The sequence below is a fragment of the Ranitomeya variabilis genome, chromosome 2 (genome assembly GCF_051348905.1).
Source record: "Ranitomeya variabilis isolate aRanVar5 chromosome 2, aRanVar5.hap1, whole genome shotgun sequence".
Lineage (NCBI taxonomy): Eukaryota > Metazoa > Chordata > Amphibia > Anura > Dendrobatidae > Ranitomeya > Ranitomeya variabilis.
In genome coordinates this window covers 726,580,278-727,733,710 of record NC_135233.1, presented here as the reverse complement: position 1 = coordinate 727,733,710, position 1,153,433 = coordinate 726,580,278, and the positions used below count along the sequence as shown (strand labels likewise).

The window sequence follows — 1,153,433 nt, the reverse complement described above, 5'->3', positions numbered from 1 at the left end:
CTCCCTGGTGTTGCCCTCAACTAAATAAAGCTGAGCTTCAACCTTCTGCTCCAAATTACCATTTTGAAAAATGCAATAGGCTTTTCCGGCCTACTAAAGGTGTCTGTCTGTGTGCCCCTGCCTGGTGTTGTCCTCAACTAAATAAAGCTGAGCTTCAACCTTCTGCTCCAAATTACCATTTTAAAAAATGCAATAGGCTTTTCCGGCCTACTAAAGGTGTCTGTCTGTGTGCCCCTGCCTGGTGTTGCCCTCAACTAAATAAAGCTGAGCTTCAACCTTCTGCTCCAAATTACCATTTTGAAAAATGCAATAGGCTTTTCCGGCCTACTAAAGGTGTCTGTCTGTGTGCCCCTGCCTGGTGTTGTCCTCAACTAAATAAAGCTGAGCTTCAACCTTCCGGCTCTCATTAAGTGGTTTTAAAAAAAAAAATGGTGGTTAGGGCCTACTAACGGCTTCTGCCCCTCCCTGGTGTTGCCCTCAACTAAATAAAGCTGAGCTTCAACCTTCTGCTCCAAATTACCATTTTAAAAAATGCAATAGGCTTTTCCGGCCTACTAAAGGTGTCTGCCCCTCCCTGGTGTTGTCCTCAACTGAACAAAGCTGAGCTTCCACATTCTGGCTTTCGCCCTATACTATCAGATATTAAACTGCATTTGGCCTACTAGTGTGGTTAGGCCCTTGAAACAGTGTCTGCTGCTCTTGGGTTTGCTACTCCACTGAACAAAGCAATGCCGCCTGTTTAGTCCTGTTACCAATTTTGAACTGCATGTAGCCTACTTTATTCTTTGGCCCTATATCTGTTTCCTCCTCATCCTGCCCATTGCCCAGCCACTGCTAAATGAGTCTGCTGGTACATTGACCTAGACCACTACATTCCCCTTGTACTCTACACAGCCAGAATCTGTCCCTGCTGAAAGTAAGGTTCCCCTTCCCGCATGTTATACCACCTTACACAGGGACAAAGAGGAAGGTGCAGATGAAAGTGCAGGTTCCTTCATCAGGTGACGGGGCATACTCGTTGGCGACGTCACTGGCACAGGGCCCCTCAGAGTACGCAAAAGTGTCGCTGCTGGTGGGAGGCGCCCCTGCCATGCAAACACACCGCCGTACTTTGAGGGGCCCTGTGCCAGTGGCAATGCGAACGAGTGGGCCCCCCCCTGCTTGCTCAGGATCACAGCACTTGCAACTTTTAAATACTTACCTTTCCCTGCAACACCGCCGTGACGTAGTCCGCATTTCCTGGGCCCACGAAAAACTTGAGCCAGCCCTACTCCCCCCACAACTTTCCCCCAATTCCCTATGCCCAACTATTATTATACAGTTAATTAAGATTGGCAAGCTTCAGAAACAAGAATGGATGTTTCTGGCATTAAAATGGGCACTGTAGGTGTTTTCCTGGCCTCCACTCACTGCCGACTATGCTTCCCCATTGACTTGCATTGGGTTTCGTGTTTCGGTCGATCCCCGACTTTTAGCGATAATCGGCCGACTGCACTCGACTCGACTCTGGACAAAATCGGGTTTCCCAAAACCCTACTCGATCTTAAAAAAATGAAAGTCGCTCAACCCTAGCTGCGACGCATAATTATTTTTCCCCCTTTTTTTTCTTTATTAACTTAATGTGTATACATTCCAGCAGCCAATCAGGGTGCAGAAACCATCCACAAGGTCATCTGTGACTGGCTGCCGAAGTCACATGTCCCTGTCCATATAAAAAGCGGACATCTTGTTTTGCTGTTGCAATTTTCTCAGTGTCACAGTGTAGAGAAGGTGCTCCTGCTAGCAGGGCCGGCTCCAGGTTTTTGAGGGCCCTGGGCGAAAGAGTCTCAGTGGGCCCCCCCCCCTTTAACACATACCACAATTCATGATGCCCAGATACAGCAGAGAAATATAGGTATAGTACAATGCCAGATTTCACTTCTTACATGAGTGATAGCTATTGTAAATTCTGCAGTGTATATATACAGGGCAGGAGGAGCGGTACTGTGCAGTGTATATATACAGGAGGAGCGGTACTGTACAGTGTATATATACAGGAGGAGTGGTACTGTGCAGTGTATATATACAGGAGGAGCGGTACTGTACAGTGTATATATACAGGAGGAGTGGTACTGTGCAGTGTATATATACAGGAGGAGCGGTACTGTACAGTGTATATATACAGGAGGAGTGGTACTGTGCAGTGTATATATACAGGAGGAGCGGTACTGTACAGTGTATATATACAGGAGGAGTGGTACTGTGCAGTGTATATATACAGGAGGAGCGGTACTGTGCAGTGTATATATAGAGGGGAGTGGTACTGTGCAGTGTATATATACAGGAGGAGCGGTACTGTGCAGTGTATATATACAGGAGGAGCGGTACTGTGCAGTGTATATATAGAGGGGAGTGGTAATGTGCAGTGTATATATACAGGAGTGGTACTGTGAGGTATATATATACAGGGGAGAGGTACTGTGCAGTGTATATATACAGGGGAGAGGTACTGTGCGGTGTATATATACAGGACAGGAGGAGTGGTACTGTGCAGTGTATATATACAGGAGGAGCGGTACTGTGCAGTGTATATATACAGGAGGAGTGGTACTGTGCAGTGTATATATACAGGACAGGAGGAGTGGTACTGTGCAGTGTATATATACAGGAGGAGCGGTACTGTGCAGTGTATATATACAGGAGGAGGGGTACTGTGCAGTGTATATATACAGGGGAGAGGTACTGTGCAGTGTATATATACAGGAGGAGAGGTACTGTGCAGTGTATATATACAGGGGAGAGGTACTGTGCAGTGTATATATACAGGAGGAGCGGTACTGTGCGGAGTATATATACAGGGGAGAGGTACTGTGCGGTGTATATATACAGGGGGGAGGTACTGTGCAGTGTATATACTTCAACAGCCGCCCAGCCCAGGCCCCCAGCACCTGTCCTGTATATATATTATATACACTGTATCTATACAGGCTGTGCTGGGGGCCTGAGCTGGGCGGCTGCTGTAGTATATATATATATATGTCAGCTGCAGCCGCCCAGCCCATGGCTGCCCCAGATCACCCACACTGTCAGAACATACAGCGATATAGCATTGCATTGCACTCACTCAGGTGCTGGTAGGAACTCCGTCTCCTCCGGAATCTGCCTGACTGTGCCTGATAAGTTCAGCACTGAGAGCAGAGCAGGAGAAGTGCTCTCTCCACCCACAATGTCACGCTGGCTGTGTCCTTAACCCCTACGTGTCTGGCCCTGCACTGACAGTGAGAAGATGCTTGTGCCATCTCAAATTGAAAGGGTAGAAAGGGTTAAAGCGGCCAGATGGATCTATGACTGTGTGAGTGGGCCCCCCTGTCTCGTCAGGGCCCCGGCACTTGCCCGGGTAAGCCGGGTGCTGACGCCGGCCCTGCCTGCTAGTGCTGCTGCTGTAAGTGATCTTGTCAGTTAACTGTGTTGCAATGAGAAATCAGAATGCCACATTTCCTCTAAAAATCATTAGACCTAATGTAGTAGTTCAGCCAGAAGTCCCTATTTGCTAAACCAAATAGTTTGTGATAAAAATATGTTGCAGTGAGTAATCAGAAGGCTACATTTCATCCGAAAAATTGTTAGGCCTATTATAGGAGTGCATTCAAGAGTTCCTATTTGCTATTCCAAATCATTTGTGCTGCAGTGAGGAATTAGAAAGCCAATTTCCACTTAAAAATCATTAGGCCTAATATAGGAGTTCAGTCAGGAGGCCGTATTTGCTAATCCAAATCATTTGGGATAAAACTGTATTGCAGTGAGGAATCAGAAGGCCACATTTGTTAATCAAAATCGTAATGGCTAATACTCTGGCTTAGGCATCTGGCCTCATTTCAAAATTCAAATTGTTTTGGATAATAATCTGGTGCAGGCACCATACCTCTTTCATAATTGAAATATTTTGAGATAATACTCTAGTACAGGCACCAGAAATCATTTCATAATCAAAATTGTTTGGGATAATACCATGGGGCATTAATTACAATTTGCCAAAAGTCAACAAATCCCTAACTAAGGACTGTTAAAATATAACTTTTAATTAACTGTTTTAAAGCACTGACGAAGGACAGTACCCCGAAACACAATGTCTGCAAATTGAGATTTTGGTTTGGCTATTATCCTAAGTCATGTGACAAGGCTCATTAAAGAGTCAACATTGACTTATAGGATTGCTACCTTCCAATAGGAGGCACTAGAGTTCTAGCTCTCTTCCTCTCTGAAGAGACAATTTGCATAATTAGCATATTACCCAGAGGAGCATTGCGGCTTTAAGTCTCCTCATCTCAGCATGCTTAGCATGTTGATCTCTGCAAGGAGAAATGATACATCGTGGATAAAGGAATAAAGTTAAAATTACATAAGACGTTGTATGTAAAGGGATATAGAGGGTATCCTGCTTGCTCTCACTAATCTCAATATTGATATTGTTCGGATATTTGCTGTCCCAATTTTACATTACTGTATTGTCTGTCACTGTTAAAATAAGTATTCATTAGCCTTCTGGCTGAGCACTCCTCCTTTTAGCCACAGGTGGTTTTAATCACAGAAGGTCCACTATCCCTCCACAGAGAGAGAGATTTTTAGTGAAAGAGAGGACTCCCTTTTAGGTTCCCATTCAGATGAAGACTTTATTCTCAGAGAGGAAAGGCATTGCTAGGACCTTGTATACGAGAAATGCCTTAACATGGCTACAAGGTACACATAAATTGGCCAATTTATGCACTAAACTTTCTCAATTTTTCATATTTCTAGTGCAGTAATGCAATTCAGTTTTCATGTTTCATGCTTGCAGGTTTTAGCGCCACAGTGTGCTGCCTTATTTGTTTGACTATTAAAATAAGAGTTAGAATGGTGCTGCCGCTACCTCACTTCCTTATATTCCATCAATACAGATCTGAGTAATTCTTGTTAAAATAACCCTAAAGCCTACCCAACATGTTTCACCATAGATGTGGCGTCATCAGTCAGTGGATTGAGGTTGTATCAGCAAGCACATTGGAGACCGGAGCCTTTTAAAGCTTGGTTCTGATGTCATAAAGTAATAGCCAATCCTTGTTAGCCGATGGGTAAACTTCCTTTGGGGTCATTGCTATGATCAATCCCTGCATTTATTACATGCACCTTGTTCTTTATAGGCCTATTGCAAATTGTACTTACGTGAGCCCTTTCCCTTACTTCCTTCCGGGATATGACACAGTACCTTTATGCACCCTTTTCCAATTTCTTCCCCCATCCAATTGATACAGTTTACCTGAAGTGGGGTCCCGTCTTCTGGGTCCTCATACTGACACGCCCATGCAGGTGCACTGACTGACATCTTTCCTGAGGGAAGACGAGAGCGCGCATTAACGTAACCAATCTGCACATGTCAGAAAGTGTCTCGCCTCTATGCTAATTGAGCCTGGGATATATTGCTACTATACATATCACAATTTGCACTTCGTGTTCATAGAGGAATAAACTTTAAACTTCTAAGTACAATATTCAATACAGCATAGTAGGTATTATTATTAATAATTATTAGGGATGGGCAGCAAATAAAATGCTTGGGTGCTCGTTGCTCAGGTCGAGCAAATTGGAATGCTCGGGTGCTCGACCCGAGCAACGATCCGAATGTAAGTCTATGGGAAATTCAACCATTTTTCCGGTGGCCCCCCTGGCAGTCTGCAGATGGCCTAGAAATTGCAGAAATTAATGGGAACAGTGCTCAAATGACATGAAACAGAATGGGAAAGACCACTGGAAGCATTTCTGACTCCCAGGTCACTGCTGTGAACAATGTTGTCAAAGTCTTACGCCACTTTTACAGACTAACAATAAAATCATACAAAAAACGAAACCAAAATGGATTTTCCTGGGAAATATGTTAAGGAACAGTCCTTTCCAGGGTTATCACTTGTATATAAGGCAAAATGAATAACCAAAAACAAAAATGCTCCTCCACACCTTGAGTTATGTTCAAACATAGCGTTTTGATGCGTTTTTGAACTTTAGCATTGCTTTCAACCAAGACAAATGCATTCACTGGGAAATGTCATTTTAACATTTTACAACCTTATCTGCCCATGTGTTGTGTGACACATCATCAGACTCATCCTGTTTCATTTATGAAGGAGTGACAATGAAAACCATAAAGCCTATTTTTATAGGGCCATCAGGTGGCCTTTACTATTCTTAAAGGGCCATCAGTCGGCCCTCGCTATTCTTAGATTCTTACAGATCCATCAGCCGGCTATGCTTTGTTGCTCACATTATTAAACAGTGGATATCCTATATTGTTTTTGTGTATGCAGTGTGTGTCAGGGCTGCTAAAAATTAGGATGCACCCCAATACCCCTTTGACAAAACGTACAGGAGAGCCTCATGAAAAAAATTCCCATTATTAGGAAGTGGGTCTCCCATAGTGTTTGCCTATGCAGTGAGTGGCAGGGCTGCCCAAAATTGTGATGCACCCCAATACCCCTTTGAAAATACGTACAGGAAGGCCTCCTGGAAACAATGTTCCCATTGTTAGGAAGTGGGTCTCCAAAACTGCTTGCCTTTGAAGTGAATTCAAGAGTTGCCAAAAATTTAGATGCATCCCAATACCCCTTCAAAGAGACGTTCAGGAGGGCCTCCTGAAAACAATCTTCCCATTATTAGGAAGTTGGTCTCCCATACTGCTTGCCTATGGAGTAAATGCAAGGCCTGCAAAAATTTAGACACACCAGTACCCCATTAATGAGACGTACAGAAGGGCCTCATGAAAAAGTGGTCCAATTATTAGGAACTGGGTCTAACATAGTGTTTGCCTATGCAGTGAGTGGCAGGGCTGCCCAAAATTGTGATGCACCCCAATACCCCTTTGAAAATATGTACAGGAAGGCCTCCTGGAAACAATGTTCCCATTGTTAGGAAGTGGGTCTCCAAAACTGCTTGCCTTTGAAGTGAATTCAAGAGTTGCCAAAAATTTAGATGCATCCCAATACCCCTTCAAAGAGACGTTCAGGAGGGCCTCCTGAAAACAATCTTCCCATTCTTAGGAAGTTGGTCTCCCATACTGCTTGCCTATGGAGTAAATGCAAGGCCTGCAAAAATTTAGACACACCAGTAGCCCATTAATGAGACGTACAGAAGGGCCTCATGAAAAAGTGGTCCAATTATTAGGAACTGGGTCTAACATAGTGTTTGCCTATGCAGTGAGTGGCGGGTCTGCCCAAAATTTGGATGCACACCAATAACTCTTTGAAGAGACCTACAGGAAAGCCTCCTGAAAACAATGTTCCGATTATTAAGAAGTGGTTCTCCCATACTGTTTGCCTATGCAGTGAATGCAAGGCCTGTCCAAAATTTGGACACACCATAATACCCCTTTGAAGAGACGTAGAGCAGGGCTCCTGAAAGTAATGTTCCCATTATTAGGAAGTGTCTCTCCCATACTGTTTGCCTATGCAGTGAATACAAGGCCTGTCTTGCAGGCCGAAGGTGTAGATCTAGAAGAGCAGGAGCCCTAGGACAGAGCCTTGGGGAACACTGACAGACAGGGGGCGAGGTGAGGAAGTGGTGGGTGAGAAGGAGACACTGAATGTTTGGTCTGTTAGATTTGACAAGATCCAGGATAGGGCCAAGTCTGTGATGCCAAGAGATGAGAGAATCTGTAGCAAGAGGAAATGGTCGACAGTGTCGAAGGCAGAAGACAGGTCCAGGAGAAGGAGGACAGAGTAGTGTCGCTTGCTTTTGGCGGATAGTTGGTCATTGGTGACTGTCATGATTCCCAATGGCAGGGACATGGGCAAAAACGGGCTAGCTCTAGGAAGATGGTATCTCAGGTAACCGCGATGCTGAACCTAACACGCAAATAAAAGTAGCCAGGGGGTGTGCCTACGTTGTATCCCTAGACACCTCGCGCCAGCCGGAGAGCTAACTACCCCTATAAGAGGAATACACAGACCTGGCTTGCCTCCAGGGAAACCCCAAAAGTTATAGTAGCCCCCCACATGTAATAACGGTTAGGTAAGAGGAAAACACAAACGCAGTATGAATATAGATTCAGCAAAGAGAGGCCCTCTGACTAGATAGATGAAAATACAGAAGAGGACTTCGCGGTTACCTCAAAACCCTAAGCAGCCATCCTGAAACTACCTTAACTCCGTTATCAACTCATGACACCGGAGTAGTAATTTCAGATCACTAGAGCTTCCAGCAGCACGAGAAATATAAATGCATGCTGGACAAAACAAACACAAAAAAGCCAAAGATTTCAACTTAGCTGAATTGCAGACTTGGAGCAGGTAGCAAGCAACAGAGATGCTCTGGTAACATTGATTGCCGGCACTAGAGTGACTGAGAAGCCAGACTAAATAGGAAACTCCCAATTTCCTGATGAAAACAGGTGCACTGGAAACACAAGACCAAAGTCAACCAGTACCACCAGTAGCCACCAGAGGGAGCCAAAAACAGAATTCACAACAGGTGACTTTAGTTAGGTCAGCTTCAGTTGAGTGATGCGGTTGGAAGCCAGACTGTATCCAGTCAAAGAGGGAGCAGGAGAAGAGGTAGGAGGACAGTCCAAGATTGACATGTTGTTTCAGTAGTTTTGAGATGATCATGTGTCCTGTGTTTCTATGAGGTCCAAATCCATGGTGTGTTGGTGCCTGGTAATGCTCATGCTTGCTTCCTTCATCCCCTCCTGCCAACCATGGACAACAGAGAGGGGATCATTATCCTCTTCATTTCCTGACTGTTTCATGCTTATCACCTCTTCCTCCTTGTCCCTGGCTCCTGCGCCTTCACTAACAGTTTGTCTGGTGCCATGAGCCCCCCTCAATTGCTGTAATCCATCCTCACATGGCACCTGCCTGTGCGACGACAGTCCGTAACTTAGAGATATTGTTATCCAATCCACATCCTCCTCTGCTTCCATCTTTTCTTCTGGGATTATCACCACCTCCCGCAGACTATTCAATGTGTGCTCCAGCATGTAGGTGACCTGAATGGTGATGCTGTTGATGGCATCGTCAGCGCTTATTAACAGCCATATCGTAATGGAAATGTGCAGAAAGATGCAGAAATCCCTCATCTGTGCCCACTCCGTAAGCATGATTTCACCACGTTTGTTCTGCATTGGCCAAGGCTATACAAAAAGACATACGGCACCAGGGTTCGTCGCTGCTGCCACAGACACTGCAACATGTGCAGAGTGAAATTCCACCTTGTTGGCACATCGCAAATCAAATGGTTAATCAGTAGACCGAAGAACCTCTGTAGGGATGCAAGTCGATGACCTGCAGGATGCGATTGGTGGAAGTTAGCACAGAGTGACAGTGCTTTCTGCAGTAGCGCATCCAGATGGAGAAATTGCTGTACCACCAGCTTGAGGATGTGGGCTATTCAAGGTACATGTATAAGGTTGCCCCGGCATAGGGCCGCCATCAGGTTTGCACAGCTATCGGCAACAGCCTTCCCTAGCTCCAGGTTTAGTGAAGACAGCCATTGCTTTAACTCAGCCTGGATAGATGTCCACAACTCTTGAGCTGTGTGACTGTGATCTCCAAGGCATATTAATTTAAAAACACTGCCTGACTGCAGTGAGTCTTTGCTGCGCAGTAGGAGGGTGGGGGGCATTCTCTCTGCACAGATAAAACATGTGTCTCATTAAGGGAGAGGTTGAGGGCGCAGGTGAAACCCTAGAGGTTGATGAGCCAGAAGCAGTGGTAGAAGTTTTAAATACATAGGTTTGTACACCAAGCCTTGGGGATTCCAATACTTGAGGAGCAGCCCCTTACCCACTTGCCTCCACAGCCACCAGAGTCACCCAGTGCCTAGTCAGCAAGATGCAACGAACTTTCCTATGTTTGCTTGTGCAGGCATCAGTGGTGAAATTCACACTGGCAGACATAGATTTTTTGAGGGCACGGGTGATGTTATCTGCTATCTGCTGGTGTAGTGCGAGCACAGCTTTCTTAGAGAAGTAGTGTCAACTGGGCAACTGGTACTGGGGGACTGCAATGGCAATCAACTTTCAGAAACCGTCTATTTCCAGCAAGGCAGAAAGGCAGACTTTCTGTGGCCAACAGACTGGAGAGGGTGGAGTTTAAGCTGTTAGCTTTGGCATGTGTATGAGTGAACATTATTTTATGTGACCACAATTGCAGAACCGAGAGCTGGCTGCTATGCTGAGAGAGGATGGATTAGGGTGAACAGGACAAATTGCTGTACTGTGAGTTAGGCGCAGGCCAAGATGTTATGGTGAATAGAGAAAGACATGTTATGCTTGTTTAAACAAAAACAGCAGGCATCTCCACTTTCATAACAGCTGACGGGCTTTCACTCACTCTGACTGTAGGGGGTAAATATGTTGAGGTTCTACAGTCGGAGTCCAGCATGAGAGCACTTTCCAAGGTGACGTAGGAGAAAGAAGCAGCAGATGCAGTTGATGGGACAGCCTGTGACTCTCAGACTAAGGCATTTTTATCGCTCATGTGCCATTTCATGTATGTAGTAGTCAAATTATTGCAAATTTTTGCCTCCATTGAGTTGTTTTTCGCAAATTTGGCACGTAGCGTGAGTGGGTCATCCTTTGTGGAATCTACAACCTTATCATCATCCTCTCTGTTCTTCCACTCTTCGCCCTGAAAGTCACCCTACTTCTCTTCATGCCCTGACAGCACAGTACAATATGTGTGCTCTTCAGGTATCTTAGTCTAATCTGTATTTCCTCCACCTCTGGGGGTTAACATCCAATGACAAGGGTGTGGATATTGCTAGGACCCTACTTCTTCTGGCCCTGAATAAAACAGGAAAACATTTTGGGCAATGATGCTGATGCCTTCCTCCTTTGGATTCTGTGAATCTTTGGAGCAGACCTCTAATGCCCAATATATATCCATGAACAGCTCTTCAAACTGGCCCATCTGTGGTTCCCCACAGTCAATTGAGCAGTTGTAAAGTTGTAACATGGGGAGAAACAAAGGTAATTGGGGAGCCAGCTCTGAGGATTGTACTGTGTGGGATGTTAAGGTGGAGGAAGAGGAGGAGAGGCCAATTGATGCAGCGCTTGCCATCCATTGGAACACAAGTTCTTTCTGACCCTCATCAGCAAGGTGTTCCACTGTGTGGCAGCCAAAGAAAGGGAGTTGAGTAGCCATTTCAGTGACAGATGTCTTCAGTAGTGTTGAGCATTCCGATACCGCAAGTATCGGGTATCGGCCGATACTTGCGGTATCGGAATTCCGATACCGAGATCCGATACTTTTGTGGTATCGGGAATCGGTATCGGAACTATATTAATGTGTAAAATAAAGAATTAAAATAAAAAATATTGATATACTCACCTCTCCGACGCAGCCTGGACCTTACCGCTGTGAACCGGCAGCCTTCTTTGCTTAAAATGAGCGCGTTTAGGGCCTTCCATGACGTCACGGCTTCTGATTGGTCGTGTGCCGCTCATGTGACCGCCACGCGACCAATCACAAGCCGCGACGTCATCACTCAGGTCCTAAATTCCCTTCTAGGAACTTAGGACCTGAGGGATGACATCACGGCTTCTGATTGGTCGCGTGGCGGTCACATGAGCGGCACGCGACCAATCAGAAGCCGTGACGTCATGGAAGGTACTGAAAGCGCTCATTTTAAGCAAAGAAGGCTGCCGGTTCACAGCGGTAAGGTCCAGGCTGCGTCGGAGAGGTGAGTATATCAATATTTTTTATTTTTATTCTTTATTTTACACATTCATATGGATCCCAGGGCCTGAAGGAGAGTTTCCTCTCCTTCAGACCCTGGGAACCATCAGGGATACCTTCCAATACTTGAGTCCCATTGACTTGTATTGGTATCGGGTATCGGTATCGGCGAGATCCGATACTTTGCCGGTATCGGCCGATACTTTCCGATACTGATACTTTCAAGTATCGGACGGTATCGCTCAACACTAGTCTTCAGTTGTCTTTGGATAGGACAAGACAGGGTTTGTTGCATAGAGCTTTCAGTAACATTAACACCTAACCCACGTACACGTTAAACACCAAGCCTATTCCCCCTTCCACCATAACCTTGCATTTTCCCACTCTTGTATGTACCCTTCCCCTCATTTAAACTGCTGTTTCACAACCTTAAGGCAAAACTTGTTAGTCACCTGTCACTAAATGAACAATCAGTATTTTGTTTTCTGAGATACTGTGCATGAACCACAATATTAGCCCTAATGATTTTTATTAGCAAATGGGGCCTCCTGATTCCTGACTGCAACACAGTATTATTCCAAATGATTTTAAGAAGAAAATGTGGACTCTGGCCTGCACAACACTATTAGTCCTAACAATTTTGATTAGCAAATAGGACCTTCTGAGTCCTAACTGCAACACAGTATTAGAACAAACGATTTTGAGAAGGAAATGTGGACTACGACCTGCACAACACTATTAGCCATAACAATTTTGATCAGCAAATGAGGCCTCCTGACTGAACCCCAAAATTATTCCTAACAATTTTGATTAGCAAATGGGGCCTCCTAAGTCATGACTGCAACATAGTATTAGCCCAAAGGATTTTAAGTAGGAAATGTGGACTATGACCTGCACAACATTATAAGTCCTAACGATTTTGATTAGCAGATGAGGCCTCCAGGCTGCACCCCAATATTAGCTATAAAAAATTTTACTAGCAAATTTGGCCTCCTTAGCCATGACTGCAACACAGTATTAGCCCAGCGATTTTGAGGAGCAAATGTGGACTACGGCCTGCACAGCACTATTAACCTTAATAATTTTGATTAGCAAATAGGGCCTTCTGAGTCCTAACTGCAACACATTATTAGCCCAAATGATTTTAAGTAGCAAATGGGGACAACGGCCTGCACATCATTAGCCCTATCAATTTTGATTAGCTGATGGGACCTCCCGGCTGCACTCTAATTTTTGCCCTAAAGATTTTGATTAGCAAATTAGGCCTCCTGAGCCCTGACTACAACACAGTATTAGCCCAGTGAATTTGGGTAGCAAATGTGGACTATGGCTTGCACGACACTATTAGCCCTGACAATTTAGATTAGCAAATGGGTCCTCCTGGCTGAACCTCAATATTATGCCTAAACCATTTTGACTAGCAAATGGGGCCTACTGAGTCCTGATTGCAACACATTATTAGCCCAAATGATTTTGAGTAAGAAATGCGGACTCCGGATTGCACAACACTATTAGCACTAATGATTTTGATAAGCGAATGGTGTTCTCCTGGCTGAACCCCAATATTAGGCATTACAATTTTGATAAGCAAATGGGGCCTCCTGAGTCATGACTGCAACATAATATTAATCCAAACAATTTTGAGTAGGAAAAGCGGAATCCGGCCTGCACAACACCATTACTCTTGACGATTTTGATTAGCGAATGGGGTTCTCGTGGCTGAACCCCAATATTAGGCTTAATGATTTTGAATAGCAAATGGGGCCTCCTGAGTCATGACTGCAACACAGTATTAGCCCAAGTGATTTTGAATAGGAAATGTGGACTCTAGCCTGCACAACATTATTAGCACAAACTAGTTAGATGCTAGAAAGTCGATTTCACACAGGACAGGATCCTATCAAATTAAATGACAAGTTCACTTGCAGCAGCACCAGGAGCAGCCTTTCTGCACTGTTACACTGAGAATATGGAGCCAGCAAAAACAACATGTATGCTTTTTATTTGGAGAGGGGCATCTGACTTCGGCAGCAAATCACAAATGCCCTTGTGTCATGATGTTGTGGATGGTTTCTGTGCCCTGATTGGCTGCCAGAATGTGCATACATTAAGTTATTTTGAAAAGAAATTACACTCCGCCGTTCCTCTTACCTATACATATCCCCTCCCTTAATAAAACACACCCTGCCCACTCATCATACAGAACCACTATCCTAGCAAAAGTCATAACAAAAGCATTAGTGGAAATGTGATCATTTACCGATCTGTGAATGAATTTTGCTGACTTTGAGGACCAATACTCAGGAACACGAAATTCAATATGCTATGTTTGTGCCAAATTTGAGATTGGCGAACGTTTTATGAACAATAACGCTCATCTCTAGTCTATATCTATCTGTGTGACTGATATCTCATGCAAATATTATCTGTGTGAATTTTAACTCTTGATAGCCACCCGGTCCATGTTTTATAGGTTTGTGGATGGTTGCTTTAAAAGTATTTTGCACCTCTACAGCCTCTACTTTTATCACGGTGGTTGCCTCCATCCTGCTAAGGCATTTGAATTGTGATTTGATGCAACTAAGGCTGCTTCTTTGTGTTGTTGTTTGCTACACAGCATTTTGGTTAGGGTTGAGTAACTTGGGTTGAAATTATTGTTGAAAGCTAATTATTGTGCTGTACACTATTTATGTTCACAGAAAAAGTGTCAGACAATGGACAGGATAGTGCAAAAAGAGAAAAACCACAGAAGAAGGAATCCTATCAGTCAATAATAATAGCAGCAAAAATGGATATTAATAATAAAACCTAATTTTTAATATGTTTCATGTAAAAAAGAGATATGCACACTAACCACAGGTGCTTACCAAACAAAAAACAGTACACAATGCATATAAGTGCTCAATAAAACCAGTGCACAATAATAAAAATGAATGGTCTCACATTTGGTTATCGCGGACGAGCCATCCAAAGTCCAAAAGTGAAGCACGAGGGATGGCGTGTTGGGGTGGGTTTGCTTACAGATTATCCTGACATGCCTCATTTTTTACTTGCTCGCCACGTAGAATGATGTCCATGTGTGTGGAATAAAGGACTTTTAATTCCAACGATATACTGTAGGTGAGTGCTGCATTTCTATTCCTATTTTTTGAATATAGAAAATGATTTTTATTCTACCCACCAGCATTCGGTATTCAATCATAGGGGCGGGGGGCGGCACTGGTTCAGTCACTGCTCTGAGTATACAGAGGGGCAGCTGTAATCGCTCCCCCAGCCCTGTCTGATGCTGGCTCAAAATTGCGGCTGTGTTGATGTGTGTTTTCATAGATACATAAACAAGTCTTTTTATGTTGTTTGTTTAGACTGGTGTGAGCTTTAAGTTTTCACCTTCATATTCTCATTTTCTGCAGCAATGTATTACTAATATGGAACATTGTTCCCATATGCATTGGTACGTCAGTTTTAAAACTCATGCATTAACATCAGTACATTCACTTAATGTAAATGTCATTGTGGCTGTGGTTTAGAGTTCATTGCGCAGTGTAAAAGCTGTGAGGTAAACTTATTAATACTTAACTTTGCATAAAAAAATGAAAGACGTTTTAAAGGATGTCTTCTTAAAATGTTAACTCGTTATTTTGATGCACAAATCACATGTTCTAAACTTTGTTCTTTTGAGGTCAATGAGCACTGCTATTTGAAGCAGCCAGTTAAAACAGTCAAACCTAATTAAGTAGATTAAGATGAGCAGTGACATTTTCCTAGTCCCAAATGGCAACAAAATATTATGCATAAGACATTTTTCTAAAAAAAAAAAAAAATCCTGGTAAATAAAACACAAAAGAAATTAGAAGATACATTCTGTATGTATGCTCCAAATCAGTGACATAAAACTAACAACTGCTGAAAGTTGTTTTCTGAAACTACAAAACTTCATGAGTTATTAAGCTCTTGTTGCCTCAGGTCTACGTAGATAAATTACATAAAATAGATAAAAAAGTTCATACAACCAAATAGGTTCTCTGTCTAAATTTATTAATACAAAAGTATAGCTAATATATTAAAAGCTAGAAAAATGTATAGTTTTAACCCAGCTAAATCTTCTCAGGTTTTTGCCTTCAGTTAAGTGGCAATTTCTTTTAACTGAGTAATCTGACAGGTAACATTAGGCTTGCTGTCAAGTAATCAAATTGAAAAGTCTATGGTTTTCAGGCAGAATATACTCAACTACTTGTCTGTTTACCAGGACTCCACTGTTCGTCTCAGTACTAGATTGTCACTATGCTCATAAGCAGCTTGAAAGCAGTAAACTTTATTCCAGAATAAGAAGTACATCATATGATCCAGCATATTCAATGGCAAAGTAAGACAAGACAGGGTTTAAAGTGAATCTATATATCACCAGGTTTGGCCGATACGAGTTACGGCCACTGCCTTTCAGGGCTGATATACATCATTTTATAATGCTGTAGATAAGCCCCCAATTCGACCTGTAAGAGAAGAAAAATAACTTTTATTATACTCACCTGCATGACAGTCTGGTCTGGGGAGAGTCGCCCTTTTTGGTCCAGCACCTCCCATCTTCTCACGATGCCGTCTTCCTTCTTGCTTAATAATCCACACAGGCTCCCTAGAATCACGCTCCTGTGCAGGCGTACTTATCTGCCCTGTTGAGAGCAGAACAAAGTACTGCAGTGCACAGGTGCTGGGAAAGGTCAGAGGTCCAGCGCCTGCACACTGCAGGACTTTGCTCTGCCCTCAATAGGTCAGATAAGTGCGCCTGCGCAAGAGCGCGATGCTGAACAGACTGTGTGGATGATGCAGGGATGCGTCATCCACATAAAGCAAGAAGGAGGATGTGGTCGCCAAAAGATGGGCGGTGCTGGACCAAGAAGTGCAACACTCCTCGGACCAGACCGCCCCGCAGGTGAGTATAATAACAGTTATTAGTCAATTATAGGTCAGGTTGGGGGCTTAAATACTGCATTATAGAATGCTGTATATCAGCCCTGAAAGGTGGTGGCCGTAACTCTTATCGGCCAAACCTGGTGACAGGTTCCCTTTAACATATCTTCATTCAAAATAATGGCGGAGTGATATAATATGAATGGGTGAAAGCATTATTGCAAACCTTAAGTTTTCCCTAGCAACCTGGCAACCCACCCATGTATTCAGGCTGTCCAGCAGCCTTAAATCATGCAGCTGAGGTGAGGAAAACTAAATATCCGAGCACTAATAAATACTTGGAGATCACCCAAGCATGCTCAGGAAAACCCAAGCAACAAGTATACTTACTCATCACAACTCATTACCAATAGAGCAAATGAAGTAGCAACATGATCAAAATGATAAAAAATATGAATAACTTTTATTAAAGAGGTTACAAAAAATATTACAGAAAATTATTTACTGAAAAAGTTTCACAAAAAATGTCACATACAATAAATAACAGTAACAGGGATACATACTCCCTTATAATCATGGACAATCATAACAAAAGACAAAAAATATAAAGATCTATGACCTATATATCCTGATAACGGCATATACTAAAATAGTCATATGTACACCTATGCTGGTCAAAGAAAGATAATAATAACCAATAAATAGCATTAAATACATGTGTTAGGTGTGGAGTTCCCACCATTGCACAGTGGGAATCTCGAACCATCTCTGCTGCAATCTCCCATTCTCTTCCAGCCGCAGTGGAGCTTGCTCAGCAGAGACGTCGGTCTCAGCGTCTAGCTCAAGCTGATACTGTGCAGCTGGTTACTGCTGTCCTTCCAGGCTCAGCCATTGTAACCAGTACTGATCAGCCGCGAGTCCTGCTTTTCTTCTTCTGAGCATGCCCAAGGGATGACCTCTCATGGGAGGTCAGGGGTCACATGCTCAGGTCCTGTAGTTTATACTGGCGCATGGCTCCTATTGGACATCTAGGAAGGTCCTGGAGAGCTTCTGCTATAAAAGGTTCACATGGCCACACGGCCATGCGCCAGTATAAACTTAGTAACGCGTGTGTGTGGATGTATGCCTGTCGATGGATGAAAGCTCCAAATCATTCCCATCCCTAGTGTTGTTGACTGTTCACGAATGGTGGAAGCTACCTAGTGCCTGACAGTGCTATTCCGCACAGCTAGCACGATACAGCGTCTGATAGCAGTGACCGCCAGTCCAACGCCGGGCGCTAATAGAGCACTTTCATGGCCCAAGTCTGGGTGGTTAGTGGCATCCGCCAGAGCGGCACTGCACGCACTCTTGTGCATTACATTATTATTTCTGTTAATCTCTGACACCCCAGTAGTGGTGTCGAGCATAAGAGACCTAGAGGAACTCTTTCCCTGAGTCTTGGGACAGAGTTTTGTGACTCTTTCCTTTTGCTCTTTGTACGGTACCGCGGCCCTGTGAAGCAACAGGGTTCGCTTCCTTCATACCGGGTGAAGCTCACCCATGTGTGTATCCACATTATACCGCCATATAGTCCGTCATTACTCAGCAGCAGGTTCCATCTCTACACTGTGGACCCCGGGCTGAGAACGCACCTTATACCATCCTTCTAATTATTTGGTGCGTTCTGCTAGCCCTAACAACATGTCCATACATATGTGTCTCCAACAGTCCCGCAGTGCATGAAACAAGTCCTCAATATTCATTGCCAAAAATGCTGTGCAAGAGGTATGTAAACAAATGACTAAATATGTTATCATGCTATATATAAAAAATAAATAGATTACCTGCAGCCTTATTTGTACCAGGATGATGTTCCGTGGCTACACCTCGATGCGCATTTCACCGCCTATGCAGTTTTGTCAGGAGGTCATTAATATTCTTAAAGGGCCATTATTATACAGTGGGTCTCCTATACTGTTATTGCCTTTGCAGTGAGTGGCTGGGCTGCAAAAAATTAGGACGCACTCCAATACCTCTTTCACGAGATGTACAAGAGGGCCTCCTGAAAATATGTTCCCATTATAAGAAAGTGGGTCTCCCATAGTGTTTGCCTATGCATTTAATGCAAGGCCTGCACTTCCCCAAAGTTACAGGCACCCCAATAAGTCTTTGAGCCCACATACAGAATGGCCACAGGAAAAGCAAGTTTGCATTATTCATTTGGTACTGCCATACTGATAGCCTATGCATTGCATGCAAGGCCTGCCCTGCACCAAAGTTACATGCACCCCAATTACCCTTAAAACAGGCGTCCTGGATGGCCACATGAAACCAAAGTTCCCATTATTAGGAATTTGGTACTGCCAAACTGTTAGCGTATGCATTGAATGCAAGGCCTGCCGTGGCCCAAAGTAACACGCACCACAATTAGCCTTTGAGCCCACGTACTGGATGGCCATATGAAATCAAAGTTCCCATTTTTTTCATTTGGTACTGCCATACTGACAGCCTATGCGTTGCATGCAAGGCCTGACCTGCACCAAAGTTACATGCACCCCAATAACCCTTGGAACAGACGTCCTGGATGACCACATGAAACCAAAGCTGCCATTATTTTTCATTTGGTGCTGCCATACTGTTTGCCTATGCATTGAATGCAAGGCCTGCCCTGCCCCAAAGTTACATGCACCCCAATTAGCCTTGGAACCCACATACTGGATGGCTACAGAAAAACCAAGTTCACATAATTCATTTGGTACTAGTGATGAGCGAACATGCTCGCCACTACTCTTTACTCGCCTGAGTATCACTATGCTCGGTGTACTCGGCGAGCACAGAGTATTTCTAGGATTATTTGGTGGTAATTGGTGTCTCCACCTAGCATTTTTGGCAGACTTTATAGACCCAATCACGCTGCAGGGATTGACTGCCAGGCCATTTAATGCCGCAGCCATCTTTGTTGTGGTTGTGCAGTGATTGGCTTGGCTGCACAGCATCCCGAGTATAAGAAACCTGGAGCCTCCTTGCTCGCTGCATTCTGCTCTGGATTCAGTGAGATTAGGGAGAGCTGCTGCCGAGATAGGGTCAGAATCGTGGTTTTTATAGTTAGTGTAGGTCTGCAACTCTTAAATCCACAACTCCTGAGAAACCAACAGTCCTTTTTAAGGCTAATTTGTGGGTCCCAATATTGCAGCGCTAGGTAGGCAGGGCACAGCATATCCACATCAGTTCAAGGCCTGCAGGCACTGTATATGCATACATAGCTCCCACTGCATCCCTCCCAAAACTCCATAACTGTCTGCTGCTGCAGCTTCTTTATTATATACCTAGTTGCATTTTTTTCCCATAAATTCACCCCCACAAAAAAAAAAAAAATATACAGTGTGTTCTGTCAGACTGAAGCCTGTTTAAAAATCATAGTTTGTCAGGCATACGAAGCCTAGTTGTGTGAGGGTTTTTTTTTTTGGTGTTTTAAATTCACCAAAATAGGCCTCATATATCTGCATGCTCCAAGTTTTGGCATTTTAGGCCGTTTTGCCACTGTTTTTGCTGTCTGTTACTCTAATTATATACTGCACTATTTGGCATATAAAAAAACAGGCCACATATTTACCAGTGTGGTATTTCCGTGACAGCCCTCATATATCTGCATGCTGCAAGTTTGGTCATTGTAAGCCAGTGTACCACTTTTTTTGCTGTCTGATAATCTTATTATATACAGCACTATTTAGCATAAAAAAATATAAAAAGGCCACATATTTGCCAGTGTGGTATTACCGTGACAGCCCTCATATTTCTGCGTGCTCCAAGTTTGGGCATTGTAGGCTGGAGGACCACTTTTTTTGCTGTCTGTTACTCTAATTATATACAGCACCATTTAGCATAAAAAATATAAAGAGACCACATATTTGCCAGTGTGGTATTAACATGACAGCCCTCATATATCTGCGTGCTCCAAGTTTGGTCATTGAATGCCGGTGTACCACTATATTTGATGTCTGATACTCTAATTATATACAGCACTATTTAGCATAAAAAAATATAAAAAGGCCACATATTTTCCAGTGTGGTATTTCCGTGACAGTCCTCATATATCTGCGTGCTCCAAGTTTGGTCATTGTAGGCCGGTGTACCACGTTTTTTTGCTGTCTGATACTCTAACTATAAACAGCACTATTTAGCATAAAAAATATAAAAAAGCCACATATTTGCCAGTGTGGTATTTCCGTGACAGTCCTCATATTTCTGCGTGCTCCAAGTTTGGGCATTGTAGGCTGGAGGAACACTTTTTTTGCTGTCTGTTACTCTAATTATATTCAGCACCATTTAGCATAAAAAATATAAAGAGACCACATATTTGCCCGTGTGGTATTTCCGTGACAGCCCTCATATATCTGTGTGCTCCAAGTTTGGTCATTGAATGCCGGTGTACCACTATATTTCATGTCTGATACTCTAATAATATACAGCACTATTTAGCATAAAAAATATAAAAAGGCCACATATTTGCCAGTGTGGTATTTCCGTGACAGCCCTCATAAATCTGCGTGCTCCAAGTTTGGGCATTGTAGGCCGGAGGACCACTTTTTTTGCTGTCTGTTACTCTAATTATATAAAGCACTATCTATCATAAAAAAAATATGAAAAGGCCACTTATTTGCCAGTGTAGTATTTCCGGGACAGCCCTCATATATCTGCATGCTCCAAGTTTGGGCATTGTAGGCCGGTGAGCCACTTTTTTTGCTGTCTGTTAATCTACTTATATACAGCACTATTTTGCATAACTGGAAGCAATATTGAAGCCAGAGCAGTGTAAAAAGGTTGTTGGTTGGATAGGGGATAATGCTTCCAGTCACTTAGCCACCTCCACCACCACCATGTCTGTTATGACCCCAATGGCGAGGGTCTCAGAGAAACAAGTAAGTCTGCGACGTACAAAAATCCAGCTCATAGGGCAGTGGTAACTGGGTTGACCATATATCTACTCCTAACGCCAACACTAGCAGTAGCCGGGGAACATGCCTACGTTGGTCGCTAGATGTCTCGCGCCAGCCGGAGGACTAACTACCCCTAGAAGAGGAAAACAAAGACCTCTCTTGCCTCCAGAGAATAGACCCCAAAAGTAGGATAGTAGCCCCCCACAAATAATAACGGTGAGGTAAGAGGAAATGACAAACACAGAGATGAACTAGATTTTAGCAAAGAGAGGCCCACTTTACTAATAGCAGAATGTAGTAAGATAACTTATATGGTCAACAAAAACCCTATCAAAATCCATGCTGGAGATTCAAGAACCCCCGAACCGTCTAACGGCCCGGGGGGAGAACACCAGCCACCCTAGAGCTTCCAGCAAGGTCAGGAAACAGATAATATACAAGCTGGACAAAAATGCAAACAAAAACAAATAGCAAAAAGCAAGAAAGCAGACTTAGCTTAATCAAGCAGGAACCAGGATCAGTAGACAAGAGCACTACAGATTAGCTCTGATATCAACGTTGCCAGGCATTGAACTGAAGGTCCAGGGAGCTTATATAGCAACACCCCTGACCTAACGACCCAGGTGAGCATACAAGGGATGAATGACATACCCAGAGTCAAATCACTAGTAGCCACTAGAGGGAGCCAAAAGGTAAATTCACAACAGTACCCCCCCCTTAGTGAGGGGTCACCGAACCCTCACCAAGACCACCAGGGCGATCAGGATGAGCGGCGTGAAAGGCACGAACTAAATCGGCCGCATGCACATCAGAGGCGACCACCCAGGAATTATCCTCCTGACCATATCCCTTCCACTTGACCAGGTACTGAAGCCTCCGCCTGGAGAGACGAGAATCTAAGATCTTCTCCACCACGTACTCCAACTCGCCCTCAACCAACACCGGAGCAGGAGGCTCAGCAGAAGGAACCACAGGCACAACGTACCGCCGCAACAAGGACCTATGAAATACGTTGTGGATGGCAAACGACACCGGAAGATCCAAGCGAAAGGATACAGGATTAATGATTTCCAATATCTTGTAAGGACCAATGAAGCGAGGCTTAAATTTGGGAGAGGAGACCTTCATAGGAACAAATCGAGAAGACAGCCATACCAAATCCCCAACGCGAAGTCGGGGACCCACACCGCGGCGGCGGTTGGCAAAACGCTGAGCCTTCTCCTGTGACAACTTCAAGTTGTCCACCACATGCCCCCAGATCCGCTGCAACCTATCCACCACGGAATCCACCCCAGGACAGTCAGAAGGCTCCACATGTCCCGAGGAAAAACGAGGATGGAAACCAGAGTTGCAGAAAAATGGCGAAACCAAGGTGGCGGAACTAGCCCGATTATTAAGGGCAAATTCAGCCAACGGCAAGAAGGTCACCCAATCATCCTGATCAGAAGAGACAAAACACCTCAAATAAGCCTCCAGAGTCTGATTAGTTCGCTCCGTTTGTCCGTTAGTCTGGGGATGGAAAGCGGATGAAAACGACAACTCAATGCCCATCCTACCACAAAAGGATCGCCAGAACCTGGAAACAAACTGGGATCCTCTGTCCGACACAATATTCTCAGGAATGCCGTGCAAACGAACCACGTTCTGGAAGAGCACAGGAACCAGATCAGAAGAAGAGGGCAGCTTAGGCAAAGGAACCAAATGGACCATCTTGGAGAAACGATCACATATCACCCAGATGACAGACATGCCCTGAGACACCGGAAGATCAGAAATGAAATCCATAGAGATGTGTGTCCAAGGTCTCTTCAGGACAGGCAAGGGCAAGAGCAACCCGCTGGCACGAGAGCAGCAAGGCTTAGCTCGAGCACAAGTACCACAGGACTGTACAAATGACCGCACATCCCTTGACAAGGAAGGCCACCAAAAGGACCTGGCCACCAGATCTCTGGTGCCAAAAATTCCCGGGTGCCCTGCCAACACCGAGGAATAAACCTCGGAAATGACTCTGCTGGTCCATCTAGCAGGCACAAACAATCTGTCAGGTGGACAAGAGTCAGGCCTACCAGCCTGAAATCTCTGCAACACACGTCGCAGATCTGGAGAAATAGCAGACACGATAACTCCTTCCTTAAGAATACCCACAGGTTCAGCGACTCCAGGAGCATCAGGCACAAAGCTCCTAGACAGAGCATCGGCCTTCACATTCTTAGACCCTGGCAAATACGAGACCACAAAGTCAAAACGGGAGAAAAACAATGACCAGCGGGCCTGTCTAGGATTCAGGCGTTTAGCAGACTCGAGATACATCAGATTTTTGTGATCAGTCAAGACCACCACACGATGCTTAGCACCCTCGAGCCAATGACGCCACTCCTCAAATGCCCACTTCATGGCCAACAACTCCCGATTGCCCACATCATAATTTCGCTCTGCCGGCGAAAACTTCCTAGAGAAAAAGGCACAAGGTCTCATAGTAGAACAACCAGGGCCTCTCTGTGACAAAACGGCCCCTGCCCCAATCTCCGAAGCATCCACCTCAACCTGAAAAGGAAGTGAGATGTCAGGCTGGCACAAAACAGGCGCCGAAGTAAACCGGCATTTTAACTCCTGGAAAGCCTCCACGGCAGCAGGAGCCCAGTTAGCTACATCAGAGCCTTTCTTGGTCATATCCGTCAGCGGTTTAACAACACTAGAGAAATTTGCGATAAAACGACGGTAGAAGTTAGCAAAACCCAAGAACTTCTGAAGACTCTTAACTGACGAGGGTTGAGTCCAATCATGAATAGCTCGGACCTTGACTGGATCCATCTCCACAGCAGAAGGGGAAAAAATGAACCCCAAAAAGGGAACCTTCTGTACACCAAAGAGACACTTTGAGCCTTTTACAAACAAAGAATTTTCACGCAGAATCTCAAAAACCATCCTGACCTGCTCCACATGCGAGTCCCAATCATCAGAAAAAAACAGAATATCATCCAGATAAACAATCAAAAATTTATCCAGATACTTCCGGAAAATATCATGCATGAAGGACTGAAAAACTGAAGGTGCATTAGAGAGACCGAATGGCATCACCAAGTACTCAAAATGACCTTCGGGCGTATTGAATGCGGTTTTCCATTCATCGCCCTGCCTAATGCGCACAAGGTTGTACGCACCACGAAGGTCTATCTTGGTGAACCACTTGGCACCTTTAATCCGGGCAAACAAATCTGACAACAGCGGCAAAGGATACTGAAATTTGACAGTGATCTTATTTAAAAGCCGATAGTCAATACAAGGCCTCAAAGATCCGTCCTTTTTGGCCACAAAAAAGAATCCCGCACCAAGAGGGGAAGAAGAAGGACGGATATGCCCCTTCTCAAGAGACTCCTTGATATATGAACGCATCGCGGTATGTTCAGGCACCGACAGATTAAACAGTCTCCCCTTAGGAAACTTACTGCCAGGAATCAAATCTATTGCACAGTCACATTCCCTATGAGGAGGCAGTGCACTGGACTTAGACTCGCTGAAGACATCCTGATAATCAGACAAATACGCCGGAACTTCCGAAGGCGTAGAAGAAGCAATAGACAAGGGCAGGGAATCTCCATGAATTCCATGGCAGCCCCAACTTGACACTGACATAGCCTTCCAGTCCAAGACTGGATTATGGGTCTGTAACCATGGCAACCCCAAAACAACCAAATCATGCATTTTATGCAGAACAAGAAAATGTATTACCTCCCGATGTTCGGGAGTCATGCACATGGTAATCTGTGTCCAAAACTGCGGTTTATTTTTTGCCAATGGCGTAGAATCAATACCCCTAAGAGGGATAGGATTTTCCAATGGCTCAAGAACAAATCCGCAGCGCTTGGCAAATGACAGATCCATAAGGCTCAGGGCAGCACCCGAGTCCACAAACGCCATGACAGGATACGATGACAGTGAGCAAATCAAAGTTACAGATAGAATAAATTTAGGTTGCAAATTACCAATGGCGACCGGACTAACAACCTTAGTAAGACGTTTAGAGCATGCTGAGATAACATGTGTAGAATCACCATAGTAGTAACACAAGCCATTCTGGCGTCTATGAATTTTCCGCTCATTTCTAGTCAGGATTCTATCACATTGCATTAAATCAGGTGTCTGTTCAGACAACACCATGAGGGAATTAGCGGTTTTGCGCTCCCGCAACCGCCGGTCGATTTGAATAGCCAGGGCCATAGAATCATTCAGACCTGTGGGAATGGGAAAACCCACCATCACATTCTTAATGGCTTCAGAAAGGCCATTTCTAAAATTAGCAGCCAATGCACACTCGTTCCACTGGGTCAGCACGGACCATTTCCGAAATTTTTGGCAATACACTTCAGCCTCGTCCTGGCCCTGAGACATAGCCAGCAAGGCCTTTTCTGCCTGAATCTCAAGATTAGGTTCCTCATAAAGCAAACCGAGCGCCAGAAAAAACGCATCAATGTCAGCCAATGCCGGATCTCCTGGCGCCAGCGAGAAGGCCCAATCCTGAGGGTCGCCCCGTAAAAAAGAAATAACAATTTTTACTTGCTGAGCGGAGTCTCCAGATGAACAGGGTTTCAGGGACAAAAACAATTTACAATTATTCCTGAAATTTCTAAATTTAAATCGGTCTCCGGAAAACGGTTCAGGAATCGGTATCTTAGGTTCTGACATAGGACTTCTGATAACATAATCTTGTATGCCCTGCACACGAGCAGCAAGCTGGTCCACACTTGTAATCAAGGTCTGGACATTCATGTCTGCAGCAAACACAAGCCACTCAGAGGTAAAGGGGAAAAGGAAAAAAAAAATGAGAGAGAGAAAAAAAAACTCAGAACTTTCTTTCTTATAATCCCGCTTCTGCAATGCATTTAACATTTAATACTGGCCTGGCAAACTGTTATGACCCCAATGGCGAGGGTCTCAGAGAAACAAGTAAGTCTGCGACGTACAAAAATCCAGCTCACAGGGCAGTGGTAACTGGGTTGACCATATATCTACTCCTAACGCCAACACTAGCAGTAGCCGGGGAACATGCCTACGTTGGTCGCTAGATGTCTCGCGCCAGCCGGAGGACTAACTACCCCTAGAAGAGGAAAACAAAGACCTCTCTTGCCTCCAGAGAATAGACCCCAAAAGTAGGATAGTAGCCCCCCACAAATAATAACGGTGAGGTAAGAGGAAATGACAAACACAGAGATGAACTAGATTTTAGCAAAGAGAGGCCCACTTTACTAATAGCAGAATGTAGTAAGATAACTTATATGGTCAACAAAAACCCTATCAAAATCCACGCTGGAGATTCAAGAACCCCCGAACTGTCTAACGGCCCGGGGGGAGAACACCAGCCACCCTAGAGCTTCCAGCAAGGTCAGGAAACAGATAATATACAAGCTGGACAAAAATGCAAACAAAAACAAATAGCAAAAAGCAAGAAAGCAGACTTAGCTTAATCAAGCAGGAACCAGGATCAGTAGACAAGAGCACTACAGATTAGCTCTGATATCAACGTTGCCAGGCATTGAACTGAAGGTCCAGGGAGCTTATATAGCAACACCCCTGACCTAACGACCCAGGTGAGCATACAAGGGATGAATGACATACCCAGAGTCAAATCACTAGTAGCCACTAGAGGGAGCCAAAAGGTAAATTCACAACACATGTCTTCCACACGGTCATGTCTGAGTAGCCGTGAGTGTGGACAGGATATTCCTCACCCTGATCCTCCTTCCTCCCACCATGCCGAGTGCCCTGAGACAACTGATCCCACACTTGGACACTCTGAAGAGCTGTTCAGTTTTCCATTTCAAGATTCAAAACTCTTGGCCGGTCAACTTGAAGTGGGGACAGATGAGATCGCATGTAGATATGCCCAAAGCTTTGACCAGCCCACGAAAGCGATGGTGGGAAGATGTCAGAAGAGGTGGATGATGATGAGACACAATTGCCAGAAAGTCAGGAGGAGGAGCAGGGTGCGGATGTGGAAGACGAGTGGTGGATGACTATGTGACTGACCCAACCTGGCAGGAGAACATGCAGAGCAAGGGCAGCAGCACACATGGGAAAGGAGGCATATCACCCCAACAGGCAGGAAGAAGCAGTGTGGTGGCCACAGACAGAAGGCGTGCATCCATTCCTCGTAACACCAACTTGAGGGAAGTTGCCATTCCTTGTCCCAGCACAGCCTTCAGTTGTCTATAACCCAGTCTTTAGAACAGAAGCGGAAATACCCAGCCAGTGCCTCACAGGCCACAGTCCTAAATTCTAATATTTCTCTTCTGCTTGCGCTAGAAATGCAGCCTTTTAGGCTTGTTGAGACGGAAGCTTTCCACATCCTGATGGCAGCAGCCATCCCAAGGTACTCGGTACCCAGGCGCCACTATTTCTCCCGGTGTGCCATACCGGCAATACATCAGCATGTTTCCCACAACATTCACCATGCCCTCAACAACGCTGTTACAGGGAAAGTCCACCTAACCATACACATAGACAAGTGCTTGTAGGCAGGGATGGTACATCTCACTGATGGCACACTGGGTTAACATAGTGGAAGCCGGGACCCAGTCGGACCTTGGGATTGAACACATCCTCCCCACGCCGATGATTGCTGGCCCTACGTCAATCAGGGTTGCTCCCACAGTCTACAGCTCCTGCCCCTCCTGCACCTCCTCCTCCTCTTCATCCTCCATCTCTGAAATCAACACATCAGTCAGAAGCTGGAAGCACTGCAGCACTGCCTCAGCCAAGCGGCAACAGGCTGTGCTGAAGCTAATTTGCATAGGTGACAAACCTCACAATGCAGAAGAGTTGCGTACAGTGCTGAAAGAGTAGTCAGATGTTTGGATGACACTGCTGAAATTTGAAAGTGAGATGTCTCCTACAGTATGGTGTTAGTATCACAAGAAATATTTTTGTCCCTGTGGATGAGGACTCTATAATAGAGTAGATACTGTAAACAATTTGAAATTGAGATGTCCCCTATTGTATGATGCTAGTAACAGAATAATTTTGGAGGCCTGCCGGATGAGGCCTATATAACATGGACTATATTAGGGCTAGTGGAACACACCAAGTGTAGGTAGAAAGCAACAAGGTGCGTTCACAGCCCAGGGTCCACCGTGCAGAGATATCTGCTGCAAAGTACTGGCGGATAAACTCTGAGCTCATACGTGGGTTAAACTTCACCCCGTGTGAACTGAAAGCGATCTCTGTTGCCACACAGTCGCGCTGTACACAAAATCTATAGCCCTAACTAGGGTTGTTCTTGCAAGCAAGCCAATGGCTAATTGCCCCCACTGACGCCAACTGTGTACAGTCCCAGCGCTACAGTCTTACACCACATATATAAAGAGTGGTATAGTATCCACTGGCCTAAACCATACACATTTGATACTAGTGCATGGCCGTGCGGCCATGCGAACGTTTTATAGTTGCAGCTCTTCAGGACCTCCCTGGAGAACCAATAGGAGCTGCTACAGGGCCTGAGCATGTGACCCCTGACCTCCAATGAGAGGTCCTCCCATGGGCATGCTCAGTGTGTGCAAAGCAGGACTTAGTCCCAGAAAAGCCTGCTCGCCACTGACCAGTGCTGGCTACAAAAGAAGAGCCTGGAAAGGCAGCAGTAACCCTTTGCACAGTATCAGGCTGAGCGAGACGCTGGGACCAACGTCTCCACTGAGCAGGCTCCACTGCGGCCGATGTAGAATGGGAGACCGCAGCAATTCGAGATTCCCCCTGCGCAGTGGCGGGAACTCGACACCTAATATTACCCCCCTCCTAGAGCCCCTAGGGCGATGCTGCCGTCAGCTTCCATTCCCAGTGATGCATTGCAAAATTACCTAGATGACTTAGCGGTCTGGCGAGACCGCTAAGTCATGTGGGTCATTTTGCAATGCATCACTGGGAACGAAGGTGGCAGCAGCATCGCGCGCATCGGGACAGCTTCGGTGGACTCCAGAGGGTGAGTATATAACTATTTTTAATTTAAATTTTTTGGGGGTATATGGTGCCCGCACTGCTATATACTACGTGGGCTGTGTTATATACTGTGTGGGCTGTGTTATATACTGCGTGGGCTGTGTTATATACCACATGGCCTGTGTTATATACTATGTGGGCTGTGCTTTATATTACGTGGGCTGTGTTATATACTGCCTGGCTGCTATATACTACGTGGGCAGTATTCTATACTGTGTGGCCTGTGTTATATACCATGTTTCCCCGATAGTAAGACAGCGTCCTACATTCTTTTACCACTCAAAAGTCCCACTATGTCTTACTTTCGGGGGGGTGTCTTACATTGGAAAAAAAACCTGTGTGGTCGCTGGAGAGCTGTCACACAGACAGCTCTCCAGCGACCAACTATGCGAAGTCCCCTGGTAACCAGGGTAAACATCGGGTTACTAAGCGCAGGGCCGCGCTTAGTAACCCGATGTTTACCCTGGTTACCAGTGTAAATGTTAAAAAAAAAAAAGTGAGGTGTCATATCTTGTTTTTTCCAGAGGTGATTTTGGAGTTTTTGGGCTGTCGGGACAGAATACAGTGGCTCTTCCTTTGCCTTTTGGTGTTTTTAATCCTTCAGAAAGATACTGTTGACTTCCATCTCCAAGTTCTAATCATCGCTTCGCCGGAGGGCGCCCCAGTGCAGGCTGCAGTAGGCTGGCTCTGGCGGCGGGTCCATGCGGGGTGGAGTAGATGAAGCTGGCCGCTGCTTGCTGCTCCGGAGCACACAGTCCGTGTGGGGGATGGTGCACCGGGCCGGGGGAGGACAGGACATGCAGGTATCCGCCGCCTCCTGCGCCAACCACAGCGCCGCCCCCGGCCACGAACCCCCCGGAGAAGCTGGAGCATTTGTCGGGGAGCAGCAGCTGGTCATGCCCGAGGTGGCTTCCCTTTCTCATGGTACGGAGCCGCCGCCTTCTCCGCTCTCCTCCTTGTGACCCCAGTAATCCGCACTGCCCGGCCTGCACCCTACAAATAGCCGGGGCTGCAGTTAGAGCAGGTCCCCTCGGTGCTGAGGTGAGCTCGTCGGATGGCTATCGAGCACCGGGGGAGGCGGATTGTATGGCTGTGTGTGCTCGGGCCCCAGCTCCGACCTCCCTGCCACCGCCGCAGCTGAAAAATGGCTCCAGGAAGCTGACAATGAATGAAGGGATGCAGTTTACGTGCGAAGGTCGGAGCTGGGGCCCGAGCACACACAGCCGTACAATCCGCCTCACAAGGAGGAGAGCGGAGAAGGCGGCGGCTCCGTACCATGAGAAAGGGAAGCCACCTCGGGCACGACCAGCTGCTGCTCCCCGACAAATGCTCCAGCTTCTCCGGGGGGTTCGTGGCCGGGGGCAGCGCTGTGGTTGGCACAGGAGGCGGCGGATACCTGCACGTCCTGTCCTCCCCCGGTCCGGTGCACCATCCCCCACATGGACTGTGCGCTCCGGAGCAGCAAGCAGCGGCCAGATTCATCTACTCCACCCCGCATGGACCCGCCGCCAGAGCCGGCCTACTGCAGCCTGCACTGGGGCACCCTCCGGCGAAGCGACGATTAGAACTTGGAGATGGAAGTCAACAGTATCTTTCTGAAGGATTAAAAACACCAAAAGGCAAAGGAAGAGCCACTGTATTCTGTCCCGACAGCCCAAAAACTCCAAAATCACCTCTGGAAAAAAACAAGATATGACACCTCACTTTTTTTTTTTTTTTTTTTTTTTTTTTACATTTACACTGGTAACCAGGGTAAACATCGGGTTACTAAGCGCGGCCCTGCGCTTAGTAACCCGATGTTTACCCTGGTTACTAGTGAAGCCTTCGCTGAATCGTCTGCATCCCGCAGTTAATGCAGCAAAAGGTACCGGTACGGCTGATATTTTTCCAACGTACAGTACTATGTCTTACTTTCGGGGTGCGTCTTACATTAGCTGACCCCGCTAAAACCCCCACTACGTCTTACTATCGGGGGTGTCTTACTATCGGGGAAACACGGTACTACGTGGCCTGTGCTATATACTGTGTTATATACTGCATGGTGGGCTGGGCTATATATAGTACATGGGCTGTGCTATATATTACGTGGGCTGTGTTATATACTATGTGGCTGCTGTATACTACGTGGCTGTGCTATATACTACGTGGCTGTCTGTGTTAAGTGGCCTGTGCTACATACTATGTGGCTGCTATATACTAGATGGATGTGCTATATACTACGTGGCTGTCTATGTTATATACTACATGGCTGTGTTATATACTATGTGGCTGTGCTATATACTACATGGCTGTGCTAAGCGCGACGTATATACATACATACATATTCTAGAATACCCGATGCATTAGAATCGGGCCACCATATAGTACATAAATATACGGTAGCTGTAAACAGTCCCACTTATTATTTTAACCAAAAGTGGATAAGGATATTCAGCAAGATCACGTGCAAGCTCCACAATGATACAATCATAGAGACTGTAATACTGCAAGTTAAATGGACTGGCATAGATAAACAATTTCTTTTGTCTGGAAAAAATCAGTGCATCTGCCCTATGTATTTGCATACAAATAAATATATTGCAGGTGTTTGCAGGAATTGGCTTACCATGCAAACAACTCTGCATGTTGTTAGATAGGTCCTTCTTTCATGGTATAACCCACATAATTCTCATGGGTCACTACACCATTTCTATACTTGGGGGTTGAAATATGACACAGGCAAATCAGAGGAGGTCTCACCACCAGTGTTGGAAGATGTTGTAAATTACATACTCATCTCTCCCACAAGCACATAGTGGCCAGAGCTCCTACCTAATCCCCTTCCTGATATATAGGTTTAAGGGGTCATTACGGCATTCTATGGTATATCATACAAAAAGGAGAGTCCTCACCCAATTCAGAGGAAGATGTTACTGGTTACTATGTTCCCCTTGTTTCAAAGTTCAGCAGTGGAAACTCTCCCCCATTCTCCCTACGCATTTCGTCAATGCTCATCATGAGAGTACATTTACTACATTTAAGTATTTCTGCCTTAGGATAATAGCAACCTGGAGTTCACCATTTGAAAGAGGACCTAGAGTCCTTTAGGTCTTAGGTCAGTGTGATTTTTGGTTGCACTATATTATTCATCTTTTCTATCTTGGCACCTTGCACTTTAGGTTACTTATAATTTTACTATACTATTAAAAGTTATATTTTGTTCCAACACGCTGATCTCAGCAAATCTTTTCCTGCACTTTTTACCAAATGTTACCGATTTTTCCTGATTTTATAAAATTTTGCTTGTGTTTCCTATTACAAACCCAGAATATGCCATATTTATTCCGAATTTATGTTTGGCGATAGTTTTTCGAACAAATTCGCTCATCACTAATTGGTACCCCCCAGAGTTCAAAAATCTCTGGGGTCTCAGCCACCAGTAGTAGTTAAGATCTTGGAGAACACAATCAGGGCTGGTTTCTCCGGTCTCCAATGATGTGATCGTTGTTATTCAGGCAAGCACCTAAAAAAGTGAGATCTGGCATTAAAATCATTTCTCTCTCCTCTGATATGATATAACTTGGCAGAGGAGAGAGAAATGATGTCCTCAAGCCCTCCGTGGTAGCTTGACACCTGTGATGCCATCCCACCGCCATCCTCCTCCTCTTCATGAACCAAAATGGTGGGCGCATGTGCTATGCACTACCTGATGCCTGCTTGCACCCAGCAACAACAAGGTTTTTTCTTATTGGTTGCCGATGTTTGATCACTGCTATAGACCCCATCACTGTGATCAACAGCCCAATAATTAGTAAATGTGGCAGCCCTTGGGTTGTACCTCGCTGTGCACCACCTTGATAATTCAGCTGTGTCATTCCCCTAGTCAAAATATTTTTTTTTATTTTATAATTTTTACTTCTTTCATTATTTGCTATTAGAGTTAGGCTTAGGGTTAGCCTTGTGGTTAAGGATATGGTTAGCCTTAGGGTTAGATTTAGGGTTTGTCTTAAGGTTGGGGTTAGTGTTAGGCTTAGCGTTTTTTCAAAAGTTACAAAAAACATAACGATATGACAACATATTAAATATGACCTAATATTATTAAATTCTGTGCAGTACATGTGGGTTCAAAATGCTCATTGTATCCCAGGATAAAATCCTTGAGGGGTCTAGCTTTAAAATTGGGATTATCTATGGGGGTTTCTGCTGCTTCTGCACCTTAGGGACTCTGTAAATGTGACATGGAGCCAACCAACTCTTTCAGGCAAATTTGATTTGCAAAATTAAAATATTGCTTCTTCCATTCCAAGCCCTGTCATTTGCCAAACAAAACTTCTTGACTACATGTGGGGTACAGCTGCACTCATAAGAAAGTTAGTAACAAACTGTGGGGTCCACTTTTTCGTGTTACCTATTGCAAAAGTGAAAAAAATAGGGCTGAGGACTCACACCATATGCGAGAAAAAAATGTTCCAATTTCAGGACAGAAAAAATGGACAAGTGCTATGCGAGTGTCATGCGAGTTTCATGCGAGCATAATGCGATTTTTAGACGCAACACCCATATGACATCCATATGAAATCCGTGTGCAATGTAATTTTAACATGAGCTTTTACATACAGCAGTTCTCTGTCATTTTCACATCGTTTTAAAACGAACTATTCTTGAAATATTCTGCAAAACACACACAGACACGCATACTGTATATATATATATATATATATATTTATATATATATATATATATACACTCACCGGCCACTTTATTAGGTACACCATGCTAGTAACGGGTTGGACCCCCTTTTGCCTTCAGAACTGCCTCAATTCTTCGTGGCATAGATTCAACAAGGTGCTGGAAGCATTCCTCAGAGATTTTGGTCCATATTGACATGATGGCATCACACAGTTGCCGCAGATTTGTCGGCTGCACATCCCAAAGATGCTCCATACAAGGCAGGATGGATCCATGCTTTCATGTTGTTTACGCCAAATTCTGACCCTACCATCCGAATGTCGCAGCAGAAATCGAGACTCATCAGACCAAGCAACGTTTTTCCAATCTTCTACTGTCCAATTTCGATGAGCTTGTACAAATTGTAGCCTCAGTTTCCTGTTCTTAGCTGAAAGGAGTGGTACCCGGTGTGGTCTTCTGCTGCTGTAGCCCATCTGCCTCAAAGTTCGACGCACTGTGCGTTCAGAGATGCTCTTAGGCCTACCTTGGTTGTAACGGGTGGCGATTTGAGTCACTGTTGCCTTTCTATCAGCTCGAACCAGTCTGCCCATTCTCCTCTGACCTCTGGCATCAACAAGGCATTTCCGCCCACAGAACTGCCGCTCACTGGATTTTTTTTTCTTTTTCGGACCATTCTCAGTAAACCCTAGAGATGGTTGTGCGTGAAAATCCCAGTAGATCAGCAGTTTCTGAAATACTCAGACCAGCCCTTCTGGCACCAACAACCATGCCACGTTCAAAGGCACTCAAATCACCTTTCTTCCCCATACTGATGCTCGGTTTGAACTGCAGGATATTGTCTTGACCATGTCAACATGCCTAAATGCACTGAGTTGCCGCCATGTGATTGGCTGATTAGAAATTAAGTGTTAACAAGAAGTTGGACAGGTGTACCTAATAAAGTGGCCAGTGAGTGTATATTCACTGCTCAAAAAATAAGGGGGACACTAAAATTCCACATCCTAGATTTCACTGAATTAAATATTCCAGTTGTAAATCTTTATTCATTACATAGTGGAATGTGTTGAGAACAATAAAACCTAAAAATGATCAACGTAAATCACAACTAATATCCCACAGAGGTCTGGAGTTGGAATGATGCTCAAAATCAAAGTGGAAAATGAAGTTACAGGCTGATCCAACTTCAGTGGATATGCCTTAAGACAAGGAAATGATGCTCAGTAGTGTGTGTGGCCTCCATATGCCTGTATGACCTCCCTACAATGCCTGGGTATGCTCCTGATGAGGCGGTGGATGGTCTCCTGAGGGATCTCCTTCCAGACCTGGACTAAAGCATCCACCAATTCCTGGACAGTCTGTGGTGCAACGTGACATTGGTGGATGGTGCGAGACATGATGTCCCAGATGTGTTTAATCGGATTCAGGTCTGGGGAATGCTCAGGCTACTCCATAGTTTCAATGCCATCATCTTGCAGAAACTGCTGACACACTCCAGCCCCATGAGGTCTGGCATTATTCTGCATTAGGAGGAACCCAGGGCCAACCGCACCAGCATTTGATCTCACAAGGGGTGAGCCCTCCAAAGAAATGCCACCCCACACCATTATGGACCCACTGTCAAATCGATCATGCAGAAGGATGTTACAGGCAGGAGATCGCTCTCCACAGCATTTCCAGACTCTGTCACATCTGTCACATGTGCTCAGTGTGAACCTGCTTTTATCTGTGAAGAGCACAGGATGCCAGTGGCGAATTTGCCAATCCTGGTGTTCTGTGGCAAATGCCAAGCATCCTGCACGGTGTTGGGCTATGAGCACAACCCCAATATGTGGACGTCGGGCACTCAGACCCTCCTCATGGAGTCGATTTCTAACCGTTTGTGCAGACACATGCACATTTGTGGCCTGCTGTAGGTCATTTTGCAGGGCTCTGGCAGTGCTCCTCCTGTTCCTCCTTGCACAAAGGCTGAGGTTGCGTTCCTGCTGCTGGGTTGTTGCCCTCCTACAGCCCCTCCACATCTCCTGGTGTACTGGCCTGTCTCTTGTTCGTATCTCCAGCCTCTGGACAATACGCTGACAGACATAGAAAACTTTCTTACCCCAAATAAAAGTGACGTGGGGTTCCCCCATATTTCATAACCTGCAAAGTCTATGCAGACAGCTGAGGGCTGATATTAAAAGCATAGGAAGGGGCCATAGATATTGCTCCCCTGGCTAAAAACACCAGCACTCAGCCACTCTGGAAAAGGTACAAATTCCGGCACTTATTTTCGCTCTTCCCACTTGCCTTGTAGCGGTGGCAAGTCGGGTAATAGTTGTGGGGATGAGGTCACCTTTGTATTGAAAGGTGACATCAAGCCCAATTTAGTAATGGAGAGGTGTCAATAAGACACCTATCAATTATTAATCCTATAGTTGGTACATGTTAAATAAAGATACAGCTAGAATAAAGTATTTTAATGAAAAAAAACACAACACAGTTTGACCATTTTATTGTTACTCCTAATCCAATTGATGCCCACGATCTCCTTTAATTAAAGTAAAATAATAAACCAACAATATATCATACCTGTCCGTCGTTTTGTCCCACACCATAATCCATATCTGGGGTATATACAATTTTCAACCAGGATGGTGCCAAGATGCGACCTCCCTGCCTGAAAACTACTGGTGAATGAGGAGATGCTGGGAGCGGAGCTTCAGTGGCAAGCGGTGCCATTGCTGAAGCTGCACTTCCTCACAGCCTGACCTGTGCTGTCATTCTTTCCAGCACTCCCCACATTGCTCCATAAGCCTGAATCCCACACTCAAATACCTGCAACATTAGTGAAATAAAGGATTTTTGAGAAATACTGCAAACTTGGTGAGTGACGAATATTTTTTATCTTTTGTCAAGCATCAAACTGTGTTGTATTTTATTTAAGTAAAATACTTTATTCTGGCTGTGTTTTAATTTAACATGTAACAACTATAGGATTAGTAATGGATAAGGGGCTTATTGACACCTCTCCATTACTAAGCCAGGCTTGATGTCACCTTTTAATACAAAGGTGACATCAATCCCAGAACTATTACCCCACTTGCCATCAGTACAGGGCAAGTGGGAAGAGCGAGGCAAAGTGCCAGAATTTTGGCACCTTACAGATGAGCCTTTTCTGGGGTGGCTGAGTGCTGATATTTTTAGCCAGGGGGGTAATATCCATGACCCCTTCCTAGGCTGTTAAATATCAGCCCGCAGCTGTCTGCATAGCCTTTGCTGGTTGCTAATTATCAGGGAACCCAAATCATTTTTTGGGGGATCTGCCATTTTAATAGCCAGTAAGTGCTAAGTGTACAGCTGTGAGCCAATATTAATAGCCTGGGAAGCTCCATGGTTATTACCCCTTTCCCAGGCTATGAACATCTGCCCCCAGTAGCTGGCTTTCCCTCTGCTGGTTTTGAAAATTGCGCAGGAGCTCACACCATTTTTTCCAATAAATAATCATTTATTAATTAAATACATGTCCAGTAATTTGCACACACTGTAGTAATTGTATTTGTCACTGACATCTATATATCTACCTATCCTATATGTATTTACAGTATGTAATCCATCTCTTCTATCCTGTCGGCTCCTACAGTAATTTTACAGAAGCCGGCAGATGAATTACCAGCTTTTATTCTATCTATCCTTCAGTTCAATATAAATTCATCATTTATATATATATATATATATATATATATATATTATAAATATATATATATGTGTGTGTGTGTGTTACTGACATGTACAGTATATATATATATATATATATATATACACTCACCGGCCACTTTATTAGGTACACCATGCTAGTAACGGGTTGGACCCCTTTTGCCTTCAGAACTGCCTCAATTCTTCGTGGCATAGATTCAACAAGGTGCTGGAAGCATTCCTCAGAGATTTTGGTCCATATTGACATGATGGCATCACACAGTTGCCGCAGATTTGTCGGCTGCACATCCCAAAGATGCTCCATACAAGGCAGGATGGATCCATGCTTTCATGTTGTTTACGCCAAATTCTGACCCTACCATCCGAATGTCGCAGCAGAAATCGAGACTCATCAGACCAAGCAACGTTTTTCCAATCTTCTACTGTCCAATTTCGATGAGCTTGTACAAATTGTAGCCTCAGTTTCCTGTTCTTAGCTGAAAGGAGTGGTACCCGGTGTGGTCTTCTGCTGCTGTAGCCCATCTGCCTCAAAGTTCGACGCACTGTGCGTTCAGAGATGCTCTTAGGCCTACCTTGGTTGTAACGGGTGGCGATTTGAGTCACTGTTGCCTTTCTATCAGCTCGAACCAGTCTGCCCATTCTCCTCTGACCTCTGGCATCAACAAGGCATTTCCGCCCACAGAACTGCCGCTCACTGTATTTTTTTTCTTTTTCGGACCATTCTCTGTAAACCCTAGAGATGGTTGTGCGTGAAAATCCCAGTAGATCAGCAGTTTCTGAAATACTCAGACCAGCCCTTCTGGCACCAACAACCATGCCACGTTCAAAGGCACTCAAATCACCTTTCTTCCCCATACTGATGCTCGGTTTGAACTGCAGGAGATTGTCTTGACCATGTCTACATGCCTAAATGCACTGAGTTGCCGCCATGTGATTGGCTGATTAGAAATTAAGTGTTAACAAGAAGTTGGACAGGTGTACCTAATAAAGTGGCCAGTGAGTGTATATATATATATATATATACACTCACCGGCCACTTTATTAGGTACACCTGTCCAACTTCTTGTTAACACTTAATTTCTAATCAGCCAATCACATGGCGGCAACTCAGTGCATTTAGGCATGTAGACATGGTCAAGACAATCTCCTGCAGTTCAAACCGAGCATCAGTATGGGGAAGAAAGGTGATTTGAGTGCCTTTGAACGTGGCATGGTTGTTGGTGCCAGAAGGGCTGGTCTGAGTATTTCAGAAACTGTTGATCTACTGGGATTTTCACGCACAACCATCTCTAGGGTTTACAGAGAATGGTCCGAAAAAGAAAAAAAATCCAGTGAGCGGCAGTTCTGTGGGCGGAAATGCCTTGTTGATGCCAGAGGTCAGAGGAGAATGGGCAGACTGGTTCGAGCTGATAGAAAGGCAACAGTGACTCAAATCGCCACCCGTTACAACCAAGGTAGGCCTAAGAGCATCTCTGAATGCACAGTGCGTCGAACTTTGAGGCAGATGGGCTACAGCAGCAGAAGACCACACCGGGTACCACTCCTTTCAGCTAAGAACAGGAAACTGAGGCTACAATTTGTACAAGCTCATCGAAATTGGACAGTAGAAGATTGGAAAAACGTTGCTTGGTCTGATGAGTCTCGATTTCTGCTGCGACATTCGGATGGTAGGGTCAGAATTTGGCGTAAACAACATAAAAGCATGGATCCATCCTGCCTTGTATGGAGCATCTTTGGGATGTGCAGCCGACAAATCTGCGGCAACTGTGTGATGCTGTGATAGAAATATATATATCATGTAGATCTCACTTGCATGTATACTCCTCTATAATCAAATATATACTTATATGCTCACAGCTAATATATACATTATAATCAATGGTTTAAAATGGCTGACAAACTGATATAAGCCAGACAGATTGTATGGGGTTTTTCCATCTTAAAAACAGGAACTCGGGTCAGATGTCTGAAATAATGCCTAGAATATAGCTGAATCTTGCTGAAACAGCAGACCAACAGTGTCAGATGACTCAACTCTGTCCTACATACAGAACTCAAGTTTAGTTGCTTAATCAGCTTAATCAGCAGTCATATGAGCATTAATCACAATATTCCATATATGTTTAGATAACCAATGACAGAGGAGCTAGACAATATGGTAATTAACTAACCACCCCTGACAACCCCTAACCACTCCTTTCTATGTGAAAATATAAAACTATGTATGTACAATAAAGTATCAGTATTGATGGAATGTTGTTCTGTCACAGTTGTGTACAGTCCATTCTTGATGAGCGCTCAAAATACTCAGTCTAATTGGGAGCGGCCACAGCACACACAGGGATATATTTATCCAACCCTAATATTTCCATAACAAATGGCGCCCAACGGCTCGGATGAAACGCACGGGATCCTTCTAACCGGAGATACGGAAGTTGTAGCGTGGCCTGGCACAGGGGCAGGAGACTGCGCAGCTCCATAAGTAAGGTAAGAAAATGTTATCATCTTACCTGAAAGTCCCCTGTGCCCAGTCCTTGTCTATGCCTCTTGCCGGTCAGATGTGGTCACAAATTCCCAGGTAGTGTAAAAAATCCGTAGCCACGAATCCACCCTGGGAGGTGTCTGCTGTGTACCGTGTATATGTATTTGTGTAAAATCCGAGAGAAGAAGGAAAAAGTGACTTTTGTTTATGGTGGCTGGGTAACAGACAGCAGGAGTTCAAATCGCTGAGTAAGCTATCACAGATTCCCGTGCAAGAGGAAAGGAACAGGTAGTTCCGGAGCAGGTGGCTCCAGAATCCAGGCTCGGATGGTGATAGATTACAGGGGCTGCCACAGATTCCCGTAGCCGGCGGCCAGTCAGGACGACCGGATCGGAGGGTGGTAGATTCCCGGCATATGCGTGCCAGTGCGATTGACAGTTGTCTGTTCCCAGAACGGCCTGCACGTGTCACAGAATTAAAAAGGGCGTCTCTCGGTTTGTCTATCTGTTTCTGTCTGTCAAGTGTTGCTTCTTTAAGAAGCATGAAATAGTGAAAAGAATGTTTTGGGTTTTTTTTTTCCTTCTCTCATGAACTTCCTCTTTTTTCAGCTGAAGCGGAGATATGCATTGTAAATCAAACTGTCACATCTGTTTTTTTCTGACTGTTTTCGGCTGCAATGCTGGCTATGTGTAGTTTTTTTGTGAAAAAATGAAATTTAAATTGTATCTATCATTTTTGATGTGACGTAAGTGTTTTCAGAAACGTGATTTTAGTGACATTTGATATTATTGCAATGGCATACGTGATATCTAAGAGGAAGTGTGTCTCTGACTGCATTTGAGCGCAGAGATTCTAAAAAAAAAAAAAAAAAAAGAGGAAAGCCGTTTTAATTTTTAATTTTTTTTTTTACTCTCTTAAAGGATCTTTTTCTTTTTGCGGCATTTTAAAGTTTTTTTAATTAAGTTTTCCTCAATCTTTAATCTCTTTACCTTTTTATTTTTTATTTATTTATTTTTGAAAAAAAGTTTTTTTTTCTTTACTCTTGTATCAAAGTTTTGAGTTTTTGGTTGTGAACTAAGTTTTTGACGGTTTTTCTTATCGTTTTGGGTTTTTCTAAGAGTTTTATATACTCATTTTTAGAAGTCTTGTTAGTACTGTTTTCTTTTTTCATTTTTGTGTGTTTTTCATTTTCATTTTTTGCTTTTGCCATGGGGAATAAAGTGGCCGAGCAACAGGAAAGTCTTTTTACTTCCTGATGAGAAAACAGCCCCTAGATAGTGGCAGGACACGAAGGTGTTAAGTATGTGAAGATTTTGGAAGGTATAAAGTACGTGAAATTCATTAGAATGGCAGATTTCAAGCTGCGGAATGGCATAACGTAGAAAGGAAAATAAGGGAAGTTACAGTAGCTGATGTTAGATTGCTGAATACTAATACATGGTATGAAGTGGCAGCAGAGCTTACATCGTTTAGGTGGTACAGAAAGTTATGTGAGCAAACCAGGAAGTGATTTTTGTGGGTATGAGACAGGAGAATCTGCGCAGTCTGCTTTTAGCAGAATCCATGGTATAGGTAGTTATTTTTTTGCACAGTGTGTGGCGCACCCCGTCTCTCCCTACAGGGAGAAGGCATAATTGCTCCTCTCTATTATTCTTGTTGTTCTCATCTATCCTCTTTTTTTTTTCTCTGTCAGTCTTTTCTCTCCGTATTCTCTCTCTCCTTTCCTCTCCTCTTCCTCCACATTTTTTTCTCTTCTCTCTCTTCTCCTCTCTTCACCACTCCTCTCTCTCCACATTCTCTCTCTCTCTCTCTTCCCCTCTCTATCTCTCTCCTCCATACCCTCCATCTTCTCCTCCCTCCTTCTCCACTCCCCCACCACACCTTTCTCCTCTCTCTCTCTCCTCCCTCTTCTCCTCACCCTCTCACTCCCCTCCTTCTCTCTCCTCTCTTCTCCTCCCTCTCTCTCCACATTCTCTCTCCCCTCCTACTATTCCTTTGTCTCACTCCTCAACCCCTCCCTCTTCTTCTTCCTCTTTTTTCCTCCTTGTTGCCGGCTGGGCCAACGCCCAATTCAAACAATATGGTGCTTACAGCACAAGGTTTCCCTCTATGCCTCTGGCACAGTCCAGCCATTGCCAGTTGTGATATCGGGGAAAGAAGGTGAAAGCCCCCCCCTACAGTGGGCAGCCCTAGACACATCAGGTAGCAGACAGCTCAGCCCTGGGTGCAGAGGGGGGAGGAATGATATCAGAACGAGCTCACTGACAGATCCTCCGTTACCTCATTTCACAGTCAACAATATTGTAACCCTTAAGGTTTTACATGAACATTGATATCACTATGTATTGATAATGTACAGCTTCTGCACCGGTCAGAGCTGCCTACATTCACACCAACATGAAACTATAATCCTAATCCATCACAGCTTCAGCAAGGGGGGAGACATCCTCACACAAAAAGGCAACTTCTAAGTCCAATATCAGTCAGTGTACGACCCCAGTACAAGCTATCACAACTATTCCTCTGATGAAGATGAAGAGGGAACATCATACATGCTGTCCAGTACTAGAAAAGAAACCCACAGGCACCAAGAATGCAAGGGCAGATAGAGGCACAACCATTACACTATGTGCACTGCACTTCAAGTCAGGTGACAATCTTCCAGACCCAGGGATGCATCCCATGCCATTTTACCGAAGAATGTAGCAGAACCAGTGAAAATATGCAGCCACCTGGAATGATCTCTGGGCCATGAATGAAAATAGAAGCAGGTGATGCACTCTGGCCAATCATGAAGGAACAATTCAAACTTCCAGCAGAATCAGACGTACATGCTTGGAAGTCAGGGCCACAGCTAATTGAACAACTCAGAGAGTGGGCCAAAGGCAGGCTGGCCGGACAGGCCCTCAGCTTACATGACATGAGCCAAGAAAAGACAGAGTCTGTAAAGAAGTTTCATTGCAGAGTAATGCAAGTATTCCAAGACTTGGGCTTCACCATTCATGACCAGATACACAGGCCTTTGGGCATGGACTGAGACAGCCAATCAGGAAACCACTGATAGTGGCTAGGCCTAGGAACAGGTCAATAGCAGTGGACTGACCCAGAAAAAATGTTTTATGTGCGCCTAGGAGACTGTTTATTGCCGATTGTCACCAAAACTGCCGCCATTATAGCACCACAAAGAGCGCAAAGAAGGAAAAGGGTGCCGTGCTGCTGAGAACACCAGAAGGGGAGCCAGAGGTGAAGACGCTGCAAAGTGCCGACCAACACACCAGAAGAACCGCTGCAGACTCCAGAGAGGAGACACCGACCTCAATAAGGTTAGCAAAGGGGAGAAGCTATGTCAGACCAGGGGTAAGAAGTGACGGCAGATGCAGCCGCAGCCCCTGTAATGCCCCAAGACCTTGGGTTGGATGCAGCCGCCGGTCTCATGGCACCCCCGGGCCTCGCCACGAATGCACCTGCAGGCCCCGTCTTACCACCGCAGCTTCAATCAGCAGGCCGGACCCCGCTGCCGCTACAGTACCCATCATGCTGTTGTCCACAGTAGCCAAAAGGATTGAGTCTCAACCAGGGGTGCAGAAGACAGCCCCTCTCATGGTGACCACTGACCTGGAAGAGCAACCACCCTACAAAGACAGAAGAAGTGTCAAGGGTTACATCTGTGGCAAGATTGGCCATTACCAGAACCAGTGCAAAAGCACCCACGCCCCCGAAGAGACTGGACCCATGCAATCCAAGAGTTGGTCCAGAGAAACAGGTCAAGGAGGAAGTGCAGAAAGCAGTGAAGTACCCCGTCCATAGGACAGAGGCAAGCAAGCCAGGTCCGCAAGACACTACGCTCCTGACATGTAAAACTTCATCTGCAAGACCAGTACCTCAAATTACCTTTAAAGTGGATGGCGTTGTCAGATCCAAAGTGGTGCAGCCAGAAGTTTGATGACACCTGTGGAACTCGCTGATCCCACCTGCCTATCAGAATCCTCTGTGTCTCGCATGGGCATTGGTGGTCAAGTCAGACATTCTCAGCTTACAAAGCCACTGAGCGTGTGCACTCAGCCAGGACACTCTATCCTGTCCCAGTTTGTGGTGTAAAGGACCTGCCACTCAACCTGCTGGGAGCGAACCTACTGCAGAAGATGAAGGCAACCACAGTGTTCCAGGAAGATGGGACAGTGACATTTTCTTCATCCCTGACCCAAGAAGAGTCATGCTGGCGGCCCTACAAGAACAGTAAACAATCAATGAGGCCTACCCAAGGAGGTACTGGATGTAGTACCAGAAAGTCTATGGTCTAAGGGTCCCCAGCACATGAGAAAACCTCAAGTTGCTCCAGTACGGGTGTCACTCAAGCCATGTACCCCGTACCCTCGTAAGGCCCAGGCCAGGCCTAGAGTCAAGCTGCCTCTGACCAACTGAAGGTCTACCTGGAAATAGGAATCATTGTTCCTCGCACATCGCCTTGCAATACCCCGCTTTTCCCCGTCAAGAAAAAGACTGTAAAAGGAGAGCCAGCCAAGTTCAGAATGGTATATGACCTGAGAGCTGTGAATGACGCCACAGTGTTTGAAACTGCATTTATGCCGAATCCGCACACTCTGCTCTCAAATGTGCCTGCCACAGCAAAAGTGTTCACAGTGAACAACCTGGCTAACGTTTTCTCCAGTGTTCCAGTTCATCCGGAAGACCAGTTCCTGTTTGCCTTAATGCACCAGGAGGGACACCACACATGGACAGTGATGCCACAGTGGGCCCAGAACAGCCCTTCACAGTTCACCAAAGCAATGTCCACAGTTCTCACCAACTGAGTCACAGAACAAGCAGAAGTAACCCTGCTACAATACATGGACAATCTACTCCTTTGTGCAGTTGACTTTGACACGTGTAAAGCCCTTTCCTTGTATCTCCTACTCTACCTGGCGGAGCAGCACTGCAAGATCTCAAAGAACAAAGTCCAATGGTGTCAGGAAGCAAGTTACGTTCCAGAGACACTGTATTGCTCACCAGGCGAAACACCTGACAGATGACCGGAAGACCACAGTGGAGAAGATGGTCCCTCCGAGAACTCCAAAGGTGCTACAGGCCTTCCTTGGTCTAGTTTCGTATTGCAGAGCCTGGATCCCTGATGCTTCCGTCCTAATGCAGCCTCTGTGTGAATACGTCAGCGTGACCCCGTTCCTCCAGACAGATGTGGCCTTCAGTTCGTTCAAGAAGTTAAAAGGCTCTGTAGTCTCAGCGCCAGCACTAGGCCTATCTGACAACAAGAAGCCATTCCGTCTCTACTTGATGAGAAAAGAAGGCCTTGCTACTGGAGTCCTGACACAGCTTCAGGGGGGAAAGCAGAGACTTTTGGACTACTTTTCAGCTTGCCTGGATCCAGTTGCAAGGGAAGCCTCTTTCTCCCGCATGAGAGCAGCAGTTGCAGCACACGCCCTCCTGGACAGGACTACTGACATCAGTGGAAAAACCATTGGAAATCCTGGCTCTGCATGACATCTCAGCAATCCTCAACCAAACCCAGCTAAAACATCTCTCCACCGCCAGGCATCTTCGCCTCCAGTGCTCTCTACTCCTGCCCAACAATGTCACCATCTCCAGATGCACAGTCCTCAATCCGCCCACTCTACTCCCACTCCCAAGGGGGGGATACAGATACGGATCCTCAGATAAAAAGTCTGATCAAAATCTGCATGATACCTTCTGCAGGGATCTGAATTTGCTCCGGACGGATGACCATGATTGCTTCAGCATCATGCAACAGGAAACAGCAGGACTACCCAAGGTGGCAGAAGAGCCACTGACCAACCCAGAGTTGATCCTCTATGTGGATGGCTCCAGATTTGCAGATGATGAAGGAAGATTCCACACGGGAGGTGCAGCGACCAGCAATCAAGAGATCCTGTGGTCCAGAAGTCTGCCGCCCAGTCTGTCAGCCCAGGAAGCAGAACTGATAGCGCTGATGAAGGCCTACCAGATAGCAGAAGACAAGACTGAGAAAATGTATACCGATTCAAGGTACTTGCATGGCATAGCACACGACTTCGGACCCATCTGGGCTGCAAGGGACTTCATAACAGCCAGCGGAACAACCGTGAAGCATCAATGGAGCCATTAAGGACCTGCTGAACACACTTCAACTTCCAAAAGTGGTGACAATGCTAAAAGTCAAAGCGCATGGAAAACTGAACACAGTAGGGGCACGAGGCAACAACATGGCGGATATGGCAGCCAAAGAAACAGTCAAGGGAAGACAATATGGACAAGTGGAAGAGGTCGTAGAGCCGGACGGCTACTACAGGACGGCTGAAGACAGGAAACCTGACAAGATGACATCCTGGGATCTGCTCAAAAAAAGCTGCAAGAGCAAGCCCCAAAGGACAAGAAGGAATGCTGGATGCAGAAGTGAGCAACACATGAAAAAGGAAGGGTATACTCAATGGACTACAAACCCTGTTTACCCCGAAGCATGCACCCTATGGTGGTCCAGTAGGCACTTGGGCCCACACACAGATTAAAGACACAGATGAATGATCCGATTGGTGCTTACTGGTTCGCTCCAGAAATCTCCACCCTAACAGCCAAGTTCATAAACAGCTGTCTGACCTGTGGCAAATGCAACCCTGGAAGAATGAAGAAAGTTCCCACACATCGTCTTGCCAGACCACTGTACCCCCTTCCAGAGGATCCAGATAGACCACATCCAGATGCCGCCAAGTGGAGGATTCGAATATGCCCTTGTGGTCGTGGACGTGTTCTCAGGATGGCCAGAAGCTTTCCCAGTGAGGAACCAGTCAGCAAAGACTACTGCAAAGAAGCTACTCTCAGAGATGAGATATGCAGCCATGGGGTCCCAGAAGTGATAGAGAGTGACCAGGGACCTGCATTCACAGCAGACCTCACATGAGAGATCTAGTCAGCAGTAAGGTCAGACTTAGGCCTACACACTCCCAATCACACTACTCAGTGTTAGGCACACTCCCAGAGGCCCAGAAAAGCTGTCATTATATGAAATTTTGTTTGTGTCTAGTCCCAGGTTAGGGGTATCCTTTCCCTCAGCAGCTGATTATGTAATATGATACTTTGTCTGCTTATGTAATTGAAATCACCAAGAAACTTGCTAACATCCATTCTCGAGTTTTTTTCTTCATTGCCAGATCCAGATTCAGTGTCCGGTATGCACTCCTAGAAGCCAGGAGACTGGGTGTTGGTGAAAAAGCTTGTAAGGAGAGCACCACTCGATCCCAGATTTGATGGTCCTGCTCAAGTGCTGCTGATGACACCAAACTCTGTGAAACTGGAGGGAAGACTCGCTTGGATCCACTCATCGCATTGCAAGAAAGCTCCCCTACCAGAAGATGACACCCAAGCCACAATGATGTTGCGGCCTGACCGAAAAAGATGACCTCCCTGATAAAGACTACACATCGCTCACTACACATGCTATTGACTAAGAGACTGATTGCAATGAACCCCCGTTAGGGACAGATCTCCTGACCGCCCATTTGCGAAAAGTCTGTACGGAGTGGGGCACAGGCGTTAGGCTTGTGTCAGTTCGCCGACAGCACAAAAGAGTTGCAGCGCTTTGGGACAGGAGGCTAGGATTAGGGCAAGTGATATCTAAGGGGGGCTTGTGATAGAAATATATATATCATGTAGATCTCACTTGCATGTATACTCCTCTATAATCAAATATATACTTATATGCACACAGCTAATATATTGTTGTGAATTTGCTTTTTGCTCCCTCTAGTGGTTACTAGTTTTTTGACTCTGGTTTTTCTGTCATTCCTTTTATCCGCACCTGGGTCGTTAGTTAGGGGTGTTGCTATATAAGCTCCCTGGACCTTCAGTTCTATGCCTGGCAACGTAGTTATCAGAGCTAGTCTGCTGTGCTCTTGTCTACTGATCCTGGTTCCAGTTATATCAGCTAAGTCTGCCTTTTGCTTTTTGCTATTTGTTTTGGTTTTGTAATTTTGGTCCAGCTTGTTCCAAATCTATATCCTGACCTTTGCTGGAAGCTCTAGGGGGGCTGGTGTTCTCCCCCCGGACCGTTAGACGGTTCGGGGGTTCTTGAATTTCCAGTGTGGATTTTGATAGGGTTTTTGTTGACCATATAAGTTACCTTTCTTTATTCTGCTATCAGTAAGCGGGCCTCTCTGTGCTAAACCTGGTTCATTTCTGTGTTTGTCATTTCCTCTTACCTCACCGTCATTATTTGTGGGGGGCTTCTATCCAGCTTTGGGGTCCCCTTCTCTGGAGGCAAGAAAGGTCTTTGTTTTCCTCTACTAGGGGTAGCTAGATTCTCCGGCTGGCGCGTGTCATCTAGAATCAACGTAGGAATGATCCCCGGCTACTTCTAGTGTTGGCGTTAGGAGTAGATATATGGTCAACCCAGTTACCACTACCCTATGAGCTGGATTTTTGTATTCTGCAGACTTCCACGTTCCTCTGAGACCCTCGCCATTGGGGTCATAACAGTTTGCCAGGCCAATATTAAATGTTTAATGCATTGCAGAAGAGGGATTATAAGAAAGAAGATTCTGAGTTTTTTTTTTTCTTTTTCCCCTTTACCTCAGAGTGGCTATGCTTGCTGCAGACATGAATGTCCAGACCTTGATTACAAGTGTGGACCAGCTGGCTACTCGTGTGCAGGGCATACAAGACTATGTTATCAGAAATCCTAGGTCAGAACCTAAAATACCGATTCCTGAACTGTTTTCCGGAGACAGGTTTAAGTTTAGGAATTTCGTGAATAATTGTAAATTGTTTTTGTCCCTGAGACCCTGTTCATCTGGAGATTCTGCTCAGCAAGTAAAAATTGTTATTTCGTTCTTACGGGGCGACCCTCAGGATTGGGCTTTTTCGCTGGCGCCAGGAGATCCGGCATTGGCTGATCTTGATGCGTTTTTTCTGGCGCTCGGTTTACTTTATGAGGAACCCAATCTTGAGATTCAGGCAGAAAAGGCCTTGCTGGCTATGTCTCAGGGGCAGGACGAGGCTGAAGTGTATTGCCAAAAATTTCGGAAATGGTCCGTGCTGACACATTGGAACGAGTGTGCACTGGCCGCTAATTTTAGAAATGGCCTTTCTGAAGCCATTAAGAATGTTATGGTGGGTTTTCCCATTCCCACAGGTCTGAATGATACTATGGCACTGGCTATTCAAATTGACCGGCGGTTGCGGGAGCGCAAAACCGCAAATTCCCTCATGGTGTTGTCTGAACAGACACCTAATTCGGTGCAATGTGATAGAAAAACCGCAAATTCCCTCATGGTGTTGTCTGAACAGACACCTGATTTAATGCAATGTGATAGAATCCTGACTAGAAATGAGCGGAAAATTCATAGACGCCGGAATGGCTTGTGCTACTACTGTGGTGATTCTACACATGTTATCTCAGCATGCTCTAAACGTATAGCTAAGGTTGTTAGTCCTGTCACCGTTGGTAATTTGCAACCTAAATTTATTCTGTCTGTAACTTTGATTTGCTCACTGTCATCTTATCCTGTCATGGCGTTTGTAGATTCAGGTGCTGCCCTGAGTCTCATGGATCTCTCATTTGCTAAGCGCTGTGGTTTTACTCTTGAACCATTAGAAAATCCTATACCTCTTAGGGGTATTGATGCTACACCATTGGCAGCTAATAAACCGCAGTATTGGACACAGGTTACCATGTGCATGACTCCTGAACACCGCGAGGTGATACGTTTCCTGGTTTTACATAAAATGCATGATTTGGTTGTTTTAGGGCTGCCATGGTTACAGACCCATAATCCAGTCCTGGACTGGAAGGCTATGTCAGTCTCAAGTTGGGGCTGTCGTGGTATTCATGGGGATTCCCTGCCTGTGTCTATTGCTTCTTCTACGCCTTCGGAAGTTCCGGAGTATTTGTCTGATTATCAGGATGTCTTCAGTGAGTCTGAGTCCAGTGCACTGCCTCCTCATAGGGACTGTGACTGTGCTATAGATTTGATCCCAGGCAGTAAATTTCCTAAGGGAAGACTGTTTAATCTGTCGGTACCTGAACATACCGCTATGCGTTCATATATCAAGGAGTCTCTGGAGAAAGGACATATTCGTCCGTCTTCTTCCCCTCTTGGTGCGGGATTCTTTTTTGTGGCAAAAAAGGACGGATCTTTGAGACCTTGTATTGATTATCGGCTTTTAAATAAGATCACTGTCAAATTTCAGTATCCTTTACCGCTGTTGTCTGACTTGTTTGCCCGGATTAAGGGTGCCAAGTGGTTCACCAAGATAGACCTTCGTGGTGCGTACAACCTTGTGCGCATTAAGCAGGGTGATGAATGGAAAACCGCATTCAATACGCCCGAAGGTCATTTTGAGTACTTGGTGATGCCTTTTGGGCTCTCCAATGCGCCTTCAGTTTTTCAGTCCTTTATGCATGACATTTTCCGGAAGTATCTGGATAAATTTTTGATTGTTTATCTGGATGATATTTTGGTTTTTTCTGATAATGGGGATTCGCATGTGGAGCAGGTCAGGTTGGTCTTTAAAATTTTGCGTGAAAATTCTTTGTTTGTCAAGGGCTCAAAGTGTCTCTTTGGTGTACAGAAGGTTCCCTTTTTGGGATTCATTTTTTCCCCTTCTGCTGTGGAGATGGACCCAGTCAAGGTCCGAGCTATTCTTGATTGGACTCAGCCCTCGTCAGTTAAGAGTCTTCAGAAGTTCTTGGGCTTCCCTAACTTCTACCGTCGTTTTATCGCTAACTTTTCTAGCATTGTGAAACCTTTGACGGATATGACCAAGAAGGGCTCCGATGTAGCTAACTGGGCTCCTGCTGCCGTGGAGGCTTTCCAGGAGTTGAAACGCCGGTTTACTTCGGCACCTGTTTTGTGCCAGCCTGACGTCTCACTTCCCTTTCAGGTTGAGGTGGATGCTTCGGAGATTGGGGCAGGGGCCGTTTTGTCACAGAGAGGCCCTGGTTGCTCTGTTATGAAGCCTTGTGCCTTTTTCTCTAGGAAGTTTTCGCCTGCCGAGCGAAATTATGATGTGGGCAATCGGGAGTTGTTGGCCATGAAATGGGCATTTGAGGAGTGGCGTCATTGGCTCGAGGGTGCTAAGCATCGTGTGGTGGTCTTGACTGATCACAAAAATCTGATGTATCTCGAGTCTGCTAAACGCCTTAATCCGAGACAGGCCCGCTGGTCATTGTTTTTCTCCCGCTTTGATTTTGTTGTCTCGTATTTACCAGGTTCAAAGAATGTGAAGGCCGATGCTCTTTCTAGGAGCTTTGTGCCTGATGCTCCTGGAGTCGCTGATCCTGTTGGTATTCTTAAAGATGGAGTTATCTTGTCAGCTATTTCTCCGGATCTGCGACGTGTGTTGCAGAGATTTCAGGCTGATAGGCCTGAGTCTTGTCCACCTGACAGACTGTTTGTCCCGGATAAGTGGACCAGCAGAGTCATTTCCGAGGTTCATTCCTCGGTGTTGGCAGGTCACCAGGGAATTTTTGGCACCAGAGATCTGGTGGCCAGGTCCTTTTGGTTGCCTTCCTTGTCAAGGGATGTGCGGTCATTTGTGCAGTCCTGTGGGACTTGTGCTCGAGCTAAGCCTTGCTGTTCTCGTGCCAGCGGTTTGCTCTTGCCCTTGCCTGTCCCGAAGAGACCTTGGACACATATCTCCATGGATTTCATTTCTGATCTTCCGCTATCTCAGGGCATGTCCGTTATCTGGGTGATATGTGATCGCTTCTCCAAGATGGTCCATTTGGTTCCTTTGCCTAAGCTGCCTTCCTCTTCCGATCTGGTTCCTGTGTTTTTCCAGAACGTGGTTCGTTTGCACGGCATCCCTGAGAATATTGTGTCAGACAGAGGATCCCAGTTCGTTTCCAGGTTCTGGCGATCCTTTTGTAGTAGGATGGGCATTGATTTGTCGTTTTCGTCTGCTTTCCATCCTCAGACTAATGGACAGACGGAGCGAACCAATCAGACTTTGGAGGCTTATTTGAGGTGTTTTGTCTCTGCTGATCAGGACGATTGGGTGACATTCTTGCCGTTGGCTGAGTTTGCCCTTAATAATCGGGCTAGTTCCGCCACCTTGGTTTCGCCTTTTTTCTGCAACTCTGGTTTCCATCCTCGCTTTTCTTCGGGTCATGTGGAGCCTTCTGACTGTCCTGGGGTGGATTCTGTGGTGGATAGGTTGCAGCAGATCTGGAATCATGTGGTGGACAACTTGAAGTTGTCACAGGAGAAGGCTCAGCGCTTTGCCAACCGCCGCCGCGGTGTGGGTCCCCGACTACGCGTTGGGGATTTGGTATGGCTTTCTTCCCGCTTTGTTCCTATGAAGGTCTCCTCTCCCAAATTTAAACCTCGTTTTATTGGGCCTTACAAGATATTGGAAATCCTTAATCCTGTATCTTTTCGTCTGGATCTTCCTGTGTCGTTTGCTATTCACAATGTATTTCATAGGTCCTTGTTGCGGCGGTACATTGTGCCTGTAGTTCCTTCTGCTGAGCCTCCTGCTCCGGTGTTGGTTGAGGGCGAGTTGGAGTACGTGGTGGAGAAGATCTTGGATTCTCACCTCTCCAGGCGGAGGCTTCAGTACCTGGTCAAGTGGAAGGGCTATGGTCAGGAGGATAATTCCTGGGTGGTCGCCTCTGATGTTCATGCGGCCGATTTAGTTCGTGCCTTTCATGCCGCTCATCCTGATCGCCCTGGTGGTCGTGGTGAGGGTTCGGTGACCCCTCACTAAGGGGGGGGTACTGTTGTGAATTTGCTTTTTGCTCCCTCTAGTGGTTACTAGTTTTTTGACTCTGGTTTTTCTGTCATTCCTTTTATCCGCACCTGGGTCGTTAGTTAGGGGTGTTGCTATATAAGCTCCCTGGACCTTCAGTTCTATGCCTGGCAACGTAGTTATCAGAGCTAGTCTGCTGTGCTCTTGTCTACTGATCCTGGTTCCAGTTATATCAGCTAAGTCTGCCTTTTGCTTTTTGCTATTTGTTTTGGTTTTGTAATTTTGGTCCAGCTTGTTCCAAATCTATATCCTGACCTTTGCTGGAAGCTCTAGGGGGGCTGGTGTTCTCCCCCCGGACCGTTAGACGGTTCGGGGGTTCTTGAATTTCCAGTGTGGATTTTGATAGGGTTTTTGTTGACCATATAAGTTACCTTTCTTTATTCTGCTATCAGTAAGCGGGCCTCTCTGTGCTAAACCTGGTTCATTTCTGTGTTTGTCATTTCCTCTTACCTCACCGTCATTATTTGTGGGGGGCTTCTATCCAGCTTTGGGGTCCCCTTCTCTGGAGGCAAGAAAGGTCTTTGTTTTCCTCTACTAGGGGTAGCTAGATTCTCCGGCTGGCGCGTGTCATCTAGAATCAACGTAGGAATGATCCCCGGCTACTTCTAGTGTTGGCGTTAGGAGTAGATATATGGTCAACCCAGTTACCACTACCCTATGAGCTGGATTTTTGTATTCTGCAGACTTCCACGTTCCTCTGAGACCCTCGCCATTGGGGTCATAACATATATACATTATAATCAATGGTTTAAAATGGCTGACAAACTGATATAAGCCAGACAGATTGTATGGGGTTTTTCCATCTTAAAAACAGGAACTCGGGTCAGATGTCTGAAATAATGCCTAGAATATAGCTGAATCTTGCTGAAACAGCAGACCAACAGTGTCAGATGACTCAACTCTGTCCTACATACAGAACTCAAGTTTAGTTGCTTAATCAGCTTAATCAGCAGTCATATGAGCATTAATCACAATATTCCATATATGTTTAGATAACCAATGACAGAGGAGCTAGACAATATGGTAATTAACTAACCACCCCTGACAACCCCTAACCACTCCTTTCTATGTGAAAATATAAAACTATGTATGTACAATAAAGTATCAGTATTGATGGAATGTTGTTCTGTCACAGTTGTGTACAGTCCATTCTTGATGAGCACTCAAAATACTCAGTCTAATTGGGAGCGGCCACAGCACACACAGGGATATATTTATCCAACCCTAATATTTCCATAACAATGCCATCATGTCAATATGGACCAAAATCTCTGAGGAATGCTTCCAGCACCTTGTTGAATCTATGCCACGAAGAATTGAGGCAGTTCTGAAGGCAAAAGGGGGTCCAACCCGTTACTAGCATGGTGTACCTAATAAAGTGGCCGGTGAGTGTATATACAGTATATATGAATTCTATGTGTATATATTTATTCTATCTATTCTATTCTAACATGTCATTGTGATTTTACAGTAGCAGCACATGAATTACCGGCTTTTCAAAGGACACCGGTGCGTAAAAAATGAACAGCACTTGCATGGTGCGAGTAGTGTGCATTTTTGTCTCGCATCCATTGACTTGCATTGGCGAGTCTCATCCAAGATATGCAGCAAATTGCAGCATGCTGCAATTTTTTTCTCAGCTAGATTTCAGCTGAGAAACAAATCGCAGATGAGATGTCACCTATTGAATAAAATTGGTCTGAGTGCAATCCGATTTTTTATCGGATTGCCCTCGTCCATTTTTCTCGCAAATGAGTATGAGCCCTAATGCAACATTCCATAGGTAAAATTTATATTTATTTTTTTTTCATTCCACTTTGCATTAATTCCTGTGTAGCACCTGAAGGATTAAAAAATTTCCTGACAATATTTTTGAAGTATTTGAGGGGTGCGGTCTTTAAAATGTTATCACTTTTGGGGACTTTTCAGTATATAGAAACAGGTTTTTCAAAATAAAATGATGTTTGAAAAATGATCCATATGTAAAATAGACATATGGTAAATGTTATTTATTAATTATTTTGTACAGAATGATTAACTGTTTTAACCCCTTCACCCCAAAGCCTGTTTTCACCTAAGTGACACGGCCAATTTTTACAATTCTGACCACTGTCACTTTATGAGGTCATAACTCTGAAACGCTTCAACGGATCCTGGTGATTCTGAGACTGTTTTCTCGTGACATATTGTACTTTATGATAGTGGTAAAACTTCTTCGATATGACTTGCATTTATTTGTGAAAAAAGCAGAAATTTGTCGAAAATTATGAAAATTTAACAATTTTCAAATTTTTCGTTTTTATGCCCTTAAATTAGAGAGTTATATCACATAATATAGTTAATAAACAACATTTCTCACATGTCTGCTTTACATCAGCACAATTTTGGAAACATAATTTTTTTTTGTTAGGGAGTTATAAGGGTTAAAAGTTGACCAGCGATTTCTCATTTTTGCAACAAAATTTGCAAAACCATTTTTTTTACGGACCACCTCACACTTGCAGTGACTTTGAGGGGTCTATATGACAGAAAATGTCCAAAAGTGACACCATTCTAAAAACTGCACCCCTCAAGGTGCTCTAAACCACATTCAAAAAGTTTATTAACCCTTCAGGTGCTTCACAGGAATTTTTGGAATGTTTAAAAAAAATTGAACATTTAACTTTTTTTTCACAAAATTTTTACTTCAGATCCAATTTGTTTTATTTTACCAAGGGTAACAGGAGAAATTGGACCAAAAAAGTTGTTGTACAATTTGTCCTGAGTACGCCGATACCCCACATGTTGGGGTAAACCATTGATTGGGCACATGGCAGAGCTTGGAAGGGAAGGAGCGCCATTTGACTTTTCAATGCAAAATTGGCTGGAATTGAGATTGGAACCCATGTCTTGTTTGGAGAGCCCCTGACGTGCCTAAACAGTGGAAACCCCCACAAGTGACACCATTTTGGAAAGTAGACCCTCTAAGGAACTAATCTAGATGTGTGGTGAGCACTTTGAACCTCCAAGTGCTTCACAGAAGTTTATAATGTGGAGCCGTAAAAAAAATTAATATTAATTTTCACAAAAAATGATATTTTTGCCCCAAATTTTTTATTTTCCCAAGGGTAGCAGGATAAATTGGACCCCAAAAGTTGTTGTGCAATTTGTCCTGAGTACGCTGATACTTCATATATGGGGATAAACCACTGTTTGGGCGCATGGCAGAGCTCGGAAGGGAAGGAGCGCCATTTGACTTTTCAATGCAAAATTGGCTGGAATTGAGATCGGAACCCATGTCGTGTTTGGAGAGCCCCTGACGTGCCTAAACAGTGGAAACCCCCAGAAGTGACACCATTTTGGAAAGTAGACCCTCTAAGGAACTAATCTAGATGTGTGGTGAGCACTTTGAACCTCCAAGTGCTTCACAGAAGTTTATAATGTAGAGCCGTAAAAAAAAATTAATATTAATTTTCACAAAAAATGATATTTTTGCCCCAAATTTTTTATTTTCCCAAGGGTAGCAGGATAAATTGGACCCCAAAAGTTGTTGTGCAATTTGTCCTGAGTACGCTGATACTTCATATATGGGGATAAACCACTGTTTGGGCGCATGGCAGAGCTCGGAAGGGAAGGAGCGCCATTTGACTTTTCAATGCAAAATTGGCTGGAATTGAGATCGGAACCCATGTCGTGTTTGGAGAGCCCCTGACGTGCCTAAACAGTGGAAACCCCCACAAGTGACACCATTTTGGAAAGAAGACCCCCTAAGGAACTTATTTAGATGTGTGGTGAGCACTTTTAACCCCCAGTTGTTTCACTAAAGTTTAGAATGTAGCGCTGTGAAAATCAAAAAATCATTTTTTCTTTCCACAAAATGATGTTTTAGCCCGCAATTTTTTTTCCCCCAAGGGTAACAGGAGAAATTGGACCACAAAAGTTATTGTCCAATTTGTCCTGAGTACGCTGATACCCCATACATTGGGGGGAACCACTGTTTGGGCGCACGGCAGAGCTCGGAAGGGAAGGAGCGCCGTTTGAAATGCAGACTTAGATGGATTGGTCTGCAGGTGTCATGTTGCATTTGCAGAGCCCCTGATGTACCTAAACAGTAGAAACCCCCCACAAGTGACCCCATATTGGAAACTAGACCCCCCACGGAACTTATCTAGATGTGTTGTGAGAACTTTGAACCAACAAGTGTTTCACTACAGTTTATCACGCAGAGCCGTGAAAATAAAAAATATTTTTTTTTCCACAAAAATTATATTTTAGCCCCCACATTTTTATTTTCCCAAGGGTAACAGGAGAAATTGGACAACAAAAGTTGTTGTGCAATTTGTCCTGAGTACGCTGATACCCCATATATGGGGGGGAACCACTGTTTGGGTGCACGGCAGAGCTCGGAAGGGAAGGAGCGCCGTTTGAAATGCAGACTTAGATGGATTGGTCTGCAGGTGTCATGTTGCATTTGCAGAGCCCCTGATGTACCTAAACAGTAGAAACCCCCCACAAGTGACCCCATATTGGAAACTAGACCCCCCACGGAACTTATCTAGATGTGTTGTGAGAACTTTGAACCAACAAGTGTTTCACTACAGTTTATCACGCAGAGCCATGAAAATAAAAAATATTTTTTTTTCCACGAAAATTATATTTTAGCCCCCACATTTTTATTTTCCCAAGGGTAACAGGAGAAATTGGACAACAAAAGTTGTTGTCCAATTTGTCCTGAGTACGCTGATACTTCATATATGGGGATAAACCACTGTTTGGGCGCACGGCAGAGCTCGTAAGGGAAGGAGCACCGTTTGAAATGCAGACTTAGATGGATTGGTCTGCAGGTGTCATGTTGCATTTGCAGAGCCCCTGATGTACCTAAACAGTAGAAACCCCCCACAAGTGACCCCATATTGGAAACTAGACCCCCCACGGAACTTATCTAGATGTGTTGTGAGAACTTTGAACCCCCAAGTGCTTCACTACAGTTTATAACGCAGAGCCGCGAAAATAAAAAATATATTTTTTTCCACGAAAATTATATTTTAGCCCCCATGTTTTTATTTTCCCAAGGGTAAAGCTGGTTTCACACTTGCGTTTTTTTAAAAAACGCATGTGTGAAAAAACGCATGTAATCGCGGTAAAACGCATGCGTTTTTTTAGACGCATGCGTTTTTATAGAAAAACACAAGAAAACAAGAAAAAAACAAAAAACCCTAACCCTACCCCTAACCCTACCCTACCCCTAACCTGAAATACGTGGCACTGAAATACATGGCACTGAAATACGTTTATATACGTATATACGTATATACGTATATAAGTGCCACGATATTTCAGTGGTCACGTATATAAGTGCCACGTATATAAGTGCCACGTATATAAGTGCCACGTATATAAGTGCCACGTATATAAGTGCCACGTATTTCATGTACATGCCACGATATTTAAGTGCCACGTATATAAGTGCCACATATTTAAGTGCCACGTATTTAAGTGCCATGTATTTAAGTGCCACGTATTTCACGTAAATGCCACGATATTTCAGTGCCACGTATTTCACTGAAATACCGTGGCACTTAAATACGTGGCACTGAAATATCGTGGCACTGAAATATCGTGGCACTGAAATAAGTGGCACTGAAATACGTGGCACTGAAATACGTGGCACTGAAATACGTGGCACTATGACTGTCAGAAAATTCCGTTCATTAAACGGTTAGGGATGAGTTTAGGGGTAGGGTTAGGGTTAGGGTTTGGATCCCTTTATCACCTTGATGGTGGTGGGTGACTTTTCAGTGTGTGTTCTGTTTTCTTTCTATAAAAACGCATGCATTTTTAACGCAAACAAACGCGTTGAGATCGGACGCCATGTCGCGTTTGGAGAGCCCCTGATGTGCCTAAACAGTGAAAACTCCCCAATTCTAACTGAAACCCTAACCCCAACCCTAACCCTAGTCCTAACCCTAGCGCTACTTTCACACTAGCGGTTTTTTGCATATGTCGCAATGCGTCGTTTTGGCGAAAAAACGCATCCTGCAAAGTCATCTGCAGGATGCGTTTTTTCCCCATAGACTAACATTAGCGATGTATTGACACACGTCGCAAGCGTCGTGCGACGGTTGCGTCGTGTTGTGGCGGACCGCCGGCAGCAAAAAACGTTACATGTAACTTTTTTTGTGCTGACGGTCCACCATTTCTGACCGCGCATGCGCGGCTGGAACTCCGCCCCCACCTCCCCGCACCTCATAATGGGGCAGCGGATGCATGGAAAAACAGCATCCGCTGCCCCCGTTGTGCGGCGCTTGCACAGTATGCTTCGGTATGTCGGGCCGACGCAGCGCGACGGCCCCGTACCGACGCTAGTGTGAAAGTAGCCTAACGGGAAAATGGAAATAAATATATTTTTTCAAATTTTATTATTTTTCCTAACTAAGGGGGTGATGAAGGGGGATTTGATTTACTTATATAGCGTTTTTTGGGCGGATTTTTATGGTTGGCAGCCGTCACACACTAAAAGACGCTTTTTATTGCAAACAATAGTTTTTGCATCACCACATTTTGAGAGCTATAATTTTTCCATATTTTGGTCCACAGAGTCATGTGAGATCTTGTTTTTTACGGGACAAGTTGACGTTTTTGCTGGTACCATTTTCGGGTACATGACATTTTTTGATCGCTTTTTATTCCGATTTTTGGGAGGCGGAATGAACAAAAACCAGCAATTCCTGAAATTCTTTTAGGGGGTGCGTTTATACCGTTCCGCGTTTGGTAAAAAGGATAAAGCAGTTTTATTCTTCGGGTCAGTACAATTACAGCGATAACTCATTTATATAATTTTTTTATGTTTTGGCGCTTTTACACAATAAAAACTATTTTATATAAAAAATAATTGTTTTTGCATCGCTTTATTCTGAGAGCTATAACTTTTTTATTTTTCTGCTGATGATGCTGTATGGCGGCTTTTTTTTGCGGGACAAGATGACGTTTTCAGCGGTACCATGGTTATTTATATCCGTCTTTTTGATCGCGTGTTATTCCACTTTTTGTTTGGCGGTATGAGAATAAAGCGTTGTTTTTTGCCTCGTTTTTTTTTTTTTTTTTTACGGTGTTCACTGAAGGGGTTAACTAGTGATATAGTTTTATAGGTGGGGTTGTTACGGACACGGCGATACTAAATATGTGTACTTTTATTGTGTGGTGTTTTTTTTATTTAGATAAAGAAATGTATTTATGGGAATATATTTATTTTTTTTTTCTTTATTTAGGAATTTTTTTTTATTTTTTTTTACACATGTGGAAAAAATTTTTTTTTACTTTTTTACTTTGTCCCAGGAGGGGACATCACAGATCGGTGATCAGACCGTGTGCATAGCACTCGGTCTGATCACCGATGTGACAGGCACGTTCCACAGGCTTGCCGGCGCCTGCTATGAGGATTCTCAGCAGACGCCGGCAAGCAGGGTCATCTTATGACCCGGAAGGAGTCCCGCGGCCATCTTGGATCTTGGGACTCCTTCCAGGTCACCGGAGCAGCGCGATCTCATCGTGCTGCTCCGGTGGGAGAGCGCAGGGAGCCCCCGTCCCTGCGCGATCCCCCTCTATGCCGCTGTCACTATTGACAGCGGCATCAGAGGGGTTAAATGCCCGCGATCGGCGACAGCGCCAATCGTGGGCATTGCTGCGGGGTGTCAGCTGTCATATACAGCTGACACCCGCACCCGATCACCGCGGCGCTCAGCGTGAGACCGCAGTGATCGGGGCGCCGTACTAGTACTGCGGCTGGCACTAATGCAGTGCCGGCAGCGCCGTACCAGTACGGCGCATGGCACGAAGGGGTTAAGGATGTAAAGACTGAAATTTGAAAATTCAGATTTTTTTCAAAATTTTCACAAAAATTGCGATTTTCTTTTTCACAAATAAACACAAATCATATTGAACAAAAGTTTACAACTATCATTAAGTACAATGTGTCATGAAAATAATTCACAGAAATCATTGGGATAAGTGATGAGCGAATATACTCGTTACTCGAGATTTCTAAAGCACGCTCGGGTGTCCTCCGAGTATTTTTTAGTGCTCGGAGATTTAGTTTTTCTTGCCACAGCTGAATGATTTACATCTGTTAGCCAGCATAAGTACATGTGGGGATTCCCTAGCAACCAGGCAACCCCCACATGTACTTATGCTGGCTAACAGATGTAAATCATTCAGCTGTGGCAAGAAAAACTAAATCTCCGAGCACTAAAAAATACTCGGAGGACCCCCGAGCGTGCTCGAGGAATCTCAAGTAACGAGTATATTCGCTCATCACTAATTGGGATGTGTTGAAGCATTCCAGAGTTACTGCCACATAAATTGACACTGATCAGAATTCTAAAATGTGACCTGATCATAAAGGTAAAAATTAGCTTGGTCACTGTTCTATTAAGTCATGCTGCAAAGCTCGATATAAGAGAATATTAACTTATACGGATTTTATTTCTTATATGGGACTCTAAGGAGATAACTCTTTTCCTCTTAAATAAGTCTAATTGCAAGGGTAGACATACAGCCTTTGGAGCCAGATCAGCTGAATTGGGGGAGCCTAGTTGCAATGAAGGTTTCTCAGATGTATTGTGAATATTTCACACCCTTCACTTGTAGATTCTTCTACATCAATTCAGGATATTGGGGAAGTGCCTACTGCATCTAATTGTTCTCAGTAAGTTAATTAATTTTTTCGTAAGTGTTTAATTGATTATATGCTTGTTTTGTAATGTAGTCTGTACCAGTATTCAAACTCACAATCTACAGCTTGGCAATTGTAACGTTTAGGCCATGTTCACACTTTGCGGGTTTTACCGCGGATCCGCATCGTTTCTGCAGCTGCGGGTCCGCAGCAGTTTCCATTGCATTTACATTTACATGCAATCCGCTGTGCACATGCTGTGGGAAAAAACGCACAGAAACGCAGCGGTTTACATTCCGCAGCATGTCACTTCTTTGTGCAGAATCGCTGCGATTCTGCACCCATAGGAATGCATTGATCCGCTAACTTCCCGCATGGGGCTGTGCCCACGATACGGGAAGTAAGCGGATCATGTGCAGATGGTACCCGGGGTGGAGGAGAGGAGACTCTCTTCCAGGCCCTTGGAACCATATTTGTGTAAAAAAAAAGAATTAAAATAAAAAATAATGATATACTCACCTCTCAGCGCTGCACGCGGCCCTCCGGTCTCAGGGTTGCTGTGCGAGCAGGACCTGCGGTGACGTCGCGGTCACATGATCGTGATGTCGTGGTCACATGACCGTGATGTTACAAAGGTCCTTCTCGCACTGCATCTTTGGAACCAGACCGCCGCGTGCAGCGCCAAGGAGATTGGGACGTCAGAGGGTGAGTATAAACCATTTTTTAATTATTTTTAACATTTCTATTGATGCTGCATATTGCTGCATATGCAGCATCAATAGTATAGGAGTAATCCCGCAGCGGAAACCGCAAAACAAACTGCGATAAATCTGCAGGGATAACCGCAGCGGTTTTGCCCTGCAGATTTATCAAATCCGTTGCGGGAGAACCCGCAGAGGACCCGACCTACGTGTGCAAATAGCCTTAGGGCTCATACTCACATGCGAGAAACTCGGATGAGTCTCGCATGTCAATACCCGGCACTGTACCCGGCACTCAGGAGCGGAGCGTGCGGCTGCATGTATTGCTATGTGGCCACACGATCCGATCTGAGTGCCAGGTGCAGTGTTGGGTATTGACGTGCGAGACTTATCGAGTTTCTCGCATGTGAGTATGAGCCCTTACATTCATGTTTGGTAAAATGAATGAGCAAAAAAAATCATTTAGTCATCTGAACAAATTCATCACAAAAATGTAATTGCTAATATGCATGTGTTATGTGAATATGCATATTTTTTATATGTTTGCGTGCATGTTTGTATCTTTCACATGCATGCTTAATGTGAAAATATATGTTTGTGATGTGTTATTATGTGCCCAAATTTTTAATATGCATGTAAATAAGTTAGTGTCTGCATGTGTGGGGCCTAATGGGGAACTTCCTTGTCAGTGTCTGCCACTTGCTGTTTTCATTCTTTTTTTTTCCCTATTCCTGAAAGAAAATGTTATTCCTGCTTGGCATTTCCCTCAGAAAGAAACTCTTCTATAATTAGAGTTTTAATATTCTCACCCAAGAATCTATAGGAACCATGATCATGCATTGCTAGGTACCTAGTAAAGTAATAAAATATCTAAAAACTCATGAGGCCTACTAAGTAGTGATGAGCAAATATACTCGTTGCTTGAGTTTTCCGCGCACGCTCGGGTGTTCTCTTAGTATTTGTTAGTGTTCGGAGATTTTGTTTTCCTTGCCGCAGCTAGATGATTTGCAACTAATAGACAGCTTGATTACATGTGGGGATTCCCTAGCAACCAGGCAACCCCCACATGTACTTAGGCTGGCTAGTAGCTGTAAATCATGCAGCTGAATCAACAAAAACTAAATCTCCGAACACTAACAAATACTCGGAGACCACCCGAGCATGCTCGGTAAAACTTGAGCAACGAGTATACTCGCTCATCACTACTAATAAGCTCTTGGGCGCTAATACTACTAGAAGAGTACATAAAAGTGTCTCAGTATTTATTAATGTATGTAATCTCTATTTTAAACACACAAAAAATAAAAAAACAATGATTTTTCATTCCTTCTCTCCAGCGAACGCTGCTGGGGGGAAGGAATGAATTCCGGCTTCAGCACTACACGCTGGGGGGACAGCGCTTACTATAGCGCTGTCTCCTGCACGGCACACGGACGGCACATGGACAGCATCCATGTGCGGTACGTGTTTTACACGGACCCATTAACTTTAATGGGTCCGTGTGATCCGTGCGCTCCCACGAACACTGACATGTCTCCGTGTTTTTCAAACGGACACACGGTCCGTGAAAACACGCTGACATGTGCAGAGACACATTGATTTTAATGTGTCTACATGAGTCAGTGTCTCCGGTACGTGAGAAAACTGTCACCACACGTACCGGAGTCACTGACGTGTGAAACCGGCCTCAAGATACAGACCAATGGAAGCCAATAAATCAAAGAGATGGTCACCAATTAGGATTCTATCTACAGATCATAAAAACATAGGAATTGATCATTTTCCTGTGGCAGAATATTTTAAAATCTTTCAGTGTATGTTCTTATATTTCTAGGCCACAGGAGGAGGTGTATATTTCATATTGCATAATGAGAAAATATCACACTAAATACCAATTTAAACACCATCTAAATATGGCATTTTCAACTCACTTTACCTACTGTATGTTGGCTATCAGTTCATTCTATCTGATAGAGATTTCTTTGACACTGGAAAGAAAATATATATTTTTTTTCCAGAATGCATTCATCATGTTCATCATAAATATATTTTATAATCCTGATGTGTATGATGGAATTAATAAAGCTTGGGGTTTCTTGGTCCCTTGTTCCATGTACCATTGATCTTCTCTAACAATGTAATCAATAAAAGACATTCACTTTAGGTTCACATCTTTCTGCCAGTGGCAGGAATTTCATAGAGTATTAGTATTTATAGCTGATGTTGTATGTTGAAAAAAAAGTAAAATAGGACACACTCAAAATTTTCATGTATTTTCTTCATCACTTCATTTCCCAAAAAGCCTTCTAAATTATACCCATCCTATAAAAATATTTAACAATGAGCACTAAGCGTACTAATACTATTACTATAACTTCTTGTAATACTGCTTATTTTGCTACTAATAATAATAACAACAAATATTAACTAAATCAACAAAATAATATTAAATTATTTTATATTTAATTACCTGGTACGTCATCATTGAAAACATGCTAATAACATACAGTATATGAAACTTTTTCTTATATACTGCCACATGTAACTGGTCTTTCCCTTCCTCACTCATTTTTCAATATCAATACTAGTTATATTACTTACTATATATTAACCCCTTCACGACATGTGCCGTACAAATACAGCTAAAGTTGGAATCAGATATGTGGTGCAGGCTTACTGGTATGCCCGCTCCATACTTAGCAGGTGATGGCTGTGTGTTATAGCCAGGACCTGCCTCTAACAATTACAGATAGAGCAGAGAGGAGCCCGTGAATGTTAACTTGTTAAATGCCCCTCTCAAACTCTGCCAGCAACATTAAACACTTGTTGGATCATCCAATCCAAGCTCCCATTGGTGCATCCATAACATGGTTGCATGCCAAACAATGGGTTGCTATGACAGAAGGGAGTCTGTTAAAGACCTATATGCTAGTCATTACAGAGCTCCTTTGAACCCTGCCTGTGCCCGGGCTTCAGAGGAGACTAGGCTTTTTACTACATGAAGCAATGCTGTGGCATTGCTGTATATAGCACAAGCGATCAGTCAATCGTAACTTGTCATGTTGGAACACTATCTTGTCCTTTTTTTACCCATAGTACTTGAGTTTACGAAGTAACTCATGTTGTATGATACTCCCATATGCAGTGAGCATGGAAAGTATTCAGACCCCTGTAAATTTTTCACTCTTTGTTTCACTGCAGCCATTTGGTAAATTCAAAAAAGTAAATTTTTCTCTCATTAATGTACACTCTACATGCCATTTTGACTGAAAAAAAACAGAAATGTAGAAATTTTTGCAAATTTATTAAAAAAGAAAAACTGAAATATCACATGGTCATAAGTATTCAGACCCTTTGCTCAGTATTGACTAGAAGCACCCTCAAGTGTGAAAAATGTAAAGGAGTCTGAACACTTTCCGCACCAGCATTGTAGATCAGCATTGAGACCACCATGGATCCTGGTCAAATATCCAATGCATTTGTCTGTGAAACAACCCCATATCATCAGGCTTCTTTCACCGAATTTAACATTTTCCTTCAATTTCTCAATTTGTTAAGCCCATTTTTCTCTTGTTTCTTTCAGACTTATTTGCACCTATCAGTGCCTAGTCTATTGACTTTCATGTCATCGCTCCAAATCAGTAGTTTCAAATCTTTAAATGTCCACTTTTCAGACATGTATGCAAACTCGAACCAACGCTTCTTATGACAATATTGAAGTTGAGGCTTCTGAATCTTCACCCTTCACCTGAGGCCACCATTCCAGACTTGTGTAATGTACATCATGTGGTGCTTGCAAGGATGTATGTGATCTCACTATTAAAAAGCATGCGAACCACCTCCACTGTTTATATCTCCAGAAATGATAGATCTTGGGATGAGCTAAGATGTCCTCCTTTTGGCTTCTGAATGGATCGACAGACTTCATTTAGTATTATTCCAACTGTCAAGGCACTCACATGATGAAATTTGGAAATTTGGCAATTTCCTTGGCCAAGAGACCTCTATCAATGAGCTGGCTGATGCTTTTTCTCTTTTCTTCGGTAATCATCTTCATGGCTGCTCCTCTATTCAAACCAATGACTTTTCACTTGATAATCAACATAATAATAAACCGAGCACTTAGGAAATGTGAGAACAGGTTGTATTTTGTAGAAAATATTTTTTCCACCACCAGGAGCAAAACAGTACCAATGTAGTGACATGATAAGAATCAGCACAACTAATCCTACGCAAAATAGTTGGAAGTCAAATTTATGCATGAGACAGCCATGATGATTGTCTATAAAATGATGGTACTCTTACGATTAGAGATGAGCGAATGTGTTTGGAAAACGATTGCCAAACATAAATTCAGCACTAATATGGTACATTCGGATTTGGGATTGGTAACATGAGCATTTTTCTTAAAATTGGAAAAAGTCGGTAACATTCGATAAAATATATAATTAAAGCCTGTAATTCAAGTGCTGCGTTCAGTGAAATCACAACGTGATGGGCTCTACTCCCGCTTCGCACCCTGCGGCTCTGCTCTGCTCCCGTTCCACACCCTGAAGCTCTTCGCTGCTCCCGTTCTGCACCCTGCGGCTCTGCTCTGCTCCCGATCCACATCTTGCAGCTCTGCTCTGCTCCCATTCTGCACCCTGCGGTACTACTCTGCTCCCATTCTGCACCCTGCAGCGCTGCTCCTGATCCACACCCTGCGGCTCTGCTCTGCACCCTGCGGCTCTGCTCTCATTCTGCACCCTGCAGCTCTGTCTCTCTAGTCTGAACCGGTTCATACCTGTTCCTTGATCCCTCTAGTCTGAACTGGTTCCTTTAACCCACTCCTACCAGCCCATGTTCCTGTCCTTCCTGATGCAGTTCCTGTCCCTCTAGTCTGAACTGGTTCCTAAATGGTCCCATTTCCCACTCATGCCTGCCAGAGTGCCAGCCATGCCCGCCTGACTGCCAGAGTCCCAGCCATGCCCATTTGCCTGCCAGAGTGCAAGCCATGCCCGCTTGCCTGCCAGAGTGCCAGCCATGCCCACCTGCCTGCCAGAGTGCCAACTGTGCCCACCTGCCTGCCAGAGTGCCAGCCGTGTCTGCCTGCCTGCCAGTGCATCATCTCTGCCCACCAGTATTTGCCAGTTTAAACCTCAGCTATCTACTGTACTTGCCTGCACTTGTCATTAGTGTCCTGTCCCCCTGTGGGATCAGCTGCTTCTGCCAGACACTGCCCTGGAGTGGTACCTGGCAGCTACCTGCCGCACAAGCCTGACCTCACCACTAGAGGCTCCAATCAACACCAGGGTAGCTGATTAGTCATGCCCCTCCAGGGTTTGTCTGGTTTGAGGCACAATGGGGCCACTATCCTTGCTGCACCATGCAGTCTGGACACGAGCGTTACACAGTGGCATTTAAAAATCCTGGAGAACAGGAGCAAGTATTAGAAGATTGGAGAAGGGCAAATATTGTCCCCATCTTCAAAAAAGGAAGGAAGATAGAGCCAGGAAATTACATGGAGCCTTACTTCTATACCAGGAAAGGTCTTTGAGCAAATTATTAAACAGCATGTAGGTAAGTATTTGGTTAATAATACAGTAATTAACCAGACCCAGCATGGGATTGTAGCAAACAAGTCATGCCAGACCAATCTAATTTCTTTCTATGATGGAATCACTGACTAGGTGGATCAGGGAAATGTGGCAGATATAATATGTCTAAACTTCAGCAAGGCATTTCATAAATTATCTCAAACTATACTTATTGAAAAAAATGACCAATTATGGGACTGAGAAGGCTACAGTTAGGTGGACTCATAACTAGCTCAGTGATCATACTCAAATATTGGTAATAAATGGTTGCAATGGAATTGGAAGAGTGTTTCAAGTGGAGTACCACAAGGCTCTGTCCTGGCCCCAGTGTTGTTCAACATTTTTAAAAATAATCTAGATAAGGGAACTGAAGGTAAACTAATTAAATCTGCAGACAATGCAAAGCTAGGAGGGATAGCTATTTCTAAAGAAGACAGAGAAAAGGTACCGTCACACTCAGCGACGCTGCAGCGATATAGACAACAAGCAGATCGCTGCAGCGTCGCTGTTTAGGTCGCTGTAGAGATGTCAAACACAGCAGCTCCACAACGATGCAGGAGCGATCCTGTGACGTAGCGGTTACTCACTTATCGTTCTCACAGGTCGTTAGCTCCATGTTTAACATTGCTGACATCGTTGCTTTTGCTGTCAAACACGACGATACACGCCAATCTGACGACCAAATAAAGTTCTGGACTTCTAGCTCCGACCAGTGATATCACAGCAGGATCCAGATCGCTGCTGCGTGTCAAACACAACGAGATCGCTAACCAGGATGCTGCAACGTCACGGATCGTTGTCGTTCTCGTTGTAAAGTTGTTTAGTGTGAAGGTACCTAAAGGATTCAGAAGGAATCAGTTAAGCCTCAAAAATGGGCAGCGACAAATAGAATGGTATTTAACAGGGAGAAATGCAAGAATCTACATTGGGGCAAGACAAGCGAAAATTACATCTACATAATGGGAATAATACAACTAAGCAACAGCATGTGTGAAAAAGATTTGGCTATACTAATAGATGACAGACTGCACAGTAGTCAACAGTGTGATGAAGCAGCAATAAAGGCAAGCACAGTATTAGGATGGTGAGCAGACTGCAAAGTATGTCCTATGAGGAACGATAAAAGGATCTGGGGATGTTTAGCTTGAAAAAAGAAGGCTAAGAGGAGATTTAACCGCTGTCTATAAATATCTGAAGGGATGTGTCAGTGTGGAGGAATCATCCTGAAAGAGAGAAGATTAGGTATTAGAAAAAAACTTTTTGACAGAGGGTTATCAATGAGTGGAACAGGCTGCCATAAGAGTTGGTGAGTTCTCCTTTAGAGGAAGTCTTAAGACAGAGGCTGCATAGACATCTGTCTGAGATAGTTTAGTGAATCCTGCATTGCATTTAGCATGGGTTTGGACATGATGACCCTTGAGGTCCCTTCCAACTCTAACATTCTATGATTCTATGAAAAGTGTGGGGATTCGGGACCTCTGATCAAAATTACTGTTATTGTGAACAGTTAAGCCTGCTGTTTTATGACCTCTGAAATCAAGCCCAAAGGTTAGTTGTGGAGAAGCATCTATAAGCCACACCTATTACTAACCCCATAGTTAGATTGTAAAAAGATACAGCCAGAAAAAAAGTAATTTTATTGAGAGAAAGACACAGACTCCATTATTTGAAATAAAAATAAAAAAGCAATATTACTCACCTTACACCTATTCCATTTATGCCTTTGTCCCCTGTAAAAGACAGAACATAATAAACAACTAATATACTCACCTTTCGCCTAATACATTGAAGTCCTTGTCCCCTGCAAAAAACAAAAATAATAGACAACATTATCCCTCACCTGTCTGAAGTGAAGATTAGCAATTCTGTCCCATGCCATAATCCATCTCTGTGATAACTGTTTTACAATCTGAATGGTGACATGATGCAACCATCCAGGCTGAAAACAACGACACAATGAGGTGCTGCGAGTGAAGCATCAGTGACAAGCGGTGACATAATAGAGGTGACCAACAGTCACTTAAGGTGCATTCCCAGGCTCACTTCACTGTGAACTGAGATGATGAACTGCGGAGACCTGAATGAGATCACCGCGATCACCATGAGAATTTACTCACAGTGCTCGCAGAGGTTTAATTTAGTTCACTGCAGTTCATTGTCCTGCCTCACAATGAAGTGACGGTGGGAACACACCATCAGTGACCAGCGTTTACCTCTACTATGTTACAACTCATCACTTAAGCTGCAGCAGCTGAAGCTGCAGCACCTCATTGTGTCCTGGTTTTCAGCCTGGACGGTCGCATCATGGCACTGCAGCTATAATGTGACCCAGTGGAATGGCTGCGTGAGAAATTTCTCACGCAGCGAGCGATGCATTAAGTGAGGTCACGGGGGTTCATCAGCTTTGAACCCTGGTGAACTTTCTCACAGAGCTCAGTGCTAGACACAGCAGGAGCAATAATGCTCCTGTCACTTTTTGCGACTGTCACAGATCTGTGATCGCATCACTGATGTGACCTCAATCCAAATTTTCTGGATCATAGTGGGACAGTATGTTTTTTATAGGTGACATGGGCTTCAATGGAATAGGTGAGTATAATTGTGAGTATGACTGTGCTTTTTTATTTTTATTTCAAATAAAGGAGTGAGTGTCTTTCTTTCAAATAAAGTATTTTAGTTTGGCTGTCTCATTTTTACCAATCTAACTAAGGGGTTAGTAATCAGGGCACCTTATAGATGCCTCTCCCTTACTAACCTGTGGGTTTGATGTCAGCAGTAATGAAACAGCTGACATCAACCCCACAACCATTACCCACTTGCCACCGCAAGTGAGCAAGAGGGAAAAGCCAGGCAAAGTGCCAGAATTAGCACATCTAATAGATGCGCCTTTTCTGGGGTGGTTGTGGGCTGCTGATTTTAGGCTGGGGGCCAATATCTATGGCCCCTTATTACCCTGAGAATGCCAATAACTGTCTGCTTTAGCTTGGCTGGCTGTCAAAAATGGAGGGAACCCATGCCAAATTATTTATTTAAATAAATTAAAAAAGCATGAGGACCCCTCTATTCTTGATAACCAGCCATGATAAACCTGACAGCTGAGGGTTTTAGCCACAGCTTTCAGTTTTGTATAGGTTTCATGTCTTTTTTCTTAAAGGGCCCCTGTCACCCCCCTCCAGCCGTTATAAACTAAAAGAGCCACCTTGTGCAGCAGTAATGCTGCATTCTAACAAGGTGGCTCTTTTAGTTTTAGGTTCAAGTATACCCCAAATAAAGCGTTTTTATACTTAGCCACAATTCCTGTCTCTAGCCAGGGAGGCAGGTCCTCACTCCCCAGCTTGGCCAGCTCCTCTGCCGTCACTCCAATCTTCCTGCGCTTTCGGCGCCGCCCCCTCAGCGCTGTTATCGTTTCAAAACCGGCGCCTGCGCTGTGTACTGGTGTCCTGCGCAGACGCAGTAAGCTCTGGCCGTCTGATGTCCCAGCCAGGCTTGCACACTGCGCCTGCGCATAATGCATAACACAGTGCTCTTTTCAGCAACAGAAATCATAGGCTGATGGGAGTTCTCTCATCAGCCGATGCGTGTGGCCAGAGGTACACTTTTTAGCACCGGTTAGAGTTGCTGGCTCAAGCTGTCATCTGACATGGTGGGAACTGCAGCTCCATGAGTGGCGGTAATGAACTTACTGCTCATCAGAGATGTTGTTTGCTGCGCTGTCATGCAGATGAGAGCATGGCAAACAACAGATGTTCGGGGCCCCCATTTATCTTAATGGTGTCTGGGTTCGAGTTCGGTACAGTTCTGGTACCCGAAATGAAGTTTTTTACATGTTCAGCGAAATCTGAACATCTACGGGTTCGAACATCTCTATTGGAATGGTGTTCTTTTCCTGAAATTCTGTTCCCTTTTTTCACCTCACATGCAGTATATTTTATCATTGTGGCCAAAGAGTTCTGTTTTAACATCTTCGGTCCACCGGACTAAAATGCATCAGGAATGTATAGAAGTTCTTTTGCATACTTCTGATGCTCAATTTTATAGTGAGGACCAAGGAGAGTTTTTTTCTGATGATGACTCTTCCATGAATCATATTTGTGCAGGTGTCTCTGAAGTAGATCACACATCAGAGGAGATAGAAATAGGGTTCCCCCATCCCCCCATGGCCGCTAGTGTATTCTTCCGGTAAGAAAATGGGGACGCATGAGCAGTGTGCCCGTCGAGATCTGCCAGCCGGCACCCGGCAGCAATGGTAGATTTTTTCCTATTGGTCCATTTTGATCACTATGATAGACCCTATCGCAGCAATCAAAATAAAAAAAATAGTAAATGAACCCCCCCCGTATCACTCCCTTAGATAGGGATAAATAAGGAAATTGAAAATATATATTTATTTCTATTTTTCTATTAGGGTTAGATTTGGGCTAAAGAAAGTTGGGATAAAGTTAAGTTTCAGTCTGGGGCTAAAGAAAGTGAGGCTAAAGTTAGGGCTAGGGTAGGGGCTAAAGTTAGGGTTAGGGTTGGGGCTAGAGTTAGGGTTTGGATTTCATTTATGGCTGGGATTAGGGTAAGGGTTGGAATTAGTGTTAGGGTTGGGATTAGGTTTAGGGTTGGGATTAGGGTTAGGTTTGTGGTAGAGGTTATGGTTAGGGTTGTGTTGGGGTTAGGGATATGTTGGGGTTAGGGTTGTGGTTAGGGTTTGGATTAGGGTTAGCGGTGTGTTGGGGTTAGGGGTGTGGTTAGGGTAATGGTTAGGGTTGAGAATAGGGTTAGGGGTGTGTTGGGTTTAGGGTTTGAGTTAGATTTGGGGGGTTTCCTGTCATGATTCCAATGGCAGGGAATCACCAAAAGGTATAGGACAAGCTCTAGGGTGATGGAACCTGAGCTTACCGCGATCCTGAACTTAACACAAACACTATCAGCAGCCGGGGAACGTTCCTACGGGGACTCTAGACGTCTCGCGCCAGCCGGAGAACTAACTTCCCCTAGAAGATGAATAAGGAGACCTCTCTTGCCTCCTAGAGAAAGACCCCCAAAGGGATAGCAGCCCCCCACATATAATGACGGTGAATTAAGAGGAAGGCACATACGTAGGTATGAAAACAGTTTTAGCAAAATGAGGCCCGCTAAAGCTAGATAGCAGAAGGATACAAAAGAGATCTAGGCGGTCAGCGAAAAACCCTTTCTTCAAAAAACCATCCTGAAATTACTGGGACCCATGTGCCAACTCATGGTACATGGGGAGTAATTTCAGCCCACTAGAGCAACCAGCAGCAAAGATTCACATGTATGCAAGCTGGACTAAAAACATGATAAGGCAGAACACAAAAAACAGGAAAATCAGAACTTAGCTTGTCCAGCAGATTATAGGAGCAGGTAGCAGAGGCAAACAGAGACACTCTGATTACATTGATAGCCGGCAAGGGAATGACAGGAAAGCCAGGTTAAATAGGAAACACCCAGCCTATGATGGACAGGTGGAAACCAGAGACCGCAACCCACCAAAGTCACCCAGTACCACTTGTAACCACCAGAGGGAGCCCAAAAACAGAATCCACAACAGTACCCCCCCTTGAGGAGGGGTCACCGAACCCTCACGAGAACCCCCAGGGCGATCAGGATGAGCTCTATGGAAGGCGCGGACCAAATCAGTCGCATGAACATCAGAGGTGACCACCCAGGAATTATCCTCCTGACCATAACCCTTCCACTTAACCAAATACTGGAGTTTACGTCTGGAAACACGAGAATCCAAGATCTTCTCAACAACATACTCCAATTCTCCCTCCACCAGCACCGGAGCAGGAGGCTCAACCGAAGGAACAACGGGCACCTCATACCTCCGCAATAACGACCGATGGAACACATTATGAATAGCAAACGATGCTGGGAGATCCAAACGAAAAGACACAGGGTTAAGAATCTCCAAGATCTTATAAGGACCGATGAACCGAGGCTTGAACTTAGGAGAAGAGACCTTCATAGGGACAAAACGAGAAGACAACCACACCAAGTCCCCAACACGAAGTCGGGGACCCACGCGGCGACGGCGATTAGCAAACTGCTGAGCCTTCTCCTGAGACAACTTTAAATTGTCCACCACCTGATTCCAAATCTGATGTAGCCTGTCCACCACCACGTCCACTCCAGGACAATCCGAAGGCTCCACCTGACCAGAGGAAAAACGAGGATGAAACCCCGAATTACAAAAGAAAGGAGAAACCAAAGTAGCAGAACTAGCCCGATTATTAAGGGCAAATTTGGCCAGCGGCAAAAAGGCAACCCAGTCATCTTGATCAGCAGAAACAAAACACCTTAAATAAGTTTCCAAGGTCTGATTAGTTCGCTCCGTCTGGCCATTCGTCTGAGGATGGAATGCAGACGAGAAAGACAAATTAATGCCCATCTTAGCACAAAACGTCCGCCAAAATCTAGACACAAACTGGGATCCCCTGTCAGAAATGATATTCTCCGGAATCCCATGCAAACGAACCACGTTCTGAAAAAACAAAGGGACCAACTCAGAGGAGGAAGGCAACTTAGGCAAGGGTACCAAATGAACCATCTTAGAAAAGCGGTCACACACAACCCAGATGACGGACATTTTCTGTGAGACAGGGAGATCTGAAATAAAATCCATGGAAATGTGCGTCCAAGGCCTCTTCGGGATAGGCAAGGATAACAACAACCCACTGGCCCGAGAACAGCAAGGCTTAGCCCGAGCACACACTTCACAAGACTGCACAAAGGTACGCACATCCCTTGACAAGGAAGGCCACCAAAAAGACCTGGCCACCAAGTCTCTAGTACCAAATATTCCAGGATGACCAGCCAATGCAGAAGAATGGACCTCGGAGATGACTCTACTGGTCCAATCATCCGGAACAAACAGTCTTTCTGGTGGACAACGATCAGGTTTATCCGCCTGAAACTCCTGCAATGCACGTCGCAAGTCTGGGGAGACGGCGGACAATATTACCCCATCCCTAAGGATACCAGTAGGCCCAGAATCTCCAGGAGAGTCAGGCACAAAACTCCTGGAAAGAGCATCTGCCTTCACATTCTTTGAACCTGGCAGGTATGAAACCACAAAATTGAAACGAGAAAAAAACAATGACCAACGAGCCTGTCTAGGATTCAGACGCCTGGCAGACTCAAGGTAAATCAGATTTTTGTGATCAGTCAAGACCACCACACGATGTCTAGCACCCTCAAGCCAATGACGCCACTCCTCAAATGCCCACTTCATGGCCAAAAGCTCCCGATTACCCACATCATAATTCCGCTCGGCGGGCGAGAATTTTCTAGAAAAGAACGCACATGGCTTCATCACCGAGCCATCGGAACTTCTCTGAGACAAAACCGCCCCCGCTCCAATCTCGGAAGCATCAACCTCAACCTGAAAAGGAAGTGAAACATCTGGTTGACATAACACAGGAGCAGAAGAAAATCGGCGCTTAAGTTCCTGAAATGCCTCCACAGCCGTAGGAGACCAATTAGCAACATCAGCACCTTTCTTAGTCAAATCAGTCAAAGGTTTAACAACACTGGAAAAATTAGTAATGAAACGACGATAAAAATTAGCAAAACCCAAGAACTTCTGAAGACTCTTAACAGATGTAGGTTGTGTCCAGTCACAGATCGCCTGAACCTTGATGGGATCCATCTCAATAGTAGAAGGAGAAAAAATGTACCCCAAAAAAGAAATCTTCTGGGCTCCGAAGAGACATTTTGAGCCCTTCACAAACAAAGAATTGGCCCGCAGGACTTGAAACACCTTCCTGACCTGTAGAACATGAGACTCCCAGTCATCAGAAAAAACCAAAATATCATCCAAATACACAATCATAAACTTATCCAGATATTCACGGAAAATATTGTGCATAAAGGACTGAAAGACTGAAGGAGCATTAGAATGTCCAAAAGGCATTACCAAATACTCAAAATGGCCCTCAGGCGTATTAAATGCGGTTTTCCACTCATCACCCTGCTTTATCCGCACAAGATTATACGCACCACGAATATCTATCTTAGTAAACCACCTAGCCTCCTTAATGCGAGCAAACAAATCAGTCAATAATGGCAATGGATACTGATATTTGACTGTAATCTTATTCAAAAGGCGATAATCTATACAAGGCCTCAGGGAACCATCTTTTTTAGCCACGAAAAAAAAACCTGCTCCCAGAGGGGACGAAGATGGACGAATATGTCCCTTTTCCAAGGACTCCTTAATATAACTCCGCATAGCAGTATGCTCTGGCACTGACAGATTAAATAAACGACCCTTAGGGAACTTACTGCCAGGAATTAAATCTATAGCACAGTCACAATCCCTATGAGGAGGGAGCAAATTGAGCTTAGGCTCCTCAAAAACATCCCGATAGTCAGACAAAAACGCAGGGACCTCAGAAGGAGTAGATGAAGCGATTGAAATCAGAGGTGCATCATCATGAACCCCCTGACATCCCCAGCTTAACACAGACATTGTTTTCCAATCCAGGACTGGATTATGAGTTTGTAACCATGGCAGACCAAGCACTAGTACATCATGTAAATTATACAGTACAAGGAAGCGAATCACCTCCTGATGAACGGGAGTCATGCGCATGGTCACCTGTGTCCAGTACTGCGGTTTATTCATAGCCAATGGTGTAGAGTCAATTCCCTTCAAAGGAATAGGAACTTCCAGAGGCTCCAGACTAAAACTGCAGCGTTTGGCAAATGACCAATCCATAAGACACAGGGCAGCGCCCGAATCCACATAGGCATCGACGGAAATGGATGACAGTGAACAAATCAGAGTTACAGACAAAAGGAACCTAGACTGCAGAGTACTAATGGCAAAAGATTTATCAACCTTTTTTGTGCGTTTAGAGCATGCTGATATAACATGAGCTGAATCACCACAATAAAAACACAATCCATTTTTCCGCCTATAATTTTGCCGTTCACTTCTGGACTGAATTCTATCACATTGCATAGTCTCAGGTGCCTGTTCAGAAGACACCGCCAACTGGTGCACAGGTTTGCGCTCCCGTAAACGCCGATCAATCTGAATGGCCATAGTCATAGACTCATTCAGACCTGTAGGCGCAGGGAACCCCACCATAATATCCTTAATGGCCTCAGAAAGACCATCTCTGAAGTTTGCAGCCAGGGCGCACTCATTCCACTGAGTAAGCACCGACCATTTCCGAAATTTTTGACAATATACTTCCGCTTCATCATGCCCCTGAGAGAGGGCTAATAAAGCCTTTTCAGCTTGAATCTCCAGGTTAGGTTCCTCATAGAGCAATCCCAGTGCCAGAAAAAACGCATCCACACTGAGCAATGCAGGATCCCCTGGTGCCAATGCAAATGCCCAATTCTGAGGGTCGCCCCGCAGGAAAGATATAACAATCTTGACCTGCTGAGCAGAGTCTCCAGAGGAGCGAGATTTCAAAGAAAGAAACAATTTGCAATTGTTCCTGAAATTCAAGAAGGTAGATCTATCTCCAGAAAAAAACTCTGGAATAGGAATTCTAGGTTCAGATATAGGAGTGTGAACAACAAAATCCTGTATGTTTTGAACCTTAGCAGCAAGATTATTCAGGCTGGAAGCCAAACTCTGAACATCCATGTTAAACAGCTAAGTTCAGAGCCATTCAAGAGTTAAGAGGAGGTAAGAAGCAGCTAGACAGCAATTAAGGGCTAGGCAGCAAAACTCTGAGGAAAGAAAAAAAAAATCCCCCTCAACACTTCTTTTTCTCCTGTATCAGCCCAAACAATTAACACTTTCAGGCTGGCTATACTGTCATGATTCCAATGGCAGGGAATCACCAAAAGGGCAAGCACAAAAATAGGACAAGCTCTAGGGTGATGGAACCTGAGCTGACCGCGATCCTGAACTTAACACAAACACTATCAGCAGCCGGGGAACGTTCCTACGACGGGGACTCTAGACGTCTCGCGCCAGCCGGAGAACTAACTTCCCCTAGAAGATGAATAAGCAGACCTCTCTTGCCTCCTAGAGAAAGACCCCCAAAGGGATAGCAGCCCCCCACATATAATGACGGTGAATTAAGAGGAAGGCACATACATAGGTATGAAAACAGTTTTAGCAAAATGAGGCCCGCTAAAGCTAGATAGCAGAAGGATACAAAAGAGATCTAGGCAGTCAGCGAAAAACCCTTTCTTCAAAAAACCATCCTGAAATTACTGGGACCCATGTGCCAACTCATGGTACATGGGGAGTAATTTCAGCCCACTAGAGCAACCAGCAGCAAAGATTCACATGTATGCAAGCTGGACTAGAAACATGATAAGGCAGAACACAAAAAACAGGAAAATCAGAACTTAGCTTGTCCAGCAGATTATAGGAGCAGGTAGCAGAGGCAAACAGAGACACTCTGATTACATTGATAGCCGGCAAGGGAATGACAGGAAAGCCAGGTTAAATAGGAAACACCCAGCCTATGATGGACAGGTGGAAACCAGAGACCGCAACCCACCAAAGTCACCCAGTACCACTTGTAACCACCAGAGGGAGCCCAAAAACAGAATCCACAACAGTTTCCACTGTTTAGGCACATCAGGGGCTCTACAAACACAACATGGCGTCCAATCTCCATTCTGCGTTGAAAAAGTCAAATGGTGCTCTTTCCCTTCTGAGATCTGCTGTGACCCCAAACAGTGGTTTACCCCACACATATGGGGTATCGACGTACTCAGGACACATTGGACAACAACTTTTGTGACCCATTTTCTCCTGTGACCCTTGTGAAAATCAAAAATTGGGGGCTTAAAATCATTTTTGCGGATTTCTTTTAATTTTCACGGCTCTGTGTTATAAACTTTACTGAAAGAGTTGGGGTTCAAAGTTCTCACAACACATCTAGTTAAGTTCCCTGGGAGGTCTAGTTTCCAAAATGGGGTCACTTGTGGGGGTTATCTACTGTTTAGGCAGATCAGGGGCTCTGTAAACGCAATGTTACACCCGCAGATCATTCCATGAAAGTCTGTAATTCAGAATGTAACTATTTCCCTTCCGAGCCCCGATGTGTTCCCAAACAGTAGTTTACTTCCACACATGGGGTACCAGCGTACTCAGGACAATTTGGCCAAAACTCTTGGGGCCCAATTTCTCCTGTAAACCCTTGTGAGCAATTGGGGGTTCGAAGTACTCACCACACATCTAGTTAAGTTCCTTGGGTGGTCTAATTTCCAAAATGGGGTCACTTGTGGGAGTTTTCACAATTTAGGCACATCAGGGGCTCTCCAAATGCGACATGGCTTCCAATCTAAATTCCAGCCAATTCTACATTGAAAAGGTCAAATGGCGCTCTTTCCCTTCCAAGCTCTACAATGCGCCCAAACAGTGGTTTACCCCCACAGCAAATGTATTGGTCTAATTTCTCCTGTTACCCTTGGGAAAAAAAATTTGGGGTGAAAAATATTTTTTGTGGAAAAAATATGATTTTTTATTTTTACCGCTCTACGTTATAAACTTATGTGAAGTACTTTGGGGTTCAAAGTGCTCACCACACATCTAGATAAGTTCCTTGCGGGGTCTAGCTTCCAAAATCATGTCATTTGTGGGGGTTTCCACTGTTTAGGCACATCAGGGGCTTTACAAACGCGATATGGCTTCCAATCTCAGTTCCAGCCAATTCTGCATTGAAAAAGTCAAACAATGCTTCTTCCTTTCCAAGCTCTGCCATGCGCCCAAACAGTGGTTTACTCCACATATTGGGTATTGCAGCATTCAGGAGAAATTGCCCAACAAATTTTGTGGTTCATTTTCTCTTTTTACCTTTGTGAAAATAAAAAAACTGGTTCTAAAATAAAATGTTTGTGAAAGTTAAATGTTCATTTTTTCCTTCCACATTGCTTCAGTTCCTGGGAAGCATGTAAATGGTTAATTAACTTCTTGAATATGGTTTTGAGCACCTTGAGTGGTGCAGTTTTTAGAATGGTGTCAGTTTTGGGTATTTTCTGTCATGTACAACTCTCAAAGTGACTTCAAATGTGATGCGGTCCCTAAAAAAAATGGTGTTGTAAAAATCAGAAATCACTGGTCAGTAGTGTTGAGCGATACCTTCCGATATTCAGCATTTGGTCAGAGCAGGTATTTAGTGCCGCTGGTGGAATTATAACTGATAAGCACATCCGCCTGTCAACTGAAAATGCTACATGACTGGGAACTTATATGAACTTCCGATTCCGATTTCCGATATCACAAAAATATTGGAACTCGGTATCGGAATTCCGATACAGCGAATATCGGCCGATACCCGATATTTGCAGTATCGGAATGCTCAACATTACTGGTCAGCTTTTATCGCTTATAACTTCCTAAAAAAAAATGTTTCCAAAATTGTGCTGATTTAAAGTAAACATCTGGGAAATGTTATTTATTAAGAATTTTTTGTGACATATCTCTCTGATTTAAGGGCATAAAAATTAAAAGTTTGAAAATTGCAAAGTACTGCAGTGCGCAGGCACCAGAAAAGGTCAGAGAGGCCCAGCACCTGCGCACTGCAGTACTTTGCTCTGCCCTAAACAGGGAATATCAGTACCCCTGTGCAGGAGCACAATGCCTGGGAGCCTGTGAAACAAGCAGAAAGGTGGCATCACAAGAAGATGGGAGGCACCGCTCCCGAACCTGTGACACCCATAGAACCGGACCGCCCTGCAGGTGAGTATAATAAAACTTATTTTTCTTATCTTTCAGGTTAGGTTGGTGGATTATCTACAGCATTATAGAATGCTGCATCTTATATAGGCCAAACCTGGTGACAGGTTCATTTTAAAGAAATAAATAAGTTTTGGAAGCCTTGTAAAAAAAGTTCTGCTTATTTAGCAAAGAAGGGCTATTGAACCCAAACAGGGCTAATTTTTGTGCTTTGCTTTGCTTTGTGTAACAGCCACAGATACTTCCATTTGAACCTTTTTGTAATGAAGAACTGAAATAAGTTAACTTTTTGATGATATCCTCATTTTGCGAGAAGCACCTGTAGTTTTAGGACACATGGTCATTAAAGGGAACCTGTCACCCCCCCCCAGGCGTTTGTAACTAAAAGAGCCATCTTGTGCAGCACTAATGCTGCATTCTCACAAGGTGGCTCTTTTAGTTATTGTTCGTTGCACTGCAGAAATAATCACTTTTGAATTTGGTCCCTCATACCTGTGAAATCGCCAGGGAGGCAGGTCTCCCCCACCCCATCCAGACACAACACAGCTGTCACTCTGCGAGAAGGGCGCCACCTCCTCAGCATTATTCAGTTGTCCAGGCTCATGCGCAGTTTGCGCTGCCCGACAAATGATGTCTTGTTTACTGTGCCTGCGTGAACGCGCGGCCCGAGATCCCACAGAGTGACAGCTGTGTTGTGTCTGGATGGGGTGGGGGAGACCTGCCTCTCTGGCGATTTCACAAATATGAGGGACCAAATTCAAAAGTGATTATTTCTGCAGTGCAATGAACAATAACTAAAAGAGCCACCTTGTCAGAATGCAGCATTAGTGCTGCACAAGATGGCTCTTTTAGTTACAAATGCCTGGGGGGGTGACAGGTTCCCTTTAAGAAGGCTGTATTTATATTAAAGAGCTCAAAACTTGGTAATAAAGCCTTTGCAGACTTCCAAGTATTATACATCTATTTTTCTGGAAATCAGCAACTTTCCATCATTGAGAGTTGAGGTAAATTTATTTAATTTTTTTTTTTTTTTTTTTTGGGGGGGGGAATTCAGCAAATCTGGTGCATTGGAATGGATCACTAGATTAACTGTAATCATAACCTTTCTACTGAGTACCATATATTCTTTTCTATTATACAAACTTGAGCATCTAAATATCACATAAATCATGGTTCTGTCGTCACCAAAGAGTTAGCTATCTTATTCATAACTCAAAATGTAATACAATAAGTGAAACAGTTATATTGCTAATAATCAAGAAAAAAAAATCTAAGACTTTTCAGGTGTATCATGCACCTGAAAGGAATTTCATGTGCATGAGACACTCTGGAGATCTCCTGCACCCTATAAGAACCTAAATAAACATTCATTACTAATAGGAAATAGCAGAACTCAATTATTCAACATCCAATTATGTGTCTAGAAGAGAACAGGGTATAAGGCATTAATTTTATGTATTTCATTCCTATTTCAAGACTGTTATAATGAGAAACTGCACTTGAAGTTTTACTCTAGTGGTGTAGGTGCTGTAGTAATACATTTTCATAGGCCTTTTTGATACCATTCATCTTATTTCTTACCTTGCATTTTAATTTAAAAATAAATTGCCTATTCTGTAGATATCATATACAGTCCTTGAATTACCATTAGTTCTCCATGACTGAGAATGCTGTGTGAGGCCACTGGGACTTGCTCTCCTTGGAGTTGAACTCATGAGGATAGAGTGAAGCCAGCAGCAGTTCTAAAATTATCCAGGTCACAGGAGTGATTAGCCTGTGCAAATAGCAAGTGTGCCATAGGAGTCCTTGAATAGGAAATCAAAGTACTGTGTTACTGAAGTGAAATCTTTAGAATTAAAACATAGAGGATATTCAAAGTGAAATAACAATATTACATTGTGCTGTGCATCTCGTATTATAATGTTCCAGGAGAATATCACTGGGGACCTGTAATAAATCTACGACTACCCCCCAAACAGAAACTTTTCTTCAATATTTAATACTTGATCCATAATTCATTTGATTCTTATTGTCTGCTAATATTAATATGTGAAAGCATGGTGCAGACCCAAGAGCATAGCAAATACTGCAGAGGATTAAAGACTGCAAGGTACTGCATTATGATAAATAGGTGTGTTATAGGAGAACAGGCAAATTAGTTATTATTCTCACGCATTGACTTCCTAAATTACAGAGCCTTAAAAAGAACCAGCAAGTAAAAATGATATAGTACAAACAGCACATGAATTTAAATTACTGAGGTCAATGCTGTTCAATTACTTGTAGGGAATCAAGCCCCACAATTTTCTGATTTATGTGTCTAGGTTGCACATTGCAATTTGTATCCACTTCAGAGAAGTAAGGCCACAATTTTTCCAGTGTTTGCTGCATTATTTTTTCTTACTTATGGTATGCTACTAAAAGATGAAAGGATACTTTGACAGAAATCATTACATTTATTTTCCAGGCAAAGATGATTAAAATATTATACAGACTAGAGAAATGAAGAAACATCATGATTTACTTGTTATTAAAATTCTGCTCTGTTCCTTAACTGTCACATACAGGAGTTTCATTATTTTTAACCCATTATCTACCAATGTCCTTTTTTTGGGACGCCTAATCTTTAGCTTCTAGCAACTAAGGTTTTATATTTGTTATAATCGGGTCCAATTTTTTGTGTTGTGTTTGTAAAATGAATGTTTTCAAAATAGGAAATCATGTCATTGTCTTTTTTAATTGAATATTGGGACGCCCTTTTCTGAAAAATCCGTACTTGTAAAAATTTTAATTTGGTAAGTAATGGGTTAGGTTGAAAATGGAAATAAGTCCATCAAGTTCAACCTATATAACCTAACATTGATCCAGAGGAAGAGAAAGCTATATTAGACAATACTAATTGCCCCATATAAAGGGAAAAATGCCTCCCTGACTGCACATATGGCAATCAGACTAGTCCATTGATCAACGTCCTGTCACAACCCATGGCTTGTAATATTATGTTTTTGAAGTAAGGCAAGAAGAACTACCTTGAATTTTTTTAGTGATTTAACCAGAACAACAAACTTTTCCCTGGATTTTTTCTCATTATTACATATAACCTAATTTATGGACATTTATGGTTTGATTTCTTTACCTGTGTGGTTTGCATGTGTTGTTACAAACATCTGGTGCAAATTTCATGTCAATAGCACCTTTAGAAATATATTTCCTTAGAAAAATGGTGACGTGTTGAAAATGTATTTCACCCGTTGTACAAATATATCATATGTATATTCGTCTGGCACCAAACCTCCTGAAATAATTTATTTTCCTCACTTAGATATATACATAGACAGTGCCTTGAAAAAGTATTACTACCCTGTGAAATTTTCAACATTATTTCACATTACACCCACAAACGTAAATATTTTTTTATTGGATTTTGTGTGATGTATCAAAACCAAGAAGCAAGTATTATTATGAAATGTAAAGGAAATGATACATGATTTTTTTTCTAAAAAGTTTTAAAATATTAATCTGAAAATTCCACTTAGTACTTTGCAGGTACTGTTGCAGTTTTTTGGGTATGTCTCTACCAGCTTTGCACAACTAGAGGCTGAAATTTTTACGTATTATTTTTTGCAAACTATCTTTAGTGAGATTGGAAGAAAAGCATCTTTGAGCAACAATTTTCGAGTCTTGTCACAGATTCTCAATGGGATTTAGGTCTCAACTTTCACATGAATATGCTTTGATCTAAACCATTCCATTGCAGCTCCAGCAGTATATTCAGTGTCTTGTAAGTCTTTTGCAGCCTATAATTGGTTTTATTCAAGGATTATGCTGGACTTAACTCCATGATTCTCCCAATAAACTCTGACCAGCTTCCCTGGACCTGCTGAAGAAGAGAATCCCAACAGCATGATGCTGCCCCCATGTTTGTAGTTGGGAATGGTGCTTTCAGGGTGATGTGCAGAGTTAGTTTTCCACCAGACATAGTGTTTTGCATTTAGTCCCAAAAGTTTTATTTTAGTCTCATCTGACCAGAGCACCTTCTTTCACATGCTAGCTGTTTGCCCTAGCTGGCTTTTTGCAAACTCCAACTGGGCTCATTATAGCTTATTTTCAAAAATGGCTTTCTTCTTTCTACTCTTTCATAAGGGCCAAATGTTAGGAGTATACAAATAATAGCTCTCCTGTGGACAGATTCTACCTCTTGAACTGTGGATATCTGAAGCTCTTCCAGAATGACCATATACATAGTATTTGGCCCCTCCAGCACTTACTAGGCTTTGCAATAGCATCACATCAGTAACTAGACCTTATGTTAGGTACAGATGTGCATTGCACTGCAACGTTTGGTCTTCCTAAAGCCTAGTCAGCCCAGTTGGATAGTAACCTTCTGACTGAATACCATGCCAGAAATATGAAAACCAGGTAGGAAGTGGTGTGCAGTAGTTAAATGCCTGGTGAGTATTATTTTGTATTTTTTTTTTCTATATTTTTTATACTATAGGAAATATTAATACATCAGAGCATAGTAATGCTGCCACAGGTTTACCAGGACAGAGAGAAGCCGGAATCCCGTAGCATTTGATTTTTCCTACTCCTGCACTGGTTAGAAGCACTTCACCTTTGTATTAAATGGTGTAAAATTGTTTTGGCAGTGCAAGGGTTAATCTGCTCAGTTGAGAGCTCCTTGAGAGTTTAGACTCTCAGCTATGCACTGTTAGACACTCCCATCCCCTATATAAACTGGGTCCTGGCTAGCACTCATTGTCAGAAATACCTTTTGCTGCATGGCTGGAGGTTGTTGCTGGTGGTTATTAGAGTAGACGGTTGGTGCATTTATCTGTGACTGTTGCTAGGTTTTAAGTGTGTAAAAATTCTATTTATTCTCCTACTTTGTTTTATCCCCATCCTCCACTCCCTGATGCATCCCTCTATTATTTGTGTGTGTATATTTGAATGTTTGGTATTTTTCATTACCATTGTTCATATTATCTTGTTAGTCTGCTTGTTGTCCCTGAGTGGGGAAAGGGTACAGACTGAGGGCGGATTCAGGAGCAATGCAAGATATGTGACCCTGGCATCTTCACCATGAGAAGCAATCCAAGGAACAGAGCGAGCTAGGGTGCACCTAGTGTTAGGGATAGGGAAGGAGCCCTGTCATGATCTCAATGGCAAGAGAACATAGCATAAGCATATATAGGAACTAGCTCTTGGAAGATGGGAACTGAGCTGACCATGAACTAAACCTAACGCACAACTAGCAGTGGCCGGGTAGCATGCCTACGTTGATTCTAGATGCCCAGCCCAGCTGGAGGACTAAATAAAGCTAGCAGAGGAAAATATTAGTCCTAGCTCACCTCTAGAGAAATACCCCGAAAGGAGACAGAGGCCCCCCACATGTATTGGCGGTGAGTAGAGATGAAATAACAAACGTAGTATGAAAATAGGTTTAGCAAATTTGAGGTCCACTTACTACATAGCAGAAGACAGAAAGGACACTTTCATGGTCAGCTGAAAACCCTATCAAAAACACCATCCAGAAATTACTTTAAAACTCTGGCATTAACTCATAACACCAGAGTGGCAATTCCCGTTCACAAGAGCTTTCCAGACACAGTAACGAAACTACAGCTGTGAACTGGAACAAAATGCAAAAACAAACATGGACAAGAGTCCAACTTATCTAATAGTTGTCTAGGAGCAGGAACAAGCACAGAGAGGCTTCTGATAACATTGTTGACCGGCAAGCAACTAACAGAGCAGCAAGGTTATATAGCGACTCCCACATCTTGATGGGAACAGGTGAACAAAGAAGATGAAGACACCAGTTCAATTCCACCAGTAGCCACCGGGGGAGCCCAGAATCCAAATTCACAACAGTACCCCCCCCTCAAGGAGGGGGCACCGAACCCTCACCAGAACCACCAGGGCGATCAGGATGGGCCCTATGAAAGGCACGAACCAGATCGGAGGCATGAACATCAGATGCATTCACCCAAGAATTATCCTCCTGGCCGTATCCCTTCCACTTGACCAGATACTGGAGTCTCCGTCTGGAAACACGAGAGTCCAAGATTTTCTCCACAACGTACTCCAACTCACCCTCAACCAACACCGGAGCAGGAGGCTCAACGGAAGGCACAACCGGTACCTCATACCTGCGCAATAATGACCGATGAAAAACGTTATGAATAGAAAAGGATGCAGGGAGGTCCAAACGGAAGGAAACAGGGTTAAGAATCTCCAATATCTTATACGGGCCGATAAACCGAGGCTTAAACTTAGGAGAAGAGACCCTCATAGGGACAAAACGAGAAGACAACCACACCAAATCCCCAACAGAAAGCCGAGGACCAACACGACGGTGGCGGTTGGCAAAAAGCTGAGTCTTCTCCTGGGACAACCTCAAATTGTCCACCACCTGCCCCCAGATCTGATGCAATCTCTCCACCACAGCATCCACTCCAGGACAATCCGAAGATTCCACCTGACCAGAGGAAAATCGAGGATGAAACCCCGAATTACAGAAAAACGGGGACACCAAAGTGGCAGAGCTGGCCCGATTATTGAGAGTGAACTCCGCCAATGGCAAAAAAGCAACCCAATCATCCTGGTCAGCAGACACAAAACACCTCAGATATGTCTCCAGGGTCTGATTAATCCGCTCGGTCTGGCCATTCGTCTGAGGATGGAAAGCGGACGAAAAAGATAAATCTATGCCCATCCTAGCACAGAATGCCCGCCAAAATCTAGACACGAATTGGGTCCCTCTGTCAGAAACGATATTCTCAGGAATACCATGCAAACGAACAACATTTTGAAAAAACAGAGGAACCAACTCGGAAGAAGAAGGTAACTTGGGCAGAGGAACCAAATGGACCATCTTAGAAAAACGGTCACACACCACCCAGATGACAGACATCTTCTGAGAAACAGGCAGATCTGAAATAAAATCCATCGAGATGTGCATCCAAGGCCTCTTAGGAATAGGCAAGGGCAACAATAATCCACTAGCCCGAGAACAACAAGGCTTGGCCCGAGCACAAACGTCACAAGACTGCACAAAGCCTCGCACATCTCGTGACAGGGAAGGCCACCAGAAGGACCTTGCCACCAAATCCCTGGTACCAAAAATGCCAGGATGACCTGCCAACGCAGAAGAATGAACCTCAGAGATGACTCTACTGGTCCAATCATCAGGAACAAACAGTTTATCAGGAGGGCAACGATCAGGTCTCTCCGCCTGAAACTCCTGCAAGGCCCGCCGCAGGTCTGGAGAAACGGCTGACAATACCACTCCATCCTTAAGGATACCTGTGGGCTCAGAGTTACCAGGCGAGTCAGGCTCAAAACTCCTAGAAAGGGCATCCGCCTTAACATTCTTAGAACCCGGTAGGTATGACACCACAAAATTAAACCGAGAGAAAAATAATGACCAGCGCGCCTGTCTAGGATTCAGGCGCCTGGCGGTCTCAAGATAAATCAAATTTTTGTGGTCAGTCAATACCACCACCTGATGTCTGGCCCCCTCAAGCCAATGGCGCCACTCCTCAAAAGCCCACTTCATGGCCAAAAGCTCCCGATTCCCAACATCATAATTCCGCTCAGCGGGCGAAAATTTACGGGAAAAGAAGGCACAAGGCCTCATCACGGAGCAGTCAGAACTTTTCTGCGACAACACTGCCCCAGCTCCGATCTCAGAAGCGTCGACCTCAACCTGAAAAGGTAGAGCAACATCAGGCTGACGCAACACAGGGGCAGAGGAAAAACGGCGCTTAAGCTCCCGAAAGGCCTCCACAGCATCAGGGGACCAATCAGCAACATCAGCACCCTTCTTAGTCAAATCGGTCAATGGCTTAGCAATATCCGAAAAACCAGCAATAAATCGACGATAAAAGTTAGCAAAGCCCAAAAATTTCTGAAGACTCTTAAGAGAAGAGGGCTGCGTCCAATCACAAATAGCTTGAACCTTGACAGGATCCATTTCAATGGAAGAGGGGGAAAAAATATATCCCAAAAAGGAAATCCTCTGTACCCCAAAAACACACTTAGAACCCTTCACACACAAAGAATTAGACCGCAAAACCTGAAAAACCCTCCTGACTTGCTGGACATGAGAGTCCCAGTCATCCGAAAAAATCAGAATATCATCCAGATACACAATCATAAATTTATCCAAATAATCGCGAAAAATATCATGCATAAAGGACTGGAAAACTGACGGAGCATTAGAAAGACCAAAAGGCATCACTAAATACTCAAAGTGGCCCTCGGGCGTATTAAATGCGGTTTTCCACTCATCCCCCTGCCTGATTCGCACCAAATTATACGCCCCACGAAGGTCAATCTTAGAGAACCACTTGGCCCCCTTTATGCGAGCAAACAAATCAGTCAGCAACGGCAATGGGTATTGATATTTAACAGTGATTTTATTCAAAAGCCGATAATCAATACATGGTCTCAAAGAGCCGTCTTTTTTTGACACAAAGAAAAAACCGGCTCCTAAGGGAGATGACGATGGACGAATATGTCCCTTTTCCAAGGACTCCTTTATATATTCTCGCATAGCAGCATGTTCAGGCACAGACAGATTAAATAAACGACCCTTTGGGTATTTACTACCCGGGATTAAATCTATGGCACAATCGCACTCTCGGTGCGGAGGTAACGAACCAAGCTTGGATTCTTCAAAGACGTCACGATAGTCAGACAGGAACTCAGGAATTTCAGAGGGAATGGATGATGAAATGGAAACCACAGGTACATCCCCATGAGCCCCCTTACATCCCCAGCTCAACACAGACATAGCTCTCCAGTCGAGGACTGGGTTGTGAGATTGCAGCCAAGGCAATCCTAGCACCAAATCATCATGTAGATTATACAGCACCAGAAAGCGAATAATCTCCTGGTGATCCGGATTAATACGCATAGTTACTTGTGTCCAGTATTGTGGTTTATTATTAGCCAATGGGGTGGAGTCAATCCCCTTCAGAGGAATAGGAGTCTCCAAAGGCTCTAAATCATACCCACAGCGTTTGGCAAAGGACCAATCCATAAGACTCAAAGCGGCGCCAGAGTCGACATAGGCGTCCGTGGTAATAGATGACAAAGAGCAAATCAGGGTCACAGATAGAATAAATTTAGACGGTAAGGTGCAAATGGAAACAGATTTACCAAGCTTTTTAGTGCGCTTAGAGCATGCTGATATAACATGAGTAGAATCACCACAATAGAAACACAACCCATTTTTCCGTCTAAAATTCTGCCGCTCGCTTCGGGACAGAATTCTATCACACTGCATACTCTCTGGCGACTTCTCAGTGGACACCGCCAGATGGTGCACTGGTTTGCGCTCCCACAAACGCCTATCGATCTGAATAGCCATTGTCATGGACTCATTCAGACCCGCAGGCACAGGGAACCCCACCATAACATCCTTAATGGCATCAGAGAGACCCTCTCTGAAAGTCGCCGCCAGGGCGCACTCATTCCACTGAGTAAGCACAGACCATTTACGGAATCTTTGGCAGTAAATTTCCGCTTCATCTTGCCCCTGAGATAGGGACATCAAAGTTTTTTCTGCCTGAAGCTCCAAATGAGGTTCGTCATAAAGCAACCCCAAGGCCAGAAAAAACGCCTCCACATTGAGCAACGCAGGATCCCCTGGTGTCAATGAAAAAGCCCAGTCTTGAGGGTCGCCCCGGAGCAAGGAAATCACAATCCTGACCTGCTGTGCAGGGTCTCCGGCAGAGCGAGATTTCAGAGACAAAAATAATTTGCAATTATTTCGAAAATTCTGAAACCCGGATCTATTCCCCGAGAAAAATTCCGGCAAAGGAATTCTCGGCTCAGATACAGGTGCATGACAAACAAAATCTTGCAAATTTTGTACCTTCGTGGCGAGATTATTCAAACCTGCAGTTACACTCTGAAGATCCATTACAAACAGGTGGACACAGAGCATTCAAGGGTTAAGAGGAGGTAAGAAGCAGCTAGACAGCAATTAAGGGCTAGGCAGCAAAACTCTGAGGGGAAAAAAAAAATTTCCCTTCAACACTTCTTTTTCTCCTGCTTCAGCCCAAACAATTAACACTTTGCGGGCCGGTCAAACTGTCATGATCTCAATGGCAAGAGAACATAGCATAAGCATATATAGGAACTAGCTCTTGGAAGATGGGAACTGAGCTGACCATGAACTAAACCTAACGCACAACTAGCAGTGGCCGGGTAGCATGCCTACGTTGATTCTAGATGCCCAGCCCAGCCGGAGGACTAAATAAAGCTAGCAGAGGAAAATATTAGTCCTAGCTCACCTCTAGAGAAATACCCCGAAAGGAGACAGAGGCCCCCCACATGTATTGGCGGTGAGTAGAGATGAAATAACAAACGTAGTATGAAAATAGGTTTAGCAAATTTGAGGTCCACTTACTACATAGCAGAAGACAGAACGGACACTTTCATGGTCAGCTGAAAACCCTATCAAAAACACCATCCAGAAATTACTTTAAAACTCTGGCATTAACTCATAACACCAGAGTGGCAATTCCCGTTCACAAGAGCTTTCCAGACACAGTAACGAAACTACAGCTGTGAACTGGAACAAAATGCAAAAACAAACATGGACAAGAGTCCAACTTATCTAATAGTTGTCTAGGAGCAGGAACAAGCACAGAGAGGCTTCTGATAACATTGTTGACCGGCAAGCAACTAACAGAGCAGCAAGGTTATATAGCGACTCCCACATCTTGATGGGAACAGGTGAACAAAGAAGATGAAGACACCAGTTCAATTCCACCAGTAGCCACCGGGGGAGCCCAGAATCCAAATTCACAACAGAGCCCCTGGTCCTGGGACACTTTACAACAGAGTCGTGACAAATGTGCTTTCAATTTGCATCAAATAAATTTGATGCAAATCAAATTTCATGGCCATGTCATGTAATTCGAATATATTCAGACTGGAACATTCTGTTTTAAGACTCATGAGACTGTCTAAAGGAAAAACTGTATTCACTGCCAATGGAATGGAGCTTCAGTTTCTGGATACCTTTGTGTATACACAGGATGTACAATTCCAAGCCCATATTTTTATAAAACCTATAGACTGTAATAATCTACTTAATTATATGAGTAACTAACCGAGATCTATGGTAAACTCATTACTTTTGAGTTAATTTTTGAAAATACAGCTGGCCATACACATTAAAATGGCTGTTGTCTGAATAATGCTTTGACCAATCATCCCTGTGGCAGCCATCTCTGCCTACTTTTCCATACACAGGAGCATCTATTCAGCTGAGTGCTCCTTTATTCTTTATGAGAAAGCGGCCCACTACTTATGTTTGAGAGAACAATGAGATTGGTAGTCTGAAATAGGACATGTGCAAGTGAGATCTTCCCTAACCATTAGTTGGCTGGTGCCCTTTTACACAATAGACCATTGGTCAAACCCAATGAATTCAGCGGTTAGGCCAACATTAGTTTAATATGTTTATGAGACTTAAAACGTATTACCTCAGATTGGATGACATTTACATGGAATATTGAGAATGTGTGGAAGTTTCTACAGCACAATTACCCTAAAAGGGTTCTTGGGCACCACAGAATTAGAATTTATGGAATGTCCCAGATAGTGGCTATGAATACATTGTGATAGAGACAGGAATGTAAAAGAATTCCATTTGTCTAAATATTTTCCAAAATAAGTGGACAGGTTGCAAAGATCTTGGAAAATTAATTAATTAATTAACCAGATTTTCTTAACTGTTCCATTATGACATATAAGAGAAACAAAAATTTATGAAACTCAAAAGTTAGATCAGATATTGGTTCAAGGAAATGAAAAGATGCACAAAGGATAATTTCCCATGAATCAACTGCTGTCATTGCAATAGTTTAATTGAGGGCAATACTTTTAGGAACCCTAGAACTTGTAAAATATATTGGATTAAACACAGATTTACTTGTGATGAGGTATGCTTCCAATGTTATCACATGTCCATGTGTCATAGCTTTTGACGGAGAATATACTAAAGAGGTTTTAACACATAGAAGTAAACAAAAAAATACCATACGTATGAAAATGATAGCACTACTGTGCATGAGGCTAAATATTTTATTGATATTGACCATAATATAAGCCAAATGAAATGTCATTACTCAGGTTATAATTAGAGATGAGTAGGGATGGGCGAACCCGAACTGTAAAGTTCGGGACCGTACCGAACAGTCACACGGTCCAGAACACAGGTTTCCATGGGAAACCGTGTTACAATTCGGGTCCAGTTCGGGCTGTAAAAAAAAGTAGAAAATTAATAATAAACATTAGAATTATACTTACCTGTCCAGCGACGCATCTCTCAGCCGCATCTGCTTCCTGGGCCGCTCATTACCTTGCCGGTATTCACTGCACTCGACAGTCTTTGGCTTTTTCCGGCAGCGTTCGTGCGCTGACGTCATCGCACAAACATTGTCGAAAAAAGCCGAAGACTGCTGAATTCAGTGAATACTGCTGGCAGTTAATGAGCGGCCCGGAAGCAAATGCAGCTGGGAGACAACGGGACGGAAGGACGCGTCGCTAGACAGGTAAGTGTTATGGACCTGGTGGTTAGGAGCACCCAGAATGACCTGATGGTTAAAACGGAAAACTTGGGACAAGCTCTGAGGAGGTGGTAACTCTACTGACCGCAATCCTAATCCTATCACACACACTAGAAATAGCCGTGGAGCCTGCCTAACTCTCCCTAGATGCCTCTTCACAGCCTAAGAGCTAACTACCCCTAAAGATAGAAATAGAAGCCTACCTTGCCTCAGAGAAATTCCCCAAAGCAAAGGTAGCCCCCCACAAGTATTGACTGTGAGTTAAGAGGGAAGTGACAAACAAGGAATGAAACAGATTTTAGCAAAGGAGGCCGAATCTTCTCTAGATAGACAGAGGATAGGAAAGGGAACTGTGCGGTCAGTATTAAAAACTACAAAAACCACGCAGAGTGTACAAAAAGACCTCCACACCGACTAACGGTGTGGAGGTGCAACTCTGCACTCCCAGAGCTTCCAGCTAGCAAGGAAATATCATAATAGCAAGCTGGACTAGAAACATAGCAAGTACTGAGAAATATATTCAAAAACCAATGAACAACAAATGAACTAGCAGGGACTTAGCTTCTGCTGGAGTAGACAGGTCATCTGAGAAATCCAAGAGAGATCTGAACCAGTACTGATACATTGACAGCTGGCATGAACTAACGACCTGAGCAGAGTTAAATAGGAAAGCCAGCAGAAGCAATAAGCAAGGGCAGCTGATAAAGCCAAACTCAAAGATCAGCAGTTCCACTCAAAGCCACCAGAGGGTGTCCAAGGACCGAACTCACCAAAGTACCAATCACGACCACAGGAGGGAGCCCGAGAACGGAATTCACAACAGTACCCCCCCTTGAGGAGGGGTCACCGAACCCTCACCAGAGCCCCCAGGCCGATCAGGCCGAGCCAAATGAAAGGCACGAACCAAATCGGCAGCAAGGACATCGGAGGCAACAACCCAGGAATTATCCTCCTGACCATAACCCTTCCATTTAACCAGGTACTGAAGCTTCCGTCTCGAAATACGAGAATCCAAAATCTTCTCCACCACATACTCCAACTCCCTCTCAACCAACACCGGAGCAGGAGGATCAACGGAAGGAACCATAGGCGCCACATATCTCCGCAACAACGACCTATGGAAGACATTATGGATGGCAAAAGAAGCTGGAAGGGCCAAACGAAACGACACAGGATTGATAATTTCAGAAATCTTATAAGGACCAATGAAACGAGGCTTGAACTTAGGAGAAGAAACTCTCATAGGGACATAACGAGAAGACAACCAAACCAAATCCCCAACACGAAGTCGGGGACCAACACAGCGACGGCAGTTAGCAAAACGCTGCGCCTTCTCCTGAGACAACGTCAAATTGTCCACCACGTGAGTCCAAATTTGCTGCAACCTGTCCACCACAGAATCCACACCAGGACAGTCAGAAGGCTCAACCTGCCCTGAAGAAAAACGAGGATGAAAACCAGAATTACAAAAAAAAGGCGAAACCAAAGTGGCCGAACTAGCCCGATTATTAAGGGCGAACTCGGCCAATGGCAAGAATGTCACCCAATCATCCTGATCAGCAGAAACAAAGCATCTCAGATAGGTTTCCAAGGTCTGATTGGTTCGTTCGGTTTCGCCATTTGTCTGAGGATGGAACGCCGAAGAAAAAGACAAATCAATGCCCATCTTAGCACAAAAGGACCGCCAAAACCTAGAAACAAACTGGGAACCTCTGTCAGACACAATGTTCTCCGGAATGCCATGCAAACGAACCACATGCTGAAAAAATAATGGAACCAAATCAGAGGAGGAAGGCAATTTAGGCAAGGGTACCAAATGGACCATCTTAGAAAACCGATCACAAACCACCCAGATGACGGACATCCTTTGAGAGACAGGAAGATCAGAAATAAAATCCATGGAAATATGCATCCAGGGCCTCTTCGGGACAGGCAAAGGCAAAAGCAACACACTGGCACGAGAACAGCAAGGCTTGGCCCCAGCATAAGTCCCACAGGACTGCACAAAAGAACGCACATCCTGTGACAAGGAAGGCCACCAAAAGGACCTAGCAACCAAATCTCTGGTACCAAAAATCCCAGGATGACCAGCCAACACTGAACAATGAACCTCAGAAATAACTTTACTAGTCCATCTATCAGGGACAAACAGTTTGTCCACTGGACAGCGGTCAGGTCAATCAGCCTGAAACTCCTGCAGCACCCGCCGCAAATCAGGGGAGATGACAGGCAGAATCACCCCCTCTTTGAGAATACCAGCCGGCTCAAGGACTCCCGGAGAATCAGGTAAAAAACACCTAGAAAGGGCATCAGCCTTCACATTCTTAGATCCCGGAAGGTATGAGACCACAAAATCGAAATGGGAGAAAAACAGCGACCATTGAGCCTGTCTAGGATTCAACCGCTTGGCAGACTCGAGGTAAGTCAGATTCTTGTTATCAGTCAAGACCACCACGTGATGTTTGGCTCCCTCAAGCCAATGTCGCCACTCCTCGAATGCCCACTTCATAGCCAACAACTCCTGATTGCCGATATCATAATTACGCTCAGCAGGCAAAAACTTTCTAGAAAAGAAAGCATTTCTTCATCAAAGAGCCATCAGAACTTCTCTGAGACAAAACAGCCCCTGCCCCAATCTCAGAAGCATCAACCTCTACCTGAAAAGGGAGCGAAACATCTGGCTTACGCAACACAGGGGCTGAAGTAAAACGATGTTTAAGCTCCTGAAAAGCCTCAATGGCCGCAGGGGACCAATTCACCACATCAGCGCCTTTCTTCGTCAAATCAGTCAAAGGCTTAACCACACTAGAAAAATTAGCGATGAAGCGACGGTAAAAATTAGCAAAGCCCAGAAACTTCTGAAGACTCTTCACAGATGTAGGTTGAGTCCAATCATAAATGGCCTGAACTTTAACAGGGTCCATCTCGATAGTAGAAGGGGAAAAAATGAAGCCCAAAAAGGAAACCTTCTGAACTCCAAAGAGGCATTTAGACCCCTTCACAAACAACGCATTAGCACGAAGGACCTGGAATACCATCCTGACCTGCCTCATATGAGACTCCCAATCATCCGAAAAGACCAAAATATCATCCAAATATACAATCATGAACCTATCCAGATACTTCTGGAAGATGTCGTGCATAAAGGACTGAAACACAGATGGAGCATTAGAAAGCCCGAATGGCATCAAAATGGCCCTCGGGCGTATTAAATGCTGTTTTCCATTCATAGCCCTGTTTAATACGCACAAGATTATACGCCCCTCGAAGGTCAATCTTGGTAAACCAACTAGCCCCCTTAACCCCTTCCCGACATCTGACGGTATAGTACGTCACATGTCGGGACCCCCGCTTTGATGTGCGCTCCGGCGGTGAGCGCACATCAAAGCCGGGACATGTCAGCTGTTTTGAACAGCTGACATGTGCCCGCAATATCAATTTAAACAACACTGCTGAGCAGGCACCATCTACAAATATTTACCATTTAAGGGGATCACCAACTGCATACCAAACAACAATGGAACAAAATAGAGCAAAGTGTATGCATGAGAAATGGGATCACCACAACAGTTTAAAATTTATACAAAAAACATCTTTATTTTAGGAAACAAACACAACAACATAAAAACATTTAAAAACCCCAAAATATGACCTGGGGTAAAGGGTCCATATAGATACCAGATAAATGCTATAATATTGAACACAACATTAAACAGCCTATGCACATTAATGTACAGATAACCAAACCACTATTCCCAGCATATGGGCGTTATATAATGCAGTATGATATTACACATCAAGTTATACACTCTTAAATAGAGGTTAACACTCCATACCATACCCCATGTATGAGGAACTAACAAGGAAAATGGTGAATGGAATACATGTTTGCTGAGACCCACGCGTATCGACGCCTGCGGCGTCTTCCTCAAGGTCAATATCAGGCGTCGATACGCGTGGGTCTCAGCAAACAGAACAGCCTGATTGAAATCCACTAAACCCACCACCCCGGGAACCTTGTACAGCCTGCCTGCTAGGTAGGGTAAGACTTAAGGTACCTTCACACGAAACGACATTATAACGATATCGCTAGCAATCCGTGACGTTGCAGCGTCCTCGCTAGCGATATCGTTTCGTTTGACACGCAGCAGCGATCAGGATCCTGCTGTGATGTCGCTGGTCGCTGAATAAAGTCCAGAACTTTATTTGGTCGTCCGATCGCTGTGTATCGTTGTGTTTGAAAGCAAAAGCAACGATACCAGCGATATTTTACACTGGTAACCAGGGTAAACATCGGGTTACTAAGCGCAGGGCCGCGCTTAGTTACCCGATGTTTACCCTGGTTACTAGCGTAAAATGTAAAAAAAACAAACAGCACATACTCACATTGCGTCCCCTGCAGTCTGCTTCCTCCTCTGACTCAGCGCCGCAAAGTGAAAGTGAAAGCAGCACAGCGGTGACGTCACCGCTCTGCTCTCACTGTACGGCGCTCAGTCAGTCAGGAAGTGGACGCAGGGGGACGTGAATGTAAGTATGTGCTGTTTGTTTTTTTTAGATTTTACGCTGGTAACCAGGGTAAACATCGGGTTACTAAGCGCGGCCCTGCGCTTAGTTACCCGATGTTTACCCTGGTTACCAGGGGACCTCGGCATAGTTGATCGCTGGAGAGCGGTCTGTGTGACAGCTCTCCAGCGACCAAACAGCGACGCTGCAGCGATCGACATCGTTGTCGCTATCGCTGCAGCGTCGCTTCGTGTGAAGGTACCTTTAGGTCAGTGCACAGCAGGGTCTAGGGATCTGCTTGGTGTCTAGTATATTTTGTATTCCATTCACCATTTTCCTTGTTAGTTCCTCATACATGGGGTATGGTATGGAGTGTTAACCTCTATTTAAGAGTGTATAACTTGATGTGTAATATCATACTGCATTATATAACGCCCATATGCTGGGAATAGTGGTTTGGTTATCTGTACATTAATGTGCATAGGCTGTTTAATGTTGTGTTCAATATTATAGCATTTATCTGGTATCTATATGGACCCTTTACCCCAGGTCATATTTTGGGGTTTTTAAATGTTTTTATGTTGTTGTGTTTGTTTCCTAAAATAAAGATGTTTTTTGTATAAATTTTAAACTGTTGTGGTGATCCCATTTCTCATGCATACACTTTGCTCTATTTTGTTCCATGTGCCCGCAATAGGCGCGAGCAGAATCGCGATCTGCGCGCGCCTATTAACTAGTTAAATGCCGCTGTCAAACGCAGACAGCGGCATTTAACTACCGCATCCGGCCGTGCGGCCGGATATGAGCGCATCGCCGACCCCCGTCACATGATCGGGGGTCGGCGATGCTCCTCCATTGTAACCATAGAGGTCCTTGAGACCTCTATGGTTACTGATTGCCGGTGGCTGTGAGCGCCCCCCTGTGGTCGGCGCTCACAGCACACCTGCAAATCTGCTGTGTAGCAGCGATCTTATGATCACTGCTGCATAGCAGAGCCGATCAGGCTGTGCCTGCTTCTAGCCTCCCATGGAGGCTATAGAAGCATGGCAAAAGTTTTAAAAAAAAGTTTTTAAAAATGTGAAAAAAATAAAAAAAAAATAAAAGTTTAAATCACCCCCCTTTCGCCCCAATCAAAATAAATCAATAAAAAAAAAACCCAACCTACACATATTTGGTATCGCCGCGTTCAGAATCGCCCGATCTATCAATAAAAAAAAGCATTAACCTGATCGCTAAATGGCGTAATGAGAAAAAAATTCGAAACACCAGATTTACGTTTTTTTGGTCGCCACGACATTGCATTAAAATGCAATAACGGGCGATCAAAAGAACGTATCTGCACCAAAATGCTATCATTAAAAACGCCAGCTCGGCACGCAAAAAATAAGCCCTCACCTGACCCCAGATCACGAAAAATGGAGACGCTACGAGTATCGGAAAATGGCGCAATTTTGTTTTGTTTTGTTTTTTGCAAAGTTTGGAATTTTTTTTCACCACTTAGGTGAAAAATAACCTAGTCATGTTAGGTGTCTATGAACTCGAAGTGACCTGGAGAATCATAATGGCAGGTCAGTTTTAGCATTTAGTGAACCTAGCAAAATAGGCAAGCAAAAAACAAGTGTGGGATTGCACTTTTTTGCAATTTCACTGCACTTGGAATTTTTTTCCCGTTTTCTAGTACACGACATGCTAAAACCAATTATGTCGTTCAAAAGCACAACTCGTCCCGCAAAAGATAAGCCCTCACATGGCAAAATTGACGGAAAAATAAAAAAGCTATGGCTCTGGGAAGGAGGGGAGCGAAAAACGAAAACGGAAAAACGGAAAAAGCTCCGGGGGTGAAGGGGTTAATCCGAGCAAACAAATCAGACAGCAGCGGCAAAGGGTACTGAAATTTGACCGTGATTTTATTGAGAAGGCGGTAATCTATACAGGGTCTCAGAGAGCCATCCTTCTTGGCCACAAAAAAGAACCCTGCTCCCAACGGTGACGAAGACGGGTGAATATGCCCTTTCTCCAAGGACTCCTTTACATAACTCCGCATAGCGGCATGTTCTGGCACAGATAAATTGAAAAGTCGTCCCTTAGGGAACTTACTACCAGGAATCAAATTAATAGCGCAATCACAGTCCCTATGAGGAGGTAGGGCACTGGACTTGGGCTCACCAAATACATCCTGGTAATCCGACAAAAACTCAGGGACTTCAAAAGGAGTGGAAGAAGAAATTGACATCAAAGGAACATCACTATGTATCCCTTGACAACCCCAACTAGACACAGACATTGATTTCCAATCCAGTACTGGATTATGAACCTGTAACCATGGCAAACCCAACACGACAACATCATGCAAATTATGCAACACCAAAAAACGAATATTTTCCTGATGTGCGGGAGCCATGCACATGGTCAGCTGAGTCCAGTACTGAGGTTTATTCTTGGCCAATGGCGTAGCATCAATCCCCCTTAAGGGAATAGGACTCTGCAAAGGCTCCAAGGAAAAACCACAGCGCCTGGCAAACTCCAAGTCCATCAAGTTCAGGGCAGCGCCCGAATCCACAAATGCCATAGCAGAGTAGGATGACAATGAGCAAATCAGAGTAACAGACAAGAGAAATTTAGGCTGTATAGTACTAACGGTGACAGACCCAACGAACCTCCTAGTGCGCTTAGGACAATCAGAAATAGCATGAGTGGAGTCACCACAGTAAAAACACAGCCCATTCTGACGTCTGTATTCTTGCCATTCAGCTCTGGTCAAAGTCCTATCACATTGCATAGGCTCAGGCCTCTGCTCAGAGGACACCGCCACATGGTGCACAACTTTGCGCTCGCGCAAACGCCGATCAATCTGAATGGCCAAAGACATTGATTCATTCAGACCAGCAGGCGTGGGGAACCCCACCATAACATCTTTAAGGGCTTCAGAAAGACCCTTTCTGAAAATTGCTGCCAGGGCACACTCATTCCATTGTGTAAGCACAGACCACTTTCTAAACTTCTGGCAATATACTTCTGCTTCATCCTGACCCTGACATAGAGCCAGCAAGATCTTTTCTGCTTGATCCACAGAATTTGGTTCGTCATAAAGCAATCCAAGCGCCAGAAAAAATGCATCTACATTAAGCAATGCAGGATTTCCTGGCTCAAGGGAGAATGCCCAGTCCTGCGGGTCGCCACGCAACAAAGAAATAATAATCTTTACTTGCTGAATGAGGTTACCAGAGGAGCGGGGTTTCAGAGCAAGAAACAGTCTGCAATTGTTTTTGAAATTCAGAAATTTAGATCTATCCCCAGAAAACAAATCAGGAATTGGAATTCTAGGCTCTAACATCGGATTCTGAACTACATAATCTTGAATACTTTGTACCCTTGCAGTAAGTTGATCCACACAAGAGGACAAACCTTGAATATCCATATCTACACCTTAGTCCTGAACCACCCAGAGGTTAAGGGGAAAAGAAAGACAAAACAAGCTGCAAAGAAAAAAAAATTTGACTCAGAACTTCTCTTATCCCTCTTTTGAGATGCATTAGCAGTTTGTGGGCCAGCTGTACTGTTATGGACCTGGTGGTTAGGAGCACCCAGAATGACCTGATGGTTAAAACGGAAAACTTGGGACAAGCACTGAGGAGGTGATAACTCTACTGACCGCAATCCTAATCCTATCACACACACTAGAAATAGCCGTGGAGCGTGCCTAACTCTCCCTAGACGCCTCTTCACAGGTATTGACTGTGAGTTAAGAGGGAAGTGACTGTGCATGAGGCTAAATATTTTATTGATATTGACCATAATATAAGCCAAATGAAATGTCATAACTCAGGTTATAATTGATGAGTAGGGATGGGAGAACCCGAACTGTAAAGTTCGGGACCGTACCGAACGGTCACACGGTCCCAAACACAGGTTTCCATGGGAAACCGTGTTACAATTCGGGTCCAGTTCGGGCAGTCAAAAAAAGTAGAAAATTAATAATAAACATTAGAATTATACTTACCTGTCCAGCGACGCATCTCTCAGCCGCATCTGCTTCCTGGGCCGCTCATTACCTTGCCGGTATTCACTGCACTCGACAGTCTTTGGCTTTTTCCGGCAGCGTTCATGCGCTGACGTCATCGCACAAACATTGTCGAAAAAAGCCGAAGACTGCTGAATTCAGTGAATACTGCTGGCAGTTAATGAGCGGCCCGGAAGCAAATGCAGCTGGGAGACAATGGGACGGAAGGGCGCGTCGTTAGACAGGTAAGTGTTATGGACCTGGTGGTTAGGAGCACCCAGAATGACCTGATGGTTAAAACGGAAAACTTGGGACAAGCTCTGAGGAGGTGGTAACTCTACTGACCGCAATCCTAATCCTATCACACACACTAGAAATAGCCGTGGAGCGTGCCTAACTCTCCCTAGACGCCTCTTCACAGGCTAAGAGCTAACTACCCCTAAAGATAGAAGTAGAAGCCTACCTTGCCTCAGATAAATTCCCCAAAGCAAAGGTAGCCCCCCACAAGTATTGACTGTGAGTTAAGAGGGAAGTGACAAACAAGGAATGAAACAGATTTTAGCAAAGGAGGCCGAATCTTCTCTAGATAGACAGAGGATAGGAAAGGGAACTGTGCGGTCAGTATTAAAAACTACAAAAACCACGCAGAGTGTACAAAAAGACCTCCACACCAACTAACGGTGTGGAGGTGCAACTCTGCACTCCCAGAGCTTCCAGCTAGCAAGGAAATATCATAATAGCAAGCTGGACTAGAAACATAGCAAGTACTGAGAAATATATTCAAAAACCAATGAACAACAAATGAACTAGCAGGGACTTAGCTTCTGCTGGAGTAGACAGGTCATCTGAGAAATCCAAGAGAGATCTGAACCAGTACTGAGACATTGACAGCTGGCATGAACTAACGACCTGAGCAGAGATAAATAGGGAAGCCAGCAGAAGCAATAAGCAAGGGCAGCTGAGAAAGCCAACCTCAAAGATCAGCAGTTCCACTCAAAGCCACCAGAGGGTGTCCAAGGACCGAACTCACCAAAGTACCATTCACGACCACAGGAGGGAGCCCGAGAACGGAATTCACAACAGGTAAGTATAATTTTAATGTTTATTATTAATATTCTGCTTTTTTTACAGCCCCCCCCCACCCCATCGCATAAATGTAAAGTCGGAGTTCGGGGAACGGAAGCAAGTTTGTGTCATGTCGAGCCCCGGACTTGAACTTTACAAAAAACTTGGGGCGAACTCCCCAATCCCAAAAATTCGGTGGGTTCGCCCATCACTAGTGATGAGCAAACATGCTCAGAAAACATCTTATCCGAGCACGCTCAGGTGTGTTAGGTGTCGAGTTCCCACCCCTGCACAGGGGGAATCTCGAACCATGTCAGCTGCAGTCTCCCATTCTCCTCCAACCACAGTGGAACCTGTTCAGCGGAGACATTGGTCCCAGCGTCTGGCTCAGCCTGATACTGTGCGAATGGTTACTGCTGCCTTTCCAGGCTCTGCCTTTGTAGCCAGCACTGGTCAGCGGCGAGCAGGCTTTTCTGGGACTAAGTCCTGCTTTTCTCGCACTGAGCATGCCCACGGGAGGACCTCTCATTGGAGGTCGGGGGTCACACACTCAGGCCCTGTAGCAGCTCCCATTGGTCCACCAGGAAGGTCTCGAAAGAGCTGTAACTATAACAGGTTCGCATGGCCGCACGGCCATGCGCTAGTATCAAATGTGTTTGGCTTATGCCAGTGGATACTATACCACTCTATACATACGTGGTGTGAGGCTGTAGCTTTGGGACTGTACACTCAGGCAGGCAGCTAGCGTCAGTGGGGGCAATTAGCCTTGGCTTAGCATCTGGTTCCTTCATGTGTGCGGTTAGCACAGAAGAGTTCCAGAGCAAGCACAACCCTTAGTTAGTGTAATAGTTTTGTGTACAGCGCGACTCTGTGAGTCAACAGAGATCACACTTAACCCACGTGTGAGCTCAGAGGTTATCCGCCATTACATTTCAGCAGATATCTCTGCACGGTGGACCCTGGGCTGTGAATGCACCTTGTAACTTCCTATCTATACTCGGTGCATTCTGCTAGCCCTAACAGTATACTAGAGTCAGGGTCTGGCTAAGTAATGGCGGACGAACAGCGATTGCAGGGGTATATCCAGCAGCTGGAGGACAGGTTGGCGGCTCTCGAGCATGCAACCTCAGCTGTGGATGTTACCGCAATAGCTGTTCAGGCTGCTAGCGTGGCTGCAGCAACTTTAACCACTGCCACCCCTGTTCTGACCTTATCCCACCTCCCGCTGCCAGAGAAATACTCTGGTGATAGGGTTGATGCATCTTTACACTGACCCATTTTGTATGTATTTCTTTTTAATCATGTTTTCCATCTATTTCTCTATTCTTGTGCAATACCGTGTATAAATAGGAAATCTGAATCACGTTATGCGATTCTGAAGACTTACTAGGACTTATCCTAAACAATTAATATTTAAATAAACCTTCACAATGGGAGTTTTTCAACATTGCGTGCTTACTCTTCTTTAAGTCCATATACAGTACAGGATACTGTTCCTATGAATTCCTGTTTTTATGTAAATCAAATATCTAATAGCTAATTGGGTACCGCACTTCATTACACTTTGCATTGTTACATTTTTTAATGGTTTTGTTTGCTGCATACAGAATTATGGATGTCTGCAATGTGAGGATCCTTACTAGGGATTAGCAAACAAGCTCGATGATACTCGGTTATCACTCTAGTATCCCGGTGCTCAGATGTGCTCATTGCTCGGCCAATAATGGGCAGGGCACCATGTAAAACTCAAATCCCCGCCCCACACTTTTGGTGCCTGCTACACAGTCAATAAGCATGTGGGATTACCTGTGCATCAATGTAATGCTTTAGCCATCAGTAATTGGCTGGCTGTGTGACATCATAAGGCGTTATAAAAGAACAGGCACCACCCGGCTCATCACGCTGATGCCATTGCACAGTTCTGTGACACTTTGTATTGAGGGGAGAAAGTGTTTGTCTACACCTGTGTGTGCACAGTATAATGAATTAGAGGCCTTTAACCCCTTCCCAACCTTTGACGCAGCATATGCGTCATGAAAACCAGTGCCAATCCGACCTGTGACGCATCATATGCGTCATGGCCGGATCGTGTCCCTGCAGTCCGGGTGAAAGGGTTAACTCCAATTTCACCTGACATGCAGGGACATGGGGAGTGGTACTACAGCCCAGTGGGGGTGGCTTCACCCCCCCGTGGCTACGATCGCTCTGATTGGCTGTTGAAAGTGAAACAGCCAATCAGAGCAATCTGTAATATTTCACCTATGAAAATTGGTGAAATATTACAATACAGCCATGGCCGATGCTGCAATAGCATCGGCCATGGCTGGAGACCCCGATCTGGCCCCCCACGACTGACGGCGGCGATCTGCAGCTGCCATTAGTGTTCCCTACCCCTCCGTCCTGTCCTAAGTGCCTTCCTCTCCCCTCCGCCCCTCCCCCGTCCTTCCCTCCGCCCCCCCGCTGTCCGATCGCACCCCCCCATACTTACCTAGTCCTGGTGTCCCTCCCGATGTCCTCCATCTTCTCGCATGGGCGCCGCCATCTTGGAAAATGTCGGGCGCATGCGCAGTGCACCCGCCGAATCTGACGGCCGGCAGATTCGTTCCCTGTACATTTTGATCGCTGTGATAAGTTCTATCACAGCAATCAAAATAAAAAAAATAGTAAATAAACCCCCCCTTTATCACCCCCATAGGTAGGGACAATAATAAAGTACAGAAAATATATTTATTTTTGTTTTTCCATTAGGGTTAGGGGTAGGGTTAGGGGTAGGGTTAGGGTTGCACTTAGGGTTAGGGTTGCACTTAGGGTTAGGGTTGCACTTGATAGGGTTGCACTTGATAGGGTTGCACTTAGGGATAGGGTTGCACTTAGGGATAGGGTTGCACTTAGGGTTGCACTTAGGGTTGCACTTAGGGCTAGGGTTGCACTTAGGGCTAGGGTTGCACTTAGGGCTAGGGTTGCACTTGATAGGGTTGCACTTGATAGGGTTGCACTTAGGGATAGTGTTGCACTTAGGGATAGGGTTGCACTTAGGGATAGGGTTGCACCTAGGGATAGGGTTGCACTTAGGGCTAGGGTTGCACTTAGGGCTAGGGTTGCACTTAGAGCTAGGGTTGCACTTAGGGCTAGGGTTAGAATTCGGGCTAGGGTTAGAATTAGGGCTAGGGTTGGAATTAGGGTTAGAATTAGGCTATGTGCACACGGTATGGATTTGGCTGCGGATCCGCAGCGGATTGGTCGCTGCGGATTTGTAGCAGTTTTCCATCACGTTTACAGTACGACGTAAACCTATGGAAAAGCAAATCTGCTGTGCCCATGGTGCGGAAAATACAGCGCGGAAACGTTGCGTTGTATTTTCCGCAGCTTGTCAATTCTTTGTGCGGATTCTGCAGCGTTTTACACCTGCTCCATAATAGGAATACGCAGGTGAAATCCACACAAAAAACACTGGAAATCCGCGGTAAATCCGTAGGTAAAGCGCAGTGCGTTTTACCTGCAGATTTTTCAAAAGCGGTGACAAAAAATCCGCACACAAATCCGCAACGTGGGCACATAGCCTTAGGGTTAGGGTTGGAATTAGAGTTAGGGTTGGAATTAGGGTTAAGACTAGGGTTAGGGGTGTGTTAGGGTTAGGGTTGTGGTTAGGGTTGGGATTAGGGTTAGGGGTGTGTTGGGGTTAGTGTTTGAGTTAGAATTGAGGGGTTTCCACTGTTTAGGCACATCAGGGGGTCTCCAAACGCGACATGGCGCCACCATTGATTCCAGCCAATCTTGCGTTGAAAAAGTCAAATGGTGCTCTCTCCCTTTCGAGCCCGGACGTGTGCCCAAACAGTGGTTTACCCCCACATATGGGGTACCAGCATACTCAGGAGAAACTGGACAACTTTTGGGGTCCAATTTCTCCTGTAACTCTTGGGAAAAATTATTTTTGAGGAAAGAAAAATGATTTTTTATTTTCACGGCTCTGCGATATAAACTTCTGTGAAGCACTTGGGGGATCAAAGTGCTCACCACACATCTAGATAAGTTTCTTTGGGCGTCTAGTTTCCAAAATGGGGTCACTTGTGGGGGGTTTCTACTGTTTAGGCACATCAGGGGCTCTGCAAACGCAACGTGATGCCCGCAGAGCATTCCATCAAAGTCTGCATTTCAAAAAGTCACTACTTCCCTTCCGAACCCCGACGTATGCCCAAACAGTGGTTTACCCCCACATATGGGGTATCAGCGTACTCAGGAGAAACTGGACAACTTTTGGGGTCAAATTTCTCCTGTTACCCTTGGGAAAATTAAAAAATTCTGGGCTAAAAAATTATTTTTGAGGAAAGAAAACGTATTTATTATTTTCAAGGCTCTGCGTTATAAACTTCTGTGAAGCACTTGGGAGTTCAAACTGCTCACCACACATCTAGATAAGTTCCTTTGGGGGTCTAGTTTCCAAAATGGGGTCAATTGTGGGGAGTTTCTACTGTTTAGGCACATCAGGGGCTCTGCAAACACAACGTGATGGGGGAGCTCCAATGTTTAGGCACACGGGGGCTCTCCAAACGCGACATGGTGTCCACTAATGATTGGAGCTAATTTTCAATTCAAAAAGTCAAATGGCGCTCCTTCCCTTCCGAGCCCTGCCGTGTGCCTAAACAGTGGGTTACCCCCACATATGGGGTATCAGCGTACTCAGGACAAACTGGACAACAACTTTTGAGGTCCAGTTTCTCCATTTACCCTTGGGAAAATAACAAAATTGTTGCTAAAAGATCATTTTTGTGACTAAAAAGTTAAATGTTCATTTTTTCCTTCCATGTTGCTTCTGCTGCTGTGACTTCCCCTGATGAAGCTGCATCCTGCAGCGATACACGTGGGGCTTTCCCCACACTACTTGGGTCCTGGTCCTGGGACCATTCTCTTCTGACTGTATGACGGCTGACGCCACACTCTGGACTGCCTGATACGGTGATGTTCCCTCATATTTAGACTTTTGGCTTATTTCTCTGACATTGTCTGCCCTTTTTCCTTCCAATGTGATGGTTTGAGTTGGCGAGTTTATCTTATACTCTCCCTATATCACTTTAACAGGCTCGTCCCTCTGTGATACTGGTAGCGTTGCCTTTTATAGGGACTATTTTTGGTATTTAAACTCCCAAATCCTTTTTTTTTTAGGGGATTTACACTTATCTCCTCTTGCTGTAATTTAGTAGGCTTATTGAGGCCCCCTTGCTAGCATTAGCCTTTTCATTTATATAGGGGCACTCCTGCACTATATGGTACTCTGGGGACGCCCAGAGTTTACCTGCTACCTTGCTCTGTGCACATAAGCCATTGTGCACATAAGTCACCGTTTGTGCATATGTGTTGTGCTATTTATGCTACATCTTTGTATCTTACATTTAAGAAAGTACCAGCAGTGTGTTGGTGTAGGGGACAGGGACCTGGTGAGCTGTGCAGACGGGTGGAACCATTGTTGCCGGGAGTCGGGGTTCCGGGGGACGGATTTGAGGGGTGCATGGGAAGCCAGGCTCATGTGACAGGAGGCAGAGTGACGCAGGGAGAGGAGAGGATAAAAAGCAAAACGCGCGAAAGCAGGGGCAGAGAAGCGCGGGAAATCTCTGAGGAGAGGAAACTGCAGCGCAGTTGCTGTGAGTGTGCAGGCCGCAGTGAGACTTGCAGGAAGCAGGGGGAAAACGTGCAACAGACACTGCGGGCAATTACTGGAGCCCCCAAAAAGAGACGCATTCGTCGTCAGCGACCCCCCAGGCAGAGGGGTAGTGCTGACCAGCTCAGGGACAGTATTACCGCGCTGCCTGAGAACACCTTGCCAGAGAGTGCTACAGACTCGCATGGTTTCGTCTCAGCTGTGACTGATACTGATTATTCTCCTAATCCTCCTCAAAAAGACTCTTCTCTGGACTGGGAGGCTGTTACCTCGGATCAACGTCCGCCTGCAGGAGGGAACGCAGCACCGCAAAAGACATTCTGGACTCGACTCTACGCCTGGGCCCGTCGCCAGAAGACACCTCCTTCCTCCGCCATCAGGACTACGGCGTTGTCGGAGCCTCCCCGTCAGGACTACATCGCTGAACCAGCACTGATAAGTGACCGTTGTTGACTTTATCTTAGTAGGGAGTCACTAGTGAGGCGCTGCCGCGTTCTACGGGTGTAGTTCAGGGCGGCCATATAATAATTGGGATTTACTGCGAAATTGTGTTCTTGTATATAAGTTCCCTGCGTGGAAAACGTTTGTTATCTTTTTGGTTGGAAGTTAAAAAGAAAGTTAAAAACGCTATTTGCTTTCTGGCTCCTATTTGTCCCTGCATCCTTCTTTACCTGCGGTCTCTACATTTGGCGTAGTCGGCAGGATGCAGGATCCAAAGAAGGAGCCAGAAGATACGGAGGATGGGGCTGGGCCTAGAGCTTCTCTCTCATTGGGGGCCATGTTAAACAATTTGCCCAAGTTTAATGGGAGCAACATGTTGTTGTGGAGCTGGACTGAGAGGATGAGGGGGCTGTTGAGAATGCATCCTATGACCCCGGCCCTGGAAGCTGAGGTAGCCATTATGGCATTAGACGGAGAGGCCCGAGATTCAGTGATGTTGAGACCCCCCACAGAGCGGAATACTTTTACCGGGGTGTTACATGTGTTAGAGGGGACGCACGGGGATCCCACCGATGTGGGAGAGCTGCGGGCCCGGTTGTTTGGATGGCGACAAAAAGAGGGCGAGACTGTCACTCAGTACATGAATGCTCTGCAAGAGCTAAACATTGCAATCGTGCGGAAAGATGGTATGGGGATGGGACATGTCGACGTGACCCTGCGCGACCAACTGGTGACGGGACTGCGGGATGAGTTGACCAAACAGGCTCTACGTGAACGAGTGCGGGTCGACCCGCGCCTGACTTTCTCCGACATAGGCAATGAGGCCCGCACCCGGGAGCAAGAGAGGGGGGTGACGGTCCTGACAGGAGAGGCTCGGGTTATCCAGACCGCTGCACCAGGAGGGGGTGAGCTGTCGTGGGTTCAGGAGATGCGGCAGGAGCTCAAACAAATCCGAGACGAACTGGCCGAAGTAAAAAAAAATGCGCGAAGCCCAAGGGAGCTACCCCGGGGGCAAGGGTCTGGGAGTCCAGCTCGTGGCGCTCGTTCAGGATATTATCCGGTCTCCGGTGCTTGCTATGGTTGCGGGGAGGCAGGACATTTCGCACGGGAGTGCCCCCGGAGAGGGAGGGCCTCGTCACGGCGGGCGTTAAACTAGAGGACTCCGAGCTAAGGGGACGACGCTCGGAGTCAGAATCCCCGCGGATGGGTGGTGAAAGTCCCAAAAATTTGGTTGCCAGCTGCCCCCTGGTTTGGGCAGAGTTTGAAGGGCGGGCTGTACGTTGTCTGGTGGACACCGGATCTCAAGTCACGACTATGCCCGAGGCCTATTTTAGAAAACACTTCCCTGTGTCAGTCAGACCCCAATGGGGCCCCGTAATCCGGTTGCAGGCCGCCAATCAGCTGCCCATCCCAGTGGAAGGGGTCACCTGGATGCAAATATCTTTATGTGGGAAAGACCTGGGCCGCCGGGGGGTTGTGTTGACACGGGGGGATCCCAGCCCACAACATATCGTGACTTTGGGGATGAATGTATTGAAGGACTTTGGCAGTTTGCTGTTAGGGGAGACCACACAAGAGACACTCAATCAGTGGGGGACCAGTACACCTCAAGGCTCCGTGTTCAGACAGTTAGTGAGGGAAGTCCGTGTGCAAGAGACCTTTCAGGAGGGAGACATACTAGGGAAAGTAATCACCTCCCCGACAGCAGAAGTGACGTTTCCCCCAGGACAGACTGTTATATCCCTGCCCATCCGAGCTCGCATCCCTCTGGAAGGAGTGCAAGTGCAGGTTGAGCCCACCTTTACGTCCCCTTTGCCCACAGGACTGCTGGTGGCCCGATCTCTGGCTACTGTTAAAAATGGGGCCGTACCAGTGCGATGTGTGAATGTGGACGAACACGATGTCGTGCTACGGGTCCGAAGTGAGATGGCCAAAGTGGTACGACCGTTAGAAGTGATGCCTCCTCCAGATACTTTACAGTTAAAGGTGGATTCCCCTGATCCCTGGATGGTCAGTGTCCGGTCTACACAGGATCCTGAGCTGATAGCGTTACGAAAAGGTCAAACTATTCTGGAACATATGCGAGCAGAATTACCGGGTCTGGATCCATCACAAGTCTCGCGAGTGCAGCGGCTCCTTGGACACTATGCTGAAGTGTTTGCGCAACATGAAGATGATTTTGGCTGTACCACGGCCATCGAACATGGAATTCCGACCGGAGATACAGTGCCCATCAGGGAGCGGTACAGACAGATTCCCCCGCAGATGTACCAGGAAGTAAAGACGTTGTTAGGCCAGATGCTACAAAAGGGAGTGATCCGCGAGAGTCAGAGCCCGTGGGCTGCCCCGATCGTGCTGGTGCGGAAAAAGGACGGCACGCTCCGGTTCTGTGTGGACTATCGTAAGCTAAATGCATGCACCGTCCGAGACTCTTATCCACTTCCCCGTATCGAGGAGTCTCTCTCCGTGCTGGGTCGGGCCAAATATTTTTCCACCTTAGACCTAGCCAGCGGATACTGGCAGGTCCCGATGACAGAAGCAGATCGTCCTAAGACAGCGTTCATCCTTCCCATGGGACTATTTGAGTTCAATCGAATGCCGTTTGGGCTGGCCAACGCTCCAGGCACCTTCCAACGATTAATGGAGCGGTGTCTGGGGGATTTGAACTTCGAGGCCACTCTCATTTATCTGGATGACATCATCATCTACGCCCCAACATTCGAGGAACATCTGTGCCGACTGGAACAGGTACTAGACCGGTTGCTGAAATACGGGCTTAAGGTGAAGCCCCAGAAGTGTCACTTGTTCCGGGAACAGATCGAGTACCTGGGGCATGTGGTGTCCGCCGAAGGAGTCCGGCCATCGCAGGAGAAGATTGCTGCAATCCAGGAGTGGCCCACACCGGAGACCGCTAAAGATGTACGGGCGTTCTTGGGCCTCGCTGGGTACTACCGGCGCTTCGTGAAGAATTTTGCTCGCCGTTCTCACAATCTACAAGTCCTGCTGAAAGGAAGCTCCCCCAAGGAACGGGGAAAGAAGATACAATGGCAGGAGCCACAAGAAGCAGCGTTCCGGGACTTGAAGACAGCTCTCATGGAGCCGCCGGTGTTGGCTTATGCGGACTTTTCGCAACCGTTCATCCTACACACCGACGGCAGCTCTCAGGGATTGGGGGCTGTGTTGTCTCAGGTTCAGGATGGGCGGGAGAGAGTGATCGCCTATGCGAGTCGGTCTCTTCATGACTCTGAGTTGAACCCAGACAATTACAGTTCTTTCAAGGTGGAGCTGCTGGCCGTGGTGTGGGCTATGACGGAGCGGTTCGCTGAGTACCTGGCCGGTTCCGAGGTGCTGATACGCACGGATAACAACCCATTGGCACATCTGGAAAATGCGAAATTGGGTGCCTTAGAACAGCGCTGGGTAGCCCGGATGGCCAAGTACAGATACCGTATCCTTTACAAGCGAGGAGCGGAGAATGTTCATGCTGACGCATTATCTCGTCTGCGGAAAAATCCCCCAAGAACTAACCGAGATGAGGAGCTGGAGGGAGAAGAAATCCCCTACGCCATCGGGGGCGCTGCTCAGACGGCTGTGAGCCGGGAACAGACCGGAAACGGAACGGCTGCAGGACTGTTGGTTCAGAGTCGGGACGAATGGATACGGCTACAACAGGAAGACCAGGAACTAGCTCCATTGCGACAGTGGATAACGAATGGTCTATTGCCCGTGAGAACCCCTGGACAAATTCTCCCGTCAGATCTGAACCTTCTTCTGCGGCAGTGGGAGCGCCTAACTCTTCAGGACGGGCTCTTATGCCACTTAACCATGGCTCTGGCAGATTCTGAGCCGACCTGGCAGATGGTCTTACCAGGGCCTGTGGTGGCCGCAGTTGCTAAAGAAGCTCATGAGTCCGGGGCACACTTCGGAGTGAAGAGGACGTTTAAGTGGCTGCAAACTCGGTTCTATCATCCTCGGCTGCTTGCGGAAGTACAAACTGCCTGTAGACAATGTCGACAATGTGAGCTAACCAAGTCACCGGAGGAAAGGGCGCCTGTGCAGAGCATCACGACGTCTGCCCCTTTTGAAGTATTAATGATAGACTACATTACCATTGGAGCAGCGCATCAAGGCTACGAACACTGCCTCGTTATGGTAGATCATTTTTCAAAATTCGCGGTAGTCATCCCTACCCGTGATCAGACAGCTGAGTCGGCGGCGAGCGCTATCTGTAAGAACTTTATTCAAGTTTACGGCTGTCCGAGGCGAATACATTCGGATCAAGGCGCCTGTTTCTTGGGCAAGGTCATGGAAGAGCTGCATCGCCTCTACGGCATTGATAAGTCACGCACCACACCGTATCATCCCCAGGGAAATGGGGCTTGCGAGCGGTTTAACCGGACTTTGCTTCAAATGCTGCGTGCGCTAGAACAAGATCAGAAGGCCCGCTGGCCGGAGTACGTGTCTGACCTAGTGTGGGTCTACAACAATAGAGTTCATCAAGTCACAGGACGCACCCCGTATGAAGTGGTCTTTGGGCGCCCAGGAAAAGGCATGACAGATCTGGAACTGTCTTCGGAGGAAGAAGGCCCCCGAACAGGGATGGCTTCGTGGGTGCGTGATCATCGGCATCGGCTGCAGACCTTACACCGACTGGTACACACTCGAATTCGGGAAGTGGAGCATCGGAGCACCCCTACAGCAAAACCCCCAGAGTTCCGGCCAGGTGATCGAGTACTCGTTCGAGAGCAAAGACCGCAAAACAAGTTAGACCATCTTTGGGAAAAAACACCCTATCGGGTGCTTCGCCGTATAGACCTGCATGGACCTGTATATGAAGTGCAGTCTGAGGCCCTCGGAAGTACAGGTACTCGCATTCTTCATCGCAACATGCTCCGGTTGTGTCGCTCTGTTGACTCGGACACCCCGGAATCCGCAATCAGGGAAGAGCCACCTACGACTGAGTCCCCCAACAACCATTGGTGGGATGAAGAAGATGATGAAGAAGAAGAACGGCGTCAAAATACTCCCCCTATCTCGACTACTACACTACCCCTGACCAGTCACCCTTCCGCTGACGACATTCCCCCAACACCCCCTACACAAGGACCCGAGCCACGACGTTCTGAACGTTCTACTGCCGGTAGACCCCCAACTCGCTACAGTCCTGACTTACACACTAGACAGACCCAAGTGTGGAACAATCCGTCAGGTGGGCGACCTGTCAGTGCGAAGGCCTCGCCCAGGGACTGGCGAGCATACAGGGTGGGGGAATGTAGGGGACAGGGACCTGGTGAGCTGTGCAGACGGGTGGAACCATTGTTGCCGGGAGTCGGGGTTCCAGGGGACGGATTTGAGGGGTGCATGGGAAGCCAGGCTCATGTGACAGGAGGCAGAGTGACGCAGGGAGAGGAGAGGATAAAAAGCAAAACGCGCGAAAGCAGGGGCAGAGAAGCGCGGGAAATCTCTGAGGAGAGGAAACTGCAGCGCAGTTGCTGTGAGTGTGCAGGCCGCAGTGAGACTTGCAGGAAGCAGGGGGAAAACGTGCAACAGACACTGCGGGCAATTACTGGAGCCCCCAAAAAGAGACGCATTCGTCGTCAGCGACCCCCCAGGCAGAGGGGTAGTGCTGACCAGCTCAGGGACAGTATTACCGCGCTCCCTGAGAACACCTTGCCAGAGAGTGCTACAGACTCGCATGGTTTCGTCTCAGCTGTGACTGATACTGATTATTCTCCTAATCCTCCTCAAAAAGACTCTTCTCTGGACTGGGAGGCTGTTACCTCGGATCAACGTCCGCCTGCAGGAGGGAACGCAGCACCGCAAAAGACATTCTGGACTCGACTCTACGCCTGGGCCCGTCGCCAGAAGACACCTCCTTCCTCCGCCATCAGGACTACGGCGTTGTCGGAGCCTCCCCGTCAGGACTACATCGCTGAACCAGCACTGATAAGTGACTGTTGTTGACTTTATCTTAGTAGGGAGTCACTAGTGAGGCGCTGCCGCGTTCTACGGGTGTAGTTCAGGGCGGCCATATAATAATTGGGATTTACTGCGAAATTGTGTTCTTGTATATAAGTTCCCTGCGTGGAAAACGTTTGTTATCTTTTTGGTTGGAAGTTAAAAAGAAAGTTAAAAACGCTATTTGCTTTCTGGCTCCTATTTGTCCCTGCATCCTTCTTTACCTGCGGTCTCTACATTGGTAGCGTGACTCACCATATATTATTGTATCTTTAGCTGTCTCCATATATTTACTCTGTATAGGACCATTGGTGTGTTGGTTGTATTTTAATATGTTTTTATTGGTGTTTTCTGTCTTCCTCATTAATAAATATTTTTTTGTATTTTTTCAACTTAATTGTATTCTGGGTGTGCGCCCTATATGCATAGTCTCTTTTCTTGTCTGTTTGGTATATGCTGCTGCAATGCATTGAGCTGCACCCTTTATTATACTTACCTTATAGGTCGCAATTGGCTCCTCGCCCATTGGTAGTGCTCCCTAGCTCTCCCTCTTCCTTTGCTTCTGCTGCTGTGAAACACCTGAAGTGTTAATAAACTTCTTGAATGTGGTTTTGAGCACCTTGATGGGTGCAGTTTTTAGAATCGTGTCATTTTGGGGTATTTTCTGCCATATAGAACCCTGAAACTGACTTCAAATGTGAGGTGGTCCCTAAAAAAAATGGTTTTGTAAATTTTGTTGTAAAAATGAGAAATCACTGGTCAAATTTTAACCCTTATAACATCCTAGCAAAAAAAAATTTTGTTTCCAAAATTGTGCTGATGTAAAGTAGACATGTGGGAAATGTTACTTGTTAACTATTTTGTGTCACATAACTCTCTGGTTTAACAGAACAAAAATTCAAAATGTGAAAATTGCGAAATTTCCATTTTTTTTCACAAATAAACGCAGAAATTATCGACCTAAATTTACCACTAGCATGAAGCCCAATATGTCACGAAAAAACAGTCTCAGAATCGCTAGGATCCGTTGAAGTGTTGCTGAGTTATTACCTCATAAAGGGACAGTGGTCAGAATAGCAAAAAATGGCCAGGTCATTAAGGTCAAAATAGGCTGGGTTATGAAGGGGTTAATGTTGATACTGGTACTGAAACTGAGCCATCATAATAATGGCCCTTCTAAGAGCTAATCGTTTGCATATAGCTTAAGGAGGAAGAGAGAGTTGCAGAAGCAGAGAGGCTGACACAATCCAGTCTGTCGACTGGAATTAGGGCTGTGCAGTCCATTGGCAAATTACATTAGTATGGTAGTCCATAATGAGGACTAAGAACACTATATGTGTTCGAAACGCGTTTAGTGATACAATGGCATCTTCCTCTGGCATACACTGGTTCATGTCCAACAACTAAATCTGTCTTTTAATATTATGGAATAAAGTTTTTTTTTATTTTATATCCGGAGCTGGAAACCCTTTTGTCTCTTTGTAGGAGACAAACTGCATAAAGCGGCAGAGTTATTTAAAGGAATAACAGACCAGTCAGATCTGTGTTTTTTGCCTCTGAATCTCCAACCAGGCATTGTTGTGCGTGATAATCTGGTGATGGCTGTGAAACTTAGTAAGCTCACACACATACCATATTTGGCTCATGTGCTCAACTTGGTATTTCAGTGGTTTCTGAAAACATACACAGATTTGCCAGACCTTCTGGTCAGGGTACAACACGTTAGCACCTATTACAGCAAGACGGCTTCAGCTGCTGCTGCTCTGGCAGTGATGCAGCAGCGCATGCAAGTGCTAGCTCACCGACTGTTATGCGACATCACTACGTGCTGCAACTCCACACTGCACATGCTGGCAAGGCTTTGTGTGCAGCAGAGGCCAGTAGTTGTGCACCTGCTCCAACACTCCCATCAGTATTCTGGTCAGCCTTCGCACATAACAACTGAAGAGTTGGCATGGATGTCAGACATTTGTTTGGTTCTCCAAGACTTTGAGGACTCCACAAATATGGTGAGCGGTGATAACGCCGAAGTCAGAGCAACAATCCCACTTTTGTGTCTAACTAAACAGTCACTGCTCACAATTAAACTTGAAGCTTTGCTTTAGGACCAGGTGAGGATGGAGGAAGACATAACACAAAGAGACTCTAGCCAGCACACTTTCATATCATCTGCTCAGCACAGATTGGGTAACAATGAGGAGGTGGACGCTGAGGAGAAGGAAGAAGAGGAACAGTAGCTAGCAGCTAGTGCACCACAAGCTAGTAGCCACACAACCTTTGTCCCTTCTCTCCTACATGGATGGGCTGAAGATGGGAATGAGGAGGAAGAGGGAGGAGGAGATGGAGAGTAATCATCATGGTGTAGAAAGGGAACTGTTGGGTGTATAGAGCTTGGCACATATGGCCAACTTTATGTGACATGCCCACCAGGGCCGTGGGGTACTCGGAACCGGTTGGGACAGTTCTTTGAGGAAGTCATGGGGCCATGACCCAACTCTCTGGCCATGGCTGTGCCGTAAAATGGGGAATATGTTATGGGATTTAACGTGATGCCACATGTGGTGTTCGGCAATGGATGGTCGATGCTGCTAAAGGAGACCACTGGGGCTGATGGTTACACAGCTTGGAAGGTTCTGCTCTCCACAGGAGGAGCATGGCCCCAGGGCTACCGGTCCTGTTTATGTCAGGCTTCGTGTACCTTGTAGTGCAGGATTCACGATGCAAGAGATCACTGGAGGATACAAGGACTATAGTTTTCTTTTCCTTTACTTGATGGTGGATAGTACAGACCGGGGCACTGGTAACAGATCGTGATGGAGAGCCGGGCAGCCTGGAAGCAATTTTGGATACACCTGGCCAGGTAGGTACAGAGCCCTTCCTTCTGTGCTGTCCTCCCTTTTTCCTTGCTGCCTCACCACTCATCCTCCTGCAGCTGTCACTCTCTGTTTGTAAAAACAAACTGTTGCCCACATAGCAGGCAGCTCGAGCCTATATTGTGTCGGCTCCAGGCTCTGGTATGCTACTGTGCCACTGAATATTAGATTGGGCCAGGAGACCTGCAGTCCCCTGCCCTCTGGATTTAGCTGCAGGGACTTCAGTCCCCACGCAACCATGGACTCTGTTATTCAGTTCCTAGCGCTCCACTCCCCAGGTTCTGCTCTACTTCTCTCCTACTAACACCTGTTAAGGGGACCCCTTCTTGCTTCCAGGCATGAGATACACCGTGTGAGGGAGGCAATGCCACTGTGGCAACCGGACTCATGGGGTGCCACATAGGTAGCGCTGCCTTTAAAATGACCCTTGCGTTACATTTATCTTAGTCAAAAAAGAGTACTATTGTTCATCCTGCTAGACCCACTCTACAAGGAGAACTTTGAATCATTTCTTCCTGAGGTGGAAAGGCCTTCTAAAATTGTGCTATATCAGAAGGTCATTGTGGAAAATATGTTGAAAAAATGCCATCAAACAGTGTTAATGGCAGAGGGCAAGCTTCCTGCCCAACCAAGAAGGGGATGCCAGAGAGACACACAGCAGAGGCAGGGGTTCACTGTCAAAGATTAAGGTCAATTTATAAGGGCCTAATGACTGGGTATTTTTGACAATGAGGGAAAGGGTTTTTTATGGATTCAAAGAGTAATCCATACAGTTTAACACAGTTATTACAGCATTTTGGTGGTATGTAAAACTTACAAAAGTTGAAAAACATTTCTGGATTAAATCACTCATCCACAGATTATTATGTACTTTCTGTCACATTTTGGTGGTATATAACAATACAAAAAAACATAAAAAATTTGGTTTGATTACATTTCTTACCCATGCATTATTCTGCAGTCTCAGTTACATTTCTTGGATATATACCATTCCATAAAAGCATTTCAATGTTTTAATGGGTTACAATTCTTACCAATACACTATTCTGTTGTCATAAATAACACTCAAAAATGTGTTAAGAAATGTTGCTTGGTTAAATTTCGCAGTCATATAGTGTTATGTGGCCTGGGGTACATTTCTATGATATATAGCACTTCCAAAAAGTGCTAAAAAGTTAACTGGATTACATTTCTTAGCAAAACACCATTCCGTGATCTGGGGTACATTTGTATGATATATAATAGTCCAAAGGAGGGTAAAAACATTTTGCTGTGTTAAATTTATCACACATACACTTTTCCATCTTCTGGGACACATGTCGTTGTTATATAACCCAGGATATCTCTGTACTTGGCTGCATTCTTGCTTCCTTCAATAACAACCAGTTGTCCTGTCCCTGCAGCTGAAAAACACCCCCATAACATGATGATGCCACCACGTTTCACTGTTGAGATTGTATTGGGCTGGTGATGAGCAGTGCCTGGTTTTCTCCATACATAACCGCTTAGAACTATCACCAAAAAGGTCTATCTTCATCTCATCAGACCAGAGAATCTTATTTTGCATAGCCTGGGAGTCCTTAATGTGTTTTTTAGCAAACTCTATGCGGGGTTTCATATGTCTTGCACTGAGGAAAGGCTTCCATCTGGTCACTCTGCCATAAAGGCCCAACTGGTGGAGGGCTGCAGTGATAGTTGACTTTGTGGAACTTCCTCCAATCTCCCTACTGCATCTCTTGAGCTCAGCCACAGTGATCTTGGGGTTCTTCTTTACCTCTCTCACCATGGCTCTTCTCACACGATTGCTTTGTTTGGCAGGATAGCCAGGTCTAGGAAGATATCTGGTGATCTGGTGGTCCCAAACATCTTCCATTTAAGGATTATGGAGGCCACTGTGCTCTTAGGAACCTTGAGTACTGCAGAAAATCTTTTGTAACCTTGGCCAGATGTGTGTCTTGCCACAATTCTGTCTCTGAGCTCCTTGGCTAATTTCTTTGACCTCATGATTCTCATTTGGTCTGACATGCTCTGTGAGCTTTGAGGTGTTATTTAGACAGTTGTGTGCCTTTCTAAATCAAGTCCTATCAGTTTAGATAAACACAGCTGGACTCCAATGAAGCAGTAGAACCATCTCAAGGAGCATCAAAAGGTAATGGACAGCATGTGACATAAATATGAGTGAGCAAAGGGTCTGAATACTTATGACCATGTGATATTTCAGTTTTTCTTTTTTAATAAATTTGCAAAAAATTCTACATTTCTGCTTTTTTCAGTCAAGATGGGGTGCAGAGTGTACATTAATGAGAAAAAATTGAACTTTTTTGAATTTACCAAATGGCTGCAATGAAACAAAGAGTGAAAAATTTAAAGGGGTCTGAAAACTTTCCGTACCCACTGTGTGTATATATATATATATATATATATATATATATATATATATATATACATACATACATACACATACATACATACACAATGCTCAAAAAATAAAGGGAACACTAAAATCCCACATCCTAGATATCACTGAATGAAATATTCCAGTTGTAAATCTTTATTCATTACATAGTGGAATGTTTTGAGAACAATAGAACCTAAAAATGATCAACATAAATGGCAACTAATATCCCACGGGGTTCTGGAGTTGGAATGATGCTCAAAATCAAAGTGGAAAATTAAGTTACAGGCTGATCCAACTTCAGTGGAAATGCCTCAAGACAAGGAAATGATGCTCAGTAGTGTGTGTGGCCTACATGTCTGTATGATCTCCCTACAACGCCTGGGCATGCTCCTGATGAGGCTGCACATGGTCTCCTGAGGGATCTCCTCCCAGACCTGGACTTAAGCATCCGCCAACTTCTGGACAGTCTGTGGCGCAACGTGACGTTGATGGATGGTGCAAGACATGATGTCCCAGATGTGTTCAATCAGATTCAGGTCTGGGGAATGGGCCGGCCAGTCCATAGCTTCAAAGCCTTCATCTTGTTGACACACACCTGCCACATGAGCTCTGGTATTGTCCTGCATTAGGAGGAACCCAGAACCAACCGAACCAGAACATGGTCTCAAGGGGGTCTGAGGATCTCAACTCGGGAAACCTAATGGCAGTCAGGCTACCCCTGGCGAGCACATGGAGGGCTATGCGGCCCTCCAAAGAAATGCCACCACACACCATTAGTGACCCACTGCCAAATCGGTCATGCTGAACGATGTTGCAGGCAGTAGATCGCTCTCCACTGCGTCTCCAGACTCTGTCACATCTGTCACATGTGCTCAGTGTGAATCTGCTTTCATCTGTGAAGAGCACAGGGCGCTACTGGCGAATTTGCCAATCCTGGTGTTCTGTGGCAAATGCTAAGCATCCTGCATGATGTTGGGCTGTGAGCACAACCTCCATCGGTTTCTAACCATTTTTAGACCAGTGTCTGATTTTTCTTCTTATAGGTATATTCTTGAGTAAAATGTAAATTGTTCTTTTATTCTATAAACTACTGACAACATGTCTCCGAAGTTCCAAGCAATACATTTTTTATTTATTTTCTGAAAATTAGAAAAGGTCAAAATAACAAAAAATGCATTGCTTTAAGACCTCAAATAATGCAAAAAAAGCAAGTTCATAATCATTTAGAAGCATCTTGATTCATACGTCCTTCACAAAGATTAACCTGCCCAATTCCAGCCTTGCTGAAGCATCCCCAGATCATCACGGATCCTCCACCAAATTTTACAGTGTGGCTTGTACGCCTCTCCATGTCTCCGGCTAACCATAAGATGACCGTGTGTTGGGCAAAGCTGAAAATTAGACTAATCAGAGAAGATTACCTTACTCCAGTTCTCTATGGTCCAATCCTTTTGGTCTTTGGCAAACTTCAGCCTGGTTCTCCTTTGATTTTCATTGATGAAAGTCTTTTTTCTAGCTATACATGACTTGAGTTCTGCCTCTAGGAGCCTGTTACGAACTGTTCTTGCCATGTTCTTCCCCCCAGCTGCCATTTGCCATTCCATTTGTAGGTCACTTGATGTCATCCTGTGGTTGCTGAGTGATATTAGAATAAGATGACGGTCATCCCATTCAGTGGAGAGTCATTTTTGCCCTCTGCCAGTCTGTAGTTTTTTGTTGTCCCAAATGTCTGCTGCTTGATCTTGTTGTAATTTACTGCCATTTTGGAAATTTTAAGGATGTAGATGACATGATGGTCATTGTGTCCCTCTGCTAGTAAAATCAGAATTGAGGCCTTCTTTTCCTCACTCAAGACTTTTCTTTTCAGCTCTTTTGGCACTGTTATCAGTTATTTTTTTCATTCCTATTACTTTTGGGATATTACTAGCACTTGTTTTGCCATCCAGCTTGTCCTATTGCAAAGGGATTGTGAACACCGCAGCAGAGTTTTTTATACTTCCCGTTCATTAAATAAGATTTGGTTCAGGTGATCACCTAATCAGAGGTGCATTAAGTAGAATGAGGTGTACTCTGGTTGGAATTCAACTGACACTGGACTAGAATGGCTGACAAACATGTAGAGAAGCTGATTTTTACAAAACTGTGCAGTGGTCTCTTAATTTTTGCCAGAGCTGTATGTACACTCACCGGCCACTTTATTAGGTACACCATGCTAGTAACGGGTTGGACCCCCTTTTGCCTTCAGAACTGCCTCAATTCTTCGTGGCATAGATTCAACAAGGTGCTGGAAGCATTCCTCAGAGATTTTGGTCCATATTGACATGATGGCATCACACAGTTCCTGCAGATTTGTCCGCTGCACATCCCAAAGATGCTCCATACAAGGCAGGATGGATCCATGCTTTCATGTTGTTTACGCCAAATTCTGACCCTACCATCCGAATGTCGCAGCAGAAATTGAGACTCATCAGACCAAGCAACGTTTTTCCAATCTTCTACTGTCCAATTTCGATGAGCTTGTACAAATTGTAGCCTCAGTTCCTGTTCTTAGCTGAAAGGAGTGGTACCCGGTGTGGTCTTCTGCTGCTGTAGCCCATCTGCCTCAAAGTTCGACGCACTGTGCATTCAGAGATGCTCTTAGGCCTACCTTGGTTGTAACGGGTGGCGATTTGAGTCACTGTTGCCTTTCTATCAGCTCGAACCAGTCTGCCCATTCTCCTCTGACCTCTGGCATCAACAAGGCATTTCCGCCCACAGAACTGCCGCTCACTGGATTTTTTTTCTTTTTCGGACCATTCTCTGTAAACCCTAGAGATGGTTGTGCGTGAAAATCCCAGTAGATCAGCAGTTTCTGAAATACTCAGACCAGCCCTTCTGGCACCAACAACCATGCCACGTTCAAAGGCACTCAAATCACCTTTCTTCCCCATACTGATGCTCGGTTTGAACTGCAGGAGATTGTCTTGACCATGTCTACATGCCTAAATGCACTGAGTTGCCGCCATGTGATTGGCTGATTAGAAATTAAGTGTTAACAAGAAGTTGGACAGGTGTACCTAATAAAGTGGCCGGTGAGTGTATATATATATATATATATATATATATATATATATATATATATATATATATGTATATATATATATATATATATATATACATATATACAGTATATACAAGCTGTATCCAACCATGCGTCTCCGTGGCTCAGTCTGGTTAAATGGAAAAAAAAGGAAAACAGAAAAATCATGTTTCTAATATGTTTAATTTTACAATGCTTGTGGTTATACAATATTTATTGTTGATCCGTTGTCTGTGTAGATATAGAGATTGTCTGGTTTGATGACTCTAGAACACGCAATGTATAATTGTCCATGTGAGAAGCAATCCGTGTCTAGATCTCAACTCTAAAGATTGGCCCCGAGCTTTGTTGATGATGATTGCAAACACCAATTGAATTGGGAATTGCAATCTCTTAAATTGAATAAGGATATCTTCAACCTTGAAAGGTCCTATCAAGATTGTTGCTTCTATGACGTTGTTAATTAATTTTTCTACTGCAAGCCATGTGCCGTTGCAAAGCTTTGGCTGGTTGATATTTCACAACATGATAATTGGCATGCCAATTTTCAATTGCAGTTTGTGCGGTGGCATCCCTGGCAGATCAAGTGAATTCAAAAATTCTGTTGGATAATTAACTGCTTCATCTGCTTCCATAACAGTGTTGACAGACTTGTATGTGACTGCCTCGCTTTGAAGGTGAGGCTGAATAATATTGTTAAGTGGTACTTGGCGGCAAGAATAGTTTTTTCACTCAGCCAATCCTGATTCTTGTAATTGGTTTGAATATTGGGAAATACTTTTTCAATCATTTCTTCTTTTGACGCCATTAAATTGCAGAAGTTATGAGGCAATGAAATTCGTCCTGAGGTCAGATAAACTGGCACTTTTACATTCTCATCTTCAGCAATTGGTGTGAGAATATCTCAGATGATCAATAGTTTTGCAGTTGGACACGTATATTTGTTGTTAGTTTTAATGTCTTTACGTGTCGCCACAAGGTATTTGATGCAAGCATTTATTTTGTCCGCTTGTGTCGATCAAGGCATTACCGGCAATGTTTGTCTGAAATCTTCTGCAAGCAATATTAATGCATTCCCAAATGGTCTGATGCTTCCGCACAAATCTTGCAATGAAAGATCAAGAGCCTTGAGCAATTTTTTTGTGTGCCATTGTGCTTTCATCTGAAGCAATAAGTTTGCATTTCTGCAAAGCCGGATGCTTTGGAAATGTTGCATTAGGGAGTTTCAATGAAATGTATGTGCAATGACAATTTCAAAGCGGAATGAGTAGTTCTTCCACTTGGTATCAATGTCGCAGCTATTCCGGACGATGCAAGAGCTACGGCTATGTCATTTTGGGATCGAATTGTTGCCAGAGTCAATCTGACTAGGAACGTTTTACCAGTTCATACTGGTGCATCTAAGAAGAAGATTTCTCTAACTCCATTATTGACATTTTGCATTATTTGATCGTAAATACTTTTTTGCTCAAACGTTAGCTTAGGAATATTTAATTGTACATATGACAAAAGATCACTCGTGTTGTAATTTTGTTCACGACGCAATTGTACATCGAACTAAGCAGCAGGGGATCGATTCGGTGATGGCATTACTAATTGATTGAGAACTTTGTTCGTGATTTCTAATCACAAAACTTCAATCATTATATATGCTTCGTTGTAGATTACTGCTGTGAAATCCATGTTCATATTTGAATTTTCCTTACATAATCGGCAGAAAATATCTTCAGCCATATGCAATTTATATTTCTCCCATAACTCTGTTGGATATGAAGGAGAACAGGTAGTCACTATGACTGCAAACAATTCACGAATTTGATTTGGATGTGAGGTGTTGCACACGTCATTAATGCATACATCCCAGTGTTGGTCATTCTCCAATAAATTCAGAGCTTGACATGCACTGTGGAAAGTGGCATGTGTAACGCCTTATTGACATTGGCATCGGGTATCTCAGTGCATATTACATAGTCAATTTCATTTGAAGTGATTTTGTTATAGAGCCAGATTAGTATATCTGTGTGTGGCAATCCTCTCTTTTGCCATTCCACTGAGTACATCCAGCAGGGCACAGACCCAAACACTTCATGTTTTACCATGAAATCCATCAGCGATATCAGCTTCTGTCTGAAAACACATGCTGTGATGTCATGCCTATCCACTGGCGATTGCCCAGGAAGTAAGAGCTGTTGTATATCGTCCCAAGCTAGATTGCATGTGAATGTAATGAATAGGTCTGGACACCCATAGTGACGAACAAACAAAATTGCTTCTTGAGCGTACTCATAAATATGATGAGGACTGCCTGCATATGAAGAGGGCGCTGTTCAAAAAAGCATGTTTTAACCTGTCACAGGCGTGCCATCTATAACATAGGTATATAAAAGCATGCTCAATCAATGACTATATCACATATAAATACAAAAATCTATTATACAGATGCTTCTCACATAATTAAAACATCAAAAAGTTAATTTATTTCAGTAAAGTAAACTAACTTTTTGATGATATTCTAATTATGTGAGAAGCACCTGTACATATTTTTTGTCTAAAATACAAAGTAACTGTGTCATCTTTAAATTCTGGTCTTTTAGAGATAATTTAATCTTCAACTTGCTTAACTGTTCACAATAACAGTAATTTTGACCAGGAGTGCCCAAACTTTTACTTGCCACTGTACAACATTCTATGCAAAATAAATGCAGCATAGATAAGAGATTAGCATTTTCTGGCTTTTACATATTAATGCATTTTCAAGGTTGAATAAAGTATACGCTGTATTGCTTTCTTGATTTTTTACCATACTTCACATACAATTCCCTAGACATAGCTAGAATGAAGACCATACCATATACCTTGTAAATTGTTCACTTTTTACATTACTTTTTTGTTTTCCCCGGGCTATCAATTGACAGTGAACGAGTACTTTCATTCATATTTCTTTTCTCCAGTTTTGGTCTTTGTGGGAGATGAAAGTCTCCCGGGTCATTGTTATGCTCATCGGTTTCATCAGCAAACCTGAACTGTGAAGCTACCGTTAATGATTTATTTGCAGTTTATGAGCATGAGTGCTGCCATTTTTTAACGTAGGAAACATTATATAGCCAATAAACAGTCTGCTATTCTTGGGATTAATTCCGTGTAATCCAGAGAGGTCACACAAAGGACTTGAGTTGCTTCAAATCAGTATTAAATGGTAAGAAGAAAGTTTTCTTGAAAAAAAAACCCTCACTATATACACAGATATGGCAAATGCTTATGCGCAAAAAATGTTGTGTTTTTTTTTTCACAAAAATGATTCACGGGTTTTCCAGGACTAAGGTATTAATAAGCCATCTTATGGATATGTCATCAGTATCAGAACAGTGGGCTTCTTAGACATAACACCCCAATCACTCAGCTGGTGCCTGATGTAGAAGCCACTGGAAGTTCACAGAATACGGAAACTGAGCACCACAGATCCGAACACTGTGTAGTGACCATTTCTGGTCCTGACGTTTACTTCAATAAGCACCGAGCTACAATACACAAGAAAATTAACCACATAATTTGCTATGCAATTTTTACTGAACGTGACAATACCCCATATGCTGCTGTACACTACTGTTTGATCACACGGCAGGGATTGGATGAGAAGCAGCTCTACTAGGCTTTTAGAATGTAGATTCTGTTTGAACAGATTGTGGATGCAAATAGCTGAGGCCTTGAGGTGACAGCACAGCAGAAAAGCCCACATTAACACTGGAGGCTGAACATGACAATACGCCTACAGCCAACTGGGTCAGTTCTTGCCACTGGTCTAATTTGTTTATCCACAAGTCCATGGCATCTGGGCTCAGGTTTTATTTTTGAGACAGGTCACAATTTATGTACAATTGAACAAGTGCCAGGGCCCTGAGCAGGTGGGGGCCCACTCGCCATCAGGGACACCAGCACGCTATGGGAGCCCGGTGCCAGTGCCTGTGAGTACGCCCCCCACTTGGCCAGGGCTCCAATACTTATCTCTCCCCATTCCTGCAGTGCGCCATCTTTCACGTCTTCTGACTCTGACGTTTCAGGTTAGAGGGCACCGTAATGTCACATTTGTGCGCCCTCTACCTGAAGAGTTAGTGTAGAGAGCCGTAAGACAGCAGTGCTAAAGAGTCAGGAGCAGAGCAGCGGCCAGCGAGGAGCGGTATTTCATATTTTATTTGTTTTAAATGTTTGAAGCATTATATAGGGCCCATTATATGTGGCCCATTATATATTGAGCTACATATGGGGCCAATCATATACTGCAGCATCATATGGGGCCATAATATACTGGAGCATCATATGGGGCCCATCATATACTGGAGCATCAGATGTGGCCCATCATATACTGGAGCATCATATGGGGCCATCATATACTGGAATATCATATGGGGGCCATCACATACTGGAGCATCATATCTGACCATCATATACTGGAGCATCATATGGGGCCCATCATATACTGGATAATCATATGGGGCCCATCATATACTGGAGAATTATATGGGACCCATCATATCCCGGAGCATTATATGGGGCCCAACATATACTGTATGGAGCATTACTGTATATGGGGCTCATTATGTATTGAGTAATATATGGGGTCTATTATTCTGTATGGAGCATTTTATGGTGCCAATTATTCTGTATGGAGCATTATATGTTGCTCATTAATCTGTATGGAGCACGATGTGGTGTCCATTATTCTGTATAAAGCAATATATGGGGCTCATTATTCTGTATGGAGCAATATATGGGGTCCATTATTCTGTATGAAGGAATATATGGGGCTTATTATTCTGCATGGAGCACTATGTGGTGTCAATTATACTGTATGGAGCAACATAAGGGGCTCATTATTCTGCATGGAGAACTATGTGGTGCCAATAATACTGTATGGGGGATTATACTGTCCTGTTTCTGAGCTATAGATGTCACTCCTGTAATGTAAGAAGTGAAATCTTTGGCATTGTACTATGCCTATATTTCTCTACTGTATCTATGCATCATGAATTGTGGTTTTGTTAAAGGGGCCCATTGAGATTCTTTCGAAAACCTAGGGCTGGCCCTGCTTCTGTGTGTGCAAAGCACATCAGACAAGATGATTTTATTACTGGCTAATGCTATTTTCACATTTAGCTTCAATGTGCACTAACCAGTGACAAATTCATCTCATCTGTGACTCTTCACAGAGGTAACAGTAAAACCTCATTCTGAAGTTCATGCATCACAGATGCCTGAATGAGGCTTTACACTGACTGAGCGCATAGCTCAGCCAATCAATGTGCAGAGTACAGCTACAGAGAGTTGACTTGTAAAAAAAATGTAAATGTAAAAAAATAATAATAATAATACATATAATTTAAATCAGACCTGTTAAAAATAAAATAATTAAAAAAATTAGACATGCTTGGTATTGCTGAAAAGATAAAAAGGTTAAAATATAAAATTAATTAATTCATGCAGAAAAAGTCATAAACAGAAGAGGAGGGGGTACAGATTTTATTGTTTATCAGGCAGTACATAAGATTGTGGCTGGTATCGCATCTTAAGGTACCTTCACACGAAACGACGCTGCAGCGATAGCGACAACGATGCCGATCGCTGCAGCATCGCTGTTTGATCGCTGGAGAGCTGTCACACAGACCGCTCTCCAGCGACCAACGATGCCGAGGTCCCCGAGTAACCAGGGTAAACATCGGGTTACTAAGCGCAGGGCCGCGCTTAGTAACCCGATGTTTACCCTGGTTACCAGCGTAAAATGTAAAAAAAACAAACAGCACATACTTACATTCGCGTCCCCCGGCGTCCGCTTCCTGCACTGACTGACTGACTGAGCGCCGGCAGTAGCAGGGCACAGCGGTGACGTCACCGCTGTGCTGTGCTTTCACTTTCACTTTGCGGCGCTCAGTCAGTGTGGGAAGCAGACGGCGGGGGATGCGAATGTAAGTATGTACTGTTTGTTTTTTTTACATTTTACACTGGTAACCAGGGTAAACATCGGGTTACTAAGCGCGGCCCTGCGCTTAGTAACCCGATGTTTACCCTGGTTACCAGTGTAAAATATCGCTGGTATCGTTGCTTTTGCTGTCAAACACAACGATACACGGCGATCGGACGACCAAATAAAGTTCTGAACTTTATTCAGCGACCAGCGACATCACAGCAGGATCCTGATCGCTGCTGCGTGTCAAACTAAACGATATCGCTAGCCAGGACGCTGCAACGTCACGGATCGCTAGCGATATCGTTACAAAGTCGTTTCGTGTGAAGGTACCTTTAGTCCTAGAGCTGCACAAAACGACACTCAGGGGCCTCATACCCTATAGAAGGCTGCTGGCCAAATGATTGTTTGGCCAATTGCTCAGTCAGCAGTTATTTCTTCAAAATAGAGATGAGAAAATGTATTAGCGTGGAATTAAATTTGCCTTTATTTTTACAAAATTTGTATTTTTCAGAAAACAGACAATGTATTTTATATTTTACACTGTGGGAATTCAGCATAATGGCATCCAGCTGTGGCTTCAATTTTGCTAAATCAAAGAGGGCAAGATTAGCAGTTTAAAAAATAATACTCACCGTGCTGCTCACATGTCCCATTCTTATTTCCTCCATCATCATCTTTCAGAGGAGAGTCGGAAGCCTCAATATACATTAGGGTGTAATAGGCTTGTCTGATAGTAATCTACTATGGGTGGGGGCATTAAGAATAGGCCATCAATGTTACAGTTATGGAAAAATGCTCTAATGCTGACAAAAAAGGTGCCTCTCCTCCATGTGATCAGGCCTGAGTTCTAAATGATGATTCGTGATTAAGGGTGCATTTGTAAATTTTGACCATAAAACTGCTGTCACAAAATGTCAGCTCTTGATATTATTCACTGATTTGTATCAAATGGGATAAAAATGGAAGGAATGTACATAACAGGATGAAATAGCATACTGACAGTTTCCATTGCTGTGATAGATTGTGTCTTAATATCCTGCACAGATACATGAATTGAATTGCAATTTAATAAACATTGACTTGAAGTTTGCATATGTATTAGCATTCAATCATTGGTAAACATTTTCTTCTCAGAGCAGAGCTGTGGATTTCATTTAAAGTATCATCGTTTGAGAAACTGCTTTAGTCTAGAACATTATTCTGTGAACAATATAGATGATTATTCTGTAAACTATCCCTTTGACAGCGCAGAATAACTAGACTGCTTTATTTCAGCTTTAAAGACTCACCAGGTGTTAAGCAATAAGGATGTTTTTATAGGTCTTAAAATCACGCAGGCAATCAAACGTAATAATAACTTACAGCAGTGCCAAGTGTTGTAATAACATCAATAAATCAAAAGCTAAGCTGTAGGAAATTATTTACCATGTGTAAAAATAAATAAATAAGTATAAAAACATGTAAAAACATGATAGTGTATGATTGATGTGAGAATGTCTATCTTTCTTCACTGCTCCCATGCTGTGTGCGAAGAGAGGCTGCCTGGTAACATGGTGACGGGAAGAATTCCAAAAAGTTTGATGCACGTTTTCTTTTCACTTTTGATACTTTTGAAAAACCTTTTGGGTTATGTTTAGTTAACAGATGAGATGGTATAATCAAGACCATCTTCTAAACCTCAGGCTCTTCCAGCGCATCTCTCAATCTCCCTGTATCAGAAGCCAATCGACCGTCCAGCATACCTTAAATGGGACAGTTTCCATCCAAAACACATAAAAAACTCTATTGTCTACAGCCAAGCCATCAGATACAATCTTATATGTTCCAACCCCATGGATAGAGGTGAACATCTTGGTCGCCTCAGAAAGGCCTTTTTGAATCAGGGCTACCATCCAAGAACAATTGAAAACCAGATCACAAGAGCCACCAGAATATCAAGGAATCACCTGCTACAAATACAAAGCTAAAGAAGAAAATAACCGGGTACCTCTAGTAGTTACCTACAATCCAAATCTGGAGGTGCTAAGGGGAGTTGCACGTAAATTAGAACCTTTACTACAAAAAGATGCCCGATTACAATCCATTTTTCCAGACCCCCCACTACTGTGTTTTAGGCAGCCCCCAAATCTAAGAAGTATCATTGTCAGAAGCTCGCTGTTCTCTCCAACAGCTGTAGGAACCTTTCCTTGCAACCAGAAGAAATGTAAAACCTGTCCATTTATAATGACCACGGACAAGATAAAGATCCCCAATTCACATCAGGACTACAAGATACCAGGTACTTTCAGCTGCGTCACTTATAATGTGGTGTACCTAATTATATGTACTTAATGTCCAACTGGGGGTCTGTATATTGGGGAGACAGGGCAAAAACTGAGAACAAGGATAAATTCTCACCACCACACAATAAAAGAGAAAAGAATGGATCTACCTGTGGCCAAACATTTCTGTATGTCTGATCATAGCTCCATGGACCTGAAATTACTTGTACTGAAAGGTAATTTCAAATCTCAGAGAGACAGGAGAATCTCGGAGTATAAATTTATGACAACCTTCGACACACTTAGTGCAGGAATGAATGTGTCGCATGGATTTATGTCTTTTTACATCAATTAAGGAATTTGCACTCAGACCTTATGGGGCATCATAACAGTACCAGACACCAATCAGAGGACAACAAAAAATTCACTCCTTATCTAGGAACTTTCCAATATTTATGGACACAACTGTTTATCGCTCTCCCATAATGACAGCTCTGTGCTCTATTGTGCATAAATATGTGATTCTTCAGAATTTCTTTTAGTCTCTGTCTGATGAAGAAGCCTGAGTAGTCTCGAAAGCTTGCAATTTTTACCATCTTTTCAGTTAGCCATTAAAGGTATCAACCACTGAGGACTCTCAATTCTAAATATTTTTTCTCTCAATCATAGACATATACAACAAGACCTTATAGGTTCGCTGCAGGCAATTTAAGAATTAAGTTCTTTAACAAAACTGGTCTCAGAAGAGATTGTACATGCTAAAATAAGTTACTAAAAATGCAGGACTCTAGTCCAGCAACCACATCAGAATTTCATAGCCAAGAGATAAAGATAGAAGCTCTTGCCTGCTGACATCTCTTCTGATTTGTAGGCTTGGAGCTCAGAGCTCAAGTTGTCAATACCAGCAGAACATCTGAGCTATGGCTCTGGCAGCAAATGAAGTTTCCTGTAGTTTTGAAGTCACAACTGCAGCTACTGAACGTGAAGCGGGTAACTACTTGTGATGTTGGTCAAGTGTTGGTCAAGTCAAAGTCTAAAGTCCCTTTAAGCCTCTTTTATTTCACAAACAAGATATCTGTTTGCACATCTATCAAATATTTTGTTAGTTAAGTAATACCAATTGTTACTCACCATTGTTGTACTTTCAATAAAGTTCTTCCGGTACCCCGGAGATTGGTTCACTGACCAACTACTTCCATATATTCAACATGTTAGCATTTTGGGCCCAAAACTGTCTAAAACTTGCCATGACTTTAGGCTTGATATGTGACATCCAATTTCACTTGTAGTACAGAATGTATCAAGCATGAAACCAGTAGTATACCAGTTTCTCCAAAGTTTCCCAGGAGCTGTTTTTCAACACAACATTGCCAGGCCACATGTTGCTGGTGTTTTTCATGGTCTAAATGTTCTGCTATGGCCTGCAAAGTATCTGGACTTGGCTCCCATTGAATTCATCATAGGCATCTTAGGTCGACAATCAGAAAGTGAGCAGACAACGGTAGATCTTAATAATTTGTGTGCTCAGGTACGTTCACTATTGCTGGATTTTCTGCTGATAACCATTAAAAATCTCATTTGTAGCAGTGTAGCAGGTAAAGTTGTATAAGTGCGTGTACTGATGTGCATCACACTTACATTTGACATTAAATAAAATGTGAACTTTAATAAATAAAAGAAACAGTCCTGATGCTAGAACTGACCAAAGAAGGAATAAAGCCAGGGCCACATGACGATGTTGGCCACGGCAGCCATCCTTCAATCAAAGATCACTTTGTGCTGCTGCTATATCGAGACGCTACACAAGTGAGTGTTGATGCACGTTGACACAAACTACCGTGACCATAACCTGCAAGTTACAAAAAGATCAGACTCGGTTGGATGTTTTGGACTTGCCTGTCATTGTCATATTAGTTTAGATGTCACAGTGAGACCCCATTCACTTTAAAATCACAATATAGCAGCGGTAACGAGTGAACTTTGGTTGCACAATGGAAGTTGAGGCCAAAATCACTCTTTAGCCCTTGCTTAAAAGTCAACGATAATGTTCATCCTTTTACTACAAGAAGATGCTGGTTCATAACAGTGTATATCAGCCAACCAGGTACAAAGTGATCAGTATCGAAAGTAAGATCAGGTGAAAGGAAAATAATTTGGATGAAAAAGAATACAATGACATATTTGGAAACTTAGAAGGACAGCAGATATTTTTCAGTAATGAAATCTGAAAAATCTGCTGGAGAGAACAACACATGTTTCGCAACAGAAGGAGGCTTTTTAATTGATTGCCATAATAGGCTGAAATAAAGCCCAAGAGAGACAGTGTATTCCAAGCAAGGCTGGACTCTGCAATGCAGTGTATAAAACCAAGTACTCTAGTTTTGATACTTTACATTAATAAAAAATGAGGAATTTTATGATGCCACTGGGTTTTATAGTGGGCCTTTTATCAGTCCCAGCTGTTCAGAATTCGAGAAGGCGGTGAGCAATGCACGACAAAGCTATTGATTTCCTTTTTCATTCAATTGCAGCACATATGTTTTTTCATTAAACCATTTGCTCTAAAGGATATTAAATCCCACACAGGCAAATAGGCAACAAGCAGAAAGGTTGTTGTTAAGGTTTATGTAGATTCAGCATGCTTATTGAAGCTGAAAATCACAATCACTATTTTTGCTCGGTAAATTACTTTGGACTTTGCAAATATGATTCTTGGACTGGTAAAATCAGTTAATTTAGTTATACATGTGGGACTGATGTTTCAGTTAATTTGTTTTGAAACATTTCATGAACAAGCAATAAAACAAAAAGAAAAGCTTTACATTTATCTATTAATATGTTGTGTCTAATTAGTAACATGGTGAAATTGGACATTCTTTATGTCAAGTTCCTCTTAAGCCGGTTTCATACATCTGTGAAACGTGAGCTTTGTTAGGGCTACAAAAAACATTGGATTTAACGCCTTTCTTCTAACCTGAGCTAAGTGCCTCATAAGCATACATCAGTCTGGTCGGTGAGGACTGGTAATTGCAATCCAAGCATGGTCAGTGTTTTGCAGACCTATGAAACAAAGCTATGTTAACACGTTGCATTTTTACAGCATTTTTCCCTACATTTTTAAGCAAAATAAAAGCTGCTTCTTATAGTACCATCAAAAGCCATGAGATTTCTGAAATCGCAAGCACACGCTTTGGTTTTTTTGCAGCATTTGTCCTGCCAAGAAATGTTTTTGATGCACAAATGTCTACAACAAATACTTAACGTGTGCACAAAACTTTTATTTTACTGTGTGTTAGGTGACAAGAATGATTGCGTAATAAATAAGTGAAAATTAATCTATTCAGCTTACATTGCCTACTAGGCACTATACTGTGTCTCTCTACATCTAAGTTTTTACATTACATGGGAGAACACAAAAGCTTTCCTTCACTAATTCCGTGTGGTATTACAGAAAAAGAGCAAACAACAAGGGTCAGCACACATGTAATATCAGGTCTCGCTCAAATGAGCGTATAACATGGCCAAATGCTCTCGTATGTTTTATCGTGAGCACTCACTCCAATGTTACACTATGGGGCAGTGCCAATCTGTGATTCAGCATGAGAAAACAAATTGCAGCTCACACGCACCCATACAAATCTATGGGTGCATGTGAAACATTGGACTACTCTTGGATGGTATCTGAGTGCAATGCAATTACTGTGAACACATGGAATGTGGAAGATTGAGAAATTACCTTCTCCGTTTTCTCTGAGTGACCCCGGCCTTAAAGTAACAGATAAAAAGTAAGAGTAAAAAAAAAAATACTTGCCATGAAAACACTGTGTGTAGGCACCGTGAAATAAGTATATGCAAAACTACCATTATACATGTGAAAAATGTAGTATACTTAATTACATTTTTTATAATAAAAAAAGTAAAACCATCCCACTGTAGCAGTGGTGGGAGCTGATGGATTGCTCCCTGACACTCAAAAGTTAGATATAGTTAACCTCTATATATGTTATACAGGTATAATACTCCTGGGGCTGCAGTTAGCTTGGACAGGGTTAACCGAAATGGCCAGCCCTGTTAGGGAGGGGAAACTTAGGGTTAGTGACAGAAGCAGGAAGTGACAGTCAGTCAGTGTGAGGGCAGGAGAGAGAAAACTAGCAGACTGCAGTTGGGTGCTAGGGACGACATGAGCCTAATAATCAGAGCAGTGGATTGCGGCAAATATCCTTCCATGTGATTCCATCTAAATGGCCTGGGGCAACCTCAAGATGGATGTTGGGGGCCAGAGGCACACTCAGCTTGTGAAGCTACAGGGAAAGAAGGACTCAGACTACATGGGGTGGAAGGTATTGCAGTCCAGATATGCTGTCAAAGATGAGAAAAGATCCCCAAGGGCTAGGAAAGTCAGAGAGGGGAATATGTCACCTATCCCAAGAACCAGGGCTGAAGTTGTGTCCGATACCTGTGGGAAATATGATAACACGTTGGGCCTTATCCTTTGCCTCTGCTTGTAAATACTGTACAGACTGCCATTCTCAAAGTAAAAGTTTGCTTTTTATGAACCACATGTCTCCTTGATTAATTGCTTCCCTGGTTCCAGAAGAAGGATTCCTGGAGTCAGAAGAGGCTTGCATACTTAGCAGCACACCGGGACTGAGACACTCCTTGACTATAGGATGCCAGAGCGAGGGAGAACCAAAGATTTCCCACAACTACCCCGCTTGGGCATCTTACATTTGGCATAGACAGCAGGATGTGATTAACTCACATAAAGAAAGCAGGGAATATACGGCTTATGGTGCAGATGGATTAGCAACAGAATACATGCAGCCCAAGATGTGGCCCGAAGCATGGATTCCAAGATGGTGACGATGGTGGTAAAGAGAAGAAGAAACACTGCCTATCATGGGGGTGGACAGCACTAAAGAGCACAAAAAGAGGTTCAGCCCCACGAGTGGGCCCAGTAAAGAAAGGCCTGCCAATGGAATCGTTCAAGAAGGCTGTTGCAGATCAGTTGCTGAAAACATCACCCTCAGACAATGCTGGTGGCAGAGGTAGCAGCTGTTTTCAACACCAAGGGATAATGGGAGAAGACACAAACACCAGGTCAACAAAGGTGGTGGGGGGAATGTGCACAAATTGGGCATTTTTCAATAAACCAGCTTAGCAGCAAGGGTTATCTGTGCCTGTAACAATGCCAAGGAGGGAGAAGTTATAGAACAATGGGTCAATCATCACTCGTAGGCGCACACGCCTCTCCACGGAAAATGCAGACAGACTTACTCTGATTAAATTCAACAAGGACTGGATATCTCCACAGATTGCAATCTCTCCAGATGACAGCGAACCAACCTAAATTCACCAAAAATGCTGATTCATGCTACTGCTGTTAACGTTAACCCCTTCCCATAAAAACCTATTTCCTGCCTTTGTCAACCATGACTCAGCCCATAGGGCTAATTTTTAAAAACCCTACGCACATTGTGCAGTGGACAAATCTGGACAGTATTCCTACTCCAGCCTAACTACTATTTGTGATTGGGGGCCCTTGGGATGGTAGGGGCCCATAGAGCTGATTTTTACAAACCCTATGCACATTGTGCAGTGGAAAAACCAGGACAGCATTCCTACTCCAGCCTAACTACTATTTGTGATTGGAGGCCCTTGGTATGGTGGCTTCCTGCGTCAACCATTACTCAGCTCATAGAGCTAATTTTTACAAACCCTATGCACATTTTCCAGTGGACAAACCAGGACAGTATTCATACTAAAGCCTAACTACTATTTATGATTGGAGGCCCTTTGTAGGGTCCAGCTGAAAATTACTTGCATTTCCCATTGACTTGCATTGTTCTCGTTATTCGGAACGAATACAAAGTACTCGTTACGAATATAGTGATTGTGAATATTACAGTACTCGCTCATCACTACCGGTCATGTGCCATGAGCGATAACATTATTGATGTCATCGCTCATGAAACATGACCGTGAATATCTTATGTAGCGTCATTCTGAGAAAGTTGCAGGACAGAATCGCTGGACATCCTGGGATGTCGATAGATTACGTAAGAGCTGCTGGGATTATTTTTTAATAAATGAGTAAGTTGGGGAATGTGTCAGGGAGTCTTTATTCATGTAAAAAAAATTCCTGCATATGTATCTTTTTATTTAACAGAAAAAAGGGGTTTGGTACATTGTTTGCCAGTTTCAAAAAGTATGCTCTCAGTGGAAAAAAAAGATAATCTTGTAGTTATGATACCTTTTAATGGCTAACAAAAATAAAATAAATGATGTTATAAAGCAAGCTTTCGAAACATCTTAGGTCCCTTCCTCAGGCATGGTATAACAAAGTTTCAGAAGAAACAGGAATACATGCATAAAAAAACAAAAAAAAGATGCATGGTACAATAAATGAACATTTAAATAAACAAACTGAGCTCAGAGAATGAATCCTTAAACGGATTAGATTAGCGGTGTGAAAGTTTTATAGTCCCATTATCCAAGTAACATCAGAGGCCTGGTGCCCTCAATGTCTTTGGAGCAGATTGATCAGATTCTGTAGTGAGTCATAAATCCTCCTGACAGTCCTGTGGGGATGGAATCAAAGACACTAATAAGTTTGTATTCCTTAACCCTGCAAAGTTTTTGTGATTTAAAATTGCCTTTTAATATGACAACTTTCATATTGTTTGTGTTGTTTCCTGGACCACAGAAATGTTTGGCCACCAGTAAATGGTTTTTTTTATCTGCAATTGTGTGGCGATGAGACCTCATTCTTGCTCTCAGTTTCTGTCCTGTTTCTCAAACATTGAGGACACCAGTAGGACATATAGTGCAAAGAATTAAGCACACCACATTGGAAGAAGTTTGCTCATCCCTTCTCATAACATATAGGAGGTAGAAATAGCAGTGTCATGTGCATACAATTGTGTGCTGTTTTTAAGAAGAAAATGTGTCAAATAAAGCGACCACTAGCAAAGGATAAAACAAGAAAATTTCTGCAGAAAAGAATTAGCGGATGACCAGGAATCTTCAATAGCTTTTTCCACTGAAAATTACAGCATAGTATTACAATCAGAGGAAAGGATTGCAAGCAACAGTAAACCTGGACAAATATAGAAAAAAAGACATAGGATTTTTTAGAAGATAAAAATCTTGTAGACTCTAAGGAGAAAGAAGCCAGAGAAATATTACATTTAGACATTCTGTACAGCCTTCTGTTTTACAGAGTGAGTATAAAATATTGCCAGAATGGACCCATTAAAAAGTCACACTAGATCCCTGCATTTCGATCAATATTTTTGCTGTACTTATGTCTGTGGTTAGAGTGGGAGACATGGAGCACCCTGATTTATGACCAAGGTCAGGCATGACAATCCAAGTATGGCAGTCCAATTAGAATGGCATCGGATTTGTCAGGTAGGTGTAAAATACCTCTGCACTCCAGAGTAAAACCTTCGCTTCATAAGTAAATTAAATGTAATAAATATCAAGCAACAGTTGGTAAGCAACTCAGCCATCTGTGAAACGGGAATCAATGAACTGAAAAAGCTTTCAAGACATTTCTGAGATAAATGCCATTTTAAAATAAACACTGCCCTGTTTGATTTTTTAAAAAGCCATCCTACAGAGCAGTCTTATACCTCACAATTTGTAGCAGTTGGTTTGCAGAAATAACAGACATTTTCATTGTTTTTAAATGTAAATTTGCTTGATTATTGAAACATTTAGTTGTAAAATGAAAAAGAAATCTGATAAATATTGGGCAAATCTGAAGAACAAATGGCAACAGATGAGTGCTTATTGTATCGTTAAGGGAATCTATGAAGATTATCCACCCTTCTAAACCATTTACTTAGGCATGGAGGTAATAGGAAGCTGAATAAAATGATACCTTGGTATCTGCAATCTGATGTCTTTATCCAGAGAAATCCAAGTTTTTCTAAAGGCCGGACACTGGTCTGCATGAGACTCTGCCCCCAGAGAATATTGTAAATAGTGTGATGTGTGATGGCCGCTCTCTGCTCTCCTGATCTCACTGCAGAGCTGTGTGTGGTTATACCTGACACATCTGCAGGTTCCTCTCAGCTTCCATCTCAGACAGAGTTGCATTATTGTTGTAACACAGCAGAGCTGTGACATCTGAAACTGCTAACGTGTTTGTAATGAGACAAAGGTCAGTCCTATTCTGGTTAGTTGCATGTCTCACCCTGGTAGCCTCCACCTTTCATTTAAAATTAGTTCTGGAGGCAGGTTCTCATTCTCATGCAGATCAGTGTTCGGCCCATAGGCCTGAACAGCTCATTTACATATAGGAGAACCATGGACTTAATAAGACATCGATCTCATCTATCATCTTCTTTTTTTCAATTCCAACCCACTTAATACTGTTTAAAATGTTTATTGTAGTTAGGCATTGATGTTCTTCTCCCATAGGAAGGGATATATGTATATTCATCACCCTTAAAAATAATTGCCAAACAAGCAGCTCAATTTTAGAATTTTACAGTCTCGTAATAGTAGGTGACAGTGCAAAAGTAATTTTACATAAGGATAGGAAAAGGCCTGAATCTGATTGTGGTGTGCTTATGTAGCACTGAAGATTGGACTTCCTCTTCATGTTTGGTCTGTCCGAAGGCAGAGAAAGTGATGACAGGGAACCGGACACCTCATGTCATGCAACCACACGAGAGCCCCAGGACCGCGAATGCCAACATCGCTGGAACAGTGCTGCAAGGGATATAAGAAAAGCCTTTCTTAGTTTGTCAAGGCCAAGCATGGGGAATGAGAAGTGGTTGTCCTAGTAGTGGACAAAGCGTTTAAAAGATAGGGATGTGTTGTACCAGAGTAGTCAGTATGACTTTGAATTGATTGATCTATGATATATTGCAGTAACCATACCTTTATTAGCATCATGTTTTTCATTCGTCACACACTTAAAACAAGATGGTCACTTTTATACCCCTCTGTCCTAATTTTGCTACTAAAGAAAAATCTTCTACAGATAAGCAAAAAGTGAGTGAATGGAGAGAACACAATTCCCCATCAAAGTGAACTCCTGGTTTACTCACGAAAAATATCAGTGTATCAGCAATTGTGAGTAATTAAAACAACTATTAACCCCTTCATGATTTTCCGTTTTTCCGTGTTCATTTTTCGCTCCCCTCCTTCCCAGAGCCATAACTTTTATATTTTTCTATCAATATGGCCACATGAGGGCTTATTTTTTGCAGGATGAGTTGTACTTTTGAACGACACCATTGGTTTTACCATGTCACGTACTAGAAAACGAAAAAAAAATTCCAAGTGCGGTGAAATTGCAAAAAAAGTGCAATCCTACACTTGCTTTTTGCTTGGCTTTTTTGTTAGGTTCACTAAATGCTAAAACTGACCTGACATTATGATTCTTCAGGTCATTACGAGTTCATAGACACCAAACATGTCTAGGTTCTCTTTTATCTAAGTGGTGAAAAAACTATTCCAAACTTTGCTAAAAAAAAAAAATATTGTGCCATTTTCCGATAACCATAGCGTCTCCATTTTTCGTGATCTGGGGTCAGTTGAGGGCTTATTTTTTGTGTTCCAAGCTGATGTTTTTAATGATACCACATTTGTGCAGATACATTCTTTTGATCGCCTGTTATTGCATTTTAATGCAATGTCGCAGCGACCAAAAAAACGTAATTCTGGCGTTCAAATTTTTTTCTCGCTACGCCGTTTAGCAATCAGGTTAATGCTTTTTTTATTGATAGATGGGGCGATTCTGAATTCGGCGGTACCAAATATATGTAGGTTTGATTTTTTTTTATTGTTTTATTTTGGATGGGGCGAAAGGGGGGTGATTTAAACTTTTATATTTTTTTATTTTTTTCACATTTTTTTTTACTTTTTTTAACTTTTGCCATCCTTCAATAGCCTCCATGGGAGGCTAGAAGCTGGCACAACTCGATCGCCTCTGCTACATAGCAGCGGTCATCAGATCGCTGCTATGCAGCAGAAATGCAGGCTTGCTATGAGCGCCGACCACAGGGTGGCGCTCACAGCAAACAGGCATCAGTAACCATAGAGGCCTCAAGGACCTCTATGGCTACAATGCAGAAGCATCGCTGACCCCCGATCATGTGACAGGGGTCGGCAATGCGCGCATTTCCGGCCATGCGGCCGGAAGCGGTAGTTAAATGCCGCTGTCTGCGTTTGACAGCGGCATTTAACTAATTAATAGCGGCGGGTGAATCGCTATTTCACCCGCTGCTATTACGGGCACATGTCAGCTGCTCAAAAGAGCTGACATGTCCTGGCTTTGACGCGGGCTCACCGCCGGAGCCCTGCATCAAAGAGGGGATCTGACCTTGGACGTACTATCCCGTCCGAGCTCAGAAAGGGGTTAAAAACCGTTACATTAAATATTTACAGCCGTAAATTATCACATGCAATAAAATCACCTGTCCATTACAGTCAAACATACAAAAATAATGCAATACCTACAGTGATGGATGCAAGCATGACAGATAATGTCACTAACAATGGTGTATATGTATATCAGATTTACAGTGGCATGTAAAGGTTTGGGCACCTCTGGTCAAAATTACTGTTATTGCGAGCACTTAAGCAATTTAAAGATGAAATGATCTCTAAGAGGCCTAAAGTTAAAAATGACACAATTCCTTTGTATTTTAGATAAAAAAAATATATACTTTCATCTTTTTCATTTTAACATTGCTGGTTCACTTTAATCACCTCTCAGTAGTGCTGAGCATTCCGATACTGCAAATATCGGGTATCGACTGATATTTGCTGTATTGGAATTCCGATACCGAGTTCCGATATTTTTGCGATATCGGAAATCGGAAGTGTGCGGTGCGTATGGTTCCCCGGGTCTGGAGGAGAGGAGACTCTCCTTCAGGCCCTGGGATCCATATTCATGTAAAAAATAAATAATAAAAATAAAAAATATTGATATACTCACCCCTCCGGCGGACCCTGGCTCTTAGCGGTGCCTCCGTTCCTAAGAATGCAGGGAGTGAAGGACCTTCGATGACGTCGCGGCTTGTAATTGGTCGCGTGAACATGAGCGGTCACGCGACCAATAACAAGCCGCGACGTCATCGAAGGTCCTTCACTCTGCATTCTTAGGAACGGAGGCAGACGCTTGGACCGGTGAGAACCGGGGCCGTCGGAGGGGTGAGTATATCAATATTTTTTATTTTTATTCTTTATTTTATACATGAATATGGATCCCAGGGCCTGAAGGAGAGTTTCCTCTCCTTCAGACCCTGGGAACCATTCCGATATTTTGTGTCCCATTGATACGCATTGGTATTGGGTATCGGTATCGGCGATATCCGATATTTTTTGGATATCGGCCGATCCAATTCGATACCGATACCTTTGCATATCGGAAGGTATCGCTCAACACTACCTCTCAGTATTGGATGGCCATCATACTAAGCATAGTAATGATTTTCACTCAGTCAGCCTTGTCCTCTTCCTGTGCCAATTCCATATCTCCCACCTTATCTACCCGATGCTGTTCCTTCTCCTTAGGCCAGAGTCACACACATCGTATAAAAAATTGGTCCGTTTTTCACGGATGAGAATCGCACAAATGGTTCATGACTGTTTCCTCTCATCAAAGTATCCGTGTGACATCAGTGTGACATCCATATGGCATCCGTATGGCATCGCTGGCTTGCAAAATGGACATATAACAGTTTTTAGACCTGAAAGTAATTGAAGTCATTATCAAGAACCCTATTTATTGGCTCTACAACAGGTGGCAGTCTCCAATCTATGCAGTAGATAAAAACAAAGGAGTGCTCACAGTAGTGATGAAATAATAATCATGGCAATAGATGTAAAATCAATTTTTAAATAATGATAACTATTGATACGCCAGACAAGTGTAGACAGGATGAACAGTCAGAAAATTTGTCAGGCAAAGAGCCTCGTTGGGGAGGACGCCATCCAGGAACCAGGGATCTGCAGACACACTGTGAGTGATTATTCAAACTGCTATTTATTTTTTCTCCTACATTTTGAGTATTCACTCCTTTGTACTTTAACACTCACTATATTGTTTTTACCCTGTGCACATTGAATTTATTTGTCATCATTAGTTGTTTTTTTATCCGTTGATTTTTGTACACTTGATTGTTCCACAGAGTACACTTTTATATTGATAGTTGTGTTGTGTTCACCTTTTCTTTAGGGCACAGAGTACAGGGTAACAATCCCCTATACGATTACCTTTTTATGTATTTGTGCCTACACAATTGTAACTGTGATCCCTCCCTAGTCTATATGACTTCACAATTTTGTGCTCTATTTAGCTATATTCTTAGTATACTTCCTCCTGGGTACGCGTCCTTGTTTTTCTATGTATGTTCTTATGCCATTTAAATTAAGGCATTGTGGCCTATAATTCGTATCTTTTTTTAATGCTTTTTACTCAAATTTTACATTAATAGAGATCATGTTATTTTAGACTTATGGTCGGTTTTGTGGTGCTTTGTTTTGGTCTCCAATCTATGTAGTAGAGTCCGTGCTTGTGTTGGGGTATTTCTGCTTTGTGACAAACATGTCAGACAGACTTACTTTTAACACAACAGAGCGGGTGCTTTACAACTGAGTTTTGTCCCAATGTTTTGGGGAGCCATACCCAGTGATTGTGGATAAAAGGAGGAGGAGACAAATGTGTGTCCATCCACTTTTGAGGCAACGGATCACTAAAGGCCATTTCCACCGTCTCTATGCATCTCTGCGTAGCCATCCGGACAAGTTCATCCAATATTGTCGGATGAGCCTTGCAACATCTGACATTTTGTTGGAGATAGTGCGCCCTGGGATCACCTTTAAGGACACCAGGATGCACAAGTGTATTTCTGCAGAGGAGTGGCTTATCCTTACATTACCATATGTATTCATCCTCTATGTTGATTATGTTTAATACAGCCTTGTTTCTTTCATGGCCTTATACCTTATTTTTTTGTTATCCTTATTTTGTACATTGAAAAAAACACATTTGTTCATTCACAATATATGCTTGTATAGCCATGGCATGTAGTTTAATATTTTAAAGGCATAACTTATTAGTTATAGACTATAACTTTTAGCACAGGCTAAACTGGTATTTGGTGGCATGGATTCTATTTTTTTTTCTGATTGTGTTTACTTTTAGCTTCCTTTCCACTGGGCTTCCCTATGCGGCACTGCATTTAGCAATTTTTAATAGGAAAATCAACCATCTCAGGCATTGTCCGGGCTACGTGCTCTGTAATCTGGTCCTGACTACATCAAGTGGTCATGCTTGAGCCCAAAATGGCAGACTGGTTGTGTATAGCCAGTGGATTTCAGGACACCTGCCAGTTTCCACACTGTATTGGAGGAATGGATGGGAAGCACATCCGTGTGCCTAAGCCGCCCAACTCAGGGTCCCAATATTATAATTATAAACAGTATTTTTCTGTAGTGCTGTTGACCCTGGTTCACAATGCCTACAGGCTTATAATTGTAGGTATTGGGGCCTATGGAAGAACTGGAGACTCCAGAGTCTTCAATTCTTCCATTATGGGTTGGCGGCTGCGCAATAATGAGCTGGACCTCCCACCCCCACGTCACCTACCAGGGGCTAATATGGAAGCGGTGCCTTACGTGATGGTTGCAGATGAAGCCTTTCAAATAATGCGCAACCTCATGAGGCAATATCCACGGAGAGGCCTGGAGCCCCAGCGACAAATTTTTAATTTCCGTTTTTCCCATGCCTGACATCTGGTGGAGTGTGCCTTCGGCATTTTCTGTGCCAAACGGCGGGTACTGCAGTCCGCCATTGAACCTAGTGAAGCCAATGTGATTGTGGTGATTAAAGAGTGTGTGGTACTTCACAACTTCACCAGATACCATGACTGTCCATCAAATGCTGGTGATGAAGTTGAGTATGCAAATACTGACTTGTCTACTACATATGTCCTTCATCCAGGTCGTCAGCCCTCTGGACTTAAAGTGCATGATGTGTTAACATTTTTTTTTGTTTCACCAAAGGGATCTACTCCCTGGCAACACAATGCTGTTTCTATGTAGTGTTTTTTGCCTTTGTTATTAATTAAATATAGTAATGTTTGAAGTGTGTGTTTTCTTTGCCTAAACCAATGTGCAGACTAGGTAAACAAGCACATCATGTATGTCGCCCTAACAACACATGACACTCATATTGTTGCAAATGTTTTTACTCATAAAATAATTTTTTTTTAAACAATAAACCATAGGCATTTTAGACCTATTAACCTGGGCCAATAATAAAGTATTAATTGACAACGCAAATATTAAAAACACTAAAATAAAGATCAACCTTACATGACAGCAAAAAACAAAAAACATTACAGGTTCTGGTAGGTTGGAGGTGGTGATTGCGGGAGTCCAGCATGTGATGAACTTGGCCTAGGTGGTTGCCCAACCTGACTGTCAACCTGTGGGATGGAAGATGGGTAGGCAGGATTTTGGACGAAGGCTCGATCCTGTGGCTGAACATAATAGTGGTGTGGAGGGTATAGCTGCATTAACTCCTGGTTAGTGGAGTGACCCATTTGGTCATACCCCCCAGTATGGCCATATCGAGCAGACACATGTTGGGACCAGCCTCCAACAGTGGGTCTGCTCAAGTGGCCATACTGGGCTGGTGCTGTATACTCATACATGGGCCCAAGTTGGGGTTGATGTTGGGTTTGGGCGGCCTGTGGCTGTGGTGCAATACGTGGTGGGGTGGTGCAGTGACTGTTCCTGCCTGTTTTCTGGAATATCTTGCAGTGGAAGAAGGTTGCTTGATGACATTTTCCACCTTTCCAGAAAAAGAAACACAGGAGTAGGGTTGTTTGGGGATGTGGACGCATCGATGACTATTTGTATGGCACCTTTGGTCCACAGCCTCACTGCATGCGAAAGGGGCCACAGGTAGCGTGCCAGACTGCAGAAGTACACTTACTCCCCATCGTCATGGGCAGCCCTGGACAAATAGTCCAACACACCTGTGTCCACTTGCCTCCTGGTGCCTGTGATGGAGGCACCCTTCTGCGCCGCCCATGGTGTGGTCTTGCAGAAGGCTGTGGTGATGTATCCATAGGCAAGGTTGGACTGCTGCTGTGGGCCCCTTCCTCCACCTCTGGATTAGCCTCCTGTGTGGCAGAAGATGCTGCTGTTGGTGGTGAGTGGTTGCTGCCTGTTGGTGGTGAAGATGGGCCAGCCACTTCATCACCTTCACCAACAGGGTCAATGTTGACCTCGGAGTCTGAAGCAGTCTGCCTTTCAGTAAGGTCTGACTCCATTCAGTTGACAAACATAAATTTGAAGTAAAAAAAAGTTAAAATATATGCCCGTTAGAGCAAGTGTAAAAGACCGGTGCCAGAGAATTAAGGCGGTCAAAATAAATATATTTTCTTTTCTTGGGGCTGCATCGCCACTCTGCCCCAAAAGCTGCCATTACTGCCAGTACTGGTCATGGCAACTCCGCCAGTGTCTAGTGACATCAGTCACTGCAAAGAAACACAAGAAATGTATTAACTATCAATCACATTGTGTGGCTTCAAACATGTAAGCTTCAGTGTAATGTGGACTGCTACTTTTAGCATGTGTATAGTCTGAAATATGCCACATATTACTAAACACATCACATATGATGCAGTTATGGTAATTTGTTACCTCATGTTAAAGTTTACATATTTTTTAAAAGGATTGTACTTACTAATTTCAAAATCGGAGAACATTTGGCCACAGATTGCCCTCCATGATGCGTCCTTACGTGCGCAGTCCGCATAAAGTGCATCACGTTGGTCCTAAAGTTCTGGCCTCTCCTGGACCAGAACTATCATCATCTCGACTTTAATGTGTCTTGCCATGCTGCTACACTCCGTGGAGATGTGCTTCCTGCTTTTCTCTTGAGTGTGCCAGGGAAATTTGCATGCCAAAGCTTCCTGATAAGTGATGAGTCAATTTTCTGTCACCTGGAGAAGTCTTCTGTATTCCTCGCAAGCCATATGCATAGTCTGTGTGTAATCCGTTTTTTTCTCGCACCCATAGACTTTAAATGGTGAGTCTTGGTCGAGATACGCTTGGTCGAGATTTCTCTCTCACGTATAATACGGCAGGGAAAAAAACTGATGATGGGAGCTGCCCCTTAGATTAACATTGGTCCGAGCGCTATGCAATTTTTTTCTTGCATAGAACTTGTCCGTATTCCTCTCTAGTGTGACTCCGGCCTTGCTGTTACTGTTGCTTCCCTTTCCCACTATTGTATTATGGTGAGTGTTTTTAGCAGCATAAATATGAGGGGGTGATATTGTTGATTCCACAGTTATCCCTATTGGTTAATTTTGCAGCCTCTTGAAGGAATACAGCAGATGACATGCATTCCTCATCAGCCTCCAGAGGTGGATCTCAATGTAACCCATGCTCCAGTTTGGCTGCTGCATGATATAATTTGTCGTTGCTTTACGCTGATCGTCCAGATATTCCAATATGCCCAGCATCAAATCCCTGTTGATTGAGACATCACAAATCAGTTGGGGCTCATGTAGACAGTCCAGACCATTCTGGTCTTGAAAAGTCAGGTGGAGAAGTTTGTGCATCACCACCTGAGAACAAATTAAATGAAATAACACTTTCATAACCACAGCTGCAACATTCTTCAAGGGGGTAGTTTACTTAAAGAGTAACAGTCAGTTTAAATTGTTTGAATAAACATATAGTACTCGAGAAAATAAGCAACTTTGTAAAATTTCACAGAATCATAGAATGATCTGTAATACCACATTGGATTGAAGATATCAATGTATCATTTTCATAGAATCATGGAATATTAGAGTTGGAAGTTGAGATGAACCTGCACCCTGCCACCCCACCTGATGTCACTTTTACATTGGAGGAATCATTCGGTACGGTCTCCGCACTTGCACCAGCGTGAAGTTTTTCACCACCTAGTGACAGGTAAGGTCAGTGTGGCACAGTTTTACACAGACATCCCCTGTCCACACGGGCAAAGGGAGGCACAGAGAGTGAGAGAAGGTGACTCACACAGCCGCTGACGTTTCACCACACTTGCTCACAACCCTGACAAGCTGAAATGCCCCTCTCACTAGCACAAGTGAAACAGAGCAGTGCCAGCCCAGCAAGACTGCCACCAGTTCATCGTTAGATATAAGCCCTGTCCGTTAACCCATTATCTACCAATTTCCTTTTTTTGGGACACCTAATCTTTAGCTTCTAGCAACTAAGATTTTATAATTTTTATAATTAGGTCCAATTTTTTGTGTTGTGTTTGGAAAATGAATGTTTTCAAAATAGGAAATCATGTCATTGTCATTTTTAAATGAATATTGGGACGCCCTTTTCTGAAAAATCCGTACTTGTAAAAATTTTAATTTGTCAATTATTGGGTTAATGGAATTATATCGGGACAGAAACCAACCATGGTTGCATAGAAAATTAAAACTGAGGACATGAACATGTGGATTCGTGGATCAGGATAAAAGAGCAACCCAAGGTTAAATTATATATTTATTCGCCTCAAGGGCACACTTAGCAATACACTAAATACACAATTGTTATACATTTACAATGGCCAGATATGCAAATACTGTACAGGTGGAAGTACAAAAGTATATGCAGATGATGCAAAAGTCTGTTACTGGTTTGATGTTCGACCGTTGGATGCTGGCAACCTGATGGGAGTTGTGGGGGCCAGCTTTTTCCAGTTTCTTCCAACACGCTGCACAATGTGACCTCTTTTAGCAGAGAACGAAAGCCCATATTGTCACACGTGCCGTCTCTGGGATGGTCCTAGTTTTCCTTCCACCTGCTCTAGCAGCTGAACCTCCAAAGCTTATGATGGATCATAACTTTTCTATGGAATGTCATAGTTCGGCGGTTTTGGCAAAGAGGTCTGGGGGGCAGTGAAAAAGTTCAAATGGATGGGAAAAGTGCTGAATTGAAGGCAAACAGCATGGGGAAGACCCCTAAAGACATCACTGACTCCTAGATTGCTGGTGAGAACAATTTACTCCACTTTAAGTGGTGACAATTAAACATTCCAAATTAACAAAAAATTGCATTTTATAGGAAAAAAAATTAAGAAACATAAAAAGATTTAAAAAAAATATATAATTTCAGTAAACCAAAATAGATCTTTTTTTAAAATAGGAAATTTCAGTGTATTTTATTAAGGAAGCAAGAACTGCCAAATTTAAGGGGCTCAAATACACCTTGTATTAGACTTAAAGGAGGGCCTCATATACATTCTGTTCAAATTGTAATGTATTGGTACTCTTAGACTCATGAAGGCCTTTTGATAGTTATGTAGAATAACCAATATATTGAGAAAAGGAGTATGAATGGATTTATCAACCGAAAAGAACCAAAAAACATACCCCTAAAATTTAACTTTTAATACTAATAGGTAAAAATTAACCTAAGCAAGGGTCAGGAAACAACGGTTAGTCATAACAATATAATCTTAACACTAAAAAGGATAGAGGTAAAAAAGGTGAGGGGTGCTCTTTCCCTTACTCACCCTACCTTACCGCGGAGCTTGGCACACTAAGTTCGACATGGCGCCCTCACTCAACGACGGCTCTCCCTTAAGACACAAAGGGGGACTAACAAAAAACACCATCACCAACACCAGTTTATCTAAAGTGCTAATGTGCTTAAAGTGCTTAATCAATAACACCTGCATAGGTATATTCTTGATGGTTTAATATGCCAATTTATTTCAGGATTCTTAATTGTATAGATCCTGATGCCTTACAACTAATGTGCAGCTGTGAGCAAGAGTATAAGTTCAAAAAAATAATTACTACTTATGCCATATCTTATGGCTATTCATATTTTCTTAGCGCCCACAGCGTGCATACAGACTAAAGGACACAAATATGTTCCAGAGCACTAAAAAATAAATATGTGCCCCTCAAATTTTCACAGAAATACATCTGTGAACACCTTTCTGGACCAAAAAGGGTTAGTCAAGGTTAATGTCTTAAAGAGTTAATTTTCACTCTAACACAACCATAACCCGCTGCCAAAACTTAACGACTGCAATATATCCAAAAAACCAAATAGTACCAGTATGCTCCATAGGTGATATATTCCTTAGTCATATATTACATTTAGAAATAATGAAGGGAAGCAGTGGATCCATAGATTGATCGTGGTCACAGAAAATAATAGTACAAATTGTACTTATCAAATCGATTGCCCATCCCGACGCGTTTCCCCCGGATAATAAGCCAGGGTTCTTCAGGGGACCAAAAAGGGCTTCTCCCGACGGGAGACTGCTACAGTGAGCCTCACTCCGTCCTGTTTAAATAACATTCACTGCCATAATCGGCGTTCCTCCTGGCCGGATGTGACGTATCGCAAGTCCGGTGACGTCACCAGACTTCCGGCGCATGACACGCACGCGCGTCACGGCCACGGGAGGATTCTGAGGGTGGCACTCTGCGGTGACACACACTGTGTTCCAACGTGTGCAATCACAGTAAGTCATAGAGGCAACCCATCTACCTTACAGGATACCAGACAGCGGCACCGTTTTCAGATGTGATGGAACAATAGTGTGTTCCATCATGCGCTCTCACATTGAATGGCAGCCTCATATTGAGACATAAGATGGCACAATAGTTACACATTTTATGGCCTTATTAGTTAGTGCAGGCAAACAATACATAATGCAGGCCATATATGGTATATAAAATTATACATAACAGGAATTGGCGGTGACCTATTGGCAACTCCTCCATATGAGGGTCTCTATTAGATTCACAAAATCATACATTTTCTCTCTTACCACCACTGGATCAGTGGGGTTAGCTCTGAAAGAACCCTATAAATATCGTTCCACTAAATGAGTGGAAATCACACTGTGGTCTTATGGAAGACCTATACATATCACCATTTCTTTGTCACTACACACCTTGAGAACAGAACTCCATATTAAATGAAACTCACAAAGTTGAGCTGCTCATTCAAACTGGAAGGGGACATAGATTCCAGGAGGTAAATCCACCTTGTCTCCCATCGAAGTATTTTTTTGTCCCAGTCACGGAACCTGACAGATTATGGGACAGTCTCTATAACCTGGAGTGAGAACGAGTGAGAACATGTTTTTCAACCATGTGCCGTGCTAACGGGGTCTCACGCTAATGTCTAATATCTCCCACGTGTTCACCTATCCTAATCCTCAGTTGTCTTTTTGTTTTACCTACACAGTTTAACGGACAACTACACGTACAGAGGTAGACCACCCCCATTGTCCTACATCTGGCAAAGTCCTTATTCCTAAAAGTACATCCTCTAGCCACAGTTCGAAACATATTTGATTGATTGATCAATTTACAGGTCTTGCAGCCTCTACACTTAAAAGTGCCCAAATTTCTGCGTTCCAACCATGTACCTTCCACTCTTTGGGGATTTAAGTGACTGTGGACCACATAGTCACGTATAGACTTCCATCTTCTGTATGTCACTGAGGGAAGTCTAGGGATTCAACTGACTAAATCCGGATCCGCTCTCAAGATGCCCCAATATCGTCTCAGGATGCCGGTCACTCTCTGATTTTGGTCATCATAGGTACCGATCAATCTGGTTATGTTATCGTTCTGTTTTTTTGGTCTCATAGTCAATAGTGGGTTCCGATTTGGCCCCCGTGCCATCTCGTATCCAGTGTCAATCACACATTCAGGATACCATCTTTCTCGGAAACGCTGTTTAAGAGAACCTGCTTGATGTTCAAAGTCTGAAAAGGAGGAGCAGTTTCTCCGAAGTCTAACAAACTGCCCCTTTGGTATGCCCCTCTTTAAATTAGTGGGATGATAACTCTCCCATCTAAGGAGACTGTTGGCAGCTGTTTTTTTTCGATAAATCAAACTACTCAGTGTACCCTCACTATTCTTCCAGATAAAAACGTCCAGGAAGGGGATAATATTTCCCCCCCATTTTCCTCCATTTCTCAATATATTGGTTTTTCTCAAAAGTTGTTATGGCCAGTTTTTTGTCTGGACCTGTGAACACAACACAATGTTTGAGTGATGCCCAGGCAGTTTTCTCTGAAACCCGATCGGCTAATCTGAACTCAGATAAACCGACATTGAAATCTATTTTTGCTGATTTATTACTGGCATATAAGAATAACATTAAGTCTTGGTGGGAGGTACAGTCATTAAAAATTATATTAAACAAAATATTGTACCTAGGGACCTCAGGATCCCAATAGTTCCTGCAACAAGATGTCAGACACCGACATTGTTAGCTAAATAGGAAAAGGAATCTATAGCTTCCTCGATACGCTTCATTTTACTTTTACTTTTGGAAGAGGAGAACATCACCTTAGATCATACAACAAAGAGATTACAGGAACTAATAGAGAAAGCTTTAAAGTTTAAATCTGACCCTGATTTCTGTAATAAAGAAGCCACATTGAAAACAACAGTAGAACGCTATCAGAGCTCCTTGAAAGATAGGAAACATAAAAGATTTGTCAGAGATTTGTCTGATTTTAAAGACAAAAGAGCATATTCATTCTTGGGAGATAATACTAACACTGGGGGAGATATCTCTTTATCTGACGTAGATCTATCAGACACGGAATCCAGAAATCGATACCAACAGGATATTGGGAGAGGTCCCACTAAGAGAGGGTCTCAAAAAAGATGGCAAAGAGGTGGCTACAAGGGAAAACTGGGGTCATATCAGCAGTCAACACCCACCGCACAAAATGTATCAAATACCTTGGCACCAGTGCCCTCCTCGTCCTCCTAATCTGCCTCTTTTTTAGAGAACAGAGAAATACTTCCTTACCCATTATGTACATGACTCCCTCAAGGCCAGAAAAGATAAGGACTAAATGTGAGAAAGGAGGGGCAGAACGAATGATTAATCTGTCTTCTCGTGAATTATCCCAACCTGAACTATTAGTATTGAGTCGTGGATTATCATTTGTACCCACTACCAGATTTGACCCGTTCTTATGGGTTAAAGACATTAATTTATTTATGAGGAAATTAAAGTGGTGAAAGTTCTTCATTAATAATGACAAATCCCAATGTCAGTCCCTCGGTATAACAGCTGTCTCATTGGAAGATGTAAGATTGCTGGCTGGACTGGCTGAGGAGGAAAGTCGCGGTATTGGGGAAGGCCCTTTTTCAGACCTGAAATCTAAAAGTAAAAAAATGCCTCCAACTGGAAACTATTATAATATTAACATTTTCCTTGACTTGGTTACTAAAGAAATTAATAAAATAAACCCAAGAAATAGTGAGTTGACATCTAACTTGGAGGACTCAGAAATGGAAACATTATCTTCCCTTGAGAAAGATCTAAATATTATAATCAAGCCTACTGATAAGGGAGGCAATGTGGTTGTCCTTGACAAATCACAGTATTTGGTAATATGTAGGAATATTTTATCTGAATCTACAACCTATGAGTTTCTCAAAAAGGACCCCACGTTGCCCTACTAAACAGAATTGAGAGTAATATTGACAGAAGCATTGGGGAGCAGTCTCATATCTAGGAACGAGTTCGATTTCATGTATCCCAAATTTCCTACACTGGCAACTTTCTATTCCTTACCGAAAGTCTATAACGGGTGTAGCCCACTGAAAGGATGCCCAATTGTGGCTGGTATAGATGCACTCTGCCAAAATTCTAGCGTATATCTTGACCAAATTCTGCACCCATTCGGAAGGAATTCTTTAGATTTACTCACCAAGATCGAGTGGATCCAACTTGATTCAGATACCATCTTGGCATCAATAGGTGTAGAAACCCTCTACAGCAGCATGCCACATGAGAAGGGCATTGAGGCTGTTGAGTATTATCTGAAAGCAAGGGGTAATCACTGTCTTTCACATAACAATTTTTTGACTAAACTGCTTCGATACGTGCTGACTCACAACTTCTTTCTGTTTAACGGTGAGTTCCTCCACTAGCTCAGGGGCACAGAGATGGGGACTCCGTGTGCCCTGACGTATGCTAATTTGCTCCTGTGCTGGTGGGAGGAGATGGTGGTCTTTAGAGACGAGGATGTCACATGGTGCTCCCACATTGTTTTTTGGGGACGATATATTGATGACATCATCGTCCTATGGTCAGGGGATGCCGACACTTTTAGGAGATTTCTGGACCACCTAAATAGTAATAATCTGAATCTTAAGTTTACTGTCATGATCTCTGCAGGCAGAGATCATAGCAAGCCTATAGAGGGACAAGCTCTCGGAAGATGGAACTATACTGACCATGAACTAAGCCTGCCGCGCAACTAGAAATAGCCAGGTAGCATTTCCTATTTATCGCTAGATGCCCAGCTCTGGCCTAAGACCTAAATAGCTAGCAGAGGGAAATATAAGACCTGGCTCACCTCTAGAGAAATATTCCAAAGAAGACAGTAGCCCCCCCACATATAATGACGGTGAGTTCAGATGAAACAACAAACGCAGCAGGAAAATAGTCTTAGCAAATTTGAGGTCCGCTTACTAGATAGCAGAAGACAGATAGTATACTTTCATGGTCAGCAGAAAAACACTAACAAAACACCATCCAGAGATTACCTTAAACTCTGGCATTAACTCATAACGCCAGAGTAGCAATCCCTGATCAACAAGAGCTTTCCAGACACAGTAACAAAACTTCAGCTGTGAACTGGAACAAATAGGCAAAACAAAACATGGACAAAAGTCCAACTTAACTAGTAGTTGTCTAGAAGCAGGAACAAGCACTGAGAGGCATCAGATAACATTGTTGACCGGCAAGAAACCACCAGAGAAATGAGCTTAAATAGCGACACCCACTACTGATGGAATCAGGTGAAACAGGAAAGAGGATGACAAGTCCAATTCCACAAGCGGCCACCGGGGGAGCCCAGAATCCAAATTCACAACAGTACCCCCCCCTCAAGGAGGGGGCACCGAACCCTCACCAGATCCACCAGGGCGACCAGGATGAGCCCTATGGAAGGCACGAACAAGATCAGAAGCATGAACATCAGATGCATTGACCCAAGAATTATCCTCCTGGCCGTAACCCTTCCAGTTGACCAGATATTGGAGTTTCCGTCTGGAAACACGAGAGTCCAAAATTTTCTCCACAACGTACTCCAACTCACCCTCAACCAACACCGGAGCAGGAGGCTCAACTGAAGGTACAACAGGTACCTCATACCTGCGCAATAACGACCGATGAAAAACGTTATGAATGGAAAAGGACGCAGGGAGGTCCAAACGGAAAGAAACAGGATTAAGAATCTCCAATATTCTATAAGGGCCGATGAACCGAGGTTTAAACTTAGGAGAAGAGACCCTCATAGGGACAAAACGAGAAGACAACCACACTAAATCTCCAACACAAAGCCGAGAACCAACACGACGATGACGGTTGGCAAAACGCTGAGTCTTCTCCTGGGACAACTTCAAATTGTCCATAACCTGCCCCCAGATGTGATGCAATCTCTCCACCACCGCATCCACTCCAGGACAATCCGAGGATTCCACCTGACCGGAGGAAAATCGAGGGTGAAACCCCGAATTACAGAAAAACGGGGACACCAAGGTGGAAGAACTGGCCCGATTATTGAGGGCGAACTCTGCCAATGGCAAAAAAGCAACCCAATCATCCTGGTCAGCAGAGACAAAACACCTCAGATATGTCTCAAGGGTCTGATTAGTCCGCTCGGTCTGGCCATTAGTCTGAGGGTGAAAAGCAGATGAAAAAGACAAATCTATGCCCATCCTAGCACAGAATGCCCGCCAAAATCTAGACACAAATTGGGTACCCCTGTCAGAAACAATATTCTCAGGAATACCGTGCAATCGGACAACATTCTGAAAAAACAGAGGAACCAACTCAGAAGAAGAAGGCAACTTGGGCAGAGGAACCAAATGGACCATTTTAGAGAAACGGTCACAGACCACCCAGATGACAGACATCTTCTGGGAAACAGGCAGATCTGAAATAAAATCCATCGAGATGTGTGTCCAAGGCCTCTTAGGAATAGGCAAGGGCAACAGCAGTCCGCTAGCCCGAGAACTACAAGACTTGGCCCGAGCACAAACGTCACATGACTGCACAAAGACTCGCACATCTCGTGACAGAGAAGGCCACCAGAAGGATCTTGCCACCAAATCCCTGGTACCAAAAATTCCGGGATGACCTGCCAATGCAGAAGAATGTACCTCAGAGATGACTCTGCTGGTCCAATCATCCGGAACAAACAGTCTATCAGGCGGACAACGATCCGGTCTATCCGCCTGAAACTCTTGCAAGGACCGCCGCAGATCAGGAGAAACGGCCGACAAAATTACTCCCTCCCTAAGGATACCTGTGGGTTCAGAATTACCAGGAGAGTCCGGGTCAAAACTCCTAGAAAGGGCATCTGCCTTAACATTCTTAGAACCCGGTAGGTATGACACCACAAAATTAAAGCGAGAAAAAAATAAAGACCAGCGCGCCTGTCTAGGATTCAGGCGTCTGGCAGTCTCAAGATAAATCAAATTTTTGTGGTCAGTCAATACCACCACCTGATGCCTAGCCCCCTCGAGCCAATGGCGCCACTCCTCAAACGCCCACTTCATGGCCAAAAGCTCCCGATTCCCAACATCATAATTCCGCTCTGCGGGCGAAAATTTGCGAGAAAAGAAGGCACAAGGCCTAATGACGGAGCAGTCGGAACCTTTCTGCGACAACACTGCCCCAGCTCCGATCTCCGAAGCGTCAACCTCAACCTGAAAAGGCAGATTCACATCAGGCTGACGCAACACAGGGGCAGAGGCAAAACGGCGCTTAAGCTCCTGAAAGGCCTCTACAGCATGAGGGGACCAATTAGCAACATCAGCGCCTTGTCTGGTCAAATCGGTCAGTGGTTTAACGACATCCGAAAAACCAGCAATAAATCGGCGGTAAAAGTTGGCAAAGCCCAAAAATCTCTGAAGACCCTTAAGAGAGGAGGGCTGAGTCCAGTCACAAATAGCTTGCACCTTGACGGGATCCATCTCAATGGAAGAGGGAGAAAAAATATACCCCAAAAAGGAAATTTTCTGGACCCCAAAAACGCACTTAGACCCCTTCACACATAAAGAATTAGACCGCAGAACCTGAAAAACTCTCCTGACCTGCTGGACATGAGAGTCCCAGTCATCAGAAAAAATCAGAATATCATCCAGATATATTATCATAAATTTATCCAGAAAATCGCGGAAAACATCATGCATAAAAGACTGGAAAACTGAAGGGGCATTAGAAAGACCAAAAGGCATGACCAAATACTCAAAGTGGCCCTCGGGCGTATTAAATGCGGTCTTCCACTCATCCCCCTGCCTGATCCGCACCAAATTATACGCCCCACGAAGATCAATTTTAGAGAACCACTTAGCACCCTCTATACGAGCAAACAAATCAGTAAGCAATGGCAATGGGTATTGATACTTAACAGTGATCTTATTCAGAAGCCGATAATCAATACATGGTCTCAAAGAGCCGTCTTTTTTTGAGACAAAGAAAAACCCAGCTCCCAAGGGAGAAGAAGATGGACGAATATGTCCCTTTTCCAAAGACTCCTTTACATATTCCCGCATAGCAGCATGTTCCGGCACAGACAAATTAAACAAACGACCCTTTGGATATTTACAACCCGGTATCAAATCTATGGCACAATCGCACTCACGGTGCGGAGGTAACGACCCAAGCTTGGGTTCGTCAAAGACGTCTTGATAATCAGAGAGGAACTCAGGGACTTCAGAGGGAATGGACGACGAAATAGAAACCAAAGGTACGTCCCCATGAATACCCTTACATCCCCAGCTCAACACAGACATTGCTCTCCAGTCCAAGACTGGGTTGTGAGACTGCAACCATGGCAATCCCAGTACCAAATCGTCATGTAAATTATACAGCACCAGGAAACGAATAATCTCCTGGTGATCCGGATTGATACGCATGGTTACTTGTGTCCAGTATTGTGGTTTATTATTAGCCAATGGGGTGGAGTCAATCCCCTTCAGAGGAATAAGAGTCTCCAAAGGCTCTAAATCAAAACCACAACGATTGGCAAAGGACCAATCCATAAGACTCAGAGCGGCGCCAGAGTCAACATAGGCGTCCGTGGCAATGGATGACAAAGAGCAAATCAGGGTTACAGACAAAATAAACTTAGACTGAATGGTGCCAATGGAAACAGACTTATCAAGCTTCTTTGTACGCCTAGAGCATGCCGATATAACATGAGTAGAATCCCCACAATAGAAACACAATCCATTCTTCCGTCTAAAATTCTGTCGCTCGCTCCTGGACAGAATTCTATCACACTGCATACTTTCTGGCGTCTTTTCCATAGACACCGCCAGATGGTGCACCGGTTTGCGCTCCCGCAGACGCCTATCAATCTGAATAGCCATTGTCATGGACTCATTCAGACCTGCAGGCAAAGGGAACCCCACCATAACATCCTTAACGGCATCAGAGAGACCTTCTCTGAAAGTTGCCGCCAAGGCGCACTCATTCCACTGAGTAAGCACAGACCATTTACGGAATTTTTGGCAGAAAACTTCAGCTTCGTCTTGCCCCTGAGATAGTGCCATCAAAGTTTTTTCTGCCTGAAGTTCCAAATGAGGTTCCTCATAAAGCAAGCCCAAGGCCAGAAAAAACGCATCCACATCGCGTAACGCAGGATCCCCTGCTGGCAATGAGAAGGCCCAATCTTGAGGGTCACCCCTGAGCAAGGAAATCACAATCCTAACCTGCTGAGCAGGGTCTCCAGCTGAACGAGACTTCAGGGACAAATAAAGCTTACAATTATTTCGGAAATTCTGGAAGCTAGCTCTATTCCCTGTGAAGAACTCCGGCAAAGGAATTCTCGGCTCAGATACCGGAGCATGTACCACAAAATCTTGTAAATTTTGTACTTTCGTGATAAGATTATTCAAACCCGCAGTTACACCCTGGAGATCCATTATTGTCAGGTGCACACAGAGCATACAGAGATTAGAAGGAGAGAGAGAAAAAAGACTGCAGCAAGGCAGACTGGAGGAAAAAAAAAAAAAAATTCCAGCAGACTTCTTATAACTCTCCTTTCTCAACCTGGGTCTTTAACACTTTATGGGCCGGTCAAACTGTCATGATCTCTGCAGGCAGAGATCATAGCAAGCCTATAGAGGGACAAGCTCTCGGAAGATGGAACTATACTGACCATGAACTAAGCCTGCCGCGCAACTAGAAATAGCCAGGTAGCATTTCCTATTTATCGCTAGATGCCCAGCTCTGGCCTAAGACCTAAATAGCTAGCAGAGGGAAATATAAGACCTGGCTCACCTCTAGAGAAATATTCCAAAGAAGACAGTAGCCCCCCCACATATAATGACGGTGAGTTCAGATGAAACAACAAACGCAGCAGGAAAATAGTCTTAGCAAATTTGAGGTCCGCTTACTAGATAGCAGAAGACAGATAGTATACTTTCATGGTCAGCAGAAAAACACTAACAAAACACCATCCAGAGATTACCTTAAACTCTGGCATTAACTCATAACGCCAGAGTAGCAATCCCTGATCAACAAGAGCTTTCCAGACACAGTAACAAAACTTCAGCTGTGAACTGGAACAAATAGGCAAAACAAAACATGGACAAAAGTCCAACTTAACTAGTAGTTGTCTAGAAGCAGGAACAAGCACTGAGAGGCATCAGATAACATTGTTGACCGGCAAGAAACCACCAGAGAAATGAGCTTAAATAGCGACACCCACTACTGATGGAATCAGGTGAAACAGGAAAGAGGATGACAAGTCCAATTCCACAAGCGGCCACCGGGGGAGCCCAGAATCCAAATTCACAACAGTTTACCTGTGAAGTGGGGGGAAATAATATCCCCTTCCTGGATGTTTTTATCTGGAAGAATAGTGAAGGTACAGTGAGCAGTTCGATTTATCAAAAGAAAATGGCTACCAACAGTCTCCTTAGATGGAAGAGTTATCATCCCACTAATTTAAAGTCGGCTGTATCCCTAGACTTCCCTCAGTGATATACAGAAGAGGAAAGTCTATACGTGACTATGTGCTCCACAGTCACTTAAATCCCCAAAGAGTGGGAGGTACGTGGTTGGAACTCAGAAATTTGGGCACTTTTAAGTGTAGAGGCTGCAAGACCTGTAAATTGATCAATCAATCAAATATGTTTCGAAGTGTGGCTACAGGACGTACTTTTAGGAATAAGGACTTTGCCAGTTGTAGGACAAAGGGGGCAGTCTACCTCTGTATGTGTAGTTGTCCATTAAACTATGTAGGCAAAAGAAAAAGACAACAGAGGATTAGGATACGTGAACACATGGGAGATATTAGACATAAGCGTGAGACCCCGTTAGCACGGCACATGTGTTAAAAAATCTAAAGCGTGCTCTCACCAACGCCGTAACCGGGAAGGTCCACCTAACAACAGACACATGGACAAGTAATTGTGGACAGGGACGATACATTTCTGTCACGGCACACTGGCTGAACCTGGTGGAGGGTGGGACAAAGTCTCAAACTGGAACATCACTTATCCTACCAACGCCACGTATAGAGGGCCCACCCTCAGTCATGGTTTCCGCCTCATCATATATGTCAAGCCTCCCCTCATCCTCCTTCTCCTCTGTCTCCTCATCCTATGCAGAATTACCCTCCACATCACTCCCAAGTTGCGAACTGTGCAGCAGCGCCTCAGCAAAGTGGCAACACGCTCTGCTGAAGCTAATCTGTTTAGGTTAAACACCACACACTGCAGCAGTGCTGTTGCAAGGAATAAAACAACAGACTGATCAGTGGCTCTCCCCACTGCAACTCGAACCCGGTCTGGTTGTCTGCGGTAATGGGTGTAACCTGGTGGCAGCATTAAAGCACCGGAAGCTGGTACACGTGCCATGCATGGCTCACGTGCTGAACCTAGTGGTTCAGAAATTTATCAAAACATACCCTGACTTGCCGTACCTACTTAAGAAGGTGCGCCTTTTTGTGCCCATTTCCGCCATTTCTTTACCGCTGTTGCTGAACTTGCAGCGCTTTATAAGCAATTTAATTTGCCAAATCACCAACTCATGTGTGACCTACCCTCATTGTGGAACTCAACATATACAGTACAGACCAAAAGTTTGGACACACCTTCTCATTTAAAGATTTTTCTGTATTTTCATGACTATGAAAATTGTACATTCACACTGAAGGCGTCAAAACTATGAATTAACACATGTGGAATTATATACTTAACAAAAAAGTGTTAAACAACTGAAATTATGTGTAATATTCTAGGTTCTTCAAAGTAGCCACCTTTAGCTTTGATGACTGCTTTGCACACTCTTGGCATTCTCTTGATGAGCTTCAAGAGGTAGTCCCCAGGAATGGTCTTCCAACAATCTTGAAGGGGTTCCCAGAGATGCTTAGCACTTATTAGCCCTTTTGCCTTCACTCTGCGGTCCAGCTCACCCCAAACCATCTCGATTGGGTTCAGGTCTGGTGACTGTGGAGGCCAGGTCATCTAGTGTAGCACCCCATCACTCTCCTCCTTGGTCAAATAGCCATTACACAGCCTGGAGGTGTGTTTGGGGTTATTGTCCTGTTGAAAATTAAATGATGGTCCAACTAAACGCAAACCGGATGGAATAGCATGCTGCTGCAAGATTCTGTGGTAGCCATGCTGGTTCAGTATGCCTTCAATTTTGAATAAATCTCCAACATTGTCACCAGCAAAGCACCGCCACACCATCACACCTCCTCCTCCATGCTTCACGGTGGGAACCAAGCATGTAGAGTCTATCCGTTCACCTTTTCTGCGTCGCACAAAGACACGGTAGTTGGAACCAAAGATCTCAAATTTGGACTCATCAGACCAAAGCACAGATTTCCACTGGTCTAATGTCCATTCCTTGTGTTCTTTAGCCCCAACAAATCTCTTCTGCTTGTTGCCTGTCCTTAGCAGTGGTTTTCTAGCAGCTATTTTACCATGAAGGCCTGCTGCACAAAGTCTCCTCTTAACAGTTGTTGTAGAGATGTGTCTGCTGCTAGAACTCTGTCTGGCATTGACCTGGTCTCTAATCTGAGCTGCTGTTAACCTGCGATTTCTGAGGCTGGAGACTCGGATAAACTTATCCTCAGAAGCAGAGGTGACTCTTGGTCTTCCTTTCCTGGGGCGGTCCTCATGTGAACTAGTTTCTTTGTAGTGCTTGATGGTTTTTGCCACTGTACTTGGGGACACTTTCAAAGTTTTCCCAATTTTTCGAACTGACTGACCTTCATTTCTTAAAGTAATGATGGCCACTTGTTTTTCTTTACTTAGCTGCTTTTTTCTTGCCATAATACAAATTCTAACAGTCTATTCAGTAGGACTATCAGCTGTGTATTTACCAGACTTCTGCACAACACAACTGATGGTCACAACCCCATTTATAAGGCAAGAAATCCCACTTATTAAACCTGAGAGGGCACACCTGTGAATTGAAAACCATTCCCGGTGACTACCTCTTGAAGCTCCTCAAGAGAATCCCAAGAGTGTGCAAAGCAGTCATCAAAGCAAAAGTTGGCTACTTTGAAGAACTTACAATATAAGACATAATTTCAGTTGTTTCACACTTTTTTGTTAAGTATATAATTCCACATGTGTTAATTCATAGTTTTGATGCCTTCAGTGTGAATGTACAATTTTCATAGTCTTGAAAATACAGAAAAATCTTTAAATGAGAAGGTGTGTCCAAACTTTTGGTCTGTACTGTATGTTGACAAGGATTAGTGAGCAGCACGGGGCACTTTCTGAATACCAGCTTAAACATGCATGTCAGACTGCAACTCAGCCAAAACACATAACAACTGTTGAGTGGGTGTGGATCGCTGACATTTGTGAGGTGCATGATAACTTTGAGTACTGCACCAACCTCGTGAGTGGTGATCAGGCTATTATCAGCGTTATCATCCTGATGCTATGTACGTTGAAAGAATCGCTGTATAATCTAAACATGGAATCTTTGAGTGCCCATCATCAGGGTATGGAGCAAGATCTCACACTGGGTGATCCTACCCAGCCCAGCCAATATCATGATGAGGCAAGATTGGGTGATGAAGATGAGGAGGGAGAGGACTTATTTTTATGTGGTAGTAAGGGGACCAATGATACTACAGAGGGGACTCCCAAACCCAGCTTCTGGTCTGTCCAGCATGGGTGGGCTGGAGAGGAGGAGGTGGAGGAAAGTCAGTGTGAGGAGAGGATGGATATTGCTCCTCCTTCTGGGGCCACAGAACATTTGCCTCATTGCAGCTTAGCACACATGGCACAGTTCATGTCTAATTGTCTGTCCCAAGACACTCGGGTGATCCACACTCTCAACAGCAAATTACACTGGTTGGCCACCTCTCTTGACCCACGGTACAAGGACAAATTTCCTTTGCTACTGTTGCAGTCACCAAGGGGTTTCACAATTGAATCCATCAAGAGGGCCATTGTCGATCATTTGATGACAATATCAGACTCAGACACTGCTGGTAGCAGAGGTACCAGCTCTTTGCAACAACATTAATTAATGGGGAGAAACATGCCCAGCAGGTCCAAAAGAGGTGGGGGTAAAATGTCCACAAACTGTGCCATCTTCAATAAACCGGCTCATCAGCAAGTGCTAATGCAGCGCCCCAGAGTCCTGGTCGTTGCAGTACTGTGGCTCCGCCACTACGGGGGGCCATGGTGCGTCCGATGGCACTGAAGGAGTTCATCTGATCAGGTATCACAGACACCAATACATTTAACAGCCGGGCCTCCGGGGGGAGCTAAGGGTTCTATTCATTAGGCCACTCCCCACCATAGTGGGTAAACTGGGGGTCAGGCAGGAAGTTAGATCAGAAAGCTGACTGGATTGGACGAAGCAACACTCAGTGGCAGAGGGTGTTGTGGAGGAAGAGACAGTAGGGTCTCTGTCAGGGGTGGGATCCTGACAGAGGCTTGGCATTGGAAAGAACGTAACGGGTCCGCGCCAGCTCCGGGAAGCGGCGGGATTCAAGAAAGGACTAGAAGCGAGATAGATTGTGCTGAGTGAGAAACGAGATCAAGCGATAGGAGAATTCCAGCAGGGGTCGTGCTGTAAGACCGAAGCAACACCCTACTGAGGCACACTACCGGTGGCCGGAACGCCGAGGGAGTATTATAACATTCAGCTTCAAGCAATACTCTAAACAGCGGCAGGACAGTCAGTTTAAGGCGGGCTGTCTAACACATATCACCTATGAAGTCTTGGGAGGCAATTGCGGGAGAGGGGCATCTCTAGGGTCCCGGAAGAACTCCAGGCCTACCCGACAAACGGGTGCCGTTCTAACCGTAACATCAGGGAGGGACGGACGATTAGAAGAACATCATTTAATCGAGTTGTGAGGGAACTTAAGAAACAGACACAACAGTTGTGGGGTACTTTCCGTAAGCACAGCAGGGGAGGACTACAACACATAGCGCTAAGAAGGAAGGCACCGATTTCCACCTGTGAAGTGAACTCTGGAGGTGCCATTGGACCGGCCGGACTTGCGCAGCCTGGTGAGCCGTACTCTGGACTGAGGACTCAGAGATCTCCAGTAAAGAGGTAAAGAGACTGCAACCTGGTGTCCTCGTTATTTACCGCGACCTGCACCCCACAACTGCACCGTTACAACACCACTTATTGCACCGGACGTCCCCCACTGACAGACAGGGCCACGGACCGGGTCTAGCCACCGTGACAACCCCAGAACTGAGACTCAGAGGCCCGGCTCCGGGTACCCCTCGGCCCTGCGGCGGTGTGGGGGCTGTTGTGAATTTGGATTCTGGGCTCCCCCGGTGGCTACTGGTGGAATTGAACTGGTGTCTTCATCTTCTCTGTTCACCTGTTCCCATCAAGATGTGGGAGTCGCTATATAACCTTGCTGCTCTGTTAGTTGCTTGCCGGTCAACAATGTTATCAGAAGCCTCTCTGTGCTTGTTCCTGCTCCTAGACAACTACTAGATAAGTTGGACTCTTGTCCATGTTTGTTTTTGCATTTTTGTTCCAGTTCACAGCTGTAGTTTCGTTACTGTGTCTGGAAAGCTCTTGTGAACAGGAATTGCCACTCTGGTGTTATGAGTTAATGCCAGAGTTTTAAAGTAATTTCTGGATGGTGTTTTGATAGGGTTTTCAGCTGACCATGAAAGTGTCCTTTCTGTCTTCTGCTATGTAGTAAGTGGACCTCAAATTTGCTAAACCTATTTTCATACTACGTTTGTTATTTCGTCTTAACTCACCGCCAATACATGTGGGGGGCCTCTGTCTCCTTTCGGGGTATTTCTCTAGAGGTGAGCTAGGACTAATATTTTCCTCTGCTAGCTTTATTTAGTCCTCCGGCTGGTGCTGGGCATCTAGAATCAACGTAGGCATGCTACCCGGCCACTGCTAGTTGTGCGTTAGGTTTAGTTCATGGTCAGCTTAGTTCCCATCTTCCAAGAGCCAGTTCCTATATATGCTGATGCTATGTTCTCTTGCCATTGAGAACATGACAGTTTGACCGGCCCACTAAAGGGTTAAAATCCTTGGCTGAGAAAGGAGAGAAATAAGTAGTCTGCTGAAATTTTTTTTTTTTTTTTTTCTCTCCTTCTAATCTTTGAATGGCTCTGTGTCCACCTGTTTGTAATGGATCTTCAGAGTGTAACTGCAGGTTTGAATAATCTCGCCACGAAGGTACAAAATTTGCAAGACTTTGTTTGTCATGCACCTGTATGTGAGCCGAGAATTCCTTTGCCGGAATTTTTCTCGGGGAATAGATCTGGGTTTCAGAATTTTCGAAATAATTGCAAATTATTTTTGTCCTTGAAATTTCGCTCTGCCGGAGACCCTGCACAGCAGGTCAGGATTGTGATTTCCTTGCTCCGGGGCGACCCTCAAGACTGGGCTTTTTCATTGACACCAGGGGATCCTGCGTTGCTCAATGTGGATGCGTTTTTTCTGGCCTTGGGGTTGCTTTATGACGAACCTCATTTGGAGCTTCAGGCAGAAAAAACTTTGATGTCCCTATCTCAGGGGCAAGATGAAGCGGAAATTTACTGCCAAAGATTCCGTAAATGGTCTGTGCTTACTCAGTGGAATGAGTGCGCCCTGGCGGCGACTTTCAGAGAGGGTCTCTCTGATGCCATTAAGGATGTTATGGTGGGGTTCCCTGTGCCTGCGGGTCTGAATGAGTCCATGACAATGGCTATTCAGATCGATAGGCGTTTGCGGGAGCGCAAACCAGTGCACCATCTGGCGGTGTCCACTGAGAAGTCGCCAGAGAGTATGCAGTGTGATAGAATTCTGTCCCGAAGCGAGCGGCAGAATTTTAGACGGAAAAATGGGTTGTGTTTCTATTGTGGTGATTCTACTCATGTTATATCAGCATGCTCTAAGCGCACTAAAAAGCTTGATAAATCTGTTTCCATTTGCACCTTACCGTCTAAGTTTATTCTATCTGTGACCCTGATTTGCTCTTTGTCATCTATTACCACGGACGCCTATGTCGACTCTGGCGCCGCTTTGAGTCTTATGGATTGGTCCTTTGCCAAACGCTGTGGGTATGATTTAGAGCCTTTGGAGACTTCTATTCCTCTGAAGGGGATTGACTCCACCCCATTGGCTAATAATAAACCACAATACTGGACACAAGTAACTATGCGTATTAATCCGGATCACCAGGAGAGTATTCGCTTTCTGGTGTTGTATAATCTACATGATGATTTGGTGCTAGGATTGCCTTGGCTACAATCTCACAACCCAGTCCTCGACTGGAGAGCTATGTCTGTGTTGAGCTGGGGATGTAAGGGGGCTCATGGGGATGTACCTGTGGTTTCCATTTCATCATCTATTCCCTCTGAAATTCCTGAGTTCCTGTCTGACTATCGTGACGTCTTTGAAGAATCCAAGCTTGGTTCGTTACCTCCGCACCGAGAGTGCGATTGTGCCATAGATTTAATCCCGGGTAGTAAATACCCAAAGGGTCGTTTATTTAATCTGTCTGTGCCTGAACATGCTGCTATGCGAGAATATATAAAGGAGTCCTTGGAAAAGGGACATATTCGTCCATCGTCATCTCCCTTAGGAGCCGGTTTTTTCTTTGTGTCAAAAAAAGACGGCTCTTTGAGACCATGTATTGATTATCGGCTTTTGAATAAAATCACTGTTAAATATCAATACCCATTGCCGTTGCTGACTGATTTGTTTGCTCGCATAAAGGGGGCCAAGTGGTTCTCTAAGATTGACCTTCGTGGGGCGTATAATTTGGTGCGAATCAGGCAGGGGGATGAGTGGAAAACCGCATTTAATACGCCCGAGGGCCACTTTGAGTATTTAGTGATGCCTTTTGGTCTTTCAAATGCTCCGTCAGTTTTCCAGTCCTTTATGCATGATATTTTTCGCGATTATTTGGATAAATTTATGATTGTGTATCTGGATGATATTCTGATTTTTTCGGATGACTGGGACTCTCATGTCCAGCAAGTCAGGAGGGTTTTTCAGGTTTTGCGGTCTAATTCTTTCTGTGTGAAGGGTTCTAAGTGTGTTTTTGGGGTACAGAGGATTTCCTTTTTGGGATATATTTTTTCCCCCTCTTCCATTGAAATGGATCCTGTCAAGGTTCAAGCTATTTGTGATTGGACGCAGCCCTCTTCTCTTAAGAGTCTTCAGAAATTTTTGGGCTTTGCTAACTTTTATCGTCGATTTATTGCTGGTTTTTCGGATATTGCTAAGCCATTGACCGATTTGACTAAGAAGGGTGCTGATGTTGCTGATTGGTCCCCTGATGCTGTGGAGGCCTTTCGGGAGCTTAAGCGCCGTTTTTCCTCTGCCCCTGTGTTGCGTCAGCCTGATGTTGCTCTACCTTTTCAGGTTGAGGTCGACGCTTCTGAGATCGGAGCTGGGGCAGTGTTGTCGCAGAAAAGTTCTGACTGCTCCGTGATGAGGCCTTGTGCCTTCTTTTCCCGTAAATTTTCGCCCGCTGAGCGGAATTATGATGTTGGGAATCGGGAGCTTTTGGCCATGAAGTGGGCTTTTGAGGAGTGGCGCCATTGGCTTGAGGGGGCCAGACATCAGGTGGTGGTATTGACTGACCACAAAAATTTGATTTATCTTGAGACCGCCAGGCGCCTGAATCCTAGACAGGCGCGCTGGTCATTATTTTTCTCTCGGTTTAATTTTGTGGTGTCATACCTACCGGGTTCTAAGAATGTTAAGGCGGATGCCCTTTCTAGGAGTTTTGAGCCTGACTCGCCTGGTAACTCTGAGCCCACAGGTATCCTTAAGGATGGAGTGGTATTGTCAGCCGTTTCTCCAGACCTGCGGCGGGCCTTGCAGGAGTTTCAGGCGGATAGACCTGATCGTTGCCCACCTGATAAACTGTTTGTTCCTGATGATTGGACCAGTAGAGTCATCTCTGAGGTTCATTCTTCTGCGTTGGCAGGTCATCCTGGCATTTTTGGTACCAGGGATTTGGTGGCAAGGTCCTTCTGGTGGCTTTCCCTGTCACGAGATGTGCGAGGCTTTGTGCAGTCTTGTGACGTTTGTGCTCGGGCCAAGCCTTGTTGTTCTCGGGCTAGTGGATTATTGTTGCCCTTGCCTATTCCTAAGAGGCCTTGGACGCACATCTCGATGGATTTTATTTCAGATCTGCCTGTTTCTCAGAAGATGTCTGTCATCTGGGTGGTGTGTGACCGTTTTTCTAAGATGGTCCATTTGGTTCCTCTGCCCAAGTTGCCTTCTTCTTCCGAGTTGGTTCCTCTGTTTTTTCAAAATGTTGTTCGTTTGCATGGTATTCCTGAGAATATCGTTTCTGACAGAGGGACCCAATTCGTGTCTAGATTTTGGCGGGCATTCTGTGCTAGGATGGGCATAGATTTATCTTTTTCGTCCGCTTTCCATCCTCAGACTAATGGCCAGACCGAGCGGATTAATCAGACCCTGGAGACATATCTGAGGTGTTTTGTGTCTGCTGACCAGGATGATTGGGTTGCTTTTTTGCCATTGGCGGAGTTCGCTCTCAATAATCGGGCCAGCTCTGCCACTTTGGTGTCCCCGTTTTTCTGTAATTCGGGGTTTCATCCTCGATTTTCCTCTGGTCAGGTGGAATCTTCGGATTGTCCTGGAGTGGATGCTGTGGTGGAGAGATTGCATCAGATCTGGGGGCAGGTGGTGGACAATTTGAGGTTGTCCCAGGAGAAGACTCAGCTTTTTGCCAACCGCCACCGTCGTGTTGGTCCTCGGCTTTGTGTTGGGGATTTGGTGTGGTTGTCTTCTCGTTTTGTCCCTATGAGGGTCTCTTCTCCTAAGTTTAAGCCTCGGTTCATCGGCCCGTATAAGATATTGGAGATTCTTAACCCTGTTTCCTTCCGTTTGGACCTCCCTGCATCCTTTTCTATTCATAACGTTTTTCATCGGTCATTATTGCGCAGGTATGAGGTACCGGTTGTGCCTTCCGTTGAGCCTCCTGCTCCGGTGTTGGTTGAGGGTGAGTTGGAGTACGTTGTGGAGAAAATCTTAGACTCTCGTGTTTCCAGACGGAGACTCCAGTATCTGGTCAAGTGGAAGGGATACGGCCAGGAGGATAATTCTTGGGTGAATGCATCTGATGTTCATGCCTCTGATCTGGTTCGTGCCTTTCATAGGGCCCATCCTGATCGCCCTGGTGGTTCTGGTGAGGGTTCGGTGCCCCCTCCTTGAGGGGGGGGTACTGTTGTGAATTTGGATTCTGGGCTCCCCCGGTGGCTACTGGTGGAATTGAACTGGTGTCTTCATCTTCTCTGTTCACCTGTTCCCATCAAGATGTGGGAGTCGCTATATAACCTTGCTGCTCTGTTAGTTGCTTGCCGGTCAACAATGTTATCAGAAGCCTCTCTGTGCTTGTTCCTGCTCCTAGACAACTACTAGATAAGTTGGACTCTTGTCCATGTTTGTTTTTGCATTTTTGTTCCAGTTCACAGCTGTAGTTTCGTTACTGTGTCTGGAAAGCTCTTGTGAACAGGAATTGCCACTCTGGTATTATGAGTTAATGCCAGAGTTTTAAAGTAATTTCTGGATGGTGTTTTGATAGGGTTTTCAGCTGACCATGAAAGTGTCCTTTCTGTCTTCTGCTATGTAGTAAGTGGACCTCAAATTTGCTAAACCTATTTTCATACTACGTTTGTTATTTCGTCTTAACTCACCGCCAATACATGTGGGGGGCCTCTGTCTCCTTTCGGGGTATTTCTCTAGAGGTGAGCTAGGACTAATATTTTCCTCTGCTAGCTTTATTTAGTCCTCCGGCTGGTGCTGGGCATCTAGAATCAACGTAGGCATGCTACCCGGCCACTGCTAGTTGTGCGTTAGGTTTAGTTCATGGTCAGCTTAGTTCCCATCTTCCAAGAGCCAGTTCCTATATATGCTGATGCTATGTTCTCTTGCCATTGAGAACATGACAGGGGGCGCTCCAACTTGGCGTCACGAACAGGATCTACTTAAGCCTGAAGAATCAGGTCATGTGTGCCTTGGAACTGTGATTTACTGTGCTTGGACTGTACTTTATTGCAAAGACTGTGGATTGTCACTTGCCGCCAAAAGTTCGCGCCAAAACCGCCGCCATTACAGCGCTAAGGAGAGCGCAGGAGAAGAAGAAGGGCGTGGAAGTGGGTGTGAACAAGCTGAAGAGCGCGAAAGATAATGGCCGCCCAGTCTAAATATCTCGGCCCCTTGAGGACGTGTCCGTCAGCAGCCGAGATCCGCCTCCTGATCCTCAATGGTGGGCAGAGACACAGAAAACGAAACCGCCCACGAAGGAGAGAGCGGGAAAAGGACCAGGAAGAAGAAGTCAGCGACATGGAGGACGCCATGGCCAGCCGCGCGGAGCCGGAGCGTGGGGTCGGAGCCGAGGACTCCCCCAGCTACCCGGAGAGGCACCACAGCCAGACCTCCACAGTTGACGCTGAACTCCTGCAGACCGGAGTGGACGGGCTGATCCACCAACCCCGGCAGATGCAGCTGAGCACTGAGGCCGGGTGGAAGAAGACCATCATCGGGAGCCTCGCCAGAAGTCTGTCGGCAGCCTCATCTGGTCCGGAGCGAGAAAGAAGTTCCAGCGCTCCGAAGCCAGAAAGCAAGGCCCTGCCGGAAGGCGAGATGCTGCAAGCAGAGATGACAACGTCGCAGCACGAGGCCCTGCAACCAGCGTTCCAGACCCCAGCGGAGGCAGAGCAGACCGGCACCGGAGGAACCGCATCTGAAGCAGGTATGAAGGACGACCCTGCCCTGACGACCGACACCACTCCAGTGACTGCTAGTGCCACAGCTGCTGACTCCGTTCCAGTGACTGATCTTGCAGCAGCCGCTACCTCTGCTGCAGCAAATGCCCATACTCAAGCTGCGCAGACCCCCATCCCTGCGCATGATTTAACCGTACATGAAAGACGGATTAACGGCGTGTGTCCAGCACTGGGTGTAGCCCTGGACCTCACTTTTCCCAGGCCAGGAAGGGTTAAGTGCCAGGTGCAGCCCTGGAAGCCGTCCAACTAAACCTCGGAAACCTGAAACTGTAAATAGTTAACTGTTTATTTCCTTGCTGTTTTGCTGCTAAAACCCGTCCTGGGTTAACTCTTAAAGGGATCCCTTTGTTTACCCGGGATCCCTAGTGCTTTTTATTTTTGCTTTCACTTTCATTTTTGCTTTTTTTTGTTTCGCAAAGTTATAAAAACTGCTGAATCATGAACAGTGCATGATACAAACTTCTTGTATATAGTTTGCACCTTCTTAAAGGCGCTTCCTACTGGTTTTACTTAAAGAAGGACTCTTTGCGAAGATACCGCACTGGAACCTTTGCTGAGTATGGACTGGTAGCTTGCGAAGATGTGCTACCTCACCGAGACTTGGTCCTCTCTTAAAGGGGATGTTCATTTGATGCACGTAAATGGTGATATTGCTTTAAGATCGGTAGCAATAATGTCAATGGAAGAAAACGATGATAATGTTTACCTGAGAAAAGTTATATGTGTTTAACTGGTTAAATGAAAAGAAGATAGTTGATAATGTTGATAAGAAAAGGGGGGGGAGTAGAAGGTAAACCCTGCATTCCCCATCGAAAGTTAGTAATGTGTTACTAAGGACAGAAAGTGAACCTGTAAGGGTTAGTGGGTGAGTCCTTATAGGAGCCAAGTAGAGCCGGCTCAGTGTTCTCGAACTGAAAGAAAAGTTATGTTCTATACTGTGTATAGTAGTTGAAAAGGCAGTAGGCCCTGGCTGAACGGGGCGGTCCTGTAACTGAAAGGAGAGGCAGTAGGTCTGGTGCCGATAGGACAGGCGGTCCTGCAGATTTAAAGAAGGAGAATGAAAAAAGTTGAAGTACCTTATAATGTGACTATAGGAAGGTCTTTAATGGACTAAGAGTGTATATCCTTAAAGGCAAAGTTAAATTATTGTTCAATAATGTTTGCACTTAGTAGAATACCCGGTTGGGTAACAGGAGTTATTTATGGCCTGTAATTTATAATGTTAACCATGTTTGTAACGTTCAAGTGTCCTCACCTCCCATAAAGGGAAGCCTGTTCAAATATGCTTATTGTTATTACACTCAACAAAAATTGTATGTCTTTTTGCTAACTTGTATTGTTGTTTTCTTCCCAGTCCCGGAGTACTGTGTTTAACCAGGGGGGAGTGCAGCGCCCCAGAGTCCTGGTTGTTGCAGTACTGTGGCTCCGCCACTACAGGGGGCCATGGTGCGTCCAATGGCACTGAAGGAGTTCATCTGATCAGGTATCACAGACACCAATACATTTCACAGCCGGGCCTCCGGGGGGAGCTAAGGGTTCTATTCATTAGGCCACTCCCCACCATAGTGGGTAAACTGGGGGTCAGGCAGGAAGTTAGATCAGAAAGCTGACTGGATTGGACGAAGCAACACTCAGTGGCAGAGGGTGTTGTGGAGGAAGAGACAGTAGGGTCTCTGTCAGGGGTGGGATCCTGACAGAGGCTTGGCATTGGAAAGAACGTAACGGGTCCGCGCCAGCTCCGGGAAGCGGCGGGATTCAAGAAAGGACTAGAAGCGAGATAGATTGTGCTGAGTGAGAAACGAGATCAAGCGATAGGAGAATTCCAGCAGGGGTCGTGCTGTAAGACCGAAGCAACACCCTACTGAGGCGCACTACCGGTGGCCGGAACGCCGAGGGAGTATTATAACATTCAGCTTCAAGCAATACTCTAAACAGCGGCAGGACAGTCAGTTTAAGGCGGGCTGTCTAACACATATCACCTATGAAGTCTTGGGAGGCAATTGCGGGAGAGGGGCGTCTCTAGGGTCCTGGAAGAACTCCAGGCCTACCCGACAAACGGGTGCCGTTCTAACCGTAACATCAGGGAGGGACGGACGATTAGAAGAACATCATTTAATCGAGTTGTGAGGGAACTTAAGAAACAGACACAACAGTTGTGGGGTACTTTCCGTAAGCACAGCAGGGGAGGACTACAACACATAGCGCTAAGAAGGAAGGCACCGATTTCCACCTGTGAAGTGAACTCTGGAGGTGCCATTGGACCGGCCGGACTTGCGCAGCCTGGTGAGCCGTACTCTGGACTGAGGACTCAGAGATCTCCAGTAAAGAGGTAAAGAGACTGCAACCTGGTGTCCTCGTTATTTACCGCGACCTGCACCCCACAACTGCACCGTTACAACACCACTTATTGCACCGGACGTCCCCCACTGACAGACAGGGCCACGGACCGGGTCTAGCCACCGTGACAACCCCAGAACTGAGACTCAGAGGCCCGGCTCCGGGTACCCCTCGGCCCTGCGGCGGTGTGGGGGCGCTCCACTAACAATGTCAAGGAGGCAGAAGTTGAACAATATGATCAACAAGTATCTAAGTCACCATACCTGCGTTCTTCATGACACTTCAGTTCCATTTAATTATTGGGTATCCAAGCTGCACACTTGGCCAGACCTCTCCTTATATGCCTTGGAGGTGCTGGCCTGCCCTGCTGCTAGTGTGATATCAGAGCGTGTTTTCAGTGCCGCTGGGGTGATCATCACAGATACACACACACGGCTGACTACAGAGAATGCAGACAGGCTGACTCAACAAGGACTGGATTTCGCCACAGTTTTTAAGCCCTCCAGATGACATCATCTCAACCTAAAGTCACCCAAAACGCTCTTTTATGCTACCGATGATCACGTCCATCCCTTCCCAAACAAACCCCTTTCCTCCTTCTAATTACATGTGCATCCTACTCCTGCTTCTGCCACATGTACCTCATGGTTAACAAGCTAGAAATAATGCTCCATTCATTTATATTTACCATCGGAGGCTATTGTGATGCAACCTACTTCCTGCATCAACCATGGTATCAGGCCCCTTGGGTTAATTTTGGAAACACTATGTCTATGCCTGCACATTGGGCACTGGAACTACCATGCTAGTAGTCTCTTTTCATAATTGTCTGGCTCTTGATGCCTCCTTCCTGCATCGACCATGATACAGCCCCTTGGGCTCATTTTTGGAAACACTATGTCTATGCCTGCACATTGGGCACTGGAACTATTGTGCTTGTAGTCTAGTTTCATAATTGCCTGGCTTTTGAGGCCTCCTTCCTGCGTCAACTATGATACAGTACCTTGGGCTCATTCTTGGAAACATTATGTCTATACCTGCACATTGGGCACTGGATCTACCATGCTAGTAGTCCAGTTTCATAATTGTCTGGCTCTTGAGGCCTCCTTCCTGCGTCAACCATGATACAGCCCATGGGGCTAATTTTTTGAAGACACTATGCCTGCACATTGTGCAGTGGCAGTGGAACAACAAGGACAGTAGTCCAACCTTTAGAATTGTGAACCCCTTGTGATGATGATGGGTGGCTTCATCCTGCCTTAACCAACACTCAGCTTTTTACCGCCTGCTTTTAAACAATCATGAACCCATTTCAGCCTTTTCCTCTGACCCCAGACTGCTTTGTAGGGTCCAGAATAAAATTACTCGCATTTCCCATTCACTTGCATTGGACTCGCTACTCGTTACAAATACCCGAGTTTTAAGACCTACTCATTATAAGTATAGCGTGTCCACATATTTCACTACTCACTCATCCCCAGTTATTATTTTTTTAACCACTTTTATGGACTCCTGTAAATGCTTTGGTGCTGAATCTGCAAGAAGCAAAGTCACAAAAAATTCAGAATAAGGAGAATCCAATTTTTTTTGTAAAATTCAAGTCAAATTCAATTTGCTTCATACAGATTTGCTCATCTCTAAGGACTGCACACAGTTTTCGGTATAGCAAATTATTTTGTTGAAAGAGTTCTTTTGTTGTATGATGAACAACTGTCAAGTGATGACATTGATTAAAAGGGTCTACTGTCTAAATATCTATTCAGGTTACTCAGGATATGTTCCCTACACCATTACCATCTGAGCTATTAATGTCTGACATCATTTTATACCGCTTGTGCCAAATTCTGAACCTCCGTTCTGAATGCTCCAAAATAAATCTAGATTCATATCAACAGACAATGTTTATTTGCTGCTCAATGATTCTTTCCTTGCCATAGTTAGGTTTTTGCCTTTCTGTTTTTTTCTCAATCACACCATTCTTGGAATACTCTTCACATCATTACATGGGAAACATCCAACCAGGTTGACAGTGTTTGAAAAGGTTGCCACTAATATTCTAGCACTGTGATGACCTTTCTCTGATATGAATTTACATGCCTACAGAATCATTGGACATCTCCAATCATGAAATGGCAGATGTCTTTAATAAATTGGTCAGACATATGTATACATTTTTTTTCCTGAAGAGGCAGCAGGGACTTATGCTTGTACTCCTGATTCTTTTGGAACCTATCGACAAAACTAGAAACGATTATCCTGGGAAGCTAGGCAGGAGGTGATATGCTACAAGGCTGTTCTGCTAATGTGTATATAACTACAGATGTATCAGATGCATTTAGTTGTAAATAGATACTCATCAGCTTTAAGATACAGTTTAATAAAATAAAGCAGTGGAAGACATTATGCTGTAATAAAGCTTCCACTAATAGAGTTTTCTCACTGTTGATTAACAAAGGTTTGATGCAGCCAATGATAAAAAGTATAATTAGCTTTTTCTGCAAATTATAGTGAAGGTAATTAATCATACAATGCAATTTTCTGCTGTGTGTGAGAGAATCCTGGGCATTGTAATAAGTGAGCATGATCACATTTTGATAACGTTAAATTAAATTAGAAAGGACATTAACATTAAGATCAGGTTGAGATAACATGGATTTAAACCCTAGTTAACTACATAGGGGAGTACTTTATTACTACAATATTGCTCTAATCGGATATATAACTGCAGCAAACTTTCCGAAATGTTAAATACTTTAAATGACTTAGCCTTACAATGAGCAGAGTTCAGAGTCATCAAGTGGTAGTAGACATCTGAAATGATGTTATAATGTCGCTCACTTAAAACATTGGGCGCCTTTGTTATGGTAAATTATTTAATACTTTTCTTGGGACAAGCAAGACGTAGAGCGCCAGCATTTTTAATTCACAGTGTATTTTATAGCTTACCTTTCACACAATCATTTCATATCAGAGAACTGGTTATAATACAGAGACAAAATGTTGGCAACCGCACATCAAAGTTGAGTAATGAGTTATGTGATCAGTGTGAGACAACAGCCTTAATAATGAATTAGCCTCAATAAAGCTGGCAGACTACAAGATGTTTTAAAAGTCTGAAATAGCAGCCAGTACTTAATGCTTTTAGTGGGATGTCATGGATTCACAGACAAATAAAACTGGATGAGGTAAAGTTAACTGTCAGAAACCTGCCATGCTGTTCTATGATGTGAACACGCTGTTCTATTGCATTATTTTGACCTTAGGGTCAGGACAATCCTAGCTGAATGGCTTTCAGATGCTCTTCGAAAATGGAAAAAAATAATAAAATTCCCAGGAAGTTTAGATATAAATCTACAAAGTTAAACTTGGCTTTTTTTTAACAAACACTTCTCATACCTTCTGAGAAAGTGATGAATGTGCTGCAAATTAGAAATATACTATAATCAATTCACAAAGCATATTACCTTTCATCCCTATTAGGACATTTGTTTACCCAAGTAAATATTAAGTGCCTGCCCACATACAGACATGCACAACCTAGAAGATAATGTACAGTTGTGACCAAAAGTTTTAATTTTGGTTGTCACAAAGTTTGCAGAAGTAATACCTCAGTGGCTTGGTGAAGAAACAAAACATTAAAATTTTAGGTCCATTACAAGGAAAATCAATAGATCTCAACTCAATGAGAACCTGTGGTCAATCCTTAAAAAGTGGTTGGACAAAAAATAAAACATAGAAATTGTGATAATCTACAAGCAGTGATTATACAAAAATGAATTGTCATCAAAAATGGGTTGTCATCAGGCAGGATTTGATCTGACATTCAGCTTGCCAGGGTGAATTTCAGAAGTCTTAAAAGGGTCAACACAAGTGTTGAGCATTCCGATACCGCAAGAATCGGGTATCGGCCGATTGGATATTGGCCCCCCCGGCTACAAATACCAGTCCGCATACCAAGATCCGATACTTTTGTTGTATCGGGAATCGGTATCGGATCCATACTAATGTGTAAAATAAAGAATTAAAATAAAAAATATTGATATACTCACCTCTCCGGAGGCCCCTGGACATCACCGCTGTGAACCGGCAGCCTTCTTTGCTTAAAATGAGCGCGTTTAGGGCCTTCCATGACGTCACGGATTCTGATTGGTCGCGTGCCGCTCATGTGACCGCCATGCGACCAATCAGAAGCCGTGAAGTCATCCCTCAGGTCCTAAATTCCCTTCTAGGAATTTAGGACCTGAGGGATGACGTCACGGCTTCTGATTGGTCGCGTGGCGGTCACATGAGCAGCACGCGACCAATCAGAATCCGTGACGTCATGGAAGGCCCTAAACGCGCTCATTTTAAGCAAAGCAGGCTGCCGCTTAACAGCGGTAAGGGGCAGGGGCCTCCGGACGGGTGAGTATATCAATATTTTTTATTTTAATTCTTTATTTTACACATTAATATGGATCCCAGGGCCTGAAGGAGAGTTTCCTCTCCTCCAGACCCTGGGAACCATCAGGGATACCTTCCAATACTTGAGTCCCATTGACTTGTATTGGTATCGGGTATCGGTATCGGATCAGATCCGATACTTTGCCGGTATCGGCCGATACTTTCCGATACCGATACTTTCAAGTATCGGACGGTATCGCTCAACACTAGTCAACACTGTTAATATTCAGAGCTTGAATAGACTTGATGGATTTGTCTGAATCACATTGAAACAGCCAAATCAAAAAAACCTGCTTCTAAATTTTTGAGGAACAGAGGCAGAAGACTCTAATCTTGTACAGCTCTCTACTTGACTATCTAACTTCATCAAAGGCATGCGCCCTAGCTGCCTCCATCTCCAGCTATTCTTTTCACTTACTTGTAAAACCCCTAAACTTTGCATTTAAAATTTTAAGGATGCTAAATGAAATTGTAATGGACCAGTCTACAATCCCTGTGTGCATTAATGATCCCTGGTGCCTATGAACATACCACTAGCTTACCAGTTGTTTTTTCTTCAAATAAATCAGATCTCTAAAATGTCTGTGTGACAGTAGCAAACAAGTTGTACAAATGTTTTGAAATACAAATTTTCAAAAAATTGCTGCTGTGCGAGACATCTTACCATTTAGCCCCAGACTTATTGCAGCAGAAGAATCAGCTTTTGTTGCTTTGGAAAAACAGATCATAGTGCACATCACATGCGGTTTTTAGTGTAAGAATGAAAGGAGACCACATATGTGACCAAATTATGGTCATCACAAGAGGAGAGGAGACATGAGGAGGTAAGCAAATGACAGCTGTTTCAGGTCACGTTCACAGCCGGAAGAAGTGCATTTAACACAAAATAGCCTTTTATTGGTTATTTTCTCATGTCTTCTCTTGTGATGATGGTAATAAAGTGCTCTATTTTTCACATACCAATGATGAGTGCTGCCTTTATTCATTTCTTCTCATCTTCTTGGGTCCATGTGTCCTGACGGCGAGCTGGTTACCCATAACAATGTTTAGACAAAAGTGTGCTTCCTAATGAATTTGTTAAATAAGTGTGATAGCAGTGCCACCATCTCTGTTGTTTTCTTTATTCACATGTGGCCAAATTGCATCAATGTAGAGATTTAGGGATTCCATTCATTAAAGCTTTGAGAAGTTGTCAAATTTTGGCCCAACTTGAGGCTGAACTATGTCCAACTATGACAAAGTGGATGAAATTGTGGTGGGACAAGGCAACCGCTACTTGTTAAATTATTGACAAGTGACAGCTTTCACTATGACACAAATCTTGTGCACCTCACCAGCAATTTTACTCAGCAGGGGCTGGAGTAAGATTTGTGGTGAGGCGCACAAGTAGGTGCATGCCATTTGTCACATGCTTCTCTTTCAATAAGAGATGTGTACCTCTTAATGAATCAGGAGTCTCAAACTCCTCCTGTCTTGATGAATCCGGTCCTTACAGTACCCTGTATCTAAATGTAATGAGAATGGCAGAGTGGCTTGTTGTTAACCATTCTTGCTTGCAGAATCTAGTACCTGCGCCCTCAGCACCCAACAGTCTTAGGGTAAGTTCACACAGGGCGTTTTTGCTGCTTATTTTTTCTGCAGCAAAACCTGATCTTTTTGGCAGGAAAGAAGCGGCGTCAAAAACGCAGGTTTAGGTGCATTTTTGGTGAGTTTTTTGTTGCGTATTTTGTGTATTTTTTGGTGCGTTTTTTTCTCTTCGACCATGCTAACGTCCTTGGATTTTCAGCAGCAAAAATGCAGCAAATAATGATACCTGCGTTTTTGCTGCGTTTTTTTCAACACCCTTTCAAGTCAATGGGTGAAAAAACGCAGTGGAAAAAATGCTGAAAGAAGTGACGTGCTCTATGTCCAAAAAACGCACCAAAGCACAAAATACTGATCACACAAAAAACCAATGTGTGTGCATGAGATGTCTGAAATCTCATAGGCTTTGCTGGTACTGTAAAAAGCAGCCGAAAATTAGCATTAAAAAAGGCAGCAAAACGCCCTGTGTGTACTTATCCTTAAATCTTGCTTTGCTTTACACTTTTTATGTTATTTAACTAGCTAATATTAAATGTAGATTGCTTACATTGAGGAGACCTGTCAGAATGCAAAATGAGGCCTGTTTTGATTTTGGCTGGGACCTTGTCAAGGGTCATCACATTAATAAATATCATATAAATACATTATATATGTGTACAAATTCCCAAATCATTCTTTCCTATTTCAATTGGCCTTAAACAATTAAACCACAGAATTTCTCGCCTTGTTATTTTTTTTTCCTTTTTACAGCCTTGCTGCAGCATGTTATAATGAAAAGAGATAAATATACACATTTTTAAGGACTCACTGTAATAAATGCAGTTTATTGTGGCATTATTACGAAGATTAATCTATTTTGTATTATGCATTATATATTTTCTTATGCAACAATACTCAACATTCAGTGCAGCAATAGGAGAGAAAATATATTAATGGTTTTGTTTTAATTAGTGTTCTGCTTTGTTTGATGCCTTAATTAAGTTATCGTTAAAAAAAATTAAAGACTTGGTGACTTTAATGGTAAAATCCACTTATTAGAACCCTAAAGCGACTTTTATTTTCTAGAGTGGAGTTTCTTAAAAAATATAAGGAAGACATGGGAAATTTAAATTAAGTCATACATTGTAAGAGTAGTTTTATATAAAGAACAGTACTTATTTCCTAATTTCCAAGATACCTTGCAGTTAACTATCAAATGACCAATTCAAATATTGGATTAGTAGGGATCCCAACAGAGCAATGGCAATAAGAGTACTATGAGTAACAATGGGAGCTTTGCTAATGGCAATCGGGGCTTGGTAGCTTAGTGAGTGACTGTGATGATTATTAGGATCTCAGTGACTGTTCCTGTAGACCTGCGGGTAAGGAAAGGGTGAATCAAACATCCGAAAACCCCGCCCATATGACCCAAAACTGGTCCCGCCAAATTCAGGTGACAGGTTCACTTTAATGACCGGACCAATTTTTACAATTCTAACCACTGTCCCTTTATGAGGTTATAACTCTGGAACGCTTCAACGGATATTAGTGATTCTGACAATGTTTTCTCGAGACATATTGTACTTCATGACAGTGGTAAAATTTCTTCGATATAACTTGTGTTCATTTGTGAAACAAATGGAAATTTGGCCAAAATTTTGAAAATTTTGCAATTTTCCAACTTTGAATTTGTATGCCCTTAAATCACAGAGATATGTCACACAAAATATTTAATAAGTAACATTTCCCACATGTCTACTTTACATCAGCACAATTTAGGAACCAAAATTTTTTTGTTTGTTAGGGAGTTATAAGGGGTAAAAGGTGACCAGAAATTTCTCATTTTTACAACACCATTTTTTTTAGGGACCACATCTCATTTGAAGTCATTTTGAGGGGTCTATATGATAGAAAATACCCAAGTGTGACACCATTCTAAAAACTGCACCCCTCAAAGTATTTAAAACCACATTCAGGAAGTTTATTAACCCTTCAGGTGTTTCACAGGAATTTTTGGAATGTTTAAATAAAAATGAACATTTAACTTTTTTTCACACAAAATGTATTTCAGCTCCAATTTGTTTTATTTTACCAAGGGTAACAGGAGAAAATGGACTCCAAAAGTTGTTGTACAATTTGTCCTGAGTACGCTGATACCCCATATGTGGGGGTAAACCACTGTTTGGGCGCATGGCAGAGCTCAGAAGAAAAGGAGCGCCATTTTGCTTTTCAATGCAAAATTGACTGGAATTGAGATGGGATGCCATGTTGCATTTGGAGAGCCCCTGATGTGCCTAAACATTTAAACCCCCCACAAGTGACACCATTTTGGAAAGTAGACTCGCTAAGGAACTGATCTAGATGTGTGGTGAGCACTTTGACACACCAAGTGCTTCACAGAAGTTTATAATGCAGAGCCGTAAAAATAAAAAATCATATTTTTTCCTTAAAATGATATTTTCACCCCAATTTTTTTATTTTCCCAAGGGTAAGAGAAGAAATTGGACCCCAAAAATTGTTGTGCAATTTGTCCTGAGTACGCTGATACCCCACATGTGGGTGTAAACCACTGTTTGGGCGCACGGCAGAGCTGGGAAGGGAAGGAGCGCCATTTGATTTTTCAATGCAAAATTGACTGGAATTGAGATGGGGTGCCATGTTGCGTTTGGAGAGCCCCTGATGTGCCTAAACATTGAAACCCCAACAAGTGACACCATTTTGGAAAGTAGACCCCTTAAGGAACTTATCTAGATGTGTGGTGAGCACTTTGACCCAACAAGTGCTCCACAGAAGATTATAATGCAGAGCCGTAAAAATAAAAAATCATATTTTTTCACAAAAATGATTTTTTCACCCCCAATTTTTTATTTTCCCAAGGGTAAGAGAAGAAATTAGATGACAAATGTTGTTGTGCAATTTGTCCTGAGTACGATGATACCCCATATGTGGAGTTAAACCACTGTTTGGGCGCATAGCAGAGCTCGGAAGGGAAGGAGTGCCATTTGACTTTTCAATGCAAAATTAACTGGAATTAAGATGGGACGCCATGTTGCGTTTGGAGAGCCCCTGATGTGCCTAAACATTGAAACCCCCCACAAGTGACACCATTTTGGAAAGTAGACCCCTTAAGGAACTTATCTAGATGTGTGGTGAGCACTTTGACCCAACAAGTGCTTCCCAGAAGTTTATAATGCAGAGCCGTAAAAAAAATCATATTTTTTCACAAAAATGTTCTTTTCGCCCCCAATTTTGTATTTTCACAAGGGTAACAGGATAAATTGGACCTCAATGGTTGTTGTCCAATTTGTCCTGAGTACGCTGATACCCCATATGTGGGGGAACCACTGTTTGGGCGCATGGCAGAGCTTGGAAGGGAAGGGGCGCCATTTGGAATGCAGACTTAGATGGATTGGTCTGCAGGCGTCATGTTGCATTTGCAGAGCCCCTGAAGTACCCAAACAGTAGAAACCCCCAACAAGTGACCCCATATGGGAAACTAGACCTCCCACGGAACTTATCTAGATGTGTTGTGAGAACTTTGAACCCCCAAATGTTTCACTACAGTTTATAACGCAGAGCCGTGAAAATAAAAAATCCTTTTTTTCCCACAAAAATGATTTTTAGCCCCCAAAATTTTTATTTTCCCAAGGATAACAAGAGAACTTGGACCCCAAAAGTTGTTGTCCAATTTGTCCTGAGTACGCTGATACCCTGTATGTGGGGGGGAACCACTGTTTGGACGCACGGGAGAGCTCGAAAGGGAAGGAGCACTGTTTTTTCAACGCAGAATTGGCTGGAATTGAGATCGGACACCATGTCGCGTTTGGAGAGCCCGTGATGTGCCTGAACAGTGGAAACTCCCCAATTCTACCTGAAACCCTAATCCAAACACACCCCTAACCCTAATCCAAACGGTAACCCTAACCACACCCCTAACCCAGACACACCCCTAAATCTAATCTCCAACCCTAACCCTAACTTTAGCCCCAACCCTAACCCTAACTTTAGCCCCAACCCTAACCCTAACTTTAGATCCAACCCTAGCCCCAACACTAACCCTAGCCCTAATTCTAACCCTAGCCCTAACCCTAACCATAGCCCTAACCTTACCCTAACCCTAGCCCTAACCTTAGCCCTAACCCTAGCCCTAACCCTAATGAGAAAATGGAAATAAATACTTTTTTAAAATTTATTATTTTTCCCTAACTAAGGGGGTGATGAAGGGGGGTTTGATATAGCATTTTTTATAGCGGATTTTTATGATTGGCAGCTGTCACACACTAAAAGACTCTTTTTACAGCAAAAAAGTTTTTGCGTCTCCACATTTTCAGACCTATAATTTTTCCATATTTTGGTCCACAGAGTCATGTGAGGTCTTGTTTTTTGCGAGACGAGTTGACGTTTTTATTGGTAACATTTTTGGACATGTGACAATTTTTGATCGCATTTTATTCCGATTTTTGTGAGGCAGAATGACCAAAAACCAGCTATTCATGAATTTCTTTTGGGGAAGGCGTTTATACCGTTTCACGTTTGGTAAAATTTATAAAGCAGTTTTATTCTTCGGGTCAGTACGATTACAGCGATATCTCATTTCATATCTTTTTTATGTTTTGGCGCTTTTATACGATAAAAGATATTTTATAGAAAAAATAATTATTTTGGCATCGCTTTATTCTGTGGACTATAACTTTTTTATTTTTTGTCCCGCTCATTTTTTGCGGGAAAAGATGACGTTTTCAGCGGTATCATGGTTATTTATATCTGTCTTTTTGATCGCGTGTTATTCCACTTTTTGTTCGGCTGTATGATAATAAAGCGTTGTTTTTTGCCTCGTTTATTTTTTTTCTTACGGTGTTAACTGAAGGGGTTAACTAATGGGACAGTTTTATAGGTTGAGTCGTTACGGACGTGGCGATACTAAATATGTGTACTTTTATTGCTTTTTTTATTTAGATAAAGAAATGTATTTATGGGAATAATATTTATTTTTTTCCTTACTTAGATTTTTTTTTTTTTTACACATGTGGAATTTTTTTTTTACTTTTTAACTTTGTCCCAGGGGGGACATCACAGATTGCTGATCTGACAGTTTGCACAGCACTTTGTCAGATCAGCAACCTGACCTACAGTGCTGCAGGCTTACCAGCGCCTGCTCTGGACCCGGAAGTAGTCCCTGCAGGATCCGGATGCAGCCCCGCGGCCATTTTGGATCCAGGGCCTGCAGGAATAGGAGGTAAGAGACGCATTGCTCCAAGGGTCTCAGGGAGGCCCGCAGGGAGCCCCCTCCCTGCGCAATGCTTCCCTATACCGCCGGAACACTGCGATCATGTTTGATCGCAGTGTGCCGGGGGTTAATGTGCCGGGGGCGGAACGTGACCGCTCCTGGCACATAGTGCTGGATGTGAGCTGCGATCGTCAGCTGACACCCAGCCGCGATCGGCCGCGCTCCCCCCGTGAGCGCGGCCGATCGCGCTGGACGTACTATCCCGTTGGTGGTCATACGGTTCCACCCCACCTCGACTGGATAGTACGTCCGATGTCAGAAAGGGGATAAACTTGTCACTGTATAAGGGATTTGTGGCAGCCTCTGTTGTAAGGAGACCTGTCCTGCACTCTGTTATGTGTTTACTTTTGTAGGAGTCTGTTATGAGAAAATGGACAATGGTTGGAAATGTTATTGTTCACGCTGAATGTAGCAGACAATTACATAATCAAAATGTTGTTTGCAGACACAAGGCTGGCAATATGCATTTAAATTATATCTCTAGCAATTCTTTCCATTGTATACTTTCTTGCTAGGCAGCAGTAGCAGTAGAGTTCGATCGGAGTGTGTCCAACATACCGTAATTGAATTGCTATATTGGAGGCCTGCAATATATACACACAGGCTCATTCACAGAAACACAGGAATCTTTTGCGAGTTAATATTTAGACCTTTCCATTTCAGCAAATAACAATTTACATGATTTGTTAAGGAAATGGAGTGACCCAGAATCCAGGACTAATGCAAAAAAATAGACAATGTATACAGACGCCCATTGTTCTTACTGACATCCAGTATGAGAAGCCTTCTGATAAACTCAAGGCAAAAATTATGGCTGCTGGCAAATATCTGTAAAACATCATGGTAGCATGATATGGAGAAAAATAGAAGCGTGTGTTCAGTACTGCAATTGGCTACTATATATGTGTGTATATCCCACAAAGTAAATTTGCTCCTGGGATTACATAGAAAAGTAAACTTTATTGAGATACAAGACATATTTAAAAACAAGATCAAAAGGGAGTCATCCAAAGTAATGCATCGACAGAAAAGGGTAAGTATAGAAATAATAAATAACTATAAGTCAGGATTAGTGATGAGCGAATATACTCGTTACTCGAGATTTCGAGGGGGTCCTCCGAGTATTTTTTAGTGCTCGGAGATTTAGTTTTTCAGGGGGTTGCCTGGTTGCTAGGGAATAGCCACATGTACTTATGCTGGCTAACAGATGTAAATCATTCAGCTGCGGCAAGAAAAGCTAAATCTCCGAGCACTAAAATATAGTCGGAGGACCCCCGAGCATGCTCGAGAAATCTCGAGTAACGAGTATATTTGCTCATCACTAGTCAGGATCAATTGTAGATCGATATTAAAAAAAAAGCCAAAGTCATCACTAACATGCACTGATGGTCCAAGAAATGTAAAATCCTGATGGCATTAAATATAAGGCTCCACCCAATGGAAAGAATGCATCGGACATATGTCATAGGCAAAATAATGTCACTGAGCTAGCATTCATAGCATGAGATCAATGGTATGTAAAGATAAAAGCAAATAGGTCCAAGAAGTTAATGTCAAAACATACCTCCTTTTGGTATGATGCCAGACCCTAATGAGGGTTTCAGCACTGTGCCTTAGTGGGCTTGGAGTGACATAGTCAGACGTCTTTCGTATACGCTTGCCTGGCCAATCATGTAAGGCAACACTTACTGAAATAATAAAGCTTGTGAAAAGTGGCGCATGCAGATGATGCTGTTCCTGAAGTGGGTACATCCCACGGCTATGTCATGCAGCACAAAACATCTGGAACAGGTGCTGCTGAACATACAGCCTACCCCCTTTTTATTTAACTTGTTGCCACATTGGCGCACCTTTAAACAAAAAACACTGCGAAAGGCCAGGAGGAGTATAGCAAAATTGGGATAAAATCAGCAGCAGTCATTTAATGTGATGTGGATGATAAATTTATAAATATATATATATATATATATATATATACAACATACATGATAAACTTATATGATAATCACAAACAAAGATTATTTAGTATCATTTATTAAATAGCTTAAGAAAAATAAATTTAAAAAATGTGTAAATCATGAATGATTCATCAATAAAATAAAATAAAAAAATTTATTGCCACAAAAAGAGAATAAATAATAATTTTTAAATAAATAAAAATACAAAATAGAGGGATAAATATATAAATAGATAAACTGCAACATGGTATGTCAATGAGTTCCTGAAAAAAGTGCAGAATTGAATAAATAGCAACAAAATTCTAAGGAATATAGATGAGCAGATTAGACAAGATTCAACTTCGTCTATGTGCGTGGATTTTCCTTGGAATTTCAATTCTCATAAAAGATATTCTGTGCTAATTGAATATCCCATATTATGCTCTGAAGTTGGCCTAGGCCCAAGAGCATGATAAGCATAAGATGTTGGAAAAAAGTATCCTTATAATCACGTCACCACTCACTACTCAAACCCCTCCACTACTCATCATTAGCCGTTTGGTCCTAGACAAATCTTCTTATCGCCACCATATTTTCTTGTGACATCATGATGTGTGTCATGAGCTTGCACACGCATGCACAGAATGCTTCTGGGCCCATCAAAACTAGAAGTCCCAAAAATGTGTGAGTAGGCCACATTATTGTGCCAACCTCAAAAAGGCTGACAATGATAAAAATGAGGTCAAACAGTGCATAAAGTTACTCCATCTGCTTCATTAATATCATTGCCACCTGGCAGATAAGTCTACATCTAATTTTTCAGGTGCTTCAGATGGAAGTCACTGAGCAATAAATGTGTAGGTCATCGTGATGTGAAACCATCCTTATTGATATTTTTATATAAATTGATGTCATGCAGTTTATAATATACTTTCTGTTTTTTTTTTATGGAATACATGTAAAGAGATGGCCACACTGGTGCACAAATTATTAGAAGGCACAGCACTGATCACTGTACTGTAACAAGCTGTGCACATGTGTGTCTATCTTATGACCAAGTCAGGTTTCTATTATTTAAGGTTTTTTTGTTAGAATAACAGCAAATACACATCTCCTGTGAGATCAAAGAATTAGGCAAGTGGAAATCCAACCTGCATTGTTATTCTTCCACCTCGTTAATGCTATACTCCCAAATAATCTTTGACATACCAACAACTAACACATAAAACTTTTTCCCTCATTAATTAACCCAGCGTCATGATTATTCAAGTTCTGATGAGGGTAAGAGAACATGAACTTCTCAGAATAAGAGGATTAGGAAAGATAAAAATTATAAATATTGCAAAGATTTAATCACATAAATTACTTATTTTATTGCAGTAATTCCAAATTAAATTGTGCTACTATATTAATATGATGTCTTGTAATTACAAGGTATGCAATTAAATCTTGGTATGTGATACAATATATCATTGATGGGTACGAGATGTTAAATCACATCTCACAGCTCATTAGTAAAGATTCAATTCATTAAAGCTTGGCTTTTCAGGGCACGGAATTAAATGAAGATAGACCTCTGGGTAAAAGCAAAATAATAGCGGCTTTGTCTGTAACTGAACTATGTTTGTTTTCCAAATGTACTATTTTTTTTCTGCAAGGATTTCTAAAGATCGTATCTATAATTTCCAGAATTTGTTTAATCAGACAATTTCTATCCTTAGGTCTGAGTGATTTTAGATTAGTAGCTAAAATACACTGCTCAAAAAAATAAAGGGAACACTTAAACAACAGAATATAACTCCAAGTAAATCAAACTTCTGTGAAATCAAACTGTGCACTTAGGAAGCAACACTGTTTGACAATCAATTTCACATGCTGTTATGCAAATGGAATCGACAACAGATGGAAATTATTGGCAATTATCAAGACACACTCAATAAAGGAGTTGTTCTGCAGGTGGGGAACACAGACCACATCTCTGTACCAATGCATTCTGGCTGATGTTTTGGACACCTTTGAATGTTGGGTGTGCTTTCACACTTGTGTTGGCATGAGACGGACTCTACAACTAACACAAGTGGCTCAGGGAGTGCAGCTCATCCAGGATGGCACATCAATGCGAGCTGTGGCAAGAAGGTTTGCTGTGTCTGTCTGTGTAGTGTCCAGAGGCTGAAGGCGCTACCAGGAGACAGGCCAGTACACCAGGAGACATGGAGGGGGCCGTAGGAGGGCAACAACTCAGCAGCAGAACCACTACCTCAGCCTTTTTGTAAGGAGGAACAGGAGGAACAGGAGGAGCATGGCCAGAGCCCTGCGAAATAACCTCCAGCAGGCCACAAATGTGCATGTGTCTGCACAAACGGTTAGAGACCGACTTCGTGAGGATGGTCTGAGTGCCCATACGTCCACAGATGGGGGTTGTGCTCACAGCCCAACACCATGCAGGACACTTGGCATTTGCCACAGAACACCAGGATTGGCAAATTCGCCACTGGGGCCCTGTGCATCACAGATGAAAGCAGCTTCACACTGAGCAGATGTGAGAGACGTGACAGAGTCTGGAGATGCCGTGGAGATCGATCTGCTGCCTGCTACATCCTTCAGCATGACCGGTTTGGCAGTGGATCAGTCATGGTGTGGGGTGGCATTTCTTTAGAGGGCCACACAGCTCTCCGTGTTCTCGCCAGAGGTAGCCTGACTGCTATTATGTACCAAGATGAGATCCTCAGACCCCTTGTGAGACCTTACGCTGGTGCAGTTGGCCCTGGGTTCCTCCTAATGCAGGACAATGCCAGACCTCATGTGGCTGGAGTGTGTCAGCAGTTCCTGCAAGATGATGGCATTGAAGCTATGGACTGGCCCGCCCGCTCCTCAGACCTGAATCCGAGTGAACACATCTGGGACATCATGTCTCGCACTATCCACCATCTATGTTGCACCACAGACTGTCCAGGAGTTGGAGGATGCTTTAGTCCAAATCTGGGAGGAGATCCCTCAGAAGACCATCCGCTGCCTCATCAGGAGTATGCTCAGGTGTTGTAGGGAGGTCATACAGGCACGTGGGGGCCACACACACTACTGAGAATCATTTCCTTGTCTTGAGGCATTTCCACTGAAGTTGGATCAGTCTGTAACTTCATTTTCCACTTTGATTTTGAGCATCATTCCAATAAAGATTTACAACTGGAATATTTCATTCAGTGATATCTAGGATGTGGGATTTTAGTGTTCTCTTTATTTTTTTGAGCAGTGTATTATTTTTACGTTGATAGACAAACATGGAAACCTGTCAAATATTTATCTATAATACAGATCAAACTCATTAGTGGCACTATAAATTATGATGGAAGGTGCATGGAAGAAAAGTTGTTTGTATTGTATTCTTAAATGAATTGGAGAGCTAATTAATGCTTTTCTTCATGCTAAAAAAATGCAGAAGGAAAAAATTCTAATGGTCAGTTTTTCACGTAGGAGAAAAGAAAAAATATGTGTGAAACCTACAATGTCTACAATTTGACTGACATAAAACATGATCACACCCAGTTCTATATGAAATAAATCCTATAAACAGGTTGTCCAGGCTTGGACTTAAAGTCTGCATTCAATCTATATGATTGCAGGCTTGTGAATTCTCACAGTACTTGCTTTTAGGATTCTCTAGTGCCGGTGGTCATGTGACTTGTATTTAGCAAGGTCGTGCATGTCTAGTCATTATCTGAAAAATTTATGCACATCACATAGTTGCGGTCACGTGCCAATCTGATCCTGGCACCAACACAGGTGAATCCTGATAGTGTGCACTGTGTGCACTGTGAAGATTCACAAGTCTGCAGTTACATAGAGTGACTGCAGACTTAAGCCTATACCACCCCTTTAAGGTCCACATTTAAATTGTCCACATACATTTTTTTTCCTTTTCATGATTATGTCATGGCTCAGCTTGGAGATTCAATCCGGCAACCTGTTACTTTGTGGTTGGTTATTTTGTATGTTGAGTTTTTGATATTTTTCTTCTTTATCCAAAAGCTGATTCTTCCTATTGTATTTTTTCTCCTTCCTAGTTTGCCCCTTTCCAGATGTTTTTTATTTCTCATTTTGGTTTACCTTATCTCACTCTGGATAGGACTTCATATATTATTCCTTCCCTGAACTTCTTTGCTGGCTATACTTCAAGATGGATTTGTACTAAGGAGTTCCAGCGCTTTAGCAAAGAGATTTGTTCCGCTAGACTTATACTGCTTATGTTCTTGATGTGTGTGTGTCTGTTTGTCTACCTTCCCATCGTCTTTTCTTTTTACCTTTTTAACATTTTTGGGAGGTTGTTCTAGTTTAATTTACTTTTTGGTTCTCCTTACTATTCCCTCTCCCTTCTGTTCTAAACATTCTTTACATTTCTCAACTGGGTCTTCTTGTCCACCTGCACAGTTTCCTCTCCTCTTGTTTGGAGTGTGCTGTGGCCTCTCTCTAGTTTCTCAGGAGCGAAGAGAAACCCCTCGATGGCCTTTTACAAAGTCAGGTCCAAGGTAGTGTTTTTAGTTCAGCCGCTAGTGATTAACTATTCTGTTCAGGGTCCCGTTTGGTGTACTGTAGGTAAGGCTTCTCTCTATAGCAAATCTTCCTTACTCCCTTTACCCATGTGTGAGTGTGGAACATGTATAATACGTTGCATTAGAAGAGTCACTTTTTTATTTTTTTCATCTATGAAGCTGTGTGAGGGCATGTTTTTTGCTAGATGAGACATATTTGTCAGTGGCACCATTTTGTGGTATACACAACGTAATATCTAACTTTTATTAACAAAGAAAAACAATGATATTAATTTTTGACATTTTAAATTTACACTTTTTGTTTTCTGCACAAATACATTGTTAACTTAATTCTGTGGGACAGCACAATTACAGCAACACCATTTTTTTATTTATACCACTCCCTTCTGCTACAGATCCTCTCATCTCTTGGCATCACAGACTTGGCCCTATCCTGGATCTCGTCACATCTGACAGACCGAACATTCAGTGTCTCCCTCCCCACACCACCTCCTCACTTCGCCCCTTATCAGTTGGTGTTCCTCAAGGCTCTGTTCTAGGACCCCTACTCTTCTCCATCTGCACCTTCGGCCTTGGACAGCTCATAGAATCCCACGGTATGCAGTACCGTCTCTATGCCGATGACACACAGATTTACCTATCCGGACCCGACCTCACCTCCTTACTTATCAAAATCCTGCACCATCTGTCTGCTATTCCAGCCTTCATTTCTGCTTGCTTTATAAAACTGAACATGGACAAAACAGAATTCATCATCTTTCCCCCATCTCACTCTACCCCTCCACCAGACCTATCCATCAATGTCAATGGCTGCTCACTTTCCCCAGTCCCACACGCCCGGTGCCTCGGGGTGATCCTCGACTCTGCCCTCTCTTTCAAGCCACATATTCAAGCTCTTGCCTCCTCCTGCCATCTCAAACTCAAAAATATTTCCCGGATCCATGCATTCCTTGACTGCGACACCACAAAAACACTAGTGCATGCCCTTATCATCTCCCGCCTTGACTACTGCAACATCCTACTCTCTAAACTCACCTCTAGCACTCTGGCACCACTCCAATCCATCCAACACTCTGCTGCCTGACTAATCTACCTGTCTCCCCTCTATTCCCCAGCCTCTCTCCTATGCCAAGCCCTTCAATGGCTTCCTATTGCACAGAGACTCCAGTTCAAAACCCTCACAATGACATACAAAGCCATCCACAACCTATATCCTCCATACATCTGTGACATGGTCTCCTGGTACCTACCTACACGCAACCTCCGATCCTCTGAAGACCTCCTTCTCTACTCCCCTCTCATCTCTTCTTCCTACAACCGCATCAAAGACTTCTCCCGTGCTTCCCCCATACTCTGGAACTCTCTATCCCAACACATCAGACTCTCGCCTACCATAGAAACCTTCAAAAAGAACCTGAAGAATCACCTCTTCCGACAAGCCTACAGCCTGCATTGATCCTCAACCTACTAAACCGCCGCACAACCAGCTCTACCCTCTCCTACTGTATCCTCACCCATCCCCTGCAGACTGTGAGCCCTCGCGGGCAGGGTCCTCCCTCCTTATGTACCTGTGTGCCTGTGTTTTGCTCATGTTTAATGTATTTGTCTATATTTGCCCCGTATTCACATGTAAAGCGCCATGGAATAAATGGCACTATAAAAATGTATAATAATAATAATAATATATGTTGTTACTTTTACGCAGTAAAATGTATGTTTGAAAATAAATTTATTTATGATGCCATAATCTGAGAAGCATAAGGTAAAATTTTCCAGTCAACTTAGCCATTCACAGAATGGGATTAATAAAGATGTAGTTTTATAGTATGGATCAATACAATTACAGTAATACCCAATTTATATTTTTATGCTTTACTATTTATGTACAAGAAAATAACTTTTCAAGACTAACGTTTTTTGCATTATATTCTAAAATCTATAACTTTTTTATTTACGGAATATGAGGACTTATTTTTAGTGTAACAATCTGTAAATGTTATTGGATCAATTCTTTCTAACATTTTTTCTTTCAGTTTATTTGAAATAGGATGAACCAAAGATGTAATTCTTGAGATATTTAATAATACAGTGTGCTTTTATTTTACTGGTCGTTACAGACACTGTGATAAGATATATGGTTATTTTTTGAGGTAGTAGTCCTTTTTAGAATAAATGTCTTTTAATTTGGAAAAGTAGGAGTTGTTATTTTATTATTTTTTTTAAACATTTAAAATATTTTTGCAATCCTTTGTTCACATAAACAATACACTATACTACATATCTAAAGGGTGGGCCATGTATTTCGATACACCTAATTAAAATGGGAATGGATGGTGATATCAACTTCCTGTTTGTGGCACATGAGTATATGGGAGAGGGAAATCTTTTCAAGATGGGTGGTGACTATGGCCGCCATTTTAAAGTTGGCCATTTTGGATCCTTCTTTATTTTTTCCAATTGGAATAGACTCATGTGACACATAAAACTTATTGAGAATTTCACAAGAAAACAATGCCGTACTTGGTTTTAACATAACTTTATTCTTATTCTTTTATTCATGAGTTATTTACATGTTTCTCTTTGTTTACAGCCATTGACATGTCACAGAGATTAACACATGAGGAGAGGATAGAAATTGTGTTGATGTCTGGGGAACACAGTAACTGGGTAATTGCAGCAGATTTCAATGCAAGATACCCTACGCAAGAAAACTGTCACCATTCCCGTTTGATTTAGGTGTATCCATATAAATGGCCTGCCCAAAAAAGTTTGCCTCATCACTGAACATAATGTTCTGTGTAAACTGAGGTTCCTGTTTCATTTTTTGTTTTGACTAACGCTCCGATATGGGTCATCCTCGTTCAGATGTTGCAGCAGCTGGATTTTGTAAGGGTGCCATTTGTGAGTAGCTAATATCCACCGAACGGATGTTCGACTGATGCCAGATCGGCTCACTGAATTTTCAGAATGGGCAAAACAAAATTTGTACCCTCAGTTTACACAGAACATTATGTTCAGTGATGAGGCAAACTTTTTTGGGTGGGCCATTTATATGGATACACCTAAATCAAATGGGAAAGGTGACAGTTTTCTTGCGTAGGGTGTTTTGCATTGAAATCTGCTGTAATGTCCCGAGTACTGTGTTTACCAAGACATCAACACAATTTCTATCCACTCCTCCTGTGTTAACCTCTGCGACATGTCAATGGATGTAAACAAAGGGAAACTTGTAAATAACTCATGAAAGAATAAAGTTACATTAAAACCAAGCACAACATTGTTTTTCTTGTGAAATTCTCAGTAAGATTGATGTGTCACATGAACTTCTTCCCATTGGAAAAAATAAAGTTGGATCCACAATTGCCGACTTCGAAATGGTTGCCATGGTCACCACCCATCTTAAAAAGTTTTTCCCCTCCCATGTACTAATGTGCCACAAACTGGAAGTTGATATCACCAACCATTCCCATTTTATTTAGGTGTATCCATATACATGGCCCACCCTGTTGTGTAGAGCATTATCCAGCCTGTAATTGTTATGTTGACAGGCAATCCAGTAGATCAAACCTCTGACACAATTTATTAGGTTATGATCTATGGCAGACCTGGAGGCCTGTGTTAGGCCTCTGGCTGACATAACAACTAATGACTCTATAGTGGTTGTGTTTCTGTGGGCTGATGGTGTGAAGAAGGAGCAATGTCTGCTATCTAATGGGTTCCCTGTGATCATGATCAGAGTTGAAGATACTCTGACTTTTCATGACCTTTTAAAGATGGCATGCTTTTATAACATATAAAAAGGCAACGCTGTGAAGGGAAGTGGTTAAAAATTCTGTAAGTCTTACACTTAGGTTCCAATATAGGCATCAGTCACTTCTTCACATACAGACATCAGATTTCAGACTGATTCATCATGGCTGCACACAAACAGGAATACTGTTCTATACTTTTCTCTGCTACGTTTCTTAGGCCATGTTCACACTTTCAGTATTTGGTCAGTATTTTACATCAGCATTTGTAAGCCAAAACCAGGAGTGAGTGAAAAATACAGAAGTGGTGACGTGTTTCTGTTATACTTTTCCTCTAATTGTTCCACTCCTGATTTTGGCTTACAAATACTGAGGTAAAATACTGACCAAATACTGATGGTGTGAATATGACTTTTTACTGATAAATGCACTGTAGGCAAGAACATCCAGATATAGGCCAAAGGGCACTCTTTTTTCTCCTATTTGGTGATTAAGAGAAAAATATAATAATAATAATAATAATAATTTTATTTATATAGCGCCAACATATTCCGCAGCGCTTTACAACTTATAGAGGGGACTTGTACAGACAATAGACATTACAGCATAACAGAAATCACAGTTCAAAACAGATACCAGGAGGAATGATGGCCCTGCTCGCAAGCTTACAACCTATGAGGAAAAGGGGAGACACGAGAGGTGGATGGTAACAATTGCTTTAGTTATTTGGACCAGCCATAGTGTAAGGCTCGGGTGTTCATGTAAAGCTGCATGAACCAGTTAACAGCCTAAGTATGTAGCAGTACAGACACAGAGGCTATTGACTGCATAGAGTGTATGAGAACATGATGCGAGGAACCTCATTTTTTTTTTTTTTTTTTTTTAGGCCACACAGGGATAGTTAGGTTAATGCATTGAGGCGGTAGGCCAGCCTGAACAATTCATTTTTAGGGCACGCTTAAAACTGTGGGGATTGGGGATTAATCGTATTAACCTAGGTAGTGCATTCCAAAGAATCAGTGCAGCATGTGTAAAGTCTTGGAGACGGGAATGGGAGGTTCTGATTATTGAGGATGCTAACCTGAGGTCATCAGTGGAGCGGAGGGCACGGGTAGGGTGGTAGACTGAGACCAGAGAGGAGATGTAGGGTGGTGCTGAGCCATGGAGTGCTTTGTGGATGAGGGTAGTAGTTTTGTACTGGATTCTGGAGTGGATGGGTAGCCAGTGTAATGACTGGCACAAGGTAGAGGCATCGGTGTAACGGTTGGTGAGGAATATGATCCTGGCAGCAGCATTCAGGACAGATTGGAGCGGGGAGAGTTTGGCAAGAGGGAGGCCGATTAGTAGAGAGTTACAATAGTCCAGACGAGAATGAATAAGTGAGACAGTAAGAGTTTTTGCAGAGTCGAAAGTAAGAAAAGGGCGAATTCTAGAAATATTTTTGAGATGCAGATAAGAAGAGCGAGCCAGTGATCGGATGTGGGGGGTGAACGAAAGCTCGGAATCAAGGATGACCCCAAGGCAGCGGGCATGTTGCTTGGGAGTAATGGTGGAACCGCACACAGAGATGGCAATGTCAGGCAAAGGTAGGTTAGTAGAGGGAGAGAACACGAGGAGTTCAGTTTTTGACAGGTTCAGTTTCAGATAGAGGGAGGACATGATGTTAGAGACAGCGGTAAGACAATCACTGGTGTTTTCTAAGAAGGTCGGAGTGAAAGCAGGAGAAGAGGTGTATAATTGGGTGTCGTCAGCATAGAGATGGTACTGGAAACCAAATCTACTGATTGTTTGTCCAATAGGGGCAGTATACAAAGAGAAGAGGAGGGGGCCTAGGACTGATCCTTGAGGAACCCCAACAGTAAGAGGAAGGTGAGAGAAGGAGGAACCAGCAAAACATACAGTGAAGGATCGGTCAGAGAGATAGGAGGAGAACCAAGAGAGAACAGTGTCCTTGATGCCGATGGAGCGGAGCATAGTGAGGAGGAGCTGATGATCCACAGTGTCGAATGCTGCGGAAAGATCCAAGAGAATTAGCATGGAGAAGTGACCATTAGATTTAGCTGTTAGTACGTCATTAGAGACTTTAGTGAGGGCAGTTTCAGTAGAGTGTAAAGAACGGAAGCCAGATTGAAGAGGGTCGAGAAGAGAGTTATCTGAGAGATAGCGGGTAAGACGGGAGTGGACCAGGCGTTCCAGGAGTTTAGAGATGAAGGGAAGATTAGAGACAGGTCTATAATTAGCGGCACAGTTTTGGTAGAGGGAGGGTTTTTTAAGTAATGGATGTATGATGGCATGCTTAAATGAGGAGGGAAAATACCGGAAGTGAGGGAAAGGTTGAATATTTTTGTTATGTGAGAGGTGACAGCCAGGGAAAGGGACTGGAGGAGATGTGACGGAATGGGGTCACTGGTGCAAGTGGTCGGGCGAGAAGATGCAAGGAGCCTGCTTACTTCTTCTTCTGTAACTGGTTCAAAGTCAGAGAGTGAACTAGATGCAGTGGGGGAGGGAGGACAGTGCCTGGTATGAAGAGATTGAGAGATGATTTCCTGTCGAATGTGGTCAATTTTTTCTTTGAAGTAATTGGCCAGATCGTCAACGCGGAGATCTGTGGTTTGGGCCTGCTCTCTTGGGTTGAGTAGGGACTGGAAATTGTCGAAGAGACGTTTAGGGTTATTGGACATTGAGGTGATGAGGGTGTTGAAATAGGTTTGTTTGGAGAGGTGAAGGGCAGAGTTGTATGTTTTTAGCATGAACTTATAATGGATGAAATCTTCGGGTAGATTAGATTTTCTCCACAGACGTTCGGCGCACCTGGAGCACCGCTGCAGGAAATGTGTTTGCAGCGTGTGCCACGGTTGTCGCCATCTGTGTCGAGTTGCTCTATGTATAGGAGGAGCAACTTCATCCAAGGCACTTTGCAGGGTTTCATTGTAATGCTTCAGAGCAGAATCAGGACATGAGATGGAGGAGATTGGGGCCAATGAGGACTGCAAGTTCTTCATAAGTTTCTGGGTGTTAATGGCCTGTATGTTTCTATAAGTGTGGAAAGTGGGGGTGACCTGAGCAGGATGGCAGTTCTTGATAGAGAATGAAAGAAGGTTGTGGTCAGAGAGCGGGAGAGGGGAGTTTGTGAAATCATCCACTGAGCAAAGCCGGGAGAAGACCAAGTCAAGGGAGTTTCCATCTTCATGCGTTGGAGAGTTAGTATGCTGCGAGAGGCCGAAAGGGGAGGTTAGAGATAAAAGGTGAGAAGCAGATGGGGAGAGGGGAGAAGCAATGGGGATGTTGAAATCACCCATGATAAGGGTGGGAATGTCACAGGAGAGAAAGTGTGGAAGCCAGGTGGCAAAATGATCCAGGAACTGATGAGAGGAGGACGATACACCACCGCCACTCGCATGGAGAAGGGGACATAGAGTCTGACAGCATGGACCTCAAAAGAAGGGAATACAAGTGAGGGTACTTGGGGGATAACTTGGAAGGTACATTTGGGTGAAAGGAGCAAACCAACGCCTCCACCTGCTCTGTTGTCTGATCTTGGGGTATGAGAAAAGTGTAATCCACCATATGAGAGAGCAGCAGCAGCGGTGGTGTCTGACTGCTGGATCCAGGTTTCAGTAAGAGCCAGGAGATTAAGAGAATTAGAAAGGAAGAAGTTATGAATGAAGGAGAGTTTATTACACACAGAGCGAGAATTCCAAAGAGCACAATTGAAAGAGACAGAAGGCATGCATGGAATATTAATAAGGTTAGAGGGGTTTCTGGGTGTAGCAATTGGGAGGTATGACTGGCTATAACATGGGGGGCCGGGGTTTGGAGAGATGTCCCCAGCGACTAGGAGAAGGAGGATAGAAAGAGTGAGCAGATGGTTAAGTGATTTGTGAGAGCGTCTCTTGTGTTGGATGGTGGGACTGAATGGATCTGCGCTGTTAAGCAATGTGAACAGAGCATGAGTGCTATACATAGGAGAGGCAAGGACAGAGGGGCCGATATGGATGGAGTTTAAAGAGTTTATGCAAGGGCGGTGAGTGAATGCAGCAGCCAGGATATAGATTATTCAGATACATATGGTGAGTATTTGTTTTGTTTCAAGTGAATAGGGAATTGTGTTAGATTGTCTTACCTGTCTCCTGCCCTGTCTAACTGCCATTTTATAACTGCCGCATACTTAGAAAAAAAAAATACTTTGAAAAAAACTACACGAATAATAGTGCACGAATGCACCCCTGCATGAATGCATCCCCAAGCTATGTCTACATTTATAAAAGGCTAGCTCTTAGATCTCACTTTTTTTTTTTTTTTTTTTAAAGGGTGTTTCTCCCCCTCTTGTTACCAATCAATCTAACTCAGTTGAGACAGCAGGACACAATAAATGTAGTGATCAGATAAACAAATGTCCAGGTATATATATACAGTATATATATGTGTGTATAATATATATTTTTTAAAACAAGGAACGTAAATAACTACTTGCTAAAAGGTCTTACTTAGATATGAATTTATTTTAAAAGGTAAGACATATGTTTTGATTTTACCTACAGTATATTTAACATCAGAACATAATTTCTTAAAAGCACATCATGCATTTTATCATAAATGAATGTTTCATTTTTTTAGTGCAATACATTTCTATTGTTGACACAATGTTTAGTCAGCAGTATTATTCACTAATCTATCTGGATCATTTAAATTAGATAATGGAGAACATTGATTTGACCTTTCCATAGAATTTCTTCATTCTCTTTAATGGAAATTAGCAGCACAAAATCAAAAAAACTTATGATGATAAAAAGGTTATGAGTGACTAAGATGAGTTACTATTATGCTAGTCTTACTCAAAGGAGGCCAGTTGTGGCTGGTCTTTGGTAGAACTGCTGACCATTAGCACTAGTCTCTGGTCAGCAGTTCAAATCCCACCAAGGACAACATCTGCAAGGAGTCTGTATGTTCTCCCCATGTTTGCGTGGGTTTACTCCGTGTTCTCCGGTTTCCTCCCACATTCTAAAGACATACTGATAGGGAATTTAGATTGTGAGCCCCATCGGGGACAGTGATGATAATGTGCACAAACTGTAAAGCGCTGCGGAATATGTTAGCACTATATAAAAATAAATATTACTATTTATTAGTATTAAATGTGGCAGAAGGTCACAGTATAGGTGTGGTGTATATCCTTGTCAAATTGCAATAGTAAAACACGTGGTTAATGACCATTCGCTGTTTCACTGTACCATCCGTGCGCTGTAGTGGTGAGTCACTTCACTGTTTGCTATAGGAGCTGTGATTACTAGATTTGTTCCCCAATAGATGCTCATTAAAGAATTTAACTACTCATTCCAATTACCAAGCCTCTAAATTGTCATGAATGGCTATTGTGTCTTGCAAGATCAAATGCTGACTCAGTTAAGGAGTGACTTGCTTGAGTAATTTGCTTGACTGCTGCCTTCCTTGGATGTGGTACCTGTTTATCAGGCTGCCTCTCCAGATTCAAACCCCAATTCACCAGTTTGTAATGGAGTCTACTCGTCACTTGGAGTGATGGGAAAAAGGAGTAGCTAGCTGTGCAGACCCAGTAGGTGTAAAGAAAACAGTCTTGCATGGCGAGGGTGAGGTGAATGGATTCCAGATGACACAATGGCACCCCTGCCTCCTCAACCAACATACCCAAGGCAATGCACAGGGTCGCACGGGAGAGGAGTGAGGGTGTGAGGGCCTATGCAGCTCCTATGTCAGGTTTTCTATGCATTCTTTTATTGGTTCATAGGTTTACAGCAATTATTAGCCAGAGGTTCAAAAGAATGTATTGAATTTGACTGATTTAATGACCATTCGCACATTCACTGTATCATTTGTGTGTAGGAGGCCATCGTCGTACACAAGGCCTCATCTTCAAAAATGTTTTAATCTAATCCATTTCACAAACTTTTTAAATTAATCCACAAACTTGTTTTTGGGTGGGATTCTATGCTATTTTAATTCATTTAGCTATTCAAATTTGTTTGCAGGACACTTATTGTTTTCTTACCCCCCCCCCCCCCCCCCATTTTAGTTGCTTTTGCAGATCCCTAGCCTTTACTATGACCATTTTACAGCCAAGTATGGGGTCGAGTTCAGACACCGAATGGAACTTTGAACTCTAGTTCGACCAAACCCAAATCTGAACATCCACGGGTCCGCTCATCTAAATTACTCATTGAAATGTCTACATTTGTTCTATTTCTTTTCAACAGATGTACTTCTCAAAGATTTAACCTTCCTCTAGTGTTAGCTTTCTGTTACTCTTTCTTATGATAACGGGTCGGTTTTGACCCGTGTCTTAACTCACCCCTAGGATACCCTAAAAACAGTTATTTATGATCCAATTTGTTTCTTACCTCTTAGTTACCTTGTTAGGGTTTCTCATCCATGGAAGGATTGATTTTAATATTTTTGTTGTGGCCCCCTGGGCCTTTCATTTGGGAGCATACCCTTCATTTTCAATATAAAAATATTGTCAAATGAACCTCAAGAGAATAATATAAACTTAAAAAAGTTTGTTATATTACCTGACTATTACTGAAGGGTTTTAGAACACATTTCTTAAATGTAAAAAAAATATACATATATATATATATATATTTTTTTTTTTTTATATTATTAACTCTAGAAACATCTATGGTGTTACGGGTCAATTTCGACCCATATCTAACTACTTTATGAAAAAGGCAAAAAACAGATTTTTTTTATAGAACTTTAATACAAATAAAAGATAAAAATTATATTAACATTAATAGTAATAATAATAAAAAGTAGCTTTTCTAGGTCAAACAAACAAACAAACAAACAAACAACAATCAATCAAGCAAATCAAATCAACAGAAATCAAGTACTAGTTTTTAGATGCATTAGTATTTAGATGCATGTGTGGCAAAAAGTGACACTTTTTGTGTGTTCTTTGCAGAGGTATTTTTTGCAGGCGAAGCACGATGTGTTTGTCTTTCTGTCCTTATTGCTAGGGCAGACCTGACACCTCTTTCTTTTGGAAGCAGGTGGTCTCACTGGGGTTGTGGCTGTTGTGGTTGATGTTGAGGCAGGCCTGGTTGAGGAAGATGCTGGTGTTGATGCTCTTTGTGTTGCTGTGGGTGTGGACGAAGCACTTGTTGAGCTCTGGAGTTGTCGGACCAAGGCTGCAGCGGCTGGGTCTCGGGGCACTCGTTCCCTTTGGTCAATGTACGCCTTGACAAGGGATCTTCCTAGTTCCTCAAGAAACATCCTCCGCTTATTTTTTTTCTCCTTGGTGAATGTGGGTCCACAACACAAATGAATTGCATCCTGACACATCAAGGATGTTGTAAAATACAACCATTGGCCATCTCCTAGTCATTCGCTGGCAAGTGTAGGTGGCAGTCAGCTTGTCCAGGTTGTCCACTCCTCCTTTGTTTTTGTTATAGTCCAGGATGATTCTGGGCTTTTTGTCACTTCCTGATGACACAGCTGCTGTTGTGGATTCTGTTTTTGGGCTCCCTCTGGTGGTTACGGCTGGTACTGGGTGACTTTGGTGGGTTGCGGTCTCTGGTTTCCACCTGTCCATCAGAGGCTGGGTGTTTCCTATTTAACCTGGCTTTCCTGTCATTCCCTTGCCGGCTATCAATGTACTCAGATGTGCTTAGTTTGGTTCCTGACTACCTGCTCCCAGATCTCTCAGGATAAGCTAAGTTCTGTTTTTCAGTTGTTTGGTTTTTTGTCCAGCTTGCTAATTATGACTCTATGCTAGCTGGTAGCTCTAGTGGGCTGAGGTTCTCCCCATGTGCCATGAGTTGGCACATGGGTTCTTGTAATCTCAGGATGGTTTTTGATTAGGGTTTTTTGCTGACCGCTCAGACCCCTTTTGTATCATTCTGCTTTCTAGTTATAGCGGGCCTCATTTTGCTAAATCTATTTTCATCTCTATGTGCGTGCCTTCCTCTCATTTCACTGTCAATACATGTGGGGAGCAACTATACCTTTTGGGGTTCATTCCTCTGGAGGCAAGCTAGGTCTTTATTTCCTCTGCAGTGCTAGTTAGCTCTTAGGCTGGCGCGTGGCATCTAGAATCAACGTAGGCACGCTCCCTGGCTATTTCTAGTTGTGTTTGTCAGGAGTAGGGCAGCGGTCAGCCCAGGTTCCATCACCCTAGAGCTCGTCCGTTATTTATGTTACTTTGCTTGTCCAGTGCGATCCCCAGCCATTGGGATCCATGACAGTATAGCCGGCCCACCAAGTGGTAATTGTTTGGGCTGAAGCAGGAGAAAAAGAAGTGTTTAAGGGAAATTTTTTTTTTTTTCCCCAGAGTTTTGCTGCCTAGCCCTTAATTGCTGTCTAGCTGCTTCTTACCTCCTCTTAACCCTTGAATGGCTCTGACCTTAGCTGTTTAACATGGATGTCCAGAGTTTGGCTTCCAGCCTGAGTAATCTTGCTGCAAAAGTTCAAAACATACAGGATTTTGTTGTTCACACTCCCATGTCTGAACCTAGAATTCCTATTCCAGAGTTTTTTTCTGGAGATAGATCTACCTTCCTGAATTTCAGGAACAATTTCAAATTGTTTCTTTCTTTGAAATCTCGCTCCTCTGGAGACCCTGCTCAGCAGGTTAAGATTGTAATATCTTTCCTGCGGGGCGACCCTCAGAATTGGGCATTTGCATTGGCACCAGGGGATCCTGCATTGCTCAGTGTGGATGCGTTTTTTCTGGCACTGGGATTGCTCTATGAGGAACCTAACCTGGAGATTCAGGCTGAAAAGGCTTTATTAGCCCTCTCTCAGGGGCATGATGAAGCGGAAGTATATTGTCAAAAATTTCGGAAATGGTCGGTGCTTACTCAGTGGAATGAGTGCGCCCTGGCTGCAAACTTCAGAGATGGTCTTTCTGAGGCCATTAAGGATATTATGGTGGGGTTCCCTGCGCCTACAGGTCTGAATGAGTCTATGGCTATGGCCATTCAGATTGATCGGCGTTTACGGGAGCGCTAACCTGTGCACCAGTTGGCGGTGTCTTCTGAACAGGCACCTGAGACTATGCAATGTGATAGAATTCAGTCCAGAAGTGAACGGCAAAATTATAGGCGGAAAAATGGATTGTGTTTTTATTGTGGTGATTCAGCTCATGTTATATCAGCATGCTCTAAACGCACAAAAAAGGTTGATAAATCTTTTGCCTTTAGTACTCTGCAGTCTAAGTTCATTTTGTCTGTAACTCTGATTTGTTCACTGTCTTCCATTTCCGTCGATGCCTATGTGGATTCGGGCGCTGCCCTGAGTCTTATGGATTGGTCATTTGCCAAACGCTGCGGTTTTAGTCTGGAGCCTCTGGAAGTTCCTATTCCTTTGAAGGGAATTGACTCTACACCATTGGCTATGAATAAACCGCAGTACTGGACACAAGTGACCATGCGCATGACTCCCGTTCAACAGGAGGTGATTCGCTTCCTTGTACTGTATAATTTACATGATGTACTAGTGCTTGGTCTGCCATGGTTACAAACTCATAATCCTGTCCTGGATTGGAAAACAATGTCTGTGTTAAGCTGTGGATGTCAGGGGGTTCATGATGATGCACCTCTGATTTCAATAGCTTCATCTACTCCTTCTGAGGTCCCTGCATTTTTGTCTGACTATCGGGATGTTTTTGAGGAACCTAAGCTCAATTCGCTCCCTCCTCATAGGGATTGTGACTGTGCTATAGAATTAATTCCTGGCAGTAAGTTCCCTAAGGGTCGTTTATTTAATCTGTCAGTGCCAGAGCATACTGCTATGCGGAATTATATTAAGGAGTCCTTGGAAAAGGGACATATTCGTCCATCTTCGTCCCCTCTGGGAGCAGGTTTTTTTTTCGTGGCAAAAAAAGATGGTTCCCTGAGGCCTTGTATAGATTATCGCCTTCTGAATAAGATTACAGTCAAATATCAGTATCCATTGCCATTATTGACTGATTTGTTTGCTCGCATTAAGGGGGCTAGGTGGTTCACTAAGATAGATCTTCGCGGTGCGTATAATCTTGTGCGGATAAAACAGGGTGATGAGTGGAAAACCGCATTTAATACGCCTGAGGGCCATTTTGAGTATTTGGTAATGCCTTTTGGACTTTCTAATGCTCCTTCAGTCTTTCAGTCCTTTATGCACAATATTTTCCGTGAATATCTGGATAAGTTTATGATTGTGTATTTGGATGATATTTTGGTGTTTTCTGATGACTGGGAGTCTCATGTTCTATAGGTCAGGAAGGTGTTTCAAGTCCTGCGGGCCAATTCTCTGTTTGTGAAGGGCTCAAAATGTCTCTTCGGAGTCCAGAAAATTTCTTTTTTGGGGTACATTTTTTCTCCTTCTACTATTGAGATGGATCCCGTCAAGGTTCAGGCGATTTGTGACTGGACACAACCTACATCTGTTAAGAGTAGTGTTGAGCATTCCGATGCTGCAAGTATCGGGTATCGGCCGATACTTGCTGTATCGGAATTCCGATACCGGGATTCCGATACTCTTGTGGTATCGGGTATCGGGTATCGGAACAACATTAATGTTAAAATGTGTAAAATAGAGAATTAAAATAAAAAATATCGCTATACTCACCTGTCCGACGCAGCCGGGACCTCAGCGCAGGAACCGGCAGCGTTGTTTGTTTAAAATTCCCGCTTTTACATGGTTACGCGAAGTCCCGGCTTGTGATTGGTCAGGGCGGCCATGTTGCCGGGCCGCGGACCAATCACAGCAAGCCGTGACGAAAATACGTCACGGCTTGCTGTGATTGGTCCGCGTCCCGGCAACATGGCCGCCATTAACCAATCACAAGCCGTGACGTCACGGGAGGCTGGAAACGCGCTCATTTTAAAAAGGGCGCGTGTCCAGCCTCCCGTGACGTCACGGCTTGTGATTGGTTGCGTCGCGGTCAACCAATCACAAGCCGGGAGGCTGGACACGCGCCCATTTCAAAATGAGCGCGTCCAGCCTCCCGGCTTGTAATTGGTTGATCGCGGCGCAACCAATCACAAGCCGTGACGTCACGGGAGGCTGGACACGCGCCCATTTCAAAATGAGCGCGTCCAGCCTCCCGGCTTGTGATTGGTTGATCGCGGCGCAACCAATCACAAGCCGTGACGTCACGGGAGGCTGGACACGCGCCCATTTTAAAATGAGCGCGTGTCCAGCCTCCCGTGACGTCCCGGCTTGTGATTGGTCAGGGCGGCCATATTGCCGGGACGCGGACCAATCACAGCAAGCCGTGACGTAATTTCGTCACGGCTTGCTGTGATTGGTCCGCGTCCCGGCAACATGGCCGACCTGACCAATCACAAGCCGGGAATTCACGTAACCAAGTAATAGCGCGATTTTTAAACAAACAACGCTGCCGGTTCCCTCGCTGAAGTCCCGGCTGCGTCGGAGAGGTGAGTATAGCGATATTTTTTATTTTAATTCTTTCTTTTACACATTTATATGGTTCCCAGGGCCTGAAGGAGAGTTTCCTCTCCTTCAGACCCTGGGAACCATCAGGAATACCGTCCGATACTTGAGTCCCATTGACTTGTATTGGTATCGGGTATCGGTATCGGATTGGATCCGATATTTTGCCGGTATCGGCCGATACTTTCCGATACCGATACTTTCAAGTATCGGACGGTATCGCTCAACACTAGTTAAGAGTCTTCAGAAGTTCTTGGGTTTTGCTAATTTTTATCGTCGGTTCATTACTAATTTTTCCAGTGTTGTTAAACCTTTGACTGATTTGACTAAAAAGGGTGCTGATGTTGCTAATTGGTCTCCTACGGCTGTGGAGGCCTTTCAGGAACTTAAGCGCCGGTTTTCTTCTGCTCCTGTGTTATGTCAACCAGATGTTTCACTTCCTTTTCAGGTTGAGGTTGATGCTTCCGAGATTGGAGCGGGGGCGGTTTTGTCACAGAGAAGTTCCAATGGCTCGGTGATGAAGCCATGTGCGTTCTTTTCTAGAAAATTCTCGCCCGCCGAGCGCAATTATGATGTGGGTAATCGGGAGCTTTTGGCCATGAAGTGGGCATTTGAGGAGTGGCGTCATTGGCTTGAGGGTGCTAGACATCGTGTGGTGGTCTTGACTGATCACAAAAATCTGATTTACCTTGAGTCTGCCAGGCGTCTGAATCCTAGACAGGCTCGTTGGTCGTTGTTTTTTTCTCGTTTCAATTTTGTGGTTTCATACCTGCCAGGTTCAAAGAATGTGAAGGCAGATGCTCTTTCCAGGAGTTTTGTGCCTGACTTTCCTGGAGACTCTAGGCCTACTGGTATCCTTAGGGATGGGGTAATATTGTCCGCCGTCTCCCCAGACTTGCGACGTGCATTGCAGGAGTTTCAGGCGGATAAACCTGATCGTTGTCCACCAGAAAGACTGTTTGTTCCGGATGATTGGACCAGTAGAGTCATCTCCGAGGTCCATTCTTCTGTGTTGGCTGGTCATCCTGGAATATTTGGTACTAGAGACTTGGTGGCCAGGTCTTTTTGGTGGCCTTCCTTGTCAAGGGATGTGCGCACCTTTGTGCAGTCTTGTGAAGTGTGTGCTCGGGCTAAGCCTTGCTGTTCTCGGGCCAGTGGGTTGTTGTTATCCTTGCCTATCCCGAAGAGGCCTTGGACGCACATTTCCATGGATTTTATTTCAGATCTCCCTGTCTCACAGAAAATGTCCGTTATCTGGGTTGTGTGTGACTGCTTTTCTAAGATGGTTCATTTGGTACCCTTGCCTAAGTTGACTTCCTCCTCTGAGTTGGTCCCTTTATTTTTTCAGAACGTGGTTCGTTTGCATGGGATTCCGGAGAATATCGTTTCTGACAGGGGATCCCAGTTTGTGTCTAGATTTTGGCGGACGTTTTGTGCTAAGATGGGCATTGATTTGTCTTTCAGGTCTGCATTCCATCCTCAGACGAATGGCCAGATGGAGCGAACTAATCAGACCTTGGAAACTTATTTAAGGTGTTTTGTTTCTGCTGATCAAGATGACTGGGTTGCCTTTTTGCCACTGGCCGAATTTGCCCTTAATAATCGGGCTAGTTCTGCTACTTTGGTCTCTCCTTTCTTTTGTAATTCGGGGTTTCATCCTCGTTTTTCCTCTGGTCAGGTGGAGCCTTCGGATTGTCCTGGAGTGGACGTGGTGGTGGACAGGCTACATCAGATTTGGAATCAGGTGGTGGACAATTTGAAGTTGTCTCAGGAGAAGACTCAGCAGTTTGCTAATCGCCGTCGCCGCGTGGGTCCCCGACTTCTTGTTGGGGACTTGGTGTGGTTGTCTTCTCGTTTTGTCCCTATGAAGGTCTCTTCTCCTAAGTTCAAGCCTCGGTTCATCGGTCCTTATAAGATCTTGGAGATTCTTAACCCTGTGTCTTTTCGTTTGGATCTCCCAGCATCGTTTGCTATTCATAATGTGTTCCATCGGTCGTTATTGCGGAGGTATGAGGTGCCCGTTGTTCCTTCGGTTGAGCCTCCTGCTCCGGTGCTGGTGGAGGGAGAATTGGAGTATGTTGTTGAGAAGATCTTGGATTCTCGTGTTTCCAGACGTAAACTCCAGTATTTGGTTAAGTGGAAGGGTTATGGTCAGGAGGATAATTCCTGGGTGGGCGCCTCTGATGTTCATGCGACTGATTTGGTCCGCGCCTTCCATAGAGCTCATCCTGATCACCCTGGGGGTTCTCGTGAGGGTTCGGTGACCCCTCCTCAAGGGGGGGGTACTTTTGTGGATTCTGTTTTTGGGCTCCCTCTGGTGGTTACGGCTGGTACTGGGTGACTTTGGTGGGTTGCGGTCTCTGGTTTCCACCTGTCCATCAGAGGCAGGGTGTTTCCTATTTAACCTGGCTTTCCTGTCATTCCCTTGCTGGCTATCAATGTACTCAGATGTGCTTAGTTTGGTTCCTGACTACCTGCTCCCAGATCTCTCAGGATAAGCTAAGTTCTGTTTTTCAGTTGTTTGGTTTTTTGTCCAGCTTGCTAATTATGACTCTATGCTAGCTGGTAGCTCTAGTGGGCTGAGGTTCTCCCCATGTGCCATGAGTTGGCACATGGGTTCTTGTAATCTCAGGATGGTTTTTGATTAGGGTTTTTTGCTGACCGCTCAGACCCCTTTTGTATCATTCTTCTTTCTAGTTATAGCGGGCCTCATTTTGCTAAATCTATTTTTATCTCTATGTGCGTGCCTTCCTCTCATTTCACCGTCAATACATGTGGGGGGCAACTATACCTTTTGGGGTTCATTCCTCTGGAGGCAAGCTAGGTCTTTATTTACTCTGCAGTGCTAGTTAGCTCTTAGGCTGGCGCGTGGCATCTAGAATCAACGTAGGCACGCTCCCTGGCTATTTCTAGTTGTGTTTGTCAGGAGTAGGGCAGCGGTCAGCCCAGGTTCCATCACCCTAGAGCTCGTCCGTTATTTATGTTACTTTGCTTGTCCAGTGCGATCCCCAGCCATTGGGATCCATGACAAGCTGCATCTTTGTGAAGTGTGGACATCAGTACCACATTCCGTCGTTTTTTGGGGCAGTATGAAACAGCAGTGGTGTCTGTAAAAACAAACTTTGGGGAAAGTGGAGCCCTGTCCTTCATCTGCAACAATTCAGCGGGCAGCTCAGGTGTGGTTTTTTTCACTGTGCCCACCATGGTGATTTTCTTCCTGAGAAGTTCTTGTCCAAGGTAATAGCTGGTAAAAAAATTGTCACAAGTAATGTTGTGAGCCTGCAGTCCAGTAGTCATATCGAGGACTACACGTTTTCCTTGTTTTTTTTCAGGGATGCCGCTTACAGACTTGCCTGTGTAAATCTGTAGATTCCATGCATAGTTAGTTTTTGTATCACAGGCTGCCCAGATTTTTATGCCATATTTGCCTGGCTTACTTGGCATGTATTGCCGGAAGGGGCATGTTCCGCGGAAAGGGAGAAAACGTTCGTCTACTGTCACATCTGGCCCTGGGTTGAACATCAGTGGAAGGAGCTGCACCCATTTCTCCCAAACATCCCTGATGGGAGCAAGTTTGTCAGATTTTGTTCTGGTGTCTCTGTTGTCAAATCTGAGGACTCTTGATATCATTTGAAACTTTTGAAGTGACATTGTTGCCCGGAAAATATTCCTGCCTGTCGATGCGTCCCAGAGATCAGTGGCCTCATTGCAGGATTTGTACACTCCAGCAAGGAGAAGAACACCAATGTAGGCATCCAGGACATCATCATGAAGGTCATTCCACATGTCGCCGTAGACTTTTTTTTCTTCAAGGTTTGTCATAGCAATAATGACATTTTTTTTATTGACAATGGCATAAACAGATCAAAACATGTCTTGATGTCACTTACTCTTGTCACAGCAAACCTTGTGATCCCAGGGGTCATTTTTATGACATTTGCAGCATCTGCCCTGCCATGTACATCTGGAGGTACTGAGCTCCAACTGATCTTGCCACTTTTGGATTTGAATCTTTCAGCAGGAGCAGCTTCAGCACCAGTGACCTCCTCATCAGACTGATCAGAACTGTCTGTGTTTTCCGGTTGATACTCCACATCATCTTCCTCCTCAGAAACCTGTTCATCTGTATCAGTTTGCTGCTGTGTGTCCTCTGATTCATTATCATCTAAGATATAATCCAGAATTTGGCTTACATCAAATCTTCTCCTCATTGTTGCATGTGTAAACTGGAGATGTATACTCTGCAAAGTACCAACTCTAAGCTGATTTGGCCATACATGCCTGGACATGTCCCTAACTCAAGTTGTTGGAGTTAGAACTGGCTGTGGGCTGTTGGTTTATATTGTGTTTATGAGTTCAGTTTTGGGACTTATTATTGTTTTTTTTACTCTTATATTAGACCTGGGTCGAAATTGACCCCAACAACACAAATGTTATAATTTTAATAAGAGCATTTTACAATTTAGTAAAATAGTTTTATTTTATTGTATTTTGTTTAAAAATAAGTTCCTGTAAAAGTCAAAAAGTCTTGATGCAATAAACAAATGTATGTCGGTCACGACCCTAACACTAGAGGAAACACTATAAGAAATTCCAGGTAGGTGAATATTAAAATATATGGAAGCTATGGATATAAATTTGACCATTAAAGGAGTTATGAAGAAAAATTGTACCCACAATTAGTAAGCTAGACAGGTACAATTAAATGTCTGAATGTTAGAGGATTTCCTTTAAAAAAATATGCAAAACATATGTAGGTACTCAGCAAGCACAACAAAAACACAGATTTAAGATTTGTTTTCTACAAAAGCTATTGCGCTGTCTTGTTTCTGTATTCTAGTGCATTAAATGTGAAAAAAGTGGAAATGTAATTCAAATGCACATAGACAGATGACAACTACACCATATTACTGATCAATCACACTAAGTCTAGCAATGTTGCAGGTGTCCATGATATCTCTCTCCCCCCATCAACTACATTTCTGTATTATTGCCAGGATATTAGTGTAATTTTTTCACTGCTAAAGTTGTTTAACACGTTACTGTCTGATGCATGCATTTAGTGTTTTATTGATTTATTTTCCTATTTCTAATGCTGAACTTTTAGCTCTGCCAAAATCTACTATTTTTCTATTATTGCCCTGAAAACATGCTAGCATGGACAGGCATGGAATTTATATTTTTATTATTATTATTATTATTATTATAATTATAATAAATTATTTTTATGCATTAAAGGAATCCTGTCAGCTGGAATTACTCTTATACGCCAATTTCACCATACTGCATACATTATTTTAAACTTCTTAATTTCCAATTGTTCAGGCAAAGTTGGCTGTACTTTGTAAAAAAATACTCTTTAACCCCTTCATGACTTTGGGATTTTCCGTTTTTCTGTGTTCGTTTTTCGCTCCCCTCCTTCCAAGAGCCATAACTTTTCTATTTTTCTGTAAATATGGCCATGTGAGGGCTTATTTTTTGCAAAACAAGTTGTACTTTTGAACGATGTCATTGGTTTTAGCACATCGTGTACTAGAAAGCGGGAAAAAAATTCCAAATGCGGTGAAATTGCAAAAAAAGTGCAATTCCACACATGTTTTTGTTTGGCTTTTTTGCTAGGTTCACTAAATGCTAAAACTAACCTGCTATTATGATTCTCCAGGTCATTACGAGTTCACATAGACCTAACATATCTACGTTATTTTTTATCTAAGTGGTGAAAAAAAATCCAAATATTGCTTAAAAAAAAAATTGTGCCATTTTCCGATACCTGTAGCATCTCCATTTTTCATGATCTGGGTCAGTTAAGGGCTTAATTTTTGCGTGCCGAGCTGGCATTTTTAGTGATACCATTTTGGTGCAGATACGTTCTTTTGATCGTCCGTTATTGCATTTTAATGCAATGTCACTGCGACCAAAAAAACGTAATTCTGGCGTTTCAATTTTTTTCTCTCTACGCCATTTAGCGATCAGGTTAATCCTTTTTTTATTGATAGATCGGGCTATTCTGAACGCGGCGGTACCAAATATGTGTAGGTTTAATTTTTTTATTGACTTATTTTGAATGGGGCGAAAGGGGGGGTGATTTAAACTTTTGTATTTTTTTATTTTTTTCACATTTTTTTACTTTTTTTTAACTTTTGCCATGCTTCAATAGCCTCCATAGGAGGCTAGAAATTGGCACAACTCGATCGCCTCTGCTACATAGCAGATCGCTGCTATGCAGCAGAAATGCAGGCTTGCTATGGGCGCCGACCACAGGGTAGCGCTCACAGCTAGCCGGGATCAGTAACCATAGAGGTCACAAGGACCTCTATGGTTACTATGCAGAAGCATCACTGACCCCCGATCATGTGACGGGGTCGGCGATGTGTTCATTTCCGGCTGGATGGCCGGAAGCGCCGGTTAAATGCTGCTTTCAGCGTTTGACAGCAACATTTAATTAGTTAATAGTGGCAGGTGAATCGCGATTTCACCTGCAGCTATTGCGGGCACATGTCAGCTGTTCAAAACAGCTGACATGTCCCCGCTTTGATGCAGGCTCATCGCCGGAGCCCTGCATCAAAGCGGGGTATCTGACCTCGGACGTACTATGCCGTCCGAGGTCAGAAAGGGTTTAATATTGAGGTGTCATATATGCTAATGACTTTGACTGGTCTAAAAGCCATGCACTCATTGGTCTATATATTTACTGATTTAACTGAAATAACACCCACAGAGGCATCAGTGATTCCCCTCCAATGCTCTCTATGCCTACTCCCTGTGCTCCAAATACTTCTCACATGTGGTTTTAGCAGGGACATTAATGTTGGCTACAAGCAGTGATCTTTTGTCTTCATGTGTTGGGTGTCGGCATTGTCCCTCTGCACAGGAGGAATCCCAAGCCATATCTTTTCCTGTGGTCTTCCATTCATTCTTGGCCACAGCGGATCCTGCTCAGCAGAGACATCGGTCTTAGCATATTGCTCAGACCCGTGCTGTGCAGTTGATTGTTGCTGCCTCTCCAGGTTCAGCTTTAGCAATTAACAGCAAACAGCAGCGAGCAGTCGTTCCTGAGACTAAGTCCGGGTTTCGCCCTCCTGAGCATGGACATGAGGTAGCAACCTCTCATTGGTGGTCGACGGTCAGCTGCTGAGGTCCTCAAGCGAGCCAGGATTGGTCTGCTAGCAAGGTCCTTGAAGACTGGGATCTATAAAAGGATCTCACAGCCACACGGCCGTGCGCGCTTATAGACCATGAGATGTATTTTGTATGCATGAATGATTGTCTCTGGTGAAAGCTCTTAATATATCCCTTACCCTTTGGTTGGGCATGTTTTCAGGGGAGATTGGAGATAGAGCCAGCACCAAGTAGCGGCGTTGCTTGCACGCCATCGTGCGCACTGTGGGTCCGGTCAGACTCTTACCTCAGCATTCCAGGGGCTGAGCTTTAGGGACCTCACTAGCGCCATTTCTGCTGTGCCCTGTGACACTTAACAGGGAACAGAATTCTATTGCAGTGTTTATGGCTCTGTGGTGCAACAGAGTTCGCTGCTGTTCACACAGGGTGACATTTAACCAGTGTGTCTTTGGTGCTCTACCGCCATCTTGTGTCCACCATTGCCTAGCAGCAGGTTCCATGTCTGCAAGGTGGACCCTGGGTTGCGAACGTACCTTATTATTATTTTTTATTTGGTGAATTCTGCCAACCCTAACAACATGAAAGTATTTGTGGCTTTGCACTCACATGCCAGGTAACTTTGACAGCACTGCCCATCAAGTCTGATAGTTTGCATGGTATATCTGTCCAGTACTAACTTATTAGGGGTAATTTTTACTTTGATAATAAATTACCAATGCTTCCCATTTTTCTCTAGATTTTCAAATTTTCGTGTGTATAAATAGATATTAACAGAAATACAGTGCTCTTCATAAATGAGTACACCCCCTCTGAAAAATAAGATTTTAACCCCTTTCTGACATCCGACATACTATACCGACCATGGATGGGACAGTACGTCATAGCCAATCGGCCACGTACATGGGTGATGCGCCGAGTGCCAAGAGCGGTCACGGACTGCTCAAGAAAACTTTAAACCCCGGAACACTGCGACCAAACATGATTACAGCATTCCTGAACCGGAACAGCGGTTAACAGCACCTCTGCCTTTGGATCGGAGACCCCGTGGCACACCGCGGGGTCTAGATTGCTGCCATGGGGACCCGATGTCCTCATGATGACATCCGGGTCTCCAGAGCTGAGAGACTTCCTATGATGCACAGTGCATGTCAGGAAGTCTCTAAGGTCAGTGCACAGAAGCTGCAGCGCTGACAAATTCTATAGCATGTAGATCTGCATGTAACAGAATCGATCAGCCTGCAGAAAATGAGTATCACATAGCGGGACAAAGTGTAAAAGTTAGAAGGAAATATTTAAAAAATAATAATAATAATAATAAAAAATAATTAAAAAAATCAATATTTATTGCATCAACAAATAAATATTTGAATTAAAAATAAACTAAACAATAGAAGTGAACTTATTTGGTATCGCTGCGTAGGTAACAACTTGACCTATAAAATTGTCCCACTAGTTAACCCCTTTAATGAACACCATTAGAAAAAAAGCCAAAAAAGGATGCTTTATCATCATACCGCTGAACAAAAAGTGGAATAACACGTGATCAAAAAGACGGATATAAATAAACTTGGAACCACTGAAAATGTCATCTTGTCCCACAAACAACAAGCTGCCATATAGCGCCATCACCAGAAAAATAAAAAAGTTATAGCTCTTAGAATAAAGTGATGCAAAAATGATTATTTTATTATATAAAATAGTTTTTATTGTATAAAAGCACCAGAGCATAAAAAAAGATATAAATAAGGTATCGCTGTCGTCATACTGACCCAAATAATAAAACCGCTTTATCAATTTTACCACACCAGAAACGGTGTAAACGCCCCCCCCCCCGAAAATAAATTCATGAATTGCTGGTTTTTGATCATTCTGCCTCCCAAAAATTGGAATAGAAAGCGATCAAAAATGTGCCTGAAAATGGGACCAATAAAAACTTCAACTTGTCCTGCACAAGACAAGACCTCACATGACTCTATGGGCAAAAATATGGAAAAATTATAGCTTTCAAAATGTGGTGATGCAAAAACTATTTTTTGCAATAAAAAGTGTCTTTTAATGTGTGACAGATGCCAAACATAAAAACCCGCTAGGAAAACCCACTATAAATAGTGAATCAAACCCCCTTTTTAACCCCCTTAGTTAGGCAAAAACAATAAAATAAAAAATTTATTTATTTCCATTTTCCCATTAGGGTTAGGGTTGGGGTTAGGGTAAGGGTTGGGGTTAGTGTTGGGGCTGGGATTAGTGTTGGGGCTAAAATTAGAGTTAGGATTGGGGCTAAAGTTAGGGTTGGCACTAAAGTTAGGGTTTGGTTCGGGCTAAAGTTAGTGTTGGGGCTAAAGTTAAGGTTAGGGTCGGTGACAAAGTTAGGGGTAGGGTTAGGGCTAAAGTTAGGGGTAGGTTTGAGGCTAAAGTTAGGATTAGGGTTATGATTGGGATTAGGGTTATGATTGGGATTAGGGTTAGGGTTGGGATTAGGGTTAAGGGTGTGTTTTGGTTAGGTTTGTGGTTAGGGTTATGGTTAGGGTAGGGATTAGGGTTAGGGGTGTGTTGGGGTCAGGGTTGGAGTTAGAATTAGGGATTTCCACTGTTTAGCCATATCAGGGTCTCTCAAAACGTGACATGGCATCTGATCTCAATTCCAGACAATTTTGCATTGAAAAGTCAAACGGCGCTCCTTCCCTTCTGAGCTCTGCCATGTGCCCAAACAGTGGTTTACCCCCACACATGGGGTATCAGCATACTTAGGACAAATTGCACAACAACTTTTGGGGTACAATTTATCCTATTACCCTTGGGAAAATAAAAAATTGGGGGCAAAAATATATGTTTTTGTAAAGAAAATATGATTTTTACTTTTACGGCTCTACATTATAAACTTCTGTGAAGCACTTGGGGGTTCAAAGTGCTCACCACACATCAAGATAAGTTCCTTATGTGTCTACTTTCCAAAATGGTGATACATGTGGATGGTTTCCACTGTTTAGGCACATCAGGGGCTCTACAAACATGACATAACACCTGCAGACCATTCCATCAAAGTCTGCATTCTAAAACGTCACTACTTCCCTTACAAGCCCCGACGTGTGCCCATACAGTAGTTTTCTCCCACATATGGGGTGTCAGCATACTTAGGACAAATTGGACAACAACTTTTGTGGTACAATTTCTCCTGTTACCCTTGTAAAAATAAAAAAAATGGGGACTAAATGCTCCTGTTTATGGAAAAAATATGATTTTTTTATTTTCACGCTTGGGCGCTATAAACTTTGAACCTGGGGGATCAAAGTTCTCACCACACATCTAGATAAGTTCCTTGGGGGTGTAGTTTCCAAAATGGTGTCACTTGTGGGGGGTTTCCACTGTTTAGGCACATCATGGGCTCTCCAAATGAGACATGGCGTCTGATCTCAATTCCAGCCAATTTTGCGTTGAAATAGTCAAACGGCGCTCCTTCCCTTCCGAGCCCTGCCATGCTCCAAAATAGTGGTTTACCCCACATATGGGGTATCAGTGTGCTCAGGACATATTATGCAATAACTTTTGGGGTCCTGTTACCCTTGGAAAAATTAAAATTGGGGGGTGAAAAGATCATTTTTGTGGAAAAAATATTATTTTTTACTTTTACGGCTCCCCCTGGTATTATCCCTAGTGTAATGAAATAACAACACAAGTCTAGTTAAGTCAGTGCCTAGACACATTAGTCATCTAAAGTCCACAAACAATTGAGCATTCAGTGTAAACATGAGTGAGGACGATATTACCATAATAATAAGATCAGCAGAGACCCCCCTGATACATAAACCTTGTGAGGAAGGGAAACTAGTGTCAGGGGTCTCAGGTGATCTTATTGTTATGGTAGTATAACCTTTACTGATATTTACTATACATAAGGAATTATTGCTTGTGGACTGTACATGTCTAAAGTGTCTAGGCACAGAGTTAATTAGACCTTGTATTTTGTCACAGTTTCCTTATTGTGGCCTAGGGATGCTGTGCATAACAGCTCAGCCGCCCTATGGGTTCTGGAGTGTGCTGGACTGTAAGTATAGTGAGTGACAGCCCACTAATCTAATTTGATGCCAGAGCATACTGGGCTGTCAGCACTTTTATTCACAGCCCTGTTGCACAATATTGTCTAGCCTGAGGGTATTTCCCCATGTGCCCCTCATTTTTAGTGATCTGCAGGCTATTTAGCTGACTAGTTATGAGCAGTCCAGTGTCAGCTGTAACTTAGCTTTATTTGGTGTGTGTGCTTAGCATTTTTTGATTCAATATATCAATCATGCATCGGTGGGCATGATTTTGGTAAAATCGTTAATACTGCAGAGCAATGAGTACATGCCTCTTTTGTAGCAGCACAGTATCAAATAGTCATTTTTGACTTAAGTGCAGAAAACTATCTAAAAAATGGGGATGCTAGGAATCAGTTTAAAAATGTTCATTGTGCTATGTAAATGGCTTTTAAGCCTCTATTCTACTGACAGGTTCCCTTTAAATGAAGACATAATATCCAGGATGCACTTTCAACAGTCCTAGATAAATAATGGAAAGGACAAAGATATCCTATCTGGAAAAATAAAAACATTTAAGTACAATATTATGTATCAACAGATACAGTAATTGCATAAGTGTGAATGATGTTTTTAAAAATGAATTACATTGTTGTTTTCTACAGTCGCAGAGAGTAGCTGTATTCTTTTTTCCTCCAATAGAGGACACTGTTTTGCCTACAAAAATGCACATGTCTCTCATATGCATAAGATGGAAAATACATTCTTAACTGAACCTCTGCTCTCAGAACATACAGTGTATCTTTGTTCCGTGACAACAGCTTCAGAAACAGATCCTTTAGATTGTGACCATGCAGAACAACAAATGTCACAAATGACCAGAAGTACTAAATCAAACTCTAAATGTTCTTTCAGCTAAAAATAAGCACACACACACATACAAAATAAAAGAACTATAATCTCACTTTTTCTAAATCAGGAGATCTTGTACCTGTCTGTTACCTAAAATACAGTTTTCTTATTAGAAAATGATTATGCCACCTTTTTCTCCAATGCGTAAACTAAGCTTTGATGGGTCACAAAAGTACAAAATAAATTCAAATAATAACCTTTCTCCCTGTTCCCCTCTTTTCTTTTTTGGCTCTTCACTGACAATCACTGAACTGTGGAATTATGATCTCAGTGTGCAAAAAATGTACTTGAAGAGCTGTAATGAAATTATGCAGATTATGCAGACATGGAAGACACACATAACCTTGGACAACATTACAAAGAACACATAGATTTAATGTAAGATTTTGACTAAATAATAATTTTAACCAATTTATGGCACGCCAGTCTGAGAATAGAAAATAGTTGCAATTATTTACACAAAACGTAATAATAGGTACTTGCCTCTAAATTTGAGATGAGAAAATTGGTTAGAAGAGAATTAAAGGAAAGAGAAGGATAGTGCTTCATGAAGAGATGGGCTTCAGCTGTGGGACAGGGGGGAAGTGTTGAGATGAGGACTTAAGTTCCAGGTTGGACCACAGTAAGGCCAGGGATGTTGTCGATCAAGAATTTTAAAAGGTGTTTAATACAGTACAACAGAAAGGCTGGATTATAAAAGTAGAATTAAGGGATTAGGAAACATCATGTAAATGGGTTGACAACTGGCTTACTGAGAGGAAACACAGGGTAATTGTTCATGAAACACAGTTAACAGCAGGATACTACAATCACAGGTCGATTATGATGAGGGCTATCTGGGCTTCGCCCTCACTATAATATTTTGTGCACCACCATTAGCAAACGTCCCCCAGGCCAGTGTCTTAAGGTACCTTCACACTGAACAACTTAACAACGATATCGCTAGCGATCCGTGATGTTGCAGCGTCCTGGATAGCGATATCATTGTGTTTGACATGCAGTAGAGATCAGGATCCTGCTGTGACATCGTTGTCAGAGCTAGAAGGCCAGCACCTTATTTTGTCACTGGATCTCCCGCAGACATCGCTGAGTCGGCGTGTGTGACGCCGATTCAGCGATGTCTTCACTGGTAACCAGGGTAAACATCGGGTTACTAAGCGCAGAGAGTTATGTGACACAAAATAGTTAATCAATAACATTACCCACATGTCTACTTTACATCAGCACAATTTTGGAAACACATTTTTTTTTTGCTAGGAAGTTTTAAGGGTTAAAATTTGACCAGCGATTTCTCATTTTTACAACAAAATTTACAAAACCATTTTTTTAGGGATCACCTCATATTTGAAGTCAGTTTGAGGGGTCTTTATGGCTGAAAATACCCAAAAGTGACACCATTCTAAAAACTGCACCCCTCAAGGTACTCAAAACCACATTCAAGAAGTTTATTAACCCTTCAGGTGCTTCACAGCAGCAGAAGCAACATGGAAGGAAAAAATGAACATTTAACTTTTTAGTCACAAAAGTGATGTTTTAGCAACAATTTTTTTATTTTCCCAAGGGTAAAAAGAGAAACTGGACCCCAAAAGTTATTGTACAATTTGTCCTGAGTACGCCGATACCTTGTATGTGGGGGGGAACCACTGTCTGGGCGCACGACAGGGCTCTGAAGGGAAGGAGCGCCATTTGACTGTTTCAATGAAAAATTGGCTCCAATCTTTAGCGGACACCATGTCGCATTTGGAGAGCCCCTGTGTGCCTAAACATTGGAGCTTCCCCACAAGTGACCCCATTTTGGAAACTAGACCCCCCAAGGAGCTTATCTAGATGCATAGTGAGCACTTTGAACCCCCAGGTGCTTCACAAATTGATCTGTAAAAATGAAAAAGTACTTATTTTCACAAAAAATTTATTTTAGCCTCAATTTTTTCATTTTCACATGGGCAACAGGATAAAATGGATCCTAAAATGTATTGGACAATTTCTCCTGAGTACACCGATACCTCATATTTGGTCACAAACCACTGTTTGTGCACACGGCAAGGCTCGGAAGGGAAGGAGCGCATTTGACTTTTGAATGAAAAATTAGCTGCAATCGTTAGCGGACACCATGTCGCGTTTAGAGAGCCCCTGTGTGCCTAAACATTGGAGCTCCCCCACATGTGACCCCATTTTCGAAACTAGACCCCCCAAGGAACTTATCTAGATGCACAGTGAACACTTTGAATTCCCAGGTGCTTCACAAATTGATCCGAAAAAAAAAAAAAGTACTTTTTTTTCACAAAAAATTTCATTTAGCCTCAATTTGTTCATTTCCACATGGGCAACAGGATAAAATGGATCCTAAAATTTATTAGGCAATTTCTCCTGAGTACACTGATACCTCACATGTAGGGGTAAACCACTGTTTGGGCACGCGGTAGGGCTCGGAAGGGAAGGAGTGCCATTTGACTTTTTGAATGAAAAATTAGCTCCAATCGTTAGCGGACACCATGTCGCGTTTGGAGAGCCCCTGTGTGCCTAAACATTGGAGCTCCCCCACATGTGACCCCATTTTGGAAACTAGACCTCCCATGGAACTAATCTAGATGTGCAGTGACCACTTTAAACCCCCAGGTGCTTCATAGAAGTTTATAACACTTAGCCGTGAAAATAAAAAATCATTTTTCTTTACTCAAAAATTATTTTTTAGCCTGTAATTTTTTATTTTCACAAGAGTAACAGGAGAAATTGAACCCCAAATGTTGTTGTGCAGTTTGTCCTGAGAATGCTGATGCCCCATATCTGGGGGGGAACCACTTTTTGGGCACACGTCGGGGCTCAGAAGGGAGGTAGTGACTTTTGAAATGCAGACTTTGATGGAATGGACTGCGGGCATCACGTTGCGTTTGCAGAGCCCCTGATGTGCCTAAACAGTAGAAACCCCCCACAAGTGACCACATTTTGGAAACTAGACCTCCCAAGGAACTTATCTAGATATGTGGTGAGCACGTTCAACCCCCAAGTGCTTCACAGAAGTTTACAATGCAGAGCCTTGAAAATAAAAAATCATTTTTCTTTCCTCAAAAATGATGTTTTAGCAAGCAATTATTTATTTTCACAAGGGTAACAAAAGAAATTAGACACCAATAGTTGTTGCCCAGTTTGCTGTGAGTAGGCTGATACCCCATATGTAGGGGTAAACCACTGTTTGGGCGCACGTCAGGGCTTGGAAGGGAAGTAATAACGTTTTGAAATGCAGACTTTGATGGAATGGTCTGCGGGCATCACGTTGCATTTGCAGAGCCCCTGATGTGCCTAAACAGTAGAAACCCCCCACAAGTGACCACATTTTGGAAACTAGACCCCCAAAGGAACTTATCTAGATGTGTGGTGAGCACGTTCAACCCCCAAGTGCTTCACAGAAGTTTACAACGCAGAGCCATGAAAATAAAAAATCATTTTTCTTTTCTCAAAAATTATGTTTTAGCAAGCAATTTTTTTATTTTCACAAGGGTAACAGGAGAAATTGGACCCTAATATTTGTTGCCCAGTTTGTCCTGAGTATGCTGTTACATATGTGGGGGTAAACCACTGTTTGGGTGCACATCGGGGCTTGGAAGAGATGGAGCACCAATTGACTTTTTGAACGCAAGATTGGCTGGAATCAATGGTGGCGCCATGTTGCGTTTGGAGACCCTTGATGTGCCCAAACAGTGGAAGCCCCTCAATTCTAACTTCAACACTAACCCCAACACACCCCTAACCCTAATGCCAACTGTAGCCATAACCCTAATCACAACCCTAACCCCAACACACCCCTAACCCCAACCCTAACCCCAACAAACCCGTAACCCTAATCCCAACCCTAACCCTAATCCTAACCCTAATCCCAACCCTAACCCTAATCCCAACCCTAACCACAACTGTAACCCCAACACACCCCTAACCCTATCCGTAACCCTAACCACAAGCCTAATCTTAACCCTATTTCCAACCCTAGCCATAATTCCAACCCTAACTCTAATTCCAACCCTAACCCTAAGGCTATGTGCCCACGTTGCAGATTCGTGTGAGATTTTTCCGCACGATTTTTGAAAAATCCGCAGGTAAAAGGCACTGTGTTTTACCTGCGGATTTACTGCGGATTTCCAGTGTTTTTTTTTTGTGCGGATTTCACCTGCGGATTCCTATTGAGAAACAGGTGTAAAACACTGGAATCTGCACAAAATTGACATGCTGCGGAAAATACAACGCAGCGTTTCCGCACGGTATTTTCCACACCATGGGCACAGCGGATTTGGTTTTCCATAGGTTTACATGGTACTGTAAACCTGATGGAAAACTGCTACGAATTCGCAGCGGCCAATCCGCTGAGGATCCGCGGCCAATCCGCTGCGGATCTGCGGCAAATCCGCTGCGGATCCGCAGCCAAATCCACACCATGTGCACATGCCCTTACCCTAACCCTAACCCTACCCCTACCCCTAACCCTACCCCTAACCCTAACCCTACCTCTAACCCTAGTTTTAACCCTAGTGAAAAAAGAAAAAAATATATTTTCTTTTTATTATTATTGTCCCTACCTATGGCGGTGATAAAGCGGGGGGCATTTACTATTTTTCTATTTTGATCACTGTGATAGGTTATATCATAGTGATCAAAATATACCTGGAACGAATCTGCCAGCTGGCAGATTCAGCGGGCGCACTGCGCATGCGCCCGCCATTTTGGAAGATGGTGGCGCCCATGGAGAGGACGGACGGACACCGGGAGGCCCGGTAAGTATGAGGGGAGGAGATCTGAGCATGGGGGATGGATCGGAGGATGGGGGGTGGCATCAGAGCACAGGGGAAGCGGGCAGGAGGACGGGGAGCAGACAGGACGACGGAGGGGAGCGGAGCACCGGACGGAGGACCGGGGAGGAGATCTGTGGTGGTGGGGGGGTACATAAGTGTTTCCAGCCATGGCCGATGCTATTGCAGCATCGGCCATGGCTGGATTGTAATATTTCACCAGTTTTTTAGGTGAAATATTACAAATCGCTCTGATTGGCAGTTTCACCTTCAACAGCCAATCAGAGCGATCGTAGCCACGGGGGGCGAAGCCACCCCCCCTGGGCTGAAGTACCACTCCCCCTGTCCCTGCAGATCGGGTGAAATTGGAGTTAAAGCTTTCACCCGATCTGCAGGGACGCGATATTTCCATGACGCCACATAGGCATCACAGGTCGGATTGGCACCAACTTTCATGACGCCTACGTGGCGTCAAAGGTCGGGAAGGGGTTAAAAAAGCAGATTGCTTCAAAGAAGGAGACGATGCTAAACCACAATTTATCATCTTAAAGATAGATAATGATGTCCTGAAATGCACATATTAGGCTAGTTTAGCAAATACAAAAAGGTGAAAAAATATTTATTAACAATTTTGAATAAACTGGGGTTGTAATAAAATAATGGCCTGTTCAAACAAGGTTTTAATAATGTGGATATCCATAAAAAATAAGGATAAGGTGCACTGTGCTACTAATATACTTTCCGTAAGATATCTTTCATAAGAAATGTTGGTCACCTTGGATGTATTTGCAGCAGGGTTCTAGCTATTCACCCATTGAGGATGTCTGGTCAGTTAGTGTAGTTGTAGGTCTACATTAAGGCATTCAACAAGGAGCCATACCATTTCAACTTAGGGTGCCAACCTCCACCATCAGAAATGGAATCGTGAAGGGCAAAACTAGTCCCTATCACTCCTCATTTCTGTTCTTTGTTAAAATCACAGTTTTTCTGTGCAAATGTGTGTACATTTATGTCTTTATATATTGGGGTTTAAACTAACTAAAAAATAGATAGTTTTTAAGGTTTTTTTTTTTCTAGGGTCTACATGTATTAAAGCCCCATAGGTTGATTGCTTTGGTTGTTATTTGAAGGGGCTATGTGGGAGCTCATATTGTATGCAGGGGGAAATGTGGGGGCTCAATCTTTATATAGGGGATGTAGACATACTTCATTCTGCTCAATTTTAAGTAATACAATTAATATAAAAAACATAATTTATATGTTATCTAGTGTTGAGCGATACCTTCCGATATTCGAAAGTATTGGTATCGGATTGGATCGGCCGATACCGGCAAAATATCGGATCTCGCCGATACCCGATACCAATACAAGTCAATGGGACACAAATATCGGAAGGTATCCTGGATGGTTCCCAGGGTCTGAAGGAGAGAAAACTCTCCTTCAGGCCCTGGGATCCATATTCATGTAAAAAATAAAGAATAAAAATAAAAAATATGGATATACTCACCCATCCGGCGGACCCTGGACCTTAGCGATGTAACCGGCAGCCTCCGTTCCTAAGAATGCGGAGTGAAGGACCTTCGATGACTTTGCGGCTTGTGATTGGTTGCATGACCGCTCATGTGACCGCTCACGCAACCAATCACAAGCCGCAACATCATCGCAGGTCCTACACTCACTGCATTCTTAGGAACGGAGGCTGCCGGTTACATCGCTAAGGTCCAGGGTCCGCCGGAGGGGTGAGTATATCCATATTTTTTATTTTTATTCTTTATTTTTTACATGAATATGGATCCCAGGGCCTGAAGGAGAGTCTCCTCTCCTCCAGACCCTGGGAACCATACACTGGGAACTTCCGATTCCGATTTCCGATATCACAAAAATATCGGAACTCGGTATCGGAATTCCGATACAGCAAATATCGGCCGATACCCGATACTTGCGGTATCGGAATGCTTAACACTAATGTTAACCCCTTAAGCCCCGAGGGTGGTTTGCACGTTAATGACCGGGCCAATTTTTACAATTCTGACCACTGTCCCTTTATGAGGTTATAACTCTGGAACGCTTCAACGGATCTTGGTGATTCTGTTTTCGCATGACATATTGTACTTCATGATAGAGGTAAAATTTATTCGATATAACTTGCGTTTATTTGTGAAAGAAATGGAAATTTGGCGAAAATTTTGAAAATTTCGCAATTTTCCAACTTTGAATTTTTATGTCCTTAAATCACAGAGATATGTCATGCAAAATACTTAATAATTAACATTTCTCACATGTCTACTTTACATCAGTACAATTTTGGAACCAAAATTTTTTTTGTTAGGGAGTTATAAGGGTTAAAAGTTGACCAGAAATTTCTCATTTTTAAAACATCATTTTTTTTTTAGGGACCACATCTCATTTGAAGTCATTTTGAGGTGTCTATATGATGATAACCAAGTGTGACACCATTCTAAAAACTGCACCCCTCAAGGTGCTAAAAACCACATTCAAGAAGTTTATTAACCCTTCAGGTGTTTCACAGGAATTTTTGGAATGTTTAAATAAAAATGAACATTTAACTTTTTTTCACACAAAATTTATTTCTGCTCCAATTTGTTTTATTTTACCAAGGTTAACAGGAGAAAATGGACCCCAAACGTTGTTGTACAATTTGTCCTGAGTCCGCTGATACCCCATATGTGGGGGTAAACCACTGTTTGGGCGCATGGCAGAGCTCGGAAGGGAAGGAGCGCCATTTGACTTTTCAATGCAAAATTGACTGGAATTAAGATGGGATGCCATGTTGTGTTTGGAGAGCCCCTGATGTGCCTAAACATTGAAACCCCCCACAAGTGACACCATTTTGGAAAGTAGACCCCTTAAGGAACTTATCTAGATGTGTGGTGAGCACTGTGACCCAACAAGTGCTTCACAGAAGTTTATAATGCAGAGCCGTAACAATAAAAAATCATATTTTTTCACAAAATGATCTTTTCGACCCCAATTTTTTATTTTCCCAAGGGTAAGAGAAGAAATTAGACCACAAATGTTGTTGTGCAATTTGTCCTGAGTACGCTGATACCCCATATGTGGGGGTAAACGACTGTTTGGGCGCATGGCAGAGCTCGGAAGGGAAGGAGCGCCATTTGACTTTTCAATGTAAAATTGACTGGAATTGAGATGGGACACCATGTCGCGTTTCGAGAGCCCCTGCTGTACCTAAACATTAAAACCCCCCACAAATGAAACCATTTTGGAAAGTAGACCCCCTATGGAACTTATCTAGATATGTTTTGAGAGCTTTGAACCCCCAAGTGTTTCATTACAGTTTATAATGCAGAGCCGTGAAAATATAAATTCTTTTTTTCTCACAAAAATGATTTTTTAGCCCCCAGTTTTGTATTTTTACAAGGGTAACAGGATAAATTGGACCCCAATAGTTGTTGTACAATTTGTCCTGAGTACACTAATACCCTCATATGTGGGGGTAAATAACTGTTTGGGCTCATGGCAGAGCTCGGAAGGGAAGAAGCGCCATTTGACTTTTCAATGCAAAATTGACTGGAATTGAGATCGGACACCATGTCGCGTTTGGAGAGCCCCTGATGTACCTAAACATTAAAATCCCCTACAAGTGACACCATTTTGGAAAGTAGACCCTCTACGGAACTTATCTAGATGTGTTTTGAGAGCTTTGAACCCCCAAGTGTTTCACTACAGTTTATAACGCAGAGCCGTGAAAATATAAATTCTTTTTTTTTTTCGCAAAAATGATTTTTAGCCCCCCGTTTTGTATTTTCACAAGGGTAACAGGATAAATTGGACCCCAATATTTGTTGTCCAATTTGTCCTGAGTACACTGATACCCCATATGTGGGGGAAACCACTGTTTGGGCGCATGGCAGAGCTCGGAAGGGAAGGAGCGCCATTTGGAATGCAGACTTAGATGGATTGGTCTGCAGGCATCACGTTGCATTTGCAGAGCCCCTGATGTACCCAAACAGTACAAACCCCCCACAAGTGACCCCATATTGGAAACTAGACCTCCCACGGAACTTATCTAGATGTTTTGTGAGAACTTTGAACCCCCAAGTGTTTCAACTACAGTTTATAACGCAGAGCCGTGAAAATAAAAAATATTTTTTTTCCACAAAAATTATTTATTAGCCCCCTGTTTTTGTATTTTCCCAAGGGTAACAGGAGAAATTGGACCCCAAAAGTTGTTGTCCAATTTGTCCTGAGTATGCTGATACCCCATATGTGGGGGGAATCACTGTTTGGGTGCATGGCAGAGCTCGGAAGGGAAGGAGCGCCATTTGGAATGCAGACTTAGATGGATTGGTCTGCAGGCGTCACGTTGCATTTGTAGAGCCCCTGATGTATCTAGATGTGTTGTGAGAACTTTGAACCCCCAAGTGTTTCACTACAACGCAGAGCCGTGAAAATAAAAAATCCTTTCTTTCCCACAAAAATGATTTTTAGCCCCCCAAATTTTTATTTTCCCAAGGATAACAAGAGAACTTGGACACCAAAAGTTGTTGTGCAATTTGTCCTGAGTACGCTGATACCCCATATGTTGGGGTAAACCCCTGTTTGGGCACACGGGAGAGCTTGGAAGGGAAGGAGCACTGTTTTACTTTTTCAACGCAGAATTGGCTGGAATTGAGATCGGACGCCATGTCGCGTTTGGAGAGCCCCTGTGGTGCCTGAACAGTGGAAAGTCCCCAATTCTACCTGAAACCCTAATCCAAACACACCCCTAACCCTAATCCCAACGGCAACCCTAACCACACCCCTAACCCTGACACACCCCTGACTCTAATCCCAACCCTAATCCCAACCGTAAATGTAATCCAAACCCTAACCCTAACTTTAGCCCCAACCCTAAACCTAACTGAAGCCCCAACCCTAACTTTAGCCCCAACCCTTACTTTAGCTCCAATCCTAAACCCAACCCTAACCCTAGCCCTAACCCTAACCCTAGCCCTAACCCTAACCCTAGCCCTAACCCTAGCCCTAATCCTAATGGGAAAATGGAAATAAATAAATTTTTTTAATTTTATTATTTTTCCCTAACTAAGGGGGTGATGAAGGGAGGTTTGATTTACTTTTATAGCATTTATTATATCGTATTTTTATGATTGGCAGCTGTCACACACTAAAAGACGCTATTTATAGCAAAAAAGTTTTTGCGTCTCCACATTTTGAGACCTATAATTTTTCCATATTTTGGCCTACAGAGTCATTTGAGGTCTTGTTTTTTGCGGGACGAGTTGACATTTTTATTGGTAACATTTTCGGGCACATGACATTTTTTGATCGCTTTTTATTCCAATTTTTGTGAGGCAGAATGACCAAAAACCAGCTATTCATGAATTTCTTTTGGGGGAGGCGTTTATACCGTTCCATGTTTGGTAAAATTAATCAAGCAGTTTTATTCATTGGGTCAGTACGATTACAGCGATATCTCATTTATATCTTTTTTTTACGTTTTGGCGCTTTTATACGATAAAAGCTTTTATAGAAAAAATAATTATTTTGGCATCGCTTTTTTATTTTTTTGCTTATGATGCTGTATGGCAGCTCATTTTTTGCGGGACAAGATGACGTTTTCAGCGGTACCATGGTTATTTATATCTGTCTTTTTGATCGCGTGTTATTCCACTTTTTGTTCAGTGGTATGATAATCAAGCGTTTTTTGGCTCGTTTTTTTTATTACAGTGTTCACTGAAGGGGTTAACTAGTGGGAGTTTTATAGGTTGGGTCGTTACGGACACGGTGATACTAAATATGTGTACTTTTATTGGTTTTTTTTATTTAGATAAAGAAATGTATTTATGGGAATAATATATTTTTTTCTTTATTTAGGAATTTTTTTTTTTTTTTTTTTTTACACATGTGGAATTTTTTTTTTTTACTTCTTTACTTTGTCCCAGGGGGGGGCATCACAGATCGCTGATCTGACAGTTTGCACAGCACTCTATCAGATCAGCGCTGCAGGCTTACCAGCGCCTGCTCTGGACCCGGAAGTAATCCCTGCAGGACCCGGATGCAGCCCCGCGGCCATTTTGGATCCGGGGCCTGCAGGGATAGGAGGTAAGAGATGCTCGGGGCAATGCGATCACATCGCGTTGCTCTGGGGGTCTCAGGGAAGCCTGCAGGGAGCCCCCTCCCTGCACGATGCTTCCCTATACCACCGGAACACTGCGATCATGTTTGATCGCAGTATGCCGGGGGTTAATGTGCCAGGGGTGGTCCGTGACCGCTCCTGGCACATAGTGCCGGATGTCAGCTGCGGTAGTCAGCTGACACCCGGCCGCGATTGGCCACGCTCCCCCCATGAGCGCGGCTGATCGCTATGACGTACTATCCCGTTGGTGGGAATTAAGGCCCACCCCACCTCGACGGGATAGTACGTCATATGAGATTAAGGGGTTAATATTAATATTGGGCAGAATTACTCAGCAAGAGTCACAATCTTCCATGTGGACCCTTGGGAAATTTAATCTCCCAACCCTGCTCTATTTTGTATAGCACTATGTTATGTATAGTACTGTACATAAGAGAATAAATTGCTATGCACACCACTGTCTATTGTATTCCATCTACAGATGTGCAGAAGAGCACCTGTGTGTTACTCACATGGCCTATCAAAGAGGGTCATGCGACACGTCATGTGATATGTTGGGTACCTGGTGTGGCCCCACACCTTTTAAACTGCCCGGGGCCCTGGCTACTCTTAATCCGCCCCTGACCACAATGGTCAATATTGGATTTTGATTGCTTTCTTTAAACAATTACAAATCTCCTTGTTAAGAGCATACAGGGTAAAATTTCAATTTTTGCAATTGAAACTAAGCAAGGTAACCAACTCAGGAGAGGATAATTTAATACTACAGAGGGGTTTATGGAAGGCATAGTCTGAGAAATTGAAGTTTAATGTAGGATGATAGATAGTAAAGAGAGAGAAGGAACAGACAGAAGTGAAGTGTCAGAGAGAGAAGAGAAAGTAAAGGAGTAGAGATGGAGGTTTTCTTTCAGAACTACTGTACTACTGTGAAGAAGTCAGAAAGTTTTGTATTATTTGATTACAAATGCAGCACAAAAAATAGACCATTTCAGTAATCATTTACATTAGCTACAACCCCATCTCCCTATTGATTGAAATTCTGTATCATTGACTACTACTCTTATTGTTTCAAGGTTGTCCAGTTTTTGTACAATTTGCTGAAGAGAGCATTTGTCAATTTTTTTAGGGATTGCCTCTCTGTCTCAATGGCTAAGCTCTAATGTTCTCACACTAGCCATAAAGCAACTGCTGGATTCCACAGCTAGTCTTTTATTCAAAATCTGATAATCCCCTAGATTGGATGCATTAGACTATTTGATGTCATACCTGCAGGGCATTACATGGAAGCCCGATCTCTGGTGCTTTAACAGTTTACAAAATGCATTGCAGAGTGTTCACATTTGCAGGGGCATGCAAATTTCAGGAAATTCAGAATATTCTTAAACTTACACAAGAGCAAGACCGACCACGTGGGAAACATCATGAAGAATCCTTCATGAGGGGATATCACACCAGTCTTACTCCCAGGATCATTGTGTGATGTATAGCAGCTAGACCCCTTTTGACTTTATCCCAAGTACAGTAACAGCTCAGCATTGCATTAATTTGGTCATGGAACCAGTTGAATGATCATTTCTCTGAAGTGTCCCAGGAGCAATTGTCCATCAATTAATGCCAAGTCGTACGTTGGCCATGCTAGTGAAAGCAGCCTGTATAGCCTAAATGCCTAATTTTTCTATCTTGGTCTGCAGTTTTTCCATAATACTATTGGGTATATCTGGGATATCAGGCCACATCTAGAATGCGATGTACATATCTGGGCTCGAGTGTGTATAAAAGACTGAACTGGTTTGGGTACAGAGAAGAGCAACCATGGCTACTAAATGAATGGATGAACAGCAGAAAAAAGACATGTTATCAAGCTTGGGGTTATTTAATTCGGAAAAATACACTCTTATTACAATGTGCAAAATGTACTAATAACTCGTACTGTCAATATTTTTAAGGTCTGCAAAAAACACAAGGGTCATCCTCTCTATCTAGAAGAAAGAAAGCTTCATCATCATCATCACAGTGTCAGGAACACTGCACTGCACTTGCTCACTGAGCCAGTGCGCGTGTCCTGAATAAAACAAACTGTGCCCAAAGATACCTGTGGAGTGGGGCAGCAGCAGTGAAGATGTGTGCTTCAGACAAACAGGACCTGAAGCACTTGACTGCTGGGGGTGTGGCCTAAGCTCCAGAGAGCTAGGAGCTGAAGGAAAACTCCTACAAAGGTAACTACAGGACAAAGTTACCAAGGGATTAGACAGAATGGATAGTCAGAATGTAGCCAAGGGGTCATACACAGAGAGGGCAGGGCAGTGCAGTACAAGAGAAGCAGGCAGAGGGTAGTCAGGACGTAGCCAAGTGGTCATACACAGAGAGGTCAGCGCAGTACAAAAGGGACAGGCAAAACTCGTAACAGGGACACAGCCAAATCAGAACCAGACAGACGTAACGTAGCACAAGCACAAAGCACAACAGGGTCAAACACACTCGGCCAAGGGTCAGAGTATAAGCAACAGGGAATGGCCCCACTATGAGGCTATAAGAAGCCTCCCAGAGTGAGGCCATCCATGTTATCCCTAAAACCACCTAATCCCAGAAACTTAGCAGACCTTGTGTCACGGAGAGACTAGGTGGGCGAGAGCTTATAACCTGGGCCCCTGCAATTTCCCTAAGACTAGGGAAATACTGACTGGCCCTCTACCTGAAGTTTACACTGATGGTGTGCATGTTCAGGCCTCAAACCTCACCCTGCCTCCTGATACAACCCTGAGCTGGAAACCTCCGCCCTCCTCCCAGTGAATGCAATACACCAGTACCCACAGTTAGCACAGACAAGGATAAAGGAAAATATACATCACGCTGCAGTCACTCAGGAATACACTATAAATGTGCAGGGCAAAATAAACACAAATATAGGAAGGAGTAAATAAGAAAAGGGATAATACACCACCAGCAACGATACTCCAACGACCAGCTCTCCACTCCAGACCGAGATAACAAATGCGCAAGACAGAAGTTATAATCGGCGACACCCAATGATCAGGAGAACTATTTAAAGGCAATGGGCATGGCCCAGCCTCCAATCCGAGGATCAGGTAAATTAACCCCGGAACAGCTAGACAAAATCTAGCCGACGCCAATGAGCAAATAGTGGTCAAAAGCGGAACTATCGCTGTCTGTCGGATGACCTGGTCTGAACAGCGTCCGACATGACAGTACCCCGCCTTCTACGAGGGACCCCAGGGCCCTCACGGCTTATAGGACCCGGCTTGTCTGGATGACGACGATGAAAAAACCTGATCAGCCGATCCGCATGAATGTCTGAGGCTGGTTCCCAGGACCTCTCCTCAGGCCCATAACCACACCAGTGTACCGAGTACTGTAAAGTGCGGCGCACTACACGAGAGTCAACCACCTTGGAGACTTCAAATTCCAGGTTACCATCCACCAAGACTGGAGATGGCATAGGCGCCGCGTCCACAGAACCCACCACCCTCTTCAGAAGAGACCTGTGGAACACGTTGTGTATCTTACACACCGTAGGGAGCTCCAGTCGGTACGCTACTGGGTTAATGACGGCGGTGACCCTAAATGGACCAATAAACCGTGGACCCAATTTAAGGGATGGAATTTTGAGTCTTATGTTTTTTGTGGATAACCACAACCAGTCATCCACACTCAGGTCCGGACCTGGCACACGCCTACTGTCAGCCACACATTTGTACCTAGCACCCACACTCAACAGGCACTGTTTAACTCTCCTCCAGACTGACGACAATTGTGCTCCTAAGCGGTCCTCCTCCGGAACGCCGGAAGAACCCCTTTGACTCCAAGTACAAAATTGAGGATGTAGCCCGTAAACACAAAAAAACGGAGACTCCCCAGATGACTCCTGGCGATGATTATTGATGGCAAACTCAGCCACAGGAAGAAAGGTAGACCACTCCTCCTGATTATCAGAGACAAAGCAGCGTAAGTACTGTTCCAAATTTTGGTTCATACGCTCAGTCTGACCATTTGACTGAGGATGAAACGCCGAAGAATGAGACAACTTGATCCCCAGCCGTGAGCAAAATGCTTTCCAAAATTTTGCCACAAACTGAGACCCCCTATCAGACATGATGTCAGATGGAACCCCATGAAGTCTGACCACCTCCTGCACAAATACCTGCGCCAGAGTCTTAGCGTTAGGCAACGAAGGCAAAGACACAAAGTGAGACATTTTTGAGAACCGATCAACAATCACCAAGATGACCATGTTCCCAGCTGATGAGGGCAAATCAGTGATGAAATCCATGGAGATTTCCGTCCATGGCTTACTAGGTACCTCAAGAGGAAGTAGTGTGCCAACAGGACGGGAGCGAGGCGTCTTAGCCCTAGCACACGTGGTACAAGCTGACACGTATGAGACCACGTCCTGTCGGATCTTGGGCCACCAAAACCGACGTGACACCAACTCCAAGGTACCTCTAACCCCAGGGTGGACAGCCAGGACAGCATCATGATGCCCTGCCAAAACCTTTAAGCGGAGATGAAGCGGTACAAAAGATTTGTTGATAGGAAGCTCAGATGGTACCTCCTCCTGAGCCTCGGCAATCTCAGCCTCCACCTCGGTAGTGAGAGCCGAAACCACAACACCCTTTTGGAGGATGGGTACTGGATCCTCCCGAGGTTCTCCCCCCGGAAAACACCTGGACAGAGCATCTGCCTTAGTGTTTTTAGACCCCGGTCTGTAGGTGACAACAAAATTGAACCGCGTGAAAAACAATGCCCAGCGAGCCTGCCTGGGAGACAGACGCTTGGCAGACTCCAAATAAAGCAAATTCTTATGGTCGGTAACAACAGTGACCTGATGAATCGACCCCTCCAAGAAGTGTTGCCATTCCTCAAAGGCCAATTTGATTGCCAACAACTCTCTGTTACCGATATCGTAATTACGTTCGGCGGGCGACAATTTCTTGGATAAATAGGCACACGGATGCAAACCGCTCAAAAATGAGCCTTGTGACAGCACCGCCCCCACACCAACCTCAGATGCATCGACTTCCACCACAAAAGGTTTCGATACGTCTGGCTGCACCAGAATGGGGGCCGAAACAAACCTGTTTTTAAGAGATTTGAATGCGCACACAGCAGCCTCAGGCCAAACGGAGAAATTGGTACCCTTTTTAGTCATGTCAGTTAGCGGTTTAGCAATGGTGGAAAAATCCTTGATAAATTTCCTATAGTAGTTAGAAAACCCAAGGAACCGCTGAAGTGCTTTCAGGTTATCAGGCCGCTCCCAATGCAACACCGCTTGCACCTTAGCGGCGTCCATTTTAAAACCAGAGGCAGACACGATATAGCCCAAGAAAGGCAACTCCTGTACCTAAAACACACATTTCTCCAGTTTTGCATACAGCTTATTCTCTCTGAGAAGCTGTAACACCTGCCTGACATGATCTAAATGAGTGTCACAGTCGCAAGAATATATGAGGATGTCATCAAGGTACACAATAACGAATTTCCCCAAAACATGCGAGAACACATCATTTATGAAATGCTGAAACACTGCAGGTGCGTTTGTCAACCCAAATGGCATCACCAAATTTTCAAAATGACCCTCAGGGGTATTAAAAGCTGTCTTCCACTCATCACCTTGACGGACTCTTATGAGGTTGTACGCCCCCCTGAGGTCAAGCTTGGTAAACCACTTAGCACCTGCCACCTGGTTGAACAAATCCAGTATCAATGGCATAGGGTATGGATCACAAACCGTAATCTGGTTTAACTCCCGGAAATCCAGACACGGCCGTAGTCCACCATCTTTCTTCTTAACGAAGAAGAACCCTGCTGCCACCGGAGAGGATGGAGGCCTGATGTGCCCTTTGCTCACACTTTCAGCAATGTAATCCTTTAGCGCTTGTCTCTCCGGACCGGAGATGTTAAACATCCTTGCTTTGGGCAATTTAGCCCCTGGTTTAAACCTGATAGTACAGTCATAGGGACGATGTGGTGGCAACTCTGAACAACCCTTCTCAGAGAACACATCCACAAAATCCAGAAGTGACTCAGGGACACTTGAAGTCACAGCAGCAACACATGTGGCCAAGCAATTCTCCTGGCAGAAATCACTCCACTGAATTATGTCCTGAGTTTTCCAGTCTATCACCGGGTTGTGTGTAGACAACCATGGAAAACTGTCATGAATCCCCAATGGCTAGGGATAGCACAGGACAAGCAAAGTACAAATAGATAACGGACGAGCTCTAGGGTGATGGAACCTGGGCTGACCGCTGCCCTACGCCTGACAAACGCAACTAGAGATAGCCAGGGAGCGTGCCTACGTTGGTTCTAGACGCCACGCACCAGCCTAAGAGCTAACTAGTACTGCAGAGAAAATAAAGACCTCACTTGCCTCCAGAGGAATGAACCCCAAAAGATATAGTTGCCCCCTCACATGTATTGACGGTGAAATGAGAGGAAGGCACACACATAGAGATGATATATATAGTTTTAGCAAATTGAGGCCCGCTGTAAACTAGAAAGCAGAACGATACAAAAGGGGACTGAGCGGTCAGCAAAAAACCCTAATCAAAAAAACCATCCTGAGATTACAAGAACCCATGTGCCAACTCATGGCACATGGGGAGAACCTCAGTCCACTAGAGCTACCAGCTAGCATAGAGACATAATAAGCAAGCTGGACAAAAAAAACCAAACAACTGAAAATCAGCACTTAGCTTATCCTGAAAGATCTGGGAGCAGGTAGGCAGGAACCAAACAGAGCACATCTGAATACATTGATAGCCGGCAAGGGAATGACAGAAAGGCCAGGTAAAATAGGAAACACCCAGCCTCTGATGGACAGGTGGAAACCAAAGGCCGCAACCCACCAAAGTCACCCAGTACCAGCAGTAACCACCAGAGGGAGCCCACAAACAGAATCCACAACAGTACCCCCCCCTTGAGGAGGGTCACCGAACCCTCACGAGAACCCCCAGGGCGATCAGGGTGAGCTCTATGGAAGGCGCGGACCAAATCAGTCGCATGAACATCGGAGGCGACCACCCAGGAATTATCCTCCTGACCATAACCCTTCCACTTAACCAAATACTGGAGTTTGCGTCTGGAAACACGAGAATCCAAGATCTTCTCAACAACATACTCCAATTCTCCCTCCACCAGCACCGGAGCAGGAGGCTCAACCGAAGGAACAACGGGCACCTCATACCTCCGCAACAATGACCGATGGAACACATTATGAATAGCAAACGATGCTGGGAGATCCAAACGAAAAGATACAGGGTTAAGAATCTCCGAGATCCTATAAGGACCGATGAACCGAGGCTTGAACTTAGGAGAAGAGACCTTCATAGGGACAAAACGAGAAGACAACCACACCAAATCCCCAACAAGAAGTCGGGGACCCACGCAGCGACGGCGATTAGCAAACTGCTGAGTCTTCTCCTGAGATAACTTCAAATTGTCCACCACCTGATTCCAAATCTGATGTAGCCTGTCCACCACCACGTCCACTCCAGGACAATCCGAAGACTCCACCTGACCAGAGGAAAAACGAGGATGAAACCCCGAATTACAAAAAAAAGGAGAGACCAACGTGGCAGAACTAGCCCGATTATTAAGAGCAAATTCGGCCAGTGGCAAAAAAGCAACCCAGTCATCTTGATCAGCAGAAACAAAACACCTCAAATAAGTTTCCAAGGTCTGATTAGTTCGCTCCGTCTGGCCATTCGTCTGAGGATGGAATGCAGACGAGAAAGACAAATCAATGCCCATCTTGGCACAAAACGTCCGCCAAAATCTAGACACAAACTGGGATCCCCTGTCAGAAACGATATTCTCCGGAATCCCATGCAAACGGACCACGTTCTGAAAAAATAAAGGGACCAACTCAGAGGAGGAGGGCAACTTAGGCAAAGGCACCAAATGAACCATCTTAGAAAAGCGGTCACACACAACCCAGATAACGGACATTTTCTGTGAAACCGGAAGATCAGAAATAAAATCCATGGAAATGTGCGTCCAAGGCCTCTTCGGGATGGGCAAGGATAACAACAACCCACTGGCCCGAGAACAGCAAGGCTTAGCTCGAGCACACACTTCACAAGACTGCACAAAGGTACGCACATCCCTAGACAAGGAAGGCCACCAAAAAGACCTGGCCACCAAGTCTCTAGTACCAAATATTCCACGATGACCAGCCAACACAGAAGAATGGACCTCGGAGATGACTCTACTGGTCCAATCATCCGGAACAAACAGTCTTTCTGGTGGACAACGATCCGGTTTATCCACCTGAAACTCCTGCAATGCACGTCGCAAGTCTGGGGATACGGCGGACAATATTACCCCATCCCTAAGGATACCAGTAGGCCCAGAGTCTCCAGGAGAGTAAGGCACAAAACTCATGGAAAGAGCATCTGCCTTCACATTCTTTGAACCTGGCAGGTATGAAACCACGAAATTGAAACGAGAAAAAAACAACGACCAACGAGCCTGTCTAGGATTCAAACGCCTGGCAGACTCAAGGTAAATGAGATTCTTGTGATCAGTCAAGACCACCACACGATGTTTAGCACCTTCAAGCCAATGACGCCACTCCTCAAATGCCCACTTCATGGCCAAAAGCTCCCGATTACCCACATCATAGTTGCGCTCGGCGGGCGAGAATTTTCTAGAGAAGAATGCACATGGCTTCATCACCGAGCCATTAGAACTTCTCTGTGACAAAACCGCCCCCGCTCCAATCTCGGAAGCATCAACCTCAACCTGAAAAGGAAGTGAAACATCTGGTTGACACAACACAGGAGCAGAAGAAAACCGGCGCTTAAGTTCCTGAAAGGCCTCCACGGCCACAGGAGACCAATCAGCAACATCAGCACCCTTTTTAGTCAAATCAGTCAAAGGTTTGACAATACTGGAAAAATTAGCAATGAACCGACGATAAAAATTAGCAAACCCCAAGAACTTCTGAAGGCTCTTAACAGATGTAGGCTGTGTCCAGTCACAAATAGCCTGAACCTTGACGGGATCCATCTCAATAGTAGAAGGAGAAAAAATGTACCCCAAAAAAGAAATCTTCTGGACTCCGAAGAGACACTTTGAGCCCTTCACAAACAGAGAATTGGCCCGCAGAACCTGAAACACCTTCCTGACCTGTAGAACATGAGACTCCCAGTCATCAGAAAACACCAAAATATCATCCAAATACACAATCATAAACTTATCCAGATATTCACGGAAAATATTGTGCATAAAGGACTGAAAGACTGACGGAGCATTGGAGAGTCCAAAAGGCATTACCAAATACTCAAAATGGCCCTCAGGCGTATTAAATGCGGTTTTCCACTCATCACCCTGTTTTATCCGCACCAGATTATACGCACCGCGAAGATCTATCTTAGTGAACCACCTAGCCCCCTTAATGCGAGCAAACAAATCAGTTAATAATGGCAATGGATACTGGTATTTGACTGTAATCTTATTCAGAAGGCGATAATCTATACAAGGCCTCAGGGAACCATCTTTTTTTGCCACGAAAAAGAAACCTGCTCCCAGAGGGGACGAAGATGGACGAATATGTCCCTTTTCCAAGGACTCCTTAATATAATTCCGCATAGCAGTATGCTCTGGCAGTGACAGATTAAATAAACGACCCTTAGGGAACTTACTGCCAGGAATCAATTCTATAGCACAGTCACACTCTCTATGAGGAGGGAGCGAATTGAGCTTAGGCTCCTCAAAAACATCCCTATAGTCAGACAAAAACGCAGGGATCTCAGAAGGAGTAGATGAAGCGATTGAAATCGGAGGTGCATCATGAACCCCCTGACATCCCCAGCTTAACACAGACATTGTTTTCCAGTCCAGGACAGGATTATGAGTTTGTAACCATGGCAGACCAAGCACTAGTACATCATGTAAATTATACAGTACAAGGAAGCGAATCACCTCCTGATGAACGGGAGTCATGCGCATGGTCACTTGTGTCCAATACTGCGGTTTATTCATAGCCAATGGTGTAGAGTCAATTCCCTTCAGAGGAATAGGAACTTCCAGAGGCTCCAGACTAAAACCGCAGCGTTTAGCAAATGACCAATCCATAAGACTCAGGGCAGCGCCCGAATCCACATAGGCATCAACGGAAATGGAAGACAGTGAAAAAATCAGAGTCACAGACAAAATGAACTTAGGCTGCAGAGTACCAATGGCAAAAGATTTATCAACCCTTTTTGTGCGTTTAGAGCATGCTGATATAACATGAGCTGAATCACCACAATAAAAACACAATCCATTTTTCCGCCTATAATTTTGCCGTTCACTTCTGGACTGAATTCTATCACATTGCATAGTCTCAGGTGCCTGTTCAGAAGACACCGCCAACTGGTGCACGGGTTTGCGCTCCCGTAAACGCCGATCAATCTGAATGGCCATAGCCATAGACTCATTCAGACCTGTAGGCGTAGGGAACCCCACCATAATATCCTTAATGGCCTCAGAAAGACCATTTCTGAAGTTTGCAGCCAGGGCGCACTCATTCCACTGAGTAAGCACCGACCATTTCCGAAATTTTTGACAATATATTTCCGCTTCATCATGCCCCTGAGAGAGGGCTAACAAAGCCTTTTCAGCCTGAATCTCTAGGTTAGGTTCCTCATAGAGCAATCCCAATGCCAGAAAAAACGCATCCACACTGAGCAATGCAGGATCCCCTGGTGCCAATGCAAATGCCCAATTCTGAGGGTCGCCCCGCAGGAAAGATATTACAATCTTGACCTGTTGAGCAGGGTCTCCAGAGGAGCGAGATTTTAAAGAAAGAAACAATTTACAATTGTTCCTGAAATTCAGGAAGGTAGATCTATCTCCAGAAAAGAACTCTGGAATAGGAATTCTAGGTTCAGACATGGGAGTGTGAACAACAAAATCCTGTATGTTTTGAACTTTTGCCGCGAGATTACTCAGGCTGGAAGCCAAACTCTGGACATCCATGTTAAACAGCTAAGATCAGAGCCATTCAAGGGTTAAGAGGAAGTAAGAAGCAGCTAGACAGCAATTAAGGGCTAGGCAGCAAAACTCTGAAGGGAAAAAAAAAAAAAAAATTTCCCTTAAACACTTCTTTTTCTCCTGCTTCAGCCCAAACAATTAACACTTTGCGGGCCGGCTATACTGTCATGAATCCCCAATGGCTAGGGATAGCACAGGACAAGCAAAGTACAAATAGATAACGGACGAGCTCTAGGGTGATGGAACCTGGGCTGACCGCTGCCCTACGCCTGACAAACGCAACTAGAGATAGCCAGGGAGCGTGCCTACATTGGTTCTAGACGCCACGCACCAGCCTAAGAGCTAACTAGTACTGCAGAGAAAATAAAGACCTCACTTGCCTCCAGAGGAATGAACCCCAAAAGATATAGTTGCCCCCTCACATGTATTGACGGTGAAATGAGAGGAAGGCACACACATAGAGATGATATATATAGTTTTAGCAAATTGAGGCCCGCTGTAAACTAGAAAGCAGAACGATACAAAAGGGGACTGAGCGGTCAGCAAAAAACCCTAATCAAAAAAACCATCCTGAGATTACAAGAACCCATGTGCCAACTCATGGCACATGGGGAGAACCTCAGTCCACTAGAGCTACCAGCTAGCATAGAGACATAATAAGCAAGCTGGACAAAAAAAACCAAACAACTGAAAATCAGCACTTAGCTTATCCTGAAAGATCTGGGAGCAGGTAGGCAGGAACCAAACAGAGCACATCTGAATACATTGATAGCCGGCAAGGGAATGACAGAAAGGCCAGGTAAAATAGGAAACACCCAGCCTCTGATGGACAGGTGGAAACCAAAGGCCGCAACCCACCAAAGTCACCCAGTACCAGCAGTAACCACCAGAGGGAGCCCACAAACAGAATCCACAACAGAAAACCCAGAACCAATGGTGCCGGAAGACTCTTGAGCACCTTACATGTAACCTGCTCAGAATGAAGAACCCCAATGTGGAGTTTAATCTCAGACACAAACTCAGTAATCTCCCCCTGTGGGAGAGGAGCAGAATTGGTAGCGACCATGCGGATAGAATGAGGCAGTTTTTCGATCCTAAAACCAGCAGTGCGCGCAAACTCCTCATCAATGAGATTTGTGGCAGAACCACTATCCACAAAAACAGTGATTGGCAGCTCTCTGCCAGCAACAACAACCTTGGCAGGGAGCATGCACTGAGATACCATCATGGAGGACATACACAAGCTCAGATTGGAATCCTCCACACCCTCTGAGTTTAGAAGTCTTTCCGCCGTTGCATTTTTCCAGTTTTACCGCAGAAAAAGCAGGCTCCCTGCCTCCCATGTGCAGAAGCCTGATGCTTAACATGTGATACCCCTGCGATTTGCATAGGTTCCTTGGGCTCACCTGCAGCAACCTCAAGTAAACCCAAACCTCCTCCCACAGATGACATCACATGCTCTCCCAGATGCAAACGGCGATCAATACAGACAACAAGACTCATAGCGGAATCTAGTGAAGTAGGAGTCTCGTACATCAGGAGGGCTTTTTTAACCCTGTCAGAAACTCCATGAATAAAATGACTCCGCAGCGGGGAATCATTCCACTGAGTGACGACCACCCAGCGGCGGAATTCAGAACAGTAATCCTCTGCTACTCGCTCCCCCAGGCAAATAGTGCATATCTTAGATTCTGCTAGAGCCATTCTGTCAGGCTCATCGTAGATGTTTCCAAGTGCAGAAAAAAAACTCTCCACAGAGTCAAAAGCAGCAGAATCAGATGGCAAAGAAAACGCCCATGCTTGGGGATCCCAGCTTAATAATGACAACACCAGGCCCACACGCTGAGCCTCATTACCGGAGGAAGTCGGACGCATCCGAAAATATAGTTTGCAAGCCTCACGAAAAGTAACAAATTTACTGCGTTCCCCAGCAAATTTTTCAGGCAACGGATACTTAGGTTCAGCAACTTTATCTGTAACAACGGCTTGCACATTAGATACTGTTATTCCCTGTTGCTGCACTGCCCCCCTCAACTCAGTGACCTGTAGGAACAGCGCCCTCAACTGGCGGTTGATGGAAATCATGGGATCCATGGAAATAATGTTGGCTGATTATAATGTCACGGAGAGACTAGGTGGGCGAGAGCTTATAACCCGGGCCCCTGCAATTTCCCTAAGACTAGGGAAATACTGACTGGCCCTCTGCCTGAAATTTACACTGATGGTGTGCATGTTCAGGCCTCGAACCTCACCCTGCCTCCTGATACAACCCTGAGCTGGAAACCTTCGCCCTCCACCCAGTGAATGCAATACACCAGTACCCACAGTTAGCACAGACAAGGATAAAGGAAAATATACATCACGCTGCAGTCACTCAGGAATACACTATAAATGTGCAGGGCAAAATAAACACAAATATAGGAAGGAGTAAATAAGACAAGGGAAAATACACCACCAGCAACGATACTCCAACGACCAGCTCTCCACTCCAGACCGAGATAACAAATGCGCAAGACAGAAGCTATAATCGGCGACAACCAATGATCAGGAGAACTATTTAAAGGCAATGGGCATGGCCCAGCCTCCAATCTGAGGATCAGGTAAATTAACCCCAGAACAGCTAGACAAAATCTAGCCGACGCCAATGAGCAAATAGTGGTCAAAAGCGGAACTACCGCTGTCTGTCGGATGACCTGGTCTGAACAGCGTCCGACATGACACCTTGACACACAGATGGTGAAGGTTTACTGTTCCAAACTATGGAACTCTGCCAACAACATAATAGCACATTCACTAAACAATATGAAGGACAGTCGTAATGCCATTCTTGAAAATGTAATATTGCAGAATATGGCAGTAGATTCTGTGATAAGCTATTGATTCAAGAAATTAGTCATCATATCATGAGCTAAAAAGGAATGTTTCCCCTAATATGGGGAGATTGATGGGGGATTTGTGGGTTTGGCTTCTTCTTGGTCAACATGTTGAATTTGAGGGAATTGTGTCTTCTTTCAAACTTAAAAAATATCTATGCAACATTTTACTACAATAGCTTACAACAAAAAGGTGGAAAAACATAGACTGCCATTTTAAGAATATAGCTTGTGTACCTAGTATGTAGCTGACTAATTATAAGTACAATTTATTACTTTTTTACAGCTTAATTTACTTATTACAACTTATTACCTTCTATTCCAAAAAGCTGAGACACTGTAAAATGTAAATAAAACAAGAATACAAATTATTTGAAATATTCATATTATATTCACAACAAACATAGAATACATGTCATCTGTTGAAAATTAGATATTTTTCCATTTCATTTGACAAAGTTACTCATTTAGAAATTGATGATAGGAACACCTCTCAAAAAAGTATTAACAGGGTAAACAAAAAGCTGGAAAAGTAAGTAGTACTAATGAAAAACAGCTAAAAGGTCCATTTTTAACTAAGTCACATGACTGATATAAAGAAAGTATGTTAGAGAGGCAGAGTCTCTCAGAAGCAAAGATGGCCAGATGTTCAACAGGATGGCAACGAACAACTCTGTTTAAAACTTGTGGATCAATTTCAGAAAAAAAATGAAAAATCTGGCAAAGAAGACCCAGGATTGTTGTGCAGCTGGGATCTTACATTAGGCATGAATGATAAGCATTCTTCTCCCTAAACTTCAGCTAACAGTCTCTTTACTTCTCAGATTATTAGAGACTGTTGTAGAAAGAAGAGGGGGTGCTACATCATGATAGAAATGGCCCTGTCACAATTTTTTTTGAGATGTCCTCTGCCATTAAATTCCTAAATGAGTTAATTTATTAAATGAAGTGTATAAATGTCAAAATTTGAAGTTCTTATCTGTGTTTCAGGCTTTGTTGTGAGCAGAATATGCCTATAAGAGATTTCCTAATGATTACATTCTTGTTTTCATTACATATTACAAAGCATCCCAACTTTTATTTTAATTATGGTTGTAGTCTGTTTTAATTTTTGTGGATTTAATCATCATGCTCTGGTTGATGGGTAGATCTATTAATGCAGTCTAATATTTTGACAATGTAAACTGTCACTAAAAGGTCAGAAAATGTGCCAATTTTTTTTTATAGTGGATCATTGTGGATTATGAATTTGGTGCTTCCCTTTGCACTTTTGCATAAATTTTCACCATCTATTTATTGACTTTGCCTACTCCAACATTTTTGTTAAATTTGGGTGCACTTAAGGCCATGTCTCTTCCCTACAAACTATGCACACTTGTCGTGTGATGCACAAAACATGTCTGAAACACATCATATATGTTTGAGTCACGTATACTGATATGCAAACATACAGAATTGTGACATATTTAAACATTTTTAAGAAACTCAGGAAAACTTTGAAAACACAACAATAATTAAGGGCATTGCAAAGATTTAGCTATCATTAAATCTACAGTTATTACTTTGGTTTGTCTTTTATTCACTTGAAACAACATATCCACTTTGACATGAAATTCCACCTTTCATCCAACTCACTTTTCAATTGACTACAATCTGATTTTGGACTCTACTATTCTAATGAAGTGATACAACATTGATTGTCACATATTTGATCCTCATCATATCTAGCCAAACATTTAGATTCTTCCGTTCACACACCAGGCCCTCATCTTGACCTCTCACTGCTGTCTTTGTTGGTTGCACCTAAATGTTCTGTTCTAGGATCCATATTTTATTGCACATCTATACCTTTGGCATAGGACAGCTCAAACAATCCCATAGTTTTAACCCCTTCATGACCTTGGGATTTTTCGTTTTTCCGTGTTCGTTTTTCACTCCCCTCCTTCCCAGAGCCATAACTTTTTTATTTTTCCGTCAATTTGGCCATGTGAGGGCTTATTTTTTGCGGGATGAGTTGTACTTTTGAATGACATCATTGGTTTTACCATGTCTTGTACTAGAAAACAGGAAAAAAATTCCAAGTGCGGTGAAATTGCAAAAAATGTGCAATCCCACGCTTGTTTTTTGTTTGGTTTTTTTGCTAAGTTTACTAAATGCTAAAACTGACCTGCCATTATGATTCTCCAGGTCACTACGAGTTCATAAACACCTAACATGACTAGGTTATTTTTTACCTAAGTGGTGAAAAAAATTCCAAACTTTGCTAAAAAAAAAAAAAAAATTGCGCCATTTTCCGATACTCGTAGCGTCTCCATTTTTCATGATCTGGGGTCGGTTGAGGGCTTATTTTTTGCATGCCAAGCTGGCGTTTTTAATGATTCCAAATCAGTGCAGATACGTTCTTTTGATCGCCCGTTATTGCATTTCAATGCAATGTCGCGGCGACCAAAAAAACGTAATTCTGGCATTTTGATTTTTTTCTCGTTACGCCGTTTAGCGATCAGGTTAATGCTTTTTTTGATAGATCAGGCGATTCTGAACGTGGCGATACCAAATATGTGTAGGTTTGATTTTTTTTTATTGATTTATTTTGATTGGGGCGAAAGGGGGGTGATTTAAACTTTTATATTTTTTTTATTTTTTTCACATTTTTTTTTAACTTTTTTTTTTTACTTTTGCCATGCTTCAATAGCCTCCATCGGAGGCTAGAAGCAGGCACAGCACGATCACCTCTGCTACATAGCAGCGATCTGCTGTTCGCTGCTATGCAGCAGAAAATCAGGTGTGCTGTGAGCGCCGACCACAGGGTGGCGCTCACAGCTGCCGGGGATCTGTAACCATAGAGGTCTCAAGGACCTCTATGGTTACAATGGAGAAGCATCGCCGACCTCTGATCATGTGACGGGGGTCAGCGATGCGCTCATTTCCGGCCGCCCAGCCGGATGCGGTAGTTAAATGCCACTGTCTGCGTTTGACAGCGGCATTTAACTAGTTAATAGCGGCGGGTGAATCGCTATTGCGGGCACATGTTAGCTGTTCAAAACAGCTGACATGTCCCGGCTTTGATGCGGGCTCTACTATCCCGTCCGAGGTCAGTAAGGGGTTAAGAACCACTTTTCCACTGACAATCAAATTTTCCTATCTGCTATGCAAAATTTAATATGATATATTCTCTTTTTCAAATATATATATGAATATATATTAGTGATGAGCAAATATACTCGTTGTTAGGGTTGGCGGAACGCACCGAATATATTTATTAGATGGGATTGGTGCGTTTTCAACCTGGGATCCACCGTGCAGGAAAGAACCTGCTGCTAAGTAATTGGCGGCACAATATGGCGGTATGAACCAGCTCAGTTAGCTTCACAGAGCGGCCGAGAAAGCAAAGCTCTGTGCCCTGTTAGACTTTCACAGAGGCACAGGCTAACTACCCAAATGAGAGCAGTCAGTGGTCATGCATGCACACAAAACTCCTCGCCGGAGGTGCCAGCGTTCTAGGGGCTTATTTCAGCTAGGTCCCTGAATACACACAAACACAATCTCCTCGCCGGAGGTGCCAGCATTCTAGGGGCTTATTTCAGCCGGGTCCCTGAACACATACAAACATATGACCACACTGGCGCAAAGCATATAACTAAGGAAGATACTAGCGCATGGCCGTGCGGCCATGCGAGCCTTAAATAGCTGCAGCACGTACAGGACCTTCCTAGAAGGACCAATGAGAGGCTGCTACAGAGCCTGCGCACCTACAGGACCTTCCTAGAAGGGCCAATAGATTTGGCTGCAGTACCTGACCATGTGACCCTTGATCTCCACTGGGAGATCTTACCCTGGGCATGCTCAGTGTGTGCAAAGCAGGACTTAGTCCCAGAAAAGCCTGCTCTCCGCAGATCAGTGCAGGGTACAATAGCAGAGCCTGGAGAGGCAGCAGTAACCCTTTGCACAGTATCAGTCATAGTGAGACGCTGGGACCGACGTCTCCGCTGAGCAGGCTCCACTGTGGCCGATGCAGAATGGGAGACCGCAACAGACACGGATCGAGATTCCCCCTGTGCAGCAGAGGAAACTCGACTCCTAACATTACCCCCCCCTGAGCCTCGCTACGGTCAAAAGCTGCAATGAGCATTGGAGCCCGAATGTGCTCCACAGGCTCCCAGGTTCTATCCTCTGGACCGTGACCCTTCCAGTCCACCAGATAAAATTTCTTGCCACATACCACCTTGCACCCCACAATAGCATTCACCTCAAACTGATCCGTGGATGATCCCGATGTCCTGGCAGATGACTCAGAAAACCGAAATGAACGGACTTTAAGAGGGAAACGTGAAAAGTATTGGTGATACCAAGGCGTGGAGGAATAGCCAAACGGTAGACCACAGGGTTGACCTGTTCCAGAACCTTGAACGGGCCAATGTAGCGAGGTGCAAACTTATTGGACTCAACTTTCAGCCTTATGTTACGGGTGGAGAGCCACACTAAGTCGCCAGGAGCAAAGGTCGGAGCGGGGCGCCGGTGTGTATCAGCCGAAACCCTCATTCTCTCCTTGGAGGCCCAGATGGCATCCTGTGTGCAGTCCCAGATGTCACGTGCCTCCACCGCCCAGTCTGCCACCCTAGAATCGGTGGATGTCACGGGCATGGGCACAGGGACACGCGGATGCTGGCCGTAATTAAGGAGAAAAGGAGTCTGACCAGTGGAATCGGCTACGGCGTTTTTCAAGGCAAATTCCGCCCAAGGTAGCAAAGATGCCCAGTCATCCGGCCTAGCAGAGACAAAATGTCGCAAGTATGTCACCAGAGTCTGGTTGGTTCTCTCTACCAACCCATTCGTCTTGGGATGATATGCAGAGGAGAGATTCAGCTCTATGCTGAGTAAACGGCAGAGCTCTCTCCAAAACCGAGACGCAAACTGGGGACCCTGGTCCCTGACAATTTTATCAGGCATTCCATGTAAGCGGAAAATATGTTTTATGAACAACGCCGCCAAGGCCCGTGCAGAAGGTAACCGTAGAATCGGCACCAAATGCACCATCTTAGAAAAATGATTGGTGACTACCCAGATAACGATGCAGCTACGAGACTTGGGTAAGCCCACCACGAAGTCCATCCCGACCATCTTCCAGGGCCTGTCTGCCACCGGCATGGGGTAAAGTAACCCAGCAGGCCGTTGCCGAGGAGACCGATTCTGGGCGCAGGAGACACACGCCTGAATATAGTCCCCGATGTCACGGGCCATATGCGGCCACCAGTACGTCCTCGCCAAAAGCTCAGATGTCCTTTTGGTCCCAAAATGTCCACCCACTCTCAACGAGTGAGCCCAAGAGAGAACCTCCGGTCATAAATTCGCTGGTACAAAAGTCTTGCCCGGGGGCACGGACTCTAGCGAAACCGGAGCCACAGTTCTCAGGCTCTCAGAAGGGACAATAAGCCGAGGCTCCTCCTCCTCCTCCTCAGATGACACTACGGAGTGGGAGAGAGCATCGGCACGAATGTTCTTCTCCCCGGAGAGAAAATGGAGAGTAAAATGGAACCGGGAGAAGAACAGGGACCATCTAGCCTGGCGAGAATTCAGCCGCTGGGCCATCTGTATATATACCAAGTTCTTGTGGTCAGTGAACACTTGGAAGGGAAAGCGAGCTCCCTCCAAGAGGTGTCTCCACTCTGAAAAACCCATCTTCATGGCTAGCAACTCCCTGTCCCCGATGGAATAATTCCTCTCCGCTGGTGTGAAAGTCTTGGAGAAGAAGAAGCAAGGATGCTTCCGACCTTGAGCATCCTTTTGGAAAAGGACTGCTCCAGCACCAATGGATGAGGCATCCACCTCCATGATAAATGGCTTATCTACATCTGTGCGATGTAGGATGGGAGCGCTAGCGAAGTGTGACTTAATCGAGAGAAAGGCCTTGGAGACCTCGTCTGACCACAACTTGGGATTTGCTCCCTTCTTGGTGAGGGCTACCAAGGGAGCTACCAAAGTTGAGAAGTGTGGAATGAACTGGCGATAGTAGTTAATGAAACCCATAAAGCGCTGCACCGCTTTAAGAGAATGGGGTTCCTGCCAGTCCATCACAGCCTGTAGCTTGGCAGGATCCATAGTCAAACCCTGGGCAGAGATGATATAACCAAGGAAAGGCAAGGACTCCTGCTCAAACACACACTTCTCCAACTTGGCGTAGAGGGAGTTTGCCCGTAAGTGGTTGAAGACTTTGCGAACATCTCTCCGATAAGAGTCAATATCTGGAGAGTAGATGAGAATATCATCCAGATAGACTACAACCGAGGTGGTGAGCATATCCTGGAAAAAGTCGTTCACAAAGTCTTGGAAAATGGCTGGAGCATTACAGAGCCCGAAGGGCATCACCAGGTATTCATAGTGCCCATCCCTGGTGTTAAACGCCGTCTTCCATTCATCCCCCTCACGGATGCGAATCAGGTTATAGGCACCCCGCAGATCTAATTTTGTAAATACCCTTGCTCCCCGTAGCCTATCAAAAAGCTCAGATATCAGGGGTAATGGGTGCTTGTTCTTAACGGTGATGGCGTTAAGACCCCTGTAATCTATGCATGGACGTAAGTCTCAAGGCTTCTTCTGTACGAAGAAGAACCCAGCCCCTCTTGCCTCTTGCCAGATTCTCTTGGATGTATTGAGACATTGCCTCCGTCTCCGGGAGAGATAACGGATAGAATCGACCGCGGGGAGGCTCAGCACCAGGCAAGAGGTCAATAGGACAGTCATAGGGGCGGTGAGGCGGAAGGGTCTCCGCAGCCCTTTTGGAGAACATGTCTGCATAGAGCTAATAGTGCTTGGGGAGAGAAGAAAGATCTGCGGGTACCTGTGTTGTAGCAACCTGAACGCACTCCCTCTGACATCTACCCTCGCAGGATTTACTCCATCCCAAAATTCTCCCTGAGGACCACTCTATATGAGGAGAATGATAGTGTAACCATGGTATCCCCAACAGGACCTCATCAATTCCCTCAGGAATGACTAATAGGGAGATAATCTCCTGATGTGATGGAGACACAGAAAGCGTGATAGGAATGGTTTGGTGGGTAATCTGCGAGGGTAGTGTCGACCCATTTACCACTCAAACGGTTACTGGTTTGGCGAGCATAACCAGGGGTATTGCGTGACGCTGGGCGAAAGCGGATGACATAAAATTACCCTCCGCCCCAGAGTCCACTCATAGCTCTTCCATAAGAGTGGATGGGCCTAAGGTAATTGTCCCCTTGAAGGACAACTTTGAGGCAAATGCCGCCGTGTCTAATGTACCTCCTCCAACTGCCACTAGACGCTGATGTTTCCCCGACCGCTGAGGACACTTGGAGGCAAGATGTCCTGACTGCTGGCAAACATGACAGACCTTATGTGCACGAGTGGACTGGGACTTGGATCCCGCTCGTGTCACCTCTATGGCCTCATGTGACTCGGACGCCTGGACTGGAGATTCCAGAGGTCTCGCGAAGGTGGGAGCCAGCCGAAACCTCTGCCTACACTGGACTCGCTCCAACCTTCGCTCGTGAAAACGAAGGTTTATGCGAGTTGATACAGCTCTGAGCTCCTCCAGTGTGGCAGGAATCTCCCTAGTAGCCAAAACGTCCTTCACATGGTCAGCCAGCCCCCTTCAAAATACGGGAATGAGGGTTTTATCTGGCCATTCCAACTCAGACGCTAATGTCCGGAAGAGAACCGCAAAATGGCTGACCATGGTTGAACCCTGAGTCAAAGCCAGCAGTTGGAGTGCTGTGTCATGGGTGACTTGAGGTCCCACAAAGACCTGTTTCAGTGTCCAGAAACCGAGGAACACTTCGCACCATATGATCGTTGCGCTCCCACAGAGGCGTAGCCCACTCCAACGCCCTGTCCAACAAGAAAGAGATTATGAATCCCACCTTTGCCCGCTCTGTGGGAAAACATACAGCCAGGACCTCGAGGTGTATACCACACTGGCTCACGAAACCCCTACAAGACTTACTGTCCCCAGAGTATCTCTCAGGCAATGGGAGGTGAGATAAGGTTGGAACAGAGGTGGCAGTGCGTAAAGCTGCTGCAGCCACGCTAGCAGCTTGAACAGCTATTGCGGTAACATCCACCGCCGAGGTTGCACGCTCAGCCCTCCAGCAGCTTGATGTACCCCTGCAATCGCTCTTCATCTGCCATTACTTAGCCAGATCCTGGCACTAGTATACTGTTAGGGTTGGCGGAACGCACCGAATATATTTAGTAGATAGGATTGGTGCGTTCGCAACCCGGGATCCACCGTGCAAGAAAAAACCTGCTGCTAAGTAATTGGCGGCACAATATGGCGGTATGAACCAGCTCAGTTAGCTTCACAGAGCGGCCGAGAAAGCAAAGCTCTGTGCCCTGTTAGACTTTCACAGGCAGTCAGTGGTCATGCATGCACACAAAACTCCTCGCCGGAGGTGCCAGCGTTCTAGGGGCTTATTTCAGCCAGGTCCCTGAATACACACAAACACAATCTCCTCGCCGGAGGTGCCAGCATTCTAGGGGCTTATTTCAGCTGGGTCCCTGAACACATACAACTGCGGCCGATGCAGAATTGGAGACCGCAGCAGACATGGATCGAAATTCCCCCTGTGCAGCAGAGGAAACTCGACTCCTAACACTCGTTACTTGAGATTTTCTGAGCACGCTCTGGTGTCTTCCAAGTATTTTTTAGTGCTCGGAAATTTAGCTTTTATTTCCGCAGTTGAATTATTTACATCTGTTAGCCAGCATAAGTACATGTGAGGGTTGGCTGGTTGCTAGGGAATCCCCACATGTACTTATGCTGGCTAACAGATGTAAAAATAGATGCAAAACATTCAGCTGCGGCAATAAAAACTAAATCTCTGAGCACTAAAAAATACTTGGAGGACACCCGAGCGTGCTCGGGAAATCTCGAGTAATGAGTATATTCGCTCATCACTAATATATATATATATATATATATATATATATATATATATATATATATATATATATATATATATTGTCTTCCTTCTCCTTTCACTTTTTAAAATCCTACATTGAAAAAATTAATAAAAAACCTACAAGAAACAAAATGAGCAAAAACCCTGCTGTAACTAAATAAGTAATAAGCAAACGTGCATTCAACTAACAGAGTTCTTAGTAATACTCTTTTTGATCAAAAATAGCATAAAAGCCATCCCACCTTGACAAGGCAACTCTTTTCGGAACGGTCCTACGCTGTCTAATATTAAAAACCTTACCATGTGTCAAAGTTGACCTCAGTGCATTAATAAGGGCAGATAAACGGACCAGGTCCTAATTAGTGAACACCAGTCTTGGGAAGCTTTTAGGTGTAATTTCCAGCTCAGAAAAGGGAGGCCACACCCCAATTTGCACAGAGTGCAAAAATACAATGAAAAAATCCAAAGAGTAAATCCTGCTGTCAGATTCCCTCTAATTGAGACTTAAAACAAATACAGCTCTAGCAAAAATTAAGAGATCACTGCAAAATTTTCAGTCTGTCTGATTTTTTTCTTTATAGATATATTTTTGAATAAAATGTAAATTGCTCTTTTATTCTATAAACTACTGACAACTAGTGATGAACGAATAGCATTGTTGCTTGGGTCTCCCAGACCACGCTCAGGTGATCTCCAAGTATTTGTTAGTGCTCGGAGATTTAGTTTATGTCTCCTTAGCTGCATGATTTACGGCTGCTAGACAGCCTAAATACATGTGGGAATTCCCTACCAAACAGGCATTCCTCACATGTATTTAGCCTGTCTTGCAGCCGTAAATCATGCAGCTGCGGTGAGGAAAACTAAATCTCTGAGCACTAACAAATACTCGGAGACCACCCGAGGGTACTCGGGAAAACCCGGGCAACGAGTATACTCGCTTATCACTACTGACAATATGTCTTCAAATTTCCAATCACTAAATTTTGTATTTATTTTCAGAAAATTAAAAAAGGTCAAAATAACAAAAAAATGCACTGCTTGCAGACCTCAAATAATGCTAAGAAGTTCATAATCATTTAGAAACAACAATACTAATGTTTTAACTCAGGAAGAGTAGGGCAGCATGGTAGCTCAGTGGATTGCACTGCAGCACTGGAGTCCTAGGTTCAAATCCCACCAAGGACAACATCTGCAAGGAGTTTGTATGTTCTCCCCGTGTTTGCATGGGTTTCCTCTGGGTACTCCGGTTTCCTCCCACATTCCAAAGACATACTGATAGGGAATTTAGATTGTGAGCCCCATCGGGGACAGCGATGATAATGTGTGCAAACTGTAAAGCACTGCGGAATATGTAAGCACTATATAAAAATAAAGATTATTATTGTTATAAGAGTTCAGAAATCAATATTTTGTGGAATAACCATGATTTTTAATCACAGCTTTCATGCGTCTTGACATGCTTCACACCAGTCTTTCACTCTGCTTTTGGGTGACCTTTTGCCACTCCTGGAACAAAAATTTAAGCAGTTCTTCTTTGTTTGATGGCTTGTGGCTACCCATCTTCATCTTGATTACATTCCAGAGGTTTTCAATGGGGTTCAGGTCTGGAGATTGGGCTGGCCATGACAGGGATTTGTTGTGGTGTTCCTTCATCCACACATTGATTGACCTAGCTGTGTGGCATGGTGCATTGTCCTGCTGGAAAAAACAGTCCTCAGAGTTGGAGAACATTGCCTGAGCAGAAGGAATCCAACTGTTTTTCCAAGATAACCTTGTATGCGGCCTGATTCATACGTCCTTCCCATAGAATAACCTGCCCTATTCTAGCCTTGCTGAAGCATCCCCAGATCATCACCGATCCTCCGCCAAATTTCACAGTGGGTGCAAGACACTGTGGCTTGTACGCCTCTCCAGCTCTCCGTCTGATCATTAGATGATCAGGTGTTGGGCAAAGTTGGAAATTAAACTCATCAGAGAAGATTACCTTACTCCAGTCCAATTTTCCAATCCTTATGGTCTTTGGCAAATTTCAGCCTGGTTCTCTTTTGCTTCTCATTGATGAAATGCTAATTTCTACCTTTACATGACTTGAGCCCTGCCTCTTGGAGCCTGTTACGAACCGTTCTTGCTGTGCACTTCACCCCGGCTGCCATTTGCCATTCCTTTTGTTGGTCACTTAATGTCATCCTGTGGTTGCTGAGTGACATTCAAATAAGATGATGGTCATCCCAGTGAGTGGAGAGTCATTTTTGCCCTCCACTGATCTGTAGCTTTGTTGTCCCCAATGTCTGGTGCTTGAACTTGTTGTAATGGACTGCTGTCTTAGAAATATTAAGGATGGAGGCAACATGATGCTCATTGTGTCCCTCTGCTAGTAAAGCCAGAATTGAGGCCTTCTTTTCCTCACTCAAGACTTTTCTTTTCAACTCCTTTGGCATAGATAAAAGTTATTTTTTTCATTCCTATTACTTTTGGGATATTGCTAGCATTTGTTTTGCCATCCAGCTTGTCCTATTGCAAGAGGATTGTGAACACCACAGCAGTGTTTTTTATACTTTCCTTCATTAAATAAGATTTGGTTCAGGTGATCACCTAATTAGAAGCACATTAAGTAGAATGAGATGTACTCTGGTTGGAATTCAACTGACACTGGAATGGAATGGCTGTCAGACATGTAGAGAAGCTGATTTGTATAAAACTGTTCAGTGGTCTCTTAATTTTTGCCAGAGCAGTAATAATGTTAAATAATGACATGATTTCCATACTAATAATAGGACCATTGTTTAAATTTTTTACACTGCACAAAGGCTTAGGAATATTCTAACTTCAGGGAGTGCTCTTTGGGGTGCTGTGGAGCATTGCTAACCGAACTGTGAAAAAATTACGCATAGCAGCCCATATGTTTAAGAATACGATACGATATGATACGATACGATACACTTTATTGATCCTGTGGGAAATTATGGTATCATAATGTAATGATGATACCATATTGGTGATTACATAATATATTTCTGCTACTGGGTCTATATATCCAGGCTTCAATTATATGACCAAAATCATAATTTTTTGCTCAAAACATTTTTTTCAAAGTTGCAGAAGTATTTGGTTGTATCTATAATACTATGTAGTACAAAGGTCTTAAAACTGCTAGTTATGTCACAGTGCACCAATTGAACCTTTTGTGTCTAGTACAGGGTGATTCACTCCTCTACTTTACCTAGGAAAATTGCTGCAACTTCTAAAACAGAAGGCCGACAATACAAAAATCTGGACTTTACATACTTTGTTTCATGTGTGCTGCATGCATTTCACTCCTGCCAAATTCCTTCTTCATTTATTAACAATGCACAGATACAGTTTGGAGGAGCGTGTTTTCATTGTAAAAACTTATTGGAAAATGTTGTCCTTAAAAGAGGTGCCAAAGTGAGTTTCTAAAGAAGGGTGGGGGTTGTAATTCACTATCCAAACTGTGTATTGAAGTGTTCTTTGATAACAGAATAATCTCCAAGAGACTATGGTCACCAATATCGCCTGATTTAATAACGCCAGATTTTTTGTCTTTGGGTCAATTTCAAAAGTCGGGTGTACAGTAACAAGCCATGAACATTACAGGAACTTTGAAAGAATATACAGTGAGAAATTCAGGTTATGAAGCCAGAAGTCCGGCGGAATACATTCAACATTGAATTCCACCAGAGTGCTTGAATGCCAACGGAGGGCATTTTCAACACCTGCTTTAAAACATCGGTTTCTCATGATCTAAGGTATTTACAAGTATCAGTACCATAGATCATCTCTTTTAGAAGTAACAGCAATTTTTCAGGGTACTTTAGCAAGTGAATTGCCATGTATAACACCATCATACAATGTAGCAAACTCAGCAGCTGTGTAAGCAGAAGAATAATGCAGTAAAATATGCAGGTAAAGTATTTATAGAATATTTAATAGCCTTCACTTATTGTAATATTTGGCATCAATCAGGGTTTGAAGAGACACATATGGCTGTTCATTTGGTATGTATGGCATGAACATCTGACATCCCTTGAGGGTCTTGTACCATGCAAACATTTCAGTACACAGTTGGTTTCCATGGTTACTTATGTAGATAAGGATATAAAATATTAATAACATATCTTTTAAGTGGTAGCACTTTGAATGTCAATATAGCTTGAATCTATTATTTGAAAGTGATGTCATCCATTGCTATTTCTTTCTTTTGGTAAAGTCTCTTTTCTCAAATGTTTTAAATACTTACATAGAACATATATATTTGTATCATGTCACAATGTTTCAAATATAGAAAATATTAATTACTGTGCTCACTTTAAGAACTCAACAGAAAAGAAGAAACAATTGTATAAATAGACATTTGCCTCACACAAAGGTTTTTTTTTTTTTTAAGCTCACATTGCTTCTGAGGGAAAATACAGTGCTGGGTAAAAGTTCTAGGCAAGTGTGGAAAAACTGCAAAGTAAATGAACAAAAGCGAAATCTAAATCAAATCATTATTTTTGGTGACCACCCTTTCCTTTCAAAACATAAATTCTTCTAGGTACACTTACACACATTTTTTGAAGGAAGAGTAGCAAAAAGACCACTGAATAATAAAATGAATAGAAAACGTATATTAAATAATCAAATACAATCAGGCTAGATGTAACACAAGTAGTGTTGAGCGATACCGTCCGATACTTGAAAGTATCGGTATCGGAAAGTATCGGCCGATACCGGCAAAGTATCGGATCTAATCCGATACCGATACCCGATACCAATACAAGTCAATGGGACACCAAGTATCGGACGGTATCCTGTATGGTTCCCAGGGTCTGAAGGAGAGGAAACTCTCCTTCAGGCCCTGGGATCCATATCAATGTGTAAAAGAAAGAATTAAAATAAAAAATAGGGATATACTCACCCTCCGACGCAGCCTGGACTTTACCGCCGTAACCGGGAGCCGTTGTACCTAAGAATGCGCGCTTGAAGGGCCTTAGATGACGTCACGGCGCTCTGATTGGTCCGTAGCGGTCGCGTGACCGCTACGTGACCAATCACAAAGCAGTGACGTCACCTAAGGTCTTTCAAGCGCTTGAAAGACCTTAGGTGACGTCACTGCTTTGTGATTGGTCGCGTAGCGGTCACGCGACCGCTACGGTCCAATCAGAGCGTCGTGACGTCATCTAAGGCCCTTCAAGCGCGCATTTTTAGGTACAACGGCTGCCGGTTACGGCGGTAAAGTCCAGGCTGCATCGGAGAGGTGAGTATATCCCTATTTTTTATTTTAATTCTTTCTTTTACACATTGATATTAATCCCGATACCGATTCCCGATACCACAAAAGTATCGGATCTCGGTATCGGAATTCCGATACCCGCAAGTATCGGCCGATACCCGATACTTGCGGTATCGGAATGCTCAACACTAAACACAAGTACAAATAAGGGAGAAGGAGGAGACATGAAGGAAGACAAGGGAGTTCTCAGGAACAGGCGGGTCTGCTCTACAGAGGCCCGCTTCGAGAGACAGTCTGCCATGCTTGCTTATGTTTAGAGCCAAGGGTTAAAGAGGTCGTTGCATCAGGGAGGGTTACAGGTGGGCCAAGTCAACAGGAAGAGGCAAATTGCTGGCATAATCCAAAAAGGAGGAAAGGATGGGCAACTTGAATTTGAGCTTTATTTCCACCTCTAACTGCCACTGGGATCAGATCTGTGAGATTTTAAACAGGCATTGGCCGATCCTGCATACAAACACCGTCCTTGCAGCCTATCTACCTTTGGCCTCACACATGACATAGCGGAGAAGCAAAAATTTGAGGGGTCACCTGGTAAGAAGCCACTATGTAGCAAAACAAAAACCACCCTTGATTCAGGTGGCACTAAACATGGCTGCTTCCCTTGTGGTTTATGTGTGACGTGCTCAAACATCCTGAGATGTGGGACCTTCAAATTATCTGATGGGAGAAGAGAATACTTGATTCGTGATTTCATTTCTTGTAATATCACACATGTTATCTACTATGCCACGTGTCCTTGCTCTCTTATTTACATTGGTCTCACATCTAGGGAGTTGAAAACTAGAACTCGCAAGCACGTATGCGATATTTTGGATGCAAGGATGTGTTGGATGTCTCAACACTCAGAACATTACCAAGTCATTTTAGAGCTTACTACGGATCTGATCCCAGTGGTTTGATTGTTAGGGAAATTGATAGGATTCAAGGTGGTATCACGGGTGGCAATCTAAAGCAGACTCTTGCTCAACGTGAATGCAAATGGATTGTTGTCCTTGACACCATGTCTCCAAAGGGATTTAATGAAAAGCTTAGTTTTGTACCCTTCTTGTGACCTGTTCCCCCTGTTAAACACTCAATAGGATGCCTTCCACCAATGTTGTTCCTTAGTTACTCTGATGTATTTTCCCTTTGCTAGGATTCCCTGCTTTTTGATTTTTAACTCATGTATTGTCCTTGTCTTTTTCTTTTACTGTCCTTATGGTTTTTGTTACTTGTTCCTTACCATCATGATCTTTTGTTGGACCCATCCTACTTACCTAGGACATCCTCCTCCCTGGTCGTTATCTTGAGTGAAGATTGTGATATGTCACTATTGGACACATGAATTCTTTTTTGTACATATAGACCTTTTTTGTTTGTATGCTTATTGTATCTTCCTGTGACATGCAACTAGTGTCTGTCCGAAAAGTTTTAATACATATATATCCTTTTATGCTTTGCAGCAATCGTCACACTAACCCTTTGCTTAATAACATATGGTTCCTCTATTTCGAGATTATATCACAATGTGTATTCCATAGTGACATTGGTCCCTTTGCACACACTTTCTGGCTAAAATGGGGGAAAAAATAATAAATTACTGATAGGGGTTTGTTATAAATCTCCAAAAATAATGGAAGCAATGGAGAATATCCTCGTAAAGCAAATAGATGAAGCTGTGACTCAAGGAGAAGTCATTATTATGAGGTACTTCAACTACCCTGAAATAGATTGGGGAACAGAAACCTGCAGTTCCAGCAAAGGTAATCGGTTTTGACAACTATGAGAGACAATTACCTTTCACAACTGGTTCAGGACCCAACAAGAAGGGGGGCACTGCTAGACCTACTATTAACCAACAGGCCAGACCGCATTTCAAATATAAGGGTTGGGGGTCACTTGGGGAATAGTGATCACAAAATAATAAGTTTTCGTGTATCCTTTAATAAGATGTGTAGTAGAGGGGTTAAAAGGACACTAAACTTCAGGAGGGCAAATTTCCAACGGATGAGAGATGATCTTGGTGCAATTAACTGGGACGATATCCTGAGACATAAAAATACACAAAGAAAATGGGAGACGTTTATTAGCATCCTGGATAGGACCTGTGCACAGTATATACCGTATGGGAATAAACATACTAGAAATAGGAGGAAACCAATATGGCTAAATAGAGCTGTAAGGGGCGCAATAAGTGACAAAAAGAAAGCATTTAGAGAATTAAAGGAAGTAGGTAGTGATGACGCATTAAATAAATACAGAAAATTAAATAAATTCTGTAAAAAGCAAATCAAGGCAGCAAAAATTGAGACAGAGAGACTCATTGCCAGAGAGAGTAAAAATAATCCCAAAATATTCTTTAACTACATAAATAGTAAGAAACTAAAAAATGAAAGTGTTGGCCCCCTTAAAAATAGTCTGGGGGAAATGGTGGATGAGGATGAGGATAAAGCCAATATGCTAAATGACTTTTTTTCATCAGTATTTACACAAGAAATCCCATGGCAGACAAGATGATCAGTGATAACTAGTGTTGAGCATTCCGATACCGCAAGTATCGGGTATCGGCCGATACTTGCGGGTATCGGAATTCTGATACCAAGATCCGATACTTTTGTGGTATCGGGTATCGGTATCGAAACAACATTAATGTGTAAAATTAAGAATTAAAATAAAAAATATTGCTATACTCACCTCTCCGACGCAGCCTGGACCTCACCGAGGGAACCGGCAGTGTTCTTTGCTTAAAATGCGCGCTTTTACTTCCTTCCGTAACGTCACGGCTTGTGATTGGTCGCGTGCCGCCCATGTGGCCGCGACGCGACCAATCACAGCAAGCCGTGACGTAATTTTCAGGTCCTCAATGCCTAATTCTAGGCATTCAGGAATTTAAAATTACGTTCCGGCTTGTGATTGGTCGCGTCGCGGTCACATGGGCGACGCGACCAATCACAAGCCGTGACGTCACGGGAGGCAGGAGACGCGCACATTTTTAAAAGTACGTCACGGCTTGTGATTGGTTGCGTGCCGCCCATGTGACCGCGACGCGACCAATCACAGCAAGCCGTGACGTAATTTCAGGTCCTCAATGCAGAAATAGGCATCAGGACCTGAAATTACGTCACGGCTTGCTGTGATTGGTCGCGTCGCGGTCACATGGGCGGCACGCAACCAATCACAAGCCGTGACGTAATTTTAAAAATGCGCGCGTCTCCTGCCTCCCGTGACGTCACGGCTTGTGATTGGTCGCGTCGCCCATGTGACCGCGACGCGACCAATCACAATCCGGAACGTAATTTTAAATTCCTGAATGCCTAGAATTAGGCATTGAGGACCTGAAAATTACGTCACGGCTTGCTGTGATTGGTCGCGTCACGGCCACATGGGCGGCACGCGACCAATCACAAGCCGTGACGTCACGGAAGGAAGGAAAAGCGCGCATTTTAAGCAAAGAACGCTGCCGGTTCCCTCGGTAAGGTCCAGGCTGCGTCGGAGAGGTGAGTATAGCAATATTTTTTATTTTAATTCTTTATTTTACACATTAATATGGTTCCCAGGGCCTGAAGGAGAGTTTCCTCTCCTTCAGACCCTGGGAACCATCAGGGATACCGGCCGATACTTGAGTCCCATTGACTTGTATTGGTATCGGGTATTGGTATCGGATTAGATCCGATACTTTGCCGGTATCGGCCGATACTTTCCGATACCGATACTTTCAAGTATCGGACGGTATCGCTCAACACTAGTGATAACAAAAATTCCCCATTAAGTGTCACCTGCTTAACCCAGCAGGAAATACGGCGGCGTCTAAAAATCACTAAAATTGACAAATCTCCGGGGCCAGATGGGATACACCCCCGAGTGCTGCAGGAATTAAGTACAGTCATTGATAGACCATTATTTTTAATCTTTAAAGAGTCCATAATAACAGGGTCTGTACCACAGGACTGGCGTATAGCAAATGTGGTGCCAATATTCAAAAAGGGGACAAAAACTGAACTCAGAAATTATAGGCCAGTAAGCTTAACCTCTACTGTGGGTAAAATCCTGGAGGGCTTTCTAAGGGATGCTATACTGGAGTATCTGAAGAGGAATAACCTCATGACCCAGTATCAGCACGGGTTTACTAGGGACCGTTCATGTCAGACTAATTTGATCAGCTTCTATGAAGAGGTAAGTTCCGGACTGGACCAAGGGAACCCAGTAGATGTAGTGTATATGGACTTTTCAAAAGCTTTTGATACAGTGCCACACAAAAGGTTGATACATAAAATGAGAATAATGGGGATAGGGGAAAATATGTGTAAGTGGGTTGAGAGCTGGCTCAGGGATAAGAAACAAAGGGTGGTTATTAATGGAGCACACTCGGACTGGGTCACGGTTAGCAGTGGGGTACCACAGGGGTCAGTATTGGGCCCTCTTCTTTTTAACATATTTATTAATTACCTTGTAGGGGGCATTCAGAGTAGAATTTCAATATTTGCAGATGACACTAAACTCTGCAGGGTAATCAATACAGGGGAGAACAATTTTATATTACAGGATGATTTATGTAAACTAGAAGCTTGGGCTGATAAATGGCAAATTAGCTTTAATGGGGATAAATGTAAGGTCATGCACTTGGGTAGAAGTAATAAGATGTATAACTATGTGCTTAATTCTAAAACTCTGGGCAAAACCGTCAATGGAAAAGACCTGGGTGTATGGGTGGATGGCAAACTCATATTCAGTGGCCAGTGTCAGGCAGCTGCTACAAAGGCAAATAAAATAATGGGATGTATTAAAAGAGGCATAGATGCTCATGAGGAGAACATAATTTTACCTCTATACAAGTCACTAGTTCGACCACACTTAGAATACTGTGCACAGTTCTGGTCTCCGGTGTATAAGAAAGACATAGCTGAACTAGAGTGGGTGCAGAGAAGAGCGACCAAGGTTATTAGAGGACTGGGGGGTCTGCAATACCAAGATAGGTTATTACACTTGGGGCTGTTTAGTTTGGAAAAACGAAGACTAAGGGGTGATCTTATTTTAATGTATAAATATATGAGGGGACAGTACAAAGACCTTTCTGATGATCTTTTTAATCATAGACCTGAGACAGGGACAAGGGGGCATCCTCTTCGTCTGGAGGAAAGCAGGTTGAAGCATAATAACAGACGCGGATTCTTTACTGTAAGAGCAGTGAGACTATGGAACTCTCTGCCATATGATGTTGTAATGAGTGATTCATTACTAAAATTTAAGAGGGGACTGGATACCTTTCTGGAAAAGTATAATGTTACAGGGTATATACACTAGATTCCTTGATAGGGCGTTGATCCAGGGAACTAGTCTCACTGCCGTATGTGGAGTCGGGAAGGAATTTTTTTTTCCAATGTGGAGCATACTCTTTGCCACATGTTTTTTTTTTGCCTTCCTTTGGATCAACATGTCAGGGCATGTTAGGTTAGGCTATGGGTTGAACTAGATGGAATTAAAGTCTTCCTTCAACCTTAATAACTATGTAACTAACATGGGTTATGTTTCCATTTCTCTTTTATTCACATTTTCTTTCACTTTCTTCTTTTCTTCCCCTTTATGGATATCATTCCACATATACACCTTCATATGCCTTGTAGCACCTGTTACACTCTTTTGTCCATATTCTTTTTACATTATCTCTATTACCTCTTGCGCTACAACATTGCCTGCTCTGATGTTGGAGCTGTTATATGGAACATGGTATTTTGTTTGGGCCGTGGTATGATGACTATGGTCTTCTGTTCCTTAATAAAATGGTCGCCGATAGTGAGCATGCACACTGTGACTTGCCCAACACTTTGCTTCTTAGCGGCTATCAAACTAATCCAGTGTGCATGGCAAATGACATCACCGGGTGCTACGTCACATGAATGCGCACATTGTGTTGATGGCGGCAGAGGAAGATGTTTTATGTGTTTGGAGTCTGGGGCGCATGCACCGTAATTATCGGCGCCATTTGGTCTCATATATAGCCCTTCAGAGACAAGCACAAAAATAAATAAATAAAAAGCAAGCACACGAAGCATGCCTCAGGGTGGCGGGAAGGCAGTTTGAGGTCTGGCCCTACGATGGGTAAGCAGGTATTTTACCATAGCACTTTTTGGTGGAATATAGGTATACCATATTACCATCTACAGCATCTGCCAGCTACTGTTATTCTTGTGCACTTTTGAGCATCATATTGTGACTATTTATTTCTTCTACTTGCCCAAGTCCTATTTTTGAATTACATTCTCTCCCATGTCTACCGTCAAGTCTCCTCCTTCTCCCTTATTTGTACTTGTATTACATCTAGTCTGATGGTGTTTGATTATTTAATAAAAGTTTTGTATTCAATTTATTATTTGGTTTTCTTTCTGCTGCTCTACTTTTCTCTTGTCTTTGATATATTGTTGGGAGTACTCCACCTTAGCAATTGTATGATCATTACATACTGGGAGAGCTTGACTTTAATATGCTCTGAGCCTTAATACATAAATTATGCTTTTTGATTATTGTTCTTATTTTTTGAAGGAACTTGGCAGAGAGGTTGTTCCAAATATGTTGAAGAACTAACCACAGATCTTCTATAAGGAAATCCCACACTGAGTAGATGATGTTGAGATCAGGGCTCTTTGGGTGCCATATCTTCACTTCCCGAACTCCTTGTTCTTCTTTACGCTGACAAAAAATCTTAATGAAATTGGCTATAATGCTTGGTGTTATTGTCTTTCTGCAGAATAAGTTTGGAGACACTCAGACCCTTCCCTGATGGTATTGCATGATTGAAAAATATCTGTATTTATTAGCAGTAAAAACACCAAAAAATGAAAAATGGTGAGTCCCTTAACACATTGGTTGGTAATGGAAGCTTAGTGTAGCAGATAAAACATCTTGTTTTCCTCCCTTCAATCTGAAGATGTCAAAACAGGGCCATCAACTCAGAACCGGCCGCAGCAAGTAGGACTCAGCTACACTCACTCACATTTCAGTAAAGTCTCTACAGAAGTAGTCTTTATGGAAGAAATGCTGCCAAAAATCATATAGTTAACATGAAAACAAAGCCAAATGACTCATCTATGTACATAACATAGAAACTTGAGTGTAGAAAAATGGCAATAGGTGCTCTGTATTGATGAATAGTGATGGGCGAACCCATGGATGTTCAGATCTGGTGGGCGCAGAGTTCTGATACAGCGAGCCGTGCCATAAGTGAGGTCACAGGGTTTCATCAGCTATGAAATCTGATGAACTTTCCAAGACAGCGCTACACACTGCAGGAGCGTAATGTGTGTCTTCACATTGCACAGGTGAGGGATATGGTTGTTTATTATTTTTCTTCTTTTACAGCAGACGTGGGCATCAATGGATTAGGTATAAAGCTGAGTATTATGGTTTTTTATGATTTATGTCTTTTAGAGGTTACATAGGCTTCAGTGGAGTAGGTGTAAAGGTTAGTATAACTGTTCCAAAATATACAAAGAGATGAAATGGGCGGCACAAGAGGAGTAAAATCTCTTTAGGACTAGGACTCAGGTCAACACCGATTTGCAGCTGTCACGAAATCTCTGGGTATATGGTACTCTGCATTTCTGGCATATAGCTGAAAATTCTTAAAGACAAGAAAAGTATGCGGCACTCACCCTTTTTGCTGTGCATTCGTGATCTTTATTGGTTTAAAACTGTTGCATGTCCAGGTCCTGGACCCCGTCAAAGCGCACACCGCGCGAAACGGCCATCGTCCTCCCTCCACTACCGCACCCTCCTGTAAACCTGATATCCTAACGGATGTATGAACATGCAACAGTTTTAAACCAATAAAGATCATGAATGCACAGCAAAAAGGGTTAGTATAACTGTGCTTTTCTATTTTTATTTCAAATAAAGGAATCTGTGTCATTATTTTCATTAAAGGATTTTATTCTACCTGTGATTTTTTTTTACAATCTAACTATGCGGTTATTAATGGGGGTGTCTTATACAGTAGATGCCTCTCCATTACTAACCTCTGGACTTGATGTCAGCCACCATAAAACAGCTGACATCAAACTTAAAACTATTACCCCACTTGATACTGCACCAAGGCAAATGGGAAGCACCAGGCAAAGCTCCAGAATTGGTGCATCTGGTCTGCTATTTTTAGGCTGGGGTGGCCAATATCCATGGCCCCTTACCAGTCTGAGAATACCAGCCCCCATCTGTCTGTTTTAGCTTGGCTGGTTGTCAAAAATGGGGGATCCTTACATTTTTTATTTAAATAATTAAAAACAAACAGTGTGGGACCCCTCTATTCTTGATAACCAGCCATGATACAGCTGACAGCTGAGGCTTGCAGCAACTGTCAGTTTTGACTGCACTGTTTATCAAAAATAAAAGAGCACCATGTAATTTGTATTTACATTTATTTTTTTACACCATGGAAGTCGGCTGATGAATACTCCCATCAGCGACGCTTGCTCTAGCTATTATCAGGGGATATTCGGGGTGCCAAACCCAAAGAGTAAAACGGACTTCCTAGAAAAGTCCGTGTTCGGGGTCTGTGCACAGACACTAGTTGATTGATATGTACCCTAAACTTTACTGTTCAGGTTCGTCCATGTCTGCTAATGAGTCAAATTTTTAAATATTTGGCTGTAAGTGAATGTATTTTGTTTGCTGGAGGGTTGGAGAATGGTACAAGAATGAATATCTGCAGGCCACAGTGCAGAGCATGGTGGAGGTTTCTTGTAACTTTGAGTCTGTAATTCAGAAAATAGAGTTGGGAATTTAGTCAAGATTAATATTGTCATAAATCCTGAGAGATACAGGCAGATAGTTACTCATCAGTTAATAACATTAGGGAAATTACCTATTGGCTCAAAATTTATTATGTAGCAGGATAACGACTCCAAATTTCACTAAGAAATATCTTCATTGTAAGAAAAGAAAAAAGAGTCCTGGATTTCAATATCTGGCTCCCTCAGAGCTCTGATCTCAACATCATCAAGTCTGTGTGGGATTACATGAAAAGATAGAAGGATTTGCACAAGTCTACATCCACAGAAGATCTATGGTTAGTTCTCCAAGATGTTTTAAGGAGCTGGCAGGCTCCTTAAAATAATTACATGCAAGTCTATCTAGAGGAATTTATACTTTGATGCTATTTTGTAGACAATGGGTGTTGGTTACACCAAATATTGATTTGATTTAGATTGCTAAATATATATAATAGTGGCACTTGTATATGTACTATGAACCAGTTGCAAAATTGGACCAACAACCACAATAGTCAGGGAAAAATTGAAATAAGAAGGATAATTATTTGTTCTATGGTTCAATATGCTGTATTGATGCATCAAGGAGAGGGAGGGGAGGATAGTTTAGCGTCATCAATAATGTCAAAGATGAAGGAAGTTACTAAAACTGACATTATGCATTATATTCTTACCCAGAAAGCATGTCTGGATCTATTAAGAAATGCAAACAATCTACATTAGCTTTAGGGCTTTCATCTACATCAATTTCAGGTTTGCAAGATTGTAAATTGGTAAGGATGCAGTTTCCCGCATTTCTCTAAGTCCTATTCACCTTAGACAAAGTGCTGATATTTGCACAATGAAGGCATGTACAATATTACAATAATTTCTACTAATTGAAAGCAAAGAAACTAAAAGAGTAAAAAAAAAAGAAACAAATTTAAACAAAATGGAAAAGGTTTAAGAGATCATAAGTTTTTAAGCTTTCATGAACTCTAATTCAACAAGCTAACCTTATTTTATATTTTCAATGATTCAAATGTAAAATGTAACCTTTTTTAAAAGAGAGATTCTCTTTCTGTCAAGATGCTACAATAGAAGGACACAAGAGATTTATAGAGTATGATATTTCAGATATCCTAAGTGCACTTTCAAAAATAGAAACAGCCGAAGTGCATCTGTCAATGGGCTAGGAATAAATTAGATGTCTACTTTGTCCAATGCACTGAGATCTGATAAGCGCCTCTTGCCATCAAGGAATACAGTGTAATGAACTTGCTATAAAAGATATCGAGGGGCATATTTAAACTGTGTTCTGCCAAGAGTTACGCTCCAGCAATAGACACTTTCTAGCTTATTCGTTTGAATGTAATGCATCTAGGGAATTTATCCAAGTCAAGCTTCAAAGAATTCTGCTATATATGCCGCATACCTGAATGCACTTTAGTTATGATTGTTTAATAACCTTTGTCAAAAGTTTACATTACTTCCATAGTAAAAGCTTTTCTACCCTCTATAAATATAGCAAGTGCCAAGGTTTTATTGTTGAGGTTAGTCGAATTGGTCAAAGAGCTATATAGATTATTAATCATAAGCATATATATTCATAGTTTTATATTTTGTCAATCTTATATCATGAATTAGATCCGATTTCATGTAAAGTAAGTAACATTAATGATCTATGTACAATGAAAAGTATTAAGGGGTGTGATTTTTTTTTAGGCAATAAATCAGTAAGTCCTTCTGTAGATGTGATTAACCCAGCAAAAATAAGTAAGCATAAGAATCAAAATAATTTGAGGAGGGACAAATTATGGTCAAATTTACTATTGTAGCTTAAAGAGGTTGTCCACTACTCTAAAGTTGATGACTTATCCTTAGCACTGGTCATAAATGTATGATTAATGGAGGTGCTGGCACCCAGCGCCGATCAGCTGTTCTCCGTGTCGGCAGCTCCTGGAAAAGCTCATTCATTACTGCACAACCATCCCCCATTCAAATTAATAGGGAGCAGATGTGTAGTACCTGTCCGAGGCATTATCAGTAGACGGAGCAGCTGCATAACTGAACACTACCTGTTGCCACCGACACTGAGAGCAGATGATCGGTGAGGATGACGCGTATCTCAGGGTAGATCATAAATGTTAGAGTAGTGGACAACCTCTTTAAATCTTCAAAACATTATATCATGTAAGATGTTCCCAGTGTTCAGTGGAATGTACCTACTAAAAGTGATCCAAGGAAGGACAAGCAGTGAATCAGTAACAGATCTAAAGGAACTTTCGTTTGGCAAATTGCTGAGAATATTAATGCAGTTAAAGTTAAGGCTCTTTTCATTAAAAAAATTCACATAAAACTCCCAATGCATGTGTTTAGTAGAAGGTAGTGTTTCCTGCAAGCCAAACTATAGAATAGTCGAACTATTAGATTTAGTGTAGAAGAATGAGATCCAGATGTATAGCACAAAAGTACCAGAAATCATTTGCTTCTATCCAATGAATGGTGTTCCCAGGATAAACATAATAAATGGAAATGAAATGAAAAACACAGAGTGAAAAGATTTAAACGCATCGATGGAATGTTATATGTATACATGCTGCTGCTCTCTTCGTCATTGTCGTGCGTTTAGTTTTTATTGCCGCAGCTGAGTGATTTACATCTGTTAGCCAGCATAAGTACAAGTGGGGGTTGCCTGGTTGCTAGGGAATCCCCACATGTACTTATGCTGGCTAACCAATGTAAATCATTCAGCTGCGGCAATAAAAACTAAATCTCCGAACACTAAAAAATACTCGGAGGACCCCGAGCATGCTCGAGAAATCTTGAATAATGAGTATATTCACTCTTCACTATTAACAACTTTGTGCAGCAGTTTCTAAAAATCTACCCAGATTTTGTTAGAGCTAATTGTCAAGGTAAGCCACATAAGATCCCATTTCCAAAAGTCAGCTGTTAGAAGTCGAGTTCCCGCTGCTGCACAGGAGGCATCTTGAGCCATGTCTGCTGCGGTCTCCCATTCTGCATCAGCCGCAGTGGAGCCTGCTCTGCGGAGACGTCGGTCCCAGCATCTCACTGAATCTGGTACTGTGCAAAGGGATACTGCTGCCTCTCCAGGCTCTGCTATTGTACCCTGCACTGGTCTGCGGCAAGCAGGCTTTTCTGGGACTAAGTCCTGCTTTGCACACACTGAGCATGCCCAGGGTAAGATCTCTCAATGGAGATCAAGGGTCACATGCTCAGGTACTGCAGCAACTTCCATTGGTCCTCCAGGAAGGTCATGTACCTGATCAAGTTCTGTGGCAGTCTTCCATTGGTCCTTCTCGGAAGGTCCCGAAGTTGCTGCAGCTATAAAAGGTTCTCATGACCGCACGGCCATGCGCTAGTATCAAATATATATGAGCTCAGTGCCAGTGTGGTCGTGTGTGTGGTCAGGGACCCGGCTGAAATAAGCCCATAGAATGCTAGCACCTCTGGTGAGTTTTTGTGTATATGTAGTTAGGGACCCGGCTGAAATAAGCCCCTAGAATGCTGACACCTCCGGCGAGGAGTTTCTTATGTGTGAATTCAGGGCTGGCTAATAGCCATTAGAATTCCGGCTGCACCGGAGAGGAGCTGCATGTTTGGTTCAGACTGCATGACCACTGTCGCCTGTACTCAGTAGCTGTGTCTCCTGTGAGCTAAACAGGGCACAGCGTTCTCTTTACCATGGGCTCTGTGAAGTAACAGAGTTCGTTTATTCTAATTTACTTCACCGCCTTGCTTAGCAGCAGGTTCTTTCCCAGGTTGTGAATGCACCTATCTCCCCTAAAAAATATATTTGGTGCGTTCTGCCAATCCTAACGTCAGCTACAGCTGCCGCTGCTCTGGCAGTGCTGCAACAGCATATGCAAGTGCCAGCTCACTGACTGGTGGTTAATGTGACCTTGCATTGGAACTCCATACTGGACATGCTGGCAAAGTTTTGTGCGCAGTTGAGGACAGTTGTTGAATAATTGCTCCAATACCTCCATGGGTATTCGGGTCAGCCTCTTCACATAACAACTGACGAGTTCTTCAAGACTTTGAGGACTCAACAAAGATGGCGAGCAGCAATGATGCCTTAATCACTGTAACAATTCTGCTTCTGTGCCTACTTAAACAGCCGCTACTCACAATTAAAGATGAAGTTTTGCATGCGAACCAGGTGGAGATGGAGGAAGAAATGAGGCAAAGAGATATAGAGAGATACTACCCAGGCCAACCTCATCTCATCTGCTCAGTGCAGATTGGGTAACAATAAGCAGGAGTCTGATGAGAAGGAGGAGGACCAGGAGCTTGTTGCTAGTGCAACAGAGGCTTGTACCCTCACAATCTTCATCCCGTATCTCCTATGTAGATGGGCAGAGGAGGGGATGAGGAGGAAGAGAGGAAGGAGGAGGAGATGGAAAGTCATCATCATGGTGGAGACAGTGAAGTGTTGGCTCCTTTCCCATGGCCATCATATTATATTCATCAGCCAAAAAAGAGTACTGGCTGTTCACCCTGCTAGACCCATGCTACAAGGAGAGCCTTGCATCACTCCTTCCTGAGGCAGAGAGCGTATACTAGAGGCAGGAGGCAAGCTTCCTTGCCCAACCAAGGAGGGGAGGTGAGCAAGACACACACCAGGTACAGCAGAGTCAGGAGCACAATGTAAAATGCCTAGGCCAATTTCATGACACCCTTCCAGTTTCCAGGCCCTGATGACCAAGTATTTTTGACTAGGAGGGAAACATTCTTAAATATGGTCAAGCAATACCTGGCTGACCAAACCAGTGTATTCCCTACTTTAACTGCAACCTTCAACTATTAGGTCTCAATGCTGGACACCTGGCAATAGCTGTCCATCTGTGCCTTGGAAGTGTTGTGTTGCCCTGCTGATAGTGTTTTGTCTGAGTGGGCTTTTAGTACTGCTAGGGGGTCATAACAGACATGCCCTTTCTCCTGTCAGTAGAAAACGTAGACACGTTTAATCTGACAAAAATTGAAAAAAGCCTGGATTAGGCCTGACTTTTCTACACCACCAGATGATAGCATCACATAAAGTGTTTTTTATCTTAATGAGGCCCTCCAGTTGTTGACTTCAAGGGTCTATGGATGACCCTATTTGCAATTTTTTTCTGGCTTCTTACTGTCTGTAGAGCCTTTATGAGTGTAGAAGTACCATAACTACACTTTCTTCACTTTATTTGAATGATGCACAATAGTTGGTGCCTTCAAGTGCTTATGGATGATGGTTTGGTGAGCAGTCACATTAGTGACACGGCCACTCACTATGCAAGTTAGAACACACTAAGCTGATGTGACTACTCACCAAATGATCCGGATCATAGTGAGACATAGACATTAATGGATTATAGGCAGAAAGGTGAGCATAATTTTGCTTTAATTTTTTATTTTTGTGGAATAAATGGGAACAAGAGGGTTTGGGGAGTTATTATTTTAAATTCTTTGTGTGTTTATTTAAATTAAAAGACTTTACTATGTCTGTGTCTTTGTTAAATTTGACTACAGGGTTAGCAATAGGGTTGTCTTATAAATGCCTCCATTACTAACCCCTGGGCTTGATGTCTGTGGCCATAAAACAGCTGACATCAACTTCACAACTATTACCCCACATGCCACCCCACCAGCGCAAGTGTGAAGAGTGGATGCTAAGTGCCAGAACTGGAGCATCTAAAGGATGCATCATTTCAGGGGTGGCTGAGGGCAGATGTTCTTAGTCTGGGAGGAGGCAAATATCCCCCTAATAGTAAATATAGGTGGGATCCCACGTCATTTTGTAGGGTTCTCCCCAATTATTAGTAGTAATGGCTAAGCAAACAGCTGTGAGCTGCTATTAATAGCCCGGGAACCTTTATGGCTATTGGCCCCTTTGCAGAATAATATCAACCCCCAGCTGTCAGCCATCAGCACAAGTACACACGGACATGAACAGCACACGTACACACAGATGGCACATTGACCTGGACCATGGATCTAACCAGTACTGTTTCTTTCAGTACAGGAATCAGCAGTAGAGGAATCAGCAGGATGTGTTAAGGGGGCCTACAGTAGAGTAAAAGTGTGACACTATAGTTTTCAGCAGGGATCTGGGAGTCAGAGATGCATACATGGGTCTTTGCTGTTTTCCTTCCATTCAGCACTTTTTCCATCAATTTCAGCATTTTCATTGCTCCCAGACCTCCTTGTAGGATCTGGCAAAATGTTCGGATTTTCCATTGACCCCCATTATACTTGTTACTCGAAATGAGCATCCGAGCATTAGAAATTGCTTGGTTCAAGTAACGAGCATCTGCGTATTTTAGGGCTTGCTCATTAGTCGAAGATACCCAATACTACATTGCACATATCACATCACATACAATAGCACATTACATACTGTAGTGAAGAACAATCATTCATAGCCTGTACAAAAGCTGAGGCAGAGAATGCAGCATAAAAACTATTTTGGCGTGAATATGATTAGTCACAGTTTCTCACAGATCTTAAATCATAAGGAGAAAAACCCAAACAAACCTGAATATACTGTACAGATAGCGTGTGGGACAAAACCGGAGAGAAGAATGCTTACCATCCCTTTACCCTATAAATGTGGAGACTATATTCAGGCTGTGTTTATGTTAAAAAACTTGAAAAGGGTTAGCTATAGTCCTAGAAGTCAGGATATATGTTTTTGCAGATAATTTATTTGCTTTGAATCAAATTTTTGGCAAAAAAAATTGTAAATCTGGTGATTTCAATTCACAAAAGATTTGATCATCTCTACAAAATATTCAGTGCTATTTATAGTATAGTTCTCAGCGCATAAAAAGTTAATTGTTCATACTGTTACTCTGTTCGCTTCATGAGGACATATCACTTTTTAGTAATTATAAGCAAGTCTTTTTCTATTATGTTTAGATAATATCAGCATGCAGATTTTATGATTTATATTTCACAAATAATCTATTGAGGATTAGTATAACTAAAGATTGAATAACATGGTGAAACATGGAAAATTAAACATATGGTAATGAAAAATCATGTATTAAACATTCCCAAGCCTTCTGTTTATCTGTTTTAAAACTTCAATGATAAAGAACATTCTGAATAACATGAAATAAATGATAGACCGGCACAACGGATGCCGGCTGTGTTTGTGGATTTATTTACTTCAAGCAAACATTTGAAGATGGGCAGATTTGTACAACATGATTTTGTTTTCACAAAAAAAAGGAAATATTCTTGTAATTGTATGAAATCTAGAACATAAAAAAGCTGGCAGTACCTTTGATGGTCTGTTAAGAACTGTAGAGAGGCTTGCTTTTCTGTTCTGTGTTCTTAAATGTTAAAGTATAATAACATCAAGATTAAGAGGTGCATGCTTATCAGTGAATTTTTTACGAAAATGACACTTAGAACTGTCACTAGATTAAATATAACATATTTACATCATTTGATCTAATTCCATTAAATGATTTTAATATTAACCTGTCAAATAGAAATAAAACTGAGTCATTTTTTTCTTACATATAAGCTGCCAGTGAAACCATTTATGAACCCAGAAATGTTTTAAGAAATATTATAATGAAAACAAATACATTACTCTATGTATCTCTTAATATGCCTGTGATCCATTGCATCCAGTGTAAGCAAAGACCATTGCTTTAAACCAGGGGTTGGGAACCTCTTTTCTGCACAGGCCATCTGAGTATTTATACCATCATTCAGGGGCCATGCAACATTATCAACTTGAAATTTATTTTGCTAAATTTGGCCGAACAATCAATTAAATACATAAAAATACACTTACATAAACTATCCCATAGAGTAGGCCATGACTGAACGTACAAAACACCAAAGTAAAGAAATAAACTTTTTTAACATAGATATTGTTATACTTTGATTTTCTGGTGTTTGAATCAAATTTAGCAATTTCATCTTGGACTTCTTTTTTATTGCTTCATTTTGGTGTTTCAAACAATTAATTAACTCCTCCCTTAATGTGATTGCTAGAGAGCTTTCTCCTTGGTGAGACATGTGATGCTAGATGGTAGTGATGATGTTATTACTCGCAACTCCTTTTCCAAGTTTGCATTTATCTGGAGTTAGCTGTTTGTGATGAATTTTGAAAAGAACTTGCAACTAGGGTTGAGCGAAACGGGTCGGCCATTTTCAGAAGTCGCCGACTTTTGGCAAAGTCGGGTTTCATGAAACCCGACCCGACCCCTGTGTGGGGTCGGCCATGAGGTCGGCGATCTTCTGAATCTGGTATCGGAATTCCGATACCGAGTTCCGATATGTTTGCGATATCGGAACTCGGTATCGGAATCCACATTTAAGTGTAAAATAAAGAATTAAAATTAAAAATATTGATATACTCACCTCTCTGACGCAGCCTGGACATCGCCGCTGGTAACCGGCATCTTCCGTTCCTAAGAATGGCGCTTGAAAGACCTTTCGATGACATCACGGCTTGTGATTGGTCGCGGCGGCCCACGTGACCGCTGAGCGACCAATCACAACAAGCCGTGACGTAATTCTCAGGTCCTAAATTCCTCATTCTAGGAATTTAGGCCATGAGAATTACGTCACGGCTTGTGATTGGTCGCTGAGCGGTCACGTGGGCCGCCGCGACCAATCACAAGCCGTGACGTCATCGAAAGGTCCTTCACGTGCTGATTCTTAGGAAGGAAGGCTGCCGGAAAGAAGCAGGGTGCGTCCGAGGGTGAGTATATACCTAATAGGAATATACTCACCCTCGGCTTCTTTCCGGCAGCCTTCCTTCTTAAGAATGAGCGCGTGAAGGACCTTTCGATGATGTCACGGCTTGTGATTGGTCGCGGCGGCCCACGTGACCGCTCAGCGACCAATCACAAGCCGTGACATAATTCTCATGGCCTAAATTCCTAGAATGAGGAATTTAGGACCTGAGAATTACATCACGGCTTGTTGTGATTGGTCGCTGAGCGGTCACGTGGGCCGCCGCGACCAATCACAAGCCGTGATGTCATCGAAAGGTCTTTCAAGCGCCATTCTTAGGAACGGAAGATGCCGGTTACCAGCGGCGATGTCCAGGCTGCGTCGGACAGGTGAGTATATCAATATTTTTTATTTTAATTCTTTATTTTACACTTAAATATGGATCACAGGGCCTGAAGGAGAGTTTCCTCTCCTTCAGACCCTGGGAACCATAGTATCCCATTGCACTGCATTGGGTTTCGCGTTTCGGCCGACCCCGACCCCGACTTTTTTATAGGATCGGCCGATTTCACTCGACCCGACTTTTGAGAAAGTCGGGTTTCGTGAAACCCAACCCGATCCTATAAAAATAAAAGTCGCTCAACCCTACTTGCAACAGTAAATTCTGAACACAGGAGGTGCTGGGGGCATATACATCACAGGAAACACTGATGGCATATATACATCTGTGAACATGGAATAACTTGTCTTTGCTTTGCGGATTATTATTATTTTTTGCTAGTGATGGGTGAACCCAAACAGTAAAGTTCGAGGTCCGTACTGAACACCTACTGAATATTCAGTGATTCCAAACACAGACTTTTGCAGGAAGTCTGTGTACTGCTCAGGTTCGGCATTTGCATGACAGCATGAGAAAAAACAGTGGCTCTGATTGGTGGTAAGATTATTAATGGGGGTCATAGAGGTATGTGAACCAGCAGCTGTGACCAAAGGTAAAAAGTTTACCTCCCATCACAGAGGCATCAGCTAATGTGAGTACCACTCTCATCAGCCTGTACCTGCTGTCGCTGATAACACTGAGAGTAGGCGCCACTGATGTGAGTGTTCATCAGCTGATGCCTGCACTATAAATAAATATTTTAGCTGTCAGCTTTATCATGGGTGGCTATCAAAGAATAGAGGGGTCCCCATGTTGTTTTTTTAATTATTTCAATAAAAATAAAAAAACGGCATGGAGTCCCTCCCTGTTTGACAACCAGCCAAGCTAAAGCAGACAGCTGGGGGCTGGTATTCTCAAGCTAGTATGCCCCGTGGATATTGGACACTCGCAGCCTAAAAATAGCAGCCAACATCCACACCAGAAAAGGTGCATCTATGAGATGCACCAATTCTGGCACTTTGCCCAGCTCTTCTCTCTTGCCGTGGTAAGGTGCAAGTGAGGTAATGATTGTGTGGTTGATGTCACCTTTGCACTGTCTATCCATTACTAACCTCAAAGTCATATTGTAAACAAAATCACCCAGAATAATGTTCTTTATTTGAAATAAAAATCCACACCCTATTGTACATATTCACTTAAAAATAACAGTTATGCTGACGTTACACCCATTCCATTGAAGTCCTCGTCCCCTGTAAAAAAACAGAAAATTATTGAAAAAATAATACTCACCTTTACACCTAATCCACCAATGCCCATATCCCTTATAAAAAAAAGAGAAACAAGAAACAGCCATATCTCTTACCTGTCCAATGTGAATATAATCAATAATGTCCCTAGACAATACAGATGATTTGGAGAGCATTCACATCAGTGATCTCTCTTCCCATCATCTAGCTTACACTGACAGGAGTGTCTAGTGCAGAGCACCAGCGAGTAAGTTTACTCCAGGGAATTTACGTATGACTCCGGTTCATAGCTGAACCTCATGCTGTTCTCCTTGCATTAAGCAATTTTTCCATTTGAACATTTTCACTGTCCCCCAGACCTCCTTGTAAGGTCTGATGGAAAAATGCTCATATTTCCAGTTGACTCCCAATATTCTCATTACTCGAATCAAGCACTCTAGCAATAGAAATTGCTCAGTTCGAGTAACGGGGCATCGGAGCATTTTAGTGCTTGCTCATCTCTAATTATAACAAGCATGCCTAATGTCAAGGTCAAGATTAGTGTTGAGCATTCCGATACCGCAAGTATCGGGTATCGGCCGATACTTGCGGTATCGGAATTCCGATACCGGGATTCCGATACTTGCCGCGTATCGGATACCGGAATCGGAAGTTCCAAGATTCAAAATGCAGAAATTCAGCCAATGAGAATGATTCCAAGTGTGGGCACATCCTGTTTAGCATGGAGGGCATGAAACTACTGGCAAGGCTGTGATTGGCTGCTGAAATGATGTCATGATGCAGTTTAAAAGTTGCTGGCACCATTTTGCGATCACTCTGCTGTGAATTCAGTTAGTGACAGGACGCTGTTTGCTGACTGAGGGACAGTTTAGAGATAGCGATTTGCTTCTTTGTGCTTTCCAAAGGCTAATTTAGCAACCACTGTGTTCACCTACTATTCACCTTGCTTTTGCCTTGTAGCGCTGTTTTCACAGCGATCTGCAAGGTCTGTGTGTGTGTGTGTGTGTGTGTGAGTGCAGCCCACTCTCTAGTCTGAGTGCAGCCACATAGGCCATCCATAGCTGGTTGTATTCAGTTCAGGGAGGGTGGTTCATTGCCTCATACTGTTCTTTTTTTTTTTTTTTTTTTCAAGTAGTGTAGTCTGCTGCTAATTTATTCAAAAAAATCCTATTAGTGTCTTTCCACCCGTCTCCAGCTAATTTGTGGAAAAACACTACATAGGATAACGTAGAGGAGGGTTTTTGGGCCTTGCAGCGCCGTTTACGGCTGTCTGCACGGTCTCCGTGTGACTGCAGCTCGCCCTGTAGTCTGTGAGCAACCGTAGCCTGGTTGTCTCCAGCTCAGGGTTGTTCACTGCGTCATACCGCCAAATCAATTTTCATTTTGTTTTAAGTAGTGCAGGCTGCTGCACATTTTTTCAAAAAATTCCTATTAGTGTCTTTCCACCCGTCTCCAGCTAATTTGTGGAAAAACACTACATAGGATAACGTAGAGGAGGGTTTTTGGGCCTTGCAGCGCCGTTTACGGCTGTCTGCACGGTCTCCGTGTGACTGCAGCTCGCCCTGTAGTCTGTGAGCAGCCGTAGCCTGGTTGTCTCCAGCTCAGGGTTGTTCACTGCGTCATACCGCCAAATCAATTTTCATTTTGTTTTAAGTAGTGCAGGCTGCTGCACATTTTTTCAAAAAATTCCTATTAGTGTCTTTCCACCCGTCTCCAGCTAACTTGTGGAAAAACACTACATAGGATAACGTAGAGGAGGGTTTTTGGGCCTTGCAGCGCCGTTTACGTCTGTCTGCACGGTCTCCGTGTGACTGCAGCTCTATCCGTTGTCAGTTCAGCCCCCAAAAAATAAATAAATAATAAAGTTCACCAAACACACCAGTTACACCACTTTACATTTGTGTAGGCCACATTAGCTCATATTAAAGTCTAGTCCACACTTTAGAAAATTAGTGTTTCTTATACCTGTTAGGAGGAGTTGCTCAGGAATAAGCACACAAAGCCGTTAGTACTTTTCTGCTTATCTTTATCAGTCAACCAAGATGAAGAAGGCAGTGAGTAAGGCACGTGGGCGTGGGCGCGGAGCAGGGAGGGGACGTGGGGATTCTGTGCCTGCTGCGGGCACCGGTGACTCATCAGCACCCACATTCACCAGGCAACAGTCGTTCATGCGCAGCTTTGTGTCAGAGCGCCGTACACCGCTGCTGCGTGAAGAACAAATTGAAGCCGTTGTCGGATGGATGGCAGCTAATGCATCAACTTCAATTAGTGCCACATCCTCTCAGACACAGAGCACTGGAGAGCAGCCATCTGTCTCTTCACCACCTGCCAAATTGCCCAGGCAGACAGAGAGCCCAGGACAGGAGCCGTCTCTACTTCTGTTCTCTGAATCTCTTGGCTTGGAAACAGGGGGCCAGCCAAGCAGCATTGGAGAAATGGAAGAAGAGGCAGGGTGCAGTGATGCCCAACAGCTTTTTCTCTCTTCCTCTGAAGAGGCGGGTGGGCCAGTGGCTCCGGTCACCACATCGCAGGCCGCATCAGCTGATGATGACACTCAGGTGCCACTTACTGGTGCGTGCTCTGCTGCTGAGACTACCCAGGAGGAGCAGTTGGGGGCAGAGGGTAGTGTAGATGATGAGGTCCTTGACCCATCTTGGCGTGAGGGACAGGAAGGTGGTGGGAGCAGCTCTGAGGAAGAGATTCCCCGTACGGCCCAAAGAGGGAGAGGGAGGGGGAAGACTGCGGATCCTGCAGCCTCCGCTTTGGCACCCGTTAGGAGCATGTCTCTTCCAAAAGCCAAAAAGGGCGCTCCCAAGACTTGCAGTGCCTGGTCCTTTTTTGACACAGTTGCAGATGACATTTGCTATGTCAGATGCAAGGTGTGTCATCAAAAAGTCAAAAGAGGGAAAAATGTCAGCAACCTCAATACCTCCAACATGTGGAAACATGTGCGCAACAGGCACCCGGCGGAGTTAGAAAAACACACTGAAGAGCTAGGCCAACCAACAGCGGCAGCTACCACCTCTTCAGCTCGTGTTGCCTCTTCCTCTAGCTCACACGCAGCTGGTTCGGCTTCCTCCCAGGATCGCCGTGGAAGAACTTCTGGCCCTGTTGTCCAGAGACCCGCTGTAATTCCACCCGCAGCACCACTTTCCCAGTCATCCACACACTCCCAGCCCACTCTACAGCCATCGGTAGTACAGGCATGGGAGAAAAGGCGGCCTTTCTCGTCAAACCACCCACGAGCACAGGCTCTGACTGTAGGCATTGCCAAACTTCTTTCACTGGAAATGCTGTCATTCAGGCTGGTGGAGACTGACAGCTTCCGTGACTTGATGTCATTGGCAGTCCCACAGTACAATGTGCCCAGCCGCTTTTACTTCAGCAGGCAAGCCGTCCCTGCCCTGCACAAGCATGTGGAGGGACACATAAAACACGCGCTACTGAACGCCATCAGTAGCAAGGTCCACCTCACCACCGATGCGTGGACCAGTCAACATGGACAGGGGCGATATCTGTCCCTCACTGCCCATTGGGTTAATGTCGTTGAGCCGGGTACAGACCGTGCAAGTGGCGCAGGACGTGTCCTGCCCACTCCAAGGATTGCAGGAATCCATTCTGTACGCATTGACTCCTCCTCTTACACCAGTTCCTCAGAATCATCGCTGCAGGAGCCGTCACAGTCCACCTCCACATGGACCCGTGATGAACGTGTACCTGTTACGACCGACATGAGCACAGCCGTGGCCAAACGTCAAGAGGCCGTGTTGAAATTAATTTTTTTGGGGAATCGTAGCCACACAGCGCAGGAGCTCTGGAATGCCATCAAGCAGGAGAGCGATGTGTGGTTTGTGCCAGCGAATCTCCAGCCAGGCATGGTAGTGTGTGATAATGGCCGAAATCTGGTGGCAGCTCTGGGCCTCGGCAACCTCACTCACATCCCATGTCTGGCACATGTGCTCAATTTGGTCGTGCAGAGCTTTTTGAGGGACTATCCGGATCTTGATGCACTGCTGCACAAGGTCCGCCTAGAGTGTGCTCACTTGCGGCGTTCCAGCACGGCAAAAGCGCGCATTGCGGCTCTGCAGCGTCGACACCGCCTGCCGGAACATCGCATCATATGTGACCTACCTACCAGGTGGAATTCCACGTTACATATGTTGGAGCGGTTGTGTGAGCAGCAGCAAGCTGTAATGGAGTACCAGCTGCTTCAGGCGCAAAGAAGTCGCAGTCAGCGCCGTACAGACTTCACAACCACAGAGTGGGCCACTATGAATGACGTCTGCCAGGTTTTGCGTCCCTTTGATTATTCCACGCGGATGGCGAGTGCAGATGATGCACTAGTCAGCATGACTGTCCCCCTTATCTGCCTGCTTGAAAAATCACTGCAAGCGCTAAGGGATGATGTTGTGGAAGAGGTGGAGGATGAGGATTCACCATTTCCATCATCTTCTGGACAGTCAGCGCCACGTGGTTCCTCACAAACGCGTAGGCAGGGGACAGTTTGGGAGGAGGATGAGGAGGAGTCAATGGAGGAGGAAGACATCCGTCCAGAGGAGGGAGTTACCAAATTGTCCAGTACTCAGTGTGTACAGCGAGGGTGGGGTGATGACGAGCGGGCAGAGACCACGCCTCCAGCAGGGGACAGCGTTTCTTGGGCAGTTGGCAGTCTGCAGCACATGGTGGATTACATGCTGCAGTGCCTGAGAAACGACCGCCGCATCGCCCACATTCTCAACATGTCTGATTATTGGGTGTTCACCCTCCTCGATCCTCGCTAACGGGACAACGTAGAAAGCCTCATCACACCGTTGAACCGGGAGCGAAAAATGCGGGAGTACCAAGACACACTGGTCAATTCCATCATCTTCTCCATTCCAACTGAGAGAAGTGCTGCTGGTGCATTCCAAAGCAGCTCAGTGCGTCCAGGCAGTGGTGGAGGCTCTGCACAAAGAGGGAGCAGAAGCAGTGCCTCTGCCCAAGGCAAGACCAGTATGGCCCAACTGTGGCACAGTTTTCTGTGCCCCCCACAAAAGTCTACACCATCACAGACGGCTCCAGTCAGCAGGAGGCAACGGTTCCGTCAGATGGTGACAGACTACATGTCTTGTCCTCTTGCTGTACTCCCAGACGGCTCTTCCCATTTCAAGTTTTGGGTCTCAAAGCTGGATACATGGCCAGAGCTAAGCCAGTATGCATTGGAGGTGCTGTCTTGCCCTGCGGCCAGTGTATTATCGGAACGTGTCTTTAGTGCTGCAGGTGGTGTACTAACTGACCGTCGCATGCGACTATCCTCCGATAACGTTGACCGGCTTACTTTCCTGAAAATGAACAAGGCCTGGATCTCGCAGGAATTTGCCACTCCTCCTCCTGATTAAATAATTAGGTCACTGTATACGTTATCCAGGTCTCCTGTTGTGTTCATCTTTCTACCACCTGAACTTAAATTCCTGGGCTCCAACACCGCCAGTTGAGGCTCAGAAGTGCCGTCTGCACAGTCAAAACATACGACCCAGTGTTATTGGGTTTCAGTAACGTCAGCTGATCCCCAGCTGTGTAGCCGGCAATGTGTCATGCGACCGCCACGCTGACACAACAACTGAAATGTAAGGGAATCTGTCCCCCCCCAAGGCATTTGTTACTGAAAGAGCCACCTTGTGCAGCAGTAATGCTGCACAAGGAAAAGGTAGCTATTTTGGTTTAGCTCCTTGCACACGCAGAACTTAACACTTATAAAATGTGTCCACTGATACCGTAAAACCGTCCCGGAGGTGGGACTTTCCTTCGTAATATGACGCAGCACAGCCGTCATTCCTACCCCCCCGGCGCTGCGCCCCGGCTCCTCAGCGTTGTTTGATTCCGTCCCGGAGCCTGCGCTGTTATGTTATCCCGTGGCCAGGCACACTTAGCGCTGCCCGTCTTCTGGCATTATTTGGTGTCAGGATGGCTGCGCCTGTGCGGCCGCGCTGGCCGAGAGCCCGCCTCGCAGTGTCTTCTGATTTAATCCCACTGGGGGCCTGGGATCCATGGACATGCGCATTGCATATCTGAACCTCCACCTCTCACTCATCTCCCTATGGCTTCTTCAGACTGTTCGGTGTCAGCTGGTCCCTAATAGCATGCCACAGTCGTGACACCGCACAGTCTTAAGAAGCCGTAGGGAGGGGAGTGAGAGGCGAGGATATGCACTGCGCATGGCCATGGATCCCAGGCCCCCAGTGGGATAAAATCAGAAGACACTGCGAGGCGGGCTCTCGTCCAGCGCGGCCGCACAGGCGCAGCCAGCCTGACACCAAATGATGTCAGAAGATGGGCAGCGCTAAGTGTGCCTGGCCAAGGGATAACTTAACAGCGCAGGCTCCGGGACGGAATCAAACAACGCTGAGGAGCCGGGGCGCGGCGCCGGGGGGGGTAGGAATGACGGCTGTGCTGCGTCATATTACGAAGGAAAGTCCCACCTCCGGGACGGTTTCACGGTTTCAGGGGACACATTTTATAAGGGTTTAGTTCTGTGTTTGCAAGGAGCGTGATGAAAAGAGCCACCTTTTCCTTTTGCATCTTTTGTGCTGCACAAGCTGGCTCTTTCAGCTACAAACGCCTTGGGGGGGTTAAAGGTTCCCTTTCGACTTTCTAAGGCTTCGGCCTACATTGTGTTCCTCTGCTTTTCCACCTGTCCCTGGGCTCCAACACCGCCAGTTGCCGTCCAGAAGTGCTGTCCGCACAGTCCCAACAGTCGCTCCTCTGTTATTGGGGTTCAGTAACGTCAGCTGTTCCCCAGCTGTGTGTGTGGCAATCCCTCCTACCTCCTCCACCTCCCCCTCCTGTCCCTGGGCTCCAACACCGCCAGTTGCCGTCCAGAAGTGCTGTACGCACAGTCAACAGTCCCTCCTCTGTTATTGGGGTTCAGTAACGTCAGCTGTTCCCTTGCTGTGTGTGTGGCAATCCCTCCTACCTCCTCCTCCTCCACCTGTCCCTGGGCTCCAACACCGCCAGTTGCCGTCCAGAAGTGCTGTACGCACAGTCAACAGTCCCTCCTCTGTTATTGGGGTTCAGTAACATCAGCTGTTCCCCTGCTGTGTGTGTGGCAATCCCTCCTACCTCCTCCTACCTCCTCCTCCTCCACCTGTCCCTGGGCTCCAACACCGCCAGTTGCCGTCCAGAAGTGCTGTACGCACAGTCAACAGTCCCTCCTCTGTTATTGGGGTTCAGTAACGTCAGCTGTTCCCCTGCTGTGTGTGTGGCAATCCCTCCTACCTCCTCCTCCTCCACCTGTCCCTGGGCTCCAACACCGCCAGTTGCCGTCCAGAAGTGCTGTACGCACAGTCAACAGTCCCTCCTCTGTTATTGGGGTTCAGTAACGTCAGCTGTTCCCCTGCTGTGTGTGTGGCAATCCCTCCTACCTCCTCCTACCTACTCCTCCTCCTCCACCTGTCCCTGGGCTCCAACACCGCCAGTTGCCGTCCAGAAGTGCTGTACGCACAGTCAACAGTCCCTCCTCTGTTATTGGGGTTCAGTAACGTCAGCTGTTCCCCTGCTGTGTGTGTGGCAATCCCTCCTACCTCCTCCTCCTCCACCTGTCCCTGGGCTCCAACACCGCCAGTTGCCGTCCAGAAGTGCTGTACGCACAGTCAACAGTCCCTCCTCTGTTATTGGGGTTCAGTAACGTCAGCTGTTCCCCAGCTGTGTGTGTGGCAATCCCTCCTACCTCCTCCTACCTCCTCCTCCTCCACCTGTCCCTGGGCTCCAACACCGCCAGTTGCTGTCCAGAAGTGCTGTACGCACAGTCAACAGTCCCTCCTCTGTTATTGGGGTTCAGTAACGTCAGCTGTTCCCCAGCTGTGTGTGTGGCAATCCCTCCTACCTCCTCCTACCTCCTCCTCCTCCACCTGTCCCTGGGCTCCAACACCGCCAGTTGCTGTCCAGAAGTGCTGTACGCACAGTCAACAGTCCCTCCTCTGTTATTGGGGTTCAGTAACGTCAGCTGTTCCCCTGCTGTGTGTGTGGCAATCCCTCCTACCTCCTCCTCCTCCACCTGTCCCTGGGCTCCAACACCACCAGTTGCCGTCCAGAAGTGCTGTACGCACAGTCAACAGTCCCTCCTCTGTTATTGGGGTTCAGTAACGTCAGCTGTTCCCCAGCTGTGTGTGTGGCAATCCCTCCTACCTCCTTCTACCTCCTCCTCCTCCACCTGTCCCTGGGCTCCAACACCGCCAGTTGCTGTCCAGAAGTGCTGTACGCACAGTCAACAGTCCCTCCTCTGTTATTGGGGTTCAGTAACGTCAGCTGTTCCCCAGCTGTGTGTGTGGCAATCCCTCCTACCTCCTCCTACCTCCTCCTCCTCCACCTGTCCCTGGGCTCCAACACCGCCAGTTGCTGTCCAGAAGTGCTGTACGCACAGTCAACAGTCCCTCCTCTGTTATTGGGGTTCAGTAACGTCAGCTGTTCCCCTGCTGTGTGTGTGGCAATCCCTCATACCTCCTCCTCCTCCACCTGTCCCTGGGCTCCAACACCGCCAGTTGCCGTCCAGAAGTGCTGTACGCACAGTCAACAGTCCCTCCTCTGTTATTGGGGTTCAGTAACGTCAGCTGTTCCCCTGCTGTGTGTGTGGCAATCCCTCCTACCTCCTCCTACCTCCTCCTCCTCCACCTGTCCCTGGGCTCCAACACCGCCAGTTGCCGTCCAGAAGTGCTGTCCGCACAGTCCCAACAGTCGCTCCTCTGTTATTGGGGTTCAGTAACGTCAGCTGTTCCCCAGCTGTGTGTGTGGCAATCCCTCCTACCTCCTCCACCTCCCCCTCCTGTCCCTGGGCTCCAACACCGCCAGTTGCCGTCCAGAAGTGCTGTACGCACAGTCAACAGTCCCTCCTCTGTTATTGGGGTTCAGTAACGTCAGCTGTTCCCCAGCTGTGTGTGTGGCAATCCCTCCTACCTCCTCCACCTCCCCCTCCTGTCCCTGGGCTCCAACACCGCCAGTTGCCGTCCAGAAGTGCTGTACGCACAGTCAACAGTCCCTCCTCTGTTATTGGGGTTCAGTAACGTCAGCTGTTCCCCTGCTGTGTGTGTGGCAATCCCTCCTACCTCCTCCTCCTCCACCTGTCCCTGGGCTCCAACACCGCCAGTTGCCGTCCAGAAGTGCTGTACGCACAGTCAACAGTCCCTCCTCTGTTATTGGGGTTCAGTAACGTCAGCTGTTCCCCTGCTGTGTGTGTGGCAATCCCTCCTACCTCCTCCTACCTCCTCCTCCTCCACCTGTCCCTGGGCTCCAACACCGCCAGTTGCCGTCCAGAAGTGCTGTACGCACAGTCAACAGTCCCTCCTCTGTTATTGGGGTTCAGTAACGTCAGCTGTTCCCCTGCTGTGTGTGTGGCAATCCCTCCTACCTCCTCCTCCTCCACCTGTCCCTGGGCTCCAACACCGCCAGTTGCCGTCCAGAAGTGCTGTATGCACAGTCAACAGTCCCTCCTCTGTTATTGGGGTTCAGTAACGTCAGCTGTTCCCCTGCTGTGTGTGTGGCAATCCCTCCTACCTCCTCCTACCTCCTCCTCCTCCACCTGTCCCTGGGCTCCAACACCGCCAGTTGCCGTCCAGAAGTGCTGTACGCACAGTCAACAGTCCCTCCTCTGTTATTGGGGTTCAGTAACGTCAGCTGTTCCCCTGCTGTGTGTGTGGCAATCCCTCCTACCTCCTCCTCCTCCACCTGTCCCTGGGCTCCAACACCGCCAGTTGCCGTCCAGAAGTGCTGTACGCACAGTCAACAGTCCCTCCTCTGTTATTGGGGTTCAGTAACGTCAGCTGTTCCCCAGCTGTGTGTGTGGCAATCCCTCCTACCTCCTCCTACCTCCTCCTCCTCCACCTGTCCCTGGGCTCCAACACCGCCAGTTGCTGTCCAGAAGTGCTGTACGCACAGTCAACAGTCCCTCCTCTGTTATTGGGGTTCAGTAACGTCAGCTGTTCCCCAGCTGTGTGTGTGGCAATCCCTCCTACCTCCTCCTACCTCCTCCTCCTCCACCTGTCCCTGGGCTCCAACACCGCCAGTTGCTGTCCAGAAGTGCTGTACGCACAGTCAACAGTCCCTCCTCTGTTATTGGGGTTCAGTAACGTCAGCTGTTCCCCTGCTGTGTGTGTGGCAATCCCTCATACCTCCTCCTCCTCCACCTGTCCCTGGGCTCCAACACCGCCAGTTGCCGTCCAGAAGTGCTGTACGCACAGTCAACAGTCCCTCCTCTGTTATTGGGGTTCAGTAACGTCAGCTGTTCCCCTGCTGTGTGTGGCAATCCCTCCTACCTCCTCCTACCTCCTCCTCCTCCACCTGTCCCTGGGCTCCAACACCGCCAGTTGCCGTCCAGAAGTGCTGTCCTCACAGTCCCAACAGTCGCTCCTCTGTTATTGGGGTTCAGTAACGTCAGCTGTTCCCCAGCTGTGTGTGTGGCAATCCCTCTTACCTCCTCCACCTCCCCCTCCTGTCCCTGGGCTCCAACACCGCCAGTTGCCATCCAGAAGTGCTGTACGCACAGTCAACAGTCCCTCCTCTGTTATTGGGGTTCAGTAACGTCAGCTGTTCCCCAGCTGTGTGTGTGGCAATCCCTCCTACCTCCTCCACCTCCCCCTCCTGTCCCTGGGCTCCAACACCGCCAGTTGCCATCCAGAAGTGCTGTACGCACAGTCAACAGTCCCTCCTCTGTTATTGGGGTTCAGTAACGTCAGCTGTTCCCCTGCTGTGTGTGTGGGAATCCCTCCTACCTCCTCCTCCTCCACCTGTCCCTGGGCTCCAACACCGCCAGTTGCCGTCCAGAAGTGCTGTACGCACAGTCAACAGTCCCTCCTCTGTTATTGGGGTTCAGTAACGTCAGCTGTTCCCCTGCTGTGTGTGTGGCAATCCCTCCTACCTCCTCCTACCTCCTCCTCCTCCACCTGTCCCTGGGCTCCAACACCGCCAGTTGCCGTCCAGAAGTGCTGTACGCACAGTCAACAGTCCCTCCTCTGTTATTGGGGTTCAGTAACGTCAGCTGTTCCCCTGCTGTGTGTGTGGCAATCCCTCCTACCTCCTCCTCCTCCACCTGTCCCTGGGCTCCAACACCGCCAGTTGCCGTCCAGAAGTGCTGTATGCACAGTCAACAGTCCCTCCTCTGTTATTGGGGTTCAGTAACGTCAGCTGTTCCCCTGCTGTGTGTGTGGCAATCCCTCCTACCTCCTCCTACCTCCTCCTCCTCCACCTGTCCCTGGGCTCCAACACCGCCAGTTGCCGTCCAGAAGTGCTGTACGCACAGTCAACAGTCCCTCCTCTGTTATTGGGGTTCAGTAACGTCAGCTGTTCCCCTGCTGTGTGTGTGGCAATCCCTCCTACCTCCTCCACCTGTCCCTGGGCTCCAACACCGCCAGTTGCCGTCCAGAAGTGCTGTACGCACAGTCAACAGTCCCTCCTCTGTTATTGGGGTTCAGTAACGTCAGCTGTTCCCCTGCTGTGTGTGTGGCAATCCCTCCTACCTCCTCCTACCTCCTCCTCCTCCTCCACCTGTCCCTGGGCTCCAACACCGCCAGTTGCCGTCCAGAAGTGCTGTACGCACAGTCAACAGTCCCTCCTCTGTTATTGGGGTTCAGTAACGTCAGCTGTTCCCCTGCTGTGTGTGTGGCAATCCCTCCTACCTCCTCCTCCTCCACCTGTCCCTGGGCTCCAACACCGCCAGTTGCCGTCCAGAAGTGCTGTACGCACAGTCAACAGTCCCTCCTCTGTTATTGGGGTTCAGTAACGTCAGCTGTTCCCCAGCTGTGTGTGTGGCAATCACTCCTACCTCCTCCTACCTCCTCCTCCTCCACCTGTCCCTGGGCTCCAACACCGCCAGTTGCTGTCCAGAAGTGCTGTACGCACAGTCAACAGTCCCTCCTCTGTTATTGGGGTTCAGTAACGTCAGCTGTTCCCCAGCTGTGTGTGTGGCAATCCCTCCTACCTCCTCCTACCTCCTCCTCCTCCACCTGTCCCTGGGCTCCAACACCGCCAGTTGCTGTCCAGAAGTGCTGTACGCACAGTCAACAGTCCCTCCTCTGTTATTGGGGTTCAGTAACGTCAGCTGTTCCCCTGCTGTGTGTGTGGCAATCCCTCCTACCTCCTCCTCCTCCACCTGTCCCTGGGCTCCAACACCGCCAGTTGCCGTCCAGAAGTGCTGTACGCACAGTCAACAGTCCCTCCTCTGTTATTGGGGTTCAGTAACGTCAGCTGTTCCCCAGCTGTGTGTGTGGCAATCCCTCCTACCTCCTTCTACCTCCTCCTCCTCCACCTGTCCCTGGGCTCCAACACCGCCAGTTGCTGTCCAGAAGTGCTGTACGCACAGTCAACAGTCCCTCCTCTGTTATTGGGGTTCAGTAACGTCAGCTGTTCCCCAGCTGTGTGTGTGGCAATCCCTCCTACCTCCTCCTACCTCCTCCTCCTCCACCTGTCCTGGGCTCCAACACCGCCAGTTGCTGTCCAGAAGTGCTGTACGCACAGTCAACAGTCCCTCCTCTGTTATTGGGGTTCAGTAACGTCAGCTGTTCCCCTGCTGTGTGTGTGGCAATCCCTGATACCTCCTCCTCCTCCACCTGTCCCTGGGCTCCAACACCGCCAGTTGCCGTCCAGAAGTGCTGTACGCACAGTCAACAGTCCCTCCTCTGTTATTGGGGTTCAGTAACGTCAGCTGTTCCCCTGCTGTGTGTGTGGCAATCCCTCCTACCTCCTCCTCCTCCACCTGTCCCTGGGCTCCAACACCGCCAGTTGCCGTCCAGAAGTGCTGTACGCACAGTCAACAGTCCCTCCTCTGTTATTGGGGTTCAGTAACGTCAGCTGTTCCCCAGCTGTGTGTGTGGCAATCACTCCTACCTCCTCCTACCTCCTCCTCCTCCACCTGTCCCTGGGCTCCAACACCGCCAGTTGCTGTCCAGAAGTGCTGTACGCACAGTCAACAGTCCCTCCTCTGTTATTGGGGTTCAGTAACGTCAGCTGTTCCCCAGCTGTGTGTGTGGCAATCCCTCCTACCTCCTCCTACCTCCTCCTCCCCCACCTGTCCCTGGGCTCTAACACCGCCAGTTGCTGTCCAGAAGTGCTGTACGCACAGTCAACAGTCCCTCCTCTGTTATTGGGGTTCAGTAAAGTCAGCTGTTCCCCTGCTGTGTGTGTGGCAATCCCTCCTACCTCCTCCTCCTCCACCTGTCCCTGGGCTCCAACACCGCCAGTTGCCGTCCAGAAGTGCTGTACGCACAGTCAACAGTCCCTCCTCTGTTATTGGGGTTCAGTAACGTCAGCTGTTCCCCAGCTGTGTGTGTGGCAATCCCTCCTACCTCCTTCTACCTCCTCCTCCTCCACCTGTCCCTGGGCTCCAACACCGCCAGTTGCTGTCCAGAAGTGCTGTACGCACAGTCAACAGTCCCTCCTCTGTTATTGGGGTTCAGTAACGTCAGCTGTTCCCCAGCTGTGTGTGTGGCAATCCCTCCTACCTCCTCCTACCTCCTCCTCCTCCACCTGTCCCTGGGCTCCAACACCGCCAGTTGCTGTCCAGAAGTGCTGTACGCACAGTCAACAGTCCCTCCTCTGTTATTGGGGTTCAGTAACGTCAGCTGTTCCCCTGCTGTGTGTGTGGCAATCCCTGATACCTCCTCCTCCTCCACCTGTCCCTGGGCTCCAACACCGCCAGTTGCCGTCCAGAAGTGCTGTACGCACAGTCAACAGTCCCTCCTCTGTTATTGGGGTTCAGTAACGTCAGCTGTTCCCCTGCTGTGTGTGTGGCAATCCCTCCTACCTCCTCCTACCTCCTCCTCCTCCACCTGTCCCTGGGCTCCAACACCGCCAGTTGCCGTCCAGAAGTGCTGTCCGCACAGTCCCAACAGTCGCTCCTCTGTTATTGGGGTTCAGTAACGTCAGCTGTTCCCCAGCTGTGTGTGTGGCAATCCCTCCTACCTCCTCCACCTCCCCCTCCTGTCCCTGGGCTCCAACACCGCCAGTTGCCGTCCAGAAGTGCTGTACGCACAGTCAACAGTCCCTCCTCTGTTATTGGGGTTCAGTAACGTCAGCTGTTCCCCAGCTGTGTGTGTGGCAATCCCTCCTACCTCCTCCACCTCCCCCTCCTGTCCCTGGGCTCCAACACCGCCAGTTGCCATCCAGAAGTGCTGTACGCACAGTCAACAGTCCCTCCTCTGTTATTGGGGTTTAGTAACGTCAGCTGTTCCCCTGCTGTGTGTGTGGCAATCCCTCCTACCTCCTCCTCCTCCTCCACCTGTCCCTGGGCTCCAACACCGCCAGTTGCCGTCCAGAAGTGCTGTACGCACATTCAACAGTCCCTCCTCTGTTATTGGGGTTCAGTAACGTCAGCTGTTCCCCTGCTGTGTGTGTGGCAATCCCTCCTACCTCCTCCTACCTCCTCCTCCTCCACCTGTCCCTGGGCTCCAACACCACCAGTTGCCGTCCAGAAGTGCTGTACGCACAGTCAACAGTCCCTCCTCTGTTATTGGGGTTCAGTAACGTCAGCTGTTCCACTGCTGTGTGTGTGGCAATCCCTCCTACCTCCTCCTCCTCCACCTGTCCCTGGGCTCCAACACCGCCAGTTGCCGTCCAGAAGTGCTGTACGCACAGTCAACAGTCCCTCCTCTGTTATTGGGGTTCAGTAACGTCAGCTGTTCCCCTGCTGTGTGTGTGGCAATCCCTCCTACCTCCTCCTCCTCCACCTGTCCCTGGGCTCCAACACCGCCAGTTGCCATCCAGAAGTGCTGTACGCACAGTCAACAGTCCCTCCTCTGTTATTGGGGTTCAGTAACGTCAGCTGTTCCCCTGCTGTGTGTGTGGCAATCCCTCCTACCTCCTCCTCCTCCACCTGTCCCTGGGCTCCAACACCGCCAGTTGCCGTCCAGAAGTGCTGTACGCACAGTCAACAGTCCCTCCTCTGTTATTGGGGTTCAGTAACGTCAGCTGTTCCCCAGCTGTGTGTGTGGCAATCCCTCCTACCTCCTCCTACCTCCTCCTCCTCCACCTGTCCCTGGGCTCCAACACCGCCAGTTGCTGTCCAGAAGTGCTGTACGCACAGTCAACAGTCCCTCCTCTGTTATTGGGGTTCAGTAACGTCAGCTGTTCCCCAGCTGTGTGTGTGGCAATTCCTCCTACCTCCTCCTACCTCCTCCTCCTCCACCTGTCCCTGGGCTCCAACACCGCCAGTTGCTGTCCAGAAGTGCTGTACGCACAGTCAACAGTCCCTCCTCTGTTATTGGGGTTCAGTAACGTCAGCTGTTCCCCTGCTGTGTGTGTGGCAATCCCTCCTACCTCCTCCTCCTCCACCTGTCCCTGGGCTCCAACACCGCCAGTTGCCGTCCAGAAGTGCTGTAAGCACAGTCAACAGTCCCTCCTCTGTTATTGGGGTTCAGTAACGTCAGCTGTTCCCCAGCTGTGTGTGTGGCAATCCCTCCTACCTCCTTCTACCTCCTCCTCCTCCACCTGTCCCTGGGCTCCAACACCGCCAGTTGCTGTCCAGAAGTGCTGTACGCACAGTCAACAGTCCCTCCTCTGTTATTGGGGTTCAGTAACGTCAGCTGTTCCCCAGCTGTGTGTGTGGCAATCCCTCCTACCTCCTCCTACCTCCTCCTCCTCCACCTGTCCCTGGGCTCCAACACCGCCAGTTGCTGTCCAGAAGTGCTGTACGCACAGTCAACAGTCCCTCCTCTGTTATTGGGGTTCAGTAACGTCAGCTGTTCCCCTGCTGTGTGTGTGGCAATCCCTCATACCTCCTCCTCCTCCACCTGTCCCTGGGCTCCAACACCGCCAGTTGCCGTCCAGAAGTGCTGTACGCACAGTCAACAGTCCCTCCTCTGTTATTGGGGTTCAGTAACGTCAGCTGTTCCCCTGCTGTGTGTGTGGCAATCCCTCCTACCTCCTCCTACCTCCTCCTCCTCCACCTGTCCCTGGGCTCCAACACCGCCAGTTGCCGTCCAGAAGTGCTGTCCGCACAGTCCCAACAGTCGCTCCTCTGTTATTGGGGTTCAGTAACGTCAGCTGTTCCCCAGCTGTGTGTGTGGCAATCCCTCCTACCTCCTCCACCTCCCCCTCCTGTCCCTGGGCTCCAACACCGCCAGTTGCCGTCCAGAAGTGCTGTACGCACAGTCAACAGTCCCTCCTCTGTTATTGGGGTTCAGTAACGTCAGCTGTTCCCCAGCTGTGTGTGTGGCAATCCCTCCTACCTCCTCCACCTCCCCCTCCTGTCCCTGGGCTCCAACACCGCCAGTTGCCGTCCAGAAGTGCTGTACGCACAGTCAACAGTCCCTCCTCTGTTATTGGGGTTCAGTAACGTCAGCTGTTCCCCTGCTGTGTGTGTGGCAATCCCTCCTACCTCCTCCTCCTCCACCTGTCCCTGGGCTCCAACACCGCCAGTTGCCGTCCAGAAGTGCTGTACGCACATTCAACAGTCCCTCCTCTGTTATTGGGGTTCAGTAACGTCAGCTGTTCCCCTGCTGTGTGTGTGGCAATCCCTCCTACCTCCTCCTACCTCCTCCTCCTCCACCTGTCCCTGGGCTCCAACACCGCCAGTTGCCGTCCAGAAGTGCTGTACGCACAGTCAACAGTCCCTCCTCTGTTATTGGGGTTCAGTAACGTCAGCTGTTCCCCTGCTGTGTGTGTGGCAATCCCTCCTACCTCCTCCTCCTCCACCTGTCCCTGGGCTCCAACACCACCAGTTGCCGTCCAGAAGTGCTGTATGCACAGTCAACAGTCCCTCCTCTGTTATTGGGGTTCAGTAACGTCAGCTGTTCCCCTGCTGTGTGTGTGGCAATCCCTCCTACCTCCTCCTACCTACTCCTCCTCCACCTGTCCCTGGGCTCCAACACCGCCAGTTGCCATCCAGAAGTGCTGTACGCACAGTCAACAGTCCCTCCTCTGTTATTGGGGTTCAGTAACATCAGCTGTTCCCCTGCTGTGTGTGTGGCAATCCCTCCTACCTCCTCCTCCTCCACCTGTCCCTGGGCTCCAACACCGCCAGTTGCCGTCCAGAAGTGCTGTACGCACAGTCAATAGTCCCTCCTCTGTTATTGGGGTTCAGTAACGTCAGCTGTTCCCCAGCTGTGTGTGTGGCAATCCCTCCTACCTCCTCCTCCTCCACCTGTCCCTGGGCTCCAACACCGCCAGTTGCTGTCCAGAAGTGCTGTACGCACAGTCAACAGTCCCTCCTCTGTTATTGGGGTTCAGTAACGTCAGCTGTTCCCCAGCTGTGTGTGTGGCAATCCCTCCTACCTCCTCCTACCTCCTCCTCCTCCACCTGTCCCTGGGCTCCAACACCGCCAGTTGCTGTCCAGAAGTGCTGTACGCACAGTCAACAGTCCCTCCTCTGTTATTGGGGTTCAGTAACGTCAGCTGTTCCCCTGCTGTGTGTGTGGCAATCCCTCCTACCTCCTCCTCCTCCACCTGTCCCTGGGCTCCAACACCGCCAGTTGCCGTCCAGAAGTGCTGTACACACAGTCAACAGTCCCTCCTCTGTTATTGGGGTTCAGTAACGTCAGCTGTTCCCCAGCTGTGTGTGTGGCAATCCCTCCTACCTCCTCCTACCTCCTCCTCCTCCACCTGTCCCTGGGCTCCAACACCGCCAGTTGCTGTCCAGAAGTGCTGTACGCACAGTCAACAGTCCCTCCTCTGTTATTGGGGTTCAGTAACGTCAGCTGTTCCCCTGCTGTGTGTGTGGCAATCCCTCATACCTCCTCCTCCTCCACCTGTCCCTGGGCTCCAACACCGCCAGTTGCCGTCCAGAAGTGCTGTACGCACAGTCAACAGTCCCTCCTCTGTTATTGGGGTTCAGTAACGTCAGCTGTTCCCCTGCTGTGTGTGGCAATCCCTCCTACCTCCTCCTCCTCCACCTGTCCCTGGGCTCCAACACCGCCAGTTGCCGTCCAGAAGTGCTGTACGCACAGTCAACAGTCCCTCCTCTGTTATTGGGGTTCAGTAACGTCAGCTGTTCCCCTGCTGTGTGTGTGGCAATCCCTCCTATCTCCTCCTCCTCCACCTGTCCCTGGGCTCCAACACCGCCAGTTGCCGTCCAGAAGTGCTGTACGCACAGTCAACAGTCCCTCCTCTGTTATTGGGGTTCAGTAACGTCAGCTGTTCCCCTGCTGTGTGTGTGGCAATCCCTCCTACCTCCTCCTCCTCCACCTGTCCCTGGGCTCCAACACCGCCAGTTGCCGTCCAGAAGTGCTGTACGCACAGTCAACAGTCCCTCCTCTGTTATTGGGGTTCAGTAACGTCAGCTGTTCCCCTGCTGTGTGTGTGGCAATCCCTCCTACCTCCTCCTCCTCCACCTGTCCCTGGGCTCCAACACCGCCAGTTGCCGTCCAGAAGTGCTGTACGCACAGTCAACAGTCCCTCCTCTGTTATTGGGGTTCAGTAACGTCAGCTGTTCCCCAGCTGTGTGTGTGGCAATCCCTCCTACCTCCTCCTACCTCCTCCTCCTCCACCTGTCCCTGGGCTCCAACACCGCCAGTTGCTGTCCAGAAGTGCTGTACGCACAGTCAACAGTCCCTCCTCTGTTATTGGGGTTCAGTAACGTCAGCTGTTCCCCAGCTGTGTGTGTGGCAATCCCTCCTACCTCCTCCTACCTCCTCCTCCTCCACCTGTCCCTGGGCTCCAACACCGCCAGTTGCTGTCCAGAAGTGCTGTACGCACAGTCAACAGTCCCTCCTCTGTTATTGGGGTTCAGTAACGTCAGCTGTTCCCCTGCTGTGTGTGTGGCAATCCCTCCTACCTCCTCCTCCTCCACCTGTCCCTGGGCTCCAACACCGCCAGTTGCCATCCAGAAGTGCTGTACGCACAGTCAACAGTCCCTCCTCTGTTATTGGGGTTCAGTAACGTCAGCTGTTCCCCAGCTGTGTGTGTGGCAATCCCTCCTACCTCCTTCTACCTCCTCCTCCTCCACCTGTCCCTGGGCTCCAACACCGCCAGTTGCTGTCCAGAAGTGCTGTACGCACAGTCAACAGTCCCTCCTCTGTTATTGGGGTTCAGTAACGTCAGCTGTTCCCCAGCTGTGTGTGTGGCAATCCCTCCTACCTCCTCCACCTGTCCCTGGGCTCCAACACCGCCAGTTGCCGTCCAGAAGTGCTGTACGCACAGTCAACAGTCCCTCCTCTGTTATTGGGGTTCAGTAACGTCAGCTGTTCCCCTGCTGTGTGTGTGGCAATCCCTCCTACCTCCTCCACCTGTCCCTGGGCTCCAACACCGCCAGTTGCCGTCCAGAAGTGCTGTACGCACAGTCAACAGTCCCTCCTCTGTTATTGGGGTTCAGTAACGTCAGCTGTTCCCCTGCTGTGTGTGTGGCAATCCCTCCTACCTCCTCCTACCTCCTCCTCCTCCTCCACCTGTCCCTGGGCTCCAACACCGCCAGTTGCCGTCCAGAAGTGCTGTACGCACAGTCAACAGTCCCTCCTCTGTTATTGGGGTTCAGTAACGTCAGCTGTTCCCCTGCTGTGTGTGTGGCAATCCCTCCTACCTCCTCCTCCTCCACCTGTCCCTGGGCTCCAACACCGCCAGTTGCCGTCCAGAAGTGCTGTACGCACAGTCAACAGTCCCTCCTCTGTTATTGGGGTTCAGTAACGTCAGCTGTTCCCCAGCTGTGTGTGTGGCAATCACTCCTACCTCCTCCTACCTCCTCCTCCTCCACCTGTCCCTGGGCTCCAACACCGCCAGTTGCTGTCCAGAAGTGCTGTACGCACAGTCAACAGTCCCTCCTCTGTTATTGGGGTTCAGTAACGTCAGCTGTTCCCCAGCTGTGTGTGTGGCAATCCCTCCTACCTCCTCCTACCTCCTCCTCCTCCACCTGTCCCTGGGCTCCAACACCGCCAGTTGCTGTCCAGAAGTGCTGTACGCACAGTCAACAGTCCCTCCTCTGTTATTGGGGTTCAGTAACGTCAGCTGTTCCCCTGCTGTGTGTGTGGCAATCCCTCCTACCTCCTCCTCCTCCACCTGTCCCTGGGCTCCAACACCGCCAGTTGCCGTCCAGAAGTGCTGTACGCACAGTCAACAGTCCCTCCTCTGTTATTGGGGTTCAGTAACGTCAGCTGTTCCCCAGCTGTGTGTGTGGCAATCCCTCCTACCTCCTTCTACCTCCTCCTCCTCCACCTGTCCCTGGGCTCCAACACCGCCAGTTGCTGTCCAGAAGTGCTGTACGCACAGTCAACAGTCCCTCCTCTGTTATTGGGGTTCAGTAACGTCAGCTGTTCCCCAGCTGTGTGTGTGGCAATCCCTCCTACCTCCTCCTACCTCCTCCTCCTCCACCTGTCCTGGGCTCCAACACCGCCAGTTGCTGTCCAGAAGTGCTGTACGCACAGTCAACAGTCCCTCCTCTGTTATTGGGGTTCAGTAACGTCAGCTGTTCCCCTGCTGTGTGTGTGGCAATCCCTGATACCTCCTCCTCCTCCACCTGTCCCTGGGCTCCAACACCGCCAGTTGCCGTCCAGAAGTGCTGTACGCACAGTCAACAGTCCCTCCTCTGTTATTGGGGTTCAGTAACGTCAGCTGTTCCCCTGCTGTGTGTGTGGCAATCCCTCCTACCTCCTCCTCCTCCACCTGTCCCTGGGCTCCAACACCGCCAGTTGCCGTCCAGAAGTGCTGTACGCACAGTCAACAGTCCCTCCTCTGTTATTGGGGTTCAGTAACGTCAGCTGTTCCCCAGCTGTGTGTGTGGCAATCACTCCTACCTCCTCCTACCTCCTCCTCCTCCACCTGTCCCTGGGCTCCAACACCGCCAGTTGCTGTCCAGAAGTGCTGTACGCACAGTCAACAGTCCCTCCTCTGTTATTGGGGTTCAGTAACGTCAGCTGTTCCCCAGCTGTGTGTGTGGCAATCCCTCCTACCTCCTCCTACCTCCTCCTCCCCCACCTGTCCCTGGGCTCTAACACCGCCAGTTGCTGTCCAGAAGTGCTGTACGCACAGTCAACAGTCCCTCCTCTGTTATTGGGGTTCAGTAAAGTCAGCTGTTCCCCTGCTGTGTGTGTGGCAATCCCTCCTACCTCCTCCTCCTCCACCTGTCCCTGGGCTCCAACACCGCCAGTTGCCGTCCAGAAGTGCTGTACGCACAGTCAACAGTCCCTCCTCTGTTATTGGGGTTCAGTAACGTCAGCTGTTCCCCAGCTGTGTGTGTGGCAATCCCTCCTACCTCCTTCTACCTCCTCCTCCTCCACCTGTCCCTGGGCTCCAACACCGCCAGTTGCTGTCCAGAAGTGCTGTACGCACAGTCAACAGTCCCTCCTCTGTTATTGGGGTTCAGTAACGTCAGCTGTTCCCCAGCTGTGTGTGTGGCAATCCCTCCTACCTCCTCCTACCTCCTCCTCCTCCACCTGTCCCTGGGCTCCAACACCGCCAGTTGCTGTCCAGAAGTGCTGTACGCACAGTCAACAGTCCCTCCTCTGTTATTGGGGTTCAGTAACGTCAGCTGTTCCCCTGCTGTGTGTGTGGCAATCCCTGATACCTCCTCCTCCTCCACCTGTCCCTGGGCTCCAACACCGCCAGTTGCCGTCCAGAAGTGCTGTACGCACAGTCAACAGTCCCTCCTCTGTTATTGGGGTTCAGTAACGTCAGCTGTTCCCCTGCTGTGTGTGTGGCAATCCCTCCTACCTCCTCCTACCTCCTCCTCCTCCACCTGTCCCTGGGCTCCAACACCGCCAGTTGCCGTCCAGAAGTGCTGTCCGCACAGTCCCAACAGTCGCTCCTCTGTTATTGGGGTTCAGTAACGTCAGCTGTTCCCCAGCTGTGTGTGTGGCAATCCCTCCTACCTCCTCCACCTCCCCCTCCTGTCCCTGGGCTCCAACACCGCCAGTTGCCGTCCAGAAGTGCTGTACGCACAGTCAACAGTCCCTCCTCTGTTATTGGGGTTCAGTAACGTCAGCTGTTCCCCAGCTGTGTGTGTGGCAATCCCTCCTACCTCCTCCACCTCCCCCTCCTGTCCCTGGGCTCCAACACCGCCAGTTGCCATCCAGAAGTGCTGTACGCACAGTCAACAGTCCCTCCTCTGTTATTGGGGTTCAGTAACGTCAGCTGTTCCCCTGCTGTGTGTGTGGCAATCCCTCCTACCTCCTCCTCCTCCTCCACCTGTCCCTGGGCTCCAACACCGCCAGTTGCCGTCCAGAAGTGCTGTACGCACATTCAACAGTCCCTCCTCTGTTATTGGGGTTCAGTAACGTCAGCTGTTCCCCTGCTGTGTGTGTGGCAATCCCTCCTACCTCCTCCTACCTCCTCCTCCTCCACCTGTCCCTGGGCTCCAACACCACCAGTTGCCGTCCAGAAGTGCTGTACGCACAGTCAACAGTCCCTCCTCTGTTATTGGGGTTCAGTAACGTCAGCTGTTCCACTGCTGTGTGTGTGGCAATCCCTCCTACCTCCTCCTCCTCCACCTGTCCCTGGGCTCCAACACCGCCAGTTGCCGTCCAGAAGTGCTGTACGCACAGTCAACAGTCCCTCCTCTGTTATTGGGGTTCAGTAACGTCAGCTGTTCCCCTGCTGTGTGTGTGGCAATCCCTCCTACCTCCTCCTCCTCCACCTGTCCCTGGGCTCCAACACCGCCAGTTGCCATCCAGAAGTGCTGTACGCACAGTCAACAGTCCCTCCTCTGTTATTGGGGTTCAGTAACGTCAGCTGTTCCCCTGCTGTGTGTGTGGCAATCCCTCCTACCTCCTCCTCCTCCACCTGTCCCTGGGCTCCAACACCGCCAGTTGCCGTCCAGAAGTGCTGTACGCACAGTCAACAGTCCCTCCTCTGTTATTGGGGTTCAGTAACGTCAGCTGTTCCCCAGCTGTGTGTGTGGCAATCCCTCCTACCTCCTCCTACCTCCTCCTCCTCCACCTGTCCCTGGGCTCCAACACCGCCAGTTGCTGTCCAGAAGTGCTGTACGCACAGTCAACAGTCCCTCCTCTGTTATTGGGGTTCAGTAACGTCAGCTGTTCCCCAGCTGTGTGTGTGGCAATTCCTCCTACCTCCTCCTACCTCCTCCTCCTCCACCTGTCCCTGGGCTCCAACACCGCCAGTTGCTGTCCAGAAGTGCTGTACGCACAGTCAACAGTCCCTCCTCTGTTATTGGGGTTCAGTAACGTCAGCTGTTCCCCTGCTGTGTGTGTGGCAATCCCTCCTACCTCCTCCTCCTCCACCTGTCCCTGGGCTCCAACACCGCCAGTTGCCGTCCAGAAGTGCTGTAAGCACAGTCAACAGTCCCTCCTCTGTTATTGGGGTTCAGTAACGTCAGCTGTTCCCCAGCTGTGTGTGTGGCAATCCCTCCTACCTCCTTCTACCTCCTCCTCCTCCACCTGTCCCTGGGCTCCAACACCGCCAGTTGCTGTCCAGAAGTGCTGTACGCACAGTCAACAGTCCCTCCTCTGTTATTGGGGTTCAGTAACGTCAGCTGTTCCCCAGCTGTGTGTGTGGCAATCCCTCCTACCTCCTCCTACCTCCTCCTCCTCCACCTGTCCCTGGGCTCCAACACCGCCAGTTGCTGTCCAGAAGTGCTGTACGCACAGTCAACAGTCCCTCCTCTGTTATTGGGGTTCAGTAACGTCAGCTGTTCCCCTGCTGTGTGTGTGGCAATCCCTCATACCTCCTCCTCCTCCACCTGTCCCTGGGCTCCAACACCGCCAGTTGCCGTCCAGAAGTGCTGTACGCACAGTCAACAGTCCCTCCTCTGTTATTGGGGTTCAGTAACGTCAGCTGTTCCCCTGCTGTGTGTGTGGCAATCCCTCCTACCTCCTCCTACCTCCTCCTCCTCCACCTGTCCCTGGGCTCCAACACCGCCAGTTGCCGTCCAGAAGTGCTGTCCGCACAGTCCCAACAGTCGCTCCTCTGTTATTGGGGTTCAGTAACGTCAGCTGTTCCCCAGCTGTGTGTGTGGCAATCCCTCCTACCTCCTCCACCTCCCCCTCCTGTCCCTGGGCTCCAACACCGCCAGTTGCCGTCCAGAAGTGCTGTACGCACAGTCAACAGTCCCTCCTCTGTTATTGGGGTTCAGTAACGTCAGCTGTTCCCCAGCTGTGTGTGTGGCAATCCCTCCTACCTCCTCCACCTCCCCCTCCTGTCCCTGGGCTCCAACACCGCCAGTTGCCGTCCAGAAGTGCTGTACGCACAGTCAACAGTCCCTCCTCTGTTATTGGGGTTCAGTAACGTCAGCTGTTCCCCTGCTGTGTGTGTGGCAATCCCTCCTACCTCCTCCTCCTCCACCTGTCCCTGGGCTCCAACACCGCCAGTTGCCGTCCAGAAGTGCTGTACGCACATTCAACAGTCCCTCCTCTGTTATTGGGGTTCAGTAACGTCAGCTGTTCCCCTGCTGTGTGTGTGGCAATCCCTCCTACCTCCTCCTACCTCCTCCTCCTCCACCTGTCCCTGGGCTCCAACACCGCCAGTTGCCGTCCAGAAGTGCTGTACGCACAGTCAACAGTCCCTCCTCTGTTATTGGGGTTCAGTAACGTCAGCTGTTCCCCTGCTGTGTGTGTGGCAATCCCTCCTACCTCCTCCTCCTCCACCTGTCCCTGGGCTCCAACACCACCAGTTGCCGTCCAGAAGTGCTGTATGCACAGTCAACAGTCCCTCCTCTGTTATTGGGGTTCAGTAACGTCAGCTGTTCCCCTGCTGTGTGTGTGGCAATCCCTCCTACCTCCTCCTACCTACTCCTCCTCCACCTGTCCCTGGGCTCCAACACCGCCAGTTGCCATCCAGAAGTGCTGTACGCACAGTCAACAGTCCCTCCTCTGTTATTGGGGTTCAGTAACATCAGCTGTTCCCCTGCTGTGTGTGTGGCAATCCCTCCTACCTCCTCCTCCTCCACCTGTCCCTGGGCTCCAACACCGCCAGTTGCCGTCCAGAAGTGCTGTACGCACAGTCAATAGTCCCTCCTCTGTTATTGGGGTTCAGTAACGTCAGCTGTTCCCCAGCTGTGTGTGTGGCAATCCCTCCTACCTCCTCCTCCTCCACCTGTCCCTGGGCTCCAACACCGCCAGTTGCTGTCCAGAAGTGCTGTACGCACAGTCAACAGTCCCTCCTCTGTTATTGGGGTTCAGTAACGTCAGCTGTTCCCCAGCTGTGTGTGTGGCAATCCCTCCTACCTCCTCCTACCTCCTCCTCCTCCACCTGTCCCTGGGCTCCAACACCGCCAGTTGCTGTCCAGAAGTGCTGTACGCACAGTCAACAGTCCCTCCTCTGTTATTGGGGTTCAGTAACGTCAGCTGTTCCCCTGCTGTGTGTGTGGCAATCCCTCCTACCTCCTCCTCCTCCACCTGTCCCTGGGCTCCAACACCGCCAGTTGCCGTCCAGAAGTGCTGTACACACAGTCAACAGTCCCTCCTCTGTTATTGGGGTTCAGTAACGTCAGCTGTTCCCCAGCTGTGTGTGTGGCAATCCCTCCTACCTCCTCCTACCTCCTCCTCCTCCACCTGTCCCTGGGCTCCAACACCGCCAGTTGCTGTCCAGAAGTGCTGTACGCACAGTCAACAGTCCCTCCTCTGTTATTGGGGTTCAGTAACGTCAGCTGTTCCCCTGCTGTGTGTGTGGCAATCCCTCATACCTCCTCCTCCTCCACCTGTCCCTGGGCTCCAACACCGCCAGTTGCCGTCCAGAAGTGCTGTACGCACAGTCAACAGTCCCTCCTCTGTTATTGGGGTTCAGTAACGTCAGCTGTTCCCCTGCTGTGTGTGGCAATCCCTCCTACCTCCTCCTCCTCCACCTGTCCCTGGGCTCCAACACCGCCAGTTGCCGTCCAGAAGTGCTGTACGCACAGTCAACAGTCCCTCCTCTGTTATTGGGGTTCAGTAACGTCAGCTGTTCCCCTGCTGTGTGTGTGGCAATCCCTCCTATCTCCTCCTCCTCCACCTGTCCCTGGGCTCCAACACCGCCAGTTGCCGTCCAGAAGTGCTGTACGCACAGTCAACAGTCCCTCCTCTGTTATTGGGGTTCAGTAACGTCAGCTGTTCCCCTGCTGTGTGTGTGGCAATCCCTCCTACCTCCTCCTCCTCCACCTGTCCCTGGGCTCCAACACCGCCAGTTGCCGTCCAGAAGTGCTGTACGCACAGTCAACAGTCCCTCCTCTGTTATTGGGGTTCAGTAACGTCAGCTGTTCCCCTGCTGTGTGTGTGGCAATCCCTCCTACCTCCTCCTCCTCCACCTGTCCCTGGGCTCCAACACCGCCAGTTGCCGTCCAGAAGTGCTGTACGCACAGTCAACAGTCCCTCCTCTGTTATTGGGGTTCAGTAACGTCAGCTGTTCCCCAGCTGTGTGTGTGGCAATCCCTCCTACCTCCTCCTACCTCCTCCTCCTCCACCTGTCCCTGGGCTCCAACACCGCCAGTTGCTGTCCAGAAGTGCTGTACGCACAGTCAACAGTCCCTCCTCTGTTATTGGGGTTCAGTAACGTCAGCTGTTCCCCAGCTGTGTGTGTGGCAATCCCTCCTACCTCCTCCTACCTCCTCCTCCTCCACCTGTCCCTGGGCTCCAACACCGCCAGTTGCTGTCCAGAAGTGCTGTACGCACAGTCAACAGTCCCTCCTCTGTTATTGGGGTTCAGTAACGTCAGCTGTTCCCCTGCTGTGTGTGTGGCAATCCCTCCTACCTCCTCCTCCTCCACCTGTCCCTGGGCTCCAACACCGCCAGTTGCCATCCAGAAGTGCTGTACGCACAGTCAACAGTCCCTCCTCTGTTATTGGGGTTCAGTAACGTCAGCTGTTCCCCAGCTGTGTGTGTGGCAATCCCTCCTACCTCCTTCTACCTCCTCCTCCTCCACCTGTCCCTGGGCTCCAACACCGCCAGTTGCTGTCCAGAAGTGCTGTACGCACAGTCAACAGTCCCTCCTCTGTTATTGGGGTTCAGTAACGTCAGCTGTTCCCCAGCTGTGTGTGTGGCAATCCCTCCTACCTCCTCCTACCTCCTCCTCCTCCACCTGTCCCTGGGCTCCAACACCGCCAGTTGCTGTCCAGAAGTGCTGTACGCACAGTCAACAGTCCCTCCTCTGTTATTGGGGTTCAGTAACGTCAGCTGTTCCCCTGCTGTGTGTGTGGCAATCCCTCATACCTCCTCCTCCTCCACCTGTCCCTGGGCTCCAACACCGCCAGTTGCCGTCCAGAAGTGCTGTACGCACAGTCAACAGTCCCTCCTCTGTTATTGGGGTTCAGTAACGTCAGCTGTTCCCCTGCTGTGTGTGTGGCAATCCCTCCTACCTCCTCCTACCTCCTCCTCCTCCACCTGTCCCTGGGCTCCAACACCGCCAGTTGCCGTCCAGAAGTGCTGTCCGCACAGTCCCAACAGTCCCTCCTCTGTTATTGGGGTTCAGTAACGTCAGCTGTTCCCCAGCTGTGTGTGTGGCAATCCCTCCTACCTCCTCCTACCTCCTCCTCCTCCACCTGTCCCTGGGCTCCAACACCGCCAGTTGCTGTCCAGAAGTGCTGTACGCACAGTCAACAGTCCCTCCTCTGTTATTGGGGTTCAGTAACGTCAGCTGTTCCCCAGCTGTGTGTGTGGCAATCCCTCCTTCCTCCTCCTACCTCCTCCTCCTCCACCTGTCCCTGGGCTCCAACACCGCCAGTTGCTGTCCAGAAGTGCTGTACGCACAGTCAACAGTCCCTCCTCTGTTATTGGGGTTCAGTAACGTCAGCTGTTCCCCTGCTGTGTGTGTGGCAATCCCTCATACCTCCTCCTACCTCCTCCTCCTCCACCTGTCCCTGGGCTCCAACACCGCCAGTTGCTGTCCAGAAGTGCTGTACGCACAGTCAACAGTCCCTCCTCTGTTATTGGGGTTCAGTAACGTCAGCTGTTCCCCTGCTGTGTGTGTGGCAATCCCTCATACCTCCTCCTCCTCCACCTGTCCCTGGGCTCCAACACCGCCAGTTGCCGTCCAGAAGTGCTGTACGCACAGTCAACAGTCCCTCCTCTGTTATTGGGGTTCAGTAACGTCAGCTGTTCCCCTGCTGTGTGTGTGGCAATCCCTCCTACCTCCTCCTACCTCCTCCTCCTCCACCTGTCCCTGGGCTCCAACACCGCCAGTTGCCGTCCAGAAGTGCTGTCCGCACAGTCCCAACAGTCGCTCCTCTGTTATTGGGGTTCAGTAACGTCAGCTATTCCCCAGCTGTGTGTGTGGCAATCCCTCCTACCTCCTCCACCTCCCCCTCCTGTCCCTGGGCTCCAACACCGCCAGTTGCCGTCCAGAAGTGCTGTACGCACAGTCAACAGTCCCTCCTCTGTTATTGGGGTTCAGTAACGTCAGCTGTTCCCCAGCTGTGTGTGTGGCAATCCCTCCTACCTCCTCAACCTCCCCCTCCTGTCCCTGGGCTCCAACACCGCCAGTTGCCGTCCAGAAGTGCTGTACGCACAGTCAACAGTCCCTCCTCTGTTATTGGGGTTCAGTAACGTCAGCTGTTCCCCTGCTGTGTGTGTGGCAATCCCTCATACCTCCTCCTACCTCCTCCTCCTCCACCTGTCCCTGGGCTCCTGTCATGATCTCAATGGCAAGAGAACATAGCATCAGCATATATAGAAACTAGCTCTTGGAAGATGGGAACTGAGCTGACCATGAACTAAACCTACCGCACAACTAGCAGTGGCCGGGTAGCATTCCTACGTTTTATCCCTAGATGCCCAGCGCCAGCCGGAGGACTAAATAATGCTAGCAGAGGGAAAATTAGTCCTAGCTCACCTCTAGAGAAATACCCAGAAAGGAGTCAGAGGCCCCCACATGTATTGGCGGTGAATTAAGATGAAATAACAAACGTAGTATGAAAGTAGGTTTAGCAAATTTGAGGTCCACTTACTAGATAGCAGAAGACAGAAAGGACACTTTCATGGTCAGCTGAAAACCCTATCAAAACACCATCCAGAATTACTTTAAGACTCTGGCATTAACTCATAACACCAGAGTGGCAATTACTGTTCACAAGAGCTTTCCAGACACAGTAACAAAACTACAGCTGTGAACTGGAACAAAAATGCACAAACAAACATGGACAAAAGTCCAACTTATCTAGTAGTTGTCTAGGAGCAGGAACAAGCACAGAGAGGCTTCTGATAACATTGTTGACCGGCAAGCAACTAACAGAGAAGCAAGGTTATATAGCGACTCCCACATCTTGATGGGAACAGGTGAAACAGAGAAGATGAAGACACCAGTTCAATTCCACCAGTAGCCACCGGGGGAGCCCAGAATCCAAATTCACAACAGTACCCCCCCCTCAAGGAGGGGGCACCGAACCCTCACCAGAACCACCAGGGCGATCAGGACGGGCCCTATGAAAGGCACGAACCAGATCAGAGGCATGAACATCAGATGCATTCACCCAAGAATTATCCTCCTGGCCGTATCCCTTCCACTTGACCAGATACTGGAGTCTCCGTCTGGAAACACGGGAGTCTAAGATTTTCTCCACAACGTACTCCAACTCACCCTCAACCAACACCGGAGCAGGAGGCTCAACGGAAGGCACAACCGGTACCTCATACCTGCGCAATAATGACCGATGAAAAACGTTATGAATAGAAAAGGATGCAGGGAGGTCCAAACGGAAGGAAACAGGGTTAAGAATCTCCAATATCTTATACGGGCCGATGAACCGAGGCTTAAACTTAGGAGAAGAGACCCTCATAGGGACAAAACGAGAAGACAACCACACCAAATCCCCAACACAAAGCCGAGGACCAACACGACGGTGGCGGTTGGCAAAAAGCTGAGTCTTCTCCTGGGACAACTTCAAATTGTCCACCACCTGCCCCCAGATCTGATGCAATCTCTCCACCACAGCATCCACTCCAGGACAATCCGAAGATTCCACCTGACCAGAGGAAAATCGAGGATGAAACCCCGAATTACAGAAAAACGGGGACACCAAAGTGGCAGAGCTGGCCCGATTATTGAGAGCGAACTCCGCCAATGGCAAAAAAGCAACCCAATCATCCTGGTCAGCAGACACAAAACACCTCAGATATGTCTCCAGGGTCTGATTAGTCCGTTCGGTCTGGCCATTAGTCTGAGGATGGAAAGCGGACGAAAAAGACAAATCTATGCCCATCCTAGCACAGAATGCCCGCCAAAATCTAGACACAAATTGGGTTCCTCTGTCAGAAACGATATTCTCAGGAATACCATGCAAACGAACAACATTTTGAAAAAACAGAGGAACCAACTCGGAAGAAGAAGGCAACTTGGGCAGGGGAACCAAATGGACCATCTTAGAGAAACGGTCACACACCACCCAGATGACAGACATCTTCTGAGAAACAGGCAGATCTGAAATAAAATCCATCGAGATGTGCGTCCAAGGCCTCTTAGGAATAGGCAAGGGCAACAATAATCCACTAGCCCGAGAACAACAAGGCTTGGCCCGAGCACAAACGTCACAAGACTGCACAAAGCCTCGCACATCTCGTGACAGGGAAGGCCACCAGAAGGACCTTGCCACCAAATCCCTGGTACAAAAAATTCCAGGATGACCTGCCAACGCAGAAGAATGAACCTCAGAGATGACTCTACTGGTCCAATCATCAGGAACAAACAGTTTATCAGGTGGGCAACGATCCGGTCTATCCGCCTGAAACTCCTGCAAGGCCCGCCGCAGGTCTGGAGAAACGGCTGACAATATCACTCCATCCTTAAGGATACCTGTGGGCTCAGAGTTACCAGGCGAGTCAGGTTCAAAACTCCTAGAAAGGGCATCCGCCTTAACATTCTTAGAACCCGGTAGGTATGACACCACAAAATTAAACCGAGAGAAAAATAATGACCAGCGCGCCTGTCTAGGATTCAGGCGCCTGGCGGTCTCAAGATAAATCAAATTTTTGTGGTCAGTCAATACCACCACCTGATGTCTGGCCCCCTCAAGCCAATGGCGCCACTCCTCAAAAGCCCACTTCATGGCCAAAAGCTCCCGATTCCCAACATCATAATTCCGCTCAGCGGGCGAAAATTTACGGGAAAAGAAGGCACAAGGCCTCATCACGGAGCAGTCGGAACTTTTCTGCGACAACACTGCCCCAGCTCCGATCTCAGAAGCGTCGACCTCAACCTGAAAAGGAAGAGCAACATCAGGCTGACGCAACACAGGGGCAGAGGAAAAACGGCGCTTAAGCTCCCGAAAGGCCTCCACAGCATCAGGGGACCAATCAGCAACATCAGCACCCTTCTTAGTCAAATCGGTCAATGGCTTAACAATATCCGAAAAACCAGCAATAAATCGACGATAAAAGTTAGCAAAGCCCAAAAATTTCTGAAGACTCTTAAGAGAAGAGGGCTGCGTCCAATCACAAATAGCTTGAACCTTGACAGGATCCATTTCAATGGAAGAGGGAGAAAAAATATATCCCAAAAAGGAAATCCTCTGTACCCCAAAAACACACTTAGAACCCTTCACACACAAAGAATTAGACCGCAAAACCTGAAAAACCCTCCTGACTTGCTGGACATGAGAGTCCCAGTCATCCGAAAAAATCAGAATATCATCCAGATACACAATCATAAATTTATCCAAATAATCGCGAAAAATATCATGCATAAAGGACTGGAAAACTGACGGAGCATTTGAAAGACCAAAAGGCATCACCAAATACTCAAAGTGGCCCTCGGGCGTATTAAATGCGGTTTTCCACTCATCCCCCTGCCTGATTCGCACCAAATTATACGCCCCACGAAGGTCAATCTTAGAGAACCACTTGGCCCCCTTTATGCGAGCAAACAAATCAGTCAGCAACGGCAATGGGTATTGATATTTAACAGTGATTTTATTCAAAAGTCGATAATCAATACATGGTCTCAAAGAGCCGTCTTTTTTTGACACAAAGAAAAAACCGGCTCCTAAGGGAGATGACGATGGACGAATATGTCCCTTTTCCAAGGACTCCTTTATATATTCTCGCATAGCAGCATGTTCAGGCACAGACAGATTAAATAAACGACCCTTTGGGTATTTACTACCCGGGATTAAATCTATGGCACAATCGCACTCTCGGTGTGGAGGTAACGAACCAAGCTTGGGTTCTTCAAAGACGTCACGATAGTCAGACAGGAACTCAGGAATTTCAGAGGGAATAGATGATGAAATGGAAACCAAAGGTACATCCCCATGAACCCCCTTACATCCCCAGCTCAACACAGACATAGCTCTCCAGTCATGGACTGGGTTGTGAGATTGCAGCCATGGCAATCCTAGCACCAAATCATCATGCAGATTATACAGCACCAGAAAGCGAACAATCTCCTGGTGATCTGGATTAATACGCATAGTTACTTGTGTCCAGTATTGTGGTTTATTATTAGCCAATGGGGTGGAGTCAATCCCCTTCAGAGGAATAGGAGTCTCCAAAGGCTCTAAATCATACCCACAACGTTTGGCAAAGGACCAATCCATAAGACTCAAAGCGGCGCCAGAGTCGACATAGGCGTCCGTGGTAATAGATGACAAAGAGCAAATCAGGGTCACAGATAGAATAAACTTAGACTGTAAAGTGCAAACGGAAACAGATTTATCAAGCTTTTTAGTGCGCTTAGAGCATGCTGATATAACATGAGTAGAATCACCACAATAGAAACACAACCCGTTTTTCCGTCTAAAATTCTGCCGCTCGCTTCTGGACAGAATTCTATCACACTGCATACTCTCTGGCGTCTTCTCAGTGGACACCGCCAGATGGTGCACTGGTTTGCGCTCCCGCAAACGCCTATCGATCTGAATAGCCATTGTCATGGACTCATTCAGACCCGCAGGCACAGGGAACCCCACCATAACATCCTTAATGGCATCAGAGAGACCCTCTCTGAAAGTCGCCGCCAGGGCGCACTCATTCCACTGAGTAAGCACAGACCATTTACGGAATCTTTGGCAGTAAATTTCAGCTTCATCTTGCCCCTGAGAAAGGGACATCAAAGTTTTTTCTGCCTGAAGCTCCAAATGAGGTTCGTCATAAAGCAACCCCAAGGCCAGAAAAAACGCATCCACATTGAGCAACGCAGGATCCCCTGGTGTCAATGAAAAAGCCCAGTCTTGAGGGTCGCCCCGGAGCAAGGAAATCACAATCCTGACCTGCTGTGCAGGGTCTCCGGCAGAGCGAGATTTCAGGGACAAAAATAATTTGCAATTATTTCGAAAATTCTGAAACCCAGATCTATTCCCCGAGAATAATTCCGGCAAAGGAATTCTCGGCTCAGATACGGGTGCATGACAAACAAAATCTTGCAAATGTTGTACCTTCGTGGCGAGATTATTCAAACCTGCAGTTACACTCTGAAGATCCATTACAAACAGGTGGACACAGAGCCATTCAAAGATTAGAAGGAGAGAGAGAGAAAAAAAAAAGGCTGCAGCATAAACAGACTGGCAAGAGGTCCAATTAAGAGCACACTCAAGAGGAAAAAAAAAAAAAAAAAAAAAAAAAAATCTCAGCAGACTTCTTATTTCTCTCCTTTCTCAGCCAAGGATTTTAACCCTTTAGTGGGCCGGTCAAACTGTCATGATCTCAATGGCAAGAGAACATAGCATCAGCATATATAGAAACTAGCTCTTGGAAGATGGGAACTGAGCTGACCATGAACTAAACCTACCGCACAACTAGCAGTGGCCGGGTAGCATTCCTACGTTTTATCCCTAGATGCCCAGCGCCAGCCGGAGGACTAAATAATGCTAGCAGAGGGAAAATTAGTCCTAGCTCACCTCTAGAGAAATACCCAGAAAGGAGTCAGAGGCCCCCACATGTATTGGCGGTGAATTAAGATGAAATAACAAACGTAGTATGAAAGTAGGTTTAGCAAATTTGAGGTCCACTTACTAGATAGCAGAAGACAGAAAGGACACTTTCATGGTCAGCTGAAAACCCTATCAAAACACCATCCAGAATTACTTTAAGACTCTGGCATTAACTCATAACACCAGAGTGGCAATTACTGTTCACAAGAGCTTTCCAGACACAGTAACAAAACTACAGCTGTGAACTGGAACAAAAATGCACAAACAAACATGGACAAAAGTCCAACTTATCTAGTAGTTGTCTAGGAGCAGGAACAAGCACAGAGAGGCTTCTGATAACATTGTTGACCGGCAAGCAACTAACAGAGAAGCAAGGTTATATAGCGACTCCCACATCTTGATGGGAACAGGTGAAACAGAGAAGATGAAGACACCAGTTCAATTCCACCAGTAGCCACCGGGGGAGCCCAGAATCCAAATTCACAACAGGCTCCAACACCGCCAGTTGCTGTCCAGAAGTGCTGTACGCACAGTCAACAGTCCCTCCTCTGTTATTGGGGTTCAGTAACGTCAGCTGTTCCCCTGCTGTGTGTGTGGCAATCCCTCATACCTCCTCCTCCTCCACCTGTCCCTGGGCTCCAACACCGCCAGTTGCCGTCCAGAAGTGCTGTACGCACAGTCAACAGTCCCTCCTCTGTTATTGGGGTTCAGTAACGTCAGCTGTTCCCCTGCTGTGTGTGTGGCAATCCCTCCTACCTCCTCCTACCTCCTCCTCCTCCACCTGTCCCTGGGCTCCAACACCGCCAGTTGCCGTCCAGAAGTGCTGTCCGCACAGTCCCAACAGTCGCTCCTCTGTTATTGGGGTTCAGTAACGTCAGCTGTTCCCCAGCTGTGTGTGTGGCAATCCCTCCTACCTCCTCCACCTCCCCCTCCTGTCCCTGGGCTCCAACACCGCCAGTTGCCGTCCAGAAGTGCTGTACGCACAGTCAACAGTCCCTCCTCTGTTATTGGGGTTCAGTAACGTCAGCTGTTCCCCAGCTGTGTGTGTGGCAATCCCTCCTACCTCCTCCACCTCCCCCTCCTGTCCCTGGGCTCCAACACCGCCAGTTGCCGTCCAGAAGTGCTGTACGCACAGTCAACAGTCCCTCCTCTGTTATTGGGGTTCAGTAACGTCAGCTGTTCCCCTGCTGTGTGTGTGGCAATCCCTCCTACCTCCTCCTCCTCCACCTGTCCCTGGGCTCCAACACCGCCAGTTGCCGTCCAGAAGTGCTGTACGCACATTCAACAGTCCCTCCTCTGTTATTGGGGTTCAGTAACGTCAGCTGTTCCCCTGCTGTGTGTGTGGCAATCCCTCCTACCTCCTCCTACCTCCTCCTCCTCCACCTGTCCCTGGGCTCCAACACCGCCAGTTGCCGTCCAGAAGTGCTGTACGCACAGTCAACAGTCCCTCCTCTGTTATTGGGGTTCAGTAACGTCAGCTGTTCCCCTGCTGTGTGTGTGGCAATCCCTCCTACCTCCTCCTCCTCCACCTGTCCCTGGGCTCCAACACCGCCAGTTGCCGTCCAGAAGTGCTGTATGCACAGTCAACAGTCCCTCCTCTGTTATTGGGGTTCAGTAACGTCAGCTGTTCCCCTGCTGTGTGTGTGGCAATCCCTCCTACCTCCTCCTACCTCCTCCTCCTCCACCTGTCCCTGGGCTCCAACACCGCCAGTTGCCATCCAGAAGTGCTGTACGCACAGTCAACAGTCCCTCCTCTGTTATTGGGGTTCAGTAACATCAGCTGTTCCCCTGCTGTGTGTGTGGCAATCCCTCCTACCTCCTCCTCCTCCACCTGTCCCTGGGCTCCAACACCGCCAGTTGCCGTCCAGAAGTGCTGTACGCACAGTCAACAGTCCCTCCTCTGTTATTGGGGTTCAGTAACGTCAGCTGTTCCCCAGCTGTGTGTGTGGCAATCCCTCCTACCTCCTCCTCCTCCACCTGTCCCTGGGCTCCAACACCGCCAGTTGCTGTCCAGAAGTGCTGTACGCACAGTCAACAGTCCCTCCTCTGTTATTGGGGTTCAGTAACGTCAGCTGTTCCCCAGCTGTGTGTGTGGCAATCCCTCCTACCTCCTCTTACCTCCTCCTCCTCCACCTGTCCCTGGGCTCCAACACCGCCAGTTGCTGTCCAGAAGTGCTGTACGCACAGTCAACAGTCCCTCCTCTGTTATTGGGGTTCAGTAACGTCAGCTGTTCCCCTGCTGTGTGTGTGGCAATCCCTCCTACCTCCTCCTCCTCCACCTGTCCCTGGGCTCCAACACCGCCAGTTGCCGTCCAGAAGTGCTGTACACACAGTCAACAGTCCCTCCTCTGTTATTGGGGTTCAGTAACGTCAGCTGTTCCCCAGCTGTGTGTGTGGCAATCCCTCCTACCTCCTCCTACCTCCTCCTCCTCCACCTGTCCCTGGGCTCCAACACCGCCAGTTGCTGTCCAGAAGTGCTGTACGCACAGTCAACAGTCCCTCCTCTGTTATTGGGGTTCAGTAACGTCAGCTGTTCCCCAGCTGTGTGTGTGGCAATCCCTCCTACCTCCTCCTACCTCCTCCTCCTCCACCTGTCCCTGGGCTCCAACACCGCCAGTTGCTGTCCAGAAGTGCTGTACGCACAGTCAACAGTCCCTCCTCTGTTATTGGGGTTCAGTAACGTCAGCTGTTCCCCTGCTGTGTGTGTGGCAATCCCTCATACCTCCTCCTCCTCCACCTGTCCCTGGGCTCCAACACCGCCAGTTGCCGTCCAGAAGTGCTGTACGCACAGTCAACAGTCCCTCCTCTGTTATTGGGGTTCAGTAACGTCAGCTGTTCCCCTGCTGTGTGTGGCAATCCCTCCTACCTCCTCCTACCTCCTCCTCCTCCACCTGTCCCTGGGCTCCAACACCGCCAGTTGCCGTCCAGAAGTGCTGTACGCACAGTCAACAGTCCCTCCTCTGTTATTGGGGTTCAGTAACGTCAGCTGTTCCCCTGCTGTGTGTGTGGCAATCCCTCCTACCTCCTCCTCCTCCACCTGTCCCTGGGCTCCAACACCGCCAGTTGCCGTCCAGAAGTGCTGTACGCACAGTCAACAGTCCCTCCTCTGTTATTGGGGTTCAGTAACGTCAGCTGTTCCCCTGCTGTGTGTGTGGCAATCCCTCCTACCTCCTCCTCCTCCACCTGTCCCTGGGCTCCAACACCGCCAGTTGCCGTCCAGAAGTGCTGTACGCACAGTCAACAGTCCCTCCTCTGTTATTGGGGTTCAGTAACGTCAGCTGTTCCCCTGCTGTGTGTGTGGCAATCCCTCCTACCTCCTCCTCCTCCACCTGTCCCTGGGCTCCAACACCGCCAGTTGCCGTCCAGAAGTGCTGTACGCACAGTCAACAGTCCCTCCTCTGTTTTTGGGGTTCAGTAACGTCAGCTGTTCCCCAGCTGTGTGTGTGGCAATCCCTCCTACCTCCTCCTACCTCCTCCTCCTCCACCTGTCCCTGGGCTCCAACACCGCCAGTTGCTGTCCAGAAGTGCTGTACGCACAGTCAACAGTCCCTCCTCTGTTATTGGGGTTCAGTAACGTCAGCTGTTCCCCAGCTGTGTGTGTGGCAATCCCTCCTACCTCCTCCTACCTCCTCCTCCTCCACCTGTCCCTGGGCTCCAACACCGCCAGTTGCTGTCCAGAAGTGCTGTACGCACAGTCAACAGTCCCTCCTCTGTTATTGGGGTTCAGTAACGTCAGCTGTTCCCCTGCTGTGTGTGTGGCAATCCCTCCTACCTCCTCCTCCTCCACCTGTCCCTGGGCTCCAACACCGCCAGTTGCCGTCCAGAAGTGCTGTACGCACAGTCAACAGTCCCTCCTCTGTTATTGGGGTTCAGTAACGTCAGCTGTTCCCCAGCTGTGTGTGTGGCAATCCCTCCTACCTCCTTCTACCTCCTCCTCCTCCACCTGTCCCTGGGCTCCAACACCGCCAGTTGCTGTCCAGAAGTGCTGTACGCACAGTCAACAGTCCCTCCTCTGTTATTGGGGTTCAGTAACGTCAGCTGTTCCCGTGTGTGTGGCAATCCCTCCTACCTCCTCCTACCTCCTCCTCCTCCACCTGTCCCTGGGCTCCAACACCGCCAGTTGCTGTCCAGAAGTGCTGTACGCACAGTCAACAGTCCCTCCTCTGTTATTGGGGTTCAGTAACGTCAGCTGTTCCCCTGCTGTGTGTGTGGCAATCCCTCATACCTCCTCCTCCTCCACCTGTCCCTGGGCTCCAACACCGCCAGTTGCCGTCCAGAAGTGCTGTACGCACAGTCAACAGTCCCTCCTCTGTTATTGGGGTTCAGTAACGTCAGCTGTTCCCCTGCTGTGTGTGTGGCAATCCCTCCTACCTCCTCCTACCTCCTCCTCCTCCACCTGTCCCTGGGCTCCAACACCGCCAGTTGCCGTCCAGAAGTGCTGTCCGCACAGTCCCAACAGTCCCTCCTCTGTTATTGGGGTTCAGTAACGTCAGCTGTTCCCCAGCTGTGTGTGTGGCAATCCCTCCTACCTCCTCCTACCTCCTCCTCCTCCACCTGTCCCTGGGCTCCAACACCGCCAGTTGCTGTCCAGAAGTGCTGTACGCACAGTCAACAGTCCCTCCTCTGTTATTGGGGTTCAGTAACGTCAGCTGTTCCCCAGCTGTGTGTGTGGCAATCCCTCCTACCTCCTCCTACCTCCTCCTCCTCCACCTGTCCCTGGGCTCCAACACCGCCAGTTGCTGTCCAGAAGTGCTGTACGCACAGTCAACAGTCCCTCCTCTGTTATTGGGGTTCAGTAATGTCTGCTGTTCCCCTGCTGTGTGTGTGGCAATCCCTCATACCTCCTCCTACCTCCTCCTCCTCCACCTGTCCCTGGGCTCCAACACCGCCAGTTGCTGTCCAGAAGTGCTGTACGCACAGTCAACAGTCCCTCCTCTGTTATTGGGGTTCAGTAACGTCAGCTGTTCCCCTGCTGTGTGTGTGGCAATCCCTCATACCTCCTCCTCCTCCACCTGTCCCTGGGCTCCAACACCGCCAGTTGCCGTCCAGAAGTGCTGTACGCACAGTCAACAGTCCCTCCTCTGTTATTGGGGTTCAGTAACGTCAGCTGTTCCCCTGCTGTGTGTGTGGCAATCCCTCCTACCTCCTCCTACCTCCTCCTCCTCCACCTGTCCCTGGGCTCCAACACCGCCAGTTGCCGTCCAGAAGTGCTGTCCGCACAGTCCCAACAGTCGCTCCTCTGTTATTGGGGTTCAGTAACGTCAGCTGTTCCCCAGCTGTGTGTGTGGCAATCCCTCCTACCTCCTCCACCTCCCCCTCCTGTCCCTGGGCTCCAACACCGCCAGTTGCCGTCCAGAAGTGCTGTACGCACAGTCAACAGTCCCTCCTCTGTTATTGGGGTTCAGTAACGTCAGCTGTTCCCCAGCTGTGTGTGTGGCAATCCCTCCTACCTCCTCCACCTCCCCCTCCTGTCCCTGGGCTCCAACACCGCCAGTTGCCGTCCAGAAGTGCTGTACGCACAATCAACAGTCCCTCCTCTGTTATTGGGGTTCAGTAACGTCAGCTGTTCCCCTGCTGTGTGTGTGGCAATCCCTCATACCTCCTCCTACCTCCTCCTCCTCCACCTGTCCCTGGGCTCCAACACCGCCAGTTGCTGTCCAGAAGTGCTGTACGCACAGTCAACAGTCCCTCCTCTGTTATTGGGGTTCAGTAACGTCAGCTGTTCCCCTGCTGTGTGTGTGGCAATCCCTCATACCTCCTCCTCCTCCACCTGTCCCTGGGCTCCAACACCGCCAGTTGCCGTCCAGAAGTGCTGTACGCACAGTCAACAGTCCCTCCTCTGTTATTGGGGTTCAGTAACGTCAGCTGTTCCCCTGCTGTGTGTGTGGCAATCCCTCCTACCTCCTCCTACCTCCTCCTCCTCCACCTGTCCCTGGGCTCCAACACCGCCAGTTGCCGTCCAGAAGTGCTGTCTGCACAGTCCCAACAGTCGCTCCTCTGTTATTGGGGTTCAGTAACGTCAGCTGTTCCCCAGCTGTGTGTGTGGCAATCCCTCCTACCTCCTCCACCTCCCCCTCCTGTCCCTGGGCTCCAACACCGCCAGTTGCCGTCCAGAAGTGCTGTACGCACAGTCAACAGTCCCTCCTCTGTTATTGGGGTTCAGTAACGTCAGCTGTTCCCCAGCTGTGTGTGTGGCAATCCCTCCTACCTCCTCCACCTCCCCCTCCTGTCCCTGGGCTCCAACACCGCCAGTTGCCGTCCAGAAGTGCTGTACGCACAGTCAACAGTCCCTCCTCTGTTATTGGGGTTCAGTAACGTCAGCTGTTCCCCTGCTGTGTGTGTGGCAATCCCTCCTACCTCCTCCTCCTCCACCTGTCCCTGGGCTCCAACACCGCCAGTTGCCGTCCAGAAGTGCTGTACGCACATTCAACAGTCCCTCCTCTGTTATTGGGGTTCAGTAACGTCAGCTGTTCCCCTGCTGTGTGTGTGGCAATCCCTCCTACCTCCTCCTACCTCCTCCTCCTCCACCTGTCCCTGGGCTCCAACACCGCCAGTTGCCGTCCAGAAGTGCTGTACGCACAGTCAACAGTCCCTCCTCTGTTATTGGGGTTCAGTAACGTCAGCTGTTCCCCTGCTGTGTGTGTGGCAATCCCTCCTACCTCCTCCTCCTCCACCTGTCCCTGGGCTCCAACACCGCCAGTTGCCGTCCAGAAGTGCTGTATGCACAGTCAACAGTCCCTCCTCTGTTATTGGGGTTCAGTAACGTCAGCTGTTCCCCTGCTGTGTGTGTGGCAATCCCTCCTACCTCCTCCTACCTCCTCCTCCTCCACCTGTCCCTGGGCTCCAACACCGCCAGTTGCCGTCCAGAAGTGCTGTACGCACAGTCAACAGTCCCTCCTCTGTTATTGGGGTTCAGTAACATCAGCTGTTCCCCTGCTGTGTGTGTGGCAATCCCTCCTACCTCCTCCTCCTCCACCTGTCCCTGGGCTCCAACACCGCCAGTTGCCGTCCAGAAGTGCTGTACGCACAGTCAACAGTCCCTCCTCTGTTATTGGGGTTCAGTAACGTCAGCTGTTCCCCAGCTGTGTGTGTGGCAATCCCTCCTACCTCCTCCTCCTCCACCTGTCCCTGGGCTCCAACACCGCCAGTTGCTGTCCAGAAGTGCTGCACGCACAGTCAACAGTCCCTCCTCTGTTATTGGGGTTCAGTAACGTCAGCTGTTCCCCAGCTGTGTGTGTGGCAATCCCTCCTACCTCCTCCTACCTCCTCCTCCTCCACCTGTCCCTGGGCTCCAACACCGCCAGTTGCTGTCCAGAAGTGCTGTACGCACAGTCAACAGTCCCTCCTCTGTTATTGGGGTTCAGTAACGTCAGCTGTTCCCCTGCTGTGTGTGTGGCAATCCCTCCTACCTCCTCCTCCTCCACCTGTCCCTGGGCTCCAACACCGCCAGTTGCCGTCCAGAAGTGCTGTACACACAGTCAACAGTCCCTCCTCTGTTATTGGGGTTCAGTAACGTCAGCTGTTCCCCAGCTGTGTGTGTGGCAATCCCTCCTACCTCCTCCTACCTCCTCCTCCTCCACCTGTCCCTGGGCTCCAACACCGCCAGTTGCTGTCCAGAAGTGCTGTACGCACAGTCAACAGTCCCTCCTCTGTTATTGGGGTTCAGTAACGTCAGCTGTTCCCCAGCTGTGTGTGTGGCAATCCCTCCTACCTCCTCCTACCTCCTCCTCCTCCACCTGTCCCTGGGCTCCAACACCGCCAGTTGCTGTCCAGAAGTGCTGTACGCACAGTCAACAGTCCCTCCTCTGTTATTGGGGTTCAGTAACGTCAGCTGTTCCCCTGCTGTGTGTGTGGCAATCCCTCATACCTCCTCCTCCTCCACCTGTCCCTGGGCTCCAACACTGCCAGTTGCCGTCCAGAAGTGCTGTACGCACAGTCAACAGTCCCTCCTCTGTTATTGGGGTTCAGTAACGTCAGCTGTTCCCCTGCTGTGTGTGGCAATCCCTCCTACCTCCTCCTACCTCCTCCTCCTCCACCTGTCCCTGGGCTCCAACACCGCCAGTTGCCGTCCAGAAGTGCTGTACGCACAGTCAACAGTCCCTCCTCTGTTATTGGGGTTCAGTAACGTCAGCTGTTCCCCTGCTGTGTGTGTGGCAATCCCTCCTACCTCCTCCTCCTCCACCTGTCCCTGGGCTCCAACACCGCCAGTTGCCGTCCAGAAGTGCTGTACGCACAGTCAACAGTCCCTCCTCTGTTATTGGGGTTCAGTAACGTCAGCTGTTCCCCTGCTGTGTGTGTGGCAATCCCTCCTACCTCCTCCTCCTCCACCTGTCCCTGGGCTCCAACACCGCCAGTTGCCGTCCAGAAGTGCTGTACGCACAGTCAACAGTCCCTCCTCTGTTATTGGGGTTCAGTAACGTCAGCTGTTCCCCTGCTGTGTGTGTGGCAATCCCTCCTACCTCCTCCTCCTCCACCTGTCCCTGGGCTCCAACACCGCCAGTTGCCGTCCAGAAGTGCTGTACGCACAGTCAACAGTCCCTCCTCTGTTATTGGGGTTCAGTAACGTCAGCTGTTCCCCAGCTGTGTGTGTGGCAATCCCTCCTACCTCCTCCTACCTCCTCCTCCTCCACCTGTCCCTGGGCTCCAACACCGCCAGTTGCTGTCCAGAAGTGCTGTACGCACAGTCAACAGTCCCTCCTCTGTTATTGGGGTTCAGTAACGTCAGCTGTTCCCCAGCTGTGTGTGCGGCAATCCCTCCTACCTCCTCCTACCTCCTCCTCCTCCACCTGTCCCTGGGCTCCAACACCGCCAGTTGCTGTAAAGAAGTGCTGTACGCACAGTCATCAGTCCCTCCTCTGTTATTGGGGTTCAGTAACGTCAGCTGTTCCCCTGCTGTGTGTGTGGCAATCCCTCCTACCTCCTCCTCCTCCACCTGTCCCTGGGCTCCAACACCGCCAGTTGCCGTCCAGAAGTGCTGTACGCACAGTCAACAGTCCCTCCTCTGTTATTGGGGTTCAGTAACGTCAGCTGTTCCCCAGCTGTGTGTGTGGCAATCCCTCCTACCTCCTTCTACCTCCTCCTCCTCCACCTGTCCCTGGGCTCCAACACCGCCTGTTGCTGTCCAGAAGTGCTGTACGCACAGTCAACAGTCCCTCCTCTGTTATTGGGGTTCAGTAACGTCAGCTGTTCCCCAGCTGTGTGTGTGGCAATCCCTCCTACCTCCTCCTACCTCCTCCTCCTCCACCTGTCCCTGGGCTCCAACACCGCCAGTTGCTGTCCAGAAGTGCTGTACGCACAGTCAACAGTCCCTCCTCTGTTATTGGGGTTCAGTAATGTCAGCTGTTCCCCTGCTGTGTGTGTGGCAATCCCTCATACCTCCTCCTCCTCCACCTGTCCCTGGGCTCCAACACCGCCAGTTGCCGTCCAGAAGTGCTGTACGCACAGTCAACAGTCCCTCCTCTGTTATTGGGGTTCAGTAACGTCAGCTGTTCCCCTGCTGTGTGTGTGGCAATCCCTCCTACCTCCTCCTACCTCCTCCTCCTCCACCTGTCCCTGGGCTCCAACACCGCCAGTTGCCGTCCAGAAGTGCTGTCCGCACAGTCCCAACAGTCGCTCCTCTGTTATTGGGGTTCAGTAACGTCAGCTGTTCCCCAGCTGTGTGTGTGGCAATCCCTCCTACCTCCTCCACCTCCCCCTCCTGTCCCTGGGCTCCAACACCGCCAGTTGCCGTCCAGAAGTGCTGTACGCACAGTCAACAGTCCCTCCTCTGTTATTGGGGTTCAGTAACGTCAGCTGTTCCCCAGCTGTGTGTGTGGCAATCCCTCCTACCTCCTCCACCTCCCCCTCCTGTCCCTGGGCTCCAACACCGCCAGTTGCCGTCCAGAAGTGCTGTACGCACAGTCAACAGTCCCTCCTCTGTTATTGGGGTTCAGTAACGTCAGCTGTTCCCCTGCTGTGTGTGTGGCAATCCCTCCTACCTCCTCCTCCTCCACCTGTCCCTGGGCTCCAACACCGCCAGTTGCCGTCCAGAAGTGCTGTACGCACATTCAACAGTCCCTCCTCTGTTATTGGGGTTCAGTAACGTCAGCTGTTCCCCTGCTGTGTGTGTGGCAATCCCTCCTACCTCCTCCTACCTCCTCCTCCTCCACCTGTCCCTGGGCTCCAACACCGCCAGTTGCCGTCCAGAAGTGCTGTACGCACAGTCAACAGTCCCTCCTCTGTTATTGGGGTTCAGTAACGTCAGCTGTTCCCCTGCTGTGTGTGTGGCAATCCCTCCTACCTCCTCCTCCTCCACCTGTCCCTGGGCTCCAACACCGCCAGTTGCCGTCCAGAAGTGCTGTATGCACAGTCAACAGTCCCTCCTCTGTTATTGGGGTTCAGTAACGTCAGCTGTTCCCCTGCTGTGTGTGTGGCAATCCCTCCTACCTCCTCCTACCTCCTCCTCCTCCACCTGTCCCTGGGCTCCAACACCGCCAGTTGCCGTCCAGAAGTGCTGTACGCACAGTCAACAGTCCCTCCTCTGTTATTGGGGTTCAGTAACATCAGCTGTTCCCCTGCTGTGTGTGTGGCAATCCCTCCTACCTCCTCCTCCTCCACCTGTCCCTGGGCTCCAACACCGCCAGTTGCCGTCCAGAAGTGCTGTACGCACAGTCAACAGTCCCTCCTCTGTTATTGGGGTTCAGTAACGTCAGCTGTTCCCCAGCTGTGTGTGTGGCAATCCCTCCTACCTCCTCCTCCTCCACCTGTCCCTGGGCTCCAACACCGCCAGTTGCTGTCCAGAAGTGCTGTACGCACAGTCAACAGTCCCTCCTCTGTTATTGGGGTTCAGTAACGTCAGCTGTTCCCCAGCTGTGTGTGTTGCAATCCCTCCTACCTCCTCCTACCTCCTCCTCCTCCACCTGTCCCTGGGCTCCAACACCGCCAGTTGCTGTCCAGAAGTGCTGTACGCACAGTCAACAGTCCCTCCTCTGTTATTGGGGTTCAGTAACGTCAGCTGTTCCCCTGCTGTGTGTGTGGCAATCCCTCCTACCTCCTCCTCCTCCACCTGTCCCTGGGCTCCAACACCGCCAGTTGCCGTCCAGAAGTGCTGTACACACAGTCAACAGTCCCTCCTCTGTTATTGGGGTTCAGTAACGTCAGCTGTTCCCCAGCTGTGTGTGTGGCAATCCCTCCTACCTCCTCCTACCTCCTCCTCCTCCACCTGTCCCTGGGCTCCAACACCGCCAGTTGCTGTCCAGAAGTGCTGTACGCACAGTCAACAGTCCCTCCTCTGTTATTGGGGTTCAGTAACGTCAGCTGTTCCCCAGCTGTGTGTGTGGCAATCCCTCCTACCTCCTCCTACCTCCTCCTCCTCCACCTGTCCCTGGGCTCCAACACCGCCAGTTGCTGTCCAGAAGTGCTGTACGCACAGTCAACAGTCCCTCCTCTGTTATTGGGGTTCAGTAACGTCAGCTGCTCCCCTGCTGTGTGTGTGGCAATCCCTCATACCTCCTCCTCCTCCACCTGTCCCTGGGCTCCAACACCGCCAGTTGCCGTCCAGAAGTGCTGTACGCACAGTCAACAGTCCCTCCTCTGTTATTGGGGTTCAGTAACGTCAGCTGTTCCCCTGCTGTGTGTGGCAATCCCTCCTACCTCCTCCTACCTCCTCCTCCTCCACCTGTCCCTGGGCTCCAACACCGCCAGTTGCCGTCCAGAAGTGCTGTCCTCACAGTCCCAACAGTCGCTCCTCTGTTATTGGGGTTCAGTAACGTCAGCTGTTCCCCAGCTGTGTGTGTGGCAATCCCTCTTACCTCCTAAACCTCCCCCTCCTGTCCCTGGGCTCCAACACCGCCAGTTGCCGTCCAGAAGTGCTGTACGCACAGTCAACAGTCCCTCCTCTGTTATTGGGGTTCAGTAACGTCAGCTGTTCCCCAGCTGTGTGTGTGGCAATCCCTCCTACCTCCTCCACCTCCCCCTCCTGTCCCTGGGCTCCAACACCGCCAGTTGCCGTCCAGAAGTGCTGTACGCACAGTCAACAGTCCCTCCTCTGTTATTGGGGTTCAGTAACGTCAGCTGTTCCCCTGCTGTGTGTGTGGGAATCCCTCCTACCTCCTCCTCCTCCACCTGTCCCTGGGCTCCAACACCGCCAGTTGCCGTCCAGAAGTGCTGTACGCACAGTCAACAGTCCCTCCTCTGTTATTGGGGTTCAGTAACGTCAGCTGTTCCCCTGCTGTGTGTGTGGCAATCCCTCCTACCTCCTCCTACCTCCTCCTCCTCCACCTGTCCCTGGGCTCCAACACCGCCAGTTGCCGTCCAGAAGTGCTGTACGCACAGTCAACAGTCCCTCCTCTGTTATTGGGGTTCAGTAACGTCAGCTGTTCCCCTGCTGTGTGTGTGGCAATCCCTCCTACCTCCTCCTCCTCCACCTGTCCCTGGGCTCCAACACCGCCAGTTGCCGTCCAGAAGTGCTGTATGCACAGTCAACAGTCCCTCCTCTGTTATTGGGGTTCAGTAACGTCAGCTGTTCCCCTGCTGTGTGTGTGGCAATCCCTCCTACCTCCTCCTACCTCCTCCTCCTCCACCTGTCCCTGGGCTCCAACACCGCCAGTTGCCATCCAGAAGTGCTGTACGCACAGTCAACAGTCCCTCCTCTGTTATTGGGGTTCAGTAACGTCAGCTGTTCCCCTGCTGTGTGTGTGGCAATCCCTCATACCTCCTCCTCCTCCACCTGTCCCTGGGCTCCAACACCGCCAGTTGCCGTCCAGAAGTGCTGTACGCACAGTCAACAGTCCCTCCTCTGTTATTGGGGTTCAGTAACGTCAGCTGTTCCCCTGCTGTGTGTGGCAATCCCTCCTACCTCCTCCTACCTCCTCCTCCTCCACCTGTCCCTGGGCTCCAACACCGCCAGTTGCCGTCCAGAAGTGCTGTCCTCACAGTCCCAACAGTCGCTCCTCTGTTATTGGGGTTCAGTAACGTCAGCTGTTCCCCAGCTGTGTGTGTGGCAATCCCTCTTACCTCCTCCACCTCCCCCTCCTGTCCCTGGGCTCCAACACCGCCAGTTGCCATCCAGAAGTGCTGTACGCACAGTCAACAGTCCCTCCTCTGTTATTGGGGTTCAGTAACGTCAGCTGTTCCCCAGCTGTGTGTGTGGCAATCCCTCCTACCTCCTCCACCTCCCCCTCCTGTCCCTGGGCTCCAACACCGCCAGTTGCCATCCAGAAGTGCTGTACGCACAGTCAACAGTCCCTCCTCTGTTATTGGGGTTCAGTAACGTCAGCTGTTCCCCTGCTGTGTGTGTGGGAATCCCTCCTACCTCCTCCTCCTCCACCTGTCCCTGGGCTCCAACACCGCCAGTTGCCGTCCAGAAGTGCTGTACGCACAGTCAACAGTCCCTCCTCTGTTATTGGGGTTCAGTAACGTCAGCTGTTCCCCTGCTGTGTGTGTGGCAATCCCTCCTACCTCCTCCTACCTCCTCCTCCTCCACCTGTCCCTGGGCTCCAACACCGCCAGTTGCCGTCCAGAAGTGCTGTACGCACAGTCAACAGTCCCTCCTCTGTTATTGGGGTTCAGTAACGTCAGCTGTTCCCCTGCTGTGTGTGTGGCAATCCCTCCTACCTCCTCCTCCTCCACCTGTCCCTGGGCTCCAACACCGCCAGTTGCCGTCCAGAAGTGCTGTATGCACAGTCAACAGTCCCTCCTCTGTTATTGGGGTTCAGTAACGTCAGCTGTTCCCCTGCTGTGTGTGTGGCAATCCCTCCTACCTCCTCCTACCTCCTCCTCCTCCACCTGTCCCTGGGCTCCAACACCGCCAGTTGCCGTCCAGAAGTGCTGTACGCACAGTCAACAGTCCCTCCTCTGTTATTGGGGTTCAGTAACGTCAGCTGTTCCCCTGCTGTGTGTGTGGCAATCCCTCCTACCTCCTCCTCCTCCACCTGTCCCTGGGCTCCAACACCGCCAGTTGCCGTCCAGAAGTGCTGTACGCACAGTCAACAGTCCCTCCTCTGTTATTGGGGTTCAGTAACGTCAGCTGTTCCCCTGCTGTGTGTGTGGCAATCCCTCCTACCTCCTCCTACCTCCTCCTCCTCCTCCACCTGTCCCTGGGCTCCAACACCGCCAGTTGCCGTCCAGAAGTGCTGTACGCACAGTCAACAGTCCCTCCTCTGTTATTGGGGTTCAGTAACGTCAGCTGTTCCCCTGCTGTGTGTGTGGCAATCCCTCCTACCTCCTCCTCCTCCACCTGTCCCTGGGCTCCAACACCGCCAGTTGCCGTCCAGAAGTGCTGTACGCACAGTCAACAGTCCCTCCTCTGTTATTGGGGTTCAGTAACGTCAGCTGTTCCCCAGCTGTGTGTGTGGCAATCACTCCTACCTCCTCCTACCTCCTCCTCCTCCACCTGTCCCTGGGCTCCAACACCGCCAGTTGCTGTCCAGAAGTGCTGTACGCACAGTCAACAGTCCCTCCTCTGTTATTGGGGTTCAGTAACATCAGCTGTTCCCCAGCTGTGTGTGTGGCAACCCCTCCTACCTCCTCCTACCTCCTCCTCCTCCACCTGTCCCTGGGCTCCAACACCGCCAGTTGCTGTCCAGAAGTGCTGTACGCACAGTCAACAGTCCCTCCTCTGTTATTGGGGTTCAGTAACGTCAGCTGTTCCCCTGCTGTGTGTGTGGCAATCCCTCCTACCTCCTCCTCCTCCACCTGTCCCTGGGCTACAACACCGCCAGTTGCCGTCCAGAAGTGCTGTACGCACAGTCAACAGTCCCTCCTCTGTTATTGGGGTTCAGTAACGTCAGCTGTTCCCCAGCTGTGTGTGTGGCAATCCCTCCTACCTCCTTCTACCTCCTCCTCCTCCACCTGTCCCTGGGCTCCAACACCGCCAGTTGCTGTCCAGAAGTGCTGTACGCACAGTCAACAGTCCCTCCTCTGTTATTGGGGTTCAGTAACGTCAGCTGTTCCCCAGCTGTGTGTGTGGCAATCCCTCCTACCTCCTCCTACCTCCTCCTCCTCCACCTGTCCCTGGGCTCCAACACCGCCAGTTGCTGTCCAGAAGTGCTGTACGCACAGTCAACAGTCCCTCCTCTGTTATTGGGGTTCAGTAACGTCAGCTGTTCCCCTGCTGTGTGTGTGGCAATCCCTGATACCTCCTCCTCCTCCACCTGTCCCTGGGCTCCAACACCGCCAGTTGCCGTCCAGAAGTGCTGTACGCACAGTCAACAGTCCCTCCTCTGTTATTGGGGTTCAGTAACGTCAGCTGTTCCCCTGCTGTGTGTGTGGCAATCCCTCCTACCTCCTCCTCCTCCACCTGTCCCTGGGCTCCAACACCGCCAGTTGCCATCCAGAAGTGCTGTACGCACAGTCAACAGTCCCTCCTCTGTTATTGGGGTTCAGTAACGTCAGCTGTTCCCCAGCTGTGTGTGTGGCAATCACTCCTACCTCCTCCTACCTCCTCCTCCTCCACCTGTCCCTGGGCTCCAACACCGCCAGTTGCTGTCCAGAAGTGCTGTACGCACAGTCAACAGTCCCTCCTCTGTTATTGGGGTTCAGTAACGTCAGCTGTTCCCCAGCTGTGTGTGTGGCAATCCCTCCTACCTCCTCCTACCTCCTCCTCCTCCACCTGTCCCTGGGCTCTAACACCGCCAGTTGCTGTCCAGAAGTGCTGTACGCACAGTCAACAGTCCCTCCTCTGTTATTGGGGTTCAGTAACGTCAGCTGTTCCCCTGCTGTGTGTGTGGCAATCCCTCCTACCTCCTCCTCCTCCACCTGTCCCTGGGCTCCAACACCGCCAGTTGCCGTCCAGAAGTGCTGTACGCACAGTCAACAGTCCCTCCTCTGTTATTGGGGTTCAGTAACGTCAGCTGTTCCCCAGCTGTGTGTGTGGCAATCCCTCCTACCTCCTTCTACCTCCTCCTCCTCCACCTGTCCCTGGGCTCCAACACCGCCAGTTGCTGTCCAGAAGTGCTGTACGCACAGTCAACAGTCCCTCCTCTGTTATTGGGGTTCAGTAACGTCAGCTGTTCCCCAGCTGTGTGTGTGGCAATCCCTCCTACCTCCTCCTACCTCCTCCTCCTCCACCTGTCCCTGGGCTCCAACACCGCCAGTTGCTGTCCAGAAGTGCTGTACGCACAGTCAACAGTCCCTCCTCTGTTATTGGGGTTCAGTAACGTCAGCTGTTCCCCTGCTGTGTGTGTGGCAATCCCTGATACCTCCTCCTCCTCCACCTGTCCCTGGGCTCCAACACCGCCAGTTGCCGTCCAGAAGTGCTGTACGCACAGTCAACAGTCCCTCCTCTGTTATTGGGGTTCAGTAACGTCAGCTGTTCCCCTGCTGTGTGTGTGGCAATCCCTCCTACCTCCTCCTACCTCCTCCTCCTCCACCTGTCCCTGGGCTCCAACACCGCCAGTTGCCGTCCAGAAGTGCTGTCCGCACAGTCCCAACAGTCGCTCCTCTGTTATTGGGGTTCAGTAACGTCAGCTGTTCCCCAGCTGTGTGTGTGGCAATCCCTCCTACCTCCTCCACCTCCCCCTCCTGTCCCTGGGCTCCAACACCGCCAGTTGCCGTCCAGAAGTGCTGTACGCACAGTCAACAGTCCCTCCTCTGTTATTGGGGTTCAGTAACGTCAGCTGTTCCCCAGCTGTGTGTGTGGCAATCCCTCCTACCTCCTCCACCTCCCCCTCCTGTCCCTGGGCTCCAACACCGCCAGTTGCCATCCAGAAGTGCTGTACGCACAGTCAACAGTCCCTCCTCTGTTATTGGGGTTCAGTAACGTCAGCTGTTCCCCTGCTGTGTGTGTGGCAATCCCTCCTACCTCCTCCTCCTCCTCCACCTGTCCCTGGGCTCCAACACCGCCAGTTGCCGTCCAGAAGTGCTGTACGCACATTCAACAGTCCCTCCTCTGTTATTGGGGTTCAGTAACGTCAGCTGTTCCCCTGCTGTGTGTGTGGCAATCCCTCCTACCTCCTCCTACCTCCTCCTCCTCCACCTGTCCCTGGGCTCCAACACCACCAGTTGCCGTCCAGAAGTGCTGTACGCACAGTCAACAGTCCCTCCTCTGTTATTGGGGTTCAGTAACGTCAGCTGTTCCCCTGCTGTGTGTGTGGCAATCCCTCCTACCTCCTCCTCCTCCACCTGTCCCTGGGCTCCAACACCGCCAGTTGCCGTCCAGAAGTGCTGTACGCACAGTCAACAGTCCCTCCTCTGTTATTGGGGTTCAGTAACGTCAGCTGTTCCCCTGCTGTGTGTGTGGCAATCCCTCCTACCTCCTCCTCCTCCACCTGTCCCTGGGCTCCAACACCGCCAGTTGCCATCCAGAAGTGCTGTACGCACAGTCAACAGTCCCTCCTCTGTTATTGGGGTTCAGTAACGTCAGCTGTTCCCCTGCTGTGTGTGTGGCAATCCCTCCTACCTCCTCCTCCTCCACCTGTCCCTGGGCTCCAACACCGCCAGTTGCCGTCCAGAAGTGCTGTACGCACAGTCAACAGTCCCTCCTCTGTTATTGGGGTTCAGTAACGTCAGCTGTTCCCCAGCTGTGTGTGTGGCAATCCCTCCTACCTCCTCCTACCTCCTCCTCCTCCACCTGTCCCTGGGCTCCAACACCGCCAGTTGCTGTCCAGAAGTGCTGTACGCACAGTCAACAGTCCCTCCTCTGTTATTGGGGTTCAGTAACGTCAGCTGTTCCCCAGCTGTGTGTGTGGCAATTCCTCCTACCTCCTCCTACCTCCTCCTCCTCCACCTGTCCCTGGGCTCCAACACCGCCAGTTGCTGTCCAGAAGTGCTGTACGCACAGTCAACAGTCCCTCCTCTGTTATTGGGGTTCAGTAACATCAGCTGTTCCCCTGCTGTGTGTGTGGCAATCCCTCCTACCTCCTCCTCCTCCACCTGTCCCTGGGCTCCAACACCGCCAGTTGCCGTCCAGAAGTGCTGTATGCACAGTCAACAGTCCCTCCTCTGTTATTGGGGTTCAGTAACGTCAGCTGTTCCCCAGCTGTGTGTGTGGCAATCCCTCCTACCTCCTTCTACCTCCTCCTCCTCCACCTGTCCCTGGGCTCCAACACCGCCAGTTGCTGTCCAGAAGTGCTGTACGCACAGTCAACAGTCCCTCCTCTGTTATTGGGGTTCAGTAACGTCAGCTGTTCCCCAGCTGTGTGTGTGGCAATCCCTCCTACCTCCTCCTACCTCCTCCTCCTCCACCTGTCCCTGGGCTCCAACACCGCCAGTTGCTGTCCAGAAGTGCTGTACGCACAGTCAACAGTCCCTCCTCTGTTATTGGGGTTCAGTAACGTCAGCTGTTCCCCTGCTGTGTGTGTGGCAATCCCTCATACCTCCTCCTCCTCCACCTGTCCCTGGGCTCCAACACCGCCAGTTGCCGTCCAGAAGTGCTGTACGCACAGTCAACAGTCCCTCTTCTGTTATTGGGGTTCAGTAACGTCAGCTGTTCCCCTGCTGTGTGTGTGGCAATCCCTCCTACCTCCTCCTACCTCCTCCTCCTCCACCTGTCCCTGGGCTCCAACACCGCCAGTTGCCGTCCAGAAGTGCTGTCCGCACAGTCCCAACAGTCGCTCCTCTGTTATTGGGGTTCAGTAACGTCAGCTGTTCCCCAGCTGTGTGTGTGGCAATCCCTCCTACCTCCTCCACCTCCCCCTCCTGTCCCTGGGCTCCAACACCGCCAGTTGCCGTCCAGAAGTGCTGTACGCACAGTCAACAGTCCCTCCTCTGTTATTGGGGTTCAGTAACGTCAGCTGTTCCCCAGCTGTGTGTGTGGCAATCCCTCCTACCTCCTCCACCTCCCCCTCCTGTCCCTGGGCTCCAACACCGCCAGTTGCCGTCCAGAAGTGCTGTACGCACAGTCAACAGTCCCTCCTCTGTTATTGGGGTTCAGTAACGTCAGCTGTTCCCCTGCTGTGTGTGTGGCAATCCCTCCTACCTCCTCCTCCTCCACCTGTCCCTGGGCTCCAACACCGCCAGTTGCCGTCCAGAAGTGCTGTACGCACATTCAACAGTCCCTCCTCTGTTATTGGGGTTCAGTAACGTCAGCTGTTCCCCTGCTGTGTGTGTGGCAATCCCTCCTACCTCCTCCTACCTCCTCCTCCTCCACCTGTCCCTGGGCTCCAACACCGCCAGTTGCCGTCCAGAAGTGCTGTACGCACAGTCAACAGTCCCTCCTCTGTTATTGGGGTTCAGTAACGTCAGCTGTTCCCCTGCTGTGTGTGTGGCAATCCCTCCTACCTCCTCCTCCTCCACCTGTCCCTGGGCTCCAACACCACCAGTTGCCGTCCAGAAGTGCTGTATGCACAGTCAACAGTCCCTCCTCTGTTATTGGGGTTCAGTAACGTCAGCTGTTCCCCTGCTGTGTGTGTGGCAATCCCTCCTACCTCCTCCTACCTCCTCCTCCTCCACCTGTCCCTGGGCTCCAACACCGCCAGTTGCCATCCAGAAGTGCTGTACGCACAGTCAACAGTCCCTCCTCTGTTATTGGGGTTCAGTAACATCAGCTGTTCCCCTGCTGTGTGTGTGGCAATCCCTCCTACCTCCTCCTCCTCCACCTGTCCCTGGGCTCCAACACCGCCAGTTGCCGTCCAGAAGTGCTGTACGCACAGTCAATAGTCCCTCCTCTGTTATTGGGGTTCAGTAACGTCAGCTGTTCCCCAGCTGTGTGTGTGGCAATCCCTCCTACCTCCTCCTCCTCCACCTGTCCCTGGGCTCCAACACCGCCAGTTGCTGTCCAGAAGTGCTGTACGCACAGTCAACAGTCCCTCCTCTGTTATTGGGGTTCTGTAACGTCAGCTGTTCCCCAGCTGTGTGTGTGGCAATCCCTCCTACCTCCTCCTACCTCCTCCTCCTCCACCTGTCCCTGGGCTCCAACACCGCCAGTTGCTGTCCAGAAGTGCTGTACGCACAGTCAACAGTCCCTCCTCTGTTATTGGGGTTCAGTAACGTCAGCTGTTCCCCTGCTGTGTGTGTGGCAATCCCTCCTACCTCCTCCTCCTCCACCTGTCCCTGGGCTCCAACACCGCCAGTTGCCGTCCAGAAGTGCTGTACACACAGTCAACAGTCCCTCCTCTGTTATTGGGGTTCAGTAACGTCAGCTGTTCCCCAGCTGTGTGTGTGGCAATCCCTCCTACCTCCTCCTACCTCCTCCTCCTCCACCTGTCCCTGGGCTCCAACACCGCCAGTTGCTGTCCAGAAGTGCTGTACGCACAGTCAACAGTCCCTCCTCTGTTATTGGGGTTCAGTAACGTCAGCTGTTCCCCTGCTGTGTGTGTGGCAATCCCTCCTACCTCCTCCTCCTCCACCTGTCCCTGGGCTCCAACACCGCCAGTTGCCGTCCAGAAGTGCTGTACGCACAGTCAACAGTCCCTCCTCTGTTATTGGGGTTCAGTAACGTCAGGTGTTCCCCTGCTGTGTGTGGCAATCCCTCCTACCTCCTCCTACCTCCTCCTCCTCCACCTGTCCCTGGGCTCCAACACCGCCAGTTGCCGTCCAGAAGTGCTGTACGCACAGTCAACAGTCCCTCCTCTGTTATTGGGGTTCAGTAACGTCAGCTGTTCCCCTGCTGTGTGTGTGGCAATCCCTCCTATCTCCTCCTCCTCCACCTGTCCCTGGGCTCCAACACCGCCAGTTGCCGTCCAGAAGTGCTGTACGCACAGTCAACAGTCCCTCCTCTGTTATTGGGGTTCAGTAACGTCAGCTGTTCCCCTGCTGTGTGTGTGGCAATCCCTCCTACCTCCTCCTCCTCCACCTGTCCCTGGGCTCCAACACCGCCAGTTGCCGTCCAGAAGTGCTGTACGCACAGTCAACAGTCCCTCCTCTGTTATTGGGGTTCAGTAACGTCAGCTGTTCCCCTGCTGTGTGTGTGGCAATCCCTCCTACCTCCTCCTCCTCCACCTGTCCCTGGGCTCCAACACCGCCAGTTGCCGTCCAGAAGTGCTGTACGCACAGTCAACAGTCCCTCCTCTGTTATTGGGGTTCAGTAACGTCAGCTGTTCCCCAGCTGTGTGTGTGGCAATCCCTCCTACCTCCTCCTACCTCCTCCTCCTCCACCTGTCCCTGGGCTCCAACACCGCCAGTTGCTGTCCAGAAGTGCTGTACGCACAGTCAACAGTCCCTCCTCTGTTATTGGGGTTCAGTAACGTCAGCTGTTCCCCAGCTGTGTGTGTGGCAATCCCTCCTACCTCCTCCTACCTCCTCCTCCTCCACCTGTCCCTGGGCTCCAACACCGCCAGTTGCTGTCCAGAAGTGCTGTACGCACAGTCAACAGTCCCTCCTCTGTTATTGGGGTTCAGTAACGTCAGCTGTTCCCCTGCTGTGTGTGTGGCAATCCCTCCTACCTCCTCCTCCTCCACCTGTCCCTGGGCTCCAACACCGCCAGTTGCCGTCCAGAAGTGCTGTACGCACAGTCAACAGTCCCTCCTCTGTTATTGGGGTTCAGTAACGTCAGCTGTTCCCCAGCTGTGTGTGTGGCAATCCCTCCTACCTCCTTCTACCTCCTCCTCCTCCACCTGTCCCTGGGCTCCAACACCGCCAGTTGCTGTCCAGAAGTGCTGTACGCACAGTCAACAGTCCCTCCTCTGTTATTGGGGTTCAGTAACGTCAGCTGTTCCCCAGCTGTGTGTGTGGCAATCCCTCCTACCTCCTCCTACCTCCTCCTCCTCCACCTGTCCCTGGGCTCCAACACCGCCAGTTGCTGTCCAGAAGTGCTGTACGCACAGTCAACAGTCCCTCCTCTGTTATTGGGGTTCAGTAACGTCAGCTGTTCCCCTGCTGTGTGTGTGGCAATCCCTCATACCTCCTCCTCCTCCACCTGTCCCTGGGCTCCAACACCGCCAGTTGCCGTCCAGAAGTGCTGTACGCACAGTCAACAGTCCCTCCTCTGTTATTGGGGTTCAGTAACGTCAGCTGTTCCCCTGCTGTGTGTGTGGCAATCCCTCCTACCTCCTCCTACCTCCTCCTCCTCCACCTGTCCCTGGGCTCCAACACCGCCAGTTGCCGTCCAGAAGTGCTGTCCACACAGTCCCAACAGTCCCTCCTCTGTTATTGGGGTTCAGTAACGTCAGCTGTTCCCCAGCTGTGTGTGTGGCAATCCCTCCTACCTCCTCCTACCTCCTCCTCCTCCACCTGTCCCTGGGCTCCAACACCGCCAGTTGCTGTCCAGAAGTGCTGTACGCACAGTCAACAGTCCCTCCTCTGTTATTGGGGTTCAGTAACGTCAGCTGTTCCCCAGCTGTGTGTGTGGCAATCCCTCCTTCCTCCTCCTACCTCCTCCTCCTCCACCTGTCCCTGGGCTCCAACACCGCCAGTTGCTGTCCAGAAGTGCTGTACGCACAGTCAACAGTCCCTCCTCTGTTATTGGGGTTCAGTAACGTCAGCTGTTCCCCTGCTGTGTGTGTGGCAATCCCTCATACCTCCTCCTACCTCCTCCTCCTCCACCTGTCCCTGGGCTCCAACACCGCCAGTTGCTGTCCAGAAGTGCTGTACGCACAGTCAACAGTCCCTCCTCTGTTATTGGGGTTCAGTAACGTCAGCTGTTCCCCTGCTGTGTGTGTGGCAATCCCTCATACCTCCTCCTCCTCCACCTGTCCCTGGGCTCCAACACCGCCAGTTGCCGTCCAGAAGTGCTGTACGCACAGTCAACAGTCCCTCCTCTGTTATTGGGGTTCAGTAACGTCAGCTGTTCCCCTGCTGTGTGTGTGGCAATCCCTCCTACCTCCTCCTACCTCCTCCTCCTCCACCTGTCCCTGGGCTCCAACACCGCCAGTTGCCGTCCAGAAGTGCTGTCCGCACAGTCCCAACAGTCGCTCCTCTGTTATTGGGGTTCAGTAACGTCAGCTATTCCCCAGCTGTGTGTGTGGCAATCCCTCCTACCTCCTCCACCTCCCCCTCCTGTCCCTGGGCTCCAACACCGCCAGTTGCCGTCCAGAAGTGCTGTACGCACAGTCAACAGTCCCTCCTCTGTTATTGGGGTTCAGTAACGTCAGCTGTTCCCCAGCTGTGTGTGTGGCAATCCCTCCTACCTCCTCAACCTCCCCCTCCTGTCCCTGGGCTCCAACACCGCCAGTTGCCGTCCAGAAGTGCTGTACGCACAGTCAACAGTCCCTCCTCTGTTATTGGGGTTCAGTAACGTCAGCTGTTCCCCTGCTGTGTGTGTGGCAATCCCTCATACCTCCTCCTACCTCCTCCTCCTCCACCTGTCCCTGGGCTCCTGTCATGATCTCAATGGCAAGAGAACATAGCATCAGCATATATAGAAACTAGCTCTTGGAAGATGGGAACTGAGCTGACCATGAACTAAACCTACCGCACAACTAGCAGTGGCCGGGTAGCATTCCTACGTTTTATCCCTAGATGCCCAGCGCCAGCCGGAGGACTAAATAATGCTAGCAGAGGGAAAATTAGTCCTAGCTCACCTCTAGAGAAATACCCAGAAAGGAGTCAGAGGCCCCCACATGTATTGGCGGTGAATTAAGATGAAATAACAAACGTAGTATGAAAGTAGGTTTAGCAAATTTGAGGTCCACTTACTAGATAGCAGAAGACAGAAAGGACACTTTCATGGTCAGCTGAAAACCCTATCAAAACACCATCCAGAATTACTTTAAGACTCTGGCATTAACTCATAACACCAGAGTGGCAATTACTGTTCACAAGAGCTTTCCAGACACAGTAACAAAACTACAGCTGTGAACTGGAACAAAAATGCACAAACAAACATGGACAAAAGTCCAACTTATCTAGTAGTTGTCTAGGAGCAGGAACAAGCACAGAGAGGCTTCTGATAACATTGTTGACCGGCAAGCAACTAACAGAGAAGCAAGGTTATATAGCGACTCCCACATCTTGATGGGAACAGGTGAAACAGAGAAGATGAAGACACCAGTTCAATTCCACCAGTAGCCACCGGGGGAGCCCAGAATCCAAATTCACAACAGTACCCCCCCCTCAAGGAGGGGGCACCGAACCCTCACCAGAACCACCAGGGCGATCAGGACGGGCCCTATGAAAGGCACGAACCAGATCAGAGGCATGAACATCAGATGCATTCACCCAAGAATTATCCTCCTGGCCGTATCCCTTCCACTTGACCAGATACTGGAGTCTCCGTCTGGAAACACGGGAGTCTAAGATTTTCTCCACAACGTACTCCAACTCACCCTCAACCAACACCGGAGCAGGAGGCTCAACGGAAGGCACAACCGGTACCTCATACCTGCGCAATAATGACCGATGAAAAACGTTATGAATAGAAAAGGATGCAGGGAGGTCCAAACGGAAGGAAACAGGGTTAAGAATCTCCAATATCTTATACGGGCCGATGAACCGAGGCTTAAACTTAGGAGAAGAGACCCTCATAGGGACAAAACGAGAAGACAACCACACCAAATCCCCAACACAAAGCCGAGGACCAACACGACGGTGGCGGTTGGCAAAAAGCTGAGTCTTCTCCTGGGACAACTTCAAATTGTCCACCACCTGCCCCCAGATCTGATGCAATCTCTCCACCACAGCATCCACTCCAGGACAATCCGAAGATTCCACCTGACCAGAGGAAAATCGAGGATGAAACCCCGAATTACAGAAAAACGGGGACACCAAAGTGGCAGAGCTGGCCCGATTATTGAGAGCGAACTCCGCCAATGGCAAAAAAGCAACCCAATCATCCTGGTCAGCAGACACAAAACACCTCAGATATGTCTCCAGGGTCTGATTAGTCAGTTCGGTCTGGCCATTAGTCTGAGGATGGAAAGCGGACGAAAAAGACAAATCTATGCCCATCCTAGCACAGAATGCCCGCCAAAATCTAGACACAAATTGGGTTCCTCTGTCAGAAACGATATTCTCAGGAATACCATGCAAACGAACAACATTTTGAAAAAACAGAGGAACCAACTCGGAAGAAGAAGGCAACTTGGGCAGGGGAACCAAATGGACCATCTTAGAGAAACGGTCACACACCACCCAGATGACAGACATCTTCTGAGAAACAGGCAGATCTGAAATAAAATCCATCGAGATGTGCGTCCAAGGCCTCTTAGGAATAGGCAAGGGCAACAATAATCCACTAGCCCGAGAACAACAAGGCTTGGCCCGAGCACAAACGTCACAAGACTGCACAAAGCCTCGCACATCTCGTGACAGGGAAGGCCACCAGAAGGACCTTGCCACCAAATCCCTGGTACCAAAAATTCCAGGATGACCTGCCAACGCAGAAGAATGAACCTCAGAGATGACTCTACTGGTCCAATCATCAGGAACAAACAGTTTATCAGGTGGGCAACGATCCGGTCTATCCGCCTGAAACTCCTGCAAGGCCCGCCGCAGGTCTGGAGAAACGGCTGACAATATCACTCCATCCTTAAGGATACCTGTGGGCTCAGAGTTACCAGGCGAGTCAGGTTCAAAACTCCTAGAAAGGGCATCCGCCTTAACATTCTTAGAACCCGGTAGGTATGACACCACAAAATTAAACCGAGAGAAAAATAATGACCAGCGCGCCTGTCTAGGATTCAGGCGCCTGGCGGTCTCAAGATAAATCAAATTTTTGTGGTCAGTCAATACCACCACCTGATGTCTGGCCCCCTCAAGCCAATGGCGCCACTCCTCAAAAGCCCACTTCATGGCCAAAAGCTCCCGATTCCCAACATCATAATTCCGCTCAGCGGGCGAAAATTTACGGGAAAAGAAGGCACAAGGCCTCATCACGGAGCAGTCGGAACTTTTCTGCGACAACACTGCCCCAGCTCCGATCTCAGAAGCGTCGACCTCAACCTGAAAAGGAAGAGCAACATCAGGCTGACGCAACACAGGGGCAGAGGAAAAACGGCGCTTAAGCTCCCAAAAGGCCTCCACAGCATCAGGGGACCAATCAGCAACATCAGCACCCTTCTTAGTCAAATCGGTCAATGGCTTAACAATATCCGAAAAACCAGCAATAAATCGACGATAAAAGTTAGCAAAGCCCAAAAATTTCTGAAGACTCTTAAGAGAAGAGGGCTGCGTCCAATCACAAATAGCTTGAACCTTGACAGGATCCATTTCAATGGAAGAGGGAGAAAAAATATATCCCAAAAAGGAAATCCTCTGTACCCCAAAAACACACTTAGAACCCTTCACACACAAAGAATTAGACCGCAAAACCTGAAAAACCCTCCTGACTTGCTGGACATGAGAGTCCCAGTCATCCGAAAAAATCAGAATATCATCCAGATACACAATCATAAATTTATCCAAATAATCGCGAAAAATATCATGCATAAAGGACTGGAAAACTGACGGAGCATTTGAAAGACCAAAAGGCATCACCAAATACTCAAAGTGGCCCTCGGGCGTATTAAATGCGGTTTTCCACTCATCCCCCTGCCTGATTCGCACCAAATTATACGCCCCACGAAGGTCAATCTTAGAGAACCACTTGGCCCCCTTTATGCGAGCAAACAAATCAGTCAGCAACGGCAATGGGTATTGATATTTAACAGTGATTTTATTCAAAAGTCGATAATCAATACATGGTCTCAAAGAGCCGTCTTTTTTTGACACAAAGAAAAAACCGGCTCCTAAGGGAGATGACGATGGACGAATATGTCCCTTTTCCAAGGACTCCTTTATATATTCTCGCATAGCAGCATGTTCAGGCACAGACAGATTAAATAAACGACCCTTTGGGTATTTACTACCCGGGATTAAATCTATGGCACAATCGCACTCTCGGTGCGGAGGTAACGAACCAAGCTTGGGTTCTTCAAAGACGTCACGATAGTCAGACAGGAACTCAGGAATTTCAGAGGGAATAGATGATGAAATGGAAACCAAAGGTACATCCCCATGAACCCCCTTACATCCCCAGCTCAACACAGACATAGCTCTCCAGTCAAGGACTGGGTTGTGAGATTGCAGCCATGGCAATCCTAGCACCAAATCATCATGCAGATTATACAGCACCAGAAAGCGAACAATCTCCTGGTGATCTGGATTAATACGCATAGTTACTTGTGTCCAGTATTGTGGTTTATTATTAGCCAATGGGGTGGAGTCAATCCCCTTCAGAGGAATAGGAGTCTCCAAAGGCTCTAAATCATACCCACAACGTTTGGCAAAGGACCAATCCATAAGACTCAAAGCGGCGCCAGAGTCGACATAGGCGTCCGTGGTAATAGATGACAAAGAGCAAATCAGGGTCACAGATAGAATAAACTTAGACTGTAAAGTGCAAACGGAAACAGATTTATCAAGCTTTTTAGTGCGCTTAGAGCATGCTGATATAACATGAGTAGAATCACCACAATAGAAACACAACCCGTTTTTCCGTCTAAAATTCTGCCGCTCGCTTCTGGACAGAATTCTATCACACTGCATACTCTCTGGCGTCTTCTCAGTGGACACCGCCAGATGGTGCACTGGTTTGCGCTCCCGCAAACGCCTATCGATCTGAATAGCCATTGTCATGGACTCATTCAGACCCGCAGGCACAGGGAACCCCACCATAACATCCTTAATGGCATCAGAGAGACCCTCTCTGAAAGTCGCCGCCAGGGCGCACTCATTCCACTGAGTAAGCACAGACCATTTACGGAATCTTTGGCAGTAAATTTCAGCTTCATCTTGCCCCTGAGAAAGGGACATCAAAGTTTTTTCTGCCTGAAGCTCCAAATGAGGTTCGTCATAAAGCAACCCCAAGGCCAGAAAAAACGCATCCACATTGAGCAACGCAGGATCCCCTGGTGTCAATGAAAAAGCCCAGTCTTGAGGGTCGCCCCGGAGCAAGGAAATCACAATCCTGACCTGCTGTGCAGGGTCTCCGGCAGAGCGAGATTTCAGGGACAAAAATAATTTGCAATTATTTCGAAAATTCTGAAACCCAGATCTATTCCCCGAGAATAATTCCGGCAAAGGAATTCTCGGCTCAGATACGGGTGCATGACAAACAAAATCTTGCAAATGTTGTACCTTCGTGGCGAGATTATTCAAACCTGCAGTTACACTCTGAAGATCCATTACAAACAGGTGGACACAGAGCCATTCAAAGATTAGAAGGAGAGAGAGAGAGAAAAAAAAAGGCTGCAGCATAAACAGACTGGCAAGAGGTCCAATTAAGAGCACACTCAAGAGGAAAAAAAAAAAAAAAAAAAAAAAAAAAATCTCAGCAGACTTCTTATTTCTCTCCTTTCTCAGCCAAGGATTTTAACCCTTTAGTGGGCCGGTCAAACTGTCATGATCTCAATGGCAAGAGAACATAGCATCAGCATATATAGAAACTAGCTCTTGGAAGATGGGAACTGAGCTGACCATGAACTAAACCTACCGCACAACTAGCAGTGGCCGGGTAGCATTCCTACGTTTTATCCCTAGATGCCCAGCGCCAGCCGGAGGACTAAATAATGCTAGCAGAGGGAAAATTAGTCCTAGCTCACCTCTAGAGAAATACCCAGAAAGGAGTCAGAGGCCCCCACATGTATTGGCGGTGAATTAAGATGAAATAACAAACGTAGTATGAAAGTAGGTTTAGCAAATTTGAGGTCCACTTACTAGATAGCAGAAGACAGAAAGGACACTTTCATGGTCAGCTGAAAACCCTATCAAAACACCATCCAGAATTACTTTAAGACTCTGGCATTAACTCATAACACCAGAGTGGCAATTACTGTTCACAAGAGCTTTCCAGACACAGTAACAAAACTACAGCTGTGAACTGGAACAAAAATGCACAAACAAACATGGACAAAAGTCCAACTTATCTAGTAGTTGTCTAGGAGCAGGAACAAGCACAGAGAGGCTTCTGATAACATTGTTGACCGGCAAGCAACTAACAGAGAAGCAAGGTTATATAGCGACTCCCACATCTTGATGGGAACAGGTGAAACAGAGAAGATGAAGACACCAGTTCAATTCCACCAGTAGCCACCGGGGGAGCCCAGAATCCAAATTCACAACAGGCTCCAACACCGCCAGTTGCTGTCCAGAAGTGCTGTACGCACAGTCAACAGTCCCTCCTCTGTTATTGGGGTTCAGTAACGTCAGCTGTTCCCCTGCTGTGTGTGTGGCAATCCCTCATACCTCCTCCTCCTCCACCTGTCCCTGGGCTCCAACACCGCCAGTTGCCGTCCAGAAGTGCTGTACGCACAGTCAACAGTCCCTCCTCTGTTATTGGGGTTCAGTAACGTCAGCTGTTCCCCTGCTGTGTGTGTGGCAATCCCTCCTACCTCCTCCTACCTCCTCCTCCTCCACCTGTCCCTGGGCTCCAACACCGCCAGTTGCCGTCCAGAAGTGCTGTCCGCACAGTCCCAACAGTCGCTCCTCTGTTATTGGGGTTCAGTAACGTCAGCTGTTCCCCAGCTGTGTGTGTGGCAATCCCTCCTACCTCCTCCACCTCCCCCTCCTGTCCCTGGGCTCCAACACCGCCAGTTGCCGTCCAGAAGTGCTGTACGCACAGTCAACAGTCCCTCCTCTGTTATTGGGGTTCAGTAACGTCAGCTGTTCCCCAGCTGTGTGTGTGGCAATCCCTCCTACCTCCTCCACCTCCCCCTCCTGTCCCTGGGCTCCAACACCGCCAGTTGCCGTCCAGAAGTGCTGTACGCACAGTCAACAGTCCCTCCTCTGTTATTGGGGTTCAGTAACGTCAGCTGTTCCCCTGCTGTGTGTGTGGCAATCCCTCCTACCTCCTCCTCCTCCACCTGTCCCTGGGCTCCAACACCGCCAGTTGCCGTCCAGAAGTGCTGTACGCACATTCAACAGTCCCTCCTCTGTTATTGGGGTTCAGTAACGTCAGCTGTTCCCCTGCTGTGTGTGTGGCAATCCCTCCTACCTCCTCCTACCTCCTCCTCCTCCACCTGTCCCTGGGCTCCAACACCGCCAGTTGCCGTCCAGAAGTGCTGTACGCACAGTCAACAGTCCCTCCTCTGTTATTGGGGTTCAGTAACGTCAGCTGTTCCCCTGCTGTGTGTGTGGCAATCCCTCCTACCTCCTCCTCCTCCACCTGTCCCTGGGCTCCAACACCGCCAGTTGCCGTCCAGAAGTGCTGTATGCACAGTCAACAGTCCCTCCTCTGTTATTGGGGTTCAGTAACGTCAGCTGTTCCCCTGCTGTGTGTGTGGCAATCCCTCCTACCTCCTCCTACCTCCTCCTCCTCCACCTGTCCCTGGGCTCCAACACCGCCAGTTGCCATCCAGAAGTGCTGTACGCACAGTCAACAGTCCCTCCTCTGTTATTGGGGTTCAGTAACATCAGCTGTTCCCCTGCTGTGTGTGTGGCAATCCCTCCTACCTCCTCCTCCTCCACCTGTCCCTGGGCTCCAACACCGCCAGTTGCCGTCCAGAAGTGCTGTACGCACAGTCAACAGTCCCTCCTCTGTTATTGGGGTTCAGTAACGTCAGCTGTTCCCCAGCTGTGTGTGTGGCAATCCCTCCTACCTCCTCCTCCTCCACCTGTCCCTGGGCTCCAACACCGCCAGTTGCTGTCCAGAAGTGCTGTACGCACAGTCAACAGTCCCTCCTCTGTTATTGGGGTTCAGTAACGTCAGCTGTTCCCCAGCTGTGTGTGTGGCAATCCCTCCTACCTCCTCCTACCTCCTCCTCCTCCACCTGTCCCTGGGCTCCAACACCGCCAGTTGCTGTCCAGAAGTGCTGTACGCACAGTCAACAGTCCCTCCTCTGTTATTGGGGTTCAGTAACGTCAGCTGTTCCCCTGCTGTGTGTGTGGCAATCCCTCCTACCTCCTCCTCCTCCACCTGTCCCTGGGCTCCAACACCGCCAGTTGCCGTCCAGAAGTGCTGTACACACAGTCAACAGTCCCTCCTCTGTTATTGGGGTTCAGTAACGTCAGCTGTTCCCCAGCTGTGTGTGTGGCAATCCCTCCTACCTCCTCCTACCTCCTCCTCCTCCACCTGTCCCTGGGCTCCAACACCGCCAGTTGCTGTCCAGAAGTGCTGTACGCACAGTCAACAGTCCCTCCTCTGTTATTGGGGTTCAGTAACGTCAGCTGTTCCCCAGCTGTGTGTGTGGCAATCCCTCCTACCTCCTCCTACCTCCTCCTCCTCCACCTGTCCCTGGGCTCCAACACCGCCAGTTGCTGTCCAGAAGTGCTGTACGCACAGTCAACAGTCCCTCCTCTGTTATTGGGGTTCAGTAACGTCAGCTGTTCCCCTGCTGTGTGTGTGGCAATCCCTCATACCTCCTCCTCCTCCACCTGTCCCTGGGCTCCAACACCGCCAGTTGCCGTCCAGAAGTGCTGTACGCACAGTCAACAGTCCCTCCTCTGTTATTGGGGTTCAGTAACGTCAGCTGTTCCCCTGCTGTGTGTGGCAATCCCTCCTACCTCCTCCTACCTCCTCCTCCTCCACCTGTCCCTGGGCTCCAACACCGCCAGTTGCCGTCCAGAAGTGCTGTACGCACAGTCAACAGTCCCTCCTCTGTTATTGGGGTTCAGTAACGTCAGCTGTTCCCCTGCTGTGTGTGTGGCAATCCCTCCTACCTCCTCCTCCTCCACCTGTCCCTGGGCTCCAACACCGCCAGTTGCCGTCCAGAAGTGCTGTACGCACAGTCAACAGTCCCTCCTCTGTTATTGGGGTTCAGTAACGTCAGCTGTTCCCCTGCTGTGTGTGTGGCAATCCCTCCTACCTCCTCCTCCTCCACCTGTCCCTGGGCTCCAACACCGCCAGTTGCCGTCCAGAAGTGCTGTACGCACAGTCAACAGTCCCTCCTCTGTTATTGGGGTTCAGTAACGTCAGCTGTTCCCCTGCTGTGTGTGTGGCAATCCCTCCTACCTCCTCCTCCTCCACCTGTCCCTGGGCTCCAACACCGCCAGTTGCCGTCCAGAAGTGCTGTACGCACAGTCAACAGTCCCTCCTCTGTTTTTGGGGTTCAGTAACGTCAGCTGTTCCCCAGCTGTGTGTGTGGCAATCCCTCCTACCTCCTCCTACCTCCTCCTCCTCCACCTGTCCCTGGGCTCCAACACCGCCAGTTGCTGTCCAGAAGTGCTGTACGCACAGTCAACAGTCCCTCCTCTGTTATTGGGGTTCAGTAACGTCAGCTGTTCCCCAGCTGTGTGTGTGGCAATCCCTCCTACCTCCTCCTACCTCCTCCTCCTCCACCTGTCCCTGGGCTCCAACACCGCCAGTTGCTGTCCAGAAGTGCTGTACGCACAGTCAACAGTCCCTCCTCTGTTATTGGGGTTCAGTAACGTCAGCTGTTCCCCTGCTGTGTGTGTGGCAATCCCTCCTACCTCCTCCTCCTCCACCTGTCCCTGGGCTCCAACACCGCCAGTTGCCGTCCAGAAGTGCTGTACGCACAGTCAACAGTCCCTCCTCTGTTATTGGGGTTCAGTAACGTCAGCTGTTCCCCAGCTGTGTGTGTGGCAATCCCTCCTACCTCCTTCTACCTCCTCCTCCTCCACCTGTCCCTGGGCTCCAACACCGCCAGTTGCTGTCCAGAAGTGCTGTACGCACAGTCAACAGTCCCTCCTCTGTTATTGGGGTTCAGTAACGTCAGCTGTTCCCCAGCTGTGTGTGTGGCAATCCCTCCTACCTCCTCCTACCTCCTCCTCCTCCACCTGTCCCTGGGCTCCAACACCGCCAGTTGCTGTCCAGAAGTGCTGTACGCACAGTCAACAGTCCCTCCTCTGTTATTGGGGTTCAGTAACGTCAGCTGTTCCCCTGCTGTGTGTGTGGCAATCCCTCATACCTCCTCCTCCTCCACCTGTCCCTGGGCTCCAACACCGCCAGTTGCCGTCCAGAAGTGCTGTACGCACAGTCAACAGTTCCTCCTCTGTTATTGGGGTTCAGTAACGTCAGCTGTTCCCCTGCTGTGTGTGTGGCAATCCCTCCTACCTCCTCCTACCTCCTCCTCCTCCACCTGTCCCTGGGCTCCAACACCGCCAGTTGCCGTCCAGAAGTGCTGTCCGCACAGTCCCAACAGTCCCTCCTCTGTTATTGGGGTTCAGTAACGTCAGCTGTTCCCCAGCTGTGTGTGTGGCAATCCCTCCTACCTCCTCCTACCTCCTCCTCCTCCACCTGTCCCTGGGCTCCAACACCGCCAGTTGCTGTCCAGAAGTGCTGTACGCACAGTCAACAGTCCCTCCTCTGTTATTGGGGTTCAGTAACGTCAGCTGTTCCCCAGCTGTGTGTGTGGCAATCCCTCCTACCTCCTCCTACCTCCTCCTCCTCCACCTGTCCCTGGGCTCCAACACCGCCAGTTGCTGTCCAGAAGTGCTGTACGCACAGTCAACAGTCCCTCCTCTGTTATTGGGGTTCAGTAACGTCAGCTGTTCCCCTGCTGTGTGTGTGGCAATCCCTCATACCTCCTCCTACCTCCTCCTCCTCCACCTGTCCCTGGGCTCCAACACCGCCAGTTGCTGTCCAGAAGTGCTGTACGCACAGTCAACAGTCCCTCCTCTGTTATTGGGGTTCAGTAACGTCAGCTGTTCCCCTGCTGTGTGTGTGGCAATCCCTCATACCTCCTCCTCCTCCACCTGTCCCTGGGCTCCAACACCGCCAGTTGCCGTCCAGAAGTGCTGTACGCACAGTCAACAGTCCCTCCTCTGTTATTGGGGTTCAGTAACGTCAGCTGTTCCCCTGCTGTGTGTGTGGCAATCCCTCCTACCTCCTCCTACCTCCTCCTCCTCCACCTGTCCCTGGGCTCCAACACCGCCAGTTGCCGTCCAGAAGTGCTGTCCGCACAGTCCCAACAGTCGCTCCTCTGTTATTGGGGTTCAGTAACGTCAGCTGTTCCCCAGCTGTGTGTGTGGCAATCCCTCCTACCTCCTCCACCTCCCCCTCCTGTCCCTGGGCTCCAACACCGCCAGTTGCCGTCCAGAAGTGCTGTACGCACAGTCAACAGTCCCTCCTCTGTTATTGGGGTTCAGTAACGTCAGCTGTTCCCCAGCTGTGTGTGTGGCAATCCCTCCTACCTCCTCCACCTCCCCCTCCTGTCCCTGGGCTCCAACACCGCCAGTTGCCGTCCAGAAGTGCTGTACGCACAGTCAACAGTCCCTCCTCTGTTATTGGGGTTCAGTAACGTCAGCTGTTCCCCTGCTGTGTGTGTGGCAATCCCTCATACCTCCTCCTACCTCCTCCTCCTCCACCTGTCCCTGGGCTCCAACACCGCCAGTTGCTGTCCAGAAGTGCTGTACGCACAGTCAACAGTCCCTCCTCTGTTATTGGGGTTCAGTAACGTCAGCTGTTCCCCTGCTGTGTGTGTGGCAATCCCTCATACCTCCTCCTCCTCCACCTGTCCCTGGGCTCCAACACCGCCAGTTGCCGTCCAGAAGTGCTGTACGCACAGTCAACAGTCCCTCCTCTGTTATTGGGGTTCAGTAACGTCAGCTGTTCCCCTGCTGTGTGTGTGGCAATCCCTCCTACCTCCTCCTACCTCCTCCTCCTCCACCTGTCCCTGGGCTCCAACACCGCCAGTTGCCGTCCAGAAGTGCTGTCCGCACAGTCCCAACAGTCGCTCCTCTGTTATTGGGGTTCAGTAACGTCAGCTGTTCCCCAGCTGTGTGTGTGGCAATCCCTCCTACCTCCTCCACCTCCCCCTCCTGTCCCTGGGCTCCAACACCGCCAGTTGCCGTCCAGAAGTGCTGTACGCACAGTCAACAGTCCCTCCTCTGTTATTGGGGTTCAGTAACGTCAGCTGTTCCCCAGCTGTGTGTGTGGCAATCCCTCCTACCTCCTCCACCTCCCCCTCCTGTCCCTGGGCTCCAACACCGCCAGTTGCCGTCCAGAAGTGCTGTACGCACAGTCAACAGTCCCTCCTCTGTTATTGGGGTTCAGTAACGTCAGCTGTTCCCCTGCTGTGTGTGTGGCAATCCCTCCTACCTCCTCCTCCTCCACCTGTCCCTGGGCTCCAACACCGCCAGTTGCCGTCCAGAAGTGCTGTACGCACATTCAACAGTCCCTCCTCTGTTATTGGGGTTCAGTAACGTCAGCTGTTCCCCTGCTGTGTGTGTGGCAATCCCTCCTACCTCCTCCTACCTCCTCCTCCTCCACCTGTCCCTGGGCTCCAACACCGCCAGTTGCCGTCCAGAAGTGCTGTACGCACAGTCAACAGTCCCTCCTCTGTTATTGGGGTTCAGTAACGTCAGCTGTTCCCCTGCTGTGTGTGTGGCAATCCCTCCTACCTCCTCCTCCTCCACCTGTCCCTGGGCTCCAACACCGCCAGTTGCCGTCCAGAAGTGCTGTATGCACAGTCAACAGTCCCTCCTCTGTTATTGGGGTTCAGTAACGTCAGCTGTTCCCCTGCTGTGTGTGTGGCAATCCCTCCTACCTCCTCCTACCTCCTCCTCCTCCACCTGTCCCTGGGCTCCAACACCGCCAGTTGCCGTCCAGAAGTGCTGTACGCACAGTCAACAGTCCCTCCTCTGTTATTGGGGTTCAGTAACATCAGCTGTTCCCCTGCTGTGTGTGTGGCAATCCCTCCTACCTCCTCCTCCTCCACCTGTCCCTGGGCTCCAACACCGCCAGTTGCCGTCCAGAAGTGCTGTACGCACAGTCAACAGTCCCTCCTCTGTTATTGGGGTTCAGTAACGTCAGCTGTTCCCCAGCTGTGTGTGTGGCAATCCCTCCTACCTCCTCCTCCTCCACCTGTCCCTGGGCTCCAACACCGCCAGTTGCTGTCCAGAAGTGCTGCACGCACAGTCAACAGTCCCTCCTCTGTTATTGGGGTTCAGTAACGTCAGCTGTTCCCCAGCTGTGTGTGTGGCAATCCCTCCTACCTCCTCCTACCTCCTCCTCCTCCACCTGTCCCTGGGCTCCAACACCGCCAGTTGCTGTCCAGAAGTGCTGTACGCACAGTCAACAGTCCCTCCTCTGTTATTGGGGTTCAGTAACGTCAGCTGTTCCCCTGCTGTGTGTGTGGCAATCCCTCCTACCTCCTCCTCCTCCACCTGTCCCTGGGCTCCAACACCGCCAGTTGCCGTCCAGAAGTGCTGTACACACAGTCAACAGTCCCTCCTCTGTTATTGGGGTTCAGTAACGTCAGCTGTTCCCCAGCTGTGTGTGTGGCAATCCCTCCTACCTCCTCCTACCTCCTCCTCCTCCACCTGTCCCTGGGCTCCAACACCGCCAGTTGCTGTCCAGAAGTGCTGTACGCACAGTCAACAGTCCCTCCTCTGTTATTGGGGTTCAGTAACGTCAGCTGTTCCCCAGCTGTGTGTGGCAATCCCTCCTACCTCCTCCTACCTCCTCCTCCTCCACCTGTCCCTGGGCTCCAACACCGCCAGTTGCTGTCCAGAAGTGCTGTACGCACAGTCAACAGTCCCTCCTCTGTTATTGGGGTTCAGTAACGTCAGCTGTTCCCCTGCTGTGTGTGTGGCAATCCCTCATACCTCCTCCTCCTCCACCTGTCCCTGGGCTCCAACACCGCCAGTTGCCGTCCAGAAGTGCTGTACGCACAGTCAACAGTCCCTCCTCTGTTATTGGAGTTCAGTAACGTCAGCTGTTCCCCTGCTGTGTGTGGCAATCCCTCCTACCTCCTCCTACCTCCTCCTCCTCCACCTGTCCCTGGGCTCCAACACCGCCAGTTGCCGTCCAGAAGTGCTGTACGCACAGTCAACAGTCCCTCCTCTGTTATTGGGGTTCAGTAACGTCAGCTGTTCCCCTGCTGTGTGTGTGGCAATCCCTCCTACCTCCTCCTCCTCCACCTGTCCCTGGGCTCCAACACCGCCAGTTGCCGTCCAGAAGTGCTGTACGCACAGTCAACAGTCCCTCCTCTGTTATTGGGGTTCAGTAACGTCAGCTGTTCCCCTGCTGTGTGTGTGGCAATCCCTCCTACCTCCTCCTCCTCCACCTGTCCCTGGGCTCCAACACCGCCAGTTGCCGTCCAGAAGTGCTGTACGCACAGTCAACAGTCCCTCCTCTGTTATTGGGGTTCAGTAACGTCAGCTGTTCCCCTGCTGTGTGTGTGGCAATCCCTCCTACCTCCTCCTCCTCCACCTGTCCCTGGGCTCCAACACCGCCAGTTGCCGTCCAGAAGTGCTGTACGCACAGTCAACAGTCCCTCCTCTGTTATTGGGGTTCAGTAACGTCAGCTGTTCCCCAGCTGTGTGTGTGGCAATCCCTCCTACCTCCTCCTACCTCCTCCTCCTCCACCTGTCCCTGGGCTCCAACACCGCCAGTTGCTGTCCAGAAGTGCTGTACGCACAGTCAACAGTCCCTCCTCTGTTATTGGGGTTCAGTAACGTCAGCTGTTCCCCAGCTGTGTGTGCGGCAATCCCTCCTACCTCCTCCTACCTCCTCCTCCTCCACCTGTCCCTGGGCTCCAACACCGCCAGTTGCTGTAAAGAAGTGCTGTACGCACAGTCAACAGTCCCTCCTCTGTTATTGGGGTTCAGTAACGTCAGCTGTTCCCCTGCTGTGTGTGTGGCAATCCCTCCTACCTCCTCCTCCTCCACCTGTCCCTGGGCTCCAACACCGCCAGTTGCCGTCCAGAAGTGCTGTACGCACAGTCAACAGTCCCTCCTCTGTTATTGGGGTTCAGTAACGTCAGCTGTTCCCCAGCTGTGTGTGTGGCAATCCCTCCTACCTCCTTCTACCTCCTCCTCCTCCACCTGTCCCTGGGCTCCAACACCGCCAGTTGCTGTCCAGAAGTGCTGTACGCACAGTCAACAGTCCCTCCTCTGTTATTGGGGTTCAGTAACGTCAGCTGTTCCCCAGCTGTGTGTGTGGCAATCCCTCCTACCTCCTCCTACCTCCTCCTCCTCCACCTGTCCCTGGGCTCCAACACCGCCAGTTGCTGTCCAGAAGTGCTGTACGCACAGTCAACAGTCCCTCCTCTGTTATTGGGGTTCAGTAATGTCAGCTGTTCCCCTGCTGTGTGTGTGGCAATCCCTCATACCTCCTCCTCCTCCACCTGTCCCTGGGCTCCAACACCGCCAGTTGCCGTCCAGAAGTGCTGTACGCACAGTCAACAGTCCCTCCTCTGTTATTGGGGTTCAGTAACGTCAGCTGTTCCCCTGCTGTGTGTGTGGCAATCCCTCCTACCTCCTCCTACCTCCTCCTCCTCCACCTGTCCCTGGGCTCCAACACCGCCAGTTGCCGTCCAGAAGTGCTGTCCGCACAGTCCCAACAGTCGCTCCTCTGTTATTGGGGTTCAGTAACGTCAGCTGTTCCCCAGCTGTGTGTGGGCAATCCCTCCTACCTCCTCCACCTCCCCCTCCTGTCCCTGGGCTCCAACACCGCCAGTTGCCGTCCAGAAGTGCTGTACGCACAGTCAACAGTCCCTCCTCTGTTATTGGGGTTCAGTAACGTCAGCTGTTCCCCAGCTGTGTGTGTGGCAATCCCTCCTACCTCCTCCACCTCCCCCTCCTGTCCCTGGGCTCCAACACCGCCAGTTGCCGTCCAGAAGTGCTGTACGCACAGTCAACAGTCCCTCCTCTGTTATTGGGGTTCAGTAACGTCAGCTGTTCCCCTGCTGTGTGTGTGGCAATCCCTCCTACCTCCTCCTCCTCCACCTGTCCCTGGGCTCCAACACCGCCAGTTGCCGTCCAGAAGTGCTGTACGCACATTCAACAGTCCCTCCTCTGTTATTGGGGTTCAGTAACGTCAGCTGTTCCCCTGCTGTGTGTGTGGCAATCCCTCCTACCTCCTCCTACCTCCTCCTCCTCCACCTGTCCCTGGGCTCCAACACCGCCAGTTGCCGTCCAGAAGTGCTGTACGCACAGTCAACAGTCCCTCCTCTGTTATTGGGGTTCAGTAACGTCAGCTGTTCCCCTGCTGTGTGTGTGGCAATCCCTCCTACCTCCTCCTCCTCCACCTGTCCCTGGGCTCCAACACCGCCAGTTGCCGTCCAGAAGTGCTGTATGCACAGTCAACAGTCCCTCCTCTGTTATTGGGGTTCAGTAACGTCAGCTGTTCCCCTGCTGTGTGTGTGGCAATCCCTCCTACCTCCTCCTACCTCCTCCTCCTCCACCTGTCCCTGGGCTCCAACACCGCCAGTTGCCGTCCAGAAGTGCTGTACGCACAGTCAACAGTCCCTCCTCTGTTATTGGGGTTCAGTAACATCAGCTGTTCCCCTGCTGTGTGTGTGGCAATCCCTCCTACCTCCTCCTCCTCCACCTGTCCCTGGGCTCCAACACCGCCAGTTGCCGTCCAGAAGTGCTGTACGCACAGTCAACAGTCCCTCCTCTGTTATTGGGGTTCAGTAACGTCAGCTGTTCCCCAGCTGTGTGTGTGGCAATCCCTCCTACCTCCTCCTCCTCCACCTGTCCCTGGGCTCCAACACCGCCAGTTGCTGTCCAGAAGTGCTGTACGCACAGTCAACAGTCCCTCCTCTGTTATTGGGGTTCAGTAACGTCAGCTGTTCCCCAGCTGTGTGTGTGGCAATCCCTCCTACCTCCTCCTACCTCCTCCTCCTCCACCTGTCCCTGGGCTCCAACACCGCCAGTTGCTGTCCAGAAGTGCTGTACGCACAGTCAACAGTCCCTCCTCTGTTATTGGGGTTCAGTAACGTCAGCTGTTCCCCTGCTGTGTGTGTGGCAATCCCTCCTACCTCCTCCTCCTCCACCTGTCCCTGGGCTCCAACACCGCCAGTTGCCGTCCAGAAGTGCTGTACACACAGTCAACAGTCCCTCCTCTGTTATTGGGGTTCAGTAACGTCAGCTGTTCCCCAGCTGTGTGTGTGGCAATCCCTCCTACCTCCTCCTACCTCCTCCTCCTCCACCTGTCCCTGGGCTCCAACACCGCCAGTTGCTGTCCAGAAGTGCTGTACGCACAGTCAACAGTCCCTCCTCTGTTATTGGGGTTCAGTAACGTCAGCTGTTCCCCAGCTGTGTGTGTGGCAATCCCTCCTACCTCCTCCTACCTCCTCCTCCTCCACCTGTCCCTGGGCTCCAACACCGCCAGTTGCTGTCCAGAAGTGCTGTACGCACAGTCAACAGTCCCTCCTCTGTTATTGGGGTTCAGTAACGTCAGCTGCTCCCCTGCTGTGTGTGTGGCAATCCCTCATACCTCCTCCTCCTCCACCTGTCCCTGGGCTCCAACACCGCCAGTTGCCGTCCAGAAGTGCTGTACGCACAGTCAACAGTCCCTCCTCTGTTATTGGGGTTCAGTAACGTCAGCTGTTCCCCTGCTGTGTGTGGCAATCCCTCCTACCTCCTCCTACCTCCTCCTCCTCCACCTGTCCCTGGGCTCCAACACCGCCAGTTGCCGTCCAGAAGTGCTGTCCTCACAGTCCCAACAGTCGCTCCTCTGTTATTGGGGTTCAGTAACGTCAGCTGTTCCCCAGCTGTGTGTGTGGCAATCCCTCTTACCTCCTAAACCTCCCCCTCCTGTCCCTGGGCTCCAACACCGCCAGTTGCCGTCCAGAAGTGCTGTACGCACAGTCAACAGTCCCTCCTCTGTTATTGGGGTTCAGTAACGTCAGCTGTTCCCCTGCTGTGTGTGTGGGAATCCCTCCTACCTCCTCCTCCTCCACCTGTCCCTGGGCTCCAACACCGCCAGTTGCCGTCCAGAAGTGCTGTACGCACAGTCAACAGTCCCTCCTCTGTTATTGGGGTTCAGTAACGTCAGCTGTTCCCCTGCTGTGTGTGTGGCAATCCCTCCTACCTCCTCCTACCTCCTCCTCCTCCACCTGTCCCTGGGCTCCAACACCGCCAGTTGCCGTCCAGAAGTGCTGTACGCACAGTCAACAGTCCCTCCTCTGTTATTGGGGTTCAGTAACGTCAGCTGTTCCCCTGCTGTGTGTGTGGCAATCCCTCCTACCTCCTCCTCCTCCACCTGTCCCTGGGCTCCAACACCGCCAGTTGCCGTCCAGAAGTGCTGTATGCACAGTCAACAGTCCCTCCTCTGTTATTGGGGTTCAGTAACGTCAGCTGTTCCCCTGCTGTGTGTGTGGCAATCCCTCCTACCTCCTCCTACCTCCTCCTCCTCCACCTGTCCCTGGGCTCCAACACCGCCAGTTGCCATCCAGAAGTGCTGTACGCACAGTCAACAGTCCCTCCTCTGTTATTGGGGTTCAGTAACGTCAGCTGTTCCCCTGCTGTGTGTGTGGCAATCCCTCCTACCTCCTCCTCCTCCACCTGTCCCTGGGCTCCAACACCGCCAGTTGCCGTCCAGAAGTGCTGTACGCACAGTCAACAGTCCCTCCTCTGTTATTGGGGTTTAGTAATGTCAGCTGTTCCCCAGCTGTGTGTGTGGCAATCCCTCCTACCTCCTCCTCCTCCACCTGTCCCTGGGCTCCAACACCGCCAGTTGCTGTCCAGAAGTGCTGTACGCACAGTCAACAGTCCCTCCTCTGTTATTGGGGTTCAGTAACGTCAGCTGTTCCCCAGCTGTGTGTGTGGCAATCCCTCCTACCTCCTCCTACCTCCTCCTCCTCCACCTGTCCCTGGGCTCCAACACCGCCAGTTGCTGTCCAGAAGTGCTGTACGCACAGTCAACAGTCCCTACTCTGTTATTGGGGTTCAGTAACGTCAGCTGTTCCCCTGCTGTGTGTGTGGCAATCCCTCCTACCTCCTCCTCCTCCACCTGTCCCTGGGCTCCAACACCGCCAGTTGCCGTCCAGAAGTGCTGTACACACAGTCAACAGTCCCTCCTCTGTTATTGGGGTTCAGTAACGTCAGCTGTTCCCCAGCTGTGTGTGTGGCAATCCCTCCTACCTCCTCCTACCTCCTCCTCCTCCACCTGTCCCTGGGCTCCAACACCGCCAGTTGCTGTCCAGAAGTGCTGTACGCACAGTCAACAGTCCCTCCTCTGTTATTGGGGTTCAGTAACGTCAGCTGTTCCCCAGCTGTGTGTGTGGCAATCCCTCCTACCTCCTCCTACCTCCTCCTCCTCCACCTGTCCCTGGGCTCCAACACCGCCAGTTTCTGTCCAGAAGTGCTGTACGCACAGTCAACAGTCCCTCCTCTGTTATTGGGGTTCAGTAACGTCAGCTGTTCCCCTGCTGTGTGTGTGGCAATCCCTCATACCTCCTCCTCCTCCACCTGTCCCTGGGCTCCAACACCGCCAGTTGCCGTCCAGAAGTGCTGTACGCACAGTCAACAGTCCCTCCTCTGTTATTGGGGTTCAGTAAAGTCAGCTGTTCCCCTGCTGTGTGTGGCAATCCCTCTTACCTCCTCCACCTCCCCCTCCTGTCCCTGGGCTCCAACACCGCCAGTTGCCGTCCAGAAGTGCTGTACGCACAGTCAACAGTCCCTCCTCTGTTATTGGGGTTCAGTAACGTCAGCTGTTCCCCAGCTGTGTGTGTGGCAATCCCTCCTACCTCCTCCACCTCCCCCTCCTGTCCCTGGGCTCCAACACCGCCAGTTGCCGTCCAGAAGTGCTGTACGCAGAGTCAACAGTCCCTCCTCTGTTATTGGGGTTCAGTAACGTCAGCTGTTCCCCTGCTGTGTGTGTGGCAATCCCTCCTACCTCCTCCTCCTCCACCTGTCCCTGGGCTCCAACACCGCCAGTTGCCGTCCAGAAGTGCTGTACGCACAGTCAACAGTCCCTCTTCTGTTATTGGGGTTCAGTAACGTCAGCTGTTCCCCTGCTGTGTGTGTGGCAATCCCTCCTACCTCCTCCTCCTCCACCTGTCCCTGGGCTCCAACACCGCCAGTTGCCGTCCAGAAGTGCTGTACACACAGTCAACAGTCCCTCCTCTGTTATTGGGGTTCAGTAACGTCAGCTGTTCCCCTGCTGTGTGTGTGGCAATCCCTCCTACCTCCTCCTACCTCCTCCTCCTCCACCTGTCCCTGGCTCCAACACCGCCAGTTGCCGTCCAGAAGTGCTGTACGCACAGTCAACAGTCCCTCCTCTGTTATTGGGGTTCAGTAACGTCAGCTGTTCCCCTGCTGTGTGTGTGGCAATCCCTCCTACCTCCTCCTCCTCCACCTGTCCCTGGGCTCCAACACCGCCAGTTGCCGTCCAGAAGTGCTGTGCGCACAGTCAACAGTCCCTCCTCTGTTATTGGGGTTCAGTAACGTCAGCTGTTCCCCAGCTGTGTGTGTGGCAATCCCTCCTACCTCCTCCTACCTCCTCCTCCTCCACCTGTCCCTGGGCTCCAACACCGCCAGTTGCTGTCCAGAAGTGCTGTACGCACAGTCAACAGTCCCTCCTCTGTTATTGGGGTTCAGTAACGTCAGCTGTTCCCCAGCTGTGTGTGTGGCAATCCCTCCTACCTCCTCCTACCTCCTCCTCCTCCACCTGTCCCTGGGCTCCAACACCGCCAGTTGCTGTCCAGAAGTGCTGTACGCACAGTCAACAGTCCCTCCTCTGTTATTGGGGTTCAGTAACGTCAGCTGTTCCCCTGCTGTGTGTGTGGCAATCCCTCATACCTCCTCCTCCTCCACCTGTCCCTGGGCTCCAACACCGCCAGTTGCCGTCCAGAAGTGCTGTACGCACAGTCAACAGTCCCTCCTCTGTTATTGGGGTTCAGTAACGTCAGCTGTTCCCCTGCTGTGTGTGTGGCAATCCCTCCTACCTCCTCCTACCTCCTCCTCCTCCACCTGTCCCTGGGCTCCAACACCGCCAGTTGCCGTCCAGAAGTGCTGTCCGCACAGAGCCAAACACCTCGCCAATGTGTTAGTGGGGTTCAGCACCGCCAGCTGTTCCCCTGCTGTGCAGCCGGCAACGTGTACTGCGACCGCCACGCAGGCACAACAAGTTAAATTTAAGGGAACCTGTCCCCCCCCCCCCAGGCGTTTGTTACTGAAGGAGCCACCTTGTGCAGCAGTAATGATGCAAAGGGAAAAAGTGCCTCTTTTCGTGGTGCTCCTTGCACATGCTGATCCTAACACTTATGAAAAGTGTCCCCTCCTACCGTGATACCGTCCGGTTGGTGGAACTTTCCTTTGTGATGTGACGCAGCACAGCCATCATTCTTACCCCCTTGGCGCCGTGCGCCGCCTCCTCAGCGTTGTTTGAATCAGTCCCGGAGCCTGCGCTGTTAGGTTAGCCCTTGGCCATGCACACATTTTGCGCTGCCCGTCTTCTGACATCATTTGGTGTCAGGCTGGCTGCGCCTGTGCGGCCGCGCTGGCCGAGAGCCCGCCTCGTACTGTCTTCTGATTTAATCCCACTGGGGGCCAGAGATCCATGGACATGCGCAGTGCATATCTGAACCTCCACCTCTCACTCATCTCCTACGGCTTATTCAAACTGTGCGGTGTCAGCTGGTCCCTAATAGCATGCCACGGCCGTGACACCGCACAGTCAGAAGAAGCCGTAGGGAGATGAGTGAGAGGTGGAGGTTCAGATATGCACTGTGCATGTCCATGGATCTCAGGCCCCCAGTGGGATTAAATCAGAAGACAGTACGAGGCGGGCTCTCGGCCAGCGCGGCCGCACAGGCGCAGCCAGCCTGACACCAAATGATGTCAGAAGACGGGCAGCGCAAAATGTGTGCATGGCCAAGGGCTAACCTAACAGCGCAGGCTCCGGGACTGATTCAAACAATGCTGAGGAGGCGGCGCACGGCGCCAAGGGGGTAAGAATGACGGCTGTGCTGCGTCACATCACAAAGGAAAGTTCCACCTACCGGACGGTATCACGGTAGGAGGGGACACTTTTTATAAGTGTTAGGTTCAGCATGTGCAAGGACCATAATTAAAAGAGCTAAGTTTACCTTTTCCAGCATTAGTGCTGTACACGATGGCTCTTTCAGCTACAAACGCCTGGGGGGGGGTTAAAGTTTCCCTTTCAACTTGCTCCAGTGCAGGCTTCGGCCTACACTCTGCTCCCTCTCCTCCTCCTGCTGACCCTGGGCTCTAACACCGCCAGTTGGGGCCCAGATGTGCTAGCTGCACAAAGCCAAACACCAGCCAATGTGTCAGTGGGGTTCAGCACCGCCAGCTGTTCCCCTGCTGTGCAGCCGGCAACGTGTCCTGCAACAGCCACGCAGGCACAACAGACCCAAAGCTGCCGCCAGTGCAGGCTTCGGCCTACACTCTGCTCCATCTCCTCCTCCTGCTGACCCCGGGCTCTAACACCGCCAGTTGGGGCCCGGTACTGCCAGCTGCACAGAGAAAAACACCAGCCAATGTGTCAGTGGGGTTCAGCACCGCCAGCTTTTCCCCTGCTGTGTAGCCGGCAACGTGTCCTGCGACCGCCACGCAGACACAAGAACTGAAATTGAAGGGAACCTGTCCACCCTCCCCCAGGTGTTTCTATGTTTTACAGCCACCTTGTACAGCAGTAATGCTGCATGTGTGCAAGGTGGCTCAGATACGTATTCTCCTTGCACTCGTGGAACTTAACACGTCTAAAATGTGTCCTCTGTGACCATTAAAACGTCCCGGGGGTGTGATTTTCCTTTGTATTGACACGCAACAAGCTCCTTGGTAACGCTGCCCGTCTTCTGGCATCATTGTTTGGCTGCCTGCGCCTCTGCGGCCGCCCTGACCCACACAACGCCCCTCGGTGTCTTATTTCTTGGGACTGCGAGGGTGTGATTGATGGGCATGAGCAGTGCATCAGTTCGCCTGTCCCTCATCTCCTTCCACCTTCTTCAGACTGTGCGGCTTCATGGCCGTGGCATGCGATAAGGGATCAGCTGACGCCGCACAGTCTGCAGCGGGTGTAAGGACCCGAGTGCAAGAGGCGAACATATGTGCTGCGCCAGGCCATGAATCCCAGCCCCGCAGTGTTTTAACAATGTTAAGACACCGCGGGGCTGGGATTCATGGTCATCTCGAACCGCAGCGGCCGACATTAAATGAGGTCAGAAGATGGGCAGCGCTAACAGCGCTAGGCCAGAGGATAACACGACAGCGCAGACTCCTGTACAGCAAATAACAACGCTCAGGAGGCTGCACCCAGCACCAAGGTGGGATTCTTGACATCTGTGCTGCGTCTCATTACAAAGGGAACTCGCGCCTCCAACACAGTTTGACTGTATAAAGGGCTAAATGTTATACGTGTTTCATTCAGCGTGTGCAAGGAGCAAAATTAAAAGAGCAACCTTTGACTTGTGCAGCACTACTGCTGCATAAGCTGTGGCTCTTCTACTTTGTAACCCCTGAGGGGGGGTTAAAGGTTACCTTTGAAATTGGTTCAAGTAGGCTTCGGCCTACACTCTGCTCCCCCTGCAGAGCCCGGGCTCCAACACCGCCAGTTGGGGCCCGGTACTGCTAGCTGCACAGAGCCAAACACCAGCCAATGTGTCAGTGGGGTTCAGCACCGCCAGCTGTTCCCCTGCTGTGCAGCTGGCAACGTGTCCTGCAACAGCCACGCAGGCACAACAGACCCAAAGCTGCCGCCAGTGCAGGCTTCGGCCTACACTCTGCTCCATCTCCTCCTCCTGCTGACCCCGGGCTCTAACACCGCCAGTTGGGGCCCGGTACTGCTAGCTGCACAGAGAAAAACACCAGCCAATGTGTCAGTGGGGTTCAGCACCGCCAGCTGTTCCCCTGCTGTGCAGCCAGCATCGTGTCCTGCAAAAGCCACGCAGACACAAGAACTGAAATTGAAGGGAACCTGTCCCCCCTCCCCCAGGCGTTTGTACGTTTTTAAGGCCACCTTGTACAGCGGTAATGCTGCATGTGTGCAAGGTGGCTCATAAACGTATTCTCCTCGCACATGTGGAACTGAAAACACGTCTGAAATGTGTCCTCTGTGTGACCATTTAACCGTCCCGGGGGTGTGACTTTCCTTTGTAATGACACGCTGCAACCCCCTTGGTAGCGCTGCCCGTCTTCTGGCATCATTGTTTGGCTGCCTGCGCCTCTGCGGCCGCCCTGACCCACACAACGCCCCTCGGTGTCTTATTTCTTGGGACTGCGAGGGTGTGATTGATGGGCATGAGCAGTGCATCAGTTCGCCTGTCCCTCATCTCCTTCCGCCTTCTTCAGACTGTGCGGCTTCATGGCCGTGGCATGCGATAAGGGATCAGCTGACGCCGCACAGTCTGCAGCGGGTGTAAGGACCCGAGTGCGAGAGGCGAACATATGTGCTGCGCCAGGCCATGAATCCCAGCCCTGCAGTGTTTTAACAATGTTAAGACACCGCGGGGCTGGGATTCATGGTCATCGCGAACCGCAGCGGCCGACATTAAATGAGGTCAGAAGATGGGCAGCGCTAACAGCGCTAGGCCAGGGGATAACACGACAGCGCAGACTCCTGTACAGCAAATAACAACGCTCAGGAGGCTGCACCCAGCACCAAGGTGGGATTCTTGACATCTGTGCTGCGTCTCATTACAAAGGGAACTCGCGCCTCCAACACAGTTTGACTGTATAAAGGGCTAAATGTTATACGTGTTTCATTCAGCGTGTGCAAGGAGCAAAATTAAAAGAGCAACCTTTGACTTGTGCAGCACTACTGCTGCATAAGCTGTGGCTCTTCTACTTTGTAACCCCTGAGGGGGGGTTAAAGGTTACCTTTGAAATTGGTTCAAGTAGGCTTCGGCCTACACTCTGCTCCCCCTGCAGAGCCCGGGCTCCAACACCGCCAGTTGGGGCCCGGTACTGCTAGCTGCACAGAGAAAAACACCAGCCAATGTGTCAGTGGGGTTCAGCACCGCCAGCTGTTCCCCTGCTGTGCAGCCGGCATCGTGTCCTGCAAAAGCCACGCAGACACAAGAACTGAAATTGAAGGGAACCTGTCCCCCCTCCCCCAGGCGTTTGTACGTTTTTAAGGCCACCTTGTACAGCGGTAATGCTGCATGTGTGCAAGGTGGCTCATAAACGTATTCTCCTCGCACATGTGGAACTGAAAACACGTCTGAAATGTGTCCTCTGTGTGACCATTTAACCGTCCCGGGGGTGTGACTTTCCTTTGTAATGACACACTGCAACCCCCTTGGTAGCGCTGCCCGTCTTCTGGCATCATTGTTTGGCTGCCTGCGCCTCTGCGGCCGCCCTGACCCACACAACGCCCCTCGGTGTCTTATTTCTTGGGACTGCGAGGGTGTGATTGATGGACATGAGCAGTGCATCAGTTCGCCTGTCCCTCATCTCCTTCCGCCTTCTTCAGACTGTGCGGCTTCATGGCCGTGGCATGCGATAAGGGATCAGCTGACGCCGCACAGTCTGCAGCGGGTGTAAGGACCCGAGTGCGAGAGGCGAACATATGTGCTGCGCCAGGCCATGAATCCCAGCCCCGCAGTGTTTTAACAATGTTAAGACACCGCGGGGCTGGGATTCATGGTCATCGCGAACCGCAGCGGCCGACATTAAATGAGGTCAGAAGATGGGCAGCGCTAACAGCGCTAGGCCAGGGGATAACACGACAGCGCAGACTCCTGTACAGCAAATAACAACGCTCAGGAGGCTGCACCCAGCACCAAGGTGGGATTCTTGACATCTGTGCTGCGTCTCATTACAAAGGGAACTCGCGCCTCCAACACAGTTTGACTGTATAAAGGGCTAAATGTTATACGTGTTTCATTCAGCGTGTGCAAGGAGCAAAATTAAAAGAGCAACCTTTGACTTGTGCAGCACTACTGCTGCATAAGCTGTGGCTCTTCTACTTTGTAACCCCTGAGGGGGGGTTAAAGGTTACCTTTGAAATTGGTTCAAGTAGGCTTCGGCCTACACTCTGCTCCCCCTGCAGAGCCCGGGCTCCAACACCGCCAGTTGGGGCCCGGTACTGCTAGCTGCACAGAGAAAAACACCAGCCAATGTGTCAGTGGGGTTCAGCACCGCCAGCTGTTCCCCTGCTGTGCAGCCGGCATCGTGTCCTGCAAAAGCCACGCAGACACAAGAACTGAAATTGAAGGGAACCTGTCCCCCCTCCCCCAGGCGTTTGTACGTTTTTAAGGCCACCTTGTACAGCGGTAATGCTGCATGTGTGCAAGGTGGCTCATAAACGTATTCTCCTCGCACATGTGGAACTGAAAACACGTCTGAAATGTGTCCTCTGTGTGACCATTTAACCGTCCCGGGGGTGTGACTTTCCTTTGTAATGACACACTGCAACCCCCTTGGTAGCGCTGCCCGTCTTCTGGCATCATTGTTTGGCTGCCTGCGCCTCTGCGGCCGCCCTGACCCACACAACGCCCCTCGGTGTCTTATTTCTTGGGACTGCGAGGGTGTGATTGATGGACATGAGCAGTGCATCAGTTCGCCTGTCCCTCATCTCCTTCCGCCTTCTTCAGACTGTGCGGCTTCATGGCCGTGGCATGCGATAAGGGATCAGCTGACGCCGCACAGTCTGCAGCGGGTGTAAGGACCCGAGTGCGAGAGGCGAACATATGTGCTGCGCCAGGCCATGAATCCCAGCCCCGCAGTGTTTTAACAATGTTAAGACACCGCGGGGCTGGGATTCATGGTCATCGCGAACCGCAGCGGCCGACATTAAATGAGGTCAGAAGATGGGCAGCGCTAACAGCGCTAGGCCAGGGGATAACACGACAGCGCAGACTCCTGTACAGCAAATAACAACGCTCAGGAGGCTGCACCCAGCACCAAGGTGGGATTCTTGACATCTGTGCTGCGTCTCATTACAAAGGGAACTCGCGCCTCCAACACAGTTTGACTGTATAAAGGGCTAAATGTTATACGTGTTTCATTCAGCGTGTGCAAGGAGCAAAATTAAAAGAGCAACCTTTGACTTGTGCAGCACTACTGCTGCATAAGCTGTGGCTCTTCTACTTTGTAACCCCTGAGGGGGGGTTAAAGGTTACCTTTGAAATTGGTTCAAGTAGGCTTCGGCCTACACTCTGCTCCCCCTGCAGAGCCCGGGCTCCAACACCGCCAGTTGGGGCCCGGTACTGCTAGCTGCACAGAGCCAAACACCAGCCAATGTGTCAGTGGGGTTCAGCACCGCCAGCTGTTCCCCTGCTGTGCAGCCGGCAACGTGTCCTGCAACAGCCACGCAGGCACAACAGACCCAAAGCTGCCGCCAGTGCAGGCTTCGGCCTACACTCTGCTCCATCTCCTCCTCCTGCTGACCCCGGGCTCTAACACCGCCAGTTGGGGCCCGGTACTGCTAGCTGCACAGAGAAAAACACCAGCCAATGTGTCAGTGGGGTTCAGCACCGCCAGCTGTTCCCCTGCTGTGCAGCCGGCATCGTGTCCTGCAAAAGCCACGCAGACACTTGCTCTTGTACCTTCTGCTCCCCATCCTGGTTCCAGTACCGTCAGCTGGTTCCGGGCAGAGCCTTTGGCTTAGGTGCCTCCCTCTGGGTATCCGAGTTCCACCAACGTCAGGTGGTCCTTGGTAGTGCTTTCAGGCACGGGTACCTCCTGCTTAGTAACCGGGTTCCAGTAACGTCAGCTGGTCCTCGGTAGTTCCATTGGCTCTTGGACCTTCGGGTAGCCATCCGAGTTCCAGTTCCATCAGCTGGTTCTCGGCATTTTCTCAGCCTTCTTGTACCTTCTGCTACATTTCCAAGTTCAAGAGACTAAACACGATGACCCGGAAGACCACCCCTAAGATGACGACGACACCAGAGACGACAACCACCGTGATGACGACGACCCTGGAGACGATGACCCCGAAGACCACCCCGATGATGACGACCCCGGAGACGACGACCCTGAAGACCACCCCGATGACGACGACCCCGGAGACGATGACAACCTGGAAGACCGAGAAGCAGAAGAACAAGAGGCTGCAGAACAAAGAGCAGAAGAACATTAAGCATAACACTAAATATCAGAACAAAAAATATTATCTAAATTATAAGCAGAAGAAGACTAAGCAGTGTATGGGGGTGAGTCCGTTCCTCCTCGTGGTGCCCCTGGATAAAGCCTGATGCTGCAGGCCAAACTGAACGCGGACAAATGTAACTCTTTTGTGACAGGCAGAACGGAAGGTGTAATCTTCAAACTTTTATAGATAACAACTACGGGAATGCCTGTCACAAATAAGAATATGATAAAGAAGTAGAATATGATGAAGATAATAGTAAAATAAAAAGAATATGAACAATGTAAGAAAAAAAATAATAGGTAGAAGATGAAGAAGAAGATGAATAAGGTGAAGAAGTTGATGTCAAAGAAGCTGATGATGAGGATAATGAAGAAGAAAGTGTGGGAGAAGTAAAAAAGAAGGTGAAGGGCGTGGAAGTAGTGAAACATCAATATCTGACAAAATAAAAAAAAATTAACATAGTCAAAATCTTTCTACCGCCGAACGTCATAAAAAAAAACAAAAACCTGCTATTCTATTACATTGGGCTAAACCTCTGTGCCTTTAATGTCTCCGCCACGTCCCCCAATACATCCTACATTATTCTTAGTTGTTTTCCTTCATGTAGAATGAACCTACAAGTTTATAAAGGGTTTATTTTAATTCCGATATTTTCGTCCCATTGACTTGCATTGGGATCGGGTATCGGTATCGGATTAGATCCGATATTTTGACGGTATCGGCCGATACTTTCCGATACCGATACTTTCCGATATCGGAAAGTATCGCTCAACACTAGTCAAGATACAAACTTTATTGGTGGTCCACTGAAAATTAAAGTACAAGATAAAGTATAGGTCTTAGGTTTCATTCTGATGCATTCAATCAAAACACTTCACTATGAAAGAAGTTAAGGACAAAACCAAATAGCCATGAAAGTTGAGTTATTTCCCAAACTAAATTTACATTTAAAATAATATTGAAGGAATGGAAAAAGAAAGGATACTGATAAAGTGTTCTGCATTCATTGCTGTAAATGTCACTTAGTTGAGTGAATGCAATCTAAACCATGAGACACTCACTAAATGATTCCTGCTGTGTAGTATGAGCTCATAATGCATTTCTGTTAGATATACTATGCTGGTGAATTTAGTGGGGAGTAGAGAAGATGTGACTTGTGTATAGATAGCTCAATTATCCAAATTGTTTTTTGAAAACTCGATTTTTGGGAATATGTATTAAAACATGCCTGAAATGAATGTAATGTATATATATATATATATATATATATATATATATATATAAATATATATATATATATATATATATACTGTATATATATATAATTTTTGAGCTTAAACTATTAGATATGCACGTATTAACTCAAAGACAGTGATTTGTTTCTTTTCTTTTTCACTAGAAAGTGGTAAAATAAAAATTATTTGACCAGTAGCTTCCTACCTGTAACTGACAACCTGCTGCTCTAAAAGATTTTTAACTTGCAAAAGCTGAAGAGCCAGGTTAGTGACTAATGATTTAGATACATGCATAAGGAGTAGCTAAAAATACACCTTTACAACAAGACGTTTAATTTTATCCTTCTGTAATTACTTTTTATTAGAGATGAGCAAACCTTTCAAGGTTTGGCTTTGTTCGGTGAGCATCCTAATGTTCGCCAAACATGTCCACCGAATGGTTCAACAAAAACACCAGAATCCCATTGAATTCAATGGGAGGCAAAACCAAACGCATAGACAACAACTTCAGGGTCAGCCAAAAAAGCAGCCAAAGAAGCTCAAATTAGGGGCAGACACCAGGAAAACTTGCATCAGTTGACACAAATAGTATAATTACGCCGCATGGATGCATGACACAGGCCTCGGACAGGGCTTGAACCAGCATTTCTGGCTTAAACATTGATCAGTAACAGGTGGATGAGTGACACGTGTAGGCCTGTTGCTCTGAGATCCCTGCCAAATTCAGGCAACACACATGAAGGAGACCCAACTTGGAGACCAAACATTTACAACAATTAGGGGCAGGCACTAAAAAAAGTGGCATCGACTTACCCACAGTAGAAATTTGATAATGGCACAGCAGCAGTCAGCCATGCATGAGATATCAGTGTCTGGGCCAGCATTAAGAGCTTTGAATTTAAGCTTTATTTAAGATGAGGTGCATGAGGGACCAGTGTAAGCCTGCTGTGCTGGGAGACATGCAGGCTCTGACTGGCCCACCGGAGAACTGGAGGATTCTCCGGTGGGCCCAGGCAATGACACCTGCTGGCATACTGGCCAGGAGCTGCCTAGGGCCCCCACTGCTCCAGGGGCCCCTTGCCAGTGGCTATAGGGCCCCTGAGTCAAGGGGGCCCGCCCTGTGCCAGTAGCAGCAGCTGGAGACAGGATCCTGTCCCTGCTGCTAAAGCCAAATGAATTTTCACGCTTCCCCACGCCCCTATGGGCATGGAGAGGTGTGAATACCATTTCTCTTTAATAGCGGGCAGAGTTAGCCGCAGGCTGCAGCTAACACTGCCCACATGTAAAGCCGCACCACACACACACACTCACAAAGTACCGCATACCCACACACACACAGACAGCACCACACACACACATGCAGGCACACAGACTCACAGAGCAGCTCACCTCCCAGCGTCCTGTTTCCTGTCTGAGACAGCCCAGCTGGATGCCGTCATCATCCAGCGTGCTGCTGTCTCAGTCAGAAAGCTTCCAGGAATCCAGCGAGGAAGAGGCTGCAGGGGTGAGCGGCTGCTGCAGGGAGGTGAGCTGTGCTGTGTGCCTGCATGTGTGTGTGTGTATGTGTGTGAGAGAGTGTGTGTGTGTGAGAGTGTGTGTGAGAGTGAGAGTGTGTGTGTGTGATGAGCTGCTGCTGCGGGGAGGTGAGCTGTGCTGCGTGTGTGTGTGTGTGAGAGAGTGTGTGTGTGAGTGAGAGTGTGTGTGTGTGTGTGATGAGCTGCTGCTGCGGGGAGGTGAGCTGTGCTGCGTGCCTGTGTGTGTGTGTGTGAGTGTGTATGTGTGTGAGAGAGTGTGTGTGTGAGAGTGAGTGTGAGAGTGAGTGTGTGTGTGATGAGCTGCTGCTGTGGGGAGGTGAGCTGTGCTGCGCGTGTGTGTGTGAGTGTGAGAGTGTGTGTGAGAGTGTGTGTGAGAGAGGGTGTGAGTGTGAGAGTGTGTGTAAGTGAGAGTGTGTGAGCGTGTGTGATGAGCTGCTGCTGCGGTGAGCTGTGTATGTGTGGTGAAGGACAATGATATTGGTGGGGGGAGACATTGATGGAGGTGATGGGTAATGATGGTGGTGGGGGGAGAGAATGATGGAGGTGATGGGAGGCAATGATGGAAGTGATGGGCAATGATGGTGGGGGAGACAATGATGGAGGTGATAGATAATGATGGCATGGGAGACAATGATGGAGGTGATAGGCAATGATGGTGGGAGGGCAATGATGGAGGTGATGGGCAATGAGGGTGAGGGGAGGCAATGATGGTGGGGGAGGCAATGATGGAGGTGGTAGATAATGATGGCATGGGAGGCAATGATGGAGGTGATAGGCAATGATGGTGGGGAGGCAATGATGGAGGTGATGGGCAATGATGGAAGTGATGGGTAATGGTGGTGGTGGGAGGCAATGATGGAGGTGATGGGCAATGATGGTGGTGGGGAGGCAATGATGGAGGTGATGGGCAATGATGGAGGTGATGGGCAATGATGTTGGTGGGGGGAGGCAATGATGGAGGTGATGGACAATGGTGGTGGTGGGGCAATGATGGAGGTGATGGGCAATGATGGTGGTGGGGGAGGCAATGATGGAGGTGATGGGCAATGATGGTGGTGGGAGGCAATGATGGAGGTGATGATGGAGGTGATGAATTGGACAATAATGGTGGGGGAGGAGGCAATGATGCAGGTGGTGGAATGGGCAGTGATGGAGGTGGTGGGGGAGGAGGCAATGATGGAGGTGGTGATGTGGAAAATGATGGGGTGGAGAGGGGCTGCATTATACTTTATGAGGGGGCTACATTATATTCTGTGGGGGCACTGTATTATTCTCAGGGGACTGCATTATATTATGGGGGGCTACATCATACTATGTGAGGGGGCTACAGTATACTCTATGGGGGGCTGCATTATTTTCTGTGGTGGGGCTGCATTCTCTCAGTTGACTACATTATATTCTGTGGTGGCTGCATTATACTATATGAGGGGGGCTGCATTATACCCTATGAGGGTGCTACATTATATTATATGGTGGGGACTGCGTTATACCTGAGGGGGTTGCATTATATTTTGTGGGGTGCTGCATTATATTCTATGAGAGGGGAATGCATTATATTTTATGAGGGGGCTAAATTATGTTCTGTGAGGGGGCTAAATTATATTCTGTGAAGGGGCTACCCCAACCCTTGCTACATAATTAAGAAGTGAACTACCTTATATTATACCCTGATATTAGCGCGTTTTACCGCACAATTGGTGGTCTTGTATCTATTTCTATGTAGCTACATAGTGAGCCCCAAGAGTGATTTTCTCTGGTGGGCCCAAGGTGCTCCAGTCCGACGCTGGAGACACGATACCTAATGTAACAGCTCAAACTCTTTTATTGCTTAGCCCCACTCATGTGGCACAAATATCAGCTTGGTAGACCCCTAATGTTAGAAAAATTTAAAGATAGTAAAACAGGTAGTTCATTGAAAGTAGGTGCAGGCCTGTTGGTCCGTGAGCCCTACTGCTACAGGCAACACACATGAAGGAGACCCAGCTTGAAGTCTCCACATTTGAAAAAAATTAGGGTCCGACACCATTAAAGTGGCTTCAATTTCCCTAGAGTAAAAATAGTATAATGACACCAGTTATACTACAGGAAACCCACCAGATGGAAACAGAACTTTTGGTCTCCACATTTCAAAAAAATTATTGTCACACATCATTAAAGTGGCATCTATTTCCCAAAGGCAGAAATAGTATAATGGGGCTCAGACACACCTTTCCAATTTCGAGTCTCCATTTCCCAAAATTGTTTGTAACATCAGTAGCGGTAGCAACATCAGGCAGAGGAACCATGACAAAGATGTTACAGAATGCAATAAAGCGAGATCAATGCAGCACACAAAAAATTAAACAATCGCCCTAGTCTACCCAATCTTTGCCTGAGGTGCAACAGTCATTGGAGATCTATGACTTGTTCATCTTGATGAAAGTTAGGTGGCCTACACTTTCAGGGGACAGCTGGATGTGCTTATCTGTCAGGACACAAAGGGGGAGTGCTGGAGGGCACCACTACTAGGGATCACCTACTGCATGCACAAACAATATGAAGGCAAACAAGAAAAGGTAGCATGCAATTATCAGGGATCACCAAAACAATATTAATATCCAAAATAGTTTATTAGGAAGACATCACAACACTGCACTACAAAGTTCAAAAACAATTAAAACTGCATAATGCAGACAAAATTTAGCATAGACCTACAATAAGGTAATGTCCCTGCCAACCCCCAAAAGGCACAGCATTTCCCAAATTTCAACATCAGTGTTACTTACAGGAATATGTGCAACTAGCACCCGTACAAAAATATATTCAGATAACACCAAATAATACTGTAAAAATAAGATAACTATATCTTTGAAGGAGATGCTGCACAAAGATAAGGAACCAGAAAATACATAGCGCTGATGCACCACATGCCAATAGAAATACAGGGGCAGGGATTACCTCCTTTGGGTCAGGGAGAGCTTCTGCCAACAAACAATAAAGGTGTCCCTTAAATACTGGGGTCAGAAGATTTGATACAATCTGAACCTAGGTATGCAGGAAATCCCACAAGGAATGGAGCCTCGGCACAATATGAGATGGAGGAGGAGGAGGCAAGGGCAAAAAAATGCCCAACGCATGACGCCAGAAAAGTCTGGCTATATCAGGGGCAGTAATCACAGTGTGTGAGGGTTTGTCTTAAATACCTGGGTAACCAAGGATGACCATGAATCAGCTGGGCACTTGTGGGCATACAGACTCGCTGGGCGATCTCGTCGGCGGTACTGGAAAAGGAAATGACGGCGAAGTGAATGCTCACATGCGAATGGCAATAAAGAGGCCTGTCAGAGAGGTGTACCAATCTGGCCAAGAAGTGACACCTAATCTCGGAGGTATCTGTCAGGACACCACCAGCAGCACTGAAGACACGTTCTGCGAGAATGCTGGCTGCAAAATCTCCAAGGCATGACATGTGAGCTCAGGCCACTCCTCCATTTTTGATGACCAAAATGTAAAGGGGTCCAAGTTACCCCTGATCGCTTTTACATTGAAATCGAGATAGGCCTGCACCATCTCCTCCAGTCGTTCACAAATTGTCAGATTTATACTCTGTTCTGCTGATGCACGGGCTGGTCTAAAAAGTGTGTGGAACAAATCACAGAAATTGCTTCTGCCACCTTCACTGCTGCTGCTAATGTTCTTGCATTAACAACTCAATGTTCCTGGAATTGGACATCTAGAACTGGGATGAACACTGTGTGCCTCACTGATGTCTTGGGGAAAACCACTTTGAAGATTGTCTGCCAGCTTGTTTCGATACTTCAGCATATGCACATTCCTTTCCAGAGGGGAAGCATCTGTCAAAATTAACTCTTGTGCCATGGATCTAGCAAAGTGCCAACCCAGTAGTCAGAACTAGTTCAAATCCTAACTAACAATACAAGTACCATGTTGCAAATAGTGCAGCAAAAAGAAAAAAGACACTCGTGTGTTGGGCTCTTCCATGAAGTCCAAGTCCATGTTGGGTTGGTGGAGGTGTAAAACATAAGCTGGCTTCCTCTGTATCAACTCTCCAAACACTGACAACAGAGAGGGGATCATTATCCTCTTCATCTCTGAGTCCTGACTGTTGCACGCCCATCATTTCTTCCTCTTTCTTCTTCTCCATTTGTTTCTCATCTCTTGCAACTTCAACAACAGTTTGGTACCATGAGACCTTGTATAACATGATAGCTATAATCCACCCTCCTATTGCACAAGCCTGTGCAATGACAGTAAGGAACTTAGAGATATTGTTATCCTTTCCGCCCACTCCTTTGCTTCCACCTTTTCCTGTGGGACCACTACCTTCTCCTGCAGGCTATTCAAAGTGTGCTCTAGCATGAATTTTAGAATGTTATTATTAAGCATTTTATCAACTGTGAAACTAAAGCAGCCATTTATTACACCACGCGTCTCTGCCCAAAAATCTACGTAGGCCTCCCCACCTGCCAATTCAAAGTACGTGTACGTGAACACGTTAATGGTGTAACTGCTGCACAGAATGAGAATGACTTATCTGCTCTTAAAACTATTCCAAAACATTTTAAACAATTTCATAATTGTGACCCGTCTTGTTTGAGAGTTAGAGGTATTGATAAAATTGCACCATCTATACGGGGGAGGTAATACTAGCTAGAAATTAGCACAAGTGGAAACAAGATGGATATGGATGCTTGACACAATACAACCCAGTGGCCTGAATTAAAACATTAGTTTTATTCCTTTTTTTTGTGATCCCTTTTAGATTCACCTAGTCATCCAGTTACATATTTATATTTATGTAATTTTGATATTTTATTAACCTTTATAACATTATTACATTTTCTATATGAGTTAAATTTTTAATCTGGTTTTAGCGAGCACTTCTCTTCCCCCCTTTTTTTCCACTTATTTAATGTTTGGTCCAGTATGTCATATATCATATCACATTCATATTTATTCTGTACTTACATATCTTATTTTTCTACCTTGTTACTGTACCTGTTTTTTATAAAAAAAAAAAATCTTGGAGTCTTTCCTTGTTGGGCATGCCTTGTCACTTTTCCTGCGGTGGTGGTTCACATTCACTTCCCTTCTCTTTCTCCTTTTTCCCCTTTTTCCTCACTGAGTATCTCATTTCATGTCATTTCTATGCCTTCATCTCTCTTTTTGTCTATATTATGTCCCATATTGTAATACCGGCCGAGCTTTAGCACTGACATAAGGACCTTTTTCCCTTTCTTTGACTTTCATCTTCCAGGACCATTTCATCACATTCTTTTCCTCCACCAATGACAGTGGGCAGGCTGGAGCGCACACTGTCATTGCGTTCAAGGGGTCTCCTCCCACCGGTCTCATGCCCCTCGGTGCCGCATCAGCTGATTGCGGCGTTGGGATCATGTGTGCTGGTGGCGAGAGATTCTATGGCAACCTCCAATGGCTGTGTGCGTCGCTCCACACCCGCTCCCGCTTTCATTGGCTGCTCCTTTCATAAATACCTTCCCTCTTCTGGATGACGTTACCCCCTGACAAAGGCAGATGCAGAAACGCGTGTCGGGGCAGGGTGCCTCCAGGGAGTGTCTTTCATACCAGTAAACAGGTAAACATCATGTAACCATACGTGGGACTCATTAAAAGTCTGCAGCACACAATTTTGTCTACCTCTTTTTGATTATGCAGTGTCTGCCCTGGCCATCTGTATGTCTGCACTAGCACCTTATTTAGGTATCTACCTCTATATGTGAACAAACTTGTAATACTATTATTTTCCTTCCAGCTATGGTATTCATATATGTTGTTGATAATTGTTCTGGCTATATTAATTTTGCCATTGATCTATTATTTTATATAATTCTTATGTGTTACCACTTACCACACAATTTTGTAATTAATTTTGTCGTCCCCTGGTATAGTCCCCTTTCTTTGGTATTTTGTTCCTCACTCTAACCCACGGTATTGCACGTTGTTGTTTGTACAGCAAATCATTGGACACTGTTTCGGTCTTTTTCTGTTTTTTCATGATTGCAATTTCCGAGTTGTCCATCGCATTGTCCATTTAGTATACATATAGTGGAGATGGTAAAAAAACCCTCTTTTTCTGATGTATTTATATGTATACCTTGACTTGAGATTTGTGTCAATGTAGATGACCAGAATAGTGATGATGATGACGGCATCATCAGTGCCAACCAAATTAGTAGCCATTTCAAAACTTCATATGTGCCCACACCTCAAGCGTGATTCGCACCATGTCTGGACTGTGTTGGCCCAATCTATGCAAGAGGACATACTGCACCATGGCTTGTTGTTGCTGTCACAGTCACTGCAACATGTGCAGAGTAGAATTCCACCTTGTCGGCACATCAAATATCAAATGGTTACTTGGTAGGTTGAAATAGCTGGATTTCAATGCAAGTTAATGACTTGCTGGGTGCAAAAAGCGGAAATTAACACACAGTGATAGTGCGTTCTGTAGCAGTGCATAAACGTTGGGATAGTGGTGGAGAAATTTCTGTACCACCAGGTAGAGGATGTGAGCTATGCAATGCACGTGTGTGAGAGTGCTCCAGTGTAGGGCCGCCACCAGGTTCACACCATTATAGCACACAGCCTTAACTGGCTCCAGGTTCAATGGAGACATCCATTGCTCAAACTCAGCATGGATAGCGATCCATAACTCTTGAGCTGATTGACTACGATTTCCAAGGCATATTTATTTAAACACTGCCTTTTTGTGGTGAGCACTGGCTGTGCAGTACGGAGGTGGGGGGATTCTATCTGCACTGTTGGAAAGTGTGTCTCATTAAGGGAACTAGCTGACAATAAACTGCTTATCTAACTATCTGACTACTTGCAACAGTACAACATATAAACAAAAACTATATAGCTCATAGTATGATAAAAATGTTTAATCTTTATTGGTGAAATACAATGAAAAATGGTAACTACAGGAAAAACAGTGAGCAAACTAATTGGAAAAAAGGACAGCAGGGGGAGATGTACAAATGGTTACACAGGATTACACAGCAGGTAGGTATATACAGGTGCTTCTCACAAAATTAGAATATCATTAAAAAGTTAATTTATTTAAGTTCTTCAATATAAAAAGTGAAACTCCTATATTATAAAGAGTCATTACAAACAGAGTGATCTATTACAAGTGTTTACTTCTATTAATGTTGATGATTATGGCTTACAGCCAAAGAAAACCCAGACGTCATTATCACAGTAAGATAGAATAATTAACAAAAAACACACCTACAAAGGCTTCCTTAGCATTTAATAAGGACCCATAGTCTGTTTCAGTAGGCTCCACAATCATGGGGAAAACTGCTGACTTAACAGAATTCCAGAAGGCAGTCATTGACACACTCCACAAGGAGGGTAAGCCACAAAAGTTCATTGCTAAAGAAGTTGTCTGTTCACAGAGTGCTGCATCCAAGCATATTAATGGAAAGTTGAGTTGAAGGAAAAATTGTGGTAGAAATAGGTGCACAAGCAACTGGGATAACGACAGCCTTGAAAGGATTGTTAAGAAAAGACCATTCAAATATTTGGGGGAGATTCACAAGGAGTGGACTGCTGCTGAAGTTATTGCTTCAAGAGCCACAACGCACAGACGTATCCAGGACATGGGCTACAAGTGCTGCATTCCATATGTCAAGCCACTCATGACCAGTAGGCAATGCCAGGAGCATCTTACCTGAGCCAAGGAGGAAATGAACTGGACTGCTGCTCAGTTATCCATTTATCTCATTTGGAAATCAAGGTCCCAGAGTCTGGAGGAAGAGTGGAGAGGCACACAATCCAAGCTGCTTGAGGTCTAGTGTGAAGTCTCCACAATCAGTGTTGGTGTAGGGAGCCATGTCATCTGCTGGTGTGGATCCACTGTGTTTCATCAAGACCAAAGTCAGCACAGCCACCTACCAGGAAATTTTAGAACACTTCATGCTTCCCTCTGACGACAAGAATTTTGGAATTGGAAATTTCTTTATCCAGCAGGACTTGGCATCTCTCCACACTGACAAAAGAACTAATACCTGGTTAAAAAACAACAGTATCACTGTGCTTGATTGGCCAGCAAACTCCCCTGACCTTGACCCCATAGAGAATGTATGGGGTATTGTCAAGAGAAAGATGAGAGACACCAGACCCAACAATGCAGATGAGTTGAAGGTTGCTGTCAAAACAACTTGTGCTTCCATAACACCTCAGCAGTGCAACAGGCTGATCGCCTCCATGCCACGCCGCATTGTTGCAGTAATTGATGCAAAAGAAGCCCCGACTAAGTATTGAGTGCATTTACTGAACATACATTTCTAAACACCAACATTTCAGATTTTAAAATTATTTTTAAAGCTGGTGTTATAAACTATTCTAATTTATTGAGATAATGACTTTCGGGTTTTCATTGTCTGTAAGCCATAATCATCAGCATTAACAGAAATAAACACTAGAAATAGATCACTCTGTTTGTAATGACTGTATATAATATATGAATTTCACATTTTGTATTGAAGAAATAAAATATATATTTTTGATGATATTCTAATTTTGTGAGAAGCACCTTTATATATAGGGTAAACATATCCCTTAAAAAGTCTTATACCTGGTGTGTAAGGGGTCCTACATTATGTGGAAATTGAGGAAGCAATTGCATATAATACAGATGGACAGAAATCACCTTACATTTGCACTTTAGAATCATTAGGCCTAATATTGGGGTTCTGTAATGTCCACAACTTCCAGACACAAGGGCTTCTGTCATTGGCTGGCAAAGTCATAGGTCCTACTACATACAACCCCTGCAAAAATTATATAATCATTGGCCTTGGAGGATGTTCCATCAGTTGTTTAATTTTGTAGAAAAAAACAGATCACATACATAGCACAAAACTAAAGTAATTTGAAATGGAAACTTTCTGGCTTTAAGAAACACTAAAAGAAATCAAGAACAAAAAATGTGGTATTCAGTAATGGTTACTTTTTTTAATCAAGCATAGGGTAAAAATTATGGAGTCACTCAATTATGAGGGAAAAAATTATGGAATCACCCTGTAAATTTTCATTCCAAAACTAACACCTGCATCAAATTAGATCTGATCATTAGTCTGCATCTAAAAAAGGAGTTATCGCACCTTGGAGAGCTGTTGCACCAAGTAGACTGACATGAATCATGGCTCCAACAAGAGAGATGTCAATTTAAACAAAGGAGAGGATTATCAAACTCTTAAAAGAGGGTAAATCATCAGGCAATGTTGCAAAAGATGTTGGTTGTTCACAGTCAGCTGTGTCTAAAATCTGGACCAAATACAAACAACATGGGAAGGTTGTTAAAGGCAAACATACTGGTAGACCAAGGAAGACATCAAAGCATCAAGACCAGAAACTTAAAGCAATATGTCTCCAAAACAGGAAATGCACAACAAAACAAATGAGTAACGAATGGGTGGAAACTTGAGTCAACGTCTGTGACTGAACTGTAAGAAACCGCCTAAAGGAAATGGGATTTACATACAGAAAAGCTAAATGAAAGCCATCATTAACACCTTAACAGAAAAAAAACAAGGTTACAATGGGCTAAGGAAAAGCAATCCTGGACTGTGGATGACTGGATGAAAGTCATATTCAGTGATGAATCGCGAATCTGCATTGGGCAAGGTGATGATGCATGAACCTTTGTTTGGTGCCGTTCCAATGAGATTTATAAAGATGACTGCCTGAAGATAACAGTTTCCACAGTCATTGATGATATGGGACTGCATGTCAGGTAAAGGCACTGGGGAGATGGCTGTCATTACATCTTCAATAAATGCACATGTTTCTGATGCTATTTTGGACACTTTTCTTATCCCATCAATGGAAAGGATGTTTGGGGATAATGAAATCATTTTTCAAGATGATAGTGCATCCTGCCACAGAGCAAAAACAGTGAAAATATGCCTTGAAAAAAGACACATAAGGTCAATGTCATGGCCTGCAAATAGTCCGGATCTCAATCCAATTGAAAATCTTTGTTGGAAGTTGAAGAAAATGATCCATGACAAGGCTCCAACCTGCAAAGCTGATCTGGCAACAGTAATCAGAGAAAGTTGGAGCCAGATTGATGAAGAGTACTGTTTGACACTCATTAAGTCCATGCCTCAGAGACTGCAAGCTGTTTTAAAAGCCAGAGGTGGTACAACAAAATATTAGTGATGTTTTGGAGTGTTTTTTTGTTTGTTTTTCATGATTCCATAATTTTTTCCCTCATAATTAAGTGACTCCATAATTTTTACCCTATGCTTGGTTAAAAAAAGTTAAAAAAAAGTAACCATTACTGACTACCACATTTTTGTTCTGGATTTCTTTTAGTGTTTCTTAAACATGAAAGTTGCCATTTGAAATGACTTTAGTTTTGTGCCATGTCTGTGATATGCTTTTTTCTACAAAATTAAACAACTGAATGAACATTTTCCAAGGCCGGTGATTCCATAATTTTTGCCATGGGTTGTATAAAAAGCCGACATGTTGTTTTGGTGGCACAATTGTGTCAGTGTAACAGTACAGAGGCTGCTCCTGCTGCTACTGCTGCAAGTAAAATACCTATATTAGCCCAGAAAAGTGGTGTAGCACATGGGCAAATACTAACCACTATCAAGCAAGTAAAGGAGAAGCTACATATGGAATCAACAGAACCTAAAAACTAAAACTATATAGCCTATAGTATGATAAAAAGGTTTTAAATCTTTATTGGTGAAATACAATGAAAAATGGTAACTACAGGGAAAATAGTGAGCAGACTAAAATACGTGACAAGAGGCAAGCAGGGGGATATGTACAGATGGTTACACAGGACTACTCAGTAGTTAAGTATATATATATATATATATATATATATATATATATATACTGTGGGTACGGAAAGTATTCATACCCCTTTAAATTTTTCACTGTTTGTTTCATTGCAGCCATTTGGTAAATTCAAAAAAGTTCATTTTTTTTCTCATTAATGTACACTCTGCACCCCATCTTGACTGAAAAAAACAGAAATGTATAAATTTTTGCAAATTTATGAAAAAAGAAAAGTTGAAATATCGCATGGCTGCAATGAAACAAAGAGTGAAAAATTTAAAGGGATCTGAATACTTTCTGTACTCACTGTATATAGGTAAAACATATCCCTTAAAAAGTTTTACTCTTGGTGTGTAAAGAGTCCTACATTAGGTAAAAATTGAGGAAGCGATTACATATAATACAGATGGACAGAAATTGCCTGTGGTCATTTCCTCTTGTTGAACTGGTGCCAGATCCCAATACGTGTTTCGACACAGCCTTCATCATGGGGTGTGGCGTCAAATCAGAAAGAGGCACCTTAAATATAAACCCTGGCCAAAGGGGAATGGCTATGTGTAATGAGGTAGGTGTTTAGGTCAATAACGGCGCATGTGGCTAATCACCGCTGTCCACAGTTATTCCCCCACTGCATCTTCCGATGGGGGCAGACCAAGTGATATTTCAGTTTTTCTTTTTTATTAAATTTGCAAAAATTACTACATTTCTGTTTTATGGTGTCAAGATGAGGTGCAGAGTGTACATTAATGTGAAAAAATGAACTTTTTTGAATTTACCAAATGGCTGCAGTAACACAAAGAGTGAAAAATTAAAGGGGTCTGAATACTTTCCGTACCCACTGTTAATACAGAAAACCTATCCCTTAAAAATTCTTACTCTTGGTGTGTAAAGAGTCCTACATTAGGTAAAAATTGAGGAAGCAATGCCTTTTTCAGGGGGTGTGGCGTCAGATCAGAAGAAGGCACCTTAAATATAAACCCTGGCCAAAGGGGAATGATTATGTGTAATGAGGTAGGTAAATAATGGCACATGTGGCTAATCACCCCTTTCCATAGTCCCTCCCGCACTGTGTCATCCAAGGGGGCAGGCCAAGTGACGCTAGCATGACTGTGATCACGTGACTGATCCCATGATCATGATCCGGTCATGCGACGAGGCCCCCACTCGGATAGAGATACAGTGTTTGACAAGACCTGGACATGAGGATTGCGCATGTGCACAGACCAAATGCGGATGTAGGTCACATGGGCAGTATCCTAGACACGAGCCAGAAAACATTTGGCCAGGGAGAACAGGATAATAAAATGGTGAAGGTGAGAAAATACCAAATCATGTATACATGAGCGGAGCCAATATATTAAAAATAGAAAAAAATTATAAAATATATATATATATATATATATATATATTGTTAAATAGAGTGCATTAATATTTTGCGTAAGTTAAATGCAGATGAATGTCCTGAAACTGAAGCCTATATTATAATAGAAAAATAAAGTGTAAAAGTGAAGTGCATATAAAAAGTGTAAACAATTCTGAACAAACAATTGTAGACTAGTGTTGAGCGATACCGTCCGATACTTGAAAGTATTGGTATCGGAAAGTATCGGCCGATACCGGCAAAGTATCGGATCTAATCCGATACCGATACCCGATACCAATACAAGTCAATGGGACTCAAGTATCGGACGGTATTCCTGATGGTTCCCAGGGTCTGAAGGAGAGGAAACTCTCCTTCAGGCCCTGGGATCCATATTAATGTGTAAAATAAAGAATTAAAATAAAAAATATTGCTATACTCACCTCTCCGACGCAGCCTGGACCTCACCGAGGGAACCGGCAGCATTGTTTGCTTAAAATGTGCGCGTTTCCTGCCTCCCGCGACGTCACGGCTTCTGATTGGTCGCGTGCCGCCCATGTGGCCGCGACGCGACCAATCACAGCAAGCCGTGACGTAATTTTGAGGTCCTGGAAGCTTAATTCTAGGCATTCAGGATTTTAAAATTACGTTCCGGCTTGTGATTGGTCGCGTCGCGGTCACATGGGCGACGCGACCAATCACAAGCCGTGACGTCACGGGAGGCAGGACACGCGCGCATTTTAAAATTACGTCACGGCTTGTGATTGGTTGCGTGCCGCCCATGTGGCCGCGACGCGACCAATCACAGCAAGCCGTGACGTAATTTCAAGTCCTGAATGCAGAAATAGGCATTCAGGACCTGAAATTACGTCACAGCTTGCTGTGATTGGTCGCGTCACGGCCACATGGGCGGCACGCAACCAATCACAAGCCGTGACGTAATTTTAAAATGCGCGCGTGTCCTGCCTCCCGTGACGTCATGGCTTGTGATTGGTCGCGTCGCCCATGTGACCGCGACACGACCAATCACAAGCCGGAACGTAATTTTAAAATCCTGAATGCCTAGAATTAAGCTTCCAGGACCTCAAAATTACGTCACGGCTTGCTGTGATTGGTCGCGTCGCGGCCACATGGGCGGCACGCGACCAATCAGAAGCCGTGACATCGCGGGAGGCAGGAAACGCACGCATTTTAAGCAAACAACGCTGCCGGTTCCCTCGGTGAGGTCCAGGCTGCGTCGGAGAGGTGAGTATAGCAATATTTTTTATTTTAATTCTTTATTTTACACATTAATGTTGTATTTTACACATTAATGTTGTTTCGATACCGATACCCGATACCACAAAAGTATCGGATCTCGGTATCGGAATTCCGATACCCGCAAGTATCGGCCGATACCCGATACTTGCGGTATCGGAATGCTCAACACTATTGTAGACTTATGTATTTTTTTTATTTCTATTAACAATTTCCCTGGTGGTCTGGTTTGATCCAGCCTGGGTAACGTCCTGTCTATCCAAAGAGTGGTAAGGCATAGTGGGAAATATTTCCTCGGTCCAAATGAAGATTTTTGTATATTTTTTCCAAATAGAGTTCAGTATTTACAGAAGAAGTATCAGGAGTAGTGATAAGCGAGTGTACTCGTTGCTCAGGTTTTCCCGAGCACGCTCGGGTGATCTCCGAGTATTTGTTAACCCCTTTCTGCCAGCTGATGGAATAGTACGTCAGCTGGCAGATCCCCTACTTTAAGGTGGGCTCCGGCGGTGAGCCCACCTTAAAGCCGCGACATGTCAGCTGTTTTGTACAGCTGACATGTGCGCGCAATGAGCGCGAGCAGAATCGCGATCCGCCCGCGCCCATTACCTAGTTAAATGCCGCCGTCAAGCGCTGACAGCGGCATTTAACTAGCGCTCCCGGCCGCGGGGCCGGAAGTGCTCGCACCGCTGACCCCCGTCACATGATCGGGGGTCAGCAGTGCATTGCCATAAAAACCAGAGGTCTCCTTGAGACCTCTATGGTTGTTGATGGCCGATTGCTTTGAGCGCCACCCTGTGGTCGGCGTTCAAAATACACCACCATTTCTGCTACATAGAGGTGATCTGTACTTCACCTCTATGTAGCAGAGGCGATCGTGTAGTGCATGCTTCTAGCCTCCTATGGAGGCTATTGAAGCATGCCAAAATTTAAAAAAAGTGTTTAAAAATATAAAAAAAATAAAAAATATATAAAAGTTTAAATCACCCCCCTTTCGCCCCAATCAAAATAAAACAATTAAAAAAAATCAAACCTACACATATTTGGTATCGCCGCGTTCAGAATTGCCAGATCTATCAATAAAAACAAAAGGAAAAAAAAAGCATTAACCTGACCGCTAAATGGCGTAGCGAGAAAAAAAATCAAAACGCCAAAATTACATTTTTTTGGTCGCCGCGACATTGCATTAAAATGCAATAACGGGTGATCAAAAGAACGTATCTACACCAAAATGGTATCATTAAAAACGCCAGCTCGGCACGCAAAAAATAAGCCCTCACCTGATTCCAGATAACGAAAACTGGAGACGCTATGGTTATCAGAAAATCGCGCAATTTTTTATTTTTGCAAATTTTGGAATTTTTTTCCACCACTTAGATAAAAAATAACCTAAACATGTTAGGTGTCTATGAACTCGTAATGACCTGGAGAATCATAATGGCAGGTTAGGTTTAGCATTTGGTGAACCTAGCAAAAAAGCCAAACAAAAAACAAGCGTGAGATTGCACTTTTTTTGCAATTTCATCACACTTGGAATTTTTTTCCCGTTTTCTGTTACACGGCATGGTAAAACCAATGGTATCGTTCAAAAGTACATTTCATCCCGCAAAAAATAAGCCCTGACATGGCCATATTGACGGAAAAATAAAAAAGTTATGGTTCTGGGAAGGAGGGGAGCGAAAAACGAAAACGAAAAAACGGAAAAAGCTCCGGGGGTGAAGGGGTTAAGGTACCGTTACACTAAACGACTTACCAACGATCACGACCAGCGATACGACCTGGCCGTGATCATTGGTAAGTCGTTGTGTGGTCGCTGGGGAGCTGTCACACAGACAGCTCTCTCCAACGACCAACGATCAGGGAAATTACATCGGCATCGTTGAAACTGTCTTCAACTATGCCGAAGTCCCCCTGCAGCACCCGGGTAACCAGGGTAAACACCGGGTTACTAAGCACAGGGCCGCACTTAGTAACCCAATATTTACCCTGGTTACCATTGTAAAAATAAAAAAAAAACAGTACATACTCACATTCTGATGTCTGTCACGTCCCCCGGCGTCCACAGGGTTACGCGCTGCTGCTCAGAGCTTCCTGCACTGACTGTGTCAGTGCCGGCCATAAAGCAGAGCACAGCGGTGACGTCACCGCTGTGCTCTGCTTTACGGCCGGCACTGACACAGTCAGTGCAGGAAGCTCTGAGCAGCAGCGCGTAACCCTGTGGACGCCGGGGGACGTGACAGACATCAGAATGTGAGTATGTACTGTTTTTTTTTTTTACTTTTGCAATGGTAACCAGGGTAAATATCGGGTTACTAAGAGTGGCCCTGCGCTTAGTAACCCGATATTTACCCTGGTTACAAGTGAACACGTCGCTGGATCGGCGTCACACACACCGATCCAGCGATGGACAGCGGGTGATCAGCGACGAAATAAAGTTCTGGACTTCTAGCTCCGACCAGCGATATCACAGTGGGATCCAGATTGCTGCTGCGTGTCAAACACAACGAGATCGCTATCCAGGATGCTGCAACGTCAAGGATCGTCGTCGTTCTCGCTGCAAAGTCGCTTAGTGTGAAGGTACGTTTAGTGTTCGGAGATTAAGTTTTCATCGCCTCAGCTGAATGATTTACAGCTACTACCCAGACTGAGTGCATGTGGGGGTTACCTAGTTGCTAGGGAATCCTCACATGTAATCAAGCTGTCTAGTAGTTGTAAATCATTCAGCTGCGGCAATGAAAACTTAATCTCAGAATACTAACAAATACTCGGAGATTACCCGAGCGTGCTCGGGAAAACCAGAGCAACGAGTACACTCGCTCATCACTAATCGGGAGGAAAGCAGAAAAAGGAAATCCATGCTTTACTGATCTAGCTATGTAATAATAAAATGCAAGTTAGATAAAAAGCAAAAAGAAGCAAAATGAAAGGGCCTAAAATACTAATCTAAAATAAAATAATTGTATTTTATTATTAAAAAAGAGGAATCAGGGGATGAACCCCACTAAAGGAAAGGTGCAAAACTACAGACCTCATTTAAGCCATTTGGGTACACTGAGTTAAGTGTCAAGTTCCATTTACATTCCTTCTGGGAGGCACGTTTGGCTACATTTCCCCATGGAATGCCTGTGAGGATGTGGTCAATGCCTCGGACTTCAAGAAGTGAGGCAATACAACCATGATGACTACGAAAATGTCTGGGTATGGGTTTGTGGGTTTCAAAAATGTCTTCTTTTTTTGCTGACAAAGTGTTTTGAACGTGCTCTCGTAGCCTTACTTTGAATTCACGCATAGTAAAACCTATATAACTTTTTGGCACAGGCAAACGGCATAATAAATAACAGCATGTGTAGAGAAAGTAATGCTGTGTGTAATAGTACATTTTTTAGATCCAGACGATTTAGAGAAGTCAATTGCACATTCAACATAAGGGCACGAGACACAATTGCCACAAAACAGACACACCCCAATTTAGGATGTGGAGTTAAATGGATGAGACATTTTGGAATTGGTTGGTAGTGACTAGAGACCAGCATGTATTTTAAATTTTTCCCTCATCTGGCCGTGATACTGGCATTCTTGAATATCTATTGTTTGACTGTAGGGTCAGATTGTAGAATTGGCCAAAACTTCTCCATAATTTTCCACTTGCTTGATAGTGGTTGGTATTTGCCCATTTGTTACACCACTTTTCTTGGCTAATATAGGTATTTTACTTGCAGCAGTAGCAGCAGGAGCAACCTCTCCACTGTTACACTGATCCAATTGTATTACCATAAGCATGTCTGCTTTTTATATGTAGAGGGACATGTGACTTCAGCAGCCAATGACAGAAGCCCTTGTATCAGGATGTTGTGGACGTTACTGAACCCCAATATTAGGCCTAACTATTCTTAAGTGGAAATGTGGCCTTCTAATTTCTCACTGCAACTCAGTTTTATTACAGACGATTTGGATTAGCAAATGGGGCCTCCTGGCTGAACCCCTATATTAGGCCTAACAATTTTTAAGAGGAAATGGGGCCTCCTGATTTCTCACTACAACACAGTTTTTGTCAAAATGATTTTGATTAGCAAGTTTGGCCTCCTGAGACTGCAACACAGTTTTAGCCCAATCTAGTTAGATGCTAGAAGATCGATTTCACACACAACAGGAGCCTATATGACAACTGGTAACAGCAGCAATAGCAAGCAGGAGAAGGCTCTTGGTGCTGTTGCACTGAGAAAATGGCATCAGCAAAACAACATGTCTGTTTTTTATTTGGAAAGGGACATTGAGAGCCGATGACAGAAGTCCTTGTGTATGGACACTGCGGATGTCTGCCATAATCTCCAAACATTATACATAAAAAAAAAAAAAGTCCACCGCACCTCTGACCTCACCCCACCCCCTCATCAAACACTTTCCCCCCACTCATCAAACAGCACCACTATCCTAGCCAAAGTCCAAACAAAATTAATAGTGGAGACACAATCATTTACTGAACTGTGCCCGAAATTTGTTGACCTTGAAGAAAAATAGTCAGGAATCCGAATGAGCTATGTTCGTGTCAAATTTGAGATTGGCGAATGTTTTCTGAACATGTTTGCTCATCTCTACTGTTTATGTCTTATCTCCTATTAGCTTATGGGTAGCACAATGGCTTAGTTGTGAGCACTGTTTTTTGAAGTATGGGGTTCCCACCAAGGATTTATATGTTCCTCTTGTGTTTGTTTTGGCTTCCTACCAGTTTTCCTGTTTTCTCCTTCACTCAAAAGACATACTTATAAGGAATTATGATTGTGAGCCTCAATGGTGACAGTAACGGTGTTGTAAGTATTCTGCTGTGAAATATTATGGCTCTTTATAAGCATAATACAGGTCTATATCATCATATGTGGACACATTTGTCTCTATGGTACCGGATTACAAACTAACCTCATGTAGACTGATTCTTAAATCGTGCTTTTTTTCCATCTGTTCCCTACTTCATTAACATAGATTAGCCAATAGAGATGGGAGAATGCAAACAGTAAAGATCGGGGTCCATACTGAACACCTACTGTTTGGGCACAAACCCCGAACAAAGACTTCTCCAGGAAGTCCATATTACTGTTCGGGTTTGGCACCCCAAATATTGGGTGATTCCCAAGCTGTCTTATGCATGACAGCATGAGAAACACCGGTGGCTCTGATCAGCGGTAAGATTATTACCGCTCAACGGTCAGTTCCCATGCTGTCAGGTGACATATAAGCCAGCAGCTGGGACCATCAGTTTTATCAAGTGTTGGAGGTGGAGCAGATGCGGGATTCAGCAAACTCAGCAAATTCATGACGAGAGTGGGAATTCCTTACACCACAAATCATGCTCTAGTCCAGTAAAAAATGCCAGATTGGATGAATGGGGGACTATTGATATATGTTTCTTATTCTATGCTTCAGTTTCAGCCTTTCTCCCTTACTTTATCACTCTTCTCTTATATAAAATAGAAATGATGAGAAAAAAGTATGAAACTATCTAAATAAAAAATATCTTTGCTAAATAGAGCAGCCAAACAAAATACAGCTTTAATTTTTTAGGAGCAGAATTTAACCCGTTAACGACCAAGGGTATTTCAGTTTTTTTAATTTTCATTTTTTGCTCCCCTTCTTCTCAGAGCCAAAAGTTTTTAATTTTTCTGTCAATATAGCCATAGGAGGGCTTTTTTTGCGGGACAGGTTGTACTTTTGAAAGACACCATTGGTTCTAACATGTCAATGGAAAACGAGGAAAAATTCCAAGTGTGGTGAAATTGTAAAAAAAGTGTAGTTCCACACTTGTTTTTTTGTTTTTTTCTACCATATTCACTAAATGCTTAGACTGACCAGCCATTATGATTCTCCAGATCAATATGAGTTCACAGACACTAAAAATGTTTAGGTTCTTTTTTATTGAAGTGGTGACAAAAAATTTCAAAGTTTGATAAAGCAAACTGCGCCATTTTCCGATACCCATAGTGTGTCCATTTTTCGTGATCTGGGGTTGAGTGAGGGCTTATTTTTTGGGTGCCATGCTCATGTTTTTATTTATACCATTTTGGTGCAAAAATGATCTTTTGATCACCGGTTATTGCATTTTAATGTAATGTTGTGGTGACCAAAAAACATAGTTTTGGTGTTTGGACTTTTTAGTTGTTACGTCATTTTGTGATCGGGTTAATTATTTTTTTATGTTGATAGATCTGGCGATTCTGAATGCGGCGATACCAAATATGTGTATATTTGATTTGCTTTATTGTTTTATTTTGAATGGGGCAGAAGGGGGGTAATTTTCAACTTTTATATATTTTTTATTTTTTTTAAATCACTTTTTTACTTTTAGTATGCTTCAGTTGTCTGCATGGGAGACTAGAAGCTGCAATACTTTGATCACCTCTTTTTAGCAGAGGTGATGATCAGATCCCCTGTGTGTAACAGAAATGTTCACTTGGTATGACCACCGACTACTGGCCGGCACTCATAGCAATCTGGCTATGACAACCATAGAGGTCTGCTGGAGATTTCTAGTTGTCATGCCAACCCATTAGTGACCTGCGATCGGGGTCACTGATGGTCGGGATAAAGGACGCGCTTCAGGTAAGCGCAAGTTAAATGCAGCTGTCAGAGATTGAGAGTAGTATTTAACTAGTTAACAGCTGCGAGTAGATAACGATTCTACCCGTGGCTGTTGCGGGCACATATCAGCTGTTTAGAGCAGCTGTCTTGTGCCCAGAAAGGTGCGGGCGTCTGGGAGGGGGAGTCTGACATCGGCATGAGATATGAGATCCTTCAGAAATCAGAACCAAGTATATCAAGCTGCTGTGTTAGAGGTATAAGGGTCATGATTTATTCTTTTAGATGATTCCCCAACTATAATAAATACGTATTTTTTTATTACAGTGCAAAGACTAAATTTTTTTTTTTAGAAATAAAAAACATTGGAATATCGAAATAGGTTCTGATGAGAAAATATTGAGTTATTGTCAAAACAGTAACCTTGTTGGCTGACCCTTAAATTCTGTAGATAAAAGTAAGTGAATATAATACAGATAACATTAATTTCATGCTCTGCTGCCTGTCCATCTGCTGTCCTGTAGAGAAACAATATACAAAATGTATTAAAATACTAAGACTTCTATAATTCTGACAGTTTGTTTATTACTACAAATCCTCTTTATATCTAATAACGTATTACATGAAAATATTTTAGAAAGCATTTTGGTGAATTTGTTCATTTTATACAAAACTTGCATGAATGATTTCATGTTATAAAATTGTGATTAACTCTGAGTAATCTTTAAAAAAAATGTTTTGCAACAAAGTAATTTATTTGTTGGTTTACATGTATTTGTATTCTTCATCGTCTACGGATTCATGTATTTATGGAATCGTCGAAATAGTCACTATGATTTCAGAAAGCTTATTTATTTAATATTTTTACCTACTATTAACCACATCATAACCATTTCTTTATTTTTTATTAATAATTAAATAGAACAAATGAAAATAAGCAATTTTGGGATACATTTTATCAAAGAAATCTTGTAAGATCTGTACACAATGATGAAATATTATGGAGAGGAGGAGCTGGAGGCAGACAGACATTCTACTTCAAGCTCTCCTAAAACTTATCCTTAGATAATTGGTATAAAAATATTGCAAAAAAAAAAGTAGTATAAATTTGGCTAAAGTGAACATTCATAAATATATTCCTCTAGATGTAATCTAATTAAGAATTCAAGTGTCTTTGTCAAAGTTGTACTAATGAGTAACTGATAGACAAAATATGCATTCACATTTCTTTCAAGCAGAAATCTTCCAACATTTAATGACTGACAGTCTGCTCTCCTAATCTACAGTACATGTTTCATACTGGTAATATTGGCTTCATGTAAAAATAAGCTCTGGAGGCAGATTTTCTGGGACACTTGTGTCTGGTTCATGGATCTTAAAAGCTCATTTACATAATAAAACATGGATTTCTCTAGAATATAACATCAGATATTAGATATCAAAGTATTTTATTTACCTTTATATGACCTGCATGCCCATATAGACAGCTTAGGAGGGTTGATCTTACTGACAGATTCCCTTTAAATAATAGTTAGCATCAATTGTAATGTAAAAAACTATACAATATTAGTAGCAACAGGTACCATAAATGATTTTGGATTTACTCACTACAGTTTGAAAGCCTTCGTCATCATTCAGTTAAGGAGGCCCTCCTTCATAGAGAGTGGATATGTATTTAGTTATCACTGTGGATGTAATGAGGCAGTGAACAATTAGGCATAGATAAAAAAAAAGAGAAAAAGACCCATGGAATTAAGTGGTTGAAAAAAAATATGATCCTAAACTTTCTTGATGTTGATAGTATCTGTTTTGTAAGACAGTGCCATTTTACATTTGGATTGCTTATTGAACTCACTCAAAGAAGTTGTTGATTGAGATTGGGCATGCTTGCATCTTTTCTTTATCCTTGAATACCTTGACTATTGAATTGACCTAGAGCATACTTTATAGATGATACTTCCTAGATCGTCAGCAGCAAGGTATGCTCTTTGAAAGTTACATCTTATAATGTAAAATGTTCCATGTTTTCTTGCCAGAAAATGTACAATTGTGGCCCAGGATACACAGTATGGCCTAACGCTGTCACTATTTCATATTCACTCTTGATAGAATCCTCGAAAAGCCAGATTCCAGATTACATTACAATATCATTACCATATTCTCAGTCTTCCAATTTAAACTTTTGCCCTCTTATTTCCTTGTCACTATACAGACAATTGCTCCCTCTTAAATACATATTCAATCTGCATTTTGGAGGGTTAAAATAGATTTGACTCATAAGTTTTCTAGTCAACTAGAGACTTTAAGACCACAAACACAGTAGGCTAACATTGACAGAACAATGTCCATAAAAAACAGCTGACATTCTAATGCATATGCGGGCTTCCTGACCCTTCACAACAGACGATGTTGAGGTGAGAAAGATCCATTAACTCCTGGGGAGATAAGCTGGTGCCAGAGGAATATGTCAGTTGCTCCCTTGCAGAGAGCACAGGAGCGCTGTTATGATTCATTTTTGGATTTGTGGCAGCCCTGGCTCTTCTATAATTTAATTGAAGATTTGTCCTTTTGAGCCAGCAAGGCATAATGTAAGTTTCCTTCCTGTTGTTCTTTCTAGGGAGGAGGATACACTGGTGCAGATGCACAAACCCATGCAGGTGGGAGGAGTCTCCTCTCAATCCAGGTTGCCTGCAGTTCACCGTGAGATGGGGGCATGTTTTTTTGTGTGGTGATCATTACATCCATGTCTGCCCAACGAGATCCAAAGTATGTAGTACATCACGGAAGCCACATTCCCCTGTTTGTGTGGAGGGAGATGACAAGGGTGTGTACTTTTCCTTCACCTTTACATCTCAGTTTACCATTAAGGCTGAAGTGGTGGTTGGTGGGGAAACTGAGACCATACTGGTTCTTGTAGATAGTGGGGCTCGAGTCAATTTGGTGAATTCTTGCTTTGTTCTGATCCATGGTCTGATCAGTAGCATGCTGGAGAGACCTATTTCCATTCATGGAATTGACTCTGTTCCTCTCAGCCAGAGGAGTTTGACCCAAGTCGTAGATAACATAAATTTGTCATAGGGACTCTTCATGAAGAGTATTTGTTGAGCTATGTCTTGGAGGGTATTTCAATTTGTCTTAGGCCTCCCCTGGCTGCAGAGACACAATCCGGTCTTTGATTGGCAGTCCCGGGAAGTGATTAGTTTAGGCAAGCCTTGTAAAAACTGTTGACTGGGAGCTACGATCTCTGCCGTCCTTATCAAACCTACCACTTCTTCTCCGGTGGAGGCAACTAAGGTGTTACCAGGAAATGAGGGTAAAATTCAGCCCTCACCACAAAAAAGTCTGAGTTTCGGGATCTTCTCTAGAGGAGGGATCAGGGGAGAGTGGTGGTTTCCTCTGTATATAGCAAGGGTATGAGTTTGGTCAAACAGGGAGATGGATCTGTTGCCTGTTCTTCAAAGAGATCTCCATTTTTGGCAAATGCATGTGTGGAAATAAACATTCAGGTTTGCACTTGTGTGTGAATGAATACGTGTGAGTGTCCACTAAAAACATCAGAATGAAGTACGCATCTGGGACTTGGAGTTCTAGGGTGACTGTGCTGTATCTGGTGCTGGCCATTCTCATCCTAGGGACTTTCCAGCTGGAGTTACCCCCAGTAATGCAGGTACATACTGTAACATATTCCACAGGTCGTGCTCTGGAGATGTGTTGCACCTCTGGAGCCTACGTATTTGCCAACTCCATCGGGCTGCGTTTGCCATAACCTTGAGGATCAGATGAATCCTAGTAGGTTGAGACATCATTTCCGGTGAATTCTGGTGTTGAGGGTCCAGAGGTCCCTCATTGATTGGGGGGTATTGTCACGATTTATTTTTGGATTCGTGGCAGCTCTGGTTCTGCTGTAATTTAAATGTAGCTTTTTCCTTTGGGGCCAGTAAAAGTTAATGTCAGTTTCTATTAAATCAGTTCTTCCCACACTTTGTTGTTAGGTTGACCTCATTGGAGACTCTGAAGACAATCTCAGAAAGTACATTAGCACAGAAATGGCCAGCATTTCCATGGAGTACAGAATCAGTTCTGACTACTTGTTATTTATATTATTGCAAAATCTATAAAGTTCTCATATTAACCTTGAAGTATGGAGTAAATGCAGAAAAACCTAGCTCTATGACCTCCACATAACCTTTATCTTTGGCTGAGACCATCAAATTCCCCTTTCTGCAAACAGGTAACTAAAGTTGGTATCTAATGGATAGCAATCAAAAATTCCATCTTCCTCAGCCTGCAGAAGAATTGGGAAGGTAACAGAATTATAACCTGTATACCTTATAACCTTTATCATCAGAGTGACAAGAACTGACAGGAAGACTACTTTAAACGTCTTTGTCCTCGGTAGTAAGTTATGAATATGAAGGTTTTATGAACAGTATGGACATGACAGATATAAGAGTCATATTTTCAGAGTCGTGATGAAGTGGCAAATGTAATACATTGCCTTGCACTACAGGGTGGTTGAGGCAACACTTCCAAATTAATTTCAGATAGATGACAATATGTATGCCATGTTCCTCTCTATGGATAGGTAAAATCGTGGTAAGAAACACGATAGTAATATCTCCCGCCTGGGACCTCCAAGGGCAAAGATATCATAAAAGTGGTGAATCCATAAATTTATAAAAAAATTAGCTACATTCCATGGCCAGACCAGATATTAGTTACTACAAAGGAGGTATTTAGGCTTTACTAGTTTACCGCCAGTCACAGAGACGTCGGCTGATGTGAGTATTATTCCCATGCCATAATCCATGTCTGTGATAAGTGGTTTACAACCTTGACGGTACCATGATGCGAAGATCCATGCTTAAAACCAAAGCAAAACAGTGTGCTGCGAGCACTGCCTCTGTGACTAGTGATGACGTCATCACTAGTTACCCCTACTTTCCGCTGGCATTTAACAGTGAGCCTGGATGATGAACTGCAGTGACCTTAATGAGAACCCTGAGAATTATTATGGTGCTTGCGAGGATCTCTTTGAGGTCACTGAACTTCATCTTCCCAGTATACAGAGAAGTGAGGAGTTGGAACACAGCCTCAGAGACCTATGTTAACCTCTATGACGTCATTGCTAGACACTAACGCTGCACTCACAACACCTCATTCTCCCGTGTTTTTCAGCCAGGACGATTTCATCCTGGCACCGTCCAGGTTGTAAACCACACATTGCAGATATAGATTATGGTGTGGGACATCTTCACTTCAGACAGGTGAAGGTTATGGCTGTTTATTTTTTTGATTTTTTACAGGGAACATGAACTTCAATGGAATGGGCGTAAAGTGAGGAACATGGCTGATTATTATTTTCTGTTTTACACAGTTGACAAGGGCTTCAATGGAAAGGGTGTAGGGTAAGTATAACTTTGTTTATTATTTTTAAATAAATTTGTAAAAACAGAATGTGCATTTTTATTTCAAATAAAGGGCTTTATTTTTTTGTTTTTTATTTACAATGTTACTATGGGTTTAGTAATGGAGAGGCGTCTTTTAGATTTCTGAAAATAAGGACAATGTTGAACAGAGGCGACACGGGGTTGAAAGTAACTCTGCTGCCACAATATAGTAAATAGATCCCTTGGGGGTTTCATCTGTCTTGTCACAGAGATTTAGATTGAACCTCCAAAGTAAGTACTCAGTGTAGAGTGCCAGATAAATGTGATTCTAAATGTCATTTAAAATGTTCCCAATGAAAGCTTCAACTCAATCCACAAAAAAGCTCCCACTCAGATCAGTTACCTATCAATGGAAATATATATAGGGGTTTCCACTTTCCTGGTAGCACAAAGGCTCTGGAAAACCGCTATGGCTCCCCACCCTTTCCAAAAGATATTCAGCAAATTCTGTGCTCCCATATCCAAATGCCCCCTCCCTTCTGAGCCCCAGTGTGTCTAAATCACAATTAGAGCCCACATGTTTGGCATTTTTGTAGTGATAAAAGCCCGACTAATTTACAGGTGCATGTCTCCAGAAGCATGAGCTGGGCATAATGTATTGATCATTACAACGTACTGGTCACTACAGCATACTAGTCACTTCAAGGTACCGGTCACTACAATGGCAGATTGCAATTTTCACTCAGCAATATCCATTGCTGCTTGTTTCTGGAAAACACCCATGGAGTGAAAAGCATCAATAAACCTGTAGATAAATTGCCAAAGGGGTATATTGGCAAATTGGGGTCACTCAAGAGGGGAATTCTGCTTTTTTTTATCATTTAGGAGTTCTATATATGTAGTCTACACATTTTTCTAGAAAAATCTACGCTCCAGGAGGCAAATAGTGCTCTGCTCCTCCCAAGTCTCGTTGTGTAGCTAAGCAGTACTGTTCAGCCATATATAGGGTATTTTTACATTCAGCAGAAATTGTGGGACAAATATTGGTGCCATTTTTACCCATTTCCCAGTATGAAAATATAAAATCACACAATCATGGTGGTAAAAGTGTTAATTATTTTATCTTCACTGCTCAATGGTATAAAATTCTGTTACTTTCAATAGGATCACTGCACCTCTAGAAAAATTCATTGACAGGTATAGTTTGTAAAATTTGGTCACTTATGGGGGTTCTACTGTTCTGGCTCTTCTGGAGCTCTGCCAATGTGACATGGCATCCTCAAACCAGTGCAGCAAAATCTGCATTGCAGTATGGCGCTCCTTCCCTTCTGAGCTTTGCACTGTAGTAGTTTTTGACCACATATTGCACAACAAATTTTGGGGTCCATATTATCCTGTTACCATTGTGAAAATACAAAATTTGTGGCTAAAAAACATTTTTCTGATAAAAATTGGATTGTTTTTAATTTGTATGGCTTAATATTTTAAACGTCTGTGAAACATCTGGGGTTTCAAGGTGCTCATCAAAAATTTAGATACGTTTTCTGAGGGGTTTACTTTCCAAAATGATATCATTTGTGGGGGATTTCCACTGTTTAGGCACATCAGGGGCTCCCAAATGTGATATGGCGTCAGTTATTTATGCCAGCAAATTTTAGCCCTGTTGTACGCTAAAAAAGTAGTTTTACTGCACATATTTGGTCACATTGTACTAAGAATAAAATGAACAACACATTTCTCCTGTTGCCCTTATGAAAATGCTAAATTTGGAGCTAAAAAACATTTTTGTTGGTAAAATGTGATTTTTTTTTTATTTCACTGCTCAAATTTATAAACTTCTGTTCAAAGTGCTTACCTGAAATCTAGATAAGATTCCTTGGGGGTCTTGTTTCCAAAATAGTGTTACTGGTGGGGAATTTCCACTGTTTAGGGCCATCAGGGGCTCCCCAAACATGACATGGTGTCCTCTAATTAGGCCAACAAATTTTGCATTCAAAAAAGTCAAATGGCGCTCCTTCCCTTCCAAGCTCTGCTGTGTGACAAAACAGTGGTTTTCCTCCATATATGGGGTATTGGCATGCTCAGGAGAAATTTCACATCAAAATACACTGCTCAAAAAAATAAAGAGAACACTGAAATCCCACATCCTAGATATCACTGAATGAAGTATTCCAGTTGTAAATCTTTATTCATTACATAGTGGAATGTGTTGAGAACAATAAAACCTAAAAATTATCAACGTACATCAAAGTTAATATCCCATGGAGGTCTGGATTTGGAATGATGCTCAAAATCAAAGTGGAAAATGAAGTTACAGACTGATCCAACTTCAGTGAAAATGCCTCAAGACAAGGAAATGATGCTCAGTAGTGTGTGTGGCCTCCATGTGCCTGTATGACCTCCCTACAATGCCTGGGCATGCTTCTGATGAGGCAGTGGATGGTCTCCTGAGGAATATTCTCCCAAACCTGGACTAAAGCATCCGCCAACTCCTGGATAGTCTGTGGTGCAACGTGACGTTGGTGGATGGTGCGAGACATGATAACCCAGATGTGTTCAATCGGATTCAGGTCTGGGGAACGGGTGGGCCAGTCCATAGCTTCAATGCCTTCATCTTGCAGGAACTGCTGACACACTCCAGCCACATGAAGTCTGGCATTGTCCTGCATTAAGAGGAACCCAGGGCCAACCGCACCAGCATTTGGTCTCACAAGGGGTCTGAGCATCTCATCTCGGTACCTAATGGCAGTCAGGCTACCTCTGGTGAGCGCATGGAGGGCTGTGCAGCCTCCAAACAAATGCCACCCCACACCATTACTGACCCTCTGCCAAACCGGTGATGTTGCACGCAGCATATCGCTCTCCATGGCATCTCTAGACTCTATCACGTCTGTCACATGTGCTCAGGGTGAACCTGCTTTCATCTGTGAAGAGCACAGGGTGCCAGTGGCAAATTTGCCAATCCTGGTGTTCTGTTGCAAATGCTAATCGTCCTGCACGGTGTTGGGCTGTGAGCACAACCCCCATCTGTGGACATAGGGCACTCAGACCATCTTCATGGAGTCGGTTTCTAACCGTTTGTGCAGACACATGCACATTTGTGGCCTGCTGGACGTCATTTTGCAGGGTTCTGGCAGTGCTTCTCCTGTTCCTCCTTGCACAAAGGCTAGTAGAGGTAGCAGTCCTGCTACTGGGTTGTTGCCCTCCTACGGTCCCCTCCACATCTCCTGGTGTACTGGCCTGTCTCCTGGTAGCGCCTCCAGCCTCTGCACACTACACTGACAGACACAGCTAACCTTCCTGGTGTGAGTGTGAAAGCACAACCAACATTCAAAAGTGACCAAAACATCAGCCAGAATGCATTGGTACTGAGATGTGGCCTGTGGTCCCCACCTGAGGAACCACTCCTTTATTGAGTGTGTCTTGATAATTGCCAATAATTTCCATCTGCTGTCTATTCCATTTGCACAACAGCATGTGAAATTGATTATCAAACTTTGTTGCTTCCTAAGTGGACAGTTTGATTTCACAGAAGCTTGATTTACGTGGAGTTATATTTTGTTGTTTAAGTGTTTCCTTTATTTTTTTATCAGTGTATATATATATATATATATATATATATATATATATATATATATATATATATATATATATATATAGTATATAGTGAAGCAGTGACTGGGTCATATTGAGGGTTGTATGTGTCCCCCAGGATGCGCTCAGAAGCCTTTTAGATCCACTGGAGTGCCTTGTGTTCACTGTATGGTGCCTGTGAGTCACAAGGCAGAATAAAGTAAGCTGGAACCTGGTCAAGCTATTTAACCAAGGAATTGTTCAAGAAAACTGGTTTCGGCTTTTATTTTTTAAACGGACTACAGGAAGGTAGTGGGGCCAGTCCATTTCTTCCAGCTTGGATCTTACAAGTGGCCCATGGCCATAGAGTCTGGCAGAGAGTAAAAAAAACCCTGCTGGAGGGTTTGGGTGTGTCATTTTTGATCTTGGAAGCAGACCATGCAGGAGACTTGTGCAGAACTCTTTCTGTGTTAAGCAACACGGGGCCAAGCAGTGTCTAAAGCCTGACACCCAAGCATACACGGTGGTGTCATTTGTTCACGGCAACTGGTCACAGACTGTCTTCATTTTTTCCCGGCTGCGTACAGGACAGGAGTGGCGAAATGTGCGTTGGAGTGGTGTGTGCGGGGGCTGTGGCACGTCATTCTGGTTGGTACACATGGCTGGTCTTTTTCATTAATCACTTCCTTTTACCCTCACAGTATTTCAGTATATGTGCATCAATGCATTTGTAAATTCCACACCTTAATAGTGTTTACTTTCATTAATTATTTCTTTTGCACTGTGCACTTTTGAAATTTATGGTTATTCATTTGCCATCTCTTATATCTCATATAGAAGCCACTACATCTATTGCATTCATTGACTAAAATCTTTCTTTTTACATCATCATCACATATATATATATATATATATATATATATATATATATATATATATATATATATATATATATATATATATATATATATATATACAGTATATACCTTTTGGGGCATAATGTTACTGGCTGCACAGTAGTATTTTTTCATTCATTTTTCTTTCTTTAAATTTTTGTATTTTGGATTTTATTCACATATTAATCACATTTTCCACATTGGATTTTATTTTGATTATCATTTTAGCACTGATTGCCATTGCACTTTTATTTTATTTATCTCATATATTTTTCGGCACAAATATAATTTTTTGGACAGTACTATATGCCCTTATTTTATTATTTTTAATATTTTTTATTATTTTCATTATTTATTGGTTTTTCATTCACATCTTTTATTCAATTTACACTTTTTCATAATTTTTTCTGATTTTTATATACATATATGCACTTTAAATATTGTATGCAATTAGCAACTAAAATATAAAATATATTATTAATGCACTTTATTGCTACATGAAATATTGGGTTTATTGCCTTGTGTTACATTTATTATTATTATTTATTTATCAGCTATTTATCAGATATTATTATTATTATATTTTTCTATACCAGTCATGTGAAATTGTTTATATTTTATATTTCTATTAATTTCATTATTATTATATCTTTTATTATATTATTAATTATTGTTATCTCATTAATTATTTTGATTCAACACCTCCCCCCTTTTTTTACCAATTAGTCTGACGTGCCCTACCCCCACATACAGATTTTTATTGTATTGATTTTAAATTAATTTGTCATAAAACAATATTTTAAAAGAATTTTCTTGGATTGTGTCATATAGCCTTTTTATGTCAATACAATAAAGTAATATCATTGAATTTATTGATTTATTTGTCATAGATAAGACCCAGAGCCTGAATAAATTCCTCTACTCTCTGAAAGGACTGGGAATCAGACTGGAGAGATGGCTTTCAGGCCACCCTGGAGAAGAGAGATCACGATCCCCACCCTTTGCTTCTCATTACCCAAGTAGTGAGGATGTGTTATGACCTGACCTGAGTTGGAGAGGTGGTATTTGAACCACTAGGGGCAGCACCATCAAATAGCATAGTCAGGAATAACCAGATGTCAGTACACGGAAGCAGCAGTATAGTTGAAGGATTAGCAGGGTTTCTAGTCAGAAATAACCAGAGATCGGTACACGGGAGCAGCAGTATAGCTGAAGGATCAGTAGGTTGCATAGCCAGGAAGAGCCAGAGTTTGGGACAAGGTAGCAGCAGCATAGTCTTGGATGAAGCAACAGGTGAAAAGAGAGCTTGCCTAAAGTCTGGGAGCTCAATAATCTTGCAAGGAAGGAAGTGCAATCCCAGGTTTATATAAGGTGTGCAATCAGGAAATTTACAAGATGGAGCCAAATCAGGAACTTACAAAGTGGAGCCAATCAGGAATTACACAGACACTAGTATCTAGGTTAGCAAAGAACTGTACAGTAAGCTGAAATAAGGGAAGGGCTGCTGCGTGGTGCACCAGAGGTGCTAGGTTTCGAGACTTGACAGGATGTAACCTAGAATAAAGTTTGCAAGCCTCCCTGAATTAACACACTAATCCTGATCTCCCAAGAACCTATCTGGGCTCCACCAGGGAATTCCCAGGGGCTGCAGGCCTTAAGCCTATAGTAAGTGGGTGCTGCAAAGTCACTGAGCACAAGTCTGCACCTCCAGGCAGAGTTGTTGAAGCTGTTCTGCCAGCAGAAACAGGATCCATATTGGATCCAAAAAGGTTGGGGCCAGTGATAATGTCACATAGAGACAAAGGACTGTGGGCAACTATTTGATCCCTAGAACAAGACACCCTGGGCTATCTCTGTCCCACGGATTACCCCAGATGGTGAACACATCGAGGTCTTGTACCATGCTATTCTCCTATCAAACACTTATCTGTTCTCTCTCCACCGAGGGAGGTGTGAGGCCGAAGTGTATTGGAAAACCCTAACCAGACAAACAGGGGTAAACAAACAGGATGAAAAGAAAACTACAATCATACAAATACATTCACAAAATAACAGAGTGGGAAACAGGGGAGAAATTGGAGGCACAAACCAAATGGGAGAGAAAAAATGCAGAAATATCCTGAACAACTGTTCAACTGCCTATTCCAATCACTGAACTTCTCTTTCCACTCCAAACCAGGTATTGGCAAACTGTCACTGACAACTCCGAATATCCAGTCTAGAGCATGTATACCAAAAGTGAGTGGACAATACTGAACAACTGAGACAATTTAGGATGGAGAGCTCCAAGAGATGAACTGAACGAATGAACCCTTGTAATAACAGAGCAAGGAAAACCTGCACCTGCACTGTTTAATAGGATGGTGAAGCAGTTCTAATCAGTGAAGGGGTTCGTTCAGCAAAATGAAAACAAAAATTTCCCTCAAAAATGCAGTTTTAGCCCCAAATTATAATTTGTCCTAATGGTAACAAGAGAAATGGACATAACAATGTGTTGTGGGATTTCTCTTGAGTACACTGATGCCACATCTGTGGTGGAAATTTACTGTTATGACACAAGAAAGGGAAGGAACACCAATTGGATTCTGAAGTCCAGTTTTGACTGGAATAGATTGGAGATGCCATGTCACATTTGAAAAGTCTCTGATATGCTAAAACAGCAGAAACTTCCACAAGTGACCCCATTTTGGAAATATAAGTTGCCTAATAATTGTGCACACAATGTAAAGAGTAATGATATCCTGGGTTCCTAGTGCTCCTCCTATGCTTTACTTGATGTAACTATTGTACTATGTATGAAAATATTCACTACAGTAAAAAGTCAGCAAACACACCAATTTGTCAGAGAATCAAACAATAGTTTTCTCTTCTCCAGTTGCTCTTCTTTGAAGTGCTGTGATTTGTTGTGTTACTTTTATATTTGGTAAGCTAGTAAAATCTTTCTTTTAAAACAAATACATACATATCAGTTTACCTTCATACTGCTTTAAGAACTACGAAAAGGTGGAAATCTTTTTGAATAGTTAATCTCTGAAGATCATGCTTATATAGTAGGCACATTAAAATGCAAATTAAAATTATGAGTATTGAAGAAAATTAAGATATATGTACTATTTGAAAATTTCATCTACAGAATTGTTGTTTCACAATGGCTGTAAAGTCTTGTTTGATATATGTATGCTTCTGTCCGTTGTAAAGCCATCTTGGTTTGATTAATATCACTCTGTTCGGGAGTACCCTCTTAACACCCAGGGATACATATAGTGCAAACCATAAATAAAACTACATCACATTATCATTTTCATTATACTTTTCATAAAATATTGTCTTATTGAAAGGTACCGATATAAGCCAAGATATCATGTATTCCATTAAAGCAGAGATAGCAGGATTATTTACTGCTACTAGGTCATATTATTGCAGATCTCTGAATATATAGAGCTTGAGAGACACCACACTGTGAAGGAAATCATACCTCTCTCTTGTAAGTGGTTGTACAAGTTTAGACTACCTGACTCTCCAGAATTATCAGCTGGAGGCGGAGGGGTTTACAAAAATCTATCATTCTGATTGTGTTATTAAGTGTGTTTACATCTTGAAATGATGTATTCCTTTGAATTGTATTTAGATAGTAGCTGCCAGAATTAAAGCAGCAGAGCAATTGCTGACAAGTTAGTCGTTACAATCCAGGAAACACTATTAAACTTTCTGCATTATTTTAAATGGAATCTGTCAGTAAATTTTTTCTACATTGTCTGAGGGTATAAGCCAAAAAACAGAGAACCAATTTCTGAGAAAATGAAAAATATTCATTTAGATACAAATATTAGTATTAAAAAACACATGTTTCTGGCAAAACAAAAAGAGGCTAAAATTGGAGGGTGAGCCAAAGTGAGAATCCCAAAATAATCAGTAAAGAACTAGGGATGAGCGGACCTGTGGATGTTCAGGTTCGTGATTTTAGGCCAAACTAGAGTAAAAAGTTTGGTTTGGTATATGAACTTGATCTGAACCCAGTGCAAGCAAATGGGGACCAGATCTTTGGTGCTTTAAATTGGTTGTAATAAGCATCGGGGGCTGCTGCAAGCAAGGTAAATGGACGTAAGAGCAGGATAAATGCCATGTAAGCAAATTTTAATAGGTAAATTAATTAAAGTAATATAGAATAAAAAAGATAAAAACAAACAATCTTGAACCAGGAGGCAGAGGTCCAAGTGGAGGAAGAACTGGAGGTAGATGTGGCGGTGTAGGTGGAAGAAGCAAGGGAGAAGTAATCCACCAATTTTTTTTTATTTTTTGTATTTTTTCCGGTGTTTTTTTAATTTTTTTATGGCACTAATTTAAAACAACCTAGAATTAACAAAACGGAAACAAGTAATCTAGAAACAGGAGGCGTAGTCCAAGTGGAGGAAAAAGTGGACACGGAGGTATAGGTGGAAGAAGCAAGGGAAGAGTAACCCAACAATTTTTTTGTATTTTTCGTAAATTTTCTCAGTGTTTATTTATTTAGTAATTTTTTCGTAGAACTGACTTAAAGCAACCTAGATTTAATAAAAATAAAACTAGCACTCTAGAACCAGGAAGTGTAGATCCAAGTGGAGGAAGAGGTGGAAGTTACGGTATAGGTGGAAGAGGCAAGGGAGCAGTAATCGAAATACTGTATTTTATTTTTTGTATTTTTTTGTTTTTTATGAAACTGACTTAAAACAACATTAAATGAATCAAAAATAAACTAACAAGCTACAATCAGGGGTGGAGGTCCAACTAGAAGATAAGATGGAGAAGGTGAACATGGTGTAAGTGGATGAGGCATAGTAGGAGGTAGCCAACACAGTTTTTGGGTTTGGGAGGAGGTACCCAAATGAAGCAAACGGCAAATAGAGTTGAATACTGGCTAGGTGCAGCTGGTATAGTTGTCTAGTCATCGTACAGATCCCTAACTTTACAGTTCTAGTAAGCTCATCTCTATACAGAAAGCAACGCACTGGCTTAAAATTAAAATAAAGTAATATTCACAAGTAATTAGTTAGTACCATATGGTTATCTATAATTACCAAAGACTTCTGTACAGATGGTGTCCATAACAGCAGCTCACACAAGTCACAGATAAGAATAAATATACCGTATATGCTCATGTATAAGCCGATATTTTCAGCACATTTTTTTTGTGCTGAAAATGCCCCCCTCGGCTTATACAGAAGTCATGGTCCCAGAAAGCCGGCGGGAGAGGGGGAGCAGCGGCAGGAGCCGGCGGCTGTGACGTCATACTCATCTTTCTCGTGCGGTCTCACAAGTCCCTGCATCACCATTGTCTGATGCCAGCAGCTCCTCTGCTCAGCTGTCACATGATACCGCTCATTAAGATAATGAATATGTAAGCGTATCCACTCCCATAGGCGGGGAGCGCATATTCATTACCTTAATGAGCAGTACCATGTTACCGCTGAGAAGAGGAGAGGAGAGCTGCCGGCGCCAGACAATGGAGATGCAGGGACTTGCAGGACCGCAGGAGGAGGGTAAGTATGATGGGAAGGATAGGGGAGGACGCAGAGCCATGCATAGAAGGGGAGGACGCTGAGCCATGCATAGAAGGGGAGGACGGGGAGGATGCTGAGCCATGCATAGAAGGGGAGGATGCTGAGCCTTGCATAGAAGGGGGAGGAGAGGACGCCAAGCCATGCATAGAAGGGGAGGAAGCTGAGCCATATATAGAAGGGGGAGGATGGGGAGGAAGCTGAACTATGCATAGGAGGAGAGGACGCTGAGCCATGCATTGAAGGGGGAGGATGGGGAGGACACTAAGCCATACATACAACTTGGAGATCGGGGGAGCCACATATATCAGGACAGGGATGAAGGGACAATGCATACCTGGCTTATACTCGAGTCAATACGCTTACCCAGTTTTCCGTGGCAAAATTAGGTGCCTCGGCTTATACTTGGGTCAGCTTATACTCGAGTATATACGGTACATATTCAGTAACAATGAGGCTCACCCACCCAACAACCCACGCATGCTTCACTGTGGCTTCATCAAGGGTGGTTGATGAGGTAATGAGCAAGATATTTAAAGATAAAACTAACCAATAGAATGAGTAAAAATTCATATCACAGGTGTAACATATAAAAACACTTATACAGACGGGAAACAAAACACATGGGCACCAGCTCATATGCAGTATTCAGGATTGAACTAAATCATTTTGACTGATGTGCTGATTCAATAAATGATGCAGTGATTGTATAGCAGTAAAATATAGGGCAAAGCTCAATCTGAATTGAAAATATTGTGTGTATCGGCATGATGACTTAGATGTCACATGATCAGGCAATGTGACAGGAACAGTCACATGACACAATATGCAGTCAGGGAAATGGTTGGCAGGATCAAACCAAAGTGATAAGGAAAATAGGGTGGGCTGATAAGGTCAGTAATGCAATGGTCAGGTCACATGAACTGGCCAGATTATGTAATAGTCACCTGACTCGGTAGGCAGGTTAGACCTAGTAGACGTATGGTGTAAAAGAGGATGGAAAGATCAGGTCAGTGGCATTGTGGTCACATTACCGGGCCAGATGACGTAATAGTAACTTGACTTGGTATTCAAGTAGATGCCAAGCCCAGAAAGCCATACCTAACAAGAAGAGCCAAAATGGAAAGTTAACAAAGTGCATGTGTGCAAAGGAACCGATGGGAAGAGGCAAGGATTACTGACATCACGGACATAGGACCATGGAAACAGTATAACTAGTATGTATTGATTAAAAGGCATATGTGTATACATGTACATCCTTATGTGTGTATGCATGTGTATGTTTATATAGCTATATATAAGTATTTTTGTTTATTTCACCAGGTCGTACCTACTTTTATTGCTTCACTTCACTTTTTGGTTTTATTGCACAAATTACACATCATATACATTGCATACAAGCTGCTCGTTTTTATTTTTTATTTTTTTTGCTTTATTTTAAGATATACGACATTCAGTAGTTATATTCCTTATTACATGTTTTCTTCATAATGTCTCACTCCAATTCATCAAACATTCATTGCTGTTGTCCTTTGTCTTAGTGTTTTTTCCTTTTTTCATATTTATTTTCACTTATTATCTTTGATGATTAGTAGTACACTCCTTCTTTCTCATTATTGTTTCTAATTTCCATCTCCTGTTTCTCTCCCCCTTTTCTTTTTTCTTTTCATATTATATTTACACTTTCTGATGTGCCCTTCAGTCAATGCATACTGGTCATAATGGTTATGTCATGTATTGACTAGGGAGAAACTAGGAGCACCCTAATTTATCTCTGTCCCCAGTATTACTCCTAAAGGTGCAGATGCCGGGGTCATGTGCCTAGCTATATTCCTACATTAATCATTATATGTTCCCTACCTCACCCAATGAGCTGTGAGACCAACGTGTATAAGATAACACTAGACAAATAAAGGAATAAGGATAAATGAAAAGGAGGAGATAGGATGAACACATAAACAAGCTCCACGCAACAATCTCCTGAACAGCTCTCCAAGCGCCAACTCCAAACATGAACTTTACCTCCAACTCCTAGCCAGGAAGTAAGAACTCTCACTGGCAAATCCCAAGTGCCAGTGGCGGGCATAAGCAGAGAGGAATGGCCAACACTGAACAGCTGAGATAATCCAGGTTGTAGAGCTCCAAGATATCAACTGAACTGATTAACCCTTGCACTGCCAGCAAGGAAAAAGCTTGCTCTGTTTAATAAGATGGTGAAGCAGTTCTAATCAGTGCAGGAGTTCTTGAAACCAGACGTCACAATCTTCTGTCCCCTCTCTGTCATGGTATCCCCATGACAGGTTCCATGGTCCTTCAACCATGATATCAGTAATCCTTCTTGTTTGATATAGGTTTCTGGGCATGGTATTTGCTTGAGTACTGAGTAAGGTTACTATTACGTCATCGGGCCCGGTCATGTGACCATAATATCATTGACATGATCTGTCCATTCTTTTTGCCTACTTGACCAGCCCACTCTCTTTTCCTTCTCACATCGATTTGGTCCTGTCTACCATTCTTCTGACATGGCAGTCACCTTCATATCGTGCCATGTGACTATTCCTGTTGCATAGAATTATCACATGACTACCACATCATCATGCTGACACACACACTACTACAATATCAATTCTAATTGGGCGTTGCCAATTATTTTAGTATCATGTTATCGCCACACATTTATTGAATTCACCAAACAATCAAATTGATTTCCTAAAATCCTTAATACTGCATGTGCACTGGCACACGTGTTTTGTCTCCAGTCTATGTACAGGAAGTGTTTATATATTTTACACCTGTGATATGAATTTGTATGCATTCTGTTGGTTATATATTTTTTTTAAATATCTGGTTCACTCTCTCTCCATTCATCCCTGATGGAGCCACAGTGAAGCGTGCATCGGGCATTTGGTAGGTGAGCCACTTTTCTACTGAAAAGGTATATGTATTCTTAATTCCTGTGACTTTAATTGTGGGCTGACTTTATGGACACCTTTTGTACGGACACTTATTGGTATAATCTATAACCATACATTACTAACTACTTATGAAAATTACATTATATTTTAAATTTAAGCCGGTATGTTGTGTTCTGTACTAATTATTTTGTGATCCCCACTTTAGCTCACCCTTCAATTTTAGCCTTTGTTTGTGTTGCTGGAATCATACATTTTTTAGTACTAATATTTGTATCTAAATACAGTTTTTTCATTTTTTGAGAAATCGGTTCATTTTCATTTTGTCCTGGAAACCTTTTCTGTTGTTTTGGTTTATGCTATTGCATTAGTGCCTCATGGAGACACGATTACCTATTATGTTCCAGGTTAACAATTCTTAGTTTCTCATCTTAGAACAGCATAATTTAGGAAAAGACCCTGGTTCAATCATTGCATAATTTAGTTTACTGGGTGCAGAAGTGTTGATGCAATCAGAGTTTATATTCATAGCGGAGTTCAGAAAGCCTACATTCCCGATTAGCAGTTTTCTTTGTACATAACATATTGACAGCAAGCTGCTAATCAGTGATGGAGGATGAGGATGCACAGGACCAGGATGCACAGGACCAGGATGCACAGGACCAAGATGCACCCTAGCAGTAATCTGGGCAGAGATAATCTTTTGCTGATAAAAACAACAGCCTAATAATTGACACATTGCTGAAGTCAGTGTCTCAGACCCTAACTCATGCTGCCTTCAGATTAAATAGCAAAATCCTGCTGATAGATTCTCTTTAAATATTGGTTAATGAAATAAGGAATGGCTTCATTTAATGAAGTAAACGTTTGAGAACGTTACAAAGAGAGGAATAAGAAAAAGGCTCTAATTACATTTGAATAGCCAAACCTGGCTTTTTGACTTCTGTGTGACTGCACAATATTGCTTCTGTAGCTGGAAATCCTTTGAACACTAACATTTTCCATACTCTTAGGGACAAATATATTGTTTTTATCCCTAAGCTTTGCTGAATTTTTAGTGTTTTGTGCCTTTTTAATAAGTGTCAATCAATTTGCGCCATCTTTAAGTGTATTCTATCTGGGCTCAATTGTTTTTAACTTAGTCACTGTGGGCAGAGTTCAGGGTTTCAAAATAATTTGCCTGATTTATCATTTGTGACTTTTCAAAAAGTCAAAAAAGTAGTTACAGTTGTACTTTAGTTCACCATGGAGTGATTATATGTACACCAGGCATTTTGATGTAAATTTGCAAAACAGGTAACTTTTTCATCTAATAAGTCTCAAAAAAGGTTGTAGACCAAAAAATCACGAACCATTTACAGGTTGTTGAAGAATCTGGCACCAAAAAATGGAAGTGAACACCACAAAACAAAAAAGTGACTTTAATAAAAAAGAAAATTGAAGAATCAGGCATTAGCGCTTCACCAACAGCTTTACAGCATTTTGTAGCTACCACATTTTTTTGTGCGTTTAGTTATTTAATCTTTTCAATACATTGTCTAGTATGTTATATGCTTATGATTATAAACATAGTTCCGCTGCTGTATAGTCAAGTGGTTGAACTAAGAGGCTTAAGCCAACCCCTGAAAACCAACTTCACTGAATTATCCCTTCTGCACCAAACTTTTCACTTTTCAAAATGCAGTAAAGCAGGTAATGTTCTTCAGGCATTCACCAAACCCAATAATGATAATGTAATGTACCACATACTGTGAATTAAAAAATATGTTTGTATATATTTTATTACAATTTTCAACATTGTATGTCTTCATTTGGTATCAAATCGGAATTGATTGGGGTCACAACAGAAGCATAAACAGTGATGGGGAAGCTCTGTTGGATATGGGATAACTTCAAATCATGACAATACCTCTTTAATAGGTAAAACAATTAATACAAAATACGCTGGATTATTCGGTATATAAAAAAAGTTATAAATGTGAACAGCTGGAAAAATCTAAAATATTGTGGTCAGAAGATCTTAATGCACAAATCACAATTTGCAGAATTTTAAAAGTACTCGAATGAGGTGGGTTCAAGGTGACATCCCTTTTACACACAGTAAGTCATATATACTTATTAAATATTATATACAACATTGGCAGCAAGTCTTTTATCTCATCAGCTCTACTAATGTAAATTCTGTTGCCCTTCAGTTCAACCTTCAATCTGTCATCCCCAATTATTCTTTTTTTAAGGGGTTAAACCTTCTAGTGCCCCTTAGAATTAAGCAATTAGGTATCCAATAGGTCTTTATTTAATATGACATTTTGGAATAAATGTGGAAATAAAGAGGAAGAATTTGAAGGTTGTAAGATACAAATCTCAAAGCTGCTTAGGGAGTGACAGAGTTATGGAACAGTGTGTCGTATTGTTACAATAACAACATGAAAATGCTAAGAACGCACAATTTTCTGTATCAAAGTGTGAGAGTCAGCAAATCATTGAGCAATAGACTTAGAATGCATTTACAGCTATGGTTTCTCTGGGTGTTATAGTTGTAATTTAGCACAAAAACATGTTAACTTCAAACAATATTATCTATTTTAAAAAACAATTTATTTAAAGGCAAGTTATCAATTTTGTACATTGTATTCTTATTTCCACTAAGTATGCAAGGTTTTGCAAAGTTATTTCAGTGATCTGTCTGTCTCGAATATTGTAAATTATATTATATAAAAGCTCTCTCAAACATAGTAATGAGTTTATTATAAATAGCAATTTAATATAGAGCGTGCAATATACCATGCAGGGATCCCCAACCTGTGGCTAAGGAGCCACATATAACTTGTGGGCCCATGATGTGTGGCTCATAGCATCTGCCAGCTAGGTGCATCAAGTCTGCCAAACAACTATGAAGAGCATATGTCCAGATAGTGACTTTTATTCAAGGGTTATATCTCCATCCCTGATATCTGGTTGGAACAGCTCAAGTCCAAAAATCTTGGTGCACCTAAATTGGGAACCATGCTCTGACAAGAAATGTGCTGCCACGGATGTAAGCGTCTAGCCCTTATCTTTGTCTTTTTTTCACAGTCGTGATGGTAGATTAATGCTGCTGAATCCTCCTCTTTAGCTCTTGTGTTGTCTGCCCAACATAAATCTTTGGTCAGGGGCAGACCAAGGCATAACTTAGATAACGGGATTTGCAATTGAAATAAGACTTTGTGTCAATCTGAAATGGAAAAGAAGGTAGCACAAAAGTGCTGCTGTTAGACATGTAAGGACAAATATTGCTGCTACCACAAGCAAACGTCCCCAAGAGGTGTATGCCCCTACACAGCCTAGTAGTGGGACGTTTAAAGTGACTATGGCTTAGGTCATCCCTCAAACCTCTAGCCCTCCTTGCTATCAGACTAGGCTGTGTGGGAATATGAGATCTGAGCCTAGACTCACTGAGCAAAATGTTCCAGTGTTTAGAAAGAAGGCCTCGAACTTCTGACCATTGGTTGTTATAAGCAGTTATTATGCCGAGTGGCTTAAGGGAATCCAAAGACAAAGGTTGAAGAAGGCTGTCTCTGTCTGCATCCCTAGCAGTGACAAACACTTGTTAAATTACCTTTTTCAGGTATCCCTTATTTGTGAAATGGAGGGTAAGGTCCTTAGCCTGTTCCAGGAACTCCTCTTGTGTGCTGCAATTCCTTTTTAGGTGGTAGAATTGTCCCTTGGGGATACCATTCTTAAGATGTCGTGGGTGAAAACTCGAAAAGTGCAACAGACTGTTTGTGGCAGTAGGCTTATGAAAAAGGGTGGTGGAGATCTGTGAACCATCAAAGAGAAGCTTGAGATCAAGAAATTTCACCATTGTTCTTTAATACTGCGATGTAAGGCAGGGGTTTGCATTCAGTGTCTCAATAAAGATCTGACATTCTTCTAAAGTGCCTGTCCAGAAAAACAAGATATCATCAATATATCTATACCATCTAGAGACATAGATGGAAATTGTTCAAGACAGTGCACCCTATTGATCTCCCACCACCCAAAAAATACATTTACATACGAGGGCGCACACCATGCGCCCATCGCTGTGCCAGTAACTTGTCTGTAGTAGGCCCGATCGAATACAAAATAACTTTTATCCAATACGAAGTGCAGAAGGTCAAGAAGGAAGGAGTCATGTTTCCTATCTCCCAAAGATTGTTGATCCAAGAAAAATGAGATGGCTTGGATCCCCAGGTCATGTTGGATACTCGTATAAAGGGACTCCACGTCAAGGGTGACCAACAGAGTATTGGCTGGAAGAACAAGATCCTGTAATTGTTGAATGAGAAAGGTGGAGTCTCTCACATACGACCTAAGGGAAAAAAACAAAGGTTGGAGAAAGAAATCTAAATAAACACAGGGGCATTCCAACAAGCCCCCAACCTCCGACACAATAGGTCTCCCTGAGGGATCTTGAAGGGATTTGGTGACCTTGGGCAGCATAAAAAAAGTTGGAGTCCTAGGATGGTGAATCGTCATGAAATCTTTTTCACTTTTACTAGTAATGCTGCTGGTCCATGCCGAGGATAATAACCTATCAAGTCTGGCCTTGAAAGCCTGTGTAGGGTCTGAGGGGAGAACCTGATAACAGTTACAGTTGGTCAGCTGGCGCTTAGCTTCCTTTAAGTACAATTCCACTGGCCAGATAACTACGCTCCCCTTTGTCTGCCTCCCGGACTACAACGTCCCTATTAGAATCCAGACCCCTTATGGCCGACTGCTCCATCCTGCTTAGATTTCTATACCCACTAGAATTCAACTTCAGAGCCCATATGTCACCACAGACAGAGAACAGTGACAGACATGGTGTGGCTTGAGATGGCAACTTACCAGTAAATTTCCTCCTTGTATAATCTTCATCATTTTCCTCCAATAGGACTGAGTCTGAGCAGTGATTAGTGATAACGGCACGTGCGCGATGTTTCCCTGTTTGTGGTATCATAGCAACCCTGTGTGGGCAATATGGCCTGGCCAATAGACTTCTGGTGTGAAGGTCAGCTGCGCACGTGTGGTGAGTGAGTTTGACAGACACCACTCTGCATATCGCAGCTACATGCAATGTGGACTTCTCTATTGTGGCATGTGTGACGTTTCTCAGGTAATTAGCACAGCTGCATTTTTCTTGTAGTCTGATTACTTTTGTACATAAGGGTCTTTGAGCACAGGCATAAAACTACCCCTGACAAAATGTCGGCGTCATGACATGTTCATGATATTTTTCTATGGACACTATATAGGTATACATCCTTCATGGGCATCCCCTTCACCACCTCTTTGACTTAACCACCCATGAGTATTTATGTTCATCATATTTTTTTCTCCCCTTACTTTTCCTATATAGTGCCTCTGACTTTGGGGCCTCCCAGAACTCCATTCTGGGGCTGGTATCTTTCAGCTATATACAGTTTTTTTATTGAAGAAAGGTGGTCAAGGACATTGAGAGTCAAGAGTTAGGTGTCTAGTATGCATATGTGCTTTCATTTTGTGAGGGATTTTGCCATACACCTGTGATGGTATGCTGTTTATACCTTTATATCTTAGCCAGCACACATTGGTTGTCTGTTGGTAGGTTTAAAGCTTTATCATGACCTTGTGCTACATTTTGTCATGTCAAATGTGTGACTGTTTTAATGCTTTTATTGTTGTTCATGTGTTCTTTTGTACCCAACAAAATTTGCATATCATGTTCTTGTCTCATGTTGATCCCCTCTTTATGGCCTACTTCTTTCTCTTTAATTAATGGGTCTTTGTGTTATATAGGCCGAGGTTGGTTCCCATAAAATATTTTCCTATGGTTCCCCCTCAATATTTGCATTTCAAAAAAATATTGGCAGACACTATCAAAGTGGCATCAATTTCACCACAGGAGAAATAGTAAAATATGACCCGACAAGTCTTCCACTACACTCAAACCAGCAGATGGACACCATGAAAGGAGTGTTCACATTTAAATAAATGAGGGACTTACACTACCAAAGTGGCATCAATTTAACCTCAGTAGATATAGTTTAATAGGGACAGAAAGTTCTTCCACTACAGTGGGTACAGAAAGCAGACCCCTTTAAATGTTTCACTCTTTGTTTCATTGCAGCCATTTTGTTAATTTACATAAGTTAATTTTTCTCATTAATATACACTTTGCACCCCAGCTTGACTGAAAAGAAAACAAAAATGTAGTAATGTTTGCAAATTTATCAAAAAGAATAACTGAAATATCACATGGTCATAAGTATTCAGACCCTTTGCTCAGTATTGAGTAGAAGCACCCTTTTGAGCTTGTACAGCCATGAATTTTTGGGGGAATCATGCAATTGTCTGAGGTCCAGAGCACTGTCGAAGAGGTTTTCATCCAGAATATCTCTTTACTTGGCCGCATTCATGTTTCATTCAATGACAACCAGTCGTCCATTCCCTGCAGCTGAAAAACTCCCCAATAGCAAGATGCTGCAACCACCATGTTTCACTGCTGGGATTGTATTGGGCAGGTGATGAGTAGTGCCTGGTTTTCTCCACACATACTGCTTAGAATTGTCACCAAAAAGGTCTATTTTCATCTTATCAGACCAGAGAATCTTATTTCTCATAGTCTGGGGTCCTTCGTGTGTTTTTTTGACAAACTCTATGCGGGCTTTCATATGTCTTGCACTGAGGATAGGCTACCATTGGGCCACTCTGCCATAAAGGCATGACTGATGGAGGGCTGCAGTGATAGTTGACTTTGTGGAACATTCTCCCATCTCCCTACTGCATCTCTGGAGCTCAGACACAGTGATCTTGGGGTTCTTCTTTACCTTTCTCACCAAGGCTCTTCTCCCACAATTGCTCAATTTGGCTGGAGGGCCAGGTCTAGGAAGACTTCTGGTGGTCCCAAACTTCTTCCATTTAAGGATTATGTAGGCCACTGTGCTCTTAGGAACCTTGAGAACTGCAGATATTCTGTTGTAACCTAGGCCAGATCTGTGCCTTGTCACAATCCTGTCTCTGAGCTCCTTGGCCAGTTCCCTTTGACTTCATGATTCTCATTTGGTCTGACATGCACTGTGAGCTGTGAAGTCTTATATAGACAGGTGTGTTCCTTTTCAAACCAAGTCCTATCAGTTTATTTAAACACAGCTGGACTACAATGGAGTAGAACCATCTCAAGGAAGATCACAAGGAAATGGACAGCATGTGACTTAAATATGTGGGTCTGAATACTTATGACCATCTGATATTTCAGTTTTTCTTTTTTGCAAAATTTTCAAAAATTTCTAGATGTCTGGTTTTTTTTCAGTCAAGATGGGGTGCAGAGTGTACACTAATGTGAAAAAATGAACTTTTTTGAATTTACCAAATGGCTGCAATTTAAAGGGGTATCAATTCTTTCTGTACCCACTGCTTATCCAATCCAGCAGATGGAAATCCAAGCAGGAGTGTTCACATTTTAAAAAATGAGGGCGTGACACCACTGAAGTGAAATAACGGTCACGAGAATAGAAATAGTATAATTGAGACCGACACATCTTCCACTACTGCTAAAACAGCAGATGTAGACAAACCATGTGTGTTCACTTTTAAACAAATTTGTGCTAACAGCAGCAGTAGCAGCAGCAGTCACAGAAGTCACACTAAACATATCACAGAGTGCAGTTACGTGACATTAATGCATGACACTAAAAAATGCAATATCACCTAGTCTGTAAAGTCTGCGATTGGGGTGCAAAAGTCTTTGGAGATCCATGACTTGTTCATCTTACTGAAAGTTAGGCAGTCTACACCTTCAAGGGACAGCCAGATGCAGTTATCCATAAGGACACAACCAGCAGTGCTGAAGACACGTTCTGAGAAAATGCTGGCTGCCAGACATGATAAAACCTCCAAGGCATGTGAGGCGAGCTCAGGTCACTCCTCCATTTTGGAAGACGAAAATGTGAAAGGGTCCAAACCCTCCCTGATGGTATTGATATTTAGTTCTAGATACTCCTGCACCATCCTCTCTATTCGTTCATCATGTGTAAGACTTGGACTCTGTTGTGCTGGTGCACTAGCTGGTCTAAAAAAGTGTCAAAGGACTTACAGAAATTGCTTCTTCCACTTCCAGCACTGCTGCTGCTAATGTTTTGGCATTGACAAATTGACAGGCTGGAGGTTGGAATTCTACAGCTGCGATGCGAACTGTGTGCTTCATTGCTGTCTTGGGGAAAAGCTCTCTTAAGGTTGTATAAAAGCGTGATTCGATACTCCAGCATTCACGGGTGCCTTTCTAGGGCGGGAATCATCTTGCAAAATTTGGCTCTATAATGTGGATGTAATAAAGTGGCAACCCAGTATTCAGCATTATTCCTAATCATAACTATACGGTGATCATGTTGCAGATAGTGCAGCAAGAAGGCACTTATATGTCTGGCTCTACTATGAGGTCTGAGCACATGCTGTGTTGGTAGCTGAGTAACAATGAGGCTCGTTTCCTCTGTCCCTTCCCGCCAACCACGAATAACAGAGGTTGAGGATTATCCTCTTCTTCATCCTACAGTTGCTCACCCATCACCTCCTACACTTGTTCCACGGATCTTGCACCTTCAACAACTGTCTGTTATCATCAGCCCCCCTCAATCGCAGTAACCCACTCTGCCTTGGCATCCTCCTGTGTGCCAACAGCCTTGAGCTTAGAGACAATGTTATCCCTTCCACAGCCTCCTCTGCTTCCTCCTCTTCTTCTGGGACCACCATCTCCTCCAGCAGGTTATTCAAAGTCTACTCCAGCAAATTGATAACCGGAATAGTGAGGCTGATGGAGGAGTCATCAGGGCTAACATCTTAGTAGACATTTCAAAACTGTGCAGAAGGGTTCAGAGCTCTTTAATCTGTGCCCATTCTGTAAACATGATATGCACCACATCTGTATTGCATTGTCCCAGGCTTTACTGCTGGTTTGTGAATGAGGTGCAGGCAGAGATGTTATGGTGGATTGAGAAAGATGTGTTGTGCTACGTGGCACAAAATCAGCAATCATGTTTACTTGCATAACAGCTGACAGGCTCTCACTCACCCTGACTGTAGGGTTTAACAATTGTAATTTCTGCAGCTGCAGACCTGTGTGAGAAGACTTGGCATGGTGATGGAGGAGGAAGAAGCAGCACATGGGGTTGATAGGACAGCCGGTAGTTGGCGAAGCCTGCTAGTCTGCATTTTAGCACAGTTAGATTCCAACACAAAGGCGTGTTGATCACGCATGTGCCAGTTCCTAGTTGTCAAACCATTGCAATTTTTGCTTATACTGAGATTTTTTTTGCAAATTTGACAGATAACAAGTGTTGGGTCATTCTTTGTGGTCTCAAAGAAGGCCCAGGCTAGGCAACCATTGCCACCCCTGTGAACTGCAGAATTGTGACCAATGCAGGCCACAGCCAGGGTTGGGGCTGAGAATGGAGTGCTTGTCGCTGTTGCATCACTTCGTGTCTGTGTGGGAAGCCACAATGTAACCTCCCCATATTTCTTCTTTACTGAGCTACTCAGCTATGTACCTCTGGGTTCACTCCAAGTAGGATCTACAACCTCTTCATCATCCTCTCTGATGTCACATTCCTCATCCTGGGAGTCATCCTCCTCCTCTTCCTGAACTGACACCACAGTAGTCATCGTGCACCTCTGGTATCGGAGTCTCATCAGGATCATCTCCACCCTTGGTAGCTCGGAGTTTACTTGGACCCTAAGGCTACTTTCACACTAGTCCGTCAGTATGGGCCATCGCAAACCGTCGGCCCGACGTACCGACAGACAATGTGCTAAATGTAGCTCAACGTGGGCAGCGGATGCAGTTTTACAACGCATTCGCTGCCCATTGTGAGTTTCGGGGAGCAAGGGGCGGAGTTTTTTTGTGCCGACGGTCTGCCAAAACATGACGCATCCGTCGCACGACGGATGCGACATGTGGCCATACGTCACAATGCGTCACTAATGTAAGTCTATGGGGAAAAAACGCATCCTGCAGACAACTTTGCAGGATGCGTTTTTTCTCCTAAACGACACATTGCGACGTAGACAAAACTACACTAGTGTGAAAGTAGCCTTATTCGTCTGGCCTCGGATCCAACATGAAAGCATTTTGGGCATCAGTGCAGAAGCTTTCCTCCTCTCTATTCTTTGATTCTTCGGAGCAGACCTCTGATTCCCATGGAATAGAGTATGTAAACAGTTCTGCAGAATGGCACATTTGTGGTTTCCCAAGTCAGTTAGCCGTTTGAAAAATATTTGACATGGGGGAAACTAGGGTGATTGGGGTGCCACCTTTGAGGATTGTAATGTGTATGATGTTAAGGTGGAGGAAGTGGAGGAGAAGCCACTTGATGCAACGATTGCCATCCACTGTAGCACATGCTCTTTCTGAGCCTACAAGGCATAATGCTTTGAGGCTGACAAAGAAGGGAAGTTGAACAGCCCATCCAGTAACAGATGTTGTCAGTGGTCTTTGACTCGGGCGAGAGTGTGTTTGTCCACATGAGCATTCATTAACACCTAACCCACGTACACGTCGAACACCAAGACTATTCCCTCTTCGACCTCGTTTTTTTCCCTACTCATGTGGTAAGTAGCCTTTCCCTCTTGTAAGCTGCTGTTTGACAAACTTAGGCCCACAGCTGTCAGTCACCTGTCACCAAATGAACAATCACAATTTATTTTCTCTTATAGTGTACCTGAACAACACTGTCATACCTATCGATTTTTAAATGGAAATCTGAACTGATTTGCCACTGAAACACAGTTTTATCACAAACTATTTGGATTAGCGATTCTGGAGTCTCCCCTCCTGAGATTGCGCCACAGTTTTTGCACAATCTACTTCGATGCTAGAAAATTAAATTCACACAGGACAGGATCTTGTTTAACTGACAAGTTCACTTTCAATAGCAGCACTAATGCAGGAGCAACCTTCTACACTCTGACACTGAGACTATAGCACCACCAAAACAGATTTTCACTTTTTATATTGCCAGGAACATGTGACTTTGGCAGCCAATCACAGTAGACCTTGTGTCATGACATTGTGGATGGTTTCTGCACCCTGATTGGCTGCCAAAACCAACACACAAAGTTAAGGGATAAAATAGAGTGTGCTACTCCTCTAACCCCTTCACATGCACTTTTAACCACTCCAGACTCCCTCCCCTCAAACATCTCTCCCTGTCCCCCTCCACTCATTATAAAGCATCACTATCTTAGCCAAAGTATTAACAAAAGCATTAGTGGAAATGCGATGATTTCCTGAACTGTAACTGGAATTTGTAGACTTTGAGTAAAAATGCTCGTGAATGCACCAAATGTGCTATGGTTGTGCAGAGTTTGAAATTGGCAAACTGTTTCCAAACAAGTTTTCTCATCTTTGGGGTGTTGTTTCCAAAATGGGGTCACTGCAAAAGGGACATGGCGTCTGCTGTCTCTTCCAGCCAATTTTGATGTCATGTCGGACACTGTTCATTCTAGGGCGTTCGACAGACAGCGGTAATTCCGTTTTTGTCCACTATGCACTCAGTGGCGTCGGCTAGATTTTCTCTAGCTGGTCCGGGGTTAGTTTAGCTGGTGCTCGGATTGGAAGCTGGGCTAAGCACACTGCCTTTAAATAGTTCTTCTGAACATTGGGCGTCGCCAATTATAGCTTCTGTCTAGTGCTTGGTTATCTCGGTCTGGAGTGGTGAGCTAGGAGTTGGAGTATCGTATCTGGTGGTGTATTTCCCTTTGTCTTATTTACTCCTTCCTATATTTGTATTTGTTTTGCCCTGGGCATTTATTGTGTATTCCTGAGTGACTGCGGCTTGGTTCATATTTTCAGTTATCCTTGTCTGTGCTAACTGTGGGTATTGGTGTATTATCTCTTCACTGGGTGGTGGGTGGTTGGTTTCAGCCTAGGGTTGAAACAGGAGATAGGGTGAGGGTGGAGGCCTAGACATGCACACCATCAGTGTAAATTCTAGGTTGAGGGTCAGTCAGGATTTCCCTAGTCTTGAAATTGCAGGGGCCCAGGTTATTAGCTCTTGCCCACCTAGGCTTCCCGTGACATTATAATCGGCCTTGAAAAAAAAAAAAAAGGGGGGTTCTCTTTTTTTTTCTTTTGTCATGGATCCCATGACTTCCATAACCCGCCAGTTGAGGGCGCTGTTCCTACAGGTCACTGAGTTGAGGGGGGCAGTGCAGCAACAGGGACTTGCAGTATCTAATGTGCAAGCTGGAGCAACAGGTAGGGTTGCTGAGCCTAAGTTTCCTTTGCCTGAAAAGTTTGCTGGGGAGCGCAGTAAATATGTTTCTTTTCGTGAAGCTTGCAAACTATATTTCCGTATGCGCCCGATCTTCTCGGGTAATGAGGCTCAGCATGTGGGCCTGGTGTTGTCATTATTAAACGAGGATCCCAAAGCATGGGCGTTTTCTTTGCCATCTGATTCTGCTGTATTTGACTCTGTGGAGAGTTTTTTTTTCCTCTCTTGGAAACATTTACGATGAACCTGACAGAATGGCTCTAGCAGAATCTAAGATAAGCACTATTCGCCAGGGGGAGCGAGTTGCAGAGGATTATTGTTCTGAATTTCGCCGCTGGGTGGTCGATACACAGTGGAATGATACAGCGCTGCGGAGTCAGTTTATTCATGGGGTTTCTGGAAGGGTTAAAAAAGCCCTTCTGATGTACGAGACTCCTGCTTCTCTTGATTCCGCTATGAGTCTGGTTGTCCGCATTGATTGCCGTTTGCGTCAGGGGGAGCATGAGACGCCGCCTATGGGAGAGGGTTTAGGTTCACGTGAGGTTGCTGCAGGAGAGCCCACGGAGCCTATGCAAATCGCAGGGGTGTCACATATTAAGCGTCGAGCCCCTGTGCTCAGGAAGCAGGGAGCCTGTTTTTACTGCGGTAAGACTGGTCATTTTGTTAACATTTGTCCTCTGCTTTCTAAGAAAAAACGCAAGGGTGGAAAACTTCTAAGCTCAGAGGGTGTGGAGGAGGCCAATCTGAGCTTATGTATAACCTCCATGGTGGTTTCTCAATGCATGCTCCCTGCTAAGGTCATTATCGCTGGCAGTGAGCTGCCATTTACTGTTTTTGTGGATAGTGGTTCTGCCACAAATCTCATTGATGAGGAGTTTGCGCGCACTTCTGGTTTTAAGATCGAAAAACTGCCTCATCCTATCCGTGTGGTCACCATCAATGCTGCTCCTCTCTCACAGGGGGAGATTACTGAGTTTGTGGCTGAGGTGAAACTCCACATTGGGGTTCTACATTTCGAGCAGGTTACATGTATGGTACTCAAGAATCTTCCTGCACAGGTGGTTTTGGGTTTTCCATGGTTGTCTATGCACAACCCGGTTATTGACTGGAAAACTCAGGACATAATTCAGTGGAGCGAGTTCTGCCAGGAGAATTGCCTGGCCACATGTGTGTCTGCTGTGACTTCAAGCGTTCCGGAGTCACTTCTGGATTTTATGGATGTGTTCTCTGAGAAGGGTTGTTCAGAGTTGCCACCACATCGCCCCTATGACTGTACTATCAGGTTTAAACCAGGGGCCAAGTTGCCTAAAGCAAGGATGTTTAACATCTCCGGTCCAGAGAGACAAGCGTTAAAGGATTACATTGCTGAAAGTTTGAGCAAAGGGCACATCAGGCCTTCATCCTCGCCTGTGGCAGCAGGGCTCTTCTTCGTGAAGAAGAAAGATGGCAGACTACGCCCGTGTCTGGATTTCAGGGAGTTGAACCAGATTATGGTTCATGATCCATACCCTATGCCATTGATACCAGATTTGTTCAATCATTTGGCAGGTGCTAAATGGTTTACCAAGCTTGACCTCAGGGGGGCGTACAACCTCATGAGTCCGTCAAGGTGATGAGTGGAAGACGGCTTTTAATACCCCTGAGGGTCATTTTGAAAATTTGGTGATGCCATTTGGGTTGACTAACGCACCTGCAGTGTTCCAACATTTCATTAATGATGTGTTCTCGCATGTTTTGGGGAAATTCGTTATCGTGTACCTAGATGACATTCTCATATATTCTTGCGACCGTGATACTCATTTAGATCATGTCAGGCAGGTGTTACAGCTTCTCAAAAAGAGTAAGCTGTATGCAAAACTTGAGAAATGTGTATTTTCTGTTCAAGAGTTGCCTTTCTTGGGTTATATTGTGTCTGCTTCTGGTTTTAAAATGAACGCCGCTAAGGTGCAAGCGGTGTTGCATTGGGAACGTCCTGATAACCTGAAAGCTCTTCAGCGGTTCCTTGGGTTTTCTAACTACTATAGGAAGTTTATCAAAGATTTTTCCATCATTGCAAAACCGCTAACTGACATGACTAAAAAAGGTACCAATTTCTCCGTTTGGCCTGAGGCTGCTGTGGGCGCATTTGAATTTCTTAAGAACAGTTTTGTTTCAGCCCCCATTCTTGGCAGCCAGATGTATCAAAACCTTTTGTTGTGGAAGTCGATGCGTCTGAGGTTGGTGTGGGGGCGGTACTATCACAAGGCTCATCTTTGAGTGACTTGCGTCCATGCGCCTATTTTTCCAAGAAGCTGTCGCCCGCCGAACATAACTATGATATCGGCAACAGGGAGTTGTTGGCAATCAAGTTGGCCTTTGAGGAATGGCGACACTTCTTGGAGGGGTTGGTTCATCAGGTTACTGTTATTACCGACCATAAGAATTTGCTTTATTTGGAGTCTGCCAAGCGTCTGTCTCCCAGGCAGGCTCGCTGGGCCTTGTTTTTCATGTGGTTCAACTTTGTTGTCACTTACAGACCGGGGTCTAAAAACACTAAGGCGGATGCTCTGTCCAGGTATTTTCCGGGGGGAGAACCTCGGGAGGATCCAGTACCCATCCTCCAAAAGGGTGTTGTGGTTTTGGCTCTCACTACCGAGGTTGAGGCTGAGATTGCCGAGGCTCAGGAGGAAGTACCATCTGAGCTTCCCATCAACAAGTCTTTTGTACCGCTTCATCTCCGCTTAAAGGTTTTGGCGGAGCATCATGATGCTGTCCTGGCTGGTCACCCAGGGGTTAGAGGTACCTTGGAGTTGGTGTCACATCGGTTTTGGTGGCCCAAGATCTGACAGGACGTGGTCTCATACGAGTCAGCTTGCACCCCGTGCGCTAGGGCTAAGATGCCCCGCTCCAGTCCTGTTGGCGCACTACTTCCTCTTGAGGTACCTAGTAAGCCATGGACGGAAATCTCCATGGATTTCATCACTGATTTGCCCTCCTCAGCTGGGAACACGGTCATTTTGGTGATTGTTGATCGGTTTTCAAAAATGTCTCACTTTGTGTCTTTGCCTTCGTTGCCTAACGCTAAGACTGGCTCAGGTATTTGTGCAGGAGGTGGTCAGACTTCATGGGGTTCCGTCTGACACCGTCTCTGATAGAGGTACTCAGTTTGTGGCAAAATTTTGGAAAGCATTTCGCTCACGGCTGGGGATCAAGTTGTCTCATTCTTCGGCGTTTCATCCTCAGTCAAATGGTCAGACCGAGCATATGAACCAAAATTTGGAACAGTACTTACGCTGCTTTGTCTCTGATAACTAGGAGGAGTGGTCGACGTTCCTTCCTTTGGCTGAGTTTGCCATCAATAATCACCGCCAGGAGTCATCTGGGGAGTCTCCGTTTTTTTGTGTTTACGGGCTACATCCTCAATTTTGTACTTTGAGTCAGAGGGGCTCTTCCGGCGTTCTGGAGGAAGACCAGTTAGGAGCACAATTGTCATCAGTCTGGAGGAGAGTTAAACAGCGCCTGTTGAGTGTGGGTGCTAGGTAAAAACGTGTGGCTGACAGTAGGCGTGTGCCAGGTCCGGACCTAAGTGTGGATGACTGGGTGTGGTTATCCACAAAAAACATAAGACTCAAGATACCATCCCTTAAATTGAGTCCAAGGTTTATTGGTCCATTTAGGGTCACCGCCATCATTAACCCTGTAGTGTACCGATTGGAGCTTCCTACGGTGTATAAGATACACAACGTGTTCCACAGATCATTGTTAAAAAAGGCGGTGGGTCTTGTGGACACGACACCAATGCCTTCTCCAGTCTTGGTGGATGGTAATTTGGTATTTGAAGTCTCCAAGGTGGTTGACTCTCGTGTAGTGCATCGCACTTTACAGTACTTGGTACACTGGCGTGGTTATGGGCCTGAGGAGAGGTCCTGGGCACCAGCCTCGGACGTTCATGCGGATCGGCTGGTCAGTATGTTTCACCGCCGCCATCCAGACAAGCCAGGTCCTATAAGTCGTGAGGGCCCTGGGGTCCCTCGTAGAATGCGGGGCAAAGTCATGTCGGATGCTGTTCATTCTAGGGCGTTCGACAGACAGCGGTAATTCCGTTTTTGTCCACTATGCAGTCAGTGGCATCGGCTAGATTTTCTCTAGCTGGTCCGGGGTTAATTTAGCTGGTGCTCGGATTGGAAGCTGGGCCAAGGCTTTAAATAGTTCTTCTGAACATTGGGCGTCGCCGATTATACAGTGGGGCAAAAAAGTATTTAGTCAGTCAGCAATAGTGCAAGTTCCACCACTTAAAAAGATGAGAGGCATCTGTAATTTACATCATAGGTAGACCTCAACTATGGGAGACAAACTGAGAAAAAAAAATCCAGAAAATCACATTGTCTGTTTTTTTATCATTTTATTTGCATATTATGGTGGAAAATAAGTATTTGGTCAGAAACAAAATTTCATCTCAATACTTTGTAATATATCCTTTGTTGGCAATGACAGAGGTCAAACGTTTTCTGTAAGTCTTCACAAGGTTGCCACACACTGTTGTTGGTATGTTGGCCCATTCCTCCATGCAGATCTCCTCTAGAGCAGTGATGTTTTTGGCTTTTCGCTTGGCAACATGGACTTTCAACTCCCTCCAAAGGTTTTCTATAGGGTTGAGATCTGGAAACTGGCTAGGCCACTCCAGGACCTTGAAATGCTTCTTACGAAGCCACTCCTTCGTTGCCCTGGCGGTGTGCTTTGGATCATTGTCATGTTGAAAGACCCAGCCACGTTTCATCTTCAATGCCCTTGCTGATGGAAGGAGGTTTGCACTCAAAATCTCACGATACATGGTCCCATTCATTCTTTCATGTACCTGGATCAGTCATCCTGGCCCCTTTGCAGAGAAACAGCCCCAAAGCATGATGTTTCCACCACCATGCTTTACAGTAGGTATGGTGTTTGATGGATGCAACTCAGTATTCTTTTTCCTCCAAACACGACAAGTTGTGTTTCTACCAAACAGTTCCAGTTTGGTTTCATCAGACCATAGGACATTCTCCTAAAACTCCTCTGGATCATCCAAATGCTCTCTAGCAAACTTCAGACGGGCCCGGACATGTACTGGCTTAAGCAGTGGGACACGTCTGGCACTGCAGGATCTGAGTCCATGGTGGCATAGTGTGTTACTTATGGTAGGCCTTGTTACATTGGTCCCAGCTCTCTGCAGTTCATTCACTAGGTCCCCCCGCGTGGTTCCGGGATTTTTGCTCACCGTTCTTGTGATCATTCTGACCCCACGGGGTGGGATTTTGCGTGGAGCCCCAGATCGAGGGAGATTATCAGTGGTCTTGAATGTCTTCCATTTTCTAATTATTGCTCCCACTGTTGATTTCTTCACTCCAAGCTGGTTGGCTATTGCAGATTCAGTCTTCCCAGCCTGGTGCAGGGCTACAATTTTGTTTCTGGTGTCCTTTGACAGCTCTTTGGTCTTCACCATAGTGGAGTTTGGAGTCAGACTGTTTGAGGGTGTGCACAGGTGTCTTTTTTTACTGATAACAAGTTTAAACAGGTGCCATTACTAAAGGTAATGAGTGGAGGAAAGAGGAGACTCTTAAAGAAGAAGTTACAGGTCTGTGAGAGCCAGAAATCTTGATTGTTTGTTTCTGACCAAATACTTATTTTCCACCATAATATGCAAATAAAATGATAAAAAAATAGACAATGTGATTTTCTGGATTTTTTTTTCTCAGTTTGTCTCCCATAGTTGAGTTCTACCTATGATGTAAATTACAGACGCCTCTCATCTTTTTAAGTGGTGGAACTTGCACTATTGCTGACTGACTAAATACTTTTTTGCCCCACTGTAGCTTCTGTCTAGTGCTTGGTTATCTCGGTCTGGAGTGGTGAGCTAGGAGTTGGAGTATCGTATGTGGTGGTGTATTTCCCTTTGTCTTATTTACTCCTTCCTATATTTGTATTTGTTTTGCCCTGTGCACTTATTGTGTATTCCAGAGTGACTGCGGCTTGGTTCATATTTTCAGTTATCCTTGTCTGTGCTAACTGTGGGTATTGGTGTATTATCTCTTCACTGGGTGGTGGGTGGTTGGTTTCAGCATTGGGTTGAAACAGGAGATAGGGTGAGGGTGGAGGCCTAGACATGCACACCATCAGTGTAAATTCTAGGTTGAGGGTCAGTCAGGATTTCCCTAGTCTTAGGGAAATTGCAGGGGCCCGGGTTATTAGCTCTTGCCCACCTAGGCTTCCCGTGACATTTGAGTTCCAAAAGTAAAATGGTGCTCTCTTTTGATCTCTGCAGTGTGCCCAAATAGAAATATAATACCATATATGGGGTATGGCTGTACTCAGGAGAAGTTAGACAGCAAATTATACGGCCATTTTCTTCTGTTACACTTCTGAGAATGCAAAATTTGGGGCTATGTCAATATTTTTGTGAGAAAAGGTAAAATTTGCATTTTTTTCTTTCAAATTGTTTTAATTCCTGTCATTCACTTGAAGAGTTTAAACAATTCTTGAATTTTTTTGAGCACTTTGAGGGGTGCAGTTTTAAAAATGTCACTTTGGGGTATTTTCTGTCAAACAGGTTCCTCAAATGCACTTCAAATGTTATGTGGTTCCTGAAAAAAAAATTGTTTTGTAAATTTTGTTGGAAAAATAAGAAATTGCTGATACATTTTTTACCCATTCAACTTCATAACAGAAAAAATATGTATAAAAAATTATGCTGATGTCAAGTACACATTTGACAAATTTTATTTATTAACTTTTGTGTGACAAAGTCGGTTTTCAACTTAATGACCAGTCCAAATTTTACAATTCTGACAAATTGAATGCTTCAATGGATTGTGGCAATTCTGGCAATGCTTTCTTGTGACATATTGTACTTTATAATAGTGTTAACATTTCCTCAATATGACATGTGTTTGCTTGTGAAAAAAATTGAAATTTGGCAAAAATGTTAAACATTTTCAAACTTTAAATTTTTATGCCCTTAAATCAGAGAGTCATATCATACAAAATAGTTGATAAATAACACTTCCGATACATCTACTTTACATCAGCATAATTTTGGAAACATTATTTTTTTGTTAGGAAGTTATAAGGGTTAAAAGTTGACCAGCGATTTTTCATTTCATTTTTACAACAAAATTTGCAAAACCATTATTTTGGGACCACCTCAAACTTGAATTGACTTGGAGGGGCCTATATGACAGAAAATACCCCAAAATGACAACATTCTAAAAACTGCACCCCTCAAGGTACTAAAAACTACACTCAAGAAGTTTATTAACCCTCCAGGTGCTTCATAGGATTTTTTGAAATGTGGAAGGAAAAAAATAAACATTTACTTTTCTTTCACAAAAATGTTCCTTTATACCAATTTTTTTTTACTTTTGCAAAGGTAGAAAGAGAAAATGGGTGATAAATTTTGTTGTGCAATTTCTCCTGATTATGCTGATACTGCATATGTGGGGAAAATCTACTGCTTGTGCACACAGCAGGGCTCGGGAGGGAATGAGCTCCATTTGTCTTTTTGTATGTAAAATATGCTGGAATAAATAGAGGTTACCATTTCGTGTTAGGAGAGCCCCTGATGTGCCTAAATAGTGGAATCCCCCCACAAGTTACACCATTTTGGAAACTAGACCCCTTTTGGAACTTATCTACACTGCTCAAAAAAAATAAAGGGAAAACTAAATTCCCACATTCTAGAAATCAGTGAATGAAATGTTGCAGTTGTAAATCTTTGTTCATTACATAGTGGAATGTGTTGAGAACAATAAAACCTAAAAATTATCAATTTAAATCACAACTAATATCTCAATGCCAATCGTCCTGCATGGTCTTGGGCTGTGAGCACAACACCCATCTGTGGACGTCGGGCACTCAGACCATCCTCATGGAGTTGGTTCCTAACCATTTGTGCAACTACATGCACATTTGTGGCCAGCTGGAGGACATTTTGCAGGGCTCTGGCAGTGCTTGCTCCTCCTGTTCCTCCTTGCACAAAGGCTGAGGTAGCGGTCCTGCTGCTGGGTTGTTGACCTCCTACAGCCCCCTCCACATTTCCTGGTGTACTGGCCTGTCTCCTGGTAGTGCCTCTAGCCTCTGGACACTACGCTGACAGACACAGCAAGCCTTCTTCCCACAGCTCACATTGATGTGCCATCCTGGATGAGCTGCACTACCTGAGCCACTTATGTGGTTTGTAGAGTGCATCTCATGCTATCACGAGAGTGAAAGCACAACCAAAAGTGACCAAAACATCAGCCAGAAAGCATTGGTACTGAGATGTGGTCTGTGGTCCCCACCTGCAGAACCACTCCTTTATTGAGTGTGTCTTGATAATTGCCAATAATTTCCAACTGTTGTCTATTCCATTTGCACAACAGCATGTGAAATTGATTGTAAAACAGTGTTGCTTCCTAAGAGGACAGTTTGATTTCACAGAAGTTTGATTTACTTGGAGTTATATTCTGTTGTTTAAGTGTTCCCTTTATTTTTTTGAGCAGTGTAGATGTGTATTGAACACCTTGAACCCACAGGTGCTTCATAGAAGTTTATAGTGTAGAGCTGTGGAAATTTAACAATCACAATTTTCCCAAATAAATCTTTTTTTAGCTACATATTTTGCATTTTCATAAGGGTAATAGGCGAAATTGCTATATAAAATTTGTTGTGCAATTTCTCCTGAGTAAGCCGATACCCCAACTGTGGGGGAAATCTACTGTTTGGGTGCACGGTAGGGCTTGGAAGGGAATGAGTGCCATTTGACTTTTTAAATGCAAAATTTGATGGAATAATTAGCAGATGCCATGTCGCGTTTGAAGAGCCCCTGATGTGCCTAATCAGTGGAAACCCCCCACAAGTGGCACTATTTTTGAAACTAGATCCCTTTGGGACCTTATCTAGATGTCTATTGAGCACTTGAACCCCTAGGTGATTCACAGAAGTTTATAACGTTAAGCCGCGAAAATAAAAAAAAACACATTTTTCCCACAGAAATCTTTTTTAGCTACAAATTCTCAAATTCTGTATGTACATTCCAAAAAGAGAAAATGGACCCCAAAGTTTGTTGTGCAATTTCTCCTGAGTTCACCGATATCCCATATGTGGTTGAAAACTACTTTTAAGGCACAGTGCAAAACTCAGAAGGGAAGCGCCATATTACAATTCAGATGTACCCCCCATAAGGGACCCCATTTTGAGAATTATAACCCTTTGAGAATTTATCTACAGATGTAGTGACAATATTAACTCCATGGATGTTTTCCAGAAACAGGGAGCAGTAAATGTTGCTGAGTTAAAATTGCAAACTGCCATTGTAGTTACCAGTATGCTGTAGTACCCAGTACATTATGCCCAGCTCATTCTTCTGGAGACGCGCACCTGTAAATTAAGTGGGCTCTCATCACTACAGAAATGGCAAACGTGTCAGGGCTAAATGTGGTTTAGGCACACTGGGGCTCAGAAAGGAGGGGGGCATTTGGATTTGGGAGCACAGAATTTGCTGATTTTCTTTTAATGAGTGAGGAGTAATTTCGCTTTTCCAGAGCCTTTGTGCTGCCAGTAACATGGAAGCCCCCTATATTTCCATTAACAGATGACAGATCTGAGTGGGAACTTGTTTTTTTGTGGATTGAGAGGAAGATTTTATTGGGAACATTTAACATAACGTTTGGATCACAGTTATCCGGCGATCCATGCTGACCACTTTGTGGTTTCCATCTAAATCTCTGAGTGACGTGATTCAGATGAAACCCCGATGAATCCGTTCACTATAGTGATGCAGCAGAGTTATTCTGGACTCCATCTGGCCTCTGTTCCGCAGTTTCCTTTTTATCCAGAAATGCACAAAATTGTGGCAGTCAGTACTTTTATGCAATCCTTAAAAGATGTACACCGCCTGATCACAGGTTCTATGGCGCCCATAGTGCCTCCATCTGCCTCATTATAGGGAAACTTCCACCACAGGTTCTGTGTGAATCACATATTTCAGAGATTTACACAGAAACCCCTGAAAATCCTGCTCGGCGCAGGATAAATGTGCGCCAAGCCTTACTGCAATCTTTGAGAGGTAGATTGAAAAAATCAACAGTATGTGAAGAATTAGTTTTATTTATTTACTATGCCGTTCCTCGTGCAGTATATGTGATAAGGGGATGTTATTCTTCTGGTCAGTGTGATTACATCGATACCAGATTTATAATGGATTTTTACTTTGTATTTGGCTGCTGTCACATACTAAAAGATGCTTTTTATTGTGAAAATAAGTTTTTGCGTCGCCATATTCTGAGACCTATCATTTTTTCATATTTCGGCTGACAGAGTCGTGTGAGGGCTTGTGTTTTGCGGGACGAGCTGACGTTTTTTATTGGTACCATTTTCGGGCACATGACATTTTTTGATCGCTTTCTATTCTGATTTTTGGGAGACAGAATGGAATTGAAATTCAGGAATTGCTTCCTTTTTATACCATTCCACATCTGGTAAAATTAATAAGGCAGCTTTATTCTTCGGGTCAGTACGATTACAGCGATACACCTCAATTTTATAATTTTTTATGTTTTGGCGCTTTTACATGATAAAACTATAAAAAATATAATTACTTTTGCATCGCTTTATTCTGATAGCTATAACTTTTATTTTTCTGTTGATAAAACTGTATGGTGGTTTGTTTTTTGCAGGTCCAGATGACGTTTTCAGCAGTATCATTTTTATTTACATCCCTCTTTTTGATCACGTTTTGTTGCACTTTTTGTTCAGTGGTATAATGATAAAGCATTGCTTTTGCCTCTTTTTTTACAGTGTTCACTCTAGGGGTTAACTAGTGGGAAATCTTTATAGAGCGGGTCGTTAAGGATGCGGTGATACCAAATATGTGTACTTCTATTTTTTTTAATTTACATAAATAAATGTGTTAAATGTTTTATGTATTTTATTTTTTTTCTTTTATTTGGGGATTATTATTTTTTTTATATTTTTACACATATTTTTTTTTACTTTATTACTTTGTCTCAGTGTTGGACATTAGTATATTACAGCAAAGCGCTGATCTGACACTTTGCACAGCAGAGTGTCAGGTCAGGATCTGACTGGCAGAGATGGAGGCATGCCGGAGTCTTCGCTCAGTAGGCACTCGCAAGCCACGTTCCCTCCATCACCTGGACGGACCAAGCTGCCATCTTGGTGCTGGGGGATCTCCATGGAAACCATCAGAACAATGCAATCTCTAGTGTTGGTCTGAGGGAAGCGTGAAGAGAGCCCCCTTCCCTGCGCGATGCTTCTCTATGCGACTGTCACTACTGACAGCAGCATTAGAGGGGGTAAATGCCCGCGATCGGTGCTAGCACCGATCATGGGTGTTGCTGCAGGTGTCAGCTGACACCCACGCGCTATCACTGCGACACTCAGCATGAGGCCGTGGTGATCGAAGCGCTGTACTAGTACTGCTCTGGGCACAAATGCACCTCCCGCAGAGCAGTGCTAGTACGGCACATGTCATGAAGGGGTTAAGGGCATACAAATTAAAATTGCAAAAACGTTGCTAAAATTTCAATAATTTCACCAAACGCATAAAACATTGACCTCATGTAACCACTAACATTAAGTACAATGTATTAAAGGGAACCTGTCACCCCCCCCCCCAGTCGTTTCAAACTAAAAGAGCCACATTGTGCAGCAGTAATGCTGCATTCTGACAAGGTGGCTCTTTTAGTTGTGGGTGCTGTAACTTGAGAAATAATCAGTTTTATAATTAGTCTGAAATACCTGCTCCTCAGTCAAGTGGGCCGGCGTTTCCCCCCTGCTTCAGACAGCACACAGGTTCGAGGGTGAATGGGTTATATGTAGGGTTGAGCGAAACGGATCGAACATTTTCAAAAGTCGCTAACTTTTGGCAAAGTCGGGTTTTTTGAAACCCGACCTGATCCCAGCGTGGGATCGGCCACACGGTCGCGCCAAAGTCGCGTTTCGTATGACGCTTTCAGTGCCTTTTCTCAGTCAATGAAGGAGGACGCAGAGTGTGGGCAGCGTGATGACATAGCTCTCGGTCCCCACCATCTTAGAGAAAGGCATGGCAGTGATTGGCTTGCTCTCTGTGGCATCACAGGGGCTATAAAGGGGCGTGCACGCCGACCGCCATCTTACTGCTGCCAAGCTGAGCATAGGGAGAGGTTGCTGCCGCTTCGTTAGAAGCAGGGATAGCGTTAGGCAGGGTACATTGACCCCCAAACCGCTTGTGCTGTAGCGATTTCCACTGTCCAACACCACCTTTTCTTTGCAGGGACAGTGGAGGCTAGATTTCTCCTCATCAGCTCTGTAGCTTATTGGGCTGCCCTAGAAGGCTCCCTGATAGCTGCATTGCTGTTTGTACGCTGCAGTGCAAACCAACTGCTTTTTTAAAAGCACAAATCCTGTTGCTCCTTCCTTTCTGCAAAGCTATCTTGTTTGTCCACACTTTTTGTGTGCAGCAGTCCTTTTTATTGCTGCCTGCCATACTTTTCAGAGATTATTGTAGGGAGATAGTAATTGTAGTACAGTCCCCTTTTTTATATATATATCTTCCAGCAACTTTCTGCCCCTGAAACTGTGTAGTGTAAAACAGTGGGCCTGTATTTTTCTGCACTGTCCCACACCTGAAAAGGGAGATTAATATTGCCAATCAGTGCAAGTGCATCTGTGCCAGTCGTGTCTGTGGTATCTCTGTCAGTCATTTTGTGCCACAGAATCTATACTGTGATATAGTGGGCCTGAGTTAATGACTAGTCTCCCATATAAAAAAAAATAAAAATAAAGGGAGAATAATATTGCCAAATCTGTGGATCTGTGCCAGTCATGTCTGTGGTATCTCTTCCAGTCATATTGTGCCACAGAAACTATACAGTCATACATTTGGCCTGATTTATTCACTGTTTTCCCATATAAAAAAAATTAAAATAAAGGGAGAATAATATTGCCAAATCTGTGCATATGTGCCAGTCGTGTCTGTGGTTTCTATGTCAGTCATTTTGTGCCACAGAAACTATACTGTGATATAGTGGGCCTGATTTAATGACTAGGCTCCCATATAAAAAAAAATAAAAATAAAGGGAGAATAATATTGCCAAATCTGTGCATCTGTGCCAGTCGTGTCTGTGGTATCTCTGTCAGTCATTTTTTGCCACAGAAACTATACTGTCATATATTGGGCCTGATTTATTCACTAGTTTCCCATATAAAGAAAATAAAAGTAAAGGGAGAATAATATTGCCAAATCTGTGCATCTGTGCCAGTCGTGTCTGTGGTTTCTCTGTCAGTCATTTTGTGCCACTGAAACTATATTGTCATACAGTGGGCCTGATTTATTCAGCACTCACCCACACATAAAAAGGGAGATTTATATTCACAACAAGTTAACATACACCTTCTACCTTGTTTTTCAGTACCATATAATGGTTGTTAGTTTGGTTACATTTTCCCAAGAATGAGGAAGGCTGGTGGAAGAGGTCGTGGCCTTGGGCGGTCATTGCCATCTGGTAATGCTGATGGTGGTGGTGGTGGTGCTGGTGGAGCATCGGGTGGGAGAGGGAAAATCAAAATAGCACCTAAGTCTCAAGTTGTTGAGCCAGCGTCATCGTCGAGCTACACAAGACCTCGAACGCTACCTTTTCTGGGAGTAGGAAAACCGCTGTTAAAGCCGGAGCAGCAGGAAAAAGTTTTGGCTTTCCTTGCTGACTCTGCCTCTAGCTCTTTCGCCTCCTCTTCGGATACTTCAAAATTGATAAGTTGCCAGTCGTCGGTGGATGCTCCCGGTCAGGAACAAGTTGATTCCTTGTGTCCTTCCCCCAAAACAACAGAGAACGATGCGTCAGGCGTCACAACAGTTTACTCCATGGAGCTCTTTACACATACCGTGCCTGGGTTAGAAAGGGAAATAGTTAACAGCCCACTAGGAGATGATTCGGACGTGGAGTGCACTGATGCACAGCCACAGCTAGATTGTCATGCTGTTCCATCGACTCACATAACTACATTGCCCTCGCAGTGTACTGAGCCCGAAACTGACCCTGATGACACGATGATGCCCATTCCCGAACGTTATAGCACCTTACAAGGTGACACAGAGATAGCTGAACATGAGATTGAAGAGGTGGTAGATGACCCAGTTGTTGACCCAGATTGGCAGCCATTGGGGGAAGTGGGTGCCGCTGGCAGTAGCTCAGAAGCAGAGGAGGAGGATCGGCAGCAGCCATCTACATCACATTTGCATTCATCTGGCAGGCCCGTCTCTGCCCAAAAAGTTTGGCAAAACCAAAACCCTTTTTCGGACAGCATGACCATCCGGTTAAAGTAGCACAGTGTGCAATGCCTGAAAAGGTATTCAATAGTAGGAAGAGTGCAGTCTGGCAATTTTTTAACCAAGATCCGAATGATCAGTGCAAAGTGATCTGTAAGAAATGCTCAAGGACATTTAGTAGAGGTCAGAATGTCAAAAGTTTAAATACAACTTGCATGCGTCGACATTTAACCACCATGCACTTGCAAGCCTGGACTAGCTACCAAACGTCCCGTAACGTTGTTGCACCCGCTCACAATGAAGCTAGTCAGCAACGCTACATTCCTTCCCTCACTGTAAGCCCACCGATTAGAACAACAACAGCAGCAAATGTGGAGGTGTCGTCGCTAGGGCAAAGAAGTCAGGGAATCACAAGTTTATTGGTAGGATACACAGCATGTAGGCCTACATCGAGAATACCATCACCAACCCTCTCTCAATCCACCATGTCCACCACCAACACCACCGCAAGTCCCACCATATGCACCTCGCCAGTCCAGCTCACCCTCCAAGAGACTCTCATTAGGAAAAGAAAGTACTCACCCTCTCATCCGAGTACACAGGGTTTGAACGCCCACATTGCTAGACTTATATCGTTAGAGGTGATGGCCTACCACTTGGTTGAAAGCGAAGCTTTCAAAGCCTTGATGGCCTATGCAGTACCACGCTATGAGCTACCCAGTCGACACTTCTTTTCGAGAAAAGCCATCCCAGCCCTCCACCAGCATGTCAAAGACCGCATTCTCCATGCACTGAGGGAATCAGTCAGTAGGAAGGTGCACCTCACAACTGATGCATGGACCAGTAGGCATGGCCAGGGACGTTACGTGTCCATCACGGCACACTGGGTTAATGAGGTGGATGCAGGGTCCACAGGGGACAGCCACAGTGGGACAGTTCTGCCTAGCCCACGGTCTAGGAAACAGTTGGCTGTAGGCGTCCGCCACCCCTCCTCCTCCTCCTCCTCTTACAGCCAAAGCGAAAGCTCATCCACAGAGCGCAGTCGCACGACCACTCCATCCGCAGCTGTCAGTGTTGCACATGAGGTGTTCCATTATGGAACAGCTAGTGGTAAGCATCAGCAGGCTGTGTTGGAAATGAAGTGTTTCCGTGACAACAGACACACCGCGGAAGTTCTAGCCGAGTTCTTGCAGCAAGAAACTCAGTCATGGCTGGGCAGTGTACATCTTGAGGCAGGCAAGGTAGTCAGTGATAACGGGAGGAATTTCATGGCTGCCATAGCCCTTTCAGAACTGAAACACATACCTTGCCTGGCTCACACCTTGAACCTGCTGGTGCAGTGCTTCCTCAAAAGTTATCCGGGGTTACCAGCCCTGCTCCTCAAGGTGGGACGACTTTGCTCTCACATCCACCGTTCGACCGTACATTCCAGCCGTATGCAGAACCATCAGCGAGCGTTGAATCTTCCCCAGCACCACCTAATAATCGACGTTGCAACAAGGTGGAACTCTACACTGCACATGCTTCAGAGGCTGTGCGAACAGAGGTGTGCTGTCATGTATTTGTGGGAGGATACACATACACGGGCAGGCAGTTGGATGGCAGACATGGAGTTTTCTGCTGTGCAGTGGTCGAAGCTCCAAGACCTCTGTAAAGTCCTTCAGTGTTTTGAGGAATGCACACGGCTGGTCAGTGCGGATGACGCCATCATAAGCATGAGCATTCCACTAATGCGTCTGCTGATGCAAAGTTTGATGCACATTAAGGAGCAGGCGTCTGCAGCCGAGGAGGAGGGAAGCCTTGATGACAGTCAGCCATTGTCTGCTCAGGGAAGTCTCGGGGATGAGGTTGCGGACGAAGAGGAGGAGGAGGAAGATGGGGATGATTATTTATGGGAGGAGGAAGCATCTCAGGGGGGAATAGAAAGTGTTGGTGGTGCAAGATCAGGTACAGGTTTTTTGCGGGAGACAAGTGATGTGGATTTGCCAGAAAGTGCTCCTCAACCCAGCACAAGCATAGATTTGACACATGGAACATTGGCCCACATGGCTGATTATGCATTGCGTATCCTAAAAAAGGACCCCAGCATTATCAAAATGATGACGGCTGACGATTACTGGTTGGCCTGCCTCCTGGATCCACACTATAAAGGGAAATTGCAAAATATCATGCCACATGAGAACCTTGAGCAAATATTGGCTACCAAGCAAGCAACTCTTGTAGACCATTTGGTTCAGGCATTCCCAGCACACAGCGGCGGTGATGGTTCTCACACGAGCTGCAGGGGGCAACATGCAAGAGGTGTTAGAGGGGCACAAATCAGAAGTGGCGTTGGACAGAGGGGTTTTATGACCAGGTTGTGGAGTGCTTTCGCTATGACCGCAGACACGACAGGTACTGCAGCATCGATTCAAAGTGACAGGAGACAACATTTGTCCAGTATGGTTACTAACTATTTTTCCTCCCTTATCGATGTTCTCCCTCACACGTCATTCCCCTTTGATTACTGGGCATCAAAAATAGACACCTGGCCTGAATTGGCAGAATATGCATTACAAGAGCTCGCTTGCCCAGTTGCTAGTGTGCAATCAGAAAGAGTATTCAGTACTGCTGGTTCAATACTGACCGTAAAAAGAACTCGTCTGGCTACCCAAAATGTTGATGGTCTAACCTTCATTAAAATGAACCAATCATGGTTTTCTAATAATTTTGCTCCACCTTTTCCTGCTGACACCTAGCTTTCCTGAAAAAAGGTCTTGCTTTTGGAATCGTCTTACTGACTGCTGTATGTCCACCATAGGCCTTTTTTACACCTCCCTAAATGGGCTGACTCCCCCCACAGGGCCGTGGTCACCACTTGGCCCAAGCACCCGTGCGAGTGCCGTTTGGTTGAACAGGTGGGTGTGCCCACTTTTGGGCGACGGGACTGGCACAGGGTCCCTCATAGTACAATGAAGTGTCTCTGGCGGTGGTGGTGCACACCCAAAGTCAGACACACCGTCATAACATGAGGGGCCTTGGGCCAGTACCGACGCCCAATGCCTAACTATTATTATAAAGTTATATAAGATTGACAAGCTTCAGAATGGATGTTTTTACCATTACAATGGGCACTGTAGGTGTTTTCCTGGCCTCCACTCACTGCCGACTATGCTTCCCCATTGACTTGCATTGGGTTTCGTGTTTTGGTTTATCCCCGACTTTTGGCGATAATCGGACGATTACACTCGACTCGACTTTTGACAAAGTCGGGTTTCGCGAAACCCGACTCGATCCTAAAAAAGTGAAAGTCGCTCAACTCTAGTTATATGTATTACAATCTTCAAATATATTTTTCAAATACATGTAACTAGTTCTTGAATATGACATTATAATGGTGTAAGGAAAATAATCTTAACGTTAAACAAATGATTTAGGCTGTTAGTTCTGATTGGTGTAGGATAGATCCCAAGAAATACTGTACTATTTTCAGATGTGCTTCTATGATATTTGACAATATTTTTTTTTAAATTGACACCTCTGTGCCTTTTGCTTTGCTGTAAATGCAGATATACTTGTATAATCATGACATTTAAAACAAGTTTTCATGACTATAACTGTAAAATCATTTGTTCTGGTCTACTGTATCCTCACCCATCCCTTGTAGATTGTGAGCCTTCGTGGGCAGGGTCCTCTCTCCTACTGTACCAGTTGCGACTTGTATTGTTCAAGATTATTGTACCTGTTTTTATTATGTATACCCCTCCTCACATGTAAAGCGCCATTGAATAAATGGCGCTATAATAATAATATTATGGAGGGGTTTACAGCTAAATAGACAGGAGTGCATAGCTCTTTCCTGAGCATACACACAGCTAGGAGTATGGATTCATTAGAAAGCACCCCTGTGGGGGAGGGTAAGCAATTTATGCAGGCCTCAGGACTAGGCACCCCACCAATCTGCTTGTAATTACAAGAGCAATGAAATGTATAACAACATTAGAGAGTCTTAATTACACTTTAACATGTGTTCACCTTGGAATGGATGTTTCAGCTGCTGTGCACTCCAGTCATGCACCTCAAGCAAGATAAAGCAACACTCTGTATATGCTAAGATATAGATATACAATGAAAATATAAAGATTAAAATGCATTATTGCTATATGGAGCATACCAATAAATTGAAGTCACATAGTGCATAAATTGTCAAATTAATGTGAGCCCAACAGCCACACAAGGCAAGTATTTCTCTGGTAAGACCTTAGACCTAATATTTATCAAAATGCCTTTGATGGGCTTATAGTCTATGCAGTGGGTACGGAAAGTATTCATACACATTTACATTTTTCACTCTGCTTCATTGCAGTCATTTGGTAAATTCAGAAAAGTTCATCTTTTTTTCTCATTAATGTACACTCTGCACCCCATCTTGACTGAAGAAAACCCAGAAATGCTGAAATTTTTGCAAACATAAAAAAACCTGAAATATCACATGGTCATAAGTAATCTTCAGACACTTTGCTCAGTATTGAGCAGAACCAACCTTTGAGTTAGTACAGCCTGGATTTGGGGATCCTCTGCCATTCCTCCTTGCAGATCCTATCCAGTTCCGTCAGGTTGGATGGTGAGCATTAATGGATAGCCATTTTCAGGTCTCTCCAGAGATTCTCAATTGGGTTTAGGTCAGGGCTCTGGCTGGGCCAGTCAAGAACGGTCACAGAGTTGTTCTGAAGCCACTCCTTTGTTATTTTAGCTGTGTGCTTAGGGTCATTGTCTTGTTGGAAGTTGAACCTTCAGTCAAGTCTGAGGTCCAGAGCACTCTGGAAGAGGTTTTCATCCAGGATCTCTCTGTACTTGGCTGCATTCATGTTTTCTTCAATGACAACCAATCATCCTGTCCCTGCAGCTGAAAAACATCCCCATAGCATATTGCTGCCACCACCATGTTTCACTGATAGGATTGTATTGGGCAGGTAATGAGCAGTGCCTGATTTTCTCCACATATACCACTTAGAATTATCAGCAAAAATGTCTATCTTCGTCTCATCAGACCAGAGAATCTTATTTCACATAGTCTGGGATTACTTCATATGTTTTTTTAGCAACTCTATTCAGGCTTTCATAGGTCTTGCACTAAGGAAAGGCTTCTGTCGGGCCACTCTGCCATAAAGGCCCGACTTATGGGTGATAGTTGACTTTGTGGAACTTTTTCCCGTCTCCCTACTGCATCTCTGGAGCTCAACCACAGTAATCTTGGGGTTCTTCTTTACCTTGCTCACCAAGGCTCTTCTCCCACGATAGCTCATTTTGACCAGACAGCCAGGTCTAGGAAGACTTCTGGTGGTCCCAAACTTCTTCCATTTAAGGATTATGGAGGTCACTGTGCTCTTCGGAACCTTGAGTACTGCAGAAATTATTTTGTAACCTTGGCCAGATCTGTGCCTTGCCACAGTTTTGTCTCTGAGCTCCTTGGCCAGTTCCTTTGACCTCTTGATTCTCATTTGGTCTGACATGCACTGTGAGCTATGAGGTCTTTTATAGACAGGTGTGTGCCTTTCCAAATCAAGTCCTATCAGTTTAACTAAACACAGCTGGACTCCAGTGAAGGAGTAGAACCATCTCAAGGAGGATCACAAGGAAATGGACAGCATGTTACTTAAATATGACTTTCTGAGCAAAGGGTCTGAATACTTTTGACCACGTAATAATTCTGTTTTTCTTTTTTAATTCATAAGTTTAAAAAAAATCTACATTTCTGTCTTTTTCAGTCAAGATGGGGTGCAGAGTTTACATTAATGAGAAAAAAATGAACTTTTTTGAATTTTATTTACCAAATGGCTGCAATGAAACAAAGAGTGAAAAATTTAAAGGGGTCTGAATACTTCTATAAAGAGCAGGTAGCATGCAGCACTAATTAGAATCAACATTAAGGTTCCTTTAGGCTTTTTTTTTTTTTGCTTTATGCTTAAAATAAGGACAGCTTTTACCAGTAATTTTCATCATACTTTCTTCAGATTGTCATCAGAGTGTCATCAGAGTTTGGTCAAAGTTTCAGCACTTTCACTGATGAGAAAAAAATTAGAAAGAAGAAGGTGGAGAAACTATCAGTAAGTGAAAAATGGACAGTTAACGGATTACATCTGAGTGCTGTCCAATTTGTTCTCTGACCTGCCGACTTTCATTGCTGAATTTATTCCTACACTTGGATCAATATTGGACAGGTCTCCATGATTTTACATAAACAAATCAGTTTATCCTAAATGACTGATATGTGAACTGCCCCATAGACTATACCAGGTATGCATGGTATGTGTGAAAAATACAGATAGCACTGTATGTGAAAAACTGACATGTGAATATGCCCTTAGGCTGATGGAAGAAATGCTCAGCTAAATATAGAGGCCATCTCCTCCGATAGTAAATTTCATATTTTCAATGTTTGCATATATCTTAGCATATACAAAATGTTGCTGTATTCTACTGTTTGTATATAATGAAGTCATTGCTTTATTCTATTGTGAGGTGTCAGTCAGTTTTTGTCTTATTGAGACATTTCTGTCACATTTTCCACTTTTTTTCTGATGAATTTGCCAGCTGACCCATGCTCCTCCCAACTAAGTTCAACTCACTTTGTAATAAATTGTCAGAGTTGTTCGAGAATCAAGCAAAATCAAGACCAACGTGAACAGATTTCTGCAATTTGGATTCATTGCTTAATTTGCATACAAATTTTGCACAAAATGTTAATACAGTTTTTCATAACTCTGTAGATATGAGATGATCAGTCATCCTTTGGATGCTTTTTGAGAAAAACAGAAATGCTACAAAGTCCTTCTAAGCATGGCTTTACACTAATATTGCATACACTGGTTAATTGAAACCATTTTTGCTTAAGCAAAAAGATATTTAAAAAAATTATTAAATGAACAACTTTTAAATTGCAAAACTTTACAAATATTTATTGAATGCTCATACTATTATTCTATTTACTAAAAGCCAACTATTTGGTACATATAGAAATATTACATAAGAGTTTTTTATTTTTTTCTTTAAGTATTAAAATATAATAACAAGTGTGCAGTTATTTTTCAATTCTATAAGTGACTTATACAGGACTGTATATAAAAAGTGACAAATAACACATGAACCAACAGATAACACAACACGGTACAATATTAATAGTGATTGTCATATTATATCAGTATGTGTGATTACTGCCTGTTTTTTATTTGACGATATATACAACTATTTATTTTTGAAACAGAATATTGACCCAATAACCAAAAGGTGTAACCATACACATGCAAAATACATAAAAAAATACAATACAAAATACAAGACCACAAAATGCTAAATAACATATAAACGGAAATGACCTAACAAATTATTAAAAAAGCCACAAAAATAAATTTTGCTTTGAAACAGTATTACTCCTATAATAGTTATTTTATATATTTGTTGACTTTGAAAATAATGTTGTCTACACAGCTTTTCTTTATTAGAGATTTAGAAAGTACAGTAGTATAGTCTATTCACTGCTTGAGATCAAGTATAAGTGAATTACCAATATGGAATATCTTGATTTTAAACAACTACCACTTTCCCATCAAGGCAAGTTTCATATTTTATGAAGAAAAAAATGTTTCTACATTTATCTTTGTTGTGAAATAAAAATGAAAACAATATTACACGTGTTAAATTGTAACATTCTGTATTTGCAATTAGGTTTTTTCCTCTTATTTAAATCAATGAAGAAAAAAAAACATCATAGTTAACACAAACTATTGCATGCTGAAGTTTTCAATAAACCACAGAATGCCCTGAAATCTTAATATTCACTATAGAGGTGTTTGATTGGAAATTCCTAAATTCCCTTTCAATCACAAGTGAAATCTGTCTGTCTCAAGAATAGGGACAACTATGCCAGAGAATCAGTATGGGTAAACCCTGACCAATTTCCTTTCAATGTAACATAGCAATTTAGGTCAATAAAGCTATAGTCTACAATACATCATCCTTTATAGTTGCAGTAATTAATGCATGTTGTCTTCCTTGAATCTCAAGAAGCTTCTAGCTATTATGGAGGGCAATTGTATATTGTGATTTCAGTTTCAAAAGCAATTTCACAAAAAAAGTTCCAGCAATCTTTACTATAAGATGCATATTTAGAGAGAATCTGTCAGTAGGATCAACCCTCCTAAACTGTCTATATGAACATGAAGATCACATGATGCAGAATACAATGGTACCTTGATATCTGCTATCTACTGTCTTATTCCAGAGAAATCAATAATTTTGCCTATATGTAAATGAATTGTTAGGATCTATGGGCAGGACTCTGATCTGCGGGAGAATCTGCTTCCAGAGATTATTATAAATGAAAGGTGCAGTTACCAGTGATGTGTTATGGTCGCTCTCTGCTCTCCTGATCTCACTGCAGAGCTGTGTGTGATTATAACCAACACATCTTCAGATGTCCTCTCAGTGCTCAGTACTGTTGCATTATAGCAGAGCTGTGAGAGCTGCAGCTGCTAATGTGTTTATTATAAGACAAAGTTCAGTTCTACTGTACTGTCATAGTTAAATGTCTCACACTGGTAAAGCCCCATTCATGTAAAATAAGATCTGAAGACACAAAGTTGTCACTCAAAATCAATGTCCAATCCATATCCTGGAACATCTCTTTTACATATAAGAAAAATATGGATTTCTCTGGAATAAGACATTGGATTGCAGATGTGAAGGTGTCATTATTTCCAGCTTCCTATTACCTAAATGCTCATATAGACGGCTTAGGCTACGTTCACATTTGCGTTGTGCGCCGCAGTGTCGGCGCCGCAACGCACAACGCAAACAAAAACGCAGCAAAATGCATGCACAACGCTGCGTTTTGCGCCGCATGCGTCCTTTCTATCATTGATTTTGGACGCAGCAAAAATGCAACTTGCTGCGTCCTCTGCGCCCGGACGCAGGCGCCGCAGGGACGCATGCTGCGCAAAATGCAAGTGCGACGCATGTCCATGCGCCCCCATGTTAAATATAGGGGCGCATGACGCATGCGGCGACGCTGCGGCGCCCGACGCTGCGGCGCCGACCGCAAATGTGAACGTAGCCTTAGGAAGCTTGATCCTACTGAAAGATTTTCTTTAAGGTTATGTATTTGAAACAAAAACGGAGGTGCCTAAGAAGGTGATGAGCAGAAGGTTTCTCCCAACACATCTGAGGATGGAGGTACTGAAGCATTTTCTTTATGTTGGTATATTTTCCAATGAGGAAGATGAACATCTTCTATGCCACCATCCTTTGGGTAGTTATATTCTTTTGCAGATGTACCTTTTCCTGAACCGAGTATTGCATTTTTTATTGGTGATAAACTTGTCTGGAATATTTCCAAGTTCATTAGACCTACAAATAAGAATTTTTAAATATGTAAATACAATGATAATTAATATAAAAATGCCGGCAAGCAAAAAATACAGTAAAAGTATAATTTATAGCATTAAAAACAGTGCTTTAATTTAACAGAAGTGGACTGAAAAAACAATTCTCCATCTTCTCCATTATGTCAGTCCGTGAAAATTGGACAGTACTTAGGTGTCATTCAAGTCAACCCAATGATTTCCATGGACCCAAAGATTTGTATTACTGATTTTGATCAGGCACTCGGATCAAAATTGGACACATCAATAATTTTGTTATGGCTCGGGAAAAAAATTGGACAGGTGAAAAGCCCCATAGAAGAACATGGATATGAGTACTATGCATGAAAACCATGGAATGCACTTGCACAATATAATTGGTCATGTGCATGGGCTCTTATGCAGAGAAAAACTATAAACAGGACCATGCTGATGAAAAAGTTTTTTATTGTTTCTACGAAAAACTCATTTTCCTTCAATACATACAAATAAGTGTTGAATAAAAAAATAAATATGGTATATGTAACCTGGTTGAGATGTTGATGCAGAAGTGGTGGAATCTGAACAGTTTTTATCACTGCTGGTATCCATTATTGATGGTGCTAAAATAATAATGCAAAAACATTGTTTTGTAAAATTAAATCATCTAGAGAATGGTTTACGTCAAAAAACAACATTTTTTTAACAAAATTCTATTGCTGCTTTAAAACACATGGTTTAAATGTTATGACCACGTGTGCAACTATTCATCTAAAATAGACAAAGCAATTTTTGTAAATAGCGATCATTAGCATGTTTTGACAGATGGACGAAAAAAATATACAATAAAAATGAGTGCTTTCTAAATTAAGACTACTTTTAAAATGTCCTTTATTTTAGATGTGTTGCAGCAATAAAAAAAAAGGATATAGCAACAATGACCTAGGACTAGCGATGAACAGACAAGACTAGAGATGAGCAGATATGGCCAACTTCAAATTTGACAAATTGTGCAGATTTTACTGGGAAATTCAATTTGTAGCCAAGGTAATATCTGTAAAATGAATAATCCTTATTATGTTCCTTATTATGAATATACCTTAATGTTGAACCATAGAGGATTAGGCAAACAGTTACAGGCACTGTATACCTCCTTAGCGTGGCCAAAAGTTTCAGTGCACCTTCCCACCTACTTATTTACCCTTTATCTCCACACCCTCTCTGTTTTGATTGAAAGCTCTGGCTATATACAGCCAGAGAAGGGTTCACATATATGGAAATCAAGTAAGTGGAAAGGTCACTTAAATGTATGTCCACGCCAATTGTGTCCTGAGCACAGACACTTGATTTGAGAAGTCATTGTGTGCTGAAAGAATCCCTTTAAATAGAATGATAATACTCAACTCCTCAGTTACTTGTCCCTCTGTTCATGCAGCTTGCCGTCTGTTACACATAGTCTTTTCACTTTCCATTCCTTCATTGCGCACATTTTCTTTAGCATTTTTCATGTCAGCCACTGGCTTCTGAGTTCACTATGCTTTGAACATTACTGCAAAGACACGTTGGTCCTTTACTTGGCTGAGTTATATTATATCATCATAAGATAACTATGATTGGTGTGTTGTGCTGTCAATCCAAGGCGTTCTGATCCCAGAAGTCAGGGGCTGGCATGTAGAAGGCCAAAGACAATGTGTACAATGGGGAAGTATGAAAAAAGAGGAACTATGGACCTGACAGGGGGCTGCAGGTACAGTGTGATAAGTTAGGTGAGCATACTCATTTTTATTTAAATTATGGTAATTGTTTTCTGGCCCTCTATGATTCATCAAAATATAGGCAGCAGCAGGCTGCCATTTTGACAAATTCACATAAAGCGAATGGCAAAAAATTTCTGGATAATACAGATTTTTGTATAATTTGAAGAGGATTCAACTCCACTTACATATCAGTTCACTCTACTCTAAATGAGAGCTTTAATTTGTGGATGCTAAGTAATTTTTATCAGACTTACAAATATGGCTAAAGGTAAGGTCATTAACGGTTTTTACATTGTAGCTGGTCAACTGCAAAGTGGACAAGAACTGAGGCAGCAAGGTACTGAAGGGGTTTTCAAATTGCAGATTAAACATTTTTTGTATTTTGAGTTCACTAAATCAATGCAGCTTTAACATTCTTGAGAATCTGCATGTTTGTGAATTGTCATGGGATAATGCAGCAAATGGACATCCTTCTTTTTTATGTACCATCTTCATTCTGGGCGACGACCCTCTATAGATCAGGTTTCCCGATCACTAGGTTCAACATAGTCATGTGGATTGGGCCCTTGAGAAGTGGATGAAAATCTGGATCGAAGATTGAGGGAAGAAGACAGTAGAGCCATTTGGAAAACAGAGATAAATACATACGTTGATGACCGAGGAGAGTGTAAGATTCTGTTTGTAACTTTTCCAAGACAATTCAATTTGAATTCAGTTTATTTGATAAAAAACAGATTCGACCTGAATTGAAAGAAATTTTAAAGAGATTTGCTCAACTCTACAATGTAGGCATTTTGAGAAACCCAGCAGCACCTGCCACTGATTCAAGTCTACAAGGTGAAGGCCACATCTGGCCTTACGTTTGGATACTCATTTGGAATTAAGAGTGAACCTGTTAATAAACAATAAAACCATAAAACTGTATGGTTTAAATATATGTTAAGTAAATCTACCCCTGAGTTTTCAATGGTGACCAGGTAGGCATGGAATCTTCTTTATTAGGTAAGATCACAAACACAACATGTTTCAAAGCTGATAGGCCTCTTTATCAAGTGATATAGATATGTACACATTGTGCATCCTACTCAAGTTGGGTACTCATGTTTCATTTGTATTTAAGCTTGAGTAGCATGCTCTATGTGAACATAATTCTAGATCTCACTCATTTTTTCTTGCAAGCAGGCCCTCTTCTACTATGAGGTGAGATGAGAGGTGGAATGAAGTGGTTCTCTGAGCCAGCTGATACACTAACAGCCAACTCAGAGAATAGGTCCAATAGCTTGGTCCTGCTGTCTGAATTCAATTGTATTTGTGCCCTACTGATGAAAAAACAATTGAAAACATGAGCAGTTCTGGCATGGCAGAGGAGGAACGCTCATTGATACCCCATCTCGATGTGCCAATATGCAGCAACGTGATAAGGACATCATCTCATCATACTCTTGACATTACAGTTGACTGGAACAGAGATGATTAAAATGGCAATATGATAAACACATCATAGGAGTATTAGACAGAAGACTTAGACATGAAAGGGTAGAGGAGGATGGTGTCAGTGTGAATAGTGTAGGAGGGGAAAGGATGGTGTCAGAGTGAATAGTGTAGGAGGGGAAAAAATCTGAGCGAGCTGCATAGGAGGACAATATGGGCATTTTGTGGGTACAGTGATAGGAAAGAACCCCAGCATGTGAGGTATATGGAGAGGGGTAGCCTGGAAGGATTGCAAAAATGGAGGCAGTGCAGAGATGATTACAGGTTAAGGGTGAACCGAAAAATGTGACAGCATGTAGGTGTTGAAGCCATAGTTCAAAGGTGGGCAGTGTGGCCACACAGCTCACTGATTGCAATTGACTGCACATCTGCTGCATATGCACAAGAGATCACCGTGCATATTGTGATCCAATGCAAGAAACTTTGATGTGCTTGTACACAACCATCCCTGGGCTCATCAGAGCCAAAAGACCAGTCCTGGTTTGAGAAGTTCCATGGATTCAGTGATAATAAGATGCCATGAGGACCCAACAGATAATAGTGAGGAATGGGGATATGAGCGGTGAGGTGACTATAATTTTTCTTTTTAATTGGTATACAATTAATGTGCATTGCCACATTGACAGACACCAGAATACAGCGATGAATAATTTCTCTACGAATTGAATTTCCCAGGAAAACCAGTTCTAACATACAAATTCAAATTTTGTCTGGTCCACTCATGTCTAGTCATCACACCTACAAATATGAAGAAAGACGACTTGTCATGAAAATGTCTTAGTAACATTTTTAAAATTTGTCGTGTACAGGTCACAGAGACATATTTTTATAAAATTCAAAGCAAAACCTCCTTCCTTGTTTCTTCACTAAAAAAACCTACACATATACTATTTAACTCTTTTATTGAATCTATACTGATGCCCTTGATTTAAGATGTTTTAGAAGTAGGTCAGACTTTGATTAATGACTAAGCCAGCAAGGTCATTGCAAGTATTACAGGCAGCACATCACTCTCAGCACATTATACAAGACATGGTTGGTAAATGGAAAAAGTTTAGTTGTAGAACTTTTAAGTTAAGTTATCATTCTACATAGCAGAGAATCGAGTCATATAATATTAAAAAGTGTTCAAAGGACAATGTGACAGTAATAATTTTAATAAATTAGCAAAAATGACTACATGTCTGTTTTTTTCAGTCAAAATGGTGTGCAGAGTGTACATTAATGAGAAAAAAATGAACTTTTTTTAAGCATACCTGTATGCTGGTATGCTTCCTCTATCTGGGCACCTCATATCACTGGCATAGCCAGGTCTTTATCAGGCCTCCTGATGAACCGTATGGATGGGGAAATGCGTCGAGGCAATGGTTTCCATATGGGATAAGTATCCGTCTTTCTTTGTTGTTTAACCATTTCATTTGACTGTGTACCTATTTTGTGATCATCAAATTCACTGGGCTACACCTATTAATATTGGACCTTGCATTCATTTAGTTATCATAGCTGTAGCAATGAAAGGTTGAAATTTCTGTTGTTCCATAGGGGCAATACATCTGTGGTTACTTGGATAGAGGGTTGTACTAAACGTTAATATGATCCCTAAGCATACCTTAAGGTTTTAATTATACCTCAAGGTATTTATACCCTAAGATCCTATTTTTGTTGATCATTTACAAAAAATTGTTATTTATCTTATTTTACTATATATTTCATCTCTTTTAAACCTACATGTTTTCCCACCTGCACTAGCGACAGGGCCTATTTGTTATGACCCCAATGGCGAGGGTCTCAGAGATATCAGCCAGTCTGCGAAGTACAAAAATCCAGCTCATAGGGCAGTGGTAACTGGGTTGACCATATATCTACTCCTAACGCCAACACTAGAAGTAGCCGGGGAACATGCCTACGTTGGTCGCTAGATGTCTCGCGCCAGCCGGAGAGCTAACTACCCCTAGAAGAGGAAAACAAAGACCTCTCTTGCCTCCAGAGAAAGGACCCCAAAAGTAGGATACAAGCCCCCCACAAATAATAATGGTGAGGTAAGAGGAAAATGACAAACACAGAGATGAACTAGGTTTAGCAAAGAGAGGCCCACTTACTAATAGCAGAATGTAGTAAGATAACTTATATGGTCAACAAAAACCCTATCAAAAATCCACACTGGAGATTCAAGAACCCCCGAACCGTCTAACGGCCCGGGGGGAGAACACCAGCCACCCTAGAGCTTCCAGCAAGGTCAGGATACAGATTATATACAAGCTGGACAAAAATGCAAACAAAAACAAATAGCAAAAAGCAAGAAAACAGACTTAGCTTAAACAAGCAGGAACCAGGATCAGTGGACAAGAGCACTACAGATTAGCTCTGATATCAACGTTGCCAGGCATTGAACTGAAGGTCCAGGGAGCTTATATAGCAACACCCCTGACCTAACGACCCAGGTGAGCATACAAGGGATGAATGACATACCCAGAGTCAAATCACTAGTAGCCACTAGAGGGAGCCAAAAGGTAAATTCACAACAGTACCCCCCCCTTAGTGAGGGGTCACCGAACCCTCACCAAGACCACCAGGGCGATCAGGATGAGCGGCGTGAAAGGCCCGAACTAAATCGGCCGCATGCACATCAGAGGCGACCACCCAGGAATTATCCTCCTGACCATAGCCCTTCCACTTGACCAGGTACTGAAGCCTCCGTCTGGAGAGACGAGAATCTAAGATCTTCTCCACCACGTACTCCAACTCGCCCTCAACCAACACCGGAGCAGGAGGCTCAGCAGAAGGAACCACAGGCACAACGTACCGCCGCAACAAGGACCTATGAAATACGTTGTGAATGGCAAACGACACCGGAAGATCCAGGCGAAAGGATACAGGATTAAGGATCTCCAATATCTTGTAAGGACCAATGAATCAAGGCTTAAATTTGGGAGAGGAGACCTTCATAGGAACAAATCGAGAAGACAGCCACACCAAATCCCCAACACGAAGTCGGGGACCCACACCGCGGCGGCGGTTGGCAAAACGCTGAGCCTTCTCCTGTGACAACTTCAAGTTGTCCACCACATGATTCCAGATCCGCTTCAACCTATCCACCACAGAATCCACTCTAGGACAGTCAGAAGGCTCCACATGTCCCGAGGAAAAACGAGGATGGAAACCGGAGTTGCAGAAAAATGGCGAAACCAAGGTGGCAGAACTAGCCCGATTATTAAGGGCAAATTCAGCCAACGGCAAGAAGGTCACCCAATCATCCTGATCAGAAGAGACAAAACACCTCAAATACGCCTCCAGAGTCTGATTAGTTCGTTCCGTTTGTCCGTTAGTCTGTGGATGAAAAGCGGACAAAAACGACAATTCAATGCCCATCCTACCACAAAAGGATCGCCAGAACCTGGAAACAAACTGGGATCCTCTGTCCGACACAATATTCTCAGGAATGCCGTGCAAACGAACCACGTTCTGGAAGAACACAGGAACTAGATCAGAAGAGGAAGGCAGCTTAGGCAAAGGAACCAGATGGACCATCTTGGAGAAACGATCACATATCACCCAGATGACAGACATGCCCTGAGACACCGGAAGATCCGAAATGAAATCCATAGAGATGTGTGTCCAAGGTCTCTTCGGGACAGGCAAGGGCAAGAGCAACCCGCTGGCACGTGAACAGTAAGGCTTAGCTCGAGCACAAGTCCCACAGGACTGCACAAATGACCGCACATCCCTTGACAAGGAAGGCCACCAAAAGGACCTGGCCACCAGATCTCTGGTGCCAAAAATTCCCGGGTGCCCTGCCAACACTGAGGAATGAACCTCGGAAATGACTCTGTTGGTCCATTTAGCAGGCACAAACAATCTGTCAGGTGGACAAGAGTCAGGCCTACCAGCCTGAAATCTCTGCAACACACGTCGCAGATCTGGAGAAATAGCTGACAAGATAACTCCTTCCTTAAGAATACCCACAGGTTCAGCGACTCCAGGAGCATCAGGCACAAAGCTCCTAGACAGAGCATCGGCCTTCACATTCTTAGAACCTGGTAAATACGAGACCACAAAGTCAAAACGGGAGAAAAACAATGACAAGCGGGCCTGTCTAGGATTCAGGCGTTTAGCAGACTCGAGATACATCAGATTTTTGTGATCAGTCAAGACCACCACACGATGCTTAGCACCCTCGAGCCAATGACGCCACTCCTCAAATGCCCACTTCATGGCCAACAACTCCCGATTTCCCACATCATAATTTCGCTCTGCCGGCGAAAGCTTCCTAGAGAAAAAGGCACAAGGTCTCATAGTAGAGCAACCAGGGCCTCTCTGCGACAAAACGGCCCCTGCCCCAATCTCCGAAGCATCCACCTCAACCTGAAAGGGAAGTGAGATGTCAGGCTGGCACAAAACAGGCGCCGAAGTAAACCGGCGTTTCAACTCCTGGAAAGCCTCCACGGCAGCAGGAGCCCAGTTAGCCACATCAGAGCCTTTCTTGGTCATATCCGTCAACGGTTTAACAACGCTAGAAAAATTAGCGATAAAACGACGGTAGAAGTTAGCAAAACCCAAGAACTTCTGAAGACTCTTAACTGACGAGGGCTGAGTCCAATCATGAATAGCTCGGACCTTGACTGGGTCCATCTCCACAGCAGAAGGGGAAAAAATGAACCCTAAAAAGGGAACCTTCTGTACACCAAAGAGACACTTTGAGCCCTTAACAAACAAAGAATTTTCACGCAAAATCTTGAAAACCATCCTGACCTGCTCCACATGCGAGTCCCAATCATCAGAAAAAAACTGAATATCATCCAGATAAACGATCAAAAATCTATCCAGATACTTCCGGAAGATGTCATGCATAAAGGACTGAAAAACTGAAGGTGCATTAGAGAGCCCAAATGGCATCACCAAGTACTCAAAATGACCTTCGGGCGTATTGAATGCGGTTTTCCATTCATCTCCTTGCTTAATGCGCACAAGGTTGTACGCACCACGAAGGTCTATCTTGGTGAACCACTTGGCACCTTTAATCCGGGCAAACAAATCTGACAACAGCGGCAAAGGATACTGAAATTTGACAGTGATCTTATTTAAAAGCCGATAGTCAATACAAGGCCTCAAAGATCCGTCCTTTTTGGCCACAAAAAAGAATCCCGCACCAAGAGGGGAAGAAGGACGGATATGCCCCTTCTCAAGAGACTCCTTGATATATGAACGCATCGCGATATGTTCAGGTACCGACAGATTAAACAGTCTCCCCTTAGGAAACTTACTGCCAGGAATCAAATCTATTGCACAGTCACATTCCCTATGAGGAGGCAGTGCACTGGACTTAGACTCACTGAAGACATCCTGATAATCAGACAAATACGCCGGAACTTCCGAAGGCGTAGAAGAAGCAATAGACAAGGGCAGGGAATCTCCATGAATTCCATGGCAGCCCCAACTTGACACTGACATAGCCTTCCAGTCCAAGACTGGATTATGGGTCTGTAACCATGGCAAACCCAAAACAACCAAATCATGCATTTTATGCAGAACAAGAAAACGTATTACCTCCCGATGTTCGGGAGTCATGCACATGGTAACCTGTGTCCAAAACTGCGGTTTATTTTTTGCCAATGGCGTAGAATCAATACCCCTAAGAGGGATAGGATTTTCCAATGGCTCCAGAACAAACCCGCAGCGCTTGGCAAATGACAGATCCATAAGACTCAGGGCAGCACCTGAGTCTACAAACGCCATGACAGGATACGATGACAGTGAGCAAATCAAAGTTACAGATAGAATAAATTTAGGTTGCAAATTACCAATGGCGACAGGACTAACAACCTTAGAAAGACGTTTAGAGCATGCTGAGATAACATGTGTAGAATCACCACAATAGTAACACAAGCCATTCTGGCGTCTATGAATTTTCCGCTCATTTCTAGTCAGGATTCTATCACATTGCATTAAATCAGGCGTTTGTTCAGACAACACCATGAGGGAATTTGCGGTTTTGCGCTCCCGCAACCGCCGGTCAATTTGAATTGCCAGGGCCATGGAATCATTCAGACCTGTGGGAATGGGAAAACCCACCATCACATTCTTAATGGCTTCAGAAAGGCCATTTCTAAAATTTGCAGCCAATGCACACTCGTTCCACTGGGTCAGCACGGACCATTTCCGAAATTTTTGGCAATACACTTCAGCCTCGTCCTGGCCCTGAGACATAGCCAGCAAGGCTTTTTCTGCCTGAATCTCAAGATTGGGTTCCTCATAAAGCAAACCGAGCGCCAGAAAAAACGCATCAATATCAGCCAATGCCGGATCTCCTGGCGCCAGCGAGAAAGCCCAATCCTGAGGGTCGCTCCGTAAAAAAGAAATAACAATTTTCACTTGCTGAGTGGAGTCTCCAGAGGAACAGGGTCTCAGGGACAAAAACAATTTACAATTATTCCTGAAATTTCTAAACTTAAATCGGTCTCCGGAAAACAGTTCAGGAATCGGTATCTTAGGTTCTGACATAGGATTTCTGGTAACATAATCTTGTATGCCCTGCACACGAGCAGCAAGCTGGTCCACACTTGTAATCAAGGTCTGGACATTCATGTCTGCAGCAATCACAAGCCACTCAGAGGTAAAGGGGAAAAGAAAAAAAAATGAGAGAGAGAGAAAAAAAAAAAAAAAAAAAACCCTCAGAACTTTCTTTCTTATAATCCCACTTCTGCAATGCATTTAACATTTAATACTGGCCTGGCAAACTGTTATGACCCCAATGGCGAGGGTCTCAGAGATATCAGCCAGTCTGCGAAGTACAAAAATCCAGCTCATAGGGCAGTGGTAACTGGGTTGACCATATATCTACTCCTAACGCCAACACTAGAAGTAGCCGGGGAACATGCCTACGTTGGTCGCTAGATGTCTCGCGCCAGCCGGAGAGCTAACTACCCCTAGAAGAGGAAAACAAAGACCTCTCTTGCCTCCAGAGAAAGGACCCCAAAAGTAGGATACAAGCCCCCCACAAATAATAACGGTGAGGTAAGAGGAAAATGACAAACACAGAGATGAACTAGGTTTAGCAAAGAGAGGCCCACTTACTAATAGCAGAATGTAGTAAGATAACTTATATGGTCAACAAAAACCCTATCAAAAATCCACACTGGAGATTCAAGAACCCCCGAACCGTCTAACGGCCCGGGGGGAGAACACCAGCCACCCTAGAGCTTCCAGCAAGGTCAGGATACAGATTATATACAAGCTGGACAAAAATGCAAACAAAAACAAATAGCAAAAAGCAAGAAAACAGACTTAGCTTAAACAAGCAGGAACCAGGATCAGTGGACAAGAGCACTACAGATTAGCTCTGATATCAACGTTGCCAGGCATTGAACTGAAGGTCCAGGGAGCTTATATAGCAACACCCCTGACCTAACGACCCAGGTGAGCATACAAGGGATGAATGACATACCCAGAGTCAAATCACTAGTAGCCACTAGAGGGAGCCAAAAGGTAAATTCACAACACTATTAGGGATAGATTGGGATAGCCGTCGCGGAGTGGGGGCACCAAAAAAAGTCTCTTTTAGGGTGCCAACCCCCACAGCTAGGTAGGGTCCATATAGGGATGAATTGGGGCTCTTAAGTATTTTTTTAAGTATTAGTCTATGAATCCATTGTGTTCTTTTGAACACGGCTTTTGTTTACACACTGGGTGGTGATTTTTTAATATATTATTAATAAATGTATTGCATTTTAAAGGAAATATATGTTATGCATTACAATTTATTAAGAAAGAAAGATCTCAGATAAGAATTTTGGATCTAAAATGATTAATAAATGAACATATCTAATATTCCTTAGACGGATTATCGTGTGGGACAGAATATTGGAAAGGTGAGGGATATTGTTATTTGGTATTATTGTTTTATTACAGAAGACGAGGTATTCAATGGGATGGGCATTAGGCGAGTATAACTGTGTTTGTTATTTTTAAATAAAAAAGCAAAAGTGCTTTTTGTTTTAATTTCAAATAAAATACTTTATTCTGGTTGTATGTTAATTTACAATACAACTATAGGATTAGTGATGGATAGTTGTCTTATAGACATCTTTACATCAATAAGCTGTGACATCATTGACATTCTTTGTAGGTGGCAGTATGTCAAATACTTCTTTTCCCCCTGCATGTTCCATTGCTCGTCTCAATCACAGCGGGATGATGCAGCCTCTAATAGCAACGCCATTAGCTAGATTCAGCATTCTGCTCCGCAAACCTCCTTCTCCGCAATAATGTTTAATATTATGCAGAGCAAAATTTGCCATCAACGACACCTGTTTCCATTTTGTCCCCTAAGCCTTGACACCCTGGAGACTAAGGAACATACATCACCAGAAAAACTTTTTCCAGTTAATAATGGAACACATGAGCAGTCAGTCTTTGTTCTCAGAAGACATGGTGCCAGAGGAGATGTACATCATGATTCTAACATTGATCTGTATTGCAGGATCTGCGAGCCAACATGGTAGAGACACACTGTTATTATGGCTAGTAGGGTTGAGCGAAACGGGTCGATCATTTTCAAAAGTCGCCGACTTTTGGCTAAGTCGGCGTCTCATGAAACCCGATCCGACCCCTGTGCTTGTCGGCCATGCGGTACGCGACTTTCGCGCCAAAGTCGCGTTTCAATGACGCGAAAAGCGCCATTTCTCAGCCAATGAAGGTGAACGCAGAGTGTGGGCAGCGTGATGACATAGATCCTGGTCCCCACCATCTTAGAGAAGGGCATTGCAGTGATTGGCTTGCTGTCTGCGGCGTCACAGGGGCTATAAAGGGGCGTTCCCGCCGACCGCCATCTTACTGCTGCTGATCTGAGCTTAGGGAGAGGTTGCTGCCGCTTCGTCAGAAGCAGGGAGAGCGTTAGGCAGGGTCCACTAACCACCAAACCGCTTGTGCTGCAGCGATTTCCACTGTCCAACACCACCTTCGGTGTGCAGGGACTGTGGAAGCTATTTTTTTTTTTTTTCCCCTCAGCGCTGTAGCTCATTGGGCTGCCCTAGAAGGCTCCGTGATAGCTGTATTGCTGTGTGTACGCCACTGTGGAAACCAACTGCTTTTTTCAAAGCACATATCCTCTTGTTCCTTCCTTTCTGCACAGCTATCTTTTTTGTTTGTCCACACTTTTTATTTAATTTGTGCATCAGTCCACTCCTATTGCTGCCTGCCATACCTGGCTTAGATTACTGCAGGGAGATAGTAATTGTAGGACAGTCCCTGTTTTTTTTTTGTTTTTTTTGTGGGAGATTAAGATAGGCATTTCTGCTACAGTGCCATCCCTGTGTGTGCCATCTCTCACTGAGTGGGCCATAGAAAGCCTATTTATTTTTTCCGTGATTTGTGTTCTAAATTCTACCTCAACACAAAAACACTACATCAATCAGTGGGAGAAAAATATTGGCCTCAGTCAGGGCTTGTGTGCCACTGCTGTGTGTGCTATCTCTCATTCAGTGGGCTATAGAAAGCCTATTTATTTATTTATTTTTTTTAATATTATTTGGTTTCTAAAGTCTCCCTGAAAAAAAAAAAATACCTAAAAAAACAGTGGGAGAGTAATATTGCCCTTTCAGCTTGTGTGCCAGTCTTGACTCCTGGGTGTGCCACCTCTCTCTAATTGTGGGCCATAGAAAGCCTATTTATTTTTTCCGTGATTTGTGTTCTAAATTCTACCTCAACACAAAAACAATACATCAATCAGTGGGAGAAAAATATTGGCCTCAGTCAGGGCTTGTGTGCCACTGCTGTGTGTGCTATCTCTCATTCAGTGGGCTATAGAAAGCCTATTTATTTATTTTTTTTTTTTAATATTATTTGGTTTCTAAAGTCTCCCTGAAAAAAAAAAAAAAAACCTAAAAAAACAGTGGGAGAGTAATATTGCCCTTTCAGCTTGTGTGCCAGTCTTGACTCCTGGGTGTGCCACCTCTCTCTAATTGTGGGCCATAGAAAGCCTATTTGTTTTTTCCGTGATTTGTGTTCTAAATTCTACCTCAACACAAAAACACTACATCAATCAGTGGGAGAAAAATATTGGCCTCAGTCAGGGCTTGTGTGCCACTGCTGTGTGTGCTATCTCTCATTCAGTGGGCTATAGAAAGCCTATTTATTTTTATTTTTTTTTAAATATTATTTGGTTTCTAAAGTCTCCCTGAAAAAAAAAAAAATACCTAAAAAAACAGTGGGAGAGTAATATTGCCCTTTCAGCTTGTGTGCCAGTCTTGACTCCTGGGTGTGCCACCTCTCTCTAATTGTGGGCCATAGAAAGCCTATTTATTTTTTCCGTGATTTGTGTTCTAAATTCTACCTCAACACAAAAACACTACATCAATCAGTGGGAGAAAAATATTGGCCTCAGTCAGGGCTTGTGTGCCACTGCTGTGTGTGCTATCTCTCATTCAGTGGGCTATAGAAAGCCTATTTATTTTTATTTTTTTTTTAATATTATTTGGTTTCTAAAGTCTCCCTGAAAAAAAAAAAAATACCTAAAAAAACAGTGGGAGAGTAATATTGCCCTTTCAGCTTGTGTGCCAGTCTTGACTCCTGGGTGTGCCACCTCTCTCTCTCATTCAGTGGGCCATAGAAAGGTTATTTTTTTTTTTGGTTTTTTTAATATTATTTGGTTTCTAAAGTCTCCCTGAAAAAAAAAAAAAACATAAAAAAACAGTGGGAGAGTAATATTGCCCTTTCAGCTTGTGTGCCAGTCTTGACTCCTGGGTGTGCCACCTCTCTCTCTCATTCAGTGGGCCATAGAAAGGCTATTTTTTTTTGGGGTTTTTTTAATATTATTTGGTTTCTAAAGTCTCCCTGAAAAAAAAAAAAAACATAAAAAAACAGTGGGAGAGTAATATTGCCCTTTCAGCTTGTGTGCCAGTCTTGACTCCTGGGTGTGCCACCTCTCTCCCTCTCATTCAGTGGGCCATAGAAAGCCTATTTATTTTTTTTTTAAATATTATTGGGTTTCTAAAGTCTCCCTTAAAAAAAAAAAAATACATAAAAAAACAGTGGGAGAGTAATACTGCCCTTTCAGCTTGTGTGCCAGTCTTGACTCCTGGGTGTGCCACCTCTCTCTCTCATTCAGTGGGCCATAGAAAGGCTATTTTTTTTTTGTTTTTTTTAATATTATTTGGTTTCTAAAGTCTCCCTGAAAAAAAAAAAAAAACATAAAAAAACAGTGGGAGAGTAATATTGCCCTTTCAGCTTGTGTGCCAGTCTTGACTCCTGGGTGTGCCACCTCTCTCTCATTCAGTGGGCCATAAAAAAGCATTTTTTTTTTTTTCCTTGATTTGTGTTCTAAAATCTACCTCAACACAAAAACACTACATCAATCAGTGGGAGAAAAATATTGGCCTCAGTCAGGGCTTGTGTGCCACTGCTGTGTGTGCTATCTCTCATTCAGTGGGCTATAGAAAGACTATTTATTTATTTATTTATTTTCTTATTATTTGGTTTCTAAAGTCTCCCTGAAAAAAAAAAAACATAAAAAAACAGTGGGAGAGTAATATTGCCCTTTCAGCTTGTGTGCCAGTCTTGACTCCTGGGTGTGCCACCTCTCTCCCTCTCATTCAGTGGGCCATAGAAAGCCTATTTATTTATTTTTTTTAAATATTATTGGGTTTCTAAAGTCTCCCTTAAAAAACAAAAAATACATAAAAAAACAGTGGGAGAGTAATATTGCCCTTTCAGCTTGTGTGCCAGTCTTGACTCCTGGGTGTGCCACCTCTCTCTCTCATTCAGTGGGCCATAGAAAGGCTATTTTTTTTTTTTGGTTTTTTTAATATTATTTGGTTTCTAAAGTCTCCCTGAAAAAAAAAAAAAAAACATAAAAAAACAGTGGGAGAGTAATATTGCCCTTTCAGCTTGTGTGCCAGTCTTGACTCCTGGGTGTGCCACCTCTCTCCCTCTCATTCAGTGGGCCATAGAAAGCCTATTTATTTTTTTTTTAAATATTATTGGGTTTCTAAAGTCTCCCTTAAAAAAAAAAAAAACATAAAAAAACAGTGGGAGAGTAATATTGCCCTTTCAGCTTGTGTGCCAGTCTTGACTCCTGGGTGTGCCACCTCTCTCCCTCTCATTCAGTGGGCCATAGAAAGCCTATTTATTTTTTTTTTTAAATATTATTGGGTTTCTAAAGTCTCCCTTAAAAAAAAAAAAAATACATAAAAAAACAGTGGGAGAGTAATATTGCCCTTTCAGCTTGTGTGCCAGTCTTGACTCCTGGGTGTGCCACTTCTCTCTCATTCAGTGGGCCATAGAAAGCATTTTTTTTTTCCTTGATTTGTGTTCTAAAATCTACCTCAACACAAAAACACTACATCAATCAGTGGGAGAAAAATATTGGCCTCAGTCAGGGCTTGTGTGCCACTGCTGTGTGTGCTATCTCTCATTCAGTGGGCTATAGAAAGACTATTTATTTATTTATTTATTTTCTTATTATTTGGTTTCTAAAGTCTCCCTGAAAAAAAAAATACCTAAAAAAAACAGTGGGAGAGTAATATTGCCCTTTCAGCTTGTGTGCCAGTCTTGACTCCTGGGTGTGCCACCTCTCTCTCTCATTCAGTGGGCCATAGAAAGGCTATTTTTTTTTTTTGGTTTTTTTAATATTATTTGGTTTCTAAAGTCTCCCTGAAAAAAAAAAAAAACATAAAAAAACAGTGGGAGAGTAATATTGCCCTTTCAGCTTGTGTGCCAGTCTTGACTCCTGGGTGTGCCACCTCTCTCCCTCTCATTCAGTGGGCCATAGAAAGCCTATTTATTTTTTTTTTTTAAATATTATTGGGTTTCTAAAGTCTCCCTTAAAAAAAAAAAAAACATAAAAAAACAGTGGGAGAGTAATATTGCCCTTTCAGCTTGTGTGCCAGTCTTGACTCCTGGGTGTGCCACCTCTCTCCCTCTCATTCAGTGGGCCATAGAAAGCCTATTTATTTATTTTTTAAAATATTATTGGGTTTCTAAAGTCTCCCTTAAAAAACAAAAAATACATAAAAAAACAGTGGGAGAGTAATATTGCCCTTTCAGCTTGTGTGCCAGTCTTGACTCCTGGGTGTGCCACCTCTCTCTCATTCAGTGGGCCATAGAAAGCATTTTTTTTTTTCCTTGATTTGTGTTCTAAAATCTACCTCAACACAAAAACACTACATCAATCAGTGGGAGAAAAATATTGGCCTCAGTCAGGGCTTGTGTGCCACTGCTGTGTGTGCTATCTCTCATTCAGTGGGCTATAGAAAGCCTATTTATTTATTTATTTTTTTTCTTATTATTTGGTTTCTAAAGTCTCCCTGAAAAAAAAAAAAAAAACCATAAAAAAACCGTGGGAGAGTAATATTGCCCTTTCAGCTTGTGTGCCAGTCTTGACTCCTGGGTGTGCCACCTCTCTCTCTCATTCAGTGGGCCATAGAAAGGCTATTTTTTTTTTTTGGTTTTTTTAATATTATTTGGTTTCTAAAGTCTCCCTGAAATAAAAAAAAAACTTAAAAAAACAGTGGGAGAGTAATATTGCCCTTTCAGCTTGTGCGCCAGTCTTGACTCCTGGGTGTGCCACCTCTCTCTAATTGTGGGCCATAGAAAGCCTTTTTTTTTTTTTAATATTATTTGGTTTCTAAAGTCTCCCTGAGAAAAAAAAAAAAATAAATTAGGTGGGAGATTAATATTGACATTAGTGCTTGAGTGACAGTCCTGCGTGTGTGTCATCTCTGTGATTTTGTGCCACAGAAAACAGAGTGTGTACCATTGTGCCTGATTTTCCTTGTGGTCTCACCAACCTGTTAAGGGATATTGAAATCATACTGAAGTTATAGCTCACCGTGTAAGTTGTTTGACAGCAACAAATAAAGTTACTTTGGTTAAGATTTTAAAACAATGAGGAAGTCTGGTGCAAGAGGTCGTCGTGGGCGTTCATTGTCAGCTGGTAATGATGGTAGTGGTAGTGGAGCATCAGGTGGTCGTGGGGATAAAAATATTCCACCTAAGTCTGGAGCTGTGGAGCCAGTTTCGTCGTCAGGCTACACAAGGCCTCGAACGCTCTCTTTTCTGGGAGTAGGAAAACCGCTTTTAAAGGCGGAGCAGCAACAGCAAGTTTTGGCTTACATTGCAGACTCAGCCTCTAGCTCTTTTGCCTCCTCTTCCGAAACTGGTAAATGTAAAAGCAGCGCGTCGCTTGTGGATGTTCACGGTCAGGGACAAGTCGCTTCCTTGTCCTCCTCAGCAAAAACTACAACAAGAGAGAAGGATGCAGCAGGCGACACAACAGGTTACTCCATGGAGCTCTTTACACATACCGTCCCTGGCTTACAAAGTGAAACACTTAACAGGCCATGCCCATTACAAGTATATTCTGACATGGAGTGCACTGATGCACAGCCACAGCCAGAGTACTATGCTGCTCCTTTGACTCAGACCACCACATTGCCCTCTCAGGGTACAGATCCACAATCAGACCCTGATGAGACTATGTTGCCCCGCCACGAACGCTATACCACCGACCGACACAGTGACACAGACGAAGTTGCACACGAGCTCGAAGAGGAGGTAATAGATGACCCAGTTATTGACCCCGATTGGCAGCCATTGGGGGAACAGGGTGCAGGCGGCAGTAGTTCAGAAGCGGAGGTGGAGGAGGGGCCGCAGCAGGCATCAACATCGCAACAGGTTCCATCTGCCGGGCCCGTATCTGGCCCAAAACGCGTGTCAAAGCCAAAACCTGTTGGAGGACAGCGTGGCCATCCGGTTAAAGCTCAGTCTGCAATCCCTGAAAAGGGATCCGAGTCTAGGAAGAGTGCAGTCTGGCATTTTTTTAAACAACATCCAACTGATCAGCGCAAAGTCATCTGTCAAAAATGTTCAACTAGCTTAAGCAGAGGTCAGAATCTGAAAAGTCTAAATACTAGTTGCATGCATAGACACTTAACCACCATGCATTTGCAAGCCTGGACTAACTACCAAACATCCCTTAAGGTTGTAGCACCCTCGGCCAATGAAGCTAGTCAGCAACGCAACATCCCTTCCGTCACTGTAAGGCCACCATTTTCCGCACCACCGGCAGTATCTGTGCAGGTTTCTTTGCCAGCCAAAAGCAGTCAGGGTCAGGGAACCACCAGTTTTGTAGGAGGAAATATTGCATCTAGGGCACCGGCGGAAACAATACCGTCTCCAACCGTCTCTCAGTCTGCCATGTACACCGGCACACCCGAAAGTTCCACGATCTCCAGCTCTCCAGTCCAGCTCACCCTACATGAGACTCTGGTTAGAAAAAGGAAGTACTTATCCTCGCATCCGTGTACACAGGGTTTTAACGCCCACATAGCTAGACTAATCTCGTTAGAGATGATGCCCTACCGGTTAGTTGAAAGCGAAGCTTTCAAAGCCCTGATGGAGTACGCTGAACCACGATACGAGCTACCCAGTCGACACTTTTTTTCCAGAAAAGCCATCCCAGCCCTGCACCAGCATGTTAAACAGCGCATCGTCCATGCACTCAGGCAATCTGTGAGTACAAAGGTGCACCTGACTACAGATGCATGGACCAGTAGGCATGGCCAGGGACGTTATGTGTCCATCACGGCACACTGGGTGAATGTGGTGGATGCAGGGTCCACAGGCGACATCAATTTAGGGACAGTTGTGCCTAGCCCACGGTCTAGGAAACAGTTGGCTGTAGGCGTTCGCACCCCCTCCTCCTCCTCCTCCTCGTCCTCCTGCAGAAGCTACAGCTCTTCCACAGAACGCAGTCTGCCAACCACTCCATCGGCAGATGACACTGTTGCACACCAGTTGTCCCATAATGGGCCAGCTACTGCCAAGCGTCAGCAGGCTGTATTGGCTATGAAGTGTTTGGGCGACAACAGACACACCGCGGAAGTTCTGTCCGAGTTCTTGCAACAAGAAACGCAGTCGTGGCTGGGCACAGTAGATCTTGAGGCAGGCAAGGTAGTGAGTGATAACGGAAGGAATTTCATGGCTGCCATCTCCCTTTCCCAACTGAAACACATTCCTTGCCTGGCTCACACCTTAAACCTGGTGGTGCAGTGCTTATTGAAAACTTATCCTGGGTTCTCCGACCTGCTCCTCAAAGTGCGTGCACTTTGCTCACATATCCGACGTTCGCCTGTACACGCCAGCCGTATGCAGACCTATCAGTGGTCTTTGAACCTTCCCCAGCATCGCCTAATCATAGACGTTGCAACAAGGTGGAACTCAACACTGCACATGCTTCAGAGACTGTGCGAACAGAGGCGTGCTGTTATTTATTTGTGGGAGGATACACGGGCAGGCAGTAGGATGGCAGACATGGAGTTGTCAGGTGTGCAGTGGTCTAAGATACAAGACATGTGTCAAGTCCTTCAGTGTTTTGAGGAATGCACACGGCTGGTTAGTGCAGACAACGCCGTAATAAGCATGAGCATCCCCCTAATGCGTCTGCTGATGCAAAGTTTGACGCACATAAAGGAGCAGGCGTCTGCACCAGAGGAAGAGGAAAGCCTTGATGACAGTCAGCCATTGTCTGGTCAGGGCAGTGTACAGGACAAGGTAGCGGGCGAAGAGGAGGTGGAGGACGAGGAGGATGATGGGGATGAGTATATTTTTAATGCCGAACCTTTCCCGGGGGCACAGGAAATTGGTTGCGTGTCACGGCCGGGTTCTGGTTTTTTGAGGGACACAAGTGACGTAGATTTGCCTGCAACTGCCCCTCAACCAATCACAACCGGAGATTTGACAACTGGAACTTTGGCCCACATGGCGGATTATGCCTTACGTATCCTAAAAAGGGACACACGCATTACGAAAATGATGAACGATGACGATTACTGGTTGGCCTGCCTCCTTGATCCACGCTATAAAGGCAAATTGCAAAATATTATGCCACATGAGAACTTGGAACTAATATTAGCAACCAAACAATCAACTCTTGTTGACCGTTTGCTTCAGGCATTCCCAGCACACAGCGCACGTGATCGTTCTCACACGAGCTCCAGGGGGCAGCAGACTAGGAGTGTTAGGGGTGCACACATCAGAAGTGGCGTTGGACAGAGGGGTTTTCTGACCAGGTTGTGGAGTGATTTTGCTATGACCGCAGACAGGACAGGTACTGCTGCATCAATTGAAAGTGACAGGAGACAACATTTGTCCAGTATGGTTACTAACTATTTTTCATCCCTTATCGATGTTCTCCCTCAACCGTCATTCCCATTTGATTACTGGGCCTCCAAATTAGACACCTGGCCAGAATTGGCAGAATATGCATTGCAGGAGCTTGCTTGCCCGGCAGCAAGTGTCCTATCAGAAAGAGTATTCAGTGCTGCAGGTTCAATATTAACCGAAAAAAGGACTCGTCTGGCTACCCAAAATGTTGACGATCTAACATTCATTAAAATGAACCACAACTGGATTTCGAAATCTTTTGCCCCACCTTGCCCGGCCGACACCTAGCTTTCCTATGAAAAGCTCTTGCCTGTGAATTACTTTTCTAATGTCTAATTTGCTGCAGCTGATTGTACAGCATACGACATGTTTACACCTCCCTAAATGGCAAAACTCCCCACACGGGGCCGTGGTATCGCGACTTGGCGCAAGCACCCGTGAGACTGCTGTTTGTCTGAAGAGGTGGGTGTGCTCGCTTTTGGTTGACGGCATTGCTACTGGGTCCCTCATAGTACAATGTAGTGTCTCTGGCGGTGGTGGTGCGCACCCAACGTCAGACACACCGTTGTAACATGAGGGGCCCTGGGGCGGTCCCGCCGGCCTCAAGAGAGTTCCCCCCTACCCCAGCTCAAAATGTGCTCTACCACGTGCAAAATTATGTCGCACAGCTCCACCAATCTTTAGTCTATTCGCTGACATCATTCAATGTCTGGCACTGACAATACAAATTTGTAGACATCTATGATGCAACTTAAAGTAGTCTGTGTCTGTGTCCTATATTGGCACCATTAAATAGTTACTGCCAAATTACTATGTCAGAAACTCAGCAGATGAGCCCACCCCTGTACCTAAGTATGCCACCTTTTTTTTTGTTTTGGTTGTTTTGCGAGACATTAATATCTATTTATATTTTGGGAGTACTGGGACAGACACTCCTTGCACTACTCCTCCACTCACCACCAAGCTGCCCGTGTATCCATGTAACCGCTGTAAAACTGCCATGAGCCTATTGTTTGTTATTTTAGGCCTTTGAAGCCTGTCTGCGGTCCCTCCTTCCACTAGTCCTCCACTGACCAGACCACTGCTGCCCGTGTACCCCTGGAACCAATTATAAAGTGCCTACAGCCAGCCCATTTTTTTATGTTAGGCCTTTGAAGCCTGTCTGCGGTCCCTCCTTCCACTAGTCCTCCACTGACCAGACCACTGCTGCCCGTGTACCCCTGGAACCAATTATAAAGTGCCTACAGCCAGCCCATTTTTTTATGTTAGGCCTTTGAAGCCTGTCTGCGGTCCCTCCTTCCACTAGTCCTCCACTGGCCAGACCACTGCTGCCCGTGTACCCCTGGAACCAATTATAAAGTGCCTACAGCCAGCCCATTTTTTTATGTTAGGCCTTTGAAGCCTGTCTGCGGTCCCTCCTTCCACTAGTCCTCCACTGGCCAGACCACTGCTGCCCGTGTACCCCTGGAAACAATTATAAAGTGCCTACAGCCAGCCCATTTTTTTATGTTAGGCCTTTGAAGCCTGTCTGCGGTCCCTCCTTCCACTAGTCCTCCACTGACCAGACCACTGCTGCCCGTGTACCCCTGGAACCAATTATAAAGTGCCTACAGCCAGCCCATTTTTTTATGTTAGGCCTTTGAAGCCTGTCTGCGGTCCCTCCTTCCACTAGTCCTCCACTGGCCAGACCACTGCTGCCCGTGTACCCCTGGAACCAATTATAAAGTGCCTACAGCCAGCCCATTTTTTTATGTTAGGCCTTTGAAGCCTGTCTGCGGTCCCTCCTTCCACTAGTCCTCCACTGGCCAGACCACTGCTGCCCGTGTACCCCTGGAACCAATTATAAAGTGCCTACAGCCAGCCCATTTTTTTATGTTAGGCCTTTGAAGCCTGTCTGCGGTCCCTCCTTCCACTAGTCCTCCACTGGCCAGACCACTGCTGCCCGTGTACCCCTGGAACCAATTATAAAGTGCCTACAGCCAGCCCATTTTTTTATGTTAGGCCTTTGAAGCCTGTCTGCGGTCCCTCCTTCCACTAGTCCTCCACTGACCAGACCACTGCTGCCCGTGTACCCCTGGAACCAATTATAAAGTGCCTACAGCCAGCCCATTTTTTTATGTTAGGCCTTTGAAGCCTGTCTGCGGTCCCTCCTTCCACTAGTCCTCCACTGACCAGACCACTGCTGCCCGTGTACCCCTGGAACCAATTATAAAGTGCCTACAGCCAGCCCATTTTTTTATGTTAGGCCTTTGAAGCCTGTCTGCGGTCCCTCCTTCCACTAGTCCTCCACTGGCCAGACCACTGCTGCCCGTGTACCCCTGGAACCAATTATAAAGTGCCTACAGCCAGCCCATTTTTTTATGTTAAGCCTTTGAAGCCTGTCTGCGGTCCCTCCTTCCACTAGTCCTCCACTGGCCAGACCACTGCTGCCCGTGTACCCCTGGAACCAATTATAAAGTGCCTACAGCCAGCCCATTTTCTTATGTTAGGCCTTTGAAGCCTGTCTGCGGTCCCTACTTTAAATACTCCTCCACTCACCACCAAGCTGCCTGCCCGTGTATCCATGTAACCGCTGTAAAACTGCCATGAGCCTATTGTTTGTTATGTTAGGCCTTTGATAGCCTGTCTGCGGTCCCTACTTTAAATACTCCTCCACTCACCACCAAGCTGCCTGCCCGTCTATCCATGTAACCGCTGTAAAACTGCCATGAGCCTATTGTTTGTTATGTTAGGCCTTTGATAGCCTGTCTGCGGTCCTTACTTTAATTACTCCTCCACTCACCACCTAGCTGCCTGTGTATCCATGTAACCGATGTAAAACTGCCATGACTGCCTACTGTTTGTTATTTTAGGCCTTTGATAGCCTGTCTGCGGCCCCTACTTGCAATACTCCTCCACTGACCACAATGCTGCCTGGAGTGCCTGCCTGTGTATCCATGTAACCGATGTAAAACTGCCATGACTGCCTACTGTTTGTTATTTTAGGCCTTTGATAGCCTGTCTGCGGCCCCTACTTGCAATACTCCTCCACTGACCACAATGCTGCCTGGAGTGCCTGCCTGTGTATCCATGTAACCGATGTAAAACTGCCATGACTGCCTACTGTTTGTTATTTTAGGCCTTTGATAGCCTGTCTGCGGCCCCTACTTGCAATACTCCTCCACTGACCACAATGCTGCCTGGAGTGCCTGCCTGTGTATCCATGTAACCGATGTAAAACTGCCATGAGTGCCTACTGTTTGGTATTTTAGGCCTTTGATAGCCTGTCTGCAGCCCCTACTTGCAATACTCCTCCACTGACCACACCAATGCTGCCCGTGTACCCCTGGAACCTATTTAAAAGTTCATAGAGCCTAGTTATATATTTTATTTACTATTAATAAGGCCATGATGGACTACGCTGTACCACGCTACAAGCTAACCAGTCGACACTTCTTTTGCGAGAAAAGCCATCCCAACCCTCCACCAGCATGTAGAAGACCGCATTGTCCATGCACTCTGGCAATCTGTGAGTACAAAGGTGCACCTGACAACAGACGCATGGACCTGTAGGCATGGCCACGGAAGATTACGTGTCCATTACGGCGCAATGGGTTAATGTGGTGGATGCATGGTCCACAGGGGACAGCCTACTAAGTCTGTCTGCAGTCCCTAATTCAAATTGTCCTCCACTGTCTAAATTGGAGCTTCCACCTTCTGGCTTTCGGCCTATAGTATCAGAAATTAAACTGCATTTGGCCTTCAACTTTGGTTAGGGCCTACTAACGGCTTCTGCCCCTCCCTGGTGTTGCCCTCAACTAAATAAAGCTGAGCTTCAACCTTCTGCTCCAAATTACCATTTTAAAAAATGCAATAGGCTTTTCCGGCCTACTAAAGGTGTCTGTCTGTGTGCCCCTGCCTGGTGTTGTCCTCAACTAAATAAAGCTGAGCTTCAACCTTCTGCTCTAAATTACCATTTTAAAAAATGCAATAGGCTTTTCCGGCCTACTAAAGGTGTCTGTCTGTGTGCCCCTGCCTGGTGTTGCCCTCAACTAAATAAAGCTGAGCTTCAACCTTCTGCTCCAAATTACCATTTTAAAAAATGCAATAGGCTTTTCCGGCCTACTAAAGGTGTCTGTCTGTGTGCCCCTGCCTGGTGTTGCCCTCAACTAAATAAAGCTGAGCTTCAACCTTCTGCTCCAAATTACCATTTTAAAAAATGCAATAGGCTTTTCCGGCCTACTAAAGGTGTCTGTCTGTGTGCCCCTGCCTGGTGTTGTCCTCAACTAAATAAAGCTGAGCTTCAACCTTCTGCTCCAAATTACCATTTTAAAAAATGCAATAGGCTTTTCCGGCCTACTAAAGGTGTCTGTCTGTGTGCCCCTGCCTGGTGTTGCCCTCAACTAAATAAAGCTGAGCTTCAACCTTCTGCTCCAAATTACCATTTTAAAAAATGCAATAGGCTTTTCCGGCCTACTAAAGGTGTCTGTCTGTGTGCCCCTGCCTGGTGTTGTCCTCAACTAAATAAAGCTGAGCTTCAACCTTCCGGCTCTCATTAAGTGGTTTTAAAAAAAAAAAATGGTGGTTAGGGCCTACTAACGGCTTCTGCCCCTCCCTGGTGTTGCCCTCAACTAAATAAAGCTGAGCTTCAACCTTCTGCTCCAAATTACCATTTTAAAAAATGCAATAGGCTTTTCCGGCCTACTAAAGGTGTCTGTCTGTGTGCCCCTGCCTGGTGTTGCCCTCAACTAAATAAAGCTGAGCTTCAACCTTCTGCTCCAAATTACCATTTTAAAAAATGCAATAGGCTTTTCCGGCCTACTAAAGGTGTCTGTCTGTGTGCCCCTGCCTGGTGTTGTCCTCAACTAAATAAAGCTGAGCTTCAACCTTCCGGCTCTCATTAAGTGGTTTTTAAAAAAAAAAATGGTGGTTAGGGCCTACTAACGGCTTCTGCCCCTCCCTGGTGTTGCCCTCAACTAAATAAAGCTGAGCTTCAACCTTCTGCTCCAAATTACCATTTTAAAAAATGCAATAGGCTTTTCCGGCCTACTAAAGGTGTCTGTCTGTGTGCCCCTGCCTGGTGTTGCCCTCAACTAAATAAAGCTGAGCTTCAACCTTCTGCTCCAAATTACCATTTTAAAAAATGCAATAGGCTTTTCCGGCCTACTAAAGGTGTCTGTCTGTGTGCCCCTGCCTGGTGTTTTCCTCAACTAAATAAAGCTGAGCTTCAACCTTCTGCTCCAAATTACCATTTTAAAAAATGCAATAGGCTTTTCCGGCCTACTAAAGGTGTCTGTCTGTGTGCCCCTGCCTGGTGTTGCCCTCAACTAAATAAAGCTGAGCTTCAACCTTCTGCTCCAAATTACCATTTTAAAAAATGCAATAGGCTTTTCCGGCCTACTAAAGGTGTCTGTCTGTGTGCCCCTGCCTGGTGTTGTCCTCAACTAAATAAAGCTGAGCTTCAACCTTCCGGCTCTCATTAAGTGGTTTTAAAAAAAAAAAAATGGTGGTTAGGGCCTACTAACTGCTTCTGCCCCTCCCTGGTGTTGCCCTCAACTAAATAAAGCTGAGCTTCAACCTTCTGCTCCAAATTACCATTTTAAAAAATGCAATAGGCTTTTCCGGCCTACTAAAGGTGTCTGTCTGTGTGCCCCTGCCTGGTGTTGCCCTCAACTAAATAAAGCTGAGCTTCAACCTTCTGCTCCAAATTACCATTTTAAAAAATGCAATAGGCTTTTCCGGCCTACTAAAGGTGTCTGTCTGTGTGCCCCTGCCTGGTGTTGTCCTCAACTAAATAAAGCTGAGCTTCAACCTTCTGCTCCAAATTACCATTTTAAAAAATGCAATAGGCTTTTCCGGCCTACTAAAGGTGTCTGTCTGTGTGCCCCTGCCTGGTGTTGCCCTCAACTAAATAAAGCTGAGCTTCAACCTTCTGCTCCAAATTACCATTTTAAAAAATGCAATAGGCTTTTCCGGCCTACTAAAGGTGTCTGTCTGTGTGCCCCTGCCTGGTGTTGTCCTCAACTAAATAAAGCTGAGCTTCAACCTTCCGGCTCTCATTAAGTGGTTTTTAAAAAAAAAAATGGTGGTTAGGGCCTACTAACGGCTTCTGCCCCTCCCTGGTGTTGCCCTCAACTAAATAAAGCTGAGCTTCAACCTTCTGCTCCAAATTACCATTTTAAAAAATGCAATAGGCTTTTCCGGCCTACTAAAGGTGTCTGTCTGTGTGCCCCTGCCTGGTGTTGTCCTCAACTAAATAAAGCTGAGCTTCAACCTTCTGCTCCAAATTACCATTTTAAAAAATGCAATAGGCTTTTCCGGCCTACTAAAGGTGTCTGTCTGTGTGCCCCTGCCTGGTGTTGTCCTCAACTAAATAAAGCTGAGCTTCAACCTTCTGCTCCAAATTACCATTTTAAAAAATGCAATAGGCTTTTCCGGCCTACTAAAGGTGTCTGTCTGTGTGCCCCTGCCTGGTGTTGCCCTCAACTAAATAAAGCTGAGCTTCAACCTTCTGCTCCAAATTACCATTTTAAAAAATGCAATAGGCTTTTCCGGCCTACTAAAGGTGTCTGTCTGTGTGCCCCTGCCTGGTGTTGTCCTCAACTAAATAAAGCTGAGCTTCAACCTTCTGCTCCAAATTACCATTTTAAAAAATGCAATAGGCTTTTCCGGCCTACTAAAGGTGTCTGTCTGTGTGCCCCTGCCTGGTGTTGCCCTCAACTAAATAAAGCTGAGCTTCAACCTTCTGCTCCAAATTACCATTTTAAAAAATGCAATAGGCTTTTCCGGCCTACTAAAGGTGTCTGTCTGTGTGCCCCTGCCTGGTGTTGTCCTCAACTAAATAAAGCTGAGCTTCAACCTTCTGCTCCAAATTACCATTTTAAAAAATGCAATAGGCTTTTCCGGCCTACTAAAGGTGTCTGTCTGTGTGCCCCTGCCTGGTGTTGTCCTCAACTAAATAAAGCTGAGCTTCAACCTTCTGCTCCAAATTACCATTTTAAAAAATGCAATAGGCTTTTCCGGCCTACTAAAGGTGTCTGTCTGTGTGCCCCTGCCTGGTGTTGTCCTCAACTAAATAAAGCTGAGCTTCAACCTTCTGCTCCAAATTACCATTTTAAAAAATGCAATAGGCTTTTCCGGCCTACTAAAGGTGTCTGCCCCTCCCTGGTGTTGTCCTCAACTGAACAAAGCTGAGCTTCCACATTCTGGCTTTCGCCCTATACTATCAGATATTAAACTGCATTTGGCCTACTAGTGTGGTTAGGCCCTTGAAACAGTGTCTGCTGCTCTTGGGTTTGCTACTCCACTGAACAAAGCAATGCCGCCTGTTTAGTCCTGTTACCAATTTTGAACTGCATTTAGCCTACTTTATTCTTTGGCCCTATATCTGTTTCCTCCTCATCCTGCCCATTGCCCAGCCACTGCTAAATGAGTCTGCTGGTACATTGACCTAGACCACTACATTCCCCTTGTACTCTACACAGCCAGAATCTGACCCTGCTGAAAGTAAGGTTCCCCTTCCCGCATGTTATACCACCTTACACAGGGACAAAGAGGAAGGTGCAGATGAAAGTGCAGGTTCCTTCATCAGGTGGGGGGGCATACTCGTTGGCGACGTCACTGGCACAGGGCCCCGCAGAGTACGCAAAAGTGTCGCTGCTGGTGGGAGGCGCCCCCGCCATGCAAACACACCGCCGTACTTTGAGGGGCCCTGTGCCAGTGCCAATGCGAACGAGTGGGCCCCCCCCTGCTTGCTCAGGATCACAGCACTTGCAACGTTTAAATACTTACCTTTCCCTGCAACACCGCCGTGACGTAGTCCGCATTTCCTGGGCCCACGAAAAACTTGAGCCAGCCCTACTCCCCCCACAACTTTCCCCCAATTCCCTATGCCCAACTATTATTATACAGTGAATTAAGATTGGCAAGCTTCAGAAACAAGAATGGATGTTTTTGGCATTAAAATGGGCACTGTAGGTGTTTTCCTGGCCTCCACTCACTGCCGACTATGCTTCCCCATTGACTTGCATTGGGTTTCGTGTTTCGGTCGATCCCCGACTTTTAGCGATAATCGGCCGACTGCACTCGACTCGACTCTGGACAAAATCGGGTTTCCCAAAACCCTACTCGATCTTAAAAAAATGAAAGTCGCTCAACCCTAATGGCTAGTTGTCAAGAATACAGAGGTCACCACACTGTTTTTTAAAATTATTTAAGTAATTGACAACCAGCCGTACTAAAGGAGACAGCTGAGGGATGGTATTCTCAAGTGGGTAAAGGACCATAGATATTGGCCCCCGCCTTAAAATAACACCCCACAGCTGCCCCAGAAAAGGTGCATGTATTTGATGAGCAATTCTAATGCCTTGCTTGGCTCTTCCACTTGCCCTGGCAAGTGGGGTTAATGTCAACTTTTTGAAATTTTGACATTTTTCTATTGCTTAACCCTTTAAAGGAGTTGTCCTATGCTAAGCAAAATGTTTGGCCCAGTAAAATAATAAAGCCTATACATGTTTGATTTGTCCGAAAGGAGGGAACAGTGACGCCAGTGCTGACGTCATGTGTGTCAACACCACAACGGCCCTGGCACAGAAGGTGAGTATAGGCTTTATTATTTTATTGGGGCTAAGTGAAGGGTATGAGAAGAAATTGACAAGCAGAAGACAACTTCTTTAAGGACTGAGCCACTTTGTACATAAATGACCGAGCAGGTAATAACTCTGCAACACAAACATATCCCAGTGATTCTGAGATATGGGCTTGCTAAATATATATCTCTGGCAGGTTTTTTTATGCGAAAAAATTGAATATAATGTGATCCATAGAGTTTTACATGCTTTGTGGTACATTTTGTTAAATAACACTAACTAACAAAAACTATTTTTTCCAGATTAAATTACTCACCCATAGAGTATTCCATGCTCTGAAGTACATTTCTGTAGCACGAAACACTCCAAAAAAAACATTTTGGATTCCAAACATTGAAAAATTTGTCTGTATTCAATGACTCATCCATATACTATTACATGGTCTGCGGAACATTTTGGTTTTATATAACAGTTCAGAAAGGCATTGAAATATTTTCTGTATTAACTTACTCATCATATTTAAAACGAAGAAAAACGCATTAAGAAAATATATCTTGATTCAATTACTTATTCACGGAGTATTACTTGCTTTCTGTTACAATTCAGTGGTGTATAACCACCCAAAAAAGCACTAAGAAATAGTCAATATTCAATAACTCATCCATAAAGTATTACGTCCACTGAGATAATTTTCTGTGGCATATAACCCCCCAGAAAAGTGTTCAAAATATTATGCATTGGGTTGCCAATGTTAATGGATAGGTAGGAAGAGGGCATGGAATGTCAATGAAAGTTAGCCACCTCCCTCCCTATGCCCTAATTTAATTATTATTTTTTACTGAACCATTATTGATTCTATTTACATATGGTATATAACTTTCCAAAAAACACTACATAATTAATTATAGCGGTGTATACCTCCATAATTTATTATATAGTGTTTTTTGGAAAGTTTTTAAGATATAATTAAAAGTTATATTTTAGGAATCTTGTCCTTCAATTTTTGATGTACTATGCCTTCAGAACATGAAGCCAGACAGGAATCAGAGCAAGCTTGAAATTGTTATTCTGATGAGCGGAGTTTCCATAACATATACAGTGCCTTGCGAAAGTATTCAGCCCCCTGGAACTTTTCAACCTTTTCCCACATATCATGCTTCAAACATAAAGATGCAAAATGTATGGTGAAGAATCAACAACAAGTGGAACACAATTGTGAAGTTGAACGTAAATTATTGCTTGTTTTAAGTTTTTGTGGAAATTCAAAAACTGAAAAGTGGGGCGTGCAATATTATTTTTTTTATAGCGCCATTTATTCCATGGTGCTTTACATGTGAAAAGGGGGCAAGTATAGACAAGTACAATAAACATGAGAAAAACAAGGCACTAACAGGTACAGATGGAGAGGGGACCCTGGCCATGAGGGCTCACAGTCTACAGGGGATGGGTGAGGATACACTAGGAGAGGGTAGAGCTGCTCATGTGGCAGTTCACAAGGTTGAGGATCACTGCAGGCGGTAGGCTTGTCGGAAGAAGTGAGTCTTCAGGTTCTTTTTGAAGGTTTCCATGGTAGGCAATAGTCTGATGTGTTGTGGTAGAGAGTTCCTGAGCATGGGGGAAGCACGGGAGATGTCTTGGATGCGGTTGTGGGAAGAAGAGATAAGAGGGGAATAGAGAAGGAGAATTTGTGAGGATCGAAGGTTGAATGTAGGTAAGTATCGGGAAACCATGTCACAGATGTATGGAGGAATCAGGGTGTGGATGGCTTTGTATGTCATAGTATGAGTTTTGAACTGGAGTCTCTGGATGATAGGAAGCCAGTGAAAGGCTTGACATATGGGAGAGGCTGGGGAGTAGTGGGGAGACAGGTAGATTAGTCAGGCAACAGAGTGTAGGATGGATAGGAGTGGTGCCAGAGTGCTAGAGGAGAGGCCAGAGAGTAGGAGGTTGCAGTAGTCAAGGCGGGAGATGATAAGGGCATGCACTAGTGTTTTTGTGGTTTCATGGTCAAGGAATGCGCGGATACGGGAAATATTTTTGAGTTTCAGACGGCAGGAGTAGGCAATGGCTTGGATATGTGGCTTGAAAGAGATTGCAGAGTTGAGGATCACCCCGAGGCACCAGGCGTGTGGGACTGGGGAAAGTGAGCAGCCATTGACATTGATGGATAGGTCAGGTGGAGGGGTAGAGTGAGATGGGGAAAGATGATGAATTTTGTTTTGTCCATCTTCATTTTTAGATTGCAAGCCACTGTCACCTGATATAACTTTTAAAAATAGCATGTAAGGTTATACATAGTGTTGAGCGATACCTTCCGATATCCAGAAGTATCGGTATCAGATTGGATTGGCCGATATCCAAAAAATATCAGATATCGCCGATACCGATACCCGATACCAATGCAAATCAATGGGACACAATTATAGGAATGTAAGTAAGCCCTTTCTGTGCTTCTACATCCTGTTCCGGAGGGGGGAAGAGTGTGGGCAGTGCGTGGGCGACACTGTGCATGTCTGTGTGTGGGGGTCTGTGCGGGCCTCCCGGGGCTCTGTACGTGCCTCTTAGGGCTCTGTTCGGGCCTCCTGGGGCTCTGTATGGGCTGCCGATGATCTGAGCAGGCCTCTGGGTCTCTGTATGTGCTGCTGGTGGTCTGTTCGGGCCTCCCGTGGCTCTGTATGGGCTGCCGGTGGTCTGTGCGGGCCTCCCGGGGCTCTGTATGGGCTGCTGGGGCTCTGTGCGGTGTGCAGGTATCATCCAATGGGACTACAAGTCCCATCGGACGATGCCTGCTGCAGTGACAGTGATTGACACATTAGCCAATGATTGGACAGTAGTAGTCCCATCATCCGGCTAATGTGTTGAATGTAAAAAAAAATACTACATGCATGCTACATACATACTACATATATACATACATACATGCTACATACATGCTATATACATGCTACATACATGCTACATACATACATGCTACATACATACTACATACTACATACATCCAACATACATACATACTACATACATGCTACATACTACATACATACCACATACATACTACATACATACATACAGTGGGGCAAAAAAGTATTTAGTCAGTCAGCAATAGTGCAAGTTCCACCACTTAAAAAGATGAGAGGCGTATGTAATTTACATCATAGGTAGACCTCAACTATGGGAGACAAACTGAGACAAAAAAATCCAGAAAATCACATTGTCTGTTTTTTTATCATTTTATTTGCATATTATGGTGGAAAATAAGTATTTGGGCAGAAACAAAATTTCATCTCAATACTTTGTAATAAATCCTTTGTTGGCAATGACAGAGGTCAAACGTTTTCTGAAAGTCTTCACAAGGTTGCCACACACTGTTGTTGGTATGTTGGCCCATTCCTCCATGCAGATCTCCTCTAGAGCAGTGATGTTTTTGGCTTTTCGCTTGGCAACACGGACTTTCAACTCCCTCCAAAGGTTTTCTATAGGGTTGAGATCTGGAGACTGGCTAGGCCACTCCAGGACCTTGAAATGCTTCTTACGAAGCCACTCCTTCGTTGCCCTGGCGGTGTGCTTTGGATCATTGTCATGTTGAAAGACCCAGCCACGTTTCATCTTCAATGCCCTTGCTGATGGAAGGAGGTTTGCACTCAAAATCTCACGATACATGGCTCCATTCATTCTTTCATGTACCCGGATCAGTCATCCTGGCCCCTTTGCAGAGAAACAGCCCCAAAGCATGATGTTTCCACCACCATGCTTTACAGTAGGTATGGTGTTTGATGGATGCAACTCAGTATTCTTTTTCCTCCAAACACGACAAGTTGTGTTTCTACCAAACAGTTCCAGTTTGGTTTCATCAGACCATAGGACATTCTCCCAAAACTCCTCTGGATCATCCAAATGCTCTCTAGCAAACTTCAGACGGGCCCGGACATGTACTGGCTTAAGCAGTGGGACACGTCTGGCACTGCAAGATCTGAGTCCATGGTGGCGTAGTGTGTTACTTATGGTAGGCCTTGTTACATTGGTCCCAGCTCTCTGCAGTTCATTCACTAGGTCCCCCGCGTGGTTCTGGGATTTTTGCTCACCGTTCTTGTGATCATTCTGACCCCACGGGGTGGGATTTTGCGTGGAGCCCAAGATCGAGGGAGATTATCAGTGGTCTTGAATGTCTTCCATTTTCTAATTATTGCTCCCACTGTTGATTTCTTCACTCCAAGCTGGTTGGCTATTGCAGATTCAGTCTTCCCAGCCTGGTGCAGGGCTACAATTTTGTTTCTGGTGTCCTTTGACAGCTCTTTGGTCTTCACCATAGTTGAGTTTGGAGTCAGACTGTTTGAGGGTGTGCACAGGTGTCTTTTTATACTGATAACAAGTTTAAACAGGTGCCATTACTACAGGTAATGAGTGGAGGAAAGAGGAAACTCTTAAAGAAGAAGTTACAGGTCTGTGAGAGCCAGAAATCTTGATTGTTTGTTTCTGACCAAATACTTATTTTCCACCATAATATGCAAATAAAATGATAAAAGAACAGACAATATGATATTCTGGATTTTTTTTCTCAGTTTGTCTCCCATAGTTGAGGTCTACCTATGATGTAAATTGCAGACGCCTCTCATCTTTTTAAGTGGTGGAACTTGCACTATTGCTGACTGACTAAATACTTTTTTGCCCCACTGTACATGCTACATACATGCTACATACATGCTACATACATGCTATATACATACTACATGCTACATACATGCTATATACATACTACATAAATACAACATACATGCTACATGCATACTACATGCTACATACATGCTAAATACATACTACATACATACTACATGCTACATACATGCTACATACATGCATACTACATACATACCACATGCTACATACATGCTACATACATACTACATACATACAATACATTCATACATTACATACAATACATATATACAGACATACAGTACATATAACAGAGTACATACTCACCATTACTTGTCACTTTGTTCTCCAAAGCCAGTGTCATCTGTAAAAAAGATTAAAATAACAAACAACCAATATACTCCCTGTCCGCAGAAATCCACGAGTGTCCCATGACGATCTCCCGTGGAGAACGAAAGCATCAGCTGATGCGACCACTCACCAGGGGCTCCAGGAACACAATGATGGGAGGAAGGTATCCTTCCGCACTGTATTCCTCCGCCGCTGAAAAAAAATAGTCCCTAGTCTCACTTTATGCCATTGCTGTGTGAGAAATTTTCCCACGCAGCAATTGCCATAAAGTAAGACTTTGAACTCAAGTAACCTCTCAGTAATGCACTGCAGGAGCCATTGTCTCCTGTCAGTGTGTCACTGAAGGTCCTATAGAGCAGTGACATCAGGTGAGGGGAGATCATCGTGGGACACTCATTATTAATTGGACTATGGCAGACAGGTAGTATACGGTTTATTATTTTATGTTTTTTGTAGGCGCTGAAGTATGGTAAGTATGGTGAAATGAAGAATATTAAAATACTTTTTTCCTAATGTGTGTGTGTGTTTTATTAACCCTTTACTAGTTTTGGATTAATGATGGATAGGCATCTTATTGACGCCTTTCTGTTATTAACCCGGCTTAATGTCACCTTACAATAGCAAGGTGACATTAACCCCTTATTACTCCATATCCCACCGCTACATGGGAGTGGGAAGAGAGGGGCTAAGTGCCGGAATTGGTGCACTTTACAGGTGTGCCATTTCTGGGGTGGCTGCGGACTGGTATTTGTAGCCGGTGGGGCAATATCCGTGGCCCCTCTCTAGGCTATGAATATCAGCCTGCAGCTGTCTTCATAGCCTTTCTGGCTATAAAATATAGGGGGACCCCAGATCATTATTTGGAGGGGTCCCCCTATTTTAATAGCCAGTAAAGGCTACACAGACAGCTGCGGGCTGATATTCATAGCAGGCTACAAATATTGGCCCCCGGCCGTCGGGTTTCCCCCTCTGGCGCAGAAAATTGTGCAGGAGCCCATGCCATTTTTTTCCTTTTTTTTTTAATTCAATGCTCATTTCACCCTTGTGTCGGTACGGGTCCGTCGCTCTGCATCGGGCCGACATACCGACGCATGTTGTGAAATGTGTGCACGACGTGGGCAGCGGATGCAGTGGAGGAGGGGGCGGAGTTTCGGCAGCACATGCGTGGTAGAAAATGGCGGACACGACGGACAAAAAAAGTTCACTTGAAAGTTTTTTCATGCCGACGGTCCGACAAAACACGACGGATCCGTTGCACGACAGACTCGACGTGTGGCCATCTGTCACGATCCGTCGCAAATTCAAGTCTATGGGTAAAAAAAGCATCCTGCGAGCACATTTGCAGGATCCATTTTGTTCTGCCAGATCCTTTTTTATTCCGCCGGATCCGTTTTTTTCGTCCGGATCCGTTTTTTTCATCCCGATCTGTTTTTTCTCATAGAGTTGTATTAGCGCCGGATTGCACCTGATGGCCACACGTTTCATCCTTTTTTTGCTGGATCCGTCAAAAAAGCTGTTTCCGACGGACGGAAAACGCATACAGAGGAACATTTTTTCTGTCCCGCGAAAACACGCACAGCGACGGATCCGGCAAAAAACGTATGAAACTGATGTGAAATTATGAATCCGGCCTCCGAATCCGTTTTTCATGCATGTTTCCATTCAAATCATGCACATTTTCCATTTATTTATTTATTTTCCAAAAACCGCATCAAAACCTAGATCAAAAACTGCATCAAAACTGCACCAAAAACTGCATCAAAAACCGCATCAAAAACCGCACCAAAAACCTGCATAAAAAATCACCAAAAACTGCATCAAAAACTGCATCAAAACTGCACCAAAAACCAGCACCAAAAACAGCAACAAAATCTGCATTAAAATTTTCACCAAAAACTGCATCAAAAACCGCACCAAAAACCTGCACCAAAAGCTGCATCAAAACATGCATCAAAAACTGGTGCGGTTTTGATGCTGTTTTTGATGCAGTTTTTGGTGCTTTTTTTTATGCAGTTTTTGGTGCGGTTTTTTATGTGGTTTTTGATGCAGTTTTTGGTGCAGGTTTTGATGCGGTTTTTGGAAATAAATAAATAAATAAACGGAAAATGTGCATGATTTGAATGGAAACATGCCTGAAAAAACGGATTCGGAGGCTGGATTCATCATGTCACATCTCAGTTTCATACGTTTTTTGCCGGATCCGTCGCTGTGCGTTTTTTCGCCGGATAGAAAAAATGTTCCTCTGTATGTGTTTTCGGTCCGGCGGAAACAGCTTTTTTGACGGATCCAGCAAAAAACGGATGAAACGTGTGGCCATCAGGCACAATCCGGCGCTAATACAACTCTGAGAAAAAACGGATCCGGCGGAAAAAAATGGATCCGGCGGAATAAAAAACGGATCCGGCGGAAAAAAATGGATCCTGCAAATGTGCTCGCAGGATGCGTTTTTTACCCATAGACTTGTATTTGCATTGGATCCATCGTGTTTTGTCGGACCGTCAGCACGAAAAACCATTCAAGTGAACACTTTTTGTCCTTCACATGCGCCATTTTCTACAGCGCATGCGCTGCCGAAACTCCGCGCCCTCCTCCCCGGACTTCAGAATGGGCAGCGGATGGGTTGATACACTGCATCCGCTGCACACGTAGTGCACAAATTTCACAACGTGCGTCGGTACGTTGGCCCAACGCATAGCAACGGACCCGTACTGACACAAGGGTGAAAGAGGCCTTACTGAGCATTTAATTTAAAAAAACGGCGTGGGCTCCTGCGCAATTTTCTGCGCCAGAGGGGGAAAGCCAACGGCCGGGGTCCAATATTTTTAGCCTGCTATGAATATCAGCCGGCAGCTGTCTGCGTAGCCTTTACTGGCTATTAAAATTGGGGGACCCCCCAAAAAAATGATGTGGGGTCCCCCTATATTTTATAGCCAGAAAGGCTATGCAGACAGCTGCCGGCTGATATTCATAGCCTAGAGAGGGGCCATGGATATTTCCCCCCTGGCTACAAATACCAGTCCACAGCTACCCCAGAAATGGTGCATCTGTAAGATGTGCCAATTCCGGCACTTAGCCCCTCTCTTCCCACTCCCATGTAGTGGTGGGATATGGGGTAATAAGGGGTTAATGTCATCTTGCTATTGTAAGGTGACATTAAGCTGGGTTAATAACGGAGAGGCGTCAATAAGACGCCTATCCGTTATTAATCCAATACTAGAAAAGGGTTAATAAAACACACACACACATTAGGAAAAAAGTATTTTTAAATTCTTAATTTCACCATACTTACCATACTTCAGTGCCTGCAAAAAAACGTAAAATAATGAACCATATACTACCTGTCCGCCATAGTCCAATTAACAACGAGTGTCCCACTATGATCTCCCCTATAGAACAGTGACATCGGGTGATGTCACTGCTCTATAGGACCCTCAGTGATACACTGACAGGAGACAATGGCTCCTGCAGTGCATCACTGAGAGGTTACTTGAGTTCAAAATCTTACTTTATGGCAATTGCTGCGTGGGAAAATTTCTCACACAGCAATGGCATAAAGTGAGACTAGGGACTATTTTTTTTACAGCGGCGGAGGAATACAATGCGGAAGGATACCTCCCTCACTTCATTGTGTTCCTGGAGCCCCTACAGAGCGGTCGCATCAGCTGATGCTGCCTTTCTCCACGGGAGATCGTTGTGGGACACTCGTGGATTTCTGCGGACAGGGAGTATATTGGTTGTTTGTTATTGTAATCTTTTTTACAGATGACACTGGCTTCGGGGAACAAAATGACAATTAATGGTGAGTATGAAATCTATCTTTAATGTACTGTATGTCTATATGTCTGTATTGTATGTAATGTATGAATGTATTGTATGTAGTATGTATGTAGTATGTAGTATGTATGTATGTAGTATGTATGTAGTTTGTAGTATGTATGTAATGTATGTAGTATGTATGTAGTATGTAGCATGTATGTAGCATGTATGTAGCATGTATGTAGTATGTATGTAGTATGTAGCATGTATGTAGCATGTATGCAGTATGTAGCATGTATGTAGCATGTATGTAGCATGTATGTAGCATGTATGTAGTATGTTGTATCATGTAGTATATATGTAGCTTGTATGTAGTAGGTATGTAGCATGTGTGTAGTATGTATGTAGGATGTATGTATTATGCATGTAGTATGTATGCAGTATGTAGTATGTATGTAGCATATATGTAGCATGTATGTAGCATGTATGTAGCATGTATGTAGTATTTTTTTTACATTCAACACATTAGCTGGATGATGGGACTACTACTGTCCCATCATTGGCTAATGTGTCAATCACTGTCATTGTAGCAGGCTTAGCCCAATGGGACTTGTAGTCCCATAGGATGATGCCTGCACAGACACAAAGACCCCCGGCAGTCCGCACAGACCCCCGGCAGGCTGCACAGACCCCCCAGGCAAGCCGCACAGACCCCCGAGAGGCCACACAGACCACCCACGGTCCCGCACAGAGACACGCAGTCTCCGCCCACGCACGGCCCACACTCAATTATACTGCATTATTGCACTGTGGGAACTTCCGATTCTGGTATCCGATATCGCAAAAATATCGGAACTTGGTATTGGAATTCCGATACAGCGAATATCGGCCGATACCCGATATTTGCAGTATCGGAATGCTCAAAACTAGTTATACATAATTTTTTTTCCATCTTAGAGGTCTTTATATCAATATACATCATTAATACAGCTATAAATGTTTTAGATAGACAAATTCCATAGACAAAGCTTGAAACTGGACACCAAATACAAACTTACACTAAGTACATGTAAGCAGACAGGTTTTGGCAGTATGGTGGTAGACATGACTGTTAGACAGGACGGCTGGCATGGCTGATAGGCAGGCAGGCATAGTCGAGAAGCAGACAGGCACCATTGATAGAACGCCAGGACAAGATCCTATTTTACCTGCGGACATCAAACTCTTGCCTAGACTGTTGTGAACTCTATTTTTGGGCTCCCTCTAGTGGTCACAAGCGGTACTGTGTAGTGTTGTCTTTCTGCAGGTTGGCTTCATCACCTGGTTCGTTATCCTTGGTTGGTTTCCTATTTAGCTCACCTGGATACTCAGTTCCTTGCCTGCTATCAATGTATTCAGTGCTCTTCAGATTCCTGGTGACTACCTTGCTCCCAGTCTCTCCAAGACAAGCTAAGTTTTTGTTTGTTCAGTTTCTGATTATCAGCGTTCATCATGTTTTTTGTCCAGCTTGTTAAAATGTGATTTCTTACTTGCTGGTTGCTCTAGGGGACTGAGTTTCTCCCCTCACACCGTTAGTTGGTGTGGGGGTTCTTGAAATCTCAGTGTGGATATTTTGTAAGGGTTTTTTACTGACCGCATAGAACCCTTTTCTATTTTCTGCTATCTAGAATTAGTGGGCCTCTTTTGCTGAATCTGCTTTCACCCCTGTGTATGTGCCTTCCTCTTACCTCACCGTTATTATCTGTTAGGGGCTTCTATATCTTTTGGGGATTATTTATCTGGAGGCAAGAGAGGTCTTTCTTTCTCTCTAGGGGTAGTTAGTTCCTCAGGCTGGCTCGAGACGTCTAGGATTTTAGACACGTTCACCGGCTGCCTCTAGTGTGGTTGGATAGGTTCAGTTTTGCGGTCAGTCCAGTTTTCCACCTCCCTAGAGCTTGTCCTATGTTTAGTCACCTTGCTGGAGTAATTTGTGATCCTCAACCACTAAGGATCATAACACTAGACATGCTGACAACTCCGGCTGCATCTGCGTCTACCCAAGCTACAGCAATGTTGTATGTGCCTCTACAGTCTGCCAGCTATGCACCTGGCTTTGGACCCTGTCTGCGTGCTCCTCCATGCTATGGTGAGGACCCTGCTCTATGTTGGGGGTTCATTAATCAGTGCACACTATGCTTTGAACTCTTGGCTCATCAATTAGTCTCAGTTAGGGCCAAGGTGGCCTTCATTGAGTCCCATTGAAGGATCATTGTATCCCAACCCTGTATTTGCTGCCTAAAGTACACAAGCATCTTCATACACCACCAGGTAGGCCTATCATCTCTGGGGTGGGTGGGCTTACGGAAAGCATTGGGAAGTATGTTGATTCATTCCTCAAACCCCTGGTGGAGACTATACCTTCATTTTTGAAGGATACGTCTGATTTTCTTAAAAAAATCGACTCTGTCCATGTGGACGAGGACATGTTACTGGTCACATGTGACGAAGAGTCGCTTTATACTAACATTCGCCACCAGGATGGTTTGAGTGCTGTCTCGCACTTCCTCTCCATGACCAGTCTCTCCTCCAGTGACACAGGTTTTTTGTTAATTCTGTTGAAATTTTTGCTCACGCACAATTTTTTTCTTTTTAACGGATCCTTCTACCTACAGCTCCAGGGAACAGCGATGGGCGCGGCTTGTGCGCCTTCGTACGCAAATCTGTTCCTGGGGCTGTGGGAGAGGGATCTATTCTCGTCGGATCAGGTGTCATCAATGGAGCGGGTCGTATTCTGGGCCCGCTACATTGATGACGTATTTTTGATCTGGCGAGGTACATCTTTTGAGTTACAGAATTTTATACGGGATTTAAACAAGAATACTTTGAATATACATCTTACGTATAAATGTAATTTTTCTTGTATTGATTTTTTAGATGTCCTGGTGGAGAGGGGTGAGGATGGTTTACTTTTGACCAGTGTTTTCCGTAAAGAGACGGCTGTTAATGCCGTCTTACATGCTTCATCGTCTCACCCACCCCATGTGATTGATGCGGTCCCTACGGGCCAGTTCCTCCGACTCAAAAGAATATGCGCTACCAATGAGATGTTTGAAACCCAGGCTGTAGATCTGAAGAATCGCTTTATGGACCGTGGCTACAGCAGAAGGAGTATTAAGAAGGCCTACAATAGGGCGAAACATTCAAATCGTCACCATCTCCTCTATTCATCGAAGCAAATCAAGCATACGAATCAGGTCAGACTCATAACACAGTATCACTCCAGGTGGAGGGAAATGTCTGATATTCTGGCCAAACATTGGCCGATTTTGCTTATGGATCCTGTACTGAAGCAGTACTTGCCTCCCTACTCTTCGGTTACAGCACGTAGATCCAGGAATCTAGGTGACCACTTGGTCAGGAGCTACCTTCCTCCGGTGCCCCCTCCCCCATTGTTTCCAAGTGCAATCAATACTAATCGTCCCCAGTGGGGCTGTAGACCTTGTGGAAAATGTATTGCATGCCCGAACATTGAGTCTGCCACCCATTTTCTCTCCTCTGACGGTCGTGAGTTTGTGATCACTCATACCATCAATTGTCTAACAACTATGGTGGTATATCATGGGACTTGCCCTTGTGGCAAGATATATATTGGACTCACGACACGTACTCTTAAGGTTAGAACACGTGAACGTGTTTGTGATATTTTGGCAGCCTCTAAAGAAGAGAATGTGGACTGCTTAAAAACCATTCCCAGGCATTTTAAGCTTTACCACTCATGTGATCCTTCTGGTTTTAAGATTAAGGGCATTGATCATCTGATTGTTAACTTACGTGGCGGTAATTTGAGTCGCCATTTGGCACAGAAGGAATCACGGTGGATATGGAAGCTTAAGACGCTGCATCCCCATGGCCTTAATGAAACTTTGAGTTTCGCCCCTTCTTTGTGATCATCCCTGGTACACTTTTTAATTGGCATTGTTTTTATTATTTTTTCGCTTTTTTGTTCTTTTCCTTTGTGTTACTTAGTTTTTAACTTTTTCCATTCTCTTTTAGGTTAGGCCTGTTATGGCCTTTTTAACTTATTTGTACAAAGGAATATACCTATTTGGAATAGGAATGGGAACGCATTTTTTTGGTTCGGATCAATGCAGGACTTCTTCTTCTCATCAGCACCTTTTCACATTGCATATTTTAACATTGTCATACATAATATAAATTTTATATATTCTGTTTATATTCAGAATTTTTCTTTTTTTTTTTTAATGCTGTTTGTTACTGTACTTTTTAGTGCTATTGTATATAATTGTTTCAATTACTGCATTTTGCACTTTGCACAAATATTGCACTTTATTGTGTACACCTATATACATTAAAAAATTGTTTTGAGCTGCATGTGTTTTGCAGCTCACTTATTGTATAACATAAGTTCTATGGTACAATGTTGCACTTTTATGCGTATATTTTTGTCTGTGTTTTCCTTTCCATTTGTTTTATATGCACGTATGCACTTTATTCTATTATGTGTTTTTGGTTCTACATATCACCTTGCTTCGTATTGTATTTAGTTTTGTTCTGCACTGAATGCTCATTCCATTATGCGGCCACTCACCAGATCCGGTGCGCATGCGCGCCGGTACTCTGTTGCTGGGCGACTCCGACGGCGTCTCTTCAGCTTGGTGCTGGGTCGCGCCATCTTGGCCGCTCACGTGCTTCCATGTGGGCGGGTCTTGCTGGTGCTCCCCTCACCTCGCCTGACGCCCTCGGCGCCGCTCTTACAACGATCCGTCTGCGCATGCGCCGGTACACGGCGCTGGTTTTTACTCCTAATTGGCCTCCCATTCTTATAAAAAGCGTACCTTCCCATGATGCCATACCCCCGGAAGAAGGCACAGCGCCGAAACGCGCGTTGGGGTGGGTGGCATCGTGGCCCTGCAGGTAATCTATTGCTACTTTTTGTTTACTCTTTGTAGGCGCATCATTTGTTCTGATATACTGGCCTGGTACCAGCGTATGTGACACACGGTGTATTGACCTATAGATTTACTGCCTGGTCCTTTGTGGCTTTTGATTTCAGTTACCTTCTGATTACTAGCGCTTATTAACTCATTGGTACTCATTTTGCCTGCTAGCGTCCACCCTGCCACCAGTTTGTGGTGTGTTCCCTGTCATTCGTTATTGTGTTTTTATGCTTTTTCTGTTACCCTTTTAATCAATAAAGATCTTTCATGATTACTTCGGTTCTTATGGTGCTTTTCTGTTTCTCCTTGGTTTTCCTCCTATGCTGACAACTCCGGCTGCATCTGCGTCCACCCAAGCTACAGCAATGTTGTATGTGCCTCTACAGTCTGCCAGCTATGCACCTGGCTTTGGACCCTGTCTGCGTGCTCCTCCATGCTATGGTGAGGACCCTGCTCTATGTTGGGGGTTCATTAATCAGTGCACACTATGCTTTGAACTCTTGGCTCATCAATTAGTCTCAGTTAGGGCCAAGGTGGCCTTCATTAAGTCCCATTTTACTTGCAAAGCTTTGGCGTGGCTTAACCCTTTATGGTAAAGACGGGATCCTCTAGTGTTTAACATTCAGTCGTTTCTAGAGGCCTTATGTAATGTCTCTGATGAACTCAGCCAAGCGTCCTCAGCAGCATCGTCTCTCCTCTGTATGTGCCAGAGAAACCTTACAGTGGGCGAGTATGCTGTACGTTTCTGCACCCTGTTGTTTTAACTCTGGAATTATGAGGCCATGGTAGCCACCTTCTGGGAAGGCCTGTCTGGAAAAATCAAGGTTGAGAAAGCCTGTAATGATATACGCACTTAATTGGCTGACTTGGTATCTATAGCAACATGGATAGGCATCAGGATTCAGGAGCGCTCCAAGAAGGTGAATAGCGAAAGAAGACCTGTACACCTGGTTCCTACCTTTCAAACACCGGTCATGCAGCAAACCACAGCTCCAGCATCCTGTCCTAAGTCCATGCAGATAGACCAGGTGAAGATGACCAAGCATTGTCAGGAAGTCTGCCGGTACAAGGTAAGGTGCTTCGATTGTGGCAGTACTGAGCATGTAATCTGCTCCTGCAGCATCTCTTTTGTCAAGTCAGCCTACCTCGACACTTGTTCCGATGGTAATCTCATTCAGCAGGCCATAGTGGAACGATATCAGATTCCAATCCAACATGTCCCCCATCTGTTGGTGGTTTCTTCTGTTGATGGTAAACCCCTTTCTGAAACCATCCTTTTCATGACCGAGCCAGTAGAACTCCAAGTAAGAATGCTACACTCCGAGAAGGTTAATCTCTATGTGCTGTCAGGCCAGTCTCACCCTCTGCTTCTTGGTTTGAAATAGCTGCCAAAATATGAACCAATCTTGGATTGTAGAAGTAATCCCCTGGTGTCATGAGTGCCATGAGAGAGGTTTCGTTCACATTTGTCTTGCTCGATGTCCGGCTTCTCCATCTTATTTACCAGGCTTTCCTGTTGCATACAGGACATATGCCGATATATTTGATAAAAAGGAGACAAACTCTACTACCTCAAAGCCCTTCTGCCCGGCACTTCCTTTACAGGATGCTGAATTCATCCCTTGTCAAAGGCTTAGACCCATGCCATCAGAGTATACTGTATTTAAGAGAATCTTGCCAGTGAATTTATCTTGAAGTCTTCCTAACTGGCTGGAGCAGGTTAATTTTTCATGAAGAAAAAGGATGGTTCTCTGTGACCCTGTATCTTCTACAGGGATCTTAACCAAGTTACTATTAAGAATAAATACCCTCTGGCCACATCTCATAGTTGTTTGATCGACTCAAAGGTTCCAGAGTCTTCACGAAGCTCGACCTTCATGGGGCACACAACCTGATCAAAATATATCAAGGAGATGAATGGAGGACAACATTCAACACCTCATGGCCATTATGAGTATCGAGTAATGCCCTTTGGACTCTGTAATGCCCTTGTCATCTTTCAAGAACTGGTGAATAATATCTTCCGGGACCTTCTGTACACGTGTGTGGTGGTATACCTAGATGACATTTTGATGTTCTCTCCTGATCTGTCTTCACAGTATAGAAATGTTTGCCAGGTCCTGAAGAGATTAAGAAATAACCATCTGTATGCCAAAAAAGAAAAATGCATCTTCGAGCAAACCTCTCTTCCATTTCTTGGGAACATCATCTCCGAGACCAGCTTGAAAATAGATCCAGAGAAGGTATCCACCATCTTAAAGTGCCCCATTCCAGATGGTCTGAAAGCCATCTAGCGGCTTGTCTGTTTTGCAAACTATTATCGAATAGTTTAATCATCATCTCTCCTCTTGGACAGCTCCTATTTCTGCCATGACCCTCAAGGGGGCCAATCTTAAGATATGGACTCCAGAGGCAAAGAACACCTTTATGTATTTATAACAGGCCTTCTCCTCAGCTCCTTTGCTGCATTGACCGGACAATAACAAGCAGCTCTTTCTGGAAGTGGATGCGTCTTCTTCAGAGACCAGAGTCGTTCTTACTCAGAAGTCTTCTTCTGGTTGTATGGTGACCTGCAGCTTCTTTACCAAGATCTACTCTGCTGCAGAATGCAATTACCCTATAGGCGATCGAGAACGGTTAGCAATTAAACTGGCTCTTGAGGAGTGGCGCTTCTTGCTAGAAGGAGCTATGCATCCTATGGTTATATACATGGACAACAGGAATCTAGCATATCTGCAATCTGCACAGTGACGTAACCCAAGACAGGCCAAGTGGTTTCTATTTTTCACCCGCTTCAACTTCACACTCCATTTTTGATTGTCAGATAAGAAAGTTTAAGCGGATGCTCTCCCTAAATCCTTCCAATCTTCCAACCATGAGAAGCCCCAACACATCATTGAGCACTCCAAAATTGTTATGATCACTCCATTGGATTTGTGTCGTCTCCCCTCCAGAAAGTCTTACATTGCTAAGCCTGATAGTAAGCAGATCCTTCTCTGGGGTCACTCATCTAAGTTGGCAAGCCATGCCAGACAGAAGAAGACGGCTCTCCTCATCTCCCGATAATATTGGTGGCCACTCCTGTGCTAGAATGTTGTGGATTTCATCCCTTCCTATCCTTCTTGTGCCCAGAACAAAATTCTGAAACAGCTTCTGACCGGTCCCTTACTTCCTTTTGCCCATACCATCTGCTCCCTTACAGCATATTGCAAAGGATTTCATCACTGACCTTCCAGTATCGGCCGAGTGTATCGTCATCTAGGTGGTTTTGGATCACTTCTCCAAGAAGGCTCACTTCACTCCACTAACCTCCCTTCTGTCTTCTCCAGTGCTTGCAGGGAAGCTTATTCTACATATTTTCCACCTCCATGGTCTACCTCTCCAAATTGTCTCAGATAGAGGCATCCAGTTTACTTCTCACTTCAGGAGAGCTACCTGCAGACTACTGAATGTCACTTTGAATGTTTTATAAGCCTACCATCCCTCAGTACAATGGCCAGTTAGAGAAGGTCAATCAGATCCTGAATAACTATCTCCAGCACTTCAGCAATGCCCGCCACATTGACTGGGCCAAACTCGTTCCTTGCGCCAAATTCTCATACAAAAGCCATGTGAGCAAATATTTTGCCATTCTCCATTCTCTGAGTTCTGCGGTCAATATCCCAATATTCTGTTTCCTGTTTCTACCACATCTGATATTACTGCTGCTGTTTTTCTAAAATCTGGGAGGAAACCAAGTCCATCTCATTGAAGTCTTTTGAATGGATGAAAAGACACACAGACAAAAGACGTCTGAATCGACCTTTGTTTCGTCCTAGGGACAAGGTCTGGATGTCATCCAAGTATGTCTGTCTTAAGGTACCCTAGTATAAACTGAGTCCTTTCTTCATTGATCCCTTCAAGGTTTTAAGACAGATTAATCGGGTTGCTTACAAGCTCAAACTCCCAGCCTCTTTATGGATCCCTAATTCATTTCATGTGTTCCTCCTCAAGCCTGTTATTCTCAGGCTTTTTTTCAAAGATCCTGGTACTACTCCTGCTCCAGTCAGCACTGAAGCCATTTTTGAGGAAGAGAACATTCTGACCACCAAAAGGGTAAGAGGAAAAATCTTTTTTCTTGTAGATTGGAAGGAATTGGTCCTTAGGAGAGGTCCTGGGAGCCCAGGGAGAACATATACAGTACAGACCAAAAGTTTGGACACACCTTCTCATTTAAAGATTTTTCTGTATTTTCATGACTATGAAAATTGTACATTCACACTGAAGGCATCAAAACTATGAATTAACACATGTGGAATTATATACTTAACAAAAAAGTGTGAAACAACTGAAAATATGTCTTATATTCTAGGTTCTTCAAAGTAGCCACCTTTTGTTTGATGACTGCTTTGCACACTCTTGGCATTCTCTTGATGAGCTTCAAGAAGTAGTCACCGGGAATGGTCTTCCGACAATCTTGAAGGAATTCCCAGAGATGCTTAGCACTTGTTGGCCCTTTTGCCTGCACTCTGCGGTCCAGCTCACCCCAAACCATCTCGATTGGGTTCAAGTCTGGTGACTAGGAAGGCCAGGTCATCTGGTGTAGAACAGCATCACTCTCCTTCTTGGTCAAATAGCCCTTACACAGTCTGGAGGTGTGCTTGGGGTCATTGTCCTGTTGAAAAATAAATGATGGTCCAACTAAACGCAAACCGGATGGAATAGCATGCCGCTGCAATATGCTGTGGTAGCCATGCTGGTTCAGTATGCCTTCAATTTTGAATAAATCCCCAATAGTGTCAACAGCAAAGTACCCCCACACAATCACACCTCCTCCTCCATGCTTCACGGTGGGAACCAGGCATGTAGAGTCCATCCGTTCACCTTTTCTGCGTCGCACAAAAACAAGGTGGTTGGAACCAAAGATCTCAAATTTGGACTCATCAGACCAAAGCACAGATTTCCACTGGTCTAATGTCCATTCCTTGTGTTCTTTAGCCCAAACAAGTCTCTTCTGCTTGTTGCCTGTCGTTAGCAGTGGTTTCCTAGCAGCTATTTTATCATGAAGGCCTGCTGCACAAAGTCTCCTCTTAACAGTTGTTGTAGAGATGTGTCTGCTGGTAGATCTCTGTGTAGCATTGATCTGGTCTCTAATCTGAGCTGCTGTTAACCTGTGATTTCTGAGGCTGGTGACTCGGATAAACTTATCCTCAGAAGCAGAGGTCACTCTTCGTCTTCCTTTCCTGGGTCGGTCCTCACGTGAGCCAGTTTCTTTGTAGCGCTTGATGGTTTTTGCCACTGCACTTGCGGACACTTTCAAAGTTTGCCCAATTTTTTCAGACTGACTGACATTCATTTGTTAAAGTAATGATGGCCACTCATTTTTCTTTACTTAGCAGCTTTTTTCTTGCCGTAATACAAATTCTAAGTCTATTCAGTAGGACTATCAGCTGTGTATCCAACAGACATCTGCACAACACAACTGATGGTCCCAACCCCATTTATAAGGCAAGAAATCACACTTATTAAGCCTGACAGGGCACACCTGTGAATTGAAAACCATTCCCAGTGATTACCTCTTGAAGCTCATCAAGAGAATGCCAAGAGTGTGCAAAGACGTCATCAAAGTAAAAGGTGGCTACTTTGAAGAACCTAGAATATAAGACATAATTTCAGTTGTTTCACACTTTTTTGAGTATATAATTCCACATGTGTTACTTCATAGTTTTGATGCCTTCAGTGTGACTGTACAATTTTCTTAGTCATGAAAATAGAGAAAAATCTTTAAATGAGAAGATGTGTCCAAACTTTTGGTCTGTACTGTATGTCCCTTTTTTTCCTGGAGAGATTTCTTGCAGGCTTGAAAAAGAGGGGACATAAAGGGGGTGTACTGTAGTGTCAGCATCCCTGCATGCTGCCCTTCTCCCCTGGCAGGAACACTGACTCATTCACTACTGTGACCCAGCACTCCCTTCCTCCTTCTCCTACTGATGCTGCCTGGGTTCTTTTCACGGCTCCCAAATCCCTGGGCATCATGCTCAGGGTGCTCACAAGCAGTCCTGACCTTTTAAAGAGACAGCGTGCCATCCTAATGTCACGGTATTGTCAGCCACCGTGCACTCAAGGTTGGACTTAGTAAGTCAGCTAGTCACACCCCTCCAGGCTCTCCTCTGATTATGGTACAGTGGTTTGGCCACCCAGTCAGTTACATAACTATTGCAAAATTGTTTGATTTTAATATTGTATCCTCAACAGGGTTGTGCAAAGCATCAATTATCTGTAAAATCTTGCTGTTTAAACAGGGGCAAGAACCATCTTTTTTGTAAAAAACAAAACAAAACATCAATTTATACATTTAGGGGCAGGTTGGAGCCTCAGAAATTAATTGATTTCCTAATGTTTATTTTTTATACAGAAACCTTGGGGCTTCCCAAAATATAATTCCATATCTGGCATCTTTTAGCAATAGTTTCAAATATCTACTATATAATTGTCTAAGGGTCACTTCCGTCTTTCTGTCTGTCCTTCTGTCTGTCTGTCACGGATATTCATTGGTCGCGGCCTCTGTCTCTCATGAAATCCAAGTCACTGATTGGTCTCGCCAGCTGCCTGTCATGGCTGCTGCGACCAATCTGCGAGGGCCACAGTCTGATTAGTCCCTCCCTACTTCCCTGCAGTCAGTACCCGGCGCCCGCTCTTTCCTCCCCGCAGTCAGTGCCCACTCCATACTCCCCTCCAGTCACCGCTCACACAGGGTTAATGCCAGCAGTAACGGACCGCACTATGCCGTGGGTAACTCACTCCGTTATTGCCGCTATTAACCCTGTGTGACCAAGTTTTTACTATTGATGCTGCCTATGCAGCATCAAAAGTAAACAGATCTAATGTTAAAAATAATAAAAAATCATTATATACTCACCTTCCGCCGCCTTTCCTGCTCCTCGCGACACCTCGGTGACCGCTCCATGCAAGCGGCAGGTTCCAATGCCAAGGATGGTATGCGAGAAGGATCTGCCATGACGTCACGGTCATGTGACCGTGGCATCATCACAGGTCCTGCGCTCATACCAACCCTGGGACCTGAAACCGCCACGTGCACCGCACACAGGGCCAGGACTTCAACGGCACTTTGGAAGGTGAGTTTATGTTTATTTTTCATTTTAAGTCTGTATACTACGTGGCTCTGTGCTGTATACTCCGTCGCTGTGCAATATACTACGTGGCTGGGCAATGTAATACGTGACTGGGCAATATACTATGTGGCTGGGCAATATACTACGTGACTGGGCAATATACTACGTGACTGGGCAATATACTATGTGGCTGGGCAATATACTACGTGGCTGGGCAATATACTACGTGGCTGGGCAATATACTACGTCGCTGGTCAATATACTACGTGACTGGGCAATATACTATGTGGCTGGGCAATATACTACGTGGCTGGGCAATATACTATGTGGCTGAGCAATATACTACGTGGACATGCATATTCTAGAATACCCGATGCGTTAGAATTGGGCCACCATCTAGTTTCTAAATAATTGCCTTAATTATTACAGTTTGTTGATCAAATGAACATCTGTGATTATGTTGTTTTTCCTATGTGTCAATTTTGTCCCATCTTATCTCCCTTCTTTTTTTTTAATTCTCTTTTGTATCTGTAAACAAATGTTTCTACCATTTTCTCTTTTTGTACATCATACCCTTTGTCATCACTTCATAATCTTTTTACTCTAATTGACGTTTGGATATACCCTTAAAAACTCATGGGGCATGGAAATTATCTTGTCTTTACAAGTTATTATGATCTATAGGTTTTGAATATAATCCTATTTTATAGTTTTTTAATATATCCTTTTTATTTCACACATCAATGAAATGAACGCAGTGTGCTTTTCTCTTCACTGCGAACTGCAGCAAGCAACCACAGTCAATCAGGTAACAAATTTACATGAGTCTTCAGTTACTACCCATAAAGTAAAAATATCATCCACATATCCGAGTTACAATTTGACCTGAGTGGGCCATAAAATTGTTTTTCATAATTAGAAACAAAAATAGCACCTATACTTGGAGCTTCAGGGGACCCCAATAGTGATTTATAGCAGATAAACATTTTCTTACTAAAATGTAAAATCTCAATCTTAAAACACTAAGTCTTAAATCAAACCTGCAGCTTTAGTGCATTTTTGTATTTTAACATTTCTTGGATTTTTTATGCAATAAGAGAAATTGGTATTCTGCATCCTGTTTTAAACTTTGGAATGTTTCTGTCTAAAAAGAAATATATTTGAACTCAAGCACTTTAAACTTTTCATCTGACGACTGCATATCTTGAGGATCATGATTCTTTTTTGGACTTTCTAGGACATGTCACTCTGTATATTTGACTGTTTATGATCAATCTGTGTAGTGGCATTTGCAGGACTTAAATCGCATATGTAGGAAATCCTGAAACACATTGTGACTACTAGTCCTTATTCATATGTTATATACACTATGTTCCAAATTATTATGCAAATTACATTTTTATCAGATTTTCCTAAATGGTCGGTGCAAATGACAGTCTGTCTAATAAAAGTCATCACCCGTTAGATTATACATCGAATTTTATTGAAGAAACCTCCCAATGATAACAGTATAATCTCCAAAATTAATAAAAACTCAAAATGTACTGTTCCAAATTATTATGCACAGTAGAATTTCTAAACATTTGATATGTTTTAAAGAACTGAAAATGCTCATTTGTGGAATTTGCAGCATTAGGAGGTCACATTTACTGAACAAAAAAGCTATTTAACGCCAAAATGTCCCAACAGGCCAAGTTACATGTTAACATAGGACCCTTCTTTGATGTCACCTTCACAATTCTTGCATCCATTGAATTTGTGAGTTTTTGGAGAGTTTCTGCTTGTATTTATTTGCATGAAGTTGGAATAGCCGCGCAGAGCTGCTGTTTGGATGTGAACTGCTTCCCACCCTCATAGATCTTTTGCTTGATGATCCTCTAAAGGTTCTCTATAGGGTTGAGGTCAGGGGAAGATGGTGGCCACACCATGAGTTTATCTCCTTTTATACCCATAGCAGCCAATGACTCAGAGGTATTCTTGCAGCATGAGATGGGGCATTATCAGCATGAAGATGATTTTGCTCCTGAAGGCACGTTTCTGCTTTTTAGACCACAGAAGAAAGTTGTCAGTCAGAAACTCTATATACTTTGCAGAGGTCATTTTCACACCTTCAGGAACCTTAAAGGGCCTTACCAGCTGTTTCCCATGATTCTGGCCCAAAACATGACTCCTCCACCTCCTCGCTGACATTGCAGCCTTGTTGGGACATGGTGGCCATCCACCAACCATCCACTACTCCATCCATCTGGACCATCCAGGGTTGCTCAACACTTATCAGTAAACAAGACTGTTTGGAAATTAGTCTTTATGTATGTATGGGCCCAATACAACTATTTCTGCTTGTGAACACTGTGTAAGGATGGCCGAATAGTAGGTTTATGCACCACAGCAAGCCTTTGAAGGAGCCTACACCTTGAGGTTCGAGGGACTCCAGAGGCACCAGCAGCTTCAAATATATATTTTTTTCTGCTTTGTAATGGCTTTTTAGCAGCTGCTCTCTTAATCCGATGAACTTGCCTGGCAGAAATCTTCCTCATTATGCCTTTATCAGCACAAACACATTTGTGCTCAGATACAGCCACAAATCTTTTAACAGTACAATGATCACGCTTATGTTTTTGGAAAATTTCTAATGTTTTCATCCCTTCACCAAGGCATTGCACTATTTGATGCTTTTCAGCAGCAGAGAGATCCTTTTTCTTTCCTATGTTACTTGAAAACTGTGACCTGCTTAATAATGTGGAACATCATTTTTAAGTAGTTTTCCTTTAATTAGAATCACCTGGAAAACCAATTATCACATGTGTTTAAGATTGATTTCAGTGATCCATTGAGCCCTGAGACACAATACCATCCACGAGTTTATTTGAAAAACAAAACAATTAAATCTTTATGACACTTAAATCCAATTTGCATAATAATTTGGAACACAGTGTATATAAATGGTTCTAATATGCCAGCTTCCATATGTGCCAGCTCATTAACCCCTTTACCCCCAATGGTGGTTTGCACGTTAATGACCAGGCCAATTTTTACAATTCTGACCACTGTCCCTTTATGAGGTTATAACTCTGGAACGCTTCAACGAATCCTGGTGATTCTGACATTGTTTTCTCGTGACATTTTGTCCTTCATGACAGTGGTAAAATTTCTTTGATATTACCTGCGTTTATTTGTGAAAAAAAGGGAAATTTGACGAAAATTTCGCAATTTTCCAACTTTTAATTTTTATCCCCTTAAATCACAGAGATATGTCACGCAAAATACTTAATAAGTAACATTTCCCACATGTCAACTTTACATCAGCACAATTTTGGAACCAAAATTTTTTTTTGTTAGGGAGTTATAAGGGTTAAAAGTTGACCAGAAATTTCTGTGACACCATTCTAAAAACTGCACCCCTCAAGGTGCTCAAAACCACATTCAAGAAGTTTATTAACCCATCAGGTGTTTCACAGGAATTTTTGAAATGTTTAAATAAAAATGAACATTTAACTTTTTTTCACACAAAATTTATTTCAGCTCCAATTTGTTATATTTTGCCAAGGGTAAGAGGAGAAAATGGACCCCAAAAGTTGTTTTACAATTTGTTGTGAGTACGCAGATACCCCATATGTGGGGGTAAACCACTGTTTGGGCGCATAGCAGAGCTCGGAAGGGAAGGAGAGCCATTTTACTTTTCAATGCAAAATTGACTGGAATTAAGATGGGATGCCATGTTGCGTTTGGAGAGCCCCCGATGTGCCTAAACATTGAAACCCCCCACAAGTGACAACATTTTGGAAAGTAGACCCCTTAAGGAACTTATCTAGATGTGTGGTGAGCACTTTCACCCAACAAGTGCTTCACAGAAGTTTATAATGCAGAGCCGTAAAAATAAAAAAATCATATTTTTTCACAAAAATGATCTTTTCGCCCCCAATTTTTTATTTTCCCAAGGCTAAGAGAAGAAATTGGATCCCAAAAGTTGTTGTACAATTTGTTCTGAGTACGCCCATATGGGAAACTGTTTGGGCACATGGCAGAGGTCGGAAGGGAAGGAGCGCCGTTTGACTTTTCAATGCAAAATTGACTGGAATAGAGATGGGAGACCATGTCGCGTTTGGAGAGCCCCTGATGTGCCTAAATATTAAAACCCCCAACAAGTGACACCAATTTGGAAAGTAGACCCCCTAAGGAACTTATCTAGATGTGTTTTGAGAGCTTTGAGCCCCCAAGTGTTTCACTACAGTTTATAACGCAGAGCCGTGAAAATAAAAAATCTTTTTTTTCCCACAAAAATGATATTTAGCCCCCCAAATTTTTATTTTCCCAAGGATAACAAGAGAACTTGAACCCCAAAACTTGTTGTCTAATTTGTCCTGAGTACGCTGATACCCCATATGTTGGGGTAAACCCCTGTTTGGGCGCACGGGAGAGCTTGGAAGGGAAGGAGCACTGTTTTACAATTTCCATGCAGAATTGGCTGGAATTGAGATCGGATGCCATGTGGCGTTTGGAGAGCCCCTGATGTGCCTGAACAGTGGAAACTCCCCAATTCTACCTGAAACCCTAATCAAAACACACCCCTAACCCTAATCCCAACAGTAACCCTAACCACACCCCTAACCCTAACACACCCCTAACTCTAATCCCAACCCTAATCCCAACCGTAAATGTAATCCAAACCCTAACCCTAACTTTAGCCCCAACCCTAACTTTAGCCCCAACCCTAACCCTACCTTTAGCCCCAACCCTAACTTTAGCTCCAACCCCTAGCCCCAACCCTAACTCTAGCCCTAACCCTAACCCTAACCCTAGCCCTAACCATAATGGGAAAATGGAAATAAATACATTTTTTAAATTTCATTATTTTTCCCTAACTAAGGGGGTGATGAAGGGGGGGTTTGATTCACTTTTTTATAGCGGATTTTTATGATTGGCAGCTGTCACACACTAAAATACTTTTTTTTATAGCAAAAAAGTTTTTGCGTCTCCACATTTTGAGACCTATAATTTTTCCATATTTTGGTCCACAGAGTCATGTGAGGTCTTGTTTCTTGCGGGACGAGTTGATGTTTTTATTGGTAACATTTTCGGACATGTGACAGTTTTTGAGCACTTTTTATTCCGATTTTGGTGAGGCAGAATGACCAAAAACCAGCTATTCATGAATTTCTTTTGGGGAAGGCGTTTATACCATTCCACGTTTGGTAAAATTGATACAGCAGTTTTATTCTTCAGGTCAGTACGATTACAGCGATTTCTCATTTATATCTTTTTTATGTTTTGGCGCTTTTATACGATAAGAGCTATTTTATAGAAAAAATAATTATTTTGGCATCGCTTTATTCTGAGGACTATAACTGTTTTATTTTTTTGCTTATGATGCTGTATCGTGGCTCATTTTTTGCGGGACAAGATTTTGTTTTCATCGGTACCATGGTTATTTATATCCGTCTTTTTGATCGCGTGTTATTCCACTTTTTGTTCGGTGGTATGATAATAAAGCGTTGTTTTTTGCCTCGGGTTTTTTTTTCTCTTACGGTGTTCACTGAAGGGGTTCACTAATGGGACAGTTTTATAGGTTGGGTCGTTACGGATGCGGCGATACTAAATATGTGTACTTTAATTGTTTTTTTTTAAATTTAGATAAAAAAATGTGTTTTTGGGAATATTTTTTTTTTCCTTATTTAGGAATTTTTTTTTATTTTTATTTTTAACTTTTTTACTTTGTCCCAGCGGGGGACAACACAGATCGCTGATCTGACAGTTTGCACAGCACTCTGTGAGATCAGCGATCTGACTTACAGCGCTGCAGGCCTACAGCACCTGCTCTGGACCCGGAAGCATTCCTTGCAGGACCCGGATGCAGCCCCACGGCCATTTTGGATCCGGGGCCTGCAGGGATAGGAGGTAAGAGACGCTCGGAGCAATGCGATCACATGGCGTTGCTCCGAGGGTCTCAGGGAAGTACGCAGGGAGCCCTCTCCCTGCGCGATGCATCCCTATACCGCCGGAAGACTGTGATCATGTTTGATCGCAGTGTGCCGGGGGTTAATGTGCCGGGGGCAGTCCGTGACCGCTCCTGGCACATAGTGCCGGATGTCAGCTGCGATAGTCTGGATGTACTATCCTGTCGGTGGTCATACAGGCCCACCCCACCTCGACGGGATAGTACATCCGATGTCAGAAAGGGGTTAACAGCTCCTTACAGCTGTGGTCAGACAACCCAGTAATACTATGAGGATTTGCCCTGTAAATTTTATTTGGTGCAGTTTGCTTAAGGTATCAGTCTGGCTCCTGTGTCTGAGTAGGATAGAGAACCATGAAAATTGGTTCAAGTTTCAGTATAACTTAGTTAAATTTATTCTCTATGTGCTCTAGTCAATCACTTTTGTAATTAATGTTTCATGTCTAAGTAAAAGTATTATTTATTTATATTGCACAATTGATTCCATTTTGCTCTACATGACAAGGGTTTACATACAAAATACAGATATAAACTTACAGTAAACAAACTAGCAATGACAAACTGGTACAGAGGGAAGAGGATCCTGCCCTTGCGGGCTTACATTCTATATCATGTCATCCATACTGTAGTGCAGCCGTTTTTGGCCCTATACAGCTAGACATATCTTTGCTTGCTCCACTACACACACACATCTCCAAAGATTTCCATATGTGTTGCAAAGCTGTATTGCGCTGCTGTTGCGTGTACGTTTTTTAGTATGCTCAAATTATTTCCTGTATTCAATTTTCATGCATCTTGCAAAATGACAGACAGCCAGTTGTCATTTTGTTTGGATGCTTTTGAAGGAAGGAGTTAAATATAACAATAGATTATGCTCAATTATCTTAGTCAAGTCCCTCACATGTCTTGTCTCCGCCGCTCTCTGTCAAACCACACCTTGCCTTCACTTCCTTTAACCCCTTAATCCCGTATGACGTACTATCCCGTCAAGGTGACCTGGGACTTAATTCCCGGTGACGGGATAGTACGTCATACGCGATCGGCCGCGCTCACGGGGGGAGCGCGGCCGATCGCGGCCGGGTGTCGGCTGCATATCGCAGCTGACATCCGGCACTATGTGCCAGGAGCGGTCACGGACCGCCCCCGGCACATTAACCCCCGGCACACCGCGATCAAACATGATCGCGGTGTACCGGCGGTACAGGGAAGCATTGCACAGGGAGGGGGCTCCCTGCGGGCTTCCCTGAGACGATCGGTACAAGGTGATGTACTCACCTCGTACCGAACGTCTTCTCCCTGCAGGCCCCGGATCCAAAATGGCCGAGGGGCTGTATCCGGGTCCTGCAGGGAGCACTTCCGGGTCGGAGCAGGCTGCAGATGAAAGCTGCAGCCTGCTCCGATGAAAGTATGATCGCAGATCTGATAGAGTGCTGTGCACACTATCAGATCTGCGATCTGTGATGTCCCCCCCTGGGACAAAGTAAAAAAGTAAAAAAAAAAATTTCCACATGTGTAAAAAAAAAAAAAAAAAATTCCTAAATAAATAATAATAAAAAAAAAAATATTATTCCCATAAATACATTTCTTTATCTAAAAAAAACAAACAAAAACAATAAAAGTACACATATTTAGTATCGCCGCGTCCGTAACGACCCAACCTATAAAACTGGCCCACTAGTTAACCCCTTCAGTAAACACCGTAAGAGAAAAAAAAAAAAAAACGAGGCAAAAAACAACGCTTCATTACCATACCGCCGGACAAAAAGTGGAATAACACGCGATCAAAAAGACGGATATAAATAACCATGTTACCGCTGAAAACGTCATTTTGTCCCGCAAAAAACGAGCTGCCATACAGCATCATCAGCAAAAAAATAAAAAAGTTATAGTCCTCAGAATAAAGCGATGCCAAAATAATTATTTTTTCTATAAAATAGTTTTTATCGTATAAAAGCGTCAAAACATAAAAAAATGATGTAAATGAGATATCGCTGTAATCGTACTGACCCGACGAATAAAACTGCTTTATCAATTTTACCAAGCGCAGAACGGTATAAACGCCTCCCCCAAAAGAAATTCATGAATAGCTGGTTTTTAGTTATTCTGCCTCACAAAAATCGGAATAAAAAGTGATAAAAAATGGTCACGTGTCCGAAAATGTTACCAATAAAAACGTCAACTCGTCCCGCAAAAAACAAGACCTCACATGACTCTGTGGACCAAAATGTGGAAAAATTATAGGTCTCAAAATGTGGAGACGCAAAAACTTTTTTGCTATAAAAAGCGTCTTTTAGTCTGGTTTCACACTTGCGTTTTTATCTGCATGCGTTTTTTAAAAAAACCGCATGTGTGAAAAAATGCATGTAAACGCGGTAAAACGCATGCGTTTTTATAGAAAAACACAAGAAAACAAGAAAAAAACAAAAAACCCTAACCCTACCCCTAACCCTACCCCAACCTGAAATACGTGGCACTGAAATACGTGGCACTGAAATATCGTGGCACTGAAATATCGTGGCACTGAAGTATTTACGTGCCACGTATTTTTCAGTGCCTGAAATACGTGGCACTGAAATACGTGGCACTGAAATATCGTGGCACTGAAATACGTGGCTCTTAAATACGTGGCTCTTAAATACGTGGCTCTTAAATACGTGGCACTTATATACGTGGCACTTATATACGTGGCACTTATATACGTGGCACTTATATACGTGGCACTTATATACGTGGCACTTATATACGTGGCACTTATGACTGTCAGAAAATGTTCAGTAAACGGTTAGGGGTGAGGTTAGGGGTAGGGTTTCAGGTAGAATTGGGGAGTTTCCACTGTTCAGGCACATCAGGGGCTCTCCAAACGCGACATGGCGTCCAATCTCAATTCCAGCCAATTCTGCGTTGAAAAAGTAAAACAGTGCTCCTTCCCTTCCGAGCTCTCCCGTGCGTCCAAAAAGGGGTTTACCCCAACATATGGGGTATCAGCGTACTAGGGACAAATTGAACAACAACTTCTGGGGTCCAAGTTCTCTTGTTATCCTTGGGAAAATAAAAATTTGGGGGGCTAAAAATCATTTTTGTGGGAAAAAAAATATGTTTTATTTTCACGGCTCTGCGTTGTAAACTGTAGTGAAACACTTGGGGGTTCAAAGTTCTCACAACACATCTAGATAAGTTCCTTGGGAGGTCTAGTTTCCAATATGGGGTCACTTGTGGGGGGTTTGTACTATTTGGGTACATCAGGGGCTCTGCAAATGCAACGTGACGCCTGCAGACCAATCCATTTAAGTCTGCATTCCAAATGGCGCTCCTTCCCTTCCGAGCTCTGTCATGCGCCCAAACAGTGGTTCCCCCCCACATAGGGGGTATCAGCGTACTCAGGACAAATTGGACAACAACTTTTAGGGTCCAATTTATCCTGATACCCTTGTGAAAATACAAAACTGGGGGCTAAAAAATCATTTTTGTGAAAAAGAAAAATAATTTTTATTTTCACGGCTCTGCGTTATAAACTGTAGTGAAACACTTGGGGGTTCAAAGTTCTCACAACACATCTAGATAAGTTCCTTGGGGGGTCTAGTTTCCAATATGGGGTCACTTGTGGGGGGTTTGTACTGTTTGGGTACATCAGGGGCTCTGCAAATGCAACGTGACGCCTGCAGACCAATCCATTTAAGTCTGCATTCCAAATGGCGCTCCTTCCCTTCCGAGCTCTGTCATGCGCCCAAACAGTAGTCCCTCCCCACAAATGGGGTATCAGCGTACTCCAGACAAATTGGACAACAACTTTTGGGGTCCAATTTATCCTGATACCCTTGTGAAAATACAAAACTGGGGGCTAAAAAAATCATTTTTGTGAAAAAAAAAAATAATTTTTATTTTCACGGCTCTGCGTTATAAACTGTAGTGAAACACTTGGGGGTTCAAAGCTCTCAAAACACATCTAGATAAGTTCCTTAGGGGGTCTACTTTCCAAAATGGTGTCACTTGTGGGGTTTTTTAATGTTTAGGCACATCAGGGGCTCTCCAAATGCAACATGGCATCCCATCTTAATTCCAGTCAATTTTGCATTGAAAAGTCAAATAGCGCTCCTTCCCTTCCGAGCTCTGCTATGCACCCAAACAGTGGTTTACCCCCACATATGGGGTATCGTCGTACTCAGGACAAATTGCACAACAACTTTTGTGGTCTAATTTCTTCTCTTACCCTTGGGGAAATAAAAAAATGGGGGTGAAAAGATCATTTTTGTGAAAAAATATGATTTTTTATTTTTACGGCTCTGCATTATAAACTTCTGTGAAGCACTTGTTGGGTCAAAGTGCTCAACACACATCTAGATAAGTTCCTTAAGGGGTCTACTTTCCAAAATGGTGTCACTCGTGGGAAGTTTCAATGTTTAGGCACATTAGGGGCTCTCCAAACGCAACATGGCGTCCCATCTCAATTCCAGTCAATTTTGCATTGAAAAGTCAAATGGCGCTCCTTCCCTTCTGAGCTCTGCCCTGCGCCCAAACAATGGTTTACACCCACATATGGGGTATCAGTGTACTCAGGACAAATTGCACAACAATTTTTGGGGTCCAATTTCTTCTCTTACCCTTGGGAAAATAAAAAATTGGGGGTGAAAAGATCATTTTTGTGAAAAAATATGATTTTTTATTTTTACGGCTCTGCATTATAAACTTCTGTGAAGCACTTGTTGGGTCAAAGTGCTCAACACACATCTAGATAAGTTCCTTAAGGGGTCTACTTTCCAAAATGGTGTCACTCGTGGGGGGTTTCAATGTTTAGGCACATTAGGGGCTCTCCAAACGCAACATGGCGTCCCATCTCAATTCCAGTCAATTTTGCATTGAAAAGTCAAATGGCGCTCCTTCCCTTCTGAGCTCTGCCCTGCGCCCAAACAATGGTTTACACCCACATATGGGGTATCAGTGTACTCAGGACAAACTGCACAACAATTTTTGGGGTCCAATTTCTTCTCTTACCATTGGGAAAATAAAAAATTGGGGGTGAAAAGATCATTTTTGTGAAAAAATATGATTTTTTATTTTTACGGCTCTGCATTATAAACTTCTGTAAAGCACTTGTTGGGTCAAAGTGCTCACCACACATCTAGATAAGTTCCTTAGGGGGTCTACTTTCCAAAATGGTGTCACTTGTTAGGGGTTTCAATGTTTAGGCACATCAAGGGCTCTCTAAATGCAACATGGCGTCCCATCTCAATTCCAGTCAATTTTGCATTGAAAAGTCAAATGGCGCTCCTTCCCTTCCGAGCTCTGCCCTGCGCCCAAACAATGGTTTACACCCACATATGGGGTATCAGCGTACTCAGGACAAATTGCACAACAATTTTTGGGGTCCAATTTCTTCTCTCACCCTTGGGAAAATAAAAAATTGGGGGTGAAAAGATAATTTTTGTGAAAAAATATGATTTTTTTATTTTTACGGCTCTGCATTATAAACTTCTGTAAAGCACTTGTTGGGTCAAAGTGCTCACCACACATCTAGATAAGTTCCTTAGGGGGTCTACTTTCCAAAATGGTGTCACTTGTTAGGGGTTTCAATGTTTAGGCACATCAGGGGCTCTCCAAATGCAACATGGCGTCCCATCTCAATTCCAGTCAATTTTGCATTGAAAAGTCAAATGGCGCTCCTTTGCTTCCAAGCTCTGCCATGCGCCCAAACTGTGGTTTACCCCCACATATGGGGTATCAGCGTACTCAGGACAAATTGTACAACAACTTTTGGGGTCTATTTTCTCCTGTTACCCTTGGTAAAATAAAACAAATTGGAGCTGAAATAAATTTTGTGTGAAAAAAAGTTAAATGTTCATTTTTATTTAAACATTCCAAAAATTCCTGTGAAACACCTGAAGGGTTAATAAACTTCTTGAAATTGGTTTTGAGTACCTTGAGGGGTGCAGTTTTTAGAATGGTGTCACACTTGGGTATTTTCTATCATATAGACCCGTCAAAATGACTTCAAATGAGATGTGGTCCCTAAACAAAAATGGTGTTGTAAAAATGAGAAATTGCTGGTCAACTTTTAACCCTTATAACTCCGTCACAAAAAAAAAATTTGGTTCCAAAATTGTGCTGATGTAAAGTAGACATGTGGGAAATGTTACTTATTAAGTATTTTGTGTGACATATGTCTGTGATTTAAGGGCATAAAAATTCAAAGTTGGAAAATTGCGAAATTTTCAAAATTTTCGCCAAATATTCGTTTTTTTCACAAATAAACGCAAGTTATATCGAAGAAATTTTACCACTAACATGAAGTACAATATGTCACAAGAAAACAATGTCAGAATCGCCAAGATCCGTTGAAGCGTTCCAGAGTTATAGCCTCATAAAGGGACAGTGGTCAGAATTGTAAAAATTGGCCCGGTCATTAACGTGCAAACCACCCTCGGGGCTTAAGGGGTTAAAGGGGTTGTAATCTACTTGGAAAACCTGTTCTGGCTCTAGACAGCTAAAATAAAAAAGCCTATACTCACCTCCTATGCCGGCACCATTTCAGCAGTGTCGGCACTCGCGATCCTGGGTCTCTCGTGCGGTCTAACACATTCAATCAGTGCTGGTATCACTGTCTCCATCTTCAGACAAGTAGAACATGAAGAGGAAGTTTGAGCTGCAACTGCTCTCTGACTTCCTCATCATGTTCAATTTGACAGGAGGTGGAGACCGTGATGCCATCGCTGACTAGGCCCTGGGATCATGAGTCCCAAAAACAGCATAGGAGCCCTGAGGAGAGCAAGTGCCAACTCCACGGGAATGGCACCAGTACCGATGGCAAGTATAGACTTTTTTTTATTTTATTGGGGCCATTCGTGGGGTTGTCGTAGTAGTGGACATTTTCTTTAACATCAATGTAATGCATAGAGCCCCACATGACAGGACTAGTCAGTGCTGGAAGATCAGAAGACCAAATTACTGGATGGGACCAGATAGGACAGATAAGTATAATCTCTTATTTTTAACCTCTTATTCTCTTCCATTTACTGTGCTTTAGGGGTTTTAAAGACTTCATAGCACAAGAACGGCAATCTTGGCACACTTTGTAGAGATCAATTTGTATTCTGACCAAAATCGAATCTTCTGGACGATTCTAGGAAGTCTGCCCAAAACTAATGTCAGAAGATTCTTTAATCTCTATCTACAAGCATTTTAGAAATATCATTTGATTTAAAAGATTCAAAAACTAATTTGCCAAAAACAAAGCATTATTTAGACAGGCAAACAAGATAATACATAACTTGCTAACTTATTTATTAATAGTTGTATTTCAATTTGATTTAACGTGTCAAATTTTGTTATCTAAAGAACAGCAATCCAAAGACCTAAAAAACCAAACATATGGCTTGTACTGTACAAGCGAATACAAGTACAAGCCATCTAAAACAAAAAAGTGCTGCATTATTTACATCTGCTCACATAAACAAGAACGTAGTTATCTGCTGTGCATCCTATGCACTATTTTGACTATAGCTGTCAAAGTAATTTTATAGTGATATATTTTACAAGTCTCAAAAGAAATCTTTATTAGCCTTTGGATAATAGATCTGCAATTTTAAATTAGACAAAAGTAAAGCTGCATCATAAAAACTGATAAGATTTAAGGAAGTCCAAAACCATTAATGCAAAATGCAATATTATCTCTTTAAAGGGCGACTTTAAGCCTTATGGTGTAGATTTACTGAAATTATTACATTTTTTAAAACTTAGTTTAGAAAAATTTTCTTTTTTTCTAACACAACATACTAAAAATGTTAATTTTAATAGTCATTTTTGTAAGTTTTATATTTTTTTTAACAATGATCTTCTGTTTCAACTAACCATTAGCTAACTCCTTACTGACATCTGAAATACTTGTACGACATAAGTTGGTAGCAGGTGCAGCAAGCTCACTTGGTGAGCCCAAACCTTACTAGGCAGATAATGGCTGTGGCACATACCCAAGACCTGCTGATATTAGAGTTGAGCAAATTTGCTTTGGTCCCTGCTTATTCAGCAAGCTACAGAATTTACTGAATAAGCTGCAGAGGGAACCCGGCTTCCTGGATCACTCCAACTGATCAGCTGCATGTGTCGCGGCTGTGTGACAGTCAAGACACATGCATGGAGAGCCCAACAAACAGTTAAAAGAAAAGATGGGTACAAACAACATTAGTGGGGAAAAAGCAATGTCATGGTGGAAGGTGGAATAGGCTTGGTGTTCAATTTGTATGTAGGTTAAGTGTGAATGTTAACGAACGCTCAACTGAACAAACATCATCTCATACTATCCAAAGACCATTGACAACATCTATTACTGGACGGTTGCACAGCAGTACACCTTGTGGATGAGTGTCAGAAAGAGCATGTGCTTGAGTGGCTGGCAAGCGCTGCATTAAGTGGCCTCTTCTCCTCTTCCTCCACCGTAACATCACACAGAGTACAATCCTCAGAGGTAGCACCCCAATCACACTCATTTCCCCCACATCACAAATTTCTAAAAGCCCAACTGATTGTGGGAGCCACTGATGTGCCATTCTGGAGAGCTGTTCACACCTTTTACTCCATGGGCATCAGAGGTCTGCTCCAAAGATTCACAGAATCCAGATGAGGAAAGCAATTGCACTGATGCCCAAAATGTTTTCATGTTGGATCCAAGGCCGGACAAAGTAGGGTCCAAGAAGAATCCAGGGCCTCATCACCAGATGTTAACCCCCTGGAGGCAAAATGATGATGAGAGTCAGAAACCTGATGCACACTGTACTGTAGTTTCAGGGCAGGAAGAGGAGAATTTTGACTCATCAACATCATTTTCCTTCTGACTATAGCACCCCTCCGGTCATCGAATTGCATAACTACAAAGGTCTTCTAGCCTACCAGTTAACCATTTGATTTGCAATGTTCCGACACCATTGAATTCCACTCTGCACATGTTCCAGCGACTGTGACAGGAGCAACTAGCCCTTGTGCGATATGTCCGTTTGCATAGCCTGGGCAAAAGCAGTACGGATGTGGTGCATATCATGCTTGCAGAGTGGGCATGTATCATCACTGATCTTCCACCAAATTTCACAGTGGATGCAAGACACTGTGGCTTGTATGCCTCTCCAGGTCTCAGTCTAACCATTAGGCGACCAGGTGTTGATCTAGGGATGCTTCAGCAAGACTGGAATTGGGCTGATCAATCTTTACAAAGGACACATGAATTAAGCCGCATACAAGGTTATCCTGGAAAATCAGTTGATTCCTTCTGCTGAGGCAATGTTATCCAACTCTGAGGACTGTTTTTTTTCCAGCAGGACAATGCACCATGCCACACAGCTAGGCCAATCAAGGTGTGAATGAAGGACCACCACATCAAATTCCTGTCATGGCCAACCCAATCTCCAGACCTGAAACCCATTGAAAACCTCTGGAATGTAATCAAGAGGAAGATGGATAGCCACAAGCCATCAAACAAAGAAGAACTGCCTAAAATTATTGTACCTATTGTACCAGGAATGGCATAAGGTCACCCAAAAGCAGTGTGAAAGACAGGTGGAAAGCATGCCAAGACGCAAGAAAGCTGTGATTAAAAATTTTAGTTATTCCACAAAATATTGATTTCTGAACTCTTCCTGAGTTAAAACATTAGCATTGTTGTTTCTAAATGATTATGAACTTGTTTTTGTTTTTTGTTTTTTGCATTATTTGAGGTCTGCAAGCAATGCATTTTTTTGTTATTTTGACCATTTCTCACGTTCAGAAAATAAATACAAAATGTATTGTTTGGAACTTCAGAGACATGTATATATACAGTGCCTACAAGTAGTATTCAACCCCCTGCAGATTTAGCAGGTTTACACATTTGGAATTAACTTGGCATTGTGACATTTGGACTGTAGATCAGCCTGGAAGTGTGAAATGCACTGCAGCAAAAAAGAATGTTATTTCTTTGTTTATTTTTTTTTTAAATTGTGAAAAGTCTTTTCAGAGGGTCATTTATTATTCAACCCCTCAACCCACCAGAATTCTGTTTGGTTCCACTAAAGTATTAAGAAGTAGTTCAGGCACAAAGAACAATGAGCTTCACATGTTTGGATTAATTATCTCTTTTTACAGCCTTTTCTGACTATTTAAGACCCTCCCCAAACTTGTGAACAGCACTCAAACATGGTCAACATGGGAAAGACAAAGGAGCATTCCAAGGCCATCAGAGACAAGATCGTGGAGGGTCACAAGGCTGGCAAGGGGTACAAAACCCTTTCTAAGGAGTTGGGCCTACCTGTCTCCACTGTTGGGAGCATCATCCGGAAGTGGAAGGCTTATGGAACTACTGTTAGCCTTCCACGGCCTGGACAGCCTTTGAAAGTTTCCTCCCGTGCCGAGGCCAGGCTTGTCCGAAGAGTCAAGGCTAACCCAAGGAAAACAAGGAAGGAGCTCCAGGAAGATCTCATGGCAGTGGGGACATTGGTTTCAGTCAATACCATAAGTAACGTACTCCACCGCAATGGTCTCCGTTCCAGACGAGCCCATAAGGTACCTTTACTTTCAAAGCGTCATGTCAAGGCTCGTCTACAGTTTGCTCATGATCACTTGGAGGACTCTGAGACTGACTGGTTCAAGGTTCTCTGGTCTGATGAGACCAAGATCGAGATCTTTGGTGCCAACCACACACGTGACGTTTGGAGACTGGATGGCACTGCATACGACCCCAAGAATACCATCCCTACAGTCAAGCATGGTGGTGGCAGCATCATGCTGTGGGGCTGTTTCTCAGCCAAGGGGCCTGGCCATCTGGTCCGCATCCATGGGAAGATGGATAGCACGGGCTACCTGGAGATTTTGGCCAAGAACCTCCGCTCCTCCATCAAGGATCTTAAGATGGGTCGTCATTTCATCTTCCAACAAGACAACGACCCAAAGCACACAGCCAAGAAAACCAAGGCCTGGTTCAAGAGGCAAAAAATCAAGGTGTTGCAGTGGCCTAGTCAGTCTCCTGACCTTAACCCAATTGAAAACTTGTGGAAGGAGCTCAAGATTAAAGTCCACATGAGACACCCAAAGTACCTAGATAACTTGGAGAAGATCTGCATGGAGGAGTGGGCCAAGATAACTCCAGAGACCTGTGCCAGCCTGATCAGGTCTTAGAAAAGACGATTATTAGCTGTAATTGCAAACAAAGGTTATTCCACAAAATATTAAACCTAGGGGTTGAATAATAATTGACCCACACTTTTATGTTTAAAATTTATAAAAACGTAACTGAGCAACAAAACTTTTTGGTTTGTAAGATTTATGCATCTGTTAATAAATCCTGCTCTTGTTTGAAGTTTGAAGGCTCTAACTTATTTGCTTCTTATTAAACCTGCTAAATCTGCAGGGGGTTGAATACTACTTGTAGGCACTGTATATATGTATACCAAGCGAAAAAAGGAAGGCAGCACTCCGATTCTTGGAAAAGTGAAAAAGCTGTGAAGTTTATTTCAGACCCACATCTCTATACGACGTTTCGACTCACACTGAGCCTTTCTCACTTGAGAAAGGCTCAGTGTGAGCCGAAACGTCGTATAGAGATGTGGGTCTGAAATAAACTTCACAGATTTTTCACTTTTCCAAGAATTGGAGTGCTGCCTTCCTTTTTTCGCTTGGTATGGTATTTGGGTGGATGAGTGGACCGTCCTGCCCAGGAGGCTTGGCACCCATTGGTGAGCTTGTGCTGTTTTCATTTTTTTTATAACTATATATATATATATATATATATATATATATAAATATATATATATATACCAAATAGAAAAAAGAAGGCAAGCACTCCAAATCCTTTTCAAGGTGAAAAAAGTGTGTAGTTTATTCAACCCACATCTCTGTGCGACATTTCGGCTCCTCTGAGCCTTTCTCAAGCAGTGGGTGTTGCTAACAATTGTGCTTTTATAGGTATAATCTACAATCATTTGCATATTATAATAGCCATTGATACATACATAATTTATCATATCATATATATAACAACATTCTAAGTGCAATCCATATACATTAAAGTGCAATGTGCTATAGTGACAATAAGATCCTAAATCCTCACAGTTATTCCTTTTGTTTATAATGTGCTCTCATAATTCATATCTTAATAAGCATGTGTCACGTGTTATTTATATTTATATCAACTTATATCCCTCATCATGCCGTATCCAGGTCAAGCCACATGGAGGACGCTGCATCTGCCATTATCGGCGTTCTATCATGCCTACTGCGCATGTCCTAGAATCGTTCCGCCCTATCATACACTGTCAGCCAATCAAACTACAAGTGCGGCTCACTTCTCTTTGCGCTTGCGCACTATTGTTGTGTCGGTGTCTCAGCGCCATCTTGGATGTGGCTAAATGCCTTATTGTGCGCCCAGCTTATATATACACCTATACAACTTCTTTGTATGGCGGTAAGCATACGGTGTAATAATGTAAACAGTCCGCTATGCTTTTCAATGTATTCCTCAGTTGTAGATACTTATTGGCTTAGTAACTTTAATTTTACACTCTGACTCAACGGACGGCACCTTCTTCAGGCTGTCTCCATTAGTCAATGCACCTCCAAATTGATGTGTAGCCTTTCCAGACCACAACATCACTATCGGATGATACATATAAGTGAATATGTCTATTGCCGAGAATCTACATATTAATAGAACAAACTTCCATATACAGTTACTTTTATTTTATTGAGAAGTAAATCAATATTATTGGCCGACAGTTATGATATATTATACAATATATAAAAAATTAGGAAAATTTTTTGAAAAAAATGAATAAAAAAATAATAAAAAACAAAGAAAAATAATTTTTTTAGATGCATTCCATCCTCCATGCGGTCATTCCATGTGCCGGCATGCTGAAGGTTACATGTGAGTTGCTAGTCGTGAAGAAGTCACTAAAATAATTCAAAGATAAAATATAATTAAAATTGGAGCACTGTGCAGACATCATTTATGCACCGTGCCTCAAATTTTTTTATCCAGGAGTCCATATACATCTAATTCACAGGTATATCCTTACGGGGCTATTACATATCAGTATAAAAAAGATCTCAAATTTAGGGTAATAGATATGATCCCCATACAAAGAAGAGGAGGGGATAGAGTATGCCTCCTGAAAAGACAAGAACTTAGATGGATTATGAACTTAATACTTTGAAACCGAAAGGACTCAATGTGGAATTTAAAATTTATACTGATATGTAATAGCCCCGTAAGGATATACCTGTGAATTAGATGTATATGGACTCCTGGATAAAAAATTTTGAGGCACGGTGCATAAATGATGTCTGCACAGTGCTCCAATTTTAATTATATTTTATCTTTGAATTATTTTAGTGACTTCTTCACGACTAGCAACTCACATGTAACCTTCAGCATGCCGGCGCATGGAATGACCGCATGGAGGATGGAATGCATCTAAAAAAAATATATTTCTTTGTTTTTTATTATTTTTTTATTCATTTTTTTCAAAAAAATTTCCTAATTTTTTATATATTGTATAATATATAATAACTGTCGGCCAATAATAATGATTTGCTTCTCAATAAAATAAAAGTAACTGTATATGGAAGTTTGTTCTATTAATATGTAGATTCTTGGCAATAGACATATTCACCTATATGTATCATCCGATAGTGATGTTGTGGTCTGGAAAGGCTACACATCAATTTGGAGGTGCATTGACTAATGGAGACAGCCTGAAGAAGGTGCCGTCCGTTGAGTCAGAGTGTAAAATTAAAGTTACTAAGCCAATAAGTATCTACAACTGAGGAATACATTGAAAAGCATAGCGGACTGTTTACATTATTACACCGTATGCTTACCGCCATACAAAGAAGTTGTATAGGTGTATATATAAGCTGGGCGCACAATAAGGCATTTAGCCACATCCAAGATGGCGCTAAGACACCGACACAATAGTGCGCAAGCGCAAAGAGAAGTAAGCCGCACTTGTAGTTTGATTGGCTGACAGTGTATGATAGGGCGGAACGATTCTAGGACATGCGCAGTAGGCATGATAGAATGCCGATAATGGCAGATGCAGCGTCCTCCATGTGGCTTGACCTGGATATGGCATGGTGAGGGATATAAGTTGATATAAATATAAATAACACGTGACACATGCTTATTAAGATATGAATTATGAGAGCACATTATAAACAAAAGGAATAACTGTGAGGATTTAGGATCTTATTGTCACTATAGCACATTGCACTTTAATGTATATGGATTGCACTTAGAATTTTGTTATATATATGATATGATAAATTATGTATGTATCAATGGCTATTATAATATGCAAATGATTGTAGATTATACCTATAAAAGCACAATTGTTAGCAACACCCACTGCTTGAGAAAGGCTCAGTGGAGCCGAAACGTCGCACAGAGATGTGGGTTGAATAAACTACACACTTTTTTCACCTTGAAAAGGATTTGGAGTGCTGCCTTCTTTTTTCTATTTGGTATACATGTTGGGTAGATGAGTGGACCATTCTATCCAGGAGGCCAGGCACCCACCGGTAAGCATTGTGCTGTTCCATTTTCTCTCTCTCTCTCTCTCTCTCTCTCTCTCTCTCTCTATATATATATATATATATATATATATATATATACAGACCAAAGTTTGGTGGACACACCTTCTCATTTAAAGATTTTTCTATATTTTCATGACTAAGAAAATTGTACAGTCACACTGAAGGCATCAAAACTATGAAGTAACACATGTGGAATTATATACTTAACAAAAAAAGTATGAAACAACTGAAATTATGTCTTATATTCTAGGTTCTTCAAAGTAGCCACCTTTTGCTTTGATGACTGCTTTGCGCACTCTTGGCATTCTCTTGATGAGCTTCAAGAGGTAGTCACCGGGAATAGTTTTCACTTCACAGGTGTGCCCTGTCAGGTTTAATAAGTGGGATTTCTTGCCTTATAAATGGGGCTGGGACCATCAGTTGTGTTGTGCAGAAGTCTGGTGGATACACAGCTGATAGTCCTACTGAATAGACTGTTAGAATTTGTATTATGGCAAGAAAAAAGCTGCTAAGTAAAGAAAAACGAGTGGCCATCATTAGGTTAAGAAATGAAGGTGTCAGTCTGAAAAATTGTGAAAACTTTGAAAGTGTCCCCAAGTGCAGTGGCAAAAACAATCAAGTGCTTCAAAGAAACTGGCTCACATGAGGACCGCCCCAGGAAAGGAAGACCTAGAGTCACCTCTTCTTCTGAGGATAAGTTTATCTGAGTCACCAGCCTCAGAAATCGCAGGTTTACAGCAGCTCAGATTAGAGACCAGGTAAATGCCACACAGAGTTCTAGCAGCAGACACATCTCTACAACAACTGTTAAGAGGAGACTTTGTGCAGCAAGCGTTCATGGTAAAATAGCTGCTAGCAAACCACTGCTAAGGACAGGCAACAAGCAGAAGAGACTTGTTTGGGCTAAAGAATACAAGGAATGGACATTAGACCAGTGGAAATCTGTGCTTTGGTCTGATGAGTCCAAATTTGAGATCTTTGGTTCCAACCACCGTGTCTTTATGCGACACAGAAAAGGTAAAAGGATGGACTCTACATGCCTGGTTCCCTCCGTGAAGCACGGAGGAGGTGTGATTGTGTGGGGGTGCTTTGCTGAAGATACTGTTGGGGATTTATTAAAAATTGAAGGCATACTGAACCAGCATGGCTACCACAACATCTTGCAGCGGCATGCTATTCCATCCAGTTTGTGTTTAGTTGGACCATCAATTATTTTTCAACAGGACAATGACCCCCAAACACACCTCCAGGCTGTGTAAGGGCTATTTGACCAAGAAGGAGAGTGATGGGGTGCTACACCAGATGACCTGGCCTCAACAGTCACCAGACCTGAAGCCCATCGAGATGGTTTGGGGTGAGCTGGACCACAGAGTGAAGGCAAAAGGGCTAACAAGTGCTAAGCATCTCTGGGAGATCCTTCAAGATTGTTGGAAGACCATTCCTGGTGACTACCTCTTAAGCTCATCAAGAGATTGCCAAGAGTGTGCAAAGCAGTCATCAAAGCAAAAGGTGGCTACTTTGAAGAATCTAGAATATAAGACATAATTTCAGTTGTTTCACACTTTTTTGTAAAGTATATAATTCCACATTATTTACATAGTTATATACATAATTCCACATTATTCATAGTTTTGATGCCTTCAGTGTGAATGTACAATTTTCATAGTCATGAAAATACAGACACATCTTTAAATGAGGTGTGTCCAAACTTTTGGTCTGGGTGTATATATATATATATATATATATATATATATATATATATATATATATATATATATATATATATATATATATATATATATATATACAGTGTGTGTATGTATACAGTACAGACCAAAAGTTTGTACACACTTTCTCATTTAAAGATTTTTCTGTATTTTCATGACTATGAAAATTGTACATTCACACTGAAGGCATCAAAATAATGATTAACACATGTGGAATTATATACTTAACAAAAAAGTGTGAAGGTTCTTCATTCAAAGTAGCCACCTTTTGCTTTGATGATTGCTTTGCACACTCTTGGCATTCTCTTGATGAACTTCAAGAGGTAGTCACCAGGAATGGTCTTCCAACAATCTTGAAGGAGTTCCCAGAGATGCTTAGCACTTGTTGGCCCTTTTGCCTTCACTCTGCGGTCCAGCTCAACCCAAACCATTTCGATTGGGTTCAGGTCTGGTGACTGTGGAGGCCAGGTCATCTGGCATAGCACCCCATCACTCTCCTTCTTGGTCAAATAGCCCACATACAGCCTGGAGGTGTGTATGGGGTTATTGTCCTTTTGAAAAATTTCTTAAAGTAATGATGGACACTCGTTTTTCTTTACTTAGCTGCTTTTTTCTTGCCATAATACAAATTCTAACAGTCTATTCAGTAGGTCTATGAGCTGTGTATCCACCAGACTTCTGCTCAACATAACTGATTGTCCCAACCCCATTTATAAGGCAAGAAATCCCACTTATTAAGCCTGACAGGGCACACCTGTGAATTGAAAACCATTCCCAGTGACTACCTCTTGAAGCTCATCAAGAGAATGCCAAGAGTGTGCAAAGAAGTCATCAAAGCAAAAGGTGGCTACTTTGAAGAACCTAGAATATAAGACATAATTTCAGTCGTTTCACACTTTTTTGTTAAGTATAAAATTCCATGTGTGTTAATTCATAATTTTGATGCCTTCAGTGTGAATGTACAATTAGTCATGAAAATACAGAAAAATCTTTAAATGAGCAGGTGTCCAAACTTTTGGTCTGTACTGTATATACATGCTTGATAACTGAGTAGTCCTACGGATCCAGAGCATCATTTTGCCATGTCAGTTTTACCGTATAGCCAACATGGTAAAGAAACCCAATAAATAATTATGGAATTGCACTTTTAATGAGCTTGGAATTTTTTCCAGTGCATCTCTTGAAAAAATGAATGGTGTCTTTCAAAAGTATAATTCATCCCATAAAAAAAAGCCCTCATATCACTATGTAAGTGGAAAAATAAAAATTGTATGGCTCTTTGAAGAAGGGGGAGTGAACCAAAATGAAAAAAAAAATATTCCTAACTTCATAAATTTGTAAATGTATTGCTTTTGTTTTTGGATTACAGAGTTATTTTGAGTCTTTCAGCAACTCTTAATGCAACTCTTACTGCACCACTCCAGCAACTTTTTTTTTTATTGCATCACTAAAGTGGTGCTAAAACCCCTTTAACCCTGAGGGTGGTTTGCACGTTATTGACTGGGCCAATTTTAACAAATCTGACCACTGCCCCTTTATGAGGTAATAACTCTGGAACGCATCAATGGATCTTGGCGATTCTGAAATTGATTTTTTTGTGACATTGTACTTCATTAGTGGTAAAATTAATTCGATATAACTTGCGTTTGTGTAAAAAACAGACATTTGGCGAAAAGTAGAAAAATTTTGCAATTTTCAAACTTTGAATTTTTATGCTCTTAAAACAGAGAAATACAGTTATATGAAAAAGTTTGGGCACCCCTATTAATCTTAAGCTTTGCACATTTTCTGTTAGTACAATAAACCTCATTTCAAGGCAGAAACATTACTGTGTCCAACAGTTATTAGATATATGAAACTGAAATAGCTGTTGCAAAAAAAACAACAATTTTTATAAAACATAAAGATTAAGATTAATAGGGGTGCCCAAACTTTTTCATATAACTGTATGTTGCACAAAATAGTTAATAAATAACATTTCCCACATGTCTACTTTACATCAGCACAATTTTGGAAGCAAAATGTTTTTGTTAGGAAGTTATAAGGGTTAAAAGTTTACCAGCGATTTCTCATTTTTAAAACATTTACAAAACCATTTTTTTAGGGACCACCTCACATTTGAAGTCACTTTGAGGGGTCTATATGGCAAAAAATACCCAAAAGTGACACCAAGCTAAAAACTGCACCACACAAGCTGATCAAAACCACATTCAAGTATTAACATTTCTGGTGTTTCACAGGAGGAGAAGCAGCATGGAAGGAAAAAATGAACATTTAACTTTTAAGTCACAAAAATGATATTTTACTAACAGTTTTTTTAATTTTCCCAAGGGTAAAATGAGAAATATAATACATAAAGTTGTTGTGTAATTTGTACTGAGTACACTGATACCCCATATGTGTGGGGGAACCACTATTTGGGTGCCCGGCAGGGCACAAGTGACCCTATTTTGGAAACTAGACCCCTTAAGGAACTTATCTAGATGTGTGGTGAGCACTTTGAACTGCCAAGTGTTTCACTAAAGTTTATAACGCCCGGGCGTGAAAATAAAAAACATATTTTTTCCACAAACATGATCGTTTAGTCCCAAATTTTTATTTTCCCAAGGGTAACAGGAGAAATTGGACCCCAGAAGTTGTCCAATTTGTCCTGAGTATGCTGATGTCCCACATGTGTGGGGGAACCACTATTTGGGCGCACGGCAGGGCTCAGAAGGGAACGAGTGCTGTTTGACTTTTTCAAATTAAAATTGGCTGGAATTGAGATTGGATGCCATGTCACGTTTGGAGAGCCCTTGATGTGTCTAAACAGTGGAAACCCCCCACAGGTGACCCCATTTTGGAAACTAGACCCCTAAGGAACTTATCTAGATATGTGGTGAGCACTAATTTTTTCCACAAACATGATCGTTTAGTCTCCAATTTTTTCCCAAGGGTAACAGGAGAAATTGCACCCCAAAAGCTGTTGTCCAATTTGCCCTGAGTACGCCAATACCCCATTTGTGGGGGGAACCACTGTTTGGTTGCACGGTAATGCTCGGTTGGGAGGGAGCGTCGTTTGACTTTTTCAAACTAAAATTGGCTGGAATTGAGATTGGACGCTATGTCTCATTTGGAGAGCTCCTGATGTGCCTAAACAGTGGAAACCCACAAAAGTGACCCTATTTTGGAAACTATACCCCCTAAAGAACTTATCTAGATGTGTGGTGAGCACTTTGATCAGCCAAGTGTTTCACTAAAGTTTATAACGCCCGGGCATGAAAATAAAAAAACATTTTTTCCACAAACATGATCGCTTAGTCCCAAATTTTTATTTTCCCAAGGGTAACAGGAGAAATTGGACCCCAGAAGTTGTAAAATTTGTCCTGAGTATGCTGATGCCTCATATGTGGGGGGGAACCACTGTTTGAGCACGTGGCAGGGCTCAAAAGGGAACGAGCGCTGTTTGACTTTTTCAAACTAAAATTGGCAGGAATTGAGAACAGATGCAATGTCACATTTGGAGAGCCCCTGATGTACCTGAACAGTGGAAACCCCCCACAAGTGAAACCATTTTGGAAACTAGACACCCTAAGGAACTTATCTAGATATGTGGTGAGAACTTTGAATCCCCAAGTGTTTGACTAAAGTTTATAATGCCGGGGTGTGAAAAAATATTTTTTGCCACAAAAATGATCTTTTAGTCCACAATTTTTTATTTCTCAAGGGTAACAGGAGAAATTGGACCCCAGAAGTTGTTGTCCAATTTGTCATGAGTACGATGGTACCCCATATAGGAGAGACATCTACTGTTTGGGCACAGGTCATGGCTCAGGATGCAGACTTTGATGGAATGATCTGCGGGCATCATGTTCCATTTGCAGAGTCCCTGATGTGCCTAAACAGTAGAAACCACCCCACAAGTGACATCATTTTGGAAACTAGACCCCCAAGGAACTTATCTAGATGTGCACCCTTTTTGAAACTACTGTTTCCTGTAAATCTAAGTAGCTTAGTAGTGCATGGAGGTGTGGTACAATTTGAAGCAATTTTTCATACAAAGGCCAGGTTTTTCAGGGCTGGTGATGCATTAATAAATGGTGTCCTTGTGTATTCCTCTTTTGTAATACAATCAGCTATCTTTTATGCACCTTACCTTTTTTTCCAGTTTGCTGGACCTTCCCCGGGAAATGCTGACCTGGTACGATACAAGCACATTCAGTTCCGGAAATATTGGGGCCCGTTCCTTCCTGAGTACGATATATTAGGGCCTTAACCACTACATCTTGGAACTGAAGGTACAACGTTTCGGTGTGGCGTGCACATCGTGACAGAAGGAAAGCATTGAGTATTGCCATTTGTACGATGTGCACATCCAGCTTTTTGTACCACACCCTAGCCTTTCTCAAAGAACTGTATGGTTGGAGGAGTTGATCGGACAGACCAACGATCCCCATGTTTTTATTGTACCCCAGTACACAGTCCGGTTTTCTGATCTGTGTTGAGGTATCTCGTACAGTGCGCTGCCATCACCGTGTATGTTGGTAGTGAGAAGAACATCCCTCTTGTCCTTGTACTTGACCACCATCAGGTGGTCACTACATTGGACTCTGCCATCACCCCTTTTGAGCATCTGCCCAAGTAGCATTTTCTGGAGGCCTCTCTGATTTTTGCAGACAGTACACATTTTGTTAACCTCATGGTGGGCAAAACTTATCAATTTTTGGCAAACACCCCGGTTCATCATAATCTAACTGGTCTCCTGTAGACGCAGTTGAAATGGTGCAGTTTTGGGGGCCTGGTTCTTCACATGGGGATCATGAAGAAGCCAGAACTTCGGCAATATTGGAGTGTTGATCTTTTATGCAACACTAGTGTTCCGAGGGTCATGGTCCGGACGTGTTTTGAGGCCATCCACAAATTCCTGCATTATACCGATAATGCATAGTGTCCCCATGAGATGACCCCAACTTTGACCGTCTGTTCAAAGCTTGGCCGGTCATCAACCACTTCAACAAAAAGTTTGCTGAAGTGTACGTGCCCTAAAGGGACATTAGCATGGATGAATCCTTAGTTCATTTTAAGGGAAGGCTCAGATTCCGTCAGCAGCTGCCCAGCACGAGGGCCAGGTATGGAATCAAACTCTATAAGCTGTGTGAGAGTACCCCAGGGTACCCCCACAAATTTAGACTATGCGAAGGAAAGGACACCAGGATTGAACCCCCTGAATGTCATCCTGTCCTGGGAGTGAGTGGGAAAATTGTGTGGGATTTGGTGCACCCACTGCTGGAAAAACATTATTACCTCTACACTGATATCTTTTATTCCAGCATCCCACTCTTCAAATCCCTCTCTGCACGAGGTACAGCAGCCTGCAGTCACTTTTCAATACAAGTCTATGAGAGCCTCCTTCTGACTCTCAAGGACTTGTACGGAGAGCTTTTGATATAGTTTGTGACTTCTGGACAGTCAGAAAATACTGTCACAAGACGGTGCCACGGGACAGGACCTGCGTCGAAAAAACAGTGAAGATGCCGGATGGTGAGTATATGAATGTTGGAAGAGGGCTTACATTTAAAGTGCCACTCCAGCACTGGAAAAAAAACACTGGAGTAGTGCTTTCAGTTAAAATAGCCTTTTACCCCTTAACGACTGTCGATACGCCTTTTAACGGCAGCAGTTAAGGGTACTTAACCCACAGCGCCATTAATTAATGGCGCTGTGGAAAAAGTGAATAGCACCCCCCAGAGTCGAATTTTCTCTGGGGTCTCGGTTACCGGGGGACCCAAGAGAACATGATTCAGGGTTTTTTACCAACCGCCAGGTAGCGATTGCCGGTAATTAACTGTTTACCGGCGGTCGCAAAAAAACCAACGCAATTTCCCATTTAATTTCTCTGTCCTCCGATGTGATTGCACATCAGAGGACAGAGAAATGGGATCCCCAATCGCCCCCTGATACTCACCTGTCTCCCCCCGATGCTCCTCGTGGCTCCCAATGGGCACCGCCATCTTGTTCCGGCCAAAAAAATAGCCAGCCGGCACCCGGGAGATTTTTGGGGTCTCGGCTGCCAGGGGTAGCCGAGACCCCAAAGAACATGATCGGGGTCGGTTTTACCTGACCCTTTATTGCGATCGCTGGTAATTAACTGTTTACCGGCGACCGCAAAAAAAAAGCGATGTGTAATTCTCTGTCCTCTGATGTGATTGCACATCAGAGGACAGAGAAATAGGGGGATTCAGGGACCCTGTTATACTTACCAGTGTCCCTGGGTCCTCCTGTGTCCCCGCCTGGCCACCGGTTTCTTCCTCCGGTTAATAAATGGCGGGCGCATGCGCAGTGCGCCCACCATGACCTGCAGCTAGAGGAGTTGGGGCTAAATTTAGGGTTAGGGTTTGGGTTAGGGTTGGGGCTAAATTTAGGGTCAGGGTTGGGGCTAAAGTTAGGGTTGGGGCTCAATTTAGGGTTAGTGTTGGGGCTAAATTTAGGGTTAGGGTTAGGGATGGGGCTAAATTTAGGGTTAGGGTTGGGGCTAAATTTAGGTTTAGGGTTGGGGCTAAATTTAGGGTTAGGGTTGGGGCTAAAGTTAGGGTTAGGGTTGGGGCTAAAGTTAGGGTTAGGGTTGGGGCTAAAGTTAGGGCTAGGGTTGGGGCTAAAGTTAGGGCTAGGGTTGGGGCTAAAGTTAGGACTAGGTTTGCGGCTAAAGTTAGGGTGAGAGTTGGGATTAGGGTTAGGTTTGGGATTAGGGTTAAGGTTAGGGTTGGGATTAGGGTTAGGCGTGTATTGGGATTAGGGTTAGGTTTGAGGTTAGGGTTGAGATTAGGATTGGGGTGTGTTGGATTTAGGGTTCTGATTAGGGTTATGGTTGTTTTGGGGTTAGGGTTGTGATTATCCTTAGGGTTGTGATTAGGATTATGCATCAGGTTGGGATTAGGGTTAGGGGTGTGTTGGGGATAGGGTTGGAGTTAGAATTGGGTTTCCACTGTTTAGGTACATCAGGGGGTCTCTAAACGCCACAGCCAATTTTGCACTAAAAAAGTCAAATGGTGCTCCCTCCCTTCTGAGCTCTGCCGAGCACCCAAACAGTGGTTTACCCCCACATATGGGGCATAAGCGTACTCGGGATAAATTGGACAACAACTTTTGGCATCCAATTTCTCCTTTTACCCTTCTGAAAATAAAAACTTGGGGGCTAAAAAATCTTTTTTGTGGAAAAAAAATATTTTTTATTTTCATGACTATGCATAATAAACTTCTGTGAGGATCTTGGGCATTCAAAGTTCTCACCACACATCTAGATAAGTTCATTGGGGGTCTAGTTTCCAAAATGGGGTCTCTTGTGGGGGGTTTCTACTGTTTAGGTACATCGGGGGCTCTGCAAACGCAATATAATGCCCGCAGACCATTCTATCAAAGTCTGCATTCCAAAACAGCGCTCCTTCCCTTCCGACCTCTGCCATGAGCCCAAACAGTGGTTTACCCCACATTTTGGGTATCAGCCTACTCAGCATAAATTGCACAATAAATTTTGGGGTCCAATTTCTCCTGTTACCCTTGTGAAAGTAAAAATTTGGGGGTGAAAAAAATCATTTTTGTGGAAAAAATATGATTTTTTTTAATTTTCATGGCTCTACATTATAAACTTCTGTGAAGCAGTTGGGGGTTCATAGTGCTCACCACACATCTAGATAAGCTCTTTGGGGGGTCTAGTTTCCAAAATGGGGTCACTTGTGGGGGGTTTCTACTTTTTAAGTACATCGGGAGCTCTGCAAATGCAACATGATGCCCGCAGACCATCCCATCAAAGTCTGCATTCCAAGCGGCGCTCCTTCCCTTCCGAGCCCTGATGGGTGCCCAAACAGTGCCCCCCCACATATTGGGTATCAGCATACTCAGGACAAACTGGTCAACAGATTTTGGGGTCTAATGTCTCCTGTTACCCTTGAGAAAATAAAAAATTGCAGGCTAAAAAATCATTTGTGAGGAAAAAAAAGGATTTTTTATTTTCACGGCTCTACGTTATAAATTTCGGTGAAGCACCTGGGGGTTTAAAGTGCTCACCACACATCTAGTTAAGTTCCTTAAGGGGTCTAGTTTCCAAAATGGTGTCACTTGTGGGGGGTTTCCACTGTTTGGGCACATCAGGGGCTTTCCAATCGCGACATGGCATCAGATCTCAATTCTAGCCAATTCTACATTGAAAAAGTAAAACGGCACTCCTTCTCTTCCAAGCTCTGCAGTGCGCCCAAACAGTGGTTTACCCTCACATATAGGGTATGGACGTACTCAGGAGAAATTGCAAAACAACTTTTGCGGTCTAATTTCTCCTGTTACCCTTGTGAAAATAAAAATTTGGGGGAAGAAAATCATTTTTGTGTAAGCAAATGCGATTTTTTATTTTCACGGCTCTACGTTATAAACTTCTGGGAAGCACCTGGGGGTTTAAAGTGCTCACTACACATCTAGTTAAGTTCCTTAAGGGGTCTAGTTTCCAAAATTGTGTCACTTGTGGAGCTTTTCCACTGTTTAGGCACATCAGGGGCTCTCTAAACGTGACATTGCATCCGATCTCAATTCCAGCCAATTCTGCATTGAAAAAGTCAAATGGCACTCCTTCTCTTCCAAGCTCTGCCGTGCGCCCAAACAGTGGTTTACCCCCACATATGGGCTATCCGCGTACTCAGGAGAAATTGCACAACAAAATTTATGGTTAAATTTCTGTTTTTACACTTGTGAAAATAAAAAAAATGTTTCTGAATTACAATGTTTGCAAAAAAAGTTAAATGTTCATTTTTCCTTCCACATTGTTTCAGTTCCTGTGAAGCACGTAAGGGGTTAATAAACTTCTTGAATGTGGTTTTGAGCACCTTGAGGGGTGCAGTTTTTGGAATGGTTTCACACTTGGTTATTTTCTATCATATAGACCCCTCAAAATGACTTCAAATGTGATGTGGTCCCTAAAAAAAAAGGGTGTTGTAAAAATGAGAAATTGCTGGTCAAATTTTAACCCTTATAACTCCCTAAAAAAAAAAAAATTGTTTACAAAATTGTGCTGATGTAAAGTAGACATGAGGGAAATGTTATTTATTAACTAATTTTTGTTACATATCTCTCTGATTTAAGGGCATAAAAATACAAAGTTTGAAAATTGCAAAATTTTAAAAATTTTCGCCATATTTCCATTTTTTTCATAAATAATTGCAAGTAATATCCAAGAACTGTTACCACTAACATGAAGTACAATATGTCACGAAAAAACAGTCTCAAAATCAGCAGGATCTGTTAAAGCGTTCCAGAGTTATAACCTCATAAATTGACAGTGGTCAGAATTGTAAAAATTGACTCGGTCATTAAGTACCAAATTGGCTCTGTCACTAAGGGGTTAAATTGGAATCTGTCACTTGATTTTTGCCACTGTCCTCCTTCAATCCTCAGGATTATTCAAATAAGCAAACTGCCATAAATGCTTAAATTATTTATTTTAAGCCAATGATGCATAAGAAGGGAGGGATATATCCATGCTGGTGTGGAGGGTTCATAGAAACCAAATTATTGGTAAAACTAATTCTTATTCACCTATTCTTTTAGTGGTTGTGCTGGCTGCAAGAAAGGATACATGATTTATTCCTTCCCAATTGTACAAAGAGCCAAATGGCATCTTCAGTAGTGGAGGAAAGATTAGATAATATTGGAATGTGTTCTTTACAGTTAAAGTAACACGTTGGCTCAGTGGCTAGCATTGTAGCTCTGCAGTGCTCGGTTCCTGGGTTCAAATACCAACAAGAACAACATATCCAAGGTTTTTTTGTGTTTCTCTACGTGGGTTTCCTCCTGATACCCTGGTTTCCTCTCACACTCCAAAGACTTACTGATTTGGAACTTAGATTGTGAGCTCCAATGGGCACTGAGATGATGATGTCTGTAAAGTGTTGCTGAAAATAATGGAGCTATAAGAGCAAAGCATAATGATTAGTGTTGAGCATTCCGATACCGCAAGTATCGGGTATCGGCCGATACTTGCTGTATCGGAATTCCGATACCGAGATCCGATACTTTTGTGGTATCGGGAATCGGAATCGGAAGTTCCCAGTGTATGGTTCCCAGGGTCTGAAGGAGAGGAAACTCTCCTTCAGGCCCTGGGATCCATATCCATGTAAAAAATAAAGAATTAAAATAAAAAATAGGGATATACTCACCCTTTGACGCGCCCTGGTAGTAACCGGCAGCCTGCTTTGCTTAAAATGAGCGAATTTAGGACCTGAGAATGACGTCACGGCTTGTGATTGGTCGCCTGGCGGTCACATGAGCGGCACGCGACCAATCAGAAGCCGTGACGTCATGGAAGGCCCTAAACGCGCTCATTTTAAGCAAAGAAGGCTGCCGGTTAACAGCGGTGAGGTGCAGGGGCCTCCGGAGAGGTGAGTATATCAATATTTTTTATTTTAAGTTTCCTCTCCTTCAGACCCTGGGAACCATCAGGATACCTTCCGATACTTGGTGTCCCATTGACTTGTATTGGTATCGGGTATCGGCGATATCCGATACTTTTCGGGTATCGGCCGATACTATCCGATATCGATACTTTCAAGTATCGGACGGTATCGCTCAACACTAATAATGATAGAAACTACAAATTTCCCAACCAATGGGTTGTATTGACAGAAACCTTTGACAGTATTCCAAAAAGGTTAGATTCTTATCTAATGATAAAGGACATTGTGGCTTTTAAATATTTTGGCATTGAATGGTATAGAAAATTGATCTAAACAAAGTTGAAGTTGATGAACCTGTACCTTTCTTCAACCCAAGCAGCACTGTTACTCTTTACATTTATGGTATATTACACTATATACTGTACTTTGGTATGTCCTAACAATAGACAAATAGCAAAGACAGTCCAGTACTCAACTTCTGGGACCTCAAGATGACTTGCATATGGACTGGCTTACCCCAAATGGATCCAAAGGCTCTGTTATGGGAAAGGGTATATATTTTTTCTTAATACCCAATTTCACTTATTGCTACATTTTAATCTATTCTTGGCTTTTGGTAGCTGATTTTTATTCGTACAGGATATATAACCACCCCCCACCCCCTTATGTCCCTACATCTATCTATACCTCAATGGATTTTTATTGTGGTGTGCAAGTTTTTTTGTATTATTCTTTATTTTTTTTATAGAAAAATAAATGCAAACATTTCAGAAAAGTAATCCAATTTTCCTTCCACCTAAATGTACCTCCTACTTAAAATAAATGCTCAAAATGAAAAAAGGCAGTCAAACATACAGTATGTGTGTCTTCCATGCCAAGTAACATAGACTGTCATGAATTGGATGTCATTTGGCTGAAGTGATAAGCTTTGGTCATAATCGGTTGCATTCATTCCTTCCTGGAATCATTATCTAAGGCATCCTTTAACTGAAATATATACTTAGGAATGATGTAGTGTGCACTTCAATAATTAGAAACAAAATACATAATATGGATAATTCATTTACGTTGTTGATTTTCTGTCTTTTTGCCACAAATTGTTTAGGGAAAAATGGGTTTGTAACTGTATACTTTTGCTTTTCCATTACTTGAAGATAATTAACTGTAACACTTCCCTGAAGCCATTGTGAAGGGTCACATTTATGAAAACATTTACCAAATAAATCACAGCAGTTTTTCAAAATCACATTCCCGTAATGGCCACTTTACTCTAACAAATGTGTCATGATTTTCTGGCATACAAGTAATATAGGTTCTTCTGTAACCTAAAAGTTAAGCTTTCCTAAGATTACATTGTTCTCCTGTTCTGAAATGGAAGTTTATGATGAGGATATAACCAGACCAGTTCACCAATTGAAAAATTGCTTTCCTGTGTGTGGCATTTTACAATTTGAGAAGACTGATTGACAGATATGGTCCCACATTCCATCTGTAGCCATTTTGAGAACAGGACTATTATGCAGATTGTGAGGAAGGCTGTATAATTCAGTGAAGGAAATAATTATTTGATCCCTTGCTGATTTTGTAAGTTTTCCCACTGACAAAGGCATGAAGAGGTTATAATTTTAAGGCTGGGTTAATTTTAAAATTGAGAGATAGAAAGCGCCTACACAATAGTATCTATCGGCATCATTTTGAGGAAGATTTTTTTCATCAAGAAATTTATGTTGCTAAATAAAATGAAAATATGGATATTATACAGGGGGGAAAACATATTTAGCCAGCCATCAATTGTGCAAGTTCTCTCACTTTAAAAGATTAGAGAGGCCTGTAATTGACATCATAGGTAGACCACAACTATGAGAGTCAAAATTAGAAAACAAATCAAGAAAATCACCTTGTCTGATTTGGCAAGATTTATTTTTCAAATTATGGTGGAAAATAAGTATTTGGTCATTAACAAAAGTTCATCTCAATATTTTGTTATATATCCTTTGTTGGCAATGACAGATGTCAAATGTTTTCTGTAAGTCTTCACAAAGTTGACACACACTGTTGGTGATATGTTAGCCCATTGCTCCATGAGGATCTCCTTTAGAGCAGTGATGATTTGGGCCTGTTGCAGGGCAACATGGACTTTCAACTCCCTCCAAAAGTTTTCTATGGGGTTGAGATCTGGAGACTGGTTAGGCCACTCCAGGACCTTCATATGCTTCTTAAGAAGCCACTCCTTCATTGCCCTGGCAGTGTGCTTGGGATCATTATCTTGCTGAAAGAACCATCCACGTTTCATCTTCAATGCCCTTGCTGATGGAAGGAGGCTTGCACTCAAAATCTCACAATATATTGCCCTTTTTATTCTTTCAGGTACACGAATCAGTCATCCTGGTCCCTTTGCAGAGAAACAGCCCCAAAGCATGATGTTGCCACCCCCATGCTTCACAGTAGGTATGGTGTTCTTTGGATGCAACTCAGCATTCTGTCTCCTCCAAACATGACAAGTTTTGTTTCTACCAATCAGTTCTACTCTGGTTTCATCAGACCATATGCCATTCTCCCAATACTCTTTTGGATAATCCAAATGCTCTCTAGAAAACTTGAGATGTGCCCAGACTAGAACTGGCTTAAGCAGGGGGACACATCTGGCACCGCAGGATCTGAGTCCCAGGTGGCATATGGTGTTACACTGATGGTAGCCTTTGTTACGGTGGTCTCTGCGATATGCAGGTCATTCCCCCCGTGTGGTTCTGGGATTTATGCTCACTGTTCTTGTGATTATTTTGATCCCAGGGGGTGAGATCTTGCGTGGGGCCCAAGATTGAGGGAGATTTTCAGTGGTCTTGTATGTCTTTCATTTTCTTATTATTGCTCCCACAGTTGATTTCATCACACCAAGCTGCTTGCCTATTGCAGATTCAGTCTTCCAAGCCTGGTGCAGGGCTACAATTTTGTTTCTGGTGTCCTTCGACAGCTCTTTGGTCTTCACCATAGTGGAGTTTGGAGTATGACTGTTTTTCGGGTTGTGGACAGGTGTCTTTTATATTGATAACAGGTTCAAACAGGTGCTATTACTGCAGGTAATGAGTGGAGGACAGAGGAGTCTCATAAAGAAGAAGTTACAGGTCAGTGAGAGCCAGAAATATTGCATGTTTTTAGGTGACCAAATACTTACTTTCCACCATAATTTACTAAATAAATCTTGCTAAATTAGACAAGGTGGTTTTCTGGATTTGTTTTCTCATTTTGACTCTCATAGTTGTGGTCTACCTATGATGTCAATTACAGGCCTCTCTCACCTTTTTAAGTGAGAGAACTGAGAGAACATACCATGAGAAATAGCATTCTCATTGTATGTTCATCCACCCAGCTCTCCTGCTGTCTGCCTATGAAGTGCACATAGTACATCACCCAGCTTTGCACACAGACTTCCCTCTGCTCCTAGCATTCTCATGGTATGCATTTCAGCTCACCCCAGCTTACCCTGTGTTATTTATGATCTTGTTTACTCAGGCTTGATTGTATGCATCTGGTCGACCCTTAATTCTCTGACCAAGATGAGCAGAGACCACTCCTCTCTGCTTCACACCTGAACGCACTTATTTGTACATATATTGCGTAGCTTAAGTCTGCATGACTTTAGTCTGCAGTGTGATTTCTGGAAGTGTGTTCTAAAAGTGTGAAGATAACAGTAGAATTAAAACCTGAATTGAACCTGAAGGGAACTGAAGGTAACTGGCCAGTCACTGTAAACAATGTTTCTGTTTATTTTCACTCTCACCCTATAATCCTTCACTTTATGCTACCTCCCCTAATCCCTACACCAAGCAAGGAACTGTTTATCTCTGCTTCAATTCTCCCCATCCATCTCACCTCTTCCTCAGAACTGTTCCTTAACATACAATCCTCTCTCTCCAAACACAGACAGCCCCCTCATGCCCTCTCCTGCTCCCACCTGCTAACACTTTCTCTGCTCCTTCTCACTGCTGGTGATATCTCTCCAAATCCTGGTCCTCCTCACCACATTCCCACAGTCATTTCTACCTCCCATCCATGCTCTGTTATGATAGGGCTAGCGGAACGCACCTAATGAAAGTATTTATTTTATTAGGATAGATGCATTCGCAGCCCGGGGTCCACCGTGCAGGAGAACCTGCTGCTAGCAAATAGCAGTGTTAGCTAACTGTTACTTCACAGAGCAGCCATGAACACAAAGCGCTGTGCCCTGTTAGACTCCACAGAGGCACAGGCTAACTGTCTAACCAAGAGCAGTCAGTGGTCTTGCACGCACACGAAACTCCTCGCCGGAGGTGCCAGCATTCTACGGGCTTATTTCGGCCAGGTCCCTGAACACACAAGCATACGAACTCCTCGCCGGAGGGGCCAGCATTCTAGGGGCTTATTTCAGCCGGGTCCCTGAACACACTCATACAAGACCACACTGGCGCAAAGTACATAAATGAAAGCAATACTAGCGCATGGCCGTGCGGCCATGCGAGCCTTATATAGCTGCAGCAAGTAAAAGACCTTCCTAGAAGGACCAATGAAAGGCTGCCATACCTGAGCATGTGACCCTAAATCTCCACTGAGAGATCTTGCCCTGGGCATGCTCAGTGTGTGCCAAGCAGGACTTAGTCCTAGCACCTACAGGACCTTCCTGAAAGGACCAATGGACTTAGCTGCAGTATCAGACCATGTGACCCTCGATCTCCACTGAGAAATATTACTCAGGGCATGCTCAGAACGAGAAGAGCAAGACTTAGTCCCAGAAGCATCTGCTCGCCACTGCCCAGCAGTGACTTCAATGGCAGAAGCAGGAAAAGCAGCAGTAACTCTTTGTACAGAGTGGGACCGAGCAAGATGCTGGGACCGACGTCTCCGCTGAGCAGGCTCCACTGCGGCAGGAGAAGAATGGGAGACCGCAGCGGAGATGGCCCGAGATTCCCCCTGTGCAGAGGCGGGAACTTGACCCCTAACATGGCCCCCCCTCCTTGGGCCTTGCCACGCTCGAAGGCAGCAATGAGCTGTGGAGCCCGAATGTGCTCAACAGATTCTCAGGACCATAACCCTTCCAATCCACCAAATAAATTTTTTTGCCACGTACCACCTTGCACCCCAAAATAGCGTTCACCTCGTAATCGTCCGTAGACAAACCCGATGTCCCAGCAGATGACTCGGAAAACCGGGACATGTATACGGGTTTCAAGAGGGACACATGAAAGGTGTCGGTGATACCCAGGCATGGCGGAAGGGCCAAACGATAGACCACAGGATTAACCTGTTCGAGGTCCTTGAAAGGACCCAAGCAGCGAGGTGCAAACTTAGCGGACTCCACTCGCAGCCTGATGTTACGGGCGGAGAGCCACACTAAGTCGCCAGGAGCAAAGGTCGGAGCGGGGCGCCGATGAGCATCGGCGGAGGACCTCATTCTCTCCTTGGAGGTCTGAATGGCATCCTGAGTGCGGTCCCAAAAATCCCATACCTCCACAGCCCAGTCTGCCACCCTGGAGTCGGCAGAAGACACGGGCATAGGCACAGGTACCCGCGGATGCTGACCATAGTTGAGGAGGAATGGGGTTTGTCCAGTGGAGTCGGCAACCGCATTGTTCAGCGCAAACTCTGCCCATGGTAACAAGGATGCCCAGTCATCCAGTCTGCCTGAAACAAAATGTCGCAGATATGTGACCAAGGTCTGATTGGCCCTCTCTACCAATCCATTCATCTCGGGATGATATGCGGAGGAGAGATTTAACTCAATGCTGAGAAGACGACAAAGCTCTCTCCAGAACAGAGACGCAAACTGGGGACCCCGGTCACTGACAATCTTGTCTGGCATACCGTGTAGGCGAAAGATGTGCTTTATGAACAACGCTGCCAAGGCCCGTGCCGAAGGTAACCGCGGAAGCAGCACCAAATGCACCATTTTGGAGAAGTGATCGGTGATAACCCAAATGATGGTACAGCCCCGAGACTTGGGCAAACCCACCACAAAGTACATCCCGACCATCTCCCAGGGCCTGTCTGCCACTGGTAATGGATAGAGTAACCCAGCTGGCTGTTGTCGAGGAGACTTTTTTTTGGCGAAGGAGACACACGCCAGAATATAATCCTTAAAGGGAACCTGTCACCCCATTTTTTCCGTATGATATAAAAATACTGTTAAATAGGGCCTGAGCTGTGCATTGCAATAGTGTATTTTGTGGACCCCGATTCCCCACCTATGCTGCCGAAATACGTTACCAAAGTAGTCGTTTTCGCCTGTCAATCAGGCTGGTCTGGTCAAAAGGGCGTGGTGTCTTCCCCCAGATCTTGGGTAGTTTTCCGTTGGTGGCGTAGTGGTGTGCGCATGCCCAAGGTCCCGAATCCACTGCACAGGGGAGTGAAAAGATCGCGATGTGCGGTATTTCACTGGTGATCGTTGGGCGCGGCCATCTTCCTTTGGCCGCGCATGCGCAGAAGCGGCGCTCTGCTGGCCGCGGCTTCAGGAAAATGGCCGCGGGATGCCGTGCGTGCGCAGATGGAGATCGCGGCGGCCATTTTCCTGAAGCAAAGTTCGCATCTCGACTTCAGGAAAATGGCCACCGCGATCTCCATCTGCGCACGCGCGGCATCCCGCGGCCATTTTCCTGAAGCCGCGGCCAGCAGAGCGCCGCTTCTGCGCACGCGCGGCCAAAGGAAGATGGCTGCGCCCACCGATCACCAATGAAATACCGCACATCGCGATCTTTTCACTCCCCTGTGCAGTGGATTCGGGACCTTGGGCATGCGCACACCACTACACCACCAACGGAAAACTACGCAAGATCTGGGGGAAGACACCACGCCCTTTTGACCAGACCAGCCTGATTGACAGGTGAAAACGACTACTTTGGTAACCTATTTTGGCAGCATAGGTGGGGAATCGGGGTCCACAAAATACACTATTGCAATGCACAGCTCAGGCCCTATTTAACAGTATTTTTATCTCATACGGAAAAACCGGGGTGACAGGTTCCCTTTAACATCACGGACCATATGTGGCCACCAATACGTCCTCGCCAACAGCTCAGATGTCCTTTTTGTCCCAAAATGACAACCCACCCTGGACGAATGAGCCCACGAGAGAACCTCCGGTCGCAAATTGGGTGGTACAAAAGTCTTGCCCGGAGGCACAGACTCTAGTGAAACCGGGGCTATGGTTCTCAGGCTCTCAGTGGGGACAATAAGCCGAGGCTCCTCTTCTTCCTCCACTGATGGCACCACGGAGAGAGAGAGAGCATCGGCATGAATGTTCTCCCCAGAAAGAAAATGGAGGGTGAAATGGAACCGGGAGAAGAACAAGGACCATCTAGACTGGCGAGAATTTAACCGCTGGGCTGTCTGTAGGTACACCAGATTTTTATGGTCTGTGAAGACTTGGAAAGGAAAATGAGCTCCCTCCAAGAGATGTCTCCACTCCGAGAAGGCCAATTTCATGGCCAGCAACTCCCTGTCCCCGATGGAATAATTCCTATCTGCTGGTGAAAAGGTCTTTGAAAAGAAGAAGCAAGGATGCTTCCGACCTTGAGCATCCTTTTGGAAGATGACTGCTCCTGCACCAACAGATGAGGCATCCACCTCCATGATAAAGGGTTTGTCTACATTGGGGCGGTGAAGGATGGGAGCGCTAGCGAAATGTGACTTTATGGAATTAAAGACCTTGGAGACCTCCACAGACCACAATTTGGGATTTGCTCCCTTCTTGGTAAGGGCAACCAAGGGAGCTACCAATGTTGAGAAGAGTGGAATGAATTGTCAATAGTAGTTAATGAACCCCATAAAGTGCTGCACCTCTTTAAGAGAATGGGGTTCCTGCCAGTCTATCACAGCCTGTAGCTTGGCAGGATCCATAGCCAAACCCTGGGCAGAGATGATATAACCAAGAAATGGCAAGGACTCCTGCTCAAATACACACTTCTCCAACTTGGCGTAGAGGGAGTTTGCCCGTAAGAGGTCGAAGACTTTGCGAACATCTCTCCGATGGGAGTCGATATCTGGAGAGTAGATGAGAATATCATCCAGATAGACTACGACCGAGGTGGTGAGCATATCCCAGAAGATGTCATTCACAAAGTCTTGGAAAACGGCTCGGGCATTTCAGAGCCCGAAGGGCATCACCAGATACTCATAGTGCCCATCTCTGGTGTTAAAAGCCGTCTTCCATTCATCCCCCTCACGGATGTGAATCAGATTGTAAGCACCCCGCAGATCTAATTTTGTAAATACCCTTGCCCCCCGTAGCCTATCAAAAAGCTCAGATATGAGGGGTAATGGGTATTTGTTCTTAACGGTGATGGCGTTAAGACTAGTGTTGAGCGATACTGTCCGATACTTGAAAGTATCGGTATCGGATAGTATCGGCCGATACCCGAAAAGTATCGGATATCGCCGATACCGATACCCGATACCAATACAAGTCAATGGGACACCAAGTATCGGAAGGTATCCTGTATGGTTCCCAGGGTCTGAAGGAGAGGAAACTCTCCTTCAGGCCCTGGGATCCATATTATTGTGTAAAATAAAGAATAAAAATAAAAAATATTGATATACTCACCTCTCCGACGCAGCCTGGACCTTACCGATGTAACCGGCAGCTTCCGTTCCTAAGAATGAGCGCTTGAAAGACCTTAGATGACGTCGCGGCTTGTGATTGGTCGCATGGCGGTCACGTGACCGCTCACGCGACCAATCACAAGCCGCGACGTCATCTAAGGTCTTTCAAGCGCTCATTCTTAGGAACGGAAGCTGCCGGTTACATCTGTAAGGTCCAGGCTGCGTCGGAGAGGTGAGTATATCAATATTTTTTATTTTTATTCTTTATTTTACACATTAATATCGATCCCGATACGGATTCCCGATATCACAAAAGTATCGAATCTCGGTATCGGAATTCCGATACCACAAATATCGGCCGATACCCGATACTTGCGGTATCGGAATGCTCAACACTAGTTAAGACCCCTGTAGTCAATACATGGACGCAGTTCCCCATTCTTCTTCTGAACAAAGAAGAACCCAGCCCCAGCAGGCGACACTGACTTCCTGATGAACCCTCTTGCCAGATTTTCTTGGATGTACTGAGACATAGCCTCCGTCTCCGGGAGAGATAACGGATAAACTCGACCCCGGGGAGGCTCAGCACCAGGCAAGAGGTCAATAGGACAGTCATAGGGGCGGTGAGGCGGAAGGGTCTCTGCCGCCTTTTTGGAGAATACGTCCGCATGAGACCAGTATTGCTTGGGGAGAGAGGATAGATCTGCGGGTACCTCAGTAGTAGCAACCTGAACGCACTCCCTTTGACACCTACCCTCACAAGACTCACCCCATCCCAAAATTCTGCCAGAAGACCACTCGATATGTGGAGAGTGGTACCATAACCAAGGTATCCCCAACAGGACCTCATCAATACCCTCAGGTATGACGAGCAGAGATATTGTCTCCTGATGGGATGGCGACATGGACAGTGTAAAAGGAATTGTCTGGTGAGTTATCTGTGAAGGTAGTGTCGACCCATTCACCACTCGTACCGTAACTGATTGCGCTAGCATAACCAGGGGCATTGCGTGACGTTGGGCAAAGGCGGAAGACATGAAATTGCCCTCTGCCCCAGAATCCACGCAGAGCTCTTCTGAGAGGGAAGATGAGCCAATGTTAATTGTCCCCTTAAAGGACAATTTTGAGGCAAACATTGCCGTATCTATTGTACCTCCCCTGACTACCACTAGAGGCTGACGTCTCCTCGACCGCTGAGAACATCTGGTGGCAAGATGTCCAGACTGCTGGCAAACATGATGAACCTTGGATGCCCAAGCGGTCCGGGACTTTGAATCCGCTCGTGACACCTCCCTGGCCTCATGTGACTCAGGAACCAGGACCGGAGATTCCAGAGTTCTGGCGAAGGTGGGAGCCAGCCGAAACCTCTGCCTACACTGGGCTCGCTCAAACCTCCGCTCGGTAAAACGGAGGTCAATGCGGGTAGACACAGTTATTAACTCCTCCAGTGTGGCTGGAATCTCCCTAGTGGCCAGAGCGTCCTAAATGTGATCAGCCAGCCCCCTCCAAAATATGGGGATAAGGGCTTTATCCGACCACTCCAGCTCTGAAGCTAAAGTTCGGAAATGGATGGCGAATTGGCTGACCAAGGACTCACCCTGAGTTAATGCCAGCAGTTGGAGTGCCGTATCATGGGTGACTTGAGGTCCTAGGAAGACCTGATTCAGAGTGCTCAGAAACAACGGAGCACTCTGCACCACATGATCGCCACTCTCCCACAGCGGCGTAGCCAATTCCAACGCCCTGTCCGACAAGAGGGACACAATAAATCCCACCTTAGCCTGCTCTGTGGGAAAACGTGCAACCAGAAGCTCAAGGTGAATAGAGCACTGACTCACGAATCCCCTACAAGATCTGCTTTCTCCAGAAAATTTTTCTGGGAGCGGGAGGCGCGAAAATGTCGGAACAGGGGTGGCAGTGGACAAAGTTGCTGCAGCCACGCTAGCAGCCTGTACAGCAACTGCGGAAATATCCACAGCTGAAGTTGAGCTCTCGAGAGCCGCCAACCTACCCTCCAGCTGCTGGATATACCACAAAGATTGCTGTATGTCCGCCATTTACTAGCCAGACCTAGCGCTAGTATTATGCTATGATAGGGCTAGCGGAACGCACCTAATGAAAGTATTTATTTTATTAGGATAGATGCGTTCGCAGCCCGGGGTCCATCGTGCAGGAGAACCTGCTGCTAGCAAATAGCGGAACTAATGGCAGTGTTAGCTAACTCTGTTACTTCACAGAGCAGCCGTGAACACAAAGCGCTGTGCCCTGTTAGACTCCACAGAGGCACAGGCTAACTGTCTAACCAAGAGCAGTCAGTGGTCTTGCACGCACACGAAACTCCTCGCCGGAGGTGCCAGCATTCTACGGGCTTATTTCGGCCAGGTCCCTGAACACACAAGCATACGAACTCCTCGCCGGAGGTGCCAGCATTCTAGGGGCTTATTTCAGCTGGGTCCCTGAACACACTCATACAAGACCACACTGGCGCAAAGAACATAAATGAAAGCAATACTAGCACATGGCCATGCGGCCATGCGAACCTTATATAGCTGCAGCAAGTAAAAGACCTTCCTAGAAGGACCAATGAGAGGCTGCCATACTTGAGCATGTGACCCTAAATCTCCACTGAGAGATCTTGCCCTGGGCATGCTCAGTGTGTGCCAAGCAGGACTTAGTCTTAGCACCTACAGGATCTTCCTGAAAGGACCAATCGACTTAGCTGCAGTATCAGACCATGTGACCCTCGATCTCCACTGAGAGATCTTACTCAGGGCATGCTCAGAACGAGAAGAGCAAGACTTAGTCCCAGAAGCATCTGCTCGCCACTGCCCAGCAGTGACTTCAATGGCAGAAGCAGGAAAAGCAGCAGTAACTCTTTGTACAGAGTGGGACTGAGCAAGACGCTGGGACCGATGTCTCCGCTGAGCAGGCTCCACTGTGGCAGGAGAAGAATGGGAGACCGCAGCGGAGATGGCCCGAGATTCCCCCTGTGCAGAGGCGGGAACTTGACCCCTAACACGCTCTATCACAAATTTCTGTAACCTCTCTAACCTTATACCCATTCGCCCAGCCCCCACTTCCCCAGTCCCACCAACAGGAGCTCTGCAGAACGCTCGCTCTGTCTGCAACAAGCTTTCCTACATCCATGATCTCTTTGTTACTACCAAACTTTCATTCCTCGCCATCACCGAAAACTGGCTCACCCCTTCCGACACAGCCTCCCCTGCTGCACTCTCTTACGGTGGCCTCCACCTTTCTCACACCCCCCGCTGCAGCAGCAAACATGGCAGAGGAGTTGGTTTTCTCCTGTCAGATAACTGCTCCTTCACCCCAATCCCACTTCCACCCTCTGTTACCCTCCCTTCCTTTGAGATGCACTCTGTGCGCATCTACTCCCCCCTCCAACCTCCAACTGGCTGTAATTTACTGCCCCCCAGGGCCAGCCACCACCTTCTTTGACCACTTCACCACCTGGCTACTTCATTTCCTTTCCGCGGACATCCCCACTATCATCATGGGTGACTTCAACATCCCCATTGACACTTCCCTCTCAGCTGCCACTAAATTTCTATCTCTCACTTCCTCCTTCGGCCTCACTCAATGGTCTTCTGCAGCCACTCACAAAGATGGTCACACAGTGGACCTCATCTTCACCCACCTCTGTTCCCTATCTAACCTCTCTAACTCACCTCTTCCGCTCTCTGACCACAACCTTCTCACATTCTCTTCCCTCTCCACTCCATGTCTACAATCCCCACCCCACACACTTTCACACCCTCGCAGAAATCTTAAACATCTTGACCTACATTCATTCTCTGAATCCTTCCTCCCTCTCACAGACATAAGTTCTTTACACAATGCTGCCGCTCTATATAACACCACAATAGCTGTAGCTCTGGAATCTGCTTCCTCACTTACACATACTAAAGCTCGCAAAATCAACAGACAGCCCTGGCCCACCAGCCTGACCAAAGAACTGAGGCGAGCCTCCAGGGCTGCGGAGCGCAGATGGAAAAGATCCCACTCCAACGAGCACTTCATGGCATTCAAACAGTCCCTCACTACTTTCAAGACCACACTCACCACAGCTAAACAAACCTACTTCTCATCTCTCATATCCTCCCTGTCTCACAACCCTAAACAGTTATTCAACACTTTCAATTCTCTCCTCCGTCCCCCAGCACCTCCTCCCTCCCCACTTATCTCAGCTGAAGACTTTGCCTCATTTTTCAAGCAGAAGATTGATAACATCAGAGACAGTTTTGGCCAACAACCCCCAGAGCCCTTCCTCCCGATTTCCCAGCCCTCCAAATCCAAAACCATCTTCTCCACCATTACAGAAGATCAACTCTCCACTCTACTCTCACGATCGCATCTCGCCACCTGTGCACTTGACCCGCTCCCATCCCACTTCATCCCAAACCTCACCAAATTCTTCATCCCAACCCTAACCCATCTCTTCAAACTATCACTAACAACTGGTGTTTTCCCCTCAAGCTTTAAACATGCCTCAATCACACCTATCCTCAAAAAGCCTTCTCTTGACCCATCCTCTGTATCTAGCTATCGCCCTATATCACTTCTCCCTTATGCCTCCAAACTACTGGAACAACATGTCTACCTTGAACTGTCCTCCCATCTCTCTTCTTGCTCCCTCTTTGACCGCTTACAATCTGGCTTCCGGTCACACCATTCCACTGAAACTGCCCTAACTAAGGTCACCAATGACCTCTTAACCGCCAAGAGCAAGCGACACTACTCTGTCCTCCTCCTCCTCGACCTGTCGGCTGCCTTTGACACAGTGGACCATTCCTTATTATTACAGACCCTCTCATCCCTTGGCATCACAGACTTGGCCCTATCCTGGATCTCATCATACCTAACAGACCGGACATTCAGCGTCTCCCACTCACACCCCACCTCCTCACCTCGCCCCCTATCTGTCGGAGTCCCACAAGGTTCAGTCCTTGGGCCCCTGCTCTTCTCCATTTACACCTTTGGCCTGGGACAGCTCATAGAATCTCATGGCTTCCAGTATCACCTGTATGCTGATGACACACAGATCTACATCTCTGGACCAGATATCACCTCCCTGCTAACCAGAATCCCTCAATGTCTGTCCACTATTTCATCCTTCTTCTCCGCTAGATTTCTGAAACTGAACATGGACAAAACAGAATTCATCATCTTTCCCCCATCTCACACGACCCTCCAATGAACCTATCCATTACAGTGCATGGCTGCCCACTCTCCCCAGTCCCACAAGCTCGCTGCCTTGGGGTAATCCTTGATGCTGATCTCTCCTTCAAACCACATATCCAAGCCCTTTCCACTTCCTGCCAACTTCAACTCAAAAATATTTCACGAATCCGCACATTCCTCAACCAAGAATCTGCAAAAACCCTAGTCCATGCCCTCATCATCTCTCGCCTTGACTACTGCAACCTCCTGCTCTGTGGCCTCCCCTCTAACACTCTCACACAACTCCAATCTATTCTAAACTCTGCTGCCCAACTAATCCACCTGTCCCCCCGCTATTCCCCGGCCTCTCCCCTCTGTCAATCCCTTTACTGGCTCCCCATTGCCCAGAGACTCCACTACAAAACCCTAACCATGACATACAAAGCCATCCACAACCTGTCTCCTCCATACATCTGTGACCTCGTCTCCCAGTACTTACCTACATGCAACCTCCGATCCTCACAAGATCTCCTTCTCTACTCCCCTCTTATCTCCTCTTCCCACAATCGTATACAAGATTTCTCTCGCGTATCACCCCTACTCTGGAACCCTCTACCACAACACATCAGACTCTCGCCTACCATCGAAACCTTCAAAAAGAGCCTGAAGACCCACCTCTTCCGACAAGCCTACAACCTGCAGTAACCACAGATCAACCAAACTGCTGCATGACCAGCTCTATCCTCACCTACTGTATTCTCACCCATCCCTAGTAGATTGTGAGCCTTCGCGGGCAGGGTCCTCTCTCCTCCTGTACCAGTTATGACTTGTATTGTCTAAGAATATTGTACTTGTTTTTATTATGCATACCCCTCCTCACATGTAAAGCGCCATGGAAAATGGCGCTATAACAATAAATAATAATAATAATAATAATAATAATAATAATAATAATAATTTGCACAATTGGTGACTGACCAAAAACTTTTTTCCTCACTGTAGATCCGATCATGCTGCAGCGCCGCCGCCGATGCCTGCATGATGAATGTAATTTTTTTTCTCCAGACAATAAGATATACAGTATGTAAAATAAGGGGCATGTCACTGAGGGATCAGTGATCTATTATAAGCCATACCTGTGAAAATGTAAGCAGAGCACCACATAAAAAAGTGGGGGGCCCTGACTCACCCCGGAGCACGTGAATCTCATTAACTGAAAACTGAAAATAAAGATTAAACAACCCCAAGATGGATTTCATCAACCAAGGTATCATTTTAGTCAGTATAACAGTGCCAACCTGACACTGTCTGTAGGTTACAATACTCAGCACAATGCTGCTGACAGGTTCTCTTTAAATGTGGCCAAGGGTTCAGTTGTAGTGCACTTTTCATTATCTTGATGGGCATTCGCTGTGATTTAATGCCACTGCTCATTTTGGCGTCTATTGACCATAGCAATACCTCATCTATGCACCATAATCCTCCTTACCAACTCTCTTTATCATCACTTTCATCTTCTAACTATAGACACTGATCCATTTTGGATTGGTTGTCCTGAATAATAAATATTTAGACATACAAATCCATTTTATTGTCCACAATAATAATTCAAATAAATTTACCAACTTGTTAGCTGTTTTATATTTTTATATCCAACATGTCTTCATTTTAGGGACAGTAACAGTAGCTCATTGGCACGTTTATAGACACTATTTAACTGACCCTTGTTAATTTGGGTGCCATCATTATTCAATGAGCTCAGTGATTGGGTGTAGCAATGTTGAGTAAACCGGAGTTCATATTTTTTCCAGATAACAGTCTTTGGGTTGAAATTTTTGGAAAGTAGAAAAGCATTTTTTTTAAGTGTTTTACAGGGTAGGAGACTTGTTCAGCAAGCACTGTAGCATGCCAAATCTTAAAAGTGTATAATAATGTACACACAAGCAGGATTCAACACTGCTTGCAGAATGGTCATCTTATAACTGTTGGAATACAATTTGTACCCCTTACGATGACAATCTAACTAGCCTTTGTCCTGACTCTCTCAATATTCAGCAAAAACCCACACCCCCTGCTTCCTTGAGACAAGCTAGTTGGTACATGACAGTGAATATACTAATTGCATATGAGGAGCTGTAAGGAGATGAACCAGCTGCCGCGCTCTCCCTGAATACATCAGTGCTATTGTGGAATAGAATGTGAGTAATGTTTTGTGTGTTGTTCCCGATATGTTTTCTTGTTATAACAATTGTAAATCCCCTGTGGACTGCAGTAATAACTAATGGTCATAAAATGTCACTTTCTAGAATGCAGGTGAATTTTGCCTAGTAACACAACATGCATAGAGTTAATTGAGGGTTAACAGCCAGCCCAGTTTGAGAAGGGGAACTGAGTGTTAGTGGCAAGACCTGGAAGTGACAGGCCAATCAGCATGTGGACAGCAATGAGTGAAGTTGTAGGCCTTCCATGTGATTCCATCTAAATGGCCTGGGGCAACCTCGAGATGGATGTCAGGGATCTGGGGCACACTCAGCTTGTGAAGCTACAGGGAAAGATGGACCTAAACTACATATGGTGGATGGTATTGCAATCCGGATATACTGCTAGAGGTGAATAAGACTCCCTAGGACTAGGAAAGCCAGTGAGAGGGACATGCCACCTATACCAAGAGCAAGAGCTGAAGTTGTGTCTGGTACCTGTGGGAAAGATGACAACCCATTGGGCCTTATTCTCTATATCTGCCTGTAAATGCTGTACATACCGCTATTCACCAAGTAAACGTTTGGTTGTTTTTAGGAACCTCGTGACTCCTGGATTAATTGCTGCCCTGGTTCCAGAAGAGGAATGCATGGATTGAGTGGAAGAAAAGGCATGCAGCCCCAAAGTAAGTGCGATGCCCCTAACACATAGCAGCACATCATGACTGGGACATGAGATGTTTGTAGGATGCCAAAGCGAGTGAGAACAGAAGCTTGACCATGACTACCTCACTTGGGCATCTTACAATATAACAACCATTTGAACAAACAAGCAGAGCCAAATCCTGGCAGTTGGTATATTACACAATGTTCAGGTTTGGCATGGTACAGTGATTACTAAAAATTTTCACTGGCTGGGAATCACCTTTTACATCCTGACATATACTGTATGCTAAACAGAAGCTGCAAATTTCAGAGGATTTTAAAAGATTTCTTTTTGCTTATTCCATAGGCTTGCAAACATGTAAAATTACAAACTCAGCTGGATTCACCCTCTACAGGTTCATTACAGCTGCTCCATTGCTGCTCCAGTGTTTATTGACATACTGCAGTGGTGAAGTCATGACTACAGCTCACGAGTGCTGCACCCATCTGCAGGCTTAGCAGCATTAATGAAGAGAATATTGAATGGCTGCAGCGGTCATGTAAGCAGTCAATGTGATATTACTGTAGCTTGCCTGCAAAAAAATGAAGCAGTAGTAGAGAGGCAGCAGTGGATCTATGTAGAGAGGACTACAGATGAAAAAAAATGGGAAGCGATTTTGAAGGGGCAGTAGATGCAGACAAAACTTTTGATTCTCTAAAATATGTATGCGGCCCCAGAGTCCTGGTCATTGCAGTAATGTCGCTCTGCCACTAAGGGGAGTGATGTTACATCTGATTGCACTAAAGGAGTTCACCTGACCAGGTATCACAGTCACACATTACACTTCACACTCCGGCCACCAGGGGGAGCAAAAGGTTCTATGTATTAGGCCACTCCTCACACTCTGGTAAAACTGGGGGTTGGATAGGAAGTTAGAGAGAAGCTGACAGGGTTTTGCCCAGGTAACATCTAGTGAGAGGAGAGCGTTACTTGGGAAGATTCAGGGTGGTCCCTGTCAGGGGTGGGATCCTGACAGTGGCCTAGCAAAAGGACAGATCGTTACGGAGCCGTGCCTGCACCTCATTGCGGCGGCATCTTAAGAAAGGACACGAAACGAGGTATATTGTGGAAAAGTGAGAAATTAGATCACAGCACAAAGGCGAAAGAACCAGAAGGAGTCATGCCCCGAGATCGGCAACAACCTTCTGAGGTGCGTAGCCGGCGGCCGGAACGCCGAGGAAGTAATAGACTCTACGCTTACTTTGAACTACGGCAGGGCAGTTAACTTTAGGTTGGCTGTCTCACCTTTTACACCTAATAAAGACAAGAGGCAATTGTGGGAGAGAGGCGTCTCTAGGGTCCCTATAAAATAACTCCAGGCCTACCCCATCATACGGGTGCGTCCTATCCATATCATCTGGGGGACGGAGAGAAAGAACAGAAACATACACGACAGTTGTGAGGACTATCCCATGGTGCTCAGCAGGGAAGTACTACAACACCCAGGCACTAGTAGGAAGGCTACTGATTTCCATCTGCAAAGGGAACTCTGGATGTGCCTTCAGACCGGCCGGTCTCAGCCAGCCCTGTTAGCAGTGCTCTGGATTGCGGATGCCGAAGCCTTCAGTAAAGAGGTAAAGAGACTGCAACCCTGTGTCCTCATCATTTACTGCAACCTACACCACCACCTACACCCTTTTATTGGGCGCCCCTTAGCAGGGCCATGGACCGGGTGGGGCCACCGTGACATCCCCAGAACCGAGTGACCCGGTACCGGGTACCCGGCTGCCCTGCGTCTGGGGGCCGCTCCATTTACATAAACACATTCACTAACAGACATCAAATATCACACCAATACAGATGCACACAAACTGATATAAACACATACCAATATACAAACACACACACACTAACAGCAATATAAAAACACACACACTGATACCCTGATATGTACACACACATACACAAATTTACATACACAGACAGGTACAGGTACCTCAACATTGACATTGCAACACCAAGAGGGAAAAGTAGTGGAATTCTGAAAATTGTAGGATCGATGGACATGTAATGATATGTAAATGGTGAAAAAATGGAAACCAAATTTTAAAAACATCTCGATTTATTCAGTAACTAATAGGAGCACAACCTACAGAAATTAGCGCAGTTACATGCCTCAATGAGGTTAACATGACTTTTGGATATGGGACGAATACCACTCCATCTTCAAACCACCAGAACTACAGTAAACCTAGGCACTAGAATAAATACACAAAACACATTATTTTGGTTGTGAAAATGCCCACAGCTTTTATTTATATCACAGGATTAAATAATCACAGTAGGAGTCAGGTGGAATGCTAGTACATTGGGATTCACAAGTACTGTGATACTCCCAGCTGTCTTACATACAGCACCAGGATAGACAACCATAAAGGGGCAGCACACACTGGCTTGCCATCAGGGCTGGTTTTAGGCAAAGTGGGGCCCTAGGCAAAGTTTAAAATGGGGCCCCAAATGCTAACATATTGCACATCACACAAAAGCATTTCGGTTGTATTTACATGCGCTGATCTCAGGCCGCTAAATGAGTTTGATCGACAATACTGAAGTTGTTCAACGCTTGTTTCCCGGCCTCTTTCCACCAGCTGAGGAATAATGATGGGACAGAACGATCACTAAGGGTACTGTCACACAGTGCAATTTTGATCGATACGACGGTGCGATTCGTGACGTTCTAGCGATATCGTTATGATATCGCAGTGTCTGACACGCAGCAGCAATCAGGGACCCTGCTGAGAATCGTACGTCGTAGCAGATCGTTTGAAACTTTCTTTCGTCGCTGGATCTCCCGCTGTCATCGCTGGATCGTTGTGTGTGACAGCGATCCAGCGATGCGTTCGCTGGTAACCAGGGTAAACATCGGGTTACTAAGCGCAGGGCCGCGCTTAGTAACCCGATGTTTACCGTGGTTACCAGCGTAAAAGTTAAAAAAAACAAACCATACATACTCACCATCTGATGTCTGTCAGGTCCCTTGCAGTCTGCTTCCCGCTCTGACTGTGAGCGCCGGCCGGAAAGTGAGAGCAAATCACAGCGGTGACGTCACCGCTGCGCTCTGCTCTCACTGTACGGCTGCACTCAGTCAGAGCGGGAAGCAGACTGCAAGGGACCTGACAGACATCAGATGGTGAGTATGTACGTTTTTTTTTTTTTTACTTTTACGCTGGTAACCACGGTAAACATCGGGTTACTAAGCGCGGCCCTGCGCTTAGTAACCCGATGTTTACCCTGGTTACCAGCGAACCTCGGCATCACTCCAGCGCCGTGATTGCAAAGTGTGACCGCAGTCTACGACGCTGGAGCGATACTCATACGACGCTGCGATGTCACGGATCGTGCCGTCGTAGCGACGAAAATTGCACGGTGTGACAGTACCCTAATAGATCACTAACAGATCACCATACAGTATCATGTTATCAGCAGCACATCTGCAGTTTACACAGGCGATGTGCTGCTGAGAACAATGATTTCTGTTTCGGCATAAACAATCCAATCACTCGATGAATATGCAGCATTTTGCTAGTTTAGTAAAATACACCCCATAGTCCTCCATATATTATAATGTTCACCACAGTCCTCAATATAGTGTAATACACTCCCTATAGTCCTCCATATATTAAAATACACTGCTTAGTCCTCCATATAACATAATACACTCCTCATAGTGCTCCATATAGTACAATGCACCGCCATAGTCCTCCATGTAGTACAATTCATTTCCCATAGTATAATGCACCCCATAGTTCTTCATATAGTATAACGTATTCCCCATAGTCCTCAAAACAGTATAATGCAGCCCACATATAGTATAATGCAGCCACCACCCCACAGAGTATAATGCAGCCATCCCAGAGTATAATGCAGCCACCCCAGAGTATAATGCAGCCAACCCAGAGTATAATGCAGCCACCCCATAGAATATAATGCAGCCCCCCTCATAGTTTAATGCAGCACCCTCAGAGTATAATACAATCACCCCTCAAAGAATATAAATATAATACAGCCCCCCATAGAATATAATGTAGCTCCAAATAGAATATAATGCAGCCCACCTCCCCTCAGAATATAATGCAGCCCCATCAAAGAGTATGATGCAATCATCCCTCAAATAATCTAATACAGACCCCCATAGAATATAATACAGCCCACCTCCCCATAATATACACTCACCGGCCACTTTATTAGGTACACCATGCTAGTAACGGGTTGGACCCCCTTTTGCCTTCAGAACTGCCTCAATTCTTCGTGGCATAGATTCAACAAGGTGCTGGAAGCATTCCTCAGAGATTTTGGTCCATATTGACATGATGGCATCACACAGTTGCCGCAGATTTGTCGGCTGCACATCCCAAAGATGCTCCATACAAGGCAGGATGGATCCATGCTTTCATGTTGTTTACGCCAAATTCTGACCCTACCATCCGAATGTCGCAGCAGAAATCGAGACTCATCAGACCAAGCAACGTTTTTCCAATCTTCTACTGTCCAATTTCGATGAGCTTGTACAAATTGTAGCCTCAGTTTCCTGTTCTTAGCTGAAAGGAGTGGTACCCGGTGTGGTCTTCTGCTGCTGTAGCCCATCTGCCTCAAAGTTCGACGCACTGTGCGTTCAGAGATGCTCTTAGGCCTACCTTGGTTGTAACGGGTGGCGATTTGAGTCACTGTTGCCTTTCTATCAGCTCGAACCAGTCTGCCCATTCTCCTCTAACCTCTGGCATCAACAAGGCATTTCCGCCCACAGAACTGCCGCTCACTGGATTTTTTTTCTTTTTCGGACCATTCTCTGTAAACCCTAGAGATGGTTGTGCGTGAAAATCCCAGTAGATCAGCAGTTTCTGAAATACTCAGACCAGCCCTTCTGGCACCAACAACCATGCCACGTTCAAAGGCACTCAAATCACCTTTCTTCCCCATACTGATGCTCGGTTTGAACTGCAGGAGATTGTCTTGACCATGTCTACATGCCTAAATGCACTGAGTTGCCGCCATGTGATTGGCTGATTAGAAATTAAGTGTTAACAAGAAGTTGGACAGGTGTACCTAATAAAGTGGCCGGTGAGTGTATAATGTAGCCCCCATAGAATAGAATGCAGCCCCCAATAGTATATAACACAGCCTCCTCCATAGAATATAATATACCCCCATAGTATATAACACAGCCTCCCCCATAGAATATAATACACCTCCACAATAGTATATAACACAGCCACATAGTATATAACACGGCCTCCCCCATAGAATATAATATACCCCCATAGTATATAGCAAAACCCGCATAGTATATAGCACAACCCGCATAGTATATAGCAAAGCCCGCATAGTATATAGCAAAACCCGCATAGTATATAGCAAAGCCCGCATAGTATATAGCACAACCCGCATAGTATAGAGCACAACCCACATAGTATATAGCACAACCAGCATAGCATATAGTACAACCCGGATAGTAGTATACAGCACAGCCCGCATCTCTCCTCCCCCCCGAGAATGGCCTCACAGTCCAGTAAAACAAAAACCCACACTCCTCACCTCTCCTTGTGCCCGCGTTGCTCCCTGCGCCTGTCTCAGCAGCTGCCGCTGCACTGCCTGGAACACAGTGAGCATGCGCACACCTGCAGTGTCAGAGGTAGAGCAGGGAATGATGGGAGAGGGAGCATCAGCGGACGCTCTCTCCTCCATCATTGCATTCAACTGTACCGGCGTCATAGACGCCGGTATAGTTGAATGCGGCAGCGAAACGCTGGTGGGGGGTGAGTCAGTGCGCAGAGGCCCACTACTGGCACCGGCCCTTATGGCATTTGCCAGAACTGCCCAATGACCAGCCCTGGTTGGTTACAAGAGACCCTCAGGGGTTTTCTTCTCTGAGGATGCTCTATACTTTACAAGGCAGTGGCTTAGAAGACGCCCGGACATCTTTTTGAGCATTTTATTCTTCAAAAACCATTAGGCTGGGTTCACATTGCGTTCCTGGCGTCCGTTAGATGGACTACGTTACACCACAGCTTAACGCGGTGTAACGTAGTCCGTTAACGCCGCCATTGAATGCAATGTCGGACGCATCGCTAGTGCACGCCCACAATGGGCGTGCGCTAGGGATGTGCTGTCATTGGGTGACGGACCCTGAGACGAGGGCTGCAGCGTTTCCGGGTCCATCACTGCTAGCGCAGTTAGAGGTAGCAGATGCTCTATCTGCGCTAGCGTGATGTAACGTCGGCACTTGCGTTAACAGCAGCCCGTTAGCGTATGTGCTGAACGGGCTGCTGCTAACGCAATGTGAACCTGCCCTTAGCAGTTTCTTTACTGCTGAAAAATACCAAGTGCAAAAGACACACAAAATGCTAAAGAAACAAAAAAATGAGGTGGTGTGTGACTGGTGTGGTAGTGCAGTTGAAAAAAACTCACCAGTAAGCAGCGAAGTCTCCATATGGGAACACTTCTCCTGGGTGACAGCACAGCTCCTGTACTGTGTCCTGACAGGGGCTGCTGTGCAACGTCAGGACGTCAGTGGTCAGGTGTCACATAGGAAGGTCCTGCCGCTGAAGGTCTTGCCCAGGACACAGTATAAATTATAACCCTGAAGCCTGCTGCAGAGTGAGGATGGACGGCCATAGCAGAAGAACAGGAGAACATGCAGAGCGCAGGTCAGGTCAGTATAACACGCCTGACTGCTTCTGCCTCAGGGATTGCAGCCGAAATTACAACAGATAACACAAGGCAGTGCAGTGCCGTCAGGAAACGCTCGCATTGCAGAACAGATAAGACAGATGATGCACTTATGTCTGCCTCTTCTGCAAAGCGAAGCACTGCCTTGTGCTATTTTAATTTTAAGCAAGCTCCATTGTGGAACCAGCAGGGGGCCCTTGGAGGAGCGGGGGCCCAAGGCAGCTGCCTGGTCTGCCTGTGCTTAACGCTGGCATGGCTTGCCATTCAAGCAGAGCCAGTAAACTTTCAGGGCACTCACTCCTGCGCGTAACTACTGTGCCCGCCCCTGATTGACATTACCAATACAACATCTTTGAGGCTGGCCACCAAAGTCGAGCCTGTTCACCACCATGAGGTTTTACATCCTCTATTAGTTAAAGTGAATCCACCTTAACTTGTCTGCAACTTTCATCTGACTCCTAAACCGCAAAGCCGTGATGGGTTATAAATTCCAAGTCTCAATTGATACTTTTTTTTTCTTTTTTAAATAAGTAACTCTTGTAAATTTAAAAACTAGAAGTCACTGCAAAAGAATTAAGGGGACTAAACTTGGCAAACCTTCGACTCACAGAGTGTCATCCTACAGTACTCAGGAGAGGAAAAAACCCCTGTGGAGGAAACCTCTAGGGAACCGTGGCTGAAGGATTGCCCTTCCCTTGGTCTTAGAAGGTTAATGCAAATGATAACTCTTTATAGCCAATATAAAATTTAACCTGTTACAAGATATACAATGGCAAATTCAAACATACAATAAAGCATTCATCATTATACAAGTAATAATTGAAATGTTTTAGGACAGATATTATAAACAGGGTGGGAGGGTGGGTAATATTTCCTCCAGTTCATCCGGTGAGAGAAAGAGGAAGAGAGCCAGAGTTACCTCCCCTATATAAGCCCCACTCTCCTCACAGTAACGCAACAGGCATAAACATACTAAGCTCCTTCCTCTTAAAGCAACATCACTCTTATTTAAAATCTACACCCCTATGCAAACAAAGCTGCAGGAGTTAAAGGTCCACCCCTCTTCCCAAAGTCATGTCCTCCTCAACCTAGTGCTCCGGTGGTTTCTAAACTTGTGTGAGAAATGTTCTGCAACGCTGAATGTACTTGGGTACAAAAATCTTCAAGATCTACTGCTAGCATCTCCATTTCCAAATTCTGATGAATGAAGTCCCAGATGTGCTTGATGGAAGACAAGTTTACAGATGCTGCAGGCCATGGTAGCATGTTTAGTACAGTAGTATTGCTATTTTTCCAAAGTCTCCCAGGTGCCTGTTTTTAAACACTACAATACAAGGCTGTATATAGCTCTTACCACTGTGAGCAGCCTGTATGGTGTAAACATGCTACCATGGACTGAACTTCTCTGAACTTGTCTCCCATCAAGCACATCTGGGACATGATTGATCAATCCAGCAGTGGATATTGATGATTTGCATGCCAAACTGCTTTCAGCATGGCAGAACACTTCTCAGCCAGCTATCATAACTTCATTGATAGCATATCTAGGTATGCGTGTATATGTATTTCTGCATATGGTGCTAATACACAATAGTGAATAAATAGAGAGATTTTGAAAATGTGGTTTCCAATATTTCATCATTTGCAATCATTAACATGTCTATTAACCCCATTCATGACCCAGCCTATTTTGACCTTAATGACCTGGCAGTTTTTTGCAATTCTGACCAGTGTCCCTTTATGAGGTAATAACTCAGGAATGCTACAACGGATCCTAGCGGTTTTGAGACAGTTTTTTCGTGACATATTGGGCTTCATGTTAGTGGTAAATATAGGTCGATCATTTTTGCGTTTGTGAAAAAAATGGAAATTTGGTGAAAATTTTGAAAATTTCGCAATTTTCAAATTTTGAATTTTTATTCTGTTAAACGAGAGAGTTATGTGACACAAAACAGTTAATAAATAACATTACCCACATTTCTACTTTACATCAGCACAATTTTGGAAACAAAATTTTTTTTGCTAGGAAGTTATAAGGGTTAAAATTTGACCAGCGATTTCTAATTTTTACAACAAAATTTACAAAACCATTTTTTTTAGGGACCAACTCACATTTGAAGTCAGTTTGAGGGGTCTATATGGCTGAAAATACCCAAAAGTGACACCATTCTAAAAACTGCACCCCTCAAGGTACTCAAAACCACATTCAAGAAGTTTATTAACCCTTCAGGTGCTTCACAGCAGCAGAAGCAACATGGAAGGAAAAAATGAACATTTAACTTTTTAGTTACAAAAATGATCTTTTAGCAACAATTTTTTTATTTTCCCAAGGGTAAAAAGAGAAACTGGACCCCAAAAGTTATTGTACAATTTGTCCTGAGTATGCCGATACCTCATATGTGGGGGGAACCACTGTTTGGGCACACGACAGGGCTCGGAAGGGAAAGAGCGCCATTTGACTTTTTCAATGAAAAATTGGCTCCAATCTTTAGCGGACACCATGTCGCGTTTGGAAAGCTCCTGTGTGCCTAAATATTAAAGCTCCCCCACAAGTCACCCCATTTTGGAAACTAGACCCCCCAAGGAACTTATCTAGATGCATAGTGAGCACTTTGAACCCCCAAGTGCTTCACAAATTGATCCGAAAAAATGAAAAAGTACTTTTTTTTCACAAAAAAATTATTTTAGCCTCAATTTGTTCATTTCCACATGGGCAACAGGATGAAATGGATCCTAAAATGTGTTGTGCAATTTCTCCTGAGTACACCGATACCTCATATGTGGTTACAAACCACTGTTTGGGCACACGGCAGGGCTCTGAAGGGAAGGAGCTCCATTTGACTTTTGAATGAAAAATTAGCTCCAATCGTTAGCGGACACCATGTCGCGTTTGGAAAGCCCCTGTGTGCCTAAACATTGGAGCTCCTCCACAAGTGACCCCATTTTGGAAACTAGTCCCCCCAAGGAACTCATCTAGAGGCATAGTGAGCACTTTGAACCCCCAAGTGCTTCACAAATTGATCCGTAAAAATGAAAAAGTACTTTTTTTCACAAAAAATTTGTCTTAGCCTCAATTTGTTCATTTCCACATGGGCAGCAGGATAAAATGGATCCTAAAGTTTATTGGGCAATTTCTCCTGAGTACACTAATACCTCACATGTGGGGGTAAACCACTGTTTGGGCACACGGCAGGGCTCTGAAGGGAAGGAGCGCCATTTGACTTTTTGAATGAACAATTAGCTCCAATCGTTAGTGGACACCATGTCGCGTTTGGAAAGCCCCTGTGTGTCTAAACATTGGAGCTCCCCCACATGTGACCCCATTTTGGAAACTAGACCTCCCATGGAACTAATCTAGATGTGCTGTGACCACTTTAAACCCCCAAGTGCTTCACATAAGTTTATAACGCAGAGCCGTGAAAATAAAAAACCTTTTTTCTTTCCTCAAAAATTATTTTTTAGTCCGCAATTTTTTATTTTCACAAGAGTAACAGGAGAAATTGGACCCCAAAAGTTGTTGTCCAGTTTGTCCTGAGTACGATGATACCCTATATGTGGGGGGGGGCACTGTTTTGGCACACGTCAGGGCTCGGAAGGGAAGTAGTGACGTTTTGGAATGCAGACTTTGATGGAATGGTCTGCAGGCATCATGTTACGTTTGCAGAGCCCCTGATGTGCCTAAACAGTAGAGACCCCCCACACGTGACCCCATTTTGGAAAGTAGACCCCCAAGGAACTTATCTAGATATGTGGTGAGCACTTTGAACCCCCAAGTGCTTCACAGAAGTTTACAATGCAGAGCCGTGAAAATAAAAAATCATTTTTCTTTCCTCAAAAATGATATTTAGCAAGCAATTTTTTATTTTCACAAGGGTAACAGGAGAAATTGGACCCCAGTAATTGTTGCCCAGTTTGTCCCGAGTATGCTGGTACCCCATATGTGGGGGTAAACCACTGTTTGGGCGCACGTCGGGGCTCGGAAGCGAGGGAGCACCATCTGACTTTTTGAACGCAAGATTGGCTGGAATCAATGGTGGCGCCATGTTGCGTTTGGAGACCCCTGATGTGCCTAAACAGTGGAAACCCCTCAATTCTAACTCCAACACTAACCCAACACACCCCTAACCCTAATCCCAACTCTAGCCATAACCCTAACCCCAACACACCCCTAACCACGACCCTAACCCCAACACACCCCTAACCCTAATCCCAACCCTAATCCTAACCCTAATCCCAACCCTAACCACAACCCTAACCCCAACACACCCATAACCCTAACCACAAGCCTAATCTTAACCCTATTTCCAACCCTAGCCCTAATTCCAACCCTAACTCTAATTTCAACCCTAACCCTAAGGCTATGTGCCCACGTTGCGGATTCGTGTGAGATTTTTCCGCACCATTTTTGAAAAATCCGCAGGTAAAAGGCAATGCGTTTTACCTATGGATTTACTGCGGGTTTCCAGTGTTTTTTGTGCAGATTTCACCTGAGGATTCCTATTGAGGAACAGGTGTAAAACGCTGCGTAATCCGCACAAAGAATTGACATGCTGCGGAAAATACAACGCAGCGTTCCCGCGCTGTATTTTCCGCACCATGGGCACAGCGGATTTGGTTTTCCATAGGTTTACATGGAACTGTAAACCTGATGGAACACTGCTATGAATCCGCAGCGGCCAATCCACTGCGGATACGCAGCCAAATCCGCACCGTGTGCACATAGCCTAATTCTAAGGCTATGTGCACACGCTGCGGAAAACGCTGCGGATCTGCAGTGTTTCCGCAGCTGCGGGTGCGCAGCAGTTTCCCATAAGTTTATAGTTCAATGTAAACCTATGGGAAACAAAAAACGCTGTGCCCATGGTGCGGAAAATACAGCGCGGGAACGCAGCGGTTTATATTCTGCAGCATGTCACTTCTTTCTGCGGATTCCGCATCGGTTTTACACCTGCTCCAATAGAAAACCGCAGTTGTAAAACCGCAGTGAAATCTGCAGAAAAACCACGGTGAATCCGCGCTAAATCCGCACCGGTTTTGCACTGTGGATTTATCAGATCCGCTGCGGAAAAATCCGCAGAGGACCAGAATACGTGTGCACATACCCTAACCCTAACTCTAGTTCTAACCCTAACCCTAGTTCTAACCCTAACCCAAGTTCTAAACCTAACCCTAACCCTAGTTCTAACCCTAAACCTAACCCTAAACCTAACCCTAGTTCTAACTTTAGTGGGGGAAAAAATAATAAAAAAAAATTTTCTTTATTTTATTGTTGTCCCTACCTATGGGGGTGATAAAGGGGGGGTTAATTTACAATTTTTTTTAATTTTGATCACTGTGATAGGTTTTATCACAGTGATCAAAATGTACATTGAACGAATCTGCCGGCCGGCCGATTCAGCGGGTGCACTGCGCATGCGCCCTCCATTTTGGAAGATGGCGGCGCCCAGGGAGAAGACGGATGGACACCGGGAGTCTCGATAAGTATGAGGGGGGAAGATCGGAGCACGGGGGGATCGGAGCACGGGGGGTGGATCGCAGCACGGGGGGAGCGGACAGGAGGATGGGCGAGCGGACAGGAGGACGGAGGGGAGCGGACCACTGAACGGAGGACTGGGGAGTAGATCGGGGGTGGTGGGGGGACAGACCAGTATTTCCAGCCATGGCCGATGATATTGCAGCATCGGCCATGGCTGGATTGTAATATTTCACCATTTTCATAGGTGAAATATTACAAATTGCTCTGATTGGCTGTTGCACTTTCAACAGCCAATCAGAGCGATCGTAGCCACGGGGGGGTGAAGCCATCCCCCTGGGCTAAAGTACCAAACCCCCTGTCCCTGCAGATAGGGTGAAATTGGAGTTAACCCTTTCACCCGATCTGAAGGGACGTGATCATTCTGTGACACAGCATATGGTTCACAGGTCGGATTGGCACCGACTTTCATGACGCATACGCTGTGTCACAGGTCGGGAAGGGGTTAATCCTGATATTTTCATGACTCCAATATTCTTTGCAGCACTGAAACATGCAAACATGAAACACGAAAATTGAACTGCATTACTGCACAAGAAATATGAAAAATGTGAGCGTTTAGCGCATAAAAATGGCCAATTTTATGTGTACCTGGTAACCACTTTATGGCATCTCTCTTATACCAGGTCCTACACTTTCCTTTCCTCGCTGAGAATAAATGTCTCCATGTGAATGGGTACCTGTGAAAACCTCTTTTTAGACTTTCACAGGTACCCATTCACATGGAGACGTTTATTCTCAGCGAGGAAAGGAAAGTGTAGGACCTGGTATAAGAGAGATGCCATAAAGTGGCTACCAGGTACACATAAAATTGGCCATTTTTAAGCGCTAAACACTCTCATTTTTTATATTTCTAGTGCAGTAATGCAGTTCAATTTTCGTGTTTCATGTTTGCATGTTTCAGCGCTGCAGTGTGCTGCCTTATTTGCTTGACTATATAAGAGTTGGTGACTCTAGGTTCAGCAGCTGTTCACACTTAGTCTATGTTTGCACGTGATGGTCAGATTTTTCAAATCCAATATTCTTTGGTCTTGGCATTTCAATTTCAATGTTCAGGATTGTGTGTATATACTGCAGTCTGTATGTGTACTATATATCCATCGTATGGTTTCAACTCTTTGGTATCTGCTTGGATATACACATGCACAGGGCTTTTATATCAAAACAGAATAACATTTGTTGCCCATAAAACTCCACAGTTGCAAAGAGGAAAACAGCTTTATTCAGTACAAATGCATAGCAATTAGTAATGAGCGAAAATACTTGTTACTCGAGATTTCTCGAACATGCTCAGGGGTCCTCCGAGTATTTTTTAGTGCTTGGAGATTTAGTTTTTCTTGCCGCAGCTGAATGATTTACATCTGTTAGCCAGCAAAAGTACATGTGGGGGTTGCCTGTTTGCTAGCCACTGTTTCAAGGGCAGAGGACAGTCCAGGAGGAAGAGGACAGAGTAGTGTCGCTTGGCTTTGGCGGTTAGTAGGTCATTGGTGACTTTAGTTAGCGCAGTTTCAGTGGAGTGAGGTGGCCGGAAGCCAGATTATAAGTGATCAAAGAGGGAGCGGGAAGATAGGTGAGAGGACAGTTCAAGATCGATGTAATGCTCCAGTAATTTTGAGGCATAGGGGAGAAATGATATGGGACGATAGCTTGATAAAGAGGATGAGTCAAGAGAGGGCTTTTTGAAGATGGGTGTGATTGAGGCATTTTTGCAGCATGAGGGGAAAACATCAGTTGTTAGCAATAGGTTGAAGAGATTGGTTAGGGTTGGGATGAAGACTGTGGTGAGGTTTGATATGAAGTGGGATGGAATCGGGTCGAGTACACAGGTAGTGAGATGTGATCTTGAGAGTAGAGTGAAGAGTTGACCTTCTGTAAAGGTGGAGAAGTTGGATTTGGAGGTGGAGGGCTGAGCAGTTAGGAAGAGAGGTTGTGGGGGTTGTAGGCCAAAGCTTTCTCTGATGTTATCAATCTTCTGCTTGAAGAATGAGGCAAAGTCTTCAGCTGAGATGAGTGGAGACGGAGAAGGTGCTGGGGACAAAGAAGAGAATTGAAAGTGTTGAATAGCTGTTTAGGGTAGTGAGACAGGGAGGATATGAGAGATGAGAAGTAAGTTTGTTTTGCTGCAGTGTGTTTGGCCTTGAAAGTAGTGAGAGACTGTTTGAATGCAATGAAGTGCTCGTTGGAGTGGGATTTTTTCCATCTCCCGTAAGCAACTCTGGAAGCCCGTATTAGTTCTTTGGTCATGCTGGTGTGCCAGGGCTCTCTGTTGATTTTGCAAGCTTTGGTATGTGTGAGAGGGGCAATTGATTCTAGAGCTGCAGCTATTGTGGTGTTATATAAAAGCAGCAGCAGTGTCTGCATTGTGTAAGGAACTTATGTCTGTAAGAGGGAGGAGGGATTCAGAAAGTGAGTGTAAATCAAGGTGTTTAAGATTTCTGCAAGGGTGTGCAAGTTTGTGGAGTGAGGATTGTGGACCTGGAGAGGAGAGGGAAGAAAATGTAAGTAGGCTGGGGTCAGAAACAGGGAGAGGCGAGTTAGAGAGGTTGGATAAAGAACAGAGGTGGGTGAAGTTGAGGTCCAGTGTGTGGCCATCTTTGTGAGTGGCTGCAGAAGTCTATCGAGTGAGGCCAAAGGAGGAAGTGAGAGATAAAAGTTTAGTGACAAGTGAGATGGACATGTCAATGGGGATGTTGAAGTCACCCATCATGATAGTGGGGATGTCAGCGGAGGGGAAATGAAGTAGCCAGGTGGTGAAGTGGTCTAAGAAGTTGGTGGCTGGCCATGGGGGGCAGTAAATGACTGCCAGTTGGAGGTTGGAGGGGGAGTAGATGCACACAAAGTGCACCTCAAAGGAAGGGAGGGTATCAGATGGTTACAGTGGGATGTGGGTTGAGGAGAAGTTATCTGACAGGAGAAAACCAACTCCTCCACCATGCTTGTTGCTGTGGGAACTTTGTGGGAAAAGTGGAATCCACCATATGAAAGTGCAGCTGGAGAGACTGTGTCAGGGATGGTGAGCCAGGTTTCAGAGATAGCTAGGAAGGAAAGTTTGTTAGTAATGAAGAGATCATGGGTGTAGGAAAGTTTGTTGCAGACAGAGGAAGCGTTCCACAGAGCTCCTGTTAGTGAGACTGGGGAAGCAAGGGCTGGGCGGATGAGCATAAGGTTATAAGGCTAGAGAGGCTATGGAAGTTTCTGATAGAGCGTGGATGGGAGGTAGAAATGACTGTGGAACTGTGGTGAGGAGGACCAGAATTTGGAGAGATCACTGGCAGTCAGGAGGAGCAGAGAGAGTGTTAGCAGGTGGGAGCAGGAGAGGGCATTAGAGGGCTGTCTGTGTTTGGAGACAGAGGATTGTATTTTGAGGAACAGATCTAAGGAGAAGCTGAGATGGATGGGGAGGATGGAGGGACAGATAACCTGTTCATTTCTAGGTGTAGGGATTAGGGGGGATAGCAGAAAGTGAAGGATTATAGGGATGAGAGTGAAAACAAAAACTTTGTTTACAGTGACTAGCCAGTTACCTTCATTTCCATTCTAGTACAATTCTGGATTAATTAGTATCTCACACTTGTATGATGCACTTATGTGATACACGCTGCAGAATGACATCTTGTGTGTCCGTTATTGGATGTTATGGGGTTAATAGGCCTGGAAATCTCAGGCTGGATTATGGGAACGACATTACCCACCCAGACTTTGTTAGTTACTCCAAAAACCCGTATCCAAAATCCAGTCAAATTAAAACTACCGAGGCCAACCACATCGGTGACACAGATCTGTCAACTAACACAATAACTGATGTATATATAAACACACACACTGACCTGACCTACTATAGGATGAAGCAGCTATTTGAGTTTGCAAATTCCTCTTCAGTCATCACATCCAGCAGAAGCCGTGGAAAGATCAGGAACAGGGAGAGGAAGGATTTACAGAAGTCAGATAGAAGAGGGAGATCACATACACAGCATTGCATACAACTTCATATTTCATAGACTGCAGTGCTGTGGCTCCTTCCCCTCGATCTCGGTTTTGCAAACACTAGAAGTTCCTTGCTCTGTGGCACTACCACAGATGTTTATTGCTGCAGCCACTGTTTACAAATAAACATCATGTGAATAAAAACAGCTGATTGCTGATGATCTGTGGCCTGCTTCCTTTCCTCTAGTTATGTCAATGGACAGATTTTATTTGATAAAATGCAGTCAAAAATCTTGTATGTCACATGAAGAATTTGGTTATGTCCTTTCACTCTGCATCATTTCTGGAGATAATTTTCATAATATCTGGTAAATGCACACACTATGGAACTGCGGTCGATTTTCAATACAGATCTACATAAAAAAAAATTGCAACATATTACAGAACTAGCCATGCGGAAACAATTCTCATCCACATCCTGTAGAATTTTTGACAGAAATTGACCTACAAGTTTAAATTTGCAGTATGTCAATCCCTGTTTATTTTCACTACAGATTCCCCTTCTTTGAATGATATACATACTAAATTTGCTGCTTGGGTGACAGAAAATAAAACTGTTCATTTTGTACAATGATCCAGTGATTAAAAAAAAGAAAAGTAGTACATAAAGCTAGAAGAGCCAGTCATCAAGTTATACAGCAAAACTCTAAGACAAATGACTACTGTATTATATTCAAACAAATCTAAATTGAAGTTTCTGGCTGGTCTGGCATGAAATACTGAGACATTTATGCAGTTCATCAGAGAACTAACATATTGAAAGATTTTTGATGTATAAGTTTGTGTTAGATATTCCTTTCTCTTTTCAGTTCTGCAAGAAGCGACCTTATTGACAAGTAGATCTCAAAGCTGTGCAGTACATATTATTACTGACATTAGCCAACTGGAAGACAAAAGCAAGTCTTTAAACATTAATAAGGCTTGTAAAAGTCTAGTCACGATCACTCATGACTGAGCAGAAGATCTAGGAATGGATCTTTTCAGCAGAGATGAAACTATGCAAACATTGGGAAAAAAAAACAAAACAAGAAAAAAAAACACAGCACTTCCTTGTGTACTAATTTTAGAACTCAATCTTGATGTGCACAACAAAAATCACTCAACTTTTGGTGCTGTGCTACGGGCACATCATGCACTAGCATCAAAGCAAAAGAAATTCACTGCATATACTGCAGCATAATCAAGGGTTTTTGATAATGCACAAGATAGATGAAGAACAATCTCATCCAAGGGACCAAAAGGACCACAATAGCATTGTGAAACTTATCATGGAAGTGTGGTGAGAACACACCAATCTACACAAATGATAAAACAACCACTTGCAGCCTAACTAGTAGTATTAATGAAATAATATTTTATTCTGAGCTCATAGTCTGAGCAAAGCGTTTCAACATTGAACACAAGTCATCATCAGGCAGTACTAAAAAAACAAATATACAACATAATCTAACCTACTACATTCTTTGGGAAAAGTGTAACACAGAGGGAAAAAAATATTTAATATCGTAAACACCATAAATAAGAATTAAAAAAAAGGAAAAATATAATGTGATGCTTAGTGGATAGCACTGCAGCCTTGCAGCGCTGGAGTCCTGGGTTCAAGCCCCACCTTGGACAACATCTGCAAGGAGTTTGTATGTTCTCTCCATGTTTGCGTGGGTTTCCTCCGGGTTCTCCGGTTTCCTCCCACATTCCAAAGACATACTGATAGGGAATTTAGATTGTGAGCCCCAACGGGGACAGCGACGATAATGTGTGCAAACTGTAAAGCGCTGCGGAATATGTTAGCACTATATAAAAATAAAGATTATTATTATTATAGTCACTTCTCATGCAAGCCATGAAGTGAAGAAGTCAAGGAGATGCCAGGAGGGTATGTCAAAGACAAAGGGATGATGCAAACGGATAGTCAAAGGCAAAGTCTGGGGTCAGGAAAGCAAGGTCAGAGTGCGCCAAGGCAAAAGGGGTAATACAAATGAAAAAAGTTAAATGTTAATTTTTTCCTTCCACATTCCATTAACTTCTGTGCAGTACCAGTTTTAATACATTTTTTATGTGATTTTTAACACCTTGAGGGGTGCAGTTTTAGAATGGTGTCACTTTTGGATATTTTCTGTCGTACAGGACCCTCAAAGTAAATTCAAATGTTAATGCACTTAGCCTAACTCTTCCCACTTGCTGTGGTGTCGTGGCATGTAAGGTAATCATTGTAAGGTTGATGTCAGATCTGTATTGGCAGCGGACACTTAGTTCAGGGATTAGTAATAGAGAGGTGTCTAGAAGACACCCCATTAATAACCTCGTAGTTAGATTGTAAAATAAAAAAAACAGCCAGAAAGTTCTCAAGCAGTAAGCGGCACCATAAGTGAGATCACTGGAGCTAATCAGCTTTGAATTCTGGTGAACTCTCTCACAGCAGGTCAGCACTACACAGTGCAGGAGTGATTAAGCTCCTCTGTCAGTGTGAGCTGGCTGGTGGAGAGAGCTGTCATTAATTTCACTGCTCTCTCAAAAAAATTTGTTTTTTGTTTAAATAATTTAAAAAACATCATGAGATCCGTCTAATCTTGATTGACCAGCCATGATAAAGCTGACAGCTGAGGGTTGCAGCAAGCAGCTGTCAGTTTTGCCTGCGCTTTTTTTTTTTTTTTTTTTATCAAAAATAGAATAGATCCCCACGTCATTTAAAAAAAAAATTTTTTGCTTAACACACTGACGCCAGCTGATTAATATTGCCATCAGTGGTGCATGCTCTAGCTGTTATCAGCGACAGCATGTGTAGACTGATGAGAGAAGTAATCTCTCATTAGACAATCATAAATAAAGAAAAAAGATGAACCGCACAGCCTCGTCACCTGGAGCTGACCACAGTCTGTGAGTGGTGTGAGAGGAGAGCCTGACATCCAGGTGGGGGTGCTCGCATAGAAAACAGAAATACAACAAGTGAAAAAATAGAAAAAATGCGGCAGCACTCACCAACCTCAGTGTGGTCTAAGTCCTTTATTAAGACATGTAAAACATCACCATTTTCTTCACGGCACGAGGTAGTGTGAAAAGGGAGGAGGTGAGCAGGGATCGACGATGGCCGTTTCGCGCCAACAGCAGCGCTTCTGCGGGTCTCAACCTCACACTGAGGTTGGTGAGTGCTGCCACATTTTTTCTATTTTTTCACTTGTCTCATTAGTCAATGCCTGTGTCTGGAAATAACCGTTTTACCGCTGGTCACAGCTGCTGGCACACACTGTTGTTTGACAGCATTGGAACCGCAGCTCTGTGACTGGCAATGATCTTACCGCTGATCAGAGCAGCAGATGCTTCTGGTGCTGTCATACAGATGACAGCATCAGAAACACCTGATGTTCTGGGTGCCAGTGCTCAGAGTCCATGTATGAAGACTAACTGTTTGGCACGGACCACGAACTTTACTCTTCGGGTTCACCCATTTCTACGTGTTACATAGTTACATGTCGCATAGGTTGAAAAAAAATGACCTAGGTCCATTAAATTTAACCTTTCACCATCAATTTTACATTTTGTCACTAATTTAACTATAAATCACAATGTTTTGTGTATCGAGGAAATAATCCTTGTAAAAACAAAAAACTGTGGGCTAAAATAACATTTTGTTGAAAAAAATGTGATTTTTTTTCTTTCACAACTCTACGTTATAAACTTCTGTAAAACACCTGGGGGTTCAAGTTGCTCACCACACATATAAGTACATTCCTTGATGGGTCTGTTTCCCAAAAAGGGATCACTTGTGGGAGGTTTCCACTGTTTAGGCTCGGTAGGGTCACATCAGTAAATTTTTTTATGGAAAAAAAATTGAAAAGTTCATTTTTTCATTCCACATTATATTAATTCCTGTTAAACATCTGAAGAATTAATAAACTTTTTGAATGTGGTTTTGAAGACTTTGCAGTTTTCAGAATGGTGTCACTTTTGGGCATTTTCTGTTGTACAGGCTCACCAAAATCACTTCAGATGTGATATGGTCCTGAAAAAAAATGGTTTTGTAAATTGTGTTGGAAAAATGAGAAATTGCTGATCAAATTTTAACTCTTCCATCATCCTAATAAAAAAAAAATATTTTAAAGAAATGATGCAGATGTAAAGTAGACATGTGGTAAATAATATTTATCAATTTGTGTGATATATTTCTCTGCTTTAAGGGCATACAAATTTAAAGTTTGAATTTTGCAACATTTTCTCCAAATTTCCGATATTTTCAGAAATAAATGCAAGTCATATCAAACAAATTTTACCATTATCATGAAGTACAATATGTCACAAAAAAACAATCTCAGTGGGATCCGTTGACATGTTCCAGAGTTATTACCTCAAAGTGATAGTGACACTGGTCAGAATTGTAAAATTTGGATTGGTCATAAATGTGAAAAGAGGCTTGGGTGTTAAAGGGGTTAAATATCTGTTATTCAGGTTGATAAAGCTAAAATTTGAATAAATATGATAGGACTTCAGATTTGTTTTATGTGTTTTCCTCAAAATTGCTTACAGCTTTTAACAGAGCATAAGCGTATTAGATTTCGACAGGATAATGCAGTGTGCGATGTACCACAATGCATTAAATATCACATTCAATATCCAAAAGAAATTTGCAATATGGACAATGGAAGCTGCAGGAAGAGAAACGTCTTTGATGTTAATCATTATAATTAAAGTCCATATGATATTGATAACTACATTTAATTTAATGGAAACCATTGCTGGCAATAAAGCCGTGTGTGTTTTGATGTTAATCTTTGTCTTCCAAAGGGGAAAAAACAAACAGATTGAAAATAAACAGATTAAAGTATAGATTATATTGTGCAGGCATCTGCAATTTCCATTCATGTGCTTTGTTAATGACTGTATTAAAGCCTGTATTCATCAACAGGTGCCAAGAAACAAAGCAGAAGCGGAAAAATAAAATTCAAACATGATAAAATAATAAAAAATGATATATCATAAAAAAGCAATCATTTCTTTCACAGAGTCCCAGCTGGAAGTAAGCAACCGTTTTATAAGCTTTCTATATAGAAAAGAAATTCTCATTTAAATCACAATACATAATATAATGTTGGATTTTTTTTAACCCATCTGTTCCAAATTAGGTTTGTATTTAGCAGTGGCTAATGAGCAACATTTATCTGAGACCACAGACGTTGTTTAGACATTAATTTTAATGCAACTTGTATCTCTTACAATTGGGTTGCTCCTCATGGGCAATTCTGACCTGTAAAAGACACTAGCCTTTTTTTTTTTTTTTTTGAGTCGCTATTTCACTTTTTTTGAAAACTGGTATTTAACAGTTGTTACTGAAACTATTGCAACTACAGATTGAAAGAAAGCCTAAAATTTGCACCACTATTTATTCTGTCTGTAAACAACATTACACAGGTCAACAAAAAAAAAAAAATTTTCTGGTGTCCAAAATATTTTAATGAATTTGGGGTATTTTTGGGGTGCTGATTCTGAATATGCTATCAGTTTTGCCAGATTGGCTCAAGTTTTTGACATTTTTGGTATCTTATTTATAGCACTTGTTGGTAAATGCGACGCATCATCTCATTAATTTCTTTGGATTAGTACTTGAACTGAGCAGTTCTCAATATAGTTTTGTGTTAATTAGTGTTCTAAAAGTTTGTTCATAGCTTGATTTTTGCACTAACTTTATGTTGTTGTCTGTTTTCCAGTGAAAAGCATGAACTCATCAAGAAGAAGTTGTCTTAATGATCCAGACTCATTCTGTTACATTTGTGGTGAATACACACTGCCAAAACATAGAAGAAACATAACAGACTTCGTAAAAAAAAGTGTATTTTGCCTATTTTGGGGTTATGCTTGGGGACCAAGACAAGTTTTGGGCACCACACATAGTGTACAAAGCATGTATCGAATTATTACGAAAATGGAGCAAAGGACAAAGAAAAAGCTTCAAATTTGGTGTTCCAATGGTGTGGAGAGAGCCAAAAAATCATCATGATGACTGTTATTTCTGTGCAGTGCAAGTGCAAGGATTCAATAAGCATAAGAAACGAAAATGGGAGTAACATGGAATCTGCAAGAAGGCCTGTCCCTCATTGTGAAGATGTGCCTGTACCTGTGTTTACCATAAATAACAGTCATCATGATGATTTTTTGGCTCTCTCCACACCATTGGAACACCAAATTTGAAGCTTTTTCTTTGTCCTTTGCTCCATTTTCGTAATAATTCGATACATGCTTTGCACACTATGTGTGGTGCCCAAAACTTGTCTTGGTCCCCAAGCATAACCCCAAAATAGGCAAAATACACTTTTTTTTACGAAGTCTGTTATGTTTCTTCTATGTTTTGGCAGTGTGTATTCACCACAAATGTAACAGAATGAGTCTGGATCGTTAAGACAACTTCTTCTTGATGAGTTCATGCTTTTCACTGGAAAACAGACAAGAACAAAGTTAGTGCAAAAATCAAGCTATGAACAAACTTTTAGAACACTAATTAACACAAAACTATATTGAGAACTGCTCAGTTCAAGTACTAATCCAAAGAAATTAATGAGATGATGCGTCGCATTTACCAACAAGTGCTATAAATAAGATACCAAAAATCTCAAAAACTTGAGCCAATCTGGCAAAACTGATGACATATTCAGAATCAGCACCCCAAAAATACCCTAAATTCGATGAAATATCTTTGGCACCAAAAATGCTGTTGACCAGTGTTATCATTTGGTTTAAAAAAATATTTTATGTTGATAAAAAAGGAAATACCTATTAAAATAAAAGCAAACATACTGTGTCTTTGACTACACATATAGAGGAAATGTTAATGAATTGCAATTGTTCAGTAAAAAAGGGTTTTTTTTGCAAACTTTTCTTCTACATAAGAAAAAAATATGAATCTTATGGTTACATACATTAGTGACTTAGCTAAAAAAAAGTACCCATTACAGAAACGGAGAAGCTCTCCCTAATATATGTCATCACTTTATAATATCTGAAGCATGAACAGGCCGGTAGCTACTTGATCCTTAAATTAAAGCACTGTGACAATTTTACAGGTTTTGACAGTTAAGACAAAGTCATTCAAATCAATGAGCTTGTGCTGTAATTATAGAAGAAACGAAATAAATACATGCATAATAGGATGAATTATGATACTATGTCAGAGGGAATAAAAAAAGGGTAAACCTAACACTGACTAGTAGCATTAGATACATCAGTAATGTAACTTGAAGTGGTCTCCTTAATCCTGATCCTGCTTTACCATGGCAGTAAAGCAGCCATGGTATTTAGCAGAAAAGAAGCTACTACTATGACTGGATGCCTTTTATCCAAATTTAAAGAATTCTGGTCTGCTTCAGATATCATCCAACAATTAATCTATTAGTAACACATTTTGGAGTCAGACACTTTTTTCACTTAAAGTGCGTTCTTAGAAATGCAACATTTATATATATATATATATATATATATATATATATATATATATATTAAGAAGTTTTCATCCCAAATTAAAATCAATTTACCTAATTTTGACATGTCCGTGTGTCTGTGCACAATGAGTCATCCACAGCTCAACCATGTGTCTGTGTGCAATGAGTCATCCACAGCTGAACAGTAACTTAAAGTGGTTTTCCACTACTTTTAATTATCCCCCCAATGTATCCCCCCCGGGGCCCCTGATGAATTGTGTAAATACCTTCCGTTGCCATTTTTGCCTGTGAGCGGCGCTATGCTGGCGGCTGAGTCCGAGTCACGTGACCCCCAGGCTGCAGCCACCGCTAATTTCCGCCGACGTCACGTCAATTTCCAGAGTCTGGAAATTGACGTGACGTCATGAGCAGGCGTGACCCCAGGCTCCACAGACAGCAGTCACTCATCAAGAGTGACTGGCCTGTGGGCGGCGCTGGGGCTTGCAGGGCTATGCTGGGGCAGGTGGGGCTAGGTAGTAGGCAGGGATGTGAATGTTGTGTTCTGGGATGGGCAGGCATGGGGGGAGTCTGCGGGATATGCCGTGGTGCCGGCATGTGCCTGTGCCGTGGTGCCGGTATGTGCTGGCACCGGCATGTGCCGGTGCCTGCGCCGTGCTGCTGGTATGTGCTGGCGCTGGGATGTGCCAGTGCCTGCGCCGTGATGTGCCGTGGTGCCGGTATGTGCTGGCTCCGGGATGTGCCGGTGCCTGTGCCATGATGTGTCGGCACCGGGATGTGCCGTGGGGCTTCGCCGGGCTGTGCGGTGGGTCCACTGGCCGTGCTGGGGTCTGCGGCGGGCGGGTGTCATTGCTGTATGTCTCTGTGTGCAGGCTTCATCCGATGGGACTACAAGTCCCATCGGGCTCTGCCTGCTACAGTGACAGTGAATGACACATTAGCCAATGATGGGACAGTAGTAGTCCCATAATCCGGCTAATGTGTTGAATGTAAAAAAAAACAAACACATACACATATACAGTACATACATACAACACACACCATGTGACATGTAACATCATGCGACAACATACAACATGCAATGACATGCGACATGTAATGAAGTAAAGTTGCCGGCGCACTACTATGTATAAAAATTCATGCGATCAAAGGGGGTGCACAGAAGTGGCTAAAAATAGTAACCATGAAAAAGAGAAAAGAAGCCACTACATAATATGCACACCACCAGTAAGATATGAAAAAAGGAACAAACTTTATTGGTGACAAGTGCTAAAAACAATTAAAACCAATGCAGAAGACACTCCCCCATTTAGCCCGTTCATTATACAATATACATATATAACAAGAGTACTCCACATGGCACAATCACGTACTGCTGGGTAAAATATAGAACACACACCCTATAATAAGGATACAGGTCTACTAAGTGCATTCAAACCCTGCAGTCAATAGGGCAAATCAAAAGTCCCCTAGAGATATAATGAGCTGCTTGTATGAGGATAATACCCCACGCACAAGATTGCACAAGCCCCAAAGTACAGTGGAATATAGCTGCAATAAGGAAACACATAAGCAAAGGGGTCCCATGACCGTGGAAACCCCCAGAAGGACCACAGTGCGAAAGGTAGCACACCAAGACCTATGAGCGGTCACGTGAGCGGTCGCGTGACCGCGACGTCATCGAAGGTCCTTCACTCACAGCATTCTTAGGAACGAAGGCAGACGCTTGCACCGGTGAGAGCCAGGGTCCGTCGGAGGGGTGAGTATATCCATATTTTTTTATTTTTATTCTTTATTTTTTACATGAATATGGATCCCAGAGCCTGAAGGAGAGTCTCCTCTCCTCCAGACCCTGGGAACCATACACACCGCACACGCCTGGGAACTTATAGGAACTTCCGATTCCGATTTCTGATATCACAAAAATATCGGAACTCGGTATCGGAATTCCGATACAGCGAATATCGGCCGATACCCGATATTTGCAGTATCGGAATGCTCAACACTAGTAATGACCATCAAAAAATCTCAGGGACAGTCCTTGGATATTGTAGGAATTTATTTGCCTCTCCCAGCATTTGCACATGGGCAGTTATATGTGGCTTTGTCCAGGGGAAGGAAAAGCCAACAAATAAGTGTCAAAATATTTGAGACACAGAAGCAAGGTAAATTTATAACTAACTTTATATATACACCTACAAGAAAAAGGCACCACACAATGCTAATATTGGAAACAAATTTTATTTAGATAATTAGAAGACTAAAAAATAGTCATAAAAAAGGCCCATAATAGGCAACAGGTAAAATACACTTGATACAGGAAAAAAAGGGGGGGACGCTGTATCAAGTGTATTTTACCTGTTGCCTATTATGGGCCTTTTTTATGACTATTTTTTAGTCTTCTAATTATCTAAATAAAATTTGTTTCCAATATTAGCATTGTGTGGTGCCTTTTTCTTGTAGGTGTATATTTCATGTATGGTGAACCACTACTGGGTATATTATTGGTGTTATAACTAACTTTGACAAATGTTTTTCTGTCAACTGTGTGTACAAAGAAGTATTTTATTTAGCTTTTTAACAATTGTAAAAGCCAAATAATTTTGTACACAAAAGCACGACTAACTCCTAGCCGCGGTCTACGGACCAAACATTGGGCATGGGCAAGGCCTTGGGGGCACATCCCAAGTGCGCTCAACCATGTGAAATAGCTTACGCTCAGGAACATTGAGGAATAGCGCTATCGGATAGCTCTACCCATTCATTTCCTTTAGGAATAGGGCTATGGAATTGCTCTACCTGTTCACTTTCTTCATGGATAGCGCTATAATATAGCTCTACCTGAACAGTACTAACTACAGAGCTTTTTCATACACAAGGTAGGAGTGGCAGGAGACGTACACCAGGTATTTATGTTTGCTCTTAGTATGCACATACGCCAGTCTGCTGCGTGGTTACACCCCATTGCGTGGTTGTAATCACAGCGTGCGCCCAAAGGGCGCGCAATCACTCGTAATATGTTAAAATTTAAAAGGAACAGGATTGTGCTGAGTAGCCTACAGACACTGTCAGGTTGGCGCCATTATACTCATTAAATTGATACCTTAAAATACTACTGCACAGGCGATAGCGGAGCCATCTTGGAGGAGGCAATATTTTTTTCTTTAGCTAGATAGCGCCAAAAACGCCTGCGCAGTAGCAGCTATCGGATCGCTGATAGCTGCTACTGCTGTTGTGAAATTGGATTTTGGGCTCCCCCGGTGGCTACTGGTGGAATTGAACTGGTGTGCATCATCCTCTCTGTTCACCTGTTTCCATCAGGATGTGGGAGTCGCTATTTAGCCTTGCTCCTCTGTCACTTCCATGCCGGTCAACATTGTAATCAGAAGCCTTTCTGTGCATGTTCCTGCTGCTAGACAACTCCCAGCTAAGTTGGACTTTAGTCCTTGTTTGTTTTTGCATTTTGTTCCAGTTCACAGCTGTAGTTTCGTTTCTGTGTCTGGAAAGCTCTTGTGATCTGAAATTGCCACTCTGATGTTATGAGTTAATACTAGAGTCTTAAAGTAATTTCAGGATGGGGTTTTGATAGGGTTTTCAGCTGACCATGAAAGTGCCCTTTCTGTCTTCCTGCTATCTAGTAAGCGGACCTCAATTTTGCTAAACCTATTTTCATACTACGTTTGTCATTTCATCTAAAATCACCGCCAATATTTGTGGGGGCCTCTGTCTGCCTTTCGGGGAAATTTCTCTAGAGGTGAGCCAGGATTAGTTAGTCCTCCGGCCGGCGCTGGGCGTCTAGGGATAAAACGCAGGCTACGCTACCCGGCTACTGTTAGTTGTGCGGCAGGTTTAGTTCATGGTCAGTTTAGTTTCCATCCTTCCAAGAGCTAGTTCTTATGTTTGCTGGGCTATGTTCTCTTGCCATTGAGAACCATAACAGTTTGACCGGCCTCAAAGGGTTAAATTAATTGACAGAGAAAGGAGAGAAAAGAGAAGTCTGCTGAAGATTTTTTTTTTTTTTTTTGTTTCCTTCAGTTCTGAGTGTGCTTGTAATTGAATCTCTTGCAAGTCTGCCTATATTGCAGCCTTTCTCTCTCTCTCTCCTTCTAATCCTGGAATGGCTCTGTGTTCACCTGTTTAAAATGGATATTCAGAGTTTAGCTGCAGGTTTGAATAATCTCACCACGAAAGTTCAAAATTTACAAGATTTTGTGGTTCATGTTCCTATATCTGAATCTAGAATTCTGTCCAGAAGTGAACGGCAGAATTTTAGACGAAAAAATGGGTTGTGCTTCTATTGCGGTGATTCAACTCATGTTATATCAGCATGCTCTAAGCGTACTAAGAAGCTTGATAAGTCTGTTTCAATTGGCACTTTACAGTCTAAGTTTATTCTATCTGTGACCCTGATTTGTTCTTTATCATCTATTACCGCGGATGCCTATGTCGACTCTGGCGCCGCTCTGAGTCTTATGGATTGGTCCTTTGCCAAACGCTGTGGGTATGATTTGGAGCCTCTTGAAACTCCTATACCCCTGAAGGGGATTGACTCCACCCCATTGGCTAGCAATAAACCACAATACTGGACACAAGTAACTATGCGGATTAATCCGGATCACCAGGAGATTATTCGCTTTCTTGTGCTGTATAACCTACATGATGTGTTGGTGCTTGGATTGCCATGGCTGCAATCTCATAACCCAGTCCTTGACTGGAAAGCTATGTCTGTGTTAAGCTGGGGATGTAAGGGGACGCATGGGGACGTACCTGTGGTTTCCATTTCATCATCTATTCCCTCTGAGATTCCTGAATTCTTGACTGAATATCGTGACGTTTTTGAAGAACCCAAGCTTGGTTCATTACCTCCGCACCGGGAGTGTGATTGTGCCATAGATTTGATTCCGGGTAGTAAATACCCAAAGGGTCGTTTATTTAATCTGTCTGTGCCTGAACATGCTGCTATGCGAGAATATATAAAGGAGTCCTTGGAAAAGGGACATATTCGTCCTTCGTCATCTCCCTTAGGAGCCGGTTTTTTCTTTGTGGCTAAGAAAGATGGCTCTTTGAGGCCGTGCATTGATTATCGGCTTTTGAATAAAATCACGGTTAAATATCAATATCCGTTGCCACTGCTGACTGATTTGTTTGCTCGCATAAAGGGGGCCAAGTGGTTCTCTAAGATAGATCTCCGTGGGGCGTATAATTTGGTGCGAATTAAGCAGGGGGATGAGTGGAAAACCGCATTTAATACGCCCGAGGGCCACTTTGAGTATTTGGTGATGCCTTTTGGTCTTTCAAATGCCCCTTCAGTCTTTCAGTCCTTTATGCATGACATTTTCCGTGATTATTTGGATAAATTTATGATTGTGTATCTGGATGATATTTTGATTTTTTCGGATGACTGGGACTCTCATGTCCAACAGGTCAGGAGGGTTTTTCAGGTTTTGCGGTCTAATTCCTTGTGTGTGAAGGGTTCTAAGTGCGTTTTTGGGGTTCAAAAGATTTCCTTTTTGGGATATATTTTTTCCCCCTCTTCCATCGAGATGGATCCTGTCAAGGTTCAGGCTATTTGTGATTGGACGCAACCCTCTTCTCTTAAGAGTCTTCAGAAATTTTTGGGCTTTGCTAACTTTTATCGTCGATTTATTGCTGGTTTTTCTGATGTTGTTAAACCATTGACTGATTTAACTAAGAAGGGTGCTGATGTTGCTGATTGGTCCCCTGCTGCTGTGGAGGCCTTTCGGGAGCTTAAGCGCCGCTTTTCTTCCGCCCCTGTGTTGCGTCAGCCTGATGTTGCTCTTCCTTTTCAGGTTGAGGTCGACGCTTCTGAAATCGGAGCTGGGGCGGTTTTGTCGCAGAGAAGTTCCGATTGCTCCGTGATGAGACCTTGTGCTTTTTTCTCGCGTAAATTTTCGCCCGCCGAGCGGAATTATGATGTGGGGAATCGGGAGCTTTTGGCCATGAAGTGGGCTTTTGAGGAGTGGCGTCATTGGCTTGAGGGGGCTAGACATCAGGTGGTGGTATTGACTGACCACAAAAATCTAATTTATCTTGAGTCCGCCAGACGCCTGAATCCTAGACAGGCGCGCTGGTCGTTGTTTTTCTCTCGGTTTAATTTTGTGGTGTCCTACCTGCCGGGTTCTAAGAATGTTAAGGCGGATGCCCTTTCTAGGAGTTTTGAGCCTGACTCCCCTGGTAATTCTGAACCTACAGGTATCCTTAAGGATGGAGTGATATTGTCTGCCGTTTCTCCAGACCTGCGGCGGGCCTTGCAGGAGTTTCAGGCGGATAGACCTGATCGTTGCCCACCTGGTAGACTGTTTGTTCCTGATGATTGGACCAGTAAAGTCATTTCTGAGGTTCATTCTTCTGCGTTGGCAGGTCATCCTGGAATCTTCGGTACCAGGGATTTGGTGGCAAGGTCCTTCTGGTGGCCTTCCCTGTCTCGAGATGTGCGAGGCTTCGTGCAGTCTTGTGACGTTTGTGCTCGGGCCAAGCCTTGTTGTTCTCGGGCTAGTGGATTGTTGTTGCCCTTGCCTATCCCGAAGAGGCCCTGGACGCACATCTCGATGGATTTATTTCGGATCTTCCTGTTTCTCAGAAGATGTCTGTCATCTGGGTGGTGTGTGATCGTTTCTCTAAGATGGTCCATTTGGTTCCCCTGCCTAAGTTGCCTTCTTCTTCCGAGTTGGTTCCTCTGTTTTTTCAAAATGTGGTCCGTTTGCATGGTATTCCGGAGAATATCGTTTCTGACAGAGGTACCCAATTCGTGTCTAGATTTTGGCGAGCATTCTGTGCTAGGATGGGCATAGATTTGTCTTTCTCGTCTGCTTTCCATCCTCAGACTAATGGCCAGACCGAGCGGACGAATCAGACCTTGGAGACATATTTGAGGTGTTTTGTGTCTGCAGATCAGGATGATTGGGTTGCTTTTTTGCCTTTAGCGGAGTTTGCCCTCAATAATCGGGCCAGCTCTGCCACCTTGGTGTCTCCCTTTTTCTGTAATTCGGGGTTTCATCCTCGATTTTCTTCTGGTCATGTGGAATCTTCGGATTGTCCTGGAGTGGATGCTGTGGTGGAGAGGTTGCATCAGATTTGGGGGCAGGTAGTGGACAATTTGAAGTTGTCCCAGGAGAAGACTCAGCTTTTTGCCAACCGCCGGCGTCGGGTTGGTCCTCGGCTTTGTGTTGGGGACTTGGTGTGGTTGTCTTCTCGTTTTGTCCCTATGAGGGTTTCTTCTCCCAAGTTTAAGCCTCGGTTCATCGGCCCATACAAGATATTGGAGATTCTTAACCCTGTGTCCTTCCGTTTGGACCTCCCTGCATCTTTTTCTATTCATAATGTTTTTCATCGGTCATTATTGCGCAGGTATGAGGTACCGGTTGTGCCTTCCGTTGAGCCTCCTGCTCCGGTGTTGGTTGAGGGCGAGTTGGAGTACGTTGTGGAAAAAATCTTGGACTCCCGTGTTTCCAGACGGAAACTCCAGTATCTGGTCAAATGGAAGGGATACGGTCAGGAGGATAATTCTTGGGTGACTGCCTCTGATGTTCATGCCTCCGATTTGGTCCGTGCCTTTCAAAGGGCTCATCCTGATCGCCCTGGTGGTTCTGGTGAGGGTTCGGTGCCCCCTCCTTGAGGGGGGGTACTGTTGTGAAATTGGATTTTGGGCTCCCCCGGTGGCTACTGGTGGAATTGAACTGGTGTGCATCATCCTCTCTGTTCACCTGTTTCCATCAGGATGTGGGAGTCGCTATTTAGCCTTGCTCCTCTGTCACTTCCATGCCGGTCAACATTGTAATCAGAAGCCTTTCTGTGCATGTTCCTGCTGCTAGACAACTCCCAGCTAAGTTGGACTTTAGTCCTTGTTTGTTTTTGCATTTTGTTCCAGTTCACAGCTGTAGTTTCGTTTCTGTGTCTGGAAAGCTCTTGTGATCTGAAATTGCCACTCTGATGTTATGAGTTAATACTAGAGTCTTAAAGTAATTTCAGGATGGGGTTTTGATAGGGTTTTCAGCTGACCATGAAAGTGCCCTTTCTGTCTTCCTGCTATCTAGTAAGCGGACCTCAATTTTGCTAAACCTATTTTCATACTACGTTTGTCATTTCATCTAAAATCACTGCCAATATTTGTGGGGGCCTCTGTCTGCCTTTCGGGGAAATTTCTCTAGAGGTGAGCCAGGACTATATTTTCCTCTGCCAGGATTAGTTAGTCCTCCGGCCGGCGCTGGGCGTCTAGGGATAAAACGCAGGCTACGCTACCCGGCTACTGTTAGTTGTGCGGCAGGTTTAGTTCATGGTCAGTTTAGTTTCCATCCTTCCAAGAGCTAGTTCTTATGTTTGCTGGGCTATGTTCTCTTGCCATTGAGAACCATAACATACTGCGCATGCACAACCAGCGTCTTTTTCAATCTGATTTTTTTTTTTTAGAAATTTATGGATACCATCAAAGAAAAGAATAGAATACACATTATAGATGTGATCATGGTGCAGCTCAGGTGCTGCCGTCTGCCTGCATAAGGGGATTTTTTTTCAATATACAGTATAGGTGTGTTAGGGCTAGCGGAACGCACCAAATGGATATAGAGACTTTATTATCATATATGCGTTCGCAGCCCGGGGTCCACCATGCAGGAGAACCTGCTGCTAGCAAATGGCGGAACTAAATGGTGGTATGAGCTACCTCTGTTACTTCACAGAGTAGCCGTGAACTCAAAGCACTGCGCCCTGTTAAACTTCACAGTGGCACAGGCTAACTACCCAAACGAGAGCAGTCAGTGGTCATGCATGCACACAAAACTCCCCGCCGGACGTGCCAGCATGCTAGGGCCTTATTTCAGCCAGGTCCCTGAACACTCAAACACACAAACTCCTCACCGGAGGTGCCAGCATTCTAGGGGCTTATTTCAGCCGGGTCCCTAACACAATCATACGTGACCACACTGGCGCAAAGTACAACATAGAACAATACTAGTGCATGGCCGTGCGGCCATGTGAGCCTTAAATAGTTGCAGCACGTACAGGACCTTCCTAGAAGGACCAATGAGAGGCTGCCACAGAGTGTGAGCACCTACAGGACCTTCCTGAAGGACCAATGGCCTTAGCTGCAGTGTCTGATCATGTGACCCTCGATCTCCACTGAGAGATCTTACTCTGGGCATGCTCAGAACGAGAAAAGCAGGACCCAGAAGCGTCTGCTCGCCGCTGCCCAGCACTGACTTCAATGGCAGAAGCAGGAAAAGCAGCAGTAACTCTCTGTACAGAGTCAGACTGAGCGAGACGCTGGGACCAACGTCTCTGCTGAGCAGGCTCCACTGCGGCAGGAGAAGAATGGGAGACTGCAGCAGAGATGGCCCGAGATTCCCCCTGTGCAGAGGCGGGAGCTCGACCCCTAACAAGGTGCTTCTCGCAAAATTAGAATATCATCAGATAGTTAATTTATTTCAGTTCTTCAATACAAAACGTGAAACTCATTATATAGAGTCACTACAAACAGAGTGATCTATTTCAAGTTTTTATTTCTGCTAGTGTTGATTACCTATGGCTTACAGCCAAATGAAAACCCAAAAGTCATTATCTCAGTATATTAGAATTCTTTATAACACCAGCTTGAAAAATTATATTAAAATCCAAAATGTTGGCCTACTGAAACGTATGTTCAATAACTGCACTCAATATGTGGTCCTATCAGAGACATATGTGTTCACCTTTAACTGGTCAACAGAATTTATACCTGTCCAGGAGGTACATTTTCCTGAAAACCTAAATCCAATTTACAAGCAAACAATTTATTACAAACTGTTTATTCAACATTCACTGAATAAACAGGTTAATTTTAGGTTCTCTAACCTTTAAGCACTTAAGTATTTTATGGGTGTTGGTGATGGCTTGGTGAGGGATTTCCTTCAGGGTCAGATAGGTTTAGTCGACATTGAGTGGGGTTGCCAATTAGTCTCACCATAGAATGCAAACTTGCGCTGCCAGGTAGGGAAACATTTTTTAGACTTTGAGTTTTTTAGAGGAATATAATAAAAAGTTATCTTTTAGGTCTGGTTTATTTTGGTTTTCATGTTCATATCAGACCTGCTATATTCTGTTTTGGTTTTTATACCCTATCCCATGCATTAATGCTGCTCATTTCTAGTATTTATACTCTGGGTCAGTTGGGTGGTTAGAGAATTGTGATGCGGGGGCATTTGGGGTGCCACCTCTGAGGACTGTGCAGTGTGTGATGTTAAAGAAGAGGAAGAGGAGGAGAGGCCACATGATGCCATCCACTGGAGCACATACTCATTCTGGCTCTCATCTACAATGTATACCGCTGTGTGGCTGCCAAAGAAAGGGAGTCGAGTAGCCTGTCCAGTAATAGAAGTGGTCAGTAACATTACCACCTACCCCACGTTTACTTCGAACACCAAGCCTAGTCCCCTTTCCAACATGACCTCGCTTTTTCCCACATTAATGCTAGATGTACCCTTCCCCTCATTTAACCAGCTGTTTCACAACCCTAGTCCCTCATATGTCAGTCAAATGTTAGTAAATTAATAGTTTGTATTTATTTTCTGAGATAATGTGGCTGGACCACAGAATTAGCACAAAAGATTTAGATGCTGAAATGTGGACTGATGTCTGGACCACACTATTAGCACAAAAGAATTAGATGCTGAAATGTGGACTGATGTCTGGACCACACCATTACCACAAACTATTCAGACTCTGAAATGTATACTTCCTGGCTGGACCACAAAATTTGCAAAAAGGATATAGATCCTGAAATGTGGCCTGGTGTCTGGACCACACTGTGAGCAGAAAGGATTAAGATTTTGAAATTTGACCTGGTGTATGGCCCACACTAGGGTTGAGCGACCTTTACTTTTATAGGATCGGGTCGGGTTTCACGAAACCCGACTTTTTCAAAAGTCGGGTCGAGTGAAATCGGCCGATCCTATAAAAAAGTCGGGGTCGGGGTCGGCCGAAACTCGAAACCCAATGCAGTGCATTGGGTTTCCAATGGTTCCCAGGGTCTGAAGGAGCAGAAACTCTCCTTCAGGCCCTGGGATCCATATTTAAGTGTAAAATAAAGAATTAAAATAAAAAATATCGCTATACTTACGCTCTGATGGGCCCTGGTACTAACCGGGAACCTTCCTTCCTTAGAATCAGCCTTCCAGGACCCTGCGGTGACGTCATGGTGACGTCGCGGCTTGTGATTGGTCGCGCGGCCGCCCATGTGACCGCTCGCGCGACCAATCACAAGCCGCGACGTCACCGTGACGTCACCGAAGGTCCTGGAAGGGCTGATTCTTAGGAAGGAAGGCTGCCGGAAAGAAGCAGGGCGTGTCCGAGGGTGAGTATATAACTAATAGGAATATACTCACCCTCGGCTTCGTTCCGGCAGCCTTCCTTCCTAAGAATCAGCCCTTCCAGGACCTACGGTGACGTCACGGTGACGTCGCGGCTTGTGATTGGTCGCGCGAGCGGTCACATGGGCGGCCGCGCGACCAATCACAAGCCGCGACGTCACCGTGATGTCACCGCAGGGTCCTGGAAGGCTGATTCTAAGGAAGGAAGGTTCCCGGTTAGTACCAGGGCCCGTCAGAGGGTAAGTATAGCGATATTTATTTTAATTCTTTATTTTACACTTAAATCTGAATTCCGATACCAATTCCCGATATCTTAAACATATCGGGAATCGGTATCGGAATTCCGATTCCAGATTCAGAAGATCGCCGACTTCATGGCCGACCCCACACAGGGGTCGGGTCGGGCTTCATGAAACCAGACTTTGCCAAAAGTCGGCGACTTCTGAAAATTGCCGACCCGTTTCGCTCAACCCTAGCCCACACTATTAGTACAAGTGATTTAGATACTGGAAGGTCTGTTTCACACAGAATCCTATTTAGCTGAACCAGAAAATAAACTGCCTAGTTGCAGCAGCAGGAGCAGTCTCTCTGCACTGTTACACTGACAAAATAGCACAAAAACAACATGTCCAGTTTTTATATGGAGAGGGACATGTGACTTCGGCAGCCAATAACAAGCTGTCTGGACTCGAAACCTATCAACTCTTGTGCACCAGGTGGCAGCTCTTCCCTTGGAGATATTTAGGTCACTGGACAGTTCCATGCTAACCCAGATACTTTTAGCTGTATAGTTTCTGATCATCTCTACAATGATTGAACACCCTATTTAAACCTGACATAGCACTCCCTTCCTTGCAAGGTTATTGAGCTACCAGCCTCTAGTCAAGCTTCCTTTCTCCTGCTCCTTCATTCTAAGATTACATTCCTGCTCATGTATACCGACTCCTTGGCAACCCTGACTATGCTACCTGCCAGTGCTGCCCCAAGTGGTTGCAATACCACTACTCCAGCACAGGTCAGTCCATAGCACATGCCCTTATGTTTGGAGATTGTTGATGGTTTCTGTGCCCTGATTGGGTACCAGGAACCAGGTAGGCGCCTTTTATGTTCCTTGTGCAAACAATGAGTTGAGTATTTGGAAGCAATATGTGGGTCACCATTACATGTGCTAATAATCATTAGTGGATACATCATTCTACTTTTTAAGATGCATACAATTCCTGCCCCACTCCTTACTACCTTTTTTCAATCTACGTGAAGGATATATGGTGTCATAATTAGTGTTGAGCATTCCGATGCTGCAAGTATCGGGTATCGGCCGATACTTGCTGTATCGGAATTCCGATACCGGGATTCCGATACTCTTGTGGTATCGGGTATCGGGTATCGCAACAACATTAATGTTAAAATGTGTAAAAGAGAGAATTAAAATAAAAAATATCGCTATACTCACCTGTCCGACGCAGCCGGGACTTCAGCGAGGGAACCGGGAGCGTTGTTTGTTTAAAATTCGCGCTATTACTTGGTTACGTGAATTCCCGGCTTGTGATTGGTCAGGTCAGCCACGTTGCCGGGACGCGGACCAATCACAGCAAGCCGTGACGAAATTACGTCACGGCTTGCTGTGATTGGTCCGCGTCCCGGCAATATGGCCGCCCTGACCAATCACAAGCCGTGACGTCACGGGAGGCTGGACACGCGCCCATTTTAAAATGAGCGCGTCCAGCCTCCCGGCTTGTGATTGGTTGACCGCGGCGCAACCAATCACAAGCCGTGACGTCACGGGAGGCTGGACACGCGCCCATTTTAAAATGAGCGCGTGTCCAGCCTCCCGTGACGTCACGGCTTGTGATTGGTCAGGGCGGCCATATTGCCGGGACGCGGACCAATCACAGCAAGCCGTGACGTAATTTCGTCACGGCTTGCTGTGATTGGTCCGCGTCCCGGCAACATGGCCGACCTGACCAATCACAAGCCGGGAATTCATGTAACCAAGTAATAGCGCGAATTTTAAACAAACAACGCTGCCGGTTCCCTCGCTGAAGTCCCGGCTGCGTCGGACAGGTGAGTATAGCGATATTTTTTATTTTAATTCTTTCTTTTACACATTTATATGGTTCCCAGGGCCTGAAGGAGAGTTTCCTCTCCTTCAGACCCTGGGAACCATCAGGAATACCGTCCGATACATGAGTCCCATTGACTTGTATTGGTATCGGGTATCGGTATCGGATTGGATCCGATACTTTGCCGGTATCGGCCGATACTTTCCGATACCGATACTTTCAAGTATCGGACGGTATCACTCAACACTAGTCATAATATACATTCTAGTTTAAATTACTAACCATGTCGTGTGCCATATCAAATTTCTGTGGTTGCCTACCCTTGTCATTCACCAATAGTTATCATTTATACTGTCTTACTATGTTACTAATTTGTAAAAATAAAATTTGTACCCTTTAAATTGTGTGACGAGGGAGACTCCATTTTTTATTTATTAATTCAGGCCCAATATATCCATAGATCTCTTTCTGCTCCCGAACTGTGCCCCCACCGATGGGATAAGTACACAAATTCCCAGAAAACGAACATGCCACATGGCCAGAGAATTAGAGGCCATGTGTTAATTAAGATGAGGAGGAACAGAGCCAGGACCCCCTGCTGTCTTTTGTGCAAGGTGGCCAACATCACTCAGCTATTAATGGAAGGTGTAGACAGTTGGGCACCGACATCTAGAGATGAATTACGAGAGTACTTTGCATCTCAGGGTTAAGTCCAATATACCACCAGAATCCTGGAAGCCTTCCGCATACACATCTGGGTCTCATCGTTCTCTAGCTGTTCCAGATACCGAGCTATCAAGGCTGTCCAGAACCACTTAGCCAACCCAGGTTTGGACTCTCCATATCGGTACAGCCCTAGTGAACCTGTTGAGACATCAGTTGTCCCATTTGGACCTCGCACTAGGAAGTTATGACCCATCCTAGATATTGGGTACTATTTAAGCAAGAAGGTCAAGGGAGGAGATTTCAGTCCAACCCAGAGGGATGGTAGCAAATATAGGAGGGGGCACACTAAGGGTTAAAAGCTAGCTACACACCTTTAACCAGTGTCATTTTTCTGCCATGGAAGCCACGTCACGTCATGCGTGGAGACGGACCAGAAACTAAGCAAGTACCTATGGATTCAAGTGCTTCCCTGGACCCACATGTTATATGGAACAGTAACATTACACATACAGCCAACTGCAATCCTATACATGTACCATATATTTATCTCTACTTCTGGCTGTAATATCTGTATATTACTCTGTATATATTTGCATTATATATTGCGCCTTTCGGCAATTAAAATATCAATTAATTTTGGGATGCTTTTTTACCTCAAATCCCAAATTCCCATGTCCGAGATTCCGGCTAGGTACTTATATGCTACCTGTGGTTGGTTTCTGACCCAATGTAAGCTTTGTGGTATAGCGACCCCTGTGGCAGATAGGGGGCGCTGTGTGTGCTCCTTGAGATATGCATTGAGGCATGTATATGGTGTGCAAGGACCTGTGGTGATATCACGCTCACCTGACTAGCCATGTGACAGGTACCTGGGTGTGGTTACACCTATGTAAAGGAGGTGTGTGGAGCACATGGTGGAATGTGAGTGTTAGTGGGTAAGTGTCCGTCAGGGTGGACACACTTCCGTGTGTCCTGGCAGGACACTGCAAAGTGGCCTGTGTGCTGGATGGTCCCAGGTGGTAACAGACGTCCTGGAAGCACACAGTGACCATTCCAGGCTGGAGAGCCTGCAAGCTGGACATAGCACGGACGGTTGGTGTTGGAGGCTCCGGCGAGTGGAGTCGTCCTGGAAGCACCTGGAGACCGTAGACCTGGGACGTCTGTGTTGAGGACCTGGGACTGACCTGAAGTCAGTGTTCGTGAGAAACGTCTGATGGATACCTCTGTGGAGAAGTGGGATCCGGGAAACCTGTGCGGCACCAACAGTTAATGGGAAGGAACCGTGTGACACTGACCGGGGTCAGAGTGAGAAACGTTGTGTATGGGCACCTCGGAGGCCAAGGGGTGTCCAGGAACCCGTAAAGGTTGCCAACGGGTAACGGTCTGAAAACCGTGTATAACCGTGTATAATGCTGACTGGGGTCAGAGCCGAACTGTGGTAAAGATGAATATATGCAGACTGTGTTCAAACTGTTACCAAGTTCCTGTGGATGTGGTTTACATTATGTGAAATAAACCGAAAAGACTGTTTTTGATAGAAAACTGTGCCCGAGTGCTTTGATTCTGCTGCCAAGCCAGTGTTCCCCAAGACACGTAGTAGGCGCTATGCTACAGCTTGTTAACATACCAGGTTTATATCTAATGAGGAACTGGTGGCAGCATACCACTCTGGTGTTATTTGGGGATCCTGGCTGTGATGGACTGGAGGTGTATATATATATATATATATATATATATATATATATTTTTTTTTTTTTTTTTCTGGCTTGAGATTGAAGATATATATACCGCCCTCACAGCAGAGTGCCTCAATAACCAGTACATAACAGGGCAGCCACTGCGGTGACAAAATGTCCTAGGTGCAGTTCCCTGACTTACCTGAGGCTATGGGGGTGCCATAGAGCTGTGACTGTTTAAGTTCCCTCACAGATAAGTGATGGTGGGGTGATATATATATTTTTGTCTTTTTGCTTGTAGCAATATTATGGGATATCATACTCCAGAATTTTTGTAGGATCTCCTTTTGCCCCTCCTTTACTTTTCTCACTGTGTCCCCATTCAGGGTCACTGTGCACATATGTATATCTGGGATGTCGATTTTTGTAAATATTTAAAGCCAGAACAGCAGAAGATGGATTATTGATTGAAGAAAATGCAAAGCTCTGTGTACCGTCCCACAAAAAGTAATTCCAAGAGTAGTGTAAAGTGCAGCCCCATAAGGGAACTTTCAATTTCAAAATATGCTCAGAGTTGAACATGAAAAAAGTTATACTGCAATAAATATTCTATAGCCATCAGAAAAAACACTTTTGAGTTCACTTTAGCACATACAGTAGTTAATTAGACAGTATTGTAGGGCTTCTAGACAATATTGTAGGGCTATCATTGCTTTATCATGTGAAATAATTGAAAATAATTTGATTACTAGTGTTGAATGAGCACTAAAATGCTCGGGTACTAGTTACCCGAGTTGAGAAAATTTTATCTAGTATAATGTAAGTCAATGGGGAATTCGAGCATTTTTCCAGTGCCCCCCTCTCCCCCAAAGGTCTGGAAGGGGTCTGAACAATTGCTGAAATCAATGGAAACAGCACTAAAATGGCACAGCTTTCCCCTGGAAGCATCTCTGAATTATGGGTCACTATTGGGAACAATGTGGTCAGATTGTCAGTATTACAACACTTTTACGAAATGATAATGAAACATATAAAACCGAAGATAAAATGGATTTTACTGGAAAAGTGTTAAGAAAGAATTTTTCTAGGATAATGACTTGTATAAAATGCAAACTACAGTGCTATGCAAATTAATTGGGACAAAGCAAAAAAATAAAATGTTATAATGCACTGTTACATACTAATTCTGAAAATTACCTTTTACCACTGGCTAGTTGACCAATATTTATTTATTATATATTAAAACTGGTTTGAATCACTGACTGGTAACCATCTTACGATTTTACTTAAAAATGCTTTGTCCCAATTAATTTGCACAGCACTGTAAATAAGAAAAGAAATGCTCCTCCACACCTTTGGCTTTGGTCCCACACAGTGCTTTGGCACGTTTGCATTGGTTTCAAAGGTGAAAAAAAGATTCACCAGGAAATTTAATTTTAATATTTTATATGGTCATACGTGTGTGACATGATCAGACACATCCTGTTTAATTTGTGAGTAATTTTTTCAGGGCTATCAAACGTCCCTTAATATTAGAGGGTCACCAGTTGGCCCTCACTATTCATCGAGGGCCATCAAGCAGCCCACACTAAGCATATTCTTCTTGTAGCATGGGTCTAGAATGGTGACCAACCAGTAATTAGTGTTGGCTAAAATGTGTAAAACTCAAGGGCCATGGGAAATGCAGAACGTAAACTCAGCCATGTGTTCCAGACAGCCAACAGCCATGACTTCCCTTTTTCCACCAAGAAGTCGACTGTCTATGTTGTCCTCCTCATCCTCCCTCTCCTCCTCATCCTCAGGCCATCCATGCTGAACAGACAAGATGAAGGTGTTGCGGGTAGTACCATCTTTAGCACAGGAAATCAGCTCCTATTCTTCCTCCTCCTTATTATCACCCCCATCTGGCCAGACTAAATAGCCCAGTCAGAATTGGTAATAAGTGGAAGCACCTGATGACTGCTGAAATCCAAAGGAGCAGCAGTACCACTTAAAAACACCGGAGGGAGACCAAGAGCAGAACTCATAACATTACCCCACCTTGAGGAGGGGTCACCGAACCCTCACCAGAGCCCCCAGGCCGATCAGGACGAGCCAAATGAAAAGCACGAACCAAATCAGCCGCATGAACATCGGAGGCAACAACCCAAGAATTATCCTCCTGGCCATAACCCTTCCACTTGACAAGATACTGAAGCCTCCGCCTCGAAAAACGAGAATCCAAAATTTTCTCAACCACATACTCCAACTCCCCATCAACCAACACCGGGGCAGGAGGATCAACAGAGGGAACAACGGGCACCACATATCTCCGCAATAAAGATCTATGGAAAACATTATGGATGGCAAAAGAGGCCGGAAGGGCCAAACGAAAAGACACAGGATTGATAATCTCAGAAATCTTATAAGGACCAATAAACCGAGGCTTGAACTTAGGGGAAGAAACCTTCATAGGAACATGACGGGAAGACAACCAGACCAAATCCCCAACCCGAAGCCGGGGACCAACACACCGACGACGGTTAGCAAAACGTTGAGCCTTCTCCTGAGACAACGTCAAATTGTCAACCACATGAGTCCAAATCTGCTGCAACCTGTCCACCACAGAATCCACACCAGGACAATCAGAAGGCTCACCCTGCCCTGAAGAAAAACGAGGATGGAAACCAAAATTACAAAAGAAAGGCGAAACCAAAGTAGCCGAACTAGCCCGATTATTAAGGGCAAACTCGGCCAATGGCAAGAAAGCCACCCAATCATCCTGATCAGCAGACACAAAGCATCTCAAATAAGTTTCCAAAGTCTGATTAGTTCGCTCGGTTTGGCCATTTGTCTGAGGATGAAATGCGGAAGAAAAAGACAAATCAATGCCCATCCTAGCACAAAAGGACCGCCAAAACCTAGAAACAAACTGGGAACCTCTGTCAGACACAATATTCTCAGGAATGCCATGTAAACTGACCACATGCTGAAAAAACAACGGGGCCAAATCAGAAGAGGAAGGCAACTTAGGCAAGGGTACCAAATGAACCATCCTAGAAAACAGATCACAAACCACCCAGATAACAGACATCTTCTGGGAAACAGGGAGATCTGAAATAAAATCCATAGAAATATGCGTCCAAGGCCTCTCAGGGACCGGCAAAGGCAAAAGCAAGCCACTAGTGCGGGAACAGCAGGGCTTGGCCCGCGCACAAGTCCCACAGGACTGCACAAAAGAACGCACATCCCGTGACAAAGAAGGCCACCAAAAGGACCTACCAACCAAATCTCTGGTACCAAAAATCTCAGGATGACCAGCCAACACAGAACAATGAAACTCAGAAATCACCTTACTAGTCCATCTATCAGGAACAAACAGTTTCCCCGCTGGACAGCGATCAGGTTTATCAGCCTGAAATTCCTGAAGCACCCATCGTAAATCAGGGGAAATGGCAGAAAGAATCACCCCTTCCTTGAGAATACCAACCGGCTCAAGGAGTCCAGGAGAATCAGGCAAAAAGCTCCTAGAGATGGCATCAGCCTTAACATTCTTAGAACCCGGAAGATACGAGACCACAAAATCAAAACGGGAGAAAAACAAGGACCATCGAGCCTGTCTAGGATTCAACCGCTTGGCAGACTCGAGGTAAATCAGATTCTTATGATCGGTCAAGACCACAACACGATGCTTGGCCCCCTCAAGCCAATGTCACCACTCTTCAAATGCCCACTTCATAGCCAACAACTCCCGATTGCATCATAATTGCGTTCCGCAGGCGAAAACTTTCGGGAAAAGAAGGCACACGGTTTCATCAAGGAACCATCAGAATTCCTCTGAGACAAAACGGCCCCTGCTCCAATCTCAGAAGCGTCAACCTCCACCTGAAAAGGAAGAGAAACATCCGGCTGACGCAACACAGGGGCAGAAGTAAATCGGCGTTTAAGCTCCTGAAAGGCAGAAACAGCCGCAGAGGACCAATTTGTAACATCAGCGCCTTTCTTCGTCAAATCGGTCAGGGGTTAAACCACACTGGAGAAGTTGGCAATGAAACGTCAATAAAAATTAGCAAAGCCCAAAAATTTCTGAAGGCTCTTCAGAGATGTGGGCTGAACCCAATCATGAATGGCCTGAACCTTAACCGGATCCATTTCAATAGACGAAGGAGAACAAATGAAACCCCAAAAAGAAACCTTCTGAACTCCAAAGAGGCACAGACCCCTTCACAAATAAAGCATTATCACGAAGGATCTGAAATACCATTCTGACCTGTTTCACATGAGACTCCCAATCATCGGAAAAAATCAAAATATCATCCAAATATACAATCATGAATTTATCATGATAATTCCGAAATATATCTTGCATGAAGGACTGAAACACAGATGGAGCATTAGAAAGCCCGAAACGCATCACAAGGTATTCAAAATGGCCTTTGGGCATATTAAACGCAGTTTTCCATTCGTCACCCTGTTTAATACGAACAAGATTATACGCCCCTCGAAGGTCAATCTTAGTAAACCAACTAGCCCCCTTAATCCTAGCAAACAAATCAGAAAGCAAAGGCAAAGGGTATTGAAATTTGACCATGATCTTATTCATGAGGCGATAATCAATACAGGGTCTCAAGGAGCCATCCTTCTTGGCAACAAAAAAGAATCCCGCTCCCAATGGTGACGAAGATGGCTGAATATGCCCTTTCTCCAAAGACTCCTTAACATAACTCCGCATGGCGGTATGTTCTGGCACAGACAAGTTGAAAAGTCAGCCCTTAGGGAACTTACATCCTGGAATCAAGTCAACAGCACAATCACAGTCCCTATGCGGAGGAAGGGAACTGGACTTGGGCTCATCAAACACATCCTGGAAATCCGACAAAAACTCAGGAATTTCAGAAGAGGGGGAAGAGGAAATTGACATCAAAGGAACGTCATTATGAACCCCCTGACAACCTCAACTAGTCACATAGATTTCCAATCCAGCACCGGATTAAGTACCTGTAACCATGGAAAACCCAGTACAATAACATCATGCAAATTATGCAACACCAGAAAACGACAATCTTCCTGATGTGCTGGCGCCATGCACATGGTTAGCTGTGTCCAAAACTGAGGTTTATTTTTAGCCAAAGGTGTAGCATCAATACCCCTCAAAGGAATAGGGGTCTGCAAAGGCTGCAAGGGGAAACCACAACGCTTGGCGAATTCTAAGTCCATCAAGTTCAAAGCGGCGCCTGAATCCACAAACGCCATGACAGAAAATGACGACAATGAGCAGATCAAGGTCACAGATAAGAGAAATTTGGGCTGTACAGTACTGATGGTAACAGACCTAGCGACTCTCTTAGTACGCTTAGGACAGTCAGAAATTACATGAGCAGAATCGCCGCAGTAAAAACACAACCCATTCTGACATCTGAATCCTTGCTGTTCAGCTCTAGTCAAAATCCTATCACACTGCATTGGCTCAGGACTCTGCTCAGAGGATAATGCCATCGTGTGCACATCTCTGCGCTCGCACAAGCGCCGATCAATTTGAATGGCCAGAGACATAGAATCATTCAGACCAGCAGGCTTGGGGAACTCCACCATAACGTCCTTAACAGATTCAGAAAGACCCTTTCTGAAAATTGCCGCTAAAGCATCCTCATTCCATTTAGTGAGCACAGACCATTTTCTAAATTTCTGGCAGTATGATTCTGCCGCTTCCTTGCCCTGACACAGGGTCAACAAGGTTTTTTCTGCATGATCCACTGAATTAGGTTCATCATACAATAACCCTAGCGCCTGAATAAATGTGTCTACATTAAGCAAGGCCGGATTCCCTGATTCAAGGGAAAATGCCCAGTCCTGAGGGTCACCACGCAGCAGAGAAATGACAATTTTAACTTGCTGAATGGGATCACCAGAGGAACGGGGTTTCAGAGCAAAAAACAGTTTGCAGTTATTTTTAAAGCTCAAAAACATGGACCTGTCCCCAAAAAACAAATCCGGAGTTGGAATTTTAGGCTCTAGAACCGGAGTCTGGACAACATAATCAAAAATACCCTGTACTCTTGCAGCAAGTTGATCCACACGCGAAGCCAAAGCCTGAACATCCATGTCAGCATTAAACTCCTGAACCACCCAGAGATTAAGAGGGAAGAGAAGACAAAGTATACTGCAGAAAAAAAATGGTTCAGCACTTTTCTTCCCTTCTTTGCATTTAACTCATTCTTGGCCAGTTGTACTGTTATGATCTGGTGGCTTAGGAGCAGCATCAGACGTGCTCTGGAGGAGGTGGTACCTGTACTGACCGCAGACCCTGAACTTAACACCGCAACTAGCAGTAGCCGTGGGATGTACCTACCAGTCCTAGACACCTCAACACAGCTGGAGAACTAATTACCCCTATAGATAGAAACGGGAAACTATCTTGCCTCAGAGAAAATCCACAAAGGATAGACAGCCCCCCACATATATTGACTGTGAGAGAAGAGGGAAAAAACATACGCAGACTGAAAACAGAATTTAGCAAAGGAGGCCAATCTAGCTAAATAGACAGAATAGGACAGAGTACTATGCGGTCAGTATTAAAAAACACTAGAAAAATCCACCACAGATAATAGAAAAATCTCCACACCTAACTAAAGGCATGGAGGGAAAATCTGCTTCTCCAGAGCTTCCAGCTTGACTGAATAAATCCACACTGACAAAGCTGGACAAGAAAAACATAGAAGTGCACTGAACAATAAAGTCCACAGTATGTGGACTGCAAAAACCAAGCCAGGACTTATCTTTGATGATTTGAACTGATAAGCAGGAGAATCCAGGAAGAGATGTGAATCCACCCAGGAACAATGAACAACTGGCACTAACCAAAGGATCTGGCCAGACTAAATAGCCCAGTCAGAATTGGTAATAAGTGGAAGCACCTGATGACTGCTGAAGTCCAAAGGAGCAGCAGTACCACTTAAAACCACCGGAGGGAGCCCAAGAGCAGAACTCATAACATTACCACTTATAACCACCGGAGGGAGCCCAAGAGCAGAATTCACAACAGTCACCTTTCCAGGTTGGGTCAGTGACTTCATTGTCCACCACCTCATCTTCCACTTTTGCACCCTGGGACTCCTTATGACTTGCTGACATAACATCACTTGCTGGCACTTGTGTCTCATCATCATCCACCTCTTGCAACAGTAGTTGCATCTTCCCACCGTTGCCTTCTTGTGAGCTTGGCTGTTTAAATATTTTAGCATCGCTACATGTGATCTCCTCATGTCCCATTTGAAATGGGAAAGGTGGGAGGCCATAATCTATAAATGCAAATATGAACAGCTCTTCAGAATGTTCAAGTGTTGGATCGCTAGTCTCTGGGCACTCAGAATGGTTGGAGGAAGGAGTATTAGGGTGAGGATTATGTGGTTTAGAAGCACGGGTACTGAGACTGGACCATGTGGAAGACAGGGTGGTGCTGGCAAAATGACTGGAAACCTCTACTATCCATCCAACAACCATTTTAACAGTCGTCTGGCTTCAAGAGTGGTGTTCCGCTCCCACCTACAAAGTGGGATAGGATGCTAGGTCAACATGATCTGTATGTTTGTTGTGCTCCAGCGGCAGGCACAGTTCAACCTTGCCTACGGCCTCAGCGCTCACCATCAGCAGCAAGTCCACTTTACTGATCGTTACTATGCCCGACGCTCATTTCAAATTACATATAATATACCCCTGTTGAGAAAACTTTGCAGTATTACTATCACAGGAAAATTTGCCCATCTACAATGGACTTCTTACACTGGAATATCAATATAGAGATGCTATTTCTACCCAACCAAATGTGTTTTTTTTTTTGTTTTGATACACAACTGGGGAAGTATAAGTGCCGTATAATATTTGCTGAAAAAAATTGGCAGGAATACTAGAACACACAAATTTGCCCACCTCACATGGATTTGTTACACTGGAGTATCAATATAGCGATGCTATAGTCTGGCTGTATGCTTTAGATGCACAAATGGCACACTATAAATGTTGTATAATATTTCACTGCTGAAAAAACTTTGCAGTATTACTATAGCTGCACAATTTACACACCACATTGACCGGAGATGGACTGGTTACACTGAAGGAGAAATATACCGATGTTATTGAGATCCAGCTAAGTCTGGCAGTATGCTTTTGACGCACAACAGCCACAGTATAAATGGTGTATAATATTTCACTGCTCACAACAATTTGTAGGATTAAGAACAAAAATAATATTAGCTCTGAAAGTTGCAGCAGAAAGGAAGTACAATTAGCCCTATTCGGTCCTTCAGCACAACTCTCCCTAAGTGCTGCTGACAGCTGTATTAATATTGATTATAATTAGCCCTAAGAAGGGCTGTTGCTCTAGTTGAAAAAAAATATGAATGTGATTGAGTCCCTGCCTAACCACATCTACAATTATGTCCCTCCTTCAGAAGCACCTCTCATCTGCTCATCTATTCATGGTGGTGCATCTTCTGTTTAGGGTAAAACAGGGTCATTGAGAGCAAGCCGACATCAAGCAGGGGCCCCATATTGTTCTTTATGGTGCCAACCTCTGAGGCAAGGTAGGGATACTATCAGGCCAAAATTAGGGTCAGAATCCCTATTGCCCATATTTGTGATCTACCCTGCTTGACAAACGAGACACCCCTTTTGTCTGCTTTTGCCCATGATGTTCAATATTTATCTGACAAAATGTTTGCGAACTAATTCTATTTGAGAAATTGATGAGAGGATTGACATTTTCAGTATATAGTGTTTTTGACAGTATTATTTTCTTTTATGTATTGTCATAGTTTTTAAGGTTATATTTTGGATTAGTTTCTCGTCATGTATACCTGTTTGTTGTTATTTATTCATGGTGGAGCTACGTTTTGGAGGGTCAAATAGGGTCACTGAGATTGACATGACATTGATCGGGGGTGCCATATCATTCCTTAGGGTGCCAACCATTAGGGTATCCTTAGGGTAACCACTAGGCCGAAATTAGGGCTAATATCGCTATTGCTAATTTCTGTCACCTACCCCTGCTTGACATTAGGCTCCCCCTTTTAATATTGTTCTATTAAAGTTGATGTTTATAGTAAGTGGGGTTTTTTTAGTGTTCTTAAAAAATATTAAAACCAAAATTTATTTTTATATTATATTACAGGGTGCTTATTAGACAGTATACTCTTACTATTTTCACATCTGCATCATGGTTTTTCATTTAGAACCATAACACTGTCTAATGACTACAATTCATAGCTTCAACTCCATTGACTTACCATAAGGTCTGTCCAATTTGCCATCAAAATCAAGAACATTATTGCAGGTTAAAGTATCTTTGTCATCAAAACTGCTGTATCTAGTAATGGATGCATTAAAACCTCAAAGAATAGTGTAAGATTAGCCTAAAACGTCCCTTGTATTAAGATTTATGAAGCACACTCAGAAGGTGTTTACATGCTCTTCAGTAACACACCCACACACCATGAAAGTTGGCTCTCATTCAAGGTTAGCAGACGCAGACATGCAAATCAGCCAATTATATATTCAGAACCATTGGTGTATGGCAAAACAATTTCATAATACGAATAAGGTTTATTATAAAATGTATAATGTTACATTATAGTGTAATTTTTTTTGCAGAAAAAAAAATAAAATCTTATACTGTTGTCTCACAAAGTTGGTTTAGTAGAGAGGTATAGCATACAATATTTTGCCATTTATTTGGACAATTTACTGAAAATTGATGTAGCAAAACTACTTTAAGCTTCACTTTCATACCTTGGATACGCCAGACTTGATATGAGCTGTAATCCGCAGGCAGCTTCTTGTCAACTATTACATTCCTTGGACTGAAACCATTTATATCTGAAATTTGTGCATTACTACTGATATTTCCGGAGACAATGATAAAAATATAGAGTTATACTTAAAAAAACACAACTATAAAAACACCACAGTTCTGTCTAAAAGACTGTTTATCAGTAGGGAAAATGGTTCAGTTTTAAAGGAGAGTTATACTATATGTTCAAAGAAAAGAATAAAACTATCAAGAAATAATATGATGTGTTCTTGTGTTTCTTATGCTTTATGTTACTTTGATAACAATAAAAAGGAAACAAAATTCTACTTCTTTTTTGCTGTCTATGTTATCATTTTAAAGAAGCATTCCAATCAAAGTTTTTATCCTCTTAATATTTTGCAATCATATTATACAGGACTGTGTACTTACAATTGCTCATTTTGCCTTTTTACTCAGCTAGTTGTTCTTTTACATTGGGTCTATGACATCACATGATTAAAACAAAAGACCATCTGAATCCTTCTAAGCTCTATATAGAAGCAGGAAGTCTATTTTCCTACTTCATGAATCACTGCAAAAGTCCCTGGCAATGGGGAGGAGGGAGCAGCTGGGTCAGGAGTTGAAGAGGGAAATAATTTATGCAGGGAAAAGAGACTTCCTGTTGCTGCATAGAGCAAAGAAAAGAAAGAATTTCCTGAGTAGAAAGGCAAAATGAGCAATTGTAAGTACACTGTGCTATATAAAATGATGATGGCAATATATTAAGAGGATACAACTTTGGTGGGAGTGCTGGTTTAACCCCTTCATGACCCAGCCTATTCTTACCTTAATGACCTGGCCGTTTTTTGCAATTCTGACCAGTGTCCCTTTATGAGGTACTAACTCAGGAACGCTTCAACGGATCCCAGCGGTTCTGAGATTTTTTTTGTGACATATTGGGCTACATGTAAGTGGTAAACTTAGGTCGATAATATTTGCGTTTATTTGTGAAAAAAATGGAAATTTGTCAAAAATGTTGAAAATTTTGCAATTTTTAAATTTTGAATTTTTATTCTGATAAACGAGAGTTATGTGACACAAAATAGTTAATAAATAACATTTCCCACATGTCTACTTTACATCAGCACAATTTTGGAAACAATTTTTTTTTTTTGCTAGGAAGTTATAAGGGTTAAAATTTGACCAGTGATTTCTCATTTTTACAACGAAATTTACAAAACCATTTTTTTAGGGACCACCTCACATTTGAACTCAATTTGAGGGGTCTATATGGCTGAAAATACCCAAAAGTGACACCATTCTAAAAACTACACCCCTCAAGGTACTCAAAACCACATTCAAGAAGTTTATTAACCCTTCAGGTGCTTCACAGCAGCAGAAGCAACATGGAAGGAAAAAATGAACATTTAACTTTTTAGTCACAAAGATGATTTTTAGCAACAATTTTTTTATTTTTCCAAAGGTAAAAAGAGAAACTGGACCCCAAAAGTTATTATACAATTTGTCCTGAGTATGCCGATACCCCATATGTGGGGGGAACCACTGTTTGGGTGCACAACAGGACTCGGAAGGGAAGGAGCGCCATTTGACTTTTTCAATGAAAAATTGGTTCCAATCTTTAGCGGACACCATGTCGCGTTTGGAAAGCCCCTGTGTGCCTAAACATTGGAGCTCCCCCACAAGAGACCCCATTTTGGAAACAAGACCCCCCAAGGAACTTAACTAGATGCATAGTGAGCACTTTGAACCCCCAGGTGCTTCACAAATTGATCCGTAAAAATGAAAAAGTACTTTTTTTCCACAAAAAAAATATTTTAGCTTCAATTTTTTCATTTTCACATAGGCAGCAGGATAAAATGGATCCTAAAATGTGTTGGGCAATTTCTCCTGAGTACACCAATACCTCATATGTGGTCACAAACCACTGTTTGTGCACACGAGAAGGCTCGGAAGCGAAGGAGCGCCATTTGACTTTTGAATGAAAAATTAGCTCCAATCGTTAGCGGACACCATGTCGCGTTTGGAGAGCCCCTGTGTGCCTAAACATTGGAGCTCCCCCACAAGTGACCACATTTTGGAAACAAGACCACCCAAGGAACTTATCTAGATGCATAGTGAGCACTTTGAACCCTTTGAAAAATGAAACAGTACTTTTTTTTTCACAAAAAAATTATTTTAGCCTCAATTTGTTCATTTCCACATGGGCAACAGGATAAAGTGGATCCTAAAATTTATTGGGCAATTTCTCCTGAGTACACTGATACCTCACATGTGGAGGTAAACCACTGTTTGGGCACACGGCAGGGCTTGGAAGGGAAGGAGTGCCATTTGACTTTTTGAATGAAAAATTAGCTCCAATCATTAGCAGACACCATGTTGCGTTTGGAGAGCCCCTGTGTGCCTAAACATTGGAGCTCCCCCACATGTGACCCCATTTTGGAAACTAGACCTCCCATGGAACTAATCTAGATGTGCGGTGACCACTTTAAACTCCCAAATGCTTCACAGAAGTTTATAACACAGAGCCATGAAAATAAAAAAATCATTTTTCTTTTCTCAAAAATTATTTTTTAGCCCGCAATTTTTTATTTTCACAAGAGTAACAGGAGAAATTGGACCCAAAAAGTTGTTTTACATTTTGTCCTGAGTATGCTGATACTCCATATGTGGGGGGAACCACTGTTTGGGCACAAGTTGGGGCTCGGAAGGGAAGTAGTAACGTTTTGGAATGCAGACTTTGATGGAATGGTCTGCGGGCATCACGTTGCGTTTGCGGAGCCCCTGATGTGCCTAAACAGTAGAAACCCCCATAAGTGACCCCATTTTGGAAACTAGACCCCCCAAGGAACTTATCTAGATATGTGGTGAGCACTTTGAACCCCCAAGTGCATCACAGAAGTTTACAACGCAGAGCCGTGAAAATAAAAAAATCATTTTTCTTTCCTCAAAAAAGATGTTTTAGCAAGCAATTTTTTATTTTCACAAGGGTAACAGGAGAAATTGGACCCCAATGTTGCCCAGTTTTTCCTGAGTACGCTGATACCCCATATATGGGGGGAACCACTGTTTGGGCACACGTCAGGGCTCGGAAGGGAAGTAGTAACATTTTGAAATGCAGACTTTGATGGAATGGTCTGCGGGTGTCACATTGCGTTTGCGGAGCCCCTGATGTGCCTAAACGGTAGAATCCCCCCATAAGTGACCCCATTTTGGAAACTAGACCCCCCAAGGAACTTATCTAGATATGTGGTGAGAACTTTGAACCCCCAAGTGCTTCACAGAAGTTTACAATGCAGAGCCGTGAAAATAAAAAATCATTTTTCCTTCCTCCAAAATGATATTTTAGCAAGCAATTTTTGATTTTCACAAGGGTAACAGGAGAAACTGGACCTCAATATTTGTTGCCCAGTTTGTCCTGAGTACACTGATACCCCATATGTGGGGGGACCCACTGTTTGGGCACACGTCAGGGCTCGGAAGGGAGGGAGCACCATTTGACTTTTTGAACGCAAGATTGGCTAAAATCAATGGTGGCGCCATGTTGCGTTTGGAGACCCCTGATGTGCCTAAACAGTGGAAACCCCTCAATTCTAACCCCAACACACCCCTAACCCTAATCCCAACTCCAGCCATAACCCTAATCACAATCCTAACCCCAAGACACCCCTAACCACAACACTAACCCCAACACACCCCTAACCCTAATCCCAACCCTATTCCTAATCCGAACCCTAATCCCAACCCTAACCACGAGCCTAATCTTAACCCTATTTCCAACCCTAACTAATTCCAACCCTAACCACCCTAAGGCTATGTGCCCACGTTGCGGATTCATTTGAGATTTTTCCGAACCATTTTTGAAAAATCGCAGGTAAAAGGCACTGCATTTTACCTGCGGGTTTACTGCGGATTTCCAGTGTTTTTTTGTGCGGATTTCACCTGCAGATTCTTATTTTGGAACAGGTGTAAAACGCTGCAGAATCCGCACAAAGAATTGACATGCTGTGGAAAATACAACGCAGCGTTTCGGCGCGGTATTTTCCGCACCATGGGCACAGCGGATTTGGTTTTCCATAGTTTACATGGTACTGTAAACCTGATGGAACACTGCTACGAATCCGCAGCGGCCAATCCGCTGCGAATTCGCAGACAAATCCACACCGTGTGCACATAGCCTAATTCTAACCCTAGCTCTAACCCTAACCCTAGCCCTAACCCTAACCCTAGTTCTAACCCTAACCCTAGTGGAAAAATAAAAGAAAATATATTTTCTTTATTTTATTATTGTCCCTACCTATGGGGGTGATAAAAAAAAAAGTAAATGAACCCCCCCTATATCACTGTGATAGGTTTTATCACAGTGATCAAAATGTACCTGGAACAAATCTGCCGGCCGGCAGACTCGGCGGGCGCACTGCGCATGCGCCCGCCATTTTGGAAGATGGCGGCACCCATGGAGAAGACAGACGGACACCGGGAGGCTCGGTAAGCATGAGGGGGGAGATCGGAGCATGGGGGGGATCAGAGCAGCTGGGGTGGGATCGGAGCACGGGGGGAGCGGACAGGAGGATGGGGGAGCAGACAGGACGACGGAGGGGAGCAGAGCACCGGACGGAGGACTGGGGAGGAGATCGGTGGTGGTGGGGGGGCAGATCAGAGTTTCCAGCCATGGCCGATGATATTGCAGCATCGGCAATGGCTGGATTGTAATATTTCACCAGTTTTCATAGGTGAAATATTACAAATCGCTCTGATTGGCTGTTTCACTTTCAACAGCCAATCAGAGCGATCGTAGCCACGAGGGGGTGAAGCCCCCCCTGGGCTGAAGTACCACTCCCCTTGTCCCTGCAGATCAGGTGAAATTGGAGTTAACCCTTTCACCCGATCTGCAGGGACGCGATCATTCCATGACGCCACATAGGTGTCACAGGTCGGATTGGCACCGACTTTCATGATGCCTGCGTGGCGTCACAGGTCAGGAAGGGGTTGGACTAAAGGCCCCGTCTCACATAGCGATTTACCAACGATCACGACCAGCGATATGACCTGGCCGTGATCGTTGGTAAGTCGTTGTGTGGTCGCTGGGGAGCTGTCAGACAGCTCTCTCCAGCGACCAACGATCAGGGGAACGACTTCGGCATCGTTGAAACTGTCAGGGCCGCGCTTAGTAACCCGATGTTTACCCTGGTTACCAAAAAAACAAACAGTACATACTCACCATCTGATGTCCGTCAGGTCCCTTGCCGTCTGCTTTCTGCTCTGAGTGCCGCCGTACAGTGAGAGCAGAGCGCAGCGGTGACGTCACTGCTGTGCTGTGCTCTCACTGTACGGTGGCAGTCAGTCAGAGCAGGAAGCAGACGGCAAAGGACCTGACGGACATCAGATGGTGAGTATGTACTGTTTGTTTTTTTTTACATTTACGCTGGTAACCAGGGTAAACATCGGGTTACTAAGCGCGGCCCTGCGCTTAGTAACCCGATGTTTACCCTGGTTACCAGTGAAGACATCGCTGGATCGGTGTCACACACACCGATTCAGCGATGTCAGCGGGACCTCAACGACCAAAAAAAGGTCCAGGCCATTCCGACACGACCAGCTTGGCTGGTATTTGTATATAGCACAAATAAGGTTATATTGTTGAGTCCTTGGTGGGATACTGCCGTATTAGGGGCTATTGTACCATTATGTGTGTTTTTAAATGCTTTTAATTGTGTTTGTCACTTCTATGTATTATTGAATAAAAGCTGTGTTCATACTTATGCCTCATCTTATTTGTGGTGATCCCCATCTATAGGACCTAGTCTGTTTTTTTCTTGAGCATATTCATCATTGTGCAGGTCCTGGTGGTATCCCACCAACCGTGGTGCCCCCATATAACTAATTTATATCCTGTTTTGTACATGTAGTGTCTTTTTTTACCACATTTTCTGGGTGTTGGCACACGGTTGTCCTACATCTATATTTATATGATAATTTAGTGTATTGCTCATCGTGTTACTATGGATTTGGCAGCAAGAGAGGCTGCATGGAGCAATCAGGCCAGTGGTATTTTTAATGAGGATTTTTCTGGTGACTCGTCCAGCAGGGTGGATAATGATGATTTTCACCTTGTGACTAAGGAACTTACCAATTTGCACAAGGCACTTACTAAAGCTTGGTGGAATGTCAAAACTTTGGAAGAATACAAAAAGGCGGGACTGGTTCCCAGGGGCCTCAGGGTGCAGATTTTTCCTGCATGGGAAGTGGATGGTGCTTTTCAAAACACCTGGGAGGCTGGACTGTTGAAATGCTCCTTTATTGTAATTGACATGCTGTTGTAGCACGATCAGGCTGTGTTAAGGACGTTAAGAGACAAAATTAGAGCATGTGAGGATAAGCTAGTCAAATTTGACAAAATAACTCAGGTAGAACCTTTTCAGGCTCAACTGAAAAACACAATAGATATTTTTGAAAAAGAGGTCATAACTAAGAAGAAACAGAAATATAGGAGGGATCAGCTAGATTTCAAAAATGGTCGAGCCTACAGGTGGGTACACAGAGGGAATAAAAGGCCTGGTGCACCACCATCACGCCTGATGTACCATCGAGTGATGATTTTTTATCCTCGGAACCGAGCGACATCGAAGGCGCCACAGGAGGGGCCGCAGGAGGAGGCATGGCCCAAAGGAAATATACAAGAAACTACAAGGCATGGCCGCCCAGGAGCCAACGGGAGACACGCCAGAACAAGAAACGCCAATATTAGATATGGAAGCACGGTGTCCACCAGCTGCTGGTAAGTTACAAATTATCAATTTGTCTAAATACACCTTATCAGAGGCTGAGGTCTCGGTGCTGGAAAAGGGTCTGTCATTTTGCCCGACTAGTGGCTTGGACAAATTTACTTTTATTAAAGACGTTTATCTTTTTTGCAGACAGCTTACTTTTAAGGTTCTTTTTCATCGTTCTTCGGATATGGATGACCTCTCCACTTGCGACAGACAAATATTGCGAGATTTATTGGATCTATTGAACGAGGGTGATGAAGGCCCTTCAAGACGTAAGTTTACTGGCCGGTTACCATCCCAAGCCACCCCCTCGTTCACACTATGTCCAGCAGTACAGTGTTTCTTTGACGCTGTGTATAGGGAGGTTTCCCAATTGAAATTGGACCCTATTAGAGGTAGAAATATCAGCAGAGATGAACAGTCTATTATAACGAGACTGGGATCCAACAGGGACTTTGTCATTCGGGAGGCGGACAAGGGGGGTAACCTGGTCATTTGGCCAGTTGACCTCTATATCCAGGAGGCTATGCGCCAACTTTCTAACACAGATTGTTACCAGACTCTCCCCTCTGATCCTACAGGTGTGTTTCAGGCTAAACTAAATCGGCTGTTGGACAATGCATTCAGGCACAATATCATTAACAAGCAGGAGAAAGAATTTCTTACAAATCAACATCCTAGGACTCCGACTTTTTACATGCTCCCTAAAGTCCACAAGTCGCTGGAGGCTCCACCAGGTAGGCCCATAGTGTCGGGGATAGGGGGACTACATGAGCGACCCTGTATCTACATTGAATTTTTCCTCCAGCCCCTTGTTCTCAACCCGCAGTCCTATGTTAGAGACTCAACATCTCTCATCTCATTATTGCAGGATTTGGAGGTGCCCACTAACACGTGGCTTGTTACTCTTGATGTAGAGTCTCTTTACACGTGTATAAGCCATGATTTGGGGACACAAGCTGTATCATATTTCTTGGATTTGAATCCATCAGGAGACAGGGGACACGATTCATTTCTATTGGACCTTCTGTTCTTTGTGTTGGATAGAAATTTCTTTATCTTCGACCGTGTTTTGTACAGGCAAGTGAGGGGTACTGCCATGGGGGCACGGTGTGCCCCTGCTTATGCCAACCTCTTTTTGGGGTGGTGGGAGGTCACCAGGGTGTACTGTCTGGAGGGATATGCCAAACATGTTATCAAGTGGCTACGTTATATTGATGATATTCTATTCCTCTGGACAGGCACCCTGGAAGAGTGTCAGGACTTTGTCAGAATATTGAATGACAACCCTTGGAATATTCGACTGACATCTCAATACTCACAAGTGGACATCAAATTCCTGGACCTCAAACTGAGTGTGATGGAGACGAGAATCATGACCACTTTATATCGGAAGCCAACAGCTACTAATAGCCTTCTTCATTTCACCAGTTTCCATCCCCAGCATTTGAAGAGAGGAATCCCCAAAGGACAGTTCTACAGAGTGAAGAGGAACTGTAGCCGATTAGGCGACTTTGAGGCACACTCCCGAGAACTTACAACACGGTTCCGTGAACGTGGGTACCCAAATAAGGTAATCTCACAGGCCTTTGTTGCGGCAAAAAATAGTGACAGGGCGGGCCTTTTACAACCCCGTGCCAAGACTTTTGGAAAACCCCTGGGGGTAGTTACGGCCTACAATAATCAGTGGAAAGATGTAAGGAACATCCTTTCTAAATATTGGGGCATTTTACGTAGCGAGTCTAGACTGCATCCCCATATTGCTACCCAGCCTAGTCTAATAGCCAGGAGGGCAAGAAATCTGAGGGACTGCCTGAGTCACAGCCACTTCCAGCGGCCAACTAAGAAATTAAACAGGGGGGCCAGACCCATGGGGACATTCCCTTGTGGGAATTGCAATGTATGCCCTTACATGGTTGGTAATGAGTCAATCATTTTACCCTCTTTGCCTTCACAGATCACCACATAGGCCTATTTCAACTGTAAATCCTGTAACCTGGTGTATGCCTTGATATGTCCTTGTCGCAAGGTGTATGTTGGTCAGACCACACAAGAACTGAGGAAACGTATCCAGCAGCATTTTTCAAACATCCGCACTGCGAAAGCAGAGAAGGCTAAAGGAAAGACCCTTACATCGGTGGCCACACACTATTTGGCCGAACACAATTCCCAGTTGGTGGACACCAGGATACTTGGATTGGAGGGTGTTCAAACGAACATTAGAGGGGGCAATGTCACCCTTGAACTTCTGAGGTGTGAATCAAAATGGATTTTTCAACTTAACTGTCAAACCCCTTTGGGTTTAAATGAGGATCTCTTATTTACCGGGTTTTACAAACAGATTTAAATTCTGCCTCGCCTGTCGTTTTCTTATTATTGTTGGCCTCCCCTGGGTAATGCAAATGTGACATATGTGCTGTGCATGTGGACGGCTGTTCACTTGTACTGTAACAATTATGGTGCCAGTTGCTGTTTGTTGACCGTTTCTGGGCAACTTTATTGTGACATATTCTTTATGCATGTGGACGGTTTTTCACTTGTACTGTATAAAGTATAAAAATATGGTGCCAATTACATCTCTTTATGGTAAGTAGGCCTTCTGAGGTATTCCTTGTGAGTGGCCTGCTTCTACACTACATCATACTGTCATGTGATGGTTTACATCCGGCTGTAGGTAGCTTTGTTTCCTTATTTACTGTCTGATGCACTCTAGATGGGTTCTGTGTATTTTTCGCCTTGGTGTATTTGGCAGGCCTGACATGCTTGCTCCCTTAGGGATTAATTACAATAAATATGTTTTGGCAGCTTTTGCTGGGCCCTGGTACATTCGTTGTCAAGTACGGGGATCGTTTACCCCGTCCTTTATGTCCTCTGCTGAATTTGACCATCTGCACCACCCAGTGTTGTGTCGCTCATGCCTGCATTACTACAGCCTTGGCTACTTTTTGCAATCTATACCGAGGGCTAAATGCGCCGGTTACCATGTACACATAGGTATATTTGATTGTTGAAATGGGGTTTTATATGAGACTTCCGGCCCCATTAGGCCATATCTCTTTGGCAGGTTATCAGATAGGTGCATTTTAGCCAACGTAGGTACTGGTTATAGGGAAGAGATGAAAGCACACCAACAGAAACAACATGGATCCTACACACTCCGTGCGTAGTTGTGAAAAGATGTATATTTTTACCCATGTATGTAAGAGGACAATACTGTATACTCCAAATATTCATTGATCAAAAAGGAGAGAAAAGGAGTTCTATACGAATTTAATTTATAAAATCAAAATTTATTGTAGAAATATAAAATCTAGTATTTAATACAAAAATACACATGAAAAACGAAAGGAGACCCTAGTACAAAGAACATCCTCATCACAGGCACATAAATGTATAGCACACCATGGTGAAAAATAAATAAATATACCTATCTAACACATGGTAATGTGATACAATACTGGTTCCTATATGGACAAGTGTCCACCATAAAGATCCAAGTGAAAGAACCAAGTACTATATATCAGGTGTAAAATTTCTTACCCATGGTGAAGTAGCAAATGCCTGGGACTTTGGAGACCCCCTAACGCGCGTTTCGTGTTGCTTTCTCAAAGAGGGAATAACCTAAATGCCCAAAAATCGGTGTTTATATAGTAGCGCCCATAGACCGGCGTCCCTTAAGTGCGCAGGCGCACCCATACCAGCTGAAAGTATTTTCCCAGTCCCCAGCGTTCACCGGGAGCGCACGTCAAGGGGAAATCCCCTGCTGACGTCACGGACATGCGCTCTCGGAAATAAGAAGCCGAAGACAAGGGAACTTCCTGCCTGGCATGGAGCGCATGCGCAGGTGAGCGATCTGGCGTACAGGGAAGAGTATACAATCTACGGCAGACCAGGGTGAGATCCGCACATCTAACACCGCATAAAGGCGGCCCACCGGTAAATCTAAGTACAATTTGAGGAAAAAAAGAGAGAAGAGAGATTGAAAAAACCAAATTGATACCGCATCAATACATGTGGGATAAAATATGTGCAGTGCTGATATATGATAATAAATATAATATATATATATATAATATAAATGTGCAAACGTAATAAAAATATATAATAACAAAATAATAAAAGTGAGATCCGCACATCTAGCGCCACATAGAGGCGGCCCACCAATAAATCCAAATACAATTTAAGGAAAAAAAGAAAAAAGGAAATCCAAAAAAATCAAATTAATACCGTGTAAATACATATGAGATAAAATATGTGTAGTACTAATATATGATAATAAATATAGTGTGAGTGTACACACATAATAAATTAAATATACAATATTATAATATCAAAAAAATCCAAAAAATACAAACAAATACACAAAATACATATATATGGTTCATCAAAAAAATGAACCCTCAATGAAGTGTTCAACAAACAATTCTTCTAGTGATGATTTGTCATCAAGTATTGATGATGACACGGTTCAATGATCCTTTCTGATCCTTCTCCCAATTCCTCGTAGATTGTTGACAGAGTAACCATAAAAGACCAAATTTAAAGGGCAATTTAAATCTAGGGATGTGAAAGGTAAAAAATATAAGTAACACAGAAAAAACACATAAATAAAATGTAAAAACAGAATAATTATAATATTCAGCACCTAGAGGATAATGCAAAGGGAAACAAGCCTCCTAAAGGAAAGGGACAAAGCTGATTGTTTCATTTAGTCCTACTGGCGACATAGAGTCTAGGGTCACTATCCATTTACATTCGACCTGCGCGAGCAGACGTTTAATGTTCCCCCCTCTATTGCCGCCATGAACCAAATCGATCCCAATGACCCGTAGGCCCGTGGGATCACACCCATGAAACTTGTGAAAATGTTTAGGGATAGTTTTTAGGGCACTCACATCCTCAGCCTTTCGTGCACCAATGATGTCCCTTACGTGCTCCCTCACACGTACACGAAGCTGACGTGACGTGAGCCCCACATATATTTTGGAACAAGGACATGTGGCCAGATATATGACGAAAGTACTGTTACAGCGTATATGATGTCGAATCTGGAATCTCCTCCTCCCACACGACGACGTAAAATGAGTGCCCCTGATAAGATTCTTTTCCTTGCAGGCCAAGCAATCGCCGCAAATATAACAGCCCCATGTTGGACCTCTATTAGTTGGATTAAGAGGATTAGTTATTTTTGCCACATAATGGCTCTTAACCAACAAATCTTTAATGCTTTTACCTCGTTTGGCTGTAAAACTTGGTCTTTGGGGGATATTGGTTGCCAAGATAGAATCAGTGAGAAGGACAGGCCAATGTTTGTTAATTATCTCCTGCATACGTTTCCAATAGCAATTATGCGTGGAGACAAACCTAACATTGGTCTCTGATGTACTCCTCTTCTCTTTTTTATACAATAATTGATGTCTCTCTGTTTTCTTGGCTCTAATGTACCCTTGTTTTATGCAGCGATTGCTATAGCCGCGGGCTTTGAATCTACCTTTAAGATCTTCAGATTGGGCCTCAAATTTTTGTTCCGTGGAGCAGATCCGCCTCATCCTGAGGAACTGACCAACTGGGATGGCTTTGATGGTATGTGTGGTATGGGATGAGGACGCATGGAGCAGGGAGTTGACTGAAGTGGTTTTCCTGAAAACATCCGTATGTAGCGTCCCCATCCCATCCACCTCAAGACAAATATCTAGAAAATCAATTCTTTGTTTGTGTGCCCTGTATGTCAACCTGATGTTATGAGGGTTGCAATTAAGTTGACCCATAAAATCCATCAAACACTTTTTTGTTGATAATACCCTCATTAATTCTACGGAGCGCACTGGATGAGGGTATTATCAACAAAAAAGTGTTTGATGGATTGGTGGTAGAATTTCCAAAAACACCTACCCTGTACTTGTTACCTAAAGTACATAAGGATATGACAAATCCTCCAGGACGTCCCATAGTCTCTGGGATTGGTGGCTTATGTGACCCCATTTGTAGATACATCGATTTTTATTTAAAATCTATGGTGGAGACATTGCCTTCATACGTTCGGGATACCACAGATATGTTGACTAAGATAGAGGGGATGGTTTTGGAACCGGACATGTGGCTTGTAACAGCAGATGTCGAGTCATTATATACCTGTATCTCACACGACGACGGAATGGAGGCGGTCCGCTTCTTCCTGGAGAATAGCAACTGGGATGGCCGGATTTGTGACCTTGTTGTGACCCTGCTGAGGTTTGCTTTGACTCATAATGTCTTTCTTTTTAAGGATAGGCATTACCTTCAAAAACGCGGAACTGCCATGGGGGCGGCTTGTGCCCCAGCCTATGCCAACCTGTTTCTCGGTCTATGGGAGAGATCCATATTCCATCAGGATGGGGTCTCTTCTGTGGACCGGGTGCAGTGTTGGCATAGATATATTGATGATATCTTTTTTATATGGCAGGGCAGCGAAAGTGGTATAAAGGAATTTATGGGTCAACTTAATTGCAACCCTCATAACATCAGGTTGACATACAGGGCACACAAACAAAGAATTGATTTTCTAGATATTTGTCTTGAGGTGGATGGGATGGGGACGCTACATACGGATGTTTTCAGGAAAACCACTTCAGTCAACTCCCTGCTCCATGCGTCCTCATCCCATACCACACATACCATCAAAGCCATCCCAGTTGGTCAGTTCCTCAGGATGAGGCGGATCTGCTCCACGGAACAAAAATTTGAGGCCCAATCTGAAGATCTTAAAGGTAGATTCAAAGCCCGCGGCTATAGCAATCGCTGCATAAAACAAGGGTACATTAGAGCCAAGAAAACAGAGAGACATCAATTATTGTATAAAAAAGAGAAGAGGAGTACATCAGAGACCAATGTTAGGTTTGTCTCCACGCATAATTGCTATTGGAAACGTATGCAGGAGATAATTAACAAACATTGGCCTGTCCTTCTCACTGATTCTATCTTGGCAACCAATATCCCCCAAAGACCAAGTTTTACAGCCAAACGAGGTAAAAGCATTAAAGATTTGTTGGTTAAGAGCCATTATGTGGCAAATATAACTAATCCTCTTAATCCAACTAATAGAGGTCCAACATGGGGCTGTTATATTTGCGGCGATTGCTTGGCCTGCAAGGAAAAGAATCTTATCAGGGGCACTCATTTTACGTCGTCGTGTGGGAGGAGGAGATTCCAGATTCGACATCATATACGCTGTAACAGTACTTTCGTCATATATCTGGCCACATGTCCTTGTTCCAAAATATATGTGGGGCTCACGTCACGTCAGCTTCGTGTACGTGTGAGGGAGCACGTAAGGGACATCATTGGTGCACGAAAGGCTGAGGATGTGAGTGCCCTAAAAACTATCCCTAAACATTTTCACAAGTTTCATGGGTGTGATCCCACGGGCCTACGGGTCATTGGGATCGATTTGGTTCATGGCGGCAATAGAGGGGGGAACATTAAACGTCTGCTCGCGCAGGTCGAATGTAAATGGATAGTGACCCTAGACTCTATGTCGCCAGTAGGACTAAATGAAACAATCAGCTTTGTCCCTTTCCTTTAGGAGGCTTGTTTCCCTTTGCATTATCCTCTAGGTGCTGAATATTATAATTATTCTGTTTTTACATTTTATTTATGTGTTTTTTCTGTGTTACTTATATTTTTTACCTTTCACATCCCTAGATTTAAATTGCCCTTTAAATTTGGTCTTTTATGGTTACTCTGTCAACAATCTACGAGGAATTGGGAGAAGGATCAGAAAGGATCATTGAACCGTGTCATCATCAATACTTGATGACAAATCATCACTAGAAGAATTGTTTGTTGAACACTTCATTGAGGGTTCATTTTTTTGATGAACCATATATATGTATTTTGTGTATTTGTTTGTATTTTTTGGATTTTTTTGATATTATAATATTGTATATTTAATTTATTATGTGTGTACACTCACACTATATTTATTATCATATATTAGTACTACACATATTTTATCTCATATGTATTTACACGGTATTAATTTGATTTTTTTGGATTTCCTTTTTTCTTTTTTTCCTTAAATTGTATTTGGATTTATTGGTGGGCCGCCTCTATGTGGCGCTAGATGTGCGGATCTCACTTTTATTATTTTGTTATTATATATTTTTATTACGTTTGCACATTTATATTATATATATATATATTATATTTATTATCATATATCAGCACTGCACATATTTTATCCCACATGTATTGATGCGGTATCAATTTGGTTTTTTCAATCTCTCTTCTCTCTTTTTTTCCTCAAATTGTACTTAGATTTACCGGTGGGCCGCCTTTATGCGGTGTTAGATGTGCGGATCTCACCCTGGTCTGCCGTAGATTGTATACTCTTCCCTGTACGCCAGATCGCTCACCTGCGCATGCGCTCCATGCCAGGCAGGAAGTTCCCTTGTCTTCGGCTTCTTATTTCCGAGAGCGCATGTCCGTGACGTCAGCAGGGGATTTCCCCTTGACGTGCGCTCCCGGTGAACGCTGGGGACTGGGAAAATACTTTCAGCTGGTATGGGTGCGCCTGCGCACTTAAGGGACGCCGGTCTATGGGCGCTACTATATAAACACCGATTTTTGGGCATTTAGGTTATTCCCTCTTTGAGAAAGCAACGCGAAACGCGCGTTAGGGGGTCTCCAAAGTCCCAGGCATTTGCTACTTCACCATGGGTAAGAAATTTTACACCTGATATATAGTACTTGGTTCTTTCACTTGGATCTTTATGGTGGACACTTGTCCATATAGGAACCAGTATTGTATCACATTACCATGTGTTAGATAGGTATATTTATTTATTTTTCACCATGGTGTGCTATACATTTATGTGCCTGTGATGAGGATGTTCTTTGTACTAGGGTCTCCTTTCGTTTTTCATGTGTATTTTTGTATTAAATACTAGATTTTATATTTCTACAATAAATTATAGGGAAGAGAGTATTATGATACATTAGGTTGGCATATTATGGCCTTTAGGTATACGGCTCTCTAACTAGGTCTAAATGAGGGGCAGGGGTGGTGCTTTTCAGGGGCCTGCAAATTGGTGCGATCGCCGCTCCCCACATATATATACACTTTGCGTCTATTTTTTATGCGTTATGTGTTTACAATATTTTCTTTGGTTCAGTAAGATTGCACTCTTGCTCCATTTGTGGTGCAACTCTGAGTAACCAATAGGGCTTGTTTATCACCATTTGTGGCTGGGGTTGTTGCAGGCATCAGTGGGTTGGTGCTACTGCTTCTTAATTATATACCCTGCGTCCTGCTCCTGTATTCTCGTCGACCCCTTGTAGTGCATTAATGATATACCGTATCGGCATTATCATACCGATCGGGCACAGATATTCATTTTATGTACAGCGCATCCATGACGTGTGCCTGCATATTTGCAGTGCACCGTTTACTTTGTTTATCATTACATTGTGGGTGCGCTTCAGCAAGCATCCACTTGATGGCATTTCAGTTGCTTTGGCAACTGTTTGTGGAGCCTTCATCACGGTTCTGTGCGGGAGCATGCGCAGTGCGACCTGCACGTAGCGTCTGAGTTTTTTTTTATAAAAAGCACACTAGCGGCGATTCAGCTATAAGTGCATGTTGGGTGTGCTGTTATCTAACTGTTTCTTGTAGTAGATCAATGCGGGCTAAGCAGAGAATCCATATCACTGGAAGTGCTTTACAGGAAGTGCTTTGGTCTCCTTGGTAACCCTGCTGACACACCCACGCCTGTCTGACGCTGGAGCAGATAGTGTGGGTGGCACTTGGATAGAGCACTATGTGGCTTTGAATACTTCGTGCGGCCGGAAGCAGCAACACAGCTGATGGTGGTAACGTAATTTATCTACTTGTATATAAGTGGTACACACGCTGGTTTGAGATTACCCCTGATGAAGCCGCCCTGTGTGGTGGCGACACGCGTTGGGTCTCCTTGTAACCCACATCAGGACTCACATTGGAGGCTGAACTGGTTCAGGCATTACATGCCTCTAGGTAGTATACCTCTGATTGCCTCTGCTTCACATGTTGCCTTCATGGTTTTTATAGCCCATATTAGGACTCTCATTGGGGGGTGTACAGGTTAGGCAATACATGCCTTCAGGTAGTTCTTATTGTGACCGCCTCTGTTCCACCACTCTCCTGGTCATTTTTTTTTTTTTTTTTTGTGGGCTTCATATCTGTGACCGCTTTGCTTGTCCATGGTTCCTGCTACCGTGTATATCATCCTTTTATGTGCTCACTTGCTCTGTATCATTAGGCAGAGTAGTGTAGTGTGGTCCCTTCATTTGGACCTAGGGGGCAGGGAAATACACGCTGGGGTCATTCCCACAGTTATTACATTGTTACATAATTATTTTTCATGTTTTCATCTGTTACTAATTATTTTGTATTATTGATATTTGCCCAGGGGAGTGCCTTGTATTAGGGTTCAGTTACATTTCAGCAGGGCCTGTTTGGCTGGTATTTGTATATAGCACAAATAAGGTTATATTGTTGAGTCCTTGGTGGGTTACTGCCGTATTAGGGGCTATTGTACCATTATGTGTGTTTTTAAATGCTTTTAATTGTGTTTGTCACTTCTATGTGTTATTGAATAAAAGCTGTGTTCGTATTTATGCCTCATCTTATTTGTGGTGATCCCCATGTATAGGACCTAGTCTGTTTTTTTCTTGGACACGACCAGCGATCTCGCAGCAGGGGCCTGGTCGCTGGTACGTGTCACACATAGCGAGATCGCTACTGAGGTCGCTGTTGCGTCACAAAACTTGTGACTCAGCAGCGATCTCGCTAGCAATCTCGCTATGTGAGACAGGGCCTTAAAACTATTCTCATAAGATTTTCTATGCACATGGATTATAAATTAGGAACCCATTGTTTGCTATTCTCTGTTTGTAATGTAAATAACCTTTGTGTAACTTCAAATTTATAGGGAGACAAACAATGGCAAAATCTATAAGAAATAGGAGGCTCCACTGAGCGATACTGCAGACTCTGTTGCAGCGCATGACATCTTTTTTCATTTTTTCATTTAAGGGTTATTGCTAAATTATAACGTTATTGCCTCTATATAGTCCATCTTAAGTTAGTGCAACCCCAAATGGTATTGCCAGCATGGCATCAGCTAGCTTCTGATCTGATAGTTGTGTGATCAGATCCCATTATATTATTAATAAATCATAGATAGTAATTCAGGATTAAAAGGAAGTAGGATTAGGCAAATTAAATTGAATGGAATTGAATTTTACTTGAATTTAGCAAACACCTGTGTTCTCCAGAGTGAAGATTTTTAAATCTGCTCAATGTGAATTTAGCAAGATGGTGGCTGGCTGACATTCAATTTGCTAAACTATAGTGGACTGTCAAAAGTAAAAAAAAAATAATTAAAGAATAAATGAAAAAAATAATTCTTCTCTGGTCATCTCCCAGCCACCCCTGTAACACAGATTACCTCGTAGCCTCTTTTTCCTGCCACCTCGCACTGAAATCTGGGGCCTCTCAACAGGCCTGCAACATTTCAGTGCATTCACATGGTAAAGATGTCTTATGATGAGCATTCTAGGCTGAGACTTTCACCTGTGTGCTGTAAGAGTATATGTAAGAGTCATGTCGGTCTGGTAGTCGGGGGCAGGTATATCTCGCCCAGATACTTGTCCTATGTGAATTAGGCCGCTCAGTATTTTCAGGATACTCAGGGGTTAATAAGTGCAGGAATAAAGGCTGACCAGCTGGAGGTGTCAGGTGTCAGCCTGGGGCACACAGAATGCCTGTCTGTGTGAGGCAAACGTGAGTGAGAGCTGTGCTCGTGACCTGTATAATGTTAGCTGGGTGGGAGAAGCCCCCCAGTTGTTAGATAGGAACGTATTTGTATAGTTAGCGCCGGACAGGCAAGGATTTATTTTTATGTTTTGTTTTCTGTATTTGCTTTCACTTTAATAAACCTGACCTGAGGTCAGTCTACTTGGAAACCTGCTGTCGCCTCAGAGTTTAATGCACAAACCACGTGACCTTTGACCCCAGCAAAGGCGATCCCGGAGTGTTTTGTTACAGTGCATATAGGATCCTTGGCGTAGTCATGACCGGAAGTCCCATCATTGTGTGAAGAGTAGCGATAAGCAAGTGTACTCGTTGCTCGGGTTTTTCCGAGCATGCTCGGGTGACCTCCGAGTATTTGTTAGTGTTCGGAGATTTCGTTTTTATTGCGGCAGCTGAATGATTTACAGGTATTTGCAAGGCTGAGTACATGTGGGGGTTGCCTGGTTGCTAGGGAATCTCCACACTTAATCAAGCTGGCTAATATCTGTAAATCATTCTGCTGAGGCGATGAAAACAATCTCCGAGCAGTCATAAATACTCGGAGACCACACAAGCAATGAGTACACTTGCTCATCACTAGTGAAGAGGCCTGGGTTTTCTGCCCATGGCAACTTACACAAATCTGGTTCCCATGTCCTGTCCATCAAAGATAATAGTCTTCATCATCATTAGTGTTGAGCGATACCGTCCGATACTTGAAAGTATCGGTATCGGAAAGTATCGGCCGATACCGGCAAAGTATCGGATCTAATCCGATACAGATACCCAATACCCATACAAGTCAATGGGACACCAAGTATCGGACGGTATCCTGTACGATTCCCAGGGCCTGAAGGAGAGGAAACTCTCCTTCAGGCCCTGGGATCCATATCAATGTGTAAAAGAAAGAATTAAAATAAAAAATAGGGATATACTCACCCTCCGACGCAGCCTGGACTTTACCGCCGTAACCGGGAGCCGTTGTACCTAAGAATGCGTGCTTGAAGGGCCTTAGATGAGGTCACTGCGCTCTGATTGGTCCGTAGCGGTCGCGTGACCGCTACGCGACCAATCACAAAGCAGTGACGTCACCTAAGGTCTTTCAAGCGCTTGAAATACCTTAGGTGACGTCACGGCTTTGTGATTGGTCGCGTAGCGGTCACGCGACCGCAATGCGACCAATCAGAAGCTGCGGACGTCTTCTAAGGTATTTTAAGCACTTGAAAGACCTTAGGTGACGTCACTGCTTTGTGATTGGTCGTGTAGCGGTCACGCGACCGCTACGGACCAATCAGAGCGCAGTGACCTCATCTAAGGCCCTTCAAGCGCGCATTCTTAGGTACAACGGCTCCCAGTTACGGCGGCAAAGTCCAGGCTGCGTCGGAGAGGTGAGTTTATCCCTATTTTTTATTTTAATTCTTTATTTTACACATTGATATTAATCCCGATACCGATTCCCGATATCACAAAAGTATCGGATCTCGGTATCGGAATTCCGATACCCGCAAGTATCGGCCGATACCCGATACTTGCGGTATCGGAATGCTCAACACTAATCATCATCATTCCTTACTTGGCAGACTATTGCCCGAGTGTGGGTAATTATCCTCAGTTTCTTATCTCTGCCAGATTTCCTAGATTTGCCCTTACTCACAGTACTACTACCATCTCAGCTGCCACAGCTATTGCCTGACAGAGCCATGAACCCAGAATAAGTGCTTTAAACATATCCTAAATCTCCGCTGCCCTCATATCATTCAAGTTAAAATTTTCAAATTGTGCCTGTTATTCTTATAAATCCTTTCTTCTCTGGATTGTCATAGCTTCAGCAAAAAAGAGAGGTGTCATTGATCAAATTGAATGTCCGCAATTGATTAACTGTTATGGCACTAGCAAAGGACTGTGCAGAACATCAACTTAAGGCCGTGTTCTCACTTTCACTATTTGCTCAGTATTTTAACTCAAAATTAGTAAGCCAAAACTAGAAGTGGGTGATAAATACCGAAGTGGTGAGGTGTTTCTATTATACTTTTCCTATGATTGCTCTACTCCTGATTTTGTCTTACAAATACTGAGGTAACATACTGACCAAATACTGAATGTGTAAGTGAGGCATTAAATAAAGAATGTCTGTCAGCTATCATCCTTCTGTGACTTGAGATCAATGATTTGTCATTTGTTTAATAATGCCCTCTACTTTCCCCCCAACTAATACATTATAAGAAATGTTGGAAGAAAAGGATATGAGTTTGGCACTACTACTGTCTGAAAGACTTGTGCCTTCGGTGGTGCTACTGTTGCTTAGAAGCTACTGCATTCTTACTGACAAAGCATGTTTTTTTGCATTAAAATGACTATGTCCGTTGATATTACTAACTTTTGTTTTACCATACACTTTTTCAACCCCAATTATTCCCACTTTCCAAAAAGGGACTGAAAAAGAAATGGTAAATACTGGTGTTTATCACAAAGTTAGAATATCATCAAAAAGTTAATTTCAGTTTTTCAATACAAAAAAGTTAAACTTATATTGCAAAGATTCATAACAAGCAGAGTGATCTATTTCAAGTGTTTATTTCTTATAAAGTTGATGATTATGGCTTACAGCCAATGAAAACCCAAAAGTCATTATCTCAGTAAATTAGAATAATTAACAAAAAACACTTGCAAAGGCTTTCTAAGCATTTTAAAAGGTCATTTAATCTGTTTCAGTAGGCTGCACAATCATGGGGAAGACTGCTGACTTGACAGATGTCCATAGTCCATAAGGCAGTCATTGACATACTGAACAAGGAGGGTAAGCCACAAAAGGTCATTGCTAAAGAAGCTGGCTGTTCACAGAGTATTGCATCCAAGCATATTAATGGAAAGCTGAGTGGAAGGAAAAAGTGTGGTAGAAAAAGGTGCACAAGCAACCGGGATAACTGCAGCCTTGAAAAGATTGTTAAGAAAAGGCAATTCAAAAATTTGGGGTAGATTCACAAGGAGCGGACTACTACTGGAGTCATTGCTTCAAGAGCCCTCACACACAGACATATCCAGGACATGGACTACAAGTGTTGCATTATTTGTGTCAAGCCACTCATGACCAATAGACAACGCCAGAAGTGCCTTAACTGGGCCAAGGAGAAAAAAAAACTGGACTGTTGCTTAATGGTCCAAGGAGTTGTTTTCAGATGAAAGTAAAGTTTGCATTTCTGCATGGTCTATTGTGAAGCTTCCACAATTAGTGATGGTTTTGGGGAGCCATGTCATCTGCTGGTGTAGGTCCACTGTGTTTTATCAAGACCAAAGTTATTGTAGCCGTCTACCAGGAAATTTTAGAGCACAAGGTTTTTGGAGATGGAAACTTAATTTTCCAGCAGGACTTGGCACCTGTCCACACTGCCAAAAATATCAATACCTGGTTTACAAACAACAATATCACTGTGCATGATTAGCCAACACACTCATGTGACCTTAATCCCATAGAGAATCTATGGGGAATTGTCAAAAGGAAGATGAGACACCAGATGCAACAATGCAGATGAGCTGAAGGCTGTTATCAAAGCAACCTGGGCTTCCATAACAACTCAGCAGCGCCACGCTGATTGGCTTCAAGCCATGCAATGCTGATGCAGAAACTGATGCAAAAGGAGCCCCGACGAAGTATTGAGTGCATTACCTGAACATACATTTCAGTAGGGCAACATTTCGGATTTTAAAATCATTTTTCAAGCTGGTATTCCAATTTACTGAGATAATGACTTTTTCATTTTCATTGGCTGTAAAGCATAATCAGTAACAGAAATAAACACTTGAAATAGATCACTTTGTTTGTAATGACTCTATATAATATGAGTTTCACTTTATGTATTGAAGAACTGAAATAAATGAACATTTTGATGATATTCTAATTTTGTGAGAAGCACCTGTACATGTCCAAAAAAATAGGATTTGGTAAATATCATCGTATTTGTGTCATGCCAAATTTAAAATTAGACTACTAAAACAGTTATGTAAAACAAAGAGAAAGACAGCCATATATAATTATCTGGATTAAAAAAAAAATAAAACATTGTAATTTTTTTTAATACAATTACTTTCATCTTTCCAAAAAGGACTGAACAAAAAAGTTTAAAGCTCATTACTGCAGCTTATGGTGTGCATACTATCTTTGACCTTCGCCGAGTTAATTTTTTTACTTTAAGAAATATTGGGTTAGTTTGCTGTTTGCTTTTAAATAAAGAATGAATAAAAAAGTGGAATTGAAATGCAGCAGCTGCAAGCTATATTAGATCAAGGTAATCAATCACCAGCAATGCTGCTGCCTGCTTTCCTCTATAAATTGAATCTCTCTGTATTACTCGTAGATTATTACAGTGATTTTCTTCTGAAGTAGTTGTACAACATACACTCTCTTTAGTATTTGTCAAATGTCTAGGTCTACCGCTAAGCTGTGAAATCCTTTCACTATTCAGATTCACACATAAGTGACAGCTGCATTACCTGCTTAAGCTTTTATACAGGCAAAGAAAGTCCCTTCTGATAGCTGCAATGTATTATGGTAAAGCTTGTCCTAGGTCTTGTAAGCTTTCTTTGTCTGATGCACTCTTCTGCACTCTATAAATTGATGGCAGGGATTTTTGGTAGTTCAAGCAAAGCAAAATTGTTTCATTATGCCGGGTCCAGCAAATTTTCAAAAATTCAAGACAAATTTGAAGCACATCTTATGGGTTTGCTAATATCTAACAGATACTCATACTTTTGATACTAGAGCAGAATTTTACAGCAGGTAGCCTATAAAATTCTGCCGAAGTATTGAACGTATGATTATTTGTTAGATATTACAGAGGGAAAAAATTATTTAGTCAGCCACCAATTGTGTAAGTTCTCCCACTTAAAAAGATGAGAGACGCCTGTAATTGAGATCATAGGTAGACCACAACTATGAGAGTCAAAATGAGAAAATAAATCCAGAAAATCACCTTCTCTGATATGACAAGATTTATTTTGCAAATTATGGTGGAAAATAAGTATTTGGTCAGTAACAAAAGTTCATCTGAATATTTTGTTATATATCCTTTGTTGGCAATAACAGAGGTCAAACGTTTTCTGTAAGTCTTCACAAGGTTGGCACACACTGTTGTTGGGATGTTCAGTGCTGCCAAAAGGAGACTCCACCCAGGCTCCACCCCTCAGACTGTCCACAGCCCCACCACTCTCTCTTGGAAAAACTCTACTTCTCACCAATCACACATTAAGGCCGGGGTTACACTTGCGAGTTCAATGCGGGAAACTCGCGCGAATGTCTTGCATCAAGTCCTGGCACTGCCGCCAGCACTCGGGACCAGAGCATGCAGCTGCATAGAAATACATGCAGCCGCAAACACGGTCCACAGTGCCGGCGGCAATGTTGGGGACTTGATAAGAGTTTCTCACATTCAATTCGCAAGTGTGACCCCAGCCTAACAGTTCCCATCACCAGATCACACACATATAGCCAGCAGCTTTTGTTTTGGCCAAAAGATTTTTTAAGCCTCCACTACGACAAGGTAGACTCTTTTGGCCCAGCTCTATTCTACTCTAATTTATTAATCATTTGTTATAATATCCAATACAATTTTGGTATATTTTAATTTATTTTTCAATTTTTAAAATTACCAATAATATCACATACAAGGGACAAATACAACTGCATCATGACCAGTCGCCATATTACCACCACATAGTGACCTATAATACCACATACAAGGAACAAATACCGCCACACCATGTCCAGACCACATATTACCACCACAGTGACCAAATAATATCACATACAAGGAACAAATACCACCTCACCATGTCCAGACCATCTGTCCCATGACCCTGCCCCATCGTATCCATCCTGTCCCATGATTCTTTACCATCTGTCTCCATCCTGCCTCATGATCCTGTTCCATGTGTCTCCATCCATCTGTGTCCATTCTTTCCCCCGTGTCTCCACTCTTGCCCCTGTGTCACCATTCTTGCCCCATGTGTCCATTCATTCCCCCTGTCTCCATTCTTGCCCGTGTCTCCATTCTTGCCCCTGTGTCTCCATTCTTGGCCCTGTGTCTCCATTCTTTCCCCCTGTCTCCATCCTGCCCCTTGATCCTGCCCCATCTGTCTCCATTCTTGCCCCATGTGTCTCCATTCTTGCCCAGTGTCTCCATTCTTGCCCCTGTATCTCCATTCTTGCCCCGTGTTTCCATTCTTGCCCAGTCTCCATCCTGCCCCTTGATCCTGCCCCATCTGTCTCCATTCTTGCCCCATGTGTCTACATTCTTGCCCCGTGTCTCCATTCGTGTCCCTGTGTCTCCACTCTTTCCCCATCTCCATTCTTGCCTGTGTCTCCATGCTTGCCCCCTGTGTCTCCATTCTTTCCCCTGTGTCCATTCTTGCCCCCTGTCTCCATTCTTGCCCCTATGTCTCCATTTTTGGCCCTGTGTCTCCATTCTTGCCCCCTGTGTCTCCATTCTTGCCTGTGTCTCCATTCTTGCCCCCTGGGTCTCCATTCTTGTCCCCTGTGTCTCCATTCTTGTCCCCTGTGTCTCCATTCTTGGCCAGTGTCTCTATTCTTGCCCTGTCTCCATTCTCCCCCCTGTGTCTCCATTCTTCCTGTGTCTCCCATCCTGCCACCCCGAAATGCTTTCAATAGAAATTTAAAAAAACCCTTTCTCCTTTCCTTGCTGTGCTCCTGCGGCAAAGTTCCGTCCTCACAGTTCAAGCTCACACTCAATGGCGAATGACAATGACGTCATACGCCGGCGACATGCGCACTGATGTCAGCTGCCAGCGTGCGATTGGCTGATAGCTTTTAACTATTGCCGTGCGGGCCCGGTGCCCGCACATCTATAGAGTTTAACTGAACCTGCGTCTCGGATGCAGGTTCAGTTACTGCATGCGCCGATCCCACACAGTCAGTCAGCAGCCCGGTCAAAAGATGCACACGTAACTGGGGATTTCTGGGATATAGGGTCCTTTTAGATCATGAATGAACAACTCCTTTTGAGAAAGCATGCAGTAGTGCAGCAAAATGCGCATCAGGGTTGTACAATTTCAATTCAGTGGACTCCAGTACTGGGTAAGGGGATTCGGATTTACCATCTCTGTGCTTGTCTTTTATGCAATTAGGCACAATTTGGCATTATTCATATAGGAACCCTGATGAAATGGTTCAAGTTTAAAAATTCACTTCAGCCTTGTCATTGATAGTAGCCACAATAGGCCATAATTATTGGTATTTTGTTATATTACAGGTGACATGGTTTCATGGTTTGCATCTGTATGATTAAGGGTCATTCCTCTTTTGCATATTATTCACACATGATCTTTATGATTGATATGGTACTGGATACCATGTGATGTTGTCCTTATTTTGCATCCTGCATGTATGTGGTTTTTTTAGCCCATTTTTCTAGCGTTTAATAAAGTTTGTACATTCACTTTTAAACACTTCTTTTGTCCTCCTTTTGAAACATGTACTGGCTTAAGCGGGGGGGGGGGCATGTCTGGCACTGCAGGATCCGAGTCCGTGGCGGTGTAGTATGTTACTGTGGGTAGAATTTGTTACAGTGGTCTCAGCTCTTTGCAGGTCATTCACTAGGCCCCCTCGTGTGGTTCTGGGATTTTTGCTCACCGTAGTTGTGGCCATTTTTGACCCCTCAGGGTGAGACCTTGCATGGAGCTCCAGATCGAGGGAGATTATCAGTGGTAATGTATGTCTTCCATTTTCTTATTATTGCTCCCACAGTGGATTTCATCACACCAAGCTGTTTGCCTATTGCAGATTCAATCTTTGCAGCCAGGTGCAGGGCAGCAATTTTGCTTCTGTTGTTCTTTGACAGCTCTTTGGTCTTCACCATTATGGAGTTTGGAGTATAACTGTTTGAAGATGTGGACAGGTGTGTTTTATACTGAGGAGCCTCTTAAAGGGAATCTGTCACCCAAATTCCCCTATAAGCTAAAGCCTCCGGCGTCTGTGGCTTATCTACAGCATTCTGTAATGCTGTAGATAAGCCCCTATGTAACCTGAAAAAGAAGAAAAACAAGTTAGATTATATTCACCCAGGGACGGTCCCGATGCGGTCCGGTCCGATGGGCATTGCGGTCAGGGTCCAGTGCCTCCCATCTTCATACGATGATGTCCTCTTTGCTTCCTGCCGTGGCTCCTGCGCAGGCGTACTTTATCTGCCCTGTTGAGGGCAGAGCAAAATACTGCAGTGTGCAGATGCTGGGAAAGGTCAGAGAGGCCTGGCACCTGCGCACTCCAGTACTTTGCTATGCCTTCAACAGGGCCGACAAAGTATGCCTGCGCAGGAGCCCAGCAGCTTCTGTTCCCAGAGATGCATTGCGAAATTACCCAGATGACTTAGCGGTCTCGCGAGACAAACATCAAAATCCACAATAGACTACCTCAAAACAAGAAAGCTGAAGGGTTTACAATGGCCCTCACAGTCCCCTGATCTAAACATCATTGAAAATCTGTGGATAGATCTCAAAAGAGCAGAGTATGCAACTCTACCCAGGAATCTCACAGAACTGGAAGCATTTTGTAAAGAAGAATGGATAAAAATCCAGCAAACAAGAATTGAAAGACTCTTGCCTGGCTACAAATAGCATTTACAAACAGTGTTACTTTCAAAAAGGGGTTATATACAGGGTGCCCAAATTTTTGCACTGGCCTATTTTCCTTTTTTGGAATTTTTATAGTGTAAAATGACGGCAATATATATTGCCTAAAATACAAAGAAAATGTGTCATCTTTAACTTTAAGCCATTTAGAGATCATTTTATCTTCAACTTTCTTAACTGTTCACAGTAACAGTAATTTTGACAAGGGGTCCACAAACTTTTGCATGCCACTGTATACAAGTATACAGAATATAATAAGAATATAATAACATAACTATCCATATGATATGCAGGTAGTTATTTGTAACAAGTAACATTTCGTACAATGACTAAGAACGTCTACTGGGAGAAAAAGTTAAATTCTAAAACCAGCAGTGTGAGATTCCATAGCAAATTTCATGTACAGATATAGCACTTCTGAACTTTAAGTTTCCATAGCTTTGCTCTCTGCATGATCTACAGATAATTTGTGAAGTGGAGCAGAAAATATATGGCTTTGCAATATTTTAGTAATTTCATGCTGCTAACTTCACAAATGGATGTTGCACGTACTGATTAGATTAAAGGCTATATGCAAATGAAGGCTAGGAGTGGGGCTTTTATGTTATGTACATTGTAAAGTTAGCTTGCTACTTTGTCGGATTTGTTGCAGTTATTGGATAGGAGTGCAGGCCTCAATATGAAACCAAATTTTTTTTTCTATAAATTTACCGCAGATTTTTATAGTAGATCAACTATCAGCTATATTGTTAATGCACAAATTACTGGTGCAACTTTAACACCAATAATTTGAAGTGTTTGGTTATGGTTTTATTATTTTTGTATGATTTTTTCTCTGAAAGCCTGTGCTCAGCAATTCATTGTGTGGAGTTCTGAATTTTGATTGAGCCATTGCAATACCTTAATTCTTTTCTTTTTAGTCATACTGATGTAGATTTGCTAGGGTGCTTAGGATCAATATTTGCTTTGGTTACCCAGTTTCAATCAAGATTTAGCATTTGGATTGATAGTGTCTTATTTGACTGTTGAATATATTGGATGAGTCAATATTTACAAGATGCCCAGATCCTGTGGCTGCAAAATTATCATACCTCTACCACAATACTTAACAACTGATATAAGATGTTTCGACACCATGGATGTGCAGGACGTAATGGCTAAATATCTCAACTTTGGTCTCTTCTGTAAAAAGAACGCTGCACCAGGTGTCTTGTGCTTTGTTTACATGCAGTTTTGCAAACTGTGCTATGATCTTTTTTTTAATTTTTTTTTAAGAAGATGATTTCTCCTAGTAACCCTTTTAATTATAATATTATGAATTTGAAAATTTACTGTGCTAACTGAAGCCTTTAAAGTCTTGAGGGTTTTTTGCAATTTTTCCGATAATTGCATGGTCTGACCATGGAGTGAATTTGCTGGGATGTTCACTCCTGGGAAGATTGTGAACTGTCTTGATTAGATTCCCACTTGTGACTAATCTTTGTCACTGTAGAATGAAGGACCCCAAATTGTTTGTCAGTGGCCTTTTAACATTTGCTAAATTGAAGGACAGCAACTTTTTCATCCCTAGGATTCTTGCTGATGTTTTTTCTCCTTGGCATTGCATTAATGTACCTGCTTCAGACCAGAAAACTACTAACAACTTTTTTTTTTTTTTTAGAGGTGGCCATTAGCGAAGAGTGAGCACACTCGGATAGTGCATTATCTGAGCATGCTCGATTGCCAATTGAGTATCTTCGGAGTGCTCTAATACCATTTTCGAGTTGCCGTGGCTGCAGGTCTTGTGGCTGTTAGGCAATTCCTGCATGTGTTTCAACTGTCAAAAAAGACACGCAGCCACTGTGACTTGAAAATAGTATTAAAACAAGCCGAAGATACTCAATTAGTGTTGTGAATTCTGTTTGTGGGCTCCCCCGGTGGTGTTTTATGGTAGTGCCACTTATTTGCCTTCTTCTATCCTTGATCACCTGTTGACACCCATTAGGGGAGTTTCCTATTTAAGGCTGCTTGGCTGCTGGTCTGATGCCGGCCAACAATGTATCAGTAGCATTCTGTTGCATTCTCCTGCCTCAAGATCCTGTTCAGCTAAGTTGAATTTTGTTTCTAGTTTATGCTATTTTTGTCCAGCTATTTGCAATGTGACTCTCTGTAGCTGGAAGCTCTCGTGGACTGGAATTGCCACTCCAGTGGCATGAGTTGTCACTGGAGTTTTAAAGTAATTTCAGGATGGTGTTTTTGAGTAGTGTTTTGAAGTTGACCGTGAAGTGACTCTTTCCTGTACTTCTGCTATCTAGTAAGCGGACCTCACTGTGCTAAATCTGCTGTTCATCCTACGTATGTCTTTTCCTCTTGACTCACCGTCAATATCTGTGGGGGGCTGCTATCTCCTTTTGGGGTTCATCTCTGGAGGTAAGGCAGGCCTGTATATTCCTCTGATAGGGGTAGTTAGATCTCCGGCTGGCGCGTGGTGTCTAGGGCATCGTAGGAAACACTCCCCGGCTACTTCCAGTGTCGTGTCAGGTTCAGGTCACGGTCACTTTAGTTCCCATCACCCGAGAGCTAGTCCGTTGTTATTTTGATTTCCCTGCCATTGGGAAAATCATAACAGTTTGGCCGGCCCACATGTGTTAAAACTATGCACTAAAGCAGGAAAGGATATGAAAAGGGTTTTTTTCCTTCTGTGTTTGGAAAGTGCACCTTAGTGCTTATTTGTACTCCTTGCTTAAACTGCAGTCTTCAGCCTTTTTTTTTTTTTTCCTCTCCTCTTAATCTCTGAATGGCTTTGGTTACACCTGTTTGAATCATGGATCCACAGAGTTTGGTTGCATGTCTGAATAACCTGGCTACAAAGGTCCAGAACTTACAAGATTTTGTTATACGTGCTCCAACGTCTAAACTTAAGATCCCTATGCCTGAATTTTTTACCGGAGACAGATCCCGTTTTTTGAATTTCAGAGAGAATTGTAAATTGTTTTTGTCTCTGAAATCTCACTCTGCTGGTGATCCTGCGCAACAGGTTAAAATTGTTATTTCTCTATTGCGGGGTGACCCACAAAGTTGGGCATTTGCATTGTCGCCAGGGGATCCTGCGTTATTAAATGTAGATGCGTTTTTTCTGGCTTTGGGGTTGCTTTATGAAGAACCTAATTTAGAGATTTTGGCTGAGAAAGCCTTGATAGCTCTTTCCCAAGGGCAAGATGAAGCTGAGATATACTGCCAAAAATTTCGTAAATGGTCGGTGCTTACTAAATGGAATGAGTGCGCTCTAGCAGCTAATTTCAGAGAAGGTCTCTCTGATGCCGTGAAGGATGTCATGGTGGGGTTCCCTGTGCCTACAGGTCTGAATGATGCCATGAAATTGGCTATCCAGATTGATCGGCGTTTACGGGAGCGCAAATCTGTGCACCATATGGCGGTATCTTCTGAGCAAAAATCTGTGCACCATATGGCAGTATCTTTTGAGCAAAAACCTGTGCACCATATGGCGGTATCTTCTGAGCAAAAACCTGTGCATCATTTGGCGGTGACCTCTGAAAAGGCACCAGAGCATATGCAATGCGATAGTGTATTGTCTAGAGGCGAACGACAGAATTACAGGCGCAAAAATGGGTTGTGCTCCTATTGTGGAGATCCAGCTCATGTTATATCAGCATGCTCTAAACGCATAAAGAAGGTTGATAAAAAGGTTGATAAATCTTTTTCTATGGGTACCTTGCAGTCTAAATTTCTTTTGTCCGTGACATTGATTTGTACTTTATCATCTGTTACTGTGGATGCTTATGTGGATTCTGGCGCCGCTCTGAGTCTCATGGATTGGTCCTTTGCCAAGCGTTGTGGGTTTGATTTAGAGCCTCTGGAGGTTTCTATTCCCTTAAAGGGTATTGATTCTACACCTTTGGCTAGCAATAAACCACAATATTGGACACAAGTGACTATGCATCTTTCCCCAGACCATCAGGAGATTATTCGTTTCCTTGTGTTATATAATCTACATGACGTATTAGTACTTGGATTACCATGGTTACAAATTCATAATCCAGTCTTGGACTGGAGATCAATGTCTGTGCTGAGCTGGGGATGTCAGGGGATTCATGGGGATGCACCTTTGGTTCCCATTTCTTCATCTACTCCCTCTGAGATCCCAGCATTTCTGTCAGATTTTTATGATGTCTTTCAGGAGCCTAAAACTGATTCTCTCCCCCCTCACAGAGAGTGTGACTGCGCTATTGAGTTGATTCCCGGTAGTAAATTTCCTAAGGGTCCTTCTGGTGGCCTTCCTTGTCTCGAGATGTACGTATTTTTGTGCAGTCTTGTGATGTTTGTGCTCGGGCTAAGCCCTGCTGTTCCCGGGCCAGCGGGTTGTTGTTGCCCTTGCCTATTCCTAAGAGGCCTTGGACGCACATCTCTATGGACTTTATTTCTGACCTTCCTGTTTCTCGTAGGATGTCCGTCATCTGGGTGGTGTGTGACCGTTTTTCCAAGATGGTTCACTTGGTACCTTTGCCCAAATTGCCCTCCTCCTCTGAGCTGGTCCCTCTATTTTTTCAGAATGTTGTGCGTTTGCATGGTATTCCTGAGAATATAGTGTCTGACAGGGGTACTCAGTTTGTGTCTAGATTTTGGCGGGCGTTCTGTGCCAGGATGGGCATCGACTTGTCTTTTTCGTCTGCATTCCATCCTCAGACTAATGGCCAGACTGAGCGTACTAATCAGACCTTGGAGACTTACTTGAGGTGTTTTGTGTCCGCTGATCAGGACGATTGGCTTGATTTTTTGCCATTGGCAGAGTTTGCCCTTAACAATCGGGCCAGTTCTGCCACTTTGGTTTCTCCATTTTTTTGTAATTCAGGGTTTCACCCTCGCTTTTCGTCCGGTCAATTGGAGTCTTCGGATTGTCCTGGAGTAGATGCTGTGGTTGATAGAATGCATCAGATTTGGGGACAGGTTGTGGACAATCTGAAGTTGTCCCAGGAGAAGACTCAACAGTTCACTAATCGTCATCGGCGTGTCGGTCCTCGTCTTTGTGTTGGGGACCTGGTTTGGTTGTCTTCTCGATTTGTTCCTATGAAGGTCTCGTCTCCTAAGTTTAAGCCTCGGTTTATCGGCCCTTATAGGATTCTGGAGGTTCTCAATCCTGTGTCCTTTCGTTTGGACCTCCCAGCATCTTTTACTATTCATAATGTTTTTCATCGGTCATTGTTGCGGAGGTATGAGGTGCCGGTTGTTCCGTCTGCTGATCCTCCTGCTCCTGTGCTGGTTGAGGGTGAGTTGGAGTATGTGGTGGAAAAGATCTTGGACTCCCGTGTTTCCAGACGGAAACTTCAGTATCTGGTTAAGTGGAAAGGCTATGGTCAGGAGGATAATTCTTGGGTGACAGCATCTGATGTTCATGCTCCTGATTTGGTTCGTGCATTTCATAGTGCTCATCCAGATCACCCTGGTGGTTCTGGTGAGGGTTCGGTGCCCCCTCCTTAAGGGGGGGTACTGTTGTGAATTCTGTTTGTGGGCTCCCCCGGTGGTGTTTTATGGTAGTGCCACTTATTTGCCTTCTTCTATCCTTGATCACCTGTTGACACCCATTAGGGGAGTTTCCTATTTAAGGCTGCTTGGCTGCTGGTCTGATGCCGGCCAACAATGTATCAGTAGCATTCTGTTGCATTCTCCTGCCTCAAGATCCTGTTCAGCTAAGTTGAATTTTGTTTCTAGTTTATGCTATTTTTGTCCAGCTATTTGCAATGTGACTCTCTGTAGCTGGAAGCTCTCGTGGACTGGAATTGCCACTCCAGTGGCATGAGTTGTCACTGGAGTTTTAAAGTAATTTCAGGATGGTGTTTTTGAGTAGTGTTTTGAAGTTGACCGTGAAGTGACTCTTTCCTGTACTTCTGCTATCTAGTAAGCGGACCTCACTGTGCTAAATCTGCTGTTCATCCTACGTATGTCTTTTCCTCTTGACTCACCGTCAATATCTGTGGGGGGCTGCTATCTCCTTTTGGGGTTCATCTCTGGAGGTAAGGCAGGCCTGTATATTCCTCTGATAGGGGTAGTTAGATCTCCGGCTGGCGCGTGGTGTCTAGGGCATCGTAGGAAACACTCCCCGGCTACTTCCAGTGTCGTGTCAGGTTCAGGTCACGGTCACTTTAGTTCCCATCACCCGAGAGCTAGTCCGTTGTTATTTTGATTTCCCTGCCATTGGGAAAATCATAACAATTAGCCCTTGAGCATGCTTGGATAACTCCTTATCTGAGAATGCTTGCTCATCACTAGTAGCCATACTTGCTCATGAATTAATTGCGGGCATTTAATTACAAGTACTTGGCTGTAAACCTTCTCGGTTCTTTGGAAGCAATAAGAGTGTTTATTTTTTCATACTTCTTATGCATTTTGGCCAAGTTTTTGTACAATAAATAGTGACTTGAAGTAATTTGTTAAGTTGTATTTCTAAATTTTAAGATCTTTTAAAGACCCAATTCGTTAATTAAGTAATGATAAGCAAAACTCTAGTATTCAAATAAGGTGTACGTTGTTTTTTTTCATGACTGAAGATTGCATTTTCAATATTCCAAACCTTTTTACTACAGGACGAGAAACTATGTTTGCCATTACTTAACTTTGCATTGACATCTGTAAGTTTTTAATTCCAATATATAAAGGACTCAAGAAAAAGCAGTGTCTCATAAGTAGACATTATGACAAATAAGCAATAATAGGATCAGCAAATGTTTGAGTTTTCAGTTGGCAAACTGTCACCTTTCACTAAATGCAAAGAATGCCAAAGTTAATAATCAGTTTATGCAAACTAAAGGTTCCTTCACACTCAGCATCTTTACAACGAGAACGACAACGATCCGTGACGTTTCAGCGTCCTGGTTACCGATCTCATAGTGTTTGACACACAGCAGCGATCTGGATCCCGCTGTGATATCGCTGGTCAGAGCTAGAAGCTCAGAACTTTATTTGGTCGTCAGATTGGCATGTATCGTCGTGTTTGACAGCAAAAGCAACGATGTCAGCAATGTTTTACATGGAGCTAACGACCTGTGAGAACGATAAATGAGTCACCGTTACGTCACTGGATCGCTCCTGCATCGTTCTGGAGCTGCTGTGTTTGACATCTCTACAGCGACCTAAACAGCGACGCTGCAGCGATCGGCTCGTTGTCTATATCTCTGCAGCGTCGCCGAGTGTGACGGTACCTTTAGAGTCTTAGTATGTGAAAATTAGAGCATTTGATATAATAAAAAATGCAAAAAGAGCCTAAATCCTTGAAGATAAAAATAACTATTGTATATTGGGTAAATATCCCCATCTAAGCATGCACGCATATACTGTATGCCGAACACGAAGAAGTAAGCAGGAATAAGGCAGCAAAACTAGACCTAGGGAAAGCTATGTTTGCACTACACAAATTATGCTCATTCTTTGTTATGGTTCTCAATGGCAAGAGAACATAGCCCAGCAAACATAAGTCCTAGCTCTTGGAAGGATGGAAACTAAACTGACCATGAACTAAACCTGCCGCACAACTAACAGTAGCCGGGTAGCGTTGCCTACGTTTTTTATCCCTAGACGCCCAGCGCCGGCCGGAGGACTAACTAATCCTGGCAGAGGAAAATATAGTCCTGGCTCACCTCTAGAGAAGTTTCCCCGATAGGCAGACAGAGGCCCCCACATATATTGGCGGTGATTTTAGATGAAATGACAAACGTAGTATGAAAATAGGTTTAGCAAAATTGAGGTCCGCTTACTAGATAGCAGGAAGACAGAAAGGGCACTTTCATGGTCAGCTGAAAACCCTATCAAAATACCATCCTGAAATTACTTTAAGACTCTAGTATTAACTCATAACATCAGAGTGGCAATTTCAGATCACAAGAGCTTTCCAGACACAGAAACGAAACTACAGCAGTGAACTGGAACAAAATTCAAAAACAAACGAGGACAAAAGTCCAACTTAGCTGGGAGTTGTCTAGCAGCAGGAACATGCACAGAAAGGATTCTGATTACAATGTTGACCGGCATGGAAGTGACAGAGGAGCAAGGTTAAATAGCGACTCCCACATCCTGATGGAAACAGGTGAACAGAGGGGATGATGCACACCAGTTCAATTCCACCAGTGGCCACCGGGGGAGCCCAAAATCCAATTTCACAACACTCTTATTCCAATCCCAAGCGAAATATTGTAACTTTTAGTATAAAGACTTGTCATGTTTCTGCACACTCTGACTGGTGGAAAGTATGAATGAAAACTTTGATAAATTATCTCCTTAACATTATTCTCCAAAACATTGTAGGAATAAAGCAAGAGTGTACCCATATAATAGAAAAAGAATTATACAGGTCGGGCAGTATGCTGGTGAAGTTTGAAATCTCCCAAAAAGGAGAGTAAAATAAATTCCATTACATTTACATTATCACTCCATTGAGATACTCCTAATTTGTTACACATTACAGAAAGTTCTTGGCAGTATTCTTCTGGGAAATAAATTTAGTAGGAACAGATCTACCTTGAAGAATAGGCCCTGGTCTCGAAGATTAGACTTTTAGATTTTGCTTCAAATCATGAATAATGATGGAAGAAAATCAGGCAAGGAATTGCTTATAGAAAATGAAGGAAGAGGCAACAAGAGCAAAATAAATAAAAGTAATTATCTGGGTGAGGAAATTTCAAATAAATCTTCTCAATGGTAAATTGTAAATGGGATAATTGTCCATGCTTTCATACAAATTTAAACAACTAAAATAATGGAAATGGATTGTCAGAAAACTTTCCTCTAAAAATTAAGATCATGTGTTTCATTAAAGAAGAAAAGCTTTTAATTCATGTCTCCCATACATTTCCTTTAACTAGAGGGATTATTTGATCTACCATTTCATTTAACTCTTGGCTAATTGCAGCATTGAAAATTTGTAAAATAAAACATGCATACTACAAGTATAAACTCAAAATACAGTTAATGTGTCAAGAAAGCAAGAAATATACATCTATAACAAAAGAGCTGGCTAATCCTACAAAATAATAGATCCCTAGGATAAAAGCCAGTACTTTTAGCCATTTATTACCAGACACGTTTGTCATGATACTTCTGGGCATTAACTTTTCAAAAAGAATTGTAGTCAGCCAACTCCAACATCATTAAGGGCAAAATAATTTGAAAAATCCAAAATCCAAACTGTCCAATAAATCTTATATTTATTAAAACTTGGACACCGGTGGTTTTTTTTTTTTAAATCTCCTTATAAAATAGTAAAAAGAAAAAAAACAACACACTCACTTCACCTCCTGCCCATTACACCAATATTGGCACTGTGTCACTGAGATGGTGCCAATCAGGATGTGACCGTGTTATTTGCGGCACTGCAGCATTTAGGACAAGGTTGTCAAATTTCTGGGCAGCTCCTTTAGGGATACTTTTACATTTAAATACTAACTATGCTCACATCTATGTGGGCTCAAGCCTTGAACTCATCAACTCAGGATATTTAGCTTTCTTCAAAATTGGAATATTTGGTTCATTTAATTATACTGTAATCATTATTGAAATTATATGGTAAATAAACGCTAAAAGAATGTTTGAGAAAATATTACACCCCTGCCAAGATTCAGCTGTTTTGATCGGTAAGGCTACTTTCACACTTCCGTCTTCTGGGCTCCATCGCAATCCGTCGTTATGGGCAAAAAACAAATCCTGCAAATGTGCTTGCAGGATGCGTTTTTTGCCCATACACTTGTATTAGCGACAGATCACGACGGATGGGCACACGTCGCATCCGTCGTGCGACGGACCCGTCATGTTTTGGCAGATGCGACGTGCAAAAAAAACGTTCAATATAACGTTTTTTTTGTGCAACATGTCCACCATTTCCAACCGCGCATGCGCGGACGGAACTCCGTTCCCTCCTCCCCGCTCATCACAATGGGCAGCGGATGCATTGTAAAACTGCATCCGCTGCCCACGTTGTGCTAAATTTAGCACAATGTCCATCGGTACGTCGGACCGACGGAAGTGTGAAAGTAGCCAACAGTCCTGGTTCTAAGACCCAATGTTATCACTCAAATAAAGGTCCATAAGCACAAAGTTTGTTCTCAGACTTTAGCAGAATTTTACATGTACGTTTAGATTTGTGACGAGCTTGTCTGTTCACTCATCTCTTTGATCTTAAGATTAGGGCTTATGTAATCAGTAGGTGAAGAATGGGGTGGGGTCGAAGGGCATGGTTGCAACTGATGAAGACTATTCACTGGTAACAGTAATAGCAATAGCATATAAAAAGATTATTCCTATGCTTGTAAGTTTTTATTTTTTTCAGCTGTCTTAATGTTCGTTGCTTATAGGCTAACAGCTATGGTCCCAGAAATAATGACAAATCATTGCAATGACACCCTGAATTGTAAAATTTTGGAGAATATGTTGGCATGACAAAAAAATATTATTAGCATTAGCCAATGTGGTCACAAAGATTAGTAGGAAAACTACTTAGCATCCATGCTAAAAAAAAATTTTTATTATTATTTTGATACTTTTCAAAAATAAACAACAGCTAATTTGTAATTATATTTTTCAACATATCTACGTAAATTATGAAGTACACATGATACTCAATATGTAAAAATTCTCCTTTTTGCATGCTTTATGTAGAAAAGAACATTTCAATAACTGATTCTTTCTTCTGAAGAACTAAAATCCTTCTGAAAACTAAAAAGGTAAAGCAGTCAAACTAAAGTATCTCATTGTATCAGCACTCAACAAAGGATCTGATAGCAATGGACACACACTAATAATTGTACATATTAATTTGTCAAACTTCTAGAACAGAAAAGCCTTAATATATGTCATGAATGTCCCTGCTGTGACTTCCTGTTTCTACAAGTTCACTCAGATCTGTCAGAAAATCCAGAGTATAAACTCAATGGTTCCTTCTCGGAAATAATTTAGCATTTAAAAAAAAAATCTTTAAATGACAAACAGATACAGTACAATAGTCACAAAAAGTCTTTGAAGAAATCCAGGTGCAAAAAACACAATCTGTTTAAATGTGCAGCATTCATTGTCTCTAAACTATTCTATGCTTCTGAGGAAATGGCATTGTCATTGTTGCTTTCCAGAACATTCAATGTAATCAACTTTACACAGAAGTTGCATCAAAAATCTCATTTAGAAACCTATGCAGTGGAGCGGATAATTGAAAACATAAGATTTATTCTATGCCAACACTGAGCAAAAAAAGAAAAAAATAATAATACTCTCCAAAACAAATTCAAGTCCCTAAAATAAGAAGTTTTCATTTAATGCCACAACACTAAAGTATTTATTTGTTAAATGGCATAATAATTAGGGTGCACCAGCTGTGCCGCGCTTATGTTACAGTTGGCATCGGAAAAACAAATGCATAGTTTTGTAAACATTTCGACAATATGAACACATGGATAAAGATTGCACATTCTTGTAGCAGTAGAATTTTTATTCTAGCTGCTCATTTTATATTATTTCATGGAAGACAAAAATTACATTGCATGAAGACAATAAAAAGCACTTTCACAATTACCCAAAATGTAACCCGAAAAGCTGCAAAATATTTTGATTTGCCCATCAGAACCACTTTTAGACTTTTTTTTTTCATAGGAAAGTCTGATTATATGCATAGAGATTAGCAAACATATTCGAGTGGAATTTAATTCCACTCAAATATTACAAAAATCAGCAAATACAGATTTTTTTGTAATTAGCCCCCACAAGGATTCAGCAAGGTGGCAGCAGATGGACAGTAAAGAGTCATCAAAAAGTAAAAAAATACTTATATTCACCATACTGATCATTTGTATAGCTCCTTTGCTCCTCACCATCACTCATCCAGTCTTTGGCAACTTCTTTTCATGGTCACCAACCATGCAATGGGACTTCCGGCTCTGATGAGTCCTGGAACATTTCTGCACAGAACTTCCCTGGTCCATTTCAGAGCTGGAAGTCTTGGCCCATCGTGATAAGTTAAGATCGATGAGGACTGGTTGGGTAATGGTGAATAGTGGAGAAGTCAGAGAGATAAGTGGTAGGACTTTTTTTCCATCTTATATTTATTATGCTGTGGGATCTCCAGAGACCCCCAAAGCATAACAAGGGACATTCAGTTCCTAAAGGAAAAACTTCTCTGCAAATCAGATTTCATGGGAAAATCAATGCGAACAGTGAAATTTAAATTGTTTTTGATACTCTCATCTCTATTGAGGGCAAAAATGTAGTGTAGTAATAAAGAACTCTTAGCAGTTGACTGGCGCCATGTTACTTAGTTGCTAAACTGTTAAAAAAGAAAACTTAAAGAGAACCAGTCAGGTTGGATAACACCAATAACTTAGAAACAAAGGATTATTACACAGGATAAAATAATTAAGAAAGTGTCCAGTCACCTTACTGAAAGCAGTTCATGGGAGAAAATTAATTTTATTTTTCCAAGGAATCACTGGCTTTTGGTCATAAAGACATGCCGATAGAGCTAAAGTGACAACTTACAGCAATGAGAGCTGCGGCTGTAAGCATAACACCCTCCACTTCAACTGACTGCAGCCGTCAGCTGTTAGCATTAGTGTTGAGGTACGCTTATGGCCTCTGCTCACTATGTAATTATTGGTGACTGTTGTAGGTAGGCCTGTATGAATGGAAGCTCGTGACACTATTACACTTCAGATTGATCCTATATATGCATGTAAATAGAGCAATGAATAAAGGGAAACACCCGCGCTTGTTCAGACTCAAAGAATAATACTAAAAGCAGCAAAGTGACAAAAAACACCCCTTGTGGTGCAGAGAGGTAAATAACCAAATAATATAATATGCATGACACTGCACTAAATGGAAATATACAACATTTGACTCATGCAAAAAATGATGAATCTGTTATTTGAGTGAAGACACCAAGGTCACAAACAAAGGAGTGTCAAAATATTATAACAAGTGAAAACCATGAATAACACAGATGTTGGTTGACATGCGGTGTATCTGCAACAGCGGTGTCAATTTGAATACAAGCATTGAATAAACAAAAAGCCCAACATAGGCTATGATAGAAAATAGAAAAGGACAATGAACCAAACTGGTTGTAAATAATAAATTTCATTTCACCGCATCACAGCCCTGGGGAGAGTGAGTGCCGACACCTCTGGAATGGTGCAGGCATGGGAGGCTTGTAGAGGTTTATTTATTTTAACAGGCATGAACATTTAGTTTAAGAAGGGGTTGTCCTAGTAGTTGAAAACCACTTTAAATTGTAAAAGCACTCCATTTACGGGGCTCATGTTTATACAGAAAAAAGAGTGCCTGTGCCAAACAATGAGGGAAACTGGAACAAATCCATTAAAATAATAGAAACAATATATCTATAGTTATTAAATCCACCAATCTAAGATCTGCCACTGCAACGGCATGTGTGCTATCAATATAAAATTCCCAGTTCTGCAGACAGTTCAATTGACTAAGCATCTATTCATAAGCTATGCCATCACCCTCCGGTGAAAAAATGGAGATAGGAGTACATATGATACCTCAGTGTTGCTGCTGCATACAAAGAAGTGCTCTGGGACTCAAGCCCAATGGGCCTAAGAGGCTTGAGTACACACTGCTTTGCTTTGGCAGTTCCGGGAGTGAAGCAGAGTCTGAAGCAGAACAGTTTTCAGCCAATGATGACTCCTCTTACTCCACAGGATCCCACAGTCCAATGGTAGCAGATTCAGTTGTCACTGCTGAATTGTAAGAGGCAGGACCAAGTTCTGCAGTCCCCCCTTCCATTGTGGAAGCCCAACAATTCCTCTTCCCCTCAAATTCCCCCCTTTTTTAGAAACACTTGGAATAAAATGATATGTCAACAATTTTACCCCCTTTGACTTTTTCCAAATTTTTGTTACCCAAGAAGTCCTACAATTAATTGCCCATCAAACCAATTAATATGCCCAACAATATATTTCTCAAAAACCCACATTATTTCATTTGCATTCATAGATCCCCATAAATGTCCCTGAAATAAAAATATATTTGCGCCTTGCCCTGAAAATGGGTTTAGCTAAAAAAAAATTCACTCTCCATTCCTACTGGGCAAGATTATCTGTCCACAGTACCTGTCACAATATGTAACGACCCCAACATGGAGTCAGTCAGTGGATGGCCCGGCAAACACACAAGAAGATGGAAAAGGGGAGAGGATGGCCCTACCCATAGGGAAATGAGGGATTGACACCCCCTGAGCTTAAACCTGACCCTATTCCTGCATTCCCATAATGCCCCAAGTGGGTCCTTCCCTCCACTGCGGTCAGGAACCTCGTCCCTCGGTGTCACCTCACACTGCCCTGGCTAGCGCACTGGCCGGCAAGGGCACTAGTCTCACCACTGCAGATGGTACAAACACAGGGGACAGTGACAAACATGAGAGGGACAAGGAATAAACACAACACTTAACTTAATAGCCTGCTCTGCTGTAAAGCACAGCACAGCAGTAGTAAGGCACCCAGACCATAAACTACACGAAACTAACTGATTCACCACTGCAGCCAGAGAGCGCATTACTCCAGGCTTGGTCAACATAGATTGCTGTATCACCGACAGTCAGCTGATCCATCTGGTGACTATTTAAAGGATGATGGGAGTGGTCAACACTCACATCAGCTGAGCGATCAACTCGGCAATTGAAGTACACTGGCAGAAAGGGAAACTGACATTAGCCCCTCATGGCCTGAAAGTAAAAAAGCTACATTTAAATCATAGTGGAACCAGAGCTGCCACACATCCTAAAATGGATCGTGATAGTACCCTCCTTTTAATGAATGGCTTTGGGACCCTCAACAACGCACCTCACCGGAAAAGACGTAGGGTGAGGATGCCTCGATCCACTAGAGTTTACCTCTGCAGTCACCTGATCATCAAGTTTACAGCAAACACAGCCCAATGGCGATGGCAATAACATAGGCACTGGAGGCACAAAAAATCTCCAAAGCACTGAAATGTGGAATACGTTGTGAATGTGCATTACTGGGGTAACTCCAGCTAGAAAGTCCCAGGGCTGCGAATGGCCGACACCCGATATGGCACGATCACCCTAGAACTCCAGGTCCCAGTTAAGTACTTCCACCTGATGTTTTTGGTGGACACCCACACATATTCACACACAGGTCCGGACCTGACTGTTTATTTTTACCCATGCATTTTCCATGGTGAACTCTTTGAGGAACTGACAGCAGAGGTGCCCCCTGTGTCACCAAACTCATTCCCTTGCTACATACAGAGGGAACCACCATCCTCCCCTGATCATGCCTCCTGAGAGGACCCTGAGACTCAGGGTTTGCTTGTGGCGAGGGTTGAGTCTTGCCCCTACTCCCTGGCAGCACCTCAGCTCCCCCTTCAGAGAAGAAGGGGTAGGTTGGAGAAAGAGCAGAGATGGTAGCTCCCAGGCAGCAGTCCTTATATGACTGGTTCCAACTGACTCCTTCCCTGGATCACCAATTTATGACCGGGTTGTGTTTCTTCAACCAATGAAGGCCTAAGACGATGGAAGTTGGCATAGCCTCCAAGACATAGCACAACAGAGACTCCTCTTGAAGAGTCCTTATTAGCTGGTTAATATTATCTACAACTTCTGCACTCCCCCCTCACCTATAGCCATCATCAGTACTACTCTGAACCCTTCTCCCTCACCTATAGCCATCATCACTACTACTTTGCACCCTCCTCCCTCACCTATAGTCATCAGCACTAATACTCTATATCCTCCTCCCTCACTTATAGTCATCAGCAGCCAGAGAGCACCTTACTCCAGGCTTTGTCAACATAGATAGAGCTATCACCGACAGTCAGATGATGCAACAGGTGACTATTTAAAGGATGGTGAGAGTGGTCACCACCTACATCAGTTGACTGAGCAACTCTGCAATGGCAGTACACTGCCAGCAGGGAAAACTTACATTAACCCCTCATGGCCTGAAAGGAAGAAAAGCTACATTTAAATCATAGTGAAACCAGAGTTGCCATGCATCCAAAAATGGATCTTGACAGTACCCCTATATTTGCTGCTATCATGACCCAAGCCAGTTAAGCCATAATGATATTTCTTTATTTTAATGACAATTCCCAAGCCTCCCCAAGAAATGACTAACTACGATCTCCTTGACAAATTGAGATGCCTACTTTCCCTCCTACAAGATTAATTTTTAAATTCATATACCCCAGAGCAAAATACTGCAGATGAATCCTTCAGCAGTTTCAAGTGCCATCTGTCATTTCACCAATTTATCCCTTTTAAGTAAGCCAAATATGATGTAAAATAATTCAAAATATGCGAGAGCACAACAGGGTACACGTGCACCTTTCTAATTTTCAAAAGTAGGGACCACCAAATTAACCCACCAATCTGCCTCCAAGAAATTGGTTTCTGAGGTAAAATTGTCTGGGAACTAACGATGCCATTTCTTTACCAAGGGTAATACATGTACACCAACATTTACTACAAAAACAGGTGCAATAAAATTTGAGGTCTGTTCCTAAGAACGTACAAAAAAGATTCATGCAAATGACCGTGAAAGAAGTGCAAATTATAATTTTTCAAGCTTGTGTTGGATCAACTGCATGAAAAATAGTGGCATCAAACTACTTACTCACTAGATAAATACATTAGACAGAACAATTTACAAAAAATACATTTTCAGGGGGATTCTGATGTTCTTGAACCACATCTGAAAATATGACAATATACTGTATTGCAAAACAGTACCAAATTTGTGTTCCAAAATTCAAATGGCTTCTTTTCCAAGCCCTGCCATTTGTCCAAGCAGAACTTGTTGGCAACATGTAGGGTATCACCGCGCTCAAAAGAAAGTGGGTAACAAACTACGTGGTCCACTTTTTGGTGTTACCTCTTGCAAAAGTGAGAAATTATGGGTTTATCCAAGATTTACGTTAAAAAAAAGACGTTCTTCAATATGATGATCCAATGTTATCAAATTCTCTGTAGTGTATGTTGGTTCAAAATGCTCACTATATCCCATGGATAAAATCCTTGAGGTGTGTCATTTCCAAAATGAGGTCACTTATGGGGAGTTTCTGCTGTTTAGGAAATTTAGGGGCCTTGCTTATGCAACATTGTGCTCGCCATTTCTTTTAGCCAAATTTGTGTTCCAAAATTCAAATATTTCTCATTCTGTTCTGAGCACCGGCCTTTTGTCCAAACAGAACTTTTTGACTACACGTTGGGTAACAGAGTGCTCGTAAGAAAGTCAGAAAAACTGCTTGGTCCACTTTTTCGTGTAACCTCTTGAAAACGTGAAAAATTGAGTTAAAGCAAAATTTTAAAGGTAGAATTTCAATTTATTTGTTTTTCATTCAACTGTGCATTAATGCCTGAAGGGTTAAAACATTTCTCAACAAGAGTTTTGAAGTATTGGAGTGGTTCCTTCTTTGAAATGTTATCATTTTTGGGAAGTTTCCAATATATAGGCCCCACAAAGTCCATTTAAATCTGAATAGGTCCCTAAAGAAATACATTTTGTAAATTTGTTGAAAAAAAATGAGAAATTATCACTAAACTTTTATCCCATCTAACATCTGAACAAAAAGAAAAAAAAATATGCTTTAAAAATAATGTAAAGTAGACATATGGGAAATGTAATTTAACTGTTTTGTGTGGTATAACTGTTTTAAAGGCATAAAAATGTAAAGTTTGAAAAATTGTGAAATTTGCAAATTGTCACATTTTTAATATTTTCATAATTATACAAAAATGATATCGAACAAATTTTACAACTAACAGGAACAACAATGTGTCATGAAAAAAAAATCTCAGAATCACAGGGAAACATTGAAATGTTCCAAAGTTATTACCACAGAAAGTGATACTGACCAGATTTCTAAAATGTGGCCTGATCACGAAGGTCAACATTGGTTCCATCTCTAAGAGTCTAAAGACTCTTTCTTTTAGTAATCATTTAAAAAAAACACACTTGTTCAGTCTTGAATCTTGTTCTGTTTTTCTAATTGCCCTGTCACGAGTGTAAATATTTAACATGCTGAGGCATTTCTAGTTTGAGCTGCATCTTTGTTTTTTTATTTATTTCTGGGAGCATTGGAAAGTCTCACTTTGTGATGAATTTGCTGGGACACACATTGCTATGAAGATTGACAAGTGTCTTGAATGTTTTCCACTTGTGCATAATCTTTCCCATGGAAGATGATGGATTCCAAATTATTAAGATATGGCCTTGTATTTGAACTGTATTTATTAAATTTTAAATTTTTGAAATGAAGGTAAAGGGAAGGTCGAAGGGAAATAGGTTAAAGGGAAAAAGGAGAAAGACAAAGAAGATACAAAACTAGGCAAGAAAAGGAAAAAGGGAGGAAAAAGACAGTAAAAAAGAACAAACCCTATAAAGATAGGGAAAAGAAAGAAAACATACTAGTAACAGTTATAATACTAAGTTATATGTTGCATAAAATAACAGTTTCTGAGAAAAGGTCAGTAAAACACAACAATCATATAAACAATAGTACAAGACAAGCATGTGCATAGCAAGAAATATCAGTAGTAAATGTAGCTTAGGCTACGTTCACATTTGCGTTGTGCGCCGCAGCGTCGGCGCCGCAGCGCACAACGCAAATAAAAACGCAGCAAAACGCATGCACAACGCTGCGCTTTGCGCCGCATGCGTCCTTTTTTAAATTGATTTTGGACGCAGCAAAAATGCAACTTGCTGCGTCCTCTGCGCCCGGACGCGGGCGCCGCAGCGACGCATGCGGCGCAAAACGCAAGTGCGACGCATGTCCATGCGCCCCCATGTTAAATATAGGGGCGCATGACGCATGCGGCGCCGCTGCGGCGCCCGCCGCTAATGTGAACGTAGCCTTAATCAAATATTACTAACCGTACACAGAGTGGAAGAAAAAGAATATAATTATTGCTTAAAATGTATGAGCACTTGTTGAGACTGGGAGTACACTTGAGTATCCCTAATACTTGGTGGGAGAAGTTCACTTCAAATGTAGCTATAGCAAGTGGAATTGGCTTTATCCAGTCTCTTGGTCACTCAAGCTGGTTTTAATTGCAGCGATATAAAAATTAGGGGCAACAAAGAAGCCAAGCGGAGGCAGACATGTGGGAGACAAGCCATGTAGAAGCATGGAGGTAGTGATTCCCATTTGTCGTAAAATAAATCAATGCCCTAATCTGGAGACAAAATGATGAAAGATTTCGATGCGTATGTAACTTGTAGGGAGGATGTTTGAGTCCAGTGATAATGAATTCTAGCTCATTGAACTTTGCATTCAATATGACAAACGATCTTGTTTGCATAGTGGATTTTGAGAGATCTTTAAACAAAGTTAAGTTATTGTACGGAGACAGTAGCTGTTTGGAGTCTCTTATTAAGGTACCTTCACACTAAGCAACTTTGCAGCGAGAACGACGACGATCCGTGACGTTGCAGCGTCCTGGATAGCAATCTCGTTGTGTTTGACATGCAGCAGCGATCTGGATCCCGCTGTGATATCGTTGGTTGGAGCTAGAAGTCCAGAACTTTATTTTGTCACTGATCACCCACTGTCATCGCTGGATCGGTGTGTCTGACACCGATCCAGCAATTTGTTCACTTGTAACCAGGGTAAACATTGGGTTACTAAGCGCAGGGCCGCGCTTAGTAACCCAATATTTACCCTGGTTACCATTGTAAAAGTAAAAAAAAAAAAAAGCACTACATACTCACCTTGTGATGTCTGTCACGTCACCCGCCGGCGGCTAACCTGCACTGAATGTGTCAGTGCCGGCTGGCCGTAAAGCAGAGCACAGCGGTGACGTCACCACTATGCTCTGCTTTACGGCCGGCCGGCGCTGACACATTCAGTGCAGGGAAGCCGCCAGCGGGGGACGTGACAGACATCACAAGGGGAGTATGTAGTGTTTTTTTTTAACTTTTACAATGGTAACCAGGGTAAATATCGGGTTACTAAGCGCGGCCCTGCGCTTAGTAACCCGATGTTTACCCTGGTTACCCGGGTGATGCAGGGGGACTTCGGCATCGTTGAAGACAGTTTCAATGATGCCGAAGTCGTTCCCCTGATCGTTGGTCGCTGGAGTGAGCTGTCTGTGTAACAGCTCCCCAGCGACCACACATAGACTTACCAATGATCGCATCGCTGGTCGTGATCATTGGTAAGTCGTTTAGTGTAACGGTACCTTAAGTGCAAGTAGATTGTTTCTGATCCACTCAGATTAGAAAAACACCATGGCATCTCTTGCTATATGATTAGAAAGGAAACTCGGTCTAGGAATTCTATAGATGTTAGCAATTTAATTTTCTTCTTTTACTGTTGGTAGTAATCGTGAGACAATTTTTGAGACATGTTTTTAATTGAAATGGTTTTACTGATTCTGGGATACCTCTTATTTTAAATTTTTTTCTTCGCTTGATATCCTCAAAGTTTGTCAAGCAGCTTTTAAAAGACAAAATATCCTTGTGTAGTTTCAAAGACTCTTCAAAGGCTGCTTGAATATGGAGAGCATTGGATGTTGAAAATTTGTTTTGGTCTTGAATAACTTCTGTTACTTTTGGTGAGTTCGACGTTGAAACTGGGATGTTGTAAGCATTTGTGTCAGTACCTTTGCAAAAAATGGTAATTGTTTCTTTCATAATTTCTTTTACATAATTATCTGAAGCTTTATTCTTGTTTATTGGAGAGTGTTCAGACGATATTGCATTAGCCTCTGTATGTTCTCCTCTCTCTCGGTCCCATACGTTGTCTTGAAGAATGTCGAAAATTGTTAAAAAAAATGTAACAGATACTTTTTATAAAATCTTCCAAGGGTGAATCATTAGAGGCCACTATATTGTCAACCAAACAAATACAATCTTGGTTTATTATGCTACAGATAAAGTTGCACTCAATAAGGTCTTCTGAATTCTCCATGTCAGAACTATGTGTTGATGAAATCTCAGAATAATCCAATACTTCTGAACCTTCCGGATTTGAAGCAAAATATGAAATTACGCTGTGGTTTTCATCACATGGCAGTTTGTCCCTTGTATGATAGCCAATGTATCTGGAGTTGTCATCCCATGTCGAGTCCATTGAGCATGAATAGTCAGAGGTGTTATTTCCTTCACAAAAGGAGGAGTCATTTGTCTTAATGGAGATTTTTGAGCTTCCCTTATCAGTCACAGTCTCCTTAACATATGGTATAAGTGTATCAAATCATGAAAATTTGAAGATGCTGTAGCAAAGGCATTAGAGATCCTTTGTTCTATTATGTCTATTACTCTATTGGTGAACTATGTGTCATCTTGGAATAAAAAGGAAAAAAGGAGGTGTCTCCAAAAGTGGTTCCTGTAGATTTAGTTTCTAGATTAAAAGGCTTAGAGATGACACATTTCTCTTTTACAAAACAATCCGAGCATGACAGGTCAGGTGAATTATCTAAGTGACTTGTGCATGGTCCCTTCTTGCAGTAAGGACCCTGGACTGTGGTCTCCTTAATTCCTAGTGTACTATTTAATGATTTAGGGGTGGTACAAGCCTTTGATAACGTTTGGTTATGTGAGCCACTGTGTTCCATTGTCAATGGTCTGGGGAATGGGGGGAGGTATAACTGACAGGCAGTGATACCGATGACCCCAAGTATGAAGGTCCTCCTGGTGGTGCATGCGCCGTTCATACTTGGTGTCATCGGTATAGTCACCAAATTAAAATTTTCCATATATAAACCCACCAATCTTGCATAGAGAACAATCCCTGATGAAGGAACTTGCTTCCGAAATGCACGTCTTGGTGCACATGATCAAGACTTAGTGGCTCTTAAAGGTATATCCCCTTATTTTTACCTTATGGCATTTTCAAGCACAATGCACCTTGCACTATTAATATGCATTTAAGGCACTTTGTTTACTCTGGCACATGTGCACTTTAGCCTTTATTTGTCATTGTGGCCTTATAATTGGCTCTGATATTGATTATTTTTATATTTTACTTGCTTATCATTGTTCCTGGTCTGAGAGGGGGGAGTGTTGTGAAATTGGATTCTGGGCTCCCCCGGTGGCCACTTGTGGAATTGAACTTGTGTGCATCATCCCCTCTGTTCACCTGCTTCTATCAGGATGTGGGAGTCGCTATATAACCTTGCTCCTCTGTCAGTTTCTTGCCGGTCAACAATGTAATCAGAAGCCTTCTGTGCTTGTTCCTGCTACTAGACAACTCCCAGCTAAGTTGGACTTTTGTCCTTGTGTGTTTTTGCATTTTGTTCCTGTTCACAGCTGCTGTTTCGTTAATGTGTCTGGAAAGCTCTTGTGATCGGAAATTGCCACTCTGGTGTTATGAGTTAATGCTAGAGTCTTAAAGGAATTTCTGGATGGTGTTTTGATAGGGTTTTCTGCTGACCATGAAAGTGTCCTTTCTGTCTTCCTGCTATCTAGAAAGCGGACCTCGATTTTGCTAAACCTATTTTCATACTACGTTTGTCATTTCATCTAAAATCACCGCCAATATATGTGGGGGCCTCTGTCTGCCTTTTGGGAAAATTTCTCTAGAGGTGAGCCAGGACTGTCTTTTCCTCTGCTAGGATTAGGTAGTTCTCCGGCTGGCGCTGGGCATCTAGGGTTAAAAAACGTAGGCATGCTACCCGGCCACTTCTAGTTGTGCGGCAGGTTTAGTTCATGGTCAGTATAGTTTCCATCTTCTAAGAGCTAGTTCTCATATATGCTGGGCTATGTTCTCTCGCCATTGAGAATCATGACAGTTTGACCGGCCCAAAAAAGGGTTAAATTACTGGCTGAGAAAGGAGAGAAAAAAGAAGTCTGCTACAATTTTTTTTTTTTTTTTCCCTCTAGTTCTGAGTGTGCTCTTAATTGAATCACTTGCTAGTCTGCCTATACTGCAGCCTTCCTCTCTTTCTCTCCTTCTAATCCTTGAATGGCTCTGTGTTCACCTGTTTCAAATGGATCTTCAGAGTGTAGCTACAGGTTTGAATAATCTCGCCACAAAGGTACAAAATTTGCAAGATTTTGTTGTTCATGCACCTATGTCTGAGCCTAGAATTCCTTTGCCTGAATTCTTCTCGGGGAATAGATCTCACTTTCAAAATTTTAAAAATAATTGCAAATTGTTTTTGTCCCTGAAGTCTCGCTCTGCCGGAGACCCTGCACAGCAGGTCAGGATTGTAATTTCCTTGCTCCGGGGCGACCCTCAAGACTGGGCTTTTGCATTGGCACCAGGGGATCCTGCGTTGCTCAATGTGGATGCGTTTTTTCTGGCCTTGGGGTTGCTTTATGAGGAACCTCATTTAGAGCTTCAGGCGGAAAAGGCCTTGATGTCCTTGTCTCAGGGGCAAGATGAAGCTGAAATATACTGCCAAAAATTCCGCAAATGGTCTGTGCTTACTCAGTGGAATGAGTGCGCCCTGGCGGCGATTTTCAGAGAAGGTCTCTCTGATGCCATTAAGGATGTTATGGTGGGGTTCCCTGTGCCTGCGAGTCTGAATGAGTCCATGACGATGGCTATTCAGATCGATAGGCGTCTGCGGGAGCGCAAACCTGTGCACCATTTGGCGGTGTCTACTGAGAAAACGCCAGAAAATATGCAATGTGATAGAATTCTGTCCAGAAGCGAGCGGCAGAATTTTAGACGAAAAAATGGGTTGTGCTTCTATTGTGGTGATTCAACTCATGTTATATCAGCATGCTTTAAGCGTACTAAGAAGCCTGACAAGTCTGTTTCAATTAGCACTTTACAGTCTAAGTTTATTCTATCTGTGACCCTGATTTGTTCTTTGTCATCTATTACCGCGGACGCCTATGTCGACTCTGGCGCTGCTTTGAGTCTTATGGATTGGTCCTTTGCCAAACGCTGTGGGTATGATTTGGAGCCACTGGAGGCTCCGATACCTCTGAAAGGGATTGACTCCACCCCATTGGCTAGTAATAAACCACAATACTGGACACAAGTGACTATGCATGTTAATCCGGATCACCAGGAGGTTATTCGCTTTCTGGTGCTGTATAATCTACATGATGTTTTGGTGCTGGGATTGCCATGGCTGCAATCTCATAACCCAGTCCTCGACTGGAGAGCTATGTCTGTGTTAAGCTGGGGATGTAAAGGAACTCATGGGGACGTACCTTTGGTTTCCATTTCATCATCTATTCCCTCTGAGATTCCTGAATTCTTGTCTGACTTTCGTGACGTTTTTGAAGAACCCAAGGTTGGTTCATTACCTCCGCACCGGGAGTGCGATTGTGCCATAGACTTGATTCCGGGTAGTAAATACCCTAAGGGTCGTTTATTTAATCTGTCTGTGCCTGAACACGCTGCTATGCGAGAATATATAAAGGAGTCCTTGGAAAAGGGACATATTCGTCCTTCATCATCTCCCTTAGGAGCCGGTTTTTTCTTTGTGTCTAAGAAAGACGGCTCTTTGAGGCCGTGTATTGATTATCGACTTTTGAATAAAATCACGGTTAAATATCAATATCCGTTACCACTGCTTACTGATTTGTTTGCTCGTATAAAGGGGGCCAAGTGGTTCTCTAAGATTGATCTCCGTGGGGCGTATAATTTGGTGCGAATCAAGCAGGGGGATGAGTGGAAAACCGCATTTAATACGCCCGAGGGCCATTTTGAGTATTTGGTGATGCCTTTTGGTCTTTCAAATGCCCCTTCAGTCTTCCAGTCCTTTATGCATGACATTTTCCGCGATTATTTGGATAAATTTATGATTGTGTATCTGGATGATATTCTGATTTTTTCGGATGACTGGGACTCTCATGTCCAGCAGGTCAGGAGGGTTTTTCAGGTTTTGCGGTCTAATTCCTTGTGTGTGAAGGGTTCTAAGTGTGTTTTTGGGGTTCAAAAGATTTCTTTCTTGGGATACATTTTTTCCCCCTCTTCCATCGAGATGGATCCTGTCAAGGTTCAGGCAATTGGTGATTGGACGCAACCCTCTTCTCTTAAGAGTCTTCAGAAATTTTGGGGCTTTGCTAACTTTTATCGTCGATTTATTGCTGGTTTTTCTGATGTTGTAAAACCATTGACTGATTTGACTAAGAAGGGTGCTGATGTTGCTGATTGGTCCCCTGATGCTGTGGAGGCCTTTCGGGAGCTCAAGCGCCGCTTTTCTTCCGCCCCAGTGTTGCGTCAGCCTGATGTTGCTCTTCCTTTTCAGGTTGAGGTCGACGCTTCTGAAATCGGAGCTGGGGCGGTGTTGTCGCAGAGAAGTTCCGACTGCTCCGTGATGAGACCTTGTGCTTTTTTTTCCCGTAAATTTTCGCCCGCCGAGCGGAATTATGATATTGGGAATCGGGAGCTTTTGGCCATGAAGTGGGCTTTTGAGGAGTGGCGTCACTGGCTTGAGGGGGCCAGACATCAGGTGGTGGTATTGACTGACCACAAAAATTTAATTTACCTTGAGTCTGCCAGGCGCCTGAATCCTAGACAGGCGCGCTGGTCGTTGTTTTTCTCTCGGTTTAATTTTGTGGTGTCGTACCTACCGGGTTCTAAGAATGTTAAGGCGGATGCCCTTTCTAGGAGTTTTGAGCCTGACTCCCCTGGTAATTCTGAGCCCACAGGTATCCTTAAAGATGGAGTGATATTGTCTGCCGTTTCTCCAGACCTGCGGCGGGCCTTGCAGGAGTTTCAGGCGGATAGACCTGATCGTTGCCCACCTGGTAGACTGTTTGTTCCTGATGATTGGACCAGTAGAGTCATCTCTGAGGTTCATTCTTCTGCGTTGGCAGGGCATCCTGGAATCTTTGGTACCAGGGATTTGGTGGCAAGGTCCTTCTGGTGGCCTTCCCTGTCACGAGATGTGCGAGGCTTTGTGCAGTCTTGTGACGTTTGTGCTCGGGCCAAGCCTTGTTGTTCTCGGGCTAGTGGATTGTTGTTGCCCTTGCCTATCCCGAAGAGGCCTTGGACGCACATCTCGATGGATTTTATTTCGGATCTGCCTGTTTCTCAGAAGATGTCTGTCATCTGGGTGGTGTGTGACCGTTTCTCTAAGATGGTCCATCTGGTTCCCTTGCCTAAGTTGCCTTCTTCTTCCGAGTTGGTTCCTCTGTTTTTTCAAAATGTTGTTCGTTTGCATGGTATTCCTGAGAATATCGTTTCTGACAGAGGGACCCAATTCGTGTCTAGATTTTGGCGGGCATTCTGTGCTAGGATGGGCATAGATTTGTCTTTTTCGTCTGCTTTCCATCCTCAGACTAATGGCCAGACCGAGCGGACTAATCAGACCTTGGAGACATATTTGAGGTGTTTTGTGTCTGCGGATCAGGATGATTGGGTTGCTTTTTTGCCTTTGGCGGAGTTCGCCCTCAATAATCGGGCCAGCTCTGCCACCTTGGTGTCCCCGTTTTTCTGTAATTTGGGGTTTCATCCTCGATTTTCCTCCGGTCAAGTGGAATCTTCGGATTGTCCTGGAGTGGATGCTGTGGTGGAGAGGTTGCATCAGATTTGGGGGCAGGTGGTGGACAATTTGAAGTTGTCCCAGGAGAAGACTCAGCTTTTTGCCAACCGCCGTCGTCGTGTTGGTCCTCGGCTTTGTGTTGGGGACTTGGTGTGGTTGTCTTCTCGTTTTGTCCCTATGAGGGTTTCTTCTCCTAAGTTTAAGCCTCGGTTCATCGGCCCGTACAAGATATTGGAGATTCTTAACCCTGTGTCCTTCCGTTTGGACCTCCCTGCATCCTTTTCGATTCATAATGTTTTTCATCGGTCATTGTTGCGCAGGTATGAGGTACCGGTTGTGCCTTCCGTTGAGCCTCCTGCTCCGGTGTTGGTTGAGGGTGAGTTGGAGTACGTTGTGGAAAAGATCTTAGACTCTCGTGTTTCCAGACGGAGACTCCAGTATCTGGTCAAATGGAAGGGATACGGTCAGGAGGATAATTCTTGGGTCACTGCCTCTGATGTTCATGCCTCCGATCTTGTCCGTGCCTTTCATAGGGCTCATCCTGATCGCCCTGGTGGTTCTGGTGAGGGTTCGGTGCCCCCTCCTTGAGGGGGGGTACTGTTGTGAAATTGGATTCTGGGCTCCCCCGGTGGCCACTTGTGGAATTGAACTTGTGTGCATCATCCCCTCTGTTCACCTGCTTCTATCAGGATGTGGGAGTCGCTATATAACCTTGCTCCTCTGTCAGTTTCTTGCCGGTCAACAATGTAATCAGAAGCCTTCTGTGCTTGTTCCTGCTACTAGACAACTCCCAGCTAAGTTGGACTTTTGTCCTTGTGTGTTTTTGCATTTTGTTCCTGTTCACAGCTGCTGTTTCGTTACTGTGTCTGGAAAGCTCTTGTGATCGGAAATTGCCACTCTGGTGTTATGAGTTAATGCTAGAGTCTTAAAGGAATTTCTGGATGGTGTTTTGATAGGGTTTTCTGCTGACCATGAAAGTGTCCTTTCTGTCTTCCTGCTATCTAGAAAGCGGACCTCGATTTTGCTAAACCTATTTTCATACTACGATTGTCATTTCATCTAAAATCACCGCCAATATATGTGGGGGCCTCTGTCTGCCTTTTGGGAAAATTTCTCTAGAGGTGAGCCAGGACTGTCTTTTCCTCTGCTAGGATTAGGTAGTTCTCCGGCTGGCGCTGGGCATCTAGGGTTAAAAAACGTAGGCATGCTACCCGGCCACTTCTAGTTGTGCGGCAGGTTTAGTTCATGGTCAGTATAGTTTCCATCTTCTAAGAGCTAGTTCTCATATATGCTGGGCTATGTTCTCTCGCCATTGAGAATCATGACAGGGGAGGAGGTAAACTCTTGCTGTGACAGGTCCGGGGCTATGTCTGAGGGACTCCTGCATAGCCCAATCTTGTAGCCGGGACCCTGGACTAGGTTTCTGTCAACTTTTGTACAAATCTCTGGGGATCTAGGGGTGGCACAAGTCTTTAGAAAGGGGGAAACTGTGCACTGCGGCGCTCCTGCGGCTGCGACTTACTCCCTGCCTCTTTTTGTGTCCCGGCCGCTGTGTCCTTGCCTTTTCTTCTCTCCCCATCAGCTAATGAGGAGGGAGTATTAACAATAAGGGTCTCCATTCCCTGCTCCGGGTGCACTGACAAAGCTCCATAAGGCTCCCCAGGCACCAGGACAGGATTATGCTGCAGCGGTGACTCATTCCTTGTCACCGCCGCATTATGCTGATGTCCGTCATTTTCTTCAGCACCCGGAGAGGAGGCACTGCTCTTATTAAGAATCCTCGCTCCCGGTGGGTTCCCCTTTCAGCCTCCCGATTGTTGAGATAGGAGCGAACACCTCTGCAGAGGTGACACGCTGCACTTTCTTGGCATCTTCTCTTTTCTGTGCCTGGCAAAGGGGCATATTAAATCCTTGCTCCTGGGTCCCGCTGGTGTGGGGAAACCCCAGAGGGTTCCCCTGTCAGCTGATTAGCGGCGCTTCTCCACTCAGGTTTCTGTGGCTGCGATGTGCTCACCTGCACTCCAGCTGATATCTCAGCTGCATTCACACAGCGTTTCCCCCCGTTCTCCATCGACTGATGTGGAGATTGCAGTGACCTTGCCATTTCTTCTACCTGGTGTCAGACATACCGGCGAGGCCCCAGAAAGCCTCACTACCACAGGAATAGATAGGGAATTCATTTTGGGGTCCGATGTATTTATATGCTTATACGGCTTATAAGAATGAAAGCCAGGTCTCTGAGTATTTGTCTTTTCAACTCCAGGTGATATTGGAGCCTCCATTGCCATTTCCATTAGAATCTGCACATTTCTCCCACCATGCTGATGACATTCCAGCAGCATACAAAGGAGATGAGTCACCGGCTCTAACCCCCTCATTTCTCTGTCCATTTAAAGTCTTTTTCTTCAATAAATCCGCTTGTTTCTTGTTAAATATCATTATTGGCATGGTCCAGAAGTTATTCCAATGCTTTATATATAAAAAAGCCACTTTTTTTGCATGCTAAAGTTGCTTTTATAGGGGAATTACAGGAGCTCTGTAAGGACACGTCTGCTCCTGTCCCCTGCAAACCACATTCCCCTAGATAAGGCTTTGCAAACCCCTCCCAAATTTTCAGGCAACTACAATTACTGCTGTAATGTCAATGGTGATGGCTTTCTTCCTTGTCATTGTGTTAACACACACATGAATGTTCCAGACCACTGGGAAAACTTCTGCTTTCATGAAACGGTTACACTTGTTGATTAATAATTAATAGTGATTAGTGAACATGCTCAGATAACTTTTTTCCCTGAGAATGGTCGGGTGTTATCCAAGTATCCTGAGCATGATCAGATAATATGTTGAGTCCCCGCAACTGCCTGATTCGCAGCTGTTAGTCAGACACAACTGTAACACCTGTTTGTTTGTACCTTGTTTCCCCAGGGGTTACTCTGCATGTCTGTGCTCTTACCCTTTGCTCCTTTCCCTTGAACCAGCTGGGATACTGTTGACTGTTACCTGTATGGATTCTGCTCAGTTCCCTGCTCTGCTGCGTAGCCACCCATGTGTTATAGAGTTGTTGCTCCACTTTACGACCATCCGCATGTGTGGTCCCTAGCTGCTGCAGTGGAAGCTATCCACGGGTTGTGAGGTCCTCTGCAGCTGGTGCATGACTTTCCATGTGTCCAGGCTTGCAGCCACTGCCAGGTGCCTTAGGCCTCAGTTCCTGTGCTGGCTATGCTGTACTGGTTTCGGTCTGTGCTTAGGGTGCGCGCGGCCACACCTTGCCTGCTTTTATTAGGGGTGGTGTAGGTGCTTGAATTGCTTTCCCCAGCCTATTGCTGTGGGTTAGCACCTATTTAAAGTTCCTTTTCCATGTTGGGCATTGCCAGAGTTTCTCATTAGGTTGCAGAACCTAGCCATGTGTGTTTTGTCAAGCATGTTGCTCCTGGTCTGCCTTGTCTTCAGCTCCTGTTCTGCCTGCTACCAATTCTGGGATAGCTGATGTCTTTGTCCCTGGACCTCTCCTGTCTATGTGTTGGTACCAAAGTCCTTCCCCTTGAATGGGAATTCCTGCTGTGTGATGTTCCTGTAGTCCTTTTGTGTCTTGAACCATGTACCCAGTGACTGTGTGTTTCTTGCAACCTGTGTCTTGAAAATAAACCTATGTTTGTCTTTTGAAAATGGAATCTGGTGTTCCTGCTGAGCTTCTACTACATTGTGCTCAGCCTACTATGCGGTTCTAGCTCTGTCCAGCTCTGGTCCGATTCTGGGGTGCTTGCACCATTCCACTTGAGTTCCTTTCTAGGTCTTGTCCATTCTCCGGAGTCTGACGACCACTGCCTGGTGCCTGACTACCTCTGTCTGGTGCATGACTACCTCTGTCTGGTGCCTGGAGCCTGACAACCACTGCCTGGTGCCTGGAGCCTGATGACCACTGCCTGGTGTCCGATGACTGCTGCTTGGTGCCTGGAGCCTGACTACCTCTGCCTGGAGTCTGATAACCGCTGCCTGGAAGTCTGGAGTCTGACAACCTCTGCCTTGTGCCTGGAGCCTGATGACCATTGTCTGGTGCCTGTAGTCTTCCCTGATGTTCTGTCGGTGTCACTGATGTCCTGCCATTCTCTGCCTGGAGCTGTTTCTGTTGTCCAGAGTCCAGATGTCTTGTCTTCATCCTAGATGTCCAGCCTGTGTCTAGATATCCAGTTCGTGGTCCTGGTGGTCCATCCTGAGTTTCTGAGTTGGTTTCACTTTTGTTCCTGTACGAACTCCTCCTCCGTGTTCCTAGGGAGTTTCCAGCCTTATTTCCTGGTGACAGCTCTGCCTGTGTGTCCTGGATCTTACCTGCTGATGTCCTGAGTTGTTATACCGATGTTCCTGGACCAGTGCTGTCCATGTCCGGGCTGTTCCCTGGGGTCCATCCTGTGATGACTTCTGTCTGAGGTCAGTGTCTGATGTTCTCCTGCTGTGCCTGTGTTGTGCCTGAGAGAGAGGTTCTCCTGATATGCCCATGCAAGATGACCACTAGACTGCATCAACCCATGAAGACCTCTTGCCATTGTCTGACGTCTGCTGTCCTGAGATGTTCACCCTTGCTTGATGTGCGGTATCCGAAGCCTGGCATTGTAATGTCTTGTTTCTGGAAGTAGCTTTGTTTAGTAAACTTTATGTTTCTTCATATCTGAAGTTGTGCGGTGTCATCTAGTCCTGCATGTTACCATCTTGTCCACCTGAGCAGCTGCCACAGACCCCGGTCGCTGTCCTTCCCTAGTCTGGGTAGCCCTGGGTACCCCCCTGTGGTCCAGTGGGTCCACATTCTATTACCACCTGGGATGCACATCCCATGTCTTCATGGCCTGATGACATGTGAGCGTAAGCTAAGTAAGCTAAACTGTGCCCATCGTGACAGCAAACCCATTCAAGGATTGCCTGTTTGTTAGAGACTCAAAAGGGGGTTCAAACATATTATTCAAGCATGACCAAAATATCACCAGGCAGCAGTCGTCAGACTCCAGGAACAGGTATTCAAGCTCCAGGTATCAAGCAGTGGTCGTCATTACTCCAGGCACCATGTTCAGATAACACATTATCCAAGTACATTCACTGGTCACTAATAATTAATCAAGCAAATTTGATTAGCACCACCTTGATGCTACTTCCCTTTCTGTTTCCTATAAAAGCAGTAAGGACGTATTTAATTTTCAGACTGCCTTTGCATTTTGGTCTTTTTTAAAAAAAATGACATGCTAAAATTTATCATGTGTTCTTGTATGTCTGAGGTAGTTGTACCCAATTTTAAGACATTCTAAATATCTAATGTTTTATTTGTGTCCTGATATGCCAAACTACAGAATTGAAAAAAATGTTTACCTTGTCTTTTTTCCATTATTCTATATACAACTGCTCACAGGTTTCCATTGAAGGCATTATCTTACACCATCAAGAGCTGCTCACTTTCGTATTAGAAGTGAATGCTGTCTTTGACATCACAACTCCACACATCTGCTGATATGTGTGCATGAGAATTTGGACATAATAACATCATTGTCACTACTTACTTGCAATTCAAAAGTCAGCTCTGAAAGTGCATGATCAGCAAGTCTCCTCGTCAGTGCAGTGCTGACAGCTTCTATGGCATACAGAGGCTGCTTCATCTGCATGGCATAGAAGCGATCAGCATTCATACGCAGGTCATTGTATACCAATTCATTCCCGTAGACAGTAATGCGTTTTGTTGATGCAATCATCTGCAATAGCCTGCATGCGCACGATTGCACAATATTTGACGCCTGAAAAAATGCAACATTTTGCATTCGCCAGAAGCCGCCATACACCGCGAAACGACACATGAGTACGCATCCACATGCGAACACATGCAAAAGCATGTCCCTGTGTACACCATGTTAAAGATATAAAAACATTACACATGCGGATCGTACGCTGCGCACACGGATGCACATGTAAACCCGGCCTCAAGCAGCTAATGGGGGATATTTTTACTATGACCCTCCATTTTTAAAAAAACTTTACGGTGGATTAGGTTAAATATTGGAATGATGAAGTTGTTAATGCAGTATTCTAAATAATTAATCTGTCAAAACACAAATGAACCTCAATGTTTGAAATATTATTATTATTATTATTTATTATAGCGCCATTTATTCCATGGCGCTTTACATGTGAGGAGGGGTATACATAATAAAAACAAATACAATAATCTTAAACAATACAAGTCACGACTGGTACAGGAGGAGAGAGGACCCTGCCCGCGAGGGCTCACAATCTACAAGGGATAGGTGAGGATACAATAGGTAAGGGTAGAGCTGGTCATGCAGCAGTTTGGTCGATCTGTGGTTACTGCAGGTTGTAGGCTTGTCGGAAGAGTTGGGTCTTTAGGTTCTTTTTGAAGGTTTCGATGGTAGGTGAGAGTCTGATATGTTGTGATAGATAGTTCCAGGGTAGAGGTAATGCACGAGACAAATCTTGTAAGAATTGTGTGAAGAGGGGAGTAGAGAAGGAGATCTTGTGAGGATCAGAGGTTGCATGCAGGTAAGAACCGGGAGACGAGGTCACAGATGTATGGAGGAGACAGGTTGTGGATGGCTTTGTATGTCATGGTTAGGGTTTTGTACTGGAGTCTCTGTTCGAGGGGAAGTCACAGAGCAGGAGGTTGCAGTAGTCAAGGCGGGAGATGATCAGGGCATGGACTAAGGCTTTTGCAGATTCTTGGTTTAGGAATGTACAGATCCGTGAAATATTTTTGAGTTGAAGGAGGCAGGAAGTGGAAAGGGCTTGGATATGTGGTTTGAAGGAGAGATCAGTGTCAAGGAATACATCTCTGTTAAATTAATATTTTTATTTTTGAATTCATATACAATTATCACAGATAGGGCAGATGCAAATGACAATTTTTCTCTCCATTTGAGAAAAAGCCATCGAATTCTGCTAATCACTCTAGTCAGAGTTTGATCATAGTGGGATCTGATTTTCTTAGCGGAGGAGAAAAAATAAATGTTTTCCACCTTCTCCAATATGTTAGTCTGCTAAAATCAAACGGCATTTGATGTCATCTGAATGCAGTCCGATTTTTTTCAGGGACCCATAGATAAGCACGTGGTCAAAATTGTTCGTACCCCTCGTTTAATGACAGAAAAACCCACAATGGTCACAGAAATAACTTGAAGCTGACAAAAGTAATAATAAATTAAAAATCTATGAAAATGAACAAATGAAAGTCAGACATTGCTTTTCAACCATGCTTCCACAGAATTTTAAAAAAATAACACTCATGATATAGGACTGAACAGAAATGATGGTACCCCTGAATATAATGGGACAAAATATATATGTTAAATCACGGTGTGTCCACTAATTAGCATCACAGGTGTCTACAATCTTGGAATCAGTGAGTGGGCCTGTATAAAGGGCTAAAGATACTCACTGTGCTGTTTGGTGACATGGTGTGTACCACACTCAACATGGATCACAGGAAACAAAGGAAAGAGTTGTCTCAGGAGTCAGGAGATTAGAAAGAAATTTAAAGACAAACATGTTTAAGGCAAAAGTTATAAGACCATTTCCAAGCAGCTTGATGTTCCTGTGACTACAATTACATATATTATTCAGAAATTTAAGATCCATGGGACTGTAGCTAACTTCCCTGGACGTGGCCGCAGGAGGAAAATTGATGACAAATCAAAGAGATGGATAATAGAAATGGTAACAAAAGAGCCAAGAAAAACTTCTAAACAGATTAAAGGTGAACTTCAAGCTCAAGGAACATCAGTGTCAGATCGCACCATCCATCTTTGTATGAGCCAAAGTGGACTTCATGTGAGACAACCAAGGAGGACATCATAGTTGAAAAAAAAACATAAAAAAGCCAGACTGGAATTTTCCAAACTTCATGTTGACAAGCCACAAAGCTTTTGGGAGAATGTACTAAGGACAGATGAGACCAAAATGAAACTTTTTGGCAAGGCACATCTGCTCTATGTTCACAGATGGAAAGATGAAGCATATCAAGAAAAGAACACTGTCCCTACTGTGAAACATGGAGGAGGCTCTGTTATGTTCTGGGGCTGCTTTACTGTATCTGGCACAGAGAGTCTAGAATCTATGCAGGGTACAATGAAATCTCAAGACAATCGAGGGATTCTAGAAAGAAATGTGCTGTCCAGTGTCAGAAAGCTTGGTCTCAGTCGCAGGTCATGGGTCTTGCAACATGATAATAACCCAAAACACAAAGCAAAAAACACCCAAGATTGACTAAGAGGAAAACATTGGACTATTATTTAGTGGCCTTCTATGAACCCTGACCTAAATCCTATTGAGCATCTTTGGAAAGAGCTGAAACATGCTGTCTAGAAAAAGAAACCTTCAAACACAAGACAACTGGAGCAGTTTGCTCTTGAGGAGTGATATATATGAAATACCCGTCGAGAGGTGCAGAAGTCTCATTGATAGTTACAAGAATTGTTTGTTTGCAGTGATTGCCTCAAAAGGTTGGGCAACACAATATTTAGTTAAGGGTACAATCATTTCTGTCCAGGCCTACTTCACGAGTTTTATTTTTTTTTTAATTCTGTGGAAGCATGGTTGAAAAGCAATGTCTGACTTTCAATTGTTCATTTTCATAGATTTTTAATTTACGACTACTCTTGTCAAGTTCAAGTTATTTCTGTGACCATTGTGGGTTTTTCGGTCATTAAACGAGGGGTACCAACAATTTTGATTACGTGTGTTTGTATGGGAAAATGCCATTCTCTTAGTTCTCAGAGATAAATCGTGCATGCCGAGATTTTTTTTTATCATCAAACTGAGGAAAATGGGACATATGCACAGTTCCACAGAATATGAGTGTAAATGCTTTCCATCTAAAACACGTATAGCACTCTTCTGATTTAAACAGTCTTGTTCATGAGCCCAATTAGATGGTCACATTTCAAAATTATTGTGAAAAACAGAATTTTAAACTTACTTATTTCTAGGTCAAGAATTAATTCCAAATCTTTAAGAATTTGTGTGACGCTTAACTGAAAACAGAGAATCAGCATGATTAATGTTATTTATAAATACTATTCAATTTGCACAATGACTCAATGACTAATTATTTCTAACCTGTTCCTCTGAACCTTCAGGAGATGCACATTCTTCTTTAATCGAAAAGTTCTTCTCATCTTTAGAACATCTGTTTAAAATAAAAACATATGGTGGAACTGTACATTACCTGTTACTTATAAACAACCCAGAACACATTATATACATTGCTTTACAGAAAATATTCCTATACGTTACTGCTTCTAATGTTGCAATGTCAAACATTTTTCTGATAAACATGCTTATAAGAAAATGAAGCACTCTCTGAGACTGTGATCATTAAGCTCATGGATACATGTACTCTTGACGAAGAATTAATTTGTATTGGGGAGAAAAGAGATAGTGTTCAAATGTGTAATGCTGGTGGGTGTGGACCAATGTGCCATGAGCTGGGCTTAGCCTGGAGGGGTGTGACTAAGCAACTACCTTGTTTTTGCTAGAGCCTCTGGTGGTGAGGATAGGCTTTGCTGCAGGTTGTTGCCAGGTACCACTCCATGGCAGTCCTCAGGATCGCAGCAGCTGACACGAGAATCATAGGTATGGGTACGTGATACAGGAGGGCAAATACAAGGTGTGGTTAGGCAGTCTGAGGTCAGGGCAGTTAGCACAGGGTCAGTAAGCATAGCTAAGGTCAGAAAATGAGAGGTCAGACAGGACGGGAGAACTAGTCCATTTGGGAATGGGTAGCAGAAGACAAATACAAACTTAAATGTGGACTAACAGTTTAGGAACCAACCTTTGGTTGGAGAGTGGAAGGTGGAGATGCCTAATAAATGTTCTGCTCACATGGCTAAATTCCTGCAGAAACCAGTAACACCCTCACAAGATAAATAAGCGGAACTACCTGACACGGGAAGAAATTGCACAGCGAGTTAAAGGCAGCTAGTGAGGCATCCATCATGACTAAATGAACTAGGGTTTAGCCAACAACTATTGTGTGTATGTGTGTGTGTCTGTGTATACACACGATAAAGTGAGTGTTTTTGAAGGGACTAGATAAAAATATAGTGAACTTCCATAAGGCAATAGTCAAAATTAATATAAAAGAAAAAGGGGTTTCTTACTCCGAATTTAGAAAAGTAAATTGGAGATTTAAAGAAATTAATATTTGTGCAGGCCTAAAGAGATTTTCATCATCAGCATGTGTAAATTAGGCTTAAATTGTTCTCCTGTTTAAAGAAAAAAGTTAAATTCCACTTGCGCTTCAGATCAGAACAAAAAAAGGTTCACATTCATGTTTCTATTTGCCACACAGATGGATTAAACAATACAGTAATAGTATTCTAGTCTAAAAATATATCCAGCATGCTACTGAAGAGGTAAATAAAATTACACTAAAACATTTAAAATGGATATTTACAATAGAGTATATAAATGTAACTTTTAAAAGTACTCAGTGTACATACTGTCTAATAAAAAGCTGTAATGCATAGGCATTCATAAAAGCAGGTTGCATAAAAAGTATTTCCAAGACTGCTTTTAATTAGAGCAAAACATATCTGAATTTCCACTCTTTCCCAGTTCATTTGAGCTATAGGCAAAAAGAAAGGAGTTCTTTAACATAGGGTCCCAGCTAAAGAGTGGTCATCTTGTCATTGGCTGGTGGGCTCACATGCTCAAATGTGTAAGAAGAACTATTTTAATATGTCTAACAATAGTGGAGCATAATATTATATATACAGTATATATATACAGCGGGTATGGAAAGTATTCAGATCCCTTTAACTTTTTCACTCTTTCATTGCAGCCATTTGGTAAATTCAAAAAAGTTCATTTTTTTTCTCATAAATGTACAATCTGCACCCCATCTTAACTAAATAAAAAAAAAAGCAGAAATGTAGTAAATTTAGCAAATGTATTAAAATAGAAAAACTGAAATATCACATGGTCATAAGTATTCAGACCCTTTTCTCAGTATTGAGTAGAAGCACATGTAGAGCTAATACAGACATGAGTCTTATTGAGAATGATGCAACAAGTTGTTCACACCTGGATTTGGGGATGCCATTCTTCCTTGCAGATCCTCTCCATTTCCATCAGGTTGGAAGGTGAACACTGGTGGACAGCCATTTTCAGGTCTCTCCAGAGATGCTCAATTGGGTATAGGTCAGGGCTCTGGCTGGGCCATTCAAGAATGGTCACAGAGTTGTTCTGAAGCCACTCCTTTGTTATTTTAGCTGTGTGCTTAGGGTCATTGTCTTGTTGGAAGGTAAACCTTTGTTAAGGGGAGAATGTATGGCATATGAAGATATACTTGAATCAAACTTATATGGACGCTTTGCTAAACATTAGATTCATGTCACTTTAAGGTTTTCTAATTCACTGTTATAAGACTAAATTCTGTTTGTTACTCTGTACCAGGATGTACCAAGATCCGTGTAAATCCCCTAGTCTTATCGAGAGTAAATGTACCTCCACCTAGGTGAATTGATCCCCAATAAACCAAAGATAAGTAGAATGCGTGCATAGACAGATGTCAGCTTGACCCAAGACAGCCATTAGGGCGATAACGGTACAGAATTAGTCTTAAAGCAATAGTCATTAGAATAATGATATTATAGTAATAAAGATAATAACATAGAACATGTAAGCTCAAAAGAGTTTTGTGATAATTGACAAGTTGGAAAAACCCATGATGTAATGTGCTGAGACCGCCCGATTTCTCTTATAAAAAGAGCGGTCCACGAAATAAAGATCAGGAAATCTTTTGAGACAATTGCTTGCATTTGTGTCCTGATTCCTCCGGCCGTAACATCTCACATTCAATTTGGCAGCAGACAATTAAGACGGGTCGCACCCTAGTGTGACAGAATTAACAGTTGGCGTCCGCAACGTGGGGCTAGGACGAAAAGTTCGAACCTGACCAGCCGCAAGGAGGACCTCCTATCTTGGACTGGACCACTCGAGGGTGGAGAAGTGCACCTCCTACTAGGTAAGAAAATCATTCATCTTACCTATAACCCTCCAGTGTTTCCGTGCTGAGATAAAGGTCAGTCGGCTGTCAGACTCGGACATAGTGACCGTTCTGACAAGTCCTAGCACCAAAAACCCACCCTGGTCACGATTTCCTTAATTGTCTGCCTTATCTGTTTTTGCTTTTGCCTCTCTGCTTTGCTGTTTTGGTTGTTTGCATTTTGTTTGCATATGTAGTGCTACCTCAGCCAGCCTGAAAAAGATAGGGAGAAGTACTGAGCAATTTCACTGTCACTCTGGTTCCGGTCCTGCTCTCAGGCTTGACCGATGGTCGCAGAAGTCTGAACTGTGTCTCTCCCAGTGGACCAGTGAAGTGGGAGTAACGGCTTGATTACTCTGAGTGATTTTACAACCTCTAAGTGGTTGGTGACTTCTTGCGGATGCCCACCGGAGATCACCTGGCTATGGTGATGATGTTTTGGCTGCAGCGTAAGTTCATAGGTTTTATTCTATAAGGGTGGAAGGGTAATTACAATTACCGTATTGATGTGACTGAGTGATTGCTCTCTCCCTGTCTACCTAAAGTGTGTTTTGCCCAGGTACAGACTTTTTATCTCTACAGATCAGGCTGGCATATAGATTGGTAGATTGTGAAGTGTTTTGTTGTCAGGGATTCACAGTATCTGACATCAGTGCCAGTTTAAGCTGTCTTTTGTCTGTTTGTATAGTGTATGGTTTGCCGGCAGGAGGCGTACTAGCATATGGTTAAAGTTTTGAATTCATTCTGTATATATATATATATATGTTGTGAGATTAGAGAATTAGTTAACCGGTTTTGTTTTGCATACTTTAGAATTGTAAAGTTAGGTGTTACAATGTGTTCATGTAGGAAGAGAATTCCTTAAATGGTAATTGCTTTCACTTGTACAGATATCTCTGGTAGTGTGAGATCCGAAGTCCATTGTTACTCTTTAGTTAATGTTTGACTAACGTCACCGCATTTTTTCTGTGAAATAGTGTAAAGTGAAAGTGTTGTGGAAGCAGATATTCTAGCAGTTTATCTGGTGTTTTTAGACTACGCAGGTTCTGGGTATACAAGAATTGTTAAATACCCTGGTGGTAATTGTTAGCTAACTTCCTATATCACTGTGTTCAAAATACTAGACATCACAATATCACTAAAGACCCCTTTCCTTTGACATAAGGAGTACATACAGCTTTCACAGTCGCATATATCCAACTGTTCAAAACCTCGTGGGAACTTGTCTCAAGAGATAGACACACATGTCCCTCAGACGCACTCAGAATTCAGATGATAGAATGGGTGGGAGTAGTCAGTCAACACACATAAGACAGATACGACCCATAGGGGAGCAGGGAAAGGAAACGCATGTTAAGAAGAACCCTCCGACCCCAAAGGGGGGAGGATTAGATAAGAAGGTATGGAAGAACGTGTTAATGAGTAGAGAGCAGGGTCTTAGGCTTAGGTATTATGAAATCCTACAGAGCCCTGAAGAATGTTATAAGATGGTAAAGGAAGTTAGAAGACAGGTATGGAGAGAGGAATATGACAAGGATACTGAATTTTATGCCAAACAGGTGCCTACGGAAAATGTGTCAGTTACAACATCTGCATTACAGTCATTGATACCGCCCATATACATTCCCGACGACTGGACATGTACCATCTGTCAGACACAGAATGCAGAATACCGTGAGACTTGTTCTGACTGTCAGATGACCAACCCAAATAGCCCTACTTTCTATCCAACTATATATGTAGACGGAATACCTTATGCTACATCCTGTCCAGCATCCACTATAGCTCCATTAATTAATGCAGTCTATAAAAAGAATAATGAAGGAGAAGATGAAAATGACATGGAGATACATAGTCAAGCAGAAGAGGGAAGACAGGAATCAACAGCTCAGACTGATAATCCACCAATATATGGTGGGAGTACATCATCATCTTCTAAACCTCAAAGCTTACACTCTCGCACACAGCCTACTCCACACAAGGACCCCTGGAAATACCAGGAGACAGACACCCTAGTGAGCAGCTTGCCAGACCCAGTGCAACATCCCATGCCATTTTATAAAAGGATGCGTCAAATACAGAAGGCACACTCTGCCTCATGGGCAGATTTAGAAAGGCTCACACAAATTACAGCAGGATATTCCCTTTGGCCAAGGATGCGACTAGCCCTTGAGCCTGACAACTTCCATGTAGAATGGCTTGAGTCACGTGTATCCGGAGAATATTTCCTCCGTAAGCTTTACGTCTGGGCTAAGAACCGCCTGCCAACCCAGACCCCCATTCTCCAGGATGTCATGCAGGGGAAAGGAGAACCTGTGGATAGTTTCTTCCATCGATGTAATCAAAAGTTTCAGAATCTCAGATTTGAAATGCAAGTTAGTCAATTAGAAGACACTTTGACACCCACCACTCCCGAGCTCCAGACCCTAATAGGGTATTGGCATACTGATTCTGCAACCCATGAAAGTACGTATACTCTTACAGTCCACAAAAATACCCGAGAGAAGCAACACCTCTCACCCATATAGAGGTTGAGGGTATACCCTCCAATTTCCAGGTGAGGACCTGAAGCAGCTAGAAGCGTAATCAGGAACATTGACTTACCCGACCCAGACTTTCTCACGGATGAAGTAGTGCCTTTTGAAGGGGTGAATGGTAACACACGGTACACTCCAAGGATCCGACCCCTACACAAAGGCCTACAACCTGCAGAGTATGCTGTCTCAATTAGTTGTCTCACACACCTACCCTGTCAGTTGTACTAGGATCAGATCTACTACCAAAATTCCAAGCCAGCATTCTGTTTCATAAGGACGGAACTGTCACTTTCACAGGAGCAGTCTGCAGAAGTGTACGGTCTCTTTTCTCTACAGGACACACCTGTAGATCATGTGGACTTTGAACTGATGGCATTGATCCCAGACTCACTGCGGGCACGAGGCCCAGAAGAAATTGGCAGGCTCAAAGTCCAGTCTATGAAGATGGAACTGGAGTCAGGAGCCCTGCTGCCATAGAAACTGCAGCCGTCACCGGAAAGATGACACATCCCACTGCCACTCTTCAGACAGGAAAACAGGAAAGCAGCATACCTCTGACAGCCAAGCCACAGGTACTACTATTAAACCAGTGGCCCGGGGAGTCCAAACCTTCATGAGAGCCAGTCACAAGTTGAAGATCCTGGCCCAAAGCCCTATTCTGCTGTCCTATGTCTGCAATGCCCTATTCTGCTCCCGGACAACGTCACCATCTCCAGATGTGCTGTCCATAACCTAGCTACTCTCCTACATCTGCCAAGGGGGGAGAGGGTGAAGATCACATCTCTTACACATCAGTGGAAGAGGTAGTCGACTCTGAAATGGCTCATTGCGATTGTCTCACTGTCATGAGACAAGAAAACCTCTGGAAGATCCTGACCTGATGCTCTTTGTGGTTTGACCAAGGTATGCAGACCCAGAAGGCCTTTCGCACACTGGTATAGCAGTAGCTACAGAAGATACCTGCTGCCAGCAAAACCGCTGCCTCCACCCAAAAGGCAGGACTGCGGGCCTTGACAGAAGCATGCAAGAGGTCCACTCAACCCAAAGCTATGACCAATCTGGAGGGAAAGAGACTTCATCATGGCTAAAGGAATGCCGGTCAGACGACCCCTCAAAGCCATACAAGAGTTAATGGAGTCCTTGTTGATGCCAGGAAGAGTTGCGGTGGTAAAAGGTGAAGACACACACACACACTGGAGACACCTCAAGGGAAGCAGTGGGCAGCAGACTAACTGAAGCAACAGCAAAAGAAGCAGCAATGATACTATTTGACACAGAAACATCTCATCTGTACGCTAATATGGATCCAGAAACAGAAGGACTAACCCTGGAAAAAGATGTCCCAACATTCCAGAAGCAAGCATCCAAAGAAGAGAAGAAAAAAAGGAACCAAGATGGAGCCACACCGAAGAAAAACACGCCTATGGATGAACAAGGGAAATTGAAGGCCTTGAACAAAAGACCCTACATACTTAATGCTAGACAGGAAACAGTGGAGCTATAGCATAAGGAGTTTTAGTTTTTCCCTTGGGTCTCACATACGCATGTACACACACACACACGCTAGCAGGTCCTACAAACTCAGCACTATAGGATCCTACTAATATTCCCAGTTTAGGGTTATACCTTTTCTAACTACAGCTGTCTATATGCAGACTAAGTTTATTGTTAAATAAGGCATGTGACTAAATTTGTTCTCAAGTTCCATCCATCCCAGATCCTGAGGACCTAGAAGGTGCCCACCAGATCCTGGCCGATGACTGATTCCTCATCACCAAGAGGTTCAACAGACGTACCCTCAAACCTAGAGATGACAGCCCATTCCAAGTCCTGCCTACTACCACAGCAGTCCATGGGTCCACGCCTCCCACTGCAAGGAGATGCCAGATCCAGAGTCCAGTGGCGGCTGCCACTCTTCATCCATCTGACACTTATCCTTTACCTAGTCCAAGGGGTAGCCAGTCACCAAGGGGTAGTCACTCATGAAGAGGGTATAGTGACATTTTGGTATAATATCTCCACCCCAAGAGTTGGGCTTAAACCTATCATTCCCATAAGTAAGAACATACAGTGGATAAACTACCTATACTATAACCAACAACGGTTTATAGAATACCCTGGTGATGCCATAAAGGCACTTATTGACCCATTAAGTTTTCAATAACTATTCTATCTGTTTTAACTGTATTAGCCTTAATTCTTTACCAGCATAACTACATGCCTTAAGAAAATGATGATGAGGACCATGGAAACCAAAGTGATGATGACCATACATGCTGATTTCAAAGATCCCCTAGATGAAAGATGCTACTGTGAAACCATGAGAGGAATGTCATATCCACATCCCCAGGAATATGTCTGCCTGAAGCACACCGATGAGGGAAAGACCAGGATCTGACTTCCTCCTGTGCAAAGTCCGTTAGGAGGGGGTCCATCTACAAGAGATGGGTCGTCTCGTCTATACGGTGAAGGTTAGTTAGTTAGGGTCCAGCATTTTGAGTCAGGTAGGCCAGGAGGACAGATCGATAGGCTCGACGAGATCAGAGTTTGATTTTGCATATCTCCAAAGGGGGGACTGTTAAGGGGAGAATGTATGGCATATGAAGATATACTTGAATCAAACTTATATGGACGCTTTGCTAAACATTAGATTCATGTCACTTTAAGGTTTTCTAATTCACTGTTATAAGACTAAATTCTGTTTGTTACTCTGTACCAGGATGTACCAAGATCCGTGTAAATCCCCTAGTCTTATCGAGAGTAAATGTACCTCCACCTAGGTGATTTGATCCCCAATAAACCAAAGATAAGTAGAATGCGTGCATAGACAGATGTCAGCTTGACCCAAGACAGCCATTAGGGCGATAACGGTACAGAATTAGTCTTAAAGCAATAGTCATTAGAATAATGATATTATAGTAATAAAGATAATAACATAGAACATGTAAGATCAAAAGAGTTTTGTGATAATTGACAAGTTGGAAAAACCCATGATGTAATGTGCTGAGACCGCCCGATTTCTCTTATAAAAAGAGCGGTCCACGAAATAAAGATCAGGAAATCTTTTGAGACAATTGCTTGCATTTGTGTCCTGATTCCTCCGGCCGTAACATCTCACATTCAATTTGGCAGCAGACAATTAAGACGGGTCGCACCCTAGTGTGACAGAATTAACACCTTCAGCCAAGTCTGAGGTCCAGAGCACTCTGGAAGAGGTTTTCATCCAGGATATCTCAGTAGTTGGCGACATTCAGGTTTCCTTCAATGACAACCAGTCATTCTGTCCCTGCAGCTGAAAAACACCCCCATAGCATGATGCTACCACCACCCTGTTTCACTGTTGGGATTGTATTGGACAGGTGATGAGCAGTGCCTGGTTTTCTCCACAATACCGCTTAGAATTATCACCAAAAAGGTCTATGTTTATCTCATCAGATCAGAGAATCTAATTTCTCATAGTATGGAAGTCCTTTGTATGTTTTTTAGCAAACTCGATGCAGGCTTTCAAATGTCTTGCACAGGAGAGGCTTCAGTTTGGCCACTCTGCCATAAAGGCTCGACTGGTGGAGGGACGCAGTGGTAGTTGACTTTGTGGAACTATCTCCCATCTCCCTACTGCATCTCTGGAGATCAGCCACAAGGCTTTTCTCCCACGATTATTCAGTTTGGTTGGACGGCCAGGTCTAGGAAGACTTCTGGTGGTCTCAAATTTTTTCCATTTAAGGATTATGGAGGCCAGTGTGCTCTTAGGAAGCTTGAGTACTGCAGAAATTCTTTTGTAACCTTGGCCAGATCTGTGCCTTGACACAATTCTGTCTCTGATCTTCTTAGCCAGTTCCTTTGATGTCATGCTTCTCATTTGGTCTGACATGCACTGTGAGCTATGAGTTATTATATAGACAGGTGTGTGTTTTTCCAAATCACGTCCTATCAGTTTAGTTAAACACAGCTGGACTCCAATGAAGAAGTAGAACCATCTCAAGGAGGATCACAAGGAAATGAACAGCATGCAACTTAAATATGAGTGTCTGAGCAAAGGGTCTGAATACTTATGACCATGTGATATTTCAGTCTTTCTTTATTACTAAATTTGCAATTCTACATTTCTGCTTTTTTTCAGTCAAGATGGTGCCGAGTGTACATTAATGTGAAAAATATGAACTTTTTTGAATTTACCAAATGGCTGTAATGAAACAAAGAGTGAAAAATGTAAAGGGGTATGGATATATATATCTTCATATATGTGTATGAATATATATATATATATATATATATATATATATATATATATATATATATATATATATATATATATATATATATATATATATATATATATATATATATATATATATTATATTCATACACATCCAAAAATTAAAAAAGCAACAGCACACATGACAAATGCAATGTGGGTGTAAAAAGAACACAACAATTGGCACAATAACTACTTGTTATACCTTGCACATTTGGTACCTTTATATTTATTTGTGTATTTCATATCTGCTTGAAATTTGATTTCACAATAAAACTTTCTTAATAATACTTTTAATTGTGAAATTTAGGAAGAGTATGATGTAAGGAGCTTGTAGTAGAGTGCTTTGCCCAAATGTAGTATAACTACAATGTTCCAGACATGTCTCTAATGCTAAGTTGTAGACAGGGAGCTAGCCAGCAGGAGATTTGCTGCTAGATGCAAAGAAACCACTTATTCCCTGTATGTTTTTGTTACTCGTGTTCATAAGCTGTTAAGGCTACGTTCACATTTGCGTTGTGCGCCGCAGCGTCGGCGACGCAACGCACAACGCAGGAACAACGCATGCACAACGCTGCGTTTTGCGACGCATGTGTCCTTTTTTGGCTTGATTTTGGACGTACCAAAAATACAACTTGCTGCGTCCTCTGCGCCATGACGCGTGCGCCGCAGTGACGCATGCGTCGCAAAACACAAGTGCAACGCATGTCCATGCACCCCCATGTTAAATATGGGGCGCATGACGCATGCGGCGACACTGCGGCGCCCGACGCTGCGGCGCAGAACGCTAATGTGAACGTAGACTTAGAGAGCAGTGGATTAATTTGCTGTTAATTGACTGAGTAAACCTTCCTGAAATTTGCTGCACCAGGCAAAAATCAAGCAATTTGTGATTCACTTCATGAGAAATGCAAAAGAAAAGAAATGCATTGCCCCAGTTCACACACTGATGAAGACACTAGCAGCCAGAGAGAGGGCTCATGATGTTAGGTGTAGTCCCACAGTCTATTGTAGCCATCATATAACATGGTCTAGCTAAGCCAATCAAGGGGAACTACCATAGGAACTAACTATTAGGCCACATTCACACATTAGCAGTATTTGGTCAGTATTTTACCTCAGTATCTGTAAGCCAAAACCAGGAGAGGAACAATCAGAGAAAAAGTAGAATAGAAAAACGTCATCACTTCTGTATTTATCACCCACTCCTGGTTTTGGATAACAAACACTGAGGTAAAATACTGACCAAATACTGAATGTGTGACTGTGGCGCTGCAGAAACACCTCACCACTTCTGCCTTTCTCACCCACTCCTGGTTTTAGCTTAAGATATTGAGGTAACATACTGACCAAATACTGAACGTGTGCACGTGGCCTTACAAGGATTATAAAAGTTTAGGACTTGGAAAGATGTGCTGTTTTAAAGGGAAATGGTGGCACACCAAATATTAATTTGATTTAGATTTCTCTTTTGTTTATTCACTTTGCATTGTTTTTGTAGATAAAATTAAACTATTAATTTAACATTTCTATTTCTGAAAGCATTCATATTTTGTAGAATTTTTTCACAACAGCTTAAAAGCTTTGCCCATTACTACAATACGTGAAATATTTTTATAGTATATTTTTGTAATATATGTTATTACACACATACATACATGCTGGATATATCCTATATATTCTGCAATGTGCATTAAAAATGATTTTGCTTTTTTTTCTGTAAAATCAGCTGAACTCTATTTATATACCAAAAATAAAAACATACCATATTCAATTTATGAAAAATCCAATAACTTGTTTATAAAGCTGTAGCATAAATATTGTTGGTGAATAAACAGCTCAGAAAATAATTGATGAAGCTTGCAATTGTTAGGATGGTGGTATGCAATTCAAAGCTAATTCCTGGGTCTAAACTGAAAAAAAAAATCTATTTTTCTTCACTGCAATTGATTTTAATTATTACTTTGCACTAGATCATATCGGCAGGAGGGTCAGAGATTACAATAAAATCAACCAACAGCCTGGAATCTAATGAGGCACAGCTGCAGGATAAGAAAAGTATCTATAATTAAGTTTTATTCATTTTGCTTTAAAAAGTAGCAAGAACATTAGCTGAAAAGATTATTCTTTTGAAAATCGAATGATCTAGTAAAACTTCAGTCAAAAGCAAGACTAAGAAAAAGCGCTAGCAGGTGGTATGAAAAAATGACATAGAAGATCTAATATTTTAAAAAACAACCATTTAATGGATGATATGAGAAGTTAATATGCTTACACATATCTCAAGTATCTAGCTTGCTTTGTATACAGAAGGTTATTTATTACCCAAAGGTTTAGCAGCAATGTATTGTCAGAAAATGATCTATTTTTATATCAGATTTTTTAGAAAATAGTTAAAAAATAATAAAGTCAGTTTTTTTATACCACAATCTGAAATTAAACATATAAAATTTGAAATATTATAATTTTCACGTTGGCCGCTTGAGCTATTTTATGCTCATTTCCTGTCCTTTCAGAAAGAGTTTTCACCAGGCTCATTATAACAGGCAGGATTACATTGACAGGTAACCCCTATAGACAGCTAATAACACAAGGCCCACACAATAGGCTATTTCCAAGCTCCCCCTACCTTCACAATGACCTTTACACACTCTCATTAGTCTTAATACAGAAGATGGGTCGGAGGTCATCTATTGCTAATGTTCTTGTGGATTTATTGAAACAGCAAACAACTATTAGTCTAAAATAGCCACAGTGGCCAGTTTATAATATAGAAAAAAAACTTTGCTGATAATACATTCTCCATAAGAAATAGGACCTAGGTTGTGATAAAATGGTAGAACTACATTGAAAATATCATAAATATATACAACATTTATAAAACACTCATTGCCTGACCTCTTTGTATTGTATATACAACTAATACAGTTGAAAATTAAACAGTAAAAGTCAAATATTTGGACACACCTGTTCATACAATGGTTATTTTGGTTCTCATTGGAATGCGTACCTTGTAGATTCAGAGCAAAATCATAGAGGAACACATATAAGAATCAGAAGGAAAGAAACACATGAAACAAACCAGAATGTATTTTAAACATTAGATTCCTCAAAGTACCCCTCTTTTACTCTGATAACAGTTTTACACCTCCTTGGCAATTCTTTCAAGCAAATTAATCAGGTAGCCACCTGAAATGGTTTCCAGTGAACAGGTAAGCTTCATCGAGAGTTCTTTTGTGGAATCACCAGCCTTCAAATTGTGTTGTAACCAGCCGATGTGTTTTGCAGAGGCAGTGCTGGTACACAATTCTATACAGTCCTGAGCCCCACTCCACAAGTGTTGGAACAACAAGCAACAATATAGTAAGGACCACTCAACTGAGCAAAGAAAAATTACTGTGCGTCAGTATTTTAAGATATAATGGCGAAGCAATTCGGAAAATTGCTAGAACCTAAAAAGATATCTTCAAGTGCAGTCATGAAAACTTTCAACCGCTATGATGAAATCAGCATTCATGAGGAGTGCCCCACAAATTGAAGACCAAGAATTATCTCTGCTGCAGAGCATAAAAACATCAGTTACTAACTTTAGAAAATGCAAATTGGTCTCACTTCAGATAACAGCCCTCATAAAAGATTCAAAGACATCAAGTAGCAGACACATCTCAACATCAACTGTTAAGGGAAAAGTGCAAGAAGAAGGTCTTTACGGTCCAGTTGCTAAAAAAAACAATATTTAGAACCACAAGTAAGGACAGGTTTGTTGGGGACCAGAAGCACAAATAGGGACATTAGATTGGTGGAAATCTGTACTATGATCACATGAATCAAAGATTAAGATTTTTGATAGTGTAGCATGAGGTCAGATGGTAGCCATGTGTGAGGTACTCATGCCTCTACACTCCAGCAAGCTACATGAAAATGGGGGTCGTGGCTGGGTGTATGGACTTGAGCTGTGATGGTGATACACCTTCACAGACGGCGTGATGCCTTTGTATTCAGCCTGCCAGGACCATATGTTACAGAGTTCAGTTAGGGAGAAAACATTTTAGAAATAAACATAATTTTAACTTTAGAATAATTTATGAGGAACTATGTACAGCAGATAGTAGCCATTCATCTTCATGGACATTTTTGTTTTGACATGGATTATCACACCGTTTCCCTCTTCACCAATAATGGCACTACAGTGCAGCAGGTCAGAGTCCTATACTTTGACCCACGGTTCCACGTATGGCTTTCTGCTTTAATGATGTCTCTGGACTGCCTTGAAGAGACATTTCCTTTTTGTCTCGTTTGTCCTTCCTTCCCTGTCTGTTACCGACTGACAGACAACTCCATACCATCCCACTAGGCTTTCTGCCTTAGGCCAAAAAACTTGTTTCTTTTCTCTCTTTTGCTGCAGACAGACTAAAGATACTACTCACTTCTTGTTGTTTCTTCTCTCGTATGAGCTTGCTACCTGTCTTGGTCATCTCCCTCTTTCCACAAAAGGACCTACTGCATGTGATTCTGCTACTAAAGCAGGCTTGTCCATATCTGACATTCTGACAGGAAACTCTCCACTGTCTTCCCACTTAGCCTGTCCCACTATGGGCAAGTCCCAACTATTAACTCTGTCTCTCTCTGTTAGCTACATAAGCACTTTACCTCAACCCAACTGAGATGGCTTGACATAAGTTGGATTGCAAAGTGAAGGCAAAGAACTAAAAAGTGCCAAGGACCTTTGGATACTCCTTAACCCCTTTCTGCCATCAGATGGAATAATACGTTCAATGGCAGTACCCATGCTTTAATGTGGGCTCTGGGGGTGAGCCTGCATCAAAGTCGGGACATATCAGCTGTTTTAAACAGCTGACATGTGTCCGCAATAGGCGCGGGTAGAATCGCGATCCACCCACGCCTTTTAACTAGTTAAATACTGCTGTCAAACTCTGACAGAGGCATTTAACTAGTGTTTCCGGCCATCCGACTGGAAATGCGTGCACAGGTGTCCCCGTCACATGATCAGGGGTCATCGGTGCATCGGCATGACAACCAGAGGTCTCCTGTGGTCGGCGATCATAGCAAGGCTGTAATTCTGCTAATAGAGGTGATCTGAGCATCGCCTCTATGTAGCAGAGCCGATCAAGTTGTGAAAGTTTCTAGCCTCCCATAGAGGCTATTGAAGCATCCCAGAAGTAAAAAAAAGTTTTTAAATATATGAAAAAATAAAAAAATATATAAAAATTCAAATCACCCCCATTTTGACCATTCAAAATAAAACAAAAAAATCAAACCTACACATATTTGGTATCACCGCATTCAGAATCGCCGATCTAGCAATAAAAAAAGGATTAACCTGATCGCTAAATGGCGTAGCGATAAAAAAAGTAAAATGCCAGAATTGCGTTTCTTTTGTCTCCGCGACATTGCATTAAAAATATATAATAATGGGCGATCAAAAGAATATATCTGCACCAAGATGATATCATTAAAAACGTCAGCTCAGAAAGCAAAAAATAAGCCCTCACCCGACCCCAGATCACGAAAAATGGAGACGCTATGGGTATTGGAATATTGCGCAATTTTTTATTTTTTTTTAGTAAAGTTTGGAATTTTTTTTCACCACTTACATAAAAAAGAACCTAGACATGTTTGGCGGCTATGAACTTGAAATGACCTGGAGAATCACAATGGCAGGTCAGTTTTAGCATTTAGTGAATCTAGCAAAAAAAAGCCAAACAAAAAACAAGTGTGGTATTGCACTTTTTTTGCAATTTCACCGCACTTGGAATTTTTTTCTTGTTTTCTAGTACACGCAATGTAAAACCAATGGTGTCGTTCAAAAGTACAATTTGCCCCGCAAAAAATAAGCCCTCACATGGCTATATTGAAGGAAAGGTAAAGAAGTTATGGCTCTGGGAAGGAGGGGTGTGAAAAACGAAAACACAAAACCAAAAAAGCTCTGGGGTTAAAGGGTTAAAGACTGTTGCAAAGTCATTCCAACAATCTTTAAGCATTTCCCAGAGGTCCTCAGCACTCGCTTATTGCTTTCACTTCAACCTGCATGCCAACTTATCTCTAACCATCTGATGAAGTTGCTTGTGAGAATTCTAAAGACTTGTAAATAGTGTTGAGCATTCCGATACCGCAAGTATCGGGTATCGGCCGATATTTGCTGTATCGGAATTCCGATACCGAGTTCCGATATTTTTGTGATATCGGAAATCGGAATCGGAAGTTCCCAGTGTATGGTTCCCAGGGTCTGGAGGAGAGGAGACTCTCCTTCAGGCCCTGGGATCCATATTCATGTAAAAAATAAAGAATAAAAATAAAAAATATGGATATACTCACCCCTCCGGCGGACCCTGGACCTTAGCGATGTAACCGGCAGCCTCCATTCCTAAGAATGCAGTGAGTGTAGGACCTGTGATGACGTCGTGGCTTGTGGTTGGTCGCGTGAGCGGTCACATGAGCGGTCACGCGACCAATCACAAGCCGCGACGTCATCGAAGGTCCTTCACTCTGCATTCTTAGGAACGGAGGCAGACGCTTGGACCGGTGAGAGCCAGGGGCCTTCCGAGGGGTGAGTATATCAATATTTTTTATTTTTATTCTTTATTTTATACATGAATATGGATCCCAGGGCCTGAAGGAGAGTTTCCTCTCCTTTAGACCCTAGGAACCATTCCGATATTTTGTGTCCCATTGATATGCATTGGTATCGGGTATCGGCGATATCCAATATTTTTTGGGTATCGGCCGATCCAATCCGATACCGATACCTTTGCATATCGGAAGGTATCGCTCAACACTACTTGTAAAGCGTTCATGAAAGGTGGGAATTTTGAGAACTCTAAGGTTTAACACACTCTGGTTTGTTTCACAAGTGTTTCTTTTCTTCTAATTTAAGAATATGAATTCTTTTGTGGTTTTGCTCCTCTTAATGTTCACATTCTAATAAGAACAAGGACAACCATTGCTTAAACAGTGTTCACATTTCTGACTATCATTGTATGTTCTTTAATTTCAACCAAGATTGGCTGAAAGGAATGATGAAAGGTAAATTTTAAAACTTAAATTTTTCCTATATGGTGTTAAAAAGTCTTTGGGATACTATTAAACTATTCAAAGATACTAGTACGGAAAGGGAGACAAAGCAATTTTTAAGAATTTCTTTGCCTAAAATTATTCTAAGGCCGGAGTCACATAAAATATATGAAAAATCGCTCCAAGTCTCCATGCCGAGAGTGGCAGGAATGTAATGTGAGTGTCATGTGAGTACAATCTGATTTTTCACACCTAGCATCCGATCTACATCCGAATGCAGTGCAATTGCTATCCGATTGCAATGCAATTTTGACCTGAGCCTTTTCATACAGCAATTCTCTGTCATTTACACATCGTTTTCAAAGGAAATATTTGTCAAAACATACACACACACACACACACATACATACATACATACAAACATACATGCATGCATACATACGTAGACAGGGTGGGTCACGTATATGAAAACACCTAAATAAAATGGGAATGGTTGGTGATATCAACTTCCTGTTTGTGGCACATTAGTGTATGCGAGAAAGAAAACTTTTCAAGATGGGTGGTGACCATGGTAGCCATTTTGAAGTTGGCCATTTTGGATCCAACTTTATTTTTTCCGATGGGAAGAGGGTCTTGTGACACATCAAACTTATTGAGAATTTTAGAAGAAAAACAATAGTGTGCTTGGTTTTAGCATAACTTTATTATTTCATGAGTTATAAGTGATCATAAACTTATAAATAACTCAAAAAATAAGGTTACCTTAAAACCAAGCACACCATTGTTTTTCTTGTGAAATTCTCAATACGTTTGATGCGTCACATGACCCTCATCCCATTGGAAATATAAAGTTAAATCAAAAGTGGCTGACTTCAAAATGGCCGCCATGGTCACCATCCAGCTTGATAAGTTTTCCCCTTCCGAAATTCCAATGTGCCACAAACAGGGGGTTGATATCACCACCGTTCCTATTTCATTTAGGTCTATCAATATAAATGGCTCACCCTGTATTATATATATATATATATATATATATATATATATATATATATATATATATATATATATATATATATATATATATATATATATATATATATATATATATATATATATATATGTATATATATACACTCACCGGCCACTTTATTAGGTACACCATGCTAGTAACGGGTTGGACCCCCTTTTGCCTTCAGAACTGCCTCAATTCTTCGTGGCATAGATTCAACAAGGTGCTGGAAGCATTCCTCAGAGATTTTGGTCCATATTGACATGATGGCATCACACAGTTGCCGCAGATTTGTCGGCTGCACATCCCAAAGATGCTCCATACAAGGCAGGATGGATCCATGCTTTCATGTTGTTTACGCCAAATTCTGACCCTACCATCCGAATGTCGCAGCAGAAATCGAGACTCATCAGACCAAGCAACGTTTTTCCAATCTTCTACTGTCCAATTTCGATGAGCTTGTACAAATTGTAGCCTCAGTTTCCTGTTCTTAGCTGAAAGGAGTGGTACCCGGTGTGGTCTTCTGCTGCTGTAGCCCATCTGCCTCAAAGTTTGACGCACTGTGCGTTCAGAGATGCTCTTAGGCCTACCTTGGTTGTAACGGGTGGCGATTTGAGTCACTGTTGCCTTTCTATCAGCTCGAACCAGTCTGCCCATTCTCCTCTGACCTCTGGCATCAACAAGGCATTTCCGCCCACAGAACTGCCGCTCACTGGATTTTTTTTCTTTTTCGGACCATTCTCTGTAAACCCTAGAGATGGTTGTGCGTGAAAATCCCAGTAGATCAGCAGTTTCTGAAATACTCAGACCAGCCCTTCTGGCACCAACAACCATGCCACGTTCAAAGGCACTCAAATCACCTTTCTTCCCCATACTGATGCTCGGTTTGAACTGCAGGAGATTGTCTTGACCATGTCTACATGCCTAAATGCACTGAGTTGCCGCCATGTGATTGGCTGATTAGAAATTAAGTGTTAACAAGAAGTTGGACAGGTGTACCTAATAAAGTGGCCGGTGAGTGTATATATATATATATATATATATATATATATATATATATATATATATACACACACACACACACACACACACGCAGTACAGCCCAAAAGCTTGGACACACCCTCTCATTGAAAGATTTTTCTATATTTTCATGACTATGAAAATTGTACATTCACACTGAAGGCATCAAAACTATGAATTAACACATTGACACATGTGGAATTATATAATTAACAAAAAAGTGTGAAACAACTGAAAGTAAGTCTTATATTCTAGGCTCTTCAAAGTAGCCACCTTTTGCTTTGATGACTGCTTTGCACACTCTTGGCATTCTCTTGATGAGCTTCAAGACATATTCACTGGGAATGGTCTTCCAACAATCTTGAAGGAGTTCCCAGAGATGCTTAGCACTTGTTGGCCCTTTTGCCTTCACTCTGCGGTCCAGCTCACCCCAAACCATCTCAATTGGGTTTAGGTCTGGTGACTGTGGGCCCAGGTCATCTGGTGTAGCACCCCATCACTCTCCTTCTTGGTCAAATAGCCCTTAAACAGCCTGGAGGTATGTTTGGGGTCATTGTCCTATTGAAAAAGAAATGATGGCCCAACTAAATGCAAACCAGATGGAATAGCATGCCACTGCAAGATGCTGTGGTAGCCATGCTGGTTCAGTATGCCTTCAATTTTGAATAAATTCCCAACAGTGTCACCAGCAAAGCACCCCCACACTATCACACCTCCTCCTCCATGCTTCACGGAGGGAACTAGGCATGTAGAGTCCATCCTTTCACCTTTTCTGCGTCGCACAGACATAGTGGTTGTAACCAAAGATCTCAAATTTGGACTCATCAGGCCAAAGCACTGATTTCCACTGATCTAATGTCCATTCCTTGTGTTCTTTAGCCCAAACAAGTCTTTTTTGCTTGTTGCCTGTCCTTAGCAGTGGTTTCCCAGCAGCCATTCTACCATGAAGGCCTGCTGCACAAATTCTCCTCCCTTGTTGTAGAGATGTGTCAGCTGCAAGAACTCTGTGTTGCATTGACCTGGTCTCTAATCTGAGCTGCTGTTAACCTGTGATTTCTGAGGCAGGTGACTCGGATAACCTTATCCTCAGAAGCAGAGGTGACTCTTGGTCTTCCTTTCCTGGGGCGGTCCTCATGTGAGCCAGTTTCTTTGTAGCGCTTGATGGTTTTTGCAACTGCACTTGGGGACACTTTCAAAGTTTTCCCAATTTTTCGGACTGACTGACTGACCTAAATTTCTTAAAGTAATGATGGCCACTTGATTTTCTTTACTTAGAATTTGTATTATGGCAAGAAAAAAGCAGCTAACAGTCTATTCAGTACGACTATCAGCTGTGTATCCACCAGACTTCTGCACAACACAACTTATGGTCCCAACCCCATTTATAAGGCAAGAAATCCCACTTATTAAACCTGACAGGGCACACCTGTGAAGTGAAAACCATTCCCGGTGACTACCTCTTGAACTTCATCAAGAGAATGCCAAGAATGTGCGAAGCAGTCATCAAAAAGGTGGCTACTTTGAAGAACCTAGAATGTAAGACATAACAAAAAAGTGTGAAACAACTGAAATTAAGTATATAATTCCACATGTGTTAATTCACAGTTTTGATGCCTTCAGTGTGAATGTACAATTTTTACAGTCAGGAAAATACAGAAAAATCTTTAAATGAGAAAATGTGTCCAAACTTTGGGTTTCTACTGTATATATATATATAGATATATATATATATATATATATATATATATATATATATATATATATATATATATATATATATATATATATACACACACACACACACACATACACACACATATACATACACACACCCTGCTCAAAAAAATAAAGGGAACAGTAAAATTCCACGTCCTAGATATCACTTAATGAAATATTCCAGTTGTAAATCTGTATTCATTACATAGTGGAATGTGTTGAGAACAATAAAACCTAAAAATTATCAATTTAAATAACAACTAATATCCCGTGGAGGTCTGGAGTTGGAATGATGCTCAAAATTAAAGTGGAAAGTACAGTTACAGGCTGATCCAACTTCAGTGGAAATGCCTCAAGACAAGTGTTGTGAATTAGACTTTTTTGGCTCCCTCTTGTAGTCACTAGTGATATGACTCTGGGATTGTCTTTCCTCAGTTTGGCACCCACCTGGGTCGTTAGTCCAGGGGTGTTGCTATATAAACTTCCTGGATCCTCAGTCCAGTGCCTGGCATCGTTGTAATCAGATCCTTTCTGTTTGCTCCTGTCTGCTGGTCCTGGTTATTGCAAAATTAAGCTAAGTCCTGCTTCCTTGTTTTTTGGTTATCTGTATTGCTCTTATTTTCTGTCCAGCTTGTACTAAATGTGATTCCTGATTTTGCTGGAAGCTCTAGGGGGCTGGTATTCTCCCCCCGGGCCGTTAGACGGTTCGGGGGTTCTTGAATATCCAGCGTGGAAATTTTGATAGGGTTTTTGCTGACCGTATAAGTCATCTTACTATATTCTGCTATTAGTCAGTGGGCCGCTCTTTGCTAAATATCTAGTTCATTCTTACGTTTGTCTTTTCTCCTTACCTCACCGTTATTATTTGTGGGGGGGCTTGTATCCAACTTTTGGGGTCTTTTCTCTGGAGGCAAGAAAGGTCTATCTTTTCCCTTCTAGGGTTAGTTAGTTCTCCGGCTGGCGCGAGACGTCTAGAACCAACGTAGGCACGTTCCCCGGCTGCTGCTATTTGTGGTGCTAGGATTAGATATACGGTTAGCCCAGTTACCACTGCCCTATGAGTTGGTTTTTTATGTTTGCAGACTTGGTATGTACTTTTGAGACCCTCTGCCATTGGGGTCATAACAGACAAGGAAATGATGCTCAGTAGTGTGTGTGGCCTCCATGTGCCTGTATGACCTCCCTACAATGCCTGGGCATGCTCCTGATGAGGCGGCAGATCGTTTCCTGAGGGATCTCCTCACAGACCTGGACTAAAGCATTCGCCAACTCCTGGACAGTCTGTGGTGCAATGTGACATTGGTGGATGGTGCGATACATTATGTCCCAGATGTGTTCAATTGGATTCAGGTCTGGGGAACGGGCGGGCCAGTCCATAGCTTCAATGCCTTTATCTTGCAGGAACTACTGACACACTCCAGCTACAGGGCCAACCGCACCAACATATGGTCTCACAAGGGGTCTGATTATCTCATCTCGGTACCTAATTGCTGTCAGGCTACCTCTGGCGAGCACATGGAGGGTTGTGCGGCCCTCCAAAGAAATGCCAACTGTGGACATCGGGCACTCAGACCATCCTCATGGAGTCAATTTCTAACCATTTGTGCAGACAGATGAACATTCGTGGCCTGCTAGAGGTCATTTTGCAGGGCTCTGCTGGGTTGTTGCCCTCCTATGGCCCCCTCCACCTCTCCTGGTGTACTGGCCTGTCTCCTGGTAGCACCTCCAGCCTCTGGACACTACGCTGACAGACACAGCAAACCTTCTTGCCACAGCTCACATTGATGTGCCATCCGTCTCATGCTACCACGAGTGTGAAAGCACAACCAACAATCAAAAGTGACTAAAACATCAGCCAGAAAGCATTGGTACTGAGAACCACTCCTTCATGGTGTCTTGATAATTGCCAATAATTTCCATCTGTTGTCTATTCTATTTGCACAACAGCATGTGAAATTGTGAAATTGATTGTCAAACAGTGTTGCATCTTAAGTGGACAGTTTGATTTCACAGAAGTTTGCTCTATTTTTTTGAGCAATATATATATATATATATATATATATATATATATATATATATATATATATATATATATATATATATATATATATATACAGTGGGGCAAAAAAGTATTTAGTCAGTCAGCAATAGTGCAAGTTCCACCACTTAAAAAGATGAGAGGCGTCTGTAATTTACATCATAGGTAGACCTCAACTATGGGAGACAAACTGAGAAACAAAAATCCAGAAAATCACATTGTCTGTTTTTTTATCATTTTATTTGCATATTATGGTGGAAAATAAGTATTTGGTCAGAAACAAACAATCAAGATTTCTGGCTCTCACAGACCTGTAACTTCTTCTTTAAGAGTCTCCTCTTTCCTCCACTCATTACCTGTAGTAATGGCACCTGTTTAAACTTGTTATCAGTATAAAAAGACACCTGTGCACACCCTCAAACAGTCTGACTCCAAACTCCACTATGGTGAAGACCAAAGAGCTGTCAAAGGACACCAGAAACAAAATTGTAGCCCTGCACCAGGCTGGGAAGACTGAATCTGCAATAGCCAACCAGCTTGGAGTGAAGAAATCAATAGTGGGAGCAATAATTAGAAAATGGAAGACATTCAAGGCCACTGATAATCTCCCTCGATCTGGGGCTCCACGCAAAATCCCACCCCGTGGGGTCAGAATGATCACAAGAACGGTGAGCAAAAATCCCAGAACCACGCGGGGGGACCTAGTGAATGAACTGCAGAGAGCTGGGACCAATGTAACAAGGCCTACCATAAGTAACACACTACGCCACCATGGACTCAGATCCTGCAGTGCCAGACGTGTCCCACTGCTTAAGCCAGTACATGTCCGGGCCCGTCTGAAGTTTGCTAGAGAGCATTTGGATGATCCAGAGGAGTTTTGGGAGAATGTCCTATGGTCTGATGAAACCAAACTGGAACTGTTTGGTAGAAACACAACTTGTCGTGTTTGGAGGAAAAAGAATACTGAGTTGCATCCATCAAACACCATACCTACTGTAAAGCATGGTGGTGGAAACATCATGCTTTGGGGCTGTTTCTCTGCAAAGGGGCCAGGACGACTGATCCGGGTACATGAAAGAATGAATGGGGCCATGTATCGTGAGATTTTGAGTGCAAACCTCCTTCCATCAGCAAGGGCATTGAAGATGAAACGTGGCTGGGTCTTTCAACATGACAATGATCCAAAGCACACCGCCAGGGCAACGAAGGAGTGGCTTCGTAAGAAGCATTTCAAGGTCCTGGAGTGGCCTAGCCAGTCTCCAGATCTCAACCCTATAGAAAACCTTTGGAGGGAGTTGAAAGTCCGTGTTGCCAAGCGAAAAGCCAAAAACATCACTGCTCTAGAGGAGATCTGCATGGAGGAATGGGCCAACATACCAACAACAGTGTGTGGCAACCTTGTGAAGACTTCCAGAAAACGTTTGACCTCTGTCATTGCCAACAAAGGATGTATTACAAAGTATTGAGATGAAATTTTGTTTCTGACCAAATACTTATTTTCCACCATAATATGCAAATAAAATAATAAAAAAAACAGACAATGTTATTTTCTGGATTTTTGTTTCTCAGTTTGTCTCCCATAGTTGAGGTCTACCTATGATGTAAATTACAGACGCCTCTCATCTTTTTAAGTGGTGGAACTTGCACTATTGCTGACAGACTAAATACTTTTTTGCCCCACTGTATATATATATATATATATATATATATATATATATATATATATATATATATATATATATATAATGAATACACACAACGTTGTTTCATCAATTGTGGCACTAATTCTTCAATCATACCTGGCTCATAAATATTCATTTGGCATTGTCTATACTTCTCTTTGTCTGTGTGTTCTTCTTTTGTGTGGCTCTTATAGCTTGTTTGGTATTTTTACATCATTTTAATCATATTTCAATAAATTTATGATATTTTAACATTTTGCTATATCGTCTTTTCTACTCTTTATTTAAGTAGTAGTGTGTATTCATCATTGCATTTGACTTTGTTTGCAAAAAAATTTTTTCAAGACTATGTTGAATAAATTATATATATATATATATATATATATATATATATATATATATATATATATATATATATATATATATATATATATATATATATATATATATACAGCTCTGGCAAAAATTAAGTGACCACTGCAAAATGTTCAGTTTGCCTGATTTTTCTATCTATAGGTATATTCTTGAGTAACATGTAAATTGTTAATTTATTCCATAAACTTCTGACATGTTTCCGAATTACCAAGCAATACATTTTAGATTTTTTTTTCTGAAAAGGAGAAATGGTCTTAAATAAAAAAAAAAAAAAAAAATAGTGCTTTCAGAACTCAAATAATGCAAAGAAAACAAACTCATAATAATTTAGAAACAACAATACTAATGTTTTAACTCAGAGAGTTTGAGTTCAGAAATCATTAATTGGTGGAATAACCATGATTTTTAAACACAGCTTTCCACCACTCTTTCCCACTGCTTCTAGCACAAAAAATTTAAGCAGTTCTTTGTTTGATGGCTTGTGACTATCCATCATCCACTTGATTACATTCCAGAGATTTTCAATGGGGTTCAGGTCTGGAGATTGAGCTGCCCATGTCAGGGTTTTGATGTGGTGGTCTCTTAATTTTTACCAGAGCTGTACACATTATCTGTCTGTCTGTCTATCTATCTATCTATCTGGGTTCATCATATCCCGAGTAGTGATGAGCGAATATACTCGGTACTCAAGATTTCCTGACCTCCGAGTATTTTTTAGTGCTCGGAAATTTAGTTTTCATTGTGGCAGCTGAATGAATACATCTGTTAGCCAGCATAAGTACATGTGGGGGTTGCCTGGTTGCTAGGGAATCCCCATATGTAATCAAGCAGGCTAGTAGCTGTAAATCATTCAGCTGCGGCGAAGAATACTAAATCTCCGAGCGCTAAAAAATATTCGGGGAACACCTGAGCGTGCTCGGGAAATCTCGAGTAACGAGTATATTCGCTCATCACTAATCCCGAGAGCTATAACCATTTCAATTTTTGTTTCCACAGCTCTGACAGGACATGTTTTAGCATATCAAGCACTGAATGTTTTGAATGCAGCAATATAAAGACATTAGTTTTATAGGGATTTGTTGCTTTCCTTATTTTTTATTTACAAATAAGGCACTTTTCATTGGAAAAACTGGGATTTTTCAGTTTTTCTTTTACATTTTAAAAATGCTTTATATTTTTTTTTAGAATAACGCTTTGTAAAGCTGTTGTATTTCATCCCTGTACAACAAATCTATGCCTCTTAAGACATGAAAGCACTGTTGCTGGCTTTAAAAGTCTCTAAACAACATGGCATCCTTTTCTGTAGTCTGTCTATGATCCACAGGTACACTCAGAGCCTTCTCTGCAAGTCACTCTTCTAGGAACACATGGTGATCTCTGGATATTTGTGCCCTAGTTTGTTCTCTTGCCAGTATTGGCTATATTTTTATGAAACAAGCTCATATTCCATCAGAATTCTATTGTTGTGAGGAAAGATTCCACTTGAGTGGAGTATCTGTGGTATCAGGCATAGTACACTATGGGTATAAACCACATACACATCAAATGAATAATACACCATAAACTATAATCATGTCGGTAATGCTTGTTGTCCTCGAGAATTATGCCACATCATCAAGTGTGTTACTACAAATCAGTGTTTTTCCTTTATTTAATGATTTTTTTACACAATATGGAAGACACAGAGAGAGAGAGAAAGACAGAGAGACACACACAAAAACAGAAAGACACCAAGAGACAAAAACACACATTCAGAGAGAAAGACTCTCTGCAAGAGAGGCAAGACAGAAAGAGAGATAGATGCGGCACAAAGAGAGCCATCAAGTGTGTTATTACAAATCCGTGTTTTTTCTTTAATTAATGATGGTCTTACACAATATGGAAGACACAAAGAGAGAGAAAGACACAGAGAGAAACACACAAAGACAGAAAGACACCGAGACACGCACACACAGACTCACAGAGAAAGGCACAGAGAGAGATGCGGACACAGAGAGATTGAGCCGCAGACACAGAGAGAGACTCAGATACAGAGAGAAACGCAGACACAGAGAGAGAGATGCAGACAGAGAGAGACAAACACAAAGAGAGATGCAGACACAGAGAGAGAGAAGCAGACACAGAGTGAGCTGCGGACACAGAAAGAGTGAGACTCAGGGCTCATTTCCACTGGCGAGGAAAATGGACGAGTGCAATCCGATAAAAAATCGGATTGCACTCGGACCAATGTTATTCAATAGTTGTCTTTTCATTTGCGATTTTTTTCTCGGCCGAAATCGGACTGAGAAAAAAATCGCAGCATGCTGCGATTTGCTGCGAGTCTCGGACGAGACTCGCCAATGCAAGTCAATGGGTGCGAGAAAAAAATCGCACAGCACTCGCACCATGCGAGTTCTGTCCGATTTTTACGCACCGGTGTCCTTTGAAAAGCCGGCAATTCAGCGCGGTGTACAGTAAAATCACACTGACAGGTTAGAATAGAGTAGATATATGCACATAGAATAGGTATATACACATATATATATGTCAGTGAGATACCTATATATGTATATTTATATTTAATGCAGCGCTAGATAGCATAAAAGCCGCTAATTCAATTGCCGGCTTTTGCTCTCTCCTTCACAAACCCGACATGATATGAGACATGGTTTACATACAGTAAACCATCTCATATCCCCTTTTTTTTGCATATTCCACACTACTAATGTTAGTAGTGTGTATGTGCAAAATTTGGCCGCTGTAGCTGCTCAAATAAAGGGTTAAATGGCGGAAAAAATTGGCGTGGGCTCCCGTGCAATTTTCTCCGCCAGAGCAGTAAAGCCAGTGACTGACGGCAGACATTAATAGCCAGGAGAGGGTCCATGGTTATTGGCCCCCCTGTGGCTAAATGCGACTGAATGTAAGTATAGATCACTCTGCTTTCCTTTCAGCACCCGGGGATTACAGGCACGAGCGAGTGGTTTAGCGCAGCTCATGCCTGTAATATTAGTTAACCCCTTCAGATGGATTACCTCGTGGGACGTGATAGGACATCAGAGGGTACGCATATTGTGTGTTTATTATTTTGCCAAGCGAGGGTGTTCCTGATGGATTGAGAGAGCAATAAAATACTAAAACAACCTGTTTGTTTCTTTCATTAAAATACTTTTAAATCATGTGTGTGTGTGTTTTTTAACCCTTTCAGACAATTGGATTAATAATGGATAGGTGTCATAATTGACGCCTCTCCATTATTAATCTGGCTTAATGTCACCTTACAATAGCAAGGTGACATTAACCCTTCATTACCCCATATCCCACCGCTACACGGGAGTGGGAAGAGAGTGGCCAAGTGCCAGAATAGGCGCATCTTCCAGATGTGCCTTTTCTGGGGTGGCTGGGGGCAGATGTTTTTAGCCACGGGGGGCCAATAACCATGGACCCTCTCCTGGCTATTAATATCTGCCGTCAGTCACTGGCTTTACCACTCTGGCGGATAAAATTGCGCGGGAGCCCACGCCAATTTTTTCCGCCATTTAACCCTTTATTTGAGCAGCTACAGCGGCCAAATTTTGCACATACACACTACTAACATTAGTAGTGTGGAATATGCAAAAAAAAAAGGGGATATGAGATGGTTTACTGTATGTAAACCATGTCTCATATCATGTCGGGTTTGTGAAGGAGAGAGCAAAAGCCGGCAATTGAATTAGCGGCTTTTATGCTATCTAGCGCTGCATTAAATATAAATATACATATATAGGTGTCTCACTGACATATATATATATATATGTATATATACCTATTCTATGTGCATATATCTACTCTATTCTAACCTGTCAGTGTGATTTTACTGTACACGGCGCTGAATTGCCGGCTTTTCAAAGGACACTGGTGCGTAAAAATCGGACAGCAATACGGATGTCATACTGATGTCATACGGATGATGCGATTAAAAATTGCATTGCACTCGCATTGCACTCGCATGACACTCGCATGACAATCGCATACGTTACATCCATTTTTTCAGTCCAGATTATGGACCGATTTGTCTCTCGCCAGTGGAAATGAGCCCTCACACAAAGACGCGGACGCAGAGAAACGCGGGCACAGAGAGAGTGAGCCATGGACACTGGGAAAGTGAGACACAGACATACTGTAGAGAAAGATGCAGACACAGAGAGAGATGCAGACACAGAGAGAGACACAGAGAGAGACACCGACACAAAAGAGAGATGCAGACACAGAGAGAGAGAAGCAGACACAGAGAGTGAGCTGCGGACATAGAAAGAGTGAGACTTACACAAAGACGCTGACGCAGAGAGATGCGGGCACAGAGAGAGTGAGACACAGACAAAGACGCAGCCACAGAGAGAGATGCAGATACAGAGAGAGACATGGACACAGACATTGACACAAAGACGCAGAGAGAGAGAGACTGGGACACAGACACAGACGCAGAGAGAGACACGGACACAGAGGGAGAAGCGGACAAAGACGCATACACAGAGAGAGACGCAGATACAGAGAGAGAGATGCAGACACAGAGAGAGACGCAGACACAGAGAGAGTAAAACATTGACACAGAAAGAGATGCGGATGCAGAGCGAGACACAGAGAGAGAGACGGACAGAGAGAGATGAGGCACAGAGAGAGGCGGACACAGAGAGACATGGACACAGAGAGAGACAAGGAAACAGATAGAGACAAAGTGTGTTATTAGAAATCAGTGTTTTTCTTTATTTAATGATCTTACACAACATGTGAGACATACACACACAGAGACAGAGAAAGACACAGAGAGAGAGAGGCAAAGACACACAGGCACAGAATGAGAGGGCGAAATAGAGAGAGACACACAGGTTCTAAAGGCTAAAATTGGCTGCGCTGTTGAAGTTGAACTATACTGAGCAAAAATGCTATTTATCTACAAATTCAGGGTTAATCTGCAGGTAAACAGCATTAAAATGCTGCCTGCCCACTTTACTGAAAGTACAGCATCCGGGAAAATATGACCTTCTATTCTTCCAGGAGCAGCTCTCTTTCTTTATCTGGCACTTTAAGATCAAACTCTGCAGTATGATCTGTCAATCCAAGCGCTAGGGAGCGGTGACTAATGGATCCATGCACCCTCCTATGACCGAAAGAGAGCTGCTTCGAGTCCATAAATCGATTTTCTCCTGATAACTGCACTCAGTGCAGGAGGCAGAATTTTAACTCCATTTACCTGCAGATTAACCATATAACTTGTATCTGCAGGTAAATAGCATTAAAGGTTGGTAACTATGTTGATGGTTTTTGTAGAGTGCCCTGTATACCATCTGTTGCTAGTTCTCAGAGGATGTGAATACAAGCAATCAGGCAGCGAAGGTGAAGCAACCAGCAGATAAAGCCTTTATTTGGTTGGTAGTAGCAGTTATTTAGGAGGGTGAAGGCTAATGAATCTTTGGGCTTTACTGTAGAATCCCCTCACTGAAAACAACTGCTTAGATGAAATAAAGTTTAATTAAAGCAAGCTACTAGTGAGATGTATATACATGCTAATAACAGGCTTAGCACTCGGAGATTGCCTAGACAGGATACAACTGTATCCTATTGTGTGCAAGAGAAGGAATATATTGGTTTGCTGCCTCTGAGTGTAAACAAACCAGCTTTTTATTTATTGCTAGAAGGTTAAAATCATGAAAATTGTGACAAATTTAAAACAAATCAGTTAGAAATTTGCATAACATTTAAAGTATTGAAAGTCCTCAGCAATAGAAAAGAAAATTCCCTTACATTGGATTTCACATTATTCCTATGCTCATGTAATTTTAATATCCCAATTTTATCCCCTTGGTTTATCAGACCGTTTTGGCCTTTATGTCAAACCATTTATTTTACATTCCAGGAACTGAAACCCCCTTCACCCCCGGAGCTTTTTCCGTTTTTCCGTTTTCGTTTTTCGCTCCCCTCCTTCCCAGAGCCATAACTTTTTTATTTTTCCGTCAATATGGCCATGTGAGGGCTTATTTTTTGCGGGACGAGTTGTACTTTTCAACGACATCATTGGTTTTAGCATGTCGTGTACTAGAAAACGGGAAAAAAATTCCAAGTGCAGTGAAATTGCAAAAAAAGTGCAATCGCACACTTGTTTTTTGCTTGCCTATTTTGCTAGGTTCACTAAATGCTAAAACTGACCTGCCATTATGATTCTCCAGGTCAGTACGAGTTCATAGACACCTAACATGACTAGGTTATTTTTCACCTAAGTGGTGAAAAAAAATTCCAAACTTTGCAAAAAACAAAACAAAACAAAATTGCGCCATTTTCCGATACTCGTAGCGTCTCCATTTTTCGTGATCTGGGGTCAGGTGAGGGCTTATTTTTTGCATGCCGAGCTGGCGTTTTTAATGATAGCATTTTGGTGCAGACACGTTCTTTTGATCGCCCGTTATTGCATTTTAATGCAATGCCGTGGCGACCAAAAAAACGTAATTCTGGCGTTCCGATTTTTTTTCTCGTTACGCCGTTTTGCGATCAGGTTAATGCTTTTTTTTTATTGATAGATCGGGCGATTCTGAACGCGGCGATACCAAATATGTGTAGGTTGGGCGCTTTTTTTATTGATTTATTTTGATTGGGGCGAAAGGGGGGTGATTTAAACTTTTATGTTTTTTTTTTTTTTTTCACATTTTTAAAAACTTTTTTTTTTTACTTTTGCCATGCTTCAATAGCCTCCATGGGAGGCTAGAAGCAGGCACAGCCCGATCGGCTCTGCTATGCAGCACCGATCATAAGATCGCTGCTACACAGCAGAATTGCAGGTGTGCTGTGAGCGCCGACCACAGGGGGGCGCTCACAGCCACCGGCAATCAGTAACCATAGAGGTCTCAAGGACCTCTATGGTTACTGTCCTGATGCATCGCCGACCCCCGATCATGTGACGGGGGTCGGCGATGCGCTCATATCCGGCCGCACGGCCGGATGCGGTAGTTAAATGCCGCTGTCTGTGTTTGACAGCGGCATTTAACTAGTTAATAGCGGCGGGTGATCGCGATTTCACCCGCCGCTATTGCGCGCACATGTCAGCTGTAAGAAACAGCTGACATGTCGCGACTTTGATGTGCGCTCACCGCCGGAGCGCACATCAAAGCGGGGGTCCCGACATGTGACGTACTATACCGTCACATGTCGGGAAGGGGTTAAAGCTTGTATATTTTTGGGGTGCAGGAGGATGGTGGAAAGGAGTGGATTAGTGTTGGGTGGCAGAGACATCATTTTTAGGGACCTATAACTTAAACTTACCCGTATATAAAATAATACTAGCAAAACAACAATTCTGCCACAATTTTTTTTGCCTTTCCAAGTACTATACTGTTTATCATGTTACATAAATAAATTGGTAATTTACTCTGTGGGTCAGTATGATTATAGCAATATAAGGTTTATTATTTCTCAAAGTTTGAATTTAGAAGAGCTGCATGAGGGCTGCTTGTTTGCAGGATAAGCTGTGGCTTTCATTAGTATCATTTTGTGACACATGTGACTGTTTGATAACTTTTTATTAACTCCTTCATGACCTTGAATAAACTTTTTTAAATATAGCCACACGTGGACATGTTTTCTGTGGGACAAGTTGTACTTTTAAATAACACCATTTATTTTACCATCTAATGTACTGGAAAATGGGAAAAAATTGGTGGGATGAAATTGCAAAAAAAAGTGCAATTCGACAAATGATTTTTTTTTCTATTTACCGTGTTCGTTACATTCTAAAACTGACCTGCCTATATGGCTCCCCAGGTCAATACGAGTATGGAGATACCAAGCATGTATAAATTATTTTTCAAGTGCTGGAAAAAAAATTTGTAAAAAAAAAAAAAGTGCCTATATCAACATTTTCCGATACCCGTATCGCCTACATTTTTGGAATCTGAAGCCGAGTGAGGGCTTATTTTTCTACGCCCTGATGTGATCTTTTTATTGATACCATTTTGGGATAGATACAATAAGATTTTTTGCAGAGGCCCAAAAACAATTATGGATCAATGATTTTTTTCTTGTTACTTTGTTTACTAATCGGATTAATTTACTTTATATTTTAAGATATTAGACATTTCTAAATGCAGCAATACCAAACATTTGTATTTTTTATTTGTTTTATTGCTTTTATTTTCAATGGCACAAAAGGGGGTGATTTGAACTTGTGTTTTTTTTATTGTTTTAAAAGATTTTTTGTTTAACCTTTTACTGATTTCAGCAGAGACATAAGAGACTTGAAAGTTTCACCATCTGATCACCTGTGCTACACATAGCAATTCATCAGCATTGAAGAACTGAAATTAATTAACTTTTTGATGATATTCTAATTTAGTGAGAAGCACTTGTAGTGACAGTTATTTCTAAGTGGTCATAACCATGAATACCTAAGCTACTGTAATGCACTAATTGACGATATTTGCTATTATTTTTATACCTACTACTTATTGGTATAGGATCTTAGAGATGTAAAAAACCCTTCAACTTTTTGGCAGACATACAGTAGGTATGCATTTGTTGCCGTAAGGGAACCATGATCCCTGAAAGAAAACTCCCCTGATAAATCTAATTAAAGGAAAAAATGCGGCAGAAGATACTTTGTGGTTTCATATATTACAATAGAATTGGAAAATAAATGTTGTAAACATGCACATGGAGACTGTTCAGCGGACTACACTATAACCCATTAACGACCGCCGATACGCCTTTTAACGGCGGCAGTTAAGGGTATTTAATCCTCAGCGCCGCTTTTTAACTGCACTGAAAAGTAAGGTTATCGCGCACATCCAGTGTCAGAAATTCTCTGGAGTCTCAGCTATCGGGGGTAGCTGAGACCACAGAGAGCATGATTTGGATTGGTTTTTAACCCCTTCATGACCCAGCCTATTTTGACCTTAATAACCTGGCCGTTTTTTGCAATTCTGACCAGTGTCCCTTTATGAGGTAATAACTCAGGAATGCTTCAACGGATCCTAGCGATTCTGAGACTGTTTTTTCATGACATATTGGGCTTCATGTTAGTGGTAAATTTAGGTTGATAATTTCTGCATTTATTTGTGAAAAAAATGGAAATTTGGTGAAAATTTTGTAAATTTTGCAATTTTCACATTTTGCATTTTTATTCTGTTAAATCAGAGAGTTATGTGACACAAAATAGATAATAAATAACATTTCCCACATGTCTACTTTTTTACATCAGCACAATTTTGGAAACAAAATTTTTTTTTGCTAGGAAGTTATAAGGGTTAAAATTTGACCAGTGATTTCTCATTTTTACAACAAAATTTACAAAACCATTTTTTGGGGGGACCACCTCACATTTGAAGTCAGTTTGAGGGTTCTATATGGCTGAAAATACCCCAAAGTGACACCATTCTAAAAACTGCACCCCTCAAGGTGCTCAAAACCACATTCAAGAAGTTTATTAACCCTTCAGGTGTTTCACAGCAGCAGAAGCAACATGGAAGGAAAAAATGAACATATAACTTTTTAGTCACAAAAATTATCTTTTAGCAACATTTTTTTTTTATTTACCAAGGGTAAAAGGAGAAACTGGACCATGAACATTGTTGTGCAATTTGTCTTGAGTACGCTGATACCTAACATGTTGGGGTAAACCACTGTTTGGGCGTACGGCAGGGCTCAGAAGGGAAGGAGCGCCATTTGACTTTTTGAATGAAAAATTGGCTCCAATCTTTAGCGGACACCATGTCGCGTTTGGAGAGCCCGTGTGCCTAAACATTGGAGCTCCCCCACAAGTGACCCCATTTTGGAAACTAGACCCCCCAAGGCACTTATCTAGAAGCATAGTGAGCACTTTAGCCCCCAGGTGCTTCACAAATTGATCCGTAAAAATGAAAAAGTACTTTTTTTCACAAAAAAATTATTTTAGCCTTAATTTTTTCATTTTCACATGGGCAACTGGATAAAATGGATCCTAAAATTTGTTGCGCAATATCTCCTGAGTACACCGATACCTCACATGTGGGGGTAAACCACTGTTTGGGCACATGGTAAGGCTCAGAACGGAAGGAGCGCCATTTGACTTTTTGAATGAAAAATTATCTCCATCGTTAGCGGACACCATGTCGCGTTTGGAAAGCCCCTGTGTGCCTAAACATTGGAGCTCCCCCACAAGTGACCCAATTTTGGAAACTAGACCCCCCAAGGAACTTATCTAGATGCATAGTGAGCACTTTAAACTCCCAGGTGCTTCACAGAAGTTTATAATGCAAAGGCGTGAAAATAAAAAATAATTTTTCTTTCCTCAAAAATGATTTTTAGCCCAGAATTTTTTAATTTCCCAAGGGTAGCAGGAGAAATTGGACCCCAAGAGTTCTTGTCCAGTTTCTCCTGAGTACGCTGAAACCCCATTTGTGGGGGTAAACCACTGTTTGGGCACACGTCGGGGTTCGAAAGGGAAGTAGTGACGTTTTGAAATGCAGACTTTGATGGAATGCTCTGCGGGCGTCCCATTGCATTTGCAGAGCCCCTGATGTGCCTAAACAGTAGAAACTCCCCACAAGTGACCCCATTTTGGAAACTAGACCGCCAAGGGAACTTATCTAGATGTGTGGTGAACACTTTGAACCCCCAAGTGCTTCACAGAAGTTTATAACGCAGAGCCGTTAAAATAATAAATGTGTTTTCTTTCCTCAAAAATATTTTTTTAGCTCAGAATTTTTTTAATTTTCTTAAGGGTAACAGGAGAAATTTGACCACAAGAGTTGTTGTCCAGTTTCTCCTGAGTACGCAGATACCCCATATGCGGGGGTAAACCACTGTTTGGGCACCTGCCGGGGCTCGGAAGGGAAGTAGTGATGTTTTGGAATGCAGACTTTGATGGAATGGTCTGCGGGCATCATGTTACGTTTGCAGAGCCCCTGATTTGCCTAAACAGTAGAAATCCCCCACAAGTGACACCATTTTGGAAACTAGACCCCCCAAGGAACTTATCTAGATATGTGGTGAGCACTTTGAACCCCCAAGTGCTTCACAGAAGTTTACATCGCAGAGCCATGAAAATAAAAAAATCATTTTTCTTTCCTCAAAAATTATGTTTAAGCAAGCAATTTTTTATTTTCACAAGGGTAACAGGAGAAATTGGACCTCAATATTTGTTGCCCAGTTTGTCCTGAGTACACTGATACCTCATATGTGGGGGTAAACCACTGTTTGGGCATAAGTCGGGGCTCGCAAAGGAAGTAGTGATGTTTTGAAATGCAGACTTTGATGGAGTGGTCTGCGGGCATCACATTCCATTTGCAGAGCCCCTGATGTGCCTAAACAGTAGAAACCACCCACAAGTGACCCCATTTTGGAAATTAGACCCCCCAAGGAACTTATCTAGATGTGTAGTGAGCACTTAGCAAATAGATCAATGGCTGCACTCAAAATTTACTGTGCTAAGACAAGGAAATGTGCAATATATGAAATGTGAATAGCATAATGGCTAGGGAAATTTATGAAAAAACATGAGATTCTTAGCACAATATTTGGCCAAAAGTTGTGAGCCCATCCACCAAACGTCAAGGTAATCTCAGATCGGATGGGTACCTGAGCTGACTGCCTAGTGTGAACACTTACCTATGGCTAAGAATCTCATGTGTTTTTTCATAAATTTCCCTAGCCATTATGCTATTCACATTTCATGTATTGCACATTTCCTTGTCTTAGCACAATAAATTTTGAGTGCAGCCATTGATCTATTTGCTATATGACTTTTTTTTGGTTATGCACCAGTTCAGATTATATTGTTGTTCAGTCAGTTTTCTTATATTTAGTATATACTATTTTTCTGGCTTGAACGCCTCGCCCTTCACCATGCTGTGATTTTAATTACATCCATACACAGTTGGTTCTGAGCTTCCTATATAAGCAGGCTTTACCATGTTATTAGCCATAGGTAAGTGTTCACACTAGGCAGTCAGCTCAGGTACCCATCCGATCTGAGATTACATTGACGTTTGGTGGATGGGCTCACAACGTTTGGCCAAATATTGTGCTAAGAATCTCATGTGTTTTTTCATAAATTTCCCTAGCCATTATGCTATTCACATTTCATATATTGCACATTTCCTTGTCTTAGCACAGTAAATTTTGAGTGAAGCCATTGATCTATTTGCTATATGACTTTTTTTGTTATGCACCAGTTCAGATTATATTGTTGTTCAGTCAGTTTTCTTATATTTAGTGAGCACTTAGAACCCCCTGTTAAGGCTAGTGGAATGCACCGAGTAAATATAAATGTTTTATTGAAACAGATGCGTTCGCAGCCCGGGGTCCACCGTGCAGGAGAACCTGCTGCTAGGAAACGGCGGCACTATATGGCGGTATGAACCAGCTCTGTTAGCTTCACAGAGCAGCCGAGAAAGCAAAGCTCTGTGCCCTGTTAACTTTCACAGAGGCACAGGCTAACTACCCAAATTAGAGCAGTCAGTGGTCATGCATGCATACAAAACTCCTCGCCAGAGGTGCTAGCATTCTAGGAGCTTATTTCAGCCGGGTCCCTGAATACATTCAAACACAATCACCTCGCTGGAGGTGTCAGCATTCTAGGGGCTTATTTCAGCTGGGTCCCTGAACACATACAACCACATGACCACACTGGCGCAAAGCACATAACTTGAAAAGACACTAGCACATGGCCGTGCGGCCATGCAAGCCTTAAATAGTTGCAGCACATACAGGACCTTCCTAGAAGGACCAATGAGAGGCTGCTACAGATCCTGCACACCTACAGGACCTTCCTAGAAGGACCAATAGAATTGACAGCAGTATCTGAACATGTGACCCTGGATCTCCACTGAGAGATCTTACTCTGGGCATGCTCAGAACGAGGAAAGCAGGACTTAGTCCCAGCAGCGTCTGCTCGCCACTGCCCAACACTGGCCTCAATGGCAGAAGCAGGAAAGGCAGCAGCAACTCTTTGCACAGAGTCAGCATGAGCGAGACGCTGGGACCGATGTCTCCGCTGAGCAGGCTCCACTGCGGCAGGAAAAGAATGGGAGACCGCAGCGGAGATGGCCCAAGATTCCCCCTGTGCAGAGGCGGGAACTCGACCCCTAACATTACCTCCCCTCCCAGTGCCCCCACCTCCTTGGACCTCGCTATGCTCGAATGCAGCAATGAGCTGCGGAGCCCGAATGTGCTCAGCTGGCTCCCAGGACCTGTTCTCAGGACCATAACCCTTCCAGTCCACCAAATAAAAATGTTGCCACGTACCACCTTGTACCCCAAAATAGCATTCACCTCGTAATAGTCCGTAGACGAACCCAGTGTCCCGGCAGATGACTCGGAAAACTGGGACATGTAATACGGGTTTCAAGAGGGACACATGAAAGGTGTCGGTGATACCCAGGCGTGGCAGAAGGGCTAAACGATAGACCACAGGGTTAACCTGCTCGAGGACCTTGAAAGGACCCAAGTAGCAAGGTGCAAACTTAGTGGACTCAACTCGCAGCCTGATGTTACGGGCGGAGAGCCACACCAAGTCGCCAGGAGCAAAGGTCGGAGCGGGACGCCGATGTGCATCGCCGGAGGACCTCATTCTCTCCTTGGAAGCCCGAATGGCATCCTGAGTGCGGTCCCAAATATCCCGTGCCTCCACAAACCAGTCTGCCACCCAGGAGTCGGCAGAAGACACAGACATAGGCACAGGTACCCGCGGATGCTGACCATAATTCAGGAGGAATGGGGTTTGTCCAGTGGAGTCGGCTACGGCATTGTTCAGTGCAAACTCTGCCCACGATAGCAAGGACGCCCAGTCATCCTCCCTGACTGAGACAAATATGTGACCAAGGTCTGGTTGGCTCTCTCTACCAACCCATTCATCTCGGTATGATATGCGGAGGAGAGATTTAACTCAAAGCTGAGAAGACAACAAAGCTCCCTCTAGAACCGAGACGCAAACTGGGGACCCCGATCACTGACAATTTTGTCCGGCATACCGTGTAGGCGGAAGACGTGTTTTATGAACAATGCTGCCAAGGCCCGTGCAGAAGGTAACCGTGGTAGTGGCACCAAATGCACCATTTTCGAGAAATGATCAGTGATGACCCAAATGATGGTACAGCCGCGAGACTTGGGCAAACCCACTACAAAGTCCATCCCGACCATCTCCCAAGGCCTGTCTGCCACTGGCAAGGGATAGAGTAACCCAGCTGGCCATTGTCGAGGTGACTTATTTTTGGCGCAGGAGACACATGCCTGAATATAATCTCTGACATCTCGAACCATATGTGGCCACCAGTACATCCTCACCAGCAGTTCAAATGTCCTCTTTGTCCCAAAGTGTCCACCCACCTTGTACGTATGAGCCCAAGAGAGAACCTCCAGTCGCAAATTAATGGGCACAAAAGTCTTGCCCGGAGGCACAGACTCTAGCGAAACCGGAGCTACGGTTCTCAGGCTCTCCAGAGGGACAATAAGCCGAGGCTCTCCTTCCTCCTCCTCAGATGACACAACAGAGCGAGAGAGGGCATCAGCACAAATGTTCTTCTCCCCAGCAAGATAATGGAGGGTAAAGTGGTACCGGGAGAAGAACAAGGACCATCTGGCCTGGCGAGAATTTAGCCGCTGGGCTGTTTGTAAATATAACAAGTTTTTGTGGTCCGTGAAGACTTGAAAGGGAAAACGAGCCCCCTCCAAGAGATGTCTCCACTCAGAGAAAGCCAACTTCCTCGCTAGCAACTCCCTGTCCCCGATGGAATAATTCCTCTCCGCAGGTGTGAAGGTCTTGGAAAAGAAGAAGCATGGATGCTTCCGACCTTAAGCATCCTTTTGAAAGAGGACTGCTCCTGCACCAACAGAAGAGGCATCCACCTCCATTATGAACGGCTTATCAACATCGGGATGATGTAGGATGGGAGCGCAAGCAAAATGAGACTTAATAGCAGAAAAGGCCCTGGAGACCTCTTCAGACAACAATTTGGGATTTGCTCCCTTCTTGGTGAGGGCTACCAAGGGAGCTACCGAAGTTGAGAAGTGGGGAATGAACTGGCGATAGTAATTTATGATCCCCATAAAGCGCTGCACCGCTTTAAGAGAATGGGGTTCTTGCCAGTCCATCACAGCCTGTAGTTTGGCAGGATCCATAGCCAATCCCTGGGCTGAGATGATATAGCCCAGGAAAGGTAAAGACTCCTGCTCAAACATACACTTCTCCAACTTTGCATAAAGAGAATTTGCCCGTAAGAGGTCGAAGACTCTGCCAACATCTCTCCGGTGGGAGTCAATATCTGGAGAGTAGATGAGAATATCATCCAGATAGACTACGACCAAGGTGGAGAGCATATCCCGGAAGATGTCATTGACAAAGTCTTGGAAGACGGCTGGGGCATTACAGAGCCCGAAGGGCATCACCAGATACTCATCGTGCCCATCTCTGGTGTTAAACGCCGTCTTCCATTCATCCCCCTCACGGATATGAATCAGGTTATAAGCACCCTGCAGATATAATTTGGTAAATACCCTTGCTCCCCGAAGCCTATCAAAAAGCTCAGAAATCAGGGGCAGCGGGTACTTATTTTTAATGGTGATGGCAGTAAGACCCCTGTAATCTATGCAAGGACGTAACTCTCCATTCTTCTTCTGCATGAAGAAGAACCCCGCCCCTGCTGGTGACACTGACTTCCTAATGAACCCTCTTGCCAAATTCTCCTGGATGTATTGGGACATAGCCTCCGTCTCCGGGAGAGAGAGGGGATAGACACGTCCCCGAGGAGTTTCTGCTCCAGGCAAGAGATCTATAGGGCAGTCATAGGGACGGTGAGGCAGAAGGGTCTCCGCAGCCTTCTTGGAGAAGACGTCAGCATAGGACCAATAGCATTTGGGAAGAGAAGAGAGATCTGCGGGTATCTCAGTGGTGGAAACCTGAACGCATGCTTTCACACATCTGCCCTTACAAGCATCACTCCAACCCAATATCCTCCCAGAGGTCCACTCAATATGTGGGGAGTGGAAACGGAGCCAGGGTATCCCCAACAGAATCTCATCCATTCCCTCAGGAAGGACAATAAGGGAAATAATCTCCTGGTGGGATGGGGACATGGCTAAGGTGAAAGGGACAGTCTGATGTGTGATCTGTAATGGAAGTGTTGACCCATTCACCACTCTAACAGTTACTGGTTTGGGTAGCATTACCAGAGGTATTGTGTGGCGCAAAGCAAAAGCAGAGGACATGAAATTCCCCTCTGCTCCTGAATCCACACAAAGCTCAACTGTATGAGTGGTTGAGCCCAAGAGGATTGTCCCTTTAAAGGACAACTTGGAGGAAAATGCCGCTGAGTCTAGTGAACCCCCTCCTATGGTCACTAGACGCGATTGTTTCCCTGACCGCCGTGGACATTGATTTGCATAATGTCCCAGTTGTTGGCAATTCTTACACACCATGGGTATTCGAGCGGACTGAGAACTAGGTCCCGCTCGAGAAACCTCTATGGCCTCATTGGAGTCGGATGCCTGAACAGGAGACTCTAGAGGTTTGGCAAAGGTGGGAGCCAGCCAAAACCTCTGCCTACACTGGGTCCGCTCCAACCTCCGCTCGTTAAAACGGAGATTGATGCGGGTAGAAATGGAAATGAGCTCCTCCAGTGTGGCAGGAATCTCCCTGGTGGCTACGGTGTCCTTTACATGATCTGCCAGTCCTTTCCAGAACACCGGAATAAGAACTTTATCTGGCCATTCTAGCTCAGAGGCAAGAGTCCGGTATTGGATGGCAAACTGGCTGACCATGGATGAACCCTGAGTAATTGCCAACAATTGGAACGCGGTATCGTGGGTAACACGTGGCCCCAAAAAGACCTGCCTCAGAGCATCCAAGAAGAGAGGGGCACTCTATACCACATGATCATCACGCTCCCAAAGCGGCATTGCCCACTCCAACGCCCTGCCCAACAAAAGAGAAATAATGAATGCCACTTTCGCCCGTTCCGTAGGAAAACGTGTAGCCAGGAGCTCGAGGTGTATAGAGCACTGGCTCACGAATCCCCGACACAGTTTACCATCACCAGCAAACTTGTCTAGAAGCGGGAGATGGGGTTTAGTTGGAGCAGGGGTGGCAGCGGACAGACTGGCTGCAGCTACACTTGCAGCCTGAACAGCGACAGCGGTGACGTCCACAGCTGAGGTTGTACGCTCTAGAGCCACCAACCTACCCTCCAGCTGCTGGATGTACCGCTGTAGACACTGATCATCCACCATTTTCTAGCCAGACCCTGGCGCTAGTGTACTGTTAGGGCTAGCGAAACGCACCGAGTAAAAACAAATGTTTTATTGAAACCGATGCATTCGCAGCCCGGGGTCCACCGTGCAGGAGAACCTGCTGCTAGGAAACGGCGGCACTATATGGCGGTATGAACCAGCTCTGTTATCTTCACAGAGCAGCCGAGAAAGCAAAGCTCTGTGCCCTGTTAGACTTCACAGAGGCACAGGCTAACTACCCAAATTAGAGCAGTCAGTGGTCATGCATGCATACAAAACTCCTCGCCGGAGGTGCCAGCATTTTAGGGGCTTATTTCAGCCGGGTCCCTGAATACATTCAAACACAATCTCCTCGCCGGAGGTGCCAGCATTCTAGGGGCTTATTTCAGCCGGGTCCCTGAACACATACAACCACATGACCACACTGGCGCAAAGCACATAACTTGAAAAGACACTAGCGCATGGCCGTGCGGCCATGCAAGCCTTAAATAGTTGCAGCACATACAGGACCTTCCTAGAAGGACCAATGAGAGGCTGCTACAGATCCTGCACACCTACAGGACCTTCCTAGAAGGACCAATAGAATTGACAGCAGTATCTGAACATGTGACCCTCGATCTCCACTGAGAGATCTTACTCTGGGCATGCTCAGAACAAGGAAAGCAGGACTTAGTCCCAGCAGCATCTGCTCACCGCTGCCCAACACTGGCCTCAATGGCAGAAGCAGGAAAGGCAGCAGCAACTCTTTGCACAGAGTCAGCATGAGGGAGACCCTGGGACCGATGTCTCCGCTGAGCAGGCTCCACTGCGGCAGGAGAAGAATGGGAGACCGCAGCGGAGATGGCCCGAGATTCCCCCTGTGCAGAGGCAGGAATTCGACCCCTAACACCCCCAAGTGCTTCAAAGAAGTTTACAACGCAGAGCCGTGAAAATAAAAAATAATTTTTCATTCCTCAAAAATTATGTTTTAGCAAGCAATGTTTTATTTTCGCAAGAGTAACAGGAGAAATTGGACCCCAATAGTTGTTGTCCAGTTTGTCCTGAGTACGCTGGTACCCCATATGTGGGGGTAAACCACTGTTTGGGCACACGTCGGGGCTCGGAAGGGAAGCAGTGATGTTTTGAAATGCAGATTTTGACGGTATGGTCTGCGGGTGTCACGTTGCATTTGCAGAGCCCCTGATGTGCCTAAAGAGTAGAAACCCCAAACAAGTGACCCCATTTTGGAAACTAGATCCCCCCATGTAACTTATCTAGATGTGTGGTGAGCACTTTGAACTCCCAAGTGCTTCACAGAAGTTTTGTTCCTCTAAAATTATGTTTTAGCAAGCAATTTTTTATTTTCGCAAGGGTAACAGGAGAAATTGGACCTCAATAATTGTTGCCCAGTTTGTCCTGAGTATGCTGGTACCCCATATGTGGGGGTAAACCACTGTTTGGGTGCACGGCGGGGCTCGGAAGGGAGCACCACTTGACTTTTTGAACGCAAGATTGGCTGGAATCAATGGTGGCGCCATGTTGCGTTTGGAGACCCCTGATGTGCCTAAACAGTGGGAACCCCTCAATTCTAACTCCAACACTAACCCCAACACACCCCAAACCCTAATCCCAACTCTATATATAACCCTAACCCCAACACACCCCTAACCACAACCCTAACCCAACACACCCCTAACCCTAATCCCAACCCTAACCCTAATCCCAACCCTAACCACAACCCTAACCCCAACACACCCCTAACCCTAACCCTAACCACAAGCCTAATCTTAACCCTATTTCCAACCCTAGCCCTAATTCCAACCCTAACCGTAAGGCTATGTGCCCACATTGCGGATTTTTGAAAAATCCGCAGGTTAAAGGCACTGCATTTTACCTGCGCATTTACCCCTGATTTCCAGTGTTTTTTGTGCAGTTTTCACCTGCGGATTCCTATTGAGGAGGAGGTGTAAAACGGAATCCGCACAAAGAATTGACATGCTGCGGAAAATACAACACAGTGTTTCCGCGTAGTATTTTCCGCACCATGGGCACAGCGGATTTGGTTTTCAGTAGGTTTACACGGTACTGTAAACCTGATGGAAAACTGCTACGAATCCACAGCGGCCAATCCGCTGCGGATCCACAGCCAAATCCGCACCATGTGTGCACATAGTCTAATCTAACCCTAACTCTAGTTCTAACCCTAATTCTAACCCCAATCCTAACCCTAACCCTAATCCTAACCCTAGCCCTAACCCTAACCCTAGTGGGGGAAGAAAAAAAAAACATATTTTTTCTTTATTTTTATTATTGTCCCTACCTATGGGGGTGATAAAGGGGGGGTTCATTTACTATTTTTTTTATTTTGATCACTGCCAGCCAGCAGATTCGGCGGGCGCACTGCGCATGCGCCCACCATTTTGGAAGATGGCGGCACCCATGAAGAAGACGGACAGACACTGCGAGGCTCGGTAAGTATGAGGGGGGGAGATCGGAGCACGAGGGGGATCGGAGCAAGGGGGGTGGATCGAAGCACGGGGGAGCAGACAGGAGGACGGGGGAGCGGACAGGAGGATGGAGGGGAGTGGACCACAGTACGGGGCAGAAAGGAGGACTGGGGAGGCGATCGGTGGCGGTGGGGGGGCAGATTAGGTTTTCCAGCCATGGCCGATGCTATTGCAGCATCGGCCATGGATGGATTGTAATATTTCACCATTTTCATAGGTGAAATATTACAAATCGCTCTGATTGGCTGTTTCACTTTCAACAGCCAATCAGAGCGATCGTAGCCACGGGGGGGTGAAGCCACCCCCCTGGGCTGAAGTACCACTCCCCCTGTCCTGTTATGATCCTAGTGGCTGAGGATCACAAAACGGACTAGCTAAGTTTATGAACATAGACACGAGCTCTAGGGAGGTGGTAACTGAACTGACCGCAAACCTGATCCTAACCAACACACTAAAGGTAGCTGGTGAACGTGCCTAAAATCCTGGACGTCTCGACGCAGCCTGAGAAACTATCTACTCCTGGAGGGAAAGTAAGACCTCACTTGCCTCAAGAGAAATCACCCCAAAGATATAGGAAGCCCCCAACAAATAATAACGGTGAGGTAAGGGGAAAACACAAACGTAGAAATTAAAACAGATTCAGCAAATGAGGCCCGCTAATACTAGAAAGCAGAAGACAGATAGGGAACTGTGCGGTCAGTAAAAAACCCTATGCAAAATATCCACGCTGAGAATACAAGAACCCCCACACCAACTAACGGTGTGAGGGGAGAAACTCAGCCCCCTAGAGCTACCAGCAAGCAACGAAATCACATATTAGCAAGCTGGGCAAGAAAACAAAAATAAACCAAGAAACATATGACCACTGATGGTCAAAAAATGAATTAAGCAAAACTTAGCTTCTCTTGAAGAGACTGATAACGAAGGACTGCAGGAGAACTCCAAAATAGCACTGAAGACATTGCCAGCAGGCAACAACAGAGTCCAGGTGAACTAAATAGGAAACCAGCTAAGAGATAACGAGACAGCTGATCCTGCCTCAGACCTGCAGAATGACACAAAGAACCACCAGAGGGAGCCCAAAGACAGCACTACACAGTACCAGTTGTGACCACAAGAGGGAGCCCAAAAACAGAGTTCACAACACTGTCCCTGCAGATCGGGTGAAATTGGAGTTAACCCTATCACGCGATCTGCAGGGACCCGATCATTCCATGACGCCACATAGGCATCACAGGTAGGATTGGCACCGACTTTCATGACGCCTATGTGGCGTCAAAGGTCGGGAAGGGGTTAACAACCCCAGTGTTGCGATCACCTAATGGCAACCGCAAAAAGTCAGATTTTCCATTTAATTTCTCTCTCCTCTGATATGATCTAACACATCAGAGAAGAGAGAAATGGGGTCCCCCAAGCCCCCCAATACCTCCCATGTCCCTGGACCCTCCTGCATCTCCCGATCCTGTCCCCCAGCTTCTTCCAGGAAGAAAATGTTGGGCTCATGCACAATGGCCGGCACCCAGCAATAATAGGAAATATTTTCTATTGGCTCATTTTGATTACTGTGGAAGGGTTTATCACACTGATCAAAATAACAAATAGTAAATCAAACCCCCCTTTATCACCCCCTTAATTATATAAAAATGACAAAATAAAAAAATTGTAGTTATTTCCATTTTTCCATTAGAGTTAGGGTTGGGCTAGGACTAGGGTTAGGGTTATGGTTGGGGCTAGTGTTAGGGTTTTGGGCTAGAGCTAGGTTAGGGTTGGGCTAGATATAGGTTTGGGCTAAGGTTAGGGTTAGGGTTGGGGTTAGGGTTACAGTTTTGGTTATGGTTGGGATTACTGTTAGGCATGGGATTAGGGTTAGATTTGTGGTTAGGGTTATGGCTGTGGTTGGGATTAGGGTTAGGAGTGTGTTGGGGTTAGGGTTGGAGTTAGAATTGGGGGGATTCTACTGTTTAGGCACATTAGTGGGCCTCCAAATGTGACATGGTGCCCACCATTGATTCCATCCAATTTTGTGTTCAAAAAGTCAAAATAGTGCTCCCTGCCTCCTGAGCACTGCCATGTGCCCAAATATTGTCTTTCCCCCAAATATAGGGTATCAACATGCTCAGGAGAAATTGCACTACAAAGTTTGTGGTTCATTTTCTCCTGATACCCTTGTGAAAATAAAAAAATGTGGTTCCAAAGTAATCTTCTGTGAAAAAATAAAATGTTCATTGTTTCCTTCCACATTGCTTTAGCGCTCGTGAAGCACCTGAAGGGTTAAAAAACTTCTTGAATGTTGTTTTGTGCACCTTGATGGGTGCAGTTTGTATAATGGTGTTACTTTTGGGTATTTTCTGTTATATTGATCCGCCAAACTCACTTCAAATGTGAGTTGGTACTTATAAAAACGTTTTTTTAAATTTTGTTGGAAAAATGAGAAATTGCTTGTTAACTTTTAACCCTTATAACGTCCTAACAAAAAAAAAATTCCAAAATTGTGCTGATGTAAAGTTGACATGTGGGAAATGTTATTTACTAACTATTTTGTGTGACACCACTCTCTGATATAAGGGTCCAATAATTAAAAGTTTGAAAATTGCAAAATTGGCACAATTTTTGTAAAAATTCAATTTTTTCATAGATAAACGCAAGTTATATTGAAATATTTTTACCACTAACTTGAAGTACAATATGTCACGAAAAAACAACCTTAGAGAATCAGTGGGGATATGTTGAAGCGTTCCAAAGTGATAACTTCATAAAGTGACAGTGGTCAGAATGGTAAAAATTGCTTGGTCTAAGTACCAAACTGGTTCTGTCACTAAGGTGTTAAGGAATGGGAGAGATCTTTCCTATTTATGTACGTTATTTGCATGCGTAGATTACTGATTTTGGTAGAGGGCTGTGACAGATTCATTTTTCCACTTAAGACCCATCATTGATCAGTTTATAGATGAACTTACAAAGGGCAAGTTACTGTAAGGTACCTTCACACTGGTCGATTCTGCTACGATTACGACGAATTTGCGTCATATTCGACATCGCAGTACGAGCTCGTAGCCAGCGGTCACACTCTACGATGTTAACGCTTTTTCTGACGTAGTTGCGATGTGAACGTCACGCGTCGCAATCGTACGCTACCCTTCACACCGCCATAGTCCTACGACTCCGAGCGTGACGTATTACCAGCATGGGCGTGCTAAAACGTCACGCCCAATCAGGAGACAGGTATGCGGAAGCCCAACCCACGTAGTCGCATTACGAGCTCGTATGACCGCCGTCACATACTACGATTTCGACCGCCACAGCGGGACATTTACGACGAAAGAAAGTTCTGCTCTTTCTTTCACATCGTACGATGCTGGGCTGCGTCGCAAATCGTAACGCCATGTCACACTTTGCAACCTCGGAACGAGGACGGATAAACGTCACAAATCGAACGCTCGTTCAGACTTTGATTGCACAGTGTGAAGGGGCCCTTAGTTTGCCCCTAGTACATGCGATTGGTAATCTGATACCCTATATCAACTGGGTGCTCAGCCTTGTTTTTGATGTTGTTTTGTCTTTATATGTTATTCCTTTTAAATATGTTACCTGGCTGTGTACAGCATAACAGAAAATTCATACTGCATGGCACAAATTGTGTGTCAGTGTCATCCATCAAACGTATCGGTGTGCCCGATTGCGGGAAATCCATGAAAATATTACCCTATATATTACGCTATATATTAAACTATATTGCGTTGTTCTGGGATGGAGATAAGAAAAGCTTGAAGCTTAGTAACAGAGCATAATAACTTACTGTTTTTCTATATCACCAGTGCTTTTGGAGTCAGCAAACATTTTCAGAAATTTGAGGCTCTTGATTTTTGTTAAACAAGACGTCCTTGACTGGACAAATCCTAGATACAAATGAAAGTTAATTTGTTAAGTTGTACACATTATTCTTTTTTGGCAGTTGTCTAATGCAATACACTTACAATTGAGAAAAAGTGATTTGAAGTTCAACACCTAAAATGAATTACACTATGTAAATAATAAAGTGGTCTGACCTAATAGGCAAGCACAACTGTAATAATGAAAGCTTGTTTACGTAGGTAATCCATTAGGAAGATAAAGTATGCATGTCTTTCAGAAAATGGTATGCTCTTGTTTCTGCTTTAGCAGAAGAACTGCTAAGAAGCAGCTGACCTTTGCACAAAGTGGAAGTTAGATGCATTTTACATTGCACTTGTGAGATGTATGTATGGCATATTCATTCCAACTCTCACATCTTGTTACATTTAGACGTCATGGCGCTTTTCATTCTTGATTCTATCTTACAGGCTTTGAAGTAATTAAATGTGATAATTAAATTTACTAAAGGTGAAGACACAACAGCGGCTATTAACATCATAACATGCTGACTTTCTGTATATGATTTCCTTTCCAGAATATGATTGTATTTCTAATTTCTCTGCAGTCTTCTATTTTTTGACAATATAAAACTTTGTCATGTCGGTTATTCATTAACCCCTTTGTGACGAAGCCCTCTTCTGTTTCTCGCTCCCCTTCTTCCCAGAGCCATAACTTTTTTATTTTTCCATCAATATGGCCATGTTAGGGCACGTTTTTTTGTGGGACAAGTTATACTTTTGAACAACATCAATGATTTTACCATATTATGTACTCAAAAAACGGGGAAAAAAAAATCCAAGTGCGGTGAAATTGCAAAATAAAAGTGCAAAAAAAATGTTTTTTTTACCATGTACACTAAATGCTAAAACTGACCTGCCATTATGATTTTCCAGGTCATTACGAGTTCATAGACACCAAACATATCTAGGGTTTTTTTTATTTAAGTAGTGAAAGTTTGTTAAAAAAAAAATTGCCCCATTTTCCGATACCCATAGCGTCTCCATTTTTTGAGATCTCAGGTTGAGTGAGGGCATATTTTTTGTGCGCCAAGCTGACATTTTTAATTACACCATGGTTGTGTAGAAATGATCTTTTGATCGCCCATTATTGCATTTTAATGCAATGTTGTGGAGACTAAAACAGTGTAATTCTAGTTTTTTGAATTTTTTCTCACTACGCTGTTTAGAGATCAGGTTAATTCTTTTGATTTTTTATTGATAGATCAGGTGATTCTGAATGCGGCAATACCAAATATGTGTATGTTTGATTTTTGTTTTATTTTGAATGGGGCAAAAGGGGGGGGGGTGATTGGAACTTTTATATATTTTATGCTTTTAAAACTTTTTTTACGTTTGGCATGCTTCAATTGTCTCCATGAGAGACTAGAAGCTGTCATAACTCGATTGGCTCTGATACATACAGGCGATGATCAAATCACTTGTATGTAGCAGATTACCTCACTTGCTATGAGCGCCAACCACCAGCGGAATTTAATGGGTTAATAGCCACGGGAGGATCACAATTCCACCTGCAGCTGTTCTGGGCACATGTCAGCTGTTCAAAACAGCTGACATGTGCTGGGAAAGATATGGGCTTAGCGCCGTAGCCCACATCAAAGGGGGAGACATGACATTTGCTGCACTAGTACGGTGCATATCGTGAAAGGGTGAATTAAAGATTATTGATTTGTTGTATTGAACTATATTAGTTAGTATTCTGAAGGAGTTATCTGTAGCGTTGATAATAATCCGTAGGGGGTAAAGTTTGAATCAAATTTAATGGAATCCTTGGTTTCATGCTAATTCTAACAATCTGCGATAAGTTTTGCTGTTCAAAATTTAAAAATATTAATTCCCAGAACAATTTCACACATGCTGCACATTGGATGCGTGGGTGAATGACGTCTGGCATGGCAGCACTGGCTTCCCCATGATGCCCTACAGAAAACGCATCACATGATGTAGAACAGCCAACAATGGGGGCTATCAGAAGCAGTGTAAAACATAGTGACCGGGAAAGGAACACCATTTTAAGCCTTTAATATGTAGGGATAGGAGAACTCAAAACGCATAGGCTAAGTTCACATTTGCGTATACTGTATGTGCGCAGAGTATCATCTGTCTGGAAACGCATGCCAACACATGTTTATGCAGTGTTTTTTATCCGCATCAGCTTACTCATGACGGCAAAAAGCCCCTGCGTGTGCATGCGCTTGTATGCGTTTTTTGCCTGCATTTGTGTTGTTTATGTGCATGGGTTCGATATTTCCAGGAGGGCATGTCTCAATGGGCGAGTCTCAAAACAGTTCCTGGACATGCGCAGTCTGAAATACGCAAGTGCATCAAACGCATGCATACGTATGTCCTTGCATACGCATGTGTTCCTATAGACAGTAAGGGTACCGTCACACAGTACCATTTACATCGCTACGACGGCACGATTCGTGACGTCGTAGCATCGTATGATTATCGCTCCAGCGTCGTAGAATGCGGTCACACGTTGCAATCACGGCGCTGGAGCGATGCCGAAGTCCCCGGGTAACCAGGGTAAACATCGGGTTACTAAGCGCAGGGCCGCGCTTAGTAACCCGATGTTTACCGTGGTTACCAGCGTAAACGTAAAAAAACCAAACAGTACATACTCACATTCCGGTGTCTGTCCTCCGGCGTCTCAGCTTCTCTGCACTGTGTAAGCACAGCGGCCGGAAAGCAGAGCGGTGACGTCAGACGTCACCGCTGTGCTCGCTTTCTGGCTGGCCGGTGCTCACAGTGCAGAGAAGCTGAGACGCCGGAGGACAGACACCGGAATGTGAGTATGTACTGTTTGGTTTTTTTACGTTTACGCTGGTAACCATGGTAAACATCGGGTTACTAAGCGCGGCCCTGTGCTTAGTTACCCGATGTTTACCCTGGTTACAAGCGAACACATCGCTGGATCGCTGTCACACACAACGATCCAGCGATGTCAGCGGGTGATCAAGCGACGAAAGAAAGTTCCATACGATCAGCTATGACGTACGATTCTCAGCAGGGTCCCTGATCGCTGCTGCGTGTCAGACACTGCGATATCGTATGCATATCGCTAGAACGTCACGAATCGTACCGTCGTAGCGATCAAAATGGCACTGTGTGACGGTACCCTAATGCATTTTTAAGCACTAATTTGCATGTGCATGCCTGTGCATATTTCACACCTCCAAAAGTGCAACATATTGGTGCACTGCACCTAGCCACACACCGCGAAACAACGTATGCATACGCAAAAGCATGCGAACGCACGTGTTTGCATGTCCATGCGTACACCATGTTAAATATATGTACCATGACGCATGCGGATCAAATGCTGCGCACAAAGATGTAAATGTGAAACCTACCATAGGAAATGGAAAGATAAAGGACTAATGTGATATTAGTGTAATTCTTTAGTGCTTAAATTCCATACTGAAAAGGAAAATGATGGTTGCAGTCTATGAGGAGAAATCCAAGATTCAGGTGATACACAGTGAACTAATGTAACAGTCTCTTCATCAGCACTCAGTGTGTGAATGTAAACTAATCCCTTAACAACCAGGGTTATGTTAGTTTTTTTATTTCCTTTTTTTGCTCCCCTTCATCCCAGAGCCATAACTTTTTTTATTTTTCAGTCAAAATGGCGATATGAGGGCTTATTTTTTGCAAGAAAAGTTGTACATTTGAACGGCACCATTGGTTTTCATATATAATGTACTGCAAAACAAGATAAAAATTCCAAATGTGGTGAAATTGCCAAAAAAATGAAATTCCACAGTTGTTTTTTGCCATGTTCAATAAATGCTGAAACTGATCGGCCATTAGGATTCTCCTGGTCATTACAAGTTAACAGGCACCACACATGTCTAGTTTCTTTTTATTTAGGTGGTGAAAAAATCCCAAATTTGTAAAACAAAACAAAAAAAAGGTGCCTTTTTCCGAGACCTGTAGCCTCTCCATTTTTTGCGATATTGGGCTGGGTGAGGGCTTATTTTTTGCGCCCTGATCTGATGTTTTTATTGATACTATTTTGGTGTAGATAAGACCTTTTGATAGCCTGATAATGCATTTTACTGAAATGTAGTGGCGACCATTATAGAGTAATTCTGGCATTTAGAATTTCTTTCTCTTTACACGGTTTAGCAATCAGGTTATTTTTTATATATATTGATAGATTGGGTGATTCTGAACACGATTATACCAAATATGGGTATTTTTTAAATTATTTATTGTTTTATTTTGAATGGGGCGAAAGGGGGATGATTTGAATGAATGATTTTTTAAAAATATTTTTACAAATATATATTTTTTTACTTTTTGCATGCCTCAAAAGTCTCCATTGGAGACTAGAAGCTGCAATACTTTGATCGCCTCGGTTAAATACAGGCAATGATCAGATCGCCTGTGTGTAGCAGACCTATGGTTATCATGCCGACCCATCGGTGACGCGAAATCACGCCCATGGGCGTGGAATGCAGTGCATTTTCATTTCTCTTTAGCAGCGGGCACAGGAGTTAGCTGGAGCCTCTGTGACCTGCTACCGTTCCCCCACCTGCCCACCACAGACAGAGCCAATACATTCCGACTATAAGACGCACCCCCTATTTTCCTCCACATTTTGGGAGGAAAAAAGTGCATCTTATAGTCCGAAAAATATGGTACCTTTTTTAGGGAGGGGGTGGTGGGGGAAATTGTATATATTTTGATCCATCAAGTATTACATGCTTTGTGTTACGTTTTTGTGTTATTCAACACTAAAAGAAATTGTTAAAACATTTTCCTTGGTTAAATTTCTCACCCATGCACAATTCTGTGTTCCAGGGTAAAAAAAAAATAGCAATCCAAAAAAGTATTTAAAGATTTTGCACATTTGTTACATTTGTTACCCATACAGTATTCCGTGGTCTGGGGTACATTTTGGTGATACAAAACACGCTAAAAAAGTGTTGCTTAGTTTCTAACCCATATAGTAGTAAGTGTTTTGACATACATTTCTGTGGCATAAATCAATACAAAAAAGTGTCAAACATTTTTCTGGATTGAATTGGATTGTCATCCATACACTTTTGAGTTCTTTTACATTAAGGTGGTATTAAACTGTCAAAAACTGCTTTGACTGCTGCAGCAACCAATTTTTTCTTTTATTAAAAATAAACTTGGTTTCAAGAGACCTAGCAATTACAAAATGTGCAAATTGTGTGGCAAGAGACAGGGAAGTTGAAGTGCTGATGATGGTGCACGCGGATGCAGATAATGTTGGGCAGATGCTACTATGCCTGTTGCTGAAGGACAAGCAACACACTCATCCATGACAGAGAGGTTCCTGTTACACCAGCCTGAATTGGCACCCTTCAGGAGCACAAAGTCCCTGGCAAAGCAGAAAGCCAGTGGTGGACAACAGTGTGCTCTGAAGTAAAGACGTTAAGACAATCCTTTTAAAGAGAATCTGTCACCTCGTTTTGCGGCTATAAGATTCTATGATGCTGCAGATAAGCCCCCGGATCCAACCTGAAAGAGAAGAATAACAAGTTTTATTATACTCACTCGGGGCAATCCGGTCCAACGGGTGTCGCAGGTTAGGTCTGGAACCACTCATCTTCATGTGATGTCGTCCTGCTTACTTTATGTCACGCTCCTGCGCAGGCAGGCATACTGATCTGCTCTGTTGAGGGCAGAGCAAAGTACTGCAGTGCGCAGAGAGATCAGAGAGGCCCAGCGCCTGCACACTGCAGGAATTTGCTCTGCCCTCAACAGGGCAGATCAGTACGCCTGCGCAGGAGCGCAACACGAAGCACGCAGGATGACGACATCGCATGAAAATGGGAGGCGCCGGACACGGACCTGTGACACCCATCGGACCGGACTGCCCCCGGGTAAGTATAATAAAACTTGTTTTTCTTCTCTTTCAGGTCAGATCCAGGGGCTTATCTGCAGCCTTATAGAATGCTGTACATAAGACCTGAAAGGCAGTGGCCGCATCTTATAGCGGCAAAACGAGGTGACAGGTTCCCTTTAACACTTTGAGCCTACTCTTTGTTGCAGTTTATGGCAAAATATCACAACATGATTGTTGTGGTAACGGGGAAAAAAACTATTTAGAAATCCTGCTGTACAGTATTTAATTCTATAGAGTAAAAAAAATAAACAAATCATAAGCCAATTAATATCAGAAAGAAAGGGAGCACAATGGAATTCTAAATCACTTTTCTCCTGCCTGATGTCTGCCATGCGATGCACACTGCACCATCACTATCAGCGATGTCCCATCCCCCACTATTGAAGACCGGTCTGACACCAAATTGGAAACATACAGTGCCTTGCAAAAGTATTCGGCCCCCTGGAACTTTTCAACCTTTTACCACATATCATGCTTCAAACAAAGATACCAAATGTAAATTTTTGGTGAAGAATCAACAACAAGTGGAATACAATTGTGAAGATGAACGAAATTTATTGGTTATTGTAAATTTTTGTGGAAATTCAGAAGCTGAAAAGTGGGGCGTGCAATATTATTCGGCCCCTTTAGTAGTGTTGAGCAATACCTTCCGATATGCAAAGGTATCGGTATCGGATTGGATCGGCCGATATCCAAAAAATATCGGATATCGCCGATACCGATACCGATACCTGATACCAATGCATATCAATGGGACACAAAATATCAGAATGGTTCCCAGGGTCTGAAGGAGAGGAAACTCTCCTTCAGGCCTTGGGATCCATATTCATGTATAAAATAAAGAATAAAAATAAAAAATATTGATATACTCACCCCTCTGACGGCCCCGGCTCTCACAGGTCCAAGCGTCTGCCTCCGTTCCTAAGAATGCAGTGTGAAGGACCTTCGATGACGTCGCGGCTTGTGATTGGTCGCGTGACCGCTCATGTGACCGCTCACGCGACCAATCACAAGCCGCGACGTCATCGAAGGTCCTTCACTCCCTGCATTCTTAGGAAAGGAGGCACCGCTAAGGTCCAGGGTCCGCCGGGGGGGTGAGTATATCAATATTTTTTATTTTTATTATTTATTTTTTACATGAATATGGATCCCAGGGCCTGAAGGAGAGTCTCCTCTCCTCCAGATCCTGTGAACCATACGCACCGCACACTTCCGATTCCGATTTCCGATATCGCAAAAATATCGGAACTCGGTATCGGAATTCCGATACAGCAAATATCGGCCGATACCCGATATTTGCAGTATCGGAATGCTCAACATTACCCTTTAGCTTAAAATGTTGTTGCACTGCCTTTTGCTGTGATTACAGCTGCAAGTTGCTTGAGGTATGACTATCAGTTTTGTACATCGAGAGACTGAAATTCTTGCCCATTCTTCCTTGGCAAACAGCTCGAGAACAGTGAGGTTTGATGGAGATCATTTGTGAACAGCAGTTTTCAGCTCCTTCCACAGATTCTCGATTGGATTAAGGTCTGGACTGTGACTTGGCCATTCTAACACCTGGATACGTTTATTTGTGAACCATTCCATTGTAGATTTTGCTTTAGGTTTGGGATCATTGTCTTGTTGGAAGACAAATCTCCGTCCCAGTCTCAGGTCTTTTGCAGACTCCAACTGGTTTTCATCTAGAATTTTCTTGTATTTGGCTCCATCCAACTTCCCATTCATTTTAACCATCTTCCCTGTCCCTGCTGAAGAAAAGCAGGCCCAAACCATGATGCTGCCACCACCATGTTTGATAGTGGGGATGGTGTGTTCAGGGTGATGATCTGTGTTGCCTTTACACCAAGCATATCATTTGGCATGGTTGACAAAAAGTTTGTTTAGTTTCATCTGACCAGAGCACCTTCTTCCACATGTTTGGTGTGTCTCTCAGGTGTCGTGTTGCAAACTTTAAACAGCAGTTTTTATGGATAGCTTTGAGAAATGGCTTTCTTCTTGCCACTCTTCCATGAAGGCCAGATTTGTGCAGTGTACGACTGATTGTTGTCCTATGGACAAACTGTCCCACCTCAGCTGTAGATCTCTGCAGTTCATCCAGAGTGATCATAGGCCTCTTGGCTGCATCTCTGATCAGTCTTCTCCTTGTTTGAGATGAAAGTTTATAGGGATGGCCAGGTCTTGGTAGATTTACAGTGGATGATACTCCTTTAATTTCAATGTGATCGCTTGCACAGTGCTCCTTGGGATGTTTGAAAGTTTTGGAAATCATTTTGTATCTAAATCTGGCTTTAAACTTCTCCACAACAGTATCACAGACCTGCCTGTTGTGTTCCTTGGTCTTTATGATGCTCTATGTGCTTCAAACAGAACCCTGAGACTATCACAGAGCAGGTGCATTTATACGGAGACTTGATTACACACAGGTGGATTATATTTATCATCATTAGGCATTTAAGGACAACATTGGATCATTCAGAGATCCACAATGAACTTCTGGAGTGAGCTTGCTGCACTGAAAGTAAAGGGGCTGAATAATATTGCACGCCCCACTTTTCAGTTTTTGAATCTTCACAAAAATTTTAAATAACCAATACATTTCGTTCAATGTCACAATTGTGTTCCAGTTGTTGATTCTTCACCAAAAATTTACATTTGGTACCTTTATGTTTGAAGCATGATATGTGGGAAAAGGTTGAAAAATTCCTGGGGGCCAAATACTTTCGCAAGGCACTGTACATGTTCCAAATGTTTATGCAGATGACATTTTTCTTGGATTTTCCTAAATGGTCTGTACAAATGACAGTCAGTCTAATAAAAGTCACAACCCATTAGAGTTTACATTGAATATTATTGAAGAAACCTCCCAATGATAACAAGTATAATCTCCAAAATGAATAAAAACTCAAAATGCACTGTTCCAAATTATTCGGCACAATTGAATTTCCAAACATTTGATATGTTCTAAAGGACTGAAAATGCTCATTTGTGGAATTTGCAGCATTAGGAGGTCACATTCACTGAACAAAAAATGCTATTTAACTCCAAAACATCCTAACAGGCCATGTTACATGTTAACATAGGAACCCTTCTTTGATATCACCTTCACAATTCTTGCATCCATTGAACTTGTGAGTTTTTGGAGAGTTTCTGCTTGTATTTCTTTGCATGAATTCAGAATAGCCTCTCAGAGCTGCTGTTCTCATGTGAACTGCCTCCCATCCTCATAGATCTTTTGCTTGATGATACTCCAAAGGTTCTCTATAGGGTTGAGGTCAGGGGAAGATGGTGGCCACACCATGAGTTTATCTCCTTTTATGCCCATAGCAGCCAATGACTGAGAGGTATTATTTGCAGCATGAGATGGTGCATTGTCAGCATGAAGAGGATTTTGCTCCTGAAGGCACATTTCTGCTTTTTATACCACGGAACAAAGTTGTCAGTCAGAAACTCTATATACTTTGCAGAGTTTATTTTCACACCTTCAGGAATCTTAAAGGGCCCTACCAGCTGATTCCCCATGATTCCGGCCCAAAACATGACTCTTCCACCACCTTGCTGATGTTGCAGCCTTGTTGGGACATGGTGGCCATCCACCAACCATTCACTACTCCATCAATCTGGACCATCCAGGGTTTCTCAACACTCATCAGTAAACAAGACTGTTTGAAAATAGTCTTCATGTATGTCTGGGCCCACGGCAACTATTTCTGCTTGTAAACACTGTTTAGGGGTGGCCGAATAGTAGGTTTACACACCACAGCAAGCCTTTGAAGGATCCTACACCTTGAGGTTCAAGGGACTCCAGAGGCACTAGCAGCTTCAAATAACTGTTTGCTGCTTTGTAATGATATTTTGACAGCTGCTCTCTTAATCCAATGAATTTGTCTGGCAGAAACCTTCCTCATTATGCCTTTATCTGCATGAACTCTGTCTGTGCTCAGTTTTAGTCACAAATCTCTTCACAGTATGATGATCACTCTTACGTTTTCGTGAAATATCTAATGCTTTCATACCTTGTCCAAGGCACTGTACTATTTAATGCTTTTCAGCAGCAGAGAGATCCTTTTTATTTCCCATATTGCTTGAAACCTGTGGCCTGCTTAACAATGTGGAACATCATTTTTAAGGAGTTCTTCTTTAATTAGAATCACCTGGAAAACTAATTATCACATGTGTTTAAGATTGATTTCAGTGATCCATTGCGTCCTGAGACACAATACCATCCACAAGTTTATTTGAAAAACAAAACAATTAAATCTTTATGACACTTAAATCCAATTTGCATAATAATTTGGAACACAGTGTATATTCACATTTAATATGGGTTGGGAGGGATTGGGGGCAGACTTTAATAAAAAATCTTATGGTAAATAAACTGTTGTTTTTTTGTTGTTGTTTTTTTAAGAAACAGACTTTCTTTTGGAAAAAGTTCAAAATTATATTGGATGAATTCTGGTATAAACTTTGTTGTTCTCTTTATATCCAGACAAGCCTTTCATACCAAGCGCAATCACAGCAGTTGTAAGAACACTTTCAATGTGTTGTAGCTGGTAGGAATAAAGTCACATTGTGAGTTTTTAATTGATGGTGCAGAGCATGCTTATTTTGTATTTTATACAGAACAAATAATTTCTATATTGAATTTCTATATTTGATGAATTGTAGAGGCAACAACTTTAGTCTCTTTGATGCAATGAAAGCTCACATCCTAATCTCAACATCTTCTCGTGTGTGACAGATGACAGATAAATACTTCTTTCTACTTTGTGTAAAGATAATGCCCATTAAAAAGGGAAATTCAATCAGATTTTTTTCAAAACAAATTCTCTGTTTTAAAGGAAGGTGCCTCACCGACAATCATAATGCAGTGGGAAAGAAGCCATCAATTTGTGGAAGTCTACCTTGCTAGTTATTAAAAATCCTTCAATATACCGTATATAATTGTGTATAAGCTGAGTTTTCCAGCACATTGTTTTGTGCTGAAAATGCCCCCCTCGGCTTATACATGAGTCATTGTCCCAGAAGATAGCGGGGGAGTGGGAGCAGTGGGTCACAGGAGGAAGGAGCCTGTGCCCGCTGCTAAAGAGAAATGAATATTTACTGCACTGGCAATTAATATTCATTTCTCTTCTCGCGCACAGTTACAGCTGCAGCCATCAGCTTCCAGCAGCTGCCGGGCTATCAAGGGTGCCTGCTCATACAAGTAATGAATATTCACCTCTCCATTTCCATAGGCCTGGAGATAGGAGAATATGCATTACCTTAACCCCTTCATGACCGTGGGATTTTCCGTTTTTCCGTATTCGTTTTTCACTCCCCTTTTTCCCAGAGCCATAACTTTTTTATTTTTCCGTAAATTTGGCCATGTGAGGGCTTATTTTTTGCGGGACGAGTTGTACTTTTGAACGACATCATTGGTTTTACCATGTTGTGTACTAGAAAATGGGAAAAAAATTCCAAGTGCGGTGAAATTGCAAAAGAAGTGCAATCCCACACTTGTTTTTTGCGTGGCTTTTTTGCTAGGTTCACTAACTGCTAAAACTGACCTGCAATTATGATTCTCCAGGTCATTACGAGTTCATAGACACCTAACATGACTAGGTTATTTTTTACCTAAGTGGTGAAAAAAAATTCCAAACTTTGCTAAAAAAAAAAAAAAAAAAAATTGCGCCATTTTCCAATACTCGTAGCGTCTCCATTTTTCATGATCTGGGGTCGACTGAGGGCTTATTTTTTGCATGCTGAGCTGGCGTTTTTAATGATACCATTTTGGTGCAGATACGTTCTTTTGATCGCCCGTTATTGCATTTTAATGCAATGTCACGGTGACCAAAAAAACGTAATTCTGGCATTTCGGATTTTTTTCTAATTACGCCGTTTAGCGATCAGGTTAATGCTTTTTTTTAATTGATAGATCGGGCGATTCTGAACGCGGCGATACCAAATATGTGTAGGTTTGATTTTTTTTTATTGATTTATTTTGATTGGGGCGAAAGGGGGGTGATTTAAACTTTAATTTTTTTATTTTTTTTCACATTTTTTTTTACTTTTTTTTAACTTTTGCCATGCTTCAATAGGGTCCATGGGAGGCTAGAAGCAGGCACAACTCGATCGCCTCTGCTACATAACAGCGATCATCAGATCGCTGCTATGCAGCAGAAAATCAGGTGTGCTGTGAGCGCCGACCACAGGGTGGCGCTCACAGCTACCGGCGATCAGTAACCATAGAGGTCTCAAGGACCTCTATGGTTACAATACTGAAGCATCGCCGACCCCCGATCATGTGATGGGGGTCGGTGATGACGTCATTTCCGGCCGCCCGGCCGGATGCGGTAGTTAAATGCCGCTGTCTGCGTTTGACAGCGGCATTTAACTAGTTAATAGCGGCGGGTGAATCGCGATTTCACCCGCCGCTATTGCGGGCACATGTCAGCTGTTCAAAACAGCTGACATGTCCCGGCTTTGATGCGGGCTCACCGCGGAGCCCTGCATCAAAGCAGGGGACCTGACGTCGGACGTACTATTTCGTCCGACGTCAGGAAGGGGTTAATGATCGTTGGCACATGATCGCTCAGCCGCAGGAGCTGCTGACACCAGAAAAAGATGCTGTGAGGACTCTCAGGGAAGGTAAGCAGGATTTTTTGTAATACTTTTCTCATAGGGGCCACACATCCAAGGATAGGGGTGAGGAACCATTCATAGATGGATAGAGATGAGGAACCACACATACAAGGATAGGGATAAGGAGCCACACATGCAAGGGTAGGGATGGGGATAAGGAGCCACACATGCAAGGGTAGGGATAAGGAACCACACATGCAAATATAGGGATAAAGAGCCATGCAAACAAGGATGGGAATAAGGAGCCATGCAGACAAGGATGGGAATATGGAGCCACGCAGACAAGGATGAGAATAAGGAGCCATGCAGACAAGGATGGGAATATGGAGCCATGCAGACAAGGATGAGACTAAGGAGCCATGCAGACAAAGATGGGAATATGGAGCCATGCAGACAAGGATGGGAATAAGTAGCCATGCAGACAAGGATGGGAATAAGGAGCCATGCAGACAAGGATGGGAATATGGAGCCATGCAGACAAGGAAGGGAATAAGTAGCCATGCAGACAAGGATGGGAATAAGTAGCCATGCAGACAAGGATGGGAATAAGGAGCCATGCAGACAAGGATGGGAATAAGGAACCATGCAGACAAGGATGGAAATAAGGAATTAAGCATACAAGGATGGGGATAAGGAACCATGCCTACCAGGATGGGGATGAGGGGCAATGCATACCAGGCTTATTCTTAAGTCAATAAGTTTTCCCAGTTTTTTGTGGCAAAATTAGGGGCCTCAGCTTATACTCAGGTTGGGTTGTCATAGACGTGGTTTGTGGACCCCCTGTGCCACGGACCGTGGAGAGCCTGGAGGGGCATGACTAAGCTCACATCTGACTCTTCACTAGAACCTCTGATGATGAGGTTAGACTTGGCTCCTGGTGAACGCCAGGTGCCACTCCAGGACAGACCAACGGACGCGCATTAGAGTGCAGCAGGCAGGGTCTGTATTACAGTGCAGCAGGCAGGGTCTGTACTGTATTAGAGTGCAGCAGGCAGGGTCTGCAGTTGAGTGCAGCAGGGACTGGTATGCAACCTTACACATCTTAAACTGTGAAACAGGGAGGTTTGCTCAGGCACCTCCCCAGTGGGGAGGAAGCAATATATACATAATGTCCCACAGCCATTGGCTGGGGAGGAAATAGCAAGTGCATGTGCTAGCCCTTTAAGAGGGCAAGAGAACATGCGTATGCCATACGAACATGGCTAGAGGACCGGCTGGAAGCATGCAGAGCATGGTTAAGGGAAGAACTGTCTGCAGCATGGGTGAGTGAAGCGACACGCCGAAAACCCGGCCGGTCAGAGAATGGATCCAGTTTGGTGCCATCAGCTTACACACGAGTATAAATGGTATATATTTTCCAAATGGTTTAAGAAAATTACTGTTCAGATATGGTAAAACTTTTAAATAAGGAATACATCAAATAAGGAATCTAATATTTACAATTAGGTACGTCATATGCCGACTCCCTGATTTTGCATACCGAGCCCTCATCTTTCCTGGCAGATGATAGCTGATTTAATCCTTCAGTGGCTAATAAGCTGTTAAATGCAACTGTCAATCTCTGATAGTGGCATCTAATATGCAATGGCAGGGGTCTCGTCATTCCATGCATGCATCAGTGTGACCATGACATGATTGTGGGGCACCTATGGCTTGCTATGACAGTCGAGGGTCTGCTAAAGACCCCCATGCTCGTCATTACGACACTTCTGTGAAAACCAGTGTTTAACTGGTGTTCACAGGAGATAGTAATTTTCACTATACATAGCAGTGCTGATGCACTGCTGTATATAGCACAAGCAATCGGACGACCGCAACTTGAATTCAGTAATACATGAAAAAGAAATGTTTTATAAAAATGCAAAAAAACTCAAGTTCAAATCACTGAACCAAGGATAACAGTACCCGAACTTGAACACAGACCCCATCAAAATGAAAGGGGGGACCAAACATCCGGCGATTCCCATGCTGTCATGTGTGTGACAGGAAGAGAAACACCGTCTCTGATTGGCATTATCCTTACACGTTATTGCCGGTCATAGAGCTGCGGTTCCCTCTCTGTCACACAGATGGCAGCGTGTGAGCAAACAGCTGTCACTGGCAATAAAAATGATCCCACTTGTCAGTCATCACGTGATGCGTACTACTCTCATCAGTGTACACTCGGAATCAGTGATAGCGAGTTGGCGACGCTGATTAAAGTGATTACCAGCCGGCACCTGTTCATAGTAAAAAGGATGTCAATGAGATAATTAGTGCAATACATGGGTATTTTACTGTACATTTATTTAGCTAATAAATAAAAGGAAAAAATTACTTGGGATCCCCTCTATTCTTGATAACCAGCGCAGGTAAAGCTGACAGTTGTGGGTTTTAAAAAATTATTATTATTTTTTTTTTTTAACTAATTCTGGCACTTAGCCTTGGCTCTTCCCACTTTCCCTGATGTGCTGCCAAGTTGAGAACTGGTTTTGGGTTTGAGATCAGCCATTTTATACCCACTGACATTAAGCCGAAGTGTTAGTAATGGAAATTAATTGAATAATATGCTCCCCGACAAATCCCTCTTTTTGCCAATTATTGACATAAAAAAAAAAATCAAAGTACTCTTCACCTGTAAACAGATAATTAGTGATAGACTCACCAGTGGATGTTTGGGTCCAGTGGGTTCTACTGAACATCCAAAAATTGTTTCAGGTACCAGAACCCAAGCCCATTCAGATGAGGCATTTACATCCATTGTTTGGCACGCTGTCAGCATTACAAACACTGTCTCCGATTGACGGTAAGATCATAGAAATCAGCGTTAGCTGATGAGAGTACTACTCTCATCAGCCTATACCTGCTGTCGCTAATAACAGCGAATGCAGGTGCCACTGATGGGTGTTTTGATCAACTGGTGACTATGCTCTATAAACAAATAAATGTAAAAATAAAACGACGTGGGGTTTCTTCTACTTTTGATTACCAGTGTAGGCAAAACTGACAGCTGCAGCTGCAACCCTCAGCTATCAGCGGTATCATGGCTGGTTACCAAGAATATAAGGGTTCTATGCTGACTTTTTTAAATTAATTTTAAAAAATGGCGTGAGATCCCCCCCATATTTGACAATTAGCCAAGTTAAATCAAACAGCTTGGGGTTGGTATTCTCAGACTGGAAGGGGCAATGAATATCCCCCCCTCACCTAAAAATAGCAGCCTGCAGCCACCCCAGAAAAGGTGTATCTATTAGAAGGGCAAATACTGATGCTTAACTCAGCTCTTCACACTTGCCCTGGTGTGCTGGCAAATGGTTAATAGTTTCTAGATCCAGATGCTAAATTTGGACGGCTGAGAATGTCTCTAATTCCTTAGGCTAGGTTCACATTGCGTTAATGTGTGCACGCTAATGGACAGCGTTGCACGGCGAAAATGTCGCAATTAATGCCGTGCAATGGGTCCATTAGCGCACCCATTGACAGCAATGTGAAGTTTCCCTGTAGCGCATCGCTAGCGCGTGCCCTTTTCGGCTCACGCTAGCGATGTGCCGTTCTTCTGTGGCGCACCTCGGACGCTGCTTGCAGTGCCCGCGGCGTGCCTGAGGCCCGTTCCCCGCTCTCGCAGATCAGGGATCTGCGAGAGCGGGGACGTTAACGCAACCCCTAACGCGGCCCCTAAATAAACGTTGCGTTAGCGCAATCCGCTAGCGCTAGCGCTAAACGGATTGCCCTAACGCAATGTGAACCTAGCCTTAGCATTGTCCTCAATCTGGTTCACTGCAGAAAGTGCACAGTGGTCACCTGAGGACCATGGTCATCAGACTTCACCTTACACCCTTGCAAGTCAGCCAAGCAGTCTGAGCCCTACATCATGCAGCAGTCTCTTCTGCTTTTTGATGATTCCACTGGCTCTGGTTCTGTGGCCCATCCACATGTCCCTGCATCAGAGCTGGAAAAGACTGAGTGAACTGTGCCAAAGCGCATGTTATGTTAGAGGATAAGTATATGGACGGCTAGTGCACATTAGGATCATCGCAGCACATGTCAGATAATGACAAAATTAATTTGCCAACTGCATCATCCTTCTTCCAAGTAGCAGACAAGGAAGACAAAGTTTAGTAGTCAATGGAAAATGATTTTGGGGAAGATGATCTATGGGAAGATGAGGCTCTAGACCCCACATTGAGGGAAGGCCATCCTATTGATGTGAGCAGTTCATAGGTAAATGAGGTGGCTTTGCTGCCCCAGTATAGCAAAAAAAAGTGCACTGTACAAAGGCACAGCTGGTGGCCCCCTAGCCAACAGGTCAGCTGCTACTGTCAAAATGTTACTCAAGTCAGCGCACCAAGAAAAGCTCCAAAGAGCTCCCTGGCATGGCATTTCTTCAGGGAACGTGATGACGACAAGAGACAGTAGGTTTGCACATTTTGCCATCAGACCCTGAAGCAAGGCATACATTTTCTGAACCTGAGCACCTCGTGCATACAAGCAGTCAAAATACAAAGCACAAGGTGCAGTAGAGTACACACAATAAAAAGCATGATAGATTTGATCCTTTTCCTGCTCCCTCTCCTGCTGCAGTCTCTGCCTATTCTTTCTGCTCATGATCAACAGGGCCACCTGCCTCTCTGGAAAGAGAGGATGTGACAGCACCACCACCATAAGTGCCACAAAGCATCTCCACACCATCCCAAGGAAGTGTTCAGCTTTTCATCTCCCAAACTATAGAGAGAAAGTAGAGATATGAGCCATGGTCCTGAATGACAGCATTTACAAATTACTGGCCTTTTTAATGCTCCCATTCTGGCTGGTGGAGACTGACAACTTTAAAAACTGATGGTGGTGGCTGTCCTGGTTTATATTGTTCCCAGCCACCATTAATTTTCTAGCTGGACCATCCCTGCCCTGCACACACACACATACACACACCAAATCATGTGTGTACTGCACATGACAATCAGTGGAAAGGTCCACATAACCATGATACATGGACCAGTAAGTAAATCAAAGCAAATATAGTGGTGAATTGCACAAAAGAAGTAAGCGCTATAGCTCATTTACTACTATCCCCAAGGATTGTTGGACGTTTACCTTTCCAGGATGCCTCCTCCTCCGCTTCCTCCACCACCTTTACATCTGGTCTCAGTTAGACCTGCACTGCTAACTTCAGTGCAGTCAGAGGAAAGTGACAGCAGGTTGTTTTTAAACTCCTCTGTATAGGGTAAAAATCCCCAATGTGCTGGAACTGTGTACTGGGATCAAACAGCAGATAGATGAGTGGTTGTGCCAATAAACCTCAAGCCCGGCCTGGTGGTCTGAGGTAACGGGCAACATCTCTTAGCAGGTTTGGGCCTAGCCAACTTGACGTACATCCCTTGCCTGGTGCATGTGTTGAACTTGGTTGTGCAAAGCTTCCTGAAAAACTACCCACACATCAGAGCTGCTGCTGAACATATGGGCAGTTTGTGCTCACTTTCTATATTCTCACCCTGCAGATGACTGTCTGCGCTGTAGAATCACTTCTGCCATCCTGCCCACCACCTCATAAGTGATGTTCTAACAATGAGAAACTCTGCCTTCCATATGCTGGAGAGACTGTGCTGCAGTAGGCAATAGTGAAGATTCAGCAGTAGCATGCACCATTGAGTCGCTCTGCAGAACAACATCACTTCACCATTAAAGAGTGGGCTCTATTCATGATGTGTGTGCCATATCGTGCTGAAAATTCCACCAACATGACCAGTGCTGATGACGCCATTATCAGGGTTACTATACCAACAATATGCCTTCTGAAGATAACTATTCAGGCGATGATGGACGAGGTGGCGGCACAGGAGAAATTCGGAGCTGGAGGAACAGTGCCAATTTGCATAGTTATCAGGCCTGTTGTGCACATGTAGCTCGGAGGGTGGTTTACTGTTCCAACAGCAACCAGGTACCCAACTGTACAGGGAGAATTTGGGATAATGATGAGGAGGATGATGAACAACCATGTTAACAGCATAATGGCACTCCAATCTGCTCAGAGGCATCATTGGAACATGGCTGGGGGAGATACAGCTGAACCAGATGATACACATCCCATCGAGAACAGCTTGTCTTTGCCTCTAAGCAGCCTGTAACGCATGAGCCAGTGCATGGTGCTTTGCCTTCTTAATGACCAATGAATTGCTGTAATATTATGAGGGTTGATTACTAGGTGTTCATCTTGCTGGATCCCCGCTGCAAGGCCACGTGCCATCAGTACTTCCATCACCGGTGCATGATCGCAAAATGTGCAACTACAAAAACATGCTGTTAGAAAAACTACTGTTGGTTTTCCCACCTGACAGTGGGGCCTCAGTGGAAGAAATAGGCAGAGCCCAAGGAGGAAGTTGCCAACGGAGCTGGGGCATCGACAGCCTTTCGCAAAGCATAGTGAGCATATGTGAAATGTGGTAAAACTTTCACAACGCCACAACTTCCAGCAACACCATCTGATATAGTACGTATTAGCAGGAGGCTGCTTTACAACAACATGGCGGAAGGGCACATATCCACACAATTGTGCTCAAAATTTTACATACTCTGGCAGAATGTTTGCTTTCTTGGCATTTTTTCAGAGAATATGAATGATAACACCAAAATGTTTTCTAAACTCATGGATAGTGGTTAGGTGAAGCCATTTATTGTCAAACAACTGTGTTATCTCTTTCTAAATCATAATTACAACCCAAAACATCCAAATGACCCTGATCAAAAGTTCACATACCCAGGTGATTTTGGTCTGATAACAATCACAGAAGTTGACACAAATGTGTTTGAATGGCTACTAAATGTAACATCCTCACATGTGACCTGTTTGCTTGTAATCAGTGTGTGGGCATAAAAGCTGAGTGAGTTTCTGTGATCTACACAGACTTTTGCATCTTTCATCCAGTCACTGATGTTTCTGGATTGTGAGTCAAGGTGAAACCAAAAGAATTGTCAAGGTATCTATGGGAAAAGGTAGCTGAACTGTATAAAACAGGAAAGGGATACAATAAGATATCCAAGGAATTGATGTTGCCAGTCAGCAGCATTCAAACTGTGATTAACAAATGAAAAATCAGGGGCTCTGAAAAAACAAAACCACAGTCAGGTAGACCAACACAAACTTTGTCCACAGTTGCCAGGAATGGCACCAAACAAAAGTTCCAGCATCATCACTTTGTCCAATGCAGATTCGCGATTCATCACTGAAAATGACTTTCATCCAGTCATCCACAGTCCACGATTGCTTTTCCTTAGCCCATTGTAACCTTGTTTTTTCTGTTTAGGTGTTAATGATGGCTTTCATTTAGCTTTTCTGTAGGTAAATCCCATTTCCTTTAGGCGCTTTCTTACAGTTCGGTCACAGATGTTGACTCCAGTTTCCACCCATTTGTTCCTCATTTGTTTTGCTGTGCATTTCCTGTTTTGGAGACATATTGCTTTAAGTTTCTGGTCTTGATGCTTTGATGTCTTCCTTGGTCTACCAGTATGTTTTCCTTTAACAACCTTCCCATGTTGTTTGTATTTGATCCAGATTTTAGACACAGCTGACTGTGAAAAACCAACATTTTTGCAACATTGCGTGATGATCTACCCGATTTTAAGATTTTGCTTATCCTCTCCTTTATTTCAATTGACATCTCTCGTATTGGAGCCATGATTCATCTCAGCCCACTTGCAACAGCTCTCCAAGGTGTGATCACTCCTTTTTAGATGCAGATTAACGAGCAGATCTAATTTGATGCAGGTGTTCATTTTGGGAATAAAAATTTACAGAGTGATTCCATAATTTTTTCCCTCATAATTGAGTGACCCCATAATTTTTCCCCTATGCTTGGTTAAAAAAGTAACCATTATTAACTACCACATTTTTTGTTCTTGATTTCTTTTAGTGTTTCTTAAAGCCAGAAAGTTGCCATTTGAAATGACTTTAGTTTTGTACCATGTCTGTCATCTGCTTTTTTTCTACAAAATTAAACAACTGAATGAACATCCTCCAAGGTCAGTGATTACATAATTTTTGCCAGGGGTTGTATAATGGTGGGAACCTGGTGGTGGCCCTATGCCAGGGCAACTTCACACACGCCTTGCATGGCTCACATTCTTAATCGGCTGGTGCAACAATTTCCCAGCCACTATCATGGCCTAGATGCAGTGCTTCAGAAAGCACAGCAGGTGTGTGATTACTTCCGCCTTTCGCACCCGTGGGTCATTGACTTGCATTGCTACAGAGATCACAGTGGATTTCCACTCTGCACATGTTGCAATGACTGTGGCAGCAACTATGAGCCCTGGTGCAGTATGTCATTTTGCTTAGCCTGGACCAACCTAGTATGTACATGGTGCAAATCACACTTGCGGAGTGGACACAGATGAAGTACCTCTGCATACTTTTGCACAGTTTTGAATTGGCTACTTAAATGGTTAGCTCTCATGATGTCATCATCAGCATCACTATTCCGGTCATCTACATGCTGGTGCACACTGAATAGTCTGAGTGAGGGGGTGGTGGTCTTAAAGAAAGAGGAGGAAGCAGAGGAGGATGCGGAAGGGATAACAATATCTCTAAATCTCAGACTATTGTCTCACAGGTGGGTTCCATGGGAGGGTGGATCTCCGCGATCGACGGAGGCTCATTGTACCAGACAAACTGTTAGTGAAGGTGCGGGAGCTGAAGAACAAATGGAGAATGAGCATGAAGAGGTTATGGGTGTGCAGCAGTCAGGAGATGAATAGGATAATAATCTCCTCTCTCTTGTCTGTGGTTGGAGGTAGAGGATGGAGAAAGCGACCTTGAGAGTTACCCTGCCACCAACACACCATGGATTTGGATTTCATGGAAGCATATGAGTGCCTTCTTGCTACACTATCAGCAACATGAGGCCCAATATTGTTAGGATTAGAAATAGTGCTGATTACTGGGTTGCCATTCCGTTCTTTTGACAGTACAAGAGTAAATTTTGCCAGATGCTTTCCTCCCTAGCAAGGGATGCTGGAATACCGAAACACGCTTGTAGACAATCTTAAGAGTGTTTTTCCCCAAGACCGCAGTGATGCACACAGTGTGCATCGCAGTTATGGAGTTCCAACACAGGAAACCATCAATTCATCAACGCAAAAACATTAGCATCAGTAGCATTGTAAGTGACAGAAGCAATTTCTGTGAGTCATTTCACACATTTTTTTAAACAAGCCCATGCACCACCAGAACAGAGTAAAAGTCTGACACATGTTGAACGTCTGGAGAGGATGGTGCAGGAGTATCTCAAGCTCAAATATCGATGACATTAGCAGGGGTTTGGACCCTTTTGCATCTAGGTTTTCAAAAACTGAAGAGAGGCCAGTGCACACCTGTCACACCTTGGAGGCTTTGTTGTCATGCCCACCAGCCAGCATTCTCTAAGAATGTGTCTGCAGTGCTGCTGGTGGTGTCTTGATTGATAAGCGCATTTGACTGTCCCCTGAAAGGGTACACTGTCTAACTTACATCAAGGTGAACAAGTCATGAATCTCAAATGACATCGCGTTATTGCAGTCTGTGACATCTTTATCGTGGCTTCTGTTGCTGTTGTTGCTAATGCTGCTGATGTTACTAACAAGTGCCTTGGTGGCGCAACAATCAGAAGTTGTGTCCACTACTGCTACTTTTTCAATTTGTCTTTTTTTCTATTAAAAAAGCACCAAATATTCTTCCTATGCCTCCTCCCGAGTCATGGCAATCTAAATTTTTGGTAAATGGAGACGCTCATTCAAGTCTTGTTGTTGTATGTTGGTTTAACACTAGTGTTGAGCATTCCGATACTGCAAATATCGGGTATCGGCCGATATTTGCTGTATCGGAATTCCGATATCGAGTTCCGATATTTTTGCGATATCGCAAATCGGAATCGGAAGTGTGCGGTGCGTATGGTTCCCAGGGTCTGGAGGAGAGGAGACTCTCCTTCAGGCCCTGGGATCCATATTCATGTAAAAAATAAATAATACAAAAAAAAAATATTGATATACTCACCCCTCCGGCGGCCCCTGCTCTTAGCGGTACCTCCGTTCCTAAGAATGCAGGGAGTGAAGGACCTTCGATGATGTTGCGGCTTGTGAATGGTCGCGTGATCGGTCACATGAGTGGTCACGCGACCAATCACAAGCCGCAACGTCATCGAAGGTCTTTAACTCTGCATTCTTAGAAACGGAGGCACCGCTAAGAGCAGGGGCCGCCGGAGGGGTGAGTATATCAATATTTTTTATTTTTATTATATATTTTATACATGAATATGGATCCCAGGGCCTGAAGGAGAGATTCCTCTCCTTCAGACCCTGGGAACCATTCCGATATTTTGTGTCCCATTGATATGCATTGGTATTGGTTATCGGTATCGGCGATATCCAATATTTCTTGGATATCGGCCGATCCAATCCGATACCGATACCTTTGCATATCGGAAGGTATTGCTCAACACTATTTAACACTGGAAATTCCCACAGCAATTAAAAAAATTAGAGGCGCAACTCAATAAGCAATAGTTATACACAACTAATAGCAGCTAATTAAAGCAAAGAGGAAAAGGAGTATTTTATACCAAAATGTGATTTTTATTAACATGAAATACAAAAAAATTAATAAAAAGCAGAATGATACTGCCGAAGCAGGACAATATGGCAATTAGAAAAATATATAAATCACCACCAGCAAAAAATATAATTCTAATATTAGGAACCACCTTTGCATGTGAAAAAAGCTGAATACCATGAATAAGTTCCATTAATAAAGTGTATTTAGTTATTCAACAATTTGCTAAGGCCAGTGCTGCATAATAATATTAAGGCAAAAGACATGATAACTGCACATAAGTATAGATCACTGAATTTGTGCACTAAGGTAAAGTGCTGAATAGTGCAGAAAAAGGTGCAAAGACAGCATTATTAATGTACTAAAGTGCAAAAGTAGGTATTAAATGAAAACTTACTGGCATAATGTGCTTAATAGGATCCCAGCCTGCGGCCCCTATGCTTGTTTCGTTTGTTTCTTCATCAGGAAAACGTGGACTAGAATACCTTCACCAAAAAAGATATTATGAGAATATGTAAAAGACAAAAAACCTTTATTATTGCACATCAAAAATTACAGAAATAGTTCACCATGAGGTCAAACCAATGACAGTAGGGTTGAGCGACCTTTACATTTATAGGATCGGGTCGGGTTTCACGAAACGCGACTTTTTCAAAAGTCGGGTCGAGTGAAATCGGCCGATCCTATAAAAAAGTCGGGGTCGGCCGAAACTCGAAACCCAATGCAGTGCATTGGGTTTCCAATGGTTCCCAGGGTCTGAAGGAGCGGAAACTCTCCTTCAGGCCCTGGGATCCATATTTAAGTGTAAAATAAAGAATTAAAATAAAAAATATCGCCATACTTACGCTCTGATGCGCCCTGGTACTAAGCGGGAACCTTCCTTCCTTAGAATCAGCCTTCCAGGACCTTGCGGTGACGTCACGGTGACGTCGCGGCTTGTGATTGGTCGCGCGGCTGCCCATGTGACCGCTCGCGCGACCAATCACAAGCCACGACGTCACCGTGACGTCACCGAAGGTCCTGGAAGGGCTGATTCTTAGGAAGGAAGGCTGCCGGAAAGAAGCCGAGGGTGAGTATATTCCTATTAGGTATATACTCACCCTTGGACGCGCCCTGCTTCTTTCCGGCAGCCTTCCTTCCTAAGAATCAGCCCTTCCAGGACCTTCGGTGACGTCACGGTGACGTCGCGGCTTGTGATTGGTCGCGCGAGCGGTCACATGGGCGGCCGCGCGACCAATCACAAGCCGCGACGTCACCGCAAGGTCCTGGAAGGCTGATTCTAAGGAAGGAAGGTTCCCGCTTAGTACCAGGGCGCATCAGAGGGTAAGTATAGCGATATTTTTTATTTTAATTCTTTATTTTACACTTAAATCTGAATTCCGATGCCAATTCCCGATATCTTAAACATATCGGGAATCGGTATCGGAATTCCGATTCCAGATTCAGAAGATCGCCGACTTCATGGCCGACCCCACACAGGGGTCGGGTTTCATGAAACCCGACTTTGCCAAAAGTCGGCGACTTCTGAAAATTGCCGACCCATTTCGCTCAACCCTAAATGACAGTACAAGCAAAATAGAGCGAGATGATCCTCACACGTAGGGAGAAATCAATTGCTATGCCCAGATAAAAATCCAAAACTAATATAAGAGATATCTGATATAGATAAGGCAAAATTGTGCAAGGAGTATAGATAGAATACCAATAAATGCACAATGTATTAACATATTACCACCATACAAAAAGTTAGAGGTTTTATATATAGCTATATACATTGTCCTCCATAATTCAAGAAAATCAAACGGATAAGTGCATAAGAGGTATGTTTAAAGTGACAATAAAGTAAAGGTGTAAAAGTAATTCATACAAAAAAATGAACACAAATCTTTTGGCATAAGAGTCTGTGTATAATTATACACAAAAACCAAAGTAGGTTAGAATGGTAATGAAAAAGAGCAAGAATGAAGAGAAGTAAAGGAGATTACTTTAACCATACAAAGATTACTCCCACAAAAAACACAGGATTATACTGTGGAGGTGCACGTAAGGCAGCCACACAGGTGTAAAGAGCACTGCTTACCCATGTTGAATCAGGGGATAAATCATCCCCTCATAAAAGCAGCAGGCAAAAAGGGCTGGTGATCTTCCGCTCTTCAACGTGGGTACGCAATGCTCTTTACATCTGTGTGGCTGCCTTACATGCGCTTCCACAGTATAATCTTGCATTTTTGTGGGAGTAATTATTGCATGGTTAGGCTTATTTCCCTTACCGCTTTTCAATCTTGTTCTTTTGCATTGCCATTCTGACCCACTTTGGTTACTTGGAGACTTACGCCCCTTATGTGAGGAAGCCAGTTTGGCGAAACGGCGCTGTCGGGGTCGCTGTGGGACACTCTCTGCTGCAAGTTTACACTTATGTAAGTAACATTATTTGGGACTTTTTTGGAGGCACTGTCCAGTTTTTTATTAGCACCATGCACTTTCTTTCCTGCTTTATTTAGGTATGGGAATTTCGATAGGCTTATATAGCCATGGAGTATGTAGGAGATTTTTTCATTTCCACATTAGTCCTTGTACATTTTCCCACCCCTTGTTCTTTATTTACTTGGTATAAGTGCAGTTTTAGTGCTTATTGATACAGTTAGCCTTATAGTCATAGCTTACTGGCACATTCCTTGCACAGAGACATTGTCCCCAGCTTCTTTTTTATTGAGAGGTTTTCTTGTTGTATTTATTATTTTAATTGTGGTCAATAAATATTATATTTTAATTAATGCTTAAAACCTCGTTTTTCTTCATTTATTTTAATGAGGAAGTTGGTTTGACACCACTTTGGTTACTGTATATAATTAAGGTCTAAGGGGTAAGGTTTCTCCTTGTGGAGAGTGACATACCAGCTCTGGCTTGTCAAAGTAAGGAGGCTTATTCGCCGTGCAATGCTCCTCTGGGAAATTTAATTTGCAAATTGCCTCTTCAGAGAAAAAGAGGACTTAACTCTATAGCGCCACCTGTTGGAAGTAGTGATCCTACAAGTCACAATCAACCCTATAACGAGGCTTGCAATATGAATTAGGATAAAAGCCAAATCTGATACTGATTTGGCTCTTACTCTGTCATATTGCACAACTCATTAAAGGGTTGATTGTGAGTTGTAGGATCACTACATCCAACAGGTGGCGCTATAGAGTTCAAGTCCTCTTTTTCTCTGAAGAGGCAATTTGCATAAGTATATAATTACACACATACTCATACCACAACTTTTGTACTCATCATTTTTGTATACTATACTTTTAGACCTGTACTTTGACACTTTATGCATACCTCTAATGCACTTGCCACTTTGATTTTCAGAAATCATGAAGCACAACATATACAGTTGTATGCCAAAACGCTAACTTTCTATATGGTTGTAATATCTTATTACATTTTGTATTTATTGATATTCTATCTATACTCCTGACATAATTTTGCCAATCTATATTGGATATATCTTACATTGATTTTGTATTTTTATCTGGGCATAACAATTGATTTCTCCCTACATATGTGTGGGGATCATCCAGCTTTATATTTCACTGTATTGTTATTGGTTTGACCTTATGTTGTACTATTTCTGTAATTTTTTACGTGCAATAATAAAAGTAATTTTTGTCTTTTACATATTCTCATATCATCTTTTTGGTGAGGGTAGTCTACTACATATTTTCTCATCTGTCAAATTAATCTGTATTGGAGTACATCACAATCATTATTACTATGATACTTTGGGTTGGGAACATAACCTTCTGATATAGTATTCCCCCACAAGTTGCAATACATTTGTGCTCTTTCTTGTTTCGGTCAGTCAGACAAATAGATCTTTGTAGTGTCAACAAAAAATCAGGAAACCGTAGATTTTTGGTATAACTGCCATATTTTCCTATATAATATGAATTAAGTCTGAGAATATACCAGATTTAGCTTCCTGATGGAGAACACTCTGAAGAAGATCTGTGGCATTGGGGTATTCTAAAAAGCGCTTTGCTTTTAGGGCTTCAAACCATTCACCAGTTTGAAGTTTCATTGATTTGTTATCTAGAGTCTTCCTCCTGAGTTTCCTACAAAACAGAAATACAAATTTGGAATGCATGTTAAGTTTTCGTGTCGTGAAAGAAAAAAAAAAGTTTCTACCACATTTGCCTGAAGCATTCCTGCAGTATTGTCCAACAATGTACCACTATATTCTACATGACTAAATAGAATGTGGAATGTGGACATTTTAGCTTCATTCTGAAGGCACAAAGGAACAAATTCTATTCTTTTACGTGTACCTTTTCTCAAAGTTTCCATTTATGTAACTTTAGAGTCCTAAAAGTACTTCCCCTTCACACTGATGAAATCTAGTGATGAGCGAATATACTCGTTACTCAAGATTTCTCGAGCACGCTCAGGGGTCCTCCGAGTATTTTTTAGTGCTCGGAGATTTAGTTTTTCTAGCCGCAGCTAAATGATTTACATCTGTTAGCCAGCATAAGTACATGTGGGGGTTACCTGGTTGTTTGGGAATCCCCACATGTACATAGCCTGGCTAATAGCTGTAAATCATTCAGCTGCAGCAAGAAAAACTAAATCTCCAAGCACTAAAAAATACTCGGAGGACCCCCAAGCATGCTCGAGAAATCTCGAGTAACAAGTGTATTCGCACATCACTAATGAAATCTTAACACTCCCTCAGCATTTTCTCAAACAGCATCATCAATAAGTCACCTGGAATGGTTTTAATGAACAGTTATGCCTTGTCATGAGTTCATTTGTGGACTCACCTTAGATAAAAAGTTTTTTCAATCATGAAAAGTGTGTTTTAAAGGCAATGTTGGTAACACAATGCTTAGCTGTATTCAAAAGCTGTTCTATGCCAAAATAAGAAAAGAGCCACTCAACTAAAACTGTATCATTACTTTACAACATTAAGGTCAGTCTGGAAAATGTCTAGGTACCTTTAAGGTAGCCCCAATTTCAGTCATAAAAACAAGTCATGATAATTAAATTCCCTCATGTGGAGCACCCCAGAAAAGGAAGACCAAGAATTTTCTCCAATTTAGTGGATAATTTTATAAGAGTTACCAAAACTCAAAAAAATGCAAACTGACTGCACATAACAGCCCTCATGAGTCATTCACACATCAATTAGCTGACATATCTCAAATCTCAAAATCAACTATCCAAACAGCCTGCGAGAGTTGACCTTCATGATCGAAATGCTGGAAAAAAGCCAGCATTGAGGAGTACAAACAAGCAGAATTATTTGGGTAAAGCAGCAAAATGACTGGACATCAAGTTAGTGGAAAATTGAACTTGATCTGATGAATCCAAAAATAAGATTTTTGGTGCCAACCGCCATATCATTGTAAGACACAGAAAAGCTTCTACATTTGTCTTATCCACTGAGAAGCAAGAGGTGTGATGGTGTGGGGGTGCAATACTGATGACACTGTAAGCATATTATTCCAAATTCAAGGCACAATTTAACAGCATGGCGAACACAGCATTCTGCAACATACCCTCCCATTTAATTTACACAGTTTGAGACCATAGCAAGGGCTATGTGAACAAGGAGAAGAAGAATAGAGTGCTGTGTCAGATGATATGACCTCCATAATCACCTGACAACAACCCATTTAAGATGGTTGGGGAATAGGGATGAATTGGACAGCTGAGTTAAGTCAAGCAGCCAACAAGTGTGCAGTACCCTCTAGGAACACTTTAATGACTGTTGGAAAGCCATTTCAGGTGATTTCCTGATTAAGCTGTTTGAGAAGGTGTCAAGGGTGTGTAAAGCTATCAAAGTTGTTTGAGGAATCTAATGTTTAACACATATTCTGGTTTGTCCCAAATTTGTTTATTTATCTTTTGTTTCCATGTGCGTTCCTTTGTAGATCAAGACTGTAGGCAGCAAATACACAATGTGTACATTTATCTGACATGAAATCAGAATAAACTTTTCCCATTTTAGGTAAATTAGGCTTGCCATGATTATTAACCACTTCGTCCCGAAGCCTGTTTTCACCTTCCTGAACAGGCCAATGTTTACAATTCTGACCACTGTCATTTCATGAAGTCATAACTCTTGAACACTTCAATGGATCCTATTGATTCCGAGAATGTTTTCTCGTGACATATTGTACTTCATGATAGTGGTAAAATTTATTTTACATGAGTTGCATTTATTTGTGAGAAAAAAAAACAAATTTGTTGAAAATTTTGCAGTTTTCAAACGTTTAATTTTTATGCCCTTAAATAAGAGTCATATCACACAAAATAGTTAATAAATAACATTTCCCACATGACTACTTTACATCAGCACAATTTTTGAAGCATAATTTTTTTGTTAGGACGTTATAAGTGTTAAAAGTTGACCAGCGATTTCAAATTTTTAGAGCAAAATTTTCAAAACCATTTCTTTTAGGGACCACCTCACATTTGAAGTGACTTTGAGGGGCAAATATGGCAGAACATACCTAAAATGATACCATTCTAAAAAATGCACCACTGAAGGTACTCAAAATCACATTATTATTATTATTATTATTATTATTATTATTATTTTATATAGCACCATTCATTCCTTCATTAGAAGGGGTTACATCAAAATACAAACATCACTTACAGTGAACAAAACTAACAATTACAGACTGATACTGAGGGAAGAGGACCCTGCCCTTGCGGGCTTACATTCCACAGGATTATGGGGAAGGAGACAGTAGGTCGGGGGGTTGCAGTAGCTCTGATGGTGTTGAGGTGGCCGTGTGGTCATTACAGGTTGTAAGCTTTTTTGAAGAGATGGGATTTCAGGTTTCTTTTGAAGGATCCAAATGTGGTGGATAACCGGACATGTTGGGGCACATAATTCCAGATGATGGGGATTCGGGAGAAGTCTTGGAGGCGATTAGGTGAGGAGTAGTGATGAGCGAGTATACTCGTTGCTCGAGATTTCCCGAGCATGCTCGGGGGGTCTCCGAGTATTTGTAAGTGCTCGGAGATCTAGTTTTTGTTGACACAGCTGCATGATTTACAGCTGCTAGCCAGCATAAGTACATGTGGGGATTGCCTGGGAGTATAGCGAGGATAGTGAATAATTAGTCGGGCAGCAAAGTTAAAGATTGACTGGAGGGGTGTAAGAGTATTAGAAGGTAGGCCACAGAGGAGGATATTGCAGTAGTCGAGGCGGGAGATGATTAGGGCATGCAGAAGCATTTTTGTGGAGTGAGGGCTAAGGAAAAGACAGATTCTGGAAATATTTTTGAGGTGGAGGTGACAGGAGGTGGCAAGAGCTTGGATGTGCAGTTCAAAGAACAGGGCACAGTCAAGGGTTACTCTGAGGCAGTGGATTACCTGGACAGGGGAAAGGGTGAATTAATTTCTTGTGATAGATAAATCAGTTAGGGAAGGTGTGCGAGTTGGAGGAAAGATAATTAGTAGTGATGAGCGAGTGTACTCGTTGCTTGTGTTTTCCCAAGTGCACTCGAGTGGTCCCTGAGTATTTGTTAGTTTTCAGAGATTTAGTTTTAGTCACTGCAGCTGCATGATTTGTGACTGTTAGACAGCTTAATTACATGTGGAAATTCCCTAGCAACCAGGCAACCCCCACATGTACTCAGGCTGGCTTACAGCTGTAAATTACTCAGCTACATCAACAAAAACTAAATCTCCAAACAGTAACAAATACTCGGAGATCACCCGAGCGTGCTTGGGAAAACCCGAGCAACGAGTATACTCGCTCATCACTAATAATTGGTTCAGATTTGTCCACATTGAGTTTGAGGAAGTGAGAGGAGAAGAAGGAGGGTATGGCTGATAGACACTCTGGGATTCTGGTGAGCAGATAAGTGACATCTGGACCAGAGAGGTAGATCTGAGTGTCATCAGCATATAGATGGTAGTGGAAACCATAGGACTTTATGAGTTGTCCCACACAAAGGGTATAGATTAAGAAGAGAAGGGGTCCTGGGAGAGAGCCTTGAGGTACACCAACAGAGATGGGGCGAGATGAAGAGGTAGTATGGGAGTAGGAAATGCTAAATGTGCGGTTGGTACAGTATGAGGAGATCCAGGATAGGGCAAAGTCTATGACACCAAAGGAAGAGAGGATCTGTAGTAGGAGGCAGTGGTCACCTGTGTCGAAGGCAGATGACAGGTCTAGAAGGAGGAATATAGAGAACTGTCTGTTAGCTTTGGCTGTAAGCAAGTCATTCATAAGTTTGGTCAGGGCAGTTTCAGTGGAATGCTGGGGTATGGAAGCCAGATTGCAGGTTGTATTTCCTAAAAAAAAAAATTTAAGCACCCAAATTTTGCATTTTTACAAGGGTAACTGGAGAAAATGGATGGATCCCAAAATTTGTTGTGCAATTTCTCCTGAGTTTACCGATGGCCCATATGTCATCAAAAACTACTTTTGAGGCACAGTGCAAAGCTCAGGGAAGAAACACCACATTACAGTGCAGATTTTGCTGCACTTGTTTGAGGGTGCCATGTTTCATTGGCAGAGTTCCTGAGATACATAAAAAGGAAAAAGTTTTCTTCAGCTCCTTGATTAGCTCTCAATGAACTTGAGGAGAAGCACATCTCTGCCTGACATTGGAGTAACCACTTGTGAAGAAAAGGAAATTCAGCTTCATCCAATAAAGTCAAAGAAAAACTGTGTGCTCCATATAAAAAAAAAATGCTGCTAGGACATATTGGACTAGTTCAAGGAAGGGTGGTGGTAACTAGTAACTAGCGCGCTCTGGTGGTCTCCGAGTATTTCTAACTGCTCGGAGATTTAGTTTTTGTTGACGCAGCTCCATGATTTATGGCTACTAGCCAGCATGAGTTCATGTGGGGGTTGCCTGGTTGCTATGGAATTCCCACATGTATTCAAGCTGCCTAGCAGCCATAAATCATTCAGTTGATGGGACGAAAACTAAATCTCCGAGCACTCACAAATATTGGGAGACCACCCGGGCAATGAGTATACTCGCTCATCACTAGTGGTAACTACTTTATGCTCAGTTTAAGACCACACACTGTGTTCAAAACGCGTTCAGTAGATACCACTAGGGTTGAGCGAAACGGGTCGGCCATTTTCAGAAGTCGCCGACTTTTGGCAAAGTCGGGTTTCATGAAACCCGACCCGACCCCTGTGTGGGGTCGGCCATGAGGTCGGCGATCTTCTGAATCTGGTATCGGAATTCCGATACCGAGTTCCAATATGTTTGCGATATCCGGAATCGGTATCGGAATCCATATTTAAGTGTTAAATAAATAATCAAAATAAAAAATATTGATATACTTACCCTCGGACGCGCCCTGGTACTAACCGGCAGGCTTCCTTCCTAAGAATGAGCGCGTGAATGACCTGCAGTGACGTCGCGGCTTGTGATTGGTCGCGAGCGTTCACATAGACAAGCCGCGACGTCATCTAAGGTCCTTCACGCGCTCATTCTTAGGAAGGAAGGCTGCCGGAAAGAAGCAGGGCGCGTCCGAGGGTGAGTATATACCTAATAGGATATATACTATTACCCTGACGAAGGTAAAGTGTCCGAAACGCGCGTTGGGGTGCGCCAACACAGGACTCGGCCAGTGTATAGGTAATATATTGAATATCCATTGATAGTCTCCTCCGTTCCCTGCACATGTGTGTGACCTAGTATTGAGTTGGTTGAGCTGAGGGCTGTGGCACATTGCACTTTGTTTATACTGTCCTTTGGCACTATATATAAATTTTTGTACACCTGGCACTATTGCACTTTTAGCAAAAAAATATTTTCTGTGCAATTCCAGCACACTGCACGGTGTTATTTTTCTGTATGATACGTATATATTTATAGCACTTTTTTGCACTTTATCAATTAATTCATTTTGTTCACAAAGGTTCTGTATCTGAATAGTGAGGATAAGGGACTACATATAATATATATAATTTTATACATTGGCCGGCATATTTTATGCAATTATTTTTTGTCCTGTGTTTGGTTTTAATATGATGTAGTTTTTAATGATGTTTTTTATCTTGTTATATGTCGCTACTCATATGTATGTTGAATGAATTATATATTCCAAATAAAGCTCTATATACTCTGAAAAGTTCTTTGTCTTGATACTCTCTGGTAAATCCATAGAAGGGTGTTTGGGTCTTTTCTTCCACTAGGTGGTGGTGGTCACCAATCTACACAGTGTGCCAAGAATTTGCCATCCCTATATTGGGAGTATATATATGTGGGGTATATTCTCTGTATTTGTGGTACTGCTGTGTTTTAATCTTAAGTGCTAGAAAAGCAGAATCTCCCCTCAAATGACCCCATTTGGAAATTATAACCCTTTGGGAATTTATATACAGATGTAGTGATGATTTTGACTCCATGGGCATTTTCCAGAAACAGTGGATGTTGCTGAGTAAAAATTGCAAAGTGCTGTTGTAGTGACCAGTGCATTTTACCAAGCCTGTGCTTCTGGAGGCATGCATGTGTAAATTAAACGGGCTCTTATCACTACAGAAATGCCAACATGTGGGTGCTAAATGTGGTTTAGGCACACTGGGGTTCAGAAGGGAGGAGGCATTTGGATTTGGAAGCGGAGAATTTGCTGAATTACTTTTGTGGGCCGAGGAGCCATTTTGCTTTTCCAGAGCCTTTGTGCTACCAGTAACATGGAAGCCCCTATATTTGCATTAACAGATGACAAACCTGAGTGAAGGCATGTTTTTAGTGGATTAAATTGAAGCTTTTATTGGGAAAACTTTACATAACGTTTGGAATTGCATTTTTCCGGTGCTCTATGCTGAAAACTTACATCGAGATTTCCGTCTAAATCTCTGAGTGACGTGATTCAGATGAAACCCCCGAGGGATACATTCACTGTAGTGAGGCAGCAGAGTTACTCTGGACTCTGTATGGCCTCTGTTCAGCAGTGTCCTTTTCAGAATTGCACTAAACTGTGGCAGATGGCACTTTTATGCAATCCTAAAAAGACAGACACCGCTGGATCACAGGTCCTATAGTATCTACAGTGCCTCCATCTGCCTCATTAAAGGGAATCTTCCATCGGAGGTTATGTCTGAATCACATATTTCAGAGATTTACATGGAGTAAGCGCAGAGCGCAAGAGCACAAGATAAAGATAAATGTGCCCCAAGCCTTACTGTGATCTTTGAGAGGCAGAATGAAAAAATCAACAGCATGTGAAGAATTGGTTTTATTTATTTTTTACGCCGTTCCTTATGCGGTATAAGTGATTTGGCAACTTTATTCTTCGGGTCGGTGCGATTAAGCAATACCAGATTTATTTTGAGTTTTTATGTTTGGCTGCTGTCACACACTAAAATACACTGTTTATTGTGAAAACTAGTTTTTGCATCACTGTATTTTGAGAGCTATAATTTTTCCATATTTTGCTCGACCGTCATATTATAGCTTGTTTTTTGTGGGACGACCTGAAGTTTTTATTGGTACCATTTTCGTGCACATGACATTTTTTGATCACCTTCTATTCCAATTGTTGGGAGACAGAATAAACAAAAACCAGCAATTCAGGAATCTCTTTTTGGGGACCTTTTTTATACCGTTCTGCCTGTGGTAAATCTGGTAAAGCAACTTTTATTCTTCGGGTCAGTACGATTACAGCGATACCCAATTTAATTTTTTTTGTGTGTTTCGGCGCTCTTACACAATAAAAAATATTTTATAGAAAGAAATAATTAGAGAGAGCTATAACTTTTTTTCTTCTGATGAAGCTGTATGACAGCTTGTTTTTTTGTGGGACAAGATGACGTTTTCAGCAGTACCATTTTAATTTACATTCGTCTTTTTATCAGTGATTTATTGCACTTTTTGATTGGCAGTATGTTGATAAAGCATTGTTTTTTGCCTAGTTTTTTTATGGTGTTCACTGATAGCATTAACTAGTGGGACAGTTTTATAGAGTGGGTCGTTACGGATGCGTCAATAATAAATATGTGTACTTTTATGGTTTATTTTTTATTTATATAAAAAATGCATTTATTGAAAAAAAAAAAAATTCTTCAATATTTCAAGATTTTTTAAAATATTTTTACACTTTCTAATATGTATATATTTTTATTTTCTTATATTATCCCAGGATGGGACTTTACTGCATATCAACAGATCGCTGATCTGATGTTCTGCAATGTATCTGCACTGCAGAACATCGGAGGAGCGACTGGCAGGCAGGGAAGGAGGGGTCTCAGGTCCAACTCTCTGCAGGCACTGCAAAGCCACCTTCCCTGAAGGACCCCGTGGCCATCTTGTGGCCATGGGTCTCCATAGAGACCATCAGGACGCGCTGTCCTGATGGAAGCACGCAGTGAGCCCCCTCCCTGAGTGATCATCCTCTATGTCGCTGTCACTATTGACAGTGGCATCAGAGGGGTTAACACCTAGATTGGTGCTATAAATCAATCGTGGGCATTGCTTCGGGGTGTCAACTCTCACACAATGCTGACACCTGCAGACGATCGCCGCTGCGCTCAGTAAGAGGCCGCGCAATCTGTTCACAGTACCTGTACTGTGGTTGGTGGGAACGCAGCTCTTGCAGATCAGTACATGTACGGTGCATGTTGGGAATGGGTTAATATATGCCAATTGCCAGAATAATTAGAGATAGAGTTTTAAGGCTTTTTTATCACTTACTGAAAAGTCAAAAGTTGACATACATTTCATTAGTTTTTGACACCATTGCCCTTAAACTTGGGTCAAAGATTTGAGATATCCTTCCACAAGCCTCTCACAATAGTTGGTTGGAATTTGGGCAAATTCCTCATTACAAATCTAGTGTAACTGATCCAGGTTTGTAGGTTGCCTTGCTTGCACCTGCCTTTTCAGATTTGCCCATACATTTTCAATTGGATTGAGATTAAGGCTTTTTGATGGCTACTCCAAAACATTGACTTTGTTATCCTTAAGGCACTTACCATTACCATTTTGGCAGTAAGCTTTGTGTCATTGTTTATTTGGAAGACCCATTTCCTCCCAAGCTTTAACTTCCTGGCTGATGTCTTAAGATGTTGCTTGATTGTTGCCACATAATCTTCTTTTCTCATGATGACATCTATTTTGTGAAGTGCGCCAGTCCCTTCTGCAGCAAAACAACCCAACAACGTGATGCTGCCGCCCCCTGTTTCACAGTTGTGATGGTGTTTTTCCAAGTTTCTCCTTTTTCCCTCCAAATTTAATGATGTTCATTGTGCCCAACAAGTTCAATTTTAGTTTCATCAGACCACAGAACATGTCTCAAAAAATTAAGGATTTTCTTTCCTGTGTTCATTTGCAAACATTAATCTGACTTTTTCTATGTTTCTTTTGGAGTAATGGCTTCCTGGCAGAGAGGCCTTTCAGACCATACTGATACAGTACTTGTTTCACTGTGGGTATTGACACAATCTTACCAGCTTCAGAAGGTCTTTTGATTTTGTCCTTGGGTTGATTTATACATGTCAGACCAAAGCACGTTCATCTCTAGGACACAGAACCTGTCTCCTTCCTGAGCGGTATGAAGGCTGGATATTCCAATCTTTTTTGTACTGGCATATCATTTTTTGTACAGATGAAAGAGGCACCTTAAGGTATTTTGAAATTGTACCCAAACATGAGCCAGACTTGTGCAAGTCAACAATTCTCTTCCTGATATCTTGGCTGATTTCTTTAGACTTTTCCATGATGCTACACAAAGAAGCAGTGTCTTTCAGATGTGCATTAAAAAACATCCAAAGGTGTATCTCTAACTCAGATGATACAAAAAACCTATCATAAGCTTCCAAACACATGACATCATCATATGGGCAGTCCAGAATTGTTTAAAGGCATAGTAATCTTAGTGTATGTAAACTTTTGTCTTTGCAGTAAGTAATAAAAATTCCTTAAAACATTCTCTCTCTCATTATTCTGGCTTTCGGCAAATATTAATAATTATGGTAATCCTAATTGACATAAAATTGCAAAGGTTTATGCAGATTTAATGTCGGATATTGAAAAAAATATGCATATGTATCTTTTTATATAATGTATGTAAACGTCTGGTTTCAACTGTATGTATGTATAGTCACTGGTGAAATGTTGGAGGAGAGATATCTTTCACTACATCTAATGGCGTCTGTGATATAAAATTCTGAGTTTTTTCCTCCAGCAAATGTAAGGCTTAAAATAAGTTGCGTAATGGGCTGGTTTTTATGTGGACAACCAAAGAGTGGGTGGGAAGTTGTCCACCTTATCTCCACCTGCAGAGCCGGCAAATATAAATAGCTGAACTTCGGGGGCAGTCTGGGTGGTTGAATGCCTGGAGAGGAAGACTAAAGTAAAGTGTTTGTGCACATGGTGCCTGTTAAAGAACATTGATAACCCAGAGTGGGCTGACCCCCACTACTTCAAGGACTGCATGTAGTGCTACAGTTTAATTTTGTTTTGCTCAGAGGCCCATGTTTATTTTGTGCTTAACACTTGGTTTATGCTGTATCCAATAAACAAAGTGCATCCATAAAGACTCTGTGTTCCCGTGACTACCTCCGTCTGCAGCTAAGAGGGCTGATCTACCAATATATATACAACCCCTGACAAAAATTATGGAATCACCGGCCTTGGTGGATGTTCATTCAGTTGTTTAATTTTGTAGAAAAAAAGCAGATCACAGACATGGCACAAAACTAAAGTAATTTCAAATGACAACTTTCTGGCTTTAAGAAGCACTAAAATAAATCAAGAACAAAAAATGTGGTAGACAGTAATGGTTACTTTTTTTTAACCAAGCATAGGGAAAAAATTATGGAATCATGAAAAACAAGAAAACAAAAAAAAACACTCTAAAACTTCACTAGTATTTTGTTGCACCACCTCTGGCTTTTATAACAGCTTGCAGTCTCTGAGGCATGGACTTAATGAGTGCCAAACAGTTCTCTTCATCAATCTGGCTCCAACTTTCTCTGATTGCTGTTGCCAGATCAGCATTGCAGGTTTGAGCCTTGTCATGGACCATTTTCATCAACTTCCACCAAAGATTTTCAATTGGTTGACAAGCAGCATCACAAAGTCTTCCACACAGTCCAGTCTCAGTAGCCAAGAGTCTGGGCCTCTGAATTCTCAACCTGGTGCTCCTTCCTCCCACCATCTAGAGCCCCAGGAGACATATGACCTAATCGCTGGCCACTCTAAAGAACTTTTACGGTCCCTTGCAATTTGTCTGGCCTCCCAATGTGCACCATTAAAGAAGGTCAGGAGGAAGTGTAGTGCAGTGATGCCCAAACATTTGAGCACCCACGGCACCCACCCATAAATGACCGGAGTACTGATGGTGATGATGGCGTCATCAGGGCTAAACATCTTTGTAGCCATTTCAAAACTGTGCAGAAGGGTGCAGAGGTCCTTAATTTGTGCTCACTCTGTAAACATGATATGCACCACCTCCATATTGCATTGGCCCAGGCTTTACGACATGACATACTGCATCAGGGCTTATTGCTGCAGCCACAGTCACTGCAACATGCGCAGATTGGAATTCCACCATGTCGGCACATCGCATATCAACCTGTTAACTGGCATGGACAAACCCCTCTGTTTCAATGCAAATCAATGAGCAGAGGGGTGCGAAGGCGGAAATGAGCACACAGCTTACGTGCTTTCTGGAGTAGGTCACCCAGGCCCAAATAGTTGCTGAGAAAACACTGTACCAACAGGTTGAGGACGAGAGCCATGCAAGGCACGTGTGTGATATTGCCTCGTTATAGGGCCACCACCAGATTTGCACCTTTATCAGACACGGCCTTCTCTGGATGCAGGTTCAGTGGAGACAGCCTTTGATTAAATTCAGCCTGGAGAGCTGTTCACAAATCTTCAGCTGTTGACTACGATCATCAAGGCTTATCAATTTTAAGACTGCCTAATTGCGGTGAGCCCTGGCTGCGCAGTATGGAGTTTGTGAGGGTTCGCTGTGCACTGCTGGAACACATGTCTTGTGAAGGCAGAGGTTGAGGGTGCAGATGGAGGCCCTAGAGGAGATAGAGGAGGCAGCAGCAGTGGAGGAAGTGTTAAATGTAGAGGTTTGGCCTGCAAGAATTGGGAATTCCAAGACTTGTGGAGCAGCGCTCGTCCCCACAGCCACCTGTCACCCATTGCCCAGTCAGCGAGATGTAAAGCCCTTGACCATGTTTACTCGTCCAGGTGCCTGTGGTGAAATGCATCCTGACAGACAGAGATTTTGTCAAGGAACGAGTTATGTTGTCTACTTCATACTGGTGTATTGCAGGCCATTTTTCTTAGAAAAGCTATGGCGACTGGGTAATTAGTACTGGGAGACTGCGATGGCCATCTGCTTTCAGAAACTGTCAGTATCCACCAGGCGGAAAGGCAGCAATTCCGTGGCCAACAAATTGGAGATGGAGGAGTTCAACCTCTTAGCTTTGTCATGCATAGGAGGAAACAATCTTTTCTGTGACCATAACTGTGAAACCATGGGCTGGCTGCAGTGCTGTGAGAGGGCCGAGTACGGTGAACTAGACAAACTGCTGGACCGTGAGAGAGGTGCAAGCAGAGATGTTACTGTGGATTGTGATACTTGTGGAGTGATCGGTCTTTGAGATTGGTCAAAAACAGCAGGCATGTCTGCTTCCATTACAGCTGAAGGTGGCCTCTCAGTCAGCATGACTCAACCAGGTAAAGAACCCGAGTTTCTGCAGTCAAAGACCTGCATCTCAATAGTTGTCACAGTAACAGAGGAGGAGGAGGAGGAGGAGGAGGAGGAGGAAGAAGCAGCAGATGCGATTGATGATGATGGTTTATGTCCGCTGGTCCACATTTTTGCACTGTAAGATTCCCACACTAAAGCATGTTGGTTGCACATGTGAAGGTTCATACATGTAGTAGTCAAATTATTGCACTTTTTACCTCAACTTTTTTTTTTTTTTTTTGCAAAGTTGGCAGATAGCATGAGTTAGCCCATCCTTTGCAGTGTCAAAAAAGTCCCAGGCTAGGCAACCTTTGCCACCCCTGTGAGCAAACCTGTGGACAATGCTGGTCAGATGCACAGTTGTGGCTGAGGATGCATCGCTTGTCGTGGCTGCATCACTAAGTGTCTACGATGGATGGCGCAATGTAACCTCCTCGTCTTCCTTCTCAGATGACCTACTCAACTGTGTACCTCAGTGTTCACACCCAATGCGATCTAAAACCTCATCATCATCCTCTGTGTTATCACATTCCTGGCCATTGGAGTAACTCTCCTCCTCTTCTTGCCCTGACAGCACAGTACAGTCTGCATGATCCTCAGATATCAGTCTCTTCAGACTCACCCATCTGTGGCTCTGCACAGTCGAACGTTTGGACTGTAAAGCACTGCGGAATATGTTAGCACTATATAAAAATAAAGATTATTATAAAAAATAAAGATTATCTTATTTGGTACGCAGGGGGAAGCAAGGGGAATTTGGGTGCCACATCTGTGGACTGTACTGGGTGTGATGTTGAGGTGGAGTTAGTGGAGATGAGGCCACTTGTAGCTGCACTTGCCATCCACTCAAGTACATGCTCATTCTGGGCATCATTGACAAGGTATACCGCTGTGTGCCTGTCAAAGAAAGGTAGTGATATATAGCCTGTCCAGTAACATAAGTTGTCAGTTGTCTTTTCATTGGACATGACGTTGCTTCACTAGTGCTTTTACAAACATTACCACCTACCCCACGTATACCTTGAACACCAAGCCTAATTCCTCTTCCACCACAGACTCGCTTTTTCCAGTCATGTTGCTTAGATAGTGTGGTAGGAGCACAGTATTAAATACCAAAAATTAGATTTTAAATCCTGCACCACCTCTGCAAACAGCTGAATTTCAGAGACAGTAATTTCAAAGTTGAAACATGGCGTGCTCGTATTAGTCACAGACATTTGATTTTTTTTAAACCAAGGATCAGGTCTCTGTAACACACTAGATGCTACCTATTTTTCAAGTCAGCTCCCTTACTGTTTGAAGTTAATAACAGAAGAATTTGTTTGTGGCCTCTGGACCAGGCCTACACAGCTTAATTTCAACCCAAACTAATGACAAAGTGTGATACAGCAGATTGTCTAACTTTTTCAACTGAAAAATTATAATTTTTTAAAATGTGCTTTAAGTCTGCAGACATGTTAATACAGTGGGGGAAAAACGTATTATTCAACCACCAATTGTGCAAGTTCTCCCACTTAAAAAGATGAGAGAGGCCTGTAATTGGTATCATAGGTAGACCACAACTATTAGAGTCAAAATGAGAAAACAAATCCAGATAATCACTTTGTCTGATATGGCAAGATTTATTTTGCAAATTATGGTAGAAAATAAATATTTGGTCATTAACAAAAGTTAATTTCAATATTTTGTTATATATCCTTTGTTGGCAATAACAGGTCAAACATTTCTGTAAGTCTTCACAAGGTTGGCACATACTGTTGGTGGTATCTTGGCCCATTCCTCCATGCCGATCTATCTACTCAAGAGCAGTGATGTTTTGGACCTGTCGCTGGGCAACATGGACTTTCAACTCTCTCCAAATTTTTTCCATGGGGTTGAGATCTTGAGACTGGCTAGGCCACTCCAAGACCTTCATATACTTCTTACAAAGCCACTCTTTTGTTGCTCTGGTGGTGTGCTTGTGATCATTATCATGCTGAAAGACCCATCCACGTATCATTTTCAATGCCATTGCTGATGGAAGGATGTTTGCACTTCTTTGCAGAGAAACAGCCCCAAAGCATGATGTTGCCACCCCCATGCTTCACAGTAGGTATAGTGTTCTTTGGATGCAACTCAACATTCTGTCTCCTCCAAACTCAACGGGTTTTGTTTCTACCAAACACTTCTACTTTGGCTTCATCAGACCATACGGCATTCTCCCAATACTCTTCTGGATAATCCAAATGCTCTCCAGCAAACTTCAGACGGGCCCTGAAATGTACTAGCTCAAGCTGTGGACACATCTGGCACTGCAGGATCTGAGTCCCTGGTGGAGTAGTGTGTTACTGATGGTAGCCTTTGTTACAGTGGTCCCAGCTCTATGCAGGCCATTCACTAGGTCCCCCGTGTGGTTCTAGGATTTTTACTCACCATTCTTGTGATCATTTTGACCCAACGGGGTGAGCCCTAGATTGAGGGAAATTATCAGCGGTCTTGTAGGTCTTCCATTTTCTTATTATTGCTCCAACAGTTTATTTCATCACACCAAGCTGCTTGCCTATTGCAGATTCTGTCTTCCCCGCCTGGTGCAGGACTACAATTTTGTTTCTAATGTCCTTCGTCAGCTCTTTGGTCTTCACCTGTCATGAATCCCCAATGGCTAGGGATAGCACAGGACAAGCAAAGTATAACAAATATCGGACGAGCTCTAGGGTGATGGAACCTGGGCTGACCGCTGCCCTACGCCTGACAAACGCAACTAGAGATAGCCAGGGAGCGTGCCTACGTTGGTTCTAGACGCCACGCACCAGCCTAAGAGCTAACTAGTACTGCAGAGAAAACAAAGACCTCACTTGCCTCCAGAGGAATTAACCCCAAAAGGTATAGTTGCCCCCCACATGTATTGAAATGAGAGGAAGGCACACACATAGAGATGATGTATATAGCTTTATCAAATAGAGGCCTGCTGAAAACTAGAAAGCAGAATGATACAAAAGGGGACTGAGCGGTCAGCAAAAAACCCTAATCAAAAAAACCATCCTGAGATTACAAGAACCTCAGTCCACTAGAGCAACCAGCTAGCATAGAGACATTCTAGGCAAGCTGGACCAAAAACCAAACAACTGAAAATCAGCACTTAGCTTATCCTGAAAGATCTGGGAGCAGGTAGGCAGGAACCAAACAGAGCACATCTGAACACATTGATAGCCGGCAAGGGAAATGACAGAAAGGCCAGGTAAAATAGGAAACACCCAGCCTCTGATGGACAGGTGGAAACCAAAGGCCGCAACCCACCAAAGTCACCCAGTACCAGCAGTAACCACCAGAGGGAGCCCACAAACAGAATCCACAACAGTACCCCCCCCTTGAGGAGGGGTCACCGAACCCTCACGAGAACCCCCAGGGCGATCAGGGTGAGCTCTATGGAAGGCGCGGACCAAATCAGTCGCATGAACATCGGAGGCGACCACCCAGGAATTATCCTCCTGACCATAACCCTTCCACTTAACCAAATACTGGAGTTTGCGTCTGGAAACACGAGAATCCAAGATCTTTTCAACAACATACTCCAATTCTCCCTCCACCAGCACCGGAGCAGGAGGCTCGACCGAAGGAACAACGGGCACCTCATACCTCCGCAACAACGACCGATGGAACACATTATGAATAGCAAACGATGCCGGGAGATCCAAACGAAAAGATACAGGGTTAAGAATCTCCGAGATCCTATAAGGACCGATGAACCGAGGCTTGAACTTAGGAGAAGAGACCTTCATAGGGACAAAACGAGAAGACAACCACACCAAGTCCCCAACAAGAAGTCGGGGACCCACGCGGCGACGGCGATTAGCAAACTGCTGAGTCTTCTCCTGAGATAACTTCAAATTGTCCACCACCTGATTCCAAATCTGATGTAGCCTGTCCACCACCACGTCCACTCCAGGACAATCCGAAGATTCCCCCTGACCAGAGGAAAAACGAGGATGAAACCCCGAATTACAAAAAAAAGGAGAGACCAACGTGGCAGAACTAGCCCGATTATTAAGAGCAAATTCGGCTAGTGGCAAAAAAGCAACCCAGTCGTCCTGATCAGCAGAAACAAAACACCTCAAATAAGTTTCCAAGGTCTGATTAGTTCGCTCCGTCTGGCCATTCGTCTGAGGATGGAATGCAGACGAGAAAGACAAATCAATGCCCATCTTGGCACAAAACGTCCGCCAAAATCTAGACACAAACTGGGATCCCCTGTCAGAAACGATATTCTCCGGAATCCCATGCAAACGAACCACGTTCTGAAAAAACAAAGGAACCAACTCCGAGGAGGAGGGCAACTTAGGCAAGGGCACCAAATGAACCATCTTAGAAAAGTGGTCACACACAACCCAGATAACGGACATTTTCTGTGAAACCGGGAGATCAGAAATAAAATCCATGGAAATGTGCGTCCAAGGCCTCTTCGGGATGGGCAATGATAACAACAACCCACTAGCCCGTGAACAGCAAGGCTTAGCTCGAGCACACACTTCACAAGACTGCACAAAGGTACGCACATCCCTAGACAAGGAAGGCCACCAAAAAGACCTGGCCACCAAGTCTCTTGTACCAAATATTCCAGGATGACCAGCCAACACAGAAGAATGGACCTCGGAGATGACTCTACTGGTCCAATCATCCGGAACAAACAGTCTTTCTGGTGGACATCGATCCGGTTTATCCACCTGAAACTCCTGCAATGCGCGTCGCAAGTCTGGGGATACGGCGGACAATATTACCCCATCCCTAAGGATACCAGCAGGCCCAGTGTCTCCAGGAGAGTCAGGCACAAAACTCCTGGAAAGAGCATCTGCCTTCACATTCTTTGAACCTGGCAGGTATGAAACCACAAAATTGAAACGAGAAAAAAATAACGACCAACGAGCCTGTCTAGGATTCAAACGCCTGGCAGACTCAAGGTAAATGAGATTCTTGTGATCAGTCAAGACCACCACGCGATGTTTAGCACCCTCAAGCCAATGACGCCACTCCTCAAATGCCCACTTCATGGCCAAAAGCTCCCGATTACCCACATCATAATTGCGCTCGGCGGGCGAGAATTTTCTAGAGAAGAAAGCACATGGCTTCATCACCGAGCCATTAGAACTTCTCTGTGACAAAACCGCCCCCGCTCCAATCTCGGAAGCATCAACCTCCACCTGAAAAGGAAGTGAAACATCTGGTTGACACAACACAGGAGCAGAAGAAAACCGGCGCTTAAGTTCCCGAAAGGCCTCCACGGCCGCAGGAGACCAATCAGCAACATCAGCACCCTTTTTAGTCAAATCAGTCAAAGGTTTAACAATACTGGAAAAATTAGCAATGAACCGACGATAAAAATTAGCAAACCCCAAGAACTTCTTAAGGCTCTTAACAGATGTAGGTTGTGTCCAGTCACAAATAGCCTGAACCTTAACGGGATCCATCTCAATAGTAGAAGGAGAAAAAATGTACCCCAAAAAAGAAATCTTCTGGACTCCGAAGAGACACTTTGAGCCCTTCACAAACAGAGAATTGGCCCGCAAAACCTGAAACACCTTCCTGACCTGTAGAACATGAGACTCCCAGTCATCAGAAAACACCAAAATATCATCCAAATACACAATCATAAACTTATCCAGATATTCACGGAAATATTGTGCATAAAGGACTGAAAGACTGACGGAGAATTGGAGAGTCCAAAAGGCATTACCAAATACTCAAAATGGCCCTCAGGCGTATTAAATGAGGTTTTCCACTCATCACCCTGTTTTATCCGCACCAGATTATACGCACCACGAAGATCTATTTTAGTGAACCACCTAGCCCCCTTAATGCGAGCAAACAAATCAGTAAATAATGGCAATGGATACTGGTATTTGACTGTAATCTTATTCAGAAGGCGATAATCTATACAAGGCCTCAGGGAACCATCTTTTTTTGCCACGAAAAAAAAAACCTGCTCCCAGAGGGGACGAAGATGGACGAATATGTCCCTTTTCCAAGGACTCCTTAATATAATTCCGCATAGCAGTATGCTCTGGCAGTGACAGATTAAATAAACGACCCTTAGGGAACTTACTGCCAGGAATCAATTCTATTGCACAGTCACACTCTCTATGAGGAGGGAGCGAATTGAGCTTAGGCTCCTCAAAAACATCCCTATAATCCGACAAAAACGCAGGGATCTCCGAAGGAGTAGATGAAGCGATAGAAATCGGAGGTGCATCATCATGAACCCCCTGACATCCCCAGCTTAGCACAGACATTGTTTTCCAGTCCAGGACAGGATTATGAGTTTGTAACCATGGCAGACCAAGCACTAGTACATCATGTAAATTATACAGTACAAGGAAGCGAATCACCTCCTGATGAACGGGAGTCATGCGCATGGTCACTTGTGTCCAATACTGCGGCTTATTCATAGCCAATGGTGTAGAATCAATTCCCTTCAGAGGAATAGGAACTTCCAGAGGCTCTAGACTAAAACCGCAGCGTTTAGCAAATGACCAATCCATAAGACTCAGGGCAGCGCCTGAATCCACATAGGCATCGACGGAAATGGAAGACAGTGAAAAAAATCAGAGTCACAGACAAAATGAACTTAGACTGCAGAGTATCAATGGCAAAAGATTTATCAACCCTTTTTGTGCGTTTAGAGCATGCTGATATAACATGAGCTGAATCACCACAATAAAAACACAAACCATTTTTCCGCCTATAATTTTGCCGTTCACTTCTGGACTGAATTCTATCACATTGCATAGTCTCAGGTGCCTGTTCAGAAGACACCGCCAACTGGTGCACGGGTTTGCGCTCCCGTAAACGCCGATCAATCTGAATGGCCATAGCCATAGACTCATTCAGACCTGTAGGCGCAGGGAACCCCACCATAATATCCTTAATGGCCTCAGAAAGACCATTTCTGAAATTTGCAGCCAGGGCGCACTCATTCCACTGAGTAAGCACCGACCATTTCCGAAATTTCTGACAATATATTTCCGCTTCATCATGCCCCTGACAGAGGGCTAATAAAGCCTTTTCAGCCTGAATCTCTAGGTTAGGTTCCTCATAGAGCAATCCCAATGCCAGAAAAAACGCATCCACACTGAGCAATGCAGGATCCCCTGGTGCCAATGCAAATGCCCAATTCTGAGGGTCGCCCCGTAGGAACGATATAACAATCTTGACCTGTTGAGCAGGGTCTCCAGAGGAGCGAGTTTTCAAAGAGAGAAACAATTTACAATTGTTCCTGAAATTCAGGAAGGTAGATCTATCTCCAGAAAAAAACTCTGGAATAGGAATTCTAGGTTCAGACATGGGAGTGTGAACAACGAAATCCTGTATGTTTTGAACCTTTGCCGCGAGATTACTCAGGCTGGAAGCCAAACTCTGGACATCCATGATAAACAGCTAAGATCAGAGCCATTCAAGGGTTAAGAGGAGGTAAGAAGCAGCTAGACAGCAATTAAGGGCTAGGCAGCAAAACTCTGAAGGAAAAAAAAAAAAATTTTCCCTTGAACACTTCTTTTTCTCCTGCTTCAGCCCAAACAATTAACACTTTGTGGGCCAGCTATACTGTCATGAATCCCCAATGGCTAGGGATAGCACAGGACAAGCAAAGTATAACAAATATCGGACGAGCTCTAGGGTGATGGAACCTGGGCTGACCGCTGCCCTACGCCTGACAAACGCAACTAGAGATAGCCAGGGAGCGTGCCTACGTTGGTTCTAGACGCCACGCACCAGCCTAAGAGCTAACTAGTACTGCAGAGAAAACAAAGACCTCACTTGCCTCCAGAGGAATTAACCCCAAAAGGTATAGTTGCCCCCCACATGTATTGACGGTGAAATGAGAGGAAGGCACACACATAGAGATGATGTATATAGCTTTAGCAAATAGAGGCCCGCTGAAAACTAGAAAGCAGAATGATACAAAAGGGGACTGAGCGGTCAGCAAAAAACCCTAATCAAAAAAACCATCCTGAGATTACAAGAACCCATGTGCCAACTCATGGCACATGGGGAGAACCTCAGTCCACTAGAGCAACCAGCTAGCATAGAGACATTCTAAGCAAGCTGGACCAAAAACCAAACAACTGAAAATCAGCACTTAGCTTATCCTGAAAGATCTGGGAGCAGGTAGGCAGGAACCAAACTGAACACATTGATAGCCGGCAAGGGAAATGACAGAAAGGCCAGGTAAAATAGGAAACACCCAGCCTCTGATGGACAGGTGGAAACCAAAGGCCGCAACCCACCAAAGTCACCCAGTACCAGCAGTAACCACCAGAGGGAGCCCACAAACAGAATCCACAACATTCACCATAGTGGAGTTTGGAGTGTGACTGTTTGAGGTTGTGGACAGGTGTCTTTTATACTGATAAGTTCAAACAGGTGCCATTACTACAGGTAATGAGTGGAGGACAAAGTAGTCTCTCAAATAAGAAGTTACAGGTCTGTGAGAGCAAGAAATCTTGCATGCTTTTAGGTGACCAAATACTTACTGTATTTTCCACCATATTTTGCAAAATAAATCTTGCCAACTCAGACAAGGTAATTTTCCGGATTTGTTTTCATATTTTGACTCTCATAGTTGTGGTCTACCTATGATGTAAATTATAGGCCTCTCTCATCTTTTTAAGTGGGAGAACTTGCACAATTTGTGGTTGACTTAAAAGTTTTTTTCCCCACTGTGTCATCGCCACAAAATGACTATTTGGAATACAGGCTGTTTCACATTTAGCAACAGAAAAAAATATAACTTTTTTATGTGCCTTAGGTCTGCAGACAGTTAATTCACCACAGCACTAAATTATAAGGTGGGATACAGCAGGCTGTTTAATATTTTTCACTAGCTACATGTGAATTAGAATGCTATACTTGTGCATCGATCACAATAGAAACAGTGTACAACACGTGCCCTGCTGGGTTTAGCTGTTTGTGCAACTCAGTATAGCCAAAAAAGAAAAAAAAAGTGCTGGAAGGTAAATTTAACAGCCACACTGGATAATAGCTACCTACAGTATCTGACTGATATACAACCACCTATCTAACTTGCTAATTTGTGGGATACAGCAAGATTTTTCACATTTACCTACTGAAATAATATCATTTGAAATGCTATACTCGTGCATGCAGCACTATAGAAGCAGTGCACACCACACTTGTGGGACATGTGCCCTGCCGGCTTTGTCTGAGAACCTCAGTAATGCCACAAGAAAAAAAATTCCAGAAGGTAAATTTAACAACCACACTGGACATTATCTAGCTACACTACAATATCGGACATACAACCGCCTAACTAAATAGCTGAAATCTTTCTAGTAACAGCGCCAGCATCAGGAGCAGCCTCTCTATGCTGTTATAGTGTCAAAATGGCGCTAAAACAACATGTCCGCTATTTATAAGGAGAGGGACATGTGAGTTCAGCAGCCAATGACACAAGCCGTGGTGTCAGGACATTGTCGGCGTTTCCTGCTCCCTGATTGGCTAGCCGCAATTTGCATGCAAAGTTAGGGAAAAAAATGCTGTGCTATAACCCCTTTCTGCCAGCTGATGGAATAGTACGTCAGCTGACAGTATCCCCGCTTTGAGGTGGGCTCCGGTGGTTAAATGCCGCTGTCAAACTGACAGCGGCATTTAACAAAAGCTGGTGGCCGCAAGGCTGGAAGTACGATCTCCGCTGACCCCGTCATGTGATCGGGGGTCACTGGTGCATCGCCATCACAACCAGAGGTTTCCTGAAGACTTCTATGGTTGTTGATGACGGATTGCTCTGAGCACCACCATGTGGTCGGCGCTGTAATTCAGCTTCATAGATGTGATCTGTGCATCACCTCTATGTAGCACAGGCGATTGAGTAGTAGATGCTTCTAGCCTCCCATAGAGGCTCCCAATCAAATTAAAACAATAAAATAAAAAAATCAAACATACACATATTTGGTATTGCTGCATTTAGAATCACACAAACTATCAATACAAAAATGGATTAACCTGATCGCTAAACGGCATAGCAAGAAAAAAAAATCAAAGCTCCAAAATTATGTTTTTTTGATCACCATGACATTGCATTAAAATGCAATAACGGGTAACCAAATGATTGTATCTGCACAAAAGTGGTATAATTAAAAACTTCAGCTCAGCACGCAAAAAATAGGCCCTCACTCAACCCCAGATCATGAAAAATGGAGACTCTACCAGTATCGGAATGTTGCGCTTTTTTTTTTTTTTTTAGCAAATTTTGGAATTTGTTTATCACTTAGATAAAAGAGAACCCAGACATGTTTGGTGTCTATGAACTCGTAATGACCTTGGGAATCATAATGGCAGGTCAGTTCTAGCATTTAGTGAACCTAGCAAAAAAACTAACAAAAAACACTTTTTTTTTTTTTATTTCATCGCACTTGGAATTTCTTTCCCGTTTTCTGTTAAGCGACATGGTAAAACCAATTGTACTGTTCAAAAGTTCAACTCGTCCCGCCAAACATACACCCTCACATGGTCATATTGATGGAAAAATAAAAAAGTTATGGCTCTGGAAAGAAGGAACGAAAAACGAAAACAAAAAAATGAAAAAAGCTCCAGGGGTTAAGTGGTAAAAGAACGCCGTGCCTCTGAGCTCATTGAACCCCCTCTGGGATTCTTCCCATGCAAGAAATGCAAGGCCTGTAGAAATCATATTCAAAGTACCTCTTTTGTTAACCACGATGGTTCAAGGACATACTTTATACGTGAACACCTTACCTGTTGTTCTAAGGGTGTGATGTATCATGCGCAATGCCCCTGTAAAAAGATATATATTGGGCTCACCACACGTGAGCTCAAGATACGAACCAGGGAGCATATCCTTGACATCGAGAAAGCAGCTAATGTTGAAGATATCCATCAGCTTAAAACTTTACCCAAGCATTTTAGGCTGTTTCATGGTTCCAACCCGACTGGCCTGAAAATACAAGCTATTAACCAGGTTATCCTCAATGATAGAGGTGGGAATTTGGGCAAAATCTTGGCACGTAAAGAGAGTAGGTGGATATACCAGCTTGGGACTCTTGCCCCTCAAGAGCTTAATGAGACAATGGGGTTCAGTTCATTTTTATGAACATAAAAATGTTTCAGTTCTCTCGTGACATTGAGATTTGCTTTTGGCCTAGTAGTTGTCTATTCTTCCGCTCATTGGTTTATTCTGTTTGGTTATTTATGTACAGTATTGCTTTATGCCTCCCTTATTGTCCCATTATTAATAATATACAGTATAGCCCCTTACTTACCTTTATTTTTATTTGTTCACCATTTACAGACTGTAGTTGGGGTCTGTAACCTTAAGGGGGAGGGGAGGGGGGAGGTTCTTTTTTGGTCGTCATATACATCCGGTTTTTGGGTCTTCAATCCTGTGTAGTTTTTAGTGTGTTTGTTTTCTAATTGTTCTATTCTGATTGTAGGTTGCTCTTTATATTTGGAACTCATTTTATTCTACAGCTTGGCACTTGGATGGCAGTTAGTGACTATGGACTCATGAAACCGTGTTGAGTACCTTCAATCAAAATCTGCTCATTATCATCTATGCATATGTGTTTATTCTTATTTAATATAGGTTTCCATTATGGAATATACTGGTCGTGGGGTAGTATGGGTCTATGATGCATTACCTGTTATCCAGTTTCAAACTGCATTCATATTTATAATTGTATAAAGATATTTTTTGCTCATGTATATGGCAGCACAACACTTATTTCATATAATATAGTACAGTCTTTTGTTGCTAGATTTGTGTCTTTAGTATATAGCGCAATTGCTATTTCTAGTATGAATGTCATAGAGATTTTGGATACATATTAGACACCATCATTAGTAAATTTTCTGATAGTTAAGTATCTTGGCACTAAGGTTATTTATTTATTTTTTACATATGCGCTTTACTTCTCCATATAGTTGGTTATCACCACACTTTCCATTAGCGGTGTTCCATTCCTGCAGGGACATTTGTCCTCAGACTGCGGGTTTGGATGAGTACGCATACCTTAGGTTTGACAGTTGTAGGCTTTTATTTTATAGTACAATCATTATTCACCTGAGTATATATGTAATAAGAGATCTCCGGTGATATACCAACCGCCATTATTATTTATGTTTCCGATAGATAGAATAAGCATTGTTTTTCTTTTCATATATGTTTCATTGTTTTATATAGTTAGTCCTGATCACGCCTCCTACTAGCTGCGCTCCACTCCTGCAGCGACATCTATTTTGATAGGCTGCGGGCTTGGATTAGTGCACATGCCCTGGGTTCGGCCGCACGGAGGCTTCCAGCCCCGCCCATTGGGTGACGTGAGCGTTCCATGCTTGCGTGCCAGGGGCGGGAGCTTGGAAGCTACTCGGTTTGCACGAGCGGCCGTTAACCAGCACATGCGCCATACAATATCCGGGACGCGGCTGTGGACTTTAGCTGTTTATGGGATTTATGTTGATTGGTTGCCATATATAATGAGCGTTTTATCGCATACAACACACTTGCCCCCATAAGGAAGAAGCCTGAATTGCGAAACGGCGCTGTCGGGGTTGCAGCACAGACACACAGCACCTCTCATCACTTCTATGTAAGTTAACCCTAAATTCTTGATAGTGTTAATAGTGGACATAGTCTTTCATCCAGCCCTCACACATTCAGAGACATGGTATGACACCTACAGGATGCTAGATGTATATAGGGATTTCATATTGTGGCCCATAGGTTACATTATAGCCATAGGCTTTTAGCACGTTTGCACTTTATGTATATCCATTTTACAACATTGATATTTTTTCATTATAGTACCTTTTTTAGCTATACCTGGTTTAGGTGCATACGGCTGAATAATCATAGCAACACATGTTTTTCAAGTTTATGATCATTATAGAGTAAGCCTTCCCACAGGTTAATTTTTCAGTGTGGTCTGGTGTACTTTGGACTATTGTACTAGACTTTTTTATCATGCCCTTGTGGTGACGGGATTGAATTACTCAGTGTGTAACATATATTTGCTGGTTTTTCCACATATGCCATGTGAGATGTATACTGTGTTGGCTCTGTGTTTGCTTGTTTTTATTGAGTTGTTCCCTATTTGTCTATTTTTCATGGTGTTTTATTGTCATGTTGTATCTAATAAAGTTTTTTCAATTTTAACTCTAGAGTGTATACCTTTATTTCCCCATGCATACAAGGGAAATTTTGTTTCATAATGTCTTATTAAGGTATCTAATATATTTAGGATCTATGTTATTCATCTGCACAAAAGTGGTATAATTAAAAACTTCAGCTCAGCACGCAAAAAATAGGCCCTCACTCAACCCTAGATCATGAAAAATGGAGACTCTACCAGTATCGGAATGTTGCGCTTTTTTTTTTTTTTTTTAACAAATTTTGGAATTTGTTTATCACTTAGATAAAAGAGAACCCAGACATGTTTGGTGTCTATGAACTCGTAATGACCTTGGGAATCATAATGGCAGGTCAGTTTTAGCATTTAGTGAACCTAGCAAAAAAACAAACAAAAAGAAAAAACACTTTTTTTTCAATTTCATCGCACTTGGAATTTTTTTCCCGTTTTCTGTTAAGCGACGTGGTAAAACCAATTGTACTGTTCAAAAGTTCAACTCGTCCCGCCAAATATACACCCTCACATGGTCATATTGATGGAAAAATAAAAAAGTTATGGCTCTGGAAAGAAGGGGAACGAAAAACGAAAACAAAAAAAATGAAAAAAGCTCCAGGGGTTAAGTGGTTAAAGAACGCCGTGCCTCTGAGCTCATTGAACCCCCTCCCCTCATCAAATACATGCCAAATGCTCTTGATACACCACCATTGTCATTGCTAAAGTGCTGAAAATATTTTTGTGGCAACGCAAATACTTTTCCCCACTTTTACCAACTGTTACTAATTATTACCGATTGTTTCCGATCACGAATCCAAATGTGCCATATTCGTGCCAAATTTATGTTTGGCTATCATTTTCCGATCAAATTCGCTCATCTCTAGTCACTAAACAGCAGGTCATCCTGTCCCTCATGGTCTTGGAGTATGCAGGTTGAGAGGCCACTATCAAGAAATGTTGTTGTAAAGAGCTCCTCCGAGTGTCCGAATTGCTGGGTCTCTTGAAACAAAGTTTATTTTTAATGAAAGAAAAAAAAATGCCACTGTAATGTAACAGAATGAAAAAGTATATGGATGACAATCAAATTCAATCCAGAAAAAAATGTCAAAAGGTTTTCTGTAGTGTTATATGCCGCATAAATGTACCACAAAGCACATAATATTGTGTGGCTGCGAAATGTAAGCCTGCAATTTATTTTTTTCGGTTTGTTTTATAGATCACAGAAATATATTGCATGTAATAGTGAATGGATGAAAAATGTAACATTGCAGAAATTTTAAAAGCTTTATTAGAGTGTTGTATAAATAGAACATTTACTCCAAAACACAGAATCGTGTATGGGTAAGAAATTTAACGTTAAACATTTTTAAATATTTATTTTTTTGAGGGTTATAGAACACAAAAAAGTAACACAAAGCACGTAGTACTCGATGTATCAGAATATATTCAATTTTTCCACCCCCCCACCAAAAAAATGCATCTATATATTTGGCAATGGACTGCACAGCCCCAATTCCTGTCTACTGATTTCATTTGTCCACTCTCCCTGCGACTCTTTCCTTCCCTAGACTAAATGCAGAATTAATTTGATACAAACAGCAAAGCAAAGGATTAGCCCTTAGAATGGATGTTAAAATGATGGTTCAGCTTTAGCCCCAGTATCAGCACTACAGGCCCCTGATTTGCTATACTGTGAACACAACAGCCTAGACAAGCACTCTTTCCCTCCAAAACTGCTGATATGACACGGCCAGAAAATCACAGTAATGCCACAACCAAGATGAGTACGGCATTAAAGTGATGTGCAGGCAATCCCAGCATGCTTATTTGCTGTGTAACAGGCACCAATCATGAGGCATAGGGATTCAAATTTTACATAGAACACTGCCCAATACTCACCGAGTAATGAGTACATCTGAGAATGGAGATACTTGAGTGATAACCGAGTATCATAGAGCATGTTCGCTCATCACTAGCAAAGATGAGTAAAATCTTTTAAAATTTGAATTTGCCTAATTTTCCCTAAAAACTAATTTTGCTGCAATTATATATGCATGAATTTTGTATGATAATTTCTTTAAGAGCTAATGCTATGCAAGAGAGATGATCTCTCTGACTGTTAGAGCTTACAATTTATTGCAGTGAGATGACTCCATTGACCATCAGAGAAATCAAGGAAATTTGCAAAAGACTTCACATGGTTCCCACATTTATAACTCCCTACCTTGACCATGACCAGAGCTTTTGGGTGCTGAATCCCTCAGCACATGCAGCATCACCTGCTCCAGAGCAAATGTCAGAAGTAACAAAACTTTCACTGAAGGATCAGTTAGCCTCACAAAGCTTCTGCTGTGCATAACCAAAGCCAACACTTCCCCCCTCTGATATAAACCCCAAGGCACCTCTATATGGTCTCTAGGTACTGTTCCCAAAGAATCACCATCTTTATAGTCATTTCTGACTAAGCTGACTTCTGCCACTGTATGGAAAATGGAATGAGATCCTTGCCCTGCTGCCTGATTTACATTTCAAGATTTGCCATATCTATAGCACAACTACAGCTACAATTACCCCCTACCACCATGACTAGCAACAGCACAGACTGGTGTTAGAACTGATGCTCTTCCTGGGAAACTGGGTGACTGCAAGTTTTTTATTTTTTTGAGAAGTGAATATCAATGTTCAATTTGTGTGAAATCACAAATTTCTAGAAATTTGATTCAAACTCAATCCTCTGTGAATCGATCGGCTCCTCTCTACCCATTGCTGTATAGTGTTAATTTATTCCAAAAAGTTGTACAGAGATCATTGCCAGTTATATCAGGTCCTTTCATTAATAGGTCTTATGATCCACTTTCTCCATTTTAGACATTACAATCACACACTCAAGTAAATTTTTTAGGAAAGTGGTTGACCTCTATATCTTTGTAGTGTGAGGAAGAGGAGCCCCATGCAGACTTGAAAGCAGGGGTGAACCTAGCCTCTCTGCTGCCTGAGGCTAACTTCAAAACAGAGCTCCCTCCCAAACAAGTATGTCAGCGCCATCACACACACATACAAGAACCACACAGAAGAATCCAGAAAAAGGATCATTAATGGCAATGGCAGGCCTGGCACAAACATACAGATACACAGTGTTGGCTGGCAGAGCTGTGGTCCTGTAGGCAGACACAGTCCTGCATCCTTAGAGCACAGGAGGCAGCACTGATTGCCAACCTATTATCTCTGGCACACACCTACAAAACTCTGGGCAGCTCCAATGTGGCCGCTGCCTGGCACTGACCAGTCAGACATGTCCACCATGCATCGTCCACACACCACATGCAACAACCTGCAGTCTGAGCATCAACAAAACACCACTGCACTAACCTGTTAAAATAGTGAGTTTTCCTCAACAGACCACGCCTCCTTCTCCCAAAATGCTTAGCCAATCACAAGCGCTGCACACAGGGCTGTCCGGAGCCAATAGCAGGGGCCTTCCAATGGGGTTTACCAAGGGATGTGGGAGTGGGAAGAGGGACGAGCTCCACCGGCCAACTGGCACTCGGGAGGAACACGGCTGGAATGACTGTATGTACCGAGGGGCAGCAATGGACCTGGTGTGTAAGTTATAGGCAATCAGTCCTGCAGGAGAGGCGTATGTGAAAGGGACAATAAATCCTGCACCATGGGCTTACATAGAAATCAAGGGGCCCCATAGCAAAAAATCTAATTGGGCCCCCCTAAAAAAAAAGTAATATTTGGCTGGGTCACATAATATCTAACGTCTTTGCTGCCATTACAAAGTAATTTTCCTCCTATTGAAGCCCCTAGATTCCTCTTTCATTCTTTCATTGCCCCCATAAAGTGTGATGCCAACAAAAGCAGACCCTATATACAATACATCACAGCACCACATATACATCACCGCCATATAGAGCACCCCCATAAACAGCACAGAACCCCCCATATACAGTCCCCTCATATACAGCACAGCATCCCCATATACAGCACAGCACCCCCATATACAGCACACCTCCCCCTTATACAGTACAGCACCGCCATATACAGCACATAAGCCCTATATACAGAACATAACCCATATATATATATGCACAGTGCCACTCATATACAGCACAGAACCCCCATATACAACACAGCACACCTATATACAATACAGCACCCCCCATATACAGCACAGCACCCTAAAATGCAGCACAGCACCCATATATAACATGCAGCACAGCACCCATATATAAATACAGCACAACACCCCCATATACAGCACCCCAATATACAGCACAACACCCCCATATACAGCACAGCACTCACATTTACAGCACCCCCATATACAGCACAGCACTCCATATACAGCACAGCACCCCCCATATACAGCACCGCTATATACAATACAGCACAAGACACCCATATACAGCATAGGACCCCTCATTTACATCACATGACCCCTCATATACAGCACAGGACCCCCATATACAGCACAGCACCCCTCAAATACAGCAAAGCACCCCCCACTGTCTTCACGGACTTTACTGCCACCTGAAGCAAAGTGCTCAACTGGCCTAATTATAGATGCACCTCTGATAGTTGGTGGGAATCAAATCCAGGATGGAACAGTATTTTATGTATAGAGAAAGAAGAAGAATTTATGCTCAATGTCACTTGTATTATGTTCCCCACTGCATATATAATAATGTGCTGGGTTTTTTTTTTCAAATTTTATAGATAAAATAAAATTAAGGCTTGCAAGTTGTTTACAAAACTGCTATGTTCTGAAGCCAAACAGAAACCAGAAAACATTTGCATTAGCCTGTGGCCTTTGATAAATTAGTTATGGCCTGTGCTGGCTTAGTTAACCATATAATGTTATATGATGTATAATAAATCATTTTGTGAATTCATGCATACAGCCTTAAAGTAATACTTGCTGTACTCATTTTCTTCTCCATAATGAGATTTTGTTTAATAACTTTTGGAAAGGAAAAATAAGGTTAGTGCTAGGTTTACTTATACCTGAGATGTTTACTAAAGAAATATAATCAGTTTCTGACATTTCAAAAATAATTTTACACATTTTATTTATTCTTTTTAAGTTTTGATATTAAAATATGCTAGGGTTCATAACTTTTATTTCTAATTTTGTATACATTCTTCCAGGTTTGTTACTTGAATATGCATTTTAAAATGTTATATTTCTGAAGAATGTGATTGGACAGATGGAACCAAAAGAAAAAAAATATTTGAATAGAAACTGCATTTGTTTTGATACATAATGAGGTGATCACATGGATTGCTCTACCTAGGAAGCAATTTTGGCCTAAAGGCATACATAGATTTTTCTCAGCCGGGAATGCCCCACAAGAATGTATTTGGTATGTCTGCATGTAGATGTCAAATAAGTTTTCTTTTTACTAAATGTAATGCTGAAAAAGTTTTGATTAAACTTTAGGAAACCTTAAAAACAATTGAGATATATATGGCTCATTTTTTTCTGAGATAAACTTTTTTTTGACAACATTTTAGGAATTTAATGTTTTGAATGGTTTAATTTTGTACATATATTTTTGGAGTAATTTTAGTCGGAATTTTGGCATATTTAGAATTGTAAATTTGATGCATCATCTTAAAATAAACAGCATTACCATATTGTGGCAAATAGACAGAGGGACATTGAGTATAGAGGTTCATTGTTCATTTATTTAAATAACATTTTTCATAATGTTTAATGGTTTGTTATGGTGCAGTTTGAATCTCTGAAGATGTCCACAATCAGGTAATAAGTGATTGACCAGTTTCTAACTGCTCCTACTGACTGTTAAATTTAAGGGTTTTATCTCATAAATTTGTTTTATTTTACTTACATCTCCCTTTTTTTGGAGGGGTCATTTGGGTGTAAGCATAAATATTTCTAATTGGCATATGGTAACTCTCTTTAATATAAAGATCCTAAAGATTCCTGCAAAGCATTTCATTTGATTAGTATTTTTACACATTGAAAAAGTAAAGATGCTGAGTTAGCAAATAAATCAAGCTTGGGGCAGCACCTGATATAGCAAAAAAATACTTTTTTTCCCCATGTTTGATAAGTTTATCATGCTGTCATGTGGAGCTAGAAGACCACAGTTGTCATGGTTCTCAATGGCAAGAGAACGTAGTAAAGCATACAAAAGGACTAGCTCTTGGAAGATGGGAACTCGAGCTGACCGTGAGCTAAACCTACTGCACAACTAACAGTGGCCGGGTAGCGTGCCTACGTTTTATCCCTAGACGCCCAGCGCCAGCCGGAGAACTGACTGACCCTAGCAGAGGAAAATACAGACCTGGCTTACCTCTAGAGAAATTTTCCCCAAAAGGCAGACAGTAGCCCCCACATATATTGGCGGTGATTTTAGAGGAAATTGACATACGAAGTATGAAGATAGGTTTAGCAAATTGAGGTCCGCTTACTAGATAGTAGGAAGACAGAAAAGGGAACTTCACGGTCAGCTGAAAACCCTTTCAAAATACCATCCTGAAATTACTTTAAGACTCTAATATCAACTCATGACACCAGAGTGGCAATTTCAGCTCAAAAGAGCTTCCAGCCTCATAAATATTCAATCACAGAGAACTGGAACAAAAATGCAAAACAAACTTAGGACTACAAGTCCAACTTAGCTGATCGTAGTCTAGGAGCAGGAACATGCAACAGAAAGGCTTCTGATAACATTGTTGGCCGGCATAGAAATGACTGAGGAGCAAGGCTAAATAGACAACTCCCACATCCTGATGGAAACAGGTGAACAGAGGAGATGAAGCACACAAGTGCAGTACCACCAGAAACCACCGGGGGAGCCCAGAAACCAAATTCACAACAGTACCCCCCCCTCAAGGAGGGGGCACCGAACCCTCACCAGAACCACCAGGGCGATCAGGATGAGCCCTATGAAAGGCACGGACCAAATCGGAGGCATGAACATCAGAGGCTGTCACCCAAGAGTTATCCTCCTGACCGTAGCCCTTCCACTTGACCAGATACTGAAGTCTCCGTCTGGAAACACGGGAGTCCAAGATCTTCTCGACAACATACTCCAACTCACCCTCAACCAACACCGGAGCAGGAGGCTCAACGGAAGGCACAACCGGTACCTCATACCTGCGCAACAATGACCGATGGAAGACATTATGAATAGAAAAAGATGCAGGGAGGTCCAAACGAAAGGACACAGGGTTAAGAATCTCCAATATCTTGTACGGGCCGATGAACCGAGGACTAAACTTAGGAGAAGAAACCTTCATAGGGACAAAACGAGAAGATAACCACACCAAGTCCCCAACACAAAGACGAGGACCAACACGACGACGGCGGTTGGCAAAATGCTGAGTCTTCTCCTGGGACAACTTCAAATTGTCCACCACATGCCCCCAAATCTGATGCAACCTCTCCACCACAGCATCCACTCCAGGACAATCCGAAGACTCCACCTGACCGGAAGAGAAACGAGGATGAAACCCCGAATTACATAAGAAAGGAGAAACCAAGGTGGCAGAACTAGCCCGATTATTGAGGGCAAACTCCGCCAAGGGCAAAAAGGCAACCCAATCATCCTGATCCGCAGACACAAAACACCTCAAATAAGTCTCCAAGGTCTGATTAGTTCGCTCGGTCTGGCCATTAGTCTGAGGGTGGAAAGCAGACGAAAAAGACAAATCAATGCCCATCCTAGCACAGAACGCTCGCCAAAATCTAGACACGAATTGGGTTCCCCTGTCAGAAACGATATTCTCCGGAATACCATGCAAGCGCACCACATTTTGAAAAAACAGAGGAACCAGCTCGGATGAGGAAGGCAATTTAGGCAAGGGAACCAAATGGACCATCTTAGAGAAATGGTCACACACCACCCAGATGACAGACATCTTCTGAGAAACAGGGAGATCAGAAATAAAATCCATGGAGATGTGAGTCCAGGGCCTCTTCGGAATAGGCAAGGATAACAACAATCCACTAGCCCGAGAACAACAAGGCTTGGCCCGAGCACAAACATCACAAGACTGCACAAAACCTCGCACATCTCGCGACAGGGAAGGCCACCAGAAGGACCTAGCCACCAAATCCCTGGTACCAAAGATTCCAGGATGACCTGCTAACGCAGAAGAATGGACCTCCGAGATGACTCTACTGGTCCAATCATCAGGAACAAACAATCTACCAGGCGGGCAACGATCAGGTCTATCCGCCTGAAAGTCCTGCAAGACCCGTCGCAAGTCTGGGGAAACAGCAGATAATATCACTCCATCCTTAAGGATACCTGTAGGTTCAGAATTACCAGGGGAATCAGGCTCAAAACTCCTAGAAAGGGCATCCGCCTTCACATTTTTAGAACCCGGTAGGTAAGAAACCACAAAATTAAACCGAGAGAAAAATAACGACCAGCGCGCCTGTCTAGGATTCAGGCACCTGGCAGACTCAAGATAAATCAAATTCTTGTGGTCGGTCAATACCACCACCTGATGTCTAGCCCCCTCAAGCCAATGACGCCACTCCTCAAAAGCCCACTTCATAGCCAAGAGCTCCCGATTACCAATATCATAATTTCGCTCAGCGGGCGAAAACTTACGAGAAAAGAACGCACAAGGTCTCATCACGGAGCAGTCGGAACTTTTCTGCGACAAAACCGCCCCAGCTCCGATTTCTGAAGCGTCGACCTCAACCTGAAAAGGAAGAGTAACATCAGGCTGACGCAATACAGGGGCGGAAGAAAAGCGGCGCTTAAGCTCCCGAAAGGCCTCCACAGCAGCAGGGGACCACTCAGCAACATCAGCACCCTTCTTAGTCAAATCAGTAAACGGTTTAGCGACATCAGAAAAACCAGTTATAAATCGACGATAAAAATTAGCAAAGCCCAAAAACTTCTGAAGGCTCTTAAGAGAAGAGGGTTGCGTCCAATCACAAATAGCCTGAACCTTGACAGGGTCCATCTCAATGGAAGAGGGGGAAAAAATGTACCCTAAAAACAAAATCTTTTGAACCCCAAAAACGCACTTAGAACCCTTTACACACAAGGAATTAGAGCGCAAAACCTGAAAAACCCTCCTGACCTGTTGGACATGAGAGTCCCAGTCATCCGAAAAAATCAAAATATCATCCAGATACACAATCAAAAATTTATCCAAATATTCACGGAAAATGTCATGCATAAAGGACTGAAAGACTGAAGGGGCATTTGAAAGACCAAAAGGCATTACTAAATACTCAAAATGGCCCTCAGGCGTATTAAATGCGGTTTTCCACTCATCCCCCTGCTTAATTTGCACTAAATTATACGCCCCACGAAGATCAATCTTAGAGAACCACTTGGCCCCCTTTATTTGAGCAAACAAATCAGTAAGCAGTGGCAAAGGATACTGATATTTAACCGTGATTTTATTCAAAAGCCGATAATCAATACACGGCCTCAAAGAGCCATCTTTTTTAGATACAAAGAAAAAACCGGCTCCTAAGGGAGATGACGAAGGACGAATATGTCCCTTTTCCAAGGACTCCTTAATATATTCCCGCATAGCAGCATGTTCAGGCACAGATAGATTAAATAAACGACCCTTTGGAAACTTACTGCCTGGAATCAGATCTATAGTACAATCGCACTCTCTGTGCGGAGGTAGTGAACCAATTTTAGGCTCCTCAAAAACGTCACGATAATCAGATAAAAATTCCGGAATCTCAGAGGGAATAGATGACGAAATGGAAACCAAAGGTACGTCCCCATGAGTCCCCTGACATCCCCAGCTTAACACAGACATTGCTTTCCAGTCGAGGACTGGGTTATGAGATTGCAGCCATCGCAATCCAAGCACCAACACATCATGTAGATTATACAACACAAGGAAGTGAATAATCTCCTGGTGATCCGGATTAATACGCATAGTTACTTGTGTCCAGTATTGTGGTTTATTACTAGCCAATGGCGTGGAGTCAATACCCTTCAGAGGTATAGGAACTTCCAGAGGCTCTAAATCAAACCCACAGCGTTTGGCAAAGGACCAATCCATAAGACTCAAAGCGGCGCCAGAGTCGACATAGGCGTCCGCGGTAATAGACGATAAAGAGCAAATCAGGGTCACAGATAGAATAAACTTAGACTGTAAAGTGCCAATTGAAACAGACTTATCAACCTTCTTAGTACGTTTAGAGCATGCTGATATAACATGAGTTGAATCACCACAATAGAAGCATAACCCATTTTTTCGCCTAAAATTCTGTCGTTCGCTTCTGGACAGAATTCTATCACATTGCATAATCTCTGGCGCCTTCTCAGTAGACACCGCCAAATGGTGCACAGGTTTGCGCTCCCGCAAACGCCGATCAACCTGAATAGCCATTGTCATGGACTCATTCAGACCTGTAGGCACAGGGAACCCCACCATAACATCCTTAATGGCATCAGAGAGACCCTCTCTGAAATTCGCCGCCAGGGCGCACTCATTCCATTGAGTAAGCACAGACCACTTACGAAATTTTTGGCAGTATATTTCAGCCTCATCTTGCCCTTGAGACAGGGCCATTAAGGCTTTTTCAGCCTGAATCTCTAAATGAGGTTCCTCATAAAGCAACCCCAAAGCCAGGAAAAACGCATCCACATTGAGCAACGCAGGATCCCCTGGTGCCAAAGCAAATGCCCAATCCTGAGGGTCGCCCCGGAGCAAGGAAATTACAATCCTGACCTGCTGTGCAGGATCTCCAGCGGAGCGAGATCTCAGAGACAAAAATAATTTGCAATTATGTTTGAAATTCTGGAAGCGAGATCTATCCCCGGAGAAAAATTCCGGTAAAGGAATTCTAGGTTCAGATATAGGAGCATGAATAACAAAATCCTGTAAACTTTGAACCTTCACAGCGAGATTATCCAAACCTGTAGCTAAACCCTGAGGATCCATATTAATCAGGTGAAATCAGAACCATTCAAGGATTAGAAGGAGAGAGAGACGAAGGCTGCAGTAAGCAGAGATGCTAGTGAATCAACTAATGAGCAAACTCAGGAAAAAAAAAAAAAAAAATTCTCTGCAGACTTCTTTTCTCTCCTTTCTTCTGCCAATTATTTTAACCCTTGGCCGGCCAAACTGTCATGGTTCTCAATGGCAAGAGAACGTAGTAAAGCATACAAAAGGACTAGCTCTAGGAAGATGGGAACTCGAGCTGACCGTGAGCTAAACCTACCGCACAACTAACAGTGGCCGGGTAGTGTGCCTACGTTTTATCCCTAGACGCCCAGCGCCAGCCGGAGAACTGACTGACCCTAGCAAAGGAAAATACAGACCTGGCTTACCTCTAGAGAAATTTTCCCCAAAAGGCAGACAGTAGCCCCCACATATATTGGCGGTGATTTTAGAGGAAATTGACATACGAAGTATAAAGATAGGTTTAGCAAATTGAGGTCCGCTTACTAGATAGTAGGAAGACAGAAAAGGGAACTTCACGGTCAGCTGAAAACCCTTTCAAAATACCATCCTGAAATTACTTTAAGACTCTAATATCAACTCATGACACCAGAGTGGCAATTTCAGCTCAAAAGAGCTTCCAGCCTCATAAATATTCAATCACAGAGAACTGGAACAAAAATGCAAAACAAACTTAGGACTACAAGTCCAACTTAGCTGATCGTAGTCTAGGAGCAGGAACATGCAACAGAAAGGCTTCTGGTAACATTGTTGGCCGGCATAGAAATGACTGAGGAGCAAGGCTAAATAGAAAACTCCCACATGCTGATGGAAACAGGTGAACAGAGGAGATGAAGCACACAAGTGCAGTACCACCAGAAACCACCGGGGGAGCCCAGAAACCAAATTCACAACACACAGTGTCTGATTGCTCCTACTCCTGCGCTGAGAAGAAGCACTTCTTCATTTTAAATATTTATTTCTTCTGGCAGAACAGGGGTTAATCGGCCATGTTGGGAATTCCTATGTTCACAACGGAGATTGGTTAGACACTCCCTTTGCCTTACAACCTGGGCTCTGTTACAAATCATTGTCGGAGAAAACATTTGCTGCATGGCTAATGGTGGGAGAGGAGTACATATGAGAAGGAGAGATGGATGATTTATCTGTGCCTCTGGTCACCCGACAGCTTTGTTGTGATATATGCTCACCTGTATATTGCCATCAAATTCCTCAGAACGTTTTAGTCATTGCCATCAATGGCCATACCCATTGGGGCTCACAATCTAAACTCCCAATCAGTGTATCTTTGCAGTGTGGGAAGAAACTGGAGAACCCAGAGGAAACCCACTCAAACACAGAGAGAACATAAAAAAAAACTCCTTGGAGATGTTGTCCTTGGTGGGATTTGAACTCAGTGCTCCAAAGCAACAGTGCAAACCACTGATAAATGAGTCCCCTATAGCTTTTGCATAACATTAGAAAGTATTGAATAATCTTTTACTGTATCTGTGTGACATTTTCAAGTTTCTTTCTTGCCTAAAGAGACATTAATATGTCTCACATGTTCAAAGGTATTGTAGAATGCATTATTCAATTCAAATTGCAGATATTTATCACCGTGATAAATCAAAAGTTCACCAATCATAGCGGCTTTACCATCATGACCGCTGATGAAAAATATATATACCGTACATACTTGTGTATTAGCCTACCTGAGTATAAGCTGAGGCACCCAATTTTGCCACAAAAAACTGGGAAAACGTATTGACTAGTATAAGCTGGGTATGCATTGTCCCCTCATTTCCATCCTTGTATGCATTGCTCTTCATTCCCTTCCTTGTATGCATGGCTCCTCATTCCCTTCCTTGTATGCATGGCTCCTCATTCCCTTCCTTGTATGCATGGCTCCTCATTCCCTTCCTTGTATGCCTGGCTCTTTACTTTATTCCTTGTATGCATGGCTCCTTATTCCCTTCCTTGTATGCATGGCTCCTTATTCCCTTCCTTGTATGCATAGCTCCTTATTCCCTTCCTTGTATGCATGGCTCCTTATTCCCTTCCTTGTATGCATGGCTCCTTATCCCTATCCTAGCATGCGTGGCCCCCATGAGAAAAGCATTAAAAACCACCCTGCTTACCTTCTCTACTACCCTTGCAGCATTTTGTTCCGGTGCCATCAGCTTCTGCAGCGGAGGGATCATGTGTCCCCGCTCATTAAGGTAATGAATATTCACCTCTCTCCACACCTATGGAAGTGTAGAGAGGATAATATTCATTACCATAATGAGCAGGCACCCGTGATAGTCCAGCAACTGCTGGAAGCCGCCGGCTCCTGCCTCCCGTGACCTGCTGCTCCACCTCTCTCCCTTCCCCACTGTGTTTTGGGATAATGACTCATGCTTAAGCCGAGGGGGCATTTTCAGCAAAAAAATGCAGAAAAACTTGGCTTATTCACGAAAATATATATATATATATATATATATATATATATATATATATATATATATATATATATATATATATATATATATATATATATATATTTTCTTTAACTAAAATGCTAGAGATTTTACAGGATTGGACAAAATTTGGTCATGGGAAGCTAATGCATTTACAATAACATAAAAAGAATTTATTACCTATTTTAGAACCTTTTACTCCAGCACCCACTCTCCTTTGCTTACAGAAGGTCTTTATTTACTGAGCTGCCGTAACCGCTACAGCCTGTCTGTAGTGTTCTCTTGCTATCTACATCTCTTATGATACTGCTGGCTGCATGTGTTGTAGATGAGATGTTGCAGCTACAGCCCTGTGAACAAAGACTGGCAATTGGCAGAAGAGAAGCGCCAATCAAGTGGCAGTAGCATGTAAGGGTAAGTAATGCTCATTTTGCTATTTTCAGGTTTTAGATGCTTGTGAGCCAATAAACCTACTCGGCCTACATTTTATTGTAGAATTAATTGAGATTAGACTGGTAGAAGAAAAAATGAAGGTCAAGGGTGCGTGTTTTATATTGAACCCTGGAATACATTTTGGAAGGAGAAGAATGTGGTCTTGGAAGGAAAAAGATGTTAATGTAGCTTAGCTTTCACAGCTGGATGAAGGACAGTTTCCAATGTGAACGCAATTTGGCTGATCATTAAGTTTGACAATGACTAATGAATACTGTGTGCCATAGTGACCACCTGCACAGTGCAAATTCTTGATAAACACAATGAAATATGCTTCAGGAAGAAGAATGGAAATGTACCAAATAACTATAGGTATGGAATGTAAAGTGTAGACAAAATTATACCAAAAATCTACAAATATCACTTAGAAACAATTACACAGTAAAGTGCATTTTGAATAAATTTAACCATATTAACTAACTCGCTCATGTACATATGATTGTGTAATACAGTTAAATACACAATTTTCTTAAAAATGTGAAAACGCATTTGTTTATCCAATTTTGAAATTTCCTACATGTTAGATCGACCCCTTACAAAAAGCTGATCAGAAACTGTCACACACTAATTAGTCAGCTGGAAAATGGAACCATAAATATTAAGACCTTTTCTTTAAGACTGGCTTTTCACATGGCAGTCTTAAAGGGAATATGTCAGCAGCTTATTTTGCATTGTTTCAAAGTTTTGTATGCCAACTTTGCATAAAACACTTTGATTGCATAAAACACTTTGATGGCATAAAACATTGATGAATCTGGACCCAATTATTCTGTTGCGCCACCAAAAGGTATTTTAAGTATTTCACAGTGACTTTAAAAAAGGTTTACAAGCTGTTTTGTTAGAACAAGCTTGCCCACTGTTATCTTGTTCTACGATCTGCCATGTACGATTATACGTAAAGGTTGTAGAAGCAAAATGATTCAACATTTATGATATAAACATAATACATGAAAGTATTTTCAGTAAAAATCTTTTTTTTCCAATTTAAAAACTGTGCCTTCAAAAGTAAAAACATAATTTTAACTCCTTGAATGTCAAGGTCCCTCTTACTATTAGTCAGAGCAATTGTCAAGTCAACAACTACTGCATCAGCAAAATATTGTTTTTACTCTTTCTTCCCCCTTTATCATTATCTTGCCCTAGCCCCCAGCCCAGAAAATAAAACAAATTTAAAGGCATGTTGGAAAGTTGTGGAAAGAAAAAAAGAAAAAATGTATCCTAGTAGAGGTTTAAACTGCATTCACACATTGCTACAATATGTTCTATTTTACTGCAATTGATATAGAACTGTAACATTATTGCTGTGACTGAAAACTTTGGCCAACAACACATTGTTGCAATGGTTGTGGTTGAAAAAATATACAATGCATGCCACAAAATGTGAATACAACCTTCTTAATGTTGCATAGTTTGATTTAAAGGGGTGAAAACTGTATCAATTAATAGCCTATTTTTTTTTTTTTTACCTAGAATGCACCTGTGTTTTCTTCAATTTGGTTATTGGAAATGATGATAAAGACAAATTAATGATGTACCATTTTTATTGTAAGGCATAATTGAGTGTTCTTTACTAATTTAGTAATTAGTTGTAAATTAAGAGAACAAGACAAGTACTCAAACTATTAATATGTCTGCAAATGCACATTCATTTTTTTTTTGTAAAGGTTAAGAGGAACTGATAATTGAAATTTATTGCAAAATAGATCTGGTGCATACCTGATGCGAAAGGAAGCAGAGGGGCCACATTTATTTTGATGGGATATGTCTGGGTTCCATCCTGTCTTTTTTTCTATTTTGAAAGTTAAGTTCAACATGCACAACTATTTATTTCTTTTTGTTCTAAAAGTTGAAACAAAACGAAACATGGATGGATTCAATATTAATCAAGAGTGCATTTCTCTTTCTTCTTGCATTAGTAATACTACTAGAGATGAACAAATTGGATCTACTGCAGATTGAATTCTTAAAATTTTTAGGTCCAGCGAACCCGAGGAATTTTTGAGATTCACATGAATAAAATAATTATACAAAATGCCTTTATATAACCCAAATGACTGGAAATATAATTTTTATTGACAAAATTATTCATATTTTTTAAAGTGTTAATTATTGGAGGTGGATGAATTGACCTGTTAACTGGATAATGTATTCCCTGTTCAGTGAAACTTTTGCACATCAGACAGCTGATGTCTTTTGTGATCGAGCACACAATGATGGCAATATAGTGAATACTAACTCAAACTTTGGAAAATTTGTCCAAAACACTAAAATAATCTTCCAGAATTTGCAACATGATAACAGAATGAACATACCCAGTAATTCATTGCCAAATAACTTGCAGTTCTCCATAGAAGAACTCTCCAGATCCATCAAAGCAGACAAAATCGGTGTCCTATAAACGGCTAATATCCCTAGTCTCTAATAATCCATGTAGTAGTACCGGGACCTGGTAGTAACAGGACATTCCAGCTCTTCCAAGACCAAACAACCAATTCCAAACTTGTGTCTTTACAACTCCCTCTTTAGATCAGCTCCTGGGTGTGTTTATGTGTGCACAACCCACCCCACTAAAAACATCAGGTACATTTGCTTTAAAGTGTGCAAGACAGTCAATGAATTTCTTTCTCTGCACAGTGTGTAGTGTTGTGTCTTAGGAAAACATCAGCAGAAAGGAAAAATGGCATATGTTCTCCCCAACCAACAGATACAGAATAGGAAATGCCAATCAGGGGACTAATTGATTAATGGTACATGAAGTTACAACTACTCTTCACTATCTGCACAACTCTCAACTCTCCCCTGCTTGTGCTGGCACTACAGCTATAAAAAATAACCAAGGTAGCAGCACCAATTACATAAGTAGCATTTTCACAATTGGTGGAGAAAGTGGGCAGTGTTCCCAGGGAACACATGGTGCGGCTACAGAGGTGCTGCATGTCCTAGGTGAAGTCAGCCATAAGCCAGCACATAAAGTCAGACAGAATGGAGAACCTACTGAAACACCTGGTGCAAGCCCAACAGCTAGAACAGCAGTAGACAAATTGCATATGCAACATATTCAGTAAAAGCAGCAGCACCACCAACAGCAGCAGTTAGATCAACTCGCAGAGGTGGTTTGTGGCATGGAGGCAGCTTCGATTCCAAGGTCGACTAGTGACTTCTCTATCCTGAAGGCGGTAAGAGGAGCACTGCAGAAAATGACTGAGACTGACGACATAGAGCCTTTGTTAGGGCTGGCGGAACGCACCGAGTAAATCTAGAGATGTTATTTGGTGCGTTCGCAGCCCGGGGTCCACCGTGCAGGAAAAGAACCTGCTGCTGGCAAACAGTGGCACTATATGGCAGTAGAAGCGACCTTTGTTGCTTCACAGAGTCGCTATAAAGAAAGGACTGTGTCCTGTTAAACTCCACAGGAATACACAGTAGCTGCTGAGCAGATAGCAGCTTGTGGTCACGCAGTCAAGGAGGCACACATACAATCTCCTCACCGGAGGAGCCGGTATTCTAGGTGGCTTATTTCAGCCGGGGCCCTGAATCCACACAAGCGTGACCATAACATGCATTGATACTAGCCGTGCGGCCATGCAAACCTTATATAGCTGCAGCAAGTACAATACCTTCCCAGAAGGACCAATGAGAGACTGCCACAGAGCCTGAGCACCTTCAGGACCTTTCTGGAGAACCAGTCAGCTTTGCTGCAATATCCAAGCATGTGACCCTCGATCTCCAATGAGAGATCTTACCCTGGGCATGCTCAGAAGGAGAAAAGCAGGACTTAGTCCCAAAAGCATCTGCTCGCCGCTGCCCAGCACTGGCTTCAATGGCAGAAGCTGGAAAAGCAGCAGTAACCCTTTGCACAGAGTCAGACTGAGCAAGACGCTGGGACCAACGTCTCCGCTGAGCAGGCTCCACTGCGGCAGGAGAAGAATGGGAGACAGCAGCGGAGATGGCCCGAGATTCCCCCCCTGTGCAGAGGCGGAAACTCGACCCCTAACAGCCTTTTTTGACCATTTTTGAAAGGGTCAAAGAGAGGGAGAAACTTCCACCAGAGCAATGGGCAGAAGTATTGGTGCCATGCTTATAGGGGGAGCCCCAGAAGGCCTACTATGACTTAGCCTTAAAGGGAACCTGTCACCCTGTTTTTTCCATATGAGATAAAAATACTGTTAAATAGGGCCTGAGCTGTGCATTACAATAGTGTATTTTGTGGACCCCAATTCCCCACCTATGCTGCCGAAATACGTTACCAAAGTAGCCGTTTTCGCCTGTCAATCAGGCTGGTCTGGTCAGATGGGCGTGGTGTCTTCCCCCAGATCTTGCTTAGTTTTCCGTTGGTGGCATAGTGGTGTGCGCATACCCAAGTCCAGAATCCACTGCACAGGGGAGGGAAAAGAGCGCTATCTGCGCTATTCCCCTGGTGATCGGTGGGGGCGGCCATCTTCCTGTGGCCGCGAGTGCGCAGATCGAGCGCTCTGCTGCCCGGGGCTTCAGGAAAATGGCCGCAGGATGCCGCGCGTGCGCAGATGGAGATAGCGGCGGCCATTTTCCTGAAGCAGAGTTCACCAGGGGAATAGCGTAGATCGCGCTCTTTTCCCTCCCCTGTGCAGTGGATTCTGGACTTGGGCATGCGCACACCACTACGCCACCAACGGAAAACTAAGCAAGATCTGGGGGAAGACACCACGCCCATCTGACCAGACCAGACCAGCCTGATTGACAGGCGAAAACGGCTACTTTGGTAACATATTTCGGCAGCATAGATGGGGAATCGGGGTCCACAAAATACACTATTGTAATGCACAGCTCAGGCCCTATTTAACAGTATTTTTATCTCATACGGAAAAAACGGGGTGACAGGTTCCCTTTAAAAGAAACAAAGGAGTATGTAAAACTAAAATCTGAAATTTTGGCACTTTTTGGGGGTGACGGACTCATGGCGCTGCGGGTTCACCGCTGGACATATCACCATGACAAAACCCGGAGTTCCGATAACCTGGTCAGACTGATCGAAAGGTATAAGGTAGTGTTTCTCCACTCCAGTCCTCAAGACCCCACAACAGGTCATGTTTTTAGGATTGCTTTAGTATTGCATAGGCGATGGAATTAATGCTTGAGCAGGTGATCAAATTATCACCTGTGCAATACTGAGGAAATCCTGAAAGCATGACTTGTGGGGTCTTGAGGACTGGAGTTGAGAAACACTGGTATAAGGGGTTAAGAGTTCCTTTGGGGAGGTGGCCCAATTAATATTGAGGGTCGAAACAGGTAGCAAAGGCCCAAAAAGGCTGTGGGGCGCTCAAGGTGGAAACAAGTGGGGAGGCAATGCTGAAGGTTCCAGGTAAGATATGCTGGAAATGTCATGGCCCTGGCCATATAGCTGCCCGTTGTCCCCTGTCCTCTGAGTAGATGGACTGTAGCCTGGGATGTCACTGTTAATACTATGCATATCCAGCCTGCAGTGTGAGTCGTCCACCCATCAAGGGGTTACCAGTCTCTACTGTAAAGGTGAATAGTTGGCAAGTGACTGGATTGCTAGACTCAGGAGTTTGTTGACCCTCGTGATGGCCACACTTCCTCTCCAGCTGATCCATGGGAAGAACGTTGGTGTCCGTTGAATTCATGAGGTTGCTAAATACTATCCAGTGGCCAAAATGGAAATTGAGATGGCCCACGGTACTCAGTCCCACGAGGTCTGCATGGCTCAGGACCTATTGCACCCCATTATTGTAGGCCAGGATTTTTCTTTGTTTTGGGACCAGTGGAGGAAGGGAACAGGGCTCAGTTGTTTGGATAAGAGACAGGTCAGCCCTAAAGGAGTGTTACCACACCCAGAGCCTGATGAGTTTCTGTTTCCTTGTGGGAGATGAGGAGGTAGTGTCCCTGAGACTGACGTACTGAGTTAAGGATCACCTGCAAAGATTTTGGGTCCATCCAACATAGGAATCCAACTCTAATGGAGGCATCCAATAATGTAATTGTCATAAATGGTATAGCGAAGGAGCTTGGAGCTGACAACAGGTTTTTCTACTTTATGTTGAGTGGCAGCTTATTGTACCAGGTTACGAAAGTGAGGAAGGAGATAGTGTAACGGTTATTTGTACCAGGACCCTATAGAAGGAGGGTGTTGGACATGACCCATTCACATGTCTTGGGTGGACATCTGCGGGTAGAAAAAACTTAAGATCAGGTCATGCAGAGGTTCTATTCGCCTGGATGTCATCAGAAAATCTTGAATTATTGCAGTTCTTATCCCCCTGCCAGCTAACTGCCAACACCTTTCACTTTTGAAGCCCCCTCTCACCATTATCCATCACAGAAGTGCCATTTCAGAGAATTGCCATGGACTTGGTTGGTCCCCTGGCTGAATCTGTTCATAGTCATCAATATATATTGGTTATCTTTGATTATGCTTCGTGGTACCCTGAAGGGGTTCTCCTAAGAAACTACTTTGTGAAAAGTATAGCCTGCACGCTAATCCACATATTTTCCTGCACAGGGTTACCAACTGCAATTCTAACTGACCAAGGAACACCATTTATGAGTAAGGTAATGAAGGAACTGTGTAAGGCCCTGCAAATTCCACAACCAAAGATGTCAATGTACCATCCCCAGACAGACTGCATTGTAGAAATATTCAATTAAAAATGTGAAGAGTATGTTTAGGAAGGTCATAAAAAAGGGATGGGTGAGACTGAGACTGTCTTCTGTTTTCTATCTGGGAGGTTCCACAGGCCTCTACTGGGTTCTCTCTGTGATATATGGTGAGCTGAATTGTGTTAGCAACTGCTTCTCCAATTATTTTTTTTTACTGGGCAACAGCTCTACACACAGAACAATTTCATCGCAACGAAAATACAACGTGGGTTATGGTGGGCTTTATCACGTTTTAACAACAGAAAGATTTTTTTTTTAATCTGCATGAGCTATTCAGACAGTTGAATTTCAACGCCATTAAATAACAACGTGAGATATGGCAAGATGAAGCACGGTAGCAACTGCCCAAAAATTATTTTTTCCTGGTCAACCACTCAAATCCCAAAACCATGTCACCACACCACTAAATAACGAAGTTACATATGCCTTCTTGTTTTACATTTAGCAACTGAAAAAATAAGATTTAGAAAGGTCTACTCATGCATGGAGCACAATAGAAGCAGTACACAACACACGTCTATGAAATGTGCCCTGCTGTCTTTGTCTGTGGAAAACAGTAATGGCACAAAAAAAATCTGCTGGAAGGTCGATTTCAAAGCCACACAGGAGACTAGCTATCTAAACAATCTGACTTAAGGTACCTTCACACTAAACAACTTTCCAACTAGAACGACAACGATCCGTGACGTTGCGTCCTGGATAGCGATCTCGTTGTGTTTGACACACAGCAGCGATCTGGATCCCGCTGTTATATCACTGGTCGGAGCTAGAAGTCTGGAACTTTATTTGGTCGCTAGATCGGTGTGTATCGTAATGTTTGACAGCAAAAGCAACGATGTCAGCAATGTTTTTACATGGAGCGTGAACGATAAGTGAGTCGCTGTTACGTCACTGGATCGCTCCTGCATCGTTCTGGAGCTGCTGTGTTTGACGTCTCTACAGCGACCTAACAGCGACGCTCCAGCGATCTACTTTTAGGTCGGATCGTTGTCTATATCGCTGGAGCGTCGCTTAGTGTAATGGTACCTTTAGATTAAAGCTAGTTAGCTAGGCAGTTGTTGCTATTAGCAAACAGTCCCAGCATCAGGAGCAGCCTCTCTGAACTGTTACATTGTCAGAATTGCATTAAAATGAGATGTCTGCTTTTTATATGGTGAGGGACATGTGATTTCAGCAGCCAATGACACAAGCCATTGTGTTAGGACTTGGTGGTTATCTTCCAGGGATGAGGATCTGGATTCAGCTCGGACCATACTTCGTCCTGCCCCGGATTCAGCATGAAAAAATTTGGAGCTTTAGTGAAGATGCTTTCTGTGATTCATCAGACCTCTGATGCCCATAGAATAGAATATGTGAACAGCTCTACAGAATGGCCCATCTGTGGCTCCCCAGAGTCAGTTGGGCGCTTGGAAATTTTTGGCGCAGGGGGAAACAAGGGTGATTGGGGTGCCATCATTGAGGATTGAACTGTGTGTGATATTAAGGTGTAGGAAGAGGGGGAGAGGACACGTGATGCAGTGCTTGCCATCCACTGTAGCACATGTTCCTTCTGAGGCATACTGCTGTGCGGCTGACAAAGAAAGGGAGTCAAGTAGGCAGGCCAATAACACATTTTGTCAGGGGTCTTTGGATAGGGTGAAACTGTTTGTTCAGTTGAGTTTTAAGTAACATGAACACCTAACCCCACACTCACGTCAAACACCAAGCCTATTCTCCCTCTCGCCATGACCTCGCTTTTTCCCACTCATATTGTAAATAGCCTTCCCATCTTGTACCCTGCTGTTTCACAACTTTAGACCCACAGCTGTCATTCACCTGTCACAAAATGAACAATCACTATTCATATGGTTAGTGTGCCTGAACAACAGTGTTATAACTAACACTTTTTAAGTGGAGATCTGGCATTCTGATTTGCCACTGAGACATCATTTTATCACAAACTATTTGGATTAGCTAATTGGGTCTCCTGGCTGCATCCCAATATTAGGCCTAGCTATTTTTCAGTGGAGATCATCCTTTCCGTTTTGTTTCTGAAACACTGTTTTATCACAAATGATTTGGAGTAGCAAAAGGGGCCTCCGGAGACTGCAAAAACTGGGTAGCAATCTAGTTGGATGTTGGAAGATCAGTTTCCCACAGGACAGGATCCTATCTAACTGACAAGTTTACTTGCAGCACTCTCAGGAGTGGCTTCTCTGCACTGTGACACTGAGCAAATGGTGCCAGTAAAACAAGATGTCCACTTTTTATATTGCAAAGGACATGTGACTTTGGTAGCCAATCACATGAGACCATGTGTCATGATGTTGTGGATGGTTTCTGCACCCTGATTTGCTGCTGGAATCAACACACAAAGTTAAGGGAAAAAAAAGGGTGCGCTGCTCCTCTAACCTCTTCACACCCCCTCCCCTCATCAAACTTGTCACTCTGCACCCCCCCGCTCCTCATACTGCACCACTATCCTAGCCAAAGTAATAACAAAAGCATTAAAATGCGATGATTTACCAAACTGTGACCAACTTTTACCCACTGTAATTAAACATGCTCATGAAAGTGAACACAAATCCGAATGTGTTACGTTCTTGCTGAAATTTGAGATTGGCAAATGTTTTCCGAACAAGTTCACTCATCGCTACTCCCTAATTCTTCTCCAAACTTCAGCTACTGGATCTCAAAGCTTGACACCTGGAATGATCTGTCCCTCTATGCCTTAGAGGTGGTGAGCTACCCTGCCACTAGCATCTTGTATGAGCGAATTTTTAATGCCATGGGGGATGACAGCAGCATATAAAGTGCTTTTAATGTTCAATATTTGAAAGATATGTTAAATGTCAAGATCCAGGCCGGGTTTTGGTTTCGTCTTTGCTTTCCCGGTCTGATCATGTCAGGGGTTAACTTTCCCTGCCTTGTTCCCTTGTCTGGTCTGATATATCTTGGTGCTGCTGCCTGTGTGCAGTGCCAGTCATATTGCTTGCTTTCCGCATGCTAGCTTGCTCTGGTGAGTTCCTGATCTGTCCTGCTGCGATTTCCTGACCAGACTCGTGTCTGTTGACCTTCCTCCTACCATCTCCTGCCCCTTTTCCATTGTGTGTTTGGATTCTTTGGTATTGACTTTAGCTTGGCTCTGACCTGACTCCATCTCTCCCTTCTAATGTTTCTGTTTCTGACCGGCACAGATCTTTTGCTTTTGTCTGACTCTGCTTTCTGGTTTTCCCTTGATACTGTGTTATCTCCTGGTATTGAATCGGCTCTCTGACTACCCTGCAGCCAACTAGTGGTAGCTTCGGGGTATTACTGTGGATCTGCTTCATAGCAGGATATTCAGCTCCCTCTCCACTCTGTTGCCATCTAGTGGAGTCTGTGTTACTCTGCATTAACCCTCAGTACTGCAGCGTGACATTAAAGATTTAATCACTGCACTCCTGGTTGGTCCTTAAGTAGGGTCCAAAACTAGCTAAATATATGAAAAACTTGGCCCTCAAGTTGAATATATTTCTTGATTTTAATTGCAGTCCATATAACAAGTCCAAAAAAGAGGTGTTAGGGTTTGGCGGAATGCACCAAATATATATTTATAGAATAATAGGTTCGTTTGCAACCCGGGGTCCACCGTGCAGGAGTAAAACCCGCTGCTAGTAACTGACGGTGCTATATGGCGGTATAAGTGAAATCTGTTACTTCACAGAGTCACTTAAGACAAGAGAACGCTGTGCCCTGTTAACCTCACAGAGGAACACAGCTACCAAATAGAGTGAACAGTGGTCATGCAGTCAGAATAGCACACACAAAACTCCTCCCCGGAGGTGCCGGTATTTTAGGGGCTTATTTCAGTCAGGCCCTGAATCCACTCACATGTATGACCACACTGGCGCTGAACACATTACTTAGTTGATACTAGCACATGGCCGTGCGGCCATGCAAACCTTTTATAGCTGCAGCAACTTCAGGAACTTCCTAGAGGACCAAAGGGAGCTGCTGTAGTACCTGAACATGTGACCCCCGACCTCCAATGAGAGATCTTACCCTGGGCATGCTCAGAAGAGGAAAAGCAGGACTTAGTCCCAGAGATGTCTGCTCGCTGCTGACCAGTACTGGCTACAATGGCTACAATGGCTGAGCCTGGAAAGGCAGCAGTAACCATCCGCACCGTATCAGACTAAGCCAGACGCTGGGACCGACTTCTCCACTGAGCAGGCTCCACTGTGGCTGGAGAAGAATGAGAGACCACAGCAGAGATGGCTCGAGATTCCCCCTGTGCAGAGGCGGGAACTCGACCCATAACATTACCCCCCTCATAGGGACCCCCTCCTTGGACCTCGCTACACTCGAAGGCCGCAATGAGCTGCAGAGCTCAAATGTGCTCAGCAGGTTCCCAAGACCTGTCATCTGGGCCATAACCCTTCCAGTCCACCCAAAAAAATTTCTTGCCACGTACCACCTTGCACCCCAAAATAGCGTTCACCTCGTAATCGTCCGTAGACGAACCGGTTATGGATCCTGGTGGCAAGGATCACAAAACTGACCTGATAGGTAAACGGAATATAGGACAAGCTCTGGGGATGTAGGAACTATACTGACCACAACACTGATCCTATCCAAACACACTAAAGGCAGCCGTGGAGCGTTACCTAAAATCCTAGACGCCTCTTCACCGCCTGAGAAACTAGCTACCCCTAGAGAGAAAGCAAGCCTCACTTGCCTCAGAGAAATATCCCCAAAGATTAGACAGCCCCCCACAAATAATAACGGTGAATTAAGGGGAAAGCACAAACATAGAAATGAAAACAGGTTTTAGCAAAATGAGGCCCGCTAATACTAAATAGTCAGAAGATAGCAAGGGATCTGTGCGGTCAGTAAAAAACACTATCAAAAACTATCCACGCAGAGAATACAAGAACCCCCACACCGACTCACGATGTGAGGGGCGCACTCCGCACCCCAGAGCTACCAGCAAGCGAGAAAATCACATATAAGCAAGCTGGACTGAACTCATCAGATAGTGAGAAACATTTTCAATGAAATAATGAGCAAATGAACTAGCAAGACTTAGCTTCTCAAGGGGAAGACAGGTCACAAGTGAAGTCCAGGAGAGATCAGAACCAGTACTGAATACAACGACAGCAGGCAACCAGTAAAGGTCCAGGTGAATTAAATAGGAACCAGAATAGCAGGAAACGAGACAGCTGAGCCACCTACAGACCAGCCGTAACGCTAAAGGCCACAAGAGGGAGCCCAAGAACAGAACTCACACAGTACCACTCTTGACCACATGAGGGAGCCTGAGAACGGAATTCACAACAGTACCCCCCCCTTGAGGAGGGGTCACCGAACCCTCACCAGAGCCCCCAGGCCGATCAGGATGAGCCAAATGAAAGGCACGAACCAAATCAGCCGCATGGACATCAGAGGAGACAACCCAGGAATTATCCTCCTGAACATAGCCCTTCCATTTGACTAAGTACTGAAGCTTCCGTCTTGAAACACGAGAATCCAAGATCTTCTCCACCACATACTCCAATTCTCCCTCGACCAAGACCGGAGCAGGAGGATCAACAGAAGGAACCACTGGCACCACATACCTCCGCAACAAAGACCTATGGAACACATTATGAATGGCAAACGATGCTGGGAGGTCCAAACAAAATGACACAGGGTTGAGGATTTCGAGAATCTTATAAGGGCCGATGAACCGAGGCTTGAACTTAGGAGAGGAAACATTCATAGGAACATAACGAGAAGACAACCATACCAAATCCCCCACACGAAGTCGGGGACCCACACAGTGACGGCGGTTGGCAAAGCGCTGAGCCTTCTCCTGTGACAGCGTCAAATTGTCCACCACGTGGTCCCAAATCCGCTGCAACCTATCCACCACAGAATCCACCCCAGGACAGTCAGAAGGCTCAACCTGACCTGAGGAAAAACGAGGATGAAAACCAGAATTGCAAAAAAAAGGCGAAACCAAAGTAGCAGAACTAGCCCGATTATTGAGGGCGAACTCAGCCAAAGGCAAAAAAGTCACCCAATCATCCTGATCAGCAGAAACAAAACATCTCAGATAAGTTTCCAAGGTCTGATTAGTTCGTTCGGTTTGGCCATTCGTCTGAGGATGAAGGCTGACGAAAAAGATAATTCAATGCCCATCTTAGCACAAAAGGACCGCCAAAATCTGGACACAAACTGGGATCCTCTGTCAGACACAATGTTCTCCGTAATACCATGCAAACGAACCACATTCTGAAAAAACAGTGGAACCAAATCGGAGGAGGAAGGCAGCTTAGGCAAGGGCACCAAATGGACCATTTTAGAAAAACGATCACAAACTACCCAGATGACAGACATTCTCTGAGAGACTGGAAGATCCAAAATAAAATCCATGGAAATATGCGTCCAGGGCCTCTTCGGGACAGGCAAGGGCAAAAGCAATCCACTGGCATGAGAACAGCAAGGCTTGGCCCGAGCACAAATCCCACAGGACTGCACAAAGGAACGCACATCCCGCGACAAAGAAGGCCACCAAAAGGACCTAGCCACCAAATCCCTGGTGCCAAAAATCCCAGGATGACCCGCCAACACTGAAGAATGAACCTCGTAAACGACTCTACTGGTCCATCTATCCGGGACAAACAGTCTCTCCGGTGGACAACGGTCAGGTCTATTGGCCTGAAATTCCTGAAGCACCCGTCGCAAATCAGGGGAGATGGCAGACAAAATCACCCCCTCTCTGAGGATACCAGCCGGTTCCGAAACTCCCGGAGAGGCAGGCACAAAACTCCTAGAAAGGGCATCAGCCTTCACGTTCTTCGAACCCGGAAGGTACGAAACCACGAAATCGAAACGGGAGAAAAACAGCGACCAAGGAGCCTGTCTAGGATTTAGCTGCGTGGCAGACTCGAGATAAGTCAAATTCTTGTGATCCGTCAAGACCACCACACGATGTTTGGCTCCCTCAAGCCAATGTCGCCACTCCTCAAATGCCCACTTCATTGCCAACAACTCCCGATTACCAACATCATAATTCCGCTCGGCAGGCGAAAACTTTCTTGAAAAGAAAGCACATGATCTCATCACAGAGCCATCAGAGCTTCTCTGCGACAAGACAGCCCCTGCTCCAATCTCAGAAGCATCAACCTCGACCTGGAAGGGAAGAGAGACATCCGGCTGACGCAAAACAGGAGCCGAAGAAAACCGACGTTTCAGCTCCTGAAAGGCCTCCACGGCCGCAGGAGACCAATTCGTCACATCAGAACCCTTCTTGGTCAAATCCGTCAAAGGCTTAACCACACTGGAAAAACTAGTGATGAAGCGACGGTAAAAATTAGCAAAACCCAAGAACTTCTGAAGACTCTTCACCGATGTAGGTTGAGTCCAGTCATGAATAACCTGGACCTTGACTGGATCCATCTCAATAGTAGAAGGAGAAAAAATAAAGCCCAAAAAGGAAACCTTCTGGACTCCAAAGAGACATTTAGAGCCCTTCACAAACAAGGCATTGGCTCGCAGGACCTGAAATACCATCCTGACCTGCTTCACATGAGATTCCCAGTCATCAGAAAAGACCAAAATATCATCCAGGTACACAATCATAAATCTATCCAGATACTCTCGGAAGATGTCGTGCATGAAGGACTGGAACACAGAAGGGGCATTAGAAAGCCCAAAAGGCATCACCAAGTACTCAAAATGGCCTTCGGGCGTATTAAATGCTGTTTTCCATTCATCGCCCTGCTTAATACGCACAAGATTATACGCTCCACGAAGATCTATCTTGGTGAACCAACTGGACCCCTTAATCCGAGCAAACAGATCAGACAATAGAGGCAAAGGGTACTGAAATTTGACCGTGATGTTATTTAGAAGGCGATAATCTATACAGGGTCTCAGAGAACCATCCTTCTTGGCCACAAAAAATAACCCCGCACCCAAAGGGGACGAGGATGGGCCAATATGCCCCTTCTCCAAAGACTCCTTTATATAACTCCGCATAGCGGCATGTTCTGGTACAGATACATTAAAAAGTCGTCCCTTAGGGAACTTACTACCAGGAATCAGATTTATAGCGCAATCACAATCCCTATGAGGAGGTAGGGCACTGGATTTACGCTCATCAAATACATCCTGGTAGTCCGACAAAAATTCAGGGACTTCAGAAGGAGTAGAAGAAGCAATTGACACCAAAGGAGCATCGCCATGAATTCCCTGGCAACCCCAACTTGACACAGACATTGCTTTCCAATCCAGGACTGGATTATGAGCCTGCAGCCATGGCAGACCCAACACGACAACGTCATGCAAATTATGCAACACAAGAAAGCGAATCACCTCCTGATGTGCAGGAGTCATGCACATGGTCACTTGAGTCCAGTACTGAGGTTTATTCTTGGCCAATGGAGTAGCATCAATTCCCTTTAGTGGGATAGGGAATTGTAAAGGCTCCAAGATAAAACCACAGCGCCTGGCAAACGACAAATCCATCAAATTCAGGGCAGCACCTGAATCCACAAAAGCCATAACTGAGTAGGATGACAGAGAGCAAATCAAAGTAACAGACAAAATGAATTTAGGCTGTACAGTACCAATGGTGACAGACTTAGCGAAGTTTTTTGTGCGCTTAGAGCATGCTGAAATAACATGAGCAGAATCACCACAGTAAAAGCACAACCCATTGTCTGTGATTTTGCCGTTCAATTCTGGTCAGAATCCTGTCACATTGCATAGACTCAGGCTTCTGTTCAGAAAATACCGCCAGATGGTGCACAGGTTTGTGCTCCCGTAAATGCCGATCAACCTGAGTGGCCAAAGACATTGACTCATTCAGACCCGCAGGCGTGGGGAACCCCACCATAACATCCTTAAGGGCTTCAGAAAGACCCTTTCTGAAAATTGCTGCCATGGCACACTCATTCCACTGAGTGAGCACAGACCACTTTCTAAACTTCTGACAATAAACCTCCTGACCCTGAGAAAGTCAGCAAAACCTTTTCTGCTTGGTCTACCAGATTTGGTTCCTCATAGAGCAATCCGAGCGCCAGAAAAAACGCATCCACATTTAGCAATGCAGGATCTCCTCGCGCCAGAGAGAAAGCCCAATCTTGAGGGTCACCACGTAACAAAGAAATAATAATTTTAACTTGCTGAACAGGGACACCAGAGGAACGAGGTCTCAGAGAAAGAAATAACTTACAATTATTCTTAAAGTTCAAAAACCTAGATCGATCTCCAGAGAATAACTCACGAATTGGTATTTTAGGCTCGGACATAGGACTGTGAACTACATAGTCCTGAATGCTTTGTACCCTTGCAGAGGGATGATCCACACTAGAGGACAGACTCTGAATGTCCATATCTGCAGCTGAATTCTGAACCACCCAGAGATTAAGGGGAGGAGAGAAGCAAAACACACTGCAGATAAAAAAAAATGAACTCAGAATTTCTCTTATCCCTCTTCTGCGATGCATTAACACTTTATGGCCTGCTGTACTGTTATGGATCCTGGTGGCAAGGATCACAAAACTGACCTGATAGGTAAACGGAATATAGGACAAGCTCCGGGGATGTGGGAACTATACTGACCGCAACACTGATCCTATCCAAACACACTAAAGGCAGCCGTGGAGCGTTACCTAAAATCCTAGACGCCTCTTCACAGCCTGAGAAACTAGCTACCCCTAGAGAGAAAGCAAGCCTCACTTGCCTCAGAGAAATATCCCCAAAGTTTAGACAGCCCCCCACAAATAATAACGGTGAATTAAGGGGAAAGCACAAACATAGAAATGAAAACAGGTTTTAGCAAAATGAGGCCCGCTAATACTAAATAGTCAGAAGATAGCAAGGGATCTGTGCGGTCAGTAAAAAACACTATCAAAAACTATCCACGCAGAGAATACAAGAACCCCCACACCGACTCACGATGTGAGGGGCGCACTCCGCACCCCAGAGCTACCAGCAAGCGAGAAAATCACATATAAGCAAGCTGGACTGAACTCATCAGATAGTGAGAAACATTTTCAATGAAATAATGAGCAAATGAACTAGCAAGACTTAGCTTCTCAAGGGGAAGACAGGTCACAAGTGAAGTCCAGGAGAGATCAGAACCAGTACTGAATACAACGACAGCAGGCAACCAGTAAAGGTCTAGGTGAATTAAATAGGAACCAGAATAGCAGGAAACGAGACAGCTGAGCCACCTACAGACCAGCCGTAACGCTAAAGGCCACAAGAGGGAGCCCAAGAACAGAACTCACACAGTACCACTCTTGACCACATGAGGGAGCCTGAGAACGGAATTCACAACACGAACCCAATGTCCAGGCAGATTACTGGGAAAACCAAAACATGTATACCGGCTTCAAGAGGGACACATGAAAGGTGTCGGTGATATCTAGGCATGGAGGAAGGGCCAGACGGTAGACCACAGGGTTAACCTGTTCAAGGACCTTGAAGAGCTCCAAGTAGCGAGGTGCAAACTTAGTGGACTCAACAAGCAGCCTGATGTTACTGGCAGAAAGCCACACTAAGTCGCCAGGAGCAGGGTGCCAATCGGAGCAGGGCGCCGATGAGCATCAGCAGAGGATCTTATTCTCTCCTTGGAGGCCCAAATGGCATCCTGAGGGCAGTCCCAAATGTCCCGTGCCTCCACAGCCCAGTCAGCCACCCTGGAGTCGGTGGAAGACATGGGCATGGGCAAAGGGACACGCGGATGCTGGCCGAAATTAAGGAGGAATGGAGTCTGACTGGTGGAGTCGGCTACAGCGTTGTTAAGTGCAAACTCTGCCCACAGTAGCAAGAATGCCCAGTCATCCTGTCTGGCAGAAACAAAATGACAGATATGTGACCAGAGTCTGGTTGGCCCTCTTTACCAACCCATTCGTCTCGGGATGATATGCCGAGGAGAGATTCAACTCACTGACAATTTTGTCCGGCATACCATGTAGGCAAAAGATATGTTTGATAAACAACGCTGCCAGTGCCCGTGCAGAAGGTAGCCGTGGAAGAGGCACCAAGTGCACCATTTTGGAAAAATGGTCGTTGATCACCCAAATAATGGTGCAGCTGCAAGACTTGGGTAAACCCAACACAAAATCCATCCCGACCATCTTCCCAGGGCCTGTCCGCCACCGGCAGGGGGTAAAGCAACCCAGCTGGCCATTGACGAGGAGACTTGTTCTTGGCACTGCAAACACACGCCAGAACATAGTCTGCAATGTCATGGCCATATGCGGCCACCAGTATGTCCTCGCCAGTAGCTCAGATGTCCTCTTGGACCAAAAATGTCCACCCACCCTGGACGAGTGAGCCCAAGAGAGAACCTCCAGAAGCTGACTGGATAGTACAAAAGTCTTGCCTAGAGGCACAGACTTGCGAAACCAGGGCCACAGTTCTCAGACCCTCAGTAGGGACAATAAGCCGAGGCTCCTCTTCCTCCTCCTCAGATGATACAACAGAGTGAGAGAGAGCGTCGGCACAAATGTTCTTCTCCCCGGAAAGGAAATGGAGGGTGAAATGGGACTTAATAGAAGTGAAGGCCTTGGAGACCTTCTCAGACCACAATTTGGGATTTGCTCCCTTCTTGGTGAAGGCTACCAAGGGAGCTACCAAAGTTGAGAAATGAGTAATGAACTGGAGATAATAGTTAATGAACCCCAAAAAGCGCTGCACCGCTTTAAGAGAATGGTGTTCTTGCCAGTCCATCAGAGCCTGTAGTTTGGCACGATCCATAGCCAATCATTGGGCGGAGATGATATAGCCCAGGAAAGGTAAGGACTCCTGCTCAAAACACATTTCTCCAACTTGGCGTAAAGGGAATTAGCTCGTAAGAGGTTGAAGACTTTGCAAACATCTCTCCGGTGGGAGTCAATATCTGGAGAGTAGATGAGTATATCATCCAGATAGACTATGACCGAGGTGGAAAGCATATCCCGGAAGATATCATTTACAAAGTCTTAGAAAATGGCTGGGGCATTACAGAGCCCAAAGGGCATCACTAGATATTCATAGTGCCCATCCCTGGTGTTAAAAGCAGTCTTCCATTCGTTCCCCTCACGGATGCAAATCAGGTTGCAAGCACCCCACAGATCTAGTTTAGTAAATACCCTTGCTCGCCGAAGCCTATCAAAGAACTCAGATACCAGGAGCAGGGGATATTTATTCTTAACGGTGATGGCGTTAAGACCCCTGTAGTCTATACATGGATGTAGTTCCCTGTTCTTCTTCTGCATGGAGAAGAACCCAGCCCCTGCAGGTGACACTGACTTCCTAATGAATCCCCTTGCCAAATTTTCCTGGAAGTACTGTGACATTGCCTCCATCTCCAGGAGAGATAACAGATAGACTCAACCCCGGGGAGGCTCAGCACCAGGCAAGAGGTCTATAGGACAGTCATAGGGGCGGTGAGGCGGAAGGGTCTCCGCAGCCCTTTTGGAGAACACGTCAGCATAGGGCCAATGTTGCTAGGGGAGAGAGGATAGATCTGTGGGTACCTCGGTAGTAGAACCTGAACGCATTCCCTCTGACATCTGCCCCCACAAGATTCACCCCATCCCAAAATTCTGCCTGTAGACCACTCGATATGAGGAGAGTGGTAACGTAGCCAAGGTATCCCTAACAGGAAATCATCAATTCCCTCAGGAATGATGAGCAGAGATATAATCTCCTGATGAGATGGTGACATGGACAAAGTGAAAGGGATGGTCTAGTGTGTTATCTGAGAGGGCAGTGTCGACCCATTCACCACTTGTACGGTAACTGGTTGAGCAAGCATTACCAGGGGAATTGTGTGACGTTGGGCGAAGGCAGAAGACATAAAATTGCCCTCCGCCCCAGAATCCACGCAGAGCTCTACTGAGTGGGAGAATGAGCCTATAGTAATTGTCTCCTTAAAGGACAATTTGGAGACAAACGTCGCCGTGTCTAGTGTTCCTCCACCTACGACCACTAGACGCTGACGTTTCCTCGACTGCTGGGGACATCTGGTGGCAAGATGTCCTGACTGCTGGCAAATATGACAGACTGTGAGGGCACGAGCGGTCTGGGACTTAGATCCCGCTTGTGACACTTCCATGGCCTCACGTGACTCAGGGACCAGGACCGGAGATTCCAAAGGTTTGGCGAAGGTGGGAGCCAGAAGAAAACTCTGCCTACACTGGGCTCGTTCTAAACTCCGCTCGTGAAAATGGAGGTCAATACGAGTGGACACAATTATTAACTCCTCCAGTGTGGCAGGAATCTCCCTAGTGGCCAGAGCGTCCTTCACGTGGTCAGCCAGCTTCCTCCAAAATATAGGGATAAGGGCTTTATCCGACCACTCCAGCTCAGATGCTAGGGTACGGAAGTGGATGGCAAAATGGCTGACCAAGAACGAGCCCTGAGTCAATGCCAACAGTTGGAGCGCCGTATCATGGGTGACTCGAGGTCCTAAAAAGACCTGTTTCAGAGTGCTCAGGAACAACGGAGCACTCTGCATCACATGATCGCCACGCTCCCACAGCGGTGAAGCCCACTCCAACGCCCTGTCCGACAGGAGAGACACTATAAATATCACCTTTGCCCGCTCTGTGGGGAAACATGCGGCTAGAAGCTCGAGATGTATAGAACACTGGCTCGCGAAATCTCTACAAGATTTACTATCTCCAGAAAATTTATCTGGCAGCGGGAGCCGAGAAAGAGTCGGAACAGGGGTGACAGTGGACAAGGTTGCTGCAGCCACGCTAGCAGCCTGAATATCAACTGAGGTAACATCCACTGCTGAGGTTGAGCACTCGAGAGCCACCAACCTACCTTCCAGCTGCTGGATGCACCGAAAAAATTGCTGTTTATCCACCATTTACTAGCAAGACATGGCGCTAATATTATGTTAGGATTTGGCGAAACGTACCAAATATATATTTATATAATAATATGTGCGTTCGCAACCCGGGGTCCACTGTGCAGGAGTAAAACCCTCTGCTAGTAACTGACGGTGCTATATGGCGGTATAAGTTAACTCTTAATTCACAGAGTCACTTAAGATAAGAGAACGCTGTGCCCTGTTAACCTCACAGAGGAACACAGCTACCAAATAGAGTGAACAGTGGTCACGCAGTCAGAATAGCACAGGCAAAACTCCTCCCCAGAGGTGCTGGTATTCTAGGGGCTTATTTCAGCCGGGCTCTGAATCCACTCACACATGACCAAACTGGCACTGAACACATTACTTAGTTGATACTAGCGCATGGCTGTGCAGCCAAGCAAACCTTTTATAGCTGCAGCAATTTTAGGACCTTCCTAGAGGACCAATGGGAGCTCCTGTAGTACCTGAGAATGTGACCCCCGACCTCCAACGAGAGATCTTACCCTGGGCATGCTCAGAAGAGGAAAAGCAGGACTTAGTCCCAGAGACGCCTGCTCGCCGCTGACTAGAGTTGAGCGACTTTTACATTTTTCAGATCGATTCGGGTATAATGAGTGGCATACACAGTTAGTAGGCCCAAATAATAAAGTAGGCTAAATGCAGTTCAAATGTGGTAAGAGGACTAAACAGGCGGCATTGCTTTGATCAGTGGAGGAAAACTGTAATGAGTGGCAAACACAGTTAGTAGGCACAAATAATATAGTGGGCTAAATGTCTGCCAAAAAATTGTTCATAAGTAAACAGGTGGCATAGCTAGGTACAAGGGTGGGATCCTCTGCTGAGTAGCAGACAGTGGTAGTAGGCGCAACGTATTAACTGGTCTAAATGGAGGCCAGGGTCCCTGTATATTTTACCTATCATCTATCATTTCAACAAATTTGTATTGGCAGTGCCATTGAAGGATTTAACAGCACAGACTACACAGTGGTGGAGCAGGGAGAGGTAAGTATTGCAAGTGGTAGATCACTGTTCACGCTGGGGGGAACACTCTCTCGTGAGCGGCGGTACTGGCACAGGGCCCCTCATATTACTACGGTGTGTCTGACATTGGTTGTGCACCACCACCATCAGAGACACTTCATTGTACTATGAGGAACCCTGTGCCAGTGCCGTCGCCCAAGAGTGGGCCCACCCACCTGTCCAGGCAAACGGCACTCGTACGGGTGCTTGCGCCAGGTGGTGACCACGGCCCTGTGGGGGAGTCAGCCCATTTAGGGAGGTATAAAAATGGCCTATGTTGGACATTCAGCAGCTGCAAATGGAGGAATTGGAGAAGTCAGTAAGAGGAGGCCAAAAGCAAGACATTTTTCAGGCAAGCTACGTGTCAGCAGGGGAAAGTGGAGCAAAATAATTTGAAATCCACGACTGGTTCATTATAATGAAGGTTAGATCATCAACATTTTGGTAGCCAGACATGTCCTTTTTTCTGTCAGTATTGAACCAGCAGCACTGAAGACTCTTTCTGATAGCACACTAGCAGCAGGGCAAGCGAGCTCCTGTAATGCATATTTTGCCAATTCAGGCCAGGTATCTATTTTAGATGCCCAGTAATCAAAGGGGAATGACCTGTGAGGGAGAACATCGATAAGGGAGGAAAAGTAGTTCGTAACCATACTGGACAAATGCTGTCTCCTGTCACTTTGAATTGATGCAGCAGTACCTGTCGTGTTAGCGGTCATTGCGAAATCACTCCACAACCTGGTCATAAAACCCCTCTGTCAAACGCCACTTCGGATTTGTGCACCTCTAACACCTCTGCCATGTTGCCCCCTACGGCTCGTGTGAGAAACATCACCGCCGCTGTGTGTTGGGAATGCCTGAACCAAACGGTCTACAAGAGTTGTTTGTTTGTTATCCAACATTTGCTCAAGGTTCTCATGTGGCATGATATTTTGCAATTTCCCTTTATAGCGTGGATCCAGGAGACAGGCCAACCAGTAATCATCATCGGTCATCATATTGATAATGCGGGGGTCCCTTTTTAGGATACGCAAGGCATACTCAGCCATGTAAGCCAATGTTCAAGGTGTCAATTCACTGCTTGTGCTGGGTTGAGGAGCACTTTCTTGCAAATCAACATCACCTGTGTCCCACAAAAACCGTGCACCTGACCTTGCAACGCCACCAGTTTCTATTGCCCCCTGAGAAGCATCCTCCTCCCATAAATATTCATCCCCATCATCCTCCTCCTCCTCCTCTTTGTCTGCCACCTTGTCCAGGAGAGTTCCCTGAGCAGACAATGGCTGACTGTCATCAAGGCTTCCCTCCTCCTCGGCTGCAGACGCTTGATCCTTAATGTGCGTCAAACTTTGCATCGGCAGACGCATTAGTGGGACGCTCATGCTTATGATGGCGTCGTCTGCATTTACCAGCCATGTGCATTCCTCAAAACACTGAAGGACTTGACACAGGTCTTGTAGCTTCGACCACTGCACACCAGACAACTCCATGTCTGCCATCCAAGTGCCTGCCCGTGTATGTGCATCCTCCTACAAATTAATTACATCACGCCTCTGTTTGCACAGCCTCTGAACCATGTGCAGTGTGGAGTTCCACCTTGTTGCAACGTCAATTATTAAGCGGTGCTGGGGAAGATTCAGCGATCGCTGATGTTTCAGCATACGGCAGGAGTGTTCGGGCGACCGGCGGATGTGCGAGCAAAGTCTTCGCACCTTCAGGAGCAGGGTTGGTAACTATGGATAATTTTTGAGGAAGCATTGCACCACCAGGTTCAAGGTGTGAGCCAGGCAAGGTATGTGTTTCAGTTCTGAAAGGGCTATGGCAGCCATAAAATTCCTTCCGTTATCACTGACTACATTGCCTGCCCTCAAGATGTAAACTGCCCAGCCATGACTGAGTTTGTTGCTGCAAGAACTCAGCCAGTACTTCCGCGGTGTGTCTGTTGTCGCCCAAACACTTCATTTGTAACACAGCCTGCTGACGCTTACCACTAGCTGTTCGATAATGGGACACCTCGTGTGCAACACTGGCAGCTGCGGATGGAGTGGTCGTGCGACTGCACTCTGTAGATGAGCGTTCACTTCTGGAGGAGGAGGAAGGGTGGTGAACGCCTACAGCCAACTGTTTCCTAGACCGTGGGCTAGACAGTACTGTCCCACTATGGCTGTCCCCTGTGGACCCTGCATCCACCACATTAGCCCAGTGTGCCGTGATGGACACGTAATGTCCCTGGCCATGCCTACTGGTCCATGCATCTGTTGTGAGGTGCACCTTTCCACTGACCGATTGCCTCAGTGCATGGACAATGCGGTCTTTGACATGCTGGTGGAGGGCTGGGATGGCTTTTCTCGCAAAGAAGTGCTGACTGGGTAGGTCAAAGCGTGGAACTGCGTAGGCCATCAGGTCTTTGAAAGCTTCACTTTCAACCAACCGGTAGGGCATCATCTCTAACGAGATTAGTCTAGCAATGTGGGCGTTCAAATCCTGTGTATGCGGATGAGAGGATGAGTACTTTCTTTTCCTAACGAGAGTCTCTTGTAGGGTGAGCTGGACTGGAGAGCTGCATATGGTGGAACTAGCGGTGGTGGTGGTGGCCATGGCGGATTGAGAGAGGGTTGGTGATGGTATTCTTGATGTTGGCCTACATACAGTGTTTCCTACCAAAAACCTTGTGATTTCCTGACTGCTTTGGCCTTGCGACGATACCTCCACATTTGCTGCAGGTGGTGTCCTAACCGGTGGGCTTACAGTGAGGGAAGCAATGTAGCGTTGCTGACTACCTTCATTCTGAGCAGGTGCACCAACGGTATGGGACGTTTGGTAGTTAGTCCAGGCTTGTAAGTGCATGCTGGTTAAATGTCTACGCATGCACGTTGTATTTAAATTTTGAAGATTCTTCCCTCTGCTAAAGGTCTTTGAGCATTTCTTACAGATAACTTTGCACTGATCATACGGATCTTGGTTAAAAAATTGCCACACTACACTCTCCCTACTATGGTATACCTTATCAAGCATTGCACGCTGTGCTACTTTCACCGGATGGTCACGCTGTCCTTAAACTTTTAGCCTGATACGAGCCTGCCAGATGACAGCTGTTGTGATGTAGATGGCTGCTGCGGATCATCCTCCTCCGCTTCTGAGCTACTGGCAGCGGCACCCTCTTCCCCCAATGGCTGCCAATCTGGGTCAACAACTGGGTCATCTATCAGCTCCTCTTCAATGTCATGTGCACCTTCCTCTGTGTCACCGTGTAAGGTGCTATAGCGTTCGGGACGGGGCACCATAGTCTCATCAAGGTCAGATTCTGGCTCAGTACACTGCGAGGGCAATGTAGTGATCTGATTCAATTAAACAGCATAATAATCTAGCTGTGGCTGTGCATCAGTGTACTCCTTGTCCGATTCATCTTGTAATGGGCAGTTAACAATTTCCCTTTCTAACCCAGGCACGGTATGTGTAAAGAGCTCCATGGAGTAACCTGTAGTGTTGCCTGACGCATCCTTCACTTCTGGTATGGGTGAAGGACACAAGGAAACGTCTTGTTCCTGACCGGGAGCATCCACTGACGACTCACTGCTTTTATATTTGGAACTTTCTGAAGAGGAGGCGAAAGAGCTAGAGGCTGAGTCAGCAAGGAAAGACAAAACTTTTTCCTGCTGCTCCTGCTTTAAAAGCTGTTTTCCTACTCCCAGATAAGGGAGCCTTCGATGCCTTGTGTAGCCAGACGATGAAGCTGGCTCAACACCTCCAGCCTTAGGTGCTATTGTGCTTTTGCCACTACCACCTGATGCACCACCACCACCATCAGTACCAGCTGGCAACCACCGCCCATGGGCTCTTCCACCAGACTTCCTCACTTTTTGGAAAATCTAACCAAACTAACAACCATTATATGGTACTGTAAAATAAGGTAGGTGGTGTATATAAACTTGTTGAGAATTTAAATCTCCCTTATTTTTGGGAGACTGAATCAAAACTCAGGCCCTGTGCATAAAACAAAACAATGTAAGTGGCAGAAAGTGGCTGGCTGATATACGACAAACTAACAGGACTGAGTTATATCCACTTTGTGAGAATTTGAATCTCACTTTTTTGGGGGAAGACTGAACCAAAACTCAGGCCCAGTGTATATAACAATGCAATCTAAGTGGCAGAAAGTGGCTGGCTGACATACGACAAACTAACAGGACTTTAGTATTTCCACTTTGTGAGAATTTGAATCTCCCTTTTTTTTGGAGACTGAACCAAAACTCAGGCCCAGTGTGTAAAACAACACAATGTAAGTGGCAGAAAGTGGCTGGAAGATATATGAAAAAATACAAGGACTGTAATACAATTTCAATCTCCCTGCAATGATCTCAGGACAAGTATGGCAGCAATAAAAAGGACTGCTGCACACAAAAGTGCACTGTGGACAAATAAACAAGATAACTGTGCAGAAAGGAGCAACAGGATTTTTGCTTTAAAAAAAGCAGTTGGTTTCCACAGCAGCGTGCAAACAGCATTGCAGCTATCAGGGAGCCTTATAAAGGCAGCCTAATAAGCTACAGAGCTGATGCACAGAAATATAGCCTCCACTTTCCCTGCAAAAAAAAGGTGGTGTTGGACAGTGGAAATTGCTACAGCACAAGCAGTTTGGGGGTTAATCTTCCCTCCCTAACTATATCCCTTCTTCTGATGAAGCTGCAGCAATCTCTTCCTATGCTAAGATCGGCAAAAGTAAGATGGCGGTCGGCGTGCACGCCCCTTTATAGCCCCTGTGACGCCGCAGAAAGCAAGCCAATCACTGTCATGCCCTTCTCTAAGATGATTGCCGACCTCATGGCCGATCCCACACTAGGATCGGGTCGGGTTTCATGAAACCCGACTTTGCCGAAAGTCGGCGATTTTTGAATTTGTCCGATCCATTTCGGTCAACCCTACCGCTGACCAGTACTGGCTACAATGGCTGAGCATGGAAAGGCAGCAGTAACCATCCGCACCATATCAGGCTGAGCCAGACGCTGGGACCGACGCTGAGCAGGCTCCACTGTGGCTGGAGAAGAATAGGAGACCGCAGTGGAGATTCCCCCTGTGGAGAGGCGGGAACTCGACCCCTAACAAGAGGTTTCAAATTGTAACGAATTTCCTCGGTGTACAGACTGCACAAGAAGAGAAAGTAAAAAAGTAAAGGACACAGTGTCCAGTTAAGTAAGTGTTCCAGATTGTTTTGGAGAAAAGCCCACATAAATACAGTGCTGAATATGGCATAAAATCGCTTGTTCCTGTGTACTGTCCTTTTTTTCTTCTCTGTTTGTGCAGCCAGTATACTAAGGAAGGTCGTTTGACACCAAGATGTATTTTTTTGTACTTTTTATATGGACAGCAAATAAATCAACAAATATATTAATTTTGAGTGCCATGTTTTTTCAATATTTGAAAGAAGCCCACCATTTGTTGCCTTCTAGAGTCTAAAGATTATCCTACTTTTAATTTTCTCCAGCCTTTATGAGTGTAGAAGTAACACAACTGCACTTTCATAATTTTTTTTTATGAGGCACTACATTATGCACCTTCAAGGGTGTATGAATGACCTTGCTTATAAATTTTGTCAGGATATCCACTTAGTACATAGCCTTTATGAGTCTAGGAGTACCTCTACATTACAATTTTAACAGAATGTGTATGAGGCCCTCCTTTATGTTTAGTACAAAGTGTATCTAAGTCCCTAATTTTGGCACTTCTTGCTTCCTTCATAAATTACACTGAAATTTCCATTTTTTTTATATAAAGAACAATTTTGGTTTAGTTAAATTATATTTTTTTTAAATCCCTTTTTTAATTTTGCCTAATATACAGGTCATTATACTGAAAAAAGTCGAACATTTTTTTCCTGTAAACTACAATTTCTTGTCCATTTTTAATCTTTTACTTCAAAAGGAGTGAAAATAAAAAAAAGTGTGACATCGTTGTTCTCAGCAGCAATTTGGGAGTCAGAGATGATTCCATGGGCCTTCCCTATGCGGTTTTCTTTCCACTTAGCACTTTTTCCATCCATTTATACATTTTCACTGATCTTCTTGTAGGGTCTGAGGGAAAAATGATCGGATTTCCCATTGACTCCCATTATACTGTCATCATTATTTGAAACAAGCATCAGAGCATTAGGAATTTCTTGGTTTGAGTAAAAAGCAGCTGAGCATTTTAGTTCTCACTCACCTGTACTTTCCCATCTTCATTTAGAAAAGAAAAAAGCTCATAAAACTCAAGTACATAAAAAATGTTCACCACCCAGGGTGAAAGAAAACACAACTTCTATTTGTACTGCCTGTGTAAAGACCCTGGATAGGCAGACTTTTGCATCCAAAAAGGGATCACTTTGACCATTTCTACAATTCAAGTAGCTATTGCACGGTGTTGTTAAATTTCCTGTTATTTACCAGCAATAAATTGTTTTCAGCTAGCCAGACAGATTTAGGTTACGTTGACATTAATAAGGCTGTGTTTGCATTCAATGCATCTGATTCTTTTCATCTGAATCATACTGTAACAAGGTGGCATTCGGTGGTAGTCATGGCGAGTCCACTAAGGCACAGTTAGTGAGCACACCAGGCCCCTTCCACATAGAAAGACAGATAAAGTCCTGGTCATGCAGCACATTCAGTTATCTCTATCACAGGATCACAGGTCCTTCCTCCTGATTGGAGGCCATCCTTACAGCCACCGCATATGGCCCTCGGGGACCTTGCTCCTTGATAAAAATGACACGGTCCCATAACTGAAGGGGAACTTTGAAAGCAATGGACCCGGCACTGACATAGACTGACTCCAGTGCTGGTTTCCAGGATAAAGCCATAATCCCTTTTGGAGTCAAAGTGCTGAGTCATGCCTCTGGTAATCCTTCCAGCCATAGCTCCCCCACCGGGGTGCTGCAATTCTTTCAACATGCGGTGCTCTCACCACTTCTTTTCATCAATCACTCCCCAGATCCACCAGGCCTCCTCAGGAGAAGGCACCCTGGATTCTGCCAGACAGGGCAGCAAGAGTCAGTGACAATAGCGGGGCCGAAGGGGGTGAGGGGATAGGAGCCAGTGCAGCTGTCTGATCGGACATGAGTTCCCTACTCACTGCTGCTGTGCCTGAGCGGCTGTGTGAGCTGGTGATCACAGACACGACGATTCCCCTCAGGGCAGCCTCCAGGATCTTCCGGGCTGTTTTCAGTTTTGGTTTGGACTCTGCCAATCCAGTGAACTCCTCATCCTCCACAGCCCACTTTTCCCGGCCATTTGAAAGGGTGCCTTCTTCCGTCCAGACTTCCAATCACAGGCCCGTCTCTTAGATCGCTATCAGTCCTGGCACCGGATGCCACCACAAAACGACATACTCTGCCTCTGTATGCTGTCTGGCAATGGCGTATCTGCTCTCATCACGCTGTCTTACTCTCCTGGGCTCCATCAATTCATGGGTGGAGTCACTTCCTGCTGCTCCACCCGTTTATTCTGATCAGGCTGGAAGGGCAGCAGCTTCTTCGCCCGCACCCATTTATGGCAGGCATTTTTCACAGGGGGATGCAGCCTTCTCCATTTTGGTACCAGTTTCTCTTTAGGATGCCCATGAAGGGCGGCGCCGTCCCCAATATTCGTGACACTGGCCACCATCTTATTGGCAGCATTCGGCACCATCTTTAAGTCACCAACAGCTGCCATCTTTAACTCTTTTGAGGATGTCATCTTCAAAATTTCCTTCATTGTCTGCACACACGGTTTTGGTATCCTGCTCACTACACCAAAAGTAACAAGATGGCACAGGGTGGTAGTCATGGGTGAGTCCACTAAGGCACAGTCAGTGAGCACCATGGCCCCCTTGCACATAGAAAGACAGATAAAGTCCCGGTCCTGCAGCACATTTAGTTACCTCTATCACAGGATTGTTCTCCACACTGGAAACACATCCTCAGATACACCACAGGTCACGATTCTGTCCAACATTAAAAACTTTAATGAGCATGAGGTAGCATGAGGAAAATAAAGCAATGCTTCCTGCGCTATTCCTACATCTTCAATGGGATATTCAGCATCAATGGCTCCCATATGGGTTTGGAAGCCACAAAAGTCTTTCTGAGGATGGTCACCCAACACTAGGACCCATACACACTGCCCAGCAGTCCTTGGCAACTAGTGTTTCCCTGGACCATGGTATCCCCCTGCTCCTGACATTGAAGTGCATCCTGCCTCGGGCAAGCCTGCCCGGGCTCTGATGCAAGAACAGGAAATCCTTCTCCTGTAAACCTGTGGGACTGTCCACCTTCTTAACCCCTTCTGTTCCTAAACTAATTATGTGCAAAATGCAGTCACATAACATATACAGCATAACAGTGTAAAACATAAGGGAACCATTGAGGTACTGCAGGGGCCCAGTGTGAAAGAGAGGAGGCAGTTGAGGGTCACCGCCATCTCCTTACACCCCTCCCTCCTGAAACATGGGCATCCCCAACCATAAGGGCTCCTGTAAACATAAATCAGTTAATTTAACACATGCAGTCTTTAGCCGATGCCACTAATAGGTCAAACATGACTTCGGCTCAGCTGAGGTAAAACCTTGGAAACAAGGATTTCCAGTTCCTCAAAGTAGGTCCCACTGACCCTGGTCCACATAAGGTACCATTAAGTGCTGACCCGGCTCGCTCCTCGTGCACAGCTTCTCCCCCTCCCTCCTTTTGCTATATTATGGGCCCATTAACACTTTGGTGTGCTGCTTTTAATGGGGTAATAGTTCAAGGTTAAAAATAGGTAGAGTTCACGGTTAAAATAGTTCAGTCCTTATAGCAGCTACACGCACAGTTCATAGCAACTAACCCTTGTAGGGTTCCAGCCCCATAATCCAGCAGGGATGTGCGACGAATTACACATTAATACACAGCATAACAGTGTAAAATATAAGGGAACCGTTGAGGTACCGCAGGGGTCAAGTGTGAAGGAGAGAGGAGGCAGTTGAGGGTCCCCACCATCTCTTTACAATACTGCCAAACTGCATTCAAATAATTGCATCAAGATTTTGGAGAAAATATACTTTAAAGATCTGGCAGGTGACCATTGCCAGAAACCAAAGTAATATCCCTATCTTTCCAACTAAAACTTCTGAATACTATTGCAGGTGATTGATAGGTCTATTCCTTGTGCGCAGAAAGGGGAGACCCGTCAGTGGCCTATAGCAGAAGTGGGAGAGTTAGCCTGGGACAGAGCTATACTAGTCTCATCTGAAGTGATAGTCCCCGGATGGAGAATTTCAGAGAATGTTATATCTGGCTGCAAACATTTAACCAGGCTTTGATCTTACGCTGCTTGTGGTTTGAGCAGCATGACTCGGCTGATAGGTTTCATTTTAAAGGGACCTTCACACTACTCGACTTTGCAACGATAACGATAGCGATCCGTGATGTTGCAGCGTCCTGGATAGCGATATCGTTGTGTTTGACACGCAGCAGCGATCTGGATCCTGCTGTGATATCGTTGGTCGTTGCTGAAAGTTCAGAACTTTATTTGGTCGTCAGATCGGCGTGTATTGTCGTGTTTGACACCAAAAGCAACGATGCCAGCGATGTTTTACAATGTAACCAAGGTAAATATCGGGTTACTAAGCGCAGGGCCGCACTTAGTAACCCGATATTTACCCTGGTTACCATTGTAAAAGTAAAAAAAACAAACAGTACATACTCACCTTCTGCTGTCTGTCACACGTTCCCCGCCGTCCGCTTCCCGCACTGACTGAGTGCCGGCCGTAAAGTAAAAGCAGAGCACAGCGGTGACGTCACTGCTGTGCTGTGCCTTACGGCCGGCACTCACAGTCAGTGCAGGAAGCAGATGCCGGGGGACGTTACGGACACCGGAATGTAAGTATGTACTGTTTGGTTTTTTTTACATTTACACTGGTAACCAGCAGCGATCGGCATCGTTGTCGATATCGCTGCAGCGTCGCCTAGTGTGAAGGTACCTTAACATCTCAGAAGGGATTCATTGAAATCTTAGGAGACCTCTCAGTTTTAAATACTTTTTTAGGGCAGTTAGAGGCGTTGTAATAAAACTATTCACAGCAAATTTTCTTTGCCACAAATCAAGTTTTGGGAAAGATGGTGAAGCCACAGCTAATTCGAATTTCGAAAGATTTGTTCATCGATAATTTTCATATATAACTGCATTACAATATGATCTTTATTTTGTGTGAGTAATTCTAATGTGATTTACAGTTTAAACTACAGTATAAATGTAATGCATGGTGATTTTTCTATTTTAATTTAAGAATTGGCTTCTATATAAATTTTTATTTTTGCAGTAAGTTTGTTTTCTAAAAAAGTGCAGTGTGAAGATAACCAAAGCATGTAGACCATCCATTCCCCAAGGGGTTATTAGATTACAATTGCCTATTCTGCATGTAATGGACCATAGAGTGAATCGTCTGAGGAACTATTTACATTGCATAGTAAAAGCCAAGTATGTGTGCTACGCTTGCGGGCATAAAACATTTTGTATACTGATTTAATTGAAAAATTTTAATACAATGTCCTTTATCCTCCAACAAAGGACACTACTTTAGGAAGTGAAAATAATCCTGTACCATTCATCAGACATCTAAACTTTGCAGCACATGTAGGCTCAAATATCTAGAACATTGAATAGAATTTATTTCATGTGTATTTTATGATGTTATAAAAGTGTTTCAATATTTTCACTCCATATACATAAATATAGTTTAATTATTAACAGGTTACAAATAATACCAAAATGTTTCTGATCTTACCAGTGCAATAAAGAAAGTAGGTAGGTAGTTTGGAGTGCAGTTTAGATTTTTCTTTCAGCAGGCTATTGAAGGCTGTCTCAGAGTATGATATTACTATTAAAAATCATCCAAGTAGCGTACTATTTTGTACGAGAATCAAATGTGCATGACACTGAATTAACAGCTTCACCAACTTTGATGAAAGTTTACGTCATGATCAAGAAAGAGTTTATCAGCTATGACAAACTTGCATCATGGCGATCATGTGATCACAGGAGCTGTGCCAGCACGATCGCAGCTAGGAGAGGCCATTTAACCCCCTAAAAGCTGTGATCAATAGCGATCTCAGCATTTAGGAGGCTGGGAAAAGGAAGGAGCTCCCAAGTTCATGATGATGACCTGCAGTTCTGCCAGCTATGGTGGTTTGTTTAGATCATGCCAGCAGCAGGTATAATGCATTATAATGCTGGGTGTATTTCAATGCATTATATCAGCTATATGAGAAATGAAAGGTAAAATCCCATAGAGAAACTAAGTAAAAAAAAGTTGAAAAAAGGTTAACAGTACAGTTGAGCGTACTCAAACAGTAAAACACCTACTGATCGAGCACGGACTCCAAACACAGACTTCACCAGGAAGTTTGTGCTACTGTTCAGGTTATCCTTTACAAGCAAGCAGGATATCCTTTACACCGTTCCATGAACTTTGCCAACAGTGACCCAATGAGGGTCAAAATGTTATTGTTCTTGTCACCTCACCATTTTCTCTATCCCTGCACCAATTCCTTATTCATGAAGAGTGTCAAGAGTGTGCAGTTATAGAGTAATGTTCAATTATGTGAATTGCCATCCCACTTTACCAACACCTCGGATCTCAGCAAGAGTGCTTGCCACACTACCCATCTAACTGTTCAGGTTAGGCAGCCCAACCACCAGGTGTTTCTCATGCTGTTATGTGCATGTCAGCCCTAAGAGATGTGCCTTTTCTGGGCGGCTGTGGGCTGCTATTTTTAGGCTGAAGTGGGCAATGTCCATGGCCCCATACCAGCCTGAGAATACTGAGCAGGACCCCACACCTTTTTTTTTTAAATTATTTAAATAATTTGCAAAAAAAAAAATATATAGGGGCCCCTCTAATCTTGATAACCAGCCTTGCTAAAGCTGAGGGTTGTAGCACCCAGCTGTCAGTTTTGCCTGGCTGGTTATAAAAAATACAGGGGGATCCACTCTACCAGTTAATTAATACTCTTATCAGCCGCGCCTTTTCTTGCTGTTTTTAGTGGCAACTGGCATAGGCTGATGGTAGTAGTCTCAAAATCCGACAACAGTGACAGGAAGCATCTGCTTACTCACACTCACGTTATTTGACGGTGTGGGAACTGTGGCTGTCAGACTGGCGTTAATGATTTTACTGCCAATCAGAGACAGTGTTTGCTGCACTGTCATGTGCATGCAAAAAGCCACCTGGGAGACACACCAAACATGTGGAAGAAGGTGCTCTGGTCAGATGAAACCAAAATTGAACGCCAAACGATATGTTTAGCGTAAAGGCAACACAGCTCATCACTCCGAACACATCATCCCCACTGTCAAACATGGTGGTGGCAGCATTATGATTTGGGCCTGCTTTTCTTCAGCAGGGACAGGGAAGATGGTTAAAATTGATTGGAAGGTGGATAGAGCCAAATACAGCACTATTCTTGAAGAAAACCTGTTCGTGTGCAAGAGACCTGAGACTGGGACGGAGATTTGTCTTCCAACAAGACAATGATCCCAAACATAAAGCAAAATCTTTATTGGAATGGTTCACAAATAAATGTACCCAGGTGTTAGAATGGCCAGGTCAAAGTCCAGAGCTCAATCCAATCGAGAATCTGTGGAAAGAGCTGAAAAGTGCTGTTCACAAGCGATCTCCATCAAACCTCATTGAGCTCGAGCTGTTTGCCAAGGAAGAATGGGCAAGAATTTCAGTCTTTCGATGTAAAAAACTGATAGAGAGATATAACCCCAAGTGACTTGCAGCAAAAGGTGGTGCAACAATGTATTAAGTTAAGGGGGCCGAAAAATATCACACGCCCCACTTTTCAGTTTTTGAATTTCCACAAAAATATAAAATAACCAATAAATTTCATTCAACTTTACAATTGTGTTCCACTTGTTGATTCTTCACCAAAAATGTACGTTTGGTATCTTCATATTTGAAGCATGATATGTGGGAAAAGGTTGAAAAGTTCCAAGGGAGCCGAATACTTTTGCAAGGCACTGTACCTTTTTTTTGCTGTTTGTTACCCTAGCTCAAAAAACAATTTTGGGGTCAATAATTAAAATATATAGGCCATGTATTGAACAGTCTTGTATCGCTGTCAGATGGCTGAGCTATTTGTGGCCTACAAATTGCGGCAATTCAGGCCGACATTCCACTGTCTTTACTGTGAACTTATTTCTAGACACTATATTTGTGGGCTAAATAAAAACACTTGCCACATATTTAGCACTGTGTTATCTGGTTACAAATACTGTAAAAATGTAGTCAACATGACAAATGTCATGTTGACTACAGTCCACAGATGTTATGTAGATCCCTAATCTCACCTCTACTTTACCAGCATGATGAATTTATAGAAAAAGCATGTGGTATTGATGGAGCTGTTGTTTTCTTTCAAAAGAAACAAAATAAGATCAATGAAGTAGTTTACCACACTCGCAATAAAGAAATAAAGATATCAATTACTTTCACATTTCAGTTAACACACACTTCACCTACTTGCTTTTACTTTTACAACATTATATTCTGAAGCCTTGAAGAAGATAAATATATTGTGAAACAAATAGGTATAAATGATTTACACCCAAATGATGATACAGAAGTCAAAACATACACAACCTGTGGGGAAACAATCTACCACCGAAAATTTGAAATATGAGCCTAGTGTCATCTTGTGGATTGATATGAGCCAAAAAGTCCTTCAAAGTGAAATTGTTCTGGGTGTAATGTACAATTTGCTCTTGAAAAATTAGAACATGCCTTCTATGATGCTTGCATTAAACTGGTTTGCCAGATATATACGGAATCGGTATGACCGGGCTGCAGGTACCTGTGCTGCGCCGGGTCCGGAAATGTCAAGGCTGCGTCCCATGTTTCCCAGGGGAGGGAATAGGGGAACGGACAGACCCAATTACCCAGGAAGAAGGAGAGTGTTTAGACAGGGAATCTGGCTGGAAGCTGATTGAAAGCAGGAGTGAGTTCCCAGCTGTAAGCGTGTGAGCAGCAAGGGGGGCAATGCACTACGCACCCGAAGTGCCGGCACTGCGACGAACTGCAGCAGACAGATCCAGTGACCTAGAGACAGGGGGTCCAGCTTAAGAGAAAGCGGATATGACAGCAGAGATTTTTGGTGTGGACAAGCAGCGCATAGGAGGCTGAGCAGTGTTCTCCATCCGTTGAGCAATGGTGTCGCAAAGAACTGTTACCATTGGTTCCTGCCTAATAAAAGCGGTACTGCCAGAAAGCGAGGTGCCATGTGCTCAATGACCGTGAATACAGCGCATGTGGGCAATAGAGAGAGCCAGTTCATGCCACGTGTTCAGCTTTGCAAACCAATAATAATAATAATTATAAGGCACAGAGGAATGAAAGAGGACATTGGTACGGTCAGCAAGGTACTCCCTCAGCTTCTTCCAAACTTTGCACTCCTTGTGAGAATCCCCGTGCCTCAGGGCCAGGGCAATGGGAGGGTCTGAGAAAACACTCAGAACTTTTCCAGTGTTCCACTGCCTCTGCTGGTTTGGCGTTTTGTCTATCTCACCTGTACTCCTTACTTTGCCAACGACCTGTCTGTGATCTCTGCTGCCAGGCTTTTCAGATGTGAATTTTTTTGTTAATTCAGCAAGAAGTGCCCTCTGGTCCTACAACATTTTAGTACACATGTCTGCCTCTGGAATAAGAGATCTAAAGTTCTCCTTGTAGCGTGGGTCTAGAAGTGTCACCAATCAGTATTGCTTGTCACCCAAAATTTGGAGAACACATGGGTGACGGGAAAGGCAGCGCAACATAAACTCATTTATGCATGCAAGACTGGTAACAGTCAATACTTCCGTGTCCTTACTATGAGGATGAGTGACCATGCTCTCCTCCTCCTCCTTGTTCTCAGGCCTCCACAACTTTTGACTTGCCTCAGAACTATCATTGTAAATACAGTACAACAAAACACAGCACTCTTACAAGAATGAGATATTGGTGCTCAAGTAGGGTATCCAGCCCGTCATATATTAGTAGAAAAACTTGGCACTCAAAAGATTCTGGCATCCAGAAATAGGTTGAACATTTTTGGTCCCTGAATGGACTGTCATCAGAACTATAATATGTCCAGAAGATGGCGATCATACATAATATGAACCAGAAAAAAAGAAAACAATGATATTAGGTTCTGCAAAGCTAAAATATAGACACAGTTTCTAGAGAAACATCATAAACGAGTCAAAATTCAATACAGTACAGTAGAGTTCAATACTGTATTGAATATTGACTCGTTTATGATGTTTCCCTAGAAAATGTGTTTATATTTTATGATCATTCACCATCTTCTGGACAAAATATAGCTCTGATGAAGGTCTATTCAGGGACCGAAAATGTTCAACCTGTTTTCTGAATGCCAATAAAAGATCACTTTTTTTTCTGCATAATCTTTTGAGTGCCAAGTTTTTCTACTATCATTATAAATACATCATCATTGTAAAAAAAAACAAAAAAACAGGGGTGTAATCTCCCCCACCTTATTGTAGATTGTAAGCTGTCACGAGCAGGGTCTTATAATTTTGGTTAAATTATTGTGTTATTGTTAGCAAACAACAAACAAATATGTTGACACTATATAAATAAATACATACAAATATTAATATTAGAACACAGAGAAGCAGGATGGAGATGTTAACTATGGCGTCATTGCCACTCACCATCTTGCTGGATTCCTCAAAGTTTTGTAGGATGGTTTATATGTCTGACATCAATTTCCACTACGGAGATCTTATGCGTGAAGTCAGAACTGAATACCTACTGCCTTGTTGATGATGGTAGTCACCAACTTCTCTCTTCTTCTCACAAATCCTGTCAAACATCTGCAGTGTAGAGTTCCAACGCGTGGGGACATCCTAGTAGACTTTCTAAAATGGGTACGCAGGACATCATACTTTCTGTAGCAGAACCGGGAGCTCCATGTTTCTTTTCTTAAAGCGTTGAACTAAGAGCTTAAGCACATGGGCCAGGAATGGCTCATGTGTGAGCCTGCCTTGCCTCAGAGCAGCCATCAGGTTCAGGCCATTGTCACACACGACCATGCCTGGCTGTAGATACACCGGTGTCAGCCACGGATCTGACTGCTCTTCAGAGCTGTCCAAAAGTCTTCAGCAGTGTGCGTTTTGTCACCTAAGCAAATTAGCTTCAGCACAGCCTGTTACCACTTGGATGAGGCAGTGCTTCCAGCTTGTGACTGATGTGCTACTTTCGGAGATGAAGGCTGAAAAGGAGGAGGTGCAGGAGCTGTAAACTGTGTGTGAAACCCAGAATGATGTAGGGCCCACAATACTTGGGGTTGGGAGCATGTGCACAAGCTCAAGGTTGGACTGGGTCCCGGCTTCCACTATGTTAACCCAGTGTGCCGTAAGAGAGAAGTAATGTCCCTGCCTACAAGCACTTACCACATGTCTGTGGTTAGGTGGACTTTACCAGTAAAAGCATTTTTGAGGGCACCTGTAATGTTGTGGGATATGTGCCTGTGTAATGCCAGGACGGCACACCTGGACAAATAGTCCCGCATGTTTGGGGCCTCGGGATGATCCTCTACTCTGCCCTCACTTTCAAGCTACATGTCCAAGCAATTGCCTCCTCCTGCCCACTACAACTCTAAAACATTTCCCGGATCCATACATTACAAGAATGTTGTGAAATTGGATTCTGGGCTCCCCCGGTGGCCACTTGTGGAATTTAACTTGTGTGCATCATCCCCTCTGTTCACCTGCTCCTATCGGGATGTGGGAGTCGCTATATAACCTTGCTCCTCTGTCAGTTTCATGCCGGTCAACAATGTAATCAGTAGCCTTTCTGTGCATGTTCCTGCTACTAGACAACTCCCAGCTAAGTTGGACTTTTGTCCTTGTGTGTTTTTGCATTTTGTTCCTGTTCACAGCTGCTGTTTCGTTACTGTGTCTGGAAAGCTCTTGTGAGCGGAAATTGCCACTCTGGTGTTATGAATTAATGCTAGAGTCTTAAAGTAATTTCTGGATGGTGTTTTGATAGGGTTTTCTGCTGACCATGAAAGTGCCCTTTCTGTCTTCATGCTATCTAGTAAGCGGACCTCGATTTTGCTAAACCTATTTTCATACTACGTTTGTCATTTCATCTAAAATCACCGCCAATATATGTGGGGGCCTCTGTCTGCCTTTTGGGAAAATTTCTCTAGAGGTGAGCCAGGACTGTCTTTTCCTCTGCTAGGATTAGGTAGTTCTCCGGCTGGCGCTGGGCATCTAGGGATAAAAAAACGTAGGCATGCTACCCGGCCACTTCTAGTTGTGCGGCAGGTTTAGTTCATGGTCAGTATAGTTTCCATCTTCCAAGAGCTAGTTCTCATATATGCTGGGCTATGTTCTCTCGCCATTGAGAATCATGACAGTTTGACCGGCCCAAAAAAGGGTTAAATTACTGGCTGAGAAAGGAGAGAAAAAAGAAGTCTGCTACAATTTTTTTTTTTTTTTTTCCCTCTAGTTCTGAGTGTGCTCTTAATTGAATCACTTGCTAGTCTGCCTATACTGCAGCCTTCCTCTCTTCCTCTCCTTCTAATCCTTGAATGGCTCTGTGTTCACCTGTTTCAAATGGATCTTCAGAGTGTAGCTACAGGTTTGAATAATCTCGCCACAAAGGTACAAAATTTGCAAGATTTTGTTGTTCATGCACCTATGTCTGAGCCTAGAATTCCTTTGCCTGAATTCTTCTCGGGGAATAGATCTCACTTTCAAAATTTTAAAAATAATTGCAAATTGTTTTTGTCCCTGAAGTCTCGCTCTGCCGGAGACCCTGCACAGCAGGTCAGGATTGTAATTTCCTTGCTCCGGGGCGACCCTCAAGACTGGGCTTTTGCATTGGCACTAGGGGATCCTGCGTGCTCAATGTGGATGCGTTTTTTCTGGCCTTGGGGTTGCTTTATGAGGAACCTCATTTAGAGCTTCAGGCGGAAAAGGCCTTGATGTCCTTGTCTCAGGGGCAAGATGAAGCTGAAATATACTGCCAAAAATTCCGCAAATGGTCTGTGCTTACTCAGTGGAATGAGTGCGCCCTGGCGGCGATTTTCAGAGAAGGTCTCTCTGATGCCATTAAGGATGTTATGGTGGGTTTCCCTGTGCCTGCGAGTCTGAATGAGTCCATGACGATGGCTATTCAGATCGATAGGCGTCTGCGGGAGCGCAAACCTGTGCACCATTTGGCGGTGTCTACTGAGAAAACGCCAGAAAATATGCAATGTGATAGAATTCTGTCCAGAAGCGAGCGGCAGAATTTTAGACGAAAAAATGAGTTGTGCTTCTATTGTGGTGATTCAACTCATGTTATATCAGCATGCTTTAAGCGTACTAAGAAGCCTGACAAGTCTGTTTCAATTAGCACTTTACAGTCTAAGTTTATTCTATCTGTGACCCTGATTTGTTCTTTGTCATCTATTACCGCGGACGCCTATGTCGACTCTGGCGCTGCTTTGAGTCTTATGGATTGGTCCTTTGCCAAACGCTGTGGGTATGATTTGGAGCCATTGGAGGCTCCGATACCTCTGAAAGGGATTGACTCCACCCCATTGGCTAGTAATAAACCACAATACTGGACACAAGTGACTATGCGTGTTAATCCGGATCACCAGGAGGTTATTCGCTTTCTGGTGCTGTATAATCTACATGATGTTTTGGTGCTGGGATTGCCATGGCTGCAATCTCATAACCCAGTCCTCGACTGGAGAGCTATGTCTGTGTTAAGCTGGGGATGTAAAGGAACTCATGGGGACGTACCTTTGGTTTCCATTTCATCATCTATTCCCTCTGAGATTCCTGAATTCTTGTCTGACTTTCGTGACGTTTTTGAAGAACCCAAGGTTGGTTCACTACCTCCGCACCGGGAGTGCGATTGTGCCATAGACTTGATTCCGGGTAGTAAATACCCTAAGGGTTGTTTATTTAATCTGTCTGTGCCTGAACACGCTGCTATGCGAGAATATATAAAGGAGTCCTTGGAAAAGGGACATATTCGTCCTTCGTCATCTCCCTTAGGAGCCGGTTTTTTCTTTGTGTCTAAGAAAGACGGCTCTTTGAGGCCGTGTATTGATTATCGACTTTTGAATAAAATCACGGTTAAATATCAATATCCGTTACCACTGCTTACTGATTTGTTTGCTCGTATAAAGGGGGCCAAGTGGTTCTCTAAGATTGATCTCCGTGGGGCGTATAATTTGGTGCGAATCAAGCAGGGGGATGAGTGGAAAACCGCATTTAATATGCCCGAGGGCCATTTTGAGTATTTGGTGATGCCTTTTGGTCTTTCAAATGCCCCTTCAGTCTTCCAGTCCTTTATGCATGACATTTTCCGCGATTATTTGGATAAATTTATGATTGTGTATCTGGATGATATTCTGATTTTTTCGGATGACTGAGACTCTCATGTCCAGCAGGTCAGGAGGGTTTTTCAGGTTTTGCGGTCTAATTCCTTGTGTGTGAAGGGTTCTAAGTGTGTTTTTGGGGTTCAGAAGATTTCCTTCTTGGGATACATTTTTTCCCCCTCTTCCATCGAGATGGATCCTGTCAAGGTTCAGGCTATTGGTGATTGGACGCAACCCTCTTCTCTTAAGAGTCTTCAGAAATTTTTGGGCTTTGCTAACTTTTATCGTCGATTTATTGCTGGTTTTTCTGATGTTGTAAAACCATTGACTGATTTGACTAAGAAGGGTGCTGATGTTGCTGATTGGTCCCCTGATGCTGTGGAGGCCTTTCGGGAGCTCAAGCGCCGCTTTTCTTCCGCCCCAGTGTTGCGTCAGCCTGATGTTGCTCTTCCTTTTCAGGTTGAGGTCGACGCTTCTGAAATCGGAGCTGGGGCGGTGTTGTCGCAGAGAAGTTCCGACTGCTCCGTGATGAGACCTTGTGCTTTTTTTTCCCGTAAATTTTCGCCCGCCGAGCGGAATTATGATATTGGGAATCGGGAGCTTTTGGCCATGAAGTGGGCTTTTGAGGAGTGGCGTCACTGGCTTGAGGGGGCCAGACATCAGGTGGTGGTATTGACTGACCACAAAAATTTAATTTACCTTGAGTCTGCCAGGCGCCTGAATCCTAGACAGGCGCGCTGGTCGTTGTTTTTCTCTCGGTTTAATTTTGTGGTGTCTTACCTACCGGGTTCTAAGAATGTTAAGGCGGATGCCCTTTCTAGGAGTTTTGAGCCTGACTCCCCTGGTAATTCTGAGCCCACAGGTATCCTTAAAGATGGAGTGATATTGTCTGCCGTTTCTCCAGACCTGCGGCGGGCCTTGCAGGAGTTTCAGGCGGATAGACCTGATCGTTGCCCACCTGGTAGACTGTTTGTTCCTGATGATTGGACCAGTAGAGTCATCTCTGAGGTTCATTCTTCTGCGTTGGCAGGTCATAATGGAATCTTTGGTACCAGGGATTTGGTGGCAAGGTCCTTCTGGTGGCCTTCCCTGTCACGAGATGTGCGAGGCTTTGTGCAGTCTTGTGACGTTTGTGCTCGGGCCAAGCCTTGTTGTTCTCGGGCTAGTGGATTGTTGTTACCCTTGCCTATCCCGAAGAGGCCTTGGACGCACATCTCGATGGATTTTATTTCGGATCTGCCTGTTTCTCAGAAGATGTCTGTCATCTGGGTGGTGTGTGACCGTTTCTCTAAGATGGTCCATCTGGTTCCCTTGCCTAAGTTGCCTTCTTCTTCCGAGTTGGTTCCTCTGTTTTTTCAAAATGTTGTTCGTTTGCATGGTATTCCGGAGAATATCGTTTCTGACAGAGGGACCCAATTCGTGTCTAGATTTTGGCGGGCATTCTGTGCTAGGATGGGCATAGATTTGTCTTTTTCGTCTGCTTTCCATCCTCAGACTAATGGCCAGACCGAGCGGACTAATCAGACCTTGGAGACATATTTGAGGTGTTTTGTGTCTGCGGATCAGGATGATTGGGTTGCTTTTTTGCCTTTGGCGGAGTTCGCCCTCAATAATCGGGCCAGCTCTGCCACCTTGGTGTCCCCGTTTTTCTGTAATTCGGGGTTTCATCCTCGATTTTCCTCCGGTCAAGTGGAATCTTCGGATTGTCCTGGAGTGGATGCTGTGGTGGAGAGGTTGCATCAGATTTGGGGGCAGGTGGTGGACAATTTGAAGTTGTCCCAGGAGAAGACTCAGCTTTTTGCCAACCGCCGTCGTCGTGTTGGTCCTCGGCTTTGTGTTGGGGACTTGGTGTGGTTGTCTTCTCGTTTTGTCCCTATGAGGGTTTCTTCTCCTAAGTTTAAGCCTCGGTTCATCGGCCCGTACAAGATATTGGAGATTCTTAACCCTGTGTCCTTCTGTTTGGACCTCCCTGCATCCTTTTCGATTCATAATGTTTTTCATCGGTCATTGTTGCGCAGGTATGAGGTACCAGCTGTGCCTTCCGTTGAGCCTCCTGCTCCGGTGTTGGTTGAGGGTGAGTTGGAGTACGTTGTGGAAAAGATCTTGGACTCTCGTGTTTCCAGACGGAAACTCCAGTATCTGGTCAAATGGAAGGGATACGGTCAGGAGGATAATTCTTGGGTCACTGCCTCTGATGTTCATGCCTCCGATCTTGTCCGTGCCTTTCATAGGGCTCATCCTGATCGCCCTGGTGGTTCTGGTGAGGGTTCGGTGCCCCCTCCTTGAGGGGGGGGTACTGTTGTGAAATTGGATTCTGGGCTCCCCCGGTGGCCACTTGTGGAATTTAACTTGTGTGCATCATCCCCTCTGTTCACCTGCTCCTATCGGGATGTGGGAGTCGCTATATAACCTTGCTCCTCTGTCAGTTTCATGCCGGTCAACAATGTAATCAGTAGCCTTTCTGTGCATGTTCCTGCTACTAGACAACTCCCAGCTAAGTTGGACTTTTGTCCTTGTGTGTTTTTGCATTTTGTTCCTGTTCACAGCTGCTGTTTCGTTACTGTGTCTGGAAAGCTCTTGTGAGCGGAAATTGCCACTCTGGTGTTATGAGTTAATGCTAGAGTCTTAAAGTAATTTCTGGATGGTGTTTTGATAGGGTTTTCTGCTGACCATGAAAGTGCCCTTTCTGTCTTCATGCTATCTAGTAAGCGGACCTCGATTTTGCTAAACCTATTTTCATACTACGTTTGTCATTTCATCTAAAATCACCGCCAATATATGTGGGGGCCTCTGTCTGCCTTTTGGGAAAATTTCTCTAGAGGTGAGCCAGGACTGTCTTTTCCTCTGCTAGGATTAGGTAGTTCTCCGGCTGGCGCTGGGCATCTAGGGATAAAAAAACGTAGGCATGCTACCCGGCCACTTCTAGTTGTGCGGCAGGTTTAGTTCATGGTCAGTATAGTTTCCATCTTCCAAGAGCTAGTTCTCATATATGCTGGGCTATGTTCTCTCGCCACTGAGAATCATGACACAAGAAACTGCAAAAACGTTTGTGCACACCTTCATCTTCTCCCGCCTCGACTATTGCAACCTCCTGCTTTACAGCCTCCCCTCTAGCACTCTTTCACCACTCTAATCTATACTAAACTCTGCTGCCCGAGTAATTCAACTGTCCTTCCATTATTCCCCAGCCTCTCTTCTCTGCCAGGCCCTTCACTGCCTTCCTATTGCCCAGAAGCTACAGTTCAAAAGCCTAACTATGACATACAAAGCCTTCTACAACCTGTCTCCTCCATAAATCTGTGACATGGTCTTCCAATGTCCGACTGGGTCATGGCTTCCTCTGCTAACCAAGTGTGCCGTCATCGATATGTACCGTCCCTGCCCAAAAGCACTTCCCACATGTCCATGGTTAGGTGCAGTTTCCAGTAACAGCATTGTGGAGGGCCCGGGTACTGTTTTGAGACATGTGCTAGTGTAATGAGAGGACGGCAAACCGGAAGAAATAGTGGCAGATGTGGACCGAGTACCTTGTGACGATCACTGCCTTTAGGTTGTGGAAATCCTCCGTCTCCCATGAGCCTAAAATGCAACATTTCAAGTGCAAGCAGACGAGAAATGTGTGAATTTAGTACTCTGGCCTGTGTGGCATTGGCTGCATATTTCTGCTTGCGTTCCAAGGACTGGGGTATGGACAACTGAACGCTGAGCTGGGTCAAGGACGTGGACGTGCTTCTTGATGGTGCTAGTTGAGTTTGTGTGCAACTACAGATGCACGACAGGAGGCATTTTTGTATGCACCATGGACAGAGGGTTGGCTTGCACGCACAACAGCGGAAGAAGCAGTGGTATCACCCGCAGATACTGTTGATGGAACCTGTTTTTCAGCCAACAAACTCGGGTGCTTTCCGGCAATGTGCCTGATCATGCTGGTGGTGGTTAGGCTGGTAGTTTTGCTACTCCTGCTGATGCAGACATCACCGGTGGTGCAAATGGCCTTTTTGAAGTTATCGGCAGAGTCAACAAGACTGTTACAGGGACATTCAGTCTCTTCACCTCCTCACATCGACCCTTGTCTTTCAGTGTTCTCCAATTCTAAGTTCTAGGACCCCCTACTCTTCTCCATCTACACCTTCAGACTGGAACAGTTCATGTAATGGCACAGTTTGCAATATCATCAGTATGCCGATAACACAAAGATCTACCTATCCATACCTGACATCACCTCCTTACTGATGCAAATCACACAAATTTTCTGCAATTTCATCATCATTTTCTGCTTGTCTTCAAAAAAGTGGACATGTACAAAATGAAATACATCATCTTTCAACCATCTCACGCTGAGTAGACATTAGAGCTGTGTATGCATCATTCAGTATCACTTTAGCAAGAGGGAAAGTTTGCCCAAGAAAAAATTATTTTTCAGACATTCACGGCCTTTTTTGGCACATTGTTTGCAGCTGTGATCTTCATTTTCTTGGTGGGAATGTGGTAAAGTTCAAAATCGTCATCAATACCATCATCATCCATATCTTGTAAAGAGGAAATCTGGTGTTTCCAAGGGTCGTGGTTATCTACGTTTAGTGGCGTTCCTTTAACAGTGTTTGTTACACTAGAACAATTAATTTTTGACTGACAATTGGATATTGGTAATATGTATGGGTGAAGATGAAGAAGCTTGGGCCACAGTTGTGTTTATAGTTAATGATGGTAGACTCCTCTTTAAACTTAGCTTTTCACAAGCATCCATCAGTTTGTTTGGTTTTCCTCCAACACTGATCTGCTTTCTGTAATTCAGCATCTCATGAACATGTTGCACTTTGCCCTTTAGACAGACGCGTGCGTCTTTTGCACCATATTTTTGATGGGCATTTTTTAGGCCGAGTCTCACATTTGCATCGCATCTGTTACACCGATCTTCTGACGGGCATGAAACACATTCTGGTAATTGGTGGTGGGTTAATGACTAATCATTGTAGCCTGTATCCTGGATCGCATACCTCCCATAGCCACCGCTGTTATTAATCATGTACGTTAACATTCCTGTCATCACCATGGCCCTTTTCCTGATCACTTCATCAAACGATTGGTCCACCATATTTTTAATAAAAACCTGCACCTTCACAGCAGCAACTGATTAGGAAACACTTTCCAGTTTTGCAAGATGTTTATGATGACCGTAAACAATTTTTTAAAAAAAAAAATTACCCTCCATGGGGAAAGGTTTGTCAGCCCATGCACTTCGTGTATGGGCATTCCAAGTTTACGAGACTCGCTCCTTTAAATTGGGCCTAGTTTATAATGAGGCCATCCTCAACATCTCATCATTCTCCACCACTAGATCACCAGAGTTTACGTGTTCCTTTCTGCTACAACCAGTCAATTTTTGGGAAAGGGTGTGTATGATGCCCATAAAATATTTTTTTAAAATATGCCCCCCATGGGGAAATGTTTGTCAGCATATGCACTTAGTGCATGGGCATTACGAGTCTAGGAGACCCGCTCCTTTGTAATGGGAAATTTGTTTTTATGAGGCCCTCCTCCGTGATTCTTCCAAGGGGGGATTGTGTTGCGTGCATATTTGAGTAAAGGTGGCCCTTGCATTTAATGCATAAGGAAACTGTATTTCAGGACCAACTGAAGAATGTGAAGTGGGTTTTTCTGTGGCTATCCAGTACCTGGGTTCAAAGTCTTATTGGGGTGCATAGATCTCTGCAGTTCATCCAGAGTGATCATGGGCCTCTTGGCTGCATCTCTGATCAGTCAAAATCAAAGATTTGGAGACCACAGATAGACCAGATGTGTGACTGAGATAACAGACTGTTTCAATATGTGGCCAGCATTTTTAAACATTTTTAAAACCAAATTACTGTGGGTATCAGACTAAAAACTGCAATGTATGGCAAATAAGCCAAGATTTGAAGACCACAGATAGACCAGATGTGTGACTGCCTGAGATAACAGACTGTTTAAAAATTTGGCCTGTATTATCAACAATTTTGAAAACAAAAAATTCTGTATACAGCAAGGGTAGCAGACCAAAAAATGCAACGTATGCCTGCAAAGGAAGGATTTGGACACCATAGATACACCGTGCGTATGATGGAAATACCAGTGATCAAAATGTGGCCTTAATTTTTTTTTGACCACCAAAATTATGTCAGTAAGTAGGCTATGACAATCAAATAAAACATTTGGAGTACTGAAATTTTCAGATATTTAGCGCAATGATATGCGATGCGTGTGGCATACAACTCACAGTGATAAATATAAGAACTGTAGCTAAATATTTTGGGGCCAGCTACAGATTTTTGGGGCAGCAAAATGGTGTTCAAAAATGTTGTAAGACACTACAAAATATTTAACAATTTATTTTTTTTCAACAAAAAAGGACAGATTTTTGGGTGCACTCACATCTGATGCCTGGGTCAAATTTTTTTTTTTTCAAAAATTAGATTTGCACGCTCTTGCATTGCAATGACCTGGCTGTAGTCTGCAGCGTGACCAAGCAAATTTTTGTAGAAAAAAAGGGGCTATGGATTGCTTTATAATAAAATGAGCAGGTATTAGCTGAAAAAAAAATTGCCATGGATAACTGCAACTAGGTATATATATAAAATACCCAGTAGCAGACAGTAATGAAGCCTTTTGATGTATGCAGGGAGATCTATAGACTTACATACAGTGCCTGCAAGCATTGCAGTGATGTGGATATGTGCACATAGACTCCCATGCCTAACTAGCACAGTTAAAACTAGGCCCAATGTTAAGGAGCCGGTCTCTTAGACTTATAATGCCCATACACGAAGGGCATGGGCCTACAAACATTTCCCCATGGGGGTACATTTTTTAACCCCTTCACCCCCAAGGGTGGTTTGCACGTTAATGACCGGGCCAATTTTTACAATTCTGACCACTGTCCCTTTATGAGGCTATAACTCTGGAACGCTTTGACGGATCTTGGCGATTCTGACATTGTATTCTCGTGACATATTGTACTTCATGTTAAAGGTAAAATTTATTCGATATAACTTGCGTTTATTTGTGAAAAAAATGGAAATTTGGCGAAAATTTTGAAAATTTTGCAATTTTCCAACTTTGAATTTTTGTGCCCTTAAATCACAGACATATGTCACGCAAAATACTTAATAAGTAACATTTCCCACATGTCTACTTTACATCAGTACAATTTTGGAACCAAAATTTTTTTTGGTGACGGAGTTATAAGGGTTAAAAGTTGACCAGCAATTTCTCATTTTTACAACACCATTTTTTTTTAGGGACCACATCTCATTTGAAGTCATTTTGAGGGGTCTATATGAAGAAAATACTCAAGTGTGACACCATTCTAAAAACTGCACCCCTCAAGGTGCTCAAAACCACATTCAAGAAGTTTATTAACCCTTCAGGTGTTTCACAGGAATTTTTGGAATGTTTAAATAAAAATGAACATTTAACTTTTTTTCACACAAAATTTATTTCAGCTCCAATTTGTTTTATTTTACCAAGGGTAACAGGAGAAAATGGACCCCCAAAGTTGTTGTACAATTTGTCCTGAGTACGATGATACCCCATATGTGGGTGTAAACCATTGTTTAGGCGCATGGCAGAGCTTGGAAGGGAAGGAGCGCCATTTGACTTTTCAATGCAAAATTGACTGGAATTGAGATGGGACGCCATGTTGCGTTTGGAGAGCCCCTGATGTGCCTAAACATTGAAACTCCCTACAAGTGACACCATTTTGGAAAGTAGACCCCCTAAGGAACTTATCTAGATGTGTGGTGAGCACTTTGACCCACCAAGTGCTTCACATAAGTTTATAATGCAGAGCTGTAAAAATAAAAAATCATATTTTTTCACAAAAATGATCTTTTCACCCCCAATTTTTTATTTTCCCAAGGGTAAGAGAAGAAATTGGACCCCAAAAAATGTTGTGCAATTTGTCCTGAGTACGCTGATACCCCATATGTGGGTGTAAACCATTGTTTGGGCGCATGGCAGAGCTTGGAAGGGAAGGATCGCCATTTGACTTTTCAATGCAAAATTGACTGGAATTGAGATGGGACGCCATGTTGCGTTTGGAGAGCCCCTGATGTGCCTAAACATTGAAACTCCCTACAAGTGACACCATTTTGGAAAGTAGACCCCCTAAGGAACTTATCTAGATGTGTTTTGAGAGCTTTGAACCCCCAAGTGTTTCACTACAGATTATAACGCAGAGCCGTGAAAATAATTTTTTTTTTTTCTCAAAAATGATTTTTAGCCCCCAGCTTTGTATTTTTACAAGGGTAACAGAATAAATTGGACCCCAAAATTTGTTTTCCAATTTGTCCTGAGTACGCTGATACCCCATATGTGGGGGGGAACCACTGTTTGGGCGCATGACAGAGCTCGGAAGGGAAGGAGCGCCATTTGGAATGCAGACTTAAATGGATTGGTCAGCAGCCGTCACGTTGCATTTGCAGAGCCCCTGATGTACCCAAACAGTACAAACCCCCCACAAGTGACCCCATATTGGAAACTAGACCTCCCAAGGAACTTATCTAGATGTGTTGTGAGAACTTTGAACCCCCAAGTGTTTCACTACAGTTTATAATGCAGAGCCGTGAAAATAAAACATCTTTTTTTTCCCACAAAAATGATTTTTAGCCCCCCAAATTTTTATTTTCCTAAGGATAACAAGAGAACTTGGACCCCAGAAATTTGTCCCGAGTACGCTGATAACACATATGTTGGGGTAAACCCCTTTTTGGGCGCACAGGAGAGCTCGGAAGGGAAGGAGCACTGTTTTACTTTTTCAACGCAGAATTGGCTGGAATTGAGATTGGACGCCATGTCGCGCTTGGAGAGCCCCTGATGTGCCTGGACAGTGGAAACCCCCCAATTCTACCTGAAACCCTAACCCAAACACACCCCTAACCCTAATCCCAACGGTAACCCTAACCACACCCCTAGCCCTGACACACCCATAATTCTAATCCCAACCCTAATCCAAACGTAAATGTAATCCAAACCCTAACCCTAACTTTAGCCCCAACCCTAAGTTTAGCCCCAACCCTAACTTTACCTCCAACCCTAGCCCTAACCCTAACCCTACCCCTAACCCTAAACGTGACTGAAATACGTGGCACTGAAATACGTGGCACTGAAATACGTGGCACTGAAATACGTGGCACTGAAATACGTGATACGTGGCACTTAAATACGTGGCACTGAAATACGTGGCACTGAAATACGTGGCACTGAAATACGTGGCACTGAAATACGTGGCACTGAAATACGTGGCACTGAAATATGTGATACGTGGCACTGAAATACGTGGCACTGAAATACGTGGCACTGAAATACGTAGCACTGAAATACGTGGCACTGAAATATGTGATACGTGGCACTTAAATACGTGGCACTGAAACACGTGGCACTGAAATACGTGATACATGGCACTGAAATACGTGGCACTGAAATACGTGGCACTGAAATACGTGCAACTGAAATACGTGGTACTAAAATATGTGGCACTGAAATACGTGATACGTGGCACTGAAATACGTGGCACTGAAACACGTGGCACTGAAATACGTGATACGTGGCACTGAAATACATGGCACTGAAATACGTGGCACTGAAATACGTGGCACTGAAATACGTGGCACTGAAATACGTGGCACTATGACTGTCAGAAAATGTTCATTAAACGGTTAGGGGTGAGGTTAGGGGTAGAGTTAGGGTTAGGGTTTGGATCCCTTTATCACCTTGATGGTGGTGGGTGGCTTTTCAGTGTGTTTTCTGTTTTTTTTCGATAAAAATGCATGCGTTTTTAACGCAAACAAACGCATGTGCTTAAAAACGCAAGAAAATACTGCAGGTTGTATTTCTGAAAATGAACGCATGCAGAAAAAAACCGCATGCGTTTGAAAACGCGACCAAACGCGTACAAAAAAAACGCATGCGTTTTCAATGTTAAATATAGGGAAAAAACGCATGCTTTTTTTGTGCAAAAAACGCTGCAGACAAAAACGGAAGTGTGAAACCAGCGACGCTTTTTATAGCAAAAAAGTTTTTGCGTCTCCACATTTTGAGACCTATAATTTTTCCACATTTTGCTCCACAGAGTCATGTGAGGTCTTGTTTTTTGCGGGACGAGTTGACGTTTTTATTGGTAACATTTTCGGACACGTGACCATTTTTGATTGCTTTTTATTCCGATTTTTGTGAGTCAGAATGACCAAAAACCTGCTATTCATGAATTTCTTTTGGGAGAGGCATTTATACCGTTCCGGGTTTGGTAAAATTGATAAAGCAGTTTTATTCGTCGGGTCAGTGTGATTACAGCGATATCTCATTTATATCATTTTTTTATGTTTTGGCGCTTTTATACGATAAAAACTATTTTATAGAAAAAATAATTATTTTGGTATCGCTTTATTCTCAGGACTATAACTTTTTTATTTTTTTGCTGATGATGCTGTATGGTGGCTTGTTTTTTGCGGGACAAGATGACGTTTTCAGCAGTACCATGGATATTTATATCAGTCTTTTTGATCGCGTGTTATTCCACTTTTTGTTCGGCGGTATGGTAATAAAGCGTTGTTTTTTGCCTCGTTTTTTTTTTTTTTTTTTCTTACGGTGTTTACTGAAGGGGTTAACTAGTGTGGCAGTTTTATAGGTTGGGTCGTTACGGACGTGGCGATACTAAATGTGTACTTTTATTGTTTTTTTTTTTAATTTAGATAAAGAAATGTATTTATGGGAATAATATATTTTTTTTTTTTCATTATTTTGGAATATTTTTTTTAATTTTTTTTTACACATTTGGAAATTTTTTTTTAACTTTTTTACTTTGCCCCAGGGGGGGACAATACAGATCGGTGATCTGCCAGTTTGCATAGCACTCTGACAGATCACCGATCTGCGAGAAGTGCAGGCTGCTTCACAGTGCCTGCTCTGAGCAGGCGTCTGTGAAGCCACCTCCCTCCCTGCAGGACCCGGATCCGCGGCCATCTTGGATCCGGGTCTGGAGCAGGCAGGGAGGGAGGTAAGACCCTCGCAGCAACGCGATCACATCGCGTTGCTGCGGGGGGCTCAGGGAAGCCCGCTGGGAGCCCCCTCCCTGCGCGATGCTTCCCTGCACCGCCGGCACATCGCGATCATGTTTGATCGCGGTGTGCCGGGGGTTAATGTGCCGGGAGCGGTCCGTGACCGCTCCTGGCACATAGTGCCGGATGTCAGCTGCGATATGCAGCCGACACCCGGCCGCTATCGGCCGCGCTCCCCCCGTGAGCGCGGCCGATCGGCTATGACGTACTATCCCGTCGGCGGTCATACGGGCCCACCCCACCTCGACGGGATAGTACGTCGGATGTCAGGAAGGGGTTAAAACTATTTTATGGGCATCATAGACACCCTCACCAAAAATTGGACTTCCTGTAGCAGCACAGCACCCATTAACCCTGGTGATCTAGTGGTGGAGAAAGAGGAGACATGATGATAATTCATACTTATATCTAACAAATAAAGGATGTGAATCCACCAATGAAAGATAATTACAAAAGGGAGGGGTGAACACAGGTTTATAGATATGAAGCCAGAATGTGTCCAACGAGATATGTTGGTCCTTAGCAACAGCTCAGAGACAGGGATATAAATATAAAAATATAATAAAATAGCATTTCAACATTTTTATATTGGAGAGGTATACAGAATACTAGGTCATAAGTGGATGGTCCAGAGATAGGAAAAATGGTAAATATGATAAATGGGAAGAATATACGTACATTTCATTTTGATGACATTTCCCCCTGGGGGAGTAACATTTGTTTTGGTTTCAAATTAGTAACGTGCATCACAAAAACACCCTTGCACAAAAATTGAGTGACTTCACGGGTTACATTCACCCTGGTGTTCTAGTGGTTGTGGATGATGAGGATGAGGATAAGGAGGAGGATAACACCAAACAGACCAAATCAGGAAGTGTATACCCACAAAACACACATTCAACAAAAAGACAATGTATTTAAGGTTATATTTTGCAGTTTTCATTCCGTGGTGTACAGAAGTCTTGCCCATTCCAGCCACTGTTCATTTTTATAAGAGTCAGCCTGTCAGCATTTTCAGTTGAGAGGCAGATTCGCTTATCTGTTACAATTCCACCAGCGGCACTAAAAGCCCGCTCTGACAGAACACTAGCAGCAGGGCTGGCCAAGACCTCCAAGGCATAGAGAGCCAGTTCATGCCACGTGTCTTGGACACCCAATGATTAATAGGCACAGAGGAATCACGGAGGATGTTTGTACGATCTGCAAGGTACTCCCTCAGCATCTTCCCAAACATTGCACTTCTTGTGACAGCACCCCTTGCCTCTGTGCCACCAAGATGGGATGGTCTGAGAAAACTGTCCAAAGAACTTTGCCATTGTTCCCCTGCCTGAGCTGGATTGTAATTATGTCTCTCCCACTTAGACACCTTGGTTGAACAACAAACTCTGACATATGCTGCCAGCGTTCTCACACGGGAATTTTCTAAGTAATTCTGCTCCAAGGGCCCTATGGTACTGCAAGATTTTAGTACACCTGTCTGCCTCTGGCAGAAGAGACTGAAAGTTCTCCTTGTAACACGGGTCTAGAAGTGTTACCAACCAGTAATGAGTAGTGTTGAGCATTCCGATACCGCAAGTATCGGGTATCGGCCGATACTTGCGGTATCGGAAATCCGATACCGAGATCCGATACTTTTGTGGTATCGGGAATCGGAATCGGAAGTTCCCAGTGTATGGTTCCCAGGGTCTGAAGGAGAGGAAACTCTCCTTCAGGCCCTGGGATCCATATCCATGTAAAAAATAAAGAATTAAAACAAAAAATAGGGATATACTCACCCTCTGACGCGCCCTGGTAGTAACCGGCAGCCTGCTTTGCTTAAAATGAGCGCGTTCAGCACCTTCCATGACGTCACGGCTTCTGATTGGTCGCGTGCCGCTCATGTGACCACCACGAGACCAATCACAAGCCGCGACGTCATTCTCAGGCCCTAAACTCCTCATTCTAGGAATTTAGGACCGGAGAATGACGTCGCGGCTTGTGATTGGTCGCGTGGTGGTCACATGAGCGGCACGCGACCAATCAGAAGCCGTGACGTCATGGAAGGTGCTTGAACGCGCTAATTTTAAGCAAAGCAGGCTGCCGGTTAACAGCGGTAAGGTGCAGGGGCCTCCGGACGGGTGAGTATATCAATATTTTTTAATTTTAATTCTTTATTTTACACATTAATATGGATCCCAGGGCCTGAAGGAGAGTCTCCTCTCCTTCAGACCCTGGGAACCATCAGGATACCTTCCGATACTTGGTGTCCCATTGACTTGTATTGGTATCGGGTATCGGTATCGGCGATATCCGATACTTTTCGGGTATCGGCCGATACTATCCGATACTTTCAAGTATCGGACAGTATCGCTCAACACTAGTAATGAGTGCCACCAAAAATTTTAATAGTGTGAGGGTCACGGGAAATGCAGCACAACAAAGCCAGCCAGGCGTGCCAGATTGCTAACAGGCAAGACTTCCGTGTCCTCACCAACAGGACGACTGACCATGCTATCCTCCTCATCCTCCCTGTCCTCAGGCCATCCCCGCTGACAGGGCCGGCGTCAGCACCCGGCGCACCCGGGCAAATGCCGGGGCCCTGGCGAGACTGGGGGGCCCATAACGGTAAGACACTTATTATGCCAGCATTGCCGACACTGATGCGAAGTGCATCATGCGCTCCTGGGGGGCCCCCGAAGCCAGACTACATCATTCCCGAGTCCAGCCCTCCCTGTGTTAGTGTGCTGTGTGTGATTGCAGCCAGGACTCGGAGGTGGAGCTGGAGCGGATATATGATTCCCGGCAGCAGGAGGCGGGACTCACTGACTGGGACTCACTGCAGCAGGAATACTCACCAATCACCGTCTATGGGGATAGAAGCATCACTTCCGGGCCGGCGGTCGTCACTTCCGGGTGAGAGTGAGGAGCTCGTCACTAAGAAGAGCAGCGCTGCCGCTGACACACAGATCACGTCGCGACATGGTCCGGGACCCGGTTCCACTGTCGAGTTCCAGCGCAGCGAGCAGCAGAAGACGAGCAGCATTCGTCAGTGCATGTGCGCAGATCCTGTGTCCACAATGGTCGGGGGCGACGGCGTGGTGGTGGGTGAGCTGGGCTGCCTCTGCTATATACTATGTGGGCTGCCTGTGCTATATACTATGTGGGCTGCCTGTGCTATATACTATGTGGGCTGCCTGTGCTATAAACTACGTGGGCTGCCTGTGCTATATACTACGTGGGCTGCCTGTGCTATATACTACGTGGGCTGCCTGTGCTATATACTACGTGGGCTGCCTGTGCTATATACTACGTGGGCTGCCTGTGCTATATACTATGTGGGCTGCCTGTGCTATATGCTACGTGGGCTGTGTTACATGCTACGTGGGCTGTGCTACATGCTACGTGGGCTGTGCTATATACTATGTGGCCAGTACTATATGATACGTGGGCTGTGTTATGTGCTATGTGGGCTGTGGTATATTTCTCTGCTGTATCTGAGCATCATGAAGCATGGTATGTGTTTAAGAGGGGGGCCCACTGAGACTCTTTTGCCCGGGGCCCTCAAAAACCTGGAGCCGGCCCTGCCCGCTGAACAGACAGTATGACATCTGTGCTTGTAGTATCATCTATAGCGCATGAAAGTAGCTCCTGTTCTTCCTCCTCCTCTTCCTCATTGTCTACCAATCCATGTTGGGACGACATGAGGCTGGGCTGAGTGTAATCCCCCTGTACGGTTCCTTGCTCCATGTCCTCGTGATCTGCCTGCAATGCATCCTCTTTAATTGTCAGCAGAGAGGTTTTCAGATTGCTAATTTTGGTGTCAATGCTGCTCACTATCTTGGTGAAGTCCTCAAAGTTTTGGAGGATGGTACACGTGTCTAACATCCATGTCCATTAGAAAAAATATCCGGCACTCAAATATAGATGCAAATGGAATTTATTTTAATGCAATCCCAGATTTTATGTAACGTTTCGGTCCGTAACTTGGACCTTCTTCAGACTGGAATTGAAAAAGTAAACAAACAATAAGAAACAATATATATATATATATATATATATATATATATATATATATATATATATATATATATATATATATACGCCTCATGCAGATACAACATCATAACAAGTATTAAATTCAAAACATGACGCTGAGAGAGGCTAGCAACATATAATCAGAATCAACGGTCATTTACAGATATCTGTCTGTGGAGATCACTTCACTGTGGAAATACATGTCATTAATCAAATCCATAGCGTAGAAATAAATTAACATGAAGTTGAATGTAAATATAAATATAAATGGGAAACAAATGCAACATTACAGGCAATTGTCAACCTGACACAAAGTAACGGAAATCCTGAGCAACAAAACATATAAAGAAAATTATATACTAGAAATATGGGGGCAAAACAACCAGCTGTACTGTCCTATTATGTACATTTGTTTATAACTGAAAATGTTTTGGCTCAAGGTTCCGTACGAAAGGAAAAGGTATAATAATATAGGAAAAAATCTTTTATATTTGAGCAAAATAGCTATACTGCATATGATGTGTAGTCACAGACATATGGATAACATGTCATATACAGACAAAGATAAATAAGAAAAGTCTCAATGCAGCGAGGCCAAAGTCACTATAGAAAAAAGAGTCCACATGGATGAATGTATAGGGGTATATATAAAAAAATAATAAAAATAAAAAATAAAAGTAAAAAAATTGAAGGAAAAATAAAAATAAAATAGATGGAACAAAAGTTTGATAACCAAAGGGCAATGTCCAATGAAAAACTCATCCTCTCACCAGGACGTCACTTCTTATGCGCCACAGTCTATGTCACTCCGTTCAGTGACATGCGCACTTACCAATACAGGACGCCGCATTGCGCCACGTCACTTCCGCTTCCGGTTGCGCGCTTCTTTCAGTTTTCACGGACACTTGATCATTAAGACACTGCTTTTAAGGCCGCCACAACTCCCGTACCATTGGCGCCTTCTCTACACAGGAGCACATCCTTTTTCCACGCGCTGCCTTTCCAGGACTCTGAGTAACCACAGCAATCCGGTAATCTCACTTTAACCTAATGTTCTTTACCTACTATTTATTATTTCTGCCTCATCTAGATACACTGGCACAGCTAGTTTTTCATTAGACATTGCCCTTTGGTTATCAAACTTTTGTTCCATCTATTTTATTTTTATTTTTCCTTCAATTTTTTTACTTTTATTTTTTATTTTTATTATTTTTTTATATATACCCCTATACATTCATCCATGTGGACTCTTTTTTCTATAGTGACTTTGGCCTCGCTGCATTGAGACTTTTCTTATTTATCTTTGTCTGTATATGACATGTTATCCATATGTCTGTGACTACACATCATATGCAGTATAGCTATTTTGCTCAAATATAAAAGATTTTTTCCTATATTATTATACCTTTTCCTTTCGTACGGAACCTTGAGCCAAAACATTTTCAGTTATAAACAAATGTACATAATAGGACAGTACAGCTGGTTGTTTTGCCCCCATATTTCTAGTATATAATTTTCTTTATATGTTTTGTTGCTCAGGATTTCCGTTACTTTGTGTCAGGTTGACAATTGCCTGTAATGTTGCATTTGTTTCCCATTTATATTTATATTTACATTCAACTTCATGTTAATTTATTTCTACGCTATGGATTTGATTAATGACATGTATTTCCACAGTGAAGTGATCTCCACAGACAGATATCTGTAAATGACCGTTGATTCTGATTATATGTTGCTAGCCTCTCTCAGCGTCATGTTTTGAATTTAATACTTGTTATGATGTTGTATCTGCATGAGGCGTATATATATATATATATATATATATATATATATATATATATATATATATATATATATATATTGTTTCTTATTGTTTGTTTACTTTTTCAATTCCAGTCTGAAGAAGGTCCAAGTTACGGACCGAAACGTTACATAAAATCTGGGATTGCATTAAAATAAATTCCATTTGCATCTATATTTGAGTGCCGGATATTTTTTCTAATTTATGTAAGGGAGTGGTACCCCTTTCCGTGCACCCATCTTCATTGCAGAGTGACGTGTATTACCTTTTTCATATAACATCCATGTCCATTCCTGAGGTCTTATGTGTGGAGACTGAACTGCATATCAACAGCTTTTTTGATGCTGGTAGTCAACAAATGTCCTCTTCTGCTCACAAATCCTTTTAAACATATGCAGTGTAGAGTTCCAAAGCGTGGGGACATCACACAGTCGATCATCACACAGTCGATGAGCTGGAAGCTCGGCAAGGACGGCTGAAGCTGTAGCTGACTTTCTAAAATGGGCAGATAAATGGCATATTTTCATTAGCAGATCCGGCGGCTCCGGGTAGCTTTTGAGAAAACGTTGAACCATAAGGTTACGCACATGTGAGCTCACCTTGCCTCAGAACCGCCACCAGATTCCAGCCATTGTCACACACAACCATGCCTGGCTGTAGATTCTACGGTGTCATCGAAATATCTTACTGCTCTTTCAGCGCTGTCCACAACTTTTCAGCATTGTGTGGTTTGTCACCTAAGCAGATTAGCTTCAGCACAGCCTTTTGCCGATTGGCTGAGGCAGTGCTGCAGTGCTTCCAGCTTCTGACTGATGTGTTCATTTCAGAGATGGAGGCTGAAGAGGAGGAGGAGGTGCAGGAGCTATAGACTGTGGGGCAACCCTGATTAAGGTCCCGCAATCCTCAGCGTGGGGAGGGGTTAAAGTGGAGTAAAAGTGTGACACTATTGTTCTCAGCAGCAATCTCAAAGTCAGAGATGTTTCCAGGGGTCTTCCTCATGCTTTTCACCTTCTACTCTGCACTTTTCCCATCCATTTCAACATTTTCACTATCCTTTAGACCTCTTTGCTGGAAAAAGCTTGGATTTCCCATTGACTCCCTTTATACTTGTTTCTCGAAAGGAGCATTTGAGTATTAGGAATTGGTCGGTTCAAGCAAAAAACACCCGAACATTTTATTTCTTGGTCATCACTAATCTCTACTAATAGGAAATAAAAAAAATACACTTTCTGGCCCTTTAGGGCTATATGACAGATATATCCATCATAAGCACAGGTCGCTTAGTGATCCATGATCTGCCAGGCTTATGAGAATTGCTAAAACTGGCTTTCTTGCTGATCAATTATGCTTATAACCCCACATACTGCTGTTAAGAGTGACAATGGCACATGAGGAGCTACACAGAGGGAAAGCGATTCTTATGTCGATTGAATGGAACCCACATAGTGCGATTACAAGTACCAATGGGATGATATGACACCCAGGGTTCTAACAATGGCCTATGTGTCAAGCCACTCATGACCAATAGACAATGCCAGATGTGTCTTATTTGGGCCAAGGAGAAAACAACTGGAGTGTTGCTCAGTGGACCAGTGTGTTTTCAGATGAAAGTACATTTTGCATTTCAGTTCGAAATCAAGGCCCCAGAGTCTGGAGGAAGAACGGAGAGGCACACAATCCAAGGTGCTTGAGGTCTAGTGTGAAGTTTCCACAATCAGTGTTGGTTTGGTGAGCCATGTTATCTGCTGGTGTAGGTCCACTGTGTTTCATCAAGACCAATGTCAGCGTAGCCATCTACCAAAAAGTTTTAGAGCATTTCATGCTTCTCTCTGCCAACAAGCTTTTTGGAGATGGAAATTTCATTCTCCAGCAGGACTTCTTGGCCCCTGTTCACACTGCCAAAAGTACCAATATCTGGTTTAAAAACACAACAATATCACTGTGCATGATTGGCCAACAGACTCATCTGACCTTAATCTCATAGAGAATCTATGGGGTATTGTCAAGAGGAAGATGCGAGACACCAGACCCAACAATCCAGACGAGCTGAAGGCTGCCATCAAAGAAACCTGGTCTTCTATAACACCTCAGCAGTGCCACAGTCTGACTGCCTCCATGCCACGTTGCATTGATGCTGTAATTGATGCCAAAGGAGCCCTGATTAAGTATTGAGTGCATTTGTTGAAAATACATTTCAGTAGACCAACATTTTGAATTTTAAAATCATTTTTAAAGCTGGTGTTATAAAGTATTCTAATTAAATGGGATAATGACTTCTGGGTTTTCATTGACTGTAAGCCATAATCATCAACGTTAACAGAAATAAACACTTGAAATAGATCACTCTCTCTGTTTGTAAAGACTATGTAATATATGAGTTTCACTTTTTGTATTGAAGAACTGAAATAAACTACATGTTGATGACATTCTAATTTTATGAGAAGCACCTGGAAATGAACATTGTCCCAAAAATCAGAAAAAAAAAACAAAGTAAGAAGACTCTTGTGAAATCTCAGTTTCCCCCTTCAAAAAAATTTTAATCTGGGAAAAAAATAAATGCTGCTACAAAGTAGGACATTTGGCATTGTCTCGTCTGCAAGGACATGTGTTAAATCCTTAAAGACCGCTGATATGCATTAAAACGTCTCTTCCTACTAGTGATTGACATCCTGCGGTGTTGACCCTTGCTGGTTTTCAATCGGATCTGGGTTGATTACCGCTTAAACACAGCTGTCACAATGTATTTAATTGGTTGCAAGGGGGATAAAAGAACTCCCTTTGTAATCATTGTGCCCACGCAATGAAAATCGCAGATGCTGATGGTTAACATGGTACCCTGAGGACATGTGATGACACGAGTCATCTGTTACTGGAACTATAGGGTTTTCCCATGTTACTGGTAGAACAAAGATTCTGGAAAAGCGACATGGCTCCCGCCCCCTCAAATAAAATCTAGTGAATTCTGACCTCCCAAATCAAAATGCCCCACCCCTTCTGAGTCCCACTGTGTCTACAACGTAGTAAGTGATCTCATTGGCATTATTATATTGGGGAAAGCACAATTAATTTACAGGGTGCATATTGCCTGAAACACAAGCTAGGCACAGTGAATAGGGGCACAATGTATTGGCACTAAACTGGCATATTTGGAATTTTCCAGAAAAAAAGCCTGGCATGGATGGTACAAAATAGTCACTGCAGCCATAGGTGAATAAATTGAGAGGTGCAATTTCTACAATGGGGTCACTTTGCAGGTTTTCCTGCTGTTCTGGCACTTTAGGGACTCCAAAATGTCAGCTGCAAACTCTTCTTGCAAATTTTGAGTTCTAAACGCCAAACAGTGCTCTTTCCTTTCCAGCCCTGACATGTGGCTTAGGCTACTTTCACACTAGCGTTAACTGCAATACGTCGCAAATGCGTCGTTTTGCCGAAAATACGCATCCAGCAAAAGTTCTTGCTGGATACGTTTTTTCGTCATAGACTAACATTAGCGACGCATTAGCAACGCATTTGCGACGCATTGCCAAACGTCGCGTCCGTTTTGCGACGCTTGGGCGTGTGTTAGCGGACCGTCGAGAGAAAAAAACCTTACATGTAACGTTTTTTGCTCCCGACGGTCCGCTTTTTCCGACCGCGCATGCGCGGCCGGAACTCCGCCCCCACCTCCCCGCACTTCCCCGCACCTCACAATGGGGCAGCGGATGCGTTGGAAAAATACATCCGCTGCCCCCGTTGTGCGGCGGAGACCACGCTAGCGTCGGGAACGTCGGCCCGACGCACAGCGACGCTAGTGTGAAAGTAGCCTTAACCATAATTTCTGGCAATTTATGGTGCATCACTATGTTTTGGAGAAATTGTGCAATAAACTATGGGGTCCAGGTTCATTTGCTAACCCTTGTGAACATGACAAATTTGCAACAAATACAAAAAATACATTTTTACCAATAAAATGTCATATTTCCACATCTCAATGTTATGAATTACTGTGAGGTACATATGGGTTCAAAATATACTCACTACACTCCTAGATGATTTCCTTAGACATGGGAGTTTGCGATTTTGGCACCTCAGGTGCTCGGCTAATGGAGCCCATCAGAGGCGTAGCTAGGGTTTCAACTTAGGGGGGGCGAAACATCTGAGTGGGCCCCTAACCAGCTAACCCTGATTACAGCTATGGTTGCGCACTCTAATAGTGAATATAGGGGAACCTCAGAATATGACCCTACTGTTATTGAAAATAAATCTATATACAAAAACGAACATTGACTTTACCGCCATATTGTGACCATATGCAACTTTGATGGTCACAATACTCTGAGTGTCCCTATAACAATAATGCTTAATTGCCCACTTAACATTTAATAATGTCCTCTAAGTTCCCCCATGTACTGCTCCATTATACACAGTATGGTGAGCTTAAAGCTTCCCTATACACAGTCTAAGGCCCCCACAGCTCCCATATACACAGTATGATGATTCTATAACTCCCCTTTACACAGTATGATGTTCCCACTGCTCCCCTATAGATAGTATGAGCCCAATGCTCCCCTATACACAGTATAATGCTGACAGAACTCCACTATAGAAAGAATAATGCCCCCCAGAGCTCCCCTATATACAGTGTAATGGGCCAACAGCTCCCATATGCACAATATGCCTTCACAGTTCCCTATACACAGTATGATGGGCCTGCAGCTCCCATCAAACAGTATGATGTCCCTCACAGTTCCCCTGTACACAGTATGTTGGGCCCACAGCTTCATTATACACAGTATGATGGGCCTGCCAGCTCCCGTCAAACAGTATGATGTCCCTCACAGTTCCCCTGTACACAGTATTATGGGCCCACAGCTTCCTTATACACAGTATGATGGGCCCACAGCTCCTTTATACACAGTATGATGGGCCCACAGCTCCCTTATACACAGTATGATAGGCCCTCAGCTCCCATATACACAGTATGATGTGTGCACAGCTTCCTTATACACAGTATGATGGACTCACAGCTCCGTTATACACAGTATGATGGGCCCGCAGCTCCCTTAACACAGTGTGATGGGCCCACAGCTCCCTTATACACAGTATGATGGGCCCGCAGATCCCTTATACACTGTCTGATGGGCCTGCAGCTCCCGCACAAACAGTATGATGGACTCACCGCTTCCTTATACATAGTATGATTGGCCCGCAGCTCTCGTATACACAGTATGATAGGCCCACAGCTCCTTTATACACAGTATGATGGGCCCACAGCTCCTTTATACACAGTATGATGGGCCCACAGCTCCTTTATACACAGTATGGTGGGCCCACAGCTCCTTTATACACAGTATGATGGGCCCGCAGCTCCCTTATACACAGTATGATGGGCCCGCAGCTCCCTTATACACAGTATGATGGGCCCGGAGCTCCCATATACACAGTATGATGTGTGCACAGCTTCCTTATACACAGTATGATGGACTCACAGCTCCCTTATACACAGTATGTTGGGCCCGCAGCTCCCTTATACACTGTCTGATGGGCCTGCAGCTCCCGCACAAACAGTATGATGGACTCACAGCTTCCTTATACACAGTATGATGGACTCACAGCTTCCTTATGCATAGTATGATGGCCCGCAGCTCCCATATACACAGTATGATGGGCCTGCAGCTCACTTATACACAGTATGATGGGCCCGCAGCACCCTTATACACAGTATGATGGGCCCGAAGCACCCTTATACACAGTATGATGGGCCCGCAGCTCCCTTATACACAGTATGATGGACCCGTAGCTCCCGTATACACAGTATGATGGACTCACAGCTCCCTGTCATGATTTGGATACCCTGGTCATTTACTCATCCTCTGGCATATTCACTATTTTGGGGCACTGCTGCAGTGCCGCTGCTCAAACTTGTGAGTGCAGCTTCTGACAGTCCAGAAGTTAGAAGCTATGTCACAAGCGCTCAATGTACCATTATAATAGATGAATGTGGATAAAATCCGTGCTATTGCAACAAATGATGGATCCAGATATAGTTATAAGATGTTCGGGTGGTTTATTCAACGCGTTTCGAAGCTCATGGCTTCTTCTTCAGGAAGTTTCCACAGAAAGATCTTCTTTCTGTGGAAACTTCCTGAAGAAGCCATGAGCTTCGAAACACGTTGAATAAACCACCCGAACATCTTATAACTATATCTGGATCCATCATTTGTTGCAGCAGCATGGATTTTATCCACATTCATCTATTATAACGGTTCTGAGAGGTCGCAATGCCGACCTGTGGATCTGCAGCAGCTGACAAGTACACGCTTTTACTTTGTACCACCAGGTGAGCAGTTCTCTCTTAATTGATTGGAAACAATCCTGGGGATAAGACCCTATTTGCGCTTTTTTGTCTCCTACCTTTCGATACAAGCGCTCAATGTAAGACTATGAGGCTATGTGCACTTGTTGCGGATTCGTGTGCGGATTTACCGCGGATTTCCTGTGTTTTTTGTGCAGATTTCACCTGCATTTTACCACCTGCAGAATCCTATACAGGAGCAGGTGTAAAACGTTGCGGAATCCGCAAAAAGAATTGACATGCTGCGGAAAATACAACGCAACGTTTCCGCGTGGTACTTTCCGCACCATGGGCACTGCGGATTTGGTTTTCCATAGGTTTACATGGCACTGTAAACCAGATGGAAAACTGCTGCGAATCCGCAGCGGCCAATCTGCAACGTGTGCACACAGCCTGAGAGTGAGAAAGAGGCCAGAACGAGGCTCCCACAGACTCACACTGATTAGTGACCTCTGCGCTGCTCCATGAAACACTGGAGCCTCGAACAGGCCACAAACTGCAGGAGACGGAGCCGAGCGGAGACAAAAACAGATGAAAACGCCAGAAGGTGAGTATCAGACAGGAGGCAGCGGACATGGATTTTCAGCACCGCCCCAGCAGTGAAATAAAAAATAATGCTGGAGTGGTGCTGTAAATGTGGTGCAGCTCTTGATTACTGTATGAGGGCTCCTTATACTAATACTCATAAAAGACCCAGGTGGTATGTATCAAAAGCCCCCTAACCCCCATCTCCAGCCTCCCCAGACAGCAAATATTACATGATGGAGTACATATAATATCAAAACAAAACATTATAATATTCAGCCCCCAGTGACCTGTCCCCCCTCCCCCACTTCAGCCCCAATACCCCATCATCTCACATCCACCCCCTCAGTGCCCTGTCCCACCTCACCCACCTTCTGCCCTCACAACCCCCAAATGGTCTTACATTCACCCCCCAGTACCCTGTGCCCCCTCACTCACTTTCAGCCCCCACAATACCCCAACGGTCTCACAGTGACATACCTGAATTTAATAAACCTAATAAGTTCCATCCCCACTTACTGATAAAGTTTGCACTGCAGGCAGGACCAGGAAGTGTAAGTGAAATGCAAGGTGTGGGCACTAGGACCCAGCGTGCCTGAGCCAATCCCAGCGTGCACAGAGTGAAGAAAAACTGCAGCCAGGGAAAAGCTTCATCATCAGGTCAGAGGGGCGAAACCATTCACTGCAGGGGGGAGACTCTGCAGCCGGCCACTGTGCTAGCATCGTGCAGAGTCTCCGTCAGACGGGAGCAGACATTATACTGCTCTGCTCCTATGCGGTGCTCTGCCTCCTCACAGAAGTGGCCCTGGCTTCCAGTGGGCCCCTTCATGTGACAGGGCACGGGCCAATGGCCCCCTCTGCCCCCCCCCCCCCCGTAGCTACGCTACTGGAGCCCATAATCTATTCAAACAAAATCTGCGTTCTAAAAGCCAAATAGCACTTCTTCCCATCCGATCCCTGCCTTGTGCTCAAACAGTAGTGTACAACCACATATGGGGAGGAATTGCTACAGTGTTTTAGTGGAAAGAATAAAATGCTTTGTTCTCATATCTAAATGTTATTAAAATTTGGTTAATCATCTGTAAGTTAGAAATGCTCAGTACACCCCTAAATGAATTCAATGAGGGGTCTAGTTTCCAAAATTGGTTCACGTATGTGGGGATTCTGCAGTTTTTTTGCATGTTCGGAGCTCTGTGGCTTTTAACCACATATGGGGTTATCATCCCATTTGTGAGAAATTGAGTAACAAATTGCATGGCCATTTTTTCCTATTCTCTATTGTGAAAATTATAAATAAGGGACTAAACCTACATTTTCGTGAAAAAAAATGCAAATTTTCAATATGACAACCTAATGTTATCAAATCCTGTGTAGTACCTGTAGGTGCAAAATGCTCACTATAAGGCCGGCCTCACACTAGCGAGTTTTACGGATGTATGAGCGCATAAACTACGTCTGTAAAATTCGCATTACACACGGCCCAATGAATCTCTATGGCCCAGCTCATATCTGCCGTATATTACGCATCCGTAATATACGGTCTTGTACGGCCATAGAAAATCGCAGCATGCTGCGTTTGTCACCGTATTGCGCAAAAAAATCACCAATGAAAGTCTATGGGGGCGAGAAAAATACAGATTCCACATGGACCAGCAGTGTGACTTGCGAGAAATATGCAGCGGTGTTAGTGAAAAGCCGGTAATTCAATTGCCGGCTTTTCATTTCTCCTTCCCAAACCCGACAGGATGTGAGACATGGTTTACATACAGTAAACCATCTCATATCCCCTTTTTTTTGCATATTCCACACTACTAATGTTAGTAGTGTGTATGTGCAAAATTTGGGTGCTGTAGCTGCTAAAATAAAGGGTTAAATGGCAGAAAAAATTGGTGTGGGCTCCCGCGCAATTTTCTCCGCCAGAGTGGTAAAGCCAGTGACTGAGGGCAGATATTAATAGCCAGGAGAGGGTCCATGGTTATTGCCCCCCCGGCTACAAACATCTGCCCACAGCCACCCCAGAAAAGGCACATCTGGAAGATGTGCCTATTCTGGCAATTGGCCACTCTCTTCTCACTCCCGTGTAGCAGTGGGATATGGGGTAATGAAGGGTTAATGTCACCTTGCTATTGTAAGGTGACATTAAGCCAGATTAATAATGGAGAGGCGTCAATTATGACACCTATCCATTATTAATCCAATTGTATGAAAGGGTTAAAAAAACACACACACATTATTAAAAAGTATTTTAATGAAATAAACACACAGGTTGTTTTAATATTTTATTGCTCTCTCAATCCACCTGAAGACCCTCGCTCTGCAAAATAAAAAACCATGACATGGGAATGTGGAAAACCACATGAAAAACGACCAAACTGGGTGCTAATACAACCACATCTTTATTAATAATCAACATAGACAAGTTTTTTTTTTTTTTTTTTTTTTTTTAAAACCTACTTAGGCTCAAGACAGAAGACAGAACAAGGTGCAGTAATGGTGGCAATAAACCCATCAAGTAGCCACCATGCCTAGAAGACGTGCGGACCAGTAACCTAAGGCTACCTTCTCCAAATATACATCAAACCTGTAACATATATGTCATTACCCCATGGTCCTCTAAGACCGTACAACTCGCCCTGTAAATGCCCGGAGAACCAGGACTAATCGACGCAATTGCGGCCGGGAGTTTTACCTGTAGACGGGGGGGATGTTGAGAAGGAAGCCCGGACCGGTCCCGCACGAGCACCCGACGCGCGTTTCGGAGCGGAAGCTCCTTCGTCAGGGGGCTCGTGCGGGACCGGGCTTCCGCTCCGAAACGCGTGTCGGGTGCTCGTGCGGGACCGGTCCGGGCTTCCTTCTCAACATCCCCCCGTCTACAGGTAAAACTCCCGGCCGCAATTGTGGCGATTAGTCCTGGTTCTCCGGGCATTTACAGGGCGAGTTGTACGGTCTTAGAGGACCATGGGGTAATGACATATATGTTACAGGTTTGATGTATATTTGGAGAAGGTAGCCTTAGGTTACTGGTCCGCACGTCTTCTAGGCATGGTGGCTACTTGATGGGTTTATTGCCACCATTACTGCACCTTGTTCTGTCTTCTGTCTTGAGCCTAAGTAGGTTTTTTTTAAAAAAAAACTTGTCTATGTTGATTATTAATAAAGATGTGGTTGTATTAGCACCCAGTTTGGTCATTTTTCATGTGGTTTTCCACATTCCCATGTCATGCTATGTTATACGGCTGGGTTTATATGCATCCAGTATAGGGCAATGGTAATGTTTATGGAGATTTGATAATGTTGCCATTTAATACCTTTATTTCTCTAAAATAATAAACCAACAATATATATACCTTCAGATGATCTGTCATGTCCCACGAAGTAAATCCATCTGAAGGGGTTAAATCATTTTACAGCGAGGAGCTGTGCTAAAGCCCTCGCTCGTGCCTGCAAACCCTGGGTGCTGAAAGGAAAGCAGGATGATCTGTACTTACCTTGAGTTGCGGTGATGCACCCTCTGCTGGATGTCCTCATGAACTGGAGCCTTGGAAAAGTTCCCACGCTCGAGTTCATACTTTGTTACTTTCATTAGCAGATCCGGCGGCTCCGGGTAGCTTTTGAGAAAACGTTGAACCATAAGGTTACGCACATGTGAGCTCACCTTGCCTCAGAGCCGCCACCAGATTCCAGCCATTGAAACAACAGGAGTTGAGCGGGCACCATCCAACAACAATACTAAAAGGGGATCACCTGATGCCTGCATGTATAACCAAACACTTTACAAGAAGAAAAGACTGCATCATAGAAATGGGATCACCACAAATAAGGTTTCACAAAAATATCACAAATTTTATTTAGACCACACCACACAAACAACTGTATTAAAAACAATTAAAAACTCCCACACACAATGGGAGATAAGGGTCCATACAATACAAAGTGTAATACTATGAAAACATTGGAGAGTCAAATAAAACTAATAATGCCGGCTTATATAGACAAATAGTGGGCAAAGAGGTAATATATATATTGCAAAAACCCTATGTGCATGCTGTGTCACCTATCAGTATTGGACTAACCTCCTAACCCGTTGTTCAGGTAAATAAGACACAAAATTACCCATGCAGGCTTGTGCGGGTTTGCAAGCTGACCAAGACCGCCCAGACTCCCATACCAAAATCCCCTTTACCACAAAAGAGGCAGATAGCCGGATGGATAAATACCAGGACTCTAACAATGATTGACCCACGCGTATCGACGCTAGATGCGTCTTCCTCAAGGTCCACAGTCATCTGGTGGCATGGACCAACTTCAAATAGTGTTCACAATAATTGGCAATACATACCAGGTGGGCAGCCTGAAAACGGCCAGGGCTCATAGACAGTTCGTAGTGACGAGCACAACAGCAGAGATGCGCAGGCACCAAGTTCCCCAAACATGATGAACTGCGCAGGCGTCAGCCTGCGAGTAAAGTTGCCAAGGCAACACCCATACACAGAGAAATCACACAACTAGTTGTGGTGATGGCGTAAATACGAGTTACATGCGCAGGCGCCAGGCTCACCCAGGACTTATTTGTGCAAGCGCCATCCTGCAATAATGGTTGCCGGGGCAACCCGTGTAAAAACAGTGTCCATTGCGGTGATAAGAGATCATAATGTGCGGGTGCCCTACTCCAGAGGGAGCAGGCAAGGAAATCTACACCCGCAGGTCTGATAGACATAGTGCTTCACATATATGGGAGAAATCCCAGGACCGGTCCATGGGAGTAATCGATATAATGCACAGACATCAAATTCCCCAATTCCCAGGCTGCGCAAGCGTCAGCCCGTAGCCGCAAGGGCCATGCCAGCCACATAGTTGAGAAAGGTAGAGGACAGTACTCATAAGCGGCAAATTCCAGGATGGAAAATCCAGTATGACGCGATGAAAGACCATATGGAACTAGTAGCTAATAAATAATGATGCATGCAACAGAGCTTGTATAGACATAAAAGAAGTTAATTCAATCGCATAAGTCTCAGGAAGGGAGGGGAGCACATATACTATATATAGTTGAGGGTGATATCCCTAAACCATAAATCCTTGACCTAAGTACCTTAGCTACCATAATATCACCTAGCCCAAGTGATTTTAGGCGCCAAGCCTGCGCAAGTGGCTATTCAATATGGCCACAATTACAACACGTATGCATCTAATCAGCCCCCATACAGTAATAGCGGAAAACCAAAACAGAAACTAAAAAAGGATAAATATATAAACAAGAGTCCCCAAAGGAAAAACTAAAACAAAAAATGAGCTAGGTGGACTGTGAAAAGCTAATAATACTAAGGAAATAACATATGAGAAGAAACATCGGCTCCCCACCACCCACCAAACGGAACAATCCCTGCAAACCCAGAGGCAAGAAATATGGCTGCCAAAAGTTTTAACATGGGGCAAACCAAAGGCCCTGTACACAGATTCTGGGTAATCCAACACCGCAAAGATTATAAATAGCGGGAGGCACAGCATGCACAGAAGGAGAGAAAACAAGTCAATAAACAAACAAATATTCTATTGTTAAATGCCGATATCTGTGCCCAAATCAGTTTCTTGCTTTCAAATCCGAAATAGGTTTGCATCCCGGGTTACGTCCATATGAAGATGTATCGGATATCTTGGTCCACTCTTGTTTACGAAAACCCTGGAAGAGGGTTTGATGCCCATCCATGGTCCCGAGTGGTCCCGACAGGAAACTAATAAAAGGATAAAAAAGTAAACAAAAAAAAAAAAGAGGACAAGAAATGCGGAGAAAAAGGGGGGGGAGGGAAATAAAGAAAATAAAACCAAACCCCCCCTCCCTGTCATGATGTTCCAGGTTAAAGTCTCTTATAGAAGCCTGTATACAAGAGCTCCTCATTTAGGCCATAAGGTGACAGGCTATTTAATTTATATATCCATCGAGATTCTCTCCTCAGGAGTTTGTCCGTAATTCTCCCTCCCCTAATACTTAGGGAAATTTTCTCCAACCCCATGACCCTGAGAGTTCTAGGGGTACCATTATGTTGGTCCAAGAAATGGGCCGCCACTGAGGTGATTTGCTTACCCTTGTTCCTGTCTGTCCTGGCCATGCAGATGTTCGACACGTGCTGCTGAATCCTCCGGCGCAGCTCCTGAGTGGTTTGTCCAACATACACTTTATCACATCAACAGATCAGGGCATAGATTAAGTTACGGGTACGGCAATTGAAGAACGTTTTAGGAGACACCTGTAAGGGTAAAGATGGTAATAAGATACTCGTGTCCGCAATCATGAATGTACATACGGAACATCCCCCGCATGGGTACGATCCAAAAGTTGGATGGCTCACCCGTATCTTATCCGTCGGGCATCTGAAGTGACTGTTTGATAGACAATCCTTGAGGTTTCTCGCCCTCCTGGCCACAATCCTAGGTTTATCAGGAATGATCAGTTTAAGCCTACTGTCACTCAATAAGATCCCCCAGTTGTCCTCCATAACTCTACGTACATCCCCCCATTGGTTGTTGAATTGAGTGATCAAACTGGAGGTATATACATTGTTTCTCACCCGTGGTTTCAGGGCATCCTCTCTTGGCTTCTGTCGGGAATGCTCAAAGGCACCGGTGATAATCCTCCTCGGGTATCCACGTTCCCGGAGCCGGTCTGTCAACAGTCTGGACTCCACTTGAAAGTCCGACAGCCGGCTACAGTTTCTTCTTAAACGCAGAAACTGACCCTTCGGTATGCTATTACGTAGATGACGTGGGTGGAAGCTGGAGTAGTGTAGTAAGTTATTTGTGGCCGTGCTTTTGCAGAAGAGGGTCGTATAAATGCGATTTTCCTGGATCATAATCCTCAAATCAAGGAAGTCAACAGTGCTGGTGGAGAAATGAGAGGTAAGCCGAATATTCACACAATTGCTGTTAAGCTCTCCCACAAAGTTCTCTAGGTCCACAACGGAGCCTGTCCATAGGACAACAATGTCGTCGATAAAACGGTACCACTTCAATACATTGTTATGGAAAAGTGGGCTGTTCTTAACCTGAGTCTCCTCCCACCATCCCATGAACAGGTTCGCGTATGGGGGCGCACACCTGGCCCCCATCGCGGTACCTGACACTTGTTTATAGTACACTCTATCGAAGACAAAATAATTCCTTTCCAAAATCATCCTCAATAGGTCTAAAATGAAGGAATCATGCCCCCTATTCCCTGTAGAATATTTATCCAAGAAGAAAGACACAGCCATAATACCTAGATCATGGTTGATGTTCATGTAGAGTGCTTCTACGTCAAAAGTTGCTAGAATAGTATTGTCCGGTACTTCCAAAGTGTCCAGTTGCTGCATTAAAAATGAGGAATCTCGGATGTAGGACTCCAGGCTGAGAATGATGGGCTGTAGGAAGAAGTCCAAATAAATGCACGCTTTTTCAAAAAGTCCCCCAATCCCCGAGACAATAGGTCTGCCTGGGGGATTGGACAGTGACTTATGCACTTTCGGGAGCATATAGAACGTCGGAATGACTGGGAATTTGACTGTTAGATAATCCAGTTCATTTTTATCAATGATCCCCCGAGTATGAGCATTCAAGAGTAGTCTATCCAAGCCGGACTTAAATACAGGCATGGGATCAGAGGGTAAGGCAACATAGTGCTGTGCATTACCCAACTGCCGCTTTGCTTCCAAACAATACATGTCTTTCGGCCACAGCACTATGTTGCCCCCCTTGTCCGCCTCCTTGATTTCAAACAGAACATTAGATTTTAAATTACCAAGGGCTTGTCTCTCCTCTCTTGATAAATTATTCTGGCGATGTTTATGGACTCTCAAATCACGAATATCCCTACTAGTTTTCTCGAAAAAGATTTGAATGGCCGGGAAGAGTGAAAAGGAGGGTGTGGCCTGTGATGGTAGGTGGCCACTAAATTTCCTCCTACCCTGATAGCTCTCATTCTCATCTAATAACTCAGTGAAGTCACGGAGAGCTTATCTATCAAGGTCGCTCAACCCGTCCATTACAGAGGGATGTTGGTATAGCAGTTTAAAGGTCAATTGCCTGCAGAACAAATACAGATCTTTAGTAAGTTCAAATTTATCTAAGGTACTCATTGGGGAGAAAGACAAACCCTTGGCCAGCATGGATCTCTCCGTATTCGATAGAATGTGGGAGGACAAGTTGATAATGTTCAACTCACCGGGCTCTTTCTCCAGTCGACCGGAGCGGGCTGTATCAAGATCTATCTCCTGCGGTTGTAGAGGCGGGTCACCCTCCTGAAGCTCGGTGACCATTCCTTGTATCGCCCGTTCCTTTTCCTTGTTGTTCTAGCATTTTCTTCTTCCCAGTCGGTGCCGCTTTCGCGGTCGCTGGTATCCGAGGATAAAAAATCACTCGAAGCAGTATCCACGTTCCCTGTGCTATTAGCCACCAAAGTCTGTTGTCTCTTAAAGGTCCTCCTCCTATTACCCTGATGTGTCCATCTAAACGCTCTCCCCTCCGCATAGTCCAACTTGTCCCACGTTTACCTTTTATGATATCTTTTTCAAAGCATCATACTGGATTTTCCATCCTGGAATTCGCCTCTTATGAGTACTGTCCTCTACCTTTCTCAACTACGTGGCTGGCATGGCCCTTGCAGCTACGGGCTGACGCTTGCGCAGCCTGGGAATTGGGGAATTTGATGTCTGTGCATTATATCGATTACTCCCATGGACCGGTCCTGGGATTTCTCCCACATATGTGAAGCACTATGTCTATCAGACCTGCGGGTGTAGATTTCCTTGCCTGCTCCCTCTGGAGTAGGGCACCCGCGCATTATGATCTCTTATCACCGCAATGGACACTGTTTTTACACGGGTTGCCCCGGCAACCATTATTGCAGGATGGCGCTTGCGCAAATAAGTCCTGGGTGAGCCTGGCGCCTGCGCATGTAACTCGTATTTACGCCATCACCACAACTAGTTGTGTGATTTCTCTGTGTATGGGTGTTGCCTTGGCAACTTTACTCGCAGGCTGATGCCTGCGCAGTTCATCATGTTTGGGGAACTTGGCGCCTGCGCATCTCTGCTGTTGTGCTCGTCACTATGAACTGTCTATGAGCCCTGGCCATTTTCAGGCTGCTCACCTGGTATGTATTGCCAATTATTGTGAACACTATTTAAAGTTGGTCCATGCCACCAGATGACTGTGGACCTTGAGAAAGACGCCTCTAGCATCGATACGCGTGGGTCAATCATTGTTAGAGTCCTGGTATTTATCCATCCGGCTATCTGCCTCTTTTGTGGTAAAGGGGATTTTGGTATGGGAGTCTGGGCGGTCTTGGTCAGCTTGCAAACCCGCACAAGCCTGCATGGGTAATTTTGTGTCTTATTTACCTGAACAACGGGTTAGGAGGTTAGTCCAATACTGATAGGTGACACAGCATGCACATAGGGTTTTTGCAATATATATATATTACCTCTTTGCCCACTATTTGTCTATATAAGCCGGCATTATTAGTGTTATTTGACTCTCCAATGTTTTCATAGTATTACACTTTGTATTGTATGGACCCTTATCTCCCATTGTGTGTGGGAGTTTTTAATTGTTTTTAATACAGTTGTTTGTGTGGTGTGGTCTAAATAAAATTTGTGATATTTTTGTGAAACCTTATTTGTGGTGATCCCATTTCTATGATGCAGTCTTTTCTTCTTGTAAAGTGTCAGATTCCAGCCATTGTCACACACAACCATGCCTGGCTGTAGATTCTACAGTGTCATCGAAATATCTGACTGCTCTTTCAGAGCTGTCCACAACTTTTCAGCATCGTGTGGTTTGTCACCTAAGCAGATTAGCCTCAGCACAGCCTTTTGCCGCTTGGCTGAGGCAGTGCTGCAGTGCTTCCAGCTTCTGACTGATGTGTTCATTTCAGAGATGGAGGCTGAAGAGGAGGAGGAGGTGCAGGAGCTATAGACTGTGGGGCAACCCTGATTAAGATCCCGCAATCGTCAGCGTGGGGAGGGGTTAAAGTGGAGTAAAAGTGTGACACTATTGTTCTCAGCAGCAATCTCAAAGTCAGAGATGTTTCCAGGGGTCTTCCTCATGCTTTTCTCCTTCTACTCTGCACTTTTCCCATCCATTTCAACATTTTCACTATCCTTTAGACCTCTTTGCTGGAAAAAGCTTGGATTTCCCATTGACTCCCTTTATACTTGTTTCTCGAAAGGAGCATTTGAGTATTAGGAATTGATCGGTTCAAGCAAAAAACACCCGAACATTTTATTTCTTGGTCATCACTAATCTCTACTAATAGGAAATAAAAAAATTACACTTTCTGGCCCTTTAGGGCTATATGACAGATATATCCATCATAAGCACAGGTCGCTTAAAGATCCATGATCTGCCAGGCTTATGAGAATTGCTAAAACTGGCTTTCTTGCTGATCAATTATGCTTATAACCCCACATACTGCTGTTAAGAGTGACAATGGCACATCAGGAGCTACACAGAGGGAAAGCGATTCTTATGTCTATTGAATGGAACCCACATAGTGCGATTACAAGTACCAATGGGATGATATGACACCCAGGGTTCTAACAATGGCCTATGTGTCAAGCTACTCATGACCAATAGACAATGCCAGATGTGTCTTATTTGGGCCAAGGAGAAAACAACTGGACTGTTGCTCAGTGGACCAGTGCGTTTTCAGATGAAAGTACATTTTGCATTTCAGTTCGAAATCAAGGCCCCAGAGTCTGGAGGAAGAACGGAAAGGCACACAATCCAAGGTGCTTGAGGTCTAGTGTGAAGTTTCCACAATCAGTGTTGGTTTGGTGAGCCATGTCATCTGCTGGTGTAGGTCCACTGTGTTTCATCAAGACCAATGTCAGCGTAGCCATCTGCCAGAAAGTTTTAGAGCATTTCATGCTTCTCTCTGCCAACAAGCTTTTTGGAGATGGAAATTTCACAATGTCACAATACTCTGAGTGTCCCTACAACAATAATGCTTAATTGCCCACTTAACATTTAATAATGTCCTCTAAGTTCCCCCATGTACTGCTCCATTATACACAGTATGGTGAGCTTAAAGCTTCCCTATACACAGTCTAAGGCCCCCACAGCTCCCATATACACAGTATGATGATTCTATAACTCCCCTTTACACAGTATGATGTTCCCACTGCTCCCCTATAGATAGTATGAGCCCAATGCTCCCCTATACACAGTATAATGCTGACAGAACTCCACTATAGAAAGAATAATGCCCCCCAGAGCTCCCCTATATACAGTGTAATGGGCCAACAGCTCCCATATGCACAATATGCCTTCACAGTTCCCTATACACAGTATGATGGGCCTGCAGCTCCCGTCAAACAGTATGATGTCCCTCACAGTTCCCATGTACACAGTATGTTGGGCCCACAGCTTCATTATACACAGTATGATGGGCCTGCCAGCTCCCGTCAAACAGTATGATGTCCCTCACAGTTCCCCTGTACACAGTATGATGGGCCCACAGCTCCTTTATACACAGTATGATGGGCCCACAGCTCCTTTATACACAGTATGATGGGCCCACAGCTCCCTTATACACAGTATGATGTGTGCACAGCTTCCTTATACACAGTATGATGGACTCACAGCTCCGTTATACACAGTATGATGGGCCCGCAGCTCCCTTATACACAGTATGATGGGCCCGCAGATCCCTTATACACTGTCTGATGGGCCTGCAGCTCCCGCACAAACAGTATGATGGACTCACAGCTTCCTTATACACAGTATGATGGGCCCGCAGCTCCTTTATACACAGTATGATGGGCCCACAGCTCCCTTATACACAGTATGATGGGCCCGCAGCTCCCTTATACACAGTATGATGGGCCCGCAGCTCCCATATACACAGTATGATGTGTGCACAGCTTCCTTATACACAGTATGATGGACTCACAGCTCCCTTATACACAGTATGATGGGCCCGCAGCTCCCGCACAAACAGTATGATGGACTCACAGCTTCCTTATACACAGTATGATGGACTCACAGCTTCCTTATGCATAGTATGATTGGCCCGCAGCTCCCATATACACAGTATGATGGGCCTGCAGCTCCCTTATACATAGTATGATTGGCCTGCAGCTCACTTATACACAGTATGATGGACCCGCAGCTCCCGTATACACAGTATGATGGACTCACAGCTCCCTGTCATGATGTGGATACCCTGGTCATTTACTCATCCTCTGGCGTATTCACTATTTTGTGGCACTGCTGCAGTGCCGCTGCTCAAACTTTTGAGTGCAGCTTCTGACAGTCCAGAAGTTAGAAGCTATGTCACAAGCGCTCAATGTACCGTTATAATAGAGGAATGTGGATAAAATCCGTGCTATTGCAACAAATGATGGATCCAGATATAGTTATAAGATGTTCGGGTGGTTTATTCAATGCGTTTTGAAGCTCATGGCTTCTTCTTCAGGAAGTTTCCACAGAAAGATCTTCTTTCTGTGGAAACTTCCTGAAGAAGCCATGAGCTTCGAAACACGTTGAACAAACCACCCGAACATCTTATAACTATATCTGGATCCATCATTTGTTGCAGCAGCATGGATTTTATCCACATTCATCTATTATAACGGTTCTGAGAGGTCGCAACGCCGACCTGTGGATCTGCAGCAGCTGACAAGTACACGCTTTTACTTTGTACCACCAGGTGAGCAGTTCTCTCTTAATTGATTGGAAAGAATCCTGGGGATAAGACCCTATTTGCGCTTTTTTGTCTCCTACCTTTCGATACAAGCGCTCAATGTAAGACTATGAGGCTATGTGCACTTGTTGCGGATTCGTGTGCGGATTTACCGCGGATTTCCTGTGTTTTTTGTGCAGATTTCACCTGCATTTTACCACCTGCAGAATCCTATACAGGAGCAGGTGTAAAACGTTGCGGAATCCGCAAAAAGAATTGACATGCTGCGGAAAATACAACGCAACGTTTCCGCGTGGTACTTTCCGCACCATGGGCACTGCGGATTTGGTTTTCCATAGGTTTACATGGCACTGTAAACCAGATGGAAAACTGCTGCGAATCCGCAGCGGCCAATCTGCAACGTGTGCACACAGCCTGAGAGTGAGAAAGAGGCCAGAACGAGGCTCCCACAGACTCACACTGATTAGTGACCTCTGCGCTGCTCCATGAAACACTGGAGCCTCGAACAGGCCACAAACTGCAGGAGACGGAGCCGAGCGGAGACAAAAACAGATGAAAACGCCAGAAGGTGAGTATCAGACAGGAGGCAGCGGACATGGATTTTCAGCACCGCCCCAGCAGTGAAATAAAAAATAATGCTGGAGTGGTGCTGTAAATGTGGTGCAGCTCTTGATTACTGTATGAGGGCTCCTTATACTAATACTCATAAAAGACCCAGGTGGTATGTATCAAAAGCCCCCTAACCCCCATCTCCAGCCTCCCCAGACAGCAAATATTACATGATGGAGTACATATAATATCAAAACAAAACATTATAATATTCAGCCCCCAGTGACCTGTCCCCCCTCCCCCACTTCAGCCCCAATACCCCATCATCTCACATCCACCCCCTCAGTGCCCTGTCCCACCTCACCCACCTTCTGCCCTCACAACCCCCAAATGGTCTTACATTCACCCCCCAGTACCCTGTGCCCCCTCACTCAATTTCAGCCCCCACAATACCCCAACGGTCTCACAGTGACATACCTGAATTTAATAAACCTAATAAGTTCCATCCCCACTTACTGATAAAGTTTGCACTGCAGGCAGGACCAGGAAGTGTAAGTGAAATGCAAGGTGGGCACTAGGACCCAGCGTGCCTGAGCCAATCCCAGCGTGCACAGAGTGAAGAAAAACTGCAGCCAGGGAAAAGCTTCATCATCAGGTCAGAGGGCAGCACCATTTACTGCAGGGGGGAGACTGCAGCCGGCCACTGTGCTAGCATCGTGCAGAGTCTCCATCAGACGGGAGCAGACATTATACTGCTCTGCTCCTATGCGGTGCTCTGCCTCCTCACAGAAGTGGCCCTGGCTTCCAGTGGGCCCCTTCATGTGACAGGGCCCGGGGCAATGGCCCCCTCTGCCCCCCCCCCCCCCGTAGCTACGCTACTGGAGCCCATAATCTATTCAAACAAAATCTGCGTTCTAAAAGCCAAATAGCACTTCTTCCCATCCGATCCCTGCCTTGTGCTCAAACAGTAGTGTACAACCACATATGGGGAGGAATTGCTACAGTGTTTTAGTGGAAAGAATAAAATGCTTTGTTCTCATATCTAAATGTTATTAAAATTTGGTTAATCATCTGTAAGTTAGAAATGCTCAGTACACCCCTAAATGAATTCAATGAGGGGTCTAGTTTCCAAAATTTGTTCACATATGTGGGGATTCTGCAGTTTTTTTGCATGTTCGGAGCTCTGTGGCTTTTAACCACATATGGGGTTATCATCCCATTTGTGAGAAATTGAGTAACAAGTTGCATGGCCATTTTTTCCTATTCTCTATTGTGAAAATTATAAATAAGGGACTAAACCTACATTTTCGTGAAAAAAATGCAAATTTTCAATATGACAACCTAATGTTATCAAATCCTGTGTAGTACCTGTAGGTGCAAAATGCTCACTATAAGGCCGGCCTCACACTAGCGAGTTTTACGGACGTATGAGCGCATAAACTAAGTCCGTAAAATTCGCATTACATACGGCCCAATGAATCTCTATGGCCCAGCTCATATCTGCCGTATATTACGCATCCGTAATATACGGTTTTGTACGGCCGTAGAAAATTGCAGCATGCTGCGTTTGTCACCGTATTGCGCAAAAAAAATCACCAATGAAAGTCTATGGGGGCGAGAAAAATACAGATTCCACATGGACCAGCAGTGTGACTTGTGAGAAATACGCAGCGGTGTTATAGAGAAAATCCGGTAATTCAATTGCCGGCTTTTCATTTCTCCTTCCCAAACCCGACAGGATGTAAGACATGGTTTACATACAGTAAACCATCTCATATCCCCTTTTTTTGCATATTCCACACTACTAATGTTAGTAGTGTGTATGTGCAAAATTTGGGTGCTGTAGTTGCTAAAATAAAGGGTTAAATGGCGGAAGAAATTGGCGTGGGCTCCCGCGCAATTTTCTCCGCCAGAGTGGTAAAACCAGTGACTGAGGGCAGATATTAATAGCCAGGAGAGGGTCCATGGTTATTGCACCCCTCGGCTACAAACATCTTCCCCCAGCCACCCCAGAAAAGGCACATCTGGAAGATGCGCCTATTCTGGCACTTGGCCACTCTCTTCCCACTCCCGTGTAGCAGTGGGATATGGGGTAATGAAGGGTTAATGTCACCTTGCTATTGTAAGGTGACGTTAAGCCAGATTAATAATGGAGAGGCGTCAATTATGACACCTATCCATTATTAATCCAATTGTATGAAAGGTTTAAAAAAAAACACACACATTATTAAAAAGTATTTTAATGAAAAACACACAGGTTGTTTTAGTATTTTATTGCTCTCTCAATCCACCTGAAGACCCTCGCTCTGCAAAATAATAAACCAACAATATACATACCTTCAGATGATGTCATGTCCCACGAAGTAAATCCATCTGAAGGGGTTAAATCATTTTACAGCGAGGAGCTGTGCTAAAGCACTCGCTCGTGCCTGCAAACCCCGGGTGCTGAAAGGAAAGCAGGATGATCTGTACTTACCTTGAGTTGCGGTGATGCGCCCTCTGCTGGATGTCCTCAAGAACTGGAGCCTTGGAAAAGTTCCCACGCTCGAGTTCATATGAGGACATCCAGCAGAGGGCGCATCACCGCAACTCAAGGTAAGTACAGATCATCCTGCTTTCCTTTCAGCACCCGGGGTTTACAGGCACGAGCAAGTGCTTTAGCACAGCTCCTGGCTGTAAAATGATTTAACCCCTTCAGATGGATTTACTTCGTGGGACGTGACAGATCATCTGAAGGTATGTATATTGTTGGTTTATTATTTTGCAGAGCGAGGGTCTTCAGGTGGATTGAGAGAGCAATAAAATACTAAAACAACCTGTGTGTTTATTTCATTAAAATACTTTTTAATAATGTGTGTGTGTTTTTTTAACCCTTTCATACAATTGGATTAATAATGGATAGGTGTCATAATTGACGCCTCTCCATTATTAATCTGGCTTAATGTCACCTTACAATAGCAAGGTGACATTAACCCTTCATTACCCCATATCCCACCGCTACACAGGAGTGGGAAGAGAGTGGCCAAGTGCCAGAATAGGCACATCTTCCAGATGTGCCTTTCCTGGAGTGGCTGGGGCAGATGTTTGTAGCCAGGGGGGCCCAATAACCATGGACCCTCTCTAGGCTATTAATATCTGCCCTCAGTCACTGGCTTTACCACTCTGGTGGAGAAAATTGCGCGGGAGCCCATGCCAATTTTTTCTGCCATTTAACCCTTTATTTTAGCAGCTACAGCGCCCAAATTTTGCACATACACACTACTAACATTAGTAGTGTGGAATATGCAAAAAAAAAGGGGATATGAGATGGTTTACTGTATGTAAACCATGTCTCATATCCTGTCAGGTTTGGGAAGCAGAAATGAAAAGCCGGCAATTGAATTACCGGCTTTTCACATATATCGCGCTGAATTAAATATAAATACAGAATATATATATATATATATTTGCCTCAATGACATATATATACATATATATACACACATATATACACATATATATATATATATATATATATATATATATATATATATATATATATATATATACACACACACACACACACACACACACACACATACACACTGTATATATGTTTTAACGAACATTTGAGCACATAAATCCATTAGATGTCGGTTTTGCAAGCCTGCGAGAAAATATCGCAGTACGGATGCCATGCGGATTACATACAGAGGATGCCATGCGCAAAATACGCTGACACACCCTGCCTACGGATGACATACAGATCACTATTTTGGGGACTTTTCTGCGTATTATGGCCGTAAAAAAACGGACCGTATTTACATACGCTGAGTGTGAGGCCGGCCTAACCCTGGATAAAATCCTCGAGGGGTGTAGTTTACAAAATGGGGTCATTTGTGGGGGTGTTCCCTTGTTGAGGCACAACAGGGGCTCTGCAAATGCTACATGCTCCACTGTCGATTCCATCTATTTGTTGTCAAAAAGTCAGATGGTGCTCCTATTTTGAGCCCTGCTGCACCCCCAAACAGTAGTTTTCCCGCACATATGTATCATCTGTGTACTCAAGAGAAATCGCACAAGAAATTTTTTGGTTCATTTGCTCCTGTTACCCTTGCGAAAATAACAAATTTGGGGCTAAAGTAACATTTTTGTGAAACAAAAGTAAAAATGTTCACTTTTCCCTTCCACATTGTTTTTGTTCTTGAAGTACTCAAAGTGTTAATAAACTTCTTGAATGTGGTTTTGTGGATCTTGAGGGGTACAGTTTTTAGAATGGTGTCACTTTGTCATTTAGACCCCCCCGAAGCCACTTCAAATGTGATGTGGTCCCGAAAAAATTGGTTTTATAAAGTTTTCTTGGAAAAATGAGATAATTGCTGATCAACTTTTTTTTTCAGTCTGTAAGCTAACATAGTAATGACAGAAAAACGACTGGCACATCCAAACTAGTGTGAATAGGTGCATACCAGGAGCAGCTACCTCCATACATAATATACAAAAAAGGTTGCACTCTATCGTGTCGTTTTTCGGTCATGTCTTAAAATGAAGTTCATTGCTTAAAATCACTGATGTAAGAAGAACATAGTGTCAAGATGTTACACACTGTAAAATACAATCTTCATTATAAAGTGTCACATATGTTTCTCTGCACATGTAACCTAGATGAGTAATAGACAAATTAATCACTTTACCAGTTTCATATTCACCCTTCACACTTACTACAAAATTAAGTTTAATTAGTCTGTGTTAATAGTTCAACGCAGTCAAACTGTGAAACAAAGGTTCTGAATATCAAATATATTTTACTGTAGAGAAAATGGCACACATCTGATTAACTGTTAAAATAAAAAAAAATGGCTATAGATATGCATCCATAATACAATGCAATGTTTGGGTAAATGGCTTCTAGGGTTAATTTACACAATGCAGATTTTGAAGAAGAAAAATTCTGCAACTGATCCTTGCATCTGAAACCACTCAATTCAGATGAATGGAACAGATTTTCAAATTTCCATATTAAAATTTGCAGATTGGAAATTCACAATTTGGTTGTGCTATTTTACACGTAGATTTTTTATGTTAAACTTTCTAGCTACAACAATCCACGCAAAAACTTTTAAAAAATATTAAAGTGTAAACATTGTGGACTTTGGAACATTACATAAAATGTTATATTGTTTCCCATTTTATTAAATAAAGCAAAAGTTTAAAAAAAAAATACAAAATTGGTTTGCCATAATTATACTGACCTGGGGAACCATATTGGCAGGTGATTTTTATAGCAAATAAAATACCATAAAAATACTCCCAAAATTAATTGCCGAAATGCATATTTTTTGCAATATTTATTCGCAATTGAATTTCCTTCCCCATCTTCCAGTACTGTGAATAGTAAAATGAATGGTGCAGTTCAAAATTACAACTTGTTTTTTTACAATCTGGTACATAACAGAATCATAGTACTAGGCCTCATTCAAACTTCTGATTTTTATGTTCATGTTCCGTCTGTTTTTTTCATGTCATTTCATTCCTGTTTTTTGCTAGAGCGCGTACCTATCATATTGTCTATTGGGCTATTCACATGTCAATATTTTCACAAATAAAAAATAAAATAATCACTGCGACATGTCCTATGTTGATGCAACTATAGGATCAAATCACCCGTGCAAGTCTAGGGGCCATGAAAAATCATGGACAAGAAAACATTACAAGAGATAGGGAAACCCTTGCATGTTCTCAATTATAATTAGGGATGATCGAATAGTGAAATATATTCAGATTCAGGAAAATTGGCACAAATAATTTCTAATACCTGTGTATTCGAACCGAATATCGAATTCAGTGCAAGTCAATGGGAAAGCCGAATACTGAACAGGTCTGGGGGTATGGGAAAAAAAGCTGAAGTGGATGGGAAAGAGCTAAAACTAAATAGGAACAGTATGGAGAAGATGCTTGTATGCCTTTCGAACTCACATATGGTATCTGGGAATAATATCAGACTATTGTGATGGTTTTACGGATTTTTAAAAAGACCTACCAAACCAAAACAAAAATCTAAAAGGGAAAAAGGCTTATAAACATTACAGTATTTCCTTCATAATTACATGTATATAATGCAAAATAAAAATGAACAAATTTTATATTTTACTTTAATATTTGTGAGGGCTCTCATTCCTACATTTGGGAGGACCATCCCTCATGTTAAATAGTTAGCAAAACAGTGGAATACATATTTCCCATCCCTTTACAATGCCATTTCAAACATGCCCATTTGAATTTTGGGTATTGTCCGCCACCACCACCATGTCCACCGCCATGTTATTATGCGGTCCTCACTTTTAATTTTCAGAGGGCCACCAGATGCTGTGAAACCTGCGTTTTGTAAAGTGCACAGTTTATTTTTGCCGTTGGATCTAAATGGAACCACTCACAAAGAGTAACAAAAGGGCTGACAGTACTCACTTCTCTGGGGCGCCCGTTCCACGTCCAGGGAACCTTCCTGGATATTCCAAGACCATCCAATACAAAAATGAACAGCGCTATGACAGTGGTTCCATTTAGCATCCAATACAAAAATGAACAGCGCTCCACCCAGGTGTAGAAATCTTCAAGCAACGCTTTATTAAGCCATAGTGTAAACAGCAACGTTTCGACCAAAAGCTTGATAAAGACCAGCTTTTGGTCGAAACGTCGCTGTTTACACTATGGCTTAATAAAGCGTTGCTTGAAGATTTCTACACCTGGGTGGAGCGCTGTTCATTTTTGTATTTGATGCTAAATGGAACCACTGTCAAAGTGGGTGAAACCGCTGTAAGGTTAACATAATACAGGAGTTGGGTGAGCTGTATGATCAATTTCATTAAGTTAGATTCTACCAGACACTAAAAGCATTAGAATTAAATCTGGAATACAGTGTATGCAAGCAAGGGCCTGCATTGTGGTCAGTCTGCCTGGCCTGAAACCCATGTCAGGAACAGGTACAAGCCTCATTTTCCTTGGAAGCAGCCTCCTCAAGGGAAAGAGACAGGGGTGCCATTAACCAATCTGCACAAGCCTACGTACTTCTTCTGGAAACTACAAAACCAGGCAAAATGCTTCTTTTACATGGTTTTGAGCAACAATGGAGTAATTACAGGATATGTCCCAGAGAGTGTCGAGGTATGTGGAGTGTATTAAGGTACCTTCACATTAAGCGACGCTGCAGCGATAGCGACAACGATGCCGATCGCTGAAGCGTCGCTGTTTGGTCGCTGGAGAGCTGTCACACAGACCGCTCTCCAGCGACCAACGATGCCGAGGTCCCCGGGTAACCAGGGTAAACATCGGGTTACTAAGCGCAGGGCCGCGCTTAGTAACCCGATGTTTACCCTGGTTACCAGAGTAAAATGTAAAAAAAACAAACAGTACATACTTACATTCACGTCCCCCGGCGTCCACTTCCTGCACTGACTGAGCGCCGGCCCTAATAGGAGAGCGGTGACGTCACCGCTGTGCTGTGCTTTCACTTTCACTTTACGGCGCTCAGTCAGTGTGGGAAGCGGACGCCGGGGGACGCGAAGGTGAGTATGTAGTTTGGTTTTTTTACATTTTACACTGGTAACCAGGGTAAACATCGGGTTACTAAGCGCGGCCCTGCTCTTAGTAACCCGATGTTTACCCTGGTTACCAGTGTAAAACATCGCTGGTATCGTTGCTTTTGGTGTCAAACACGACGATACACGCCGGTCTGACAACCAAATAAAGTTCTGAACTTTGTTCAACGACCAGCGATATCACAGCAGGATCCTGATCGCTGCTGCGTGTCAAACACAACGATATCGCTATCCAGGACGCTGCAACGTCACGGATCGCTAGCGATATCGTTTAGTGTGAAGGTACCTTTACTCAGGTGACAGGCGGTGCTCAGGTAAAGGTCTTAGCATGGTAATGACCAATGTTCCAATATGTGTAAGGCTGCGGCCTGAATTGGCCTGTGGAGCATATTAACTCAGTCTCTTAGACATGCTTAAAATATACAGAAACTGGCCAATACCCCACCACCATTTTTTTGTAAGGAACCAAATTTAGAAAATGTAAGGGAAGCAACAGTTTAACAAAGCCAAAAGTGTCATTTAGGGGCCTGGAAAAGTCAGCAATGGTCTTTGTCCAATGTAAATTTCTACTGAATATGTATGCCCTATCTAACAATTTGTGAATGGATATTTATGCTTGAAAAGAGACAACTGAAAGCTATGCTGAGACAACAAACTGGACATGGTTGCTGACTGTTGTGTCTGTGCAACTGCAGGTTGTGGACAGGAGGCCTCAGTGCCTCATTCCTGGACAGCAGAGTGGAAATGACGCAACACAGTTGAGGGGCCAGTGGTTTCACCAGACACATTTTGTACCCAGGTGTTTCGCCCACCTCCTGGGCAAGATGTGGCGCATGCTAACAGAGGTATTATGTTGAATATGTAGGTAGGATTTTCAAACTAGCAGCTTGTATATAGAGCATGCTTCATTACTAGTGATGAGCGAATATACTCGTTACTTGAGATTTCCCGAGCACGCTCGGGTGACCTCCGAGTATTTTTTAGTGCTCGGAGATTTAGTTTTCCTCACCTCAGCTAAATGATTTACATCTCTTAGCCAGCTTGGTTACATGTGGGGATTCCTTAGCAACCAAGCAACCCCCACATGTACTTATGCTGGCTAACAGATGTAAATCATTCAGCTGCGGCGATGAAAACTAAATCTCCGAGCATTTAAAAATACTCTAACACCCGAGCATGCTCGGGAAATCTCGAGTAACGAGTATATTCACTCATGACCATTCATTACTCACATTATTCTGTGTAAGGCTGAAACTTGAAGAATTGTGTGGAGCATATTGATGCATTTATGTTCAAAAAAGTTCACAAAAAACAACATCAGGCTGCCATATACAAGCTTAAAGAGAACTCAAGAAAGGCAACAATACAAAAAGTATAATAAGCGAATATATAGAGACTGAGAGTACAAGTTTCACCATTGCACAAAGTACAAAGCTTTCCAAAGATAACTCAAGGTGTCAGTATCATACATGGTGAAAGACTCCATGATGGGGACTTCACAATACACTTAGCAGTTACTATAAGAGGTAGGGAGTACAAGTTTCACCATTGCACAATGTACAAAACAATACCCACATTGGGTGTACATGTGGGTGAACCAGGGGTGCCATCAGGGCATTACTGCCCTGACTGGCATATGGGCCCGATGAATAGAGGCACATGTTCAGCTAAACTCTATTGCTCTGTGGGCCCGTATGGCAATAGTTAAAAGCTGCCAGCCAATCAATGGCACGGTTGGGCAGGAACAGAAACACAGGGGGCAGGACCGGAAACACGGGGGGCAGGACCGGAAACAAAGGGGGCAGGACTGGAAACAAAGGGGGCAGGACTGGAAACACGGGGGGCAGGAATGGAAACACGGGGGGCAGGAATGGAAACACGGGGGGCAGGAATGGAAACACGGGGGGCAGGAATGGAAACACGGGGGGGCAGGAATGGAAACACGGGGGGCAGGAATGGAAACACGGGGGGCAGGATGGAGGCACAGGGGGCAGGATGGAGGCACAGGGGGCAGGATGGAGGCACAGGGGTCAGGATGGAGGCACGGGGGGCAGGATGGAGGCAAGGGGGGCAGGATGGAGGCACGGGGGCAGGATGGAGGCACGGGGGAAGGATGGAGGCACGGGGGCAGGATGGAGGCACGGGGGCAGGATGGAGGCACAAGGGGCAGGAATATGGGACAGGATGGAGAAACATGGTGCTGGATCATGGGGCACAATGGAGACATGGGGCAGGATGGACACACATGGTACTGAATCATGGGGCAGGGTGGATATGATGGAGACAGATGCGGCAGGATCATGGGGCAGATGGGGCAGGATGGGACATCACATGAGGGCAGAATGGATACTCATGAAGGCAGGATGGGAGAACATATGGCTGCAACCAGGAATAAGACACATGGGGCCAGGATGGGGGATATTATTATCATAGGGGCTAATTAAGGGATATTATTACTGTAATGATGTATTTATTTTAATTTTTGAGGATACTCGTTTCAATGGGGGGCGGTCCTGTTATTGTGCAGAGTGACACTGTCGTGTTTTTTTCTTCATCTAATGTAGTGTATTAGTTGGGGAAAAAAATTTAAGTAATGTGTTTCGCAAGCGGTGCTCTATCTAACTGTTATTTTCTGCAGAGACGAGCCCTGGCTGGAAGAAGTGATGGCGGTCTGTGATGGATGAAGATGAAAAGTGAAGATAAAGGACTTCACCTTGAGACGTAACGGGTGAGTCAGTGTGTTACCTGTACACTGAAACTATACACTGTATACTATATACAGAGGTCCTGTGTAGAATGTCACCAGTGATCACTATATTACCTTCACCCTGACACTATATACAGAGCTCCTGTGTATAATGTCATTGATCAATGTATAACCTGTACACTGATACTGTATACAGAGCTCCTGTGTATAATGTCACCGGTAATCACTATTACCTATACCAGGACACTGCATACTAAGTACAGATCATAGATTGTAAGCCCGAAAGGGCAGGGTCCTCTTCCCTCTGTACCAGTCTGTCATTGTTAGTTTTGTTTACTGTAAGTGATATTTGTATTTTGATGTAACCCCTTCTCATGTACAGCACCATGGAATTAATGGTGCTATATAAATAAATAATAAATAATAATAATCTCCTGTGTATAATGGCACTTATGGTGATATTAGTATCGTGTTTGTTTATTAATGATCAGTATTGAAGTATTCAGTCACTATGTGGTGGTAATATTTTGTCCGGTCATGGCGTGGCAGTATTTGTTCCTTGTATGTGATATTATTTGTTCACTGTGTGTGGTAATATGTGGTCTGGTCATGGTGTGGTGGTATTTGTCACTTGTATGTGCTATTATTTGGTCATTGAGTAACCTGTACACTGATCCTGTGTATAATGTCACTGGTAATCACTATTACCTATACCAGGACACTGCATACTAAGTACAGATCTCCTGTGTATAATGGCAATTATGGTGATATTAGTATTGTGTTTTTTTATTAATGATCAGTATTGAAGTATTCAGTCACTATGTGGTGGTAATATGTTGTCCGGTCATGGTGTGGCAGTATTTGTTCCTTGAATGTGATATTATTTGGTCACTGTGTGTGGTAATATGTAGTCTGGTCATGTTGTGGTGGTCTTTGCTCCTTGAATGTGGTATTATCCTTTCACTGTGGTGGTAATATGGAATCTGGTCATGTTGCGATGGTATTTGTCCCTTGTATGTGATATTATTGGTAATTTTAATAAATTGAAAAATACGTAAAATATACCTAAATTGTATTGCATATTTTAACAAATGTTTAATAGGTTAAAGTAGAGTAGGGCACAGCCAAAAGAGTCTACCTTGTTGTGGTGCGGCTTAAACAATCTTTTGGCCAAAACAAAAGCTGCCACAGCTATACCTGTGATCTGGTGATGGGAACTGTTACTGTGTGATTGGTGAGGATGTGGTGCAGATGAGGAGTTTTTCTATGAGTGGGCGGTGGGACTGTGGAAGGTTCCTGGGGTGGAGGCGGGGCTGGGGTGGAGCCTGGGTGGAGTCTCAAGGGGGCCCTGAAAATGTTGCCAGTATGGGGCCCTGAAATTCCTAGTGGCAGCCCTGGGATGAACACTAAGTACTTGATGCAGGAGGAGGAGATGATTTCCTGAATAAAATGGTTTTGGATGGTAAGAGATGGATGCTGATAACTTCCAAAAAGAAAAAAAAAACATTTGGCCTGCATTTACATAATGTTGCTGTAGGGATTACAAAGTCAGAGGAAATCCAGAACTTGTTCAATTTTAGAAGAGTTAGCCTGTCTGCTCTTTCCATTGATAGCCATGTGTGCCTATCTGTTATGATTGCACGTGCTGAAGATAAAAACCTGCACAGACAACACACTCGCGGCAGGGCATGGCAGCACCTCCAAGGCATACAAGGAGAGGTCGGGCCAAGTGTGCAGCTTGGACAACCAATAGTTAAAGGGCACTGAAAAATCAGGAAGGATGCTGGTATGGTCACTTAAGTAGACCTTCATCATCTTGGTCAACTTCTCTTTCCTTGTCATTGTTAAACCCACAGCTAGCCCTTGCTGATGGTTTGGTCTCATGAAAATGGCAGAATTGGTGGACATTCCCCCCCGCAAGTTGCACTTGGTGTTTGTGGCCCTCCTCTGTAATCCTTGTGGGTGTAAAGAGCCAGGAACCTCTGCTACCAGTATTGTCTGAGGGTAATATTTTGAGCAAGTCTTGAACTATGGCCCTCTGGCATGCATGCACTGAAAATGGTCCTCTTCTTTTGACATTGAAGAAGCAAATTTCTCCTTGTACTGTGGGTCAAGAAAGGTGCACAGCCAGTATTTCATGGTAGACAAAATGTTTTTCATTCAAGGGTCTTGGGAAAGCCATCTTAAAATGAACCCTGCCATATATGGCAGACTACATTGAGTCAAACATTCAGTATCCTCACCAAGACACTAGCCATCCTCTCCTCAAGTTGCATAGCCTTCTCCTCCTCCTCCTCCTCTACAGGCCATTAATGCTGGACAGGCATGAAGATGGGATTGGGAGTTCCCTCTGTAGTGCAGAACAAAAAACCCTGTTCCTCCTCATCACCCAAATTGGCCTAAGAACACTGTGGGAGGCTTGGCTGTGTGGTATCAGCCACTGTACAATCTTGCACAATAGCCACCTGCTCAGCATTCAAAGCTTCCTCTTTCTGATTATTCAGCAAACATTTTAATAGACAGAGCAGTGGTATAGTTATGCGGAAAATAGCATCATCAGTGCTCATCATCTTGGTGCAGTACTCAAAGTTTTGAAAAACCTCACATAGGTCAGCGATCCACACCCACTTGGCAGTTTTTATGTGTGGGGACTGAGTGTTATTCTGACGAACATTGAGAAGCTGTAATTCAGACACTGCCCTTTGCTGCTCACTAAACCTTGCCAACATATGGAAGGTCGATTTCCAGCATGTGGGCAGGTCAAAAATCAGTCGGTGATGAGGCAAAATAAAGCACTGCTGCACCAAAGTTAGACCAGCAAAAGCCTGAGATGACTTTCGGAAAAGTGCACAGACACAGCATACCTTGGCAAATAGGTCAGGCAAGTCAGCGTATGTTTCTAAAACCACTGTACAACCACGATCAGCACGTGGGCCATGTATGTAACGTGTACTAGCTTGCCGAGCTTTAAAGCCACCACCAAGTTACACCTATCATCGCACACAACCAGACCGGGTTGGAGGTTCAGCAGGGAGAGCCACTGAACCATCTGTTCTTTTATCCCTTTCAACAGCTCTGATGCGTTGTGATATTTATCACCTAAACAGATGAGCTTCAGCAGAGCATTCTGCCACTTCACCAAGGCGATGCTGTGAATTTTCCAGCTGGGGAGTGAAGGGGAGACTATTTTTGAGGAGGAGGACAAGGAGAGACAGGAAGTGGAATATGAGGAGACAAACCCTGATGGAAGATGTGCCCGCTCTTCTTGGTGTGGGTAAGATGTGTAATATCCAAGCCTCTGACTCTCTCCCAGACTCCACCAGGTTAACCCAGTGTGCCGTCAGGGAAATGTGTTGTCCCTGCCAACAAGAACTTGTCCACGTGTCTGTAGTTAGGTGGATCTTCCCTGTGACTGCGTTGGACAGAGCACAGCTGATATTGTGATACACATGCTTATGTAATGTGGGATGGAACACCGAAAAAAATAGTGTCAGCTGGGTATTGAGTACCGTGGGGCTGCCAACACCAAGAGGTCACGGAAAAACTCAGTTCCCACAAGTCGAAATGGCATCATTTCCAGGGCTAGCAATCTGGCAATATGAGTGTTAAGCATTTGAGCCTGTGGGTGGGTGGCTGGATATTACTGATTTCTGACAACTGAATGCTGCGCTGGGACAACAAACTGGACATGGTTGCTTGCTTTTGTGTGTGTGCAGCTGCTGGTTTTGGGCAGGAGGCATCAGTGTCTTCTTCATGGTTAGCAGATTGTGAAGGCCGTTACACAGGGGATGGGGCAGTGGTTTCACACTCAGAAACAGATTTATTACCCAGGCGTTCACCCACCTACTGGGGTGCTTGGATGTCATGTGCTTTTGCATGCTGGTGGTGCTCAGGTTGGCAGTGCTCTTGCCTCTTCTTAGCTTGATTTGGCAGATGCTGCAAATTACAGTTGTTTTATCTGAAGGACTTTCAGAAAAAAATCTGCCATACAGGGTAACAACGCCCACTTGGCCTGTTATCTAGCCGAATTAGAGGGATTCTGTGGAACAGTTGACAGAGTTCTATATCTGGGCAGACCACTGCCTCTTCTTGCTATGGATCCATCTCTCTCTGCACTGCTGTGCTCACTAAGCGTGCCATCATGCCAGGTTGGATCAGTGGCCTCATCATCAACAATGTCGTTATCCAATTCCTCAATCTGATTCTCCTTCTAAACTGCGATTTGAGGCTGACCTGATGGCAACTGTGCCTCATGATAATCCTCAACCTATTCAGACATCAATCGACGTTCCTCAACGTTCCTTTCTCCTGGCCTTAAGTGCTCAAATGTTTGGGCATCACTGCACTCCACCCTCCTCATGACCCTCTTTAATGGTGCATGTTGAGAGGCCTGACAAATTACAATGCAACGTAATCAGTTCCTCAGAGTGGCCAGCGTTGGGGTCATATGTCTCCTGTGACTCTTGATGGTGGGAGGATGAAGGACCATGTTGACGATTCAGATGCCCGGCCTCTTGGCTACAGAGACTGGACCGTGTAAAAGACTTTGTGGTTCTGCCTGTCAACACACTGGAGCCTTTGTCTGGGTTCACTAGTGGTATAGCGCGCTGACCAAATTTTGACAGGAACCTAGAACGAGATACAGTCACCTTCAGTTCTGTCACACGGCCTTGGCAGGCACCACCACATCCACATCACCCTTTCTCATTTTGAATGTGTTATGCTTTTGAAACCAAAAAATACTGGCTTTATTTTTCACAAGTACCCTTACATAAGGTGTTATGTACAAATTCACCGTATCTAGCAATGTATGGCTATTTTTTTGGGAGATCGCCTTGGAAATGCAATGCAAATGCGAAGTTATGAAGATTGTTGCCCCTACTAAATTGTTACGTACGATTATCTCTACCCAGTTTGTGCCAGTCGCACAACTGCTAGAAAATTATTATAGTTTTTCAATCACCTTGCTGACACTCCAAATGGGGAGTAATGAAGATTATTGCCCATGCTAAATGGACGATTGACTCTACCCAGATTGCACCAGTCGCACAACTGACAAATATTAGGTATTTTAAGTGGAAAATAGCAGAGAACTACAGTATGTACTTCCAATGATGAGAACACCCAGGTACCTGCCTGCCTCTTTCCTATTAAATATCTCCATACTCCATACTAAATCCCCAACTAGCAAACAAGAAACAAGTAATCTTTACAGTCTTCAGCTCTTAAAATAACTTTTTGGAATAGGTAATGCTCACTATAACTTTTAGTCACTGTCCCTATGCTCACACTATGCTCTCACTACGCTGTTCAGGCTGCAATGTGTGCATGGTGGCACCTGCAGCCTTTAAATAGCTCCTATGATGCTGGAAGGCAAGCCAATTACAGTAAAGCTACACCAAAGACGGCGCCGGCATTACTGATTGGCATGCCAGCCCAGCATGTTGATTGGCTGCAAATAAGGTGCCAAACATGCTTGGCAGGTCACTCAAGTATACTGAGGCGAATGCCTAATTAGTCGCCGAGTAACTAATAACCAAGTACCGTAGTATTCGTGGAAATAACGAATAGTGCCAAATGTATTTGCTCATTACTAATTTTAACATACTGAAGTTAAAAAACTTGAAAATGGATGAAAAATGCATCCAAAGCAATTATGAAAATTTGATTTGGTGTTAGATTTTATTTGTAATAAGTAGAGTTGAGCGACTTACTTTTTTCGGATCGAGTCGGGTTTCGCGAAAGTCGGGTCGGGTGAAATTGGCTGATTATTGCGCAAAGTCCGGGGCCAACTGAAACACGAAACCCAATGCAAGTCAATGGGAAATCAAAGTCGGCAGTGAGTGGAGGACAGGAAAACACCTACAGTGCCCATTTTAATGCCAAAAACATCAATTATTATTACTTAAGCTTGTCAATCTTAATTTACTTTATAATAATAATTAGGCATTGAAAACTAGGGGTCATTTGGCTAAAGTTGTGGGGGGGTAGGGCTGGCTCAAGATTTTCGTGGGCCCAGGAAATGCAGAATACGTCACGGCGGAGGAGCAGGGAGAGGTAAGCATTTCAAATTTGCAAGTGCTGTGATCCTGAGCAAGCAGGGAGGGCCCACACATTGGCACTGGCACAGGGCCCCTCATAGTACGGCGGTGTGCTTGACGGTGGGTGGCGCCTCCCACCGGCAGAGACACTTTTGCGTACTATGAGGGGCCCTGTGCCAGTGATGTCGCCAATGAGTATGTCCCCCTCCTGATGAAGGAACCTGCACTTTCATCTGCACCTTCCTCTTTTTCCCTCTTTGTAAGGTGGTATAGTATGCGGGAAGGGGAACCCGACTTTCAGCAGGGTCAGATTCTGGCCGTGTAGAGTGCAAGGGGAATGTAGTGGTCTGGGTCAATGTACCAGCAGACTCATCTAGCAGTGGCTGGGCAATGGGCAGGATGAGGAGGAAACACAGATATAGGCGCAAATAATAAAGAGGGCTAAATGCAGTTCAAATGTGGTAACAGGACTAACCAGGCGGCATTGCTTTGTTCTGCAGAGGACAATTGTATTGAGTGGCAGACACAGTTAGTAGGCCCACATAATAAAGTAGGCTAAATGCAGTTCAAAATTGGTAACAGGACTAAACATGCGGCATTGCTTTGTTCAGTGGAGGACAAGTGTAAGGAGAGGCAGACACAGTTAGTAGAACCAAATAATAAAGTGGGCTAAATGTCTGCCAAAAAATTGTTCATAAATAAACAGGTGGCATAGCTAGGAACAGGGATGGGCTCCTCTGCTGAGTAGCAGACAGTGGTAGTAGGCGCAAAGTATTAACTGGTCTAAATGGAGGGCAGGGCCCCTGAATATTTTAACTATCATCTATCATTTCAACAAATTTGTATTGGCAGTGCCATTGAAGGATTTAACAGTACAGACTACACAGTGGTGGAGCAGGGAGAGGTAAGTATTGCAAGTGGTAGAGCACTGTTCGAGCTGGGGGGGAACACGCTCTCGTGGGCAGCAGTACTGGTACAGGGCCCCTCTTATTACGATGGTGTGTCTGACGTTGGTTGTGCACCACCACAGTCAGAGACACTTCATTGTACTATGAGGGACCCTGTGCCAGTGCCGTCGCCCAAGAGTGGGCACAGCCACCTGTCCAGGCAAACGGCACTCGCACGGGTGCTTGCGCCAGGTGGTGACCATGGCCCTGTGAGGGGAATCAGCCCATTTAGGGAAGTATAAAAATGGCCTATGGTGGACATTCAGAAGCTGCAAATGGAGGAATTGAAGCAGTCAGTAAGAGGAGGCCAAAAGCAAGACATTTTTCAGGCAAGCTACGTGTCAGCAGGGGAAGGTGGAGCAAAATAATTTGAAATCCATGATTGGTTCATTTTAATGAAGGTTAGATCATCAACATTTCGGGTAGCCAGACATGTCCTTTTTTCCATCAGTATTGAACCAGCAGCACTGAAGACTCTTTCTGATAGCACACTAGCAGCAGGGCAAGCGAACTCCTGTAATGCATATTCTGCCAATTCAGGCCAGATGTCTATTTTAGATGCCCAGTAATCAAAGGGGAATGACCTGTGAGGGAGAACATCGATAAGGGGGGAAAAGTAGTTCAGAACCATACTGGACAAATGCTGTCTCCTGTCACTTTGAATCGATGCAGCAGTACCTGTCATGTCAGCGGTCATTGCGAAATCGCTCCACAACCTGGTCATAAAACCCCTCTGTCCAACGCCACTTCGGATTTGTGCACCTCTAACACCTCTGCCATGTTGCCCCCTACGGCTCGTGTGAGAACCATCACCGCCGCTGTCTGCTGAGAATGCCTGAACCAAACGGTCTACAAGAGTTGCTTGTTTGGTAGCCAATATTTGCTCAAGGTTCTCATGTGGCATGATATTTTGTAATTTTCCTTTATATCGTGGATCCAGGAGGCAGGCCATCCAGTAATCGTCATAGATCATCATTTTGCGGTGGTCCCTTTTTAGGATACACAAGGCATACTCAGCCATGTGGGCCAATGTTCCAGGTGTCAATTCACTGCTTGTGCTGGGTTGAGGAGCACTTTCTTGCAAATCAACATCACCTGTGTCACGCAAAAACCCTGTACCTGACCTTGGAATGCCACCAGTTTCTATTGCCCCCTGAGAAGCATCCTCCTCCCATAAATATTCATCCCCATCATCATCCTCTTCGTCTGCCACCTCGTCCAGGAGAGTTCCCTGAGCAGACAATGGCTGACTGTCATCAAGGCTTCCCTCCTCCTCGGCTGCAGACGCTGCTCCTTAATGTGAGTCAAACTTTGCATCAGCAGACGCATTAGTGGGACGCTCATGCTTATGATGGCGTCATCTGCACTTACCAACCGTGTGCATTCCTCAAAACACTGAAGGACTTGACAGAGGTCTTGTAGCTTCGACCACTGCACACCAGACAACTCCATGTCTGCCATCCAAGTGCCTGCCCCTGTATGTGTATCCTCCTACAAATTAATTACAGCACGCCTCTGTTCGCACAGCCTCTGAACCATGTGCAGTGTGGAGTTCCACCTTGTTGCAATGTCGATTATTAGGCGGTGCTGGGGAAGATTCAGCGATCGCTGATGGTTCAGCATACGGCTGGAGTGTATGGGCGACTGGCGGATGTGCGAGCAAAGTCTTCGCACCTTCAGGAGCAGGGCTGGTAACTGTGGATATTTTTTGAGGAAGCACTGCACCACCAGGTTCAAGGTGTGAGCAAGGCAAGGTATGTGTTTCAGATCTGAAAGGGCTATGGCAGCCATAAAATTCCTTCCGTTATCACTGACTACCTTGCCTGCCTCAAGATGTATACTGCCCAGCCATGACTGCATTTGTTGCTGCAAGTACTCGGCCAGTACTTCCACGGTGTGTCTGTTGTCACTCAAACACTTCATTTGTAACACAGCCTGCTGACGCTTACCACTAGCTGTTTGATAATGGGAAACCTCGTGTGCAACACTGGCAGCTGCGGAAGGAGGGGTCGTGCGACTGCGCTCTGTGGACGAGCTTTCGCTTCTGGAGGAGGAGGAGGGGGGGTGGCGAACGCCTACAGCCAACTGTTTTCTAGACCGTGGGTTAGGCAGAACTGTCCCACTATGGCTGTCCCCTGTGGACCCCGCATCCACCACATTAACTCAGTGCGCCGTGATGGACACGTAACATCCCTGGCCATGCCTACTGGTACATGCATCTGTTGTGAGGTGCACCTTTCCACTGACTGATTGCCTGAGTGCATGGACAATGCGGTCTTTGACATCCTGGTGGAGGGCTGGGATGGCTTTTCTCGCAAAGAAGTGCTGACTGGGTAGGTCATAGCGTGGTACTGTGTAGGCTATCAGGTCTTTGAAATCTTCGCTTTCAACCAACCGGTAGGGCATCATCTCTAACGAGATTAGTCTAGCAATATGGGCGTTCAAACCCTGTGTACGCGAATGAGAGGATGAGTACTTTCTTTTCCTAATGAGAGTCTCTTGTAGGGTGAGCTGAACTGGAGAGCTGCATATGATGGAACTAGCGGTGGGGGTGGTGGACATGGCGGATTGAGAGAGGGTTGGTGATGATATTCTTGATGTTGGCCTACATACAGTGTTTCCTACCAAGAACCTTGTGATTCCCTTACTGCTTTGGCCTTGCGACGATACCTCCACATTTGCTGCTGGTGGTGTCCTAATCGGTGGGCTCACAGTGAGGGAAGCAATGTAGCATTGTTGACTACCTTCATTCTGAGCAGGTGCACCAACGGTACGGGACGTTTGGTAGTTAGTCCAGGCTTGCAAGTGCATGCTGGTTAAATGTCTAAGCATGCACGTTGTATTTAAATTTTGAAGATTCTTCCCTCCGCTAAAGGTCTTTGAGCATTTCTTACAGATAACTTTGCACTGATCATACGGATCTTGTTTAAAAAATTGCCACACTGCATTCTTCCTACTACCGAATACCTTTTCAGGCATTGCACGCTGTGCTACTTTCACCGGATGGCCACGCTGTCCTAAAACTGTTTTTGTTTTTGACAAACGTTTTTGGCCTGATACGGGCCTGCCAGATGACAGCTGTTGCGATGTAGATGGCTGCTGCGGATCATCCTCCTCTGCTTCTGAGCTACTGGCAGCAGCACCCTCTTCCCCCAATGGCTGCCAATCCTGGTCAACAACCGGGTCATCTATCACCTCCTCTTCAATGTCATGTGCACCTTCCTCTGTGTCACCGTGCAAGGTGCTATAGCGTTCGGGATGGGGCACCATAGTCTCATCAGGGTCAGATTCTGGATCAGTACACTGCGAGGGCAATGTAGTGATCTGAGTCAATGGAACAGCATAATAATCTAGCTGTGGCTGTGCATCAGTGCACTCCTTGTCCGATTCATCTTGTAATGGGCAGTTACCAATTTCCCTTTCCAACTCAGGCACGGTATGTGTAAAGAGCTCCATCGAGTAACCTGTAGTGTCGCCTGACGCATCCTTCACTTTTGGTTTGGGTGAAGGACACAAGGAAAAGTCTTGTTCCTGACCGGGAGCATCCACTGACGACTCGCTGCTTTTATATTTTGAACTTTCTGAAGAGGAGGCGAAGGAGATAGGGGCTGAGTCAGCAAGGAAAGCCAAATCTTTTTCCTGCTGCTCCAGCTTTAACCCCTTCATGACCCAGCCTATTTTGACCTTATTGACCTGGCCGTTTTTTGCAATTCTGACCAGTGTCCCTTTATGAGGTAATAACTCAGGAACCCTTTGAGAGATCCTAGCGGTTCTGAGACTGTTTTTTCGTGACATATTGGGCTTCACGATAGTGGTAAATTTAGGTCGATAATTTTTGCTTTTATTTGTGAAAAAAAAATGGAAATTTGGCAAAAAAATGTAAAATTTCGCAATTTTCAAATTTAGAATTTTTATTTTGTTAAACGAGAGAGTTATGTGACACAAAATAGTTAATAAATAACATTACCCACATGTCTACTTTACATTAGCCCAATTTTTTTGCTAGGAAGTAATAAGGGTTAAAATTTGACCAGCGATATCTCATTTTTACAATGAAATTTACAAAACCATTTTTTTTAGGGACCACCTCACATTTGAACTCAGTTTGAGGGGTCTATATGGCTGAAAATACCCAAAAGTGACACCATTCTAAAAACTGCACCCCTCAAAGTGCTTAAAACCACATTCAAGAAGTTTATTAACCCTTCAGGTGCCTCACAGCAGCAGAAGCATCATGGAAGGAAAAAATGAACATTTAACTTTTTAATCACAAAAATGACCTTTAGCAACAATGTTTTTTTTTCCCAATAGTAAAAAGAGAAACTGGACCCCATAAGTTATTGTACAATTTGTCCTGAGTACACCAATACCCCATATGTGGGGGGAACCACTGTTTGGGCGCACGACAGGGCTCGGAAGGGAAGGAGCGCCATTTGACTTTTTCAATGAAAAATTGGCTCCATTCTTTAGCGGACACCGTGTCACGTTTGGAGAGCCTCTGTGTGCCTAAACATTGGAGCAACCCAAAAAGTTACCCCATTTTGGAAACCAGACCCCCCAAGGAACTTATCTAGATGCATAGTGAGCACTTTGAACCTCCAGGTGCTTCACAAATTGATCCGTAAAAATGAAAAAGTCCTTTTTTTTTCGCAAAAAATTTCTTTTACCCTCAATTTGTTCATTTTCACATGGGCAAAAAGATAAAATGGATCCTAAAATTTATTGGGCAATTTCTCCTGAGTACACTGATACCTCAAACGTGGGGGTAAACCACTGTTGGGCACACGGCAGGGCTCGAAAGGGAAGGAGCGCCATTTGACTTTTTGAATGAAAAATTAGCTCTAATCGTTAGCGGATGCTATGTCGCGTTTGGAGCGCCCCTGTGTGCCTAAACATTGGAGCCCCCCACATGTGACCCAATTTTGTAAACTTGACCTCCCGTGGAACAAGTGCTTCACAGAAGTTTACAACGCAGAGCCGTGAAAATAAAAAAAGTATTTTTCTTTCCTCAAAAATGATTTTTTAGCAAGCAATTTTTTATTTTTGCAAGGGTAACAGGAGAAATTGGACCCCAATAATTGTTGCCCAGTTTGTCCCGAGTATGCTGGTACCCCATATGTGGGGGTAAACCACTGTTTGGGCGCACGTCGGGGCTCGGAAGGGAGGGGGCACCATTTCACTTGTTGAACGCAAGATTGGCTGGAATCAATGGTGGCGCCATGTTGCGTTTGCAGACCCCTGATGTGCCTAAACAGTGGAAACCCCTCAATTCTAACTCCAACACTAACCCAAACACACCCCTAACCCTAATCCCAACCCTAACCACAACCCTAACCCCAACACATCCCTAACCGCAACCCTAACCCCAACACACCCCAAACCCTAATCCCAACCCTAACCACAACCCTAACCCCAACACACCCCTAACCACAACCCTAACCCCAACACACCCCTAACCATAATCCTAACGACAAGCCTAGTCTTAACCCTATTTCCAACCCTAGCCCCAAATCCAGCCCTAACTCTAATTCCATCCCTAACCCTAAGGCTATGTGCCCACGTTGCGGATTCATGTGAGATTTTTCCACAGCATTTTTGAAAAATCCGCAGGTAAAAGGCACTGCGTTTTACCTGCGGATTTCCAGTGTTTTTTGTGCGGGTTTCACCTGCGGATTCCTATTGAGGAACAGGTGTTAAATGCTGCGGAATCCGCACAAAGAATTGACATGCTGCGGAAAATACAATGCAGCGTTTCCGCGCAGTATTTTCCGCACCATGGGCACAGCGAATTTGGTTTTCCATAGGTTTACATGGTACTGTAAACCTGATGGAAAACTGCTATGAATCCGCAGCGGCCAACCCGCTGCGGATCCACAGCCAAATCCGCACCGTGTACACATAGCCTTATTCTAAGGGTATGTGCACATGCTGCGGAAAATGCTGCGGATCCGCAGCGTTTCCGCAGCTGCGGGTCCACAGCAGTTTCCCATGAGTTTACAATTCAATGTAAACCTATGGGAAGCAAAAAACGCTGTGCACATGCTGCAGAAAAAACTGCGCGGAAACAGCGGTTTACATTCCACAGCATGTCACTTCTTTCTGCGGATTCCGCAGCGGTTTTACAGCTGCTCCTATAGGAAACCACAGTTGTAAAACCGTAGTGAAATCTGCAGAAAAACCACGGTAAATCCACAGCGGTTTTGCACTGCGGATTTATCAAATCCGCTGCGGAAAAATCTGCAGAGGACCAGAATACGTGTGCACATAGCCTTACCCTAGCCCTAACCCTAGCCCTAGCCCTAACCCTAGCCCTAGCCCTAACCCTAACCTTAGTTCTAACCATAACCCTAGTGGAAAAATAAAAGTAAATATATTTTCTTCATTTTATTATTGTTCCTACCTATGGGGGTGATAAAGAGGGGGTTAATTTACTATTTTTTTTTATTTTGATCACTGTGGTATGTTTTATCATAGTGATCAAAATGTACCTGGAACGAATCTGCTGGCAGGCAGATTTGGCGGGCGCACTGCGCATGCTCCCGCCATTTTGGAAGATGGCGGCGCCCATGGAACAGACGGACAGACACCGGGAGGATAGGTAAGTATGAGGGGGGGATCAGAGCACGGGGGGGGTGATCAAAGCATGGGGGGGTGGGATCAGAGCACAGGGGTAGCGGATAGGAGGACGGAGGGGTGCTGAGCACAGAACGGAGGACTGGGGAGGAGATCGGTGGCGGTCTGGGGGCAGATTAGGTTTTCCAGCCATGGCCAATGATATTGCAACATTGGCCATGGCTGGATTGTAATATTTCACCAGTTTTCATAGGTGAAATATTACAAATTGCTCTGATTGGCTGTTGAAAGTGCAACAGCCAAACAGAGCAATCGTAGCCATGTGGGGGCAAAGCCACCCCCCTGGGCTAAATTACCACTCCCCCTGTCCCTGCAGATCAGGTGAAATTGGAGTTAACCCTTTCACCCGATCTGCAGGGACACGATCCCTCCATGACGCCACATAGGCATCACAGGTCGGATTGGCACCGACTTTCATGACGTGGCGTCACTGGTCGGGAAGGGGTTAAAAGCTGTTTTCCTACTCCCAGATAAGGGAGCCTTCGAGGCCTTATGTAGCCAGACGATGATGCTGGCTCAACACCTCCAGCCTTAGGTGCTATTGTGCTTTTGCCACTACCACCAGATGCACCACCACCACCATCAGTACCAGCTGGCAACCTACGCCCACGGGCTCTTCCTCCAGACTTCCTCATTTTTTTGGAAAATCTAACCAAAATAACAACAGTTATATGGTACTGTAAAACAAGGTAGAAGGTGTATATAAACTTGATGAGAAGTTAAATCTCCCTTTTTTTTTGGAGACTGAACCAAAACTCAGGCCCAGTGTATAAAACAACGCAATGTAAGTGGCAGCAAGTGGCTGACTGACATACGACAAACTAACAGGATTGAAATATATCCACTTTGTGAGAATTTGAATCTCCCTTTTTTTGGGGGAGACTGAACCAAAACTCAGGCCCAGTGTATAAAACACAATGTAAGTGGCAGCAAGTGGCTGGAAGATATATGAAAAAATACAAGGACTGTAGTATGATCTCAGGACAAGTATGGCAGCAATAAAAAGGACTGCTGCACACAAAAGTGTGCACAAATAAACAAAATAACTGTGCAGAAAGGAGCAACAGGATTTTTGCTTTTAAAAAAGCAGTTGGTTTGCACAGCAGCGTGCAAACAGCAATGCAGCTATCAGGGAGCCTTATAAGGCAGCCTAGTAAGCTACAGAGCTGATGCACAAAAATATAGCCTCCACTGTCCCTGCAAAACAAAGGTGGTGTTGGACAGTGGAAATCGCTACAGCACAAGCAGTTTGGGGGTTAATCTTCCCTCCCTAACTATATCCCTTCTTCTGATGAAGCTGCAGCAATCTCTCCCTATGCTACGATCGGCAGGAGTAAAATGGCGGTCGGCGTGCACGCCCCTTTATAGCCCCTGTGACGCCGCAGAAAGCAAGCCAATCACTGTCATGCCCTTCTCTAAGATGGTGGAGACCGAGACCTATGTCATCACGCTGCCCACACTCTGCGTCCTCCTTCATTGGCTGAAAAATGGAGCTGAAAGCGTCAAACGTGTTTTTGGCGCGCTGATCGCCGACCGCATGGCCTATCCCACACTAGGATCGGGTCGGGTTTCATGAAATCCGACTTCGCCGAAAGTCGGCAATTTTTGAATTTGTCCTATCTGTTTCGCTCAACCCTACTAATAAGGCTCAATTTAGACAGCTTTTTTCTCTAAATAATTAAATATTAAAACAAATAATGTAGTTCAACAGTTTCATTAACCAACATCTTCAGAATATATTTTAAGAACATTTATTCACATTAAAACATATAATTGTTTCAATTCCAAAAGAGTCCCATGCACAATTTCAGATAGTCACGACAATCAAATTTAAAATAATGTATTAAAGCAGCAGAATCTTCCGGATCATGTTTTGTATAATATATTGGCATATACACTCACTGGCCACTTTATTAGGTACACCTGTCCAACTTCTTGTTAACACTTAATTTCTAATCAGCCAATCACATGGCGGCAACTCAGTGCATTTAGGCATGTAGACATGGTCAAGACAATCTCCTGCAGTTCAAACCGAGCATCAGTATGGGGAAGAAAGGTGATTTGAGTGCCTTTGAACGTGGCATGGTTGTTGGTGCCAGAAGGGCTGGTCTGGGTATTTCAGAAACTGCTGATCTACTGGGATTTTCACGCACAACCATCTTTAGGGTTTACAGAGAATGGTCCAAAAAAGAAAAAAAATCCAGTGAGCGGCAGTTCTGTGGGCGGAAATGCCTTGTTGATGCCAGAGGTCAGAGGAGAATGGGCAGACTGGTTCGAGCTGATAGAAAGGCAACAGTGACTCAAATCGCCACCCGTTACAACCAAGGTAGGCCTAAGAGCATCTCTGAACGCACAGTGCGTCGAACTTTGAGGCAGATGGGCTACAGCAGCAGAAGACCACACCGGGTACCACTCCTTTCAGCTAAGAACAGGAAACTGAGGCTACAATTTGTACAAGCTCATCGAAATTGGACAGTAGAAGATTGGAAAAACGTTGCTTGGTCTGATGAGTCTCGATTTCTGCTGCGACATTCGGATGGTAGGGTCAGAATTTGGCGTAAACAACATGAAAGCATGGATCCATCCTGCCTTGTATGGAGCATCTTTGGGATGTGCAGCCGACAAATCTGCGGCAACTGTGTGATGCCATCATGTCAATATGGACCAAAATCTCTGAGGAATGCTTCCAGCACCTTGTTGAATCTATGCCACGAAGAATTGAGGCAGTTCTGAAGGCAAAAGGGGGTCCAACCCGTTACTAGCATGGTGTACCTAATAAAGTGGCCGGTGAGTGTATGTTTTATAGTCCTACTTCATGCATGACCGCAGCTCATTTAACATCGCTGTATAGCTAAAGCACAATAGTAGTTTAGGGATATTTATTATTCCGTTTAAGTCATGTCCTCTCACTCAGTTTTACAATGCCTTGATGAATTAACCCATTGTCCATCTGACAAGCAATATGTTGCTTCATTGGCAGCCCCTTGCACGATCTAGTGCATTGGAAATATAGTAGTAGAAAAGACAGATTATTCAAAGTTTCAGAGAAAATAAATTAGCCAGAATTACACAGAAATGCTTAAATTGCTAAAATAAATTGCATATCAGCATGCCTAGAATAGTGCAATTGTCATCAGACAACTGAGAGTAGATAGGCCTGTGTTTAGGGATGAGCAGACACATTGAATTTTCGGTTTATCCGAACTTTCGTTCAAAAGTTTGTTTCGGGTACCAGAACTTGCCCCGGACCTGTACCCAGGGGCTGAAAAAGGAAACAAAATGAGAGAGAGCGGGACAATTGCCCTGCAAACGAATGTGAGTAGTGAAATGACTTAAAATAACACAATAACAGAATAAAAAAGACAAAAAATAATAATCTAGAATCAGAAGGCAGAGGTTCAAGTGTAGGAGGAGGAAGCAAATACGGTTTGTGTTTTTTTTTGTTTTAGCTTTGATTTTCAGATTTTTTATTTGGCAAGGCCCTTAATTTAAATGAATGTCAAATAGAGTATAGCAATGGCTGGGTGCTGATATAGTTGTCTAATCAGCCGAAAAGGTATGGAAAAGTCCTGTGGGATCCATGACCTGGTTCATTTTAATGAATGTTAACTTTCCCATGTTGGCTGTGGACAGCGGATGCGCCTGGCTACAATTGCACCCCCTGCAGTGCAAAACAAATGTTCCGACCATACACTTGCTGCAGGGCAGGCCAGCAACTCCAAGGCATAAAGTTCAAGCTCAGGCCATGTGTCCAATTTGGTGACCCAGACGTTAAATGGGGCACACCCATCAGTTATGTAGAGAGGTGTGGACACGTACTCTTTGACCATGTTGTTGTAATGCTGCCTCCTGAAAATATGGACTGTATTTGGTGGTGGTGCTGGATGTCATGGCGTGTTGAGGAGATTTTTCCACATTTTGACCATGCTAACTATGCCTTCTGAGTTGATGGAGGTGCCCCAGCTGCATTGGTGACTTCATCCTCCTCCTCTTTATTCTTCCACTGCACTCCCTCTGTCAGATGGGAACGCCGTCAGTAGTGCCTCTATCAGCGTGTGCTTGTGTTCATGCATTTTGCGTTCCCTCTTTAGTGATGGGAGTAATAATGGTACGCTTTCTTTGTAAAAGGGATCCAGCAGGGTGGTCACTCAGTAATCAGCAGAGGTAATAATCCAGGCAACTAGGAAGTCATTGTACAGGCACAGCAACAAGTTTTGGATCATGTTTGCGAGGATGCCCAGAGGCAATGACAAATGGTCCTTGGTGGACGGTGTATGGTCTGGGTCCTCTGCATAGCTCCTGCCCTGCTCCAGTAATGCTATGCTGTGATAAATGTTTCTTATCCTCAACATCATCCTCCAAAACGGTCCCCTGGCTGGATAGTTGTGTACCTGACTGATGTTGGTACAATAGTCCACTCTCCAAGCCATTTGTTGGGCAAAGGGCCTTGATAATGTTGTGAATAGTCCCTGTTCCTCCTGCCCCTCTTCTTCCTGTGCCACCACCTCATCCATCATTACATGAAGTGTTTTTTTTCCAGCAAACATAGAAGTGGTATAGTTATGCTCATGATGGTGTAATCAGCTATGGCAATGTTGGTGGAGAATTTGAAGCAGTGCACACTACACACACGTCGTACATGGAAGCCCCATCATTGGTGGTGAAGTGGTGTTGCTCCACAGAGCAACTCAGCCATGTGTGCTGCAGCTACAGATCCACTATTGCCTGTTGCTGCTTGCACAGTCTCTCCAGCATATGGAAGGTGGAGTTCCACCCGTGGGTTTGTCGCATATGAGGCGGTGAGTGGAAAAGCAGAAGTGATGCTGCAGTGCAGACAAGCAAGCAGCAGGTTTAGAATGACCAAAGTGTGCACACTCTGCACACACTTTCAGCTGCAGCACTGACATATGAGGGTAATTTTAAAGGAAGGTTTTAACCAAATTTACCACTTGCGCCAGGGAAAGAATGTGTATCAAACTGGCTAGGCCCACAGTTGCTATGAGATTTTGCTATAGTTATCGCACACCACTAAGCTGAGCTTGAGGTTCACTGGCACCAACCACTCATCTGCCTGCTTTTCGATCCCTGTCCTTATCTCTTGTGTGGTGTGGGATTTGTCCCCCAAACAGAGAAGTTTCAGAATAGCCTGTTGTCGTTTCCACCTGACTCTGCTGAAGTTAGTGGTGCAGGTCTTACTGTGACCAAGTAAGGAGGCGGTGTAGGAAGAGGGGAGGAGGAGAAGGCAACATGAACAAAGAAAGTACAGCAGTCCTCAGTGGTGGTAGGACATGCGCTAGAATGCTTTACACCTCTGTCCCAGCCGTCACTACACTTATTCAGTGGGCAGTCTCGGATATGCAACTTCCCTGACCAGGCTTACTTATCCATGTATCAGTGGTTATGTGGACTTTGCCACTGGTGGAGTTTTGCAGTGCACACCTGAGTTGGTCCGCAATATTTGTACAGGGCAGGGATGTCCTGCCTGGAAAAGTAGTGGTGGCTGGGAACAATGCACTGAGCGACAGTCACAGCCATCAGTTTTTAAAACACTCAATCTCCACCAGCTGGAATGGCAGAATTTCAAAGGCGAGGAATTTGAAAATGCTGTCATTCAGGACCATGGCTCGTGTGTGGATAAGGGGGCATTTCCTTGTTCTCCCAAGTGTTCGGTGCACAGAGAGCTGAACACTTCCATTGGATGGTGTGGAGATGCTCAGTGACACTGCTGGTGGTGGTGATGGTCATTCTCTGTGGGGAAACAGGTGGCCCTGTTGATCATGAGCAAGAGGCCCAGATGCAGCAGATGATGGAGCAGGGAGAGGCTCAGATCTGTCATGCTTTTTAGTGGTGTGTACTCCACTGCACCTTGTGCTTGGAATTTAGATGCATCATCATGCAGGTGGTGCTCAGGTTCTTAAGATGTATGCCTCTTGAAGCTCATAAAGAGAATGCCAAGAGTGTGCAAAGCAATCATTAAAGCAAAAGGTGGCTACTTTGAAGAACCTAGAATATAAGACATAATTTCAGTTGTTCCACACTTTTTTGTTAAGTATATAATTCCACATGTGTTAATTCATAGTTTTGATGCCTTCAGTCTGAATGTACGATTTTCATAGTCATGAAAATACAGAAAAAACTTTAAATGAGAAGGTGTGTCCAAATTTTTGGTCTGATATATAGATATATGACAGAGAAACCCACAATGGTCCCAGAAATAACTTGAATCTGACAAGGTAATAATAAATAAAAGATCTGTGAGAATGAACAAATGAAAATCTGACATTGCTTTTCAGCCATGTTTCCACAGAATTTAAGAAAAATAAAACTCATGAAATAGGCCTGAACAGAAATGATGGTACCTGTGAAAATAATGTGACAAAAGGGACATGTTAAATCAAGGAGTGTCGACAAACCAGCATAACAGGTGTCTACAATCTTGGAATCAGGGAGTGGGCCTGTATATAGGGCTACAGATACTCACTGTGCTGTTTGGTGACATGGTGTGTATCACACTCAACATGGACCAAAGGAAGAGAAGAAAAAAGTTGTCTCAGGAGATTAGAAAGAAAATTATAGACAAACATGTTAACAGATAAAAAAAAGTTATAAGACCCATCTCCTGTGACTATAGTTGCACATATTATTCAGAAATTTAAGATCCATGGGACTGTAGCCAAATCCCTGGATGTGGCCACAGGAGGAAATTTTATGACAAATCAAAGAGACGAATAATACAAATGGCAACACAAGAGCCCAGAAAAACCTCTAAAAAGATTAAAGGTGAACTTCAAGATCAAGGAGCATCAGTGTCAGATCACACCATCCGTCATTGTATGAGCCAAAGTGGACTTCATGGGAAATGACCAAGGAGGACACCATTGTTGAAAAAAAATCATTAAAAAGCCAGACTGGAATTTGCCAAACTACAACCCCTGGCAAAAATAATGTAATCACCAGCCTTGGAGGATGTTCATTCAGTTGTTTAATTTTGTAGAAAAAAAGCAGATCACAGACATGGCACATAGCTAAAGTATTTTCAAATGGCAACTTTCTGGCTTTAAGAAACAGCAAAAAGCTGTTCACAGATCACAAAATAGCTTATACTTGAATATGTGGCAAAAAGACATTTTTTGACAATGCAGTAAGTATATTCCAAACATGTTAAATTATCTTGATTACCATACCCCATAGAATGTTAGAAATTGCATTAGTTAAAAAAAATGTTAAAAACATCAAGGTTAGGTCCATTTAGTATAACCAGTGAAAAACATTGAAAAGCACCATGATGCACCGTGTGAAATTTTTTTAAAATTTTGGAAATTGTTTATATTCTATGCCTTGTCTGCTGATGGCTTATTTGTCCTTTGTAAATGTTATACCCTCTTTTAAAAACCTCAGTAAGCAATACACAGCCCTAATCATATACAAATGGTAGATATCAAGGTAAAACAATCTCCAGTTTCTATGCTCAAACAGATGCGGCCACATGTATACATTCCATCACAATGCAAATTTTGCAAGTCAGCTTTTGCCTCAATTTTACAACTCTGTTGCTCTAAATCCTAGCAGTCATCCTTTGCTTTGGAAATATGGTTACAGTGCCCACACATTCTTCTAGTAATGAGTACAACTTTATTGTGTGGGGTATATATTTTATAAAATATGTTGCACGATCAAGTAGAGGGAGTGTGCCAAGAAGCAAGAATATGTTACTTCGTCTGATTGCATGGTAAAAGGATAATTCTGGCATTGTCACTTGCCAGGATGCCCAGTTGTAGTGGACTGAGACTCATGTATGACATTTGATAAAACCTATTATTGGCGGGAAAAGAGATCCATTAAAGATGATGCCGAGAAAGAGCTTAAGGATCACTTGGTTTGGTGGAATCACCAGTAATAATGAGCTTGCATTCAGTCGTGCATCACCTGCCGTTCAAAACCTCTAGACAATGGTGCTTAACACGTTGAGTTTGAGAGCATGTAGCTCTTCCAAAAAAGCGAGTACAAGCCAGATGATTCAGCATCAATTGTGATGAATGAACATGTGGGAGTTCAGTTTCTATAGAGCTGACTAAGGGTATATTGCTTGCATACACAAAAAGATGACTGACAATACAACAAAAGAAGAGGAGGAAGAGAAGAATCTGCAGTACATGAGGATGATGGTAATTACGATGCCAACAACCAGGTGCTATTTGTGGATTCAGCCTAGCTACCAGAAAGACTCATGAGGCGAAGAGCAATAGCTTTATCCTTGCCCATCTCGTAGATCACTGTTTTACCCAGGTGAGCATGTGATACAGTTTCATGTGCTGACGAAGAGAGATAGCTCCTAGTCGGTGTGCTACAATATCTAAGACTTATTTTCCAACAGAATTTTCAGGCAGCAGAGTAGTCAAAACATGGGCTGATGATAGAATCAAGAAAGAAACAAAAACCATTTAGGGTACCGTCACACCGTGCAATTTTCGTCGCTACGACGGCACGATCCGGGACGTCGCAGCGTCGTATGAGTATCGCTCCAGCGTCGTAGACTGCGGTCACACTTTGCAATCACGGCGCTGGAGCGATGCCGAGGTTCGCTGGTAACCAGGGTAAACATCGGGTTACTAAGCGCAGGGCCGCGCTTAGTAACCCGATGTTTACCGTGGTTACCAGCGTAAAAGTAAAAAAAAATAAAACGTACATACTCACCATCTGATGTCCGTCAGGTCCCTTGCAGTCTGCTTCCCGCTCTGACTGAGTGCAGCCGTACAGTGAGAGCAGAGCGCAGCGGTGACGTCACCGCTGTGATCTGCTCTCACTTTCCGGCCGGCGCTCACAGTCAGAGCGGGAAGCAGACTGCAAGGGACCTGACGGACATCAGATGGTGAGTATGTACGGTTTTTTTTTTTTTTACTTTTACGCTGGTAACCACGGTAAACATCGGGTTACTAAGCACGGCCCTGCGCTTAGTAACCCGATGTTTACCCTGGTTACCAGCGAACGCATCGCTGGATCGCTGTCACACACAACGATCCAGCGATGACAGCGGGAGATCCAGCGACGAAAGAAAGTTTCAAACGATCTGCTACGACGTACGATTCTCAGCAGGGTCCCTGATCGCTGCTGCGTGTCAGACACTGCGATATCGTAACGATATCGCTAGAACGTCACGAATCGTACCGTCGTAGCGATCGTAATTGCACTGTGTGACAGTACCCTTAGGAGTGGCAGATAAACAGGAGCTAAGCAGAGTAAGATCAAAGATTGGGGTTAATCAATTAGATTACCAAATTTAGGAATTCACTTCTGTGCCCTCTAGCAAACACCACTCTGAAACTGACTCTGACCCTGACACATCCAACCCTCTGCTTCAGGCCAGGAAGGAAATGGACTGCCCCACTACCATCCTGTAGTCCGTTTCAAAAATAAAAGCCCAGCAGGTTTCCTTAAATCTGCCCTGGACACATAGCATGCCGAAGACTAATACGCACTTTTATTTTGCATTGCAATCACAGCTATGACTGTGACTGTGTCATGATCGTGGTTTGTGGAACCACTGTGCCACGAACTGTGGAGAGCCTAGAGGGGCATGACTAAGCGATCACCTGACTATTCACTAGAGGCTCTAATGGTGAGACTTGGCTCCCGATGAATGTCAGGTGCCACTCCAGGGCAGAACAACGGTCGTGCAGCAGCTGGACCTGAAGGACAGACTGGATGGAGCAGCAGGCAGAGCTTGTATCAGAGCGCAGCTGACCAAGTTCAGTTCAGAGTGCAGCAGGCAGGATTTGCTTCAGAGTGCAGCAGGCAGGATTTGTACTTAGTATAAAGCAGGCAGGACTTGCACTGGTATGCGACCTTACACAACATAGACTGAAACAGGAAAATAAGTCAGGCACCTCCCCCATGGGGAGGAGGCAATATATTCATAGACTTTCATAGCCATTGGCTGGGGAGAAAATAGCAAGTGCACTTGCTGGCTCTAAGAGGGTGGGAGTGCACATGTGCGAGACTTAAGGACATGGCTAGAGGAATAGCTGGAAGCATGCTGAGCATTGGGAAGTAAAGAACTGTCTGCAGCATGGGTGAGGGAAGAGACACGCCACCGACCCTACCTGTCAAAGCTGAGACTCGGCGTGGTGCTAACAGACCAATGCACTCCCATGGCCTCAATACACCTCTGTGTACATCCTGGGGGGGAACATATAGTGACCCTCACATGTGACACCAGTCACTGCCATACAAAGGGTAATTGTGACTTGTGATTGGTACAATTACCGTCATGATGGCTGAAGCCAGCAGAGCCAGTGGTACCTCTGTTGCTTCAAGCGACTGCTGCATTTTTATCCATGCCACATTTTCTTTCCACCATTTGAACTTCCACATCCATTGCCAGTACCACTTTCTTGTTTACCATATTCTTTGGACATGAGAATAACATTTATATATACCCAAAATGTTGAAAAATATGGAATCACTCAGAAACACTAGGTAGTGTACAAGTGACAGATGAAAAGGCCAATGCAACAATAGCACAACCATAATATCTATATTGTTTCTACCTGTCTCCAATTTGCAAACTTAAACTTGTATGCCAAGACAGACGAATCTCATAACATTTTCATTTTTCAGTCTATTGACCTGTGTGATGCTTATGTTTTGTGAGTTGAGAAGACTTTTTCACTGATATTATTTTGAGGGGAAAAGAGGTACAATGCGATTTAAAAAAAAAAAAAAATCACTGTATTTGTTAGTCTACTTGGAGCTCTTTAATCTGTGAATTCTGATCACTTGTGCTATTTTTAGCACTACCACAGAGAAAATCATGGCCTCCTTTGATTCCCAGTCACAGGTTGATTTTCAAGTGAGCTCCGTAATGACATACCCCTGACAGTCATAGCAACCCATTGGTAATCCATGATCACGTCATGGGTGCACAGATAGGTTCAATGAACGACGCACCCCCTGCTGGCATGTTAATGTCACTGTCAGAATATAACAGCAGCATTTGACAGGTTACCAATTAAAGGGAACCTGTCACCCCCAAAATCAAAGATGAGCTAAGCTCACCAGCATCAGGGGCTTATCTACAGCATTCTGTAGATAAGCCCCCAATGTATCCTGAAAGATGAGAAAAAGAGGTTAGATTATACTCACCTGGGAGGGCAGTCCAGTGGGCGTCGCTGTCCGGTCCGGGATCTCCTATCTTCATAGGATGACGTTCTCTTCTTGTCTTCACGCTGCGGCTCTGGCGCAGGAATACTTTGCTGCCCTGTTGAGGGCAGAGCAAAGTACTGCAGTGCACAGGTGCCGCGCCTCTCTGAGCCTTCCCGGTGCCTGCGCACTGCAGTACTTTGCTCTGCCCTCAACAGAGCAGACAAAGTACACCTGCACGGGAGCTGCAGCGTGAATACAAGAAGAGGACGTCATCATAAGAAGATGGGAGGCCCCGGACTCCGGTAGGTAGGGCACTGCGCGGGAGCCGCAGCGTGAATACAAGAAGAGGACATCATCATAAGAAGATGGGAGGCCCCGGACTGGACCGCGACACCCATCGGACCGTAACACACTGGGACCACCCCTGGGTGAGTATAATCTAACCTCTTTTTCTCATCTTTCAGGATACATCAGGGGCTTATCTACAGCATTTTTTAACGCTGTAGATAAGCCCATGATGCCGATGGGCTTAGCTTAACTTTGATTTTGGAGGTGACAGGCTCCCTTTAAGGGTCCTGCATTGTGCTACCTGCAATTGATAGTGGCAATTCTTAGCTGTAACACAGCCATGACATGCTATGTATGAGCCAACTCCACACAGCCACTCCAGAACGTTACTTTTTTGCGGGTTGTGTGAGGGGGAGGAGGCAAGATAAAATGCACTGGGGAAAAGAAAAATTATATAGAATAATATATATATATATATATATATATATATATATATATATATATATATATATATATATATATATATATATATATATATATATATATATATATACACATACATACACATACACACACTCACTGGCCACTTTATTAGGTACACCTGTCCAACTTCTTGTTAACACTTAATTTCTAATCAGCCAATCACATGGCGGCAACTCAGTGCATTTAGGCATGTAGACATGGTCAAGACAATCTCCTGCAGTTCAAACCGAGCATCAGTATGGGGAAGAAAGGTGATTTGAGTGCCTTTGAATGTGGCATGGTTGTTGGTGCCAGAAGGGCTGGTCTGAGTATTTCTGAAACTGCTGATCTACTGGGATTTTCACGCACAACCATCTCTAGGGTTTACAGAGAATGGTCCGAAAAAGAAAAAAAATCCAGTGAGCGGCAGTTCTGTGGGCGGAAATGCCTTGTTGATGCCAGAGGTCAGAGGAGAATGGGCAGACTGGTTCGAGCTGATAGAAAGGCAACAGTGACTCAAATCGCCACCCGTTACAACCAAGGTAGGCCTAAGAGCATCTCTGAACGCACAGTGCGTCGAACTGAGGCAGATGGGCTACAGCAGCAGAAGACCACACCGGGTACCACTCCTTTCAGCTAAGAACAGGAAACTGAGGCTACAATTTGCACAAGCTCATCGAAATTGGACAGTAGAAGATTGGAAAAACGTTGCTTGGTCTGATGAGTCTCGATTTCTGCTGCGACATTCGGATGGTAGGGTCAGAATTTGGCGTAAACAACATGAAATCTTTGGGATGTGGTGGAACGGGAGATTCGCATCAGGGATGTGCAGCCGACATATCTGCGGCAACTGTGTGATGCCATCATGTCAATATGGACCAAAATCTCTGAGGAATGCTTCCAGCACCTTGTTGAATCTATGCCACGAAGAATTGAGGCAGTTCTGAAGGCAAAAGGGGTCCAACCCGTTACTAGCATGGTGTACCTAATAAAGTGGCCAGTGAGTGTGTGTATATATATATATATATATATATATATATATATATATATATATATATATATATATATATACTAGACTGTGGCCCGATTCTAATGCATCGGGTATTCTAGAATATGCATGTCCCCGTAGTATATGGACAATGATGATTCCAGAATTCACGGCAGACTGTGCCCGTCGCTGATTGGTCGAGGCAACCTTTATGACATCATCGTCGCCATGGCAACCATTATGACATCTACGTCGATACTGTGCCCGTCGCTGATTGGTCGAGGCGAATTCACGGCAGACTGTGCCCGTCACTGATTGGTCGAGGCAACCTTTATGACATCATCGTCGCCATGCTGTGCCCGTCTCTGATTGGTCGAGGCCTGGCGGCCTCGACCAATCAGAGACGCGGGATTTCCAGGACAGAAAGACAGACAGACAGACAGACAGACGGAAAAACCCTTAGACAATTATATATATAGATATATACACACACACACACACACACACACACTAGTGATGAGCGAACGTGCTCGCCATTACTCGTTACTCGCCCGAGTATCACTATGCAAGGTGTACTCGGCGAGCACCATGTATTTTCGGGATTATAACTGGTGTCTCCACCCAGCATTCTTGGCGGACTTTAGAGACCCAATAACGGTGCAGGGATTGTCTGACAGGCCATAAAACTCTGCAGCCATCTTTGTTGTGGCCGTGCGTTGATTGGTTTGGCTGTACAGCATCATCCTGAGTATAAAAGACCTGGCGCCGCCCTGCTCACCGCATTTTGTTCCGGATTCAGCGAGAGTAGGGGAGCTGGTGCCGAGATAGGGTCAGAATCATGGTTTTTAGAGTTAGTGTAGGTCTGCAACTCTTACATCCACAACTCCTCAGAAACCAAAAGTCCTTTTTAGGGCTAATTCCTGGGTCCCGATATTGAAGAGCTAGGTAGGTAGGTCACAGCATATCCACATAAGTGCAAGGCCTGCAGGCACTGTATGTGCGTCCATTGCTCCCACTGCATCCCTCCCAAAGCTCCATAACTATCTGCTGTTGCTTCTTTACTATATTCCTAGTTGCATTTTTTTTTTTTTTTAAATTCACCAAAAAAAACCCCCACAAAACTATACAGTCTGTTCTGTCAGACTGAGGCCTGTTGAAAAATCATAGTTTGTCAGGCATACGTAACATAGTTAGTATAATCAGAATACCAGACAACCACATTGTAACTATACCATGCGTGAGATTACGCAAAACAAAACCTCCAAAAGAGAGGGAAAATATTACCCCACTCCATATATAAAACATAGACAAATTGGAGAATAGTTGAGTATTCAGGGTTAAAAACAGGGTACTTTATTATAAACAAATCATGTGACATAAATAGAATACAAAAAGTAAAATGGAAAAGGATGATGTGCAAGATCACCAGCACCCTCTACCCCCCAGTAGTATACATAATATCTAAAATGTATAAGGGCATGCTCTAAATAGTGTGTATACTTATCACGACCAAGTGGTTCATAACTACAAAGGCATATCAAGAGCAGCGCTTACCAGTATAAAATCAGTGGGGGAGGTGGCGCCAAATTGGATCCAAGAGTGCCCCAACGCACGTTTCGCCTGTTGGTATCTAGCTTTATCAAGGGGATAACTCTTTAGCCCAGCAATGACCTTTATATCCCATTGGTGGTCTTTACAAAGCCGGTCACATGTTGTGATCCGGCGAATCACTCCAGCATATGTGGCGCGTGCGCATTGCGGGCCGCAGGTCCTGCACCGGCCGCTGGCGTCAAGCGGTCCACGCATGCGCGGGAGTGTGAATTCACAGCGCACACACAGAGAGCCATGGAGATGCCGTGGCAGGAGGAGGTCCTGCCGCAACAACAGTGTGCACGCGCACAGCTGAACAAGCCCAACCCACACATATCCCTGCACGACTCAGCCCCACATCCACATGCGTCACAGTGAAACGTAAGTATTTTATCAGTCCCAAATTATCCTTGGTCCATACAAAATCTTCATGAAAGGGAATACTCATACTGATGGCGCAAGCATCTTGGATGTTGAAGAGTTGCCAATATATTGGGCTCAAAATGGGGAAGACTTAAAATATAGCTGGAGACACATAGAAATGCATATGGGATATTCCGATCCCTGCACAAATTCCTAAAAAGTGAAAAAAGTAAAAAAAAAAGAAATAAAAAGATTAAAATTAACATTAAGATCCAATGTCCATGATCAGGGGGGTGCACAATGATGGTAGAAAAAGAGGGACGATTTTATGAACCCCAGAAAAAGGTCTATGGATCATAGAAATGACGAGAAGCTTAATGCCTCATTAAGCCCATTTGGTACCATGGTGTGGAGGCGCACTATCCAGTTTGCCTCTCGATGGGCCAAAAGTTTCTTATAATTTCCACCTCTCACCCCCAGATGTATACTCTCGATCCCTCTGACCCGAAGAGACCCCGCATCACAATTGTGAAAAGTCCTGAAATGACGCGGGATTGTCTTCAGCTCCAAGGGATCGACCACCGCCCCAGCTGCACGAATGTCCCGAACGTGTTCACGCACCCCCACTCTGAGCTCTCTAGAAGTGAGGCCAATATAGATCCGAGGACAAGCACAGGTGGCATAGTAGATAACATTACTTGTGCCACATGTAATGTGCTGTCTGATTTTAAATTGTTTGAGGCCATCTGATGTTTCAAAAGTAGAGGTACGTTGGACATTCGCGCAAGCTAGGCAGTGGCCACACTGAAAACACCCCAGGAAAGGCCCCCGAGTGCCAAAAACGTTTTTAATGGTTGGAACATAATAACTTCTGACCAGGAGATTACCTATTTTAGGTGCTCTCCTGGCGGTCATAGCAGGAAAATCTCCCAAACTGTTCCCCAGGGCGGGCTCTGTCTTCAAAATAGACCAGTGCTTGTTCAGGATGCCCCTGATATTTTGCCATTCATGATTATACGTGCCAATAAATCTAATGGTGTCATCATTGACTCTTGCCTTGTGTTTCTTCGTTGTATATAGCAGGTCACAGTTTTTCTAGCCCTATCAAAACCACGCTTAATACTCCTGCGGCTATAGCCACGTGCTAGAAAGCAAGACTGCAAATCAGCAGCTTGGGTGTAGAATTTTTGGTCGGATGAGCAGATCCGTCTCACCCTCAGGAACTGTCCGACCGGGACAGCTCTGATAGTGGTGGGATTATGTGCCGAATCCACACAAACCAAGGCATTAACAGAAGTTGGTTTTCGAAAAACATCAGTCTGGGTACATCTGGTCACGTCAATCTCCAGAGTGACGTCTAAAAAGTCAACCCTAGTGGGATGGTATTGATAGGTCAACTTAATGTTAAATGGATTCGTGTTTAATTTGAGCATAAAATTCTCGAGCTGCCGCAATGTCCCCCCCACATGAAAAAAATTTCATCTATATAACGAAACCAGCACAGCACATAGTCGGTGGCCTCCGCGCCCCCGTCGCCAAAAAGGAATCTCTCCCAAAAACCTAGGAAGAGATTAGCGTACGAGGGCGCACAGGCTGCATCCATGGCCGTGCCGCGCTTCTGTAAATAAAAAACATCCTTAAAAACAAAAAAAATTATGGGTGAGGACAAAACGCAGGAGCTCGAGAATTAAATCACATACAGAGCTGTCCAGGTCGGAGGTCCCCAGGAAGAAACGGACCGCATCCAGACCATGATCGATACACGTATATAGGATTTGAATGTCAGCGGTGACCAACAGTACCTGTTGATCCACAGAGACGCCATCGACCCTAGTAAGGATGTCCATCGTGTCACGTACATAAGATGGTAGATTTTTCACCAAAGGTTTTAGGAAATAATCTATAAACTTGCATATAGGGTCGGACAAACCTTCAATGCCGGACACTATCGGACGCCCAGGGGGGTCGACGGCGTCTTTGTGGATTTTTGGCAAGAGATAAAAAGTTGGAGTCTTGGGGGACCTGACGGTCAACCCCTCCAACATCCTTCCTCATGGGCCCTTATGAGAATCTGTTGTAACTGAGATGAGGAGGCGGCAACTGGTTCTCCCAAGAACATCCAACTGGGCATCCGAAAAAACATGCAATGACAGATTATGTACCTGTAGCCCACCCTGGGGTCCAGATGTCGACCTCCCTCCTTGGGGGCCTTTTTGTTTGGCAGCTTGTCGGGTAACTACCCTCCTGGTAGTCTCACCAGAGGCTTGCGGATGGGTGGTACGTTTCTCATGCGCTGTATAAGACTTTCTTGAGGTGGATCTTGACCAGGAATGCGAAAAAGGGGGGCCGGATCTATCATTCGGTCCCCGCCATCTATAAACATTACCAGTCAGTCTGTCATTCGTATCCCTTTTAAAGGGACTCTCACTTGAATTTGGAGGGAACAATTTTCAGCCATAGGGGAGGGGTTTTCGGGTGTTTGATTCACCCTTTCCTTACCCACTGGCTGCATGCTGGCTGCAATATTGGATTGAAGTTCATTCTCTGTCCTCCGTAGTACATGCCTGCACAAGGCAATCTTGCCTTATGCAGGCGTGTACTATGGAGGACAGAGAATGAACTTCACTCCAATATTGCAGCCAGCATGCAGCCAGTGGGTAAGGAAAGGGTGAATCAAACACCCAAAAACCCCGCCCCTATGGCTGAAAATTGTTCCCTCCAAATTCAGGTGACAGAGTCCCTTTAAACTTTTTGGCTTTAATAGCCTGTATTTCGTTTACCCATTTCTGCAATTCTGCATCTATGTCATCATTAAATTGTTTGAGGGCATCTATGGTCATATCCCTCTTGAGGGTAAGTTGTAGCGTTTCCATTTCAGTTTCTATATCATTAAAATTCTTAGAGTCAATTTCTTTCAATAGTTCCATATGGCCCTTAGAGCAGGTGTTTGAGCATTCCTCCCATCTAGTTTTAATCTCCTCATCCATAATTGGGAATGACGGAAACACCTGAACTCTAAGGCCATGAGGGAACAATCCCTCTTCCAAATATTTTTCCAAAAAGGCCTTGTTCCACCATACTCTCGTCCTTTTACGCAAAAGTTCCTTAAACCGAGCCATAGTTTCCTGAAGGTCATTATTCGCCCCATTGGCACCCCCATTACCATCATCCTTAAATGTTTGATCAATTTGAGCACGCCAATTAGAGCATGCCCTTATACATTTTAGATATTATGTATACTACTGCGGGGTAGAGGGTGCTGGTGATCTTGCACATAATAATAATCTATTTTTATATAGCGCTAACATATTCCGCAGCACTTTACAGTTTGCACACATTATCATCGCTGTCCCCGTTGGGGCTCACAATCTAAATTTCCTATCAGTATGTCTTTGGAATGTGGGAGGAAACCGGAGAACCTGGAGGAAACCCACTCAAACACGGAGAGAACATACAAACTCTTTGCAGATGTTGTCCTTGGTGGGATTTGAACCCATTACCCCAGCACTGCAAGGCTGCTGTGCTAACCACTGCGCCACCGTGCTGCACATCATCCTTTTCCATTTTACTTTTTGCATTATATTTATGTCACTTGATTTGTTAATAATAAAGTACCCTGTTTTTAACCCTGAATACTCAACTTTTCTCCAATTTGTATACGTAGCATAGTTGTGCGTGTTAGCCTTGTTCCACTTTTTTTTGTGTGTGTTTTAAATTCACCAAAAAAGGCCTCATATCTGCGTGCTCCAACTTTGGGCATTGTAGGCCGGTCAACCACTTTTTTTGCTGTCTGATACGCTAAATCTATACAAACAAAAAACAGGCCACATTTTTGCCAGTGTGGTATTTCCCTGAAAGCCCTCATATATCTGCGTGCTCCAAGCTTGGTCATTGTAGGCCAGTGGACCACTTTTATTGCTGTGTGTTACCCTACTTATATACAGCACTATTTTACATAAATTCACTTCACAAAAAAGTCCCACAAAATTGAATACAGTCTGTTATATCAGGCTGAAGCCTGCCTGGTGTTTGGGTTTGAAAAATCGTAGATTTGCAGGCATACTGATCAGATATTATTTCGCTACTAATAAATATATTTGTGTTGAGCATTTGAAATAGTGCAGTAGTCCATTTAAAATGGGAAAGGCAAGGGGCAAGGGATGGGGAAGTGGACATGATGATGATGGTGCATGCAGAGGACAAGGCTGAGGCCAAGGTGAAAGTGGGTAACAACAAAGACACACATCTTCTCGTTCGACCTTCCTGTCCCAGTTTCTAGGTGACCGAAGCACACCACTATTGAAGCCAGAGCAGTGTGAAATGGTTGTTGGTTGGATAGTTGATAATGCTTCCAGTCACTTAGCCACCACGTCTTCCACACTGTCAAGTCTGAGTAGCCGTGACTGTGGCCCGGATATTCCTCACCCTGATCTTCCTTCCTCCCACCATGCCAAGTACCCTGAGACAAATGATCCCACACTTGGACACACTGTTCAGTTTTCCATTTCAAGATTCAGAACTCTCGGCCGGTCAACTTGAAGTGGGGACAGATGAGATCACATGTAGAGAATCCCAAAGCTTTGGCCAGCCCCAGTCACACGAAGGCTATGATGGGAAAGTGTCAGAAGAGGTGGACGATGATGAGAGACAATTGCCAGAAAGTCAGGAGGAGGAGCAGGGTGCAGATGCGGAAAACGAGGTGGTGAATGACTATGACTGACCCAACCTGGCTGGAGGACATTTTCAAAGCAAGGGCAGCAGCACACATGGGGAAGGAGGCATATCACCCCAACAGGCAGGAAGAAGCAGTGTGGTGGCCACAGACAGAAGGCATGCATCCGTTCCCCGTAACACCAACATGAGGGAAGTTGCCATTCCAACTGTTAGATCTTCCCGAGTCTGGTTATTTTTTAAAGACTCTGCCCATAACCTCAAACAGGCCATTTGCAGCACCTGCCATGCACGCGTCAGCAGGGGTAGCAAAACAAACAGCCTGACCACCATCAGCATGATCAGGCACATGGCAGCAAAGCACCTGCCTTTGTGGGCTGAACCCCAGGCTCCAGGACCACTGCCTGCAGGTCAAACCACTGCTTCTTGTACTGTTTTGTGTAGAAGACAATCCCCAGTACACCGTGCATGTGAAGATGCCTCTAGCCCTGCACCTGTTGTGGCCTGCAATCAAGCAGCACCATCATCAAGCCCTTCCACGTTCTTGTCCCAGCACAGCCTTCAGTTGTCTATAACCCAGTCTTTGGAACGCAAGCAGAAATACCCAGCCAACGCCCCACAGGCCACAGTCCTAAATTCTAATATTTCTCATCTGCTTTAGCTAGAAATGCTGCCTTTTAGGCTCATTGAGATGTAAGCTATCTGCAACCTGATGGCGGCGGTCGTGCCAAGGTACTCGGTCCCCAAGTCGCCACTTTTTCTCCCAATGTGCTGCACCGGCATTAAACCAGCATATGTCCCACAACATTACCCGTGCCCTCAACAATGCTGTTACAGGGAAAGTCCACCTAACCACGGACACATGGACAAGTGCTTGTGGGAAGGGACGGTACATCTCACTGAGGGCACACTGGGTTAACATAGTGGAAGCCAGGATCCAGTCGTACCTTGGGATGGAACATGACCTCCCCACGCCGAGGATTGCTGCCCCCACAGTCTACAGCTCCTGCACCACCTCCTCATCCTCCATCTCTGAAATCAACACATCAGTCAATAGCTGGAAGCACTGCAGCACTGCCTCAGCCAAGCGGCAACAGGCTGTGCTGAAGCTAGTCTTCATAGGCGTCAAACCGCCCAATGCAAAGAGTTGTGGACAACCCTGAAAGAGCAGTCAGATGTTTGGATTACACCACTGAACCTACAGCCAGGCATGGTTGTGTGTGACAATGGCCATAACCTGGTGGCAGCTCTGAGGCAAGGTGAGCTCACAAACGTACCTTGCTTGGCCAATGTGCTTAACCTTGTAGTTCAATGTTTTCTGAAAAGCTACCCAGAGCTGCCAGATCTGCTAGTGAAAGTACTCCATTTTAGAAAGTTAGCTACAGCTTCATCCACCCTTGCTGTGCTTCAGCAGCGTTTGCAGCTTCCAGCTCACTGACTGGTGTGTGATGTCACCACGTGCTGCATATGTTGGAAAGGATTTGCGAGCAGATGAGGGCAGTTATTAACTACAAACATCAACAAGGCTGTCTATATTCAGTTCAGACTCCACACATCAGACCACAGGAGTGGATATGGATGTCAGATATATATACCATCCTCCAAAACTTTGAGGACTGCACCAAGATGGTGAGCGGTGATGATGCCATAATTAGAGTCACCATCCTGCTTCTCAGCATTCTGAAAACCTCTCTACTCACAATTAAAGAGGATGCATTGCAGGCAGAGTACAAGGACATGGAGCAAGGAACAATACAGGGGGATTACACTCAGCCCAGCTTCATGTCTTCTCAACGTGGATTGGTAGTCAATGAGGAGGAGGAGGAAGAACAGGAGCTACTTTCATGCGCTATAGACGGTACTACAAGCACAGCTGTCATACCGTATGTACAGTGTAGATGGCCTGAGGACAGGGAGGAGGAGGATGAGGAGGAAGAGGACATCATGGTCAGCCATCCTGTTGATGAGGGCACAAAAGTATTGCCTGTTAGCAGTCTGGCACGCATGGCTGATATTTTATGTTGCGCTGCATTTCACGTGACCCTCGCATTATAAACATTTTTGGTGACACTCATTACTGATTGGTGACACTTCTAAACCCACGCTACAAGGAGAACTTTCAATGTCTTCTGCCAGAGGCAGAGAGGTGTACTAAAATGTTGCAGTACCAGAGGGCCCTTGTAGCGGAATTACTTAGAAAATTCCCATGTGAGAACGCTGGCAGCAGACGTCAGAGTTTGTTGTTCAACCGAAGAGTCCAAGTGAGAAATACAAAAGTGCAATCCAGCTCAGGCAGTGGAAGAGTGGCAAAGTTCTGAGACAGTTTTCTCAGACCCTCCCATCGTGACGGCACAGAAGCAAGGGGTGCTGTCACAAGAAGTGCAATGTTTAGGAAGATGGTGAGGGAGTACCTTGCAGATCGTACAAACATCCTCCAGGATTCCTCTGTGCCATTTAATTATTGGGTATCCAAGCTGGACACGTGGCATGAACTGGCTCTCTACGCCTTGGAGAACCTTGCGTGCCCTGCTGCTAGCGGTCTGTCAGAGTGGGTTTTTAGTGCCGCTGGTGGAATTTTAACAGATAAGCGCATCCGCCTGTCAATTGAAAATGCTGACAGGCTGACTCTTATAAAAATGAGCAACTGGATTGGGAAAGACTTCTGTACACCACCAAGTGAAAACAGAGAAACATAACCTCAAATACATTCACTGTTTTGGGGATGTGTATTCACAAGCACCTCCTCACAACCACATCCTCATCCTCATCATCCTCCTTATCCTCATCCTCATCATCCAGAACCACTAGATGACCAGGGTGAATGTGCTTTGTACTGTTATAGACAGGTAAATATTGGGCAAGGGGACTGTGATTTTATTTAGTAAAAAAGGACCCCACATTGGGGAATTGTTTGGCCGCTCATGCCCTCCATTACAATTCTCAGAAACCCACACCTCTACATTGAGCCTACTTCTTAACTCTGTCTCCTGCTATGTCTCTTCCTTATCTCTGACAACATGGCCTGGGTGAACGGTTATGTACTTTTATAGCCACAGAATTTTGAGCAAGGGGGGCTGTGATGGCAATAGTATATTTTTTAAAAAGGTACCCCCCATTGGTTAATCCACTTCCATGTTGGCAAGGACTTCATAACATTTGTATACCTTAAAGAGCTCACTTGAAAAGTTCCTTTTTGTGTAGCCTGGATGCTCACATTGGACACAATACACTTAATAAATTTGATACAGCAATACTGTTAGTTTGGCTCAGTAGTTCATTACAAATATTTATTTGTCCACTATATTAGTTTCTCTCATGGAGAGCCATGACTTTGGCTGCCTCAAATGTATAAATGGTGAATATGCAAATGGCAATTTGGAATCCAGATTACAATACTGAATACCAAATTCATTCAGACAATCACATAGCTACATTTCTTGTAAAACAGTTCTAAGCCTCTATATGTTTGCTGTTTGTCATTGTAAAACATTAAGGTTTACTGAAACTCTGCCTGTGGTGGTTTGATCTAAATCCTTATGGCTTTTATTTTCTAGGGGTTTATGGCCCCTCGTCTGATAATTCCATGATATCTCAGTTTCATACAACCTTGAAAGCAGGCCATTTGAAGGGCTGGTTGAAGCTAGAGTTACTACATAGTGGACATCACTATATAAGACCAGAGAAACATGACTAAGGCAGATGCCAAAACTGGGGTACCTGTACATGTACAGTGTGCGGATACCTGCATAATTGGGGATGCCCATGCAGTGTAGGTAATCTCCCAGGGGTTCTCTGCCTTGGTGTTGCTTCTCTGATATTCCAGACGGATGATGTTTAAAAGCCTCTTGGTGATGATCTAAGTATACTGTATGTAGTTAATCTTTATATATATGTAATCACTATATATATTTAACCCTTATATGTACTTATTAACCTTTGTATGTTAACAGATACAAAAGTGTACGCACTCACACTATTCAATCATACTATTCCTTGAATTTTGTAGTTTGCAATAACATTGCTTTGTATGGCAAGTATTAGCCTTATTTAAAGCCGTATCTGAACCTTAGTGTTAACAACATGGCAAATAAAATTGCCAAATTCTCCTGTAAATAATTCTGCAATGAGGGAACCATCACACCAATAAAAAAATACAAGTGGATTTTCATGGGCCCATCCAGTATGTGGTTCCAAGGCGTAATGGGGTACATCTGACTATGTAGCAGGGCTGGCCTTGCTGCCAATGTGTAAAACAAAGAAGTACGGGAGTACAAAATGAATATTGTGAAGTGGATTTTCATGGGCCCATCCAGTATTTCGGTTCCAAGGAGTAATGGGGTGCATATGACTGACTATGCAGCAGGGCTGGTATTCCTGCCAATGTGCAAAACAAAGGAGTATGGGCATCCAAAATGCTTATTGTGAAGTGGATTTGCATGGGCCCATCTAGTATGTGGGTTCAAAAACTTATTGGTGTGCATATGAATTGGTAGCAGGGCAGGCCTTGCATTCAATGCAACATTTTTTCAAGAGGCCCTCCTGGACATCTTATGAAAGAAGTATTGTGATGAGTCATAATTCTTGGCAGCCCATCCACTCGCAGCATAGGCTACAACAGTTTAGGAGACCCACTGTTTAATAATGGCTCTTTAAGAAGATTAATGCCGCCTGATGCACGAGTAAAAATAGGCTCTGTAATTTTAGAGTCCCTCCTTCATAAATGAAACAAGATGGGTCTGTTTATGTGTTACAACCCACATGGCTAGCTAGGGGTGTTAAATGTTACAATGACATTTCCCAGTGAATGCATTTGTAGTGGTTGAAAGCAATGTTAAAGTTGAAAAACGCTTCAAAAATGTTGCATCTGAACTAAGCCTAAGTGGGGGAGGAAATGTTCGGTCTGGGGTTAATTATTTGGCCTTACAGGCAAGTCATTAACCTGCAAAGGATGTACATTGACATATATCCCTGCAAAATCCATTTTGGTTTTGTTTTAGTGTGTTTTTTGTGGCACCGGGAAAAATGGCATGAATCTCGGAAAAAAATGTTTAAAGCTGAGAACTAGGAGTCAAGAATGCTTCCAGGGGCAATCCCCATGATGTTCCTGTGTCATTTGAGCAGAGTTTCCATGATTTTCAGACATTTTTATAGTCTTTAAAAGGACCCCCAGGGGGATCAAGGTAAAAATACTAGGGTCTCCCATAGACTTACTTTGGGCTCATTCTTCTGTCCTAGTACTCGAGTATTCCAATCTGCTCGACCTGAGCAGCGAGCACACAAGCAATTTAGTGGTCGCTCATCACTACTTCTCTGTTCTCCCACTCCTCACCCTGAGAGTCACCCTTCCCCTCTTCCTGCCTTGACAGCACAGTACAGTCTGCGGGCGCCTCAAGTATCTGAGTCTCGTTACAAATGGATCACCTTCTCCCAACAAGGTTAACGTCTGTTGACAAGGGTTTTAATTATGCTTGTACCCATCTTCGTTCGGCCATGGATCAAAGTGAGAAAAAAATTTGGCCATCAGTGCAGATAATTTCCTCCTCTTGACTTTGTGAATCTATAGAGAACACTTCCTATGCCCATGACATACAATGTGTACAATACAAAGAGATCTGCAGACTCAGCCATTTGTGGTTCCCAACAGTCAGTTGGGCGATTGGAGAGTTGTGATGTTGGGGAAAAAAGGGTAATTGGGGTGCCACAACAGAGGACTGTACTGTGTGTTATGTTAAGGTGGATGAAGAGAAGCAGAGGCCACTTGATGCAGTGCTTGCCCTCTACTGGAGCACATGTTCTTTCTGGCCCTCATCTACAAAGTGTACTGCTGCACGGCTGTCAAAAGAAAGGGAGTATAGTTGTCCATCCAGTAATAGAAGTTATAAAAATGCTGTGCAATTGCTCACTGCAACAAAACAAACAGACTTCTCATCCCTCATATCATACCTGTCTCACAACCCTAAACAGCTATTCAGCACTTTCAATTCTTTCCTGGTTCCACCAGTTTCCCCTCCCTCTCCTCTCATCTCAGCTGAAGACTTTGCTTCACCACCTGTGAACTTGACACAAAAATATACCACCTCATTCCAAACTTTACCACAGTCTTTATCACAAGCCTAACTCACCTCTTCAACCGGTCACTAACAATTGGTGCCTTCCCTCCTGATTGAAACATACCTCGATCACACCCATCCTCAAAAATGCCACCCTTGACCCATCCTGTGTCTAGCTATCACCCTATTTCATTTCTCTCCAATGGCTCCAAACTACTCGAACAACACATCCATTTTGAACTGTCCTCCCACCTCCCCTCTCGCTCCTCCATTCCACTGAAACTGTCCTGATTAATGTCACCAACGACCTACTAACCAAATGAAAGTGAGGCGAGTTTGTCCTCCTCTTTCTACTGGACCTGTCATGTGCCTTTGACAATGTGGACCATTCCCTTGTGCTACAGTCTTTCTTATCTATTGACATTACAGACTTGCCCCTTTGTTGGATTTCCTCATACCTAACAGATATTACATTCAGTGTCTCCCACTCACACATCACCTCCTCATCTCGCCCCCTATGTGAGAGCATCCACCAAGTTTCAGTTGTAGGACTGGGCACTGTGCTTACAGGGTGTGCGAGCGTTCCCTCCCTCTTAAAGAGACATTCCACATCAACCTAAGGTGTTCCCAGCCTATAGCTGGGCAACACCTATTTATAGCTTCTTTTCCAATATCGAGGTGCCTGAGCTACATTGTTAGTTAGTTTGGCTTGCATGCTTGCTAGTTGTCAGGTTTCCTAGGTCTGCCCATCTGCTTGTCTACCCTGTACCCGTCTGCTCTTACCCATCTGTGCCCATTTGCTCATACCTGTCTGCACTCTTCTGTCCATCAGCTGGACCAGATTGCTCCTGCCAGTTCCCATCTGTTTATCATCCGGTTAAGCCCATACCTGCCAGTGCTTTTCTGTTCCTTAGCTGGTCCCATTTGCACCCGTGGTTCTAGAGTCCCTACAATGCCTGCCTGCATTCTTCCTCCCTCCTTCAGGCCATGGAAGCTTACCAGCTGTAGGGGGGGGGGGGTCAGCTGCCACCTTCTTTTGGTCAGCCATAGAGTAGCACCTGATGCCACCTCTGTCCCTCGTTGGGTCACAGTTTTCACCTGCTGCCACTTGTCTGAGTTTGGATTTAGTACCACCCACTTATGCCCCTTCGGGCTTTCAGCAGGATACGGTCTGGCACAACACATAACAGACATGGTGCAATTGACAGTTGCGTAGTGGACACAGATGAAGGATCTCCTCACCCTTCTGCATGTTTTCAAAATGGCTACTAAAGATGGTTAGCAGGGATGTTGGCAGGGATGTTGCAGTCATCAGCCTCACTATTACTGTCATTTACATGCTGGAGCACACTTTAAACAGTCCGGATGAGGAGGTGGTATTGGTTCAGGGGAACAGGAGGAAGCAGAAGAAGATGCCTTTAGCGTTAACAATATCTATAAGTTCAGGTCTGCATCTCACAGGCAGTTGCCATGGGAGGAACAAATGGAGGAGGACCATAAAAAAAGGAGGAGAAGAAAGAGGCGATGGACGCACAACAATTTCAGCAACACTAAAAGAATTGTTTAAAGTTTAGATGAGGACCGAAAGACAAAGATGATGTGCTCCAAATGTTAAAATTAGTTCTCAAAAATATATTTTATATTATTTAAAAACAAAACACAGCAAACAAATGCTAATTTACGCCTTACCAAACAAATTTGTCAAACCCAAATAAATGGCGCGTAAAAACCAATGGACTAACCTAGGTGACCCTAATACACTCTACTTCTCCCTTTCCTTGCTGCGGAGGTTGGCACCATAACTAGTTTGCAAAGTGGCACCCCCATTCACCATCGGCTTACCCTAGATATTCTCTAGAAGACCCTGGAGGCTCCAAAAATCAAAGAGGGTAAAAAGCACCACCGATATCACTAATCCCTTAAAGGATTAAATCACCCCCAAAGTAACAGTGCTTGATGGAACCGGGGTGTTGGGAGAAAGATTGGGAAGGGTAAGGGTATGGAGTATTAATGCAATGAAACCAAAGAAGGGTGCCACTAGGTGGGGTTACCCATACAATTTTAACCAAATGCTAATTTAGATCTGTTGGAGCTTGCATCCTCAATATCATTTATGTACCAGAATGAATACATTCTAGACAATTAACCAACAGATATGCAGAAACAAGCAGTCCCTACCTTGCCGGGGAGTTTGGAACCCTAATCTTGTACGCAAAATGGCACCCCCGCACAATGACAGCTTACCCTCACTTCCCCTCAATACTCTCCCTTCAAATTCTCTATCAAGGAAAGATATATGTGGAGATAGTAGGAGGGGCAAGAAAAAGAGGGTTAAGAGCGTGTATATTTTAGAACAATTAAACAATATAACATATCTCACACCCCAATATTGAGTATGGAGCATCTGATGTCATGGCCATAACCTTCTAAAAAGAGCCATGCAAGAACTACAGATCCTTTCTTAAGAATTGTATAATTGGGTAAACCATAATTACTTTTAATTTTTGACACTTATGACAATCATGTGCCAGGCCTAATTTCGTATGTATGGACTAGCCAAGGTAATTAAACTATGCCCCAAGTTTATCAATGACAGAATGTTCACAATGATTAGCATAGATAAAAGCAAACCTCCATCAAATGATTTACTGCCAAAATTCAAACTTTTGATTACAATAGTGTCACGATTCACGCCGTGACTGTCAAGATCCCTTAGCCGCGGCCAGCAGTTTGTCACAAAATCCCCAGGGATTCCTGACCACTGCCACCAATATGTCACGGATTGGGGTGACTTTAGACCAACAGACGGCTATCACATGTGCAGGGGGCTTATCTTAGTTATCCCCTCCACTGCTACAATGTGATAAAAAAACACACACAAGGCTATTGACCTCTTAGTTTACAGCAGGGGCTTATTTTAGGTATCCCACTGCTCTTCCATATACAGTACCATGAACTGCAGGGATTTGTGTATATCCCGCTTACAGTTCCACTTAAACCTTGCAGCTCTCTGGCGCACCCCTTACTGTCAGGTCAGATTAGGTACTGCACCTAGGATAATTAGTCGCCAGAAAGGCTGCCTGTTATGTACGGGCTATTGGGCACACTGCAGCGACGCGATCACTACTCCCACTCAGGCAGGAACAATAATTATTAATGCCGCAGTCGCTACAACATCACCCATAAGTCTGCACACTATCGCTGCCACCAGCTTCGATTAAACGGGTCCGAAGCTAACCCAAAACAGTAGCGTAAATTCCCTTCAGAAGACTTAGGGTACGTTTTTAGAGCATGGAGAAAGAACTGGCATGAAATAATATACCCCACAAAATGTAGGCAGTGCTTTATCAAAATATTTTACAAAGATGTTACAAATGATACAATTGCAAATATGTACAAGGTAATTATAAAAAAAACAGGGAACAACATGAGAAATAACACTTACAGTTGTTCAAAGCATTGCAGGCAACAGGCTAGGGTAACTTTCCATCTATCCCAGTGCATCAGGGCGTGCACTCTGGGCTCTTCAGGTAAACTCAAATCTCCCTCTCTTGGATGCCGGCCAGCACTTAAAACCTACAGCCTGTGACCTCACAGAAAGGGCTGGCTTTTCCAAACCCTCCTACTCTTCGGTTTCACTAACTGGGCATTAAATATATCTGATGCCCGTAACTTCGCTACAGAACATGTCATAATCATACCATACCCAGCATTCATCTCGTATTATCGCTGGCATTCTAGTGAGATCAAATATGTCCTATTTGGGATGTATATTTACAGAGAAATCCCTACTTCTTCACCTGATGGAGTTAAAAGCTCATGTTTAGAGTGATGGGTAGCTCCTTCGATGGAGATTACAAATATATGTTTTCGTGGTCTTAACTTAAACGATTTGCCTAATATCTTCCAAAAACAGAACAAAAGACTTTCAAGATTCTAGAAGTTTCTAATCCAGTTAAAGCTGGGCACTTTCCACTACAGGAAATGCCGGTTGTAAATACCTTGGTGCGAGGGATGAGGGCTTGTGAGCTTAAAGTCAGGTATTTGCAGCCACAAGCTGCCGCAGAATCACTCCAAGAAGGGGGGCTTAGCCCACAGCAGGCTAGCAAGAGAACTAAACTTATATGATATTTCATACCATATCTGACAAATAGACAAAAATATTGTAAACCTAAAACAAAAAGTCTTGCAGCCAAGATATACAATTTTGATAATGTCCTTTGAATATTTCTCCTATAAGGGGATTCTCCAAGATTAAACATTTATTGCACTATGCCCAAAATTTAAACCATTAAATAAATTAAAAAAAAGCTTATCTGGGATCCAAAAATAGAAAAAGCCTTGACACATTTCCCTTCCATACTAGTTCATCAGTGTTACACCTACAACTAGGCTGTCACTGTTGCTGACGCCATTTATCCACTGACAATGAATACTCCATTTGCCTCCTGATGAACTCGTATCACAGAACAGAAATGCGTCAAGGCTCTATTTATTTTTGGATAATGTTAGTAACCAAAGACATTATTTGGGGTGTGTAGATGACACCTGCTTAAAATAGACTAGATGCTCAAAAAAATTTTCAAAATCAGTTCTTCCCTACTGTGTATATATATACAAAAAAATGTTTTTAGTGTGGATGAGGCTTGTATAAGCTAGAAGATAGGCGCAAAACAATTTCAAACCCTGATCTCGGCTGCTGTATCATGTTTGTTAAAAAAAAAAAAAATGTTTCATGTGGAACAGCTCTGCACCCAGAACAATTTCAATGCCACTAAATGTCAAGGTGGGATATAGCAGGCTGTATGATGTTGTGCAACGTAATTTTTTTTTTAATGTGCATGAGCTATGCACACTGGAATTTCACCGCCGCTATATATATATACATACACATACACACACACACACACACACACACACACACACACACACACACACGTATACATATATACACACATATACATACACACACACATACATACATACACACTGTATATAATGTATATATCAAATCCAGCTTATATTTAAAATGGATGCTTTTCTGAATATTAGAATCATGTAGCTTTAATGTGCTCTGATTCTTTCTTGTGACAAAGTTCATAATTGTCACCAGGTTACAAATTGACTATGGGATGGATGTATAACCCACCCAGCTTATATTGCCCCTCTCATAAACCAAATATCGATATTATACGTGCGGACAGATGTCAGCTTGACCTAGCAATAACCATTAGAGTAATAATCCTATAGTAATATAGATAATGACATGCAACATGTGTAATCACCAATAACTGCAAACAATTTGCAATAATTATTAGCTAAAAGGAAATGAGGCAATGTATGTGGAAAGCACCAACTTTCTCTACTTTCTACATTTTGAGCAATAAAATCAGAATTAATTTGGGACACAACTTTCTCTTGTCCTGTGATTTCTCTAGCCGTAAACCTCTCATATATATTTGGCAGCAGACAATTAAGAGGAGGACACACGCATCTTGTGTACCCTAACAGTAGCAATTGCCCCCCTAATTTTTTTATTTTCATGCACATCAGCTTAATTCACAGAACAATGTCACCACACCACTAAATGAAAAGGTGGGATATGGCATGCTGTTTGTAGTTGTGTCAGAACATTGTGGATGTTTCCTGCGACCGGATAAAGGTAGGAAAAAAAAAAGATATTGTTTACAATCATGCCACTCCTCTGGGCTCTGTAAACCCCCTATCCTCATCAAACACGTCCCCCACACTCATCATACAACACCATTGTTGTAGCCAAAGTGATGAAAATGCTTGTGCGGCAAAGCAAACATTTTCCTGCACTTTTTACCAAATTTTTCTAAGCACAAATCTGAAAGTGCCATATTTGTTTTCGAAACAAATTTGCTCATCACTACAACAAGGTTTGCGATGTTTCCCAGTACAATTTCAAGAGAATGAAGTAGATATCAGGACACGGGTTATTACATTAGGAGAGCAAGAGCTAAAGTAGAAATCTACATTGTTGTTGCCTTTCCATTACATTTGTCATCATACTGCATGGACTGGCCCATCACCTTTCTTGACCTGATCATCTGTCTCTGCCCTTAGAGTGGTGGTCACACTTGGTTATGGATAATGAATCAAGGACATTTGATTAGCTAACCGATACTCATCCTTTTGATTCCTAAGGAAGCAGAAAAAGTATGCTTAAATTTTTTCACCGTCACTTAATGACAACTTGTCATTTGTTGTTTTTACATTAAGTTTATTTTTTGTAATTTTAAGATCGTGATGAAGACCATATTTTTTTGTTATATTCGAATATATAATACTGCAATGTTTGAAGCGTGTGGAATATATAATACTGCAATGTTTGAAGCGTGTGTACATATTTGTCATGATATATATATATATATATATATATATATATATATATATAATCTATATATATTCTATATACACACACACACACACATCATATATATATTACAAGTTATATCTTTATAAAACACTTGAAAAAAAATGTAATCTCATAGGAGGTAAACCTTTATAATATCAAAAAATATGTAAAAGCAGAAAATCTGAAAATTTCAACAAGATGCGTGTTTCAAAATACTATTTTTCTAGATGGAACATGTTTTGAACATTACATTAAAATGTCATTAGAAACACATAAAAAGAGCACTTCTAATAGGAAGACTGGAGTATACTTCAAATACAAACAGGAGGAAGTAAAATCTCAATTAAGAAGAATTAAGAAGAAAAGAGCATGGAAAATAAAAGCAAACAGAGTGTGCCATATCCCTTCTGAATTTGTCATTAGAGCATGCAACTTTCTCAGGTTTAGTAAGGCTAATGGTAACATTAATATGAAGAATTATATCATGCTAATCCCACAAGCAATTTATATCTAGTCAGCTCGAGAGCAGTTATATGTGGAAAATTAGCTCTCTTGCATTAGAAATAGAATAGAGATGATGAGGAAACACATTTTGTTCCATCTTGATATTCCACTTGACAATACTCTAGTGCAACAAGAGAATTAAATGGTCTTGAGAAATTAGCCCAAACATTGCGTAATTTCACTTGGTGACCTTGTGTCTGCTTAGTGTGCTGACAAGAACATAAATGATAAATTATGGAATGAATCTGCTTAGATGTCTTTTCCTGCAACGGATTTTTCACTTTGCACATTTAACAATGTAACAAAATGGCAGAAAACATCCTTTTCTTTAGGCTACATTCCCACGATGAGCTTTTGATGTTGCGGAATTTCTGCACCTATTATTTAAATTAGGTTATTTGCGTTTTTCCACTGCTTTTTAGCGTTCATTTAGTTTTTTTTTTAATATGATTTTTTATTGTGTCTTTGATGCTGCATTATTTTGTCTCCAGTTGGTGTGTCATGCTTTAAATAAAGCTGCTGTCACTCCGCTGCAATGCAGGTAATTTCAAGCTCCATTAGGTGGCAATAGAGTGAAGAGAGGACTGGACACAGCAGGACCAGACCAGCAGCGCAGCAGCGAGGCCACCGCCAGGTGGCAGCAAAATAGTCAAAACAAGCCGGGTCGATATAAGACTGTAGCACAGTACAAAAGGAATAAGCAAACAGAGACAATAGCAAGCCTAATGGGTCAGTACCAGTCAGGAGTTGATATGCTAAAGACAAGAGACAAAACAACAGGTCACGGTCCAAGCCAAGTCAAAACCAGTGAGTCAATACATGAAAGGGGAACACAGAGTCGGAAAGGGAAGAGGGGTTAAACAGACACAGGTTCAGTAAGCAAGCAGCAGGACAAATCAGGGCAAACTGAGTCAGCTACAAATGATTAAGGCAGAAACTATAACTGACAGTCTGCAGGACACAGCAGAAATAAATAGCAAACCTGAGACCAGACTGAGGCAGCTGTTTTTTTTTTATGTAGGTTTTCATTACAATTTTGAATGCTGATGCACTTCTATCTAAGACTCCAGACAGAAAACTCTCACACATAACTTTATTATGGTTCTACAAAGCCCCAGTTGTTCATATATCCACATTTTTTTTCAAGCCGAGTGTCCACAAAAATCACAAATCAAAGTTTCGCATTCAAATCACAGCTATGAAAAAAATTAGATAGTATTCAGATGCCATCCATTTTTTATTCTTTACTGAAGAGGCGTATTAGAAAATCCAATGCTACATTGATGATAAAATGAACACAGACCAAAATGGAGTTTGAACTGAGGTGGGGGAATCCTTTTGGTGATCTAGAAGTGATGGGCCATAGGTATCTGTGTGTTACATTTTGCATAGACAGATCACACCTAGAAAATATAGCAGTTTGCGCTATATTAAGAAAAAAAAAGAGAAAATCAATGTGTTTCCTTTACTAATGATGTCACTGGTTACGTAGTGGATTTACATGAAGTGTATACATATACTGTATGTGGGAGGCAAATCACATACATAACTGATATCTACAACTTTATAGTCACTGTATGGGAGTGAAATTGGTGTTAGTGATCATTAACATAAACCACTGTACTATGTGATCATATATCCACCACTATATGAGATGTTAATACATGGTCATAGGGTGGTGGTACTACCGTATTTATTCTTTGTACGTGGTATAATTGGAAACATTGCTCAAGATATATTGGGTTTTGTTCAATATCAAAATGGTGGTTACATGTAAGCACTATGTGATCATGGTGTGGTGGCATTTACCATTTGTATTATGGGTTTTATTTAATAACAGAACAATGAGAATTTGCTATTGGCTAACTATATAGAAGTTCATGTTAGAAAATGGTCATCTTGCATGCTTTTAACCGAGATACAGCTCTAGCAAAAATTAAGAGACCACTGCAAAATGTTCAGTTTCTCTGATTTTTCTCTTTATAGGTATACTTTTGAGTAAAATATAAATTATTCTTTTATTCTATAAATTTCTAACAATGTCTCCGAATTTTCAAGCAATACATTTAATTTTTTTCTAAAAAGGAGAAATGGTCAAAATAAAAAAAACAAAAACAAAAAAATAAAACAGTGCTTTCAGACCTCAAATAATGCAAAGAATACAAGTTAATAATCATTTACAAACAACAATACTAATGTTTTAACTCAGGAAGAGTTCAGAAATCAATATTTTGTGGAATAACCATGATTTTTAACCACAGCTTTCATGCGTCTTGGCATGCTTTCCACCAGCCTTTCACACTGATTCTAGCACAAAAATTTAAGCAGTTCTTCTTTGTTTGATGGCCTGTGACTATCCATCATCCTCTTCATTACATTCCAGAGGTTTTCAATGGGGTTGAGGTCTGGAGATTGGGCTGCACATGACAGGGTATTGATGCGGTGGTCTCTTAATTTTTGTCAGAGGTGTAGTTGTATAGAGAATTATTTCTATTGTTTTCTTGTTTACAAGGGGAGGACATAGATTCTTGCATTGCCACTATGGACCATGCATCTGAGCAACATACTTGTGTGCGGGTCCAAATTTTTGCACTCAGGTTAAAAAGACTCTAGTTCTAATACTAGGTCCCAAGTAAGGTACAAGGGAAATATAAAGCTATAGTACAGTGGTTCTCATGCACATAGCTTATAGTCTTGGTGGGCGCCTCCTGCTAGATTATACTTCAATTTGTGCTCCCAGGTACAGTGGGTATATAATGATGTGTACAATTTCTATTTACATGTTGCCCTATTCACATGGGGCATATACTGCTAGTTACTATGAATATGGCAATATGTCCTCCCAGGCACAGGATACTGGATGTATATACTGTGGACTCGGAAGTACAGGGTGGACCGTTTATATGGATACACCTAAATAAAATTGGAATGGTTGGCAATATCAACTTCCTATTTGTGGCACATAAGTATATGAGAGGGGGAAAACTTGTCAAGATGGGTGGTGACCATTTTGAAGTCGGCCATTTTGGATCCAACTTTATTTTTTTCAATGGAAAGAGGGTCATGTAACATCAAACTTAACCCCTTAACGACCGCCGATATGCCTTTTAACGGCGGCCGCTAAGGGTACTTAAACCACAGCGCCGTTAATTAACGGCGCTGTGGAAAAAGTGAATAGCGCCCCCCAGAGTCGTATTTTCTCTGGGGTCTCGGTTGCCGAGGGTAGCCGAGACCCCAGAGAACATGATTCGGGGTTTTTTTACCGACCCCCGAGTTGCGATCGCCGGTAATTAACCGTTTACCGGTGGTCGCAACAAAAAAAAAAAAAACGCGATGTGCCGTTTAATTTCTGATCGCACATCGGAGGACAGAGAAATAGGGTCCCCGATGGCCCCCAATAGCCCCCCGATACTTACCTACCTCCCCCGGTGCTCCTCGTGGGTCCCCATGGGCGCCGCCATCTTTTTTCCGGGAAAAAATGGCGGGCGCACTTGCAGTGCGCCCGCCGCCCGGCACCCGGATGTTCTTTGGGGTCTCGGCTGCCGGGGGTAGCCGAGACCCCAAAGAACATGATCGGGGTCGGTTTGCACCAACCCCTGTTTTGCGATCGCCGGAAATTAACAGGTTACCGGCGACCGCAAAAAAAAAAAAAAAAAAAGCGATCTGTATTTCTCTGTCCTCTGATGTGATCACACATCAGAGGACAGAGAAATAGGGGGATTCGGGGACCCTAACATACTCACCCGGTGTCCCTGGGTCCTCTTCTGTCTTCTCCTGCCAGCCGGCTTTTTCCTTATGGCGGGCGCATGCGCAGTGCTTGCAGGATGCGTTTTTTCTCCATTGGCTTGCATTAGCGACGCATTGCGACGGATTGCCACGTCGCATCCATCGTGCGACGGATGCGTCGCGCTTTGGCGGACCGTCGGCACAAAAAAAGCTACATGTAACTTTTTTGTGCGACGTGTCCGCCATTTCCGACCGCGCATGCGCGGCCGGAACTCCGCCCCCGCCTCCCCTCACAATGGGGCAGCAGATGCGTTGAAAAAACAGCATCCGCTGCACCCGTTGTGTGGCACTTACAACGCTAGCGTCGGTACGTCGGCCCGGCACACTGCGATGGGCCGAGTACGACGCTAGTGTGAAAGTAGCCTTAGGCTTCTATCACACTTGCGTCGGTACGGGGCGGTCGCAATGCGTCGGCCCGACGTACCGACGCACGTTGTGAAAATTGTGCACAACGTGGGCAGCGGATGCAGTTTTTCAACGCATCCGCTGCCCAGTCTATGTCCTGGGGAGGAGGGGGCAGAGTTACGGCCACGCATGCGCGGAAATGGCGGACGCGACGTACAAAAAAAAGGTTACATTGAACTTTTTTTGTGACGACGGGGCTAAAGTTATGGTTAGGGTTGGGGCTAAAGTTAGGGTTAGGGTTGGGGCTAAAGTTAGGATTAGGGTTGGGGCTAAAGTTAGGGTTAGAGTTGGGATTAGGGTTTGGATTAGGGTTGGGATTAGGGTTACGTTTGGGATTAGGGTTAGGGGTGTGTTGGATTTAGGGTTTTGATTAGGGTTATGGTTAGGGTTGAGATTAGGGCTGTTTTGGGGTTAGGGTTGTGATTATCGTTAGGGTTGTGATTAGGATTATGGATCGGGTTAAGATTAGGGTTAGGGGTGTGTTGGAGTTAGGGTTGGAGTTATAATTTGGGGGTTTCCACTGTTTAGGTACATCAGGGGGGTCTCCAAACACAACAGCCAATTTTGCGCTAAAAAAGTCAAATGGTGCTCCCTCCCTTCTGAGCTCTGCCGTGCGCCCAAACAGTGGTTTACCCCCACATATGGGGCATCAGCGTACTCGGGATAAATTGGACAACAACTTTTGGGGTCCAATTTCTCCTGTTACCCTTGTGAAAATAAAAACTTGGGGGCTAAAAAAATCTTTTGTGGGAAAAAAAAAATATTTTTTATTTTCACTACTCTGCATTATAAACTTCTGTGAAGCACTTGAGCATTCAAAGTTCTCACCACATATCTAGATAAGTTCCTTAGGGGGTCTAGTTTCCAAAATGTGGTCACTTGTGGGGGGTTTCTACTGTTTAGGTACATCAGGGGCTCTGCAAACGCAACATAACACCCACAGACAATTCTATCAAAGTCTGAACTCCAAAATGGCGCTCCTCTTCCGAGCTCTGCCGTGCGCCCAAACAGTGGTTTACCCCCACATAGTGGGTACCAGCATACTCAGGACAAATTGGACAACAACGTTTGGGGTCCAATTTCTCCTGTTACCCTTGTGAAAATAAAAACTTGGGGGCTAAAAATCTTTTTTGTGGGAAAAAAAAATATTTTTTAATTTTCACTACTATGCATTATAAACTTCTGTGAAGCACTTGGGCATTCAAAGTTCTCACCACATATCTAGATAAGTTCCTTGGGGGGTCTATTTTCCAAAATGGGGTCACTTGTTGGGAGTTTCTACTGTTTAGGTACATTAGGGGTCTGCAAACGCAACATAACGCCCGCAGACAATTCTATCAAAGTCTGCATTCCAAAATGGCGCTCCTTCCCTTCCGAGCTCTGCCATGCGCCCAAGCAGTGGTTTACCCCCACATATGGGGTACCAGCATACTCAGGACAAATTGGACAACAACTTTTGAGGTCCAATTTCTCTTGTTACCCTTGTGAAAATAAAAACTTGGGGGCTAAAATATCTTTATTGTTAAAAAAAAAAAATATTTTTTATTTTCACGACTCTGCATTATAAACTTCTGTGATGCACTTGGGCATTCAAAGTTCTCACTACACATCTAGATAAGTTCCATGGGGGGTCTAGTTTCCAAAGTTGGGTCACTTTTGGGGGGTTTCTACTGTTTAGGCACATCAGGGGCTCTCCAAACGCGACATGGCGTCCGATCTCAATTCCAGTCAATTTTGCATTGAAAAGTCAAATGGCGCTCCTTTGCTTCCGAGCTCAGCCATGCACCCAAACACTGGTTTACCCCCACATACGGGGTGTCGGCGTACTCAAGACAAATTGTACAACAACTTCTGGTGTCCATTTTCTCCTGTTACCCTTGGTAAAATAAAAATTTGGAGGCAAAAAGATCATTTTTGTAGAAAAAATGCGATTTTTTTATTTTCACGGCTCTACGTTATAAACTTCTGTGAAGCACCTGGGGGTTTAAAGTGCTCACCACACATCTAGATAAGTTCCTTAAGGGGTCTAGTTTCCAAAATGGTGTCATTTGTGGGGGGTCTCCACTGTTTAGGCACATCAGCGGCTCTCCAAACGTGACATGGCGTCCGATCTCAATTCCAGCCAATTCTACATTGAAAAAGTAAAACGACACTCCTTCTCTTCCAAGCTCTGCGGTGCACCCAAACAGTGGTTTACCCCCACATATGGGGTATTGACGTACTCAGGAGAAATTGCACAACAACTTTTGTGGTCTAATTTCTCCTGTTACCCTTGTGAAAATAAGAATTTGTGGGCGAAAACATCATTTTTGTGAAAACAAATGCAATTTTTTATTTTCACGGCTCTACGTTATAAACTTCTGTGAAGCACTTGGGGGTTCAAAGTGCTCACCACACATCTAGATAAGTTCCTTAAGGGGTCTAGTTTCCAAAATGGTATCACTTGTGGGGGGTTTCCACTGTTTAGGCACATTAGGGGCTCCCGAAACGCAACATGGCGTCTGATCTCAATTCCAGCCAATTCTGCATTGAAACAGTCAAACGGTGCTCCTTCACTTCCAAGCTCTGCGGTGCGCCCAAACAGTGGTTTACCCTCCACATATGGGGTATCGGCGTACTCAGGAAAAATTGCACAACAAAATTTGTGGTTAAATTTCTGTTTTTACACTTGTGAAAATTAAAAACAATGGTTCTGAAGTAAAATGTTTGCAAAAAAAAGTTAAATGTTCATTTTTTTCTTCCACATTGTTTCAGTTCCTGTGAAGTACGTAAAGGGTTAATAAACTTCTTGAATGTGGTTTTGAGCAGCTTGAGGGGTGCAGTTTTTAGAATGGTGTCACACTTGGTTATTTTCTATCATATAGACCCCTCAAAATGACTTCAAATGAGATGTGGTCCCTAAAAAAAAATGGTGTTGTAAAAATGAGAAATTGCTGGTCAACTTTTAACCCTTATAACTCCCTAACAAAAAAAAAATTGTTTCCAAAATTGTGCTAATGTAAAGTAGACATGTGGGAAATGTTATTTATTAACTATTTTTTTGTGACATATCTCTCTGATTTAAGGGCATAAAAATACAAAGTTTGAAAATTGCAAAATTTTAAAAATTTTCGCCATATTTCCATTTTTTTCATAAATAATCGCAAGTAATATCGAAGAAATGTTACCACTAACTTGAAGTACAATATGTCACGAAAAAACAATCTCAGAATCAGTGGGATCCGATAAAGCGTTCCAGAGTTATAACCTCTTAAAGTGACACTGGTCAGAATTGTAAAAATTGGCTCGGTCATTAAGTACCAAATTGGCTCTGTCACTAAGGGGTTAAGGAGAATTCCACAAGGAAAACAATGGTGTGCTTGATTTTAACATAACTTTATTCTTTCATGAGTTATGAAGTTTATGACCACTTATAAAATGTGTTCAAAGAGCTGCCCATAATGTTGGATTGTCAATGCAACCCTCTTCTCCCACTCTTGACACACTGATGGCAACACGCAGAAGAAATGCTAGCACAGGCTTCCAGTATCCATTGTTTCAGATGCTGCACATCTCGTATCTTCACAGTATTGACAATTGCCTTCAGATGACCCCAAAGATAAAAGTCTAAGGGGGTCCGATCGGGAAACCTTGATGGCCATTCAACTGGCCCATGACAACAAATCCACTTTCCAGTAAACTATTTATGTAGGAATGCTCGAATCTGACACCCAAGATGGTGCACCACCACTTTTAGGCCGGAGTCACACACAGCGAGATACAGCCTAGTCTCGCAGGTTAAAACCAAGCTCTGGCACCGGCAATCCAGAGAGGAGCGTGCAGCCACATAGCTATACATGGAGCCGCACGCTCCGCTCTGGAGTGCCGGTGCCAGAGCTTGGTTTTAACATGCGAGACTCGGCTGTATTTCGCTGTAGTGTGACTCCAGCCTTACAGTGATAAAAAGTTCAAACTGGTGCCTTTACTACATGTATTGAGTGGAGGATAGAGGAGCCTCTTAAAGAAGAAAACAGGTCTGTGAGAGACAGAAATCTTGCATGGATTTTAGATGACCAAATTCTTATTTTCCACCATAATTTGCAAAATATCTTGCCAACTCAGACAAGGTGATTTTCTGGATTTGTTTTCTCATTTTGACTCTCATAGTTGTGGACTACCTATGATGTCAATTGCAGGCCTCTCTCATCTTTTAAAGTGGGAGAACTTGCACAATTTGTGGCTGACTAAATACTTTTTTCCCCACTGTAAATTCGGCACAAATTTGGCACATTCGAATTCATGATTGAAAACAAGAGCAAAATTTTACAAAATCAGTAACATTTGGTAATAAGTACGGGAAAATATTTGCGCTGCCACAAAGGTATTTTCAGCACTTTTTCAACGTGTTTTATCATGAATGTTTTTGCATGTATTATGAGGGGATGGGGTTTGATGATGGGGCGGAGTTTGCAGAGCTTAGAGGCGCGACATTCTTGTAAACTTTTTTTTTCTTAACTTTATGTGTGCATATTGTGGCTAGCCAATAAGGGAGCAGGAAACATCCACAATATCCTGACACCACAGCATGTGTCATTGGCTGCTGAAATCACATATCCCTTTCCATATAAAGAGCGGCCATCTTGTCTTAGCGCCATTTTGACACTAACAGCACAGAGAGGCTGCTCCTAATGCTGGCACTGTTAGCAGTAAGATTTTAGCTAGTTAGCTATAGAAATTGCCTTTTCAGAGAAAAAGAGGACTTAAACTCAATAGCACCACCTGTTGGAAGTAGCCATCCTACAAGTCACAATCAACCATTAAACGAGTCATGCAATATGACATAAGATAAAAGCCAAATCAGCATCTCAATTTGCAGACACGGTGATTTTGGGCTGTTGACCCTCGTCAGTGCGAAGCATGAGAACTAAATTTTGCTAGGTGAGAGGCTCTAGACTGGGGTCTAAGAGGTAAGGTTTCTCCTTGTGGAGAGTGACATACCAGCTTTGGCTTGTCAAGGAAAGGAGGCTTATTCGCCGTGCAATGCTCCTCTGGGAAATTTAATATGCAAATTGCCTCTTCATAGAAAAAGAGAACTTGAACTCTATAGCGCCACCTGTTGGAAGTAGCGATCCTGTAAGTCACAATCAACCTAGTTAGCTAGGCAGTTGTACTAACTAATATCCAGTGGGGCTGTTAAATTTCCCTTCTAGCATTTTTTGGAGCCGTTACTGAGGTTCACAGACAAAGCCAGTAGGGCACATGTCCTACAAGTGTGTTGTACACTGCTTCTATTGTGCTCTATGCACAAGTATAGCATTCTAATTAACATTTTTTCACTAGCTAAATGTGAAACAGCCTGCTGTATCCCACCTTGTAATTTTGTGCTGTAGTGATATGAATCTGTCTGCAGACCTAACGAACATTAAAAAAATAACTTTTCAGTGGCAAAAAGTTAGACAGCGCGCCGTATCACACTTTGTCATTTTGGTGGGTTGAAATTAAGCTGTCTGCAGATCTCGCATACATAGCCAAAAAAAAAATCCTGTTGGAAAACGTCATACTTGACTTTAACCCCTTTACCCCCAAGGGTGTTTTGCATGTTAATTACTAGGCCAATTTTTATAATTCTGACCACTATCATTTATGAAGTAATATCTCTGGAAAGCTTCCATGGATCCCGGTGATTCTGATACTATTTTATCATGACATGTTGTGCTTCATGATGGTGGTAAAATTTCTTTGTTATGACTTGCGTTTACTTGTGAAAAAAAATGGACATTTGGCGAAAATGTTTAAAATTTCGCAACTTTTCAACTTTGAATTTTCATGCCCTTAACCCCTTCCCGACCTTTGACGCATACGCTGCGTCATGAAAGTCTGTGCCTTCCCGACCTATGACGCAGCGTATGCGTCATGGAATGATCGCGTCCCTGCAGATCGGGTGAAGGGGTTAACTCCGATTTTACCCGATCTGCAGAGACAGGGGGAGTGGTGCTTCAGCCCAGGGGGGGTGGCTTCACCCCCCCGTGGCTACGATCGCTCTGATTGGCTGTTGAAAGTGAAACTGCCAATCAGAGCGATTTGTAATATTTCACCTAAAAAACTGGTGAAATATTACAATCCAGCCATGGCCGATGCTGCAATATCATCGGCCATGGCTGGAAATACTTAAGTGGACCCCCCCCACCCCACCGATCGCCCCCCCAGTCCTCCGTTAGTCCTCCGGTCCCCTCCGTCCGCCTGCCGGCTCCCCCGTCCTCCTGTCCGCTCCCTCCTTGTGTGAATAAAGCCCCCCTGTGGTCCGATCACCCCCCCTGTGCTCCGACACCCCCCCCCACCACCCCTTCATACTTACCGATCCTCCCGGTGTCCGGCCGTCTCCTCGCTGGGCGCCGCCATCTTGGAAAATGGCCGGCGCATGCTCAGTGCGCCCGCCGAATCTGCCAGTCGGCAGATTCCTTACAGGTACATTTTGATCGCTGTGGTAGGTTCTATCACAGCGATCAAAATAAAAAAAATAATAAATAACCCCCCCCCCTTTATCACCCCCATAGGGACAATAATAAAATAAATAATTTTTTTTTTTTCTTTTTCCACTAGGGTTAGGGTTAGAACTAGGGTTAGAACTAGGGGTAGGGTTAGGGGTAGGGTTAGGGTTACGGGTAGGGTTAGGGGTAGGGTTATGGCATGTGCACACAGAGCGGATCGGCCGCGGATCCGCAGCGGATCCGCAGCGGATACGCAGCGGATCGGCCGCGGATACGCAGCGGATCGGCCGCGGATCCGCAGCGGATCGGCAGCGGATACGCAGCGGATCGGCAGCGGATACGCAGCGGATACGCAGCGGATCGGCAGCAGATCCGCAGCGGATCGGCAGCGGATACGCAGCGGATCGGCCGCGGATACGCAGCGGATCGGCCGCAGATCCGCAGCGGATCGGCAGCGGATACGCAGCGGATCGGCCGCGGATCGGCAGCGGATCGGCCGTGGATCGGCAGCGGATCCGCAGCGGATCGGCAGCGGATACGCAGCGGATCGGCCGTGGATCGGCAGCGGATCGGCAGCGGATCCGCAGCGGATCCGCAGCGGATACGCAGCGGATCGGCCGCGGATACGCAGCGGATACGCAGCGGATACGCAGCGGATTGGCCGCGGATTCGCAGCGGATTGGCCGTGGATCCGCAGCGGATTGGCCGCTGCGAATTCGAAGCAGTTTTCCATCAGGTTTACAGTACCATGTACACCTAAGGAAAACCAAATCCGCTGTGCCCATGGTGCGGAAAATTCCATGCAGAAACGCTGCGTTGTATTTTCCGCAGCATGTCAATTCTTTGTGCGGATTCCGCAGCGTTTTACACCTGTTCCTCAATAGGAATCCGCAGGTGAAATCAGCACAAAAAAACACTGGAAATCCGCTGTAAATCCGTAGGTAAAACGCAGTGCCTTTTACCTGCGGATTTTTCAAAAATGGTGCGGAAAAATCTCACACGAATCCGCAAAGTGGGCACATAGCCTTAGGGTTAGGGTTGGAATTAGAGTTAGGGTACCGTCTCACAGTGGCACTTTGGTCGCTACGACGGTACGATCCATGACGTTGTGTCTGACACGCAGCAGCGATCAGGGACCCTGCTGAGAATCGTACGTCGTAGCAGATCGTTTGGAACTTTCTTTCGTCGCTGGATCTCCCGCTGTCATCGCTGGATCGGTGTGTGTGACAGCGATCCAGCGATGTTTACCCTGGTTACAAGTGAACGCATCGGGTTACTAAGCGCAGGGCCGCGCTTAGTAACCTGATGTTTACCGTGGTTACCAGCGTAAAAGTAAAAAAAAAAAAAAAAAAAACGTACATACTCACATTTCGGTGTCCTTCAGGTCCCTTGCCGTCTGCTTCCCGCTCTGACTGTCTGCCGGCCGGAAAGTGAGAGCACAGCACAGCAGTGACGTCACCGCTGCGCTCTGCTCTCACTGTATGGCGGCACTCAGTCAGAGCGGGAAGCAGACGGCAAGGGACCTGAAGGACACCGAAATGTGAGTATGTACGTTTTTTTTTTTTTACTTTTACGCTGGTAACCACGGTAAACATCGGGTTACTAAGCGCGGCCCTGTGCTTAGTAACCCGATGTTTACCCTGGTTACCTGGGACCTTGGCATCGTTGGTCGCTGGAGAGCGGTCTGTGTGACAGCTCCCCAGCGACCACACAATGACTTTCCAACGATCACGGCCAGGTCGTATCGCTGGTCGTGATCTTTGGTAAATCGTTATGTGAGACGGTACCCTTAGGGTTGGAATTAGGGCTAGGGTTGGAAATAGGGTTAAGATTAGGCTTGTGGTTAGGGTTAAGGATAGGGTTAGGGTTGTGTTGGGGTTACAGTTGTGGGTAGGGTTGGGATTAGGGTTAGGATTAGGGTTGGATTTAGGGTTACGGGTGTGTTGGGGTTAGGGTTGTGGTTAGGGGTGTGTTGGGGTTAGGGTTGTGATTATGGTTATGGCTACAGTTGGGATTAGGGTTAGGGGTGTGTTGGGGTTAGTGTTGAAGTTAGAATTGAGGGGTTTCCACTGTTTAGGCACATCAGGGGTCTCCAAATGCAACATGGCGCCACCATTGATTCCAGCCAATCTTGCGTTCAAAAAGTCAAATGGTGCGCCCTCCCTTCCAAGCCCCGACGTGCACCCAAACAGTGGTTTACCCCCACATATGGGATACCAGCGTACTCAGGACAAACTGGGCAACAACTATTGGGGTCCAATTTCTCCTGTTACCCTTGCAAAAAAAAAAAATTACTTGCTAAAACATAATTTTGAGGAAAGAACAATTATTTTTTATTTTCACGGCTCTACGTTATAAACTTATGTGAAACACTTGGGGGTTGAAAGTGCTCACCACACATCTAGATAAGATCCTTTTGGGGTCTAGTTTCCAAAATGGGGTCACTTGTGGGGGGGTTTCTACTGTTTAGGCACATCAGGGGCTCTGCAAATGCAACGTGACGCCCGCAGACCATTCCATCAAAGTCTGCATTTCAAATGTCACTACTTCCCTTCCGATCCCTGACGTGCGCCCAAACAGTGGTTTACCCCCACATATGAGGTATCAGCGTACTCACAACAAACTGAGCAACAAATATTGGGGTCCAATTTCTCCTGTTACCCTTGTGAAAATAAACAATTTCTTGCTAAAACATCTTTTTTGAGGAAAGAAAAATTATTTTTTATTTTCACGGCTCTGCGTTGTAAACTTCTGTGAAGCACTTGGGGGTTGAACGTGCTCACCACACATCTAGATAAGTTCCTTGGGGGGTCTAGTTTCCAAAATGGGGTCACTTGTGGGGGGTTTCTACTGTTTAGGCACATCAGGGGCTCTGCAAACGTAACATGATTCCCGCAGACCATTCCATCAAAGTCTGCATTCCAAATCGTCACTACTTCCATTCCGAGCCCCGCCATGTGCCCAAACAGTGGTTTACCCCCACATATGGGGTATCAGCGTACTCAGGAGAAACTGGACAACAACTTTTGGGATCAAATTTTTCCTGTTACCCTTGAAAAAATTAAAAAATTCTGGGCTAAAAAAATATTTTTGAGGAAAGAAAACACATTTTTTATTTTCACGGCTCTGCGTTATAAACTTCTGTGAAGCACTTGAGGGATCAAAGTGCTCACCACACATCTAGATTAGTTCCCTTGTGGGTCTAGTTTCCAAAGTGGGGTCAATTGTGGGGAGTTCCTACTGTTTAGGCACATCAGGGGCTCTGCAAATGCAACGTGACGCCCGCAGAGCATTCCATTAAAGTCTGCATTTCAAAACGTCACTACTTCCCTTCCGCTCCCCGACGTGTGCCAAAACAGTGGTTTACCCCCACATATGGGGTATCAGCGTACTCAGGAGAAACTGCACAACAACTTTTGGGGTCCAATTTCTCCTGTTACCCTTGGGAAAATAAAAAATTGTGGGTTAAAAAATCATTTTTGAGGAAAGAAAAATAATTTTTTATTTTCATGGCTCTGCGTTATAAACTTCTGTGAAGCACTTGAGGGATCAAAGTGCTCACCACACATCTAGATTAGTTCCTTGGGAGGTCTAGTTTCCAATATGGGGCCACTTGTGCGGGAGCTCCAATGTTTAGGCACACAGGGGCTCTCCAAACGCGACATGGTGTCCGCTAATGATTGAAGCTAATTTTCCATTCAAAAAGCCAAATGGCGTGCCTTCCCTTCCGAGCCCTGCCGTGCGCCCAAACAGTGGTTTACCCCCACATATGGGGTATCATCGTAGTCAGGACAAACTGGACAACAACATTTGGGGTCCAATTTCTCCTATTATCCTTGGGAAAATAAAAAACTCCGGGCTAAAAATCATTTTTGAGGAAAGAAAAATATTTTTTTATTTTCATGGCTCTGCGTTATAAACTTCTGTGAAGCACCTGGGGGTTTTAAGTGCTCACTATACATCTAGATTAGTTCCTTGGGGGGTCTAGTTTCCAAAATGGGGTCACTTGTAGGGGAGCTCCAATGTTTAGGCACACAGGGGCTCTCCAAACGCAACATGGTGTCCACTAACGATTGGAGCTAATTTTCCATTGAAAAAGTCAAATGGCGCGCCTTCCCTTCCAAGCCTTGCCGTGCACCCAAACAGTGGTTTACCCCCACATATGAGGTATCGGCGTACTCAGGAGAAATTGCCCAACAAATTTTAGGATCCATTTTATCCTGTTGCCCATGTGAAAATGAAAAAAATGAGGCTAAAAAAAATTTTGTGTGAAAAAAAAGTACTTTTTCATTTTTACGGATCAATTTGTGAAGCACCTGAGGGTTTAAAGTGCTCACTATGCATCTAGATAAGTTCCTTGGGGGGTCTAGTTTCCAAAATGGGGTCACTTGTGGGGGAGCTCCAATGTTTAGGCACACAGGGGCTCTCCAAACCTGACATGGTGTCCGCTAACGATGGAGATAATTTTTCATTCAAAAAGTCAAATGGCGCTCCTTCCCTTCCGAGCCTTACCATGTGCCCAAACAGTAGTTTACCCCCACATATGAGGTATTGGCGTACTCAGGAGAAATTGCCCAACAAATTTTAGGATCCATTTTATTCTGTTTCCCATGTGAAAATGAAAAAATTGAGGCTAAAAGAAAATTTGTGTGAAAAAAAAAGTACTTTTTCATATTTACGGATTAATTTTTGAAGCACCTGGGGGTTTAAAGTGCTCACTATGCTTCTAGATACGTTCCTTGGGGGGTCTAGTTTCCAAAATGGGGTCACTTGTGGGGGAGCTCCAATGTTTAGGCACACGGGGGCTCTCCAAACGCGACATGGTGTCCGCTAAAGATTGGAGCCAATTTTTAATTCAAAAAGTCAAATGGCGCTCCTTCCCTTCCGAGCCCTGCCGTGCGCCCAAACAGTGGTTTACCCCCACATATGAGGCATCAGCGTACTCAGGACAAATTGGACAACAACATCCGTGGTCCAGTTTCTCCTTTTACCCTTGGGAAAATAAAAAAATTGTTGCGAAAAGATCATTTTTGTGACTAAAAAGTTAAATGTTAATTTTTCCCCTATTTGTTGCTTCTGCTGCTCTGAAACACCTGAAGGGTTAATAAACTTCTTGAATGTGGTTTTGAGCACCTTGAGGGGTGCAGTTTTTAGAATGGTGTCACTTTTGGGTATTTTCAGCCATATAGACCCCTCAAACTGACTTCAAATGTGAGGTGGTCCCTAAAAAAAATGGTTTTGTAAATTTTGTTGTAAAAATGAGAAATCACTGGTCAAATTTTAACCCTTATAACTTCCTAGCAAAAAAAAAATTTGTTTCCAAAATTGTGCTGATGTAAAGTAGACATGTGGGAAATGTTATTTATTAACTATTTTGTGTCACATAACTCTCTGGTTTAACAGAATAAAAATTCAAAATGTGAAAATTGCAAAATTTTCAAAATTTTCACCAAATTTCCGTTTTTTTCACAAATAAACTCAGAAATTATCGACCTAAATTTACGACTATCATGAAGCCCAATATGTCACGAAAAAACAATCTCAGAACCGCAAGGATCCGTTGAAGCGTTCCTGAGTTATTACCTCATAAAGGGACACTGGTCAGAATTGCAAAAAATGGCAAGGTCATTAAGGCCAAAATAGGCTGGGTCATGAAGGGGTTAAATCACAGAGATGTGTCACACAAAATACTTAAATAACATTTCCCACATGTTTACTTTACATCAGCACAATTTTGGAACCAATTTTTTTTTTATTAGGCAGTTATAAGGGTTAAAAGTTCACCAAGCAATTTCTGATGTTTACAACACCATTTTTTTTTATTTGCTGTTTTTAGGGACCACATTACATTTGAAGTAACTTTGAGGGGTCCATGTGATGGAAGATACCCAAAAATGACACCATTCTAATAACTGCACCCCTCAAGGTGCTCAAAACCACATTCAAACAGTTTATTAACCCTTCAGGTGCTTCACAGGAATTTTTGGAATGTTTTTTAAAAAATGAACATTTAACTTTTTTTCACAAAAAAGTTTCACTTCAGATCCAATTTTTTCATTTCACAAAGGATAACAGGAGAAATTGGACCCCCAAAGTTGTGTGATTTGTCCCGAGTACGCTAATACCCCACATGTGGGGGTAAACCATTGTTTTGGTACACGGCAGAGCGCGGAAGAGCTCCATTTGACTTTTTCAATGCAAAATTGGCTGGAATTAAGATTGGACGCCATGACATATTTGGGAAGCCCCTGATATGCCTTAACAGTGGAAACCCCCCAAAAGTAACCTCATTTTGAAAACTAGACCCCCCAAGGAACGTATCTAGATGTGTGGTGAGAACTTTGAACCCCCAAATGTTTCATCAAAATTTATAACGCCTGGGCTTGAAAATAAAATAATCATATATTTTACACAAGCATGATATTTTAGTCAGCAATTTTTTTTCCCAAGGGTAAAAGGAGAAATTGTACCCCAAAAGTTGTTGCCCAATTTATCCTGAGTACGCTGACACCCCATATGTGGGAGAAAACTACAGTATGCCCACATGTTGGGGCTTGGAAGGGAAGTAGTGACAGATGTCCAGTCGCGTTTGCAGAGCCCCTGATGTGCCTAAACAGGGAAAACCCCCAACAAGTGACCCCATTTTGGAAACTAGACCCCCTAAGGAACTTATCTAGATGTGTGGTGAGCACTTTGAACTCCCAAGTGCTTCACAGAAGTTTATAACAGAGCTGTAAAAATGAAAAAATCATATTTTTTCCTCAAACATGATCTTTTAGTCCCCAAGTTTCCCAATGGTAGCAGAAGAAATAGGACCCCAAGAGATATTGAGCAATTTGTCCTGAGTACGCTGATTAGAATAATAACTAGATGGTAGCCCGATTCTAACGCATCGGGTATTCTAGAATATGTATGTAGTTTATTTATGAAGATTTTAGAATACATTGAATACACAGGATTCGGCCAGACTGCTCCTGTCGCTGATTGTTCGCGGCCGGCCATGTAGTATATAACAGCCCACGTAGTAAATAGCACAGCCACGTAGTAAATAGCACAGCCCACGGAGTATGTAGCACAGCCCACGGAGTATGTAGCACAGCCCACGGAGTATGTAGCACAGCCCACTGAGTATGTAGCACAGCCCAAGGAGTATATAACACGGCCCACAGAGTATAAAGCTCAGCCACGTAGTACATTGCACAGCCCACGTAGTACATTGCACAGCCCACGTAGTATATTGCACAGCCCACGTAGTATATTGCACAGCCCTTGCAGTATAAAGCAATGTGGGCATCATATCCCTGTTAAAAAAAAAAAATAATTAAAATAAAAAATAGTTATACACTCACCTTCCATTGGCCCCGGATCCAGGTGAAGCGGTTAACGGTGCTACTCGCATACTCCGGTCCCAAGAGTGCATTGCGGTCTCGCAAGAGGATGACATAGCGGTCTCGCAAGACCGCTACATCATCATCATCATCTCGCAAGACAGCAATGCATGGAGTGGTCACCGGAGCGTCGCGAGGAAGGCCGGTTCTGGATCCGAGGGGCCGACGGACGGTGAGTATATAACGATTTTTTATTTATTTTTATTTTTTTTAACATTAGATCTTTTAACTATTGATGCTGCATAGGCAGCATCAATAGTAAAAAGTTGGTCACACAGGGTTAATAGCAGCGGTAACGGAGTGCGTTACCCATGGCATAACGTGGTCCGTTACCGCTGCCATTAACCCTGTGTGAGCGCTGACTGGAAGGGATTATGGAGCGGGCACTGACTGCGGGGAGGAAGGAGTGGCCATTTGCAGCCAGACTGTGCCCGTCGCTGATTGGTTGTGGCTAGAGTTGAGTGACTTTTACTTTTTTAGGATCGAGTCGGGTTTCGCAAAACCTGACTTTCTCAAAAGTCGGGTAGGGTGAAATCGGACGATTATTGCGAAAACGTGGGGGCCGACCGAAACACGAAACCCAATGAAAGTCAATGGGGAAGCAAAGTCGGCAGTGAGTGGAGGAGAGGAAAACACCTACAGTGCCCATTTTAATGCCAAAACATCAATTCTTATTACTGAAGCTTGTCAATCTTAATTTCCTTTATAATAGTTAGGCATTGAAAACTGGGTGTCATTTGGCTAAAGTTGTGGGGGGTAGGGCTGGCTCAAAAATTGTGTGGGCCCAGGAAACGCGGAATACGTCACGGCGGTGGAGCAGGGAGAGGTAAGTATTTCAACTTTGCAAGTGCTGTGATCCTGAGCAAGCAGAGGGGCCCACTAGTTGGCACTGGCACAGGGCCCCTCATATTACGGCGGTGTGTTTGACAGCGGGCTGTGCCTCCCACTGCCAGAGACACTTTTGCGTACTATGACGGGCCCTGTGCCAGTGCCAACGAGTATGCCCCCCACCTGATGAAGGAACCTGCACTTTCATCTGCACCTTCCTCTTTGTCCACGTGTAAGGTGGTATAGTATGCGGCAAGGGGAACCTGGACTTTTAGCAGGGTCAAATTCTGGCTGTGTAGAGTGCAAGGGGAATGTAGTGGTCTGGGTCAATGTACCAGCAGACTCATCTATCAGTGGCTGGGCAATGGGCAGGATGAGGAGGAAACAGATATAGGCCCCAAAAAGTAAGTAGGCTAAATGCAGTTCAAAATTGTTAACAGGAGTATACAGGCGGCATAGCTTTGTTCAATGGAGGACAACTGTAATGAGTGGCGCAGACACAGTTTGTAGGCCCACATTTAGAAAAGTAGGCTACAAGCAGTTCAAAAATGGTAACAGGAGTAAACAGGCGGCAAAGCTTTGTTCAGTGGAGGACAGCTGTATTGAGTGGCGCAGACAGACTTAGTAGGCCTAAAATAAAAAAGTAGGCTAAATGCAGTTCAAAATTGGTAACAAGAGTAAACTGGCGGCATTGCTTTGTTCAGTGTCAGAAAATTGTAATGAGTAGCAGACTAAGTTAGTAGGCCCAAATAATAAAGTGGGCTAAATGTCTGCCAAAAAATTGTTCATGAGTAAAATGGTGGCATAGCTAGGTACAGGGATGGGCTCCTCTGCTGAGTAGCAGACAGTGGTAGTAGGCGCAAAGTATTAACTGATCTAAATGGAAGCCAGGGCCCCTGTAAATTTTAACTATCTATCATTTCAACAATGTTGTATTGGCAGTGCCATTGAAGGATTTAACAGCACAGACTACACAGTGGTGGAGCAGGGAGAGGTAAGTATTGCAAGTGGTAGAGCACTGTTCGATCTGGGGGGGGAAACACTCTCATGGGCGGTGGTACTGGCACAGGGCCCCTCATATTTCGTTGGTGTGTCTGACGTTAGTTGTGCACCACCACTGTCAGAGACACTTCTTTGTACTATGAGGGACCCTGTGCCAGTGCCGTCGCCAAAGAGTGGGCACACCCACCTGTCCAGGCAAACGGCACTCGCACGGGTGCTTGCGCCAAGTGGTGACCACAGCCCTGTGGGGGGGGGGGAGTCAGCCCATTTAGGGAGGTATAAAAATGGCCTATGGTGGACATTCAGCAGCTGCAAATGAAGGAATTGGAGCAGTCAGTAAGAGGAGGCCAAAAGCAAGACATTTTTCAGGCAAGCTACGTGTCAGCAGGGGAAGGTGGGGCAAAATAATTTGAAATTCATGATTGGCTCATTTTAATGAAGGTTAGATCATCAACATTTTGGGTAGCCAGACATGTCCTTTTTTCGGTCAGTATTGAACCAGCAGCACTGAAGACTCATTCTGATAGCACACTAGCAGCAGGACAAGCGAGCTCCTGTAATGCATATTCTGCCAATTCAGGCCAGGTGTCTATTTCAGATGCCCAGTAATTAAAGGGGAATGACCTGTGAGGGAGAACATCGATAAGGGAAAATAGTTAGTAACCATACTGGACAAATGTTGTCTCCTGTCGCTTTGAATCAATGCAGCAGTACCTATCGTGTCTGCGGTCATTGTGAAATCACTCCACAACCTGTTCATAAAACCCCTCTGTCCAACGCCACTTCTGATTTGTGCACCTCTAACACTTCTGCCATGTTGCCCCCTACAGGTCGTGTGAGAACTGTCACCGCCGCTGTGTGCTGGGAATGCCTGAACCAAACGGTCTACAAGAGTTGCTTGTTTGGTAGCCAATATTTGCTCAAGGTTCTCATGTGGCATGATATTTTGTAATTTTCCTTTATATTGTGGATCCAGGAGGCAGGCCAACCAGTAATCATCATCGGTCATCATTTTGATAATGCGGGGGTCCCTTTTTAGGATACGCAAGGCATACTCAGCCATGTGGGCCAATGTTCCAGGTGTCAATTCACTGCTTGTGCTGGGTTGAGGAGCACTGTCTTGCAAATCAACATCACTTGTCTCCTGCAAAAACCCTGTACCTGACCTTGCAATGCCACCAGTTTCTATTGCCCCTTGAGAAGCATTCTCCTCCCATAAATATTCATCTCCATCATCATCATCATCCTCCTCCTCTTCATCCACCACCTCATCCAGGAGAGTTCCCTGAGCAGACAATGGCTGACTGTCATCAAGGCTTCCCTCCTCCTCGGCTGCAGACGTCTGCTCCTTAATGTGCGTCAAACTTTGCATCAGCAGACGCATTAGTGGGATGCTCATGCTTATGATGGCGTTGTCTGCAATTACCAGCCGTGTGCATTCCTCAAAACACTGAAGGACTTGACAGAGGTCTTGTAGCTTTGACCACTGCACACCTGACAACTCCATGTCTGCCATCCAACTGCCTACCCGTGTATGTGTATCCTCCCACAAATACATTACAGCATGCCTCTGTTCGCACAGCCTCTGAAGCATGTGCAGTGTGGATTTCCACCTTGTTGCAATGTCGATTATTAGGCAGTGCTGGGGAAGCTTCAGCGATTGCTGATGGTTCAGCATATGGCTGGAGTGTACGGGTGACCGGCCGATGTGCGAGCAAAGTCTTCACACCTACAGGAGCAGGGCTGGTAACTCTGGATAATTTTTGAGGAAGCACTGCACCACCAGGTTCAAGGTGTGAGCCAGGCAAGTTATGTGTTTCAGTTCTGAAAGGGCTATGGCAGCCATAAAATTCCTTCCGTTATCACTGACTACCTTGCCTGCCTCAAGATGTACACTGCCCAGCCATGAATGAGTTTCTTGCTGCAAGTACTCGGCCAGAACTTCTGTGGTGTGTCTGTTGTCACCCAAATACTTCATTTCCAACCCAGCCTGCTGACGCTTACCACTAGCTGTTCGATAATGGGACACCTCGTGTGCAACACTGGCAGCTGCAGATGGAGTGGTCATGCGACTGCGCTCTGTGGACGAGCTTTCGGAGCAGGAGGAGGGGCGAATGCCTACAGCCAACTGTTTCCTAGACCGTGGGCTAGGCAGAACTGTCCCACTAAGGCTGTCCCCTGTGGACCCTGCATCCACCACATTAACCCAGTGTGCCGTGATGGACATGTAATGTCCCTGGCCATGCCTACTGGCCCATGCATCTGTTGTGAGGTGCACCTTTCTACTGACTGATTGCCTCAGTGCATGGATAATGCGGTCTTTGACATGCTGGTGGAGGGCTGGGATGGCTTTGCTCGCAAAGAAGTGCAGACTGGGTAGGTCACAGCGTGGTACTGCATAGGCCATCAGGGCTTTGAAAGCTTTGCTTTCAACCAACCGGTAGGGCATAATCTCTAATGAGATTAGTCTAGCTAAGTGGGCATTCAGGCATTTCACACTGTGCTACTTTCACCAGATGGCCACGCTGTCCTAAAACTGTTTTTTTGGTTGACAAATGTTTTTGGCCTGAGACGGGCCTGCCAGATGAAAGCTGTTGTGATGTTGATGGCTGCTGCGGATCATCCTCCTCCGCTTCTGAGCTACTGTCAGCGGCACCCTCTTCCCCCAATAGCTGCCATTCTGGGTCAACAACTGGGTCATCTATCACCTCCTCTTCAATGTCATGTGCACCTTTCTCTGTGTCACTGTGTAAGGTGCTATAGCGTTCGGGACGGGGCACCATAGTCTCATCAGGGTCAGTTTCTGGCTCAGTACACTGTGAGGGCAATGTAGTGATCTGAGTGAATGGAACAGCATAATAATCTAGCGGTGGCTATGCATCAGTGCACTCCATGTCTGATTCATCTTGTAATGGGCAGTTAACAATTTCCCTTTCTAACCCAGGAATGGTATGTGTAAAGAGCTCCATGGAGTAACCTGTAGTGTCACCTGACGCATCCTTCACTTTTGGTTTTGGGTGAAGGACCCAAGGAAGCGACTTGTTCCTGACCGGGAGCATCCACTGACGACTCGCTTCTTTTATATTTGGAACTTTCTGAAGAGGAGGCGAAAGAGCTAGAGGCTGAGTCAGCAAGGAAAGCCAAAACTTTTTCCTGCTGCTCCAGCTTTAAAAGCGGTTTTCCTACTCCGAGATAAGGGAGCCTTCGAGGCCTTGTGTAGCCAGACGATGATGCTGTCTGAATAACTTGAGCCTTAGGTGCTATTTTGCTTTTCCCACTACTAAAAGATGCTCCACCACCACCACCATCATCATTACCAGCTGGCAATGACCGCCCACGGCCTCTTCAACCAGACTTCCTCATTTTTGGGAAAATGTAACCAAAATAACAACCGTTATATGGTACTGTAAAACAAGGTAGAAGGTGTATCTAAACTTGTTGAGAATTTAAATCTCCCTTTTTTTTTTTTGGGGGGGGGGGGGGGGGGAAGACTGCACCATAACTCAGGCCCAGTGTATTACACTACAGGCCCAGTGTATTACACTACACAATGTAAGTGGCAGAACGTGGCTGGCAGATATACGACAAACAGAACTGACGTAGATCCACTTAGTGGCAATTTAAATATCCCTTTTTTTTTTTGGGGGGGGGGGGGGGGGAGACTGCAGCAAAACTCAGGCCCTGTGTATTACACTACACAATGTAAGTGGCAGAACGTGGCTGGAAGATATATGAAAAAATGCAAGGACTGTACTACAATTTCAAATCTCCCTACAATGATCTCAGGACAAGTATGGCAGCCAGCAATAAAAAGGACTGCTGCACACAAAAGTGTGGACAAATAAACAAGATAACTGCAGAAAGCAGCAACAGGATTTTTGCTTTTAAAAAAGCACTTGGTTTGCACAGCAGCGTACAAACAGCAATGCAGCTCTCAGGGAGCCTTATAAGGCAGCCTAATAAGCTACAGAGCTGATGCACAAAAATCTAGCCTCCACTGTCCCTGCAAAGAAAAGGCGGTGTTGGACAGTGGAAATCGCTACAGCACAAGCGGTTTGGGGGTTAATCTTCCCTCCTTAACTATATCCCTGCTTCTGACAAAGCTGCAGCAATCTCTCCCTATGCTGAGATCTGCAGAAGTAAGATGGCGTACGGCGTCCACACCCCTTTATAGCCCCTGTGAAAAATGGTAGTCTGTGCTAGAAACCGATAGCACCGGACACATAGCAGCCACCTCCCGATGGAGGGGCGCCTCTTTTGAATAGCATATCCCACAATTCTGTAGTTCCCCTGATGAGTCTCACTTACGTGAGAGGAAACGCGTAGGGTAGTTTAATTCCTTGTGGTGGGTACAAATATTTAGTCTGACTTGGGTACTGCCCTTGTCAGGGCAGGAGCAACACAGGGGCACGACTGGGGTAGTATAGTCAACTCTTTCTTCCCCCTCCCCCTTAAAGCATCAAATGGCTCCTGTCAAAACGTCTAATTGGTGAGACAAAACCATTTTTTAACTGAGCACTGGTATGCACTGTTTGCACTTTATCACGTTGTTTTTGTGTGTCCATAATATGTTTTTATAATAACAGTATTAAAAGTTATGTTTTATCTTCTCTAAGGATTCTCTTTGCTATTTATATACTGTATGTAATGTATAAATGTATTGTATGTATGTATGTATGTATGTATGTATGTATGTATGTATGTATTATGCACAGTACAGACCAAAAGTTTGGACACATCTCATTTAAAGATTTTTCTGTATTTTCATGACTATGAAAATTGTAAATTCACACTGAAGGCATCAAAACTATGAATTAACACATGTGAAATTATATACTTAACAACAAAGTGTGAAACAACTGAAAATATGTCTTATATTCTAGGTTCTTCAAAGTAGCCACCTTTTGCTTTGATGACTGCTTTGCAAACTCTTGGCCTTCTCTTGATGAGCTGAATTATTAGTATATATACTATTATATACTATAATAGTATTATAGTAATTTTCACAATTACAAAGATGAAATGCCCACTATAATGAGGCAGATGGAAACATTTCATACACCGTTTGGCATCTGTTCCAAAGATATCCATTGTTTTAGGTGTACACATATCTGGTTACCCATACTTGTGCTCTAAAAAGACATCTAAAATGATGGGACACAGACCAGTCTCACACGTCCAGATAATTCCGGTACCGGAGTTATCCATGTCTGTGTGCTCATGTGGCATATCAGTGTGGCACAAGTGCGGCAGCCGTGTGCCACCCATGTGCCTCCTGAGGACCACACAAACCGTGCAAGAGAAACAGCGCTACAGTAAGCACTGTCCCCAGTGTGTGGTGCTGAAGGCGGCATTCATATCTTTGCCCCTGCAGGAGAGAAGAGATGAAAAAACAGTAATTAGACTTACTGGTAATTGTATTTCCAGGAATCCATCCTGACAGCACACTGGAGGACGTCCTTCTTATCCATGATGGGACAGGAAACACGAGAGGTTAAAAGGACCCTCCCCCTACCACCCTTCAGTGTTTTTCCAAAGTAACATCTGGATGGATGCAAAAAAACAAGTTTTATTCCAAGAAAATAATCAATCATACAAATGTTACATCACATAAGTATAAAGATCAAACAATAGGGAGGGAACTAACAGTGCTGTCAGGATGGATTCCTGGAAATACAATTACCAGTAAGTCTAATTACTGTTTTCCAGGTCACCACCTGACAGCACACTGGAGAAATACCAAAGGAGAATGGTATTTAGGGTGGGACCACTGCTTGAAGTACCTTTCTACCAAAGGCCAACTGAGGCGAAACTACATCTAACTTATAGTGTTTAGAAAAGGTACTAAGATTAGACCATGATGCAGCTCTACAGATCTGGTCTGCCGTAGCCCCCCCTTTCTCCGCCCATGATGCGGCCATGGCCCTAGATGAGTGGGCTTTAAGATTAACTGGGGAATTCAGACCTTTAGCTTTGTAGGCTAAATTAATTGTAGATTTTATCCACCGTGCGATAGTCGCTTTAGACGCTTTTTTCCCCTTATTTGGACCCCTGAACTGAACGAACAAGTTATTGTCCCGTCTCCAGGGTCTAGATAAATCAAGGTACCTGAGTACTGACTCTCTTACATCAAGGTTATGGTAAAATCTTTCTTTTTGGTTTTTAGGGAATTGGCAAAATGACGGTAAAACAATCTCCTGATTCATATTAGTATCTGAGACGACCTTAGGGAGAAAGGCCGGATCAAGCCTTAGTACTATTTTATCCTCAAAGATCTGTAAATACGGGTTCTGTACCGAAAGAGCCTGTAGTTCCCCCAATCTTTTTGCCGATGTGATCGCAACTAAAAACGCGGTTTTAAGAGAGAGTTTGTTAATATCTATGTCTCCAGATATATCCCAGGACTGATCGCACAGAAAATTCAGGACCAGATTAAGATCCCACGGCGGGACTGATTTTCTAATTAATGGCCTTAGCCTCTGGACTGCTCTAGAGAATCGATTAATCCAGGGGTGGGTAGATAGAGAAAAATAAAAAAAATACACTCAGGGCCGCTATCTGGACTCTTAATGTACTTGGTCTAAGACCTTTTTGAAATCCTGACTGCAAGAAGTCGAGAATTTTTGGGATATCTGGATGGTCAGTATCAACTGTCATCTCCCCACAGAATCCACAAAATAGTTTCCATATTTTTGTGTAGATAGCAGATGTCACCGGCTTTCTGCTGGCTTGAAGGGTAGAAATGACGTCATCTGAAAGACCTTTTGCCCTCAAGACCTTCCGTTCAGGATCCAGGCTGCCAACTGAAGTGCTCCTGGGTTCTGGTGTAGAACTGGACCCTGTAGAAGAAGATCCTCTCTTTCTGGTAACAGGAGGGGTTCTTCCACTGATAATTTTTTTAACAATGGAAACCAACTTCGTTTCGGCCAGTGAGGAGCTATGAGAATGACTTTGGCCCCGTCCTCGCAGATTTTCCTGAGTGTTATTGGAATCATTGCCAGAGGCGGAAACGCATACAGAAGACCGTTGTTCCAGGGTTGTGACAGGGCATCGATCGCAGCTGGGCTTTCCCAGGGGTTTAGGGAGTAATAGGTTTTGACCTTTGCGTTTTGCTTTGTAGCAAATAGATCCACAGTCGGTTTCCCCCAACGATGACAAAGACCCCTGAATACTTCGCTGTTCAGTTCCCACTCTGTAGGAGATACACTTTTCCTGCTCAGGAAATCCGCCAACTGGTTCTTGGATCCCTCCAGATGTACAGCTGAGATTGACAGTACCGACTTCTCTGCCCACTTGAAGATCTGTTCCGCCAGATCTTGTAATGCCAAATGTCTTGGGCCCCCCTGATGTCGAAGGAAGGCTACAGTCGTCGTATTGTCCGAAAAGACTTTTACATGCTTGTTCTTCAGCAAATGTTGTGCCGCCGTTAAGACCTTCCAAACCGCATGCAACTCTCTGTGGTTTGATGACTTCTTGCTGTCCTTTCTTTCCCAACGACCTTGGAAATATCTTCCTAGGACATGACCTCCCCAACCTTGCTGACTTGCGTCTGTCGTGACTGACACACTCGGGGTTTGAAGCCATGGTACCCCCAGCCGGAGATTTTTGGAGAGAGTCCACCACACCAGAGATCTCTTGATCTGAAATGAAAGATTCAGTCTTTGATTTAGAGAGTTCTGTCTTCTGTTCCAGCTCTTCAGAACTCCCTGCTGAAGCTACCGGGAATGAAACTGGCTCCATCTCACGCAAGGGATGCAGGCCGTCATTAACCCCAGTATTATCATCCCGTCTCTGATCGTATTTAGGCCTCGGAGAAGTGATGGACCTTTTTTACTATACCCTTTAGCCTGTCTTCCGGAAGGTAGGACATTCTTGTTTCTGAATCGAGCATGACTCCTAGGAATTTTATTCTGGATTTCGGTATTAGATCTGATTTCTTCCAATTTATAATCCATCCGAGACTCTCTAGTGTGGAAATGAGGGATTGACAGTTGATCCTGAGCTGGTCTACTGACTCTGCCGCTACTAAAAAGTCGTCTAAATAAGGGATTACCATCAAATCCTGATTTCTCAGATATGCGACCACCTCTACCATAAGTTTTGTAAAAACCCTGGGAGCCGACGCCAGGCCGAAGGGGAGACAGCGAAATTGAAAGTGGTAGATCTTCCCTTCCATGTTTACCGCGAACCGCAGGAACTTTTCGTGGTTTAAGTAAATGGGAACATGGTAATATGCACTCTTTAGATCTAGAGTGCACATCACCATACCCTTTCCCAACAGAGGAATGGTAGATCGAATTGACTCCATTTTGAATGTTTTGTATACCACCCAATTGTTTAGGTGCTTCAGATTTATTATTGTTCTCGATTCTCCCGACGGTTTTGTTATCGAGAAGAGATTCGAGTAATGACCTCTGTACTCTTCTTGAGAGGGGACCGGAACAATTGCCACCATTTTTAGGAGGTCCTGTATATCCGACCACATGGGGGATGAAGATTTTAGATGTGAGCTGGACACCAGAAACCTTTTGGGGCGGAAGGGAGGTAAATTCGATCTTGTATCCCTGGGACACCACTTGTAACACCCAAGGACTTGTTGTTATTTCCCTCCAACCTTCTAGGAATCCGGCTAGACGACCCTCTACTCTGATGGCGTCATTTTCTATGGTAGCTAGACCTCGGACCTGAGTAACTCGAGTCTTTGGTTTTGGGTCTACTATCCCCCCCTTTCTGGTAGCTCCATCTACCTTTTTTCCCCTTTACCCCTGTAATCTGGTTTTTGATTATAGCGGGGTCTCCGAAAGGGCTGGAATTTTTTAGGCTTTTCTTCTGGTAACCCCATTTTTACATCTGAGGCCTTCTCTAAGATATCGTCGAGGACCGGTCCGAAGACCCTGCCCCCAGAAAAGGGTATGGAACACAATTTATTTTTGGAGTGCATATCACTCGCCAGCTTTTGAGCCAGATAGCTCTTCGGGCTGCATTAGATAGAGATTGACCTCTAGCCGCAAACCTAACAGTCTCTGCGGATGCGTCTGCCAAAAAGGTGGTCGCCAATTTTAACAGAGGCAGGGATTTCAGGATAGTATCCCTAGGAGTTTTGGCTATTAATTGATTCTGAAGATCATTTAGCCACAGGTCCATGGAGCGAGCCACTGATGTCGCTGCAATATTTGCTCCAATAACTGCCGAAGAACTCTCTCAGGCCCTTTTTAAAAGGCCATCTGCTTTCCTATCCATGGGCTCTTTCAGATTGGAAGAGTCCTCAAAAGGGATTGAGGTTCTTCTGAATACTTTAGCCAATGGAATGTCTATTTTAGGAATATCGACCCATTCTTTAACTTCATCCGGGTCAAACGGCAAGCGGAGTCGGAAATCTTTAGGGATAGTCAGTCTCTTCTCCGCCTCCTCCCATTCATCCAGAATCATGGATCTGATATGGGAATTTACCGGAAACACTTTCGCAGTCTGTGAGCGCAAGCCACCAAACATTTCATCCTGAACCGAACAAGATGGTTGTGGTTCCTCAATTTGCATAGTATGCCGAACAGCCTCCAACAGTTCTCCTGTGTCCGCCGCAGAGAATTAGTATCTTCTCCCTTTCTCCGGAGGGTCTCTGCTCTCCTCTTCCTCCTCTATATCGGACACAGAAGATGACGGGTCTCCTGAAGAGTAATCGACCCTCTGCCTTTAACGGTTTTTCAGGTAATGAGGCAGCCTATAGGAAATAACAAACTCTAGGATAATGCCCCATTTTTTTTTTTTTTTTTTGAAAGATATCCATAATACAGGGCCCCTGCTCTACTTACTAGCGCTGTGGACTCCTGCCCCTCTGCTCTAGCTGCGTCCTCCATGATGCACTGGAGATCTCTTACTGCCCCCGCACATACCTTTATATTTCTGTTCCTCTGTTCATCTGTACAGCGCTCCCGCGCTCACTACCGCTTGCAGAGACCCCGCCCGCCCCCCTCCGTGGCCGGAAAGAGAGGATGGTGCAGCGAGGATTTCCTTCCCCATGCCAGCCGCATGGAGATGCCGACATCAGCAGAGGCCGCCGCTGGGATCGCATGCACCAGGGGGCGCGTCGGAAGGATCGAGAGCCCCCGGCAGGGGGAAGCAATTCTCATACCAGGAGCAACGCTACACTGGTAGGCAGAGGGACCCTCGGTCGGGTGTCGGCCAGCGGGTGCCTCATGGAGGGAAGGGTGAGGCAAAGCCCCCCCGATCCACATCCCCCCGCACAGAACGGTAGCTTCCTCTTGTCCGTTCCTATCCATAATGGGACAGGAAAAACACTGAAGGGTGGTAGGGGGAGGGTCCTTTTAACCTCTCGTGTTTCCTGTCCCATCATGGATAAGAAGGACGTCCTCCAGTGTGCTGTCAGGTGGTGACCTGGAAATCATTTTTTTTTTGTTAAAAATAAAGTTTGGGGTCACCTCTCGACTCCCACCCCCGTGCGCCCGCCCGCTTGCAGAGAAATACTCACCCAGCTCCCGCAATGTCTCCTCTCAGCGCCGGCAGCCTGTCCTGTGTGAGCGGTCACATGGGACCGCTCATTACAGTGATTAATATGCGGCTCCACCCCTATGGGAGGTGGCCGGTGGGCGTTGACCCCAAACTTTATTTTTAACAAAAAAAAAAGATTTTTCATCTCTTCTCTCCTGTAGGGGAGAAGAGATGCATGCCACCTTCAGCACCACACGCTGGGGACAGTGCTTAACTGTAGCGCTGTTTCTCCTGCGGTGGTACGTGCACACGGAGGAGAGTGCACACTGTTATCCGTGTGCGGGACGCTTTGCGGACCATGCTGCCGGAGAAAAGCAGACATATCTCCATGTTTTGCACACGGACACACGGTCCGTGAAAGCACGCAGGCATGTGCATAGACCCATTCATTTGAATGGGTCTACATGTGTCAGTGTCTCCGGTGCGTGAGAAAACCGTCACTACACGTACCAGAGCCACTGACATGTGAAACCGGCCTAAAGTGACTCCATCTGTCTCATAAGGCCGGCGTCACACTCAGCGTATGAAAATATGGTCCGTATTTTACGGCCATAATACGCAGAAATGTTCCAAAAATAGTGATCCGTATGTCATCCGTAGGCAGGGTGTGTCAGCGAATTTTGTGCATGGCATCCTCCGTATGTAATCCGTATGGCATCCGTACTGCGATATTTTCTCGCAGGCTTGCAAAACCGACATCTAATGGATTTATGCGCTCAAATGTGTTCGTTATATGTGTATATATGTTTTAAAATATATATATATATATATATCATATGAACGCGAGCATCGGAAATTTTCCCAGGCTCCAGTTCATGAGGACATCCAGCAGAGGGCGCATCACCGCAACTCAAGGTAACTACGGGTCACCCTGCTTTCCATTCATTCCCCGGGGTTTTTACAGGCACGAGCACTGCTTTAGCAGAGCTCTCCTGGCTGTAAAATGATTTAACCCCTTCAGATGGATTTACTTCGTGGGACTTGACCTGAGCGACGGAAGGTATGAGATATTGTTGTTTTTTTATTTTTCCTTTGTTACAGAATGAGTGTCTTCAGGTGGATTACCAGTGTAATAAAATATTGCAACAACCTGTGTCTTTGTTTCATTAAAATACTTTTAAATAATGTGTGTGTGTTTTATTAACCATTTCGTACTATTGGATTAATAATGGATTGGTGTCATAATTGACTCCTCTCCATTATTAATCAAGCTTAATGTCACCTTACAATAGCAAGGTGGCATTAACCCTTCATTACCCCATATCCCACCGCTACACGGGAGTGGGAAGAGAGTGGCCAAGTGCCAGAATAGGCGCATCTTCCAGATGTGCCTTTTCTGGGGTGGCTGGGGCAGATGTTTGTAGCCAGGGGGGGCCAATAACCATGGACCCTCTCTAGGCTATTAATATCTGCCCTCAGTCACTGGCTTTACCACTCTGGCGGAGAAAATTGCGCGGGAGCCCACGCCAATTTGTTCCGCCATTTAACCCTTTATTTTACAAGCTACAGTGCCCAAATTTTGCACATACACACTACTAACATTAGTAGTGTGGAATATGCAAAAAAATAAGGGATATGAGATGGTTTACTGTATGTAAACCGTGTCTCATATCCTGTCGGGTTTGGGAAGGAGAAATGAAAAGCCGGCAATTGAATTACCGGCTTTTCTCTAACACCGCTGCGTATTTCTCACAAGTCACACGCATGGCCCATGTGTAATCCATATTTTCGTAATCTCGCCCCATAGACTTTCATTGGCAATTTTTTTGCGCAATACGGTGACAAACGCAGCATGCTGCGATTTTCTACGGCCGTAAAAGACCGTATATTACGGATGCGTAATATACGGCAGAGAGGAGCTGGGCCATAGAGATTCATTGGGCCGTGTGCAATGCGTATTTTACGGACGTAGTTTATGCGCTCATACGTCCGTAAAACTCGCTAGTGTGACGCCGGCCTAAGTGAGTGGTTCCACCCGGGGTTTTGTCTGAATTGCAGTTTTAGGGAATTTACACACAAACCCTGATGTAAGCGCTCAGCGGAAAGCACTGGATAAATGTGAGCCGAGCCCTATTCCAATTTTTGGGAGGTCTTATTTTTATTTTTGGGGGGTTTGCTGTGCGGTGTAAGTGATAAGGCGGATTTATTCTTCGGGTTGCTAGGATTACAGAGATACCAGAGATATAGATATATATTTTAGATCTTGCTAATGGAGCGCCCCCACACCGCCGCAGGGCCGAGGGGTACCCGGAGCCGGGCCTCTGGGTCTCTGCTCTGAGGTTGTCACGGTGGCTAGACCCGGTCCGTGGCCCTGTCTGTCAGTGGGGGACGTCCAGTGCAATAAGTGGTGTTGTAACGGTGCAGTTGTGGGGTGCAGGTCGCGGTAAATAACGAGGACACCAGGTTGCAGTCTCTTTACCTCTTTACTGGAGATCTCTGAGTCCTCAGTCCAGAATACGGTTCACCAGGCTGCGCAAGTCCGGCCGGTCCAATGGCACCTCCAGAGTTCACTTCACAGGTGGAAATCGGTGCCTTCCTTCTTAGCGCTATGTGTTGTAGTCCTTCCCTGCTGTGCTTACGGAAAGTACCCCACAACCGTTGTGTCAGTTTCTTAAGTTCCCTCACAACTCGATTAAATGATGTTCTTCTAATCTTCCGTCCCTTCCTGATGTTACAGTTAGAACGGCACCCGTTTGTCGGATAGGCCTGGAGTTCTTCCGGGACCCTAGAGACGCCCCTCTCCCGCAATTGCCTCCCAAGACTTCATAGGTGATATGTGTTAGACAGCCCGCCTTAAACTGACTGTCCTGCCGCTGTTTAGAGTATTGCTTGAAGCTGAATGTTATAATACTCCCTCGGCGTTCCGGCCACCGGTAGTGCGCCTCAGTAGGGTGTTGCTCCGGTCTTACAGCACAACCCCTACTGGAATTCTCCTATTGCTTGATCTCGTTTCTCACTCAGCACAATCTATCTCGCTTCTAGTCCTTTCTTGGGTCCCGCCGCTTCCCGGAGCTGGCGCGGACCCGTTACGTTCTTTCAAATGCCAAGCCTCTGTCAGGATCCCACCCCTGACAGAGACCCTACTGTCTCTTTCTCCACAACACCCTCTGCCACTAGGTGTTGCTTCGTCCAATCCAGTCAGCTTTCTGATCTAACTTCCTGCCTGACCTCCAGTTTACCCACTATGGTAGGGAGTGGCCTAATGAATAGAACCCTTAGCTCCCCCCGGAGGCCCGGCTGTGAAATGTATTGGTGTCTGTGATACCTGATCAGTTGAACTCCTTCAGTGCCATCGGACGCACCATGGCTCCCCATAGTGGCGGAGCCACAGTACTGCAACGACCAGGACTCTGGGGCGCTGCACTAATATCATACAGTAAAAATGCTTGTTTCTAATAAAAACTAGTTTTGTCACCATATTCTGAGAGATGTAACTTTTTTATTTTGTGGGTGAACAAAGAGCATGAGGGCTTAGTTTTTGTGGGATGAGTTGCAATTTTTTTTGGTACCATTTTGGGGTACATAATATTTTTTTTTTTAATCACTTTTCATTCAGATTTTTCAGACACAGAATTAACAAAACCCAGCAATTCAGTTACTGATTTTATTTTATTTGTGCCGTTCACTGTGCAGTAAAGGTGAGAGGACCGACTTGTACGTCGGTTCGGTACGATTACACATTATTTTTCTTTTGATATTTTGCACACTAAAAACAATATCTTAGCAAACCAAATTTTTTTTGCATCATCATATTCTAAGAACTGTAATTTTTTTTTTAGTTTTTTGCCGAAAGAGCCATATAAGTTTTTTGACGGTTTCATTTATACCATTTTATTTTACATATGACATTTTGATCACTTTATTCACTTTTTTTTTTTGAGTGACTATGATAAAGAGACATTTTTGCGCTTTTTATTTATTTATTACAGCATTCACCAAATGGAATAAATAGCGTGCCAGTTTTCTAGAGTTGGTTGGTTGTTCTGGATGTGTTACAATTATGAGTACTTTTAGTTTATTTTATCACAAGCGCTGTGTTTTGATTGGCAAAACAGATTTTCAGAATGTGTGTGCACTTTTTTGCATGTTTTATTTATTAATTTTTTTTAACTGGGAGACATGTATAATTTTCATTTTGATCACTGGTCTCATACACTGCTGTACTCATATACAGCAGTGCTTGAGAGCAGTCAGTGTCTCACTGACTGTGCATGCAAGAGCCAGCTTATTGCTGGATCTCACAGGCCATCGCACTCTGGGGTCATCACCTCAGGACCCCCTTGTTACAACTTAAATACCTATGTAATTGACAGAGGTATTTTGAGGGGTTAATCAGCCCCGATCGGTGGCAAAACCATCATGAGCCGATACCACAGGGAGTTGCATACAGCTGACACCTGTGGGAATCGCTGCCACTCAGTGATGCTATTCTTAGGCTACTTTCACACTAGCGTCATGCACTGCACGTCACTATGCGACGTTGCGGCGCACCGACACTAGCTGTGAATGCGCCGCACAACAGGGGCAGTTTTCCAACGCATCCGCTGCCCCAGTGTGAGGTGCGGGGAGGCAGGGGCGGAGTTCCGGCCGCGCATGGGCGGTCGGAAATGCTGCAGATGACGCAACAAAAAACGTTACAAGCAACGTTTTTTGGTGGTGACGGTCCGACGCAACACGACGCAACCATCGCACGACGATTGCAACGTGTGGCACTGCGTCGCTAATAAAAGTCTATGGAGAAAAAAACGCATCCTGCAAGCACTTTTGCAGGATGCGTTTTTTCTGCAAAACGACGCATAGCGACGTGCAGTGCACGACGCTAGTGTGAAAGTAGCCTAAGGCTACTTTCACACTAGCGTTAACTGCAATACGTCGCAAATGCGTCGTTTTGCCGAAACTACGCATCCAGCAAAAGTTCTTGCTGGATACGTTTTTTCGTCATAGACTAACATTAGCGACGCATTTGCGACGCATTGCCAAACGGTGCGTCCGTTTTGCGACGCTTTGGCGTGTGGTAGCGGACCGTCGGGAGAAAAAAACGTTACATGTAATGTTTTTTGCTCCCGGCGGTCCGCTTTTTCTGACCGCGCATGCGCGGCCGGAACTCCGCCCCCACCTCCCCGCACCTCACAATGGGGCAGCGGATGCGTGGGAAAAAATGCATCCACTGCCCCCGTTGTGCGGCGGAGACCACGCTAGCGTCGGGAACGTCGGCCCGACGCACAGCGACGGGTTGTTCCCGACGCTAGTGTGAAAGTAGCCTTAGTCGGCACTGAAGGATAAGTACCCTTAAGGACGACCATTTAAAAGTTGTACTGGTGGTCATTAAGAGAATAAAACAAGCTAAGGCTCTAAGACAATATTCCCACGATGAGTATTTGGATGTTGCAGATTTTCTGCACCCATTTCGTAAACTAGGTCACTTGAGCTTTTATATTGCCTTTTTTTTTTTTTTTTTTTTTACATTCCATATTTCATCTCTTGATCGCAGGTCATGTTTTAAATAAAACTGCTTTGTTTTTATTATTTCCTGGTGTTTGGTTTTGACAAAACTTTATTGATACAGTCATGCGTGGATTACACCAGTTTATGATACATTTGTCATGGAAATGCCTGTGCTTTTTTATTTTCCACAACAATTGTAAGTCTATCAAAAAATCTGCCCATAAACTCAGCATACCCATAACAGAAATCAATATTTTGCAGTTTCAAAACATGCACTATAGTTCAGTTGAGGCTGGAAATAAGAAACCACAATGGGCAGGAGAGTTCTATAAAACCCATCCATTTTGCTGGAACTGTAAGATGCCTTCTTTTTTTGACGCAGCAAAAACTCATCTTGGGCACACAGACTAACAGAGCATTTCGTGTACAAAATCAATTACAGATGGCTGAAATAGTAAGGTCATTTTCCCACGTAAATGCCTTGTCTTCTTAGCCACCCCTTAAAATACTGTGCTGTATTTAACCATCCATGCAAAGTGGATGTGACTTCCTGAAAACTCGTGCCCATTGTGCTTCTTAGGACAGTATTAAACTGTGCATTTTTTTTCTCTAAGCTTTCATATGACATCTGTATAAGAGAAAAACTATGTATTCTCAACTCAGCATAAAGAAAAAAGCAGCAAAGAAAATGTAATATGCAAAGAATCTTAAGTTTGCATATGTTAGTGTAGACATCGGTGAACAATATGCAGATTAAAAGCCGCACAAAAAGTACATGGAACATGGTCTAAGGGCTCATGCAACTGCAAACACACCAGAGTTACCACCATCTATGCCGCCCTGCCATGTGCACAAGGCCTAAGTAACGTTCATGATGACGGTCTCATAAATAATTGATATTTCTTTAAATATATAATGCATATACCTTATTCTCTGCGCCTCACGCTTCTTCAGTTTAGCATCTCTTTTTAATACCTCTTGAATGATTGCCTGCTCTTTGCTTGTCAGAAAACTCAAATCCATCAACTTGACAATATCCATGACCTACAAGTGACAGTCTTCACAATCCTGCAAAGCTTTGAGGTAATCAAATACATTTCACAATCCACCTGTCTGAATGAATGCAGCTGACATTTATGGTTGCTTCCATTCTGGTTTTAGAACAACCTTTTTTTTCTTATGGCTTCTTCTGGACAGTTGTACAATGAATAAGGTGATATAATGCTTTGTGCTTGTATGATAAAATGCCTTAATTCTCCATCAAATCTATGAAGCTGGATTTGTAGGAAATATGCTACTTTAGTGGTTGCAAAGCAATTATCTGACAATCGGACAGCTGGACCGGTCTTTTACTATGCAGGTCTCCATGTGAGGCAACTTTGAATAAAGCCTAGCAGAATATATTAAGCTTGGGCTGCCTTTTATGAAATGTAGATTTCAGCTGGATTATTAAAATGCAGAGTACATGTACATGTTCCCATATAGTGTAAATGCTGAGCTTTTTCTGCTCTTTTTTTAGTGTGGAAAATCCAACTGTTCAAGAAAAGCAAATGTGATTTCATTAAAACATATGGCCACTGTGCATTTTAAAAAGAAGCTCCAAATATGTGTGTGCTTTTTTTTTTTGAGGAGAGTGGTGGGGGACGAGCGAGCCATATAGACTTCTATGGGAGCATTAATAATAATATATGTAAAGTTGCAATTGCACTTTTTAGTTTGAAATCGCAGCATTTCTGCAATAACAATCACATTAAAAAACTGTGCCAAATCCACACCAAAAATGCAGAAAAAAACACAATAAAGATAGCAGATTGCTATTGCATATTTTAGTGTAAATACCTGCAGGAAAAAAATGCAGAAATTCCATATTTGGGAACATGTGAGTTTTTGATGAGCTTTTGACACATAGCTGAGCATAAAATGCAGTGCTCAGTGTCTTACAATTATAGAAATCTCATGCCCACTGTTCTTTTCATTTTATGCTGAACTCTGGTGGGTATTTGACATTTTCAACCTGCCAATTTCTCAGGCAAGTATGCTTAGTTTTATGTGTAGATTTTTCCTATAGACTTGCATTACATACAGAAAATCTGCAGGTAAAAAATTGAATACAAATGCACATAAACCAAACACCAGGAAGTATCCTAAACGAAGCAGCCTTGTTTTCAACATAATACACCAAAAAGAGACAAAGAAACTTAGTGTCTAGTGATGGGTGAGCATTAAAATGCTCGGGTGCTCGTTGCTCAAGTCGAGCAAATTGGAAAGTCTATGGGAAACTCGAGCATTTTTCCGGTGCCCCCACCCTGTCGGTCTTTAGAGGGACTAGAAATTGTGGAAATCGATGGGAACAGTGCTTAAATGACATGGAACAGCATGGGGAAGACCCCTGGAAGCATTTCTGACTTCTAGGTCACTGCGGTGAACAATGTTGTCAGAGTCTTACGCCACTTTTACGAACACAATAAAACATACAAAAACAAAACCAAAATGGATTTTCCTGGGAAATATGTTAAGAAACATAATTTTCCACGGTAATTACTTGTATATAAGGCAAAATAAATAACCAAAAATGCTCATTCACACCTTGGGCTATGTTCACATGTAGCGTGTTTGATGCGTTTTTGAACATTTGCATTGCTTTCAACCAAGACAAATACATTCACTGGGAAATGTCATTTTAACATTTTACAACCTTATCTAGCCATGTGGTGTGTGACACATCATCAGACTCATCCTGTTTCATTTATGAAGGAGGGACTCTGAAAGTCACAAAGCCTATTTTTATAGGGCCATCAGGTGGCCTTTAATAATCTTAGAGATCCATCAGCCAGCTATGCTTTGTTGTTCCCATTATTAAACAGTGGGTCTCCTATACTGTTAATGAGTATGCTGTGAGTGGCAGGGTGCCAAAAATTTGGACGCACTCCAATACCCCTTTGATGAGACATACAGGACGGCCTCCTGAAAAAAATGTTCGCATTATTAGGATGTGAGCCTCCCATACTGTTTTCCTATGCAGTGAATGCAAGAGCTGCCAAAAATTTAGAAGCACCACAATACCCCTTTGAAGAGACATACAGGAGGACCTACTGAAAACAATGTTCCCAATATTAGGAAGTGGGTTTCCCATACTGTTTTCGTATGCAGTGAATGCAAGGCCTGCCCAAAATTTAAACACACCCCAATACCCCTTGGAAGAGATATGGAAGAGGGCCTCATAAAACAATTTTCCCATTATTAAGAAGGTCTACCATACTGTTTGCCTATGCAGTGAATGCAACGGCTGCCAAAATTTTGGATGCACACCAATACCCCTTGGAAGAGATGTGGAGGAGGGTTTCATAAAAAATTGTTCACATTAGAAAGGAACGGGTCTCCTATACTTGTAATGATCACCCTTTAAAAAATTATGTGAGTGTGCATCATGGACCACAGTCACCCTGGTGATATGGTGTTGGAGGATGAGGATGAGGAGGACAAATGCAAATAGTCAACATCAGGAAGCATATACCCATGTGTGGGTGTGAAGATGTGCATGGGAATAGACCTCCCAAAAAAATATACTGGTTTTGAGTTTATGTTATGCTGCTATCATTTGGTGGTGTTGATATCTCTGGCCCAATCCAGCCCTTGTTCATTTTTAAAACAGTCAGCCTTGCCTGAACAGAATTTTCAGTTGACAGGCATATGTGCTTATCAGTTATAATTCCACCAGCGGCATTAAAAACCCACTCTGACAAAACGCTAGGGGCAGGGCAGGCCAGGACCTCAAATGCATAGAGAGCCAGTTCATGCTATGTGTCCAGCTTGAATACCCAATAATTATAAGGCACAGAGGAATCATGGAGGACGCTGGTACGGTCAGCAAGGCACTCTGTCAGCATCTTCCCAAACTTTGCACTCCTTATGAGAGTACCCCGCACCTCAGAGCCTGAACAATGGGAGGGTCTGAGAAAACTGTTCCAGAACTTTGACAGTGTTCTCCTGCCTCTGATGGATTGGAGTTGTCTCTCTCTCGACTGTACTCCTTGATTGTCCAACAAACTGTGATCTCTGCTGTTTTCAGTTGGGAATTTTTTTAATATTTCCACATCAGGGGCCCTCTGGTACTGCCCCATTTTAGTAGACCTGTCTGCCTCAAGAATAAAAGATAGAAAGTTTTCCTTGTAGCATGGGTCTGGAAGTGTCACCAACCAGTAATGCGTGCCAGACAGCTAACAGGCCAGACTTGTGTGTCCTCATCAAGAGGACGACTGACCATGTTCTCATCCTCCTCTTCCTCCTTTTCCTCAGGCCATCCTCGCTGAACAGACGGTATGACAGTTGTGCAGGTAGTACCGTCTATAGCGAATGAAACTAGCTCCTGTTCTTCCTCCTCCTTCTCTTTCTCCTTGTCACCCAATCAACATTGGGATATGAGGCTGGGCTGTGTATAATCACCCTGTATGCTTCCTTGCTCTTTCTCATCGTGCTATGCCTGCAATGCCTCCTCTTTGATTGTGAGCAGAGAGCTTTTCAGAACACAGACGTGGGATGGTGAAACTAATTATGGCGTCATCACCGCTCACCATCTTGGTGGAGTCCTCAAAGTTTTTGAGGATGGTACATATGTCTGACATCCATGTCCACTCACTCCTGATGTCTATGTGTGGAGTCTGAACTGAATACTGATGGCCTTGTTGATGCTGGTAGCCAACAACTGCCCTCTTCTGCTCAAAAATACTTTCCATCATCTGCAGTGTAAAATTCCAATGCGTTGTGACATCACACACCAGTCGGTTAGCCGGGAGCTGCAAATGCTGATGAAGCATGACAAGGGAGGCGGAAGCTGTAGCTGACTTTCTAAAATGGGTATACAGGCGGCGTACTTTGGCAAGCAGATCCGGCAGCTCCGGGTAGGTTTTGATAAACCGCTGAACCACATGATCAAGCACATGGGCCATGCATGATACATGTGTGAGCTCGCCTCACCTCAGAGCTGCTATCAGGTCCCAGCCATTGTCACACACAACCATGCCTGGCTGTAGGTTCAGTGGTATCAGCCACAGATCTGCCTGCTCTTCCAGAGCTGTCCACAACTCTTCAGCATTGTGCGGTTTCTCACCTAAGCATATTAGCTTCAGCACAGGGTGGTGTCGCTTGACTGAGGCAGTGCTGCAGTGCTTCCAGTTTGTGACTGATGTGGCCATTTCAGAGATAGAGGCTGAAGAGGAGGAGGAGGAGGATGTGCAGGAGCTGTAGACTGTGGGGGCATCCCTGAATGACTAGGGTCCACAATCCTCGGCGTCGAGAGGACATGTTCCATCCCAAGGTCTGACTGAGTCCTGGTTTCCACTATGTTAACACAGTGTGTCGCCAGCGAGATGTCCAATCTCTGCCCACAAGCACTTGTCCACATGTCCGTGGTTATATGGACTTTCCCAGTAACCGCATTGAGGGCACGGCTAATGTTGTGGGACACGTGCTTGTGTAATGCGGGGACGGCACACCAGGAGAAATAGTGGCGGCTGAGGACCGAGTCAAATCAGGTTGTGGAAAACTTCCCTCTCCATTAGCCTAAAGGCAAAATTTTGAGCGCAAGCAGTCACAAAATGTGTGAATTTAGTACTGTGGCCTGTGGGACATTGGTTGCGCATTTGCTCTTGCATTCAAAGACTGGAGTATGGACAACTGAACGTTGTGCTGGGACAAGGACCTGGACGTATTAGCTGATGGTGCAAGTATAGTAGACTGTGTGCAATGTCAATTGCAGGACAGGAGGCATCTTCGCATGCACCATGGACAGGGAATTGGCTTGCATGCACAACATCGCAAGAAGCAGTGGTGTCACCCATATATACTGTTCCTGGTCCCTGGGTTTCAGCCCACAAAATCGGGTGCTTTGCTGCCATGTGCCTGATCATGCTGGTGCTGATCAAGCTGTTAGTTTTGCTACCCCTGCTGATGCTGGTCTGGCAGGTGGTGCAAATGACCTGTTTGGGGTTATTGGCAGAATCTTTAAAAAACAACCAGACTCAGGAAGACCTAACAGTTGGACTGGCAACTTCTGTCATGTTGGTGTTACGAGAAACAGTTGCCCGCCTTCTGTCTGCGGCCACCACACTGTTTCTTCCTGCCTGTTGGGGCACTATGCCTCCCTCCCCCTGTGTGCTGCTGTCCTCGCTCTGCATGTCCTCCTGCCAGCTTGGGTCAGTTACAATATCATTAACCACCTCATCTTCCACTTCTGCACCCTGGTCATTCTCCTGACGTTTTGGCAATTGTGTCTCATCATCGTCCACCTCTTGTGAAACTTTCCCACCGTCGCCTTCGTGTGACCGTCGCTGCTCAAATATTTGTGCATCGCTACATGCAATCTCCTCTTGCCCCACTTCAAGTTGACCTGACGAGAGGCCCGAATGTAAAAGTGAACAGCTCTTCGGCGTGTACAAGTGTGGATTCAGTTTTCTCCAGGCACTCGGCATGGTGGGAGGAAGGAGAATTAGGGTGGGGAATATGCAGTCCAGACTCACGGCTACTGAGATTTAACCATGTGGAAGACAGGGTGGTAGTGATGGTGGCAAAGTGACTGGAAGCATTATCAGCTATCCAATCAACAACCTTTTGACACTTCTCTGGTTCAATAGTAAAGTGCTGCTGCAGTCCCCTAGTAATTGGGACAGGAAGGTCAGGTGAGAAGATGTGGGTTTTTGTTGTAGCACAATTTCAGCTTGCCAAGGCCTCAAACTCAGCCTCGGCCTCTGTATTCACTATAATCCTCACATCCACTTCCCCGTACCTTGCCACATGCCTTGTCCATTTTAAATGGAGAACAATATTTTACACGTTCACTACAAATGGCTGAATTTGGTGCGAACTTATATGTGATCCGTGTGACTGAAAACGACAGTTTAAATTATCTGGCCTGTAGGTAACTATTTTTTTCAGGAAACTGGTGTCAATAACTTGGGTAAGACACTGCAAAAAAAATTAATTATAGGCCTGAAATGGTACAATTTTGAGTGTACTGATATGTGATCCATGTGACGGACAAACCCCAGTTTAAAATAGCTGGAATTTTAGGTCTGTAATATGGAAAGGATCTGGCTGTATTCTGCAGTGCCAACAAGCAAACTGAGCAGAAAAATGATGTTCACTGGATTGCTTTTAAAGCAAATAATCAGGATTAAGATCACAAAAAAATAACCCCCTGATACCTGGGAGCTATGTCTAGAAATATATGTAATAGGCAGCAGCAGCAGGCAGAACTGGAATGAACCCTCTTGCTATATGCACTGAAGTCTGCCACATATACTGCCTGCCTGCCTAGCACTGATATCTCTGTAGGTTTTAGTCCACAGAAGGACTGATAGTTGAGATGGATATGTGTATTATACACTGCTCAAAAAAATAAAGGGAACACTAAAATACCACATCCTAGATATCACTGAATGAAATATTCCAGTTGTAAATCTTCATTCATTATGTAGCGCCCCCACCGCCGCAGGGCCGAGGGGTACCCGGTACCGGGCCTCTGAGTCTCTGCTCTGGGGTTGTCACGGTGGCTAGGCCCGGTCCGTGACCCTGCTGGTGGGGAGGCGACGTACAGTGAATGATAGGTGAGGACGGTGGTGGTGGTGGTGATGGTGCGGTGCAGTAAATAACGAGGACACCAGGTTGCAGTCTCTTTACCACTTTACTGAAGATCTCTGGGTCCTCAGTCCGGATTCTGGATAACCAGGCTGCGCAAGTCCGGCTGGTCCAATGGCACCTCCAGAGTTCTCTTTGCAGGTGGAAATCTGTGCCTTCCCGCTAGCGCTATGTGTTGTGGTCCTTCCCTGCTGTGCTTACGGAAAGTCCCCACAACTGTTGTGTCTGTTTCTTATGTTCCCTCACAACTCGTTCGGATGATGTTCTTCTCCTCCGTCCCTCCCGGTGTTATGGTTGGGACGGCACCCGTATGACGAGTAGGCTCGGAGCTCTTCCGGGACCCTAGAGTCGCCCCTCTCCTAGTGTGCCCCCCATGTCTTCATAGGTGATGTATGCGAGACAGCCCACCTGAGACTGACTGTCCTGCCGTTGGTTTGAAGTATTGCTTGGAGCTAGATATATAAATACTTCCTCGGCGTTCCGGCCGCCGGTTGTGCGCCTCAGTAGGATGTTGCCTCGGTCTTACAGCACGACTCCTACTGGTATTTCTCCTCTTGCTTTGATCTCGTTTCTCACTCAGCACAATCTATCTCGCTTCCAATCCTTCCTTGGGCACCGCCGCTATACTGAGCAGGCACGGTCCTGTTACGTTCTCTCCAATTGCCAGGCCTCTGTCAGGATCCCACCCCTGACAGGGACCCTACCGAATCTTCCCCCACAACACCCTCTGCCACAAGGTGTTGCCTGGTTCCAACCCAGTCAGCTTTCTCATCTAACTTCCTGCCTGACCCCCAGTTTTACCAGTATGTGAGGAGTGGCCTAATGAATAGAACCCTTAGCTCCCCCTGGAGGCCCAGCTGTGAAATGTATTGGTGTCTGTGATACCTGGTCAGATGAACTCCTTCAGTGCCATCAGACGTACCATAGCTCCCCTTAGCGGCGGAGCCACAGTACTGCAACGACCAGGACTCTGGGGCGCTGCAATTACATAGAGGAATGTGTGGAGAACAATAAAACATTAACATGATCGACATAAATCACAGCTAATATCCCATGGATTTGGAATGATACTCAAAATCAAAGTGGAAAATCAAATTACAGGCTGATCCAACTTCAGTGGAAGTGCCTTAAAACAAGGAAATGATATTCAGTTGTGTGTGTTGCCTCCATGTGCCTGTATGAACTCCCTACAATGTCTGGGCATGCTCCTGATGAGGCGGCGGATGGTCTCATGAGGGATCTCCTCCAAGACCTGGACTGAATCATCTGCCAACTCCTGGACAGTCTGTGGTGCAATGTGACGTTGGTGGATGGTGCAAGACATGATGTCCCAGATGTGTTCAATCGGATTCAGGTCTGGGGAATGGGTGGGCAAGTCTATAGCTTCAATGCCTTCATCTTGCAGGAACTACGGACACACTCCAGCCACATGAGGTCTGGCTTTGTCCTGCATTAGGAGGAACTCAGGGCCAACCGCACCAGCATATGGTCTCAGAAGGGGTCTGAGGATCACATTTCGGTACCTAATAGCAGTCAGGCTAACTCTGGCGAGCACATGGAGGGCTATGCGGCCCTCCAAAGAAATGCCACCCCACACCATTACTGACCGACTGGCAAACCGGTCATGCTGAAGGATGTTGCAGGCAGCAGATCGCTCTCCATGGCATCTCCAGACTCTGTCACGTCTGTCACATGTTCTCAGTGTGAACCTGCTTTCATCTGTGAAGAGCACAGGACACCAGTGGCGAATTTGCCACAATCCTGGAGTTCTGTGGCAAATGCCAAGCGTCCTACACGGTGTTGGGTTGTGAGCACAACCCCCATCTGTGGAAGTCAGGCAGTCAGACCATCCTCATGGAGTTGATTTCTAACAATTTGTGCAGACACATGCACATTTGTGGCCTGCTGGAGGTCATTTTGCAGGGCTCTGGCAGTGCTCCATCTGTTCCTCCTTGCACAAAGGCTGAGGTAGGAGTCTTGCTGCTGGGTTGTTGCCCTCCTATGGCCCCCTCCACATCTCCTGGTGTACTGGCCTGTCTCCTGTTAGCGCCTCCAGCCTCAGGACACTACGCTGACAGACACAGTAAACCTTCTTGCCACAGCTCACATTGATGTGTCATCCTGGTTGAGCTGCACTACCTGAGCCACTTGTGTGGGTTGTAGAGTCCGTCTCATGCTACCACGAGTGTGAAAGCACAACTAACATTCAAAAGTGACCAAAACATCAGCCAGAAAGCATTGGTACTGAGATGTGGTCTGTGCTCCCCACCTGCAGAACCACTCCTTTATTGAGTGTGTCTTGAAAATTGCCAATAATTTCCATTTGTTGTCTATTCCATTTACACAACAGCATGTGAAATTGATTGTCAAACAGTGTTGCTTCTTAAGTGCACAGTTTGATTTCACAGAAGTTTGATTTACTTGGAGTTATATTCAGTTGTTTAAGTGTTCCCTTTATTTTTTTGAGCAGTGTATATGGTATACCCACACTAAGTACGAAGCAAATAATTCTCTCCCTAGCTCAGCAGCAACTCTCCCTACACTGCCTGAGTCCAGAGCTGAATGTGATGAGCATGGCGGAGTTAAGTCTGATATAGGCCTGATGACGCTGTGCGGCTAGCCAATTACTGTAATGCCACAGCCAGCATGGCTGCGGCAAAACAGTCATCAAAGCAAAAGGTAGCTACTTGAAGAACCTAGAATATAAGACATAATTTCAGTTATTTCACACTTTTTTGTTAAGTATATAATTCCACATGTGTTAATTCATAGTTTTGATGCCTTCAGTGTGAATGTACAATTTTCATAGTCATGAAAATACAGAAAGAAGGTGTGTCCAAACTTTTGATCTGTACTGTAGATGTCAGTGACACACACACACACACACACACACACACACACACACACACACACACACACACACACACATATATATATATATATACAGTATATATCTATGTATTCAATGTGTATATCTATTCTATCTATTGTATTCTAACCTGTCACTCTGATTTTACTGAACGCGGCTCATGAATTGTCTGCTTTTATTCTATCTATTACCGAATGTTACCGACTTTTTCCGATTTTAAAAAAAATGCTTGTGTTATTGATCACGAATCCGATTACACTATATTCTTGCCAAATTTATGTTTGGCAATCGTTTTCTGATCATATTTGCTCAACTCTAATCATATTGACCCCAAATGCCTCATAGAATTTTATACCACTGTGCGGTTAAGAAAGAATAAATCACATTTTTACCTCTAAAATGTTATTTTAGCACCAAGTTTTTGATTTTCCTAAGGGCTAATAGGATTTTTTTTTACAACAAACTGAGATCCATGTTTTCCTGAGTACACCACTACCCTTCATGTACTCGAGAAATATTTTTCATGCACAGTGCAAAGCTGAGAAGCCAAGGAGCACCATATTTTACTGTTATGGTTTGTAAATGACATGACACACTGGGATAGCCCCTGAGCTGCCAGAACAGCAGAACCCCCCATAACTGACCCCACTTTACAAACTACACCTCTCAATCAATTCATCTAGGGGTGCAGTGATCACATTGACACCACAGGTGTGTCACAGAATTTTATACCATTGTCCGGTGAAAAAAAATAACTACATTTTTACCAACAAAATTTTGCTTTAGCCCCAGATTTTACATTTTCACACAAAAAGTGGGTAAAAATTTCACCAAAATGGATCCCATAATTTCTACTGAATGTGGTAATACCCCATATGTGACTGTACAGTACTCTTTAGCCATACGGAGAGACTTGGGAGGAACGGGGCTCTATTTGCCTCTTGGAGTAAAGATTTTCCTATAACAGTTTGCATACTCCATAACAGAGCCCCTAATTGCTAGAAGAGCAGAATCCTCCCTCAAGTAATCCCCTTTGTAAATTATACCCCTTAGGGAATTTATCTACAGATGTAGGGACGACTGACTCTATGGGTATCTTCCAGAAACAGTTGAAGCTTTTATTAGGAACATTTTACATAATGTTTGGTATCACATTACACTACACTGACCACTTACTTTGGGGTTTCCATCTAAATATCTGAGTGACGTGATTCAGCTGATACCTTCGAGAGATCCATTCCCTATAATGAGGCAGCAGAGTTTCTCCGGACTCTGTGCGGCCTCTGTTCAGCGATGTCATTTTCAGAAGTGCACAAAACTGTGGCCGACGGCACTTTTATGCAATCCTAAAAAGACAGATACCGACTGATCACAGGTCAGACAACGTCCACAGTGCCTCCATCTGCCTCATTATAGGAAATCTTCCGTCAGAGATTCCTACTCAATCATGTATTTCAAAGGTTTACATGGAAACCCTGGTGCAAGTGCTCAATGCAGAGTGCAGGATAAATGCGTGCCTAGCCTTTCTGCGATCTTTGGGAGGCAAAATGAAAAACTCAACAGCAGGTGAAAAATTGGTTTTATTTATTTTTTACGCCATTCCTCATGTGACATAGGTGATTAGGTGACTTTATTCTTTGGGTCGGTGCGATTACAGCGATACCAGATTTATATCGGGCTTTTATGTTTGGCAGCTGTCATGCACTAAAAGATGCTTTTTATTGTAAAAAAGTAGTTTTGCATCTACATATTTTGAGAGCTATAATTTTTCCATATTTTAGCCCTCTGAGTCCTGTAAGGGTTTGTTTTTTTGCGGGACAAGTTGTTGTTTTTATTGGTACCATTTTCAGGCACATTAATTTTTTTATCGCTTTCTATTCCGAATTTTGGGAGAAGAATGAACAAAAAACAGCTATTCAGTTGTTTTTTGTGGGGGCTGTTTATGCTGTTCCATGTGTGGTAAAATTGATAAGGCAGGTTTATTCTTTGGGTCAGTATGATTACAGTGATACCTCATTTATAACATTTTTTAGGCGCTTTTACGCAATAAAAACTATTTTATAGAAAAAATGATTCTTTTTGCATCGCTTCATTCGGATAGCTATAACTTTTTTATTTATTCACTGATGGAGCTGTATGGTGACTTGTTTTTTTGCGGGAAAAGATGTAATTTTCAGTGGTACCATGTTTGTTTACATTTGTCTTTTTGTTGTGTTTTATTCCACTTTTGCTCAGTGGTATGATGATAAAGCATTGTTTTTTTGCCTTTTTTTCCTTTTTTTATGGTATGCACTAAAGAGTTTAACTAGTGAGACAGCGGCAATACCAAATATGTGTACTTTAATTATTTTATTATTATTTTATTATTGTTATTTTTAGCATTTTATTATTTTTTATTTTTACAATTATTTAAAACATTTTTTACTTTTTTTCAACTTTTTTACTTTGCCCCACTTTGGGACTATCATTTTTTTCCGACTGATCACTTTTTCAGCACGAGGATGAAGCAGCATCTCCATGCTGCATAAACTGTCAGCTCTGTACTGACAGAGAAAGTTGATGACCATGCACGTTTCCTAGTTCTGGTGACCCGGATGTCATCATGACGACAGTGGGTCACAATGGCAACGTTCGGGACCCTGTGTCACGCCAAAGGCAAAGGGGCTGTCAGCTCTCTGCTGGCTCCTTGAATGCTTCGATCGCATTCGATCACAGCATTTAGAGAGTTAAAGTGTCGGAAGCGGTGTGTGACTGCTCCTTCCACTTAGTGCCTGGTGTCAGTTATCAGAATCAGCTAACACCCGGCACGATGACGTAATAATCCATCCCTGGTCAGATAGGCCCAGGGCTCTGGGACATATTATTACTTACTATGTCAGAAAGGGGTTAAATATAAAGTAAATCAAGCAAAGGAGACCAAATAATATAGATTTACAGTTGACAATCCTGAGCACAAAATGTTCTACCATTCAGACAGCAGTAACAGCACACAAACAGCTCATGTTTGAAAAATGTGGATTCTATTAATTGTGCAATCATTTTTGCTTATAAGATATTGTTACCTGGTCAACTTTACATTTCCACTATCTACATGAAAAAAGTGTAAAAAGGTGCACGAGCATGAGCTAACATGAGAAAAGTAAAAACGTAAGTCCCTAACAACAGCAATGACAGCAGCAATGCAAGTTATGGGACACATGCAGGCATGTTCACGACTAGGCATGATAGGTCATCTTAAAGGGAATCTGTCACCCCCAAAATGGAAGGTGAGCTAAGCTCACCAGCATCAGGGGCTTATCAACAGCATTCTGTAATGCTGTAGATAAGCCCCCAATGTGTTGTGGATTCTGTTTTTGGGCTCCCTCTGGTGGTTACAACTGGTACTGGGTGACTTTGGTGGGTGGCGGTCTCTGGTTTCCACCTGTCCATCAGAGGCTGGGTGTTTCCTATTTAACCTGGCTTTCCTGTCATTCCCTTGCCGGCTATCAATGTATCAGTGTGTCTCTGTTACCTGCTCTTAAAGCCTTCAAGACAAGCTAAGTTCTGATTTCCCTGTTTCATGTATGCTTTCATGTTTTTAGTCCAGCTTGCAGATATGTAATTCTCTGCTACTGGTTGCTCTGGTGGGCTGAAATTACCACTCATGTACCATGAGTTGGCACATGAGTTCAAGTAATTTCAGGATGGTATTTTGAAGGGTTTTTAAGCTGACCGCGCAGTGCACCTTTTGTATCCTCTGCTATCTAGCTTAAAGCGGGCCTCATTTTGCTGAATCTATTTTCATAACTACGTTTGTGCCTTCCTCTCATTTCACCCTCATTATATGTGGGGGGCTGCTATTTCTATGGGAATATTTCTCTGGAGGCAAGATAGGTCTGTGATTCTTCTGATAGGGGAAGCTAGATCTCCGGCTGGCGCGAGGCGTCTAGAGTCCCCCCAGGAACGCTCCCCGGCTACTGTTAGTTGAGTGTTGAGGTTCAGGATCGCGGTCAGCTCAGGTTCCATCACCCTAGAGCTCGTCCTGTTTTTGCCCATGTTATTTGTTAAATTCCCTGCCATTGGGAACATGACAGTATAGCCGGCCCACAGAGTGTTAATTGTTTGGGCTGAAGCAGGAGGAAAAGAAGTGTTGAAGGGTAATTTTTTTTTTTTTTCCCCTCAGAGTTTTGCTGCCTAGCCCTTAATTGCTGTCTAGCTGCTTCTTACCTCCTCTTAACCCTTGAATGGCTCTGACCTTAGCTGTTTAACATGGATGTCCAGAGTTTGGCTTCCAGCCTGAATAATCTTGCTGCAAAAGTTCAAAACATACAGGATTTTGTTGTTCACACTCCTATGTCTGAACCTAGAATTCCTATTCCAGAGTTTTTTTCTGGAGATAGATCTACCTTCCTGAATTTCAGGAACAATTGTAAATTGTTTCTTTCTTTTAAATCTCGCTCCTCTGGAGACCCTGCTCAGCAGGTCAAGATTGTAATATCTTTCCTGCGGGGCGACCCTCAGAATTGGGCATTTGCATTGGCACCAGGGGATCCTGCATTGCTCAGTGTGGATGCGTTTTTTCTGGCACTGGGATTGCTCTATGAGGAACCTAATCTGGAGATTCAGGCTGAAAAGGCTTTACTAGCCCTCTCTCAGGGGCAAGATGAAGCGGAAGTATATTGTCAAAAATTTCGGAAATGGTCGGTGCTTACTCAGTGGAATGAGTGCGCCCTGGCTGCAAACTTCAGAGATGGTCTTTCTGAGGCCATTAAGGATATTATGGTGGGGTTCCCTGCGCCTACAGGTCTGAATGAGTCTATGGCTATGGCCATTCAGATTGATCGGCGTTTACGGGAGCGCAAACCTGTGCACCAGTTGGCGGTGTCTTCTGAACGGGCACCTGAGACTATGCAATGTGATAGAATTCAGTCCAGAAGTGAACGGCAAAATTATAGGCGGAAAAATGGATTGTGTTTTTATTGTGGTGATTCAGCTCATGTTATATCAGCATGCTCTAAACGCACAAAAAAGGTTGATAAATCTTTTGCCATTAGTACTCTGCAGTCTAAGTTCATTTTGTCTGTAACTCTGATTTGTTCACTGTCATCCATTTCCATCGATGCCTATGTGGATTCGGGCGCTGCCCTGAGTCTTATGGATTGGTCATTTGCCAAACGCTGCGGTTTTAGTCTGGAGCCTCTGGAAGTTACTATTCCTTTGAAGGGAATTGACTCTACACCATTGGCTATGAATAAACCGCAGTACTGGACACAAGTGACCATGCGCATGACTCCCGTTCATCAGGAGGTGATTCGCTTCCTTGTACTGTATAATTTACATGATGTACTAGTGCTTGGTCTGCCATGGTTACAAACTCATAATCCAGTCCTGGATTGGAAAACAATGTCTGTGTTAAGCTGGGGATGTCAGGGGGTTCATGATGATGCACCTCTGATTTCAATCGCTTCATCTACTCCTTCTGAGGTCCCTGCGTTTTTGTCTGACTATCGGGATGTTTTTGAGGAGCCTAAGCTCAATTCGCTCCCTCCTCATAGGGATTGTGACTGTGCTATAGAATTAATTCCTGGCAGTAAGTTCCCTAAGGGTCGTTTATTTAATCTGTCAGTGCCAGAGCATACTGCTATGCGGAATTATATTAAGGAGTCCTTGGAAAAGGGACATATTCGTCCATCTTCGTCCCCTCTGGGAGCAGGTTTTTTTTTTCGTGGCTAAAAAAGATGGTTCCCTGAGGCCTTGTATAGATTATTGCCTTCTGAATAAGATTACAGTCAAATATCAGTATCCATTGCCATTATTGACTGATTTGTTTGCTCGCATTAAGGGGGCTAGGTGGTTCACTAAGATAGATCTTCGCTGTGCGTATAATCTTGTGCGGATAAAGCAGGGTGATGAGTGGAAAACCGCATTTAATACGCCTGAGGGCCATTTTGAGTATTTGGTAATGCCTTTTGGACTTTCTAATGCTCCTTCAGTCTTTCAGTCCTTTATGCACAATATTTTCCGTGAATATCTGGATAAGTTTATGATTGTGTATTTGGATGATATTTTGGTGTTTTCTGATGACTGGGAGTCTCATGTTCTACAGGTCAGGAAGGTGTTTCAAGTCCTGCGGGCCAATTCTCTGTTTGTGAAGGGCTCAAAATGTCTCTTCGGAGTCCAGAAGATTTCTTTTTTGGGGTACATTTTTTCTCCTTCTACTATTGAGATGGATCCCGTCAAGGTTCAGGCGATTTGTGACTGGACACAACCTACATCTGTTAAGAGTCTTCAGAAGTTCTTGGGTTTTGCTAATTTTTATCGTCGGTTCATTACTAATTTTTCCAGTGTTGTTAAACCTTTGACTGATTTGACTAAAAAGGGTGCTGATGTTGCTAATTGGTCTCCTACGGCTGTGGAGGCCTTTCTGGAACTTAAGCGCCGGTTTTCTTCTGCTCCTGTGTTATGTCAACCAGATGTTTCACTTCCCTTTCAGGTTGAGGTTGATGCTTCCGAGATTGGAGCGGGGGCGGTTTTGTCACAGAGAAGTTCCGATGGCTCGGTGATGAAGCCATGTGCGTTCTTTTCTAGAAAATTCTCGCCCGCCGAGCGCAATTATGATGTGGGTAATCGGGAGCTTTTGGCCATGAAGTGGGCATTTGAGGAGTGGCGTCATTGGCTTGAGGGTGCTAGACATCGTGTGGTGGTCTTGACTGTCCACAAAAATCTGATTTACCTTGAGTCTGCCAGGCGTCTGAATCCTAGACAGGCTCGTTGGTCGTTATTCTTTTCTCGTTTCAATTTTGTGGTTTCATACCTGCCAGGTTCAAAGAATTTGAAGGCGGATGCTCTTTCCAGGAGTTTTGTGCCTGACTCTCCTGGAGACTCTGGGCCTACTGGTATCCTTAGGGATGGGGTAATATTGTCCGCCGTCTCCCCAGACTTGCGACGTGCATTGCAGGACTTTCAGGCGGATAAACCTGATCGTTGTCCACCAGAAAGACTGTTTGTTCCCGATGATTGGACCAGTAGAGTCATCTCCGAGGTCCATTCTTCTGTGTTGGCTGGTCATCCTGGAATATTTGGTACTAGAGATTTGGTGGCCAGGTCTTTTTGGTGGCCTTCCTTGTCAAGGGATGTGCGCACCTTTGTGCAGTCTTGTGAAGTGTGTGCTCGGGCTAAGCCTTGCTGTTCTCGGGCCAGTGGGTTGTTGTTACCCTTGCCTATCCCGAAGAGGCCTTGGACGCACATTTCCATGGATTTTATTTCAGATCTCCCTGTCTCACAGAAAATGTCCGTTATCTGGGTTGTGTGTGACCGCTTTTCTAAGATGGTTCATTTGGTACCCTTGCCTAAGTTGCCTTCCTCCTCTGAGTTGGTTCCTTTGTTTTTTCAGAACGTGGTTCGTTTGCATGGGATTCCGGAGAATATCGTTTCTGACAGGGGATCCCAGTTTGTGTCTAGATTTTGGCGGACGTTTTGTGCTAAGATGGGCATTAATTTGTCTTTCTCGTCTGCATTCCATCCTCAGACGAATGGCCAGACGGAGCGAACTAATCAGACCTTGGAAACTTATTTAAGGTGTTTTGTTTCTGCTGATCAAGATGACTGGGTTGCCTTTTTGCCACTGGCCGAATTTGCCCTTAATAATCGGGCTAGTTCTGCTACTTTGGTTTCTCCTTTCTTTTGTAATTCGGGGTTTCATCCTCGTTTTTCCTCTGGTCAGGTGGAGCCTTCAGATTGTCCTGGAGTGGACGTGGTGGTGGACAGGCTACATCAGATTTGGAATCAGGTGGTGGACAATTTGAAGTTGTCTCAGGAGAAGGCTCAGCAGTTTGCTAATCGCCGTCGCCGCGTGGGTCCCCGACTTCGTGTTGGGGACTTGGTGTGGTTGTCTTCTCGTTTTGTCCCTATGAAGGTCTCTTCTCCTAAGTTCAAGCCTCGGTTCATCGGTCCTTATAAGATCTTGGAGATTCTTAACCCTGTATCTTTTCGTTTGGATCTCCCAGCATCGTTTGCTATTCATAATGTGTTCCATCGGTCGTTATTGCGGAGGTATGAGGTGCCCGTTGTTCCTTCGGTTGAGCCTCCTGCTCCGGTGCTGGTGGAGGGAGAATTGGAGTATGTTGTTGAGAAGATCTTGGATTCTCGTGTTTCCAGATGTAAACTCCAGTATTTGGTTAAGTGGAAGGGTTATGGTCAGGAGGATAATTCCTGGGTGGTCGCCTCTGATGTTCATGCGACTGATTTGGTCTGCGCCTTCCATAGAGCTCATCCTGATCGCCCTGGGGGTTCTCGTGAGGGTTCGGTGACCCCTCCTCAAGGGGGGGTACTGTTGTGGATTCTGTTTTTGGGCTCCCTCTGGTGGTTACAACTGGTACTGGGTGACTTTGGTGGGTGGCGGTCTCTGGTTTCCACCTGTCCATCAGAGGCTGGGTGTTTCCTATTTAACCTGGCTTTCCTGTCATTCCCTTGCCGGCTATCAATGTATCAGTGTGTCTCTGTTACCTGCTCCTAAAGCCTTCAAGACAAGCTAAGTTCTGATTTCCCTGTTTCATGTTTGCTTTCATGTTTTTAGTCCAGCTTGCAGATATGTAATTCTCTGCTACTGGTTGCTCTGGTGGGCTGAAATTACCACTCATGTACCATGAGTTGGCACATGAGTTCAAGTAATTTCAGGATGGTATTTTGAAGGGTTTTTAAGCTGACCGCGCAGTGCACCTTTTGTATCCTCTGCTATCTAGCTTAAAGCGGGCCTCATTTTGCTGAATCTATTTTCATAACTACGTTTGTGCCTTCCTCTCATTTCACCGTCATTATATGTGGGGGGCTGCTATTTCTGTGGGAATATTTCTCTGGAGGCAAGATAGGTCTGTGATTCTTCTGATAGGGGAAGCTAGATCTCCGGCTGGCGCGAGGCGTCTAGAGTCCCCCCAGGAACGCTCCCCGGCTACTGTTAGTTGAGTGTTGAGGTTCAGGATCGCGGTCAGCTCAGGTTCCATCACCCTAGAGCTCGTCCTGTTTTTGCCCATGTTATTTGTTAAATTCCCTGCCATTGGGAACATGACACTGATGTATCCTAAAAGATGAGAAAAAGAGGTTAGATTATACTCACCTGGGCGGGCGGTCCGATCCATTGGGCGTTGTGGTCCAGTCCAGGGCCTCCCATCTTCCTACAATGACATCCTCTTCTTGTCTTCATGCTGCGGCTCCGGCGCAGGCGTACATTGTCCCTGTTGAGGGAAGTACTGCAGTGCACAGGCACTGGGAAAGGTCAGAGAAGCTTGGTGCCTGCACACTGCAGTGCTTTGCTCTGTCCTCAACAAGGCAAAGTATGCCTGCACCGGTGCCGCAGTGTGAAGACAAGAAGAGGACGTCATCTGATGAAGATAGGAGGCGCCAAACCGTACCATGACACCAATCGAACCGGACCGGGACCGCCCCTGGGTGAGTATAAGCTAACCTCTTTTTCTCATCTTTTAGGATACATTGGGGGCTTATCTACAGCATTAAAGAATGGGCTTATCTACAGCATTAAAGACCCTGATGCTGGTGGGCTTAGCTCACCTTCCATTTTGGGGGTGACAGGTTCCCTTTAACAACAAGCAACATTGTCCTGCTTCCACTGAAGCAGAATAGCAGAACTGCTTGTGCGCAGGTACATTGGCCTTTTTGTAATGAGAGTTGGGACAACAGTCACATACCACATTGCTTAAGAATGTATTCATTTTATCACGTCTCAAATAAAGATCTCCAACAAAATAATAATATTAGGCCAATATCATATGCACAAACATTAAAGACAATAAAATGTATTAAATTAAATGTCAAAAAGTGTGCAGAGAACAAGGAAGCAGACTTATTTAGCAATTTTGAACAAAAAACTCTAGTCATGCAGTCTAGTCAGCAGAAGATGCTCCTTGGGTGAATTACATATCTCTGCATGTTTGTATTTCGAAAGGTGAGTCCAAGTTGTAGCTCCTCCAACAGATGGTCAAATGTTGTAATACTCATGCGGCCGTAGGCAGAAAACATTTCTGGATGGCGCCGTAGCATCCCTTACAGCCTCTTGAAATTACCTTTAATGCTCTATTGTCTGAGTAGTGGATGTACCTAAAGTTGGCGCCTCCTCATACGATCTCTGCTCACTGGGTAACGCTCACCAAACCGTCATCCTCACTTGTAAAGCGCCATGGAATAAATGGCGCTATAACAATAAATAATAATAATAATAATAATAATAACCAGTGAAACAAGACGCACTCAATCTGGTTGGACACAAAAGGATAATATTGTAGGTAATATCCCAAAAATATTAGTGGTCTGTTCCTAATGTGGTAACTCATGGAATGGTTTTTTTAGGGTTGGAATCAAACAGACCCTTAATTTCATAGTGAATTTGAAAATGCATGGGCAAAATCTCATTGCATATGGATGGCATACGAATAGCATATGAGAAAAAAAAATCAGACTTGGATTGCATTTGCATTGCACACAGAATACCATACGAAATTCACTAGGACAAGTCTCAGCGATTAAAATCAGATTGATTTTTTTATACGCTTGTGTGACTCCAACCTTAAAGTTGCTCTCTAACCAAATTAGTGGTGCACTTCAAATTTTGCACTTAGCTTTGATCCTTATATAATTTCAAAATAAAGAAAGGACCATGTGTAATTCTCTAACTATAAACTCTTGTATGATTACAAATTCCATGAATTCTTAACAGTAAAATTCAAAGTTGAACCAGTACAAATTCCACAAAAGAGCTTTATATGCTCAAAACAAATTGCAGAAGGATATCCGTTTAGTACTAGTGCAGAACTAAATTGATTGCAAAAAAACACAAGCCTGAATCTTGCCTTGGTTGTGGTTTGTCATGTTTTACATTAAATAAGATACCTCAGGGAAAATATATAAATTACATTGTCAGGAAAGAGAAAAATCAGACCTGAACTTCAGTAATAAACAATCACAATTCTCAACTTCCAATGCCAAACTAGATGCAGCAGAAAAATAATGAAAATTATTTCTGAAATAGAATTTGTAATTAAGATTGTAATGGCTCCTATGTGTCTTCACATACATACTATATGTATATATATATATATATATATATATATATATATATATATATATATACGTATATATATATATATATATATATATATATATATATATATACAGTATATATATATATATATATATATATATATATATATATAAATATTGTGACTTGGAAAAATCACAAATTATAATATCAGTATCATATTTGATATGATCTTGGACAATGTTTATATGTTAGCCATGCACTGTAATGCCGCAGCCATCTTTGTTGTGGTATTACAATGCTTGGCTGGCTTCACAGCGTCATCAGGTCTATAAAATACTTGACGCCGCCCTGCTCGCCACATTCTGCTCCGAACTTAGTGAGTGTAGGGAGAGCTGCTGCTGAGATAGGGTCAGAATCGTCCTTTTAATAGTTAGTGTAGGTCTGCAACTGTTCAGTCCACACCTCCTGAGAAACCAACAGTCCTTTTTAGGGGTAATTCGGGGTGTCCTGAGATTGCAGCGCTAGGCAGGCAGGGGAGTCTATGTGCACATATCCACATCAGTGCAAGGCCTGCAGCCACTGTATGTGAGTACATAGATCTCACTGTATATCTACAAAAGCTCTATGACTGTCTGCTGCTGCTTATTTTCTATATACCTAGCTGCAGTTATCCATGGTAATTGTTTTTTTTTCTGCTTATACCTGCTCTTTTTATTCTAAAGGAATCCATAGACCCCTTTTTTCTACATCTATTTGCTTGGTCATGCTGCTGACTACAGCCAGGTCATTGTAATAGAAGAGCGTGCAAATCTTAGAATTTTTTTTTTGTTCCAGAAATCTGTCCTTATATTTTTTGGTGCTATCTAATATGTTGTAGTGTCTTACAACATTTTGGGATACCACTTTGCTGCCCCAAAAATCTGTACCTGGCCCAAAAATATTTAGCTACAGTTTTTAGATTTATCACTGTGAGTTATATGCCACACGCATTGCATATCATTGCCCAAAATGTATTTAAATTTTTGTACTCCTTTTTTTTTTTTGGTGTCAAGCAAACTTGTTGACACAATTTTGGTGTGCGCAAAAAAAATCAAAGCCACATTTTCATCAGACTGTTATCTCTGGCCGACGTCTGTTGTATCAGTTGTGTCAAAATCCGTGCTTTGCAGGCATACTTTGCATTGTTCTGTCTGCTAACCTTGGTCTACTCAGTACTTATTGTTTTCAAAAATTAAAAAAAACATGCCTGGCGTATCTGTGGTGTCAAAATCTTGTTTTTGCAAGTATACGTTGCATTGTTCTGTCTGCTAGCCTTGGTCTACTCAGTATTTATTGTTTTAAAAAAAACTTAAATATCATTTATACAGTCTGTTATCTCCATCAGACGCCTGGTGTATCTGTGGTGTCAAAATTATTGCTTTGCAGTCATACATTGCATTTTTGGTTCTGCTAACCTTGATGTATATAGAATTTTTGGTTTTCAAAAATTTTACAAAATAGGGGCCACATATTGAAAGTCTCTTATCTCAGTCAGACATCTGGTGTATCTGTGGTCTGCAAAATATGCGTTCTGTTATCTCAGGCTGAGGACGGTAGTATCTGTGGTGGAAAAATCTTTTATTGGCAGGCATACGTTGCATACCTCTGTCTGCTAGACTTGTTCTACTCATTTTTTTTTCAAAAACTACCAACAAACAAAAAAAAATTATACAGTCTGTTATATCAGGCTGAGGCCTGGTGTATCCGTGGTGGAAAATATTTTATTAGCAGGCATTAGTTGCATAGCTCTGTCTGCTAGCCTTGTTCTACTCATTTTTTTTTCAAAAATTACCAACAAACATAAAAAAATTTATACAGTCTGTTATGTCAGGCTGAGGCCTGGTGTATCTGTGGTGGAAAAATCTTTTATTGTCAGGCATACGTTGTATAGTTTTGTCTGCTAGCCTTGTTCTACTCATTTTTCATTGTTTTCAAAAAATCACCAAAAACATAAGAAAAATACTGTCTGTTATCTAAGGCTGAAGCCTGGAGTATCTGTGGTTGAAAAATATTTTATTGGCAGGCATCCATTGCATACTTCTGTCTGCTAGCCTTGTTCTATTCATTTGTTATCTTTTTCAAAAATTACCAACAAACATAAAAAAATAATACAGTCTGTTATGTCAGTCTGAGGCCTGGTGTATCTGTGGTGGAAAAATCTTTTATTGGCAGGCATACGTTGCATAGTTCTGTCTGCTAGCCTTGTTCTACTCATTTCTTTGTTAGTTTTTTCATAAATTACCAACAAACATAAAAAAAATAATACAGTCTGTTATCTGAGGCTGAGACTTGGTGTATCTGTGGTGGAAAAATCTTCGCTTAGCAGTCACTGACCACATATAATTAATAAATCAATTTGTATTGAGTGTTGTGGTCTGGTGATTAAGGAGCGACATGCGACTAGCTCTGAGCAGGTGGTAACTATACCGACCGCAGTTCCTGATCTTAACACAGACACTAGCAGTAGCCTTGGGATGTTCCTGTCACTCCCTGGACACCTCGTCACAGCCGGAGATCTAGCTACCCCTAAAGGTAGAAGCAGGAAAGCTATTTTGCCTCACAGAAAATCCCCAAAGGATAGGACAGCCCCCCACAAATAATGACTGTGAGAGGAGAAGGAAATGACATACATAGTATGAAACAAGATTTAGCAAAGGAGGCCACACTAACTAGAAAGAATTAGTACAGGACAGAACACTGTGCGGTCAGTAATAAAAACTAGAAAAAGTCCACCGCAGAGAAATGCAAAAATCTCCACACCTGACTAAAGGTGTGGAGGGCAAACTCTGCTGCCCAGAGCTTCCAGCTTAGCTGACTAGATACATACTGATAAGCTGGACAAATGAGCAAAACATAGAAAGTGCTAAACAACAAAGTCCACAACAAGTGAACTGCAAAAAAACAAGCAAGGACTTAGCTTTGCTGAAATGGTCAGAGTGACAGGGAAATCCTCAGAGAGCCATGACTCCAAGCTCAACAATTGACAACTGACATTGAATTAGGGAAAAGGCCAGACTAATATAGCAGAGCCAGAAAGACGATCAGTGAAAACAGCTGCTGATGCTAAATCCAAGAAGCAGCCATACCACTCAAAACCACAGGAGGGAGCCCAAGAGCAGAACTCACAAAAATGCTACTTATAACCACCGGAGGGAGCCCAAGAGCGGAATTCACAACAATTGAGGTTTTCACATATTTCAGTAGTCCATTTAAAATGGGCAAGGCAAGGGAAGAGGAAGTGGATGTGATGCTGATGGTGCATGCAGAGGACGAGACAGTGTCCAAGCTGAAAGCGGTCCACAGCAAAGACTCACATCTTCGTGCTCGACCTTCCTGTCCCAGTTTCTAGGGGACCACAGCACACCACGATTGCAGCCAGAGCAGTGTGAAATAGTTGTTGGTTTGAGAGCTAATAATGCTTCCAGTCACTTAGACACCACCACCACCATGTCTTCCACACGGTCAAGTCTGAGTAGCCATGACTGTGGACCGGATATTACTCACCCTGATCCTCCTTACTCCCACCATGCTGAGTGCCCTGAGACAACCGATCCCACACTTGGACACTCCGAGGAGCTGTTCAGTTTTCTCTTTAAAGATTCTGGACTCTCGGCTAGTCAACTTGAAGTGGGGCAGATGAGATCGCATGTAGCGATGCACAAACATTTGAATGGCAATGGTCACACGAAGGCAATGGTGGGAAAGTGTCACAAGATGTGTACAATAATGAGACACAATTGCCAGAAAGTCAGGAGGAGGAAAAGGGTGCAGATGTGGAAGACGAGGTGGTGGATGACATAGTGACTGACCCAACCTGGCAGGAGGACATGCAGAGCGTGGACTGCAGCACACATGGGGAAGGAGGCATATGACCTCAACAGGCAGGAAGAAGCAGCGTGGGGGCCACAGACAGAAGGCGTGCATTCATTCCCCATAACACCAACATGATGGAAGTTGCCATTCCATCTGTTATATTTTCCTGAGTCTGGTTATTTTTTAAAGACTCTGCCCATAACCCCAAACAGGCCATTTGCAGCACTTGCCATGCCCGCATTAACTGGTGTAGAAAAACTACCAGCCTGACCACCACCAGCATGATTAGGCACATGGCAGCAAAGCACCTGACTTTGTGGGCCGAACCCCAGGCTCCAGGCTACTTCCACTGTTATGCGTAGAAGCCAATCCCCAGCTCACCATGCCTGTGAAGATGCCTCGGGCCCTGCACCTGCTGTTGCCCACAGTCAACCAGCACCATCATCAAACCCGTCCACATCCTTGCCCAGCCCAGTCTTCAGTTGTCTATACCACAGACATTGGAACACAAGCGGAAATACCCAACCAATGCCCCACAGTCCTCAGTACTTAATTCGAACATTTCTCATCTGCTTGTGCTCTAAATGTTGCCTTTTAGGCTCATTGAGATGGAGGCTTTCTGCAACCTGATGGCGGTGGCTGTCCCAAGGTACTCGGTCCCCAGTCACCACTATTTCTCCCGGTGTGCCATACCGGCATTACACCAGCATGTGTCCAACAACATTACCCATGCCCTCAACAATGCTGTTACTGGGAAAGTCCACCGTCCGCACAAAATAGCAAAAATATAAAATAGGGGGTCGACCAAAGCTTTATAAAGACAAAGTGCAACCAAAAGAGGAGAAAAGCATCAAGCTATATAATAGGGACCACCGCTAATTATAATGCAAAATTTTTATTTGTCAGCAAAAAACATAACATCACAAAATTAAAATCACTTAAAACCTCAATACAAGTATAATATGGGTTCCACAACAGGAGTCACCCCCCCTGGACATGATTGATGGAGAAAAGATGCACATATAATATAATATGAACACTATACAGGGTAAATAGTGGTAAACTGTGACTAATACACTAATATGTCTGTCCCATACAGCAAAAAATCCTATAATAGTACACGACATGGCACAGCTCGCTGCATAATGACCAGAGATGAATGTATGTAGATATTTACCCAAACAATAAAGGCAAGTTGGACAGTACGAACACTGTAGGATGGAAGTAGAGGATATACACAATAGGATTCAGCCAGCACTACAGTCTACATAAGAATAAGAAAATGCACCAATGTCAAATATATAAGACTGATCACAGTTAGACTAAGTGCTGACGCATCCTATGTTAAACAACCTAAATGCAAAAAATAAAGGCTGGTGCATGAGGAAAAGAGCTGACCAAACCTGTGCAAAATATGGTGGGCTAAAATAAAGCCAACACCGCTAATAATGAAAAAATAGCCTGCTGTGAGAACATGACCATTACCACCATAGTGTCACAATGGCCCAGAGGTCCAGGGGGCTGAGAGCCCAATGCGTGTCGCCACCTAGCGTGGCTTCGTCAGGAGCAGATACCAGTGACGGCGGCTGACTACTATATATACAAAATTAAATATGTACCTTATTATAGAAACCCCCAGCAGCTGGAAGAAGAGACGGCGTGGAGATCGGGCATCTTTTCTCAGCGTCCCGGAAACGGAAATGACGACGCTGAAGATGCTAAGCTGTAGCGAGAGTGCCAATATGGCCGCTAATAACGCCACTGCGCAGGTGCCAAGAGTTCCAATAAGTATACAGAGCAGTTTTGCCTGGGAGTACCAACATGGCCGAAGTCGCGAATACTGCGCATGCGCGAAAACCCCATACAAGCACCAAATACGTAGCTAAATCCTATGACGTGTTGGAGGCCGGACATGCCAGCGCATTAATTAGACAGCGCCTGGCATACACAAATACGACGCAAACATCTTATATACATACTCCTAAGTATACCAAGAAAAACGCGCAAGGCTGTTAGTGAAATGACTGCGCATACGTAATGTCCACATAGTAGTGGATGCTTGGACGGCGAACTCTAACCTGTTCCTGCCATATGTACATAAATGAGGTTGCGCCTAAACAGTAAGCAAAGGGCACAACATCAAAGTGAGCTAAAGGCATGGGCCAGTATCTAATATTTGTGCAAAAAGGGGTACCGACACAATAAAAAATATGTGATAATTTTCGCTTAATTGCCAGTATGAATCGGCGCAGAGAGAAATATATTGCCCACATGAACGACTAACTGTATTTACGTACTGTACACATAATAATGGACGCCTAAACAGCGTTCTCTATGCTGTTCCTGCACATATATACACAAAAAGTTGCGCTTAAGCAATAAGCAAAAGGGCACAATGATATGGGCACATCAGAGCAAGCTCAGAGCATATGCCAGTGTCCAATACTTGTGACAGAAAAAAGTCCAGACACAGTAGGATAGGTAGAGAAGAATGATACGTAATGTATTTCCACTCACTTGGCAGTATAAATCGGCGCAAAGCAAGATATGCTACCCACATAGAAAGCCGAGTAAACTGTATTTATAGTTTAATCTTAAGGACTGAACCAATATACAGAAAGTTGAGATAGAAATGTGACCATGGCTACAAAAAGGTGCCCATGGTGTAAATCAACTCAACCAAAAAAATATGATTAGAAGGAAATTATACTTAAATGCCGGGAAGCAATACCTGGAGGTATCCATAACAACAGGATTCTCTTACAAAGAACGATTGGGGCAGTTTGAGAGCCAACTCAAAGGTCTATGGACCAAACTGCACTTCAGGTTGAATAGGGCACACTGCAAGTATCTCAAAATGAAATGATATTGTTAAATGCATGCGAGCTGTTGCCAATGTTTTTTCTATATATCCAGACACAGGAAACTGGTCAGGAATCCTGGCATATATAGAAACAGCTGAAAATACTAACAATATCTATAAATATAAATATCTCACCGATCCTGTGGTAAGGGCTTGTCTTTATTGAAACATACGGTAAAACATCTTCACGGCACAGGGGAGTAAAACGAAGGATGAGTGGAGCAGGAAAGGACGACGGCCGTTTCATGCTACAACCAGCGCTTCTACGGGTCCATGTTGAGGGGAAATGACGCCCGGAGAGATAAGTGAATGGCCACCGCCCCCTCCTGTGCCAAGTCCAATCAACACAAGAAAGTGACAGGTGCAGATTAAAATACAATTAAAAACAACAAAGTGAAAAAAAGTTTATACACATCTCTATCTATAGCAAAGAAGTCACAAAAAGGACAAAGGGCAATAATCTTATACGCCAATAAAACAGCTATAAGTACAAAAACATCTCATTACTTGTTATTCTTTCTTATTTTATCATGTTGGTTATTTTAACCCTCTATCTATCAAATAGACAGGTATGTCTGAAATCAATACAGTCCGAATATATGGATGAAGTGGGAGGGTGTAACAGACTCAATCCTCTATTTAAACAAAAAAACAAAAAAACAATTGCAGAGGCTATTGCCGCAATGATCATAAAAAGACAGACATATCAATTCTATCATTCAAACCTGCTGGCCCTGTTGCTCGTGTTCTCATAATCCATCTGGCCTCTCGTTGCAAAAGTAATTTATGTAAATTGGTGAATCCGCTGCGGATTCGCATTAAAATCCGCAATGTGTGCACATAGCCTTACAAGGCAACATGATCAAGGAACTTTTAATGCACTAGCCGCAAAAAAAAAATCCTTGCTGAAATACCTTATGCAATAAATGTATCACGTGCAGTGTATATATATATATATATATATATATATCTAATATATAAAGCTGAATGTGTGTGTGTGTGTATGTATGTATGTATGTATGTATGTCCGGGATTGGCATCTGAACCGTAGCAGCTACAGCCACAAAATTTTGCACAGTCACACGTCTGGACCCCGAGAGCGTCATAGGCTATGTTGTGAGGTGAAATTTTAACCCCGCGCTTTCCAATTCACCAAACAATTTTGCCCCTATCTACATAATGGGGAAAAAGTGAAAGGAAAAGTGTTGGAGGCGTCGCAGCTACAGGCACAAAATTTTGCACAGTCACACGTCTGGACCCTGAGAGCGTCAAAGCTATATTGTGAGGTGAAATTTTAACCCCGCGCTTTCCAATTCACCAAACAATTTTGCCCCTATCTACATAATGGGGAAAAAATGAAAGGAAAAGTGTTGGAGGCAAATTAACAGCTGCCAGATGTGAACAAGGGGGACTTAAAGAATGACAGCGATGGCACCAAAGAGTATATACTGTACAGTTGCTAAGGTGGGGCCCCAACATGGGATAATCACACCACCACGGGGATATGAACACACACACAAAATGCGCCACACACTACCACGTGCTCGAACACATATACCACCCTCAGTGCACATTTCACCACACATACACCAACCTCGCCACATAAAAGTAGAAACACAAAAGTCGCCGCTCAAAACTCGCCACGCGCAAAACTCTCCACATGCAAAACTCGCCACACGTGCAAAACTCGCCACACGCAAAACTTGCACACGCAGAAAAATTGCCACACGCAGAAAAATTGCCACATGCACAAAAGTTGCAACACATGCAAAAGTTGCCTCACACAAAACTTGCACATACTCAAAAGGCACCACACATAAAACTCGCCACGCGCAAAACTCGCCATGCGCAAAACTTGCTGCACACAACTTGCTACACTAACCTGTCACATGCAACTCGACACACAAAAAGTTGCTACACGCATGTCGCCACACAAAACTCATCTCACAAAAGTCCCTACATGCATGTCGCCACACGCAACTCAACACACACAACTTGACACACGAAACTCGCCCTAAAACACACACAAGTCTGGTATCCTTCAAAAATAAAAATCTGATTAATAAGCAGACAAACTACAAGAGCAACAAATGTACCATATAGGAATCCGGCAGCTGTCAGTCACATGACCAGTCTATTATGTGTATGTGTGAGCTAATATATACTGCCAGGGGGTGGGCTTACTGTTGGCTGGGGATTTATCAGGCTGCCATTTTAGCTTACAAATACTGAGGTAAAAATACTGACCAAATAACGTGTGAACGAGGGCTAATACAGGAGGAGATGACATACAGCTATATACTATATACAGGAGATGACACATAGGTATATACTATTTACAGGGGAGATGACACACAGGTATATACTATATACAGGAGGAGATGACACACAGATATATACTATATACAGGAGAGATGACACACAGGTATATACTATATAGAGGAGGAGATGACATACAGGTACATACTACATACAGGAGGAGATGACATACAGGTATATACTATATACAGGAGGAGATGACACACAGGTATATACTATATACAGGAGCAGATTACCTACAGGTATATAGTATATACAGGAGGAGATGACACAGGTATATGCTATGTATAGGAGGAGATGACATACAGGTATATACTATATACAGGAGATGACACACAGATATATACTATATATAGGTGAGATGACACACAGGTATATACTATATACAGGAGATTACATACAGGTATATCTAATATATAAAGCTGAATGTGTGTATGTATGTATGTGTGTATGTCCGGGATTGGCATCTGTACCGTCGCAGCTACAGCCACAAAATTTTGCACAGTCACACGTCTGGACCCCGAGAGCGTCATAGGCTATGTTGTGAGGTGAAATTTTAACCCCGCGCGTTCCAATTCACCAAACAATTTTGCTCCTATCTACATAATGGGGAAAAAGTGAAGGGAAAAGTGTTGGAGGAAAATTGACAGCTGCCAGATGTGAACAATGAGGACTTAAAGAATGAGAGCGATGGCGACAAAGAGTATATACCGTACAGTTGCTAAGGTGGGGCCCCGACATGGGATACTCACCACACACGGGGATATGAACACAAACACAAAATGCGCCACACACTACCACGTGCTTGAACACATATACCACCCTCAGCACACATTTCACCACACACACACACCAACCTCGCCACATAAAAGTCGAAACACAAAAGTCACCACTCAAAACTCGCTACATGCAAAACTCGCCATATGCAAAACTAGGCTCACGCAAAACTCGCCACACGTGCAAAACTCACCTCATGGAAAACTCACCTCATGCAAAACTTGCACACACAGAAAAATTGCCACATGTACAAAAGTTGCACCACATGCAAAAGTTGCCTCACACAAAACTTGCACATACTCAAAATGCACCACACATAAAACTCGCCACGCGCAAAACTCGCCATGCACAAATCTTGCTGCACACAACTTGCTACACTAACCTGTCACATGCAACTCAACACACAAAATGTTGCTACACGCATGTCGCCACACAAAACTCATCTCACAAAAGTCGCTACATGCATGTCGCCACACGCAACTCAACACACACAACTTGACACATAAAACTCGCCCTAAAACACACACAAGTCTGGTATTGTCCTTCAAAAATAAAAATCTGATTAATAAGCAAACTACAAGAGCAACAAATGTACCATATAGGAAATACGGCAGCTGTCAGTCACATGACCTGTCTATTATGTGTATGTGTGAGCTAATATATACTGCCAGGGGGGAGGGCTTCCTGTTGGCTGGGGATTTATCAGGCTGCCAATAGCAACCAATCACAGCTCAGCTTCTATTTTGCTACAGTTAATTAACCTGAGCTCTGATTGGTTAATATAGGCAACAAAGACATTCTCAGTATAACAAAGCTAATATATGTTGTGAAATGCTTCTATTTGCTTAGTTTTTGCCTTTTAATAATTACATTTCTATCTATTTGTTTTGTGGTTTTTGTGTGCAGAATAAATTTTTGTTAACACATTCTATTTTGCTAACAGCAGTCATTAACCCGGGCGAAGCCGGGTAGTACAGCTAGTATATATATATATATGTATTATTGAAACATACAAAGTTGACATTATGCTTTTTCAATATTGTTAAATTACACAAATGTAACATGACATCCATATAATACTGCTCTTCAAAACACAGTTTAGCAATTATTCACGACATTCTCAAAAAGCTTCATGATTGCATACTCGACGTGGCTTGCAAAAGGTTATAACATCTCATTTACTATGCTGTTCCGGCGGCTTTTTAAAGAGGATTGTTTCCACACAGAAAAAAAGAAGAGGAATAAAAACAAAAACAAACAAAAAAAAACACATTTCTGTCTCATATGAAGCCATGGTAAGTTAGTTACAATGTACAGCAAGCTAGCAAACAGCTGAACCTACAGCCAGGTATGGTCGTGTGTGACAATGGCCGGAACCTGGTGGCGGCTCTGAGGCAAGGTGAACTCACACACATACCTTGCCTGGCCCATGGGCTTAACCTCGTGGTTCAATGTTTTCTGAAAAGCTACCCAGAGCTGCCGGATCTGCTAGTGAAAGTACAAAGTCTGTCTGCCCATTTTAGAAAGTCAGCTGCAGCTTCAGCCGCCCTTGTCGTGCTTCAACAGCATTTGCAGCTTCCCGCTCATTGACTGGTGTGTGATGTCCCCACGCATTGGAACTCTACACTGCATATGTTGGAAAGGATATGACTACCAGCATCAACATTGCCATCGATATTCTGTTCAGACTCCGCACATAAGACCTCAGGAGTGGACATGGATGTCAGACATATGTACCATACTCCAGTACTTTGAGGACTGCACCAAGATGATGAGCAGCGATGACGCCATCATTAGCATCACCATCCTGCTTCTCAGCATTCTGAAAACCTCTGTGCTCACAATTAAAGAGGATGCATTGCAGGCAGAGCAAGAGGACATGCAGCAAGGAACCATACTGGGTGATTAAATTCAGCCCACTCTCATGTTGTCCCAAGGTGGATTGGTAGACAATGAGGAGGAGGAGGAGGAAGAACAGGAGCTACTTTCATGCACTATAGACGGTACTACAAGCACAGCCTTCATACCATCTGTTCAGCAGGGATGGCCTGAGGACAGGGAGGAGGAGGATGAGGAGGAGGACAGCATGGTTAGTTGTCCTGTTGGTGAGGACACTGAAGTCTTGCCTGTTAGCAGCCTGGCACGCATGGCTGACTTTATGTTGCGCTGCATTTCCCGTGACCCTCGCATTATTAAAATTTTTGATGACACTCATTACTGGTTGGTGACTCTTCTGGTGATGCTACAAGGAGAACTTTCTATGTCTTCTTCCAGAGGCAGACAGGTGTACAAAAATGTTGCTGTACCAAAAGGCCCTTCTAGCAGAATTACTTAAAAAATTCCCATGTGAGAACGCTGGCAGCAGACGTCAGAGTTTGCTGTACAACCAAGGAGTCCAAGCGAGAGAGACAGAAGTACAATCAAGCTCAGGCAGAGGAACAATGGCAAAGTTCTGGGACAGTTTTCTCAGACCCTCCCATCATACCGGCACAGAGGCAAGGGGTGCTGGCACATGAAGTGGAATGTTTGGGAAGATGCTCAGGGAGTACCTTGCAGATCGTACAAACATCCTCCTTGGTTCCTGTGTGCCTTTTAATTATTGGGTATCCAAGCTGGACACGTGGCATGAACTGGCTCTCTACCGCTTAGAGGTCTGTTGTGAACTCTGTGTTCAGGCTCCCTCTTGTGATCACTGGTGGTATGGTGTGACTTTTGCTTTGGGCTCCCCCTGGTGGCTTTGTCTGTTATCCTGCTGGTCTCTGGCTATCAGCTGGTTCGTTATCCTCTGGGAGGTTCCTATATAGCTCTGTTTTACTTCCACTTGTTGCCGGCTGTCGATGTAATCAGTGCTTCTCAGATTCCTTCTGACTACCTTGCTCCCAGTCCATCCAGCTCAAGCTAAGTTTTGTTTGCTCTTTTTTTGATCAGCAGTGTTTTTCATGTTTTCTGTTCCAGCTTGCTAAAATGTAATTCCCTCGCTTGCTGGTTGCTCTAGTGGGCTGAGTTTCTCCCCACACACCGTTAGTTGGTGTGTGGGTTCTTGAAATCTCAGGATGGATATTTTGTAAGGGTTTTTTATTGATCGCATAGACCCCTGCTCTATTTTCTGCTTTCTAGTTCTAGTGGGCCTCTTTTGCTGAATCTGATTTCATCCCTATGTATGTGCCTTCTTCTTACTTCACCGTTAATATTTGTTGGGGGCTTCTATATCTTTGGGGATTATTTCTCTGGAGGCAAGCGAGGTCTTTCTTTCTCTTTAGGGGTAGCTAGTTCCTCAGGCTGGCTCGAGACGTCTAGGAATTTTTTAGGCACGTTCACCGGCTACCTCTAGTTGTTTTGGGTAGGTTCAGATTTGCGATCAGTCCAGTTACCATCTCCCTAGAGCTCGTCCTTAGTTTACTCACTTGCTGGTCTATTTGTGATCCTCAGCCATTAAGGATCATAACAGAGGTCCTTGCCTGCCCTGCTGGTAGCATTCTGTCAGAGCGGCTCTTTAGTGCCGCTGATGGAATTATAACAGATAAGTGCATCCACCTGTCAACTGACAGTGCTGACAGGCTGACTCTTATGAAAATGAACAAGCGCTGGATTGGGCAAGATTTCTGAACACCACCGAATGAAAACAGCGAAACATAACCTCAAATACATTGTCTTTTTTGTGGACGTATCTTGTCATGCACCTCTTCCCAACCAAAATGGGTATCCTGATTTGGTCTTTTTGGTGTTATCCTCCTCCTTATCCTCATCTTCATCATCCTCAACCAGTACAACACCAGGGTGAATGTATTCCATGATGCAAAAGTCACTCAATTTTTGTGCAAGGGTGTTTTTATGATGCCCGTTACTAATTAGAAATCTAAACAAATGTTAGTCCCCCAGGGGGAACTGTCATCAAAATGAGATGTATGCATATTCTTCCCATTTTTTTCTTATATTTTCCAGTTTTACTATCTCTGGACTATCCTCTTATGACCTAGTTTATACCTCTACAATAGAAAAATATTGAAATACTGTTATATTAATTTTTTATTTATATCCCTGTCTCTGATCTGTTTCAAGGGACAAACATAACTCGTTGGACACATTCTGGCTTCATACCTATGAACCTGTGTTCGCCCCTCCCTTTTATTATTTACTTTCAAAGGTCAATTCACATCCTTTATTTGTTTGTTTGATTTCAGTATGATTTATCTTTATGTCTCCTCTTTCTCCACCACTAGATCACCAGGGTTTTACGTGTTCTGTGCTGCTACAGGCATTCCAATTTTTGTCAAGGGTGTCCATGATGCCAATAGTATAATTTTTAAAATATTTACCCCCCCATGGGGAAATGTATGTCAGCCCATGCACTGCATGTATGGGCACTACAATCTAGGAGACACACGCCTTTACATTTGGCCTAGTTTGTAATGGGGCTTTCATCAATGTCTTCTCACTTTCTGCCACTAGATCACCATGGTTAACTTGTTCTGTGCTGCTACAGGCAGACCAATTTTTGGCAAGGGTGTCTATGATGCCCATAGTATATTTTTAAAAATATTTACCCCCATGGGGAAATGTTTGTCAGCCCATGCACTGCGTGTATGTTCATTACAAGTCCAGGAGACACAATCCTTTACTTTGGGCCTAGTTTGTAATGAGGTGTTCATTAATGTCTCCTCATTCTTTGCCACTAGATCACCATGGTTAACTTGTTCTGTGCTGCTACAGGCAGACCAATTTTTGGCAAGGGTGTCTATGATGCCCATAGTATATTTTTTAAAATATTTACCCCCATGGGGAAATATTTTTCAGCCCATGCACTGCGTGTATGGGTATTACAAGTCTAGGAGACGCAATCCTTTACATTGGGCCTAGTTTGTAATGAGGCCTTCATCAATGTCTCCTTATTCTCTGCCACTAGATCACCATGGTTAACGTGTTCTGTGCTGCTACAAGGCAGACCAATTTTTGGCAAGGGTGTCTATGATGCCCATAGTATATTTTTAAAAATATTTACCCCCCATGGGTGTATGGGCATTACAAGTCTAGGAGACACACTCCCTTACATTGGGCATAGTTTGTAATGGTGCTACTTTGGCAGGGAAGTCTATGTACACATATCCTCATCACTGTATGGATTACAGGCACTGTATGTGAGTCTATAGATCTCTCTGCGTACATCAAAAGGCTCCATTACTGTCTGCTGCTGCGTGTTAAATGTATACCTAGCTGCAGTTATCCGTGGCAATTTTTTTTTTTTTAGGTTATACCTGCTCATTTTATCATAAAGCACTCCATAGCCCCCTTTGTCATTGCAATATAAGAGCATGAAAATATAATTTTTTAACAATTTATTTTTGGACCCAGGCATCAGATGTGAGTGCGCCAAAATATCAGTTTTATTTTGTTGGTACTATCTAATATTTTGTAGTGTCTTACAACATTTTTGGACAACATTTTGCTGCCCCAAAAATCTGTAGCTGGCCCAAAAAATATTTAGCTACAGTTGTTATATTTATCACTGTGAGTTGTACACCACACGCATTGCATATCATTGCGCTAAATATATTACAATTGTTGTACTCCAATTTTTTTTTTGTGTGTCATAGCCAACATTTTGACACAATTTTGGAGTGCCAAAAAAAAATCAATGCCACATTTTGATCAGTCTGTTATCTCTGGCTGATGCCTTTTGTATCAGTTGTCATGTCAAATTGGTCACTAGACCCCACTGGGTCTTGTCACAGTGTCATGTTAACTTCAGTCCACAGATGTTATGTAGATCCCTAATCTCACCTCTACTTTACCAGCATGATGAATTTATATAAAAAGCACGTGGTATTGATGGAGCTGTTGTTCTTTCAAAAGAAACAAAATAAGATCAATGAGGTGGTTTTTTGCACACGCAATGGAAAAATAGTAAAGTACAATAAATAGACAAAAGTGAAGTGGCACAACTCAGCTTCGGAGTTTCTTTGTAGGTTACATACCCATAGACGTTTACAAACAGTGGTGCTAGCGTAGAAAAACAGTGGCAAGTCCTGAGTACAAAATAAGAAAAAACGCTGCACTCACTGTTAGTCGGTAGTCTTCTTTATTGCGACATACAATTATGCATCTTCACGGCACGGGGGAGTGTGAATAGAAAAGGACGTGTGAGGCGGGACCTCCTCACACGTCCTTTTCTATTCACACTCCCCCGTGCCGTGAAGATGCATAATTGTATGTCGCAATAAAGAAGACTACCGACTAACAGTGAGTGCAGCGGAAAAATAGTAAAGATGACAATTACTTTCACATTTCAGTTAATACACACTTCACCTACTTGCTTTCACTTTTACAACATTATATTCCGAAGCCTTGAAGAATATGAATATATTGTGAAGCAAATATGTATCAATAATTTACACCCAAATAATGTTACAGAAGTCAGAACATACACACAACCTATCTGTGGGGAAACAATCTACCACCGAAATTTTGATGCATGAGCCTAGTGTCATCTTGTGAATTGATATGAGCCACAAAGTCCTTCAAAGTGAAACTGTTCAGGGTATAATGTACAATTTGCTCTAGAAAATTAGAACATGCCTTGTATGATGCTTGCATCAAACAACTGATTGGTCAGATATATACGGATTCGGGATGACTGGGAAGCGGGGACCTGTGCTGCGTCGCATCCAGAAATGTCAAGGCTGCATCCCCAGTGTCCCGTGGGAAGGAATAGGGGAACGGACAGACCCCATTACCCAGGAAGAGGGAACGTGTTTAGACAGAGATCCTGGCAGGAAGCTGAGTGAAAAAAATGAAAGCAGAGTTGAGTCCCCAGCTGTCGGCATGTGAGCAGCAAGGGAGCAGTGCACTAAGCACCAAAAGTACAGCACTGCGACGAACTGCAGCAGACAGACCTGGTGACCTAGAGGCAGGGGGGCCAGCTTAAGAGAAATCGGGTGCGACAGCAGAGATTTTTGGCGTGGGCAAGCAGTGCATAGGAGGCTGAGCAGTGTGCTCTGTCCGTTGAGCATTGGCATCGCAAAGGACTGTTCCCGTTGGCTCCCACCAGTAAAAGCAGTACTGCCAGAGAGCGAGGCGCCGTGTGCTCCATGACCGTGAGTCCAGCGCACATGCACAGTACAGAGAGCCAGTTCATGCCACGTGTTCACCTTTGCAAACCAATAATTATAAGCCACAGAGGAATGACAGAAGACATTGGTACGGTCAGCAAGGTACTCCCTCAGCATCTACCAAACTTTGCATTCCTTGTGAGAGTCCCCCACACCTCAGGGCAAGGGCGATGGGAAGGTCTGAGAAAACTCTCTCAGATCTTTGCCAGTGTTCCACTGCCTCTGCTGGATTGGAGTTGTGTCTATCTCACCTGTACTCCTTGCTTTGCCAATGAACTGTGTCTGTGACCTCTGCTGCCAGGGTTTTCAGATGTGATTTTTTTTTTCCTAATTCTGCAAGAAGGACCCTCTGGTCCTCCAACATTTTAGTACACCTGTCTGCCTCTGGAATAAGAGACCGAAAAATCACCTTGGAGCATGGGTCTAGAAGAGTCACCAATCAGTATTGCCTGTCACACAAAATTTTGAGAACACAAGGGTGACGGGAAAGGAAGTATAACATAAACTCATTCATGCGTGCAAGACTGGTAACAGTCCATACTTCCGTGAACTTACTAAGAGGACAAGTGACCATGCTCTCTTCCTCCTCCTTGTCCTCAGGCCTCCACAATTTTCGACTTACCTCAGAACTATAAATACATCATTGTAAATACACCCCTGTAGTTTTTATCTCCCCCATCTCATTGTGGATTGTATGTTGTCACGAGCAGAATCTTTTTTTTTGTTTCATTATTGTTATCATTGTTACTTACTGTAGATTGTAAGCTGTCACGAGCAGGGTCTTTTTATTTTGGTTTAATTATTTTATTATTGTTAGCATTGTTACTTCGGACTGTTGAGCTTGAAACTGTTAAAATGTTAATATGTTGGAGCTATATAATTAAATATAAATATTATTGTTAGAACACAGGGAAGCAGGATGGAGATGTTAATTATGGCGTCATTGCCGCTCAACATCTTGCTGGATTCCTCAAGGTTTTGGAGGATGTTACATATGTCTGATATCCATGTCCACTACAGAGATCTTATGTGTGAAGTCAGAACTGAATACTGACAGCCTTATTGATGATTGAAATCACCAACTGCTCTCTTCTGCTCACAAATCCTTTCCAACATCTGCAGTCTAGGGTTCCAGTGCATGGGGACATCACACACCAGTTGGTGAGCCAGAAGCTGCAACCACTGATGATGCACGGCAAGGGCGGATAAAGCTCTAGCTGACTTTCTAAAATGGTTACGCATCGTACTTTCCATAGCAGATCCAGAAGCTCCGTGTCACTTTTCATAAAGCGTTGAACAATGAGGTTAAATACATGGGCCAGGAAGGGCATGTGTGTAAGCCCGCCTTGCATCAGAGCAGCCACTAGCTTTGGGCCATTGTCACACACGACCATGCCTGGCTGTAGGTTCACCGTTGTCAGCCACAAATCTGACTGCTCTTCAGAGCTGTCCACAAATCTTCAGCATTGTGCATTTTGTCACCTAAGCAAATTAGCTTCAGCACAGCCTGTTGCAGCTTGGATGGGGCAGTGCTGCAGTGCCTCCAGCTTGTGACTGATGTGCTACTTTCGGAGATGGAGGCTGAAGAGGAGGAGGTGCAGGAGCTGTAGACTGTGTGGGAAACCCAGATTGATGTAGTGCCCACAATACTCGGGGTTGGGAGGACATGCACAATCCCAAGGTCGGACTGGGTCCTGTCTTCCACTATGTTAACCCAATGTGCCATTAGTGAGATGTAATGTCCCAGCTCAGAAGCACTTACCATATTTCTGTGTTTAGGTGGACTTTACCAGTAAAAACATTTTTGAGAGCACGTGTAATGCTGTGGGATATGTGCCTGTGTAATGCCAGGACAGCGCACCGGGACAAATAGCCTACCATATTCTGGGCCTCGAGATGATCCTCGACTCTGCCCTTTCTTTCAAGCTACATATCAAAGCCCTTGCCTCCTCCAGCCCACTACAACTCTAAAACATTTCCTGAATAGTGTTGAGCGATACCTTCCGATATGCAAAGGTATCGGTATCGGATTGGATCGGTCGATACCCAAAAAGTATCGGACATCGCCGATACCGATACCCGATACCAATGCATATCAATGGGACACAAAATATCGGAATGGTTCCCAGGGTCTGAAGGAGAGGAAACTCTCCTTCAGGCCCTGGGATCCATATTCATGTATAAAATAAAGAATAAAAATAAAAAATATTGATATACTCACCCCTCGGACGGCCCCTGGCTCTCACCGGTCCAAGCGTCTGCCTCCGTTCCTAAGAATGCTGAGTAAAGGACCTTCGATGACGTCGCGGCTTGTGATTGGTCGCGTGACCGTTCATGTGACCGCTCACGCGACCAATCACAAGCCGCAACATCATCGCAGGTCCTAAACTCACTGCATTCTTGGGAACGGAGGCTGCCGGTTACACCGCTAAGGTCCAGGCTCCGCCAGAGGGGTGAGTATATCCATATTTTTTTTTTTTTATTCTTTATTTTTTACATGAATATGGATCCCAGGGCCTGAAGGAGAGTCTCCTCTCCTCCAGACCCTGGGAACCATACATTGGGAACTTCCGATTCCGATTTCCGATATCACAAAAATATCGGAACTCGGTATCGGAATTCCGAAACCGCAAATATCGGCCGATACCCGATACTTGCAGTATCGGAATGCTCAACACTATTCCTGAATCCATGCATTCCAAGAAACTGCAAAAACGTTTGGGCAAACCCTCATCATCTCCCACCTCGACTATTGCAACCTCCTGATCTGTGGCCTTCCTTCTATTACTCTTGCACTACTCCAATATATACAAAACTCTGCTGCCCGAGTAATCCAACTGTCCCTCCATTATTCCCCAGCCTCTCCTCTCTGGCAGGCCCTTCACAGCCTTCCTATTGCCCAGAGGCTACAGCTCAAAAGCCTAACTATGACATACAAAGCCTTCTGCAACGTCTTCCCTCTATACATCTGTGACATGGTCTCCCAATGTCCGACTGGGTCATGGCTTTCTGTGCGCTAACCCAGTGTGCCATCAGCGAGATGTACCATCCCTGCCCACAAGCACTTTTCCACATGTCCGTGGTTAAGTGCAGTTTCCCAGTAACAGTATTGTGGAGGACCTGGGTACTGTTGTGGGACTCTTGCTAGTGTAATGCGGGGACGGCACAGCGGGAGAAATAGTGGTGGCTGGGGACCGAGTACCTCGTGATGGTCATCACCATCAGCTTTCGTCTCCCACAAGCCTAAAATGCAACATTTCAAGCACAAGCAGACGAGACATTTGTGAATATAGTAATGTGGCCTGTGTGGTGTTGGCTGCGTATTTCTGCTTGCATTTCAAGGACTGAGTTATGGACAACTTAACACTGCACTGGGACAAGAATGCGGACGTCCTTCTTTATGGTGCTAGTTGAATTTGCGTGCAACTAGAGATGCAGGGCAGGAGGCATCTTTGCATGCACCATGGACAGAGGATTGGCTTGAACGCACAGCAGTGGAAGAAGCAGTGGTATCCTGCTGATGTGGACATGGCCGGTGGTGCAAATTGCCTTTTTGGGGTTGTCAGCAGAGTCTTTAAAAAACAACAAGACTGGCGTGAAACTCTGACAACTTTGCTTACAGCTGTGACCTAGGAGTCAGAAATGCTTCCAGGGGCGATCCCCATGATGTTCCCGTGTCATTTCTGCAGTGTTTCCATCATTTTCAGACATTTTTAGACCTTAAAAGGACCCCCGGGAGGGATCGAGGTGAAAATACACAGGTTTCTGATAGACTTACATTGGGCTCGTTGCTCGGGTCGAGTACCCGAGTATTCCAATTTGCTCGACCCAAGCTACAAGCACTCGAGCATTTTTGTGCTTGCCCATCACTAGTAAATAGCCTTTAAATCAGGACTGGCAGGCTTACTGGAAGAGCAGCTGCAAGTCATCAGGATGGTACAGCAAGCTGTACAGTCATTGTTCAGTATACAGTATACAGTAAATGTACTGCAATAGCTCCACAGCACAATGATTGACAATCTGCACAGTTAACTCATGTCACAGAGCAGGCAGTCAATCAATCTGCAGAGGAGTGATTACAGTTCTTCAGGTTGATGTGAAGAATGCAATAAAAATGTGCCAAGAAAGAATGACCTTGGTGATCAGGAAATAGGGTCATGATTCCCGATTGATGCATAGGAAATGAAGGACAGCCCACTTGTTACAATCCTATGAAAGTGCTACTGTGGTAAAACTTGCAAAAAAGTTGTTGCAGTTTATGACGCAGTTTACTCTGTAACCTCTGGGTGGCTGCAGATTAGTCAGAATGCCTATGCTAAACCAAGCATATAATGGTCAAAAGAACATCAAAACCAAATCATGAAACAATTGTAGAAAGTAATTGGCTCTGAAGAATCAGGTTTACTTTTACATTGTTTGGAAAACAAGATGCATGTGTGTTAAGGTACTGTCACACTTAGCGACGCTGCAGCGATATAGACAACGAGCCGATCGCTGCAGCGTCGCTGTTTAGGTCGCTGTAGAGACGTCAATCACAGCAGCTCCAGAACGATGCAGGAGCGATCCGGTGACGTAACGGTGACTCACTTATCATTCTGAGAGGTCATTAGCTCCATGTAAAACATCGCTGGCATCGTTGCTTTTGCTGTCAAACACGACGATACACGCCGACCTGACGACCAAATAAAGTTCTGGACTTCTAGCTCCGACCAGCGATATCACAGCGGGATCCAGATCGCTGCTGCGTGTCAATCACAACGAGATCGCTAACCAGGACGCTGCAACGTCACGGATCGTTGTCGTTCTCGTTGTAAAGTTGCTCAGTGTGAAAGTACCTTTACTGTCCTGGGGAAAATATAACATCAGGTTGCACTATGAAAAGAAGACAAACAAGAAGTGTTGGGTATTGTTGCTTTTGTAAGGCAAGTTCTCAAAATACACTGAACAGTTTTAGCTATCTACATACAGCAATTGAAGGCTGTGGTCAAAGTCTGTGTCACAAATGTAGTCAAATTTAACAAAAAAATAATCACTGCAGTCAGCACTATTCTTCTATTCAAAAACAATGAAACATTGTCTGAATCAGACTCTATTAGATGTCACTGTGCCCTGTAGGGAGCTGACGATAATTCAGCTCCCTATAAGCCGTATTATGACTAGAGATGAGCAAACATTTAAAGGTTTGGTTCAGTTTAGATTCGCTGAATGGATCAAAGTTCGCTGAATAGTTCACAGAGCGGTTTGTCGAAAGTCTCCAAACCCCATTAGATTCAATGAGATGAAAAACCAAACGCATACACCTAAAGGAGTGACAAAAATCTTCCCAAACAGCTAAAATTAGGGGCAAATACCATGAAAAGTGGCATCAATTGACCCACATTAGAAATTTGCAAATGGCAAAGCAACAGTTAGTAATGGGCCATGCATGAGATATCATGGTCTGGCCCAGCATTTGCAGCTTGAAATTGAAGTTTCAATGAGGACCTGGTGATCAAGGGAGCTGTGAAAGCCTTTTTAACTGAGAGACCTGATATCTAATGCAACACCTCAATTTGTTTTTTTTTTTTATTCCAGCCACACTCAGATGGCACGAACATCAGTTTCATAAAGTAATATTGGTAGAAAAATGTAAGGAAAGTAACACATATAGCAGACTGAAAGTGAGTGCAGGCAGCCTACTAGAACGAGACCTAACTTGGAGTCTCCACATTTCAAAAAAGTATTTGTCACAAACCACTATAATTGCATCAATTTCCAAAGAGTAGAAACAGTATAATAGGCCTTTGACACACCATCTACTGCAGGCAACCCAACAGATGGAGACTCAACTTTGAGTCTCTACATTTAAAAAATAATTGTCATTCACCACTAAAGTGCCATCAAATTACACAGTATAGAAACAGTATAAAAGGCATCTGACAAATCTTCTACTACAGGCAACCCACCAGATGGAGACCCAACTTTGTGTCTCCACATTTCAGAAAATAATTGTCACACTGCACTAAAGTGGCATCAATTTCCACAGAGTACAAACAGTGGAATAGGCCTCTGACACACCTTCTACTACAGACATGCCACCAGATGGAGGCCCAAGTTTGAGTCTCCATGTTTATAAAAAATGTTTTAACATCAGCCACAGTAGCAACAGCAGGCACAGAAGACACCACAAAGATAGCAAAGACTGCAATAACGTGAGATCAATACATGACACTAAAATGACACCATCACCTAGTCTGCTCAATCTGTGAATGGGGTGCCAAAGTCATTGGAGATCCATGACTTGTTCATTTTCATGAAAGTTAGGTGGTCTACGTGTTTATGGGATAGCCGGATGCACTTATCCATCAGGACACCACCAGCAGCACTGAAAACATGTTCTGAGAGGATGCCCTTCTACCGAGCATGACAAATCCTCCAAGGTGTAACAGGTGAGCTCAGGCCACTGTTCTATTTTTGAAGAATACAATGCAAAAGAGTCCAAACCCCTCCTGATGGCATTGATATTGAGCTCCAGATACTCCTGCACCATCCTCTCCAGTCGTTCTCCTGTTCTGCTGGTACGCGGGCTGGTCTAAAAAATGTGTTAAACAACTCACAGAATTTGCTTATGTTACTTACACTGCTGCTGCTAATGTTTTTGCGATGAGACCTTGATGTTCCTAGGGTTGGACGTCTACATCTGGGATGCACATTGTGTGCCTCTCTGCTCTCTTGGGGAAAACCACTTTTAACCCCTTTCCGACATTGGGTGTAATAATATGTCAATGTCAGACACCCTCCCTTTGATGTTGGCTTCGGCAGTGAGCCAACATCTTTTTCAGCATGTCAGCTGTTTTGAACAGCTGAGATGTGCCGCTAACAGCCATGGAAGGAATCGTGATCCTCCCTTCGGCTGTTAACTTGTTAAATGCCACTGTCAAACTCTGACAGTGGCATTTAACACATGCTTCCAGGAAGCATGCCAAAAATCCGCCCATCAGTGTCCCCGTCATGTGATCGCGGGTCACTGATGGGTTGGTATGACAACCAGGGGTCCTGCAGACCTCTATGGTTGTCACTGCCGGTGGTCGGCACTCCTAGCAAGTGAATAATTCTGCTACATACAAGCGATCTGATCATTGCCTGTATGAAGCACAGCAGATCAAGTTATGGCAACTTCTAGTCTCCCATGGAGACTATTGAAGCATGCCAAAAGTAATAAAAAATTAAAAAAATATATAAAAGTTCAAATCACCCCCTTTTGCACCATTCAAACTAAAACAATAAAATAAAAAACTCAAAACATATGCATACTTAGCATTGTCGTGTTCAGAATCGCCCGGTCTATCAATAAAAAGAAGAATTAACCTGATCGCTAATTGGCGTAGTGAGAAAAAAAGTCAAAACACCAGAATTACGTTTTTTGGTTGCCACGACATTATAATAAAATGCAACGGGCTATCAAAAGATTGTATCTGCACCAAAATGGTATCATTAAAAATTTCAGCTTGGCACTCAAAAAATAAGCCCTCACCCAACTTCAGATCACAAAAAATGGAGACGCTATGGATTTTGGAAAATAACGCAATTTTTTTCAAAACAAAGTTTGGAATTTTTTTCACTACTTACAGTACAGACCAAAAGTTTGGACACACCTTCTCATTTAAAGATTGTTCTGTATTTTCATGACTATGAAAATTGTAAATTCACACTGAAGGCATCAAAACTATGAATTAACACATGTGGAATTATAAACTTAACAAAAAAGTGTGAAACAACTGAAAATATGTCTTATATTCTAGGTTCTTCAAACTAGCCACCTTTTGCTTTGATGACTGCTTTGCACAGTCTTGGCTTCTCTTGATGAGCTTCAAGAGGTAGTCACCGGAAATGGTCTTCCAACAATCTTGAAGGAGTTCCCAGAGATGAATATCACTTGTTGGCCCTTTTGCCTTTACTCTGCAGTCCAGCTCACCCCAAACCATCTCGATTGGGTTCTGGTCTGGTGACTGTGGAGGCCAGGTCATCTGGCGTAGCACCCCATCACTCTCCTTCTTGGTCAAATAGCCCTCACAGAGCCTGGAGGTGTGTTTGGGGAGTCATTGTCCTGTTGAAAAATAAATAATGGTCCAACTATTCTCAAACTGGATGGAATAGCATGCCGCTGCAAGATGCTGTGGTAGCCATGCTGGTTCAGTATGCCTTGAATTTTGAATAAATCCCCAACAGTGTCACCTGCAAAGCACCCCCACACCATCACACCTCCTCCTCCATGCTTCATGGCGTCGCACAAAGACACGGTGGTTCGAACCAAAGATCTCACATTTGGACTCATCAGACCAAAACACAGATTTTCACTGATCTAATTTCCATTCCTTGTGTTCTTTAGCCCAAACAAGTCTCTTCTGCTTGTTGACTGTCCTTAGCAGTGGTTTTGTAGCAGTTATTTTTACCATGAAGGCCTGCTGCACAAAGTTTCCTCTTAACAGTTGTTGTAGAGATTTGTCTGCTGCTAGAACTCTGTGTGGCATTGACCTGGTCTCTAATCTGAGCTGCTGTTAACCTGCGATTTCTGAGGCTGGTGACTCGGACAAACTTATCCTCAGAAGCAGAGTTGACTATTGGTCTTCCTTTCCTGGGGCGGTCCTCATGTGAGCCAGTTTCTTTGTAGCGCTTGATGGTTTTTGCAACTGCACTTGGGGACACTTTCAAAGTTTTCCCAATGTTTCAGACTGACTGACCTTCATTTCTCAAAGAAATGATGGCCACTCATCACTTTTCTTTACTGAGCTGCTTTTTTCTTGCCATAATACAAATTCTAACAGTCTATTCAGCAGGACTATCAGCTGTGTATCCACCAGACTTCTGCACAACACAACTGATGGTCCGAACCCCATTTATAAGGCAAGAAATCCCACTTATTAAACCTGACAGGGCACACCTGTGAAGTGAAAACCATTCCCGGTGACTACCTCTTGAAGCTGATCAAGAGATGCCAAGAGACTGCAAAGCAGTCATCAAAGCAAAAGGTGGCTAATTTGAAGAACCTAGAATATAAGACATATTTTCAGTTGTTTCACACTTTTTTGTTAAGTATATAATTCCACATGTGTTAATTCACAGTTTTGATGTGTTCAGTGTGAATTTACAATTTTCACATGAAAATACAGAAAAAACTTTAAATGAGAAGGTGTGTCCAAACTTTTGGTCTTTACTGTAGATAAGAAAAATCTATACATGTTTGGTGTCTATGGACTCATAATGACCTGGAGAATCATTATTGGAGGTCAGTTTTATCATTTAGTGAACATAGTTAAAAATCTAAACAAAAAACAACTGTGGGATTGCACTTTTTTGAAATTTCACCCCAATTGGAATTTTGTTCCTGTTTTCTAGTACACGATATGTTGAAATCAATGGTGTACTTCAAAAATACAACTCCTCCCACAAAAAACAAGCCTTCACATGGCCATAAAATAAAAAGTTATGTCTCTGGGAAGAAAGGGAGTAAAAAATGAAAACGCAAAAATGAAAAAAAAATCCTTCGGGCATGAAGGGGCTACAGAACCCTAAGAATACAGGCATCGTGTAGCAAATGCAGCAAGAAGGCGCTCATGTGTTGGCTTCCATTAGGTCCAAGTCCATGCTGTGTTAGTGGCTGGGAAACACTGATGCTTGTTTTCTCCGTTCCCTCCCCCTAACCACAAACAACAGAGTGCGGATCATTATCCTCTTCATCTTCTGACTGTTGTGCGTCCATCACCTCGTCATCCTCACTAACAATTTGTCTTGTACAGTGAGCCGCCTTTATAGCTGTAAGCCACCCTCCCATGTCACCCACCTGTGCAACGACAGTCTGGAAATTAGAGATTGTAGTATCCCTTCCACATCTTCTGCTGCCAACTCTTCCTCTAGGACCATCACCTCCTCACGCAGACTATTCAAAGTGAGCTTCAGCATGTTTGTAGATTGTGAGCCCTCGCGGGCAGGGTCCTCTCTCCTCCTGTTCCAGTTGTGACTTGTATTGTTCAAGATTATTGTACTTGTTTTTATTATGTATACCCCTCCTCACATGTAAAGCGCCATGGAATAAATGGCGCTATAATAATAAATAATAATAATAATAATAATAATAAATGACCGGAATAGTGATGCTGATGGTGGCACCATCAGTGCTAACCATTTTAGTAGCCATTTTAAAACTATGTAGAAGGATGCAGAGGTCCTTCACTTGTGCCCACTCCGCAAGCGTAATTTGCAGCATGTCCGGAATCTGCTGGCCCCGGCTATGCAAAAAGGACATACTTTACAAGGGCACTTTGCTGATGCCACAGCAGCTGCAACATATGAAGAGCGGACTTCCACCATGTAGGAACATCACTAATCAAACAATTAACCGGTAGGCTGAAAGACATCTGTAGCGATGCAAGTCGATGACCTGCGTGGTGCGACTGTCAGAAGTGAGCACACAGAGAATGTGCTTTCTGCAGCAGCACATCCAGGCCAGGATAGTGGCAGAGAAATTGCTGTACCATCAGCCTGAGGACGTGAGCCATGCAAGGCACATGTGTGAGGTTTCTACAGCGTAGCCTTCCTCTCTTGGACCATGCTTTTTCACAACCTTAGGCCCACAGCTGTCAGTCACCTGTCATTAAATGAACAATCACTATTTATTTTCTTAGATAATGTGCCTGAACAACTCTGTTATGCGTAAAGATTTTTCAGTGGAAATCTGGCCTTCTAATTTGCCACTGAAACACAGTTTTATCACAAATGATTTGGAGTAGCTAATTAGGCCTCGTGGCTGTACCACTATTTAAGGCCTAACAATTTTTAAGTGGAAATCTGGCCTTCTAATTTGCCGCTGAAACACAGTTTTAGCACTATCTGTTTGGAGTAGCTAATTGGACCTCCAGGCTGCAACCCACTATTAGTCCTAACGATTTTTAAGTGGATGTCTGGCCTTCTGATTTGCAGCTGAAATACAGTTTTAGCACAAACAATTTGGAGTAGTTAATTAGGCCTTGTGGCTGTACCACTATTTAAGGCCTAATGATTTTAAGTGGAAATCCTCATGGCTACACCACTATTTAAGGCCTTCTGATTTGCCACTGAAACACAATTTTAGCACAAACTATTTGGAGTAGATAATTGGCCCTCCAGGCTGCAACCTAATATTAGTTCTTATGATTTTTAAGTGGAAATCTGGCTTTCTGTTTTGCCACTAAAACACAATTTTAGCACAAACTATTTGGAGTGGCTAATTTGCCCTCCAGGCTGCAACTCAATACTAGTCCTAATAATTTTTAAGTGGAAATATGGCCTTCTGTTTTGCCACTGAAACACAATTTTATCTCAAACAATTTGGAGTAGGTAATTGGGTCTCATGGCTGCACCACTATATTATGCCTAACGATTTTAAGTGGAAATCTGGCCTTTTGATTTGCCACTGAAACACAGTTTTAGAACAAACTGTTTGGAGTAGCTAGTTGGCCCTCCATGCTGCCACCCACTATTAGTTCTAACATTTTTAAGTGGAAATCTGGCCTTCTGTTTTGCCACTGAAACACAGTTTTATCACAAACAATTTGGAGTAGCAAATGGGGCTTCCAGAGACTGTCACACAGTTTATGCCCAATCTACTTCGATGCTGGAAGATCGATTTCACACAGTACAGGATCCTATCTATTTCAATGAAAAGTTCACTTTCAGCACCAGCACTAACACAGGAGTGACCTCTCTGCACTATGACACTGAACAAATGATGCCAGCAAAACAAGGACAACATTGGATCATTCAAAGATCCACAATGAACTTCTGGAGTGAGTTTGCTGCACTGAAAGTAATGGGGCCGAATAATATTTTCACTTTTCAGTTTTTGATTTTCCACAAAAATGTAAAATAACCAATACATTTCGTTCAATTGCACAATTGTGTTCCACTTGTTGTTGATTCTTCACCAAAATTTACGTTTGGTATCTTTATGTTTGAAGCATGATATGTGGGAAAAGGTTGAAAAGTTCCTGGGAGCCGAATACTTTCGCAAGGCACAGTATATGGCCAGGGACATGTGACTTCAGCAGCCAATCACAGAGGACCTTGTGTCATGATGTTGTGGATGCTTTCTGCACCCTGATTGCTTGCCAGTTTCAACTCACAGTTAAGTGGAAAAAAGGGTGCACCGCTGCTCTAACCTTTCCACATGCTCCTCATGCTAATAAGTTTTCATGTGTCCTTTAATAAGATGTGTAGTAGAGGGGTTACAAGAACACTAAACTTCAGGATGGCAAATATGTAATGGTTGAGAGATGATCTTAGTGCAATAAACTGAGACGATATCCTGTGGCATAAAAGTACAGAAAGAAAATGGGAGTTTATTAGCATTCTGAATAGGACCTATGCACAATATATACCTCATGGGAATAAACATACTAGAAATTAGAGGAAACCACTATGGCTAAATAGAGATGTAAAGGGTGCAATGAGTGACAAAAAGAAAGCATTTAGAGAATTAAAGCAAGTGCAGAAAATTAAATAAATTCTGTAAAAAGCAAATCAAGTCAGCAAAGATTGAGACAGAGAGACTCATTACATAGTTACAAAGTTACATAGTTATTAAGGTTGAAGGAAGACTTTAAGTCCATCTAGTTCAACCCATAGCCTAACCTAACATGCCCTAACATGTTGATCCAGAGGAAGGCAAAAAATAACCATGTGGCAAAGAGTAGGCTACACATTGAGGAAAAAATTCCTTCCCGACACCACATACGGCAAACAGTCTAATTCCCTGGATCAACCCCCTATCAAGGAATCTAGTGTATATTCCCTGTAACATTATACTTTTCCAGAAAGGTATCCAGTCCCCTCTTAATAGAGGAATAGAGGAAAATATGTGTAAGTGGGTTAAGAGCTGGCTCAGGGATAGGAAACAAAGGGTGGTTATTAATGGCACACACTCGGACTGGGTCACGGTTAGCAGCGGGGTACCACAGGAGTCAGCATTAGGCCCCAGTATTATACTCCTTGCTCAGGTTTTCCCGAGCACGCTCGGGTGGTCTCCGAGTATTTGTTAGTGCTCGGAGATTTAGTTTTCGTTGCCGCAGCTGCATGATTTACGGCTGCTAGACAGGCTGAATACATGTGAGGAATGCTTGGTTGTTCGGGAATTCCCACATGTGATCAGGCTGTCCAACAGCCATAAATCATACAGCTGAGGCCAAGAAAACTAAATCTCCAAGCACTAACAAATACTCAGAGATCACCCGAGCGTACTTGGGTAAACCCAAGCAACGAGTATACTCGCTCATCACTAGTAAGAAGCCAAATGAAATGGAAAAAGTATAAAAAAAAATAAAGTAGATAAATAAATTTAATATATATATATATACATATATATATATATATATATATTTCTTAATTCGGCTGCACTCACTTTAATTGAACAAAGAAAAGAAGTAATCCACTAATAAAACAAGCTATAGGTTAATAGACAAGTGCAGAAAATCATAAAAAATAATTTCTTCAATCGTGTCACATCCAGGTTGTATAAAGATTATACAGTCATATGAAAAAGTTTGGGCACCCCTATTAATCTTAAGCTTAATGTTTTATAAAAATTGTTTTTTTTCCAACAGCTATTTCAGTTTCATATATCTAATAACTGTTGGACACAGTAATGTTTCTGCCTTGAAATGAGGTTTATTGTACTAACAGAAAATGTGCAATCTGCATTCAAACAAAATTTGACAGGTGCATAAGTATGGGCACCCTTATCATTTTCTTGTTTTAAATACTCTTACCTACTTTTTATTGACTTACTAAAGCACTTTTTTTGGTTTTGTAACCTCATTGAGCTTTGAACTTCATAGCTAGGTGTATGCAATCATGAGAAAAGCTACTTAAAGTGGCCACTTGCAAGTTGTTCTCCTGTTTGAATCTCCTCCGAAGAGTGGCATCATGGGCTCCTCAAAACAACTGTCAAATGATCTGAAAACAAAGATTATTCAACATAGTTGTTCAGGGGAAGGATACAAAAAGCTGTCTCAGAGATTTAACCTGTCAATTTCCACTGTGAGGAACATAGTAAGGAAATGGAAGAACACAGGTACAGTTCTTGTTAAGGCCAGAAATGGCAGGCCAAGAAAAACATCAGAAAGGCAGAGAAGAAGAATGGTGAGATCAGTCAAGGACAATCCTCAGACGACCTCCAGAGAGCTGCAGCATCAGCTTGCTGCAGATGGTGTCACTGTGCATCGGTCAACTATACAACGCACTTTGCACAAGGATAAGCTGTATGGGAGAGTGATGCGAAAGAAGCCGTTTCTGCAAGCATGCCACAAACAGAGTCGGCTGAGGTATGCAAAAGCACGTTTGGAGAAGCCAATTTCTTTTTGGAAGAAGGTCCTGTGGACTGATGAAACCAAGATTGAGTTGTTTGGTCATACAAAAAGGCGTTATGCATGGCGGCAAAAAAACACAGTGCGTTGTATAGTTGACCGATGCACAGTGACACCATCTGCAGCAAGTTGATGCTGCAGCTCTCTGGAGATGGTCTGAGGATTGTCCTTGACTGATCTCACCATTCTTCTTCTCTGCCTTTCTGATGTTTTTCTTGGCCTGCCACTTCTGGCCTTAACAAGAACTGTACCTGTGTTCTTCCATTTCCTTACTATGTTCCTCACAGTGGAAATTGACAGGTTAAATCTCTGAGACAGCTTTTTGTATCCTTCCCCTGAACAACTATGTTGAATAATCTTTGTTTTCAGATCATTTGACAGTTGTTTTGAGGAGCCCATGATGCCACTCTTCAGAGGAGATTCAAACAGGAGAACAACTTGCAAGTGGCCACTTTAAGTAGCTTTTCTCATGATTGCATACACCTAGCTATGAAGTTCAAAACTCAATGAGGTTACAAAAGCAAAAAAAGTGCTTTAGTAAGTCAGTAAAAAGTAGGTAAGAGTATTTAAAACAAGAAAATGATAAGGGTGCCCATACTTATGCACCTGTCAAATTTTGTTTGAATGCAGATTGCACATTTTCTGTTAGTACAATAAACCTCATTTCAAGGCAGAAACATTACTGTGTCCAACAGTTATTAGATATATGAAACTGAAATAGCTGTTGCAAAATAAACCACTTTTATAAAACATTAAGCTTAAGATTAATAGGGGTGCCCAAACTTTTTCATATGACTGTAGAATGTGTCATACTAGAAATGTGTATAAGATTAAAAAGACAAACCAAATGTGACAGAATGAATTAATTAAAGTGTTTAAAGTGAACAAAAAAATCTTTGTATCTGAAAAAAGTGATTGTAAATGAGTATGTGTAAATTAGAAGATAAAATAAAATATCAGTAAATGTGAAAAAGTGATTATAAATGAAGTGCATGCAGATTAAGAGACAAAATGATGAATGAGTGGAATGCGTGAGAAGTGACTATATGACTAAGCAGAATGTGTTAGTGATACTGTCTAGTCTAGCAGGGTGAGCAACCATTTCTCTTCTTTGTCTAAGATGAATATATTATGAGGGTCACAGAAAAGGCAGCTGTACATAAAGTCAGCCATATGTGAAAAAGCCCTACAGCTAACATTTACCTGTCTCCACCATGATGACTACTTTCCATCTATCTCCTCATTCCCCTCCATAGCTATTCCATGTAGGCGAGGTGGGACTAGCTCTGTTGCCCTAGTTACCCAATCCGTCCTGAGCAGAAGAGATGAGGCTGAGCTGGGTATTATCTTCCTGTCTCATGTCTTCCTCCATCTCCACCTGATCCACATGCAAAGCTTCATGTTTAATTGTCAGGAGTGAAGGTTTAATTAGGCACAGAAGCAGGATTGCTGCAATGATTATGGCATAATTGCTGCTCAAAATATTTGTGGAGTCTTTAAAGTCTTGAACAGCTACACAAATCAGAATAGCGATGGGCCAGAATACTGATGGGCATGTTGCAGCTGGTATTCAACAACTGTCCTCTGCTGCATACATAGCCTTTCCAGCATGTGCAGTGTGGAGTCCCAACGTGTGGTATCATTGCACACCAGTTGGTGAGCTGGCACTTGCATGTGCTGCTGACAGAGCGGCGGCAGATGTAGCTTACTTATGGAAATGGGTGTTGACGTGGTGTACCTTGACCAAGAGTTCAAGAATACCTGGGTAGGTTTTCAGAAACTGCTGAACTACTGAGTTGAGCACATGGCAAGGCATTGGAACATGGTTGAGATTGGCAAGCCTCACAGCTGCCACCATGTTATGCCCATCATGACACATGACCATGCTTGGTTGTAGGTTTAGCGGTAAGAGCCACAGATGGGTCTGGTCTGTTATTTGTTTCAATAACTTTATGATGGTGAGATGCTTGTTTCCAAGACAATTTAGCTTTAGCAGGGCCTGTTACCGTGAGAGTGAACTGAGTGGAAGACTGGGTGATGCTAGTGTAAGGAGGAGAAACTAACCAGGTTTGCCTCATCCATAAGGGGTCCGGAACCATCGAGTCTGTCACCAAGGATACAAGGGGGAGAGCTTGGGGTGTCAGAGTGTTCCCTGTACTCGAGAGAAGGGGGCATGGCTAAGCAAACAGTTAATGCGCATGCAGAAATTCAAATAGTTCAGGTGGAAATGGCATGTGCGGGAGTCCTATCAAAAAAGATCATCTGTGAGGCGACAGGGTGGTGCTGACTGGAGCTGGGGACGAGAGGACGCGCTGACAGGAGCTGACAGATGAGGTCCTACTGACACACCGGAGATTTACGAGACTGCTGACGCGGCCGACGGCGTTAACAAATCCCTCCAGGCTGGCAGCACTGACCGTGAGAGGCAAGGTTTGTGTATGGGATACAGGCGCTGAACAGTACAGTGCAGCGGGAAGAGCTGGCAATTATAAACAGTGTCGGGACAGTGTCATAGGCCCTGCTAGTGTAACTGGAGCATATCCGTGACAGGAGAAGTGCTAAGTGCATAGTTTACATTTTTCCTTTTTAGTATATTCTGTCTTAGGAAATTACTTCATACCCTTGTTTATATATCTCTCCCTGCGAGGAGTTACTGGTTGTTAAATAAATCCCCTCGTCGACCCTTGATCTGCCTTTTGTCTGTACTGCATCCCGTAACCTGCTTATACTAGCAAATATGCTGGAAGCATTATCTGCTATCCAACCGACCACCTGTTCTTGCTGGTGTGGCTTCAGAAGTGGTGTCCCATGCCTCCCTGCAATATGGGACAAGAAGCTGTGTTGTGGATGGGCGTGTTTCTTGTGGTCCAGCAACAAGAGCAGTCTCATCTGCCCCATGTTCTCATTGTCTGTTTGTTCCATCATCAGCACTTCTACTTCCCCATCTCTTACTGCACACCTTACATATTTTGTAATTGCTACTTCTCCGGAAACCAAGTTTTCTTGATTAATTGAAACAAATTTTTTTAATAAAAAAAATGTAGTTGCCTGTAACACTTGGCCATTGGCTGGGAGACACTTTAGGACGGCGACCACTGTCTCTTTAAGAGATGGCTCTTTTATTTTTTTTTGCCTAAAATACAGAGGAAAAGTGTCATCTTTGACTTTAGGCCTTTTACAGATCATTTATTCTTCAATAATTCTTCATTTATTCTTGCTTAACTGTTCACAATAACAGTAATTTTCATCAGGGTTGCCCAAACTTTTACTTACCAGTTGCCACTGTATGTTGTTAAGCTTAAACTTTGATAGATCACTGCTCTTTAAATAAAATAAGTTGCCTAGTCACAACTGATTTTTCATCCCATTATTTGAAAACACCTCACTCTAATTTCACTGTCAAATTGTCTGCTAATTCTAATTGTCTGCTAATCCTAGGTTCAAATTCTTTTACCACTCACTTACATGTGATATCGCATCACCCTATAATTAAAAAAATAACAAGATGTTACATGCTTGACTCATATACAGTTATATGAAAAAGTTTGGGCACCCCTATTAATCTTAAGCTTAATGTTTTATAAAAATTGTTTTTTTTGCAACAGCTATTTCAGTTTCATATATCTAATAACTGTTGGACACAGTAATGTTTCTGCCTTGAAATGAGGTTTATTGTACTAACAGAAAATGTGCAATCTGCATTCAAACAATAGGGGTGCCCAAACTTTTTTATATAACTGTATCTACTGTTAGGACGTATGTGAAAATCTGATATAGTTTTGGGAAAATTTATACAGTAGCTTTGAATTAACATTATACATGCCTTTGACAAAATTAGAATTTGTGTGTAATGAAGACATAGAATTTTAAAAAGTGTGGTTACAGTATTTCTTTAACCCCTTTCTGACATTAGACGTACTATCCCGTCGAGGTGGTCTTGGCCCCTATGACCACCGACGGGATAGAACGTCATGACCTATCAGCCACGCTCATGATCGCAGCATTCTGGCTGCATAAAGAAGCATCCCGCAGGGAGGGGGGTCCCTGCGTGCTTCTCTGAGACTAGAGTTGAGCGACTTTCATTTTTTTAAGATCGAGTCGGGTTTTGTGAAACCCGATTTTGTCCAGAGTCGAGTCGAGTGCAGTCGGCCGATTATCGCTAAAAGTCGGGGATCGACCGAAACACGAAACCCAATGCAAGTCAATGGGGAAGCATAGTCGGCAGTGAGTGGAGGCCAGGAAAACACCTACAGTGCCCATTTTAATGCCAAAAACATCCATTCTTGTTTCTGAAGCTTGTCAATCTTAATTAACTTTATAATAATAGTTGGGCATAGGGAATTGGGGGTCATTTGGCAAAAGTTGTGGGGGGAGTAGGGCCGGCTCAAGTTTTTCGTGGGCCCAGGAAATGCGGACTACATCACGGCGGTGTTGCAGGGAAAGGTAAGTATTTCAACGTTGCAAGTGCTGTGATCCTGAGCAAGCAGGGGGGGCCCACTCGTTCGCATTGGCACTGGCACAGGGCCCCTCAAAGTACAGCGATGTGTGTTTGCATGGCGGGGGCGCCTCCCACCAGCAGCGACACTTTTGCGTACTCTGAGGGGCCCTGTGCCAGTGACGTCGCCAACGAGTATGCCCCCCCACCTGATGAAGGAACCTGCACTTTCATCTGCACCTTCCTCTCTGTCCCTGTGTAAGGTGGTATAACATGCGGGAAGGGGAACCTTACTTTCAGCAGGGTCAGATTCTGGCTGTGTAGAGTATAAGGGGAATGTAGTGGTCTAGGTCAATGTACCAGCAGACTCATCTAGCAGTGGCTGGGCAATGGGCAGGATGAGGAGGAAACAGATATAGGGCCAAAGAATAAAGTAGGCTAAATGCAGTTCAAAATTGGTAACAGGACTAAACAGGCGGCATTGCTTTGTTCAGTGGAGTAGCAAACCCAAAAGCAGCAGACACTGTTTCAAGGGCATAACCACACTAGTAGGCCAAATGCAGTTTAATATCTGATAGTATAGGGCGAAAGCCAGAATGTGGAAGCTCAGCTTTGTTCAGTTGAGGACAACACCAGGCAGGGGCAGACAGACACCTTTAGTAGGCCGGAACAGCCAATTGCATTTTTAAAAATGGTAATTTGGAACTGAAGGTTGAAGCTCAGCTTTATTCAGTTGAGGACAACACCAGGCAGGGGCAGACAGACACCTTTAGTAGGCCGGAACAGCCAATTGCATTTTTAAAAATGGTAATTTGGAACTGAAGGTTGAAGCTCAGCTTTATTCAGTTGAGGACAACACCAGGCAGGGGCAGACAGACACCTTTAGTAGGCCGGAACAGCCAATTGCATTTTTAAAAATGGTAATTTGGAACAGAAGGTAGAAGCTCAGCTTTATTCAGTTGAGGACAACACCAGGCAGGGGCAGACAGACACCTTTAGTAGGCCGGAACAGCCAATGGCATTTTTAGAAATGGTAATTTGGAACAGAAGGTAGAAGCTCAGCTTTATTCAGTTGAGGACAACACCAGGCAGGGGCAGACATTCACCTTTAGTAGGCCGGAACAGCCAATGGCATTTTTAGAAATGGTAATTTGGAACAGAAGGTAGAAGCTCAGCTTTATTCAGTTGAGGACAACACCAGGCAGGGGCAGACATTCACCTTTAGTAGGCCGGAACAGCCAATGGCATTTTTAGAAATGGTAATTTGGAACAGAAGGTAGAAGCTCAGCTTTATTCAGTTGAGGACAACACCAGGCAGGGGCAGACATTCACCTTTAGTAGGCCGGAACAGCCAATTGCATTTTTAAAAATGGTAATTTGGAACAGAAGGTAGAAGCTCAGCTTTATTCAGTTGAGGACAACACCAGGCAGGGGCAGACATTCACCTTTAGTAGGCCGGAACAGCCAATTGCATTTTTAAAAATGGTAATTTGGAACAGAAGGTAGAAGCTCAGCTTTATTCAGTTGAGGACAACACCAGGCAGGGGCAGACAGACACCTTTAGTAGGCCGGAACAGCCAATTTTTTAAAAAAACAGCAGTTAGTAAGAGGCAGAAGGTAGAAGCTCAGCTTTATTCAGTTGAGGACAACACCAGGCAGGGGCAGACAGACACCTTTAGTAGGCCGGAACAGCCAATTGCATTTTTAAAAATGGTAATTTGGAACAGAAGGTAGAAGCTCAGCTTTATTCAGTTGAGGACAACACCAGGCAGGGGCAGACATTCACCTTTAGTAGGCCGGAACAGCCAATTGCATTTTTAAAAATGGTAATTTGGAACAGAAGGTAGAAGCTCAGCTTTATTCAGTTGAGGACAACACCAGGCAGGGGCAGACATTCACCTTTAGTAGGCCGGAACAGCCAATTGCATTTTTAAAAATGGTAATTTGGAACAGAAGGTAGAAGCTCAGCTTTATTCAGTTGAGGACAACACCAGGCAGGGGCAGACATTCACCTTTAGTAGGCCGGAACAGCCAATTGCATTTTTAAAAATGGTAATTTGGAACAGAAGGTAGAAGCTCAGCTTTATTCAGTTGAGGACAACACCAGGCAGGGGCAGACATTCACCTTTAGTAGGCCGGAACAGCCAATTGCATTTTTAAAAATGGTAATTTGGAACAGAAGGTTGAAGCTCAGCTTTATTCAGTTGAGGACAACACCAGGCAGGGGCAGACAGACACCTTTAGTAGGCCGGAACAGCCAATTGCATTTTTAAAAATGGTAATTTGGAACAGAAGGTAGAAGCTCAGCTTTATTCAGTTGAGGACAACACCAGGCAGGGGCAGACAGACACCTTTAGTAGGCCGGAACAGCCAATGGCATTTTTAGAAATGGTAATTTGGAACAGAAGGTAGAAGCTCAGCTTTATTCAGTTGAAGACAACACCAGGCAGGGGCAGACATTCACCTTTAGTAGGCCGGAACAGCCAATTGCATTTTTAAAAATGGTAATTTGGAACAGAAGGTAGAAGCTCAGCTTTATTCAGTTGAGGACAACACCAGGCAGGGGCAGACATTCACCTTTAGTAGGCCGGAACAGCCAATTGCATTTTTAAAAATGGTAATTTGGAACAGAAGGTTGAAGCTCAGCTTTATTCAGTTGAGGACAACACCAGGCAGGGGCAGACAGACACCTTTAGTAGGCCGGAACAGCCAATTGCATTTTTAAAAATGGTAATTTGGAACTGAAGGTTGAAGCTCAGCTGTATTCAGTTGAGGACAACACCAGGCAGGGGCAGACAGACACCTTTAGTAGGCCGGAACAGCCAATTTTTTAAAAAAACAGCAGTTAGTAAGAGGCAGAAGGTAGAAGCTCAGCTTTATTCAGTTGAGGACAACACCAGGCAGGGGCAGACAGACACCTTTAGTAGGCCGGAACAGCCAATTGCATTTTTAAAAATGGTAATTTGGAACAGAAGGTTGAAGCTCAGCTTTATTCAGTTGAGGACAACACCAGGCAGGGGCAGACAGACACCTTTAGTAGGCCGGAACAGCCAATTGCATTTTTAAAAATGGTAATTTGGAACTGAAGGTTGAAGCTCAGCTTTATTCAGTTGAGGACAACACCAGGCAGGGGCAGACAGACACCTTTAGTAGGCCGGAACAGCCAATGGCATTTTTAGAAATGGTAATTTGGAACAGAAGGTAGAAGCTCAGCTTTATTCAGTTGAGGACAACATCAGGCAGGGGCAGACATTCACCTTTAGTAGGCCGGAACAGCCAATGGCATTTTTAAAAATGGTAATTTGGAACTGAAGGTTGAAGCTCAGCTTTATTCAGTTGAGGACAACACCAGGCAGGGGCAGACAGACACCTTTAGTAGGCCGGAACAGCCAATGGCATTTTTAGAAATGGTAATTTGGAACAGAAGGTAGAAGCTCAGCTTTATTCAGTTGAGGACAACACCAGGCAGGGGCAGACATTCACCTTTAGTAGGCCGGAACAGCCAATGGCATTTTTAAAAATGGTAATTTGGAACAGAAGGTAGAAGCTCAGCTTTATTCAGTTGAGGACAACACCAGGCAGGGGCAGACATTCACCTTTAGTAGGCCGGAACAGCCAATTGCATTTTTAAAAATGGTAATTTGGAACAGAAGGTAGAAGCTCAGCTTTATTCAGTTGAGGACAACACCAGGCAGGGGCAGACATTCACCTTTAGTAGGCCGGAACAGCCAATTGCATTTTTAAAAATGGTAATTTGGAACAGAAGGTTGAAGCTCAGCTTTATTCAGTTGAGGACAACACCAGGCAGGGGCAGACAGACACCTTTAGTAGGCCGGAACAGCCAATTGCATTTTTAAAAAAGGTAATTTGGAACAGAAGGTAGAAGCTCAGCTTTATTCAGTTGAGGACAACACCAGGCAGGGGCAGACAGACACCTTTAGTAGGCCGGAACAGCCAATTTTTTTAAAAAACAGCAGTTAGTAAGAGGCAGAAGGTAGAAGCTCAGCTTTATTCAGTTGAGGACAACACCAGGCAGGGGCAGACATTCACCTTTAGTAGGCCGGAACAGCCAATTGCATTTTTAAAAATGGTAATTTGGAACAGAAGGTTGAAGCTCAGCTTTATTCAGTTGAGGACAACACCAGGCAGGGGCAGACAGACACCTTTAGTAGGCCGGAACAGCCAATTGCATTTTTAAAAATGGTAATTTGGAACAGAAGGTAGAAGCTCAGCTTTATTCAGTTGAGGACAACACCAGGCAGGGGCAGACATTCACCTTTAGTAGGCCGGAACAGCCAATGGCATTTTTAGAAATGGTAATTTGGAACAGAAGGTAGAAGCTCAGCTTTATTCAGTTGAGGACAACACCAGGCAGGGGCAGACATTCACCTTTAGTAGGCCGGAACAGCCAATTGCATTTTTAAAAATGGTAATTTGGAACAGAAGGTAGAAGCTCAGCTTTATTCAGTTGAGGACAACACCAGGCAGGGGCAGACATTCACCTTTAGTAGGCCGGAACAGCCAATTGCATTTTTAAAAATGGTAATTTGGAACAGAAGGTTGAAGCTCAGCTTTATTCAGTTGAGGACAACACCAGGCAGGGGCAGACAGACACCTTTAGTAGGCCGGAACAGCCAATTGCATTTTTAAAAATGGTAATTTGGAACAGAAGGTAGAAGCTCAGCTTTATTCAGTTGAGGACAACACCAGGCAGGGGCAAACAGACACCTTTAGTAGGCCGGAACAGCCAATTGCATTTTTAAAAATGGTAATTTGGAACTGAAGGTTGAAGCTCAGCTTTATTCAGTTGAGGACAACACCAGGCAGGGGCAGACAGACACCTTTAGTAGGCCGGAACAGCCAATTGCATTTTTAAAAATGGTAATTTGGAACTGAAGGTTGAAGCTCAGCTTTATTCAGTTGAGGACAACACCAGGCAGGGGCAGACAGACACCTTTAGTAGGCCGGAACAGCCAATTGCATTTTTAAAAATGGTAATTTGGAACTGAAGGTTGAAGCTCAGCTTTATTCAGTTGAGGACAACACCAGGCAGGGGCAGACAGACACCTTTAGTAGGCCGGAACAGCCAATGGCATTTTTAGAAATGGTAATTTGGAACAGAAGGTAGAAGCTCAGCTTTATTCAGTTGAGGACAACACCAGGCAGGGGCAGACATTCACCTTTAGTAGGCCGGAACAGCCAATGGCATTTTTAAAAATGGTAATTTGGAACTGAAGGTTGAAGCTCAGCTTTATTCAGTTGAGGACAACACCAGGCAGGGGCAGACAGACACCTTTAGTAGGCCGGAACAGCCAATGGCATTTTTAGAAATGGTAATTTGGAACAGAAGGTAGAAGCTCAGCTTTATTCAGTTGAGGACAACACCAGGCAGGGGCAGACATTCACCTTTAGTAGGCCGGAACAGCCAATGGCATTTTTAAAAATGGTAATTTGGAACAGAAGGTAGAAGCTCAGCTTTATTCAGTTGAGGACAACACCAGGCAGGGGCAGACAGACACCTTTAGTAGGCCGGAACAGCCAATTTTATAAAAAAAAAAGCAGTTAATAAGAGGCAGAAGGTAGAAGCTCAGCTTTATTCAGTTGCAGCTTCTTGGCAATAATATAAAGAAGACGCGACAGGACAACACTCGGTGGATGCCATATCTGTGTTTTCAATGGAAAAAAACTTTTCAGTTAACTACTTGCAGGAGAAAGTTTTTGTAGCTGGTGGACAATTTTTTTTAAAAAAAGCAGTTAATAAGAGGCAGAAGGTAGAAGCTCAGCTTTATTCAGTTGCAGCTTCTTGGCAATAATATAAAGAAGACGCGACAGGACAACACTCGGTGGATGCCATATCTGTGTTTTCAATGGAAAAAACCTTTCAGTTAACTACTTGCAGGAGAAAGTTTTTGTAGCTGGTGGACAATTTTTTTTAAAAAAAGCAGTTAATAAGAGGCAGAAGGTAGAAGCTCAGCTTTATTCAGTTGCAGCTTCTTGGCAATAATATAAAGAAGACGCGACAGGACAACACTCGGTGGATGCCATATCTGTGTTTTCAATGGAAAAAAACCTTTCAGTTAACTACTTGCAGGAGAAAGTTTTTGTAGCTGGTGGCCAATTTTTGTACTGTACCAGTTTTTTGTTGTATGTGTTTTTGTTTTTAATGTTAAAATGTCTGCATTTGATATCTCTCCAGTATTTTCTTTTTTATAAGCAAAATACTGCAGTTTTACATCGGTTACATGGATACACAGGCAGCTTGGTGGTGAGTGGAGGAGTATTTAAAGTAGGGACCGCAGACAGGCTATCAAAGGCCTAAAATAACAAACAATAGGCTCATGGCAGCTTTACAGCGGTTACATGGATACACAGGCAGCTTGGTGGTGAGTGGAGGAGTATTTAAAGTAGGGACCGCAGACAGGCTATCAAAGGCCTAAAATAACAAACAATAGGCTCATGGCAGCTTTACAGCGGTTACATGGATACACAGGCAGCTTGGTGGTGAGTGGAGGAGTATTTAAAGTAGGGACCGCAGACAGGCTATCAAAGGCCTAAAATAACAAACAATAGGCTCATGGCAGCTTTACAGCGGTTACATGGATACACAGGCAGCTTGGTGGTGAGTGGAGGAGTATTTAAAGTAGGGACCGCAGACAGGCTATCAAAGGCCTAAAATAACAAACAATAGGCTTATGGCAGTTTTACAGCGGTTACATGGATACACGGGCAGGCAGCTTGGTGGTGAGTGGAGGAGTATTTAAAGTAGGGACCGCAGACAGGCTATCAAAGGCCTAAAATAACAAACAATAGGCTTATGGCAGTTTTACAGCGGTTACATGGATACACGGGCAGGCAGCTTGGTGGTCAGTGGAGGAGTATTTAAAGTAGGGACCGCAGACAGGCTATCAAAGGCCTAAAATAACAAACAATAGGCTCATGGCAGCTTTACAGCGGTTACATGGATACACAGGCAGCTTGGTGGTGAGTGGAGGAGTATTTAAAGTAGGGACCGCAGACAGGCTATCAAAGGCCTAAAATAACAAACAATAGGCTCATGGCAGCTTTACAGCGGTTACATGGATACACAGGCAGCTTGGTGGTGAGTGGAGGAGTATTTAAAGTAGGGACCGCAGACAGGCTATCAAAGGCCTAAAATAACAAACAATAGGCTCATGGCAGCTTTACAGCGGTTACATGGATACACGGGCAGGCAGCTTGGTGGTCAGTGGAGGAGTATTTAAAGTAGGGACCGCAGACAGGCTATCAAAGGCCTAAAATAACAAACAATAGGCTCATGGCAGCTTTACAGCGGTTACATGGATACACAGGCAGCTTGGTGGTGAGTGGAGGAGTATTTAAAGTAGGGACCGCAGACAGGCTATCAAAGGCCTAAAATAACAAACAATAGGCTTATGGCAGTTTTACAGCGGTTACATGGATACACGGGCAGGCAGCTTGGTGGTCAGTGGAGGAGTATTTAAAGTAGGGACCGCAGACAGGCTATCAAAGGCCTAAAATAACAAACAATAGGCTCATGGCAGCTTTACAGCGGTTACATGGATACACAGGCAGCTTGGTGGTGAGTGGAGGAGTATTTAAAGTAGGGACCGCAGACAGGCTATCAAAGGCCTAAAATAACAAACAATAGGCTCATGGCAGCTTTACAGCGGTTACATGGATACACAGGCAGCTTGGTGGTGAGTGGAGGAGTATTTAAAGTAGGGACCGCAGACAGGCTATCAAAGGCCTAAAATAACAAACAATAGGCTCATGGCAGCTTTACAGCGGTTACATGGATACACGGGCAGGCAGCTTGGTGGTCAGTGGAGGAGTATTTAAAGTAGGGACCGCAGACAGGCTATCAAAGGCCTAAAATAACAAACAATAGGCTTATGGCAGTTTTACAGCGGTTACATGGATACACGGGCAGGCAGCTTGGTGGTCAGTGGAGGAGTATTTAAAGTAGGGACCGCAGACAGGCTATCAAAGGCCTAAAATAACAAACAATAGGCTCATGGCAGCTTTACAGCGGTTACATGGATACACAGGCAGCTTGGTGGTGAGTGGAGGAGTATTTAAAGTAGGGACCGCAGACAGGCTATCAAAGGCCTAAAATAACAAACAATAGGCTTATGGCAGTTTTACAGCGGTTACATGGATACACGGGCAGGCAGCTTGGTGGTCAGTGGAGGAGTATTTAAAGTAGGGACCGCAGACAGGCTATCAAAGGCCTAAAATAACAAACAATAGGCTTATGGCAGTTTTACAGCGGTTACATGGATACACGGGCAGGCAGCTTGGTGGTCAGTGGAGGAGTATTTAAAGTAGGGACCGCAGACAGGCTATCAAAGGCCTAAAATAACAAACAATAGGCTCATGGCAGCTTTACAGCGGTTACATGGATACACAGGCAGCTTGGTGGTGAGTGGAGGAGTAGTGCAAGGAGTGTCTGTCCCAGTACTCCCAAAATATAAATAGATGTTAATGTCTCGCAAAACAACCAAAACAAAAAAAAAGGTGGCATACTTAGGTACAGGGGTGGGCTCATCTACTGAGTTTCTGACATAGTAATTTGGCAGTAACTATTTAATGGTGCCAATATAGGACACAGACACAGACTACTTTAAGTTGCATCATAGATGTCTACAAATTTGTATTGTCAGTGCCAGACATTGAATGATGTCAGCGAATAGACTAAAGATTGGTGGAGCTGTGCGACATAATTTTGCACGTGGTAGAGCACATTTTGAGCTGGGGTAGGGGGGAACTCTCTTGAGGACGGCAGGACCGCCCTAGGGCCCCTCATGTTACAACGGTGTGTCTGACGTTGGGTGCGCACCACCACCGCCAGAGACACTACATTGTACTATGAGGGACCCAGTAGCAATGCCGTCAACCAAAAGCGAGCACACCCACCTCTTCAGACAAACAGCAGTCTCACGGGTGCTTGCGTCAAGTCGCGATACCATGGCCCCGTGTGGGGAGTTTTGCCATTTAGGGAGGTGTAAACATGTCGTATGCTGTACAATCAGCTGCAGCAAATTAGACATTAGAAAAGTAATTCACAGGCAAGAGCTTTTCATAGGAAAGCTAGGTGTCGGCCGGGCAAGGTGGGGCAAAAGATTTCGAAATCCAGTTGTGGTTCATTTTAATGAATGTTAGATCGTCAACATTTTGGGTAGCCAGACGAGTCCTTTTTTCGGTTAATATTGAACCTGCAGCACTGAATACTCTTTCTGATAGGACACTTGCTGCCGGGCAAGCAAGCTCCTGCAATGCATATTCTGCCAATTCTGGCCAGGTGTCTAATTTGGAGGCCCAGTAATCAAATGGGAATGACGGTTGAGGGAGAACATCGATAAGGGATGAAAAATAGTTAGTAACCATACTGGACAAATGTTGTCTCCTGTCACTTTCAATTGATGCAGCAGTACCTGTCCTGTCTGCGGTCATAGCAAAATCACTCCACAACCTGGTCAGAAAACCCCTCTGTCCAACGCCACTTCTGATGTGTGCACCCCTAACACTCCTAGTCTGCTGCCCCCTGGAGCTCGTGTGAGAACGATCACGTGCGCTGTGTGCTGGGAATGCCTGAAGCAAACGGTCAACAAGAGTTGATTGTTTGGTTGCTAATATTAGTTCCAAGTTCTCATGTGGCATAATATTTTGCAATTTGCCTTTATAGCGTGGATCAAGGAGGCAGGCCAACCAGTAATCGTCATCGTTCATCATTTTCGTAATGCGTGTGTCCCTTTTTAGGATACGTAAGGCATAATCCGCCATGTGGGCCAAAGTTCCAGTTGTCAAATCTCCGGTTGTGATTGGTTGAGGGGCAGTTGCAGGCAAATCTACGTCACTTGTGTCCCTCAAAAAACCAGAACCCGGCCGTGACACGCAACCAATTTCCTGTGCCCCCGGGAAAGGTTCGGCATTAAAAATATACTCATCCCCATCATCCTCCTCATCCTCCACCTCCTCTTCGCCCGCTACCTCGTCCTGTACACTGCCCTGACCAGACAATGGCTGACTGTCATCAAGGCTTTCCTCTTCCTCTGGTGCAGACGCCTGCTCCTTTATGTGCGTCAAACTTTGCATCAGCAGACGCATTAGGGGGATGCTCATGCTTATTACGGCGTTGTCTGCACTAACCAGCCGTGTGCATTCCTCAAAACACTGAAGGACTTGACACATGTCTTGTATCTTAGACCACTGCACACCTGACAACTCCATGTCTGCCATCCTACTGCCTGCCCGTGTATCCTCCCACAAATAAATAACAGCACGCCTCTGTTCGCACAGTCTCTGAAGCATGTGCAGTGTTGAGTTCCACCTTGTTGCAACGTCTATGATTAGGCGATGCTGGGGAAGGTTCAAAGACCGCTGATAGGTCTGCATACGGCTGGCGTGTACAGGCGAACGTCGGATATGTGAGCAAAGTGCACGCACTTTGAGGAGCAGGTCGGAGAACCCAGGATAAGTTTTCAATAAGCACTGCACCACCAGGTTTAAGGTGTGAGCCAGGCAAGGAATGTGTTTCAGTTGGGAAAGGGAGATGGCAGCCATGAAATTCCTTCCGTTATCACTCACTACCTTGCCTGCCTCAAGATCTACTGTGCCCAGCCACGACTGCGTTTCTTGTTGCAAGAACTCGGATAGAACTTCCGCGGTGTGTCTGTTGTCGCCCAAACACTTCATAGCCAATACAGCCTGCTGATGCTTGGCAGTAGCTGGCCCATAATGGGACAACTGGTGTGCAACAGTGTCATCTGCCGATGGAGTGGTTGGCAGACTGCGTTCTGTGGAAGAGCTGTAGCTTCTGCAGGAGGACGAGGAGGAGGAGGAGGAGGGGGTGCGAACGCCTACAGCCAACTGTTTCCTAGACCTTGGGCTAGGCACAACTGTCCCTAAATTGATGTCGCCTGTGGACCCTGCGTCCACCACATTCACCCAGTGTGCCGTGATGGACACATAACGTCCCTGGCCATGCCTACTGGTCCATGCATCTGTAGTCAGGTGCACCTTTGTACTCACAGATTGCCTGAGTGCATGGACGATGCGCTGTTTAACATGCTGGTGCAGGGCTGGGATGGCTTTTCTGGAAAAAAAGTGTCGACTGGGTAGCTCGTATCGTGGTTCAGCGTACTCCATCAGGGCTTTGAAAGCTTTGCTTTCAACTAACCGGTAGGGCATCATCTCTAACGAGATTAGTCTAGCTATGTGGGCGTTAAAACCCTGTGTACGCGGATGCGAGGATAAGTACTTCCTTTTTCTAACCAGAGTCTCATGTAGGGTGAGCTGGACTGGAGAGCTGGAGATCGTGGAACTTTCGGGTGTGCCGGTGTACATGGCAGACTGAGAGACGGTTGGAGACGGTATTGTTTCCGCCGGTGCCCTAGATGCAATATTTCCTCCTACAAAACTGGTGGTTCCCTGACCCTGACTGCTTTTGGCTGGCAAAGAAACCTGCACAGATACTGCCGGTGGTGCGGAAAATGGTGGCCTTACAGTGACGGAAGGGATGTTGCGTTGCTGACTAGCTTCATTGGCCGAGGGTGCTACAACCTTAAGGGACGTTTGGTAGTTAGTCCAGGCTTGAAAATGCATGGTGGTTAAGTGTCTATGCATGCAACTAGTATTGAGACTTTTCAGATTCTGACCTCTGCTTAAGCTAGTTGAACATTTTTGACAGATGACTTTGCGCTGATCAGTTGGATGTTGTTTAAAAAAATGCCAGACTGCACTCTTCCTAGACTCGGATCCCTTTTCAGGGATTGCAGACTGAGCTTTAACCGGATGGCCACGCTGTCCTCCAACAGGTTTTGGCTTTGACACGCGTTTTGGGCCAGATACGGGCCCGGCAGATGGAACCTGTTGCGATGTTGATGCCTGCTGCGGCCCCTCCTCCACCTCCGCTTCTGAACTACTGCCGCCTGCACCCTGTTCCCCCAATGGCTGCCAATCGGGGTCAATAACTGGGTCATCTATTACCTCCTCTTCGAGCTCGTGTGCAACTTCGTCTGTGTCACTGTGTCGGTCGGTGGTATAGCGTTCGTGGCGGGGCAACATAGTCTCATCAGGGTCTGATTGTGGATCTGTACCCTGAGAGGGCAATGTGGTGGTCTGAGTCAAAGGAGCAGCATAGTACTCTGGCTGTGGCTGTGCATCAGTGCACTCCATGTCAGAATATACTTGTAATGGGCATGGCCTGTTAAATGTTTCACTTTCTAAGCCAGGGACGGTATGTGTAAAGAGCTCCATGGAGTGACCCGTTGTGTCGCCTGCTGCATCCTTCTCTCTTGTTGTAGTTTTTGCTGAGGAGGACAAGGAAGCGACTTGTCCCTGACCGTGAACATCCACAAGCGACGCGCTGCTTTTACATTTACCAGTTTCGGAAGAGGAGGCAAAAGAGCTAGAGGCTGAGTCTGCAATGTAAGCCAAAACTTGCTGTTGCTGCTCCGCCTTTAAAAGCGGTTTTCCTACTCCCAGAAAAGAGAGCGTTCGAGGCCTTGTGTAGCCTGACGACGAAACTGGCTCCACAGCTCCAGACTTAGGTGGAATATTTTTATCCCCACGACCACCTGATGCTCCACTACCACTACCATCATTACCAGCTGACAATGAACGCCCACGACGACCTCTTGCACCAGACTTCCTCATTGTTTTAAAATCTTAACCAAAGTAACTTTATTTGTTGCTGTCAAACAACTTACACGGTGAGCTATAACTTCAGTATGATTTCAATATCCCTTAACAGGTTGGTGAGACCACAAGGAAAATCAGGCACAATGTTACACACTCTGTTTTCTGTGGCACAAAATCACAGAGATGACACACACGCAGGACTGTCACTCAAGCACTAATGTCAATATTAATCTCCCACCTAATTTATTTTTTTTTTTTTCAGGGAGACTTTAGAAACCAAATAATATTAAAAAAACCAAAAAAATAAATAGCCTTTCTATGGCCCACTGAATGAGAGAGAGAGGTGGCACACCCAGGAGTCAAGACTGGCACACAAGCTGAAAGGGCAATATTACTCTCCCACTGTTTTTTTAAGTTTTTTTTTTTTTATTTTCAGGGAGACTTTAGAAACCAAATAATATTAAAAAAAACCAAAAAAATAAATAGGCTTTCTATGGCCCACTGAATGAGAGAGAGGTGGCACACCCAGGAGTCAAGACTGGCACACAAGCTGAAAGGGCAATATTACTCTCCCACTGTTTTTTTTTTTTTTTTTTTTTCAGGGAGACTTTAGAAACCAAATAATAAGAAAAAAAATAAATAAATAAATAGGCTTTCTATAGCCCACTGAATGAGAGATAGCACACACAGCAGTGGCACACAAGCCCTGACTGAGGCCAATATTTTTCTACCACTGATTGATGTAGTGTTTTTGTGTTGAGGTAGATTTTAGAACACAAATCAAGGAAAAAAAAAATGCTTTCTATGGCCCACTGAATGAGAGAGGTGGCACACCCAGGAGTCAAGACTGGCACACAAGCTGAAAGGGCAATATTACTCTCCCACTGTTTTTTTATGTATTTTTTGTTTTTTAAGGGAGACTTTAGAAACCCAATAATATTTAAAAAAATAAATAAATAGGCTTTCTATGGCCCACTGAATGAGAGAGGTGGCACACCCAGGAGTCAAGACTGGCACACAAGCTGAAAGGGCAATATTACTCTCCCACTGTTTTTTTAAGTTTTTTTTTTTTTATTTTCAGGGAGACTTTAGAAACCAAATAATATTAAAAAAACCAAAAAAATAAATAGGCTTTCTATGGCCCACTGAATGAGAGAGAGGTGGCACACCCAGGAGTCAAGACTGGCACACAAGCTGAAAGGGCAATATTACTCTCCCACTGTTTTTTTTTTTTTTTTTTTTTCAGGGAGACTTTAGAAACCAAATAATAAGAAAAAAAAAAAAATAAATAAATAGGCTTTCTATAGCCCACTGAATGAGAGATAGCACACACAGCAGTGGCACACAAGCCCTGACTGAGGCCAATATTTTTCTCCCACTGATTGATGTAGTGTTTTTGTGTTGAGGTAGATTTTAGAACACAAAACAAGGAAAAAAAAAAAATGCTTTCTATGGCCCACTGAATGAGAGAGGTGGCACACCCAGGAGTCAAGACTGGCACACAAGCTGAAAGGGCAATATTACTCTCCCACTGTTTTTTTATGTATTTTTTGTTTTTTAAGGGAGACTTTAGAAACCCAATAATATTTAAAAAAATAAATAAATAGGCTTTCTATGGCCCACTGAATGAGAGAGGTGGCACACCCAGGAGTCAAGACTGGCACACAAGCTGAAAGGGCAATATTACTCTCCCACTGTTTTTTTATGTTTTTTTTTTTCAGGGAGACTTTAGAAACCAAATAATATTAAAAAAACCAAAAAAATAAATAGGCTTTCTATGGCCCACTGAATGAGAGAGAGGTGGCACACCCAGGAGTCAAGACTGGCACACAAGCTGAAAGGGCAATATTACTCTCCCACTGTTTTTTTTTTTTTTTTTTTTTTCAGGGAGACTTTAGAAACCAAATAATAAGAAAAAAAATAAATAAATAAATAGGCTTTCTATAGCCCACTGAATGAGAGATAGCACACAAAGCAGTGGCACACAAGCCCTGACTGAGGCCAATATTTTTCTCCCACTGATTGATGTAGTGTTTTTGTGTTGAGGTAGATTTTAGAACACAAATCAAGGAAAAAAAAAATGCTTTCTATGGCCCACTGAATGAGAGAGGTGGCACACCCAGGAGTCAAGACTGGCACACAAGCTGAAAGGGCAATATTACTCTCCCACTGTTTTTTTATGTATTTTTTGTTTTTTAAGGGAGACTTTAGAAACCCAATAATATTTAAAAAAAAATAAATAGGCTTTCTATGGCCCACTGAATGAGAGAGGTGGCACACCCAGGAGTCAAGACTGGCACACAAGCTGAAAGGGCAATATTACTCTCCCACTGTTTTTTTATGTTTTTTTTTTTTTCAGGGAGACTTTAGAAACCAAATAATATTAAAAAAACCAAAAAAATAAATAGGCTTTCTATGGCCCACTGAATGAGAGAGAGGTGGCACACCCAGGAGTCAAGACTGGCACACAAGCTGAAAGGGCAATATTACTCTCCCACTGTTTTTTTATTTTTTATTTTTTCAGGGAGACTTTAGAAACCAAATAATAAGAAAAAAAAAAAATAAATAAATAGGCTTTCTATAGCCCACTGAATGAGAGATAGCACACACAGCAGTGGCACACAAGCCCTGACTGAGGCCAATATTTTTCTACCACTGATTGATGTAGTGTTTTTGTGTTGAGGTAGATTTTAGAACACAAATCAAGGAAAAAAAAAATGCTTTCTATGGCCCACTGAATGAGAGAGGTGGCACACCCAGGAGTCAAGACTGGCACACAAGCTGAAAGGGCAATATTACTCTCCCACTGTTTTTTTATGTATTTTTTGTTTTTTAAGGGAGACTTTAGAAACCCAATAATATTTAAAAAAAATAAATAAATAGGCTTTCTATGGCCCACTGAATGAGAGAGGTGGCACACCCAGGAGTCAAGACTGGCACACAAGCTGAAAGGGCAATATTACTCTCCCACTGTTTTTTTAAGTTTTTTTTTTTTTATTTTCAGGGAGACTTTAGAAACCAAATAATATTAAAAAAAACCAAAAAAATAAATAGGCTTTCTATGGCCCACTGAATGAGAGAGAGGTGGCACACCCAGGAGTCAAGACTGGCACACAAGCTGAAAGGGCAATATTACTCTCCCACTGTTTTTTTTTTTTTTTTTTTTTTCAGGGAGACTTTAGAAACCAAATAATAAGAAAAAAAATAAATAAATAGGCTTTCTATAGCCCACTGAATGAGAGATAGCACACAGCAGTGGCACACAAGCCCTGACTGAGGCCAATATTTTTCTACCACTGATTGATGTAGTGTTTTTGTGTTGAGGTAGAATTTAGAACACAAATCACGGAAAAAATAAATAGGCTTTCTATGGCCCACTCAGTGAGAGATGGCACACACAGGGATGGCACTGTAGCAGAAATGCCAATCTTAATCTCCCACAAAAAAAAAAAAAAAACAGGGACTGTCCTACAATTACTATCTCCCTGCAGTAATCTAAGCCAGGTATGGCAGGCAGCAATAGGAGTGGACTGATGCACAAATTAAATAAAAAGTGTGGACAAACAAAAAAGATAGCTGTGCAGAAAGGAACAAGAGGATATGTGCTTTGAAAAAAGCAGTTGGTTTCCACAGTGGCGTACACACAGCAATACAGCTATCACGGAGCCTTCTAGGGCAGCCCAATGAGCTACAGCGCTGAGGAAAAAAAAATAAAAAATAGCTTCCACTGTTCCTGCACACCGAAGGTGGTGTTGGACAGTGGAAATCGCTACAGCACAAGCGGTTTGGTGGTTAGTGGACCCTGCCTAACGCTCTCCCTGCTTCTGACGAAGCGGCAGCAACCTCTCCCTAAGCTCAGATCAGCAGCAGTAAGATGGCGGTCGGCGGGAACGCCCCTTTATAGCCCCTGTGACGCCGCAGACAGCAAGCCAATCACTGCAATGCCCTTCTCTAAGATGGTGGGGACCAGGATCTATGTCATCACGCTGCCCACACTCTGCGTTCACCTTCATTGGCTGAGAAATGGCGCTTTTCGCGTCATTGAAACGCGACTTTGGCGCGAAAGTCGCGTACCGCATGGCCGACAAGCACAGGGGTCGGATCGGGTTTCATGAGACGCCGACTTAGCCAAAAGTCGGCGACTTTTGAAAATGATCGACCCGTTTCGCTCAACCCTATCTGAGACCCTCGGAACAACGCGATGTGATTGCGTTATTCCGAGGGTCTCCTCCATCCTCCTCCCTGCAGACCCCTGGATCCAAGATGGCCACGAGGGTCATTCCAGGTCCTGCAGGGAGGTGGCTTGCAAGCGCCTGCTGAGAGCAGGCGCTGGCAAGCCTCCTGCACTTCCTGTCAGATCGCTGATCTGACACAATGCATTGCAAAGTGTCAGATCAGCGATCTGACACTATACAGTGATGTCCCACCCTGGGACAAAGTAAAAAGTAAAAAAAAAATGAACATGTTTAAAAAAAAAATTCCTAAATAAAGAAAAAAAAATATTGTTCCATTAAATCCATTTCTTCATGTATATATTTATATAAAAAAACAATAAAAGTACGCATATTTAGTATCGCCGCATCCGTAGTCCGTAATGACCCGACCTATAAAACTGTCCCACTAGTTAAACCCTTCAGGGAACACTGAAAAAAAAAAAAAACGAGGCAAAAAACAAGTCTTTATCATCATACTGCCGAACAAAAAGTGGAATAACGTGATCGAAAAGACGGATATAAACAATCATGGTACTGCTAAAAACGTCATCTTGTCCCACAAAAAATGAGCTGCCATACAGCGTCATCAACAAAAAAAATAAAAAGTTATAGCCCTCAGATTAAAGCGATGTAAAAATAATTATTTTTTCTATAAAATAGTTTTTATTGTATAAAAGCAACAAAACATAAAAAAATATATAAATGAGATATTGTTGTAATCAATTTTACCAAAGGCGGAATGGTATAAACGCCCCCCCCCCCAAGAAATTCATGAATTGCTGGTATTTGTTCATTCTGCCTGACAAAAATCGGAATAAAAAGTGACCAAAAAATGTCATGTGCCCGAAAATGGTACTAATTAAAGCGTCAGCTCGTCCCGCAAAAAACAAGACCTCAGATGACTCTGTGGGCCAAAATATGGAAAAATTATAGCTCTCAAAATGTGGTGATGCAAAAAATATTTTTTGTTATAGAAAGCGTCTTTTAGTGTGTGACAGCAGCCAAACATAAAAACTTGCTATAAAAGCCTGCTATAAATAATAAATAAAAACCCCTTTTATCACCGCCTTAGTTAGGGAAAAATAAAAAAAAAATGTATTTATTTCCATTTTTCCATTAGGGTTAGGGCTGGGGCTAAAGTTAGGGTTATGGTTGGGGCTAAAGTTAGGGTTAGTGTTATGGCTAAAGTTAGCGTTGGGGCTAAAGTTAGTGTTGGGGCTAAAGTTAGTGTTAGGGCTAAAGTTAGGGTTAGGGTTAAAGTTAAGGTTTGGGCTAAAGTTAGGGTTGGGGCTTAAGTTTGGGTTAGGGTTTGAATTACATTTACAGTTGGGTTAGGGGTGTGTCAGGGTTAGGGGTGTGGTTAGGGTTATGGTTAGGGTTGGGATTAGGGTTAAGGGAGTGTTGGGGTTAGGGGTGGGTGGGATTAGGGTTAGGGGTGTGTTCGAGTTAGGGTTGTGGTTAGGGTTGGGATTAGGGTTAGGGATGTGTTGGAGTTAGGGGTGTGTTGGTGTTAGGGTTGGAGTTAGAATTGGGGGTTTCCACTGTTTAGGCACATCAGGGGCTCTGCAAACGCAACATGATGTCCAATCTCAATTCCATCCAATTCTGTGTTGAAAAAGTAAAACAGTGCTCCTTCCCTTCCGAGCTCCGCTGTGCGCCCAAACAGTGGTTTATCCCCACATATGGGGTGTCAGCGTACTCAGGACAAATTGGACAACAACTTTTCCTGTCCAATTTCTCCTGTTACCCTTGGGTAAATAAAAATTTGAGGGCTAAAAAATAATTTTTGTGGGAAAAAAATATTTTTTATTTTCACGGCTCTGCATTATAAACTTTAGTGAAACACTTGGGGGTTCAAAGTTCTCACAACTCATCTAGATAAGTTCATTGGGGGTCTAGTTTCCAATATGGGGTCACTTGTTGAGGGTTTCTACTGTTTAGGCACATCAGGGGCTCTGCAAACTCAATGTGACGCCCGCAGACCATTCCATCAAAGTCTGCATTCCAAAACGCCACTTCTTCTCTTCCGAGCTCTGCCATGCACCCAAACAGTAGTTTTCTCCCACATATGAGGTATCAGCATACTCATGGCAAATTACACAACAACGATCGGGGTCCAAATTCTCCAGATACCCTTGGGAAAATACAAAATTGAGGGCTAAAATATCATTTTTGTGGAAAACAAAATCATTTTTTAATTTTCACAGCTCTACAATATAAAGTTTAGTGAAACAATTGGGGGTTCAAAATGCACACCGCACATCTAGATAAGTTCCGTATGTGGTCTACTTTCCAAAATGGTGTCATGTTTGGGGGTTTCCACTGGTTAGGCACATCAGGGGCTCTCCAAACGAGACATGGCGTCCTATCTCAATTCCAGACAATTTTGCATTGAAAAGTCAAATGGTTCTCCTTCCCTTCTGAGCTCTGCCATGCGCCCAAACAGTGGTTTACCCCCACATATGGGGTAACAGCGTACTCAGGACAAATTGTACAACAACTTTTGGGTCCAATTTCTCTTGTTACCCTTGGTAAAATAAAACAAATTGGATCTGAAGTAATTTTTTTGTGAAAAGAGTTAAATGTTCATTTCTTTTTAAACATTCCAAAAATTCCTGTGAAGCACCTGAAGGTTTAATAAACTTTTTAAATGTGGTTTTGAGCACCTTGAGGGGTGCAGTTTTTAGAATGGTGTCACTTTTTGCTACATTCTATCATATAGACCCCTCAAAGTGACTTCAAATGTTATGTGGTCCCTAAAAAAAAATGGTGTTGTAAAAATGAGAAATCGCTGGTCAACTTTTAACCCTTATAACTCTCTAACAAAAAAAATGTTGGTTCCAAAATTGTGATGATGTAAAGTAGACATGTGGGAAATGTTACTTATTTAGTATAGTATTTTGTGTAACATATCTCTGTGATTTAAGGGCATGGAAATTCAAAGTTGGAAAATTACAACATTTTCAAAATTTTCACCAAATTTCCGCTTTTTTCACAAATAAACACAAGTAAATATCAAATAAATTTTACCACTATCATGAAGTACAAAATGTCACGAGAAAACAGTGTCAGAATCATCGGGATCCATTGAAGCGTTCCAGAGTTATAACCTCAAAATGGACAGTGGTCAGAATTGTAAAAATTGGCCCAGTCATTAACGTGCAAACCACCCTTGGGGGTTAATTGATGTTCTGTGAATAGGCCTATGTTGATTTCGCAATTTGAAGTCAGGGTGTAACTGGAGAGGACCTTAGTATAGCTATTAGCTCTTAAATGAAAACCTCAGGTGTATAATAGTGCTGAGTGCAGTAGACTGTATGGAGACACACCATTTACCACATTGTCAAGTACTAATAGTAATAGTACTGTGTGCTGCAGGTTACATAAAGCAACTCCATGTACTACCTCCCTGTTTAAAATCGATTAACAATTAGTTAATGAAGGTACTACATAAATGGAAAAATCAGATATTTCCACCTTTCAACTAAGCATAAACTGTACTATACAGATCAATTCTATTCATATTTGTCTAAATCAAAATGAGCTTAAACCATAATGCTAACATAGGATCATCAACCTTCTCTATGCTTTTAATTACTCATTAAATATAAAGCAGTTTAGTAGTTATCCAGCAGAGTCTGAAATTACATCCATTCATTGTTATTGATATACTCTGACCATAGTTTAGATAAAAGAACTTTTAAGAGAGGACAGCATAATACATTATTGGACAAGTTCACATATAATTGTCATCATCATGAGGGAGCTAACTATGCAACAATTATGTATCTATTATTTTTGAAATATTATTATTCTGAACATGTTTAATATAAAAATGTGTTGAACAAAGAACCTTGAAATTCGGTAAAGCATTATGCAATTTAGAAGTGATTTTGTATCACTTTTAAATAGCCATTATAGACTAACAATTGCAAAACGAAGGACAAAAGATGCAGAAAAAAAAGTGAACCTTATTAAATTTAATAGTATAGGATTAATAGGATAACAGTAGGATAGTAGGATTAATAGTGAGCGGCATGATAGGACATTCAGCATCACAAGGTAAGAATGAACGATTATATATATGATTCAGATTGTAAATACTTATAAATACTTAAATACTTATAAATGGTCTGCTATAAAGTAGGGTACTTCTAATATCGAGACATATCCAAAAACAATAGAAGCAGAGCAATATGAAATCATAATAATGATAATCTTTATTAAATATATCAAAAGCAACAAAATTACAGTAAATTTATGGGAGTGTGGAACAAAAAAAATCCACTTACCCAGAGGTCAACTCAATAATGAAAAATGGAGATATACAACTCCAGAATATAAGTATAGAGGGATTACAACTAGCATCAAATTGCTACACGTAATAATATAGAGGGTGTAACCTAAAAAAAACTCAAAATCAGACATGAAGTCAATGTCACTGTATAATAAACAATACCTATATAGTAAGTTAAGGTGCCAAGATCTAAGACGTTGTAAAAGGAAAATTAGATACCAGGGGACGGGGAAGAAGCATCTTCATCCCAGGAAGAAGCTAACATAAAACGAGAAGAGGGGTCTTGTACTTCAGCCCCCCCAGGCTATCCTTTATCTTTTCAAATTTGTCTTATGATTCAGATTGTGCATCATACACTGAAGCATAATACATATACATTTTTGCAAAGATAAATCAAGTTGTAGGAGTCAAAGAAGTCTGTAGCCACAGGAAAATCAGTATTACAACTGTAAAAATGGGTCAGTAGACAGATGCGATGCAAAGCTAGTGTATGACAATCAACAGAATACATATCATAAGTGTTTGGGAAAGATTTGGTTAGAATATTCTAGTTATGAGAAGTAATTTAGGCAAACATTAGAGGAAACAGTTAACAATCAACTTAGGCCCATCGCCAAAAACCTAATTGTGGTCCAACACAGAAGAAAAAAATTTGCCCATAACATGTACTGTAAGTAATGCTAAGTATCACACCAGGTGCATATCCATGCTGATGATTCTCTCTTTGGGGTGATAACAGACCAAACGTGACATGATTAAAACGTCCTTAAAATTTGTCATCATGACAACAGGGATCGCCTTCTACTTCCTCCATAGCCAATCAATAGCAAGCTCCTTAACTGTATGCAACTAAGGGCACTGTGTATAGGTGCGGGAACCTGCTGTTGATTTTCTAGCTACATATTACCTATCTTCTACATCTGCAACCTTTTTATGCTACCATTTCTGACCTGGCCTGATCGATAATACCCTCATCTTCATTTGCTGCTGGCAATTACTTTGCCTTCATAGGCTGAAATGTCAGCTATGTATACAGTGTCAATAGTTTTATTAGGGTCTTAAGACTGATAAGTAGACAATCTTAGAATCCATTCACGAATCTATCTCAAAGACAAATAACACTGTACTACATTATTAAAAATGAAATTATTGCAATGTAGAAAAGGCAAACTTTACATTGTTACTACACAAAATTCCACAAATGACAGTTATCCTATGAAGTTTTAGAAATAGGTGGCTTTATTATCCATATATAGTACAAGTTGTTTTAACCCCAGATAAACTTTTTTCCTTACTACCTAGCAGAAGAGTGTGACTTGCTACAAATGTGCTGATGGGGGCAGATTAATTTCCCAACTAGTATAAAAACAATCAAAAGAAAAATCATAATAATAAAAGAAAGTTAATGTGCAACTAAAGGTCATAAATCATGAGTGGAAAAATAAACCAATAAAATATATTAGATTATGTGTATGAAATATCCTTTGACCCTGACATTTTCATTATAAAAAAAGATAACTGAATCTACTTAGCACAAATAACACAGTACTGGGATATGATGGAGCAGAATAGTCTAATTTTGCAGATTATTATTAAGCTTTGCTTGTATAGCGCCATGTCATTATGGAGCAATTGACAGATATTATCAACGAGACCACAATTAGCGCTCACAATTTAAATTCCCTATCAGTATGTCTTTCGAATGTGGGAGAAAACCAGAGTACCTGGACGAAACCCACGCAAACACAGGGAGAAGATACAAAATTATTGCAGATGTTGTCCTTGGAAGTGAGAGGGATGGTGGTTAGGTTCAGCACTGCCACAGGTAATGAGGTGATATACCACTGGGGTAATTGTAGTAAAAACTTTATTTGTTGCTACGCGTTTCAGAGCTGGTCTAGCTTCTTCATCAGGCAGGTATACATGCACAATGAATACCCATGATTTTATACACGCCTAAAAAACATTCTCAATTTAATTCAGCTTATGATTGGTTGGCAAATTAGCTGCCATCTGTGCTGTGCTCCAACTTAGTAGTGGCAGAAAACAGGAAAAAGCACACACACAAATTTAAAAACATACACTAAAATCAATCTTTGTCAAGGTGCTCAAAAGCTTACTGGGATGTTTTTGAATTTTTTTTCTCGTAGTTGTGTTGGTTGTTTTAGTTTCATTTTATTTGTATTGATTTACAATGTAAATGTTATGCTTAAAGGGAACCTGTCACCCCCTAGGGCATTTTTAAGTAAAAGAGACACCTTCAGTAGCACTAAGGCTGCATTCTATGAAGGTGGCTCTTATGTTTAGTATCCCTAGGAATGCTAAAATAATCACTTTTATAAATTTCACGCCATACCTGTATTGAGTGCCGGAGGTACAGTGGGGCAAAAAAGTATTTAGTCAGTCAGCAATAGTGCAAGTTCCACCACTTAAAAAGATGAGAGGCGTCTGTAATTTACATCATAGGTAGACCTCAACTATGGGAGACAAACTGAGAAAAAAAAATCCAGAAAATCACATTGTCTGTTTTTTTATCATTTTATTTGCATTTTATGGTGGAAAATAAGTATTTGGTCAGAAACAAACAATCAAGATTTCTGGCTCTCACAGACCTGTAACTTCTTCTTTAAGAGTCTCCTCTTTCCTCCACTCATTACCTGTAGTAATGGCACCTGTTTAAACTTGTTATCAGTATAAAAAGACACCTGTGCACAGCCTCAAACAGTCTGACTCCAAACTCCACTATGGTAAAGACCAAAGAGCTGTCAAAGGACACCAGAAACAAAATTGTAGCCCTGCACCAGGCTGGGAAGACTGAATCTGCAATAGCCAACCAGCTTGGAGTGAAGAAATCAACAGTGGGAGCAATAATTAGAAAATGGAAGACATACAAGACCACTGATAATCTCCCTCGATCTGGGGCTCCATGCAAAATCCCACCCCGTGGGGTCAGAATGATCACAAGAACGGTGAGCAAAAATCCCAGAACCACGCGGGGGGACCTAGTGAATGAACTGCAGAGAGCTGGGACCAATGTAACAAGGCCTACCATAAGTAACACACTACGCCATCATGGACTCAGATCCTGCAGTGCCAGACGTGTCCCACTGCTTAAGCCAGTACATGTCCGGGCCCGTCTGAAGTTTGCTAGAGAGCATTTGGATGATCAAGAGGAGTTTTGGGAGAATGTCCTATGGTCTGATGAAACCAAACTGGAACTGTTTGGTAGAAACACAACTTGTCGTGTTTGGAGGAAAAAGAATACTGAGTTGCATCCATCAAACACCATACCTACTGTAAAGCATGGTGGTGGAAACATCATGCTTTGGGGCTGTTTCTCTGCAAAGGGGCCAGGACGACTGATCCGGGTACATGAAAGAATGAATGGGGCCATGTATCGTGAGATTTTGAGTGCAAACCTCCTTCCATCAGCAAGGGCATTGAAGATGAAACGTGGCTGGGTCTTTCAACATGACAATGATCCAAAGCACACCGCCAGGGCAACGAAGGAGTGGCTTCGTAAGAAGCATTTCAAGGTCCTGGAGTAGCCTAGCCAGTCTCCAGATCTCAACCCTATAGAAAACCTTTGGAGGGAGTTGAAAGTCCGTGTTGCCAAGCGAAAAGCCAAAAAGATTACTGCTCTAGAGGAGATCTGCATGGAGGAATGGGCCAAAATACCAACAACAGTGTGTGGCAACCTTGTGAAGACTTACAGAAAACGTTTGACCTCTGTCATTGCCAACAAAGGATAGATTACAAAGTATTGAGATGAACTTTTGTTTCTGACCAAATACTTATTTTCCACCATAAAATGCAAATAAAATGATAAAAAAACAGACAATGTGATTTTCTGGATTTTTTTTTCTCAGTTTGTCTCCCATAGTTGAGGTCTACCTATGATGTAAATTACAGACGCCTCTCATCTTTTTAAGTGGTGGAACTTGCGCTATTGCTGACTGACTAAATACTTTTTTGCCCCACTGTATGTCTCCCCTGGTGTCAAGGCGCCTGTTCACATTGCCACAAGTACCAATACCTGGTTTAAAAATAATAGTATCACTGTGCTTGATTGGCTAGCAAAGTCGCCTGACCTTAACTTAGAGAATGCTTGCGGTATTGTAGAGAGGAAGACACCAGACCCAACAATGCAGACAAGCTGAAGGTTGCTATCAAAGCGACCTGGGCTTCCATAACACCTCAGCAGTTCCACAAGCTGATGCCAAAGGAGCCCCTGACTAAGTATTGAGTGCATTTGCTGAATATACATTTCAGTAGGCTAACATTTCAATTATAAAATCATTTTTTCAAGCTGGTGTTATAAAGTATTCTAATTTACTGAGATAATAACCTTCGAGTTTTCATTGGCTGTAAGCCAAAATCATCAACTTTAACAGAAACAAACAGTTGAAATGGATCACTCTGTTTGTAATGACTATATAATATATGACTGTCACTTTTTGTATTGAATAACTGAAATAAATTAACTTGTTGATGATATTCTAATTTTGTGAGATGCACCTGTATCTCCCTGTCTCAACATGCAAACCTTCATGTTTAGTTGTTAGCACCGACTGTTTAAGTAGGCACAGAAGCAGGATCGTTGCGCTGATGATAGCATCTTTTGTGGAGTTCTCAAAGTCTTGAAGAACTGCACAAATTCCAAAAATCCATGCCCTCTCTTCATCTGTTATGTGTGGAGTCTGATCAGAATACTGATGGGCGTGTTGGAGCTGGTATTGCACAACTGGCCTCTGCTGCTCACAATCCTTGCCAGCATGTCACATCGCACACCAGTCAGTGAGCTGGCACTTGCATGCGCTGCTGCAGCACTACCAGAGTGGTGATAGCTATAGCTGACTTGCATAAATGGGCAATGACACAATTTACCTTAACCAGAATCTCTGGTAAATCTGGGTATGTTTTCAGAATCCGCTGAACTACCAAGTTGAGCCCATGTGCCAAGCAAGGTACATGTATGAGCTTGCCAAGCTTCACAGCCACCAACAGGTTACAAGCATTATCACACACGACAATACCTGGCTGTAGGTTCAGTGGCAAGAGCCACAGATCTACCTGGCCTGTTATTGTTTTAATTAACTCTGCTGTTGTGAAGTTTCCTAGACAAATTAGCTTCAGCAAAGCCTGCACCGCTTTGCTGAGGTAGTGCTGCAGAGCTTCCAGCTTCCTGCTGATGTGGATGACATGTAGTGCAGAGCTTCCTGAATGTTGTGCACTAAGATAGAACATTCAAGATGGAGGATGAGGAGGAGAAGGTGCAGAAACTGATGTAGGAGATGGAGAAACCGTGATAGAAGTTGCATCAGCAATCCTCAGCATCAGTAGCACATGTGCCGTGCCAGGGAAACACTCAGCCCCAGCCTCCACAATGTTCACTCAGTGTGCCGTCAGGGAAATGTAGGCTCCCTGGCTATAAGTGCATGTTCATGTCTCAGTCGTTAAGTGTAAATTCACAGTAAATGCATTGGAAAATGAACGGGTGATGTTCCTGGACACAAGGCTGGCATGCCATACCAGGAGAAATAGTGGCAGCTAGGGACCGAGTAATGATTGTCAAAATTTGTACAAATGAAGCACAACAATTGTTTGTTTTTTCAATCCAATGAAATTTCACACAAGCGAAGTACTACAGTACGTATATTCGTATATACGTTCGTATATATGACAATTGTCAATTTTTGAGCAACCAAATTTGAACACTTGTAGCAGGCCATTGTTTGTTTATATTTCAAACCAACAAAATTTCCCACAAAGCAGATTCTACAGAATATATCACAATAGACAATTTTTTGAACTGTACCAGGCCAAGCGGTTTTAAAAAATTTTAACCCACTGTAATTTTATGCAAAGCACGTTAAACTGTGAGGATGACTAATTGAATCCATGAAAAAGTTAACCTTTTTTTCTTTTAAGTTTTAGATAGCACTGTAATATAACAATAACTGCGTTAAACTGTATGGATGACAAATTGAATCCAGGAAAATTTTTTGAACGTAAATATTTTGAAAGTGTAGTTGATGTACTACTTATAAATGCTTTGCAGAAAATGGATGCCCAGGATAAAATTATAATGAGGGTAATACAGTAATTCTCTTCGGGGGACCAATTCTTCTATTCCTTTCATGGGAGTCTGGTGGGACTGCCCCCATCTGCTTCCTTGAGCACGATTCCAAGGTGCCTGGGCTGTAAGTGACCAGGCTTCCTGAAGTGCCAGAGACACTGACATGTAGAAATCGGAGACAGCCTTTTGTGTCACCTGCACCATCACCTGCTCCTACATAGGAGGTGGGGAACCCCAAGGACAGTACGATCTCTCGGGGGTGGTGGCCCCATCTCGAGCACCCACCCCATGCCAGCGATGTTGATCTACAATTTTATGGAACGTAACCCTGGTTCCAGCTTTCAGCTCTTGCAGAATTCAAGGCAAGTCATCTCTACTGCCTCCTGCTTGAACGAGATGTGATGATGTATCCCAAACTATTCTATGGATCCCTATCTCTGCTGTCAGCCATACATAATGACCTCCCCCAGGGGTACCAACTATCGGTATCTTGCAGCTAGCAGGCCCTACACGCCCTTGTCCTGTCTCACTTCCTTCTCTATTCCCACCATTCTAGGACCCACAGTCTACTCATGCAGCTGAGACAACGAAATCTAAATCTCCCAGCACTTACAAATACTCCGAGATCACCCGCGCATGCTTGGGGAAACCCGAGCAATGAGTACACTCGCTCATCACTACTCATTAGTTGCTGGATCCTGACTCTGATGTCCACAGTCCGCAAGAACCCCAGCGGTAATAGCTACGGCCTTGGTGGTTCTAGGAAAGCGGCCAGTTCTGGATCACAGGCCACTGCCACCTCCCTTGTCACGCCAGCTCGGTCTAGCTCCAATAATTCTCTGTTTACTCCCTTAGGAGTCTCACGGGATTATGCAAGCTATGGCGCCTTGTCAAACCCACTAAGTACGTTGCACTGTATGGATTAATAATTCAATACACCTCGGAGCATGCAATAGTCTATGGATGAGTAATTGAATGCAGTAAACTTTTTGAACTTTTTTGTAGTATTATATTCCACTGAAATGTACCAGAAAGCACATATACACACGTGGTCAAAATTGTTGGTACCCCTTGTTTAATGACAGAAAAACCCACAATGGTCACATAAATACCTTGAATCTGACAAAAGTAATAATAAATAAAAGATCTAAGAAAATTAACATATTAAAGTCAGACATTGCTTTTCAACCTTGATTCCCCAGAAATGGACAGAAATGATAGTACCCCTGAAAATAATGTGACAAAAGGGACATGTTAAATCATGGTGTGTCCACTAACTAGCATCACAGGTATCTACAATCTTGGAATCAGTCAGTGGGCCTGTATATAGGGCTACAGATATTGACTGTGCTATTTGGTGACATGGTGTGTATCACACTCAACATGGACCAGAGGAAGCAAAATAAAGAGTTGTCTAAGAAGATTAAAAAGAAAATTATAAACAAACATGTTAAAGGTAAAAGCTATAAGACCATCTTCAAGCAGCTTGATGTTCCTGTAAAGTTGCACATATTATTCAGAAATTTAAGATCCATGGGACTTTAGCTAACCTCCCTGGATGTGGCCTTAGGAGGAAAATTGATGACAAATCAAAGAGACGGATAATATGAATAACAAAAGAGCCCAGAAAAACTTCTAAACAGATTAAAGGTGAACTTCAAGCTCAAGAAACATCAGTGTCAGATCGCACCATCCATCGCTGTATGAGCCAAAGTGGACTTCATGGGAGACGACCAAGGAGGACACCATTGTTGACAAAAATCATAAAAAACCCAGAATGGATTTGCCAAACTACATGTTGACATGTTGACAAGCCACAAAGCTTCTGGGAGAATGCCCTATGGACAGATGAAACAAAAATAGAACTTTTTGGCAAGGCACATCAGCTCTATGTTGTCATGTCGGACACTGTTCAGACCAGGTCGTTCGACAGACAGCGGTAATTCCGCTTTTGACCACTATGCGCTCATTGGCATCGGCTAGATTTCATCTAGCTAGTCCAGGGTTAATTTACCTGGTACTCTGATTGGTAGCTAGGCCATGCCCACTGCCTTTAAATAGTTCTCCTGAACATTGGGCGTCGCCGATTATAGCTTCTGTCTTGTGCATTGTTATCTCGGTCTGGAGTGGTGAACTAGTAGTTGGAGTATCGTTGCTGGTGGTGTATTTCCCTTTGTCTTATTTACTCCTTCCTATTTTTGTATTTATTTTGCCCTGTGCACTTATTGTGTATTCCTGAGTGACTGCGGCGTGGTGTATATTTTCCGTTATCCTTGTCTGTGCTAAATGTGGGTATTGGTGTATAATCGTTTCACTGGGAGGTGGGCAGTGGTCTCAGCCTAGGGTTGAGTCCAGGAGACAGGGTGAGGTTCAAGGCCTAGACATGAACTCCATCAGTGTAAACTCTAGATAGAGGGTCCGTCAGGATTTCCCTAGACTGAGGGAAATTGCAGGGGCCCGGGTTATTAGCTCTTGCCCACCTAGTCTTCCCGTGACATTATAATCGGCCTTTAAAACAAAACAAAAAAACAAAAAAAAAGGGGTTCCCTTTTTTTTGTTTTGTCATGGATCCCATGACTTCCATAACCCGCCAGTTGGAGGCGCTGTCCCTACAGGTCACTGAGTTGAGGGGGGCAGTGCAGCAACAAGGACTAGCAGTATCTAATGTGCAAGCTGGAGCGACAGGTAGAGTTGCTGAGCCTAAGTTTCCTTTGCCTGAAAAATTTGCTGGGGAACGCAGTAAATTTGTTTCTTTTCATGAAGCTTGCAAACTGTATTTCCGTATGCGCCCGATCTCCTCGGGTAATGAGGCTCAGCGTGTGGGCCTGGTGTTGTCATTGTTAAGCGGGGATCCCCAAGCATGAGCGTTTTCTTTGTCATCTGATTCAGCTGCATTTGACTCTGTGGAGATTTTTTTTTTCCTGTCTTGGAAATATCTATGATGAGCCTGACAGAATGGCTCTAGCTGAATCTAAGATACGCACTATCCGCCAGGGGGAGCGAGTTGCAGAGGATTACTTTTCTGAATTTCATTGCTGGGCGATCAATACACAGTGGAATGATTCAGCGCTGCGGAGTCAGTTTATTCATGGGGTTTCTGGAAGGGTTAAAAAAGCCCTTCTGATGTACGAGACTCCTACTTCTCTAGACTCCACTATAAGTCTGGTTGTCCGCATTGATCGCCGTTTGCGTCAGGGGAAGCATGATACATCGCCTATGGGAGAGGGTTTAGGTTCACGTGAGGTTGCTGCAGGTGAGCCCACGGAGCCTATGCAAATCGCAGGGGTGTCACATGTGAAGCATCGAGCCCCTGAGCTCAGGAAGCAGGGAGCCTGTTTTTACTGCGGTAAAACTGGTCATTTTATTAACATCTGTCCTCTGCTGTCTAAGAAAAACGCAACGGCGGAAAACTTCTAAGCTCAGAGGGTGTGAAGGAGACCAATCTGAGCTTATGTATATCCTCCATGGTGGTTTCTCAATGCATGCTCCCTGCTAAGGTTATTATCGCTGGCAGTGAGCTGCCAATTACTGTTTTTGTGGATAGTGGTTCAGCCACAAATCTCATTGATGAGGAGTTTGCGCGCACAGCAGGTTTTAGGATTGAAAAACTGCCTCATCCTATCCGCGTGGTCACCATCAATGCTACTCCTCTCTCACAGGGGGAGATTACTGAATTTGTTGCTGAGGTGAAACTCCACATTGGGGTTTTACATTCCGAGAAGGTTGCATGCAAGGTGCTCAGGAATCTTCCTGCTCAGGTGGTTTTGGGTTTCCATGGTTGTCTATGCACAACCCGGTAATTGACTGGAAAACTCAGGACATAATTCAGTGGAGCGAATTCTGCCAGGACAATTGCCTGGCCACATGTGTGTCTGCTGTGACTTCAAGCGTTCCGGAGTCACTTCTGGATTTTGTGGATGTGTTCTCTGAGAAGGGTTGTTCAGAGTTGCCGCCACATCGTCCCTATGACTGTACTATCAGGTTTAAACCAGGGGCCAAATTGCCTAAAGCAAGGATGTTTAACATCTCCGGTCCGGAGAGACAAGCGTTAAAGGACTACATAGCTGAAAGTTTGAGCAAAGGGCACATCAGGCTTGCATCCTTGCCTGTGGCAGCAGGGTTCTTCTTCGTGAAGAAGAAAGATGGTGGATTATGCCCGTGTTTGGATTTCAGGGAGTTGAAACAGATTACGGTTCATGATCCATACCCTATGGCACTGATACCAGATTTGTTCAACCAGGTGGCAGGTGCTAAGTGGTTTACCAAGCTTGACCTCAGGGGGGCGTACAACCTCATAAGAGTCCATCAAGGTGATGAGTGGAAGACGGCTTTAAATACCCCTGAGGGTCATTTTGAAAATTTGGTGATGCCATTTGGGTTGAGTAACGCACCTGCAGTGTTCCAACATTTCATTAATAATGTGTTCTCGCATGTTTTGGGGAAATTCGTTATCGTGTACCTCGATGACATTCTCATATATTCTTGCGACCGTGATACTCATTTAGGTCATGTCAGGCAGGTGTTACAGCTTCTCAGAGAGAATAAGCTGTATGCTAAACTTGAGAAATGTGTGTTTTCTGTTCAAGAGTTGCCTTTCTTGGGTTATATTGTGTCTGCTTCTGCTTTTAAAATGGACGCCGCTAAGGTGCAAGCGGTGCTGCATTGGGAACGGCCTGATAACCTGAAAGCACTTCAGCGGTTCCTTGGGTTTTCTAACTACTATAGGAAATTTATCAAGGATTTTTCCATCATTGCTAAACCGCTAACTGACATGACTAAAAAGGATAAACATTTATCCATTTGGCCTGAGGCTGCTGTGCGCGCATTTGAATTTCTTAAGAACAGTTTTGTTTCAGCCCCCATTCTTGTGCAGCCAGATGTATCAAGACCTTTTGTTGTAGAAGTCGATGCGTCTGAGGTTGGTGTGGGGGCGGTACTATCACTAGGCTCATCTTTGAGTAATTTGCATCCATGCACCTATTTTTCCAAGAAAGTGTCGCCCGCCGAACGTAACTACGATATTGGCAACAGGGAGTTGTTGGCAATCAAGTTGGCCTTTGAGGAATGGCGACACTTCTTGGAGGGGTCGGTTCATCAGGTTACTGTTATTATCGATCATAAGAATCTGCTGTATTTGGAGTCAGCCAAGCGTCTGTCTCCCAGGCAGGCTCGCTGGGCATTGTTTTTCACGCGTTTCAACTTTGTTGCCACTTACAGACCAGGGTCTAAAAACACTAAGGCGGATGCTCTGTCCAGGTGTTTTCCAGGGGGAGAACCTCGGGAGGATCCTGTACCCATCCTCCAAAAGGGTGTTGTGGTTTCGGCTCTCACTACCGAGATTGAGGCTGGGATTGCCGAGGCTCAGGAGGAGGTACCATCTGAGCTTCCCATCAACAAATCTTTTGTACCGCTTCATCTCCGCTTAAAGGTTTTGGCGGAGCATCATGATGCTGTCCTGGCTGGCCACCCAGGGGTTAGAGGTACCTTGGAGTTGGTGTCACGTCGGTTTTGGTGGCCCAAGCTCCAACAGGACGTGGTCTCGTATGTGTCAGCTTGTACCACGTGCGCTTGGGCCAAGATGCCCCGCTCCCGTCCTTTTGGCACACTACTTCCTCTTGAGGTACCTAGTAAGCCATGGACGGAAATCTCCATGGATTTTATCACTCACTTGCCCTCCTCAGCTGGGAACACGGTCATCTTGGTGATTGTTGATCGGTTTTCAAAAATGTCGCATTTTGTGTCTGTCTTCATTGCCTAACGCTAAGACTCTGGCTCAGGTATTTGTGCAGGAGGTGGTCAGACATCATGGGGTTCCGTCTGACATCATGTCTGATAGGGGTAATCAGTTTGTTGTAATATTTTCGAAAGCATTTTGCTCACGGCTGGGGATCAAGTTGTCTCATTCTTCGGCGTTTCATCCTCAGTCAAATGGTCAGACTGAGCGTATGAACCTAAATTTGTAACAGTACTTACGCTGCTTTGTCTCTGATAACCAGGAGGAGTGGTCTACGTTCCTTCCTTTGGCTGAATTTGCTATCAATAATCACCGTCAGGAGTCATCTGGGGAGTCTCCGTTTTTTTGTGTTTACAGGCTACATCCTCAATTTTGTACTTTAAGTCAGAGGGGCTCTTCTGGCGTTCCGGAGGAAGATCAGTTAGGAGCACAATTGTCATCAGTCTGGAGGAGAGTTAAACAGCGCCTGTTGAGTGTGGGTGCTAGGTACAAACGTGTACACGCAATGTAGTTTACGCACTGATCTGTGGTTGTGACAAAATTTATGTCGAACAGACGACACAAGAGATACGACGGAGAACACAACAACATCTGTCAAATATAGCAATGGCTAGATCAGATAGATCCAAAGGTAAGGTGATCTCGTCAGTGGCTCTGCACTTTTGGAGGTCCACGCAGGTGTAGCAGATTCCCTCAAAGTTATGGGTTTGGAGGGGGTAAATTCAAATATAAGAGGGGGTGATGTAACGGAGGAGCTTCTACGTCGGGAGGCTAGATGGATTTACGAACTGGGTAATCTAGCACCGGACGGCCTGAATGAAGAGTTGCTTTATTCAGGCTTCTATAAAAAGAAGTAATCTAACAACTCCTCCTCCTGGTTTGCACACATTTGTGTACATTCAATTGTACGTACACACGGGGGTCCCAAAATATATGTATATGCATGTGTACCTACATCAAGGTTCTGCATGTCTTTATGCACTTTTTCTTTCCTTTTTCCTTTTCAGTAGATATTAAAGAAACCATGAACAACAATAAAGAAGATACAACTTTTGGGTCCAGTCTTCAAAAACAATGATGTCTAAGGATATTTGTCCAGATTAGGCTCATGGACTATAATATGTCAATATATTAATTATATTTGAGGTATGCATATGCCAATTGAGGCCAGTTATTGACAAATGGGCCTGGAATGAGGCATTAGGAGTAAACCCTTGGGGGATATGTAGAGCTATCCTTGCTCTGGTCTATATGGCCTCCCAAAAAGACACACGAGGTATGGGCACAGAATCCCATTGAGTACAGTTCAAATAAGAGTATATATAAAAAATGCTGTTCACAAAAAAACAATGTATGGCAGATTGATATATAACTGGTATTGCATTGGCATTGTATAATGAAAGTTACGGGACACAATTTTCTCATAATACATGATGAATGAAATGTACATGGAGTACGGGATCTAGGATGTATAGCATCAATTGGGACATGCCTCTGTAGGAGTTACCTTATTTGAATATTCTCAAACTAGCGGGGGTTATAAGGAGACAAAGTTGTATGTAATATATCTACTCTTTTGCCTATACCGAATACACTAGCGTCTTGCGGCATGATATACAATGCGCAGACGCAAACCATAGCATGTGAAGGGTTCAGGCACAGAGCACCTGACGCGCAAGCGCATATCAAGTGGGGGATTCCTCCCTAAACGCGCAGGCGCATATGATACTAAGCAGAGGATCATGCAAAAAAACACACGCGCAGGCGCTCTGTATGTCATGACCTTGCTATCACAACTTCCGGGTCAACGGCCACACACGCTGGCGTTACAGCTGCAATCTGCTTCCCGCAGCTGCTTTAATGGTAAAGTAATTTAGATACTATAAAAAGAATGTATTTCTGCACATTGGATATACTCACCTTGAGAAAGACACCTGGTGTGTCGGAACGCGTGGGTCTCCATACTCCACACTGCATTCTATCCTGGCTGCACCGCTGCACATGGGACGAGGGGGCGACCTTAGTGGACTGGACAGGGCTAAGTATATAGCACGTGTCTCTTTTCCTCTTTCCACCAGGCAAACTATACTCTGGCACAGATAAGAGGGAGACACAGGGCACCTATATAATATGAGCATGTTTGTAGATGCTATTTAAAGTGACCTGGTATTTAATCTCCAGTATGTACTTCCATCTTCCGGACCAACAGTACCTAGAGTAGGAGCCCTATATATATTTACTGCTTTTTATTATGTATTGGTGTGAACCATAATAGGGCGTACTGTGAATATTGGTCATAGGATCGCCACCTGAAGGGTCCATATATTAGAACCTACATATTATCTATGTGATTCATGCAGCAATGTTGTGATACAATTTATCTCTGGTGCACTATATGTTTATAAGCCAGGTATTTCATATGTACAGCTATATATCTTCAAAAAATATTGTACCATGATAGATTGGAGTGGACATGCACTCCACCAAGTGGACTGTATATTTTATGTTTTTAAAATTGTGTGTAATATTCTTGTGTGGAAATAAACTTTTGTACATTTTTTTACCTATATATTTGTGGTGTTTCTACTTTATTTGCATGTACCTTTCTCTCTAAAATTTCTTATATACGTCCTACATGCTTGGTAGTGAACCCATGCTATCTATTGGATATTATTCTATGGTGTCCACTTAAAAAGGTTTTTCTTAATATTTTCGAAAGCATTTTGCTCACGGCTGGGGATCAAGTTGTCTCATCCTTCGGCGTTTCATCCTCAGTCAAATGGTCAGACTGAGCGTATGAACCTAAATTTGTAACAGTACTTACGCTGCTTTGTCTCTGATAACCAGGAGGAGTGGTCTACGTTCCTTCCTTTGGCTGAATTTGCTATCAATAATCACCGTCAGGAGTCATCTGGGGAGTCTCCGTTTTTTTGTGTTTACAGGCTACATCCTCAATTTTGTACTTTAAGTTAGAGGGGCTCTTCCGGCGTTCCGGAGGAAGATCAGTTAGGAGCACAATTGTCATCAGTCTGGAGGAGAGTTAAACAGCGCCTGTTGAGTGTGGGTGCTAGGTACAAACGTGTGGCTGACAGTAGGCATGTGCCAGGTCCGTACCTGAGTGTGGATGACTAGGTGTGGTTATCTACAAAAAACATAAGACTCAAAATACCATCCCTTAAATTGGGCCCACAGTTTATTGGTCCATTTAGGGTCGCCGCTGTCACTAACCCTGTAGCGTACCGATTGTAGCTTCCTACGGTGTATAAGATACACAATGTTTTCCACAGATCGTTGCTAAAAAAGATGGTGGGTCTTGTGGACGCGACACCCATGCCTTCTCCAGTCTTGGTGGATGGTAATTTGGAATTCAAAGTCTCCAAGGTGGTTGACTCTCGTGTAGTGCGCCGCACTTTACAGTACTTGGTACACTGGCGTGGTTATGGGCCTGAGGAAAGGTCCTGGGTACCAGCCTCGGATGTTCATGCGGACCGGCTGGTCAGGTTGTTTCACTGCCGGCATCCGGACAAGCCGGGTACTATAAGCCGTGAGGGCCCTGGGGTCCCTCGTAGAAGGCGGGGTACTGTCATGTCAGACACTGTTCAGACCAGGTCGTTCGACAGACAGCGGTAATTCCACTTTTGACCACTATGCGCTCATTGGCGTCGGCTAGATTTCATCTAGCTGGTCCGAGGTTAATTTACCTGGTGCTCTGATTGGTAGCTAGGCCATGCCCACTGCCTTTAAATAGTTCTCCTGAACATTGGGCGTCGCCGATTATAGCTTCTGTCTTCTGCATTGTTATCTCGGCCTGGAGTGGTGAGCTAGCAGTTGGAGTATCGTTGCTGGTGGTGTATTTCCCTTTGTCTTATTTACTCCTTCCTATATTTGTATTTATTTTGCCCTGTGCACTTATTGTGTATTCCTGAGTGACTGTGGCATGGTGTATATTTTCCGTTATCTTTGTCTGTGCTAACTGTGGGTATTGGTGTATAATCGTTTCACTGGGTGGTGGGCGGTGGTCTCAGCCTAGGGTTGAGTCCAGGAGACAGGGTGAGGTTCGAGGCCTAGACATGCACACCATCAGTGTAAACTCTAGGTAGAGGGTCAGTCAGGATTTCCCTAGTCTGAGGGAAATTGCAGGGGCCCGGGTTATTAGCTCTTGCCCACCTAGTCTTCCCGTGACATATGTCAACAGACAGAAAAATGAAGCATATCAAGAAAAGAAAACTGTCCCTACTGTGAAACATGGAGGAGGCTCTGTTATGTTCTGGGGCTGCTTTGCTGCATCTGGCACAGGGTGTTTAGAATCTGTGCAGGGTACAATGAAATCTCAGGGCTATCAGGGGATTCAGGAGATTCTAGAGAGAAATGTATTGCCCAGTGTAAGAAAGCTTGGTCTCAGTCGCAGGTCATGGGTCTTGCAACAGGATAATGACCCAAAACACACAGCTAAAAACACCCAAGAAAGGCTAAGAGGGAAACAATAGATTGTTCTGAAGTGGCCATCTATGAGCCATAACCTAAATCCTATTGATCATCTTTGGAAAGAGCTGAAACATGCCATCTGGAAAAGGCAACCTTCAAACACGAGACAACTGCAGCAGTTTGCTCTTGAGTAGAGTTGAGCGACTTTTACTTTTTTTGGATCGAGTCGGGTTTCGCGAAACCCGACTTTGTGAAAAGTCGGGTCGGGTGAAATCAGCCGATTATTGCGAAAAGTCGGGGGCCGACTGAAACACGAAACCCAATGCAAGTCAATGGGGAATCAAAGTCGACATTGAGTGGAGGACAGGAAAACACCTACAGTGCCCATTTTAATGCCAAAAACTTCAATTCTTATTACTTAAGCTTGTTGTCAATCTTAATTTTCTTTATAATAATAGTTAGGCATTGAAAACTGGGGGTCATTTGGCTAAAGTTGTGGGGGGGTAGGGCTGGCTTAAGATTATCGTGGGCCCAGGAAATGCGAAATACACCACGGCGGTGGAGCAGGGAGAGGTAAGTATTTCAACTTTGCAAGAGCTGTGATCCTGAGCAAGCAGGGGGGGCCCACTCGTTGGCACTGGCACAGGTTCCCTCATAGTACGGCGGTGTGTTTGAGGGCGGGTGGCGCCTCCCACTAGCAGACACTTTTGCGTACTATGAGGGGCCTGTGCCAGTGATGTCGCCAATGAGTATGCCCCCCACCTGATGAAGGAACCTGCACTTTCATCTGCACCTTCCTCTTTATCCCCGTGTAAGGTGGTATAGTATGTGGGAAGGGGAACCTGGCTTTCAGCAGGGTCAGATTCTGGCTGTGTAGAGTGCAAGGGGAATGTAGTGGTCTGGGTCAATGTACCAGCAGACTCATCTAGCAGTGGCTGGGCAATGGGCAGGATGAGGAGGAAATACAGATATAGGCCCAAATAATAAAGTAGGCTAAATACAATTCAAATGTGGTAACAGGACTAAACAGGCGGCATTGCTTTGTTCAGTGGAGGAAAACTGTAATGAGTGGCAGACACAGTTAGTAGGCCCAAACAATAAAGTAGGCTAAATGCAGTTCAAATGTGGTAACAGGACTAAACAGGCGGCATTGCTTTGTTCAGTGGAGGAAAACTGTAATGAGTGGCAGACACAGTTAGTAGGCCCAAATAATAAAGTAGGCTAAATGCAGTTCAAAAGTGGTAACAGGACTAAACAGGCAGCATTGCTTTGTTCAGTGGAGGAAAACTGTAATGAGTGGCAGACACAGTTAGTAGGCCCAAATATTAAAGTTGGCTAAATGCAGTTCAAATGTGGTAACAGGACTAAATAGGCGGCATTGCTTCGTTCAGTGGAGGAAAACTGTAATGAGTGGCAGACACAGTTAGTAGGCCCAAACAATAAAGTAGGCTAAATGCAGTTCAAATGTGGTAACAGGACTAAACAGGCGGCATTGCTTTGTTCAGTGGAGGAAAACTGTAATGAGTGGCAGACACAGTTAGTAGGCCCAAATAATAAAGTAGGCTAAATGCAGTTCAAAAGTGGTAACAGGACTAAACAGGCAGCATTGCTTTGTTCAGTGGAGGAAAACTGTAATGAGTGGCAGACACAGTTAGTAGGCCCAAATATTAAAGTTGGCTAAATGCAGTTCAAATGTGGTAACAGGACTAAATAGGCGGCATTGCTTTGTTCAGTGGAGGAAAACTGTAATGAGTGGCAGACACAGTTAGTAGGCCCAAATAATAAAGTAGGCTAAATGCAGTTCAAATGTGGTAACAGGACTAAACAGGTGGCATTGCTCTGTTCAGTATCGGAAAATTGTAATGAGTAGCAGACTAAGTTAGTAGCCCCAAATAATAAACTGGGCTAAATGTCTGCCAAAAAATAGTTAATAAATAAACAGGTGGCATAGCTAGGTACAGGGGTGGGCTCCTCTGCTGAGTAGCAGACAGTGGTAGTAGGCACAAAGTATTAACTGGTCAAAATGGAGGCCAGGGCCCTGTATATTTTAACTATCATCTATCATTTCAACAAATTTGTATTGGCAGTGCCACTGAAGGTTTTAACAGCACAGACTACACAGTGGTGGAGCAGGGAGAGGTAAGTATTGCAAGTGGTAGAGCACTGTTCGAGCTGGGGGAACACTCTCTCGTGGGCGGATGTACTGGCACAGGGCCCCTCATATTACGATGGTGTGTCTGACATTGGTTGTGCACCACCACCGTCAGAGACACTTCATTGTACTACGAGGGACCCTGTGCCAGTGCTGTCGCCCAAGAATGGGCCCATCCACCTGTCCAGGCAAACGGCACTCGCACGGGTGCTTGCACCAGGTGGTGACCACGGCCCTGTGGGGGGAGTCAGCCCATTTAGGGAGGTATAAAAATGGCCTATGGTGGACATTCAGCAGCTGCAAATGGAGGAATTGGAGAAGTCAGTAAGAGGAGGCTAAAAGCTAGACATTTTTCAGGCAAGCTACGTGTCAGCAGGGGAAGGTGGGGCAAAATAATTTGAAATCTGGCTCAACACCTCCTGCCTTAGGTGCTATTGTGCTTTTGCCACTACCACCAGATGCACCACCACCACCACCATCAGTACCAGCTGGCAACCACTGCCCATGGGCTCTTCCACCAGACTTCCTCATTTTTTGGAAAATCTAACCAAAATAACAACCGTTATATGGTACTGTAAAACAAGGTAGAAGGTGTATATAAACTTGCTGAGAATTTAAATCTCCCTTTTTTTGGGAGACTGAACCAAAACTCAGACCCTGTGCATAAAACAACACAATGTAAGTGGCAGAAGATGGCTGGCTGATATACAACAAACTAACAGGACTGAAGTATATGCCCTTTGTGAGAATTTGAATCTCACTTTTTTGGGGGGAGACTGAACCAAAACTCAGGCCCAGTGTATATAACAACGCTATCTAAGTGGCAGAAAGTGGCTGGCTGGCTGACACACGACAAACTAACAGAACTGAAGTATATCCCCTTTGTGAGAATTTGAATCTCACTTTTTTTTTGGAGACTGAACCAAAACTCAGGCCCAGTGTATAAAACAACACAATGTAAGTGGCAGAAAGTGGCTGGAAGATATATGAAAAAAATACAAGGACTGTAGTACAATTTCAATCTCCCTACAATGATCTCAGGACAAGTATGGCAGCAATAGAAAGGAATGCTGCACACAAAAGTGTGGACAAATAAACAAGATAACTGTGCAGAAAGATGCAACAGGATTTTTGCTTTTAAAAAAGCAGTTGGTTTGCACAGCAGCGTGCAAACAGCAATGCAGCTATCATTATAAGGCAGCCTAATAAGCTACAGAGCTGATGCACAAAAATATAGCCTCCACTGTCCCTGCAAAAAAAGGTGGTGTTGGACAGTGGAAATTGCTACAGCACAAGCAGTTTGGGGGTTAATCTTCCCTCCCTAACTATATCTCTTCTTCTGATGAAGCTGCAGCAACCTCTCCCTATGCTAAGATCGGCAGAAGTAAGATGGCGGTCGGCGTGCACGCCCCTTTATAGCCCCTGTGACGCCATAGAAAGCACGCCAATCACTGTCATGCCCTTCTCTAAGATGGTGGGGACCGAGACCTATGTTATCACGCTGCCCACACTCTGCATCCTCCTTCATTGGCTGAAAAATGGCGCTGAAAGCATCATATGAAACGCGACTTTTGCTAGCAGATCGGCGACCTTATGGCCGATCCCACACTAGGATCAGGTCAGGTTTCATGAAACCCGACTTTGCCGAAAGTTGGCAAAGTCATTTTTGAATTTGACCGATCCGTTTTGCTCAAACCTACTCTTGAGGAGTGGGCCAAAATACCTGTCGAGAGGTGCAGAAATCTCATTGACAGTTACAAGTATTGTTTGATTGCCTTGATTGCCTCAAAAGGTTGTGCAGCAAAATAATAAGTTATCATTTCTGTCCAGGCCTATTTCATGAGTTTTATATTTTTAAATTTAGCAGAAGCATGGTTGAAATGCAATATCTGATTTTAATTTGTACATTTTCTCAGATCTTTTATTTATTGTTATTACTTTTGTTAGATTCAAGTTATTTCTGTGAACATTATGGGTTTTTCTGTCATTAAATGAGAGGTACCAATAATTTTGATCACGTGTGTATATGTCTATAAAGGTAACACTTTTTTAACATGACCAAATTACTGTTATTTTTAGTACTTTATTGGTGGTTTGTCACTACTACTGTACATCATTTGGTTCTTTTCTTGTTCATTACTCAAAAATGTTGTAACTTAGTGACTAGAACCTTTGGTGAAGAGGATGGGCTTGGCCGCAGAAAGCCACCAAGTACCACTCAAGGGCAGTCCTCAGATTTTCAGCAGCTGACCGGAGGGTCAAATACGCAGGTATAAGAGACAGGTGGATTAGGCGAAGAAGTGGTCAGACAATGTGAGGTCAGGGTGGGCAGCACAGGTTCAATGCACAAGTTCAATATACGTAGCTTAGGTCAGGAGCAGAGAATGAAAAGAAAACAAGTAGACTAGCAGTGTCGGAAAACAGGAGACAAAGCAAGAAAGCACCTTACAGTAAACTAGATAGGAATTGAACTAAAGCATTATATCAAGAGAGGCATGATGGTAGGAGCCTCCTAATAAGCCTCCTATTGCTTGGGGATAGGACAGAGAAGCTAACCACTGCAGGCCACACCTGGGTTATGTTCCTACAGAAACTGTCCACACCTCACTATATCCAGGTGGTCATTTACCAGTAGTAGAAAGATGCAGAAGTGTTGGAAATTCTGCAAGAGGCAGCTCAGAGAGACAGCAGTGAGTATCACCTGTGCGAGTCACAAGTGTGACACATGGGATAATGGGCCAGGACAAAGATGAGTATTACAGGATAGAGGCCAGGACATAGGACCTAATTTCAGGATAAAGGACATTGTGACAGGAATATAGCAAGGAAGGGGGAAATGATTATAGGTTTGGGGATAATATTACAGGATGGGGACAATTTTATGAGATGGAGACAAGGACAGGACATTACTACAGGATAATAGGGCCATGATAGGGGACAGCATTACTTGGGCTTATTGGGGGACAATAAAAACAAAAAAACAAAGACAGAATCATAATGAGTAGATACCCTGCAGTAAATAAATAAATAGCATAGTGCATGAAAATAAAACACGATATTTAGTTAACATGCTTTTTGAATGGTCACACTGAAATTTGACCAGAGAACAGTGAATATTTATTCTCTTTAATAATGTGCACACATCCAAGGATGTGGGGAGCAGTAAATATTAATTATCTTTATTAGTGGTCACTAGTGTTGAGCGATACCGTCCGATACTTGAAAGTATCGGTATCGGAAAGTATCGGCCGATACCGGCAAAGTATCGGATCCAATCCGATACCGATACCCGATACCAATACAAGTCAATGGGACTCAGGTATCGGACGGTATTCCTGATGGTTCCCAGGGTCTGAAGGAGAGGAAACTCTCCTTCAGGCCCTGGGAACCATATTAATGTGTAAAAGAAAGAATTAAAATAAAAAATATTGCTATACTCACCTGTCCGACGCAGCCGGGACCTCAGCGAGGGAACCGGCAGAGTTGTTTGTTTAAAATTCGCGCTTTTACTTGGTTACGTGAGGTCCCGGCTTGTGATTGGTCAGGGCGGCCATGTTGCCGGGACGCGGACCAATCACAGCAAGCCGTGACGAAATTACGTCACGGCTTGCTGTGATTGGTCCGCGTCCCGGCAACATGGCTGCCATTAACCAATCACAAGCCGTGACGTCACGGGAGGCTGGACATGCGCGTATTTTGAAAAGCGCGCGTGTCCAGCCTCCAGTGACGTCCCGGCTTATGATTGGTCACGGCGCCATGTTGCCGGGACGCGGACCAATCACAGCAAGCCGTGACGAAATTACGTCACGGCTTGCTGTGATTGGTCCGCGTCCCGGCAACATGGCCGCCATTAACCAATCACAAGCCGTGACGTCACGGGAGGCTGGACACGCGCGCTTTTCAAAATACGCGCATGTCCAGCCTCCCGTGACGTCCCGGCTTGTGATTGGTTAATGGCGGCCATGTTGCCGGGACGTCACTGGAGGCTGGACACGCGCGCTTTTCAAAATACGCGCATGTCCAGCCTCCCGTGACGTCCCGGCTTGTGATTGGTTAATGGCGGCCATGTTGCCGGGACGTCACTGGAGGCTGGACACGCGCGCTTTTCAAAATACGCGCATGTCCAGCCTCCCGTGACGTCCCGGCTTGTGATTGGTTAATGGCGGCCATGTTGCCGGGACGTCACTGGAGGCTGGACACGCGCGCTTTTCAAAATACGCGCATGTCCAGCCTCCCGTGACGTCCCGGCTTGTGATTGGTTAATGGCGGCCATGTTGCCGGGACGTCACTGGAGGCTGGACACGCGCGCTTTTCAAAATACGCGCATGTCCAGCCTCCCGTGACGTCCCGGCTTGTGATTGGTTAATGGCGGCCATGTTGCCGGGACGCGGACCAATCACAGCAAGCCGTGACGTAATTTCGTCACGGCTTGCTGTGATTGGTCCGCGTCCCGGCAACATGGCCGCCCTGACCAATCACAAGCCGGGACTTCACGTAACCAAGTAAAAGCGCGAAATTTAAACAAACAACGCTGCCGGTTCCCTCGCTGAGGTCCCGGCTGCGTCGGACAGGTGAGTATAGCGATATTTTTTATTTTAATTCTCTTTTTTACACATTATTACATTAATGTTGTTGCGATACCCGATACCCGATACCACAAAAGTATCGGATCTCGGTATCGGAAATTCCGATACAGCAAGTATCGGCCGATACCCGATACTTGCAGTATCGGAATGCTCAACACTAGTGGTCACACATGATCGCTAACAGAGTGTCCGCTATTAAAATGAATGAATATTCACTGCTCCTCACTCCCAAAATCCCTGGTATGGGGAGCAGTGAATATTCCAGAAGCTGACCTTGGTAAGTGAGGGTGCATGGCAGTGATGTCATGTGCTGCTTTCACGCTGAAATCAGCTGCTGGCATCAGCATAGGATGCAGCACTGCAAGGGAGAGGAAGAAAGGTTAGTAGAATCGTTTATTTTTTTATGTGTGCACCATGATGGGGGGCCATGTATACCAGGAAGGGAATGAGGGGGCCATGTATACCAGAATGAGGAAGAGGGGACCATGCATACCAGGATGAGGATGGGGGGCCATGTATACCAGGATGGTAATGGGGGGACATGTATACCAGGATGGAGATGAAGGGGTCATGTAAATCAGGATGAGGATAGTGGCCATGTGTACCAGGATGAGGATGGTGGCCATGTATACCAGGATGGAGATGAGGGACCATGTATACCAGTATGGGGAGTGTGGCCATATAAACAAGGATGGCGCCATGGATACCAGGATAGGGGATGGTGGCCATGTATACCAGGATGGGGATGGGGGCTATGCATACCAGGATGGGGATGGGGGCCATGTATACCAGGATGGGGATGGTGGCCATGTATACCAGGATGGAGATGAGGGACCATGTATACCAGTATGGGGAGTGCGGCCATATAAACAAGGATGGCGCCATGGATACCAGGATAGGGGATGGTGGCCATGTATAACAGGATGGGGATGGGGGCTATGCATACCAGGATGGGGATGGGGGCCATGTATACCAGGATGGGGATGGTGGCCATGTATACCAGGATGGGGATGGGGCCATGTATACCAGAATGGAGCTAGTGACCATATATACGAGGATGGCAATGGGGCCATGGATACAAGGATGGGGGATTGTGGCCATTTATACCATGATGGGGATGGGGGCCATGTATTCCAGGATTGAATTGAATGATTGAATTGAATTGAAAGATTGAATGGAGGCCATAGACACCAGGATGGGGATGGGGGCCATATAAACCTGGGTGGGGACATATATACCAGGATAAGGGGATAAGGACATATATACATATACCACATATACCACAATGGGGGATATTAGTACTGAAATGGGGAACACTACATCTATAACATTATCAGCAGCAGATCCCACCCCACCTTCATAACAGTGCATCATGACCACATTTTTTTATTCATTTTTATTTTGCTCCTTTAAAACCTAGGTGTGTCTTATGGTTCAGTGCATCTTATAATCTGAAAAATATGATACTTAAATACATTTTAAGGATGATTGCTTTCCTATTTTAATTAAGATATTTTCTTTGCCAAAAGAAGAGAAAAAAGCACAAAAGATAAGATTTAGTAAGAAAGGTAAACTAACAGGTCCCCCTCTGACACTGCATGATTGAGCAGTTGGATATAACAAGTAATATGGAAGTCACAGAGCAACAATATTCTAAAATTGCAATGCAAAGTTTAAATTTTGTCTATGCTTGCAATGGGGATACTATGGTTTTATTGTTGAAATTACAAAAAGTTATAATTGAATATTTGTTTTTCTTTAATAATTTGTTTTCTTAGTCAGAGTTGGAAACTATTGATGTTTAGTTTTTTCCACTAATTCTACTTACAGAAAAATATCATAATTTTCTGGCAGTAGTTTAACATTATTTGTCAAACACTGCATGTGTTAAACTGCCAGAATTAATAATAGAGTAGATGAAGTTTTATTACTCCTGTATCAGTACATTTTTTGTTTTGTGATTTGTGAGCAAAATACATGCTGTTTTACTAATCTAATATCTAAACAAACAAAGAACACCTCCTAATTGCTCATATGTGATTGCTATGCACTGAGCATCACAGTGCAGACGTTATCCTTCATGCCACAGAGGTAGGAAAGTGATTTGCTCCACATTTACAATCTGCCATTGCTCAAATGTTGAGCCATAAGCAATTCATCAAAAATGCATAATGCAAAGCAGTTTTGGCATTTCCCAGTTCATCAGCATGCACAGTGTGCAATGATTTCTCATTGTAAATACAGAATAAAACTGGGTTGCACCCTATCATATTTCAAGTGGTATAGCTATCTTGAGATGCTGCTTTCTTACAGTTTTATTTCTTGCCAGAACCTTATGAATCAGATATTTCTGTTCATTGCACTGCATGATGGCTTAAAGAAGATACAGTATATCTTTAGTTTTTTACTTTAATACATACTATGTAGGGCTGGTTTCACATATACAGGTTGTATCATACTCAGTTTTCTAAGCCTGATTTAACTCATATGCAAATTGTCTCCAGAAAGGATGAAGACTTAAGGCCCCGTCACACATAGCGATTTACCAACGATCACGACCAGCGATACGACCTGGCCGTGATCGTTGGTAAGTCACTGTGTGGTCGCTGGGGAGCTGTCACACAGACAGCTCTCTCCAGCGACCAACGATCAGGGGAACGACTTCGGCATCGTTGAAACTGTCTTCAACGATGCCGAAGTCCCCCTGCAGCACCCGGGTAACCAGGGTAAACATCGGGTTACTAAGTGCAGGGCCGCGCTTAGTAACCCGATGTTTACCCTGGTTACCAAAAAAAACAAACACTACATACTCACCATCTGATGTCCGTCAGGTCCCTTGCCGTCTGCTTCCTGCTCTGACTGAGCCGCCGTACAGCGAGAGCAGAGCGCAGCGGTGACGTCACTGCTGCGCTGTGCTCTCACTGTACGGCCGGATCTCAGTCAGAGCAGGAAGCGGACGGCAAGGGACCTGACGGACATCAGATGGTGAGTATGTAGTGTTTGTTTTTTTTGGTAACCAGGGTAAACATCGGGTTACTAAGCACGGCCCTGCGCTTAGTAACCCGATGTTTACCCTGGTTACCAGTGAAGACATCGCTGAATCGGTGTGTGTGACGGGATGCATAGCGGTCGCGTGACTGCTACGCAACCAATCACAAAGCCGTGACGTCATCTAAGGTCTTTCAAGCGCTTGAAATACCTTAGATGAAGACCGCAGCTTCTGATTGGTCGCGTAGCGGTCGCGTGACCGCTACGCGTCCAATCACAAGCCGTGATGTCATCTAAGGTATTTCAAGCGCTTGAAAGACCTTAGATGACATCACGGCTTTGTGATTGGTCGCGTAGCGGTCACGCGACCGCTACGCGACCAATCAGAAGCCGCGGACATCATCTAAGGTCCTTTCAAGCGCGCATTCTTAGGAACAACGGCTCCTGGTTACGGCGTTAAAGTCCAGGGGCCGCCGGAGAGGTGAGTATATCCCTATTTTTTTAATTTTAATTCTTTATTTTACACATTGATATCAATCCCGATACCGATTCCCGATACCACAAAAGTATCGGAACTCGGTATCGGAATTCCGATACCGCAAGTATCGGCCGATACCCGATACTTGCGGTATCGGAATGCTCAACACTACTCCTAATTAATGATTCCTTCAATAGACAGGGAATATATGTCCACTATTGTTTCACTATTGAGGAATTACTTCACCCATGCCTATCATTTTTGTTGTGGCAGCCCCATCAACAGCGGCCAACTACAGGATCCAGCAGTCTCCTGGGCTAATTAAAAAGGGGAGGAATGTGAAGACAAATCATTTGTTCTTGATTAGGTTAGACATGTCTTTTTTCCGTGGGTCAAGAGACAAGCCATTGTTCATATGAGCATAAACGTTGACTCTTGAATTGATGTGTTTGTCTGCTTTGGGTCAAGAGACATCAGTTTTTGACCAAATGAGCCTAAACGTTGACTCTTGAAATGATTGTTGTGTTGCCATCCTTGCAGGACAGGGACATTGATATTTGCTAATATGTTGATTACCCATTGTACCAGTCCATGCAGTTTGTTGACCTGCAAACATTGAAGGATAAACTATGTAAATTGATTGTACATTCGAACAATGAGAGATGACCTCATCCCACCTTCCCCCTGACCTGTGGATGATGGCCTGAAGGGAAGTTGTGAACTAGTTGGGATCACAGTTAGGGATGAGTAAGTATATTCGTTAGGATTCGGTAGTCGGCGAGTAATGCAGTGCTCCTTGTGCTCGAATCCTAGCTAGTATTTTACTACTCGCCTCGCAATATTCCTATCTCCCGCCCAGCATTAGCGAATCAGAGTAATGCGCAGCCTTCTTGGTTGTGGACAGCATTTCATTTCACAATATGGTGAAATCAAAGGTGAAGTTCAAAAGTACAACTCACCCCACAAAAAAAAGCTCTTACACGGCCATATTGACAGAAAAATAAAAAAGTTATGGCTTTGTGAAGACATAGAGCAAAAGACGGAAATGCAAAAATGGAAAATCCCATTGTCCTCAAGAGGTTAAGACTACTTGCATTGTTCTGACCATGGCTTTAATGTTCAAATTCATGCATCCAATCTGGTTTCTATGCAAGAGCCCTTGATTAGAGACTACTCAAGCTGTCCATGGAGAAAAGTATAAACATCTTGGTAAGGAATAACAGGGAACACCACAAAGTCACTTAAATTCCATACTGCAGTTTCGTCCCTGATAGTCTTATCATAGAATAGATGGTCAATTTGATATAAGTGTATTACATATTTTGTAAAACACTGCCACACTTGGCAATGCAATCTGTTAAGTATTCAAGCTATCTATTTTTTCCAACCTGTTTGAAGTACCCTTCTGCCCCTAGCTCACTAATCCCACAGAATTAAAAATATATCCCAGTGCACAGAATTTTTTTAGGAAGCTCTTGAGATTTTTTAAAGCAGCTTGACAGGTTCTAAAATTGTATCTGCAATTACAATACAGTATATTAAAGTAAAATTGAATCAAGTTTTTGCCAAATTAAGTTTGTTCACTTAACTTTCATATCAATTATTTTTATTTCCTGACTTTTATTGCACATTAATTGTTTTTGGATAAATAAAAACAGTGCACCACAAAAATATCAAATGCTAACACAATATCTCAATAAATATCTGTTCCAATACATCATTGTGACACATATAAAATTGTGAGGGCTCTTACTTAACAAACCTAAAATGTATTTCTACCTTCTTCTGTGTATTACCCTGTAAACACTTCCAAGTGAAGTCACTTGATTAATTGGAAATGTAATAATGCATTGCCCTTTAAAAATGACAGATAAACCTGATAGTGCATAATGATAAGGCTGAGGTAAATAACAGAATCTTTTTTAAAAGTTCAAAATAGAACTTATGATAATATAAGTTATATTGGAAGTCGAAGAAATGAGTACAGTTTTATTAAGTGCAGCTCCATTCAAATTACTGTATATGTGTACTCATAAAGAAGATGATCAAAATCAGATAAAATGCTATCCACAACAAAGCACATTGTCTTTTTTTCCTGCTCACTCATGCCTTTTAGGGTTTTGTTGGTCATTCTGACATTTTTGCTGACATGATTTGCGTAATAGGCAACCCTTTTTCTGACTTTGAAAATTGATTTTTATTTTTTATGGATATATCATGATTCTCCTGTTAACAGGGTCTTATTTGTTACTATTTTTCTGAAAAATATTGAGAATAGAACCTTGTTTGTTACTATTTTCTGAAAAATATTGAGCTTTTACTTGGATAAAAGGGATAATAACTAGTGATGAGCGAGTATATTTGGTACTCGAGATTTCCCGAGCATGCTCGGGTGTCCTCCGTGTATTTGTAAGTACTGGGAGATTTAGTTTTCTGCGCCGCTCCTGAATGATTTACATCTGTTAGCCAGCTTGATTACATGTGGGGATTCCCTAGTAACCAGGCAACCCCCACATGTACGTATGCTGGCTAACAGATGTAAATCATTCAGCTGCGGTGCAGAAAACTAAATCTCTGAGTATTTACAAATACTCAGAGGACACCCGAGCGTGCTCGGGAAATCTGGGGTACCAAGTAGAAAATAAGGAAGATACAATTCCAATGTGCAATAAAGCTCTGCCAGCAATATTAGCAGGACCAAAAGGAAGAAGCCAAACATGTGGTCAGGGAACAAGTAGGATGAGTTATATAAAGATAAAATACCTTTATTGGGACAAGAAATTGGTAAGTGATATCACCATAACAAAAGGGTGCCCGCACAATTAATAAAAAGATAACATGATTAAACACAGTGTCAGGACTCTGAACATTCTTTACCTTTTGTGCATTACTGCCCTTTTCCAACATGGCGTCTTTTGTGTGGTGATCCTGCTACTCTGCTCTGAGTTCCTGCTGCATACACAAGTCTCCAGTAATCCTCCTTCATCTTCTGCTTGTGTTTACTTATCTGCATTTGCTGGACATGTAAGCTGCTGCTTCTGCTGCAATAACCTGAGACTATTAACCAGGCCTTCCTGGTTAAGCTAAGATATGATTTGAACTGCCTTGTAAGCATATCTATCTGTGTCTGGACTAAGACAAGGATTTATTCGTGTCAAGTTTCCTCAAGAATAACTGTGCTTCATAGACTTTCTGCTTGATTGCTTGTTTCTCTGAAGTTTCCTATAGACTGCTAAGCTGCGTTTATTATTTGCACCAAGTGTTGTGGACTTGAGTTTCTCTCTGCACCTGATTGAATCACCGTGTGACAATATAGACTTTACCACTTATAAAACTGTGTCCTGTAGTTGTCTTGTTCCACGCAAAGAGTCTCCTGAGTTGTCCCCTATAATTATTACAGGATAATCTAGCCTAAAAAACAAAAAAGGAGACTGCTGGCACAATGACTGCAGAAAGCAGATTAGAGCAGGTGTTTTCCATAATTAGATCACTGCAGAAAGATGTGGAAGGTCTGCAAAAGAAGTTTGGAAGCTTTGAACTCAATCAACAGGTGTTTGGACAAACTTTGCAGGACTTGAGCAACCGCATGGCAGCCCAGGAAAGCAAACTTGCTGGCATAGAGTCACAGTATGGACGGACTTTTCAGTACATAAGCACGCAAATAGCTGCACAAGTGACTTCACCCTCTGGGCAACCGCCACCAGCTAGCCCACCTAAGTTGCCCCCATTCAGATTTAATGGTGATCTCGACAAATTTCGTGGCTTTGTGAATCAATGTACGCTATATTTTGATGTGGATGCTGACCGTTTTCTTACTGATAGATCCAAAGTATTCTGTGTAATAATGCTACTGACCTCACGAGCGCTCGCCTGGGCGAATCCGATGATTGAGTCTCGTGACCCACAGTTAAATGACTTGGATGATTTCTTGGCTGCTATGGCATTAATGTTTGATGACCCTAATCGCTGTGCAACCGCTGAATCTGCTTTGTTGTCTTTACGACAGGCTAAACGTTCTGTCATTGATTATGCCACTGAATTCAGGAGATTGGCAGTAGATACCAATTGGAACAGTTATGCACAATTGCCTTTTTTTTAAAAGGGGTCTGTCTACCATTGTAAAAGATGAACTAGCCCGCTCTGAGTCACCACAAGAGCTAGAGACATTTATACATCATTGTGTGCACATAGACATTCGCCTTACTGAGCGTAGGCAGGAGAAATTTGCTGCATATAACTGTGTTTCTAACTTTTCCCTTCCTTCCAAAGAGCCTGCCGGTAAAACCTCTCGGGAGGTGGAGAAGGTGCAAATGCAAATTGATTCCGTTCAGAGGGGTGAGATCAATGAGCGCTGGGAGCATCGCCTTCATGAAAGTCTATGTTTCTACTGCGGCCAGTCTGACCACTTCTTGATCAATTGTCCTAAGTGTCCTAGACGGCCTAACAAGGTGCTAGCAGCAATAGGGGAGTATGTGTCATGTCGGACGCTGTTCAGACCAGGTCATTCGACAGACAGCTGTAATTCCGCTTTTGACCACTATTTGCTCATTGGTGTTGGCTAGGTTTTGTCCAGCTGTTCCAGGGTTAATTTACTTGATCCTCGGATTGGAAGCTGGGCCATGCCCATGGCCTTTAAATAGTTCTCCGGATCATTGGGCGTCGCCGATTATAGCTTCTGTCTTGCGTTGTTATCTCGGTCTGGAGAGGAGAGCTGGTTGTTGGAGAATCGTTGCTGGTGGTGTATTTTCCTTTGTCTTATTTACTCCTTCCTATATTTGTGTTTATTTTGCCCTGCACATTTATAGTGTATTCCTGAGTGACTGCGGCGTGGTGTATATTTTCCTTTATCCTTGTCTGTGCTAACTGTGGGTATTGGTGTATTACATTCACTGGGTAGAGGGCGGAGGTTTTCAGCTTGGGGTTGTTACAGGAGGCAGGGTGAGGTTCGAGGCCTTGACATGCACACCATCAGTGTAAACTTCAGGTAGAGGGTCAGTCAGCATTTCCCTAGTCTGAGGGAAATTGCAGGGGCCCGGGTTATTAGCTCTCACCCACCTAGTCTCCCCATGACATTATAATCGGCCCAACAAAAAAAAAAAAAAGGGGTTTCTTTTTTTTTTGTGTTTTGTCATGGATCCCATGACTTCCATAACCCGCCAGTTGGAGGCGCTGTCCCTACCGGTCACGGAGTTGAGGGGGGCAGTACAGCAACAGGGACTAGCAGTATCTAATGTGCAACCTAGAGCGACAGAAAGAGTTGCTGAGCCTAAATTTCCTTTGTGTAAGAAAATGTAAGACTATTCTTACTGAGTGTGTTGGGGGACACTCGCTTAGCCGCGACATTCAGCACACGGGCACGGGTTTTTAAAACAAAACAGTCCATACGGTTTACTATAGTGTCATAAACCGGGTTATGCACAGTTCCTTATGTACATCTCATGAAACACAACAGGCACCAACTGGTGATATTAACTTGCAGCTTTAAACACTTTATTTACGGCTTTGACTCATGGACACTGAACATGCTGGATCTCTCACTCCGTTCAGTTGCCGTGGGTTACCACACAGTTCCTGTTACAAGCACCAACAGCTTATGGAGGTACCTTATAGGAGCTCCTGCTCCATCTGCTGACTCCGTGTCAGTCCTCTGGGAAAGCTGCCTCACGGGGATCACCAACTTGCCTGGCCGGCACACATTAGTCAGTCCAGACCCTCCGGAGGACTGTAGCTTCCCCAAGTTCCACTGTGCGCTGCTCAGGGATCTGGTCCTCCTCCCGGGACCTCCCACGCCAGCATGTGCTTTCCAGGAAGCCTCCTCCCAGGCTTCCAACACAGGAGTATACACAGCCCACACACAGGCCCTCAGGAAAACCATGTGACCCACACCCTGGCCACACTATGTACCCGTAACCACACCCACAGTAATGGATCACATGGGCTGGCCACGCGATCCTGACATCACTGCAGGTCGATTCTCACGGCCTCAATACGACTCCGTGCACATACCGGGGAGACCATGCAGCGCCCCCTACCTGTTACAGGGGTCACTACATCACATTTGCCTGAAAAATTTGCTGGGGAACGCAGTAAATTTGTTTCTTTTCGTGAAGCTTGCAAACTATATTTCCGTATGCGCCCGATCTCCTCGGGTAATGAGGCTCAGCGTGTGGGCCTGGTGTTGTCATTGTTAAGCGGGGATCCCCAAGCATGGGCGTTTTCTTTGCCATCTGATTCTGCTGCATTTGACTCTGTGGAGAGTTTTTTTTCTTCTCTTGGGAAAATCTATGATGAACCTGACAGAATGGCTCTGGGAGAATCTAAGATACGCTCCATTCGCCAAGGGGAGCGAGTAGCAGAGGATTACTGTTCTGAATTCCACCGCTGGGCGATCGATACCCAATGGAATGATCCAGCATTGCGGAGTCAGTTTATTCATGGGGTTTCTGGAAGGGTTAAAAAAGCCCTTCTGATGTACGAGACTCCTGCTTCTCTAGATTCCGCTATGAGTCTGGTTGTCCGCATTGATCGCCGTCTGCGTCAGGGGGAGCATGAGACACCGCCTGTGGGTGAAGGTTTAGGTTCACGTGAGGTTGCTGCAGGTGAGCCCACGGAGCCTATGCAAATCGCAGGGGTGTCACATGTAAAGCGTCGAGCCCCAGAGATCAGGAAGCAGGGAGCCTGTTTTTACTGTGGTAAAATTGGTCATTTTATTAACATCTGTCCTCTACTGTTATGATCTGGTGACGTTGGAGCCGCATGAAACTTTCTCTGGAGTCGGTGGAACCTGTACTGACCGCAAATCCTGAACTAACACCGCAACTAGAAGTAGCCATGGGGTGTGCCTAACAAAACCCTAGACACCTCGACACAGCCGGAGGACTAAATACCCCTATAGATGGAAATAGGAATGCTACCTTGCCTCAGAGCAGACCCCCAAAGGATAGGCAGCCCCCCACGAATAATGACTGTGGGTAGGAGAAGAATAGACACATGCAGGTAGAAAACAGGATTTAGCAAAAGAGGCCACTCTAGCTAAATAGGAAAGGATAGGACAGATTACTAGGCGGTCAGTATTAAAACCCTTCCAAAAATATCCACAGCAGATAATACAAAAAGTTCCACAATCTAACTAAAGACATGGAATGTATATCTGCCACTCCAGAGAATCCAACAAGACTGAGAAAATACTGACACAATCTAAGCTGGACAAGAAAACACAAAGAATAGCACTGAATTGTGAAGCACACAACATGTGTGCCACAGGAAAAAAAACCAGACACTTATCTTTGCTGATTTGGCAGAAAGGCAGGAGGAACGAGGCAGAGGTCCTACACCTCCCAACAACAATTGACAACTGGCAAGGACTAATGAATCCTGCACGCCTAAATACCTCAGTCAGAACTGCAATCAGCAGATACACCTGACCAGGACTGCAACTCAGGGGCAACTGCATTACCACCTACATCCACCAGAGGGAGCCCAAAAGCAGAATTCACAACAGTACCCCCCCTTGAGGAGGGGTCACCGAACCCTCACCAGAGCCCCCAGGCCGATCAGGACGAGCCAGATGAAAAGCATGAACCAAATCAGCAGCATGGACATCAGAAGCAAAAACCCAAGAATTATCCTCCTGGCCATAACCCTTCCATTTGACAAGGTACTGAAGCCTCCGCCTCGAAAAACGAGAATCCAAAATCTTCTCAACCACATACTCCAACTCCCCATCAACCAAAACAGGGGCCGGAGGATCAACAGAGGGAACAACGGGCACCACATATTTCCGCAATAAAGATCTATGGAATACATTATGGATAGCAAAAGAGGCCAGAAGCGCCAATCGAAAAGACACCGGATTAATAATCTCAGAAATCCTATAAGGACCAATAAACCGAGGCTTAAACTTAGGGGAAGAGACCTTCATAGGAACATGACGGGAAGACAACCAAACCAAATCCCCAACCCGAAGCCGGGAACCAACACACCGACGACGGTTAGCAAAACGCTGAGCCTCTTCCTGAGACAACACCAAATTGTCCACCACATGAGGCCAAATCTGCTGCAACCTGTCAACCACAGAATCCACATCAGGACAATCAGAAGGTTCAACCTGCCCCGAAGAAAAACGAGGATGAAAACCAAAATTACAAAAGAAGGGCGAAACCAAGGTAGCCGAACTAGCCCGATTATTAAGGGCAAACTCGGCCAATGGCAAAAAGGCCACCCAATCATCCTGATCGGCAGACACAAAGCATCTCAAATAAGTCTCCAAAGTCTGATTAGTTCACTCGGTCTAGCCATTTGTCTGAGGATGAAATGCAGAAGAAAAAGACAAATCAATGCCCAGCCTAGCACAAAAGGCCCGCCAAAACCTAGAAACAAACTGGGAACCTCTGTCGGACACAATATTCTCCGGAATACCATGCAAACGAACCACATGCTGAAAAAACAATGGAACCAACTCTGAAGAGGAAGGCAATTTAGGCAACTCCTAGAAAGGGCATCAGCCTTAATATTCTTAGAACCCGGAAGGTACGAAACCACGAAATCAAAACGGGAAAAAAACAAGGACCATCGAGCCTGTCTAGGACTCAGCCGTTTGGCAGACTCGAGGTAAATCAAATTCTTATGATCGGTCATGACCACAATACGGTGCTTAGCTCCCTCAAGCCAATGTCGCCACTCCTCAAATGCCCACTTCATAGCCAACAACTCCCGATTGCCGACATCATAATTGCATTCAGCAGGCGAAAACTTGCGGGAGAAGAAGGCACACGGTTTCATCAAAGAACCAACAGAATCCCTCTGAGACAAAATGGCCCCTGCCCCAATCTCAGAAGCATCAATCTCAACCTGAAACGCAAGAGAAACATCTGGTTGGCGCAACACCGGAGCAGAAGTAAATCGGCGCTTAAGATCCTGAAAGGCAGAGACAGCCGCAGAGGACCAATTCGCCACATCAGCGCCTTTTTTCGTCAAATCAGTCAAGGGTTTAACCACGCTGGAGAAGTTAGCAATGAAACGGCGATAAAAATTTGCAAAACCCAAAAATTTCTGAAGGCTCTTCATGGATGTGGGTTGAATCCAATCATGAATGGCCTGAACCTTAACCGGATCCATCTCCATAGATGAGGGAGAAAAAATAAAGCCCAAAAAAGAAACCTTCTGCACCCCAAAGAGACACTTAGACCCCTTCACAAACAAAGCATTGTCACGAAGGATCTGAAATACCATCCTGACCTGTTCCACATGAGACTTCCAATCATCGGAAAAAATCAAAATATCGTCCAAATATACAATCAAGAATTTATCAATATAAGTCCGGAAGATATCATGCATGAAGGATTGAAAAACAGATGGAGCGTTAGTGAGCCCGAATGGCATCACAAGGTATTCAAAATGGCCTTCGGGTGTATTAAACGCAGTTTTCCATTCATCACCCTGTTTAATACGAACAAGATTATATGCCCCCCGAAGGTCAATCTTCGTAAACCAACTAGCCCCCTTAATCCTAGCAAACAAATCGGAAAGCAAAGGCAAAGGGTATTGAAACTTGACCGTGATCTTATTCAAGAGGCGATAATCAATACAAGGTCTCAAGGAGCCATCCTTCTTAGCAACAAAAAAAAACCTGCTGCCAACGGTGAAGAAGATGGCCGAATATGCCCTTTCTCCAAAGACTCCTTAACATAACTCCGCATGGTGGTATGTTCAGGCACAGACAGGTTGAAAAGTCGGCCCTTAGGAAACTTACTGCCTGGAATCAAGTCAATCGCACAATCAAAGTCCCTGTGCGGTGGAAGGGAACTGGACTTGGGCTCATCGAATACATCCTGAAAATCAGACAAAAACTCTGGAATTTCAGAAGAGGAAGAAGAGGAGATTGACATCAAAGGAACATCATTATGAACCCAATGACAACCCCAACAAGTCACAGTCATAGATTTCCAATCCAACACAGGATTATGTACCTGCAACCACGGGAAACCCAGCACGATAACATCATGCAAATTATGCAACACCAGAAATCGACAATCTTCCTGATGGGCTGGCGCCATGTGCATGGTCACCTGTGTCCAAAACTGGGGCTTATTTTTAGCCAAAGGTGTAGCATCAATCCCCCTTAAAGGAATAGGGTTCTGCAAAGGCTGCAAGGGAACACCACAATGCCTGGCAAACTCAAAATCCATTAAGTTCAAGGCGGCGCCTGAATCCACAAACGCCATGACAGAAAATGATGACAATGAGCAGATCAAGGACACCGATAACAGAAATTTAGGTTGTACAGTACTAATAGTAAATGAACTAGAGATCCTTTTTGTCCGCTTAGGGCAGACTGAAATGACATGAGAAGCGTTGCCACAATGACTTTGCTCTAAGGACGATGCCACAGCGTGCACAGTTTGACGCTCCCACAAGCGCCGATCAATCTGAATGGCCAGAGACTCAGACCGGAAGGCGTTGGAAACCCCACCATAACATCTTTAACGGATTCAGAAAGACCCTTTCTGAAAATTGCCTCCAAAGCATCATCATTCCATTTAGTCAACACAGACCATTTTCTAAATTTCTGCCAAAACAATTCTGCCGCCTCTTGACCCTGAGACAGGGCCAACAAGGTTTTCTCCGCTTGATCCACAGAATTCGGTTCATCATATAATAATCCTAAAGCCTGAAAAAAGGAATCTACATTAAGCAAGGCCGGATTCCCAGATTCCAGGGAAAATGCCCAATCCTGTGGATCGCCACGCAGCAGGGAGATGACAATTTTAACCTGCTGAATGGAATCACTGGAGGATCGCGGTCTCAGAGCAAAAAACAGTTTACAATTGTTTTTAAAACCCAAAAATTTGGACCTATCACCAAAAAACAAATCAGGAGTAGGAATCTTCGGCTCTAAAGCAGGAGTCTGAACAATATAATCAGAAATACCCTGTACCCTAGCAGCAAGCTGGTCTACACAAGAAGCTAATTCCTGAACATCCATGCTGGCACAAGACTCCTCAGCCACCCATAAATAAAGAGGGAAAAAAAGACAAAACAGACTGCAGAAAAAAAGATGCATTTAACTCATTATGGGCCAGTTGTACTGTTATGATCTGGTGACCTTGGAGCCGCATGAAACTTTCTCTGGAGTCGGTGGAACCTGTACTGACCGCAAATCCTGAACTAACACCGCAACTAGAAGTAGCCGTGGGGTGTGCCTAACAAAACCCTAGACACCTCGACACAGCCGGAGGACTAAATACCCCTATAGATGGAAATAGGAATGCTACCTTGCCTCAGAGCAGACCCCCAAAGGATAGGCAGCCCCCCACGAATAATGACTGTGAGTAGGAGAAGAATAGACACACGCAGGTAGAAAACAGGATTTAGCAAAAGAGGCCACTCTAGCTAAATAGGAAAGGATAGGACAAATTACTAGGCGGTCAGTATTAAAACCCTTCCAAAAATATCCACAGCAGATAATACAAAAAGTTCCACAATCTAACTAAAGACATGGAATGTATATCTGCCACTCCAGAGAATCCAACAAGACTGATAAAATACTGACACAATCTAAGCTGGACAAGAAAACACAAAGAATAGCACTGAATTGTGAAGCACACAACATGTGTGCCACAGGAAAAAAAAAACAGACACTTATCTTTGCTGATTTGGCAGAAAGGCAGGAGGAACCAGGCAGAGGTCCTACACCTCCCAACAACAATTGACAACTGGCAAGGACTATTGAATCCTGCACGCCTAAATACCCCAGTCAGAACAGCAATCAGCAGATACACCTGACCAGGACTGCAACTCAGGTGCAACTGCATTACCACCTACAACCACCGGAGGGAGCCCAAAAGCAGAATTCACAACACTCTGCTGTCTAAGAAAAACGCAACGGCTGAAAACTTCTAAGCTCAGATGGTGTGGAGGAGACCAATCTCAGCTTATGTATATCCTCCATGGTGGTTTCTCAATGCATGCTCCCTGCTAAGGTTTTTATCACTGGCAGTGAGCTGCCAATTACTGTTTTTGTGGATAGTGGTTCAGCCACAAATCTCATTGATGAGGAGTTTGCCCGCACAGCAGGTTTTAGGATTGAAAAACTGTCTCATCCTATCCGTGTGGTCACCATCAATGCTGCTCCTCTCTCTCAGGGGGAGATTACTGAATTTGTGGCTGAGGTGAAACTCCACATTGGGGTTCTACATTCCGAGCGGGTTACATGTAAGGTGCTCAGGAATCTTCCTGCTCAGGTGGTTTTGGGTTTTCCTTGGTTGTCCATGCACAACCCGGTAATTGACTGGAAAACTCAGGACATAATTCAGTGGAGCGAGTTCTGCCAGGAGAATTGCCTGGCTACATGTGTGGCTGCTGTGACTTCAAGCATTCCGGAGTCACTTCTGCATTTTGTGGATGTGTTCTCTGAAAAGGGTTGCTCAGAGTTGCCGCCACATCGTCCCTATGACTGTTCTATCAGGTTTAAACCAGGGGCCAAGTTGCCTAAAGCAAGGATGTTTAACATCTCCGGTCCGGAGAGACAAGCGTTAAAAGATTACATTGCTGAAAGCTTGAGCAAAGGGCACATCAGGCTGTCATCCTCGCTGGTGGCAGCAGGGTTCTTCTTCGTGAATTATTTGCGGATTATGCCCGTGTTTGGATTTCAGGGATCCATACCCGATGCCACTGATACCAGATTTGTTCAACCAGGTGGCGGGTGCTAAGTGGTTTACCAAGCTTGACCTCAGGGGGGCGTACAACCTCATAAGAGTCCGTCAAGGTGATGAGTGGAAGATGGCTTTTAATACCCCTGAGGGTCATTTTGAAAATTTGGTGATGCCTTTTGGGTTGACTAACGCACCTGCAGTGTTCCAACATTTCATCAATGATGTGTTCTCGCATGTTTTGGGGAAATTTGTTATCGTGTACCTAGATGACATCCTCATTAGTGTTGAGCGATACCTTCCGATATCGGAAAGTATCGGTATCGGAAAGTATCGGCCGATACCGTCAAAATATCGGATCCAATCCGATACCGATACCCGATCCCAATGCAAGTCAATGGGACGAAAATATCGGAATTAAAATAAACCCTTTATAAACTTGTAGGTTCATTCAACATGAAGGAAAACAACTAAGAATAATGTAGGATGTATTGGGGGACGTGGCGGAGATATTAAAGGCACAGAGGTTTAGCCCAATGTAATAGAATAGCAGGATTTTTATTTTTTTTTTATGACGTTCGGCGTTAGAAAGAATTTGACTATGTTATTTTTTTTTTTTTTTATGTCAGATATTGATGTTTCACTACTTCCACGCCCTTCACCTTCTTTTTTACTTCTCCCACGCTTTCTTCTTCATTATCCTCATCATCAGCTTCTTTGACATCAACTTCTTCACCTTATTCATCTTCTTCTTCATCTTCTACCTATTATTTTTTGGGTTACATTGTTCATATTCTTTTTATTTTACTATTATCTTCATCATATTCTACTTCTTCATCATATTCTTATTTGTGACAGGCATTCCCGTAGTTGTTATCTATAAAAGTTTGAAGATTACACCTTCCGTTCTGCCTGTCACAAAACAGTTACATTTGTCCGCGTTCAGTTTGGCCTGCAGCATCAGGCTTTATCCAGGGGCACCACGAGGAGGAACGGACTCACCCCCATACACTGCTTAGTCTTCTTCTGCTTATAATTTAGATAATATTTTTTGCTCTGATATTTTGTGTTATGCTTAATGTTCTTCTGCTATTTGTTCTGCAGCCTCTTGTTCTTCTGCTTCTCGGTCTTCCAGGTCGTCGTCGTCTCCAGGGTCGTCGTCTCCGGGGTCGTCGTCTCTGGGGTCGTCGTCATCGGGGTGGTCTTCAGGGTCGTCGTCTCCGGGGTCGTCGTCATCGGGGTGGTCTTCAGGGTCATCGTCTCCAGGGTCGTCGTCATCACGGTGGTTGTCGTCTCTGTTGTCGTTGTCATCTTAGGGGTGGTCTTCCGGGTCATCGTGTTTAGTCTCTTGAACTTGGAAATATAGCAGAAGGTACAAGAAGGCTGAGAAAATGCCGAGAACCAGCTGATGGAACTGGAACTCGGATGGCTACCCGAAGGTCCAAGAGCCAATGGAACTACCGAGGACCAGCTGACGTTACTGGAACCCGGTTACTAAGCAGGAGGTACCCGTGCCTGAAAGCACTACCAAGGACCACCTGACGTTGGTGGAACTCGGATACCCAGAGGGAGGCACCTAAGCCAAAGGCTCTGCCCGGAACCAGCTGACGGTACTGGAACCAGGATGGGGAGCAGAAGGTACAAGAGCAAAAGACACTGCCGAGAACCAGCTGACGGTGCTGGAACCCGGATGGGTAGCCGAAGGTCCAAGAGCCAATGGAACTACCGAGGACCAGCTGACGTTACTGGAACCCGGTTACTAAGCAGGAGGTACCCGTGCCTGAAAGCACTACCAAGGACCACCTGACGTTGGTGGAACTCGGATACCCAGAGGGAGGCACCTAAGCCAAAGGCTCTGCCCGGAACCAACTGACGGTACTGGAACCAGGATGGGGAGCAGAAGGTACAAGAGCAAGTGTCTGCGTGGCTTTTGCAGGACACGATGCCGGCTGCACAGCAGGGGAACAGCTGGCGGTGCTGAACCCCACTGACACATTGGCTGGTGTTTTTCTCTGTGCAGCTAGCAGTACCGGGCCCCAACTGGCGGTGTTAGAGCCCGGGGTCAGCAGGAGGAGGAGATGGAGCAGAGTGTAGGCCGAAGCCTGCACTGGCGGCAGCTTTTGGGTCTGTTGTGCCTGCGTGGCAGTTGCAGGACACGTTGCCGGCTGCACAGCAGGGGAACAGCTGGCGGTGCTGAACCCCACTGACACATTGGCGAGGTGTTTTTCTCTGTGCAGCTAGCAGTACCGGGCCCCAACTGGCGGTGTTGGAGCCCGGGCTCTGCAGGGGGAGCAGAGTGTAGGCCGAAGCCTAATTGAACCAATTTCAAAGGTAACCTTTAACCCCCCCTCAGGGGTTACAAAGTAGAAGAGCCACAGCTTATGCAGCAGTAGTGCTGCACAAGTCAAAGGTTGCTCTTTTAATTTCGCTCCTTGCACACGCTGAATGAAACACGTCTAACATTTAGCCCTTTATACAGTCAAACTGTGTTGGAGGCGCGAGTTCCCTTTGTAATGAGACGCAGCACAGATGTCAAGAATCCCACCTTGGTGCTGGGTGCAGCCTCCTGAGCGTTGTTATTTGCTGTACAGGAGTCTGCGCTGTCGTGTTGTCCCCTGGCCTAGCGCTGTTAGCGCTGCCCATCTTCTGACATCATTTAATGTCGGCCGGTGCGGTTCGCGATGACCATGAATCCCAGCCCCGCAGTGTCTTAACATTGTTAAAACACTGCGGGGCTGGGATTCAGGGCCTGGCGCAGCACATATGTTCGCCTCTCACACTCGGGTCCTTACACCCGCTTCATGCTTAAGTATACCGTGTGCACTACCGAGTATGGTGCACGGGTAGGTTCCCAGACCGTGATCAATTAGTAATACAAAACCCGGCACTCAACTTATTGGTGTGAAGAAACAATAGGTTTATTATGTCCCAAATCCAACATAAACGTTTCGGTCTCACAATGGGACCTTCATCAGTAACTGAAACAAGTGTATATACACAATCAAAAATTCGGGAAAATGCAAAACATATAAATAACAACAAAATAACCAAAGTATATACAGCATATGCAATGCATATGATTATGGCAATTCATGATAATAGGTGAGGTCTATTAGTGTGGAGGAGTAACCTATATCATGGCACAGTGGTAGTACAGTGATGGAGAGATACATACCGTAATTTGGGATGTTGTAAAGAGAAGGTGACTATATGACCTGTCTGGGAATAGATATAGACCGGGGTGAACAGATATAACAGGGGGTGTCCCATGAATGAATAAGAAGATGTTATAGTACCTACCAGTACATTAGGAAATTATGATATGGAGTCCCCAATGCAGGGAGAGAGGTTTTGGCCTAGAAAAAAAGGGGGGAGAAGCCTATAATATTGGCCCTGGGAATGGTATACAGATCGGGGAGAGAACAAGTGGTTTGAAAGTGGTTTAGTAGTTGTTTAAAAGTAATTACCCGTATAACGGCCCTTGTCACGGCGTCCACCGCTGTATAGGTGTGTGGAGGAGGGCCTGGAGGCTGAATTTATACCAGACGCACTGAGGGAGGCGTGAGGGGTGTCAGCGCTATGCCGCTGTGTGAGCGGGCACGGATGGGCGGAAGTGACGCGCCGGAAGTAGCTGGTCACATGGTTGGTGGCCTGAAATCGCCATCTTGGAGGTGGAAATGTAGTCCTGAATACCGAACTGCGCATGTCAGGGAGCGCAAGTACTAGGGCGATCTAAAGGTACTGAAGGTGCATGATAATGAGCGGAGATGACGCACCTGAAGTGGTGGGTCACATGGGTGGTGACCTGAGATCACCATATTGGAGGTGGAGGATTAGTGTTACTGCGTATGTAGAGGGGCACACATATGTGAGCAGCCTGATGTACCACAAACGCTTGGTGGTTGTCTTAGTTCTAATGTGCAATAGTAAATAGTCAGCATCGCTATAGTGTACCTGCCTATGGTCATGTGGACGGTCGTAGTATATATACATGGAAAATCCTATGAGATATGAGGGATGATATGTATTCTGACCAGAGGAGGACATCTAAAGGGGGAAAAAAAGATAGTAATAGCCCCATGTGAAATGATAGGATGCACTGTAATCAAGGAAACCCCAGACAGGTCAGTGACAACTGATATAACTGGTGTAAGTAGTTTTATTATAAGTTAGGTATAACAGATGATACTTTGAGGAAATATATCAGAATAAAGTGGATGTGATAGGGAGACAGAGGGACGTGACGTTCCTGAGTTAGGTGATGATAAGTAGGTGGAACTGTGCCCGTGATCCAAAGTGATGGCAAATTCAATAGAGACGACTCTAGAAGGACAAAAGAGAGCGAATTAATAACAATGTATATTACATCACGGTATTACTTATACAAATGCCATAAGCTCGTAGTCGCGGTTCAGGCCTCTGGGAGAAAGGGTTTCCAGAGTATGTATCCAGAAAGCCTCTTTCTTTTTGAGTAGAGTGATTCTGTCTCCTCCTCGTCTAGGAGGTGGTACATGATCTATCACTTGGTACTTTAATTGTGAGACAGTATGTCCCTGTGTGTGGAAATGATAAGGGATAGGAAGGAGTAGGTTGCTGCAACGGATAGTGCTCTTATGCTTCGAGATCCTATCCCTCACTGATTGTGTTGTTTCCCCAATATAGAGTAGTCCGCACGGGCATTTGATGAGATATATGACATAAGAGGACTCACAAGTGAAAAAGTTCCTAATATGAAACGTTTTACCAGACCTGGGATGTTGAAAAGTGTTCCCCTTTTGAATGTTGTTGCATTGTGCACAATGCAGGCACGGATAAGTGCCGGTTTTGGGTCGTGAGAGGAAGGTCTGTCTATGTGGGTGCTTAGATCCAATATCCGTTCTGACTAGACTGTCTCTTAGGTTTGGGGGTCTCCTAAAGCATGGTAAGAAAGGCTCTCTGAATTCTGGTATCTCAGGGTGGGCTGTAGACAGAAGATGCCAGTGCCTTCTAATGGTTTTATGGAGAATAAATGAGAAGGGGTGATAAGAGTGAACAAAGGGGATACGTTTCTCTGAGGTCCTCCTAGTTGCTCGGGGAGGGGGGTCCCTAGATTCTGTCAAGAGGGTAGGGGGGTAACCCCTCTTCTGAAATTTCTTAGTCATGTCTTGTAAGCGTGCCTCACAAAGTGTGGCATCCGGAACTATACGTTTGACTCTTTGGTATTGTGACAGGGGAATGGAACGTTTGGTGGAAGGTGGGTGAAAACTTTGATAATGTAACAGGCTATTCCGATCAGTTGGCTTTGTATAAAGATCGGTAGTTAGTAAGCCTGTTGGGTCCTTCAGTACCATAGTGTCCAAAAAGTTAATGGCGTTCTGATCATGGCTGATGGTGAATTTAATGCCTGGCCAGGCATCGTTGAGGAACAGAAAGAATTCCTGCAAGGACTCCAATGTGCCCCCCCATATGCAAAAAATATCATCTATATACCGTTTCCATAGTGTAATATTGTTGATGAATAGAGGATGCTTATAGATGATGGATGTCTCAAAAAGTGCCATATATGTATTAGCGTAGGGGGGCGCTACATTGGAGCCCATTGCTGTGCCCCGTGTCTGTAAGTAAAAGGAATCCTGAAAAAGAAAATAGTTATTGTACAGTACCGTAGACAGTAGGTCAATGCAGAGATTGATTTGTTCGATATCAAGGCCCGCAGCAGTAAGAGACTGGTGTACTGCATTAATCCCATTCAGATGTGGGATAGACGTATATAGGTCCTTGCAGGAATTCTTTCTGTTCCTCAACGATGCCTGGCCAGGCATTAAATTCACCATCAGCCATGATCAGAACGCCATTAACTTTTTGGACACTATGGTACTGAAGGACCCAACAGGCTTACTAACTACCGATCTTTATACAAAGCCAACTGATCGGAATAGCCTGTTACATTATCAAAGTTTTCACCCACCTTCCACCAAACGTTCCATTCCCCTGTCACAATACCAAAGAGTCAAACGTATAGTTCCGGATGCCACACTTTGTGAGGCACGCTTACAAGACATGACTAAGAAATTTCAGAAGAGGGGTTACCCCCCTACCCTCTTGACAGAATCTAGGGACCCCCCTCCCCGAGCAACTAGGAGGACCTCAGAGAAACGTATCCCCTTTGTTCACTCTTATCACCCCTTCTCATTTATTCTCCATAAAACCATTAGAAGGCACTGGCATCTTCTGTCTACAGCCCACCCTGAGATACCAGAATTCAGAGAGCCTTTCTTACCATGCTTTAGGAGACCCCCAAACCTAAGAGACAGTCTAGTCAGAGCGGATATTGGATCTAAGCACCCACATAGACAGACCTTCCTCTCACGACCCAAAACCGGCACTTATCCGTGCCTGCATTGTGCACAATGCAACAACATTCAAAAGGGGAACACTTTTCAACATCCCAGGTCTGGTAAAACGTTTCATATTAGGAACTTTTTCACTTGTGAGTCCTCTTATGTCATATATCTCATCAAATGCCCGTGCGGACTACTCTATATTGGGGAAACAACACAATCAGTGAGGGATAGGATCTCGAAGCATAAGAGCACTATCCGTTGCAGCAACCTACTCCTTCCTATCCCTTATCATTTCCACACACAGGGACATACTGTCTCACAATTAAAGTACCAAGTGATAGATCATGTACCACCTCCTAGACGAGGAGGAGACAGAATCACTCTACTCAAAAAGAAAGAGGCTTTCTGGATACATACTCTGGAAACCCTTTCTCCCAGAGGCCTGAACCGCGACTACGAGCTTATGGCATTTGTATAAGTAATACCGTGATGTAATATACATTGTTATTAATTCGCTCTCTTTTGTCCTTCTAGAGTCGTCTCTATTGAATTTGCCATCACTTTGGATCACGGGCACAGTTCCACCTACTTATCATCACCTAACTCAGGAACGTCACGTCCCTCTGTCTCCCTATCACATCCACTTTATTCTGATATATTTCCTCAAAGTATCATCTGTTATACCTAACTTATAATAAAACTACTTACACCAGTTATATCAGTTGTCACTGACCTGTCTGGGGTTTCCTTGATTACAGTGCATCCTATCATTTCACATGGGGCTATTACTATCTCTTACAGACACGGGGCACAGCAATGGGCTCCAATGTAGCGCCCCCCTACGCTAATACATATATGGCACTTTTTGAGACATCCATCATCTATAAGCATCCTCTATTCATCAACAATATTACACTATGGAAACGGTATATAGATGATATTTTTTGCATATGGGGGGGCACATTGGAGTCCTTGCAGGAATTCTTTCTGTTCCTCAACGATGCCTGGCCAGGCATTAAATTCACCATCAGCCATGATCAGAACGCCATTAACTTTTTGGACACTATGGTACTGAAGGACCCAACAGGCTTACTAACTACCGATCTTTATACAAAGCCAACTGATCGGAATAGCCTGTTACATTATCAAAGTTTTCACCCACCTTCCACCAAACGTTCCATTCCCCTGTCACAATACCAAAGAGTCAAACGTATAGTTCCGGATGCCACACTTTGTGAGGCACGCTTACAAGACATGACTAAGAAATTTCAGAAGAGGGGTTACCCCCCTACCCTCTTGACAGAATCTAGGGACCCCCCTCCCCGAGCAACTAGGAGGACCTCAGAGAAACGTATCCCCTTTGTTCACTCTTATCACCCCTTCTCATTTATTCTCCATAAAACCATTAGAAGGCACTGGCATCTTCTGTCTACAGCCCACCCTGAGATACCAGAATTCAGAGAGCCTTTCTTACCATGCTTTAGGAGACCCCCAAACCTAAGAGACAGTCTAGTCAGAGCGGATATTGGATCTAAGCACCCACATAGACAGACCTTCCTCTCACGACCCAAAACCGGCACTTATCCGTGCCTGCATTGTGCACAATGCAACAACATTCAAAAGGGGAACACTTTTCAACATCCCAGGTCTGGTAAAACGTTTCATATTAGGAACTTTTTCACTTGTGAGTCCTCTTATGTCATATATCTCATCAAATGCCCGTGCGGACTACTCTATATTGGGGAAACAACACAATCAGTGAGGGATAGGATCTCGAAGCATAAGAGCACTATCCGTTGCAGCAACCTACTCCTTCCTATCCCTTATCATTTCCACACACAGGGACATACTGTCTCACAATTAAAGTACCAAGTGATAGATCATGTACCACCTCCTAGACGAGGAGGAGACAGAATCACTCTACTCAAAAAGAAAGAGGCTTACTGGATACATACTCTGGAAACCCTTTCTCCCAGAGGCCTGAACCGCGACTACGAGCTTATGGCATTTGTATAAGTAATACCGTGATGTAATATACATTGTTATTAATTCGCTCTCTTTTGTCCTTCTAGAGTCGTCTCTATTGAATTTGCCATCACTTTGGATCACGGGCACAGTTCCACCTACTTATCATCACCTAACTCAGGAACGTCACGTCCCTCTGTCTCCCTATCACATCCACTTTATTCTGATATATTTCCTCAAAGTATCATCTGTTATACCTAACTTATAATAAAACTACTTACACCAGTTATATCAGTTGTCACTGACCTGTCTGGGGTTTCCTTGATTACAGTGCATCCTATCATTTCACATGGGGCTATTACTATCTTTTTTTCCCCCTTTAGATGTCCTCCTCTGGTCAGAATACATATCATCCCTCATATCTCATAGGATTTTCCATGTATATATACTACGACCGTCCACATGACCATAGGCAGGTACACTATAGCGATGCTGACTATTTACTATTGCACATTAGAACTAAGACAACCACCAAGCGTTTGTGGTACATCAGGCTGCTCACATATGTGTGCCCCTCTACATACGCAGTAACACTAATCCTCCACCTCCAATATGGTGATCTCAGGTCACCACCCATGTGACCCACCACTTCAGGTGCGTCATCTCCGCTCATTATCATGCACCTTCAGTACCTTTAGATCGCCCTAGTACTTGCGCTCCCTGACATGCGCAGTTCGGTATTCAGGACTACATTTCCACCTCCAAGATGGCGATTTCAGGCCACCAACCATGTGACCAGCTACTTCCGGCGCGTCACTTCCGCCCATCCGTGCCCGCTCACACAGCGGCATAGCGCTGACACCCCTCACGCCTCCCTCAGTGCGTCTGGTATAAATTCAGCCTCCAGGCCCTCCTCCACACACCTATACAGCGGTGGACGCCGTGACAAGGGCCGTTATACGGGTAATTACTTTTAAACAACTACTAAACCACTTTCAAACCACTTGTTCTCTCCCCGATCTGTATACCATTCCCAGGGCCAATATTATAGGCTTCTCCCCCCTTTTTTTCTAGGCCAAAACCTCTCTCCCTGCATTGGGGACTCCATATCATAATTTCCTAATGTACTGGTAGGTACTATAACATCTTCTTATTCATTCATGGGACACCCCCTGTTATATCTGTTCACCCCGGTCTATATCTATTCCCAGACAGGTCATATAGTCACCTTCTCTTTACAACATCCCAAATTACGGTATGTATCTCTCCATCACTGTACTACCACTGTGCCATGATATAGGTTACTCCTCCACACTAATAGACCTCACCTATTATCATGAATTGCCATAATCATATGCATTGCATATGCTGTATATACTTTGGTTATTTTGTTGTTATTTATATGTTTTGCATTTTCCCGAATTTTTGATTGTGTATATACACTTGTTTCAGTTACTGATGAAGGTCCCATTGTGAGACCGAAACGTTTATGTTGGATTTGGGACATAATAAACCTATTGTTTCTTCACACCAATAAGTTGAGTGCCGGGTTTTGTATTACTAATTGATCACGGTCTGGGAACCTACCCGTGCACCATACTCGGTAGTGCACACGGTATACTTAAGCATACTGTCTCCCCTTACGTGTGGCACACCTTTATGGCTATGACCTCCAACACTTTCTCATACAATAATGAGGAGAGTTCTTCTATTCTGGCACAGTCCACTTTTTCCAGTGACTTTCTGAAAATCCCCCCACGTGAGACACGGGGACGTGACCTCGAGAGAGCACTTAGACATCAGGTCAACACAGAATTGCACTGCGCTACCCTGTCCGAATATCTCCGCGTTAAAAGGATCCCTAGAGGACTTCGGGTCCCTTTACGTCCCACTTTGTTTAGTGACTGCTCTGATTACTGTTTAAAGTTTGAACAGATACTTAATAAGTGTTCGTTTGATTTGATTACACTCACCCTAGAACATCTCCACAAAGCCATCGAAAAAAACGCGGCGAACATCAGAAACATCGAAACTCAACTAACTGCCACTGGTACCGCAGAGGAACTGAACACCCTAAGGACCCAGATCCAGGAACGCGTGGACCTGCATAAAAGAGATACGGAAAATCGGAAACGCAGCAAATTCTCCCGAGACACCATCGACTACGAGACAAACCAAGTATATAGATGGCACGACAATTCGACATACGGACGACAATCCTCGCGCAACCAGAGATCCACTACAGACTATTCCACCTCTGGTTCGGACCAAGAGAGGAATCCCCTCCCTTCTACTTCAATGCCTTTTTTAGGACAGCGAAGACGTTTTCCAAAAAGAAAACAAGACGGAGCTCCTCCAAGGCGGGACATTCCAGACCAGATGCGGATCACGAGATCCAAGGTACTGAATCATTAGTAGTTAACATTTCTTCCAGATCATTGGGAATTTCAGAACTTGGGGTATTACAAAAAGGTTTATCATTTTGTCCGTCATCCCAATGTAAAACCTTTGATTTAGAAATGGATCTGCAACGGTTTTTTCGTTCATTAAGGCTCAAAACTTACTTTGCCTCCTCCCCAATCCCCCCCGCACTCCCCTGTGATAATCCCATGTCGATAAAGACATTGGGCCTCCGCGAGAAAAGTACCTTTCGCCCACCCGAGGGCTCTCACGCGGTAGAGGCCTTCATTGGCTTCGTTCAGGATTCGTTCCACACTATCCGAGATGACATTGAGAAAGGTAGACTACACTATCCTTCCAATCTCTCAGCGGCAGAACATCAGGCACTTGTGACATTGCAGAAGGATCCTAACCTTGTAATTAAGCCGGCAGACAAGGGGGGTGCTTTAGTCGTAATGGACAAAGCCCATTACATTGCGGAGATCCACCGCCAGTTGAATAATACCTCCATCTATGATCCACTTCCAAGGGACCCCTCTATAGAAATCAGGAACAAAATTGAAAAAATCATTACCAAATACTCTAATTTGGGCATTCTAGATTCCAAAACAAGTGATTTTCTAAGAAAGAAGAACCCCATAACACCGGTATTTTACACCTTACCGAAAATCCACAAGGATCTAACCAATCCTCCGGGTAGGCCAATAGTAGCGTCTACTGACTCCGTTCTCTCACCACTATCACGGTACCTTGAGAAAATACTGACACCAATCACTCAAAAATCAGCCTCTTTCATTTTAGATACGGGGGACTTTCTGAATTGCATTAGGGACTTACACAGGGTACCTTCCAACACTATACTGGTCACCCTAGATGTTAAAGACCTATATACGTCTATCCCACATCTGAATGGGATTAATGCAGTACACCAGTCTCTTACTGCTGCGGGCCTTGATACCGAACAAATCAATCTCTGCATTGACCTACTGTCTACGGTACTGTACAATAACTATTTTCTTTTTCAGGATTCCTTTTACTTACAGACACGGGGCACAGCAATGGGCTCCAATGTAGCGCCCCCCTACGCTAATACATATATGGCACTTTTTGAGACATCCATCATCTATAAGCATCCTCTATTCATCAACAATATTACACTATGGAAACGGTATATAGATGATATTTTTTGCATATGGGGGGGCACATTGGAGTCCTTGCAGGAATTCTTTCTGTTCCTCAACGATGCCTGGCCAGGCATTAAATTCACCATCAGCCATGATCAGAACGCCATTAACTTTTTGGACACTATGGTACTGAAGGACCCAACAGGCTTACTAACTACCGATCTTTATACAAAGCCAACTGATCGGAATAGCCTGTTACATTATCAAAGTTTTCACCCACCTTCCACCAAACGTTCCATTCCCCTGTCACAATACCAAAGAGTCAAACGTATAGTTCCGGATGCCACACTTTGTGAGGCACGCTTACAAGACATGACTAAGAAATTTCAGAAGAGGGGTTACCCCCCTACCCTCTTGACAGAATCTAGGGACCCCCCTCCCCGAGCAACTAGGAGGACCTCAGAGAAACGTATCCCCTTTGTTCACTCTTATCACCCCTTCTCATTTATTCTCCATAAAACCATTAGAAGGCACTGGCATCTTCTGTCTACAGCCCACCCTGAGATACCAGAATTCAGAGAGCCTTTCTTACCATGCTTTAGGAGACCCCCAAACCTAAGAGACAGTCTAGTCAGAGCGGATATTGGATCTAAGCACCCACATAGACAGACCTTCCTCTCACGACCCAAAACCGGCACTTATCCGTGCCTGCATTGTGCACAATGCAACAACATTCAAAAGGGGAACACTTTTCAACATCCCAGGTCTGGTAAAACGTTTCATATTAGGAACTTTTTCACTTGTGAGTCCTCTTATGTCATATATCTCATCAAATGCCCGTGCGGACTACTCTATATTGGGGAAACAACACAATCAGTGAGGGATAGGATCTCGAAGCATAAGAGCACTATCCGTTGCAGCAACCTACTCCTTCCTATCCCTTATCATTTCCACACACAGGGACATACTGTCTCACAATTAAAGTACCAAGTGATAGATCATGTACCACCTCCTAGACGAGGAGGAGACAGAATCACTCTACTCAAAAAGAAAGAGGCTTTCTGGATACATACTCTGGAAACCCTTTCTCCCAGAGGCCTGAACCGCGACTACGAGCTTATGGCATTTGTATAAGTAATACCGTGATGTAATATACATTGTTATTAATTCGCTCTCTTTTGTCCTTCTAGAGTCGTCTCTATTGAATTTGCCATCACTTTGGATCACGGGCACAGTTCCACCTACTTATCATCACCTAACTCAGGAACGTCACGTCCCTCTGTCTCCCTATCACATCCACTTTATTCTGATATATTTCCTCAAAGTATCATCTGTTATACCTAACTTATAATAAAACTACTTACACCAGTTATATCAGTTGTCACTGACCTGTCTGGGGTTTCCTTGATTACAGTGCATCCTATCATTTCACATGGGGCTATTACTATCTTTTTTTCCCCCTTTAGATGTCCTCCTCTGGTCAGAATACATATCATCCCTCATATCTCATAGGATTTTCCATGTATATATACTACGACCGTCCACATGACCATAGGCAGGTACACTATAGCGATGCTGACTATTTACTATTGCACATTAGAACTAAGACAACCACCAAGCGTTTGTGGTACATCAGGCTGCTCACATATGTGTGCCCCTCTACATACGCAGTAACACTAATCCTCCACCTCCAATATGGTGATCTCAGGTCACCACCCATGTGACCCACCACTTCAGGTGCGTCATCTCCGCTCATTATCATGCACCTTCAGTACCTTTAGATCGCCCTAGTACTTGCGCTCCCTGACATGCGCAGTTCGGTATTCAGGACTACATTTCCACCTCCAAGATGGCGATTTCAGGCCACCAACCATGTGACCAGCTACTTCCGGCGCGTCACTTCCGCCCATCCGTGCCCGCTCACACAGCGGCATAGCGCTGACACCCCTCACGCCTCCCTCAGTGCGTCTGGTATAAATTCAGCCTCCAGGCCCTCCTCCACACACCTATACAGCGGTGGACGCCGTGACAAGGGCCGTTATACGGGTAATTACTTTTAAACAACTACTAAACCACTTTCAAACCACTTGTTCTCTCCCCGATCTGTATACCATTCCCAGGGCCAATATTATAGGCTTCTCCCCCCTTTTTTTCTAGGCCAAAACCTCTCTCCCTGCATTGGGGACTCCATATCATAATTTCCTAATGTACTGGTAGGTACTATAACATCTTCTTATTCATTCATGGGACACCCCCTGTTATATCTGTTCACCCCGGTCTATATCTATTCCCAGACAGGTCATATAGTCACCTTCTCTTTACAACATCCCAAATTACGGTATGTATCTCTCCATCACTGTACTACCACTGTGCCATGATATAGGTTACTCCTCCACACTAATAGACCTCACCTATTATCATGAATTGCCATAATCATATGCATTGCATATGCTGTATATACTTTGGTTATTTTGTTGTTATTTATATGTTTTGCATTTTCCCGAATTTTTGATTGTGTATATACACTTGTTTCAGTTACTGATGAAGGTCCCATTGTGAGACCGAAACGTTTATGTTGGATTTGGGACATAATAAACCTATTGTTTCTTACACCCGCTTCAGACTGTGCGGCGTCATCTGATCCCTTATCGCATGCCACGGCCATGAAGCCGCACAGTCCGAAGAAGGCGGAAGGAGAGGAGGGACAGGCGAACTGATGCACTGATCATGCCCATCAATCACACCCTCGCAGTCCCAATAAATAAGACACCGAGGGGCGTTGTGTGGGTCAGGGCGGCCGCAGAGGCGCAGCCAGCCAAACAATGATGCCAGAAGACGGGCAGCGCTACCAAGGGGGTTGCAGCGTGTCATTACAAAGGAAAGTCACACCACCGGGACGGTTAAATGGTCACACAGAGGACACATTTCAGACGTGTTTTCAGTTCCACATGTGCGAGGAGAATACGTTTATGAGCCACCTTGCACACATGCAGCATTACCGCTGTACAAGGTGGCTGGATAACATAAAAACGCCTGGGGGAGGGGGGACAGGTTCCCTTCAATTTCAGTTCTGGTGTCTGCGTGGCTTTTGCAGGACACGATGCCGGCTGCACAGCAGGGGAACAGCTGGCGGTGCTGAACCCCACTGACACATTGGCGAGGTGTTTTTCTCTGTGCAGCTAGCAGTACCGGGCCCCAACTGGCGGTGTTAGAGCCCGGGGTCAGCAGGAGGAGGAGATGGAGCAGAGTGTAGGCCGAAGCCTGCACTGGCGGCAGCTTTTGGGTCTGTTGTGCCTGCGTGGCAGTTGCAGGACACGTTGCCGGCTGCACAGCAGGGGAACAGCTGGCGGTGCTGAACCCCACTGACACATTGGCGAGGTGTTTTTCTCTGTGCAGCTAGCAGTACCGGGCCCCAACTGGCGGTGTTAGAGCCCGGGGTCAGCAGGAGGAGGAGATGGAGCAGAGTGTAGGCGGAAGCCTGCACTGGCGGCAGCTTTTGGGTCTGTTGTGCCTGCGTGGCAGTTGCAGGACACGTTGCCGGCTGCACAGCAGGGGAACAGCTGGCGGTGCTGAACCCCACTGACACATTGGCGAGGTGTTTTTCTCTGTGCAGCTAGCAGTACCGGGCCCCAACTGGCGGTGCTGGAGCCCAGGGTCAGCAGGAGGAGCAGGGGGAGCGGAGTGTAGGCCGAAGCCTGCACTGGAGCAAGTTGAAAGGAAACCTTTAACCCCCCCCCCCAGGCGTTTGTAGCTGGAAGAGCCATCGTGTACAGCACTAATGCTGGAAAAGGTCAACTTAGCTCTTTTAATTATGGTCCTTGCAGATGCTGAACCTAACACTTATGAAATGTGTCCCCTCACAGCGTTCAACCGTCCGGTAGGTGGAACTTTCCTTTGTCATGTGACGCAGCACAGCTGTCATTTTTACCCCCTTGGCGCCGTGCGCCACCTCCTCAGCGTTGTTTGAATCTGTCCCGGAGCCTGCGCTGTTAGGTTACCCCTTGGCCATGCACACATTTTGCGCTGCCCGTCTTCTGACATCATTTGCTGTCAGGCTGACTGCGCCTGTGCGGGTGCGCTGTCCGAGATTCAGCCTCGCGGTGTCGTCTAATGTAATCCCACCGCGGGCCTGGGATCCGTGTCCATGCGCAGTGCATATCCTCGCCTCTCACTCCCCTCCCTACGGCTTCTTAAGACTGTGCGGTGTCACGGCCGTGGCATGCTATTAGGGATCAGCTGACACCGAACAGTCTTTAGAAGCCGTAGGGAGGGGAGTGAGAGGCGAGGATATGCAGTGCGCATGGCCACGGATCCCAGGCCCGCGGTGGGATTACATTAGACGACACCGCGAGGCTGAATCTCGGACAGCGCACCAGCACAGGCGCAGCCAGCCTGACAGCAAATGATGTCAGAAGACGGGCAGCGCAAAATGTGTGCATGGCCAAGGGGTAACCTAACAGCGCAGGCTCCGGGACAGATTCAAACAACGCTGAGGAGGTGCCGCACGGCGCCAAGGGGGTAAAAATGACGGCTGTGCTGCGTCACATGACAAAGGAAAGTTCCACCTACCGGACGGTTGAACGCTGTGAGGATACACATTTCATAAGTGTTAGGTTCAGCATCTGCAAGGAGCACCACGAAAAGAGGCACTTTTTCCCTTTGCATCATTATTACTGCTGCACAAGGTGGCTCCTTCAGTAACAAACGCCTGGGGGGGGGGGCAGGTTCCCTTAAATTTAACTTGTTGTGCCTGCGTGGCGGTCGCAGTACACGTTGCCGTATACACAGCAGGGGAACAGCTGGCGGTGCTGAACCCCACTAACACATTGGCGAGGTGTTTGGCTCTGTGCGTACAGCACTTCTGGACGGCAACTGGCGGTGTTGGAGCCCAGGGACAGGTGGAGGAGGAGGAGGTTGGAGGAGGTAGGAGGGATTGCCACACACACAGCAGGGGAACAGCTGACGTTACTGAACCCCAATAACAGAGGAGGGACTGTTGACTGTGCGTACAGCACTTCTGGACGGCAACTGGCGGTGTTGGAGCCCAGGGACAGGTGGAGGAGGTTGGAGGAGGTAGGAGGGATTGCCACACACACAGCAGGGGAACAGCTGACGTTACTGAACCCCAATAACAGAGGAGGGACTGTTGATTGTGCGTACAGCACTTCTGGACGGCAACTGGCGGTGTTGGAGCCCAGGGACAGGTGGAGGAGGTTGAAGGAGGTAGGAGGGATTGCCACACACACAGCAGGGGAACAGCTGACGTTACTGAACCCCAATAACAGAGGAGCGACTGTTGACTGTGCGTACAGCACTTCTGGACGGCAACTGGCGGTGTTGGAGCCCAGGGACAGGTGGAGGAGGTTGGAGGAGGTAGAAGGGATTGCCACACACACAGCAGGGGAACAGCTGACATTACTGAACCCCAATAACAGAGGAGCGACTGTTGACTGTGCGTACAGCACTTCTGGACGGCAACTGGCGGTGTTGGAGCCCAGGGACAGGTGGAGGAGGAGGAGGTTGGAGTAGGTAGGAGGGATTGCCACACACACAGCAGGGGAACAGCTGACGTTACTGAACCCCAATAACAGAGGAGGGACTGTTGACTGTGCGTACAGCACTTCTGGACGGCAACTGGCGGTGTTGGAGCCCAGGGACAGGTGGAGGAGGAGGAGGTTGGAGGAGGTAGGAGGGATTGCCACACACACAGCAGGGAAACAGCTGACGTTACTGAACCCCAATAACAGAGGAGCAACTGTTGACTGTGCGTACAGCACTTCTGGACGGCAACTGGCGGTGTTGGAGCCCAGGGACAGGTGGAGGAGGAGGAGGTTGGAGGAGGTAGGAGGGATTGCCACACACACAGCAGGGGAACAGCTGACGTTACTGAACCCCAATAACAGAGGAGCGACTGTTGACTGTGCGTACAGCACTTCTGGACGGCAACTGGCGGTGTTGGAGCCCAGGGACAGGTGGAGGAGGAGGAGGTTGGAGGAGGTAGGAGGGATTGCCACACACACAGCAGGGGAACAGCTGACGTTACTGAACCCCAATAACAGAGGAGGGACTGTTGACTGTGCGTACAGCTTTTCTGGATGGCAACTGGCGGTGTTGGAGCCCAGGGACAGGTGGAGGAGGTTGGAGGAGGTAGGAGGGATTGCCACACACACAGCAGGGGAACAGCTGACGTTACTGAACCCCAATAACAGAGGAGGGACTGTTGACTGTGCGTACAGCACTTCTGGACGGCAATTGGCGGTGTTGGAGCCCAGGGACAGGTGGAGGAGGTTGGAGGAGGTAGGAGGGATTGCCACACACACAGCAGGGGAACAGCTGACGTTACTGAACCCCAATAACAGAGGAGCGACTGTTGACTGTGCGTACAGCACTTCTGGATGGCAACTGGCGGTGTTGGAGCCCAGGGACAGGTGGAGGAGGTTGGAGGAGGTAGAAGGGATTGCCACACACACAGCAGGGGAACAGCTGACGTTACTGAACCCCAATAACAGAGGAGCGACTGTTGACTGTGCGTACAGCACTTCTGGACGGCAACTGGCGGTGTTGGAGCCCAGGGACAGGTGGAGGAGGAGGAGGTTGGAGGAGGTAGGAGGGATTGCCACACACACAGCAGGGGAACAGCTGACGTTACTGAACCCCAATAACAGAGGAGGGACTGTTGACTGTGCGTACAGCACTTCTGGACGGCAACTGGCGGTGTTGGAGCCCAGGGACAGGTGGAGGAGGAGGAGGTTGGAGGAGGTAGGAGGGATTGCCACACACACAGCAGGGAAACAGCTGACGTTACTGAACCCCAATAACAGAGGAGCGACTGTTGACTGTGCGTACAGCACTTCTGGACGGCAACTGGCGGTGTTGGAGCCCAGGGACAGGTGGAGGAGGAGGAGGTTGGAGGAGGTAGGAGGGATTGCCACACACACAGCAGGGGAACAGCTGACGTTACTGAACCCCAATAACAGAGGAGCGACTGTTGACTGTGCGTACAGCACTTCTGGACGGCAACTGGCGGTGTTGGAGCCCAGGGACAGGTGGAGGAGGAGGAGGTTGGAAGAGGTAGGAGGGATTGCCACACACACAGCAGGGGAACAGCTGACGTTACTGAACCCCAGTAACAGAGGAGGGACTGTTGACTGTGCGTACAGCACTTCTGGACGGCAACTGGCGGTGTTGGAGCCCAGGGACAGGTGGAGGAGGTTGGAGGAGGTGGGAGGGATTGCCACACACACAGCAGGGGAACAGCTGATGTTACTGAACCCCAATAACAGAGGAGGGACTGTTGACTGTGCGTACAGCACTTCTGGACGGCAACTGGCTGTGTTGGAGCCCAGGGACAGGTGGAGGAGGTTGGAGGAGGTAGGAGGGATTGCCACACACACAGCAGGGGAACAGCTGACGTTACTGAACCCCAATAACAGAGGAGCGACTGTTGACTGTGCGTACAGCACTTCTGGACGGCAACTGGCGGTGTTGGAGCCCAGGGACAGGTGGAGGAGGAGGAGGTTGGAGGAGGTAGGAGGGATTGCCACACACACAGCAGGGGAACAGCTGACGTTACTGAACCCCAATAACAGAGGAGGGACTGTTGACTGTGCGTACAGCACTTCTGGACGGCAACTGGTGGTGTTGGAGCCCAGGGACAGGTGGAGGAGGTTGGAGGAGGTAGGAGGGATTGCCACACACACAGCAGGGGAACAGCTGACGTTACTGAACCCCAATAACAGAGGAGGGACTGTTGACTGTGTGTACAGCACTTCTGGACGGCAACTGGCGGTGTTGGAGCCCAGGGACAGGTGGAGGAGGTTGGAGGAGGTAGGAGGGATTGCCACACACACAGCAGGGGAACAGCTGACGTTACTGAACCCCAATAACAGAGGAGCGACTGTTGACTGTGCGTACAGCACTTCTGGACGGCAACTGGCGGTGTTGGAGCCCAGGGACAGGTGGAGGAGGTTGGAGGAGGTAGGAGGGATTGCCACACACACAGCAGGGGAACAGCTGACGTTACTGAACCCCAATAACAGAGGAGCGACTGTTGACTGTGCGTACAGCACTTCTGGATGGCAACTGGCGGTGTTGGAGCCCAGGGACAGGTGGAGGAGGAGGAGGTTGGAGGAGGTAGGAGGGATTGCCACACACACAGCAGGGGAACAGCTGACGTTACTGAACCCCAATACCAGAGGAGGGACTGTTGACTGTGCGTACAGCACTTCTGGACGGCAACTGGCGGTGTTGGAGCCCAGGGACAGGTGGAGGAGGTTGGAGGAGGTAGGAGGGATTGCCACACACACAGCAGGGGAACAGCTGACGTTACTGAACCCCAATAACAGAGGAGGGACTGTTGACTGTGCGTACAGCACTTCTGGACGGCAACTGGCGGTGTTGGAGCCCAGGGACAGGTGGAGGAGGAGGAGGTTGGAGGAGGTAGGAGGGATTGCCACACACACAGCAGGGGAACAGCTGACGTTACTGAACCCCAATAACAGAGGAGCGACTGTTGACTGTGCGTACAGCACTTCTGGACGGCAACTGGCGGTGTTGGAGCCCAGGGGCAGGTGGAAAAGCAGAGGAACACAATGTAGGCCGAAGCCTGAGAAAGTCGAAAGGGAACCTTTAACCCCCCCCCAAGGCGTTTGTAGCTGAAAGAGCCAGCTTGTGCAGCACAAAAGATGCAAAAGGAAAAGGTGGCTCTTTTCATCATGCTCCTTGCAAACACAGAACTAAACACTTATAAAATGTGTCCCCTGAAGCCGTGAAACTGTCCCGGAGGTGGGACTTTCCTTCGTAATATGACGCAGCACAGCCGTCATTCCTACCCCCCCGCCGCCGTGCCCCGGCTCCTCAGCGTTGTTTGATTCCGTCCCGGAGCCTGCACTGTTATGTTATCCCGTGGACAGGCACACTTAGCGCTGCCCGTCTTCTGACATCATTTGGTGTCAGGCTGGCTGCGCCTGTGCGGCCGCGCTGGCCGAGAGCCCGCCTCGCAGTGTCTTCTGATTTAATCCCACTGGGGGCCTGGGATCCATGGACATGCGCAGTGCATATCTGAACCTCTCACTCCCCTCCCTATGGCTTCTTAAGACTGTGCGGTGTCACGGCCGTGGCATGCTATTAGGGACCAGCTGACACCGAACAGTCTGAAGAAGCCATAGGGAGATGAGTGAGAGGTGGAGGTTCAGATATGCACTTCGCATGTCCATGGATCCCAGGCCCCCAGTGGGATTAAATCAGAAGACACTGTGAGGCGGGCTCTCGGCCAGCGCGGCCGCACAGGCGCAGCCAGCCTGACACCAAATGATGCCAGAAGACGGGCAGCGCTAAGTGTGCCTGGCCACGGGATAACATAACAGCGCAGGCTCCGGGACGGAATCAAACAACGCTGATGAGCCGGGGCGCGGCGCCGGGGGGGTAGGAATGACGGCTGTGCTGCGTCATATTACGAAGGAAAGTCCCACCTCCGGGACGGTTTTACGGTATCAGTGGACACATTTTATAAGTGTTAAGTTTTGCGTGTGCAAGGAGCAAAACCAAAATAGCTACGTTTTTCCTTGTGCAGCATTACTGCTGTACAAGGTGGCTCTTTCAGTAACAAACGCCTTGGGGGGGGGGAACAGATTCCCTTACATTTCAGTTGTTGTGTCAGCGTGGCGGTCGCATGACACATTGCCGGCTACACAGCTGGGGATCAGCTGACGTTACTGAAACCCAATAACACTGGGTCGTATGTTTTGACTGTGCAGACGGCACTTCTGAGCCTCAACTGGCGGTGTTGGAGCCCAGGAATTTAAGTTCAGGTGGTAGAAAGATGAACACAACAGGAGACCTGGATAACGTATACAGTGACCTAATTAGTTAATCAGGAGGAGGAGTGGCAAATTCATGCGAGATCCAGGCCTTGTTCATTTTCAGGAAAGTAAGCCGGTCAACATTATCGGAGGATAGTCGCATGCGACGGTCAGTTAGTACACCACCTGCAGCACTAAAGACACGTTCCGATAATACACTGGCCGCAGGGCAAGACAGCACCTCCAATGCATACTGGCTTAGCTCTGGCCATGTATCCAGCTTTGAGACCCAAAACTTGAAAGGGGAAGAGCCGTCTGGGAGTACAGCAAGAGGGCAAGACATGTAGTCTGTCACCATCTGACGGAACCGTTGCCTCCTGCTGACTGGAGCCGTCTGTGATGGTGTAGACTTTTGTGGCGGGCACAGAAAACTGTGCCACAGTTCGGCCATACTGATCTTGCCTTGGGCAGAGGCACTGCTTCTGCTCCCTCTTTGTGCAGAGCCTCCACCACTGCCTGGACGCACTGAGCTGCTTTGGAATGCACTAGCAGCACTTCTCTCAGTTGGAATGGAGAAGATGATGGAATTGACCAGTGTGTCTTGGTACTCCCGCATTTTTCGCTCCCGGTTCAACGGTGTGATGAGGCTTTCTACGTTGTCCCGGTAGCGAGGATCGAGGAGGGTGAACACCCAATAATCAGACATGTTGAGAATGTGGGCGATGCGGCGGTCGTTTCTCAGGCACTGCAGCATGTAATCCACCATGTGCTGCAGACTGCCAACTGCCCAAGAAACGCTGTCCCCTGCTGGAGGCGTGATCTCTGCCCGCTCGTCATCACCCCACCCTCGCTGTACACACTGAGTACTGGACAATTGTGTAACTCCCTCCTCTGGATGGATGTCTTCCTCCTCCATTGACTCCTCTTCATCCTCCTCACAAACTGTCCCCTGCCTACGCGTTTGTGAGGAACCACGTGGCGCTGACTGTCCAGAAGATGATGGAAATGGTGAATCCTCATCCTCCACCTCTTCCACAACATCATCCCTTAGCGCTTGCAGTGATTTTTCAAGCAGGCAGATAAGGGGGACAGTCATGCTGACTAGTGCATCATCTGCACTCGCCATTCGCGTGGAATAATCAAAGGGACGCAAAACCTGGCAGACGTCATTCATAGTGGCCCACTCTGTGGTTGTGAAGTCTGTACGGCGCTGACTGCGACTTTTTTGTGCCTGAAGCAGCTGGTACTCCATTACAGCTTGCTGCTGCTCACACAACCGCTCCAACATATGTAACGTGGAATTCCACCTGGTAGGTAGGTCACATATGATGCGATGTTCCGGCAGGCGGTGTCGGCGCTGCAGAGCCGCAATGCGCGCTTTTGCCGTGCTGGAACGCCGCAAGTGAGCACACTCTAGGCGGACCTTGTGCAGCAGTGCATCAAGATCCGGATAGTCCCTCAAAAAGCTCTGCACGACCAAATTGAGCACATGTGCCAGACATGGGATGTGAGTGAGGTTGCCGAGGCCCAGAGCTGCCACCAGATTTCGGCCATTATCACACACTACCATGCCTGGCTGGAGATTCGCTGGCACAAACCACACATCGCTCTCCTGCTTGATGGCATTCCAGAGCTCCTGCGCTGTGTGGCTACGATTCCCCAAAAAAATTAATTTCAAGACGGCCTGTTGACGTTTGGCCACGGCTGTGCTCATGTCGGTCGTAACAGGTACACGTTCATCACGGGTCCATGTGGAGGTGGACTGTGACGGCTCCTGCAGCGATGATTCTGAGGAACTGGTGTAAGAGGAGGAGTCAATGCGTACAGAATGGATTCCTGCAATCCTTGGAGTGGGCAGGACACGTCCTGCGCCACTCGCACGGTCTGTACCTGGCTTAACAACATTAACCCAATGGGCAGTGAGGGAAAGGTATCGCCCCTGTCCATGTTGACTGGTCCACGCATCGGTGGTGAGGTGGACCTTGCTACTGACGGCGTTCAGTAGCGCGTGTTTTATGTGTCCCTCCACATGCTTGTGCAGGGCAGGGACGGCTTGCCTGCTGAAGTAAAAGCGGCTGGGCACATTGTACTGTGGGACTGCCAATGACATCAAGTCACGGAAGCTGTCAGTCTCCACCAGCCTGAATGACAGCATTTCCAGTGACAGAAGTTTGGCAATGCCTGCAGTCAGAGCCTGTGCTCGTGGGTGGTTTGACGAGAAAGGCCGCCTTTTCTCCCATGCCTGTACTACCGATGGCTGTAGACTGGGCTGGGAGTGTGTGGATGACTGGGAAAGTGGCGCTGCGGGTGGAATTACAGCGGGTCTCTGGACAACAGGGCCAGAGGTTCTTCCACGGCGATCCTGGGAGGAAGCCGAACCAGCTGCGTGTGAGCTAGAGGAAGAGGCAACACGAGCTGAAGAGGTGGTAGCTGCCGCTGTTGGTTGGCCTACCTCTTCAGTGTGTTTTTCTAACTCCGCCGGGTGCCTGTTGCGCACATGTTTCCACATGTTGGAGGTATTGAGGTTGCTGACATTTCGACCTCTTTTGACTTTTTGATGACACATGTTGCATCTGACATAGCAAATGTCATCTGCAACTGTGTCAAAAAAGGACCAGGCACTGCAAGTCTTGGGAGCGCCCTTTTTGGCTTTTGGAAGAGACATGCTCCTAACGGGTGCCAAAGCGGAGGCTGCAGGATCCGCAGTCTTCCCCCTCCCTCTCCCTCTTTGGGCCGTACGGGGAATCTCTTCCTCAGAGCTGCTCCCACCACCTTCCTGTCCCTCACGCCAAGATGGGTCGAGGACCTCATCATCTACACTATCCTCTGCCCCCAACTGCTCCTCCTGGGTAGTCTCAGCAGCAGAGCACGCACCAATAAGTGGCACCTGAGTGTCATCATCAGCTGATGCGGCCTGCGATGTGGTGACCGGAGCCACTGGCCCACCCGCCTCTTCAGAGGAAGACAGAAAAAGCTGTTGGGCATCACTGCACCCTGCCTCTTCTTCCATTTCTCCAATGCTGCTTGGCTGGCCCCCTGTTTCCAAGCCAAGAGATTCAGAGAACAGAAGTAGAGACGGCTCCTGTCCTGGGCTCTCTGTCTGCCTGGGCAATTTGGCAGGTGGTGAAGAGACAGATGGCTGCTCTCCAGTGCTCTGTGTCTGAGAGGATGTGGCACTAATGGAAGTTGATGCATTAGCTGCCATCCATCCGACAACAGCTTCAATTTGTTCTTCACGCAGCAGCGGTGTACGGCGCTCTGACACAAAGGTACGCATGAATGACTGTTGCCTGGTGAAAGTGGGTGCTGATGAGTCACCGGTGCCCGCAGCAGGCACAGAATCCCCACGTCCCCTCCCTGCTCCGCGACGGCTCCCACGCCCACGTGCCTTACTCACTGCCTTCTTCATCTTGGTTGACTGATAAAGATAAGCAGAAAAGTACTAACGGATTTGTGTGCTTATTCCTGAGCAACTCCTCCTAACAGGTATAAGAAACACTAATTTTCTAAAGTGTGGACTAGACTTTAATATGAGCTAATGTGGCCTACACAAATGTAAAGTGGTGTAACTGGTGTGTTTGGTGAACTTTATTATTTATTTATTTTTTGGCGGATGAACTGACAACAGATAGAGCTGCAGTCACACGGAGACCGTGCAGACAGACGTAAACGGCGCTACAAGGCCCAAAAACCCTCCTCTACGTTATCCTATGTAGTGTTTTTCCACAAATTAGCTGGAGACGGGTGGAAAGACACTAATAGGATTTTTTTGAATAAATTAGCAGCAGACTACACTACTTGAAAAAAAATGAAAATTGATTTGGCGGTATGACGCAGTGAACAACCCTGAGCTGGAGACAACCAGGCTACGGCTGCTCACAGACTACAGGGCGAGCTGCAGTCACACGGAGACCGTGCAGACAGCCGTAAACGGCGCTGCAAGGCCAAAAAACCCTCCTCTACGTTATCCTATGTAGTGTTTTTCCACAAATTAGCTGGAGACGGGTGGAAAGACACTAATAGGAATTTTTTGAAAAAATGTGCAGCAGCCTGCACTACTTAAAACAAAATGAAAATTGATTTGGCGGTATGACGCAGTGAACAACCCTGAGCTGGAGACAACCAGGCTATAGCTGCTCACAGACTACAGGGCGAGCTGCAGTCACACGGAGACCGTGCAGACAGCCGTAAACGGCGCTGCAAGGCCCAAAAACCCTCCTCTACTTTATCCTATGTAGTGTTTTTTCACAAATTAGCTGGAGACGGGTGGAAAGACACTAATAGGATTTTTTTGAATAAATTAGCAGCAGACTACACTACTTGGAAAAAAAAAAAAAAAAAAAAAAAAGAACAGTATGAGGCAATGAACCACCCTCCCTGAACTGAATACAACCAGCTATGGATGGCCTATGTGGCTGCACTCAGACTAGAGAGTGGGCTGCACTCACACACACACACACACAGACCTTGCAGATCGCTGTGAAAACAGCGCTACAAGGCAAAAGCAAGGTGAATAGTAGGTGAACACAGCGGTTGCTAAATTAGCCTTTGGAAAGCACAAAGAAGCAAATCGCTATCTCTAAACTTTCCCTCAGTCAGCAAACAGCGTCCTGTCACTAACTGAATTCACAGCAGAGTGATCGCAAAATGGCGCCAGCGACTTTTAAACTGCATCATGACATCATTTCAGCAGCCAATCACAGCCTTGCCAGTACTTTCATGCCCTCCATGCTAAACAGGATGTGCCCACACTTGGAATCATTCTCATTGGCTGAATTTCTGAATTTTGAATCTTGGAACTTCCGATTCCGGTATCCGATACGCGGCAAGTATCGGAATCCCGGTATCGGAATTCCGATACCGCAAGTATCGGCCGATACCCGATACTTGCGGTATCGGAATGCTCAACACTAATCCTCATATATTCTTGTGACCGTGATGCTCATTTAGATCATGTCAGGCAGGTGTTATAGCTTCTCAGAGAGAATAAGCTGTATGCTAAACTTGAGAAATGTGTATTTTCTGTTCAAGAGTTGCCTCTCTTGGGTTATATTGTGTCTGCTTCTGGTTTTAAAATGGACGCCGCTAAGGTGCAAGCGGTGCTGCATTGGGAACGTCCTGATAACCTGAAAGCACTTCAGCGGTTCCTTGGGTTTTCTAACTGCTATAGGAAATTTATCAAGGATTTTTCCATCATTGCTAAACCACTAACTGACATGACTAAAAAGGGTACCAATTTCTCCATTTGGCCTGAGGCTGCTGTGCGCGCATTTGAATTTCTTAAGAACAGTTTTGTTTCAGCCCCCATTCTTGTGCAGCCAGACGTATCAAAACCCTTTGTTGTGGAAGTCAATGCATCTGAGGTTGGTGTGGGGGTGGTACTATCTCAAGGCTCATCTTTGAGTGATTTGCGTCCATGCACCTATTTCTCCAAGAAACTGTCGTCCGCCGAACGTAACTACGATATCGGCAACAGGGAGTTGTTGGCAATCAAATTGGCCTTTGAGGAATGGCGACACTTATTGAAGGGGTCGGTACAACAGGTTACTGTTATTACCGATCATAAGAATCTGCTGTATTTGGAGTCAGCCAAGCGTCTGTCCCCCAGGCAGGCTCGCTGGGCATTGTTTTTCACACGGTTCAATTTTGTTGTCACTTACAGACCGGGGTCTAAAAACACTAAGGCGGATGTTCTGTCCAGGTGTTTTCCAGGGGGTGAACCTCGGGAGGATCCAGTACCCATCCTCCAAAAGGGTGTTGTGGTTTCGGCTCTCACTACCGAGGTTGAGGCTGAGATTGCCAAGGCTCAGGAGGAGGTACCATCTGAGCTTCCCATCAACAAATCTATTGTACCGCTTCATCTCCGCCTTAAGGTTTTGGCGGAGCATCATGATGCTGTCCTGGCTGGCCACCCAGGGGTTAGAGGTACCTTGGAGTTGGTGTCACGTCGGTTTTGGTGGCCCAAGATCCAACAGGATGTGGTCTCATACGTGTCAGCTTGTACCACGTGCGCTAGGGCTAAGACGCCCCGCTCCCGTCCTGTTGGCACACTACTTCCTCTTGAAGTACCTAGTAAGCCATGGACGGAAATCTCCATGGATGTCATCACTGATTTGCCCTCATCAGCTGGGAACACGGTCATCTTGGTGATTGTTGATCGGTTTTCAAAAATGTCGCACTTTGTGCCTTTGCCTTCGTTGCCTAACGCTAAGACTCTGGCTCAGGTTTTTGTGCAGGAGGTGGTCAGACTTCATGGGGTTCTGTTTGACATCGTGTCTGATAGGGGGCCTCAGTTTGTGGCAAAATTTTGGAGAGCATTTTGCTCACGGCTGGGGATCAAGTTGTCTCATTCTTCGGCGTTCCATCCTCAGTCAAATGGTCAGACTGAGCGTAAGAACCAAAATTTGGAACAGTACTTAAGCTGCTTTGTCTCTGATAACCAGGAGGAGTGGTCTACCTTTCTTCCTTTGGCTGAGCTTGCCATCAATAATCACCGCCAGGAGTCGTCTGGGGAGTCTCCGTTTTTTTGTGTTTATGGGCTACATCCTCAATCTTGTACCTTGAGTCAGAGGGGCTCTTCCGGCGTTCCGGAGGAGGCTCAGTTAGGAGCACAATTATCATCAGTCTGGAGGAGAGTTAAACAGCGCCTGTTGAGTGTGGGTGCTAGGTACAAACGTGTGATGACAGTAGGCGTGTGCCAGGTCCAGACCTGAGTGTGGATGACTGGGTGTGGTTATCCACAAAAAACGTAAGACTCAAAATACCATCCCTTAAATTGGGTCCATGGTTTATTGGTCCATTTAGGGTCACCGCCGTCATTAACCCAGTAGCGTACCGATTTGAGCTCGCTACAGTGTATAAGATACACAACGTGTTCCACAGGTCTCTTCTAAAGAAGGTGGTGGGTTCTGTGGACGCGGCGCCTATGCCACCTCCAGTCTTGGTGGATGGTAATTTGGAGTTTGAAGTCTCCAAGGTGGTTGACTCTTGTGTAGTGCATCGTACTTTACAGTACTTGGTGCACTGGCGTGGTTATGGGCCTGAGGAGAGGTCCTGGGTACCAGCCTCGGATATTCATGCGGATCGGCTGGTCAGGTTTTTTCATCGTCGCCATCCAGACAAGCCGGGTCCTATAAGCCGTGAGGGCCCTGGGGTCCCTCGTAGAAGGCGGGGTACTGTCATGTCGGACGCTGTTCAGACCAGGTCTTTCGACAGACAGCTGTAATTCCGCTTTTGACCACTATTTGCTCATTGGCGTCGGCTAGGTTTTGTCCAGCTGTTCCAGGGTTAATTTACCTGATCATCGGATTGGAAGCTGGGCCATGCCCTGGCCTTTAAATAGTTCTCCGGATCATTGGGCGTCGCCGATTATAGCTTCTGTCTTGCGTTGTTATCTCGGTCTGGAGAGGAGAGCTGGTTGTTGGAGAATCATTGCTGGTGGTGTATTTTCCTTTGTCTTATTTACTCCTTCCTATATTTGTGTTTATTTTGCCCTGCACATTTATAGTGTATTCCTGAGTGACTGCGGCGTGGTGTATATTTTCCTTTACCCTTGTGTGTGCTAACTGTGGGTATAGGTGTTTTACATTCACTGGGTGGAGGTCAGAGGTTTTCAGCTTAGGGTTGTTACAGGAGGCAGGGTGAGGTTCGAGGCCTGGACATGCACACCATCAGTGTAAACTTCAGGTAGAGGGTCAGTCAGCATTTCCTTTGTCTGAGGGAAATTGCAGGGGCCCGGGTTATTAGCTCTCACCCACCTAGTCTCCCCGTGACAGTATGACAACTGTGATGATGAATCTGACATCACTGAATGTAGCCTACCTTTAAACGCAGTATTCCATTCACTTTATATGACTTCACCCCCCAAGGAGCTGAAGGAAAAGAACTCTCACTGTTCTCTCCCTATTAAGATCCTGTGTTCAGGACAGTGGATTTCCAGTTCAGCTATGATTGACTCTGGTACAGGTGGCAATTTCATGGATATCACATTTGCCAAGGAACATGGTATTAAAATTCAGCAAAGAGCATCTCAAATTACCTTGGAAACAGTGGATGGGTCACCTTTAATCTCTGGGCCTGTGGATCAGGAGACCGTACCCCTTGAAATTTTGTTGGAGCCTAATCATCAGGAGCAACTTTCTTTCTTGCTAATTTCTTCTCCTCATTTTCCTGTGATTTTAGGCATTCCTTGGTTGTGTTCTCAAAACCCTATTATCAACTGGGAGACCAAGGAGATTATCTTCCCAACAAGGAGCAACTCAGCGTTAACAGAAGCTGTCCCTGAGTCCACGGCTACGGAACCACATGTACAGGTATTTTCTTTACCTCCAGCTTATAAAGAGTTCTCTGACATCTGTGACAAGAAGAATACAGATCAGCTTCCTCCACACAGGCATTATGACTGTCCCATTGAGCTGCTGCCCGGGGCAGCCATTCCTTTTGGTAACGTATACCCTTTGGTGGCACCTGAGCTTCAAGCCTTAAAAGAGTATATTGATGAAAATTTGGCCAAAGGCTTCATACGTCCTTCTTCCTCACCAGCAGGGGCACCTATCTTTTTTGTAAAGAAGAAGGACGGGACCCTGAGACCCTGTGTTGACTATCGAGAACTCAATAAGGTAACTGTACGAAACCGTTACCCTTTGCCTTTGATTCCCGAATTACTGGAAAGAGTCTGCCATGCTAAGGTGTTCTCTAAACTGGATCTTCGTGGGGCTTATAATTTGGTGCCTATTAGTCCAGGGGATGAGTGGAAGACAGCATTCAGATGCCAGTATGGACATTTTTAATCTCTTGTGATGCCCTTCGGGCTTTGTAACACCCCTGCAACATTTCAACACCTTGCTAATGACATTTTCAGAGATTTGTTGGACCAGTTTGTAGTGATCTATTTGGACGATATACTAATCTTTTCTGACTCTCTACAGGAACATGAAGAACATGTCAAAACTGTTTTAAGACGTCTGAAAGAGAACCATCTGTATATTAAGCCGGAGAAATGCAAGTTCCATCATTCTGAAATACAGTTTTTAGGGTATATCAACTCTCCCCAGGGGCTGAACATGGAATCTGTTAAGATTCAGGCTATCCTTGACTGACCGGTACCCAAGAACGTTAAGGAGGTCCAACGTTTTATTGGTTTTGCAAATTTCTACAGATGCTTCATTCGTAATTTTTCTGATATTGTCCGTCCCATTACTTCCTTGACAAAGAAGGAAAAAACCTTTAAGTGGTCATCACAGGCTCAAGAAGCTTTTGATCGGCTGAAGATCTGTTTCACATCAGCACCGCTGTTGATACACCCAGATTTTCAAAGAATGGAGGCATCATCTGCAAGGAGCTGCACAACAGATCATAGTGCTAACTGACCATCGCAATCTAGAGTTCCTTAGATCCGCTAGATGTCTTTCTCCTCGTCAGGCTCATTGGAACTTATTTCTAAATCAATTTAACTTTGTTATCTCGTACCGTCCAGGTTCTCGTAATGGGAAGGCTGATGCTTTAACCCGAATCCATGCTGCGGATTCCGTACCTGGAGCCCCGTCCAAGACCGTTCTATCTGATGCGAATTTCATCGGAGTTATCCACATTCAGGACTTGTGGAAGGAGTGCAGGGAGGCTTATGAAGGTGATGTATTTCTGGCCAACCCACCTGTGGATATTAATCTTGTCTTTAATGGTGGCATGTGGTTCAGAGATCAATGTATCTACGTTCCGGAGGTCGTCCATCTGCAGATCCTCAAGTTGGTACATGACTTCAAGTTGGCTGGTCACAGGGGGGTACAGAAGACACAAGAGTTCCTGAGCCGATTCTTCTGGTGGCCAACTTGCCTGAAGGATACCAAGGAATATGTTCTCTCTTGCGAGGTATGTGCCCGTTACAAGACTCCTCATGTGGCACCTACAGGTCTTCTACAACCATTACCTGTTCCGTCCCGCCCTTGGGGGTCTATATCAATGGACTTTATTGTGGAGCTGCCTACATCGGGGGGCATGAATACAATCATGGTGGTAGTTGATCGCCTGACTAAAGCTGCTCATTTCGTTTCGTGCACCGGCCTCCCCTCAGCTAAAGAAACTGTGAACTTGGTTATACAGAATGTCTTTCGGTTGCATGGGGTGCCGGATAAGATCATCTCTGACCGTGGAGTACAGTTCACTTCAAGATTCTGGAAGGGGTTTTTCTCTGCACTCAATATTAATGTCTGTCTCTCTTCTGCTTACCATCCCCAGACAAATGGTCAGACTGAGCGTACCAACCAGACGCTGGAACAATATCTAAGATGCTATGTCAGCCATCTCCAGGATGATTGGTTGGAGTTGTTGCCGTTAGCCGAATTTTCATATAATAATTCTCAGAGCACCTCCACTAAATTTACACCTTTCTTTGCCAATCTGGGTTATCATCTGTGTATTTTACCTAGGTCTCCAATTAATTCTCCGGTTCCAGCAGTGGAGGAAAGGCTGACTGCGATGAGACAAAATCTGGAGGTTCTCAAGGAATCCCTGACCACAGCTCAAGAACGTTATAAGAGATCGGCTGATAGATTCCGTAAACCTGCACCCATGTTCAAGGTAGGAGATTCCGTGTGGTTAGCAACTAAGAATCTGAAGTTAAACATTCCTTCACAAAAACTTGGACAGAAATTCATTGGCCCTTTCAAGATCAACGGTATTGTGAGCTCTGTGGCCTGCCGGCTGAAACTACCTAGGACAATAAAGGTACACCCAGTTTTTCATGTATCTTTACTAAAGCCTGTATCTCCTAATACCTTCCAGGGACGTGTTGTGCCACCTCCGCAGCCTGTGGTGATTGATGGGCAAGAACAATTTGTGGTGGAGGAAATTATTGATTCCAGGATTCGCAGGAATCGGCTCCAATATCTGATAAGATGGCAGGGACATCCCCCTGAGGAAGACTCTTGGGAACCTGTGGAAAACATCAATGCCCAACAGAAGTTCTCTCGTTTTCATCAGAGATTCCCTGAGAAACCAGGTCCAGGATCATACTGAGGCCGCTTCTAAGGAGGGAGTAATGTCAGGACTCTGAACATTTTTTACCTTTTGTGCATTACTGCCCTTTTCCAACATGGTGTCTTTGGTCTCATGTGTACTTGCCTTCCTGCTATAAAACTCCACCCCAGCCTTCAGTCTGTGCTAGATTACTCTGCCTTGCATCCAGCTCCTGACCTCTGATTACTCCCTAGCTATACACCTGCTCCTGTGAACCTGTGTGGTGATCCTGCTACTCTGCTCTGAGTTCCTGCTGCATACACAAGTCTCCAGTAATCCTCCTTCATCTTCTGCTTGTGTTTACTTATCTGCATTTGCTGGACATGTAAGCTGCTGCTTCTGCTGCAATATCCTGAGACTATTAACCAGGCCTCCCTGATCGAGCTAAGATATGATTTGAACTGCCTTGTAAGCATATCTATCTGTGTCTGGACTAAGACAAGGATTTATTCGTGTCAAGTTTCCTCAAGAATAACTGTGCTTCATAGACTTTAAGCTTGATTGCTTGTTTCTCTGAAGTTTCCTATAGACTGCTAAGCTGCGTTTATTATTTGCACCAAGTGTTGTGGATTTGAGTTTCTCTCTGCACCTGTTTGAATCACAGTGTGACAATATAGATTTTACCACTTATAAAACTGTGTCCTGTAGTTGTCTTGTTTCACGCAAAGAGTCTCCTAAGTTATCCCCTATAATTATTACACACAGTCAAATTTGTAAGAGTAAAAACCAAAGAACACCAGGTAAGGTATATACCATATATCGTATAGACTCGGGTATAAGCCGACTCAAGTATAAGCTGAGGCACCTAATTGTGCCACAGAAAACAGGGTAAGATTATTGACTCAAGTATAAGCCGGTTATGCAATGTCCCTCAATCCCGGTCCTGCTATGCATGGTTCACCCCGTCCTGTCCTGGTATGTGGCTCCCCCATCCTGTCCTGGTATGTGTGGCTCCCCCTGTTGTATGTATGGCTCCCCCAATCCCGCATGGCTCGGTCCTACTCACCCTCCTTGCGCCATGGCTGCATCTCCGTCCCTGCATCTCTGTTGTCCCAGTGCCAGCAGCTCTCCAGTGCTGAGCGGTCATGTTGTACCTCTCATTAAGGCAATGAATATGCATGCATCTCCACTCCCATAGGCATGGAGCGCATATTCATTACCTTAATGAGCGGTGCCACTTGACCGCTCAGCTCAGGAGAGCTGCTGGCGCCGAGACAACAGAGATGCAGGAACAAAGATGCAGAGATGGCTTGAGGATTGTGAGTATGATGTCTTCTGAAAGCCGCCAGCTCATGCCACTGCTTTGCCGTTCCCCCTCCCAAACCGGCTTTCTGGACAATGACTCATGTATAAGTCAAGGGAGGAGTTTTCAGCACAAAAAAATGTGATGAAAATCTTGGCTTATACACGAGTATATACAGTACATATATGGATTAAAATAGATCAAGCAGAGCAGGTAAATGTGTTTGCCTGATTATATTATGCCATTATACATATGCCACTTGATAACAAAAACTATATTATGGTAGCCAGATAAAAATATTTGATATAATATAAAGCCAAGGGGCCAAGGAATACCACCCAGGAACAGCAAGGGTAAGTATTAGCCTCAAATGGGTAATTAATTATGTGTTCCTGAAGGGAGGTGTCTGGGCACAGGACCTAGAAACTGTGAGAAGGTACTAGGTACAGAGGAGATGGGTAACAGCAAGATTATGGGAGAGGTATACGAGGAGAATGAGATTACTTGGTGGGTGGTAGGTAGATGCTGGTGTGGCATACTCCCCAACACAGGTTTTGGACCTTCGTCCTCCCACTTTACCCCTTTATTTATGATGAGACCTCTTGATATATGACTCTGGACTTCTTGACTACCCATCCTCATGGACTGACACTTTTTTTCTACCAGTATAGATCCTATTCGCTCACTGTGTATTCAGTTAACAAGTCTGACCCAAACGTTTCATGATCCTGCCAAGGAGTAGCAGAAAAAAGAAATTTCTCAGTCCCTGCTGCAGGGTCAGTTTTCTAGCTTGATGAGTGCTTCCCAGAGCCCCCCGGTGTCGGCAGTAGCTTTAACAGTGGTATCTACTGATATGGAATTTGTTTCCCCTGAACCAGTAATGGCCCTTCCTGATGAATTATATGAGTAGAAAAACAATTTATGATGTTCAGGGAGAGGTGTAGGCTAATGAATCTTAGTTTAAGGGAATAATCATGTCTTTACAGCAAGGGAGTCCTCAGACTTTTGCCTTTTCTTTCCCACAAGTTTCAGAATGGTCATTTTTTTACATTTTAGGTTTATGCTATGAAGAACGTTACAGAATCCAGACTATGGAGGAAAATATCATGAACCTGACAAAGGGGGACTGCACCATTGAGAACTATAATACCGAGGACAGGACAAAGGTCTGCTGAAGTTTTGTGAAAAAATGCAGCTCTCTGGTGTCATTTTCTCCGAGGCCTTTTGAGTACACTTAAGGCCACTCTGGCTCTGCATACATCACCCTATTCCTTGGTTGAGGCCATGACTCAGGCCATTCAGTTGGATGGCACGATTTGGGAGAGGTGTGATGAGTGACAGGGGGTTTTGCTCATTCCTCCTAATCTGTCCACTTGCCTGAGGTAGAACCAATGGAAGTTGGAGCCGCCAGCTCTCAGACCTTTGAGAGAAGACATCGCCATGATTTCAGACTATGGCTCCACTGAGGGAATTTTCTCAAGAACTGCTTATTACACTCTCAAGCAAGCAAGCTGTCAAGAAACACCTACTGTAAGTCTGTGTGATTCTTGAGAAGGTCACCATATCTTCCAGGTACTGTTTTACTCTGCATATAAGATTTTGAACATGGAACTGCCAGTCATTATCAGCAATAGCTTTCTTTAATTGTGGGTCTGCAGCCTACTTCGTAGATTCAAGATTGGTTCTCAGATTATGACTAGGGACAGTTAAGATGGAAGGACCCATTCAAATTGTTGCCAATGATAGGAAACCATTACTCCATAAGCTTGTCCAAGTGGTAACAGTGGAATTCACATTGAAGGTGGGAACACTTCACTCTGAGTCCATCTTCTGCTATGTTTTGAACAATTTACCTGCAGGCTTCGTATTGGGGTTTCTATAGGGGCATATTCACAATCCTGTTATTGACTAGTGTTGGAAGGATATTGTTAAGTGTAGTCCCAATTGTCATAATAGATGTCTTAGTTCTGTACAAATTTTCTCCGCTAATCTGGAGGGTCTACCTGGTTACTGGAAATACTTCGAAGGTGAGTTCTCGGAACAAGAAGCGCATATGTTACCTTTCAATCATCCTTATGACTGTGCTGTTAATCTTATTCCTAATGTCAAATTACTAGTGATGAGTGACATGAGTAATATGCTCAGTACTGCTGTTTATTTGGTTGAGAATTAAGGTACCTCAGATACCCGCTACTAGTATGATTATCCAGGTACTCGTCCGCAATGCTTGATTCCGCGCCCAGCACTTTTAAAAGCGGTTTTTCAGTCAATAAGCATACGTAGACTGTTGTGAGCTCTGTTTTTGGGCTCCCTCTAGTGGTCACAAGCGGTACTGTGTAGTGTTGTCCTTCTGCAGGTTGGCAGCATCAGCTGGTTTGTTATCCTTGGTTGGTTTCTTATTTAGCTCACCTGGATACTCAGTTCCTTGCCTGCTCTCAATGTATTCAGTGCTCTTCAGATTCCTTGTGACTACCTTGCTCCCAGTCTCTCCAAGACAAGCTTAGTTTTTTTTTGATCATTTTTTGATTATCAGCATTTATTATGTTTTTAGTCCAGCTCGCTAAAATGTGATTTCCTCGCTTGCTGGTTGCTCTAGGGGACTGAGTTTCTCCAATCACACCGTTAGTTGGTGCGGGGGTTCTTGAAATCTCAGTGTGGATATTTTGTAAGGGTTTTTTACTGACCGCACCGACCCTTTTACTATTTTCTGCTATTTAGTATTAGTGGGCCTCATTTGCTAAATCTGTTTTCACCCCTGTGTATGTGCCTTCCTCTTACCTCACTGTTATTATATGTTGGGGGCTTCTATATCTTTGGGAATTATTTCTCTGGAGGCAAGAGAGGTCTTTCTTTCTCTCTAGGGGTAGTTAGTTCCTCAGGCTGGCTCGAGACGTCTAGGATTTTTAGACATGTTCACCGGCTACTTCTAGTGTGTTTGGATAGGTTCAGATTTGCGGTCAGTCCAGTTTGCCACCTCCCTAGAGCTTGTCCTATGTATGTTACTTAGCTGGAGTAATTTGTGATCCTCAACCACTAAGGATCATAACAGTAGAGCAGGCCTCAAAAGTGTTTAATGCATCGCAGAAGTGGGATAAAAGAAAGACCTCTCTTGCCTCCAGAGAAATAATTCCCAAAGATATAGAAGCCCCCAACATATAATAACGGTGAGGTAAGAGGAAGGCACATACACAGGGGTGAAAACAGATTTAGCAAATGAGGCCCACTAATACTAGATAGCAGAAAATAGTAAAGGGGTCAGTGCGGTCAGTAAAAAACCCTTACAAAATATCCACACTGAGATTTCAAGAACCCCCGCACAAACTAACGGTGTGGGGGGAGAAACTCAGTCCCCTAGAGCAACCAGCAAGCGAGGAAATCACATTTTAGCGAGCTGGACTAAAAACATAATAAATGCTGATAATCAAAAAATGATCAAACAAAAACTTAGCTTGTCTTGGAGAGACTGGGAGCAAGGTAGTCACAAGGAATCTGAAGAGCACTGAATACATTGAGAGCAGGCAAGGAACTGAGTATCCAGGTGAGCTAAATAAGAAACCAACCAAGGATAACAAACCAGCTGATGCTGCCAACCTGCAGAAAGACAACACTACACAGTACCGCTTGTGACCACTAGAGGGAGCCCAAAAACAGAGCTCACAACAGTAGACTGTGTTACAATCATGGTAATGCCATAGCCATCTTTATTACTGACATTACTGCGATTGGCCAGCCACATCACGTCATATGGTCTGTATAAGAACCGGTGACACCATATTGGGCACAGTCATCCGTAGATAGTGAAAGCAGAGATGCTGTTGGAGAAGAGATAGCGTGTCTGCATTCTAGTACCTGCTGGTGCAAGATAGAAAAACAGTTCTCTTTAGGGCAAATTCACAATTTTGCTGTTAGCTGTAATTGGTGCATACATACTGCTGGAGTAGGGCTTGCTTATTATATGCATTTAGGCAGGGATTCATTGCGCTACAGTACCTGCTTGTACAACCTTGAAGCAACAGTCTTTTTCAGGGCTAATTTAGATAGCTTCTGTTCTCAAATATTACTGTTCTGAGCTGCAATTAGTGAAGGGTAAAGTTTATGGAGAACGGAGAGTGTCCTAGAGGTATCTATTCAGGGATTATTATTACCTTATAGTCCTTGGTGCGGCAACCTAAAACCAACACTCCTTATGAGGATTAAATGTATTGTATTCTATTCCCTAATAATACCGATGTTAACTGTATTTAGTGCAGAAATAGGTGCCGAAGGAGGGATATTTTTGGATTATAAGAGGGGGAGGACACAAAAAATAATTAATCATGAACTGTATACCCTTTTTGGGATAGAAAGTGGTGCATGGGAATACACTTGAAAAAAAAGCAATAGCTAACCTTTGCATTGCTGTGCTTACTCTTCATGGAACGTTGTCAGGTTGACTCAGCGACTTCATCATCCACCACATCATCTTTCACTTCTGCAATCTGGTCCACCTACTGACTTGGTGACTTAGCAACGTCACTTGATGTCAACTATGTCTCTTCATTATCAACCTATTGAGATTCTAATTGACATGTCACACCCTCATCTTCCTCTGACCGTGACTGCACAAATATTTGACCATCGCTACACATGATCTCCTCATCTCCCTCTTGAAATGTCCAGGGCAAGAGACCATAATCAAATGTAACACTTGCTCCTCGGAGTATCCGAGTGTGGGATCTTTTATCTCCAGGGACCATGGTGGGAGAAAAGAGGATCAGGTTGATGATTAGGTGGCCCAGGCTCTTCACTACAAAGACTGGACCATGTGAAAGGCAGGGTGGTTCTGGTAAACACACTGAAAGCATTATCTGCCATACAACCAACCTACTGTTCACATGCTTCTGCCTTAAAGAGTGTTGTCCCGCACCCTCCTTCAAAGTTGGACAAGAATCTGGTTCAAGTAACGAGCATCCAATCCTTCTAATGCCCTCTCATCCCTAGCAGACACTTTATAGTGAAATGGCAGAGCACAAACATTACAATAAGTGCAGTCTCGCAATGGGCTCCCTGCAGCCTTGGCCTCCTGGTGGCAGCCCAGACTGCCCTCATTATAATCTGCCTGTGTGTAATATATATTTTATCATGTATTTCTAATTACTATTTTTTATTATTACAAGGAGGTTAGTATAGATGTGAAGAATGTAAAAAGTGAAAAGTAGTGTGCAGTGAACATAATGTAACCTTATAACATGGATTTTGGATGATTGAGTAATAGTCAATAAAATAGTTCTTAATTAAGCCCAATTTTCTTCTTTGCTGTAATATCTGGCTTTTCTTAAGAATGACAGCATTATAATTTTTATACTCAAAAATAATAGATGTTAGCATTAGTGCTGTCTATGCTATAGCAATATATCTTGTCTAGTATAAAGAATAAAGTGATCATACATATTTTATATAGATTGTTGGGGTTTAATATGTTGTTAAACAGAGAGAAAAGGAAGTAACAAAACAGTCTTTCCTTTAGGGTATATGAAAGCAGTCCCTTGATTGCTTGATTAATGGTTACTGTTTATCTCATTTGTTCATATGACAACAATACATGACATATAACTTTGCAACCTGAGCTATAATATTTCATGTAAGAGGAACTCATGGAACTCATTAGTCATATTTTGCACAGTTCCACATATACTTAGTGATTTTTCTCAGACATCATGCTTTCTTAGAGTTTTCAGATCTGTTTATTCCCTACATTGAGGCTCTCACAGCTTTTACTGCTTTGTATCCTAAATGTGTGCTTAATTAGTTTTTAACGGATTGATTTTTTTGTATTGTAAAATAATAGAGCAGTCATTTAAAATGCAGTAAGGCTATGTGCACACGTTGCGGATTAGGCTTAGGAATTTCTGGTGCGTTTTTTTGTGTGGTTCCGCAGCGTTTTTTTGTGAGTTTTTGCTGCAGTTTTCTTGCGGATTGGCTGCGGTTTTTACGCCTGCGGTTTTCCATAATGGAGTGGGTACAAAAACGCTGCAGATTCACAAAAAAGAATTGACATGCTATTTCTTTTAAACCGCAGCGTTTCCGCAGCGGATTTTCTGCAAAGTGTGCACAGCTTTTTTTTTTTCCATTGATTTGCATTGTACTGTAAATCAATTGCGGATCTGCAGCGTTTCTGCACCTCAAAAAACGCTGCGGATCCGCAGCAAATCCGCAACATGTGCACATACCCTAAGCAAAATCCTTCTACATATCAAATATAATTAAATTGTTAGTTAATTATCAAGGGCTGTAACAGAAATGAACAGTTTTGGCATCGGAATGATGGAAACTACTTTGAACAAGCAGAGTACAGCGTTCAATGTGAATAGGTCCAAAACAACGGCTGAAGCCACTGATGAACAGGTGGATGTCAAACTAATGTAGGCTCCCATAGGCACAAAAGCTAAGCTATAGTCACAAACTACAAGAAATTATATAGCTAGTTATCAGTGTATGTAATTTAATTTAGCAGTTCACGCACTAATATCCTAGCAGTTTTTATGATATAGCTGATAGTAGTTAAATAGCAATTAGGCAAGGGTCACACCATTGAAAATCGGACCGATTATGCTAATCACACTCTGATCATAGTGTGGTCTGATTCTGTCGGATGAGAGGATGGGAAATTTTTTCCCATCTTCTCCATTCTGTCAATATGTGAAAATCAAACCACACGCAAATGTCATCCAAGTGCAGTCAGTTGTTTTCCATGGACTTATTGACTTGCATGGCCTAGTGCAATTCGAGTATCTGATCAAACATGATGCGCTTTTTGCCTTGGATTAATTCAGTCCGAAGAAAAAATTGGACGCATGCACAGCCCCATAAAATGAAATTGGTCAGAACGCGATTTGATAGTTTGTTGGTTTGCAGTCAGGCTGAAAACACGGTCATGTGGAAGAGACCTTAATGTGAGAAATAAATAGAAGTCACAGGAAAACATATAGTCTTTTTTTTTTTTCAAACATCTTTATTAGTAGCAAAGGCATAAATTGAGAGGCGTTGGTCATGCACAACTATGTCACTCCTTTCAAAGCACTTACAGAACTGATATTCTACTCCTCTACACTCCATGATGTAGTGACTAATTTGATAAAGACCCGGGATGTGTCGAATTGTCTATCACTACTTGTTACTTTTCTGTCCCCTTACTCAGCACTATAGTGAACTATTGTGTTAAATAAAACAGCATCAAATTGAAATCCTTCATGCAAATGTGGTGGATTTCCTACAAGTCTACTGCTCATTGGGTCTTCCAGTTCAACAAACATCCCCTCATCAACGTTGAGTGTGTTTGATATTTCTCTACAAAATTCTTACTAGTAGACAGCGCCAAATTAGTTCCCTAAACATGGTCTGAATTTTGTGGAAAATGTGTCGCAAAATAAAGCACAGTGAAATATGCAATAGGTGAACCATACTTCATGGTGGGAACCAGGCATGTAGAGGCCATCCGTTCACCTTTTCTGCGTCACACAAAGACATAGTGGTTGGAACCAAAGATCTCAAGTTTGGACTCATCAGACCAAAGCACAAATTTCCACTGGTCTAATGTCCATTCCTTGTGTTCTTTAGCCCAAACAAGTCTCTTCTGCTGGTGGCCTGTCCTTAGCATTGGTTTCCTAGCAGCTATTTTACCATGAAGGTCTGCTGCACAAAGTCTCCTCTTAACAGTTGTTGTAGAGATGCATTTGCTGCTAGAACTCTGTGAGGCATTGACCTGGTCTCTAATCTGAGCTGCTGTTAACCTGCGATTTCTGAGGCTGGTGACTCAAATAAACAAATAAATCCTCAGAAGCAGAGGTGACTCTTTGTCTTCCTTTCCTGGCGTGGTCCTCATGTGAGTAAGTTTCTTTGTAGCGCATGATGGTTTTTACCACTGCACTTGGGGACACTTTCAAAGTTTGCCAAATTTTTTGGACTAACTGACCTTCATTACTTAAAGTAATGATGGCCACTTGTTTTTCTTTACTTAGCTGCTTTTTTCTTGCCATAATACAAATTCTAATAGTCTATTCAGTTGGACTATCAGCTGTGTATCCACCAAACGTCTGCACAACATAACTGATGGTCCCAACCCCATTTTTAATGCAAGAAATCCCACTAACCTGACAGGGCACACCTGTGAAGTGAAAACCATTTCCGGTGACTACCTCTTGAAGCTCATCAAGAGAATGCCAAGAGTGTGCAAAGCAGTCATGAAAGCAAAAGGTGGCTACTTTGAAGAACTTAGAATATAACACATATTTTCAGTTTCTTCACACTTTTTTGCTGAGTATATAGTTCCACATGTTTGAATTCATAGTTTTGATGCCTTCAGTGTGAATTTACAATTTTCATAGTCATGAAAATACAGAAAAATCTTTAAATGAGAAGGTTTATCCAAACTTTTGCTCTGTACTGTATATAAATATATATATATATATATACATATATATATATATATATATATATATATATATATATATATATATATATATATATATATATATATATATATATATATATGTATATATATATATAGAAAGTGAAATTGGAACAGCACAATGCTCACCAGTGGGTGCTTGGCCTCCTGAGTCGAGTAGTCCACTCCTCCACCCAAATATATACAAAAAGAGCAAAAGAAGGCAGCACTCCAAATACTTTTCCAGGTGAAAAAAAGTGAGGTTTATTCAGCCCACATCTCTGTGCGACGTTTCGGCTCACACTGAGCCTTTTTCAAGCAGTGAGTGGTACCAACAACTGTGGTTTTATACGCATAATCTACAATCATTTGCATAGTTATTCATAAAACACTATTAGATATGATTACATTGTGTGCATATATATTATTTGTGCCATCATTAAAGTGCATTGTGCTAACGTGCTGATATAATTATATATCCTCATATCCATTTTGCTAACTCTCCTCTTTTGTATATATTTCTGTTAGTTCTTTTAAGTATCCATCACATATTATTAATATTTTATGCTTATTGTACTTTCTTACCCTGCCGCCCACAGAGCACACCACATCGAGGACACTGACCGCCATTCTCGGCGTTCCCTTGTTCCTACTGCGCATGTCTCAGCGTCATAGCATTCAGTCATACACTGTTAGCCAATCCAGAGCCTCCTGCAGTGAATTTCACTTGCGCCTGCGCTCTAGGCCTCTATCCGTGCCGTGACACCATCTTGGATGTGGCTCACTCTTCGTGCATGATGAATCTAGCCTGTATATGCAGCAGTATTCATAATAATGAGAAATTCTCTTATATTTATATATCTCGCTGTACTTTTTACTTATAGACACTATGTGGCTTCATGGCTAAACTTTGCACTCTGGTACAACGGACGACACCTTACTCAGGTTGTCTCCGCTTACCAATGCCCCTTCAACTATTCTCATAGCTAGTGTTGAGCGATATTTTCCGATACTTGAAAGTATCGGTATCGGATAGTATCGGCCGATACCCGAAAAATATCGGATATCGCCGATACCGATACCCGATACCAATACAAGTCAATGGGACTCAAGTATCGGAAGGTATCCTGGATGGTTCCCAGGGTCTGAAGGAGAGGAAACTCTCCTTCAGGCCCTGGGATCCATATTCATGTAAAAAATAAAGAATTAAAATAAAAAATATGGATATACTCACCCGTCCGGCGGCCCCTGGACCTTACCGATTGTAACCGGCAGCCTCCGTTCCTAAGAATGAGCAGTTTAGGACCTTCGATGACGTCGCGGCTTGTGATTGGTCGTGTGCCGCTCATGTGACCGCTCACACGACCAATCACAGGCCGCGACGTCATCGCAGGCCCTAAACTCCTCAATCAGTGAATTTCACTTGCGCTTGCGCACTAGGCCTCTATCCGTGCCATGACATCATCTTGGATGTGGCTCACTCTTCGTGCATGATGAATCTAGCCTGTATATGCAGCAGTATTCATAATAATGAGAAATTCTCTTATATTTATATATCCCGCTGTACTTTTTACTTATAGACACTATGTGGCTTCATGGCTAAACTTTGCACTCTGGTACAACGGACGACACCTTACTCAGGTTGTCTCCGCTTACCAATGCCCCTTCAACTAGTCTCATTGCCCATAACGGCCATAAGACCTCGTATGAGGATACATAAAAGCGCTTTTGTACTGCCAAATGTCTATGTATGTATAAACAGGCTTTTTACACAACTCCGCTGTATTTTATAATGCATTTACTTTATTGTATATATAGGGCTTTGTTACTGGCCAACAGTAATGACACGGAGAATAATATAAAAAACTAAAAAAACTAAAAATAATTTTAAACGAAACAAGAAAAAATATTAAAAAAGAACTCAATAGAAAAAAAATAATAAATCTCAGCCTCCATGTGGTAATGCTCCATATGCCGCCAGGTTGACTATACTGTATATCTTCATAGACACGAGGATATATCTAAAAAACAATTAAAATAACATAAAAAATTGGAATGACGTTATACGATAATGTTACTACAACACATTCCCAACATTTAACTAGGAACCCATATACATCTAATTCCTAGGCATATCTTACTGGGGCTAATACATATTAGGGTTAATCTTAAATTCCACATTGAGTCCTTTCGGTTTTAGAGTGTTCAATTCATAAATCCATCTCAGTTCTTGTTTTTTCAGGAGAGATACTCTGTCCCCCCCTCTCCTCTGTATGGGAACCTTATCTATTATTCTAAATTTGAGATCCTTCTCCATGTGGCCCAATTCCGTGAAGTGTTTTGAGACCGGGAGGTCAAGCCGCTTTTTCCTGATTGAATGTCGGTGGTTATTGATACGTACTTTTAACTCACATGTTGTCTCCCCCACGTACCATAATTTACAGGGACATTCTAGTAGATAAATTACATGGTCAGAATTGCATGTTAAGAACTGTTTAATTGTATATATTTTGTTCATGTCTGGATGTTTGAATGTAGAGCCTTTCAACATATAGGTACAGTTCACACATGACAAGCATGGGAAACAGCCCTTTTGACTTATCCCCGTGATTGTGGTTTGATAACTATTTTTTAGAGGACCAATATCAGATTTGACCACATGATCTTTGATATTTCTGCCCCTATGGTATGAAAACAGTGGGGGCTCCCTGAATTCTTTAATACCTAGTAAGCAGTTTCTCAGCATTCCCCAATGCTTTCTAATTATTTCTGCTATTCTGCCACTTTCCTCCGTATATGTCATCACGCATGGTATCCTATTTAAGGGTTTTTTTATATTTTGTTCACCCCCCCCACAGTAATTCCTTCCTATCCTTATTCCGGACCATATTTTTTGCTCTATTAAGTATTTCTCATGGGTAACCCCTCCTCAAGAATTTGCCAACCAACATGTCCATAACTCCATCTATCTCTTCATTTTTCTTAACAATCCTACGCACCCTTAGTAGTTGACTTAGCGGGATTGATCTGACCATACTGCGAGGGTGCTGGCTGTCATAGGTCAATAAATTGTTTCTGTCAGTTTCTTTTACATACAGAGTGGTTGTAAGTTCTCCATTTATTTGTCTAACCAAGACATCCAAGAACTGAAGATCAGTCCTGGAGGAGATCAGTGTAAATTTAATGGTCTCATCTATTACATTGAGATACTGGTGAAAGTCCTCAAGTTCTTTTTCTGTGCCACTCCATAGGAGGAAGACATCGTCTATGTATCTCCACCACACCAGCACATGCCGGAAGTGGTGGGACACATAGACGAGGTCCTCCTCCAGGACACTCATGACTAAATTTGCATATGCGGGGGCCATATTGGCCCCCATCGCTGTACCGCATTTTTGTGTATAAAATGTGTCACCAAATAAGAAGTAGCTCCGCTTTAAAATTATTTCCAACAATCTTATAACAAATATTTTGCTTATATTTGATATCTCAACAGTTTCCAGTTTTTTTCAACAGCCTTTATCCCAGAGGAGTGTTCAATTGAAGTGTAGAGCGAAGTGACATCAAATGATGCCATAATCACTTCCCCCTCAGTTCAACCGACTCCAATTTGTTTAAGAAGTCGGTAGTATCTTTGATGTATGAGCTTGATTTTTTAACAATGGGGTTGAGAATTTTGTCCAAAAATGTGCCTATCCTACTGAAAACCGAATCCACCCCTGACACTATTGGTCGCCCAGGTGGGTCGACCAATGATTTATGGATCTTCGGGGTTATATATAGTACTGGGGTCATGGGGAATTCTAAACATAAATAGTTCATTAATTCCTGATCAATTATTTCATTTTCCAATGCTTCTTTTAAGCAGTTTTTTATCTCCCCCATTATGTTAAATTTAGGGTCCCCCTCCAATTTCTGATATACATTTTCATCTCTCAGTTGTCTATTAATTTCTGCAATGTATTTTGACTTGTCTATGATGACGACAGCACCCCTTTTATCTGCAGGTTTAATTATGATGTCGTCATCATGGACAAGCTCCTGTAATGCCCTATGTTCCTCTTTCATTATGTTGGGCCATTTGAACTTAACGGGGACCCCATCTTTAATCTCCTCAATCTCCCTCTTCACTACTTTTTCAAAGGCATCTATGATGGTTGAGTTTGTAGGTGGCACAAAGTCGCTACTATTTCTCAACTCCAAACTTCTAGAGTTAAACTCACTACTTCTTATTGTACTCATCGTGTTTTTGTCCTGAAACCATTCTTTCAGTTTAATTGATCTAAAAAATCTCTCCATATCTACCTGTAACTCAAACCACTTAGTGTGTGAACAAGGGGAAAAAGATAGTCCTCTACTAAGGATGGAAACCTGTGGAGGGGTTAATACCTTAGCTGATATATTAATCACGAGTTCTGGTCCTTCTCCCTGCACGTTGCTTGTCGCTGTGGCTGTGACCTGTTCTTTTCTGGTTTTCTTTTGGTACCGATGGTGGCGTTTACCTCCTCTCCTCTTGTGCTTGACTGTCCTTCTGTTGTATTCTCCTGGTCTATAGGAAACAATGTCATTATTAATCAATAGCACTTTATCATCCCTTTTATATTTATCCATGCAACCACCTTTCTTTTTCCAAATTGGTTTGCTATTCTCTTTCTGCCATGTATACATTTGTCCACTTTCATAGTCCTCCAGATCTCTATTCCACTTTCTCCTTTTAATTTCTTCCAAATCATTGCGTAGCTTGACACTCTCCTTATCCACTTTATCTTTAAACACATTCCACCCTTCAACTGTTAGCAACGCCTGTATCTTGCACTCAGATTCCCCAATGCTTAATTGTAACTTCTTGGTCTCAACTTGTAAAAAATCAATATTCAATAAAATAGTGTCCATCACATATTTGTTTAATATCACAAAACGAGAGCAATATGCCGCATTGCCTTGGAACAGATTAGGACGTATATTCAATCTCAGTCCCCTAGGGATTTTGCCCTCCTTATAATACTGCCCCAAAGTCATCATATGTAACTGTAGATTCAATAGTCGTTTGACATCACTTTCATACTTGCGTTTTAACTCCAATGTAGACGGTGTTTTCAAAAACATAGCTTCTCCAATAATGCCTCCAAGTATATGTCCCTCCTCCTCAGATGTATAATGAAAGACTCCTAGTTCCATGGTACTTCTATCCATGGAACACAAAAAGTGGCTTGTAAAGCAGAAAAATATATTGTAGAATATGCAAAAATTACTCAAGTACTTATTCATATTGTGCATACATTTCCAGACCAAAATAGAAAGTGAAATTGGAACAGCACAATGCTCACCAGTGGGTGTCTGGCCTCCTGGGTCGAGTAGTCCACTCCTCCACCCAAATGTATACAAAAAGAGCAAAAGAAGGCAACACTCCAAATACTTTTCCAGGTGAAAAAAAGTGAGGTTTATTCAGCCCACATCTCTGTGCGACGTTTCGGCTCACACTGAGCCTTTTTCAAGCAGTGAGTGGTACCATCAACTGTGGTTTTATACGCATAATCTACAATCATTTGCATAATTATTCATAAAACACTATTACATATGATTACATTGTGTGCATATATATTATTTGTGCCATCATTAAAGTGCATTGTGCTAACGTGCTGATATAATTATATATCCTCATATCCATTTTGCTAACTCTCCTCTTTTGTATATATTTCTGTTAGTTCTTTTAAGTATCCATCACATATTATTAATATTTTATGCTTATTGTACTTTCTTACCCTGCCGCCCACAGAGCACACCACATCGAGGACACTGACCGCCATTCTCGGCATTCCCTTGTTCCTACTGCGCATGTCTCAGCGTCATAGCATTCAGTCATACACTGTTAGCCAATCCAGAGCCTCCTGCAGTGAATTTCACTTGCGCCTACGCACTAGGCCTCTATCCGTGCCGTGACACCATCTTGGATGTGGCTCACTCTTCGTGCATGATGAATCTAGCCTGTATATGCAGCGGTATTCTGTTATGACCCCAATGGCAGAGGGTCTCAGAGGTTATTACCAAGTCTGCACACACAAAAAACCAGCTAATAGGGCAGTGGTAACTAGGCTAACCGTATACCTGATCCTAGCACAACAAATAGCAGTAGCCGGGGAACGTACCTACGTTGGTTCTAGACGTCTCGCGCCAGCCGGAGAACTAACTAACCCTAGAAGGGAAACAATAGACCTTTCTTGCCTCCAGAGAAAAGACCCCAAAAGTTGGATACAAGCCCCCAACAAATAATAACGGTGAGGTAAGAAGAAAAGACAAACGTAAGAATGAACTAGGTTTTAGCAAAGAGAGGCCCACTGACTAATAGCAGAATATAGGAAGATGACTTATACGGTCAGCAAAAACACTATCAAAATTTCCACGCTGAATATTCAAGAACCCCCGAACCGTCTAACGGCACGGGGGGGGATATCAGCCCCCTAGAGCTTCCAGCAATATCAGGAATCACATTTAGTACAAGCTGGACAAAAATAAGAGCAATGCAAATAACCAAAAAATAAGGAAGCAGGACTTAGCTTATTTTGCAAAGAACCAGGACCAGCAGACAGGAGCAAATAGAAAGGAACTGATTACAACGATGCCAGGCACCAGACTGAGAATCCAGGGAGTTTAAATAGCAACACCCCTGGACTAACGAACCAGGTGGGTACCAAGCTGGGGAAAGAAAATCAAAGTGTCATGTCGCTAGTGACCACAAGAGGGAGCCAAAAAGTTTAATTCACAACAGTACCCCCCCCTTAAGGAGGGGTCACCGAACCCTCACCAAGACCACCAGGGCGATCAGGATGAGCAGCGTGAAAGGCACGAACCAAATCGGCCGCATGAACATCAGAGGCGACCACCCAGGAATTATCCTCCTGACCATAGCCCTTCCACTTGACCAGATACTGAAGCCTCCGTCTGGAGAGACGAGAATCCAAGATCTTCTCCACCACGTACTCCAACTCGCCCTCAACCAACACCGGAGCAGGAGGCTCAACAGAAGGAACCACCGGCACAACGTACCGCCGCAACAAAGACCTATGGAACACGTTGTGAATGGCAAACGACACCGGAAGATCCAAGCGAAAGGACACTGGATTAAGGATTTCCAAAATCTTATAAGGACCGATGAAGCGAGGCTTAAATTTAGGAGAGGAGACCTTCATAGGAACAAACCGAGAAGACAGCCACACCAAATCCCCAACGCGAAGTCGGGGACCCACACCGCGGCGGCGGTTGGCAAAACGCTGAGCCTTCTCCTGTGACAACTTTAAGTTGTCCACCACATGATTCCAAATCCGCTGCAACCTATCCACCACAGAATCTACCCCAGGACAGTCAGAGGGCTCAACATGTCCCGAGGAAAAACGAGGATGAAAACCAGAGTTGCAGAAAAATGGTGAAACCAAAGTAGCGGAACTAGCCCGATTATTAAGGGCAAACTCAGCCAATGGCAAGAAGGTCACCCAATCATCTTGATCTGCAGAAACAAAACACCTCAAATAAGTCTCTAGAGTCTGATTTGTTCGCTCAGTTTGGTCATTAGTCTGAGGATGAAAGGCAGATGAAAACGACAAATCAATGCCCATCTTAGCACAAAAGGATCGCCAGAACCTGGAAACAAATTGGGATCCTCTGTCAGACACGATATTCTCAGGAATGCCGTGCAAACGAACCACATTCTGAAAGAATAAAGGAACCAGATCGGAAGAGGAAGGCAGCTTAGGCAAGGACACCAAATGGACCATCTTGGAAAAACGATCACATACCACCCAGATGACAGACATGCCCTGAGACACAGGAAGATCTGAAATGAAATCCATGGAAATGTGTGTCCAAGGCCTCTTCGGGACAGGCAAGGGCAAGAGCAACCCGCTGGCACGAGAACAGCAAGGCTTAGCTCGAGCACAAGTCCCACAGGACTGCACAAACGACCGCACATCCCGTGACAAGGAAGGCCACCAAATGGACCTAGCCACCAAATCTCTGGTGCCAAAAATCCCCGGATGCCCTGCCAACACCGAGGAATGAACCTCGGAAATGACTCTGCTGGTCCATTTATCAGGAACAAACAGTCTGTCAGGTGGACAAGAGTCAGGTCTACCAGCCTGAAATCTCTGCAACACACGTCGCAAATCCGGAGAAATGGCCGACAAGATAACTCCCTCTTTAAGAATACCAGCTGGCTCTGAGACTCCAGGAGAGTCAGGCACAAAGCTCCTAGAAAGAGCATCAGCCTTCACATTCTTTGAACCCGGTAGGTACGAGACCACAAAGTCAAAACGGGAGAAAAACAATGACCAACGGGCCTGTCTAGGATTCAGGCATTTAGCAGACTCGAGATACATCAGATTTTTGTGATCAGTCAAGACCACCACACGATGCTTAGCACCCTCGAGCCAATGACGCCACTCCTCAAATGCCCACTTCATGGCCAACAACTCCCGATTGCCAACATCATAGTTCCGCTCAGCAGGCGAAAACTTCCTAGAAAAAAAAGCACATGGTCTCATTATAGAGCAACCAGGGTCTCTCTGCGACAAAACGGCCCCTGCACCTATCTCAGAAGCATCCACTTCAACCTGGAAGGGAAGTGAGACATCAGGCTGACACAAAACAGGCGCCGAAGTAAACCGGCGCTTCAGCTCTTGGAAAGCTTCCACGGCTGCAGGAGCCCAGTTAGCAACATCAGAACCTTTCTTGGTCATATCCGTCAAAGCTTTAACGATGCTAGAAAAGTTAGCGATAAAACGACAGTAGAAGTTAGCAAAACCCAAGAACTTCTGAAGACTCTTAACTGACGTGGGTTGAGTCCAATCATGAATAGCTCGGACCTTGACTGGGTCCATCTCCACCGCAGAAGGGGAGAAAATAAAACCCAAAAAGGGAACCTTCTGCACTCCAAAGAGACACTTTGAGCCCTTGACAAACAAAGCATTCTCACGCAAAACCTGAAACACTATCCTGACCTGCTTTACATGGGAGTCCCAATCATCAGAAAAAAACAGAATATCATCCAGATAAACGATCATAAATTTATCCAGGTACTTCCGGAAAATATCATGCATAAAGGACTGAAACACTGAAGGGGCATTCGAGAGCCCAAAAGGCATCACTAAGTACTCAAAATGACCTTCGGGCGTATTAAATGCAGTTTTCCATTCATCTCCCTGCTTAATGCGCACATGGTTGTACGCACCACGAAGATCTATCTTGGTGAACCACTTGGCACCCTTAATCCGGGCAAACAAGTCCGACAACAAAGGCAAAGGATACTGAAATTTAACAGTGATTTTATTCAGAAGCCGATAGTCTATACAAGGTCTCAAAGATCCGTCCTTCTTGGCCACAAAAAAGAATCCCGCACCAAGAGGGGAAGAGGATGGACGAATATGCCCCTTCTCCAGAGACTCCTTGATATACGAACGCATTGCGGTATGCTCAGGTACAGACAGATTAAATAATCTTCCCTTAGGAAATTTACTACCCGGAATCAAATCTATAGCGCAGTCACAGTCCCTATGAGGAGGAAGAGCACTGGACCTGGACTTGCTGAATACATCCTGATAATCAGACAAATACTCAGGAACTTCCGAAGGAGTAGAGGAAGCAATAGACACCGGCGGGGAATCGCCATGAATTCCCTGACAGCCCCAACTTGACACAGACATTGCCTTCCAATCCAAAACTGGATTATGGGTCTGTAACCATGGCAGACCCAAAACAACCAAATCATGCATTTTATGCAGAACCAGAAAACGAATCACCTCCCGATGTTCAGGAGTCATGCACATGGTTACCTGTGTCCAAAACTGCGGCTTATTTTCCGCCAATGGCGTAGCATCAATACCTCTAAGAGGGATAGGATTTACCAACGGCTCAAGAACAAAACCACAGCGTTTGGCAAATGAAAAATCCATAAGACTCAGGGCAGCACCTGAATCCACAAACGCCATAACAGGGTAGGAAGACAATGAGCAAATTAAAGTCACAGACAAAATAAATTTAGGTTGCAAATTACCAATGGCGACAGGACTACCACCTTTGTTAAGCGTTTAGAGCATGCTGATATAACATGTGTAGGATCACCACAGTAAAAACACAACCCATTCTGACGTCTATGATTTTTCCGTTCATTTCTAGTCTGAATTCTACCACATTGCATTAAATCAGGTGTTTGTTCAGACAACACCACCAGAGGATTAGCGGCTTTGCGCTCCCGCAAACGCCGGTCAATTTGAATAGCCAGCGCCATGGAATCATTCAGACTTGTAGGAATGGAGAAACCCACCATCACATTCTTAATGGCTTCAGAAAGGCCATTTCTGAAATTTGCGGCCAGAGCACACTCATTCCACTGAGTAAGCACGGACCATTTCCAAAATTTTTGGCAATACACTTCAGCTTCATCCTGGCCCTGAGAGATAGCCAGCAAAGCTTTTTCTGCCTGAATTTCAAGATTGGGCTCCTCGTAAAGCAACCCGAGCGCCAGAAAAAACGCATCAATATTTGCCAATGCCGGATCTCCTGGCGCTAACGAGAAGGCCCAATCCTGAGGGTCGCCCCGCAAGAGAGAAATAACAATTTTTACTTGCTGAGCTGAGTCTCCAGATGAACGAGGTCTCAGAGAAAGAAACAATTTACAATTATTCCTGAAATTCCTAAACTTAAATCGGTCTCCAGAGAAAAGTTCAGGAATAGGTATTTTAGGTTCTGACATAGGACTACAAGTAACAAAATCTTGAATGCCCTGCACACGAGCAGCAAGCTGATCCACACTAGTAATCAAAGTCTGGACATTCATGTCTGCAGCAAGCTCAAGCCACTCAGAGATAAAGGAGAGGAAGAAAGAAAAAAAAAAAAAACTCAGAATTTCCTTTCTTATAATCCCACTTCTGCAATGCATTAAGTATTACTTTTGGCCTGGCATACTGTTATGACCCCAATGGCAGAGGGTCTCAGAGGTTATTACCAAGTCTGCACACACAAAAAACCAGCTCATAGGGCAGTGGTAACTAGGCTAACCGTATACCTGATCCTAGCACAACAAATAGCAGTAGCCGGGGAACGTACCTACGTTGGTTCTAGACGTTTCGCGCCAGCCGGAGAACTAACTAACCCTAGAAGGGAAACAATAGACCTTTCTTGCCTCCAGAGAAAAGACCCCAAAAGTTGGATACAAGCCCCCAACAAATAATAACGGTGAGGTAAGAAGAAAAGACAAACGTAAGAATGAACTAGGTTTTAGCAAAGAGAGGCCCACTGACTAATAGCAGAATATAGGAAGATGACTTATACGGTCAGCAAAAACACTATCAAAATTTCCACGCTGAATATTCAAGAACCCCCGAACCGTCTAACGGCACGGGGGGGGGGGGGAATATCAGCCCCCTAGAGCTTCCAGCAATATCAGGAATCACATTTAGTACAAGCTGGACAAAAATAAGAGCAATGCAAATAACCAAAAAATAAGGAAGCAGGACTTAGCTTATTTTGCAAAGAACCAGGACCAGCAGACAGGAGCAAACAGAAAGGAACTGATTACAACGATGCCAGGCACCAGACTGAGAATCCAGGGAGTTTAAATAGCAACACCCCTGGACTAACGAACCAGGTGGGTACCAAGCTGGGGAAAGAAAATCAAAGTGTCATGTCGCTAGTGACCACAAGAGGGAGCCAAAAAGTTCAATTCACAACAGTATTCATAATAATGAGAAATTCTCTTATATTTATATATCCCGCTGTACTTTTTACTTATACACACTATGTGGCTTCATGGCTAAACTTTGCACTCTGGTACAACGGACGACACCTTACTCTGGTTGTCTCCACTTACCAATGCCCCTACAACTAGTCTCATAGCCCATAACGGCCATAAGACCTCGTATGAGGAAACATTAAAGCGCTTTTGTACTGCCAAATGTCTATGTATGTATAAATAGGCTTTTTACACAACTCCGCTGTATTTTATAATGCATTTACTTTATTGTATATATAGGGCTTTGTTACTGGCCAACAGTAATGACACGGAGAACAATATAAAAAAATAAAAAAAATAAAAATAATTTTAAACGAAACAAGAAAAAATAGTAAAAAAGAACTCAATAGAAAAAAATAAATAAATCTCAGCCTCCATGTGGTAATGCTCCATATGCCGCCAGGTTGACTATACTGTATATCTTCATAGACACGAAGATATATCTAAAAAACAATTGAAATAACATTAAAAATTGGAATGATGTTATACGATAATGTTACTACAACACATTCCCAACATATAACTAGGAACCCATATACATCTAATTCCTAGGCATATCTTACTGGGGCTAATACATATTAGTGTTAATCTTAAATTCCACATTGAGTCCTTTCGGTTTTAGAGTGTTCAATTCATAAATCCATCTCAGTTCTTGTTTTTTCAGGAGAGATACTCTGTCCCCCCCTCTCCTCTGTATGGATTATTCTAAATTTGAGATCCTTCTCCATGTGGCCCAATTCCGTGAAGTGTTTTGAGACCGGGAGGTCAAGCCGCTTTTTCCTGATTGAATGTCGGTGGTTATTGATACGTACTTTTAACTCACATGTTGTCTCCCCCACGTACCATAATTTACAGGGACATTCTAGTAGATAAATTACATGGTCAGAATTGCATGTTAAGAACTGTTTAATTGTATATATTTTGTTTGTGTCTGGATGTTTGAATGTAGAGCCTTTCAACATATAGGTACAGTTCACACATGACAAGCATGGGAAACAGCCCTTTTGACTTATCCCCGTGATTGTGGTTTGACAACTATTTTTTAGAGGACCAATATCAGATTTGACCACATGATCTTTGATATTTCTGCCCCTACGGTATGAAAACAGTGGGGGCTCCCTGAATTCTTTAATACCTGGTAAGTAGTTTCTCAGCATTCCCCAATGCTTTCTAATTATTTCTGCTATTCTGCCACTTTCCTCTGTATATGTCATCACGCATGGTATCCTATTTAAGGTTTTTTTATATTTTGTTCACCCCCCCACAGTAATTCCTTCCTATCCTTATTCCGGACCATATTTTTTGCTCTATTAAGTATTTCTCATGGGTAACCCCTCCTCAAGAATTTGTCAACCAACGTGTCCATAACTCCATCTATATCTTCATTTTTTTTAACAATCCTACGCACCCTTAGTAGTTGACTTAGCGGGATTGATCTGACCATACTGCGAGGGTGCTGGCTGTCATAGGTCAATAAATTGTTTCTGTCAGTTTCTTTTACATACAGAGTGGTTGTAAGTTCTCCATTTATTTGTCTAACCAAGACATCCAAGAACTGTAGATCAGTCCTGGAGGAGATCAATGTAAATTTAATGGTCTCAACTATTACATTAAGATACTGGTGAAAGTCCTCAAGTTCTTTTTCTGTGCCACTCCATATGAGGAAGACATCGTCTATGTATCTCCACCACACCAGCACATGCCGGAAGTGGTGGGACACATAGATGAGGTCCTCCTCCAGGACACTCATGACTAAATTTGCATATGCGGGGGCCATATTGGCCCCCATCGCTGTACCGCAATTTTGTGTATAAAATGTGTCACCAAATAAAAAGTAGCTCCGCTTTAAAATTATTTCCAACAATCTTATAACAAATATTTTGCTTATATTTGATATCTCAACAGTTTCCAGTTTTTTTTCAACAGCCTTTATCCCAGAGCAGTGTTCGATTGAAGTGTAGAGCAAAGTGACATCAAATGATGCCATAATCACTTCCCCCTCAGTTCAACCGACTCCAATTTGTTTAAGAAGTCGGTAGTATCTTTGATGTATGAGCTTGATTTTTTAACAATGGGGTTGAGAATTTTGTCCAAAAATGTGCCTATCCTACTGAAAACCGAATCCACCCCTGACACTATTGGTCGCCCAGGTGGGTCGACCAATGATTTATGGATCTTCGGGGTTATATATAGTACTGGGGTCATGGGGAATTCTAAACATAAATAGTTCATCAATTCCTGATCAATTATTTCATTTTCCAATGCTTCTTTTAAGCAGTTTTTTTATCTCCCCCATTATGTTAAATTTAGGGTCCCCCTCCAATTTCTGATATACATTTTCATTTCTCAGTTGTCTATTAATTTCGGCAATGTATTTTGACTTGTCCATGATGACGACAGCACCCCCCTTATCTACAGATAAGGGGGGTGCTGTCATCATCATGGACAAGTCAAAATACATTGCAAAAATTAATAGACAACTGAGAGATGAAAATGTATATCAGAAATTGGAGGGGGACCCTAAATTTAACATAATGGGGGAGATAAAAAACTGCTTTAAAGAAGCATTGGAAAATGAAATAATTGATCAGGAATTGATGAACTATTTATGTTTAGAATTCCCCATGACCCCAGTACTATATATAACCCCGAAGATCCATAAATCATTGGTTGACCCACCTGTCTGGGGTGGATTCGGTTTTCAGTAGGATAGGCACATTTTTGGACAAAATTCTCAACCCCATTGTTAAAAAATCAAGCACATACATCAAAGATACTACCAACTTCTTAAACAAATTGGAGTCGGTTGAACTGGGGGGAAGTAATTATGGCATCACTTGATGTCACTTCGCTCTACACTTCAATCGAACACTCCTCTGGGATAAAGGCTGTTGAAAAAAAACTGGAAACTGTTGAGATATCAAATATAGGCAAAATATTTGTTATAAGATTGTTGGAAATAATTTTAAAGCAGAGTAACTTCTTATTTGGTGACATTTTATACACAAAAATGCGGTACAACGATGGGGGCCAATATGGCCCCCGCATATGCAAATTTAGTCATGAGTGTCCTGGAGGAGGACCTCGTCTATGTGTCCCACCACTTCCGGCATGTGCTGGTGTGGTGGAGATACATAGACGATGTCTTCCTCCTATGGAGTGGCACAGAAAAAGAACTTGAGGACTTTCACCAGTATCTCAATATAATAGATGAGACCATTAAATTTACGTTGATCTCCTCCAGGACTGATCTACAGTTCTTGGATGTCTTGGTTAGACAAATAAATGGAGAACTTACAACCACTCTGTATGTAAAAGAAACTGACAGAAACAATTTATTGACCTATGACAGCAAGCACCCTCGCAGTATGGTCATATCAATCCCGCTAAGTCAACTACTAAGGGTGCGTAGGATTGTTAAGAAAAATGAAGAGATAGATGGAGTTATGGACATGTTGGTTGGCAAATTCTTGAGGAGGGGTTACCCATGAGAAATACTTAATAGAGCAAAAAATATGGTCCGGAATAAGGATAGGAAGGAATTACTGTGGGGGGGGGGGGTGAACAAAATATAAAAAAACCCTTAAATAGGATACCATGCGTGATGACATATACGGAGGAAAGTGGCAGAATAGCAGAAATAATTAGAAAGCATTGGGGAATGCTGAGAAACTGCTTACTAGGTATTAAAGAATTCAGGGAGCCCCCACTGTTTTCATACCATAGGGGCAGAAATATCAAAGATCATGTGGTCAAATCTGATATTGGTCCTCTAAAAAATAGTTGTCAAACCACAATCACGGGGATAAGTCAAAAGGGCTGTTTCCCATGCTTGTCATGTGTGAACTGTACCTATATGTTGAAAGGCTCTACATTCAAACATCCAGACACAAACAAAATATATACAATTAAACAGTTCTTAACATGCAATTCTGACCATGTAATTTATCTACTAGAATGTCCCTGTAAATTATGGTACGTGGGGGAGACAACATGTGAGTTAAAAGTACGTATCAATAACCACCGACATTCAATCAGGAAAAAGCGGCTTGACCTCCCGGTCTCAAAACACTTCACGGAATTGGGCCACATGGAGAAGGATCTCAAATTTAGAATAATAGATAAGGTTCCCATACAGAGGAGAGGGGGGGACAGAGTATCTCTCCTGAAAAAAAAAGAACTGAGATGGATTTATGAATTGAACACTCTAAAACCGAAAGGACTCAATGTGGAATTTAAGATTAACCCTAATATGTATTAGCCCCAGTAAGATATGCCTAGGAATTAGATGTATATGGGTTCCTAGTTAAATGTTGGGAATGTGTTGTAGTAACATTATCGTATAACGTCATTCCAATTTTTTATGTTATTTTAATTGTTTTTTAGATATATCCTCGTGTCTATGAAGATATACAGTATAGTCAACCTGGCGGCATATGGAGCATTACCACATGGAGGCTGAGATTTATTTATTTTTTTCTATTGAGTTCTTTTTTATTATTTTTTCTTGTTTCGTATAACATTTTTTTCAGTTTTTTTAGTTTTTTATATTATTCTCTGTGTCATTACTGTTGGCCAGTAACAAAGCCCTATATATACAATAAAGTAAATGCATTATAAAATACAGCGGAGTTGTGTAAAAAGCCTGTTTATACATACATAGACATTTGGCAGTACAAAAGCGCTTTAATGTATCCTCATATGAGGTCTTATGGCCGTTATGGGCTATGAGAATAGTTAAAGGGGCATTGGTAAGCGGAGACAACCTGAGTAAGGTGTCGTCCGTTGTACCAGAGTGCAAAGTTTAGCCATGAAGCCACATAGTGTCTATAAGTAAAAAGTACAGCGGGATATATAAATATAAGAGAATTTCTCATTATTATGAATACCGCTGCATATACAGGCTAGATTCATCATGCACGAAGAGTGAGCCACATCCAAGATGGTGTCATGGCACGGATAGAGGCCGAGTGCGCAGGCGCAAGTGAAATTCATTGCAGGCGGCTCTGGATTGGCTAACAGTGTATGACTGAATGTTATGACGCTGAGACATACGCAGTAGGAACAAGGGAACGCCGAGAATGGAGGTCAGTGTCCTCCATGTAGTGTGCTCTGTGGGCGGCAGGGTAAGAAAGTACAATAAGCATAAAATATTAATAATATGTGATGGATACTTAAAAGAACTAACAGAAATATATACAAAAGAGGAGAGTTAGCAAAATGGATATGAGGATATATAATTATATCAGCACGTTAGCACAATGCACTTTAATGATGGCACAAATAATATACATTATATGCACACAATGTAATCATATGTAATAGTGTTTTATGAATAATTATGCAAATGATTGTAGATTATGCGTATAAAACCACAGTTGTTGGTACCACTCACTGCTTGAAAAAGGCTCAGTGTGAGCCGAAACTTCGAACAGAGATGTGGGCTGAATAAACCTCACTTTTTTTCACCTGGAAAAGTATTTGGAGTGCTGCCTTCTTTTGCTCTTTTTGTATATATATATATATATATATATATATATATGTGTGTGTATATATATATATATATATATATATATATATATATGTACTGCTCAAAAAATAAAGGGAACACTTAAGCAACAGAATATAACTCCAAGTAAATGAAACTTCCGTGAAATCAAACTGTCCACTTAGGAAGCAACACTGACAATCAATTTCACATGCTGTTGTGCAAATGGAATATGCTACAGGTGGAAATTATTGGCAAATATCAGGACACACTCAATAAAGGAGTGGTTCTGCAGGTGGGAACCACAGACCACATCTCAGTACCAATGCTTTATGGCTGATATTTTGGTCACTTTTGAATGTTGGTTGTGTTTTCACCATCGTGTTAACATGAGATGGACTTTACAACCCACACAAGTGGCTCAGGTAGTGCAGCTCATCCAGGATGGCACATCAATGCGAGCTGTGACAAGAAGGTTTTTTGTGTCTGTCAGCGTAGTGTCCAGAGGCTGGAGGCGCTACTAGGAGACAGGCCAGTACACCAGGAGATGTGGAGGGGGCCATAGGAGGGTAGCAACCCAGCAGCAGGACCGCTACCTCAGCCTTTGTGCAAGGAGGAACAGGAGGAGCACTGCCAGAGCCCTGCAAAATGACCTCTAGCAGGCCACAAATGTGCATGTGTCTGCACAAACTGTTAGTTACCGACTCCATGAGGATGGTGTGAGTTCCCAACATCCACAGATGGGAGTGGTGCTCACAGCCCAACTCAAAGACGCTTGGCATTTGCCACAGAACACCAGGATTGGCAAATTCGCCACTGGCACCCTGTGATCTTCACAGATGAAAGCAGGTTCACACTGAGAACATGTGACAGACGTGACAGAATCTGGAGATGCTGTGGAGAGTGATCTGCTGACTGTAACATTCTTCAGCTTGACCGGTTTGGCAGTGGGTCAGTAATGGTGTTAGGTGGCATTTCTTTGGAGGGCCGCACAGCCCTCCAGGTGCTTGCCAGAGGTAGCCTGACTGCCATTAGTTACCGAGATGAGATCCTCAGACCCCTTGTGAGACTATATGCTTGTGCGATTGGCCCTGGGTTCCTCCTCATGCACGACAATTCCTGATCTCATGTGGCTGGAGTGTGTCAGCAGTTCCTGCAAGATGAAGGCATTGAAGCTATGGACTGGACCGCTCATTTCCCAGAGCTGAATCTGATTGAACACATCTGGGATATCATGTCTCGCACCATCCACCATCGTCACATTGCACCACAGACTGTCCAGGAGTTGGCGGATGCTTTAGTCCAGGTCTTGGAGGAGTTCCCTCAGGAGAACACTTGCTGCCTCATTTGGAGCATGCCCAGGCATTGTAGGGAGGTCATACAGGCACGTGGAGGCCACACACACTAATGAGCATCGTTTCCTTGTCTTGAGGAATTTCCACTGAAATTGGATCTGTTACAGAACTGCAACCGAGAACTAGGATAGAAAGGGGAAAACTGACCCTGCACTGAAACTAGGCTGATAACCTACAATGGAGTGGGCGACCCATTCCTTACGAATAGACCCACCAATGATCCTAGGTTAATCTCAGCGAAGACCTATAGATAGGGGGAAGGAGGTCCCTGACTGATCTAAGGACTGGGTATAAAAACAGGTCACCTCCTAACAGAAAATACAGAGATGGCTGCAGAAACCAACTGAAAACAGAAACTATAGATAGCAGAACCAGAGATCTCAGAACTGCACAATAACAAACACAGAAAGCTATCAAAACACCTAGCCAGAACTCTAGCAGATTAACACTGTTGTCCAGCAAGGAATGGGAGGCGGGTGCTGGGTAATAAAGGGTGATACAAACACCTGACCTAAGGCAACCCAGCACCAGGGGAAAAAGACCAGCAGCCAAAAAAACCACAACAAGATGGCGGATGGTCAAAAACAAAACAGATTCTAACAGTACCTCTCCTTTTACAAGGATCCTCTGGATCCTCTTTGCCGAGCCTTATTCGGAAATCTCCTGTGAAAAGCCTTAATCAGCTATGAGGCCGAGACGTCCTAAGCTTTCACGCAGGAATTATCCTTGAGACCAAAACCCTTCCAGGACATGAGATACTGCAACCTTCCTCTGTGCCACCTGGAATCTAACATATGTGAAATCTCAAACTCGCCGTCCTCATCAACTGAGGGAACAGTCGGCATCGCTTCCTTATCTGGTGTGTCAACTTTCTTCAATAAAGATTCATGAAAAATGTAATTAATTCTCCAGGACAAGGGGATGTCTAATCTCACTGCTGCCGAGTTGACATCCTGAACCACTTTGAAGGGTCCTATAAACTTAGGCCCCATTTTTTTAAAAGGATCTTCAAACGCAGATTCCTAGAGGACAACCAGACCATGTACCCAACTGCAAACAACGCCTTTTCTTGTCCAAATATTTCTTTGACCTCCTATTTGCCTCCATCAGATTATGGCGCACATTGGTCCAAACCTTGTCCAAATTTCCAGAAAAACTCTCCTCCTCAGGCATCGCTGCCCCAATCTTTGAAAATGGCCGAAAGATGGATGCCTCCCTGTACAGAAAAAAAAGGAGAACCCCCAGCCAAGGAAGACGTATGATTAAGAGCAAACTCAGCTAGTGATAGATATTCTGACCACATCTCCTGATTGTCTACTACAAAACATCTCAAAAACTGCTCGACATCCTGATTCTTCCTTTAGGTCTGTCCATTGGACTCCAGATGATAACCTGACGAAAATGACAAATGAACATTTAATCTGTGACAAAAAGCATGCCAAAAGCGAGCCAAAAACTGTGGTCCTCTATCGGAAACAAGGTCAGTGGGAACCACATAGAGCCTGACAATCTCTTTCACAAATGCCTTAGCCAGAGTCTTGGCGCAGGGTAATTTATTGAATGGTACCAGATGACACATCTCACTAAACCGGTCCACAACAACCCAGATGACAGAAAAACACTCAGAGACCAGCAGATAGGTGATAAAATCCATAACAAGATATGACCATGGCATACTAGGTACCTCCAAAGGGCACAGCAACCCTGCAGCCGGGGCATGTGAGGCCTTCATCCTAGCGCACACAGTACACTGACGCACCCACTTGATGATTTATCTTTGCCACCCTGGCCACCAGAAACTTCAACTGATTGACTTTCTAGTTTCTGAAATCCATGACATTCAGCAAACAAAGCTCTCCGTAAGGCTCTAGACACAAATAGTTTGCCATACAGAGTGTTAGTTGGTGCAGCATTCTGGGCCTCTAGGATGCTACTCTCCAACTCAGAACCCCATGCTGCCACCACCACCCCTCTCTGCAAAATACATGTTGCGGCTATGACCACAAAACGTGGCCGAGCCGACACCTCCACGTCGCCAGACCAAGATGACGTGGGCGAGCGTCCCAAAAAGGAACGCAATGTGGACCCACTGGACCACAGAGTAACCTGGACCTACCCAGACTAGGAAACGGCAGCGAGCAGGGTCTGTGGCAGCTGAGCATGTGAACAAGATGTAGATATGCAGAACTAGACTACACCGCACAACTTCAGGTATGAAGAAACAAAGTTTACTTAAATGATAGCACAGTACATAACAAAACATAATGATGTCAGGATCCCGATTCCACATGTCAAGGGAGGGTACACGACTCAGACGTCAGACGATGGCAGGAGTGATCACGGGTTGATGCAGTCCAGGGTCATCTGACACGGGCATACTAGGACAGCCAATCTCTCAGGCCTCAGGCGTAGCGCAGGCTCAGCAGGAGAACATCAGACACCGATCCCTGAAGGACGTCTTCACTGGGTGAACCTCAGGACATCAGGATCACAGGCAGGACATCAGGAACACGGGCAGGACATCAGGAACACGGGCAGGACATCAGGAACACGGGCAGGACATCAGGAACATGGGCAGGACATCAGGAACACGGGCAGGACATCAGGAACACAAGCAGGACATCAGGAATACCGGAAAGACATCTGGGACACTGGCGTGGCAGCCCAGGTCATCGGCTGGGACACTGGTGTGGCAGCCCAGGAATCAGAACATCGGACAATGAAAGGACATCAGGAATACCGGAAAGACATCTGGGACACTGGCATGGCAGCCCAGGTCATCGGCTGGGACACTGGTGTGGCAGCCCAGGAATCAGAACATCAGACAATTAAAGGACATCAGGAATACCGGAAAGACATCTGGGACACTGGCGTGGCAGCCCAGGTCATCGGCTGGGACACTGGCGTGGCAGCCCAGGAATCAGGACATCGGACACCGGAAGGACATCAGACACAGGCTGGACACTGGCGTGGCAGCCCAGGTCATTGGCTGGGACACGGAGGGCACAGGACCAGGTAGCGGAGGTCATCAGGTTCATAACTTCGGCCGTCAGGCTCCGGACATCAGACCTAGGAAGGAACTCAAGCGTGATGGTGCTAGCTCCGCTGGACTGGAACTGGGCCAGACAGGGTTAGCACCGCATGGAAGACTGAGCACAGAATAGTAAGCGCTCAGCAAGAACACCGAACTCCATCTTTGAAAGATGAGCCCGGAAAGTTCAGTCACAGGGTGCGGGGTGCCAGACACAATAGGACTTAAGAAACATAACAGAGACAGGTTCAGACAGGATCAGGTACTGGATATTCAGCCTCCAGGATAGGCGGATCTGGGTACTCTGCCCCCAGAACAGGCGGGTAAACAAGACACAAACGGATCTGGATATACAGCCTCCAGGATAGGCGGATCTGGGTACTCGGCCCCCAGAACAGGCGAGAGACAGGCATCAGCTCTCCCAGAACATACTGCAGACAGAACGGGAGCTGGATACCTCACAAGGCAAGACACAGAAACACAATGCAATGCTCTGGCCACGCCCAGCATCAAAGAGGAAGTTTATATAGGAGCTGCTCCTCAGCAATAGGCTGAGGAAGCAACACAGGTGCACACTCAAACCCTGATAAAAACAGGGTAGGTGTGGCCGCGCGCACCCTAAGCACAAACAGAAACCATTACGGCACTGATAGCACAGGAACTGTGGCTTAGGGCACAGCGGCTGCTAGCCTGGACACACGTGAGAAGCCATGCACCAGCTGCAGAGGACCTCGCAAGCCAAGGCTAGCTTCAAAGCGGCAGCCAGGGACCGCACATGCGAGTGGCCATGCAGCAGAGCAAAGTCATCACAGCACATGTACAGCTACGCAGCGGTGGCAGGGAACTGAGCAGCATCCATACAGGTAACAGACAACAGTATCCCTGCACATTAGGGGGAGAGGAGCAAGGGTTAAAGCAGAGACCTGCAAAAGTAACGCCGAAGAAACGAGGTATAAACCCAGCGGCGTTACAATACATTCCTCCTTCTCAGTATTAACTGCTGGAGAGAAACTACGAGACAAAGCATCCGCTTTAACAGTCTTTTTCCCAGGGATATATGTTACGGAGAAATGAAACCGGGCAAAAAAGTGCCCACCTAGCTTGATGGGCATTCAAACGTTTAGCAGCATCCAGATATATCAGATTCTTATGCTCAGTAAAAACCTGTATCGGATGTCTATCCCTCTCCAAATAATGTTTCCAATGCTCAAACATGAGTTTAATAGCCAGCAACTCTTTGATCCCAACATCATAGTTGAGCTCAGTCTCTGAAAATTTTTTAGAAAAGTAAGCTCAGGGATGCACCCCATCCTCTCTCTCCTGGGGACAGAACTGCCCCCACCCCTACTGAAGAGGCATCAACTTCTACCAGAAATTGCTTGGTCACATCTGTCTGGATCAAAACCATATTACCACATCATCCTGCATGCACGTACGTGCTATGTGTCACGCATGCTCAACTTCCACACAGAGCAGCTGCTTACTCGCAGCGTCTCTGTTCCCTAGCAACCAGGCACTCACAATCATGGCGGCTGCGCATGCGCGGTCACCGCTCGCAAATCCATGGCGTCACTTCCGGGCCGCAGGTACCACTTCCGGTCTAGGAGCGCTCACATAAAACTCAATGCCGCCGGTCACGCTACACCGATGCAGCAGGGCGCGGGAGCGCCGCTCACATATGCACATTACCAGGTAATTATATGCTCGCCTTGTTACTTATCCGGCCATCGGACATACCTTATTGCGCCCCATTAACCTCTTCCCATTCTAACACATGCCCCTGCTTGCTTACAGACCCCTTACCAGGGTTTCCCACAACTCTACCACTGTGACATAACACTATTTAAAGAAAAGGTATACTATATGTCAGGAATCCACAATATTTACACTATATACCTAACTTTACTCCTTCACTTATAGTCACTATCTTTTACAGTTTGTTCTACGAGTCCCTAAGGATCTCCTCTATCCTCTACTATATTCATAATAAAGGTAAAAGTTTTTCTTTACTTTCATCTCAAGTACAGTCATGTGACCTGGCTTCCCTAAGCCTTCTGCCCCTATTTCAATTTACTTCCAGCCCTTTTTCTGGTATGCAGTTGGTGTTTATCGTATTCTATGCATTATTATATTTTCGTTTTCTCTTTCTTTGCTTGGTTGTTCTTTTTACCTTTCATCTATGATGGGAACTGTACTGTTCTTTTGTTTTGGTTTTTATTTTTTTGTTTGCCATTTGATGTTGCACTTAACACTGTACATATTGTATATTTATGGTTTTTATTTTTGTTTTCTCCTAGTGATTGTATGATTAAGGCTCTGGCAGAGCCGAAATGTCAAAATTACTTCTGGTCGCTTTCAAACACACATTTACTTATGTTCATGTTATCAATAAATTTTCACTATTATTACATCTTATCATCTTATATGCCTAGAGTGTGCGGTGTATTACATATCTTACATTATACTAGGGGCTTCCCACAGCCCCCTACACCTGCACCTCGCTCCCATAGTATACTGAGTGCGCGCCAATTTTCTTTAACTGGATCAAAACAGGAACAGAGCTAAACCTCTTCTTGAGATGCTCAAAAGCCTTAACAGCCTGAGAGGACCATTGGACAGTATTAGAACCCTTCTTGGTGAGATCAGTTATAGGTTTAGCGATCATGAAAAATTATTTATGAATTTTCTGTAATAATTAGCAAACCCTAAAAATCTCTGAACCGACTTCAAACATTCAGGCCTAGGCCTCTCCAACACTGCCTGAACCTTCACCGGGTCCATCTCAAACCCATCACTGGAGACAAGGTACCCCAAAGAACTCATTTTCTGCACTGCAAACTCGCACTTCTTCAATTTTGCAAAGAGTGAGTTTTCGCTCAAAATCTGTAGAACTTCGCGGACTCTCTGCCAATGCGACTCCAGATCAGGTGAATAGATCAAAATATCATCCAAATAAACAATAACACTCCTACCAATCAATGACCTCAGAATGTCATTAATGACATCGCCCATTCATCGCCATTCATCGCCCTCCTTCACCCGCAGCAAATTGTATGCCCCACCAAGGTCAATCTTAGAGACCCAGTTTGCGCAAGTTAGTTGGTTAAACAAATCCGGAATTAGCGGTAACGGGTAAGGATTGCTCACAGTGATCTTATTAATCTCCCGAAAATCCAGACATGGCCTAAGGCCCCCATCCTTCTTTTTGACAAAAAATAATTCTACAGCCACAAGGGACATAAAGGGTCTTATATGACCTGCAGCTAAACTAGTCTCTAGGTATTTCTTTAAGGCCTCCCTCTCGTGAATCGTCAGATTAAATAAAAGACTCTTAGGAAGTGTGGCACCTGAGACAAACTCAATAGCGCAGTCGTAATCTTTATGGGGTGGTGGAGCTTGCGACTCAACCTCCGAAAATACCCTCCAGAAATCCTGAATGGCTTCAGGTAGCTCTTTCTTCACAACAGCAGCAATGTGAACATTACAATAATTACCATAACACCCCTGGCCCCAGAACCTTATAGTACTAGACGACCAGTCCAGCTAAGGATTGTGCATTTTTAACCAGGGTAAACCCAGGATGACTGGGCAAGCTAATTTTGTAAGGACAATCAAGTCTATACACTCCTGATGTTCCATATTCCAGTAAGTGGGAACCCGGTAACCTTTCGAGAAATACACCCATGTTCCAGAGGAGTGTTATCAATAGCCACAACAGGAATGGGAGATAACAAGGGTTCAGAATCAAACTTATATTTGTCTAGGAATTGTTGATCAATCAAATTAAGTGCAGAACCACAATCCACCATTACTTGAAAATCAATGGAATGACCATGATATGTGGTATTACCAGAGAAAAAAATCCCTGCGGATCGTAAGAACGCAATACAAACTGGAGTATTACTCCTACTGACCTTTTTTTTTCTTTCCTTATGTAAACCTCACATTGATTAATAAAATGATCAGCCTTATCACAATGCAAGCATAGCCCTTCAGAAAACCTCTTCTCCCTCTCCTGGGAACGAGAGGACATTGCCCCAAGTAGCATCGGTTCCCCGCTGTCGATGGGGCTATCCTGAGAGATGGGGTTCAGCATTATAAGAGCCTTCTCTTTATTCTGTCTGTCTCTATTCACACAGAAAGCTAATTGCATAGCAGTTTCCAAAGTATCTGGTGCAGGATATGCAATGAGCAAATCGTTAACTCTTTCACTCAAACCTGCTAAAAACTGAATCTTGAGCGCTGGGCCATTCCACCTGACCTCTGCGAACCATTGTCTGAACTGGGTGCAATACCTCTCAGCATCAACAGAACCCTGTTTAAGCCATGTGAGCTCTGCCTCAGCTGATATGACCCGATCAGGACCATCATATAACAACCCCATAGCAGAAAAAAATGCTTCTACTGATGTCAAACAAGGATCTTCAGGACGTAATGAAAATGCCCAGATTTGGGGTTCATTTCACAAAAAAAGACAAAATAATCCCCACATGCTGTAATTTACTCCCTGAGGATCTGGGTCTAAGCCGAAAATATAGTAAACATGCATTTTTAAAAGTAAAACATTCCTGCCATTTACCAGAAAAAAAACTCAGGTAATCCTACCTTAGGTTCTTCAGAGCGTGCTCTCGAGTAATTACTCACGTATTATTCACGTATTACTCATTATTATTATTATTATTATTACTACGTAATACTCACGTAATATTACTCACATAATATTCTTCATTTAACCATACTTACCATACTTCAGCGCCTGCAACAAACATAAAATAATAAACCATATACTACCTGTCTGCCGTAGTCCAATTAATAACGAGTGTCCCACGATGATCTCCTCTATAGAACAGTGACATTGGGTGATGTCACTGCTCTATAGGACTCTCAGTGACACACTGACAGGAGACAATGGCTCCTGCAGTGTATCACTGAGGTTACCTGAGTTCAAAGTCTTACTTTATGGCAATTGCTGCATAGGAAAATTTCACACACAGCAATGGCATAAAGTGAGACTAGGGGCTTTTTTTTTACAGCGGCGGAGGAATACAGTGCAGAAGGATACCTTCCTCCCATCATTGTGTTCCTGGAGCCCCTGGGGGCAGTCGCACCAGCTGATGCTGCCGTTCTCCATGGGAGATCATTGTGGGACACTCGTTGATTTCTGCAGACAGGGAGTATATTGGTTGTCTCTTATTTTAATCTTTTTTTACAGATGACACTGGCTTCGGGGAACAAAGTGACAAGTAATGGTAAGAATGTAATCTATGTTATATGTGCTTTATGTCTATATGTACACTCACTGGCCACTTTATTAGGTACACCTGTCCAACTTCTTGTTAACACTTAATTTCTAATCAGCCAATCACATGGCGGCAACTCAGTGCATTTAGGCATGTAGACATGGTCAAGACAATCTCCTGCAGTTCAAACCGAGCATCAGTATGGGGAAGAAAGGTGATTTGAGTGCCTTTGAACGTGGCATGGTTGTTGGTGCCAGAAGGGCTGGTCTGAGTATTTCAGAAACTGCTGATCTACTGGGATTTTCACGCACAACCATCTCTAGGGTTTACAGAGAATGGTCCGAAAAAGAAAAAAAATCCAGTGAGCGGCAGTTCTGTGGGCAGAAATGCCTTGTTGATGCCAGAGGTCAGAGGAGAATGGGCAGACTGGTTCGAGCTGATAGAAAGGCAACAGTGACTCAAATCGCCACCCGTTACAACCAAGGTAGGCCTAAGAGCATCTCTGAACGCACAGTGCGTCGAACTTTGAGGCAGATGGGCTACAGCAGCAGAAGACCACACCGGGTACCACTCCTTTCAGCTAAGAACAGGAAACTGAGGCTACAATTTGCACAAGCTCATCGAAATTGGACAGTAGAAGATTGGAAAAACGTTGCTTGGTCTGATGAGTCTCGATTTCTGCTGCGACATTCGGATGGTAGGGTCAGAATTTGGCGTAAACAACATGAAATCTTTGGGATGTGGTGGAACAGGAGATTTGCATCAGGGATGTGCAGCCGACAAATCTGCGGCAACTGTGTGATGCCATCATGTCAATATGGACCAAAATCTCTGAGGAATGCTTCCAGCACCTTGTTGAATCTATGCCACGAAGAATTGAGGCAGTTCTGAAGGCAAAAGGGGTCCAACCCGTTACTAGCATGGTGTACCTAATAAAGTGGCCAGTGAGTGTATGTATTGTATGTAATGTATGAATGTATTGTATGTAGTATGTATGTAGTATGTATGTAATGTATGTAGTATGTATGTATGTAATGTATGTAGTATGTATGTAGTATGTACGTAGCATGTATGTAGCATGTATGTATGTAGTATGTATGTAGCATGTATGTAGCATGTAGTATGTATGTAGTATGTATATAGCATGTATGCAGCATGTATGTAGTATGTAGTACGTATGTAGTATGTAGCATGTATGTAGCATGTATATAGCATGTAGTATGTATGTAGTATGTATGTAGTATGTAGCATGTATGTAGTATGTATGCAGCATGTATGTAGTATGTAGTATGTATGTAGCATGTAGTATGTATGTAGTATGTAGCATGTATGTAGCATGCATGTAGTATGTAGCATGTATGTAGCATGTATGTAGTATGTAGCAAGTATGTAGCATGCATATAGCATGCATGTAGCATGTATTTAGCATGTATGTTGTATGTATGTAGTATGTATGTAGCATGTATGTAGTATGTATGTAGTATTTTTTTTTTTTACATTCAACACATTAGCCGGATGATGGGACTACTACTGTCCCATCATTGGCTAATGTGTCAATCACTGTCATTGTAGCAGGCATCGTCCGATGGGACTTGTAGTCCCATCAGACGATGCCTGCACACATGCACAGACCCCCGGCAGCCCATACAGAGCCCCGTCACGCCGAACAGAGCCCCGGCACGCTCACAGAGCCCCGCACAGAGCCCCGGCATGCTCACAGAGCCCCACACAGAGCCCCGGCACGCCACACAGAGCCCCGGCACGCCGCACAGAGTCCCGGCATGCCGCACAGAGCCCCGAGAGGCTGCACAGACCCCCCAGCAGCCCGTACAGACCGGCGGCAAGCACGCACAGACCACCCATGGTCCCACACAGAGACATGCAGTCTCCGCCCTCGCACCGCCCACACTCAATTATACTGCATTTTTACACTGTGGGAACTTCCGATTCTGGTATCCGATATTGATATCGGAAAAATATCAGAACTCGGTATTGGAATTCCCGATACAGCGAATATCGTCCGATACCCGATATTTGCAGTATTGGAATGCTCAACACTACTAGACACAGAGGATGGTCAAGGGTGGAGTTTTTGAGGATGGGTGTGATCAAGATATGTTTCAATCAGGATGGAAGACACCAATTGTTAGTGACAGGTTGAAGAGGTGAGTTAGGCTGGGATGAGGTGGGACTTTATTGTGTCACGTTCACAGGTGGTGAGGCAAAGTCTTCAGCTGAGATGAGAGGAAAGGGAAGGATAATTTTTGGAACCAGGAAAGAATTGAAAGTGCTGAATAGCTGTTTAGGGTTGTGAGACAGGTATGATATGAGGGATGAGAAGTAGGGTTGTTTTGCTGCAGTGAGCAATTGTGCAGCATTTTTAGAACCTCTGTTACTGGACGGGCTACCCCACTACCTTTTTTGGCAGCCATACAGCGGTACACTTTGTAAATGAGGACCAGAAAGAACATGTGCTCCACTAGGTGGCTAGCGCTGCATCAAGTGGTCTTTGTTCCTCTTCCTCACCTTAACATCACAGATAGTACAGTCCTCAGTGGTGGCACCCCAATTACCCTTCTTTTCCACCACATCACAAGTCTTCAACTGCTCAGCTGACTTTTGGGAACCACAGATGACTGAGTTTGCAAATCTGTTCACACATTGTATGCCATGAGCATCAGAATTGTACTCCAAAGATTCAGAGTCAAGAGGAGGAAATCATCTGCACCAATTGCCAAATGTTTTCTTAGTTTGATCCATGGCCAGATGAAGTTGGGTCTGACCAGAATCCAAACCCTCGTCAGCAGATCTTAACTTCATTGGGTGAAGGTGATCCATTTGAGAGGAGACTCAGATGCTGTATTGTTCTGTCAGGGCATGTACAGGAAAAGGGTGACTCTCAGGGTGACAAGTGGGAGAACAGAGAGAATGATGATGGGGTAATAGATCACATATGGTGTAAACCCAGAGGCATGCAGCTTAGTAGCTCAGCAGAGAAGGAGGAGGTTACATAGGCACAGAGTTATGCAACCATGACAACCAATGCATCCTGAGTTACTACTCCTGCAGTGGACAGCAGCATTTGTGGTTCTGCAGTTGCCTAGCTTGGATCTTTTTTTGGACTGACAAAAATCTAAAAAATCACATTATCTGTCTATGTTTTTAAAAACTATACAGTTCAGTTTAAAAAAAAGAAATAATTTGAGTACTACATACAGGAACTGGCACATGAGAGATCAACACGTGTTAATCCGGTTGTGATGGTGTGATATGCTATATGGGTATCATTTTTGTGTATATTTCTATTTTACTTATTTTTATTGTGTTCTCTTGTAGGATGAGTTGTTATTTGCCATCTGATATTCTCCCAACAGTTCTGTATTGTTATCTCTCCACAGGGTCAGTGAATAATGTTGTTTGCTAATATGCTAATGACATGTTGACCTAGCTAGTTGAAACAATGAGCCCCAGAGACCCACCCACCTAACCTGTGAATGAGGAGAGGGACTTGTAAATATCAGGGAGGTGAGACAGAGATCAGATCCGGTGTGGAACGATGATGTGAAGAGCATATCAGAGAGAGAAAGAAGGGAATATGGACTGTTATCCTCTATGCTGGATTGTTGGACTTTTATTCTGTTACTGAACTGCATTTGTGTTCTGGAATATTTTATCCTTTGTGTGGTGGATTGTATATGGACGAGAGATAAGAGCGAAACACGGCAACACTCACCGGTCCTGTGATGCAAAGCTTGTCTTTATTAAAGCTCGTGTAGACATAAATCTTCACGGCACGGGGGAGTGCGGTGGAGTGAGGAGTGAACAGACGAGGACGACAGCTGTTTCACGCCCAGTCGGCGCTTCTACAGGTCCAGATCGTATATGGACCTTTTGTACTTTTGCCTAAATAAAGGTCCTGGGATTGTTCACTCTCTGCTGGCTCTGTTGATTGTGTGGTTCCTGTGACAACTGCTGGCAAGCAGCGAGATCAATAGAGTGTAACCTAATGGAGAACCATGCACAGAGTGAGTACAGAAATTGGACTATATCCAGTTTACAGGTGAGAGCCAGAGACTTGGGCCTGAACTACCAGGGACTGACTAAAGAGGCCTTAATTGACCTACTGGTGGGCGCCAGCCCGACCACTTCCCCCCATATGTTGGAAGGACGAGCCCTGGAGACGAGGACCCCCACCCCAAAACGCCAGTGGCTGGTGTGGTACGAAGAAGAGGTGGCAGTTCTGGGCCCAGGCGTCTCTCAGGAGTACAAGGAGGAGGCTGCCCGCCAGGCACAGCAGAGGCAAGAAGCAATGGCGCTTGAAAGATGGAGTAATGCAATGTGGAATGTAAACTTAACGTTTCAGGAGCCTGTACGGATCACCCAGACAGAGTTTAAGCCATTTGATGAGGCTTCCGGAGATGTGGAGGGGTTCGTCAAGGACTTTGAGCAGCAATGTGCTGTGATGGAGGTGCCCCACTCTAGCTGGATGCGGTTGTTAGTGGGACTCCTTAACGGTAGCCTGGTGGAGGCTTACCGGATCATTAACTCACAGCGGAATCGGGATTATAACATTGTAAAGCAGACTATCCTGGATTACCATGCTATCACCCCAGACTCATATAGGGCCAAGTTCCGAGACCTCCTATGAACCACGGGGGGATCGTTTAGGATGTATGCACATAAGATGTCCCAGGCATGTCGGAGATGGCAGGAAGCAGAAAACGCCTTTACTGTGGAAGATGTTATACAGGCGTTCCTTATAGAACAATTTCTTGCCAAGTGCCCTGCAGAGGTACGGGAATGGGTCCGGGAGCGGACGCCGTGCACCGTGGATAGAGCTGCAGCCCTGGCTGATGAAGCCCTTACTATCCGACCGCAATGGAGGAGGCTTCTGGACAATGAACCACGGCCTGCTCCCGCGCCATGTCCTCCTCTGATTATAACTGCCCCTCCACCCAGCCGCAGGCCAATGACAATCACAGCTCACAATCCTGGGCCCCAACAGTTCCAACCATGACCTGGGGGTATCACAGAGAGGAGATGTTACGGGTGTGTGCAACCTGGACTTTTGCAGTCTGGCTGTCCCTCAAGGATTTGGAGGGAGCCCCACGCAGCCCCACTTCGTCCAGTGCATCTTGTGCACTCCATCCCACCTGAGGAAGAGCTACCACCACCCCCACCAGAGTGGACCACTAACCACGGCACCATTGATACCCCTCCTGGAGTGTACAGACTCCGGCCTTTGTCCATCAGAAATACAGAGCAACAGCATTGCCACCTGCAGAATGTCTTAATTGATGGATACAAAGTGTCAGGATTTAGAGACACAGGGGCATTCCTGACTATCGCTGACCCCAGTGTGGTTCAACCTGAGGCAATTCACCAGGGCCCAGGAATTCCCATTGTTCCGGTGGGGGGTGTCCACAAATATATACAGTGAGCTTTGGTACGTTTGGATTTTGGTTTTGGAGAAAAACTGTGTTGTATTGGCGTTATGAGAGAACTTCCTGCAGATATCCACCTTGGAAATGACATTGGGGAGTTGCAAAGTTGGATTTTTGTGGGAGCAGAAGGTCCGTGGGCCTCTCCTTCTTCTGAAAGAACAATTGGAGGGAGATATTGCAGATACCATAACGCCCATCATTCCCTACGTTCTAGAGTTCAGAGGCAGTCTCGCCCAGCTAGCTACCTTGGCTAATGAACATCAGCGAATGACCCAGTCCAGTCAAAATGCCTGGTATGACCATAAAACCAGGACCCGGAAATTTATGGACAAGTGCTCATGATTATTGCAACCTCTGCCACTGTACAAGGAACTATAAACAGTGGAGCAAAGTGGACTAAAGTGAGCATGCCAGAGGTCTGTGTAGACCTTATTGCATGCTCACTTATTATGAGCAGGAGAGGTTGTGATGGTGTGATATGCTATATGGGTATCATTTTTGTGTATATTTTTATTTTACTTATTTTCATTGTGTTCTCTTGTAGGATGAGTTGTTATTTGCCATCTGATATTCTCCCCACAGTTCTGTATTGTTATCTCTCCACAGGGTCAGTGAATAATGTTGTTTGCTAATATGCTAATGACATGTTGACCTAGCTTGTTGAAACAATGAGCCCCAGCGACCCACCCCCCTAACCTGTGAATGAGGAGAGGGACTTGTAAATATCAGGGAGGTGAGACAGAGATCAGATCCAGTGTGGAATGATGATGTGAGGACCATATCAGAGAGAGAAAGAAGGGAATATGGACTGTTATCCTCTGTGCTGGATTGTTGGACGTTTATTCTGTTACTGAACTGTATTCGTGTTCTGGAATATTTTATCCTTTGTGTGGTGGATCGTATATGGACCTTTTGTACTTTTGCCTAAATAAAGGTCTTGGGATTGTTCGCTCTTTGCTGGCTCTGTTGATTGTGTGGTACTGGAGAAGGAACCTGTGACACCGGGCCTCACCAATCACCATCCACCCCATCAACCGCATCTACTGATTTTTCCTCCTCCCTCATAGTGGCAAGTGTTGTCACACAGGCTGAAGAACCTCCACTTGTTTACCCCTGCAGTTGGGATGACTGAGAGCCAGTCACCTGATACAGAAGTGGACATGCCTGCTGTTTTTAACTGATCTTGCATATCATGCTAACCCCATCTTTCTCAATCCGCCATAACATCTCCGCCTGCACCTCTTTCACAGTCCAGAAGCTTGTCATGTTCTCCCTACTCCACCCTGCATCAGCACAGCAGCGAGCCCTCGTTTGTGCTGTTGTGCTCACTTAAAAGATTCTTTCCTCCTACACATGGCTAAGCTAAGAGCTTGAACTTCACCATATTCAATCTACTAATAATAATCTTTATTTATATATCACAAACATATTCCACATAGCTTTACAATGCAGCAGTTCATATAAAACAGTCAAAAGTTACTAATTTTAAGTTAATCAACTTAATCAAAAATAATGATGATCTTGCTCTAAAGAACTTACAATCTACAATGAGGTGGGGGTGACAAATTACTGGTGCTTATTTACAATGATTGTACAACCATCTTGAAGAAATGGGGGGTAGATAAAGGCAACAGGAGCCTTTTGGGCACAGTTGAGTTTGATGGCGAATTATGTTCAGAGATGTAGAGAATAGGCTATAAATATACTATATATATATATAAAAAGGACTTTGATTAGGTAGCGGGATAGGCCGCCTTAAACAGATGTGCTTTTAGGGAGCTTCTAAAATGTCTAAGTTGTGGTTATAATCCTAATTTCATGGGGGGTAAAGGGTAAGAGGTGAGTAATCTAGATAGGAGATTGAACTGAGTTGGACAAAGTCCAGATCAGGGGTGTTATGGTTTTTGTGTGCCTCAGAGTTTGGAAGTTGTGAGAGGCCACGAGAAGTGGCTACAGATAGGAGCTGGGATGCAGTTGGGGAGGTGGGGCTGTTGAAGTCTTCAGGGATAAGGGTTGTCAATTCTGAGGACATGAAGTGTTGTAACGCTTAAAAGTGGCCAAGAGAGTGGGTAGGTTGGCCTGGGGGCCGGTATATGACTGCTACTCTGAGGGAGAGGGGATAGAACACCCTGAAGGTGTGAAGCTCAAAAGAAGAATGGTGTCCAATCGGCCTGTATTTATTTGGTTAAAAACAGGATTGTTCTTGGCAGCGAGAAGTGTAGGGTTATTGTGGAGTTAGCACCGATCATGCAGCAGAATATACACATATTCCATGTGTTTTAATCTGGAAGAGGATAAGCCGTACGCTCACTATTACTTTTCAGAGAACTAATTATTATGAACAGCCTGTGTCCTCTTTGGATGATCGTCGCCCACTCTGGTCGCTGTTTGGACGATAGGGGCCAGCCAAGAGCTATTCTCTCTTTCCTTTGATTTTCTTTTGATTGAAATTTTTAAGGATAGCAAACAGCTTTAGTAGAATATGAATATAACAAATGCAAATATTCAAATGTCTACTTAGCATAGTAAGCTCCAAATGTCTACTAATAAAGAGCTAACGTAATATTATTGTTATTACATGCGTTTTGACTCTCTTATTTTGATTTAGCCGATTAACTTTAACATATTACAAGAAAAGAGAAGAGGATAAAGAGAAAGAGAACAGGAGTGGAAGGGGGGGAGGGATGGGTAGGGGAGGTACAGGTTCGGTGACACCTTGGGACATATAATTATTTATGCCGATAATGTAGCGTAGAATGTGGGCTGTGTCCTGAGTTGGGTCCAAAACTTCCAAGTGTTATGAAAGATAGCCGAGGTATGATTAATTCTCACAGCCAGTTCCTCAATGTGGTATAGTTGATCAATTTTGGAGTATAACTGATGGGCGGTGGGTACTGATTTAGCGTTCCAAAATGCTGGAATTAAGGATTTTCCCGCCGCCAGAATGAATTGGGCCAATTTAGTGGCATTCCTATCATTTGGCCAGATTGGGAGATTGAGAAAAACATTTTCTGGTTTCAAGACAATACATTTACGGGCAGGACCACCATATATGATTATAACTACCTTCACATCTCCAACAATTAGTAAGAGCTATTCTCTATAAATATCACAGCACTTGTTTCTGCATGACCCATGGCCTGTGATCTCTGTGAGCATTGTATGGCCACTCCAATTAGTTGGCAACGGAAATGCAGCCTTTCTGCCTTGTTGATACAGATGGTTTCCAAAAGCTGATGGCCATTGATGTCTCTCAGTAGCAGTTGCCCAGTCTCCATTACTTTTCTAAAAAAGATGTGTCTGCGCTACAGCAGCGAGCCGCAGACAACATCACCTGTTCCCTGAAAAATTCTATGTCTGCCAGGGTGCCTTTCTACACTGACACCTGGATGAGCAACCATGGACAGGGGAGTTATATATCAAAGACTGGGCACTGGGTGGCTCTGGTGGCTGTTGGGACAGTGGGGGAAGGGGCTGCTCCACAAGTCTTGCATTCCTGAAGGCTTGCAGGGTGCTTGGGGATGGAGAACTAAACCACTATACACCATCCATAAGATAGATAACTAAACTAATAGACAACAGGGGTTGGAGAACTAAACTGTTAAACAGTTATGATTGCAGAATGTAACAAACTAACACCAGAACATGGAGAACTAAAGTAATAAACAACAGGGATTGGATAACTCAACTACTAAATAGCTATGATTGCAGAAGGAAAGAAATAGAAACTAAAACATGGAGAATTAAACTTATAGACATCAGAGGTTGAAGAACTAAACTGCTAAACAGGTTGGGTTGGAGAACTAAAATAGTACACACCAGGGGATGGAGAACTAAAGCAATAGACACCAAGGTGTCACTAGACACCAAGTCTTGGAATTCCCAGGGTTTGCGGAGCAAATCTTTGCATGAAACAGTTCCTCCCTGTACTTCTGTGTCCTTCTCCTCCAGTAGGGCCTCCACCTGTGCCCTCAACCTCTGCCTTAATGAAACACAAGTTCCAACCCCCCCACCTCTGTACTGCTCAGCCAGGGCTCACCGCAATCAGGCAGTGTTTATATTAACATGCCTTGGAGATCTCAGTCATACAGATCAACAGTTGTGGATAGCTATCCATACCGAGTTTGAGCAATGGTTGTCTACACTCAATCTGGAGCAAGGGAAGGCCATGTGTGATAACGGTGCAAACCTGGTGTCGGCCCTACGACTGGCCAACCTTACACACATGCCTTGCTTGGCTCGCATCCTCATCCTGATGGTACAGCGATTCCTCCACCTCTGTCCAAGCCTGGATGCACTGCTGCAGAAACCACTGTCGTTGTGTGCTCACATTCCAATTCAGTTGGTAAAGAGATCACTTCAATTGGTATAGAGATCTTCTGGACTACCGGTTAACTGGTTGATATGTGATGTGACCACACCATGCAATTCCACTCTGCACATGTTGCAGCAACTCTGGCAAAAGCGCCGAGACCTGGTACCATATGACCTTTTCATAGCTTGTCACAATGCAGTAAGGATGTAGTGCAATTCACTCTTGCGTAGTGGACACAGATGAAGGACCTCTGCACCCTTCTGCACGTTTTCTTAATGGCTACTAAGATAGTTAACATGACGCTGCCATCATCAACATCACAATTACTGTCATCTCCATGCTGGACCACACTTTAAATAGTCTGGGTGAGAAAGTGGTGGTCCCGAGGGAAGAGGAGGAAACAGAGAAGGATTCCTTTAGGACTAACAATATCTATAAGTTTAGGTCTGTCGTCTCACAGGCGGATGCCATGGGAGGAACAAATGGAGAAAGACCTTAAAAAGGACGAGAAGGAAGAGATAGGAAATGAAGATGATAATAATTCCCTCTGTGTTGTCCATTGCGGTCAGGAGGGGATGTTGGAAGAAATCTTGAGTGTTATCCTGCCACCAACACACTGTGGAATTGGACCTCATGGAAGAGACTGACCTATGGGTGCCTACTTGCAGCACTACCTGCAACATGATTGTTACCCATATAGTTATCTTTCAAAATAGTGCTGACTTCTGGGTTGCCAGTGTGTTCTATCCACAATACAAAAGTAAATTTTGTGAGTTTCTTCCCCCGGGCAAAGGGATGCAACCATGCTGCCCTAACCCCAGAAATGTTCCGTCATTAATGGAAAAACATTAGCAGCCTTGCAGTGCTGGAGTCCTGTGTTCCAACCCCACCAAGAGTTTGTATGTTTTACCAATGTTTGAGGATTAACTCCCAATAATTATTTTTGTACCCACACTACAAAGTTATACAGATAGTAAATTTAGATTGTGAGTCTCAATGGTGACAGTGCCAGTAATGTCTGTAAATGTCTGTAAGGCAAATGTTGAAGTATTGGTGCTATATAAGTGAAAAAACTAAAAAAAATGAAATTGATGCTCAGCCACACTCAGTTACAAGAGGAATAAGGGGTGCATTGCTGTCACAAATATATCATCATATAAATTGCAAAAATGGGGTGCAGCACCTAGTCTGTATTGGATATGTATGAAAGAGGAGAAAAAAGACTAGACTAATAATGGTGTGCACATCCACATAGTAAAATATAAGATAGAACAACATTTAAAAACATGTAAAATACATATAACATGACCAATAAACCATCACCCCCAAAGAACTAGGCCAATTAGGCATAGAGTGAAACAAATGAAATAATCAATGTTATATTTATAAAAGCTCAATAATGGCCCATGTACAACATAATATGGGTCTAGTCAGTAAGCACAAGCAAATATTAGTGGCAAGCCATACAACATCTAAAAAATAATGTGACCACAAAATTATGTATAGGGAATACAATACACCTTACATAGCATATATGTACACGATTGCTGTCACAAGTGTGCCACATTGGGAAAACATATAATAATGCATCCCAACCCCAAGATCACTGGTGTGTTATCCTAAAAGGTATGGGAATAAATTCCCACAATATGAAACACCATAGTTGGAAAGAGGCAAGGACAAGGAAGTTCCAATAATGGAATATGCAGCAACACTAGGAAAAGGTAAATATACAACGTGATGGATGGTCACTCCTGGTGGAATAAAGATCAACAGAGGGCTACAATAGCCATATTATCAACTGAGGAGAAAGGCTGTAAGATGGAGCCATGTGAACATGGAATCCTAATAAAGGATAAGAGGGGGTGAGGTAAGGGCCCCACGCATATCACTTCAGCCCCTGACGAAGCTGCTGCTTTTTATAAATATTACATTGATTATTTAATTTGTTTCACTCTATGCCTAGTTGGCCTAGGTCTTCGGGATTGATGGTTTGTTGGTTATGTTATATGTATTTTACATATTATTTTTTACATGTTTTTAAATGTTGTTTTGTCTTGAGGGAGGTGCAATAAAGGTTTTGTCTTATATTTTGCTATGTGGATGTGCACAACATTATTACATAGTTACATAGTTACATAGTTATTAAGGTTGAAGGAAGACTTTAAGTCCATCTAGTTCAACCCATAGCCTAGCATGCCCTAACATGTTGATCCAGGGGAAGGCAAAAAAACCCCATGTGGTAAGAGTAAGCTCCACCATGGGGAAAAAAATTCCTTCCCGACCCCACATACGGCAATCAGACTAGTTCCCTGGATCAACGCCCTATCAAGGAATCTAATATATATACCCTGTAACATTATACTTTTCCAGAAAGGTATCCAGTCCCCTCTTAAATTTAAGTAATGACTCACTCATTACAACATCATACGGCAGAGAGTTCCATAGTCTCACTGCTCTTACAGTAAAGAATCTGCGTCTGTTATTATGCTTAAACCTTTTTTCCTCCTGACGTAGAGGATGCCCCCTTGTCCCTGTCACCGGTCTATGATTAAAAAGATCATCAGAAAGGTCTTTGTACTGTCCCCTCATATATTTATACATTAACATAAGATCACCCTTAGCCTTTGTTTTTCCAAACTAAATAGCCCCAAGTGTAATAACCTATCTTGGTATTGCAGACCCCCCAGTCCTCTAATAACCTTGGTAGCTCTTCTCTGCACCCTCTCCAGTTCAGCTATGTCTTTCCTATACACCGGAGACCAGAACTGTGCACAGTATTCTAAGTGTGGTCGAACTAGTGACTTGTATAGAGGTAAAATTATGTTCTCCTCATGAGCATCTATGCCTCTTTTAATGCATCCCATTATTTTATTTGCCTTTGTAGCAGCTGCCTGACACTGGCCACTGAATATGAGTTTGTCATCCACCCATGCACCCAGGTCTTTTTCATTGACGGTTTTGCCCAGAGTTTTAGAATTAAGCACATAGTTATACATCTTATTACTTCTACCCAAGTGCATGACCTTACATTTATCCCCATTAAAGCTCATTTGCCATTTATCAGCCCAAGTTTCTAGTTTACATAAATCATCCTGTAATATAAAATTGTCCTCCTCTGTATTGATTACCCTGCAGAGTTTAGTGTCATCTGCAAATATTGAAATTCTACTCTGAATGCCCCCTACAAGGTCATTAAAAAATATGTTAAAAAGAAGAGGGCCCAATACTGACCCCTGTGGTACCCCACTGCTAACCGCGACCCAGTCTGAGTGTGCTCCATTAATAACCACCCTTTGTTTCCTATCCCTGAGCCAGCTCTCAATCCACTTACACATATTTTCCCCTATCCCCATTATTCTCATTTTATGTAACAACCTTTTGTGTGGCACCGTATCAAAAGCTTTTGAAAAGTCCATATACACTACATCCACTGGGCTCCCTTGGTCCACTCTGAAACTTACCTCTTCATAGAAGCTGATCAATTTAGTCTGACATGAACGGTCCCTAGTAAACCCGTGCTGATACTGGGTCATGAGGTTATTCCTCTTCAGATACTCCAGTATAGCATCCCTTAGAATGCCCTCCAGGATTTTACCCACAGTAGAGGTTAAATTTACTGGCCTATAATTTCCGAGTTCAGTTTTTGTCCCCTTTTTGAATATTGGCACCACATTTGCTATACGCCAGTCCTGTGGTACAGACCCTGTTATTATGGACTCTTTAAAGATTAAAAATAATGGTCTATCAATGACTGTACTTAATTCCTGCAGTACTCAGGGGTGTATCCCATCCGGGCCCGGAGATTTGTCAATTTTTGTGATTTTTAGACGTCGCTGTACTTCCTGCTGGGTTAAGCAGGTAACATTTAATTGGGAATTTTTATCACTAGTCATATTGGCTGCCATGGGTTTTTCTTTTGTAAATACTGATGAAAAAAAGTCATTTCGCATATTGGCTTTTTCCTCATCCTCATCCACCATTTCACCCAGACTATTTTTAAGGGGGCCAACACTATCATTTTTTAGTTTCTTACTATTTATGTAGTTAAAGAATATTTTGAGATTATTTTGCTCTCTCTGGCAATGAGTCTCTCTGTCTCAATCTTTGCTGCCTTGATTTGCTTTTTACAGAATTTATTTAATTTTTTGTATTTATTTAATGCCTCTTCACTACCTACTTCATTTAATTCTCTAAATGCTTTCTTTTTGTCACTTATTGCGCACCTTACAGCTCTATTTAGCCATATTGGTTTCCTCCTATTTCTAGTATGTTTATTCCCATACGGTATATACTGTGCACAGGTCCTATCCAGGATGCTAATAAACGTCTCCCATTTTCTTTTTGTACTTTTATGTCTCAGGATATCGTCCCAGTTAATTGCACCAAGATCCTCTCTCATCCGTTGGAAATTTGCCCTCCTGAAATTTAGTGTCCCTGTCACCCCTCTACTACACATCTTATTAAAGGAGACATGAAAACTTATTATTTTGTGATCACTATTCCCCAAGTGACCCCCAACCCTTATATTTGATATGCGGTCTGGCCTGTTGGTTAATATTAGGTCTAGCAGTGCCCCCCTTCTTGTTGGGTCCTGAACCAGTTGTGAAAGGTAATTGTCTCTCATACTTGTCAAAAAACGATTACATTCACCTAATATTATCACGCAGGATGGGTTTTAAGGTTGCTTTTACATACAGACACACCCCACCCCCTCGCTTATCTGTACGGTCATTTCTGAAAAGGCTATAGCCCTGCAAGTTAACAGCCCAGTCATGGCTCTCATCCAGCCATGTTTCAGATATCCCCACCATGTCATAATTATGTTCCAACAATATTAGTTCTAATTCGTCCATTTTGTTGGCGAGGCTTCTGGCATTAGTATACATGCACTTGATGTTCCTCTCTGTACCTCTATTCTTTCCTAAATTACTAACTGTTCTAACCCCACCCCCCCATGCCACCGTCACCCCCAACTTCCTTATTTGTGCCCAGGTCTCTATCTGCACTATCTTCCCCTCCTATAAAAAGAATACCCTCCCCCCCAATCCCTAGTTTAAACACTCCTCCAACCTTCTAGCCATTTTCTCCCCCAGCACAGCTGCACCTTCCCCATTGAGGTGCAGCCCGTCCCTAGCGTAGAGCCTGTAGCCAACTGAGAAGTCGGCCCAGTTCTGCAGGAACCCAAACCCCTCCTTCCTACACCAATTCTTGAGCCACTTATTAACCTCCCTAATCTCCCGTTGCCTCTCTGGCATGGCACGTGGTACAGGCAGTATTTCAGAAAATACCACGCTGGAGGTCCTTGCTTTCAGCTTGCAGCCTAATTCCCTGAAATCATCTTTCAGGACCTTCCACCTACCTCTAACATTGTCATTTGTGCAAATGTGCACAATGACCGCTGGGTCCTCACCAGCCCTTCCCAGTAATCTGTCCACCCGATCAGCGATGTGTCGGACTCGAGCACCAGGTAAGCAGCACACCGTTCGACGATCCCTGTCTTTGTGACAGATTGCCGTATCTGTTCCCCTAATAATTGAGTCCCACACTACCAGCACCTGTCTGGCCTGCCCTGCTCTCCTATTTCCCTCCTTACTGGAGCAGTCACTGCTCCGGCTTTCAGAGGACATGCCTGGCTGCAGCAGTGCTACCCCTGTACTGGTACCCCCCTCATCTGCCAACTAAGCAAACTTATTGGGGTGAGCCAGATCAGGACTAGCCTCCCTGGCACTCTTCCCTCTACCCCGCTTCCTAACTGTCACCCAGCTTGCTACTTCACTGTCCTTCGGCTCCATCCTACCATCCCCCTCCTCATCTATCCCATTGAGCGTCTGCTCTGTGAGCAGAAGACTCCTCTCCATATTGTCTATGGATCTCAGTGTTGCCAGCTGCACATTTAGATCCAGAATCTGGGATTCCAAATGCACAATGTGCTCACGTCTCGCACAGCAGTATGCACCCTCGACCGGCTGATCAAGGACTGCATACATGTGGCTAGATGTGCACTGGATGGCATTAACAATAGTGGAGCACATTTCCTAATGGGGATTGCACCACACAGAAACATTAAATAAAAAATAAATACAAGTATTAATTAAAAGCTATTATTAGTCTAGTCTTTTTTCTCTTCTTTCGTACACAGCCACACTCTGTTGGCACAAATATCAGTTTCGTAGATTACTATAGTCAGAAAAATGTAAGGATAGTAACATTGGTAGCTCACTCAAAGAGAGTGGACGACTGCCGTTATCGGAGGCCTACTGCTACAAGAAACACACATGAAGGATTCTACACTTTTACAAACATTTATTGGCAGTCACAAACAAAGTGACATCAATTTCACCATAGTAGAAATAGTCGAATAGGGATCAACAGGTCTTCCACTACACCCAGTCCACCAGATGGACACCCAACCAGGAGTGTTCACATTTCCAAAAATTAGTGGCTGACACTAACAAAGTGGCATCAATTTTACCACAGTAGAAATATTAATATAGGGAACGACAGGTCATGCAATACACCCAACCCAGCAGATGGACTCCCAAGCAGGACTGTTCACATTTCCACAAATTACTTAACATCTCCAGCAGCAGTAAAAGCAACAACACATGTAGAAACCCCACTAATGATATCAGAGACTGCAATAACAATGCAGCACAATAGAAAATACAGCATTCAGTAACATAACTTGTCAGTTGCTCTTGGATAGAGTGTCAGATTGTTGGTTCACTAGTGTTTTCAGAAACATTAAGGGTATGTTTCCACGTTCATGAAACGCTGCGTGCTTGACGCTGCGCAAAGCCGCAGCGTCAAACATGCAGCGTCCAGATGTTACAGCATAGTGGAGGGGATTTTATCAAATCCCGTCTCCACTATGTGTGGTAACACGCACCCGGCAGCCCTGTAGTTCCGGACATGCGGCACGTCTTTTAAGATCTCATCATGTCCATTTACCTTGCGGCGACGCAGCGCCGCCGTAAGGTAAAACACAGGGCCCTATGTGTGGGGTGCGATGATGCTGGATGTGTGCAATGAACACATCCGGCATCATCGCGTCACAGAAGGGGGTGGAGCTTATGGCGGAGCGGGTTTGCCGCTCCATCCAAACTGCTGGCCATCCTGAAGGTGGACATGTACCCTAACACCTACCCCACAAACACCTCGAACACCAAACCTAATCCCCCTCCTACAAAGACATCACTTTTTCCAGTCATGTTGCTCAGATAGTGAGCGAGGAGTACATTATTAGCAACTAAAAATTTGATTTTTATTCTGCACAACCTCTGCACACAGCTAAATTCCAGCAGCACAACATGAGAAGGTGAAATATGGCGTGATGAATCACATTATTCACAGAAGAAAAAATTGCTTCAGTGTGCATGAGGCCTGTATGACAAAGAAGATCTGCTCCAAAACTGTATGGCGTTAGTAACCAACAAAATTTTGGGGTGCATGTGAATGAGGCCTGTGTAACTTTGACTACATGCTCCAAACACTTTCAAAGTGACATGTCCCCTACTGTATGACATTATTAACAGAAGAACGAATTGTTCAAGTGTAGATGAATTCTGAATGACAAAGAAGATATGCTCCAAACTATTTTTTAATTAGATGTCCTCTACAGTATAATGTTAGTAACTGACAAAAGTTTTGGGGACCTGTTGATTAGGCCTGTATAACATAGACTAGATGCTACAAACAATTTCTAAGTGAAATGTCCGCTACCGAATTACGTTAGTAACAGAAAGATTTTTGGGAGGCCTGTCGATTAGGCCTGTATAACATTGACTACATGCTGCAAACAATTTCAAAGTGAGATGTCAGCTACTGTATTACGTTAGTAACAGAAGAATATTTCTTTTGCCTGACCATGAGGCCTATATAACTTTGACTACATGCTCCAAACAATTTCAAAGTGAGATGTCCCCTACTGTATTACGTTAGTGTTACAGAAATGGTTAATATCTATTCTGAATACAATAGAAAAATACTAAGTATTGTGCAAGATGGTGTGCAAGATGTCCTATGTTCTAGTTATCATCTGTCTCTCCTTGTGGACAATTTCCCGGACATTCCACATAGCAGTGGTCAACATTTCTTAAAATTTGTCAAGGACATGTTGTTTGTCTCTAGATTAAAGACATACTGTATGTCTGTTTTTGTCTTTATTCACCCAAAAATCTTGAATATTCAGCCAAAATCTCAAAAAGAACGCTGACATACGGGAAGCACCCCCTCGTTTTTCTCATGTAATCTATCTTGTATCCCAGTATGTGTTTGACAACCCATTGTATAACCTATATTTTTGCCAATTTATTATGTAAGACTATATTTCCTTTGATCTTGGGCTTTAAAACATCAGCCCTGAAAATAAAGACCAGTAGTCCATGAGCCGGGCCAGATATCGGTACCACCCGGAGTGACTAATTTTCTTTGGTATTTTTAGGTAGATGCATGTCTGTAGTTTATTTTTTGATATGATAGCCCTTACATATACGTAGCTTATTAACCCCTTCAGCCCTAGGCCTATTTGTACCCAAGTGCCTAAGCCAATCTGACCTGTGCCACTTCATGGGCTAATAACTTTGGAACGCTTTCACCTATCCAAGCCATTCTGAGATTGTTTTCTCGTGACATATTGTACTTCACGTCAGTGCTAAATGGGAGTCAATATATTTTACCTTTCTATATAAAAAAATGCTAAATATTCGGAAATTTTGGAAAAATCGGCAATTTTTTAACTTTGAAATTCTCTGCTTTTTACAAAAATACTGATACCCCCCATAATAGTTATTAATTTACACTCCCCACATGTTTACTTCATATTGGCATCATTTTGAAAATGAAACCTTATTGTTTTACGACGTAATAGGGCTTATAGTTTTATGCGCAATTTTTCACATTTACAGCAAAACCCACTTTTCAAAGGACCAAGTCACTTCTGAAGTCACTTTAAGGGGCTTACATAACAGAAACCACCCATAAATTACCCCATTTTGCAAACTACACCCCTCAAGCTGTTCAAAACTCATTTTTAAAAACTGTTAACCCTTTAGGTGTTCCACAGGAATTTTAGCATGAGCCAAGAACCAAATATGACGATATCGGTACCACCCGGAGTGACTAGATGTAGTATTTGTAACAAAATTTAATCCAAGTTATGTAAATACACACTGAACATGTCATGTGCATATATATATATATATATATATATATATATATATATATATATATATATGTTACTCCATAATATCTTCAACATCGGACTCTGAATCTGACTGTTGTTCTACTGGCTCGTCTTCAGTACCCTTGTTCTGGCATGTCTGTAATCTGCACATGTCTGTGCACTTCAGGCCATTGCTGAGGCAAGTACACTGAGGAAGTTCACATGACCGCACACACTTGCAGGACAGTAGCTGTATAATAGCTTCTGGTGCTGGTGCCCCTTGCATCCACTTGACAACAAGCTTTCCGTCGTTATCTATCATCCAACCGCAGTCTGTTGGGTTTGCAACCCATGGCTGGCTCTGCAGACTTCTCCTCCAGATCGCAGCCTGGTAGTTTGCACGCAGTGCATGCATGAAAAGGCAGTCCTGGCAAGGAGGGAGTTGACTTGACTCTACCACTCCACGTCTGGCACAGAACAGCTGATAACGGAGCCTGTTTACCTCAGTTGTTTGGGTAGTTGGCAGGTACATGTGGCAGGTGATTTCCTGTAACTTCTCAAAAAGTTCGGTAGACACTTCCCATGAACGACCAACTTCCTGAAAGGCATCCTGGTATGTCTTGTTCATCTTCAACTGCTTGAGTGTCGTCATCTTCCCACGGCCAGCGAATGCACTGACGGTGTCACAGCCTGTAAATGCATGCATACCAATCAATGAATCACATACGCTGCCTCCCAATGTTCGGCTCAGAGTGGTGATATCCAGGAATCTTGTCCGGTTCTGTGTACCGCATTTCTGGAACAGGTGGGATGGGATTTTGTGGCACATGCCCAGACACAGGACCATGACATCAGTATCCTCCGAAGTGATGATGACCGACTTGTAACCAGATTCTGCTGCATGAAGAGCATGGAGAAGGAGGCGTGTGTCTGCTTCTTCTTGATTTGACTTAAGGTCAGCAGCCTCTTCCCACTGTTCTTTGGTGATCTTAAAGCAGAGCTGCTCACATGTGACATACAGCTCCTTCTCCTCAAGCTTCTCCCTGTGGTGTTTCGCCTTCCATTCTTCTACCAGAAACTTTATGAGACTTGCCTTGTTGGAGGAACTACTTAGAAGCTTTTTCCACTGCTGGATGTTGTGCCCATGTTGAATGTTCTTGAAATGGATCCCTGTGCCTTCATATCTGTTGACTCTTTCTGTATCTTTGATGGATGTCTCCTTGTAGACGTCAAAGACAATATCAATGCGCTTGCTCTTAGCACCCTCATGGATAGCGCGACTCATTGCTGTGCCTGCTAGCTGGCCAAATGTTGCATTGTTTCCCTTCAGTTTCTGAACCAGGCTCATCCCATCAATGATGGTTGCAGAGGGCTCGGGGATCACTTCTGCAGGACGAGCATTCCTCTCCAACTCCCTTGCGAGGGCAGCCTTGTTGGTCTTGCGGATAGACCCATCACCATTGGCAAGTGCCCATGGCAATGGACCCAGGGGATGAGTCAAGACATCACTCATTTGTAGCTTTCTGTTCTCAGCTACAAGTATCATCTGGCCAAATAGGTTTCTGTCAGCCTTCAAAATTACCTCCTTGCCAAGACCTTGTCTGCGTGTCTTCATTTGGATGTTAGAGAACGTTTTAAGTTTGTTCTTCGTCATCTTGTCATGAAACAATGTAGTTGGCTTATCGGTACCCAAACGCTCATCCTTGAATGTTTGATATGCATCCTCTCCTATACTGTATGCCCCTTGAAGGTCTTTGGCTACATCTGGTGGTGCTACAGTCGCTGTTGACAAACTGATAAGTTCACCATTATGCTCTTTGTTGAAGGGGTTCACCCAACCTGTCTCCAGCAGTTGAACGAAAGATTGGACATCGGCTTCATCTCTTCTAATCCTAGACACCTGTAGGTCTGAATGGCTGAAGTCAGTATATTGTTGGCCTACCAGGGCCCTCAGCTGCCTCAAGTACATACTGCGGTACTCTGATGTCAGGTAGAACCTGGAAACAGCTCCAACTTTGAGGCTGAAGCCTTTTGTGCCCCCTGGTGTCTGGGTGTCTTTGTTGATTGTCTCTTCAATGGTCTGGTCCACAGGAATTCGTCCAAAAGGATTCTTGCTACCGATCTGGACCGAAAAGCCACCTTGCATGAAGTATTCATGGACCTCTGGGTGTTCTATGGGCAGCCGAGACATTGTGGCATAGTAATAGGTTAGGTATCGGGCATAGTTGACCTTGTCATAGGCAAAACACCATGGTATCATCTGTCGGATTGCTCCTAGGTGAAGCATCCAGTTGCCTTCTCTTGAAGCTCGAACCAGGGCCAGCATGGTCTCGACCATGTCCAAGTATGACATCCAGAATGCTGAGAGTTGTTCATTTCTGAGGGTCTCAAGATAAACTTGAAAGAGCTTCAGGGTAAGTGTGCAAGATTCATTATCCAAGAGCTTTTCGAAGGATCCCTGCGACACACTGATGCGAAAGTTTGTGATGTTCTTCAGTGTTTCATCCAGATGGTGAAGGTCCCTTGCATGGTTTTCTTCTAGCCATGGAAGGAAGTTTTTCCATGCAAGCCTCATAAGTGCTTCATAGACCAGCTTGTGTAGTCTCACTGCTCTGTTGTACCTCCGGCCGTCCATCACTCCAGACACTGATCCTTCAGCGATTACACCGGATTCAACACACAGATCTCTAAGGCCTGCATCCTGAAATCTGTTCCCAAATAGGGTCACTTTTTGGGGTTTCCACTGTGGGGGTACCTCAGGCAGCCTTCAAATGTGACATGGCCCCCTAGATTTCTTCCAGTGAATCCGCCACCCAAAAACCACATAGCGCTCCTTCCGTGTTGAGCTGTGCTGTGTGCCCATACTTTAGTTTACGAGTACATGTGGGGTGTTTCTATAAACTGCAGAATTAGGGTAACCAAGTTTGGGTTTGCCGTTAACCCTTGCTAGGTTGCAGGTAAAATTGGATTACAATGTAATATCTGGAAAAAAAATGAAATTTTGAAATTTCGCCTTCATTCTGCTAAAATTCCTGTGGAACACCTAAAGGGTTAACAGTTTTTAAAAATGAGTTTTGAACAGCTTGAGGGGTGTAGTTTGCAAAATGGGGTAATTTATGGGTGGTTTCTGTTATGTAAGCCCCTTAAAGTGACTTCAGAAGTGACTTGGTCCTTTGAAAAGTGGGTTTTGCTGTAAATGTGAAAAATTGCGCATAAAACTATAAGCCCTATTACGTCGTAAAACAATAAGGTTTCATTTTCAAAATGATGCCAATATGAAGTAAACATGTGGGGAGTGTAAATTAATAACTATTATGGGGGGTATCAGTATTTTTGTAAAAAGCAGAGAATTTCAAAGTTAAAAAATTGCCGATTTTTCCAAAATTTCCGAATATTTAGCATTTTTTTATATAGAAAGGTAAAATATATTGACTCCCATTTAGCACTGACGTGAAGTACAATATGTCACGAGAAAACAATCTCAGAATGGCTTGGATAGGTGAAAGCGTTCCAAAGTTATTAGCCCATGAAGTGGCACAGGTCAGATTGGCTTAGGCACTTGGGTACAAATAGGCCTAGGGCTGAAGGGGTTAATAAGCTACGTATATGTAAGGGCTATCATATCAAAAAATAAACTACAGACATGCATCTACCTAAAAATACCAAAGAGAATTAGTCACTCCGCTTGGTACCGATATCGTCAAATTTGGTTCTTGGCTCATGGACTACAGAGACTATTTGGAAAGACAATGATCATGTATCTCTCTGATTATTGCTTCATCGCTTAAGTACCTAAGACAGACAACACCTGAGTAGGTTAGAAATCCCTTCTCTAACATTAGCAACTAAATATTTTTTTTTGGGTCTGTCGATGAGGCCTGAATAACATTAACTAGGTGCTCAAAACAATTTCAAACTTAGATTCCCATCTGTATCACGATAGTGACATAAAAAAATATATTTTTAGTGTGGATGAGGCCTGTATAATCTATAAGATTGTCTATGGTGTTGGAACACCTTCTTTCCTACCAGTCTTGCTGGTTATAGTGCAGGTTTGCCGAAGAAATATGGCCCACGTGTCATTAGATGAACTGATCAGGAAAAGGGGCATGACGGTGGTGGGAATGGGAATGTACAACAGGATCAATAACATGGCAGCTATGGAAGGTATGAGATCCAGGATCCAGCCTACATCGATTGCTCGATTACTCAACACCAATTACCAGAGAGCGTTTGATGCTCATCAGAAGATAGGTGTAACAGATGCACATCTCAAACTAGGCATAAAATATGCCCATTGGTTGCCAAAGATACACATAATCTAGAAGATAGGCTCAAAACAATTTCAAACTCAGGACTTGGCTGCTGTAGCATGTTTGTAAAAAAAAATAATAATAATAATGTGCAACAGCTCTGCACACAGATTAATTTCAATGCCACTAAATGGCAAGATTGAATATAGCGGGTTGTATCACATTTAACAGAAAAAAATATTTTAATGTGCATGAGGTCTGCAGATAGCTTCATATCCCCGCCACAAAATGACAACATGGGATACAGCAGGCTGTATCACGTTTGCCAACAGAAAAAAATAATTAATGAGTGTTAGGTCAGTAGACAGCTTCATATCACCGCAGAAAAATGACTAGACTGGATACGGTGGGCTGTATGATGTTTGACAACAGAAAAAAATTTACTTTTTTAATGTGTGTGAGATCTGTACACAGATTCATATCACCGCCACAAAATTACAATGTGGGATACGGTGGGCTGTATCACGTTTTTCAACAGAAAAAAATTAGATTTTTTTAAATGTGTGTTAGGTCTGCAGACAGTTTCATATTACCGCCACAAAATGACAAAGTGGGATATGGTGGGCTGTTTGACGTTCAGCAACAGAAAAAATTATAATTTTTGTTATGATAGTTAGGTCTGCAGACAGCTTCATATCACCACCACAAAATGACAACGTCATCACATCACTTGCTCTACCAAGAATGTGATTTACTATGCTACGTGTCCATGTGGGTTAATATCAGTGTTGAGCCACCCCCCTAGTGTTCGGTTCAGTTCGTCGAACTGGGACGTGTATACGAATGTTTGTCGAACGTTCGACGAACACCGTCGAACCCCATTGAAGCCAATGGCAGGCAAACACAAACACATACAAACGCATAGAAAACACATAGAAAACACCTTAAGGCCTCTTTCAGACGTCAGTGTCTCCGGTACGTGTATTGACAGTTTTCTCACGTACCGGAGACACTGACACACGGAGACCCATTAGAATCTATGTGTTTCTGCACATGTGCGTGTTTTCACACGGACCGTGTGTCCGTGTGGAAAACACGTCGACATGTCCGTTTTTTACCGGCAGCACGGACCACAATACGGACAGCACACGTGCACATGGAGAACAGTGTACACTCTCCTCCGTGTGCACATACCATCCGCAGGAGAGACAGTGCTACACTAATCGCTGTCCCCCCCGCATGTGGTGCTGAAGGCAGAATTCATCTCTTCTCCCCCAGCGTTCGTTGGAGAGAAGAGATGAAAGATCAAATTTTTTTTGGTGAAAAATAAAGTTTGCATGTGCCCCCCGCCTCCCCCCCAGTGCGCCGCCCGGCCCCTTGCAGAAGAAAAACTCACCTAGCTCCCGTGATATCTCTTCTCTCCTCTCAGCGCTGGCAGCTTCTCCTGTGTGAGCGGTCACGTGGTACCGCTCATTACAGTCAGGGAATATTCACTGACTGTAATGAGCAGTACCACGTGACCGCTCACACAGGAGAAGCTGCCAGTGCTGAGAGGAGAGAGGAGACATCACGGGAGCTAGGTGAGTATTTCTCTGCATCTGCAAGGGGCCGGGTGGCGCACTGGGGATGGGAGGACACCAGCAAGGGTTTTTTTTAACAAAAAAGAAGAAAAAAATGATCTTTCATCTTTTCTCTCCAGCGAACGTTGGGGGAGAAGAGATGAATGCCGCCTTCAGCACCACACAGGAGGGACAGCGCTTAGTGTAGCGCTGTCTCTCCTGCACGGTCCGTGTGGTCCTCAGGCGGCACACGGGCGGCACACGGATGCCGCACGTGTGCCACACTGATGTGCCACTTGAGCACACGGACACACGGACACGTGTTGTGAATTTACTTTTTGGCTCCCTCTAGTGGCTACTAGTGATTTGACTCTGGGTATGTCAGTCATTCCTTTTATGCTCACCTGGGTCGTTAGGTCAGGGATGTTGCTATATAAGCTCCCTGGACCTTCAGTTCAATGCCTGGCAACGTTGATATCAGAGCTAATCTGTAGTGCTCTTGTCTACTGATCCTGGTTCCTGCTTGATTAAGCTAAGTCTGCTCTTTTGCTTTTTGCTATTCGTTTTTGTTTGCATTTTTGTCCAGCTTGTATATAATCTGTATCTTGACCTTGCTGGAAGCTCTAGGGCGGCTGGTGTTCTCCCCCCGGGCCGTTAGACGGTTCGGGGGTTCTTGAATCTCCAGCGTGGATTTTTTGATAGGGTTTTTGTTGACCATATAAGTTATCTTACTATATTCTGCTATTAGTAAGTGGGCCTCTCTTTGCTAAACCTAGTTCATCTCTGTGTTTGTCATTTCCTCTTACCTCACCGTTATTATTTGTGGGGGGCTTGTATCCTACTTTTGGGGTCTTTTCTCTGGAGGCAAGAGAGGTCTTTGTTTTCCTCTTCTAGGGGTAGTTAGCTCTCCGGCTGGCGCGAGACATCTAGCGACCAACGTAGGCATGTTCCCCGGCTACTTCTAGGGTTGGCGTTAGGAGTAGATATATGGTCAACCCAGTTACCACTGCCCTATGAGCTGGATTTTTGTACTTCACAGACTTGCTGATATCTCTGAGACCCTCGCCATTGGGGTCATAACAGACACGGATAACTCCGGTACCGATTTCTCCGGTACCGGAATTATCTGGACGTGTGAAAGAGGCCTAAAAGGTGTCCAAAAGCTGACAAACTGCTCAGAAGACACAACAAACACATCGAAAAGTCACAACTACATATAGTCATTCTAAAAGAAAAGAGGTGGAGGAGTAAAAGGAGGAGGAGACACAGATATAGGCATGTAATGCCCTTCTAAATTCAAGAAAGGCTGGGGTAAAAATCTAAAATCGCTCTACCAACACCCAGACGTCGTGACAAAAAAAATATAAAAAGAAATACCTTTAGGTAGAATGGCGGCGGGTCCATTCAGACCACTTTCCTTAGAAGACGTAGTGGTACCCCCGTTGGGAGTTGTACCAAAAAAGGAACCCAATACATTCAGACTAATCCACCATTTGTCATATCCAAGGGGCAGGTCAGTAAATGACAACATAAACGCGGAACCAAGTACAGTACTATGTACTGTACCTCCTTTGATGAGGCAATCAGGCAGGTAAAGAAGTTGGGAAGGGGCACCCTAATGGCCAAAACAGACATTGAAGGGGCGTTCCAGTTACTACCTGTGCCTCTGAAAAGTGTCCTCCCATTGGGCTGCTTCTGTGAAGGAGCATACTACATAGATCGCAGTTTGCCCATGTGGTGCTACATATCCTGCTCACTACTTGAGGCGTTTAGTTGCTTTCTCGAATGGGTCATCATGGACATTTGTATTATCCATTACCTCAATGACTTCTTATGCCTGGGCCCAAAAGATTTGCCACAGTGTGAATACACTTGGTAGTCCACCTGTGAGAAGGAGAGAGCTGGATGGGTTAGATTGAGAAAGGAAGAAGGCGGTGTAGCTTACCTTCATGGGTGGGGTACTCTGCTGTGTAGCACAAAATGCTACTAGGCCCAAAAGGATTTCCTGGGCTAGACGCCACTAAAAAATAGTACTTAGGTAAACAGGTGGTGCAGCTTGCTTCATGGGTGGGGTACTCTGCTGAGTAGCACAAAATGCTACTAGGCCCAAAAGGATTTCCTGGGCTAGATGCCATTAAAAAATAGTAGTTAGGTAAACAGGCGGTGTAGCTTGCTTCATGGGTGCGGTACTCTGCTAAGTAGCAGAAATTGCTCCTAGGCCCAAAACAATTTACTGGGTTAGATGCAGTAAAATTTAGATACACAGGCGTGCAGGCACTGCTCCTAGGCTCAAAGCTATTTATTGGGTTAGATGCAGTAAAAATTTAGATACACAGGCGGTGTAGCTAGCTTCACAGGCAGGCTACTCCGCTGACGTGCAGACACTGCTGCTAAGCCCAAAACAATTTCCTGGGTTAGATGCAGTAAAAATGTAGATACACAGGCGGTGTAGCTAGCTTCAGAGGCGGGCTACTCAGATGACTACCAGACAATGCTACTAGCCCAAAAGGATTGGCTGAGCTAGATTACACCAAATGCTGTGACAAACACTTGCACAGCACTGGCACAGACCTGCCTGGCAAAAAGTGCTAGGATCTGCTGTAACCTACCCTGAAAAGGGCTGATATTACAACTAGTCCCGACTCCCGACTCCCTAAACCTATCTCTCTGTAAATTTGCTCCCAAAAAGACTCTTAGTCTGTATAGCGCCCACAGCAGCAGCGGTGCCGTCTAACACTAAGCTGCAGCAGTGAGGAAATGGTGGTGACGGGGGAAATGGCTGGTTCTTATAGGGCAAGGACATGTGACATACACAGCCAATGACACATGCCCTTGCTTGTGTGCATCACATGCACATTGCTGTGTGTGTGTGCACTGCTGATAGGCTGAGAGACTGCACCGCCCCACTGTAAATGTGGGAAAGAAAAAAAAATGGAGATCGGCATTATTTCAGCACAGATCTATCCCCCGCCCACTATACACTGAAACAGTCTATTAACAATGATAAACAGTTTTAATGTGCAAATCAAGTTAGGCTTTTGGTGAACAAACAGTTATCGAACAGAAACTCGAACAGGCGAATTTTAAGCAAATTGTTCGGGTTTGTCGAACGACTCGAACACCGCCCAAAACAGCTCGAATTTGAAATTGGCGAACAGTTTGACTCAAACACCCTTCATCTCTAGTTAGTATATGTTGGCCTCACCTCCCGTCTGTTACGGATAAAGGTGAGGGAACATGTCCGTGACATCCAGAACGCTGCCGAATGTCAGACGGATGAACAACTAAAGCCGATAGCGAGACATTTCAAACTAATGCATGGGTGCAATAGCATGCGTCTAAGGGTCCGTGGCATTGATTGCATTCTACCTGACAAAAGAGGTGGTGACAGCATGAAGAAATTGGCTCAACTTGAAACCCGATGGATCTTTAAAATTGATTGCATTCGGCCTAAAGGACTCAACGAGACTCTCAGTTTTGCTCCATTTTTGTGATACATGTGTTGTGTTTGTTTATTTTTTATTGATTTTAATTGTCACTTTTTACCTTTTTACTGCAGGTCTTTTGGAATTGTCTGGGTCGTTTGATGTTTGGCATATTCTTTCATCTATTTCATTCCACAGTTACTGAATGGGGAGAAGAAAGTGGAGCACATCTAACCACCTTTAACAACTCTTCTTATTTATTTATCGATATATTCCTGGTGATTGTTATATCTTACTTATATTTTTATGATAGATTTTAACATTTAATATTTATCATTTTATCATGATTATAATCATGGTACCAGTAGGGTTTAATATTTATCCATCATCAATTGGGGGGTTGTTTGGTCTCACTCTCACCATTTCACTCTTACTCACTTATATTGCATTATTTTTGTGTTTAATAAATCATCGTTTTTGTTTCCTTATTATGTAGCACACACTTTATTTATCAGTTTTGTTTCATATATATATATTTCCACACTTATGCAATTTTTTTGCACACTTTACCCGTGAATAACACTTTTTTATTCATTGTTTATATAGTGCAATAGTGTTTGGACACATTATTCAGTGTTATGTACTGTATATCACATCTGCGATCCTTATGAATATTCATGATCTCTGTTTATTTTATCATATAGTTTTTGGCTTTATATAATGTGTATATCACATTTATTATATGTATACACTTCCTTCTATTTTGTATATGTTTATATATTTCTCCCAGCCTTTCTGAGATATACTGGTATACTGCCACATATATGTGTGTAGGTACATCACTGTTTGTGTCTTTCCACACACACTTCATTAGCCACTTATGCTTATTTTTCTTTCTCTCTAATTTAAGGCCAATTTATACACAGTGGTTATTTATCTAACATATATATATATGTATATACATATATATATATATATACAGTATATGTATATATATATATATATATATATATATATATATATATATATATATATATATTTTACTTATAATGAATATTTTTATAATATATTGTCCTCTGTATTCTTTGCAGTAGTATATTTTTCACTCTTCCTGCTCACATCACCGTTTTTTTCCTGTTCACATTTCACCAGGTACGTGTCCGTCTTTATTCTTCTCTATTCGGGCTTTCTTTCCTTTATGTGTTCTATTTCCCAGCCTCAGCATACCTGTTTACATATTTTTCGGCACCGTGCGCTTCCCCTGGCTTGTGTCCGGCCGTTGCCATGGTCACGCGTCCTTGTGACGTCCTCGGCCCTCTGCCCGCCTGTATGGTGCATCAGTGGCGGACGCTGGAGCTTTGGTTTCCGGTTCGCGCTGTTGCTTTCGGAAGCGCCGCATGATGCCGCATTTACAGGTAAATGGCTGCCTGTTGCTATAAATACCTGCAGTTCTCACTCACACACCACCCCCCCCGAGAAAGCAACAGTGCGAAACGCACGTTGGGGTCTGCTTTTCCACGTCCTCTACTCAGGTTGGTCCATTATGGGAATTCTCCCTCTATTTTCTCTGATATGATTTACTGCACCTTACCTGTGGATCTGTGTTCCATCACAATTTGGTTGGTTTTTCCGTGCTTATTTAAAACTATATTTGGTTGGGCTCCATTTGTATGATTACTTTTACCCGGATGTTTATTTGCACTATGCATTTATTACTTTATATTCTGGGACTTGCATGAATTTTTAAAGAGAGATTCTCAGTAGCTGCTACCATTTGTATTTGTATTTTTACCATATCTAATACTCGGCTGCCTTTTATAGGGATTATATGTGCATACTTATATTTCTATGGACTGATTACACTAAAGTAACTATACCAACTGTCTTTTGGACGTGGCACTAAGATGTCACTACACCCTTTTTTGTTCTCTATTTATTTATTTGTTTTTATTATGATAATATTGTTTTGTTAGAATTCTCAATAAAATCTCTACTTTTTAAATATTGCTCTAAGGTCCATTTTTCGCTTTTTTGGTTTCATGTGGAATACAGCGGGCTGTATCACATTTAGCAACAGAAGAAAGGTATTTTTTTGTGTTGTGCATGAGTTATGCACACTTTGGAATTTCACCGCCACTATATAAGGCCGGTTTCACACGTCAGTGGCTCCGGTACGTGAGGTGACAGTTTCCTCACGTACCGGAGCCACTGACACACGTAGACACATTGAAATCAATGCATCTGTGCAGATGTCATTGATTTTTTGCAGACCGTGTCTCCGTGTGCCAAACACGGAGACATGTCAGTGTTCGTAGGAGCGCACGTATTACACGGACCCATTAAAGTGAATGGGTCCGTGTAAAACACGTACCACACACAGACGTTGTCTGTGTGCAGTCCGTGTGTCGTGCAGGAGACAGCGCTACAGTAAGCGCTGTCCCCCCCACATGGTGCTGAAGCCGCCGTTCATATCTTCTCTGCAGCAGCGTTTGCTGTAGAGAAGATAGGAATAATCCTTTTTTTTTTGTTTCTCGTGTTTAACATAAAGATCCATGTCCCCACCCCCCTCCCACCCCCTGTGCGGCCGCCCGCTGTTATTAAAATACTTACCCGGCTCCCTCGCAGTGTCCTGTCCTGGCCGCAGCTTCTACTGTATGCGGTCATGTGGGGCCACCCATTACAGAAATGAATATGCGGCTCCACCCCTATGGGAGGTGGTGCCGCATATTCATGACTGTAATCGGCGGCCCCACGTGACCGCTCATACAGTAGAAGCTGCGGCCAGGACAGGACACTGCGAGGGAGCCGGGTAAGTATTTTAATAACAGCGGGCGGCCGCACAGGGGGTGGGAGGGGGGTGGGGACATGGATCTTTATGTTAAACACGAGAAACAAAAAAAAAAAGGATTATTCATATGTTCTTTACAGCAAACGCTGCTGCAGAGAAGATATGAATGGCGGCTTCAGCACCACGTGGGGTACAGTGCTTATCTCTAGCACTGTTTCCTGCACGGTGCGTGTGGTACCCAGTCGGCACACGGGCGGCACATGTGTGCCGCACGTGTGCCACACTGATGTGCCACAGAAACGCACGGGCACACGGACACGGGTAATTCCAGTACCGATTTTTCCGGTACCGGAATTATCTGGACGTGTGGGACAAGCCTAACAAGGTGAGATATGGCATGGTAAATCATGCTAGCAACTGCCCCAAAAATGTTTCTTCACACACAACAGCTGAAATCATAGAACAATGTCACCACACCATTAAATGACAAGGTGGGATATGGCATGCTGTTTCACATTTAGCTCAAGAAACAACATGCCATATATCATGCACAATAGAAGCAGGCACAACACATTTGTATGACATGTGTCCTGCTGTCTTTGTCTATGGACCTCAGAAATGACAAAAAAGTAAAAAATATTGCTGAAAGATTGATTTCACAGCAACATAGGACACTTGACCTCGCTAAACTATCTGACTAATAAACAACCGCCTATCTAACTAAAATCTAGCTTCAAACAGTGCCAGCTTCGGGAGCAGCCTCTCTAAGATGTTACAGTGTCAAAATGGTGCTAAAATAAGATGTCCACTCTTTTTGTGGAGAGGGACATGTGATTTCAGCAGCCAATGACACAAGCCGTTGTGTCAGGACATTGTGGATGTTTCCTTCACCCAGATTGGCTAGCCACAATATGCACACATAAACTTAGGAAAAAAAAAATACTTTTTACAAAAATGCCATGCCTCTGAGCTCTGCAAACCCCCTCCCCTCATAAAATATGTGCCAATCACTCATGATACACCACCATTATATTAGCAAAAGTGCTGAAAATACTTTTGTGGCAACGCAAATATTTTCCAACTCTTTTTACAGAATGTTTCTAAGTTTTCTCAATTTTTTTAAATTTTGCTCGTGTTTCCAATTACAAATCCAATGTGCCATATTCGTGCTGAATTTATGTTTGGTGATTGTTTTCAAAACAAATTCGCTCATCCCTACACATTATCTTCTGCTCAGATGTGTTTTCACACACACCTCTGGTGTTTTTAATTGCTTTTAATTACTGTGTTATATTTATTATCTTTTTCATAATAAAGTATTATGTTTTGATGTGCAGTTTTTCTTTAGCATAAATTTTGGATTATCCATTGGTTGATTTTATATGCTCCACTGGCAGTCCATACAAAGTTATAGTTGTGCCCGCTGCAATTTCTTTATTTATATTCAGTGCCTTATTGATTTTACTCTCGATCTCTCCAGCAAACTGAGATAGTCCCACCTGATCAGCTGCTATGCTATGTGATGTAATAATTGGCAGGCATTACAAGAGGGCCCATCCCACCATGCTTGAGGTCATGTGATCCGTCTTTGGCTGATGCAATTTTCAATGTAGCAGATATTAGTTTCATTTTTGATGGGTTCAGTGAATACCTAAAATTTTGATGCAAA

General features: G+C 44.3%; 1 protein-coding gene across 1 annotated transcript; it reads right to left on the bottom strand.

Moving 5' to 3' along the window:
- Positions 1–437,943: 437,943 nt before the first annotated feature.
- LOC143809876 (uncharacterized) lies at positions 437,944–935,294 on the bottom strand. Its single transcript, XM_077292854.1, has 7 exons — positions 935,052–935,294; positions 724,359–724,504; positions 697,230–697,329; positions 649,150–649,219; positions 649,010–649,064; positions 438,750–438,824; positions 437,944–438,208 (listed from the first exon to the last, which is right to left on the bottom strand). Exons 1-7 carry the CDS (start codon positions 935,165–935,167, stop codon positions 437,985–437,987), a joined length of 786 nt encoding a protein of 261 aa, XP_077148969.1. The 5' UTR covers positions 935,168–935,294; the 3' UTR covers positions 437,944–437,984.
- Positions 935,295–1,153,433: the final 218,139 nt, after the last annotated feature.

Excerpts from the sequence above, each read along its gene's own strand:
- LOC143809876 (XM_077292854.1), bottom strand. The coding sequence starts at position 935,167 with ATGGATATTGTCAAGTTGATGGATTTGAGTTTTCTGACAAGCAAAGAG. Across the intron at positions 697,330-724,358 it reads CCATCAGGAAGCTAAATCTG|GATTTGTCCAGTCAAGGACG; the intron begins GTATATTCTCAG and ends ATTTGTATCTAG. Across the intron at positions 649,220-697,229 it reads ACTGGTGATATAGAAAAACA|ATGTTCTAAAGATGAGAAGA; the intron begins GTAAGTTATTAT and ends TATTTTAAACAG.